The 1,086,363-nt window shown below is 39.4% G+C and overlaps 6 protein-coding genes, 1 non-coding gene and 3 pseudogenes across 20 annotated transcripts; 7 read left to right on the top strand and 3 right to left on the bottom strand.

Moving 5' to 3' along the window:
- Positions 1-2,586: 2,586 nt before the first annotated feature.
- LOC129400519 (U6 spliceosomal RNA) lies at positions 2,587-2,683 on the top strand (annotated as a pseudogene).
- Positions 2,684-18,756: 16,073 nt separating this feature from the next.
- On the top strand, positions 18,757-27,618 carry MCFD2 (multiple coagulation factor deficiency 2, ER cargo receptor complex subunit). Of its 3 annotated transcripts, none has more exons than XM_004618608.3 (4): positions 18,757-18,842; positions 23,540-23,697; positions 24,311-24,470; positions 25,936-27,618. In XM_004618608.3, exons 2-4 carry the CDS (start codon positions 23,549-23,551, stop codon positions 26,065-26,067), a joined length of 441 nt encoding a protein of 146 aa, XP_004618665.3. In that variant the 5' UTR covers positions 18,757-18,842; positions 23,540-23,548; the 3' UTR covers positions 26,068-27,618. The 3 variants fall into 3 exon arrangements, with proteins under 3 accessions (XP_004618665.3, XP_054978572.1, XP_054978573.1); XM_055122597.1 differs by lacking the exon at positions 18,757-18,842 and adding an exon at positions 18,854-19,063; XM_055122598.1 differs by lacking the exon at positions 18,757-18,842 and adding an exon at positions 19,070-19,191.
- A 54,568-nt stretch (positions 27,619-82,186) lies between these two features.
- On the top strand, positions 82,187-144,212 carry LOC129399967 (GRIP and coiled-coil domain-containing protein 2-like). Of its 2 annotated transcripts, XM_055121818.1 has the most exons (23): positions 82,187-82,283; positions 82,393-82,446; positions 82,585-82,669; positions 84,725-84,789; positions 97,244-97,348; positions 98,903-101,341; positions 101,913-101,982; positions 106,462-106,562; positions 106,882-106,980; positions 109,782-109,901; positions 110,426-110,590; positions 110,979-111,083; positions 112,401-112,563; positions 118,752-118,852; positions 118,944-119,021; positions 119,545-119,682; positions 124,499-124,620; positions 127,061-127,237; positions 129,917-130,134; positions 134,009-134,203; positions 136,589-136,728; positions 141,119-141,320; positions 142,430-144,212. In XM_055121818.1, the coding sequence occupies exons 1-23, from the start codon at positions 82,278-82,280 to the stop codon at positions 142,498-142,500; spliced, it is 5,019 nt and encodes a 1,672-aa protein (XP_054977793.1). In that variant the 5' UTR covers positions 82,187-82,277; the 3' UTR covers positions 142,501-144,212. The 2 variants fall into 2 exon arrangements, with proteins under 2 accessions (XP_054977793.1, XP_054977795.1); XM_055121820.1 differs by lacking the exon at positions 119,545-119,682.
- On the bottom strand, positions 131,695-131,801 carry LOC129400378 (U6 spliceosomal RNA). Its single transcript, XR_008627621.1, has one exon. It is a non-coding gene; the product is annotated as a U6 spliceosomal RNA (small nuclear RNA).
- Positions 144,213-193,878: 49,666 nt separating the features above from the next.
- Positions 193,879-198,489, top strand: CREBZF (CREB/ATF bZIP transcription factor). 9 transcript variants are annotated; one of them, XR_008627346.1, is made up of 5 exons: positions 193,879-194,973; positions 195,179-195,256; positions 196,358-196,426; positions 197,082-197,198; positions 198,219-198,489. XR_008627346.1 is itself a non-coding variant. In XM_055122231.1 (2 exons), the coding sequence occupies exons 1-2, from the start codon at positions 194,072-194,074 to the stop codon at positions 195,192-195,194; spliced, it is 918 nt and encodes a 305-aa protein (XP_054978206.1). In that variant the 5' UTR covers positions 193,879-194,071; the 3' UTR covers positions 195,195-198,489. The 9 variants fall into 9 exon arrangements, 1 of the variants encoding a protein (XP_054978206.1); XR_008627348.1 differs by lacking the exon at positions 197,082-197,198; XR_008627345.1 differs by having other exon boundaries at positions 197,082-198,489.
- A 3,591-nt stretch (positions 198,490-202,080) lies between these two features.
- Positions 202,081-212,527, bottom strand: TMEM126A (transmembrane protein 126A). 2 transcript variants are annotated; one of them, XM_055123539.1, is made up of 5 exons: positions 212,295-212,432; positions 209,538-209,672; positions 204,771-204,964; positions 203,378-203,492; positions 202,081-202,770 (listed from the first exon to the last, which is right to left on the bottom strand). In XM_055123539.1, exons 2-5 carry the CDS (start codon positions 209,627-209,629, stop codon positions 202,581-202,583), a joined length of 591 nt encoding a protein of 196 aa, XP_054979514.1. In that variant the 5' UTR covers positions 209,630-209,672; positions 212,295-212,432; the 3' UTR covers positions 202,081-202,580. The 2 variants fall into 2 exon arrangements, with proteins under 2 accessions (XP_054979514.1, XP_004621838.1); XM_004621781.2 differs by having other exon boundaries at positions 202,095-202,770; positions 212,416-212,527.
- A 27,466-nt stretch (positions 212,528-239,993) lies between these two features.
- TMEM126B (transmembrane protein 126B) lies at positions 239,994-250,097 on the bottom strand. Of its 2 annotated transcripts, none has more exons than XM_055122521.1 (5): positions 249,823-249,956; positions 245,968-246,089; positions 242,183-242,370; positions 240,636-240,747; positions 239,994-240,416 (listed from the first exon to the last, which is right to left on the bottom strand). In XM_055122521.1, the coding sequence occupies exons 1-5, from the start codon at positions 249,826-249,828 to the stop codon at positions 240,233-240,235; spliced, it is 612 nt and encodes a 203-aa protein (XP_054978496.1). In that variant the 5' UTR covers positions 249,829-249,956; the 3' UTR covers positions 239,994-240,232. The 2 variants fall into 2 exon arrangements, with proteins under 2 accessions (XP_054978496.1, XP_004621834.2); XM_004621777.2 differs by having other exon boundaries at positions 240,064-240,416; positions 249,887-250,097.
- A 1,604-nt stretch (positions 250,098-251,701) lies between these two features.
- LOC129399890 (disks large 1 tumor suppressor protein-like) lies at positions 251,702-853,479 on the top strand. The gene is made up of 6 exons (XM_055121296.1): positions 251,702-251,835; positions 287,299-287,430; positions 655,008-655,153; positions 804,074-804,160; positions 848,446-848,520; positions 853,474-853,479. Exons 1-6 carry the CDS (start codon positions 251,817-251,819, stop codon positions 853,477-853,479), a joined length of 465 nt encoding a protein of 154 aa, XP_054977271.1. The 5' UTR covers positions 251,702-251,816.
- Positions 405,922-408,866, top strand: LOC129400030 (ubiquitin carboxyl-terminal hydrolase 15-like; annotated as a pseudogene).
- A 213,092-nt stretch (positions 853,480-1,066,571) lies between the features above and the next one.
- Positions 1,066,572-1,067,607, top strand: LOC101558662 (14-3-3 protein eta-like; annotated as a pseudogene).
- The last annotated feature ends 18,756 nt before the right edge of the window (positions 1,067,608-1,086,363 follow it).

Raw genomic sequence — 1,086,363 nt, 5'->3', positions numbered from 1 at the left:
GCCGCAGCCGCCGCCACAGCGCCCGGCCCGCGCCCGCGCGCCGCCAGCCGCGCGCCCCCCGCCACCGGCTCCACCCCCCGGGGGGCGGGGCGGGGCCGCGGCGCGCGCACGGCCGGCGCGGCCACAGCCGCCCGGCGCGCGCCCGCCGCTCCCCGCCGCGCCGCCGCCCGCCCCGAGCGCCCGCCTCGGCGCTCCGGCTAATGGTGCTCGACCCCGGCGCCCGCCGCGCCTCCTGCCCGCGCCCGGCGCGGCCCCGCGCGACTCCGCGCGCGCCCGCCGTCACCGGTCCGTCACAAATCCACGCGCCGGCGCCCGCCGCGCCCTCCTGCCCGCCCTCCTGCTCGCCTGGTCCGGCTGCTAGGGCTGGGGGAGCCCCTAGGTCACCACTCCGGCTCTGCGCTCAGGGAAAACTGACTCTGTGCTCGGGGCTCGCTTCTGGCTCTGTGCTCCGGGCTCACTCCCGGCTCTGTGCTCAGGGCTCACTGCCCTCTCTTGAGTTCAGGACTCACTCCCGGTTCTGCTCTGGGTTCACTCCTGGCTCTGCGCTCAGGTCACTCCTGCCTCCCGGAGGACCCTACGCGCCGCCAGGTATGGAACCTGGTCAGCCACGTGCCAGGCCAGCGCGTGGCGCACCCCAAGCCCCTTCTCTCTCTTTTAATGATTTGTTTATTTTTGTTTTGTTGGGGGGTCACACGGCAGTGCTCAGGGGTGACTCCTGGCTCTGTGCTCCGGGATCTCCCCTAGCGGGGCTAGGGGGACCGCATGGGGGCCGGGGACCGAAGCGGCGCCCTCCCCGCTGTCCCGTCTCTAAAAACGGGGCGCCCCTCGCCACGTGCCCCTTCCGCACGCTAAGGCGCCCCAGCCTGGACCCCGCCGTGTCTGTCTCCGGTCCGGCTGAGGATTGATCGAAGCTGGACAGAACCTTGGCGACGCCCAGCCGCGCGCTCCAGCGCGGGGCGCTCAGAGGTTCAAGGGCGTGACAGGGCACCCCGAGGGGCGGAGGGGTCGCGGGTGAACGGGGTGTGGGGGGCGGTCGCTTAGGGACACTGCGGGCTTGCTGCAGGACGAGAGAGCAGAGCCAGTGAGACGAAAGCCAACCCGCCCCCGCGTCCAGGGCGCTCCGTGTGGCCGGTCCGGAAAGCGGGGCCGTGGGGCGTCCACTGCGCGGCGGTGGTTCGCTGGAACGCCTTTGGGCGCGGGAGACTCCGGCTCTGTGCTCGGGAAGGCTGCGTGGAGAGGCTGGGGGCCCGGGCGGCCCGGTCCAGGCACTTCTTCCCGGGAGCCTCGAGCCACGGCCCGGCCCTGCCTGCCCGCCCCGGGCCAGCGACACAAGTTCCCAGCACCGCGCCCCTCGCCGTGGCCGCGAGGGAGGGGGAGAAGCGCTCTGGCTCTGCTCACTCCCCGCAGGCCGCGCCGGGCTCCCAGCTAGCTCGGAGCACCCCTCGACGCTCTTGCTGCGCCCCACAACTGGATGTCTCTGCACTTGGTGAGGGCCAGAGAACTCCCGAGACAGGCCCTGGGCGTCCTTGCCCGCAATCTGAGTAGTGCTAACCGGGGGATAGGAGGAAGCACATTTCTGTCCCTCTTCCCCTTTATCTCCCCAGTTATTGGTGGGACCCTCTCCCCCTGCACCCTCCCTCTCCCCTGCCCGCTCCAGGGGCCAGAAGTGAAGGAGCTTGTTTCTTTGGGGTACCAGTGTTTGTGGCGAGCAGGAGCTTGATTCCTGGGCGTATTTTTTGTTTAAGTACTGAATTTGGGGCCAGAGGAGTAGTACAGGGCGGAGGGTACTTGCCTTGCCCTCCTGGGTTTGATCTCCAGCATCCCATACAGTCCCCTGAGCACTGCCAAAAGTAACTCTTGAGTGCAGAGTCAGGAGTGACCCCTGAGCAAGTTCTGGGTGTGGCCAGCCCCCTCCACCTCCCCCCCCAGGACCGCAATTGTACAAACTAAAACAAAAGCCAGTCCTGGTTATATCTGTGATCTTTGCCCAAACAAAACGCCTCTGGTAGCACAGAGGCAGGGCCCTCGCCTCGCCTGCGGCTGGCCAGGGTCTATCCCCAGCTCCCACAAGGTCCCCAGCCCTGCCAGGAGTGATCCCTGAACACAGAGCTAGGAATAAACACTAGGCACTGCTCAGTGTGGCCCAAGAAACTAAGTAAGAGGCATCTTAGGAAGAAGTTTTGTGCGTTAATTATCAGAAGTCTCACCATAAAGGGCCTCAGCGACCCTTGGGCTCACTGCTGTCAGTGCCTGCTCAAAAATGCCTCCACGACCACCTGTTGATGAGGTGAATCTAAGTACACTCCTTCCGAGAGGGAAAACTTAGTTTCAGAGAAAGTAATGAAGTTCCTAGGGAATTAATGGGTGCAACCAGGATTCGGTGGCGAGTATGAAGGTTTAAAGAAGGACCCATGAGGTCAGAGATATAGTACAGCAGGAAGGGCATTTGCCTTGTATGTGTCCAGCCTGGGTTCGATCCCGGGCATCCCAGAAAAGTCTTCCTGAGGAGCCAGGAGTAACTCCTCAACATCATCGGGTATAGCCCCGAAACCAAAATAGTTACATTTAAAAAAATATTTAAAAGTAGTGCTTGCTTCGCAGCATATATATTAAAATTGGAACCATATGGAGATTAGCCCCTGTACAAGATGACACACAAATTTGTGAAGCGTTCCATATTTAAAATAAAAATTTTAAAATAAATTTTAAAAGTAAAGATGACCCAAACCAGCAGAAGCTTCTACCAGTTTAGTTACTGCCCCTCCTGCCCCCCACCAGAAGGTATGTGGTGCCAGGGGACCAGGCCATGCCAGAGGAAAGTGCTGTCTCGGTGCCTCTCAGGAGAAGCCTTGTTGAGGCCTCTCCTAGATGCAAGGGTACATTTAAGGTATTTTGGTATTTCGCTGGGCTCCGTTTGGGAGAATACTGAGTTGCTCATTTGAATTTACAACAAACTCTGCCCATGTTTGGGTTCCCAGGGAAAAGATTTTGTTACCCAGGATATCAAATCATGGTGGAAATTTCAGGAAAGTTGATCCTGAAATTTGGGGTTTAAGACACCTAAGCAGCCTCAGCTTTGAACCTGAGTGACTGGCCAGGAACTCTGGGGGATTATTTGGGGAGCATTTCCCAAACCTGTGGCTCCCTGTGGACCCCAGGATATCACAGGGGTCAAGGGAAGAATGGTGTAAATGGAAGGTTGGGAGGGAGGGGCACAGAATAATGGGTCAATTGGTAGGACGGGGGCCACAGCAAGCAAACGAGGCCAGCAGGGGCCAGGATGGGAGAGAGTCAAGAAACTTGGTTCTAGAGTATGGGGGTTTGCCTGGGGGAGAGCTTGGTTCAGCCAATGCACTCTCTCTTGACAAATTGCTGATTCTCTAGAGAATCACTGAGCTTCTCTGAACTCAACTAGAAGAGTCAGTCCTGGGATTTAGCTCAGCTTTGAAGCACAGCACACACATTAGCTGCAGACAGAGCCACGGGGCAGCCGAAGGCCCGGAGGTCTGGGGGACTCCCGTTAGAGGCAGCTCAGTACACCAAGGCCACTCGGTTCAGGCGTACTGTTGACTCTTTCTGGAGAAGACAAGGATTGACTTTTTGGTGTAGGTGACACCAAAGAAAGTACCACAAAAACCTGCATTTATAAAGCAGGAAGATGGTACCCTTGGGCCTTGGAGGCAAAATAATATGAGTTTGGCTTCAAAGGGAGACAGAAAAAAGAATGATTTCTAACTCTGGGGCATAAGCACTTCCAAATCCCACTGGATTTCTGGACGGAATTGATGAGGGTTATAAGGACTGGGACATGGTAGGAAGGTTACCTTCCTCATTAAGACTTTTGCTGATAAGTTTTTTGGGGCTGGATAGGGAGGGCGTTTGCCTTGCATGCGGCCTACCCAGGTTCCATCCCCGGCATCCCACCCTGAGCACCGATAGGCATGATCCCTGAGTACAGAGTGCAGAGCCAGGACTAACTCCTGAGCATCGATTTGTGGGACCCAAAAAGTTGAAATAAATAAGACTTTTGCTGATCAGTTTTAGTCCTTCCAGAGCACCCAGTGCTAAAGGGGCACATTTGAGAGAGCTTTAGGTAGATCTGTGCAATTGTTTGCCCACCAGGTCTTCAACTGCTGCTTGATTTACACACTAAAGCCTGGTGAATAGATATCCAGACGCACTTCAGTATGAATGAGGAGATCCTTGGGGATAGGCCTCTTGAAGGGACCCTCAGGAGAACATTTAATGTGGTAATTCTATTTACACAGCAAATCTCTAGATGTTAAGTTAATGAGTCTAGTGTCTCATCGGGGAAAATAGCAGTCCTTGGTTAAAGGTGCCAAGCTGGTAGTTACGGTAATTAGGGGCTGAGAGCTGGGGCTGTGGGGCCGTGTGTTTTGATGGTCAGAATCCATCCAGTGTGTGGATTCCGAGCACAAAATGCTCACGTTCAAGATCAGCAGTGTGCCCAGTACAGGTGGCCTTTGTGTTTGTCTTTTAATTTTCAGAGAACTGTTTCCTTGTTGGCTTAAGGGTTGGATAGGAAATTAAACACCTTCATTGATTATCATATTTCCACCCTTAGTTTCTTAGTTCAGAGTTCTTTCTTTCTTTCTTTCTTTCTTTCTTTCTTTCTTTCTTTCTTTCTTTCTTTCTTTCTTTCTTTCTTTCTTTCTTTCTTTCTTTCTCTTTTTTGGTTTTGGGGCCACATCCGGCAATGCTCAGGGGTTACTCCTGCTCTGCTCTCAGGATTCATTCCTGGCAGTGCTCAGGGAACCATCTGGGATGCCACATTCATGAGCAGAAAGAGAATTTCAGGCCAAGTCAACTTCCTGTGTGTTTGGGGAAGGGGGCGTCGTCTTAGGTTCTCCCACTAGTTCTGACCAGGACATTCCAGGTTATTTATGGTTTAAAACTTGCAAATTATAGACAGAGTCCCCATGAAGTCTTGACAGGGGCTGACATAAACAACTCCATTTTGAATCTATGGTTTCTTCAATTTTTATTTAAGTTTTTTGGAGGGGGAGGTCATGTCCAGGAGAGACAGGATCAGGTGGCTGAAGCCAGCTTCGTGTGTGTGATGTGGGGCCAGGGATCAAACTGAAGGCCTTGAACACACTAGGCATGTCTGTACCACTGTGCTATCTCCTGGTCTGTTTCATTTTATTTTATTTGGGGTGTATGGGTGGGAGTGGACCCCGAGCAGGAGGTCCAGGGACCTACTGGTGAACCAGGCTGGTGGGTCAATGGGAAGGCCTGAGAAGGTGACTCTGCTCAGCCCTGCAATGTTGGGGTTCCTGGCAGTGCTGGAGGCCTCCAGGGCCAGGTCTCAGGGTATATGGCTATACCTGATGGTGCCTAGGGCCCCTGCAGTGTCAGGGAGCCACCCAGATGGAGGCATGCCAGGCATGTGCCAGTAACTACTGGACTATCTCTCAGCCCTCGTTGTTGTGGATTTTCTTAAACACTATTCGTTTCCTCTCCCCAAAGTGGCCTCTATGGGTCTCAAAAAGATGTGCTGTTTGCTTGGCCAGGAAAACTCTATTCGATCAAGAAAACCAGGTTAAAATCTTTGTGTTCACTTTAGAAACATGCTGGAAATTGCTCGGGCCCTCAAGGCCCACATGTGGGAAGGACAGCAAGTCCCCAAAGGGTGTCACGCCCCCAAAGCGTCTGGTGCCCTCCCGTGGTTACAGTGGCGTGTTGGCAGGTGCCAGACGCAGGGATGGTGGCCCCAAAAGAGAGTCGCATTTTCACTGTACCAGCTTCAGGCGGAACCACGGGGTTTGGAGCACAGCCAGTAGACACAGTGTCTGAGAATTTGTAGAGCCCAGAGTCACGTCAGCCCTGCCCCAGGAAGACGATTCTGCTGAGAAAGGAGCGGATTGCTCCTAAGCCAGAAGGAAAAAGTGTCCCAGAAGACTCCAGAACAGCAAAAATGTCTCGTCCTGGAATAAACTTGGCATAAATAAAAAATAGAAAAAAATAAAAATAAAACACCACTTATGAGAAGTTTGAAAAATACTGGTTCACAAAGCGACCACCCAATAGAAAGGCTACTCCAGCTTTACCGTCCCGATAGAAATACCGAATGCCCTGAACAAACACCATGACCACTTAGCACCTGTATTGCAAACCATAAAGCCCGATAGGAAAGGGAGAGAGAGAGAGAGAGAGAGAAAGAGAGCAAGAAGGAAAGTGCCTTCCATAGAGGAAGGCTGGGGGTCGGGGGTGGGGGCTTGGGGGATGGTGGTAGGGAAACAGGGGAATTCACTGGTGGTGGGAAGTGTACACTGGTGGAGGGATTATTGTATGCTGGATCATTGTATGACTGAAACCCAATTATGAACAGCTTTTTTGTGGTCTATTTCATGGATATTCAATTAAATTTTTTTTCTTTTTGGGTCACACCCGGTGACGCACAGGGGTCACTTCCTGGCTCTGCACTCAGGAATTACCCCTGGCAGTGCTCAGGGGACCATATGGGATGCTGGGAATTGAACCTGGGTCATCCAGGTGTGAGGCAAACACCCTACCTGCTGTGCTATGGATCCAGCCCCCAATTTGAAAAAAATCTTTTTTAAAAGTAATGTGGAGTTCATGCCCAATTCAATCAACTTAGTCAATGGCTGAATAAATAACAGTATTCCTACATTTGAAACTGGTTCACTTAACTTTAAAATAATAGAACTTTAAGAAGCTGGCGAGATAGCACTACATATGAGACCCCCTGAGCACTGGCAGGAGTGATCCCTGAGCACAAAGCCAGGGTAAGCCCTGAGCAATGCTGAATGTGGCACTTCCCCCCACCCCAACCCCTACCCCTCCAAAAAATGGAACTTTACATTTTCTTCTTTGGTCAAGTTTAACTTTTTTTGGTAGGAATGCATTAATTTAATTTAGATTTCTACAGTTTAGTCACAAAATCAGGAAGATTCATAAAATCCTGTTTTTTTTCCATTCCTGATAATTGTTTATTCTTTTAGCTTTTCTTGATAACTCACAAGCATTTATGAATTTGGGAGGGGGCACACCCAGCTGTGCTCAGGGCTGGGCGATGCCTAGTGAACTGGCGATGCCAGTGGGATGCTGGGATCAAACCCAGGCCAACCATGTATAAGGCAAGTGCTTTACACACCATCCTATTGCTTCAGGCCCCAGATTAATCAATTTCAGGGTTTTGTCAAAGAGCCAGCTTTGGTTTTGTTGGATCTCTCCATTGCACCTCCAGTAATTTTTACAACTCTTTATTGCTTTATTAATTTTACTGTACTGGGTTTCTTTAGTACTTCTGCAATCATAGTACAATTTATACTGCAATAACAGTTACCCCAAAAGGAAACCCTCCGAGGATTTTCTCATCAGGTGACTTCTCTGTGCTGCTCGTACCCATCAGGTTGGTGGGGCGCTTCTCCCACTGTCTTTGCTCTAGAGTTCAGGCTGGCAGAGCACATTGCCATTCAGTGTGGCAGAGGGAAAAAGACCTAGAGAAGTGTCTGCTGGTTCTTAAAATCACTGTCCAGAAGGCCACGCCTCCCTACCCAGTCCACTGAGCAGACAAGTCTATGCAGCTGATGCCAAGTGCAGAGTGAGTGGATCTTTGTGTCTGCTGTGTGGCCTCCCCTACCCCCGTCTTCCAGTTCTCTGATGGACTCTGAACGCATCCAGGTCCAGTCATTCCTACTTTCTAATATACGCATTTCAACCTGTAGCCTTCCCTCTGTCAGCTGCATCCTAAGAACTGATACACAAAAATTTAGTTAACATGTGTTATATATTATTTTCTAAGTTCCTTTGTGATAACTTATTTGGACTATTTGTTGCTTAGAAGTGTTTCATCCCTCTGTTTCCTTCCCTTTCTTCCTCCTCTTCCCTCCCCTTTCCCTCCCTCCCTCCCTCCCTCCCTCTTCTTGCTTTCTTTCTTTTTTGTATTTGGACCATCCCAACAGTGATCAGGAGTTACTCCTGCTTTGGTGCTCAGGGCTCAGGCCTGGCTGGTCAGGGCACTAGTGCTCAGGGAACCATGGAGTGCCAGGGGTCAAAGCTGGGACTCCAGCATACAAAGCATGTGCTCCAGCCCTTTAAACTATCTCCCTGGCCGCAGAAGAATTTTTTCATTCACAAAGAAACTAGTTTCCAAAATTAGGTTGTTGGCCTAGCATTGCATTGTGTCTGATCAGAGAATGAATCATCATGTGCTACGTGCACAGGTTTCCTTCTATGACAGATAACGAAGAGGCTGCCAACAGCCCAGCAGCTGGGTCACAGAACCTCCTAGAATCTCCCTTCACAAGCCTCTAGGTTTGTGAAATTACACTGAGGTTTGCACAACGCTGAAATCACCCAATGACACACTTCTCAGATTCTATCCCTGTCATTAAGTCATACATGACTACACCTTTTTTGTTTTTTATTTTGTTTTAATTTGGAGGCCACCTGTCTTGCTCAGGACTTACTCCTGACTCTGTGCTCAGGGAACACTCCTGCTGTGCTCAGGGAACCATATGGGATGCCAGGGATCAAACCCAGGTCAGCCACGTCCACGGCAAGTTCCAACCCGCTGAACTATGCTCAGCCTGTGACTGTACTTTATTAATGATATGTCTTGGACTTTGTGAAACTTCTCCCTTATCTTGGGAGAACGACCTCGGACCTCGTATAAATCCCAGCCTTGGCCTTGAGCCCAATTTCAGGCCAATTTTTAAAACTGAGCGAAGAAGCTACTTGAGCTCTACCCCGAGTCTGTTTGGTGAGATCCTAAGCGGGTATGATTTTAAACTCTTAAATCTAGTAATTTGGTGCACAGAACTAGAAAATGAACATGATTTCTGCTAGCAAAAAATCAGATAAAGAAGCTTTAATTCTTGAAAGATTATATATCTGGATATAGAATTCAAAATGGAATTTTCTACCATTTTGGGATTATTGCATTTGGGGTTATTCTCTGGCTAACAATGTTGCTGCTTATTTTTATTTATTTTGGGTTTTGGGCCACACCTTGATATTCTCTGAGGTTATTCCTGGCTCTGCACTCAGGAATTACTCCTGGAAGTGCTCGGGGGACCATATGGGATGCCGAAATACACACGCACACACAGACACACACTTTTTTAAATAAAAAATTAAATTTTATTATTATTTTTTATGGGCTGGAGCAATAGTATAGCAGGTAGGGCACTTGTTTGCACGTGGCTGACCCAGGTTTGATTCCTTTGCCCCTCTCGGAGAGCCCGGCAAGCTACTGAGAATATCTTGCCCACACGGCAGAGCCTGGCAAGCTACCCATGGTGTATTCAATATGCCAAAAACAGTAACAAGTTTCACAATGGAGACGTTACAGGTGCCTGCTCAAGCAAATCGATGAGCAATGGGATGACAGTGACAGTGACAAAGCTTTCATGTTTGAGTGTCATCATATGATGATCAAACACCCATCCCTCCACCAGTGTACATTTATTAACACCAATGTCCCCAATGTCCCTTTCCCTCACCCTGTTCCACCCCTCCCCCTGCCTCTATGGAAGACAATTTTCTTCTTTCTTCTTTCTCTCTACTTATATGGGCATTAACTGTCACTGTCACTGTCATCCTGTTGCTCATCTATTTGCTTGAGTGGGCACCATCAACGTCTCCATTGTGAGACTTGTTACTGTTTTTGGCATATCAAATATGCCACGGGTAACTTGCCAGGCTCTGCCGTGCAGGCGGGATACTCTCAGCAGCTTGCTGGGCTCTCCGAGTTTGATTCCTTTGTACCTCTTGGAGAGCCCGGAGGGTTTTTTTTTGTTTTTGTTTTTGTTTTTGTTTTGCTTTTTTGGGTCACATGTGGCGATGCACAGGGGTTACTCCTGGCACTCAGGAATTACTCCTGGTGGTGCTCAGGGGACCATATGGGATGCTGGGAATCGAACCCGGGTCGGCCGCGTGCAAGGCAAATGCCCTACTCACTGTGCTATAGCTCCAGCCCCGAGCCTGGAGGGTTTTAAGAATTGTTTTTAATATATTTTTGGTTTTCGGGCCACTACCATCGATACTCAAGGGTTAGGTCTGCTTCTACACTTAAGAATTATTCCTGGCAGTGCTCAGGAACCATATAGGATGACAGGGATTGAAACCCGGGTCAGTCATGTGCAAGTTAAGTGCACTACATGCTATACTATCTTTTTGTCCCCTATGAAACTATTTAGAAAAACCCACCCATTTACTCTGCTAACATCCTCTAAACTGTTGAAAGTGATTTGCCTCCCAAACCCAGGAGAAGAGTCAAATGGTATTTTACTAGCACTAAATGTTATCTACTTTAAAATAAAACTCCTGCATAAATTATATATAATTTCCAAACACTAGACTAGTTCTGGGCTCTCTTCTGTGGTCTTTTCCCTAAAGGATTTTCGTCTGCCCTTTGCCCTAAAACTTTATATTGTATTAAATACTCCTTTCAATACAGGTCTCCCTCAGATTGCCATTTGACATTGCCCCTAGTATGTCTGGCACACATTCACACTGGGCAATTCCAGATCCCGGAGCAAATTCCTGTTTCATCTCTAGACCTTGATTTTTATCTAGGGACCACAATATACAATATGGTTGTAAGAGATTCAGGCGATGTTCCGATTCTACATTCACCACCAGAGTGAGCATCCCTTCATCAATGTCTCAAACAAGTCCCCTTCGTGCATTCATTTTTTTTCTTTTAAAGGTAGGCATTATAGTTTGGGACAAATATTTTTATTGGTGTAATCAGATATGATGATAAACAGTCACATCACCTCAACCCAAGGAAAATGCTAAAGACCCTTGATTTTATATAATTTCCAGTGCACCTCATCATCCCCCCCCACACACACACACTCAGCCCTTGGCATTCTTGGTTCTGTAATCCAGGAACGAGGGCTTGTTAACTACCTATTCCCTTGTTCTGTTTCTCCAATGCAGCACAGACGAGAGAGATCACCTGTATTTATCATTCCCCCTGAAACTTCTTTCACTTAACATGATGCCCTCCAGTTCCATCAGGTTACAGAAAGCTGCAGGATTTAATTTTCTCTTATGGCTATGTAGTATTGCATTGTGTACATATACAAGTACTTTTTCTACTCAACTGCCATAGAACATTTGGGTTGTTTCCAAATTCTGGCTTTTGTCCTAAGCTTGTCAATGAACAGAGGTGTCCATTTATCTTATGGGAACCAGGGTTTGCGATACAGATACTGAGAGGCCATCACATTTGGTCTTTTATCGACTTCCAGCACACGTCTCCCATTCCGAGCGATCCCTCCAACCATCACTGACTTAGTGATCCTTTCTCTATCCCAGCTACCTTCTCCCCCAGCTCATGAGGCAGGCTTCCAACCATACACAAGCACTTTTTTTGTGATAATGAGCACTGTTTTCCACAGGTCTCTTGGACATATATTTTTTTCCACATGTCCATCTGCTCTGCTTTTTTAGATTGCATGTATAGGTGAAATCATTCAGCTTTTATCTCCTTCTTGGCTTATTTCACATTACATAATTCTTGAGTTTCTATTTTTTCTCCCCCAAAGCCCTCCCTCACCTGCCCCATCCCATCCCATGCCCTATTTTTTTTAAGTGAGCACATATGGCAGTGTTCAGGATGAGCACTTCTGGCTCTGTGCTCAGGGATCACTCCTGGCCTTCCTGGGGGGGAAGCTTATGGGATGCTGGGGATTGAACCCAGGTCAGCCAAGTGGAAGGCAAGTGCATTATTGATTGCTCCAGCCCATTAGTTTCTTGTTCTGGTGGTAGTGGCAGAACCTTGAAAAGGAGACCTGGGAGTTCTCTCCTGGCAACACTGGCCAAGCAGGCAGACAGTTCAGAGCTTGGAGTCAGCATATAGAATACTGTGCAAAGAGAGAGAAACAGAGAGAGACAGAGACAGAGACAGAGAGACAGAAAGAGACAGAGACAGAAAGACAGAGAGAGAGAGTGACACAGAGAGAGACAGAGAGAGATGGAGGCTGGGGATTAGGGGGGTGGGGGACGGGAAGGAATCTGGGGACACTGGTGCTGGGAAATGTACACTGGTGGAGGGATGGGTGTTGGAACACTATGACTGAAATCTGATCATGAACAGCTTTGTAACGGTCTAGCTCCAAAAAATCTAGTGATCCAAAAAATAAATAAATAAAATTTAAAAATACTGTGCCGGGTTTTGGGTTGATTGCTTCTTTGGCAAACTGGGGCCGACTGGACCTTGAACTGCTGACCACTCAGAACCTTCAGGCTTTGGCTTCGTCCATCTAGCTTTCAGGATGTTTTTCAAAAGTCCAGGTCAGTTCTGCACACTCCATTTGTTTTTCCAGTAAACTGTTGACATATGCCTGACTCAGACTCAATTGACTTGACTTGATTGACTGATTTGCTTGGTAGAAAAGACCATTCATAAACCAATTACTAAGCTAAATTCTCCCCACCCTCGTTTTTTATTTTCTCTAAGAATTATTCTTTTCCCTTCTCTACCACCATCCAACACAGCTTTTGTTTTTTTCTGCTGCTGGTAGTGGAGGTCTCCTTAGCTTCAGCCGAGTGGGGTGGGCTGGGCCCACCTGGCCCTGCGTGGTGGTCCTGTGGGCCTAAGGATTCAGCCCTGGGCCTGGTACCTGCTAAGCAGGGCTCATGCCTTTCAGTTACCTATCTTCTCTTGAGTTTCTGCCTTTGTGCTGCAAACGGAAACTATTAATATTACTTATTTATTTGTTGTTTGGGGCCACCCTGGGCATATCTAGGGGTTACTCCTGACTTTGTGCTCAGAAATCACTCCTGGCAGTGCTCTGGGGGCCATATGGGATGCTGGGGCTCGACCCCATGCAAGGCACATGCCCTCCCCACTGTATTCTCTCTTCAGCTCCTCAAACCCATCTTTATCCATTTACCTCAGTGGCCTCTAGGTTTATTTTCATATCTTAGCTGCTGCAAATAAGGTCACAATGAGCATGTGGTACATATATTTTTGGTTAATTATTTCATATTCTTCAGCTAGTTAGCCCAGAAACTTGATACAAGCCTTTAGCTTTTTATTTGTTTTTTTATGGAAGCCATATTCAAAGGCATGAGAAAATATCTATTGTGACTGTTTTGCATTTTCCTAATAAGCGAGAGTGATGATGAGCACAATTTTTCACATGCCCCTTGGCCACCTATGTGTCCTTTTTAGAAAAGCGGCCATTCACATCTGAATGGAATCCAGTCGGTAACAGCTCTAGTCCAGTGGTAGTCTCTGAATCGCATTACATGACCGGCCCATCTGATTTTTGATGCCTTGACAAATGAGACAGCGTCCCTGATTCTTGACTGTCGACGGAGATCAGAACTCCGGATTCCTTCTCTCACTTGAGTGAGACGTGATACTCCTAGCATAGCTCTTTCAATTCCTCTTTGGGATACCCTAATAGCGTTCTCATCCTGTGTGCGTACGGCCCAGGTCTCTGAGGCATATGTTAGTGCAGGAAGAATGGTGGAATCGAAAAGATGTGCCCACAGTCGGAGGGTCTTCGTCCTCTTAACCACTTCTTCGACGCTCTTGAAGGCATTCCACACTGCTCTCTTCCTCCTGCGCAGTTCTGGAACCAAGTCATTCCTCATGTTAATTTCTCGACCCAGGTACACATAGCTGCTGCATTCGGAGATGTTCGTTCCATTGAGAGCAAATGGAGCTTCAGGGACCAGTTTGTTTTTCATGAGATTCAGCTGCAATCTGACTTTTCCACACTCGTGGTTGAAGTCGGGCAGCATTTGTGCCGCTTGACTAATGTTTGGTGTTATGAAAATGGTGTCATCAGCGAAGTGGAGGTGGTGTAATTACTGACCTTCACTCTCATTCCTTCCCATTCCAGTCTTCACATGATGTTCTCGAGGGTGGCACTGAAGAGTTTTGGTGAAATGGTATCACCCTGCTGCACCCCTCTCTTTACATCAATGATCACTTCCTTGTAGAATGGTGAGATCCTGGTGGTGAATCCACAATACAGCTCGAGGAGGATTTTGATATACTGAGTTTGAACGCCCTGTTTGGCCAGGGCTTCGATGACCGCCTCAGTCTCAACAGAATCGAAGGCCTTCTTTAAGTCAATGAACGTTAGACAGAGTGGCATCTTGAACTCTCACGAAACTTCAATGAGTTTGGTCACTGTGTGGATATGGTCTATCGTGCTGATCCCCTTCGGAACCCGGCTTGCTTGCATGGTTGTCCTTCATCTAGTGTTCTGCCTATTCTATTCAGGATGACATGAGTGAACAACTTGTAGACGACAGACAGCAGGCAGATTGGGCGATAGTTGCTGATGTCGTGGATGTCTCCCTTCTTGTACAACAGAACAGTCCTACTGGTTTTTCACTGATATGGAACCTTGCATTCAGGCAGATAGCGTGTAAAGAATCGAGCCAGCGTATTGATGAGTACTGGTGGCAGATTCTTCAGGTGTTCGGGTCTGACCTTGTCCGGACCAGGTACTGTACACATCTTTACTAACGAAATGGCGTGTCGGATTTCAGAAGGGAGAACGTTGGGAACGACATATCCATCCTGCGAAATTTGGTACGTGGGCAGGTGGACATGGCTGTCAAAGAGATCTGAGTAGAAGTCGTGAATAATCCTCTCCATTGCCTTTCTGGAAGATGTGATAGATCCATCGGGACGTCGGAGGGCAGTCATCTTGGTCTTGTAGTTGGCGAAGGACAGGCGAGCGTTGAGAATATGTTTCCTGGCTTCTGCTGCACTGGCCAACACTGCTTCTCTTCTCTCTTTGAGGTCTTCCTTTATCGAATCTCTGCACAGCTTTGTGAGCTCGGACGTTAGCTTGTGGTTGCCTGAGGCTCGCGCTATACCACGTTGACGAATGAGCTCAAGAGTTTCCGAAGACAGGCATCTGTTTGTGGCTTTCTCACTCTCGGCATTCTTCACACAGTCATGGAGGTGCTGAACCAGTCGATCATATTCCTTGTCAATGTTGTCAAGGACGGCATCTTCCCACGTTGCTGCAATAGTGCCAAAGAGCTCCCAGTTGGTGGTCATTCTGGGAGTTGCCTTCTTAGACTTAAATTTTGCAGACTTTTCTCCCCGCTCTGTGAAGTAGAATTTTGCATGAAGGAGACAGTGGTCCATTCCCGTTTGGAATTTTGGGACAACAGGGACATGGTTCAGGCAAAACCTTTGATTGAATATGACGTGGTCAATTTCATTGTGGAACTGTCCACCGGGAGACTCCCATGCCCAGAGTTTAGATTCGGCCTTCTGGAACTGTGAGTTACCATGTATGGTCTTGGTCGACATGATGAATTCAGACAGTCTCTCACCCTGATCATTCCATTCTAGGCCATGTGTCCCAATGTGGAGTTCTTTGGGCGACCTTCTTGGACCTATCTTGGCATTAAAATCACAAACAATGATCTTGTAGAAGGTGTGGTCTTCTTTATAGAACCTCTCCAGTTCCATGTAGAACCTCTCAATTTCGTCTTCATTGTAGTTGGAAGTTGGCGTGTAGACGACGAAGATAGAAATTGCAGTCAGTGAACCACATCTATTCAAATGTAATCGTCCAATTCGGGTAGTTAGGCATTTTAATGAATCGATGCTCATGGCCAAGTTCGTGTTGACAAGGACACTAACGCCACCAACAGTTCTGTTGTTGTGTTCCAAGGAACAATTCTTCTCCAGTGTCAAAAATGGCGTGATGTAATTGATGTCTCCTCGTTTCAGTCAGACCAATGATGGCGTTCTTGATCTTCTGGGCTTGCACCATCAGGACCTCGATGGATGCCTCTGATGCCAGCGTACGTGTGTTGAAAGTACAGACAATCATTTTAGTCTTTCTTTGTTTTGGCAGACTAGTTCATCCCCGAGATTTTTTCAGCCTCTCCTTGCTCATCTTTCTTAATGCTGCCGTATTGGGGGCTCTTTTGGTGACAGGCAAATGAGGCCAATTGTTGTTACTGTTGTTGGCATATTGAATACACCACCGGTAGCTTGCTAGGCTCTGCCGTGTGGGCGGGATACTCTTGGTAGCCTGCCAGTCTCTCCAAGAGGGACGAAGGCTTTTAGGGAGGCCTCCAATCACCCTTAGAGTGATATTTTGGGTGGTATCTCATAGTTATGACATCTGCATTCCCTGTGAGCCAACCCTCCTTTGTGATATTCTGCCAGAGATGTGAGCAAATGTTAGAGGAAAGACATGTCCCATCATTCCAAGGAGTTATGTACCCTGGCCTAAAGCTCCCTAAACGTCCATAGAAAAAGGGATTGCTTGGGGGTGGGGGGGAAGGGGAATAAAAGTTTTATTTTCCGTCTGTTCTTTAATTAGTTTATTTCTTTTTCTTTCATTTTTTTAAAAATAATTTTTGGTTAGCTTTTGGACCATACTTAGCTCTGTTCCAGGCTTTCTCTTGTCTCTGTGCTCACAGCTCATTCCTGGCCATGCTCGAGGGACCATGTGTGGTACCTGGGATCAAACCGGGAAAGGCAGCATGTGAGGCAAGAGCCTTATCTCTCTAACCCTTTATTTTTTTTGTGTGTGTGTGTCTTGGAAAACATCCTTTTGTAAAGCAGAGTATGGGGTGCCAGCGGCGAGGGCGCTTGCCTTGCAGGTGGCTAGCTCAGATCGATCCCCGCATCCCACAGGGTTCCCGAGCACTGCCAGGAGGGATCTCTGGATGCAGAGTGAAGGGCAGTCTCTGAACATCACCAAAACAAATAAATATTTGATTCATTTTTGTTGAAATATTGAACGCAATAAATTACTGTGAACAACTCTATAGAAATTAAAATAAAAAATAAAGCAGAGTATGGGAATAGATAAACCTTTTTTGGGCCGTTTGTGTGCTCAGTTGCGGTTGAAGTAACCCTAAGCAACATCATACCTGGAGCAGTAGGATGATGTCTGTCTTTGGTCCTCAGCCTTTACCTTCTGGTGCTCCCTCCCCTCTCTCTTCATGCTCCCTTCAGCTCGTGTAGACAAAGAAAATTGTGCTTCTCATCCCAGCAATGCTCCAAGATGTGGGGCCTGGCTGATTGCGGTTATAAACTACAGACCAGCTGCTTCTCTCCTCCAACATATTATTTGTGTTTTCATATCATTCTCTTTAATCTAGATTTGTTACTTTCATTATTTATTTACTTTTGCTTTTTGGGTCACAGCTGACGATGTACAGGGGTTACTCCTGGATCTGGACTCAGGAATTACTCCTGGTGGTGCTCGGGGGACCATATGGGATGCTGGGAATCGAACCTGGTTTGTCCACGTGCAAGGCAAATGCCCTACCCACTGTGCTATCACTCCAGTCCCTTATCACTCTTTTTAAGACCCAACTTAAACACTTTTTCCTCCATGAAATGTTTTGGAGATTTTTTTTTTCTTTTTGGGTCATACCCGGTGATCCACCGGGGTTACTCCTGGTTTTGCACTCAGGAATTACTCCTGGCAGTGCTCAGGGGACCATATAGGGTGCTGGGAATTGAACCCAGGTCGGCCACGTGCAAGGCAAACGCCCTCCCCGCTGTCCTATCACTCCAGCTCCAATTTTATTACTCTTTCGAGGGAAGAATGGGGGAGAGGTAGATACAGGACTGGAAAATGAACTAGATCAAATTAACCCAAACTTCTGGGTTAGAAAGGAAGGATCCTAAATGAAAGAATCTCTTTGGAGACTTTGGAATTCTGAGAATTTTCTTGGGGATAGGGCTGACAGACCTCAAATTCAGATGAAAGCAGGGGAGGAATGAGGTACTTCTGCAGGAGACCTCAGCCAATTTTCAAGGCACAGATCTGTTTAATAGACTTCAGCTGATGTTTTGGGAACATTTACTGAACATTCTTCTTTTGTTGTCTCTATACCCAGGCATATGCGAAAGGTGATTATGTACCTTTATAGACACAAATGGTAGAAGGAACTTCTTCCTTGGTAAATGAGGTCTATGTTCATTCTATCTCATCAAAAGATAGGATGGTAGTCTTACACAGGAGCCAAGTTAAAATGGCAGGATTATGCGGGCCTTAACTGGGTATATTTTGAGGTTGTTGTTTTTTTTTTTTCCCCTTTTGACATTGTCTTCTTAACAGCTACTGAATTCACAACTAGCACTTAAACTCGATGTTCGAAAACTTGTTGGGTGGGGCTGGAGAGATAGTACAGCAGGGAGTGCGTTTGCCTTGCACACGACTGACCTGGGTTCAATTCCCAGCATCCCATATGGTGGCCCGTGCACCACCAGGAGTAATTTCTGCTCCTGACCAGAGCCAGGAGTGACCCCTGAGCATCGCCGGATATCGCCCCCAAACAAAAACAAACAAAAACTTGTTGGGAACTGCACACAAGTCAACACTACTGCAGAGATGTGGCATGATGTAACAGGCTAGTGTGGGAAATGCAGGATCCAAGACCTGCTCCGGTATTTTCCAGTTGTTCGTTAAGAAAATTAGGGTTCCAATAATTGTTCTAACAACCCGGGCCCTGCAGGCCCCTGTAAAGGAGCCATGTCCACTCCATGCATTGGAAGTCCTATGTCCCAAGGCAGCATCTGTTCCTGGGGCTCCTCCGAGAGCAGCGTGGCGATCGTGGGCCAGGCCGGGTCGCAGCCGCGTGTCCCCGGGTGACCCGTGCAAGCTCCGTGAGTGCCAATACACGTGTACGCACCCGAGCCGTCCACACAGCCCGCAGCCAGGAAAGGGGCGTGGCCTGCCGGCGCCAATGAGCGGGCTGAGCGGCGCGTGCGCGCGGTGCGGCAGGGTGGGCGGGGCCGGCGGGAGACTTTTGGCGGACGGGGGCCGGCGAGGCTCAAGTTGGAGGGCTTCGCGCGTCCGGCCACAGCTGGCTGCGGGGGCGCGACGGTGAGTGCCCCGGCGGGGAGCGGAGGGCCGGAGGCCTGGTCCCGCGGCCTGGGGGTGGTGCTCGGGACCTCGCAGTGAGCTGGGACGCAGGCCTGGCCCGGCCGAGGGGACTTTCCGGCCAGCTGAGAGCGGAACCGAACCTCTGTCCCAGGGGACTCGCGGACTCGGAGCCCAGCGGGGCCGACCCGTGTCCAGCAGCCCCGGCGCCCTCGGCCGCTGCGGTTTGTTACGCGCTCGGACTGCACGGGGAAGGCGGGAAGCTCCAGCAGGACGTCACCGGGCCCGGCCCGCCGCCCAGTGCCCATTGTCCCCGCCGCGCCCCGGGCCGCGGGCAGCTTCTGAGTGCCGGGTGGGCCAGACCCCCTCCGGGCGGGCCAGACCTCCTCCGGGCTTGGGCGCTGCGTCCTGCTACCCGAATCCCTGGTCCTCCCCCGCACCCCGTGGGGGTGTGGTCCCAGGTCTCCGCGTCCAGCCGGAATCAGGGGACAGTGGATTGGGGTGGGCCTGGCCCTGGTGTCCGAGCAGCCGAGGCCCTAGGGTGGTGGCACGGGTGGGCCCGGCCGCCGGCTCCCCAGATGGACTCAGAACCTATCGAGTGTGTGTCTCAGGGCCAGAGGTAGCGCAAGCCTCGGCGCTTGCCCTGCCCGCAGCCAGCCCGGGTTTGACCCCGGGCACCCCATGTGTCTCCTGAGCACCGCCGGGAGTGCTCCCTGAGCAGAGCTGGGCACAGGCCCAGGGCACTACTGGGTGTGGCCTTCCCCCCACCACCCCTCCAAAAATGTCTGCTTTTTAGAAACAGTTCTCAACCCCCAGTCCAGGGAACAGTGTTTTTTGTTTTGTTTTGGTTTTGGCCTGGAAACTTGGATTTCCTTCCATCAATCCAGGATTAGAGACAGGAAAGTGCCAGATATTCTCTGCCTTTGCCCTGGGTGTGTGATGTGATGTCTGGCTGCTTGAGTTTGAGGTTTTGACTCAGAACTCCTCTGGCAAGAGAAAAAAGCTGCCAAGAGCTGTTTTTTTTTTTTAATTTTATTATTATTATTTTTTTAAGAATTCCAGTCCCTTGGAGCTGTTAGAGCAACACGTGAGTGGAAAAGTGGGCCGAGCTGCCACAGGAGAGCCCGAGGGGGTCGTTTGGTCTCAGGCCTGATCTGCTGCTTGTGACCTGGACCCTGGGCCCCCTCGCTGTGTCCCATCCAGACTTGGTGGGCGCCCTGAGGTCAGCTCAGTACTTGGTGATAGAGTCAGAAGTGCAAAAATTCATCAGTGATTCTGGTAGGGAAGAGACAGGCGATGGGGGTTTCTGGCCTTCCTGAGGGAGGCGACAGGAGAAATGGGAGAGGAGGACCTCTGTGACCTTGTTTGTGTGCTATGAGTGCGGGAGGCTGAGGGCAGGAGTCAGAGGTCAGGGGTTGCAGGAGTTGCCGAGCAATCTGGGAGAATCTGGAGCGGCAGATCCAGAGGAAGACGGGCGTCAAGGGTCTGGAGCTGGTGGGGTGTCCACAGAGCAGTGCTGGAGGAGAGTATGCGCGCCGGAGCTGTGGCCGGAGTCTCCAGCTTCCTGGGCAGTCACCCAGAGGTGGCGGGGAGCTGAGCCCGGCTGGTGGCTGGGTGATGCAACTTGGCTTCTGGGCAGAAGGGAGCAGCTTGTGTTTCTGTAGGCTCCTGTGGTGGGTGCTTTGTTCTCCTCGGCTTTGGGGGAGGGAGTTTCTGCACTGTTTTTTGTAGATTTGGCTTTTGTTGTGGTCCAATTATGCTGGAAACCCAGAGAAAACCCAAAGGGCCATGTTCAAAATGAATGGTCTTGGCCTTTATTTTTTGAAGAGGCTGGACCCATAATTACTGTTTGACTAATCCCTTGGCTGGTTGGAGTATTATTAGAGTTAGAATTCCCCCAGCCCTCCCTGCCGCACACACACCCAGTGTGATATGTAAGTATCCTGGGATGGTGCTGGGGTTCATTTAATTATATATTTAAATATATATACAGTAGGGTAGCACAGCGGTTAGGGCGTTTGCCTTGCCCGCGGCCTACCCGGGTTTGATTCCTCCATCCCTCTCGGAGAGCCCAGCAAGCTACCGAGAGTATCCTGCCCGCACGGCAGAGCCTGGCAAGCTACCCGTGGTGTATTCGAACAGTAACAAGTCTCACAATGGAGATGTTCCTGGTGCTCGCTTGAGCAAATCGATGCGCAATGGGATGACAGTGATACAGTGATATATATGTGTGTATATATATATATACATACATACAGGGGCTGGAGCAATAGCACAGCGGGTAGGGTGTTTACCTTGCACTCGGCCAACCCAGGTTCGATTCCCAGCATCCCATATGGTCCCCTGAGAACCGCCAGGAGTAATTCCTGAGTGAAGAGCCAGGAGTAACCCCTGTGCATCGCCAGGTGTGACCCAAAAAGCAAAAAACAAACAAACAAAAAAACTATATATATACATACATACATATATACATACATATACATACATATATATATATATATATATATATATATATTTGGTGTGGGGTGGTGCTCAAGGGTTCCTCCTGGCTTTGCCCTTGGGGATTCCTCCTGGCAATGCTAGCAGTGGGGGGACCAAATGGGATGCCAGGAATTGGACCTAGGTCACCGAGCACCATAACCACAGTACTATCTCTCCAGCCCCTTCTAAATCATATATCACTGTCACTGTCACTATCATCCTGTTGCTCATTGATTTGCTAGAGCGGGCACCAGTAACGTCTCCATCCTGAGATTGTTGTTACTGTTTTTGGCATATCAAATACGCCACAGGTAGCTTCCCAGGCTCTGCCGTGCAGGTGAGATACTCTCAGTAGCTTGCCGGGCTCTCTGAGAGGGACAGAGGAATTGAACCAAGGTCTGCCGCATGCAAGGCAAACACCCTACCCTCTGTGCTATGGATCCAGCCCAAAATATATTTTAAACAAAGTTTATGGGGCCAAAGAGGTGGGGGGTGGAAGATAAGGCACCTGCCTTGCCTATAACTGAACCGGGTCCGATCCCTGACCACCACATATGGCCCCTGAGGACCACAGGAGTGATCCCTCAGCACAGAGGCAGGAGCAACCCAGGAGCACAACCATGGTGGCACACTGAGCTTTGGTGCTGCCTAGGGGCACCCTCCAGTTGGGTGCACATTCTGGTTGTGCTAGCTGGGCACTGTGCCCCTGGCCACAGCCCTTGGTGGCCTTCTGCTTCTCAGGACTTCCCTTGGGTGTCCCTTTAGCGGCAGTGCATGTACCTGCCCGGTGGTGGCGCTGTTAGAAGTGTTTCTGGGGGGGTCGGAGCAGTGGTACAGCAGGGAGGGTGGGCCAGGATATATCCTGGCATCCCATATGGTCCTTTGAACACCACCAAGAGTGATAACTGAGTGCAGAGCCAGGAGTATCTCCTGAGCACTGCCGAATGTAGGTGTGCCCCCCCCACCTCCCCCTCCACACACACCTAATTGCAAATAAAAGAAAGAAACTGTTTCTGGAACTGTGGGTTCTGGGCTGCAGAGCCGCCAGGATGTGGTCAGTGGCTGAGGCTTATCGCTGCTTGCTGTAGCAGCTCCTTCCTCCTCCACCCGCACATGCCCAGGAGCCCTTATCCCCTCAGCAGGGCCGGGGAGGAATTGTTGGCAGAGTGGGCTTGGGAAGGGGCACCTCTCGGTGCCATTCTGCAGGGCCCCTCTGCAGTCACTGAGCACTGTTTGGCCAGAAGGTAATGCTTTGGTTTTTCTGCCTGATGTTTGGGGCTGTGGTCCTGTGGGCCCCTGGGAGTCACTGGCCCTTCAGCGCCTGCCCTGTCGGGCCTGTGAGCCACGTTTTCTGTCTCCACGCTTGGTCTGGCTGTCTCTGTGTTTCCCCTTCCGAGGCCAGTCTGCAAGGCCCAGGGTGGCCAGCAACCGAAGCCCAGTGGGGATGCTGTGAGAACACTTCAGAGGGCTCGTTGTGTTGTGGTCATGGCCTGGGGACCTTGAGCCAAACCCCTCATTGCTTCACTCTGCCACCATTCCCGTCTCCACTCCCCGCTTCCCTGCCGGGTGCCAGACCAGCTTCCAAGAGCCGAGCCTTTTGTTGGGAGGGTGGGAGCAGGGGCTGCTGGGCACAGAGCCCAGGGCCTTGCCCTGCCCGTGCGGGTCCTTCCACAGAGCAGTATGTCCCTGCGCCTGGAACTCAGCCTTGCTACCTCCCCCGCCTGTGGCATCCACGTGTCCTCAGGACACTGAGCACGCACCGAGAGAGCTCTGCCCGCAGTGGCCGGTCACCTGGGCAGCCTCTCATCCACTCTCGCGTTATCCGCTCCGTGCCCCTCAGAGCTGCCTCCTGCTCTGCCCCGCCTCTGCTCCCTCTGTGGCCCGTCCACAGCTTCAGCATGGCCCTGCCTGTACCCACCTCTGAGTGTGTTCCCGAGAGGAACCCTCCTCCGCCGAGCTCTGCTCTGCACACATTCTCGCTGCCCGGCTGTGTGTGGGCCTCAGGGAACTGCACTCGGTTCTGTTGGTTCCGTTTGCCGGCAGCAGAGTTCCGAGGTTGCTCAGGAAACGTCAGGGGCCGCCCCCTCCCGGCTCCAGTGCTGGTGACTCGCAGGCAGCCACCTCCCGCCACCTCCCATGGGCAGGTGGCAGGGCTGGCCTCGGCCATTCCCCAGGAACGTGGTGCCTCCCCGCGCTCACCTCTCTCTCCCCACCTGCAGGTGCTGGCAATGATGAGAGTCCTGCGGCTTCTTGGACCCCATTTCCTGTGTGGCCTGCTTGGGGCCTTCTGTGTCCTGGGTGCCCGGGCCGAGGAGCCTGGAGCCAGCAATACCCACCCCGGCATGGCCCTGGACAAGCACACAGTGCATGACCAAGAGTACGTGTCCCTGCCCGGCCTCTGTCTGCCCGTGTCCAACTCCGGGGGGTTCCCAGGGATGATACTTGGTCCTCACGGCCCCCTGCAAACAAGGTGCTCTTTTCACGGTTATGTCACAGATGGAGGGTCTTGAGGCCAGTTGGGGGACCCAGCTGGCCTGAGTGCTGCCTCCCGTGACACACACACACACAGCGTACCACGTGTGGTGGGGAGGGAACCCCGAGTGGAGAGCTCGGAGTTCTGACTGACAAGGCCTTACCCTTTTCCTGAGGATGGTCAAGCCTTGAGTCACCTCCCACAACTTCTGTGCTTCACAGCTTCACAGATGATACCTGGGTCAGCCTTGAGTGGTGTCACGAAATGGCCGTTTAAATGTCTCACCCTCCCAGCTTTGATAACTAAAGGGGGTGTTGTGTGCTGGAGTTGGGGCCAGCCTAACAGCTGAATCAGGGGCTTTCCCCTGCCCCTGCCGGCCTGGTTTGTGGCTGTGAGCACAGAGTGGAGTTGGCCCCTGCTTCTGTCGGCCCGTCTGGACTCGGGGAGCTTGACGAGCTTGACCTGCGGGTCCTGGCGGCTCCAGCCGCGGCACTGAGTCTTTCCTGCTGGTTTTCAGGCATATCATGGAGCATCTCGAAGGTGTCATCAACAAGCCCGAGGCGGAGATGTCCCCGCAGGAATTGCAGCTCCATTATTTCAAAATGCACGACTATGACGGCAACAACCTGCTGGACGGGCTGGAGCTGTCCACGGCTATCACGCACGTCCACAAAGAGGTGGGTGGGCCTGGGCACCGCCACCTCCCCCTTCCTGCCTCGGTGCTTGCTGGGGCCCAGCCTGAAGCTGCTGCTTTTTTTTTTTTTTTTTGGCTTTTTTTGGGCCACACCTGGCAGTGCTCCGGCGTTACCCCTGTGGCACTCAGGAATGATTCCTGGCAGTGCTGGGGAACCATATGGGACGCCGGGGACTGAACACAGGTTGGCCGTGTGTGGGCCAGGCGCCCTCCCCGCTGTCCTGCGCCCTGAGCTTCGGCTTCGGTGTCTCCAGCAGAGGGTGGCTGGAGCCGCAGCCGGAGAGGCGGCACCTGAGAGCAGAGCAGTGGAGAAGCCCCTGGCTTCCCTAGGCAGAGCAGGGCGCCGGGCCAGGACAGGGGCACTCAGGGTGCCTCGGCGTTTTGCCGGCACCAGCGAGTCTGCAGGTGCAGGTGGGTTTGCCACAGTTGATGAGTGAACGGGCCTCAGTGGGCAGCGGGAGTCTGGGGCCTGGGCCGCAGCTCAGTGATGAGGCTCATGCCTGCAACCCCTGTCACCCCCAAAAGAAAGGGGACGGACCTTTGCACCCCGCTCAGCCTCACTGCTCTGCAGACTCAGTTTTGGCGGGCGTGGGGCGGCCAGAGAGTGGCTCTGCGCTTGCTCCGGGCCCCAGCCATGCAGAGAGCACTGGAGAGGGGAGAGGGAAGACAGCCAGGAATTGTTGGCGGGGGGCCTGCTCTCATCTCCCCGGGTCTCTGGGGAGGTGGGACAGGTGGCCGGCCAGGGTGAGGCCTGTTGCACCTTCTTCTAGAGCTGGGAGCCCTCGCCTCACTCACCCACTGCTTGGCACTGCCAGCTCCCTCCTGGTGACCCCAGGACATTGTACAGCGCCACCGCTATTTCCACACTGCCAGGTCCACACGCACCAGGGCTGACCCTCAGGGCCTGAGTTGTGAGCTCCTCTCAGGGGAATTGGAGAGCGTGACTCGACTCCGGAACTGTGGCGGGACACCAAGCTTTCTAGAGCAAGCCTGGGTTACTTCTGTAACATTGTGTGTGTGTGTGGGGGGGGGGGGGTTGTTTGTTGTTCTTGTTGTTCACACCCAGGCAGTGCTCAGGGCCTATTACTCTCCTGGATTACTCTCCTGGCTCGGCACTCACATAACCCCTGGCGGGGCTCCGGGCACCGTGTGAGGTACCAGGTTTTGAGCCTGGCCGGCCTGTGCCAGCCAGGAGCCCCTCCCACCACACTGTTGTTCCAGCCCCAGAAACAGAGTTCTTAAAACAAAAAAGCAACGGCCCATTTCAGTCATATGGGTCCTAAGTTCCACCGATGGTTTCCATTTCTGGAGTCTGGGTTGGGGGCTCCTGGAAGGGGCCATGAGCTCACTGAAGAGGGGTTTGGGTGCAGAGGAGTGGGCTTGAGGGCCTTAGCTAAGCCCTTCCCGTAAGGTGTGTGACTCAGTCTTGCCCGGGTTTTGTTTTGTAGGAAGGGAATGCGCAGGCACCGCCGATAAACGAAGAAGAGCTCATCAACTTAATAGATGGCGTTTTGAGAGACGATGACAAGAACAATGATGGCTACATTGATTATGCGGAATTCGCAAAGTCACTGCAGTAGACATATCTGTCATCTTCTGGTTTCAGGCTAATGTGACCCATTATAATGTGATTGAACATTTTTAGCGACACATTTCCAACGGCTGCTTTGGTGTTTTGGTGAAAATCTGTAGCAGTTTGTTACACTGGGGTGAGACAGAAGAAATCAAGAGAAATGGAAGAGAAAAGGGGCATATTGCACTCCCCAAGTAATGTCAGATCCCTTATTGGACAAGAGTTTGATTTAAAAATCCTTCTAAGAGTATCGATCATTGAAGCAGAGTACTTTGAATTCTGTAGAATACTGCTATCTCTTGATTTTAACTCATGCTCCGTGAAAAATAAGACAAGCTTTGCCAAGTGGACACATTTCTCAGCTCAGTCCTGGTGAATGAATGGGGTGAATGAATGCCAAAGGTTTTCCCCGTGGGTCCTCCTCCTTCAGGCTAACATGGTCAGTATTCTGTAAAGTTCTCCTGGTCTAAGCAGTTGCCTCTGGGCAAGTCAGCCAATGTGGATGAGGTGGCTTCAGAGCCGCAGCCGAAGAAGGTCAAGTATTGAGCTTGGCTCCCGGCAGAGTTGCTGATTCTGTCTCCTGGCACCTTGGGAGTGACATAACCACTGATCCAAGTGAGGAATCCTTTTCAGTTTTTTTCACTGAAAAGTAGTTTTTATAAAACTACTGTCGCTTCCTGATACTTTATTTCTATTACGTCTTCTTCAATCTGGGAGATTTTTAAGATGTAAAAGTGTTCTTTATTCTAAATCAATGGGAAATATTTTAGCTTGCTTAATATTTGTATTTAACTTTTGTCTTTGGGTGTCATTTTTGCAGTTTAGAAACTATTAGGAAAGTTAGGACTTGCTTTCTTCTCTGCCCGACTCAGTGGGGTACAGCTCCTAGTAGGTGTAGCCTGAGAAAGAAGGCGAAAGATTGTTCCCCTTGCCCAGTGAGGATCCTGGGACAAGTTACATTTAACAGAATGTTGTTTGAATTACCTCTTTTATCCTGAATACATTTTTCCTAATCAGGGAAGATTAGAAAAAAGATTAAAACCTGGTTTTGGTGGGCCACACCTGGCGATGCTCAGGGCTGACTCCTGGCCCTGCATTCAGGGATCACTCCTGGTGGTGCTCAAGGGACCATATGGATGCCGGGGTCGAATCTGGGTTGGCTACATGTAAGACAAGTGCCCTACTCATTGTAGTCTCTCTCTGGCCCCAAGAAGTCTAAAATCTTAGCAGTGTGAATCTGATAGTTAAGGAGCAGCTGTAGCGCCATCGTGATTGGCTTTGTGGGATATGATGGGGAGACCCTGAGGTTAGAGAAGCCAGGAGGTTGGGCTGGATGGGGGTACCATGGCGACGTGCTGGAGGCTGTAGAGACCTATTTTCCTTACTAAAATATTCTTATAAGAAAGCTTGGGTATTTGTAAACATAATTTCTTGTGTCAAGTATTTGTGCAATCAGAGCTGAATTATAAACTATTCTTGTAATATCTAATTATTTTGAAAGATTTATATGATGAGTTCTGGATATATGACCAATAAAGTGATGAAACAGCTTAAAGCAGTGGGTTTTGTCTGTCTGGTCTGTGTCTGCTGCAGGAAGGTTGGCTTATCTTTTTCCAGAACTTCATTTTACTTTTTTTTTTTTTTTTGGTGGCAGGGGTATCTGCGTCACGCCTGCAGTGCTCAGGGGTCACTCCTGGCAGTGCTCAGGGGGCCCTGGGTGGTGGCAGGCATCAGACCTGGCTTGGCTCATGCATGGCCAGCTCTCACCCGCAGTTTTGTTTCTCCAGTCCCCAGGACCGATTTCTTTCATGCGCGTTCTTACCTGGGTCTGAACCCTTTTCTCCCGGATAAAATCACCCTAGGTTTTTCCCTGGCAGACTTCAGGTGATGCCACACTGGGTCAGGAATACAAGGGACTCGCTCCTTGAGTCGGCTGAATGTTTCCCCCGGTCAGAATCTGCATCACTGAGAGTGGCCAGAGCGCAGGTGAAGGCTCCCATGGCCTTTAGGAGACGACACACTTTGCCCTCCTAATGGGAAAGCTGCTTAGGAGTTTCCCCCAGATTCTTTTTTCTCTTTTTGGTGAAGCAAGAAAGTTTTATCTTTTGTTTTTGTTTTGTTTTTGGGTCACACCTGGCGATGCTTAGGGGTTATTCCTGGCTCTGCACTCAGGAAATACTGCTGGTGGTGCTCAGGGGACCATATGGGATGCTGGGGATCAATCCTGGGTTGGTGGTGTGCAAGACAAATGCCCTACCTGCTGTATTATCACTCTGCCCCAAGCAAGAACGTTTTTATTGAAACTTACTTAGGAAGATATGAGGGGAGGGGAGAAGTACGTGTTTGAGAGAGAACAGGTTTCACCAGAGTGGAGAAAGGCAGACAGTCAAGCAAGCGAGACCCATGTTCAAAGGGGAGCATGGGCTTGAGGAGCCAGGCCCAGAGCCTTCGCTGATCCTTTGCCCACTGGACTCTTGGGAGTCACCTGCTGTAGGTAGCTAGAGAAGAAAAAAGATTGTCGGGGCTGGAGCGATAGCACAGCGGGTAGGGTGTTTGCCTTGCGGCTGACCCGGGTTCAAATCCCAGCATCCCCCGAGCATCGCCAGGGTTAATTCCTTAGTGCAGAACCAGTAGTAACCCCTGTGCATCGCCGGAAGTGACCCAAAAACCAAACCAAACCAAAACAAAACAAAAAAAGATTGTCACCTCCAGCAAGAAACACCTTCCCTACCGCCCACCGTGGGGAGTGGCCACACCAAGTTTGGGCCCTGTGAGGCGGCCTCTTCTCGCCGGCCCCTGCTTCCCTTCACAGGGAGCTGGGCTCCCTCACAGCCTACCCCAAAGGTTGTCAGGAGAAATAGGGAGCAGCTCCAAGGGCCAGTATTAATATTAATCTATTTACCTGTGATAACACATTAAAATGATTTAAAATCATGTTTAAAACTGCGGGGGCAGGGTGGTGGGGGGTCAGGAAGCAGTAGCACAGTGGGGAGGGCCTTTGCCGTGCACACAGAAGACCCAAGTTGGATCCCTGGCATCCCATAGGGTCTCCTGAGCTCTGCTAGGAGTACTTCCTGAGTGCAGAGCCAGGAGTAAACCCTGAGCAAGGCCGGGTGTGACCCAAACAAACAAACAGGATTACATGGCTCCTTGCAAGGTCTATCTTTGTACATAAATCCTGTCTATCTTTACTATTATTTCTTGAGGAATTGAGGTTTGAACAATTTTAAACTTTGGGTAAGTATTGCTGTTCTGCTGTTAAGAACCCTACTAATTAGTGCTCCATCCCTGTTGTATATAAAGAGCCTATTTCTTTTATTGAAACCTCAAGCAGATCGCAACAACTTTCAAAATAGTGGCCAGGCATTAGTGCTTTTAAATTTAAGAATCAGAACAGCACTAATTACATTACTACCTATTCTGTCTACCGTTTTATTTAGCCATACTTTTGTTCATTTACTGACTTAATACTTTTAAATTTATTTTTGTTTTGGGCTTCACCCAGCAGTGCTCGGGCTGGCAGTGGTCATGACCCTGTGGGCGGTGCGGGGTCGAATCTGGCTGCCCACACTCCCTATCCACTGTGCTGTCCCTCCAGGTCCTCACTCATCGGATCTTTGGCCTCTTTGATCTCGGTTCCAGGTTCCCATATTGTCTGCAGAAGAGAGCAAAGGGGGAAAAATGTGATTATCAAGATGCCAGGCTCCTCTGGAGGCGTCATGCCAGGTGACTGGACAATATTCCCACATGGCATCTAATAAAACCCAGAGCCAAACTGCATGTCTATGAGAGAAACCCTTTCTGCCCAGGATGCCGACCGATGCCTAGCGCCCAACTGGGGGTCAGGGGCAGGACCAAAGGACATTACATCTAACCTGCTGAGAGTAAAATATAAAAACTGCTTTCTGGAAGGGAGCAGAGGAGCAACTCTCCCTACTGAGTAAGTACCACAGAGCCCTGAGACCTTCTGGTGGCGAGAAGCAGTGCTGGGGAGCTGGCCAGCCCAGGCCAGCCCAGGCCAGCCCAGGCCAGTGGGGCGCCGAGGCTTCCCTCCCAAACCTGGAGCCGAGGAAGCTGGGCCAACCCAGAAATGAAAAGGCCCCAAGAAAACCTGCTTTCTGCAGCCAGAGATGGGGGAGAAGGGGCAGCCTAACAAGGCCAAAGGCTCTCAAGCAATAACTGCTCTATTGTGGCCAGCGGCACCCAGCAAAGCGGGCCTGGCAGCTGGGGCCTGGCCAGGAGCTGGACTTCTGGCCTGGCCCGGCCCTAAGGAGGCACCTTCCCTTCCTGTGCCTGAGGCCGTGCCAGTGGCCACCAGCTAGGACTGGGATGTTGGTGCCCACCTCTGCAGTAACCAGGCTACAGACAGGGCTAGTGGGAACGCACGGGCATCTGGCCTGGGGGGCCCCCTCAAGGCTCATAACAGGCTCTTCCCTTCCCTGGGGGCAGGGGAGAGACCTATTTCCTCCTGTGGCTCCAACCAGCAAATCTGCTCTCATTGATGCAACCATAGACTCAGGGGGAGCCCAGCTGAGTCCCCCAGCCCGCCAGCCCGAAGCCATAAATGGAGCTCTGTGGGGGAGGCCGTTGTAACTGTCAAAGGGTTATATGGCAGCGGCGCCCCTCCCATCCCCACCTTCTCCCCACCCCCCACTTTTTCCCCCACCTCCACCTTCCCCGCCCTCCCACCTGGCATAGAAAACCCGATGGCAACTGACGTAGGATCTGGTCTCATTCCAGAGTGGGAACGTTTTTAGGCATAGATTGGAGGTCACTCACCATGGAGGTCCCTCACCAGGAGGGGCTCCAGCGTGATAAAAATGCAAGCTGCAGAGAGAGTGGATGTTCTCTTAGATAATCGCATCATCTCAGACTGTCTGAGCAAGGTTTTCAAGCAGCTATGAGAAGAATTACTTCAACCACTAGGAACATGCTGAAGCCAATATAAAAACCAAAAGAAATGGAGTCTGTACAGAAGTATCCCATAGAAAACTGAGAAGTGAAAACTCTAATAATGGAAGTAGAACTCTCTGGGGCTTGGGGATAAGGCTACGTGCTGTAGGACTTACGCTTCACAGGCAGGTTTGATCCTGCTCTGCCTGTGAAGCCCCAAGCCCCTCTGTAGGTGGACAGGCTCTGCAGTGTAGCGGAGGGGACGAGGAAAGGATCAGCAAGCTGGAAGAGGAACCCGGATTCTACCGAAACTGAACGAGAGACGGGGAAGAAGTCTGACTCAACAGGAATCCAACATTTTGGGTTTTTATCCTTTCGTTTCTTGAGCCACATCCAGCAATGCTCAAGGGTTACTCCTGGCTCTGCACTCAGGAATCACTCCTGGCGGTGCTTGGTGGACCATATGGGATGCTGGGGATCAAACCGGGTCCATGCAAGGCAAGCCCCTTACCCACTGTACTATCACCCTGGCCCCATTTAGCTTGCTGGCATTAAAAAAAAATGCTTTGAGTGGCACTATTGATGCTGAGGAGTTACTCTGCCTTGGTGCCCAGGGATCACTCCTGGTAGTGCTCCGGCGAACATGTGAAATGCTGGGGGTTGAGCCTGGGTCAGCTGTATGCAAGGCAAACACCCTACCCACTGTCCTGTATCTCCAGCTCCTTCTGGCCCTGAACTGATGGCCCAAGAAGAAACTGAAGAAGAGATAGGACCAGAACAGTACTCAAAGATTTTTCAATTTGAGAAATTGAACGTGTAGAAAATGAGAAAATTCCTGCCTTTCCCAACCACACTATTGGCCCTTGACATTATGCTAAACACAAGGGTACTCATGATCTCACTTGTAGGTGGGACATGAATTGGAACCGGCAGAATTCAGTTGATCAGACCTGTGGTTATTAGAGGTGGAGGGAGAGGGAAGGGTAGGTGGCCAGAACACGAAGTGGAGGTATAAATGTGCAGCACCGGGACCATCACTGACACTGTGAGAGAATAACTCCCAGAGCTCTTATTATAAGGAGGAATTTTCTCTTTTTCCTTCATTCTGTTGTATCTACATGAAAAGATGGATGTTAGTGGAATTATTGTGGTAATCATTAAAACAATAAACACCAGGCTGGAGTGATAGTATAGAGGGTTAAGCACTTGCCCTGCACGCAGTTGTGGGTTCAATCTCCAGGACCAGGTATAGTTCCTGGAGCCTGTGAGGAGTGACCCCTGAGCACAGAGCCAGGAGTAAGCTCTGAGCACAGAGCCAGGAGTAAGCCCTGAACACTTCCGAGTATGGCCCCCAAACAAATAACAACAACAACAAAAGCAACAAAACAAATTATTGTATCACTATCACTGTCATCCTCATTGATTTGCTCAAGTGGGCAGCAGTAACGTCTCCATTGTGAGACTTGTTGTTACTGTTTTTGGCATATTGAATACGCCACAGGGAGCTTGCCAGGCTGGGCCATGCAGTTGAGATACTCTCAGTAGCTTGCTGGGCTCTCTGGTCGTTGTAACAAAACAAATACAATACACACACAAAAAAAAGATGAACAAAACAAAATAGGCCCAAAGAAATTGATCATAGCTACACTACTGAAAGATATTCTCAACAGTCATGAGACTGAGGCTAGAGTGATAGTACAGTGGGCAGGGCACTTGCCTCGCATGCGGCCGACCCCAGTCTGATCCCCCTCATCCTGTATTGTCTCCTGAGCCTGCCAGGAGTGCTCCCTGAGCACAGAGCTGGGAGAAAGCCCTGAGCACCGCTAGGAATGACTCCCAAACCAAAAAAAAAACAAAAAGTTTTATGACTGAAATAGCATTTTACCTACGAAGGAAGAGTAGCTTTGATGGCCACTCTCTTATTGGCAGAAGACCGTTGGATTGCGTGTGGTAAAATGTCCAGGGACTTCTCCATCTGTGCCCCACCCCGGATGCTTAGGGGAGCATATGATGCCAGGGATGGAGCCATGCTGGCTGCATGCATTGATGCCTTAATCTATGCACTCTTCACCCTAATAACTTCTTTCTAAAAAAAGAAACTAGGGGCTGGACATGGGTAGGGCGCTTGCCTTGGACGCAGCCAACCCACGTTCAATTCCCAGCATTTTCTATGTTACCCTGATCACTGCCAGGAGTGATTCCTGAGCATCGCTGGGGTGTGGCCCCCAAACAAAACAAAATTAATGCATTCAATTACTATAGGTCACATATCTACAACAGTGTTGAAGTTGATGGTTTTGAGGTACAATTACTGCACCTCACCATCACTAAAGTACCCAAGACTTCTACCAGTGTCCTTTTTGATACCTCTAGTCCCCTTCCTCCACCTTCTGCCTCTCACTGCTAGCTGACCAGTTCAAGGCCAAGGGCTTGTCATTGCCTGATACTATCTTCTTTTTTCTCTATTGCACAAGACAAGCGAGATAATCCAGCATTTATCTTCTCTCTTTCACTGATTTCACTTGACACAAAGTCTTCCAATTCCAAGCCACTGCAAACTGCAAGATTCACCTTTTTAATACCTGCATAGTATTCCATCATGGATCTCTTTATATGCCACAGCCTCTTTCTCCAGTCATCTGGTGCTGGACGTTTGTGTTGCTGTCTTAACATGGACTGTTTATTTCTTACCAGAGGCCGTGGAGGCCAGAGGGGAGTGGCTGGGGAGTGAGCAGGGAATCCTATTAAAGGAATCATCATCATCATCATCATCATCATCATCATCATCATCATCATCATCATCATCATCCCGTTGATCGTCGAATTTCTCGAGCAGTCTCAGTAATGTCTCCACTTGTCCAAGCCCTGAGATTTTAGAAGCCTCTCTCTACTTGTCCTTCCAATGATGCTGTACCGGAGGGAATAAAAATCTTATTTATTTTATTTTATTTTATTTTTTTGCTTTTTGAGTCACACTCAGTGATGCACAGGGGTTACTCCTGGCTCTGCACTCATGAATTACTCCTGGCGGTGCTCAGGGGACCATATGGGATGCTGGGAATTGAACCTGGGTGGACTGCGTGCAAGGCAAACGCCCTACCTGCTTGTGCTATCACTCCAGCCCTTGGAGTCACATTAAAATAAAAGGGGAATGATTTCCCTTTGCTTAGAGATATCAACATAATTGGGAATATGAGCAACTTGGTAATTCATGTGCCTCTTACAGACCATTAACAAGCCCAGGTGGTGCGTCTCACGGCCACTGTCGCACACAGAAGCCCACGTCTGTACAGCACTGAAACAGTATAGTAAAAAGAGAAGCCCAATAGGTGTGTATTAAAGTCGCTCTGAATCCCTGCTCCTGTCAGAGCCTTGCCCTTCTCTCCAGAGCACTTTAGTTTATTTATTTGGGAGCCACACCTGGTAGTGCCCAGTTTTCTGGTTCTGTGTTCTGGGATCACTCATGTGGAACTGGGCATCGATTCTGGGCCTCTCTCATGCTAACCATGAGCTCAGCCCATTGAGCTCTGGGCCCAGATTTTAAGATTTTGTTTGGTTCTTGTTAGGGAGTTGGGCTTCCTCCTGGCTCTGAGCTCAGCAATCATTCTCAGCAGCGTCTGGGGAACCGTATTAGGTGGCAGGGATCGAACCAGGCTCGGCTTCATGCAAGACAAGCAACTTAATCCCTGTCCTATGTCTCGAGCCCAGATTTTGAGATCCTTATTACTCACCCTGTACATCCTCATTCGGGCTCGTAACCCCTTAAAACTGATTGCAGAATGTCATTTTTGTGGAAACCACTAGATGGCAGCAGAAACTGGTGAATTCCTTCGCTCATCTTCGCTTCCCTTCCTGGACCGTGTTTTCCTCTCAAGTTCAAGAACAGTCAAGCTCCCTGGTCTCTCAGTTCCCCTTCCCTGGTTGGATTTCCCGTGGCTGAACTCTTCGAACTCAGGTGTGAAGTACGTGGGCCCAAGGGTCCCTCCACAACGCCCATGAGTTTGCAGAGGAAGTGGATCCTTCCTGTAGGTGTGGAGTATCACTGGGCCTGACACAGCGGGAAGGAGCACGGCCCTGGGCTCCGGCAGGAGGTGGGAGAGCGCATGGGGCCGCACACAGAAGCTGCTTCCCTGATGGAGGACAGCCCTCCCTTGGTCTGGGTGCAGTTGTTTGTGTGCACTGGGCAGCAGCGCTCCTTGCTCTGTTGGTGTGCGTTTGGAGGCCGTCCCAGCGTGGAAGGGGCTTGCCTCGAGCGCAGCCCTTCCCAGGGTTCAACCCCTAGAGCCTAGAGGAAGCCCTGGGTACCAATGAATGTGCCCCACAGAACAAGGCATATTTGTTATTTATTTATTTAATTAATTTTTTGGTCACACTCATCGATGCTTAGGGGTTCCTCCTGGCTCTGCACTCAGGAGTCACTCCTGGCTGTGCTAGGGAGACCCTATGGGATGCTGGGGATCAACCCCAGTCGGTTGTGTGCAAGGCAAACCTCTGCCTACTGTACTATCGCTCCAGCCCAAACAAAACATTTTTATATGAAGCATGAGTCCGTATAATGGGTTGGATCCCTGCACCCCTTAGTGTCCCCTGAGCCCACCAAGCCTGATCCCTGAGCACAAAGCCAGCACTTACCAGCGCCCCCTTCTCTCCTGTGGGGCAACAGGCCTTGGTCTCTGCTCTGCCCAGGGAGTCTGATACTCCCGGTGGGACCTGAGGCCCCCGCTCCCCTGGGGAGCCCTGTAGGGAGAGGCTATGTGGAGTCTCCCTGTGAAGGACACCTGAGTTGGGGGCGGTCCCTCACACAGCAGGCAGAGACTGCCTCTATTTCTTCTTTTCCCTTTGCTTTTGGGACCACAACCATTGATGCTCGGGGCTGAGTCCTGGCAGTGCTTGGGGGATCTGGCAGGAGGCTGGGGATCGAACCCGGGTCAGCCAGGTGCAAGGCAAGCACCTTCCCCACTGTCCCATGGCTCTAACCCTCTGCCTAAATCCCTGGACGGCTTCCAGCTCACTCACAGCGAAACCCAAACCCTGAGTTTGCCACCTGCCACCCTCCGCCCTCACCCTCAGGGGGTCCCCTCTGGCCAGCACCCAGCCCCAGGCATCCTCAGTGCCTTAGCACATGCTGTTCCCTCTGCCAGAAATGCACTTTCCCGCTCTGCTCTCCCCACTGGCCTCCTTCAGCAGCACTTCCCCAAATCGTCCCTTCTGTGGCTATTTTCATCTCAGTGCTGGGGTCAAATCTAGAGGTGCTCAGGGCTGATTCCTGGCTCTGTGCTCAGGGATTACTCCTGGCAGGGTTGGGGGCAGGCACCGTAAGGGGTACCTGGCATGGAGCCTGGGTAGGCCGCATGCTCAGCCAGTGCCTTCCCCACTGTCCCCTGACACTTCCCCAGTCCCCCGTGGAGCCCCTGGAAGGGGGTGGCTGTCCAAGCACGTGGCCACCAGTGAAGAGACTGAGGTTTCTGGAGACACCCAGGCCTGCTGGGGACCCTGGGGGGCTTCATGGCGACAGTCCCAGGGTGCTTCCCCCTGTGCCCCACCTGCGCGGTGGATGTTGCACTTACATTGGCCCTGACAGGACCTGGAGGGCCACTGTCACCCTTTAAACAGGCAGGTCCCTGGGGGAGGAAATAATTCTGAGCATGTGCTGGCTTCGGGGCCCTCTTGGTCCTGCCCCCGGCAGGGACACCCCTGTTCAGGGGTCTCTCCGACTGCCACTGCTCTAAGTTCACAGTGGGCCCCCTCCGCTAGGATGCCACCCCAAGTGCCCTCATTCTTTCTCCACTTTACCAACATGCACGGGGGCAAGAGCAGCTTCTGGGGGGCCCGGCAAGGCCCCGATTCTAGGTGGCTCTTCTTTCCCCAGAGGTCCTGGTGGGCCCAGGTCCCACTACAGCGCATGTGGGGAGAGGTTGGGCTCCACCAAGGGAGGCCCCCCGCAGTCTGTGCCACAGTCTGAATCTCGCCAGGAATGATCAGGGTTGCGGACCTGTGCTAATCCCTCTTCCAGACAAATCTTTCCCAGCCCCACCAGTTCCTCCCCAGGTCCTCCCCAGGAAGGCCGCTCGCTGTTGCCTTTTCCTTCACTTCCTTTCCTTCTCCATTCTCTGCCTGTGGAGACTCCCCCTCCTTCTTCTTTCGAAGCCACAGTTGCTAAATTGCACATCACTAGCGGCTCCTGTAAGCTCCGGCCTCCAGCGTTACATTTCGGTAACAGATACTCCGCAAGCCGCACTTAGCTCCCGAGGGGTGGGTTGACGCGCTAAAATTACATTTCCATTTCTGTTCCTATGTTTTTAAGCTGTTATTTTAGCATTTCTGACTAGTTCACAGTTGACACCTACTGATGGAAAATTAAATGAGACTTGGCCAAGAGTGAGCCTTCGCTCACCTCCCCACCTGAGAAGTACTCCTTTTTGTAACCAGCCGCAGCTGCACAGGGGCAAAGCGACGGCTCGGTCTGAAATGCCAGTTCTCTCAACCATCCCAGCCCGCCTCCCTGGCACTGGACCCCAGCTGGTCACCTGCACCCCTGACACTCACCTCTCTGGCCTGTAAAATGGGGATCATGCTGGTGGAACCAGGGGTGATTGTGAGGTTTTCCTGTTACTGAAAAAAAAAAAAAGCTCATCCACCAGTGACAAGAAAACTTATTCCGTGCAAGTAGTAGGTGCGAGTAAATGCGAGTTCTCACTGTCCTTTTGTTCTGAGCTCTTTGGCAGTCATTGGATTGGTCCTAAACTAATTAACAAAGGGATTCAATGTGGAAAATGAATTTCTCTCTTCCATTTAAGCTGGACTTCAGAGGCATTAAGACTCTGTGGGCCTGAGAGATAGTAATCCCATGTACCTCGTAGTGTTCCTTGAGCCGTGCCAGGAGGGATGCCTCAGCACAGAGTCAAGAGCAAGCCCTAAGAACATCTGGGTGTGGTCCAAACTCACCCTCTCAAAGAAGACACAAAAGAACTCTGTCCCAAATACAGGATAAACTAAGGTCCTGGGGCCAGTACTCCCATTAGACCATTTTTTTTTTTTTTTTTGCTTTATGTTACACCTGGTAGTGTTCTGGGTTTACTGCTGGCTCTGCACTCAGGCATCACTCCTGGTGGGAATCAGGGGACCATATGGGATTCTGGGAATCTAACCTTGGTTGGCCGTGTGCAAGGAGAGTGCCTACCTGTTGTTCAATTGCTTCAGTCCCTTCCAACCTATTATTCTGGGGGACAAGCCCCAACTCCAAAGCCTCACAGGTAAGACAAAGCTGCTCCCACCTTCTTCTGTCTTTCCTGCCACTTGGGTCTGTCGGACAGTCACTGCCATCCTCCCAGCAGCCTTTTCCCTGCTAACTCCTCTCCAGACTGGGAGGTCCAGTCTGCAACGCTCCCCTCTGGGCTGTCACTGTTAGGGTCTGGTATCGATAATTTCCCCCCTCTCCAAATCTGCACAAAAAGGTCAGCCAGTAGTGCAACACACAGCGGAGTTTACTAAGCCAGCTAGCTGGGGTCGAGCTTTTAGGCTTGCAGGCCCAAGCAAGACCCTGAGCAAGGGAAAAGCTGCTAGTTTTATAGTTATTGCTTACATCATAGCCCGCGCTTTCAAATTCAAACAGAAACGTAAGTGAAAATTGCAAGCTCCATTACTCATCTCAAACATACAAACAGACAGTTACAGACGGGTCACTATGACATGTGTCAGGCCATTCTGGCGGTTGTTTGTCCTGCCCGCGTCTGGGTGGCTTCTATAGACAGCGGCTAGCGGTTATGAAACTATTTGCCAAGGCCGAGTTTCCAGCCCAGTTGTCCTTCCTTCACAGATGGCCAGGGGGAGAAGTGGGATTTTAAGAAAAACAAAAAGGTTTAAGTAAAACAAAACGTGAAGCAGGAACCAGGCATGATGGAGTTGCTTCTGCCTTGCTCCGTGTCCAACATCACCAATGGTCTCGTTGGGCTAGACTATGAACAGAGAGGTATAGACTGTCCCTTTCTTCATCTTGTAATCCTTGGCACCAAGTGAAACACTTGGCATGCCACAGGAGCTCATAAAAAATTCTTATTTGAAACATGAGCAGATTGATATGTGAAAAAAACAAAGGAAGAACTCCACATGTAAAGACAGAATGTCTTCAATTAATCTTTAAATTCAATACTAGTTCAATTTGTATTTCAATAATATTTTGGTGAAACTTGAACAACCAATTTTAAAATTTGTCTTAAGAAATCATTTAAGGTCACTGGGGACAAGAACTGAGTGTTGAAAGTAGGTAAAAGGATAGACATGATAATTTTTCAGTATCTGTATTGCAAACTGTAATGCCAGAGAGAGCAAGAGAGCGAGAGAGACAGAGAGCACGCGTGCACGCGCCCGAGAGAGAGAGAGAAGTGGCTGCCATAGAGGGGTGAGGGTGGGGACATTAGTGGTGGGAAATGGACACTAGTGAAGGGATGGGTGTTGGAACATGATATGACTGAAATCCAATCATGAACAACTTTGTAACTGTGTATCTCACTGTGATTCAATTTTTAGAAATAAAAATAAATACATGTAGATGACAAAGATAGAAACTGCCGGCAAGGAGCCACATCTATTCAAATGTAAGCGTCCAATTCAGCTTGTTAGGCATTCGAACGAATCAATGCTCATGGCCAAGTTCATGTTGACGAGGACACTGACACCACCAACACCTCTACTGTTGCATGTTCCGAGGAACAGTTCTTCTCCAGTGTTGATCCGTGATGTGACTGATGCCTTCTTGTCTCGGTCAATCCAATGATGTAGTATTTGATTTCCTGTACTTGCACCATGAGGTCCTGGATGGTTGCTTCCGATGCCAGTATACATGTGTTAAAAGTGCAGACAGTCATTTTAGTCCTTCTAAGCTTGCCAGGCTCTGTTGTGTGGGTGGCATGTTTTAATGATCTGCACGCTGACAAACACGCCACACACCTTGTGCATGGACGTGCTGTTCCATGCTCCAGTACAGAAAGTACTGGCCAGATCAACACAGTCAATGCAAGAATTCCAGCCCTGCACCTGTCTGCATCTCTGGGCAGCAACTGTTGGTTCACTCTTTGTTGGGGACTGTTCAGGACCCTGAACAAAAGAGGGCCCCGCAACCTTTACTCTGGACAAACCGGAAAATTCCATTACCAGCGTTTGCATAACCTGAGGCACAGGTGCCCTTGTGACAAAGGAAATAGCTAAACTCAAGAAGTAAAAGTAGCCCAGGGCAGTTAACCACGAGACCCCAAGAGCCCGTAAAGTAGAATGCCTTCCTTTACACTAAAAGCCTTGTACATTCCTCCTGACAGATGCTCCTGCCAGATAAACCCTTGTCTTCCCCTCCGCACTATTTCTCAACCGACTCTTAGAGAATATTGTAGCCCACAAAAGAACATCCTGAACTTTTCCTTATTTGGTCTGAGAAGACACTTCCCTGATGATTGACAACTCATGTACCAACCCCCTGCTAAGAAAGGTATAAAATCAGCATGGCTGGTAATAAAGACGCTCTTGATCAGCACGTGTTGTCTTGAGCCCTTTCTTCCTAACCTCACCAGTTTTATTTTCAGGTCGGGACCGCTCATAGAACCCACCCAATTAGGAGCGCTTTCCACTGTTGTCTCTCCGTGGGCCGGAGAGATTTCGGGGGAACACGCAATTCTTCACTGGTTGGCACCGTTGCCACCCCATCGCCACAACAAGATGGTTAACCATTGATAGGGACATTAGGTTGTAGGGGGTGGAAATCCCCAAATATATTTTAGAACCAGGTCTTCTAACTTATCACCTAAGACTTGTTTCCTTACTGACTTTTCTGTCTGGTTGATATGTTCAATGGACTGAACAAGTTTTTTTAACTCTCCTACTATGCTGTAGCTTTAAATATTTCTCTTTGCTATGTAAGTAATAATTTTGTACATATTGAAGTCCCTTTATTTGATGCATATAAATTTATTAAACTCTCTTTATTAACACATTAATCATCATATAATGTCCATCTCTATTTCATTGCCTTTATAACTTTAAAATAACTTATAAATATGTTCAGATCTGTTCTTTTAGAGCTAATATTTGTCAGAAAGTATCTCACCCACATGGCAGAGCCTAGCAAGCTACCCATGGCGTATTCAATATGCCAAAAACAGTAACAAGTCTCACAATGGAGATGTTACTGGTGCCCGCTTGAGCAAATCGATGAGCAACAGGATGACAGTGACAGTGACATTTACACAAACAGATAAAAAGAATACATACAGTGACATTTACACAAACAGATAAAAAGAATACATCCCAAAATTATCAAAAAGAATACATTCAAGGGCTGGAGTGATAGTACAGAAAAAAGGATGCTTTCCTTGCATGTGGCCAACCTGGGTTCAATCCCCAGCACCACTGTGTTCCCCTGAGCCTGCCAGTAGTAATCCCAGAGCACAGAGCCAGTAGTAAGCCCTGAGCACCACTGGGTGTAGCCCAAACACGATGCCCCCCAAAATTCAAGAAGGTAGTGAGAATATAGAGGTCAAGTTACTTGTCTTGCAGCAGCCAACCCTGGCTCCATCCGCAGCACTACATATGTTTCCTGAGAACTGCCAGGAGCAAACCCAGAGCACCACCGGGTAGGGCCCCAAAATTATCAAAAAGAATAAGTTCCTAAGAAAAACACTCGGGGTAAAAATCCACTCTGCAAAGTACCCAAGTATGATGTGAGGCTTCATCAGTGGAAATGGGTGGAAATGGATGACACAGGTAGAAGACTCAGCACATAGATGGTGAGTCAGAACATACGTGCCCATGACTGCACCCATTTGTGGAATATAAAACAATAGGATCTTCCCACCTTCAACAGAGAAGAGGCCAGGCAGTCTGGTGAGCAACGCGGCCGGAGAAATGCTCCGGACCCGAATCCGGGCCAACAACACCAGGGATCCAGACGGAGGAGGTACAGCTGGTACACCTTCTCCGGATGGAACCCTGGCGACACTGAGAAGCAACTAACACGGCTCCGGGTTGCGGGACTGGAACACATCCGAGCCGCGGGGGGGCACTGGAGTGGGGCAGCGCCTGCCCAAACTCCAAATGGTCCCGGCCGCCAGAAGTCCCGCCCTCGACCCACCCTCGGCGCCATCTTCCCACCTTCAACAGAGAAGAGGCCAGGCAGTCTGGTGAGCAACGCGGCCGGAGAAATGCTCCGGACCCGAATCCGGGCCAACAACACCAGGGATCCAGACGGAGGAGGTACAGCTGGTACACCTTCTCCGGATGGAACCCTGGCGACACTGAGAAGCAACTAACACGGCTCCGGGTTGCGGGACTGGAACACATCCGAGCCGCGCGGCCGCTGATGCGGCCGCGCGACCTTTTCTAAAAACTGAAAACATACAATCTTTTAATGACAAACCAATTATCAAATGCTTCCTTAGTAGGGCTGTCTTCCTTGGGGGGAAACTCCAACAGCAATAGTGAGTTTTGTTTTGAAATATGGAATGTAAGCAAGGTAGAGAGAAAATGAAGTGAAATTCATCAGTTATACAGTTAGGGGGGCTGTGGCGGGGGGTATACTGGGGATTTTGGTGGTGGAATATGTGCACTGGTGAAGGGATGGTGTTTGAATATTGTATAACTGAGACATAAACCTGAAAACTTTGTAACTTTCCACATGGTGATATAATAAAAATTAAAAAAAAAAAAAAAAAACCAATAGGAGACTGACACCAAAGGATAGTAGACACAAGGGCCAGGAAAATTGCCACATAGTTGGAATCCTGCCTCTTGAGCGGGGGGAGAAGGCAGCTGAGATAGAGAAGGGGTCACTAAGTCAATGACGGTTGGAGGAATTATTCGGGATGGGAGATGTGTGCTGAAAGTAAATAAAGAACCAAACATGATAACCTCTCAGTATTTGTATTGCAAACCATAATGCCCCAAAGTAGAGAGAAAGTATGGGGGAAATTGTCTGCCATAAAAGCAGGTGAGAGTTGGGGATGGGGTGGGGGGATAGAAGGGACATTGGTGGTGGAAAATGTGCACTGGTGGAGGGATGGGTGTTAGATCATTGTATGACTGAAACTCAAACATGAAAGCTTTAAAACTGTTTCTCATGGTGATTCAATAATAATAATAATAATAATAATAATAATAATAATAATAAAGAACACACATGCTCTTGTCTTTCTGAACACAAGGCTGTGGCACGCACAGCATTATTAACCATCAGGGAAAGATGTGCCATCTTTACAAGACCTTTGCAAAATTGGAGAGCAAAAATGAACAGATACCTCTCTGATGAAGACAGGTGGCCAATAGGCACATGAAAAAGTGCTCATCATCACTTATCAGGGAAATCCAAATAAAGTCAACAATGAGACGTTGTCTCCTATCAGTGAGAGTGGCACAAATCATAAACAAAAACAAAAACAATCTGTTGGTGGGAATATAGTGAAAAGGGAACTCTCATCCACTGCTGGAAGCAATGTTGTCTGGTTCACCCTGTATGGGAAACAATACAGAAATTTCTCAGGAAAGTAAGAATAGACTGCTCTAGGACACAGCAATTCCACTTCTTGGTATCTAACACTAAGATACTACAAATATTTATTCAAGGGGAAAATTGCACACTGTTATTCATTGACTCACTTAGCACAACAGCTAGGCTATGAAATCAAACTGGTTGTCCAATGACAGCTTAGATAATGAAGGTGTGGTGTATAATGGGAGGGAACACTATGCAGCAGCAAGGAAGGATGAAGTCATTCAATTCACTGTGACTTGGCTGGAAACAGAGGATGTCGAGTCAGAAGGACGAATACCAGGTGATCTCACTTCTATACGGTATATAGGATTACAGGACAAGGGAATATAAGTAATCCAGTGGGGAATACCTAGGTTGCCTTTGACCCTAGATTATAGAACCAAAAAGGACAGGGAGGAAAGAAATCAAGGGGAGGGGTGAGAAAAGGGAGATGACAGGTTCCAAGGGCAGGGGCCTGGGGCACATCCCTGATGCAGATACGGACATATCTAAGTCACAGAGCAATGCCATGAAATCAAAAGATGCAAACAACAAGGACCAAACTTAAAAATGTATCTGTTAAGAAAGCGGAATGGGGGACGGCGGTTAAGAAGAACCTGGGGGCATTGGTGGAGGGAAGTTGACCCTGGTGGTGAGAATGATGGAACATTAGTATGCCTGAAATTCTTCATTGACCAACTTTGTAAATCACAGTACCTTATAAAGAAAAAGATTTTTAAATATGTGCCATTTTGAGGAAATGGAAAATGAACTATTAGCTGCCATACAGAAATTGCATAGGGTGAATAGATCACTCTGAGGCCTGCCCAACAGGAGTGACTGTGTTGTGCTGGACCATAAACTGCCCCAAGGTCCCATGACTTGACAGAGAGGGCGGAGTTGTGACTCAAGGCCCATGTCCACGGCAGGGAGGTGAGAATTTGGGTTCATTGAAGTCACACAGGAGCCAGCCCCTGAGGCCTGAGTTTTCCCACAGAATTTTTTTCCTGAGGGTAATTCCCAGACCCCCACAGCCCTGCACCACCAGGCACAGAGGTAGAGAGACTACCCAAACTCTGGCAGGGTCCCTTCTTGGGACTAAGAGGACAAATGAGGAGTCCCAGGCAACCAGTCTCAATGCAGAAGTACCAGGGAATGTGACTAACAGAAAGAACTGGGAACTGCGGTCTCTAGCTCTTGGACATCCTCTGCTTTCCTCAGCCTGTCAGAATGTCCCCTTTCCTCACCTCTACCCCACATCTAACTTATACCTGCCCTTTCTGCTTCCTCCTGCAGGCAAACTCCCCTGCTCCTGGGCATTTCCCTGCCCCACTTTCAGGCTAAGGGAGACCAGATCACTTGTGCTGGCCAGTGAAATACGTGGAAAGCAGAATCTTTCTAGACCCAGGGAATGTGGGGCTGATGTGCCCCCTCACCCCTTGGGTCCCAAGTGCATGAGTCCCTAACTACCTGCCACTTCACGGCTTCGTTCCTCCTGTAACACTAGGCAAACCCTTGTCATCCCTTCCAAGATGGCTGACAGACACTGAGTCTTCACCCGAGGCCCCAACAGAGCGGCTTTGAACACAGCAGACAGCAGTGTCTCACCCAGGTTCTCTGGATTCAGGATTCAGGGGCAGCTTGGCTTGGGGTCCTGACTTGGGGTGTCTCCAGAGAACTGCAACCCTCTGGAGATGTGGGGTCTAGGGATAATGTGCTTCTGGGAGCTCACTCTCACCTCTAGTAAGTTGGTACCTATTTGGGGAGAAGTCCTTCGTTTCACCCCACAGGCCACTCCACACACTGAAGGAGTAGCCTCACAACACAAGAACTGGACCTCAAGAACAAATGAGAAGCATCGGTCCCCTTGGGCCAGTCCCCTAGGGGACTGTCACTTCTGGCATGTTCTTTCTGGTAGAGAGAGTCACTGAGTCTGGCCCGCAGCTGAGAGGAGGTCAGTCACATTTCCTCTTTGGAAGGAAGGCAGGCCAAAGAACTGGGGGAGCATACCTGAAACAGCGCCACAAATAGCAGGCATACGGGAGGAGAGGAAAGAGGTGAAGAAGAAAGGCTTCCTCCTCATCGCTCCATCATCAAAACGACTTTCCCCAGGAGACCCCTCTAGCCTTGCCCTATTGTCACAAAAGGCACCATCCCCAGACCCTTTGGGGGCAAAAGGAAACCCTATCCCATCCCATGGCTGGCTTTGGCCGACCGTGAGTCTCCTCTGCTGGTAGGCACCCATGTGTCTGCCCAAGCAAAATCTGGTTTCCAGTAGCAAGGAAGTGGAGGAGAGTGTTGGTAGGCAGGCAAGATTGCCGCCTGGGGAGAGGATGGAGGCATGGTCTAGGGGGTCTTGGGCACCTTGGTGTGTGGGGGGGGTCAAGTGACTATAGTGATACCATGAATATTGATGTAGGCAGCACAGGAAGAATGGGAACATTGTCTTCCTTAGGAAATCAGATGTTTAGGTAATCCAGTGTGATTGTGATCATTGAAGTAGGCTGTATATTGCCCTTGATGGGCTGGAGGGATAGCACAGCAGGTAGGGTGTTTGCCTTGCACATGGCTGACCTGGGTTTGATTCCTCTGTCCCTCTCGGAGAGTGCAGCAAGCTGCTGAGAGTATCCCACCCGCATGGCAGAGCCTGGCAAGCTACCTGTGGCATATTCGTTATGCCAAAAAACAGTAATGACAATTTTCACAATGGAGACGTTACTGGTGCCTGCTCGAGCAAATCGATGAGCAATGGGATGACATTGATACAGTGATATTCCTATTATTATTATTTCTTGCTTTTTCACTCACACATGGTGATGCTGATAGGTTACTTCAGGCTCAGTACTCAGGAATTACTCCTGGAAGTGCTCAGGGTACCATGTGAGATGTCAGAGATCAAACTGGGTCCACCACATGCAGTAGAAATGCTCTCCCCACTGTGCTAGCATTCCAGCCCCAATGCCTACTATTTTTAATTTTGAATAAATACTGTGATTTTTCATTGGATTGAAAGTAGGCACGAGATTTAATTGTTTAAAGAACTGGTTTGTTGTAATAGTGAGTTTTGTGTTGAAATATGGGACGTAATCAAGGTGAAGAGGAAATGAAGTGAAATTCATCAGTTGTACAGTTGGGGTGGGGTGCAGGGGGGTATACCGGGGATTTTGGTGGTGGAATATGGGCACTGGTGAAGGGATGGTGTTTGAATACGGTATAACTGAGACATAAACCTGAGAATTTTGTAACTTTCCACATGGTGATAAAATAAAAAATAAATAAAAATAAAGAACTGGTTTGTTGTTACGAGTGATAGTGCTTTGGGAGTAGACTTGCTTTCCACAAGGATGGAAACCTGGGCTCCATCCCCAGCACTCCAGCTGGTCCCCTGGGACCCACCATTCATGATCCCTGGTACCGTTTGGTGTGGCCCACCTCAAAATAAATACAAACCATAAACTAAAAAAGAACAACAAAGCTCATTGATCCTGGTGAGGATTCGTTTGTGGTGAAATGTTTTCAGTGACCTCCATGGTCCATCTTGCTGTGTAGGTTTGCAGCCTTGTATCATGGGCTCCACACTGTGCTACAACCAACCCCAGACTCTAGTGTATTTTATTTTGCTGGAAACTTCTACTTTGTCATCCTGCAGATAGTCTTATGTCCATTTTATGTATATGTTTATTGAGTTGAAAAAAATTCCAACAAATTAATGATTGCTCAGTCTTCAATTTTGTGCATCCACCATGTAGAAACATTAGGTAGTTTCATGGAACATCCATCCATGTTTCAGGAATTGAATTCCTTATAGTGGAACTGTTAGAAACCAACCTGTATACCTCAGTTTCTTTTGACAGGGAGCCTCTTAAGGAATGAAGAAACTATTGGAATCCTCTGCATTCTACAGGGAAGCAGCCAGCCCAGGTGGAATGTCTCTGATCCTGCACTCTGTGACAATGTCTTGAGTAAGCACTCCCACCCTCCACCCCATGGGGATGCTGAGACAGGTGGAGTGTCTTCTGAGGGTGATCAGAATGGAGAGAGCTTCTTCACTCTGAAGATGCCCTCCCCTAGGAAAAGCTCCTCACAGTCTGTTCTCAGTTTTTGGACACAAACCCCTCCAAGGCGGCAGCCCCAGGATTGTGGAAGAGGAGCGCTGTTCATAGTGAGTCCCACATACTGACAGTCCCAATAGGAAAGTCACCGTGGACTGTGGGGGAGCCTTCCCCCCCATGTCCTCTGCACCGGGATGTTCCCTTAGAAACCTACAGTGGACAGAATCCACAGGATTGTCACCAGGGAGAACAAACTTTGAGTCAGGTGTCAACACAGTGTGACAGCCCAACGATCTAAACCAGAGAGAAACTGTTTATGTGTCTGGACTGTGGGAAGGCTTTCATTTCCCCCTCAAAATGTATTATACATAGGAAAGTTCAGACCACAGAGAAACCTCATGCATGTGAACAATGTGGACAGGCCTTTACCTTTGCCTCACAACTTAGTGTCCACAGGGAAATTCATACAGGAATGAAACTTACTTATGTCAGGACTGTGGGAAGGCCTTCACTTGCTTCTTAAACCTTTCTCGTCACAGGAAGAGTCATTCTGGAGAGAAACCATATTCAGGTCAGGATTATGGAAAGGTCTTTGCTCATTGCTCCAGCCTTTCTAAGCAGAATTAAAATCACACTGGAGAGAAATGGTCTATCTGTAAGGAATGTGGGAAGGCCTTTGATTTACCCTCAAGCCTTTCGTATCACACAAAAATTCATACTGGAGGGAAGACTTGTGTATGTCAGGAGTGTGTGAAGGCCTCTAGCACATCCTCCGTGCTCACTGTACATAGGAGAATTCACACTGGAAAGAAACCTTATAAATGTAAGACATGTGGAAAGGCCTTCAGTCAATGGTCAGATCTTAAAAACCATGTGAATACTCACAGTGGAGAGAAGTCTTACGTGTGTCAGGAGTGTGGGAAGGCCGTTAGTGTGATCCTCAAGACTTAAACTGTACATAGGAGAATTCACACTGGAGAGAAAACCTATAAATGTAAGGTTTGTGGAAGGCCTTCGCTCAACAGTCAGTCTTTATAAGCTTATGCGTCAGGATTGTGGGAAGATCTTTAGCACGTCCTCAATTCTCACTATACATAGAACTCATTCAGGAGAAAAGCTTTTGTATGTCAGGAGTGTGTGGGAAGACCTTTAGTACATCCTCAAATCTTACTGTACATAGGAGAATTCACACTGGAGAGAAACCTTATGAATGTAAGCCATGTGTAAAGGCCTTTGCTCGGTTGTGTGACCTTAAAAACATATGAATATTCACACTGAAGAGAAGCTTAAAGGCCTTTAGCATATCCTAAAAGCTTAGTGTGCATAGGAGAATTCACAGTGGAGAGAAAACTTATAAATGTAAGGTTTGTGGAAAGGCCTTCACTCACCAGTCAGTCCTTACTAAGCATATGACAACTCATACTGGAGAGAAGCCTTATGTGTGTCAGGAGTGTGTGAAGACCTTTAGCTCAACCTCAGTGCTCATGTTCATAGGAGAACTCATTCTGAAGAGAAGCCTTTTGTATGTCAAGAGTGTGGGAAGACTTTTAGCACATCCTCATATCTTACTGGACATAGGAGAATTCACACTGGCGAGAAACCTTATAAATGTAAGGTATGTGGAAAGCCCTTCACTCAATTGTCAGCCCATAATAGACAAGTCAACACTCATACTGGAGAGAAGCCTTATGTATGTTAGGAGTGTGTGAAGGCATTTAACAATTCTTCAGTATTTAATACTCATAGGAGAATTCACACCGAATAAAAACCATACAAATGTAAGGACTGTGGGAGGGCCTTCAGTAGTACCGCCAGCCTTCATCAGTCTAGGAGATTTCATACTGGAGAGAAATTGAATGTGAGAAATGTGGAAGGTATATTATCATTCCTCAAGTCTTTGTAGTCACAGGAACATTCATACTGGGAGAAACCTTATGGTTGTAAGGAAAAGGCAGGTGGGATGGAGAAGAGACCACTAAGCAAATGCTGGTTGGAGGGTTACTCAGAATGGTAGATGCGTGCTGAAAGTAGGCTATGGACCAAACATGATGGCTGCTTAGTGCCTATGTTGCAAACCCTAACATCCAAAAGGAGAGAGAGAGAAAGAGAGAGTGTGCCTGCCATAGAGTCTGGGAGTGGGAAAGATTGGGGGAGGCAGGGGGGACACTGGGAACATTGGTGATGTAGAATGGGCACTGGTGGAGGAATGGGTACTGGAGCATTGTTTGATTGTGTTGCAACAATGTTGCAGTAAGGTTTAACTTGATAGTCCGAGGCATTTAAGACATAATCACGAATAAAATACACAGTTTGGGGGAGGATCACATACTGTATCCAGAGGTTTTTGTGTTCCATCCCAGTGGAAAACCAGCAGGATCGTTCTGTTGTACAAGAAGGGAGACATCCTTAAACTGGAGACATCTCACTATAGATCTCAGACTTCAGTGCTCAGGCCAGATTAGTCTTTCCTAACCCTAGCATGGTCCTAATCCAGCTGTTACTCTTTGGATCATGACAGAATTTGTCCATGACCATGCTCTTAACCTATATGGCGCTTTGGTCTGGCCCATTTCAATGCCAGGATACCTCATGGTTTGCCCTGGGTCCATTCATTCCCTCGTTGGGACCCTGCTTTTGAGGTGCTAGGAACTAAGGGCAGCTGAGGCTTAGATCAAGAAAGCATATGCCCAGGGGTGAATTATTATCTGGTCAATTAATTCCCAAGTTACAAAAGCATGGTATTAACTGTCTTCCTGTGTCTATACAAAAAGGACGTTGCTATAAAGTAACTATGCAAAGGCTATAAGGAGACGAGAAATGCAAAATTTCACTCAGAGATTTCTGAGTCCTTACAAGTTAACAGAGTCTGATTAGGAGAAAAAGGTGATAGACCAGTTGGGGAAGCAAAGCACAGAGAAGGAAGTTACAGATAAACACAGAAGAATGGGAGTGCCTCAGGAGCACTGTGATAAACCTAAGCTCCCTGTGGCAAGAGGGAAGGACATACCAATGTTAAGCCTAAAGTGTTTAGAGCTATATTCCAATAAACAGAGGAATAGAAGTGCCTCAGGAGCACTGTGATGGGTGTAATCCAATAAACCTAAACTCCCTGTGGCAAGGAAGAATGGACATACCAATGTTAAACCTAAAATCTTTTTAAAAAATGTTTAGAGCTATATTCCAACAGAATAGTGTAGTAGTAGGAAGATAGGGGAAGTTGAAGATAGGGGAGGTTGTGTTGTATCCAGCTTTCCACACCATCCCAGACTTGACTCACAGAACCAGAGAGAAGATCGTAAGCACCAATAGGGCTTTGAAAGCCCTCTGCGGACATCCCTGGGACATGGGATGTTGGGCCTCCACATCATCAAATCTCGGATGAACTCCAAAATTTGGAGTGTTTTTTTCACACCAAGTGGGAAAGAGCAATAGCACAGCAGGTAGGGTGTTTGCCTTGCACATAGCTGACCTGGGTTCAATACTCTGTCCCTCTCGGAGAGACTGGCAAGTTACCGAGAGTATCTCACATGCACGGCAGAGCCTGGCAAGCTACCCGTGGCATATTCAATATGCCAAAAACCAGTAACAACAAGTCTCACAATGGAGATGTTACTGGTGCCCTCTTGAGCAAATCGATGACAACAGGATGACAGTGCTACAGTGCTACAGTACATCCACACCAGCTGCTGGCTGTCCGGCAAAGCAAGAGCAGCAGCCTCCTAGCAGAAGCACAGGCTGTTGGTTAGAATAAAGCACATTCTGGTGCACCTGTCATTTTCATAAGTACCCACAAAATTAATTTTACTCACCAGGCCCACATGCTGGTACCCTGTAAACTTATGTAAGCACAGTGAGGCAAGCATAGTTACAGAAGCAAGGAAAATAGAATACACAAAGAAATTAGCTATTGATGTTTACCACCTCACTTTGGGGGGACCCCAACCTATTGTTTCTATTTGCACTCTGTGATGATCTGGAAGTGGTTACAAGAAATGAGTATGTTTATGGAATAACTCCGCTGGGAAGTAAATTTGTAAACTAACTAAATTTCATATTCTTACTGTAACAAGCACCAAATCATCATAGCTGAACAATAGATCAACATGTCTGAAAAAGAGGCTTTCTCCTGCACACCTGATGTACAGTTGTTCTTGCCTGCTGGTTCAAATTTTGAAAAATTACAGCTTAATAATTCATCTAGTACTAAAATATTAAAAGACTATTCAGCTGCACAGAAGTTAAGGGACTTTCCGTTCATGTGTCTGATCCATGTAGAACCCTACTGAATTCACGATACTATAGACCTTGAGCACTGTTTGAAGAGTTGCTGAGCACAGCTCTCAAGGAATAATTGGAGAGCACCATTTGCTCTGAAAACACACACACACAGGCACAGGAATTTTTGCTTACACGAATATTTTCCCAGTCATCACCAATCCTGTAGTCCCCTTCTGGGCCACCCCTGACCCCATTCTGGGCAACGTGGTTCCCTTAGTTTCTAGCTCTCTCCTATAATTGTGAAAATAAACAGCTGAAATTACTCAAGACCGGACTTCAGTGCGATATAAATGAACATTGGGACTCAGAGAGATGGTCTTGGTGACTGTTTGCAATGTATTTTTGTGAATTTTATTTCCTTCGTAAAAACAAAGACTCTGCTCAACATGCTATCTGTTCAGTCCGTCACTGTCCATCTATCCCAGACCTGGTGACCCCAGATGTCCGGATCACCTCATCCTATCCCCAAAATGGGGAAAATGAACCTTTCTGACCAGAAGACTGACTCTTTAAGGCTCTGGGCAAACATGCAGGTGCCTTTTCCCTGGGGTCTTGGTGTTTGAGGCGAAGTGCCAGTCACTGCATTGCTGCAGAAGATGAGGAGCGGGCAAGGGGGGTACCCAGGGGAAGCAGGGGGGTCCTGGTAGGCCAGTTTCTTCACTCAGTGCCCTGAACCTCCGCGGTCTCCACCTATTGAGTGGCAGGGTCGCTCCGTGATGGGGGCCACAGGCGGCGGCCCCTCACCCGAGATGCTCGGAGTGCTCCTGCCGAGGTTTTCTCATTTATTAATTAGATTTTGAGGGAAACAATGTAGTTTTCTGAGAACTTATTTAGAAAGATGCGCAAGTGGGGAATGTGGCCACTGACTTCGATCCCCCACACCCCCACCCCCTGTAGCATCCCGCTAACAACCTGGAGTGGGCCCTGAGCATAGCCCTCCCCCCAGAAAAGGTGGGGTGGGTAGAGGAAGCACGTGGTCAAAGAGAAACACAAATCTGAAGCGCTAGGGTCGTTCTGAAAGCTTCAGAAACAAGGACAATACCGAACAAACAGAAGAGAAAAAAAATTTAATTTTTTTATGTGTTTTAGGCCCTTACCCGGTGGCACTCAGGAGTCCCTCTCTGGGGACCTGAGGACCCTTTGGGGTGTCGGGATGCGAGGCCAGATCCCTCCCTGCTGACCTATCGTGCTGGCCCCTCACAAAGCAGACAGTGTCAGAGCTAGAGGGAGCCTTAGGCTCCACCCAGGTCTGATAGGGTGTGCAAGGACACCTCAGATTTAACTTAGTTTCAGGGCTACTCCCAGCACAGGGTCAGTCACAGGGATGAGTGGATCACCCTGGGGAATGTTCCCAGGAAAGCCTGTTACTGGCTCCCTTTTATTCCTTAGGCTGATTATGGGGTAGGGCTAAAGCGTGTGTTTTCCTCATCAAAGGGACCTGGGGGCGCATTCTTTTTCCTCTTGAGGGGGTTTGAGTCCCACCTGGCCATGTTCAGGGGTCACTCCTGGGGTTGCTCAAGGCACCCCATATCTGGGTCAGCAGCATGAAGGAAAAAAACACCCTCCCCTCTGTCCTGTCATTCTTGCCAGGGGCGAGGGGGGAGGGGTGGGCACATTCTTCATATGCTTGGGGCTCAAAAGCATTTGGCAAAGCGTTTGATTTTCACTTGTTCTTGTGCATTCAGTGGGTTCTGGGAGTACAGGGAGGTGGGGAGCTTCTCTTTACTTTTTCTTTTTATTGATTTATTTTGCTTTTTGGGTCACACCCAGCGATGCATGTTGGTCACTGCTGGCTCTACATTCAGCAAGCACTCCTAGTGGTGCCAGGAACCATAAGGGATGCCTAGAATTAAACCCAGGTTGGTCGCCTTCAAAACAAATGCTCATTCGTCTATATTATCATTCAAGCCCCAAGGTACAGAGCTTTAAGACAACTCAGGGCTGGGGGGGTTGGGAGGGCGCATCAGGGCTGTGCTATGCCACAGTGGGTCTTGCAACCAAATGTGCAATCTCAGTAGGAAGTTGTGCGTTTCCCCGAAATCTCTCCGGCCCACGGAGAGACAACAGTGGAAAGCGCTCCTAATTGAGTGGGTTTCGTGAGCAGTCCCGACCTGAGAATAAAACTGGTGAGGTTAGAAAGAAGGAGGCTCAAGACAACATTTGCTGATCAAGAGCATCTTTATTATCAGTCATGCTGGTTTTATACCTTTCTTAGCAGGGGGTTGGTACATGAGTTGTCAATCATCAGGGAAGTGTCTTCTCAGACCAAATAAGGAAAAGTTCAGGATGTTCTTTGGTGGGTTACAATATTCTCTAAGAGTCGGTTGAGAAATAGTGGGGAGGGGAAAGAGTGGTCACGTAGACAAGGGTTTATCTGGCAGGAACATCTGTCAGGAGGAACGTACAAGGTTTCGTAAGCTAGGGTATGGCTTTTAAGTAAGGTATTCTACTCTACGGGCCCTGAGGGTCTCGTGGTTAATTGTCCTGGGCTACTTTTACTTCTTGAGTTTAGCTATTTCCTTGTCACAAGGGCACCTGAGCCTCAGGTTATGCAAACGCTGGTAATGGAATTTTCCGGTTTGTACAGAGTAAAAGGTTGAGGGGCTCCCATTTGTTCAGGGTCCTAAACAGTCCCCAACAGAAAGTAGCTTGGGCACTTCCAAAAGTTTGCCCTATACCCATTAATAATGCAATTTAGGATCACTATTGACCACCACAACTTTATTCACTTGTATCACTTGTTGTCCCATTGATCTTCGATTTGCTAGAGTGGGCGCCAGTAATGTCGCTATTTGTCCCTGTTGCATGCTAGTGCAGTCCAATGATATCTGCTCGCTCCAGGAACAGAAAGAGCCTCAAACCATTCATTCAGGGATTTGACGAAGAAATCTGACCATCTAGTTGGTGGGTGGTCACGCGGTCTTCTGACGTCCCGTGGAATCCAACTGGTAACAGCTATAGTCCATTGGTCGTCTCTGAATCGCATTACATGACCGGCCCATCTGATTTTTGATGTCTTGGCAAATGAGACAGCGTCCCTGATTCTTGACCATCGATGGAGGTCCGAACTCCGGATTCCTTCTCTCACTAGAGTGAGATGTGATACTCCTAGCCTAGCTCTTTTGATTCCTCTTTGGGATACCCGAATAGCATTCTCATCCTGTGTGCGTAGGGCCCAGGTCTCTGAGGCATATGTTAGTGCAGGAAGAACGGTGGAATTGAAAAGATGTGCCAGAGTCAGAGGTTCTTAGTTCTCTTAACCACTTCTTCGATGCTCTTGAAGGTGTTCCATGCTGCTCTCTTCCTCCTGCGCAGTTCTGGTGCCAAGCCATTCCTCATGTTGATTTCTTGACCCAGGTACACATAGCTGCTGCATTCGGAGATGTTCGTTCCATTGAGAGCAAATGGAGCTTCAGGGACTAGTTTGTTTTTCATGAGCATCGTCTTGTTGAGATTCAGCTGTAATCCGACCTTTCCACACTCGTGGTTGAAGTTGGCCAGCATTTGTGCCACTTGGCTAATGTTTGGCATTATGAGAACGATGTCATCAGCGAAGCGGAGGTGGTGTAGTTGCCGACCGCCTATCTTTACTCCCATTCCTTCCCATTCTAGTCTTCGCATGATGTTCTCGAGGGTGGCACTGAAGAATTTTGGTGAAATGGTATCACCCTGTCAAATCCCTCTCTTTACATCAATGATCACTTCCTTGTAGAATGGTGAGATCCTGGTGGTGAATCCACAATACAGCTCATGGAGGATTTTGATATACTGAGTTTGAACACCCTGTTTGGCTAGGGCTTCGATGACCGCCTCAGCCTCAACAGAATCGAAGGCCTTCTTTAAGTCGATGAATGTTAGACAGGCGGCATCTTGAACTCTCGTGAAACTTCAATGAGTTTGGTCACTGTGTGGGTATGGTCTATCCTGCTGAATCCCCTTCAGAACCCGGCTTGCTCGTATGGTTGTCCTTCGTCTAGTGTTCTGCCTATTCTATTCAGGATGACTCGAGTGAGCAACTTGTAGACGACAGACAGCAGGCAGATTGGGCGATAGTTGCTGATGTCGTGGATGTCTCCCTTCTTGTACAACAGAACGGTCCTACTGGTTTTCCACTGAGATGGAACCTTGCATTCAGACAGGTAGCATGTGAAGAGTCGAGCCAGTGTATTGATGAGTACTGGTGGCAGATTCTTCAGGTGTTCAGGTCTGACCTTGTCCGGACCAAGTGCTGTACGTGTCTTTACCAATGAAATGGTGTGTTGTATTTCAGAAGGGAGTACATTGGGAACAACATATCCATCCTGTGGAATTTGGTTTTTGGCAGGTGGATGTGGCTGTCAAAGAGATCCGAGTAGAAGTCGTGAATAATCCTCTCCATTGCCCTTGTGGAAGATGTGATAGATCCATCAGGACATCAGAGGGTAGTCATCTTGGTCTTGTAGTTGGCTGAGGACAGGAAATCATTGTGAATACTTTTCCCTGCTTCTGCCACATCAACCAACACTGCTACTCTTCTCCCTTTGAGGCCTTCCTTTATTGCTTCTCTGCACAGCTTTGGAGCTCGGACGTTAGCTTGTGGTTTCCTGAGGCTTGCGCCATACCACGTTGACGAATGAGCTCGAGTTTCCAAAGACAGGCATCTGTTTGTGGCTTTCCCATTCTCGGCATTCTTCACACAGTCATGGAGGTGCTGAACCAGTCGATCATATGCCTTGTCAATGTTGTCAAGGACGGCATCTTCCCACGTTGCTGCAATAGTGCCAAAGGGCTCCCAGTTGGTAGTCATTCTGGGAGTTGCCTTCTTAGACTTAAATTTTGCAGACTTTCTCTCCATTCTGTGCAGTAGAATTTTGCATGAAGGAGAAGGTGGTCCGATCCTGTTTGGAATTTTGGGACAACAGTGACATCAGTCAGGTAAAACCTTCGATTGAATATGATGTGGTCGATTTCATTGTGGAATTATCCACCAGGAGACTCCCATGTCCAATGTTTAGATTTGGCCTTCTGGAACTGTGAGTTACCATGGATGGTCTTGGTTGACATGATGAATTCAGACAGTCTCTCACCCTGATTGTTCCATTCTAGGCCATGGGTTCCAATGTGGAGTTCTTCGGGCGACATTCTTGGTCCTATCTTGGCATTAAAATCACCAACAATGATCTTGTAGAAGGTGTGGTCTTCTTTATAGAACTTCTCCAGTTCCATGTAGAACCTCTCAATTTCTTCTTCATCGTAGTTGGGTGTTGGTGCATAGACAACGAAGATAGAACCTGCAGGCAGTGAGCTACATCTATTCAAGCGTAATTGTCTGATTCGGGTTGTTAGGCATTCGAATGAAATCAATGCTCATGGCCAAGTTCATGTTGACAAGGACACCTACACCACCGACGCCTCCATTGTCGCATGTTCTGAAGAACAATTCTTCTCCAGTGTTGAAAATGGCGTGATGTGATTGATATCTTCTTGTTTTGGTCAGACCAAAGATGTCTTACTTGATCTTCTGCGCTTACACCATCAGGTCCTCGATGGGTGCTTCTGATGCCAGCATACGTGCATTGAAAATACAGACAATCATTTTAGTCTTTCTTCATTTTGGCAGTCTAGTTCGTCCCTGAGATTTTTTCAGAGGCCGATTGTTTTCACTGTTGTTGGCATTTGAATACGCCACGGGTAGCTTGCTAGGCTCTGCCGTGTGGGTGAGATACTCTTGGTAGCTTGCTGGGCTCTCCAAGAGGGATGGAGGCTTTTAGGGTGGCCTCCAAGCACCCTTAGAGGTGTTACCATGGTTCACACCATATTTGAACCCCATCAAATATGGTGTGGTAATAATGGGTATTAAGTGTCTTATGGTGTGTCGCGTGGCCAACATTTATTCACTTAAATGAATTATTTAGTCTGGAGGAGTACAACTGCAAGACGCAGTTACGTCTGCCTCTGCGTTCAGGGATCACTCTTGGCTAGGTTCAGGGATCCGTATAGGGTGCCAGGATTCAAACCCGGTTTGGCTGAGTGCAAGGCAAGCACCTCACCTGCTATCCTACCTCTCCAATCCCTTTACACAGGAATGCATTTATTATTTATTTTATTGTACTTTTTAGGGCCACAGCACCACTCAGTACTCAGGGCTTACTCTTGGCACTGAGCTCAGGCATCATTTTTAGCAGTGCTGGGGTAGGTGAGCCTATGTATTGTTGCATATTGACCCCGGTTTAGCTGCTTGAAAGAAAGCACCCTATCAACTTACTCTCTTTGCTAAACCTTTATGGTTATATTTCCTCAGAAAAAAAGAATTTCTGCCTCATCTGTCAAGATTCCAAGCATCCCCCACTGTCCATCTCTCCCAGGGGTGTGCCCTGCTGCTGAAGTGAGTACTTGCAGAAAGGGATTTTCCAGGGACCAGCTGCAATAGGTTTTAAATGTCTCACTCTTAGGGACTGGTGCAATAGTATAGCCAGGAGGGTATTTGTCTTCCATGACCAGGTTTATTCCCGGCACACCATAGGGTTCCCTGAGCATCACTAGGTGTGGCCCCAAACTTCCCACTCCAGAATTTGTCTTGACACATGATCATTCTTTGAACTTCTGTTTAGGGGTTGGGGTATTTCTCCTGTCTTTCCCCCCTGTTTGCTACAAACTTGGAGATAGAGACTCTTCCCCCTCTGTGTCCGTGTGTCTGAGATGCAGGGGGAGCCATGCCATGTCCCCCAAAGGTAAAGCAGGTGCTCAGCTCCTCTCCCTGGGTCTATCTCACTACTTGGGGAACAGATGAGGTGAGATTTGGGACCACACCTGGCAGTGCTTGAGGTCTGTGCCCTGCTCATGGTACTAGTGGACACAGGGTACAGGGAAGGCCCTCTGGGTCTTCAGTTGGCCAGCATCTGCTCAGCCTGGTGTGCTCTCTTCTGCCCCTCTGTTAATACTTTAATTGGAAGTTCTTAGATATGAACATTCTTGAGTCCTTTTAACAAGAGGCTGTTAGGAGGAAAGGAAAGAGTTGGAGGCTCTGAGCAAAATTATAGACTTTAAAATTTCATTTGGGGGGCTGGAGCAATAGCACAGCAGGTAGGGTGTTTGCCTTGCACTTTGCACTCGGCCGACCTGGATTCGATTCCCAGCATCCCATATGGTCCCCTGAGCACCTCCGGGAGTAACTCCTGAGTGCATGAGACGGGAGTAACCCCTGTGTATTGCTGGGTGTGACCCAAAAAGCAAAAAAAAATTCATTTGGGATAAATGTAATTTTTCTTTTATTTTCATTTTTTTTTCTCTTTGGGTTACACTGGCGATGATCAGGGGTTATTCCTGGCTCTGCGCTCAGCTGCACTCAGGAATCACTCCTAGCAGTGCTTAGGGGTTGAATCCAGCTTGGCCATGTGCAAGGCAGACACCCTGCCCGCTGTACTATCACTCCATCCCCAAGTATATAATTTTTCATCCCCTTTTTTCTTTTATAAAATCCACATACCCATAGTTGTAAAATCATATAGTCTGAAAACCTGGCCTGTAATCTCTGAGCACTTCTGGATGTGGTTCCAGAACAAAAGAAAAAACCCAAAGGACTGACCCTTGAGAATATATTACTAGATTTCACACCTTTGCTGTTGGCAGATAACTTCCTCATTGCCTTTATTTGGGCAGGAGGGGGACTGGTTATTTGCCAAATCAAGCAGTGCTCTGGGATCACTCCTTAGCGATTCAGGATGTGAAGGTGAGTCTGCTGCGTTGATGGCAAGTGCTCTGCCACTCACTGTTCTTTCGGCCCCTGCAAACCTTTGAAATTGCAGCCTGTTCTTCCGGCTCAGTTTGTACCAGGAGGCCCCAGGTGCCAGCAGCCCTGCCATGACCTCTGCCAGCTGGGACTTATCCCTACCCCCTGTCTGTGTCCTCCTCACAAGGTTCACAGGATTTATATAGAATTTGAATTCCTGCGGTCAGAGATATGCCAGGAATGCAGGTCCTGGCCTTGTAAGCAGCCTGCCATGGTAAAATCTCCTACACAACACAGGAATCCCCAAGCACCTCCTGGGTTAGCCCAAAGTTCTGCCACCTGTAGCCCAAAAACTCAACCTTGCATTCTACAAAACTTGCTGGTGGAGGTTGACTTGTGAATATATATTAGTCATACCCTGTGGTTGCTGCTTTTGGTACCTAGTGTGATGCTGGGGACTGAACCCAGGTCAGCCGTGTACAAGGCCAATACCCTACAAGACTATAGTTCTGGCACCTACATTTTTTTTAAATTAGTGAGTCACAATGAGGTACAGTTACAGACTTACAACTTTTTGTGCTTGTAATTCAGTCATACAATGCTGGAATACCCACCCCTCCACCAGTGCCCATTCTCCACCACTGATAATCCCAGTATCCCTCCCATCCCCATCCCACCTCCCCTATCCCACCCTGCCTCTGTGGCAGGGCATTCCCTTTTGTTCTCTCTCTCTTTTTGGGTATTGTGGTTCGAAATAGAGGTATTGAGTGCCCATCGTGTTTGATCCATAGCCCACTTTCAGCACACATCTCCCATACTCAGCCCCCTGGCGGGTCCTCAAACCACACTTTGCCTGTTGTTCCCTTTTCTATCTGAGCAGCCTTTTCCTCCTGCGTGTGAGGCCAGCTTCCAAGCCAAGGAGCCAACCTCCTGGTACTTATCTCTACTATTCTTGGATGCTAGTCTCCCATTCTGTTACTTTATATTCCACAGATGAGTGCAACATTTCTATGTCTCTCTCTCTTTATGACTCATTTTGCTTAGCATGATACTTTCCATGTTGATCAACTTATATGCAAAGGTCATGAATTCATCTTTTCTAACATCTGCATAGTATTCCATTGTGTATATGTACCAAAGTTTCTTTAACCAGTCATCTGTTTTCGGGCACTAGGTTTTTTCCCCCAGATTCTGGCTATTGTAAACAGTGCTGCAATCAACATTCAAATGCAGATGTCATTTCGACTATACCTTTTTTTGCCTCTCTGGGATATGTTCCCAGGAGTGGTATTGCTGGGTAAAATGGGAGCTCAATTTCTAATTTTTTGTGAAGCGTCCATACGATTTCCCAAAAAGGCTGAACCAGTCGGCATTTCTACCAGCAGTGTAGGAGAGTCCCTTTCTCCCCACATTCATGCCAACAATGGTTGCTTTTGTTCTTTTGGATGTGTGCCAGTCTCTGTGGTGTGAGGTGGTATCTCATAGTTGTTTTGACCTGCATCTCTCTGATGATTAGTGATGAAGAGCATTTTTTCATGTGCCTTTTTACCATTTGTATTTCTTCCTTGAGAAAGTTTCTGTTCACTTCATCACCCCATTTTTTGATGGGGTTGGATGTTTTCTTCTTGCAGATTCCAACCAGTGCCTTATATACCCTTGATATCAACTCCTTATCTGATGGGCATTGGGTGAATATCCTTTCCCATTCTGTGGATCGTCTTTGTATTTTGGTCACTGTATCTTTTGTGGTGCAGAAGCTTCTTAGTTTAGTATAGTCCCATTTGTTTTTCTCTGTTTCCACTTGGTTGGTCGCTGATGTGTCATCTCTGAAGATACTGTTAGCTTCAATATCATGGAGGGTTTTGCCAAATTTGCCTTCAATGTACCTTATGAATTGTGGTCTGATGTTGAGGTCTTTAATCCATTTTGATCTGAGTTTTTTGCATGGCGTTAGGTTGAGGTCTAAACCCATTTTCTTGCATGTGGTTGTCCGGTTATGCCAGCACAATTTGTTAAAGAGGCGTTCTTTGCTCCACTTCACATTTCTTGCTCCCTTATCAAAGACTAGATGTTCATACATTTGGGGTTGTGTGTAGGGATATTCCACCCTGTTTCATTGGTCTGTGGCTCTTGCCTTTGTTCCAGTACCATGCTGTTTTAATTGTTACCGCTTTGTAGTAGAGTTTGAGGTTGGGGAGGGTGATGCCTCCCATTGTCTTTTTCTCAAGAATTGTTTTAGCTATTCGTGGGCGTTTGTTGTTCCATATGAATTTCAGGAGTGTTTGATCCATTTCTTTGAAGAACTTCATGGATATCCTTATAGGGATTGCATTGGTTCTGTATAGTGCTTTTGGGAGTATTGCCATTTTGACAATGTTAATTCTTCCTATCCATGAGCAGGGAATATGTTTCTATTTCCTCGTGTCTTCTTTTATTTCGTGGAGTAGCTTTTTGTAATTTTCTTCGTAGAGATCCTTTACCTCCTTATTTAGGCTGATTCCAGATACTTGATTTTCTGGGGCATGATTGTGAATGGGATTGTTTTTTTCATGTCACTTTCCTCTGTCTCGTTATTTGTGTATAGGAAGGCCATGGATTTTTGGTTATTGATCTATGACTTTACTGTACAAGTCTATTGTTTCTAGGAGTTTCTTGGTAGAGGTTTTCGGATTCTCTAGGTATAGTATCATATTGTCTGCAAATAGTGAGAGCTTGATTTATTCCTTTCCTATCTAGATGCCCTTAATGTCTTTTTCTTGCCTAGCTGCTATTGCAAGTACTTCCATTACTATGTTGAACAGAAGTGGTGAGAGTGGGCATCCTGGTCTTGTCCCTGATCTTAGAGGAAAGGCCCTTAGTTTTTCCCCATTGAGGATAATGCTTGCCAAGGGTTTGTGGTAGATAGCTTTGACTATCTTGAGGAAAGTTTCTTCTAAACCCATTTTGGTGAGAGTTTTCATCATAAACGGGTGTTTGATCTTGTCAAATGCTTTCATCTATTGAAATGACCATATGGTTTTTATCTTTACTTTTGTTGATATGATGGATTATATTGATTGATTTCTGAATGTTAAACCATCCTTGCATCCCTGGGATGAATCCCACTTGGTCATGGTGTATGATCTTTTTGATGAGTTGTTGGATTCTATTTGCTAATATTTTGTTGAGGATCTTCGCATCTGTGTTCATCAGGGATAGTGGCCTGTAGTTTTCCTTGTTAGTGGTGTCTTTGTTTGCTTTTGGTATTAGGGAGATATGTGCCTCATAGAAACTGTTTGGGAGAGTTCCTGTTTCTTCAATTTCCTTGAAAAGCTTGAGGAGAACTGGCAACAGGTTCTCTTTAAATGTTTGGAAGAATTTGCTAGTGAATCCCTCTGGACCTGGGCTTTTGTTTTTGGGAAGACTTTTGATTACAGTTTCAATTTCCTTGATACTAATGAGTCTATTCAGGTATTCCAACTCTACCTGGTCCAGTGTTGGGAGATGATAGGAATCCAGAAAATTATCCATTTTTTCTAGGTCCTCTTGTTTCGTGGCACACAGATTCTCAAAGTAGTGTCTGATGATCTTTTGAATTTCATTAGTTTCTGTTATGATGTCCCCTTTTTCATTTCTGATTCAGTTTATTAGGGTTCTCTCTCTCTTTTTTTGTGAATCTTGCTAGTGGCTTATCAATCTTTTTCATTTTCTCAAAGAACCAGCTCTTAGTTTCATTGACCTTTTGGGTAGTCTTTTAGGTTTCTGTAAAAAACATCTCCCAGGGGGCGACAGGGGGAGAACCCACAGGTGTTCAGGGGGGTGTTCCCAGTCCGCTTGCCCGGCTGGAGTGGCCTGGGCCATGGGGCAGATGGAGGAGGAAATGAGGGCCAAGCCGGTTGTTGATCATTTGCCATTTATTCCATTCACCTCTCTATATACTCCTGTCTCTCTCTCTGCTTTTCCCCGGCTTGTGATCTCGCCTCACAACGCACTCTTACAGCCTAGTTAAATCCCCCCAGCATGAGGGGGTGGGGTTGGGGCTACACATATGTGTGGTCACAATCAATAGGGTTAAAGTTCTTTCCCTCAGTGGATGCTCCTTCTAGGACAGATTTTCTTTCAGCAGGACGACCAACCCAAGGGTGGAATCCCATGAGTGTGTTTCTCCTCTCCTCATCCAGCAAACATATAGCATTCATAATGTTAATCATTTTGTATGGACACAGTAAGAGATGTATTAAGCTTATAGAACTGCTCTCCTGGGGCCATCTCGATCTCAGACTACAGTGTTCAGGCCAGATTAGTCTTTCCTATCCCTAGCAGGGTCCTAGTCTCATCGTTACTTTTGGATCATGACAGCATTTGCCAGGAGTAATTCCTGAGTGAAGAGCCAGGAGTAACCCCTGTGCAACATCTGGTGTGACCCCAAAAAGAAAAAAAATGTACAGAGGGGGAAGGGGTGTGAGGATGACCCTGGTAGAGAACCTTTAAAAAAAAGAGTCAGGAAAAGGAGACAGAACTCTGGGAAGTCTCTTGCCTTATCTTGGCCAACCTGGGTTCCATCCCCCACACCATAGAAAGCCTTGCCCCTCTCCCCACCTCCCCCCCTCCCCCCCCCCCCCCCCCCCCCCGCACTCACACACCTTTAGTTCTGCTGTGGCCACCCCAAATAACGCCAGGGCACTGGTGTGGCAGTGTGCAGGGCTGCAGAGGTGGGCGAGGATTGGGTTTGCGGAGCTGGGAGAGTCCTAGGGAGCTTCAGTAGGTTCTGGAAGGAGGTCAGGACAAGGGTGCACATTCCCGAGAGAAACGCCCCTGGTCAGGGACAAACACTCCACAGCGCCATCTTGTGGCAATGGAGAGGAAATGGCGCGTTCCGTATTTACAAAGATTTCCAGCGAGGGGTTTTGCTTGAATGATTGAGGATCAAGCCTCAGGCAATAGAGCGGAGTAAAGTGGGTAGAAAAGAGCTCCCTTTGCAGCAGTTAAACCGGGTGCGAACCCAGGCACCCCATATAGTTCCCTGAGCACCGACAGAAGTAAGTAATGAAAGAATGGCCAGGAGTTACCCCGGAACATTGCCGTGTGTGGACCCCACCAGAAACTAGCAAACAAAACCCCATAACCTCAGCTTCTTTGTCAGCTGATTTCTTCACCTCAGTCCTGGGGTACCGAGCTGAATCTTGCTTCCACCTCACCACCTACACATAGAACAGGGAAAGGGCACTTATGGAAATGTGGGGTGATGAGGTATGGGGGTGACCAAGACCTTTCAGATGGGGTTCTACGAGATAGAATACTCTATTCTGTGTTCAACATAGATCAATTCCCGGCACTATGTAGGGTCCCTGAGCGCCCAGAGAAGTTCTTCTGTGGCCACCGACTCCCCTCCCCAATAAAGAACCCAGTGTCACTTGCCCAGAGAGTCAATATGATGGGTGGGGAGGGGACAAAGATCATGTTTATTTATGCTCCCCCAACCCCCACTAGGAATAGCAAATTGTGAGCACCCAAATAAGAAGCCAGAGACACTTGTGGGGGCTGTGGAGGGCAGCAAGCATCTAGTTGGGGGGCACACAGAGCAAAGCTCAGGTGGTTGCTTCCACCAACCGTTAAACTATTCCTGTCAGTGCTCAAGGGACTATATGGGGTGCAAGAGTTCCAAACCAATGCAAGGCAAGTGCCTTACCCACTGTTATCCCACTATCATCCCAGGCTGCTTGCTTGATCCTTAACGACCCCCAGCATTGAAGCAAACCCGAAGGCTGGAAATCTGAAGGGTGGGAAACTCAGGCAACGGCAGTTTCACCTAACCGCCACGAGATGATGCTGTGGGTGTTTCCGTCCCTCCCTAGGCCCGTTTCTCTTAAGAAATTTCCACCCTTGGGTTTGCTTCAATGTTAGGTAAACGGTAATTAAGGATTAAGCATGCAGCCTGTGGCATGCAGAAGTAGCAGAGCCCTTAGGGCTCTTGCCTTGCATTCTGCAGACCGGTACCTTCACTTGTATCTCATATGGTCTGCCAATTATGCCAAAAGTGATTCCTGAGTACAGAGCCAGTAGTCACCCCTGAGCATCGTCAGTTGTGACCCCCAAAACATAAAGAAATCAAAGCAGCCTCAATCTGATGCTGGCAAATTCCTTCGGATGCAACCTTAGTGGGGTGCCGAGGTGAATCTTGCTTCCACACCCCTCCTTCTCATGGAACAGGAGAACACCCTTAGAAATATGGGGTGTCAGGTTGTGGGGTGCACAATAACCTGACACTTTTATGAAGCAGTTCAGCCAGAGAATTAGCGGAGCGGGTTTAGAACGTGCCTTGCTCAGAGAGAGAACATGACATTTTTACTTAAATTTTTTTAAAAATGTAAACTTACCTTTCTTGCAGCAGATGAGGTTCAATCCCAAGCATTACTAATGGTCCCCAGAACCCTGCGGGCCCACACCAAACCCCCATAGATAATTAAAAATCCTCAGCAGTGGGGCTGGAGCGATAGCACAGCAGTTAGGGCGTTTGCCTTGCATGCGGCCGACCCGGGTTCGATTCCTAGCATCTCATATGGTCCCCTGAGCACCACCAGAAGTAATTCCTAAGTGCAGAGCCAGGAGTAACCCCTGTACATCGCTGGGTGTGACCCAAAAAGCAAAAAAAACAAAACAAAACAAAACAAAACAAAACCCACCAGCAGAATTGGTGTATTTAGAATTTCCAGGGAAGGAGATTGACTGCCGAGGCTCATTATTAGCATTTTAAATAAGGTTCTTCCCAACCCACCCCAAGTTCTGATGGCAGGTACCTTCACCCCAAACTTTTGGAGTTGTTGGAATTGAATCTGGCCTCTGCCATCCTCCTTACGGAGAACAGAGGACTTGGGAGTTTTCATTTGTATAGGAACCCCAAAGACCTCTTAGGGAGGGAGGAAGACACTCAGAAATGTGGGGTGCTGGGGGGGCGGGATGACGGGGCTGGAGACCTGTAAGAACGGGTCGGTTTGAAGAGATTGTACTGTGGGAAGGCACAATCATCTGTGCTCTCCCTGGATTCCGTCTCAGGCACATCTGGATTCCGTCTATAGGCTCATCTGAGCTGCCCTAAAAATGTTGCGGCCATCCACAGCCCACACTCCAAAATAAAGAAGCCAGAGCCACTAGCTTGGCCAGTCAGCTCTGTGGGCTATGGAGCGGGTCAAGGATCCGGCTCCTCTGTCCAGAAATAATTTTTTTTTCCTGCAGAAATTCTGAGGGTCCTGGGGAGCTATCGCGAGTTCTGAAGGCTGGTCAGGACCAGGGATGAGCATTTCTTAGAGAAATGTCCCAGGGGAGGGACGGAAATGCCCCACAGCGCCCTCTCGCGATGCATTGTCGGAAGAGCCGTGGCCAGATTTTCCTGCCTAAAGATTTCCAGCCCTTGGGTTTGCTTATGTGTTCAAGTGCGGGTCACTAGGATCGAGCAGGCCGCCTCAGGCCGTGCAGTGGTAGCCGAACATCAAGGGTGCTGACTCGCATGGGGCGACCCGGGTGTCGGGATTGAACCCAGCAGCATGGCAAGTGCTTTGCCCGCAGTAGAATCTCTCCCTCTAAGCCCCCTTTTGCAAACGGTTCCTGTCCCGGTCATCCGCACACCTTCGCGGTTTTCCGTGGAGGGAGGTGGTGGAAGCAAGACTCAGCTCGGCCCCCCTCCCCCACGTTTGGCGTGAAGGGATTCTCCGTGAAAGGCTTTTGTTTGTTTGTTTCCGGGACCACACCCGGCGATGTCGGGGGTTACCCCTGTCCCTGCACTCAGGAATCACTCCTGACGGTGCTCGGGGGAACGTATGGGGTCCAGAGATAGAATCCGGATCGCCCCATGCGAAGCAAGTGCCCTCCCGGGTCAGGTTTTGATCAATGACCTTAGGCTGTGTGCTTGATCCTTAATGACCCAATACTTAAAATTGAAACAAAGAAAAGGGCTGGAAATACTAAGTGTGGGAAAGTCGGCTGTGGCAGTTCCTCCAAAAAGCCACAAGATAGCTCTGTAGGGAGTTTCTGTCCCTTTCCAGGACCGTTTCTCTAAGAATTTTCCACTCTTAGAAAATTTGGGTTGCCCAGAACAACTGAAATTTAAGTTTGGGTTGTTTGGGTTGCCCATAATAGGAAACATTCAAAGGGCTCAATCACAGACATCGCAAGGGTGGTTTAGAACTTTTCTTGTTCAGAGCAAAGAGAACAAAAATTGTAAGAAAATAACCTTTCCTTACTCGTTCCAGGTCAGGTTCAATCCTCTGCACCCCTTGAGATCCAGAGACAAAACGGGCAACCCAGTCGGCCCCCCAAGGAGATTCAGCTGTGTACCCCACAAAGATCTGAAGGCTGAAATCGAACCCAGGTTAAGTTCAAGTGAAAGACAAGCACCCACAGGCTCTCCTACCGCTGCACCTGTGGAAGCAGCCTGTTTGATCCTTAATTACTCCATATTTAGCATTAAAGCAGACCCAAGGCTGGAAAATTCTTGGAGAAACAGGCCTGGGGAGGGACAGAAATGCCCACAGCACCATTTTGTGGCGTTTCTCTGGAACTACTGCGGCCCGACTTTTCCCACACTTAAGATTTACACGTGGTGGAGCGATAGCACAGCGGGTAGGGCGTTTGCTTGCAGGCGGCCAACCCAGGTTTGATTCCTCCGTCCCTCTTGGAGAGTTTGGCAAGCTACTGAGAGTATCCTGCCCTCACGGCAGAGCCTAGCAAGCTCCCTGTGGTGTATTCGATATGCCAAAAACAGTAACAACAAGTCTCACAATGGAGATGTTACTGGTGCCCGCTCGAGCAAATCGACGAACAGCGGGAGGAAAGTGCTACAGTGCTAAGATTTCCAGCCCCTTTCTTTACTTCAGTGTTAGGTATAGGGTCACTAAGGATCAACCAAGCTGCTTGGGTCTCTGCAGCGGGAGCAGAGCAGTTAGTGTTCTTGGCTTGCAGTCACAGGCCCCTGGTTCTTTCTTTGGCTCTCCATACAGTCCCATCATGATGCCAGAGTGATTCCTGAGAGCAGAGCCAGGAGAACCTCTGTGCGTTGCTGGATTTGTGGCCCCCAAACCATGAACAAACCAAATAAACCAAAACAGCCTCAGTCCCTTAATGGCAGATTCCCTCACCCCAACATGGGGGTTTCTGAGCTGTATCTTTCTGTATCCATTCTGCCTCTTCCTTATAGAAGAGGGTGGGCACCCTCAGAACGAAGGGTGATGGGGTGTGGGTTGCCCATAACAGGAAATATATCTAAATGGCTTGGTCACAGACATAGCAAAGTGGCTTCAGAAGTTTTTTAGCTCCTGGGGCTGGAGCCATCGCACAGGGGGTAGGGCGTCTGTCTTGCACGCGGCTGACCTGGATTCGGTTCCCAGCATCCCATATGGTCCCCTGAGCACTTGACAGGGATAATTCCTGAGTACAGAGCCAGGAGTAACCCCTGTGCATCACCGGGTGTGACCCCCCCCCAAAAAAAGCAGAAGTTTTTTAGCTCAGAGTGAAGAGAACAAAATATAAAATAAAATGACTTTGCCTTGCTTGTTCCATGTAGGTTCAATCTGCACTCCTCGTAGTCCGGAGGCAAATCTGGAGCAATTCATTTGATCTGTGAGGCGATTCAGCTATGTATCCCACAAGATCTGAAAGCAGAGATCGAACACAGGTCACCCGGGCGAAAAAATAGCACATGCAAGGCTCTCCTACCACTGCACCTTCGAAGCTCCGTGCTTGATCCTTAATGACCCCAAACTTAACACTGAAGCAAACCCAAGGGTGGAAAATTCTTAGAGACATGGGCCTGGGGAGGGAATGGAAATACCCACAGCGCCATCTTGTGGCATCTAGGTGGAACTACTGCAGCCCGAATTTTCCCACGTTTAAGATTTTTAGCCCTTCTCTTTGCTTAAATATTAAGTATGAGGTCATTAAGGATCCAGCACGCAGCTTGGACTGCTGCCACTGGAGCAGAGGGGATAGAGCTCTTGCCTTGCATCCATAGGATCCAGGTATATTCATAGGCTCCCCATACGGTTCTTCAGTCATGTCCGTAGTGATACTGAGTGCAGAGCCAGGAGAAGGCCCTCGGCATATCCAGGTGTGGCCACAACCATAAAGGAACAAAGAAGGAAAAGTAAAACACAGAGATTCAGTTCCTTGATGGTGAATTCCCTCACCCCATCCTGAGGTTGTCAGAACTGTATATTTTTGCGTTCCCCACATTGTTGTAGAAGAGAATTGGGGTACCCTCATAATATGGAGTGATGGGGTGTGGGTTGCCCATAACAGGAAACATTCAAAAGGCTTGGTCACCGGCATCGCAAGGTGCATTCAGAACTTTTCCTGGTCAGAGAGAAGAGAACCAAAAATGTAAGAAAATAACCTTGACTTGCTAATTCCAGGCCCGGTTCAATCTTCTGTGCCCCTCGAGGTCCAGAGACAAAACTGGGGCAACCCACTCGACCCCCCGAGGAGATTTAGCTATGTACCCCACAAAGACCTGAAGGCTGGAATTGAACCCAGGTTACTCAATTGAAAGACAAGCACCCACAGGCTCTCCTACCGCTGCACCCGTGGAAGCAGCCTGCTTGATCCTTAATTACCCTGTACTTAACACTGAAGCAAACGCAAGAGTGGAAAATTCTTAGGGAAATGGCCCTAGCGAGGGACGGAAACGCCCACAGCGCCATCTCGTGTCATTTCAGAAAAACTACCTCGTCCCGACTTTTCCGATGCTTAAGATTTCCAGCCTTTTTCTTTGCTTCAATGTTAGATATAGGGTCATTAAGGATCAAGCAAGCAGTTCGGGCCGCTGCAATGGGAACAGAGCAGTTAGTGCTCTTGGCTTGCTGTCACAGGCCCTGGGTTCTTTCTTTGGTTCTCCAAACTGCCCTACCATCATGATTCCTGAGCACAGAACCTGGAGAACCTCTAAGCGTTGCTGGGTTTGTGGTCCCCAAACCATGAACAAATGAAATAAAACCAAAACAGCCTCAGTCCTTTGATGGCGGATTCCCTCATCCCAATTTGGTGGGTTCTGAGCTGTATTTTGCTCTAGTCCTGTATCTTCTTTGTAGAAGAGGTTTGGGGTACCCTCAGAAAGTGGGGGTGATGGCACGTGGGGTTGACTAACTGGAAGCCTTTCCAAGGAGCTGGGTCACAGACAGAGCAAAGTGGGTTCAGAAATTATCTTGTTCAAAGTGAACAGAACAACAACAAAATAATCTCACCCTGCTCGTAGCCGACCAGATTCAATCCCAGGTACTCAATGGTCTCCAGAACCCTACGGGCCCACATCAAAGCATTCCCCCTCCCCCCAAAAAAATCCTCAAAGCCAGAGCTATAGTACAGTGGATAGGGCATTTGCCTTGCACACAGCCGACCTGGGTCCAATCCCTGGTAACCTATATGGTCCCCCAAGCACTGCCAGGAGTAATTCCTGAGGGCAGAGCCTGGAGTATCCCCTGAGCATCACTGGGTGTGACCGCAAAAGCAAAAATAAAAAGAAAGCAAAAAAGAAATTCCTCGGCAGAAGTGATATATTTACAATTTCCAGGGAAGGAGATTGCCCAGTCTTAGGCTCATTATTCCTGTGTTAATTAAAATTCTTCCTAACCCACTCCCAGTTCCTCTGATGGCTGTTACCGTCAGCCCAGACATCTGGAGATGCTGGAGTTGAATCTGGCCTCTGCCACCCTCCTCCACGGAGAACAGAAGACATGGGACTTCTCATGTGTATATATAGGAACCCCAAAACTCTCAGGACAGCAGATGGCACCCTCAGCAATGTGGGGTGCAGTGGTGTGGGGACGTGGGGTCTGGAGACCCTTAGAACTGAGTTGGTTGGAGACATCGTACTGTGGGAAGGCACAGCATCTCCTGAGTCACCCTGTTCGCTCTCGGGCAGCTGGCTCTGGAGCACTGTGCACTGGTGTCCCTCCACGCAGAGGGTGAGTGGGGTGAGCCCCAGGCAGCACGGACACCCGGACACAGTTCACCAGTTTATTCTCTGACCCGAGGCCCAGCAGGGCACGGGCAGGGCCGGGAGATGCTGGACTCTCTCATCCCTTCCAACCCTTGGCGGGTGTAAGCGAGTTGAATCCCCCAGAAGCGGCTTCCTCTTGGCACATGGATGCCTCGGGAATGAAGGCAGCACCATTGGGATCCGGGGTCACTTCCAACCACCCTACCCGGTCCACACCTCCTGATCTGGCCAGATGATTCCGGGGAGGGGGGTCGGAGGCAGGGCTGGGGAGCATCAGGAGTTGGGCTAAAGGGGGGGCACACAACTCAGCCACAGGGCCCCAGTTCCATCTGGAGTCCCACTTTAGTCCTATACTCGGTGACCCCTCACCCGCCCTGCTCCCCCAATTGTCAGGAGAAGACAACCAGCAGTCTCTGTCGAACAGGAGGGAATCCGGTGTTCAACAAGAAGGTCCTTAAGCACCAGAATTTGGGGGGGACAGGGAAGGAGGCAGGTTTGGGGGGCTGTATCAGCTCTGAGCTGGAAGTCCTTCGTATGGGGTGCAGGGGCGCTAAACTTCCAGCCAGCTAAACTTCCGCTGCCTCCCCAAGAGAGGAGGGGAGCAGTTTGGGGTCCCCCAGGGGCTGAAGAAGGAAGAAGATCCCTCTTGTCTGACCATGAGGCAGCTGCAGGAGAAGATAAATAGGGCAGCTCGAGGCCTCAGCACCACTAGTGTCCCGTGGGGGGTCCCGACTGTCCCCCTCCTGCGACCCCCGAGACTCTCAGCTACTGAAGCAGACGGGCCCAGGCTGGAAGGCGGACTTCTGGCCGGGCTGTCCCAAGCCGGCGGCCCCACGTAGAGCAACGGGAAGACTGTCCCTGGGGGCACAGAATTCCAGCAGGTCCTGGCTTGGCCCTTCCGGAGCTGCGGGGTGTGGACAGGGCGGGTCAGGGGCGCAGCGCACGGGCGCGGGGACCCCCCTGCGCCCTCCCACGGCCCGCTCCGCAGCCCCGCAGTCCCGGGAGGCCCAGAGCGCGGCTGCGCTGTTTTGGCCTGGCCCGCGGCCCCGTGGAGTGCAGCGCGGGGGGTCCTGGGCCCGCGGCCGTGTCCAGCCCAGGGCCGAGTTCGGACACTGGCAGGACACTGGGCCGAGCGCTCAGCAGGGACGGGAAGGTCAGCTGCATGCCGCCCACCGGGCACTGTCTTCGTCCACATAGGAGAACTGCGGGTGCCCGGGCAGGAGTCGGGGGCCAGCGCGCCGCCAGGACCAGGCCGGCCAGCCCCGGCTCTTCCTACAGTTTGCACTTGGTTTTGTTTTTGCACAGCCGGCGGTGTTCAGGGATGACTCCAGGCGGGCCTCAGGGGACACTATGGGGTGCCCGGGATCGAACCCCAGTCGATGCGTGCAAGGCCAGCGTGTCCCTGCTGGACATCGCAGCGGCCTGACTGAGCCTCTTTCACTCTGGAGACGCCTGTGCTCTCTCCCCAGGGCGTGCTTCTCTCTAAACCTTTCTAAGTAAGTTTCGATAAAAACTATCCTGTTGGGGCCGGCAGGATGGTACAGGGAGGAGGGCACACAGCCTTGCACACAGCAGATCTGGGTTCGATTTCCGCATCCTATAGCATTCCCCTGAGCACAGCCAAGAGTAATTCCAGGAAGCAGAGCCAGCAGTCAGCCCTGAGTATCGCTTGGTGTAGCCCAAAAAGGAAAAGAAAAAAGAAAACTATCTTGCTACACACACACACACACACACACACACACACACACACACACACACACACACACACACACACACATATTTTTAAAAATACAGCTGAGCGTCTCTCGAACTATGAGCTTCTGCAGAGTTGGTTCCTGCCACTGGCACACTTGTCCCTGTTCTCCCAGTCATTGACCCCAGTCATTGCTTAGGCCTCTGTCAGGCTGCACCTTTCCCCCGGAGGCCTGTGGATCCTTCCAACAAGAATGGCCCGAAAAATCCCACCATATCTGTGGGTTCTCCACCCTCTCCTGCTAGCCAGCCTCTTTCCTCCTGGCCCACCTGTGACCCAATGTCGTGACTGTCCTTCTTCCCTCATTGGAAGGAGCTGAAACAGCTTCCTGGCTTCTCCCTGGACCATGAACGAGGCCCGTTTCACTTGGGGGGCACAGGGGGGTTAGTGGAACACAGGCTCTGGGTGCCTCACACCAACATTGCTTTTGGGGAGGGGTTGAACTTCCTAAGCAGTGCTCAGGGGTTTGGGGGCACCTCCTGGTGAGAGTTGGTTGCTTGGGCCTTGAGGTGCTGAGGGCCTCCAGGACTATACCTTTGTGTGGGGTATATGTGGTGTCATGGGTCAAAACTTGGTCTTTGCACATGCAAGGCATACGCCCGCCTCCTGAGCTACCTCCCCAATTCCTGCCCTGGCCCTTGTGGTTTTGTCATCCGAGGCTGGAAGGCATCTGGGTCTCCCAGAGCGCTTGTGGGCTTCAGGAAAGGTTCGATGCAGCGCACGTTCTTCAAGCAATGATGGACAGATGGAGTTGGTGGGCAAATGCCCCTGATTCTTGGCTCCCTCTCAGCCTGTGTGGGGCAATTGCCAAGTGCTGCCTGCCCCACATTCTCCCAGATGTCCCCAGTGAAGCCAAGAACTCCCAACGATGACAAGCAAAGTTTAAAAAAAAGGGAAAATACAGTAGAATAAAAATTGCAACAAAATATATGGTTGAAACTGCAGAGAATAAAATCATAAATTGATGGGGCTGGAGTGATAGTGCAGTGGGTAGGGTACTTGCCTTTCACACAGCCAACCACAATTCCATCCCCAGTATCCCCTGAGCACGACCACAGTAACTCCTGCTTGCCTTGCACACAGCTGACCAGTTACCATCCCATAGGGTACCCCAAGCAACACCAGGAATAATTCCTGCGTACAGAGGCAGGAGTAACCCCTCAGCATCACTTGGTGTGACTCAAAAGCAAAAAACAAAGCAAAGAAGAAAAAAACCCAGAATATTATGAGTATAAAGGAATGTGAGTGTAGGAACTCAGATGAGTTTAGCTTTAGAAAGCGTGTCTCACAAAAACAGGATCAGGAAAAAGAAATTCTTCTCTTTTTTTGTCATTTTGTGTCACACTTAGTGATACTTGAGTTACTCCTGGCTCTGCATTAAGGAAATACTCCTGGCAGTGCTTGAGGGACCCTATAGAATTTTGGGGATGTTGGTACCCGGGTCAGCCGTGTCCAATGCAAACTGCCTACCCCTTGCACTTTATCTCTAGCCCCAGGGAAAGGAAATTTTCTAAAGAATAATTCCTGTCTCTTCCTTCAAGCAGGAGCTTACTGAGTCTGAGGCTGGTGAAGTTGATAGGACCCTCTGCCAGGCTGCGGGTGAATGCCTGTGTGTTAATCCAGGGCTATAAAACACACCAGTGACTTGTCCACAGAGACCCTGTCACTTTGAGCTCAGGAAACTTTCTAATGTGCCCATGGACTCACAAATTTCTGTCTGAGTTGCAAATGGATCAATTTAGAAAAGTTTTTAATGAAAGTTTCTCTCAGGTGTTAACTTCAGAAACTTTCCCATTTCATCAGCCTAAGTCCGCAGAGTTCTACCCGTGGTGTATTCAATGTGCCAGAAACAAGTCTCACAGTGGAGACATTACAGGTGTCTGCACGAGCAAATCGATGAACAACGGGATGACAGCCAGCAGTGCTCTAGGGTTACTCCTGCCTCTGCACTTAGGAGTTACTCCTGGCAGTGCTTGGGGGACCATATGGGATGCTGGGGATCAATCCCGATTGGCTGCATGCAAGGCAAATGCCCAACTATAGCTCCAGCCCCCATTGGTATGACTCTAATCTTCATTTTTATCAGTTTTATGACTTTTTGCTATTTGGGTCATACCCCATGATGGTCAGGGCTTTCTCTGGCTCTACACTCAAGAATCACTCCTATGGGGCTGGAGTGATAGCACAGAGGGTAGGGCGGTTTGCCTTGCACGCGGCTGACCCGGGTTCGAATCCCAGCCTCCCATATGGTCCCCTGAGCACCGCCAGGAGTAATTCCTGAGTGCACAGCCAGGAGTAAACCCTGTGCATTGCCAGGTGTGACCCAAAAAGAAAAAAAAAAGAATCACTCCTGGTGGTACTTGGGGACCTATATGTGGTGCTGGAGATTAAACTCTTGTCACCTGGTGTAAGGCAAGTGTATTATTGTTTGTTGGGTTTCTGCAGGCAGTGTTTCTGAGTCATCTTGATGGTGCCATTCTGTTGATTAAAGATCCTGGGATTCTCCTGGAGGCGACAGCGCTTGGGAGACACCACTCCAGAGATGGCACAGGACAATTCCAGAAGGGGCGATGTCCGCCCATAATTTGTAATTGCTGTGTGCAATCATTGACCCTCTATTACAAGCAGTTCTGCTTGACTATGGGTCTATTTTTCTTCTTTGCTGGAGATTATGTTATTTGAGTTACTTGCTACCCATTGCAGTGCATCCGTGTCTCATCGTCTCATCACTCCCCAGGGACACTCACAATTCTTCATGTGTGTTAAACTCCATTGTGTTCAACTCCTCCTCTGTGCTTCCCCCGAATTGTTCCTCATTCTATTCTTGTCCCTCACTCTTTAGCAATTCCTCTTTCCCCACATTAGCCCTGTTTATTTTTCAATAAATTTGTTGTCTGGAATACTATGCAGTTATTAAAAGGAATAAATAGAGCTACCTAATCTGATTGGCCACCCTTCAGAACTCACAGCTGCTTCTCAGAAGGAAGCATAAAATGAGGCCCCCATAACCATGCCACTGGACTCTATGCCAGGCTCTTTTCACTTGGGGCGCCCCAGAGGGGGCGGGTGAGAGCCCTCCCCACCCCAAGGGACACAGCCCCAGCAGCCAACCTCCATTACCCAACTGCCACCACACTCCAGGCCAATTTACACATGCTTGGGCCAAGCCTCATGCATGAGTTAACATATTCCTGGACCACACAGCTGCTTTGCGGATGCTTGACACATCATCATAAAGGGAAATATATATATGCCTCTCAGAGAGCCCAGCAAGCTACCGAGAGTATCCCACCCTTCATGGCAGAGCCTGGCAAGCTCCCTGTGGCATATTCTATATGCAAAATACAGTAACAATAACAGGCCTCATTCCTCTGACCCTGAAAGAGCCTCCAATCATTGGGAAAGACGAGTAAGGAGAGGCTGCTAAAATCTCAGGGTGGGGATGAATGGAAACATTATTGGCTCCCACTCGAGTTGTTGTCTGGCGAACAGTCTGCAATCTGTTCTACTGTCCATCACCTGAGAATGCCTGTAAGTTCTGAATGTACCAGGGAACATGGACACCACAGGTTGGGGGGAGTTGGGGATTGCTCCAGCCCTCAGACTTAAGTTTTTTAAATGTTCTTTTCATTGTGTAATCCAATTGTAGTAAATAAGAGCAAATTATAATATGTTGTCCTTAATTGTTACTTAGAACATCCAATAACCTTTCTTACATAATTTCATGTCTCATTTAATTAGAGAAACAGTATACTTAGGCTTAACAACATGGAATGACATCACTACTCATTACTTTTCCTTGCAACCTGTCAAAAGATGAGTGATCAGGGCTGGAGTGATAGTGAAGTGGGTGTGACCCCAAAGGCATCCTGTATTCCCAAATTCCCTTGTTCTGATTCTTTCTGCTCTGTTGAATTTCTTGGAGGTGTTTATGATAGTAGAGCAAATGAAGAGACTGCAAAAACTGCTCTTGGCCACAGAGCCTAGAGAGCTTTGGTCCTCAGTGCTTCTATATTCCTCTCGCCTGACTTGTTTCTGTGCCTCCAACTGACAGACTAAAATGTTTGTACAAGCATATCTCTTACCAGAAAAGCTACTAAACGATGAATGATGAACGTTCAATAAACCCGCCATTCTCCCTTGGATGTAGACATTTAGATTGTTAAGAATGTTAACAACCTCCACAAAAATTGACTTAGAAGGTTTTTGACTGTGTCTCTTTAATTTTGGTCTCTCTATCTCTATCTCCACATACACATATGTGTGCATGTATATATGTAACATATTTACATGTTTGTGAAGAGGAGGGCAGGTTAAGGATTAAAAATTTGCTTCTGTTAACCGCTGAATTTGCCTTTGTAACTGCTTGGCTGCTTTGAAAGATATTTTCGCGACATACTGGACAGGAAACGATCACCAAATGGGCCAACAAACTGCTCTAGGAACTGTAAGCAAACATTTGTGCGGAAACAGTTAGCAGTTAACAAATGTTGAGATTAGCAAATTAAGTGACCTATGTGTGATTCACTTTGTTCTAATATGTGTGATTCCCTTTGATCCAATAGGTGTGATTCCCTTTGATCCAATAGGTGTGATTCCCCCCCCCCTTTTTTTTTTCCAAAACGGTACAAAAACTGTTTGCTTTTTGAGTTCTGGGCCCTCAGCTCTGCCGGCTCTCAGGCACGCTGCAGGGTCCCAACATGTTGGCTTGAATAAACCCCGAGTGTTTGCAGAAAGAGTTGTCTTGATCTCGTTCCTCCACACCTCCCCGGGTAGAGGTCTGCTCGACCCTAACATTTGTTTGGGGCCACACATGGTGCTGTTCAGGGCTTAGTCCTGAATATGAGCTTAGGGATCACTCCTGGCAGGTCTTGAACGATAAAAGGTGCCAGGGATTGAACCTGAGTAGGCAGTGTGCAAGACAAATGCCTTACCCACTGTCCTGTCACTCCAGCCCCTGCTCTGTATGTGCTAGAGGTTAATCTTTCATCCCCGGGAAGAAATCATTTCCTCTCTACTCATTCATGGGCAATGACAATCATCCAGCTTTGGAGGTTCTTGAAGTTAACTGTATAGAATCCAACAAACTACCCCAGAAACTAATTGATAATCACACAAAAACCTAAACATTAGTTTTACACCAGCTGTATGAATTATTACCTCAAAGTGGAAGCAAACTTAAATGTCCTGTAACTGGTAAATGAATTAAATACTGGTACAGCCATACAGTATTACTTAGGGGCATGAGAACAAATTATTGATAAATGTAATTCAGATGACTCTCAAGGGGATTTTGCTGAGACAACGAAATCACTCTCTAGGTTAAAGAGATAGCTCAGTAGATTGTGGGGGGGGGGCGGGAAGAGAGAGAGAGAGAGACAGAGAGAGAGACAGAGAGAGCGAGAGAGCGCAGAACTTGATCCTGAGCACTGCACGGTCCCTCAAACACCTTCAGGAGTGACCCCGGGCACCAAGCCATTAGTAGTTCACAGAACCATAGAGTGTGACCCCAAATTTTTAAAAATTATGACAGAAAAGAAACAAGTCTCAAAAGATTGACATAATGTGTTTCCATTTATGTGATAGCCATGAAAAATGATGAACTATCCTGGGAAAAGAATAGATGATGGTTGTCAGCAATTGTGATTGGATAGGAGCATGTGACTACAATAAGAGAATTTTCAGGGATAATAAAATTATTCTGTAGCCTATCCCAGTGGTTGTAAATCAGAGAAATTAACGATAATAGAAAAACAAATTTTATTGAATGCTAATTAAAAAATTTAGTAAAACTTGGAGAACATTAGTCTTCCAAATTTGTAATTTTTAAAAAAGATATAATTGATATATAGCATAATAAATATAATAAAATAACTCAGGGTTTGAATACTTTACAAAATGATCACCACAACAAATTTAGCTAACATTCACCACTAAACATGAATAAGCCTTGAGCACCCCCCAAAAGAAAATGTGTCTAAACTACAAAGTAAAACATAATACTTGAACAGAAACATTTAAAATATTGGCACTGTAGCACCGTAACACTGTCCTCCCATTGTTCATCAATTTGCTCGGGTGGGCACCAGTAACGTCTCCATTGTGAGACTTTTTGTTACTGTTTTTGGCATATCGAATAAGCCACGGGTAGTTTGCCAAGCTCTGCAGTTCGGGCAGGATACTCTCGGGAGCTTGCTGGAATCTCCGAGAGAATGGAGGAATCGAACCCGGGCCGGCCGTGTGCAAGGCAAACGCCCTACCTGCTGTGCTATTGCTCCAGCACTTTTTAAAATTCTAGTTTTCTAAAACCTAGGAACTTACTGTTTTTCTAAAAACTAGTAGATAGTTTTCTTAGTCCTGAATTTACTCATTTTAACTCTATCATTCTAAAACACTGCATTGTATTCAGATTTCTCCCGGAAATTGGCAAACTATTCTTCTCAAGAAAAATGCTGCTTTTCTTTAAGGATGAAACAGCACTACCCATGCAAGTGGAAGCAAACATAAACAAATGGGACTACATCAAACTAAGAAGCTTCTGCACTTTAAAAGAAATACTGACCAAAATACAGAATGGGAAATAATTTTTACCCAATACCCATCTGATAAGGGATTAATAGCCAGGATATACAAGACACTAGTAGAACTGTATAAGAAAAAAACCTCCAATCCCATCAAAAAATGGGGAGAAGAAATGAACAGAAGTTTTCTCAAAAAGAAATACAAATGGCCAAAAGGCACATGAAAAAATGCTCCACATCACTAGTCATCAGGAAGATGAAATCAAAACAACAATGAAATATCACACACCACAGAGACATTCAAAAGAACAAAAGCAACAAGTGCTGACATGGGTGTGGGGGGAAAAGGAATGCTCTTTCACTGTTGGTGGGAATGCTGACTGGTCCAGCCTTTCTGGAAAACAATATGGACAGTCCTTCAAAGACTAGAAATTGAGCTTCCATATGACCACGCAATACCACTTCTGGGAATATATCCAGAGGATGCAAAAGAGCACAGTAGAAATGACATCTGTACCTATATATTCATTGCAGCACTGTTCACAATAGCCAGAATATGGAAACAATCCGAGTGCCCTAAAACAGATGACTGGTTAAAGAAACCTTGCTACATCTACACAATGGAATACTATGCAGCTGTTAGGAGAGATGAAGTCATGAAATTTGCTTATAAATGGATAAACATGGAGAGTACCATGCTAAGTGAAATGAGTCAAAAAGAGAGGGACAGACATAGAGGGACTGCACTCATTTGTGGAGTATAAAATAACATCACATGAGGCTGACACCCAAGGACAGTAGATATAAGGGCCAGGAGGAATGCCCCATAGCTGGATGACTGCTTCATGAGCAGAGGGGAGAAGGCAGATGGAATAGAGAAGGGATCATTAAGAAAATGATGGCTGGAGGAACCAGTTGGGATGGGAGATGCATGCCGAAAGTAGTTAATGGACCAAGCATGATGACCTCTCAGTGTCTGTGTTGCAAGCTATAGTACCCAAAAGTAGAGAGAGAGTATGGGGACTATTGTCTGCCTTAGAGGCAGGGGGAGGGTGGGAAAGGAGGGGTATACCTGGGATATTGATGGTGGGGAATGTGGCTACATGTTTGATCATTGTGTGATTGTAACCCAAACATGAAAGCTTGTAACTATCTCACGTGATTCAAGAGAATTTAGAAAAAAAGAAAAAAGAAAAAATGCTGCCTCATTACATGTAATGGCAAATCCAAATACTATCTTCCTTATTAAAGCATATTTATTGACTCACAGATTTATCACAACTCCAGCTTTATTCCTTATTGACAGTCTTGTGTCTTGGTACTCTGCCTTTTTTATTTTCAGTATCAATTTTGTTTTCAAGCTGCCTTTCATCACAGTAACAAATACTTGCCAATGGCAATCAGGGCTATATTTCTTTCTTTTTGGGGTTGTTTTGGGGGGGAGGTGGGGTAACGCCCAGAGATGATCAGGAGATACTTTTGCCCCTGCACTCAGGAATTACTCCTGGAGGTGTTTGGGGCACCATATGGGATGCCAGGGATTGAACCCGGCTCAACTGTGTGCCAGGCAAACGCCCTCCCTGCTGTCTCCAGTCCTACATTTTTGTCTGTATGTATATACCCAAAGGGAGAACTATCACTAAACCAAACACTAAACATAAGCCTCACAGACAGTCTTAGAACGAACTATCATATGGTGCTGGCAGTACTATCGCAGGGAAGCACACATACTAGAAACCACCATAATCTCTGCAGTACTTAGTTTTTTTCTAGTGGGTAATTAAGTCTCTACTTAGTAATAATTAGCCAGATTTGATACACTACACGGTGTTCTCACCCTTTGGGCCGTGTCAAATCGCAGGGACTAAGTCACATATCCCTTACCTCGGTGGGTATTAACTCTAAGGGAGGAAGGAAGTGATGGAACAAGCGCTGCGCGCAAACCCCCAGCGGGCTCCCACAGCGACCCTGGCTCTGCCGCCGCCCCAGCCTTCGGAAGGGTGTCTCGCACCCGCCACCAGCGGGTGGGCCTAGGGGGCAGAACTGTCCTGGGGCCTTGTCAGGGCAACCGGGAGACGCCTGCACCCGGAAAGGCCCCTCGCACGGGTAAGCCGTGGATCAGGAAGAAGCTCCGGGCACCGAGTCTCCTGTCAACGAGAGACACGCGAGCCCACGGGCAGGTCGGGGCGCGTCTGCAGCCAGGCACAGCCCGCACGTGCGGAGGGGGCGGCGCGAGAGGCGCCGTCCGCGGGCCCGGCCTTTCCGGGCTTCAGGGCCACCCGAGCGCACCCTGCGGGGGGCCCCGAGCCCGCCGGCCAAACGTGGACTTGGAGCGCCGACGCGCGACGGACCGGACGGGATGCATTTCCGGATGCGGAAGCGGAAGCTCAGCCTCTCGGGGTCGTAGCTATGGAGACGCTGTGGGCGGGCGCCGACCGGCGACCTTTGACCTCGGCCCGCCGGTGCCGCGCAGGCGGAAGTGCAGTGGCCGGGCAGCCGGCTCCGGGTCGGCGGGCTCACGGGTAGCACGGCGGCCATGGAGGTAAAGGCGGGGGAAGCGGGGGTCGCGGGGGGACGAGAGGGAGCCCCCGCCCCGCCTCCTGTGTCCCTTGGGCCGTGCCGGGACAGCCTGACCAGCCTCTGTGTTGCAGGAGCCTCCGGACGGGGCGGCTGCTGCCGCCGCCCCCGGGACGGCGAGATCCAAGGTAGGGCCGGCGGCCCCTCCGGCTGGGCCCGGCGGCGGGGGGCGGGGGCGGCGCGGCGGGAGTCCGGCGCCGGGTCGGGGGTGGGGGGCGCTTGGTTCCGGGGCGTGGGCTCGCGCGTCACACCCCCGCGTCTTTCAGCTGGACACGTTGCCCAAGGAAGAGCTGATCAAGTTTGCCAAGAAGCAGATGCTGCTCCTGCAGAAGACTAAGTCGAGATGTGCAGGTAGCGGGTTCTCACTAGGCTCGTCATGGTTTAAAACCCGGGTATTTTTGTTTGTTTCATTTAGGATCGGTTCGTCTCTAAACATTCTGATGATTTCCCTATGTCATTTAAAAAACATACCTAACCTGCAGTTAGCTTTGTATTATTAAACTTAAGGGGATTTTCACAGCCCGCCCGTGGTGGGCAGGGCAGGGCTCGGCACATCCTTTAGACAGTGTTCCTGGCGCCCTTGTTCTCCTGATCATGACTGCTGCGGCCTTGGAACCCCAGCAGAGCAGGACGGCAGGTAGCCAGCACCACCTCCTCATTCTTCACCCCTGCACTTGGAACACGGCCTGGTTTACCAGGAACTGCTACAAGCCCAGCGCTTCCCCGCCTTCCCCACACCTCCACATCTTCCTAAGTATTTTTCCCCTTTCTTTGGATTATATGTTCTTGTCAGTACGATGGTTTTTTTTCCCCTAGTGTAAGTAGAAATGTTAGCAATACAAGGTCATTAGCCTAAAGAAATAAAGGGGCCTAAAATAAAACATTTCTACTCTTCGGGCCAGAGCGATAGAACTGTGGGTAGGGCATTTGCCTTGCACGCAGCTGATCCCAGTTCAATCCTCGGTATCCCATATGGTCCTCCAAGCACTGCCAGGAATAATTCCTGAGTGCAGAGCCAGGAGTAACCCCTGAGCATCTCTGGGTATGATGCCAAAAAAAAAAAAAAATCTACTCTTGGAATTTTAAGTATATTTAGTTGCTCAAGTTGATTTTATTCAGTTTCCCTTTATTATATCAAAAGTGATTTTACAATATGTAACTTTGTTATACTGGTTTAATGTTCCTAGGAGTTTGTTTTTAAATAAGCTAAGATTTATGTGTACTATCATGCCTTTTTGGGCTGAAGCGATAGCACAATGGATGGGGCGTTTGCCTTGCACGTGGCTGACCCAGGTTCGATTCCTTCGTCCCTCTTGGAGACCCGGCAAGCTACCGAGAGTATCCCGCCTGCACGGCAGAGCCTGGCAAGCTACCTGTGGCATATTTGATATGCCATAAAAAGCAGTTGCAACAATTCTCCCAATGGAGACGTTACTGGTGCCCGTTCGAGCAAATAGGTGAACAGCAGGACAGCAGTGCTACAACAGTGCATATAAAAAAAAAGGGACTTAAGTATGCTTCTTTAGTGTACATGGATGATCTTTTTTATTTCCGGTGACTTATCAGTTATTAACCAGCTAGTTTATAGGTCAAGACTTACTTTTTACCAGAAAAGTATCATAATTGTGTTTTGGGAGTTGGATCATTCTGTAATAATTTATTTGGAAAGGAGTTCTAAGATCTAGACCTAGACATAAATTGGACACAAAGATTGGCCTTTATCTTTACTATGAGTTAGGTTGTTGCTTTATAGAGTAAAAAAGTTACTTATAACTGAAATCGTAGTGTCTGAGGTTTGCTTAAAAAAACCAGCATGGGTAAGGAAAGGAAGAGGAAGTTAATATTTAAGTTTGATGTTCAACATCAGCTATACAATAGTTGCTATGATGAGTAGAGATAGACTCATACTGTTCTCTCTACTTTTTATCTGTTGATTGATGTTTTCCATAGTAAAAAAGGAATTAAGAAAATAATACTGGGTACAGGAAATAGTATAGAGGTTAGCGGAAGTACTTGGGGTACTGTTGGGGTCTCCTGAATATTCCCAGCATGGCAGGCTGAGCTGCTTTGCATCCTTGGCCTGGTGTACTGAACCCCTGGCCCATCTGGTGGGGATCCCTGTTTGAGAGGCCCTCCCCAAATTAATAAGGAAACAAAAGCTAATTCTGGGTAAAAATACTTTCTCAAGCATGGGGTGATTGCACAACTGGTTAAAGCACATGATTCCTTTGCACGAGTTCCAGATTTGATCCTCTGAGTACCACAGTACTCCAGCGCTACCTGGTGTAGTACAAAAACAAATGTAATGACCTTGGTATATTTTATAGTGAGTTCTTTTCAAAGACGATTATCATTTAGAAATTCCTTCATTTCTGAACTGATTTTTTGTTGTTGTTTGTTTTTTAGAATTAGAGAAAGAAATTGAAGAATTCAAGTCAAAGCCTATTGGAGGTTCTGATGATATTATTAAGGTAATGAAACAGATATTAATATTGCTTTTTAATTTTTATATGCTTAAGGGGAAAGACTGATGATAAGCCACATTTCCTGAGTGCTGTCACCCTGCCAGAGTGCTATAGGACTTACTTTCCCTATTTACCCATTTCCCCATGCCCTTGGTTAAAGTTTTTACCTTCTGTTTAGTATAAAAAGAGGGCTAAACGACCAGTAGGCTCTCTGTAATGACATGGGTATTCTCTTCTTTTCATCCCACATACTGGATCGTTACAGTTTTCCCTCATATTGTTTCCTCTTATTTCTAAGTCAGTACTCTGGACTGAGGTAATTATCAGATTATCTTTGGATGTATAGCCCTGGGCATTAGTACTGATCAAAATCTCATAGATGTTGGGGGAGTTAGAAAGACTCTTCACACAGTTCTCTCTCATTATTCATACCCAGCATGACCAAATCTGCTTCTGTAGACATTTACTGATAGTGCTAATTTTTAGGATTTTTGATTTTTGAGATACCTCAACTCTCTTGTTTCATGCATCCTACTATACTCTCCTGTTTCCGTAACTTTTATGTTGGATGCCTCATATTTTACTCCCAAACTGGACTCACTAACACTGTATGCTACTCCCAGATAATAGTACTATTGTTGTAATGTTTCCTTTTTAAGAACCTGAGTTTCTTATTTCTTATATGCCCTTATTACTAACAATACTTTTTCCTATCTCATTTGGCCTGACTCTTTTCCTTTTTATTTTGTTTCTTTGGTTGGAGTAGGGTCTCCAAAGTGGTGCTAGGTGCCACTCCAGGCAGTTCTCTGAGGACCCATGAATGTGGCACTGCCTGCGCTAACCAGGGCCAGAGATTAGCAGTGCTCGAGTGTCTCCACGACCATATGCAGCAATGCTTAGGGTAGAATGGAGTTTAGGAACCGTGTACTAGGGATCAGACCTGGTCACCTGCAGCAAAGTGTGTACCAAATTGCTCAACTCTCCAGCTTTGGCCTGAACTTTAAACTTTCCTTTGTTTTTCGAAGCTGTGAAGTCATGTTTTTGTTTTCCATATTTATAATTGAAGTCTTACCATATATACTGGGTCACAGTTTGTGAACTGTAGTACTTTTCGGGAGTACAACAAGGTGTTTTTGACTCCTTTGCATATCATGCACTATCATTTCATGATTCAGCTAGAACAGTGTTGGGGAGGGAAGAGGACAGACCTGGCTGTGCTCAGGGATCACTCATGGCGGTACTTGGGGACCCTATATGTGCCAGGGATCAATCCTAGGTTGGCTGTGTACAGGACATACCTTACCTGCTGTTCTAGCTCTCCAGCCCAAACAGTATATATTTTATATCAGAACATGAAAGGTCTGCCCGAATACTTTTGGATTCACAATAAACTGATTCATTTAAGTATTACTGAATTTATAGTGATTTTCTTTGTTTTATTGGCAAATGTGTGTTTATTTAATTAGTGACAGTCGAAGTATTTGGTAGTTAACAGTACTGAGTCTGGAGTCAGGCTATCATATACAAATCTTCATAGTCTTAGTCACTTGCTAGCTGTGTGATGGCCATAATGTATTACTTATGTTTATTGATTTTGGGCAACACCTAACTGTGCTCAGGACTTACTCCTGGGTCTGTGCTCCTGGCTGGCTCAGAGTGCGATATGGCATGCTAGAAGTTGAACCCAGGTCAGCTGCGTGCAAGGCAAATGCTCTAACCACTATGCTATCTTTCTGGCCTGTTGTTCCTTGATATTTGTCTTCATCTGCTGACTGAGATTCTTTATCTGATGACTGAGATAATATGCTTATCAGGGTAATTGTGATTATCATTTTGGTTGAGGGGGTATTCTGAGTGACAGAATTACATTATGAGTTAATAAATTGTACAGCACTTAGTACTGGATCTGTCACATCAGTGCTCAATCTTTATGATAAATAGCTCCATATATTGTAGGAAGTATTTTATGCATGTAACCACACTAAAGGGAAGTTTCATATTTAAAAAAATTTTTTATTAGGGTTGGTGTGATAGATGGTACAGCAGGGAGGGCACTTGCCTTACACACAGCCGACCCGGGTTCCATCCCAAGCATTCTATATTGTCCCCGAAACATTGCCAGGAGTAATTGCTGAGTGCAGAGCCAGGAGTAAGCCTCAGCATCGCTGGGTGTGACTCAAAAAGCCATAAGTAAATAAATAAGTAAATAAATAAATAAATAAAAATTCTCTTTAAAAAATGTATTTAGACATCATGATTTACAGTATTATTTAGAGTTTTAGACTGACAGTATTCTAACACTGAAGTCCCCCCCACCCGTAGTGTTAGCATTCCTCTTCAGAGACCCAAAATTTCCACCTATATACCCACTCCTCCTTTTATACCTTTTAAAAAATTATTACCATTAAGACACATGTAGATAATAGCTTATTTTTATGATTTTGATCATCATATTTACCACCAAATCTATGCCACCAAAGTGCCTGGTATAGATAAGCCTTCTCTTTCTCCCTCCTCTCTCTTTCTCCCCTTTTTAGATATTCTCATTCTGCAAATCTAGGAACAAGAGTTTGTCCATATTGATATGTTCCATACCTTTGTCATGCTGTTTTCTATACCACGCATAAGTGAAAACATCTGGCATGTCCTTTCCCAGATTTACTTCACTTAATATGTTAAAGTCCAGTTCCATCCAAGTTGCAGCAAACCGTATCTTTCCTTTTAAATGCCTATTATTACATTTTGTATATAACTGCTGTATTCATTTGTCTATCAGACATTTGAGTTGTTTTTGTGCCCTGGCTATTGTGCTAGTTGCTGCAATAGACATTGGTGTGCCTATATCCTCTTGATCTTTTTTTTTTTCTTTTTGGGTCACACCCAGCGATGCACAGGGGTTACTCCTAGATCTGCACTCAGGAATTACCCTTGGCGGTGCTCAGGGGACCGACCATATCAGCTGCTGGGATTCGAACCCGGGTTGGCCGTGTGCAAGGCAAATGCCTGTGCTATTGCTCCAGCCCCTCTTGATCCATTTTGACTCGACTTTTGTGAGTCCTAGGAAATACGGATGGATTTTTCTCTTTCTTTTTCTTTTGTTTTTGTTTTTGCATTTGTTTAACCTGTTTTCCCAGCACTGTTGAATAGATGTTTTGTTAATCAATACATTACACAGTTTCTTTGTTAATCATAGATTGCCAAGTTTTTCTCTGGGTTTTCAGTTCTAATTCACTGGTCTACCATTGTCTATCCTTAGTCTGGTTATTGCCCATAGTTCAGACAGACCATCCTTACTGGAGCCCATGCTGTTTTGATTAATATAGCTTTAAAGTATAGCCTCAAGCCAGGAAATGGGATTCGCCACAAATTCTTTGCTCTTAGAATGGCTTTGGCTCTTTGGAATATTTTGTGATTCCATACAAATTTTTATAGTGAATGGTGCCAAGAACAGTAACAATAAGTAAGTCTCTCAATGAGAGACGTTACTGGTGCCCACTCGAACAAATCGATGACAGTGATTGTTGTAAGTCCTTAAATCTTATTTGAATTTTGATAGGGATTGTATTGAATATATATACTGTTCTCAGTGGATGGTCATTTTGACAGTGTGGATTCTTCCAATCTAAGAACGTCAGTATTTTTCCATTTCCAGGTGATCTTTTCATGAATGGTTTATAGTTTTATCTTCTGTTAATACAAAGTACTTGATGTGTTTGAGACTAACGTGTTGATGGTGTCACTGGCATGTACTTTGAGTGGCTCACACTTGGATGTGGCTTTACACAAATTTCAGTGGCAGCATCAGTACATTTGAAGAAGTGATCTTTTTTCTTTCTTTTCTAGCTCATTATATTATGCATAGGACCACACTCATAATTTTTGTATATTGATTTTATATAGTATGTAATTTTGTTGTACTGGTTTAATGTTTCTAGGAATTTGTTTTTAAATAAACTAAGATCTGTGTGTATTATCATGCCTTCTTGGGATGGAGCAATAGCACAACGGATAGGGTGTTTGCCTTGCATACAGCTGACCCAGATTCCTTCGTCCCTCTTGGAGAGCCTGGCAAGCTATCGAAAGTATCCCGCCTGCACGGCAGAGCCTGGCAAGCTACCTGTGGCGTATTCAATATGCCAAAGTCACAGCAAGTCTCCCAATGGAGACATTACTGGTGCCCGCTTGAGCAAATTGATGAACAACAGGACGACAGTGTTATAGTGCTACTTGAATATGTTTAGTTCCTTTTTCTTGCCTAATTGCTGTGGTTACAACTGCCAGTACTATATTGATTCTTGGTGGAAATAGTGGACTGTAAAAAAATCACAAGGGCATCATGCGTGGGAGGGGAAGACAAGATGATGCGTCGTGTCGTTCCGTTGTCCGTTGTCCATGGACACTCGGGGCAGCTCTTTCTTGCATGCACCACTCGCATTCACATGCACCACTCGAATTCGGTGTTCTCGAGCCGCGGTGTATGGACAAGATCCCTGTGTATGGACCGGATCGGGACAGCTCCTCCTTGTGCTCTGCTTCTGTGTGTGCCGCTGTGCTCTCTTCTGTCTGTCTCTCTGTCTCTGTCTCTGTGGTCTCTCCTCTGGTCTCTTCCGACCTCTCTCTGTCTCTGCTTCTGTGTCTTCTCTGTTCTCCCGTGTCCTCTCGTGTGTCTCCTTCTCTATCCTGTCTTCTGTCTCCCCCGGTGCCCCACAGTCTTAGTTTATATAGCATATTACATAGGGTGGTGACATAAAGGTGGGTTGAACATTAACAAATCAACAAAGAAGGGTAAGACCATTTCTGAGGAAGATTAACAAAATCTCATTTAAGGATTTTGATAAGATTACTAGGACATCCGCTCAAGGGTGGGGTCCAAACTTCAGGGGTGTGTTGGGGTGTGTCCCTTTCTTCCTTCCTCAGCTAGTAATCTGCTTAGTTACAGTAAATTTACTTCTAATATTTTTTTAGCAATGTTATTCTGTATAAGCACAGTAAGAGATATAAACTTAAAGTTTGGTTCTTTCTGAGGACATCTCACTATGTATTCCAGATCACAGTCCTCAGGCCAGGTTAGTCTTCCTAACCCCAGCAGGGTCCTAGTCTCCTCGTTACTTTTGGATCATGACAGCGTTTGTCTATGATCATGCTCTCAACTTATAGTTGAGTATTGTGGCGCTTTGGCCTGGCCCATTTCGATGCCAGGGTAGCTCACAGCTTGCCCTGGGTCCATTCTGTCCCTCCTTGGGACCCTGCTTTGGGGTGTTAGGAACTAAGGGCAACTGAGTTGAGAAAGCAGATGCCCGGGAGTAAATATTATTGGAGTCAGTTAGCTCCTAAGTTACAAAGCATATTATTAACTTTTTCTTCCTGTGTCCATACAGAAAGGCTATTGCTCTAAGGTAAACTAAGTTCCCTGCGGCAAGGCTAAAAGGACAAACCCCATGTTAATCCTACAGTGGACAACCTTGCTTTGCATGCTTCATGGTTTTTACCATTGAGACTAACATTGATTGTTAGTTTGTTTTAGAGAGCTGTTAGTAACTTCAGGAAGGCTTCTTTTATTTCTATTCTATTGAGTGTCTTCAAAAAATCATGAGTGATGGATTTATTTTTATCTTTTTGTGTGTTGATATACTGTATTTAATTGACTTGAACACATTGAACCATCCTTGCATTTATGAAATGATGAATTTAACTTGATTGTGGCGCATGATTCTTTGGATGCACTTTTTTTTGGGGGGGTCACACCCAGCGATGCTCAAGGATTGCTCCTGGCTCTGTGCTCAGGAATTACTCTAAGCGGTGCTTAGGGGACCATTTGGGGTGCCTGGGATCAAATCCGGGTCGTCCACGTGCAAGGCAAACACCCTACCCACTCACTGTACTATAGCTTGGGCCCCTTGATAAGTTTTTGAACTCTATTCACTCAGATTTTGTCTAGGATTTTTTGTTTGTTTATTGTTTTTGGTGAGTAGTACTTGGGCCATACCTGGTAGTACTTCTGGCATACTTCTAGCTCTGTGTTCAGGCATCACTCCTGGTGATAGTTGGGGATCATATGGAGTACCAGAGATCAAACCAGAGTCAGCTGCCTGCAAGAAAACACCTTACTGTCTCTTCAGCCCTGTTGAGAATTTTTGCATTGTTGTTCAGACCAGGGATATTAATCTAAAATACTCTTTTTTAGTATTATCTATCTGCTCTTGTAATTTGTGTGATGGGGGCATCATTGAAGCTGTTAGGAAGGATTCATGTTCAATATTTAGAAAGAGCTTGAGTATAAAAGTGGTAGCAGATCTTTGAAGGTTTGACTAGAACTCCACCAGAGAATATGTCTGGACTAGGCATTTTGTTCTTGAGATTTTTAATTATTGTTCCAGTTTCTTTTCTTGTATTGGTTTATCATATTTTGTACTCCTCTTTCATAGAACCATGGGAGGTTATGATTTCTGAGAATTCATCCATTCTGAGAATTCATCTCAACTTCAGGCATAGAGTTGTTTTTAGTCATCTCTGATGACTTTTTGTGTTTCTAAGAGGTCTATTATAATTTTTCTTTTCTTGCTGATTGGATTTAATTGGGTGTTATCTCTTTTTATCCTCAGTAATCGAGCAAGGTCTTAAAGAGTCAGCTCTTGGTTTCATTGACACTTTGTTGTTGTTGCTTTTCTAAATTTTTTATATAATGTGTTTTTGCTGTTTTTTACTGTTTCCTTTTACTAAGTTTGGTGTTAGTTTATTACTTTTCTTTATCTTGAAGATATGTTTAATTGTTAATTTGAGCTTTTCCTTCCTGAGTAGGCCTATACTGCTCTGTTTCCCTCTTAGTATTACTTTTTGCTGTATCTCTGTTAATTTATTTCACATCATCATTTCATTTGATCCAATCATTAACTTGAAGCATTTTGTTCGGATTCCAACTGTTGGAACCCTTCCCTGTCTCCTTCCTTTTTTTTTTTTTTCCCTTTTTGGGTCACACCCGGCTATGCTCAGGAGTACTCTGGCTCTGCACTCAGGAATTACTTCTGGTGGTGCTCCGGGGACCAAATGGGATGCTGGGAATTGAACCCAGGTTGGCTGTGTGCAAGGCAAATGCCTTGCTTCTGTGTTATTGCTCCAGTTCTCCCTGTCTCTTTCATGGTTAATTTTTGCTATCAATATCATCCTGTTGAACCTCAGTTTGCTCAAGAAGGCCCAGTAACGTCCTCATTTGTCCTAGCCCTGAGATTTTAGCAGCCTCTCTTTAGTCATCCTTCGCAAAGGTGCCACATTAGAGGCTCTTTCAGGGTTAGGAGAATGAGACCCATCATTGTTACTGTATTTGGCACATGAATACACCACGGGGAGCTTGCCAGGCTCTCCCATGCGGGCAGGCAGGTTAATTTTACCTTTAAAATTTTTACCTCTCATGGGCTGGAGCGATAGCACAGTGGGTAGGGTGTTTTGCTTTGCACGTGGCCGACCTCGGTTTGACTCCCGACATCCTGTATGGTTCCCTGAGCACCACCAGGAGGAATTCCTGAGTTAAGAACTAGGAACAACCCCTGAGCATTGCCAGGTATGACCAAAAAAGCTAATAAAGATTATAAAAATTATAACGTTTTTACCTCTCAGCATTCTGGTCCGAGAGGACACTTGGCATGACTTCTGTTTTTGCAAATTTATGTATGTTTGAATTATGCCCTAGTATGTGGTCTGTCCTGGAGAACGTTCCTTGTACAGTAGAGAAGAATGTATGACAATTCACATACTTTTGGAGGATCGAAGGCTCTATATGTGTCAAATAATTTTAGTTCTTCTACTTCCTCATTTAGGAATCCTGTGTTTTTTTTTCCAAGTAAGTTTTTTGTAGAGCTTTTTTTTGGGGGGGGCGGGTATTTGGTGTATCACCTGATGATACTCGGGGATTACTCCCAGCTCTACACTCAGGAATCATACCTGGCACTACTGGGGCAGTGGGGGAAACCATATGGGATGCTGGGGATCAAATCTAGGTTGGTCATGTCCAAGAAAAGCGCTGTACCCACTGTACTATCTCTCTGGCCTCAAGGGTTGTTGATTCTGTCTAATGACAGAGGTAGTGGGTGAAGCTTCATTCATTCTCTGTCCATCTCAGTTACTTGGGGAAGTGTCTGGGGAAGTTTAGAAATGATAGTTTGCTATGAGCTCCTCCACAGTACAAACCAGCCCCATACGTGGTGCTGGGGATTGAATGCAGGTTGGCAATATGCAAGGCAGACGCTCTACTCACTAAACTATCTCTCCAGTGTCCAAAAACCCAATTTCGATGAAAATGAGGAGAGAACTGCCGTAGGGACTAAAACAGGGCTAAAGATTAGTGTTGTTCTGTCTTTGCCCCAAAGACTAAAGATAGGAACATTGTGGCTTTGGTTTCCCTGCCCCTAACTTTCAGCTTGATCCTTGATTTGCTTATAAGCAAGTGGGAATAGTGCACTCTGAGAAACAGAAACAGCCCAGGAGGGGATTTTATTTTCCATCTGTTGTGTCCTTATTTGTAGTCAACTTTTTTTGGGGGGGGAGGTCACACCCGGCGATGCACAGGGTTTATTCCTGGCTCTGCACTCAGGAATTACCCCTAGCAATGCTCAGGGGACCATATGGGATGCTGGGAATCGAATCCAGATCAGCCCAAACGCCCTACCCGCTGTGCTATTGCTCTAGCCCCTGTAGTTAACTCTTATATTCCCTGTTCTTTTCCTGTAACAAATCCTTGCAGACAAGATGGCTGTATTTAGGATGAATTTGCCATCTTCCAACTTCCATTGTATTATCAATAAAACTCTCAGCCAGCTTTAAAAAAAAGTACTGGCTCCAGAGAGAGTACAATGGGTAGGGTACTTGGCCTTGCACACAGTCTACCCAGGTGTGATATCCCCATCCCATACGGACTCTCAGGCACCACCAAGAATAATTCCTGAGTGTAGAACCAGTAGTAACCCCTAAGCATAACCAAGTGACGCCCAAAAACTTTTTTAAAAAAGTAAATAGCTCTCCACAGCTGCACAAGCAGGACTCCAGAGGCCAGCTAAACTACTTTTGGTGTCGGCAGCTCCTTGCAGAATGTCTCCAGACTGAGAACTAAGCTGCGGCCCCATACCTGCTCAGGAGGGTAAAGGTATTTCTCTCTCTTGCCTCTTCCTTGCCGGGGGTGAAGGGTGTGGCAACCGCCATTTTATGACGACCACAGATGAGAGTTACAAGCTTGCAATGATTCAATATCTGGAAGAAATCTCCCTGGACTTAGTTGCTAAAGTACAGAAATCCAAAACCACGCGGCCGCGGTAGCCTCGTATCTCTTCACAACAGGTCTGACTCTAGTGGGGAACTCCTAACAATAATAGTGAGGTTTTTGTTGAAATATTGAATGTAACCAAAGTAAAGAGAAAGTAAAGTGAAATTTATCAGTACGGGGGGGGGGGGGAGTGGCCGGGATGGGGGTGTACTGGTTTTTTTTGGTGGTGGAATACGGGCACTGGTGAAGGGATGGTTGTTTCAGCAGATTTAAGCCTGAAAGCATTGTAATTTTCCACGTGGTGATTCAATAAAATAAAATTTTTATTTTAAAAAAAGTGAATAGCTTATGAAAATATTAAATAACATGGAAATTACCTCTGCATATCTGTATAATGTGCTTTTTTATCATTAGATTTATTTTAGATGTTTGGCTTTTAAATTTCTGTTAAAGTTGATGAAAGTTTAGCCATCTTTCACAATGAGCCCTAATTTTATTTATTTATTTTTTTGCTTTTTGGGTCACACCCAGCAATGCACAGGGGTCACTCCTGGCTCTGCACTCAGGTATTACCCCTGGCGGTGCTCAGGGGACCATATGGGATGCTGGGAATCGAACCTGGATCGGCCGCGTGCAAGGCAAATGCCCTACCCGCTGTGCTATCACTCCAGCCCTGAGCCCTACTTTTAAAAATTAAAATAATTTTGTATATTTTCCCCTGAACACTTGTACTTAGTCTAAACGTTCTTGAGGGCTACCGTTTTCAAGTAATTGGTCTTTTGCTTTGATCCTGTGAATGTCTATGCTTCCTGTATAGGCAGGATTTCCTGTATTAACCCCTGTATGTCATTTACTCTTCTTAATTAGTCTAATTTCGGGAGAGCTTTCTTAGCTCAGTATCTTCCTAAGCTCATGTCCTCTAGCTTCCTAGGAATGATTAATGCATCAGGAAATTTTTCATTGTGTTGTCTTTAAAAATATATTTTTTGAAAATGTTATTGGACTCTAAAAGCTATTTGTTTCATCTGTGTGTGTAATGAACAACTTTAAACCAGCAGGTAGGGCGTTTGCCTTGCACACGGCCGACCCTAGTTTGATTCCTCCGTCCCTCTCAGAGAGCCTGGCAAGCTACCAAGAGTATCCTGCTCTCTCGGCAGAGCCTGGCAAGCTACCCATGGCATATTCGATATGCCAAAAACAGTAACAACAAGTTACTGGTGCCAGCTCGAGCAAATAGATGAACAATGGAACGACAGTGCTACAGTGTTTTCAATTTTCTTGAATTAATGAAACTATTTTTCTAGGAGTTTTTTAATCCATTTCATTAATTTTTTATATATTGTCAAATAATAACATTTTCTCTAATTTATGACATAGTAGATGCTTATTTGTGCAGTCTTGCTAATGTTTATCTGTAGGATATCATTGGTTTGTCCTTTTTTCCTTGCCACAAAGAGTTTAGGTTTATCTGGTAATAATCACTAAACATTTTAAGACAACATTGGTATGTCCTGTTCCACTTGCCACAAGGAGTTTAGGTTATCGGATCACACCCATCAAAGTGGGTCACTCCCATTCCTTTGTCTATCTGTAACCACTTCTTCCCCACCAGTTAATCAGCTTTCCCCCCCTAGTCTCAGACTCTGTTAATTTGTAAAATCAGATCTTTCTAGGACACTGAACTTGTAAGTTAATATTGCCTTTTTCCTCTCCTTATGTCTTTTGAATAGTTTACTTTAAAGCAATGTCCTTTTTGTATGGACAAAGAAAGACAGTTGTTAATGTGCTTTTGTAACATGGGATTTAATTGGCTTCGAATATTATTCACTCCTGGCATCTGCTTTCTCGACTTAAGCCTCAGCTGCCCTTACTTCATAGCACCTCCAAAAGCAGGGTCCCGATGAGGGACAGGACGGACCCAGGGCAAGCAGTGAGTTATGTGCTACCCTGGCATTGAGATGGCCTGGCCAAAGTGCCTAATGCTTAACTATAAGTTAAGAGCTTGGTCATGGACAAATGCTGTCATGATCCAAAAGCAACGACGAGACTAGGGCCCTGCTAGGGATAGGAAAGATTAATCTGGCCTGAGCACTGTAGTCTGAGATCGAGATGGCCCCAGGAGAGCAATTCTGTAAGTTTAATATATCTCTTGCTGTTTCCATACAAAATGATTGATATTATGAATGCTTATATGTTGGTTGGACAAGGAGAGGAGAAACACACCCATGGGATTCCACTCTTGGGCAGGTGTCCTGCTGAAAGAGAATCTGTCCTAGAAGCAGCATCCCCTGAGATAAAGAATTTTACCCTTATTGATTGTGACCACACGTATGTGTAGCCCCAACCCCTTATGCTGGGGGATTTAACTAGGCTGTAAGAGTGGGCTGGCGGTTCCAATGCCAGATCTGGAGAAGCCAGATCGAGATCCAGATCCAGATCTAGAACAAGGAGAATGAAGTAGCATGGGGTAGGAAGAAGCAGGAGGAGAATCAGAGGAGAATGGAGATGGCAATGGAATAAACTGCAATTGAGACCAACCAGCCTGGCTCCCGTTCCTTCCTTCACCTGCCTCATCATCATCATCAGCCAACCTCCCCGCGGTGGGGGAAGCGGCTGGAGACTACCAAACGCGGGCGCGAGGAGAGATAAAGCACCGCTGCTCTGTGCTCCCTTTTTTTTGTGTGTTTACACATTTATCTATTTGTTACCTTTTTTATTTCTGAAAACTGACTCTGAGTTTGATCTTGTTTCATCTTATTAATTTCCTCACTTATTTAATTTCTGCAGAGTAAACTTGTCTTCTAAGGAACAGGGACATGACCGACTTCTTGTATACTCTAACCAGTTTTTCAGTCTTTATTCAGATAGTCAGTTAACCAGTCTCCAATTTTTGAACCCACACACATTAAGGGTGCTAATCTCTAACATATCATAGCCTTCAGTTCCAGAGCATTTATTTCCTATAGTTTTTGCTAGCTTCCTATATGTGTTTCTGCATATAGTTCTTTAGGCTGTCATTCTTTCTTTTTCTAACTAAGTGCACTCTTGTTCACTTTGTTTTCTAAAAAAGGTAATGAAATTTCTGTTTTTCTTCTGCATATTTCTAATATTTTGTTTTTATTTTAGCATGGATTGAAACAAATGAGATAATTTTGCCTATAGTCATTCCATTATTAACTCATGCAAACAAATAATCATGTACCAAAACAGGTCCTGACTGAACGTCTGGATGCTATTCTTCTGGAAAAAGCAGAGACTGAGCAGCAGTGTCTTTCTTTGAAGAAGGAAAATACTATAATGAAGAAAGAGGCTGAGGTGAGACCATACTTTCCTTACTTTTTATTAACTTATGTAGTATAAATTTTAGCTAACACTAACATTTTTATTTTCACATTTTATAAATAAGAGTATAATCAAAAAGAAAAATAACCAACTACGCATAAAATTAACGCTTTATTGTTTTATCTTCTATAAACCGTAATGTAATTATTTATAAATGAAAGGAATAGTATTTATAGAAAAGTATTTCATAAGTTGGTTCTAACTCATTCTGTGAATGCCATTATCTGTTCAGGACCAGTTTATTCAGTTGCCTGTTGGTAAGGGACCTAGTTTTTCCAAAAACTCTTTTTATTTAGACTGTGCTGGAGTCATCTATAACAGTTTTATGACTTAACACAATTTACATGATTTATTACATGGCGCCTTGTAATCCCATCAGTGGCCAACATCCCGAGACTAAAACCAAGCTCCCGGAAGAGAGTGACAGTCTCTTGCCCCCTTACCTAACTGCTTCACTGGGGCACCTTGGAGGAGACAGGTCAAGTGTCGTTGTCCCCCCCCCACCCCCCAGCCCCAGCAGAGCCTCAGCAGTTGACCTCCTGAACCCAGCCACAGCCATGCTCAGGGCCACTCTCCACATGTTCGAATGAGCCTCATGCATGGAGGAGCTGACGAAGGAACGCAGGTGTGCAGGATCTGGGGCCGAAATCTCCAAGGCTCCTTGGATCGGGACTGGGCCTCTTCCACCCAGATCCCCCATTTTCCAGTAACTAGGCAGTCACACCCTGATACTGCCCCCAGCATGTAATCCCATCAACGGCTCCCAGCTGCACGGCATCTAATAGTCTAGTTCTCCCTCTTGGAGAACCTGACAAGCTACTGAGAGTCTGTTGCCCATTTGGGAGAGCCTGGCAAGCTCTCTGTGGCGTATTCATATCCAAAATACACTAACAGATATATACATACCTCTCGGAGAGCCTGGCAAGCTACCCATGGTGTATTCGATATGCCAAAAGCAGTAAAAATAGGTCTCATTTCCCTGACCCTGGAAGAGCCTCCAATTGTTGGGAAAGACGAGTAAGGAGAGGCTGCTAAAATCTCAGGGCTGAGTGTAATAGAGACATTACTGGTGCCCGCTCAAGTAAATCAACAAACAACGGGATGGCAGTGATACAATGATTACAAAAGAAAATAAAATCCGGAGTTTTTCTAAGTTACTAGTTATTTTAGTTATTACTTTGAATAATGTTTTTATTCTATTTTTATTGTCTTACAGTAACTAGAGCCTAAACAAAATTCTTGAAATATCAGTATTATATATTATTTCTCTATGTTCACTGTATCACTGTCATCCCGTTTCTCATCGATTTGCTCGAGCGGGCACCAGTAACATCTCCATTGAGACTTTTTGTTACTGCTTTTGGCATATTGAATACGCCACAGGTAGCTTGCCAGACTCTGCGGGAAATTCCTATGTTGATTTCTGCTTATTTCCTTTTCTGTCCATGAGCCTAAAACAAACATTTTTCCTAAGGAGTGAAGTTTCCTTTGTTTAAAATTTCTGTATGTGTGTGTTTTTTTTAATAGGATTCTGTAATTAAGATGGAAGATTTGCACAAGGAATTTGAACAATCAAAAAAAAACTATGTGAAAGAAATGGAGAATTTGAAAAATGAATTAATGGCGGAATACACTAGACACAGTGAAGATAAAGCTCGCTTGCAAAAGGAACTGGAAGAAGCAACAAAGAAACAACTAGAGCTTTCAGAACAACTAAAATTTCAGAATGACTCTGAAGATAATGTTAAAAGACTACAAGAAGAGATTGAGAAAATTAGACCAACCTTTGAGATGCAAATTTTAAATCTGCAAAAGCAATTAGAAGCTGCCACAGATGAAAAGGAGCAAGAAATTACTCATCTCCAAGAAGTCATTGAAGCTAATTCTCAGCATTACCAAAAAGATATTAATATTTTGCAAGAAGAACTTTTACAGTTGAAGGCTATGCACCAAGAAGAACTGAAAAAATTGATGTGTCAGAACCAAATATCTGCTAAAGAACACAAAGCAGAAGTAGATAATGTAGACCATTTGGTCAAACAACACAAGGATAGTGAGAAGAACATTCAGGATCAAAATGAATGTGAATTAGAAAACTTAGGGAATGCCTCAAATGCAGATAATCAAGTGGGTTATTTACTCTTACAGGATGATGAACAAGACGTAAATAAAAAGATCAAACTCTTAGAAGACACTTTAAAAGAACTGGAGTCTCAACATAGTATTTTAAAAGATGAGTTAACTTACATGAATAATCTTAAATTAAAATTTGAAATTGATGCCCAACAAATAAGGGATGAATTTTTTCATGAACGGGAAGATTTGGAGTTTAAAATTAATGAGTTATTGCTAGCCAAAGAAGAACATGGCTGTGTAATTGAACGGTTAGAATCTCAGCTAGAGGATTCAAATAAGCAGCTTTGCCATATTGTAGAGCAACATAACAAAGAAGTACAGCATCTTAAGGAAGAACATAAAAAAGAAATGTCAGAACTAAATGAGACATTTTTATCAGATTCAGAAAAGGAAAAGTTAGCATTAATGTTTGAAATACGAGGTCTTAAGGAACAGTATGAAAATCTACAACAAGAGAAGCAAGAAGCAATTTTAAATTATGAGAGTTTGCGAGAGATTATGGAAATTTTACAAACAGAACTGGGGGAATCTGCTGGAAAAATAAGTCAAGAGTTTGAATCCATGAAGCAGCAGCAAGCATCTGATGTTAGTGAACTTCAACAAAAACTCAGAACTGCTTTTAATGAGAAAGATGCTCTTGTTGAAACTGTGAACCGTCTCCAGAGAGAAAATGAAAAGTTATCACAGCAGGAAGTTGTGCCAGAATTTGAAAGTATCATAAAGAACCTTCAGGAAAAGAATGAACTATATTTAGTTAGTCTCAGTCAAAGAGATATCATATTAAAAGAACTTGAAGCAAAGATAAGTTCTCTTACAGAAGAAAAAGATGATTTCACAAGTAAAATGGAAAGCTCTCTTGAAAAAATAGATGACCTTCATAAAAAATGTGAAAGGGAAAAAAGATTGAATATAGAACTTAGGGAGAAGATGGAGCAAACAACTCAATACAACAGTGAACTAGAAAAAAAAGTAAATGAGTTAATGGCAAGGCAAGAAGAAACTTCAAAAGATAAGGATCAAAGTAACAAGAAAGTAGAAGAGCTTATAATTCAGTTAAAAATACTGTCTGAAGACCAGGCAGCACTGTCATCTGAAATGAAATCTCTTTATGAGGAAAACAGTAGGTTGACTTTAGAAAAGAAACAACTGAGTAAGGATTTGGAAGCCTTCCTTTCTCAAAAAGAAGGTGATGCTATGCTTAAGGAACAAATTTCTGAATTAGAAAAGAAACTTATATTAACAATTGGAGAACGAGATAATTTAAATAAGTGTTTTGAAAATGAGCAAGTTCAGAAATTATTGATCAAAACCCAGTTGGATGAATTCCTAAAACAACTGAAATTAAAGGTTTCAGAAGACAATAAGGAGCAAGATTTTGCAAGTGTCCTGAAAGCTATAGGTGAATCCTTCACTAAAATAAGTGAGGAAAAACATAATTTGGCTTCTCAATATGATAAAAGAATAATAGAATTAGAGACAAAGATTAAGTGTCTTCAAGAAGAAAACATAGTTCAGTGTGAGGAACTTAGGTCTTCGTTGAGAGACTCTGAGCAAGAGAAAGTACTCTTAAGGAAAGAATTGAAAGAAATCCTGTCAGAAAAAGAGGTCCTACAGTTTAGTCTGTTGGAAATGAAGAATGCTAATGAAAAAAGGCTTGAAAATCAAGATGTTTTACTTCAAATTGAAGATACATCTCAAAAATTATATAGGACAAATGAAGTGAATGAAAAAGAAAAATCTTTAACGAATGAATATGAAAACCTAAAGTCATTATTAGAACAGAAAGAGAATGAATTGCAGGATGTGAGAGCAGAGTTGATACTATTAAAGGTACTATTTATTTGAAATTTACTGGTTTAAGTAAATTATTAGTTCCACTCACTTGAAAATGCACACATTAACATTTTTACACTTTGAAGTTGTTGGTAAGTTTTTGACATTTAAATTTCTGAGAAAGGCATTAAATATTTTCATGATCACTGGGCTTACTGGGGCTCAACGTTGGTTAAGGTTATAAAGCTACCAGAAAAACTAGATAAACATGAAAAATTTATATTCTGTTGTGTAATATATGTTTTACTTTATGTTGAAGATGAGGCTATTAACAGTATTTACCTTTAGCCAAAATTTTAGGGTTTTCTATAAAATTTTGGAAATTATAAATTAGTCATTTATTACTTGATGTGTCAGATTGCTCATCTTGATCTTGAATACTTCTTTGTAGTAAATGATATATTTATATATGTATATGTTAAAAATTAGTATTACCTAGACCAAGTAAGAAAAAGATCACCAAATTATTTTTTGTATGCTCTCTGATAATTTTTTTCATGTTTCATATAATGACAAGTACAGACAGCATGGGAGTGAAGTGATGTTTTGTTTTTCCTGTAAAATCTAGGATCCCATACAGAAATCACCTGTAGAAAATGATCAGCCTTCTTCAGTAAAAGAACTGGAAGAAAGAATAGGTAATCAATGGTTTTTGTATACATTGTTACAGTAAGGTACACAGATGTACAAAGATGTACCCTAATGTAAATAGGTTGGAAGCCTGGAGAGGTAGCTCAACAGCAAGAAGCACACATTCATTCCCTGATATCACAGGCCCCCTGAGCACCACTGGATATGACAAATACATATATGTATATATGTAGTTTGGAAAATAGAGTAATCAAGTAATGACTTATTTAAGACATAGTAGCTGTCTCTTCTTGCGTTTCCACCATCTATTTTCTTTTCCTTTTAAAACTCACTTCCTGATTAACCAGAGAGATAGTACTTAGAATAAGGTTCTTGCCTTTGTGGCTCATCTTATTTTGACCTGTGCACCACATGTAGTCCCAACGTGTTCCACCAGAAATGATCCTGAACACAGAACCAAGAGTAAGTCCTGAGCACTACTGGCTGTGGCAACAGAAACAGAGACGCATAAACTACTGTTTACTTCCACCCCTACCAAATAGTTCTGAATGGTGCTAACTACGGGGTTTTTCATTTATTCAACAGGATTTCAATGCGTATGTATTTAGGCACTTACAATAAGTGAATAGAATACTGACCATCTCTTAAAGATTACGCCAGAGGAGCTGTTTTAACTATATTGATTTTGAGGTATGGAAGCAGTGTAAAAAAACATGAATTGGGGCTGGAGCAATAGCACAGCGGGGAGGGCATTTGCCTTGAGCGCGTGGCCGACCCGGGTTTGATTCCCAGCATCCCACACGGTCCCCTGAGCACTGCCACGGGTAATTCCTTAATGCAGTGCCAGGAGTAACCCCTGTGCATCGCCAGATGTGATCCAAAAAATAAATAAGTAAATTTAAAAAAAAACCATGAATTGCTTGTTTTGAATTAGGGTAAACATGAAATTGCTGACAGTGATACAGTCATTTCATGCTTACCCTAATTCAAATCAAGCAATTCATGCTTTGTTACACTATATATACTCTTTTGTGTATATATAGGTATATATTTAAGGTCAAATGTATGTGTAGTATACACTATATATACACTTAAGGATATATGTAGTATATACACTGTATATATATATACATATATATACTCTTCAAGAATGACAGTTTTTTCAAATGTGGGAAATGGTATTTTAACAAGATGGAACAGCAGATACTTAGGTTAGCATGTATTATCAAAGAGAATGCTAGACAGTTCTGGGGAGGCAAGATCATTAGGCACTTAATTCCTCATACAGATTGGTGGTACTAAGAGGAAGGTAAAAGAACAACTCCCACTTTTCTGTAATAGACTGAGAAATAAGGAGGGCAGTGCTGGAGCAATAGTATAGCAGGTATGGTCCTCGGCTTGCACACAGCCAACCTGCATTAATTCCCGAGCACCCCGTAAGATCCCCCAAGCACAGCTAGGAGTGATCCCTGAGGGCAGAGCCAGGAGTAAGCCCTGGTCACACTGGGTGTGGCTAGAAGAATAAATAAGACAAAAGAAATGAGTCAGGTACTCAATTTTATTCTTTAAAATGTTTAAGGTTTGCAGAGTTATTCATAGTAAGAGTTTCAGTATACAGTATTCTACCACCAATCTTACCACCAGTATCAACTTCTGCCACTATCCAGGTTCTGTGACAGGCATTTTTTAATTTGGTTATTATAGTTAGAGTCTCATGCTTAGAGTTTCATTGGCTGTCTGGTTTGGGTATATGCATATTCAGCTCTACACCGCCAAAGCACCTGTAGCTGTTGGCCCCAGCCCCTAGCACCTCATCCACCACTTCTTATAACCTCCTTGATTCCTCTCCTTCCCTATCCTCATTTTCTGTAATCTAAGGTGAGGGATGATTTCAGTACCCCTATATTTGAGTCTTTGCATTCCTACTATTCTGTATACTACAAATAAGAGACCATCCATTGTTTGTCCTTCTTTTGACTTAATACCTTCCAGTTTAATGCATGTAGCAAATAGCATGATTTTGTAATTCCTTATAAATGCATAGTATTCCATTGTGTGTATGTGCCAACCTTCATTATCCCCTCATTTGTCCTTGGATATCTAGGTTGATTTCATAGCCTAGCTATTGTACTAAGTGCTACAATGAATGGATAAGTATTTTTGTGTTTAGGTGGTAGATACCAAGAAACCGAATCGCTGAGTCATATGGCAGCTTTATTTGTTTTCTGAGAAATCTCCATTCAGTTTTCCATAGGGATAGAACCAGACAACATCCCAGTAGCAGTGAAGAGTTCCTACTTACTACACTCCTGTGGATACAGTTTGTTCCCAGTTTGTGTGTGTGTGTGTGCGCGCGCGTGTGTGCACATATGTCCTTCACACTTGTGTAAGATGATATTTTATTGTCTTTTTTGAGTTTTCCTAACAAGTGACTAGCACTTTTTCATGCATCTATTGGCCATTTGTCTGTCTTCAGAGAAGTCTATTTCCTATTTCCAGTTTCTGATAACGTCTTTATTTTGTTGTTTTTAATCTATGTGAGTGCTCTCTATATCTTGGCTATTAACCTTTTATTTGATGTTGAAGGCAGATATGTTTTCCCATTCCATTTGGTGTGTTAGTTTTAGTCTGTGTTTCCTTTTCCATGCAGAAAAAAATTTTCCCCACTTTATTTAAACACCGTGGTTTGCAAAGTTAGTGGTAATTTGTTACAGGCATTTAATATTCCAACACCAATCCCACCACTACTGTCACCTTCCCTCCATCATTGCCTTTTTTTTCCCTACCACCCCTCAAGCCTGTCTCTATAGCAGGCCCAAATAATTTTATATTGCTTGTTACCAATAAATGGCTAATGGAATGATCAAAAATATTTCCACAGAAGATTGATTCTGTAGAAAATAGTTGCATTTTGACTTAATACCTTGGGGACTTAATACTATGGGAACAATAAGTCCTTGTCTAAGGGTTTAGTAATCTGTTGTTGCAAGTTAATTTTTTTGTTAGCCAAGATTGGTTGACTTCCACGTTACAGCCGATCACATCTGGTATACTACTCCTGGGATGGCAGTGTTTTGTACAGTTTTGAGATGTCATGGCTGTGCACTCTAGAAAACTGGGCAGAATTTAACTGGGTACGGCAGCCAGGGCTTCCAGAAGTATGAGGAGTGAGGCTGCCCCTCCCAAACCTGAGAAGGCCTGGAATTTTCCACCAACCCAACCCTCCGCGCCCCCCCCTCCCCCCACCCCTTCCCCCCTTTTCTGAAGTTTTGACAGATTAGGTTCTTTGTGGGCTTTAGTCCTGAACCAGTGGAGTCTTGCCAGACTGTTGATGGATTTGGGGTTTGGTGCAGCTGCCTGGGCTTGGGTTGGATGAGAGCTGCCTCCACCAAGATTGTCCCAGAGGTCTCAGCCAGGAATGGGTATCTGGAAATATTTACCATGCAGAAACTTTTTTATATTGATGCAGTCCGATTTAGAAACTCAATTTCAGACAATTGAATATCAGTTTAACTAGACATGACAAGTAGACAAATAATGCAAATCTGGAATTAAAGGGAGAAAGCTAGGGATAGAATTCATAATTTGGGGCTTAAGGAATAGGAGTTAAGGCATCTGCCTTGCAGGTGGCTAACCTCAGTTCAGTTCCTTGTATCATGTAATTCCCTGGGTACTGCCGGTGTGTCCCAAGTAAAACAGAATAAAAACTGTAGTAAATATTATAGTTGGTATTAAAAGCTGTGAGATTGAGAACCAGGGAGATAATTCCAAGGGTCGGACCCTGGAACAATGGGAAGCTTGGGTTCAGTCCCTGCAGATGCTACCAGGAAGAGACTTCAGGCAGCATTGGGTATGGCCCCCCAAAACCAGAGAGATCACTTAAAGGGCAGAACACATACTCAAGCATAAGTGATTCTTGGCATCTCATGGATCCAAGACCTCCTAGGAGTGGATGCCAAATTGGGAGTAGCTTCTGAGTGCTACTGGGTGTGGCCCCCAAACCAAAATGAAAATTAATGGTATTATTTGGGGGAGGCACATTTAGTAATGCTCAGTGCCTACTCCTGGTAAAGTACTTCAGGGTTACTGTCCAGGGAGTATTTAAAGAGCTCTCAGAAGAGCCTGGCAAGCTCCCCGTGGCGTATTCAATATGCCAAATACAGTAACAATAACAGGTATCACTCCCCTGACCCGAAAAGAGTCTCCAGTCAATAAAAAGGAGAGGCTGCTAAAATCTTAGGGATGGGACGAATGGAGATGTTACTGGAGCCCACTTGAGTAAATCGATAAACAATGGGATAACAATGATACAGTGATTTAAAGAGCTATCCCGTGCAGAAGGTCAGTCAGGGTTTTCCGCACGAGCGTCGTCCCTTCAAGTCAGCTCCCCAGCCCCTACAAAGATAGGATTGTTTTGCTGCATATTTTCTTTTAATTTTAAATTGCAGGTTTTGTGTTCCAGATAGTCAGTTTCTTTTACTGAAATAATTAGATTTTTTTTTTTCTGAATTCATATATGCTTTCAGGATGTCTGGAAAAAGAAACTAGAGAGAAAGAGGAGAAAATAAGTAAGATTAAACTGGTTGCTGTGAAGGCAAAAAAAGAACTAGATTCTAGCAGAAAAGAGGTAAGGTTACTTTTTATTTTTATTTTTTTTATTTTATTTATTTATTTTTTTTGCTTTTTGGGTCACACCCGGCGATGCACAGGGGTTACTCCTGGCTCTACACTCAGGAATTACTCCTGGCGGTGCTCAGGGGACCATATGGGATGCTGGGATTCGAACCCGGGTCGGCCGCGTGCAAGGCAAACGCCCTACCCGCTGTGCTATCACTCCAGCCCCTAAGGTTACTTTTTAAATGCAAGATTCAAGATCCTTATAGTTTAGAAAATCAAATTATTTTCTGTTTATCAATTCTTTATTGTATTATATTGTATATTTATAGGCCCAGGTGCTCCGGGAAGAACTTGAATCTGTTAGATCAGAAAAGGATCAGTTGTCTTCATCCATGAGAGAACTCATTCAAGGAGCAGAAAACTATAAGGTAAAAAGATCTTATTTTAAACTAATATTTGTAAATTAAAGTTACCTCAGAAATGTAAAGTCCTAATCCATAAATAATTACCTTATATTTTTAGTAATTTCAGGAGCCATGGTTCTTGGGGACTACCCCAGGCTTGGTGCTTGGGGAGATATTCCCAGTAGTGCTTGGGGGCATGTGGGATCAAACTCAGAAAAACGCAGAACAGAATTTTTCCTGGCCCTTTGAACTGTTCTTATGGCCCCTAGTATCAAGATTTTAAGTAGTTGATTTTTTTTAACTGAATCCAAAGTTACAAAGTTGTCCATGATTGAGTTTCCAGCGTGCTATGTTCCAGTACCAGTCCCTTCCTTCACCTAGCGTCCACCTCTCTCCACCAGTGTTCTCAGTTCCTCCCACTCTCCAGGTCTGCCTCTATGTCAGGCATTTTTTTCTTTTCTTTTTTAAAATTTTCAAATTTTTAATTTTTTTTCTTATATAAAGTAGTTCATGATATTTGATTACATTTAATATTCGAACACCAACCCCACCACCATTACACCTTCCCACCACCATATTTTGGATGTTTCCATCCTGAACCCAAACCCCTGTCCCAAAGCAGAACTAAAATAATTTATTTTGTATTATTATGAAAAACCGCTGAAAATGCTACAAAAAAGTTTTCTTAGAGGAAAGAGTGTGAGTAGCCCTCATGTTCTGCAAGTATTCCCCTCATTACTCCACCCCACCCTACCCCTCCAAAAAACTCAAGGCTGGTATTGGTGAAAGAGAAGACAAAAATATCAGTACATCAAAATAGACTAGAAACTCACCGGCATTTAGCCAACTGATAGTTGATAATGGGTCAGAGTATTATTTAACAAATGGTAGTGCTGGAACAATTAGACAGTCTCTTGCAAATAAATGAATCCTAGACACAACTCTTATATCTTTCACAAAAATTAGCCTTAAAAGATTCATATTCTTGGAGCTTGTGCGATAGCATAGCGGATAGGGAGTTTGCCTTGTACGCGGCCAACCCGTGTTTGATCCCCGGCATCTCCTATGGTCACCCGAACATTGCCAGGAGTAATTCCTGAGTGCAGAGCCAGGAGTAACCCCTGTGCATCACCAGGTATGACCCAAAAGGGAAAAAAATAAAGAAAAAAAAAGATTCATATTCTTAAATGTAAAACACAGAACTGAAATCCCTGAAAGACATAAGGAGAAAACCTTGATGTTATTGCTATGGTAATAACATTTTGATGGGTAGGGGTCGGGCTACCCCTAGCACCGGGCAGAGGTTAATCCCAACTTGACGCTTCAGGATCACTCTGGGGATGCTGAAGATTGAACCCTAGGTCTCTTAGATGCACGTCATGTGCTTCAGCCCTTGCAGTTATCTCCCCAGCCCAGCAATAACTTTTGTTTATATCAACACCAAAAATGTCATGATCTATGAAAAAAGTGATCTGTACTTACGAAAATGAAAATTTTTCTTTTTTTCTGAAAGAAGTCAAGATACGGCTAAAAAATATTTGGAATGAACCATTATCCCAAGACATACAAAGTATTAATACTAAAAACAAGAAGCAAAACAAAACCTAGTCTTAGAACGGGCCAAAGACCTGTCAAAGAAAGTAAGCATATGAAAAGATACTCCATATATTATCAGGGAAATGAAAACTAAGTGACAGTGAGATAGCACTGTATACCTCTTGGTTTCTCAAAAAAAAAAACAAACCAAAAAAACACTAAGTGCTACTTTCTCAAATGGCGTATAACCACTGAAAGAAGTTTGGCAGTTTCTTTAAAAAACTAAACAATACTTACCATATGGTCCAACAGCTATGCTCCTTGGTATTTATGCAGTGAAGTTCAAAACTTTGTATTAGCACAAAAACCTGCACATAGATGTTTATAAGCAACTTTATTTGTAGGTTCCTAAACTTGGAAGCAACCAAGTGGTCTTCAGAAGTAAAATAAAGTGTTGTACATCTACTGGGCATAAAATACTGGTTGGCACTTAAAACGAAATTAGCTAACAGACAAACTATATGGAAAAACTTAACTAAATACTCTGTAAAAATCAGTGGTTCCTGTGACTTTGAGAAGGAAAAGGTGACAAGGTAGAAGCATAGGGAATTTTAGGACATTGACCTATGGAGTATATTTATCCAAACAGATGAACTGTACCAAACAGATGAACCTTGGACAGGAGAAATTGTACACGTGTTAAGGCACGGGCCTCACACATGCTGTCTCTGGTACAGTCCCCAGCACAGCATGTGTTTACCCAGGAACCTCCAGGAATGATCCCTGAACACAGCCATGTATGCCTAAAAACAGAAAGGGGGAAAACAGTGACCCTGATGTAAACTGTGAACTTCCTGGCAAATATATATCGGTGTAACATGCAGCTACTCTTGAGAGGATGTTCTAATGTACAGTATGTGTTCTTGCCTATACTAAAAATCATCAGAGTTACTCAGATTTTGTTACATAAAGTCAGGTATTCTATCAAATGTTAACTTGGGCAAATATTCTAACTCAAGATAGATATCAAGGGTTGGCAGAGCGATAATACAGGAGGGTGTTTGCCTTACACATGGGTGACCTGGGTTCAATCCCCGGCATTTGATATGGTCCCCCAGGCATCACCAGAAGTAATTCCTGAGTGTAGAGCCAGGAATAACCCCAGAGCATTGCTGGGTATGACCTAAAAAGAAAAAAAAAAGAAGGTAGATTTAAGGTGGCTTGATCGTACAATCTGACTTATTAGTATATAATATCATAGAGTTAAATCTTTTTGTTTTCTTTTGAAGAATCTCCTATTAGAATATGATAAACAATCCGAACAGTTGGATGTGGAAAAAGAACGTGCTAATAATTTTGAATGTCGTATAGAAGACCTTACACGACAGTTAAAGAATTTGACTTTTCAGGTAACTTTCACGATTTAATAAAGGGGCAGTAATAGTGCAGTGATTAGGGTGCATACCCAACGTGCTCCCGTGCAGCCTGGTGTGCTCAGACCCTTGCTCTGAACAGCTTGTCTGATTGGTCTGTTTTCTTTTTTGTTGATTTTTAATTGATTCAGTGATAAACACATTTACAAAATTGTTCATTATTGGATCTCAGTCCTATAATGTTCCAATACTTACAATCTAAAACCCACCACCAGTGGTCCCAGTTTCCCTCCCGTCTTCTGCCCCACAGCCCCCCATGTGTCACTATGGCAGGCATTCCCCCCATCTCTGTCTCCTCCCTGCTACCCCCCTTTGGGCTTTATGGTTTGCAGGACAGAAAATGAAAGGTTATCAGGTATATCCCTTTATCTACTTTCACAACTCAGTTCCTATCCAAAAAGATTGTTTCCAGCTTTTTTTCATACTGTGCAAGTACTGTGAACTCTTTTATACTTATTCTCCTGCATATATTTTCAGTAATTAAATATTTGTCATCCTAGTGTGAAAAATTAAATTCTGATAATGAAGATCTCCTCGCTCGTATTGAGACTTTACAGTCTAATTCCAAGTTACTAGAAGTACAGATTTTAGAAGTTCAAAGAGCCAAATCAATGGTGGACATAGAGTTAGAAGCTGAAAAACTTCAGAAAGAGCAGAAAATAAAGGTAAAAACAGTCCACTGTTATTAATTCATATTATATAGTGATTTTTTTTCTTCTCATCATTTAAATGCAAAGACTAACAAGTAGCATTTGTAAGGAAATTTGTGTTCTTGAATTCTTGAATCTATGTCAACTATAATTTGAAAATGTAAGGTATGGTTTGAGGGTGAATATAAATTATGTAGATTTTCCAAATTATTTATATTTTAGTATGTCATTAATTTCACTGTTTTGCAACCATTTACATCCGTCCTACATGCTGGTTCCAGGCTATAATTGTGTAGATCAGTGGTTTTCAACCTTCTGGCCTATGGACGGGAGGTTAAAAAATGCTGATTGATTTTATAGTAATGCTCCTTTGTGTGTGGGGGGGGGTTATTTTTAATTTTAGGAGCATGCCAGTTCTGTAAGTGAACTTGGAGAACTTCAGCTCCAGCTTCAAAATGAAAAGAAACAGCTTCAGAAAACCATGCAAGAATTAGAGCTTGTTAGAAAGGTGAGAAGAGAGAGAAGTATTTCAAAATGATTATTTGTGGAAACAAAATATTAATAAATTGATTGCTCAGGCTGTTGAGATAGTACAGCAGGCAGGACACTTGCTTTGCATGAGGCTAACCAGCTTCAATCCCTGGCATCCCATATGGTTCCCTGAGTACCACCAGGAGTTACTGCGTGCAGATGTGCAGAGTCAGGAGTTACCCTGAGGTGTGCTCCAAACCCTCACACGACCCCCAAATTTTTTTAATTGCTTTCCTCAAAATTGAAATTTAAAATTTTTTTTTGAGTTTTTTCTCCAGAAAATTCTAGGTTCAGAAATTGTAAGAGATTTTGATAACAGTCATATCAAACCTTATTTAAGAGATGTTTGATATGTGCAAGGCAAGCACCCTACCCACTGTGCTGTCTCCAAACCTTAGTTTGATACATAATAACAATAAGGTTTGATACATGGTTTATTCCTGGCAATACTTGGAGGACTGTATTTATTTTTTAAGACTCACTCCTGACAGTATCCAGAGGACAACATGTGGTTCAACAATTGTAAAATATGTTATCTTACAAAATTATAAACTAAAAAGCATCAACTTACAATTTCTTCTTTTTTTTTTTTTTTTTAACTTTTTGGGTCACACCTGGTGATACACAGGGGTTACTCCTGGCTCTGCACTCAGGAATTATTCCTGGCAGTGTTTGGCAGAACCACATGGGATGCTGGGAGTCAATTGCGGGTCGACTGTGCAAGGCAAATGCCCTAACCGCTGTGCTATCAATCCAGCCCCTAATTTCTTATTTAAATGTGAAGTTTCTATATTATAAAAAACTTAAAAATCAAATTTAAAATGCAAAATGAAAGCTTTATTCCCGTGGCAACATTTTAGATCTTTTACTGAAGAAATTTACTGGGTCTGGCAAGATTGTCCATGCCCTCTATGTGAATGACCCAGGTTAGGTTCCATAGGAATCCCTCTGTGTGTGTCCACTCCACCCCCTCACCCCAAGCACTGCTGGCACAACTCCATCCAACTGCATTGTGTCCCTGTTGACCCAGAATTACAGGGAAGGCCCTCTAGACTCCCTGAGTACTGCTCAGAGTCCCCTCCATTCTCACCTCAAGCTCTCTCTCCCATCACCCCCCCAAAAAAGACTGATCTGGTATTGTGTGAATATTTGTTTGTTGGTTTGGTTTTGGTTTTTACGCATACCCTACAGTGCTCAGAGTTAGTTCAGTGTTCGGGGCACCAGAATACGTGTATACTGGCTCTTTGAGCACCTCCTCAGCTAGTATACAGATTTTTATCTATTACATGTACAGGATGCCCAGCAAACCACATTGATGAATATGGAAATAGCTGATTATGAACGTTTGATGAAAGAACTAAATCAAAAGTTAATTAATAAAGACAGCAAGATAGAAGATTTGGAACAAGAAATAAAGATTCAAAAACAAAAACAAGAAACCCTGCAAGAAGAAATGAGTGAGTAAAATAATTCCCTTTAATTTACAATAATTCCAGAATATAGGGAAGAAGCATTGGTTGCTTGTTTTCCCAGTTTTTGCCAATTAAATCTCTGAGGAAGTGCTAAACATTTCTAAGGAGCAGAGGGGTGTAGGATCATTGGTTGTTTTGGATCTTTATGGTCTAAGTTTGTACTTAATGCATTCATTCACTTAAGCATTATTTTTTGAGAGACTGTTTTTAAAATTTATTCTTAAGGTGTAACAACTGCAGACACACAGATAAAGTTAATCTGAAATGCCAAAATTAACAAAACTGTAAATCAATAATAGGTTAAGACTACTGTTTTTTTTTAAAACTATCTTTATGGATATATAAATTTTATAAAATCAGTAAGATGGCTAGTTTGCAATGCTGATGAGTTTAAAATTTTCTTTTTCTTTTTGGGTCACACCCGGTGAAGCACAGGGCTTACTCCTGGCTTTGGACTCAGGAATTACCCCTGGTGGTGCTCAGGGGACCATATGGGATGCTGGGAATCAAACCTGGGTTGTCCTTGTGCAAGGCAAACGCCCTACCTGCTTTGCTATCGCTCCAGCCCCGAGTTTTAAAATTTATATATAGGTTAACCCTTACTCGGTCATTGTATGACTGAAACACAGCACGAAAGTTTTTAAGTCTGTAACTGTACCTCACAGTGATTCATTAATAAAAAATTTATTTAAAAAAAAAAGAAATAGGTTAACCCTACATATATATGATTTAATAAGAAGAGAATCTTAAAAGTATTAAGGAAATATCTAAATAGGCCTATAAATGTGTGTTTTATCCTTTAAAAGAATATTGGCTTAATGTTAGAAAATACTATAGATAAAGCTTAGGTATCTGCATTAGTAAGTAAAAGATCTTGATAAAATTCCCTATAAGATAAGAGTCACCTGAACAGAGAGAACATACAAATATAAATGAAACATCAATTCATTTGAAAAGTATAAATCCTTCAGCAAGCTAGAAATAAACAGATCTTTCTTAATCTAGTAGAGGGCAACCATAAGTGCCATGAGTAAATGCAGTACTCAGTGGTCAAGTCACATAAGCATTTTTTAAAAAATTACTGAGACAATAGCCAAAATATGGAAACAACCCGAGTGCCCTAAAACAGATGACTGGTTAAAGAAACTTTGGTACATCTACACAGTGGAATACTATGCAGCTGTTAGGAGAGATGAAGTCATGAAATTTGCTTATAAATTGATAAACATGGAGAGTATCATGCTAAGTGAAATGAATCAGAAAGAGAGGGACAGACATAGAGGGACTACACTCATTTGTGGAGTATAAAATAACATCATATGAGGCTGACACCCAAGGACAGTAGATTCAAGGCCAGGGGGATTGCACCATAGCTGGAAGATTGCTTCATGAGCGGAGGGGAGAAGGCAGACGGAATAGAGAAGGGATCACTAAGAAAATGATGGCTGGAGGAACCAGTTGGGATGGGAGATGCATGCCGAAAGTAGATAATGGACCAAGCATGATGACCTCTCAGTGTCTGTGTTGCAGGCTATACTGCCCAAAAGTAGAGAGAGAGTATGGGGAATATTGTCTGCCTTAGAGGCAGGAGGAGGGTGGGGAAGGGGGGATATACCCGGGATATTGGTGTTGGGGAATGTGCACTGGTGGAGGGATGGGTGTTTGATCATTGTGAGATTGTAACCCAAACATGAAAGCTTGTAACTATCTTACGGTGATTCAATAAAATTTTAAAAATTAAAAAAAAAAATTACTGTGAGATACACAATTACAAAGTAGTTCATGGTTGATGCAGTGTTCCAACACCCATCCCTTCACCAGAGTATATTTCCTGCTGCCAGAGTCCCCATTTTCCCTCACACAGCCCCCAACCCACAACCTGCCATTATGACTGACATTTATTCTTGCTCTTTTTATTTCCTTTTAGGCACTGTGGTTTGCAATACTATTAAGGGGTATTATGCATTTCACTGTACCTCTTTCAGTACCTGGTTCTTGTCCAGAGTGGTCATTTCCTACTACCATTGTCATAATGGTCCCTTCTCTTTCCTGACTGCCCTCTGCCTGCACTCCACACCCCCACACCCTCTTTTTTGCCAAGCTTCGAACCATGAAGTAGCTTTCCAGGCCCTCATTTCTGTTGTCTTCGGATATTATTCTCATACTGCATTTTTTTATATTCCACAGATGACTGAGATTATTCTGTGTCTGTCCTTCTTCCTCTGATTCATTTCTTACAACATGGCACTTCACGTCAATCTGTTTATAAGCAAATTTCATGACTTCATTTTCCTAATGACTGTAGAACTCCATTGTGTAGATGTGCCATAATTTCTTTATCCAGTCATCTGTTCTCAGGCATTGGGTTGTTTCCAGTGAATAATAGTAAAGTGAATTCACTATATTCCAGTGAAATATAGTAAAGCTGCAGACAGCTTTACTATAGTGATAATAATTTAAACAGTGTGGTATTGGAATAAAGATAAACCCTCAGATTAATGGATTAGAGTTGAATATCCTGAGGCAGAAATTGTGAAAAGCAGTGCAGACAGCTTTTCTTTATTGTATTTTTGGGTCCCCAGGGTGTATTCGGAGGAGTGGTATTTACTTAGTCACATGGGAGCTCAGTTTCTACTTTTTTGAGAAATGTCCATATTGTTTTCCAAATGTTGGACCAGTCTGTGTTACAACATCTGCTTTGACTACATTAAGGAACGTTCATTCAATTCCCATTTTGTTAGACAGTTTTTATCATGAATGGGTGCTGGATCTTGTCAAATGCTTTCTCTGCATCTCTTGATATGATCATATAAGTTTTATTTTTCTTTAAGTTATATGGTGAATTATGATAAATCCTACTTGATCATTGTGTATGATCCTTTTTGATGAGTTGTTGGATTCATTTTTGCTAGAATTTTGTTGAGGATTTTGCATCTGTGTTCCTCAGCCTTTTTGTATTATCTCTGTCTACTTTTGGTACCAGGGTGAATCTGGTTCATGGAAACTGTTTGGGAGTGTTTCTGTTTGTTTCTTCACTATCCTGGAAGAAGAGCATGGATAGGACTGTTAGAGGTTCCTCTTTCCAGGCTTGAAAAAACCCACTAGTGAATCCATCCAGGCCTGGTCTTTGTTTTGGGGAAGACTTTTGATTATCATTTTAATTTCTCAGTAGTGATAGGTCTGTTTAATATTTCAGATCATCGTGGTTCAGCCTTGGAAGCTTAAGAATTTATCCATTTCTTCTGGGTTCTCTTGTGGCATAAAGATTTTCAAAGTAATCTCTGATGGTCCTTTGAATTTCAGTGTTATCTGTTGTGATATCCCTCTTTCATATCTGATTTGATTTATTAGGGTTCTCTTCCTCCCCACCACCCTCCGACCCCCTCTACTCCCCTCTCTATCCATGAATCTTGCTAGTGGTTTATCAATGTTGTTTATTTTTTCAGAGAACCAGCTCTCGGTTCCATTGGTCTTTTGAATTGTTTTTTGGGATTCCAATTCATCCATTTCTGCTCTAAATTTTTATTATTTCTTTGCTCTTGCTTGATTTGGGCTTCTTTTGTTGGTTATTTTCCAAATTTCTTAAGCTGTGTGGTTAAGTTATTTATGTGGAGCCTTTTTATCACTGCTTTTGCTGTTTTCCAAGTTCTGGTAACTCTTGTCTTCATTCTCATTTGTTTCAAGGGTCTTTTGAGTTCCTCTTTGATTTCCTATCTGGCCCACTGGTTGTTCAGTAGTGAGCTGTTTATTTTTCAGGTGTTTTATTTAATTTTCTGTTTCTGTTTGTGATTAACTTCTATTTTCAGTCTGAGAAGATAGTTGACACAATTTCTATCCTGTTGATTTTATTGGAGGTATGTTTTGTGGTCCAGCATGTAGTCTATTGTAGGATAACATAGCCTCAGGTAGCTTAGGTTTACTGGATTACTCCCTTCACAGTGCTCCATTCCTCTGTGTTTATTTGTAACTTCTTTCTTTGTGTTCTGTTGACTTGTAAAAAATATTGTTTTTCTCTTCTCCGCCATGTCCTTTTGTATGGACACAGGAAGACTTAGAAAATGCTATGCTTTTGTAACCTGGGAGTCATTTGACTGTACATGGCATCTGTTCTCTCAACCTACACCTCAGCTGCCCTTACTTCCTAGCACCCCCAAAAGCAGGGTCCCGATGAGGGATGGGATGGATGGACCCAGGGCAAGCGGTGAGTTGTGTGCTACCCTGGCATCGAGATGGGCCTGGCCAAAGCGCCTAATGCTTAACTGTAAGTTAAGAGCTTGGTCATGGACACATGCTGTCATGATCCAAAAAGTAATAACTAGATTTGGACCCTGCTAGGGTTAGGAATGATTAATCTGGCCTGAGTGCTGTAGTCTTCAGTCTGTGGCAAGATGTTGCCAGGAGAGCTGCCTTGCAAGCCTCAATGTATCTCTTGCTATGTCCATACAGAAATAACTAGTATTAAGGTGTTAATGAGTGTTTAGACTAAGGAAAGGAGAAAAACCCCTTAAGAGGTATTTTGCCTACTGGCAGTCAGGAAGGGCTTTGGAATGCCCCTAGGTTGTGTTCTCTTTGAACCTGGTGACCCTGAGGAAGGGCTTTCTTATGTTGATTTTGTTACCTGCCTGTGTGTAGCCTAAGGGCAAGGGGGAGAGAGATAAAGAGGGGGGGGGGTGTGGTAGGTCCAGAGAGAGGATGGAGCTAGGAGTACAGGAGATGAAAAAGATGTAAGATTGAATAAACAGTAACTAATCAGCAACCAGCTTGGTTCTCATTCTTCCTTCTCCTGTCCTTGGCCAACAGCCATCCCGATCCAGCCCATACACAGCGGTTCCAGATTCCAGAGCACCGAACATGGGCAGTGAGACAGCCCCCCTTCCCACCAGAGCCCTCCAGTGCACACACCCTTCAGCAAGCATAGTTTTTTTACAGTGTATCTTGGTGAATGTCCCATGTGCATTGGAGAAGAATATATATTTGGCTTTTGGGGGGAGAAAAAACCCTATGTATCTACTAACTGCATGTCTTCTATTTGTTCTTTCAAAACCAGTATTTCTTTGCTGTGTTTGAATCTGCTTGATCTATCAAGAGGTGGCAGAGCAGTGTTGAATTCTCCAAATATTACATTGCTATAAATGCCTTCCTCTATCTATTAGCAGTTGTCTTCAAGCCCAGATGGTCTTATTTGATGGGTAAATCTTAAGGACACTCCTTGGTGTGTAATTTCCTTCTTTGGTCCTGCTGTTTTCAGTGCTGTAGCTCTGGTTTTCATCATTCTGGTTAGGGTATATCTTGAGTCTTTTTACTTGGGTCTCCTTTTGGTGGTACCTTGGGCTTCCTGGATCTGGATGCCTGCTCTCTCCAGCTCTGGGACTTTTCATCAGTGATTGATTTTACTTCTACTTCTTCATTGGTGTTGTCTTCCCATCCCTCTGGAACTTCAATATGTTTCTGTTGTTCCTCTTTTAGTCATCCTAAAGCCTTCTTCTCTGCTGTTCACTTATTTTGAAGTGTTTTCTTTTTTCAGTCTTCTCCTATTGGCCTGGAGGTTTTCTACATTTCATCTTAGAGCTCACTGATTTTGTCTTCAGCTGCTGTTACTAGAAAGATAAGTCAGAGAACCAAAGCACATGCTTTGCGTGCTATAATCCCTAATCTAGTACCCTGTGCAGATGTCATGTGATTCCCTAATCATTGCTGGGGATTACCCCCACAAAAACTATATATTACATACTAGAGTGGGCAGAAGGAATGGGTAAAAGGTGGAATTTTCTTCTATAAAGGACCAGACAGTAAAACTAGATTTTTTGAATCATAAAGTTTTCTAACACATTAGTCAAGTTTATTGTACAAAAGCAGCTATATATAATTTGACAGTAAATGAGCCTGCTTTCTAAGAAAACTATTCATAAAACAGATAGCAACCATATTTGTGACTCTTAACTCCTGGGTGAAATAAAATTGGCCATGTACGTGTTGGTTATTATTAAAGTCTGAGACAATGAAAGTGAGGCTTATTGTGCTGTTGTTACTACTCTCAAAAATATGTTCGAAATGTTCTGTAACAAAAAAACAACAAAGACTGTTTAGTACAAGGAAAATACTCATTTGTTTATTCAAGTTCATTCTTAAGTTCTTAAATACTGTTTTATCTTCTAAATTTTTTCTTACACTAGCTTCACTACAGTCTTCTGTGCAACAGTATGAAGAAAAAAATGCCAAAATCAAGCAGTTGCTTGTGAAAATCAAAAAAGAACTGGCAGATTCAAAGCAAGCTGTATGTTCATTTTTCAGTTTCATATTTTAATACTTAACTTATGGCGTATATGAACAACTTCTAAAATTTAACTTTAACCGTTATTCTTTAGGAAACTGATCACTTGATACTTCAAGCATCTTTAAAGAATGAACTGGAGGCAAGCCAACAGCAAGTAGAAGTCTATAAAGTAAGATTCAATTTAAGACTTAAAAAATAACTTTGCATGTACACTTACAGTTAAAATAATTATGTGTGTATAAACAAATACTTTCCCTTTAATATCCTTTATAGTTTTGAAGAAATAAAAGCAGAAAACCAACTATGGTATATAACTGGCATTTGGCATTTAGTTCAAGTTAGATTCATTTTGGGTATAAAAAAATTCATAATACACTAACATAGTGTAACACAAAATAAAAGTTTTGAAAATGTTAGTGCAGCCATGGAAGTTATTTTACAAAATAATTTTTTATATTTATGTTATTTGTACATATTTATATTATTATACTTTGATGTCTGCTTTGCTTTCATGTATTATTTTGAGGTAACCATTGAATTTTATAGGGCACAGTATGGAATTTTCTCATGATTGATTTTTTTAATTGATTTTTATTTAAGGAAATTCTGCTTAGATTTATGTTTTAAGTAAAGTCTACTTGGCCAGTGATTATTTGATTTGCTAGAACTTAACTGAAAGGTTCTGCCACCAGATTCAATTGGCTGAAATAACATCAGAGAAACATAAAATTCACGAGCATCTCAAGACTTCTGCAGATCAGCACCAACGGACACTGAGTACATACCAGCAGAAAGTGACAAGTCTTCAGGAAGAGTGCCGAGCGGCCAAGGTGTGTCCTCCACGTGGAAGGCGCATACCACTGGTGGTGGTGTACAGTAGCTCCCAGCTTCAGTTTAGTGTTCCCTGTTCGTTAAGAATATTTAATAGATGATGACTTGGTTCTGCTCATCTGACTCAACCCAAACCTATCCCAGTCCTGTCATTTGGAAAACTTTCCTGCTAAAAGGAAAAACATGGGTACATATTTCAACCTTGTTTTATAATTCCTGTGTGTATTACACATGAATTTATAAAGAAAATACTTTATCAACTGTAAGAGAGGACCAGAGAGGTACCCGAGGGCTAGGTGACACCTGCCAAGCACAGGACCTGGGCTCAGCTCTGACACTGCCTACTGGTCCCTCCCTGGCACCTCCTATAGAGCCCAAGGGTCCCCAGTACCACAAACTAAAAGCATTTGAGTGTTATGTTTCTTTCTGAGTGCTGAGTATGAGAGGATGTCTAATGGAATTACTGTGGAGGCCTGCTTTCTTTTCTTCAACATGCAAAAGAAACAAAACAAATATCCTTAAAACTACCCTCTGCTGTAAAGTCTGTAGCACTGTAGCACTATCGTCCCATTGTTCATCGATTTGCTCGAGTGGGCACCAGTAACGTTTCCACTGTGAGACTTGTCACTATTTTTGGCATATCTAATATGCCACGGGTAGCTTGCCAGGCTCTGCTGTGCAGGTGGGATAATCTCGGCAAACTGCCTGGCTATCCAAAAGGGAGGGAGTAATCAAACCCGGGTCAGGCACATTCAAGGCAAACGGCCTACCCACTGTGCTATTGTGGTTCATGACCCCATAGGGAGCTGAATATGGTGTCAATAGCCAAAGGTTTCTGAATGTGCTATGACCAACAATTGGTCCAAAATTAACTGCATCATGAATCTGAGCTGTTTCTGGCAAGACTTGCCTGTGCAGCCTTTCTCAGGCAAAAAGGGGTTCCAAGTAAAGTTTTTTAAAGCCCTCTCTTTAGACCCTAGCATCCTGAGAGCGTGTATGCAGAATAATAAACTCTCAAAGACTCTACTTATGTGTGGTTAGAATACATGATGTTGAAGAATAATTAGAATATTTTCTCTCTAGAGATGCAGCTCTTGTGTAAAGTGATCTTGGCAAAATGGGCTTAGAAGTTGACAGATCATTTCAGGAAAGCAGGCCAAGAATTTGAGTTTTCCTATTCTTGAAAATTACAATTCCAGTTACTTGATGTATTTGAATTATTTTTCTGTTTATACTAGGAAATATAAGTAAATCTTTTTAATTTTTAAATTTTATTATTTATTATGTAATGAATCACCATGAATTACAAAGTTATTCATGATTGATTTCAGGCAGTACTCCAACACCAGTCCCTTCACCAGTGTCCCCTTTCTCCACCTATGCCCCCAGTCCCTCCTGCCCCCGGCCTGCCTCTATAGCAGTCAGGTTTTTTTCCTTTTTCTTTTTCTTTTTTCTTTTAGGAAACTTGGTTTACAATACCATTACTGAGAGGGCATCATGTATGTCACTTTACCTCCTTTCTGCATAGTGTCCTCATACAGAGAGAACCCTAATCTCACCATTATCTGAAGTGTTCCTTTCCCTGACATTTCCCCATCGCCCCCCCATACCCAGTGGAAAGCTTCCTACTGAAGCTTTATCTTGCTTATCATGCCCAGTTTCTGTTGCCTTTGGGCATTTGTTACTTCACTTCTGTGTTATTCCCCCATGTGTCACAGATGAGAGAGCATTCTATGTCTCCTCTTCTGACAATTGTACTCAGCATGATCCTCTCCAGATCCGTCCACATATCAACAAATTTCATGACTTCAACTTTTCTTACAGTCAAGTAATATTCCATTGTGTATATGTACCCTAATTTCTTTATCCAGTCATCTGTTTTAGAGCACTTGGGTTGTTTCTAGATTCTGGCTGTTATGATTAGTGCTATAATAAACATAGAAGTGCAAATGAGCATTGTGGTTTTGGACCCTTGGGGTATATTTCAAGGGGTGGAATTGCCAGATCATACGGAAAGTAAATTCCTAGTCTTTTTCCCCCCCTTATTAAGCATGGTAGTTTTTAATTGAAACTTACTTAGAAGGATATGAGAAGAGAGAAAAAGGGAAAAGAGAAAATAGGCAAAAAGCCATAGAGACAAGCAAATGAGATATGTGTGAAAGGAAGAACAAGGACTTGAAGAACGAGCCAATTCCTAGTCTTTTGAGAAATGTCCATATAATTTTCCAAAACTGTTGAAAACAGTCAGCATTCCCACTGTAGTGAATGGCGTCTTTTTTTTTTTTCTCACATCATTGTCTACTGGTTGGTATTCTTTTAATGCCTGCCAGTCTCTCCTGTGAAGTGACATCTCATTGTTCTTTTGATTTACATCTCCCTGATAATTAATGGTGTAGCATTTTTTTCATATCCCTTTGGCCATTTGTATTTCTTCTTTAAGGAAATTTCTGTTTATCTCTTCTCCCATATTTTGTTGGGGTTGAATGTTTTTGGTTTTGTCTTTGTTTTTCCTGTGGAGTACTCCCAGTGCCTTATATATGAGGGCTAGTCAAATAATTTCTCCCAGTCTGTGAGGTGTCTTTGTATCCTGGTTATCATTTCCTTTGAGATGCAAAAGCTTCTTGATTAATGTAGTCCCATTTGTTTATCTTTGCTTTGGTTTGCTTGATCAGTGGCAACTAGCTTCAGTACCGTGGTGAGTGCTGCCTATGTGTTCCTCAATGTGATGTCTTAATCCATTTTGGATATTTTTAATATATATAAATACTTTAAAAATTTTTTAATCCATTTTGATTTGACTTTTGTATGTGGTGCTACAAGGGGATCTAATATATATATGTACATATATATATATATATTTTTTTTTTGCACGTGCTGACCAGTTTATGACTCTACTTGTTGAAGGGGCTTTTCTTGTTCCGCTTCATAATGTTCCTTTATCAAAGATTAGCTTTTCATATACCTGAGGGTATATCTCAGGATATTCAGCTGTATTCCACTGATCTGAGCATCTGTCTTTATTCCAATACCATGCTGTTTTAATTATTACCACTTTGTGATACAGTTTGAAGTTTAGGAAAGTGAATGCCTCCCATCTTTTTCCAAGGATTGCTTTAGCTATTGGAAGGGTGGAGGATGGAAGTGTTACTCATACGAATTTCAGGAGTGTTTGCTCTGTATCTTTCAAAACTGTTATGGTAATCTTATTGCATCAAATCTATATAATGCTTTGGGGGGGGGTATTTTTTCTTTTCTTTCTTTTTTTTTTTTTTGGTATTTGTGTCACACCAGCAGTGCTCAGGGCAGGGGTAACCCCTGACTGCACTCAGGAATTACTGCTGGGGGATCATATGTGATGCCAGGGATCCACCTGGGTCAGCCACATGTAAGGCAAATGCCCTACCAACTGTACTATCTCTCACCCCCAGAATATTACCATTTTGACAATACTAATCCTAATCCATGAACAGGGGATATGTTCCTATTTTCTCGTATCTTGTTTTCTTTAAGTAATATTTTGTAGTTTTCTCTGTATAGGTTTTTACCTCTTGTTAAGTTGATTCCTAGATGCTTGATTTTCTGAGGCACAATTATGAATGGGATTATTTTAAATTTCTTTCCCTTTTAATTCATTATTTGCATATAGAAAAGCCATGAATTTTTGCATGTTGATTTTGTAGCCTGCCACTTTACTATACATGTCTGTTGTTTTTAGGAGCTTTTTTGTGGCGTCGTTAGGTCTTTTATATAGTGTATACTATATGATGACAAATAGTGAGAGCTTGATTTCTTCTTTCCCTATCTGGATGCCCTTTAATACCATTTTGTTGCCTTATCGCTATGGCAAGTATTTCCAATACTATATTGGGTAGAAGTGGTGAGAGTGGGCATCCTTGTCTTGTGCCTGATCTTAAAGGAAACACTTTCCGTTTTTCTTCATTACGTATAATGTTTTCTGTGGGCTTATAATGAATGGCTTTGACTATGTGAGGAAAGTTCCTTCAATTCCCATTTATTGAGAATTTTTCTCATGAATGGATACTGGATATTGTCCATTGCTTTCTCTGCATCTTTTGATATGATCATACGATTTTTTAAATTTTTTTTTCTTTTTGGGTCACACCCAGTGATGCACAGGGGTTATTCCTGGCTTTGCACTCAGGAATTACTCCTGGCAGTGCTCAGGAGACCATATGGGATGCTGGGAATCGAACCCGGGTCGGCCTCATGCTATTGTGCTACCCACTGTGCTATTGCTCCAGCCCCTGATCATACGATTTTTATTTTTTCTTGTTTTGATATGGTGGAACCAGATGGTCCTGTCTACTCGTTCCCATGGAGAAGCAGACTATTCCCCCCGATCAAGTCATGAGGCAACTGGACATGCAGCTGGTGGTCACACAGCAGTGGATTGTGTGTGCTTATCACAGTTCCATAAAAATCTTTCTAAAATCCCAAAGACAAGTAGTTTCATTATAAAAATGTATGGTGATAAATTAATTTACAGTGGGAGAAGCATGCTGGAAACATCTCTTGTTAGGCAAAACTGCACCGTTCAATCTTTTTTCTTAGGACGCTAGAGAGGAAGCCTTGAACCGGATAGTATTGCATGGACTGAGGTGGGGATATTCCTTCAGATCTGAGCCCCACGCCCCTCCTTCCAGGGAGGGGTTAGCAGGGAAACAATGGCTGGTGGAAGTACTTTTTAGCATTGCTTATCTTTTTCGTTTTCAGAAGCAGGTTTTTGTCTTAATTAAATAATCTCTGAAATGACAATAGGAAAAAATTATATTTCTTCTCTTTTAAACGTTATAGGCAGAACAAGTTGCTATAACCTCTGAGTTTGAGAGCTACAAAGTTCGAGTTCATAATGTTCTAAAACAACAGAAAATTAAATCTGTGTCTCAGGGTGAGACTGAGGAAGCCAAACAAGAAAGGTAAAGTCTTTATTAGAAAAAATATACAGACTTTTCCACTAGGCAGACTCTCTGTCTAAGGACACTGAAAATTCTACCTTTATTACATTGACTATACATGTAATTTACCAACGAGCAGTTTTTTTTTCCTTCCCTTTTCGGATCATACCCAAAGATGTTCAGAGGTTACTCCTGGCTCTGCACTCAGGAATTACTCCTGGTTTTGCTCCGGGGACCATATGGGATGCCGGGATCAAACCTGGGTCAGTCGGTCATGTGCAAGGCAAACGCCCTCCCCACTGTACTGTTGTTCCAGCCTCTAAAAGCTTAGCTTCACTGTGTCTCCAGATAGCAACAAGAAAATATCACTCCACGGGCACCAGTGGAAACTCCGTAAGGTGTGAAGTGAGCAGGAGTCTTTGACTTATACCTAAATAGTTCATCTTTTTTTTGTTTGTTTGTTTTTTGGGTCACACCTGGCGATGCACAGGGGTTACTCCTGGCTCTACACTCAGGAATTACTCCTGGCAGTGCTCAGGGGACCATATGGGATGCTGGGATTTGAACCTGGGTCGGCCGTGTGCAAGGCAAACGCCCTACCCTCTATGCTATCACTCCAGCCCCCTAAATAGTTCATCTTGTATTAGTACAATAATAATAGAAATTAAAGACATTAAATGTCTCTTAAAAATAAAGACAAGTTAACATTATGATAGTTTTTCCAAATTTGAAAATTTGGGAATAAAGCCTTGATGAGCCTTGATGCAGAATTTGCTTAAAAACATTTTACTTGTTTCGTGAAAGTTTTAAATTAATGCTATTTGAATTTTTGAACTAAATTTTTTAATTTTATGTTACTTCAAATACATCCAAAAAAAATTTAAGTAACTTGATAGCCATCTCAGTTACTTTTTTCATAATATATTGTTTGGTGCTTCTTCGCAAACAGTAGGTGTACTGTTTACTGTATGAGGCTAGAGAGGTAGTGCAGGGCGGTGGCGCTTGGCCTTACTGCTGCCAACCCCATCTTTGTTAATGAGTAGTATATTGTGTAATGTGTAGGGCCAAAGAGATAATGCATGCTTAAGTTGTTTTTGCATACTTAAACCCAGTTTGACCCTGATACTGCATATGATTCCCTAAGAACTGCCAAGAGGTTCAACTCCCTGTGCACCAAAGGTGTCGTCCCTCCCCCCACCCCAAAGAAAAAATCTGCATAAAACTAGTGCACAGGTCACTTTGTAAATTAACAAAATTAAACACGGAATAAGAGGTAGAACAATTTACAGCAAAGGTATGATGTTCATATTCTTAAGAGATTCTCTGTTGAGGGGCCAGAGCAGTAGCACAGCGGGGAGGGCATTTGCCTTGCATGTGGCCAACCTGAGTCCGGTCCCCAGCATCCCATATGGTCCCCCGAGCACTGCCAGGAGTAACTCCTGAGTGAGAGCCAGGAGGAACCCCTGTGCATCACCAGGTGTGACCCAAAAATTTTTTAAAAGGTGGGGGCCAGGGAAGCAAGGAGTCTCTGTGTACATATGACTCTTAGTAAATATTTGAATACCTCTCAATGTTTGTATGTTTTTGCCTTTAAAATATTAAATTTTGTAGCTGAAAGTCAACTGAAATTTTTTCTTCAAGTTCATCTTGAAGGTGAAGTTAAATATTGACAGAATTAAATAAATGTATCACCATGTGTAGGATTCATATTTTATGCAGAATTTTTATTTTAAACTATTATAACAGATATTTGACGTTTCTTTTAGTCTTAAAAACTAACTGCATTTTTAAATGAAACTAGTAGTTTATTATATGTGTTATGACAAAATTAACATTTGTAGCTGTATTTTTAGTTTTTTAATTTTTTTTGCTTTTTGGGTCACACCTGGCAATGCACAGGGGTTACTCCTGGCTGTACATTCAGGAATTACTCCTGGCAGTGCTCAGGAGACCATATGGGATGTTGGGAATCAAACCTGGGTTGGCCGTGTGCAAGGCTGTGCTATTGCTCTAGCCCCTTTAGCTGTATTTCTTCACGGACTCCTCATTATAATTTGATCTAATGTACCATTCCTTTTAAAGGCTAACATCAAGCTTTGAGACTTTTTTAAATTCTAATAACATTCTGCAATATAAAACATGTTACTTTGATACCATTTAATGGTCATCGCCATTTTAATATAAAATTTAGAAATTGTGATCTTTATAACTATATATTTGTACATATAATAGGCAGTATATGAAATTATATATAATTATAGCTTATAGTTGTCTTTATAATTGTAGAATGCTTAAGATCAAATATGAATATAATTTTTATGTATTTAATCTTAGTCTTTGAATTCTTATTTCTTTAATATCATCAACAGTAATAGCAAGAGAATAGCATTGAAAGATTAAATGAAGGTAAAGTGTATTTGGAATCACAAATATCCTCTTTCAAATTATATTTCTGATTTAGAGAACACTTGGAAATGATGATTGACCAACTGAAAATCAAATTACAAGACACCCAAAATAACTTACAGATCAGTTTATCTGAACTTCAGACTTTACAGTCGGAACATGATACTCTGCTTGAAAGACATAACAAGATGCTACAAGAAACTGTGTCCAAAGAGGCAGAACTTCGGGAAAAGTAAGAGCAGCTCTGACAGTATATTTCTTTAGAATATTGTGTTGCTCCTTGAAACTAAGGAAGAGATACTTTAAAGGTTTTGTGAATTCACCTTTTTTTTTTTTCTTTTGGGTCATACCTGGTGATGCTCAGGAGTTACGCTTGGCTTTGCACTCAGGAATTACTCCCTGCAGTGTTCAGGGGACCATATGGGATGCTGGGAATCAGACATGGGTCAGCCGTGTGCAAGGCAAACGCCCTACTCGATGTTCTATTGATCTAGCCCATAAATTCACCTTTTCTACCCTAAAGCTCTCCCCTTTTGATCTTCTTGTTCTTAGTAGGGTTTTTTGGTTTTTTTCAGTAACAATTATCTGCTCATGAATATATGCCTCTCACGGCTATTTATTTTTTATTCTAGAAGTTATTAGACTATATTGCTTAAACAAATGATGCAAGTTTTACCTCCAAAGTAATTCAGTTTTTCAGAAATACTTTTGAAAAGTTTAGAGTGTACCAGTATTCTAAGTGCTAGAAACTATTCATAGCACTGTAGTATTGTCGTCCCGTTGTTCATCCGTTTGCTTGAGTGGGCACCAGTAACATCTCCATTGTGAGACTTGTTGTCACTGTTTTTGACATATCAGTTACGTCATGGGTAGCTTGCCAGCTCTGTCTTATGGGCAGGGTACTCTCAGTAGCTTGCCAGGCTCTCCGAGAGGGACGGAGAAATCGAACCCGGGTTGGTCATGTGCAAGGCAAACGCCCTACCCACTGTGCTATTGCTCCAGCCAGGACTATTCATAGCATTTTGAAGTATCTTTCGGGGTCTTCTAACTCATCTAGAAATACAAAAACCGAATCATATTATCAGTGCCCCAATATTTTTCTTTAAGTACTTTTTTAAAACATTTTCATATTCATAATTTTTCTATAAAGTTGTAAAAGTGACATCACAGGAATAATTACTCTAGCTCCCTAATGTCTTCCTTGCAGAGAACCCAACGAATGTAACATTAAACGCACATGTTAACAACTCACACAAAACAGTGGACTGCATCCAAACGGTTGGTTTGGATTCCAGGTTTAGGGATTCAGGCCTCTAGTTCTCAAGGAGGTGAAGTCAGAGCTCTTACCCAACTTGGAATTAGAGCTGTTGGGGCTGGAGAGACAGTAAGGCACTTGCCTTGCACATAACTGACCCAGGTTCAGCCATCGGCAATTCATGGTCCCCTGGCCTCTCCAGGAGTGAGTCCTGAGTGCAAAGCCAGGAGTCAGTCCTGGGAACTGTGAGGTGTAGCCTAAAAAAATAAAAGCAATAATAATTTAAAATAGAGTTGTTAACATCCTTCCAGAAATGCTAAGAGACAGTTCAGGAGATAAGGCACATACTCTGCAGTACTGCTACAGCACCCACCAGCCTGTTTCCAACTTCTGGCTCTACATATCATCCCCAAAGTACTACTGTGGTCACCCCTACGCACACAGAAGAATAATCCTTGAGCATTGTTGTGTATAACCCAGGTGCAAAAAAAAAAATTTTTTTTGTCTATTAAAAAATTGCATGAGTTGTATTTTCTGGGTTTGGTTTGCTTTGGCATGGGGGCTGTGCCAATTCAGTGAGTCAGGAGTCTGCTCAGGGATCACTTTCAGTGGTGTTCAGGGGAGCATCTGCAGTAGCTGGCATTAAACTGGGGACAGCAGCATGCAGATCAAGCGCCTTATCCCTATACTGTGTCTCAGCCCCACTATTTGCTCTCTTGAATTCATGTTTCTCTCTTTCTCTCCCTTTGTATTTCTTTTTAATTTCTCTAAACTCACTTACTTTACAAAAAATACAATAAAAAAACAAAATTTTCAAAATTTTTTTTTAATTTCCATGAAAATTGGTAAAAGTTGACAATTCCTAGGACTGTCCTTGGAAATTCCAATTCAGTGGCTTTGGGTGTTTAACAAGGTACCCCAATTCTGATATGCAAGACTTGGAAAAAAATATAGTAAATTTGGTATGTTTTACAACTTCAAATTAATTGGCTTTAAAATGGGTAATTTGGTTTTTCCTTTGTGAATAAAAGGGGATTTTTTCTTTTCCAAGTGTTTAAGGTAGTAGAAAAAAGATAAATTAATCCAATATTTATATGAGCTGCTGCATAAGATCACTGTCACTGTCACCCCGTTGCTCATCGATTTGTTCGAGCAGGCACCAGTAACGTCTCTCATTGTGAGACTTATTGTTACTGTTTTTGGCATATCCAATACGTCACGGGTAGCTTGTCAGGCTCTGCCGGCCACATAAGATACCCCAAAGAAATGAGCTACTTTAAGATATTTAATATTAATTTAAAATATAAAATAAGTTATGTTCTACAGTTGGTGTTTTATATATATATGTACATATAAGTATGAAGGAATGTTCTGAACAACACAGTGTAGCTATCAACTGTTATCTCAGCCGCCTTATCTAAACTGTGAAGCACAGAAACTAATTTGAATTAGTTAGTAAGTGCCTTTTCTGTCCAAGTTGTTACATCACTAGTATCATGGTACTTTCATAGGAGAGAAGTTCAGTCATATATTCAGCGGATGTCTCAGTATGAATTCTATAGAATTCTGTATATATTCTAAATATATGTCTAAAAAGGCTGAGTTGGTACCTAAAGTTGAAAGTTCTCATTTGAAGAAAATCTCTCATACCGTTAGGTTGTGTTCAATACAGTCCGAGAATATGGTTTTGAAGTCTGATCATGCGCAGACTGTGAGCCAGCTGACGTCCCAAAATGAGGTCCTGCGCAGCAGCTTCCGGGAGCAGGTGCGCTGCCTGCAGGAAGAGCACAGGAAGACCATGGAAACGCTGCAGCAGCAGCTCAGCAAGGTGGAAGCTCAGCTCTTCCAGCTGAAGAGTGAACCCGCCACAAGAAGTATGTATGTAGGCGTGGGAGCGTTCAGTGCTTGTGTGTTTGGGTTTTAGTTCCCTCCACTTAATTACATTCTTCACAGTTTATAAGAAAAAAGAAATTTTGAGAAATTCTCTCAAAAAGCTCAACTGGCTGAGCTCAGGTTGCTGGAGACAGCACAGCGGGAGGGGCCCAGCCACAGGACTAGGAGCAAGTTTCGGGCACCAAAAGCAAATACTGGAATTTCACTTGATGACAACCAGTATAAATTCTGTGGTTAATGAATTTTGGATTTATTTACTCAGAAGATATTTGTGGTTTTTTTTTTTTTTAATTCAAAACTAACTTTTTTTAAATTTAAAAACTTTTATTTCAAATGCTTTGTTGTGGTTATTTCATTTTATTTTTTTGACTTTTTTATTAGTGAATCACTGTGAGGGTACAGTTACAGACCTACAAATTTTTGTGCTTGTGTTTCAGTCATATTGTGCTTGAGTGCCCATTCTCCACCACCAATGATCCCAGTATCCCTCCCACCCATCCCCCTACCACCCCACCTCTGTGGTAGGGCATTCCCTTTTGTTCTCTCTCTCTCCATTTGTGTGTTGTGGTTTTCAATAGAGGTCTTGAGTGGCCATTTGTTTGATCTATAGTCTATTTTCAGCACGTATCTCCCATCCCAAACAAGTCTTTCAACCACATTTTACTTGGTGTTCCCTTCTCTATCTGAGCTGTCTTTTCCTCCAGCATGTGAGGCTGGCTTCCATGCCGTGGAGCCAACCACCTGGTACTTATCTCTACTATTCTTGGGTTCTAGTCTCCCATTCTGTTACTTTATATTCCACAGATGAGTGCATCTTTCTATGTCTGTCCCTCTCTTTTTGACTCATTTCACTTAGCATGATACTTTCCATATTGATCCACTTATCTGCAAAGGTACTCAGAAGATATTTGAACCCTTTTGATTATACTTGATTATAACCTCTTGGGATAACAGTTTTCATATGTCAGTTAGTCTTCACATGATATAGAGTATTTCCTTTTCTCTAACTCAGACTTACTCAGCCGTTTTCATGTCCAAATTTCAGTTTTCACTGGATCTTCATTCATTATTATTCTCCCAATGCAAGTTGCCAAATAGATTTCTTTTTGATTAATTTCTAAGAAAGCTTTTGCTTTTTAAGCAAAAGCACTAATATAGCAATGAACTTGGAAGATTGGCCAGTACAACTTCTTCCCTTCAAAATTTCTAATTAGTTGGAGTTTTAGTTCAGTGACACCCATTATCTTCTATTCTACTTCTACAAGAGATAAAACCATGTCAGCAGAGATGAGGCTCCATTTCATCTTAAGTGTAACTTCGTATTTGTGTTCCTTTTGAAATGTCACTAGGGGGTTGGTGGTTATAGGCCGCTCCTAGGGGTCAGAAATCAGCTTCATGAAAACTTAATATATGCCAAGAGTCAACCAGAAGTAGCAAGCAAACACTGTACAAGAATTTTTTTTTAATAAATTTATTTATTTTTAATTAATGAATCACCATGAGGGTACAGTTACGGATTTATACACATCTGTGCTTATGCTAAAAATATGGAACGCTTCACGAATTTGCGTGTCATCCTTGCGCAGGGGCCATGCTAATCTTCTCTGTATCGTTCCAATTTTAGTATATGTGCTGCCGAAGCGAGCACTGTACAAGAATTTTTTTAACTAGGAATTAACATTGAAATAATGGAACATCTTGTTCTTAACTTTTGAACACAACGTGAAGGGCCGGAGGGACTTACTTCATATGAGATCTTTAGTCTTTAGATTCTCCCTCAGCCTTTTTTTTTTTGCTTTTTGGGTCACACCTGGCAACGCACAGGGGTTACTCCTGGCTCTGCACTCAGGAATTACCCCTGGCTGTGCTCAGGGGACCATATGGGATGCTGGGATTTGAACCTGGGTCAGCCTCGTGCAAGGCAAACGCCCTACCCGCTGTGCTATCTCTCCAGCCCCACCCTCAGCCTTTTTTTGACTAGGTTTTGCAGGAGGATCTGCCCTGAGACATCTGCTGAATATATGTATAAACTTCTCCATATGCATCTCCACTCGTGTTAAATATGTTATACCTGGGGAGAAAAGGCACTTGCTGTTAACTAATTCAAATGATTTTTATATTTAATAACTCAGATGAAGAATATTAAATGAGAATTATGTTTATGATTCACATGAGAAATGACCTTAGCACCTTATATAAAATGTCACTATAGAGCATTAAGTAATTTTATTTATTTATTTTTATTGAATCACCATGTGGAAAATTACAATGCTTTCAGGCTTAAGTCTCAGTTATACAATGCTGAAACAACCATCCCTTCACCAGTGCACATATTCCACCACCAAAAAAACCCCAGTATACCTCCCATCCCTCCCCCCCGCCTGTGTAACTGATAAATTTCACTTTACTTTCTCTTTACTTTGGTTACATTCAATATTTCAACAAAAAACTCACTATTATTGTTAGGAGTTCCCCACTAAAGTCAGACCTGCTGAGATGAGATATGAGGTCGCTTTTGGATTTGGATTTCTGTATTTTAGCAACTAAGTCCAGGGAAATTTCTTCCAGAAATTAGATCATTGCAAGCTTGTATCTCTCATTAGTGGTCCTCATAATATGGCGGTCGCCACGCCCTTCCCTCGCCCCCCCCACCCCCACAAGGAAAAGGCGGGAGAGAAAGACCTTTCCTTTCCTGGGCGTGCATGGGGCTTCGGCTTAGTTCTCAGTCTGGAGACTTTCTGCAAGGAGCTGCCGGTACCAAAAGTAGTTTAGGAATCATGCTCATGCAGCTCCGGTGAGGCCACACACGTGTGGCCCCCTGGGATCACATCTCGGCAGAGAGCCAGTAATTTTATATTTTAAGTAAAATAGTATTCATTTTTATATTAGCTCATTTCTTTGGATTATCTTATGTGGTATCTCATAAATTACCTTATCAATAAAAGCAGAGGGCTAATGTTTAACAGAAAAGGAGAAGCAATTTAATGGAAAATAAAACTTGAACTTCACAGATGATCCAGGTGAGCTGAGACTGAGAACAGTAGAGGTGGTCATGGGAGGGAAGGTGGACTCGGGGGAGGAGGTCGGTTTCTTGCTGGTAGGTGGGAATTAGACATTGTTTATGATCGATCCAGTTAGGAATATAAAGTTTTTGAAGTGTGATGCTAAATATTTAAGGTGCAGTGTTAAATCAGTATACCTACATTTTATTTTTAGTACTTGGCATAAAGTTCTGTTCCCTAACCCACCTCTGGTCCTTGAAATAAGTAATTTTGATTTCTGTTTACTTTAGGTTTCTTAGATTTAATAAGTGACATAGTTAACTGTCTGATTTTATAGCTTTTTGAAATGTTTTTTATCAACAAACTGGAAACTTGACAAACTGAATAATTAGCTAATAACTTGTCCTGATTTCTGCCTCATCATGGTGGTGAACCAGCAGAGCTATGAACAGTTGCGGTCAATAAGAATGTCTTCCGAGCACTTCGGCAGCTGTGCTATATGAGGAAATATATAGTATCTGAAGTATCTAATCAAAAATTCTCAAAATAATCGTCCAAAAAAAAAAACCTCTGGAGTGTAACTTTATAAGTTCTACCAGTTATCAGCAACAAGATAACTCTTATCACTGTGAACTTTGTGTTATCTAATAATTTATCCTACAGTTTCTCTCAAAATTATAGGCAATTTTCAAAAATCCTTTTTTACATTTATTTGTACCCTATAGTTATTTAATTTCCTTCCATGTCATGTGTTCATTTTAATTTAATTTCTGGTATATTTTTATTATGTATTCTGTTAATGCTCAACCATCAGTTTAAGACAGTCTCACACTTTAAAAAAAAACTTTAATAGGCCCAGCTTCTTCTCACCAACCTTTGAAGAATCTTCGGGAAAGGAGGAACACAGACCTTCCCCTTCTGGACATGCACACCCTGACCCGGGAAGAGGGCGAAGGAATGGAGACAACAGATAATGAGTCTGTGTCTTCCACTGGCACGCACACACAGTCATTAGAGCAGCTGCTTCATTCTCCAGAAACTAAACTCGGTATATATCTTTCTTTTAAATTCATTTTTATTTGATTTTGCTGTCATGTCAAATTAATGCTACTCATAGTTTTAAATGCAATAGAAATTTTTTTTCATTATTTGTTCCTTTCAGATTAATTTCTTTCAGATGAAAAATGATCCTCAAGATAAAATAGTGTGTGGTATGTTTATTTTCCTTAAAATGCGGACCTCCATGGCTCCCCTCATCCCAGGGAAGCTCGATTCCAGAGTTCCCCAGAGCTTGCAGTTCTGCCCTCGTTTCCATCAGTGGCCCTCTGAGCTGAGATTCCCAGGCAGACTGTGCAGGACAGGCTGAGGATCCTGAGTTGGGGTCACCTGTTCAGCCCAGGCACGAGCAGAACCAGAAACCTAGAGCAGGAAGCACCAGGCCAGGTATGAGCCTGTGGGCCTGACCCTCACTGAGGGGGCACTTTGAGCTAAACTGGCCACTCTTATGTGCCAAATGCCTTAACATTACCCAGTCAGGGTCTGTGAGCTCACACCAGCATGAGAGGCTCTGAAATAATTGTTTTAATTTAAAAAAATGCTCTAAATCAGGTCCCGAGTGATAGCACAGCAGGTATGGTGTTTGCCTTGCACATGGCCGACCCAGGTTCAATTCTCAGCATCCCATATGGTCCCCTGAGCACCACCGGGAGTAATTCCTCAGTGCAGAGCCAGGAGTAACCCCTGAGCATTGCCGGGTGTGACCCACATATATATACATATATATGCCCCAAGCCAGAGAAACAGTACGGGTGTTTAGGTACTTGCCATGTGTGCAGTCTATCCTGATTAGATCTTCTGACTGCCGACTCTCCTCAGCACTGCCAGGAGTTAGCCTCAAGGTACCCTCTCCTCCCTCACACCGCCAGAAATAAACGAAGCTCCAAGCTTTTTTGTTGTTGTTCCTGTGAAATTTTTTAATTTTTTTTTTCAGTCACCGTGAGCTACCTGTACAAAGTTTTCATGTTTCAGTTTCAGTCATACAATAATCGAACACTCATCCCTCCAGTGCACATTTTCCACCACTAATATCCCCAGTATCCCTCCTGCCATCCCCGTCCCAACCGTCCCCCCTGCCTCTGTGGCAGACAACTTCCCCCAAAGTACTCTCTACTTTGGGGCATTATGGTTTCCAATACAGACACCAAGAGGCCTTGGTCCTTTGTCTACCTTCAGTACACATCTCCCATTCTGAGCCATCCCTCCAACCATCATTGACTTAGTGATCCCAGCTGCCTTCTCCCCCTGCTTATAAAGCTGACTTCCAACTGTGGACAAAACCCCAAGCTTAAACCAGAAATGGAGATTTGGAAATTCCTTTTCCCCTTTCCCTGAGAGTTGAAGCTTCTATAGTACTAGAAATCAGAATAAGCCATTTTTCACCCTTCTAAGAAATGAACAGTTCTGTGAATTAGTAGTGCTAGATTTGCCTTAGTCAGTTTGGGAGCTTTTACTATTAAGGTAATTAATATTAATGTTTAAGCTTCAGTAAGAAACCCTTTTCATCTTTCTGGAGTGAGGACTATTTCTTCACAGATGTTGATTGTGACGTGGGTGGAAACTAGAGTCATGTGTCCTTGGGCCTTTCATACTGGGGAGGAGGCGGCAGCAGCAGCAGATCCTAGAACCGGACTTGGCCGTGGCATTGTGCTGACATTTTGTGCTGATGAGTTGTTTTCTCATTTACAAGATTTGATACCCTATATTAGAAAATTCTTCAGAGTCACAGATAATTAATGAATTTTAATATAGTATTGAGCTAGAAATACAGCTCAGTGGAAGTGTGCTGTCACATGAATTAGACCCTAGAGTTGGTCCCTGGCATCACCAAAAAAAAGTCATATTAATTCATTTATAAGTAAAATGACATATATTCTTAAAACTAGTAGAATTGTCTCACAAGCCTAACATTTCAGAATTGAGAGTATGTATTCAATTTTATTGTGACCTTTACAAGAGATTCTGTGTAAGCTTTCAGCATGTAACAACTCTTAATATGTTGAAGAATGGGAGAGAGCAGATCTGTGTAATATTATAGGTAAACATCTATACTTCGGTATTTTCCTTATTTAGACAATTCAGTAATGGATGGGACTGGAGGATAGCACAGTGAGTAGGGTGTTTGCCTTGCAGGCGGCCAACCCGGGTTCGATTCCTTTGTCCCTCTCAGAGAGCCAGGCAAGCTACCGAGAGTATCTCACCCACACAGCGGAGCCTGGCAAGCTCCCTATGGCGTATTTGGTATGCCAAAAACAGTAACAAGTCTCACAATGGAGACATTACTGGTGCCCGCTCAAGCAAATCCATGAACAATGTGATGACAGTGCTACAGTAATAGATGATTTTGAAAATGAATATTTGGAACAATATTTTGCAGAGCCTCCTTTATGGCATGCTGAATTTACCAAAGAGGAGTTGGTTCAAAAGCTTAGTTCAACCACAAAAAGTGCTGATCACTTAAACAGCCTGCTTCGGGAAACGGAAGCTACCAATGCAATCCTCATGGAGCAGATTAAGGTAAGATCAAAAAACTACCCCCAAGAAAATGCTTGGCACCAACTCAGTTTGATTACCCCTTAACAAATACACACTTTAAAGTTTAAAGTTTTCTGTATCCGACATATCTGTAGCGTCCTCTTCATGCTACTCCATTCTGAAGGTGAGAGGTACTCACTGTTGGTGCGGTGGCGCTGGGCCCCACTCAGCAGTGCTCAGGCTGTTCTGAGTCTTTCCGGAACGGCCCCTGCTGCTGCCTGAGGGACCATTTCTGCTACGGGGAACTTGTACTGGGCACAGTGCGGACAAGGCGACCCTTCACCCCATATTAGTTGTTTTTAAAAAATATATTTAGAAACTAAACATTCTTGAGTTAATTATTCCATATTTGCTTAAATAAAACTTAAATGATCCAAGTTCAGTTTCTGGTACTTCTAATCTGTCCTGATCTGCCCCTCTCCCCTCCCACACACAGTACTGGGTATTGCCCTGGAGACCCTAAATCAGCACTGAGCCAAAGTAGCACCACTTGAACTGCCTACCCCAGTATCACCAGGAATAGCTGCCAGACCCCTAAATGCTACCACCACACCTCTTCCACCCTCCGAAAATGGGGAACCAGGTATATGATTCATGGTAGCACACTTATCTCATGAGTGAGAGACACTAAATCAAATCCCCAGCACTGAAAAAAAAAAAGTTTCAAAAGGAGCTTGAATTCTTAAATTCTAAAGGTAAACTAAAAATTCTAGTTCGTTCAGCTAATGTTTATAAACAGTAGAGTCTGGAGTGGCCTGGGACATTTTTTCTGTTTAAATTTTTATACCAGAAACATGTAGTAAGACAAGATACATTATGACGCAATTGATTACATGAGATTTTTCTACCCTGATTGAGAAATTACCTCTCCTAATATGGTCATATCACTTAGTGAGAGTTAACATTAATCAGGCCTTGGGATGTTTTCCACACAATTATATGTAATTTTCATAGTCACTGGATCAGATAAAATTGATAATCTAATGGAGCCCATTTTGACTCCGTTTGTCTGAAAGCACGTGCTCATTGCCCTTGGCCCCATGTAGCTCAGTCTCACCTCTGTGCAGGCCACCTTTTGTCTTTCTCCAGTTTAGTTTGGTTGGTTTTGATTTTTTAATTTTTGGGACCCCCCCTGGCTATGCTCAGGGATCGCTCCTGGCTGTCCGCAGGGACCATGTACACTGTTGGGGATTGCATCCAGGTCATCTGCAGCAAGCACCCCTATGTTCTCGCTCCAAGCCCTCAAATTAATTTGTTTTAAGACTGAATTATTTAATTTGTATACGTTTTTATATTTCAGCACTAAGTACTTTTCTATGCATCTCTGTAAAATGGTATTTGGGGGTTGGTTGGTTTTTGTTTTTGTTTTTTTTTTTTTTTTTTTTTTTTGGTTTTGGACCATACCCACCAATTTTCTTGGTTGTGCTTGGATCAACATAAAATGATGAAATGTAATAATTTCTTGTTATTTTGATGCAAGGATCTTTCTTATAAATGTTAATACCTTACCATCTTTTTCATATTATCTTTTTTTTGGGGGGGGGTCACACCTGGCGATGCACAGGGGTTACTCCTGGCTCTGCACTCAGGAATCACTCCTGGCGGTGCTCAGGGGACCATATGGGATGCTGGGATTTGAACCCGGGTCGGCCGCGTGCAAGGCAGACGCCCTACCCACTATGCTATCACTCCAGCCCCCTTTCATATTATCTTTTGCCCCATTTTCTGGTAGTATTTTGAACTGTCCTACATTCCTGCTTTTGTTTGTTTTTGTTTTGTTTTGTTTTTTTGTATCCTGGACTTGACAGACCTCTTAGTTAAGTACTGTTCATTATATAAGTACAGTTTTGCTACAGATATCTTGAGTGCCCAAGTTTCTGGGAGCAGGGATTCTGAGACTGGGGCACATATTTGCCTCAGCCTCAGCTTTCCTGTCTCTCACACAGTGTTTCTCTTTATCCCAGATGCCAGAGCATTACTTTCTATGGGAAGCAGAAACAGGGAACCCTAAGGTGGCTTCAGTCCTTGTTTTCCAGCCCCATTGCCATGATACATTATTTTTTTTAGTAAAATACTTTCATTTCACTTCTATTTTTTTCTTTTTTTAATTGTTTTTTAATTTTTTTAATTTTAATTTTAACTTTTTTAATGAATCATCGTTGACTGGAGTGATAGCACAGTGGGTAGAGCCTTCCCCTTCATGTGGCCAACCTGGGTTCAATTCCTCTGTCCCTCTTGGAGAGCCTGGCAAGCTACCAGTGGCGTCGATATGCCAAAAACAGTAGCAAGTCTCACAATGGAGACGTAGTGGTGCCCGCTCAAGCAAATCGATGAACAGGATGACAGTGCTACAGTGAATCACCGTGAGATAGTTTCAGATTTACACACTTTGGTGCTTACGTTTCAGTCATAAAATGATTGAGTACCCATCCCTCCACCAGTGCCCATTCTTCATCACCAGTGTTCCCAGTATTCCTCCCACCAACTCTCCTTGCCTCTGTGGCAGGCACATTCCCTTTTACGCTCTCTCCTTTTGGGTGTTATGGTGATTACACATTAAAGGATGTTTGCTGGCTCTCCGGGCGGCTCTTTCTCGCCGCCTGCATTCCGTGCTCTTGAACCACTTCCCCACCCGGGACAGCCGTTTCCTTGGGTGGTGAAAGGAGGAACGAGGGTCAAGTTGGTTGGTGATCAGTTGCCGTTTATTCCATCTCTGTCTCTCCCAAACTCTCTCCATAACTCTCTCCTAACTTTCTCCAACTCTCCACAGCATCTCTCACATTCTCCCCAGCCTGTGTAATCACCTTGCAACTCTGTCTCTCTGCCTCTCTCTACTCCTGCTTTAACCACCTCTTCTCTAACCACGCCTCCCAAACCATGCCTTTCCACCCCCAAGTGCAATCAACATGTTTTTCAAACCTTCCGTACTACTTATAGCCCACCATGGCACAGCGTAGCACTTAAGGTGTGTTTCTCCTCTCCTTAGACCAGTAACTTAATTAACATCTTAATTCTACTTCCTATATGGACACAGTAATAGACACATTTAGGCTTGTAGGGTGACTCTCCTGGGGACATCTCGCCACAGACTCATACTGCAGTGCTCAGGCCAGATTAATCATTCCTAACCCTAGCAAGGATCCGAATCTAGTTACTACTTTTTGGATCATGACAGCATTTGTCTGTGACCAAGCTCTTAACTTATAGTTAAGCATTATGGCACTTTGGCCAGGCCCATCTCGATGCCAGGGTAACAGCTTGCTCTGCATCTATCCAGTCCCTCTTCGGGACCCTGCCTTCGGGGTGCTAGGAAGTAAGGGAAACTGAGGCTTAAGTCCAGAGAGCAGATGTCCAGGAGGTAATATAATCTGGAGTCAATTAACTCCCAAGTTACAGGCTTGTCTTTTTAGCTGTCTTCCTGTAGCACTGTCGTCCTGTTGTTCATCGATTTGCTCGAGCGGGCACCAGTAATGTCTGTGAGACATTGTGAGACTTGTTACTGTTATTGGCATTTCGAATACGCCAGGGGTAGTTTGCCAGGCTCTGCCCTGCTGTCTTGTAGTCATACAAAAGCAATTGCACCGAAATAACTAACCATTCAAAGGACGGTAAGGATAAGAGAGAAAGACAACGTTTACAAGTCAACAGAGTCTGATCAGGAGATAAAGGTAATTGACAGGTTGGGGAAGTAATCAACAAACACAAGCTCCCTGCCATCAGGGAGGAAGGGCAAACCAATGTTATTCTATAGTTCGCAATACAGGTACTAAGTGTCCATTATGTTCAGTCCACAGTCTACTTTCAGCACACATCTCCCATCCTGAGCAAGCCCTCCAAGCATCATTTGCTTGGTGGTACATTGTATTCTTAAGGCAGCATCTTCCACATATTTCTGTGGAGCAAATTCTCACCTCTTGTCAGTGGCACTGGCCAAGCTACTGGACCAACTTAACTCCCATTTCATCTGCTGTGCCCTTCTAGGAGTGTATAGAACTTTCTCATATACTTTTTGTTTTGTTTTGTTTTGCTTATTTTGGGTCACACCCGGCGATGTTCAGGGGTTCCTCCTGGCTTTGCACTCAGGAATTACTCCTGGTGGTAGTAACTATGGGGTGCTGGGAATCGAACCCGGGTTGGCTGCGTGCAAGGCAAACGCCCTACCTGCTGTGCTATTGCTCCAGCCCCACTCATACTTTTTTCTCTGTCTCCAACCCCCTCCCTCTCTCTCTCTCTCTCTCTCTCTCTCTCTCTCTCTCTCTCTCTCTCTCTCTCTCTTTTGGGGCATTTCTAAGAGAAGAAATTTATGTATTCTGTCTGCTGTGTATAACCAGAAATACCTAAAATCCCACTTTTAACCATTCCCTAACACCAGCTTCTCAAAAGTGAAATAAGAAGATTAGAAAGAAATCAAGAACGTGAGAAGTCTGTCGCTAACCTGGAATACTTGAAGAATGTCCTACTACAGTTTATTTTCCTAAAACCTGGGAGCGAGAGAGAGAGGCTCCTTCCTGTTATAGATACAATGTTGCAGCTCAGCCCAGAAGAAAAGGGAAAACTTGTTGCAATAGCTCAAGGTAGGCCAAGGAAAATTTTGTGCTTGTTTTCTTAATTTAAACATACTGACAGTATTCACTGTGTAAAATTCCAGCTCCAGAAAAAAAGTTTTTTTTTTTTTAATTTGGACATACATACTGCACAAGCCTTATTATTTAAAAAAAAAATCATTGAATTATATACTTGAACAGGGTGAGTTGTACACCTTTAATTATATCTCAATAAAATGTTTCAAAGTAAAACCCTGTGCATTAGGGGAAGCCCCAGCCCGGTGTACCTGCTCAGGAGCCAAGTGTTTGCTTGCCACCTCTGCCCCGTGGTTTAGGGCATTCCTGGGGCACAGAGCTACTGGGCCGGAGCCACACACTGGCCCCCCCCCATCACCAGGATTTCGGCCAGCACAGCAACCAAGGGAAGAAAAGGATAAAATTAAATAATATTAATATTTTTGATTCTGTGTTTAAAAAAACTGTACACAGACATTTATAGTAACCTTATTTCAAATAAGGTGTATATCCTTGATTGGTAAATGAAAAAATGGTGTAGCTTCATATTGGAATTCTAGTTAGCAATAAAAAGCATTGAACTACTGAAAACCACAGCAACGAGGATAATTCGCATATGCACCGGGCTAAGTGAAAGAAATCAACTTAAAAGACTATTCTATGATTTCAGAGAAGACATTGAAGGCTTCACTGGCTGCACAGGAGTTGGAGAGACGCTAATTTAGAAGAACTTTAAGTGGTAGAAATGCACTATATACCTCAGTTAGATTGTGTTTTTCCTGACTCTCTGTTTTTCCTTAAAAGGATGAATTTTACTAAAATTATAATTTCAGTAAACTTTATTTTAAATGATTTTTTGAAGTTGTTATTGACTTAGTTTTGAGATTTATCATAAATCCATTAGCTTTAGATTCTAAACCAAGTTGTTTTTTAAATTTTATCCGATATAAAGGATATTTATATATATTTATATATACATATGTCCTTTTGTGCCTCAGACTTTTTAAAATTATTTAATAAGTGATGAACAAGAAATTCTGAAAGCTTGAGAAAAAGATTTGAATATCAAAGTATAGTATGGTGAGATTAATAATTAAAACTTTTATTTGCTTAATTTTCTAAAGGAGAAGAAGAAAATGCTTCTCGTTCCTCTGGATGGACATCCTATTTGCATAGCTGGTCTGGACTTCGATAGATTTATGAAAAGAACATTATTTATTAAACTAAATACAACCCAGTTGGTGAAAAGAAGGTGGTTCATATCTATGGCTGTCACTCTTTTTTCAAAAAGTATATATACTCACATCTGTACACACATACATATATATGTACATACATGTATTTGAACATACATATGTCAGGTATATTGAAAGTTTCCAGTTGAAGTAAGTTAGCCAGAAGTGTTGGTCCAGTCCTTTTTCTCATCTCCCAAATATGCTGCTAGAAGTGAAAAATACCAAGAATTAATTCACTCCCTCCCCTGGAATCTCAGGACCCACCTCAGTGAAACATAAATTTTAAGTTAAATTAAATTTTTGGCACTACACCAATCAAAAAAATCATACTTTAAAATAACATCACAAGACTGTTGCAAGGCAAGACATGCAGTTACATTGTTATAAATTGTTAATATTTTCTTAGAGTATAAAGGAAAATTACTGTACAGTTGATATTTTATTAAGGTACTGTAAGTATGGCACAGTTATTTGAAACTAAGTTAAAGTATAACTTTGGTGAGTTTTGGGGCCACACCTGGCAGCTGCTTGAGGTTATTCCATGCTCTGTGCTCAGGGATCACTCTAAGCTACTTCCAGTGTGTGTGGGGTGGGGAGGAGGCCAGGGTCAGCCACATGCAAGGCAAGTGTCCTACCCACTATGATCTCTCTGGCCCCGTAACTTAGTTTAATTTTCAATGAGCTCTTAGAGTATTTCAAAACTCAGTTTTAGAAGACCTGTTAATTGCCTTGTGAACTGATAAGACTGTTTTATTGCCTGGGGTAATTTCATGAGTTCCCTTTAGACTTGTGTGTGTAGTGCCAAGATGACATGCAGGGCCTTGTGCATGTGAAGCACTTTCTAGCCACTGGTCTTTGTCTCTTAAGCCGTCTTGGCTAGCTCTGAGCCTGAGTCTGTTTTGAGAATTCTCTCCTAATAAAAATCTACAGATTCTTACTCAGCAGTATATCTCAGTAGGAAACTGGTGCTTCCCATCAGAAGAAATTCTAGAGTAGCACCTTTAGATATCAGTGCTGAATGCTAACTGTTCTTAGGAGTAACTCAAGACGGTAGTATTGAAAGCCTATAATTTAACTGACTAGATAAAAAATGTGTACTTTAAATCATAAATTGGATGACTGTTTTCAATTTCTTTTTTTTAATTCACAAACAGTCTATGTACTCTGAAGTTCTCTTCCAAGTCTTCCCACTTAATTCTAGTTTTCAGACTCAGCTGGTAAACCAATGCTAGTATATTAATCAGAACATCAGTTTCTATTTTAGTTTTATTTAATTTGCTGCTGATGAATTTTGTTGTTCTTTTAAAAATAGCTCCTACATCTTTCTTTCTTCTTGTTTTACAAGATGAGACATAACTTGTGAATGTATTAATAAATATGGATCTATTAGAGATCTATTTTGTTTAGCATTTTTTGTTTAGCTTTTTCACTTACATAAACTGAATGAGTGTATCTGTAAAATACATTGTAAGTAATAGTATTTTAAAAATCATTTTTTTCATTATGCCATTTTAGTGTGTATAAACTTGTCTTGAAAAATATTTTCTAATGGATATAATAATGAAAATATTTTTGCATGTTAAATTATGATATGAATATTATTTCTTGGTTCCAGTAATGAGGGAATATAATTATTTTAATATTTTGATTAAATTATTAAGTGTACATTACATTTTTATGCCTTGCTCTTTCTGTTAGACACTCTTTGGAATTGAAATTGGTTTATATTTAAATTTCACATTTTGGGGATATGGTGCCACCAACAGGTCAACCTGTACCTGCAGGGCGAGTACATCAACATTCTGATGGTGCCTTAAAATTGCCACTGTGCCTTTGACCAGACCCCAACAACTTGGGACCAAGTTTACCAAGAAATTAAACCGCCAGAAGCTAGGTATTTGGGAGCCACACCCACAAACCACCTTCAGCTCAGCTGTACAAGCTCATTTATTGGCCTTATTTCAGAGACCTGTAGATAAATCTCGAAAGAGATCAAAAGCTGCAGTTAAGCTCAGACCAGCGCATGACTGAACAGACTGGAGTAAATCGGATGAGGGCGGGTTGGCCTGGTGGTCCGCCCAAGCAGAGCCCCCAGCAGCCACTTGCTTCCACAATCCAAAACTGCCATATCCCCGGCCTGATTTCACAATCTCAGGATGGACCTCACCAAGATATAATCTGCTGAAAATTCTGGTATGCAGGTTTTGTGACTGAAATCTCCAGGCTTTCTCAGAGTTGGGGTCGGCTACCTCCCTCGACTTCCCAATACACATGGAAGCACTGGCAGTCACCCCCACGAACCAACTCCAGTGCCACTCTGTAAGCTCTACTACCGGCCTTGCTTCAGAGACCCTAAATAAATCTTGAAAGAGATCAAAAACCGCAGTTAAGCTCAGACCTGTGCATGACTGAACAGACCGGGGTAAATTAGAGGGATCCTGTGCCCTCCCAAACAGGATCCCTGGCAGGGTCCCTGGCAGCCACTTGCTTCCATAATCGAAAATTGCCGCCATAACCCCAGCCTGACTCCACCGTCTCAGGATGGACCTCACCAAGGTATAATCTGCTGAAACTTTTGCAATGTGGATCTGAGCGCATCAACAGCCCTGGCCCAGAGACACAGCAGCAAGTCCTTGAAGACACCACAGCACTGGAGATCTCTCCAGGCCCCATACCGAGCCAATTTCACAGGGGTACCCCTGGTGAAATTGTAGTCTCCCCACTACAGATGGATTCCCGGTGACCAGGAGCTTCCACAAGCAAGGTCTCACTCCCCGGTATGCGGGTTCCAGGACTAAATCTCCAGGCCGCATGGCAGCAGAGAACCCGTGCTGTCCCTTCCTGGGTTCCTGCCTGCCCAACAGACCAGCTGTCATGCCCACAATTTGCCTCCTTGCTCCATCTTAGCACACCAACAGCCCTGGCCCAGAGACTGCCAATTGAATCCCAAAATGGATTAGTGCCATACGGAGATGTCTCTGGAACCCAACAATTTACCATCTAGAAATTTACATTTACAATCGTGGCTGTGTAAGCTCTCATGATATTCAAAATGAACAATGGAAAATAAATTATCTAGCGTCTGCCCCTGGCATGTAGGTTTGTATGATGGTGGGAAAATTCAAGCAAAACATAGTGCCCAAAATTAGAAAGTATTGGGGAAATTGCCATAGAGGCAGGGTGAGGACTGGGATGGGACAGGGGGAGGGGTACTCGGGACATTAGTGGTGGAAAATGTGCACTGGTGGAGGGATGGATCATTATATGGCTGAATCTCAAACATGAAAGCTTTGTAACTATCTCACGGTGATACAGTTTAAAAAAGAAAAAAAATAGTTCATGCCCAATTCAATCAATTTAATCAATGCCGATCAAATAGCAATACTCCTACATTACAAAATAAAAATAAATTTCACTGTTTTTTTGCTACCATATATAATTTAGTTGTGCTCTACAATACCAGGTGCTTGAAAAAACACACTGGCGTTTTGGTATATGATGTCATTTTTTTTTTCTTTTTTGGGTCACACCCAGCAATGCTTATGGGTTACTCCTGGCTTTGCACTCAGGAATTACCCCCAGCAGTGCTTGGGGGACCATCTGGGATGCCAGGGATTGCCCCAGCGGTGTTTGGGGGACCATCTGGGATGCCAGGGATTGAACCAGATCGGCCACATGCAAGGCAAACACCCTACCCACTGTACTTTCAGGCTGGCCCGTTATATGATGTCTAGAACATGACACCAACCTTGTCTGACATGTGTCTTCCAGCTAAAACAGCTTTTGGACACCTCTCAAGTTCTAGTCTCTTGGAAATAAGGCATATCTCTATATATAGTGAGCTCATGCTGTAATGAAGACCTGAGAATTTAAACGGGGCAATACTGTAACAAAAGACTTAACGGAGTGTTTTATTATTTGTTATCAGATATTATAATTGAAAATGTATAGTATAAATCTGTATTGAGGAATGTGCCGTTTCCAGTGAAGACACACTTTGATGGCTGGTGAATAGCATAGTGCATGAAACTGCACTCAATCTTGTTTTAATTTTGATACTGCCACAAAATGGGTTTAATACTACCCTGTTTGGGGTCAGAGAGATAGTACAGTGGATAAAGTGTTTGCCTTGCACGTTGTTTACACGGATTGGATCCTTGGCACCCCTGCCACCACCAGGAGCAATATGTAGTCAGGAATAAACCCTGAGCACTAGAGCCAGAGCAGTAATACAGCAGGTCGGGAGCTTGCCTTGCACGCAGCCCGTGGGTTTGATCCCTAGTGCCATACAGGTTCTCCTAAGCACCGCCAGGAGTAATTTCTGGGTGCAGAACCAGGAATAACCCCTGAGCACCACCAGGTGTAGCCCTCCAAAAAAATAAGGCATATCTCTGCATACAAACAACAACAAAAAGACTATTCTGTTTTGATGTAGTAACTGAAAATTATCACTTCACAATAAATCATACCAGGACAGAGGAGCTAACACCCGACTTGCACATGCTTTGTGAGCTGGAGGCCCAGGTTTCATGCCTAGCACCACATAGTTCCACAAACACTGAGCTGGAAGCAGACCCTGAACACTGGGTGTGACAGCAAGCAAATAAATCACATCACAGCTCCCTTGCTATACTGACATTGTTTTTAGAAGCTTTGTAATAGACTCTTGAAGTCTTCTATGTATATTATGTAATTTGCAAATACTGAGAATTTAACTTTTCCTCTTTCCAGCTTGAACCCTTTAACTTCTTTGTCTTGTCTGATTGCAATTGCTAGGACTTATAAAATTGAGCAATAGTGGAGATAGTGGACATTTGGCCTGTGTCTGGTCTCAGAGGGAATACTCTCAGTTTGTGATGTTTATTTCATATCCTGCAAATGAGTCTTACTCTCAAGATTCCCAGGGTCACTTTTACTCCAGCCTTTCTGCAGGTGCACTTGATTTCCGTGATTGCCTGATCCCTAAGAGTTGTCCTGGCTCACTGCACATCTTCAACACGAAAGAACAAACATCTTTGGGCTGGAGTGATAGCACAGCGGGGAGGGCGTTTGCCTTGCACATGGCAGACCCAGGTTCAATTCCCAGTATCCCATATGGTTCCCTGAGCACCGCCAGGAGTAATTCCTGAGTGCAGAGCCAGGAGTAACCCCTGAACATTGCCAGGTGTGACCCAAAAAAAAGAAAAATCTTTTTCATTGAGATGTTTGAAATCTCAAACCCTTTGTTGTTGTTGTAGTGTGGTAGAAGTTGTGGGTTTCAGGATCTCACCCTCAAAGTCATGAATGCATTACTTCTCAACATACTTCTCAACATAATGTGAAGCTGTATGAGAGATCCAATTCATGATCTCACACGTGCAGAGCATGCTCTCTACCACTGAGTCCCATCTCCAGGCATCCTTGATATATTTTGTTTGTATTTTTGTCCATTGTTGTGTTTTACTTATAAAACAACATGTCCTTGTCAATCAAAAACTTCCAAGTATGTGGAAGATTGAAATACAAATTTATCCTAAAGACACATATCCAATAGCTAGAATTTTTTTTTCAATAAATGAAGAATATACTTTTGGAAATCTTACCCAAAAATCCTATCTATAAAAAAAATTAAAGAATAAACATAATTCAAAACTAAATCTCTAACTGCCCCCCATTTAAGTATAATAGAAAAAGGAAAATATAAACAAAATTCTTATCCGTGTCAAATTTTAAAATATGGTGCTGGACAACTTATAAATAATAAGTTGTCCAGCAACTTATAAATATAAAAAAAACTTATAAAAACTTATTATAAATAAATAAATAATAAAATAATACTAAAGAAATTATTTTAGGGGAACAGGGATAGTTCAGTGGTAGAGTGTCGATTTTATATGCCGCAAGTTCAATACTCAGCACCTTGCAATTCCAGAAGCTGTGTCATTTAGGATATCTTTCGCCACAAGAAAAAAAGGTACAACCTTAAGTGGACCATAACCAAGTATGTGCAGTTCGACAACTAAGGATGTAACCCCAGTGAGTACTACACTAAATTTGTGACCATAGTAGCCAAGAGTACAAGCATTTAACAATTTGGAATTTATTTTTATTTTTGTTTTTATTCATTTTTATTATATTGCAATCAAAACTCTTATTTTACTGGAAAAGGAAAAAAACTTCACATTTCAAAACTTTGGAATAACAATAGAGGTACCTCAAAATTTATAGCCTCAAATATTTCTATTAGAAAAGTAAAAAAAAACCACAGAAATCAATGATGACTCACTGATTTCCCGCTTATGAAATTTAAAGGATCATTAGAATAGAAAAACTTAAGATTTAAAACTAATAATAAACAGAAAATGAACAAATGAGTATCTTGATTCAGAAAACTAATAAATAGTCAAAAGTCTAAAAGAATTTATCCAAAGGAAGTAGGGATACCACAGATTGTATTAATAGAATGGGTACATGGAGTAGATTTTCCAAATATATGAAAATAGTTGGGGTTTGTTTTGTTTTGTTTTGGGGTCACACCCGGCAATGCACAGGGATTACTCTTGGCTCATGCACTCAGGAATCACTCCTGGCGGTGCTCGGGGGACCATATGGGATGCTGGGAATTGAACCCGGGTTGGCCTCGTGCAAGGCAAACGCCCTACCAGCTGTACTATTGCTCTAGCCCCCCAAATATATAAAAATAGTATAAATAACTTATAATAATAATTTTGAAGCTTAAGAGATGAGTCTAACTTATTCATTTTTATTTCTTTATTTGCTTTTTGGGTCACACCCAGCTATGCACAGGGGTTACTCCTGGCCCATGCACTCAGGAATTACTCCTGGCAGTGCTCGGGGGACTATGTGGGATGCTGGGAATCGAACCCGGGTCGGCCCCGTGCAAGGCCCACCGTGCTATCACTCCAGCCCCTATTTATATATTTTTACCTTTCACACAACACTTCTTTTAACTGACGTTTTGGATAGAGTTACCAGCAAAGAGTTTCCATCATACTCTTGCTGAACAACCTCTCTGCTGAGTTTGTTCTTGGCTTCCAGGAAGCCTGCCCTGTGCTTCTTGCCAGACCCAGCAGCACTTAGAAGTCCAGTGCTTGGTTCCTACTTGATTCCAAAATCGATGTGTGGGCTGGAGCGATGGCACAATTTGATGTATTTTGTCTTGCACGAGGCCGACCCGGGTTCAATTCCCAGTATCCCATATGGTAATTCCTGAGTGCAGAGCCAGAACTAAACCCTGTGTATCGCTGGGTATGACCCAAAAACCAAAAAAAAAAAAAAGAAAAAGAAAAAAAGAAAAACAGAAATAACTAAAGTAAAAAACTATTTACTTATATCTCTGATTAGTATTTACACAAAAGTCCTCAACAAAAAAATTAGCACCAAACAAAACATTGAAGGATGGAAAGCTAGAGAGATGCTGTGCCAGGCTGAACTTCATTTCTGGGGCTCCGGAGGAGGGCTAGGAAGTCCAGTACCACCCCAATAGAGCCCTGGCAGCTGAAAACCTTTCGAACCCAACCACTACGACAGTCACAGCTGATCTTCACAAGTTTGGGATGAGCCCCTCACACCTGAGAATGAATTTGTTGAAAAACCCAGGTGTTCGGCTTTTGTGACTGAAATTTCCAGGTTCTAGCAGAGTTGGCTGTCCTTCCGGGAGCCTGTCGGCCACACCCACAAACTGCCTCTGGTGCAGCATAAACTCATTAACGGCCATGACCCAGAGACTAACAAATAAATCTCAGAAAAGGACCCTTCTGGATCCTAAAGTTATTTCCAGTTTATTTGAAATTTTAGAATCCCTGAAGAGCAAGATTTCATACTCTACTTCACTGATGTACCCAAGAGTAGTAGGCCACAATTAAAAGGTTAAGATAGAAGGCAATGGAACTTGATCCAAAAATAAATAAGTAAATAAATGTTAGCACACAAGACTGAACCTGTAACAACATGTTAGTGATCTCTTATACAAGGACTTAATGGCTCTAGGGGAGATACAACAATCCTCACACATTTTCTTCTAAGGAAACTTTTTTGGATTTTTTTTTGGAAACTTTTTTAGTATTAGTTGTCATTTAATGCATTATTCATGACAAGTAATACTAAATTTCTCCATGGAACCCAGGCTAGAGCCAAGGATTCCTAAATCTTACCCCGGCTTTTCAGATCTGTTGTCTTTCCTCACAGAATGAGAGGAATTTCAAGAGGAGAGGAAAAGTGAAGTAAAACAAGTTTATTTGAGAAATGAAGGGAGAGAAACAGGCTTGTCCAAAATGGGAAGCACCAGCAGGAGTGCGCAGGCCTGATTCCAGGGTGGGGAAATGTGTCCTAGAGTAAGAAGGAGAGGGGGCAAATGCATTCCTTTCCTTCTTCCAGGTCAGTTTAAGTGTCAGTTTAAAGTTTTCCCAAACCACTCCCAAGAGTCCGTTGCTCACGTGGGTGCCAAGCCAGGGATCCTGGAGCTGCTGAGGGCCTGCTGATAGTCTTAGCCTTTGTTCCAGAGGTGGACCCTCTCTTTCCAGGCTGTCCAGCCACATCTGGGCCTGGAACTCTGCATCTCATGGTTTTCCAGGGTTCAGTCCTACATCTCAAAGGCCTTTGTTTCTTCCAGTAGGCTTAGGTTCCAGACTAAAATTTTCCCAATATACATTACCAGGTAATTGTATACTGGGAGGATCTCTCTGCCTTCAATGCAGGGATCCAAGCCCGGCCTTCTGAGTGCAAAGCATATGCTCTAGTCCGTTGGTCCAATAAAATAAACTTTAAAAAGATCTCAGAAGCATAACTTTTACATCTTTCAGTATTCAAAGCAATTATTTTAAAATAATTGGTGATAGTTTGTGTTAGTGTTATTATTCTTTATATATATTTTCCATTTCTGTATATTATTCATTTATGTCATTGATTTTATGCTTATGATATCTCTTATCATTTACCCAGGTTGGCACCTGGAGCTCTCCGCTGCTTCCTTGTGAAGTCTGGTTATAATGATATCAGTCAGAGACACGAAAGAGTGATCTTCCCTGGCCATTAAATAATTTCAATAAATACAGTTTTTATTTACTTATTTTTTGAAAAAAGGGTGGAAAGATAGTATGGGGATTAAGACAGTTGCCTTCCATGTGACTGACCCAGGTGCAACTCCCTAGTGTGACCTATGGTCTCTCAAGCTCTGCTTAGAGTCACTCCTGAGCACAGAAGCACAAATAATCCCTGAGTGTGGACCTGAACAAACACTAACACATCAAAATATTCTGCACCATGACCACGCTGGACTTACTGAGGTGAGGTTATTCTGTGCCTATTTTATTAAGATGAATGCATGTTGGAACTTGTCAAATGTTTTATCTGCTACTGATATGATTATATGGTTTTTCTTTGTATTAATATAGTGCATTGGCTTGGTTGATGTTCATATATTAAACCAACCTTTCAACCTGGAATAAGTCCAGCTCCCTTCTCCATAGATTTCAAGGGTCTCAAGTACAACTTCACGGCTGCATTCAGAAGGCTGGGAGGACCAGAGTGTTCCGTGTGCAGGAGCTCAGGCTCTTTTCACTAATCCTGACCCCTCCAGGCACTCACTATGCTTGCAACAGCTAGGACTTCTGTCTACCCTCAAATTCACATCTTTCCCCACATAGGACTGACAATAGTATTCATACTGATACTTACAATCATGTTGACTTACAATAATATTTTAAGTGCCCGATGTCATTGCACCACACCCAGCACCATAAGTGCTACCATTCCTCCAGCACCACACTGATCCACATTATAGCAGACTCACGGATCCATCTCCTGGTGAAGTAGTCTGCCAGTGCCAGACACCTATGTGTTCCCAAAGCCTAGAATTTCAGTGAGGTCAAATATTAGTTTGTACAGGTACATAATAAAATAGCACGGATGTTGGGTAGGTATCACTGTATCATTGTCATCCCATTGCTCAACAATTTGCTCGAGCGGGCGCCAGTAATGTGTCATTAGTCCCTGTCGCGTTCAGGGTCAGGGGAATGAGGCCCATTATTGTTGCTGGTTTTGGCATATCGAATATACCACGGGTAGCTTGCCAGGCTCTGCTGTGCGAGATTCTGCATCGCTCTCTTCCAGGAGCTTTGTCTTATAGTCAGATATAGTTAAGTAGGTAGGTAACAAAGTATAAGCATGAGATCAAGACAACACGATATAGGACAGAGAAGGGCAAGTGATCTTAATAAATACTCTGCCTGTGAGGATGCAAGCCAGGCACCGAGAGTTCTATGATTCTCAAGGTGTTTCCCTTTGTTACTATCAGGCAGAACCAGTGTAGGTCAGTCTCAGATGGCTGCTGAGTGATATAGCTCATCACATGATCTTTATATATTTGATCATATCAAAATCATGACTGATTTATAGGTTTATTGGCAACCCATGGAAGTGGCCAAAGATGGTCAGTAACTCAGGTATCTTTATGTGTGTGAGGAGGAAAATGAGGCAGGCAGATAAGGGAAGGGCCCCCTGGCAATGGAATTTCTGGGAAGTAATAACCAGCCAAGCAGCACGAATGCTGGCCGACTTTGACCGTGAGTGTGGAAAGGTCGGACTGCAGCTGAATTTCACCAAGACAATGTTCATGAGAAACGGACTATGATGTTCCATTTGCCCTCAACGAAACAAACATCTCCGAATGCAGCAGCTATGTGTACCTGGGTCGAGAACTCAACATGATGAACAACTTGGCACCTGAGTTGCACAGGAGGAAGAGAGCAGCGTGGAATGCCTTCAAGAGCATCAAAGAAGTAGTTAAGAGGACAAAGAACCTCCGTGGACACATCTTTTCGACTTCACCATTCTTCCTGCATTAACATATGCCTAAGAGACCTGGGCCCTATGAAAACAGGATGGGAACGCTATTCGGGTACCCCAAAGAAGAATCGAAAGAGCTATGCTTGGAGTATCACGTTTCACTCAAATGAGAGAAGGAATCCAGAGTCCGACCTCTGTTGACGATCAATAATCATTTTTTGCCAAGGTGTCGAAAATCAGATGGACCAGACACGTAATGTGATTTAAAGCGACTGCTGGACTAGAACTGCTACCGACTGAATTCCACAGGACATCAAAAGACCGAGTGGCCGCCCACCTACGAGATGGTCAGACTTCTTCATCAAAATCCTGAATTTGAGGATTCAGGTTTGAGGCTGGTTTGAGGCTCTTTGTGTTCCTGGAGCGAGCAGACGCCATTGGGCTACACTAGCATGTGACAGAGACGAATGGAGATATTACTGGCACCCGCTCGCTCGAGCAAATAGAGAACAATGGGATGACAAGTGATACAAGTGATACAAGTGAATAACCAACTAGCCCTAAAGCTATCAGGACTACCTTGAAAGCATAGGAACTAAAGCCTGAAAAGATCCTTACCTGGCACCAACAGACCCAGAAAAGGTTGGACACCCGCTACCCACCTCGTGAGAGAAGCTCCAGCAGGAACAAAGGCCAAGGAAAGGAATTTCAAAGACGGTCTTCATCAACAACCCAACTCTACTCTCTTAGCAAGATCCTAGCAATAGACTTAGCTAGGTAGAAAGCACCAGATGAAGCAGCTTAGAAACACCCTATAAAGCCAACTTGAACAAAAGAAGCATGTTCATAGGCTGCTCGAGTCCGTGTGCTGCCTGTGCCAATGTGGGCAAGCACATGTAGTGCTAAGAATGTGTGTCACCTGCATCTCCCTCTGAGACGTGGAGGGCTCTCTCTGCCCTTGGAGGAGCCTACATCTCTCTGTCGGTCTCTGTCTCTGTCTGTCTGTGTCTCTGTTTCTGTCTCTGTCTGTCTGTCTGTCTGTCTCTCTCTCCCTCTCTCTCTCTGTCTTTCTCTCCCTCTCTCCCTTCTTCCCTCCCTCCTTTTCCTCAAAGCCTCCAAATCACATCTGTTTTTGCTTCACTGTCTTCTCCTGAAATTCTTTTCTGAGAGAAAGGCAAATACCCAGAAGACCTGGGTAAAGCCTGGGACTGACTTTCCTTTCCTGCAAAGATCAGTCCTTTGCTCCAGCCTGAGTCCATGGCTCCCCAAGAAATTGGGTGGTGGGGATCAACTCCCATGACCAATAGAACAAGTGGACATCAGATGTGGCTACTGGCTACCTAGTTGGGCTGGCGGGACTCTGGCCCATGCTGTGCAGGGACTTTATCAGTCCTAGCTTTCCTAGCGGGTCCCAGGGTGGCAGAGGTGGATCCAAAGTGGCCGTCTCTCTCGTCTACTTAATGTAAGCCACCTGTGGGGCCCCACCAACTTTAAAGATTTACATTTGTAAAAAAATCAGGTTAGCTACACAAAGGGAAGGGCTCAGTGATCAAGTAGGCAGTGAGCAAGGTAGTTCCTTCAGAATGTACACCAGGTGGTTAGTTTGCATAAGCAGATATTTGGGGTGGGCTGAAAGCTATGATATTTTCATCTTTTTATCAAGTCAGGATGTGGGTAAAGTTTGGGGTTCAGTCACACAAGAAAATCTTTTTGACCTTTCTAAGAGAATTTCTGGTTAAGAGCAGAGGTCTAACCCATGAGGCCTCTTGGGGTATCCTTTCGCTTTTATTGCTCATGTCACAAACCAACACAGCAATAGCAATTCCCCTTTACTGTGGATGTTGATGAAGGGAAAATGTTACCTAAGTCCCTGAGGTGGAGGTTTCACACCAATGGCAAAAAGAGGCTCAATCTGCAACATGATGTCTGACAAAATTGCCAGCACTGCACCTGTTGAGTTTTTTCAGCAAGAAGTCAACTCAACACATGATACAGTACATAAGAAATGAGAAACAGAACGGTGGGCTGTGGCAAAGGCAGGTCCGCGCACAGTATAGGCACAGGCAGGATGAAGGAGCAGTGTTCAGTGGACCAGAGCGGCCTCCCCAGGAACCGGGACGACAGGTGAACGATGGGTGACGGGCAGATTCCCAGCGTCATCCAATCTCTCCCTTTACGGTGCAGTCATCATCGTCGTTACTGCCGTAGTCTCGACCATCAGAGTTCCATCATCCTAGTCTCCTCGCGGACCTCAAAGTCTCCAAAGTCTCAGTTTTCCTCCTCCTCTCCATGTTGTCTTCTCTTCGTTGCTGCGCCCTCTTCCTTTGCGCTCTGCTTCTATGTGTGCCATTGTGCTCTTTGCTGTCTCTGTCTCCCCTCTGTGCTGTTGTCTTCTCCTTCAGTCTCTGTCTCTCTCTGTCTCGTGGTCTCCAGTCTGCTGCTGTTGTCTTCTTTCTTCTTCCAACCTCTTCTAACCCTGTGACTGTGTAACTTCTGACAACGACCTTTACTTCAGTGACTGACCTCCCCCAGCCCCTTACAGCCTAATTTATATAGCAATCACGTAGGGTGGGGATACAAAGGTGGGTTGAACATTAACAAATCAACAAAGAGAGGTAAGGACACTCCTCCAGAAGATTAACTCAAGGACAAAATCTCATCTAAGGAGATTACTCCAGATTACTAGGAGATTCACTCAAGGGTGGGATTCCATCCAGGGTGTATTGCTTTCTCCCTTCCTCATAGTAAATTTACTTCTAATATCTCTAGCAATGTAATTTTGTATGAGTATAGTAAGAGATATCAAGCTTAAAGTTTGGTTCTTCCTGAGGACATCTCACTATATATTCCAGACCACAGTCCTCAGGCCAGGTTAGTCTTTCTGGGTCCTTGTGGCAGGGTTCTTATTCAGTTACCTCTTTTTGGTCATGATAGAGTTTGTCCATGACCGTGCTCTTAACATAGCACTATAGCACTTGGCCTGGCCCATTTTGATGCCAGGGTAGCTCACAACTGGCCCTGGGTCCATCAGTCCCTCATTGGGACCCTGCTATTGGAGTGGTAGGAACTAAGAGCAACTGAGGCTTAAGTCAGGTAAATACAGATGCCCAGGAGTAAATATTATTTTGGAGTCAATTAATTCCCATGTTGCATAGCATAACATCAATTGTCTTCCTGTGTCTATACAAAAAGGACCTTGCTATGGGGCTGGAGCAATAGTACAGTGGGTAGGACGTTTGCCTTGCACGCAGCTGACCCAGGTTCGATTCCTAGTATCCCATATGGTCCTCTGAGCACTGCCAGGGGTGATTCCTGAGTGCAGAGCCAGGAGTAACCCCTGTGCACTGCCAGGGGTGACCCAAAAAGAAAAAAAAAAGGACCCCGCTAAATAAACCATACAAATGACATAAAGGAAAGAGAAAAGCAATATAGGATTATCAGTTGTGCCTCAGTTGCTCTGTCATAGGAGTGGCTCAATAGACCTTAAACTCCCTGTGGGAGCAGCAAAGACAACCCAATGTGATCCAACATTCATCCAGTTTTCTGCTGAGTGAGTCTTTTTCTCCTTGTAGATGTAATCAGAACTGTAACTACTGAAACAGGCAGGCAATCAGGAAAGATGGGGAGCCCGGCCCTCATGGCAATGAGCTCTTGGAAAGTAGTAAAACCAAGTAACCCTAGGGCTGTTAAAAAAAGAAAACCCTTGTGAGCACAGGAACTGAGATGAGAACTTCACCTGGAGCAGCACAGACCTAGAGAAGGCTGGATACTCCCCTCTGCCCCCACCCCCACCCCCACTCCAAAAGAAGCTCCAGCTTCAGGAAAGGAACATCAAAGATCATCAAAGGCTCCCAACTCTTTTTTTTCTTGGCAGCACCCTAGCAAGGACTCGCACCTAGGTAGAAAGCCCTGAGGGGTGTTGTGTCCAGCTTGGGAGAAACCGTGTATAAGCCAACTTGAACAAAGGAAGGGTGCACATAGGCCGCCCAAGCACATGTGTCACCCGCATCTCCCCTCTTGACATGTGTGCTTTCACACTTTCATACTGTAATGCTGGGGTCTGTGCTGTCTGCCCCGCTGAAGCCCAGGTTCTCTCTTGGCCATTCCTCAGAACTTCCAGATAAAACCTGTTAGGCTTCACTGCTCCTTTGAAATTCTTTTCTGAGAGCCAAAGGCAACCGAGCGAAAGGCCCGGGGAAGGCCTAGGGCTTACTTCCCTTTCCTGCAAAAGACTGAGGTTCCAGCAGACTCTTACCAGTCCTGGATATCTCCAGCTACTCCCCAGCTGGCAGAGGTAGGTAGAGAGAAAGAAGGCCAAGGGGATCTCCTAGCCACCTGCAGATCACACGGGCAGAGAGAAAGAAAGTGGCCGATTGTCTTCTTGAGGCTGTTGCCTGCCACCTCCCCACTCACACAAAAAACAGCCAGGGACCCCACCGGCATCATTACAAAGGTCAGGTTCCACTGAGATTTGAAAATGAAATCAATAGAGACACAGAGTAATAAGTGACAGGCACAGAGATAAGACTTCATGGACAAGGAGCTAGAAGGTCAAAAATAAATATCTTGCCTTCAGAATTAAATTTCACATAATTTTTTTATCAATGATATCACTTGTATCACTTGCCATCCCATTGCTCATCGATTTGCTTGAGCGGGCGCCAGTAACATCTCCATTCGTCCCTGTCACATGCTAGTGTAGCCCAATGGCGTCTGCTCACTCCAGGAACACAAAGAGCCTCAAACTGTTCATTCAGGGTTTTGACGAAGAAGTCTGACCATCTCATAGGTGGGCGGCCACGCGATCTTTTGACGTCCCGTGGAATCCAGTTGGTAACAGCTCTAGTCCAGTGGTCATCTCTAAATAGCATTATGGACAGCCCATCTGATTTTCGACGCCTTGGCAAATGAGACAGCGTCCCTGATTATTGATTGTCAACAGAGGTCGGAACTCCGGATTCCTCCTCTCACTTGAGTGAAATATGACATTCCAAGCATAGCTCTTTGATTCCTCTGTGGGAGACTCGAATAGTGTTCTCATCCTGTTTTCGTAGGGCCCAGGTCTCTCAGGCATATGTTAGTGCAGGAAGAATGGTGGAATCGAAAAGATGTGCCCGGAGTCGGAGGTTCTTCATCCTCTTAACCACTTCTTTGACGCTCTTGAAGACATTCCTCTCTGCTCTCTTCCTCCTGCGCAGTTCTGGCGCCAAGTCATTCCTCATGTTGTGTTCTCGACCCAGGTACACATAGCTGCTGCATTCGGAGATGTTTGTTTCGTTGAGAGCTAATGGAAGGTCAGGGACTAGTTCCTTTTTCATGAACATTGTCTTGGTGAGATTCAGCTGCAATCCGATGTTTCCACACTCGAGGTCGAAGTTGGCCAGCATTTGTGCCACCTGGCTAATGTTTGGTGTTATGAAAAAGATGTCATCAGCGAAGCAGAGGTGGTGTAGTTGCTGACCGTCTATCTTCACTCCCATTCCTTCCCATTCCAGTTGTCACATGACATTCTCGAGGGTGGCACTGAAGAGTTTTGGTGAAATGGTATCACCCTGCTGAACCTCTCTCTTTACATCGATGATTAGAACATCAAGGAGATCCTCTGAGAGGACAGAGATCCTCTGTCTGCCTCCCCCAATCTCCAGCGCCTCAGGGATCACACCCAGATGTGATCCACCCTACCGGTACCAGATAAATAGCTCATGGGCGGAGCTCCACTACCTCCACTACCCAGACACATTATAAGACACTTAATACCCATTTTCCATAATTACCGCACCATATTTGATGAGGTTCAAATATGGTGTGAACCATGGGAACACTTGTAAGGGCGATTAGGGGCTGCCCTAAAAGCCTCCATCCCTCTTGGAGAGCCCAGCAAGCTGCCTAGAGTACCCCGCCCGCACAGCAGAGCCTGGCAAGCTACCTGTGGTGTATTTGATATGCCAAAAACAGTAACAATCATCGACATAAAAATCAACGATAAGTTGATAAAAATTTGTTTCAGGGGCTGGACCAATAGCACAGCGGGCAGGGTGTTTGCCCTGTATGCGGCTGACCCGCATCCCATATGGTCCCCTGAGCACCGCCAGGAGTAATTCCTGAGTGCAAAGCCAGGAGTAATCCCTGTGCATCACTGGGTGTGACCCAAAAAGAAAAAAATTCCTTTCAAAAACCGTATATTTTTTATTTTTTATAGTTATGAAGCGATAGAACAGAGGTAGGGCATTCTCCTTTCACACGGCCTACCCGTGTTCGATTCCTCCGCCCCTCTCAGAGAGCCTGGTAAGCTACCAAGAGTATCGCACCCACAAGGCAGAGCCTGGCAAGCTACCCATGGTGTATTTGATATGCCAAAAACCAGTAACAATTAGTCTCACAATGAGAGATGTTACTGGTGCCCGCTCGAATAAATCAATGAGCAACGGGGTGACAGTGAAGGAAGTCAAAAAATGTAGCATGGGGGACCCTCTGCGCCTAAAGACTTTGATTCCAAAGATGTAACACATTCGAGCATCCAGCGGAGCGTCCGTTAGCAATGCACTAGGACACCGAACTGGGCTACAACTCTGTGCTGCCGGGGGTGGATTTTTTCCCTCCCCACCCTGTTTTCCTGCACGGAAAGCAGCGGGCTGGCGGCACCCATGTGGCAGGCGCCATCTTCTGTGACTCCAAACCTACAGGTATTCGGATTTTACTTTTGGGGCTCCCAGGAACTCATGGGAAGGGGGCGTAACCGGCACGCCCTCAGCCCAGATAAATCCGGAGCCGCTGAGCGCAAATCGGACCCTCTGCGCCTAAAGACTTTGAATTCAGAGACTTCTTACAGCAATGCACTGGGACTGTGAGCTGGGCTATGTAATTTCTGGCAGAATTTTCCCTGGACTTTATACAGAAATCCAAAACCGCACGGACGCTGCCGCGTCTGCGCGACTTAACATTTATAACTGTCAGCAATGTGAAACGGTTCCATTTGAACAGGTCTGACTTGGGAGGGAAACTCCAAATAATAACAGTAAGTTTTTGTTGAAATATTGAAGGTTTTTAATGTAGCAGCCACCTCTGGACTGTGAACTAAGCAAAAGCCCCACGCTGGCCGACGTGGCGTGGCGTACACCATACTATGAGGCGCAGGAAGGGGGATGAGGGGGAAAAAGAAAAAAAAAAGGGAAAAGGAAAAAGAAAAAAAAAAGAGAGAGAGAGAGTTATATCAACTATAGTAAGTTTTGTGTTGAATTATGGAATGTAATCAAGGTAAAGAAAAAATGAAGTGAAATTCATTAGTTATACAGTAGGGGGTAGGGGGTGGGGGCGGGGGGTATACTGGGTTTTCTGGTGGTGGAATATGGGCACTGGTGAAGGGATGGGTGTTTGAATATTGTATAACTGACATATAAACCTGAGAACTTTGTAACTTTCCACATGGTGATTTAATAAAAATTAAAAAAAAAATGTAGCATGGGACAGCCAAAAATGGGACTGCTTTCAGCAGCTGGTCAGGAGTAAACTGAGGCCTTGTCTTTCACTTTCCTGCAAGGAGCAAGGCCCACAGCCTTATCAGTCTTAGATGTTTGCCGCTGTTCTTTGGGGGACAGAGGTGCATAGAGAGAAAGCATCAGATGTCCTTCAGAACCTGCCATCTCGTTTCCCACCACTGCACAGAAGTTGTTCAGGGACAACCCCCCCCCCCCCAGCATCACTAACATAAAGCAAATATTCCTTTTAAATACGTATTAGTGATTATTCATACTAGTGATGTAGGCAATGGGAAACTAGACAGAGAAAAGCCCCCAGGGCAATGGAATTTCTGGAAATAAAACCAATAGCCCACCTTGTGAGCACAGAACCTAAGGCCTGATAAGATCCTCACCTGACTCGAGTAACAGACCCAGAGACGGCAACTCCCCCACACCCCCTCCCCCCCAGAGAAACTGTAACAGGAACAGATGGTCAGGAAAGGAATTTCAAAGAAGGCCATGACCACTCCCAACTCTACCCTCTGGGCAACCGCCCTGGCAATGAAGTCTGACCTAGCAGAAGTGCCAGGTGGGGCACCTGGGAGAAACCCTCTAAAAGCCACCCTGAACACAGAAAGTGCGCATATACGCTGTCCAGACCCATGTGCTGCGTGTGCCCGCATGTCTGAGCACATGTGACATCTGAGCACACGTGTCACTTGCATCTCCCTTCTTTAGAGGTGTGCCGGGCTCTCTCCACCTCTGCGGAGAATGTGTTCTCACTTGAGCATGTTTCTCTCTCTTTCTCTCCCTCCTCCTCCTTCCTAAAGGCCTCCATATAAATTCTGTTTTTACTTCACTACTTGTCTACTCCTGAAATTCTTTTCTGAGAGACAGGACAAACAACCTGGAAGTCCTGGGTAAGGCCGAGGACTGGCTTTTCTTCCCTGCAGAGAAGCCTCGCTCCAGACTGAGTCTGTGGCTCCCCAGAAATCAGGTGGCAGGACCCAATTCCCATCCCTAGAAGACCAAGTGGACATCATGGGAACTTAAGCATAGCGGTGAGAGCTGACATTTCCCTCTCTTTGTCCGTAAGTTTGAATGTGTCTACCTTGTTCGTGACTCTGCCGGTATGGGTAGGAGATAGTTGAAATGCGGGTGCCGTCTAGGTGAATTGGACCTGGAGTTACGGTCTAGCTGTGACAGTTCAATTTTAAGGACTGTTTCAGGTGAGTGACTCTTTGATGGACTAATTTCAGATAAGTTTCTGTTTCGTCTGATGCGGGTTTCCTGAATCCCTTTGCCTTGTACAGTGTGTGCTGTGAAGAAAGCCTCAAAGTCCCCCCCTACCGTGGATGTGAGGTTATGGGACTCTCTTTCATTGGAACTAGAATGTCACAGTGGCGGCTCCCATTTCACTCGTGCATCGGTATCTTTGAAAGTGGCTATCACGTTCGTGAACTGAACTGGCCTGTGTGGATAGGAGAAGGTTTACATCAGGCTACCGTTTAGGTGCAGTTGTGAAGTGGAGTTACAGTGTAGCTGGGACAGTTCAATCTACACGACCGTTACCGTCCTAGTTTTCTTTTTCTTTTTTTTTTTTTTGGCTTTTTGTGTCACACCTGGCGATGCACAGGGGTTACTCCTGGCTCTGCACTCAGGAATCACCCCTGGCTGCGCTCAGGGGACCATACGGGATGCTGGGATTCGAACCTGGGTCGGCCGCGTGCAAGGCAAATGCCTAACCCACTGTGCTATCTCTCCAGCCCCACCGTCCTAGTTTTCGGGGTGTTCCATACTCGTCTTCCAAGGGCTTCCTGAAGCCCTAGTCTTGATTTGTTCATTTCAGAGATTTTTGAAGTATTCCTCATGTGGATGTCAGTTCATGTGATTTTCCTTCATTGGAGCTACTGGATAGCAGGGATATCTCACATTGCAGTAAGAGTATATGCATATTTGAAGGGTTCTATTTTATTCGTGAATCTTCCAGTGTGGATAGGAGGTTCTTGAAATTAGGCTACTGTCTAGGCCAATGTGCTTCTGCCATTAGACATGGAGTTTCAGTGAATTGGTGACAGTTCATTTTTCACCGACCATTATGACTCAAGTTTTAGGTCTTTTCCTTGAGTTTCTGACCAGGGTCTCCTGAAGCCCTTTGCATTCATGTGTACATTAAGAGCGTTTTGAAGTACTCCTCGAAGTGGAGGTCATTGCATGTGAATTTCTTTCACGGAAACTGGAGTGTAGCAGTGAGGGCTCACATTGAAGTAACCGTATCTGTATGGTTGAAAAGTTTCCTTTTATTCGCGAATCTTCCTGTATATGCAGGAGAGACTTGAAATGAGGCTACCGTTTAAGGGAATGTCTTTCTGGCATTGGACTTAGAGTTTCACTGTGGTTGTGACAGTTCTATGTCCTGGATCGCAGAGACTCATTGAGCATTCCCTGCTTAACCCAGGGCATATTAATAAGTTACAAACCTTTGAAACGATCACTATGATGGGAGTCGAACGGTAACTGTCACTGCTACACTCGATATTTAGTTCCAATTAAAGAAGCACACTGTAGAAAATGTGGGCCAACCTTCCAATGAAAGAAACACACTCTTCAAAACTTTTATTCGCCAGACTTCAAGTCCCTATTTATTAACCTTTCCTTTCGATTCACTAATTCGCCTTACAAAAACTCTCCCATGTAAAGGGGTTCCGGAAACCTGGATCGGTTGAAAACAGGGTACAAACGTGAAACTACAGCTATAACTGTTTAAAAAATGAACTTGAACTACTACACTGTAACTCTACTTCCAATGATAGAAACCCACTCACCTCACCATTAACCTGAACCTAAGATTCAGTAACTTGCCCTAGCAAACATTCATCAATACAAAGGGCTTCAGGAAACCCGAGTTGGATGAACAGGGTTCATACCTGAATTTACAGCTGTAACAATAGCTATAATAAGTGAATGGTACTTCTACACTGAATTTCTCCTCCAATGATAGAAACACACTACCTGGACTAAACCTGACTGCAAGTATCTCCTAACCTTAAGGAAAGATTGACTAACCAAGTGGAAACATTAAAATACAGCGATAATGAAGTCAAAAATGAACTGTCACAGCTACACTGTAAGTTTAGTTCCAATGAAAGAAACGGACTCGCATAAGCTTAAGTGGATTGTCAAGGCCCTCTTAAGCTTCAAGTAAGATTCACTCACATTCTTACGAAAAACTCATCCAAGAGAAGTCCATGAAACTCGAGTTGAACGAACAAGGTACAAATCTGAGACTATTACCTACTATCGTAGTGAAAACTAAAATTTCATGGCTACACTGTCATTCTTAGTTCCTATGAACGAAAGGAACACACCTAAACGTTAGATTAACTTTAAGGCATTCTTAACTTTAAATAAGGTTCTCTTGACACCCTTATCTAAAAATATCAATGGAAAGATCTTCATGCAACGCGTGTCGGAAGAACACGTACAAACCTTAAACGAGAGCCGTAACGGGAGTTAAAAGTGAACTGTCACTGCTATGCTGTAACGTAATGCCAATAAAAAAATCGTTCTCACTGAAACGTTAGCCAAATATTACTTTAGTTCCAAACCACCTAACTCCAGTGTCTCTTAAGCCTCTTAACGTAAGATTCACAAACACCCTTCCCAAAAGCTCATGGAAGCATTCCCTTCAAACCCAGTCCGATGAACAAAGTTCAAACCTTTGAAACGATAGCTACAATGGGAGTTAAAAGTGAACTGTCACTGCTACACCCTAACTTCAGTTCCAATGAAACAAACAGACTCTCCGAAACATTGGCCAAACTTTCTTTCCATCAAAGAAACACACTCCCCGAAACGTTCACAAAACCTTACGTCCCTCCTAACGTATACGTAGGATTCATTGACTCGCCTTACCAACCACTCCATAATGCAAAGAGCTCCAGGAACCCGGGTTGGAGGAGCAAGCTACTTGAAACTACAATATAATCTGAGACTACAGCTACAATTGGTTGGAAATGAATTGTCACTTCTACACTGTGACTCTACGTCCAATGATAGAAACGCACTGTTAGCTTAACTCCAAATTCCCTCTTAACCTAAACGTAAGATTCAGTAACATGCCGTAGCAAAATGCGACTGGCTCCAGGAAACCCTTTGTATCTGGCTTGGGGGGACGTACAAGGTACAAACCTGCAACAACAGCTATGACAGGCATGAAGTGTGAACTGAACGGCTGCACTGTATCTCTACCTCCAATGATAGAAACACACTCACCTAAATATTAGCCTAACTTCAAGTAATCCTACCTTAAGGAAAGATTCACGAACAAGGTAGGAACCTTAAAATATAGCGATAAAAGAAGTTAAAAGTGAACTGTCACTGGTATACTGTAATTCTAGCTCCAGTGAAAGAAACTCACTCACATAAACTTTAGCGTTCCAGTGAAAGGAACGCATATAAACGTGAGCGGAATTTCATGGCCCTCTGAACTGCAACGTAAGATTCACTCACATCCTTACGAAAAACTCATAGAATCAAAGTCCTTCATAAAACTTGCCTTGGACGAACCAGGGACAAAACTGATATTATAACTACTAATGCAGTTAAAACTTAATCGTCATGGCTACACTGTAATTCTTATTTCTGATGAAGGAAAGAAACAAACCTAAACGTTAGATTATTTCAAGGCATTCTTAACTTTAAGTAAGGTTCTCTTAACTCTCTTACCTAAAAATATCAATGCGAAGGCCTCAACTAGCCTAACTTCAAGTATTTCTTAACTTTCAGGAAATATTCACAAGCAAAGTGGAAACTTTTAAATATAGCGAGAAAGGAAGTTAAAAGTGAACTGTCACTTGTACAGTGTAATTCTAGTTCCATTGAAAGAAACGCACTCACCTAACCTTTAGCTGTTCTTCAAGGCACTCTTAACATTAACGTAAGATTCAATCACAACCTAACCAAAAACTCATAGTAGCAAAGGTCCTTATGAAACCTTGCTTGGATGAACAAGGTACAAACTTGAAACTATAGCTAAAATAAGAGTTACAGTTACTCTGTAACCTTAGTTGCAATGAAAGTCAAGCATTCATATAAACATAAACAGAACTTCAAGGCCCTCTGGAACTTAACATAAGATTCACGTATGTCCTTATGAAAAACTTATCAAAGACTTAGCAAAGTCCTTCATGAAACCCATGTTGGATGAACAAGGTACAAACCTGAAATCATAGCTAAAAAACTGAGTTAAAAGTGAACTGTCACTAGTACACATAATTCTAGTTCTATTGAAAGAATCGCACTTATCTAAATGTTAGCCTAACTTCAAGTCCCTCTTAATGTAACCCAATATTCACTAAGACCTAGTCTGAAAATTCATCGAAGTGGTACTTCAAGAACTTTTAGCCTTAATGTAAGATTCACTCACATCCTTATGAAAAACTCATTTAAGCAAGGTCCTTCATGAAAACTGTGTTGTAAGAACAAGGTGAACATTTGAAATTATAGCTAAAACAGCAATGAAAAGTGAACTCTCAAAGGTACACTAATGGTACAAAAGGTACTTTAGATTCAATAAAATGAATGTACTTATCTAAACTTAGGTTAGTTCTAAGTCCCTCTTAACTTTCACGTAATATTTACTAATGCCCTTACCCAAAACTCATTGAAGTAAAGTCCTCCATGAAAACTGCATTGGATGAACAAGACACAATCATGAAACTATAGCTATGACCATAGTTAAAAGAGAACTGTCACTGCTACACCACACTGTTTCTTTATTCCAATGAAAGAGAGGGACTCACCTAAACGTTAGCCTAACTACAAGTCTCTCTTAACCTTAACCTACAATTTACTAAAACCCTTACTGAAAATTGACCGAAGCAAAGGCCTTCATGAGTTCCTGGTCGGACGAACAAGGTACAAACCTATAACTATTATGGGAGTTAAGTAAACTGTCACTGCTACACTATAACTTTAGTTCCAATAAATGAAACGCAATTACCTAAAAAATTAGCCTAACTTTAAAGCCCTATTAACCTTAATGTAAGATTCACTCACACTCTTAATGAAAAGTCATCAAAGCAAAGGCCTGCATGAAAGCTGCGTTGGATGTACAAGGTACAAAACTGAAACTATAGCTAAAAAATCGAGTTAAAAGACAACTGTACACCGTAACTCTAGTTTGATTGAAAAAAAATGCACTCACTTAAACGTTAGCCAAACTTTACATCCCTCTTGACCTGAACGTAACATTCACTAACTCCCTTGCAAAAAACTCATCCAAGCATTGCCTTCATGAAACCCAGGTTGGACCAACAAAGTACAAAAATGAAACCATAGCTACTAATTAGTTAAAACAGAACTGTCACTGCTACACTGTAATTGTGAGTTCCAATGAAATAAAGGAACACACCTAAACGTTAGATAAACTTCAAGGCATTTTTAACTTTAACATAAGGTTCACACTTACAGAAAAATATCAATGCAAAGACCATCATAAAACCCAGGTCAAATGAACAAGGTACAAACCTGAAACTACAGCTAAAAAGTGAACTGTCATTTTAATACTCTAACTTTAGTGCCAATGAAAGAAACGCACTCACCTAAACCTTAGCCTAGCTTCAAGTCTCTCAACCTGACTTAATATTCACTAAGACCCTGTCGGAAAACTCATCGAAGCATGGCCTTCATGAAACCTGGTTTGGATGAACAAAGTACAAACATAAACTGTAGCTATGAACGTAGTTAAAACTGAACTGTCGCGGCTACACTGTAATTCTTAGTTCCACTGAAAGAAAGTCACCTAACCATTCGGTTATCTTCCCTATAGGAACTCACCAAAACTTTAGGTTAACTTCAAGGCATTCTTATTTTAACATAAGGTTCACTAGCATCTTTACCGAAAAACGTCAATGCAAATGCCTCCAGGCAACTCGGGTGGGCCGAAGAAGGTAAAAAACCCTTAGATAAGTTTGGACTAAGATAGTTTGGCCAGGGATAGATTGTCCCAAAAGAGATTGGGCCAAGATAGATTGGCTCAAGATAGTTTGGCCCTAATTACATTGTCCCATAAAAGAGGGGCTGAAGATAGCTTGGCACAAGATAGCTTGGCTCCAATATACTCCCACATAGACTGGCCCAATATAGATTGTTAGAGCAGCCCTACATAGACTGGCCCCACATAGGTTGGCCTCAACTATATTATCCCAAGATACCTTGATGCAGATAGATAGGCCCAAGATAGATTGGCTCTATATAGATTGGCCTCAGATTGACTCAGAATGACTCAACATAAGATAGACTGTTCCAAGATAGATGTTCTGAGCATTTATTGGCTCAGAGAGATGGGCCCAAGATGTATTGGCACAGGAAACAATGGCCCAATCGAGTTGGGCTGAACATATATTGTCCTAGATAGATTGGTCCAAGATCGATTGGCCCATGATTAATTGTTCTGCCAATCCTATTTAGGATGACTCTGAGTAAACAACTCTGACTCATTAACTCAGGAATTGTTCCTAGCGGTGCTCGGGAGACCATATGGGATCCTGGGAATTGAACTCGGGTTGTCCACGTGCAAGGCAAAAGCCCTACCTGCTGTGCTATCACTCCAGCAACCCCTTTTCATTTCTGATTTGGTTTATTAGAATTCAGATTAAGCCCTGTGAATTGTATTCTTGCAGTACTCTGCATTTCTAATAATAAATAAGAATAAATCAGAAGTATAACAAGTGGTTCAGGGACCAGAGAGATCTTAAAACAAGTAGGGTATTTGCCTTGCATGCAGCCAACCAGGCTTCATCATCCCTTGCAGCTGCATAGTATTCCATTATACCACATCATCATAATCCATTTATCTCTCATTGGACATGTAGGTTGATTCCATATCTTAGCTATTGTACTGAGTGCAGCTATGAGTAATGGTGTGCATATGTCCTTTTGAGAGGATGTTTTTACGTCCTAGGAGTAGATGCCCATACAAAGAATTGCTGAGTGCTGTGGAAGTTCAATTCTATATTTACTGGGAAGTCTCCATAATTTTTTCCATGGAAATTGAACCAGACAACATTGTCACCAGGAGCATATGAGAGTTCCTTTTTCTTTGCATCCCCACCAACACAGATTGTTCCACAATTTTTAAAATGTTCCATTCTCACTGGTATGAGCTGGTATCTCATTGTGAGTTTTGATTTGGATCTCTGATGACAAGTGATGCTGAGCATTTTTTCATGTACCTACTGGCCACACACCTGTCTTCCTCTATTCATGTTACTCCCCATATTTTAATGATTTTTTAAAACATTTTTTGGTTGACCTTTGTGAGTTCTTTATATATCCTGGATATCAAAAGCTTTCATCTGAAGTGTGGAATGCAAATATTTTCTCCTTTTATGTAAGTCATCTTTTAGTTTTGGATGTGTTCTTTTGCCATGTGGAAGATCTTTAATTTTATGTAGTCTGATTTGTTTAGTTTTTACTGTGCTGTCTTAGCCAGTTGTATTAGATCACTGAAGGTACCTCTGAGGTCCAAACCTTGAAGTGTTCTGCCTATTTTTCCTCAATATACTTTATAGTTTCTGGTTGGATAACAGGGTCTTTGATCCACTTTAAATTGACTTTTGTGTGATGCATAAGACTTGAATCCAGCTTTAGTTTCTTACATGTAGCTATCTAATTTTCTCAGCACCATTTATTGGAGAGGTTATCTTTACTCCACTTCATCTTCTCAGCTCCTTCATCAAAAATTAACTGCCCAGTGGGGGGCTGGGGAGGTGGGGGGAAGGGGGGAGGTATATCGTGATTCTTGGTGGTGGAATATGTGCACTGGTGAAGGGATGGGTGTTTGAGTATTGTATAACTGAGACTTTAACCTGAAAGCTTTGTAACTTTTCACATGGTGAATCAATAAAAGAATTAAAAAAAATTAACTGCCCATATATATGGGGTTTTGTCATAGGATACTCTGTTCTGACTCATGGAGCAGAGAAACTATCTTTAATCCAGTATTGTGCAGTTTTAATCACTATACAGCTCCAAATTAGTTAATAAAATGCCTCCTAATTTCTTTTTTTTCCATAGGCTTTAGCTATTCATGGTCTTTCCTGATTCCATACAAACTTTATTATTTGCTAGATCCTGGAAAAATGTTTTCTGAATTTGGATAAGAATCGCATTGAATCTACAATAGCTTAGGTCATTTTAAAAATATTGATTCTTCCAATCCATGAATACTGGATTTTTTCCATTTCCCTAAGGTCATCTTCTATTTCTCTTAAGTGATTCAAAGTTATTATTGTATAGATATCTCTTGTCTTTTTAAAATCTGATTACTAGTTACCTGATATTTTTGTATACTATTTTTAATGGTATAGACTTCTTCATGGGGCTGGAGCGATAGCCCAGCGGGTAGGTCCTTCCGCCTTGCATGCGGAAGACCCAGGTTCGATTCCTCTGCCCCTCTTGGAGAGCCCAGCAAGCTACCAAGAGTATCTTGCCCCCCGGCAGAGCCTGGCAAGTTACCCGTGGCGTATTTGATATGCCAAAAACAGTAACAAGTCTCACAATAGAGACATTACTGGTGCCTGGTCGAGCAAATCGATGAGCAATGGGATGACAGTGACAGTGACAGACTTCTTCATAACTTTCTCCTCTGATTCATTCTTTGTGTCTATGAATGCAACAGATTTTTGTGTATTGACTTTGTAGTAGGTGACTTTGATATTTTGCATATTATTTCTATTAGCTTTTTGGTGAACTCTATAGGGTCTTCTATGTATATCATCATCTCATCTTCAAATAGTGATAATTTGAGTACTTCTTTTACAATTTGTTTCCATTTAATTTTATTTCTTGCCTGATTGCTATAGACAGGATTTCTAATACTATGTTGATTAGAGGTGAAGAATGGACATCCTTATTCTTACCTGATCTCAGAGGGAATTCTTTCAGTTTTTCATCAATAAGGATGATACTGGCTGTCGGCTTGTTATGGAAGGCCATTACTACCTACTACTCATCATTGATGAGGCAAAACCCTCAAATAGATGAGGGTCTATTTGAGCTCTGTGACTTGCCAGGACTTCTCTCCCTGTCTGACAGAGCAGGTGAAATCTTTGATTTCACTGTTGTTCCTAAGGATTTTTGTGAACTACACTTTGAATTTAAGATACCAGATATATGAGGCCTGACCTAATTTGTTATTTTTCAACGAGCTATACTCTTTATAATTTATTAGTCTAGCAATGTCTGTGTCCTTAAGATGCTACTTCACTGGTAATACAGTTCAGTGTATAATATATGTTTCCATAAACAATAAAACAGACTAATTTGAAGAAATACGTAAGACCCAAAATCTCTTGAAGTGGGTGGGATAAAAAGGTGTTGTTACGTGGACACTAAAATTGGAGAGGGATTTGGGAAGGGCCTCTTTGGTCCTGGAGACCCAGGAAGGGGTTGCAGTAACACAGAAGTTACTAGGCAGGATGAGGGTGGGCCTTTGACATGTAAGAATGACAATTGATGGTATTCTTTTAAGGGAAGGGAAAAAAGAAGGATTACTGTGACAATATTAAAAAAATAATCCAACTGTGATAGGAAATGACAATGACCCAGAGTGATTGAATTCTGAGAATTGACTGCAACAATCACTTTATAATCCACTGGATTCCACTTATTCCATCATTTTTTGTCTAAAATTAATTTTTGTAGAAAATAGGGAAGAGGTACAGGCAAAAAACTCTTGAAGGAATTTGTGCTTTCAGTTTAAAGGTAAATATATCATTATTGCATTATTATTACATAGTTATCAATCTTATTAAATAAGCACTAACACAGAGATCATAAAAAACTTCCTTTACTACACTATGTTCATGTTTAAATAAAGACTTTAAAGAAGATTGGTCCATTTTATGAGCCTATGACAACCTATTTGATGTACATATTTCATTTAACAGCACACACTGCTTTCACACTTGGTCAGGAACCATTTTAAGTATTTTATATAGATATATAACATTATATGTATTTGTATTAACTCATTTACTATCTATAGGATCCTACATGGAAATCAGTTACTCTTCTAATCTCAAGAGAGGTCCAAAATGAAGAACAGATAGATATTAATTTTTTAAAACTTTTATAAAAATATTTATGAAACTAGTAGCTAGTAAGTGCTTTTAAGTTTTAAATCCTGATTCTGCTGAAATTCTGACTCCAGCCACTAAATTTTTACAAATCCTTAAAGGCACTCACAAAAGCCATTTCTTATGGAGAAAAATGAAACCTACTGTAGATATGGGTAAGAAAAAAGGTGAAGGAGGGAAGAAGACATAGAGGAGAGTCTGTCAATGTATCCATGTAGAGTGATAAAGTAAAAGCTAATAGAACTCAGAGCTAATCTGGAGTCTTCCGGCAAGTTGGTTAATTTTTTTCCCTGAAGGAGAAATTCCTGTTAAATCACATATAAATTATTATTCTCCTCCCAAGGAAAAATCTTCTTTGCATGCATATTAGATATCAAAGTTAGGCATAGAGCCTTAGGATATTTACTTTATGTTGCTAAAGAGATATTACCCTGGGTACGGTACTTGCCTTGCATACAGCCATCAGGAGTTCAATCCCCAGGCCTTGGAAGCCTCTCCCTATAATGACTGAGAAGCCCCACCAGAAGTGAGCCCCAGGTAGAGCTGGGTGTGGGCACAGGCCCCCAAAAGGATATTATTTAATGCCTGTAGCTCTCATATATATTGTTGCTGAAGAATAAAATATTGAGCATTAAAATATTTTAATTTTGGCTTTACCAAGAAATCTTATCCAAAGAGTATCCTTTTCAAACTCTGGTTTATTATGTGTGTGTGTGTGTGTGTGTAGACACATATATGTTTTATATGTAAAACATATAAAGCAAAAATCCCTCCAAATTTACATTTTCTTAAGGCATTATATAGTATGTGTAAAAACTCCTCTTCTTGAACCTTGTTATAGCCATACTGGATTTTTTTATAGCCATACATTTCTGTTTTGTTGGTTCCTGGCACTCATAAAATTGCTACTGTAAAATCCTTCAAAATTATCTTTCCATCTACTATGGAAACCAATAATAGACTAGCCTTCGCTTTAGAATAAAAGAAATACAGAATTTATATTCAATGGTTTATGTCAAACTTCAACTCTTATTTCTTTTAACTATTATACTATTATCTCCTAAAATGGACTCTAAAAGTAATTTTTTTTTCTTTTTGCTTTTTGGATCACACGCAGCGATGCTCAGGGCTTACTCCTGGCTCTGCACTCAGGAATTACTCCTGGTGGTGCTTGGGGGACAGTAGATAGCCTTAGGTAGTTCAGGTTTATGGGGTTACTCCCATCACAGTGCTCCCATTCTTCTGTGTTTATTTGTAGATTCTTTCTTAGTGTTCTGTTGACTTGTATATGTTGTTTTTCTCTTCTCCTTGAGTCCTTTGCATAATTCATTCAGAGCCATGTCCTTTTGTATGGACACAAGAAGACGGTAGCAAATGCTATCTTTTGTAACCTGGGAGTCATTTGACTCTGCATGATAGTTTCCTCCTGGGCATCTGTTCTCTCGACCTAAGCCTCAGTTGCCCTCACTTCCTAGTACCCCCAAAATCAGGGTCCCGACGAGGGACGAGCCGAACCCAGGGCAAGCGGTAGGTTGTGTGCTACCCTGGCATCTAGATGGGCCTGGCCAAAGCGCCTAGTGCTTAACTACAAGTTAAGAGCTTGGTCATGGACAAATGTTGTCATGATCCAAAAAACAAAAACTAGATTCGGACCCTGCTAGGAATGAATAATCTGGGCTGAGTACTGTAGTCTAAATCTGTGGCAAGATGTTGCCAGGAGAGCTGCCTTGCAAGCCTCAATGTATCTCTTGCTATGTCCATGCAAAAATAACTAGTATTAAGATGTGAATAAGTTCTTGGACTAGGGAAAGGAGAAAAAGCTTAAGAGGTATTTTTCCTGCTGGCTTTGGAATGGCGGGCCCTCAGGAAGGGCTTTCTTATGTTGATTTTGCTACCTGACTGTGTGTAGCCTAGGGAGCAAGGTGAGGAGAGACAAGTGGGGGAGAGACTAGTGGAGAAGGAGAATCCAGAGTGAAGCAGAATCCAGAGAGCAGGATGGAGGAGTGAGGAGCTAGGAAGGAAGAGGAGCGTGGACAGAATGGAATAAATGGCAACTGATCAATCAACTGGCTTGGCCTTTGTTTCCTCCACCTTCTACCCCATGGCCCGGCCTGGGTCGCTCCGGAGTAGTCTGGGACCGACCTCCCTCAAACCCTGGGGGTGGATGACAGGGAGAGCAGCCAGGGCTCTTCCCCTGGTCGTCCCTGGCAGATAGTATTTTTACAGGGGACCATATGGGATACTGGGGATTGAACCCAGGTTGGCCATGTGCAAGGCAAGCACCCTACCCGCTGTGCTACCGCTCGGCCCTCTAAAAGTCAAATTTATCTTACATGCAAGACTGTATTCTCAATGCTGGGTATACATTTATAATATATATTAAGGCAGGCTTTGCTTAAGCTATTAAAATATTGACTACCTATAAGAACTGTTTCAAATGAAACAGTTTCTTAAATCTTGAGAAATATAGCCTCATAGTGGTAAATTGAATTCAATCTCTGGGATCACCCATATTCACCAAAACACAATAAGGGATCTCAGTAATACCACAAAATATGCAAAAGTAACTAGAATCTAGAAGTAACTGGAACATTTTATTTCTTAATTTATTTTTGATTTTTATTTTTATTGATTTTATTGAATCACCATGTGGAAAGTTACAAAGTTCTCAGTCTTATGTCTCAGTTATGTAATATTAAACACCCATCCCTTCACCAGTGCCCATATTCCACCACCCAAAACCCCAGTATACCTCCCGCCCCTGCCCCCACCCCTAACTGCGTAACTGATAAATTTCACTTCATTTTCTCTTTACCTTGATTACATTCCATATTTCAACACAAAACTCACTATTGTTGTTGGAGTTTTCCCCCCAAGAAAGACAGCCCTACTACCAAGGAAGCATTTGATAATTAGTTTTCTATTGCTTAGAATGAAGAGATATGTAGTTCCACTGCTCTAAGTACATAACTCTTTGCCTTTTCCTTCTTTTTTTTTTCTCTCATCCCCCTTCTTGCGCCTCATAATATGGTGGACTCCATGCCTCATTTCTCCCCGAAAATGGGAAACAACCGGGAAAGAGTGATATTTCCTCTTCTTGGCCGGCGTGGGGCTGTGGCTTAGTTCACAGTCTAGAGAAATGGCTGCTACTTTGATTACTTTCAATATTTCAACAAAAAATTCACTGTTATTGTTTGGAGTTTCCCCACAAAGTCAGACCTGCTAAAAAGGAACCGTTTCACACTGCTGACAATTAAGAGATGTTAAGTCTCATGGTTTAGGAATTCTGTATAAAGTCCAGGGAAAATTCTGCCAGAAATTGCATAGGCCAGCTCACAGTCCCAGTGCATTCCTGTAAGAAGCCACTTTGGTGCCAAAATGGGTTAGAAGACCTCTGGAATCAAAGTCTTTAGGAGCAGAGGGTCCATAACTGGAACATTTTAAATAGAAATTTCCTGTGCTCAATAAAGCATGTGCAAACACTGAAATTAGAAAAAGATGTGTGAGGGGCCAGAGACATAGTACAGCAGGCAGGACACTTGTTTTTGCAAGGCTGACCTATGTTCTATCACTGGCATCCCAAAATGATCCCCTGGACCCACCAGGAGTGATCTCTGAGCATCACTGGTTGTGGGCCAAAGCCAAAGGAAAAAAGTGTGAGCGCTATGATCAGGGTGCAACCCCTGGCATGCACTGTGGCTGAGTCTTGCCAACAATGCATATAGATGTCTGACTTCATACAATGGCAATGACGATAGCAACAAAAGAGAAAGTGTGAGGGGGTGAGGAGTATACAAACAGCAATGGTAAATTCCAGTATTCACAGAACTTCCAAATTGAAATATCTTTGAGACTGGATTTTAAAAGGTTACTACATGGATACTTACAAAGAAGTCACTGAATTACAATTATAGATAAACTTTGTGCAGAAATCATACACTAAAAATAACACCTAGGTATGGGGTTGTGATTCAGTAGCAGAGAATATTTTCTTATGTGGATTTAATATATGGCATAAAAAGATAAAACATACAAGCAAACATAACTTATTGCCAACTAAAAGTCTTAGAAGATTAAGTCACTTACAATCTCCATAGTTTCATTTTAATATTGGTGTAATGTGTATAGTTGGTGGTTCAAGTGCACCTTGCTTCATAAGACTTATAAAATACATTTTAAAAAAATAATGATAAAAATGGGAGCCCAGTAAATGACACCAGGTCAAAAATGTAACAAACAGCAGCAACCAAAGGATTACATAAATTGTTCTACAGAGGAAGTCCATTGCAATAACCAGAAAAAAGCTCTGAAAGTTTCCACATGAGGAACTGCTATACTGAAACCTAACCGAAAGGCAAAGCTAAAGGTTTAGGGGAGAGGTGAATAATTTGAATTGATTGTGGGGAGGTGGTAGTGGCTGTTGCAGAGATGCTGAAGGGATGTGTCACAGATTATGGCAGTACTACGCACTCACTGAAAACTGTAGGCTGCATATTCATTCATAGTCTTTTAAATCCTTACCTGCAATGGAAGAATGGTATTGATGCGTGGGATGCCCAAACCTAAGAACAGGCTATAGAACCAATATGAGGCACTGGAAACTGTATGCAGGAAATCAGTGTTAATTTGTGCTGCAGAATCTCAATAGTTGGGTACACTTGAAACACAGACGCATTGATTCTGGGTGGAATTGATTGCTACCTGAGCTTGCACAAAATCAGACTTTCTCCCTTAGACTTTCGCCTTTAGCCCAGCAGAGTAAAGGAGTACATTAAAAATAATGTGGGGATGATAATATTCTGAGTATTCACTAGTATTCACTATCTCTCTAACTTTTCAGATGATGATCTCAGAGTGAATATGGTGAGGCTGACTAGCTCTCTAACTTTTTAGATGATGACCTCAGACTGAATATGGTGAAGCTGTTTCATTGGATTAAGTTAGTGATAACACTGAGCTACAACAAAGAACATATGAGAGAGGGTATAAAAAAGCTGCAATTATAAGTCACTCAACTGAAGAGCTTGTAAGTGAATTAAAAACGTTTAAGTCTCCAGCAAGAGAATGACTAAAGCCAAGGAACAACTAAATTACTGTGCCCAAAGGGATGGCTTGGAAACTTAAGGTAAAGACTATAGAAAAAAAGAATGAAAGTAAATAAAGAAAACACCAGTGAACTATAGTATAAATTCAAGAGTAACTGTATCCAAATTATAAATGACCACTAGGAAGAGGATGGAGAGATTGTGTGACTTATCTCAGTTGGAGGAAGTTTTCAGCTATACAGTATCCCCAAAAACTGCAAATAGAAACAAAACTACAAGATGCATAGCATATTAATTAAAATGTCAAAAACCCTAGATATAGAATTGTAAGATCATCAAGACTAAAGAAAACATTTACATATAGTGGAAACCCCATAAGGTTCATAGATCTATAAAATGAAACACTTTAGGCCAGATTTGAATAGTTGGAAAGAGAAAACAGCTGAACGAATAAACATTCTAAAAGAATGCTTTATCCAAAGATTGAAGGAAAAGTAAAATATAAATAAATTTATGCATTAAATAAACTTTGTTAGAATGACATGGGTATCCTTTAAATGTAGGCTAACTTCACGAGCACTAGTAATTTCTAGGAAATGATGGCAATAAATTCCTTCATCTCAGTAATCTTACTGAATATTAGTGGCCTGAACTCAATACTTGGAAGGTTTAGAGTGGCTGGACTGATCCAAAAACTGAACCTAACTTTTTATTGCTTAAAAGAGACACAATGAACAGTTATAATAAATGAGTTCAAAGTAGAATGCTAAAGGGACAGAGAGAAATGAGTTAAGGCATTTGACTTGCATGTGACAGTATACCCTAGTATTGAACATGGTCCCTAAGTGCCACCAGCAGTGATCCCTGAGCACATAAACAAAAGCAAGTCCTGATCACTACTATATGTGCCCCCACCCAATTAAAAAAAACCTAAAATCATTATGCTTATCAAAGTAAGAGAATAGAAAACAATTTCATAAGCAAATAAAAATATCTGGGGCAGCTCTACTTATAAAATAACATAGACTTCAAGTTTTAAGTTTATAAGCAACAGGTATAAATATTATTTGATGGCCAAAAGAACTATATATCAAGATGATTTTATAATCATATACATGTGATTATAATTATACCAAATGTACCAAGCCACTTTCGGAATGTTCGGGCCAAGCCTCAAGCATGAGCGAAATTCCACAGATTGTGGAATGCGGAACTTTGTGATCTTGGACTCTAGGCTCAACGGGATCCAGAGACAGAGATCCACCACCTGCTTCCCCCAATCTCCAGCGACCCAGAGGTCACATCCGTAAGACCCACCCTGCCGGAGCCAGATAAATTCCTCATCGGCCGACCTTCACTACATTGTGAGACTCGTTGTTACCGTTTTTGGCATATTGAATACGCCACAGGTAGCTTGCCAGGCTCTGCCATGCGGGTGAGATACTCTCGGTAGCTTGCCGGGCTCTCCAAGAGAGACAGAGGAATCAAACCCAGGTCGGTAGTGTGCAAGGCAAACGCCCTATCTGCTGTGCTATTGCTCCAGAGAAGTGTTTATCTAGAATAAAAAAAAAAAACCAAGTAAATACTATAACTATACCTATTAAGTTGCTAGAATAGAACAACAAAGCGACCCCCAAATAAGGAGAAGGACAGAAATAATAAAAGTGAAAATCATCAAAAACATTATAAACTATATCCGAGAATATAAGAGCTATTTTTTAAATTGTGTTCAATGACTGATGAATAGATTATAAAGATGTGGTATATACACAATGGAATCCTATGACTGTAAGGAATGATAAAACCATGTATTTGTTGCAACCTGGATGGAACTGGAAGATATTATGTTGAGTGAAGCATGTCAGAAGAACAAGGACAAACAGGATGATATCATTTATGGTATACATAATACCCGGATGAGGGAATGAGATGTAGTAAAGAGGAGATGTATAGATCACTGTTGATCCCAGAGTATAGGGAGAAAGACAGAGAAGGAAAGAAAACAAGGGGGGAATAAAAAGATAAGAAGAGGAAGTAATAGGGTGCAAGGGATCTTGGGTATGTTGGTTGGTATGCTTTGTGCATCTCATGAGGTATAATTCAAACCAGAATCAATTACATTGAAAACACCATCCCCCACGTTATCAAACTTTAAAATGTGCCTGTCAGGGTGACAGGTAAGGTACTGGGAGGGATCTTGAGTATCCAATATTACTATGAAATATTAAATGCTATAAAATTGGATAACCTAGAACAAAATTCAGCTTTGGATTCCTACAACATTGTAAGTTTTAGTAAGGAGGAAGCAGATCATATAAATAATCCAAATACTAACAGAAATTAATATAGTTATCAAACGTCTCCACAAAACCAAAAGATGGTACCCAGTTTTCTAATGAGTTCTTCCAAATTTTCAAGTGAAACAAAATTTATTTAAAAGGCTTTATACTTATTAAGCTTTTCCAGAAAGTCGAAGGAACAGAAATCATTTTGAATAGTTTCTAGGAGGCCAATAGTGTTTGATACCTAAATCAGACAAATCACTAAAAAGATGACCCCCTTCTGCCTGATTGACTTGTTTGTTTGGGGAACTGTGATGTATTTAGATATTTCAATACATTAAGCAGTTTTCCAAAAATGCACAGGAGGGGCTGGAGCGATAGCACAGTGGGTAGGGCGTTTGCCTTGCACGCGACCGACCCGGGTTCGATTCCCAGCATCCCATATGGTTCCCCGGGTACTGCCAGGGGTAATTCCTGAGTGTAGAGAGCCAGGAGTGACCCCTGTGCATCGCCAGGTGTGACCCAAAAAACAAACAAAAAAAATGCACAGGAGATCACGATGATAGCTACAGTAAAACTAAAAGCTTTTTTTTTTTTTTTACTAAATGACAACTTTTGTTCGGTACTGTGCTATATGATATAAGACTACAAAATATCTTTTTATAATTGTCATTGTAATCTTATAACTTGCTCTAGGAGATTAAGCTTTGCAATTTACAGAAGTGGTGACAGGTCAAACATATAGAATTAAAATGGAGAATTAAAAATAATTTTACTTGGAGATAGTTAGAGTACAGGGATTAAGGCATTTGGCTGATCCCAGTTCATTTCTCTGAACTACAAATGATTCCTAAGCAGTGCCAGAAGTGACCCCTGAACAACAACAGGTACTAATCACCTCAAAAGAATTACTTGTTCCATATGGACAATTTTCTCATCTGCCTGTAATTTCATTAATCTTAGAAAATCTGAATACTTAGTGAGAAATTGTTATTGTAGTACCAAAAATATACATCCATCTTTAGTAAAATGTCATCAATATGAGTAAAAATACTTTTATATTTCTATTCCAGTGACATAGGCACTTTTATGAATATTTATATTTAATTTTGATAACAGTGATATTGAGCTTTACTAAATAAGTGTTCTTTGGCCATTATATAAATGAAATGTGAATATTTTTATCATAAGGTTTATTCATATGAGATAAATGTACTGGGGGGAGGAGAAACTGATTGCCATTTAAAGAGTAATAACTCTTTAACAGAAGAGTCAATGAACAAAATCAAATTCCACATTAGAAGATGGTCCCAGTCTATTTTAAGACATAGAGACATAGGAGAAGAGTATGCATTCTTGGGAGAATCACAGATGCATTGTCCCACAACTCCATCAGAAATACATTCAACCATATTTTAAATGAGAATGAAAGTTGAGGAAGGTGAATCTTAAGAAAGCGCAGCCTAAAAACTGCCCAGAATCTCTAATGTAAGGTCTCCTCTGAAAAAGAACACAACAAATCAAATTCATTTCTTGGACATTTGAACTACAAGTCACAGAATTGCCACATGAAAATGTGACATAAACACGAGTCAAAGATGATGTGATATCATTTTTAAAGTGACCATTGGAGAACTCGACACCTGCATTTGGTAGTGAGAAATAAAGCCTGAGAGGAAGCTGGCCAGAAGGTACATTGTTTTTTTTGTCTGTTCTTTCTAGTGTCTACCTGAAGCTTTTCTGAATTCCTTAAATATTTTCCCTGCGGTAAATACATCATGTTTCTGTTCTTAACCCAAAACTGGGCTCACTAAAATATTCATTTCCTTTTCTATAAATTTGTAATTATCAGAATATGATTATAAGAAGTATTATTTCCCCTGCTTTTAAGAACAAGACAGAAATTTCTACTTGCAAAGAAAATTTAAAATCTAATATTCACACTCTATAATTACTTCTCAGGTACAATTGACATTTAAAATATTGATCCTAAGTCCATCTCAAACCACCATTAAAGGAAAGGAAAATTAAAGGAACCACCTTTAAAGTCCATCTCAAACCACCATTAAAGGAAAATTATTGTTAATAGGTATAAATTAATATAATTTAGTTATGATTCTCTATAAAATTTATTTTAGGTCTAAATATTTATATACATTAAAAACGATTCACATTAAACCTCATCAACATGCACATTTGTTATTTTTTTCCGTATAACCCAGGAATACCACTTCCTCACATTTAGCCCCCAAATTAATTTGAAAGGATATATACACACATATGTTCTTCTTATAATAGCCAAGCCAGGCAAACAATCCAAAATCCAACAACAGATGAATATATCACAAAATTGTGGTAAATTTAAACAATAGAATCAATGAAGCTGTAAGAAAGAATAAAATTATGAGAATTGTCTCTCTTTAGAAAGAAATTGAGGGTATCATGCTGAGTTATGTCAGTAAAAATGAAACATAACAGACATTAAATAAGCTCTCTCATATGTGGGAAATAAGAATACCCAATTGGGACTGGATAAGTAGTATAGTAAATAAGGCATGCATGCAGCCTACCTCAGTTCAATCCCAAGCATTCTATAATGTGCCCAAAGCACTGGCAGAAGTGATCTCTGAGCAAAATCAGAAGTAAATCTGAACATCACTGAGAGTTGCTTCAAAATCTCCCATATATACACATTAAAAAAAATTTTTAAGACACAGTAAAGGTAGAAGAAATGGTGGATGAGTAGGACTTCTGGGACATTGGTGGAGGGAAGTAGTCACTCATAGTAAGTGTGGTGTTGGAACAATTTAAGCATTATATCATTTATAAAATGATAGTTTTATATCATTAACAATATCCTACATCATAGTACCTTATTAAAATGCAGTATTAAAACCAAAAGACTAGCAGAAAAATAATGAGCCAGAATGGACTGAACATAAGTTAAAACAACAACAAAAAGAAGTTTTCTTAAATAACAACTTATCAGAGCCACATTATTAATTCTTCTGATATATGCAATAAAATATAAAAAATGTGTAATAAAATACCTAGTTCCATGCTGTACATTAGATCCCCACAACTTATCTATAACTCTAAGTGCGTACCTTTTGATCCCATAACCTTTTTATATTTTTATATTTTTAATTTTTTCATGAGTTAAAAGTATAGTTTCTGTTTATTTATTTTTTTTTCCTATTTTTTTTAATTAATTTTATTGAATCACCATGTGGAGGGTTACATAGTTCTCAGGATTATGTCGGTTATACAATTCTCAAACACCCTTCCCTTCACCAGTGCCCATCTTCCATCACCAACCCCCCCAGTATACCTGCCACCCCCTCCCACCTCCCCAGTCCCCACCCTTGTACATGATAAGTTTCACTTCGTTTATGCCTTATCTCGATTACATTCCATGTTTCAACACACAACTCACTACCGTTGTTGGGGTTTCCCCCAAAAAAGGAAAGCAGTCCTATTGCCAAGGAGGCATTTGATAGTTCTCCACTGCTAAGAATATAGAGATATTAAGTCCCGCTGTTTGTTACATAACTTTTCTTTTTCCCCCTTGCCCCGCGCCACCGAGTTCACGCCTGTTTAGTAATCGCCACGCTGCCTGACAAGGGAAAAAAAACCGAAAAGGATGGTTATTTCCCGTCATCGGCAGGCGTGGGGCTCTGGCTTAGTTGATAGACTAGTAGAGTGTCTGCAAGCAGTTTCTGGAACCAATGGTCTTGCGCTGGTATCGGCTCCGGCTCGAGATTCCACCAGCGTCCCACTGTTCCATGTACATAATTTTTCCCCTTATATCCCATTCCCACGCCACCAGGTCTGTTTGCTTAATGGACATCACACTGTAGTTGACGACACGCCGCGTTTCTTCCCGAGAAAGAAGAAAATTTCTTCTCAGCTGGCGTGGGGATATAGCTTAGTTCAGTCTAGAGAGATGGCTACCACTTTGATTGCCTTCAATATTTCAGCAACAGACTTACTATTCTTGTTAGGATCTCCCACAAAAGTCCGACCCATTAAAAAGGGACATATTACATATTGCTGATGCTAAGATGACATTAGGTCGCGCGGCCGCTGCTGCGGCCGCGCGGTTTTGGGTTTCTGTATAAAGTCCAGGGAAAGTACAACCAGAAATAACATCACTATAAACTTTTACCCTTTTATGGTGCTCATAAGATGGAGAAGCCTAGAGAGAGGCTCGGCGTCTCCATTTTGTGCTCAGGAAAACCGCGGATCCTGCGCTGTGCTCAGGAGGGAGGAGTTGAGAGAGAGAGAGGTTAAAAGAATTGGGGGATGCCCGGTTCCCACTGTTTCAGCGCACCGTGGGGTCTCTGGTCCCATGCCGGAATTAGTTCAGTGGGCTGCTTGGAGTTCGAGGGCGCTTCCTTGGGCTCTTCCATCATGCTCGCTCCACAGCAGGGTCCAAAGGGGTATAATTTCTGTTTAATCTCAAATTGAACCCCAAAATGTGAAGAACAAAATCCCCCCAATTCTAAAACAGTGTAAGAGTTCTACTGCTCTCTTACAATCAGTAATATTCCTACATGTATTGTTAGGAAGGAGGCTATTCAGCCCGGTGTTTCTTTTTTCTTTTTGGGGGGAGGGGATCACACCCAGCGATGCATAGGGGTTACTCCTGGCTCATGCACTTAGGAATTACTCCTGGCAGTGCTTGGGGGACCATATGGGATGCTGGGAATCAAACCCGGGTTGGCCGTGTGGATGGCAAATGCCCTATCCTCTGTGCTATTGCTCCAGCCCCATAGCCCCATGTTTCTGAAGTCAAATGGAAAGGTGAGTAGAAAGAGCTGTGAAAAAAGAAATCACATATGTGGTTTCCCAGGCATAGTTCTCTGTCTCTAAAGAAAAGAAGTTTAAATAAGTCATTTAGGTATTTGAATCTCTTCTCTTATTTAAAAAATTAAGAAATTAGCTCAGCCTGCTCCTCGGAACCCGAGCACCCCAGCCGTCCTTCCCCTCCCCCCCACCCTGGGGACTGCTGCCCTAGTGGCCAGCACGCTGCCCCCAAGCGCCTCAGCCATTCTCTCATCCGGCACAGGTGTGTTCTATTGTGGGAAAAGGGGCATGGCCTAATCGTCAGGGAGCGTGGCCTAAGCAAAAGTGGGCATGGCCTCTTTTCAGGTCAGAGGATGCTAACGCGGCCACAGATATTCTCCTAAAACCCATCAATATGTTGTTTTATCTCAGCCTTCATTACCTATGTCATGTCCAAGAGTACCATCCGAGCAATCCATAGGACAATAAAACACAAAAACATAAGGATTAGAGGAACATCTGAGTAGGAGGCCATGTTCTAGAAGGGGAAAATATAAAAGCAAGGACCATTGACCAAGCTCATCCACAATCCTTTTTCGCAAACAAGAGGGAACAGGATACTGATCTTCAAGGTCCCTCTTCCATACCACCACAATAACATGAAGAAACAGCGCAAATCCCCACCGCAAAGGGAGGACAATGAAAGGAGTCCAGAAACCTCAATACACGTTTCCTGCAAACTTGAGCTCTCTGATAAAGAATTCAGAGTTGAAATCCTCAAGATGTTCAAAGAAATCAATGGAAAGATTTACAACTTAACTTGACAGAAACATTACAACAGACAGCCGAGAAAATACGAGAAGAAATGAGAGCAGAAATAAAAAACCTACAAAAAGAAATGAAGGATTCGGTAGATGAAATAAAAAAAAACTCTCTGGCTGCCCTTAACAATAGAATGACTCCAGTGGAAGACAGAGTCAGTGAACTTGAAGATCAGCTGCAAGAAGCCCACAGGCAACAACAAACAATGGGAAGAGACCTCAAAAAAGCTCTAGGGAGACTCAGAGTCTTAGGGGATGATTTCAAGAGGAACAACATTAGAATCATCGGAGTACCAGAAGGACAGGGAATCAACCCCAACGAAAAAGCCACAGTCAAACAAATCATTGCTGAAAAGTTTCCAGAGCTGGAGAATGCAGGCATCCACATTCAAGGCGCCCGAAGGGTGCCAGCTAAAAGAGACCCTAACAGAAAAACCCCAAGACATATCATACTTAAAATGATGGACGTCATAGATAGAGACACTATACTGCAAGCAGCAAGGTTGAAGAAGGAAATCGCATACAAAGGAGCACCCCTTAGATTCACAGCAGGCCTATCAGAGGAAACCCTCCAAGTCCGAAGGCAATGGTGGGATATAGTGAAAGAACTCAATGAAATGAACGCTTCACCAAGAACACTTTATCCGGCTAAACTCTCATTCAAACTCATAAGGAATGATACACTATTTTGGGGATAAACAACAGCTCAGGAACTTCATAGACTCAAAACCAAACCTAAAAGAAGGACTAAAGGGGCTATTGTAGGACAAGAAGAACCCCTACAAGCACAACAAACCCTTACACAAAGATGGCACAAAATCCCATAACAATAATCTCTCAATGGTCTAAATTCACCAATTAAGAGACACAGAGTGGCAAAATGGATTCAGAGACTGAACCCAACATTTTACTGCTTGCAGGAAACGCATCTGAATGACCAGAACAAACACAGACTCAAAGTCAAGGCAAACAACTCTCAAAAAAGCTGGGCTAGCCTTACTAGCATCGGACAACATAGATTTCAGGTTGGAAAAGATTAGAAAGGATAGGGAAGGCCATTTTTTATTAATCAAGGGATATGTATGGCAGGAAGAAATCACACTCCTAAACGTGTATGCACCCAATGAGGGACCAGCCAAATTCCTTCAACAACTGCTAGCAGACCTTAAGAAGGACATCTTGAGCAACACAATAGTAATTGGAGACTTCAACACTGCCCTATCACCCCTGGATAGATCAGGAAGATTAAAACGCACCAGAAATACTGGCTATATAGAGTATATATATATATATTTCATAGAGGGAAATATATATATGCATATATACATATTTTCATGTATATATGCATATGTGGGTTGGAGCGATAGCACAGCAGGTAGGGCATTTGCCTTGCATGCGGCCGACCTGGGTTAGATTCCTCTGCCCCTCTCGGAGAGCCCAGAGATCCCAGAAAGAGTATCTCGCCTGCACGGCAGAACCTTGCATGCTACCCATGGTGTATTTGATATGCCAAAAACAGTAACAAAAAATCTCACAATGGAGATGTTACTGGTGACTGCTCAAGCAAATCGATGAGCAATGGGATGACAGTGATACAGTGATAAACATATATATAGGAAAGCTCACATCACTCAACCTTTAACAACATGTTAGTGATATCCTAAAGAATGTATTAATGGCCCCTGCCAAAATAGAATAATCTTCATACTGTTTCCTATATGAACACTTTTTTGTAAGCATTTTCAGTGATTCTCCATAACAGACAATACAAAATATATTATTTTGGTTGTGCTTTGGGACAGGAATTGGGTCTTAAGATGAAAATATTCCAAATTTGGTGGTGGGAAGGTTTAGTAGTGGTTGGATTGATGTTTGAAAATTAAAAGCAATCAAATATTGTGAACTACCTTATAATATAATAAATTAAAAATAAACAAATAAAACAGTACTGTCAAATTCTTGCAATAAAGTTTTAAAATGTATTGCTGAAACAAAAGCATACAGGCCAAGTTTACTCAAAATTTCAGAATAACTAATGAAATTAACTTTGTTAACCAATACTGCATAAAATCTCTGATGGGCTGTAATCAGAAAACAAGGGCCAAAGAAATGGTACAGTGGGTAGGGCACTTACCTTGCACACAGCCAACCTAGGTCTGATCACTGATCATAGGTCCCCTACCTCAAGCACTGCCAGGAGTGATCCCTGAGCACAGAGCTAGGAGCAACTCCTGTACACCAGTGGTTACTCCCTCCCCCGCCAACAATGCAAATAAGTTTAGAATAAAATCAAAAGACTGCTTCTCAATTCTACAAAAGACATTCATTGAAGCTATTAAGGAAAAATGCAATCTTTCCTTTTGCACTATGGTATCCCCTTTCCAATTATCACTCAAATAATTGGCTTTGGAAAAACGAATACAAAAACAGAGCTACACTAGATTAATATCAGTTAATTCCTAGCCAAAGTCTGGTTGTGTGGCTTGTGCAAATTACTTATTTTTCTGGACACACTTCCTCATTTTAAGTGGGAGATTAAAGACCACTCATTTCACATCTTATAAAATGTTTCGAATGAATTGATGAAAACCAGAGATGCCTACACTATTTAGGGCACCAGGGGTTTGGCTCAAAGAGTGACTACTTCTGCCGAGAGTCCCTTCTGCTAAGAGTGCAGCTCCTGAACTGGGTTTCCCCAAACCAAAAACAAAGGAGCAGTAGATACATTTATAGCGCATTTACTCTGTCCAGGCTGTTCACTGTCCTACCTGACTTCCACACTGCCACTCATCTACTCTCCAACCTTAGAGCAGAACAATTACTCTTCAGGCAGGGCAACTAAGAAATAGAGGATCAAGTAATTTACCCAAAACCAAATTATTGACTATGTAACAAGCCTTTCAATAAGTGGTATGAATATTTATCACTCCTCAATCACATTTTTCTTTCATTTTACTGTCTCCGAATTAAAAAAAAAATCAGTCAGATCACAGGTACTTAAGGAATGTAGACATGACCACAGAGCTCCTGAGCACCATCAGGTACAGCCTGGAATCAGAATATCATGGCACCATAGTGGACATGAAGCTGCCAGCTCAGTTGTCTGGCCAGACGGGTAAGAAACTCCTTGCTAAGTGCAAAGGTAAAACAACACTTTTCTAAAGATCTATGTTATCAGAGAACTCAGATTCATTTTAACTTTACAGGGTTAAAACAAATGCACATTTTATACAGTTCAAAAGAAAATTGTGGCGGCTGGAGTGATAGTACAGTGGGTAGGGCATTTTCCTTGCATGCGGCCAATCTGGGTTTTATTCCCAGCTTCCCATATGGTCCCCCGGTCACCGCCAGGAGTAATTCCTGAGTTCATGAGCCAGGAGTAACCCCTGTGCATCACTGGGTGTGACCCCCCAAAAAAGAAAAATAAATAAAATGGTGTTGTGGGGTCAGAGTGATAGTACAGCAGGTAGGGCATTTGCCTTGCACACAGCTAACCTGAGTTCAATCCCTAGCATTCCATATGCTCCCACTCACTCACCCCTGCCCTGCTAGGACCACCAGGAGTAATTCCTGAGTGCAGCAGCAGGAGTAACCCCTGAGCATCACCGGGTGTGGCCAAAAACAAACAAAAAAAGAAAATGGTGTGTGTAAACACACACAAAAGAGGAAGGTGCACCACCGCACCAGGCACAGGGCAGGGAATATCCAAGGCATTGCTCCCTGCCATAGCTGGTTGCAGTGATTCTACTGACTGGAACTCTGAAGCTCCACATTGGGGAAAATGGCTGTGGCTGGGAACATCCCCTGATTTTTCGGGGCCTGGGGCTGGCCCTATTGCAAGTTTCCCGCATTGGGGTCACCAGCTGCATCAAAATTAGAGGGACAATCTCTGGCCCAACGGTTTCCCTTACAGCCTCGTGGACAAGGTCCAAGGTGGCGTTCTCACAGTGGCACGGTTTGGAGGTGCCCAGTAGTCCTTGCGGAAGTGGACTGATCTCTCACAATTAAAACATTTGCCCTGATCTTGCCTCTCTATGGCATAGGCCTCAACAGCATTAATATGTGCCTGATGTTTGATAGAACCAACATTCCGACATGCCTTCAAGTACCCCATAAATGGTGGGGCAGTACAGCAGATAGGGAGCCTGTCTTGTACACAACCAAAGTGGGTTTTGTACTCGGTACCTTATCTCACCATTTTTTTCTGCCTATAAAAACATCTCATTGTGTCAGAAAGGCAAAAAGGGGGTAAGGTGCTTCCCTTGCACATGGCATACTCCAGGTCAGCCCTTGCACATGGCACTATATGGTTCAGGAGCACTCCCAGCAAGGGTCCCAGAGAAGAATCAGTAATAAGCCCTGAGAACCATTGGGTGTGGTCCTCAAATCCAAAACAAGCAGATAAATGTAATAAAAAGCTTCCATTAGACTAGGATAACTCTGTGAGCTGAGCACTTGCTTTCTATGCAGAAGGCCCAGGTTCAATTCTTGGCACCACGTGGCCCTGTGCATTGCTGGGAGTGAAAACCTAATACTGAGAAAATAGGCTTGTGTGATCCAAAACCAAAATGAAAAAGAGACACAAATTGTGGGGCCTGAGGGATAGTACAAAGGTTAAGGCACTTACCTTGCATGCAGCCAGCCCTGGTTCCATCCCTGGCACCACAAACAGTCCCCCGAGCACTGTCAGGAGGGATCCCTCAACACAGAGCCCAAGGTAAGCCCTAAGTACTGCTGAGTGTGGACCCCACAAGCTCACTCCCTATCTCCCCCAAAAGAGAAACATATGGTGATTAATTGCAGACAAATGATGTGACATAAAATCAAATTGTCTCCAACTGGACCAGCCTGAACCTGGTTTCTGTACTGTCTTCCAGCTGTTAAACCACATTTAGGCTTGTCTACTGGTCTTGTCACTTCAACTTCTTGAGTCATTTCTGCAAACCTCACGACTTGCTAAAATACAGAACGAATGTAATGTTATTTGGTTTCTTTTGGGTAATAATTGAACATACACATACACACACACACACACATATATATCAAAGTCCTTCATAAATTATCGAATGAAATAAACAACTTATCATTAGTTCACTTCTGTAACTCTGTTTCTGCTTCAACTTTTCTAAATGTTCAAAATGTTATTTTCACATTTAAGTTATTTGTGCTTTCTGTTAATAATACTGATAAAACAATAATTAGGATAAGCAAATTTACCAGGCTCTCTTTATAATCTTCTGCCATTGAATTCACACACACAATAATGGGTATTTGTCCTTCCCCATCAAAATAGTTCTTGAACAGATGGGTTAACTTTGAATCTTTATATGGAACCATCTATAGAATACATTCAAATTCAAAAACCTAAGACAGGGACTGGAGAGAGTACAGCGGGAAAGGCGCTTGCCTTTCACATAGTGACCCAGGTTCAATCTTCACCACAACATATGGTCCCCTCAGCCCCACCACAGGTGATCCAGGAGCACAGACTTAGTGAGTAAGCCCCAAGCACCACTGCATGTGAGCCAAAAACAAAAATATAAATAAGCAAAAATAAGGCAGAAAAGTTCACACAAGTGAAACCATATGAGAAGCGGCTGCACTACAGATCTACTAAAAAAAAAAGCACACAGTTCAGTTATGTTTCCTTGTCATCCAGTGAGGATGCGTAGAAAAGAGTGAGAAACCTACAGCCTAATCTTTTAGTGTCTTCCACATGGTTTAACTGTGGAGCATGGCGACAGGCAGTGGAGCAGATAAGACCCAACCTTGCAAAGTAGTCCCAAAGCAAGGTGCTGCAGAAGGGAATGTCTGGGAAAAGTTAGAACAGGGTGTCAGCACCAGATGCCTGGCCTTGAGCCTCACTCGACCTCCTAGTCACAAGAGCCCAAGACATAGAAACTTGTGCATGTGTTTAGCTAGTCATCCTAACTGCAGCATCTAGCCTCGATTGGGATTGGATCGAGGCAAACCAGAAAAGGAAAAAAAAGTGGTAATAATTAAAACAGCATGGTACTGGAACAAAGGCAGAGCCACAGACCAATGGAACAGGGTTGAATAGCCTGACACACATCCTCAAATATATGATCATCTAATCTTTGATAAGGGAGCAAGAGATTCGAAGTGGAGCAAGGAAAGCTTCTTTAACAAATGGTGCTGGCAAAACTGAATAGCTACATGCAAAAAAAAAATGGGCTCAGACCTCTACCTAACACCATGCACAAAAGTCATATCAAAATGAATAAAAGACCTCAACACCAGACTAGAATCCATCAGGTACATTGAAGACAAGATCGGCAAAACCCTCCACAACATTGAAGCTAAAGGTATCTTTAAAGATGACACACCATTGGCCAAGCAAGTGGAAACAGAGATAAACAAATGGGACTACCTTAAACTGAGAAGCTTCTGCATCTCAAAAGATACAGTGACCAGAATACAAAGACAGTCTACAGAATGGGAAAGAATATTCACCCAATATCCATCTGATAAGGGTTTGATATCAAGGATTTACAAGGCACTGATTGAACTCCACAGAAAGAAAACATCCAACCCCAACAGAAAATGGGGCAATGAAATGAACAGAAACTTTCTCAAAGAAGAAATCCGAATGGCCAAAAGACACATGAAAAAATGTTCCTCATCACTAAGCATCGGGGAGATGCAGATCAAAACAACAATGAGATACCATCTCACACCACACTGCACCAGAGACTGGCCCACATCCAAAAGAACAAAAGCAATCAGTGTTGGCGTGGATGTAGGGATAAAGGGACTCTCCTTCACTGCTGGTGGAATGCCTACTGGTTCAGCCCTTTTGGAAAACAGTATGAATGCTTTTCAAAAAAATTAAAATTGAGCTCCTATTTGACCCAGCAGTACTACTTCTGGGAATATATCCTGAAGAGGCAAAAAAGTATAGTTGAAATGACATCTGCACTTGTATGTTCATTGCTGCACTGTTTACAATAGCCAGAATCTGGAAAAATACCTGAGTGGCCAACTGGTTAAAGAAACTTTGGTACATCTACACAATGAATACTATGCATCTGTTAGAAAAGATGAAGTCATGAAATTTGTATATAAGTGGATTAACATGGAGAGTATCATGCAAAGTGAAATGAGTCAGAAAGAGAGGGACAGACATAGAAAGATTGCATTCATTTGTGGAATATAAAGTAACAGAATGGGAGACTAACACCCAAGAACAGTAGAGATAAGTACTGGGAGGATAACTCCAGCTTAGAAGCCAGCCTCGCATGTTGGGGAAAAGGCAGCTCAGACAGAGAAGGAAACAAGTAGAGGATGTTGGGAGGACACATTCAGGTTGAACGATGCATGCCAAGGCTCTCTGCTGAGATGTGACCCGAGTGGCCACATATGTGCGGCCTCTCCATTGCTGAATGACCATGATCCCGGAGGCCAGCTACACCACTTTTGGTACCAGTAGCTTCTTGCAGAAATGTCTCTAGACTGTGAACTGAGCCATGGCCCATTCCACCCCAGGAGGGGAAAGGTTTTTTCTCTCCACTTTTCCTTTCCAGGGGGAAAGGCTTGGCGACTGCCATCTTATAAAGACCACTAAAGAGAGGTTTGAGCTTGCAATGATGGAATTTCTGGCAGAGATTTCCCTGGATTTAGTTGCTAAAATGCTGGAATGCAGAAATCCAAAGACTTCATATCTCTTCATTCTCAGCAATCGAAAACAAATTATCAAATGCTTCCTTTACAGCAGGTCTGATTTTGGGGGGCGTGGGGGAACTCCAAACAGTAATATTGAGGTTTTTTTGTGGAAATATTGAATGTAATCAAAGTAAAGAGAAAGTAAAGTGAAAATTATCAGCTACACAGGCGGGGGGTGGGATGGGGGTGGGAGGTGAGGTATCCTGGGGTTCTTTGTGGTGGAATATGTGCACTGGTGAAGGGATGGGTGTTCGACTGTTGTATAACTGAGACTTAAGCCTGAATGCTTTGTGACTTTCCACATGGTGATTCAATAAAAAATTTTTAAAAAAAGATACGTGCCGAAAGTAGACTATAGACGGAACATGATGGTCACTCAATACCTCTATTGCAAACTACAGCAACCAAAAGGAGAGGCAGGGTGGGGTGGTGGGCAATGGGGTGGGGATGGTGGGAGGGATACTGGGAACATTGGTGGAGGAGAATGGGCACTGGCGGAGGGATGGGTAAATGATCACTGTATGACTGAAATACAAAACACAAAAGTTTATAAGTTTGTAACTGTACCTCATGGTGATTCACTAATAAAAATTCTTTTAAAAAAGAATTTCTATTAGTGATAAAAAGTGAGATTTTATTGTGTTTTGGGTAATAGATAATATGCTAGCAAAGTTAATTTTCTCCATGCTAACAGTATGATTATAAAGAAGAATGATTATACCTTTAAAGATGCTCACTGGAGCATGTTTGAAAGATCTGCCTTGTCCGTAACTGGGACGACTTAGTTTGGGGGCGGGGGCGGGGAGTATTTTCCATGAATGAGGAAAAATGAGAACAATTGCTCTATCTGCAAAAGCAATCTCAGATAAAGCACATACGGCAAAACGTTTCATTTTACTAGGGTAGTGTAGTTGAATAAATACTGTATTTTCATGTATTCTGCACATTTGGAAATAAACTTGGAAAAAACTTTTATGAATGGTCCTACCACTGTGTTTGAGTCTCAAAATGATTATATTGGAATGAAAAGGGAAAAGAGCATTTTAAGTGGGACCTTACAAGACAGAATAGCAAAAGTTATTTTTTTTTTAAAAAAAAAAGACATTTTCTATCTAAATGGTCTTCCGAGTGAGAGTGGCTCGAAAGTGAGTGCTAGAGAAGAGCAACGAAGCGAGGTCAGTGTGGAGAAAAGACTTTTTCAATAAATCCCGGGCCTGGTGTTATTTTTGCCGCTGTTCCTATGACGTCACTGCAGAACCAAATCCTCCCAGTCCCGAAGCTCCCTGAAGTCTCGCGATAGATACTGGACCGGAGTGGAGCGCGAGGGCCGCGGGCGGGGCCGGGGCTCGTCGTCTGACTTCCGGCCGGCCGTTGTCTGGCGGCGCGGGCGAGTCATCCTCGGGCCTGGCCGCCGGGCCCCGCTTCCCTCCGCCGCCTCCGCGCCCCCCGCCTCGGCGCGGGGGGTCCAGGTGCCCGGGGCGGGCTGCCCCCGGTACCCCGCGCTCAGGCTCGGGCTGCGCGGCCCGATGCGGCACAGCCTAAGCCAGCTGCTGGCGGCGTCCGGCGCGGACTCCCCGGCCCACGAGGGCGAGGCGGGGGCCGAGGGCGGGGGCCGTGCGCCGTCGCCCCGGGAGATGGAGGAGGAGGCGCTGGGCCGTGTCCCGGGGGAGGAGGCGGAGGACATGGACTTTCTGTCGGGGCTGGAGCTGGCCGACCTGCTGGACCCGCGGCCGCCGGCCTGGCCCCCGGAGCCCGGGCCCGGCTCGCCCGGGCCGCTGTCGTCGTCGGGCGGCGGCTCGGAGGGCGGCGGCCCGTGGCGGGCGGACGAGGACGACGAGGCCGCGGCCGCCGAGATGCAGCGCTTCGCCGACCTGCTGCAGCGGCTCCTCAACGGCATCGGCGGTGGCGGCGGCGGCGGCGGCGGCGGCGAGAAGCGGCGGCGGAAGGGCGGCGGCGGCGACGGCGGCGGCGGCGACGGGCTGGCGGCCACCCGGAGCCCGCGCAAGGCGGCGGCGGCGGCGGCGCGCCTCAACCGCCTGAAGAAGAAGGAGTACGTGATGGGGCTGGAGAGCCGCGTGCGCGGCCTGGCCGCCGAGAACCAGGAGCTGCGGGCGGAGAACCGGGAGCTGGGCCAGCGCGTGCAGGCGCTGCAGGAGGAGAGCCGCTACCTGCGCGCCGTGCTGGCCAACGAGAGCGGCCTGGCGCGCCTGCTGGGCCGCCTGAGCGGCGTGGGGCTGCGCCTCACCTCCTCGCTGCTGCGCGATGCGCCCTGCGACCACGACTACGCGCGGCCCATGGGCGCTCGGCCGCCTGAGGGACCCCCCGACGACGATGCACCCGGCGGCGTGTGCCTGCACGTGGACAAGGACAAGGTGTCGGTGGAGTTCTGCGCCGCGTGCGCCCGGAAGGCGGCGTCCTCGCTGAAAATGTAGGGTCAAGTAGTCTCCTTCCCCCTCCAAACTCCCTCACACGCAGAACACCCTAGTGTGTGTGGGACCTCGGCACCGGACACGTGGCAGAGGAGAAAAAAAAAAAAGTAATGTTGAATCTTTTAAGTGATAGGCTCAAAGCATGAATGTGACACTGTAGCCAGCTCCTGATGATAACCTGTGACTATTAAATCTCTCTGACAGTTTCTTTTTTAGGTGATTTCCTTCCTGCCAGGCTCCGTTGTAGGGGTTACAGAACAGTCGTTCCCGCCTCCCAACCTGGTAAGGATCCATCTCTTCACGTAACGCTCATGCTCGGCTGCTTAGTCTACTTTAATGGGCAACATCTCAAGTGTGCGTGTGTGTGTGGTTTTTTTCTTCTCTTTTGTTTTGGAAGGCGGGAGGGGAAATCTGCTTTGGGCCCTGTCCACCCTGGAAACAGACTTGTGCTGGTCAATCATGTCTTGAAGATGCTTCTTTGGTTGAAATAGCTGTTAATGTGTCCCCTGTTCAGACTTGCGTGTACCTAGCTCTTCTGTCCCCAGTGTGGACATGGCCTTGGATGACATCGGTTCCAACTGTACACTGACAGCTGCTAATAGAGATAACAGTTTGGAGACAGTGACACAGGTGAAGTTGAATGGAAGTTCCGAGTTGTACAAGGTGCAAATTGGAATTCCAGTTTTAGAACAACTTTCCAGAGGTTCCTAAGAAGTCTGGGGCATGCACAAATGTGGTAGTTTCGATAGTTACTTCTCTGGAGCCGGCAGAAATCTTAAAATATCTCCAAGAATGCTTTTTTAAGTTTTCAGTAGAAGATCTAGAAATGATACCTTTTAAGATGGACAGATTTGACTATCACTAGTAGAAAGGTTGGAAGTTAACATGCCTAATCAGACTCCCGCGTTAGTTAATTGAAGGAAGACTAAGAATGGTAAATGAGACCTTTGAGGACCAGCACAGTGATTACCTTATCACTGAGTATGAATAAATTGTTGAAGACCTTTATTTTTGTTGTATTAAAATTTTAGGTTAAATTCATGTATGATTAAGATATAGAAGGTTTTGAAATGTGAATGAAAACGTGTAAAGTGAGGCTTCACAAAGAATCTTATTCTCAAGGCTATTTATTATCAAGGGTATTTGTCCTATTTACAAATTGCTTTGAAAATGGAGGGCTTCTGGCTACTTAATGACATAATTGACACTTTCTCCGAAGACTGGACATATTCTTCCCTTGAATTCTTTCCTAATTGCTGTCGTCCAAGTGTGTGACTTGAGTTATGAAGTACTTCAGGATAAAAGGCATTAAATTCTTTGTGAAACATCACTGTTTGATAAAGTTATACGTATTTAGTATCCTTGTTTTTCTTTGTGCTAAAGTGGATACAGCTGTTGGGGCAGAAGAGACGGGACCAGCTGCTGGCCACATTTCCTGCTTTATTTTAAAAGGTAGTATAAGAAATGAGGAAAAAGAGGTAATATCAGGGCTTCTGCTGTCTTTTATTTTAAATTGTTCATGATTAAGTATTTTCCAGCAGTCCAAAGATGTAAGTTATCTTACACATAAAATGTTTTATTTTGCTGTTATTTGGTTATGAAAATGGAATTCTTGTTCTTGCACACCTGTAAATGTTCTGTTGCTAGGTAATACAATTTGAGACCTAACTTGGTCTCTGGTTTCCAGTGCATCACATCATATTTTGTAAAAAAAAAAAAAAAAAACCATCTACTGCACTTGAGCATGAATGGGTAATAGCCAAACTCAAAAGCTGGAGTGATGAACCTGCTTATACAAGTGCAGGACCAAGCCCCTCACAATGCAGCTGCATGAATTTTTAGTGCCTACTGAATTTTATATATATATATCTATATAGGGAGATATAGATATAGATATATATAAACCAAAAGTAGTTGGAAAAGTTATTTGAAATGACTAACTTGTGCTATCTTTATGGAATATGTTAAATGTAGCTTTTTGAAACAGAAGCCTTGAATTGAAATTAATACTTGAACATTTTGTATCTATTTCTTTGTATATAATTTTGTGCAGTACCAATGACAAAACTATGGTGTCATAATAAAACCAGGTTTGTTGATCTTTCAGTTATGTGCTCAAAGAATTTATTCATCTCTAACATGACATTGGAACATAATGGATGAAAATAGGAAAAAAATGATTGTTGTTAATGCTGACTGTGGGTCTTAAAAGGTTCTGGAAGCAGTAAGTGCGTTTTACTTAAAAAAAAATGCCATTCCCTTGGAATATTTTCTTCCTAATGTCTGTGCTATTTTCCCTGCTTTACTCAAAGTTTTGGGGTTGGGGTAGTCAAAGGTTTCTGAATTGGGATGCTTTGAAATTCCAAGTGTAGATTTTTAGATTGTCATTTTATAAATGGCATTTTGGGGTAATACTTGATTAAGAACTTTTGAAAATGGAGATTAGTGTTGCCTATTTTTAAAGCTGCTTTGTTAGATTTCTTGTGTTTTAACTGTCATCTTAGTTTTCATTTCATTCTTTTCCTTTCCTCCCTCCCCCCCAATTTTGGTGACTTTAGTGATTTTGTCATTTTTACATCAACTTCATGGTCTTGTTTTTTTACATGGTATCGCATGTATTTAGGACCTATCTAACCAGGGACTTTAAGTAAAATTTGGTCATATTTATGTGTAAGCACATTTTACTGTAAATGTTGAGTTTTTGAATTTGCAGTAGATTTGTTTATTTCAGTGTGTAGTAAACAATATATTTAAAAGTGTCCTATTCACTACTTGTTAATTAAAAAGTTATGATTAATATGAAGCTGTTGTCTTACTATTTTTAGAAAGTTGTGTTCTGAATGACTAGCAGTCAAAGGTCTCGAGAATTTAATATGGGCTCTTTTAAAAGTTTTAGTATTAGTGATCTTGTAATTGATTAAAAAAAATTTAATATTCAGGAGATTTTTTTGTTTTGTTTTTTTTAACCTCTTTGTGCCTCTATGGCAAAATGATGCAGAACTTTTAGCTTTGAAATATTTGTCTTCTGATGGTGACAGGACTCATACAGTGATTAAACTAACACATCATACTGACCTATTTTTATCATACTGATTTAGTGTTTCTGCACTTCTTGACCAGATATAAAATCCACATTTGTTAAAATGTAATCACACCTGATATAATCCTAAAGAAAGTGTTCAAAATATTTTAAATGTCCATTTTATAATCACTAAATTTATCTCTTTCTCTTCTCTTTAAACAGCTTAGCAGTGTCTGCAAAAAACGAATCTTTTCCTACAACCTGTTAACTGACTGGACTGATGGTAACAGAGTAATTGTGGGAGCCATGTCGGTCAAAAAATTGGCATCTGCTGAAAAAAAATGAATGCCATTTTCAAGTTCCCAAATTACTTCTAATTTCACTTTCCAGAAATGGAGATATGAAAAGATTCTCTGGAATCCTTAAAAGACTTAATAGAGATACATGAGACTAAGTTAATTTGGAATGAAATTACACTTTTTTCTTTGTCTTTCATGGGAGTGATACTCAGTTATTTGCTTACCTTTTAAAAACTGTACTTATTGGACATTGGAGAAGAGAATAGTATTTCACTTAGGAATATTACTTTACACAATCAAAGCACATTCTGTGTTGTTACATACAGTGGACTAGAATTACATAAGCAGGCTATCAGTGATCAAAAGGCATATTATAAGTTGTTATTTATTTCCTGGAACACAAAAGCTAAAACACGGATCTTACTGAGACTATTAAAGTTAATGTAAAATTCTTAACTATAAAGAGTAGTTTTTTTTTTTGTTTTTTTTTTTATTTTTTAAAGATGTACTGTTTTGTCTGTATATCTTTGGGAAAGGTTGATTATGATGAAGCATGTGGGTAGATGATCAGAATTCCAGGCAGTGCTAGGACATTTGAATTCTGAGGCTTTGTCTTCCTAAGCTTTCTCTGATTAGTTGGCACTTATGGATTATTTTGAGGTTTCTAATGAATGGTAATTGTTTCTACCACTTTAAATTTTCTCTAGTGTCCTGGAAGGGTTTTAGTAATTCTGAATGATGGGAGTGGGCTTTATATTAGGTTTTTTTTTTTTTTTTTTTTTTGTGGAATGTGGTATTGAATTGAAATGTTTTTTCCACTTTATTACAAGTGTGAAAAAAACTCATGAACCTCTAGATGGTTTTATGTCCCTTTTGTTGGCTTATGTTTATACATTCTTCCACATGTTCTAGTTAGGTATTTACTGTGTTTAACTGACTCCTTTTCAAGGTATGCAGATGATATAAATGGGAAGGTGTAGAAACTAGGTTCTTTATTCCTTTTTTCCCTCCAGAATGATACATCATATTAACAGTAGTTTGGTTATTGAATGATACTATGTAAAACAAAAAGCCTTGTTAAATCCACCCAGTATCTTAAATAATCTTGAATACCCATCATCCCAGAGAGCAACACAATCCCCAGTGGACTATGCTTTTGTGACTAGGATGCTCCTACATATAAATGTGCTGCTAGATGTATTTCCACAAAGACTAGACATCAGCCCTAGGTGTTGTGACCCCCAAATACTTTGATAGAGTACTGAACAATTCACTGATAATGTTTTAAAATTATGTGATTGCCTAGTTCAGCTCCTTTTTTTGGTGGGGGGCAGGGGGTTGGAACACACCGTGTGGACTCAGGGTTCACTCCTGTCTTTGCTCTCAGGGGTCTCTCCTGGTAACCTCTGGGGGTATATGGTGCAGGGATTAAATCTGGGTTAGCCATGTGCAAAACAAGTGTCTTGCCTGCTGTAATGTCACCCCTGCCCAGGACCCCTAGTCCAGCATTTTTGACATAGGTCTCACATTTATGAATCAGATTTTTAAGGTGACTGATAACTCTTGAAAGTATTTTCATACATTTTGTTTTCTTCATACTCGTCAATACTAAATTTTGAGACCTTCACAGATCTTTGTTTTTGTATTTTACTAAGTCATTTTTTCTATGCTATTCTTAAGAAACAATTGCAGGCTAAGTCGAGAATCAAAAGGGGGGGGGCTTTGATTTGAGATAGTGTGTTTTGTATGGCCAGTGCAGCATTTTTCACATATTTGAATTTGAATAATCTCTGTATACTCTACTGGTCTTTCCTAAGCATCTTTGTAATACCAGATTGAGTCCTCACTTTGACCTAGATTGAACATGGATATTGTTTTGGAATGCAAAAGATTTGAGTGAGATAACGTTTTCAGAAAGTAACTAGATCTTATAATAGAAAAAAATTATAGATATAACGTAATAGTTGGCTTGCTAACTTGCCGTTTTCATTGATTTTTCCTTTATTCCTAGTTTGGTAAGATTTGAAGTTTTGTTGAATAGATATTTTGTTCAGTTTACAGTGAAATCTAATAGTTACTAATAGTATGGAAATGCTTTAATTAGAAGTTACAGGATATAAACAAAATAATTTAGAGCAAGAGAGCTTCATCTTGGTACTTTCACTTTTAAAATAAACAGGTTTCCCTTTAATTTAACGTTTTTACTAGTTGGCAAGCATGTTCCTTATAGAAAATGAGGGAAATTCAGCAGGGAATGAAGATAAAAATTACCCATAATTCTAGTAACCAGAAAATATCCATAGTAAAATTCAAATTCTTTTGCTTTGTAAATGTGATAATATATAAATTTGGTAAGGTACACCAAATTAGGGACCTGTTGAAAGAACAAATTGTCTTTGCTGTCTAGAAAACTGAATATTGTTTGTATCACATGAGTGTTTTAATCTTCAGGTGTACATGTTTACTTCTCTGGAGAAACTGAAAGCCTCTTTCAAGGAAGCTGCATTTCTAGGTGGCACATTATTTTATGTAGGTGGCACATAATACTGTTTGTCCAGACCAGTGGTTCTCAGCCAGCCAGGATATTCCACAGGAGCCGTAGCAAAAGACCATGGGTCCATCCAGTAGGAAAGGGACTACAGGAAAGTGTGTGGGATGTGGGTCATAAAAAGTTAATTATAAGCCTACTTCCCAAGGTCTGTGATACTTCTTGCCCTCTGGTAGTGGAGAGGGAGAGTGCTGGAAAGATGGGACTGGCCCTAGCATCAGGTGAGCTTGGGCAAGCTGGCTGTTAGTTCAGCTAAATAAAAGGATATTTCTAAGGTGGAAGGGTGATTTTCTTTTCTTGTAAACAGGGGTAATAGGCCAAATAATTTTGGGAACCTATGGTCTAAGCCTTAACTGTCCAGTAGCACTGTAGTCCTGTTGTTCACCGATTTGCTCGAGCGAGCACCAATAATGTCTTTATTGTGAGACTTCTTGTTACTGTTTTTGGCATATTGAAGACGCTATGGGTAGCTTGCCGGGCTCTCCAAGGGATGGAGGAATCGAACCTGGGTTGGCTGTGTGCAAGGCAATAGTGGGTAGGGCGTTTGCCTTGCACGTGGCAGACCCGGGTTCGATTCTCAGCATCCCATATGGTCCCCTGAGCACCTCCAGGAGTAACTCCTGAGTGCATGAGCCAGGAGTGGCCCAAAAACCAAAAAAAAAAAAAGTCCATTAGCACATGTGGCTAAAATATTTACATTCATGAAAATTCAGTAGTAGCTAATACTGATATTGCCTTCATTCTCAGATATGAAATGATTTTACATCATGAAGTTCTTGTGGGCAATGCTGATATAGGTGTTGCCACTGAATTTTTTAAAAACTGGGAAAAAATCTTAGAGGAACATGGTAGGTTAAAAAATAAAATCTGAGTCTTGAAATACAGTATAGTTATGACATTTGTCTTGCAAGTTTTGAATTTTGAGTCTCGTATGACGTGGTCCCCCCAACCACCTGAAAACAACCAAGAGCTTTGGGAATAATAGCAATTTGACTCCTGGTATGTGAAGTAATTGAGCAATTTAGAGTACATTATATAATGCCAAACTTCAGTTATGTTACTGATGAAATGGGGGATTAGAGGTTAATTACCTTAATCTTCACACAGCTAAGAAAGAGTAGACTCATCTATACAGTTCCAAAGGAACTGATAAACAAGTCAGAGGTAAAATTTACCTCAGTTTTAGAGAGTATAAGAAAATAGCTTGAGCTGAATATCGGGATTATACCTCTGTGAAGAAGATGGTTCAAGTGTTGTGAGGTTCTACAGTTAGTTAATGAAAGAAGGGAAACTAAGATTTGTGTGTATTTACACATTTTCAGTCCATTTCACTCGTTTGGCCTTATGAGGTACATAATCCAAGTGCTGTATTTTCCTCCTCTTGCATTAAACACCAAACTTAACCTAAAGCAGAACTAGCAAGGTGGTAGAGACAATATTATCATTCATACTGTCATCCCATTGCTCATCGATTTGTTTGAGCGGGCACCAGTAACGTCTCTCATTGTGAGATTTAGTGTTACTGTTTTTGGCGTATCCAATATGCATGGGTAGCTTGCTAGGCTCTGCTGTGCGCGGGCCTGATACTCTGGGTAGCTTGCCGGGCTCTCCGAGAGGGGCGGAGGAATCGATCTCGGGTCGGCCGCATGAAAGGCAAACGCCCAATCGCTGTGCTATCGCTCCAGCCCCATTCATACACTAGACATGTTATTTTTACAATTTTATTTTGCTTAATCATTAAATGTCTCCACCAGGTTCAGGTAACTGAAGAGCCTTTATAAGTAGTTTGTATTGTCTAGATCCAAGGTAAGCTGTAAACATAGTCTGAAGCAACATGGGAAATAGCATCTTCCTAAAGACAGGTTTAGAAATTCCAATCCAGTAAGTCAGGATGTTTCCTTTCTCAGGTAGCAGAGTTGAGCTATACCTGTTAGAAAACATTGAAACATTCATTAGAGAAGATTAGTTATACCTACATTTGCCTTTTAATACATCAATCCCCCAAAATCTTAAAACTAGGCAAAATGCTATATTAATCCTGCTATTTTTCAATTTTAATTAGTCCTAAAACGTACACTTTGGTTTTCTTTTATCCTTTTCTCTATGGTACCTCTGGAGACTTAAGTGGCAGACTGCTTCTTATAAAAGTTTATCTAAGATTTTTTAATTTTTGTATTCCAGGCTTATAGCTAGGCATTTTCTGACATAATTTTCACTTAGCGAACCTTTAAGAATTTTGTTTATATGATGCAGCTTTCAAATCAGGCATACTGTGTTTTTTGTATCTTTGCGTACATATGACATACACAAATTAAGAAGTCTGACCAACACATCAAGAAGCACAGTTTGATCAATTTCTAGAACTGTTTTCAAATTCTTGAGAAAATTAATATGACAAAACCATCTTATTCAAACAGGTAATACTTCTTAAAAATAGAAAACGTATTTGTTGTTTCTAAGTTGGGCTTTTTCTAACTAGCCATTGACAAGTTATTAAAGCCTTTCAATGATTATGGAAAAAAAGGGAATCCTACCTGGCTGCTAGACCACCATTCACAGGAATAGCCAAGAAAACAGGATACAGACCACCCAAAACAAGACCAACCAGTCCTCCCCGTATTACAGTACAGGTTTCACAATTCAGGTCACCTAAAAAATACATTAGTTGTGAAATGAAGGTCACAGTAATCAAGCAGAACTTATTTAAACTCCCTTAACTGTATTACAGATACTTGATATTCAGGCTGTAATACAAGCACAATTCTGTACGGCAAACTGAAAACAGTCATTACATTGACAACATAGGAATAGCAGCATTTTATGAAAAACTTGAATTTGTACTGAACTTCAAAAAATTTTTTTTTCTGTTTGTTGTCGTTAATTGTTTTTTGTTTTTTTTTTTGCTTTTCGGGTCACACCCAGCAATGCACATGGGTTACTCCTGGCTCAACACTCAGGAATTACTTCTGGAGGTGCTGGGGGACCATATGGGATGCTGGGAATTGAACAGCTGCAAGGCAAACGCCCTATCCGCTGTGCTATCACTCCAGCCCCTGTTGTCATTAATTTTTGGTGCTCAGGGATTATATGGGATATTGTGGATCTAAGCCACGTCAGCTGTAGGCAAGACAAATGCCTTACCCACTGTACTCTTTCTCTAGCCCTATAAAAACTTTAACCCATGGAGACTTTTTCTCATCTTTTGCATAACTTATTTCCAAATTAGCCTGTATTAAAAATAGAATGTTAAAAAATAGAATATTACAGAATTAATAACTTGTGTCTTCATCCAGTCTAGTTCATTGGACAGTCTCCCAGGTCATAAAAATTATTTTCACAATGATCGTGGAGATTCAAGCAAATTACCCAGTTTGAACAAGTATAAATGTAATTGGACCATCACCACCACTTGTGGTAATGTTTATTTGAAACCACTTTTCTTCATGATTATTAGCTATCTCAAAGCCCCCAGGGTAGATAATAAATGATCAAAGTCTATTACATATTTTTTAGCACTTGCAAATGTACATTTAGTGCTTTAGAAATTTATTATCTAAGGAGTTAAAAGGTTTAAATATAAGGCCTTCTATGATACCTCCTATGGTCCCCTGTGGCCTGTCTGGAGTGACCACTGGGCACGACTGGGTGTGGGTCAAAAACCAAAAAAAAGTGCAATACCATTTTATTTTCAGAGCCCTGTGGGAAAGTTAAAATGATTAAAATATTTGGAATTGCTGTGTAAGCATCTTACTTGCTTGATACTTTGATGTTAACTGACACTCCACAACCCCATCCCAAAGCTTGTGCTCTTCTGCTGAGCCATATCCTGGTTCTGAAAGTTTTCATTCAACTGAACACTGACTAGTAGTGCATATAGCCACTTGACATTCATTCGTATTTGAGGATTGATACAATAAAACAACTTACCTGTACTTAAAGGTAAATTTATAAAACCTTTGTAAGACACATCTGCTGTGAAAAATGGGATCACTGCCATTGGTAAACTAGAAGTTAAACGTCCTTGTGTCACATTTAAGATACGTCGGAAGAGACTATTTGCTATTAGGCCACTGAGAGCAGCATTAATTCCAACATATGTGGATCCATGTTCAAGTAGGTTCCTGAATAGATGAGAGGAAAAATACTAACTTTATTGGGTCCCAATGTGAGTGGGAGTTCTCACCAATTTAGGTGGTGTATCATAGTTCATCAGAACTTTACAGGATGTAACATCTACAGCTTCGTAAAACAAACCCTTTTAAAAAATCAGTCTTTAAAATCTTTAAAGTCACAGATGTGTATTCTAAAAGACTTGAATTTAGTTAACATTTAAGGATACAGTAATACATTAGGTTTTGTTATTAATACAGTAGTAACAGCATTTTGTGATTTTACAAAGGCATTGATAGAGAAAGGCTTCGAAAAGTCTTACAGGGATGCCTCTCCTGGGCTTCTACAATCATGTATAATGTGACAACTTTTACAATCACTGATACTCATGTGAGACTTGCATTCTATAAATAACATGAAAGTAATGCATATGAAGATAAAATTTTTATTTCAAGAGCACTTAATGTATAAAGGGTAATTGTGTGGTTGAGTTAATGTACTTTAATTCTTCTGAAGCCTTAAGAATCAGGATTGAGGGGCAGAAGTACTAACATTTAAGGGATGTTCTGTTAGGTACTTCATAACCAATCCACTGAAATAAAAATAAGATAGTGGTAAAACTGGTTTTTAAACCAATTATGCATTATTTAAAAATGCATGTGATTTGCATTTCTAAGTTGAGGACAAAATGTGAGGAACTGTTGCTGGATACTAGAAATCTTTCAATTTTGACTCATTATTCCCATCTTTTATTATCACCTGCCTTTCTCTTAAATTTTTCTTGCTCTTAAATAGCCAGACTAACCATACAACAATTCCTCCAATCTCTGTAGGTAACACTCATCTAAACAGCTTTTCTAGGAATTCCTAATTGAAGGTGTCCTATATTATATAACATACTGATTCACTTTGTAGTTATAAACATTGGATACTTAGCATGCAGCAGACTTGACTATTGAAGATAATTATTTTTATCCCTTCAGTTGTTTCCATAACTTATTATTGAGGAAAGGGTTTTCTGGGTTACATCCTGCTGTGCTCAGAGGCTATTCCTGGCTCAGCTCTAGGGACCTGGGAACTATGTGGTGCCAGGGATCACCCCCCCATGCATGCAAAAAAATACACACTGGGGCCTTTGAGCTGTCTCACCAAGCGGCTATAATTTATTACAGGACAAGATTTAAACATAAGCCTGTTAAGACAGAAACTTTAAAGAGTTCTGAGCATTTAGCATTGTTTCCTGTAGTGTGCATTATGGCCTGGTAGTAGCCTTAGGTGCAGTTGGGGGATACTTTCATTCCCTTAAAGGTACATTTCCTGGAGCCAGGGAGATATTACTGCTGACAGGGCCCTTCAGTTGCCCTTCACATGCAGTTGACCTGGGTTCTATCATTGTCATTCCATATAGTCCCCCTGAACCCCACCAGGAGTGACTACTCATCACAGAACCAGAAATAAGCCCTTGAACAAGTCTGGGTGTGGCCCAAGCCTCACCATCTCCCACAGATAAGTATATATGCAGAATGAATTTCATTCTGAAAAAAGGGCTGCAGACCAAGTTAGTTGGGAAGCTTCTGAACTCGAGTACTTCCAAACAGTGGTAAATGTATGAATGTAATTTTTGTGTAAACTGAGGAAATGGGAAACGAGTGCTTCCCATAAAACATTTTCATCTTAATCTGTGAAATATATTATTTTCACTTTAGCCATAAATGGAACCAGTCAAATAGTATTGACTTCAATATTATACAGTATATGAATATATCACCACTACCAGAATCAATGTCTATATTACCTGTTTTTGGCACGCGTGAGATTGGCTGTGTGCCTCGCACCAAAGCTGGGGAGCAGTGCCCCTGGGTCTCGGGGAGCAGGCAGCTTTGGGGACTGGCTGAGACCCCCGTGGGTGTTGGGTCGGGCCACCTGCCCTCAGCCCTAGGTTCACCAATTCTGTTTTTGCACTTTGAGCCTCTTCCACCGCCTCTCGGGGCCTCAGGAGAGCAGCGCCCCTGTCCCTGTCCCCATCCTGCCACCAGGCCTACCTCGGAGCCCCCAATGGCACCCCTTGGATGCATCTGACCTCTCGCCTGTCTACCATTGGACACTGGAGCAAAGGCGGGGACGGCAGGGGGCGCAGGGAGCCCCTACGCCATGCACTTTCCCGCTGCCCAGTGCCCGCTCCCAGGTCCCCCCTGTCTCCGTTGGGCCCCCATCACGGAGAGGCCTCAAAGGGCCTCTCTGGCCTAGCGGGGGGCGACAGCAGTGGTGAGAAGCCCATGGTGCTGGGCTGGCCGGCAAGGAGGGCGTGGCACGGGCAGGGCTGGTGGAGACGGAGTCCATGGTGTGAGCGCCAGGGGGACGCAGGCGAGGGGCGCAAAGCAGGAGCTGCACGGGGCGAGGGCGTGGCGGGGCAGGGGGGCGCACACAGGCCTCCCCGCCTGTCTCCCGGCGCCCCGCCCAGCAGTAGGCAGAAGAACCACACTAATTACTTTTTCTGCAATTAATCAATTTGAGGTCTTTTTTTTTTTTTGAGAAAGATCTTTTCACTTCAGGCCTCTTATTGGCGGGTCTCCTTCTGCATGTTTTTCCGTTGTGAGCCAGGTCACTTTAAAACAAAATTTAATATGTTACTGGAATTTGACTAGCAGCTTGCCATCTCCCAATGACACTTTACTATTCTGTGGGTTTAAATTCATTTTTGGGGCCAGAGCGATAGCACAGCGGGTATACCGCCGTTTGCCTTGCACGCGGCCAACCCGGGTTCGATCCCCGGCATCCCATATGGTCCCCCAAGCACCGCCAGCAGTAATTCCTGAGTGCAGAGCCAGGAGTAACCCCTGAGCATCGCTGGGTGTGACCGAAAAAAAGCAAAAAAAAGAAAAATTCATTTTTGAGAAAGTAGCAGTTAGGGTGAGGCACTTGCCTTGCATGTGGTCAATACAGTTCAATTCTTGGGACAAATATGGTCCCCCAAGCCCTGTCAGTAGTGAAATCTGAGTGCAGCTGAGTGTGTTGCCCTCCTCAGCCCCCAAAAAAGTTATATTTGAGTTAATTTGGTAAGTACAAGTTTGTACATTTTCCTCAAAAGTGCTAGAGATGCCTTTTTTTTTTAAGCAAGACAAAAGCTAGGTACATGAACTAAACACATAAAATACAATAAGGTACATGAACTAAACACATAAAATACAATAACACTGTCGTTGATTTGCTCAAGTGGGCACCAGTAAGTCTCATTGTGAGACTTCTTGTTATTGTGTTTTTTTTTTTTTTTGCATATCGAAACACCATGGGTAGCTTGCCAGTCTCTCCAAGAGGGACCGAGGAATCGAATCTGGGTTGGCCATGTGCAAGGCAAGGCAAACACCCTACCTGCTTGTGCTATTGCTCCAGCCCAAAATACAAGAACAAATTCTTAAAATGGCAATCAAAATATGGCATAGGAAATAATTGTATAAGCCAGAGCATTTTTATGACCTTTATATAATTAAATATAATTTAATTATCATGAGAGTATCCCGCCTGCACGGGCAGAGCCTGGTAAACTACCTGTGGTGTATTTGATATGCCAAAAACAGTAACCATAGGTCTCATTCCCCTGACCCTGAAAGAGCCTCCAATTGTTGGGAAATACGAGTAAGGAGAGGCTGCTAAAATCTCAGGTCTGGGAGGAATAGAGACATTACTGGTGCCCACTCGAGTAAATTTGACGAACAATGGGATGACAGTAATACAGTGATTATATAATTAAATATATCTAATAATAGATCAGGATTCAAACTTAGGTGACTGAGGAGGAACCAACCCTCTTCAGGCATCAATGTTTAAGGGCACTTGGTTTCCAAAGAGTTTGTACATTTCTAGCTAGCTTTCCCATTGCTGCTTTCTGATTCTCCCTATACTCACTAGAAAGGAGCCCTTTTTGATTGAAGTTTTTTGTAATTTAGCTCAGGGAATTAACAAAGTATGTAGTAGGGGGGAAAGAGGGTTGGAATGAATAGCCTATATGTGAAACCTCCCCAATTTATCACTGTCCGTGGTTTATAGCAGAGGCTCCTGAACATATTTGGGACCTCCTCTGCATCTTTGCAGAAAGAAATGTTGGTGCTCTCAGAAATCTACCTTAAGTGAACAAAGCACTACTCCAATTGCACTGAGGCTATTAGCATCCATCCCTTAATCCACACAGATATCCGCTTTGGTTTCCTTGCAAAGAAAGTAAGTGAAAGCAAGAATCACTCTTTGATAAGACAGAACACTGAAAATGTATTTTACCTCATCTTTTCATCCTACCATCTCCAGTCACCAACATCATGACCTTTTTTTCTCAACTGTTCTTGTCTCGTATGCAGCCAACCTGGGTTTGATCCCTAGCATCCCAGACTGTCCCCAAGAAACCTGCCAGGAGTGATCCCTGAACAGAGCCAAGAATCTGTCAAGCTCAGCCAGATGTGACCCCAAAACAAAATAGGGTAGGGAGTGGGGAGGATGGAGGGATGGAATCCCTTTTTTGGACCAGACCTAGTTCTACCACTGAGCTATCCCTGGCTATCATAAAAGAAGCTTCGAATTAAGAAGGGATCTTACCTTTCTGCTTCTGGTAGTTGGTTTATTTTTCTGGTTATAATATTAAAAATCGAGTTTTCCTTGACAGTACCATCTGCCTTGTGATTTTCCATCTTGAGCCTTAGAATGAGTTAAATTTTATTTCCAATAATGTATCTAGAAAAACACAAGTTTCCCACAGGCCATAAATATCAATTTTAAAACTAGCAACTGAATTCATAATCTTGAAAAAATTAGTGGACATATACCATACCCCCCCAAAAAAAAATACTAAGTAAAACAAACCCAGAACATCAAAGGCATAATATATAAAACTTAATAGGAAACATTTGACTCAGAAAAGAACTAAACTAAAAAGTAATGTTAACAAAATTGGGGGACTAGAGCGATAGCACAGCAGGTAGGGTGTTTGCCTTATCCGCCCTTCTCGGAGAGCCCAGCAAACTACTGAGAGTATCTCGCTCGAACTGCAGAGCCTGGCAAGCTACCCGTGGCATATTCGATATGCCAAAAACTGTAACAAAAAGTCTCACAATGGAGACGTTACTGGTGCCCGCTTGAGCAAATTAATGAGCAACGGAGTGACTGATACAATGAACAAAATTGGGAATTTGGTGGGTAGGAGATAGTACACACTCAAGTTCAACCCCAAGCATCTCACGGACTCTGGAGTACTGCTGAGTGGAGCTCGGCAGCTGCTTTCTCCCACCAGGCAGACTAACCCTCTATTCAAGTATCTGGGACTGGCCCCAGGACCCCAGACACACTTGACCAGAAAAAAACAACAAAAAACCCCACAAAAACTGGCATTCATCAATTAATTATGAGAAAAAATATTTGCAATATAATTCACAAAGGAACTGTTTGTACCCAAAACAACATTAACTACACCTCAGCAATAACAAAAGGCAATATTTTTTAAAAGGCAAAAGGTTTGAACAGGCTCCTCATAAGGAGTAAAGCCAAACAGTAAATATATGCTTTCACTGTCACTGTCATCCCATTGTTTGTCAATTTACTCGAGTGGGCACCAGTAACGTCTCTATTCCTCCCAGCCCTGAGATTTTAGCAGCCTCTCTTTACTCGTCTTTCCCAAAGATTGGAGGCTCTTTCAGGATCAGGGGAATGAGACCTATCATTACCAGTTTTGGCATATCGAATATGCCACGGGTAGCTTGCCAGGCTCTGCTCATGTGGGTGAGATAATCTAGGTAGCTTGCCAGGCTCTCCGAAAGGGAGGGTGTGTGTGTACATATATATGCATATATGCTTATTTATAATAAGCATATATATAAGCATGTATGTATGTATATATATACACATATATATGCTTAACTATTATAATTAGGGAAATAGAATAGGAATTACCACCATGGTATTTTATGTACCAAATCAGTTTAAACAGATGGGCTCTGTTGCTGGCTATAAAATTGATACTGGTTGTAAGATAAAGTCAGGGCAATGAACTGCTTTTAGCAAGTATAAATTACAACCAGCTTGAGTACAACCATATGAAGTAGTTCAGGGTTCAGGAGATGAAAGATACCACTCAGTTTCACCTAGAAAGGTGTTCCCTAGAGCAGTTTTTCCATTTGTGATACCTTTTCACCTGAAAAAATGTTACACAATCCCAGGCATATAAGCATATATAAATCTTTGATAAATTTATTTTGAAACTTCTAAAAAGTCATGATCCCATATGGGTCACAATTCAGTTGGGCAGAAATCAGCAAAGTAAATATTTTAGGGTTTTCATGTCACATGGTCGTTGTCAACTAATTTTTAAAAACCACTTTAGAACTAAAATTCTCAATGGGTTAGCTAAACAGAAAACAAGCTCTAGACACGACCACAGGCCAGTAGTTAATTGATACTTGTCTTAATTGGAGTGAATGTGAGAATAGGGGTCAGTCAATGATGAGTTCTGACATGAAGACATCTCATTAGACCATGGTATCGCAGTAGTGGAGTTAATAAAAGCAAGCATACAGAAATAATGTATGACAACACGGTTTTTGTGAAATTTGATTATATGGATTATAACATTCGGCACAACGGTACCATTTGGAAAATGTTGAATACACTGAAATTCCTTATCCACATAAAACTAATGTAAATACCAAGCAGGGCCAGAAATTTACCTCTCAGTTTCCTGGCCGTAACCTATTTGAAGGCCTAGGTTCCAATAACTTGGCAAACACAATGGGAGTTTTGAGTGATTTTGTCTGTGTGCAGGGCGGTTGTCGTGGGGTGACACTGAAGTTCAGGAGATCTGTAGCAGTGTGCGTCTCAACTGAATGAACTTCAATTCAAACCCAATGCCAGTTCTGGTTTTCCGTACTCTGTCCTGCCTACTGGTTAAGTTCTAAGTTCCATGTCATTTTTTTGGGGGGGAGGGGTCACACCCGGCAATGCTTAGGGCTGCCTCCTGGCTCTACACTCAGGAATCACTCCTGGCGGTGCTCGGGGGACCATATGGGGTGCTGGGAATCGAACCCGGGTCGGCCGCGTGCAAGGCAAACGCCCCACCCGCTGTGCTATCGCTCCAGCCCTTCCATGTCATTTTTAAAGCGTGACTATTAAAAGTCACCTTTAGTTCGTAAAAATACTGAACTACGGACATCACGTACTAGGTACTCTTATCCCCGTTACCAATGAAAAATCCTTATTAACAAAAGAAAAAACGTCAGGCCATCCTTAAAGGCACCGTTTCAGAATGTTTCCGCATCAACGAGTAAGTGGGACCGCGGGGAACTTTCGCGCCGAGGACACACTAACCTCAGGCTTCCCCTTTCGCGAGCTTAACGCACACGAAACCTGGTGCGGAAGGTGCCCTGGGCTGCGTCGGCTCCAGGGCTTTCCCTCCCTCCCAGTCCAGGCTCGTTCAGCGCCCCAGTACCTCAGTCTCCAGGGTCGCCGCTTCCTCGGATCTTTCCGCCCGCCCCGCGGCTCACTGCCAGCTCGGCCCCGCTCGCCTGTGGGCAGCCATCTTGGCCGACACGTGACCGCGGGGTCAGCGTGGGGTCATGGGCGCTGATTGGGCGATTTGCGGCCCGCCCAGACCCTTCCTGGTGACCTTGAAAAATACCAATTACCAGTCTCCTTGGGCCTTTGGAAACTTAATTTTCGAAATGATGGTTGTCCAGCTATCCAAACTTGGGCGCTTGGCCACGCTTGGTCAGAATATGTAAAGGAACTGGGCTCTTTGATGTGTCGATTTAAAAAAATTCTTCCTTGGGTCTTTTGCTCCTTTCACCTTATTTTGATCTGATTGTTGCCCCACCTTTATCTGAGCACCTTGAAAGCTGGAGCTTGCTTTTTTTCTTATGCTACCTGTGTCCGGTAGTATTGCTTATTGGATTGGGAACTGGGGGACAGAGTTGCGGGGCGGGGCGGGGGGGCGGTGCTGGTAACCACTAAAAGCTCATTTGCAGAAGTTGCATATTCTTTCTAAATTGCTGATCATATAGACTACTAAGATTTTTATGGCATGCTGTTCAGTTTAGTAACCTCCCACAGACTGAATAAAATCCCAAATCTTAAACATGGCTTACAAAATACCCTATATAAACTGGCTCTGTTTCTTACTCCTCCCAGACTTTGCTTTTCCGGGGTGAGGGTGGAGAATGGGGAGGTAAGAGAGCTCATGCTATCTTCTGTGCCAGTCTGTTAGGGTTCATTGTCTTATCACTTGTTAAATTAATGAAATTGTGTCAATTAAATTTAGCAGCTGTACTATGTTGCTAGTTAGGAACTATTTAATTATTTGGGACTTGATTCACAATTGTACATTCTAGTTTCAGTAACCATTAGCCACAGGTGTCTATCAAGCTAGTAAAATGTAACTTGTTCAAATGGAGATATCCTGTAAGTTTAAAATTCAAACCAAGACACACCAAAAATACTGCATAGGGAGAACTTGTGTTTATTTCCTCCTGTGATCAAGCAAATTTGGCTTACTTTTCACAGAACCTAGCCTGAAACCTTGGTGAACAAGGTTTTTATAGCACAGGGCAAGAGAGCACCAGACACAGTGGAGACAGAGAAAGGCCAAGAAAGAAACCCCATCATAGGGAATTAAGCTGCATTTGGGAAAAGATTTCTAAGGTGCAGAACTTTACCCTGGGAGCAGGGTGGGGAGTGTAACAAATGTTGAGCACCCTAATGCTATCATCCTACACTTGCAACAATGCAATGGGAGACAGGAAATAATAGGGTATAAATGTGTGAGAGTGTCTGGCAGGTGCATCTTGGCAGCCTGACTAATCCCAGCCCTGGTGGACTCCGTATCAGATTTCACTCTCCAGAGTAACAGATCCTGAGGGAAAATCCCGGAGGAGAGTGTTGGGGAACTGTTATCCCCAAGGCACCCAGACATGTTGCTCACTGGGTGTGGGCAGGAGCCTGGCCGCGGGGCAAAGGAGAATGAGCACACAGAGATCCCCTCTGGAAGCAGTTGATCACAGCTGTCTTATTGCCAAATACACACATTTTTGTAGAGGGTCTTGGCTTATAGGAGGTCCAGTCACAGCTTAACACTCTTGGCCTATCACATTTTCCTCTTTGCTTTGTCCCAGGTCCAATCCCCCTTCAAAGCTATATGTTGTGGTTAGAATGACTTGCTGAAGTCGTACATGACAGTTTCAGGCATACGTGACTAGGGTTTGAGTGAGGCTCAAGGCCGAACACATGATTTAGACACCCTGTTTAACTATCTTGGCCCAATTACTCCCCCTTTCGAGGTTTCACTTCAGGGCCATTTTGCATGATCAGGTTTTTCCTGCTCCAGTGCCCATCACCCTGCTCCACAGGAGAACTTCACCTGACCCAACACAGCAGTTGAGCAACTGGGAAAAGATAGAAAATTTGAAAAAAGTATAACTGTATCACTGTCATCCCGTTATTCATGGACTTACTCGAGCGGGCACCAGTCACGTCTCTATACACCCAGCCCTGAGATTTTAGCAGCCTCTCCTTACTTGTCTTTCCCAACGATTGGAGGCTTTCCGGGTCAGGGGAATGAGACCTATCGTTACTGTTTTTGGCATGTTGAATACGCCACAGGTAGCTTGCCAGGCTCTGCCATGTGGGCGGGATACTCTTGATAGCTTGCCAGGCTCTCCGACAGGTATGTATATATCTTTTATTGTATTTGGGATATGAATACGCCATGGGGAGCTTGCAAGGCTCTCCTGTGTGTGTAATAGACTCTTGGTAGCTTGTCAGGTTCTCCAAGAGGGAGAACAAGGCTATTAGATGTCGTGCAGCCACTTTGTGGCCGCGCGCTTCCAGGAGCTTGGTTTTATAGCCTCTGGATGTTGGCCATTGGTGGAATTACATGGTGCTGGGGGCAGTTTGTGGGTGTGGTGCCAAGAGACTGGAAAATGGGGGCCTGGGGTGGAGAAGGCCCAGTCCCAATCTGAACAGGCTTAGAGATCTCAGCCCTGGGTCCCGCACACCTGGGTTCCTCTGCCGGTCCCTTTCATGCATTAGGCTCATCCAAACATGTGGAGAGTGGCCTTGAGCATGGCTGTGGCTGGGTTCCGGAGGTCTTCAACTGTCAAGTATCTGCTTGGGGCGGGGAGTGAAAGGCAACCCATCCCCTCTGAGCTTCCCCAGTGAAGACAGTCAGGTGCGGGGGGCAAGAGACTCTGCGTCGCTCTCTTCTGGGAGCTTGGTTTTATAATATCTGGATGTTGGTGGGATTGCACGGCACCAAGAGCAGTTTGTGGGTGTGGCTGCCAAGCTACTGGAAAATAGGGTGTCTGGGTGGAGAAGGCCCAGTCCCAATCTGAGCAGGCTTGGAGATCTCAACCCCTTTTTGAAAAAAGTACAGATAAATTATAGGATTGAAGAATATAGAGCTCCCAGTCAAACAGTCCTAGTTGAGAATATCTGTCCTAGCAACATTTATCTCTTGACGGTACACATCTGACTGCTAGAGTAGAAGATGTATGGTTTATATTGAAAACATCCTAGGAAGTTCGTGAAGGACCATCAGTTATCCAAGGGGCTCCATTACCTGCTGTGCTTCAGTGCATACTTATGGTTAGCCAGACTCTTCTCTGCCACCCAGGGGTGCATCTGTTCCACCAGCAGTTCTGAGATCCATGATTCCTCTAAAATCAACCTTGACATGAATTCCCCAGCCATCCCTCAGGTTTGCATGGCATCAGTGTGGTGGCTGATGGGCATTGGGCAACTGACCACCCCGTCATTGCCCAGGCAGTGTCTCAAACTCTGGACAACTGTGTACTTAGGATAGCAGGTCCTCTCAAGGTTGATTTACTGGGACCTCAAAGTATTAGCTCTTTAGAAATCTTGGCACGTTTGAAGACAGGCATATGGTGCACCTACCCAGGCCTGCACAGAGCACCACACATAATGGGGAAATGGAGGAATTTCATTTGTGCTGATAGATCTAGCAAAGGTTTCCAAATTTATTTGGCCTACTGCCTTTTTTTGTTTGTTTTGCTGGTAGCGGGGTGAGGGGAGTGGCCCAACAGTGTTCACGGATGACTCCTGGATCTGCATGAAGGAATTACTCCTGGAGGTGCTTGGGGTACTGTATGGGATCCCAGGAATGAAACCTAGGGCTGTTGCATGCAAGGCAAGTGCCTTACATGCTGTACTATCTCTCTGGATCCAACTGCTTCCTTTTCAATAATTTTTTTTTTGCTAGGTGCCCATTTGTAAATCTACCTTCTTTAAGTAAACACATCCTCAACCCCTCCCAGCACACACACACACACACACACAATTGCATGTGAGGCTTCTGCTGCCCCTATATAGTTCCAGCACCTACCAGATTGTACTTTGGTAAACACTGATACATTCAACAGTCTAAAAAAATATTCCTAATGCAACAGTGCTATTCAATATAACCAAAGAATGGAGGGAAGCAGGCTCTTGGTTATGGATTTGGTATTAGAATAATATATTTATGAAAAGTATGTCACAGTATTGTAAATCCCAGTACCACAATTAAAATAGTTTAAAAAGCAAGATATCCAAAGAAGATCTCAAAGGTATAGTCCTAAAGTTGTTCACTGAAATGTGATTAATAGAAGAGAACTCCTACAATATATGAAAAAATAGTTGAAAAAAGATCCAAACAAATAATAGGGTCACATAACAGAGTATTATTAAAATTATTTTCATTTTGAAAATTATTTTTATTTTGAACAAGGTTGTATTATGTATGAGTTCAATAGCAGGAGGAAGCCAAAAACAAAATCAATAAACTCAAAGGTAGAGTACTGGAAAATTATTCAAAAAATTAGCAAAAGGATTAAATAATTTAAATTTATGAAGATAACATGCAAGCTATCTGAAGCAAAGTATAGAGAAAAATAGAGGAACATTTTTATCATGTGAACTTTAGAAGGAGAGAGAGAGGGAAAAAGACAGAAAGAGACAGGGAGACAGAGACAGAATTTTTACTTGAAGATAAAATATCTGTGGACTCTTCAGTTCCAGAAACCCTAAGGAAAAAAAACAACAAAGAGAGGTATACCAAGATACATTATATTAAAATAGCAAAAACCTAATGGAAATTCTAAAGATATAAAGGAACCCCCCATAAGACTTACTAGTTTTCTCAGTTGAAACTTGAAGGAGTGACCTGATGTGTCAAAATAAATAAATAAATAAAGGACTGAGTGGGGAAAACTTCCAACCAAAAATACTCTATCCAACAAGTTTATCACTGATATTTGAAAGAGGAAAAAAGTTTTCTGATTGTTAAATGAATTTACTGCCACCAAATTGGCCCACAAGAAGTACTTGAGGAGTTATCTAAAAGGAAAGGAAATCCTTCTTAGAAGTAGCAAGATACCTAAAAACAATGTGGTAGTGAACAAGAACAATAATGGATATTCTTTAAAAAATTTATTTCGCCCATACGTGGATGTGCTCAAAGCTTACTCTGGGCTCTGCACTCAGGGATCACTCCTGGCGGGCTTGCAGGAACATATGTGTTGCAGGGGATGGAACCTGGTTGGCTGCATCTAAGGCAAGTGCCCTACCTACTGTACTATCACTCTGGCCCCCGTTATTCTTTATTTTCAGGGTTGTTGATTATTATCTCCATTCACTTGGAGAATTTTAAGTGTCAAATGCTTAATTTTTCAGTTATCATTGGGTGCGGAGTAGGGCCACACCCGGCTGTGCTCAGGGCTCACTCCTGGTTCTGTGCTCAGGAATCACTTCTGTGGTGCTTGGGGGACCAGGTGTGGTTCAAGAGAGTGAACCCAGGTTGACTGTTGCAAGGTAAGTTGCCTTACCTGCTGTACCATTATCTCTCTGGCTCCTACATTGCTCTTTTAACATTGATCTTATTTTTCTGTTGAGATTTCATGTATTTGACTGTCATGCTTTCTTTTTCATAGTTGAATAGCTATAATATTTGAGTTGACTCAAATTGGCGTGGCTTACATTCCTTTTTCTTCTGAATGGGTCTGGTTGCCCTGTTTCTTTAGTTGAATAGTTTGGCTCATATCGCAGATATTTGGTATATTCTATTTTGACTTGCTTTTCAATGGTGACATTTAAAAGTATTTTCCTTACAAATTATAGTTTAAGACGGCCCTTTTCTTTGATATGTCACATTCTTAGATTTAATATTTTTATAATATGTATTACTTTTGTTTTATCTATGTTGATTTTTTTCCCATTCTTTTTGTTTGTTTACTTTGGTTTGGTTTGGGGGCCACACCTGCAATTCTCAGAGGTTATTCCTGGGTCTGCACTCAGAAATTACTCTTGGTGGTGCTTGGGGAGCCATAAGGGGTGCCAGGTATTGAACCTGGATCAGCCACATAAAAGGCAAACTCCCAACCTGCTGTCCCCACCTTTTTTATTCTTGCCATTGGTTACTTTTGCTTTCTATTTTATAATTTTTTTACCTACTTTCTTAATTTGATAGTATTCTTTTTTCTATTCATCTATTTCATTGATTTAAATTAATGTCTTTCCATTAATATAAATAAAAAGATACATTAAGAGCTAGAGGGTAGGCTGGTAGCTTCTCTTGTGGGAGCATTTTTTTTTTTTTTGCTTTTTGGGTCACACCCAGCGATGCTCAGGGGTTACTCCTGGCTTTGCACTCAGGAATTACTCCTGGCAGTGCTTGGGGGACCATATGGGATGCCGGGGATCGAACCCGGGTCGGTCGCATGCAAGGCAAACGCCCTACCCGCTGTGCTATCGCTCTGGCCCTGTGGGAGCAATTTTTGTAGAAAACGTAATTTGGGCACAGAGGTGATAATAGTACTCTCTTTGCTGATCAGAATGTTACTTAGAAGAATGGTCGCTTTGAAAATATATTGAACTGTTGGAGGCGGAGCAGAGCGATAGTACAGCAGGTAAGGAATTTGTCTTGCAGATGACCAGGAGTAATTCCTGAATGCAGGGCCAGGTGTAACCCTTGAGCACTGCTGCCTGTGGCCCTTCCCCCCCCAAAAGCAAATATATTGATTTCTTTATGTAACGATGTGTAAAGTTTTCTTTATTCATGTTTCAATAAAAATCAACTTGAAAAACAAATGCAAATCTTATTTTAAAGTCTTACTCTAAAATTTTTCACTCGTGTTGAAATTATATTTTAAAATGTTAGTTTAAATAAATATGTTATTTGGAGTAAGTTTAAATATCCATTAATTTTAATTTTATTGTTTGTTTTTGCCTTTTAAACATAAATTCTAGAAAATTAAAAATTTCAGCTTTCATTATATTTCTAGTGGACATTACTAATTTTATAGGTACACATAAACAATAGGTGAGCAGGCAACCCCACTCCCTCCCCTACACAAATATATAGTTAAAGTCAAATATGCATTATCACAATACTTCTCAAAAATCTTAATTCCCATCTTCCAAAATGTCTAAGCAACTAATAAAGTAATAAAGTATTTTATTCAGAGAACTTTATACGCAGGCATGTAGTTCCAAGTAGGTCATAGTTATATTTCTAGATTTGAACAGCTACAAAAGTTTACCTTTATAAAAACGTGATAGGGAAACATATTAGTCTTCTTTTCACACAATTTTTTTCCACCTCAAGAATAAACTCCTACTAGCTCACTAGGTTGGCCTGAATGACACCCCACTAGAAATTCTTTATACCTATTCTAAAGGTGTTTCTAAATTATGTAGAAATTGTAAAATAAATGTAGAAATTGTAAAATAAATTTATATAAAATAATGATAAATAAAAATAATGACAAGTTAAATGGATTTTCTCTCTTTTTACTTGCTTTACTTACATGAAAACATTAGTTGTTGGCTATGGGAATGAAAATCAGAGTTATACTCTGAAAGCATTTATACAGTGTAGAAAAAAGCAAAGATGATTTTAGAAATGTACAAATTAGGTGTCTCCACATTAAAAACTTAGGGGGGCTGGAATGATAGCACAGTGGGTAGGGCGTTTGCCTAGCACGTGGCCCACCCGGCTTTGATTCCCAGCATGCCATATGGTCCCCCAAGCACCACCAAGAGTAATTCCTGAGGGCAGAGCCAGGAGTAACCCCTGTGCGTTGCCGGGTGTGACCCAAGAAGAAGAAAAAAAAAATTAGAGACATTTGACACTCAAAAATTGAAAGTTAAATTTAGTCTTCCCTGTTCCCATCTGGATCCCTACTGTTCTCTCTCAGGACACAGACATTCTAGTTCTCTTATGTTAGAACTTCCTATAGATGAATCAATCTTAAACTTTTATTGATTTTACTCATAAATATTCCTCACAGCAGTCATCTCTCACCTACGTTCTAAAGTTCTCTCACAGCTCCACCTCTAGTATTTACAGTCATTCCCCCACATAGTATGTATGTATGGAAATTTATCACGTCAAACAATTTTAGTCAAGCTAGAGCTGTGTACTGAAGGGAGAGGGATTGGATGGAATAGTGAGTCTGTAATGCTCTTGATGCCTGCTTGTCCCAGACAAACATAAGCACAGAAAGGGGGACTAGAAAATAAAAAAAATTGTCAAAATTTATTTTTCTTGGGGCTGGAGACGTAGCACAGCAGGTAGGGCATTTGCCTTGCACATGGCTGACCTGTGCTCGATTCCCAGAATCCCATATGGCCCCCCGAGCACCGCCAAGAGTAATTTCTGAGTGCAGAGCCAGGAGTAACCCCTGTGCATTGACAGGTGTGAGCCAAAAAGAAAAAAAAAACACCTTATTTTTCTTTCCTGAGGCGTAGAAAAGTGGGTGTAGGAGTCCATGCAGGTATCTCTAGCCCTCGATCAGCTAGATCCAATCGATGATAATGAATTTGGATGGGTTTTGATGCCAGGGAGTCAATCTGCCTTTTTATGAAGGCCATAATTCTATTAAACAAAAATGGACCCAGGGATAATACAATCAGAAAACTGACAAGGGAACCAAGTAAAGGAACCACATGGGGTAGTACTCCTCCCATCCCCCACCACCCTTATGAGGTGTTAGTCTCTACTTCTTGAGGTTTTCTTGGAGCTGTCTTATTCGATCTCGGACCACTCCGCTCTGGTTGACGAAGAAGCAGTATTCTTCTTGCAAAAAAAAAAAAAAGCACAGAGGTCACCCTGTTCAGCAGTAAAGAGGTCCAATCCTCACCGATTCTGCAATACAACTTGAGCAAGAGAATTCAATTGCTTCTGAACAGTCAAAATAATTTGGATGTCCCCTATCAACTGATTCTGCAAGGAATTATGTAAGGAACAGTCAAAATAATTTGGATGTCCCCTATCGACTGATTCTGCAAGGAATTATGTAAGGAGATAGCAGTGGTGATTCCTGCTACACCAGTGGCTACTCTGGCTGTTACCCCCAGACAAAAAATGGGATAAAGGCAGGAGACTGGGGGGGCGGGGTATGAATATGTTCTTTCAGAAGTATGGGGATGGGTTCGAATGCTGGGAGTATACTAAGGTGTGGAAAAAAAAACAATAGTACAAATTCCAGTCCAATTTCCATACAAAAAGGGGATGATACCCATATCACAAAGAAATGAGGCATTAAATGGGGGATAATATGTGAGGGAAGCATCCATTACTGGGGTTTCGAGGAATCTTTGACAATCAAGGGAAAGTTTCTGAGTAGGAATAGCGGCTGAATTAGAATTATTAAAGCAAGTAAGATTATCTGGAATTGTAGACAGCACATAATGGGAAAATAATACAAAGGTCTATTATCATGACAGGGCTTACTTAACTCAGAGGAATCAAAGGTATTATTAATCAGCAAAATGGAGGCATCTAGGGGATCCCATAAGAGGGGCACATACACAACCAGCACCCTTGAGCAAACCCAGTCTGAGTCGTATTAAGCAACTGATAGGAGAATTCCAAAAGTTTAAGCAAAAGGGTAAAGGTCCAAGAATGTGTTGGATCTGGCTGCTGAACAAGTGAGTGGAAGGTTTGAGAGACAATGGCTATCTTTTCAAGGATAATCTCAGTGGGGGAGGTGGTCATGCCTTGGGACCCATATTTTCTGTATCTTTATTAGCCCATAGGGGTCCGTCCCCCTTCTTTCCACTCGAATCCCTGATAAGGCACTGGTTTTCCAAAGCTGATTGTTGAGGTCAGGGATTTTATATTTAACTGGGTTGCAATTCCCCGGAGTGCAAATTTTGCTGGCAGGTTGTGTCAGCTCCAGGTTAGCCTTCAAGGAACCGGAATGCACACGTGGGCCAAACCAATAAGGGCAGTAGCTTTCTTGAGCATTATCACAGTCTCTTGATTGCTCATGCTTCCAACAAATATTTTTATGGGATGTGGCATAAGATTGTTCCCAGCTGCCGCCCGAAGGTGGGCTTGCAGGCATCAAAGTACAGATCTACATGGCTATCTGTTAGGGGATTATATCGGGACCTATTAAGAAGCAAAGGTGAATCGAACCCAACAGCAAGAATCTGATATTCCCAGTGTGTGTCTTCTTTTTAACTATAGATTGTCTGTGTCAGCGCCATCAGGAGGGTAAGTATAATTTTCATCTCCATCTGTGGGAAGAGAAAAAGGCCATTCTCAGGGATTTGAATCTCCCGGAATTCTTTGGTGTTAGCAGGTGTATTCAAAGGCTTAATTAACCATTCAGGGAGACAGCGAGCTGCGCCTTCTTGGCTATCAACAATACAAGTGGTCCTCATCCCCAGATAAGCACGGGGTTTGGGCCATTCCACTGAAAGGTAAGAGGGTCTTTCCACGTGGCAAGGGCATGGTTATTTTGAGTAGATGGATGCCAGTGGCGGTCTGCTGCCAAACGTCCTTGTAGATCTACAGTTAGAAAATTAAGAACAAAAAGGGCATGATTCAATAGGTTTCTAGGAGCGCCCAAGATTGGGTAGATAGTTCCTTGTTTCAATTTTTGAAGGTAGACTTTCAAGGTTTGGTGAGCATGCTCCACTATACCTTGGCCTTGTGGGTTGTGGGGAATGCCCATTATGTGTTTTATTTGGAACTCATGACAAAATGTCTGAAAATTCTTACCCACATAACCTGGGCCATTGTCAGTTTTAATCATCCTGGGCTTCCCCATAAGGGAAAGACAGGTTAAAATATGGGCAATGACATTCTTGGAAGCCTCCTAAGATTGTAATGAGGCATGGATAAAGCCACTGTAAGTATCAATAGTAACATGAATATATTTAAGTTTCCCAAACTGATTGTAGTGAGTGACATCCATTTGCCAAATAACATTAGGTACCAATCCTCGGGGGTTAACCCCCAGATGTGGTGAGGGCAGCATAGTAATGCATCCAGGGCAATTTTGAACTATCTGCCGGGCTTGTTCTTGGGTGAGTTTGTAAAGAAGCCTAAGAGTATTAGCATTCAGTTTGCCTATGGGGAGGGGCCTGGAGCTGGCCCTGCTGGGAGTTTCCCTGGCGCAGAGGGAGGGGGTTGTTATGAATGTCGTTTTTCGAGTGGCATTCGGAGGCCTAATGTTTCCCTCCCTTACTGAGCGGGCAAGGGGTATTAGGTGACGGGTGCTCAGCCTTGGGTTCAGTGCAGTTTCTAAAAAAAATGGCCTGGTTGTCGGCATTTAGAACAGGTCTTGTCTCTAGGGGCTACGTACTCTTTAAGAGTGGCCCCGATGGCCAATCCCAATGGCATGAGAGGAGCCAATCCCCTAGCATAACCGAATATAGTCAGAGATGTCGACACCAATACAGTGAGGGTGAATGGCCGCTTGGCATGCAGGATTAGCATTTTCATAAGCAAGGTGTTTTACAAAAGCATTTTTGTTTTCTCCGCTGCCAACCAAGCGCCCTGCTGCATCAGTCAGGCGGCTGATGAAACTGCTATAGGGTTCATCTGCACCCTGCCGCAGCTTTGCGAGAGAGGTGGTCGTAGACCCCTTAGTGGGGAGGCGTTTCCATGCCTTGAGACCAGCATGCTGAATTTGGGCAAGGAGACCAGGGGGAAAACGGGCCTGGTTAGCGTTGGAGTCATATGGACTGTGGCCCAAAAGTTTATCTCTAGTCGAGTTTTTAGAAGCTGCATTTTCCAGATTTCACTGGGCGGTTTCTCGGCAATTCTCAATGAGCTCAGTCCTCTACAGGACATAGTTGCCTCCAAACAAGGTGGCTCATGTCAAAAATATCAATCATTAGGTGTCAGCCATTGATCACTAAGATTATCAAGGAGTGCCAGAGTAAAGGGAACTATGGGTCCATACCCAGTTACCACCGCTTTCAGTTCTTTAAGATGTTAATGCTAAGGCAGTGATACTTTTGGTCAGGGACCTCGTCCGAGTCGGATTGGTCTGGGTGATCAGAAATTTCCTCATCATCAGAACCCGAGTTTCCTGAACCACCATCCTCATGAGAGTCTGCTTCCTGAGCTCCAGAGCCATGTTCCTCACTAACAGGTTTTGGTCTTGGAGCGGTGCCAACTTGATCGGGGCCAGCCTCTGAGGAGATCTTACTATGGGTGACTGGGAAGGCAAGGACAGAAGGCTTAGGCTTTTGGGGATGTTTTGATTGGGCTTCCTTAGGAAGGGAAAGTCTCACAAATTCTTCATCTAATGCACAGAGTTCCTTAATCAGGCGGATATGTTCCTACTTGTGTTGGAGAACAGCTGGAAGGGAAGCCGCCTCTTTACATAATTGGTTTTTAGCCCAATCCAGATCACTGGAAATGAAATCAAAATCAAGAACTGGAGCACAAAGAGGAGGGTCTACAGGTGCACAGGGGAGTTTAGAGGCTGAAATAGGCTCAAGATTAGGATAGGGTGGGGGTAAGGTAGGAAAGGCTCCAAGATGGGGGAGAAACTCATTATCATGATAATGGGCGGCCTCATTTTCCAGGGTTGTAACATCAGTGGGGGATAATTTGTCAGGAGGATTCTTTAGGGAGGGGTAAAGGGCCTTGATCTGAGGCGAATCTCTGGATTGTGTCTTATCAGCCAGAGGGCTGTCACTATTGAGCATAGGAATAACAACTGAAGAGCAGGCTTGAGGGAGGTCATGACAATGTTCTTAAGAAATCTCTCCCTTGTTGGACAATCTTCCTTACTTCAGGCGAGTGATTAAAATTTTTAAGAATATCATTAATAAGATTCTAATAAGAAAAGGCTTGGACGGGAACTTTCTCAGGCCCAAAGGTTTCGTAATAATCTTTTAAGCAATCTCCTATTCTCCCCCAACGTTTTTTATCAATAGTACATTGCTGGGGACACTGGGGACAAACCTCACCAATGTAAGTAAGGAACTTCTGCAGGCCCTTTTTCTTAACCCTAAGGGACTCCTTAAGCCCCCTGAGAAACATATCATGTTTACTCAATGACTGTCTCATAATCAAAATCAAGAAAGGATAGACAGAAAAAAGATGACCAATAATTTCGTAAAAAGGAGTGACCAGTGGAATGCTTGGTAACGAGTGCCTACTTGATACAGTTTTTCTTCTGCAGGGGACGCGAATTTATCTGGGATTCATGGCTGTGACTCCCTAATCCTCTCACGGGAGTCTTCTAGAGGCAGTGGGGTGCCCTAATGGCAATTATATGCCCAACCCGTGCCCGAAGGGGAAGAGATTATTGGCTTAGGAAAAACAGCGTTCAAACAGACAAAGAACAACAAAAATCACAACAATTAAATAGAAGATAATAATAATGGGTACTTCATATGGGTTAATGCAGATAAAAGCAACAAAAGGGAGAAAAGCCATGAACCTACTGTGTAAAGAAAATTCCCCAATAGGTCAATTCTTCGACCACCCAGTCTTCTTGACTTAGGTTGAAAACAGATATTCACCGCTTACCTTTTCCGAAGTTTTTGTGACTTCTATGATCGTGGCCACTTTCCAGCGGTGCTCGTCGCAGGGGTCCCTTGTGCCCATTGTCCCATGTTGGGCGCCACCTGTCCTGTCCCGCTGGACTTGATCAACGTGGATGGCTGAGAGAGGGTGTGCAAGTGAAAAAGAGACAGACACAGAAGAATGGGAGCAAGTCAGGAATCTGATCAAGCTCCAATTTTATTTCTCTTAAGCTAGTTTTTTATAGTTGATTATATTAGGACAGAATGGGGGAATAGCAAAGAATGCAAAAGTTTAATGAAACTGGATGTGGGCCCTGATGGCAATTACCCTGGGCATTGTTCTGCAACCTTCAAAAAGTACTTTGATATTTTTCCTGAGAAGCAATTGTTTCTTAGTTACAGGTCAGGTTGTACTGACACATTGGTCCCCAGGCATTGGTTCCCAGCACTAGGGTTTTCTGAAGAAATACTTTCCAGGTTGAGCACTACTGTATTAAATGGTCATTTAGTTTGTGTTAGTAGTCAATTATATTATTACTCTTTTTTTAACTAAAATCTGTTCAGAAAATAAAACTTTGACACTTATAAAAATAATTTTATTTAGGCACATAGATTACAAAGTTATTCATAGTTGAATTTCAGGTATACAATTTCCCAGCACTGATCCTATTGTCAATGTTGAATGTTCTCCCCCACCTTGACAGGCCTGCCTCCTTGACAGGCACATTTGAAAGTTTGGATCTCCTGCTTTCAGTTTTGTTGGTTCTATGGTTCAGATGTGTTGCTACAGAACACCTCTTCACCATCTGTATGTCTTGGGGCCCCTGACCCCTGCATCTGTTACCCTATCTCTGTCTCTTACATTCCCAGCTTCAGTTTCTTTCCTTCCCAATTCTTAGTTTTATAGTCTACGGTCAAAGGTAATGTAGGTAACCCTCTTTGATGCCTTGCTTTCCTTTGTCCTGTTATTATACCGAAGGCAAATGACTCTCTCTGATATTTGTCTTCACTGTCTTTGCTCAACACGATTTCCTTCAGTTCCATTCAAGCTGCAGCAAATTGCATGGTTTCATCCTTCCTTGAAACGTAATTTTTCCATCGTTTTTGGTGGTGGGGATTGGTCCCAGGTCAGCTGTGTGCAAGGCAAGTTTTTTACTTGCAATACTATTTTCTTCAGTCCCTAGGTCCTGATTTTTGTAAGTCAACTATTAGCCACTATGATTGATTTCCATTTGTTTAACTCTTGAGTATGGTTAAAGAGAGAGGGCAAGTGCATCTCATAAATGGAAGAAGGTTTGATTTCTTTCTCCCTTTGATCTATAATGTCACTCTGTGCCTTTCGATAGAGTTAAGTCTGCTAATGTTGAAAAAAATATTGATATGAAGGAGTTTGTTCTAGTCTCTTTGAATTGAAAGAGGGAATATCAATCCAGATTCTGCAGGGACTGATAGGTAAGGAGGGTATATTTTGGGTAATCTTAAAACAGTTATTAAAAACTTAGGTAAAATGGACAAATTTATTTGTCTAATTATTAAATAAAGTTATAACAACTTATTTTTCCTGTTTTTTTTTTTTTTTTTTTTTTGCTTTTTGGGTCACATATAGCGATGAACAGGGGTTACTCCTGGCTTTGAAATCAGGAATTGCTCCTGGCGACTTACTCCGTACTCCAGGGGACCATATGGGATGCTGGGAATCAAACCCGGATTTGCCGCGTGCAAGGCAAATGCCCTACCCACTGTGCTATCGCTCCAGCCCCTCTTATGTATCTTATATACATAATAGATCTTATATAAGGGAAATTGATTTTACTAAAATCAATGTTATTTTATCCTTTGATGAATAAAGATAGTTCTTTTTCTTATTTTCCAATTTTATTTTTACTTCCTCACCTCCCACATTGCACTGGTATGCACTTAGATATCTTCTTCACCTCGGCTTCTAAATTTATTAGCTTAAAATGTTTATAATTTCTCTCAATTTTAAAATGTGTGATTCTTTTGATTTTTTTGTCTTTTTGGGTCACACCTAGCTATGGTCAGGGGTTACTCCTGGCTCTGCACTCAGGAATTACTGCTGGTGGTGCTTGGGAGACCATATGGGATACTGGGAATTGAATCTGGGCTGGCTGCATGCAAGGCAAATGACCTATCCGCTGTTTTATTTCTTTTAGTTATATTTTGTACCTATTAGATTTTTTTTACCCTTATTTTATTTTTTATGGGACCAGGATTTTACAAAGTTGTTCATAATAGTTTCAGACATAGAATGTTCCTGCATAAATCCCATCACAGTGTCAACTTCCCTCCGCCAATGTCGCCAGGTTTTTTCCAATCCATAGATTCTCTTGACAGAACATTCAAAGGTTCAATTGTGGTATTTTGAATCATATATTTTCAATATTGTTGGCTCTGTGGATTTACTTATATAGATATACCTTTTATTTAAATTTAAATTAAATTTAAATTAAATTAAATACTTTTTATTTTATTTTATATATATTTACTTGTATAGATATTTACTTATATAGATATACTTATATAGATATACTCTACTGTCAATGTGTCTGAGGCTCTTGACACCTGCAGCCTTTTCTTACTGCCCTTCTTGATTTATTTCCTTCCCTGTTCTTGTCCATCCTATACTTTGGGTCAGGGCTAATCTAGTATCAACCCTTTTAATACCTTGCATTCCCCTTTCCTGTTATTCTATATATCACAGATAAATGAGGTCATCTTATATCTATCCTTTGCACTTGCTTCACTTAGCATGATACCTTCTATTTCCATCCAATTTTCTGCAAATTGCATGATTTAATTATTCCTTTCAGCTGCATAGTTTTCTCATGTGTATGTATACCACACTTTCTGTCCACTCATCTGTCTTTGGACACCTACATTGATTCAGAATCTAGCTATTATATTAATTGCTGTAATTAATAACTGTCCTTTTCAATGAATGCTTTTATGTTTTGTGGTAGACAACAGAAAATGTAATTACTGGGTTGTAGGAGAGCTCTATCCTTACTTTTCTGAGATATTTCTATCCTGTTTTCCACAGGGATTGAACAGACAACATCCCCACCAGCAGTGGATGAGCATTCCTTTTATTTATTTATTTATTTATTTATTTATTTATTTATAGCATTTAAAGTAATCTTTTCCTTTTACATCAACACAATTTCTTTCAAGTTTTGTTGTTGTTGTTATGTTATATCATCACCAGAGTGAGATGATATCACATTGTTGAATTTGGGTTACCCTGATTATAAGCGACAGTGAACACTTTTTCATGTGCTTATTGACCATCCATTTGTCTTCTTCAGAGAAGTATCTGTTCATTTCTTCTATCACTATTTTGACAGGATTTTTGTATTTTTGTTTATCTTTGTGAGTTCTTTCTTTTTTTAATTGAATCACCATAAGAACAGTTACAAAGCTTTCCACTTTAAGTCTCTGTCATACAATGATCCAACAGCCATCCCTTCACCAGTGCACATTTTCCACCACCAAGAACCCCAGTAAAACCCCCATCCTACCCCTCCCCTTGCCTGTGTGGCAGATGATTTCCACTTTACTCTCTCTCCACTTTGATCACATTCAATATTTCAACAAAAAAACCCCACCATTATTATTTGGAATTTCCCCCACCACTCAGACCTGCTGAAAAAGCACCATTAGATAATTTGTTTTATGTGGCTGGTTATGAAGATCATATGGAAATTTTGGATTTCTGATATTTTAGTAATAACTCTGAAAGGGGTGAGGGGTCTATTCCAACCCCACCCCATGAGGCCCCAGTCTCGTCACTGCAGTCTCATACCTGGTTGTCCAATAGGCTCTGAATAGGTGGAGGCCACCACCACGCCACCAGAGGGAAAGGGCGGAAGGGACAAACACCTTTCCCCACCCGGAGTGGCACGGCACCATAGTTTAATGCTCAGTCCAGATGCATTTCTGCCAAAAGCCGATAGGTTCCGAGATTGGTTTGTGCTTTGGGATCCATTTAGGAGCCAGAGGAGCCATTTGTGGACAGTGACTCTGGGCCTTGTCAGAGTAGGAGTGAGGGGCCAGTTCCACCCCCCAGCCTCGTCACTGCAGCTCATACCTGGCTGTCCAATAGGCTCTGAATAGGTGGTGCCTCTGGAGGGAAAGGGTGGAAGGTGAGTTCTTTAAATACCTTGGTTATAAGCCCTTTCTATGACACCTTGAGTGCAAATATCACAGCGGTAGGCCTGTGTTCAATTCCTTCGCTCTCCCGGAGATCCTGGCAAGCTACCGAGAATATTGCACCCGCATGGCAGAGCCTGGCAAGCTACCTGTGGCATATTGGATATGCCAAACAGAGTAACAATGAGTCTCACAGGATGTTACTGGTGCCCGCTCAAACAAATTGATGAGCAACGGGATGACAGTGACAGTGACAGATAGTGATGCAGTTGAGTGTATTTAAGTTTAAGCCTGTGTCATGCAGAAACTTTTATTTATTTATTTTTTTTGCTTTTTGGGTCACACTCGGCGATGCACAGGGGTCACTCCTGGCTCATGCACTCAGGAATCACCCCTGGCGGTGCTCAGGGGACCATATGGGATGCTGGGATTCGAACCCGGGTCGGCCGCGTGCAAGGCAAACGCCCTACCCGCTGTGCTATCACTCCAGCCCCCATGCAGAAACTTTTAAATTCAATGTAGTCCATTTGTTTTTGTTTCTGTCGACTTTACAATTAATCATATCATTGCAAATACCTTTGAGGTCCAAATTTTGATGTATTATGCCTATATTTTCCTCAGTGTATTTTATGAAGCGTGGTGGTGGCTGGTAGTGGAGATAAGTTACTTCTTTGTCAAAACCCTAAATGAATGATTTGAGGCTCTTCCTGTTCCTGAAGTGAGCAGATATCTTGGGGCTACACTAGCACATGACAGGGACAAATGGAGATGTTACTGGCACTCGCTAGAGCAAATTGAAGATCAATGGGATGACAAGTGATAAAGTGATACAAGTATTTTATGAGTTCTAGTCTGATCTTCAAGGTCTTTGATTCACTTTGAGTTGACCTTTGTGTAAGATGTGAGTTATGATTTCAGCTTCATTTTTTTACATGTGGTTATCCAGTTTTCCCAACGAAATTTGCTAAAGAGGTTTAAAAAAATAATTATTTTTTTTTTATTGAATCCCCGTGAAAAAAGTTACAAAGCTTTCAGGTTCAAGTCTCAGTCACTCAATGATCAGACCCCCATCCCTTCACCAGTGCACATGTTCCATCACCAAGAACCCCAGTATAACCCCCTCCCACCCCCCACCTGTGTGGCTAATAATCTTCACTTTATTCTCTATATACTTTGAATACATTCAATATTTCAAGAGAAAACTATTATTGCTTAGAATTTTCCCCCAACAATCAAACCTGCTGAAAAGGTATCATTTGATAATTTGTTTTCCGTTGCTGAGAATGAAGAATATATGAGCTTGCGTGGCCACGCAGTTTTGTATTTCTGATATTTTAGCTCAGTTCACAGTTTTGTGTGTGACTGCTCCAGATCTCGTCTGGGCAGAGAGCATTCTGATAACACCCCCATTCCAAGATCTCCTGCGTGCCACGTCACTGCAAGCTCGTACCTCTGTGTAGTTGAGTTCTAGAAGATAGCGGTTGCCTCGTGAGTGGCACTGCCACGCTGCTGCCACCCCGCCGAAAGAAAAAGTCAAGAGAGAAAAACCTTTCCCCTCCCGGGGTGGCATGAGGTTGTAGCTCAGTTCATAGTCTAGATGCATGTCTATAAGAAGCTGCTGGGTGCCAATAGTGGTTGGTAGCCCTCCAGGATCATAGTCTTTAAGGAGCAGAGGAGCCGTTTCGTGTGCTGCTGCTCCGGATCTCGTCTGGTGCTAAAGAGATTTTAGCCATATTTTATACTTTTCAGTGTAAAATGTGTCTTTCACCTCCTTGGTAAAGTTTATTCCTAAGTGGGTGATACAACTAGAGATACATTTTTAACTGGGTGGTGGCTTTGGGTGTGTGTGTGACTGCCAGGGCTTCACAGGAAGATGGGGGTACGTAGCCCATCCCTGACTCCATGAAAGCCTGGGAGTTTCAGTCAAAAAACCTGCATACCTGAATTTTCCAACAGATTAATTTCTGGATGAGGCTTTTCCTAAGCAGGAGGTTCTGGATGGGAGCATGGTGGCAACTGTGGAGTGTGGAGGTTTTTGTCTGCAGGGGCTCTGGTTTGAGTAGGCAAACAATGGCATTTTTCTTGTTGCTTTCAAGATTTTCTCCTCCATTATTTTTGATACTTGGTTACAATGTACCTCATTATAAATATCCTTACAGTTTTACAAATCAAAATTCCTTGAGTTCCTTGAATTCATCTCAGATTTGGGAAGTTTGGTGCTATTATTTCCTGCTTCTACTCTTTCTTATCTTTTAGAAACTTACATAATGCATACATGGTTTCATTTGATAATGACCCAACATGTCTTAGGCCCTCTTCAGTTTTACATAACTTTTTGTCATCTTGCTGCTCTACCACAATAATTTTGAAATTCTCAAAAAAATTTTTTGTTTTTTGCAGTGCCAGGATCCAATCTCTACTAGATTCACAACTAGCCCTTCAAAAATTTTATATTCTAGTTCATTAAGTCTCTCTACTGTTATATCCCTCTAGCAAATTCTTGGGCTTAAATATTGTGCTTTTCATTTGGGAGGGAGTACTTGGTTTCCAAGCACCACATTGCTAGAGTAGTACTTGGAAATCACTCCAAAGTGTACTCAGGGTACTATTTGGTGTTTGAAATAAAATCCAGGACCCTCACATTCAAAATATCTACTTTAGCCCTCTGATTCACCTCCTTGACCTTCAGCTATTATATCAATTTTAAGAATTACTGTTGGTCTTTTCTTTATAATTTTTATTTCTTTGATTAATAACAACTTTATTTTAACTCATGGGGGCCTCATTTTATGCTTGCTTCCAGGAGAAGCAGCTGTGAGTTTGGGAGGGTGGCTGATGAGGAGATTATCTGGCACAGCAGGAGGTGGCCTATGGGCGTGAGCTCTGGGTCACCAACGATTTGGGGAAGCAGGCAGAGGATCTCTGCTCCCAGGTCCCATTGAGCCCAGAGTCCAAGATCACAGAGTTTCGCATTACCTGGGTTCCGTGGGACTTTGCCTATAACTATGCCACTGGGCTCTGTACCAGGGGTGCCCCAGAATGGGGCAGGTGAGAGCCCTTCCCTCCTCAAGCAGCCAACCCAGCCCCGGCAGCCGACCTCCACTACCCCACCGCTGCCACACTCCATGCTTGGGCCGAACCTCATACTTGAGCTAACATATTTCTGGACCACGCAGCTGCAAAGCCTCCTTGAGCTTCAGCTATTATATCAATTTCAAGAATTACTGTTGGTCTTTTCTTTATAATTTTTATGTCTTTGATTAATAATAACCTTATTTTAATTCATGGGGACCTCATTTTATGCTTCCTTCCAGGAGAAGTAGCTGTGAGTTCTGGAGGGTGGCTGATGACACATCATCATAAAGGGAAATACATACATATACATATTTATATTTGCAAATATATATATTTGCTTCTCAGAGAGCCTGGCAAGCTACTGAGAGTATCCCGCCCACACAGAAGAGCCTGGCAAGCTCCCCGTGGCGTATTCGATATGCCAAATACAGTAACAATAACAGGTCTCATTTCCCTGACCCTGAAAAGAGCCTCCAATTGTTGGGAAAAATGAGTAAGGAGAGGCTGCTTACTGCTTATTCATCAGGACTGGGATGAATGGAGATGTTACTGGTGCCTGCTCAAGTAAATTGATGAAAAATGGGATGACAAGTGATACAGTGATTTTAATTCATAAATTATTTTACTGATTTTTCTGTTCTTTTAATTCATTGAATGCTAATTTGGATTTTTTCTAGTAATTTATAAATCTCTGTTTAACTTGTTTCTTTTAAATGTATCATTTTATTTTTGCTTATTTATATGGCTTTTATGTATAGTGGTGGGAATTCAGTTTTTGAAGAATTGTCAGTACTCCCAGATTTTTCAGAAAGATTTTATGTAAAGGGAATTTTTCTCAATGAACCTTGCTAGAGATTCTAGAGAGTACTCTCATTTTTTTCTGGGATTGAGTCTTTTCTGTGCTAGAATAGTTTTGTTATTCCCCTCTTCCACGTCCTTCAGGGACTTCTCTTGGTGTAGCTCTGTAATACAAAAACTTCTGTGTTGTTGTAGGTCTTTTGGGCTCTCCCTTCCCACCTCACCTCTGTGTCAGTACACTGAATAGGTTCAACTCCTTTTTTTCACCAGGCAGAAGACAGGAGTTGAAAATTACTTACTATTTGCATTACATTGTGCTGTGGGTAGGACTTCTGGAAAGAGAAAGTGCAATGCATTTTTCTTAAGAGTTTTTGGGGACTGGAGCGAGAGTACAGCTGGTAGGGCGTTTGTCTTGCACGTGACTGACCTGGGTTCGATTCCCAGCATCCCATATGGTCCCCCGAGCACTGCCAGGAGTGATTCCTGAGTGCAGAGCCAGGAGTCAACCTTGAGCATTGCCGGGTGTGACCCAAAAAGCAAAAAAAAAAAAAAAAAAAAAAAAAAATTAAGAGTTTTGAGGCAGTTGATTTCCTATTCACATATGATGTAGATCCTATTAACAAGTTTTTAGATTCATGAATGGCTATCAAAGCCCAAATCTTCATGGGGGAAGAATGGCCTGGAGCTTCCAAGTTTATGGAGATTTGAAAATTATCAAGTTTATAGGTATAATTAATATAAAGTTCTTTTTTCTTGTCAGCACTGCATTTTATTGCCTCCCTGGTAGGTTGGGGTGATATATAATTCTAAGATACATAGAATACACACTAAGAAAGAATTCTTCCGGGGCTGGAGCGATAGCACAGTGGGTAGGGCGTTTGCCTTGCATGCGGTTGACCCAGGTTCAATTCCCAGCATCCCATATGGTCCCCTGAGCACCTCCAGGAGTGATTACTGAATGCAAAGCCAGGGGTTACCCCTGAGCATCGCTGGGTGTGACCCCTCCCCCGAAAAAAATAATTCTTCCAAGTCTGGTTAATTAACATATTGTCACCCCACACATTCACTGTATCACTGTCATCCTGTTGTTCATTTGATTTGCTTAAGTGGGCACCAGTAACATCTTCATTTGGTCCTGTCGAATGCTAGTGTAGCCTAATGGCTTCTGCTTGCTACAGGAACACGAAGAGCACGTTGTTATTACTATTTTTGACATATCAAATACATCACAGGTATCTTGCCTGGCCTTGCCGTACGGGAAAAAAAATAAAAATTTTTACCCCACATGTTAATTAAAAAAATTAAGACCATTCAAGTTCTTTTATTCAATTTATATCATACAATATGGTGTTATTAAGTACAGTTGCCATGCTTTATTTTAGAACCTCAAACCATATTCATGTTGTAGTTGAGCCTACCTTACCAGTATCTCCGTATTTTTCTCACCCATCCCTATCAACCATGTTTCTTTTGCTATGAATTTGGTATTTAAAGACACTACAAATAAATTACACTAGGCTATCATCTAGGCTTCTGACCAACCTACTATAGACTGAAGTTCCCACCAAACCCTCATCAGACTTCAGGGTCTATTACAAGCCCAAATTATTATCTATTCTTGTGACTGATTAATTTTCCTCAGTGACACTCAGTGTTGAGGAAACATGTTTATTTATCATATCAGTAATTTATTACAAAATATACTGAAGGACACAAATCTATGCACACATTGAAATGATGCAAAGGATGAAGAATGCGGAAAAGGCATAGGACTTCTATATCCTGTTACATACCATTTTCCCTCAAATATTCATGTGTTTACCAACCTCGAACTTCAGGGAAGCCCAGTCTTCTTGAATTTTAAATAACCATTTTATTGTAAGCACTATGGTTTACACAATTGTCGTTAGTAATGTTTCACATTTGAAACATTCTAGCACCATATGCTCCATCAGTGTCCCCTTCACCAATGTCTGAATGTTCCCCCTCCCTTCTTCTTGTGGGTAAGTTTCCTACTGGAAACCAATTCTCAGTTTCTGTTACCCACATATGAGAGAGATTACTCTGTGTCTGTATCTCTCCCCTTCTTGAATTTTTATGGAACATAGTGATGACAATACTGCCCACTGGCAACAGAATGACACCTCTGAGGAAACCAGGGAATGGAAGTCTGTACCCTCTATTCATGTTGGTTTCCTGTAAAGCATCACTCCCTCTTATTTTGGAAAAATGTTTTCCACAGATTATAGGAAAATGTTGTTTTGCCCTTCCTCCCTGGCCGCTGGGAGCTTGTGTTTATTGATTACCCCCCAACCTGTCAATTACCTTTGTCTCCTGATCAGACTCTGACTTATAAATATTGTCTTTCTCTTCTCCTTAATGTCCTTGCATGGTTAGCTATTTCAGAGAAGTTGCTTTTCGTATAGATACAGGAAAACAATGAAAAAGACAAGCCTGTGGCTTGAGAATTGATTGACTCCAGATAATATAACTCCTGCACATCTGTCTTTTCGACGTAAGCCTCAGTTGTCCTTACTTCCTAGATCCCCAAAAGCAGGGTCCCGATGAGGGACCGATGGGAAAGTCGTGAGTTATGAGCTACTCTGGTATCGAAATGGACCTGGCCAAAGTGCCCTAATGCTTAACTTAAGAGCTTGGTCATGGACAAATTCTGTCATGATCCAAAAGTAATAACTAGATTTGGACCCTGCTGGTGTTAGGAACGATTGATCCGGCCTGAGCACTGTAGTCTGAGTCTGTGGTGAGATATCCCTAGGAGAGTCATCTTACAAGCCTAAATGTATCTATTACTGTGCCCATACAGAATAGTAAATATTAGTAGGGAGAATTAAAGATGCTAACTAAGTTGCAGGTTTAAGGAGAGGAGAAACACACCTTAAAGGCTGTTTTGCCCTTGTGGGCTGCAGGTGGTCAGGAAGTCTGGAAAAACATTTTTGATCACGCTTCCCATGGGGAGGTGTGGTTGGGGAGGCGTGGTGAGAGGATATAAACGAGGGGCTTCAGGGAGAAAGGGAGATGGAGTAAGGGATTGATTGATGGATTGGTTGAGGGAGAGGGGATTGAAGGAGAGCTGGTTATGGAGACAGTACAGAGAGATAGAGGAGACAGATACAATGGGAAGAAAGAATTGCGTGGTTAGAGAGAGACACACACACGGGGGGGGGGGCTGTTGAGAGAGCTGGGAGAGACGAGAGATTGAATAAACAGCAACTAATCAGGAACCAACTTGGTCCTTGTTCTTCCTTCGACTGTCCAAGGCAACGGCCACCCCGGGTGGAAAAGTGGCTCAAGAGCACCAAACTCAGGCAGCGAGAGAGAGCCGCCCGAAAGCCCTTGGACATCCTTTCACATGCAATCCCCTTGCGAGAGAGACTTACACAGACCTGTGGATGGGGGGTTTTACAACCCGCACTCGAGTGCGTGAGATTTTTACAGCTGGTGTCCCTGGGTGTGGGCTCGAATGACCAACTAAAGGAAAAAGAAATTTTTCACAACAGATTATCTTATTTAACTTCAGCAGAAGATACCTTTTACAATCTGGACACTAAGGAAATTTCTAGGCTTGAGTGGTCTATGTGTGAGATGGGAACTGTGGATGAAGAAAAAATATGTATCTGATCACTCTATTTTATTTCTTGTTAGTCACCATATCATACATTCAATCTTCTTCTAGAAAGTGTGTCTTCAGATTTTTTTATGATCAACTTTGTAAATTGCATTTTTAATCTATTTTATCAATCTATATAAATCTATCTACTTCAAGTTTGTCTAATTTGTTAAAGTATAATCTTGAAAGTAGTGTAAGACAACCTTTGGTGTCTGTTGTAATGTAAGAAGTTTTCATTACTGATTTTGTTCATGAGCTTTATCTCAGTGAGTCTCACAAGGATTTGCTAATTTATCTTCTCAGAGAATTGTTTCTTGATTTCTTGAGTTCATTAATATTTTGTATTTTCTTTTGGGTATCTATTTCTATCTAATTTGGGGTGGGGTAGGATTCTGGTCATTGGTGCTCAGTTTTACAACTGGTCCTGTGCCCAGTGGCCAGATAGTGCTGTGGATGGGGGGCCAGTGGTGGTGGGGCAATCATATGTGCGTGTGGTGACAGGAATTCGACTAGGGTCAGCAACATTCAAGGCAAAAGACAAGTACTGAAACTTCTGTACTCTCTGCCCACCACCCTCTCCCATTCTAATTTTTTTTTTTTTTTTGCTTTTTGGGTTCACACCCGGCTATGCACAGGGGTTACTCCTGGCTCTGCACTCAGGAATCACTTCTGGCGGTGCTCAGGAGACCATATGGGATGCTGGGAATCAAACCCAGATTGGCTGCTTGCAAGGCAAATGCCCTACCTGCTGTGCTCCAGCCCCCATTCTAATTTTAAATTTCCTTCTTTCTTTATTACTTTTTGGGTTTTCTTTTCTGTCTCTATCTCTCTTTCTTTCGTTCGTTCTTTCTTTTTTTGGTTGTTCATTAGATGTAGCATAGTTTGAAAATTTTTCTGTTCAAATCCTCCAAAGGAATTTGATTTTTGTTCATATTTGCTTGGGGGCCAGAGTGATGGTACATTGAATGGGTGCTTGCCTTGCATGTAGCCAATCTGGGTTTGATCCCAAGCACCAAATATGATCTTTCTAGTTTCACCAGGAGTTATTCCTGATGCACTAAATAGTAAGCCCTGAGAACAGCCAGGTATGGTCCCCAAACCAAACCAAATCAAACCAAACCAAACCAAACCAACAGAATGTCTGCTTGGGTAATCTATTGATGTAAGGAAAAGTGTTAAAAATCACTTATTATTGTATTGCTGCATATTTTTTCCTTTAGGGTTATTAATATTTGCTATATTTTTCCGTATTTGTTATAGATACTTGATGCACACACACTTTTAAACTTTTTCTTATTTCTACCACATTTAGTTATTTCCTCCTGAAGTCTTGAACCCCTCAAGTAAACCACAAAGGTAGAAATTATATTCTTCCAACTGCACTGCTATATAGATCTGCTCCCATTAATTATCAGTCTTTCCCCCCTTCCCTTTCATATGTTAATGCTGTTGTGATTACTTGGGGTTGCACACATGCTTGGTTGTGGTGTTTGCACATTAGTTCAGTGTTCCTTAGGGGTCACATATCAAGTTTGCTCTGCTTGCCAGAGATCATACTTTAGCTGGGAACATTGTTGTAGTGCTTCCTGTAGGGTACAGAGCTGCTCATTGGAAGTCACACTGCTGGCCCCAGAGCTCTCGCACCTTTTTAATTGTGACGTCTGCTGGAGATTAGACCCCTTAACTGGGCCCTCACCTACCTTGCTGAGATAGCGGGTAACAGTGTCAGGGGATCTCAGTTAGGACAGCTGTGGGTACCATGCGCAGTGGCACCAGAAACCAACCTGGCAGCCTCATGCTTGTAAAGCAGGCACTTTAGCCACTAAGCTTTGTCCTGGCCCAGTTCTGTATAGTATTGAGAATAGTGAAAACCTTTTTACAATGTTTTCAACTGAATTGTGTTGAAATATAAGGGAATATTTATATATAAATATATTTATATGTATAAATATATACTATCTTTGTAAATTTTTTTCAGAATTAAAATATGAACACCAGCAGTCTTGTTTCCCACCCTTCCCCTACCTACCTCTCACATGACCTGCCTGTTTCAGGGACGATGGATTACTAAGAATATAAAACCGGCTGAGTAATTGACATTTTGTTTTAAACTAGTGAGTGTACACATTTCAGTTTGCTGCATACTGATGCCATGAAGCACTTTGTCATGCTGCCTCTTCTGCCCTGGAGATCTCCAATGACTGTTTAATCTCATACAAATACATAATTAAAACAAGAATAATAAGTTCTGGTGTTCCAATCTGCATCTTATTTTTTCATAAGACAGTGTTTATTTTCTAAACTAAGATAAATGTGTAGCTCAGGAATGACTATACAGGAACATGCTGGTGTCTCTAAGTTTGAGGAGGGAAGAGACTAAATCCCTGGTGACTATATTACTGTGTGACAAATAAGTACTCAATAAATGTTCATTAATAAGCACAGTGAAGCAGATAATTTGTAAATGATAAGAAACTAGTAAATACTTTGAGTTTAGAATTTAGAGTACAGAAATGGGTTCTATGCTATTTCCACAACATGGTTTTTTCAAAATGACCACTTCTTCAAAATTTAGGCCAAATATCACTTTTTTCCACATGGATTGCCCTTCCACATACCTATTTCTACATAGAAAAGAAAACCAAAAGTAACATTTATTCAGAATTACTGAACATTTATTGAATTCATGTTACACTAGGCAAAAGTAAGAGAAACATACTATCCAAGGATCCTTTTAAGTTTTTCAGCAGTAATTATGTCCTCATCATAAAGTTAATTTTACTGACTTAGCATTTTTATTCTTCGATTACTCTTTATTTACAGTTTTCTCAAGTGTACTTTCAAATGCTGCATAATGATTTAGACCAAGAACTATTCCAAAGACGATTTGAAAGGCTAGAGGTATTGCCATCACTTTTATCTGTGTTTGACAAAGCAACGTCCAGTGAAGTAAAACTCTTCCTTTTGGTGGCAATGGAACAGTATGATATCTAAAAAGAAAAAACAGTTGATCATGCCTCCATGAAAAGTTCATTGAGTCCTCTTACACTAATAATTTTCTTTCAATACTTTTCATATAGATACCAAAAAGGTTAAAATTATTTAAAGTGCCAATTTTTGACTAAAATGTATTTAGTCTTAGCTAGAGAATAGTTTATTAACCTACACAAAAACAATTAAGCAAGAAAAAGGAAAATAGATGGACTTACTTAACTGCTAGGCGCCCATTTTTAGTAAAAGCCAAAGCACTGGGATATAAAACACCACACATTATGCCAACAAGTGAACTTCTCAGAGCACAATTTTCCTGGCTTATAATACCTGGAGAGGAGAAAAGTGCAAATTTAGTCACCATTTAAAACTCTAGACCAAGAACTATTAAGACCATTTTACTGGTCTTAAGTAGATAAGCAAGTTATCTGTGCTGTCTTCAACCCCAGTGAAACAGAAAGAATATCAGAAATTCAACCAGTGGCATATAATAATTCACATTACACTTAAAAAAGTGATTCTATTATGTTACATAATGGAGAGCCATTTCTAACATATGTAGCGTTGTAGGTGCAATTTCATGATGACGAACATTAAACTAGCTTACTAACATCTGGACTCTTATGTCAAACAGTTCCAGTGTCTTTGAGGCCTGTGTTTGATGCTAGGGATATATTCCCTACACTGCTGCACAGGAGACACATTCCCTGTCCTTTTAGTCAGTCTACCAAGAAAGACAGTAAATATCTCAATGAGTAATTTTAAGTGCAGGTTTTGAAAGCAAAATAGAAACCTAACCTATTATGAAAGAACTCAGAGGGGTTTACTTCTGACTCTGCACTCAGGGATTACTCTTGGTGGTACTTGGGGGACCATATAGGATGCCAGGGATCGAAGCCAGGTCGGCCCCATGCAAGGCAAATGTCCTACCAATTGTACTATTACTCTGGCCCCGGGAAAGAGATACTTAAATAAGGAGCAGATGAACAGGGATCAGAAGATCCATTAAGTACTAATAAAACTTAAGGGAAGGGGAGGATGAAGGAAATAGTATTAAGTCATAAGATGTCAGACACTATCTTAGGCATTTGACATACACTATCTTTTAATTTTCACTACAGTACTGTGAGGTAAATGGTAAAAGCCCTAATTCACAGATGAGACAACAAAATCTGATCATAAATTGACTAATGTTTAAAATCACAAAACTGAAGTTGTGGGAGGCAGGATCTGAAATACTATGTGTAGTATGGCAGAGTCTGATATCCCCCTACCCCATCCCCAGTGTATTATGTTGTTTCTTAGCATGTTTCTTAAACATCTATTAGTGTTGGTTATTTATCTGTAAAAAGAAGACACCTGAGGCAGGAGAGATAGAAGGAAAGGCAGCTGCCCTGAATGCTGCTGACCTAAGTTTGATCCTTGGCATCCTATATACCCCATACCATCAGGAGGGATCCCTGAGCACAGAGGCAGAAGTAAGTCCTGAGCATCACTGGGTATGGCCCCCAAACAAAAAAAAAAAGCAGAACTGTCAATACTTTGATCACATTAGATATAAAGACAGAACTGACATACTAGTTAAAGAGTTAACAGATTAAGACGACAATGTTATAAACACATATGCACAAAAGAAGGAAGGGATGCCCCCTTACCCCCACCCTCACCAAAAAAAAAAAAAGGTGTAAATTATACTTAGTGTCGTGCTAACAAGAAACTTTATTTACACATAGCCACATTATATTTGATGAATTAAAAAATTTACCGGAATATAAAGGATCAGTTACAAGGAATTTGTAAGCAACCAAAGTAGACAAAAATGGAAGAGAAGCCAATGATGCATATGTCTTTAAAGTATCATGTTGAACCTTGAAGCAACTCCTGAAAACAAAGTTTGCCAATATTCCAGAGAAACTGGCTGTTGTTCCAAAGAACACTGTTCTATTTAAAGTCCTAAAAGGAAAATGGAAAAATTAAGTGTAACATACCATTAATCTCTTTAATTAAGATATCAATTTCATTTTTAAAAATTTCTTTTTATTTTCAAATTTATTATTTTTATTGAATCACCCTGAGATACAATTACAAGGCTTTCATGATTGGGTTTCAGTCAGACAATCTTCCAACACTCATTCCTCCACCAGTGTACATTTTGCACCACCAATATCCCCCATATCCCTCCTGCCACAGCCCTCATTACCCCCTGTCCCCCAGCCTGCCTCTATGGCAGGCCTTCTCCTCTCCCCCTCCCCTATCACTCCATCTTCCCCCCTTTCCCTTTTCCTTCCCTCCCTCTCCCCTTCTGGACATTGTGGTTTACAATACAGATACTAAGAGGCCATCATGTTTGGTCCTTTACCCACTTTCAGCACACATCTCCCACCCAGAGAGATCTCTTCCAATCATTGTCCTAATTGCCCCTTCTTTACCCCAGCTCTTGGATATAGGCTTCCAACAGTGGACCATTCATCCTGGCTCTTGTTTCTACTATACTTGGGTAATAGTCTCATACAATGATTTATTATTTTTTTTTTATTTTTTTTTAATTTATTTTATTGAATCACCAAGTGGAAAGTTACAAAGTTCTCAGGCTTATTCAGTTACACAATGCTCAAACACCCATCCCTTAACCAGTGCCCATATTCCACTACCAATAAAAACAAAAACAAAAGCAAAAACAAAACAGACAAACAAACAAACAAAAGAAAAAAACAGATTACATCCCACCCCTCACCCCCCAACCCACCCCGTAGGTGAGTGATAATTTCACTTCCTTTTCTCTTTACCTTGATTACATTCCAGATTTCAACACATAACTCACTATTGTTGTTAGAGTTTCAAAACAGACTCACTATTTTTGATGGAATTTATCCCCTAAGAATACAGCTCTATTAATAGGGAAATATTTGATAATAAGTTTTCCATTGATGAGAATGAAGAGATAAAATGTCGCGCGGTAGCGGCCGCGCGGTTTACAATTTCTGTATTATAGTAATTAAGTCCGCGAAGATTTAAGTTTGAAAATGAATCATTTCTCTTCCTGAAACAGCAGTAGCCAAAGTTAGTTCACAGTCTCCATACATGGGTGCAAGCACTTGCTGGAACCCCAATTCCTAAAGCTGTCTCTGGTTCCCGCTTGTTCCACATCCACCGGCTCTGCAGGGGCATGGGCGCCGGGGCCGAAAACCCGGCCGGCCGGAGCCGAGCATGGGCCCCGACTGGGGCTGGCCCTGTATCCCGCGGCTGTTTCAAGTTCAAAGCACACATTTTTTTTTTTTCCGCGCCAAAGTTCATACCTTCTCAACGGACCCACAAAATGTCGGACATCACGCCTTCTCCCGGAGGGGAGAGAGACCAAGAAGGAAGGTTATTTCCTCCGTTAGCCGGCGTGGGGCAAAAGCTTAGTTCACAGTCTCCATACATGGGTGCAGGCACTTGCTGGAACCCCAATTCCTAAAGCTGTCTCTGGTTTCCGCTCGTTCCACATCCACCGGCTCTGCAGGGGCATGGGCACCGGGGCCGAAAACCTGGCCGGCCGGAGCCGAGCACGGGCCCCGACTGGGCTCATACAATGATTTTTTAAAAAAATGGATATATCAATTTCCAAATAACCATTTGTAATTTGATTACAAATGTCTCTTGAACACTTGAACCATGAAATGTCTCTTGAACACTTACTACAAGAAAGGTGTTTTTCAGGGGTTCAGTGGCTTGCATATAGGAGACCAGGGTTTGATCCCTGGCACTGGTCCCCCCTCTCACAAACACACACACACACACACACACACACACACACACACACACACACGGTATTTTCTATGTGTTGGGTAAACAAAAGCAAAACAAACAAAAAGCAAACAAAATAAAATCTCACTGTTCAAGGAAACTGTATTCTAATAGGAGGATTGTGAGTCCGGCTGGAGCGACAGCACAGCGGGTATGGCATTTGCCTTGCACGCGGCCAACCCGGGTTTGATTCCTTCATCTCTCTTGGAGAGCCCAGCAAGCTACCGAGAGTATCCCGCCCCCCACGGCAAAGCCTGGCAAGCTAACCATGGCATATTGGATATGCCAAAAACAGTAACAATAAGTTACAATGGACAACAAGTAACAACAAGTGACAATGGAAACATTACTCTTGCTCGCTGGAGCAAATCGATGAGCAATGGGATGACAGTGATACAGTGATTTATAAGCATGTCTGAGTTGTTCTAAATGCAGTTATTTTATTTTATTTTTTTATTTTTATTTATTTATTTTTTCTTTTTGGGTCACACCCGGTAATGCACAGGGGTTACTCCTGGCTCTTGCACTCAGGAATCACTCCTGGAGGTGCTCAGGAGACCATATGGAATGCTGGGAATCGAACCCGGGTCGGCCTCGTACAAGGCAAATGCCCTGTGCTATCGCTCCAGCCCCTAAATGCAGTTTTTTAAAAAAGAGAATAAATCTGACCACAAATAAAGATGAAACTGTTCTGATGTAGCTCATTTTTTGGAGCTAACCCAATCCAAAATTTTACTTTTGATACTAAAAGAATTTGCTTTAGGTCATCTGAAAAAAAAAAAGTTGTTTATATTTGATTAGACCATCTGGAAAATAACTATTTCTTAATTAGTCCAGAAACGTTTAAAATAATGTTGGGGACTTAAAGTACATACTCGAATTGACCAAAATGTCTAAAATCAAGTCAAACATTCTTTAATTTTATCCCTAAATCTATTAGATTAATTGTCAAATAATAATAAGAGACTTCATGTACATCATTGAAGCTGTATTCCTTTCTTGCCAAACTCAGCTCTGTGGCTGAGGTAATTCTAAAATGAATTTATTTACAGTAGATCAGTTAAATCTAAGTACCCTTCCAAACAGTATTTTAAATTTAATTTTACTTTAAAAAATAAACTAAAATTAATCACTGTATCACTGTCATCCCGTTGCTCATCGATTTTCTTGAGTGGGCACCAGTAATGTCTCCATTGTGAGACTTGTTACTGTTTTTGGCATATCGAATACGCCACGGGTAGCTTGCGAGGCTCTGCCATGTGGGCGAGATACTCTTGGTAGCTTGCCAGGCTCTCTGAGAGGGGCAGAAGAACTGAATCCAGGTTGGCCACGTGCAAGGCGAACGCCCTACCCACTGCACTATCGCTCCAGCCCAAAATTAATTTAAATTAATTATTTGTTTTAAAATTAAATTTAAAAACATTTACTGCAAAAATGACATTTTAATAATTTTGTCCATTTTGTTATAAGGATGGTGCTGGGATTCGGGGAAAAGTTTATTATGTGTTAAGCAAGTGCTCTACCATTTGAACTAAGTCAGCTCATTTTTGTATTTTTTTAAGAAGCAAAATAAATTATTCAATGTCTTAATATTCCAACAAACCACTGACTTCATTAGTACACGTTTCCTCCCAGTTCTTAATTTTATAATTTTTTCATTATCAAGTTAATAAAGTTAGAGGATCTAAGATATCCAGAAATAGTGACAATACAGAAAATCAGTAAATAAATTTATCAAGCTTTCAGTCTGGGTATATCTCTTACTTTTCATTTCTAAGGTATTCCAATTTATTTTCTATGATTTCAAAAAGCATTGTTCTTCTGAGTATTCCATCTCCCAGAGAAAAGCTGGGCTGGCCGTGTGTGTATGTTGCCACTGTGAGGTCCTAGAAAACACAAAATTCAAGAAATATCAGTTAATATCAATATCAAACTGGAAATTCTAGGGACTTAGATTTAAATGCATTCAAAGTCTAATAATGTGTCAGATATAGTCACCTGTTTTTATATACCTTAAGTTGACTCTATGAACATTTAGCAAACTTATTACCAATGACCTTTTTTTTTTTTTATATATGAGTCTGGCTGCTGGTGCTGGTGCTGGTGCGGAATTCAGTTTCCAGGTAGAACTTGGAGTCTTGCACATATTGGGTACTATTTTACCATTTGAGCCCTTTCCACATCCTGTCAACAATACCTTTTTTGATTCACACAGAAGCTCTGAGAAATTGGTGGGATAATTATCAAATAGCTTAAAACTATTTCAGAAAGACCTACAATGGCCTGGTCCTTTGTTGTCTTCCTCCCCACATCTTTTTTCAGAGAATGAAAGTTGAGAATTGGAAAGTTACTACTTGTTGACAATTATTTTCTCAATCCTGGCAAATCTGCTGTCTGAGATCCCTGGCACCATAAGAGCTAAGCTGTCAGATATCCGACAGCCAGGATGTAGGCTCCCCACTGAACTCTGCAACTAAAGAGGGGTAAATCCCAACAAGTACTCGTCTGTGCACTGCAATAACTCCTGGAACTCTACAACCAGAATGTGCTCAAGAACAGCTAAAGAGTTTGACACTCAGTGAGCATCTTGGCCAAATACATGAGCACTACAGCTGATGTGCAACCCCTTATACGTGGGACTCTCAGTCACAGCAGCAGCATCAACAGAGGGAAGGGACAAAGTAAATAAAATAAAAATTAATATACTTAAAAAATGCCTAAACTCAGTTTGGAGTTTGAGTTTCTTGAAGATGGAGGAGGGCAAAGACTGTTTAGGAGAGTCATGAGAGAATATCAGAAAGTGAGACAAGTTAAGAGCTATAGAGAGGGTAAGAGTTACATTGTTTTCTAGTAGCAAGAGGTGGAGGCAATACTTTTGCTGAAAATTGCTATGTGCAATAGCAGAGAGCCCAGAACCATGGCCCTGGGTTTGAAAGATGCCCAAGTCTCAAGTGTGATGTATAAAGGCAGTAACCACTGTCAACTGTTAGAGACCCCAAAGGGTTGGCTGGTAGCCTCCTAACAGAAAACCAATGATTTTGTACATTTCTGAAAAGTCTTCTAAATAACATAAGTGACATTTTCTGCCACACAGTATAACTGGATTATACATTAGCCAATGAATAGATTAAAAGGTCTACTGCTCTTCACACATTTAACCTACTTCTACTGCTGGAACAGCTTTTATAGGTAAGGGCACAGATTTTCAAATTTTGAATCTTAGTGAAAAAGTACAATAAGCACATTAAATACCCAAGACATTAACGAAATCAGTAATTCTCTATGTTTTGTTTTGGGGCCACATTCTGCTGTGCTGCCTCTGTGCTCAGGGACCAGATGTAGGTGGGTTGCATGCAAGGCAAGTGCCTTTCCCTCTGTACTATCTCTTTAGTCAAAAGCGGTCATTCTCAACCTTTAGCGCACATAAAATTCACAAGGAGACTTATCTCAATGCTGTCTCTTAAGCTCTCTTCTGAGATACATGGATTCTGCATTAGTAGGGTGAAGTCTACTAGAATGTGTGTGCTATAATTTTTTTTTTCCAGGCTACGTGCATGTGAGGTATGTGGTCTACCATACCAGTTCTACCACTGAGCCACATTCCCTGGCCCTGAATGTGTTTTAATAGCACCAATATATTTTGATAGGTACCAACCCTAATAAAGAAAGGCTAACCCAGGAACCAACATTCTGCAGACACAGGTTCCTTTGAATCTTAACATGGTATCATGCAGTGAGTAATAATGGATGCTTCTTTCCTGAACCATTGTGAAACTGCTCAAACCAGTTCTCTCTCTCTCTCTCTCTCTTTGTGGAGTCTTACGGAATGACACACCAAGTGTGCAGTCCATGCAGTATTGGGAATCAAGCCTGGTGGGTTGCACTATCTCTCTAGCCCCCACCACTAAGATTTCTTTAAATATTCAAGGACAGAGGGGGGGAAAAGAAAATGTTGGGCCTGGACTGAGCTATCAGGGCGAGCCCATGTATACTGTACCATACTACTGACAGGAAGATAGGGACCCATGAAAATGGGCGAGATTTCTCCTGTGTCCTGACTGGTTTGGATGAAGCTGAACATTTCCCCCCTTTTCAAGCTGTCTTTAGAAAAATAATTTCAGTATATTGAAAAGAGCAGTTTTTCCTTCTCTCACAGAAGCCTGGCTGGTCTTTGACATGCAAATAATGTTAGCAAGGCCTGACCTTTGAGATTGTAAAATGCAGGCTTGGGCCCAGCATAGTCTTTGGGATGCAGATTCCAGGTGCCTGAAGAAGGTCTCAGTTTCGGTTTTGTATCTTTTCCTTCTCAGTTCTGTATTCTTTTCCCGAGGCTATAGGCCTACCCATACAAGGAAACAATATGCTTCCATTGTCTCAATGTTCTCCCTGTAACATCTTTTGATGCCTTTGGTGACATCACTATATTGCGTCCGTTAGAGCTACCATGATCAATAAAAGGAGGTCCATGAGGCCCTCTGCCTTTGCTAAGAGCCAGAGCGAGCCTTAGTCCTCCAATCAAGGCATTTCTTCCACGTTCCTATCTCAGCGCCTCTGATTGCACGAATGTTCACGCAACAGAAAATATTTTACAAGTCATTTATTTCTGTTTTTTTGCTTTTTGGGTCACACCCGGCCATGCACAGGGGTTACTCCTTGCTCATGCACTCAGGAATTACCCCTGGCGGTGCTCAGGGGACCATATGGGATGCTGGGAATCAAACCCGGGTCGGCAGCGTGCAAGGCAAACGCCCTACCCGCTGTGCTATTGCTCCAGCCCCACAAATCATTTCTTTAGTCATTTGTTTCTCTCTGATATCCAGGTGGAAAATGAAAAATGTTTTGCTATCATCCAATTCATTCGCTTAAGTACCTTATTCCACACAAAGAAAACTTCTAGGCAATGTCTGCCACCAACTTTTTATTTTGTCTACACCTTCATCTGAAAAGGAATAGACAGACAAGATTATACTCCTAACACACTGAAATAGGACAGGAAATAACGAGTGCCCGGGGTCTGGAAAATTGTCATTAAAGCAGAAAAGTAGACTGGTAACTTTCAGACAGACTTTTAAACTGGTATGGAAGTGTAAAAACTGTTTTAATCAACATTTTAATTAAAATGAGTCCAGGGCCACTCAACTTGTTTTCAGGACGAGTGCATTTATCTATACTTATATTTGCAAAACAGATGGTTCTGTCGTGTTTTTGCGCATTTCACTTGAGATTCCTATAGACAGACCTCGGCAACTCAAGATGAAATCAGGAACCCTCAACTCGGCTGGAGGTTTGCCAGGTAATTAAAGCTCAGAATGAGTGTGCATTAAAACAAATCAAAAAAGGCAAACAATCTTGCCAGGGGAAGTGTGCAAAGGTTTCCCAGAGCAAGTGACACTGAAGCAAATCCACCAAAGAGAATTTGGCAGGGGAGGAGAATGGGGTGAGCAATGCTGGCCCAAAGTATCATTCTAAGTTGAAAGACAGGCCTGGGAAAGGCGGCGATTCGGACGAGGCAGACTGCAAGGTCCCACTTCTCCTTCGTTTCTCTCAGTGGCCCGCACACTTCACTGCAACCCCAAGGCTTGGGAGCCGAATCGTCAGCTTTTCAAAACTCCCTCTTACATGCATGCCGGAAACATCCGCCAAACTCAGAGGCCGCAGAAACCCATCGCAGCTTCCAGCCTACCTTGGGCTCTTCCCGCGCTTCCACTGACGTCGCACTCGGATCCCTAAGGTTAAGCAGAAGCTCCCGCCCTAGCGCCACCATCTTGGAAGCTCACGTGATCGGCGGTGGGTGGGACCTCAGCCGGCCCAGGGCGGGCCGCGGTGTTCGCTCAGCCTCCCGCCCGCGGCCGCGCCCAGTCCGCTTCAGTCAAACGCCGCGCCCTCCATCCTGGCTGGGATTGGACGGAGCCCCAGCGAAGACGGCCGCTCATTGGCTCCCCGGGTTCCGGCGTGGGCCCGCCCCCACCGCCCGTTCGGCCTCTCGCCGCTTGCGGTGTATCTGAACCTGGTCTCGGCCAGCGGGCATGGCGGGGCGGGCGCGCGGGTCTAGCGTGCACGCTCCCCTCTGCTCCGGGCGGCATCTGTAGCCGACGCCCCGCTGCCCCGCAGTCACTCCGCGTGCGGCCCCTCAGGTCGCGGCAGTGTCCTAAGGCTCCGGCCCCCGGGCCTGAGCCGGCCGCGGGAGCAGCCATGTGGCTCCTCTCCCCGCCCCTCAGTCCCCTCAGAGTCCGTCCCTGCCGCCCGCGGTCGCGGCCCGAGAGCCGTTCGCCCCGCAGTCCTCCAGGAGACTCCGCGCGGCCCGGGCTGGGAGCAGGGCTCCGCCCGAGGCACGCACCCCCTTTCCGTGCCGGGTCTCAGACCCGCACCCCGCCCCCGGCCCGGCCCGCCGGCTCGGTGCCTCGGAGGAGGCAAACCCCAGAGTTACATAATTTCTCTTGCTGCTGTTTCTGCTGCCCAGGACACCGCCCGGCGCGTGGAGGGGCGGAACCTTTCCGGTCTTCAGTCTCGGAAAACGGGGTGTGGGCCGAGGGGACCCCGCCGTAGCAGAGGGCTGCTCGTTGGGCCGCGACAGGACGGTGGGGAGTCTGGAGGCGGGAGAGGAAGGCGGACGCCGAGCAGATGAGGCGCCTGGCTTGGGGCTGCCGGGCGCCGGGTGCCCCGCGGCGGCGGCTCCGGGAGCGGCTCCGGGCGCAGGTCTGACCCGGCCCGAGGCTCGCGCTCCCCAGAGCCCTCGGCAGCCGAAGGAAGGCCCGCGGTGACCGACTCCTGGGGAAGAACTCGGTGTCGCCAACTCATCCTGCATCAAGTGCCCATAGAGTCGCGCTGTCACTTTAATGTCTGCACGCCCGGGCATCGCCTTCCTTCCTATCAGTCCTGTTAGTCCAGGGGAAGGATCCGAATCGTGGGGACACTTGGAGCCAGCCCGAGGGTCTTGGAGAGCGCGGACCCACGAGATGCAAGTGACAGCCAGCTGGCCCCGCTGTACCTGAGTGAGCGAGCCTCGGAACCTGGGGGCCTTTCCTCTGGGTGCTGCCCCGGAGCACTCCCAACTCACCACGCTTTTCAGAGACCACCCACAAGCAGGCTTAGCTTTCCAAGTATTGGTGTATGGTAGAGGAAGTGGGGTGGGGGTGGTTTCAATTTTTGCTGAAAAGAATTGCTGATCATGCTTATCCACCAGCTCATCTCGTTGGATACTGATTCTGTAGAGTAAGGAGACAGCTGTGTCAATGTGGTTTGTGCCTTAGTTGAATAAGTCATGGAACATTCCAAAATGCTGCCAGAAGAGGAATTGTACGCTTGTATCCTAGGCTTGCAATAATTTCTTCAGTTCTTATAAAAAAAAAAGGTATTTTATAAAAATTGAAAAACTGAAACAACTGCAGAGTTATTTTTCTCCCTCTAAACTCTGTGGGCAGTGAGTGTCAAAAGTTTCATTGTGGAAACAACACCCTTATTTTCTTTATTTGAAGTAGAAGACAGCTTGACTTCCAAAACCGCACAGTGAAGTGGTTTGCAACAGTTACCTGGCTCCTGGCCTCAGTCCATCTGGATCAAGTTGCGACCTGAAAGAGATCTTGAATTGGTGGTGGCAGTGCAAAGACCCAAGAATGCCAGTCAGGAAGAAAGGTGGGCTATGAGGCTTCCTATTTAATTTACAGTTCTCCCTTTTCTTGGTTCTGAGATTAACGATCTAAACTGAATTCTATTTGAGATGTCATTGTGCCTTTTTAGTGGTACATCATTAATATTTGCTAAGGTAAAGTAAAATATAAAGTAGGGTCATAAATTTAATTTCTGATTTCAGAAATTGGGTTGCCTAAATCACCTGTTTGTAGTTAGACTGGATTTCATTAAGTAGAATTGGATTTAGTTTGTTTTCTCATCTTATTAGAAATTTCTTTTAGACATTCTTTTAAAGAAGAAATGAACTGTGGAGCTTTTCCTTATGGAATTAATATTTGTCAAGGTCATTACATAATGTAAAGGTAATTTTGTCGGCACTGAAAAACATAACTATTCTTATTAAAAATAGATTTCATATTTGTGTTTATTTAAAGTGTAAATCTTCATTTCTATGATGAAACACAACTTGTTAACTCTTCTCTATTTCCAGATGTATGTATTACTTAGTAACATGATTGACAAGTTCCCTAAATGTGACAAAGACCTGATTTTCTCCACTACCTTGAATTCAACAATATCCAATGGGTTCCTCAGGTATAGTTTAGTATAGGTCAGACTCTGGAGATTCACTTTCAGCTTGAATCTACCCCAGAGTACTTTGTTCTGAAAGACCCTAGTGAAAACTTTTTTAAAAAATAAGCTATGGAATATAAGATTAATTACAAAGTGGTTTTGTTGAGAGATTTGTGAATCAAAATTTATATGACTGTCATATATATACTATAATGTACTGGGAGAGACCCAAATATTGACTGAGTTATAATCTAACCTAAGCTCAGGGTTCATATTTGGTTCTCTGTGATGTTTAAATTCTATACTGTAGATTTGAAAGATTCATTGAGATATGCTTATACAACAGATATCTGTAATGATGAACAATGGTATATAAAACTTTTGAAAAGCCTAATAACTGTTCTTTTGTACATTGTGATTTAAGACTGGGATTGTTTCCTTTTTCCACTCTTCCATAATATTAATGAAAGATGTCAACTTCATGAGAATTTGGAATCACACCTGTCCAGACAAGATATAATTGATTTATCTAAAAGAAGAATGATTGTTTGAGAACATAGCCAATAAATGATATGGCTCTTTGACTTAGCTTGCTCTGTGTTTTCATTGTTTCTGCCATTTATTGTTCATTTGGAGCTACCGTATTTCCAACTAAATTAAATTAAACATATGGGTTTAGTACTTAAACATATTTGGTGTGTGCATGTGAGAGAGAGGTTAAAGGAGTGGAGGAAGTGAGGGTGTAAGTTAGAAGGAAGGAATGGGAGGAAACAGAGAGGAGAGAAAGATGTGTCTGGGAAGGACAAGGAAAAACAACTGATGATCCAGGTATAACCTAAGTTGTAGAGTGAACTGTAAAGTTTCTAAGACCAGCAATGTGAGCTTTATAGTTCTACCTTTAAGGTAAGTTAGCAAAAAATTTCTTATTTATTACTGAAAATCATGCTTTACAATATTTAATTATAAGAAATAATTTTTATTCCCTTCTTTCCCCTCTCAGTGCTCCCTCCCTTGCTTCCTTCTTTCACCTTCTGTTTTTTTTCTCATTTGCTTCTGTTTTAACACTGAGTTGATTGTAATGTATTATGTTTTAAAGGAACCAGTAAGTTTTACTCAATAGAACAATTATATATTTGCATTATATTAAGGAAAAGTATCATTAAGGGAAATTATCATAAGTAATACTTATGATACAATTCATGAAAGTAATTTATGATTTTTCTAGTCAGAAACAATTACTTTCTTAAAACTATTAGTGTTTAGATAACTATTTTGAACATGCTTACAACTATTTAGAAAATTATGAAAATGCATTATGTTTTTGATTAGCTAAGCTTGTGCTTTGTACTGCTTTTGTAAGTAAAGCATATTTTAAAGTATAACATATTTTTAAAAAATGTATTAAAGCACCATGATTTACAAAGTTATTCATAGTTGAGTTTTAGACATACAGTGTTCCAGCACCTATCACACCATCAGTGTCAACTTCCCTCCACCAATGTTTCCAGGTTTTCTTATATTCCCTGCCCTCCCCCCTACATCCCCCAGTCTTCTTGACTGACTCTTCTCTTGACTGGCACCTTTTTAAGTTTGGTTGTTAAAGTTTGGGTTTCATGATTTCAGTGTTGTTGACTCATGGTTTGGATATTTAGATGTATCATTCCTTAACATCACCAATGTACCTGAGTCACCATGACCCTGAGCCCTCACTTCTTCTAATCTGTTCTTTTCCTACTTCACTCTATTCCTTTCCTTCTCCTCCCTAAGTTATGGGACTTAGATTTATTCTGCAGAGACCAGAGACTTCACTATCTCCTTGAATCTTTTTTCTTTCTTCATTTTACATGTGGTATTTAGGATGGAAAAGCTAGATTTAATGCAAATGTTAACTAACTGCAAATAACTGTTTTCTCTCTGAACTATTTATTGTTTGCTATATCTTACTAAATAACATTTTATAAGACACACAAAATTATTTTGTTTTGGGACCTCGCCTGGCAGTGCTTAGGGCTTACTTCTGCCTCTGTGCTCAGGGATCACTCCTGGAAGAATGGTCTGGAACTCTGGAAACCATATGTGGTGTCAGGGATTGAATCTATGTTAGTCATATGCAAGGCGAGCTCTCTATTTGCTGTACTATTGCTTTGCCCCCAAGATACATTTATCTTGGTTTATCTTATATTATCATAAAACTGGATAGGAGTTTCCCTAGTAATTGGAAATGTGTGTGATATCTCACTAACTCAATTTTTAGTTCTTGACTCTTTTGGTAAGATGAAAGTGAATTCTTCTATTTGTTGTTCTTCTGTTTTATAAAATTTCTACTTCTCTTACCCCACTCTCTTCACCATTTTACAGGCATCAGTTTATTAACAGAGCACCCTGTCTTTCATATTTTTTCCCTTTTCATTTTTTATATTTTGGTTCTCAGTACATACACAGTATTGGTCAGGGTTTACTTCTGACTCTGTGCCCTGCGATGGCTCCTGGCAGTGCTAAGGGGAACCATATGTGGTGCCAGGGACTGAACTTCGGTCAACTATGTGCAAAGCAAGCACCCTACCTGCTGTAGTACCTCTTAGGACCCTGTATTTCTTTTTTAAAATTTTTTTATTAGTGAATCACTGTGAGGTACAGTTACAAACTCATGAACTTTAGTGTTTGCATTTCAGTCTTATAGTGATCGTTTACCTATCCCTCCACCAGTGCCCTTTCTCTTCCACCAATGTTCCCAGTATCCCTCCCCCCACCCCCACCCCATCCCCACCACTATACCCTGCCTCTGTGGCAGGGCATTTCCTTTTGTTCTCTCTACTTTTGGGTGTTGTAGTTTGCAATAGAGGTATTGAGTGGCCTTTATGTTCGGTCTATAAACTACTTTTGGCATGTATCTTTCAATCCGATTTGGTCCTCCTAACATCTTCTACTTGATGTTCCCTTCTCTATCTCAGCTGCCTTTTCTCCCAGCATGTGAGGCCAGTTTCCAAGCTGTGGGACAAATATCCTGGTCCTTATCTCTACTACTCTTTGGTGTTAGTCTCCCATTCTGTTACTTTATATTCCACAGATGAGTGCAATCTTTCTATGTCTGTCTCTCTCTTTCTGACTCATTTCACTTAACATGATACTTTTCATATTGATCCAATTATATGCAAATTTCATGACTTCATCTTTTCTAACAGCTGCATAGTATTCCATTATGTATATGTACCAAAGTTTCTTCAACCAGTCATTTGTTTTTGGGTACTGTTTTTTTTTTTTTTTTTTTTCAGATTTTGGGTATTGGAAACAGTGCTGCAATGAATATACAAATGCAGATGTCCTTTTTACTATACCTTTTTGTCTCTCTGGGATATATTCCCAGAAGTGGTATTGCTGGGTCAAAAGGGAGCTTAATTTCTAATTTTTTGAGAATCATCCATATTGTTTTCCAAAAGGGCTGAACCAGTTGGCATTCTCACCAGCAGTGAAGGAGAGTCCCTTTCTCCCCACATCTACGCCAACACTGATTGGTTTTGTCATTTGGATGTGGGCCAGTTTCTGTGGTGTGAAATGTTATCTCATTGTTGTTTTAATCTGCATCTCCCTGATGATTAGTGATGTAGAACATTTTCTCATGTGTCTTTTAGCCATTCAGATTCCTTCTTTGAGAAAATTTCTGTTCATTTCCACCCCCAATTTTCTGATGGGGTTGGATGTTTTCTTCTTATAGAGTTCAACCAGTGCCTTGTATATCCTTGATATCAACCCCTTATCACATGGGTATTGGGTGAATATCCTTTCCCATTCTATAGAATGTCTTTGTATTCTGTAGGACCCTTTATTTCTTCCTTAGAGATCCACTTAAATAATGGTTTTCATTTGTTATTCCCATACTGTATTACTGTATCATTGTTATCTCATTGCTCATTGATTTGCTCGAGCAGGCATCAGTAACGTCTCCATTGTGAGACTTGTTACTGTTTTTGGCATATCGAATACGCTATGGGTAGTTTGCCGGGCTCTGCCGTCTGGGCGGGATACTCCTGGTAGCTTGCCGGGCTCTCCGAGAGGGATGGAGAAATCGAACCCGGGTCGGCCTTGTGCAAGGCAAACGCCCTAACCACTGAGCTATCGCTCGAGTATGTTCTTTTATATCACACATATGAGATCATTCTGAGTCTGTTCCTCTCCCTCTGACTGATTTCACTCAATATGCTACTTTCCAGACTCATCCACATAGCAGCAAATTGCATGACTTATCTTTTCTTATGTCCAAGTCATATTCCATTGTGAGTATGTACCCTAGATTTTTAATCCGGTCATCTGTCCTTGGGTTGTTTGCAGATTCTGGCTATTGTGAATAGTGCTGTAATAAACATAGGAATGCAAATGCACTTTTCTGTATTGTTATTTTAGGCTGTTGGGTTATTTTCCAGAGTGAAACTACTGAGTTATATGAAATTCAGTTTTTAAAGCAGTGTCCATATTGTTTTTCAAAAAAAGGCTCCACCAGTCGACATTTCCAGCAGCAGTGAATGAGGGTCCCTTTCCCCCCACATCCTCACCAACACTGATTCTCTTACCCCCTTCTCCCTGTCACACACACTTTATTTAAACACTGTGGTTTACAAACTTGTTCATAATTATTTTTACAGGTATTCAATATTCTATCACTAATCCTACCACTATTGTCACCTTCCCTTCGCTATCATCTCCATTTTCTCAACCACTCTCAAGCCTGCCTCTGTAGCAGGCCCACAATAATTTATCTTATATTGCTTGTTACCGGACTGGAATGATAGCACAGCAGGTAGGGCATTTGTCTTGTACACGGCCGACCCAGATTCGATTCCTCTGTCCCTCTGAGGAATCTTGAGAGCCTGGTAAGCTACCAAGAGTATCCGACCTGCACGGCAGAGTCTGGCAAGCACCCTGTGGCATATTCAATATGTCAAAAACAGTAACAAGTCTCACAATGGAGACATTACTGGTGCCCTCTTGAGCAAATTGATGAACAACGGGACAACAGTGCTACAGTGCTACAGTGCTCGTTATTGCTAACAGAATAATCAAAAATATTTTCTTAGAAGAAAATTACCAATACTGTTTCTTATTCTTTTTTTAAAAATTTATTTATTTTTAATTAGTGAATCACCGTGAGGGTACAGTTACAGATTTATACATTTTTGAGCTCATGTTTCCCTCATACAAAGTTCGAGAACCCATCCCTTCACCAGTGCCCATTCTCCACCACCGGTAAACCCAGCATCCCTCCTACCCTCCCCAATTTCATCTCCCCCAACGCCACCCTGCCACTGTGGCAGGGTATTCCCTTTTGTTCTCTCTCTCTAATTAGGTGTTGTGGTTCACAATAGAGGTGTTGAGTGGGCACTGTGTTCAGTCTCTAGTCTACCTTCAGCCCACATCACCCTTCCCCCGCATGGCCTCCGACTGCATTATACTTGGTGATCGCTTCTCTGAGTTGCCCTCTCCCCAGAATGTGAGGTCAGCCTCAAAACCATGGAGTCAACTTCTTGGTACTTATTTCTACTATTCTTCTATTCTTGGGTGTTAGTCTCCTACTCTGTTATTCTATATTCCACAGATGAGTGCAATCTTTCTATGTCTGTCTCTTTCTGACTCATTTCACTTAGCATGATACTTTCCATGCCGATCCACTTATATGCAAAATTCATGACCTTTTTTCGAACAGCTGCATAGTATTCCATTGTATAGATGTACCAACGTTTCTTCAACCAGTCATCTGTTCTAGGGCACTCGGGTTTTTTTCCAGATTCTGGCTATTGTAAACAGTGCTGCGATGAACATATAAGTGCAGATGTCATTTTGACTATACTTTTTTGCTTCTCTAGGATATATTCCCAGCAATGGTATTGCTGGGTCAAATGGGAGCTCAATTTCTAACTTTTTGAGAATTATCCGTATTGTTTTCCAAAAGGGCTGAACCAGTCGGCATTCCCACCAGCAGTGTAGAAGGGTCCCTTTCTCCCCACATCCTCTCCAACAGCGGTTGTTTTTATTCTTTTGGATGTGTGCTAGTCTCTGTGGTGTGAGGTGGTATCTCATGGTTGTTTTGATCTGCATCTCCCTGATGATTAGTGATGTAGAGCACTTTTTCATGTGCCTTTTGGCCATTCGTATCTCTTCCTTGGGAAAGTTTCTATTCATTTCTTCGCCCCAATTTCTGATGGGGTTGAATGTTTTCTTCTTGTAGAGTTCAACCAGTGCTTTATACAACATTGATATCAACCCCTTATCTGATGGGTATTGTGTAAATATCCTTTCCCATTCTGTAGATAGTCTTTGTATTCTGGTCACTGTATCTTTTGCAGTGCAGAAGATTTTTAGTTTAACGTAGTCCCATTTGTTGATCTCTGTTTCTACTTGGTTGGCAAGTTGCATGTCATCTTTGAAGATACCTTTACCTTCAATATTGTGGAGGGTTTTGCCGACCTTGTCTTCAATGTACCTTATGGTTTGTGGTCTGATGTTGAGGTCTTTAATCCATTTTGATCTGACTTTTGTGCATGGTGTCAGGTCGAGGTCTAAGCCCATTCTTTTGCATGTGGTTGTCCAGTTGTGCCAGCACCACTTGTTAAAGAGGCTTTCCTTGCTCCACTTCACATCTCTTGCTCCCATATCAAAAATTAGATGTTCATACATTTGGGGTTGTGTGTAGGGATATTCCACCCTGTTCCATTGGTCTGCAGCTCTGCCTTTGTTCCAGTACCATGCTGTTTTGTTACTGCATTGTAATAAAGTTTGAGGTTGGGTTTGGTGATGCCTCCCATCGTATTTTTCCTAAGAATTGTTTTAGCTATCTGTGGGCGTTTGTTCCATATGAATTTTAGGATTGCTTGAGCCATTTCTTTGAAGAATGTCGTGGGTATCCTCATAGGGATCGAGTTCAATCTGTATAATGCTTTGGGGAGTATTGCCATTTTGACAATATTGATTCTTCCTATCCATGAGCAGGGTATATGTTTCCATTTTCTCGTGTCCTCTTTTATTTCATGGAGTAGTGTTTTATAGTTTTCTTTGTAGAGGTCTCTTACTTCCTTAGTTAAGCTGATTCCAAGGTACTTGATTTTCTGGGGCACGATTGTGAATGGGATTGCTTTTTTCATGTCCCTTTCCTCTGCCTCATTGTTTGCATATAGGAAGGCCATGGATTTTTGGGTATTGATTTTGTAGCCTGCAACTTTACTGTATAAGCCTATTGTTTCTAAGAGTTTCTTGGCAGAGGCTTTAGGCTTCTCTATATATAGGATCATATCGTCTGCAAATAGTGAGAGTTTGATTTCTTCCCTTCCTATCTGGATGCCCTTAATCTCTTTTTTCTTGTCTAATAGCTATCGCAAGTACTTCCAGTTCTATATTGAAGAGAAGTGGTGAGAGTGGGCATCCTTGTCTTGTGCCTGATCTTAGAGGAAAGGCCCTTAGTTTTTCCCCATTGAGAATAATGCTTGCCGTAGACTTGTGGTAGATGGCTTTGACTATCTCGAGGAAAGTTCCTCCAAACCCCATTTTGGTGAGGGTTTTCATCATGAACGGATGTTGGATCTTGTCAAATGCTTTCTCTGCATCTATTGATATGATCATATGGTTTTTATCCTTACTTTTGTTGATATGATGGATTATGTTGATTGATTTCTGAATGTTAAACCATCCTTGCATCCCTGGGATGAATCCTACTTGGTCATGATGTATGATCTTTTTGATGAGTTGTTGGATCCTATTTGCTAATATTTTTTTGAGGATCTTCACATCGGTGTTCATCAGGGATATTGGTCTGTAATTTTCTTTCTTAGTGATGTTTTTGTTTGCTTTTGGTATTAGGGACATGTATGCTTCATAGAAGCTGTTTGGGAGAGTTCCTGTTTTTTCAATTTCCTGGAAAAGTTTGAGGAGAACTAGCAACAGGTCTTTTTTAAATGTTTGGAAGAATTTTCCAGTGAAACCATCTGGGTCTGGGCTTTTGTTTTTGTGGAGATTTTTGATTACAGTTTCAATTTCCTTAACATTGATGGGTCTATTCAGGTATTCCAAGTCTTCTTTGTTCAGTCTTGGGAGATTGTAGGAATCAAGGAATTCATCCATTTCTTTTAGGTTCTCCTGTTTTGTGGCATATAGACCTTCAAAGTAGTCTCTAATGATCTTTTGAATCACACTGGTTTCTGTTATGATGCCCCTCTTTTTATTTCTGATTCGATTTATTAGGGTTCTCTTTCTTTGTGAGTCTTGCTAGCGGTTTATCAATCTTATTTATTTTCTCGATGAACCAGCTCTTTGTTTCCTTGATCTTTCAGATTGTTTTTTTGGTTTCCATGTCGTTTATTTCTGCTCTAATTTTTATTATTTCTTTCCTTCGGTCTGGTTTGGGTTCCTTTTTCTGGTCCTTTTCTAAGGTCTTGAGTCATAAAGTCAAACTATCTATGTGGGCCCTTTCTTCCTTCCTGAGGAATGCTTGGAGAGCTATAAATTTTCCCCTTAACACAGCTTTAGCTGCGTCCGATAGGTTTTGGTAGCTCATGTCTTCATTTGTTTCTAAGTATCTTTTGATTTCTTCCTTGATTTCCTTCCTGACCCACTCATTGTTCAACATTGAATTGTTTAATTTCCAGGTGTTTAATTTGGTTCTCCATGTCAGTGAGTGGTTAGCTTCTATCTTCAATGCATCGTGGTCTGAAAAGATGGTTGATACAATTTCTATTTTTCCGATTCTATTGAGGTATGTTCTGGGGTCCAGTACATGGTATATTTTAGAAAATGTTCCGTGTGCACTGTAAAAGAATGTGTATTCTTTCTTTTTGGCGTGTAAAGCCTTGTCTATTAGGCCTCTCTCTTCAATTTCTTCTTCTTTTTTCCCCTTATTTATTTTATTATTTTTATTTTGTCACCATCTCAGGTTTATGTCTCAGTTATACAGTATTCAAACACCATCCCTTCACCAGTGCCCATATTCCACCACCAAAATCCCCAGTATACCCCCCGCCCCTGCCCCTCACCCCAACTGTATAACTGATGGATTTCACTTCATTTTCTCTTTACCTTGATTATGTTCCATATTTCAACACAAAACTCACTATTATTGTGGAAGTTATACCCCCAAACAAGAGAGCCCTACTAAGGAAGCATTTGATAATTAGTTTTCAATTAAAAGATTGTATGTTTTCAGGTTTTAGAAAAGGTCGCGTGGCCGCTAATGCGGCCGCGCGGCTCGGATGTGTCCCAGTCCCGAATCCCGGAGCCGTGTTAGTTGCTGCTCAGTGTCGCCAGGGCTCCATCTGGAGAAGGTGTGCTGGCTGCACCTCCTCCGTCCGGCTCCCCGGTGTTGCTGGCCTCAATTCGGGTCTGGAGCATTTTCTGGGCCGCGTTGCTCACCAGAATGCCTGGCCGCTTCTCTGTTGAATGTGGCAAGATGGCAGCGAGGGTGGGTCGAGGGCGTGTCTTCCAGCGGCCGGCACCACTTGGAGGCTGGGCTGGCGCCGCCTCACTCCAGTGCCCCCCCGCGGCTCAGATGTGTCCCAGTCCCGAATCCCGGAGCCGTGTTAGTTGCTGCTCAGTGTCGCCAGGACTCCATCTGGAGAAGGTGTTCAATTTCTTCTTTCAGAGTCAGTGTTTCCTTGCTGAGTTTTGTTCTTGTCGATCTATCCAGAGGTGATAAGGCGTATTGAAGTCTCCGACTTCTATTGTGCTGCTAGTGATGTCCTCTTTGAAGTCTGTTAGGAGTTGTTTTAAATATTTAGCTGGTCGTTCATTAGGAACGTATACGTTTAAGAGTGTGATTTCTTCCTGTTGTACATATCCCTTGATAAATAGAAAATGACCTTCACTATCCCTTTTAATATTTTTCACCCTGAAATCTATGTTGTCAGATACAAGGATGGTCACTCCAGCTCTTTTAAGGGAGTTGTTTGCTTGCAGGATTGTTTTCCATCCTTTGACTTTGAGTCTATGTTTACTCTGTTTGTTCAGGTGTGTTTCTTGCTGGCAGCAGAATGTTGGGTTTAATTTTCGGATCCATTTTGCCACTCTGTGTCTCTTGATAGATGCATTTAGGCCGTTGACATTGAGAGAGATTATTGTGATGGGGTTTTGTGTCATCTTTCTGTGGGATTTGTTGTTCTTATTTGGCTCCTCCTTGTCTTACAGTAGCCCCTTTAGACCTTCTTTCAAGTTTGGTTTTGAGTCTATGAAGTTCCTGAGCTGTTGTTTATCCGAGAAATAGTGTATGGTTCCTTCGAGTTCGAGTGAGAGTTTAGCCGGATAAAGTATTCTTGGTGAGGCATTCATTTCGTTAAGTTTTTTCACTATGTCCCTCCCACCATTGTCTTTGGGCTCGGAGGGTTTCCTCTGACAGGTCTGCTGTAAATCTGAGGGGTGCTTCTTTGTATGTGATTTCCTTCTTTGACCTTGCTGCTTGCAGAATTGTGTCTCTATGCATAGCATCCGTCATTCTGACTATGATATGACTTGGAGTCTTTTTATTCGGGTCTCTTTTTGCTGGTACTCTTCGGACTCCTTGGATCTGGATGCCTGCGTTCTCCAGGTCTGGCAATTTCTTAGCAATGATTTCTTTCACTGTTTTTTTATTTTTCTTTGGGGTTACTTCCCTGTGCTTCTGGTACTCCAATGATTCTTATGTGGTTCCTCTTGAAGTCATGCCACAGGACTCTGATTTGCTCTATAGCCATTTTGATGTCTTTCTCCATTATTTGTTATTGTTTATAAGCTTTTTGTAGCTCTTCTTCAAGGTTGCTGATTCTGTCTTCGGCTGTAGTCATTCTACTGTTGAGGGCATCTACTGCGATTTTTAATTTATCTACCGATTCCTTTATTTGTGTGACTTCCATTCGTAGGTTTGAAATTTCTGCTCTCTTTTCTTCCTGCATTTTCTTGGTAGACTGTAGGATAACATAGCCTCAGTAGTTTAGGTTTATTGGGCTACTCCCGTTACAGTGCTCCTATTCCTCTTTGTTTATTTGTAGCTTCTTTCTTAGTGTTGTGTTGACTTGTAAATAATGTTTTTCTCTTCTCCTTGAGTCCTTTGCAAAGTTTATTCAGAGCAATTCCTTTTTGTATGGACACAGGAAGACTTAACAAATGTTATGCTTTTGTAACCTGGGAGTCATTTGACTCTACATGGTATTTTCCTCCAGGGCATCTGTTCTCTTGACCTAAGCCTCAGCTGCCCTTATTTCCTAGCATCCCCAAAGCAGGGTCCCCGACGTGGGACAAGAAGGACCCAGGGCAAGCGGTGAGTTGTGTGCTACCCTGGCATCGAGATGGGCCTGGCCAAAGTGCCTAATGTTTAACTATAAGTTAAGAGCTTGATCATGGACAAATGTTGTCATGATCCAAACAGTGATAACTAGATTCGGACCCTGCTAGGGTGAGGAATGATTAATCTGGCCTGAGTTCTGTGGTCTGAGCCTGTGGCAAGATGTTGCCAGGAGAGCTGCCTTGCAAGCCTCAATGTATCCCTTGCTATGTCCATACAAAAATAACTAGTATTAAGATGTTAATAAGTTCCTGGACTAAGAAAAGAAAAAAACCTTAAGAGTGAGGAAGGGCTTTAAAATGCCCCTAGGTTATGTTCCCTTTAAACCTGACAGCCCTCAGGAAGGGCTTTATTATGTTGATTTTGCTACCTGGCTGGGTGTAACCTAGGGGCAAGGGCAAGAGAGAAAAAGGAGACAGAGAAGCCAGAAAGGCTTGCGCAGTTGATCCAGAGAGAGGCGGGAGCTGGGAGTGCGGGAGATGAGATAGATGAAAGATTGAATAAACAGTAACTAATCAGCAACCAGCTTGGTCCTTGTTTTTCCTTTGCCTGTCCTTGACCACCGGCCGTCCCGATCCAGTCCACACACTGTGGTTCCAGGGCACCGAACGCGGGTGGTGAGACAGAGCTGCCCGGAGAGCCCGCGAGTGCTCGCGCCCCTCAGCGAGCCTTAGTTTTTTACAGTAGACCATTCCAGTGCTTCATTCATCTCCTCCCTTAACTTATTGGATGTCTGTTCCATGGTTGCTTGTAGTACATCGACTCTCCACCAGATTTCCTCTCTGAATTGTTTATCTGAGAGGTCGTAGATGTGAGTAGCTCCTGTTGATGTTTCTGGAATCTTTTCTTCTCCCTTTCTTTGTGGAGGAGATTTTCGCTGATTCTTCATATTGTTACGGAAGTGTAGAGTTGGAACTTTGTAGTTATTTATTCCTGTTCCCTCTTGTTGTGGGAAGGAGGGGCTCTGGTTGTGCTAAACTTCCCTTATTCACTGACAGCTTTTATAGTTTTAAACTAAGCTAATGGATATTTTGCATAAGTGGTTGAAATGGCTAAAGTGATTTTCAAAGAAATAGACAATACTTATTGTGCTGAGGTAAAAAATAATAACTCCGACAGGAGGCCACGCCCACTTTGAGACCACACCCACTGAGATACAGGCCACGCCTCCAGTATCTTCCTATTAGAGAGCCAGGCGGGAAGATGCGGGGCGGGGGGGGGGGGGGGGGGGGGGGCTGCCGGTCCTCGGGACCTCAGGCGGTGGCAGGAAGCGTGTCCGGGGGCTGGTCTCTGTACCTGGTGGGAGAGCCGGTGTTAGAGAGCCAGACGAGAAGACGGGTTTGCGGGACGCGGGGCATGGCAGCTACAGGACCTCGGGGACCCCAGGCAGTGGCGGGAAGCCTGATTCTTATTCTTATTGCTGTGTGCTAGCCTCTTTGATGTGAGGTGATATCATTCTTGTTTTAATTTACATTTCCCTGATGATTAGTATTTATTTTTGTTTTGTTTTGTTTTGCTTTGGGGCCACATCCAGCAATGCTTAGGGGTTGCTCAGGGGTTATTCCTGACACTACAATCATGGGATTACTCTTGGTGTGCTCCTGGAACCATATGGGGTATACCAGGGATCGAGCCCACGTCAGCCACGTGAGAGGCAAATGCCCTGCCCACTGTACTATTGCTCTGACCCTTAAAGGCAGAGTATTTTTTTACATATATATTTTTCATATAGTTTTTAGCGTAGTGCTTGCCATAGAGGTAGTCTTGAGGGCAGGCGGGAAAACTAGGGACATTAGTGGAGGAAAGGGCATAGGCGAAGGCATTCGTGTTGGAACATTATAGGCCTGAGACTTATGAATTACTTTGTAACTTTGTAATTCATGGTGATTCAAACAAACATACAACCAAAAAAGAGTAGTAAAGGGATTAATGTGTTTTGTTTACATGTGGCCAACCCAGATTTTATCTTTGGGGTTTCCTGTGAGATACTGGGTATTGAATTCAGATTGGTCACATGCAAAGCAAGTGCCCTTTGCACTGTACTATTCTTTGGCCCATTGCAGTTTATGAAAAATATCAGTATGTTTAATTTTCTGGGATTGATTTCCATTTCTATACATTTTTTAAAATGTTATATTATATTTTGAGGTTTTTTGTATCAATTAAAAAACTCAAAAGGTGATAGAATATTATGAATTAAAGCAATAGACATAGAACTAAAATTAATTATTAAATGGATTTATTTATAAGTCTTTGTGTTGGAAAAATTTGCAAATGATTTGGTATTAAAATATTTGTGTTATTTGGCATTTTTGGAAAACTTGTAATCCATTTATGATAGAATATTTTATTTTATGTCTCATTTAGGCCTATGTTACTTGTTTTTTCTTTGGTAAAAGTTTAGTCATGAGAAGGTTTACACAAAAATTAGATTTTTAAAACATTGGACTATTGCAGACAATTCATATATGCCATTGTGATTCAGTCATTTTTATAACAATATAGTATTAAACTATAAGAATTAACTTTTTTCATGATACATCCTACTTATTTTTTTCTTTTAAGAAAATTGAGGTAATATTGGTTTAAAATACCATATGTGTATATATTTTTAACACTGTATATTTTAATGTTAATTTTTAATAGTACTGATTCACACATCTCCAAATGTATGTCCTCATAACATGCTCATCACTGAAGAACTAATAACTTTGCTTCTCCCATCCACCTTTTGCTCCCACCTCTGTTCCACCTCTGACAAACTGAGTTTTGTAGTCAGAAACTTAGGCTTTTTTGGGTTGGTTTTGTTTGTTCTATTGCATTCTTTTGTTTATACTTCACATATGAATGAAACCACTCAGTATATCTCCTTGCTGTTATGACATCTCACTATCTCACTTACATGCTCTTGTTTGATAAATGCTTATGGTGTTAGTATGTCATTAGTTATAAAATAACTTTTAGAATATACCTGAGGTGTTTTTTTTTTTTTAACTGGGGAAGAGTTCTACAGTTAAAATTCTTGCTGAGGAATCTGTAGCATTCAAGGCACGAGGGCTCTGTATCCTCAATGTAGGTTGCTTTGTCAGCGAAGGATCATGAGTTTCTTCAGTCCAGTCATTCTGAATTCCAAGTAGTAAGCTTTCTGTATAAGTTTAATTTTTAGTAAGTTTCTCAAAATTATTTCAAGAATTATGGCCACGTAACTATCCTCTTGACCTTATTTGACTTAGGATTTGAAATGAAGATGAAATTATATATTATAAAGTGGTCACTACTGTAAAAATTCATTGTTGCAAATTTTAAAGATTATAGTAATGTTATATATCTTATTATATTACCATCTTGTTAGGCATTGAGGTCTTAACTGTATTAGGTAAGAATAGAGGTTCTGTAATGGACATTTTGAAGTGCTGTGACCATTTTAATTATTGAAAGTGTGGTATGACTTGGAATCAAAATAGTTATTAGCTTCTCTTCTCTTCTCTTCTCTTTAAAAACACCTAATACATAATTAACTATGCATTCTTCCAAAGGGTAAAAAGGTAAAAGAATTGGGATTGGAGAGATAGTCTAGGGGTTAAGGCCCTTGCTTTGCATGTAACTGATCCGGATTCGATTCCCAGTACTTCATAATGATCCCCAGAGTACTCTAGGAGTGATGCTTGAACCAGGAGTAAGCCCTGGGCACTTCCAGTCTTATCTCAGAACTCTCAAGCCCCTTCCTATAAAAAGGTAGCTCTTGTATATATTTAAGGAAATGGCTGTACTTCCACTTTTTTGTTCACTTATATATACATTTCACAAAGATTTATTTAGTGTTGGCTTTATATCAAGCACTCTCCTAGGTGAATATTTTACAATTCTAAATGTCTCTTCCTTTATGAATTTAAAAATTTATAAGGGAGATAGGTGTGGATAAAGAAAATTTCGGTGCTATGGTGTGGATAACACTCTGGGAAATGTTCTTTTCTTTGAATCATATCTCCACATCATCCATAATCATCATAATTAATAACAGCGATATTGGTAACAAAAACAAACAAAAAAACCCCAGACCAATTAGTCAGATCTGGCTTCTAGGAAAATGGAACAAGGTCTGATGATCACTGAGTTAGATTCTTAGTATATGGATATAGGTATGTAATAAATATTTTTGTATTTTTTACAGTTTAACAGTTAACTGCCCCAGTACTTTTTGAGTTATGTTTTTCTCCACTTCCCTGGGATTATGGTAGACCTCTGTCTAAAATGGGGGTGTATTATAGTAACTTATTTTTTTCTTTTGATGTCTTATTTGGAGGATTAATTACTGTATTTAAATGTTTTTCTGATTTGGTTGTGATTTGCTACTTTTAAGACATGGATTTTTTGATGGGGGGAGTTTGGGGTCATACCCAGAAGTACTCAGGACTTACCTTTGACTCTGCACTCAGTTTCTGGCAAGCTCCAGGGACGGTTTGGAGTGCTGGGAATCAAACCCTGGTGGACTCTATACAAGGCAAGTGCCCTGTAGCTAAGAAAAACTTTGTAGACTTGGGAGGAACTAGGAAATATCTCTGTCTCTGCAGGTACTTGAGAATCTCTTTCAGCTTTGGAACAAACTTTTATTAGGAGGGCTTGGACTTTTGGAAAAACAAAATTAGAATAATTAAAATATATCTTCTGTTTTCAGTCCTGTTATTTACCTCTCCTGAGGTGGTGCAGTTTAAGTTAGTTGTTTGAGTAGGAAGACAGGAAATTAGAAAATTTAGGGTAAGAAAACATAATATGTCGAAGTCTTATATGTATAATAATGTTTTCTTGCCTGTTTTTGATGATGGTGCCAGGCAATCTTGTGAGGTTTGTGTAATTTTCTTTAATTTTCTTTTCTAAAAGGAGTTTAATATGCCCCAACTTTTTATATGTTGTTTCTCCCTGTCCTCTTCCTTTCCCTTTTCTATCATTGCAATGACAGGGGCTCACATATCTGATTGATTGTGGTGCTCTCACATTTAGCCACATTGCTCTTTGAAGCTAATTCAACTTTTGTTGTGGTTCTTGTGTACTTTCTGGTCACACAATAACTATCCAATCATTTTGTGATAACGGATTTGAAGCTCAATCTGTTGATTTTCTTTAGATGATTTACCCAGCTGAATACCATGTTTGGGCTCTCTTCTACTACACCAGTACTCATCCAGATGCCATGCAGTTCTTAAAAACTGCACTCATACAATGAAAAAAGACATTAGATGGGCTTATTATCCTAATTTGGTCACTGACTTTGAAAAGTGAAGTTTGTATACTCTAATTTTATGGGGAAAAGAAATGACTGTCTTGGGGCTCCAGGGATGGCTCAGTGGCAAAAGGCACATAACTTACAAGCATGAGGGTATGAGTTAAATTGCCTGTTCCGTGTAAGTTCCAGAAATTCTGTTGTCTGTGACTCCTAAGAGCACTCATGCTATGATCTCTGAGCATCATAGTTATCTCATGATCTCTGGAACATCATAGTCATGTGTGTTTAAGAAGTGTATAACTGCATGGTCCCCTGAGCAATACCCCTGCACAGTAGTGATTCTTAAGTGTGGTCCAAACTAAAATAGAGTGAATGGAAGGGGCTAGAGAGGTAGCTTTTCTGATAGAGAATGTGTCTAACATGTATGAGACCCTGAGTTTAATCCTATATACTGATCCCCCAGCCCAACGACCACGGAGAGGGATGCAAGTGGCCAGCACTGAAGCTGAGCACTGAATGGTCCTGTCTGGATTGCTTGGAGACTATCATGGAGGGTGGATTTTAGACTCTAGACTCTTAAGTGTCTCTTAAGTGTCTTTTTTTTCCAAAAAGTAAAAGGAAAGGCAGTGGAGGTATTTAAAGGAGTTTTGCTGCAGAGTGGAACAGAGAAATGGGCACAATAATTGTTTAGACTTAATTGAAATGTAAAGCAAAGTTTTAAGAAATCATTAATGTTCATTTGTTTTTATGCTTATTGGAATGATTGGAGAAGAAATTCATGATGAAGCAAAGTTCTTAGGTAAGCAAGAGAAATAGATTCAGCTAGTCAAATACAAGAGTTGGTCTTAGAAAGCACTGCTATTTTGTCCATAACAAAAGGGAAGGCAGATAATAGGGTGCAGTTATACAAAATTAGGAAGATAATTTTGTTAGAAACATTCGGAAGATCTCCTAATTTTCAGTGAAATAGGAACAAGATCATTAGCAGAGAATGGCAGTGGGGGAAGAGTTGAATGATTAGGAGAAATGAATATGAAATAAAGTGCTCAACAAACATGAACTATTGTTACTAAATTTGGTATTTAGTCTGTGAAATTAGTAGACTGGAAGAGAGAAAGGGATTTTTAAAAAATTTTAAAAAATTGATTAAGGTTCTGTGGTGTAGAGTACTGCTAATGATGATTTCCCGCATTCAAAATTTCAACACCACACTGATCATCAGTGTACCCATTTTCCTTATGCAAGGATTCCAGCGTCCATCCTTTTCACCCTATACAACTCTGCTACTTGGTTATGTGCATTGTTCTCCCATTGTGTTGTCTTTGGATCTTTGTTATTACTGTTCTCTAGATCTTTAAGTCCCACATACGAGAGAGATAATTCTGTGACTGTCCCTTTCCTTCTGACTGCTTTTTAAATTCTTTTTTATTTTATAAAGTAGTTCACAATATTTGATTGCATTTAATATTTGAACACTGATCCCACCACCATTACACTTTCCCACCACCATATTTCAGATGTTTCCATCCTGAAACCCAACCCCTGCCCCAAAGTAGAACCAAAATAATTTATTTTGTATTGTTATGAAAAACCTCTGAAAATGCTCCAAAAAAGTTTCCTTAGAGGAAAGATTGTGAAGATTATTGTATTTCACCCAGGGACCATTAAGCCTTTCTATAAGAGATCACTAACAAGTTGTTAAAGGTTGAGTGCATATATATATATATATATATATATATACACACACACACACACACACACACACACACACACACACACACACACACACACACACATATATATGTAAAACAAAATTTCCTTCTAAGATTGGTTGCCTCCTACTTTAAACCTCATCAAATATGGTGCAGTACTCTTGGAGTATGGGTGGTGTGAGGTATGAGTTGTCGCATTGCCCAGGAATAAGTTCACTCTACCTGAGCGTGTGAAGATCAGCCATGAGCATGGCAGTGGTTGAGTTCTGGGTATTTTTGGCTGCTGGGGCTGGGTCCCTTGGGACGGGGAGGGGTCTCACCCACACCCTCTGGGGCATTCCGAATGAAACACCCGGGTTCGGGATTCTGTGGCATGTTTATGGCGTGTGTTGCGTTATGCTCCCTTCCAGGAGAGAAGGACATGTGACTTTCTCCTTCTGACTGATTTTATTCAGCATGAAATCATCTCGTTCCATCCGTGTTATAACAGATTGCATGGTTTTGGTTTTTTAGAGCTGCATAGTGCTTTATTTCTTGATCCATTCATCTGTAGATGGGCATTTGGGTTATCTTAGCTATTGTACTAAGTGCTACAATGAACATATATGTGCACATGCTTTTAAGTTAATGTTTTTGTACTTGGGAGTACCAAGAGATGATATTGCTGGGTCATATGGGAATTTTATTCCTAAATTTTGTAAAGATCTCCATATTACTTTCCATAGAGGATGAGCCTCTATGGAAGATAGAGGATGAAGTTCCATAGAAGATGACCTTCCCACCAACAATAGTTCCTTTTTCACCTCAGTCTTGTTGACAGTGGCTGTTTTCAGAGTTTTTGATATGTGCCGTTTTCCTTGGTATGACATATCTCAATGTTATGATTTAAATTTTCATAATTATAAGTGATGATGAGCATTTTTAATCTGTCTATTGGCTTTTTCAGTTCCCTATTTTTATGGGGATTTCGGGTCTTTATTGCTGATCTTTGTACCTTATATATCCTGGATATTAACCCGTTATCTGATGTGTTGAATACAAATATTTTCTTGCATGAAGTTAGCTGTCTTTTAGTTTTAGCCCATGTTTCTTCTTCTATGGATGCACTCTTTAATTTAATGTAGTCCAATTTGTTGTTGTTTTTTCCTTTCTTTCTTATTATTCTAATTATTATTATTATATACATATAATGTATATATGTATGTAATATATATACAAGGTATATATATATATACCTTGCCCACCACATATTCTCTCTCTAGCCTGGATCCAGAGAACAGCCTCAAGAATTTTTTCTTTCTCAATTTGGATCCATTTGGCTTTTTTTTTCATTCCTTATTGTTGTTGCTACAACTTTTAATAGTGTTGAATAAAAGTGGGGACAGTGGGCATCTTTTCCTTGAACCTGATCTCAGTGGGAATGCTTTCCATTTTTCATCACTAAGAATAATATTGGTGTGGGGCTAGAGTGATGGCACAGTGTGTAGAGCATTTGCCTTGCACGCGGCCGACCCGAGTTCGATTCCTCTGTCCCTCTCAGAGAGCCTGGCAAGCTACCAAGAGTATCCCGCCTACATGGCAGAGCCTGACAAGCTACCCGTGGTGTATTCGATTTGTCAAAAACAATAACAAGTTTCATAATGGAGACATTACTTGTGCCTGCTCAAGCAAATCGATGAACAGTGGGATGACAGTGATACAGTGCTACAGTGGGATTTTTATAGATAGTGTTACCTTGAGGAAGGTTCTTTCCACCTCAATTTTTTTGTTGAGGATTTTTTGGTTTTTTAATGTGAATGGATGTTGGATCTCATCAAGATCTTTTTCTGCATCATTGGACATTAGGATGTGGTTTTTTCTTTCATTTTACTGATGTGGTGTGCTATGCTAATTAATTTGCACATATTAAACTTCCATGTATCCTTAAGGTGAGTTCCACTTGAATGTGGTGTATGATTTTTTTTGTTTATTTTTTGGGTCACACCTGGCGATGCACAGGGGTTACTCCTGGCTCATGCACTCAGAAATTACTGCTGGTGGTGTTCGAGGGACCATACGGGATGCTGGGATTTGAACCTGGGTGGGCTGAATGCAAGCCAAATATCCTACCTGCTGTGCTATTGCTCCAGCCCCAGGTGTATGATTCTTTTGATGTGCTGTTGGATTTGGTTTGCTAAGATTTTGTTGAGTATTTTTTCATTGATGTTTTTTCATGCTGGTTATTGGTCTGAAAAGTCTCTCTGTTGGTTATCAGTGTAATGTTAACTTTGTAGAAGGTTTTAAGAAAGATTTCTCTTTAATATTTTGAAAAAGCTTAAGGGTCAATGGCAGGCTTTCCCGAACAGGTATGTGGGACCCTCCCAGCCCCGCCTGACCCGATGGAACTGCCATGCCACCCCCTCAGGACTCTGGTTTCTGGTCCCAGGACTCCCTGCGTGCCATCCTAGCTCCATTGATTCCCCGAACAGAGGCCTCACATAAACCAGGAGGAGTGCCTGAGAGTGAGAAAGTATTCTAGAAGGGGAAAAAGGCTACCATTATTGACTTAGCTCATCCAGAATCCACTCTTGCAGCAAGAGGGAATAGGGATAGAAAACTGGAAGGTTCCACCTCTATAGTTCCCTAACAATATGAAGAAACGGCGAAAATCCCCACCATGGAGAGGATGAAGAAAAGATTCCAGAAGCCCCAACAGGGGTTACCCACAAATACGATCTCTCAGATAAAGAATTCAGAGAGGAAATGTTGAAGATGTTCAACGAACTCAAGATAACCATGAAATAGACTTCCAATAAATTAATGGAGGATATGAAAGAAACAATGAAACGGTTCACCAAGAAAATACAGGAAAATGAGAGCAGAAATTTCAAAGTCACAAACAGAAGTGACACAAATAAAGGAATCAGTAGATGAAATAAAACACTCAGTAGTTGCCCTCAACAGTAGAATGGCTACAGCCAAAGATAGAATCAGCGAGCTTGAAGATGAGCTGCAGAAAGCTTACAGGCAACAACAAATACTGGTAAAAGACCTCAAAATAGCTGTAGGGTGAATCAGAGTCCTAGGGGATGAACTCAAGAGGAACAAAATAAGAATCACTGGAGTACCAGAAGGACAGGTAGGCAATGAAAAAGTCACAGTTAAAGATATCATCATTGAGAAGTTCCCAGAGATCCAAGGAGCCTGAAGGGTGCCAGCTGAAAGAGACCCTAATAAAAAGACTCCAAGACATATCATAGTCAGATTGTGAGGGCCCTGCCCTGTCTAGCAGGTAGGACCCTTTGTGGGACTGAGAAGGGGACGCAGCCGGATGAACAGACGTAGAGACAAAAGGAGGAGGAAAGAGAGAGAGCGAGAGTTTATTCACTGGCAGCTACAACATTTATACCTGCCTGCTGGGAGGCAGTGGTATGGTATACGTGCCTGGACCCCCGTACGGGTAGTGGTCAATCATAGATAAACAATGGCAGGGCAGTAAGGTCAGCAAGGTCAGCAATGGCAGGAAGTTTAAGTAGGCCTCTGTTTGAAAGAAGCCAGGCTCTGTAAAATGGCTCCTTACATCTGGCTTCCTATATCTGGCTTCCTCCATCTGGCTTCCTAAATCAGATGACAGATGCCATGGATAGACACACAATACTGCAAGCAGCAAGGTCAAAGAAGGAAATCACATACAAAGGAGCACCCCTTAGATTTACAGCAGATCTATTAGAGGAAACCCTCCAAGCCCCAAAAGAATGGTGGGATATTGTGAAAAAACAATGAAATGAACGCTTCACCAAAAATACTTTATCCGGCTAAACTCTCACTCAAACTCAAAGGAACTATACACTATTTCATGGGTAAACAACATCTCAGGAACTTCGTAGACTAAAGACAAACTTAAAAGAAGGACTAAAGGGGCTACTGTGAGATAAGAAAACAGCCTACAAGCACAACAACCCCCTAGAGAAAGATGGCACAGAACCCCATGACAATCTCTCTCAATGTCAATGGTCTAAATGGTCTAAGAGATACAGAGTGGCAAAATGGATTCAGAAACTAAAAACAACATTTTGCTGCCTACAAGAAACACATCTGAATAGTCAGAGCAAACAAGACTCAAAGGATGGAAAACAATCTTGCAACCAAACAACTCCCTCAAAAAAGTCGGAGTGTCTATACACGCATCTGACAACATAGATTTCAGGTTGAAAAAGATTAGAAGGGATAGAGAAGGTCAGTTTTTACTAATCAAGGGATATATTCAGCAGGAAGAAATCGCAGTCCTTAATGTATATGCATCTAATGAGGGACCAGCTAAATACTTACAACAACTGCTAACAGATCTTAACAAGGACATTGCTAGCAACACAATAGTAGTTGGAGACTTCAACACTGCCCTATCACCTCTAGATAGATCAACAAGATTAAAACTCAGCAAAGAAACACTGGCTTTGAAGAAAGAGATAGAAGGGAGAGGACTAATAGATCTATACAGGGCTTTGCATCCCAAAAAGAAAGAACACACATTTTTCCCCCCAGTGCACATGGACCATTTTCCAAAATAGACCATGTGCTGGGTCACAAAAAAGACCTCAATAGAATCAGGAAGATAGAAATGGTATCAACAATCTTTTCAGACACAATGCACTGAAGATAAATGTTAATCAACCACAGATATGGAAAACCAAATCAAACACCTGGAAATTAAACAGCTTAATGTTGAACAATGAGTGGGTTAGGAAGGAAATCAAAGAAGAAATCAAAAGTTACCTGGAAATAAATGAGAATGAAGACATGAGTTACCAGAATCTATGGGATGCCACTAAAGCTGTGTTAAGGGCAAAAGTTATAGCTCTGCAAGCATTCCTCAGGAAGGAAGAAAGGGCCTACATAGATAACTTTACTTCACAGCTCAAGACCTTAGAAAAAGACCAATAAAAGGAGCCCAAACCAGGCAGAAGGAAAGAAATAACAAAACTTAGAGCTGAAATTAACAACATGGAAACCAAAAAAAAGTAAAATCCGAAAGATCAATGAAACGAAGAGCTGGTTCTTTGATAAAATAAACAAGATTGATAAAAACACTAGCAAGACTCAGAAAGAAAGAGAGAAAACCCCAATAAACTGAATCAGAAATGAAAAGGGGAATATCACAATAGAAACCAAAGAAATTCAAAACAGTATCAGAGACTACTTTGAAAGTCTGTATGCCATGAAACAAGAGAACCTAAAAGAAATGTATAAAATCCTGGATTCCTATAATCTCCCAAGGCTGAATCAAGAAGATCAGGAATACCTGATTAGATCCACTAATATCAAGAAAATTGAAACTGTAATCAAAAGTCTTGCCAAAAATAAAAGCCCAGGTCCAGATGGATTCACTAGCGATTTTTTTCAAACATTTAAAGAGGACCTATTGCCAATTCTTCTCAAGGTTTTCCAGGAAATTGAAGAGAAAGAAACTCTCCTAAACAGTTTCTATGAGGCTCCTATCTCCCTACTACCAAAAGCAAACAAGGACAACCACAAAAAAAGAAAACTACAGGCATATATCTCTGATGAACACGGTTGTGAAGATACTCAACAAAATATTAGCAAATAGAATTCAACAACTCATCAAAAAGATGATACACCTCGACCAAGTGGGATTCATCTCAGGGATGCAAGGATGGTTGGATGGTTTAACATTCAGAAATCAATCAACATATTCCACCATATCAACAAAAGAAAAAACCATATAATCATGTCAATAGATGCAAAGAAAGCGTTTGACATAAGATCCAGCACCTGTTTATGATGAAAACTCTTGCCAAAATGGGTTTTGGAGGAACTTTCCTCAATATAGTCAAAACCATCTGCCAAAAGCCTATGGCAAATGTCAATCTCAATGGGGAAAAACTAAGAACCTTCCCTCTAAGGTCAGGATGAGACAAGGATGCCCACTCTTACCACTTCTGTTCAACATAGTACTGAAATTATTTGCAATAGCGAATAGGCAAAGAAAAAGATATTAAGGGCATTCAGGTAGGAAAGGAAGAAATTAAGCTCTCACTATTCGCAGATGATATGATACTATATTTAGAGACCCCTAAAGCCTCTACCAAGAAACTCCTAGAAATAATAGACTTGTATAGTAAAGTTGCGGGCTGTAAAATCAATATCCAAAAGTCCATGGCTTTCCTATACGCAAATAATGAGAGAGAAGATAGTGACATGAAAAAAGCAATCTTGTTCACCATCATGCCTCAGAAAATCAAGCACCTTGGAATCAGCTTAACTAAGGAGGTAAAGGACCTACACAAAGAAAACTACAAAACACTGCTTCACAAAATAAAAGAGGACACAAGGAAATGTTCAAGAACCCATCCCTTCACCAGTGCCCATTCACCACCAATAAACACAGCATCCCTCCCACCTCCAAACCCTATCGCCACCCACCCACCCTGCCTCTGTGGCAGGGTATTCCATTTTGTTCTCTCTCTCCAATTGGGTGTTGTGGTTTGCAATAGGGGTGTTGAGTGACCATTGTGTTCAGTCTCTAGTCTACTTTCATCATGCATCACGCTTCCCCCGCGTGGCCTCCAACCACATTTTACTTGGTGTTCCCTTCTCTATCTGACTGCCTTTTCCCCAGAATGTGAGGCCAGCTTCCAAGCCATAGAGTCAACCTCCTGGTACTTATTTCTACTTTTCCTGGGTGTTAGTCTCCTTCTAGTCTGTTATTTTATATTCCACAGATGAGTGCAATCTTTCTATGTCTGTCTCTCTCTTTCTGACTCATTTCACTTAGCATAATACTTTCCATGTCGATCCACTCATATGCAAAGTTCATGACTTCATTTCTTTCTAACAGCTGCATAGTATTCCATTGTATAGATGTACCAAAGTTTCTTCAACCACTCATCTGTTTTAGCGACTCGGGTTCTTTCCAGATTCTGGCTATTGTAAACAGTGCTACGATGAACATATAGGTGCAGATGTCATTTCGCCTATACTTTTTTGCTTCTCTGGGATATATTCCCAGCAGTGGTATTGCTGGGTCAAATGGGAGCTCAATTTCTAATTTTTTGAGAATCATCCATATTGTTTTCCAAAAGGGCTGAACCAGTCGGCATTCCCACCAGCAGTGTAGAAGGGTCCCTTTCTCCTCACATCCTCTCCAACAGCGGTTGCTTTTATGCTTTTGGATGTGTGCTAGTCTCTGTGGTGTGAGGTGGTATCTCATTGTTGTTTTGATCTGCATCTCCCTGATGATTAGTGATGTAGAGCACTTTTTCATGTGCCTTTTGGCCATTGCTATCTTTTCCTTGGGAAAGTTTCTGTTCATTTTTTTGCCCCATTTTCTGATGGGGTTGGATGTTTTCTTCTTGTAGAGTTCAACCAGTGCCTTATATACCCTTGATATCAACCCCTTATCTGATGGGTATTGTGTAAATATCCTTTCCCATTCTGTAGATAGTCTTTGTATTATGGTCACTGTATCTTTTGTGGTGCAGAAGATTTTTAGTTTAATGTAGTCCCATTTGTTGATCTCTGTTTCCACTTGGTTGGCCAGTGCATGTTATCTTTGAAGATACCTTTACCTTCAATATTGTGGAGGGTTTTGCAGACCTTGTCTTCAATGTACCTTATGGTTTGTGGTCTGATGTTGAGGTCTTTAATCCATTTTGATCTGACTTTTGTGCATGGTGTCAGGTCGAGGTCTAAGCCCATTCTTTTGCATGTGGTTGTCCAGTTGTGCCAGCACCATTTGTTAAAGAGGCTTTCCTTGCTCCACTTCACATCTCTTGCTCCCTTATCAAAAATTAGATGTTCATACATTTGGGGTTGTGTGTAGGGATATTCCACCCTGTTCCATTGGTCTGCAGCTCTGCCTTTGTTCCAGTACCATGCTGTTTTGTTACTGCATTGTAATAAAGTTTGAGGTTGGGTTTGGTGATGCCTCCCATTGTCTTTTTCCCAAGAATTGTTTTAGCAATCGTGTGTGTTTATTGTTCCACATGAATTTTAGGATTGCTTGAGCCATTTCTTTGAAGAATGTCGTGGGTATCCTCATAGGGATCGAGTTCAATCTGTATAATGCTTTGGGGAGTATTGCCATTTTGACAATATTGATTGTTCCTATCCATGAGCAGGGTATATGTTTCTATTTTCTCACATCCTCTTTTATTTCACGGAGTAGCGTTTTATAGTTTTCTTTGTAGAGGTCTCTTACTTCCTTGGTTAAGCTGATTCCAAGGTACTTGATTTTCTGGGGCAGTATTGTGAATGGGATTGCTTTTTTCTTGTCCCTTTCCTCTGCCTCATTGTTTGCATATAGGAAGGCCATGGATTTTTGGGTATTGATTTTGTAGCCTGCAACGTTACTGTATAAGCCTATTGTTTCTAAGAGTTTCTTGGCAGAGGCTTTAGGCTTCTCTAGATATAGGATCATATCGTCTGCAAATAGTGAGAGTTTGATTTCTTCCCTTCCTATCTGGATTCCCTTAATCTCTTTTTCTTGTCTAATAGCTATCGCAAGTACTTCCAGTTCTATATTGAACAGAAGTGGTGAGAGTGGGTATTGTTGTCTGGTCTCTGATCTTAGAGGAAAGGCCCTTAGTTTTTCCCCATTGAGAATAATGCTTGCCGTAGGCTTGTGGTAGATGGCTTTGACTATCTCGAGGAAAGTTCCTCCAAAACCCATTTTGGTGAGGGTTTTCATCATGAACGGATGTTGGATCTTGTCAAATGCTTTCTCTGCATCTATTGGTATGATCATATGGTTTTTAATATTTACTTTTGTTGATATGATGGATTATGTTGATTGATTTCTGAATGTTAAACCATCCTTGCATCCCTGGGATGAATCACACTTGGTCACGGTGTATGATCTTTTTGATGAGTTGTTGGATCCTATTTGCCAATATTTTTTTGAGGATTTTCACATCGGTGTTCATTAGGGATATTGGTTTATATATATATATATTTTTTTTTATAGTGGTATCTTTGTTTGCTTTTGGTGTTATGGAGAACTGTGCTTCATAGAAACTGTTTGGAAGAGTTCTTGGTTTTTCAATTTCCTGGAAAAGATTGAGGAGAACTGGCAACAGGTCTTCTTTTAATGTTTGAAAGAATTTTCCAGTGAATCCATCTGGACCTGGGCTTTTGTTTCTGGGGAGATTTTTTTAATTACAGTTTCAATTTCCTTAATATTAATGGGTCTATTCAGGTATTCCAAGTCTTCTTGGTTCAGTCTTGGGAGATTATAGGAATCATGGAATTCATCCATTTCCTTTAGGTTCTCTTGTTTCGTGGCATACAGACTTTCGAAGTAGTCTCTGATGATCTTTTTGATTTTTTGAATTTTGTTGGTTTCTGTTGTGATGTCCCCCTTTTCATTTTTTATTCGGTTTATTAGGGATCTCTCTCTCTCTTTCTTTGTGAGTCTTGCTAGAGGTTTTTCAAATTGTTTATTTTCTCAAAGAACCAGCTCTTGGTTTCATTGGCCTTTTGGATTGTTTTCTGGGTTTCCATGTCATTAATTTCTGCTCTAATTTTTATTATTTCTTTACTTTGGTCTGGTTTGGGTTCCTTTTTCTGGTCCTTTTCTAAGGCCTTGAGCTGTGAAGTTAAACTATCTATGTAGGCCCTTTCTTCCTTCCTAAGGAATGCTTGCAGAGCTATAAATTTTCCCCTTAACACAGCGTTAGCTGTGTACCATATGTATTGGTAGCTCGTGTCTTCATTCTCATTTGTTTCGAGATATTTCTTGATTTCTTCCTTGATTTCCTTCCTGACCCACTCATTGTTCAGCACTGAGCTGTTTAATTTCTAGATGTTTGTTTGGATTCTTTGTGTCTTTTTGTGATTAGCTTCTATCTTCAGCGCATCGTGGTCTGAGAAGATAGTTGATATAATTTCTATCTTTCTGATTTTATTGAGGTATGTTTTGTGGTCCAGCGCATGATCTATTTTGGAAAATGTTCCGTGTGCACTGGGAAAGAATGTGTATTCTTTCTTTTTGGGGTTGAAAAGCTTGTATAGGTCTATTAGGCCTCTCTCTTCTATTTCTTCCTTCAGAGTGCGTGTTTCCTTGCTGAGTTTTGTTCTTGTTGATCTATTCAGAGGTGATCGGGCAGTGTTGAAGTCTCCGACTACTATTGTGCTGTTAGCGATGCCCTCCTTAAAGTCAGTTAGGAGTTGTTTTAAGTATTTAGCCAGTCTCTCATTGGTTGTGTATCTGTTTAAGAGTGTGATTTCTTTCTGTTGCACATATCCCTTGACAAATAGGAAGTGACCTTCGCTGTCCCTCCTAATCTTTTTTCAACCTGAAATCTATGTTGTCGGATACTAGTATTGTCACCCCAGCTTTTTTTGAGGGAGTTGTTTGCTTGCAGGATTGTTTTCCACCCTTTGACTTTGAGTCTGTGTTTTCTCTGATTGTTCAGGTGTGTTTCTTGAAGGCAGCAGAATGTTGGGTTTAGTTTCTGAATCTATTTTGCCACTCTGTGTCTTTTAATTGGTGCACTTAGGCCATTGACATTGAGAGAGATTGTTGTCATGGGTTTTGTGTCATCTTTCTGTGGTGTTGGTTGGTCTTGTGGGGTTCTTCCTTGACTTACAATAGCCCCTTTAGTCCTTCTTTTAAGTTTGGTTTTGAGTCTATGAAGTTTCTGAGCTTATGTTTTTCCCAGAAATAGTGTATGGTTCCTTCGAGTTTGAGTGAGAGTTTAGCTGGGGAAGGTATTCTTGGTGAGGTGTTCATTTCATTGAGTTTATTTGCTATGTCCCACCATTGTCTTTGGGCTCGGAAGGTTTCCTCTGATAGGTCTGCTGTAAATCTGAGGGGTGCTCCTTTGTATATGATTTCTTCCTTGACCTTGCCGCTTGCAGAATTGTGTTTCTAAATGGAACACCAAGTAAAATGTGATCGGAGGTCATGCGGGGGAAGGGTGATGCGTGCCGAATGTAGGCTAGAGAATGAACACAATGGCCACTCAACACCTTTATTGCAAACCACAACACCTAATCAGAGAGAGAGAACAAAAGGGAATACCCTGCCATAGTGGCAGTGTGGGATGGGGGGAGACGGGACTGGGGAGCGTGGGAGGGATGCTGGGTTTACTGGTGGTAGAGAATGGGCACTGGTGAAGGGATGGGCTCTCGAAATCTGTATGGGGGAAACATGAGCACAAAAATGTATAAATCTGTAACTGTACCCTCACGCTGACTCACTAATTAAAAATAAATAAAGTATAAAATAAAAAAAAGAATTGTGTCTCTATGCATAGCATACATCATTCTGACTATGATATGTCTTGGAGTCTTTTTATTCGGGTCTCTTTTGGCTGGTACTCTTTGGACTCCTTGGATCTGGATAGCTGCCTTATCCAGCTCTGGGAATTTCTTAGCATGATGTCTTTCACTGTGGTTTCTTTTCACTGGGATTGCTTCCCTGTGCTTCTGGTATTCCAATGATTCTTATGTTGTTCCTCTTGAAGTCATCCCCAAGGACTCTGATTCACTCACTCTATAGCCATTTTGAGGTCTTTTGCCATTATTTGTTCTTGTCTGTAAGCTTTCTGCAGCTCATCTTCAAGCTTACTGATTCTGTCTTCAGCTGTAGTCATTCTACTGTTTAAGGCACCTACTGAGATTTTTTATTCATCTACCGAATCCTTTATTTGTGTGATTTCTGTTTGTAGCTTTGTGACATCTGTTCGTAGCTTTTAAGTTTCTGATCTCATTTCTTCCTTCATTTTCTTGGTTGACCGTTCCAAAGCATCATTCATATCCTCCCTTAGTTTATTGGATGTCTGTTCCATGGTTGCTTTGAGTTTATCGACCCTCTTCAAGATTTCCTCTATGAATTCTTTTTCTGAGTGGTCCTGTATGTGGCTAGACCCTGTGGAGATTTCTGGAATCTTTTCTTCATCTTCTCTCTGCGGAGGGGCTTTTCACTGTTTCTTCATATTGTTATGGAAGTCTAGAGCTGGAGCCTTCTACTTGTCTATCCCTATTCCCTCTTTCTGCAGGGGGATTCTGTTTGTGCTAAGTTGATGATGGTAGCCTTGCTCCAATTCTAGAATACTTCCTTACTCTTAGGTGCTCCTCTTGGTTTATGTGGGGCCTCTCATTATGACTTAAGGCTATGCTGTCTTTATGAGGAGTTTGTGCAGATTTTATTGTTCACACTCAGCTTTTGTGAAGTTCAAGTCAGCTAAAGGACTATTTGGCAAAGAATGATTGAGATGGCCAGGGTGATTTTCGAAGACATAGGTTATAGTGAGTATAATGTAATGTAAGAAAAATTACAACTGTGGTCGGCAAGTAGCCATGCTCCTTTTGAGGCCACGCCTCCTGAAATACAGGCCATGCCCCCTGTAATCTCTTGGGGCACGGGGTGGGGTACTCCGCATGAGTACGTGATGGACAGTTCGGGCATTACAGAGGAGCGAAGAGGAATATCCACACAGCGCAGGGGGTTGGGGGGGGGGTTCCAGGGGAGCCCCTGCTGCTCAGGAGCTGTTGGGAGAGTGTCCCGAGGGTCGGCAGGCAGGGTCCCGATCTGCATAATTACCTGATGGACAGTTTGGGCATTACAGAGGAGCAGAGAGGCGTGTCCATGCAGCGCAGGGGCTTGGGGGATTCCAGGGGAGCCCCCGCTGCCCGGGAGCCATTTGTAGAGTGTCCTGTGGGTTGGTAGGCGGGGTCCCGATCCCTATTCCTCTTTTTTAAATTCTTTTTTTCTGTTATCCATTAAGTACCTTCCATTCTCTTCCATTCTTTTGCTTCCCCCTCACTTTCTTATCAATTCTGGCGTGTATTTTATCTTCAAGTTAATCTATATTGTTTTCCATATGTGCAATCCTCTATAATAGCTTGTTCTTTAGTGCTGTAAATTCAGTTTATATGGAATCTGTCATCTTCTGAATCAGTTCTTTGAATTGGTTGACTTTCTTGTGCAGTGATTGCTTAATATCACTTGCCAGTGCTTGCTTAAATTCTACTGCTAATGCAGCGAGTATTGATTTGAGGTCCTCATCAACCAGGCTTGAGAATTTTGATGAACTTGAAGACTCACCTGACGCTTTATACCTAACTACCAGAGCAGCTGAGTTCCTCCCTTTACCCATTTTATTGAAGTTTTATGGATGCTAATGGTGGAGCTTTAGATTCCCTGTTACTTAAGAACTGATCTGTTCATTGGTTGTAACAGAGGGCCATTTATTATCCTCTGTTGTTCAGATTTTTTTTTATCATGTAGTACTATTTGAGTATGACAAAGGGATCTTCATCTAGTTACTCTGTTTAATTAACTGTGATTTATGAATGGATACTGTCTATGAATTAGGACCATTGTATCTCACCTGCCCCAATATGAGAGGTATATAAAGTAATACTTTGAGATTTTTATTTTATTTTATTTTATTATTTTTAATGTAGGAATACTACTATTTATTCAGCTCAATGACTGAATACAGCTGATTGAATTGGGCCTGAATGCCACATTACTTTTTATAAATTCAGAATGTTAATTTAATTTAATTTTTTATTGATTTATTTTTAATCACCGTGAGGTAGTTGCAAAGCTTTCCTGTTTGGGTTTCTGTCATACAATGATCGATAACCCAACCGTCCATCAGTGTACATCTTCCACCACCAAGAACCCCAGTATCCCCCCATCCCACCCCTCCCCTGGCCACTATCCAGACAATCTCCCCCATACTCTCTTTTGTATTGCTTGTTATGAATAGCATAGGATGTTGTGCAGCTGCTCTTGCAGCCGTGTGCTCCTGGAACTCCAAAATTCCAGATAGAGTCTGGAGAAATCTCTGCAGTGAACTGTTCAATTCAGAGATTCTTTTGTGTGTCTCTGGATCATGGTTGCCAAGAAGCTCAAGTAGCAGCCAGAGGCAGTTTGTAGGCATGACCTCCAGGGTCCCATAGGGATTGGGGCATGAGAGGGACTGGTTCATCCCTTATCCCTGGAGGCCTGGAGTTTGCCGTCACTGAACCCGCATACCTGCACTTCTTATTGGGTTCTAGAAGATGATTGCTGCTGGGGTTCTTAGGGGGCAGGGCTTTTGTGTTTTTAGTATTAGAATAGTATTTTTGATGATTATAATTAGATTTTGGGTCTTGAGGATTAGAATTGATGATAGGAAACAAAACTACTTGGTCTAAGGGTGGTACGTAGGTAGGTTTCAGGGTCTGGACATGAGGCTGTATATCTGGAGCCTAATCAGCATAAGAAGGTGAGGCAAATGAAGAACCAATTTCCCGAAGCACACACCTGGTTTTGAGGATTAGATTTAATAGTAGGTGGTGCAGTTCTGGAATAAGGGATAAGAGGTGGTGATGGTGGGTGTATGAGGACCCCAGAGTTCCAAGCAGGAGGCTGTCCTCTGGAGCCTGGCAGCGAAAGAGAGTGGGATGAGCAAGATTTTCAGGTTTGAATTCAAGATTTGAATTTTTGGTCTGACTTCGGTGTTCTTAGACATTGTATTACATAGTGTGTAACATGTACTATACCCGTGAGGGAATTTAAGCTCAGGAAAGTTAAAATATTTTTACTTTTCCATTTAAAGATACGTTTTTTAACTTTAAAAAATATTGATTGAAATACTGTGGTTTACAATATTGGTGATTTTTTAAAACATTTTTGGGCCACACACAGTGGTTCTCCTGTTTCTGTGTTCAGTGATCACTTCTGCCTGTTCCTAAGGGATCATATGTGGTACTTGGGATAGAACTTGAGTCAGCAGCATGCAAGGAAAGTGTCCTACCTACTGTACTGTCACTCAGGCCTGATTCACAATATTGTTAAAGAGGGTTTCCCTTATATGTAATTCCAATACCACACCCATCATTAGTGTACCCACCTCACTCCCTCAAGTTTCCCAATGCTCCTTCAAGAAGGTCAAAATTTTTTTTTTTTTGCCACACCCGGTGTTGCTCAGGGTTTATTCAGACTCTACACTCAGGAAATCTCTCCTGGCAGTGCTTGGGAGATCACATGGGATCCTGGGATGTTGGTTACCCAACCTGTGTGCAAGTCTTACCTGCTATAATATCTCCTATGGCCCCAGTTACAAATTATTTTTTGTGGGGGCTCTTAAGCAGTGCTCAGGAGACTCAAAAGCCCCTCATAATGCTACTCAGGAGGTCTAAGGGGCTTCCCCAGTGTTTCTCAACCAAACTGAAGTGGGGTTTAGTGTGACAGCTTAAGGATGCAGTGCTGTTCAAACCCTTCCTCCTGGGGATTATTTAGGTCACCCTCGAAAAGCTCAAGAGCCAGCAGGATCCCATTCAGTGGTGCTTGCAGCCTCTAAGGCTGCACTAGGAAATGCTCAAGGGCCATGTAGTGCCAGAGTAGACCTGAGGTCAGTCACATGCAAAACCTGTGCCTTAACCCCTCTCTTCAACCTTGAGGTTAATTTGGTTAAGGTCACACACAGCTAGGGAGTAGGGAAGTGGTGGAAGAAAGTAATGTAACTTGGGCTCTTTGCAGGTATAGTAGATAAAAGTCATGGGAGGGAGACCTCAAAATTTATATTAAGGACTGAAAAGTATTTTTCAGAATATAATGAATTTAATAATTTTTCTTTCAGATAAGGCAGAATCATATCAATGATGTGAATGTTATTTGTGTTTTTATTTTGCTTTTTCGGTCACACCTGGCGATGTATAGGGATTACTCCTGGCTCATGCACTCAGGAATTACTCCCAGTGGTGCTCAGGGGACCATATGGGATGCTGGGAATAGAACCCGGGTCAGCTATGTGCATGGCAAACACCCTACCCGCTGTGCTGTCTCTCCAGCCCGAATATGAATGGTATTTTGTAGTGGGATTGCTTGGAGCACATAGACTAGAGACTAGAGACCAGCGTGGGACAATGAACTTTGTATGACCTGCACTGGGGGCTTGGGAGAGTCCTGTGCAGAGGGCCTCTTGAAAGAGGGGCCTTGAAGGTAAAACCTACCAGCAAGATAAGCAGGGCACATCCTGCACGTACATACTCCTCGTGCTCTAAGTAACCTTGGGAATAATTTGACTTGGTATTTTTAATGAGAACATCTTGAGACAAACACAAAATATGTCTGACCCATGAGAACATCTTTGGACTTGGCTACGTGCCTGGGCCAAGGTATGCAAATAATATAAAACTGCTTGCTTGAGAATAAACGGGGCCTTCAGCCTCGATAGCTGCTGGTCAACACATCATCTCTGAGTCGGTGGTCTTCATTCCGGAGCTGGCCTCCGGCAGTATTTGATCAGCATTTCTTTCAGGACCTTTTATTTTTCTTAATAGTTAAAGATTCTTTTTGAAGCAGGACTAAAGCACGAAAGTGGAACTTAAAATTAGAAATTGGGTATAATTATCAATTTCATATAATATTTAATGGAATTTATAAGTTATTTTGTGTTGAGTAATTGGGACTACAATTATGAAATAGTTTAATGTTAGCATACTTGTTTTACTAGGACCATAGATATTTTGTTTTTGTTTTTGTTTTGGGGCCTGAACTGGTGTACCTCAGAGGTAACTTCTGGCTCTGCACTCAGAAATCACTGCTGTCAGGATTAAGGGACCACATGGTGTTCTGGGAATTGAACTTGGGTCATTCTGTGCAGGACAAGTGCCTTACCTTGTGTAATATCTCTCTGGCTCCATAGATAGAATTTTCCAATCATATTTTTCAGATACTGATCGAGCCTTATCATTACTGGAAGAGTATTGCAAAAAACTAAGGACACCAGAGGAGCAGAAGTTGAAAAATGCTCTTAAGAAGGTGATGGGGATATTTAGGAGCAGCTTATTTCAAGCTTTGTTAGGTATGTATTAATAATTATTTGTTTTCTTGATCAGAACTGGGCTAATTGTTTGAGAAATGTGTTCAAAGAAGCTGATGTCAATCAAATTAAAAACTAACATTTTTCCTTTAAAAATGGTTTAGTTTTGTTTCTTTTTTAAAGATTAATTTATATAGAGCTATTTAATGTAGATTATTAAATTTAAAAAATTAAAAGGGGAAGATTACAGGGGAGGGTTCTGGGGGAATTATAGGGATAGGTTTGTGGGGAAGGGCTTAGGGGGAAAGTTGCGGGGGGAAAGTTACAGGGGAGGGTTATGGGGGAAGGTAAAGGGGAGGGTTACAGGGGAGGGGCTGGAGTAACAGCACAGTGGGTAGGGCATTTGCCTTGCACGCCGACCTGGCTGACCTGGGTTTGATTCCTTCATAATTCTCGGAGAGACCAGCAAGCTACAGAGAGTGTCCCACCTCCATGGCAGAGCCTGGCAAGCTACCTGTGGCGTATTTGATATGCCAAAAACAGTAACACAAGTCTCACAATGGAGATGTTAGTGGTGCCCGCTCAAGCAAATTGATGAGCAATGGGATGACAGTAATACAGCGATTAAATTTAAAAATATTAAAAGAATGATTTATATCAGAAGAGTAATTTTCATGGAAAAATTCTGACTATTTTGCTGCAAAAAATGAACTCAAATATGCCATATTTTGGGTGATTCCTGTAGTATAGGAACTACCTAACTTGAGAAATGGTAGTTACCATTTTTCTCAGATAATATTTTTATGTTTATTTTTTTTTTCTTTTTGGGTCACACCTCGCTATGCACAGAGGTTACTGCTGGCTCTGCACTCAGGAATTACTCCTGGCGGTGCTCAGGGGACCATATGGGATGCTGGGAATCGAACCTGGGTTGGCCGCGTGCAAGGCAAACGCCCTACCCACTGTGCTATCGCTCCAGCCCCTATGTTTATTCTTAAAACAAAATTAAAACACTCATTTTTTTTGCTTCTTTTGATAAAGTTTATGACCAAATTGAAGTTTGCTAGTGAAGATCTCAGTGTCTTGGAATTTTTGTCTGTTCTGAATCTTACCAAATAATGCTTAACCTTAACTAATTTGTTAAAGATATAAAGAAAAAGGATATGAGTTATTTATATATTTTTAATTACATATTTTCAGGTAACTTTAAATAAATTTTTTACATTTTAGGAGTCAATTTAGAGAATGATATAAACAAACACCAAAGTAAAACAGCCAACTAGTTAATCAGAAAAAACTCAGTTATTATATTGTGTATATAAATATGTATATATAAATGTATATAAGACCTTTGGAGCCTAGCCACAGCCATGCTCAAGGCCCCTCTCCACATGTTCGGATGAGTGTTACGCATGAAGGAACCGGCAGAGGAACGCAGGTGTGTGGGACCCAGGGCTGAGACCTCCAAGGCTGCTTGGATCAGGACTGGGCCTCCTACACCCAGATTTCCCATCTCCCAGTAGCTAGGCGGTCATACCCAGGGACTGTCCCCAGCGCCGTGTAATCCTGTCAACAGGCAGCATCCAGAGACTTAAAAGCTAGCTCCTGGAAGAGCGACAGAGGCCGCGCGATATGTTGTAGCCTACTTCTCTCTCTGGGAGAACCTGGCAAACTACTGGGAGTTTCCTGCCCACATAGGAGAGCCTAGCAAGGTCCCCATGGTGTATTAATATGCCAAAACCAGTAACAAGCTGGATCTCACTCCTCTGACCCTGAGAGCCTCCAGTATGGCATCGTTGGAAGGACGAGTAGAGAGAGGCTTCTAAAATCTCAGGGCTTGGACAAATGGAGATGTTACTGAGACCGCTCGAGAAATTCAACGATCAATGGGATGATGATGATGATGATGATGATGATGATGATGATATATATATAAATGTGTATATATATTACTAAGCTTCAACAATGTGTGCATGTGTGTATTATTTGTTTATTGGTGTTTGATTGCGCTTAGGGATTACTTCTGGCTCTATGCGCAGAGATCACTCCTGGCTATTCCAGAGTGAGTAGCCATCACCTATATGTGATGCCAGACCCTGCTCACCTGTGTGCAAGTTAAATGCCTTACCTGCTGTACTAGGGATCTGACCCCAACAATGTATTTTTTTTAAGAGGAGGTTTTCGGCCACACCTGGTAATATACAGGGTGACTCTTGGCAGTGCTAAGGAGACCATATATGGTGCTGCAAATTGAGCCCATATCTGCCACATGCAACACAAACACCTCTATATGATCTTGGCCCAAGCTTCAACAATGTATTTTAACTGTTTTAATTTTCTTTTTTTGTGTGAAGCAAGTAGAGGTTTTTTTTTTTTCTTTTTGGGTCACACCCAGCGATGCTCAGGGGTCACTCCTGGCTCTGCACTCAGGAATTACCCCTGGCCGTGCTCAGGGGACCATATGGAATGCTGGGAATCGAACCCGGGCTGGCAGCGTACAAGGCAAACACCCTACATGCTGTGCTATCACTCCAGCCCCAAGTAGAGTTTTTTTGAGGGGTGTGGTGCTGGAGCACATCCAGCGATGTTCAGAAGTTACACCTGGTTATGTACTCAGAAATCACTTCAAGTGGTGCTTAGGGGACCATATGGGATTGTGGGGATTGAAACCTTGTCAGTTGCATGCAAAGCAAGTGCTCTATCCACTGAACTATTGCTCTGGCTGCAACAATGTATTTTATTTTATTTTATTTATTTTTTTTCAAATTAAGAAGATTTTATTTTTATTTTTTTAAAATTAATTTATTCTTTTATTGAATCACCATGTGGAAAGTTACAACGCTTTCAGGTTTAAGTCCCAGTTATACAATGCTCGAACACCCATCCCTTCACCAGTGCACACCACCAAGAATCACAGTATACCTCCCCCTCCCCCCACCTCCCCAGCCTCCCACCCCGCCTGTGTAACTGATAAATTTCACTTTACTTTCACTTTACTTTGATTACATTCAATATTTCAACAAAAAACTCACTATTATTGTTTGGAGTTCCCCCCCCCTAAAGTTGGACCTGCTGAAAAGAAAGCATTTGATAATTTGTTTTCCATTGCTGAGAATGAAGAGATATGAGGTCGAGTGGCCGCACTAGTGGCCACACGGTTTTGGATTTCTGTATTTTAGTAACTAAGTCCAGAGAAATATCTTCCAGAAATTGCGTCATTGCAAGCTCGTGCCTCTCAGCTACTTTATATTCCACATATGAGTGCAATCTTTCTATGTCTGTCTCTTTCTTTCTGACTCATTTCACTTAGCATGATACTTTCCATGTTGATCCACTTATATGCAAATTTCGTGACTACATGTTTTCTGAGAGCTACATAGTATTCCATTGTGTAGATGTACCAGAGTTTCTTTAACCATCTGTTTTTGGGCACTCTGGTTTTTTCCGTATTGTGGCTATTGTAAACAGTGCGGCAATGAACATAGAAATGCAGATGTCATCTTTACTATACCTTTTTGCCTCTCTGAGATATATTCCCAGGAGTGGTAATGCTGGGTCGAATGGAAACTCAATTTCTAATTTTTTGAGAATCATCCATATTGTTTTCCAAAAGGGCTGAACCAGACGGCATTCCCACCAGCAATGAAGGAGAGTCCCTTTCTCCCCACATCCACGCCAACACCGGTTGCTTTTGCTTTTTGGGATGTGGGCCAGTCTCTGTGGTGTGATATGATATCTCATTGTTTTGATCTCAATCTCCCTGATGATTAGTGATGTTGAACATTTTCTCATGTGCCTCTCAGCCATTCAGATTTCTTCTTTGGGAAAGTTTCTGTTCATTTCATCACCCCATTTTTTGATTGGGTTGGCAGTTTTCTTCTTGTGGAGTTCAACCAGTGCATTGTATATCCTTGATATACAATGGGTTTTTATCGGATGGGTACTGCATAAATATCCTTTCCCATTCTGTAGATTGTCTCTGTACTTTGGTCACTGTTTCTTTTGAGGTGCAGAAGCTTCTTAGTTTGAGATAGTCCCATTTATTTATCTCTGTTTTAACTTGCGTGGCCAGTGGCGTGTCAACTTTGAAGATACCATTGGCTTCAATGTCGTGTTGGGTTTTGCCGACCTTGTCTTCAATGTACCTTAAGGATTCTGGTGTGATGTTCAGGTCTTTAATCCATTTTGATCTGACTTTTTTACATGGTGATAGGTGGAGGTCTAAGCCCATTTTTTTGCATGTAGCTGTCCAGTTTTGCCAGCACAATTTGTTAAACATGCTTTCCTTGCTCCACTTCACATTTCTTGCTTTCTTATCAAAGATTAGATGATCATATATTTGGGGGTGTGCTAACAGTGTATTTTTAATAAAAATTGTTTTTCAACATTTTTCATTTTTCTTCTACAATGGGAATATATGTGAATTAATCTTGAAAATATTTTATCTATGTTCTTATAGTTATGACTATCAAAAAGCTTTGTGTATTTTACATAATTAAAAACTTAAAATTTTTTAATTTTAGAAAAGTCAGTATTTGAATATAAATATTGAATTCTCTTGCTTGTGATTTAATTTTTTTTAAATGTAGGAGTATTGCTGGACTGGAGTGATAGCATACTGGTAGGGCATTTGCTTTGCATGCAGCTGATTCTAGTTCGGTATCTCCGCCCCTCTCGGAGAGCCCGGCAAGCTACGGAGAGTATCTTGCTCACACGGCAGAGCCTGGCAAGCTACCTGTGGCGTATTCGATATGCCAAAAACAGTAACAACGAGTCTCAAAATGGAGACGTTACTGATGCCCACTTGAGCAAATCAATGAGCAATGGGATGACAGTGACAGTGACAGTGACAGGAGTATTGCTATTTATTCAGCCGTTGGTTAAGCTGATTGAATTGGGCATGAACCCCATACCACTTAAAAATTTTTTTTAAATTTGATATCTGTGGGGGTTTCGTCATACAATGATCCAGCACCCATCCCTTTATCAGTGTACATTTCCCATCACCAATGACCCCCATTTCCCCACCACCATACACCAGCCCCCCACTTCCCCAACCCCAACCTCCCTCTATGCAGGCACTTTTCTTTCTGCTCTCACTCTCCTTTTTCTTTTGTGCATTATGGTTTAAAATAAAGGTACTAAAAGGTCATAGTGTTTGTTCAGGACATTTGGTATTTTTATCGGGATGGTAAGGCTGGAATAGCTCTTCAATTGGGTGGCAGCTTTGGGGTGTGGATGTGACTGCTGATTCTTCTAGAAGTACAGGGAGGTGTGGGAAGGTAGCCCATCCAGATCCCAAGAAAGCCTGGAGATTTCAGTCATAAAACCCGCATACCAGAATTTTCAGCAGATTATATCTTGGGCTGGAGCACAAGAGCATTTGCCTTGCCTTGACCTGGGTTCGATTCCTCTGCCCCTCTCACAGAGCCCGGCAAACTACCAAGAGTATCTAGCCCACACGGCAGAGCCTGGCAAGCTACCTCTGGTGTACCCGATATGCCAAAAACAGTAACAAGTCTTACGTGGAGACATTACTGGTGCCCGCTTGAGCAAATTGATGAGCAACGGGAGGACAGTGACAGTGATACAGTGATATATTGGTGAGGTCTGTCCTGAGATGGTGAAGTCAAGCTGGGGTATGGTGGTGATTTGGGATTGTGGAAGCATGGCTGCCGGGAGCTTTGCTTGGGCAGGCACAGGCCAACTTGAATTCCCACTCTGATTTACCCCAGTCTGTTCAGCCATGTGCGGGTCCAAGATTAACTGTGGCTTTTGATCTCTTTCAAGATTTACTGACGTGTTACATAACTAATTTTTGGCCTTTTAATTTCTTGGTAAACTTGGCCCCAAGTTGTTGGGGGTCCAACCAAAGGCACAGCAGCGATTTTGGGGTATCAGGAAGCCTGAAGGCATCATCAGGCTGCTGATACACTCGCCCTGCAGGTACAGTTTCATCTGTTGGTGGCACTGTACCCCTTGCTTTAATTTCCTTAAACTATTTTCTGTAACTGGTAAGAATTAATAACAACTATAGTAAGATTGTGCAAAGGAACTAAGTTGTTAAATACAATTCCAGAACATAAAAAAGAATAATTTCTGGCTCTCTGCTCACAAGTGACCCTGGTACTGCTTGGGGGACTATATGTGGTGCTAAAGATCAAACAAGGGCTACCTGTGTGCAAGGCAAGTACCTTACCTAATTTACTTTCTCTCAGGACATCACTCTACATGTTTAAAGGACATGTCAGACCACTAAAAGCATAGTATTGGTCCTCTTGTGGAGATGGCCTTTCCTGACTCTGTGTGGGTGTGGCATAATCTCGGTGTCCCATTGGGGCAGGGGGGAAGGAAGGCCCACTCCTCCCCTGTCTCGAAAGACTTGGGATGTGCCATATCACTGAGACTCTTACCTGGTGCTTCTCGCTGTCTTCTAGAAAATGGCAACCACTGGAGCTCTTAATAACTGAGACTTAAACCTGAAAGCTTTGTAACTTTCCGCATGGTGATTCAATAAAAGAACAAATTAATAAAAAAAAAACAAAAACAGGCGGAGGGACAACACCTGCCCTCATCTGGAGCGGCCCAGTGGAGAAGGCCTATTGCAAAGTCCCAGGCCATCTCTGCCTCAAGTTAGGGCTAAGAATTATTCCTAAAAATTTTTTTCTTTTTTATTGAATCAACTTGAGATACACTTATAAAACTTTCTTGTTTGAGTTTCAGTCATACAATGATCAAACAACTATCCCTCTGCCAGTGTACATTTTCTACCACCAATGTTTCTAGTATCCCTCCCCCATGCCTATCCCATCCCTTTTGAGACTAATACCCAAGGACAGTAGAGACAGGGCTAGGAATATTGCTCCATGGTTGGAAACCTGCCATATAAGCAGGGAAAGAAGGCAGCTGGGATAGAGAAGGGATCACTTAGAATTTATTCTTGAGCAGTGTCAGATGTGGCCCACCCATTCCCAAATTTAGATGTCTTTTAAACAGGAAAATATTATAATTTACTTACAATATTAATTTAATTAATTGGACTGGAGTAACAACAGTAGCAACGAGTCTCACAATGGAGATATTACTGGTGCCCACTGGAGCAAATTGGTGAACAACGGAACGACAGTGCAGTGCCATAGTAAGATTAACTGTTATTAAATAAAGACAACTTCAAGTAGACTCTTACAGAATTTAAATAAGCTCTGACATTATTTAATATGGTAGAGAATATTTTAAGCAATAAATTTCTCAATTAAAAATTAATAGTTTTATCTAGTGGCTTGGCAACTGAGATGGATTTGTATAGCATGCTTAATTAACACTGGTCTTTTGAGTAATTTGGTCTTTCAAGTAGGTTTTTTAGAAATTGTTTTAGGAAGAGATTGTTAGAGATTTTTTCTTTCCTTTTTTGAAATATATTTTCAAAATTAACTGTGATTTATGAAGTTATTGATAGTTGAGTTTTAGGCTATAATATTTACACACCAATCCCACCTCCAGTGTCAGCTTCCCCCCACCAGTGTTCCCATAGTCCCTCCCTACCACAACCTCCACCCCATCCTCTCCTGTCTACTTAATAGGCACATTATAAAATGTCAGTGGTTACAGCTTAGATGTCATGTTTTCAATGTTGTTGACAGCAACATGTATCAATATGTTTTGAATATATGGCTATTCTACTCACTCATATCACTGGTATAACTGAAGTCCTGATTCCTGTTCACTAATTACTTCTCATTCTCTTCTCCAACCCCCCTTGATTTCTTTTCTTCTCTTTCCTCTCTAAACACTAGGGTCAAGGCTAATTCAGGCATATCCCATTTATTACAATATGTTTCCTCGTCTAGTATCCTATATACCACAGATAAATGAGATCATCCTGTGTTTGTTCTTTCTTCTTCTGTCTTACTTTACTCAACATGATATCTTCCAGTTTCAACCGTGTTGCAGCTAAATTGGATGATTTCATCAATCCTTGCTGCTGCATAGTATTCCATTGTGTATATGTACCATATCTTTATGATCTATTCATCTGTTGTTGGACACCTAGGTAGATACCATATCTTAGCTATTGTACTGAGTGCCACAATGAAAAATGATGTGTCTATGTCTCTTTGAGAGAGATTTTTTTTCTGTTTTGGGTCACATCCAGCGATGCTCAGGGGTTACTCCTGACTCTGCACTCAGGAACTACCTCTGACCGTGCTCTGGGGACCATATGGGATGCTGGGAATCGAACCTGGGTCAGCCGCATGCAAGGCAAATACCCTACCCACTGTGCTATTGCTCTAGCTCCTGAGAGAGTGTTTTTATGTCTTGGGGTTATGATGTCCAAAAGTGGAATTGCTGGTCATATGGCAGTTCAATTCCAAGTTTACTGTTTTCCACAGGGGTTGTACCAGACAACATTCTCACTACCAGTGTATGATAGTTCCTTTTTCAACACATCTCCACCAATACAGATTGTTCTTACTATTCAACATTTGCCATTCTTATTCATGTGAGATGGCATCTCATTGTCATTTTGATTTGATTTTCTCTAATTATTATCATTATTATCATGCTCAGTGATACTGAGCATTTTTCTATCCATCTGTCTTCCTTTGAGAAATGTCTATTCTTTTCCTCTTTTATTTGTTGATTTTGTTTTTGATTTGTTGTTGTTGATCTTTGTGAGTGTATATCCTGAATATCAAACCTTTATCTGATATGCTGAATATAAATATTTTCCCCCATTCAGTTAGCTGTCTTAGTTTTAGCCTGTGGTTTTTTTTTCCTTATAGGGGTTCTTTAACATTTTGTAGTTCCATTTGTTTATTTTTATTGTGTTTCCTTTCCCAGTGGTATTACATCATTGAAGGCAGGTTTGAGGTCCAAATTTTAAAGTGTTCTGCCTATATTTTCCTCAATTCTCTTTATAGTTTCTGTAGGATCTCAAGGATGCTGATCCATTTTGAATTGACTTTTGTGTAAGGTGTAAGATATTGATCTAATTTTACATTCTTACATGTAGTTATCCAGTTTCCCTAGCAACATTTAAGAGGCTGTGTATACTCCATTTTATGTTCTCAGCTCCTTTATCAAAAATTAACTCTTCAAAGGCTGGAGCGATAGTCCAGTGGGTAGGGCATTTGCCTTGCTTGCAGCTGACCTGGATTTGATTCCTGGCATCCCATATGGCAGTCCCCAAGCACTGCCAGGAGTAATTCCTGAGTGCAGATCCAGGAGAAGTTCCTGAGTATTGCTGGGTGTGACCCAAAAAGAGAAAAAAAGAAAGCAAAATAAAATAAATTAACTATTCATGTATATGGGGTTTTGTCATAGGGTTTTTGATTCTTACCCATTGATTATTGGACTGGAGTGATAGCACAGCAGGTAAGGCTCAGTGATAGCTATATCCTCGAAGAATGTCATCTAAGTTCTGATGGGGACTGAATTAATTCTTTATAATAACTTTGGTAGAATAGTCATTTTAATAATATTAATTCTTCCAATCCTTGAACATGGTATATTTTACAACTTCCTAAGGTCTTCTATTTCTTTCTTAAGTGATTGAAAGTTATCATGGTATGGATCTTTTCTGTCTTTTGTTAAATTGACTCCTAGATATTTGATGATTTTGGATAATATTTTATTTTTTAGTTAAAAAATTTTTTGGCACTTTGGATCACACCTGGTGATATTCAGGATTTACCCCTGGCTCTGCACCCAAGATATACCTGGAGGTGCTTGAGGGTCCATATGAGATGCTGGGGATTAAACCCTGGTTTTTGCATTGCATTTCACTGTACTGTTGCTCCAGCCCTGGATAATATTTCAAATGGGAGAGAGTCCTTGGTTACTTTCCTCTAGGTGCTTTTTGGGTGAACTCTTTAGGGTCTTCTATGCATGTCATCATGTTTTCTGCAAATAGTGATAATGTGAGTTCTTGTTTTCCAAATTTGATTTCTTTAATTTGTTTTTCTTCTGTGATTGCTGTAACCAGGACTTCTAATACTATGTTGAATAAATGTGGAGAGAGTGGATATATTTTCCTTGTACCTGATCTCAGAGGGAATTATATCAGTTTTTCACTATTAAGAATGATACTGACTGTGAGCTTGTTATAGATGTCTATTATTATATTGAGGAAGGTATATTCAATCCCTATTTTGTTGAGTTTTTTTTTCTTAAATAAGGAATGGATGTTGGATCTTGTCAAAGGCTTTCTCTGTATCAATTAATATGATCATATGATTTTTATTTATTATTAATGTGGTATATAACATTAATTGATTCACATTTTTTGATATGTTTTTGGATATGATTAGTTAAAACTATCTTTAAAATTTTTGCATCAATATTCATCAGAGAGACTGATCTGAAATTCTCTTTTTCTGGACATGTCCCTGTCTGGTTTGGGTATCAGTATAATGTTAGCTTCATAGAAGATGTTGGGAAGAATTCCTGTGTCTTCAGTATCTTGGGGAGCTTAAGTAGAATTGGCAGTAAAACTTTGAAGGTTGGATAGAACTCACCAGTGAATCTATCTGAACCAAGACTTTTGTTATTTGGGAGATTCTTAATTACTGTTTCATTTTCCTTACTTGTAATTAGCATGTTTAGGCTTTCTACTTCTGTCTAGTTCAACTTTGAAAGATTACATGACTCTAAGAATCTATCCATTTCTTCTAGGTTCTCCAGAGTAAGAGGATAAAGTCATTCATAGTAACATCTCAGTATATTTTGAGTTTCTAAAGCATCCGTTGTAATTTTTACCTTTTCATATCTGATCTGATTTATTTAAACGTTTTTTATTATTTATCTCATGATTCTAGCTAAAGGTTTATCTATCTTGTCAATTTTTTCAAAGAAACAGCCTGATTTTATTGATTCTTTTTATTGTTTTCTTGGTTTCTATATTGCTGATTTCAGCTCTAATTTTTATTATTTCCCTTATTCTGCTACTTTTTGAATTGTGCCTTCTCCAGATTTTTGGGATTAATGTTTAGGTTCCTGAGTGGACATGTGAAGTGTGGTCTCCCTAAAGGTTCCAGCACATATGTCCCAGAGGGAGAGACTGCAGCCCTCACAGCGAAGCTGGTGCTGCAAGCAGAGAGGCTGCTCACAAATGAATGGCAACAGCAACCAGATGGGAGAACAATGTATATTCCTCTGCATACTCCTGTTAAAACTGATTTGTTCATTAAATTGATCTGATAAAGACATTCTACTCTGAAATTCTGATTTGAAAATTGATAGCAATGAGATAGCAGTCAGCCTGAAGAGACAGAAGCCTTTTAGTCATCTTATAGACCATAGCGTATATCCCAAAATTCCTGCTGCTGAGACAACCTGTGAATGTGAAGACTGGGCAAGGCTTTGGTCAGCCTTAGACCTTGCTCAGTATGGAAGAGTTCACATGGAAAGAAACTGGCACACAAGAAACTGCAAGAAATTTTTAGTGATGCTACAATTCATTTTGGTCACACCCAACAGAGCTGAGGGCTTACCTCTGGTTTTGCTCAGGGATCACTTCTGATGGTGCCTGTGAAATCATTTGCTGATGATTAAACTGTGTCAGCTGCATGTCCTGAAGATTGTGTCAAATCCTGAAATAATTGACTGTGGAAAAGTTGATTTTCTACAGACATTTTTCTCATCTGTTACATCACAGGATTGACTGTGTACCAAAACACAAAAGGGCAACTCCTGGTGGTGCTCAGGGGAACCATATGGGATGCTGGGAATCGAACTTGGGTCGGACGCGTGCAAGGCAAACACCCTACCCATTGTGCTATCATCCAGTCCCTAAAGTGAAAAAGGTTTTGAGGAGTCACCATCATACGCATCATGATCATACTGTTGAGAAATCCTGTGAATGTAAAGAATGTGGGAAGTTCTCTGTATGTGGACAACTTGACAAACAGAATTCATAGTGAAACCAGAAAAACTACCCTGGAATTAATAAGGAATCTCAAAGGATCTAAAGTGGTTCATATAATCTCGGAAAAAGAAATACCTGGAGGACTGAACTTGCTGATTTCCAAAATGACCACATAGCTACAGTAATCAAAAACAGTGATTTTAGAATAATGGAAGCGTGATCATTCCTAGCTGCTATTGTGCATGGTGTCCGAGTGCAATTTTTCGGCATATGGCTGACCAGTGGGACTCCGCAACAGGCTGTTTTTACTTGGAGCACCACAGAAGGGGACAGGTGAGAATCCTCCCCGCCCCGGCAGCCGACCTCCACTACCCAACAACCGCCACGCTCCAGGCTGCTTTCCGGACCTCTGGCCAGCCTCACGCATGAATAAAGTTCCACGGAACCCAGATAATGCGGAACTTTATGACCTTGGACTCTGGACTCAACGGGACCCAGAAGCAGAGATCCTCTGCTTACTATCCCCCAATCTCCAGTGACCCAGGGATCACACCTATAAGCCACATCCTGCCACACCCTGCCAGTGATGAAATCTCATCATCACCCTCCAGATCTCAATGGCTACTCCTTCCAGACAGGAGTATAATATGAGGCCCCCATAGTCATGCCACTAGACTCTGCATTAGGCTGTTTTCACTCGGGGTGCCCCAGAGGGGGCCATGTGAGAACCCTTCCCGGCCCAAGAGACCCAGCCCCGGCAGCCGACCTCCACTACCCAACCTCCACCACGCTCCAGGGCTGCACAACACATTATAAGACACTTCCTACCTATTTTCCATAATTACCACACCGTATTTGTTGGAGTTCAGACAGTAGGCAACAAATCATAGAGAGTAATATCTATCTATCTATCTATCTATCTATCTATCTATCTATCTATCTATCTATCTATCTATCTACCTCTCAGAGAGCCGGACAAGCTACCGAGAGTATCCCACACACACATGGGCAGAGCCTGGCAAGCTACCCGTGGCGTATTTGATATGCCAAAAACAGTAACGATAGGTCTCATTCCCCTGACCCTGAAAAAGCCTCCAATCATTGGGAATGACCAGTAAGGAGATGCTGCTAAAATCTCAGGGCTGGGAGGAATAGAGATGTTACTGGTGCCTGCTCAAGTAAATCAACGAACAACAGGATGACAGTGACAGTGACAGTGATGTTTATGTTGTTGATTTGGGCTTTTTCTTCTTTCTTAATGTAGGCCTGCATTGCTATGAATGCAGCAATGCAGTTTTTAATAAAGAATAATAGAGAATTCATGTATCCCTTAGTATAACTATTCCTATATCCATAGATTCTTGTAACTTGTGTTTTCATTCTCATTAGTGTCAAGGAATTATTTTATTTCTTCCTTGATTTCCTCTTTGATCCAAGTGTTTTGTTCAGCTTCCAAGTGTTGGAAGTTTCCTTCATATTAAGTCTGTGATTAATTTCTGTTTTCATGGCATTGTGGTCTAAGAAAGTAGTTTGTATAATTTCTCTGTAATTACATACGTCTGAGTTGTGCCCTAATATGTGATTTATCCCGGAGACTATTTCATATGCATTAGAGAAGAATGTGAGTTCTTGTTTGGGGGATGTAGAGCCCTGTATGTATCCAACAATCCCAGTTCTTTAGCTTCCCATTTAGAGCTTTTATGTCTTTAATGATGTTCTGTCTAGTTGATCTCTCTAGTGATATCAACTAGAGATATTTTAGTGATAAAGTGATATGTTTTTGTCTTCCACTGCTATTGTGTTTCCGTCAATGTGATGTGTTTCTTTTTCTTTTTTTTTTTTTTTTTTTGCTTTTTGGGTCACACCTGGCAATGCACAGGGGTTACTCCTGGCTCTGCACTCAGGAATTACCCTGGCCGTGCTCAGGGGACCATATGGGATGCTGGGATTTGAACCCGGGTCGGCTGCGTGCAAGGCAAACGCCCTACCCGCTGTGCTATCTCTCCAGCCCCAATGTGTTTCTTTAGGTTTGTGAACAGAAGCTTTATGAACTTTGCTAAGCCTTCATTTGGTGCATAGATGTTGATGAAAGTACTTTCATTCTGTTGTTCCTTTGATCAGTAAGTAGTGTCCATAATTGTCTATAATTGCTTTCTTTATCACGATCATGATCACGAAATCCCATTAATCGTCGATTTCTCGAGTGGGCTCAGTAACCTTTCCATTCGTCCTTTCCCTGAGATCTTAGAAGTCTCTCTCGACTCGGCCCTCCCAACAATGTTGCACTGGAGGCTCTTTCAGTGTCAGGGGAGTGAGATCCAGCTTGTTACTGGATTTAGCATATGAATACACCATGGGAAGCTTGCAAGGCTCTCCCATGTGGGCAGGAAACTCTCAGAAGCCTGCCAGTTTCTCCCAGAGGGAGAAGTAGGTTACAAGATATCGCGCGGCTGCGTTCTTCTGGGAGCTTGCTTTTAAGTCTCTGGATGTTGGTCATTGATGGGATTACACACACCTGGGTTCCTCTGCCAGTACCTTCACGCATGAGGCCTGTCCGAATGTGTGGAGAGGGGCCTTGAGCATGGCTGTGGCTAGGTTCCAGTGGTCTTCGGCCGCCGGGAGTTCTGTTTGGGGTGGGGAGGGAAGCTGGAGCCCATCCCCTCCGAGGGGCTCCAGGGAAGACAGCCAGGCATGCGGGCAAGAGACTCTGCTCAGTGCAAATATGTGTCACTTACAATTTTAGGCAAGAGCTAATCACACCTATGTCAGCAGTCGCAGCAGTCCCATCAATCTGGCGTATAACAGTCTTTACCATCAAGGATAGTGAAATGACAGAATCTGACATTTGCACAAAGAAGGACTTGCATAAGGATGTATCTCTTGGAGAGGAGTCCATCATTAAGAGATGCAGAACTCTATAGTAAATTCTGGGGACTACGAGCACTCAGGTTAACAATAACACTACAAAATGAATATCACTTGTCACTTGTCATCCTGTTGATCTTCAATTTGCTTGAGCAGGCACCAGCAACGTCTCCAGTAGGCCCTGTCATGTGCTAGTGTAGCCCAATGATATCTGCTTGCTCCAGGAACAGGAAGAGCCTCAAACTGTTCATTCAGGGTTTTGACGAAGAAGTCTGACCATCTCGTTGGTGGGCGGCCACGCAGTCTTTTGATGTCCCATGGAATCTAGTCAGTAACAGCTCTAGTCCAGCAGTCGTCTCTGAATCGCTTTCTATGTCCGGCCCATCTGATTTTGACGCCCTAGCATATGAGACAGCGTTCCTGGTTCTTGACCATCGACAATGCTTTCTTTATACTGAATGCAATTTGGTCTGATACATGTCTGGATGTCCCAGCTTCTTTTTTTTTTGTATAATTTGTTTAATTGTTTTCTATCCTCTCACTCGGAGTCAGTATTTAACCTGAGAGTTTAGGTGTGTTTCCTGTAGGCAGCATAAGGATGGATTTTCTTTTCTAATCCAACCAGCTACTCTGTGCCTTTTTATTGGACAGTTTAGTCTATTGATCTAGAGAAATTATTGACATGAAAGGCTTTGTTGCCGTGTGTGTGTGTATGTGTGTGTGTGTGTGTGTGTGTGTGTGAGAGGGAGAGAGAGAGAGAGAGAGAGAGAGAGAGAGAGAGAGAGAGAGAGGAAAGGTGGGTGGGAGGGAGGGAGGGAGGGAGGGAGGGAGGGAGAGAAGAATATATTTTGCAGAAAAAAATATTTACATGTTGCCTTTCAGTTGCATGATTGGTTTAGTTGTTGCAAGTTCTGCCAACTCTTGTTTGTCTAAAATGTTTTTAATCCCTCCATAAAATCTAAGTGATAGCTTTGCAGGCTAGTGGACTCTAGGTTGGAAGTTTAATTTCAGTCAGTAATTTGAATAGTCATTCCACTCTTTCCTGGCTTGTAAGGTGTCACATGGAAGATCTGTTTGATTCTTTTATTTCCCTTGTATTTGAGGGGTTTCTTCTCCCTTGCTGCGTTAAGTAGTCTGTCTTTATTTTTGATTTTACCTTTTTGATTGCCATGTGTCTTGACATTTTTTTTTTGGTTTGGAACTCTTTGGGCCTCTTCAATCTGTTCAGAAGCCTTTCTAAATATATCAGTAAAGTTTGCAGTTATTAGTTTTTAGACCTTTACCTTTGCCCCTTCTGGTGTTCCTTCTTTCTGGTGTTCCTATGATTCAAAGATTATTTCTGTTGCTATTATCTATCAAGAATCTTACATTCTCTTCCATTTGGTTACCTTTCTTTTTTCACTTTGTTATTGATGATGACTAGTATCTTGTCTTCAGCATCACTGAAGTGATGGTCCTCATGTTGAATTCTGTTGTTGTAACTTGATATTGTATTTTTTAACTTTTTCAATTCCATATTTTCTTTTTGGGTCACACCCAGCGATCTCAGGGGTTTCTCCTGGCTCTGAACTCAGGAATTACTCTTGGTGGTGTTTGGGGGACCAAATGGGATGCCGGGGATAGAATCAGGGTCAGCCGCATGCAAGACAAATGCCCTACCTGCTGACATATCACCTAGGCCCTTCAATTCCATTTTTATATACCCTTCGATACCCTGAATCAGCTCATCCTTAAGTTGGTTGAATTTTACTTCCAGTGATTGATTTAGTTCCATGGCCACTGTATGGAACATTGGTTTGAGTTGCTCATCAATGAGCTTGAGGGTTTATTTGAACTCGATAATTTGCCAGGACTTATGTCCCTGACTGCCAGAGTAGGTGAAATATTTATTTTACCATTGTTCCTAAAGATTTGTTGGTGTTATGATTTGAGTTAAAAATGCCAGATATCTGAGGTCTGATCTAAGTTGTTATTTTTCAGGATATTTATAATCTATCAGTTGAACAATGTTTGTGCACTTAAGCTGTTACTTCACTAGTTATGCAATTCAGTCTGTTATATGTCATTTGTATAGAAGGGTTAAAATAGACATATTTGAGGAAACATATAAGACCAAAGATCCCTTAAAGTTTGTGGGGATGAAGGGGCAGTGTTGGGCAATTGCATTCCATGCAGTTTTGGGTTCAAGAGGGCTGTGGAAGGAGCTTCCTCAGTCCAGGGGACCAAGAAGTGGTTGAAAACAGTGCAGAAATCATGGCGCAGGATGAGAGCTGGTGCCCTTGACATACCCAAAATATAAAAGAGGCCCACGTCAGTTTTGCAATTTATTGGGGCATGCTCAGTGTTCAAGAGAGCTGTGGCTTCCTTATTCCAAGGTTTCTTATTCCTGGCTTCCTTACTCCAGGGGCCCCAGAAAGTGGTTGCAGATACTGCAGAAATTATGGGTCAGGATAAGGGCTAGTGCTCTTGACATACCTGAATGACTAAAGAGGGCTATATCGGAGATTGTTAGATATTTTAGGTTAATCCCCAGTTATTTAATATTACCTTTGGGTAAAGGAATATCATTACATAGTGATATATGGACAAGTGAATTACAAGATTTATAGTGTGCCATTATTTTGTGCATGTGAATAAAAGCTGGCACAAAGCCTGTACTATTTTTTTACAATTTCTAATAAAAACAAAGATAGAAAATGGATGAATTTTATTTCCCAATCCATTCTGCCATTCTGTGTCTTTTAATGGGAGAGTTTAGTCCGTTGACACATCTAAAAATCACAGGATAGCCACAGTCTCAGAGGAAAAGAATGGAAAACAATTATGCAAGCCAGTGGAAAGCAAAACAAAACAAAGCAAAACAATCTGGGACAGCCATACTTATATCAGAACAAATTGCATTCAATCTAAAGAAAGTAATTAGAGACAGCCATTGAAACTACTTATTGATCAAGAGAACAATAGACTAAGAAGTACTAACTCTAATCAATGTAGATGCACCAAATGTTGGATCATCAAAATTTGTAAGTCTTCTACTTATAAATCTAGAGAAGCATGTGGGTGAAAAGATAGTAGTGAGGGACTTCATCACACCACTGTCAACCACTGGATAGATCCCCTAGACATAATATCAGTAAAGACACAAGAGCTCTAAATGAGGATCTAGAAGAGCTAGGACTAGTGAATTTATACAGGGCCTTCCATCCTCAAAAAGATGAATACATGTTCTCTAGTGCATGTGTAACATTCCCAGAATAGATTACATTTTAGTAAATAAGTCTAACTTGCATAAATTATTACAGCTATTATAATCATACCAAGCATCCTATCATACACAATGCTACAAAGATAGAAATTAACCATTAAAAGAAGATGGGGATAAACTGTAATAACTGGAGACTAAACACATGCTGCTACACAACAATTGGATCAAAGAGGAAATCAGGGAAGAAATAAAAAGGAGTATAGATAATAAATCTTGACACTAATGATAATCAATAAAAAAGTTACTGAAATTTATGAGGCACAGAAAATGTTGTCCTAATGGGTAAACTTATAGCAATGCAGACCTACGTAAGGCAAGTAGAAAAAGGTAAAAACAACCTAAATGTATATCTTAAATCCCTGGAGAACCAAAAACAAACTAATTCAAAGACTACTAGAAGAAAATAAATAATAAAAACCAGAGCAGAAATCAACAATATAGAAGCCAAGAAAGCAATACAAAGAATTAATGAAACCAGGAGGAGGTTCTTCAAAATAATTATTCTTAGAAATAATAAACAAGATAGACAAACCATTAGCTGGCCCATAAGGAAAAAGAGAGAAAATGCCCAAACATATCCAATCAGAAATGAAAGAGGAGAAATTACAACAGAATCCCCAGAAATTAGAGACATTATTATAACTTATTATGAATAATTCTAACAAGGGCTTAACTTTACTGCTGCATGAATATTCTCTGCAGAGATGCCCATCTGTGAATTTCAGGTACCCAGTTCTCAGGCTGAGGACTCTTTTTTATTTTTTTATTTTTTGGAGTCAGAGTGGCTAGTCTACACCAGTTTCCCACTAGAATTATATCAACACTTGAAGTTTTTTCTACATTAAAATACATTTTAAAAAAACCTTAGAAACTGAATTCAGTAGCACATCAAAAAAATCATGCACCACAATCAAGTGAGATTCAACCCAGAGATTCAAGGATGGTTCAACATGTACAAATCAATGAACATAATACACTGCCACAGTAAAAGGAAAACTGAAAATCATATGATCATATCAGTTGATGTAGAGAAAGCATTTGGCTCAATTCATTGATTATAACAATTCTCAGTCGAATAGGGGTAGAAGCAACCTTCCTCAAATAATACAAATATCTATAAAAAGCCTATTGCCACTGTTTTTTACTTTTGACATTTTGGGTCACACCTGGCAGTGCTCAGAGGTTACTCCTTGCTCTGCACTCAGGAATTACTCCTGGTGGTGCTTGGGATTGAACCCAGGTTGACCTTGTGCAAGGCAAATGCCCTCCCCGCTGTATTATGGCTCTGGCTCCCTATTGCCACTCTTAATGATGAAAGTATTCCTACTGAGAGTAATCAGGCAAGAAAAGGAGGTCAAAGGGATACAAATTGGAAAGGAGGAAGTAAAATTATCCTATTTGTAAATGATATGGTGGCATGCATTGAAGACCCTAAATAATCCACAGAGAAGGTCCTAGAAACAATAAACCATACAACAAAGTGGGCAGTTACAAAGTTAATATACAAAAATTCATTGAATTTCTATAAGCAAACAATGAATCAGAAGAAATATATGAGTCTACCCCATTTAAAATAGTGTCCCAAAACATCAAGTACCCAGGAATCAATTTAACAAAAGAGATGAGAGAAAAATACCATGAAAATTTCAAAACAAGAAAGAAATTGAAGAAGACATTAAGAAATGAAAAAACATTCCATGCTCCTGAATTCTAAGATTCAATATTGTCAAAATGACCATCTTACTTAAACGACTTTATAAAGGTGATGTAATCCCTATCAAATTCAGACATTCTTTGAAGTCTTAGAGCAGTCAATTATAAAGTTTTTGTGGATCATAAATGGCCCCAGATAGCCCAAAGTATATTGAAAAATAAGCAACTGAGGGGTATCTCATTACCTAACTTAAATTAGTACTATGCAGCCATAGTGATAGAAGGCATGATACTGGAACAGAGGACTCTCTGACCAGCCAGAATAGAATATCCAAAAATAAACCTCCATAAATATGGCCAGATAATTTTTAACAAAGAAACTGAGAGCATTAAGTGGAATAAAGACAACATCTTCAACAAATGGTGTTGGATAACCGATTGGAGAACCAATGCAAGAAATTAAATCTGGGTTCATATCTAACATCTTACACAAAGTCAATTGAAAGTGAATCATAGACCAGAATCTGAAGTACAATGAGGAAAATATTGGCAGAATGCTCCAAGACCTAAACCTCAAAGGAGTACTCAATGATACTGCGCCATTTGCAATAGCAACAGAGTAAAAGCTAAACAAATGGGACTACATCAAAGTAAAAAATTTCTGTGTGGCATAAGAAATATGGGCTTAAGATAGAAGAAAACTGAGTGGGATATTAAGTACTCACAAATATCAACAACACAAAATCTAAAAACCCTATTAAAAATGGGGAAAGGTGGGGCTGGAGCGATAGCACAATGGGTAGGGCATTTGCCTTGTACGCAGCCGACCTGGGTTCAATTCCCAGTATCCCATATCGTCTCTTGAGCACTGCCAGGAGTGATTCCTGAGTGCAGAGCCAGTAGTAACCTCTGAGCATTGCTGGGTGTGACCCAAAAAGCAAAAATAAAAAAATGGGGAGAGGAAATGGACACTTCTCTGAGGAAGACCAATGGGTGGCCAAAGGGCACATTAAAGAAAGCTCATCATCACTTATAATTAGGGAAATCCAAATCAATACAACAGTGAGATATTGTATTAGACCAGTGAGAATGGCAGCTATAAAAAATATTGGAAACAATGATCTGTTGGTGGGGACGTGGTGAAAAAGGAACCTTCATCCACTGCTGGTAGAAATGTCTGATTAAATCCTTATGGAAAACAGTATGGACAGTACTCAGTAAACTCAGAATTGAGCTTCCATATGACCCAGCAATTCCATTTTTGTAGGGCATATGTACACCATTGTTCATTGCAAAACTCAGTATAATAGTTAAAATTTTGAATAACCTTAGATGTCCAATGACAGATTAAGTGGATCATAAAGATGTAATATGTATTCACAATGGAATCTACACAGCTATGAAGAATGATGAAATGATGCAATTTTATGCATGAGTGGAACTGGAAGACAATGTTAAATGAAGTAAGCCAGATACTAAGGATAAACACGAGATGATGTTATTTATATGAGGTATTTAGAATAACTGGATAAGGGAATGCAATATTTTAAAGGTAGAGTTTCCTAGATAACCCTTCACCCCAGAGTATAGGGAGGAGAAGGAAAGGGAGAGGGAGAAGAGACAAATGAGAAGCAATGGTGGCAGGGGCAGGGCCCAAGTCAAGGGGATTCATTGTTGCTGTTAAGGAATGATAGAGCCAAATATCCAAGCCACAGAGTCAACAACACTGAAATTATGTGACACAAACTTTAAAAACCAAACTTAAAAGGTGCCTGTCAAAGGAGCAGACTGGAGGGGACCATCATGGAAGGGAGTCCGGGAATATTGGTGAAGGGAAGTTGACACTGGTGCTGGAGTAGGTGCTTGAACATTGCAGGTCTAAAACTCAACCGTGAATAATTTTGATAATTATGATACTTTAATAAAATTTTAAAAGAGTGAGGAAACAGTAATCTGTAAAAATCTGTTATGTAATTAATCCTGTTAGCCATCTTTGGCTGGATAGGTTTGCTCTGGCTGTTTTTTATAAAAGCCATTTGGGTAAAAATTAGAGGGGCAAGGGTGCAGCAAATATTATAGAATAAAACATCATTTCATTTTTTGCTCTAGCACTCTGATTTAGCTTTTAAAAAATTATCTACCATTAATTTACACAATTATGGAATTTAGAGGGTTAACTTTGTACCTCAATATAATTCCAGTGCCAGTTCACTATCAAAAAGACCCTTAAATTTCTTCTGTCCTCCTCCTCCTTCCCTTCATATAGTTTTCAGTTAGCTTAAAAGCTAGTTCTTTTGTATTTTTTGCAGTTCATTTCCCCCGTTATTCATATTCTATATACTAATGACACCATTTGGAAATTCTCTTTTACTTTTTTTAAATTTTAATTTTTAATTTTTATTTTTTAATTAGTGAATCACTGTGAAGGTACAGTTACAGATTTACACATTTTCGTGCTTGTGTTTTGCTCATACAATGTTCGAGTACCCATCCCTCCACCAGTGTCCATTCTCCACCACCAATGAACCCAATATCCCTCCCACCTCCCAATCCCATCACCCCCACCCCAACCCGCTCTGTGTCAGGGTCTTCCCTTTTGTTCTCTCTCTCCTTTTGGGTGTTGTGGTTTGCAATAGGGGTATTGAGTGGCCATCGTGTTCAGTCTCTAGTCTAGTTTCAGCACACATCTCCCTTCCCGAGTGAGATCTCCATCCACATTTTACTTGGTGTTCCCTTCTCTATCTGAGCTACCTTTCCCCCCAGCATGTGAGGCCAGCTTCCAAGCCATGGAACCAACCTCTGTAAAAAACTAAAGCTCGCTGAGGGGCACGCGCACTCGCGGGCTCTCTGGGCGGCTCTGTCTCACCACCTGCGTCTGGTGCCCTGGAACTGCTGTGTGTGCTGTCAGTTGAGGGCAGGCGATGGAAGGAAGAAGGCCAAACTGGTTGCTCGATCAGTTTATTTCATTCTCTCTCCCTGCTTCTCTCCCTGCTCTGGATCTCTCTCTGGATCTGTGGATCTGGCCCCCCAACCCACTCTTACAGCCTAGTTAAATCTCCCCAGCATGAGGGGGTTGGGGCATACACATAGGTGTGGTCACCATCAATAGGGTAAGGTTCCTTTCCCTTAGGGGATGCTTCTCCTAGGACTTAATTCTCTTTCAGCAGGAGGATCCACCCAAGGGCGGAGTCCCATGAATGTGTTTCTCTTCTCCTCAGCCAGCAAACATATAAGAATTCATAATATTAATCATTTTGTATGGACACAATAAGAGATACATTAAAGCTTATGGAATTGTTCTCCTGGGGCCATCTCAATCTCAGACTACAGTGCTCAGGCCAGATCAGTCTTTCCTATCCCTAGCAGGGTCCTAGTCTCATCATTACTTTTGGATCATGACAGCATTTGTCTATGATCAAGCTCTTAACTTATAGTTGAGAATTAGACACTTTGGCCAGGCCCATCTCGATGCCAGGGTAGCACATAACTCACCGCTTGCCCTGGATCCTTCCCGTCCCTCGTCGGGACCCTCCTTTTGGGGTGCTAGGAACTGAGGGCAACTGAGGCTTAAGTGGAGAAAGCAGATGCCCGGGAGGGAATAATATTTGAGGCCAATTAATTCCCAAGTTATAAAAACATAATATTGTCTTCTTGTGTCTATACAAAAAGGACATTGCTTTAAAGCAAATTATTCAAAAGGCACAAGAAGAGGAGAAAGGCAATATTAACTTATATAATATAAATTCAGTATCCTAGGAAGGTCTGACCTTACAAATTAGCAGAGTCAGATTAAGGGAAAGCCACTAATTAACTCTTTTGGGGAAGAGAGCATGGAGAAGTGATTATAGCTAAACAAAGGGATGGGAGAGATTCGGGAACACCTTGATGGGTGTGACTGGGGTAAGCCTAAACTCCGGGGAAAACCGGGACAAGCTACTCATGGCTAGGGGGGAGAGGACAAAGTAATGTCATCCTACAAACCTCCTGGTACTTATTTCTACTATTCTTGGGTGTTAGTCTCCTACTCTGTTATTTTATATTCCACAGATGAGTGCAATCTTTCTATGTCTATCTCTCTCTTTCTGACTCTGGCCCCTGTAGTTTGTAGTTCTATTTTAATTGTTTGAGAAATCGTCATGTTATTTGCTAAAGAGGCTGAAATAGTTTACACTTCCACCAACGGTGAATTCCTTTTTCTACATCTTCCTTTCAGAACTTATTATTTCTTGTCTTTTAAGTACAGGTCATTCTTACTGGTGTAAGTTGTTTTGATATGTATTTTCATGCTAATAGTCGATGAAGTTTTATGTGTATTTTCGCCATTGTATGTCTTCTTTGGAGAAAGACCTTTTAATTAAAACAAACAAAAAACCAATTATGACCCTCTCTACGCCACCTCCACCAAAAATTTAGGAGTATGTAATACATGTTGTACATTTAGATGTTAGACTTAGGGTGACATCTTGTGGTAATACTGAGGAAGTTATATTATTTTGTCCAGTGGATTATAAATTTTATGATTATGTTACTAACATTACAGAATTTGAATATAAGTAAATTAAAATTCAATGATATTTTACAAATCAATTCATATCTATTTTACTTTTGTAACTAAAACATTCCTATCTTCAAAACACTTCAAACAAACAAATGAATGAAAAGGTTATTTTCCCCCTTCTTGTTTTTTTTTTATTATTTATTATTATTTTTTATTGTATCACCATGTGGAAAGTTACAAAGCTTTCAGGCTTAAGTCTCAGTTACACAATGCTCAAACACCCATCCTTTCACCAGTGCACATATTCCACCACCAAGAACCACAGTAAACCTCCACCCACCCCCACCCCTCCACCCCCCCACCCTCCACCCCCCAGCTCCCAACCCCGCCTGTGTAGCTGATAAATTTCACTTTAATTTCTCTTTACATGATTACATTCAATATTTCAACAACAAACTATTATTGTTTGGAGATCCCCCCCCAAGTCAGACCTGTTGGAAAGGAACCATTTGATAATTTGTTTTCCATTGCTGAGGATGAAAAGATATGAGGTCATGTGGCCACAATAGCGGCCGCGAGATTTTGGATTTCTGTATTTTAGTATTTTAGTAACTAAGTCCAGAGAAATTTCTGCCAGAAATTGCATCATTGCTAGCTCGTACCTCTCTGCTACATTATAATCCATATATGAGTGCAATCTTTCAATGTCTCTCTCTTTCTTTCTGACTCATTTCACTCAACATGATATTTTCCATGTTGATCCACTTATATATGCAAATTTCATGACTTCATCTTTTCTAACAGCTGCATAGTATTCCATGTTTTGATGTCCTTGGATTGCATGCTTGATTGTGTATGAGGGGTCCACATACATTTGGTTTCACTGCTTTGTAGCTCAAACACTTATTGTGGTGCTGAGGATGCAAGTGCCCTTAGGATTGAACTCAGCAGGTGGGGTGGGGCCACTGCTCAAACTAGTTATCTTTCACCTGTAAGTCACACACTCGACCACTGAGTCACATTCCCAGGACCCCTCTGTTGGGTTAATTATTCTTTTGCCAATGAGTGGGCAAGGAATTCTATTTGAATTATTTTCTGTATTTCTCTATCATACTTATGCTGAAATTTAGAGAACATTTTTGCCACCTTAATTGACTCAGTGCCAGCCTGTTTCCACTCGGGGCACCCCAGAGGTGGGTGGGTGAGAGCCCTCCCCATCCCAAGGGAACCAGCCCTGGCAGCTGACCTCCACTACCCAACCACCGCCATGCTCCAGGCTGCTTTCCACATGCTCGGGCCTTGTCTCAAGCATGAGTGAAGCCCCATGGAACCGAGGTAATGTGGAACTTCGTGATCTTGGGCTCTGGGCTCAATGGGACCCGGGAGCAGAAATCCTCTTTCTATATCCCTCAGTCTCCAGCCACCCAGGGGTCACACCCATAAGCCACCTTCAGTTGGTGCCAGATAATTTCCTCATAGGCCACCCTCCATAACTCAAGGCTGCTTCTCCCAGAAGGAGCACAAAATGAGGCTCCCATAACCATGCCACCAGACTCCATGCCAGGATGTTTCCACCAAGGACACCCCAGATGGGGGCGGTTGAGAGCTCTCCCCACCCCAAGGGACCCAGCCCCGGCAGCTGACCTCCACTATCCCAACTGCCACTATGCTTCAGGATGCTTTCCACATGCTTGGGCTGAGCCTTCGTGGCCGCACAGCACATCAGAAGACACTCCCTACCCATTTTCCATAAAATCATAGAGGGAAATATATATATTTACATATATATATATATATATATATATTTGCCTCTTAGAGAGCCTGGCAAGCTACCGACAGTATCCTGCTTACACAGCAGAGCCTGGCAAGCTCCCCGTGGCATATTTGATATGCCCAAAACATCTACACAATGGAATACTATGCAGCTGTTAGGAGAGATGAAGTAATAAAATTTGCTTCTAAATGGATAAACATGGAGAGTATCATGCTAAGTGAAATGAGTCAGAAAGAGAGGGACAGACATAGAGGGACTGCACTCATTTGTGGAGTGTGGGGTAGCATCACATGAGGTTGACACCCAAGGACGGTAGATACAATGGTCAGGGGGATTGCCCCATAGCTGGAAGCCTGCTTTATGAGCAGAGGGGAGAAGGCAGATAGAATAGAGAAGGGATCACTAAGAAAATGATGGCTGGAGGAACCAGTTGGGATGGGTGATGCATGCCGAAAGTAGATAATGGACCGAACATGATGACTTCTCAGTGTCTGTGTTGCAAGCTATAATGCCCAAAAGTAGAGAGAGAGTATGGGGAATATTGTCTGCATTAGAGGCAGGGGGATGATGGGAAAGAGGGGGTATACCCGTGATATTGGTGGTAGGGAATGTGCACTGGTGGAGGGATGGGTGTTTGATCATTGTGAGATTGTAACCCAAACATGAAAGCTTGTAACTATCTCACAGTGATTCAATAAAATTTAAAAAAAGAAAAACAGTAACGATAACAGGTCTCATTTCCCTGACCCTAAAAGAGCCTCCAATTATTGGGAATGATGGGTAAGGTGAGACTGCTAAAATCTCAGGAAATTTACTTGTATAACTAAGTAAATGGAGATGTTACTGGTGCCTACTCAAGTAAATCAATGGACAATGGGATGGCAGTGATACAGTGATACAATGAATTGTAAAAGAAATTCAGTGTTTTAATGACTCAGTTTAAGTTCATGTTTACATATGTGGCACAGATGTTCTTGGTTTTCATACTTTATTATAAATGGTCTTAGTCATTTATTATACAAGTATGGACAAAGCCACACATACTTAAAGGATTTTAACCTTACCAAAATCTTGTTTACTTGATTTTATTTACTTTTATTTTAGTACAGTGTCTAAGGAAGAATTTTTCACAAAGGTTGAGAAGAGAATAGGCATTAAAGTGATACTTTTAAAACCATTCCAAAACTTATTAGCACTTATAAGAAGAAGTGCTTATAAGTGATTTTTCTTGTAAGTGCTTATTCTTTATTATGGAGGCTTGTATGTCTTTGGGTTAGAGTAGAACACTTCTCATTTCTAAAAAGTTAGAATTGAACTGTGTACATATTTGAGATTTCTAGAAATAGGGGTAAGACAGTAGATGTCCTATGTATTGTGATTATATCTTTCTTGAAGTTCTCTATCAGTTTCCTATTTCCTAGTAGCTTCAATCAGACCTTTCATTATATCTCATTGCATTTTGTTCATATTATGATAAAGCACACTTCACAATGCCTGTGATGAACTAAATAGATTTCTTCCCCACAATAGACTGTGAATAATTTAAATGTTGAGGTTATATTTGAGTAATAAATGCAATCAGAAACTGCATATTGGTGAATATGTAAAATTAAAAAAAGATAGACCTTAAATACATTGTTTATTCAATAATTATGAAACAAATAATTATCTATAAAACATGATGCTAAGCAATAGGGATATAACAGTAATCTTTAAAGGAGAGGGTAGCCATTGTCCTTGGGGTAACTGGAAGAAATTAAGGGAGAAACAAGCCATTAGGTGTGAAATAGTTAGTTGTTTAGTTATAATAGTCATGGTGCTACAAATAAACAGGTATAAAATGAACACATTTTTTTTTTGCTTTTTGGGTCACACCTGGCGATGCACAGGGGTTACTCTTGGCTCTGCACTCAGGAATTACCCCTGGCCGTGCTCAGGGGACCATATGGGATGCTGGGATTTGAACCCGGGTCGGCCGCGTGCAAGGCAAACGCCCTACCCGCTGTGCTATCTCTCCAGCCCCCCTTGAACACATTTTTGATGACTAATAACTATATGTTTCCCAATTAAGTTAAAATATTAATTTTAGTGGCTGGAGAGCTAGTACAGCTCTCCAGGATAGGAGGCTTGCACTGCATGCAGGAGACCCAGGTTTGATCCCTGACGTTGCATATGGTCCCCTGAACCTTGCCAGAAGTGATCTCTGAGGGGCAGGAGAGATAGTGGTCAATCTTTATCAGGAAAATTGTTCTGAGGCAACATTATTTCCTTGTATCTGCAGGCCAGTAATCTAGGCCTCCGGAAAGAAGATACAAAACCAAAACTGAAACCTTCCTTGGGCTAAAAGCACTTGGATTTACATCCCACAGACAAAGCTGGGCTGCCATAGGAAATCTACATGTCAATTACAAAACTAGGCAGGACCTGAAATCTACATCCCCAGATGTAGATTAAAGACTAGGCTGGGCCAGAGCCTACAATTTATAATATCAAAGGTCAGGCCTGGTTAACACCTGAGATCTGTATGTCAAAGACCAGCCAGGCTTCTGTGAGAGAAGAAAAAAAGGGCCTCTTTCAATATACTGAAGTTACTTTCTGAAGGCAGCTTGAAGGGGGAAAATGTTCCTGTCTGTATGGGCTTGCCCTGGTAGCTCAGTCCATCCCCAACACAGAGGTATTTCTGCCAGCAGCCACTGCATTCTGAGATTGGTTTGTGTGCCTCTGGGATCATGGCTGTTCAGGAGCAGGGAAGCTGTTCGTGGGAGGCTGCTGGGGTCTCATTTGGGCAGGAAGCAGGGGCGGTTCTGTCCCCTGCCCCCCATTGCAAGATTCCCCATGCATCCCATCATTGCAAGCTCCCACCTCTCTGTCCAATTGGCACTAAATGGTGGTGGTCGCCATGCTGCTGAGAGGGGGAAAGGATGAGGACAAAAACCCTTTCCCTCCCGGGGCTGCACAGAACCGTATTTTGTTCCAAGTCCACGAATGTAGCTGCTAGAAGCCTCTGGGTTTCTGTGCATCTTGTATAATGGCTGCTCAGGGGTGGTGGAGCCGTTCCTGAGCATTTTCTTTGGATATCAGGAAAGGTTGTGTGGCTGCGTAAGCGGCTGTGCAGTTTGGAAAGATATCCCAGTCCTACAAACCGCAGCCATATTAGTAGAAGCTCAGTGTCGCCGGGACTCCATCTGGAGAAGGCGGGGACTCTGCACCTTCTCCGTCTGGTGCCCCAGTGTTGTTGGCCCGGTCTGGGGTCCGGAGCTTTCTCTGGGTTGCGGTGCCGATTGCCTGGGTTCTTGCTGCTGACTGTTGCGCAAAATGGTGCCAAGGGCAGGTTGAGGGCATGACTTCCGGCAGAAAGGGCAGCTGGAGACTGGGTTTGTGCCTCCCCATTCCAGTGCCCCCAGGCATTTTGGAGAGATGTCCCAGTCCCACAAACCGGAGCCGTGTTACTAGAAGCTCAGTGTCGCCAGGACTCCATCTGGAGAAGGTGAATCTGCCCATTTCTTACAGGTTCTCTAGACTCTCTCTCCCTCTCCTTCCCTCCCTCTCCCTCTCCCTCCCTCCTCCTCTCCCTTTACCTCTACCTCTCGCCTGCCTTCAATACTATCTTCCTCCCTCCCTCCCTTCCTCCCTCCCTCCCTCCCTCCCTCCCTCCCTCCCTCCCTTCCTCCCTCCCTCCCTCCCTCCTGCCCTCCATCCCTCCCTCCCTCCCTCCCGCCCTCCCTCCCTCCCTCCCTCCCTCCCTCCCTCCCTCCCTTCCTTCCTCCCTTCCTTCCTCCCTTCCTTCCCTCCCTCTCTTCCTTCCTCCCTTCCTTCCTCCCTCCCTCCCTCCCTCTCTCCCTCCCTTCCTTCCTTCCTTCCTTCCTTCCTTCCTTCCTTCCTTCCTTCCTTCCTTCCTTCCTTCCTTCCTTCCTTCCTTCCTTCCTTCCTCCCTCCCTTCCTCCCTTCCTTCTTCCCTCCCTCCTTTGCTCCCTCCCTCCCTCCCATCCTTCCTCCCTCCTGCCCTCCCTTCCTCCCTTCCTCCCTTCCTTCCTTCCTCCCTTCCTTCCTTCCTTCCTTCCTTCCTTCCTTCCTTCCTTCCTTCCTTCCTTCCTTCCTTCCTTCCTTCCTTCCTTCCTTCCTTCCCCCTTCTTTCTTCCTTCTTTCTTCCTTTCTTACTTAAAAAATTAATCTTATCAAAACACCATGAATTTCAAAGTTATTTGTTGTTGACTTTTAGATATACAGTGTTAGAGCATCCATCCCATCACCAGTATTAACTTCTCTCCACCAGTGTTCTTCGGTTGCCCCCATCAGCCTGCATAACAGGTACCTTTTTAAGTTTGCTTGTCAAAGTTTGGTTTTTACAGCATAACTTTGTTCTTAGTAGCTTACAATGTCTTGGACTTATGAGGAGTCTGATTCGATTTCTCCCTTTTCATTTCTGTTCTTATTTATTTGGGCATTGTCTCTCCTCTTTCTTGTGAGTCTAGCTAAAGATTTGTCTATGTTGTCAATTCTTTCAAAGAGCCAGCTTCTGGTTTGTTTGTCTATTTACTTATTTATTTATTTATTTATTTATTTATAAATGAATCACCGCGAAGTACAGTTACAGACTTACAAACTTTTGTGCTTACGTTTCAGTCATACAATGACTGAGTACCCATCCCTCCACTAGTGCCCATTCTCTACCGAAAATGATCCCAGTATCCCTCCCACCACTCTCACCCCGCCTCTGTGGCAGGGCATTCCCTTTTGCTCTCTCTTTCTCGTTTTGGGTGTTGTGGTTTGCAATAGATGTATTGAGTGGCCATCATGTTCGGCCTATAGTCTACTTTCAGCTTGCATCTCCCATCCCGAGCAGCCCCTCCAAGCACCCTTTACTTGGTGGTTCCTTCTCTATCTGAGATGCCTTTTACCCCCAGCATGTGAGGCCAGCTTCCAAGCAATCCTCCTGTTACTCATCTCTACTATTCTTGGGTGTAAGTCTCCCATTCTCTTACTTTATATTTCACAAAGGAGTGTAATCTTTCTGTGTCTGTCCTTCTCTTTCTGACTCATTTCACTTAACATGATACTTTCCATATTGATCCCCTTATATGCAAATTTCATAACTTCATCTTTTCTAACAGCTGCATAGTATTCCATTGTGTAGATGTCCCAAAGTTTCTTTAACCAGCCATCTGTTCTTGGGCACTCAGGTTTTTTCAGATTCTGGTTATTGTAAACAGTGCTGCAAATAACATACAAGTGCAGATGTCATTTCTACTATACTTTTTTGCCTCTCGGGATATATTCCCAGAAATGGTACTGCTGGGTCAAATGGGAGCTCAATTTCTAATTTTTTGAGAAGCGTCCCTACTGTCTTCTAAAAGGGCTGAACCAGTCAGCATTCCCACAAGCAGAGAAGGAAAGTCCCTTGTTAATTCTTCAAAGAACCAGCTTCTGTTTTTTTTTCCTTCGTATTTCTTTCTTGGTTTCTGTATTATTGATTTCTGCTCTAGTTTGTATTATTTCTGTGCTTCTACTTTTTGAGTTAATTTGTTGTTTCTTCTTTAGATTTTTGAGATATGTATTTAGTTTATTAAATTGAGCTTTTCTTTCTTTATTACTTTAGGCCTGAATTGCTATGAATTTCCTCCTTAGAACAGCTTTTGTTGTATCTGTTAGCCTGTACCTTTGTTCTAATTTGTCTCAAGGAATCCTTTAATTTCTTCCTTGATTTTCTCTCTGTTCCAGTTGTTGTTTAGTAGTAATTTGTTCAGCTTCGGAGTTTTGGAAGTTTTCCCAAAGAAAAAAATTCTTTTTCATGGCATTGTGGTCTGAGAGGGTACTTTGTATAACTTTTTTAATAGTTATAAATTTATGTATATTTCAGTTATGCCTTAGTATGTGATCTATCCTGGAGAACGTTCCATGTGCACTAGAGAAGAATGTGTACTCTACCATTTGAAGGCAGGGGCAGTGGTGGGGCTGGGATTGGTTAGCTCTAGCACAGCGGTTGGGCTTTCGCCTTTCACGCAGCTGACCCAAGTTCAATTCCTCCGCCCCTCTTGGAGAGCCCGGCAAGCTACCGAGAGTATGGAGCCCGCGCGGCAGAGCCTGTCAAGCTACCCATGCATATTGGATATGCCAAAAACAGTAACAATAAGTCTTTCAATGAGAGATGGTACTGGTGCCCGCTCGAATCCTAGTTCTTCTAATTCCTCTTATATCTTTGCTGATATTTTTGTCTGGTTGGTTATATAGTAGAGAAAGTGAAGTGTTGAGGTCTCCCATGACTATTGTGTTTTTTGTCAATGTATTTCTATAGATTTGTGAGCAGAATCTTTGTGGGGTTTGCTGACATTCATTTGATACACACATGTTAATAAGAGTTAGTACTTCTTAGTCTATTTGTTCCCTTAACCAATAAGTTGCATTTACCTCTGTCTCTAGTTACTTTCTTTGGTTGAATACTACTTAGTCTGATATAAGTATGGCTGTCCCAGCTTTTTTCCTGCCTACCATTGGCTTATGTGTTTGTTTTCCATTCTTCTGTATTTCCTATAAGCAACAGATAGACAATTTTCTTTCCTCATCTCTCTGGCTAGTCTTTGCAGGAGAGTTTAGTCCATTGATGTTCAGGGAGATTATTGATATAAGTGGCTATTTTGCCACTTTTGTTGTGTGTTTGTGATTTGAGGTCGATAAGGTTTGCTATTTTTGTTGAGCTCAAGGATTTACCTGGACTTCTGTCCCTGTCTGCTGTTGCAGGTGAATTTTTTGTTTATCTATTATTCTTATTTTTTAAATTTTTTTGTAGGTGCTGTCAGTTAAACTTGAAATTCCTAGGATCTCAGTACTGATCTGATTTGTTATTTTACATTTATCTGATTCCTTGTTTTTAGGGCTTTCTGTTTGTTGATTCCTTATTCTAACCATTCCTCCCATGGCCCTGAGAAGGCATTTAAGTGAACAAGCAGGGATAGATACTCTTTTTGAGATACCAGAGTTGTGAAAGTATTCTGGGATTGAATTGTGAACCTTCTGTTACCCACCATCCTGGGTATTAGTAGGGTTGAAGGAGGAAAGTTGTTGTGTGGACCGTATAAGGCATCCCTTGTGGTTTTGGGTATCAGCACAGCACTGGATGACTTTTATCATCTAGGGCATGTCCAATGGGCTGGTGCACAGGTGGCGTGTTATCAGGAATCAGGACTGGTGAGAATCCAGGTTAACTGCATGTAAGACAAGCACCCTACCTACTATAATATTGTTCTAGCCCCAGTAATAGCTTTCTTAAAAGAGTTATATTTTAAATAGCTAAATTGTGCAGAGTCATAGCGGTCAGCAAAACAACAAGGGAACAGAAATTCAAGAGGGTCTTGGTATTTATACTTCTAAATATTGGATAGGTATTTCATTGGACTTAAATCTCTTTCAAAGATCTGTGTTTGAGACTAAACAAGTTTATAGCCCAAACAAGCCTTATAATTGCCATATACTGAGTGTAATTAATTGTATTTTATGTTAGGCAAGAGCAAGAATTTCTTACGTTAAAATTGACAGGAGATTGGATGACATTAAGAGGTTTGGATGCCATTTTTTGATCTGCACTTTGTGTATTTGTTGCAGAATTTATGTCACCAGATGGCACCATTTAACTAAATTTATGTTCTTGGTTGCTCATAAGACTGGTTGTTTTTTTTTTATATGAAGTATACTTTTATTTGTGCTATAGCAGAAATGGGAAAACGTTTTACTTATTTCTATGCTATATCAAGAGAACCCAACTTACTAATATATTTGCATCAAATGAAGGAGTTTCAAAATATATAAAGCAACTAGGTGATTTGAGATTTTAACAGTAACATAACAATAGTAGATTTAATACCCACTCTTACTGTTTGGTAGCTCATTTAGACAGAAAGTTGATGGACACCTTTCAATGAGGAATGGGAAGAACAGGGCTTGATAGATATCTACATAGCTTGGATCCCCCAAAAGCCAAATACACATTCTTCTCCAGTGCACTTGGGACTTTCTTCAGGATAGACCACATAAAACTTGAACCCATAAAATAAATCATGAAGATTGAAATAATCTTGAGTAGCCTTTTTGTGGAAGGTTAGGAAGGGGAGGTAGCATAGGACCATACCCATTGGTGCTCAAGAGTTACTCTTGACTCTGTGCTCAGGATTACTTCTGCCAATGTTCATTGGACCATGTGGTGCTGAGGATCATACAGGGTCCACTATATGCAATTAAGTGTCTTCCTTCCTGGACTATCTATCTTTCTGGCCTGCTGTCGAGTATCTTTCAGATCACAGTACTATAAAGGAAGAAATTAATCCCCAAAATAAAACTTAAAAAAAACCTCTGATATTTAGATACTAAACAACATCTTACTGAAAAACTATTGGATAAAATTAAGAAATTAAAAAGGAAATAAGTGATTCCTGGAAGCAAACAAGAATGAAAATATGAACTATCAGAACACTGGAACACAGCAAAACCCAGTAATGACAGAGAAGATAATAGCAATATAGATTTATATTGTACTTATACAAGGAAAAGGTCAATAGATAATTTAATTTTACTTCTTAAGGAACTATCAGTTGAAGGGAATAAGTAATAAAGATAAGAGTAACCATAAAGTAGAAATATAAAGGAAAACACAAAAGATTAATGAAACCAAGAGATGTTTTTAAAAAGAATTTGAATGAGATAGACAAATCCCTAGCTAGACTTAAGGTAAAAATAGAGAAAACCTATTTAATAGAATGTGAAACAAAGGTGTACAAGTTACAAAAGATATCACAGAAATACAAAGATAATCAAAATAGAGACATCACACACGCACTCACACAGATACAACTAAAGGGCTTGAGAAATAGTACATTGTTAAGGCATGTAGCTACCCTGCATGTAGCTGACCTCATTTTGATCCTCACCATGAGTGATTACTGAGTACAGAACAAGATGTAAGTTCTGAGCACAGCTAGTTGGGACCTCCACACTGCACTCCCACCCAAAAGCAAACTATGGCCAGTATTTCTGATGAACATAGATAAAAATATCCTCAAAAAATCTTACTGTACTGAAATAGAACAGTATATTTAAGGATTTCACATCATGTCTAAGTAGTATTGATTCCAGGGATTAAAGTATATCTCAACATAAACAAATTATTTTTTATCATATCAATGAAAGAAAATAAGTCATATGATCATGTCACAGATACAGAGAAATCTTGGCAGTATTCAACATTTATTTGTTAAAAATTTCCAGCAAAATGAGGTAGAAGGAGAATACCTGAACATACTAAAGTCCACATACAAAAAACCCAAAGATCACATTATACTAAATGGTGGAAAACAACGTTTTGATTCTAATATCAGGCACAAGGAAAGAATGTCTATTATCACTGTGATTATACTCTTTTTGGGATTTGTTTATGGATAATTTTCTTATATCAATTTTTTTCTTCTTTGAAAAAAATTTATTGAATCACTGTGAGATAGTTACAAGCTTTCATATTTGTGTTACAATCATACAGTGGTTAAACACCGATACCCTCCACCAGTGCACATTCCCTGCCACCAATATCCCTGGCATAACCCCCTTTCCCACTATCCCCCTGCCTCCATGGAAGACAATATTCCCCATACTCTCTCTCTACTTTGGGGCATATGACTTGCAACAAAGACACTGAGAAGTCATCATGTTTGGTCCATTATCTACTTTCAGCACACGAATCCCATCCCGACTGATTCCTCCAGCCATCATTTTCTTAGCGATCCCTTCTCTATTCCATCTGCCTTCTCCCCTCCACTCATGAAGCAGGCTTTCAGCTATGGGGAAATCCCTCTGGCCCTTGTATCTACTGTCCTTGGGTGTCAGCCTCATGTAATGTTCTTCTATACAAATGAGTGCAGTCCTTCTATGTCTGTCACTTTCTTTCTGACTCATTTCACTTAGCATGATACTCTCCATGTTTATCCATCTATAAGCAAATTTCATGACTTCATCTCTCCTAACAGCTGCATAGTATTCCATTGTATAGATGTACCAAAGTTTCTTTAACCAGTCATCTGTTCTAGGGCATTTAGGTTGTTTCCAGATTTTGGCTATTGTGAACAGTGCTGCAATGAATATATAGGTACAGATGTCATTTCTACTGTGCTTTTTTGCATCCTCGGGATATATTCCCAGAAGTGGTATTGCAGGGTCATATGGAAGCTCAACTTCTAGTTTTTGAAGGACTGTCCATGTTGTTTTCCAGAAAGGCTGGACCAGTTGGCATTCCCACCAACAGTGAAAGAGCGTCCCCTTTTCCCCACATCCACGCCAGCACTGGTTGCTTTTGATCTTTTGATCATTTCTTTGAAAAATTTCTTTTGTCTATTTCTTTGAAAAATGTCATGGGTATCCTGATAGGGACCACATTAAATTTGTATAGTGTTTTGCGCAGTATTGCCATTTTGATAATGTTATCCATGAGCAGGAGATGTGTCTACATTTCCTATTTTCCCCTTTTATTTCTTGAAGTAGTATTTTGTAATTTTCCTTGTATAGGTCCTTCACTTCTTTGGTTAAACTGATTCCAAGGTACCTGATTTTCTGAGCTATTATGAATGGGATTATTTTTTTAATGTCTCTTTCTTCTCTTTCATTATTTGTCTATAAGAAAGCCATGGACTTTTGGGTGTTGATTTTGTAGCCTGCCACCTATTGTTTCTAGGAGCTTTTCTGTAGAGTCTTTAGGGTTTTCCAAGTATAGTATCATATCATCTGCAAATAGTGATAACTTGACCTCTTCCTTTCCTATCTGTATGCCCTTGATATTTTTTTCTTGTCTAACTGCTATGGCCAGGACTTCCAGTACTATATTTAGTAGAAGTGGCGAAAGCAGGCAACCTTGCCTTGTGCCTGATCTTAGAGGGAAGACTTTCAGTTTTTCCCCATTGAGAATGATACTTGCTGTGGGCTTGTGGTAGATGGCTATGACTATAATTAAGGAAAGTTCCTTCAATGCCCATTCTGCTGAAAGTTTTCATCATAAATGGGTGCTGGATCTTTTCAAATGCTTTCTATGCATCTATTGATATGATCATATGGTTTTTATTATTTATTTTATTGATATGATGAATTATGTTTGTTGACTTGCAAATGTTAAACCATCCTTATATCCCTGGGATGAATTCTACTTGGTCATGGTGTATGATCTTTTTGATGAGTCGTTGGATTTATTTGCTAATATTTTGTTGAGGATCTTTGCGTCTGTGTTCATCAGAGATATTGGTCTGTAATTCTCTTTCTTTGTAGTATCTTTGTCTGTTTTTGGTATCAGGGTGATATTTGCTTCATAGAAACTGCTTGGAAGTGTTTTTGATACTTCAATTTCCTGGAAAAGCTTAAAGAGGATTGGGAGTAAGTCCTCTTTAAATGTTTGGAAGAATTCACTAGTGAATTCATCTGTACCAGGACTTTTGTGCTTGGGGAGACTTTTTATTACCATTTCAATTTCTTTAATGGTGATAGGTCTCTTCAGGTATTCCAGGTCTTCTTGGTTCAGCCTTAGAAGGCTATAGGAGTCTAGGAATTTATCCATTTCCTAGAGGTTTTCATGTTTTGTGGCATAAAGACTCTCAAAGTAATCTCTGAGGATCCTTTAAATTTCTGTAGTTTCTGTTGTAATGTCCCCATTTTCATTTCTGATTTGGTTTTTTAGGGTTTTCTCTCTTCCTTTTTTGGTGAGTCTTGCTAGGGATATATTGATCTTGTTTATTTTCTCAAAGAACCAGCTCTTAATTTCATTGATCTTTCAGATTCTTTTTTGGGTTTCAATCTCGTTGATTTCTGATGTGAGTTTTATTATTTCCTTCCTCCTGTTCAGATTGGGCTCCTTTTGTTGGTTATTCTCCAAGCTCTTAAACTGTGAGGTTAGGTTACTTATGTGGGCTCACTCCTCCTTCCTGAGGAATGCTTGTAGAGCTATAAACTTTCCTCTTAACACAGCTTTTGCTGTGTCCATAAGTTTTGGTAACTTGTGTCCTCATTTTTGTTCATTTCCATGAATCTTTGATTTCCTCTTTGATTTCCTTTCTAAGCCACTTGTTGTCCAATAGTGAGATGTTTAATTTCCAGGTGTTTGATTTTATTTTCTGTTTGTGTGTGTGATTTATTTCTAATTTCAGCATATAGTGTTTGGAGAATATTGGTGATACATCTCTATCTTATTAATTTTATGGAGGTATGTTTTGTGGCTCAACATGTGGTCTATCTGGAGAATGTTCCATGCACACTTGAGAAGAATGTATATTCAGCTTTTGAGGATGAAGTGTCCTGTATATATCTACTAAGTCCCTTTCTTCCATTTCTTCCCTCAGATAAAGTATGTCTTTGCTAAGCTTGAGTCTGGTTGATCTATCAAAAGGTGATAAAACGGTGTTGAAGTCTCCTACTAGTACTGTGTTGCTAATGGTGTCTTTCTTCGAGTCTATGAGTAGTTGTTTTAAATACTTTGCTGGTCCCTCATTAGGTGCATATATATTTAGTATTGTTAGTTCTTCCTGTTGCACAGATCCCTTTATCAATAAGAAATGAACTTCACTGTTTTTTGTGACCTTCTTCAGTCTGAAATCAATGTGGTCAGATACTAGGATGGCTACCCCAGCTTTTTTATTGGAGTTGTTCTCCCGTAGGATTGTTTTCCAGTCTTTGACTTTGAGCCTGTGTTTGCTCTGACTGTTGAGATGTGTTTCTTGCAGGCAGCAGAATGTTGGGTTCAATTTTCTAATCCATCCTGCCACTGTGTCTTTTAATTGGTGCGTTAACCCATTGATGTTGAGAGAGTTTATTGTTAGGGGGTTTTGTCCCATTTTTCTGCCAAAGCTTGGTGTATTTGAGGGTCCTGTCTTGTCTTAAAGTAGCCAATTCAGTTGTTCTTGTAACCATGGTTTTGAGTCTATGAAGTTCCTGAGCAGTTGTTTATCTGTGAAACTGTGTGTGTTGTTCCTTCTGTTTTGAATGAGAGTCTATCCAGGTAAAGTATTTTTGGTGAGGTGTTTATTTCATTGAGTTTTTTTCACTATATCCCACCACTGTTTTCAGGTCATGAGGGTTTCATCAGACAAGTCAGCTATAGGCAATTTCTTTCTTTGATCTTGCTGCTTTCAGGATTTTGTCTCTATCTAAGGTTTTGGTCATCTTGATCAGGATGTGTCTTGGGGTATTTTTATTTGGATTTCTTCTAGTTGGTACCCATTTTGCCTCCTGAATGTGGTGGAATGTTTTCTTCATCTCTGGGTATGTTATAGCATTGATGTCATTGACAATTTCTTCTTCATCAGGGTTTTCTTCCTGTCACCAATGGGACTCCAATAATTATGTTACTCCTCTTGGCTTCATCACAATCTTCTTTTGCCATCTGTTCCCGGATTGTCAGTCTCTTTTCCATTTTCTGTTCTTTTCTATAGAGTCTCTGGACTCCATCTTCAAGCTCACTGATTCTGTCCTCAACAGCTGTTACTCTGCTGCTGAGGCCTTCCACTGAGTTTTTTAATTTGCCTACCAGGTTTTTCAGGTCTGACATTTCCATTTGTAATTTTGTTTGCATTTTCCGCAATTCTACCTTCAAATCCTCTTGTATTTTATTGGCATTGCTTTCCATTGTTTCTCTTGGCTCCCTAAGCATCCTCAGTATCTCCTTTCTAAATTTCTTGTCAGGGAAGTTTGTATATCACTTCATTGCTGTTGGGGTCCTCTGGGCTAGCCTCTTAAATAAGTAAGCTTGGTGGGTATCAGCGTTGCTTTACCATTTTTACCTATGTGGCTTACCCCTTCACACTCACTGTTACTATTCTGCTTATGATGCAGTATTAATTAAGGTGGGCTAAATGAGTTATTGGCTAATGTGTTTTGGGTGGTTAAGGTAACCTGGTGAAAGTTCCAACTAAGAGGGTAATTTATGGTTCTCGTGGGATATGGAGGGGAGAGAATAACTTATGGCCACATTAGCGGCTGCGGCTCCAGGAAGGAGCCCTGACACTGGCCAATACCTTGATGGAATGAGCAGAGGATGTGCGGAACATTTCCACTTGGGGTGCGTGTGCGGTATGCCTAAATTCCTGTCTCCCATAGACCAAGGCTGAAAACTGGCGTTCCAGGGGTCTGGTTAAAAGTGGCTCCAGGAAGAAGCCCTGACAAGGGCCAATACCTGGATGGAATGACTATATCAATTTCTTGGTCTCCTTTTCAGCAATAATTTCTTCCTCATTGTTTCTCATTTTACTATATACCTTAGTTTTAATAACCACACCTCTCTATACTTTCTATTTTAAACATTCTACTCATCTCTGGTACTATTAATTAATTCTTATATTCCCATATAACTGTTTAGCCCCACAAGCCTTGGAAAATCATTGGCCCTATACATTTTTATAATGTTTGCTACCATAAGTATTCAAGTTTCACACAGTTTAGATTTTGTACTTTGTTACTCTAATTACTCATTTGCATGCATGTTCCTTCCAGATAGGGTAAAATTTAACTTTTGGTTAAATCCATCTTTGCACCACTTGCAACCAGATGTGACTGGAAATGTATACCCAATTTCATTAATTTGTTCATCTACCTTTATGACCCAATAGCCTATTTTATTTACTTACAGAGTTTAATTTTGTTGTGCTCACCTCCTCTTTGCCTGTCACCCCAAGACACTCATTTAACTTGGTGGTTCGCAGGACTCACTCCTGGCTCTTTGCTCAGGAATCACTGCTGACAAGCCTCAGGGAACCATATGGTGGTTCATCATCATTTAATCAGTTGCTCACTGTATCACTGTATCACTGTTACTGTCATCACTGTCATCCTGTTGTTTGTCAATTTACTTGAGCGGGCACCAGTAATGTCTCTATTACACTCAGCCTTGAGACTTTAGCAGCCTCTTCTTACTCATCTTTTCCAAAGATTGGAGGCTGTTTCAGGGTCAGGAGAATGAGACCTATTGTTAGGAATCATGATTTTTTTCTATTTTACATTGTAATGTACTGTTTAAAAATCCTATGGTCAAATTTTCAAAACTGTTTGGACTCTGATGACTTCATGCGTCTCCATCATGCTGTACTGCTCTAAGTGACTGGAACCTCTCTTTGTGGGGAAGAGGGCTGTCAATTCACACAATTCATTATACACACACTTATTTATGATACTCACACAGGCCTACACACTTTTGGGTTGTGATGCTCACAAGTTGCTGTCGACCGGATTGCTGTGCTCACACAGTTGCAGTGTTCACTGGATTTTGCACGCATATTTGATTTTAGTCTACCAAGGATCACATGTTTTGTTGTGGCAATAAAAAAGCCACTGAGGTCACTCTTGAGCATGTGGGAACCTGTAGATGCCCACCGGTCTCATGCTTCAAAACAGGAACTCTACTGCTCAAGGGCCCACTAAAGTCTCTTGTTTTATCCACAGTAGAAGTCTCCTTCCTAGCTGATAACCTTTTTCCTTTCAAGAAAAGTCTTTGCCCAATCTGCTTTCTGCATAGTATCTATGATGATGAATTGAAATCAAGAATAACTTTTCTCATTATTAGGCATATGCTTTCTTTGTTTCCTATCAAACTCTAAACATACTTCAAAGTTATTATGATGGCTGAGTCCTGCCATAGCTTGAATCCTGGCTATCTCTCCTAACTCTTTTACTTTTTTTACACTCAACATTGTTCACTCCTCTCCAATCCTGTTGACTTTTAAGTTTTCCTTGATTAAACTTTCTTTCTTTTTCTTTCTTTTTTTTTTTTTTTGCTTTTTGGGTCACACCCAGCGATGCTCAGGGGTTACTCCTGGCTTTGCACTCAAGAATTACTCCTGGCGGTGCTTGGGGAACCATATGGGACGCCGGGGATTGAACTCGGGTCGGCCGTGTGCAAGGCAAACGCCCTACCCGCTGTGCTATCGCTCCGGCATCCAAACTTTCTATACTAGGAATTTTGTATTTTTCATTTCCTCTGTCTATACGTTTTTGTATAATTTTTCACTCACTCAGATGCTGGGCTGGATTGATAGCACAGCAGATAGGGCGTTTGTTGCATGCAGCCGACCCGGGTTCAATTCCTCTGTCCCTCTTGGAGAGCCCGACAAGCTACTGAGAGTATCCCATCTGCACGGCAGAGCCTGGCAAGCTACCCATGGCATATTCGATATGCTGAAAACAGTAACAAGTCTCACAAAGGAGACGTTACTGGTGCCCGCTCGAGCAAATCGATGAACAACGGGATGGCAGTGCTATAGTGCAGTGCAGATGCCTAATTTTCATTTCCTCGTTCCTTACTAACTTACATAAAGAGATACCCTGATTTTTCTCACTCTAGTTAATTTTTTTTTATCTTACTCATGAACACATACTTATTTGTGCTATTAATTTGTAGTATTCCCCTTCCAAATATTATATATTCCCTTCCCGTGTACAAATATACTAGGAGATTACATGTCATGGATACAATAGAAGATAATACAATTTTATAAATGAGATATAAGCTAATTTACAACTGGCAGCCAATTGTTAAATTTTGGTAAAAATAACAAATATTTGATTTATTTTTGCCTTTTTTTCTTTTTTTTTCTTTTTGGTCACACACAGTGATGCACAGGGGTTACTCCTGGCTCTGTACTCAGGAATTACTCCTGGCGGTGCTTAGGGGACCACATGCGATGCTGGGAATCTAACCCACGTTGGCCGTGTGCAAGGCCTACTCGCTGTGCTATCACTTCAGCCCCTATTTTTGCCTTTTTAAAAAAATAAAAATGAATTATTGGTTGAAAGATGCAACTTTGGAACATACTCATTTAAAAAAGTTGTGTTTTATTGCTATTGAAAAATTTGCACTTAGTTTCATGGTGTTTGTGCTAAGAGCTCAGGGCACATACGAATGTGATTTATGAGGTCAAGAAAGCACATTAGATTAATTATGCTACCATATTGCCAGACATTCTCTTGTAGTTTGCTGGTATGCAATGATCAAAACAGTTTCATTTAAAATTTCTAGACCTATTAAAACATGCGGGCTGAAGTGATAGCACAGTGGGTAGGGATAGCACATTTGCCTTGCATGTGGCCAACCAGGTTTGATTCCTCTGCCCCTCTCAGAGAGCCTGGCAAGCTACCAAGAGTATCCCGCCTGCACGGCAGAGCCAGGCAAGCTATGCGGGGTGTATTCAATATGCCAAAAACAGTATCAAGGGCCCGAAACAGCACTCAAATGGCCTAGCCAACCGGGACTCCCAAGCCCCCCCTAGCATCCTGCCTCCCCCGCATCGCCAGGCCTCTCCACTAGCTCCCTAATGCAGCATCTGCCATTCAGGTACTCGGACCACCTTGAGCCCCTCCGACCATCGGAAACAGTGCTAGGCTGGGCCTGGCTGATGTTAATGGGGGCGTGGCCTGTATCCCAGGGGCATGGCGTCAAAAAGGGGCGTAGTCTCCTGCTGGAGTGGCAGTTATTTTCCTTTTAGGTCACAATCTGTATAATCTATTTCTTTGAAAAACTCCCTGGCCATCTCAATCACTCTATGCCAAATAGTCTATTAGCTTATCCTACACTCACAAAAACTGTCTGTGAACAATAGAAGCTGCACAAACCCTTCGTAAAGAGAGCATAGTCTTAAGTCTTCTATAGAGGCCCCACATAAACTTGGAGGAGGCCTGAGAGTGAGGAAGTATGCGAGAATAGGAACAAGGCTACCACCATCAATTTAGCACAAACAGAATCCTTCCTGCAGCAAGAGGGAATAGGGATAGACAACTAGAAGGGTCCAACTCAATACCTCCACAACAATATGAAGAAACAGCGAAAATCCCCTACACAAAGAGAGGATGAAGAAAAGAATTCAGAAACCTCAACAAGGGTTACCCACATATACGACCTCTCAGATAAAGAATTCAGAGAGGAAATCTTGAAAATGGTCGATGTACTCAATGCATTCAGGGAACAGACATCCAATAAATTAAGGGAGGATATGAATGAAGCATTGAACGGTCCACCAGGAAAATGCAGGAAGAAATGAGAGCAGAAATTTTAAAGCTACGAACAGAAGTCACACAAATAAAGGAATTGGTAGATGAATTAAAAATCTTAGTAGGTGCCCTCAACAGTAGAACGGCTACAGCTGAAGACAGAATCAGCGAGCTTGAAGATGAACTGCAGAAAGCTTATAGAAAAGAACAAATAATGGCAAAAGATTTCAAAATGGCCCTAGAGTGAATCATATCCTAGGGGATGACCTGAAGATGAACAACGTAAGAATCATTAGAGAAGCACAGGGAAGTAACCCCAACAACAAAAAAAACACAGTGAAAGACCTCATTGCTAAGAAATTCCCAGAGCTAGAGAATGCAGGAATTCAGATCCAAGGAGCCCGAAAGGTGCCAGCTGAAGAGACCCAATAAAAAATCTCCAAGGCATATCATAGTCACAATGATAGATGCCATGGATAGAGACACAATATTGCAAGCAGCAAGGTCAAAGAAAGAAATCACATACAAAGGAGAACCCTTTAGATTTACAGCAGACCTATCAGAGGAAGCCCTCCAAGCCCAAAGACAATGGTGGGACATAGTGAGAAAACTCAATGAAATGAACACCTCACCAAGAATACTTTATCTGGCTAAATTCTCACTCAAACTCAAAGGAACCATACACTATTTTTTGGATAAACAATAGCTCAGGAACTTCATAGACTCAAAACCAAATTTAAAAGAAGGACTAAAGGGGCTCTTGTAAGACAAGGAAGAATCCCACAAGAACAACAAACCCCACAGAAAGATGTCACAAAACCTCATAACAACAATCTCTCTCAATGTCAATGGCCTAAATGCACCAATTAAGAGATACAAAGTGGCAAAATGGATTCAGAAACTAAGCCCAACATTCTGCTGTCTGCAAGAAACACATCTGAACAGTCAGAGCAAACACATACTCAAAGTCAAAAGATGGAACACAATCCTGCAAGCAAACAACCCCCTCAAAAAAGCAGGGGTGGTTATCCTAGTATCCGACAACATAGATTTCAGGTTGAAAAAGATTAGAAGGGACAGTGAAGGTCTTTTTCTATTCATCAAGGGATATGTACAACAGGAAGAAATAGCACTCTTAAACGTATATACACCTAACGAGGGACTGGCTAAATACTTATGTTGGTATACAACGTCCCATAATCCAGGCCTAGCTATGCCTGGATGAAAACATCATTTTTCTGTTACTGTTACTGTTACTTTAACTGACTTTGACACTGTTTCCGTTGGCTAAGGTAATTTGCATATTATGCCTATGTCGCTGAATATCATTGGTTAGTACAACAACCTACTAAATAAAAGGGGGTTGAACAGGCTGCTCTCCGGCAGGCCACAACACAAAAACCTCTGGAGACAGTCATGTGTTCCTCCCCCCAAAATGTATATTTCTTCTGCGTGAAATGCCTCGGACTGTGAAGTACTACTGCAACATTGTTGCAACAACTTAAAACAACTAATAACAGACTTCAAGGAGGACTTCATGAGCAGCATAATAGTAGTTGGAGACTTCAACACCGCCTTATCACCTCTGGATAGATCGACAAGAACAAAACTCAGCAAGGAAACACAGACTCTGAAGGAAGAAATGGAAGAAAGAGGCTTAATAGACCTATACAGAGTTTACACCCCCAAAAGAAAGAATACACATTCTTTCCAGTGCACAAGGAAAATTTTCCAAAATACTGGGAACACAAAACATACCTCAATAGAATCAGAAAAATAGAAATTGTATCAACTATCTTTTCAGACCATGATGCGCTGAATAGAAGCTAATTACACACAGAAGCAGAGGATCAAAGTAAACAGCTGGAAATTAAACAGCTCAGTGTTGAACAATGAGTGGGTCAGGAAAGAAATCAAGGAAGAAATCAAAAGATACCTAGAAACAAATGAGAATGAAGACACGAGCTACCAAAACCTATGGGACGCAGCTAAAGCTGTGTTAAGAAGAAAATTTATAGCTCTGCAAGCATTCCTTAGGAAGGAAGAAAGGGCCTACATAGATAGCTTGACATCACAGCTCAAGAGTTTAGAAAAGGACTAAAAAAAGGAACCCAAACCAGACCTAAGGAAAGAAATAATAAAAATTAGAGCAGAAATTAACGACATGGAAACCACAATCCAAAAGGTCAATGAAACCAAGAGCTGGTTCTTTGAGAAAATAAACAAGATTGATAAACCACTAGCAAAACTCACAAAGAAAGAGAGAGAGAGAACCCTAATAAACCAAATCAGAAATGAAAAGGGGGACATCACAACAGAAACCAATGAAATTCAAAAGATCATCAGAGACTACTTTGAAAGTCTGTATGCCACAAAACAAGAGAACCTAAAAAGAAATGGATGAATTCCTTGATTCCTACAATCTCCCAAGACTGAATCAAGAAGACTTGGAATACCTGAATAGACCCATTAATATCAAAGAAATTGAAACTATAATCAAAAGTCTTCACAAAAACAAAAGCCCAGGTCCAGATGGATTCACTGGTGAATTCTTCCAAACATTTAAAGAAGATTTGTTGCCAGTTATCCTCAAGCTTTTCCAGGAAATTGAAAAGACAGGAATCCTCCCAAACAGTTTCTATGAGGCACATGTCTCCCTAATACCAGGAGCAAACAAAGATACCACTAACAAAGAAAACTATAGACAAATATCCCTGATGAACACCAATGCGAAGATCCTCAACAAAATATTAGCAAATAGAATCCAACAACTCATCAAAAAGATCATATACCATGACCAAGTGTGATTCATCCCAGGGATGCAAGGATGGTTTAGCGTTCGGAAATCAATCAACATAATCCATTATATCAAAAAAAGTAAAGATAAAAACCATATGATCATATCAGTAGGTGCAGAGAAAGCATTTGACAAGATCCAACATCCATTTATGATGAAAACTGTCACCAAAATGGGTTTTGGTGGAACTTTCCTCAAGATAGTCAAAGCCATCTACCACAAACCTATGGCAAGCATTATCCTCAATGGGGAAAAACTAAGGGCCTTTCCTCTAAGATCAGAGACCAGACAACAATACCCACTCTCACCACTTCTGTTCAATATGGAAGTACTTGCAATAGCAGTTAGACAAGAAAAAGATATTAAGGGCATCCAGATATGAAAGGAAGAAATAAAACTCACTATTTGCAGACGATATGATACTATATCTAGAGAAGCCTAAAGCCTCTACTAAGAAACTCTTAGAAACAGTAGGTTTGTACAGTAAAGTCGCAGGCTATCAAATCAATACCCAAAAATCCATGGCCTTATATGCAAACAATGAGACAGAGGAAACGGACATGACAAACGCAATCCTATTCACAATCCTGCCCCAGAAAATCAAGTACCTAGAAATCAGCTTAACCAAGGAAGTAAAGGACCTCTAGAAAGGAAACTATAAAATGCTACTCCATGAAATAAAAGAGGACATATCCCCTGCTCATGGATAGGGAGAATTAACATTGTCAAAATGGCTATACTCTCCAAATAATTATACAGATTCAACACGATACCTATAAGGATACCCATGAAATTCTTCAAAGAAATGGATCAAGCAATCCTGAAATTCATATGGAATAACAAATGCCCATGGATAGCTAAAAGAATTATTGGGAAAAAGTTGATGGGAGGAATCACCCTCCCCAACCTTAAACTCTACTACAAAGCAGTAACAATTAAAACAGCATGGTACTGGAACAAAGGCAGAGCTGCAGACCAATGGAACAGGGTGGAATATCCCTACACACAACCCGAAATGTATGACCATCTAGTCTTTAATAAGGGAGCAAGAAATGTGAAGTGGAGCAAGGAAAGCCTCTTTAACAAATGGTGCTGGCATAACTGGACAACCACATGCAAAAGAATGGGCTTAGACCTCGCTTGACACCATGCACAAAAGTCAGATCAAAATGGATTAAAGACCTCAACATCAGACCATAATCCACATAGTACATCGAAGACAAGATCAGCAAAACCCTCCACGATATTGAAGCTAAAGGTATCTTCAAAGATGACATGCAACTTATCAACCAAATGGAAACAGAGATAAACAAATGGGACTATATTAAACTAAGACGCTTCTGCACCGCAAACGATACAGTGACTAGAATACAAAGACAATCTCCAGAATGTGAAAGGATATTCACCCAATACCATTTGATAAGGGGTTGATATCAAGGGTATATAAGGCACTGATTTAGCTCTACAAGAAGAAAACATCCAACCCCATCAGAAAATGGGGTGAAGAAATGAACAGGAACTTTCCCAAAGAAGAGAAACGAATGGCCAAAAGGCACATGAAAAAGTGCTCTTCATTACTAATCATCAGGGAGATGCAGATCCAAACAAGCATGATATGCCACCTCACATCACAGATATTGGCACACATTCAAAAGAACAAAAGCAACCGCTGTTGGAGAGGATGTATGGAGAAAGGGACCCTTCTACATTGCTGGTGGGAATGCCGACTGTTTTAGCCCTTTTGGAAAACAATATTGACGCTTCTCAAAAGATTAGAAATTGAGCTCCCATTTGACCCAGCAATACCACTGCTAGGAATATATCCTGGAGAAGCAAAAACGTATAGTCGAAATGACATCTGCACTTATATGTTCATCGCAGCACTGTTCACAATAGCCAGAATCTGGAAAAAAAAACCGAGTGCACGAGAACAGATGAGTGGTTGAAGAAACTTTAGTACATCTATACAATGGAATACTATGCAGCTATTAGAAAAGATGAAGTCATGAACTTTGCATATAAGTGGGTCAACATGGAAAGCATCATGCTAAGTGAAATGAGTCAGAAAGAGAGACAGACATAGAAAGATTGCACTCATCTGTGTAATATAAAATAACACAGAAGGAGACTAACACCCAAGAATTGTAGAAATAAGTACCAGGAGGTTGGCTCCATGGCTTGCAAACTGGCCTCACATGATGGGGGAAAAGGCAGTTCAGATAGAGAAGGGAACATAAAGTAAAATGTGGATGGAGATCCTGCTTGGGAAGGGTCATGCATGCTGAAAGTAACAAGAGACTGAACACGATGGCTACTCAATACTTCTATTGCAAACCACAACACCCAAAAGGAGAGAGAGAACAAAAGAAAATGCCCTGACACATAGTGGGTTGGGTTGGGGGTGATGGGATTGAGGGGTGGGAGGGATACTGGGTTCATTGGTGGTGGAGAATGGATACTAGTGGAGGGATGGGTTCTCAAGCATTGTATGGGCGAAACACAAGCACAAAAATGTGTAAATCTGTAACTGTAATGGTGATTGACTAATTAAAAAAATAAATAAATTTAAAACAAAATAAACGTCATTTTTCTATATATCAAAAAAAAAAACACCCAGCTGCGTCTCCCGAGTTTCTGAAGTCACTCCCTGCTCGCCCTGCGCACCCCGTCTCCCGAACCGGCTTGTAACTGCGCACGTCCATCAGGTACAAGGACCATCCCTCGGCCACGCCCTCCCTTTCCCCCACTTCCCGCTGCCGTCTGCGTCTCCCGAGTTTCTGAAGTCACTCCCTGCTCGCCCTGCGCACCCCGTCTCCCGAACCGGCTTGTAACTGCGCACGTCCATCAGGTACGAGGGCCATCCCTCGGCCACGCCCTCCCGTCCCCCCCATCAACAGGAAGACACTGGGGGCGTGGCCTGTGTCTTAGTGGGCGTGGTCTAAAAGTGGGCGTGGCCTCCTCTCAGAGCGGCCAACGCTAACGCGGCCGCAGTTATTCTTTGCTACCTCAGCTCAATCGGTACTATGTATTCCTTTGAAAACTCACTTTTGCGATCTCAAACATTTACGCAAAATAGCCATTAGCTTAGGCTGACAGTATAAAAGCTATCACTGAATAAGGGAAGTTTAGCACAATCGGAGCCCCTTCTTCCCACAAAAAGGAAGAGGAATAAATAACTACAAGGTTCCAACTCTGCACTTCCGTGACAATATGAAGAAGCAGCGAAAATCCCCTCCACGAAGAGAGGGAGAAGAAAAGATACTAGAAACCTCAAAAGAGTCTCCCAACATCTACGACCTCTCAGATAAACAATTCAGAGAGGAAATATGGAGGAGAGTCGACCTACTCCAAGCAACTATGGAACAGACATCCAATAAATTAAGGGAGGAGATGAATCAAGCGCTGGAACGGTCTGCCAAGAAAATACAGGAAGAAATGAGAGCAGAAATGAGAGCAGAAATTTCAAACCTTCGAACGGAAGTCTCACAAATAAAGCAATCGGTAGATGAAATAAAAATCTCACTAGATGCCCTCAACAGCAGAATGACTACAGCCGAAGACAGAATCAGCGAGCTTGAGGATGAGCTGCAGAAAGCTTACAGACAGCAACAAATAATGGCGAAAGACCTCAAAATGGCTATAGAGAGAATCAGAGCCCTGGGGGATGACTTCAAGAGGAACAACATAAGAATCATCGGAGTACCAGAAGCACAGGGAAGTAACCCCAATGAAAAAAACATAGTCAAAGACATCATTACTAAGAAATTCCCAGAGCTGGAGAAGGCAGGCGTCCAGATACAAGAAGTCCGAAGAGTGCCAGCAAAAAGAGACCCAAATAAAAAGACTCCAAGGCATATCATAGTCAGAATGGCGGATGCTGTAGATAGAGACACAATTCTACAAGTAGCAAGGTCAAAGAGGGAAATCACATACAAAGGAGCACCCCTCAGATTTACGGCCGATCTGTCAGAAGAAACCCTCCGAGCCCGAAGACAATGGTGGGACATAGTGAAAAAACTCAACGAAATGAATGCCTCACCAAGAATACTTTATCCAGCTAAACTCTCACTCAAACTCGAAGGAACCATACACTATTTCTCGGATAAACAACAGCTCAGGAACTTCATAGACTCAAAACCAATCTTGAAAGAAGGTCTAAAGGGGCTACTGTAAGACAAGGAGGAGCCCCATAAGAACAACAAATCCCACAGAAAGATGACACAAAACCACATCACAATAATCTCTCTCAATGTCAATGGCCTAAATGCACCTACAAGAGACACAGAGTGGCTAAATGGATCCGGAAATTAAACCCAACATTCTGTAGCCTGCAAGAAACACACCTGAACAAACAGAGTAAACATAGACTCAAAGTCAAAGGATGGAAAACAATCCTCCAAGCAAACAACCCCCTTAAAAAAGCTGAGTGGCCATCCTGGTATCCGACAACATAGATTTCAGGATGAAAAAGATCAAAAGGGACAGCGAAGGTCATTTTCTGTTTATCAAGAGATATGTACAACAGGAAGAAATCACACTCTTAAACGTATATGCTCCTAACGAACGACCGGCTAAATATGTAAAACGACTCCTAACAGACTTCAAAGAGGACATCACTAACAGCACAATTGTAGTCGGAGACTTCAATACGGCCTTATCGCCTCTAGATAGATCCACAAGAACAAAACTCAACAAGGAAACACTGACCCTGAATGAAGAAATTGAAGAGAGAGGCCTAATAGACCTATACAGGGCCTTACACCCCAAAAAGAAAGAATACACATTCTTTTCCAGTGCACATGGAACATTTTAAAAAATAGACCATGTACTCGGCACCAGAACATACCTCAATCGAATCGGAAAAATAGAAATTGTATCAACCATCTTTTCAGACCACGATGCGCTGAAGATAGAAGCTAACCACCCACAAATACGGAAAATCAAATCAAACACCTGGAAATTAAACAATTTCATGTTGAACAATGAGTGGGTCAAGAAGGAAATCAAGGAAGAAATCAAAAGATACTTAGAAACAAATGAGAATGAAGACACGAGCTACCAAAACCTATGGGACGCAGCTAAAGCCGTGTTAAGGGGAAAATTTATAGCTCTCCAAGCATTCCTCAGGAAGGAAGAAAGGACCCACATAGATAGCTTGACTTCACGACTCAAAACCCTAGAAAAGGACCAGAAAAAGGACCCCAAACCAGACCGAAGGAAAGAAATAATAAAAATTAGAGCAGAAATTAATGACATCGAAACCAAAAAAACAATCCGAAAGATCAATGAAACAAAGAGTTGGTTCTTTGAGAAAATAAATAAGATTGATAAACCGCTAGCAAGTCTCACAAAGAAAGAAAGAGAGAAAACTCTAATAAATCGAATCAGAAATGAAAAGGGGGACATCATAACAGAAACCAGTGAGATTCAAAAGATCATTAGAGACTACTTTGAAGGTCTTTACGCCACAAAAAAGGAGAACCTAAAAGAAATGGATGGATTCCTTGATTCCTACAATCTCCCAACACTGAAGAAAGAAGACCTGGAATACCTGAATAGACCCATCAATGTTAAGGAAATTGAAACTGTAATCAAAAACCTCCCCAAAAACAAAAGCCCAGGCCCAGATGGTTTCACTGGCGAATTCTTCCAAACATTTAAAGAAGACCTATTGCCTGTTTTCCTCAAACTTTTCCAGGAAATTGAAAAAAACAGGAACTCTCCCAAACAGTTTCTATGAAGCACATATCTCCCTAATACCAAAAGCAAACAAAGACACCACTAAGAAAGAAAATTACAGACCAATTTCCCTGATGAACACCGATGCGAAGATCCTCAACAAAATACTAGCAAATAGGATCCAACAACTCATCAAAAAGATCATACATCACGACCAAGTGGGATTCATCCCAGGGATGCAAGGATGGTTTAACATTCGGAAATCAATCAACATAATCCACCATATCAACAAAAGTAAAGATAAAAATCATATGATCATATCAATAGATGCAGAGAAAGCATTTGACAAGATCCAACATCCTTTCATGATGAAAACCCTCGCCAAAATGGGGTTTGGAGGAACTTTCCTCAAGATAGTCGAAGCCATCTATCACAAGTCTACGGCAAGCATTATCCTCAACGGGGAAAAACTAAGGGCCTTTCCTCTGAGATCAGGCACAAGACAAGGATGCCCACTCTCACCACTCCTCTTCAATATAGTACTGGAAGTACTTGCGATAGCTATTAGACAAGAAAAAGAGATTAAGGGCATCCAGATAGGAAGGGAAGAAATCAAACTCTCACTATTTGCAGACGACATGATACTATATCTAGAGAAGCCTAAAACCTCTACTAAGAAACTCTTAGAAACAATAGACTTATACAGTAAAGTTGCAGGCTACAAAATCAATACCCAAAAATCCATGGCCTTCATATATGCAAACAATGAGGCAGAGGAAAGGGACATGAAAAAAGCAATCCCATTCACAATCGTGCCCCAGAAAATCAAGTACCTCGGAATCAGCTTAACCAAGGAAGTAAAAGACCTTTACAAAGAAAACTACATAACGCTACTCCATGAAATCAAAGAGGACATGAGGAAATGGAAACATATACCCTGCTCGTGGATAGGGAGAATCAATGTTGTCAAAATGGCAATACTCCCTAAAGCATTATACAGATTCAATGCGATCCCTATAAATATACCCATGACACTCTTCAAAGAAATGGATCAAGCAATCCTAAAATTCATATGGAATAACAAACGTCCAAGGATAGCTAAAACAATTCTTGGGAAAAAGATGATGGGAGGCATCACCCTCCCCAACCTCAAACTTTACTACAAAGCAGTAACAATTAAAACAGCATGGTACTGGAACAAAGGCAGAGCCGTAGACCAATGGAACAGGGTGGAATATCCCTACACACAACCCCAAATGTATGACCATCTAATCTTTGATAAGGGAGCAAGAGATGTGAAGTGGAGCAAGGAAAGCCTCTTTAACAAATGGTGCTGGCACAACTGGACAACCACATGCAAAAAAATGGGTTTAGACCTTGACCTGACACCATGCACAAAAGTCAGATCAAAATGGATTAAAGACCTCAACATTAGACCACAACCATAAGGTACATTGAAGACAAGGTCGGCGAAACCCTCCACGATATTGAAGATAAAGGTATCTTCAAAGGTGACACGGAACTAAGCAATCTAGTAAAAACAGAGATCAACAAATGGGACTACATTAAACTAAAAAGCTTCTGCACCGCAAGAGATACAGTGACCAGAATACAAAGACTATCCACAGAATGGGAAAGGATATTTGCACAATACCCATCAGATAAGGGGTTGATATCAATGGTATATAAAGCACTGGTTGAACTCTACAAGAAGAAAACATCCAACCCCATCAAAAAATGGGGCGAAGAAATGAACAGAAACTTTACCAAGGAAGAAATACGAATGGACAAAGGGCACATGAAAAAGTGCTCTGCATCACTAATCATCAGAGAGATGCAGATCAAAACAACCATGAGATACCACCTCACACCACAGAGACTAGCACACATCCAAAAGAACAAAAGCAACCGCTGTTGGAGAGGATGTGGGGAGAAAGGGACCCTTCTTCACTGCTGGTGGGAATGCCGACTGGTTCAGCCCTTCTGGAAAACAATTTGGACGACTCTCAAAAAATTAGATATTGAATTCCCATTTGACCCAGCAATACCACTGCTGGGAATATATCCCAGAGAGGCAAAAAAGTACAATCGAAACAACATCTGCACATGTATGTTCATCGCAGCACTGTTTACAATAGCCAGAATCTGGAAAAAACCCGAATGCCCCAGAACGGATGACTGGTTGAGGAAACTTTGGTACATCTATACAATGGAATACTATGCAGCTGTTAGAAAAAAGGAGGTCAAGAATTTTGTAGTTAAGTGGATGGGCATGAAAAGTTTCATGCTGAGTGAAATGAGTCAGAAAGAGAGAGACAGACATAGAAAGATTGCACTTATCTATGGTATATAGAATAACAGAGTGGGAGACTAACACCCAAGAACTGTAGAAATAAGTACCAGGAGGTTGACTCCATGGCTTCGAGGCTGGCCTCACGTTCCGGGGAAAGGTCAACTCAGAGAAGCAATCACCAACTACATTGTAGTCGAAGGCCATGTGGGGGAAGGGAGTTGCGGGCTGAATGAGGGCTAGAGACTGAGCACAGGGGCCACTCAACACCTTTATTGCAAACCACAACAGCTAATTAGAGAGAGAGAACAGAAGGGAATGCCTTGCCACAGTGGCAGGGTGGGGTGGGGGGGGAGATGGGATTGGGGAGGGTGGGAGGGACGCTGGGTTTACGGGTGGTGGAGAATGGGCACTGGTGAAGGGATGGGTTCCCGAACTTTGTATGAGGGAAGTATAAGCACAAAAGTGTATAAATCTGTAACTGTACCCTCACGGTGATTCTCTAATTAAAAATAAATAAATTTAAAAAATAAACAAAAAACAAAAAACAAAAAACAAAAAACACCCAGTATCAACAAGTATCACAATGAGACATTACTGGTGCCCCCTTGAGGAAATTGATGAGCAAGGGAATGACAGTGACAGTGATTAAAACATGCCTATTTTCTGTTTACTTTTCTATGCCTTTTAAAGATTATTTTGTTAAGAGAGACCCTCGTCACCCTCCAGCGCCGGCCCACTGGTCCGCTTCCTTTTGCAGGTTTGTGGACTGAACGGGCGCCATCCCATCTGTGCCTGCACCTCCCCACCCCCTGAGGTCACCCAGCCACATTGTGTTAGTGGGCGTGGCCTCCTCCGGAGCGGTGACCGCTTACGCGGCCGCAGTTATATTTTTTCAAACACCAAGTATTTATTTGGTACTTCTCAATATTCATCTCCTATATCCCTGATTATCATCTTAGAGGGCCTTAAAATACTTCCTAAATAAGTTCCTAGCTAATTCCAAATTTTGAAAACTACCAATGAATCTAAGCAGCTATTCAAGCCAAAGCTAAAGGACCTCACTCCCAAAAAGTATTGCTTGAAATTTCACATAAAGAATAGAGGAACATCAGAGAGGGACATGTTCTAGAGGGGGTACAGAAGAAATTGATCACCACTGACCAAGCCCATTCAGAATCCTTTTTCACAACCAGAGGTGAACTTCAAGGTCCCTCTTCCATACCACCACAGCAATATGAAGAAACAGCGCAATCCCTGCCACAAGGGGAGGACGAAGAAAAGAGTCTTGATGCATCAGTAGATCTTACCTACAAACTGGAGCTCTCCGATAAAGAATTCAGAGGTGAAATCCTCAAGATGTTCAATCAACTCAATTGAAAGTTTGACAAGGTATTCGTGAAATTAAAGGAGGACCTCACAGAAACAATACAACAGACAGCTGAGAAATTATGGGAAGAAATGAGAACAGAAATAAAAAACCTACAGAAGGAAATGTCACAAATAAAGGATTCAGTAGATGAATTAAAAAACTCAGTGGGTGCCCTCAACAATAGAATGACTGCAGCAGAGGACAGAATCAATGAGCTTGAAGATCAGCTCCAGGCAGCCCACAGGCAACAACAATCAATGGGGAGAGACCTCAAAATAGCTATAGGGAGAATTAGAGTCCTAGGGGATGAATTCAAGAGGAACAACATTAGAATCATTGGAGTACCAGAAGGACAGGGAACCAACCCCAATGAAAAAGCCACAGTAAAAAAAAATCATAGCTGAAAAGTTCCCAGAGCTGGACAATGCAGACATCCAGATTCAAGGAGCCAGAAGGGTACCAGCTAAAAGAGACCCTAACAGAAAAACTCCAAGACATATCATAGTTAGGATGATGGACGTAACAGATAGAGACACATTACTGCAAGCCGCAAGGTCAAAGAAGGAAATCACATACAATGGAGCACCACTTAGGTTCACAGCAGACCCTTAAAGCTTGAAGGCAGTGGTGGGATATAGTGAAAAAACTCAATAAAATGAATGCCTCACCAAGAATACTTTATCCGGCCAAACTCTCATTCAAACTCGAAGGAATTATACACTATTTTGGGGATAAACAACAACTCAGGAACTTCATAGACTCTAAACCAAATCTAAAAGAAGGTCTAAAGGGGCTACTTAAGACAAGAAAAACCCCTACAAGCACAACAAACATTTACAGAAAGATGGCACAAAACCCTATGACAATAATCTCTCTCAATGTCAATGGTCTTAATTCACCAATTAAGAGACACAGACTGGCAAAATGGATTCAGAGACTCAACCCAAATTCTTCTGCCTGCAAGAAACACATCTGAATAGCCAGAACAAACACAAACTCAAAGTCAAAGGATGGAAAACAATTCTGCAAGCAAACAACGCCCTCAAAAAAGCTGGGGTGGCTTTTCTAGTACCAGACAACATAGACTTCAGGTTGAAAAAGACTAGAAGGGATAGTGAAGGCCACTTTTTATTAATAAAGGGATATGTACAGGAGGAAGAAATCACACTCCTAAACGTGTATGCACCCAATGAGGGGCAGGCTAAATACCTACAACAGCTGCTAACAGACCTTAAGAAGGACATCGTGGGCAACACAATAGTAGTTGGAGACTTCAACACCGCCCTATCACATCTGGACAGATCAAGAAGATTAAAACTCACCAAAGAAATACTGGCTTTGAAGGAAGAAGTAGAAGAGAGAGGGCTAACAGATCTATACAGGGCTCTATATCCAAAAAAAAAAGGGGAATACACATTCTTTTCCAGTGCACATGGAACATTTTCCAGAATAGACCATGCGCTGGGCCATGCAACATACCTCAACAGAATCAACAAAATAAACATTGTACCAGTTATTTTTTCAGACCATGATGCACTGAAAATAGAAGTTAATCAGACACAGACGCAGAAAACCAAATCTAACACCTGAAAATTAAATAGCTTGATGTTGAACTATGAGAGGGTCAGTAAGGAAATCAAGGAGGAAATCAAAAGGTACCTGGAAACAAATGAGAATGAAGACACGAGCTACCAGAACCTGTGGGACGCAGCTAAAGCCGTTTTAAGGGGAAAATTTATAGCTCTGCAAGCATATCTCAGGAAGGAAGAAAGGGCCCACATAAATAACCTGACTTCACAGCTCAAGACCTTAGAAAAGGACCAACAAAATGAGCCGAAACCATGCAGAAGGAAAGAGATAATAAAACTTAGAGCAGAAATTAACGACATGGAAACCCAAAAGACAATTCGAAAGATCAATGAAACCAAGAGCTGGTTCTTTGAGAAAATAAATAAGATTGACAAACCACTAGCAAGACTCACAAAGAAAGAGAGGGAGAAAACACTTATAAGTTGAATCAGAAATGAAAAGGGGGACATCGCAACAGAAACCAATGAAATTCAAAAGATCATCAGAGACTACTTTGAAAATCTGTATTCCACGAAACAAGAGAACCTAGAAGAAATGGATAAATTCCTGGATTCCTATAATCTCCCAAGGCGGAACCAAGAAGAACTGGAGATCCTGAATAGTCCTATTAACATTAAGGAAATTGAAACGGTAATCAAAAGTCTTCCCAAAAACAAAAGCCCAGGCCCAGACGGATTCACTAGCGAATTCTTCCAAACATTTTAAGAGGACTTATTGCCAGTTCTTCTCAAGCTTTTCCAGGAAATTGAAGAAACAGAAACCCTCCCAAACAGTTTCTATGAGGCTCACATCTCCCTACTACCAAAAGCAAACAAAGACACCACAAAAAAAGAAAACAACAGGCCAACATCCCTGATAAACACAGATGCAAAGATTCTCAACAAAATATTAGCAAACAGAATTCAACAACTCATCAAAAAGATCATATACCACGACCAAGTGGGATTCATCCCGGGGATGCAAGGATGGTTTAACTTTTGGAAATCAATCAACATAATCCATCATATCAACAAAAGGAAAGTTAAAAATCATATAATCATATCAATACATGCAGAGAAAGCATTTGACAAGATCCAGCACCCGTTTATGATGAAAACTCTCGCCAAAATGGGTATAGAAGGGACCTTCCTCAATATAGTCAAAGCCATCTACCACAAGCCTACAGCAAGCATCATCTTCACTGGGGAAAAACCTCTGAGACCCTTCCCTCTGAGAACAGGGACAAGACAAGGATGCCCACTCTCTCCTCTTCTGTTCAATATAGTACTGGAAGTACTTGCAATAGCGATTAGGCAAGAAAAAGATATTAAGGGCATTCAGGTAGGAAAGGAAGAAATCAAGCTCTCACTATTCGCTGATGATATGATATTATACTTAGAAAACCCTAAAACCTCTACCAAGAAACTTCTAGAAACAATAGACTCGTATAGTAAAGTTGCAGGCTATAAAATCAATACTCAAAAGTCCATGGCTTTCTTATATGCAAATAGTGAGAGAGAAGAAAGAGACATGATAAAAGCTATCCCGTTCACAATGGTGCCTCAAAAAATCAAATACCTCGGAATCAGCTTAACTAAGGAGGTAAAGGACTTGTATAATGAAAACTACAAAACGCTACTTCAGGAGATATAAGAAGACACGAGGAAATGGAAAAATATCCCCTGCTCATGGATTGGAAGAATTAATATTATCAAAATGGCAATTCTCCCCAAAGCATTGTACAAATTCAATGCAATCCCTATTGGATACCCTTGTCATTCTTCAAAGAAGTGGAACAAGCGCTCCTGAAATTCATATGGAACAATAAGCCTTCACGAATAGCTAAAGCAATTCTTGGGAAAAAGAAAATGGGAGGAATCAACCTCCCCAACTTCCAACTCTACTTCAAAGCAGTAGTCATTAAAACAACTTGGTACTTGAACAAAGGCAGAGCGGCAGACCAATGAAACAGGGTTGAATACTCTGACACATCCCCCCAAATATATGACCATCTAATCTTTGATAAGGGAGCAAGAAAGGTGAAGTGGAGCGAGGAAATCATGTTTAACAAATTGTGCTGGCAAAACTGGACAGCTACACGCAGAAAAATGGGCTTATACCTCCACCTATCACCATGTACAAAAGTCAAATCAAAATGGATTAAAAACCTCAACATCAGACCAGAATCCCTAAGGTACATTGAAGACAAGGTTGGCAAAACCCTCCACGACATTGAAGCCAAAGGTATCTTCAAAGCTGACATGCCACTGGCCAAGCAAGTGAAAACAGAGATAAAAAATTGGGACTATCTCAAACTAAGAAGCTTCTGAACCTCAAGAGAAACAGTGACCAAAGTACAAAGACAATCTACAGAATGGGAAAGGATATTTACGCAGTACCAATCTGATAAAGGGTTGATAACAAGGATATACAATGCACTAGTTGAACTCCACAAGAAGAAAACTGCCAACCTGATCAAAAAATGGGGTGATGAAATGAACAGAAACTTTCCCAAAGAAGAAATCTGAATGGCTGAGAGGCACATGAGAAAATGTTCAACATCACTAATCATCAGGGAGATGCAGATCAAAACAACCATGAGATATCATCTCACACCACAGAGACTGGCCCACATCCCAAAAAACAAAAACAACCGGTGTTGGCGTGGATGTGGGGAGAAAGGGACTCTTCTACACTGCTGGTGGGAATGCCGTCTGGTTCAGCCCTTTTGGAAAACAATATGGACGATTCTCAAAAAATTAGAAATTGAGCTTCCATTTGACCCAGCAATACCACTCCTGGGAATATATCCCGGAGTGGCAAAAAGGTATAGTAGAGATGGCATCTGTATTTCTATGTTCATTGCAGCACTGTTTACAATATCCAGAATCTGGAAAAAACCAGAATGCCCCAAAACAGATGACTGGTTAAAGAAACTTTGGTACATATACACAATGGAATACTATGGAGCTGTCAGAAAAGATGAAGTCATGAAATATGCATATAAATGGATCAACATGGAAAGTATCATGTTGAGTGAAATGAGTCAGAAAGAGAGAGACAGACATAGAAATATTGCACTCATATGTGGAATATAATGTAACTGAGAAGTACAAGTTGGCAATGATGCAACTTCTGGCAAATATCTCTCTGGACTTAGTTACTAAAATACTAAAATACAGAAACCCAAAACCGAGAGGCCGCTAAGTGTGGTCACTCGACCTCATACCTCTTCATTCTCAGCAATGGAAAACAAATTGTCTAATGCTTCCTTTTCAGCAGGTCTGACTTTAGGGGAGAGACTCTCCAAACAATAATAGTTAGTTTTTTGTTGAAATATTGAATTCAATCAAAGTGAAAGTAAAGTGAAATTTATTAGTTACACAGGTGGGGGCGCTAAGGGTGGGGTGGGCTAGGGGCGTGGGGGGGCTAGGGATGTGGGGATCCGGGGTGGAACTATTCTGGGATTCTTAGTAGTGGAATATGTGCACTGGTGAAGGGATGGGTGTTCGAGCATTGTATAACTGAGACTTAAATCTGAAAACTTTGTAACTTTCCACATGGTGACTCAATAAAAAAATTTACATAAAAAAACTGAAAAAAATAAAGATTATTTTGATAAGAGAAATAAATATATAATATCTGTAATACTGTGATAATTTGACAGAATAAAAATTTGAATTTGTTACTATAATTTAGGCTTTTGTAATTAATGTAGAAGATCAATTAATTATACATTGTTTTCTTTTACATGCTTGAAAATTTCCATTAGAATTCTTCGTTGCAACTCGACTGTTTTGGGAAATTTAAAACTACCATTTAAAAGCCATGTTTTTCTGATACAGTTAATCCTTTTAATATATCTTACTAAGATTTATTTTTTTCTTAATTGAACAAACATTTATGGGGCACCAATGATAAGATATAGGTGCTGAGCATGTATCAGTGAATATGACAGATATTCTTGATTTTATGGAAATTATAGTTAAATGGTGAATATCAGAAAAATACATAGAGTATGGTAAAAACTAGGACAGGGAAGTGAAATAATGTGCAGTAAAGGGGTTCGGGGAGGGCCTGGTATTTTAAATAGAGTAGTAGTAAAAGTGCTGTCTCAGAAGATATTTTAAATGTAGACTTTGGGGAACTGAGGGGCTATCATGGCTGTTTGCAGAAGAAAGAGCAAATGCTAGGCCTTGAGATAGAAGCATGCCTAGATTTTTCCAGGAATGATAGATTCTAGTAACATGGACTCAGTCACTCGTGACTGAGAGACAATAGAAAATGAATTTGTCATGTTAGTGATCTCTACAAGGACTAAATGGCTCCATGGTAGATACAACAATATTCATGCACTTTCATCAAAGGAAATATTTTTGATAATTTTTAGCAAATTATAGTAAGCAATATAAAATAAATTATTCAGGGCCTGCTATATGGGCAGGCTTGAGGGGTGGTTGGGAAAATTGAAAATAATGGTGGTGGGAAGGTGCAATGTCAATGGGATTGGTGTTGGAATATTGAGTGTAAGAAATCATGAACAACTTTATAAAAATAAATTGAATAAAAGAAAAAGAGTTTGACTGTAGTAGAGTTGATAGAGTATATAGATAGGGATTTCTTGGATATTATAAAAGCGATTATATTATAGTTTATTAAAATTAAGTTTCTGTTGGAAAGTTGTTTGGTTTGGGGATGCATCTGGTGGTGTTTAGGTCTTATTCTGGCTCTGTGCTCAGGGAATCACTCCTGGAAGCTTTTAACACTTTTTATAAAACTGGTTTCAAAGCTATGAATTCTCTAAACTGTTGCTATCCATGAATCTCTGTATGCTTCCTTCAGTTCTGAATGATAATCTAGCTGGACAGAGTATTCTTGGCGAGGGGTTAATTTTTTTTTTTTTGTACTATAATCCCTCTGTACTCTTCCGGGTTCTAGAGTTTTATTTGACACATCTGCTGTACATCTTATGGGCTCTCCTTTGTATTTGAGTACCTTTTGTGATCTTGCTATTTTTCAATACTCTGTTCTCTATCTTTGTATTTTATCACTTTAATTACATTGTGTCTTGGAGTTTTCCTAGTTGGGTCTATTTTCCTTGGGACTTTTTGGGCTTCTTGAATCTCAATGCCTATAATCCTCAACTCTGGGAAATTCTTTTTGATGATTTCTACATTTGTCGTTTCTTTATCAAATTTGCTTTCCTTTTCTGGACTCTGATGATTCTTATATTGTTCCTCTTGAACTCATTCCATAGTTCTGTATGTTGTTCATTTCTTTTCAGACTGTTTTACACCTTCATTTGTTTCCTAGAAGTTTCCTCCTTAATTTGAAGTTCCTTGATCCTTTCTCAGCTGTTGTTATTCTGCTATTCAGAGCTTCTCTTGACTTTTTTTTTATATCACCTACCATGTTCTTCATTTTTGTAATTTCTGACTGTAGTAGTTTTCTCATTTCAATTATTATACTTTCTTGTACTTTGTGGATATCTGTGTAATCATTTCTTTGAGTTCATTAAATATCCTCATCATGGTTTCACTGAAATCATTGAGTTTTTACTGATCTGGTAGGTGTTTTTTTGTGGCTTCAGTGGCATAGTTTTTGCTCAGTGAACTTGATGGACTTCTATATGTTTTCCCCATTGATTTTCTAGTGTTCTTGCTGTGTTGGGAATGGGGGTGGGGTCTTTGTGGTTAGATGTTTTGGAAAATGCTGAAGGCTTAGGCTCTCTTCCTTCTCTGTTTATAATCTCTGAATGACAGGAAATAGAACTGTGAGCAGTGAGTAATTTGCTGATGTTAGAGTCTGGAGTCAGCCACCCCTCAAGGACAGAGAACAGAGCCAATAATGTAAATCACATAGTGAGGATTTTTGCTCCAGCTATCTGGGGTCCAACTATCCACCAGCACAGTGGGTTTCAACAAGGACCCCGAGCACTAAGATCAGCAAGTTCTTTTTTTTCTTTTTTTTGGGTCACACCCAGCGATGCTCAGGGGTTACTCCTGGCTTTGCACTCAGGAATTACTCCTGGCAGTGCTTGGGGGACCATATGGGATGCCGGGGATCGAACCCGAGTCGGCCGCCTGCAAGGCAAATGCCCTACCGGCTGTGCTATTGCTCCGGCCCCAAGATCAGCAAGTTCTTATACTTTCATTTTGGCAAGTAAGCATTATTAAGCAAATTTCTATTACCTATAGAGTACACATAATTATTTTGTTGTTATTTCACCTGCAACTTCCAGCCCACTCCCTGACAGTTACATTCCAGAGACCTAATCTCATTCTGGGATGTAATCTTTGACAAAAACATCTGTTTTTTTTTTTTTTTTTTTTTTTGCTTTTCTTGTTCCTGGAACTGGTCTAAGTCACTCAGAGCCTGTCATGGCAGTTCTCTGGCTAAGAGGGTCCTAACACTGAGTAGGTCTGTCATCCTTCAGTAATTCATGTGGGCCTATCAATATGATATGGATCAGGTGTGAAGGCTGCTGGGCCCTAGCTGGAAAGGTGGGGCTCTGCCTTCTACTCCAGAATAAGCCCAGTGATATGCTGACAGAGTCAAGCCTCACCTGGAATGGCAAAGCAGCAAGCAGAGGTTAATGATTTAATAATTATTTCCATGTCATAAAGTTTCTGTTAATATCCTAAAAATGATGGGTTTTAAGAATTGTTATGCTGGTGAACACAGGAAGTACGGGGAAGTTGATGCACTTGAAGTAATGGGAGGTCAACAATCTTTCTCCCTTATCTCTCTTTATGTTTGGCTAATCCTGAGTTATATCTGCTACTCTGAACTAACTAGTAAGTCAATTTTTCTGAGTTCTGTGGGGCATTATAGCAAATATTTAAACAGGAATGTTTCAGAGGAATCTTGGACAACTGAAAGGTTGGTCAGAAGTACAAGTTCAAGTGAGAGTTGTTACTAGTCTTGAAGTGGGAAGGGGTTCTATATTTTGGGATCTGATGTTAATTCTAATTAAACAATATTAAAATGGAACTGAATTATAGATAATAATTTCTATTAAAAGATAATTGGAGAATTATTGTGAAAGATACCTACACACTAGGCATCCTTGGAGCACTGAGTCTGGAGATAATAAGCATATATTTTTCTTACAGTGGCACTCTATCTAGAATAAATGTTTTTGTAGAAATAGATTTTATAAGTATTGAAGATCATAACATGAATTTATGGTAGGATTATTGCTTGGATATTATATTATGATATAATATTAGACATACATGAATGCAACTCATAACACATACTATATATGTGTTGGAATTATATGTCTATGTAAGTTTTGTATATTACTAAATGACTTAGTTCAGTTGGGTGCAGTTTATTTTATTCACTTTATATTTCTTACAGAGAAAACTGGTGGGATTCTAAGAAGACCTCAATAGGGACATAATTTGGATATAGCTTCTTGGTTATGTAAAGAAGGTAAATAGGATACTAGTAGAAAACTGTAGAAATTGAAGTAAAAGAAGGAAAGAAGATTAAGTAACATTTTAGGGCTGGAGCAATAGCACAGCAGGTAGGGCATTTGCCTTGCATGCAGTCGACCTGGCTTTGTTTCCTCTGCCCCTCTCGGAGAGCCTGGCAAGCAATTGAGAGTATCTCGCCCACACGGCAGAGCCTGGCAAGCTACCTGTGGCATATTCAATGTGCCAACAACAGTAACAAGTCTCACATTACTGGTGCCCGCTCAAGCAAATCGATGAGCAACAGGATGACAGTGATACAAGTGATACAGTAATATTTTTAAATGGTGGGCTCTTTTCCTCAAATTAGGGTCTTGGACTGGAAGTGATTCAGCTCTGGGGATAATAGGATAACATTGTTTGTGCCTTCTCTTCTGCCAGAAGGAGCTTAGGTTTACTGGGTTATACCCATCAATGCTCCCAAAGCACTCCCATCTCCTTAGTGTTCATCTTTAACTTCTCTGTGCTCTGCTTTCTCTATCTGTTCTCTATCTGTTAATCACTCATTTCCCCTAAGCAGTGACTTGTAAAGTCAAACTCTTTAGAGAGCTCTGGATTTGTATTTGTAAGTGAAATATCACTTTTCTCTTTTCCTCATGTCCTTTGTGTAGCTTACTTTAGAGCAGTGTCCTTTTTATATAGACAATCATTATGCTATGATTTTGTAACTTGGGAATTAATTGACTCTGAGTAACTTCTTGGTGTCTGTCATATTTACTCGACTTAAGCCTCAGTTGCCCTTAGTTTCTAGCACTCCAAAATGCAGAGTGAAGGGACTGGGTGAACCCAGGGCAAGTTGTGAGCTACCCTGGCATTGAAACAGGACAGGCCAAGCGCCATAATACTTAACTATAAGTTAAGAGCATTTTCATGGACAAATTCTGTCACTATCCAAAGAGTAACAACTGGATAAGGAGCCTGCTAGGGTTAGGAAAGACTAATTTGGCCTGAGCACTAATCTGGGATCTATAGTGAGATGTCTCCAGGAGAGCCACCCTATAAGCTTGATGTATCGTTTATTGCATCTATACAAAATGACTGGAAAGATTATTAAGTAAGTAAACCTAAGATGATTGTTTATGGACTAAGGAAAGGAGAAGTATGTCCTTAGATTAAAAACACTTGAGTGGATCTACTAACAGATCTTTGTCTTAGAAGAGCATCCCCACCTCCCCTTCCCAAGGAAAGGCTTTACATGTGTTGATTGTGCTATCTGACCTAGGTGTAGAAGGGGCTCTAGGCTAAGGCTGCGAGAGGAGTGCTTAGAGAGGAGCTTGAGAGAAAGGAGGAGACTGGCCCTGTTCTCTCCTTCATGAGTCTGTTGGTGGTAGCTGCAGGCCGGGGTGGGGAAGCAGCTCCTGGCCAACAAAAGAGAAAGACCACACCCTGCTCACTTATTTATTTTGTGATCAAGCTCAGGGTCTCATTAAAGCTATGCCTAGGCATGTGCTCTGCTGTTCAAATTGTATGCCTAAAATAAAAAAAAAAAAACAGTAAAGAAATTTTCTTAAAATGTTTATTCTTAAAAATTTTTTAATATATTTTAGGTTCTTTGGGATAAAATTTTGGGTGCTGGAGCGCTTCCCAAGCAGTTCTCAGGAAGTCCATAGGCCACTCCCAGAGATATTTTCCAACCAGGCCAGACAGCCCAATGCAATGCAAGCAAACAAACAGAAACAAATACAACAAAAAATCCTAGGAAGGGGACAGAACCTAAGTTTAGTTGCCTCATTATATTATTTTAAAAAGCTGCTTATAAAAGCCCCTACTCTTATTGAGAAGTAATGAATTCATTTTTTTAATTGCATAATCATGAATTTCAAAGTTACAAAGTTATTTATGGTTGGATTTCAGTTATACAATGTACCAGCACCAATCTCATCACCACTTATTTCCACTAATGTCCACAGTTTCCTTCCCAGCCCCCAGCATGCCTTTATGGCAGGCACATTATACTTTCAACTTTCCGTCTCCTCCAGAGATAGGAAGTGACCACATCCCTCACCAATGTTGTATTGTACCCTTCCCTGACCTGCCCTACCACTTGCAAATGACAAGCTTCGTATGTAAACAAGTTCTCTTGCTCATTGTTTCTATTACATTAGGACTGGATTTCAGAGAAAATTTATTTAGTGGTCTATTAAATTCAGGTTAGATTTTTGTTTACATAGAACATTTTTGCTTTGCAAATAAAATAAGAATTTAATATCAATTAGTCAATACTATAGATCTGTGCCAATCACAGTATTCTGATTGCTGCTTTTTTTTTTTTTGAGTCTGCCCAGTTTCATTTGGTGGTTGAGTGATAGTACTTGACCCTGATATTTTATGATTGCTACTCCCTTTGTATTTAGATTTCCCAGTTTATTGACTGTATGTACTATTACAAGGTTTGACTACAGAAAAACAATTGTAGAGCTCTTCAAAGATTCTGAGCTCCCCTAAAATATTCTTTCTCACAGTATTTTGTGAGGTATGTTACTTGGACACTCATTTCTGTGGATGCATAAGTTTTATATGAAAAATTCACTCAGCACTCCAGTCATCCTAGACCTTTGAATACCTTCTTATATATTTAACTAAGGAATGTAAGGGCATTTTTAGTTTGCTTTTGGTGGGCCAAATTTGGTTCATGCTTCATTTAACCAACCCAAACAAACTGTTAAAGTTCTTTATAATTGCTGGAGCTACAAAATTAAATTCAGAGTCCTGTGAACTCATGCCAATAAATTTATTCTGATCCAAATTTATGTTCTTCTCATTATTATCCAAAGATCTTAGTTACTTTCCTTTTTGTTCCTATTTTAATAAAAAACCATAATTGCTCATTTTACCAAAAGCTTTCTCTAAATCTGTTTCTAGAATAATATGAGTTTTATTATTACATTTGTTCGTATGATATCATAATTAGTTGACATGAATTGAACCATTCATGCATTTCTTTAATTAGTATGACTTGTCATGATGTAATCCTTTGATGTATTGTTGAACTCCATTAAGATTTTGCTAAAAATCTTTGCATTTATGTTCATTAGAGATAGAAATATTAGTCTGTAGTTTTCTTCTTTGTGTGGTGACTTTGCTTTTGGTAACAAGGTAATGTCCTTATAAAAATTGTTTTAAAGAATTCCAATGTTTTCAGGTTTTTTGAGAATAGATAATAGGTACTCTTTAAAGGTTTGGTAGAGCTCATTATTAAAGTCATCTCTATTCTTGAACTTTTGTTTTTTGGGAATCTTTTAAAATTTTTGAGCCATATCCTATAATTCTCAGGGCTTACTCCTAGCTCTATGCTCAGGGGTCACTCTTGGTGGGCCCAGAGGACAATATGGGGTGGTGGGGATTGAACCATGCTTGGACACAGTCAAGGCAAGAACCCTGCCTGCTGTAATATTTCTTGGACCCCTATTTTTTAATTTTATTTTTTATTGAATCACTGTGAGATACAGTTACAAAGTTTTCATATTTGATCCACCACCAAATCCCCGCATACCCCCGCTCCCACTCCCCCTCTGCCTGCGTGGCAGACATTTTTCACTTTATTCTTTCCTTACTTTGATTACATTCAATTTTCAACAGGGATCTCACTATCATTATTTGGAAGTTTCCTCCAACAGTTAGACATGTTGGATGGCATTAATAGATTGTATATTTTCATTTTTCAGAAAAGGTCTGGGGGTCTGGAGCAGTCTCCGGCCACGTTGCTTACTGGAATGCCCGGCTTCTTCTCTGCTGAATGTGGCAAGATGATCAGGACCCCCATTTTTTGCAACTCTTGATTATTGTTTTGTTGTTTTTTATTTAATTTCTTTATTTGCCTGATCAGGTTTTTATTTTCCTTCTGAATCATTCTTGGGAGGTTGTATGTTTTGAAAAATTTCATCCAGTTTTTTCTTGATCCTCAATTTAGTGGAATAAATTTGTTTATAATAATTTCTCATAATCCTTTGTATTCTGAGGTATCTTCTGTAACTTCTCCCCTTTCAGTTTTCAACTTATTTGTTAAGATTTTCTCTTTTTTCTTCTTGAGGATAGATAAGGGATAGCTAATCATGTTTATATTTAACTGTTTGTATTGTCTTTTTGATTTCTGCTTATTTCTACTCTAATTTCAATTTCTTTACCTGACTTTGTGCTTCATTTGTTTTTCTTTTCTTTTCCTTCTTTAGGAAGTGAAGTTATTAAAATATTTTTTGGGGGACTCTTCCTTACTCCCCACCAATACTAACCTACATTGCTGTGAACTTCCTTCTTATTATGGCTGTTTCAGTGTCCTATGTCCTTTATGTTCTGATATGTCTTGTATTCATATTTGTTCCAAGATTTTTAAATTTCTTTTTTGATTTCCTTGTCTTGCATCTGTGTTCTAGAATCCCAAGTAGAGGAATAACTTTATTTTAGTAAGCACATTATTTATGTAAAAAGTAACAAACTCCTATGAATCTGAAGATCAAAAGGTGTTATGGTGTAATTAGGAAATTATACTAAATTTTTCAAGCTAATAATTGCATGAAAATATTCAACTTAACTGTGAAGAGAGCAGTCACTTAAGCAGGAATAATATGCTTTTTTACGACTGACTTGTGTATATAAAATATTTTAAATTATGTAAAACACACAATACAGTCTTGTTTAAAAATAATGTAGTTAGTCCAGAGAGATAGTGAAGTGAGAAGGTGCTTTTCTTGCATGTGGCAGGCTTAGTTTGATCCCTGGCATCACAAATGGTCTCCTGAGCATCAACAGGAATAAATTTTGAGTATTGCAGGGTGTGGACAATCTCTCCTCACCAAAACAAAAAACAAAAACAAAAACCCAAACAAAAAAAACCAACAGCAAAAAAACACCCAAATTTTGGGGACTAGGAAGATAGCTCAGCAGTTAAGGTGCACCTAATTCTAGCAGTGCATGGTGCTCTGAGCACTGGTATTTCCTGAGCACTGCTGGGTCTGTGCTATCCCCTAGCACTGCCAGGCCTATCACTGCAAGTAGTATTACTTTTCTGGGGCAAGCATTGAACTGCCAGAACCCAGTTGACAAGCTTAAAGCTTACAAGCTTTCCAAGCTTCGTAAAGTTCCTTTAAATCTGAATAATGTAGCTGAATAGAGTACTCTTGGTGAAGTGTTCATTTCATTGTTTTTATACTATATTCTTCTGACTCATAGAGTCTCATTTGATTGATCTGCTGTACACCTAATGGGCTTTTCTCTGGATTTTCTCTGGCACCCTGTATGGTTCCCCAAGCTCTGTCAGGAGTGATCTATGAACAGACCCTGGTATATACCCTGAGCACCACAAAATGTGGCCAAAAACCAAAACCAAAATATACATACTTCCAATCCTTTTAAGACTCTTTCAGAAAGTTTAAACACAGAAATTCTTTTAGTTTCTTATGAGCCAACTACTACCCTAATGCCAAAAACAGATATACCATTAAAAAAGTATATCTATGTCTATGATAAATGATTCTATTTTTATGGTTTTTGGCATTCTGATTAGGATGTGTCTTGGAATATTTTTATTTGGATTTCTTTTAGCTGGTATCCTTTGGATCTACTAGATCTGGGTGCATGTACTCTTCAGCTCTGGGAACGTCTCAGAACGTGGCTTTGATGATTGCCTCTTCATCAGGGTTTTATTCCTGTCTTTTGGGACCCCAGTGATGTTTTTTTTAGTGAATCACCTAAGGTACAGTTATAGGCTTACAAGCTTTCGTGCTTGCATTTCAGTCATACAATGATCAAGTGCCCATCTCTCCACCAGTGCCCATTTTGCACCACCAATGGAGAAACCCCATGATTTTTAGGTTGTTCCTCTTCAATTCATCCCAAAGTTCTCTTATCATCTAGTTTATTTTGAGGCTCTTTTCCAACTTCTGCTATTGTCTGGAGTTTTTTTTGCAACTCATCTTGGAGCTCACTGATTCTGTCATCAGAAGTTGTTACTCTGCTCTTCAGGCCTTCAAGTGAGTTTTTCATTTCATCTACCAGGCTTTTAAGATATGTCATTTCTGTTTGTATTTTAATTTGTATTTTCCTCATTTCTGCTCACATATGCAACTTTACTGGCAGTGCATTCCATTGTTTCTTTGAGCTTCTTATGAATACTCAATAATTCCATTCTAATTTCCTTAAAGAGGTTATATAGCTCTTTATTGCTGGTTGGGTCATCTGGGCTAGTATCTTTACTCACTAATCCTGGTGGGTTTCTGTGTTGCTTTACCATGGTGACCTTTGCAGTTTGGATTGTTTTTTGTGTGTTGTTGTGCGGTTAGGAACCTACAATTAGCATGTCTTTGTATATTTATGATGAGATATGGAGAGGTGAAGAAATCTTTGTGGGTGATGTTCAATATCCTGACCTTTGGAGTAAATGGCACTCTTAAGCTCATTCCACTGCCCCCGATGCCTGCCTGGCTTTCCTTTAGTTTTCAGGACTCTGCTTGCAGTTTTCTTATTTCTGCTTTCATATCCTTGTGTATTTTATTGGCTCTCGTTCCCACTGTTTCTCTCATATCCTCTTATGTGGTAATGAATGTGTTTCTACTGTTTCTCTGAGCCCATTGAACATCCTCACCATTTTGTCTCTGAATTATTTATCATATAGGTATTCCTTGTTGAGACTTCAGAGCTCCTATTCTCCATTCACTTCTTGTGGTAGGTTTCTATGCTCTTTCCTCACAGTGTCTCTGGTAGTCTGAAGGTGATTCTTTTTTAATACAATATCATCATCCTCCCTCACTGTCAGGGAGAACTCTGGGGGAGCTTCGTGGGTGGTGGTCTCTTCTTTACCCATCAAGGATATGCCCTTCCATCTGCTGTGCCTGTGTAACTGTGTGGAGCATCTTATGTTGATTCTACGAATGTATTCTTTGGCCTGATCTTATTGTTACCTTTCAATTCACGTTGTATTGTTTCTTGCTTTACTGACTCACTTTTACTTTTGTGGGTTTTGGAGCAGTGTTGATTGAAGTAGGGGCTAACGGACTATTGCCCTGATGTGGTTGGGCTAGCCAGGATGTCTTGTTGACAGTTTAATTTAACAGGCCAAGATGTGAATCTTATGGGATATGGAATAGGAAATTAACTGGCAGCTGCTACTGCAGCTACTTGCTTAGAAAATCATGCACACACAACCTGTGGGAAGAGCCAAGCATTGGTTTTAGTCACACTTTGGAACCTTTACTTGTTTGTGGGGAAGCAGAAAACTTCTTCCTCTCAAATCTTGGCTTGCTGTTGTGGACCTGTCTGTACCGGGAAAGTCTCTCCCTGTGCTAGTCACTGCTCTAAAAACCATGCCCACTGCTTGCTTTTATTTGAGAAACCTTTTTATCTGAGAAAACTGCTTTTCAGGAATTGGCTTTCAAGTGCTTAGGGGTTGAAGAAACATTCTTCAAGGTGGTGAAAGCCATTTAACAGAACTCATAGTGAACATAGTATTCAGTCATGAAAAATTAAAAGTTTCCCTCTAAAATCAGACACAAGATAAGGTTTCCCACACTCACCATAGCCATTCAATGCAGTACTGGAAATTCTTGCTATAGCATTTAGGCAAGAAAGTGATATTAAGAATATGAATAAGAATATTAATAATAATTAATTGATAATAAGAATAGATTCTGGGGGTATGTTGCCACCCAGCAGGTCAACCTGTAGCTGTGGGGAGAGTGCATCAGCAGCCTGAAGGTGCCTTTAGGCTTCCTGATACCCCCAAATTATTGCTGTGCCTTTGGCCAGACCCCAAAAACTTGGGACCAACTTTCCCAAGAAATTAAATGGCCAAAAGTTAGGTATGTGGGAGTCACACCCACAAACCACCTCTGGCTCACTATACAAGTTCATTTATTGGCCTTGCTTTAGAGAGCCATAAATAAACCTTGAAAGAGATCAAAAGCAGGACATTTAAGTACATTAAGCCATAATCCAGAGACTCACAAGTGAATCTTGAAGGAGAGCAGCACATCACAGAGTTGTCTACACACCACATGCCAGGCTGATTTCACTGGGGCACTTTGGAGGGGAGTAGGTGTGTTCCTCTGCCTGTCTCACATGAAACCGACAGCTGCAAGCCTCCCAAACCCAATTGCTGCCACGCTTAGGCCGGCCTTCACAGGCTTTTCCTGAGCCCCCCACACATGAGAATGAACCCACATAAAAATCCAGGTAGGTGGGACTAGTGACTGAAAACTCCAGGCTTCATGGAATCGGGGATGGGTGACCTTCCCTCAACTCCCTTACTTTCCAGTTCCCTGGCAGTCATGCCCAAGAACTGACTCTGGGTGCCATTTAAGTGCATTAAATGCCATGATTCAGAGACTCACAAATGAATCTCGGAAGAGAGCAGCACACCACAGATATTCCTTCGTACTCCAAATATTTAGAAATTTTAGAATTCTAGGAGGGTGCAGCCACTTTGTGGCTGTGTGACACCTCATGCAATTCATGGCAAGCAATACAAAATAAATTATGTAGCATCTGTCTAAGGGGCAGGCTGGAGTGGTGGTGGTAAGATTCAAAGTAATGGTGGTAGGAAGGTGCAATGGTGGTGGGATTGGTGTTGGGATACTGAATGAATGTAAGCAATTATTGTAAACAACTTTATGAAAAATTAAGAAATTAAAAAAATTTAAGAAAAGGTAAGGCAGAGTTCATGCCTGCTTCAATCAGCTTAGTCAGTGGCTGAAAAAATAGCAGTTCTTCTACATAAAAAAAGAGAAAAAAGAATATCTAAATTGGAAATGAAGAAGCCAAACTATCACTTCTTGCAGATCACATGATTTTTATTTAGAAAACTCTAAAGACTCTATAACAAACTCCTAAAAACAATGAATATGTAAAGTAGCATTCTACAAAATCGACATCCAGAAATTCATGGCATTTCAATTTATAAACAATAATATAGCAGAGAGAAAATTAGATCTTTCAATTTTAACCTGAGGTTTTTTTTGTAATGCAAAATTATTTTAATTTGATATAGTGTCATTTGCTTATTTTTAATTTTTTTGCCTCTGTAGTCAGCTTATTGAGGGTAACTCTGAGGCCCTATGGAGATTTAAGAGAGAATCAAATGTAATTTTTCACCGCATGGATGGAATTATAGTGTATATGCTAACTGATGTCAAAAAGAAAGGGACAGATACAAAATGATCTCTCTCCATGTGGTATATAAAGATATGAAGTAAAGGAGCAACAATGGCCAAAGGTAACAGAACTGGAAAGTCAACAGAAGCAAGTTTGTGGTAGGTGTACATGGGAGGCTCCTCTAGGGCATTGGTAGAAGAAAGTGGGCACTCTGGTGGTGGGTTAGGTGTTGGAAGGATGTATGCAGAAGCCTGTCATTAACAGTTTTGTGAGTCACAGTACCTTGATAAAGATAGAGTAGGTAAGAATAGAGCTTCCATATGACCCAAATATTCCACTTTTTGGCATCTATTCCCCAAACACAATTACAATAATTTGAATGTAATATAAATACTAACATGTATATATGTATACATGTTAGTATTTATTGCTCTGCTAAATATAATAGTCATGATATATCTATTATAGGTCAATGTCAATGTCCAGTGACTGATTAACAGATAAAGAAGCTGTAGTATTATATATAACAGAAAAGTATGCACCTATAGGAAAAGATGAATCTTGCAATTTGCTGCAACTTGGATGGAACTGGAGGGCATCCTGTTAAGTGAAATATGTCAGAGATGATCTCACTCATCTGTTGTATTGGAAAAAACCAAGGGAATAGATGGTATAAAATGATGATAAAGCTTTGGCCTTTGTAAAGATTACAAAACAGTGGGGGGAAATGGGGAAAGGAAGAGGCAGCTTAGATGTGTCATAAGTACAGTGGTTTAAGCACTTAGGTGATGGTAAAGGTGCAGTCACTTTACAGGAAAACCATAAATGTTAATGCTACTGAACAATGTTACTTAAACTACAATTATACATATGACTGACTGAAAAAATAAGACTGCAGAGGAAAGAGTGTGTACAATCTTTGGTAAGCAGGTCCACCATCACAGCTATTAAGTTTTGAAATTGTTTACTTTGACATATTTTACTTTTGTAATGTCTTTTTAAATTATTATGCTATATCATTGAAAGAAAAAATGGCATAATTATAGAAATTAGGTTTAAAAGTGCCTTTAGAGATCTTCAAATTATACTCTAAAGTTTTGGACTAATAGATCAACATTTCTTGTACATTTTATATATATATTATGCACACTTGGCAAAAGAAAACAAAGCTGATATTTAAAATAGAATTTATGTTGATTTATATATTTTTTATTTTTTCAATTTTTATATATTTTATTTTCATAAAAGTAGTTCACAATAGTTCATTACAAGGTAATATTCAAACACCAAGCCCACCACCAAGCATTTCCCACCACCCACTACAACAAGAGGGAAATGTGTAAAGGTTGTTGTATTTCATACTGGAGACATTTAAACCCATAGAAAAGAGAATACAAGCAAGTATGTTAAGACCAAATAATGTGTGCTACTTTTGGTAAGTAAGTGGGATACAGTATAATACATTTGTGGCCACGAATGTGGCCACACAGTCCAGGAGATCCTGTGTCGCCCTCATCTGGGAGCTTTAGTTTATAGTCTTTGGGTCTTGGCTGTTGATGAGATTACATGGTGCTGGGGGCAGTTTGTGGGTGTGACTGCCAAGCTACTGGAAAACTGGGGAGCTGGAGGGAGGAGGCCCAGTCCAGATCTGAGCGGACGTGGAGATCTCAGTCACGGGTTCCCATATACCTGGGTTTTTCTGCCGGTTCCCTCTTGGGTGAGGCTTGTCCAAGTGTGTGAAGAGTGGCCTTGAGCATGGCAGCAGTTGGATTCTGGAGGATTTTGGCTACCGGGGTTCCGCTTGGGGCAGGGAGGGAATCTCAACCCACCGCCCTCTGAGGTGCCCTAGTGCCCTGGTGAAGACAGCCTGGAGTTTTACTTAAAAATTTCATTTTCAGCGAACATAGGCATGCATATATCTTTTCAAATGAACTGGGGTAGTTACCAACCAGTGACTTCAGGTAGATACTAATCAGTGAGATCTCCAGGTCTTATGGGAACTCTATAATTAGTTTCATGCAGAATCTCCATATTATTTTCCATAAGGTTTTAAACAAATAATATTCTCACCAGCAGTAAATGAAAGTTCTTTTTCTTCATATGCTTGCCAACATCTGTTGTTTCTGATTTTTTTATATATGCTATTTTCACTGATATGAGGTGTTAGCTTACTGTTTTAATATGAATTTCTCTGATAAGTAAAGATGAGCACTTATTTATATTACTGCTGGTCACCTATCTCTCTTTCTTAGAGAAATGTCTTTTTATTTCTTCTTCTCCACATTTTAAAAATGGGGTTATTGGATTAATGGATGTTGTAGCACTTAGTACAGTAGCGTGGATATGAAGACAACTAGGTGTCCGCCGACAGAAGAATGTACAATCAAGTTGTAGTATGTATATGCAATGAAATAATATGCAACCCAAGGAATTATGAACTCATGAAATCTGCTGCAACTTGTATGCAACTGTAGGATCTCTTGTTGAGTCAGAAAGACATCGAAAGAACTGGACCTTCTCACTAATCTGTGGTGCATGTCAAGGGAATGGATGGTATAAAAGATGGGAAAACATTTGCTCTATATTAGAGAAACAATGGCAAGAAAAGAGAGAAATGGACCAAGAAGAGGAGGCCTGAAATAACATAGGGACAAGGAACAAGTTTTGTCAGGAGTGTAGAGACAAGGTATTTATATAATCACTAGACCCAATACAACTCAAAGCATGGGGACCAAATTGCAATAATTAAACCTAATAGTTAGACTATGGCAAGGATTCAGATATGGGTGTGGGAAGCATCCAGCAGTGATTCATGGGCAGGTATGTATGGGAGGTGAGTCATGGGGCATTGGGAGTGAAAACATCATATATTTGGTTTTTTTTTAACATCATATATTTGAAGCTCTATTATAAACAGCTTTGTAAATATGGTATCTATATAAAAACTAAATTACAAAAAATAAAGTGAAAAAATAAGTTCCTATGCTGGAGAGACAGCTCAATGGGTTGGAGTGCATGCTGTGAATGCTGAAGGCCCAGGTCTGATCCCTGGTACTGCGTGGTAGCTCCACCAGTACCATACCCTGAGCACAGAGCCAAGAGTAGCTCTGAGCTACTGAGCTATTTTTTTGGTGTCAGTAACTTCCAAGCCCAAATAACAAATTTCATTTTCAATTACACGAAACTTTATCATTTGTTAAATTTTGACTTTAAAGAATCTTGAATAGTTCAGCAAGTTATCAAATACATAAGTATTGAGTTTATTTTAAGTTATTTTTTTTCTTGCTTTTTTGGTCACACCCAGTGATGCACAGGTGTTACTCCTGGCTTTGCACTCAGGAATTACTCCTGGTAGTGCTTGGGGGACCATATGGGATGCTGGGAATTGAACCTGGGTCAGCCACATGCAAGGCAAACGTCCTACTCGCTGTACTATCAATCCAACCTCTCAAGTTAATTTTTACATGAAATTTCAGCAGAACTTTGAGGGTGTTCATCACAATGAAGTATATCTAAAAGACTAATTATGGAGGTTTTGCACCATTTTTTTCCAGGGATAATTTAAAGTTAGATGGAACTCAGAAGTAATTTGAGAATTGTAACTAAAATATTATTGAGGTTACCTAAAATACTGAGAATAAAGGGAAAAAGACACAGGACAAAGGCACCAAAAAGATAAAATATCACTGCTGTTTGAAAATAATTTGTAACCTTGAATATTAAGTTCCTTGCCTGCTGGAGGACACAGTAATGGGTAGAAGAGTTTGATTAACAATAAGCCAGAACATTGAAAGGAAGCAGAGTTATGTCCTCAAAGTCTACATGGGAATAGGAAGTGTTTTTATAATATGAACAGGGAAACACGTTTTTAGGAAAGGTGGGACAAAAACTGTTAGGCATTAGAAGTATTGAGAAAATTCTCATAGGTTCCCTGAGGTACAATCCATCTGCAAACTTAAAGAAAGCTTTGTGAATAAGGGTTAGACAAAGGTAAGTGCAACTGACCTTGCTCTGAAGAGCTTGATTTTAAAAAATGTTTTAAAATTCAGTTCTTTATTTCTTTTTGGTTATTTCAAGTTTGCTTCTCTTTTTCTGTGTATATACATGTGTTTGTGGGTTCTCTCAATTCTAAAGTTGTAAATAAATTGGCTGTAAAGCAACCACAGATTATTTTTTGTCCTTTTTAAAAAATTACTCAAAGTAGTGAACTGAGAAATCTGGAGCTTTCAGTAATAACATATTGTTTTATAATACAATTTTTTCAAAGCTTAATTTCAAAGAATAATTTAGTTTATATATGAATTAACTTGGAAATTTCTTAGATTTTATTAGCATTTGAACAAGAAGTATAATATTGGAAGTTATGAAATAATTGCAAAATAATTGAAGGAGTAGAGAAAAAGAAGCATTAAATTCATAACACAGAATTTAGCAAAAGTTGTCACCTTTTGTGGTTGGAGTGTGGTGGATCAAATTTTAATCATAAGATAATTTTCTGTGGATTTAGATCCATGTATTTTTTTTAAATTTAAATTTTATTGAATCACCATGTGGAGGGTTACATAGTTCTCAGGATTATGTCAGTTATACAATACTCAAACACCCTTCCCTTCACCCGTGCCCATATTCCATCACCAACCACCCCATTATACCTCCTGCCCCCTCCCGCCCCCCCAGTCCCCGCCCTTGTAAATGATAAGTTTCACTTTGTTTACGCTTTATCTTGGTTACAGTCCATGTTTCAACACATAACTCACTATTGTTGCTAGGGTTTCCCCCCAAAAAAGAGAAGACAGTCCCACTGTCAAGGAAGCATTTGATGGCTCTCCATTGCTGAGAATGTAGAGATATTAAGTCCCGCTGTTTGTTACATAACTTTTCTATTTTTTTCCCCCCTCGTCCCGCGCCACCGAGATCACGCCTGTTTAGTAATCACCACGCTGCCTGACAAAGGGAAAACAAACCAAAAAAGATGGTTATTTCCCGTCATCAGCCGGCGTGGGGCTCTGGCTTAGTTGATAGTCTGGTAGAATGTCTGCAAGCAGTTTCTGGAATCAAAAGTAATACGCTGGTATCGGCCCCGGCTCGAGATTCCACCAGCGTCCCGCTGTTCCAAGTATATAATAATTTATTCCCTTGTATCCCATTCCCACGCCACCAGGTCCATGTCAGCTTAATGGACATCATACTATGGTTAACGCCACGCCGCGTTTCTTCCCAAGAAAGAAGGATATTTCTTCTCAGCCGGCGTGGGGATATGGCTTAGTTCAGTCTATAGAGATGGCTACCACTTTGGTAGCCTTCAATATTTCAGCACAAGATTTACTATTCTTGTTAGGATTTCCCACCAAAGTCCGACCCGTTAAAAAGAAACCATTTCATATTGGTGATGATTAAATGACAATAGGTTGTGCGGCCATGGCAGCGGCCTCGCGGCTTTGAATTTCTGTATAAAGTCCAGGGAAAGTACAGCCAGAAATTACACGTCGTTACAAACTTTAACCCTATTATGGTCCCCCCAAAGTCCAACCCATTACAAAGGAACCATTTCATATTGCTGATGATTAGATGACATTAGGCTGCTGCGGCCGCGCGGTTTTGGGTTTCTATATAAAGTCCAGGGAAAATTCTGCCTAAAATTCTATCGCTACAATTTTTTACCCTTCAATAAAAAACTCAGTACTATTGTTTGGAGTTTCCCCCCACGGTAAGCCCTGCCAAAAAGGAACATTTACATGTTGCTGACAATCAAGAGATATTAGGTTTTGGATTTCTATATGAAGTCCAGGGAAAATTCTTTTGGTAATTGCATCACTCGCTGGCAGCGCCTGGGCCAGAAGCTCCGAGCACACAGTTTGGAGGCATTTTGGGGGCGCCGCTCGTGTCCAAAGTGGTTCAGCTGCCTCCGGGGTCAATCTCACGCGGGGCCGGAAAGGAGCGTCCCCACATGGCTCTGCGCTTAAATGTCGGCTGGCACGGGGCGGATCCGGAAGTCCCGCCCCATCGGCTTTCCCGGGCTTCCTGCATAGTCTAAAAACCGGCTATTGCCTCGCTGCATTCAAAAAGAAAGAGTTGAGAGAGAAAAGACCATACCCCGCCGACAGCGCCTGGGCCAGAAGCTCCGAGCACACAGTTTGGAGGCATTTTGGGGGCGCCGCTCGTGTCCAAAGTGGTTCAGTTGCCTCTGGGGTCAATCTCGCGCGGGGCCGGAAAGGCAGATCCATGTATTTTTATTCTTAATTGCTTTTCTATTAAAATTGTTTCCATTTTAAATTGCTTTTCCATTAAAAATGTTAAATCAGTAGTAGTTTTGTAAAACAAAGAATTGAGTGATGTTTTAAAATAATTTATTAACCCAAAGTTCATGTGATAGATTAGTGTATAATAATACTTACTAAAGATTAGATGAATTTATAAATGCATTGGTTGTATGATATTGAATACTCTTTTATACCCAGTATCTTATATATTAAAGTAGTCTAAATTATTTCTTTTTGTATGTTTGGAACTTTGTTTAGATACCATGACTTACAGAGTTGTTCAAAATATATTTATTTCAGGTATTCAATGATCCAATACCAATTCCACCATGGGGTCATTAAGTCCTTTTCTGAGGTTTCAAGTTAAGTCTTCTGTGTTAATGTTCTTGTTAATGTTAATGTTTTGTTAATGTTTTGTTCTGTAGCAACTGTCGTCCTGTTGTTCATCGACTGGAGCAATAGCACAGTGGGTAGGTCATTTGCCTTACACGCAGCTGACTGGGGTTCGATTCCTCCATCCCTCTCAGAGAGCCTGGCATGCTACTGAGAGTATCTCCCCTGCATGGCAGAGCCTGGCAAGCTACCTGTGGCGCATTTGATATGCCAAAAACAGTAACAACAAGTCTCACCATGGAGATGTTACTGTTGCCCACTCGAGCAAATTGATGAACAATGGAACGACAGTGACAGTGAATGTTTTGTTAATGTTAATGTTTTTGTCGGACAAGATTTGTTGGCTTCTACATTACCCTCAAATCCAATTTGGTGTGCTACTATTGGGGTCTCAGTGTTGTAGAGTTTGGAGATGTTAAGTGGCCATGAACGCAGCTGTGTGGTCCAGAAAATCCAGAATATTTAACTGGGCAGTTCAGCTGGTGGCATGGAGGTGGCTTTGGTAGGGCAGGGGCTGTCCCATCCCCTCCTGACATCTCCTCGGAGGTCTCAGCTGAGAATGGGTATCAAAAAAGTATTTGCAGCTATTTGTTCTCTTTTGAGATCAAGGAACAAGACTGGAAGATGAACTTACATGATGGGTCATGGGACATAGTCTTGGCTACCGGGGCTTCTGGAAGTATGGGAGGTTCCCATTCTGACTAGAGAAGGACCGGATTTTTCATCCCCAAACCCCATGTACCCGAAATTTATAGAAGATTAGGTTCTGTATGTAGATTCTTTTAAAGTTGCTCTGATTCATTAAAAAAGTTGCAATTTCATAAATTTCAATCTAATCACAGATAATAAACTATAAGCTTATTATCATTATATAATTTGGAACATTTGTGATCAGACCCAGTGGAATTGGTTCCAGTGGTGCTTTGGGACCACAAAGGCTATACCAGCTGGAGGGTCATGGGTTCTGGGGCTCAAATCAAAGATCTTTTTCTTATAAGACACTCTGTCATTTGAGTCACATCCCAGCCCTGGAAACTATTAATACACTCTCTTGTCTTTGTATTGTCTGTTCTAAGACTTCATATAGATGGAGTTACACAGTATATGTTTGTTTTTTTTTTGAAGTAAAACAGATTTTATTTGGAGGTTTTTGAAGGTGTAGAGGGGAAGAGTGGGGACGGGAGAGAGTAACTTGTTCAAGAGAGAATGCGTGCCTCTCCAAGGGCAGAGAGAACCCCTACACATACCCTGGCATCAGACATAAAAGCACAAAAGTACACATCTCAAGAGGGGAGATGCAGGTGACACATGTGCTTGGGCACCACATGTATTCAGCCACGTGGGTGCAAGCAGCACGTGGGCTCGGGCAGTATATGTACCAGTACATGTTATTTTTTGTGATTGGCTTCTGACTTAAAATAACTTAAAATTTTACTGTAGTTTAATTTGCAATAATGCGAAAGTTTATGGTACTAGTATACAAACTTACTGTACCCCACCAACACCAAAATGCTTATGACTCTTCACCATTGTGCCTGTGTCATTTGTTACCTCTTATCTGCTCTTCCTGTTCACCATTCCCTTCACTACTTTAATTGGTTTTGTATTTTAAGGTCAAGGTTGTTGTTCACCATAATATGAGACTGACATTCAAGGACAGTAGACACAAGGGCCAGGAATATTGCTCCATCATTGGAAGTCCATCTCATGAGCTTGGGGAGAAGGCAGCCGGGATAGAGAAGGGATCATTAAGTCAATGATGATTGGAGGAATCATTCAAAATGGGAGATATGTGCTGAAAGTTGATAAAGGACCAAAAGTGATAGCCTCTCAGTATCTATATTGTAAACCATAATACCCAAGAGTAGAGAGAATGTACGGGGGAAAATGTCTGCCATAGAGGCAGGAGGAGGATTGGAAAGGGGGGGTATACTGGGAACATTGGTGGTGGAGAATGTATACTGGCAGAGGGATGGGTGTTCAATCATTGTATGACTCAAACTCAAACATGAAGGCTTTGTAACTGTATCGCTTTTCAATAAAAAATCGTTGTTCAGTACTGTCCATTTTCTATTTTGTTGTTTCTCTTTATTCCTCAGATAAGTTATATCATCCAGTTTTTGTTCTTTTCCCTCTGAGTTATTTTGCTTAACATGATATTCTCCAGTTTTATCTATGTTGAATCAAACAGCATGATTTTATCTTTTCTTATAGCTGCATAGTACTCATTGTCTATGTATTCATTGTCTATATATATGTATATATATCACACCTGGTGCTGCTTGGGGGGGCATATAGTTTTGGAGAATTGAACTTGGGGGCTGGCATATGTACTTCAGCTTTTCTGAACTATCTACTTATTTCAGGCATGAAAGCTTTTATTGTTCTGATTTCATCTTTGACCTTTGCCTTGCATTCTCATACTTAGAATGATGATATGATGTTGTAACATATGAAAGATTTTCAACTATCAAGTCATAAATTTGCTACTTATTTTGGAATTTGGTAAAGTGGAGTATTGTTCTTCTGAAATTATAAAATTTGAATCAAAATTAGTATTTCTTATTTTATTTATATTAGCCATGATGGTACTTGGCACTTAAAATAATAGTGCAGTGGTTAGGGCACTTGTCTTGCATCTGGCCAATCTGAGTTTGATGCCCAGCACCTAATATACTCCACTAAAACCACCAGGGCACAGGTACTGGGTGCAAGCCAGGGGTGAGCCCTCAGCACTGCTGAGTATGGCCTAAAAAAAAAAGCAAAGACAATAAAATCTACTTAGGACCAGCTATGTTTGTTTTTATAAATTATATTAATGAGTTGCAGCAAAAGGGATTAATATAAGTATACCTCATTTAAGGGTTAAAAATAGTAACCCAAAATAATCAGTGTAATTAATTTTAAAATATTTTCATACTATGGGGATTGGATAGATAGGAAATCTTGGTAGATAGATAAGTCTTGGGTGTCTTCCAACCATTCCTATTAATGGAATTAATTTCAGAAAATCATAAGAAAATTAATTTCCAGAGAGTGAATTTATAAGAGGTTTGTGTGACAGCTGTTTAATGAACAGAACAATAGTATCATACAGAGCCTCAGTTGTTATCTTGGCAATAAACCATTGAGGGCCTAAAAGAATGTATGAGTAACCCACCCTGAATAGCTAAAGCAGTCCTTGGGAAAAAGATGATGGAAGGTATCACTTTCCCCAACTTCAAACTGTACTAAAAGCAGTAGTAATTAAAACAGCATAGTATTGAAATAAAGACAGAGCCTCAGATCAATAGAATAGACTTGAACATCCTGAGACACTCTCAGGTATATGATAGGTCAGTATTTGATAAAGGAATAAAAAATATGAAGTAGAGCAAGGAAACACTCTTCAACAAATGGTGTCGGTCAACTAACTACATTCAAAACAGTAATTCAGATCTCTTTCTAATGCCAGGCACAAAAATCAAATCAAAATGGATTAAAGACCTTCATATCAGTCATGAATCCTTAGAGTAAAAATGTAGGTTACCTACATGTTGCCTATATTCAATGAAGTATAGTCTATGTAGCATATAATTCTATAAAGACATACATATGTATAATATATGTAGATCTATGTAATATATAATTCTATTACATACACCAGGAACTACTACACTAAAATTTGCTTTGTCTTCTGCTTTTTTCAACTACTATTCTCATACATTCTTTTATTTTTTATTGAATCACCATGAAATACAGTTACAAAGTTGTTTATATTTCTCAGTCATACAGTGTTCCAACAACCATCCCTTCACTAGTGCACATTTCCCTAGTTTCCCTCCCACATGCCTCCCCATGCCTTAGCATGACATTGAAGCTAAAGACATTTTTTAGGATGAAACACCACTGACCAAGTAAGTGGAAGCAGAGATAAACAAATGGGACAACATTAAGCTAAGACATTTCTACTCTTCAAAGCTAATGATGACCAGAATACAAAGACATCCCATGGAGTAGAAAAAAATATTTACCCAACATCCATCTGATAAAAGGTTAATATCTGATATATAAGGCACTGATAGAATTTTACAAGAATAAAACATGCAACCTTATCAAAAATGGGGAGAAGCAATGAACAGAAACTTCCTCAAAAAAGAAATACAAATGGAAGCCAGGAGTAACCCCTGAGCATCGCCGGGTGTGACCAAAAAAGCAAAAAAAAAAAAAAAAAGAGAGAGATAGGTCCTGGAGCAATAGCACAGTGGGTTTGCCTTGCACTCGTGCACGCGGCTGACCCAGATTCGATCCTCAGCATCCCATATGGTTCCCCAAGTACCGCCAGGAGTAATTCCTGAGTGCAAAGCCAGGAGTAACCCCTGAGCATCACTGGACGTGACCCAAAAAGCAAAAAAAAAATGGATAAAGGCACACAAAAATGTGCTCTGCATCACTAATTCCTAGAGAGATGCAAATCAAAACAATAATGAAACATCATCCCACATTACAAAGACTGGCACACATCAAAGAACAAACAGTGCTGTCATGAATGTTGAGAGAAAGGAACTCTGTTGAGCTTCTATGAAACCCAGACCATTCCTGGAAATACACCCTAGTGGTTCCAAAACACAATGAAGAAAAGCCATTTACACTCCTGTGTTTGTCGTGGCACTTTTCACAATAGCCAGACCCTGAAGCAACTCACGTGCCTGAGAACAGATAAGTGGATAAAGAAATATGGTACATGTACAACATGGAACACTACACAGATGTTAGAAAAAACAAAGTAATGAAATTTGCTTGTACATGGAAGGACATGGAGAGTGTCATGTTGAATGAAATCAGAGGACAAACAGAATGATTGCGCTCATTTGCGGGATATAAAAAAATAACATACTATGTGAATAACCATGCTACTGGACTCCGCACCAGGGATGCCCCAGAAGGGGGTGGGTGAGAGCCCTCCCTACCCCAAGAGACCCAGACCCAGCAGCTGACCTCCACTACCCCACCACCTCCCCACTCCAGGCAATTTTCCACATGCTCGGGCTGAGCCTCACGCATAAGTGAACATATTCCTGGACCACACACATTATCTTAAAAGGAAATACATATATACATATATGCATATATGAATATGTGTGTGTGTGTGTGTGTGCCTATCGGAGAGCCTGGCAAGCTACCGAGAGTATCCTGCCCATATGGAAGAGCCGGGCGGGCTCCTCATGGCATATTCAATATGTCAAATATAGTAACAACAACAGGTCTCATTCCTCTGACCCTGAAAAGAGCCTATAATCATTGGGAAAAACGAGTAAGGAGAGGTTGCTAAAATCTCAACGCTGGGATGAAATGGAGATGTTACTGGCATCCGCTCCAGTAAATTGTTGAACAACAGGATGACAGTGATACAGTGATACTATGTGAATAGTACCCAGACAGTAGAAACAAGAGCCAGAAGTAACTGGTCCATGGTAGGAAGCTTGCTACAAAGTGGTAGGAGGATTGAATTTAAGAGAGAAAAGGGACCACTATGACAGTGATAATTGAAAATGATCACTCTGGACAAAAATTGAGTACTGAAAGAGGTAAAGTGATGTGCATGTTATCCTTTCAATAACAGTATTGCAAACCACAGTTCCTAAAAGGAAAATAAGAGAGGGAGAGAAGTGTCTGCCATTGTGGCAGGCTATGGGGGCAAGGTGTGGGGAGGCATGTGGGAAGGAAACTGAGGACACTTGTGGTAGGAAATGTGCACTAGTGAAGGGATGGTTGTTGGAACATTGTATGACTGAGAATCATGAACAACTTTGTAACTGTATATTTCATGGTGAGTCAATAAAAAATAGAAGAATGTATGAGAATAGTAGTTGAAAAAAGCAGAAGACAAAGCAAATTTTAGTGTAGTAGTTCCTGGTGTATGTAATAGAATTAAATATTATGTAGAATTACATATATTATACATAATATAGGCTGGAGTAATAGCACAGCTGTTGGGCGTTCACCTTTCACGAAGCCGACCTGTGTTCGATTCCTCTGCCCCTCTCGGAGAGCCCGGCAAGCTACTGAGAGTATGGAGCCCACATGGCAGAGCCTGGCAAGCTACCCATGCGTATTGGATATGCCAAAAACAGTAACAATAAGTCTCTCAATGAGAGATGTTACTGGTGCCCGCTCGAACAAATCGATGAGCAACGGGATGACAGTGACAGTGATACATAATATATCTATATCTATAGAATTATATGCTACATAGACTATATTTCATTTAATATAGGTAAACCTTGGGATTTTTCTGACTTAAATGTATGCATTAGTTAATTATCTCATCATATTTACCATATTTATCCCTAAGTGTAGGTTTGAAGGAAAAATTGTTCTTTAGATAAAGAAAATAGATTATAGTTCTGCCATAATGAGGATCCATGATGTGACTAGTAGGTAAAATATACAGCTCATCTGGGAGAGAATGTATATTTGTAAGAATGCAATTGTATATATGTTTCCTGGAGAAACTATGGTGGTTGGAAAAGGGTAACAAACCAAAAAGTCTAAGGAATTTGTGTGCAAAGGTATAACCAAGATAAAGATAATTTATTAGAAAAATGGAGAGGTAGCTTGTGGACATGATTAAAATCATTAATACTATTAGGCAATGTCCTTTAAAGAATATTCAAGGATGCTAGTACTAAGGGAAAGCATGGTGAAAATAATTTTCTTAGAAAAATAAAATAGAAGGGATATTTCTTTATCAGAAATAATATTAATGTTATATTCATGGGAATCTATTCTTGTGGTGGTGAACAAGATAAACATTGTTTCAGGATGGATTTAAATGAATTGATAATGGTAGCAATCATTACATGAATTTGTGTACATTTCTTATATTAGGCTGAGAAAAATTGCAGCAATAATTTTGCAAGTCAATTTATTTTCTTCTCATGCTGCATATTTTCAATGTGTCTGGTATTTGGGAGAGGGACTTTACATCGACCACACATTAGGGACATAGAGGATGAGAATCTAATTGAATTAACCTAGATTTGTCAAAGCAGTACTGAAAACTTGTAAACTAACTCAAAAATTGTGTGTATGTCACTGTCACTATCATCCCGTTGCTCATCGATTTGCTCGAGCGGGCACCAGTAACGCCTCCATTGTGAGATTTCTTGTTACTGTTTTTTGGCATATTGAATATGCCACGGGTAACTTGCCAGGCTCTGCCTCTCAGGAGAGATACTCTCGGTAGCTTTCCAGGCTCTCCGAGAGGGGCGGAGAGGGGCGGCTGAGTGCAAGGTGAACCCCCTACCTGCTGCGCTATGTATGTGCATATAAAATTGACAGGTTGACTCTATAAAATATGTATGAGGAATACAGATATCTAAATAGGTTTTTGAAAAGGGAATATAATTGTAGGTAGCACATCTGTCTTGCATGTATGAGTTGACAAGTTTAATCCCTACAATAGCCCTTTAGATTAATTGAGTGTAATCCCTAGCTCTATTGGATAAATTCCCAGTACCATAAGAACTATGACCACAGACCACAAATGAACCACAAAGTGTGTATGAGCACAGTAGCAAAGTGTGTACAATCTCCAGATGCCACCACAATTACAAAAAAAAAGAAACAAAAAAGGGAAGGGAAAGGATAAAAAAGAATAAAACGGTAGGATTCACTCTACTGATTAAATATGAATATAAATATTAATTTGATAACTATAGTAACAGAAACATAGAATGTTAATACAGGGATAGATAAATATAGCCAAGCATTTCTTAATAATTTTCTGTTACTATATGACTATGATGGTATTCCCCAAAGGCTATATTATATAGCAGAGATATGTAGCAAATTTGATACTATCTTGGTTTGTGAAATTATACTATATGATGTTTGCATTAAAAAACCTCCAAATATTGCATTTCTCAGAACATATTCTCCTTATTAAGTTACATAACCAAATCAACGGAATGCAAAGAGAATTTAGGATAGAATCATTCCATTAATTCTACTAAGACCTGATTTGTTGTAAAATTTGGTACTGTAATTTGGTACTTTGTAATTAGTAAATTTGGTATTTTAATTCCTGGAGAGAAACAGAAAAGTAGTATTTTAGACTAATAGAATTTTATTAATACTGAAAAGTGGGAGAAATTTAAGCCTGGTACCTATATCTTAGCATGCACAAATCAGTTTCATTTCTTCACCCTTCTCAATGTTTTTCTCCTTTTTTTTTTTTTTTTTTGCTTTGCCTTTTGGGTCGCACCCAGCGATGCACAGGGGTTACTCCTGGCTCTGCATTCAGGAATCACTCCTGGTGGTGTTCAGGGGACTATATGGGATGCTGGGAATCAAACCCGGGTTGGCCACATGCAAGGCAAACGTCCTACCCTCTGTGCTATCGCTCCAGCCCTATCCTTTTTTTATTTTAACCTTTTTTTTACTGAAGAAAAATAGGCTTTAGGAATCAAGTTTAATCAATAAAATGTAATAGCCCATTGCCAGTTGTGTGGAACATTAAGCACTTCAATAAACTAGTAATTTTTTTGTGGATCCTACCAGTAATTACTGTTTCTCTTATCAAAGGTAACCACTATCTTGATTTTTAAGACCATACATTTTCATTTTTTGTATGTGTATGTGTGTACTCAAAATAAAGAGAACTTTATAGAAAATATTGTCATGTATATTGCTTCTTTTTCTTGAAATTTTATTTGGAAGGTTACTTTGCATTTGCTCATTTGTACTTCATTTATTCTCATTTGTTCCATAGTTTGAATGTTGCTCAATTTATCTTATATTTTTTTTGCCACACCTGGCAATACTTAGGCCTTGCTTCTGACTCTGTGATCACAGGTTACTTCTGGTGGAGCTCAGGACACCACCAGGAGATTGGGCATTGAACCTGGTTTGAGTGTACTCATTTGTTGTAATACCTCTCTGACCCTCAACCTGGTTTTGAAAAATATAAATGGGTCTAGTTTTGTTGAATATACATGTAAATTGGTACACACATATATATTTTATACCTAGAACTTGCTGCGTTTATTTGAGTTTCAGTGCAAATGAAATGTGGGACTGCATTTTTATAATTTTCAATAAATTTTAAACAGTTACAGTGAAGCATTAAATTAGAGAATGGGACCCTTAATGCTAACTGGTTCATTTCTAGAGAACAATAAGGGCATTCCTCAAAAAACTAGACATTGAGCTTCCATATGACCCCGCAAATACCACTTCTGGGAATATACCCTGGTTGCCCAGAACCACTACCGAAATGCCATCTGCACTTACTTACATATTTATCACAGCACTGTTCACAATATCCAGAATCTGGAAATAACCCGAGTGCCAGAGAACAGATGACTGGTTAAATAAACTATGTTGCATCTACACAATGGAATACCATGCAGCAGATAGGAAAAGTGAAGTTATAAAATTCGCTTATAAATGAATAGACATGAGAGTATCATGCTAAGTGAAATGAGTCAGAAGAATGAAAGACATTAGAATGATTACACTCAATTGTGGGATATAAAAAATAACCATAATATGAGACTAATACCCAAAGACAGTAGGAATAAGGGCAAGAAGGATTAGTCTATGGCTTGAAGCCTGCCTTAAGTGCTGGGGGAGAATTGGGATAGCAAAGGGACCATTATGACAAAGATAGTTGAAAATGATCATTCTAGTTGGAAATGATCACTCTGGGTAGGAACTGCATTCTGAAAGTGGGTAAAGGAACAAACATGATAACCTTTCAGTATCTGTGTTGCAGACCATAGTGCCCAGAATCAGGGGCAGGGAGGGAGATAAGAGAGAGAAGAAAAGAGAGTACCTGCTATAGAGCCACAGAGGCAGGCTGGTGGTGGTGGGGGTGCAGAGTGGCAGGAGGATAACTGGGGTCATTGGTGGTGGGAAATGGAATTGGTGGAGGGATGAGTGTTGGATGACTGAAACCTCATCATGGATAGCTTTGTAACTGTATCTAATGGTAACGTAATTAAAAAAATAAAATAATTAAAAAAAGAGTGGGACCCTTTTAAATTCAAAATAGAGTCCTCTGAGTAGTTTGTATGTTCCTAAAGTGACAAGAATTTGAAAAATTATTTATTCCTATAGCATTGCTCATGGGTGTTCTAAAGTGGAATAGCTAGTATCATTGAGAGAAATTTGACATTTTGACATTTATGTATAGTTTAAACTATCTGTTGTAGTTGTTCTTAATAGATGTAGGTCTCTGTTCCTATATTGTAAACAGAAATAAACTCACTGAGAGTAAATATAGAGATTAAGACACTTTTGTTACATGTGGACATCCATAATTTGATTCCTGGCACTATACATGGGCTTTTGAGCACTGCTAGAAGTGCTCCCTGAGCACATAGCTACAAATAAGCCTGAGAATTGCCCATTAATGATCCCCTCCCAAAGGGTGTTAAACTCTTTCAATTGTACCGCTGTATTTAATTGGATATTTGAAAGATTTTTTCCATTTGTATTTTGTTAATATGATAAATTAACTTAAAAATTATACATTGACTATGCTTTTAAATTTAAAGTATAATTTGAATTATAGTTTTGCATATATTATAATAATTAATATCTGTATATAGTTTAAGATGTTTATAACAATAGTTCTAGTAAACATGCTTACATACATGGTTAATGTATTTTTTTATTCTTTATTTTTACATTTTTTATTCTAACGGTGAGAACTTTAAACACTTGCATTAACAACTTTAAAATATGCAGCACAGTAATATTTTTGTTATTGTTGTTAGTATTGTTACTAGTTTGGGGGCTGTACTTGGCAGTGCTCAGAGTACTCCCTGACTCTGCACTCAGGGATCACTCCTGGAAATGCTTAGGGGATCATATGTTGTATTGTGGATTGAAACCATGTAGGCTGCAAGCAAAGCAAGCACCCTAACCACTGTAAATCACTCTGATCCCAGTATAAGAGTATATGACATTCCTATAAAATATTTTAGAGCTTGAAATTTTTACCTTGACCCCCCATATGTTTTCTGTATCTACTTGCTTATTTCCCCCCTTAAGATTACACATAGTGATATAATAAGGTGTTTGTCTCTCTTACTTACTACACTTAAAATAATACCCTAATTATTCATATCAGTGAAATTGGTGAGGTTGCATTCCTTTATTGACTGAAAAAAGTCTTTTATGGCAAAGGAAACTGAGCTAAAGTTAAAAAAGATACCTTATTGAATGAAAGAATATATTTACATCCCATATATCAGTTAAGGGCTGTATAAAATATGGATATGCATATATAAAATACAAGCTCCACAACAAAAAATTTCACTAAACTCATTTAGATGTGGAAGAGAAGATGAACATACACTTCCCTGAAGAGAATATATGGATAGCTAATAGGAACATAAAATAATTCTTGTTTTCAAGTATTTGTTCCAGAAAAATAAACATAAAAATAAGAAAACTGGGGCTGGAGTGATAGCACAGTGGGTAGGGGGTTGGCCTTACACACGGCCGACCTGCGTTCGATTCCCAACATCCCATATGGTTCCCCGAACACTGCCAGTAATTCCTGAGTGCAGATCCAGGAGTAACCCCTGAGCATCGCCGGGTGTGACCCAAAAAGAAAAAAAAATAAGAGAGCGAGAGAGAGAAAACTAACATCAGTGAAAATGGCTTATATCAAAGACTGGAAAAATCTGTGTTGTTTTTGGGGTGCTCTTGGGGGGGCTATCTATGCAGGTTGTATTCCTGCCCTGCTGAAACCCCAGCAGTCACACTCAAAACCCACAGATTCTGCCATATCAATGGCCCAAGACCACTGCCTCATGGCTAAGCTGTACAGAGAAGTCAAACTGCAAAAATTCCAGGTACACTGGTCTTTATCCTGATAACTCTGGGGTCTTCTCAGAGTGAGGGCGAGCAGCCTCTCTTTCCTTTACCTCCGCTACTTCCAGAAGCACCACTGCCATATAAACTCATGGTCCAGTTAAATATTCTGGAGTTTCTGGAAAGTGTGGCCGTCAATGCTAACACCTCCAAATTCTATAATATTGATATCTCAGTATAAGCACACTAAATTATATGGAAAAGTAATGTAGAAGCCAACTAAGCTCAATAAGCAAACACATTAACACAGAAGGTTCAACCAGAAACAACAGTTTAGTAAACCCACATACAAGGACTTAATGACACCAACATAGATATAACATTTTCCACAAATTTTATTTTACTGACATATTTTTGATAATTACATTAGCCATTTAGTTGTAATAGGTAGTATAAAATATATTGTTTTGTGCCTTCTAAGGGGGCAGGTTTGGGGGACAATGAGGAATGGTCACACTGGTGGTGGGATTGCTGTTGGAATGTTGAATGCCTGTAACAAATACATCATGAACAACTTGTTAGCCATGGTTTAAGAACAGCTTTGTAAACCATGGTGTTTAAATAAAGGGAAAAATAAATTCAAGAGATCTCAACACTGAAAAAACAAAACCTGTGTTGGCAGGGATGTGGTACAAAAGGATCCCTCTCTGCATGCTGCTGGGAGTGTCATCTGGTTCAGCCACATGGAAAAAAGTATGGAGAAATAAAAAAATTGATAGGGTTTTTATATGAGCAATTCATCCCATGTTGTAGCATGGGCATCTTGGGCACTAGATTGGGGTATAGGTGCCGTTACTTTATCAGAGCCATGACAGTTTACACTTATCTGACTATAATAAAAATCCGACTAATAAAGATTCTGGTATGTTATTTTTGTATCCTGCTATTTAAATATGGTAACTGTTTCCAGTTATTACTGTATTTTGAGATACAGCTTTTAAAAAGTAAATGAATATTAAGTTTACCTCTCAATTAGTTTTGACAAATGTATTTTGATAATATGTTTTGGCTGTGTGTTACTCATCTGTATGCCCAACTTCCCCGTTCCTTCCCTTCCATCTTTTCTGCCTCTCTTTCCTTCCATTCTCCCTCCATTCCATTTTTAGTACAAGTAGAAAAAAGAAACACAAAACATAGGGGTAAATAATTGCTAAATTTATTTAATGATTCCACCATTTGAAAGCAGAATTTCCAATTATCCCAGAAAATTTCCCTACGTTTTTCTAATAAATCTTGTCTTCGTTCAGACATAACTGTTGCTTTCTTTGTATTGCCAGAAATGCCTGTTCTTGAATATCATGTAAATAAAAGTAAATGCTGGAATTCAAATATAGCTTCTTTCACTCACTACACATTTTAATATTAATAAATTTTGGTTCATCTGTAGCACTGTTGCAGTGTCGTCCCATTGTTCATCGATTTGCTCGAGCGGGCACCAGTAATGTCTCCATTGTGAGACTTGTTACTTTTATTGGTAACAAATATAATATCAAATATACCATTGGTAGCTTGCCAGGCTCTGCCGTGCGGGCAGGATACTCTCGATAGCTTGCCAGGCTCTCCGAGAGAGATGGAGGAATCAAACCCTGGTCGGCTGCGTGCAAGGCAAACACCCTACTCGTTGTGCTATCTCTCCAGCCTTTGGTTCATCTATCAATTTTAACTTATTTTTATTTTTAAATGGAATTTAATTATATATACAAATAAAACAATTTATTACTGTTAATCTTTTGGGAGATACTAATCTATCATTTTATCTCTGGCAAGCTACCCGTGGTGTATTCAATATGCCAAAAACAGTAACAAGAAGTCTCACAATGGAGATGTTACTGGTGCCCGCTCGAGCAAATCGATAAGCAATGGCATGACAGTGATACAGTGATATTCCAAGCAAGAGAATGCTTATAAAAGTTAGGAAGTTAGGGTATCAGGTATCCTGATATGCATGGGATTATTCCCATTTTAGTATGAAAATCCAAAATTTCTGAATGTCATTTAGGCCTTAGTTATAGAGTAAATGCATGTTTTATAAAATGTTGTAAAATGTTTTATAACTATATATAAAATATATAAATGAAAAATTTATAAAGTGTTTCCAAATTATTTTATAGTGTAGTCATATAATTTTATATACTCCCTCTGTTAGGCTGTAATGATCCAGATACTGTGACTGGTTCTGGGAATGAATTGGAGAACACTTGTGGAACATATGTTTTCATATGTTAGATGAACGTTGAATAAATGATTTTAAGTGGTTAGTAGGAAAATTTTACATTAAAATAATGTAGTTACATTTTTTTCATGTTTAAAATACATTTGAATAATGAATGCTTTATAGGCAATCTGCTCCACTCCTTGCTGGTGATGATATATTTAACAGGGGCATTTTAATGAAATCAGAATGGTTTAGCCCAGTAACAGATGTATGAGATTGAATTACAGTCAAGCACTTACTACTCACAGAAATTTCATTATAATTGTCCAGGCATAACCAGAGAGAACACAGAAAACTTGTGACTTTTGATTTCTTGTGCCTCACAAATCTTTCCTCTAGATTCCTTGCCAACTTGTAAGTTAGTGCTTAGCATCATAACTATTGTTTCTCTAGCTGAAGAGACTATAGAAACAGTGAACTGTTTGTTAACATCCACACATCTTCAATGTTGTTAGAGTTGTATTTTTATTTGCTTTTATCCCCCCACAGTGTTAGCAAGTTTTATATTTATCCAATGGTGTTCAGCAAATAACTATCTCTTACATTGTCTCAGTAGCATCACTATTCATATATCATTTGTATCCAAAATTCAAAATATTACATCTGACAACATTTACTTTGCTACAACTTAAAAATTTTTAAGTTTAAAGGTCTGAAACATTTTTTTAACTTGGGCATTTTGAGTTAACATATTTTTTAAGCATTATGAGCATTAAAAATATCTTACCTAGGGGCTGGAGTGATAGCCCAGTGGGTAGGGCGTTTACCTTGCACGTGGCCAACCCGGAATCGATTCCCAGCATCCCATATGGTCCCTCAAGCACTGCCAGGAGTACTTCGTGAGTGTATGAGCCAGGAGTAACCCCTGTGCAACACCGGGTCTGACCCAAAAAACAAACAAAACAAAAAAATCTTATCTGCTAGAATGATTCTATGAGATGAGTTCCCTGACTTATTTTCTTTTTCTTTTTGAGTCACACCCGGCGTGCTCAGGGGTTTCTCCTGTCTCATGCACTCAGGAATTACTACTGGCGGTGCTCGGGGGACCATATGGAATGCTGGGAATCGAACCCATGTTGGATGCGTGCAAGGCAAATGCGCTACCCGCTCTGCTATTGATCCAGCCTGAGTTCCCTGACTTTTTATACTAAAATTTGAGATTTTTTTCAGGTGTATATATTTTTATATCAAAAAATAGTCAAGATGTTTTGTTATGTGTGGAAATATTTTTCCAACAAATTAGGAAATCTATAAACTCATTGTCCTTTGGGTTGAAGCTTATATGTTTTCATAATACTTTGAACCATTCAGTTTTAGCTTTTATCACCTAATGGTATGAGGGCTTTTCACCTTTTATCACCTAATGGTTTCAATAACATGGTAATTTCTGAGACAAAAAGAACCATACTTTGAGAAAGTAACTACCATAATGTCTGTTATGCAGCATAATTCACATATAATAGTGTCATACACTGCAAATACATTTGTTGCTACAAATCTAGTAGCTTAAAACAACACAAATGAATTATCCCAGGTATAACTATAAAATTTCTTATTGTCCTTTTGGACTATCCTAACTATCCTGCATCTCAAAATATTTAATTATACATGTAAATTTCCTTTTGTTATATAAAGTAATGTTGATAGTTCTGGTTTAATGAACATGAAGAAAAATAGGCAAAAAATCTTTGGTGATAATTTTTTTTTGTGAAATCCCAGGGGCAATTTTTTTGTTTTGTTTATGTGCTGTGCCCAGCTGGGCATGGGGCTTAATCCAAACTCTATGCTCAGGGATTACTCATGATACCTGGGGAACCAAATGTAATGTAGTTGATTGAACCAGGTTAGCTCCAAGCAAGGCAAGTGCACGTTGTACTATCCCCACACCTCCAGCATTAACTTAAAGAGAACTCTGTACTGTATACTCCACTATATTGAACAGTGTTTTATCTTCTCCAATGAGGTTTTTTCTGTCATTTGGTACATTTAATTTCAGATGAACAAATGTTATTCTTTCCTCCTTAGTTTAGTATTATTATTTTTTGCCAGTCTTTTAATACTGTTACTACTCTGGTATGTAAAATAGAGATACAGATTTTTCAGTATTTTGTGAACAGATTTTCTTCATCAAAATGAGCTCTTATTTCTCTGACAATTGCTTTCCTAACTTAAATACTGCCTCCTACAGGAAACACAATTTACTTCAGAAAATTGAAGTAACTAACAGGTGAATATATTTTGTATTAATTTTATCAATATTTATGACAATGTTTAGCGAGATTACATCATGTGTTTGCAGAAAATTGCAAAGCAATCATTTAACTAGGAATTTGTAGAAGTGTGTGGTAGCTAAAAACTATACTTGAAAATATACTCTCTCTCTACTTTTGGGCATTATAGCTTGCAACACAGACACTGGGAAGTCATCATGTTTGGTTCATTATCTACTTTCAGCATGCATCTCCAATCCCAACTGGTTCCTCCAGCCATCATTTTCTTAGTGATCCCTTCTCTATTCCATCTGCCTTCTCCCCTCCATTCATGAAGCAGTCTTCCAGCTATGGGGCAATCTCCCTGGCCCTTGTATCTACTGTCCTTGGGTGTCAGCCTCATGTGATGTTATTTTATACTCCACAAATGAGTGCAGTCCCTCTATGTCTGTCCCTCTCTTCCTGTCTTATTTCACTTAGCATGATACTCTCCATGTTTATCCATTTATAAACAAATTTTATGACTTCATCTCTCTTAATAGCTGCATAGTATTCCATTGTGTAGATGTACCAAAGTTTCTTTAACCAGTCATCTGTTTTAGGGCACTCGGGTTGTTATGAAAACTCGGGTTGTTTTGGCTATTGTGAACAGTGCTGCAATGAATATATAGGTACAGATGTCATTTCTACTGTGCTCTTTTGCATCCTCGGAATATATTCCCAGAAGTGGTATTGCAGGGTCATATGGAAGCTCAATTTCTAGTTTTTGAAGGACTGTCCTATTGTTTTTCAGAAAGGCTGGACCAGTTGGCATTCCCACCAACCATTTCCCCCACATCCACGCCAGCACTGGTTGCTTTTGTTCTTTTGAATGTGTGCTATTCTCTGTGGTGTGAGATGATATCTCACAGTTGTTTTGATTTGCATCTGCCTGATGACTAGTGATGTGGAGCATTTTTTCATGTGCCTTTTGGCATTTTGTATTTCTTTTTTGAGGAAACTTCTGTTCATTTCTTCTCCCCACTCTTTGATGGGGTTGGAGGTTTTTTTCTTATACAATTCTACTAGTGTCTTGTATGTTCTGGATATTAATCCCTTATCAGATAGGTATTAGGTAAATATTCTTTCCCAGTCTGTGGGCTCTTTCTGTATTTTGATCACTATTTCTTTTGAAGTGCAGAAGCTTCTTAGTTTGATGTAGTCCCATTTGTTTATGTTTGCTTCCACTTGCACAGTAAGTGCTGTTTCGTCCTTAAAGATGCTTTTAGCTTTAATATCATGGAGAGTTGTGCCTACATTCTCTTCTATGAACCTTATAGATTCATGTCTGATATTGACGTCTTTGATCCACTTTGATTTGACTTTTGTGCCTGGCATTAGACAGAGGTCAGAGTTCATATTTTGAAGGTAGCTATCCAGTTTTTCAGCACCACTTGTTGAAGAGGCTTTCCTTGTTCTACTTTGCATTTCTTGATCCTTTGTCAAAGATTAAGTGGCCCTGTATTTGGGGGTCTGTGATGGGATATTCAGCTCTGTTCCATTGGTCTGTAGGTCTGTTTTTATCCGAATACCATGCTGTTTTAATTACTACTGCTTTGTAGTAGAGTTTGAAGTTGGGGAAGGTGACACCACCCATATTCTTTTCCCAAGGATTGCTTTAGCTATTCGTGGGGATTTCTTGTTCCATGTAAATTTCAGGAGTGTTTTGTCTATTTCTTTGAAAAATGTCATGGGTATCCTCATAGGGAATGCATTAAATTTGTATAGTGCTTTGGGCAGTATTGCCATTTTGATAATGTTGATTCTCCCTATCCATGAGCAGGGGATATGTCTCCATTTTCTAGTGTCCTTCTTTATTTCTTGAAGTAGTGTTTTGTAATTTTCCTTGTACAGGTCCTCCACCTCTTTGGTTAAGCTGATTCCAAGGTACTTGATTTTCTGAGGTAGTATTGTGAATGGGATTGTTTTTTAATGTCTCTTTCTTCTCTTTCATTATTTGTATATAAGAAAGTCATGGACTTTTGGGTGTTGATTTTGTAGCCTGCCACTTTACTATATTGACTTATTGTTTCTAGGAGCTTTTCTGTAAAGTCCTTAGGGTTTTCCAAGTTTAGTATCATATTGTCTGCAAGTAGCGATAACTTGACCTCTTCCTTTCCTATCTGTATGCCCTTGATATCTTTTTCTTGTCTAACTGCTATGGCCAGGACTTCCAGGACCATATTGAATAGGAGTGGTGAAAGCGGGCAACTTGCCATGTGCCTGGTCATAGAGGGAGGGCTTTCAGTTTTTCCCCATTGAGAATGATACTTGCTGTGGGCTTTTGGTAGATGGCTTTGACTATTTTAAGGAAAGTCTCTTCGATGCAATTCTGCTGAGAGTTTTCATCATAAACGGGTACTGAATCTTGTCAAATGCTTTCTCTGCATCTATTGATATGATCATATGGTTTTTATTATTTCTTTTATTAATATGATGAATTATGTTGATTGACTTGTGAATGTTAAACCATCCTTGCATCCCTGGGATGAATTCTACTTGGTCATGGTGTATGATCTTTTTGATGAGTCGTTGGATTCTATTTGCTAATATTTTGTTGAGAATCTTTGCGTCTGTGTTCATCAGGGATATTGGTCTGTAATTCTCTTTCTTTGTGGTATCTTTGTCGGTTTTTGGTATCAGGGTGATATTTAGTATCATAGTTTCTTCATAGAAACTATTTGGAAGCGTTTTTGATACTTCATTTTCCTGGAAAAGCTTAAAGAGGATTGGGAGTAAGTCCTCTTTAAATGTTTGGAAGAATTCACTAGTGAATCTATCTGGGTAGGACTTTTGTTCTTGGGGAGACTTTTTATTACCGTTTCAATTTCCTTGATGGTGATAGGTCTTTTCAGGTATTCCAGATCTTCTTGGTTCAGCCTTGGGAGGCTATAGGGTCTAGGAATTTATCCATTTCCTCAAGGTTTTCATGTTTCATGGCATAAAGATTCTCAAAGTAGTCTCTGAGGATCCTTTGAATTTCTGTAATTTCTGTTGTAATGTCCCCCTTTTCATTTCTAATTCGGTTTATTAGGGTTTTCTCTCTCCCTTTTTTCGTGTTTTGCTAGAGGTTTATCGATCTTGTTTATGTTCTCAAAGAACCAGCTCTTGGTTTCATTGATCTTTTGGATTGTTTTTTTTTGGTTTCCATCTCATTAATTTCTGCTGAGTATTATTATTTCCTTCCTCCTGTTCGGATTGGGCTCTTTTTGTTGGTCATTCTCTAAGCTCTTAAACTGTGAGCTTAGGTTACTTATGTGGGCTCGCTCCTCCCTCCTGAGTAATGCTTGTAGAGCTATGAACTTTCCTCTTAACACACCTTTTGCTGTGTCCCATAGGTTTTGGTAACTCGTGTCCTTATTGTCGTTCGTTTCCAGGAATCTTTTTATTTCCTCTTTGATTTCCTTTCTAAGCTACTCATTGTCCAATAGTGACCTGTTTAATTTCCAGGTGTTTGATTTCATTTTCTGTTTATGTGTGATTTATTTCTAATTTCAGCGCATCGTGGTCTCTATCTTCTTAATTTTATGGAGGTATATTTTGTGGATCAGCGTTTGGTCTATCTTGGAGAATGTTCCATGCACACTTGAGAAGAATGTATATTCATCTCTTTGAGGATGAAGTGTCCTGTATATATCTACCATGTCCCTTTCTTCCATTTCTTCCCTCAGATAAAGTATGTCCTTGCTAAGCTTGAGTCTGGTTGTTCTATCAAGAGGTGATAAAGCAGTGTTGAAGTCTGCCACTAGTATTGTGTTGCTATCAATGTCTTTCTTCAAGTCTATGAGTAGTTGTTTTAAATACTTTGCTGGTCCTTCATTAAGTGCAAATATAATTAGTGTTGTTAGTTCTTCCTGTTGCACAGATACCTTTATCAAATAGAAATGACCTTCACTGTCTCTTGTGACCTTCTTCAGTCTGAAATCAATGTGGTCTGATACTAAAATGGCCACACCAGATTTTTTATGGGAGTTGTTCACCTGTAGGATTGTTTTCCAGCCTTTGACTTTGAGCCTGTGTTTGCTCTGACTGTTGAGATGTGTTTCTCGAAGGCAGCAGAATGTTGGGTTCAATTTTCTAATCCATTCTGACACTCTGTGTCTTTTAATTGGTGCATTTAACTCATTAATGTTGAGGGAGATTATTTTTATGGGGATTTGTCACATTTTTCTGCTGAAGTTTTGTGTATCTGAGGGTCCTGTCTTATCTTAAAGTAGCCCATTCAGTTTTTCTTGTAACCATGGTTTTGAGTCTATGAAGTTTCTGAGCTGTCGTTTATCTGTGAAACTGCATGTTCTTTCTGTTATGAATGAAAGTCTAGCTGGGTAAAGTATTTTTGGTGAGGCATTTATTTCATTGAGTTTTTTCACTATATCCCACCACTGTTTTCGGGCCTTGAGAGTTTCATCAGACAAGTCGGCTGTGAATCGTACGGATGCTCTTTGAACATCGGGTAGGGCGTTTGCCTTGCACGCAGCCGACCTGGGTTCGATTCCCAGCATCCCGCATCGTCCCCTGAGCACTGCCAGGGGTAATTCCTGAGTGCAGAACCAGGAGAGACTACTGTGCATCACCTTGTGTGATCCCCCCCCAAAAAAGAAAAAAAGGATGCTCATTTATTGGCAGTTTCTTTCTTTGATCTTGCTGCTTTCAGGATTTTGTCTCTATTTTGATCAGGATGTGTCTTGGGGTATTTTTATTTGGATTTCTTCTTGCTGGTACCCTTTGACCCTCCTGAATGTGGTCACATATTTTCATCATCTCTGGGAACATTGTAGCAATGATGTTTTTGACAGTTTTTTTTTCATCAGGATTTTCTTTCTGTCACTCTGGGACTTCAATATTTCTTGTATTACTCCTCTTCATTACGATCTTCTCTTGCCATCTGTTCCCAGGTTGTCAGTTTCTTTTCCATTTTCTGTTGTTTTCTAGAGAGTCTCTGGACTTAATCTTTGAGCTCACTAATTCTTTCCTCAGCAGCTGTTACTCTGCTGCTGAGGCCCTCCAGTGAGTTTTTTAATTCGCCTGCCAGGTTTTTCACGTCTGACATTTCCGTTTGTATTTTCTGCATCTCTACCTTCAAATCTTTTTGTATTTTATTTGTATTGCTTTCCATTGTTTCTTTTAGCTCACTAAACATCCTCAGTAGCTCCTTTCTAAATTCCTTGTCAGAGAGGTTGTATAGCACTTCATTGCTATTGGGGTCTTTTGGGCAAGCCTCTTCAACAAGTAAGCTTGGTGAGGAATCTGTGTTGCTTTACCATTATGACCTGTGTGGCTCAGCTCTTCACACTCACTGTTACTATTCTGTTTATAATGCAATATTTATTTAGGTGGGCTTAATGAGATATTGGCTAATGTGTTTCTGTTGGTTAAGCTAACCTGGTGAATGTTCCAGGGTAACTTCTGTTTCGTGTGGGATATGGAGGGGAGAGAATAACCCTCCAATAATCGTGGCCGTGTTAGCGGCAGCAGCTCTGGGCAGGAGCCCTGACCCGGGCTGTTACGGGGAAAGATTAAGCTTTGGATGCGGCGCGGTGTCCCTCAATTCCCGTGTCCCCCTAACACCAAGGGTGAAAACCGGCTTTCCCGGGAACTGGATCAAAACGCGGCTTGGGCAGGAGCCCCAACCTGGGCTGGTACCTGAATAGGGTGGCAGAGCTCAAACCTTTTTACTTAGTGCCACACAGGCCCAGGACAAACAAACAAACAAAAAAGAAAAACCCTATACTGAATTAGTGCTAAATGACAAAAGTAGGAAGATCTTCAGCTACATACAATAATTCTAAACTACCTGAAGGAGACCCTAGAACAATAAACTTCTCTATATGAAATGATCTGAAAAACATTATTTGACCAGAGAATCACACATATGTATATAATGGCTCAATTATAAGAAAAATGAGATCTTGCAATTTTCTGCAGCTTGCATAGACATTGTATTAAGTGAAATAGGTCAGATATAGGGGGGAAATAGCAAATAATCTCACTCATCTGTGGCATATATCACTTGCATTACTTGTTATTCTGTTGCTCATCGATTTGCTCTAGCGGGCGACAGTAACGTCTCCATTCATCCCTGTCGCATGCTAGTGTAGCCCAATGGCGTCTGCTTGCTCCAGGAACTCAAAGAGCCTCAAACTGTTCATTCAGGGTCTAGACAAAGAAGTCTGACCATCTCATAGGTGAGCGGCCACGTGTTCTTTTGACGTTTCATGGAATTCATTCGGCAACAGCTCTAGTCCAGTGGTCATCTCCCAGTTGTCCAGTCCATCTGATTTTTGACGCCTTGGAAAATGAGACAGCATCCCTGATTCTTGATCATCGACAGAAGTCAGAAATTTGGAAACCTTTTCTCACTTGAATGAAACGTGGTATTCTAAGCATAGCTCTTGATTCCTCTTTGGGAGACCCAAATAGTGTTCTTATCCTGTTTTCGTAGGGCCCAGATCTCTGAGGTGTATGTCAGTGCAGGAAGAATGGTGGAGTCAAAAAGACCTGGCCGGAGATGGAGGGTTCTTCATTCTCTTAACCATTTCTTCGACACTCTTGAGGGTGTTCTACGCCACTCTCTTCCTCCTGGCAGCTCAGGTGCCAAATCATTCAAAATGTTATTTTTTTAATTTTATTTATTTTTTATTATTGAATCACCATGTGGAAAATTACAATGCTTTTGGCTTAAGTCTCAGTTATACGATGCTGGGTGCCGAAAGTAGTTAGTGGGCCTCCAGGATCATGGGCGTTCAGGAACAGAGGTCAGAATTCTGAAATTTTAATAATTAAATCTGGAGGGATTTCTGCCAAAAGCTGCTGGGTTCCGAGATTTGTTTCTGAGTCTCTGAGATCATGGCCGTTAAGCAACCTGATCAGGAGCCAGAGAGGCCATTTGTGGGTGGCGACTAGGGGTCTCATTGTGACAGGGGAGGAAAGGGCCAGCTCCACTCCCATCCGGTGAGGCCCCACATGTCTCGTCACTGCAGGCCCAAACCTGGCTGTCCATTAGCCTCTGGAAGATGGTGGCCCCCAAGCCACCAGGGGGAGCAGGCGGTGAGTTGGTAATTTTTCCCACCTGGGGTGGTAACCTGATGTGGAGTTCAGATGCATTTTTGCCAAAAGCTGCTGGGTTCTGAGATCAGTTTCTGAGTCTCTGGGATCATGGCCATTAAGCAGCCTGATCAGGAGCCAGAGAGCTACAGTTAAGTTTTATAATTCACTTGTATCACTTGTAGTCCTGTTAATCTTCAATTTGCTCGAGCAGGCGCCAGTAACATCTCCATTTGTCCCTGTCGCGAGCTAGTGTAGCCCAATGATACCTGCTCGCTCCAGGAACAGAAAGAGCCTCAAATCGTTCACTCAGTTTTATAATTACTTTATAAATCTTAGGTACTATCCCTTTATCATATCTTTCAGTGAAATTTCATGATAACACTGTAGCACTCATCCCGTTGCTCATCGATTTGCTCAAGCCGGCACCAATAACATCTCCATTGTGAGACTTGTTGTTACTGTTTTTGACATATCAAATACGCCACGGGTAGCTTGCTAGGCTATGCTGTGAGGGCAGGAAACTCTTGGTAGCTTGCTGGGTTCTCTGAGGGGGATGGAGGAATCAAACCCAGGTCAGCCGCCCTACCCGCTGTGCTAAGAAGCTATTTAAATGCATTTTGCCCATATGTTTATTTCATTTGAGCATATCGAATGTTTGTTGTTTTGAGGAGTCTCTATTCTTTTCATAGTGGCTGCACCTGTTGTATTCCTACCAATGCTCAAGAGCTGCCTCTTCTCATTCCCAATAACATCTTTGTCTCCTAGTTTTTGTAGCAGCCAATTCATTAGGCATGTTGTAATATAATTGTGGTTTTTATTTGCATTTTCTGATGCTCAAGTGTTAGATGGCAGAAATAATTCATGAAAAAAACAGAAGAGGAACCTGGGAACACTGGTGGAGAAAAGTTGACACTGGAGGTGGGATCAGTGATGGACCATTGTGTGTCAAAAGCACAAGTATGAGTAATTTTGTGAGTTATGGTGCTTTTATAAAATAAAATTTTGAGAAAAGAAAACAATCACATTAAAAGATTTTTTAAAGGTCTACAAATTTTATGAACCTGTAAGACTATGTAAAGGGAAAAAAAGAAATGAGACAGGTATTAGAAATGGAACTGAAGGTTTGCTATAAGCTCTTCCTCAAATATTATTAGGACTATAAGAAAATACTATGAATTGAAAATATAAATGAAAAAACTTGTGCAAAGTGAAATCATTTTTTAAAAACTACAAGATTCATGGCAGAGAGTCTCTTGCCCGCACCCCTGGCTGTCTTCCCCAGGGCCCCTCGGAGGGGATGGGTTCCAGCTTCTCTTCCCGCCCCGAGCAGAGCTCCTGGTGGCCGAAGACCACCACAACCTAGCCACAGCCATGCTCAAGGCTCTTCTCCACACTTTCGGACAAGCCTCACGTATGAAGGTATCGGCAGAGGAACCCAGGTGTGTGTAATCCCATAAAGGGCCAACATCCAGAGACTTAAAAGCAAGCTCCCAGAAGCGCACGGCCACTTCTCAGCCATGAGATATCTTATAACCTACTTTTCCCTCTAGGAGAAACTATTAAGCTACTGAGAGCTTCCTGCCCACATGGGACAGCCACACAAGCTTCCCATGGTGTATCTATATGCCAAAGCCAGTAACCAGCTGAATCTCATTCCCCTGACCCTGAAAGAGCCTCCAATGCAGCATCATTGGGAAGGCCAAGAAGAGAGAGGCTTCTAAAATCTCAGGGATAGGACGAATGTAGAGGTTACTGAGATCGCTCGAGCAACTCAACGATCAACGGGATTTTGTGATTCATGATTCGTGACAAGATTCATAAAGTTTCTCCAAAAGCAGTTAAACTGAATAATCCTAAAATATTTTAAAGATAAAATCTATATTAAAATAACCAAACATGCATTGTTGTCATCATCATCTAATTTTTCATCGATTTGCTTGAGCGGGCACCAGTAATGTCTCCATTGTGAGACTTGTTACTCTTTAATAACCAAATATAAAATTTAGAATTGGAATATAAATATCTGAAATTTAAACTTAACTAAAAAGAATTAATATGACAAATAATAGTAAACATGAAAAGTGTGGGGGATAGGGACTTGTCTTCATGCCTGAGAGGGAATATATAGTGACAGACACCTTGTCCTAGTGGTGACTTTGAACAAGTCTGTGCAGTGACTAGGAGTTTATGGTGGAGAGAGCCTGTCACCAACCTATACTAAGGTTAAATATAGAGTATGCTGGGGTAATCCAAAGGGGCAGTCTACTCTCAAACTTCCTGTTTGAGCCTGAATAGTGGCAGGAGTTCAAGGTTGCCAGTGTTGAGCAGCCATTAAGTGGGAGAGTGAAACCTTTGCTAGTGTGAGTTTAAGCAGAGTCTTGGGCTTTTATTCTACCTGGTGAACCCTGAAGGTGGCAGAGATCCGGAGGCTCTGAGAACCAGCAAGGGAGTAGATCAGGCAGTGGAATCCCCTTGCAACCTGGATATATTTTGGAAAATGTGTCATGCACTTTCTGCCTAAGTGGTATGACTTATCTAGTATAAGATTCATCCAGGGCACAGATCTTTTTGTTAGCTAGATGTGAGTATACTATCTTAATTTTTTTTAGCTTATGTGTTATAGTAGTGCTAACTTTATAGTTTTGATGTACAAAACTTTAACACCTTTACCACTGCTAAAGTGCCCAAGCACTTCCATGTGACCCAGAAATTCCACTTCTTGGTCTTGTTTCAAAGAAAAAAATCAATTTGAAAAGATATTTTTCTTGCAATTCTTAGTATAATAGCTAGAATATGGCAACAGTCCAAATATACTGTGGTAAATGGATGGATAAAAACTTTTATACATATAATGGATTATTATGCAGCTTCCAGAAAAAAATGAAATTCTGCAGTGTGCAGTAAACTTGGGTGGAACTGATGAGCATCACGTTTAGTTAAATAAGCTAGAGAAGGACAAATACTGATGACCTCATTCATCTGTGATATAGAGAAACAAAACAAGTGAATAGACAGTATTGAATGGTGACATATGTGATCAGTCACATTCAAGACAAGCGCCTTACCCTCTCTGTCCCTATCTACATTTATTCAGTTCTTATAGGTGTAAAGAGTTTTTGTCAATAGAAGTATAATTGCTACATCACATATGTATAATGTATAAAAATATGTTATACATTTTTATATGCTCACATTAATTTCAAGATACAAAATAAATCATAATCATTAATTTCATATTATTGTAATTTCTGGGATATAAAATTTCAACACATACGAATGTTCTTTTATATACTGTAAAATTGTACCTTCCATACTATTATAACCATACATAGTTACAAATAGTTCCTCTTGATTTGAGGACATTTTGAAAATTTTTAATCATTAGTGACATCCTTTAAATATATCTCTCAGAAGATTTTAAATGTGCAATACAAAATTGCTAACTTTGGGTATTTGCTAATCTTAATGGAGAGAGAAAAATAATTAACAATCTGTGAAAGCAACTCCTTCAAAGATCTGTGTCTGGAAAAACCTTGTAATGAGTTACAGGTTTGGTTCAAACCAAGCTGTCTTTAACTTGGTTACATTGCTCATGAGCAGCAAAAGCCACAAGGAACATGGACATTGCTTTCTTAAGACGTCAGATGTACCTTGGAAAAACTGTTAGTCTGAGGCTGGAAACCCTAAATGGATTATCTAAATGATAAATGTTACCTCCTAAGTTTGGTCTTTATCAAATTTATGCTTTAGTGTCTTTTTTGCTATTTTCTTCTTCTCTTTTTGTTGAAAATCTAAGCAAAAAAGAGACTTTTGAAATAAGAGCTAAAAAGGCAGCACAACACTTGCCTTTCACACAGCTGACTGGGGTCCTGTCAATCCCCAGCATTCCATATGGTTCACCAAGCACTGCTAGGCGTAATTCCTGAGTGCAGAGCCAGGAATTACCCCTGAGCATTGCCAGGTGTGACCCAAAACAAAAGAAAAATGTTGAGTTTCTTTATCAACTCAGATCTAAGTATAACAGAGATCACCCAGCAAACTGCTAACCTGTTTTCTCCCCAATGCCATCTTTGTTTGTCTTTTATTTCCCTGTAAATACAAGCTTTGTCACAACTGTCATTATACTTGAAAGAACAGAAAAATCTGTTTTTCTTTCAACAATACTCTTTGTTTCTTTTATTCATTTTGGCAAGCATTACAAACATTGCAATTAAGTATTCTACAGACTTGAAGCAAAAAAATAAAACTAAACAAAAAAATGACAGAAAGGACATTTTGCATGAATTGGAGAAAAATGAGTCCAGTATTATATACCCTTTCTATTTTTTTAAAAGGTTAGATTATCTAGTGTATATAACTTCCATTTGGAACCCAAGTTCTGTTAAAATGATATTTCTATGTGAATGGTAGAATTGGGAATAAAAATACAAAAATAAAATGTATTTGGGGCAATTATTCAAAAATTACTCTTTATTTTTGGTTGAAGGTCAATAAATAGCACTATCAAAAGTTAGAACAGAGTAAACTATAATATAAATTTCCCGTTTTCCCTTTGAAATAAAAATCTCACCACTAATATCAGCAACAACGAACTGCAAATAAACATTGTAGAATATATAATTATGTTCTTCTTTTGGTGGGGGATCTCATATAGTACATAGTAGTTCTGGGGTCCCTACCAAGAGTCTTGGCCAACTAGTTCGGTGGTTCAGTGCAAGGGTTTGAGCATGCTGCTTGGGACCTGCATAAGCGGGAAATATTTGGGTCATCCTAGAGGACCGTGGGGCCTTCAGGACCACATCCAGTGCTATGTGGGAGACCATGTGGTACTGGGAATTGAATTGGGTTGGAGTACTCAAGGCATGCATCCTAATCTCTGTACTATCTCCTGGCATCTCATGATCTTCTCTGTATTTATTTTATTATTTAGTATAACAGTTTAAGTTATAGGTTTGCACTTTTGCTTAAGTTTATGATATTAGTATAAAAAACTACTTCACACTCTGCCACAAAAGTACCCATAACTTAGGAATGTGGGTACACTGATGATGGGTGTGTAATTGGATTTATATGCATCACTTGTATCACTTGTCATCCTGTTGACCCTCGATTTGCTCGAGTGAGCGCCAGTAACATCTCCATTTGTCCCTGTTGCGTGCTAGTGTAGGCAATGGTATCTGCTCACTTCAGGAACAGGAAGAGCCTCAAATCATTCATTCAGGGTTTTGACGAAGAAGTCTGACCATCTTGTTGGTGGGCGGCCACGCGGTCTTTTGACATCCCGTGGAATCCAGTCGGTAATAGCTCTAGTCCAGCAGTCATCTCTGAATCACATTATGTGCTGACCCATCTGATTTTTGACGTCTTGGCAAATGAGACAGCGTCCCTGATTCTTAACCATCGACGGAGGTCAGAACTCTGGATTCCTTCTCTCACTTGAGCGAAATGTGATACTCCTAGCATAGCTCTTCCAATTCCTCTTTGGGATACCCAAATAGTGTTCTCATCCTGTTTGCGTAGGGCCCAGGTCAGACCCAAACACCTGAAGAATCTGCCACCAGTACTCGTCAATACACTGGCTCAGCTTTTCACACACTACCTGTCCGAATGCAAGGTTCCGTCCCAGTGGAAAACCAGCAGGACCATCCTGTTGTACAAGAAGGGAGACATCCACGACATTGGCAACTATCACCCAATCTGCCTGTTGTCCGTCGTTCACAAGTTGTTCACTCGAGTCATCCTGAGTAGAATAGGCAGAACACTAGATGAAGGACAACCATGTGAGCAAGCCGGGTTCCGAAAAGGATTCGGCACGATCAACCTTATCCACGTGGTGACCAAACTCATTTAAGTTTCACGAGAGTTCAAGATGCCTCTCTGTCTAATGTTTATCAATTTAAAGAAGGCCTTCGATTCTGTTGAGACTGAAGTGGTCATCGAAGCCCTAGCCAAACAAGGTGTTCAAACTCAGTACATCAAGATCCTTCGAGAGCTGTTTTATGGATTCACCACCAGGATCTCACCATTCTACAAGGAAGTGATCATTGACATAAAGAGAGGGGTTCAGCAGGGTGATACCATTTCACTGAAACTCTTCAGTGCCACCCTCGAGAACATAATGGGACAACTAGAATGGGAAGGAATGGGAGTGAAGATAGACGGTCGGCAACTACACCACCTCTGCTTCACTGATGACATCGTTCTCATAACACCAAACATTAGCCAAGTGGCACAAATGCTGGCCGAGTTTGACCGAGAATGTGGAAAGGTCGGACTGCAGCTGAATCTCAGCAAAACAATGTTCATGAAAAACGAACTAATCCCTGACATTCCATTTGCTCTCAATGGAACAAACATGTCTGAATGCAGCATCTATGTGTACCTGGGTTGAGAACTCAACATGAGGAACGACTTGGCGCCAGAACTACTCGTTCTGAGAGCAGTATGGAATGCCGTCAAGAGCATTGAAGAAGTGGTTAAGAGGACAAAGAACCTCTGGCTCCGGGCACATCTTTTCGACTCCACCGTTCTTCCTGCCTCAGAGACCTGAGCCCTACACAAACAGGATGAGAACGCTCTTTGGGTATCCCAAAGAGGAATTGGAAGAGTTATGCTAAGAGTAACACGTTTCACTCAAGTGAGAGAAGGAATCCAGAGTTCTGACCTCTGTCGATGGTCAAGAATCAGGGACGCTGTCTCGTTTGCCAAGACGTCAAAAAACAGATGGGCCAGGCACATAATGTGATTCAGAGATGACTGCTGGACTAGAGCTGTTACTGACTAGATTCCATGGGACGTCAAAAGACCGCGTGGCTGCCCACCAACAAGATGGTCAGACTTCTTCGTCAAAACCCTGAATGAATGATTTGAGGCTCTTCCTGTTCCTGAAGTGAGCAGATACCATTGCCTACACTAGCACGCAACAGGGACAAATGGAGATGTTACTGGCGCTCACTCGATCAAGTGATACTGCTTAAATGTCCGTATTGATTAGTAAAGGATTATATAATATTGATGGAAAAAACACTTAATCATATATATTGCATAAATATAAATGAAATGTTCATTTATCCTTGCAAACGTATATAATCCCTTATTGGGATAAGAGTGAACAAACCTTTCTTAACTAGTAGAGGGAAACAATGCTATGAATATGTGCCTTCCTCAATGTCAAATGCTGAGGAGTCTCTGGCCTTTCAAAGAAAAGCTTTAATGTTTCTTGCAAGACTTCAAAGCTGTTAGTTCCCTAAGATGTTGCCCCTCACTGATGCTCTGTATCCTTCCTTTCAATCTGAATAAAAATCTAGCTTTTTAGAGTTATTTTGGGGACATGTTCTTCTCACTGAGTTTTGGTACCATATCTCTCCATTCTCTTCTGGCTCATATGAATCTCATTGGTAGATCTACTGTTAAATCCTATGGAGTTTCCTTTGTAAGTACCTTTCCTTTATTAAAAAAATTATTTCTTTATTTTCAGATTTTTTTCCCCACTTATTTTTATTTTCTAGAAGTTTATTCCATCCAATCTTAGAGCAACTAAATCTTTTCTACAGCTATTGTTCTGGTGCTCAGAACTTCTTTTAAATTTTTATAACACATACCATACTTATTTTTGACTGTAGTCTTCTCATTTTAGCACTCACAGCATTTTTTTTTGTGTTTTTTTTGACTACTCTCATCAACATTTCTTTCAACTCACTAAATATCCTCACAATGGTGTCTCTAAAGTTATTGTTTGAGGATTTACTGATCTGCTTGGTCTTAGTTGAGCCCTCACTGTTTATGCTCATTGAATTTGGTGGCTTTCTATGTATATTTCCCATTGTTTTTGCAGTATTCCTACTGAGCAGAGGGTGAATATTTGTAGTTTTCCCTCTGGGAAACTCTGGGGCATTAGGTTGGGAGTTGTTCTTCTCCTTACCTGCCCATTTCACTCAGTGATAGGTAGTATACATGTAGGCAGTGTGAAATTTGATGAGGAGCTGCTGCACAGCTGCCTAGTAGCTGCACAATTGCAATTCTGGAGATGTCAGACAGGACCCATGGAAATGGTGGAGGTTGGGTGTGGAGACTGAAGATTAATAGCCTCCCCATGATGTAGGATAACATTGAGTATGTGCTTTCAGCCTTGCTGCAGGGAACTTAGTTTATCTTAAAGCAATGTCCTTTCTGTATGGACACAGGAAGACAGTTAATATTATGCTTTGTAACTTGGGAGCCAATTAACTCCAATAATATTTACTCCTGGGCATGTGCTTTCTCAACTCAGTTGCCCTTAGTTCCTAGCACCCTAAAAGCAGGGTCTCGATGAAGGACTGAATGGGCCCAGGGCAAGCTGTGAGCTACCCTGGCATCTAAATGGGCCAGGCCAAAGCGCCACAATACTACTCAATTATAAGTTGAGAGCATGGTCATAGACAAATGCTGTCATGATCCAAAAGTAACGACGAGACTAGGACCCTGCTGGAGTCAGGAAGACTAACCTGGCCTGAGGACTGTGGTCTGGAATATATAGTGAGATGTCCTCAGGAAGAACCAAACTTTACGTTTGATATATCTCTTACTGTGCTCATACAGAACAACATTGCTAGAAATATGAGAAGTAGATTTACTACAACTAATTAAGTGGATTACTAGCTGAGGGAAAAAGAAAGCAACACACCCTGGATGGGATCCTGCCCTTAAGCGAATCTCCTAGTAATCTGGAGTAATTTCCTTGGATGAGATTTTGTCCTTGAGTTAATTCTTCTCCTGGAGGAGATTAACTCCTGGTATTACCTCTCTTTGTTGATTTGTTAATGTTCAACCCACCTTTGTGTCAACATCCTATGTGATTACTATATAAACTAAAACTGTAAGAGTGGAGGGGTCAGAGTCAGAAGTAAGAATCAGAGTCAGAAGTGGGGGACAGAGTCAGAACTGAGAGTGAGAGAGAGTACGGGTCAGAGTTAGAAGTAGGGGTCAGAGTCAGAAGTAGGGGTCAGAGTTAGAAATAAGGGTCAGAGTCAGAAGTAAGGGTCAGGGTCAGAAGTAGAGGTCGGAGTCAGAAGTAAAAGTCAGACTCAGAAGTAAAAGTCAGACTCAGAAGTGAGAGCGAGAAGGGCTCTAGAGATAGAAGCAGAAGGCTCCGGAGAGAGATATTGGAAGGAGAGATTGGAAGAGGCCAGAGGAGAGATGATAGAGACAGAGTCAGAGATAGAGAGACAGAAGAGAGCACAGCAGCACACACAGAAGCGGCACACAAAGGAGGAGCCACCCCGATCTCGTCCATACAGAGTGGCTCGAGAGCACTGAACATTGGCGGAGAGAGAGAGAGAGAGAGAGAGAGAGAGCTGCCTTGAAAGCCCGCAAGCAACACCACACATCACTCATCTGTGTGCGCGTGCACTCGTTCATATTTTTTACACCATGGTAGTGAACAGAGATTCAGGAAATACATAACTGGGTCTGTAGAAATGTATATTTCATCTTAGCCTGAGTCTGGTTTATCATTAAGAGATTTTCAGTTTTGTATAGTCTCACTTATTTCCTCTGCCAGTAAATCAGGTAACTGATTCCCCTGGCAGAGGATAATCCCTTTTGTATTTATTCTGAAAAATATTGCCTATATTTTCCTCAGTGTGTTTTATGGTTTCTTGAATAATATCTAGGTCTATGTATCACTTTGAATTCATTTTTGTGTATGAGTGGAATTAGTATTAAATTTTGTTTTTTTTTTACAGGTAGTTACCCAGTTTGTCCAACGCTGTTAAATAGGTTTTATTGCTCCACTTCATCAGCCCAAGTCCTTTGTCATTATTACAAATACTTATATCTGAGGAATTATCTTTGGAGTTTTCATTAGTCTCTTAGCCAATCCTGAATTCAATACCATGCTATTTTAATTACTGTAGCTTTACAGTATAGTTAGTATAGTGTCAGTAAAAGTTATGCCTCCCAACTTCTTCATTTTTTTTTAGGAATTTATCTTCCATGTAAATTTTAAAAAGATTAATTCTCACCTTTTTTAAGATTTATTTTATTTTTATAAAGTTGTTCACAATAATTTGTTACATTTAATATTCTAATACGAATCCCACCACATTATACCTACCCACCTGACTTTTTTTTAAATTTTATTGAATCACCGTGAGATAGTTACAAGCTTTCATGTTTGGGTTACAATCTCACAATGGTCAAACACCCATCCCTCCACCAGTGCACATTCCCCACCACCGATATCCCGGGTATATCCCCCCTTTCTCACCTTCCCCCTGCCTCCATGGCAGACAATATTCCCCATACTCTCTCTCTACTTTGGGGCATTATGGCTTGCAACACAGACACTGAGAGGTCATCATATTTGTTCCATTATCTACTTTCGGCATGCATCTCCAATCCCAACTGGTTCCTCCAGCCACCATTTTCTTAGTGATCCCTTCTCTATTTCATCTGCCTTCACCCCTCTGCTCATGAAGCATCTTCCAGCTATGGGGCAATCCCCCTGGCCCTTGTATCTACTGTCCTCGGGTGTCAGCCTCATGTGATGTTATTTTATACTCCACAAATGAGTGCAGTCCCTCTATGTCTGTCCCTCTCTCCCTGTCTTATTTCACTTAGCATGACACTTCCCATGTTTATCTATTTATAAGCAAATTTCATGACTTCTTGATGGGTATTTCAAATGTTTCCACCCCGACCTCCAAACCCTTTCCCCAAAGCAGGACCTAAATAATTTATTTTGTATTTTTTGTTATGAATGATATACTAAAATGATACAAAAAATTTCCTTAGAGGTGTGAATATTGTTGTGTTTAACCCTGGAGCCATTAAGCCCTTGTATAAGGGATAACTGCCATGTAGTTAAAGGTTGTGCCTTTTGGGGCTGGAGTGATAGTACAGTGGTAGGGCGTTTGCTTTGCATGCGGCTGACTCGGGTTTGATTCCCAGCATTACATATGGTCCCCCAAGCACCACCAGGATAATTCCTGAGTGCAAAGGCAGGAGTGACCCCTGTTCATTGCCGGTTGTGACCCAAAAAGGAAACAAAAAGGTGTGCCTTTTGTGTTTTTATATATATATATATGTATATAGATATATATATGTGTGTGTGTGTATATATGTGTATATATGTTTTCTCTCCCTGAGTTGCCTTCTACTTTACAACCCATCAAATGTGGTATGCTACTCTTGGTATAGAGTAGAGTATATCAGAGGTGTAGAGTGTGAGATGTGGTCTCGCACTCCAGGAATAGAGGTTGTATATATATATATATATATATATATATATATATATATATATATCACGAATCACGAAACCCCCGTTAATCGTCGATTTCTCGAGCAGTCTTAGTAACCTCTCCATTCGTCCTTTCCCTGAGATCTTAGAAGTCTCTCTTGACTTGGCCCTCCCAACGATGTCGCACTGGAATATACAACTTCTATTCCTGGAGTGCGAGACCACATCTCACACTCTACACCACTGATATACTCTACTCTATACCAAGAGTAGCATACCACATTTCAGGGTCAGGGGAATGGGATCCAGCTTGTTACTGGATTTAGCATATGAATACACCATGGGAAGCTTGCAAGGCTGTCCCATGTGGGCAGGAAACTTTCAGAAGCTTGCCAGTTTCTCCCAGAGAGAGAAGCAGGCTACAATATATCATGCAGCTGCAAAGCAAAGCTTCTGGGAGCTTGCTTTTAAGTCTCTGGATATTGGCCGTTGATGGAATTACACACACCTGGGCTGCCGGTACCTTCATGCGTGAGGCCTGTCCGAACGTGTGGAGCGGGGCCTTGGGCATGGCTGTAGCTAGGTTCCAGTGGTCTTCGGCAGACGGGAGCTCTGCTCGGGGTGGGGAGGGGAGCTGGAGTGCATGCCCTCTGAGGGGCCCCGGGGAAGAAAGCCAGGTGTATGGGCAAGAGACACATATACATATATTTTTTAACTGGATGGTGACTTTGGGGTCTAGAGGCATATTTATGGCATATTGTTCTGTATTAGTTTCTTCCAAGAGATTTATTTGGGAGTTTCTGGATTATGGCCATTAATGAGCTTTTATGGCGCCAAAGTCAGTTCCTGGTGTGACTGCCAGGCTACCAGAAGCACAGTGTTGGAGGAAGGTCACCCATTCCTGACTCCATGAGAGCCTGGAGATTTCAGTCACAAGTCCTGCATGTCTGGATTTTTCAGCAGTTTCACTCATGGATGAGGCTCATCCAAGCCTGTGAAGATTGGCTGGGAGAATGAGAGTAATAGAGTTCTGGATGTTTTCAGCTGCTGGAGTTCTGTTGGGACAGGGTGGGGAACTCACCCGCCCCTGTGTGGGTTGTCTTGGGTAAGACAGCCTGGTACGGGGTCTGGAGACATGGCCATGGCATATAGACATCACTGTTTGCTCTCTTCTGAGAGATTTATTTGGGAGTCTCTGGGTCATCACGTTAATTTTAGTTTCTTGAAGGCTGTTGTTGGAACTTTGATGGGAATTGCATTAACTCTGTAAAGTGCTTTGGGTAGGATAGACATTTTTGCAATATTCCAATCCATAAACATGAAATTTTTTTCATTATTTTGTGTTTTCTTTTTCTTTCATAATTCACCTATGATTTTCATGGTATAGGTTTTTCACATTCTTTCTTAAATTGGTTTCCAGGTCTATGATGTTTTAGGTTACTATTTTAAATGGAATTGACTTTTTGTTCTTTATTCTAGTTCAATGCCTGCATATAAAAATGAAACATATTTTTGTGTTTTGATTTTGTAGTCGGCTACTTTGCTATACTAGTTTATTATTTCTAAGAAATTTTTTAGTTAATCTTTTATATATATAAATATATGTTTTTGACTATCTATCTATATAAATATATAACATGTAAACATATATTTATGATATATAAACATACAAATATAATGTATAAATATATATAGTATATTTATATATGAACATATAAGTAAATACAAATGTATATTTGTAAATATACAATATACAAATATAAACGTATATTTGTATATTTTATATATAATATATATATAAATGTATATTTTATATATAATTATATACTTATATATTATATATAAAATATATAAATATATAATTTTTATCAGCAGAGCCTGGGAAGCTACCTATGGCGTATTCTATATGCCCAAAACAGTAGCAATAATGGACCTCATTCCCCTGATCCTGAACATGACAGGGACAAATGGAGACGTTACTTGTGCCCGCTCGAGCAAATTGATGAGCAATGAGATGACAGTGATACAGTGATTTTCTATTATCTTCAAATAGCTGTGGTTTTATTGTTTCTTTTCCAATTTGGATCCCTTTGATTTCTTTCTCTTGGATAATTGTTGTGGCAAGGACTTCCAAAACTATATTAAATGGTAATGGTGAAAGTGGACATCCTTTTCTTGTACCTGGTCTCAGGAATAAAGCTTCAGGTTTTTATCATTGTATATGTATATGCATATCTATGTATATGTATAAACCTACCATCATTTTATATGATGGTAGGTTTGTTGTAAGTGGCTACTACTATTTTGAGGAATATTCCAGGTATTTGTTAAAGTGTTTTATTTTTCATGAGTGGATGTTGAAATTTGTCAAAAGCTTTCTCTCTCTCTATTGATATGATCATACAGTTTTTACCCATTGTTTTATTGATATGATTTATTTTGCTCATTGATTTGCACGGTGTAAAAAACTAAAGCACGCAGAGGAGCGCGTGCACTCGTGGGCTCTCCGGGCAGCTCTGTCTCACCGCCCGTGTTCAGTTTCCTGGAACTGCTGTGTGTCCTGTCGGTCAAGGGCAGGCGGCGGAAGGAAGAAGGCCAGACTGGTTGCTCGATCAGTTTATTTCATTCTCTCTCTCTTTTTCTCTCCCGGCTCTGGATCTCTTTCTGGATCTCTGGATCTGGGCCCCCAACCCACTCTTACAGCCTAGTTAAATCTCCCCAGCATGAGGGGGTTGGGGTGACATAGGTGTGGTCACCATCAATAGGGTTGAGGTTCCTTTCGCTTAGGGGATGCTTCTCCTAGGACTTAATTCTCTCTCAGCAGGAGGATCCACCCAAGGGTGGAGTCCCATGAGTGTGTTTCTCCTCTCCTCAGCCAGCAAACATATAAGAATTCATAATATTAATCATTTTGTATGGACACAATAAGAGATGCATTAAAGCTTATAGAATTGTTCTCCTGGGGCCATCTCGATCTCAGACTACAGTGCTCAGGCCAGATCAGTCTTTCCTATCCCTAGCAGGGTCCTAGTCTCATCATTACTTTTGGATCATGACAGCATGATCAAGCTCTTATAGTTAAGAATTAGGCACTTTGGGGGAAAGATGGCGGAAGGCGGAGCGGTGGATCTGGACATCCAGTGTTCTGACATCGTGAGGCTGCTCAAAATCTCGCTCCGGAAGGGGGACACCTGGTACCTAGTTGATAGTCGCTGGTTCAAACAGTGGAAAAAATATGTTGGCTTTGACAGTTGGGACAAATACCAGATGGGAGATCAAAATGTATATCCTGGACCTATTGATAACTCTGGACATCTCAAAGATGGTGATGCCCAGTCACTCAAAGAGCATTTTATCGATGAATTGGATTACATATTATTGCCAACAGAGGGCTGGAATAAACTTGTCAGCTGGTACACATTGATGGAAGGTCAAGAACCAATAGCACGGAAGGTGGTTGAACAGGGTATGTTTGTAAAGCACTGCAAAGTAGAAGTATATCTCACAGAACTGAAGCTTTGTGAAAATGGCAACATGAATAATGTTGTAACTAGAAGATTTAGCAAAGCTGACACAATAGATACAATTGAAAAGGAAATCAGAAAAATCTTCAATATTCCAGATGAGAAGGAGACAAGATTGTGGAACAAATGCATGAGTAATACATTTGAGCCACTGAATAAGCCAGACAGCACTATTCAGGATGCTGGCTTATATCAAGGACAGGTGTTAGTGATAGAACAGAAAAATGAAGATGGAACATGGCCAAGGGGTCCTTCTGCTCCTAAGTCTTCAGGTGCATCCAATTTTTCAACTTTACCAAAGATATCTCCTTCATCCCTATCAATTAATTATAACAACATCAAGAACAGAAATGTGAAAAACTCAAATTATTGTCTTCCATCATATACTGCTTATAAGAACTATGATTATTCAGAACCTGGAAGAAATAATGAGCAGCCAGCCCTCTGTGGCCTGACTAACTTGGGAAACACCTGTTCATGAACTCAGCTATTCAGTGTTTGAGCAACACACCTCCACTTACTGAATATTTCCTCAATGATAAGTATCAAGAAGAACTGAATTTTGACAATACCTTAGGAATTAGAGGTGAAATAGCTAAGTCTTATGCTGAATTGATCAAACAAATGTGGTCTGGAAAACGTAGCTACGTCACATCAAGAGCCTTTAAGACACAAGTAGGACATTTTGCACCGCAGTTCTCTGGATACCAGCAGCAAGACTGTCAAGAATTACTAGCTTTCCTGTTGGATGGTCTACATGAGGATTTGAATAGAATTAGGAAAAAACCATACATACAATTAAAAGACGCCGATGGGAGGCCAGATCAGGTGGTTGCTGAAGAAGCCTGGGAAAATCATTTAAAAAGAAATGATTCTATCATAGTCAACATATTTCATGGCCTTTTCAAGTCAACTTTAGTATGTCCTGAATGTGCAAAGATTTCAGCCACATTTGATCCTTTTTGTTACTTGACATTTCCTTTGCCCATGAAAAAAGAGCGTACCTTAGAAGTTTACTTAGTTAGAATGGATCCACTTACCAAACCTATGCAGTACAAAGTGGTTGTCCCCAAAATTGGAAACATACAAGATCTTTGTACGGCACTCTCTACTTTGTCAGGCGTACCTGCAGATAAAATGATAGTCACTGATATATACAATCATAGATTTCACAGAATATTTGCCATGCATGAAAACCTTAGTAGTATTATGGAGCGAGATGATATTTATGAGTTTGAGATTAACATCAATAGGACAGGAGATACAGAGCATGTGATTATTCCTGTTTGCCTAAGAGAAAAATTTAGACATTCAAGTTACACACACCATACTGGTTCCTCACTTTTTGGTCAGCCTTTTCTTATAGCAGTACCACGAAACAATACTGAAGATAAACTCTATAATCTTCTACTTTTGAGAGTGTGCCGGTATGTCAAAATATCCACTGAAACTGAAGAAACTGAAAGATCCCTACATTGCTGTAAGGACCAAAATATTAATGGGAACGGCCCCAATGGCATCCATGAAGAAGGCTCACCAAGTGAAATGGAAACAGATGAGCCGGATGACGAGTCCAGCCAAGATCAAGAACTTCCCTCTGAGAATGAAAACAGTCAGTATGAAGATTCAGTTGGAGGAGATAATGATTCTGAAAATGGATTATGTACTGAGGAAACTTGCAAAGGTCAACTCACGGGACACAAAAAGACATTGCTTACATTTCAGTTCAACAATTTAGGCAATACCGATACCAACTACATCAAAGATGACACCCAGCATATAAGATTTGATGACAGGCAGCTAAGGCTAGATGAAAGATCTTTTCTTGCTTTGGATTGGGATCCTGATTTGAGAAAAAGATACTTTGATGAAAATGCTGCTGAGGACTTTGAGAAACGTGAAAGTGTGGAATATAAACCTCCCAAAAAATCCTTTGTGAAATTGAAAGATTGCATTGAGCTTTTTACAACAAAGGAAAAGCTAGGTGCTGAGGATCCTTGGTATTGTCCAAATTGTAAAGAACATCAACAAGCCATAAAGAAATTAGATTTATGGTCACTGCCTCCAGTAGTTGTGGTACATCTCAAACGATTTTCTTACAGTCGATACATGAGAGATAAATTGGATACCTTAGTTGACTTTCCTATAAGTGACTTGGATATGTCAGAATTCCTGATTAATCCAAACGCGGGTCCTTGCCGCTATAATCTAATCGCCATTTCCAACCACTATGGAGAGATGGGAGGAGGACATTATACTTCTTTTGCAAAAAATAATGATGATGGGAAATGGTACTACTTTGATGACAGTAGTGTCTAGACAGCATCTGAAGATCAGATTGTGTCCAAAGCTGCGTACGTGCTCTTCTACCAGAGGCAAGACACTTTCAGTGGAACTGGCTTTTTCCCTCTTGACTGAGAAACTAAAGGTGCTTCAGCTGCCACAGGCATCCTGTTAGAAAGTGACAAAGATAGCAATGATAATGACAATGACATAGAAAACGAAAACTGTATGCACACTAACTAACGAGAGTCCCAGAAGCCATAAAGGAGAGACTTTCCTGCTGGTGGTGTCTATGGAGATGATGAAGTCACCCACCACATTAAACACAAGTCTGAGATGGGAAGTTTCAGATAACCGAATGTAAATCCTTTATCAAATTTTAACTTGTGCAGTACTTGAAGTGAAACACAATGAAAACTTTAACAGAAATTGTCTCTTAATACATTTACAGTCTTGTATTTACAAGCTAAATATATATAGGAAATCACAAATAAATCCCTTTTAAGTTTGGTGCTGTTTTGATGAAAAAAAAAAAAAAGAATTAGGCACTTTGGCCAGGCCCATCTCGATGCCAGGGTAGCACATAACTCACCGTTTGCCCTGGATCCGTCCCGTCCCTCGTCGGGACCCTGCTTTTGGGGTGCTAGGAACTGAGGGCAACTGAGGCTTAAGTGGAGAAAGCAGATGCCTGGGAGGGACTAATATTCGAGGCCAATTAAATTCCAAGTTACAAAAACATAATATTGTCTTCTTGTGTCTATACAAAAAAGACATAGCTTTAAAGTAAATTATTCAAAAGGCATAAAGAGGGGAGAAAGGCAATGTTATAATATTCAGTGTCCTAGGAAGGTCTGACCTTACAAATTAGCAGAGTCAGATTGAGGGAAAGCCGCGGATTAACTGTTTTGGGGAAGAGAGCATAGAGAAGTGATTATAGCTAAACAAAGAGATGGGAGAGATTCGGGAACACCTTGATGGGTGAGACTGGGGTAAGCCTAAACTCTGGGAAAAACTGGGACAAGCTACTCATGGCAAGGGGGGAGAGGACAAAGTAATGTCATCCTACATCACAGACTGGAGCAATAGCGCAGCGGGTAGGGCATTTGCCTTGCACATGGCTGCCCTGGGTTTGATTCCTCTGTCCCTCTCAGAGAGCTCAGCAACCTACTGAGAGTATCCAACCCACACAGCAGAGCTTGGCAAGTTACACGTGGCATATTTGATATGTCAAAAACAGTAACAACAAGTCTCACAATGGAGACTTGTGCCATTGGTGCCTGCCTGAGCAAATCGATGAACAATGGGATGAGTGCTATAGTGCAGTTGATTTGCATATATTGAATCTTTCTTACATTCCTGTAATAAATCCTAGCTGATTATGCTTTTGGATTTGATTTGCAAAGATTTTTTTGAAGACTTTTACATCAATTGTCATTTGGGACATTAGTCTATAGTTTATTTTTTTTAGTAGAATCTCCATCTTCTTTTAGTACAAGGGAATTTTTACTTCATAGAAGTTATTTAAAAGGATCCTGTTTCTTTGATATTTTGGAAAACCTTGAGGCATATTGATGTTGCATCATTTTTGAAGGTTTGGCATAAATTACTAGTGAACCCATATGGATCTGGACTTTTGTTGTTGGGAAATTTTAAATTACTGTTTCAATTTTCTTGCTTGATATTGGTCTGTTAAGTTTTTTTTTATTGTTACTTTTATTTAGTGAGTCACAGTGAGGGTACAGTTACCGATTCATACATTTTGTGCTTGTTTTTCCCTCATGCAGTGTTCGGGAGCCCATCCCTCCACCAGCGTTCATTCTCCACCACCAATGAACCCAGTGTCCCTCCCACCCCCCCAGTCCCATTCCCCCAACCCCACCCCGCCTCTGTGTCAGGGCATTTCAATTTGTTCTCTCTCTCTTTTTTGGGGTGTTGTGGTCTGCAATAGAGGTATTGAGTGGCCATCATGTTTGGTCACTAGTCCACTTTCAGCACAAATTTCCCTTACCACGAGGAATCTCCAATCACATTTTATTTGGTGTTGCCTTCTCCATTTGGCATGACTTTCCCCCAGCGTGTGAGGCAAAGTTCCAAGCTATGGAGTAAACCTCATGGTATTATATACTACTATTCTTGGGTATTAGTTTCCTACTCTGTTATTTTAGGTTCCACAAATGAGTGCAATCTTTCTATGCCTATCCCTTTCTTCCTGGCTAATTTCACTTAGCATGACACTTTCCATGTTGATCCACTTATATGCAAATTTCATAACTTCATCTTTTCTAATAGCTGCATAGTATTCCATTGTATAGATGTACCAAACTTTCATTAACCAGTCATCTGTTCTTGGGCACTGGGGTTTTTTCCAGGTTCTGGGTATTGTAAACAGTGCCGCGATGAACATATAAGTGCAGATGTCATTTCGACTATACTTTTTTGTTTCTCCAGGATATATTCCCAGCAGGGGTATTGCTGGATCAAATGGAAGCTCAATTTCTAATTTTTTGAGAAGCGTCCATATTGTTTTCCAAAGGGGCTGGACCAGTCGGCATTCCCACCAGCAGTGCAGGAGGGTCCCTTTCTCCCCAGATCCTCTCCAACAGCGGTTGCTTTTGTTCTTTTGGATGTGTGCCATTCTCTGTGGTGTAAGGTGGTATCTTATGGTTGCTTTGATCTGCATGTCCCTGATGATTAGTGATGTAGAGCATTTTTTCATGTACCTTTTAGCCATTCGTATCTCTTCCTTGGAAAAGTTTCTGTTCATTTCTCCAGCCCATTTTCTGATAGGGTTGGATGTTTTCTTCTTGTAGAGTTCAACTAGTGCTTTATATACCCTTGATATCAACCCTTTATCAGATGGGTATTGGGTGAATATCCTTTCCTATTCTGTAGATTGCCTTTGTATTCTGGTCACTGTGTCTTTTGCGGTGCAGAAGCTTTTTAGTTTAATATAGTCCCATTTGTATATCTCTGTTTCTACTTGATTGCTTAGTTCCGTGTCCTCTTTGAAGATACCTTTAGCTTCAATATTGTGAAGGGTTTTGCCGACCTTGTCTTTGATGTACCTTATGGATTGTGGTCTGATGTTGAGGTCTTTAATCCATTTTGATTTGATTTTTGTGCATGGTGTCAAGTCGAGGTCTAAGCCCATTCTTTTGCATGTGGTATTCCAGTTATGCCAGCACCATTTGTTGAAGAGGCTTTCCTTGCTCCACTTCACATTTCTTGCCCCCTTATAAAATATTAAGTGATCATACATTTGGGTTTGTGTGTAGGGATATTCCGTTCTGTTCCATTGGTTTGTGGCTCTGCCTTTGTTCCAGTACCATGCTGTTTTAATTCTTACTGCTTTGTAGTAAAGCTTAAGGTTGGGGAGGGTGATGCCTCCCATCATCTTTTTCCCAAGAATTGTTTTAGCTATCTGTGGGCGTTTATTGTTCCATATGAATTTCAGGAATTCTTGATCCATTTCTTTGAAGAATGTCATGGCTATCCTTATAGGGATCGCGTTAAATCTGTATAGTGCTTTGGGGAGTATTGCCATTTTCGCAATGTTGATTCTCCCTATCCATGAGCAGGGATATGTTTCAATTTCCTCATATCCTCTTTTATTTCATGGAGTAGCATTTTATAGTTTTCTTTGTAGAGGTCCTTTACTTCTTTAGTTAAGCTGATCCAAGGTATTTGATTTACTGGGGCACGATTGTGAATGAGATTGCTTTTTTCATGTCCCTTTTTTTCTGTCTCATTGTTTGCATATAAGAAAGCCATGTTTTTTTGGGTACTGATTTTATAGCCTGCGACTTTACTGTACAGGTGAATTGTTTTTAAGAGTTTCTTCGTAGAGCTTTTAGGCTTCTTTAGATATAGTATCATATCGTCTGCGAATAGTGAGAGTTTGACTTCTTCCTTTCTTATCTGAATGCCCTTAATATCATTTAATTGCCTAATGGCTATTGCTAGTACTTCCAGCACTATATTGAAGAAAAGTGGTGATAGTGGGCATCCTTATCTTGTCCCCAATCTTAGAGGAATGGCCCTTAGTTTTTCCCCATTGGTGACAATGCTTGCCATAGGTTTGTGGTAGATGGCTTTGACTAACTTGAGGAAAGTTCAGCTAAAACCCATTTTGGTGAGAGTTTTCATCATGAATAGATGTTGGATCTCGTCAAATGCTTTCTCTGCATCTACTGATATGATCGTATGGTTTTTATCTTTCCTTTTGTTGATATGATGGATTATGTTGATTGATTTCCGAATGTTAAACCATGCTTGCATCCCTGGGATCAATCCCACTTGGTCATGGTGTATGATCTTTTTGATGAGTTGTTGGATCTTATTTGCTAGTATTTTGTTGAGGATCTTCACATCGGTGTTCATCAGGGATATTGGTTTATCAATCTTATTTATTTTCTCGAAGAACCAGCTCTTGGTTTCATTGATCTTTTGGACTGTTTTTCGGGTTTCCATATCATTAATTTCTGCTCTAAGTTTTATTATTTCTTTCCTTTGGTCTGGTTTGGGTTCCTTTTGCTGGTAATCTTCTAAGATCTTGAGCTCCAAGGTCAAGCTATCTATATAGGCCCTTTCTTCCTTCCTGAGGAAAGGTTGCAGAGCTATAAAATTTCCCCTTAACACAGCTTTAGCTGTGTCCAATAGGTTCTGGTAGCTTGTGTCTTCATTCTCGTTTGTTTCGAGGTGTTTTTTGATTTCTTACTTGATTTCCTTCATGACCCACTCATTATTCAACAGTGAGTTGTTTAATTTCCAGGTGTTTGATTTGGCTCTCCGCATCTGTGTGTGATTAACTTCTATCTTCAGTGCATCATGGTCTGAAAAGATAGTTGATACAATTTCTATCTTCCGATTCTATTAATGTATAATTTGTGGCCCAGAACGTGGTCTATTTTGGAAAACATTCCATGTGCGCTGGAAAAGAATGTGTATTCTTTCTCTATGGGGTGTATAGCCCTGTATAGGTCTATTAGCCCTATCTCCTCCATATCTTCCTTCAGAGCCATTGTTTCCTTGCTGAGTGTTGTTCTTGTCGACTTATCAAGAGGTGATAAGGCAGTGTTGAAGTCTCCAACTACTATCGTGGTGCTAGTTATGTCTCCCTTAAATTTTGTTAGTTCTTTTAAGTATTTTGCTGCTCGTTCATTAGGTGAGTATATGTTTAAGAGTGTGATTTCTTCCTGTTTACATATCCCTTGATGAATAGAAAATGGCCTTCGCTGTCTCTTCTGATGTTTTCCAGCCTGAAATCTACGTTGTCGGACACTAGTATGGCCACCCCAGCTTTTTCGAGGGAGTTGTTAGCTTGCAGGATTGTTTTTCATCCTTTGACTTTGAGTCTGTGTTGGCTCTGACTCTTCAGATGTGTTTCTTGTAGGCAGCAGAAAGTTGGTTTTAGTTTCCGAAACCATTTTTCCACTCTGTGCCTCTTGATTGGTGCATTTAGACTGTTAACATTGAGACAAATTATTGTTATGGGATTTTTGCCATCTTTCTGTATGGTTTGTTGTTTTTATAGGGTTTTTCCTTGCCTTACAGTAGCCCTTTTAGTCCTTCTTTAAGTTTGGTCTTGAGTCTGTATAGTTCCTGAGCTGTTGTTTCTCCGTGAAATAGTGTATGGTTCCTTCAACTATAACTGAGAGTTTAGCTGGGTAAAGTATTCTTGGTAAGGTGTTCGTTTCATTAAGTTTTTTCACTATATCCCACCATTGTCTTTGGGCTTGGAAGGTTTCCTCTGATAGGTCTGCTGTGAATCTAAGGGGTGCTCTTTTGTATGTGATTTTCTTCTTTGATCTTGCTGCTTGCAGTATTGTGTCTCTATCCATGGCATCCATCATTCTGACTATGATATGCCTTGGGGACCTTTTATTTAGGTCCCTTTTAGCTGGCACCCTTCGGACTCTTTGGATCTGGATGCCCGCATTCTCTAGCTCTGGGAATTTCTTAGCAGTGATGTCTTTAATTGTGTTTTTTTCATTGGGATTGGTTCCCTGTGCTTCTGGTACTCCAATTATTCTTATGTTGTTTCCCTTGAGGTCATCCCCTAAGACTCTAATTCACTCTAGAGCCATTTTGAGATCTTTTTCCATTATTTGTTGCTGCCTATATGCTTTCTGCAGCTCATCTTCAAGCTCACTGATTCTGTCTTCGGCTGTAGTCATTCTACTATTGAGGGCTCCTACTGAGTTTTTAATTTCGTCTACCGATTCTTTTCATTGTGTCACTTCTGTTTGTAGCTTTGAAATTTCTGCTCTCATTTCTTCCTGGATTATCTTGGTGGACCGTTCCACCTTAGCTTGTGAGGAGCTTCAACTGAAGACGTGGGGCTATGGTCTCTACACAAAGGACTTTTTGTGCAGCTTGATATGTTCCCTGACAGTTTTTGTGAAATTAGGATAGGCTAGGCTAGTTGACAATTAGTATGAGATGACCAAGGTATTCTTTACAGGACTGGATTATACAGATTGTGATCAAAGTGTGATGTATGGAATGGGAGAAATAACTGTGTCCTCACACCTCCTTTTGAGACCACGCCCCCTAAAGTGAGGACATGCCCCCAATAACCTGGGGAAGAGGCAGGACTCAGGGCGGTGCCAAGAGGTGACTGAGAGCAGCGAGGCCGGCGGGCTGGGAGCTTCAAAGCCCCAGACCCGGGGCGGGGGCGATAGGAGGGCACTTCTTCGCTCTGATCTGTTAAGTGTTTTACTTCCTCCTAATTCAGTATTTGAAGTTTATATGTCTCTAATAATTTATCTGTTTCTCCAGTTAAGAACAGAATTGTTCATAATAACCTCTTATGATCTTCTGTATCCCTTAGGTGTCTGTTTTGTGTCTCCCCTTTTATCCCTGAACTACTTAGTTGGATATCTCTTTTTATTTTAAAAAATTTTATAGTTTTCTTTGTAGAGGTCCTTTACTTCCTTGGTTAAGCTGATTCTGAGGTATTTGACTTTCTGGGGCACGATTTTGAACGGGATTGCTTTTCTCATGTCCCTTTCCTCTGTCTCATTGTTTGCATATAGGAAGGCCACGGTGTTTTGGGTATTGATTTTATAGCCTGCGACCTTACTGTACAAGTCAATTGTTTCTAAGAGTTTCTTAGTAGAGCTTTTAGGCTTCTCTAGATATAGTATCATATCGTCTGCAAATAGAGAGAGTTTGATTTATTCCTTTTCTATCTGAATGCCCTTAATATATTTTTCTTGCCTAATGGCTATTGCTAGTACTTCCAGTACTATATTGAAGAGAAGTGGTGAGAGTAGGCATCTTTGTGTTGTCCCCAACTAGAGGAAAGGCCCTTAGTTTTTTCCTATTGCTGATAATGCTTGGCATAGGTTCATGGTAGATGGCTTTGACTATCTTGAGAAAAGTCCCTTCTATACCCATTTTGGCAAGAGTTTTCATCGTAAACCGGTGCTGGATCTTGTCAAATGCTTTCTCTGCATCTATTGATATGATCATATAGTTTTTATCCTTGCTTTTATTGATATGATGGATTATGTTGATTGATTTCCGAATGTTAAACCATCCTTGTATCCCCGGGATGAATCCCACTTGGTCATGGTGTATGATCTTTTTGATGAGTTGTTGGATCCTATTTGCTAGTGTTTTGTTGAGGATCTTCGCATCAGTGTTCATCAGGGATATTGGTCTATAGTTTTCTTTGTTAGTGGTATCTTTCTTTGCTTTTGCTATTAGGGAAACATGTGCCTCATAGAAACTATTCGGGAGGGTTCCTGTCTTTTCAATTTCCTGGAAAAGCTTGAGGAGAACTGGCAACAAATCTTCTTTAAATGTTTGGAAGAATTCGCCAATGAATCCATCTGGACCTGGGCTTTTGTTTTTGGGGAGACTTTTGATTACAGTTTCTATTTCCTTTATAGTTATAGGCCCATTCAGGTACTTCAAGTCTTCTTGGTTCAGTCTTGGGAGATTGTAGGAATCAAGGAATTTGACCATTTCTTTTAGTTTCTGTTGTTTTGTGGCATACAGACTTTCAAAGTAGTCTCTGATGATCTTTTGAATCTCCTTGGTTTCTGTTGTGATGTCCCCATTTTCATTTCTGATTCGGTTTATTCGGGTTTTCTCTCTTTCTTTCTTTGTGAGTCTTGCTAGCGGTTTATCAATCTTATTTATTTTCTCAAAGAAACAGCTCTTGGTTTTATTGATCTTTCGGATTGTTTTTCGGGTTTCCATATCGTTAATTTCTGCTCTAAGTTTTATTATTTCTTTCCTTTGGTCTGGTTTGGGTTCCTTTTGCTGGTCCTCTTCTAAGAACTTGAGCTCCAAGGTCAAGCTATCTATATAGGCCCTTTCTTCCTTTCTGAGGAAAGCTTGCAGAGCTATAAATTTTCCCCTTAACACAGCTTTAGCTGAGTCCCATAGGTTCTGGTAGCTTGTGTCTTCATTCTCATTTGTTTCTTCCTACATTCTCATCTGTATTTTTTATTTTTTTCCTTGATTTCCTTCATGACCCACTCATTGTTGGCACCCTTCGGACTCCTTGGATCTGGATGTCCATAGTTTCTAGCTCTGGGAATTTCTTAGCAATGATGTCTTTAATTGTGGTTTTTTTTTTTTTTTTTCATTAGGATTGGTTCCCTGTGGTTCTGGTACTCCAATGATTCTCATGTTTTTTCTCTTGAGGTCATCCCTTAGGATTCTAATTTGCTCTAGAGCCACTTTGAGGTCTTTTTCCATTATTTGTTGTTGCCTATATGCTTTCTGCAGCTTGTCTTCAAGATCACTGATTCTTTCTTTGGCAGTAGTCATTCTACTGTTAAGGGCTCCTACTGAGTTTTTTTTTATTTTATCTACTGATTCTTTTAATTGTGTCACTTCTGTTTGTAGCTTTGAAATTTCTGCTCTCATTTCTTCCTGGATTATCTTGGTGGATCGTTCCAATGCTGCATCCATATCCTCCCTTAACTTATTGGATGTTCGCTCCATAGTTGCTTTGAGTTCTTCAACCATTTTCACGATTTACTCTCTGAATTCTTTACTTGAGAGGAGACTGTATTTCTGGGAAGTCATTGCTGGGGTTGCTGAGATCCTCCCTTCCATCTCTGCTGGTGGTGGGGATTTTTGCTGTTTCTTCGTGTTGTTTTGGGTTTTACTATTAGGCGCTCTCCTTAGCTTGAGAGGGGTTTCAAGAGAAAGCGTGGGGCTATGATCTTTTTACAAAGGACTTTATGTGCAGCTTGATGTGTTCATTGACAGTTTTTGTGAAATTAGAATAGGCTAGGTCAGTTGACTATTATCATATAGTGACTAAGATGACCAGGGTATTCTTCAGAGGAATAGATTCTATCGATTATGGCCAAAGCACAATGTATTGAGTGGGAAAAATATCTTCGGCCATCTAAGTGGCTGCTACTCCAGAAGGAGGCCATGCCCCTTTTGAGGCCACACCCCTGACGTGTGGACAGGCCCCTAACAACCTGATGAAGAGGGAGGGGTTAGGGCCACTGCAGGGAGACTGAGAGGCTCGAGACAGGCCTGAGGGCTCCGGGCCCCAGACCGCGGACTTGGGGGAGTTCGGAGTACTCTTCTCAATTTTGCATTTCTCACTGCTGAACTTGTAGATTGTTATTTTTATGCTAACTTATTTGGTGAATTTTGTAAGATTTTGGTTTTCATTTATCTTGCTGTAAAAACATAATTCATAGAATGATTAAGAAGATCATTCATTTGGTCTCTTAACCTCCACTACTTTATGACATCATGTGCTATGATTATTTTCCCTCTCTCAATATGTTCCAAGCATATTAGTCTCTTGAATTGTCCTATAAGTCACTAAGAATACTCTTGCTTCAGAACTTTGCTCTAGTCTTTATCTAAGCTGCTCTATGTTCTTACCTCAATACCTGTATAGCTCATTCCTCAGTTTACTTTATGGTTTTGTTTAAATGTTACATACTCAGTGAGACTTTCCCTCTCAGTTCTGTTAAAAATTCTGTATCCCTTTTGCTAATCTTCTATCCTTCTCATTTTCTCTTTCTTACTTTATTTTCCTTCCTAGCACTAGGCATAATCTGCATTTCATTAAAATGTTTACTGATACAAAATATAAGCTCCAAAAAATGTGATTATTTATCTTACTATGTTTTTACTTTCCAGAACAGTGTGACCTCAATAAATGCACATTGAATAATGAATGAAAGAAAGATTCATTTAATGAATTCATTTAGTGAAGCACAGTAATAGAGATCCAAAACCAAGTAGTTCTTCTGTATCTCAGCTTTTTTTGTTTGTTATTGAAACTCTTGCTTGTCATAATGTCTTTGTGATATAATTAGATTTTCTGTTTTAGTGACATGATGACACATCACAGCAGTTGCTTGGACAGAGGAGAATTCAATTTGGATAGGTTGTCTAATGTTATTGAATGTGCCTTCAGTATTCAAATTTATTTTGTGTATTGGTAACTCCTTTGAGAATTTCTTCTACTTCCCCTAGAATGGGGACTTAGCTCTTTCACGTAGCTTGATTTTCCTTTCTTGGTGATGTTTATCTTAACTTAAATAGACACCTAAATTTTTTCTGGCAGTTTCCTTCTGCTCTCTCTGTCAGAGAGAATTTGTTACATGTCAGTCAGGTCCCTCATACTCTGCTAGGAATATTTATATAATGATTTTATGAATAGGTTTTTCATTCAGAACCTTAGGTTTGACACTCTACCTAATTATTTACTATCCCTATTTAAACATGTATTTTATATTGAAGATTAAATTGTGTAGATGGTTATGCCTGTGACCTATGAACTATAATTTACAATTTGGTGATGAAACTGTTGAATTAAAAATACATTAAAATTTATTTCTGTATGCACTGGTGAGGGGATGGGTGTTTGATCATTGTATGACTGAGACTTGATCCTGAAAACCCTGTAACTGTTCTCACGGTGACTCAATTAAAAATAATAATAAAACATTTTATTTCTGTTTTTCCTTGTATGTGGCCAACCCGGGTTCAATTCCTCTGTCCCTCTCGGAGAGCCCGGCAAGCTACCGAGAGTATCCTGCCCTCATGGCAAGCTACCCACGGTGTATCCGATGTGCCAAAAACAGTAACAACAAGTGTCACAATGGAGATGTTTCTGGTGCCTGCTCGAGAAAATTGATGAGCAACGGGATGATAGTGATACAGTTAATGAAAATGAACACATTTAGATCACTTATATCAATACTATGGCAGTACCACTTCATCTATCTTTAACAATAACCCAACTTTATTTATTTTATTTTAAACTTTTAAAATTGAAATTTTGTGGTCCACAATACTATTGATGATTCCCCATACACATAATTACAGCATCACATTCTTCACCAGTATTATCATCTCCCTCTCTCAAGAGCCCAACTATCCCTCTTTCTTAAACACTCCGCTTTAACTCCATTGTGTCTTTTTTCTGATTATGTTGCATTTGGACCTTTGTTGCTACCTTATCTTTACATCCTTATTTTTACATCCCACATATAAGACAAATCATTTTGTATTTATTTTTAATTTTGACTATCTTCACTCAACATGATATTGTCTAGTTTCATCCATGTTGCTTCAAATTGTATGATTTTGTTCTTTTTCAGGGCAGCTTAGTATTTCATTATATAGACCACAGTTTCTTGATGTTTTCATCATAGTTGGGCATTTGGGTTTCCAAATCTTGGCTTGTTCTAAGTGTGGTGATGAATATAGGCATGCATCTTTCTTTTCAAATTAATTTTTTTGTGCTTTGTTTGTAGATGCCAAGAGCCAAATTGCTGGGTCTATATATGGTATTTTTGTTTATATTTTTTGATAGATCTCCAGACAGCTTTCTATAAAGGCTGAACCAGAGGACATTCCCACAAACATGGCTGAGGGTTTTTTTCTCACCACAACTCTGTTTCCAGATTTTTGATTTGTGCTATTCTCACAGGCATGAGATGATATCTTATTGTTGTTTTGATTCACATTTACCTAATCATGAGTAACGATGAGCACTTTTCATGAGTCTGTTGGTTATCTTCAGGTCTTCTTTGGGTAAGCGTCTGTTCATCTTACTGCTCCACTTATGAATGGGGTCAGTGGCTTTTTATTGTTGAGACAATAACCTAACTTTAAATCCCACCTTTATATTTATCTCACTAATTGATGTTCCTCTGATTCACTTACCATAATTTAAACCAACTGTTAAAATTATATAATTATTTTTCTTTATCTCCTTTAAAAACCCAATGTATAGGTTTAATATATAGATTTAAACCCAATGTATAGATTTATTATCGTTGTATAACTGTGGATTCAAATGAGTGACATTTGAACTAATTACTGTTTATGTATAACTCTCATTGAGAAAAACGAACTAACACTATCTCTATTTCCTAATGTGTAAACTGAGAAAAACTAATCCTACTTCAAGGAATAACAGAGATTTGTAACATAAAAACATTTGTAGCATAAGAATATAAGATACTTAACACATTGGCAAATGTTAAAAGTTAAATATACATTGACTGCTTTTAGATACAGATATAAAATATGTAGCATACTGATTAGAAATGATTTATGTACTAAATGGTGCTGGCATAACTGGACAACCACATGCAAAAGAATGGGCTTAGACCTCGACCTGAACACCATGCACAAAAGTGAGATCAAAATGGATTAAAGACCTCAACATCATACCACAATCCATAAAGTACATTGAAGACAATGTCAGCAAAACCCTCCACGATATTGAAGCTACATGTATCTTCAAAGATGACACACAACTGATCAACCAAGTGGAAACAGAGATAAACAAATGGGACTATATTAAACTAAGGAGCTTCTGCACTGCAAAAGATACAGTGACCAGAATACAAAGACAATCTACAGAATGGGAAAGGACATTCACCCAATATCTAAGTATTATTAAGGTGAAATTGTTATTAAAATTAATTCACAGATGAAAAAATCATATGCAGAAGGACTTGTTGACAAACTGTATATTTTAATTTGTTACTTTCTTTTGTTTGGAGGCTGTTTATCTATTCTATATAAAATAAACACATTGATGTAGGATAACATGGGGTTTGGCCTTGACACATGGAACTTAGTTTACCTTAAAGCAATATCCTTTATTTATGGACACAGGAAGACAGTTAATGTTATGCTTTGTAACTTGGGAGCTGATTAACTCCAATAATATTTACTCCTGGGCATGTGCTTTCTCAACTCAGTTGCCCTTAGTTCTTAGCACCCCAAAAGCAGGGTGCCGACGAGGGACGGAATGGACCCAGGGCAAGCTGTGAGCTACGCTGGCATCGAAATGGGCCAGGCCAAAGTGCCACAATACTCAACTATAAGTTGAGAGCATGGGCATAGACAAATGCTGTCGAGATCCAAAACTAATGACGAGACTAGGACCCTGCTGGGGTTAGGAAGACTAACCTGGCCTGAGGACTGTGGTCTGGAATATATAGTGATGTTCTCAGGAAGAACCAAACTTTAAGTCTCTTACTCTTACTGTGCTCATACACAATGACATTGTTAGAAATATTAGAAGTAATTTTACTATAACTATTTAGATTACTAGCTGAAGAAGGAAGAAAGGGACACACCCTGACACACCCTTGTTTGGACCCCACCCTTCAGTGGATCTCCTAGTAATCTCCTTAGTGAGATTTTGTTAATTGCCTCAAGAAATGGTCTTACCCCTCTTTGTTGATTTGTTAATGTTAAACCCACCTTTGTGTTACCACCCTATGTAATTTCCTGTATAAACTAAGACTTTGGGGCACTGATGGGAGACAGAAGAAGAAGACAGGGGAGACAGAAGAAGAAGAAGACAGAAGAGACAGAGACACACGAGAGGACACGGGAGAACAGAGAAGACACAGAAGCAGAGACAGAGAGAGGTCGGAAGAGACCAGAGGAGAGACTACAGAGACAGAGAGACAGAGAGAGCACAGCGGCACACACAGAAGCAGAGCACAAGGAGGAGCCATCCCGATTGGGTCCTTACACAGCTGCTCGAGAGCACTGAACGTGACGATGTGTGTGAGAGAGAGCTGCCCCGAGTGCCTGAGGACAACAGAACAGAACAACCACACATCATTGAGTCTCCCCCTCCCACGCACGTGCCGCCTTTGTGATCTTTTACAATTGAGCCAAAGAACGTTACAACTCCTTGTCAAGTTAAGCCATTTTACAAAAGCAATATGTTCAAATACAGCATGCAAGTGGTAAAGCTCGAACTGAGCACAAGTTTTATGACGCTTGGGAGTTCCAAGTCATGTTGACTTGCTAGTTATTGAGGACAAGTTTCATGTCTGATTAATAAGAATGCCACTGGCAATCAAGAAACATATTAAGCATTGTGTTTCCCATTTTCTATTGAAAGATATTCGATAGAATCTAATATTTCAATGGAATGTCAAATAATTTTCTAGAGAATCTCTATAAAGTCTGACTGTGGATAATTTAAGTCATCACTATCATCCCATTGCTCATCGATTTGCTCGAGCGGTCACCAGTAACATCTCCATTGTGAGACTTGTTACTGTTTTTGGCATATCGAATATGCCACAAGTAGCTTGCCAGGCTCTGCTGTGCGCGCGAGATACTCTCGGTAGCTTGCTGGGCTCTTCCAGAGGGATAGAGGAATTGAATCCAGGTCAGCCATGTGCAAGGCAAACGCCCTACCCACTGTGCTATCGCTCCAGCACGGGTAATTTAAGTATGTAGATTACATATATAGTAACAGACTTTTCTTTGCAGCTTCAATTGTTCTCTGATATTCTTAAAATCTGTAAAATGACCACTGAACATATTTTGTAGGTTAAAAGTTTTATTTGAATAAGCAGCTTGATATACACTCTGAATACCAACATTCAAGTTTTAGTAATATCTATATGAGTATACAATTACCAATACTAATATTATGTTTTAAGGATCTCAAATCTCTTGATTTTATTGGTACAAATTTTCTTGATTCACTTTTAAACAGATGACGTACAATAATTTCCTCATACCCTGTGAACTTCTCTTTTGTAGGTACTGCTATAGCAATAATTTTGAAAGTGTGTTTATTTATGGTTCCATAGCTAACTTCCTTACACAGAAACTTTCATACAAATATTTATATCCTAACTTCTTGGAACAGTGATTTTCCCATAGAAGGTGATCAATACTAATGGAATAAGTTTATAGTTGGGCATTTTATAATGGATTATTGTTCCTTTTCAATCTCTTTATGCCAGGCTTGTTTTTACACTTACTGATCTTGTTTTCAGGGCTTAAACCCTTGGTCTTCTGAATTTACCGCTGTGCACTCCTTCTTTGTGTTATTTTTATTGGATCACTGTGAGATAGACCCTTACAAAGCTGTTCATGATTTGGTTTCAGTCAGACAGAGTTCCAACATCCATCCCTCCACAAGTGTATATTTCCCAGAACCAGTGCATTCTTCTTTTAATTTATGCCAATATGTGTCCAGACCTCCCACATATTTATCTCTAATAGTGATCTCTCTTCTCAGCTAAAAACTGTACTTCTACCAACTCTACACTTTTAATTTGATTTTACATTTATCTTGAATTCAGAGGAAGTTAGGATCTCCAGAGTTTCCCATTTTCTGAAATGATTCAAATTAGATTTTAGTTTTTTTCTTGCTCTGCAAGTCTGTAAGTGTCCATTGATATTTCAAGCCTTAAATGTAAAAGTTAGACATTTGGCACTTTATATATATTTTTTTCTCCCGGGAATCTATTGCATCTTATAATTCATTAGGTCCTATAACACTACCTTCAAAATGTTTTTTAGGTCTACCCTGACCCTTCATCTTCTTGACTCTTGTCTTGAAGGTCTCTAACTTCTGTCTGACTATTGCAATCCATGTTTGTTCCCTTTCCCATTTCTTCTTTCACTGCAGTCTGTCCTCCACATATCTACTGAAAACAAATATAATAATGTCATTTTACTGCTAAAGTTCTCTGTACGTTTTTATTATATAATTTCACAACTGGTTAGTAACTTGATCCACCAGTTGCATTCTTTAAATTCCATCAAAGGAGAAAAAAACAACTTGGGAATCTGGTTCCACTCAGCTTCATCATTCCCTGAAAGCATCCCTTTTAGGCTTAACATCACTATACTTACATTTCCACTTGCTGGAGCTGGCAGAATTGTAAGCTTAAGGAAGAAAACATTATTATTATCATTTTCTAAAATGCAGCCTTTTCTACCTTGATTAATGTATCTCTTTTTAGAGACTTTAAAATAGCCTAACATTTTGTTCTTTATGAATAGCTTTTAATTTACATGTTTATGTGTTTATAAGCATAGGATTGTAAGCATAGGAAATTCTTGAATTCCTGGGCTTTGTTCAATGGTTCACTGAAAAAAATATATGTTGGACTAGTAATACAATGACTGAATTTTAACTTTCCCTTTTCTCTTTTCTTTTGTGAATTTTTGAGTTGTTTTAACTACCTTTAGTGCTAAACTAGAGATAGCCACCTATTTCAGTCTAATGGCAAGGTCAAGACTGACATTTGCTGTGGTGACACAGACATAAATGTTGTTTTTTCCTGTCAGTCAACTGCTGTGTGTTACTTTAGCTCCCAAATATTTTACATGTTTTTTAAACCTGAAATTGCCATGTTCATTGGCTTGTAAAAAGTTGCAGATGGACTATGCTTTTCAATTGACTTCTTTATACAAATCTTACTATTTTTCTGGACATTTAAGCAGAAGAAAAGAAAAAAAAGTCAGGAATTGTTATGTATTGATTTTCTTTGCTAATGTGTAGATTTTTCTATAATTCTCATTTTATTAATATAATTAGATTTTATACTCATTATTCTAGAGTTACCAAGTATTACATCAACTTTCATTGCATTACTGGCTTGATTGAAAGTAAGAGGATGCTACGCCTTGTTGCACATGGTGGTTAGAAATTACCCCAAAGTGATGATTCACTATGTAGGTCATAAACAAAATATTTGGCTTCATGACAGCTATATTAGTTGCATTGTTTACCATCCACAGCTGTCAGGCATAAAATGGTTACTTGGCAGCCAACAAAGACTGAACTCATAACAAATGGCCATCCCTTAAAAATATTGCTCACCAAGTACAAATTGAAAATTTACCAGTAGTGTTGTATTTAAATTAAAAAACTAAACATAGTACTCATATTTTAGAAAAACATAATAATGTCTCCTAATACCAGCCACTACTTTATCGTTAATTGAAATAAATGAAATAAGGATGTTTATTTTACTGAAGTAAACTAAGACAGTTAATAAAAGAGTATGTAAACATTTCTAGTATAATTTGCAATAATTTATTATACTGCTGTACTATTTACAAGGAAAAAATACTTCAGTATAAAAAACATTCTCATTCCTAACTTTAATTTTTAAAAATATTTGTCACAAACCGTAGGGCTGAGTTGGGGTTCTGGTGCTGTTTTTGGAGATCTATGCCTGACAGTTTGGCTTGCCTTTGGTACTTGGGCCATGCTGTCAGCCACCTGGGTGCCACCTGACACTACTGGGGCCATTAGGGATCACTCAGCAGTACTCAGGGAAATCCATGTTTTACAAAGTATCTTCAGGTCCTTGCACATGCTAGGTGTATACTCTGCCACTTGAACTACTTTTCTGCTCCTTTAATTTTTGATTAAATTTTGTTTGCATTTCTTCTTTCTTGTCCTTTCATTTCTCCAATTCAGTTGCTTTTTTTTTCTTTTAATATTTAATGCCTTCTTTTTACCATGCACGACATGGGAAACTGTAACTATTATTAGAATAAAAAGATGAGATTCCTCATTTCAAGTTATATAATAATTTAATAAAGAAGAGAAAAAGATTCATATACAGATAACTCAGGAGAATGAAGAAATAGAAGACCAAGGTATTAGGGAGAGTTTTAAATGTGGGCTGAATCTAAAACTTCCCAAATCTATATTTCTAATTGAAACTATGTGTGGAATGATTACTGCAATTGGGTTACTTCTATTTATTTAATTTTAGGGTTTTTTGGTTCATGTTTTTGAGCCATATTTGGGGCTTAATCCTGGTTCTGTCCTCAGGGATCACTCCTAGTGCACCATACCTGGTGCGGAGGATAGAGTCTGTGTCACCTGTATGCAAGGCAAGTACCCACTATACTCTCTCTCTTCAAATTATTATTTTTTTCTTTTATTATATAAAGTAGTTCACAATATTTTATTACATTTAATATTCAAACACCAATCCCACACCGTTACACCTTCCCACCACCGTATTTTGGGTATTTTTATCCCAAACCCCAATCCCTGCCCCCAAGACAGAACCGAAATAATATATTATTTCCCTCTAAGGTTGGTTGCCTCCTACTTTGAATCCCATCAAGTGGGGTGCAGTATTCTTGGAGTATGGGTAGTGAATGCAGCTGTGCAGTCCAGGAAAACGTTCCCTCATGGGTGAGAGTTGGCCCAAGCATGTGGAGAGTGGCCCTGAGCATGGTGGTGGTTGGGTTCTGGAGGTTTTTGGCTGCTGGGGCTGGGTGCCTTGGGTCAGGGAGGGGTCTCGCTCGCCCCCATCCGGGGCTCCAAGAGTGAAACAGTCTGGTGTGGGGTTTGACAGCATATTATGGCGAGCGTCATGTTATGCTCCCTTCCGGGAGAAAAAGACATGCAATCTGCTCCTCAAATTATTTTTATTTTTAAGTTGAAATAAATTTCAATAGACTTTCCGGAAACTTATCCATATGGTAATGGAATGAATATATAATAAGTTAAAATATGGAATATAGTTTAAAAACCTGGAGGCTAGGATGTTATATTTTAACTGTGGCTTGTAATTTGAGTTAAATGGCCCCAATAAATATCTTATAACCATATTTTTCAACCTATAATACAGAAGATATACATAGTAAAGTGATTATAACATGTTTTATATATTCATGTATATAAATATGTACATGTACATATATTCATGGCTGTCTTCCCTGGGGCCCCTTGGAAGGGGTGGGCTCCAGCTTCCTTTCCCACCCTAAGCAGAAATCCCGAGGCTGAAGACCTCTGGAGCCTAGCCACAGCCATGATCAAGGCCTCTCTCCACATGTTTGGACGAGCCTCACGCATGAAAGTACTGGCAGAGGAACCCGGGTATGTGGGACTCGGGGCTGAGACCTCCAAGCCTGCTTGGATAGGGACTGGGCCTCTTCCGCCCAGATTTCCCATTTTCCAGTAGCTAAGTGGTCACACCCCGGGACTGCACCCAGCGCCGTTTAATCCCACCAAAGGCCAACATCCAGAGACTTAAAACCAAGCTCCCAGAAGACATCTTATAGCCTACATCTCCCTCTGGGAAAACCTGGCAAGCTGCTGAGAGTTTCCTGCCCACATGGGAGAGCCTTGCAAACTCCTCCTCATTTGCCAAAACCAGTAACAAAGCTGGGTCTCATTCCTCTGATCCTGAAAGAGCCTCCAATGAGGCATCGTTGGGAAGGACGAGTGAAGAGAGGCATCTAAAATCTCAGGGCTAGGGCAAATGGAGATGTTACTGAGACTGCTCAAGAAATTTAATGATCAACGGGATGATGATGATGATGATGATGATGATGATGATGATGATGATTCATGCACATAAACTACAGAATGGTTAATACTAGAAGTCCTCTTTATTCATTGCATTATTCTAAATAGTATCATGAAATTGTCTGAATTCAGATATTCCATCTTAATCACTCCTTTCTCTTTCTCAAAGAATATATGTTGAAAAAATTCTCACTTAAAAATAATTTTATTATTTGGGCGTGAGCTCTGACCTCTCTGAGCCTGTTAGTACCATACAGTGATACATATTTCATTATTTATTTTTTATTTTATTTTTTATTGAATCACTGTGAGACACAGTTACAAAGATTTCATGATGAGTTTTGGTCTTACAATGATTGAACACCCATCTTTCCAAACCAGTGTACATTTTCCACCACTAATGTCCCCAGTATCCCTCCTGCCTCTGTAGCAGACAATTTCCTTCTTTCTCTCTACTTTTGGGCATCATGGTTTGCAATACAGCTACTGAAAGGGCATTTTTGGTCCTTTATCTGCTTTCAGCACACATCTCCCATGCTGAGTGATCTCGCACATATTTTATTTTTTAAAATATTCAATTATCTTTATCTTTCTTTTTTCACAGTTACAAAGTTGTTAATGATTTGGTTTCAGTCATACAATGTTCCAACACCTGTCCCTTCACCAGTGTACATTTCCCACAACCAATGTTCCCCAGTTTACCACCCCCCCACAGATAGCACATTTCCTGTCCCCCGTTCCCCTTGCTTTTGGACATAATGGTTTGCAATAAAGGTATTGAAAGGTTATCATGTATATCTCTTTACCTCCTTTTAGCACTCATTTTTAAGGGAATTCCAGGTGGAATGAAGAGGGACTATTTTCTTGGGCAACCAAAGACCTCCGGAACCCAGCCATAGCCCTCAAGGCCCCTCTCCACATGAGCCTCATGCATGAAGGAACCGGCAGAGGAACCCAGGTGTGTGAGACCCGGGGCTGAGATCTCCAAGCCTGCTTGGATCGGGGCTGGGCCTCTTCCACCCAGATCCCCCATTTTCCAGTAGCTTGGCAGCCACACCCACAAACTGTCCCCGGCTGTGTAATCCCACCAAGCTCAAGATCTAGAGACTATAAAACAACGCTCCTGGGAGCGGCCTCTTATAGCCTAGTTCTCCCTCTCAGAGAACCTGGTAAGGTACTGAGAGCATCCTGACTGCACTGCAGAGCCTGGCAAGTTCTCTGTGGCATATTTGATGTGCCAAATACGGTAACAATGATGTCTCATTCCCCTTGCCCTGAAAGAGCCTCCAATGCAGCACCACTGGGAAGAATGAGTAAAGAGAGGCTGCTAAAATCTCAGGGCTAGGGTTAATGGAAATGTTACTGGTACCCGCTAGATCAACGGGATGACAGTGATACAGTGATCTCTTTACCTCCTTTCAGAACTCATTTTTAAGGGAATTCCAGGTGGAATGAAGAGGGACTATTTTCTTGGGGAGAGTTACTTGTGTTCTTTTCTAAAGGTCAGTGAAAAATTGCTAGTTCTTAAGAGTATACTATGGAGTTTTTTGTGTTTTCCCTCTCCCAAGCTGCCCAGTGTGTATTATTTCAATGGCTTTTTCTTTTCTTCCCTGACCCTCTGGTTTTGGTGGTTGTAGTGGTGGAGATAATGGATTTTTAATTTTTGGCTTTTTTTGGCCACATCCAGTGGTGCTCAAGGGTTACTTCTGGCTCTGCACTCAGCAGTCAGTCCAGGTGGTGCTCAAGGGACCATATGGAGATCAAACTCAGGTCAGCTGCATGCAGGCAAGCTCCCTCTCCAGATATCGTCAATGACCCTGGAGATCCCTTTTAAAAATAATCTGAAATTGATTGCTTATCACATGTATTTCCTCAGTGACCTGTTTGAAATGAAAACATGAAGATGTGTACTGATGTAAATAAGCTAAACTATTATTGTTAACAATTTGTTTGTATTTTATGTGAGATTCAGACCACTTTTGGTTTTCTGATGGTTACTATCACATTTGAAGAATCGACTAACAGGCTTGCTCTACAAGAATTGACCTGTGATTTTTAATTTTGGTTTTCTTTTTTACAGATTCATCTTCATATATGATCATTACAAAACTGGAGAAAATAATACTGTAACCCCCTTTATATGAATAAGTAGAAAGATAAAGAGGCGTAGAACTGTAACAACTGAATATCTTATTTTTGTTAAACATCTTGCAAGTAGTGAGTATGGCTCAGAGGAAAAGAGCATAAAAAAAGAAAACTTCCATTTATTGATCTTTTACAATGTATTAAGTCTTAGTATTTTTAATTTAGTTAAGTATAGTGATCCAGTTATTTAAATATTGTAGTAATTTCATAAATAGGAAAATTGGTATTAAAAATCAGTGAGTTACCTTAACTTAACTTATAAATGGTAAAGCTCAAATGATAAAAAAGTAAATTTGAGTCTAAGACCTAGGTTTAAAATAAGTTATTAATATTTTTGTATTAGTTTCAATTTATCATTCAAGGAGTCATCTTGAAGTCTTTTGCATACAATAATATATATTAAGCAGTTTGTGAGGAGCCAATATCACTGAAGATGAACCAGTGTCAAATCTTAGAAATTCTGATTAGTAATTGACCTTAAATCAATTATTTGCCTTTGCCAAACCTCTGTTTTTTCATATATATTTTAAATGGATTTATTATTGTTTTACATGTTATACAAACTAGAGGTATAGTATCACATATCTCCGTCTAACAGATTAACTGTGTATCACACCTACCATCACTGTTCCAATGCCATTCCAGCCTCAAAGGACACCTCTTCTATATATTCGTTCCTTCTGGTAACCCCCATCATTTCTACCAAATCAAAAAGTTAATTTTGTTATTAGCTTTTTTGTTTTCTTTGTTAATCATATTTCACTTAGGAATGTAACTATAAAATAGTCATCCCTCCCTCCCTCCCTTCCCTCCTTCCCCTCCAGCCCTCCTTCCTCCCTCCTCCCTCCTTCCCTCCTTCCCTCCCTCCCACCTTCCTTCCTTCCTTCCTTCCTTCCTTCCTTCCTTCCTTCCTTCCTTCCTTCCTTCCTTCCTTCCTTCCTTCCTTCCTTCCTTCCTTCCTTCCCATAATCACATTAAGTTCATTGTACTTTTTCCTTGTCGCTGTCATTGTCACTGTCACTGTCATCCCGTTGCTCATCGATTTGTTCAAGCGGGCACCAGTAACGTCTTTCACTGTGAGACTTATTGTTACTGTTTTTGGAATATCCAATATGCCACGGGTAGCTTGCCAGGCTCTGCCGTGTGGGCGCGATACTCTTGGTAGCTTGCCAGGCTCTCCGAGAGGAGCAGAGGAATCGAACATGGGTCGGCATAATTTTGTATTTTTAATTGGTAAAGGGCTGGAGTGATAGCATAGTGGTAGGGTGTTCACCTTTCACGCAGTTGACCCATGTTCAATTCTTCTGCCCCTCTTGGAGAGCCCGGCAAGCTACCAAGAGTATCGCGCCCGCAGGGCAGAGCCTGGCAAGCTACCCATGGCGTATTGGATATGCCAAAAAACAGTACTGATAAGTCTCACAGTGAGAGATGTTACTGGTGCCCGCTTGAACAAATCGATGAGCAACGAGATGATAGTGACAGTGACAATTGGTAACACATTTAATATATCCACCACATTTTCTTTCATTGTGCTTTTTTGTTTTGTTTTGAGTTCCACTTGGTGGAGCTAAGAGCTATTCTTGGCTAAGTTCATCGAATTCCCTGGGTCATATGATTTGGGGCTCACATATGTTGGCCCTTTGAACCCTCTCCAACAAAGCTTCTTTATATGTCATCTGTTGATTATCTTTTAGATTTATTTCTTGTTTTTTTCTGTTGAAAATAATGGTGCAATAAGCATAGGATGTAGATATCATTTCATATCAGTGCTTTTCATATCTTTTGGATAAATTCCTTGGAGTGCTATTCCTATATCCAATAGGATTTTTTTTTGCCTTTTAAAAAGCAATTTTTGAACTATTTTTTAGGAACTTACATTCCCATCAACGAGTGCCAGAGTTAATATTTCTCACATCCTCACTAATCCTTGTTTCTAAACTGTTATGACATTGGCATTATGATTCTAATGAAGTGATTGCTTATCATTGTTATGTTTTACACTTACCTAATCTTAAGTGATGTTAAGCATTTTTAAGTGGGTGTAGGGCAGTGGTGCTCAGGTGTTTCTCTTGACCCTGTGCTCAGGGATCACTCTTGGAGGAGCCTGAGGATCCATATATAGTTCTGGGGATCAAACTCAGGTCAGTTGCATGCAAAGTAACCACATTTCCTGTTTCACTATTGCTCCAGCCCTGTTGAACAATTTAATATATATCTGTAGGCCATTTGTATCTCTTTAGAGAAATGTATATTATAGTTTTTTTCCCAATTTCTTGATTTAGTTGCTTGCTATTTTTAGTGTTAAGTTATATGAGTTCTTTCTTTATTTGTATATCAATACTTTATTGGCATATGTTGTCCAAATATCTCTCAAGTGCTATGTTGTATTTTTATTTTTGTGGTAATTTCTTTTGCTGTATTAATTTTTTTAGCTTGATAAAGCCCTACTTATTTAGTCTTGTTTTTGTTTTGCCTTTGCAATGGAGTTCAGTCATCAAATACTTAAGGTCAAGGTCCTAGAGTACATCACCCAATTTTATTTTGTGTATATTGTGGTTTGAGTTAATAAACAATATTCATTCTATTTCAGATTGATATTTATGAATAGAGTTAAATAGTGATCTAATTTGATTTTTTTCCAGGTGGATGTACATTTTGTTTGTTTTCTTTTGGGCCAAACCCAGGGATACTGTGGGATCATTCCTGGTGGACTCACAGGGGTGCCAGGGATTGAACCTGCATTGCTTGTTTGCAAGGCAAATTTCCTACCTGTTGTATTATTGCTCCCACCCTGTAATTTTTTAAAAAACTCATTTGTTGAAGAAGTTTTTCTTAAAAAAACTTAAAAAATTAATTATGGTGCCCAGAAAACCAACCCAGGGAACTACAAGACCCCCCCTCTGGGCAAAGGTGCCCCCCAAGCACCCAGGCCAGAGGGGATCCCCAGAAATATTTTTAGGACTGCATCAGAAGTAGTACTAAAGTACTACTAAAGTACCAGGCACCAACATAGCTAACTCCCCGACAGGTACAGCAGTGGTGGTGGGGGCGTTGTGGCCTTAGGGGTGGCAGCCCTCTAGAAGCCGCAGTTATTTCCCCCTTTCTGGCACTTTTGACTCACATCTCAATCTCCATTATCTAATTCTGAAAAGAACATCCTGAACTATCCCAAACACATTAGGCCAATTGTCCAGTGGCCCATTCCAATCTCACCAAAATAACAGTGAACACAAAAAACTGAACAAGCCTAATATAAAAGAACACATACTCTGAAGCTGCACTAGAGGACTCACATAAGTCACAAAGGAGCACCAAAGAGGAAGTTAGTACTCTAAAATGGGAAAAAGGAGACCACTGTCCACTGTGCTCAGGCAGAATCCTTTCTTGAAGTGAGAGGGGGAAACTGATAGTAAACTAGTGGGTCCCACCTCTATACTAACAAAGCAACATGAGAAACAGCACAAATCCCCACCACAAGGAGTGGAGGAAGAAAAATGCCCAGAAGCCTCAACAGGGAATACCTACAAATACAATCTCTCTGATAAAGAATTCAGAGATGAAATGTTGAAGATGTTCAATGAACTCAAAGAAATGATGGAACAGACACCCAATAAATGAAAGAAACAGTGGAATGGGCAGCTAATAAAACACAGGAAGAAATGAGAGCAGAAATAAGAAAGCTACAAACAGAAATGTCAATAATATTCAGTAGATGAAATAAAAAACTCAGTGGGTGCCCTCAGCAGTAGAATAACAACAGCAGAAGACAGAATCAGTGAGCAGCAGAAAGCCTACAGGGAACAACATACAATAGGAAAATACCTCAAATAGCTCTAAAGCAAATCAGAGACCTAAGGGATGAACCCCAGAGGAACAACATTAGAATCATTGGAATACCAGGACAGGGAGGAACCCCAATGAAAAAGCCACCATTAAAGATAATATTGATGAGAAATTGCCAGAGTTGGAGAATGCAGACATACAGATTCAAGGAGCCCGATGGGTGTCAGCTAAAAGAGACCCTAATAAAAAGACTACAAGATATATCATAATCAGGATGAAGAATACCACAGGTAGAGACACAATACTGCAAGCAGCAAAGTCAAAGAAGGAAATCACACACAAGGGAGCACCCCTTACATTCACAGCAGATTTATCAGATGAAACCATCTGAGCCCAAAGACAATGGTGAGATATAGTGAAAAATCATAATGAAATGAACGTCTCACTGAGAATACTTTATCCAGTTAAAATCACTAAACTCAAAGGAATTATATACTACTTCATGGGTAAACAAGAGCTCAGGAATTTCATAGATTCAAAACCAACATTAAAGGAAGGACTAAAGGGGCAACACAAGAAGCAAGACAATGTCAATGGTCTAAATGCACCAATTAAGAGACACAGAATGCAAAAAATGTATTTAAAAACGAAGCTAACATTCTGCTGCCTACAAGAAACACACCTGAACAATCAGAGCAAACACAGACTTAAAGTCAAAGGATGCAAAACAATCCCTTAAGCAAACAGCTCCCTAAAAAAGCTGGGGTGGCCATACCAGTATCTGACAACATAGATTTCCAGCTGAAAAAGATTAAAAGTGAAGGGCATTTTTTAATAATCAAGGGATATATACAGCAGAAAGAATTCATACTCCTAAACATATATGGAACCAATGAGGGACCAGAAAATACTTACAAAAAACCTGCTAATAGACTTCAAGGAAGACATTGGTAGCAACACATAGTAGTTGGAGACTTCAACATCACCTTATCACCTCTGGATAGATCAGAAAGATTAAAACTCAGCAGGAAGTATTGGTTTTGAAGGAAGAAATGGAAGAGAGAGGGCTAACAGATGTATACAGGGCTTCCCATCCCCCCAAACCGAATATGCATTCTTTTCCAGTGTACACGAAACATTTTTTCAAGATAGACCACATACCGGGCCCCAAAACATACTTCAATAGAATCAGGAAGATAGACGTTGTATCAACTATCTTTATAAAACACAGTGCACTGAAATTAGAAGTTAATCACATACAGAAATGAATTATCTACACCTGGAATTAAACAGCTGAATGTGAAAAATGAGTGGGTCAGAGAAGAGAAGGGAACACCAAGTAAAGGGTGTTTGGAGGACCTGCTTGGGATGGGAGATTCGTGCTGAAAGTAGAATATAGACCAAACACGATTGCCACTCAATACCTCTATTGCAAACCATAACACTCAACAAGAAAGAGAGAACAAAAGGGAATGCCCTGCCACAGAGGCGGGGTTGGGGGGTGTGTGAGAGTTGTGGGAGGAATATTGGGATCATTGGTGGTGGAGAATGGGCACTGGTGGAGGAGGGATGTGTTCTTGATCATTGTATGACTGAAATGTAAGCATGAAACTTTGTAAGTCTATCACTGTACCTCAGCCACTGCCACGTTCCAGGCTGCTCTCCAGACACTTGGGCTGAACTTCAGGCATGAAGGAAGCCCCACAAAACCAGGTAAGCAGAACTTTGCGACCTTGGACTCTAGGCTCAACGAGACCCAGAAACAAGATCCTCTGTCTCCCTTCTCCAATCTCCGGTACCTTAAGGAGGGGGTCAAACTCAGATGCCCCACACGACCCAAACCAGATACATACCTCACCGGCAGACCCCCACTATCTCCACTACGTAGCCACCACCACACTCCAGGCTGCTCTTCTGACCGTGTGGCTGTAAAGCAGCTGTGCAACACACTATAAGACACTTAATACCCATTTTCCATAATTCCGGCACCATATTTGATAGGGTTCAAATATGGTGTGAACCATGGGAACACTTCTAAGGGCGACTGCCCTAAAAGCCTCCATCCCTCTAGGAGAGCCCAGCAAGCTACCGAGAGTACCCTCCCCGCACAGAAGAGCCTAGCAAACTACCCGTGGCATATTCGATATGCCAAAAACAGTAACAACAATGGACCTCATTCACCTGACATGGAAAGAGCCCCCAGTACAGTTAAGAAAGATGAGCAAGAAGTAGCTGGAAAAATCTCAGGGACGAACTAGACTGCAAAGACGAAGAAAGACTAAAATGACTGTCTGTACTTTCAACACACGTATGTTGGCATCAGAAGTATCTATCAAGGACCTGATGGTGCAAGTGATCAAGTATGCCGTCATTGTTATGACCGAAACGAGAAGACATCAACCACAACATGCCATTTTCAACACTGGAGAAGAATTTTTCCTCAGAACATGTGACAACAGAGGTGTTGGTGGCATTGGTGTCCTTGTCAACACAAACTTGGCCATGAGCATTGATTCATTCAAATGCCTAACAACCCAAATCGGATGAATTTTTTTTAATTTCTTTTATTGAATCACCATGTGGAAAGTTACAAAGTTCTCAGGCTTATGTCTCAGTTATACAATGCTCAAACACCCATCCTTTCACCCACTAAAAAAAAAAAACCCAGTATACATCCCAACCCCCACCCCCCAACCACCCCCCTGCATAACTGATAAATTTCACTTCCTTTTCTCTTTACCTTGATTACATTCCATATTTTAACACAAAACTCACTATTGTTGTTGGAGTTTCAACACAGAACTCACTATTCTTGTTGGAATTTATCCCCCAAGAATATAGCCTTATTCAAAAAAGTATAATCGAAACAACATCTGCACATGTATGTTCATCGCAGCAATATTTACAATAGCCAGAATCTGGAAAAAACCCGAATGCCCTAGAACGGATGACTGGTTGAGGAAACTTTGGTACATCTATACAATGGAATACTATGCAGCTGTCAGAAAAAAGGAGGTCATGAATTTTGTAGTTAAGTGGATGGGCATGAAAAGTTTCATGCTGAGTGAAATGAGTCAGAAAGAGAGAGACAGACATAGAAAGATTGCACTCATCTAGGGTATATAGAATAACAGAGTGGGAGACTAACACCCAAGAATTGTAGAAATAAGTACTAGGAGGTTGACTCCATGGCTTGGAGGCTGGCCTCACATTCTGGGGAAAGGGCAACTCAGAGAAGGGATCACCAACTATAATGTAGTCGAAGGCCATGTGGGAGAAGGGAGTTGTGGGCTGAATGAGCGCTAGAGACTGAGCACAGTGGCCACTCAACACCTTTATTGCAAACCACAACAGCTAATTTGAGAGAGGGAACAGAAGGGAATGCCCTGCCACAGTGGCAGGGCGGGGTGGGGGGAGATGGGATCGGGGAGGGTGGGAGGGATGCTGGGTTTACTGGTGGTGGAGAATGGGCACTTGTGAAGGGATGGGCTCCCAAACTTTGTATGAGGGAAGCATAAGCACAAAAGTGTATAAATCTGTAAATGTGCCCTCATGGTGATTCACGAATTAAAAAAAAAAAACAGCTAGAATACTAAAAAAAAAAAAAAAAAGAAATCCAAAACCTAATATCTAAGAGACCTAATATCTCTTGATTGTCAGCAACGTGAAAAGTTTCCTTTTTAGCAGGCCTTACTGTGGGGGGAAACTCCAAACAATAGTACTGAGTTTTTTGTTGAAATATTGAAGGTACTCAAAGTAGCAGCTATTTCTTTAGACTGTGAACTAAGCCAAAGCCCCATGCCGGCCGAGGTGAGGAAATATCCTTCTTTCTCGGTTCTTTTCCCTTTTCTTGGAGAAACGCGGTGTGGTGTCCACCATATTATGAAGTCTAATAAGCAGGCACGAACTTAGAGGCACGGGAGTGGGAGGAAAAAAAAAACCTATATACTTGGAACAGCAGGACGCTTGGGAAGTCTCAGGCCGATACCAGCAGATAGTCCGCCGAGACTCGACCCGGGTGGCCACACTTTTGTGTGGCCGCGATGCTGCTGATCAACCAGAATCCGGAGCCTAACTAGACTACTTCCGGTTCCAGAAACTACTTGCAACCATGTCTCTAGACTGAACTAAGCCATAGGCCCACGCCAGCCGAGGACTGGAAATATCATTTTTTTCTCGTCGGGCGGTGTAGTATCAGCCATAATATGAGGACTATTCATTAAGCAGGCATGAACTTGGTGGCGCGGGAAGGAGGGGGAATAATTCTATGTATTTGAAACAATGGGACTTCATATCTTTCCAGTCTCAGCAATGGAAAAGTCATTATCAAATGCTGCATTGGCAGTAGGTCTGTCTTTCTTGGGGGAAAACTCCAACAATACTGAATGTTGTGTTGAAATATGGAATGCAACCAAGGTAAAGTGAAAATGAAGTGAAATTTACCAACTAAGCAGGCATGGATGGGGGCGGGGGCCGGGGGTGGGAGGTATACTGGGGTCTTTGGTGGTGGAATATGGGCATGGGTGAAGGGATGGGTGTTTGAGTATTGTATAACTGAGACATAAACCTGAGAACTTTGTAACTTTCCACATGGTGATTCAATAAAAAAAAAATACTGTAAAAATTAAGAAAAAAAAATAAAATAAAAGAATATAGCCCTATTGACAGGGAAATATTTAATAATTAGTTTTCCACTGATGAGAATGAAGCGATATAAAGTCGCGCAGCCGAGGTAGCGGCCGTGCGGTTTACAATTTCTGTATTTTAGTAATGAAGTCCAGGGACATTTAAGCTGGAAATTGAATCATTTCCCTTCCTGGAGCAGCATGGAGCAAAAGCTTAGTTCACAGTCTGGATACATGGCTGCAAGCACTCGCTGGAACCCCAAGTCATATAGCTGGCTCTGGATCCTGCTCGTTCAGCAGCCAAGCGGCTGTGCAAAGGCATGGCCACCCGGGTCGAATCTCGGCGGAGCTCGAGCCGGCCCCGGCCCCGACCCGAGACCCCAAATCGGATGATTACACTTGAATAGATGCAGCTCACTGCCGCCAGTTTCTATCTTCATCGTCTATGCACCAACATCCAACTACAATGAAGGGGAAATAGAGAATTCTACATGGAACTGGAAGGGTTCTATAAAGAAGATCACACCTTCTACAAGATCATTGTTGGTGATTTTAATGCCAAGATAGGACTGAGAAGGTCGCTTCTGGAGTATGAAGAACTCCATACTGGGACCCATGGCCTAGAATGGAACGATCAGGGTGAGAGACTGTTTGAATTCATCATGTCGACCAAGCCCATTCGTGGTAACTCACAGTTCCAGAAGGCCGAATCTAAACACTGGACATGGGAGTCTCCTGGTGGACAGTTCCACAATGAAATTGATCACATCATATTCAATCGAAGGTTTTGCCTGACAATATTGCTGTTGTCCCAAAATTCCAAACGTGATCAGACCACCTTCTCCTTTGTGCAAAATTCTACTTCACAGAGCAGGAAGAAATGTCTGCAAAGCAAAGTTTAAGTTTAAGAAAAGAACTCCCAGAATGACCATCAACTGGGAAATTTTTGGCACTATTGTGCCAACTTGGTAAGATGCAGTCCTTGACAACATCGACAAGGAATACTATTGACGAGGTTCAGCACCTCCATGACTGCATGAAGAATGCTCAGAGTGAGAAATCCACAAACAGATGCCTGTCTTTAAAAACTCTCGAAATCATTCGTCAACATGGTTTGGCGCGAGCCACAGGCAACCACAAACTAACATCTGAGCTCTCAAAGTTGTGCAGAGAAGCAATAAAGGAAGACCTCAAAGAGAGAAAAGCAGCAGTATTGGCTGATGTGACAGAAGCCAGGAAAGGTATTCGCAATACTCGCCTGTCCTTCGCCAACTACAAGACCAAGATGACTGCCCTCTGATGTCCTGATGGATCTATCACATGTTCCAGAAAGGCAATGGAGAGGATTATTCACGACATCTACTCAGATCTCTTTGACAGCCACGTCCACCTGCCCACATACCAAATTCCTCAGGATGGATATGTCGTTCCCAACGTCCTCCCTTCCAAAATCCAACACGCCATTTTGTTGGTAAAGATGTGTACAGCACCCAGTCCAGACAAGTCAGACCTAAACACGTGAATAATCTGCCACCAGTACTCATCAATACACTGGCTCGGCTCTTCACATGCTACCTGTCTGAATGCAAGTTTCCATCCCAGTGGAAAACCAGCAGGACTGTCCTGTTGTACAAGAAGGGAGACATACACGACATCGGCAACTATCGCCCAATCTGCCTGTTGTCTGTCATCTACAAGTTGTTCACTCGAGTCATCCTGAATAGAATAGACAGAACACTAGATGAAGGAACCATGAGAGCAAGCCAGGTTCTGAAAAGGATTAAACATGATCAACCATACCCACACAGTGACCAAACCCATTGAAGTTTCACAAGAGTTCAAGATGCCTCTCTGTCTAACGTTCATCGACTTAAAGAAGGCCTTCAATTCTGTTGAGACTGAAGCAGTCATCAAAATCCTAGCCAAACAGGGTGCTCAAAGTCAGTACATCAAGATCCTCTGCGAGCTTGATTCACCACCAGGATCTTACCATTCTACAAGGAAGTGATCATTGACGTAAAAAGAGTGGTTCGGTAGGGTGATACCATTTCACCAAAACTCTTCAGTGCCACCCTCGAAAATGTGATGTGATGACTGGAATGAGAAGGAATGGGAGTGAAGATAGATGGTTGGCAACTACACTACCTCCGCTTCGCTGATGACATTGTACTAATAATGCCAAACATTAGCCAAGTGGCTCAAATACTGGCCGACTTTGACCGTGATTGTGAAAGGTAAGGCTGCAGTTGAACTTCAATAAAACGATGCTCATGAAAAATGAACTAGTCCCTGACATTCCATTTGCTCTCAATGGAACGAACATCTCTGAATGCAGCAGCTGTGTGTACCTGGGTTGAGAATTCAACATGAGGAACGACTGGGCACCAGAACTGCACAGGAGGAAGAGAGCAGCGTGGAATGCCTCCAAGAGCATCAAAGAAGTGGTTAAGAGGAAGAAGGACCTCCGACTCCAGGAACATCTTTTTGATTCCACCATTCTTCCTGCACTAACGTACGCTTAAGAGACCTGGGCCCTACACAAATAGGATGAGAACGCTATTTGGGTATCCCAAAGAGGAATCGGAAGAGGTATGCTAGGGGTATCATGTCTCACTCACGTGAGAGAAGGAATCCGGAGTTCTTGACCTCCGTTGATGGTCAAGAATCAGGGACGGGGCCTGGAGCAATAGCACAGCGGGTAGGGCATTTACCTTGCACGTGGCCGACCCGGGTTCGATTCCCAGCATCCCATATGGTCCCCTGAGCACCGCCAGGGGTAATTCCTGAGTGAAGAGCCAGGAGTAACTCCTGTGCATCGCCAGGTGTGACCCAAAAACAAACAAACAAACAAAAAGAATCAGGGACGCTGTCTCGTTTGCCAAGACATCAAAAATCAGATGGGCCGGACATGTAATGTGATTCAGAGATGACCACTGGACCAGAGCTGCTACCAACTGGATTACATAGGATGTCAAAAGACCACGTGGCCGCCCACCAACGAGACAGTCAGAAATTCTTTGTCAAAAACCTGAATGAACGATTTGAGGCTCGTTCTGTTCCTGGAGTGAGCAGATACCACTGGGCTACGCTAGCACATCAAAGGGACAAATGGAGATGTTACTGGCGCCCACTCAACCAAATCGAAGATCAACGGGTAGACAAGTGATACAAGTGATAACTGCACCTCACGGCAATTCACTAATAAAATTTTTTTTTAAATGAGTGGGTCAGGGAGGAAATCAAGGAAGAAATCAAAAGATATCTCGAAACAAATGAGAATGAGACAGAGATACCACAGCAAATGCAGTGTTAAGGGGAAAATTCATAGCTCTGCAAGCATTTATCAGGAAGACAGGACTCACACAAATAACTTGAATTCACAGCTCAAGATCATAGAGAAGGATGATCAAAAGGAACCCAAACCAGGCAGGAGGAAAGAAATAATAAAACTTAGAGCAGAAATTAATGACATAGGAAACCCAGAAGCCAATATGAAAGATCAAGAGCTGGTTCTTTGAGAAAATAAACAAGATTGATAAACCACTAGCAAGACTCACAAATAAAGAGAGAGAGAACCCTAATAAACTGTATCAGAAGTGAAAAGTGGGATATCACAACAGAAACCAAAGAAATTTGAAAGATTATCAGAGACTACTTTGAATGTCTGTGTATCACAAAACAAGAGAACCTAGAAGAAATGAATATATTCCTGGATTCTTGTAACCTCCCGAGGTTGAGCCAAGAAAATTTAGAAAGTCTGAATAGACCTATTACTATCAAGAAAATTGATAATCAAAAGTGTCCCCCCAAACAAAAGCCTAAGTCCAGATGGATTCACTAGCGAATTCTTCCAAACATTATAGAGGACCTATTATCAGTTATTTTGAAGTTTTTCCAGGAAATTGAAGAAATGGAAACACTCCCAGTTTCTACCCAGTTTCTATGAGACACATATCACCCTAATACCCAAAGCATACAGAGACGCCACAAAAAAGAAAATTACAGGCATATATCTCTGATGAACATGTATGTGGTGATCCTCAACAAAATATTAACAAATAGAATCCAACAACTCATCCAGAAGATCATATAACACGAACAAGTGGGATTCATACCAGAGATTCAAGGATGGCTTATTACTTGAAAGTCAATCAACATAATATATCATATCAATAAAAGAAAGATAAAAACATAATCATATCAGTAGATGCAGAGAAAGCATTTGACAATATCCAGCACCCATTTATGATGGAAATTGTCACCAAAATAGGTATTGAAGGAACTTTCCTCAATATAGTCAAAGCCATTTGACACAAGCACATGGCAAGAATTATCCTTAACTGAGAAAATCTAAGATACTTCCCTCTAAGTTCAGAGACAAGACAAGGATGCCCACTCTCACCACTTCTATTCAATATAGTACTGGAAGTACTTGCCATAGCAGTTAGGCAAGAAAAAGATACTAAGGGCATCCAGATAGGAAAGGAAATAATCAAGCTCTCACTATTTACAGATGACATGGTGCTATACTTAGAGAACCCTAACCCCTCTATCATGAAGCTCTGAGAAACAATGGACTTGTATAATAAAGTCCAGGCTATAAAATCAATAGCCAAGACTCCATGGCTTTCATATATGCAAATAATAGGAGAAAAAATGATATGAAAACAGTAATCCTGTGACAATAATGCCTCCGTAAATCAAGTACCTTGGAATCAGCTTAACTAAGGAGGTAAAGGACCTGTACAAAGAAAACTACAGATGCTACTTCAAGAAATAAAAGGGGACACGAGAAAATGAAAACACTCCCCCGCTTATGGATTGGGAGAATCAACATTGTCAAAATGATAATGCTTCCCCAAAGCATTATACAGATTCAATACGAACCCTATAAAGGAACCCATGACATTTTTCAAAGAAATTGATCAAATACTCCTGAAACTCATATGGAACAATAGCTCCCATGAATAGTTAAAGCAATTCTTGGTGAAAAAAGGATGGAAGGCATCACCTTCCCCAACCTCAAACTGTACTACAAAGTGGTAATTATTAAAACACCATGATATTAAAAGAAAAACAGAGCTGCAGACCAATGAAATAGGGTTGAATATCCTTACATACATCCACATCTTCAAATATATGATCACCTACTTTTTGATAAGGGAGCAATAAGTATAAAGTGACGCAAGGAAAACCTCTTTAACAAATGGTGCTGGCAAAACTGTACAACTACAAGCAAAAAATGGGTTCAGACCTCTACCTAACATCATGCACAAAAGTCAGTTCAAAATGGATTAAAAACCTCAACATCAGGACAGAATCCATAAGGTACATTGAAGAAAAGGTCAGCAAAACCCTCCACAACATTGAAGCTAAAGGTATCTTCAAAGATGAAATGCCACTGACCAAGCAAGTGGAAATAAAGATTACTGGGACTATCTTAAATTCAGAAGCTTCTGCACCTCAAAAGAAAGTGACCAGAATACAAAGACAGTCTACAGAGTGGGAAAGAATATTCACCCAATACCCTTCAGAAAACGTGTTAATATCAAGGATATACAAGGTGCTGATTGAATGCTATGAAAAAACATCCAATCCCATCAGCAAATGGGGCGATGAAATGAACAGAAACTTTCTCGAAGAAGAAATCTGAATGGCCAAAGGCACATGAAAAATGCTCTTCATCATTAATCATCAGGGATATGCAGATACAAACAACAATGAGGTATCATCTCACACCACAGAGACTGGCATACATTCAAAAGAACAAAAGCAACCAGTGTTGGTGTGGATATGGGGAGAAGGGGATTCTCCTTCAGTGCTGGTGGAAATGTCGACTGGTCCAGACTTTTTGGAAAATAATATGGACATTTCTTAAAAACCTAGAAATTGAGAGCTCCCATTTGACCCAGCAATACCACTTCTAGGAGTATATCCCAGAGACGCAAAAAATGCAGTAGAAATGACATCTGCATTGTATGTTTATTGCAGCACTATTTATAATAGATTCTGGAAAAAACTCAAGTGCCTGAGAATAGCTGACTAGTAAAAGAAACTTCAATAGATTTATGAAATGGAATACTATGCATCTGTTAGAAAAGATGAAATCATAAAATTTGTGTATAAATGAATGGACATGGAGAGTACCATGATAAGTGAAATCAATCAGAGAGGGGTACAGACCTAGAATAACTGCACTCATTTGTGGAATATAAAGTAACAGAATGGGAGACTAACACCCAAGGATAGTTGAGATATGGGCCAGGAGGTTCGCTCCCTGGGATAGCTGGGATAGAGAAGGGACCACTAAGTAAATTATGCTTGGAGGCCTTGCTCGGGATTGGAGATGTGTGCTGAAAGCAGACTATGGACCAAACATGATGGCCACTTAGTACCTGTATTGCAAACAATAACAACCAAAAGGAGAGAGAGTAAAAGTGACTGTGCCTGCCACGGAAGAAGGTAGGGAATGGGATGGAGCTATTGGGAGGGATACTGGGAACATCGGTGGTATAGAGAATGGACACTGGTGATGGATGGGTACTGAATCCTTGTATGACTGAAATGTAATCACGAAAGTTTGTAAGTCTGTACCTGTATTTCACAGTGATTCATTTTAAAAAATCATCATGATATATACAATTACAAAGTCGTTCATTATTGAGTTTCAGTCATACAACATTCTAACACCTATTTCTTCGCCAGTGCTCATTTCTCACCACCACCACTGTCCCCAGTTTCCCTCCCTCCCGCATCCCCACTCCCTGGCCTTGCAGCCTGAGTCTATGGAAGACTCTCTCTCTCTCTCTCTCTCTCTCTCTTTCTCTCTCTCTCTCTCTCTATCTCTCTCTCCCAACTAGGTATTGTGGTATACAGTACTATTACTGAAAGGATTTCATGCATACACACTTTATCTCTTTTCAGTATTTGGTTTTTGTTCAGTGATCATTTCCTATTATCATTGTCATAGTATTTCACTGTCACTGTCCTAACTGTACTCCCCCTCCCCTTTTGTGGCAAGCTTGCTACCATGGACCAGTTCTCCTGGCCTTGTTTCTACTGTCTTTTGGCATTATTCACATACCATGGTTTTATATATAAACATATACATACACACACTGTATACATACACATATATGGTATGCATGGTTCAGCACCTCCATGGCTGTGCAAGGAATGCTGAGAGTGGGAAAGCCACAAACAGATGTCTGTCTTCGGAAATTCTTGAGCTCATTCGCCAACGTGGTCTGGCATGAGCCTCAGGCAATCACAAGCTAACGTCCGAGCTCTCAAAGTTGTACAGAGAAGTGATAAAGGAAGACCTCAAAGAGAGAAGAGTAGCAGTGTTGGTTGATGTGACAGAAGCTAGGAAAAGTATTCGCAATGCTCGCCTGTCCTTCGCCAACTACAAGACCAAGATGACTGCCCTCCGGCATCCTGATGGATCTATCACATCTTCCAGAAGGGCAACTTGCTTCTGAAATCTGACATGCCATTTCGTCAGTAAAGATGTGTACAGCACCCAGTCCAGCCAAGGTCAGACCCGAACACGTGAATATTCTGCCACCAGTACTCATCAATACACTGGCTTGGCTCTTCACACACTACCTGTCCGAATGCAAGGTTCCGTCCCAGTGGAAAATCAGTAGGACCGTTCTATTGTACAAGAAGAGAGACATCCACAACATCAGCAACTATCACCCAATCTGCTTGTTGTCTGTCGTCTACAAGTTGTTCACTTGAGTCATCTGAATAGAATAGGCAGAACACTAGATGAAGGACAACCATGTGAGCAAGCTGGGTTCCAAAAAGAATTCAGCACGATCAACCATATCCACATGGTTACCAAGCTAATTCAAGTTTTGTGAGAGTTCAAGATGCCACTCTGTCCAACATTCATTGATTTTAAGAAGGCCTTTGATTCTGTTGAGACTGCAGTGGTCATCGAAGCCCTAGCCAAACAGGGTGTTCAAACTCAGTACATCAAGATCCTCCTTGAGCTGTATTACAGATTCACCACCAGGATCTCACCATTCTACAAGGAAGTGATCATCGACTTAAAGAGAGGGGTTCGGCAGGGTGTACCATTTCATTGCAACTCTTCAGTGCCACCCTTGAGAATGTGATGCGACAACTGGAATGGGAGTGAAAATAGATGGTTGGCAACTAACTATACTACCTCTGCTTCACTGATGACATTGTTTTAATAACACCAAACATTAACCAAGCAGCACAAATGCTGGCCAACTCCGACTGTGAATGTAGAAAGGTTGGACTGCAGCTGAATCTCACCAAGAAAACGTTCATAAAAAATGAACTAGTCCCTGACGTTCCATTTGCTCTAAATGGAATGAACATCTCCAAACACAGCACCTGTGTGTACCTGGGTCGAGAATTCAACATGAGGAATCACTTGGCGCCAAAACTGCGCAGGAGGAAGAGAGAAGCGTGGAATGCCTTCAAGAGCATCAGAGAAGTTGTTAAGACGACGAAGAACCTCCTGCTCTGAGCACATCATTTCTACTCTACTGTTCTTCCTGCACTAACATACACTTCAGAGACCTGGGCCCTACAAAAACAAGACGAGAACGCTATTTGGGTATTCCAAAGTGGAATGGAAAGAGCAATGCTTGGAATATCACATTTCACTAAAGTGAGAGAAGGAATCCGGAGTTCCAACCTTCGTTGATGATCAAGAATCAGGGACGCTGTCTCATTTGCCAAGGCAGTGAAAATCAGATGAGCCAGACACATAATGCAGTTTAGAGAGGACCGCTGGATTAGAGCTGTTACCAACTGGATTTCACGGGATGTCAAAAGACCGTGTGGCGCCACCTACAAGATGGTTAGACTTCTTCGTCAAAACCCTGAATGAATGGTTTGAGGCTCTTCATGTTCTTGGAGCGAGCAGATACCATTGGGCTACACTAGCATGTGACAGGGACGTATGGAGACATTACTGGTGCCTGCTTGAGCAAATCAAAGATCAATGAGATGACAAGTGATACATGTGATATATCTCTATATATCTATATACCACATCATTGTGGCTGTTTTCACTCATCATGAGACTCTTCATGTCCTTCCTTGCTTATGCAAATTTCATAGCTTCATTTTTCCTAGGGTTGGAGCGATAGAATGGGCTTTCGCTATTCAAGCGGCCAACCCATGTTCGATTCCTCCACCCCTCTCAGAGAGCCCGGCAATCTACTGAGAGTATGGAGCCCACACGGCAGAGCTTGGCAAGCTACCTGTGCATATTGGATAGGCCAAAAACAGTAACAATAAATCTCTCAGTGAGAGACGTTGCTGGTGCCCGCTCGAACAAATCGATAAGCAACGGGATGACAGTGACAGTGATTATTATTTTCTCCCTCTCTTTTTTGATTCACCATAAGATAGAGTTACAAAGCTTTCATGTTTGAGCTTCAGTCATGCAATCTTCAAACACCCATACCTTTACCATTGAACATTTTTCATCACCAAAATCCCCAGTATCCATCTCCCCACCCCATTCCAATCCTTCCCCTGCCTGTGTGGCAGACAATTTCCCCCATATTCTCTCTCTACTTTGATTACATTCAATATTTCAACACCAGTCCCACCACCACTCAAACCTGCCCAAAAGGCAATGCTGGACGATTTGTTTTGTATTGCTTGTTCTTCATCATCATCATCATCATCATCATCATCATCATCATCATCATCATCATCATCATCCCGTTGATCGTTGGATTTCTCAAGCAGTCTCAGTAACGTCTCCATTTGTCCTAGCCCTGAGATTTTAGAAGCCTCTCTTTACTCGTCCTTCCCAACAACACCGCATTGGAGGCTCTTTCAGGGTCAGGGGAATGAGACCCAGCATTGTTACTGGTTTTGGCATATGAATACACCATGGGAGTTTGTGAGGCTCTCCCATGTGGGCAGGAAACTTCAGTAACTTGCCAGATTCTCCCAGAGGGAGAAGAAGGCTATAAGATGTCTGGGAGCTTGGTTTTAAGTCTCTGGATGTTGGCCATTGGTGGGATTACAGGCCGGGGACAATCTCTGGGTGTGACTGCCTAGCTACTGGAAAATAGGAAATCTGGGCGGAAGAGGCCCAGTCCCTATCTGAGCAGGCTTGGAGGTTTCAGCCCCAGGTCCCACACACCTGGGTTCCTCTGCCGGTACCTTCACTGTCGGTATTCTCATCTGAACATGTGGAGAGGAGCCTTGAGCATGGCTGTGGCTAGGCTCCGGAGGTCTTCGGCCGAGGGAGCTCTGCTTGGGGTGGGGAGGGAAGCTGGAGCCCACCCCCCTCCGAGAGGCCCCCAGGAAGACAGCCAGGTGCATGGGCCAGAGATTCTCTGCGTCGCTGTCTTCTGGGAGCTTGGTTTTAAGAATCTGGATGTTGGTCACTGGTGGGATTACACGGCGAGGGGGGCAGTCCCTGGGTGTGACCACTTAGCTACTGGAAAATGGGAAATCTGGGTGGAAGAGGACTAGTCCTGATCTGAACAGGCTTGGAGATCTCAGCCCTGGTCCCACACACCTGGGTTCCTCTGCCAGTAACTTCATGTGTGAGGCTCCTCTGAACATGTGGAGAGGGGCTTTGAGCATTTGTTATTGTATTGCCTGTTATGGATAGAATATAATGTCCAGGAAATTCTGTGGTGTTCTCTTCTGGGAGATTTAGTTTATAGTCTCTGGGTCTTGGCCGTTGGTGAGAATACATGTTGCCAGGGGCAGTTTGTGGGTGTGACTGCCAAGCTTCTGGAAAACTCGAGACCTGGGGGGAGGAGCTGCAGTTCCGATCCAACAAGTCTTGGAGATCTCAGTCACAGGTTCCCACATACCTGGGTTTTCCTGCAGGTCTGCTCTCTGGTGAGGTTCATCCCGTCTTGGGTGAGGTTCATCCCGTCTTGGGTGAGCCTCGTTCCCTCTTGGGTGAGGCACATCCGAGCATATGGTGAGTGGCCTTGGGCATGGCGGTGGTTGGGTTTTTGGCTTCCAGGGTTCTGCTTGGGGCAGGAAGGGAAATTCAACCTACCTCCCTCAGAGGTGCCCCAGTGAAGACAGCCTGGCTCGAAGTCAGGAAATTCTGTGGAGCTTTCTTCTGAGAGTTTTAATTTATAGTCTCTGGCTTTTGGCCATTGATGAGATTACATGGTGCCAGGGGCAGTTTGTGAGAGTGACTGCCAAGCTACTGGAAAACTGGAGACCTGGGGTGAGAAGGCCCAGTCATGATCCAGGTAGGCTTGGAGATCTGTCACCAGTTCCTGCGTACCTCTGTGCTACAGGCGTCTTTTGATTTCTACTGCATCTTTTGATTTCTTTTGAGGTTTATGGGTCTCTGAAATAAAGCCAATAAATGATCTTATATAGCTGAGCTGGAGGTGGTTTGTGGCTGTGTCTGCCACATACCTAACTTTTGGAGATTTAATTTCTTGGTAAACTTGGCCCCAAGTTTTTGGGGTCTGGCTGAAGGAACAGCAGCAATTTTAGGGTATCTGGAAGTCTGAATACACCACTAGCTGCTGATACACTCGACCCCCAGGTACAGGTTGACCTGCTGGTGGCACCATACCCCCCCCATGCTGTCTTAATTACTACTACTTTGTGGTACAGTTTGAAGTTGAGAAGTAATGCCTTCTACCTTCTTTTTCCCAAGAATTGCTTTAGCTACTTGTGTGGGGGTGGGGTGGGGTTATTGTTCTATATGAATTGCTAAAAAACTTTTTAATCTTTCACTGTCACTGTCATTCCATTGCTCATCTATTTGCTTGAGCGGGTACCAGTAACATCTCCATTGTGAGACTTGTTACTGTTTTTGTCATATTGAATACAGCACGGGTAGCTTGCAAGGATCTGCAGTACGGGCGAGTTACTCTCGGTAGCTTGCCAGGCTCTCTGAGAGGGGTGGAGGAATCAAACCCAGGTCAGCCGCGTGCAAGGGTCAGCCGTGTTTACCCTACCCGCTGTGCATGGGCATCCTTATAGGGACTGCAGTGAATCTGTGCAATGCTTTGGAGGAGTATTGCCATTTTTATGATATTAATCTTCTCATTCTATGAGCAGAGGATGTGTCTCCATTTTCTTGTGTTCTCTTATTTCTTGATGTACTGTTTTGTAATTTTATTTGTATAGGTCTTTTACCTCTTTGTGTGTTTACTAGGGTTCTCTCTCTCTTGGTGGGCTAGTGGTTTATTGATTGTGTTTATTTTAGTTTTTTTTAAATCAGCTCTTGCTTTCATTAATCTTTCAGATTGTTTCATGGTTTTTTGCATTTACACAAATTTGAGATTTTTATGCTATTTTCTTGAGAAACTGTGATTTACATATAATTTTAAATGTTGGCACCATAATTTACAAAGCAGTTGATAATTGAGTGTCAGGCATAGAAATTTCTAATTCCTATCCCACTACTAGTGTCTGCAACCCTCCATAAATATTTCCAGGTGCTACTCACCCACAAACCTGTCTTCTTGACAGACATTTTAAAATTTGATGGTTATAGTTTAAATTGTGTGCTTACAGTCATGTTGACTCTAGTTCATTAGACATATACAGATACATTCCCTCTACACAACAGATAAATCTTAGACTCTACACCACAGATAAATCTAAGAAAAAGCCTTCTTGAAGTATCATAGGGTCAAAGTATCATAGGCCTCTGTGATACTTCAAGAAGGCTTTTTCTTGCTTTTACCTCAAATTTTCTTTTTCCCTGGGATTTTATTTTCTATAATCTATGTCCAATAGTTAACCCACTTTAGATGCCTGCCATTTTCTTGTTGTTTTATTCTTTCCTCCCAAATTTTATTTTATTAAACCACTATGAGTTACAAATTTATCCATACTTGGGTTTTTGACATACAATATCTTATCACCCTTCCAGCATCAGTGTCATCTTCCCTCCTCCAGTGTCCCAGGTTAGTCCTCACCCTTCCAACCCAGCCCCAGTTTGATATCTTGTTTTATTTTTAGTTTGGTTATTAAAGTTTGGATCACATGATTTCAGTGTTGTTGATTTCGTGGTTTGAATATTTAGGCCTAACATTCTTAACACCTGTGATGTATCTGAATCCCCTGACACCTGCCCCTGTTGCTTCTCACCTACCTTTTCTCCCCTTCTCCTTTTTCCTTGTCATGCTAGTCTATATGCAAAAAATAAATGAGATCATCTGATACTTCTCCTTTATCACAGTTTGGTAATAATTCCAGGTCCTAAGCCTCAGAGATAGTAAATGGAGAGGGTGGTTGTCTTGCACACTGCTGATCCAGGTTCAAGTCCCCTTACCACATTTGATTGCTTGAGTCCCACTTTGGACTGATCTTTGAGTCAGGAGTAAGTCCTGAGCACTGTCAGGTGTGGTGAAACACCTTCCCTACTAGCAAACAAACACACCAAAAAAAAAATTAAGCTCCTATAAACTCTTAGGTTCTCCTTAGAATCTTCTGGAGAAATATATTGCCAGCCATTCAATGTGTAGATTTAATTAAATGTATAATTAATGAATGATGATATTTCTGTATTACTTCTCTCCTTTGTATTTCCCTTTAAATAATTCTATAAAATAAAGAGCTGACCAGAACTTAATTAATAAAATAATATGATATCATTCAGATGCAGGCATTTCTGAAAAAGAAAAATTGAGAGAGAATTGTACAGAATAAGCAACATTATTGTGTACTACTGGACGGGCCACTATATGTATTGTAATTATTTCCAAAAAGCAACATGTCTTATTTTTTATTTATAAAAACTAACTTGGACTTGGAAACTTCCTAAATTTGTATTATTTATTTTTGGTAACAGATAAGATAGCTTCCCTAAAGAAACATTTTTTAAAAGATCAAATGAATATCTTATGACACACACAGTCAAAAGAACCAATGTTCAGTTTTATGCAATTATTCCACAAATATAAATTGTTAGTTATAGTAAAAACTATATATAATGTGATATACAAAGAAGAATCACAAAGGTCTAATTTTTGTAATTAAAATGTATTAAATGAGTAAAATCTATTATCATAGATTTTAAAAAATTTTTTAATTTTTAATCAGTGAATCACCATGAGGGTACAGTTACAGATTTATACAATTTTGTGCTCATGTTTCCCTCATACAAGGTTCGAGAACCCATCCCTTCACAAGTGCCCATTCTCCACCACCAGTAAACCCATCATCCCTTCCACCCTCCCCAAACCCATCTCTCCCCACCAACCCTGCCACTGTAGCAGGGCATTCCCTTCTGTTCTCTCTCTCTAATTAGCTGTTGTGGTTTGCAATAAAGGTGTTGAGTGGCCACTGTGCTCAGTCTCTAGCGCTCATTCAGCCCACAACTCCCTTCTCCCACATGGCCTTCGACTACATTATAGTTGGTGATCCCTTCTCTGAGTTGCCCTTTCCCCAGAATGTGAGGCCAGCCTCCAAACCATGGAGTCAACCTCCTGGTACTTATTTCTACAATTCTTGGGTGTTAGTCTCCCACTCTGTTATTCTATATACCATAGATGAGTGCAATCTTTCTATGCCTGTCTCTCTCTTTCTGACTCATTTCACTCAGCATGAAACTTTCCATGCCGATCCACTTATATACAAAATTCATGATCTCTTTTTTCTAACAGCTGCATAGTATTCCATTGTATAGATGTACCAAAGTTTCCTCAACCAGTCATCCGTTCTAGGGCATTCAGGTTTTTTCCAGATCCTGGCTATTGTAAACAGTGCTGCGATGAACATATAAGTGCAGATGTCGTTTCGACTATACTTTTTTGCCTCTCTGGGATATATTCCCAGCAGTGGTATTGCTGGGTCAAATGGGAGCTCAATATCTAATTTTTTGAGAATCGTCCATATTGTTTTCCAAAAGGGCTGAACCAGTCGACATTCCCACCAGCAGTGTAGAAGGGTCCCTTTCTCCCCACATCCTCTCCAACAGCGGTTGCTTTTGTTCTTTTGGATGTGTGCCAGTCTCTGTGGTGTGAGGTGGTATCTCGTGGTTGTTTTGATCTGCATCTCTCTGACAATAAGTGATGTAGAGCACTTTTTCATGTGCCTTTTGACCATTCGTATCTCTTCCTTGGGAAAGTTTCTATTCATTTCTTCGCCCCATTTTTTGATGGGGTTGGATGTTTTCTTCTTGTAGAGATCAACCAGTGCTTTATATACCATTGATATCAACCCCTTATCTGATGGGTATTGTGTAAATATCCTTTCCCATTCTGTGGATAGTCTTTGTATTCTGGTCACTGTATTTTTTTGCGGTGCAGAAGCTTTTTAGTTTAATGTAGTCCCATTTGTTGATCTCTGTTTCCACTTGGTTGGCTAGTTGCATGTCATCTTTGAAGATACCTTTATCTTCAATATCGTGGAGGGTTTTGCCGACCTTGTCTTCAATATACCTTATGGTTTGTGGTCTGATGTTGAGCTCTTTAATACATTTTGATCTGACTTTTGTGCATGGTGTCAGGTCAAGGTCTAAGCCCATTTTTTTTGCATGTGGTTGTCCAGTTGTGCCAGCACCATTTGTTAAAGAGGCTTTCCTTGCTCCACTTCACATCTCTTGCTCCCTTATCAAAGATTAGATGATCATACATTTGAGGTTGTGTGTTGGGATATTCCACCCTGTTCCATTGGTCTATGGCTCTGCCTTTGTTCCAGTACCATGCTGTTTTAATTGTTACTGCTTTGTAGTAAAGTTTGAGGTTGGGGAGGGTGATGCCTCCCATCATCTTTTCCCCAAGAATTGTTTTAGCTATCCTTGAACGTCTGTTGTTCCATATGAATTTTATGATTGCTTGATCCGTTTCTTTGAAGAATGTCATGGGTATCCTTATAGGGATCGCGTTGAATCTGTATAATGCTTTGGGGAGTATTGCCATTTTGACAATATTGATTCTCCCTATCCACGAGCAGGGTATATGTTTCCTTTTCCTCATGTCCTCTTTTATTTCATGGAGTAGCGTTTTATAGCTTTCTTTGTTGAGGTCTTTTACTTCCTTGGTTAAGCTGATTCCAAGGTACTTGATTTTCAGGAGCACGATTGTGAATTGGATTGCTTTTTTCATGTCCCTTTCCTCTGCCTCATTGTTTGCGTATAGGAAGGCCATGGATTTTTGGGTATTGATTTTGTAGCCTGCAACTTTACTGTATAAGTCTATTGTTTCTAAGAGTTTCTTAGTAGAGGCTTTAGGCTTCTCTAGATATAGTATCATATCATCTGTAAATAGTGAGAGTTTGATTTCTTCCTTTCTGATCTGGATGCCCTTAATCTTTTTTTCTTGTCTAATAGCTACCACAAGTACTTCCAGTACTATATTGAGAGGAGTGGTGAGAGTGGGCATCCTTGTCTTGTGCCTGATCTTAGAGGAAAGGCCCTTAGTTTTTCCCCGTTGAGGATAATGCTTGCCATATGCTTGTGGTAGATGGCTCCGACTATCTTGAGGAAAGTTCCTCCAGACCCCATTTTCGTGAGGGTTTTCATCATGAAAGGATGTTGGATCTTGTCAAATGCTTTCTCTGCATCTATTGATATGATCATATGGTTTTTATCTTTACTTTTGTTGATATGATGGATTATGTTGATTGATTTCCGAATGTTAAACCATCCTTGCATCCCCGGGATGAATCCCACTTGGTCATGATGTATGATCTTTTTGATGAGTTGTTGGATCCTATTTGCTAATATTTTGTTGAAGATCTTCGCATCGGTGTTCATCAGGGATATTGGTCTGTAATTTCCTTTCTTAGTGGTGTCGTTGTTTGCTTTTGGTATTAGGGAGATGTGTGCTTCATAGAAACTGTTTGGGAGAGTTCCTGTTTTTTCAATTTCCTGGAAAAGATTGAAGAGAACTGGCAACAGGTCTTCTTTAAATGTTTGGAAGAATTCACCAGTGAAACCATCTGGGCCTGGGCCTTTGTTTTTGGGGAGGTTATTGATTACAGTTTTAATTTCCTTAACATTGATGGGTCTATTCAGGTATTCCAAGCCTTCTTTGTTCAGTCTTGGGAGATTGTACGAATCAATGAATCCATCCATTTCTTTTAGGTTCTCCTTTTTTGTGGCGTATAGACCTTCATAATAGTCTAATGATCTTTTGATTCTCACTGGTTTCTGTTATGATGTCCTGCTTTTCATTTCTGATTCAATTTACTAGAGTTCTCTCTCTTTCTTTGTGAGTCTTGCTAGCGGTTTATCAATCTTTTTTATTTTCTCGAAGAACCAGCTCTTTGTTTCATTGATCTTTCGGATTGTCTTTTTGGTTTCCATGTCATTAATTTCTGCTCTAATTTTTATTATTTCTTTCCTTCGTTCTTGTTTGGGTTCCTTTTTCTGGTCCTTTTATCAGGTCTTGAGTCGTGAAGTCAAGCTATCTATGTGGGCCCTTTCTTCCTTCCTGAGGAATGCTTGGAGAGCTATAAATTTTCCCCTTAACACGGCTTTTGCTGCGTCCCATAGGTTTTGGTAGCTTGTGTCTACATTCTCATTTGTTTCTAAGTATCTTTTGACTTCTTCCTTGATTTCCTTCCTGACCCACTCATTGTTCAACATTGAATTGTTTAAATTCCAGGTATTTGATTTGGTTCTCCGTGTCGGTGAGTGGTTAGCTTCTATCTTCAGCGCATCATGGTCTGAAAAGATGCAATTTCTATTTTTCCGATTCTATTGAGGTATGTTCTGGGGCCCAGTACATGGTCTATTTTAGAAAAAGTTCCATGTGCACTGGAAAAGAATGTGTATTCTTTCTTTTTGGGGTGTAAAGCCCTATATAGTTCTATTAGGCCTCTCTCTTCAATCTCTTCTTTCAGAGTCAGTGTTTCCTTGTTGAGTTTTGTTCTTGTCAATCTATCTAGAGGTGATAAGGCCGTATTGAAGTGTCCAACTACTATTGTGCTGTTAGTGATATCCTCTTTGAAATCTGTTAGGAGTTGTTTTAAATATTTAGCCGGTCGTTCATTAGGAACATATACGTTTAAGAGTGTGATTTCTTCCTGTTGTACATATCCCTTGATATACAGAAAATGACCTTCGCTGTCCCTTTTAATCTTTTTCATCCTGAAATCTATGTTGTCGGATACCAGGATGGCCACTCCAGCTTTTTTAAGGGGGCTGTTTGCTTGCAGGATTGTTTTCCATCCTTTGACTTTGAGTCTATGTTTACTCTGTTTGTTCAGGTGTGTTTCTTGCAGGCAACAGAATGTTGGGTTTAATTTTCGGATCCATTTTGCCAGTCTGTGTCTCTTGATAGGTGCATTTAGCCTGTTGACGTTGAGAGAGATTATTGTGATGGGGTTTTGTGTCATCTTTCTGTGGGGTTTGTTGTTCTTATGGGGCTCCTCCTTGTCTTACAGTCGCCCCTTTAGACCTTCTTTCAAGATTGGTTTTGAGTCTATGAAGATCCTTTGCTGTTGTTTATCTGAGAAATAGTTTATGGTTCCTTCGAGTTTGAGCGAGAGTTTATCCAGATAAAGTATTGTTGGTGAGGCATTCATTTCGTTGAGTTTTTTCACTATGTCCCACCATTGTTTCGGGCTCGGAGGGTTTGCTCTGACATGTCGGCTGTAAATCTGAGGGGTGCTCCTTTGTATGTGTTTTTCTTCTTTGATCTTGCTGCTTGCAGAATTGTGTCTCTATCCATGGTATCCATCATTCTGACTATGATATGCCTTGGGGTCTTTTTATTCGGGTCTCTTTTTGCTGGTACTCTTCAGACTCCTTGTATCTGGATCCCGGCCTCCTCCAGTTCTGGGAATTTTCTAGCAATGATATCTTTGACTGTGTTTTTTTCATTGGGGTTACTTCTCTGTGGTTCTGGTACTCCAATGATTCTTATGTTGTTCCTCTTGAAGTCATCCCCCAGGGCTCTGTTTCGCTCTATAGCCATTTTGAGGTCTTTGGCCATGATTTGTTGTTGTCTATAAGCTTTCTGCAGCTCATCTTCCAGGTCGCTGATTCTGTCTTCGGCTGTAGTCATTCTACTGTTGAGGGCATCTAGTGAGATTTTTAATTCATCTACCGATTCCTTTATTTGTGTGACTTCTGTTCGTAGGTTTGAAATTTCTGCTCTCATTTCTTCCTGGATTTTCTTGGTAGACTGTTCCAATGCTTCATTCATCTCCTCCCTTAATTTATTGGATGTCTGTTCCATGGTTGCTTGGAGTAGGTCGACTCTCCTACAGATCTCCTCTCTGAATTGTTTATCTGAGAGGTCGTAGATGTGAGTAGCCCCTGTTGATGTTTCTGGTATCTTTTCTTCTCCCTCTCTTCGTGGAGGGGATTTTCGCTGATTTTTTATATTGTTACGGAAGTATAGAGTCGGAACTTTGTAGTTATTTATTCCTGTTCCCTCTTGTGGAAAGAAGGGGCTCTGATTGTGCTAAACTTCCCTTATTCACTGACAGCTTTTATAGTGTCAAACTAAGCTAATGGATATTTTGCTTAAGTGTTTGAGATCGCAAAAGTGAATTTTCAAAGAAATACACAGTACTGATTGAGCTGAGGTAACAAAAAATAACTGCAGCTGCGTTAGCGTTGGCCGCTCTGACAGGATGCCACGCCCACGTTGAGACCACACCCACTAAGACACAGGCCACGCCCCCAGTGTCTTTCTGTTAGAGAGCTTGGTACATGATGGATGGGCGCAGTTACAGAGCCAGATCGGAAGACAGGGTGTGCGGGTCGCGCGGGGTGAAGCTTCAGGAACTCGGGGAACGCAGATGGCGGCGGGAAGCCGGGGACTTCATAGATTTTTTTTTGCATTTTAGTGAGCTATGTGAAGATTCTTATTTTTTGTATGCTACATAACACCACACAGAAAAAATCAGCAATCAGGATGTAGCTTTGAAAATTTTCTAATATCATGTTGCACAACTGACTGAATTTTATTCTGTGGATCAATCTGAAATAGATAACATTTATTTATTTTTCTGGAAGTAATATACCTTACTTATCAGTTTATAACTTTTTCTTCTTCAGAGGCACCCAGATAACAGATATTTGTTTATGTTAGAGTGCATATCTTCTTTTAGCTTGAAGGAGGAAATTATTTTTGGGGCCACATCAAGCATTGCTCAGGGCTTACTACTTTTTCTATATTTAGGGATCACTCCTAGTGGGGCATAGGGGAACATAGAGGATTGGGGTCAGCTGCATTTAAGGCAGGTGCCCTACTATCTGTACATCTCTAAAAGCCCTAAAGAAAGAAATTTTAAGGATGATCTTACTATACTAAATGGTGCAATGAATATAAAAGAAAATTGTATCGTTCAGTTTCCAAATTAAGCCAATCGTTCCTCAGAACTATGTAGGAGATAGAGCAAGGGGCTGACTTTTCAAAAAGTTTTTTTCATGGTGGTTTCAACATTACATGCTTAAAGGTAGGATTAAAAGTCAGCTGTTAGGAAGGAGTGTCTGTCGTCATATGTTTGTGATGATATGAGTGAGACAGAGAACTGGAGATTGTACCACGCAATAGAAGACATTTGACTTATTTGAGTTAAGAAATTGAGTTAAGTTTGCTCTATTTTCTAAGCATTCTCATGGAGTCCAAGGAAGTTCTTGTTCCTTGTAAGTTTATTTACTGTTTTTTTTTTTTTTTTTTTTTTCTTTTTGGGTCACACCTGGCGATGCACAGGGCTTACTCCTGGCTCTGCACTCAGGAATTACCCCTGGCCGTGCTCAGGGGACCATATGGGATGCTGGGATTTGAACCCGGGTCGGCCTCAGGCAAGGCAAACGCCCTACCCGCTGTGCTATCTCTCCAGCCCCTTATTTACTGTTTTATTGACTGCTAATAGTGAGTGAAGCCTGAGTGGGGACTTACAATGATCTGCTAACAAATATTAAATTCTAAAGGTACCATATGCTATTTGCTTTATTCTCTACTAAAAGTCATTACTATATTTTTTATATTAAAATTAGTCATTAAAGTACTGACAAAGGTGTGTAAAAATATATAGTAACTTGGTGTCTTATCTAGAAATTGTATTCATATCTTTCCTGTCAGAATGCCTGTATTAATAGCAAGCATGTAGAAGGATGTGTTTAAACTCATGTGTGTAATTTTATAATTAATTAGAATAAAATTAAAATTCGATTTGTCAATTTTATGTGGCTTAAGTGATGAATACATAGGCTAGTATCTTAGCGGTGTATATCAAATATTTATTTTTCCACTTAGGAACTCAAAAGAATGTGTTGTCTATTTTTTATCTTCTGTATTGATGTTGTTTTCTATGTTGTTTAAAGTAAAATAGCTATAAAATTAATTTTTTGTACTAAAATTAGTATTTTTCCGGAAACCGCTGAACTGCCTGCGCTGTGTGGACGCGCCTCTGCTCCTCTGTAACGCCGAATTCCAAATCAGGTACTGACAAACAGGATCGGGACTCGCCTACGGACCGGAGGGACTCTCTCCCATCCGACTACCCCGCCCTGTCCCCCAAGAGATTACTAGGGGCGTGGTCTATAGTGCAGGGGGCGTGGCCTCAAAAGGGGGCATGGCCACTTGCCAGAGCGGAGGCCGCTTATGCGGCCGCAGTTTTAATTTTTCTTACATTACATACTCTATTTCTCTGAAAATCACCCTGGCCATATAATCATTTTTCACAAACATAGTCCTTTTGCTGAGTTGAACTTCACAAAAGCTGTCAGTGGACAATAGAATCTCCACAAACTCCTCGTAAAGACAGCATAGCCTTAAATCATCACTAGAGGCCCCACATAAACCAAGAGGAGAGTCTGAGAATAAGGAAGTATTCTGGAACTGGAACAAAGCCTCCAACATCAACTTAGCACCAACAGAATCCCCCCCACCCCCCACCGGAGAAAGAGCGAATAGGGATAGACAACTAGAAGGCTACAACTCTAGACTTCCACAACAATATGAAGAAACAGCGAAAATCCCCTCCACGAAGAGAAGATGAAGAAAAGATTCCAGAAATCTCCAAAGGGTCCACCCACATACTGGACCTCTCAGAAAAAGAATTCAGAGAAGAAATCTTGAAGAGAGTCGATGTACTCAAAGCAACCATGGAACACACATGCAATAAATTAAAGGAAGAGATGAACGATGCTTTGGAACGGTGAACCAAGAAAATGCAAGAAGAAATGAGATCAGAAATTTCAAAGCTACAAACAGATGTCACAAAGCTACGGACAGAAGTCACACAAATAAAGGAGTCGGTAGATGAATTAAAAATCTCAGTAGGTGCCCTCAACAGTAGAATGACTACAGCCGAAGACAGAATCAGTGACCTTGAAGATGAGCTGCAGAAAGCTTATAGACAACAACAAATAATGGCAAAAGAACTCAAAATGGCTATAGAGAGAATCAGAGTCCTTGGGGATGACTTCAAGAGGAACAACATAAGAATCATTGGAGTACCAAAAGCACAGGGAAGTAATCCCAGTGACAAAAACACAGTCAAAGACATCATTGCCAAGAACTTCCCAGAGATGGAGAAGGCAGGCATCCAGATCCAAGGAGTCCAAAGAGTACCAGCAAAAAGAAACCCGAATAAAAAGACTCCAAGGCATATTATAGTCAAAATGATGGATGCAGTGGATAGAGACACAATTCTGCAAGCAGCAAGGTCAAAGAAGGAAACCACATACAAAGGAGCACCCCTCAGATTTACAGCAGACCTATCAGAGCAAACCCTCTGAGCCCGAAACAATGGTGGGACATAGTGAAAAAACCCAACGAAATGAACGCCTCACCAAAAATACTTTATCTGGCTAACTCTCACTCAAACTCGAAGGGAACCATACACTATTTCTCGGATAAACAACAGTTCAGGAACTTCATAGACTCAAAACCAAACTTAAAAGAAGAACTAAAGGGGCTATTGTAAGTCAAAGAAGAACCCCACAAGAACAAAAAAACCCACAGAAAGATGACACAAAACCCCATGACAATAATCTCTCTCAATGTCAATGGCCTAAATGCACCAATTAAGAGACATAGAGTGGCAAAATGGATTTGGAAACTAAATCCAACTATCTGCTGCCTGCAAGAAACACACCTGAACAGTCAGGGCAAACAGAGACTCAAAGTCAAAGGATGGAAAACAATCCTGAAAGCAAACAACTCCCTCAAAAAAGCAGGGGTGGCAATACTAGTATCCGACAACATAGGTTTCAGGTTGAAAAAGATTAGGAGGGACAACAAAGGTCACTTTCTATTTATCAAGGGATATGTGCAACAGGAAGAAATCACACTCTTAAATGTATATGCACATAATGAGAGACCGGCTAAATACTTAAAACAACTCCTAAGAGACTTTAAGGAGGACATCACTAGCACACAATAGTAGTCGGAGACTTCAGCACTGCCGTATCACCTTAAGATAGATCGACAAGAACAAAACTCAGCAAGGAAACACGAACTCTGAAGGAAAAATAGAAGACAGAGGCCTAATAGACCTATACCGGGCTTTATAGCCCAAAAAGAAAGAATACACATTCTTTTCCAGTGCGCATAGATCATTCTTCAAAATAGACCATGTACTGGGACACAAAACATACCTCAATAAAATCAGAAAAATGAAATTTTATCAACTATCTTCTCAGACAAAGATGCACTGAAGATAGAAGCTAATCACACACAGACACAGAGAATCAAAGCAAACATCTGGAAATTAAAGAGCTCAATGTTGAACAATAAGTGGGTCAGGAAGGAAATCAAGGAAAAAATCAAGAGATACCTCGAAACAAATGAGAATGAAGACACAAGCTACCAAAACCTATGGGACGCAGATAAAGCTGTGTTAAGGGGAAAATTTATAGCTCTGCAAGCATACCTTAGAAGGAAGAAAGGGCCTACATAGATAGCTTGACTTCACAGGTCAAGGCCTTAGAAAAGAACCAGAAAAAAGAACCCAAACCAGACCGAAGGAAAGAAATAATAAAAATTAGAGCAGAAATTAACGACATGGAAACCCAGAAAACAATCCGAAAGGTCAATGAAACTAAGAGCTGGTTCTTTGAGAAAATAAACATGATTGACAAACCACTAGCAAGACTCATAAAGAAAGAGAGAGAGAGAACCCTAATAAATCGAATCAGGAATGAAAAGGGTGACATCACAACAGAAACCAACGAAATTCAAAAGATTGTCAGAGACTACTTCGAAAGCCTGTATGCCACAAAGCAAGAGAACCTAAAAGAAATGGATGAATTCCTTGATTCCTACAATCTCCCAAGACTGAATCAAGAAGACTTGGAATACCTGAATAGACCCATTAATATCAAGGAAATTGAAACTATAATCAAAAGTCTTCACAAAAACAAAAGCCCAGGTCCAGATGGTTTCACTGTGAATTCTTCCAAACATTTAAAGAACATTTCTAGAGAAGCCTAAAGCCTCTGCCAAGAAACTCTTAGAAACAATAGGCTTATACAGTAAAGTTGCAGGCTACAAAATCAATACCCAAAAATCCATGGCCTTCCTATACGCAAACAATGAGGCAGAGGAAAGGGACATGAAAAAAGCAATCCAATTCACAATCGTGCTCCTGAAAATCAAGTACCTTGGAATCAGCTTAACCAAGGAAGTAAAAGACCTCAACAAAGAAAACTATAAAACGCTACTCCATGAAATAAAAGAGGACATGAGGAAAAGGAAACATATACCCTGCTCGTGGATAGGGAGAATCAATATTGTCAAAATGGCAATACTCCCCAAAGCATTATACAGATTCAACGCGATCCCTATAAGGATACCCATGACATTCTTCAAAGAAACGGATCAAGCAATCATAAAATTCATATGGAACAACAGACGTTCAAGGATAGCTAAAACAATTCTTGGGGAAAAGATGATGGGAGGCATCACCCTCCCCAACCTCAAACTTTACTACAAAGCAGTAACAATTAAAACAGCATGGTACTGGAACAAAGGCAGAGCCATAGACCAATGGAACAGGGTGGAATATCCCTACACACAACCCCAAATGTATGATCATCTAATTTTTGATAAGGGAGCAAGAGATGTGAAGTGGAGCAAGGAAAGCCTCTTTAACAAATGGTGCTGGCACAACTGGACAACTATATGCAAAAGAATGGGCTTAGACCTCGACCTGACACCATGCACAAAAGTCAGATCAAAATGTATTAAAGAGCTCAACATCAGACCACAAACCATAAGGTACATTGAAGACAAGGTTGGCAAAACCCTCCACGATATTGAAGATAAAGGTATCTTCAAAGATGACATGCAACTAGCCAACCAAGTGGAAACAGAGATCAACAAATGGGACTACATTAATCTAAGAAGCTTCTGCACCCGAAAAGATACAGTGACCAAAATACTAAGACTATCTACAGAATGGGAAAGGATATTTACACAATACCCATCAGATAAGGGGTTGATATCAATGGTATATAAAGCACTGGTTGAACTCTACAAGAAGAAAACATCCAACCCCATCAGAAAATGGGGCGAAGAAATGAATAGAAACTTTCCCAAGGAAGAGATACGAATGGCCAAAAGGCATATGAAAAAGTGCTCTACATCACTAATTATCAGAGAGATGCAGATCAAAACAACCATGAGATACCACCTCACACCACAGAGACTAGCACAAACCCAAAAGAACAAAAGCAACCACTATTGGAGAGGATGTGGGGATAAAGGGACACTTCTACACTGCTGGTGGGAATGCCTACTGGTTCAGCCCTTTGGAAAACTATATGGACGATTCTCAAAAAATTAGAAATTGAGCTCCCATTTGACCCAGCAATACCACTGTTGGGAATATATCCTAGAGAAGCAAAAAAGTATAGTTGAAATGACATCTGCACTCATATGTTCATCGTAGCGTTATTTACAATAGCCAGAATCTGGAAAAAATCCGAGTGCCCTAGAACAGCTGACTGGTTGAAGAAACTTTGGTACATCTATGCAGTGGAATACTATGCAGCTGTCAGAAAAAATGAGTTCATGAACTTTGCATATAAGTGTATCAGCATGGAAAGTATCATGCTAAGTGAAATGCGTCAGAAAGAAAGAGAGAGGCATAGAAAGATTGCACTCATCTGTGGAATATAGAATAACAGAGTAGGAGACTAACACCCAAGAATAGTAGAAATACGTTCCAGGAGGTTGGCTCCATGGCTTGGAAGCTGGCCTCACATTCTGGGAAAAAGGCAGCTGAGATAGAGAAGGGAACACCAAGTAAAATGTGGTTGGAGGCCACGTGGGAGAAGGGTGAAGGTTGCTGAATGTAGACTAGAGACTGAATACAATGGTCACTCAACACCTTTATTGCAAATCACAACACCTAATTAGAGAGAGAGAACAAAAGGGAAAACCCTGCCACAGTGGTGGTGGTGGGGGGGTGAGTTGGGATTGGAGGGGTGGGAGGCATGCTGGGTATATTGGTGGTGGAGAATGGGCACTAGTGAAGGGATGGGTCCTCAAACTTTGTATGAGGGAAACATGAGCACGAAAATGTATAAATCTGTAACTGTACCCTAACTGTGACTCACTAATAAATAAATTAAAAAAAATTTATTTTTAAAGTAAAAAAAAATTTTTTAAATTAGTATTTTTTCTTTAAAATGGTTTAGTTCTATGTTTTTAGCATAAATGTATCATATATTCATTTTAATACTTAAAATTAAAAGCTTAACCATAGATTTTAATTTTATTTAATAAAGTGCTATATAGCAAACCATATATTTTATGTTTTTCTTTATTGATCTTATTTCTTTTACTAACTTTAGTAGATACATTACATCATTTTTACTTAATCTATTATCAAATTGAAGAAAAAACAATTATTCTCCACCTTGTAAGTAGTGCTAGAGATAGGACTTTTATGTTTCTATATTTATAACTCTGTATTTGCTTGTCAACCTGACTCCAAAGCTGATGCTGTTAACTACTCTGCTAAACTGAGTTCCTTGAATAATCACAGAGCACACAGCAATATTACCATTTCATGTCAAGAAGAAGAATGGGAACACATTCAAAATGTGGAAATTTGTTTTTTAATTTCTGTATGAATTGTTTAAATTTGCTCTGAGCTCATCTCAGAGAAAGAAAAGACATTTTTCACTGCTTTTATAAATCATGTTACTTGTATTGTCTTTTACAGTGGCTTAATACTGGTGTCATGTATTAATCTCTTCCAGAAAAAAAATGTGCCCTCATGAAGAGGATGTGTGGGAACAGATGGCTATGACAGCTGTAGGAAGTGAACACAATGAGACAATTTGAAAGTTCAATCCTCTCCACTTTCTGCATATCTCCCTTCATATATCAAAAAGAGAAATGTACACACACACTTTCAAATTGCACGTTGCAAAGAAATAGAAGCACCACAGTCTTGATTTTCAAATTGGATTGAGAATGTGCCAGATAGTTCCTCTTTTTGGTTCTTAGTATCCAAATATATTCCTACAGATTTTCTCTTAGGACACTGAAGAACAATGCCTTCTTCATTCATAGCCCCAGGGTACTATAATAGAGGTTTATATAATAAGAGCAATAAATAATGGTTGATTTAAGGATTAGTTACCCAATTTCATATGGCCAAGTAACTGAAGGAATAATATAAGCTTTTGTCATTCAGTTTATGTGTTTTTCTTATTGTATTATGCTACTTGCTTCTTTCTCCATATGAAAACAATAGTTGCCACTTCTTTTTGAGAAGAGAACTCAAAGCTTTATTTTTTTGAGAATTTAAAAAATTTATTTATTTATTTTATATATATATTTTTAATTTTATTCTTTTATTGAATCACCATGTGGAAAGTTACAAAGCTTTCAGGTTTAAGTCTCAGTTATACAATGCTCAAAAACCCATCGCTTCACCAGTGCACATATTCCACCACCAAGAATCACAGTATACCTCCTCCTTTCCCCCACCTCCACAGCCCCCCACCCCGCATGTGTAACTGGTAAATTTCACTTTACTTTCACTTTACGTTGATTACATTCAATATTTCAACACAAAATTCACTATTATTGATTTGGAGTTTCTCCCCCCTAAAGTAGACCAGCTGAAAAGAAAGCATTTGGTAATTTGTTTTCCATTTCTGAGAATGAAGAGATATGAGGTCAGGTGGCCGCACTAGCAGATGCAAGGGTTTGGATTTCTGTATTTTAGTACTTTAGTAACTAAGTCCAGAGAAATATCTGCCATAAATCGCAACATTGTAAGCTTGTACCTCTTAGCTACTTTATATACCACATATGAGGGCAATCTTTCTATGTCTGTCTCTTTCTTTCTGACTCATTTCACTCAGCATGATGCTTTCCATGTTGATCCAATTACATGCAAATTTCATGACTTCATGTTTTCTGACAGCTACGTAGTATTTCATTGTGTAGATATACCAGAGTTTCTTTAGCCAATCATCTGTTTTCGGGCACTCTGGTTTTTTCCATATTGTGGCTATTGTAAACAGAGCAGCAGTGAACATGGAAATGCAGATGTCATCTCTACTAAACCTTTTTGCCTCTCCGGGATATATTCCCAGGAGTGGTATTGCTGGGTCAAATGGGAGCTCAATTTCTAACTTTTTGAGAATCGTCCATATTGTTTTCCAAAAGGGCTGAACCAGTTGGCATTCCCACCAGCAGTAAAGGAGAGTCCCTTTCTCCCCACATCCACGCCAACACCGGTTGCTTTTGTTTTTTGGGATGTGGGCCAGTCTCTGTGGTGTGAGATGATATCTCATGGTTGTTTTGATCTGCATCTTCCTGATGATTAGTGATGTGGAACATTTTTGCATGTGCCTCTGAGCCATTCAGATTTCTTCTTTGGGAAAGTTTCTGTTCATTTCATAACCCCATTTTTTGATTGGGTTGGCAGTTTTCTTCTTGTGGATGTTCAACCAGTGCATTGTATATCATTCTTATCAACCCTTTATTGGATGGGTACTGCGTAAATATCCTTTCCCATTCTGTAGATTGTCTTTGTATTTTGGTCACTGTTTCTTTTGAGGTGCAGAAGCTTCTTAGTTTGAGATAGTCGCATTTATTTATCTTTGTTTTCACTTGCTTGGTCAGTGGCGTGTCAGCTTTGAAGATACCGTTGGCTTCAATGTCGTGGAGGTTTTTGCTGATCTTGTCTACAATGTACCTTAGGGATTCTGGTCTGAAGTTGAGGTCTTTAATCCATTTTGATCTGACTTTTGTACCTGGTGATAGATGGAGGTCTAAGCCCATTTCTTTGCATGTAGCCGTCCAGTTTTGCCAGCACATTTGTTAAACATGCTTTCCTTGCTCCACTTCACATTTCTTGCTCCCTTATCAAAGATTAAGTGATCATATATTTGGGGGTGTGTGTCAGAGTATTCAACCCTGTTCCATAGGTCTGCAGCTCTGCCTTTGTTCCAGTACCATGCTGTTTTAATGACTACCGCTTTGTAGAAGATTTGGAAATTGGGGAGGTTGATTCCTCCCATTTTCTTTTTCCCAAGAATTGCTTTAGCTATCCGTGGGGGCTTATTGTTCCATATGAATTTCAGGAGGGCTTGCTCCATTTCTTTGAAAAATGTCAAGGGTATCCCTATAGGGATCGCATTGAATTTGTACAATGCTTTGGGGAGTATTGCCATCTTGACAATATTAATTCTTCCAATCCATGAGCAGGGGATGCCTTTCCATTTCCTCGTGTCCTCTTTTATTTCCTGAAGTAGCGTTTTGTAGTTTTCATTATACAAGTCCTTTACCTCCTTGTTAAGCTGATTCTGAGTTACTTGATTTTTTGAGGTGCAATTGTGAAAGGGATTGCTTTCCTCATGTCACTTTCTTCTCTCTCATTATTTGCATATAGGAAAGCCATGGACTTTTGGGTATTGATTCTATAACCTGCAACTTTACTATATGAGTCTCTTGTTTCTAGGAGTTTCTTGGTAGAAGTTTTAGGGTTCTCTAATTATAGTATCATATCATATGTGAGTAGTGAGAGCTTGATTTCTTCCTTTCTGATCTGAATCCCCTTAATATTTTTTCTTGCCTGATGGCTATTGCTAATACTTCCAGTACTATATTAAAGAGAAGTGGTGAGAGTGGGCATCCTTGCCTTATCCCCGATCTTAGTGGAAAAGCCCTTAGTTTTTCTCCATTGATGATAATGCTTGCCATAGGTTCGTGGTAGATGGCTTTGACTATCTTGAGAAAATTTCCTCCAAAACCCATTTTGGTGAGAGTTTTTATCATGAATGGGTGTTGGATCTTGTCAAATGCTTTATCTGCATCTATTGATATGATCATATGGTTTTTATCTTTACTTTTATTAATGTGATGGATTATGTTGATTGATTTCCGAATGTTAAACCATCCTTGCATCCCGGGATGAATCCAACTTGGTCATGGTGTATGATCTTTTTGATAAGTTGTTGTGTTTTATTTGCTAGTATTTTTTTGAGGATCTTCGCATCAGTGTTCATCAAGGATATTGGTCTATAGTTTTCTTTGTTAGTGGTGTCTTTGTTTGCTTTTGGTATTAGGGAGATATGTGCCTCATAGAAACTGTTTGGAAGGGTTCCTGTCGTTTCAATTTCCTGGAAAAGCTTGAGGAGAACTGGCAACAAGTCTTCTTTAAATGTTTGGAAGAATTCGCCAGTGTATCCATCTGGACCTGGGCTTTTGTTTTTGGGGACACTTTTGATTACAGTTTCGATTTTCTTGATATTTACGGGCCTATTGAGGTATTTCACGTCTTCTTGGCTCAGTCTTGGGAGATTGTAGGAGTCAAGGAATTTGTCCATTTCTTTTAGGTTCTCTTGTTTTGTGGCATACAGACTTTCAAAGTAGTCTCTGATGATCCTTTGAATCTCCTTGGTTTCTGTTGTGATGTCCCCATTCTCATTTCTGATTCGGTTTATTAGGGTTCTCTCTCTTTCTTTCTTTGTGAGTCTTGCTAGCAGTTTATCAATCTTATATATTTTCTCGAAGAACCAGCTCTTTATTTCATTGATCTTACGGATTATTTTTCGGGTTTCCATATCGTTAATTTCTGCTCTAAGTTTTATTATTTCTTTCCTTCGATCTGGTTCCTTTTGCTGGTCCTCTTCTAAGATCTTGAGCTGCGAAGTCAAGCTATCTATATAGGCCCTTTCTTCCTTTCTGAGGAAGGCTTGCAGAGCTATAAATTTTCCCCTTAACACAGCTTTATCTGCGTCCCATAGGTTCTGGTAGCTTGTTTCTTCATTTTCATTTGTTTCGAGGTATCTCTTGATTTCTTCCTTGATTTTTCCTTGACCCACTCATTGTTCAATAGTGAGTTCTTTAATTTCCAAGTGTTTTATTTGATTCTCCGCGTCTGTGCGTGATTAACTTCCATCTTCAGTGCATCATGGTCTGAAAAGATAGTTGATAAAATTTCTATCTTCCCAATTCTATTGAGGTATAATTTGTGGCCCAGAACATGGTCTATTTTGGAAAACGTTCTGTGTGCGCTGGAAAAGAATGTGTATTCTTTCTTTTTGGGGTGTATCGGTCTATTAGCCCTGTCTCCTCCATTTCTTCCTTCAGGGCCATTGTTCCTTGCTGAGTGTTGTTCTTGTTGATCTATCCAGAGGTATTAGGGCAGTGTTGAAGTCTCCTACTACTATCCTGGTGCTAGTTATGTCCTCCTTAAATTTTGTTAGGAGTTCTTTTAAGTATTTAGCTTGTCGTTCATTAGGTGCATATACATTTAGGAGTGTGATTTCTTCCTGTTGTACATATCCCTTGATGAATAGAAAATGCCCTTCGCTGTCCCTTCTGATATTTTTCAGCCTGAAATCTATGCTATCGGATACTAGTATGGCCACACCCGCTTTTTTTTGAGGGGCTGTTTGCTTGCAGGATTGTTTTCCATCCTTTGATTTTGAGTCTGTGTTTGTTCTGACTATTCAGATGTGTTTCTTGTAGGCAGCAGAATCTTGGGTTTAGTTTCTAAATCCATTTTGCGTGGCATACTGATTTTCAAAGTAGTCTCTGATGATCTTTTGAATTCCATTTGTTTCTGTTGTGATGTCCCCCTTTTCATTTCTGATTCAGCTTATAAGGGTTCTCTCTCTCTTTCTTTGTGAGTCTTGCTAGTGGTTTATCAATCTTGTTTATTTTCTCGAAGAACCAGCTCTTGGTTTCATTCATCTTTCGGATTGTCTTTTGGGTTTCCATGTCGTTAATTTTTACTCTAAGGTTTATTATCTCTTTCCTTCTGCTTGGTTTGAGCTCCTTTTGTTGGTCCGTTACTAAGGACTTGAGCTGTGAAGTCAAGTTATTTATATGGACCCTTTTTTCCTTCCTGAGATAAGCTTGCAGAGCTATAAATTTTACCCTTAATACGGCTTTAGCTGCGTCCCACTGGTTCTGGTAGCTTGTGTCTTTATTCTCATTTGTTTCTAGGTACCTGTTGATTTCTTCCTTGATTTCCTTCCTGACCCACTCATTGTTCAATATCAAGCTATTTTATTTGCATGTGTTTGATTTGGTTTTCTGCATCTGTCCATGATTAACTTTTATCTTCAGTGCATCATAGTCTGGAAAGATAGCTGGTACAATTTCTATCTTGTTGATTCTGTTGAGGTATGTTGTGTGGCCCAGCGCATGGTCTATTCTGGAAAATGTTTTATGTGCACTGGAAAAGAATGTGTATTCCTTTTTGGGGGAATATAAAGCCCTGTATAGATCTATTAGCCCTCTCTCTTCTATTTCTTCCTTCAAAGCCAGTATTTCCTTGGTGAATTCTAATCTTCTTGATCTGTCCATGGGAGATAGGGCGGTGTTGAAGTCTTCAACTTCTATTGTGTTGCTCCCAATGTCCTTCTTAAGGTCTCTTAGCAGCTGTTGTAGGTATTTAGCTGGTCCCTCATTGGGTTTGTAGACGTTTAGGAGTGTGATTTCTTCCTGATGTACATATCCCGTGATTAAAAAGTGGCCTTCACTATCCCTTCTAATCTTTTTAACCTGAATTCTATGTTGTCCGATACTAGTAAAGCCACCCCAGCTTTCTTGAGGGAGTTGTTTGCTTGCAGGATTGTTTTCCATCCTTTGACTTTGAGTCTGTGTTTGTTCTGGCTATTCAGATGTGTTTCTTGCAGGCAGCAGAATGTTGGGTTGAGTCTCTGAATCAATTTTGCCCGTCTTTGTCTCTTAATTGGTGAATTTAGACCATTGATGTTAAGGGAGATTATTGTTATGGGATTTTGCGCCATCTTTGTGTACGGGTTTGTTGTGCTTGTACAGGTTCCTCTTCTCTTACAATAGCCCCTTTAGTGCTTCTTTTAGGTTTGGTTTTGAGTCTATGTAGTTCCTGAGCTGTTGTTTATCTCCAAAGTAGTGTATGATTCCTTCGAGTTTGAATGAGAGTTTGGCCGGATAAAGTATTCTTGGTGAATCATTGATTTCATTGAGTTTTTTCACTATATCCCACTATTGCCTTCGGGCTTGGAGGGTTTCCTCTGATAGATCTGCTGTGAATCTAAGGGGTGCTCCTTTGTATGTGATTTCTTTCTTGGACCTTGCTGCTTGCAGTATTGTGTCTCTCTGGATGACGTTCATCATTGTAACTATGATACGTCTTGGGGTTTTTCTGTCAGGATCTCTTCTAGCTGGCATCCTTCGGGCGCCTTGAATCTGGATGCCCGCATTGTCCAGCTCTGGGAAGTTTTCCACAATTAATTTGTTTGACTGTGTCTTTTTCGTTTGGGTTGGTTCCCTGTGGTTCTCGTAGTCCAATGATTCTAATGTTGTTCCTTTTGAAACCATCCCCTAGGACTCTGATTCTGGCTAGAGCTATTTTGAGGTCTCTTGACATGGTTTGTTGTTGCCTGTAGGCTTCTTGCAGCTCATCTTCAAGCATACTGATTCTGTCTTCAGCTGCAATCATCTTATTGTTGAGGGCAGCCAGAGAGTTTTTGATTTCATGTACGTAATCCTTCATTTCTTTTTGAAGGTTTTTTATTTCTGCTCTCATTTCTTCCCGTATTTTGTCGGCTGTCTGTTGTATTGTTTCTGCCAGGACCTCCTTGAAGTTGTCCATCTTTGCATTGAGTTCATTGAACATGTTGAGGATTTGAACTCTGAATTCTTTATCAGAGAGGTCAAGTTTGTAGGAAATGCCCATTGAGGTTTCTGGACTCCTTTGATCGTCCTCTGCTTGCAATGGTGATTTTCGCTGTTTCTTCATGTTGTTGTGGTGGTATGAAAGAGGGACCTTGAAGATGAGTATCCCTGTTTACTCTTGTTGCGAAAAAGGATTGTGGATAGGCTCAGTCAATGGTGGTTGCCTTTTTATTTCCCGCTTGTAGAACCTGGTCTCCCACTGAGATGTTCCTTCAATCCTTATGTGAAGTCTTGTGTTTTATTGTCCTACTGCTTGTGAATAGCTAGGATGTTAGTCTTGGATATGATGTTGAGGAAACAATCTGCTGCCGTGTTCGTGTTGGCTGGCCGGTAAAGAGGCCACGCCCACTTTGCTTAGGTCATGTTTCTGACGATTAGGCCACAGCCTTTTCCCACAACCGGACAGTGGTCAACGAGCTGGGGGTGTTGTGCCGTCCACTCGGCCGGCACTCCGGAAAGGAGGGAAACCGGAAACCCGGGGGCTCAGGGCCGCGGAGCAGGCTGGGTCCGGAAGGGCTGGTCGAGGGAGTGTCACAGACCTAGTCCGAAGACAACGGCTGCGGTTCTTGGGATCGGCGTGCCGGCCACTCGGCCGGCAGTCCGGAGGGTAGGGAAGCCCAGGGTGCTCAGGGCCGCGGAGTAGGCTGGGTCCGCAAGGGCGGGGCGAGAAGTCAAAGCTTCAGTAGGTTAAATAACTTGCACAGATTTACATAGGTGGCCACAGCTGAAAGGGCTTAAAACCTTTTGTGCTCCATGTCAATATGTATCTTTTTAATACTATACTAAATCAAACAGTCACTTCCAGGTTACATAAACTTATGTCTTATGATTTCAAAAAATTTGTTTTATTGATCATTTGGTTTTGTTTTTTGATTCTAGCTCATTAATTTCTGCTGTTTTATTATTTTGTACCTGGAGTAGACTACTTTGTTGGTCATTTTTAGGAAATGTAATTTCTTCCTGATGTATCTACCCCTTGGACTTGTATCTCTTTTTTTTCTTTTTGGGTCACACCCATTGATGCTTAGGGGTTACTCCTGGCTCTGCACTCAGGAATTACTCCTGGTGGTGCCTGGGAACCATATGGGGAAGCTGGGAATTGAACCCTGGTCAGTCACATGCAAGGCAAATGCTGTACCTGCTGTGCTATCTCTCCAGTCCCTTGTTCTTGCATCTTAATTTTCAAAGAATAATATAAAAGCTTATTTTTAATAGATTTTAAAGTAGAATGGTTAAAAACAAAGGTTATGTAGTCAGGCAATTTAAATCTTACTGTTGGTACCCACTTGGAGCTAAATTTCCCTGTTTAGATTTGCTCTCCATAAATGATAGTAATAAAAGAAATCTAGTTTTACCAGGTTGTTTGAAAATTAAATAAGAGGTGCTTAGGTAAGTGCCTGGCATATAGTCAAGCTTACATTTTTGGTTTTTTTTTACAAACTTAAAAACTTTTGTGATTACATTTCAAATGTCATACAATGATCGAGTACCCATCCCTCCTCCTCCAGTGCCCATTCTCCATCACCAATGTTCCCAGTATCTCTCCCACCTCTCCACCCCCACCCCCTGCCTCTGTGGCAGGTACATTACCCTTTACTCTCTCTATCTCCTTTGGAGTTTTATGGCTTACAATACAGGTAGTAAGTGGGGAAAAGATAGCTGCGATAGAGAAGGGACCACTAAGTGAATGCCCCATGTATACTGGAGAAGAATGTAAGTTTGGATTTTGGGGGGATGAAAAGCCCTATATATACCCTCTAGCCCACTATGTTCCATTTCATCCCTCAGTGCCAGTATTTCCTTGCTGAGTTTTAGTCTCATTGATCTATTAAGGGGTGACAAAGAAGTGTTGAAGTCTTCAACTACTATTATGTTGTTACCTATGTTCTCCTTGAAGTCTATTAGTAGTCGTTTTAAGTATTTTGCTGGTCTCTAATTGGGCGCATACACATTTAGAAGTGTAATTTCTTCATGATGTATGTATTCCCTGGACCCTCTGGATATATTTCCAGAAGTGGTAATGCTGGGTCATATGGAAGCTCAGTTTCTAGTTTTTTTGAGGAATGCCCATATTGTTTTCCAAAAAGGCTGGTCTGGTCATCATTCCCCACCAACAGTGAAGGAGTGTCCCTTTTTCCCCACATCCATGCCAACACTGGTTACTTTTGTTCTTTTGAATGTATGCCAGTCTTTGTGGTGTGAGATGATATCTAATTGTTGTTTTGATTTGCATTTCCCTGACGATTAATGATGTAGAGCATTTTTTTCATGTGCTTTTTGGCCATTTGTATTTATTTTTTGAGGAAGCTTCTGTTCATTTCTTCTGCCCAGTTTTTGATGTGGTTAGAGGTTGTATTCTCGTACAATTCTACTAGTGTCTTGTATATCTTGGATATTAATCCCTTATCAGGTGGGTATTGGGTAAATATTCCCTCCCATTACATGGACTCTCTCTATATTCTGGTCACTTTTTCCTTTGAGGTGCAGAAGCTTCTTAGTTTTACATAGTCCCATTCATTTATGTTTGTTTCCACTTGCTTGGTCAGTGATGTTTTGTCCTTAAAGATGCCTCTAACTTCAATGTCATGGAGGAGTCTGCCTATATTTCCCCCATGCAACTTATGTATTCAGATCTGATAATAAGGGTTTTAATAAACTTTGATCTGACTTTTGTGCCTGGCGTTAGATAAAGATCTGAGTTCATTGTTTTGCAGGTAGCTGTCCAGTTTTCCCAGCAGCACTTGTTGATGAGGTTCCTTGCTCTCCTTCACATTTCTTGCTCCTTTATCAAAGATTATGTGATCATATATTTGAGTGTCTGTGACAGAATATTCAGCTCTGTTCCATGGGTTTGCAGGTCTGTTTCTATTCGAATACCATGCTGTTTTAATTATTACTGATTTGTAGTACAGTTTGAAGTTTGCAAAATTGATTCCACAGATCTTCCTTTCCCCACAGATTCCTTTATCTATTCATGGAGGTTTATTGTTCCATATCAATTTCAGGATTGTTTTGCCTATTTCTTTAAAGAATATCATGAGTATCCATATAGGGACTGCATTGAATTTGTATAATGCTTTAAGGAGTATTGTCATTTTGACAATGTTAATCCTCCCGATCCATGAGTAGAGGATGCGTCTCCTTTTCCTAGTGTCCTCTTTTATTTCTTGAAGTAGTTTTTTGTAATTTTCTTTGTATAGATCCTTCACCTCTTTAGTTAAGCTGATTCTGAGATACTTGAGGCACAATGAGGCAGTGTTGTGAATGGTTTTTTAAAATACCTATTTCTTGGGGCCGGAGCGATAGCACAGCGGGTAGGGCGTTTGCCTTGCACGCGGCCGACCCGGGTTCGATCCCCGGCATCCCATATGGTCCCCCAAGCACCGCCAGGAGTAATTCCTGAGTGCAAAGCCAGGAGTAACCCCTGAGCATCGCTGGGTGTGACCCAAAAAGCAAAAAAAAAAAAACCTATTTCTTCTCTTTCTTTATTTGTATATAGGAAAGCTGTGGACTTTTTGGTATTGATTTTGTAGCCTGCCACTTTACTATAGAAACCTATTGTTTCTAAGAGCTTGTTTCATAGAGTATTTAGGATTTCTTAAGTACAGTATCATGTCATCTGCAGATAGTGATACCTTGACCTCTATCTTTCCCTTCTGGATGCCCTTGACACCTTTTTCCTGCCTAACTGCTATGGCAAGAACTTCAGTACTATAGTGAATAGAGTGGGCAACCTTGTCTTGTCCTAATCTTAGGGGAAAGACTTTTAGTTTTTTCCCACTGAGAATAATACTTGCTATGGGATTGTGGTGATGTCTTTGACTATAGTGAGGAAAGTTCCTTCAATTCCCATTTTGGTGAGAGTTTTCATCATGAACAAGTGCTGGATCTTGTAAAATGCTTTCTTTGCATCTACTGATATGATTATATAACCATACAATTAATTATCTTTTCTTTATTGATATGTTGTATTATGATGATTGATTCATGAGTGCTAAACCATCTTTGCATCCCTGAGATGAATCCTACTTGGTCATGGTATATAATCTTTTTGATTCCTCGTTGGATTCTGCTTGCTAGGATTTTGTTGAGGATCTTTGCATTTGTGTTCATCAGGGCTATTGGCTTTTATCGCACTGTGTTCCATTGTTTGTTTTAGCTCTCTGTGAATCCTTAATAGCTCCCTTCTAAATTCCTTGTCAGAGAGGTTATATAGCTCAGCATTACTGGTCGGGTCATCTTGCTTAGCTTCTTCACTCACTAAGCCTAGTGGGTTTAGTCCGGTTTGGATTTTCATGCTCACCATTATGTTTTTGGCGTAATATTGAGGGGCTAATGAATTATTGGCCTAATGTGTTTTTGTTGATAAGGATGCCCTAGTGAAAGTTCCACATAAGAGGCTGATTTATGGTTCTTATGCGATATAGGGGTGGAGATTACCTGGTGGTAATGGCTCCAAACACCACACTCACTGTGCCTCTTACCTATATTGGAAGAAATTTGGTCCTTGTGGCTCAAGTCCTAATGGTAGTGACAACCCCTCCCCTGGGTTCAGTGCAAATATTTTATTGAATTAATGTTATTGTATCATTCAAATAGACACATAGAAGTATAATTTATGAATCATATTGTAGCTCTGCTTTTAAAATTTTGAGAAATCTTTATACTGCTTTCTATAGAGCTTATATAAAATTTATACTTCCACTAAAAGTGCTTGAGGAGGAAAGCCTCTTTAACAAATGGTGCTGGCACAACTGGACAACCACATGCAAAAGACCTCGACCTGACATCATGCACAAAAGTCAGATCAAAATGGATTAAAGACCTCAACATCAGACCACAAACTATAAGGTACATTGAAGACAAGGTTGGCAAAACCCTCCATGATATTGAAGCCAACGGTTTCTTCAAAGGTGACACGCAACTGACCGACCAAGAGGAAACAGAGATAAACAAATGGGACTACATTAAACTAAGAAGCTTCTGCACCGCAAAAGATACAGTGACTGTGTGCTCCAGAAACTCCAGGATATGTATGTAACTGGGCTGTGAGTTTATATGATGTTGATTACAGGATGTGGGTATGGCTTCCAGACTTACAGGGGTGGCTGGAAGGGGGAGGCTGTCTGCCCCCACTCTGAGAAGACCTCAGAGTTCTCAGTATGATACCTGCACAGTGGGTAGGGCGTTTGCCTTACCCGGGTTTGATTCCCAGCCTCCCATATGGTCCCCTGAGCACTGCCAGGGGTAATTCCTGAGTGCATCGCCGGGTGTGACCCAAAAAGAAAGAAAACCCAAAAACCCCCCACAATAATGGAATTATTGTGTCCAAAAGTAACAGAATATGAGAATTGGACTATACTCTTTCTTTTTTTTTAGGTGCTTTAATCATAGTCCACTTTATTTATTTTTTTATTAATGAATCACTGTGGGGGTACAGATACAGGTTTACATATTCTCGTGCTTGTATTTCATTCATATACAGCTTGAGTATCTATCCCTCCACCAGTGCCCATCCTCCGCTGATGACCCCATCATCCCTCTCACCCACTCTCAACCCCATCCCCCTCCCAACCCCGCCTCTTTGGCAGGGCATTCCCCTCTGTTCCCTCTCTCCTTTTGGGCATTGTGGTTAGTAATGGAGGTCTTGGGTGGCCAATGTGTTCGGTCTATAAGGACCCTCTGAGAGAGGGTTTAATAGGTATCATTGGGATATTGGTGAAGGGAAGTAGATACTGTAGAATGCGCATTATGATTATAGTTTGCATAAATCCCTTCATTAACTTTATTGTAAATTATTATGCTTCAATAAAAATGGGGTAAAGTCTTTTGGTCTGATACAACTCCATTTGTTTATATTTGAATTTTCTTGTTAATGGTGTTGAATCTGGAGCGATAGCACAGTAGGTAGGGTGTTTGCCTTGCATGTGACTGACCCAGATTCTATTCCTCTGACCCTCTTGGAGAGCCCAGCATGCTACCGAGAGTATTCTGCCCATACAACAGAGGCTGCCAAGCTACCCATGGCATATTCGATATGCCAAAAACAGTAATAACAAGTCTCACAATGGCGATGTTATTGGTGCCTGCTCAAGCAAATTGATAAACTACGGGAGAACAGGGGTTAAATCACTTATAATCTCATCAAATCCATTTTTTGTTGAATTTTTGATTATATAATTTTTGGTAATACTTTAAGAATTGAGGTCACATGTAAGGTTTTTCTATGTGTGGAGTCTTTAGAGTTTCTATATAGTTTTCATTCCACCTGCAAAAATTTACAATATGATCTGGAATAATAATGGTGAGAGCACATCCTTGTAATGTGCTTTATTTTAGGTAAAATGGGATTCAATTTTTCACCCTTGCATACTTTTGTATCTGTAAGTTTGCTATATATGGCCTTTACATCTTCACCTTTAAAATAAAAAGGAAAATAATAAATTCCTTTTATCATATATTCTTGAAAGTAATTTTTTAAATTATAAAGGGATGTTGATCTGGTCTAAAACTTCTCTTTATCTAAAGATATGACTTTTATCATTTACTTTGTCAATGTGATGCATATGTTAATCAATTTGTATATATACATTAAACCATCTTTCTTTTGTCTAGTATTTGTTAATAACTCATGAATATTTATATTGATGTCTAGAAATGAATTTTTAAATTTTGTTTTCTTATTGAACCAATAGTTTCTCAGCAATATGTTTAGTCTCCAAAGGTTGGAGCTTTTCTGTTTTCATGTCATGTTAATTTATATCTTCATAGCATTGTAGTTTAAAGATGCTTGATAAGATTTCTATTTTTTTAAGCTTATTTTACATGTCTAGCACGTGGTTTAAGGCAGTTTTAGACTTGGGTATTTAGTATAATTCCAATAAGTTAAAAACATTCATATTGTTTCTTATTCATTGGGGGAAATTTATTTGCATTGAACTTTTCATAAATTTTAGCATACTAACTGGCAGTTATATAATGCATTTGTATATAATATACAAAATGCAGTTCATATATATATTTTATAAATATATATATATTTATAAAAATATATATTATATATATTTTTGTATATTATATATACAAAATACAAAATATAAAAAATACAGTTTATTGTATATAAACTGTACTATAAAATATACAGTGCCATGGAATTAGTTTTCTATTATTCTTGATCAGTTTGGTCAGATATAGAGTATTATTAATTCAGTCTCATTACAATTAGAGAAAACCCTAATTACACATGTAGAAAATTGTTCTGTGATAAGTGAAAAAAGGAAACAAAAATAATGAGAAAGAAAGGGAGAAGAAAAGTGGAAAGGATAAGTGTAAAGAAGATCTAGGCCCCCCTGTGTTCCGCGGCCCTGCGAGAAACTGCCCCCAAGTCGGCGTCCTGCGGCTTGGGCTCTTCTGGACCCTCCACCCACTTGGCTGCCGCTGCCAGTCAACCCCAGTGCCGCCCCAACTCACACGTCCTGCCCAGGTAACTGTCGGGGAACGCCCCCCTGAGCTCCAAGGCTCAGAAACTGAGATCCCTCTAGGAAGATACTGGGGGCGTGGCCTGTATCTCAGTGGACGTGGTCTCAAAGTGGGCGTGGCCTCCCATCAGAGCAGCCGCAGTTATTATTTTTTACCTTAGCACAATAGGTATTATCTATTTCTTTGAAAATCACTTTAGTCATCTCAACCACTTATGCAAAATACCCATTAGCTTAGTCTAACTTTATAAAATCTATCAGTCAATAAGGGAAGCTTAGCACAACCAGAGCCCCTCCTTCCCACAACAAGAGGGAACAGGAATAAATAACTACAAATTTCCAACTCTACACTTCCATAACAATATGAAGAAGCAGCAAAAAACCCCTCCACGAAGAGAGGGAGAAGAAAATATTCCAGATACATCAACAGGGGCTACCCATATCTACGACCTCTCAGATAAACAATTCAGAGAGGAAATCTGGAAAAGAGTCAACCTACTACAAGCAACCATGGAACAGACATCCAATAAATTAAGGGAGGAGATGAATGAAGCACTGGAACGGTCTACCAAAAAAATGCAGGAAGAAATGAGAGCAGAAATTTCTAACTTATGAACAGAAGTCACACAAATAAAGGAATCAGTAGATGAATTAAAAATCTCACTAGATGCCCTCAGCACTAGGAAGACTACAACCGAAGACAGAATCAGCGACCTGGAAGATGAGCTGCAGAAAGCTTATAGACAACAACAAATAATGGCGAAAGACCTCAAAATGGCTATAGAGCAAATCAGAGTCCTGGGGGATGACTTCAAGAGGAACAACATAAAAATTATTGGAGTACCAAAAGCACAGGGAAGTAACCTCAATGAAAAAAAGGAATAATTGCTAAGAAATTTCCAGAGCTGGAGAAGGCAGGCATCCAGATCCAAGGGGTCTGAAGAGTACCAGCAAAAAGAGACCCAAATATAAAAACTCAAAGGCATATCATAGTCAGAATGATGGATACTATGGATAGAGACACAATTCTGCAAGCAGCAAGATCAAAGAAGGAAATCACATACAAAGGAGCATCCCTCAGATTTACAGCAGACCTGTCAGAGGAAACCCTCCGAGCCCGAAGACAATGGTGGGACATAGTGAAAAAACTCAACGAAATGAATGCCTCACCAAGAATACTTTATCCGGCTAAACTCTCACTTAAACTCGAAGGAACCATACACTATTTCTCGGAAAAAAAACAGCTCAGGAACTTCAATGACTCAAAACCATACTTGAAAGAAGGTCTAAAGGTGCTAATGTAAGACAAGGAGGAGCCCCATAAGAACAACAAACCCCACAGAAAGATGACACAAAACCCCATTACAATAATCTCTCTCAACGTCAACAGGCTAAATGCACCTATCAAGAGACACAGAGTGGCAAAATGGATCCGGAAATTAAACCCATCATTCTGCTGCCTGCAAGAAACACACCTGAACAAACTGAGTAAACATAGACTCAAAGTCAAAAGGATGAAAAAAAAATCCTGCAGGAAAACATCTCCCTTAAAAAAGCTGCAGTGGCCATCCAAGTATCCGACAACATAGATTTCAGGATGAAAAAGATTAAAAGGGACAGCGAAGGTCATTTTCTGTATATCAAGGGATATGTACAACAGGAAGAAATCACACTCTTAAACGTATATGTTCCTAATGAACGACCGGCTAAATATTTAAAACAACTCCTAACAGACTTAAAAGAGGACATCACTAACAGCTCAATAGTAGTCAGAGACTTCAATAACACCTTATCACCTCTAGATAGATCCACAAGAACAAAACTCAGCAAGGAAACACTGACTCTGAAAGAAGAAATTGAAGAGAGAGGCCTAACAGTTCTATATAGGGCTTCACGGCCCCAAAAGTAAGAATACACATTCTTTTCCAGTGCACATGGAACATTTTCTAAAATAGACCATGTACTGGGCCCCAGAACGTACCTCAATAGAATCGGAAAAATAGAAATTGTATCAAGCATCTTTTCAGACCATGTTGCACTGAAGATAGAAGCTAACCACTCACCAAAATGGAGAACCAAATCAAACACCTGGAAATTAAACAACTGAATGTTAAACAATGAGTGGGTCAGGAAGGAAATCAAGGAAGAAATCAAAAGATACTTAGAAACAAATGAGAATGTAGACACGAGCTACCAAAACCTATGGGACGCAGCAAAAGCCATGTTAAGGGGAAAATTTATAGCTCTCCAAGCATTCCTCAGGAAGGAAGAAAGGGCCCACATAGAGAACTTGACTTCACAGCTCAAGACCTTAGAAAAGGACCAGAAAAAGGAACACAAACCAGACCGATGGAAAGAAATAATAAAAATTAGAGCAGAAATTAATGACATCAAAACCAAAAAAGCAATCCGAAAGATCAATGAAACAAAGAGCTGGTTCTTCGAGAAAATAAATAAGACTGATAAATCCCTAGCAAGACTCACAAAGAAAGAAAGAGAGAGAACATTAATAAATCTAATCAGAAATGAAAACAGGGACATCATAACAGAAACCAGTGAGATTCAAAAGATCATTAGAGACTACAATGAAGGTCTGTATGCCACAAAAAAAGAAGAACCTAAAAGAAATGGATGAATTCCTTGATTCCTACAATCTCCCAGGACTAAACAAAGAAGACCTGGAATACCTGAATAGACACATCAATGTTAAGGAAATTGAAACTGTAATCAAAAATCTCCCCGAAAACAAAAGCCCAGGCCCAGATGGTTTCACTGGTGAATTCTTCCAAACATTTAAAGAAGACCTGTTGCCAGTTCTCCTCAAGCTTTTCCAGGAAATTGAAAAAACAGGAACACTCCCAAACAGTTTCTATGAAGCACACATCTCCCTAATACCAAAAGCAAACAAAGACACCACTAAGAAAGAAAATTACAGAGCAATATCCCTGATGAACACCGATGCGAAGATCCTCAACAAAATTTTAGCAAATAGGATCCAACAACTCATCAAAAAGATCATATATCATGACCAAGTGGGATTCATCCCGGGGATGCAAGGATGGTTTAACATTCGGAAATCAATCAACATAATCCATCATATCAACAAAAGCAAAGATAAAAACCATATGATAATATCAATAGATGCAGAGAAAGCATTTGACAAGATCCAACACCTGTTCATGATGAAAACCCTCACCAAAATGGGGTCTGGAGGAACTTTCCTCAAGATAGTTGAAGCGATCTACCACAAGCCTATGGCAAGCATTATCCTCAATGGGGAAAAACTAAGGGTGTTTCCTCTAAGATCAGGCACAAGACAAGGATACCCATTCTCACCACTTCTCTTCAATATAGTACTGGAAGTACTTGCGATAGCCATTAGACAAGAAAAAGGGATTTAGGGCATCCAGATTGGAAAGGAAGAAATCAAACTCTCACTGTTTTCAGATGCTATGATACTATACCTAGAGAAGCCTAAAGAAACTCTACTAAGAAACTCTATTAAAAAACTCTTCGAAACAATAGACTTATAAAGTAAAGTTGCAGGCTACAAAATCAATACCCAAAAATCCATGGCCTTCCTATACACAAACAATGAGGCAGAGGAAAGGGATATGAAAAAAAGCAATCCCATTTACAATCGTGCCCCAGAAAATCAAGTACCTTGGAATAAGCTTAACGCAGGACGTAAAAGATCTCTACAAAGAAAACTATAAAACGCTACTCCATGAAATAAAAGAGGACATGAGGAAATGGAAACATATACCCTGTTCATGGATAGGGAGAATCAATATTGTCAAAATGGCAATACTCCCAAAAGCATTATACAGATTCAATGCGATCCCTATAAGGATACCCATGACATTCTTCAAAGAAATGGATCAAGCAATCCTAAATTTCATATGGAATAACAAATGCCCACGGATAGCTAAGACAATTCTTGGGAAAAAGACGATGGATGCATCACCCTCCCCAACCTCAAACTTTATTACAAAGCAGTAAAAATTAAAACAGCATGGTACTGGAACAAAGGCAGAACCACAGACCAATGGAACTTGGTGGAATATCCCTACACACAACCCCAAATGTATGATCATCTCATCTTTGATAAGGGAGCAAGAGATGTGAAGTGGAGCAAGGAAAGCCTCTTTAACAAATGGTGCTGGCACAACTGGACAACCACATGCAAAAAAATGCGCTTAGACTTCGACCTGACACCATGCACAAAAGTCAGATCAAAATGAATTAAAGACCTCAACATCATACCACAAACCATAAGGTACATTGAAGACAAGGTTGGCAAAACCCTGCACAATATTGAAGATAAAGGTATCTTCAAAGATGATATGCAACAACAAATGGGACTACATTAAACTAAAAAGCTTCTGCACTGCAAAAGATACAGTGACCAGAATACTAAGACTATCTATAGAATGGGAAAGGATATTTGCACAATACCCATCAGATAAGGGGTTGATATCAATGGTATATAAAGCACTGGTTGAACTCTACAAGAAGAAAACATCCAACCCCATCAGAAAATGGGGCGAAGAAATGAACAGAAACTTTTCCAAGGAAGAGATAAGAATGGTCAACAGGCACATGAACAATTGCTCTACATCACTGATCATCAGGGAGATGCAGATCAAAACAACCATCAGATACCACCTCACACCAGAGACTAGCACACATCCAAAAGAACAAAAGCAACCGCTGTTGGAGAGGATGTTGGGAGAAAGGGACACTTCTACACTGCTGGTGGGAATGCCGACTGGTTCAGCCCTTCTGGAAAATAATATGCACGATTCTCAAAAAATTAGATATTGAGCTCCCATTTGACCCAGCAATACCACTGCTGGGAATATATCCCAGAGAAGCAAAAAAGTATAGTCGAAATGACATCTGCACTTACATATTCATCGCAGCACTGTTTACAATAGCCAGAATCTGGAAAAAAAACTCGAGTGCCCTAGAACAGATGACTGGTTGAAGAAACTTTGGTACATCTATACAATGGAATACTATGCAGCTGTTAGAAAAAATGAGGTCATGAACTTTGCATATAAGTGGATCGGCATGGAAAGTATCATGCTGAGTGAAATGAGTCAGAAAGAGAGAGACAGACATAGAAAGTTTGCACTCATCTGTGGAATATAGAATAACAGAGTAGGAGACTAACACCCAAGAAGAGTAGAAATAAATACTAGGAGGTTGACTCCATGGTTGGAGGCTGGCCTCACATTCTGGGGAGAGGGCAGCTCAGAAAAGGGATCACCAAGTATAATGCGGTCGGAGGCCATGCGGGGGAAGTGTGATGCAGGCTGAATGTGGGCTAGAGACTGAACACAGGGCCACTCAACACCTTTATTGCAAATCACCACACCTAATTAGAGAGAGCGAACAGAAGGGAATACCCTGCCACAGTGGCAGGGTGGGGTGTGGGGAGATGGGATTGGGGAGAGTAGGAGGGATGCTGGGTTTACTGGTGGTGGAGAATGGGCACTGGTGAAGGGGTCCTCGAACTTTGTATAAGGGAAACATGAGCACAAAAATGTATAAATCTGTAACTGTACCCTCACGGTGATTCACTAATTAAAAATAAATAAATTAAAATTAAAAAAAGATTATCTAGATTTGCTAACTTTCTCTTTTACTTGGTTTTACTAAGCACATGTGATTTGTACTAAGCATATAAACATATATTCTTATAATAAGCAAATTTTTTGTGTGAGATTTGAAAGTTTGATATACTGTGAGCTCGACTGACTTAAAATATTGTTGATGTCCAAAACATATTTGGAAGAATGTGGGGGGGCTGACACTTTTCAGAGGTAAATTACTCTTGAGACGTATGTGTGTTTATTGTGGAGCATATCACAACAATGTTCAGCAATTAGCAGTTATTATAAATTTCTTATGTGCAATTCAATATTCTAAATGTTTTATATAATATTTTAATGTTATTTAAATAATAACATCTTGCCCGCAAGCCTGGCTGTCTTCCCTGGGGCCCCTCAGAGGGGATGGGCTCCAGCTTCCCTCCCCACCCTGAGCAGAGCTCCCAGCGGCCGAAGACCAATGGAACCTAGCTACAGCCATGCTGGAGGCCCCTCTCCACACGTTCGGACAGGCCTCATGCATGAAGGTACCGGGAGAGGAACCCAGGTGTGTGTAATCCCATCAAAGGCCAACATCCAGAGAGAGACTTAAAAGCAAGCTCTCATAAGATTTAGCCTACTTCTTTAGCCTTCTTCTCCCTCTGGGAGAAACTGGCAATCTTCTGAGAGTTTCCTGCCCACATGGGACAGCCTTGCAAGCTTCCCACGGTGTATTCATATGCAAAATCCAGTAACAAGCTGGATCTCATTCCCCTGACCCTGAAGACCCCCCAGTGCGACATCGTTAGGAGCACTGAGTCAAGATGGACTTCTAAGATTTAAGGGAAAGGACGAAATGAGATGTTACTGAGCCCGCCCGAGAAATCGGTGTTTAACTGGATTTCGTGATTTTGTAATTTGTGATTAAAATATTTTATTACTTTATTTGAAACATCATGGCATACTGTTAATTATAGTTTCGTGCATTCTGTTGTTTAACATCACACCATCACCAGAGTCTCCACCACTCTCTGCCAAGGTCCCTGTGCTCTGTTTTAAACCACACCTAAGTTCCTGCACACTTAGTTCATGAACTACTTTCCTATTCTCTTGCCTTTGGTCCTTTGTTGTTATCTACTGTGTGTCTGAAGTCCCATATATGAGTTTTGTCATTCTGTATTTGTCCCTTTTCTTCCAAATGACTTTATTCAGCATAATAATCCCTAGTTTTATTATTGTCATGGAAAATTACATGGGTCTGTCCTTTCTTAAGATGCATAGTTTTCCAGTGTGTGTATATATATGTATATATACACACACATATATGTAGTGTGCCTAAATTATTTTGAATTAATGTTTTTGAGTTTTGATGGTAGCATTGCACTGCCGTCCCATTGTTCATCGATTTGCTCAAGCGGGCACCAGTAGTGTCTCTCCATTGTGAGACTTGTTGTTACTGTTTTTGGCATATCGATTATGCCATAGGTAACTTGCCAGGCTCTGTCATGTGGGCGGGATACTCTTGGTAGCTTGCCAGGCTCTCTAAGAGGGAAGGAGGAATTAAACCCAGGTTAGCTAGGTGCAAAGCAAATGTCCTATCTGATTCCAAAAAGTGGTATGGCTGGTTGTAAGGGAGTTCTAGTTCTTTTTTTTAGATATCTCCAGATTGCTTTCCATAGAGGTTGAACTAGATAACATTCTCACCAACAATGAATGAGCATAACTTCTCACCACAACCCTGTGAACTGTCTGTCAGTCTTTTGGCCTCTGCCAGTCTCACTGATGTAATATATTTCATCATATTAATGACAGATATAGGAGAAAAGAAGTCCTCATACATTATTAGTATGAATGTCAAGGCTCAACCTCTTTGGAAAAATATTAATACTTCTTGAAAAATTAAGAATTGAGGGCCAGAGAGATAGTGGGTAAGGAGCTTAACTTGCATGCTGCTGACCCAGGTTCTATCTGCAGTTCTGCATATGGACCGTCAAGCCCACCAAAAGTAAGCTTTGAGTACAGTCTATATGGTTCAAAAACACAACAAAAAGCACCCACAACAACAACACCAGAATAATTGAACTTCTATATGATCCAGAAATTTCATTTCTCAGCAACTATCACAAGTATTCAAAAACATTTGAATCTTTCTAAAAGACATTTGCAGTCCTATGTTCACTTCAGCACTATTCACTATAACCGAGATCTGAAACAGCTAAGTGTCCTAGAACTGAAGACAGGATAAAAAGACTGTGATATATATATATATACACACACACACACACACACACACACACACACACACACATATATATATATATATATATACAATGGAATACTACAAGTCTACAAGAAAAAATAAAATCAAGAAATTTTCTGCTATTTGGATAAAACTGAAGGACATAATACTTGAGTGAAGTCAGTCAGAAGGAGAGAGACAAGTACAGAATGATATCCAAACGTGCATTTAGAGAAACAGAGAACAGCAAATGTCCAAAGGCAATAGGATCGGAAGTGTTGGTTTATAGAACTGAAGTTAAGTTTTTTGAAGGGTGGTGGGGGGACCTCAAGGTTTGTAGGCACTCTGGTGGTGGGTGTGGTATTGGAATAATGTATAAATAAAATTCTGTCATTAGCAGAATTGTAAATAGCAATACCTCAATCTTTATTAATTGATAAAGATAGAAAAATTAAAAACTTTTTAAAAGTCCGTGGATGTAAAAAACTAAAGCACGCCGAGGGGCGCGTGCACTAGCGGGCTCTCCGGGCAGCTCTGTCTCACCGCCCGCATTCGGTGCTCTGGAACTGCTGTGTATGGGCTGGATCGGGATGGCCGTTGGCCAAGGACTGGCAAGGGAAGAACGAGGACCAAGCTGGTTGCTGATTAGTTACCGTTTATTCAATCTTCCATCTTTCTCATCTCCAGCACTCCCAGCTCCATCCTCTCTCTCGATCTACTGCAGCCACTCTCTCTGGATCTGTGGATCTGGCCCCCAACCCACTCAGTCTAGTTAAATCCCCCCAGCATGAGGGGTTGGTGTGTACACATAGGTGTGGTCACAATCAATTGGGTAAGGTTCCTTTCCCTCAGGGGATGCTTCTCCTAGGACTTAATTCTCTTTCAGCAGGAGGATCCACCCAAGGGCGGAGTCCCATGAGTGTGTTTCTCCTCTTCTCATCCAGCAAATATATAAGCATTCATAATATTAATCATTTTGTGTGGACACAATAAGAGATGCATTAAAGCTTATAGAATTGCTCTCCTGCGACCATCTCAATCTCAGGCTACAGTGCTCAGGCCAGATCAGTCTTTCCTATTCCTAGCAGGATCCTAGTCTCATCATTACTTTTGGATCATGACAGCATTTGTCCATGATCAAGCTCTTAACTTATAGTTAAGAATTAGGCACTTTGGCCAGGCCCATCTCGATGCCAGGGTAGCACATAACTCACCGCTTGCCCTGGATCCGTCCCATCCCTCGTCGGGACACTGCTTTTGGGGTGCTAGGAACTGAGGGTAACTGAGGCTCAAGTGGAGAAAGCAGATGCCCGGGAGGGAATAATATTCGAGGCCAATTAAATCCCAAGTTACAAAAGCATAATATTGTCTTCTTGTGTCTATACAAAAAGAACATAGCTTTGAATAAATTATGCAAAGGACTCAAGGAGAAGAGAAAAATATATACAAGTCAACAGAACATTAAGAAGCTACAAATAAACACAGAGGAATGGGAGCACTGTAACGGGAATAACCCAATAAACCTATACTACCTGAGGCTATGTTATCCTACACGTGGAGATGTCTAATAACTTGGAATGTATACAGTTAACCATAAACACCCCTCCACTGAAAATTAAAACATATTTCTTCTTTTAGAAATTAGAATAATTGCATACACTAATTATTAAATAATGTGTATTTGGGTTATGCTGTTAAAGGATTGTGTGTGTGTGTCTTTTTGGGTCACACCTGGCAATGCTCAGGGGTTCCTCCTGGCTCTGCACTCAAGAATTACTCCTGGCAGTGCTTGGAGGAACCATATTGGATGCTAGGGATCAAACCCCGATCGGACTTATGCCAGACAAATGCCCTATCCACTGTACTATCACTCCAGTCCCTTTAAAGCATTTTTTTAGCTACAGTGCATCCTTAGTACAGTGGCTCCTTGTTTTTCTACAGTGGCTCCTTATTTTCTACAGTGGCTTCTTATTTTTCTACAGTGGCATTTCCAAATACATCCTTACATCCAAGATTTCTATAAAAATCAAAAAGAATTTTTTAGCATTTACAACACAGTGCTCCAGGCTACTCTCCACACTTTCAGATGAGCCTCACGCATGAAGGTACCGGCAGCAGAACCCAAGTGTGCCGGACCCAGGGCCTAGATCTCCAAGGCTGCTTGGATCAGGACTGTGCCTCTTCCACCCAGATTCCCCATTTTCCAGTAGCAAGGCAGTCACACCCAGAAACTTACCCCTGCGCTGTGTAATCCCATCAGTGGCCAACATCCAGAGACTATAAAACCAAGCTCCTGGAAGCACGCAGCCACAATGTGGCCACGCGAGATATGATAGCCTAGTTCTCCCTCTTGGAGAACCTGGCAAGCTACCGAGAGTTTACTGCCCACACAGGGGAGAGCCTGGCAAGCACCACATGGCATATTCATATGCCAAATACAGTAACAATGGTGGGTCTCATTCCCCTGACCCTGAAGAGCCTCTAATGTGGCACCATTGGGAATGAGGAGTAAAGACAGGCTACTAAAATCTGAAGGCTAGGATGAATGGAGACGTTACTGGGCCCGCTCGAGCAAATCAGTGATCAATGGGATGACAGTGACAGTGGCAGTGACAACACAGGTTCAGATTTTCTTCCAACTCTTTATTAAAAGCCATGCAGAGAATTTAAAAGAATAGGAAAATATCCACACCACATTATCAATTATTATTGTTTTTGCACATATATATAGAGTATATATTATGTATATATTTGATGAGAAATTAAATTGCAGCTATAATGATGACTTAAATATTTTAACACATATGTCATAGTGGGAAATAGCCAATGAAATGTCATAACCACAGCTTTTTCTGTTTTGTCTTATTAGAGATGCATATTAATTATGCTCATTTTATTTTTTGAGATATTTTATATTCATTCAGAAAAACAATAACAGAGTTAAATTTTAAAAATGACACAATGATTTAGTAAGTTGTTTACAATAATGTTTCAGGCATTCTTAAGCTAGTCCTACTATCCTGAGACCCCATTCCTTCCACTCCCAAACAAGTCTCCTTGACTGATATATTTTAAACGTTAGTTATAATAGTTTGGGTCTCATGCTTTCAGTGCTGTTTAATCTAGTGTCTTCAAGATAGAGAGCTACATCTCAATATGTACTTATATATATTTATCTATAGATATATCTATCTTAATATATCTTCACTGTCACTGTCATCCCGTTGCTCATTGATTTGTTCGAGTGGGCACCAGTAATGTCTCTCATTGAGAGACTTATTGTTACTGTTTTTGGCAGCGGTTGGGCGTTCGCCTTTCACGCGGCCGACCCGAGTTCGATTTCTCCGCCCCTCTTGGAGAGCCTGGCAAGCTACCCATGTGTATTGGATATGCCAAAAAATATATCTTAATATATATAATATATAAAAATATCTCTTAATATATCTCTTAATATATCCAATATATAATATATCTATAAAAACACAGATATATCTTAATATATATCACTTACTACCTTCCTCTGATTTACAGATGAGCCAAAGCCCATGTTACTCCAGAACTTCCTCTTCTTGCTTCATCTGCCACTTATCTCCTTCCTTGTCATTTTCATTTCTGTAATCGAGAACTAGTGTTCTGCCCACTCTTTGTACCTTCCATTTCCTTGACATGTTACTCTGTATACTACAGATTAGTGAGAATATCCAGTATTTGTCTTCTGACAATTCACTTAACATGAGATCCTCCAGTTGCATCCAAGTTGCAGCAAATTGCGTGATTTCATCATTGCTTGTGGCTGCATAGAGTACCATTGTGAACATATGCCACAACTTTATTATCTACTCCTCTGTCGATGGACACCTGAATTATTCCTATATCCTTGTTATTGTACTAAGTGCTGCAATGAACATAGAAATGCATATATATTTTTAGTTTTGTTTTTAGATGAATGTTTTTGTGTCTTGGGGTTAGGTGCCAAGGTGGGTCATATGTATATATATATATATATATATATATATATATATATATATATATATATATATGAGAGCTGTATTCTTAGTTTTATGAACAATCTCCATATTGCTTTCTACCTTCAACTTGTACAACTGTTTTCCATCTTTTAACTCTGAGTATGTGTCATCTTACAAATTCAAGTGTTTCCTGTAAGCATGAGAAAGTCAGAATTTGTTTCCTGATCCATCCAGCGATTTTATGTCTATAAAAAGTTCAATCTGTTGTCATCAGAGAGATTATTGATACAAAGGAATATATTGCTATTTTTCTGTTTTCTTTCTTTTAATTGAATCACCATGAGAAAAGTTACAAAGCGTTTAGGTTTAAATCTCAGTAATACAATGATCAAACACCCACTCCTTCACCAGAGCACATGGTCCACCATCAAGAACCCCAGTATACCTCCCATACCACCCCCAACCCTGTCTGTGTGGCTGATGATTTTCGCTTTACTCTCTTTAGTTTGATTATATTCAATATTTCAACAGAAATCTCGCTATTATTACTTGGAATTTTCCCCCAAAAATCAGGCCTGCTGAAAAGGCATCATTTGATAATTTGTTTTCCATTGCTGAGAATGAAGAGCATATGAGGTCTTGGATTTCTTGTATTTCAGTAATTGAGTCCAGAGAAATTTCTGCCAGAAGCCACATCACTGCAAGCTCATACCTCTGTCTAAAGGGCTCCAAAAGACGGTGGTCGCCATGCTGCTGCTACTGCCGCCGCCGAAAGGAAAGGCTGAGGGACAAAAACCTTTCCCCTCTTGGGCCATAGCTTAGTTCACACTCTAGAGGCACTTCTGCAAGAAGCCGCTGGTTTCCGAAATTGGTTAGTGGGCCTCTGAGATCATGGTCGTTCAGGAGCAAAGGAGCCCTTCCTGTGGGGCCGCTTGGGGTCTTGTCTGGGCTGAGAACAGTGCCGGTACTGCCCCCCATCCCGAGATCTCCTACCCGCCCTGTCACTGCAAGCTCGTACCTCTGTCTAATGGGCTTCAAAAGATGGCAGTCACCACACCGCCTGTTGCTATTTTTCTATGTGGAATTTTGTTCTTTTTGCAGTTAACAATTTGGTATTTATTGGTAACCTTTCAGTAATTTTTGCTGAATTAGTTTGGGTTAGATGTAACAAATACCGCCAGTTTTTGTTTATTTGAGAATCCTTTTATCCATTCCTTAAGTTTAGCTGATAACTTTGCAGGGTAGTAGATTCTAAGTGGAATTCTTTTTCATTCAGTATTTGAATATGTCATTAAATTCCCCTCTTACTTGTTTGATTCATCGAAGATCTGTTTGAATTTTACATTTTTTCCTTTGTATTTGAGGTTTTGTGTTGCCTTTGCTGCTGTAAGTAGTTTGTCTTTCTCTTTGGTTCTTGCCATTTGGTTGCAATTGCCGTTTGGCTGCAATGTGTTATGTTTGAGTATATTTTGGTATTCTTTGGGTCTCTTAACTCTGTTCATAGGTATCATTCCAGAGACGGTGGAAGTTTGAGTTATCTTTTCCACCAGTCATTTATTCTTTTTCTCTTTTTCCTCTCCTGGTACTCCTCTAATTCAGAGATTATAATTACTGTCCATTTAAGTATGTTATGTTTTCTTCCACTCTTTCATATCTCTTTTCATTTGCTTCTTTATTTTTGTTTACTTGTGGTTTTCCCTTAAGTTTATTCTAGGTAACATTGGTTTGTCCTTTCTACAGGCCGTAGGGAGCTTAGGTTTATTGCGTTACACTCATCACAATGCTCCCAAGGCACTCCCATTCCTCTGTGTTTATCTTTAATATCTTCTCTGTGCTCTGCTTTCCCAACCCGTTAATCACGTAACTTGTAAAGTCAAATTCCTCAGAAATCTCTGCATTTGTATTTGTAAGTGAAATATTGCTTATCTCTTTTCCTTATGTCCTTTGCATAGTTTACTTTAGAGCAATGTCCTTTTTGTGTAGACACAGGAAGACAGTTAATGCTATGCTTTTGTAACTTGGGAGTTAATTGATTCCGAATAATGTTTACTCCTGGGCATCTCTTTACCAACTTAAGTCTCAATTGTCCTTAGTTCCTAGCATCCCAAAGCAGGGTCCCAACGAATGGGCTGGATGGACCCAGAGCAAGCTGTGAACTACTCTGGCATTGAAATGGACCAGGTCAAGCACAATAATACTTAACTACAAGTTAAGAACACGGTCATGGACAAATTCTGTCATGATCCAAAGAGAAACAACTGAACAAGGACCCTGCTTAAGGTTAGGAAGGGCTCATCTAGCCTGAGCACTGTAGTAAGGGATCTATAGTGATATGTCCCAGGAGAACCACCCTATAAGCTTAATGTATCTCTTCCTGTGTCTATACAAAATGACTAATATTATTAAGAAGTAAAATTAAGATGAGTGTTTAAATGGTTGTTGGATTAAGGAAAGGAGAAACTCACCCCTAGATGAAATTCTGCCCTTGAGTGGATTCTAGTAGGGAATCTTTGTCTTAGAAGAACTTCCCTGGAAGGAAGGGAAGGAGGCTTTACATACGTTTATTGTGCTATCTGGTCTAGATGTAGTTGCTACCTGGAATGTGAGGAGGTTGGACATTAAACTGAAGCGGCAAGATAGGGAGCCTGGAGTGTGGAGAGACAAGCATGGGGGACAGGAGGAATATGGGAGTGGGTGAGACTGGAAGGAGGCAGACGGAGACAAGATTGGAATAAACTGACTAATCACCAACCATCCTGGTGGCTCTGTTCCTTCCTTCATGTATCTTTTGGCAACGACTGCAGGCTGTGGTGGGGAAGCGACTTACGGCCACTGAGTGCACGCGGTAGGAGAGTGAGACCAAACCACTGCCCACACTCTTATATTGTGAATACACACTTTGCTACTAAGGATGTTAATAAGGATGTTTTGTATTTCGAATTCTGCTCCTGTGACTTGCTATTATTTTCTTTAGCTCCTTCAATTGATTTGTATGAATTCTTTAATATCCTGAATTAGTTCTTCAAGTAGCTTGAATTACTCTTCCAAACTTCCTTAATTTCCTGAGGATTTACCTGGGCTTCTGTCCCTGTCTGCTGAAGAAGCAGAATCCCTTTGTTTTCCAATTGTTATTAAAATTTAATGAATGCTGACTATGGAGCTTCAGATTCTAGAAGATCTGAGTGTTGATTGATTATTTATGGTTAATTGCTTTCTGACTATCTCTATTGCTTGTGAAGATAATTCAACAAGATAGGCAAGGGTAGAGCTATATCTGTTGCTCTAATGGTGGGAAGATTTAGAGGTGTACTCTGGCATTAAAATAAGATCCTTTGGGTAACCGGTAGCCCTTAGAATGGTGGGTAAAAGAAGGCCATAGAGTTCCCACTAGATGTTGTATACAGCTACAAGGGAGAAAGCTTCTCTAAGTCCTAGCTTGGGTGCATGCACTTCTAGATGGGATCTTGGGGAAAAGCATTGCTATAAGATTCATTTATTTTATGCACAAATTGGGAATCTGATAAAAGCATTTTGGTAGACATGTTGAAGAAGCTAGGTAGTTTGTTGTCATTTATGAACATAGTAAAGTGCCTCTAAAAATATTTGGTGTGTTTTGGGGGGCTTTAGTTGGGGTCATTAAATTTTTGATTTTTGGATTATTTGTTTCTATGCAATTCTTTTTCTTCTTTCCTTTTTTTGACAAACCTCTAAAAGATTCCCAATTCCAGATTGTGTCTCTCTCTTTCTTCCACTATCCCCTGTCAGAGAAGTGAGTCAACTTTCACAAATTTGGTTGTTCTTATTGCTACTTTCTCAACTCCATTATAAACTTCAAGTTTCAGGATAGCAGAGTGCCTTTATATACTGCTAAACAATTCTTCAGACTTTCAAAATTTGCCTTAAACTGGTGATTAATCACCTAATTTTATGTTGTCTTTTTCTGAGGCTTTCATCACACTTATCAACATTCATTCAAATCTTTTGTCTTGTAATTACTATTTCTTCTGCAGATCTTGAAAGACTGACATATTATACTTGCCAGTGTGCTGCCTCCTATTTTTCATTCTACTTCACTAGAAGTGGAAGTTTGAACAATTATAATATTGCAGCGTATCAGTAGTTATTACCGCTTCTTTACCACCACACTTAGATTTATACTGCTAATCTACTAATGAGTGTTGCAGTTAAAAGTCCCATTGTAGAGTTTTCTTTCTTCAGACTATTCCTTGAAGCTATTAACTTAGGTAAGTAGCTCTGGGAAATAGATTCTGGGATGGAGAATTTGTCTGTATTACAATTATTGAGAACGTCTTGCAAGAACACCTTGACGGAGTGAGGAAGCCAGATTGAGACTTTCCAGTGATCAGATAAATTACAAATAGCTACCACAAAGTTTTTAATTGACATACAAAACCTCAATATTTTGAAGACCTTTGAGAGTTTTACCAAATTGAGACAAGGGGTTATAGCCCATGTTGATCAGTCACTGGTTATTGGATACCCCTGCACAAGTGATATAAATATGGGTCTGTGTGCTACCTGTGAGTGGAGTCAATTTTTTTAAGGAGTTGCTCAGATATGAACTGTCAATAGACAATCTGAAAAATTAGGAATTTCATGACCTATGTTCTCTTGGAAGATCTGTGTGGCACAGCACAATCTGTAGTAGAGAAGGTAGGAAAAACTGTAGGAAGATCTATTAAAAGTCAATGAAATATTTCAAAGGAGGAACAATGATGGCTTGAATTTTTGTGGGAACTGTGAATATGAGAGTAGCTATATTTGGGGTATGGTTTAAAAGATTTGATGATGAGAGGAACTGAGGTTATCTTCAAAGATTTTGGCCTGAAAAACTTGAATAATATTCCCTTATCAATTAAATGAGATTTAGTGAGAGGTGATGGCTACCTTAGGCTTTATTTATTTGTCTATCTGTTTAGTATTTGGGCCATACTCAGTAGTGCTCAGGACTTACTCCTGGCTCTGTACTCAGGGGTCATTCCAGGTGGGGCAAAAAATCTTGTGGGATGCTGGGAATTGAATCCAAATTTTGTCCTTGAGCAAGGAAAGTGCCCTACTAACTGTACTATTTTTCCAGTCCCAAGTCTTTGTCTTCTTAAACAACTGAAAAATACAATTTTATTCATCTATAATTTTAGACGAGTTTAATAATATGTACTTATAATGGATCTATAGGTCCTATTTCTATAACATAGCACCGTAGCACTGTTGTCTCGTTGTTCATCAATTTGCTCAGGCAGGCACCAGTAATATCTCCATTGTGCAACTTGTTGTTACTGTTTTTGGCATATCGAATATGCCGTGAGTAGCTTGCCAGGCTCTGCTGTGTGGGCAGGATACTCTTGGTAGCTCGCCAGGCTCTCTGGAGGGAAGGAGGAATTGAATGCGGGTCGGCCATGTGCAAGGCAAATGCCCTACCTGCTGTGCTATTGCTCCCGTCACAGAGGATATTATTTTATAATGAAAGAGTATTATTTTATAAGCATGTCTCTTTGTGCTTTTGTTTTGGATTTGGACCACAGCGTGATGCTCAGGGTTCACTCCTGGCTTGGTACTCAGGAATTGCTCTTGGAAGTGCTCAGGGGACTATGGTATGACGGGGATCAATCCCTGGTCAGCCACATGCAAGGCAATTGCCTTCCCCACTGTATTATTGCTCTGGCCCCTATGTGTGCTCTTAATATTTTCTCACTAAAATTTTTTAAAAAGTGAATAATATGTTAAGAGGGATTATCTACTTCATTCAATTTATTGCAAAAGGTTAACAACAACTGCTTCTAATACTCAACTGTCAAGAAGCCCAAGGGCTGGAGCTGAAGCAATAGCACAGTGGGTAGGGTGTTTGTCTTGCATGCAGTCAGCCTGGGTTTGATCCCCAGCACCACACATGGTTCCCCAAGCTTGCCAGGAGTGACCCTAGAGCACAGAGCCAGGGGTAATCCCTGAGCACCCTGAGCATCCTCAACAAAAACACATACAAAAATGGCTGGAAGTCTGAAACATATTCTGTAAGTATATGTATGACCGTTTCTCAAGTGGAAATCAGGTATTTCCCATACAACTTAATTTTCTCTTTAAAAATCATTGAAGGGGGCTGGAGTGACAGTACAGCTGGTAGGGCATTTGCCTTGCAACTATAACATAATTTGTCTATATAACATATATACATAACATAATTTGTCTAAATTAATCTAATGAGAAATTAAGAGCATACAACCTTAGAAGACAGCCAGAAGAAGGGACAAGAGGCTCAGCCCTAGTTCTCCCTCTCAGAGAACCTGGCAGATACGGAGAGTTTCCTGCCCACACAGGGGAGAGCCTGGCAAGCTCCCTGTGGTGTATTCATATGCTACCAAAAACAGTAATAATGATGGGTCTCATTCCCCTGACCCTGGAAGAGCCTCTAATGAGGCAGCTTTGGGAAGGATGAGTAAAGAGAGGCTGCTAAAATCTCAGGGCTGGGACAAATGGAGACATTACTGGGTCTGCTCGAGCAGATTGATGAACAATGGGATGATAGTGATATAGTGATACAGTGATATTTTCATATATACATCACCTTTCATGCATACATCATTCCAACACCACACCTATCACCAGAGTGTCTCTAACCAATGTCGCCAAGACTCCTCACTGTCACCCCTTCCAAGCTCATTCTTGTATCACTTGCATCACTTGTCATCCTGTTGATCTTCGATTTGCTCAAGCGGGCACCAGTAACAACTCCATTCGTCCCTGTTGCATGCTCAGTGTAGACCAATGATATCTGCTCGCTCCAGGAACAGGAAGAGCCTCAAACCATTAATTCAGGGTTTTGATGAAGAAGTCTGACAATTTCATTGGTGGGCAGCCATGTGGTCTTTTGACGTCCTGGAATCCAGCTGGTAACAGCTCTAGTCCAGTGGTCGTCTCTGAATCGCATTACATGTCCAGACCATCTGATTTTTGATGCCTTTGCAAATGAGACAGCATCCCTGATTCTTGAGCGTCAACGGAGGTTGGAACTCCGGATTCCTTCTCTCACTTGAGTGAAATGTGATACTCCAAGCATAGCTCTTTCGATTCCTCTTTGTGATACCCAAATAGCATTCTCATCCTGTTTGCATAGGGCCCAGGTCTCTGAGGCATATGTTAGTGCAGGAAGAATGGTGGCATCGAAAAGATGTGCCCAGAGCTGGAGGTTCTTTGTCCTCTTAGCCACTTCTTCAACACTCTTGAAGGCGTTCCATGCTGCTCTCTTCCTCCTGTGCAGTTCTGGTGCTGTCGTTCCTGATGCTGAGTTCTCGACCCAGATGCACATAGCTGCTGCATTCAGAGATTGAGAGCAAATGGAATGTCAGGGACTAGTTTGTTTCTCATGAACATCGTTTTGCTGAGATTCAGCTAGTCTAGCCTGACCTTTCCACACTCAAGGGCAAACTCGGCCAGCATTTGTGCCACTTGGCTAATGTTTGGTGTTATGAGAATGATGTCATCAGTGAGCAGAGGTGGTGTAGTTGCCAACCATCTATCTTCACTCCCATTCTTTTCCATTCCAGTCATCGCATGACACTCTTGAGGGTGGCACTGAAGAGTTTTGGTGAAATGGTATCACCCTGTCGAACCCCTCTCTTTATGTCAATGATCACTTTCTTATAGAACGGTGAGATCCTGGTGGTGAATCAGTAATAGAGCTCGCAGAGGATCCTGATGTATTGAGTTTGAACACCCTGTTTGGCTATGGCTTTGATGACCACTTTGGTCTCAAAAGAATCGAAGGCCTTCTTTAAATCAATGAATGTTAGACAGAGTGGCATCTTGAACTCTTGCAAAATTTCAGTGAGCTTGGTCACTGTGTGGATATGGTCTACCATGCTGAATCCTTTTCAGAACCCAGCTTGCTCGCACTTCGTCTAGTGTTCTGCCTATTCTATTCAGGATGACTCGAGTGAACAACTTGTAGATGATGAACAACAGGCAGATTGGGCGATAGTTGCTGATGTCATGGATGTCTGCCCTCTTGTACAACAGGACAGTCCTGCTGGTTTTCCATTGGGACAGAACCTTGCATTTGGACAGGTAGCGTGTGAAGAGCCAAGCCAGTGTATTGATGAGTACTGGTTGCAAATTCTTCACGTGTTTGGGTCTGACCTTGTCTGGACCAGGTGCTGTACATGTCTTTTCTGAAAAAGTGGTGTGTCGATTTTGGAAGGGAGGACGTTGAGAATGATATGTTCATCCTGCGGAATTTGGTATATGGGCAGGTGGATGTGGCTGTTGAAGAGATCTGAGTAGAAGTCGTGAATAATCCTCTCCATTACCTTTCTGGAAGATGTGATATATCCATCAGGATGCCAGAGGGCAGTCATCTGGGTCTTGTAGTTGGCGAATGACAGGCGAGCGTTGCGAAAACTTTTCCCGGCTTCTGCCGCATCAGCCAACACTGCTGCTCTTCTCTCTCTGAGGTCTTCCTTTATCACTTCTCTGCACAGCTTTGCGAGCTCAGACGTTAACTTGTGGATGCCTGAGGCTCATGCCAAACCACGTTGGCGATTGAGCTTATAAATCTTGTGGACTTTATTTTTCATGTAAATTCATTTTATGATCTTGCTGATTTAACTATTCTGTATCTATCTTTGACATTTATGATTCTGAGTTCAATGTATCTTGGGATTTTTCTGTTCAAGTCTGTGTTTGTGGAGACCCTTCATATCTCTTGGATCTGGGTGTCTGTATTCCTCAACTGTGTTTAAATTCTTATCTATGATTTTATTGACTTTTGGTTATTCATTAAATTTGTATTCCTGTTCTTTAAGGACTCCCGTGGTTCTTATATTGTTCAACTTGAACTCATCCCATGGTTCTCAGATGTATTTTGTTTTAATTTCATTTTAGATCACTTTGATCTTTTCATCAGCTTCTGTAATTCTTATTCTCAGGCTGTATATTGAACTTTTAAAATATCACCAACATATTCTTCATTTCTATTGTTTCTGCCTTTAGTTCTCTCAGTCCGGCTCTCATAGTTTCTTATGCTTACTATCTACTTTTCTTTGAGCTCATTAAACAGCTCAACATAGTGTCACTAAATAAATTCTTGGGAAATTTATAGAGCTGGTTGGTCCTGGTTGAGCCTTCCATGTTATTTTTTCAATTATTGAACTAGGGTTTCTGTGAAAACCCCTCATGCGGAGCTATGTAAACTCCTTGGCATGGGGATTAAGTATTAACAAATGCTCAAGGGCTCTCCAGGTGCTCTCGCTAGAGCCACTTCCCCACCTGAGATGGCTGTTGCCTTGGGCAGATGAAGGAAGAATGAGGGCCAAGCTTGTTGCTGATTAGTTGCCATTTATTCAATCTCTCATCTCTCCCAGCTCTCTCCAACACTCTCTCTAACTCTCTCTAACCTTCCATTACTCCTCTCCAATCTCCCCAGCCACTCTGACTCTCTCCTCTCAGCCTTCTCTCTCAGTCACAAACTTCTCCTCTAACTCTTCATCTCTTCTTCTTTTTGTCTGTTTCTTCCTCAATCTTCCTCGAACTCACGGTTTCACTCAATCTACTCGTTCTCCTCAGAGCCACAGAACAATGGAACAGGGTGGAATATCCTTACACACGACCCCAAATATATGATCATCTAATCTTTGATAGGGGAACAAAGAAATGTGAAGTGGAGCAAGGAAAGGAAAGGTACATTGAAGACAAAGTCGACAAAACCCTCCACGATATTGAAGCTAACGGTATCTTCAAAGATGGTATGCAACTGATCAACCACATGGAAACAGAGATAAACAAATGGGACTATATTAAACTAAGAAACTTCTACACCGCAAAGGATACAGTGACCAGAATACAAAGAGAATCTCCAGAATGGGAAAGGATATTCACCCAATACCCATCCAATAAGGGGCTGATATCAAGGGTATATAAGGCACTGGTTAAACTCTAAAAGAAGAAAACATCTAACCCCATCAGAAAATGGGGCAAAGAAATGAACAGAAACTTTCCCAAGGAAGAATTACGAATGGCCAAAAGACACATAAAAAAATGCTCTTCATCACTAATCATCAGGGAGATGCAGATCAAAACAACTATGAGATACCACCTCACACCACAGAGACTGGCACACATCCGAAAGAACAAAAACAACCAGTGTTGGTGTGAATGTGGGAGAAAGGGACTCTTCTACACTGCTGGTGGTAGTGCCGACTGGTTCAGCCCTTTTGGAAAACAATATGGACTATTCTCAAAAAATTAGAAATTGAGCTCCCATTTGACCCAGCATTACCACTTCTGTTTGGAATATATCCCGGAAAGTCAAAACAGTAAAGTTGAAATGACATCTGCACTTAAATTATTATTTTAAATGTAAATAAAATAAATTCTCTGAGCTAGACAGAGGGGATGATTAAAAAATAAGACATAGGGCTGAGGAGATAACTGTTAAACAACTAATGATTGACATGAAGAGATAACTGTTAAAGCACATGCTTGACAAGACCTTGAGTTTAATTCCTGGTACTTACTACTATCTACCCCTCAAGAATTTCCATATATGTGGCCCCTATATAGAAAGACCTATCCAATAATATGCTATCTATCTAGAAGAGATTCATTTCAAAAATAGAGACTCAAAATTAAGGTATGAAAGAGATATGCCATTCAAATGAGCACAAGGAGCAGTAATAGCCATAATTCTAGATGATAAAACAAACCTTAAATAAAAAATGGAAATGAGAGGAAAGAACATATTTGTATATTAAAATGGCCAATTAATTGATAGGATATAACAATGCAAATATATTTGAATTTAACATTGGAACACTTGTATATGTCAAATTCAAACACCTTCGATAAAGGAAATAGGCAAAATACAGTAAGAGTAGTTGACCTCGTACCTTTACAGATCAGTTTCAATAGATTATGCAGACAGCAATCAATAAGGAAACATTGATCTCAATACATATATTAGGCTTAATGTTCTTAACAGACATGTAAGATAATTTCTCCCTACAGTAGAAGAATTTACATTCAAGTGCACAGAGAACATTATTCAGCATTGATCACATGTTAAGTCACAAAACAAGTTCTAGCAAATGTAGAAAGATTCAAGTCATCGTCATATGATGAACATTTTATACCCATAATAGCATAAAACTAGAAATGAATTACGGGAAGAAAAAAGAAAATTCACAGTCGTGTGTAAATAAAAGTGTACTTCAAACAATTAATAGGTCAACAAATTCAAATGGAAATAAAAGGTTATTAAAATAAATAAAAATGGAAAATAGAAATTCTAAAACTAATGGAATTAGCAAAAGCAGTTCTAAGAAAGAAATCTATAGTGATAAATGTTTTCTGAAAAAAAAAAGAAAACATCTCAAATAAAGAATTCCACTTTAAAATGCAGGAAACTTGGAAAAGGAGAAAAACACTAGGAGCCAACTTAGCAAGGGAAACAAATAACAAACATCAAAGTTTAAATAAGTTTGATATATGAAAACTAGTAGGAAATTATTGAAATTAAGAGCTGTTTTTCAGAGTAAATGGTAAAGACAAATTCTTAGCATGAAAAAAAAGAAGCATTGCAACTGATACCCCCCCTAAATAAAAAACCAAAAACAAACAAAACACAAAAGGTCCTAAAAAGCTACCATGAATTAATACATACTGACAAATTGGATAGTGTATAATAAATGGAAAAATGCCTGAAGCACATAACCTACAAAATGGTATCATGTGTAAGTAAGAAATTTTTTTAAAAAAAGTGCTGAAGTGTAAAAAACTAAAGTTCGCCAAGGGGCGAGTGCACTCGCGGGTTCTCCGGGCAGCTCTGTCTCACCACCCGCGTTCGGTGCCCTGGAACCGCAGTGTGTGGACTGGATAGGGACGGCCGGTGGTCAAGGAAAGGTGAAGGAAGAATGAGGACCAAGCTGGTTGCTGATTAGTTACCGTTTATTCAATCTTTAATCTTTCTCATCTCCCGCACTCCCAGCTCCGGCCTCTCTCTGGATCAACTGCCGCTTCTTTCTTGCTTCTCTCATCTCTCCTCCTACTTGTCTCTCCCACCTTGCCCTCTAGACTACACCCAGCCAGGTAGCAAAATCAACATAAGAAAGCCCTTCCTGAGGGCAGGGCATTCCAAAGCCCTTCCTCACTCTTAATGTTTTTTTTTCCCTTAGTCCAGGAACTTATTTACATCTTAATACTAGTTATTTTTGTATGGACATAGCAAGGGATACATTGAGGCTTGCAAGGCAGCTCTCCTGGCAACATCTTGCCACAGGCTCAGACCACAGCACTCAGGCCAGATTAATCATTCCTCACCCTAGCAGGATCCAAATCTAGTTATCACTGTTTGGATCATGACAGCATTTGTCCATGATCAAGCTCTTAACCTATAGTTAAGCATTAGGCACTTTGGCCAGGCCCATCTCGATGCCAGGGTAGCACACAACTCACCGCTTGCCCTGGGTCCTTCTCATCCCACGTTGTTGGGACCCTGCTTTGGGGATGCTAGGAAGTAAGGGCAGCTGAGGCTTAGGTCGAGAGAACAGATGCCCTGGAGGAAAATATCATGTAGAGTCAAATGACTCCCAGGTTACAAAAGCATAACATTTGTTAAGTCTTCCTGTGTCCATACAAAAAGGACTTGCTCTGAATAAACTATGCAAAGGAATCAAGGAGAAGAGAAAAACATTATTTACAAGTCAACAGAACACTAAGAAAGAAGCTACAAATAAACAAAGATGAATAGGAGCACTGTAATGGGAATAACCCAATAAACCTAAACTACTGAGGCTATATTATCCTACACTGAAGAGATAGTACAGAGATCAAGTCTTTTACCTTGCAGGCATGCAAACAACCGCAGTTTGATTCTGGGCACAGAATATGGTACCCCAAGCACCACTTGAACAAAGAGCCAAAAATAAACTCTGAGCACCTTTGGGTGCCTGTCCTCCCCCCCAATATAAACAAACAAATCATTAGCATGGCAACAAATTAGTAATAAGAGCATCATCTGTTGCATCATCCATTGGTGGAAGAGTTTAGCCCATTAGCATAGTATGAAATGATTGATGTGAATGAATTTTGCACCATACTTTTGTAAAAATTTATGTCATTTTTTATTTTGGCTTAGTACAGTTTTCCATTTATAATAGGATACCACCCAATGATCCTAGTAGAACTGGTTTGGATCTAACAAACACATCCAACTACTATTTGTCTGAGAATGTTTTTTATAACTATCTCAATATGAATGTCATTCTTGTAATGAAGACAACTCTTGATTGGAAGTGTTTTTTGATTAAGTAAATTGAATATGTTTTTCTGTTCCCTTATTGCTTGTAGAGTTTTATATGTGAAGTCTGAAATGAAGTTTATATATTTGAAGTTTTGTTTTTCTTTTGCCACTTTCAGTAGTGTGTCTCTTTTTGATTATTGCCATTTAATTTACAATATGTTTTCTTATTGATTTATTTAAGTTTACTTTGTTTGGGACTCTTTGGGTTTCCTGGATCTGTGTACAGGTCTTTTTCCTCATGCTGGGGTAGTTTTCAGCTATTATCTCCTCAACCAAACTTTCTTCCTTTTTTTCTCTTTCCTCTTTTCCTTTCAATATTCCTATTTTTTTGAGGTTGTTGCTCATGTTGCTGTCTATTAAATGCCTTAAGTTTTCTTCATTTAAAAACCACTTTTGAATACCACACACAGCAGCAGTGAGCCTGCTTCCCCCAAACCAGTGTTCCAATGACACCCTCACCTACTAACACCATCGTGTAAGCTTAGTTTATAAACAAAATCTTTAATTTCTATGACTTTGATCATGGATAAAACATACGCTTTTAATTATCTTGAGTATGTATCCAAACAGAATGGTTGGAACATAGAAAAACTATATTTGAACACTTCAGGAGTTGCCAAGTTCACAAGTTTGTTTCCCGAAGCAGCTGTACCATCCTGCATTCCTGTTGCTTTTATTTGAGGATTCCAGTTTCTCTACATGCTTGTCAAAAACCTGTTATTTCCTGACTTTTTGATTCTAGCTTTCCTAGAGGGTGTGAAGTACTTTGTTTTGGTTTTTATTTGTGTTTCCTTGATCACTAGTAGATAATATTTTTCATGTGCTAGTTGATAATTTACATAAATTCTTTAATGAAATGTCTAGTTTATTATTATATTTTGAACAATAAGGAGATACATAGTTACAAATTTGTTCATGGTTGTGTTTTAGTAACATAATGTTTCAACATCCATCCATTCACAAGTATACATTTCCCACCATCAATGTCCCCAGTTTCCCTCCCACCCACCACATATTCCTAATAGCCTCTATGGCAGGCATTTTTCTTCTTGGGCATTATGCTTTGCAATACAGATACTGAAAGGTTATCATGAATATCCATTCACCAATGATGGGTGTGGTATTAGAACAATGTATGTGTAAAAAGCGTGATTAAAAGTATTGGAAATCTTAATATAGTAAAAATGATTTAAAAACAAACTCAAACAAAAAAACAAGTAGAAACTATTTTCTATTCTCTCTTTGTTTTTCTTGGTAACATGTGCTTTGTCTTCAATGTCACTGATTTGGTTTTGGGTTTCTTCTTATGGAGTTGCTGTGGGCTCCTGCATTATTTAGTACCTTCATTTATATTTTAGTGGCTTAATTAATATTTTGCAAAAATTATTTTTAAAACTTTTTGAATTTTTCATTTTTTGTGTATATCATTCATCATTGGGAAGACAACTACTATTAGATCATCTTCAGGCAGTCTCAAAAGTTCTAGAAAACTAGAAAACTAGATGAATTAAAGAACATTATACAAGAAAGCATAAATTATATTGAAGAAAACATAGGAAGCACCCTTAGTATAAGAACCCCAAAGGGGTCTTCAATGACTTCATTCCTCTGTCAAAGATAACAAAATAAGAGAGACCATATTAAGTTAAAAAGATTTTTTGTGTGTGGGGAACCACACCTGGCAATGCTCAGGGGATACTCAAGGCTCTGCACTCAGAAACCTTTTTGGCAGCATGGAGGGGATCACATAAAATGCTGGGCACTGAACCTAGTTGGCCCTGTGCCAGGCAAATATCTTACTCCTGTACTACTCTGGCCCTTGAGTTAAAAATTTTTTGCATAGCAAGAGAAATTTAGGCTAAAATAAAAAGATACTCTAATGATTGCAACAAAAATAAAGTGCAAAGCTCAGCAACAAAAAAGTCCAATAAACCCTATCAGAAATAGGGAGAAGAGTTGATTAGACATTTACACGAAGAGGACATACAGATTGCCAGTAAGCTATAAAAAAGTTCTCATTTTCATTTGGTATCAGGGAAATGCAAATCAGAATGAGAATGAAGTACCAATTCACACAAGTGAAAAGAGAATATATTTTTAAAAAGCAGCAAGGAGTATGACAGGGATGTGGCAAGTCCTTATTTTGTATTAATGGGATTGTAATCTTGTCCAGCCTCTATGGAGATCAAAAAATGTAATAGGGCTTACATTTTATCCACCAATCCCACTTCTAGCTATCTACCTCTAAACACAAGAACATTAATTCAACATACATTTGCATCTCTTGGTATATGAAAGCAACCCAAATGTTCAATTACATGAATAGATCAAGAATTTTTTATATATATTAAAAATAGTATACTATATAATCTTAAGAAAAACAGTATGAAGTTCATAAATTTGGATAGAATTGTAGAGCATCATGCTCTGTGAAATAATTCAGAAGCAGAAGGATAAATACAGGATTATCTCACTCATGTGGTAAATAGAAAAGAAAAAGATTATAGCAATATAAATCGATAATGGACCTTAGACAATGGATTATAGACCTTAAAGTACTAGTTGGTGCAGAAGAGGTATGATGAGTAGGTTGACTGGAAATAACACAAAAATATATATGGAGGTCTTGAAACTGTGGGAGTGGGCTAAGGAAGGTAAGAGCATACAGTAAAAGCATAACTATTAATCATCAAATAATGTGGGTGGGGATGGGTGAATACAAAGGAAAGTTGGACCAAAGGTGATGTAGGCTTGGGAATAAAGGGTCATGGGCACTTAGATGGTGATGATATGTAGTAACTTTGTACATCACTACCATGAACTAAACACTATTACAAGCCTATTACTTTAAGCTAAAGTTTAAAAAAGAAAAATATGTAAGTAGAAAATATTTAACTCTCTACTTAAAGTCATTCAATGTTATTTCCAGGGGAGTCATGCCAACTTCAAATCATTTAAATATATTCTTTTTATTAAAAAAATATTTCTATAGAAAAAAGCCCTAGACCCTGGATCAAATTTAGTCACTGGTGAATTCTAGCTAACTTTTAAGGAGCTAGTATCAATAGTTCTTAAACTTAAAAAAAAAATTAAAGTGGAGTGAACAGTCCCAAACTTACTTTACAACAAAATAGAAAAGAAATACTTTGGATAAAAGAAAATTCTATAGAGGAAACAGATTATTATTGCTATTAGGACATACAAAACATATCACTAATAGCTAAAAAAAACTTCAATAGATAACATTACCTACTAAAAGTTTTAAAGACTTAGTATTATGTATTGTAGGTCCTGGTTTTAGTTTTAAGTTTTTAACGTACATGTTTTAAACTAATGTATAAAAACTCCCAGAGGCTGAGGTATTTTTACCTTCATATTATAGGTGAGTAAAACAGGTTTGAGATTTGTTTCACACAATTAGCATGTGCTAGTAAAACTAAGAATGAACTGAGAAAGAATCATTAACATAAACCATCATGTTCATTCCTTCAGTTATAACAATGGTGTAATAAAATTATAATTTGTTATTGAAATTATAATTTATAAATGTATGTCTAGAATTATCTACCCATCAAATTGTTACTACATGACAGATGCTATCAAAGCACATACAATTAACTCATTGTTAGTATAACATAATATGGATACTACTGATTTTATTCTCATCCCACAATTAACAAAAACATTACAAAATTCATCGATACTATCCTATTTTAAAGTTGTGAGTTAGACTTTGGATTCAGGCAACTTGCTTTCAGAATAGATTCATACTGTCTCTATAGTATTTAGACTTTTATTTCTGATAAAAAACTATGCAAATTGATCCCCTCAAAAAATCCTATTAAGAAAAACTGAGAATTCTTTAAAATTGTTTTTTAAATTTAATTAAATTAATTTTTTAAAAAGAGACATGATTTACAAAGTTAATGATAGTTACATTTTAGGCATGTGATAATTCACCATCAATCCCTCCACCGATGTAAACTTTCCTCCACCAGTGTTCCCAGATTCCCTCCCCATCCCAACTTATATCCAACCCCCACCTGTCAACTTGACAGGCACATAACAAAATTTCAGTGACTGACACTTGATTTCATCTTTTCAGTTCTGTTGAATTTGTGTTTTGGATATATGACTATACCCTTCACTAATATCTCTGGTATAACTAAAGCCCTCACACCTGTTAACCGATTACTGCTTGTTCTCTTATTCCCCCCTTGATTTCTTTCCTTCTATCTCTGTTTCCTCTCTAAACTCTGGGGTAAAGGATGATCTAAGCATTGCTCTTTTACTACAATACATTTCCTCATCCAGTAATCTATATTCCACAGAAAAGTGACATCATCCTGTGTTTATCTTTCTTCTCCTGGAATACTTTGCTCAATCTGATGCCTTCTAGTTCCAACTCTATCACAGCAAATCGAAAAATTTCACCATTCATTGCAACTGCATAATATTCCATTGTGTATTCCACATGTGTATATCACATCTTCATAATCCATTCATCTGTCCTTGGACATCTTCGTAATTCCATATCTTAGCTATTGTGCTGAGTGCGGCAAAGAATAATGGTGTGCATACTTCCCTTTGATAAAGTGTTTTATGTCCTGTGGAAAGTTTCCCCAAAGTGGAATTGCTGTGTCATATGGTGTTCAATTCTGAGAACTGTCCATACTGAAATAGGGGTTGCACCAGACAACATTTCCACCAGCAGTGGATGAGTTCCTTTTTCACCACATCCCCACCAACACAGATTGTTCCTACTATTTTTTATTTTATAAAGTAGTTCACAATATTTGATTACATTTACTATTCGAACAACAATCCCACCACCATTATACCTTCCCACCACCATATTTTGGATGATTCCATCCTGAACTCCAAACCTTGCCCCAAAGCAGAACCGAAACAATTCAACTTGTATTGTTTGTTATGAAAAATCATTGAAAATGCTCCAAAAAAGTTTCCTTAGATGAAAGAGTGTGAAGATTGTTGTATTTCACCTAGGAGCCATTAAACCCATCTATGAGAGATCACTAACATGTTGTTAAAGGTTGAGTCTTGTGTACTTATATATGGAAGTATATTTTTTACAGATATGCATATTTCCCTCTAAGATTGGTTGCCTCCTATTTTAAATCCCATCAAATGTGTTGCACCCTCTTGGAGTAAGGGTGGTGTGAGGCATGAATTGTTGCGCAGCCACAATTATGGCCACACCATCTAGGTTCATTTGTAGGTGAGGCTCGTGTTCCTACTATTTTGATATGTGCTATTCTCAGTGGTGTGAGATGTTATCTCATTGTTATCTTGTATTATATTTCTCTGATGATAAGTGATGTTGAGTGACTTTTCATGCACCTACTGGCCATCCACCTGTCTTCCTTGGAGAATAGTTACATTTTCTCTTCCCATTTGGTGACAGGTTTTGACTTTTTTGTTGATCTTTGTACTTTAAATATTATGAATATCAAACCTTTATCTGATGTGTTTAATTCAAATATTATTTTCTATTCAATTAGCTCTTTCTTAGTTTTAGCCAGTGGGTTTTGTTTTTTTTGCCATGCATAAGCTCTTTAACTTTACAATAGTCTCATTTGTTTATTTTTGATTTTGTTGCCTTTGCCAGTGTTATCATATAATTGAAGACACCTTTGAGGTCCAAATCTTGCAGTGTTCTTGTGCTGCCTATATATTCCTCAACATACTTTATGGTTTCTGGTCAGATCTCAAGTTCTTTGATCCACTTTGAATTGACTTTTGTATGAGGCATAAGATAAGGATCAAGCTTTAGCTTTTTCACATGTAATTATCCAATTTCCCCAGGACCATATTTTGAAGAGGCTATCCTTACTCCTTTTCATGTTCTCAGATTCCTTATCTAAAATTAACTGTCCATATATAGTTTTCTTCAAAGGGTATTCTATTCTGACACATTGATCAGTGTGTCTGTCTATTCCAGTACAATGCAATTTTTTGATCATAATACAGTTCCAAATTAGGTATAGAAATATCTCCCAATAATTTTTTCAGTATAGTTCTGGCTATTGACAGTCTTTTTTGATTCCATACAAACTTTATTATTGGTTTGTCTAGATCCTGGAAGAATATAGCTTGGATTTGGATGTGGATTTCATTTATTCTGTATAGTAGTTTTGGTACATGAAGTGATAGCACAGTGGCCGACCTGGGTTTAATTCCTCCATCCCTCTCGGAGAGCCCAGCAAGCTACTGAGAGTATCCTACCTGCACGGCAGAGCCTTGGCAAGCTACACATGGCATATTTGATAGGCTAAAAACAGTAACAAGTCTCACAATGGAGACATTACTGGTGCCCACTCGAGCAAATTGATGAACAGTGGGAGTACAGACAGTGCTACAGTGCAATAGTTTAGGTAGCATAGTCATTTTAATAACATTGATTCTTCTAATTGATGAGCATGAGATATTTTTCCACTTTCTTCCTCTATCTCTTTCTTAAGTGATCTAAAGTTTTCATGATACAAAATTTCCATGTCTTTTGTTAAGCTGATTCCTGGATACTTGATGTTTTTGGCTACTATCATATATGGAATAGACTTTGATTGCTTTCTCCTCTGCTTCATTCTTAGTATCCAAGAATGTGACTGATTTTTGTGTATTGACTTTGTACCTGGCCACTTTGGTCTATTGGTTTATTGTTTCTAGAAGCTCCTTTTTCTCTTCTCCAATTTGGATACCTTTAATTTATTTTTCTTGCCTCATAGCTAATGCAACTCAGTGGTAAAATACTTGCCTTACAATTCCGAGACCCTGGGTGTCCAATCTCTAGAATAGAAATTAGAATTAGAAACAAAAATTATCTGCCTAAAATTACATTTTACATCATACTTCATGGAGTTTTTTAACAATAAGTATAGTACCATTTAAATTTAGAAATAAGGTAGGGACATATTAAATCATAACCATGTCAAAAATGTTTCTTATGTATATTATAAATAATATAAATGCTACTTAGTTATAAAATAATATATCATTCATATGAACAGAAATTTTATAAATTGTTATTATTCATAGTTTTTTAAAGTTAGAATTAGTTATAGTTGGTAAAGATTCAGAAATTAATAATATTTAAAACTAATGACATTATGTTGAAGGAAAAACATTTGTTCTATATTGACAACTTTCACTTTCCTTGATTTGCATAAATAAAAAATTAACAGTAAGTTTACTCTCATCTAACAAATTTCCTAGGAATTTACCTCCTCTACATACTTGAGAATAAAGTTTTTTGCATAAGAATGTTAATTTCTGCACTATTTATGATAGTAAATTATTACATACAATTCAAATGTAGATTTTAAATCATACTATACTAACTTGTGGTCTATACTATACTAACTCAGTTAACAATGACATTATCTGACTGAATCTGGACTTCTGTCCTATATTTATCCTATTTCTAATGCCTCATTCAAATTTGCAACTTTTTATTTTTATTGGAGTTCGGCTTAATGATACTCTAGAGTAAAGATCCTCAAACACATTTGGCCTTCTATCCATTTTTAGGGGAAAAATCTACTCTGTCCCCCTGTAAGTCTATCTCTTTAAAGTGAACCAGCAGAAGGCAATAGAGCTAGCTACTGTGGTCCACAAAATCTTTCCAGAATGCTTCCTATCCCCAGCCCTACTGAAGAGAAATAGTTCCTTATCAGTTAGCACTTCTCTATATTAGTGATTTTTTTTGGTTTGCTTGTTTTGTTTTAGAGCAGTACTCAGGGATCACTTCCATTAGGGTTCTGGGGACCATATGTGGTGCCAGGAGTGGGAGTGGATCAGGCAAGCCCTACTCTCTGTACTATTCTTTGACCCAAGATTAGTATTTTTTAAACTTCTCTGATTTCTGATTGTGGCCCCCTTGTCCTACAAGTTGGTGGATCCCCAGCCTTGGTCTGTGACACTCTATTTACATGATTTTCATCTGTGGCCCTTGTGGGTTATTCTGTGTGCCCACAGAATGACATATGTCCTCTGGTTGAGAAATTCTGTCCTAGAGCAATATTTTGTTAGTAATTTTCTTCTACATATTTCTCTCTTTTTTTGAAAAGAAAAACACGAGTCATACAGCATTTAATTATAGAGTAAAGTGAAATAGAGAAATCTTAAGTGAGAATGGAATTATGCTTGAAAAGTAAAAAAAAAAATGTTTTAAGCATCTAAAATTTTTACCTAGTCTACAGACTCTAGAAGTGTTCCCAAGTCAAGGTTCAAATTCAGGTTTCAGTGGTTTATTTAGGAGATGATCTCAGCATCAGAAAAGCAGAGAGGGAATTAAACAAAAGAAAAAAGATGGGCAGTGAATTTCTGTGTTGTCAGATTCCATTAAGGAATTCTGGGAGTCAATGTATAATTAGTCAATTTCTGGACCTGCAGTGAGGAGGATCTAGGATATTAATATGCCATCCTTTGTTGTTAAAGACTAATGGCTTGTTAATGGCTGCTCCTTAGTTGTTTGGGGGATTCTCCTGCTCTTCCAGCCTTCCTTGCACACTGACATAGAGGACTTTAGATCCAGAAAAAATGTGAACTCTGACTTATGTGATGAATAATGAAGCCTAGTTGGGATATGGGTGAGGTGTGAAGTACTTGCTTCTTCATTGCAATATCTTTTTGAATAATGATACTGACATCTACACTTGCTGTGGTTTGGAAATAATTTTCTTTCTATAGCTGGAATAACAACAGTGAAATCTCATTGTCTCTTAAGAAGCATTTGGAGAGAGAAACTTAGTTGAACTTCAGTGCAGGACTTACTTAACTGCACTGGAAATGAACTGGATTGCAGCAAGTTTCTTTTATCTATAAAATATTGGTACTTAAAAACAAGAGCTAATATAATTACATCTTCAAGTTTGCAACTCTTATATTAATGGCAAGGAACATGCTTTATGTTTTAAGATCAGAAAATATTAGATTTATTTTAATTCTATTAACTAATCAACCTGCAAACCATATGAGAAATGATGCTGTCACCTTAAAATGTATAAATAATTTTCTTGCATTGCATGGGAACAATGACTAAATTTATCTTCAATTACTATTATATTTTGACAACCAAATAAAAGGATGAATGAATGTTTCCAATTCTTATAATCATTGAAATATCAAAGCACTTAAAAGTTGTGCCAAGTGGCTAGATCCTTAGCATATATCTATTACATAGTAGCAACTTATAGTTATTTTTGAACTTCAATTACCATAAATAGTGAAATTCCTGGGTTATGTTGATGCATTTTAAAATTTATCCTTAAATTTTGATCATTGCATCATAGAAAACATAGTACTATCTTAAAATTTTAGCTTAAATGATGTGTGTATTGTCTGACAGAAAATTAAGTAGTCTTAGTACATATTAGCCTTAGTAGAATACTCACACATGGAGATAATTTTCAGCCTTCATGTAAAATTTTTTGTATGTTCTTGTGGCCACGCCAAACAGTGCTCAGAAGTTACTCCTATCTCTGCACTCAGGAATCACTCCTGGTGGGCTCGGGGGATTATATGAGATGCTAGGGATTGAACCCAGGACCATTATTGTGGCTTTCCTCATTCTTCAGATGTTCTCAATCGTTTTAATTGTGGGGGTAATTCCACGCTTGCCAAGGACTCCTAGAAATAACCAAATTTTTCTGTTTACTAATTGTGTCAGTTTTGGATTTAGTTACTACTGAAATTGTGTATCTTCTGTAGTAGAATCTTCAAGCTTTGTGACTATGTCTATCATAAAATGTGCTTTAACTTTAGTGCCTTCTAATTAGCAATGCCTCTTGCAGTTTGTTCAGTAGTTGTAGAGAGAGAATTCTTTCCTTTAAGCTAAGTGCTGCTTTTAACAGCCACTGCTTCCCAGCTTTATTCTTTTTCTCAATAAAATAAAAATCCATGTTCATTTTTCATTTTTACTTATTTAATCATTAATTAAATAAATTGATGTAATAAATGGAGTTTCCTATAAAAATAGTGTGTAACCTAGGAGGGAGGATCTGTAGTTTGAAATCTAGTAAGATTGATGATGATTAGTTTTGGTTTATGGGCCACACCTGGCTGTGCTCTGAACTTACTCTAGGATGTACACTCAGGGCTCCCTTCTTCAGTCTTGGCAGGGCTAGGGGAACAATATGCAGTGTCAGGAATTTAACCTGGTTCTACCACATGCAAAGCAAGTGCTCTACCAGCTATAATATTGCTCTAACATGAGATTAATAACCTTTTAGAAAATGAAACTTTGTGTACCTTAATTTTCTAATCACAGGGGAAGGAAAGAAAATGATTCTTTTTTCACAGTTGTGAAATATAATAAAAACTTGAGGTAAGATTTCTATAGACACATTTTAATATTGTCAATATTATTACTAAGGTCATCAATTTTATTAACACTATCATATTATTTACAAGTTGGTGCTCTTGGTTATTTTACATTTGATAAAGGACAGCTTTTTCAGTTTTACCCTTCCTTCAGGAGAGATTTTACCCAGGAAAGTATCCTACAAGAGATAGAGATATCTCATATCTTTCAAAGATATTCATCAAGAAAGATGAATCTGGAAATTTTGAAACTCTAAACTGGAAGATGGGGACGCTTCAGGAAAAGTCAACATTATCATCAAAGCTTAAAGAAGGCTGATGATTTAGAACTGCAAGCAATTTGGCAGAAATTTCTGTGTAGTGAAGTCTTAATGATATGACACAGTAAGGACAGGTCAAACCAAGCAACTATGACTGCATTTCTCACTAATTTTTCAGAATTGAATGATTTAAGAATAAGTAAGTCTTATGAGTTATAAAAAAATAGGGTAGGCATGATTTTGTAGTAGTGAAAATAGAATCCACTAATAAGAATACTTACTTTGACCGAAATGCTTATAGGATTGTGCTTATACTTATGTGTATTACATAATTTAGTTCTAAGAACTATGTGAGTTAGATCTTAATGCTATTCCTGTTTCATCAAAGTGCATATAGAAGCTCAAAAATGTTTGGTAATGTAGTCAAAGTTGCAAACCTAATAAGTGAAAATCTTAGTTGTTATATTGCACTGAATGATTTTGTTCTAAAACACTTGTGTTCTGAATGCATTTGAAAGCTACTTCAAAGTATGCTAAGGATCTTGGATTGGGAAGTGACTGCATTTATGCAACTCCACTGTTCAGTGCAGAGATTCCTTGTATAATGATGCCTGGTGGTTAGTCATTTGTTCTGCATCAGAGTACAGTGAGAATTGGTCTCTGATAATTTTCCTCATACTGGCCTAAGTTCTATATTCTACATTTTGAAAAATGCCTGCTTGTGTAAACTTTAACTTCATATGGTACCTCATTATTATCATGATATCCACACAATTCATTCTAATTAATTGAAGTGTTCTCAATGTTTTCTATGTATATTTTAGATAATTGATTATCCCACCTAATTTCTTATAGATATATTCAAGTTTGTAAAGTGCTCAAAACTACTCCACTTGTACAATTGATTGGGTGTGGAGAGATAATATGCTCTCTTAATCTGGACGCCATTTTCTGAAAAAAAAAAAAAGCGTTCCCTTCTATTTTTGCTTAGATGATAATCATGGGTGTTGACATTTTGACATCAGACTACTTGCCTCTGGATTTATAATAACATTTTATTTTTTATTTTTTTTAAAATTTTTTTTAGATTTTTATTTTATTTTATTGAATCACCATGTGGAAAGTTACAAAGTTCTCAAGTTTATGTCTCAGTTACACAATATTCAAATACCCATCCCTTCACCAGTGCCCATATTTTACCACCAAAAACCCCGGTATACCTCCCGCCCCCGCCCCCGTACCCCCACCCCCAACTGCATAACTGATGAATTTCACTTCATTTTCTCTTTATCTTGATTACATTCCATATTTCAACACAAAACTCACTATTGTTGGAGTTTCCCTCCAAGAAAGACATCCCTACTATCAAGGAAGCATTTGATAATTAGTTTTCCATTGCTTAGAATGAAGAGATATGTAGTCCCTCTGCTCCAAGTACATAACTATTTTTTTTCCTTTTTCCTTTTCTTTTTCTCATCCCCCTTCCCTCGCCTCATAATATGGTGGACACCAGGCCACGTTTCTCCCCCAAAATGGGAAACAATGGCTGCTACTTTGATTACCTTCAATATTTCAACAAAAAACTCACTGTTATTGTTTGGAGTTTCCCCCCAAAGTCAGACCTGCTAACAAGGAACCGTTTCACATTGCTGACGATTAGGAGATGTTAAGTCTTTGGAATTCTGTATAAAGTCCAGGGAAAATTCTGCCAGAAATTGCATAGCCCAGCTCACAGTCCCAGTGCATTGCTGTAAGGAGCCGCTTTGGGTGCCACAATGGGTTAGAAGACCTCTGGTATCAAAGTCTTTAGGAGCAGAGGGTCCCTATAATAACATTTTATAAAGGGTATAACTGAGGTCATTTCTTAAAATTAATAAGCCTCTATTTCCACATGTGTAAAATGGTGGAAATTTTGTACATCATTACTTATTAGTAGAATTAATAGACTTAAATGAACTAATGTAAAAAACTCTCAGTACACAGTTATTTGATGGCTTCCCATTTTATATAACATAAAATCTGATTATGTAATCAGATTTTTTGATATTTTAATATCTAGAAATCCCTTTGTGTGGTTAGCCTGTTATTTCTGTAAGTTAATTTCAAAGTGTTTTCTTCTTTGCTCACTGTATTTAAAACTTACTGTTCTGTTTGTTGCACCTTGATTCACAAGACAAACCTTACTCTTTACTTTTGTTCTTTCTATCTGGAAATGAGTTTGTATGGTTTCCTTTCATTAATTGCCTCCTTGAAAGCTATGTTTAGGTATTCTCATCTCAGTGACACTCCCCTTGGCCATCATCTTATTTCAAATTGCTAACATCCCCCTATTTTTCTTCTCCAATACTCCCTGTATATCCATTCTTGGTTTGATTTTTATTTTCAGTATGTACCACCAACTCTTAACAATGCATTTTATTTATTTATTTATTTGTTGTTTTGGAACCACACCTGACAGTGCTCAGGGCTTACTTATGGCTCCGCTTTCAGGAATGGTCTCTGGGGGAAGCAGGGATAGAATCATGTAATGAAAACTCCTTACCAATTGCACTATCTCTTCAGTCCCTAATTTTAATTATTTATGTGTTTATTTTCTGTATTTTTCCTTCTGGTATTAGTTTTCTAGGGTATGTATATTTCATCCATTTTCTTGACTATTATATTCTCATTGCTCAAAACAATGGCTGGCTAATGACACCTCCATGAATCTGTGCTCCAATAGAAATCTTTGAGTTCTGTGCAATGGAATAATTGACATCAGAAGTTTCAGAACTTATTTTGCTTATTCCTCTTTTTCAGAAAACCACTCAGCTCCCATTCTTAGAGATTAGAATGATTTTCATTGTTCCTTTAACACATTTATTTTGGGTCAAGGCTTTTTTACTTGCTATTCCATAAATTTGAAATACTTCCTTTCAAATATTTTTTGAGTTGCTCCCTTATTTGCATGAAATATTTACTAAATGCTACTTTACAGAGAGCTCTTCTTTGTCAACCTCATTAAAATACACTCAAAACGTCTTTATTTAAAAAATTGTTTATTGTTTGAAATTTTGTTATCTATTAATTCATTTATATAAAGCCTATTATGCCTCACAAATAGAATGTAAGATTAAACTGAACATTATCTGTTTTTCATTTTATTGAATCATTATGAGATAGTTACAAACTTTCATGTTTGGGTTACAATCACACAATGATCAAAGACCCATCCCTCCACCAGTGCACATTCACCACCACTAATATATTCCCCACCCAGTATGCCCCCCCTCTCCCACCGCCCCCTGCCTCCATGGCAGAAAATATTCCCAATACTCTCTACCTACTTTTGGGCATTATGGCTTGCAATACAGACACTGAGAGGTCATCATGGTTGGCCCATTATCTACTTTCAGCACACATCTCCCATCCCAACTGATTCCTTCAGCCATCATTTTCTTAGTGATCCCTTCTCTATTCCATCTTCCTTCTCCCCTCCGCTCATGAAGCCGTCTTCCAGCTATGGGGCAATCCTCCTAGCCCTTGTATCTACTGTCCTTGGGTGTCAGCCTCATGTGATGTTCTTCTATACTCCACAATTGAGTGCAGTACTTCTATGTCTGTCCCTCTCTTTCTAACTCATTTCACTTAGCATGATACTCTCTATGTCTATCCATTTATAAGCAAATTTCACGACTTCATCTCTCCTATCAGCTGCATAGTATTCCACTGTGTAGATGTACCAAAGTTATCTGTTCTAGAGCACTTGGGTTGTTTCCAGATTTGGGCTATTGTGAACTGTGCTGCAATGAACATATAGATACAGGTATCATTTCTACTGTGATTTTTTTTGCATTCTTGGGATATATTCCCAGATTTGATATTGCTGCGTCATATAGAAACCCAATTTCTAGTTTTTGAACGACTGTCCATATTGTTTTTCAGAAAGGCTGGACCAGTCGGCATTCCCACCAACAGTGAAAGAGCGTCCCTTTTTACCCACATCCATGCCAACACTGGTTGCTTTTGTTCTTTTGAATGTCTGCTACTCTTTGTGGTGTGAGATGATAACTCATTATTGTTTTGATTTGCATCTCCCTGATGACTAGCGATGTGGAGCATATTTTCATGTGCCTTTTGAGGAAACTTCTGTTCATTTATTCTCCCCATTTTTTGATGGGGTTGTATAATTCTACTAGTGTCTTGTATATCCTGGGTATGAATTCCTTATCAGATGGGTATTGGGTAAATATTCTTTCCCATTCTGTGGGCTCTTCCTGTATTTTGGTCACTGTTTCTTTTGAAGTGCAGAAGCATCTTAGTTTGATGTAGTCTCATTTGTTTATGTTTGCTTCCACTTGCATGGTCTTTGCTGTTTCATCCTTAAAGATGCTTTTAGCTTCAATGTCATGGAGAGTTCTTCCTACATTTTCCTCTATGTGCCTTATAGATTCATGTCTGATATTGAGGTCTTTAATCCACTTTGATTTGACTTTTGTGCCTGGCACTAGACAGAGATCAGAGTTCATTTTTTTTGCAGGTAGCTATCCAGTTTTCCCAGCACCACTTGTTGAAGAGGCTTTACTTGTTCGACTTCACATTTCTTGATCCTTTTGTCAAAGATTAAGTGGCCATATATTTGGGGTCTGTGACAGATATTAAACTCTTGAACATTGTCTGTTTTGTTCATAAACAATTTATTTTCTAGAAGAATATGTAAATTTGGGTAGGTTGTTAGTAAATATTTTCAGAAAAAATAAAAGAATGAATTATAGATGAATGAGTATTTGCTGGTATGTTTTATTCTCTTTCCACCCTTCATTTAAAGTACTTAAATTTGGGTCCTCAATTCAGTGCACTTATAAAGCATAAGGTCAATGAACTAAAACATACATGAAAATATGCTTTAGAAACTTATTCCTTATTCTTTCAGAAGATATTAACTAAATGTCATTTTATTTTTGACATGTTACATGTGCTAAAGATTCTGTTTCCTCTTCCAACTGGGGAATTTTTGAACAGTGACCTTGTGGTGGAAATATAACTACATTACAATGTTCTGATTTTCTTTTAGGCAATTCTTACATATTTTACACACTGTTTTCAGAGTTGCCTATGAATTTTAACCAGTAGATACCTTTTTAAAAATTGTGATAAATGCTATACTTTTTAACTTTTTAGTTTACTTTAAGTTCTACTTTTCTAGTCATCCAATATTTTTTTAGGACCATATTTTCTGGTAAGTAACTTTTATATAAATTTTATTCTTAGGGTCTGCCTCTTGGTTACCCAAATAAAGCTGAGAGAGGGAGAGTTTCTTCGTCAATTGATATTTTGATTGGTCTGTGCTCTAGAATGGCTATACTTAGACTTCCATCTTCAATGAGAGTTTAGACATGGGTCTCATCCTTGGTCCCTGTAGGACCAAAGGCAATATGACATATTATTCACACATACTTGTGTTCACAAATAAGTTTGAAATCTTCTTGTTGCCCATAAACTTCATAGGGGAGAGCAGGAAATTAGACAAATTATTTTATATGTGAGGAAGAGTAGGAAGGAAACTCTTTCCTTTTAAAAAATTCTCTAATATATTCTACTTCTTTACAGTAAATTCCTTAAGCTCCACTTGAGTTTAAAACTCAGTAGAGTTTCTTATTCCTCCTTTTACCTCACTTCTTTTTTCTCACCAAGAATTCTTATGTCATACCCATTGTTTATTAGTGAAGAACACAGTCTAAGCTGTCAGTGTACTAAGGACAGTGCAGCATAATTACATTCATGTTTTTATACATAATTACAACCTAGCAATTATTTGTGTGCTTGTCACCTTGGTTGATTGTATGGTGGTAAAGGGCAGGGTACGTGTCTTTTTGATTTTGTTTTCCTACAGTGTTCAATATAGTATTGTGTGCTCACTAGATGTGCAATTATATTTTTTCTTAATTTATAATGACTAGACTTATATTGAAAGAAAGGAGAGGTACTTTAGGAAAGTATCTTTCCCCCAATCTTATATATCTTCAAGAAGAATGTTTTACTCTCTGAAATAGAGGATTTATTTATTTATTTATTTATCTATCTATTTATTTATTTATTTATTTTGTTAACTGATTGTTGAAAAGTAGGGTTAAATTAATTTTCTAATGATTGGGCACTTGCAGAAATTTTATAGAGTGAAACTAATTTGCTGAATGAAGGTAATTCTTTCTGTGATCCTAATGCTAATAATAATCCCTTATTTACTCATTAAACTGGAGCTTGAACACTAATTTATTAGAGAGATTTAGAGTGAATTTTACCTATTGAAATTAAGATAATGAAACTAATAATATGGTAGGTGATAGTAAAATCTTTGAAATCTGAAGATCAAGGTTTCATAAAGTTCTTATCTAATATGTTGAAATTGCATTGTCTGAAATATTGATTCTTGTATGAATAAATGAAAAACCAAGTGTAAATTTCAGATGAAATGCAATAAATTTTGAAATAGAAATTAAGTACAGAAAAAGAAAAAATAGCAATAAAAGAGATGCCATTAAAAAAAGAAATTTTAAATGTTCTGCCATTACCTAACAAAAAGGACAACACTTCCTAAATTTAGTTGTGAACATTCAGCTAAAATTATCACGTACTTATTGAGTGCTGAGTGTTCAGAAGAATCAGCGTCTTGTTCCAGGTAGGACTGGGTAGATGATTGGGAAGGAATTACTGATTTTTTTAAATTTTCTGGGTCATATGTGGCAGTGCTCAAGTTCTACTACACAGGTAGGCCATGAGCATGGCAAGTGCCTTACCTGTTGTACTATAACTTCAAATAAATTACTGATAAAAGTTTTAATTTTATTTTTAAATTTTTAATTGAATGTATATATATTTTAATTCATTGTGAAATTATAATTCTATTCATGATTGGACTTCAGGCATATAATGTTTCAATATTGATCCCTTCACCAGTGTCCAGTTTTCTCCAACAATCCCACCCCTATCCCCATTTGCCTCCCACCCAAGTCTGGTTTTATAAAGACTCTACAAAAGGCTCTTTTAAATATGCACTTTGCCTCACAGCACTGTTCTTATAGGGTTTCACAGGTTTTCACCTTACCTTTTTGTAAGGTAATGGTAGAAATTTACCACCTTTCAGCACCAGTTCCTTCTCCAAGTTAAAGGCCTTCATCATCAGAGACGTTGCCCACTCCTTGTCTTATCCCCAAGCCCCTCAAATGGCCTGTTTCCTACTGAATATTAGTTTTTTTCTTGTTGGTTTCCATTGTATTTGGGTATTCATTATTTTATCATTATGTTTCTTTATATCCTACACAACAGAGAGATCATTCTATGTTGGTCTCTCTCCCTCTAACTTCACTCAGCATGATGCCCTCCAGATCCATCCATGTAGAAGTGAATTCAATTAGTTTATCTTTCCTTATGACCATATAATATTCCATTGTGAATATGTTCCATAGTTTTTTTTAATCTAGTAATCTATTCTTAGACACTTGGGTTGTTTCCAGATTTTGGCATTACTGGATAGTGCTACAAGGAACATAAAGGTGCAAACATCTTTTGTACATTTTGTTTTTGGGTCCTTGTAGCCTATTCCAAGAAGTGGAGTTTTGGGTCAAATGAAAGCTCAATTCCTAGATATTTTAGGGATGTCCATATTGTTTTCCAGGAAGGCTGAACCAGTCAAAATTCCCAACAGCAGGGAGAAAGTTTCTACTTGCATTCATACCAGCACTGGTTGTTCTTGTTCTTTTTGATGTGAACTAGTATCTGTGATGTGAGATATTTTATTGTTTTTATTTGAATCTCCTTGATGATTAGTGAGGAATAACATTTTCTTATCTGCCTTTTGGCCATTTGTATTTCTTCTTTGAGCAAGTATCTGTTCATCTCTTCTCCCCATTTTTATTGATAAGGTTGGATTTTTTTCTTCTAAATTTCTATCAATATCTGATATGTATTGGATTAATTGGATTAATCCATTTTTAGGTGAGCATTGGGTACATAATTTCTCCTATTCTATTGCTCTTTATATCCTGGCCATCATTTCCTTTAAGATACATTTCCCCAAAGCATTGTACAGATTCAGTACAGTTCCAATAAAGATTCTCTTGACATTTTAAAAGATATGGATAAAAGACCACTGAATTTCATATGGAACAATAAAACCCTAATAGCTAAAGAAATCCTTGAGAAAAAGAAGATTGGAGGCATCACTTTCCCCAAATGTATTAAAAAGCAGTAGTAATTAAAGAGCATGTCATTGGAATAAGGACAGATGGTCAGATCAATGAAATAGTTGGGTTTTTTAAATTTTATATTATTTTATTTTTTAACTATTTTAAAAACCTAAAACATCCTGAGACAGACCCTCAGGTATATGAACAGTCAATCTTTGATAAGGGAATAAAAAATATGAAGTGGAGCAAGGAAACACTCTCCAACAAGTGGTGTTGGTCAACTACATTCAACTGAAACAATAATTCAGACCTCTCTAATGCCAAGCACAAAGTCAAATCAAAATGGATTAGAGAGCTTCATATCAGTCATGAATCCATAGAGAAAAAATGCAGGTAGAACTCTCCATGACATTGAAGCTAAAGACATCTTCAAGGATGAATCACCACTGACAGAACAATTGGAAGCAAAGATAAACAAATGGCACTACATTAAATTAAGAAGCACCTACACCTCAAAGGGAATGATGACCAGGATACATCACCTATATTTTTAAAGCAATATTGAACATTTTAAACAATATATACAATGTATTACATTACATTAATCCTATTCTTGCAGTCTTTGAAATTTTAACATACTGTCCTTTTAACAAACTCTCCTAATTCAGAGCCTAATTGTCATTTTATTTGAATACTATAATAATATTTAGTGTGTAGAGCGCAGTATTCATATATTTATCTGTATTTTTCTGAAAGAAGACCCTCTCTTCTTTCAGGTTCTTCTGAAAGGTCGATGAAATATTTAGGCATCAGTGTAAATAGCTTGATACATTAATCATACAATGAGAATACTAAGCAAAGTGAAAATTGGAGACAGTCAACATTTACTTCTGTGTTTCATTTTTTATGTTTATTTATTTACTTATTTTGTTTTGAGAGCCACACCTGGCTGTTCTCAGAACTTACTTCTGGCTCTGTGCTCAGGAATCACTCTTAGTGAGAATTGGGTGAGGGGACTCTGGAGATCATATTGGATGCCAGGGATCAGGGATGCCAAGGGATGCAATCCTGGTTTGCTCCATGGTGCTCCAAGAGTGATGCATATCCATTATATTATTTCCTCAGCCCCTGTATTTATTTAATATTTTAAAAATAAGACGTTTTCTTAGCTAATGACATTCATTCAGATGGTTCAAAAATAATTTATGATTTAGTCCATGGTCTAAATACCATTTTTTCTTTTTATCATTCTCCCTCCCTATAATCCCTAGTCGCCTTCCTTTTTCTAACTCCCCTCTCCCTGACCTTACTGCTTCTCTTTGTCCTCTTTCCTTTCCATTTCTTTCTTTCCTCCTTTCCTCCCTTCCTCCTACTTCCTCCTCATTTTTCCTTTTTATATGATTTTCCATCTTTCCCTAAGCCATTATTATTTATTTAATACTTAACCCTCAATGTACACTCTTTTTCCTTTGTTTCTAAGTTCATGGAAGTATCTGTAACTGTGCATTATAGGTATGCTAATATTTATCACCCAGAGTGATAGTGAGAATCAAATAAAATGATCTGTAGAATAATTCTAGTGTATATAGTAGCTCCGTAACCTTGGATACTTTGACAAAAAGAACTTTCATTTTGAACAATGAATTATTTATGTTTAATCTATTATTGACCTTTAAGAATGTCAGGAAAAGAGGAAGCCAAGAAACTATATCAGAAGAGTAATCAGAGAGAAGAATAAGGACAATTGTAACACTATGGCCTCTATTGAGGAGAGGGGGATAAATTAATATAAAAAGTTTCTTTGAATCCTGACTTATTTGGGGGATGCATAAGGAAAAGAAAACACAACTCTGATAAAATTCATATCTATATCTACCCATTTAAAAAATAAAATAATAGTACTGAATAGGCACAATTTATCAACTGCTTATTTTGTAGTCTTCCTCATAAAGAATTCTTAGTAAGTTATTCATATTTGCAAATTATATATAAAAAAGATTAAAGCTTAGGTTAGGCAATTAATGAGCTGCAATTTTTTCAGTAATATACACTAGTTCCTAAGTCCTTCAATCACATTCTAGAAGCATACTGTCTAGAAAGGAAAGGAAAAGGAGGGAAATAATTCCAGGGACAAGATTAAAAGTCATAGGCGCCATAATAATAATGAGTTAGAGTTGTTGTATGAGGGTATGGGATTTGTTCTCTGACTAATCACCAAAATGAAGCCAGCTTATTTGTGACTTCTCTTTTTAAAAGATGATCCTGCCATGTAGACTTCTGCACCATCTGTGACCTCTGCCTGGGTCCCCAGGCCAAGAAAGCGCCTCCCAAACCCCTCCTGAATCCTGGGAATGCACCCAAGGACCAAAAAAACTGATGCAGGCCTCTTTTGTCATTCAGATGCTTCAAGGGTGCAGCCTCACCTAGTCTTAAACTTCTGTACCATCTACAGCCACTTCCCAATGCATATGGGACATCCTCCAGGATAGATTACATATTAGGGCAACATTCAAACACATAAATTTACAAATATATAAATCGCACAAACTACCTTCTCAGACCGCAATGCCATGGAAGTAGAAATTAACCACAAAGAGAAGATGGGGAAAACTCCCAACATTTTGGAAGCTGAAGAATGCACTTCTAAACGATCATTGGTTCAAATTGAAATGAAGGAAAAAGTAAAAAGATTCCTTGACTCTAATAAGAATTAAGTCACAAGCCATCTGAAAACAGATACAGCAAAAGCTGTACTAAGGAAAAAATTCATAGCAATACAGGTTTATATTAAGATAGAAGAAAATGCCCAAATTAACAACCTAAACACACACCTTAAAACTCTAGAGAAGGAAAAACAAACAAATCAAAAAAATGGCAGGAAAGGAAATAAAAAGAATTATATGACAAATCAACAACATAGAAACCAAGAAAGCAATCCGAAAAAACAATGAATCCAAGAGTGGCTTTTCAAAAAAAAAAAAAAAGCAAGTTGGATAAACTTTTAGCTAGACTAAAAGGAAGCACTGCACTGTAGCACTGTTGTCCCGTTGTTCATCGATTTGCTCGAGTGGGCACCAGTAACATCTCTATTGTGAGACTTGTTGTTGCTGTGTTTGGCATATTGTATATGCCAAGGGTAGCTTGCCAGGCTCTGCCATGAGGGCAGATATTCTCGATAGCTTGCCAGGGTTTCCGAGAGGGATGGAGGAATCAAACCCGGATTGGCTGTGTGCAAGGCAAATGCCTAAGAAATGAAAGGGGACAAATTACAATGGGTCCTTCAGAAATTCAAAATATAATGAAAGTTTATATGAACAACTTTATGTTCTTAATCTGGAGAACCCTAGAAGAAATAGTACATTCTTAGAGTCATGTGATCTCCCAAAGATGAACAGTTAGGAAATAGAAAGCCTAAGCAGGCCAGTTACAAGTAAAGAGATTGAATCAATAATTAAGAATCTCCCCAAGAACAAAAAGTCATAGTTCAGATTGGTTCACTGGTGATTTTTATCAAAACTTCAAAAGTAAATGTACTGCCTGTACTCCTTAAGCTCTTCCAAATATTGAAGACACATGAATTTTTCCTAACACCTTATATGAAGCTAATGTTATACTAAGACTCAAAGCAGACAGAGGCACTTTGAGAAAAGAAAATTTCAGACCAATTGTTATGATGAATATCAATGCAAAAATTCTTAACAAAATTTTGCTAACCAAATTCAACAACATATCAAAAAAAGTCCTATACCTTGATAAAGTAGGATTCATCCCCGGTATAAAATGGAAATCAATTAATGTATACACTTCATTGGTAAAAGAAAAGATAAAATCATTTTATCATATCAATTGATGCAGAGAAAGCCTTTGACAAGATCCAACATCCATTTGTGATAAAAGCTTTCGACAAAATAGTGGTGGAAAGAGTCTTCTTCAAGATAATAATGGCCATCTACAACAAGCCCACAGTCAGTATTATCACTAATGGTGAAAAATTAAAAGAATTCTCTCTGAAATCAGATACAAGACAAGGATGTCCAGTCTCTCTGCCTCTATTTGACATAGTATGAGAAGTCCTGGCTACAACAATCAGGAAAGAAAAACAAATGAAAGGGATAGAAATTGGAAAAGAACTCAAATTATCACTTTTTACAGAGGATATGATGCTATAACAGAAGGCCCTAAAAATTCTACCAAAAAAAGCACCTAGAAATAATAAACCAATAGAGCAAAGTGGCCCACTATAAAGCTAATACATAAAATCAGTTTCATTCTTATATGCAAAGAATGAATCAAAGGAGAAAGTTGATCAAGGAGTCAATTCCATTTAAAATAGTATCTGAAAACATCAGGTATCTAGGATTTAGTTTAACAAAAGACGTGGCAGATCTATATTATCGTAACTTTTAATCACATAAGAAAGAGATAGAAGACCTTAGAAAATGGAAATATATCGCATGATTATGTATTGGAAGTCAATATTATTAAAATGACTATTCTACCTAAGCTATTATATACATTCAGTTCAATCTCCACCCAAATTCAGACAAAATTTTTCCAGGATCTAGAAAAGTTAATAAAAATTGTATGGAATCAGAAAACACCATGAATTGCCAAATCCCTACTGAAAAATAAGAAATTGTGAGGTCATATCCTCCCGTCTCCGGCAACATGTCCCTAAGCCAACCATGGCTGGTGGCAAATAATCTCATCATCGGCCACCACCCAGATTGCATGTCCTCTTCTGGAAGGAAGCACAACATGACGCTCACCATAACCATAATGCTGGACCCCGTGCCAGGCTGTCTCACTTGTGGCACCCAGAGGGGGGCAGGTGAGAACCCTCCCCAACCCAAGGGACCCAACCCTGGCAGCCGAAAACCTCTAGAACTCAACCACCGCCCTGCTTGTGGCTGCTTTCCACACACTTGGGCCGAGCCTCACTCAGAGTGAACCTTTTCCTGGATCATGCCACCGACAATGCAGGACACACCCTACTCATACTCTAAGAGTACTGCACCACATTTGATGGGATTCAAAGCAGGAGGCAACCAACCTTAGAGGAAAATATTATATTATTTTAGTTCTACTTTGGGGCAGGAATTGGAAGGTGGTTCAGAATGGAAACAACTAAGATTGTTTCCATGGTGGTAGGAAGGTTTAATGGTGGTGGGATTGGTGTTTGAATAATAAATGTAATCAAATATTGTGAACTACTTTATAAAATACAAAAATTTAAAGAAAGAAATTGAGAGGTATTTCATTATCTAATTTGGAACTGTATTATAAAGCTATAGTGATCAAAACTGCATTGCACTGGAATAAAGATAGATAATGGGCTAGGATTAAATAGCTTTTAACAAAAACCTTTATGTACAGACAGTTAATTTTTGATAATGGAGCTGAGAACATGAAATGAGTAAAGATAGTCTCTTCAACAAATGGTCCTGGGAAAGTTGGATAAGTACACGTAAAAAACTAAAGGTTGATCCATATCTCACACCTCACACAAATGCCAATTCAAAGTGGATCGAAGACTTTGAGATCTGACCAGGAACTCTAAAATTACATTGAGGAAAATATAAGCAAGATATTTAAAGATTTGGGCATCAAAGTTGACTTAAATGATCTGATACACTGGCAAAGGCAACACAATATAAAATAAACAAATGAGACTGCATAAATTTAAAGAGTTTCTGCATAGCAAAAGAAACATGGACTAAGAGACTAAGAGACAGCTAACTCAATGTGAAAATATATTTGCATTCATCACATCAGATAAAGGTTTGATATTCAGGATATATAAGGTACTCATAAAGAACCACAAAAAATTCAAAAACCCTATCAACAAATGGGGAAAACAGGTTGATGGCCAGGAGGCACATGAAAAAATGCTCAGATCACTTATTATCAGAGAAATCCAAATCAAGATGACAACGAGACACCATCTCACACCGGTGTGAATGGCACATATCAGAAATAGTAAAAACAATCTTTGTTAGTGTGGATATGGTGAAAAAGAAACTCTCATACACTGCTGAGAAATGTATGGTACAACCCCTGTGGAAAACTGTATCGAGAGTTCCCAGTAAATTTAGAACTGAACTGTCATATGATCCAGCAATTCCACTTTGGGGCATCTACACGAAGGACATGGAAGCATTCTCTAAAAAGGAATTAGGCACACCCTTATTCATTGCTGCTCTTAGTACAATACCTAAGATATGGAGTATTCATAGCTGCCCAATGATGGATGAATGGATTATGAAGGTGTGTAATACTGTAGAATACTATGCAACTGTAAGGATTGAGGAAATCTTGTAATTTGCTGCAACCTGGTTGGAACTGGAAGATATATTATTGAATTAGGCCCAAAGAATAAAGGCAAACAGTGAATGATCTCACTATTTGTGGTATATAGAATCACTATATCGCTGTTACCCCCTTTTTCGTCAATTTACTTGAGCGGGCACCAGTAATGTCTCTATTCCTCTCAGCCCTGAGATTTTAGCAGCATCTCCTTATTCGTCTTTCCTAACTATTGGAGGATCTTTCAGGATCAGGGAAATGAGGCCTATCGTTACTGTTTTTGGCATATCAAATATGCCACAGGTAGCTTGCCAGGCTATACTCTCCATAGCTTCCCGAACTCTCTGATAGGTATGTATATATTGTCATCTCGTTGACCAACGATTTTCTGAGCAGGTCTCGTAACATCTCCATTCATCTTAGCCCTGAGATTTTAGCAGCCTCTCTTTACTCGACCTTCTGAATGGTGCCACATTAGAGGCTCTTCAGGGTCAAGGAAATGAGACCCATCATTGTGACTGTATTTGGCATATGAATATGCCAAGGGGAGCTTGCCAGGCTCTCCCATGCGGGCAAGAAACTCTAGGTAGCTTACCACGTTCTCCAAGAGGGAAAACTAAGCTATCAGATGTTGCTTCCAGGAGCTTGGTTATTTTTTTTTAATGTATTATTTTATTGAATCACCATGTGGAAAGTTACAAAGCTTTCAGGTTTAAGTTTCAGTTAAACAATGCTGGAACACCCATCCCTTCACCAGTGCACATATTCCACCACCAAGAATCACAGTATACCTCCCCACCACCCCCTGCCTCCCCAGCCCCCCACCCCACATGTGTAACTGGTAAATTTTACTTTACTTTCACTTTACTTTGATTACATTCAATATTTCAACAAAAAACTCCTATTATAGATTTGGAGTTTCTCCCCCCTCAAGTCGACCTGCTGAGAAGAAAGCATTTGATAATTAGTTTTCCATTGCTGAGAATGAAGAGATATGAGGTCAGGAGGCCGCACTAGCAGATGCAAGAGTTTGGATTTCTGTATTTTAGTAATTAAGTCCAGAGAAATATCTGCAAGAAATTGCATCATTGTCAGCTTGTACCTCTCAGCTACTTTATATTCCACATATGAGTGCAATTTTTCTATGTCTCTTTCTTTCTGACTCATTTCACTCAGCATGATACTTTCCATGTTGATCCACTTATATGCAAATTTCATGACTTCATGTTTTCTGACGGCTACGTACTATTCCATTGTGTAGATATACCAGATTTTCGTTAGCCAATCATCTGTTTTCGGGCACTCTGTTTTTTTCCACATTGTGGCTATTGTAAACAGTGCGGCAATGAACATGGAAATGCAGATGTCATCTCTACTATACCTTTTTGCCTCTCCGGGATATATTCCCAGGAGTGGTATTGCTGGGTCAAATGGGAGCTCAATTTCTAACTTTTTGAGAATCGTCAATATAGTTTTCCAAAAGGGCTGAACCAGTCGGCATTCCCACCAGCAGTGAAGGAGAGTCCCTTTCTCCCCACATCCATGCCAACACCGGTTGCTTTTGTTTTTTGGGCTGTGGGCCAGTCTCTGTGGTGTGAGATGATATCTCATGGTTGTTTTGATCTGCATCTCCCTGATGATTAGTGATGTTGAACATTTTCTCATGTGTCTCTCAGCCATTAGGATTTCTTCTTTGGGAAAGTTTCTGTTCATTTCATCACCCCATTTTTTGATCGGGTTGGCAGTTTTCTTCTTGTGGAGTTCAACCAGTGCATTGTATATCCTTGTTATCAACCCTTTGTCAGATGGGTACTGCGTAAATATCCTTTCCCATTCTGTAGGTTTTCTTTGTATTTTGGTCACTGTTTCTTTTGAGGTGCAGAAGCTTCTTAGTTTGAGACAGTCCCATTTATTTATCTCTGTTTTCACTTGCTTGGCCAGTGGCATGTCAGCTTTGAAGATACCTTTGGCTTCAATGTCGTGGATGGTTTTGCCGACCTTGTCTTCAATGTACCTTAGGGATGCTAGTCTGATGTTGAGGTCTTTAATCCATTTTAATCTGACTTTTGTACAAGGTGATAGGTGGAGATCTAAGCCCATTTTTTTGCATGTAGCTATCCAGGTTTGCCAGCACAATTTGTTAAACATGCTTTCCTTGCTCCACTTCACATTTCTTGCTCCCTTATCAAAGATTAGATGATCATATATTTGGGGGGAACAGAGTATTCAACCCTGTTCCATTGGTCTGCATCTCTGCCTTTGTTCCAGTACCATGCTGTTTTAATGACTACCGCTTTGTAGTAGAGTTGGAAGTTGGAGAGGTTGATTCCTCCCACTTTCTTTTCCCCACGAATTGCTTTAGCTATTCGTGGGGGCTTATTGTTCCATATGAATTTCAGGAGGGCTTGCTCCATTTCTTTGAAGAATATCAAGGGTATCCCTATAGGGATCACATTGAATTTGTACAATGCTTTGAGGAGTATTGCCATCTTGACAATATTAATTCTTCCAATCCATGAGCAGGGGATGTCTTTCCATTTCATTGTGTCCATTTTTATTTCCTGAAGTAGCGTTTTGTAGTTTTCATTATACAAGTCCTTTACCTCCTTTGTTAAGCTGATTCCGAGTTACTTGAATTTTTGAGGCGCAATTGTGAACAGGATTGCTTTTCTCATGTCACTCTCTTCTCTCTCATTATTTGCATATAGGAAAGCCATGGACTTTTGTGTATTGATTCTATAGCCTGCAACTTTACTATATGAGTCTATTGTTTCTAGGAGTTTCTTGGTAGAGGTTTTAGGGTTCTCTAGGTATAGTATCATATCATATGAGAATAGTGAGAGCTTGATTTCTTCCTTTCCTACCTGAATGCCCTTAATATCTTTTCCTTGCCTAATCGCTATTGCAAGTACTTCCAGTACTATATTGAACAGAAGTGAAGAGAATGGGCATCCTTGTCTCGTCCCTGTTCTCAGAGAGAAGGCTCTTAGTTTTTCCCCATTGAGGACCGTGCTTGCCGTAGGCTTGTGATAAACGGCTTTGAATATATTGAGGAAGATCCTTACTATACCCATTTTGGCGAGCGTTTTCATCATAACTGGGTGCTGGATCTTGTCAAATGCTTTCTCTGCATCTATTGATGTGATTATATGATTTTTATGTTTTCTTTGGTTGATATGATGGATTATGTTGATTGATTTCCGGATGTTAAACCATCCTTGCATCCCCGGGATGAATCCCACTTGGTCGTGGTGTATGATCTATTTGATGAGTTGTTGCATTCTATTTGCTGATATTTTGTTGAATATCTTCGCATCTTTGTTCATCGGTATATTGGCCTGTAGTTTTCTTTTTAGTGGTGTCTTTGTTTGCTTTTGGTATTAGGGAGATATGAGCCTCATAGAAACTGTTTGGGAGGGTTTCTGTTTCTTCAATTATCCTGGAAAACCTTGAGAAGGACTGGCACTAGGTCCTCCTTAAATGTTTAGAAGAACTTGATAATGAATCCATCTGGATCTCAGCTTTTGTTTTTGGGAAGACTTTTGATTATTATTTCAATTTCCTTGATGTTAATTGGACTATTCAGGTACTCCATGTCTTCTTGATTCAGCCTTGGGAGATTATAGGAGTTGAAGAATTTATCCATTTCTTCTAGGTTCTCTTGTTTCATGGCATACATATTTTCGAAGGAGTCTCTGATGATCTTTTGAATTCCATTGGTTTCTGTTGTGATGCCCCCCTTTTAATTTCTGATTCGGCTTATAAGGGTTCTCTCTCTCTCTTTCTTTGTGAGTCTTGCTAGTTGTTTATCAATCTTGTTTATTTTCTCGAAGAACCAGCTCTTGGTTTCATTGATCTTTCGGATTGTCTTTTGGGTTTACATGTCATTAATTTCTGCTCTAAGTTTTATTATCTCTTTCCTTCTGCCTGGTTTGGGCTCCTTTTGTTGGTCCTTTTCTAAGGTCTTCAGATGTGAAGTCAAGTTATTTATGTGGGCCCTTTCTTCCTTCCTGAGATTGCTTGCAGAGCTATAAAGTTTCCCCTTAATACAGCTTTAGCTGTGTTCCACTGGTTCTGGTAGCTCGTGCCTTCATTCTCATTTTTTTCCAGGTACCTTTTGATTTCTTCCTTGATTTCCTTCCTGACCCACTCATTGTTCAACATCGAGCTATTTAATTTCCAGGTGTTTGATTTGGTTTTCTGCATCTGTATGTGATTCACTTTTATCTTCAGTGTATACGGTCTGAAAAGATAGCTGGTACAATGTCTATGTTGTTGATTCTGATGAGGTATGCTGTGTGGCCCAGCGCATGGTCTATTCTGGAAAATGTTCCATGTGCACTGGAAAAGAATGTGTATTCCTTTTTTTGTGGAATATAAAGCCCCGTATAGATCTATTAGCCTTATCTCTTCTATTTCTTCCTTCAAAGCCAGTATTTCCTTGGTGAGTTTTAATCTTTTTGATCTGTCCATGGGTGATAGGGCGGTGTTGAAGTCTCCAACTACTATTGTGTTGCTCACAATGTCCTTCTCAAGGTCTCTTAGCAGCAGTTTTAGGTATTTAGCTGGTCCCTCATGGGGTGCGTAGACATTTAGGCGTGTAATTTCTTCTTGATATGCATATCCCGTGATTAATAAAGAGTGGCCTTCCCTATCACTTCTAATCTTTTTCAACCTGAAGCTCAATACTAGTAAAGCTACCCCAGCTTTCTTGAGGGAGTTGTTTGCTTGCAGGATTGTTTTCCATCCTGTAACTTTGAGTCTGTGTTTGTTCTGGCTATTCAGATGTGTTTCTTGCAGCAGCAGAATGTTGGGTTCAGTCTCTGAATCCATTTTGCCCGTCTGTTTCTCTTAATTGGTGAATTTAGACCATTGACATTGAGGGAGATTATTGTTATGGGATTTTGTGCCATCTTTGTGTAAGGGCTTGTTGTGCTTGTAGGGGTTCTTCTTGTCTTACAATAGCTTCTTTAGTGCTTCTTTTAGGTTTTGTTTTGAGTCTATGAAGTTCCTGAGCTCTTGTTTATCCCCAAAGTATTGTATGTTTCCTTTTAGTTTGAATGAGAATTTAGCCGGATAAAGTATTCTTGGTGAAGCGTTGATTTTATTGAGTTTTTTCACTATATCCCACCATTGCCTTCGGGCTTGGAGGGTTTCCTCTGATAGATCTGCTGTGAATCTAAGGGGTGCTCCTTTGTATGTGATTTCCTTCTTGGACCTTGCTGCTTGCAATATTGTGTCTCTCTGGATGACGTCCATCATTGTAACTATGATATGTCTTGGGGTTTTTCTGTTAGGATCTCTTTTAGCTGGCACCCTTTGGGTGCTTTGAATCCGGATGCCTACATTGTCCAGCTCTGGGAAGTTTTCCGCAATTGTTTGTTTGATGTGTCTATTTCACTGCGGTTGGTTCCCTGTCTTTCTGGTACTCCAATGATTCTAATGTTGTTCCTCTTGAAATCATCCCTTAGGACTCTGATTCTGGATAGAGCTATTTTGAGGTCTTTTGCCATTGTTTGTTGTTGCCTGTAGGCTTCTTGCAGCTCATCTTCAAGCATACTGATTCTGTCTTCCGCTGCAGTCATTCTATTGTTGAGGGCAGCCAGAGAATTTTTGATTTCATGTACCGAATCCTTTATTTCTTTCTGAAGGTTTTTTTATTTCTGCTCTTATTTCTTCCCGTATTTTGTCGGCTGTCTGTTGTATTTTTTCTGCGAGGTCCTCCTTTAAGTCGTCCATCTTTGTATTGAGTTCATTAACATGTTGAGGATTTCAACTCTGAATTCTTTGTCAGAGAGGTCAAGTTTGTAGGAAACGCCAATTGAGGTTTCTGGACTCCTTTCATTGTCCTCTTCTGTGGTGGGGATTTTCGCTGTTTCTTCGTGTTGTTGTGGTGGTATGGAGAGGGACCTTGAAGATGAGTATCCCTGTTGCCTCTTGTTGCAAAAAAGGATTGTGGATAGGCTCAGTCAATGGTGGTTGTCTTTTCATTTCTCCCTTCTAGATCCTTGCCCCCCACTGAGACGTTCCTTCAATCGTTATGTGAAGTCTTGTGTTTTATTGTCCTACTGTTTATGAATAGCTAGGATGTTAGTCTTGGACACGATGTTGAGGAGACAATCTGCCACCGCGTTAGCGTTGGCCGGCTGGAAAGAAGGCCACGTCCACTTTCCCTAGGCCACGCCCCTGGTTATTAGGCCACGCCCCTTGTCACAACCCGACAGAGAGTCAGGGGGTTTGCGGGGAGGGAAGCCTGGGGTGCTCAGGGTTGAGGAGTAGGCTGGTCCGGAAGGAGGAGCTTGGTTTTATAGTCTCTGGATATTGGCCGTTGATGGGTTTACAGGGCGCGGGGGGCAGTTTCTGGGTGTAACTGCTGAACTACTGGATAATAGAGAATCTAGGTGGTATATAGAATACTAGATGAAATTTACTGTAGTAAATGCTGGATACCGGAGCCTAAGAAATAGTACAGTGGGTAGGGTGTTTGTCTTGCATGCAGCCAACCCTGGTTCAATCCCTGGCATCCCATATGATCCTCCATGCACCACCAGGAGTAATTTCTGAGTGCAGAGCCAGGAGTAACCCCTGAGCATCAATGGGTGTGACTGAAAAAGGAAAAAAAATAGCTGGATGCCTATATCTCCTTTTACTATAATGTTTAAAGAGGACAGAGAAGAAAAAAAGGATTGTTGTTGAAATATCATATGCCTAAAATTCAATTATCAATAACTTTATAAGTCAAATTCTTTAATAAAAATGGGAAAATATAGATGAAAAGTTATAGATTCACAGCTTCTCCAAAAAATGTAAAAGCATAATACCTAGACACATACATATTTATGTACATACCTTGGCTATATATATATTGGTTAAACAAATATACCACTAAGTGTATATACCAGGTCTGTGAAAGATTATAGTAAAAATAGTAAAATTGTGAGAATACAATTTCTTACTTCTAAGAGAGTACAACCTATATTTAAAATATTCCTAAATTAAATTTGCTGGTTATATTCTTAATGACTACAGATTCTGATTTGTTTATTCTATTAATTTTTTGCCTTCAAAAAGATTTTAAGTTTATTAATTAATAAAAATATTTTGACTAATCCTTGTTTAGAATAAAACATTTATTTTATGTGTCAGATATAATTCTAGATGTATGTTATTCTATAGTAAACAATAGTCTTGTTTTTATGGAGCTCATAGATACCAAAATATGTGTGCTATCTCTTTTGTTAATATAAGAAAGCCTAGAAATTATCGATTGTTTATGAGAACAGATTTAAGGAATAAGCTAGTTCTACATAAATTCACATTTTCTTGTTCTAAGAGCCTCACTTTAGTAGGTCTACTTTAAACTTACCAAATTAGACATGTTTCATAATGATTTCCTATTTTTTTGTTCCTGGGACTTATATTCTTTTAAAATTCTTAACAATAAACATCAAGTATAATTTTTTGCATAATTATATTAAAAAAGGACAAATTTTGTTACTCTTCAGTTTGAAGCAGTTCACACTATAAAGCTTCAAACTGTGTTAATAGCAAAGTGCCTCTGAAGGGGAAAAATTATTCAACCAGGGCACTGTATAAACAAGAGAAAAAAGAATGTGGAATTTCAATACAGCAGATGAAAATATAAACTCTGTATTTACACTCTAGATTCCCAGAAAAAAAGCACCAAGTGGGGAGTCTGAGATACTCCTACATCTTTTTTCTCATTATCTCTTGTATGAAATATGAAATTTGTTTTGATATTACTAAATGGATAGTTCAGACTGCTTTTGAAATGCAATTCAGATCATTTCATCTCCAAGCTTCTGGTTCCAAAGTGCCAAAGCTATTACTTTTTGTTGAGTATTTGGTGATCTGTGCAAGATGAGTCACTGCCCAGCCTGTCAAAGGCAGATAGATAGATCAGTACAAAAACAAACTGATAAATGGTGCAAAAGGACACTCTCATTAGCTAGCTCATTAGCAATTTTGTTTTTTTTTTAACTTTTTATTAAATCACCATGTGGAAAGTTACAAAGTTCTCAGGTTTATGTCTCAGTTATACAATATTCAAACACCCATCCCTTCACCAGTGCCTATATTCCACCACCAAAAACCCCAGTATAACCCCCGCCCCTACCCCCCATCCCCTACTGTATAACTAATGAATTTCACTTCATTTTCTCTTTACCTTTATTACATTCCATATTTCAACACAAAGCTCACTATTGTTGTTGCAGTGTCCACCCAAGAAAGACAGCCCTACTACCAAGGAAGCATTTGATAATTAGTTTCCATTGCTGGGAATGAAAAGATATGTAGCCCCACTGCTCCAAGTACACAACTCCTTTTTTTCCCTTTTTCCTTTTCCTTTTTTTCCCCCCTCATCCCCCTTCCCTCGCTTCATAGTGTGGTGTACGCCACGCCGCGTTTCTCCCTGAAAATGGGAAACAACCTGGAAAGAGGGATATTTCCTCTTCTCGGCCGGCATGGGGCTTTTGCTTAGTTCACAGTCCAGAGAGGTGGCTGCTACATTTATAACCTTCAATATTTCAACAAAAACTCACTGTTATTATTTGGAGATTCCCCCCAAGTCAGACCTGTTCAAAAGGAACCGTTTCACATTGCTGACAATTATAAATGTTAAGTCTTGGTTTTGGATTTCTGTATAAAGTCCAGGGAAAATTCTGCCAGAAATTGCATAGCCCAGCTCACAGTCCCAGTGCATTGCTGTAAGAAGTCTCTGGAATCAAAGTCTTTAGGCGCAGAGGGTCCGCTTCACTCTCAGCAGCTCCGAATTTATCTCGGGGGAGGGCATGCCCGTTACACCCCCTTCCCATGAGTCCCTAGGAGCCCCAAGTGTAAAAATCGAGTACCTCTGGGTTAGGACTCTTAGAAGATGGTGCCTGCCATGTAGGTGCCGCCACTGCCACCGCCATTTTCCGTTTTCCATGCAGGAAGACAGGGTGGGGAGGAAAAATCCACCCCCGGGCAGCATAGAGTTGCAGCCCAGTTTGCAGTCCCAGTGCATTGCTATTAGAAGCTGCGCTGGATGCCCGAATGTGTTAGATCTCTGGAATCAAAGTCTTTAGGCGCAGAGGGTCTGCTTCACTCTTGGCAGCTCCGAATTTATCTCAGCAATTTTGTTTTTAGAGAGATTAAAGGGTGAATAAACAAAGAGATTAAGCTCAGTCTTGCGCAGCAGACAAGGCACTGTGGGGAAACTTTCCATCCCACAACTATCTGAGGGGATGAGGTGGGCTGGTACCTATTGTGTAGAGAAACTTTGTTAGACATTTCATTGAAATTAAAAACAAAATCTTGTATCTTTAAACCATATATATGCTTCAAACAAAGTGCAACTTTTTCTTTATTTTGAAACTTTTAAATCTCACTATCATCACTCAGGAAAACACAGATTTTATTTTTTTTGCTTTTTGGGTCACACTTGGAGATGCACAGGGGTTATTCCTGGCCCTGCATTCAGGAATTACTCCTGGTGGTGCTCAGGGGACCACATGGGATACTGGGAATGAAACCTGGGTCTGCTGCTTGCAAGGCAATCACCCTACCCACTGTGCAACTACTCCAGTCCTAGGAAAACACAGATTTTTTTAATTTGATTTTTTATTTTTTAATGAATCACCGTGAAGTATAGTTACAGACTTACATATTTTCATGCTTATATTTTAATCATACAATGATAAAGTGCCCATCCCTCCACCAGTGCCTGTTCTCCACCACCAATGTTCCAAACATCCCTCCCATAACCCCCATTCCCCCTCATTCTCCTCGCCTCCGCCTCTGACAGGCACATTCCCTTTTGCTCTCTTTCTCCTTTAGGGTGTAGTGGTTTGAAATGAAAGTATTGAATGGTCAGCATGTTCAGTCTATAGTCTACTTTCAGCTTGCATCTTCCATCTCGAGCAGGCCCTCCAAGCACCTTTTACTTGGTGGTCCCTTCTCTACTTGAGATGCCTTTTCCCCTAGCGTGTGAGGCCAGCTTCTAAGCCGTGGAGCAATCCTCCTGGTCCTTATCTATACTATTCTTGGGTGTTAGTCTCCCATTCTGTTACTTTATATTCCACAAATGAATTCAATATTTCTATGTCTGTCCCTCTCTTTCTGACTCATTTCAATTAACATGATACTTTCCATGTTGATCCCCTTATATGCAAATTTCATAACTTCATCTTTTCTAACAGCTGCATAGTATTACATTGTGTAGATGTACCAAAGTCTCTTTAACTAGTCATCTGCTCTTGGGCACTCGGGTTTTCTCCAGGTTTTGGCTATTGTAAACAGTGTTGCAATGAACATACACGTGCAAATGTCATTTCTACTATACTTTCTTGCATCTCTGGGATATATTTCCAGGAGTGGTATTTCTGGGTCAAATGGGACCTTAATTTCTAAATTTTTGAGAAACGTCCATGCTATTTTCCAAAAGGGCTGAACCAGTCGGCATTCCCACCAGTAGTGAAAGAGAGTCCCTTTCTCCCCACATCCATGCCAACACCAGTTGCTTAATGTTCTTTTGGATGTGGGCCAGTCTCTGTGGTGTGAGGTGATATCTCATTGTTGTTTTGATCTGCATCTCTCTGATGATTAGTGATAATCATTTGATAAGCATTTTTTCATGTGCCTTTTGGCCATTCGGATATCTTCTTTGAGAAAGTTTCTGTTCATTTCATCGCCCCATTTTCTGATGGCGTTGGAGAAAACAGCATCACTGCAAAGCATCACTGCATAGCTTTTATAGCATCACTGCAAAGCTTTTCTGAGAAACCAAGTATAGTTTATAGTTTGAGCAGTTATTTATGTGTGAATATGAACAACTAACCAAAATTTAGGAACAGTGCTTTTTGTGTGTGTGAGGTGGCATGGGGGATTTCCAAGTGGTGCTCAAGAAACTCAGGAACCCACAGATTCAATGCAAGGGCTGACAGGTGCAGTGGAGCCCTGCTGTGTGGATCACTGTGATGCTGAGATGGTACTGGGGACCTTTAATGTTACACTTTTTTTTCTTTTTTCTTTTTTGGGTCACACCTGGAGATGCACAGGGGTTACTCCTGGCTCTGCACTCAGGAATTACTCCTGGCGGTGCTCAGGGGACCATGTGGGATGCTGGGAATCAAACCCAGGTCGGCTGCATGCAAGGCGAATGCCCTATCTGCTCTGCTATTGCTCCAGCCACAACCTTTAATGTTATACTGGACCTTGTTTAGAGACCACATGATTCCAAGAATATAATCAGGTAGGATTCATATAGGCATAAGCTGTAACTGCTGTACTGTATCCCAGCCTCTAGGATGAGTCTTGGTGATAAGTATTCTTTAATTTACTAAATTCACCAGCATTATGTTAGCTAGTTAAAAAGTTAGGTATTTTAGAAAAATGAAAAAAGTATGAAAACAAAGGGAAGAAACCCATAAACCTCACTTCATTTCAAAAAGATTTAATTATCATTGACATATTAGGTTGTGGTTTCAATAAAGCAGTAATAAAATAATTAATTCCTAGAAAAACATTTTTTACATAATAGAAAGTAAGTAAATATTTGATATTTTATTCAACCAATGTCTAGTTAGCACGTTTTATGTTCAGGCTACTGAAATATTTGATATTTGTTATATTTATTATAAATATATATTATATATAATATATATGTTATAACAACTATATATATATTTGTTATATATATAAGTTTCATGTGTAATATTAAAAAGCTTTGTTTATTCAATATCAGATGTTGATTAGATAATGTGTTGTCGAAAATGAAAATATATAGCTTTGGGAAAGAAGGTTCACCTTTCTATTTGTTCTCATTTGTCAGAGGAAGAGTTCATTTTCAGTTTTTGTAGTGCCCTCTTTCTAAGATATATCGTATGAGAAAGGGACTAGTCAGAAATATTTGATTAATGAATATATAATATTATAGCATATGTAAATTTATGTGGTGTGTATGTGTGTGCGAGAGAGAGGAGAGGGAGAGAAAGAGTGAAAGAGGCAGGTGTGGAGAGGAAGAGTGAGAGGAGGGAAAATTGACCTTGGAAACCAGTCAAATATAGCATTTTTATGCATTGAAGTTCTGCATACTAGAAAGCAAGCTTAAGGGCAAGTTGATAAGGCGTTTGAAACAAATCAGATAATGAATCTGGTACAAGGCTATTATGAAAAAATAGTATCTGTATGAGACGTTAAGAATTCTTAAAAACCAGGAATTATAAAATATGGAGACAGAGACTGCTTCTCAGAGAAAGTCAAAGCAATGACTTTATGAGACTCTGACTTGATTTGTAGATCTCCATTTTTACTGAGTCATGCAAGAAAGGAAATAACTTCCTTATATATGGTTTTGCAGTAATCATATATAAAATTAAACCTGGGTTTGCAATAAATCTTCAAATAAATAAATCATACTTCTTTTGTATGGTTGGTATATACAGGAATCCAAAAGCAAAAATCATTTAATCTAGTTTTTGTTTGTATCAGTTTTTACTGTAAGTTTTAGAGTAAGTCCTTCAAGTCATGCTGTTGTTTTAATCTATGGTATTGGACAGGAGAGAAAATACAGGAGTCTGTGCTTGCACATGCTTGGCCTGAGTCCTACCCTGATTGACTCCCAGTGCCACATAAACCCAGGCATTGTAGATGCAGTCCTGATGTGCCAGCTGACTTGGTTGGGCATCCTCAAAAGGGCTCTTGGAAATGCTTAGAGCCCCCATCTTCCCCAAGTTCTATGATATTAAAGAATTCAAAGTGATTACTCACTTTCTCTCAATCTCCTGTTTTGTTTTTATAAGTTGTAGGCTTATGGGCAGATGTTTTGTCTTGTTGGAAAGATAAATGTTGTATAAACAAAAGCAAAATATACAACTATCTATGCCTTACACACATTAAGCAATGCAGTATAATCTAATTTTTAAAATATTCCCTTTGATGTTTTTCCTTATAGTTATTTACTTTTAATTTCCTTGCAATTCTGTACCAACTACTATTTTAATTTCAAGCTCTTAATACCAAATTCATCTCGATATTCCCAGACTCATCAGCTATTTTAATATTCCATTAATTTTATCTGCTTGATAAAGTCTCAGTAGATTTTAATCTCTTTAAATATAGACAGATTTATTCTTATTCCCCTTTTCCCTTGATTTATGCTTTTTACAATAATGCAGAGAATTCTCTTTACCTTTGTTTGGATCATAGCTCTTATTATCTATGTAGTATTTCTTTCAGTTTTCTTACTTGCTGCCATGTTGCCTGGGGATGGGGGGTGGGAAGGCTGGGCTTGTGCTAGGGATAGAATTCAGGGCCTCTCACAAGCTGGGCATGCAATCTACCACTTGAAAATCTTCCTGGCCCAATATTAAAGAATTACTTGATGTTGCTCATTTAGGTAGATATTTATTCATTGGCTGAGTATTAGATCAACTCCTTAAGTATGGAAACAAGCCCTTAATTATATCGCTATTCTTTCCTCTATTTCAATTTGATATTTGATATATACATTTTATTTTGTCAGAGGGGGGTCACACCCAGCTGTTGTCAGCGTTTACTCCTGACATTTTTGCAGAATGATCACTCCTAATAATCCTTGGGAGATCACATGGGGTGCCAGGGATTAAATCTGGGTAAGCCACATACAAGGAAAGCACTTCAAAAACTCTTACTAAGATACTGGATCTACTATATGGTCATGTGGTTTCCTAAATTTTCTCTTTTATAGTCCATTTTTGTCACTTTGACCTACTTTCTGAGTATTTTAAAATTTTTTTCTTAATGGCTAATTTGATATCTTCCTTTTCATTTTTTTATTTTTTATTTTTATTAGTGAATCATCGTGTGAAGTACAGTTATAGACTTACAAACTTCTGTGCTTACATTTCAGTCATATAATGGTCAAGTATCCATCCCTCCACCAGTGCCCATTTTCCACCACCAATGGTCCCAGTATCTCTCACACCATCCCCATCCCATTCCCCCGACCCCCACCCTGACTCTGTGGCGGGGCATTCCCTTTTGCTCTCTCTCTCCTTTTGGGTGTTGTGTTTTGCACTAGAGGTATTAAGTGGCCTTCATGTTCGGTCTATAATCTGCTTTCAGGGTACATATCCCATCACGAGCGGATCCTCTTAGCACCATTTACTTGGTGATCCCTCCTCTAACTGAACTGCCTTCCCCGCCCCCCCCCCCCCCCAGTATGTGAGGCCAGCTTCTAAGCTGTGGACTAATACTCAAAGTACTTATCTTTAATAATCTTGAGTGTTAGTCTCCCATTCTGTTGTTTTATATTCCACAAATGAGAGCAATTTTTCTATGTCGGCTCCTCTCTTTCTGACTCACTTTGTTTAACATGATACTTTCCATGTTGATCCATCTATGTGCGAATTTCATGACTTCATCTTTTCTAACAGCTGCATAGTATTACATTGTGTAGATGTACCAGAGTATCTTTAGCCACTCATCTGTTCTCGGGCACTCGGGTTTTTTCCCAGATTCTGGCTATTGTAAACAATGCTGCAGTGAACATACAAGTGCAGATGTCATTTCTATTATATTTTTTTCCATCACCAGGATTTATTCCCAGAAGTGGTATTGCTGGGTCAAATGGGAGCTCAATTTCTAATTTTTTGAGAATCGTTCATATTCTTTTCCAAAATGGCTGAATCAGTTAGAATTCCCACCAGCAGTGAAGGAGAGTTCCTTTCTCCCCACATACACGCCAACACTGGTTGCTTTAGTTCTTTTGGATGTGGTCCAGTCTCTGTGATGTGAGGTGATATCTCATTGTTTTGATCTGCATCTCCCTGATGATTAGTGATGAAGAGAATTTTTTCATGTGCCTTTTGTCCATTTGGATTTCTTCTTTGAGAAAGTTTCTGTTCATTTCATCGCCCGTTTTCTGATGGGGTTCGATGTTTTCTTCTTGTAGAGTTAAACCAGTGCCTTGCAAATCCTTGATACCAACCCCTTATCGAATGGGTATTGGGTGAATATTCTTTACTATTCTGTTGATTGTCTTTGAATTCTGTTCACTGTGTCTTTTGAGGTGCAGAAACTTCTCAGTTTGAGATAGTCCCATCTGTTTATCTCTGTTTTTACTTGGTTGGCCAGTGGAGTGTCCTCTTTAAAGATACCTTTAGCCTTGATTTTGTAAAGGGTTTTGTCGACCATGGTTTCAATATACCTGATGGACTCTGGTCTGATGTTGAGGTCTTTAATCCACTTTGATCTGACTTTTGTGCATGGTGTTAGATAGAGGTCTGAGCCCATTTTTTTGTATATACCTGATGGACTCTGGTCTGATGTTGAGGTCTTTAATCCACTTTGATCTGACTTTTGTGCATGGTGTTAGATAGAGGTCTGAGCCCATTTTTTTGTATGTAGCTGTCCAGTTTTGCCAGCACCATTTGGTAAAGAGGCTTTCCTTGCTCCACTTCACATTTCTTGCTCCCTTATCAAAGATTAGGTGATCATATATTTGAGGGTGTGTGTAAGGATATTTCACCCTGTTCCATTGCTCTGAAGCTCTGTTTTTGTTCCAATACAGAATAATTATAATTATAATTATAATTATAATTATAATTATAACCGCTTTGTAGGTTTGGAAAGGTGATGCCTCCCATCTTCTTTTTCCCATGAATTTCTTTAGCTATCCATGGTGGTTTGTTGTTCTAAATGAATTTCAGGAGTATTTGATCCATTTCTTTGAAGAATTTCATGGGTAACCTTATAGGGATCGCATTGAATCTGTATACTGATTTGGGGTGTATTGCCATCTTGACCTTGCTAATTCTCCCAATCCATGAGCAGGGGGTATGTTTCCATTTCCTCGTGTCTTCTTTTATTTCATGTAGTACCATTTCATAATTTTCTTTGTATAGGTTCTTTACCTCCTTAGTTAAGCTGATCCCAAGGTACTCGATTTTCTGAGGCATGACTGTGAATGGGATTGCTTTTTTCAAATCACTTTCTGCTCTCTCATTATTTTTGTATTGGAAAGCCATGGACTTTTGGGTATTGATTTTATAGCTGGCAACTTTATTATACAAGTCTGTTTTTCTAGGAGCTTCTTGGTAGAGGCTTTAGGATTCTGTAAATATAGTATCATATCATCTGCAAATAGTGAAAGACTAATTTCTTCCTTTCCTATATGGATGCCCTTAATATCTTTTCCTTGCCTAATCGCTATTGAAAGTACTTCCAGTACTATGTTGAATAGAAGTGGTGAGAGTGGGCATCCTTGTCTTGTCCCTGATCTTAGAGGGAATGCTCTTAGTTTTTCACTATTTAGTATAATGCTTGCCATGGGTTTGTGGTAGGTGGCTTTGACTATATTGAGGAAAGTTCCTTCACAACCCATTTTGGTGAGAATTTTCTTCATAAACGGATGCTGGATCTTGTCAAATGTTTTCTCTGCATCTATTGATATGATCATATGGTTTTTTATCTTTTCTTTTGTTGATATGATGGATTATGTTGATTGATTTCAGAATGTTAAACCATCCTTGCATCCCCGGGATGAATCCCACTTGGTTGTGGTGTATGATCTTTTTGATGAGTTGTTGGATTCTATTTACTAATATTTTGTTGAGGATATTTGCATCCATGTTCATCAGGGATATTTGCCTATAGTTTTCTTTTTCTTTTTTTTGCAACAAATCTCTTTATTCATTGATTTAAACTGATGTTTTGGGAATATGGAGGAAATTGAAAAAATGAAAATACTGTTTCTCAACAATGAGTTAATTATAAGATTTAATAAAAGTTTAGAAATCTTCCCCTTTGGACCCTGCTGCGGAGCGAGCATGATGGAAGAGCCCAAGGAAGCGCTCTTGGACTCCAAACAGCCCACTGAACTAATTCCGGCATGGGACCAGAGACCCCACGGTGCGCTGAAACAGTGGGAGCCGGGCATCCCCCAATCCTTTTAACCTCTCTCTCTCTCTCCACACCTCCCCCCTGAGCACAGCGCAGGATCTGCGGTTTTCCTGAGCGCAAAATGGTGACGGCGACCCAGCTGAAACGGGAGGCGCGCGCGCTTGCGGGAGGCCCCAGGGGGCGGGGGCGGCGACCCCCGCCCACAGCAGATAGATACTTAAACCCACCTCCCCCACGTGTGCTTCCCTTTGGACCCTGCTGCGGAGCGAGCGTGATGGAAGAGCCCAAGGAAGCGCTCTTGGACTCCAAACAGCCCACTGAACTAATTCCGGCATGGGACCAGAGACCCCACGGTGCGCTGAAACAGTGGGAGCCGGGCATCCCCCAATTCTTTTAACCTCTCTCTCTCTCCACACCTCCCCCCTGAGCACAGCGCAGGATCCGAGGTTTTCCTGAGCGCAAAATGGAGACGCCGAGCCTCTCTCTAGGCTTCTTCATCTTATGAGCACCATAAAAGGGTAAAAGTTTGTAGTGATATTTCTGGTTGTACTTTTCCTGGACTTTATACAGAAACCCAAAACCGCGCGGCCGCTGTCGCGGCCGCGCGACCTAATGTCATCTTAGCATCAGCAATATGTAATATGTCCCTTTTTAATGGGTCGGACTTTTGTGGGAGATCCTAACAAGAATAGTAAGTCTGTTGCTGAAATATTGAAGGCAATCAAAGTGGTAGCCATCTCTCTAGACTGAACTAAGCTATATCCCCACGCCGGCTGAGAAGAAATATCCTTCTTTCTCGGGAAGAAACGCGGCGTGGTGTCAAACATAGTGTGATGTCCATTAAGCAAACAGACCTGGTGGCGTGGGAATGGGATATAAGGGGAAAAATTATGTACATGGAACAGTGGGACGCTGGTGGAATCTCGAGCCGGAGCCGATACCAGCGCAAGCCCTTCGGTTCCAGAAACTGCTTGCAGAAACTCTACTAGTCTATCAACTAAGCCAGAGCCCCACGCCTGCCGATGACGGGAAATAACCATCCTTTTCGGTTTTTTTTTCCCTTGTCAGGCAGCGTGGCGATTACCAAACAGGCGTGAACTCGGTGGCGCGGGGCAAGGGGGAAAAAGAAAAGTTATGTAACAAACAGCAGGACTTAATATCTCTATATTCTTAGCAGTGGAGAACTATCAAATGCCTCCTTGGCAATAGGACTGCTTTCCTTTTTTGGGGGAAACCCCAACAATGGTAGTGAGTTGTGTGTTGAAACATGGAATGTAATCGAGATAAGGCATAAACGAAGTGGAACTTATCATGTACAAGGGTGGGGACTGGGGAGGTGGGAGGGGGTGGCAGGTATACTGGGGGGGTTGGTGATGGGAGATGGGCACTGGTGAAGGGAAGGGTGTTTGAGAATTGTATAACCGACATAATCCTGAGAACTATGTAACCCTCCACATGGTGATTCAATAAAATTATTTAAAAAAAAAAAAAAGTTTAGAAATCTTAGAATTATACACATAGAAGTATAAAGCCAAATGATCAGGAAGGAAAAAATTCTGTTTATTCTGTCAGATTTTGTTTAAATTTAAGATTAAAAGTTATAAGGTTATTAATTTTTAATCATTAAATTCAAATGCTTCTGATAAAATTTGAAATGGAATTATAATTTATTTATTAATAAAGGTGAGGTGTCTTTAAGAAAAGTGACATCATAAGAATAAGTCATACTTTCATAAATTTATTAGGACAACCATTTACCTCCGAATGCATTTTTTTTATTAGTGAATCACCATGTGGGTACAGTTACAGATTTACATATTTTCGTGCTTGTGTTTTGGTCATACAATGCTAGACAACCCATCCTTCCACCAGTGTCCATTCTCCACCACCGATGATCTCAGTATCCCTCTCAACCCCCAATGTAATATTCCTTTTTTGTGGTGTCTTTTGGTATTAGGAAGATATGTTCCTCATAGAAACTGTATCTGAGAGTTTCTGTGTCTTAGATTTCCTGGAAAAGCTTGAGGAGAACTGGCAATAGGTCCTCTTTAAATGTTTGGAAAACTTCGCTAGTAAATCAGTCAGGACCTTGGCTTTTGTTTTTGGGAAGACTTTTCATTACAGTTTCAATTTCCGTGATTTTAATAGGTCTATTCAAGTATTCCAAATCTTGTTGGTTCAACTTTGGGAGATTATAGGAATCCAGGAATTCATCCATTTTTCCTAGGTTCTCTTGTTTTGTGGCATACAGACTTTCAAAGTAGTCTCTGATGATCTTCTGAATTCCTTAGTTTCTGTTGTGGTGTTCCCCTTTTCATTTCTGATTCAGTTTACTGGAGTTCTCTGTCTCTCTTTCTTGCTAGTGGTTTATCCATCTTCTTAATTTTCTCAAAGAACCAGTTCTTAGTTTCATTGATCTTTCAGATTGTTTTTTGGGTTCCTATGTTGTTAATTTATGCTCTAAGTTTTGTTATTTCTTTCCTTCTGCCTGCTTTGGGCTCCTTTTGTTGGTCTTTTACTAAGATATTGAGCTGTTAAGTCAAGTTATCTATGTGAGCTCTTTCTTCTTTCCTGAGGAATGCTTGCAGGGCTATAAATTTCCCTCTTAACACTGCTTTAGCTGCGACCTATAAGTTTTGGTAAGTGTGTCTTCATTCTCATTTGTTTCCAGTATCTTTTGATTTATTCCTTGGTTTCTTTCCTGACTCATTAATTGTTCAACATTGAGTTGTTTAATTTCCAGGTGTTTGGTTTGCTTATCTGCGTCTGTGCATGGTTAACTCTATTTTCAGTGCATCATGGTCTGAGAAGATAATTGATACAATTTCTATTTTCCTGATTCTATAAGGTATGTTTTGTGACCCAGAGTATGTTCTATTTTGGAGAACATTCTGTGTGCTTTGGAAAAGAATGTGTATTCTTTCTTTTTGGGGAGCTAATAAAGGAAGAAATTTTTCCTTTAAGGCCTGTGTTTCCTTACTGAATTTTATTCTTGTTGATATATCTATATGTGATAAGGCAGTATTGAAGTCTCCAACTGCTATTGTGTTGCTAGCAATATCCTCCTTAAAATCTGTTAGTTTTTTTATAATAAGAATTTTATTTTATTGAATCAACATGTGGAAAATTACAATGCTTTCAGGCTTAAGTCTCAGTTATACAATGCTGAAACAACCATCCCTTCACCGGTGCCCATATCCCAGCACCAAAAAAAAAACAAAACCCCACACAGTACACCTCCCATCCCGACCCCACCGCGCACCCCCCTGCCTCGTAACTGGTAAGTTTCACTTTACTTTCTGTTTACTTTGGTTAAATTCAATATTTCAACACAAACCTCACTATTATTGTTAGGAGTGCCCTACTAGAGTCAAACCTGTTGTGAAGAGAAATGAGGTCGGTTTTGGATTTCTGTACTTTAACAACTAAGTCCAGGAAGATTTCTTACAGATATTGGATCATTGCAAGCTTGTAAACCCAATCTGTGGTCGTCATAATATGGCGGTCGCCACGCCCTTCATCCCCGGAAAGGAAGAGGCGAGAGAGAGAAATATCTTTCCCCTCCTGGGCTGGCATGGGGCCGAGGCTTAGTTCTCAGGTTGGAGACATTCTGCGAGGAGCTGCCCATGCCGAAAGTAGTTTAGCTAGGTCTGGATTCACGCTCATGCAGCTGCAGAGAGGCCGCACACATGTGCGGCCCCCGGGGTCACATCTCGGCAGCCTGTTAGAAGTTTTTTCAAGTATTTTTCTGGTTCCTCGTTAGGTGCGTATACGTTAAGGAGTGTGATTTCTTCCTGCTGTACATATCCTTTGATTAGTAAAATGTGGCCTTCACTATCCCTTCTAATCTTTTTCAACCTGAAATCTATGTTGTCGGACATATGGCCACACTGGCTCTTTTGAAGGATGGCCAAACAAAATAATCCTTTTGTTTGCTTGAAGGATTGTTTTCCATCTTTTGACTTTTGTATTTTTTTGCTCTGACCATTTAGATGTGTTTCCTGTAGGCAGCAGAATGTTGGGTTCTGTTTCCAACTCCATTTTACCACTCTGTGTCTCTTGATTGGTGCATTTAGACTATTGATGTTGAGATAGATTATTGTCACAGGGTTTTGTGCCATCTTTCTGCAGGAGTTTGTTGTGCCTGTAGGGGTTTTTCTTATCTTATAAAAGCCCCCTTAGTCTTTTTTAGTTTGGTTTTGAGAATATGAAGTTCCAAAGCTGTTGTTTATCCATGAAATTGTATATGGTTTCCTCTAGTTTGAGTGAGAGTTTAGCTGGATAGAATATTCTTGGTGAAGTGTCCATTTCATTGAGTTTTTTCACTATGTCCCACCATTGTCTTCGGGCTTGGAGCGTTTCCTCTGATAGGTCTGCTCTGCCCAAAGCCGCATGTTTGATATTTAGCAATACAATGATCGATCACCCATCTCTCCACCAGTGCAAACCTTCCACCACCAATATCCCCATTATCCCCTCCTTTTCCATTTCAGTCCTTACCCTGCCTCTACAGCAGACAATTGTTCAGATACTCTCTACAGTTTTGGGCATTATATTTTGGTTGGATATTCTCACCACCATTCAAGCCGCCTTCTAGGGGCAGATGCTAGATCACCTATTTTCCATTGCTCACTTTGCATATCAGGAAAGGAGAAATAGTCTTAGTCCCCATATACTGGAGTCATGCTTGTAGACGCTCATGGTTGCTGGGATTCCATCTGGAGAAGGCGGGGAGACTGCACCTGCTCCATCTAGGGCACCCCAATAATATTGGCTCGGTTTGGGGCCCAGAGCATTCTCCAGTGTTGTGGCACCCATCAGCCAGGATTCTTCACTGCTCAACCAATTTATAATATCTTATTTAACTGAGAGATTATTTCTAATCTCTTACTTCTAATCTCTATCTTCTAACAGGAGCTACTGATGGTTATTTTCAGAGATTTTCTTTTCTCTATTTTATCTTTGCTTTAGTTAAGTTTTTGTTTTTACTCTGTCTTTTGGAATTATTTATTATCTGTTTGGTAATATCTCCCACTTAATTACTGGCTATATTTAGTTTTGGGACATTCAAACGTGGGTTGAATAAAACTTGCCAATCATGATATTCATAGAAATGTGATATAGTTGAGTCATTGAATTATGGGGTAACTCTAGTGATTGTATCATCTAACCATATTTTTTTTATCTGATCACATTATTTATAGAAAGACTTTGAAAGTCTGGTTCCACTCTTTTTTTTTTTTTTTTTTTTTTTTTTTTTTTTTTTTTAAAGAAATATTTTATTGAACCACCGTGAAAACAAAAAAAATACAAAGCTTTCAGGTTTAAGTCACAGTCAAATACTGATTCAACCACCATCCCTTCACCAGTGCACCCGTTCCACCACCAAAAACCCCAATACACCCCCCTCCCACCCCACCCCCCCATCTAAGTAGCTGATGATATTCCCATTATTCTCTCTATATATTGAGTACATTTCATATTTCCATACAGAACTCACTATTGTTGATTGGAACTTTTCCCCAACAATCAGGCCTGCTGAATAAGCATCATCTAATAATTTCTCTTCCTTGGTAAAGTTGAAGATTTTGAGTCCGCGCGGCCGCGATAGCGGCCGCGCGGTTTTGGGTTTCTAATATTTTAGCTCAGTTCGCAGTCAAAATGCATGGCTCCAAGAATCTGCTCTGGTGCCAAAATGGGTTAGGAGACCTCAGGATCACAGTCAGTAGGCGGGAGGCTCTGCTTCTCGTGCCGCGGCTCTTGGTTCATCTCTGGGCGGAAGGCGCGCCGGGAACACCTCCCCTCCCAGGATCACCTACAGGCTACGTCACTAAAGAAAGTCCTACCTCCTGGTGTAGGGGTCTTAGAGGGTGGCTCTCACCGCGTGGTTGCTGCCGCTGCCGCCATTTTCGCTCAGAAAAATGGGGTGGAGAGGGAAAAAAAATCCCTCCCCGGGCTGCACGAGGTTGTAGTTCAGTTCGCAGTCAAAATGCATGGCTCCAAGAATCTGCTCTGGTGCCAAAATGGGTTAGGAGACCTCAGGATCACAGTCAGTAGGCGGGAGGCTCTGCTTCTCGTGCCGCGGCTCTTGGTTCATCTCTGGGCGGAAGGCGCGCCGGGAACACCTCCCCTCCCAGGATCACCTACAGGCTACGTCACTAAAGAAAGTCCTACCTCCTGGTGTAGGGGTCTTAGAGGGTGGCTCTCACCGCGTGGTTGCTGCCGCTGCCGCCATTTTCGCTCAGAAAAATGGGGTGGAGAGGGAAAAAAAATCCCTCCCCGGGCTGCACGAGGTTGTAGTTCAGTTCGCAGTCAAAATGCATGGCTCCAAGAATCTGCTCTGGTGCCAAAATGGGTTAGGAGACCTCAGGATCACAGTCAGTAGGCGGGAGGCTCTGCTTCTCGTGCCGCGGCTCTTGGTTCATCTCTGGGCGGAAGGCGCGCCGGGAACACCTCCCCTCCCAGGATCACCTACAGGCTACGTCACTAAAGAAAGTCCTACCTCCTGGTGTAGGGGTCTTAGAGGGTGGCTCTCACCGCGTGGTTGCTGCCGCTGCCGCCATTTTCGCTCAGAAAAATGGGGTGGAGAGGGAAAAAAAATCCCTCCCCGGGCTGCACGAGGTTGTAGTTCAGTTCGCAGTCAAAATGCATGGCTCCAAGAATCTGGTTCCACTCTTGAAGAGCCAATTAATTGAAAGACAAGAGGGCAGATTGAGAAAGAACTTTACTAGAAACAAATTAATGGCTTAGAAGATGTGGACTCACACCCTAGAGAACGGTTTTGCCTGTGACAAGAAACTATTCATATGAGAAAAGAACAACTATGCTTTTATAAAATTCAGGTTTCAGACTAATGAGTGCCATATAAATACACTTATTTGTGGAATGGTTCTTGGAGGTATACTGCAATATATTTGTAAATTTAAAGGAAGAAAGTGTTCAGTCAAAAGTTATCTTCCTTGTTTAGGAACTTCTGGAAAGAATAAGATGAGAGAAGCATGCTTTAGTTTTTCAACAGCCTAAGCTCAGAGAAATTTGCCAGTTTTAATGGAATCCAACTTTCAATTATCTTTGGGTCAATTTTAAGATTGCTTTTCCTAAAAGGTAAAATATTTTCTTGTGACCTAGTACTTAAGTTGGAAGATACTAAGATATAAAAATGTCTGTTAAGCTTCTGTTATTTATTGTGTGTATCTCACATTATTATTTTTCTTTTTCTCTCATTTGAGAAAAACTCTCATGTTTTATATATGGATAATAAACCTAAAGTTTCCACTTGGGTGAGGGACAGATATCTGGTACACACAATAGAGTAGGAGGATCTAAGATTCCAAAAATGACTTTAATTCAGCAAAATGTTCTGTTCTAGCCTCTTATATACCTGTAGCTAAAGACATAGACAGCACAGGAAATTTTATTTTTTAGTCGTTTTTTATTTTTTTATTAGTGAATCACCATGAGTTACAGTTACAAACTTGTGAATTTTCATGTTTTCTTTTTGTTTATATCCCTCCACCAGTGCCCAGTCCCCTTCAGCAATGTTCCCAGTATCCCTCCCACCCTCCCACCCCATCCCCCCCCCACCCCACCCCACCTTTGTGGTAGGGCATTATCCCTTGTTCTCTCTCTCTCCTTTTTGGTGTTATAGTTTGAAACAGAGGCACTACATGGCCATCTTGTTTGGTCTATATTCTATTTTCAGAGTGCATCTCCCATCCCGTGCGGGTCCTCAAACCACACTTTACCTGGTGTTCCCTTCTCTATGCGAGCTGCCCCTTCCTCCAACATGTGGGGCCAGCTTCCAAGCCTTGGAGCCAACCTCCTGGTACTTATCTCTACTATTCTTGAGTGATAGCCTCCAATTCTGTTATTTTATTTTATATTCCACAGATGAGTGCAATCGTTCTATGTCTGTCTCTCTCTTTCTGACTTATTTCACTTAGCATGATACTTTCCATGTTGATCCACTTATATGCAAATTTAATAAATTCATCTTTTCTAAAAGCAGCATAGTATTCCATTGTGTAGATATATCAAAATTTCTTTAACCAGTCGTCTGTTCTCAGGCACAGAGGTTTTTTTCCAGATTCTGGCTATTGTAAACAGTGCTGCAATGAACATTCGAGTGCAGATGCCATCTTGACTGTGCTTTTTTGCCTCTCCGGGATATATTCCCATAAATGGTATTGCTGGGTCAAATGGGAGCTCAATTTCTAATCTTTTGAGAAGCGACCATACTGTTTTCCAAAAGGGCTGAACCAGTCGGCATTCCCACCAGCAGTGTAGGAGGGTTCCTTTTTCCCCACATCCACACCAATAGCGGTTGCTTTTGTTCTTTTGGATGCGTGCCATTCTCTGTGGTGTGAGGTGGTATCTCATAGTTGTTTTCATCTGCATCTCTCTGATGATTAGAGATGAAGAGCATTTTTTCATGTGCCTTTTTGCCATTTATATTTCTTCCTTGAGAAAGTTTTAGTTCATTTCCATCCCCCATTTTTTGATGTGGTTGGAAGTTTTCTTCTTGTAGATTCCAACCAGTGCCTTGTATATCCTTGATATCAGCCCCTTATCTGATGGGTATTGGGTGAATATTCTTTCCATTCTGTAGATTGTCTTTGTACTTTAGTCACTGTATCTTTTGCAGTGCAGAAGCTTCTTAGTTTAATATAGTCCCATTTGTAGTTTAATATAGTCCCATTTGTTTATCTCTGTTTCCACTTGGTTGGTCAGTGGCATGTCATCTTTGAATATACCAATAGCTTCAATGTCATGGAGAGTTTTGCCAACCTTGTCTTCAATGTACGTTATGGATTCTGGTCTGATGTTGAGGTCTTTAATCCATTTTGACTTGAATTTTGTGCATGGTGATACGTCTTGATCTAAACCAATTTTCTAAAAGTGGTTGTCCAGTTTTGCCAGCACCATTTGTTGAATAGGCTTTCTTTGCTCCACTTCACATTTCTTGCTCCCTTATCAAATATTAGATATTCACAAAATTTGGGTTGTGTGTAGGGATATTCCACCCTGTTCCATTGGTATGTGGATCTGCCTTTGGACCAGTACCATGCTGTTTTGATTATTACCAATTTATCGTAGAGTTTGAGGTTGGGGAGGGTGATGCCACCCATCGTCCTTTTCCCAAGAATTGCTTTAGCTATTTGTGGACATTTATTGTTTCATATGAAATTCAGAAGTTTTTGCTCCATTTCTTTGAAGTTTTTCATGGGTATTCTTATAGGGATCACATTGAATCTGTACAGTGCTTTGGGGAGTATTGCCATTTTGACAAAGTTCATTCTTCCTATCCATGAGCAAGGAATATGTTTCCATTTCCTCATGTCCTCTTTTATTTCATTGATTAGCGTTTTGGAGTTTTCTTTGTAGAGATCCTTTACTTCCTTGGTTAAGCTGATTCCAAGGTACTTGGTTTTCTGGAGTACGATTTTGAAGTGGATTGTTTTTTTCATGTCACTTTCCTCTGTTTCATTATTTGCATAGAGGAAGGCCATGGATTTTTGAGTATTGATTTTATAACCTACGACTTTGCTATACAAATCCACTGTTTCTAAGAGTTTCTTGGTAAAGGTTTTGGGTTTCTCTAGGTATAGTATCATATCATCTACGAATAGTGAGAGCTTGACTTCTTCCTTCCCTATCGGTATTGCCCTTAATCTCTTTATCTTGCCTAATTGCTATTGCAAGAACCTCCAGTACTATGTTAAACAGAAGTGGTGAGAGTGGAAATCCTTGTCTCGCCCCTGATCGTAGAGTGAAGGCACTAAGTTTTTCTCCATTGAGGATGATGCTTGTCATAGGTTTGTGGTAGATGGCTTTGACTCTCTTGAGAAAAGTTCCTTCTAAACCCATTTTGATGAAAGTATTCATCATAAATGGATGCTGGATCTTGTCAAATGCTTTTTCTGCATCTATTGAAATGATTATATGGTTTCTATCTTTGCTTTTGTTGATATGGTGGATTATATTGATTGATTTCTGAATATTAAACCATCCTTGCATCCCCGGAATGAATCCCACTTGGTTGTGGTGTATGATCTTTTTGATAAGTTGTTGGATTCTATTTGCTAATATTTTGTTGAGGAACTTCGCATCCGTGTTCATTAGGGATATTGGCCTATAGTTTTCCTTCTTAGTTGTGTCTTTGTTTGCTTTTGGTATTAGGGAGATATATGCCTCATAGAAACTGTTTGGGAGAGTTCCTGTTTCTTCAATTCCCTGGAAAAGCTTGAGGAGAACTGGCAACACGTCCTCCTTAAATGTTTGGAAGAATTTGCTAGTGAATCCATCTGGGCCTGGGCTTTTGTTTTTGGGGAGACCTTTGATTACTGTTTCATTTTCCTTGATATTAATGGGTCTATTCAGGTATTCGAAGTCTTCTTTGTTCAGTCTTAGGAGGTGATAGGAATCCAGGAAATTGTCCATTTCTTCTAGGTTCTCTTCTTTCGTGGCATACAGACTCTCAAAGTAGTCTCTACTGATCTTTTGAATTTCGGTGTTCCTGTTGTGATAACCCCTTTTTTATTTCTGATTCGGTTTATTAGGTCTTTCTCTTTCTTTGTGAGTCTTGCTAGTTGTTTATCAATATTGTTTATTATCTCAAAGAACCAGCTCTTTGTTTCATTGACCTTTCGGATTGTTTATGAGTTTCCATGTTGTTGATTTCTGCTCTAAGTTTTATTATTTCTTTCCTTTTGGCTGGGTTGGGGTTCCCTATGTTGATCTTTTTCTAAGGTCTTGAGCTGTGAAGTCAGGTTATCTATGTAGGCTCTTTCTTCCTTCCTGAGGAATGCTTGCAAAGCTATAAAATTTCCTCTTAACACAGCTTTAGCTGCGTCCCATAGGTTTTGGTAGCTCGTGTCTTCATTCTCATTTGTTTCCAGGTATCTTTTGATTTCACCCTTGACTTCTTTCCTGACCCACTCATTGTTCAACATTGAATTGTTCAATTTCCAGTTGTTTGATTTGGTTCTCCTCATCTGTATGTGGTTAGCTTCTATCTTCAGTGCATCGTGGTCTGAAAAAATAGTTGATACATTTTTCTACCTTCTTGATTCTATTGAGGTATATTTTGTGGCCCAGCACGTGGTCTATTTTAAAAAGTGTTCATGTGCGCTGGAAAAGAATGTGTACTCTTTCTTTTTGGGGTGTAAGGCCCTGTATAGGTCTGTTAGCCCTGTTGGCCCTCTCTCTTCTATTTCTTCCTTCAGAGCCAGTATTTTCTTTCTGAGTTTTGTTCTTGTTGATCTATCCAGAGGTGACAAGGCAGTGTTGAAGTCTCCAGATACTATTGTATTGCTGCTATGTCCTCCTTAAAGTCTGCCAGCAGTTGTTTTAAGTATTTAGCTGGTCCCCCATTAGTTGCATATACATTTAAAAGTGTGATTTCTTCCTGTTGTATATAACCCTTAATAAATAGAAAATGGCCTTCTCTGTCCTTTCTGATTTTTTTCAACCTGAAATCTATGTTGTTGGATACTAGTTAGGCTACTCCAGCTTTTTTGAGGAAGTTGTTTGCTTGAATTACTGTTTTCTATCCTTTCACTTTGAGTCTGTATTTGTTCTGATTGTTCACATGTGTTTCTTGTAGGCAGCAGAATGTTGGTTTCAGTTTCTGGATCCATTTTGCCACTCTATGTCTCTTGATAGGGCAGCACAGGAAATTTTTTATAATTCTGCAAGGTAAATAGATAAAAGGTAAATAGGATACAAAAGATAAGCTTTGTTTTTAATTACTTCATTCTTTATTTCCTTTATTCTTCTCCTTCTTCTACTCATTTTCCTTACCCTCTCTACTTCTCCTCCTCCTCCTCCTCCTCTTCTTCTTCTTCTTCTTCTTCTTCTTCTTCTTTCTTCTTCTTCTTCTTCTTCTTCTTCTTCTTCTTCTTCTTCTTCTTCTTCTTCTTCTTCTTCTTCTTCTCCTCCTTCTCCTCCTCCTCCTCCTTCTCTTTTTCCTCCTTCTCCTTCTCCCCCTCCTCCTCGTTTTTCTTCTTCTTCCCCTTCTCTTCTTCCTCTTTCTCCTTACCCACCCTCCTGAAACAGTCTGAAACTTATTTAAGCAGGACAATCCGGGACCTGATTTTTCACTACACAGCTTCATCCCACCAACTGTACTTGTTACAACTGTTTTTATGTTTTGTTTTTTATATTTGACTCATATCTATTGTTTTATACACACCATTGTATGAGTTTAGTTTAGGCAACTAATTTTTTTAAATATGGAAATTATAGTTAGATAAGGCAATATAAGGATTACCTTGTGATAGTTTTACCTCTACCTTTCATTCCTGGATGTTCTTACTATCTTTTTCTTGCATAGATGCTATGACAAGAACTTCCAGTACTATATTGAATAGGAGTGGTGAGAGTGGACAACTTTGACTTGTACCTGAAGATGAAGAAGAAAAAGAAGGAAAAAGAAGAGGAACAAGGTGAAGAAGGAGAAGAAGATGAAGAAGAAGAAGAAGAAGAAGAAGAAGAAGAAGAAGAAGAAGAAGAAGAAGAAGAAGAAGAAGAAGAAGAAGAAGAAGAAGAAGAAGAAGAAGAAGAAGAAGAAGAAGAAGAAGAAGAAGAAGAAGAAGAAAGAAGAAGAAGAAGAAGAAGAAGAAGAAGAAGAAGAAGAAGGAGAGGAAGGAGAGGGAGAAGAGGAAGGAGAGGAAAGAGAAAGAAGGAGAGGAAAGGGAGGAAGGAGAGAAAGGAGAGGAAGAAGAGGAAGAGGAGGAAGAATAAGAATAAGAAGGAGGAGGAGGAGGAGGAAAGTGGGGGAAGAAGGGGTGATGGAAGGGGAAACTGGGGACATTGGTGCTGGGTAATATATATTGAAGGAGGGATGGGTGTTGGAATACTGTATGACTGAAACTTATCATGAACAGCTTTGTAAGAGACTATTTCACAGTATCTTAATGAACAACTATAAATAAATAAATAACACCCTGCTCACCGTACTATTCTGTGACCCCATAGCTTAAAAAATTACTACCATAACTTTTTTAATTATTAGAGTTAACAATTTAATATATTTAAGATCAAAGTTTCTTGAGAAGCCCATATATCACTTTTTTCACTGCCTATTTCTAATATATTTTTAATAGTTTCCTTTGTTCAATTTTTTTGTTTTGATAATAATTTTGTATTTTATTAAAAATTTTATTAAAGAGCCACTATTTACAAAGTTAATGATAGTTGAGTCTTAGGCATACAATAATTCAATAGCACAATATCACATATACCACTTTTAACATATAAATAAAAAATTGCAAATATGTTGTGGATATTTTTAGCTTTATAGGCTTATTTAGAGAAAGATAAAGAAAGTGTTTAAGAGACATTGTTGTATGCATGTGTATTAAAGGTGTAATTTAAACTCTGAGATATTACCTTATTTTTTCAATTTATATCTAGCAGAAACAAGACTTTTTAAAGAGAATCTATTTGTGTTAGTTGACATTTTATTGGTAAAAGTTTGATCATTATTAGTTTGTACAAGTTTAGTTAAGATATCTAAAGATATTGGAAGTTTGAAAAATATATCACCTTTATATCAAACATAAAAAGTAAATTACTATTCACACAGATCTCCTGGGAATTTTAATTTTTCTAGCACACCTGGTAATGCTCAGGGGCTACTCCTGGCAATGAGCTCCAGTGTCACTCCCTTTGGTGTTTGGTGCTCAGGAATCATGAGGTGCTTGAGTTTTTCCTGGGTGTCCTACATGCAAAGCTTGTGCTTAGGCCACTGAGCTATGCCTTTGTATCTCTCTTCAATAATTAGGTTGTTGTTCCCTTGTATTTGATCTGATGGTCATTGAGATTTCTCATATTTCTATATTTTCAGAAAACTTTCTCTAAACGTTTACCCTTGAGTCATGCATGCAGCTTCTACTGTGATTGTGACCATGCTATAGTGATATTCACTAATTCACCATTCTCTTGTATAGTAGCTTTCCCACATCTTGTTTCCATCATCCTGTTTACTTTAAAAGTACTTCCTCAATAAATTATGTGAATGTTTTATTCACCCCTCAAGCTTTGTCTTTAAAGAAACTATCATTAATATTTGAGAAAATAGAGAAAATATACTATGGTGGTTGCCTTAAATGTGGAATAAGGTAGGTCTTTCAATGGGAAAAAAGTTGACAAGAGTACACTATAATCAGTACTGATATCTTTGATATATACTAGTAGCACTGTAGCACTGTCATCTCCTTGTTCATCAATTTGTTCAAGCCAGCACCTGTAACGTCTCCATTGTGTGACTTGTTGTTACTGTTTTTAGCATATTAAATACGCCACAGGCAGCTTAATATGCCACGGGTAGCTTAATATGCCATGGGTAGCGTATATATACTAGTGCTTCCAAAAAAGTCTAGTGGCTATTATATCTTTTTATTCTATTTTTAAATTTTATTAGAGTGAAAGGGGTTTAGACAACATCTGGTTGTGCCTAGGGGCTATTTCTCGCAATGGTCAAGAGTTGGTCCCAACAGTGCTCAAAGAATGATGCAATGTTGGGGATCTAAACTTGGGTCTACTGTATGAAGTTTCCACGAGAAATTTTGACATAAGTTTTAGTAATATCACTGTATCACTGTTTAACTGTCATCCTATTGCTCATCGATTTGCTCGAGTGGGCTCCAGTAACGTCTCCATTGTGAGACTTGTTGTTACTGTTTTTGGCTTATCGAATATGCCATGGGTAGCTTGCCAGGCTCTGCAGTTTGGGTGAGATACTTTTGGTAGCTTGCCAGGCTCTCTGAGAGGGGCAGAGGAATTGAACCTGGGTTGGCCACATGCAAGGCAAATGCCCTACCCGCTGTGCTATCACTCCAGGCCATAGTTATATATAGTTAAAATAAAAACTGTGTGTAGTTGATTTGAAATAGTTCATTTTCTTAGTGTTGTCACAACCTTGTTATGCTCTATACTGCTTCCCTCTTGGTATAATAGAAGACATTCTACTTTATGGAACAAAGAAATAGCTATATTTAAATTTTCTATTTTATTTTAGCAATGTGTTTTCCATCAGTATTTGTTATTTTGGTTTATATCATGTCTGATTTATTTATAGTATCACTTGTATCACTTGTCGTCCCATTGATCTTTGATTTGCTCAAGCGTGCGCCAGTAATGTTGCCATTTGACCCTGTCTCGTGCTAGTGCAGCCCAATGATATCTGCTTGCTTCAGGAACAGGAAGAGCCTCAAATGGTTTATTCAGGGATTTGATGAAGAAATCTAACCATCTAGTTGGTGGGTGTCCACGCGGTCTTCTGACATCCGGGGAATCCAGTTGGTAACAGCTCTAGTTCAGCAGTCGTCTCTGAATCGCATTACATGACTGGCCGGTCTGATTTTTGATGCCTTGGCAAAGGAGACAGCATCCCTGATTCTTGACCGTCGACAGAGGTCAGAACTCCGGATTCCTCCTCTCACTTGAGTGAGATGTTAACTCCTAGCATAGCTCTATCGATTCCTCTTTGGGATACCCGAATAGTGTTCTCATCCTGTTTGTGTAGGGCCCAGGTTTCTGAGGCATATGTTAGTGCAGGAAGAATGGTGGAATCGAAAAGATGTGCCCGGAGTCGGAGGTTCTTTCTCTTAACCACTTCTTCGATGCTCTTGAAGGCATTCCACGCTGCACTCTTCCTCCGGCACAGTTCTGGAGCTAAGTCATTCCAAATCGTTATTTGTAGTAGCATATAATATGGAAGCCAAAAGTCTACTTAAAAGCCCACTTAAGACAATAGTAAATAATACCTTACTTTATAGGTGGAGGAAAGAAGTTCAGAGAAATGAAATGTTTTATTGATAATAAAAAATAATGAGAAAATTAACGGAAAGATTCAGGACACATCACTTATATGCATGCTTTATTTGTAAATACAGGGTACTGTTATCATTATTATATTATAGTTAAATATCTTCAAATCGTTTAAAATCAGGGAAAATTTGTATTAAGTCCATTATGCATATAAATCTCTATTAAAATGATGTAAGGATTTCTGGAAGCATTTATCCTCAATATCTATTTGCTCTAGAAGTAATTTCTGATGTTCTCTCTTTGTTTATTATTGAGATACACAGTTACAAGGCTGTTCATGATAGGGTTTCAACCATACAATATTCCAACACTCATCCCTCTTCCAGTGTACATTTCTCACCACCAATGTCCTCTTCTAGGCATCTTCCAGCCACCCTCCTGTTAAACTCTCAATGGTCTGTTGCCATTGGCCATTTGTTATTTTCTTACTATGTTTCCTTATGTTGTACATATCAGGGAAATCATTGTGTATTTGTCTCTCTTGTTCTTACTAACTTCTTTCGATGTAATACCCTTTCTATGTGATACATAGTTTCCATACATATTATGGCCAAGTAGTATTGCACAATGTCAGTTTCTTTATCCACTCATCTGTTCTTCAGCACCAGCATTGTTTTTATAACTTGACTATAGAGAATGGTGTTATAATAAATACTGAAATGCATATGTCATTTCAAAATGCTGTTATTAGTATACCTTGGGGAGAGATCAATAAATGATATTTCTGGCTTATATGTAAATTAATTTTTAATTTTTTGTTGTTTTTGTTTTGCCAATCACTCCTGGCAGGCTTGGGGGATAATATGGAGTGCTGAGGATCAAGCCTAGTTTGGGTGCATTCAAGGCATGTGCCCTACTCACTGTACTATCTTTCCAGTCTCTTGGTTTTTAACTTTTTTCTTTTAATTTTAAAGTTTTTTTATTGAATCACCATGTGGAAAGTTACAAAGCTTTCAGGCTTAAGTCTCAGTTACACAATGCTCAAACACCCATCCCTTCACCAGTGCACATATTCTACCACCAAGAACCACAGTAAAACTCCCCCACCCTCTCATGCCCCCAACCCTCCACCCCGAATGTATAGCTGATAAATTTCACTTTACTTTCTCTTTACTTTGATTATTTTTAATATTTCAACAAAAAACTCACTATTATTGCTTGGAGTTTCCCCACCCCGCCCCAAAATTGGACCTGCTGGAAAGGAAGAATTTGATAATTTGTTTTCCATTACTGACAATGAAGAGATATGAGGTCATGTGGCCACAATAGTGGCTGCGAGGTTTTAGATTTCTGTATTTTGGTATTTTAGTAACTAAATTCAGAGAAATTTCTTCCAGAAGTTGCATCATTGCTAGCTCGTACCTCTCTGCTACATTATATTCCACATTATATTCCACATATGAGTGCAGTCTTTCTATGTCTGTCCCTTTCTTTCTGACTCATTTCACTCAACATGATAGTTTCCATGTTGATCCCCTTATATGCAAATTTCATGACTTCATCTTTTCTATCAGCTGCATAGTATTCCATTGTGTAGATGTACCAACGTTTCTTTAATCAGTCATCTGTTTTGGGGCACTCCGTTTTTTCCAGATTGTGGCTATTATAAACAGTGTGGCAATGAACATAGAAATGCAAATGTCATTTCTACTATACCTTTTTGCCTCTCTGCGATATATTCCCAGGAGTGGCATTGCTGAGTCAAATGGGAGCTCAATTTCTAATTTTTTGAGAATCATCCATATTGTTTTCCAAAAGGGCTGAACCAGTCAGCATTCCCACCAGCAGTGAAGAAGAGTCCCTTTCTTCCCACATCTGTGCCAACACCGGTTGCTTTTGTTTTTCTGGATGTGGGCCAGTCTCTGTGGTGTGAGATGATATCTCATTGTTGTTTTGATCTGCATCTCCCTGATGATTAATAATGTCGAGCATTTTCTCTGAATGCCTCTCAGCCATTCAGATTTCTTCCTTGGGGAAGTTTCTGTTCATTTTATCACCCCATTTTTTGATCGGGTCGGCAATTTTCTTCTTGTGCAGTTCAACCAGTGCACTGTATATCCTTGATATCAACACCTTATCAGATGGGTACTGCGTAAATCTCTTCTCCCATTCTGTAGGCTGTCTTTGTACTTTGGTTACTATATCTTATGAGGTGCAGAAGCTTCTTAGTTTAAGGTAGTCCCATTTAAATTTATCTCTGTTTTCACTTGCTTCGCCAGTGGTGTGTCAGCTGTGAAGATCCCGTTGGCTACAATGTTGTAGAGGATTTTGCTGACCTTGTCTTCAATGTACCTCAGGGATCCTGGTCTGATGTTGAGGTCTTTAATCGATTTTGATCTGACTTTTGTACATGGTGATAGGTGGAGATCTGAGTCCATTTTTTTTTTGCATATAGCTGTCCAGTTTGGCCAGCATAATTTGTTAAACATGCTTTTCTTGCTTCACTTCACATTTCTTGCTCCCTTATCAAAGATTAAATGATCATATATTTGGTGTGGGTGTCAGAATATTCAACCCTGTTCCATTGGTCTGCAGCTCTCTTTGGTTCAGTACCATTCTGTTTTAATTACTACTGCTTTGTAGTAGAGTTTGAAGTTGGGGAGGTTGATTTCTCCCATTTGCTTTTTCTCAAAAATTGATTTAGCTTCGTGGGGGCTTCTTGTTCCATATGAATTTCAGGAGAGCTTGCTCCATTTCTTTGAAGAATGTCAAGGGTATCTTCATAGGGATCACATTGAATTTGTACAATGCTTTGGGGAGTATTGCCATTTTGATAATATTAATTCTTTCAATCCATGAGCAGGGGATATCTTTCCATTTCCTCATGTCATTTTTTATTTCCTGAAGTAGCGTTTTGTAGTTTTTATTAGACAAGTCATTTACCTTCTTAGTTAAGTAGATTCCAAGGTATTTGATCGTTTGAGGAACAATTGTGAATGGGATTGCTTTTATCATGTTGCTTTATTCTCTCTCATTATTTGCATATAGGAAAGGCATGGACTTTTGGGTGTTGATTTTATAGCCTGCAACTTTACTATACAAGGCTATTGGTTCTAAGAGTTTCTTGGTATAGGTATTAGGGTTCTATAAGTATAGTATCATATGTCTGCAAATAGTGAGAGTTTGATTTCTTCCTTTCCTACCTGAATGCCCTTAATGCCTTTTTCTTGCCTGACTGCTATTGCAAGTACTTCCAGTACTATTGAACAGGAGAGGAGATAGTGGGCATCCTTGTCTCTTCCCTGATCTCAGAGGATCCCTTCTATACCCATTTTGGAGAGAGTTTTCATCATAAATGGATGCTGAATCTTGTCAAATGCTTTCTCTGCATCTATTGATATGATCATATGGTTCTCTTCTTTTGTTGATATGATGGATTATGTTGATTGATTTCCGAATGTTAAACCATCTATGCATCCCCAGGATGAATCCCACTTGGTCGTGGTGTATGATCTTTTTGATGAGATGTTGAATTCTGTTTGCTAATATTTTGTTGAGAATCTTTGCATCAGTGTTCACCAGGGATATTGGTCTGTAGTTTTCTTTGTTAGTGGTGTCTTTGTTTGCTTTTGGTATTAGGGAGATATGAGCCTCGTAGAAACTGTTTGGGAGAGTTTCTGTTTCTTCATTTTCCTGGAAAAGCTTGAGAACAACTGGCAACAGGTCCTTTTTAAATGTTTGGAAGAATTCGCTAGTGAATTCATCTAGACCTGGGGTTTTGTTTTGGGGAAGACTTTTGATTACAGTTTCAATTGCCTTGATATTAATAGTACTGCTCAGGTGTTCCTGGTCTTCTTCATTCAGCCTTGGGAGATTGTAGGAATCCAGGAATTTATCCATTTCTTCTAGGTTCTCTTGTTTCGTGGCATACAGATTTTCAATGTAGTCTCTGATAATCTTTTGAATTTCTTTGGTTTCTGTTGTGAGGTCCCCCTTTTCATTTCTGATTCTGTTTATAATGGTTCTTTCTCTCTTTATTTGTGAGTCTTGCTAATGGTTTATCAATCTTGTTTACTTTCTCCAAGAGCCAGCTCTTGGTTTCATTGATCTTTCGGATTTTCTTTTGGTTTTCCATGTCGTTGATTTCTGCCCTAAGTTTTATTATCTCTTTTCTTCTGCCTGGTTTGGGCTCCTTTTGTTGGTCCTTTTCTAAAATCTTAAACTGTGAAGTCAAGTTATTTATGTGGGCTCTTTCTTCCTTCCTGACGAAAGCTTGCAGAGCTATAAATTTTCCCCTTAATACAGCTTTAGCTGCGTCCCACAGGTTCTGGTAGCTCATGTCTTCACTCTCATTTGTTTCCAGGTACCTTTTGATTTCTTCCTTGATTTTCTTCCTGACCCACTCATTTTTCAACATCAAGTTGTTTAATTTCCAGGTGTTTGATTTGGTTTTCTGCATCTGTCCATGATTAACTTCTTTTTCAGTGCATCATGTCTGAAAAGATAGCTGATACAATGTCTATCTTCCTGATTCTGCTGAGGCATGTTGTGTGGCCCAGCACATGGTCTATTCTGGAAAGTGTTTTGTGTGCACTGGAAAAGAATGTGTATTCTCTTTTTTTGGGATATAATGCCCTGTATAGATCTATTAGTCTTATCTCTTCTATTTCTTCCTTCAAAGCCAGTATTTCCTTGGTGGGTTTTAATCTTCTTGACCTATGCAGGAGTGATAGGGCAGTGTTGTTAAAGTCTCCAATTACTATTGTGTTGCTCAAGATGTACTTCTTAAAGTCTCTTTGCAGTTGTTGTAGGAATTTGGCTGGTCCCTCATTGGGTGCATACACGTTTAGAAGTGTGATTTCTTCCTGTTGTACGTATTCCTTGATTAATAAAATATGGCCTTCCCTCTCCTTTCTAATCTTTTTTCAACCTGAAATCTATGTTGTCCAATACTAGTAAGGCCAGACCAGCTTTTTTGAGCGAGTTGTTTGCTTGCAGGATTGTTTTCCATCCTTTGACTTTGAGTCTGTATTTGTTCTGGTTATTCAGATGCATTTCTTGCAGGCAGCAAAATTCAAAAGTTCAATCTCTGAATCCATTTGCCACTCTGTGTCTCTTAATTGGTGAATTTAGACCATTGATATTAAGAGAGATTATTGTTATGGGATTTTGCACCATCTTTTTGTAAGGGTTTGTTGTGCTTGTAGGGGTTCTTCTTGTCTTACAATAGCCCCTTTAGTGCTTCTTTTAGGCTTGGTTTTGAGTCTATGAATTTTCTGAGCTGTTGTTTATCCCCAAAATAGTGTATCATTCCTTCGAGTTTGAATGAGAGTTTAACTGGATAAAGTATTCTTAGTGAAGTGTTTGTTAAGTTGAAAGAAATTATATTGAGTTAAAATGGTTGGCAGCCCACTCCTGACTTTTGTAACCTCACTTTGTTCTGCTTTCTGTAACCATGCTTATGCCCCCAAACTGTATATTACAATGCACTAAGCCTGAATCCTGTCACTTATATCCTGACATCTGCCTGTCAGTTGGGTTGGAATTCACGTATGTGCCTAACAGATAGGGACCAGCTCACAGAAGGAGTTGCTGAAAACAAGGAGCCCAGATAGTGACTCCATTCCCACGGCCCAGCAGATAGTGACTCCGGCCCAGCAGATGGTAACTCCGGCCCAGCAGATAGTAACTCCGGACAAACCCCAGGTAGCGACTCCGCCCCTGACGCAGAGCCCAGATAGCGACTCTGGTCCCACAGCGTTACAGATAGTAACTCCTGACGCAGGGCAAGGAGATTGAAAGAATGTCTTTGGACACACGAATTCTAAGAAAGTGGCTCTGGACGAGGCTACGTGACAAACGTGACTGACCCAGAGGACTCAAGCCCTATAAAAAGGCTGCCCTATCTAGCACAAATCGCTGCATCTACTAGGGGTGCAGCCCCAGCACGTTGGTCTGAATTAACTTTTGTCTTGCAAGACTGGCCCGTCTCTGCTTCTTGCGGCTCCGGACCCAACATGTTCATTTCATTGAGTTTTTTCACTATATCCTACCACTGCCTTTGGACTTGGAGGGTTTCCTCTGTTAGGTCTCCTGTGAATCTAAGGGGTTCTCCTTTGTATGTATTTTTCTTCTTTGACCTTGCTGCTTGCAGTATTGTGTCTCTATTCATGACGTCCATCATTGAAACTATGATATGTCTTGGGATTTTTCTGTTAATATCTCTTTTAGCTGGTACCCTTTGGGTGCCTTGTATCTGGATGCCTGCATTCTCCAGATCTGGGAACTTTTCAGCAATGATTTGTTTGACTGTGGCTTTTTCGTTGGGGTTGGTTCCCTGTCCTTCTGGTACTCCAATGATTCTAATGTTGTTCCTCTTGAAACCATCCCCTAGGACTCTGAGTCGCCCTCTAGCTATTTTCAGATCTCTTCCCATTGTCTGTTGTTGCCTGTAGGCTTCTTGCAGCTCATCTTCAAGCATACTGATTCTGTCTTCTGCTGCAGTCATTCTATTGTTGAGGGCAGCCACAGAGTTTTTTATTTCATCTACGGAAACCTTTATTTTTTTTGTAGGTTTCTAATTTCTGCTCTCATTTCTTTCTGTATTTTCTCGGTTGTCTGTTGTACTGTTTTTGTCAGGTCCTCCTTTAAGTTGTCAATCTTTCCATTGAGTTCATTGAACGATTTGAGGATTTCAACTCTGAATTCTTTATCAGAGAGCTCAAGTTTGCAGGAAACCCGTATTGAGGTTTCTGGACTCCTTTCATCATCCTCTGCTTGTGGTGGGGATTTGTGCTGTTTCTTCATGTTGTGCTAGTATGGATGAGGGAACTTCAAGAGCTGTATCCCTGTTCCCTTTCGTTGCGAAAAAGGATCCTGGATGGGCTCGGTCAATGGTGCTTCCCTTTTTATTTTCCCCTTTTAGAATATGGCCTCCCACTCAGATGTTCCTTTAATCCTTATGTGAAGTTTTGTGTTTTATTGTCCTACTGTTTACGGATAGCTAGGATGTTACTCTTGGACCTGACAAAGGTAATGAAAGTTGAGATGAAACAACATATTGATGGGTTTTAGGAGAATATCTGTCGCCGGCCGAAAGAGACCATGCCCACTTTGCTAGGCCACACCCCTGACGATTAGGCTATGCCCATTTCCCCACAATAGCACACACCTGTGCCAGAAGAGAGAATGGCTGCAGTGCTTGGGGGTGGTGTGCCGGCCACCAGGGTGGCAGTCCGGAGAGAATGGGGAAGGCTGGGATGCTCAGGGTCCGAGGACCAGGCTGGAACACCATTGATTTTTAACTTTTTGAGAAGTCGCCATACTGTTTTCCATGAAGATTGATAGATATTGAACCAGTTGACAGTAGCCAAAAATGGATGACAGTTAATTTTTTCTTCTTTTGGGTCACACCCAGCAATGCACAGGGGTTATCGTTGCCAAGGCAATTTGGTCATTGAAGACCATATTCTGGAGAGTTCTGCTTAGTTTTTCTCAATGTATTTTATAGTTTTGGGTCTAGTAGGTGGGTATTTGATCAACTTGAATTATTTTTTATGTATGGTATGATGTGTGGATCTAGTGTCATTTCTTTTTATTCATGACTATCCAGTTTTGCAATACCATTTGTTGAAGAGAATTTTCTTCTACTTCTTCAAACTCTTTTTGTCATAGATTAAATTGACTATTTCATATCAAAATATGACTATTTTGAGGATTTGTATTTGAGATTCCAATTCAAATTCACAGATATGATGGGCCATTACAGTATCATTTCGATGACCATAGTTTTTTAGTATAGTTTAGTATAGTCAGGAAATGAAATGCTTCCCATAAACACATTGTTTTTCAAAATGACTTGGCTATTTCTGTGTTTTATGCTTCCCCACAAATTTAGATTGTGTTTATTCCAATTCCTTAAGAATATTACTGGAATTTTCATGGAAATTGCATTCAGAAATATAATACTTTTGATAGATATAATACTTTTGATAGATAGTTATTTTTATAATATTATTTCTTATAGGGCTGGAGTAATAGCAGAGTGGGTAGGGCATTTACCTTGCACATGGCCGACCCAGGTTCGATTCCTCCGCCCCTCTCAGAGAGCCTGGCAAGTTACCGAGAGTATCTGCCTGCAGCCAAGCTACCCGTGGTGTATTCAATATGCCAAAAACAGTAATAACAAGTCTCACAATGGAGATTTTACTGATGCCTGCTCGAGAAATGGATGATGATGAGCTTGATGAGCACTGGATGACAGTGACAGTGATATAGTGATATTTCTTATAATTCATGAATATGGAGCAACTTTTTATTTCCTTTGTCCTTCTTTTATTTAATAAATTAGCTATAATTTTCATGGTACTGTAGCACTGTAGCACTGTTGTCCCATTGTTCATTAATTTGCTCGATCGAGCACCAGTCACATCTCCATTGTGAGACTTGTTACTATTTTTGGCATATCGAATATGCCACAGGTAGCTTGCCAGGTTCTTCTTCGAGAGGGACAAAGGAATTGAACCTGGGTCAGCCGCGTGCAAGGCAAACACCCTACATGGTGTCCTATTGCTCCATTCCTTTCATGGTACATTTAGGAATTTTCTAGGGAGACTTGTCACACTTCATTCCCCTTATTCCTCCAATCCCACCCACACCCAGAATTTTCTAAGAGTTAAGACAAGCATACAGGTCCTTCACCGTGTCTCTTTACACAATAACATTTTAAATAATTACAATTAGTGGGCTGGGAGAATTAGTACAGTTGGTAAGTCTTGAGTTGTGTGTGGCTGATGCAGGTTTGATACTGGCACCCCAGATGATCCTCTAATCACTGCCAGGAGAAATTCCTGAGCACAGAGTCAGAAGTCCTGAGCATTGGTGAGTGTGGCTCTCAATGAACAGAAATTACCATTAGAGGATCCTGCATTTAATCACTTATCCAAATTTACTTTCTCCTTTTCTTATGGACATTTTTCCCCCTCCAAATTCCCACAATAGAAGCCAAGTTTTTCATCTGTAAAAAGTGGAATACTAGGAGATAATGGATATATAATTTTCCCTAAGATAAATAACAGTCTGAGAGCCTGCTTAGATTTGTGGATATTTTGCTTTCTCTTGATTTTTGATTTCTGAAGTTTTTTTAAATGTTGTTTTTTTAATCAGCCAAACATTTTAAAAAAATTAAAGAAATTCTATTCAGTATTATCTTCCTTCTAAATTGAGAGAATTTCTTTGGAATGCAATCTGAGTGACTGTTTTAAATGAAAATTTTTTCTCTTTTAAAACAATGAAGAAAATATAGATGCCATTTCTAATTTTTCATAACTCTTTTATAACTGTTACAAGTTCAGTTCCTATGTATACTTATATATAGCTATCTTTTGTAATATGTCATCTGAGAGAAAAGGTCAGTGCACTCAATAATCCATATTAAATTACTGCTGCTCAATTAGTTTATTTATCAGTTTTTTCTTTAAATTCTTGTCCGATTTTGTGCAAGAAAATTCTGACAAACATTCAACATGTAGTCACAAGATACTTATACCCTGATACATTGACCCAATAACTTAACTTCATAATTTAACTGTAAGGATATGTTGAGTTTGATCATAATTTTTTTTACTACAAATGCATCAATGCGGAATATTTTAATTAAAAAATTCTGGTCAATTTTTAATAATGCATTTAAATAATTCAGTATTTTTAAAACAATTTTTAATTGATATTTATAGTACTGATAGTCATATTTTTTATGCATATATCATTCTAACACATCAGAGGGCCTGCTTCCATTCACCAGTGTTCCAAGACCCTTCCTGTGCAATCCTTCATCCCTCCCCAGTCACAGAGAAGTTCAGTTCTATAGCCAAATTCTTCAGTTCTTAAGATTTTGACCAATTATTTTACATCACTATGGTTATTATTTATCTCACATATGAGAGAGATCTGTTATTTTATTCTAGAGATGATGACACACATATACATGAATAGACTTAATTTGTAATTACACAAAATTGTAAATCAATAATAAGTCCTTGATAAAGTAATTTTTTCCCAAACTATATTTTTGCATGCTTGTAAATTAAAAAATAATACAATGAACAATCAAAGTTAAAGAATTACTAGTAAATTCATTAGGGCACCAAAAACAAAGTCCAGACCCAGATAGATTCACTAGTGAGTTCTTTCAAACCTTTAAAATGCCCTACTTCTAACCTTTTTCAAGCTCTTTCAGGAAACTGAAGAAGCATTACCAAGCAGTTTATATGAAGGAAATCTTACCATGATACAAAGCAAAAAGAGACAGCACAAAAAAGGAAAATGACCATAGATACAAAGATCCTCAACAAAATATTGGCAAATCAAATCCAACAACTCATCAAAATGATCATTTACTATAGCCAAGTGGGATTCATTGAGGGGATGCAAGGATGGTTTAACATTTCAACAGTAAAATACAATATGAAGAAATTATATCAATATGAAAAAATAATATGATCATATCAATAGGTGCAGAGAAAGCATTTCACAAGACTCAGCACCTCACTCATGATAGAACCCTGAATAAAATATAAGTTGAAGGAACTTTCCTCAACATAGTCAAAGCCATTTGCCATTAACTCGCATCAAACATTATACTCAATGAGGGAAAACTAAAAGCTTTCACTTTAAGATCAGGCACAAAACAAGGCTGTCCACTCTTGTCACTTCTATTCAATACAGTACAGAAGTTGTTTCCATAGCAATTAGGCAAGAAAAGTATATTCAGGGCATCTTGATATGAAGGAGGAAGTCAAGCTCTCAATATTTGCAGATGACATGATACTATAGATAGAAAACCTTAGACTCTACCAAAAATAATCTCGTTAGAAACAATAGATTTTCATAGTAAAATGGCAGGCTATAAACCTAACACACAAAAAAGAAGAGAGAGAAATAAAAAAAAATCCAATTCACCATTTTGTCTCAGAAAATCAAGTACCTATGGATGGATCAGATTAACCAAGGAGGTGAAAGACCTATACAAACAATACTACAAAACACAAATTATGGAAATAAAAGAAGATACAAGGAATGGAAACACATTCCTGCTCTTGGATTGGGAAGATTAGCATAATCAAATGACAATACTACCCAATATATCATACAGATTTAATGCAGTTTTTTATAAGGAAACCCATAGCACTTTTCAAAAAAAAAAATCAAACCCTTTTAAAATTCATATGGAATGAAACATGCCCCTCCCCCCGAAAAGTCAAAGCTTGGGGGAAAGATGGGAGGCAATATTTTCCCCAATTTTAAACTGCACCACAAAGAAGTGATAATTAAAAATCCATGTACAGGAATAAAGATGTACACTCATGTGCACTCTGATCAATAAAATGACATTACTCTAGAGACAATCCCTCAAGTATATGGTTAGTTCATCTTTGATAATGGAACAAAAACTACAAAAAGCCAAAAGGCATCCGACAAAAGATACGTATCACTCATCATCAGGGAGATGCAAATCAAAACAACAAGAAGATACTACCTCACACCAAACAGACTGGCACACTCATGACAAAGAACAATAACAACCTGTGCTTCCATGAATGCAGGGATGGGGCCACTCCTTCACTGCAGGACACTTATTGTCAGACTGTTCCAAACTTTTTGGAAAACAATATGGACATTCCTCAAAAAATTAGGAACTGAACTTCCATACACCCCAGCAATCCTGCTCCTGGGTATATACTACAAAGCCAAAAAAAACTATTCAGAAAAGATATATGCACTCCTGTGTTCATTACAGCACTATTCACAATAACCCAAATCTGGAAACAGTCCGAGTGTCCAAGAACAGACAACTGGATGAAGAAACTATGGTACATCTACACAATGGAACACTTTGCAAAAATTAGAATAGAAGTCATATAATTTACTTTTACATGGATGGATCTAGAGAATATTGTTCTAAGTTAGATGAATTGGAGGGAAAGAGAAAGACACAGAATGATCACACACATTTGTAGGATGTACAAAACATAGTAATACAGTAATATCCAAAGACAATATAAATGAAGACCAGGAAAACTGGTCTTTACTAGGAAGTTTGCCACAATGTGTGGAAAGGGGACAGAACAGAGAAGGAACCACTATAATAATGATGGGGGAAGTGGTCACTCTGGGGGAGGTAAAGTGATATGTATGATACCTGTTCAATATTGCAAAGAATAGTCCCTAAAAGGAAAAAACAAACACTAAAAGACAAAGTGCCTTCCACAGAGGCAGGCTAGGGGAAGGGAAGGAAACTGGGGACATTGGTGGAGGGAAGTGGATACTAGTGAACTTTGTTTGAACATTGTACAACTAAAACTCAGTCATGAATAACTTTGTTACTTTGTATTTTGTGATGATTCATTTAGTAAAATAATTAAATTAAAAATTTAAGGGCAATATATGAATAGGCCTATAAAAGTATAAAAGTGTAATCATCATACAAAAGAAAATATTAGCTTTATGTTAGAAAATATTATATAATAAATTCTGCATCTGCATCAGTAGGTAAAAGATCGCAATAAAATCTCTACAGATATAGAGAAAAAATACCTAATTACATATAGAACATTCAGTATAATTATATGTTAATTTATTGTCTCAAATATAAAATCCATTAGCAAGCTAGGAGTAAACAAACACTTTTTAATCTAATAGAGGGCAACTGTAAGTGTTATGGATGAAGACTGTACTTAATGCCAAGTACTGAGGAGTTTACTTTCCTGTTTAACAAAGCGCCTAAATGCTTCTTGCAAGACTGGTTTCAAGGCTCTGAATTCCCTTAGCTGTTGCCTGTCCCTGAAGCTCTGTCTTATTCCTTCATATCTAAGTGACACTCTAGCTGTATAGAGTATTGATGGCATGTTTATTTCATTTAGCTTTTGTACTATTTCCCTCCATTATCTTCTGGCACTAGAGTCTCATTTGATTGATCTACAGTGAATTTTATAGGCTTTTCTGTGCATGTAAATTTTTTCTTGATCTTCTTTCAATATTATCTCTGTCTTTGAATTTTGTCATTCTGAATAAAATGTGTCTTGGATATTTTCTGCTAGAGTGCATTTTTGCTAGGACCTTTTTGCATCTTGCACTTGATTGCCTCTATTCTTTTATTCTGGGAAATTTTTATCTACAATTTATTTACCTATTGGTTCTTCATCAGGTTTATCTTTATGTTCCTCAAATTATCTAATATTCTTATATTGTTCCTCTTAAACTTATTCTGTAGTTCTCTGATACGTGTTTCATTTTAAAAGTTTGCTGACTGTCTATGTCATAGTTCCTTAGATCTCATTAAACATCCTCATATGGTGTCACTAAAGTAATTGTCTGAGGATTTACTGAGTTAAAGATCCCGGGACTCTCTGAAGTATTGGGCTAGGAATTTTTCTTTCTTTCATGTTCATATTCACCCAGTTATAGAAATTTTGAGCATTGTAAAATTTGTTGAGGATCTGTCTCAGAAGATGTAGAGCTGGGTCTTTTGAAACGGTGGTGCATGGAGGTTGCTGGGGCCTATCCAAAAGGGAGGGGAATTTGCTTCTAGTTCTGAGAAGGCTTTAAAGTTGTCATCTGGGAATTAGTCAAACCTGGATAGGTAATAGCTAATTTTTTAATTAAAATTTTTTTCTTACTGAAGCCTTTAAATTAAGATAATTTCTTTTTCATTTAATCTTTGCAAAGAAGTTTGATTATAAAACGACTCCCCCACCCAATCCTAAGATTATGTCTTCAATTGTGAGGAGTTATTGTTCCAGACAAGTGTGAAATTTCAAGTTAAAAGTTTGACATCTAATTTTTATCATTTGAAATTCAGCCATCACCAATATTTGGGGTTCATACCCATCAGTGTTTGGGGCTCATTCTGCAGCATTGCTTGTAAGACTAGATGGTACCAGGAATTCAACCTAGCCCTTCCACATGCAAGCCAAATATTCCAGCATTCTATGATAACTCCTCAGTTCATAAATTTTATTTAGTATGGGATATATTTAGCAATAAAAGAGATTTTGCTGGGAAAATGATATTTTCATTAAAATTTGTACCTGTGTCTTAGTTAAATCTTGAGAAAAACAAGAGCAATTTTTCTGTTATTGATAACATCACTGTTTCTTTTAGTTATTGATAAAAAATTAATTTTATTGATAAAACGATTTTTACAAATTCCTTTAACTTGTCTTTTATGGGATAGCAGTTTGGCCACATCTGTGGTTCTTTGGGACTTCTCCTAGATCTGTGCTTGGTGCAAAAAGTTACATGAGATTGAGTGGGTATCAGTCAAATGCAAGGCAAATGACCTAATCATTGTATTATCTATCAAATTTGACATTTAACATTTATCATTTTAAGTCCAGACAGTGTCGATATTTGGGAGTTCACACCCAGCAGTGTTTAGGTCTCACTCTTCAGCATTGCTTGTAGTACTAGATGGTACCAGGAATTGAATCCTGGTGCAATATCAAGATATATTAGAATACAAGTTAACCCTCTCTCTCTTTCTCTCTCTCTCTATATATATGTATATATATGTTTGTGTGTATCCCTTCCATATTTAAAAAATTAATTTGTTGCCTAAACTAAATTCATACACTAGTGTGTATAAAATGATAGGTGAAAGAGTCACATATAAGAAGAAAATATATAAACAATTTTGTCAAGTACAGTTAGTATAATGTAGCTGTGTAGTGAAAATCAGGTCCCAGACTGTCCTGCTTAAACAAGTTTTATGCTGTTTCAGGAGGTATTTTTTACATAAAATATATGTAAATTTGTTTGGTAAGGAAAAATGTGACATTTCAAGTTTTGACACCAGAGGGTCAAAAAGTGAAAAAGCATTCTTTTCTGGTAGCTAAAAAGAAAGCACTCATATAATTTCTTGCTAATAGTTTAAGAAACAATTCTACAGTGCTATTTTTCTTTGTTTAACTTAGTTGAAATAAGATGAGATGCAAAACTGATAGAGGACATGTCTTCTCAATAAAAAGCACCTAGATTGATTAAAGAATTTTTCTCGACTGAGATTGAATTAGTTTTAGCAGTTGCATTAAAGAAATATGAAATTGTGTTAGAGAAATACTCATATTACTTTGGTATCTGTAAGCATCTAAAGTAATGATTTTACCCCAAAATATTATGGTTAGAGACAGTCTTTCTTTGGTTATCTACAGAATTTGCCAAAATTACAAAATATTTTATTTTGCTATGCTAACCACTATACCACCAACACGGGAGCAAAAGAACAGCAGGTAGGGCATTTGCCTTGCACACGGCCAGTCCGGGTTCAATTCCTCTGTCCCTTTCAGAAAGCCTGGCAAACTACCGAGAGTATCCTGCCCACATGGTAGAGCCTGGCAAGCTACCCGTGTTGTATTCGATATGCCCAAAACAGTAACAACAAGTCTCACAATGGAGATGTTACTGGTGCCCACTTGAGCAAATTGATGAACAGCTGGACGACAGTGCTACAGTGCTACATTGAATTTTGCAAGATGGCTGAAACTATATGGAATGCACTTGTGTCCTTCTGCAATCACAGCAAAACCTATACCTTGAATTAACAGAAAAATATCTGAAACTCCGATGAACAATGAACAGAAGAGATCCAACATTAATTGGAGATATATATCTTTTCCCTCAAAATATAGTCTCTGGGTCTTGGCCATTGATGAGATTACATGGTGCTGGAGGCAATTTGTGGGTGTGACTGCCAAGCTATTGGAAAACTAGGGACATAGGGAGAGGAGTCCCAGTCCTGATCCATGGGGCTTGGAGGTCTCAGAAATAGGTTCCAACATACCTGGGTTTTCCTGCCAGTCCGCTCTTTGGAGAGGTTCATCCCGTCTTGGGTGAGGTTTATCCCATCTTCGGTGAGGCTCCTCTTGGGTGAGGCCATCCGAGCATGTGGAGAGTTGGCCTCGGGCATGGTGGCGGTTGGGTTCTGGAGATTTTTGTCTACCAGGGTTCTGCTTGGGGTGGAGTGGGGAACTCAACCCACTAGTTCAGTTTTTTAAAAAATGTTTAAATTAATTTTAATGTAGACTTTAAATGTGGCTTTAAAAGCCACACTGTTGATAGAATTCTAGAGTTGAAATTGATTAGATAACAAAGCCCCAACATTAAAATACGTAGGTACAATAATCAGTTTTTATGTGAAAATTGTTATATCTTTTAAGTATTTGTCCAATAATTTAAAATGTTTGTTGCTATTTGGCCATTTGTGTTGTTTTTGTTTGTTGAGTTTAATTGGCTTTTATACTACTTTACCATCTAACTTGGTGTGCTACTACTAGAATTTCAATATTGAGGAATTAGGAAGTGCCAGAAACTTCAGAATCTATGGTCTGGACCAGTGAGTTGACATAGAAGAGACTGTGGGAGGTGGGTGTGGCTTCCAGGGCTTCTGGAAGCATGGGGTAGGGAGGTGGATAAATACCAGAGTTTTCAGCCTGGGCACTGGGGTGGGGGAGAATTGTTTTGTATCTTTGCAGAGTATTCATGAAATGGTGAAGTTGAGACCCTGGCATGAGGAGGTGGGGTGACTACAGGTGCAGGGTGAGTACTGGGCCAGCCCAACTCCAGAAGGCAACCTGGAGTTTTTAGCTGTGGGAACTGGTATTTTCATGAATTTTAGTTGCTTGGTATGTATCTCCTGGGAGATATTTTTCTGGAATCAGTAGAGAGGGGCTGGTATATGAGTGAACATGGTGGCAGCTATGAGAGGTGTTCAGTTTTGTTTATTGTTTTTAACAAAATGAACACTTCTCTGAAAATAGGAAACACCTTTGATTGTTTATCAACCAAATAAATATTTACCAACCCGAGCAAAGATTTCATTTGATCCAGCATTTCTCTTACTTCTTGGCATTTAGCCCAAAGACATGCATATAGTCACAACACCAACAAAGTAATACATATTGGGGAGACTGGAATGACGGTACAGCATGTAGGGTACTTGACTTGCACATGGTTGATCTGATCTATCCCTGGCACCTTTATATGGTCCTATGAGCCTTGCTAGGAGTGACCCCTGAACACTGCAGGGTGTTGCCCTCAAACCCAAAAAAACAGCTGCCTGGGGTTGGAGAGATAGCGCAAGGGACTGAGGAAATGATTTATGCAGATGACCCAGCTTTGGTTCCCAAAATAGAATGGTCTGCCAAGTCCTGTTGGGAATGACCCTGAGCACTGAGCTGGAAGTGTCCCCTGAGCACAGTCAGGTGTGACCACAAATTAAAATATGTATCTATATAATAAGTGAAAAAGAATAAATTAATACTTAAAAATTTTGTTGTACATATGGGTCAAAATTTACCTTATGAGTAAAAGGGCACATCTTGTAGAGAAGTCAGGTATTTAAGCTTAAAGGAAGCAAAAGAATCTTCTGTGGTTTTCTAAATTGCCTTTGTTTGGGGTAAATGTGGTGACAGTTTTCAAATATATTATGTGGTTTTCTGAAAGAGATGGGAAACAAGATGCCCTCACCTCTCCTTAGACTGAGCCTTAGAGGATTAGTAGTCAAAGACTGCCAGAAAATAAGCAGCACAGACAGACAATTCCTGTATAATGAATTTGAGAACCTTAAGACAGATCTTGAATTGAGGTTCTGACATCTTTGCTATGACATTATGCTCACGGTTGGTGCCTATGTTGGTGGCAATGCTGGAATCCACAAGAGTCTGTTGGATGGTGAAGTTTCCCTTGCTTGTGTAGACTCCAGGGAACTTTCACTGCTGATTTCTCCTGTATACATTACTCTGTATGTTCAGCAGCATGGCGGTTTTTGTGCTGCTGTCTTATAAGCATTATGCCTTGGGAGTCATCACAGCTGGAGCAGTTGTTTACCAACCTGATAGAAGATTCTGTGACAGGTTGGTAAGCAAAATTGTTTCGGGAAAAGACTTTGTACATGATAAAATGGGAGAAGCCAATGCATCGGCATACTCAATATTGCTATTTCCTGGAGCTCCTTGGGGACAGCTAAAAAAGCATTTGGAGATGTGAATTCAGTGGTAATCCTGCCAAGGATTTGTTGCCTATGATGCTGTTATTAATCTCTTAATTATAATTTCATAGATGGAAGTTTTCTCTTTTTTGCCTGCTTATTATGACAGGCACTTTATACTTGCTTCATATCCTTATAGTCACAATGAAAGGTTGAACTTTTAGGACAGTGTGTCCGTTAGACGCTCAGATATACCAAAGCCAAGTTACTTCAAGTCAATTCTGAAATCCAGACGAAATTACACAGAGGATTTGAGATGTGGCTCTGAAATAGACACTGGAAATTAGAATAACACCGCTGACAAGTTTGGGGAGATTAGCTCCACCAGTGAGAGAGAAGATAGAAGTTTAGTACCAGGTAGTCTCTCTGATTCTCCTCGTAATAGACTGCTATATAACACAGTTGATCCTTGCAAATATTCCAGACAAATATTCCACATGGAGAGATTTACTGGCCTCCTTATGCTTTTTCACGCAGCTAGTGTAACTGTGTATGACACTGCATTACTTTGCATGTTGTTTTACTTTCCTTCCTCTCTTTTGGCCCTCCACATGGTTTCTCTTAAATAAAAGTCTTCTACATGTATCAACAGTGAAGTTGTTCAATCTGTATATTTTCTAGGGAAAAGACATACCATTTCAGATGCTGTGCCTTAGCATACCTTTAAAATTAGATCATAATCATTCTTTCTATTACTATTTCCATGGAGGACCTATTATTTTCTCATTAATATATCATCTAATCATTTCACAATTTATAATATTATTAAATGCTTTATTTACAGTCAGCAGGAGTTTAATTTCCATAAACTGTTTACAAATATACTTCATTTCAAAATACCAAAGGAAAAATACATTTTTTTCCTTTTTTTGCTTTTGAGGCCACACTTGGTGTGTGTTCAGTGATTATTCCTGATTCCTGGTGGTGCTGGGGAACCATCTGCAATGCTGTGAATTAAGCAGGATTGTCTACATAGACAGCAGACTCCTAAACCCCTTCATAATACTATATTTGTCCCAATTTATTATTTTTGTTTTTTTAATCTTTTATAAAATCTTTTACAAAATAAAAATATTACTTTAAAATATTTTTTGAATCTTTTATAGCCCTCAAATATTTTAGGCTTAGAACTTTATGTATATAAAAATATACCTTGAGTAAAGGAATAACCACTTATTAAATAAAGGAAAACCCACTCAAAATCCACTAGCTACCAGATTTTTCTTTTCTTTTATTCCTCTGGGAATAAAAAAAGCTCTCTTACCTAAGCTTTCTGTAAGTTACTTCTTATACATAAATTTTCAACTGGAAATTTTAGGCCAAAGAGAATTGGTTGTATTAAGATTTTTATACATTTCTAAGATTTTTAGAAATTCTGTGGACTTCTTGTTATAGGTAAGATTTACTTTAAAATTATCTGGAATGACCCAGTGTATTTTGCAATTGGGGTCATCTATTCTAAAAAATGTGTTAGCTTGTTAGGACCATGGTTATATCTCAAGATATTTCAGCTACTGGATAGTTATTACAAAAAACATCAGCTGCTCCAAACAAACAAACATAATCAAGAAGTCAATGCTTTCAGTTTCCATGATACTGCAGTTTGCAAGGACAGAGTCATTCACATTTAAATGTTAGCTGTTTACTATACAGTAATCATTGTAAAGAACATTTTAAATTATTCTTTATGCAGCATCCTTCTTGGGAAGCTTTTATATGAAAAACACCATACACACCCTGATACAGACACACACATACTTTTTTTAAATCGGTGGATGGCCTGGTACTGGAACATGTTCTCGAACCCGTCACTCCCCACTCCTCCTTAGCTTGCCTCCTTGACAGGACATTTTAAATTTGTTTATTGTATTTGGATTTCCTGTCTCCAGTGTTGACTTTGCAGTTGGTTATACAGCTATACCACTCCTCTACACCACTGGTGAATCCAAGGCTTTTGATCCCTTCCCCTGCTTCTTGCTACCTCCTTCAATTTCTCTTTTTGTCCTTCTGCTTATATTTTGGAGTCAGAGATAATTAAGCTATCCCCCTTTCTTTGAAGTTAAATTTTAATTTTTTTTAAACTTTTTATTAAATCACCATGTGGAAAGTTACAAAGTTCTCAGGTTTATATGTCAGTTATACAATATTCAAACACCCATCCCTTCACCAGTGCCCATATTCCACCACCAAAAACCCCAGTATACCCCCGCCCCAACCCCTACCCCCTACTGTATAACTAATGAATTTCACATCATTTTTTCTTTTTTTTTTCTTTTTTCTTTTTTTTGGTATTTATTTATTTATTTATTTATTTATTTATTTATTTATTTATTTATATTTTTTATTGTGGAAAGTTACAAATTTACAAAGTTTTCAGGTTTAAATCTCAGTGAATTTCACATCATTTTTTCTTTACCTTGATTACATTCCATAATTCAACACAAAACTCAATATAGTTGTTGGAGTTTCCACCCAAGAGAGACAGACCTAGTACATTTGATAATTAGTTTTTCATTGCTGGAAATGAAGAGATATGTAGACTGACTGCTACAAGTACATAACTCTCTCTCTTTTTTTTTTCCTTTTTCCTTTCCCCTTTTTTTTTTCCTTTATCCCCTCATCCCCCTTCCCTCGCCTCATAGTATGGTGTACACCACGCCGCGTCGGCGTCGGCCAGCATGGGGCTTTTGCTTAGTTCACAGTCCAGAGAGGTGGCTGCTACATTAATAACCTTCAATATTTCAACAAAAACTTACTGTTATTATTTGGAGTTTCCCCCCCAAGTCAGACCTGTTCAAAAGGAACTGTTTCACATTGCTGACAATTATAAATGTTAAGTCTTGGTTTTGGATTTCTGTATAAAGTCCAGGGAAAATTCTGCCAGAAATTACATATCCCAGCTCACAGTCCCAGTGCATTGCTGTAAGAAGTCTCTGGATTCAAAGTCTTTAGGCGCAGAGGGTCCGATTTACGCTCAGCGGCTCTGGATTTATCTGGGCCGAGGGCGTGCCGGTTACGCCCCCTTCCCATAAGTTCCTGGGAGCCCGAAAAGTAAAAACCGAATACCTCTGGGTTTGGAGTCACAGAAGATGGCGCCTGCCACGTGGGTGCCGCCAGGCCGCTGCTTTCCGTGCAGGAAGACAGGGTGGGGAGGAAAAAAATCCACCCCCTGGCAGTACAGAGTTGTAGTTCAGTTTGAAGTCTCAGTGCATTGCTATCGGATGCTTCGCTGGATGCCCGAATGTGTTAGATCTCTGGAATCAAAGTCTTTAGGCGCAGAGGGTCCTATATTTTAATTTTTGATGGACTAAATTAACATATTTTAAATTAAAGCACAATAGGGATATTTCTTCCATTGTGCTTATATTTCTTTTTTTCAACTTGACTACTATGTTTTATTTTAAATCAAATATATTCTTTAAAATCAGATATAAATCAGAATATATACTTACATGTGTGTATGTATATCTACACATATATATGTATTTATATTTCAATATTTAACTTTGTATGCAGGTTAGATAGGAACAAGGACAATAGAAAAACTGCCAAATGAAGGCAGAAATTCTCAGCCTGCACACATCTCTTCCAGATAGTCCATGCAGTAAAGAACCTAAAATTTGAGAAACTGAGGCCTCTAGTAGTCCCTAGAAATCCAGTCTCACCACCAGCACCATGACTGAGAGTCTCTAGCTGTCCAGCATGCTAGAGCATCACCAACCTGGAAAACCTAATCCCTTTAATTTTCTTTCTTGCTGAACTGCTGTGGAATTTAATAACATGATTATACAAATCTAATAATCTACAATATAATATATAATACAATATATAGTACATAACATATAATATATTTTATGTATAACATATAATATGATATGTCACTGTCACTGTCATCCCGTTGCTCATCAATTTTCTCGAGGGGGCACCAGTAAGGTCTCCATTGTGAGACTTGTTACTGTTTTTGGCATATCGAATATGCCACTGGGAGCTTGCCAGGCTCTGCCGTGTGGGCGAGTTTCTCTCGGTAGCTTGCCGGGCTCTCTGAGAGAGGCAGAGGAATCGAACTTGGGTAGGCTGCATGCAAGGCAAACGCCCTACCCCTGTGCTATCGCTTCAGCCCATTATATGATATAATATATAAATATAATTATATAATTACTTATAACTAGAGTAAGGTATCACTATGTTGCATATAATGGTGAGAGTGGACATCTTGTTTTGTGCCTGATATTAGAGGACTTTCATTTTTTTAACAAAGTTAATTTTTAATTAGAGAGTCATCGTGAGGGTACAGTTACAGATCCATACATCTTTGTGCTCATGTTTCCCCCATACAAAGTTTGATAACCCATCCCTTCACCAGTGCCCATTCTCCACCACCAATAAACCCAACATCCCTCCCCCCCTCCCCAGTCCCATCTCCCTCCACCCCACCCTGCCACTATGGCAGGGAATTCCCTTTTGTTCTCTCTCTCTGATTAGGTGTTGTGGTTTGCAATAAAGGTGTGTTGAGTGGCCATTGTGTTCAGTCTCTAGTCTGTATTCGGCCCGCATCACCCTTCCCCCACATGACTTCCAACCACATTTTACTTGGTGGTCCCTTCCCTGAGTTACCCAGAATGAGATACCAGCCTCCAAGCCATGGAGACAATCTCCTGGTACTTATTTCTATTATTCTTGGGCGTTAGTTTTATAGTCTATTATTCTATATTCCACAGATGAGTGCAATCTTTCTATGTCTGTCTCTCTCTTTCTGACTCATTTCACTTAGCATGATACTTTCCATGTTGATCCACTTATATGCAAACTTCATGACCTCAGATAAGGGGTTGATAAAACAGTGGTTGCTTTTGTTCTTTTGGATGTGTGCCAGTCTCTGTGGTGTGAGGTGGTATCTCATGGTTGTTTTGTTCTGCATCTCTCTGATGATTAGTGATGTAGAGCACTTTTTCATATGCCTTTTGGCCATTCGTATCTCTTCCTTGGGAAAGTTTCTGTTCATTTCTTCGCCCCATTTTCTGATGGGGTTGGATGTTTTCTTCTTGTAGAGTTCAACCAGTGCTTTATATACCATTGATATCAACCCCTTATCTGATGGGTATTGTGTAAATAACCTTTCCCATTCTGTAGATAGTCTTTGTATTTTGGTCACTGTATCTTTTGCAGTGCAGAAGCTTTTTAGTTTAATGTAGTCCCATTTGTTGATCTCTGTTTCTACTAGATTGCTTAGTTCTGTGTCATCTTTGAAGATACCTTTATTTTCCATATCGTGGAGGGTTTTGCCGACCTTGTCTTCAATGTACCTTATGGTTTGTGGCCTGATGTTGAGGTCTTTAATCCATTTTGATCTGACTTTTGTTCATGGTGTCAGGTCGAGTTCTAAGCCCATTTTTTTGCATGTGGTTGTCCAGTTGTGCCAGCACCATTTGTTAAAGAGGCTTTCCTTGCTCCACTTCACATCTCTTGATCCTTTATCAAAGATTAGATGGTCATACATTTGGGGTTGTGTGTAGGGATATTCCACCCTGTTCCATTGGTCTGCGGGTCTGCCTTTGTTCCAGAACCATGCTGTTTTAATTGTTACCGCTTTGTAGTAAAGTTTGAGGTTAGGGAGGGTGATGCCTCCCATCGTCTTTTTTCCCAAGAATTGTTTTAGTTATCCGTGGACGTTTGTTGTTCCATATGAATTTTAGGATTGCTTGATCTGTTTCTTTGAAGAATGTCATGGGTATCCTTATAGGGATCACATTGAAGTCGGAGACTTCAATACCCTCTTATTACCTCTGGATAGATCAACAAGAACAAAACTCAGCAAGGAAACACTGACTCTGAAAGAAGAAATGGAAGAGAGAGGCCTAATAGACCTATACAGGGCTTTACACCCCCAAAAGAAAGAATACACTTTCTTTTCCAGTGCACACGGAACATTTTCTAAAATAGTCCATGTACTGTGCCCCAGAACATACCTCAATAGAATCAGAAAAATAGAAATTGTATCAACCATCTTTTCAGACCACGAAGCGCTGAAGATAGAAGCTAACCACACACCGACACGGAGAACCAAATCAAACACCTGGAAACTAAACAACTCAATGTTGAACAATGAGTGGGTCAGAAAGGAAATCAAAGAAGAAATCAAAAAATACTTAGAAACAAATGAAAATGAGGACAAGAGTTATCAAAATCTATGGGACGAAGCTAAAGCCATGTTAAGGGGAAAATTTATAGCTCTCCAAGCATTCCTCAGGAAGGAAGAAAGGGCCCACATAGAGAAATTGACTTCACAGCTCAAGACCTTATAAAAGGACCAGAGAAAGGAACCCAAACCAGAACGAAGGAAAGAAATAATAAAAATTAGAGCAGAAGTTAATGACATCGAAACCAAAAAATACAATCCGAAAGATCAATGAAACAAAGAGCTGGTTCTTTGAGAAAATGAATAAGATTGATAAACCGCTAGCAAGACTCACAAAGAAAGAAAGATAGAGAACCCTAATAAATCGAATCAGAAATGAAAAGGGGGACATTATAACAGAAACCAGTGAGATTCAAAAGATCATTAGAGACTACTTTGAAGGTCTATACAAGACAAAACGAGAGAACCTAAAAGAAATGGATGAATTCCTTGATTCCTACAATCTCCCAAGTCTGAACAAAGAAGACTTGGAATACTTGAATAGACCCATTAATGTTAAGGAAATTGAAACTGTAATAAAAAATCTCCTCAAAAACAAAAGCCCAGGCCCAGATGGATTCACTGGCGAATTCTTTTAAACATTCAAAGAAGACCTGTTGCCAGTTTTCCTCAAGCTTTCCCAGGAAATTGAAAAAACAGGAACTCTCCCAAACAGTTTCTATGAAGCACACATCGCCCTAATACCAAAAGCAAACTAAGAAACCACTAAGAAAGACAATTACAGACCAATATCCCTGATGAACACCGATGCAAAGATCCTCAACAAAATACTAGCAAATAGGATCCAACAACTCATCAAGAAGATCATACACCATGACCAAGTGGGATTCATCCTGGGGATACAGGGATGGTTTAACATCCGGAAATTAATCAACATAATCCATCATATCAACAAAAGTAAAGATATGTTGGAGTCTTTTTATTAGGGTCTCCATTAGCTGATACCCTTTGGACTCCTTTGATCTGGAGGCCTGCATTCTCCAGTCTAGGAACTTCTCAGTAATGATATATTTAACTGTTACTACTTCGTTGCGGTTGCCTCCCTGTCCTTCTGGTACTCCAATGATTCTTATGTTATTACTCTTGAATTCATTCCTTACGTCTCTGATTTGCCCTAGAGCTATCTTGAGGTCTTTTCCCACTGTATGTTGTTCTCTGCATGCTTCTCTAGTTCATCTTCAAGCTACTGAGAGTTTCCTGCCCGCATGGGATAAATAATCTCGCAAACTCCCTGGGGTGTATTCATATGCCAAAACCAGTAACAATGATGGGTATCATCCCCTGACCCTGAAAGAGCCTCCAATGCGGCACTATTGGAAAGGACAAGTAAAGAGAGGCTTCTAAAATCTCAGGGCTAGGACGAATGGAGATGTTACTGAGACCACTCGAGAAATTCGACGATCAATGGGATGATGATGATGATGATGATGATGATGATGATGATGATGATTATGATGATTCCTGTTTGAGTCTTTAATTTTTTTGTCATAGCTTTATTTCAATGAAACAAGGTAGGGTTTTTTTTTTTTTTGCATGAAGGATGCACACCTGGCGACGTTCAGAACTTAGTCTTGGCTCTGTACTCAGAACTTACTTCTAGTGGTGCTCAGTGGACCACAGTGAGTGTTGGGGATTGAACCTGCCTCCACTGCATTCAAGGCAAATGGTTTACTACCTGCTGTACTATTGCTCTAGTCCCATGAGCAAGGTAGCTTTTACTGAAACTTATTTATAGGGTTGTGAGGGAAAAGAAGGAGAGAAGCGTATGATTAAGAGAGATCACAGGTTTTCCAGAGATGAAATAAGCAAGCCAAGAAACAGAGACAAGCAAGCAAGACATGTGTTCAAAGGAGAACATGGGCTTGAAGATCAAGTCTGAATTCTTCTTTTATTCTTTTATTGTTCTAAAATTTTCAGTGAGTATCCTTATGACAGTTACCTTGGAGTCTTCAACAATTTGTTTAGTTCTGTTACATTAGATATTTTCCCAAGGTTTTGTCCTGATCCATATGCAGTGAATTTCTGTTTCCTCATTATGTATGATACTCTGTTTATTTCTGTGACTAGACTAAATAGCTTTCCTTATTAGCACTTATGTAACAAACCAGTGAAGACTGAAGTTTTCAGGGTATTGATATGGTTTTTGACCTTGGATGCTAAATTTTCTGTGTAGATTGAATCTTTTCGATCATTTGAGATGAGTATCTGTCAGTGATCAAAAATACTGGCCTGATGCATATAATACAGTAACCATTGCCTATCTGAAGGATGGCAAGTAAATGGAATGATCCTGTAGCTTGATTATCTCACAGGCCTCTTGGAGAACTGTTTGAACCTTGAGATTTGCTCATACTGTCTGTCTCCTCAGGACTGAATCTTCCAGACACCTTTGTATTATGTCTCAGGCTGCATCTGACAAAGGATATCTCTGTAAAATCAAGAATATAGAAATTTTATCAATTATCTTTTCAGACCATGAAGTACTAAAAATAAAAGTTAATCACACACAGAAATGGAGAATGAAATCACAAACCTGGAAATTAAATGGCTCACTACTGAACAACTTGTGGGTTAGAGAGTAAATCAAAAAGGAAATCAAAAGATTCTTGAAAACAAATGAGAATGAGGACATGCGCGACCAGAACTTGTGGAAATAGAAAAAGTGATAAGAGAAAAGTTTATAGCTTTGTAAGCATACATCAGGAAGAAAGAATGGCCCCAAATAAATAATAACTTCGCAACTTAAAATCTTAGAATATGACCAACAAAAGGAACCCAAACCAGGCAGGAGGAAGGAAATAATAAAACTTAGAGCAGAAATTAATGAGCTGGAATCCCAAAAACAATTTGAAAGATCAGTGAAACCAAGAGCTTGATTTCTGAAAAAAATAAATAAGATTGACAAAGTACTATCAAGACTTACAAAGAGAACCCTAAACAACAGACATTCAAAGGATCATCAAAGATTACTTTGAGAATCTTTATGCCATGGAACAAGAGAACCTCAAATAAGTGAATACATTCCTAGATTCCTATAACCTCCAAAAGTGGTATTTGGAATACCTGTATCACTGTATTACTGCAACTCTGTTGTGCTGTTGCTCATTGAGTTGCTTGAGCGGGTGCCAGTAACATCTCCATTCGATTTGTTCCTGTCGCATCATGGTCAGGGGAATGAGGCCCATTATTGTTGCTGTTTTTGGCATATTGAATATGCCACGGGTAACTTGCCAGGCTCTGCTGTGCAAGATTCTGCATCACTCTCTTCTGGGAGCTTTGTTTCATGGTTTGATGAAACATTGATGAGATTACATGGTGCTGGGGGAAGTTTGTGGGTGTTGCTGCCAAGCTACTGGAGCACTGAGTATCTCGGTGGAAAAGGTCCAGTCCTGATTCAAGCAGGCTTGGAGATCTCAGCCCCGGGTCCCGCTCACCTGGGTTCCTCTGTCAGCTCCTTCATGGGTGTGGCTCGTCTGAGCATGTGAAGAGTGGCCGTGAGCGTGGCTGTGGCTGGGTTCTGGAGGTTTTTGGCTGCCAGGGCTCTGCTTGGGGTGGGAAGGGAGACTCAACCTGCCCCCACTCTGAGGGGGCCTCAGTGAAGACAGCCTGACTCAGGGGCAGGAGGTTCTGCCGAAATATCTGTATACAGAAGATAAAAAAAGAAAGTAGGGAGGGAGAGAGAGAGAAGAAAAGTACATTCTACAGAGGCAGGTGAGGAAAGAGGCCAGGAGGGAAGCCGGGGACACTGGTGTTGGGAAATGTACACTGATGTAGTGTACACTGGGTGTTGGAAAAAATATATATGATGAAAATAAACTGAAAACATTCAAAGACACAAGAATCTTTCATAATACTTCCATGGAGCTAACATTACACTAATACTCAAGACAAAAGTTCTTCCAAAAAACAAAAACATTCAGACTAACTCCCTTCTGAATATAGACGCAAAAGTTCTCAACAAAATCTTAGCAACCAAATCCAACAACACATAAAAATCATGCACCCAGGTGGGATTCATCCTGAGGATGCTAGGATGGTTCAACAAATGGTTCAAATCAGTTAATATAATATACCACATTAGTAAAAGAAAATAAAAAAAGATACAATCATTTAATTGATGCAGAGAAAGCTTTCCACATGATCCAACATTCATTCACGATAAAAATCCTCAACAAAATAGGAGTGTAAGAAACCTTCTTCAAGATAACAATAGTTATCTATAACAAGCCTATGGATAGTATTATTTAAAAACAAATAAAAATGAAGTTTCTAAGAGAGTGTAGCTGTTTTTTAAAAATGAATGATGACCATCTGATAAGGGATTAATACCAAGGGTATACAAGACACTAGTAGAATTGTATAAGAAAAAACCTCCAACCCCATCAAAAAATGGGGAGAAGAAATGAACAGAAGTTTCCTCAAAAAAGAAATACAAATGGCCAAAAGGCACATGAAAATACTCCACATCGCTAGTCATCAGGGAGATGCAAATCAAAACAACAATGAGATATCATCTCACACCACAGAGACTGGCACACATTCAAAAGAACAAAAGCAACCAGTGCTGGTGTGGATGTGGGAGAAAAGGGATGCTCCTTCACTGTTGGTGGGAATGCCAACTGGTACAGCCTTTCTGGAAAACAATATGGACAGTCCTTCAAAAACTAGAAGCTGAGCTTCCATATGACCCCGCAATACAACTTCTGGGAATATATCCCGAGGATACAAAAAAGCACAGTAGAAATGACATCTGTGCCTATATATTCATTGCAGCACTGTTCACAATAACCAAAATATGGAAACAACCTGAGTGCCCTAAAACAGATGACTGGCTAAAGAAACTTTGGGACATCTACACAATGGAATACTATGCAGCTGTTAGGAGAGATGAAGTCATGAAATTTGCTTAAAAACAGATAAACATGGAGCGTATCATGCTAAGTGAAATGAGTCAGAAAGAGAGGGACAGACATAGAAGGACTGCACTCATTTGTGGAGTATAAAATAACATCACATGAGGCTGACACCCATGGACAGTATATACAAGGGCCAGGGGGATTTTCCCATAGCTGGAAGCCTGCTTCATGAGTGGAGGGGAGAAGGCAGATGGAATAGAGAAGAATCACTAAGAAAATGGTGGCTGGAGGAGCCAGTTTGGATAGGAGATTCGTGCGGAAAGTAGATAATGGATCAAACATGATGACCTCTTAGTGTCTGTTGCAAGCTATAATGCCCAAAAGTAGAGAGAGAGTATGGGGAATATTGTCTGCCATAGAGGCAGGGGGATGGTGGGAAAGGGGGTTATACTGGGGATATTGGTGGTGGGGAATGTTCACTGGTGGAGAGATGGGTGTTTGATCATTGTGAGATTGTAACAGAAACATGAAAGCTTGTAACTATCTCACGGTGATTCAATAAAATTTAAAAAAATTTTAAAAAGAGGGGCCGGAGTGATAGCACAGCAGGTAGGGCGTTTGCCTTGCACGCCGCCAACCCAGGTTCGATCCCTGGCATCCCATATGGTCTGCCAAACACTGCCAGGAGAAATTCCTGAGTGAAAAGCCAGGAGTAACCCCTGAGCATCGCTGGGTGTGACCCAAAAAGCAAACAAAAAAATTAAAAAAAGAAAGATATGAAGTATAAATAAACACATAGGATAAAAGAAAACTGTGGAAAGATATAATCTTTCTTGAAATACTTTAAAGGACTATAATAAAATATATGGTTCAGAGAGACTCTCTGCCAGAGAGTCTCTTGCCTGCATACTTGGCTGTCTTCCCCAGGGCCCCTCGGAAGGGATGGGCTCCAGCTTCCCTCCCCACCCCGAGCAGAACCTCCGGTAGCCGAAAACCTCTGGAGCCTAGCCACAGCCATGCTCAAGGGCTCTCTCCACACGTTCGGACGAGCTTCACACATGAAGGTACTGGCAGAGGAACCCAGATGTTTGGGACCTGGGGCTGAGACTTCCAAGCCTGCTTCAATCGGGACTAGGCCTTCTCTGCCCAGATTTCCCATTCCCCAGTAGCTAGGCGGTCACACCCAGGGACTGCCCTTGGTGCCGCATAATCCCATCCATGGCCAGCATCCAGAGACTTAAAAGCAAGCTCCTGGAAGCATGCAGCCTTGAAGCAGCCACTTGTAGACTACTTCTCCTCTGAGAGAACCTGGCAAACTACTGCGAGTTTCCTGCCCACATAGGAGAGCCTCTCAAGATCCCCATGGTGTATTAATATGCCAAAACCAGTAACAAGCTGGGTATCATTCTCCTGACCCTGAAAGAGCCTCCAATGTGGCATCGTTGGGAAGGATGAATAAAGAGAGGCTTCTAAAATCTCAGGGTTAGGCCGAATGGAGATGTTACTGAGACCGCTTGAGAAATTCGACAATCAACTGGATGATGATGATGATGATGATGATGATGATGGTTCAGAGAAAACAGACTAGTGGATGAACTTAAGTTGAGGTCTTACCTTAAAATGTAGAAAATGTCTGGATTTGAGCTCTCTGATGACAGCATAAATCCTATTAATTGCAGTCACCAAGGCTAGACAATCTTTTGTCAGATTATTGTAATGGAATTATATATTGAATCTAATGTTTTTATTTTATTGACTCTGGGAGTATTATACTCTTCAGTGTTTAATTTGACTGTGTGGATTTCAATCTAAGCTTCAAAATTTATCAAGTAGATATCTTAATATCCTTTGAACACTATATATTTGCAAATAAGGCTAATAATAATATGAACCTGAGTATTTCCAAAAGTTATCAGAGATAACCTATATAAAGCCCTTTAAACACTATATATTTGTAAATAAGGCTAATGATAATACTGACCTGAGTATTCCTGAAAGTTACCAGGGATCATCTATATAAAGTACTTAGAATAGTACCTGGAATGTTAAACATTTTATAAATACTATCCTCACTAAAGCAATCATAATAAATATATTAATCTCTTTTGTGTTTAATGATTTATGATTTATAATGAACAACATTGACATAGAGAAAGTTTTTGCAAACATTTTGTATAGTGGACTAGACAAAAATATTTTAAGGCTATGTGTGTCACTTACAGACGCGAAGTCCAGCTGTGGGAAAGGGTTAGTTCATGAGAGGTCACTCTACTGATCTCTATACACATGTATAGAGAGACCAATAAAATAAAACAAGAAGGAATAAAGAGTAATTTGCGTTGCTTTTTAAAATACTAAGGTAAAAAAGCTGATATTTATAGAGCATACATGTATGAGTAGAACATTTCAGGTTCAGAGATGAAATAAGATAAGAGTGCTTGAAATTCAGAACTTCTTAGTTAGAAGAGAAAAAAGTAGGATCAGAAAAATGCCTATTATAGCATCAGATATAAACGTTATGTAAGAGCCCCAGAATAGCACAATGGCTGTAAACATGTCAGATATAAAAGCCAAGAGCCTAATTACAGTCCCCATGTAGTCTAATCCTGTTGCCATTAGCAACAGAGAGGACAGCATCTGGGTTTTCTATTCCCCTAGTCTTAGTTTTCCTAGTTTTTGTCCTCACTAGCAGTTGAGATCGTTGTTGGATACAGTAGGGAAAGAGCTGTCTAAAGACATCTGCTGGTTGTTTTAGGCCAGATCTCTTGGGATGAAGAGATAGTGTGATTTTTATAGGTCAGGATTTTTCCTTAGCTTTGGAAATCCTACAATAATTTTTTTGTTCATTCAAAAGAGATTAATTTCTGGAAATAGATTCTTGCTAACCTATTTTTATAAAGTGTGGTTGTCTCCAGAATAAAGCATTGATTATTTTCACTCCCCCACATACCACTGTCAGTCAAAAACCAACTTATACTGCACATGACTGATCAATTAGATAGATAAAAGACGGTTATATATACATATATTCATGTATGAATATGTTTAAAATACAATTTGGGAGATCAATGTTATAAACAAGGGCCTTTGTATACTACAATAATGGGTGTTCCAGTGGCAAAAAACCCAAAACAACACCCAGCATTTATTATCTTGCATCTATGAGTTGGCTTTGTATAAGGCCAGATTGATTTGGAGGTTATGGTGGTCTTTGATGAGCCCATACTCAGTCTAGGGGTGTATTGGTTCAAGTTGGGCTTGACTGAAATGCCAATGGCTCTATGTTTCTTCCAGTCACTGAGAAACCAATTTAAATGTGTCCCTTCCTGAAAGGAGAAGCACTTAAGAGTTAGGTTTGGAATTGCATACTATTTATTTCCTGTTTATCTTTAGAATGTGATTTACAGGACCAAATCCAACTTCCGTGGAGTAGGTGAATTTGTTTAGTGGAAGTCAGCAGGTAATAAATATGGCTTAACAATAAGGTCTATTATAGAAATATCAGTAACAATATTTGTTTGAGGATTAAATAATAAACTAATCCATGTATTAAGGAGGACCAGTAAGAATATGAAACAGTTTTTATCATCACTTATTATCAGGGAAGTGCAACTCAAAATGATAAAAAGAAAATCACCTCATGACAATTAGAATATAAAAAAAAGCCAATGGTGACACTTAAAACAACCAGCATTGGTAGGGATATGTTGACAAAGAATCTTCTTTCACTATTGGTGGGATTGTTGTTTGTTTATGAAAAACAGTACGGGTATTCCTCAAAAAAGTAATAATAAAACAGGGGCTGGAGTGATAGCACAGCGGGTAGGGCATTTGCCTTGCATGCAGCCGACCTGGGTTTGATTCCCAGCATCCCATATGGTCCCATGAGCATTGCCAGGAGTAATTCCTGAGTGCAGAGCCAGGAGTGACCCCTGTGCATTGCCTGGTGTGACCCAAAAAGCAAAAAAAAAAGTAATAATAAAACTCTCATATGACCCAGAAATTTCACTTTGCTTCTCTCTCCCAAACAAAAAGACAATGATGTGAAAGATATATGTTCACTGAAATGCTCTTCCCATAAGATCTAGGGTATGGGAAAATCCAAATGAACAATGAAAGGTAAATGGACAAATGAGTTTTGTTACATGCACAATAGAATACTCTGCAGCAATATAAGAAGATAAAGTCTCATAGTTCACTGCAGTATGGATGGAACTTGAGGAAATCAATGTAAGCAAATGAGTAAGATGGGATGAATAGCATATAATCTCACTCATCTATGATATATAGATATATAGAGGCAAAACAAGGGAATAGACAGTGTCCAAAGAAAGCAAACCCTGGTGCCCTAACAGTAGAACTGAATTTGTCAAATGGAGGTGGGACAAAAGAGAAGGAAAAGGAAGACTAGAAGTAACACATGGATAGTTATAAAGGTACTTGGGAACCTTGGTGGTGGTGGGATACAGTAATTTAGTGCATGAATTTAATAAGCACTACTTCTATTACACGATATCTAAACTATGATGATAATGGAAAAAAATTCATATAAAGTACTTATCATAGTGCTAACATATGAAAAAGCATTAAAATACTATGTACAATAATCAAAATACGAAAACAACATGGATGCCAGTAAACAGATGACGATTCGTTGAACAGTTCATTGATGGCTGTTTTGTAAAGAAACTATAGTATATTACACAATAGAATACTACACATCTGTAACAAGGATATAGTCGCGCAATTTTCTGCAATGTTGATGTTCTAGAGTATCACATTGAGTGAAATCAACCAGAGAGGGAAGAATAGATTCAGAATGATCTCTCTCATATATGTCATATAAAGAAACCTCATAGGGGAATATCAAATGCCCAGTGGCAATAGAAAGAGCAGGGACAGGTCTTCAGTAGGAAGCTTGACACTGGGGCAGGGGTGAGGGAGATAAGTTAGGGAACAGAACACTAGGGCAATGGGAGAGTGAAAAGTGCTTACCACTCAGGCAGGCTGGTAATGGGAGGGAACTCCGGGACATTGGTGGGAGGTAGTGGTAAAGGGATAGATGCTGGAACAATATATGTCTGAAACTCAATCATAAACATCTTTGTGACTTTGTAATTCATGGTGATTCAAAAAAGGTAGAAAAATGCTATTGTTCATCATATCATTATTTATATTAAACTTTACATGATACAATTAAATAAAATTATATATTACAGTTCTTGGCCTGATAAATGAATGACATCTATTTGGATTGATAATAATTTACTGGAATAATTATATAGCAATATTTTCATAGTTATAGGAATCATAAAATATTAGAATCCATTATTATCCTTAAACTTGAGACATGATACTTTACTAGGACTAAGAGCTAGCTATGATCATAAGTAAAAAAACAAAAATATTGACAAAATCTTGCCCTGGCATGTAGGAACTTGTGGAATAAATATCTTAATCCTTTACTCTCTGTCCTTCTGCTTGAGCCTCATGTTTCAGAAGCCAAAATGCAAGGCATATTAAAACCCTTTTCTATAGAAATGAATATCCAGGGTATGGAGCAAGAAAGATAAAGGTGAGGGATGGGTGTGAAGGAGTTAATAGGACAATTGTCATGATTTGTAAATAAATATGTGAATAAGATATTCTAATAAAATATTCCTTTTCTTTTCAGTATTTTTTAAATTTAGAATCTAGCTTTCCAAAAAAAAATGTTGCTTCATCTTCCTCTTTATTTTGGTATATCTACATATTACTGCCAAGAAGATTTTAAACCTAAGATGTTTCATTATTTTATTAAACATGAAGTTTTGCCTCAATAGAGGACCAGGCTATATAACACATGAATAAAGAATGGAATCATTGTCCTTAGTAGAGAATCCATTTTTCACAGGTTTGAAATTGGATCAATGCTATGACAAAATCAGGAAACACTGCTTCTCTCATTGCCTTTAGAAATGATTTTATGCTGTGGGGTGATTCACATTCCTGTGAAGCTGAGCAGAGATCATCATGGTTTGGTAAAAAATGACCACACCATGAATTTGGCCCATCTTTGCTGTCAACTAGCCAATCTTTGCTAAAAATGCAAGGAAAATATTTCCATATAAAGTAGTTCTTTTCATAATTAAATTCTGTACTAACTAAAAGAGGAATTTTGCACATCTTTAGAATCTGGACAGAAATTTTCCTTCTATTTTTATTTTCCCTCTTCTCTACTCCTTGTCAGAACATGTTATATATTTTTCCTATAGTTTTAAGAATATTGCCTTCTCTTCTGTTTCTTAGATTTCAGTTTTATGTGCCTTTATGTTGTTTAGTTTTAATCTATACCCTGTAGCCACAGGTTCCTTTTCAGTTTAACAAATGTTTACTGGGTCTGGAGAGATAGGGAAGGGACTTAACCACTTGCCTTTCACAAAGATGACTTCCTTTTGGTCCCCAGTACCATTCATGATTCCTCTAGCATTGTCAGGAGTATTCCCTGGTTACAGATTCACGAGTCAACCCTTAGTACAAACAACAAACAAGTCTCTGATGTTTATAAAGTATGTCCCTTTTTTCATAAGACATCAGTATTTCCTTTGCTCATATCATGTACATTTTCGACCTCTCTTTACCTGCAATGGTTTAGTCGGTTCCCCTTTTGCTAATTTCTTGTAGAATTAGTTATTCTTCTTTGCAATTTCTGCATTTTGTTGCTAGATTGAATTTATTTTATTTTTAACTTAAAAAAATTTATTGAAGTACTCACAAAACTCAAATAGCAATTGAGTTTTAGATATACAATACTGCAGCAGTGATCCCATCACCAATGTCAACATCCCTCCACCAATATTCTCAGATTCCCTCCAGTATCCCCCCACCCACAGTTGCCATCTTGACAGGAACCCTTCAAAGTTCAGCTAAAATTTAGTTCTTGATTTCAGTTTTGTTGACTCTGTGGCTTGGATATTTGGCTCAATCGTTCCTTAACACCACCTAGATACAAGAATCCCCTGATGACCCCTATCCCCCATTGCTTCTCATCTGTATATTCTCCCCCTCCGCTACACTCTTTGTTTGCTTCTCTGCCCTATACTCTGGGGCCAAGGTTGATCTGGACACCCCCCTTTAAAACATGACATTTACTTTTCCAGTTATTATAAATACCATACATAAATGATCATTTTTGTGTTTATACTTTTCCTTCTGGCTTCATTTTACATGATATCTTACAGTTCCATCCAAATTGCTGTGAATTACATTATTTCATCATCCCTTAGTGTAGTATTCTCTTGTATTTATATACCACATATTCCTGATTCACTTATCTATCATTGGATATCTAGGTTGATACCAAATCTTAACTTTTGCACTAAATGCTATAATGAATAATTGTGTGCATATGTTCTTTTGAGTTGGGTTAAATAGGAGCTCAATTCTCTGTTTGCTCCTTGTTCTCCATATTGTTTTTTATAGGGGTTGGACCAGACAACATCTCTATCAGCAGTGGACTAGGGGTCTTTTTTCACCACTTCCCCTTCAGTGAAGATTATTCCCATTATTTTTGATATGTGCCAATCTCACAGGTGTATGATATCTCATTGCCATCTTGATTTGGATTTACATAATAATAAATGATGAACACTTTGATTTCATATGCCTGTTGGCCATCTGTTGGCCTTCTGCTGAGAAGTGTCTGTTCATTTACTCTCCCTTCTTTTGATGGTGTTTTTAGACTTTTTTTTTGCTGATCTTTACAAGTACTTGATATATTCTGTACATCAACCTTTTATTTGATGTATTGAGTACAAATATTTTCTCCTACTCAGCTGTCATTTAGTTTTAGCCCATGTTTCTTTTGTCATACAGAAACTTTTTTAGCTTGACGTAGTACCATTTGTTTGGTTTTGATTCTGTCGTCCTTTGCCAATGGCACCAATTGTTAAAGACTCCTTTGAGATCTAGGTCTTGTCGCATTCTGTTTCTGTTTTACTCAGTGTACTTTATAAATTAAAGTCTGATCTAAAAGTCCTTGACCCACATTGAGTTGTCTTTTATGTAAGGTGTGAGATATGATCCATTGGTCAGAAAGTCTTTCTTTCTTCCAGTACCACACTGTTTTGATTATTATGGCTTTATAATATAGAATCAAGTTAGGATACTTTTTCTATGTTTTTGAAGAATATTGTCTAAATTTGTAAAGGTAATTCATTAAATCTATATAGCAACTTAGGTAAGATGGTCATTTTGATAATATTGATTCCTCCGATCCATGAATATGGAATGCTTTTCTGTTTCTCAAGATCTTAAGTTATTTTCTTAAGTGTTTTCTTAAGTTTTGAAGTTGTTGTGGTATAGGTCTTTCACCTCTTTTGTTATATTTTTTCCCAGGTACTTGATGTTTATTGACACTATTTAAAATGGTATAGACTCTGATTCCTCTCTTCTATAATTCATTATTTCTATATGGGAATGTGACTGGGTTTTGTGAACTGACTTAGTAGTCAGCCACTTTGCTGTACAGTTTATTTTTTTCTAGGATTTTTTGTGTGGATTCTTTAAGATCTTCAATGTATATTATCCTGTCATCTGCAAATAGAGGAAATTTACTTCATCTTTTCCACTTTATACCCTTTTGGTTTCCTTTTCTTGCCTGAAAAATTTTATTGAACACTGCCTTTTTATAAATAGATGTTACTATCCTGAGAAAGGTTCCTTCCATCGCTATTTTATTGAGTTTTTTTAAATTTATTTTTATTGAATCACCATGAGATACACAGTTACAAAGTTGCTCAAGATTGTGTTTCTTACTACTCCATGAAATAAAAGAAGACACGAGGAAATGTAAACATATTCCCTGCTCATGGATAGGACGACTTAACATTGTCAAAATGGCAATACTCCCTAAAGCACTACACAGATTCAATGAGATCCCTATAAGGATACTCATGAAATTCTTCAAAAAAATTGATCAAGCACTCCTGAAATTCATATGGAACAACAAACGCCTATGAATAGCCAAAGCAATTCTTGGGAAAAAGACGATGGGAGGCATCACCCTCCCCAACCATAAACTCTACTACAAAGCAGTAACAATTAAAACAGCATAGTACTGGAACAAAGGCAGACCCACAGACCAATGAAACAGGGTGGAATATCCCTACACACCATCCCAGTTGTATGAACATCTAATCTTTGATAAAGGAGCAAGAAATGTGAAGTGGAGCAAGGAAAGCTGGCATATCTGGTAAACCACATGCAAAAGAATGGGCTTAGGCCTCAACCTAACACCATGCACAAAAGTCAGATTAAAATGGATTAAAGAACTCAACATCAGACCACAATCCGTAAGGTATATTGAAGACAAGGTCGGAAAAACCCTCCACCATATTGGAGCAAAAGGTATTTTCAAAGATGACACGCAACTAAGCAATAAGTAGAAACAGAGATAAACAAATGGGACTATATTAAACTGAGAAGCTTCTGCACTTCAAAAGACACAGTGACCAGAATACAAAGGCAATCTACATAATGGGAAAGGATATTCACTCAATACCCATCTGATAAGGGGCTGATATCAAGGGTATATAAGGCACTGGTTGAACTCTAAAAGAAGAAAATATCCAGCCCCATCAGAAAATGGGGCGAAGAAGTAAACAGAAACTTTCTCAAGGAAGAAACACAAACGGCCAAAAGGCACATGAAAAAATGCTCTTCGTCACTAATCATCAGCGAGATGCAGATCAAAACAACTATGAGATACCACCTCACACCACAGAGACTGGCACACATTCAAAAGAACAAAAGCAACCAGTGTTGGCGTGGATGTGGGGAGAAAGGGACTCTTCTACACTGCTGGTGGTAGTGCCGACTGGTTCAGCCCTTTTGGAAAACAATATGGACAATTGTCAAAAAATTAGAAATTGAGCTCCCATTTGACCCAGCAATACCACTTCTGGGAATATATCCCAGAAGGCAAAACGGCATAGTAGAAATGACATCTGCACTTGTATGTTCATTCCAGCACTGTTTACAATAGCCAAAATCTGGAAAAAATCCCGAGTGCTCGAGAACAGATGACTGCTTAAAGAAACTTTGGTACATCTACACAGTGGAATACTATGCAGTTGTCAGAAAAGACGAAGTGATGAACTTTGCTCACACGTGGATCAACATGGAAAGTATCATGCTAAGTGAAATGAGCCAGAAAGAGAGAGATACAGACATAGAAGAATTGCACTCATCTGCAGAATATAAAACAACAGAATTGGAGACTAATGCGCAAGAATAGCAGAAATAAGTACCATATTTGCTCCATGGCTTGGAAGCAGGCCTCACATGCTGGGGGGAAAGGCAGTTCAGATAGAGAAAGGAACACCAAGTAACATGTGGTGGGAGGACCTGCTCGGGATGGGAGAGGCGTGCTCAAAGCAAAATATAGACTAAACACTATGGTCACCCAATACCTCCATTGTTATCCACAACACCCAAAAGGAGAGAGAACAAAAGGGAATGCCCTGCCACAGAGGCAGGATGAGGAGGGGTTGAGGTGGGGAGGTGGTAGGGATGATGGTGTCATTATTGGAGAACGGGCACTGGTGGAATGATGGGTGCTCAAGCTGTGTATGACTGAAACACAAGCACGAGAATATGTAGATCTGTATCTGTACCCTCACGGTGATTCATTAATAAAAAATAATAAATTAATTTATATAAATAAAGAAAATATTGTGTTTCTTGTGGAGGGATGAGTTTTTTTAATAATGAATGGGTGTTGGATTTTGTCAAAAGCTTTCTCTGCATCATTTTTATATTCAAATGGCATTTATATTTCTTTATACTGATGTAGTATATTATGTGAATTAATTTTTGTATATTGAACTGTCCTTGCATTTCTGGATGAATCCCACTTGATTATGGTGTATAATTTTTGATATGCTGTTGGATTCAGTTTGCTGAGATTTTGTTGAAGATTTTTGCATTGAAGTTCATCAGCGAGACTCGTCTGAAATATTATGTTTTGTGTGATATCTCTGTCACTTTTGGGTATCAGTATAATGTTAGCCTCATAGAACGTGTTAGGAAGGTTTACTTTTCCTTCGATATTTTGGGAAAAGTTTAAGGATCAACAGCAGTGAATCTTTTAAAGTTTGATAAAGCTCACCTATAAACTCATCTTGTTTTTGTTCTTGGAAATATTCTTAATGCTTGTTTCAACTTCCTTGCTTGCAATTGACCTTTTCAGGCTTTCTTTTATTTCCTTATTCAGTTTCAAGAGATTACTTGTTTCTAAGGAGTTTTTCATCTCTCTTAAATTTTGTAGCTTAACAAAGTAGAAGTGTTCACAATAAATTCTAATGATGTTTTGGATTTCTGGGGGCTCTGCATTTCAAATTGCTTGATAACTGATCTATGAGGTTGTTTATAGCAGACAGCTAATTTCTCCCCTTTCATTTCAGATATGATTTATTCGGGCACTTTATCTTTTTCTTCTCATGAGTTTAACCAACGGTTTATTTGCTTTGTTTATTTTCTTAAAGAGCCAGTTCCTGGTTTTATTGGTTCTTTGTATTGCTTTCTTGGTTTCGATATTGTTTATTTCTGCTAAGTGTTTATTACTTCTTTTCTTCTAGTGTTTGGATTCATTTGTTGTTGTTGCTTCTGGAGACATTTAAAGTATGTATTTAGATTTTATCTTTTGATTCTTGATATTGATTGTATCTTTTCCTTCTTTCCTTATATATTGTGATGAGTTTCCCCCTAATTTCTGCTTTGGCTGTGTCTCATAGATTTTGGTAACTTGCTTTTTTATTATCATTTTTCTCAGAGTCTTTTTTATTTCTTCTCTGATTTCCTTTTTGATCCAACTATTACTTAGCAGCATATTGTTCAACCTGTAGATGTGAAAGTTTCTCCTCATGTTCTTTTTATGATTGATTTATATATACATGAAAATTTTTTAATTTTATTTTTTTACTGAATCACCATGTGGAAAGTTACAAAAGTTTCAGGTTTAAGTCTCAGTTATACAGTGCTCAAACACCCATCCCTTCACCAGTGCACATTTTCCACAGCCAAGAATCACGGTATACCTCCCCCCGTCCCCCCACCTCCCTAGCCCCACACCCCAAATGTGTAACTGGTAAATTTCAATTTACTTTCACTTTACTTTGATTACATTCAATATCTCAACAAAAAATTCACTATCATTGATTTGGAGTTCCTGCCCTCTAAAGTCAACCTGCTGAAAAGAAAGCATTTGGTAATTAGTTTTCCATTGCTGAGAATGAAGAGATATGAGGTCAGGAGGCCGCACTAGCAGCCGCACTAGCAGCCGCACAGTTTTGGATTTCTGTATTTCAGTATTTTAATAACTAAGTCCAGAGAAATATCTGACAGAAATCGCAACATTGTGAGTTTGTATGTCTCAGCTACTTTATATTCCACATTTGAGTGCAATCTTTCTATGTCTGTCTCTTTCTTTCTGACTCATTTCACTCAGCATGATACTTTCCATGTTCATCCACTTATATGCAAATTTCATGACTTCATGTTTTCTGACAGCTATGTAGTATTCCATTGTGTAAATATACCAGAGTTTCTTTAGCCAATCATCTGTTTTTGGGCACTCTGGTTTTTTCCATATTGTGGCTATTGTAAACAGAGCGGCAATGAACATGGAAATGCAGATGTTATCTCTACTATACCTTTATGCCTCTCTGGGATATATTCCCAGGAGTGGTATTGCTGGGTCAAATGGGAGCTCAATTTCTAACTTTTTGAGAACCGTCCATATTGTTTTCCAAAAGGGCTGAACCAGTCGGCATTCCCACCAGCAGTGAAGAAGAGTCCCTTTCTCCCCAAATCCATGCCAACACTGGTTGCTTTTGTTTTTTGGGATGTGGGCCAGTCTCTGTGGTGTGAGATGATATCTCATTGATATTTTGATCTGCATCTCCCTGATGATTAGTGATGTTGAACATTTTCTCATGTGCCTCTGAGCCATTCGGATTTCTTCTTTGGCAAAGATTCTGTTCATCACCCCATTTTTTTTTTGGGTTGGCAGTTTTCTTCTTCTGAAGTTCAACCAGTGCATTGTATATCCTTGTTATCAACCCTTTATCGGATGGATACTGCGTAAATATCCTTTCCCATTCTGTAGATTGTCTTTGTATTTTGGTCACTGTTTCTTTTGAGGTGCAGAAGCTTCTTAGTTTGATATAGTCGCATTTATTTATCTTTGTTTTCACTTGCTTGTCCAGTGGCGTGTCAACTTTGAAGATACCTTTGGCTTCAGTGTTATGGAGGGTTTCGCCGACCTTGTCTTCAATGTACCTTAGGGATTCTGGTCTGATGTTGAGGTATTTAATCCATTTTGATCTGATTTTTGTACATGGTGATAAATGGAGGTCTAAGTCCATTTTTTTGCATGTAGCTGACCAGTTTTGCCAGCACAGTTTATTAAACATGCTTTCCTTGCTCCACTTTACATTTCTTGCTCCCTTATCAAAGATTAGATGATCATTTATTTGGGGGTGTGTGTCAGAGTATTCAACCCTGTTCCATTGGTTTGCAGCTCTGCCTTTATTCCAGTACCACGCTGTTTTAATGACTACCGCTTTGTAGTAGAGTTGGAAGTTGGGGAGGTTGATTCCTCCCATTTTCCTTTTCCCAAGAATTGTTTTAACTATTCGTGGGGGCTTATTGTTCCATATGAATTTCAGGAGCGCTTGCTCCATTTCTTTGAAGAATGACAAGGGTATCCCTATAGGGATCACATTGAATTTGTACAATGCTTTGGGGAGAATTGCCATTTTGACAATATTAATTCTTCCAATCCATGAGCAGGGGATATTTTTCCATTTCCTCATGTCTTCTTTTATTTCCTGCAGTAGCGTTTTTTTTTAGTTTTCATTATACAAGTCCTTTACCTCCTTTGTTAAGCTGATTCCGAGGTACTTGATTTTTTGAGGCGCAATTTTGAACAGGATTGCTTTTCTCATGTCACTTTATTCTCTCTCATTATTTGCATGTAGGAAAGCCATGGACTTTTGGGTATTGTTTCTATAGACTGCAACTTTACTATATGAGTCTATTGTTTCTAGGAGTTTCTTGGTAGAGGTTTTAGGGTTCTCTAAGTATAGTATCATATCATCTGTGAATAGTGAGAGCTTAATTTCTTCCTTTCCTATCTGAATTCCCTTAATATCTTTTTCTTGCCTAATTGCTATTGCAAGTACTTCCAGTACTATATTGAACAGAAGTGGAGAGAGTGGGCATCCTGGCATCCTTGTCTTCTCCCTGTTCTCAGAGGGAAGGCTCTTAGTTTTTCCCCATTGAGGACAATGCTTGCCATAGGCTTGTGATAAATGGCTTTGACTATATTGAGAAATGTCCCTTCTATACCCATTTTGGCGAGTGTTTTCATCATAAATGGATGCTGGATCTTGTCAAATGCTTTCTCTGCATCTATTGATATGATCATATGGTTTTTATCTTTAGTTTTGTTGATATGATGGATTATGCTGATTGATTTCTGGATGTTAAACCATCCTTGCATCCCCGGGATGAATCCCACTTGGTCGTGGTCTATGATCTTTTGGATGAGTTGTTGAATTTTATTTGCTAATATTTTGTTGAGAATATTCGCATCTGTGTTTATCAGGAATATTGGCCTGTAGTTTTCTTTTTTCGTGGTGTCTTTGTTACCTTTTGGTATTAGGGAGATAGGAGCCTCATAGAAACTGTTTGGGAGGGTTTCTGTTTCTTCAATTGCCTGGAAAAGCTTGAGAAGGACTGGCAAAAGGTCCTCTTTAAATGTTTGGAAGAATTCGCTGGTGAATCCGTCTGGACCTGGGCTTTTGTTTTTGGGAAGACTTTTCATTACCATTTCAATTTCCTTGATGTTAATTGGGCTATTTTGGTAATCCAGGTCTTCTTGGTTCAGCCTTGGGAGATTATAGGAGTTGAGGAATTTATCCATTTCTTCTAGGTTCTCTTGTTTCGTGGCATACAGATTTTCAAAGTAGTCTCTGATGATCTTTTGAATTTCATTGGTTTCTGTTGTGATGTCACCCTTTTCATTTCTGATTCGGCTTATAAGGGTTCTCTCTCTCTCTTTCTTTGTGAGTCTTGCTAGTGGTTTATCAATCTTGTTTATTTTCTCGAAGAACCAGCTCTTGGTTTCATTGATCTTTCAGATTGTCTTTTGGGTTTCCATGTCGTTAATTTCTGCTCTAAGTTTTATTATCTCTTACCTTCTGCCTGATTTGAGCTTCTTTTGTTGGTCCTTTTCTAAGGTCTTGAGCTGTGAAGTCAAGTTATTTATGTGGGCCTTTTCTTTCTTCCTGAGATATGCTTGCAGAGCTATAAATTTTCCCCTTAAAACGGCTTTTGCTGCATCTCCTAGGTTCTGGTAGCTCGTGTCTTTATTCTCATTTGTTTCTAGGTACCTTTTGATTTCTTCCTTGATTATTTCCTGACCCACTCATTGTTCAATATAGAGCTATTTAATTTCCAGGTGTTTGATTTGGTTTTCTGCATCTGTCCATGATTAACTTTTATCTTCAGTGCATCATGGTCTAAAAAGATAGCTGGTACAATGTCTATCTTGTTAGTTCTGTTGAGGTATGTTGCATGGCCCATCGTATGGTCTATTCTGGAAAATGTTTTATGTGCACTGGAATTGAATGTGTATTCCCTTTTTTGGGGATATAGAGCCCTGTATTGATCTATTAGCCCTCGCTTCTATTTCTTCCTTCAAAGCCAGTATTTCTTTGGTGAGTTTTAATCTTCTTGATCTGTCCAGAGGAGACAGTGCGGTGTTGAAGTCTCCAACTATTATTGTGTTTCTCACAATGTCCTTCTCAAGGTCTCTTAGCAGCTGTTTTAGGTATTTAGCTGGTTCCTCATTGGGTGTGTAGACGTTTAGGAGTGTGATTTCTTCCTGATGTACATATCCCATGATTAATAAAAAGTGGCCTTCACTGTCCCCTAAAAGTTTTTAGTTACTTATTTGGCTGAGTTAATTGAGATGTAAAACAGTATACAATCTGTAAAATAGGAATGCCACTTCCCACCTGTTCTCAATATATGTGATATATGTAGTATTATCTCCATGATAACACACTAGTGTCTGTGCAGTTTAGGTTTAAAGGTTTGAGTGATATGAGTTAGGGCCAGTGCCTGGCTCAGGGGCGGGGACCAATGGCTCAAGGGCAGCAGGATGGGGGTTTCCCAGTTTCCCAGTGTGTGGCTGCGAAGGGTTAGAGGAGGGAGGGGGCCAGCCTGGCTCTGTAGTGCACACACTTGCATTTAGAGGTTAGAGTGATGTGAGTTGGGACCAGTGCCTGGCCTCGGATGTAGTTCGACAGCTCAGGGCAGCTGGACAGGATCCCCAGCATCCTAGCATGTGGTTGCTCCTAGATTATGTTTACTTTGTAGTGAATTCCCAAATTCGTGACTTTTACTATGGTGTAAAAGCTTGCTGTCAATGGCATTAGTGCTAAGGAAGCTCAAACCTTGTGGACTAACAGTGATGCTACATTGAAAAATGATCAACTACTGGTTTGCATATAGCTAAATTCACACTCAGAGTTCCTAGAGGGTCTAGAGCTTGGTGTGGCTTTACCAACCTGACAGCATTTAAATTAAGTTTGTAGTTAATTTCAAAGCTTGAGCTAGTTATTTTTTTTCTCATATCTATCTTGAGTGCTTATGTTCAGTGACTTACCTCTGTCATTTCAGAAGACTTATGCTCCATGAGAGCAGGACCTCATTCCTTGCCATATTCAGAGTGTACAGAGCAGTGCCAAGTATATTCAAGGAACACAATAAATATTTGTGAAATAAGTGTATCATGAACAGCAACTCTATGACAGAGATGTATAAAACAGATGGTAAAGGGAAAGGGGGAAGAAAACAAATCTATAAATAGTCACTGTGTAATAGGGAATGTTTATAATTTTATTATTATGATTAGTACTATAAAGCAGGTATTATTTTCCTATTTTATGTGAAGAAATTGTATCTCACAGTGATGAAGTTATTTGCTCAAAGATGTGCAACTAATAGGTAGAGCTAGAATTCAAGTCCTACTTTGTGTGATTATAATGTAAATAATTTTTCCTCTCTATATTCTTTACTTTTGATAAAGGATCATATAAAAATATAGGAAACAGATCTGTAGGTTAGGGAGTGTTAACTCTGTGTTAAGGGACAGAGTGACATTCAAAATATAATTATGTTTTCTCTTTAATAATAGTGTAAAATAAATAAATTAAAAAACTATTTGGGATTGTCTGGATAACCACTTTATAGCTGAGCACTATTATGTGATTTCCCAAAAGATCTCTACTTGAGCTAGTATTTATATTTTCTTTGGACACAAGTGGTACTCCTTAAATGTCACATCGTATTGTGAAAAAACAGAAATGGACTTGATCATAATCACTGCTAAAACTGGAGATAATGCCAGGTTATATCAAAGGATGTTTAGCACAAAAGAAAATATACCAACACAGTATCCTTTATGTTGGAATTATCAGCTTAGTTTCAGCAAAATATCATTATTAATTTTGTTAGAGTAATGTTAAACTAAAATTTCTGTTTTTTAAGATCTAACTTACTTACTTTTTAAGTTCCAGTTTTTATAATTGTAAAACTCAGTTTTATACTTAGTTTTATATTTGCATACTCTTAATGAATATTTGACAACTTGGCAGTGTTTAATATTCTAATTTTTCCTTTAAAATAGATGTGAACATTTACAAATTTGATGAACAGTTGTATACTGTAGAGTTAAACTTCTTGAAGACGAAAACCACACAATGATCATAAATAAGTTTTTTGATGAGCTCGCTCTTCCTGTTTTTGGCCACTGTACCTATTTTTATTCCAATTTCAGACTGTTTATTTATTGATTTGTAATATAGTTTGAATTTAAAGGACATTTTTTCCATTTCACCTTTTCTTTAAAACTTTTATTGATATTTCCTTGGGGACTAGTGTTTTTCTGTGGTTATATACAAATTTTAAACCTGTTTCTTTTCATTGTTTTTTGAGTCACAACCAACAGTAATTGGGACTTCTGCTCCTGTCTCTGCACTCAGGGATCACTCTTGGCAGTGCTCAGGGGACCATACCAGAGATTTAAACTAGGTGGGCTGCATGTAAGGCAGGCACATTACCTGATGTACTATTTCTCTGGCACCTAAAACTGTTTTATTTCCTTAAAAATGTTACTGATATTTTGATAGGATTACATTGTGTTTGTAGATTGCTGATAGTCTACCAATCTCTGAGCATGAGATATTTTTCCATTTTTCTATTTATTTTCTCTTTTAGTAATTTTTTTCAGTAAATTCATCTTTTACCTTATTTTTTTATATCTATTCTTAGGTATATTTATCATTTCTGATGCATTTGTAATGGTCTTTAGTAGTTTTTCTTTCCTCCAAGTCATCCTTTGCATAGAGATTTATGTGTACTCATTTTGTATCTTGCCACTTGTCTGATTGTTCTACTCTTACAATTTGAAGTCATTTATTTTATTTTAAATTTTCTTATTTATGTACCATGGTTTATGATACTGTTAATAATAGAGTCTCAGGCATATGATGTTCCAATACCACACTCACCACCTGTGTATCAGTGTCTTTTTGCTCTGGTTAGGATCTAATTGCTCTGGTTACAGCTTTCAACAGTGAGAAGAGGGTAGTAAGAGTGTACATTCTTATTGTGTTCAATATCTTGAAAAGAGCTTCCCATTTTCATCTCTTGGTATAATGTTACCTATGGATCTGTTGTATTTGATAAGTACTGTGCTCAAGAATGTTGCTTCTATTCTCCATCTTTGTGCTTTTTTAAATCCCAAATTGATATTCAACATTCTCAAATAATCTTAAAGTATTTATTTGTATTATCATGTGATCTTTGCCTTTTTAAATATGCAGTATATTATATTATTTGTATGATAAACTCTTCTTGCTTCTTTGAAATTAATTCCACTTGGCCATGACAAATCTATAGATTTAGAGAGCTTTAAATTCAACTCCTAATTTCTTTTTAAATTATACTTTTTTGAAGAACTTTTGGGCCATACCCAGGGGTGTTCAGGAATTATTTTTGTCTCTGTGCTCAGGAATCAATCCTGGTGGTGCTTGGAAGACCATACTTTGAATTGGCATCAACCACATATAAGGCATCCTATCTTGTTTTTCTGTTGTGTTATGTTTATGCTCTTAATTCTCTTATTTCTGTCTTATATTGTGAATAGTTTTCCATGTTAATTATCTCCATTTCTTCATTTTTTTCTTTTCTTTTTTTTTGCTTTTTGGGTTACACCCAGTGATACTCAGGGGTTACTCCTGGCTTTGCACTCAGGAATTACTCCTGGCAGTGCTTGGGGGACCATATGGGATGCTGGGGATCGAACCCAGGGTGGGCCGCGTGCAAGGCAAATGCCCTACCCGCTGTGCTATCGCTCCGGCCCCCATTTTTTTCTTATAGGTAACTTTGCTCCAGAGTTTTTGTTCCGTTTTGTTTTTGTGGTTACTATGTTGATTGTATCATTCTTTCTTTTAAAAAGATTATTTATTTTTTACTGAATACAATGAATTACAGAGTTTTAAAGATATTTGTCTTTGGGCTTCAGGTTTACAATGCTTCGACAAAAATCCTGTTACCAGTGTTCACTACCCTCCACCAATAACCCCATTTTCTCTCTAACCCCCAGTCTGCTTCTGGGAAAGGCACATTTCCCCTTGTAATAATTGTCCTAATGTTCCCTTCCCTAATTTATCCATACACTCCACCCCAGCCCCAGAGGCTAACTTCTTATTGAAAACCAGATCTCCTGCTCTTCAGCATCTGATGTTCCTATAAGTGATTTCTGAGATTTCTTTATATCACATATGAGAGAGAGCATTCTGAGTCTGTTTCTCTCCCTATCTATGTCTAAAAACATTTTTGTCTGAGCCTGGCAAGCTACCCATGGCATATTCGATATGCCAAAACAGTAACAACAAGTCTCACAATGGAGACGTTACTGGCGTCCACTGAAGCAAATTGATGAAAAACAGGACAAAAGTGCTACAGTGCTATTGTTAAATAATTATTATTTGACTACATAGGTAACATGTACTCTTCTTCCTCTTTTATTTTTTATTTTGTCTTACATAACCACTGGTTTTGTTTGTTACTGTATACTTATTAACTTACTCATTTTTTTTAATTGAACCACCATGAGATAGAGCATTACAAAGCTGCTCATGATCAGGTTTCAGTCATACAATGTTCCAACACCCATCCCTCCCGCAGTGCAATTTCCCAGCACCAATGTTCCCATCAATATTTTAAAATCTTTTGTTTCTTTTTTTTTTATGCAGAAGAATGATTTCAGTATTCATTTAGAGCAGTGTGACTGACTATATGCTCTTAGATAATTTTGTTTGAAAAAGACCTTATTTATCCAACTATATTTTAATCATGATCTTATGATATGAAACATCCTTAATTGGCATTTTTTGTCAATGTGAGTGTGACATCTCTCTTCTAGACTGTAGAGTCCTGATTGTGCCTTTGAATGTCCTATTTTTTTCCTTGGTTTTAGTAGCCTTCAACATTTTTTCCTTATCATTCACTGTTGGTAATTTAACAACAATATTTACTGATGTAAACAATTTTGGATAAAAAGTTGAGGGTCCATCCTCTCAGATTCTTTGACATCTTTGCTATTTCTTTCCTTAGATGTAGGAAGTTCTGGACTATTAATATTTTCAATAAAGTTTCTACTTCATTTTCTCTGTGTTGACCACTTGGTTGGTTTCAAACACTGATGTTTATTCCTCTAACAAAATTTGACATTTCAGAGAGACTTTCTTCACTTTTTTCTAAATAATTTTTCTTTATCCTTCTCCATTTCAGTCATTGGCATGGAACCATTGACATGGTTCTATATTCTTTGTCTGCAAGGTTGAATTTACTTGTTATACTTAATGTGTTATATGTTGGATTTCATTTAGTGTGCTGTTTGTACTCATAATCTCTGTTTGGGATTTTTAAATATTCTCAATATCTTATGAAGAAGTTGTGCTCATTTAGTTTTCTTTTTCCTCCCTCCCTCGCTCACTTCCTCTTTCCCTCCCTCCTTTCCTTCCTCTCCCCTTCCTTCCTTCCTTCCTTCCTTCCTTCCTTCCTTCCTTCCTTCCTTCCTTCCTTCCTTCCTTCCTTCCTTCCTTCCTTCCTTCCTTCCCTCCTTTCCTCTATGAGCAGTTTAATTAGTTGAAATTAAGTGCTTTTATATTTTATCTTTGTCTTGAATCTATGTTTGGTTGATATCAATCTACATATTTTATATTTTACTCTAATAGCCTTTCTTAATTCTTTCTTTCTTTTTTTATATCCTTCACTTAGTTTCTTTATGCACCCTCTGGAGCCATGTCATTTTCTTTGAGTAATTACGTCTTTTTTTGTCTGTAGGCTATTTCTGTTTACATATATGGGTAAACCTTTTTTTTCATGTAGATACTACCATGTCTTTGTGTGAGAATTAATTGTTTCTATTGTTCTATAGAGGAGGGAGAAAGTAATGTTGATTAGAAGATAAAAAAAATACCCTCAATGGTAGGTAGAGGAGAACAGCCCAAAAGGAAGAACACCAGGTTAATTCTTCACCTGTGGCCACTCATAATCTCTATTTCTGTCCTTTATCACTCCTCACTTTTGTACTGAATTTTGATTGCTGCAGTGCTATTTCTTGATGGAGTATGGAGGGTCTCAGGATTTCATATTTCACTAACCCCCAAAGAGAAGAACATATTTATTGGCCCCCCAAAACTTACTTTCTTCCATCACTGCTCTATTTCACTTGTTTATTAAAGGTGAACTGTTATTTCTAAAGTTTTTTCCTTTCTTTCCTAGTATGGGTTGACCCATAATACTGGTTACTGGCATGCAAGGTGCTGTTTAGAGATCTTTCAATAACCAATCTTTCCCATCGTATTATGATCCATGCTATTATCACACATCTTCAAATTTTTAAAAGCAGTTGATTCTCAGACAAAATAACCTGTAGTGGTAGTAGATGAGGCACTTGCTGTGACATGCAGTTGATTTTTAGTTATACTTTTGAAGGAATTTGTATCCCAGACTCTCTTCCACTGTTTTGCTACAAGAATTTGGAGGCTTAGAATATAATACTGAAAAACAAATATTTACCTATAGAAACAAAGTCCTTGCATATTGAATAAAGAACTAGAGAAGTAAATTACTTATTTCCCTCTTCCTGGATCTGATCTATTTTTTATCCCCACTTTCTTTAAAACACAATTTTAAAACCATGAAAATGCACAGTTGAGTCCACTTATTCAAGTCAGAAGGCATTTCTCACCCACAATTTGTAGCTCAAATAGTATACTTTGTACAGAGAATAAAAGATATACTCTCCTGTCAAGTTTTTGAAGTCTATGAAGAAATTAGGCATAAACAGGATAATTCTAAGAAAAACAGAAGTAAAAAGAAGTTGGACAGAGAAAGTGAATTAATTCAAGTACTTAGTTGAGAATTGCATGCAATCATGATAAAACTTCCAACAAAATAAGGATGAAAGGAACCTTCCTTAATATAGTAATGGCTATTAAAAAACGCCCATAGCCATTGTTCTTAGTGGTGAAAAACTGAAAGCGGTCCAGCTAGAATCAGGTACAAGGATGACCTACTCTCTCTACTCTTCAACGTTGCATTAGAGAGCCTAGCAATGGCAATCAGGTGGCAAATTAAAATCTAATGGATCCAAATTGAAGTAAGATTATCTATATTTTCAGATGAATGATAATATATATTGAAGACACTAAAAAGTCCCCTCAAAAATTTCTAGAAACAATAAACCAAAAGAATAAATTGGCTAGCTACAAAGTCAATACACAAAAATCAATCAACTCCTATATGCAAATGATTAATCAGAGATAAAAGAGATAACATAATCTATCCCATTTAAAATAGTGTCCAGATCTTGCTGCACTCAGCAGTGAAGAAAACCGGTGGGCACCACAACACTAGAGAATTCTCTGGGCTCCATACAGAGCCGATATCTCCGGACCCCCAGATGGAGCAGGTGCAGTCTCCCCACCTTCTCCAAACGGAATCCCGGTGACCATGAACTTCTATAAGCATGGCTCCTATATGTGGCCACAGGACTCTTCCTCTGACCTTTCCTGATATATGAAGTGAGCAATAGAAAATAAATCATCCAGCGTCTTCCCCTGTCCAAAGCTAGAGAGAGAGAGAGCGGTGACACGAGGGGCTTCACGGGATGGGGGGTGGAACTGGCCCTTCTCCCCACCCCAACGAGGCTCTGAGTTGGTGCCCATGAACAGCTCCTGGCTCTTGAATGACCATCATCCCAGAGGCATACAAACCATTCTTGGAACCCAGCGGCTTCTGGCAGAAATGCATCTGCATCTGGACTGAGCATTAATCTACAACACAGTGCCATCCCGGGTGGGGAAAGGTGTTTGCCCCTTCTGCCTATTCTTTCTTATGGCATGGTGGCCACCACATTTTCAGAGCCTATTGGACATCCAGAGATGAGACTGCAGTGACGTGACTTGCGGGGTCTCACGGGATGGGGGGTGGAACCAGCCCCTCTCCCCGCCTCAACGTGGCCCCAAGTTGCTGCCCACGAATGGCTCCTGGTTCCTGAATGGCCATGATCTCAAAGGTACACAGAAAAATCTCAGAACCCAGTGGCTTTTGGCAGAAATCCTCCCAGACTCATTACTAAAATATCAGAAATCCAAAATGCTCTCCATATCAGCAATAGAAGACAAATTATCTAATGATGCCTTTTCGGCAGGTTTGAATGTTGGGGTGAAATTCCAAATAATAATGGTGGATCTTTTGTTGAAATGCTGAATGTGATCAAAGCGGGGAGAGAGTAAGGTGGAAATCATCTGCCACATAGGTGGGGGGAGGGGGGAGATGGGGTATATCGGGGTTCTTGGTGGTGGAGAGTATGCACTGGTGAGGGGATGGGTGTTTGATAATTGTATGACTGAGACTTAGACTGCAAAGCTTTGTAAATGGTCTCATGGTGATTCAATTAAAAAAAGAAATTAAAAAATAAATAAATAAAATAGTATCCCAAACCTACAGTACCTAGGAATCAATTTAACAAAATAAATGGAAGATCTATGCTATGAAAACTTCAGAGCACTTAAAAAAGATATGAAAGAAGACCATAGGAAATGGAAAAATATTCCATGCTCTTGAATTAGAAGAATTAATATTGCCAAAATAACCAACCTACCTAAACTACTATATAGTTTCAATGAAACCTCTATCCAAATTGAGACAACATTCTTTAATGACTTACAACAATCAATAATAACGTTTGTGTGGAATTATAAAGAACTCTGAATAGCCAAAATATTCTGAAATATGAGAAACTTGGAAGCATCTCATTACTTAACGAAACTATACTATTAAGCCATGATTAAATAGTGTGGTATTGTAATAATGACAGACCCTGCCCCATGGTTCAGAATAGAGCATCCCAGGACAAACCCCCATATTGTTGTTCAGCTAATTTGGTTTTTGTTTTTTACCACACCCAGCAATGCTCAGGTAAACTTAAGGCTCTGTACTCCGGGATCACTCTTGGGGTGACCATATGGGATACAGGGGATTGAATCCAGGTAGATCTTACCTGTTGTACTATCTCTTTAGTCCTGGTAAATGAATTTTTGACGAATAAGCTGAGAGCATGAAATGGAGTAAGAACAGCTTCTTCAACAAATGGTGTTGACAAAACTGAATACTTACATGTGAAAATTAAAGCTGGATTCATATCTCACTTTACATAAAAGTAAATCAGAGTGCATCAGACTGGAATCATTAAAATCCATTAAGAGAAATGGATATTGACCTCAAAGACCTCAAAGTCCATTGGCAAAGTCTACAAAATAAAAAGCAAATGGGACTACTTTAAATTAAAGAGTTTAGGCATTATAAAAGTAGCATGGGCAAAAACTAAAATACAACTAATAAACTGGAAGAAAATATTTGTATTCAGCATATCAGATAAGGGGTTGATACTCAGGACATATAAAGTACTCACAACGCTCAACACCAGCAACAACAAAAATTTTTAAAATCCCATAAAAAATAGGGAGATGTGGGGCTGGAGTGATAGCACAGCGGGTAGGGCGTTTGCCTTGCACGTGGCCGACCGGGGTTTGATTTCCAGCAATCCATATGGTCCCCTGAGCACCCCTTCCTGAGCAAAAAGCCAGGAGTAACCCCTGTGCATCGCCAGGTGTGACCCCCAAAAAGCAAAAAAAAATAGGGAGATGAAATGAAAAGCCATTTCTCTGAGGAAGACCAATGAATGGCCAAAGGAACACGATGAAATGCTCATCATCTCTTATTATCAGGGAAATCCAAATCTAGATGACATGATCTTAGACCAGTGAGAAAGGCACATATCAAAATTAGTGGGAATAGTTTGTGTTGGTGTTGATTTGGTGAAAAACAAACTACCATTCACTTCTGGTGGAAATGTTAAACACCTGTGGAAAACATATGGGAATTTCTCAGTAAACTTAAAATTGAGCTACAGTATGACACAGCAATTTCACTCCAGCATCTACCCTCAAGACAGGAAAACATTCACTCAAAAGGACATATGCACACCATTATTCACTGCAGCACTTTTCACATTAGCTTTGTGAACACATTGATTCACATATGGAATCAATTTACATAAGTAGATCATGAAGATGCGGCATATATAAATAATTGATTACTGCATACCTATAAGGAACAATGAAATCATGCAATTTCCTATGGCATGGATAGAATTGGAAGGCATCATTTCAATCCAGAAAAAGTACAAACACAGGATGCTCTCACTTATATGTGGCATTTAGAACACTTTAATGATAAAATGCAATGTCTTAAAGAGGGGATGCCTAGATCATTCTTGGCTCCAGAGTAGAAGTAGAAAAAGGGCAATAATGTAAAGAAATTGAGGAGTTGAGGGAAAAAGAGACATGCAGGAAGCATTAGTGGACAGAGGTTAAGGGGATTCAGGTATATTGAAGGCGTAAATCAAGCATACAGCCAAATATCCAAACCAAATTCATAGTGAAATTGTGAGACCCAAACTTGAACAATCATAGTTGAAAAAGTCTTCATGATGCAGGCTGGAGGGAGTGGTGGTGGTTAGGGAAGAAACCTAGGAACGTTGATGGAGAGGAGTTAACACAGGTGGTGGATTTGTGCTGGGACACTTTATGTCTAAAACTCATGTATGGATAACTTTGTAAATCATGGTGCTTTAATGAATTTTTAAAAATAATCTATGTACATATACACATTGGAATACTACTTAACTACAAGAAAGGATAAAAGTGTGCAATTTTTTCCCTACATGACTGGATCTAGAAGGTATCATACAGAATAATCTTTCCCATAGTGGGATATAGAAAGGTAACAACATGACTAAAGGCAACAGAGCTTGAGATGTGGTCTCCAGACTGAGCTTTCTATGGTAGAGAGATTGGATGCAGGTGGGATGTCGGAGTAGTGGCCTCTGGGACACTGTTGTAGGGAAGTGGACACATTACATTGGTGAAGGGTGTAATATTGGAATGTAGTATGCAGATGAAATCCAGTCTGGAAAGTACTGATTAAAATAGTCATGATGATTTAAAATAGATTTTTTGTTTGTTTATTTGGGCACCACATTGGTGATGGTCAGGGGTTACTTTGCACTGCACTCAGAAATCAATCGTCGTGGTGCTCAGGGGACCATATGGGGTGCTGTATATCGGCCATATGCAAAACAGATTTTACCCACTGTACTATTTCTGCAGCCCCTGATTAAAATAAATTTTTTAAATATCAGTTCTTATCTTTAAAGAATTTGCTGGAACTAGAGTGATAGCACAGTGGGGATAGCATTTGCCTACCCAGCTGACCCAGCTTCTATCCTCCGTACACTATCCTTGACACACCTATATATCCACGCCTGCCAGGATTATCCCTGAGGTTAGAGCAAGGAGTAAGCCCTGAAAACTGATGTAATTTGCCACCACACCCAAAATAGAAAAACCCAAGGAGGCTGACTGGGAGGATGATAGGCAGTTTGGGGACATTGGTGGGGAGAAGAGGACATTGATCTTGGGATTAGTGTTAGAAAATTCCTTACCTGAAATGACTCTACTATGAACTTTTTTTTCCCAGGGATGACAATCATTATATATTTTAATTAAATTTTTATGAAAAACAAAGTTACAAAATTGTTCATGATTTGGGTTCGGTCATGCAATGTTCCTGTCCCTTCTCCGGTGTACATTACCTGCTACCAATGTCCCTTCTTCACCCCACGCACCAGTCTGCCTCTGCGGTAGCACTTTAATTCTCTCTCTCTCTCTCTCTCTCTCTCTCTCTCTCCTTCTCTCTCAATCTCCTTCTCTCTCTTTCCTTTTGGGCATCATGGTTTGCAATAGAGGATACAGGTACCAAACAGTTATCATGTACATCCCTTTACCTCCTTTAAATACTCAATTCTTGGCCTTGTCCAGAGTGATCATTTCCAACTATCATTGTATTACAAACAGCTTTGTAATTCACAGTGACTTAGTTAAAAAAATGAATTATACAATCAAACAAATCTGTCAGAATCCTCATTAATAAATTTCACATTACTAAAATTGAAATAAAAACAGATCCTACCTAGTAGGTAGAGTTTGAATTTCTTATCATGAAAATTTCTTACTATGTGGAAAATAGTGAGTACTCAGTGCATATATTGCTGTTTTCATTGAACTCTTAGGTTTTGTATCTCCTACCACCAAATTAATTGATTTTAAAAAACTTTTTGCCTTATTTTCAGACTTCTTGTTGGGGGGAGCACACCCAGTGATGCTTCGGGGTTATTCCTGGCTGGGCTTGCAGGACCATATGGAATGCCAGGGAATCAAACCTGAGTTGGCTGCAAGATGGCAAATGCCCTACTCACTGTATTATTGCTCCAACCCCTATTTTCAAACTTATTAATTGAAGGGATTTTATTGGTTTGCTCTATCACCATCTTTGTAGAAAAGAGTCATTTTGCATCAGGTCATTCCTTTTTTTTTAATTTTTTTTTTATTGAGTCACCATGTGGAAAGTTACAAAGTTTTCAGGTATAAGTCTCAGTTATTCAATTCTCGAACACCCATCCCTTCATCAGTGCACATATTCCACCACCAAGAATCACAGTAAAGCTCCACTCCGTCCCATCACACCCCTAGCCCCCCACGCACCTAGCCACCCACCCCACCTGTGTAACTGATAAATTTCACTTTACTTTCACTTTGATTACATTCAATATTTCAACAAAACTCACTATTATTGTTTGGAGTTTCTCCCCCCCTAAAGTTGGACCTGCTGAAAAAGAAACATTTGATAATTTGTTTTCCATTGCTGAGAATGAAGAGATATAAGGTTGAGTGACAGCACTAGCGGCCTCTTGGTTTTGGGTTTCTGTATTTTAGTATTTTAGTAACTAAGTCCAGAGAAATATCTGCCATAAATTGCATCATTGCAAACTTGTACTTCTCAGTTATATTATATTCCAAATATGAGTGCAATCTTTCTATGTCTGTCTCTTTCTTTCTGACTCATTTCACTCAGTATGATACTTTCCATGTTGATCCACTTATATGTAAATTTCATGACTTCATGTTTTCTGACAGCTACATAGTATTCCATTGTGTATATGTACCAGAGTTTCTTTAACCAGTCATCTATTTTGGGGCACTCTGTTTTTTTCCAGATTCTGGCTATTGTAAACAGTGCTGCAATGAACATAGAAGTGCAGATGCCATCTCTACTATACCTTTTTGCCTCTCCGGGATATATTCCCAGGAGTGGTATTGCTGGGTCAAATGGAAGCTCAATTTTAATTTTTTGAGAACCGTCCATATTGTTTTCCAAAAGGGCTGAACCAGTCAGCATTCCCACGAGCAGTGAAGAAGAGTCCCTTTCTCCCCACATTCACGCCAACACCGGTTGTGTTTGTTTTTTGGGATGTGGGCCAGTCTCTGTGGTGTGAGATGATATCTCATTGTTGTTTTGATCTGCATCTCCCTGATGATTAGTGATGTGGAACATTTTCTCATGTGCCTCACAGCCATTCGGATTTCTTCTTTGGGAAAGTCTGTTCATTTCATCACCCCATTTTTTATCGGGTTGGCAGTTTTCTTCTTGTGGAGATCAACCAGTGCATTGTATATCCATGATATCGACCCCTTATCGGATGGGTACGGCGTAAATATCCTTTCCCTTTCTGTAGACTGTCTTTGTACTTTGGTCACTGTTTCTCTTGAGGTGCTGAAATTTCTTAGTTTGAGATAGTCCCATTTACTTATCTCTGTTTTAACTTGCTTGGCCAGTGGCATGTCATCTTTGAGATACCAGTGCTCTTCAATGTCATGGAGGGTTTTGCCGAACTTGTCTTCAATGTACCTTAGGAATTCTGGTCTGATGTTGAGGTCTTTAATCCATTTTGATCTGATTTTTGTACATGGTGATAGGTGGAGGTCTAAGCCCATTGTTTTTGTATGTAGCTGTTCAGTTTTGCCAGCACAATTTGTTAAACATGCTTTCCTTGCTCCACTTCACATTTCTTGCTCCCTTATCAAAGATTAGATGGTCATATATTTGGGAGTGGGGGTGTCAGAGTATTCAACCCTGTTCCATTGGTCTGCTGCTCTGCCTTTGTTCCGGTACCAAGCTGTTTTAATGACTACCGCTTTGAAGTAGAGTTGGAAGTTGGGGAGGTTGATTCCTCCCATTTTCTTTTTCCCAAGAATTGCTTTAGCTATTCGTGGGGGCTTATTGTTCCATATGAATTTCAGGACCACTTGCTCCATATCTTTGAAGAATGTCAAAGGTATCCCTATAGGGATCGCATTGCATTTGTACAATGCTTTTGGGAGAATTGCCATTTTGACAATATTAATTCTTCCAATCCATGAGCAGGGGATGTCTTTCCATTTCCTCGTTTCCTCTTTTATTTCCTGGAGTAGCGTTTTGTAGTTTTCATTATACAAGTCCTTTACCTCCTTCGTTAAGCTGATTCCAAGGTACTTGATTTTTTGAGGTGCAATTGTGAACAGGATTGATTTCATCATGTTGCTCTCTTCTCTCTCATTATTTGCATATAAGAAAGCCATGGACTTTTGGGTATTGTTTTATAGCTTGCAACTTTACTATACGAGTCTATTGTTTCTAAGAGTTTCGTGGTAGAGGTTTTCTAAGTATAATATCATATCATCAGCGAATAGTGAGAGTTTGATTTCTTCCTTTCCTACCTGAATGACCTTAATATCTTTTTCTTGCCTAATCGCTATTGCAAGTACTTCCAGTATATATTGAACAGAAGTGGGCATCCTTGTCTCGTCCCTGTTCTCAAAGGGAAGGGTCTTAGTTTTTCCCCATTGAGGATGATGCTTGACATACGCTTTGACTATATTGAGCAAGGTCCCTTCTATACCATTTTGGCAAGAGTTTTCATCATAAACTGGTGATGGATCTTGTCAAATGCATTCTCTGCATCTATTGATATGATTATATGACTTTTATCTTTTTTTGTTGATATGATTGATTATGTTGATTAATTTCTGAATGTTAAACCATCCTCGCATCCCCAGGATGAATTGCACTTGGTCGTGGTCTATGACCTTTTTGATGAGTTGTTGAATTCTGTTTGTTAATATTTTGTTGAGAATCTTTGCATCTGTGTTCATCAGGGATATTGGCCTGTAATTTTCTTTTTTTGTGGTGTCTTTGTTTGCTTTAGGTATTAGGGAGATGTGAGCCTTGTAGAAACTGTTTCGGATGGTTTCTGTTTTTTCAATTTCCTGGAGAAGCTTGAGAAGAACTGGAAACAGGTCCTCTTTAAATGTTTGGAAGAATTCGCTAGTGAATCTGTCTGGACCTGGACTTTGTTTTTGGGAAGGCTTTTGATTACAGTTTCAATTTCCTTCATGTTAATAGGACTATTCAGATACTCCAGGTCTTCTTGGTTCAGCCTTGAGAGAGTATAGGAATCCAGGAATTTATCCATTTCTTTTAGTTTCTCTTCTCGTGGCATACAGATTTTCGAAGTAGACTCTGATGATCTTTTGAATTTCTTTGATTTCTCTTGTGATGTCTCTCTTTTCATTTCTGATTCAGCTTATAAGTGTTCTCTCTCTCTTTTATTGTGAATCTTGCTAGTGGTTTATCAATCTAATTCATTTTCTCAAAGAACCAGCTCTTGGTTTCATTGATCTTTCAGATTGTCTTTTGGGTTTCCATGTCATTAATTTCTGCCCTAAGTTTTATTATATCTTTTCTTCTGTCTGGTTTGGGCTCCTTTTGTTGGTCCTTTTCTAAGTTCTTGAGCTGTGAAGTCAAGTTATTTATGTGGGCCCTTTCTTCTTTCCTGAGATATGCTTGCAGAGCTATAAATTTTCCCCTTAAAACGCAGCTTTAGCTGCATCCCACAGGTTCCGGTAGCCCGTGTCTTCTATTCTCATTTGTTTCCAGGTACCTTTTGATTTCTTTCTTGATTTTCTTCCGGACCAACTTATTGTTCAACATAGAGCTATTTAATTTCCAGGTGTTTGATTTGGTTTTCTGCATCTGTCCATGATTAACTTTTATCTTCAGTGCATCATGGCCTGAAAATATAGCTGGTACAATGTCTATTTTGTTGATTCTGTTGAGATATGTTGCATGGCCCAGCGCATGGTCTATTCTGGAAAATGTTTTATGTGCACTGGAAAAGAATGTTTATTCCTATTTTTTTGGATATAGAGCCCTGTATAGATCTATTAGCCCAATCTATTCTATTTCTTCCTTCAAAGCCAGTATTTCCTTGGTGAGTTTTAATCTTCTTGATCTGTCCAACACCATAGGGCGGTGTTGAAGTCTCCAACTTCTATTGTGTTGCCCACAATGTCCTTCTTAAGGTCTGTTAGCAGCTGTTGTAGGTATTTAGCTGGTCCCTAATTGTGTGTGTACACGTTTAGGAGTGTGATTTCTTTCTGCTGTACATATCCCTTGATTAATAAAAAGTGGCCTTCACTATCGCTTCTAATCTTTTTCAACCTGAATTGTGTGTTGTCTGATACTAGTAAAGCCACCCCAGCGTTTTTGTTTGCTTTCAGGATTGTTTTCCATCCTTTGACTTTGAGTCTTTGTTTGTTCTGGCTATTCAGATGTGTTTCTTGCAGGCAACAGAATGTTGGGTTGAGTCTTTGATTCCATTTTTGCTAGTCTGTGTCTCTTAATTGGTGAATTAAGACCATTGACATTGAGAGAGATTATTGTCATATTGTCATAGGGTTTTGTGCCATCTTTCTGTAAATGTTTGTTGTGCTTGTAGGGGTTTTTCTTGTCTTAAGTAGCCCCTTTAGACCTTCTTTTAGGTTTGGTTTAGAGTCTATGAAGTTCCTGAGTTGTTGTTTATCCGCAAAATAGAGTATAATTCCTTCGAGTTTGAATGAGAGTTTGGCCGGATAAAGTATTCTTGGTGAGGCATTTATTTCATTGAGTTTTTTCACTATATCCCACACTGCCTTCGAGCTTGAAGGGTTTCCTCCAATAGGTCTGCTGTGAACCTAAGGGGTGCTCCATTGTATGTGATTTCCTTCTTCGACCTTGTGGCTTGCAGTAATGTGTCTCTATCTGTTACATCCATTAACCTAACTATGATATGTCTTGGAGTTTTTCTGTTAGGGTCTCTTTTAGCTGACACCTTTCTGGCTCCTTGATTCTGGATATCTGCATTGTCCAGCTCCGGGAATTTTTCAGCAATGATTTTTTTGACTGTGGCTTTTTCACTGGGGTTGGTTTTCTGTCCTTTTGGTACTCCAGTGATTCTAATGTTGTTCCTCTTGAATTCATCCCCTAGAACTCTAATTCTCCCTAGAGCTATTTTGAGGTCTCTCCCCATTGATTGTTGTTGCCTGTAGGCTTCCTGCAGCTGTTCTTCAAGCTCACTGATTCTGTCTTCTGCTGCAGTCATTCTATTGTTGAGGGCACCCATGAGTTTTTTAATTCATCTACCAAATCCTTTATTTGTGACATTTCCTTCTGTAGGTTTTTTATTTCTGTTCTCATTTCTTCCCTAATTTCTCGGCTGTCTGTTGTATCATTTCTGTCAGGTCCTCCTTTAATTTGACAAATACCTTGTCAATCTTTCCATTGAGTTGATTGAACATCTTGAAGATTTCACCTCTGAATTCTTTATTAGAGAGCACCAGTTTGTTAGAAAGGTCTACTGAGGCATCTGAACTCTTTTCTTCGTCCTCTCCTTGTGGCCGGGATTTGCACTGTTTCTTCATATTGTTGTGGTGGTATGGAAGAGGGACCTTCAAGTTCACCTCTGGTTGTGAAAAAGGATTCTGAATGGGCTTGGTCAGTGGTGGTCAATTTCTTCTGTACCCCTTCTAGAACATGTCTCTCTCTGATGTTCCTCTATTCTTTATGTAAAGCTTCAAGCAATGCTTTTTGAGAGTAGGGTCCTTTAGCTCTGGCTTGAATAGCTGCTTGTATTTATTGGTAGTTTTCAAACTTGGAATTAGCTAGCAACCTATTTAGGAAGTATTTTAAGGCCCGCTAAGATGATAATCAGGGCTATAGGTGATGAATATTAAGAGGTACCAAATAAATGCTTGGCATTTGAAAAAAAACAAGTAAGTGGCTGCATAAGCGGCCGCCGGCTCAGAAGAAGGCCACGCCCACTTTTGTTGAGGCCATGCCCACTAACACAATGTGGCTGGGTGACCTCAGAAAGGGAGCGGACCGTAGGGCCGGCAATGGAGGATGGCGAGGGGCTTGGTTGGCGTTTCTTAGGTGTGGTGGAGTCGGGGTCCAAAGGAATATGGCTCGGGGGGTGGAGGGGTGAGGGGAGGTGCAGGAGCAGATGAGGTGGCGCCCGTTCAGTCCACTAACCTGCAAGAGGGAATGGACCGGCATACCTGCGCTGGAGGATGGCGAGGGGCTCGCATCAGGTCATTTCTTAGACTACTAGTTGATTTAAATGTTGATTGGCTTGGGTGAGGGTCTTAATCAATCATCAGGTAGGCTCATTTATTGCATATGTAAGGAAATCCCTCAGAAGAAACTTTAGCCCTGGTATTGATGTTTCATTAAAAGATGATGTTTGCACTGGTGGAAGTAAGTTGACACTGGTGAAGGGTTTGGTGTTGAATTGTTGTATGCTTAAAATGAAACTATCAGTATCTTTGTCATGGCTCTTTAATAAAAATGAAAAAATAAAAGATGGTGATTGACCATGTTGCTTGACTCTGTGAGGGAAGATGGAAGTGAATATAGTAGGGAACCTCTAAAAGAGAATATAGAAGAGAATACAGAAAAAAGTAATACATTGTAATAATTTTATTAACAAAATAATGGTTAACTGAGTCAAATATATGTTCTTTGATAAAGGGGTGGGATTGTCTGGACTATGGGCCCTATATGGTTTGTCAAATCATATGGTATGACCCTGATACATGATAAGGCAAACAAGCATGCTCTCTTCAGCTGCCTGTAGCCTATCTTGTATTGTGTAGCCTGTATTTTGTAGACTGAAAATGATGTTATAAATATCTAAATGTCCCTTGGCATAAAACATTTCCCAAACCTTGGTTAGGCAATACTATTGTTAATGAATTAGGGCAGCAGACAAAAAGAAGCTTGGAAATTAAATAACAGAGTGAAAGTCACTTAGGACAATATCTGTGGTTGTGATATATGGTTAGAGCTTGTCCAAGTTTCTGACAAACAGTAGTTACCTAATGAGGAACAGAATGTGGAGTCAGCCTTTCAGAATTCCATTGACTCGACCCTCTTGTGAATTATAGGTAGTATGCAGCTGCTTGAAAAGATTTCTTTTCATGAGAGTCTGACCTCAAGTGCTCTCAAGATCATTTTCTGCTATTTACACCATACCATTTATATTAATTACCTTAGGTTATAGACATAAAGGGAAATAGCAAGACTAACTTTTAAAAATAAATCAGTTTGATGACTTAGAGAGCTTATTGTTTTACAAATTTCCAGATAGCCAAGCCTTGCAGCTCTAAGTGGGAAATTGTGCACTAATTGTTCACATCCTTTAGGGATATGTTTCTGATGTGCTTGTCATCATCTTGTATAGGGATTGATGGTGGTTTATTCTTATGCTTCTAGGTACAGAACATGCCATAATTTCAGTAGAAAACTTACTTGGACATATAAGGTTCAATTTGTGATTTATCAACTACAAATTTTCTATTCTTGAAGTCACCTTCATTTAATCAGACCCAGACTCTCCATTTGTATAATGAGTTACTAAGATGATTATTAGTAGTTTTGTAGTTTTAACATTAAATAATTTATAGTTTGCAGGTTATTTTATTTTTTTATAGTGGTACATTAAACATTTTTTGTTTCCATGTCATGTCTCACAACATTATGTTTGTCTTTTGTAGCATAGATACTCTTTTCTTATGAGTTTATTAACACATACACCAATCCATCTGTTTATTCTCTAATTCACATTTGTTGAGCAAATATTATCTTCCTTTAAATCATAATATAAAATTTATTAGCATGATATCTGCTTTTAAAGGCCTGAATATTATGCACAGAATTCTATAATGTTCCTGCATGCTTTTCAAAATTTTATCTCATTATCAAGTTCTTCTAATTTATTTTCATATTTCTCATAATTTCTCCTTTCTTGGGTTTTATCTCATTCAATTTACTTCTTTTTTTGGTAAATTCTCTAACCTGGAGTCTCAGTTAAATATTATCTCACTTTTGGGAAATAAAAATCACAGAATAAGTTTTCTTTAGAATATTCTCATCAATATTTGTACTACTTCTAGCTTGATACTGTGACACTAACTACTAACACCTTCATTAAATGTGCCTATTATATACTCAGAAAGAAAGCGTTACTTCTAGACAATACAAATGTAAGTGGGTGCCCAAGGATGATGCAAAATTCTTGTTCTTTTTCTTGGGATTTTTTAATTTTGGGGTTTTAATTTTTGGCCACACCCAGTGATGCTCTGAGATTACCCCAGGTTCTACACTCAGGAATTACTACTGGAGATGCTTGGGGGACAAGATAGGATGTCGGGGATCTAACCCAGGTTCGCCACATGCAAGGCAATGTGGCCAATATAGTAGTAATCTGTCCCTCTTGTTAATTTTCTTGACATTGGGGCTATGTCTGGCCATTTTCAAGATTTACTCCTGACTACACTCTCAGAATCATCTTGTCAGTGCTGAGGGGACCATGCGGGGAGCCTGGTATCAAACCCAAGTTGAACACATGCAAGGCAAACACCCTACCTGGTATATTATTTCTTCGGCCTCCCTTTTATTTTCTATCTACCTGTTTATAAAGTCCATTATGATGTGTATAGTGTGTTTCTTCTTCTTTTTAACTTTTCTTTTATTTGACCTTTTTTTTTCATTTCTCCTTCAGTAACTCCATCTCTTGTCTCCTGAAGAACTGAAGGTTACAAGTATTATGTTTTAGGTTTTACACATCTCTTAAGTTAGTTTAGACCCATCAGGTATTTTAGACCCATGTATACATAAGACATAAAGAAACCTAACTAATCATCCTAGTATAAATTATTTTTAGAGAAAGGCAGCAAAATGATGTAATTGCCAACTTCCCTGTTCCTGTAATTTGCATTCCATTAGTTTTTTCTGGTGCTAGTAGATACCCTAATGACATGTCTTTGAAGTAGTGTTTTTTTTTTCTCCCATAGACAATCTATATGGTATACAGGGCTGAATCTAAGTTAAACTTCTTTTTTCTTGGAGGGGGAGCCACACTCAAAACTGCTCAGTGATTACTCTTGGCTCTGTGCTCAGAAGTCACTTCTGGTGAGCTCAGGGGTCCATATTAGTTACTGGAAATTGACTCTGGCCCACTAATTCAGGTTAGACATCTAAAGAAGCTTTTAAGATTTTACTGGGAATTTGTGTTAATCTACTTGTATTGTGATTGTCTAAAAAAAGTATCAAAATTTTTCTTCCTTATAAAAACTGTCACATAACTTCAATGTACTACCAGGCTAATTCTCATTTTTTTTTATTGCTTTGCCAAAATCATACCTGAGCCAAAGGTAGATAAATTTATTTTATGACATTTATTTGGTGTACTTTTCAGGTCCACCAGGGCTGCATCAGGTGATACTTGGGGACTATGTGATGCTGGGTATCAATGTAGCTTTGGCTAAACACAAAGACTTGCCTTAACACCTGTGCCTATGACCCCTAAGTGTTCAATTTTACCAAGTTCTTACAAACTCTAGTGTCAAACACATAACAAATACTTAGTAAAATTGTTGAATGGCAGAGTGAGTGAATTAATAAACAATAGGATAGGCCCACAAATGAATTGCTATCATATCAAATGTGATTCCTCTGGCATAGATAGGCTTATTTGACAACATATTCAAATATTATACGGATTGGAGTGGAGTTGATACAGGGAAATAGCTGGGGTGGTCTTTGGTACTTTGAGGTAAGATAACTGTTAACAATATTTTAAGTACATTACCTTAAATATTCTAAATATTTCTAAATTTTGAAATATTAAATACATATTATGATTTTGAAAACCCTGGGAAACTGTATAGTTAACTTTGACAAATGGTGATAATCTCTATACTCATGTAAACCAGGAGGAGCACCTGAGCGTAAGGAAGTATTCTAGAAGGGGAAAAAGGCTACGTTATCGACTTAGCTCATCCAGAATCCACTCTTGCAGCAAAAGAGAATAGGGATAGAGAACTGGAAGGTTACATATCTATAGTTTCATAACAATATGAAGAGGCAGCAAAAATCCCCACCATGAGGAGAGGATGAAGAAAGAATCCAGAAGACTCAACAGAAGTTACCCACAAATATGACCTCTCAGAAAAAGAATTCAGAGAGGAAATCTTGAAGATGGTCAATTAACTCAAAACAACCATGGAACAGACATCCATGGGAGAATGGACATTCATAAGGGAGAATAGGAATGAAGCATTGGAATGGTCTATCGTTCAATACAGGAAGAAATGAGAGCAGAAATTTTAAAGTTACAAACAGAAGTGACACAAATAAAGGAAATGGTAGATGAAATAAAAAACTCAGTAGGTGCCCTCAACAGTAGAACAGCAGAGGACAGAATCAGTGAGCTTGAACATGAGCTGCAGAAAGCTTACAGTCAACAAAAAATAGTGGCAAAAGACCTCATAGTGGCTCTAGGGTGAATCAGAGTCCTAGGGGATTACCTCAAGAGAAACAACGTAAGAATCATTGAAGTACAGAAGCACAGGGAAGTAATCCCAATGAAGGAACCACAAAGATACCCATCAAATGCTTCAAAGAAATGGATCAAGCAATCCTGAAATTCATATGGAACAACAAACACCCACAGATAGCTAAAGCAATTCTTGGAAAAAAGACAATGGGCGGAATCACCCTCCCCAACCTTAAACTCTACTACACATGAATTACTTGTATCATTTGTAGTCCTGTTGATCTTCAATTTGCTCAAGTGGGCTCCATTTGTCCCTGTCATGTGCTAGTACAGCCCCATGATATCTGCTTGCTCCAGGAACAGAAAGAGCCTAAAATTGTTCATTCAGGGATTTGACGAAGAAATCTGAACATCTAGTTGGTGGGTGGTCACGAGGTCTTCTGATGTCCCGTGGAATCCAGTCTGTAACAGCTCTAGTCCAGCAGTCATCTCTGAATCACATTACATGACCGCCCCATTTGATTTTTGATGCCTTGGCAAATGAGACAGCATCCCTGATTTTTGACCATCGACGGAGTTCAGAACTCTGGATTCCTTCTCTCACTTGAGTGAGATGTGATACTCCCAGCATAGCTCTTTTGATACCTCTTTGGGATATCCTAATAGCATTCTCATCCTGTTTGCGTAGGGCCCTGGTCTCTCAGGCATATGTTAGTGCAGGAAGAATGGTGGAATTGAAAAGATGTGCCTGGAGTCGAAGTTTCTTCGTTCTCTTAACCACCTCTTCGACACTCTTGAAAGCATTCCACGCTGCTCTCTTCCTCCTGCGCAGTTCTGGCACTAAGTTGTTCCTTATATTGATTTCTCGACCCAGGTACACATAGCTGCTGCATTTGGAGATGTTCATTCCATTGAGAGCAAATGGAGCTTCAGGGACCAGTTCGTTTTTCATGACCATCCTCTTGTTGAGATTCAGCTGCAATCCAACCTTTCAACACTCGTGGTCGAAGTCTGCCAGCATTTGTGCCGTTTGGCTAATGTTTGGTGTTATGAGAATGATATCATCAGTGAAGTAGAGGTGGTGTAATTGCCAACCATCTATCTTCACTCCCATTCCTTCCCATTCCAGTCGTCGCATGATGTTCTCAAGGGCAGGACTGAAGAGTTTCGGTGAAATGGCATCACCCTGTCGAACCCCTCTCTTTACATCAATGATCACTTCCTTGTAGAATAGTGAGATCCTGGTGGTGAATCCACAATACAGCTCGAGGAGGATTTTGATATACTGAGTTTGAGCACCCTGTTTAGCCAGGGTTTTGATGACCGCCTCAGTCTCAACAGAATTGAAGGCCTTCTTTAAGTCGATGAACGTTAGACAGAGCGGCATCTTGAACTCTCACGAAACTTCAATGAGTTTGGTCACTGTGTGGATATGGTCTATCATGCTGAATCCCCTTCATAACCCAGCTTGATCACATGGTTGTCCTTTGTCTAGTGTTCTGCCTATTCTATTCAGGACGGCATGAGTGAACAACTTGTTGATGACAGACAGCTGGCAGATTGGGCTATAGTTGCCGATGTCGTGGATGTCTCCCTTCTTGTACAACAGAATGGTCCTGCTGTTTTTCCACTGGGATGGAATCTTGCATTCAGACAGGTAGCATGTGAAGAGTCGAGTCAGTGTATTGATGAGTACTGGCGGCAGATTCTTCAGGTGTTCAAGTCTGACCTTGTCCGGACCAGGTTCTGTACACATCTTTACCAGCGAAATGGCGTTTCGGATTTCAGAAGGGAAAACGTTGGGAACAACATATCCATCCTGCAGAATTTGGTATGTGGGCAGATAGACATGGCTGTCAAAGAGATCCGAGTAGAAGTCATGAATAATTTTCTCCATTGCCTTTTTGGATGATGTGATAGATCCATTGGGACGTCGGAGGGCAGTCATCTTGGTCTAGAGTTTTCTAAGACCTGTTTACTACTACACAGCAGTAACAATTAAAACAGCACGGTACTGGGACAAAGGCAGAGCCACAGACAAATGGAAAAGGGTGGAATGTCCCTATACACAACCCCAAATATATGATCATCTAATCTTTGATAAGGGAGTAAGAAATGTGAAGTGGAGCAAGAAAAGCCTCATTAACAAATGGTGCTGGCAAAACTGGACAACCACATGCAAAACCACGAGGCTTAGACCTCGACCTAATACCATGCACAAAAGTCAGATCAAAATGCATTAAAGATCCTAACATCAGACCACATCTATAAAGTATATTGAAGAAAATGTCAGCAAAACCATCCACGATACTGAAGCTAATGGTATACTCAAAGATGGCACACAACTGTCCAACTAAGTGAAAACAGAGATAAACAAATGGGACTATATTAAACTAAGAAGCTTCTGCACCACAAAAGACATAGTGACCAGAATACAAAGACAGTCTCCAGAATGGGAAAGGATATTCACTCAATACCCATCCAATGGGGGCTCATATTAAGGGTTTATAAGACACTGGTTGAACTCTACAAGAAGAAAACATCCATCCAACCCCATCAGAAAATGGGGCAGAGAAATTAACGAAAATATCTCAAGGAAGAAATACAAATGGCCAAAAGACACAAGGAAAAATGCTCTTCATCACTAATCATCAGGGAGATGCAGATCAAAACAACTATGAGATACCATCTCACACCAGAGAGAACAAAAGCAATTGGTGTTGGCATGGATATGGGAGAAAGGTACCTTTCTACACTGCTTATAGGAATGCTGACTGGTTCAGCCCTTTTGGAAAACAATGTGGACAATTCTAAAAAACTTAGAAATTGAGCTCCTATTTGACCCAACAATACCACTTCTGGGTATATATCCTAGAGAGGCAAAAAAGTATAGTCGAAATGACATCTGCATTTATATGTTCATCACAACACTGTTTATAATAGCCAGAATCTGGAAAAAACCCGAGTGCCCAAGAAAAGATGACTGGTTAAAGAAACTTTGGTACATCTACACAGTGAAATACAATGCAGCTGTCAGAAAAGATGAAGTTATGAACTTTGCTTATAAGTGGATCAACATGGAAAGTATCATGCTAAGTGAAATGAGTCAGAAAGAGAGGGACAGACATAGAAAGATTGCACTCATCTGTGGAGTGTAAAATAACAGAATAGGAGACTAACATCCAAGAATAATAGAAATAAGTATCAGGAGTTTTGCTCCATGACTTGGAAGGCATCCTCACATTCTGGGGGAAAAGGCAGCTCAGATAGAGAAGGGAACACCAAGTAAATTGTGGTTGGAGGACCCGCTTGGGATGGGAGATGCATGCTGAAAGTAGACTATAGATTGAACACGATGGTCACTCCATACCCCTATTGCAAACCATAACACCCAAAAGGGGAGAGAGAACAAAAGGGAATACCCTGCCACAGAGGCAGGGTGGGGAGGGGGAGGATGGGATTGGGGGGTGGGAGAGAGACTGGGATCATCATTGGTGGAGAATGGCACTTGTGGAGGGATGAGTTCTCGAGCATTGTATGACTAAAACACAAGCACAAAATATGTAAATCTATAACTGTACCCTCATGGTGATTCACAATAAAATTTAAAAAAATTTTTTAAAAGCTAAAAAATAAAAGCTAAAATAAGCAAATAGAAATGCACCAGAAAGTGTAAGGACTTAAATAGATATGATGAGAATAGACACCAGACTGAATAGGAGAAAATATTTTCTCACTGCATATCTGACAAGAGGCTGATATCCAAGATCTATAAAGGACCAACTTAACAACAATCAGAACAGAAAAAATTGGGAAGAGCAGCTGAAGAGCCATTTCCTCAAAAATACATAGAAAGCAATTGACATATTTTAAAATTGCTCTTTATCACGTGTCATCCATAAATTATATCAAAATGACCATGAGACATCATCTTACACATTATAAAAAGTAGGAACAGCCAGTGCTGATGTTGATGTGGGAACAAAGGAATACTCATCTACTTACTATTGCTGGGATTGTGGTCTGGTTCTGTTTCTATGAAAAACAGTATGGAGACATTTAAAATAAAATAAGAATCTAGAAGACCTGGAAGATTGTAATGTGGGTAAGGTACATGCTGTGCACACAACTGACATGAGTTCAATTCCTGAGAGCAGATCCAGGAGTAAGCCCCGAGCAACACCAGGTGTGGTCCCAAACCGATAAATAAATAGATAAATAAATAAATAAATGAGATTCCCTACCTTGAAAAGAAAAAGTATTTTATTTAAATATCCTCAAAATACAGGTACTGAAAGGTCACCATGTTTATCCCTTTTTCTACTTTCAGCATGCAGTTCTTGTCCAGAGTGATCATTTCCAGTTATCACTGTCATAGTTAACTTTTTTATCCTAGTTTACCTCACCACTCCACCACATGTAGCAAGTTTCTACCTGCGGGTCAATCCTCCTGGCCCTTGTTTCTACTGTCCTTGGGTATTAATCTCATACTGTGTTTTCTTATATCCCACAAATGAGTGCAATCATTCTATATCTGCTCCTCTCCTTCTGATTCATTTCACTCAGCATGATACTCCCCATGTCCATAAATTTCATGACTTCATTTTTCCTGATGTCTCTATAGTATTCCATTGTGTAGATGTGCCATAGTTTCATTATCCTGTCATCTATTCTGGGGCACTGGTGTTTCCAGATTCTTGCTATTGTGAATAGTGCTGCAATGGACATAGAAGTGCATATGGATTTAATGCAGTGTATTATGGGGCCCCAAAGTACATTTCATAAGTGGTATTGTGTCTGGGTCATATGAAAGCTCAATTTCTAGTATTTTTTTTTGAGGAATGCCCATATAGTTTTCCAAATGGGCTGGATCACTCAGCATTCCCACCAACAACAATCCCCTTATACGTGTCAGCACTGGTTGTTTTGTTCATTTCGATGTGTGCCAGTTTCTGTGGTATAAGGTGATATCATATTGTTGTCTTGATTTACATATCTCTGATGATTAGTGACATAAAGCATTTTTTCATGTGTCTTTTGGCTATTTGTATTTCTTCTTTGAGCAAGTCCATTTTTTGAGGGACTTGGATTAATTTTTCTTGTAAAGTCCTACTTTACAAGTGCTTATATATCTTTGATCTTAACCCCTTATCAGGAAGGAAAGAGAGAGAAAGAGAGCAAAAGTGAGAGAGAGAGAGAGAGAGAGAGAGAGAGAGAGAGAGAGAGAGAGAGAGAGAGAGAGAAGAAAAGTGCTGTTGGATAGTGGCAAGGAGGGAAACTGGGGGTATCGGTGGTGGGAAGTGTACACTGGTGAAGGGAAGGGTGTTGGAACGTTGTATGACTAAAACCTAATCATGAGCAATTTTGCAACTGTGTATCTCACAATGATTCAACAACAACAATAAACTACTCCATCTCCATAAACTCATTTTCCAGTTGTGCTCTCTTATGAAGTTGTAAATAAACAAATCATTTTAAATAGCTTCAAAAAATAAAATAAAAATATTCAAAAAATTTCAAAGAGATTTTGCTTTTTGATATGTACTCCAAACTATCAAAAAATAAAATTTAGGGGGCCGGAGCGATAGCACAGCGGGTAGGGCGTTTGCCTTGCACGCGGCCGACCCGGGTTCGATCCCCGGCATCCCATATGGTCCCCCAAGCACCGCCAGGAGTAATTCCTGAGTGCAAAGCCAGGAGTAACCCCTGAGCATCGCTGGGTGTGACCCAAAAAGCAAAAAAAAAAATAAAATAAAATAAAATAAAATAAAATTTAAAAGCCATTTTCACTTTTACCTTCATTCCAGTGCCAATAGCCCAAATCTGGAATTATCTCAAGTACCCAACAACAAACGAGTGGATAAAGAAACTGTGGTGCTGTCATATATCATAATGGGTTACTAATTCAGCTTTAAGAAAAGATTAAATTCTGCAGTTTAGTGATACATGGATAGAACTAGAGGGTATCATACTTAGAAGCAGTCAAATGGTGAAGAATAAATACCATGTGTGTAGTATAAATATAGTAGCACTGTCAACCCGTTGTTCATCAATTTGCTCAAGTGGACACAAGGAACATCTCCATTGTAAGACTTGTTATTACTGTTTTTGGCATATCGAATATGCTACTTCTAGGCTCTGCCATGTGAGCAAGATATGCTCGGAAGCTCGCCAGGCTTTCTGGGAGGGACAGAGGAATCGAACCCAGGTTGGCCATTTGCAAGGCAAACACCCTACCCGCTGTGCTATCTCTCCTGTCCATAAATATAGTCACAGAAAAAAAATAATCAATAAGAACTGACTCTGAGTGTCAGTCTATAGAATTGAGTTTGCTAAGAGGAAGGGGGTAGATGTGGCAAGAGGGAACCTAGAGACACTGGTGGTGGTGAAACAGGCAGGCAGATAGGCAGGCAGATAGGGAGAGCCTCTTCCCCCTTTCCCCCCTCCCCACACCCCTCCCGCCTTCCTCATAGCAATGACTTCTTGGGAGTAATAAAACCAAGATCCCTAAGGGTATCAGGCCCCACCTTGTGGACATGGGAACAAAGGCCTTTAACTGCCAGCACAGACCTAGGGAAGACAGGAATCCCATAGGAACAAAGCGCAGCAGGAACAAAGGCTAGGCAAAGAATGTCACAGCAGAACATTCACTACTCCAAACCCTAGCAATGGACTCTTATCTAGGTAGAAAGCCCCATGTAGGGCAACTTGGGAAAAACTCTATAAAAGTCAATTTAGAAGAAAGAAGGTGAGGTGGTGGCACCCAAGTATTGCCCATATCTCCCCTCCTGAGACATGTACTTTCATATTTTCAAATTGGATATGTACTGGTGCTCTCCACTCAGGAGAAGCTGATGTTCTTTTTTAGGTAGGTTACTCTCTCTTTCTCTCTCTCCCTACCCTTTTTCAAAACTTCTAAATAAAACCTGTTTTTATTTCCCTGCTGTCTCCTCTTCAGTGCTCAAATTTTCTGAGAGAGAAAAGCAAGGACCCAGAAGGCCTGGATAAGGTTTAGGCTTGACTCTCCTTTCCTGCAAAGAGCAAGGCTCCCAGATACTCTTTCTCAGTCTAGGATTTCCCTAGCTGCTCCCAGACTGGCAGAGGTGGGTAGAGAGAAAGCAGCAGTTTTATTCTGTCCACTTTCTTTTGGTCACGGGGGTGGGGGGACCCCACCATCATTAAGATCTAATAATCTGGGGGTAGGTGTGGTGCAGCATCATACCTAACGATATGTAAATCACAGTGCCTAAATGTTTTTTGAAATGTTAATATTTCCTTTTTATCTACTTAATATAAAAAAGCAAAACTAAAGTCTTTTGTTCACTTTTTTTTATTCTTTTATTGAATCACCATGTGGAAAGTTGCAAAGCTTTCAGGTTTAATCTCAGTTATACAATGCTCAAACACCCATCCCTTTACCAGTGCACATATTCCACCACCAAGAATCACGGTATACCTCCCCGCTTCCCCCAACCTCCCCAGTCCCCCACCCCGCATGTATAAATGGTAAATTTCACTTTACTTTCACTTTACTTTGATTACATTCAATATTTCAACGAAAAATTCACTATTATTGATTTGGAGTTTCTCCACCTAAAGTCCACCTGCTGAAAAGAAAGCACTTGGTAATTTGTTTTCCATTGCTGAGAATGAAGAGATATGAGGTCAGGAGGCTGCACTAGCAGATGCAAGGGTTTGGATTTCTGTATTTTAGTATTTTAGTAACTAAGTCCAGAGAAATATCTGCCAGAAATTGCAACATTGTAAACTTGTACCTCTCAGCTAATTTATATTCCACATATTAGTGCAATCTTTCTATGTCTGTCACTTTCTTTCTGACTCATTTCACTCAGCATGATACTTTCCATGTTGATCCACTTATATGCAAATTTCATGACTTCATGTTTTCTGACAGCTACGTAGTATTTCATTGTGTAGATATACCAGAGTTTCTTTAGGCAGTCATCTGTTTTGGGGCACTCTGTTTTTTTCCAGATTCTGGCTATTGAAAACAGGGCGGCAATGAACATGAAAATGCAGATGTCATCTCTACTATACCTTTTTGCCTCTCCGGGATATATTCCCAGGAGTGGTATTGCTGGGTCAAATGGGAGCTCAATTTCGAACTTTTTGAGAATCGTCCATATTGTTTTCCAAAAGGGCTGAACAAGTCGCATTCCCACCAGCAATGAAGAAGAGTCCCTTTCTCCCCACATACACGCCAAGACCAGTTGTGTTTGTTTTTTGGGATGTGAGCCAGTCTCTGTTCTTTGAGATGATATCTCATTGTTGTTTTCATCTGCATCTCCCTGATGATTAGTGATGTTGAACATTTCCTCATGTGCCTCTCAGCCATTCGGATTTCTTCTTTGGGAAAGTTTCTGTTCATTTCATCACCCCATTTTTTGATCGGGTTGGCAGATTTCTTCTTGCGGATATCAACCAGTGCATTGCACATCCTTGATATCGACCGTTTGTCGGATGGGTACTGCATAAATATCCTTTCCCATTCTGTAGATTGTCTTTGTATTTTGGTCACTGTTTTTTTGACGTGCAGAAGCTTCTTAGTTTGAGATAGTCCCATTTATTTATCACTGTTTTCACTTGCTTGGCCAGTGGCGTGTCAGCTTTGAATATACCTTTGGCTTCAATGTCATGGAGGGATTTGCCGACCTTGTCTTCAATATACCTTAGGGATTCTGGTCTGATGTTGAGGTCTTTAATGCATTTTGATCTGATTTTTGTACATGGTGATAGATGGAGGTCTAAGCCCATTGTTTTTGCATGTAGCCGTCCAGTTTTGCCAGCACAATTGTTAAACATGCTTTCCTTGCTCCACTTCACATTTCTTGCTCCCTTATCAGAGATTAGATGATCATATATTTGGGGGTGTGTGTCAGAGTATTCAACCCTGCTCCATTGGTCTGCAGCTCTGCCTTTGTTCCAGTACCAAGCTGTTTTAATGACTACCGCATTGAAGTAGAGTTGGAAGTTGGGGAGGTTGATTCCTCCCATTTTCTTTTCCCAAGAATTGCCTTAGCTATTCGTGGGGGCTTTATTGTTCCATATGAATTTCAGGAGCACTTGCTCCATTTCTTTGAAGAATGTCAAGGGTATCCCTATAGGGATAGCATTGAATTTGTACAATGCTTTGGGGAGAATTGCGATTTTGACAATATTAATTCTTCCAATCCATGAGCAGGGGATGTCTTTCCATTTCCTCATGTCCTGTTTTATTTCCTGAAGTAGCGTTTTATAGTTTTCATAATAAAGGTCCATTACCTCCTTTGTTAAGCTGATTCTGAGGTACTTGATTTTTTGAGGCGCAATTGTGAACAGGATTGCTTTTCTCATGTCACATTCTTCTCTCTCATTATTTGCATATAGGAAAGCCATGGACTTTTGGGTATTGATTCTATAGCCTGCAACTTTACTATACGAGTCTATTGTTTCTAGGAGATTCTTGGTAGAGGTTTTAGGGTTCTCTAAGTATAGTATCATATCATCTGTGAATAGTGAGAGCTTAATTTCTTCCTTTCCTATCTGAATTCCCTTAATATCTTTTTCTTGCCTAATTGCTATTGCAAGTACTTCCAGTACTATATTGAACAGAAGTGGAGAGAGTGGGCATCCTGGCATCCTTGTCTTCTCCCTGTTCTCAGAGGGAAGGCTCTTAGTTTTTCCCCATTGAGGACAATGCTTGCCATAGGCTTGTGACAAATGGCTTTGACTATATTGAGAAATGTCCCTTCTATACCCATTTTGGCGAGTGTTTTCATCATAAATGGATGCTGGATCTTGTCAAATGCTTTCTCTGCATCTATTGATATTATTATATGATTTTTATCTTTTCTTTTGTTGATATGATGGATTATGCTGATTGATTTCTGGATGTTAAACCATCCTTGCATCCCCGGGATGAATCCCACTTGGTCGTGGTCTATGATCTTTTGGATGAGTTGTTGAATTTTATTTGCTAATATTTTGTTGAGAATATTCGCATCTGTGTTCATCAGGAATATTGGCCTGTAGTTTTCTTTTTTCGTAGTGTCTTTGTTACCTTTTGGTATTAGGGAGATAGGAGCCTCATAGAAACTGTTTGGGAGGGTTTCTGTTTCTTCAATTGCCTGGAAAAGCTTGAGAAGGACTGGCAAAAGGTCCTCTTTAAATGTTTGGAAGAATTCGCTGGTGAATCCGTCTGGACCTGGGCTTTTGTTTTTGGGAAGACTTTTCATTACAATTTTGATTTCCTTGATGTTAATTGGGCTATTTTGGTAATCCAGGTCTTCTTGGTTCAGCCTTGGGAGATTATAGGAGTTGAGGGAATTATCCATTTCTTCTAGGTTCTCTTGTTTCATGGCATACAGATTTTCAAAGTAGTCTCTGATGATCTTTTGAATTTCATTGGTTTCTGTTGTGATGTCACCCTTTTCATTTCTGATTCGGCTTATAAGGGTTCTCTCTCTCTTTCTTTGTGAGTCTTGCTAGTGGTTTATCAATCTTGTTTATTTTCTCGAAGAACCAGCTCTTGGTTTCATTGATCTTTCGGATTGTCTTTTGGGTTTCCATGTCGTTAATTTCTGCTCTAAGTTTTATTATCTCTTACCTTCTGCCTGATTTGAGCTTCTTTTGTTGGTCCTTTTCTAAGGTCTTGAGCTGTGAAGTCAAGTTATTTATGTGGGCCTTTTCTTCCTTCCTGAGATATGCTTGCAGAGCTATAAATTTTCCCCTTAAAACGGCTTTTGCTGCGTCTCATAGGTTCTGGTAGCTCGTGTCTTTATTCTCATTTGTTTCTAGGTACCTTTTGATTTCTTCCTTGATTTCCTTCCTGACCCACTCATTGTTCAATATCGAGCTATTCAATTTCCAGGTGCTTGATTTGGTTTTCTGCATCTGTTCATGATTAACTTTTATCTTCAGTGCATAATAGTCTGAAAAGATAGCTGGTACAATGTCTATCTTGTTGATTCTGTTGAGGTGTGTTGTGTGGCCTATCACATGGTCTATTCTGGAAAATGTTCCATGTGCACTGGAAAAGAATGTATATTTCCTTTTTTGGGGATATAGAGCCCTGTATTGATCTATTAGCTCTCTCTTCTATTTCATCCTTCAAAGCCAGTATTTCTTTGGTGAGTTTTAATCTTCTTGATCTGTCCAGAGGAGACAGTGCCGTGTTGAAGTCTCCAATTACTATTGTGTTGCTCACAATGTCCTTCTCAAGGTCTCTTAACAGCTGTTTTAGGTATTTAGCTGGTCCCTCATTGGGTGTGTAGACGTTTAGGAGTGTGATTTCTTCCTGATGTACATATCCTGTGATTAATAAAAAGTGGCCTTCACTGTCCCTTCTAATCTTTTTCAACTTGAAGTGTATGTTGTCTGATACTAGTGAAGCCACCCCAGCTTTCTTGAGGGAGTTGTTTGCTTGCAGGATTGTTTTCCATCCTGTTACTTTGAGTCTGTCTTTGTTCTGGCTATTCAGATGTGTTTCTTGCAGGCAGCAGAAAGTTAAGTTCAGTCTTTGAATCCATTTTGCCAGTCTGTGTCTCTTAATTGGTGAATTTAGACCATTGACATTAACAGAGATTATTATTATGGGATTTTGTGCCATCTTTGTGTAAGGGTTTATTGTACTTGTAGGGGTTCTTCTTGTCTTACAATAGTCTTTTAGTGCTTCTATTAGGTTTGGTTTTGAGTCTATGAAGTTCCTGAGCTGTTGTTTATCCCCAAAGTAGTGTATGATTCCTTCAAGTTTGAATGAGTTTTGGCGAATAAAGTATTCTTGGTGAAGCATTGATTTCATTGAGTTTTTTCACTATATCCCACCATTGCCTTCGGGCTTGGAGGGTTTCCTCTGATAGATCTGCTGTGAATCTAAGGGGTGTTCCTTTATATGTGATTTCCTTCTTGGACCTTGCTGCTTGCAGTATTGTGTCTCTCTGGATGACGTCCATCATTGTAACTATGATATGTCTTGGGGTTTTTCTGTTAGGATCTCTTTTAGCTGGCACCCTTAGAAGGCCTTGAATCTGGATGCTCGCATTGTCCAGCTGTGGGAAGTTTTCCACAATGATTTGTTTGACTGTGTCTTTTTCATTGGGGTTGGTTCCCTGTGGTTCTGGTAGTCCAATGATTCTAATTTTGTTCCTCTTGAAATCATCCCCTAGGACTCTGATTCTGGCTAGAGCTATTATGAGGTCTCTTGACATGGTTTGTTGTTGCCTGTAGGCTTCTTACAGCCATCTTCAAGCATATTGATTCTGTCTTCGGCTGTAGTCATCCTATTGTTGAGGACAGTCAGAGAGTTTTTGATTTCATGTACGTAATCCTTCATTTCTTTTTGAAGGTTTTTTATTTCTGCTCTCATTTCTTCCCGTATTTTGTTGGCTGTCTGTTGTATTGTTTCTGCCAGGACCTCCTTGAAGTTGTCCATCTTTGAATTGAGTTCATTGAACATGTTGAGGATTTCAACTCTGAATTCTTTATCAGAGAGGTCAAGTTTGTCGGAAATGCCCATTGAGGTTTCTGGACTCCTTTGATCGTCCTCTGCTTCCAATGGGGATTTTCGCTGTTTCTTCATGTTGTTGTGGTGGTATGAAATAGGGCCCTTGAAGATGAGTATCCCTGTTTCCTCTTGTTGCGAAAAAGGATTGTGGATAGGCTCAGTCAATAGTGGTTGCCTTTTTATTTCCCGCTTGTAGAACCTGGTCTCCCACTGAGATGTTCCTTCAATCCTTATGTGAAGTCTTGTATTTTATTGTCCTATTGCTTGCGAATAGCTAGGATGTTAGTCTTGGATATGATGTTGAGGAAACTATCTGCTGCCAGTAAAAAGGCCACACCCCATTTGATTAGGCCACGCCCCCTGACGATTAGGCCACGTGCCTTTCCCACAACCAGACAGTGGTCAAGGGGCTAGGGGTGGTGTGCCGGCCACTCGGCCGACAGTCCTGAGTGGAGGGAAGCCCAGGGTGCTCAGGGCCACGGAGCAGGCGGGGTCCGGCCTTTGTTCACATTTTAGAAAAAGTGTAAATTTGGGGTGGGCCTGGAAATGTAGCTTGAAGAACTGAGCACATGCTTTGCAGGCATGAAACCTGAGTTCTATACTTGGAACATTATGATTACCTGAGCAAGGCTGGGAAATGACCCCAGAACACACTGTTGGGAGTAGGCCCCAAATGTGGCACAGAAAGAAAGAAAGAAAGAAAGAAAGAAAGAAAGAAAGAAAGAAAGAAAGAAAGAAAGAAAGAAAGAAAGAAAGAAAGAAAGAAAGAAAGAAAGAAAGAAAGAAAGAAAGAAAGAAAGAAAGAAAGAAAGAAAGAAAGAAAGAAAGAAAGAAAGAAAGAAAGAAAGAAAGAAAGAAAGAAAGAAAGAAAGAAAGAAAGAAAGAAAGAAAGAAAGAAAGAAAGAAAGAAAGAAAGAAGCGGGATACGGGGCAGTCTCAGCCCAGCCAGAGCCCGGGCTCTGGCCAAGTTTCGACCTGGGTGCCCATGCCTCTGCACAGCCGGTGGATGTGGAACGAGCAAGAACCAGAGACAGCTTTAGGATTTGGGGTTCCAGCAAGTGCTTGCAACCATGTATGGAGACTGTGAACTAAGCTTTTGCTACATGCTGTTCCAGGAAGGGAAATGATTCATTTTCCAACTTAAATCTCCGCGGACTTAATTACTAGAATACAGAAATTGTAAACCGCGTGGCCGCTACCGCGGCTGCACGACATTTTATCTCTTCATTCTCATCAGTGGAAAACTTATTATCAAATATTTCCTTGTTAATAGAGCTGTATTCTTGGGGGATAAATTCCAACAAAAATAGTGAGTCTGTTTTGAAACTCCAACAACAATAGTGAGTTGTGTGTTGAAATCTGGAATGTAAGCAAGGTAAAGAGAAAAGGAAGTGAAATTATCAGTCACGCACGGGGGGGGGCTTGGGGGGTGAGGGGTGGGATGTATATTGGGTTTTTTTGTTTTTGTTTTTGTTTTGTTTTTGTTTTTATCGGTGGTGGAATATGGGCACTGGTGAAGGGATGGGTGTTTGAGCATTGTATAACTGAGATATAAGCCTGAGAACTTTGTAACTTTCCACTTGGTGATTCAATAAAATAAATTTAAAAAATAAATAAAAAAGAAAGAAAGAAAGAAAGAAAGAAAGAGAAAGAAAGAAAGAAAGAAAGAAAAAGAAGGAAATTAAGAAAGAAAGAAAGAAAGAAAGAGAGAGAAAGAAAAAGAGGAATTTAAAGAAATAAAAAGGAAAGAAAATTAATAAGAGAGGAAAGTAAATTTAAAAAAAAAGAAAATTAAATTTTGCGTACACCCTAGGCCAAGTGAATCAGAAACTTTGATTATATGACCCAGTTATTCTCTTGCAAATCAGTTATTTAGTTAATTTGATTACATTATAAAATTTAACAACTACTGTTCTTTTTGGTCTCCCAAAGCAAGGGTCCAGAGATTTAAGTCCTGTGGTAATCCCTGGATCAAATTTGATGTCATTCAAATGTTTCTCACACACCTTAATCTCTCTACTATCTCTCTGATCTACAAACACTCTATACATGCTAACTTCATAAAGCTAACTTTGCAAGCTTATATAAGAAAAACACGCATGTTGTATTAAAAGAATCACAAGCTAGATGCAAAGTAATTTTTGGTTGAAGAAATTTATAGATGGTCCTTTGAGCTGAAATAGCAGTCATTGCTCATAAAGCATTGTAAATTTAAAAAAAGAAACAAAATTCCTGTAAACCCAGAATTAAACAAAGAAACTATAGACATAAAAAGGCACTTTATTATAATTAATATTATAGACTTTAGAATTAAACATAGGTCGTTCTTGTCCTGGTTTCAGTAGTTATGAACTAAACAAACTGAGCAAAATTCTTCTTTCTGAGTTTCCTCCTTTGTAAAATGAGTAAAATGTTGATAGTTATGAGCATATAAATGAGATAATGTGCATAAAAGCTGGATAAGTGGTTAAGTAAAAGCTTGATAAATGGTACTGCTACTAACACAAAAACAGGTTAATGAAGTTGAAAATTTGGGTAATAATAATTTAGATTTTCTATATTATAATTTTCTCTGACTTTAATTTAGTTTTAAAATATTATTAATATTGATTTTAAGGTTTTAAAAATACTTTTAAACAGTCTTAAACTTAAAAATTACATTGCAAATATTTTATCTCTTCAATAATTTGAGAATAACTGGTTAACTTTTCTTGTATATTAGTACATATTTCCTAGAAACAAGGACATTTTTCTATATAATTATAATGTAACCATCATAAAGAAACAAAAACATAGTAAGAAACATAAAAACATCATAAAGAAATATAGTAAGGGATCAAAAAATGACCAAAGTCATCAGAACTGGAGATTTCATGTACAGATTGAGCTTCCATGGGAGGTGGGTGCCAGGGATGAGCTCTTGGGACATTGGTGGGGTGAAGTGGACTCTCTAGAGTTGTGGAAATGATGCATGCATGAAAGTATAATTAAGTTGAGTAGACCTCAGTCTTAAATAAAAATGGTATTTTTTAAAAAAAATTGGAAGTCCCAATGAAATATGCAAAGAATTACATTAATATCATACCTGTACTTCTGTTGTCATATTTTTAAAATGTTTTAAATTCTGGGGCAGTACCCTATTCTTTATTTGATTTTCCCTCCCTTCTTTCTAGTAAGGCCTATCATAGAAATGAGGCTGTGTTCTTCTCAGCATCCCATCGGGTGGCATACGATTTATATTTGCTCCATTATTGGTGGTGATATTAACTTTTTAACACTTGAGTGATTTAAGTTCTCGACTTCTTCACTTTAAACTTAATGTTTTCCTTTTTATGTATGTTTATACAATATAAATTTATATCTATATCAATATCTCTATTGAAATGAGATTATACTAACTACAGTTATAGTCTAACACCCTGTACATATTGCATTTTCTAGTTTTCTACATTTCCTAATTTTGACTTATTTTCTGGTAGATAAGTATGTGGCATTTTTACACAGTGAAGTATCTCTCAGCTATAAGATGAAAAATCTTGCCATTTGCAAAAACCTGTATGTAACTGGAGGAATTTATGCTAAGTAAAACCATTCAGGAGAGAGGCAGGGAGAAGGGAGAGTGAGGGGAAAGTAGAGAGAGGGAAAGAGAGAGGGAAAAATAAGAGGAAGAAAAAGAGCAGGATGGAGGAAGAGAGAGAGAGTCAGAGACAGATCTCTAGGATGTTTTATACTCCCATTTCAGTTTTTTTATTTTTACTTAATCAATATAAAACAAGTTAGTAATTTCTTAGAAAAATGGGGTAATATTTTCCTAAGACATACGTTAAGGTGTGAAATTTTTCTCTTATGCAAAATCTATGCATTAGGAAAGTTGTGGGAAAGAGTGGTGAAATAGGGGCTGGAATGATTGTACAACGTGTGGGTTGCTTGCCTGGTTTTGATCCCATCCCCAGCATCCTATATGGTGTCCTGAGCATCACCAGGAGTAATTTCTGATTGCAGAGCCAGAGTAACCCCTGAGCATCATTGGGTGTGGCCCCCAAACCAAAAATGGCAAGTGTTGAATATTCAGTGACTAGACACTTTTTCGGAAATTTTAAGGATCATATTTCAATTAGATTACTTAACAAACTAGACCACAAACAGAATGCAATATATATGCTAAACCTGTCTTATAATGTGTGGAAAGGATAATTAATGTCTAATAATTAGTATGCAATAATAAATAATATAATTATTCATTTATAAATAATAATAGAAGTACATGTACTTGAAATTAAACTATAATGACAATAAAGAATTGCTATAAATTTGATAGAAATGTGTTTCTACTAGTTTTTACAATTTGATATCCATCTTTCAGATAAACCAGCATACCGGTGCTTAAGAACAGTGTTCTTTTGAAGATTACCTGTCATCTGTTATATCTCAAACAAATTTCAAACAAAATGATTTTAGATTGCCATTTGCATCAATCCTTTTGGAGCAAGGTGTAAATGTGACACTTTTCTTAAGTAGTAGTTGACAGTAGGTGCTTAAATGGCCAAAGAATTCCTATGACCTCATGCAGCTCATAAGAAAGGACTTAGCTTTGGGCATTTATGAATAATGGTCTACACAATCTTGGCTTCAGACTCAGAGCTCTATTTCCCACGTGATAACAAAATGAAGACTAAAGTTATATAAAGGGAAAAAATTTAAAAAGTATTTAAGCAAGCACTAATGTATCTTTCATTACAGACTTGAGGAGCTATAAACACTTTTATTTGTATCAGAGAAAGAACTTTTTATTTTCTACTTAGTATGTTTCTCTGTGAAAAAGATCCCACTGACAACTAAATGCTATACTGACCTTATCTGAGATGGTTACTTGGAATGATTATAAAATTACAAAAACAATCACTGAGAAATCTATTAAGTAATTTTTTTAGTTATGTTACCAGCCAGAAAATGCTTCCCCAAATTCTGATATCTTATTTCAAACGTTCCCATCTTATTCTCTTTTGTTTTGTATGTTCTGTCATCTTTAGCTTTAATTCCACAGGGTATATATGTTATATATATGTTATGTTATGTTATATATACATATACATGTTATATATAGTATATTTTATACTTCTCTGCCTGACTAAAATTTATTGAATAACTTATTGAATAATATGTTTCCTGTGTAAAGCATACCTTTGAAGCTATTAACACCATTAAAGTTATCTGTACTAACCATTTTTTAACTATTTGTTACCTTCATACTTAACAATCTGTAATGACTGCTGTATAGAAACAACCTAGCTTCCCGTGGCATTTCCCAGCGGAAAAAGAGAGTTCCTGGAGCCCAATTTATTCTGATTGAGTTTTTTCTGACAGAGAGACAAAATAATTTCTGCTTAGCATTATAGTTGCGATTTATCAACATATTCTTAGTAATGGATTCTAGATGCTTTTTGAAAGAGTTCTTTAAATTTCATTTTTCACCCATCTGTTGATCTGAAGAATTTTCTAAGTGCTATTCCTGCCATGCACTTGTAATAAGATATACTTGTTTAGGATTGATATTATTCAGTTAACATCTAATATTCCATTAGGCATAATACTGCAGTATGCTGTAGCAAAGAGTGTAGACGTTGGTGCTAGATGTGAATTTCAATTCTAGTCTTATTTCTGGCAAGTCTGGTAAACTTCAAAAGCCTCAATTTCTCCATCTCTAAAATAATTGTAATACATATCTCAAACTGTAGTCTGAAGAATAAAATGAAAAAAATATGGTGCTTTCTGTGTTATGGTAGGTAAACAATGCAGGGTGGGCGCATTACAAACACTAATTTCTTTCCTCCATTTCCTCAATATGCAATAAAAACAAGCCCTCAGAGACTGAGAGATCTTTGGCTTTTCTCCAAGTGGGACATACAGAAATGTAGAATTAAAAACCTGCCTTATACAAGATTACGACAGTTACTAATCTTTCCAAGATTTGTAGAGTTTACATAGTAAATCACTGAAGGATGAAAGTAATTTATATCATACTTTATCTTGAATAAGTTATATGAAATTGAAGTTTAATTATTTTCTAGAAATATAACAAGACACACCTGGTTTAGGAATAAAAATGCTGAAAAAAGATAGATGATTCATATTAAAAGTATCTTGAGTTTATTTAGTGCTTGCTTTTGAGCGCCTTGAGGTATCATACTTACTCAACACAGAGATATTTTTAATTAATTTTTTTCTAGATTTGTACTTTGGAAACCCTTTTTCTTGAGGTTAAAAACTACCATACTGCTTCATGCACATGTTGCACTTATATTAAAATTTCAGTTCCAATTGATTACTATTTGTTCCAATTGTAAATAATAATAGTTTTGTGTCTCCTTCTCATGTATTAGCTTTGCTTTATTGCTCCAAGTGTCTTCACTCTTGACTTATCTGAAGGAAATTTGTGCTAAACAAAAATATTGTGTCCAGACTTCCAACTTTTAATGATACCTCTTGTGTACAAAGCATTGTTCAAAGATAATGCTTTTATCAAAAGAATAACTAACATTGAATATTTTTTATTAATGAATCATCATGAGGTACAGTACTTACAAACTTATGAACTTTTGTGTTTGCATTTCATTTTTAAGTTAGGTTGCTTGTTATATGATTTTATTTCTTAAGTTTATTTTTAATGAGGCAACATTGATTTATGAGTGTAAATATTTATGTATTTTTAAAATACAGTGTAACTGTGTGAAGCACACTAGTAAAATGCAATAGACACTTTTAGTCATTTACACCACCCCCAACCTCAATTTGGTAATTTCAATTCTGTGATCATCACCTAAGGGTTTATTTTCATTGGAAATTGAAATTTCCAATGCCTTGTTCCAATGTCAAATTCCCTTGCCTTGTTTTCAGCCCATATAGAACTGAGATAATCTAGAATTTGTTTTTCTGATTATTTTCCTTTGCATAATCTCCTCCAGTTCTACTCATGAAGCAAAAGGAAAGATTTTATTTTTTATAATTGTTGAGGTTAGTATTCTATTATATGTGTATTGTGTATATATATTATCTTTAGCTTCTCATCTGTATTAGACAACTTGGATTGCTTATACATCTTAGTTATTTTGAAATAGTCGGGCATTATATCTTTTAGAATTAGTGATTTTGTGTTCTTTGGATAGAATTTATTATTGGGAGTTATTTTCCCTACACCATCCTGCCAGCTATTATTTCTGACCTTATATTTGATAAGGGTTGTTCTCAAAGGTGTTAAGTGCTATTTCATCATTTTGGCTTGCATTCTTTTGTAATAAGTAATAATAAGCATTTTACGTGCCTGTTAACCATCTCTATGTCAAAATTTGTGAAGCATGTCATAGTCATCTTTTCTTTATCCTAACTGCCCTACACCTTCCATATTTTGCATAACTTCCTCCTGTTCTGCTCATATTGAAGCAAAAGGCAAGATTTTACATTTTCTCCCATTATTTTGATAATATTGCTATTTTAATGCACATTTTTTTCTAGACTTATAAAGTAAAAGCCCTGTTAAGCAGAGTTTTGTATCTTTGATACAATCCCCTGATTTTTCAGTAGTTTTCAGACAGCAGATTGTATCATATGTATCTTAGAGTTCCTATGCTTCAGTGCTGAAGCAATGCTTTTTGCAAAAAAAATCTAATTCCTTTTAGGATAGTTTTTTGAAGCCAAGAGTCCCTCTGTTGTCAATGTGTGTGTGTGTGTGTGTGTGTGTGTGTGTGTATAAAAGTAGGGGTGAGTTCATGGTTGGAAGGCTGTCTCAAGGGCAGGGGAAGAGGAGAGGGCAGTTAGGATAGAGAAGGGCCATTATGGCAATGATGGTTGGAAGGGATCACCCTGGATGGGAGCTGTGTGCTTAAAGTGAATAAAGGACTGAACATAATTTATAGTATGCAATACAGATACTCTCAGTATCTGTATTGCATACTATAATGCCCAAAAGGAGGGTGGGAGGGGGGAGGGATGAAGGGGGAGAGAGAAAGAGAGTGAAACAGAGAGAGAGAGGAGAAAAGAGGGGGAAGTGTCTGCAATAGAGGTAGGAGGAGTGCATTGCAGGAGGGATATGGAGGATATCAGTGGTGGGACATACACACAGTGGAGGGATGGGTATGGGACATTGTATGACTGAAACCCAATCATGAAGCTCTGTAGTTATATCTCCTGGTGATTTAATAAAAAAAAAAAGTAAGGGTGAAAGTAAGAGTGGAGGAAGTCCAGAAAGGTAAGGTTTCTATTAAATTAACTAAGTCTCAATCCTCACCCACATCCATGCTCTTGTATTTACATCTCAGAATAGAACTCCCAGAGAAGAAAGATGTGAAGTGAAGCTTCTTTTATTGAGGAAGGCTACTGGTTCTGTTCATATTGCAGAAAACCACATGATTTATAAATTTGTTACAGCTGCATAATATCTATTTGTGTATATGTCACAAGTTCCTCATTCATCTGTCTTTTCTACATTTTGGTGCTTTGCATCTCACCAATTGTACTAAACATTGGAGTAAATACACAAACGTAAGTTCAGAATAAAACCCTTACAGAGAATTCTGGTTCTGTGTTTCAATGTCTAAGAATTGTGGACTCAAACGAACCATGGCAATTGTCACTCTTTACACAAGAGAAAGGGAAATAGATATAGAATAAAAAATAGGATATGAACATTACCTGGTTTCCCAAACAGATCCAAGTGTTTAGAAAAGGGTAGTTACCTTTTCACTATTTTAAAATAAAAAGAAGATAAACTGTGTTATACAGTCTAGTTGAATTTATAACCAGAGTCATCATTATAAAGGAGATATATCCTCTAAACTATAGTGTGTCAGGGTAAAATAGATTAGGAGTGTCTCAGATCCCTACCCTTAGAGTAGAAAAGTGATGTTAGAAATAGCATAAGAACCATATTTTAAAATAACTTTCATCAAAATAGATTAAAATGTCCTTACTGGAACTCTAAGTAGATAATTCTTAGCTGTATCAGTAAATTTGGGGGATTAAACAGCTTTGGCAAATTGCATGACCTGTTCCAATCACAAAATTATATGGAATAACAATAAGCTCTAAATAGGTTTCAGCTGACAGGGAAATTACTTTATTCGGTTCTGTTAATACCTTGCTTGGCTGTTTGGACAGATTGACAAGACATTTTTCCAGTCACTTTTATTTTGGTTGGTGAGGTAATAGATAAAAAAATAAAGCATTCTGGGGGCTGGAGTGATAGCACAGCAGGTAAGGCATTTGCCTTGCATGCGGCCAACCCGGGTTTAATTCCCAGCATCCCATATGGTGCCCCGAGCACCACCAGGAGCATTTCCTGAGTACAGAGCCAGGAGTAACCCCTGAGCATCACTAGGTGTGACCCAAAAAGCAAAAAAAACCCCAAAAAACAAAAAGTAAAACCTAAAAAATAAAAATTAAAAATCCTCAAAAACCCCATTCTGGCTATTTTTTGTTTTAATGTGATTAAGTAGGTAATTACTGAACAATTTGTGAGTCGTGCCAAAAAAATGGCCTTATGATTTGAATCTTATTTTCTTCGTTTAAGTGATGTAAAAGGAAATTCATTTCTCCCTCTCACTTATTATGTTTAGTTTGTCCAGTGAATTTTGGTCATGTCAAAAATAAATCTTCAAATAAAAAAGATTCACCTACAGATGTGTGGTTGTTTGCTTTAATATGTCATAAGAGCACTAAAATAGTTTTATTGAAATTATAGATAATTGAATCTGAATCAATTTAGTCAATAATTGTGAAATTTTTAAGCAATAAAGCAATCAGCATAGTTCTCACAAATTTTTTACTCTTTCTAGCAGTCCCATAAATATCCATCCTCACCTCTTACTCTGAGAAAGAGGGTTGTAGTAATTTATCAAGGTTTGTTTGGAATGGAAGTATGAAGTCTTTAATTCTGATTCCAGGAAATCTATTCTTAGGTCCACCTTTGTTGGTGGATGAGAAATTAATATCAGCAGTGAGGTTGGTAGATATGCAGCGATTCAGGACTCAGTTCTCAGTTTTAATAATAATTCATTTTTTAAATTCCTTAAATTATTGAAATGCAGGGCTGGAGCGATAGCACAGCGGTTGGGCGTTCACTTTTCACGCAGCCGACCCGAGTTCAATTCCTCCGCCCCTCTCGGAGAGTCTGGCAAGCTACCGAGAGTATAGAGCTCGCACGGCAGAGCCTGGCAAGCTACCTGTGTGTATTGGATATGCCAAAAACAGTAACAATAAGTCCCTCAATGAGAGACCTTACTTGTGCCCGCTCGAACAAATCCACGAGCAACGGGATGACAGTGATACAGTGACAGTGATTGAAATGCATTCATACAGAAGAATTTGAGAAGCACTCTATAAGTCAGCCAACAATTTATAAACCTTCTAAAGTTAGTTGTGAAGTCAAAATATTATGAAGTGTCCTTTTTTTATCACTTGAAGGATAAATATGTGCAAAAAATGAAAATTGCTAGCTATTGTAATCACATCAGTAGTCAAATCACAGAACATGATACAAATAATGTGTAGTTCTGAAAGTAAAGAGATTTTAGTTTAATCAATTATTTTTTTTTCTATTAGCCTGGGCAGGTAGGCAATGCTAAACAAGTAGGTGAACTAATGTTAGTAAACATTGATTGGGTGCTTACTGCTTGTGAGTAATTATGGGATATGGTGGGGAATAATTGACTAGCTTGGTCATTCCTATAGGTTTTGACACTTGAAAATTATTGAGTAGGATAGATACCATATTAAGTTATTGAGTAGATAATAGATATAGCATAAAATAGAATAAGGAATAAATATGAAATGCATCTTAGCAATACTTTGTGAGATCAGGAAAAAAGAAAATAAATTGTCTATCCTCTCCATCCCCTTTCACAACTTCCCATATATCTTACTTTTTCCTTCATGGTTGCTGCTTGGTGGCTGTTCTTAACCAAAATCTGGACTCTGGGTTATTGATCTGTCCTGGATTCTATGCCCTCTCACTCTAGAGGTGTATTACAGATCTAGAAAATTTGTACACTTTTCTTTCTGCATTTGATATCTTCTCCCTTTATTTTCTTGAATTCTTGAAGATACTAATTGAATATCACCATAATCACTACTTCTATTGCATGGGGACATTGCTAAATAGAGATTAAATCTGATCATATAGTGCTTATTATGACAGTAAGTAGAGCAAGAAAATACATATGTTGTATGTAAGTCTATACATATGCACATATAATTATTTCTACATTGACAGACATATGATAAACATGAACTTGTACTGATACCACCAAATCAAATCCAAAATCATTTCTCTGTACTCTACTCTATGTTTATATCTTTGACTTTAACCAAAAAAAATAACTGCAGAGGATTTTTTTTCTTATTGACAAAGGACAAAAAGCAAAAATAGTGTTCAACATTGCAGCAGTCATGCTAAAGGTAGTAGGCATTCTGAATGTGTCCCTGCCAAGCTCCATCCCTGGAAACTGTTTTATACTGGCTGTGCATTTATAATTTTATGCTTTATTCATTTTATTTAGTAGTGCTTTGGGTTTGATGTTAGTTGGCCTTGCTTTTTAGGTTATGTGTGTGTCTTGCAAATCTGATCTCTTCCCCCCCTTGTAATGGTTATGCCATTTTGGTTTAGACAACTTCAGAGGAAAATTCTACTTTCAGGTCATCTTTGGGTTTGGATATATCTGTAAATATACAGTGAGACTATATATTTACATGTAAAAATAAATTTGGTACAGTCTTTCCGTTCACCAACTGCAGGATATCTTGTTTGTTTTCAAGTTTTTGAATTATAAATAATGTTACTATCAGAAGTCTCAAAGAAAAAATATAAATTTAAGTTTTCCATCTTATCAAATTTCTTTGGATTAAATGTTTATGAAGTTTCTTTAATCAGCATTTTTTAAAGTATACCTTCATACAGATATTATTTATAAGGTGACAACACATGATGTTTTAATTCTACCCCTCACAGATATTCAAGAGTTTTATGAGGTCACATTGCTAAATTCTCAGAAAAGCTGTGAGGAGAAAATAGAAGAAGCCAATCAAATAGTACAGAAATGGGAGAAGACGTCTCTTCTTGTTCCATGCCAGGACAATCTCTCCCAAACTACAGAGGTACGTTATTGACATTTTTAACCTGAATACTTCTCTCAGTAATGCAGTTGTAGGAATCATTATCAAAAGTACAGAGCAGCACAGTAATAATTGTTATAGAAATCTGTCTGCAATAGATTTGATTTTTACATCAATTCATTTTTATGTATGAAAATCCAGATTTGTTGTTTCTTATTTTGGTATGTGGAGAGTGGGCTTTCAAACAATGGTCAGGGGTTTGAAGGGGTCAGTCCCAAGGTGGCCAAGTGATTGAATGCAAGGGCTGGAAGATGTAGAGCTTCTTAGGCCCTGCAGTACTGGGGCCAGGAAGACCTCCTTAGGAAGATCTCTAAAGTAATGCCTGATAATACTGAGGGCCTCCAGGACTACACCAGCAGAGTTTTTGGGAGGGAGGTTCATATAATGTCATAGTTCAAAATTGTGTCCCTGATCCTTCCCTCTAGGCCTATAAAAATCTAGATTTTTTCAAAAATTGGAGTTTTGGAAAGGTATTCTTAATCATGTGATACAAATTAATTCTATTATGAATACTGCTACAGTTTGACTTAACTCAAGTCCAAGGCATCTGGAATTCAAACATGACTCCAGATACATTTTGGGTAAGTCATTAGAGATGGTGGGTGGAGTAGACTGTGATGTAGGAGTAGGTCATTAGAGATGGTCAGTGGGGTAGATTTTTGTGATGTAGGAGTAGATCATTAGAAATGGTTAGTGGTGTCATGTAGGGCTGTGGTTTTTCCTACTAGGAAAATATGCACTTTATAGCACATATAAAATGACCCATGAGAGTATAGAAACAAAATGATAAAACTTCTATTCATTTATTCTTAACACTTATTTTATCACTGAATTGATTGACTACTCAATTTTTATATTTGGGTAATTTATGACATGTATTGTCACTGTCACTGTCACTGTCATCCCGTTGCTCATCGATTTGTTCAAGCGGGCACTAGTAACGTCTCTCATCATGAGACTTATATTTGTTACTGTTTTTGGCATATCCAATACGCCATGGGTAGCTTGCTGGGCTCTCCGAGAGGGGCGGAGGAATCAAACAGGGGTCGGCCGCGTGAAAGGCGAACACCCTACTGCTGTGCTATCGCTCCAGCTCATGACATGTATTATATTAAATTAAAGATATCTTTAAAGTACATTAAATACATTAATGCATTAATAAAGCAGTGTTTTAATACATTGAGTTTAAAGTATTACTTTTAAAATACTTTAATACTAGGTGATGGAAAGATAGTAAATCTTGTAGGGTGCTGGGCTTGCCTTGAATATGGCTAACCCAGGTTCAATTCCAAGTACCTCATGTGGTCCGCAGCCCTGCCAAGAATGATCCCTGAGTACTGCTGAGCCACTGGATTTGCTCCCAAAACCAAAATAAAAAGGAAAGGAAGATATCTTAATATATTTTGTTTTAAAACTTTAATTTAAAATACTGGTTCAGCACCTCCATGACTGCACGAAGAATGCTGAAAGTGAGAAAGTCGCAAACAGATGCCTGTCTTTGGAGACTCTCGAGATCACTCATCAACATGGTTGGCATGAGCCTCAAGCAACCACAAGCTAGCGTCCAAGCTTGCAAAGTTGTGCAGAGAAGCGATAAAGGAAGACCTCAAAGTGAGAAGAGCAGCAGAAGCCTGGAAAAGAATTTGCAACACTCGCCTGTCCTTTGCCAACTACAAGACCAAGACGACAGCCCTCCGACTTCCTGATGGATCTATCACATCTTCCAGAAAGGCAATGGAGAGGATTATTCACGACTTCTACTCAAATCTCTTTGAAAGCCACGTCCACCTGCCCACATACCAAATTCCGCAGGATGGATATGTCATTCCCAATGTCCTCCCTTTCAAAATCCGACACGCCATTTCACTGGTGAAGACCCGTACAGCATCTGGTCCAGACAAGGTCAAACCCAAACACCTGAACAATCTGCCACCAGTACTCGTCAATACACTGGCTCGGCTCTTCACACGCTACCTGTCTGAATGCAAGGTTCTGTCCCAGTGGAAAACCAGCAGGACTGTTCTGTTGTACAAGAAGGGAGACATCCACAACATTGGCAACTATTGCCCAATCTACCTGCTGTCTGTCGTCTACAAGTTGTTCACTCATGTTATCTTGAATAGAATAGGCAGAACACTAGACGAAGGACAACCATGTGAGCAAGCCAGGTTCTGAAAAGGATTCAGCACAATCGACCATATCCACACAGTGACCAACCACATTGAGGTTTCGCGCGAGTTCAAGATGCCTCTGTCTAACGTTCATCAACTTAAAGAAGGCCTTCGATTCTGTTGAGACTAAAGTGTCATCAAAGCCCTAGCCAAACAGGGCATTCAAACTCAGTACATCAAGATCCTCCTCCAGCTGTATTATGGATTCACCACCAGGATCTCACCATTCTACAAGGAAGTGATCATTGATGTAAAGAGAGGGGTTCGGCAGGGTGATTTCATGAAACTCTTAAGTGCCACCCTCGAGAATGTCATTCTACGACTGGAATGGGAAAGAGATAGATGGTTGGCAACTACACCACCTCCGCTTTGCTGATGACATCGTTCTCATAACGCCAAACATTAGCCAAGCGGCACAGATGCTGGCCAACTTTGACTGCGAGTGTTGAAAGGTTGGACTGAAGCTGAACCTCAACAAGACAATGCCATGAAAAACGAACTAGTCCCTGATGCTCTATCTGCTCTCAATGGAACAAACATCTCCAAATGTAGCAGCTATGTGTACCTGGGTCAAGAACATGAGGAATGACTTGGCGTCAGAACTGCACAGGAGGAAGAGAAGCAATGTGGAACACCTCCAAGAGTATCAAAATAGTGGTTAAGAGGACGAAGGACCTCCGACTCTGGGTACATCTTTTCGATTCCACTGTTCTTTCTGCATTAACTTTCCTCAGAGACCTGGGCCCTACGCAAACAGGATGAGAACGCTATTCGGGTATCCCAAAGAGGAATTGAAAGAGCTATGCTAGGAGTATCACATCCCACTCAAGTGAGAGAAGGAATCTGGAGTTCCAACCTCCGTTGAAGGTCAAGAATCAGGGACACTGTCTTGTTTGCCAAGACATCAAAAATCAGATGGACCAGACATGTAATGAGATTCAGAGATGACCGCTGTACCAGACCTGTTAGCGACTGGATTCCGTGGGACATCAAAAGACCTCATGGCCGCCCACCAACGAAATGATCAGACTTCTTCATCAAAACCCTGAATGAACTGTTTGAGGTTCTTCCTGTTCCTGGCGTGAGCAGTACACTGGGCTATACTAGCACGCGACAGGGACAAATAGAGATGCTGCTGGTGCCCACTCGAGCAAATCAAAGATCAATGGGAAGACAAGTGATAGAAAAGATTTTAAAATACATTTAAAATTAAATATGAAACTATTGGAGGACCAGAGAGATAATTAAGTGTATACGGCACTGGCCTTGCAATGTGTTTGACCTTAATTTGATCCCCAACACCTCAAGTGGCTCCATGAGCATCTCTAGAAAATATCCCTAACCTCAGAACCAGGCCTAAGCCCTGATCAGCACTAGTTGTGGCCTCAAAAAAAAAATATTAGGGTTGAATGCTAAAATTTGTTTTTATTAGTAGAATTACAAGATTAAAATATTTGAACAGTACCATTGGAAGTAACAACTATCTTAGTAAGGCAAGTTGTGACATATCTCAGATTTGCAGCTAATAATATGGATAGAGAAGTAGATCAATCATATTTAGAATCGGCCAGCAATACTTTTAAGGTTAAAATTAGTGCACCATCCATAGGAATGCAGACAACCTATCAAGACAGGGGTGGTAGAGTTAGGTAAGTTAGATGTTGAGTGGAACCCTGGCTAATCAATGGTACTTTGATTGCCAATACTTTGAATTGTTAATATTTAGATTTGTAAAACAAAATGCTTTCATTCTAACAGGAGTAATTCTCAGGAGTACATTATTTAGTCTGAGTCAACATGCTCTTTATTTAAAACAGTGTTTTCAGACTAATTTCACCTTTTATATATATTTTTTAACATTGCATACTGTAATACCTCACATGCATCCCTGAATTTGATGTGGCAACCTTAGATTGCTTTTGTTTTTGTCTTTAGATTGTGGGTCACACCCCGTTGTGCTCAGGGCATACAGCTGGCTCTGTGCTCAAGGTTCACTACTAGCTAGCTTGGGTCAGATGGGGTACCAGGGATCAAAGCCAGCTTTTCCCCATGAAAGACACTCACTGTACTTATGGCCCCCTGGTGTTGTAGCACTGTCAGTACCATTGTTCATAGATTTGCTCTAGCGGGCACCAGTAATATCTTCATTGTGAGACTTATTGTTACTGTTTTTGGCATATCGAATATGCCACGGGTAGCTTGCTAGGCTCTGCCATGCAGGCAGGATACTCTCGGTAGTTTGCTGGGCTCTCCAAAAGGGATGGAGGAATCGAACCTGGGTAAGCCACATGCAACGCAAACACCCTACCTACTGTGCTATCACTCCAGTCCAGCCCCCCCCTGGTGTTACAACTTAAAAATTGTTGAGGGTTTGGGGATATGGTGCCTCCAGCAGGACAACCTGTACCTGCTGGGAGAGTGCATTAGTAGCCTGATGGTGCCTTCAGACTTCTTGATACCCCAAAATTGCCACTGTGCCTTTGGCCAGACCTCAGCAACTTGGGACCAAGTTTACCAAGAAATTAAATGGCCAAAAGTTAGATATGTCAAGCCACACTCACAATTCACCTCTGGCTCAGCTATACAAGCTCATTTATTGGCCTTATTTCAGAGACCTGTAAAATCTCGAAAGAGATCAAAAGTTTCTGTTTAGGGCCAGCAGCATGGCATGCTGTGGGCAAGCAGGCACATCTGTTGGGCATATACCAATAGTTTATTTCTCTAGAAATGATGGAAACAAGGGCCATGATCGAGAGACAGACAAAAGAATCTCCAAACCGAGCAGTTTGCTGCAGAGATGCCTTTAAGCCAGGCTGACTTCACCAGGGTGCCTCAGACGGCAGCAGGCATTGTCCCTCCACTTGCCCCCTAAAACTCTAGCAACCGCCAATTTCCAGAACCAAAAGGGAAGTGCAGGTATGCGAGTTCAGTGATAGCAAACTCCAGGCGTCAAGTGATAGGGGATGGGCCAGTCCCTCTCATCCCCCCAACCTGTCCTCATGGGACCCTGGAGGTCATGCCCACAAACTTCCTCTGGCTGCTACTTAAGCTCCTTAACTATGATCCAGAGACACATAAAAGAATCTCCAAGCTAAGAACAGAAGCTCCCTGTAGAGATTTCTCCAGTCCCTAATTATCTAAAATTTTAGAATTCCAGGAGCACGTGGCTGCTCTTGCGGCTGCACGACATCTTATGCTATTCATTACAAGCAATATAAAAGAGAATATGGGGTAGATTGTCTGCCATAGAGGCAGGGAGGGTGGTATAGAGGGGATACATACGAAGATGTGCACTGGTGGAGGGTTGGGTGATCTATCATTATGTGACTGAAACTCAAATAGGAAAACTTTGTAACTATCTCACAGTGATTAAAAAAATAATAAAAAAATTTTGAGAGTTTAATGGATGTAATAATGTTCATTTTAAGCTCAATTTACATTTTCAAATAATGAATGACTTTCTATTATTTCATCAGTGGTGACCCAAATGACTGATTGACTCCATAGAATCACTGCATCACTGTATCACTGTCATCCCGTTGCTCATCAATTTTCGTGAGCAAGCACCAGTAGCATCTCCATTGTGAGACTTGTTGTTACTGTTTTTGGCATATCGAATATGCCACAAGTAGCTTGCCAGGCTCTGCTGTGTGGGCGAGATACTCTCAGTAGCTTGTCAGGCTCTCTGAGAGGGATGGAGGAATCAAACCCAGATCAGCCGCTCACAAGGGAAATACCCTACCCTCTATCGCTCTAGCACCTTTAAGTGTTATAATTGTTATAATCATTTTTCCCACTTATTTTTTTCAATTATTAAGGTACTGTGATTTACAACGTTGTTCCTGATAGTTTCTGGCATTTGATGCTCCAGCACCAATGTCTGCGTCCCAGGAATATTTTCAAGTTTGGCTACTGCAGTCTGGGGCTCCTGCTTACAGCAGTGCTGACTCCGTGGTTCTCACTTACAGACATACTACACCTCTACCCCACCCAACTCCCGGAAGAACCCTGTCCCCTACTTCACATCTCTTTGTTTCCCTTCCCCACCCTCATTTCTATAATCTAGGCCAAGAGTTTGTCCCCTTGTCAAAGGTGTCAATAGAATAAGAACTTTTAATTAGGTTATGAGCAGATGTCAGCAATAAAAGGATAAAAAATGAAAAATGGATATTGTATGCATGTAAGAATTACTTATATTTTATTAGTTTTGTGACCACACCCAGTGGTGCTCGAAGCTTAATCCTGACTTTTTTTATAAGTCACCTCTGACAGTGCTCAGGGATCATATGTGGTGCTAGTGATTGAGTTAAGGTTGGCTACATGCAAGACAAGTGCCTTATAGCTGGACTTTATCTCTGGCCACAGAATTATTTATAATTTAGTGCTAAAATCAAATTCAAGAGTTGGTGTAATGTCTGTTTACCTTCTTGCAATTTAATTTTTTTCTTTTTTTTTCTATATGTTCAAACTGTTCATATTCTAAAGTTCTCAGTCCATGTTTCTTTAAAAAATGGCCAATTATGTAGGAAAATAAACACATACTAACTTTAGTCACTGTACTTTTGAAATGAGTCTGATTGTTCTTCCTTAAGAAGCTTTTTGAGGCAGAGATAATGGTCTGCTTGGTCTACCTCACTGAAGGTGGAGGAGTACAGAGGCAATATGTCTTTTCTTAAAAAAATTTTTAAAATTTTATTGAAACACCGTGAGATAGTAACAAGATTTCATGTTTGGATTACAATCTCACAATGATCAAACACCCATCCCTCTACCAGTGCACATTCCTCACCACCAATATCCCGGGTTACACCCCCTTTCCCACCCTCCTCCTGCATCTATGGCAGACAATATTCCCCATACTCTCTCTCTACTTTGGGACATTATATTTTTTTAAAGAATTTTATTTTATTGAATCACCATGTGGAAAATTACAATGCTTTCAGGCTTAAGTCTCAGTTATACAATGCTGAAACAACCATCCCTTACCAGTGCCCATATCCCACCACCAAAAAAAAAAAGCACACCTCCCATCCCGCACCACCCCCCGCACCTCCCCACCTTGTAACTGGTAAATTTCACTTTACTTTCTATTTTTTTATGGTTACATTCAATATTTCAACACAAACCTCACTATTATTGTTAGGAGTGCCCCACTAGAGACAGACCTGTTATGAAGAGATATGAGGTCAATTTTGGATTTCTATACTTTAGCAACTAAGTCCCAGAAGATTTCTTCCAGATATTGGATCATTGCAAGCTTGTAAACCCCATCTGTGGTCGTCATAATATGGCGGTCACCACGCCCTTCACCCCTGGCAAGGAAGAGGAGAGAGAGAGAAATACCTTTCCCCTACTAGGCGGGCATGGATCCTCGGCTTAGTTCTCAGTCTGGAGATGTTCTGCGAGGAGCTGCCCATGCCGAAAAATTTAGCTGGTGTCTCTACTTTGGGGCATTATAGCTTGCAACACAGACACTGAGGGGTCATTATATTTGGTCCATTATATATTTTGGGAATGTATCTCCCATCCCAGCTGGTTCCTCCAGCCATCATTTTCTTAGTGATCCCTTCTCTATTTCATCTGCCTTCTCCCCTCTGCTCATGAAGCAGGCTTCTAGCTATGGGGAAATCCCTCTGGACCTTGTATCTACTGTCCTTGCATGTCGGCTTCATGTGATGTTATTTTATACTTCACAAATGAGTGCAGTCCCTCTATGTCTGTCCCTCTATTTCTGACTCATTTCACTTAACATGATACTCTCCATGTCTATCCATTTATAAGCAAATTTCATGATTTCTCTCCTAACAACTGCATATTATTCCACTGTGTAGATGTACCAAAGTTTTTATAACCAGTCATCTGTTTTAGGGCACTCGGGTTGTTTCCAGATTTTGGCTATTGTGAATAGTGCTGCAATGAATATAGAGGTACAGATGTCATTTCTACTGTGCTTTTTTGCATCCTCGGGATAAATTTCCAGAAGTGTTATTGTGGGGTGAGACTGAAGCTCAATTTCTAGTTTTTGAAGGACTATATTGTTTTCTAGAAAGGTTGGACCAGTCAGCATTCCCACCAACAGTGAAGGAGTGTCCCTTTTTCCCCACATCCACGCCAGCACTGGTTGCTTTTGTTCTTTTGAATGTGTGCCAGTCTCTGTGGTGTCAACACACAGATGATATCTCACTGTTGTTTTGATTTGCATCTCTTTTGATTTGCAGTCTCTGTGTTCATCAGGGATATTGGTCTGTAATTCTTTTTCTTTGTGGTATTTTTGTCTGTTTTTGGTATCAGGGTGATACTTGCTTCATAGAAACTGTTTGGAAGTGTTTTTGATACTTCAATTTCCTGGAAAAGCTTAAAAAGGATTGGGAGTAAGTCCTCTTTAAAGGAAGAATTCACTAGTAAATCCATCTGGGCCAGGACTTTTGTGCTTGGGAGACTTTTTATTACTGTTTCAATTTCCTTGATGGTGATACGTCTGTTAAGGTATTCCAGGTTTCTTGGTTCAGCCTTGGGAGGCTATAGGAGTCTAGGAATTTATCCATTTCCTTGAGGTTTTCATGTTTTCTGGCATAAATATTCTCAAAGTAATCCCTAAGGATCCTTCGAATTTCTGTAGTTTCTGTTGTAATGTCCCCATTTTAATCTTTTTAATTTCTAATTTGGTTTATTAGGGTTTTCTCACTCCTTTTTTTTTTTTGAGTCTTGCTAGTGGTTTATCAATCTTGTATATTTTCTTAAAGGACCAGCTCTTGGTTTCATTGATCTTTTGGATTATTTTTTGGGGTTTCCATCTTGTTAATTTCTGCTCTCAGTTTTATTATTTCATTCATCCTGTTCGGATTGGGCTCTTTTTGTTGGTCATTCTCCAAGCTCTTAAGCTGTGAGGTTAGGTTACTTATGTGGGCTCACTCCTCCTTCCTGAGGAATGCTTGTAGAGATATGAACTTTCCTCTTAACACACCTTTTGCTGTATCCCATAGGTTTTGGTAACTCGTGTCCTTATTTTCATTCGTTTCCAGGAATCTTTTGATTTCCTCTTTGATTTCCTTTCTAAGCCACTCATTGTCCAATAGTGAGCCATTTAATTTCCAGGTGTTTGATTTCATTTTCTGTTTGTGTGTGTGATTTATTTCTAATTTCAGTGCATCGTGGTCTGAAAAGATCCTTGATACAATCTCTATTTTCTTAATATTATGGAGGTATATTTTGTGGCTCAGCATGTGGTCTATCTTGGAGAATGTTCCATGCACACTTGAGAAGAATGTCTATTCAGCTTTTTGAGGATGAAGTGTCCTGTATATATCTACTATGTCCCTTTCTTCCATTTCTTCCCTCAGATGAAGTATGTACTTACTAAGCTTGAGTCTGGTTGATCTATCAAGAGGTGATACAGTGGTGTGAAGTCTTCCACTAGTATTGTGTCGTTCCTATCGAGGTCTTTCTTCAAGTCTATGAGTAGTTGTTTTAAGGATTTTGCTGGTCCTTCATTAAGTGCATATATATTTAGTATTGTTAGTTCTTCCTGTTGTACAGATGCCTTTATCAATAAGAAATGACCTTCACTGTCTTTTGTCACCTTCTTCAGCCTGAAATCAGTGTGGTCAGATACTAGAATGGTTACAACAGCTTTTTTATGGGAGTTGTTTGCCTATAGGATTGTTTTCCAGCCTTTGACTTTGAGCCTGTGTTTGCTCTGACTGTTGAGATGTTTCTTGCAGGCAGCAGAATGTTAGGTTCAATTTTCTAATCCATCCTGACACTCTTTGTCTTTTAATTGGTGTGGTTAGCCCATTAAAGTTGAGAGAGATTACTGTTATGGGATTTTGTTCCATTGTTATGCTGAAATTTGGTGTATTTGTGGGTCCTCTTTTGTCTTAAACTATCCATTCAGTTGTTTTGTAACCATGGTTTTGAGTCTATGAAGTTATTGAGCTGTTGTTTATTTATGAAACTGTGTGCTGTGCCTTCTGTTATGAACGAGAATCTAGTGGGTATTTTTGGTGAGGCATTTATTTCATTGAGTTTTTTTCACTATATCCAACCATTGTTTTGGGGCTGTGAGGCTTTCATCAGACAACTCGGCTGTGAATCTTAAGGATGCTCCTTTATAGGAAATCTCTTTCTTTGATTTTTCTGCTTCTAGGATTTTTGTCTCTATCTAAGGTTTTGGTCATTTCGATCAGGATGTGTCTTTGGGTATTTTTATTTGGATTTCTTCTAGCTGGTACTCTGGGGCCTCCTGAATGTGGTCGCATGTTTTCTTCAGCTCTGGAAACATCGTAGCAATGATGTCTTTAACAGTTTCTTCTTCATCAGGCTTTCCTTCCTGTCCCTCTGGGATTCCAATAATTCTTTTTTTTTTTAAAAGAAATATTTTATTGAACCACCGTGAAAAAAAGAAAAAAAATACAAAGCTTTCAGGTTAAAGTCACAGTCAAATATTGATTAAACCACCATCCCTTCACCAGTGCACCCGTTCCACCGCCAAGAACCCCAATACACCCCCCTCCCACCCCACCCCCCACCTAAGTAGCTAATGATATTCCCATTATTCTCTATATACGTTGAGTACATTCCATATTTCCATACAGAACTCACTATTATTGATTGGAAATTTTCCCCAACAATCAGGCCTGCTGAATAGGCATCATCTAATAATTTCTCTTCATTGCTGAGAGTGAAGCGGCCACGTGGTTTTGGGTTTCTAATATTTTAGCTCAGTTCACAGTCAAAATGCATGGCTGCAAGAATCCGCTCTGGTGCCAAAATGGGTTAGAAGACCTCAGGATCACAGTCTATAGGCGCGGAGGGTCTGTTTCTCGTGCTGCAGCTCCTGTTCATCTCTGGGATTCCAATAATTCTTATATTACTCCTCTTGGCTTCATCATGATCTTCTCTTGGCATCTGTTCCTGGATTGTCAGACTCATTTCCATTTTCTGTTCTTTTCTAGAGAGTCTTTGGACTTCATCTTCGAGCTCACTGATTCTGTCCTCAGCAGCTGTTGCTCTGCTGTTGAGGCTTCCACTGAGTTTTTAATTATCCTACCAGGTTTTTTAGTCTGACATTTCCATTTGTAATTTTGCTTGCATTTTCCGCATTTCTACCTTCAAATCCTCTTGTATTTTATTGGCATTGTTTTCCATTGTTCTTTAACTCCCTAAGCATTCTCAGTAGTTCCCTTATCAATTCCTTGTCAGAGAGGTTATCTAGCACCATTTTTGTTGGGGTCTTCTGGGCTAGCCTCTTCAATAAGTAAGCTTGGTGGGGTTCTGCATTGCTTTACCATTGTGACCTATGTGATTTAGCCCTTCACGCTTACTGTTACTATTCTGCTTATGATGCAGCATTAATTGAGGTGGGTTTAATGAGTTACTTGCTAATGTGTTTCTGGTGGTTAAGCTGATGTAGTGAAAGTTTCAACTGAGAGAGTAACTTATGGCTCTTGTGGGATATGGAGGAGGGAAAATAACTCGCAGCTGTGTTAGCGGCCGCAGCTCCTGGAAGGAGCCCTGACACTGGCCAATACCTGGATGGGATGAGCAGGTGGTTTCTGGGAATGTTGCAGCTTGGGGTGCATGCATGGTGTGCCTCAATTCCTGTCCCCCAGAGATCAAGGATGAAAACTGGCCGCCCTGGGGTCTGGTTAGAATCACAGCAGATTACAATTTCTTTACCCATCCATCTGTTGTTGGACACTTGGGTTGTTTTCAGGTCTTGGCAATTCTAAATAATCTTCAATGAGCATAGATATGTAAATATCCCTTTGGGTTGTTTTAGTGTTCTTATGTTTTAGTGTTCTCATGCACAACAAAATTACAGAAATAAATGAAGGCCTAAAATGAAAATGCACTCCAATCACTGCAAGAAAATGTATATGGGACATCAGATAAAAGCTATGTAAATCACTCTCAAAGCTCCACATGATGGTGGTATGTGCCACCAACAGGTCAACTTGTACCTGCGGGGCGAGTGTATCAGCAACCTGATGGTGGCTTCAGGCTTCCTGACACCCAAATATTGCTGCTGTGCCTTTGGCAAGACCCAACAACTTGGATAAGGTTTAACAAGAAATTAAATGGCCAAAAGTTAGGTATGTGGGAGCCAAACCCACAAACCACTTCTGGCTCAGCTATACAAGCTCTTTATTGGCCTTATTTCAGAAGCTCATTGCTAAATCTCAAAAGAGATCAAAAGCCACAGTTAATTTCAGACCAAAAATCTCCATACTTTCTCATAATTTAGGTGGGCTACCTCCCTCCACTTCCCAACACTCATGGAAGCAGTGGCAGTCACCCCCATGAACCAACTCCAGCACCAACCTGTAAGCTCTACTACTGGCCTTGCTTCAGAGACCCATAAATAAATCTGGAAAGAGATAAAAAATAAAACACAGTTAAGCTCAGACCCGCGCATGACTGAACAGATTTGGGTAAATTGGAGTGGGAGTGGGTTGGCCTGTGCCTGCCTAATCTGAGCTCCCAGCAGCCGCTTGCTTCCACAATCCAAAATCACAGCCATACTGCTGGCCTGACTCCATCGTCTCAGGACAGACCTCACCAAGATATAATCTGCTGAAAATTTTGGTATAAGGTTTTGTGACTGAAATCTCCAGACTTTCTTGGGGTTGGGATGAGCTATTTTCCCCCACCTCCCTGTACTTCCAGAAGCCTCGGCAGTCACATCCACACCCCAGAGCTGCTACCCAATTGATAAGCTACTCCAGCCTTACCATCCTGATAAAAATACTGAATGCCCTGAACAAATACCACAACCTCTTAGCACCTATATTGCAAACCATAATGCACAAAAGGAAAAGAATAGAGAAAGCAAGAAGGAAGGTGCCTCCCTTAAAGGGAGGCTAGGGGTAGGAGGAGTTTTGGGAGATGGTGGTGGGGAGACAGGGAACACTGGTGGTGGGAAATGTACATTGGTGGAGGGATGGTTGCTGGATCATTGTATGATTGAAACCCAATTATAATCACCTTTGTAATAATTTATCTCACAGATATCCAATTAAAAAAATTTTAAAAAGTAATGTGGAATTTATTCCCAGCTCAATCAGCTTAATCAATGACTGAATAAATAACAGTACTCCCACATTTTTTTAAAAAAGCCACACATGATTGCATCAAATAGGAGAGAGATGAACAGTGAGGTCCACAAAGATGACATAAATATGGCCAAAAGGCATATGAAAATGTTTATCACCATTGATTATCTCCCGTTATTCATCGATTTGCTTGAGCAGGCACCATTGATTATCTGGGAAATGTAAATCAAAACACAATGAAATATCACCTTACACTAGCTAAAATTATTTATACAAAAATGTCTGGAAACAGTAAGTGTCGTGGCAAAGAATACACTTTCATTTATTAGTGGTGGGACATATGCTTGGTTTAAACGTTTTGGAAAATTGTTTGAAGTCTAAAAATCAATAATACCATGTATACTCATTTTATATATTTTGTTATTTAAGTCACATAACAGCCTTACACACAGGTATTTTGACTCTCATTATGATGAATAAACTAAGATACAGAAATCTTAAGTGGTTTACCCAACTTTACACAGTAAGTAGAAGAGCTTGGGTTTTTCTTAAAAGAATAATGATTTTTGAAGTTACAGACTTTGATTTTCAATTTCTGATAGAATTGAAGTTGAAAATGGTAAATTATACATGATAATTACCTAACATCTTACTAGGAACAGTTAGAATTTTTTTAAAGTTTAGGAATTGTCTATGAAATTTATACATATGTCGCTTAATTCTCTTCACAATACTGTGAAATTCATTCTACAATTTTTTACAGTTTATAATATAGTAAAAGGCCCCAAAACTCAAAATAAGTTGCCTGATTATAACTCTAAACTCACAAATCTTTCATTATCTGTGGTATTATTAAAATCCCAAAATAATTTTGACAATTCTTATTGTTCAGATATCCAAAGACATATCTTATGGAGGATTTTTATGTAGCATTCTACATAATGTTTAGTCAGTCAGTGTCATCTATAATATCTCTATCACTGCAGAAGTCTGAGATCAGCTAAAAGTTAGTGGTAGATTAAGAGGGGTCGTATATATTTTCTGATATAGTTTAGAGCAGAGAATAATGGCTGTCTAGATGAAGATGGGAGTTTTCAAGAGGAAGTTAAATGTCAGGAGTCTGAGTAATGAGATGCAAATATAATTCCAACAAAAACAGGTGTATTTTTAGATAAAAGTGTAAGGGTAAAAGCTAGATTGAAGTTATGCTTGCTGGAGATATTTTGATAGGTCAGTAGCTATGTGCTTGTAATGGGCTACTTTTAAAGTACAAGATATAGAAACAGTGTGTACTCTTAACTTTCAGGGGACCATTACAGCTGTTATAAAGTTTTCCCATAGTTGATATAAAGTGTGCAACCTGAAAATTCTACCAATTACTTGTGATTCTACAACATAATACAAATATAAATTGTTACCCATTAGTTTTCAAAAGATGTTATTTCCTTATTCTTCCTAACTTTTTTCTTTGGTATCTATTTGATATAGGCATTGCATGGATTATTGGGTAAGGCACTAGCAGTAACAATTATGTGTTATTTTAGCATGAAATAAGAAAATAGTGTAAAAAATAGTGTAGTATCTATCCCAGTATAGTATCAAGCTGAAATAAAATACTTGGAAAAGAAAATAATTCTGAAGACAATTTTTTGTCTTCAAAATAAATAAACAATAAACAATTATTCATAATTGTCACTTAAAGTTAAAAATCCAGGCTAACTCATGCAATAACATGTAGGCAAAAGTAGGAAAAGAGCTCTGAAGAGTCAGAGCCAATAGACACCCCTTAAAATCTTGTCTGAATTTTATACAATAATGTAAATTATTTTTTGTCTATAAATAGTAAATGCAAAGTTATATATGGTGAATGGTAGATGTTATCAGACAAATTTATAATTTTGATTAGTGAAATTGGTTTAACTGTTATTGAAGAAAAGAAAAAAATAGAGATAGTGAAGTGGGTGAGGTGCTTGCCTTGCATGCTGCTGAACCAATTTTATCACTGGCAGCCATATGGTCCCCAGAGCTTGCCAGCAGTGTCACAGAGTTCAGAGACAGGAGTTTAGAGCCAGATGTGTGACCCCCAAACAAACAAAAAATATCAAACTGAATAAAAATAAGTTAAGTTTAAAAAATTAAATTATTATTATGAGGGCCATTTTGTGTAGGTGTATGGGCATATAAACTTTCTGAAGCAACTATTTTTCTATAAAACAGAAAAATACATAAGATAAATATAAATTATTATAGGTATGATTTGTGATTTCCTTAATGACTGTAGTATGTTTAAGAAAAAAACATATAAAATGAAAATATATTCTTTCAATGACTATTTTAGGGCCAGAGTTATCATAGCATATCATGATAACTATAGCATACTATGGATTCTGGTACAATCCCTGCATACACAGACCCTGAAATTTACTGGGTGCTCCCACGAATGCCCCTTAGTATTGCTTGATATGACCTTAAATGAGCCATTAGATGACCTTAGATGAGCTAAATTTAAATAGCCTGGCATTGCGTGGGACTGCTTCTCTTCTCATTTTCATGGGAAGCTGATGCATTTGTGCAACTGTTTGGACTTCATCCACCTCACACAGTATACTGAAAGGTGGGGAAGCATATCATTAACTACCTGGCAACAAAAAGGAACTAGATAATACTCCAATAGGTCCCACTTCAACACATTACAGAACAATGGAAATAGCACAAATAACAGAAGTATAGACATTGCCTGTTAGTGTAAAATAGCAAATCACTACTCATATAATCAGAACTTTAAACCTCCACTGTCATCATTCACAAAACCTGAAGAACAATAAAAAGTGAGCAAATTTAGCTGTATTGACAGGCAGGGATAAAGTCTAAGTAAGTCCTTGACTTTCTCCTGTAGGCAGAACTCTCCGTGACATTGAAGCTAAAAGCATCTTTAAGGACAAAACCGCATTGACCATGCAAGTGGAAGCAAAGATAGGTAAATGTTACTACATCAAACTAAGAAGCTTCTGCACTTCAAAAGAAACAGTGACCAAAATACAAAAAGAGCCCACAGAATGGGAAAGAATATTTACCCAATATCCATCTGATAATGGATTAATACCTTGCACACTTGGGTTATAATATAAATAATCACGAATCACAAAAATCACGAAATCCCGTTAATCACCGATTTTTCGGGCGGGCTCAGTAACATCTCATTTCATCCTTTCCCTGAGATCTTAGAAGTCTATCTCGACTCGGCCCTCCTAATGATGTTGCACTGGGGGTTCTTCAGGGTCAGAGGATGAGATCCAGCTTGTTACTGGATTTTGCATATGAATACACCATGGGACGCTTGCAAGGCTGTCCCATGTGGGCAGGAAACTCTCAGAAGATTGCCAGTTTCTCCCAGAGGGAGAAGTAGGCTAAAGATATTGTAAAAGCAAGCTTCTGAGAGCTTGCTTTTAAGTCTCTCTGTGGATGTTGGCCATTGATGGGATTACACACACTTGGGTTCCTCTGCCGGTACCTTCATGCATGAGGCTTGTCCGAACGTGTGAAGAGGGGCCTCCAGCATGGCTGTAGCTAGGTTCCGGTGGTCTTTGGCTGCAGGGAGCTCTACTTGGGGTGCGGAGGGAAGCTGGAGCCCATCCCCTCCGAAGGGCCCCGGGGAAGACAGCCAGGCGTGCGGGCAAGAGACTCTGTTATAAATATATGTAAATAATATGAATATAAATTAAACATACATATAAATAATATAATAAAAAGGATTAATATCTTACACACTTGTAGACATACAAGATATAGAAGACATTAGTAGAATAGTATAAGAAAAAACCCTCCAACCCCATCAAAAAATGAGGAAAAGAAACCATCTGACCCCACAATACCACTTCTGGAAATATATCTCGAGGATGCAAAAAAGCACAGTAGAAATGACATCTGTACCTCTATATTCATTGCAGCACTGTTCACAATAGCCAAAATTTGGAAACAACCCAAGTGCCCTAAAACAGATGACTGGTTAAAAAAAACTTTGGTACACCTACACAGTGGAATACTATGCAGCTATTAGGAGAGAAGTCATGAAATTTGCTTATGAATGGATAAATATGGAGAGTATCATACTAAGTGAAATGAGTCAGAAGAAGAGACAGACATAGAAGAACTGCACTCATTTGTGGAGTATAGAAGAATATCACATGAGGTTGACACTCAAGGACAGTAGATAGATACAAAGGCCAGGAGGATTTCCCCATAGCTAGAAGCCTGCTTCATGAGCAGAGAGGAGAAGGCAGATGGGATAGAGAAGGGATCACTAAGAAAATGATGGCTGGAGGAACCAGCTGGGATGGGAGATGCATGCCGAAAGTAGATAATGGACCAGACATGATGACTTCTCTGTGTCTGTGTTGCAAGCCATAATGTCCCAAAGTAGAGAGGGAGTATGGGGAATATTGTCTGCCATGGAGGCAGGAGGAGGGTGGGAAAGGGGTGGTATACCGGGGATATTGGTGGTGGGGAATGTGCACTGGTGGAGGGATGGGTGTTTGATCATTGTGTGATTGTAACTCAAACATGAAAGCTTATAACTATCTCATGGTGATTCAATAAAATAAAATTAAAAAAGTCCTTGACTTTCTCAAAGTTCTCAATCTTGGATGATGAGGACCTAAAATCAAGAGTCCATGCCATGGTGATGGAAATTAAACAATAGCTAAAAGAGAAATTCAACCAATTTAAAGGAGAACTGATTCAATGTAATATATAAAGTGAAACCGAAGGAGCTAACGAACACAAAGAGCCACAGCACAGAATTCTGATTACAGAGAGCTGTATCAGTGGTCTTGAAGACAAAATACCACTCATCAATAACAATGAAGTGGCAAAAAGAGTGGAAATAAATGTAAAAGGCATGTTCCTTGGAGCATGTGTTTTTTGTATTATTATTATTTTTTAATTTCTTTTTATTTTTTAATGAATCACATGAAGTACAGTTATAGACTTTCAAACTTTTGTTCTTATGTGTCAGTTATACAATAATCGAGTTCCCATCCCTCCACCAGTGACCATTCTCCAACACCAATGTTTCCAATGTTGCCAATATCCCCCTCCCCACCCCTGCTGCTTCTTTGGCAGGCACATTCCTTTCTCTCTCTCCTTTACGGTATTGTGGTTGGAGCATGTGTTTTAAAATGAAGTAGAAACATCTTTGCAAATATGACAGGAAGAAGTAAACATGTGAAAACCTTCTCTTAAAAGTGTTATTAAGATCACCAAAGTATTTTAGGTCTGAGAGTAAAAGGCTATATAACATCCTTCCACAGAGCCTGGTTCCATTGCAGTTTATGGGCTTAAATCCTCCATAAGGCTACTTTAAACATCTGCAAGGATTAATTTTCTGGGATGCTAAGTCCAACTAAAGCTTTCCAAGAGTCATTGTATGGACGGATGTTTTTTTCAGTTTTTTTCCTACCACTTCATTGTTATACAAATACATTTTGATGAATATTACTTGAGTATTATATTATGCATCTTAGAACTATATATGCAGAACAAGAAGATCCTATATCTTGTTCTTATTCATCATTAGACAAAGCCTTTTGCAACTGTGGGAGCTTCCTCAGTAAGCTAGCGGGCATGCTTTGCATTCAGAAACATTCAGGTTAAATTTTTATTATTATTTATTTATTTACTTATTTATTACTGAATTACTGTGAGCTACCAATACAAAAATTTCATGTTTGTTTTCATCATACAATGATCGAACAACCATCCCTCCACCAGTGTACATTTTCCACCACCAATATCCCCAGTATCCCTTCCCAACCCTGTTCCACAGCCCCTTGCCCCCATCTCTATAGCAGACAATTTCCCTCTTTCTCTCTCTACTTATGGGTATTAGGGTTTGCAATACAGATAGTGAGAGGCTTGATCTTTGGTCCCTTATCAGCACACATCTCCCATCTTGAGCAATCCCTCCAAACGTCATTGACTTAGTGATCCCTTCTCTATCTCAGATGCTTTCTCCCCACTCATAAGACAGGCTGCCAAACATGGGACAATCTTCCTGGACCTAGTCTCTACTGTTTTGGGGTGTTAGTCTCATATTACGTTATTTTATATTCCATAAATGAGTAGTCATTCTATGTCTGTCCCTCTCTTTCTGACTCATTTCACTTAACATGATAATTTCCATGCTGTTCCAACTATATGCAAATTTCATGACTTCACCTTTCCTAACAGCTGCATAATATTTAATTGTGTAGATGTACCAAAGTTTCTTTTTTTTTTAAAATTTTTATTAAATCACCATGTGGAAAGTTACAAAGTTCTCAGGTTTATATGTCAGTTATACAATATTCAAACACCCATCCCTTCACCAGTGCCCATATTCCACCACCAGAAACCCCAGTATACCCCCCACCCCCACCCCCTATCCCCTACTGTATAACTAATGAATTTCACTTCATTTTTTCTTTACCTTGATTACATTCCATAATTCAACACAAAACTCACTATAGTTGACATAACTCTCTCTCTCTCTCTCTCTCTCTCTCTCTCTCTCTCTCTTTTTTTCTCTTTTTCCTTTTCCCTTTTTTTTTTTTCTTTTTCCCCCTCATCCCCCTTCCTGCGCCTCATAGTATGGTGTACGCCACGCCACGTCGGCCAGCGTGGGGCTTTTGCTTAGTTCACAGTCCAGAGGTGGCTGCTACATTAAAAACCTTCAATATTTTCAACAAAAACTTACTGTTATTATTTGGAGTTTCCCCCCCAAGTCAGACCTGTTCAAATGAAACCAATTCACATTGCTGAACAATTATAAATGTTAAGTCGCGCGGACTTTCTGTATAAAGTCCAGGGAGAATTCTGCCAGAAATTACATAGCCCAGCTCACAGTCCCAGTGCATTGCTGTAAGAAGTCTCTGAATTCAAAGTCTTTAGGCGCAGAGGGTCCGATTCGCGCTCAGCGGCTCCGGGTTTATCTGGGCCGAGGGCGTGCCGGTTACGCCCCCTTCCCATGAGTTCCTGGGAGCCCCCAAAGTAAAATCCGAATACCTGTGGGTCTGGAATCAGAAGATGGCGCCTGCCACATGGTGCCGCCAGCCCGCCGCTTTCCATGCAGGAAGACAGGGTGGGGGGGAAAAAAAATCCACCCCCAGCAGCACCGAGTTGTAGCCCAGTTTGGTGTCCCAATGCATTGCTCTCGGGTGCTGCGCTGGATGCCCGAATGTGTTACATCTTTGGAGTCAAAGTCTTTAAGCGCCGCAGAGGGTCCGATTCGCACTCAGCGGCTCCGGGTTTATCTGGCACCAAAGTTTCTTTAACCAGTCCTCTGTTCAACTCAGGTTGTTTCCATATTCTGGCTATTGTGAACAGTGCTTCAAAGAATGTACAAGTGCAGATGTCATTTCTACTGTATTTTTTTGCATCTCTAGGATATATTCCCAGAAGTGGTATTGCTGGGTCAAATATAAGCTCAATTTCTAGTTTTTTGAGAAATGTCCATATTGTTTTCCCAAAAAGGCTAGACCAGTCGACATTCCCACCAACAATAGAGTGGAATTTCTTTCTCCCCATATCTACGCCAACACTGGTTGCTTTTGTTCAAATGTGTGCCAGTCTCTGTGGTGTGAGATAATATTTCATTGTTGTTTTGATCTGCATCTCCCTGATGAATTCATTTGGCCATTTGGATTTCTTCTTTGAGAAAGTTTCTGTTCATTTTGTTGCCCCATTTTCTAATGGGATTGTATGTTTTCTTCTAGTAAAGTTCAACCAGTGCGTTGTATATTTTTGATATTAACCTCTTATCAGAAGGGTATTGGGTGAATATTCTTTCCCATTACATACTCTTTTCCATTCCATATGCTGTCTTTGTATCCTGGTCACTGTTTCTTTTGAGGTGCAGAAGTTTCTTAGTTTAACATAGTCCCACTTGTTTATTTCTGTTTCCACTTGCTTGATCAATGGGGTTTTGTCTTTGAAGATACCTTTAGCTTCAATGTCCTGAAGGGATTTGCCAACCTTTCTGTCAATGTACCTTATGGATTCTGGTCTGATGTTGGGGACTTTAATCCATTTTGATCTGACTTTTTTGCATGGTCTTAGGTAGAAATCTGAGCCCATATTTTTTGCATGTAGCTGTCTAGTTTTGCCAGAACCATTTCTTAAAGAGTCGTTGCTGAAAGAGAGCAACATGACACTCACCATAACCATGCTGCCAGACCCAGTGCCAGGCTGCTTCACTTGGAGCACCCCAGAGGGGCCTGGGTGAGACCCCTCTCCTCCCCAAGGGACCCAGCCCCAGCAGCTAAAAACCTCCAGAAGCCATCCGCTGCCCAGCTCATGGCTGTACACATGCTTGAACAGAGCCTCATCCACGAAGTGAACCTTTTCCTGGACCATGTGGCCACAAAGCAGGACACACACTACCCATATTCCAAGAGTACCACACCACATTTGATGGTATTTGAAGTAGGAGGCAACCAAACTTAGAGGAAAATATTATTTCAGTTCTTTTTTGGGGCAGGGATTGGGTTTTGTATGGAAACACCTGAAATATGGTGGTGGGAAGGTGTAATAGTGGTGGGATTGGTGTTCGAATATAACGTGTAATCAAATATGGTGAACTACCTTATAAAATAAAAAAAATTAAAAAATAAAGAGCTTACCTCTGGTGGAAAAACAAATAAAGAGACTTTCCTTGCTCCACTTTATATTTCTTGTTCCTTTATGAAAGATTAGATGATCATATATTTAAGGGTGTGTGTAAGGATATTCCATTGTTCTGTGGATATTCCTCTGTTCCAATATCATGCTGTTTTAATTATTACTACTTTGTAGTACAGTTTGAGGTTGGGGAAGGTGATGCCTCCCATCTTATTTTCCCCAAGAATGGCTTTGGCTATTCATAGGGTCTTGTTGTTCCATACAAATTTTAGGAGTGTTTGATCAATTTCTTTGAAGAATGTCATGGGTATCCTTATAGGGATCGCATTGAATCTGTATAATCTTTAGGGAGTATTGCCATTTTGACAACGTTAATTCTCCCAATCTATGAGCAGGAGATGTGTTTCCATTTCCTCATGCTATTTTATTTCTTGAAGTAGCATTTTGTAGTTTTTTATGTACAGATTCTTCACTCCTTAATTTAGCTGATTCCTAGGTACTTAATTTTCTGAGGCGTGATTGTGAATGGGATTGTTTTTTTCATTTTATTTTCTTCTCTCTCATTACTTGTATGTAAGAAAGCCATGGACTTTTGGGTCCATTTTATAGCCTGTGATTTTACCACACAAGTTTCTAGGATCTTCATTGTAGAGGTTTTGGGGGTTCTCTAAGTATAGTATCGTGTCATCTGCAAATAGTGAGAGCTTGATTATTTCCTTTCCTATCTGGATTCTCTTAGTATCTTTTTCTTGCCTAACTGCTATGGCAAGTACTTCCAATAGTATATTGAATAGAGGTGGTGAGAGTGGGCATCCTTGTCTTGTTCCTAATCTTAGAGAGAAGGCTTTTAGTTTTTCACCATTTAGGATAATGCCATGGGTTTGTGATAGATAGCTTTGACTATATTTAGTTCATTCAATTCCCATTTTGGTGAGAGTTTTCCTCATAAAAGGCTGCTGGATTTTGTCAAATGCTTTCTCTGCATCTATTGACATGATCATATGTTTTTTATCTTTTTTATTGATATGATGGATTATGTTGATTGACTTGTGAGTGTTAAACCATCCTTGCATCCCTGGGATAAATTCCGCTTCTTCCTGGTGTATGATATTTTGGATGAATTACTGGATTCTATTTGCTAATATTTTGTTGAGGATCTTTGTATGCATGTTCATCAGGGATATTGGCCTGTAATTTTCTTTTTTTGTGGTGTCTCTGTCTGCTTTTGGCATTAGGGAGACGTGTGATACAAAGAAACTTTGTATCTTTGGACAGTTTCTGTTTCTTCAATTTCCTGGAAAAGCTTGGGAAGAGCTGGCAATCGGTCCTCTTTAAATGTTTGGAAGAACTTGCTTGTGAATCCATCTGGAACCGAGCTTTTATTTTTGGGAAGACTTTTGATTACTGTTTGAATTTATTTGATATTAATAGGTGTATTTAGGTATTCCAAATCTTCTTTTGAATTTGATTTTTTAAATTTGAATATTTTACATTTGAAATCTGATGATCTTTGGTTTCTGTTATCATGTTCCTCTTTTCTTTTCTGATTCAGCTCATTGGGGTTCTCTTTCTTTGTGAGTCTTGCTAGTGGTTTATCGTCTTCTTTATTTTCTCAAAAAATCAGCTCTTGGTTTCACTGATCTTTTGAGTTGCTTTTTGGGTTTCTGTGTCATTAATTTCTGCTCTAAGTTTTATTATTTTTTTCCTCCTGCCTGGTTTGGGATCCCTTTGTTGGTCATTTTCTGAGATCTTAAGCTATGAAGTCAAGTTACTTATGTGGGCCCTTTCTCCCTGAGAAATGCTTGAAGAGCTATAAATTTCACCCTTAGTACTGCTTTAGCTGCATCCCACAATTTCTGGGTAGCTTGTGTCTTCATTCTCATTTGTTTCCAGGAATCTTTTGATTTCTTACTTGATTTCCTCTATGACCCACTCTGCTGTTCAACATTGAGCCATTTAATTTCCAGGTGTTTGATTTGATTCTCCATTTCTATATGTGATATCTTCAATTCATCTTGGTCTGAAAAGATAGTTGATATAATGTTTATCTTCTTGGTTCTTTTGAGGTATGCTCTGTGGTCCAGCACATGGACAATCTTGGCAAATGTTCCATATGCACTGGAAAGAATGTGTATTCGGTTTGGGAGGATGAAAAGACTTATATACATCTATTAGCCCTCTCTTTTTTTTAATCTCTTTGTTCAGAGTCAATACTTCCTGCTGAGTTTTAGTCTTTTTGATCTATCCAGTGGTAGTAAGGTGGTGTTGAAGTCTCCAACTACTCTTATGTTGCTATTAATGTCTTCCTTGAAGTCTATTAGCAGTTTTTTTTTAAAGTATTTCGCTGGTCCCTCATTGGCTGCATATATGTTTAGCAGTGTGATTTCTTCCTGATCTAACATATTTCTTGATTATTAAAAAATGGCCTTTGTTGTCCCTTTTAATCTTTTTCAGCCTGAAATCGATGTTGTCAGATATTAGTATGGCCACTCTGGCATTTTTGAGGGAGCTGTTTGCTTGAAGGATTGTTTTTCCATCCTTTGACTTTGAGTCTGTGTTTGCTCTGACTGTTCAGATGTGTTTCTTGTAAGAAGCAGAATGGTAGGCTCAGTTTTTTAATCCATTTTGCTACTCTGTGTATTAATTAGTACATTTATCCCATTGATATTGAAAGAGTCTATTGTCATGGGTTTTGTACCATCTCTCTGTAGAGGTTTGTTGTGCACACAGGGTGTTTCCTGTCTTACATGGCAATTCAGTCCCTTTTTAAGGTTGGTTTTGTGTCTATGAAGTTTCTGAGCTGTTGTTTATCCATGAAATAGTGTATCACTCCTTAGAGTTCGAGTGAGATTTTAGCCGGGTAAAGTATTCTTGGTGAGGCTTTTATTTCCACTATTGTCGTCGAACTCGGATGGTTTCCTCTGACAAGTCTGCTATAAATATAAGGGGTGCTTTTTTGTATGTGATTTCCTTCTTTGATAGATTCAATTCTTGATACCACTGTGGCCCTGCAAACAAACAAAAAGCCCATGCTGCATCACTCTTTAAGGATCAATCACATTTTTGTTAATATGGAAATTCTGATGAATTGTAAATAAAATTTATTTACATATCTATGTTGTATTTAATTTACTTTTAAAACTCCTCCAAATATAACAACCTAATATTACTCATTAAGTGTGTGGCATAATGCTTGTATATAAAAACATCTATAAAATCCCTTACACATTTTTTTTGTTGTTTGGGTCACACTCAGGGATGCACAGGGGTTATTCCTGGCTCATGCACTCAGGAATTACTCCTGGCGGTGCTCAGTGGACCATGTGGGATGCTGGGAATTGAACCTGGGTTGGCCACATGTAAGGCAAATGCCCTACTCTCTGAGCTGTTGCTCCAACCCCTCATACACTTTTATTTAGAAAATAAAATTTTCTAAATAAAATTTATTTATTCTAAATAAAATCTAATTCCTACCTTTTCTAGATTATTTTGAACGAATTTAATTTGATCAAATATTGGACTTGATATAAATACTTAAATGACAATAAATGAAATGTGAATTTTTTACTTCACCACTACTATTACAGAAGGTAGGAATTTAGGGTTCCCAGAATTAAGTAAATGTGTTTTGGAACTGGCCCAGGACCCACTTTCTCTATCTGCATCTCCCTGATGATTAGTGATGAAGAGAATTATTTCATGTGCCTTTTGGCCATTTGTATTTCTTCCTTGAGAAAGTTTCTGTTCATTTCATCACCCATTTTCTGATGGGGTTGGATATTTTCTTTTTGCAGAGTTCAACCAGTGCCTTATATATCCTTGTTATCAATCCATTATCAGATGGGTATTGGGTGAATATCCTTTCCAATTCTGTAGACTGTCTTTGTATTCTGGTCACTGTATCTTTGTGGTGCACACACTTCTTAGTTTATTATAGCTCCATTAAACATATCTTTGTTTCTACTTGGTTGGTCCGTGGCATGTCATCTTTGAAGATACCTTTAGCTTCAATATCGTGGAGGGTAACCTTGTCTTCAATGTGCCTTATGGATTCTGGTCTGATATTGAGGTCTTTAATCCATTTTGATCTGACTTTTGTGCATGGTGTTAGGTCGAGGTCTAATCCCATTCTTTTGCATGTGGTTGTCTAGTTATGCCAGCACCATTTGTTAAAGAGGCTATCCTTGCTCCACTTCACATTTCTTACTCCCTTATCAAAGATTAGATGATTAGATGGGCATACATTTGGGCTTGTGTATAGGGATATTTCATCCTGTTCCACTGTTTTGTGGCTCTGCCTTTGTTCTAGTACCATGCTGTTTTAATTGTTACCATTTTATAGTAGAGTTTGAGGTTGGGGAGGGTGATGCCTCTCATTGTCTTTTCCCCAAGAATAGCTTTAGCTATTGGTGGATGTTTGTTGTTCCATATGAATTTTAGGAGTGCTTGATCCATTTTTTTGAAGAATTTCATGGGTATCCTTATAGGGATCGCATTGAATCTGTATGATGCTTTGGGGAGTATTGCCATTTTGACAATGTTGATTCTCCCTATCCATGAGCAGGGGATATGTTTCGATTTCCTCATGTCCTCTTTTGTTTTGTGGAGTAGCATTTTATAGTTTTCTTTTGAGAGGTCCTTTACCTCCTTAGTAAGGCTGATTCTGAGGCACCTGATTTTCTGAGGAACAATTGTGAATGGGATTGCTCTTTTCAAGTCACTTTCCTCTGTCTCACTGTTTGTATATAGGAAAGCCATGGTTTTTTGGGTATAGATTTTATAGCCTGCAACTTTGCTGTACAAATCTATTGTTTCTAGCAGTTTCTTGGTAGAGGCTTTAGGATTCTCTAGATATAGTATCATTTCATCTATGAATAGTGAGAACTTGATTTATTCCTTTTATATCTGGATGCTCTTAATATCTTTTCCTTTCCTATTCCCTATTACAAGTACTTCCAGTACTATATTGAAGAGAGGTGATGAGAGTGGGTATCCTTGGCTTGTCCCTGATCTTAGAGGAAAGGCTCTTAGTTTTTTCCCATTCAGGATAATGCTTGCCATGGGTTTGTGGTAGATGGCTTTGACTGTCTTGAGGGAAGTTCCTTCAAAACCTATTTTGGTAAGAGTTTTCATAATAAATGGGTGTTGGATCTTGTCAAATGCTTTCTCTGCATCTAATGATATGATCTTATGGTTTTTATGTTTACATTTGTTGATATGATGGATTATTTTGATTGATTTCCAAATGTTAAACCATCCTTGCATCTCCAGGATGAATCCCACTTGGTCATGGTGTATGATCTTCTTGATGAGTTGTTGGATCCTATTTGCTAATATTTTGTTGAGGATCTTCACATCCATGTTCATCAGGAATATTGACCTATAGTTTTCTTTGTTAGTGGTGTCTTTTTTTTTGCTTTTGGTATTAGAGTGATATGAGCCTCATAGAAAATATTTGTTTCTTCAATTTCCTGGAAAAGCTTGAGAAGAATTGGCAACAGTCCTCTTTAAGTGTTTGGAAGAATTTGCTAGTGAATCCATTTGGACCTGGGTTTTTGTTTTTGGAAAGACTTTTGATTACAGGTTCAATTTCCTTGGTATTAATGGGTCTATTAAGGTATTCCAAGTCTTCTTGATTCTGTCTTGGGAGATGATAGCAATCCAGAAATTTTTTCGTTTTTTAGGTTCTCTTGTTTCATGACATACAGACTTTCAAAGTAGTCTCTGATGATCTTTTGAATTTCATCGGTTTCTGTTGTGATGTCCCCCTTTTCATTTCTGATTCGGTTTATTAGGGTTCTCTATCTCCCTCTTTCTTTGTGAGTCTTGCTAGAGTTTTATAAATCTTGTTTATTTTCTCAAAGAATCAGCTCTTGGTTTTAATTTACCTTTCGGATTGTTTTTTGGGTTTCTGTGTCATTAATTTCTGCTCTAAGTTTTATTGTTTCTTTCCTTTGGCCAAGTTTGGGTTCCTTTTCTTTGTCCTTTTCTAAGATCCTGAGCTTTGAAGTCAAGTTATCTATGTAGGCCCTTTTTTTCTTCCTAAGGAATGCTTGTAAAGCTATAAATTTTCCCCTTAACATGGCTTGCTGTGTCCCATAGGTTCTGATAGCTCGTGTCTTCATTCTCATTTGTTTCCAGGTATCTTTTGATTTCTCCTTGATTTCCTTCCTGACCCACTCATTGTTCAACTTGAGTTGTTTAATTTCCAAGTTTTTGATTTGATTATCTGTGTATGTGTGTAATTAGCTTCTAACTTCAGCACATCGTGGTCTGAAAAGATAGTTGATACAATTTCTATCTTCCCAATTCTATTGAGGTATATTTCATGACCCAGCACGTTGTCTATTTTGGAAAATGTTCTGTGTGCACTGGAAAAGAATGTGTATTCTCTCTTTTTGCGGTGTAAAGTCTTGCATAGTCCTCTCTCTTCTATTTCTTCCTTCAAAGCCAGTGTTTCCTTGCTGATTTTTGTTCTTGTTGATCTATCCAGAGGTGATAAGACGATGTTCAAGTCTCTAACTACTCTTGTGTTGCTAGCAATGTCCTCCTTAAAATCTGTTAGCAGTTGTTTAGCTGGTCCTTCATCAGGTGCGTCTACAGCTAAGAGTGTGATCTCTTCCTGTTATACATATCTCTTGATAAACATAAAATGGTCTTCGCTGTCCCTTCTAATCTTTTTTCAACCTTAAATCCGTCTTGTAGGATACTAGTATGGCCACCCCAGCTTTTTTAAGAAAGTTGTTTACTTGCAGGATTGTTTTCCTTCCTTTGACTTTGAGTCTTTGTTTGTTCTGTTTGTTCATATGTGTTTCTTGTAGGCAGCAAAGTTGGTTTCAGTTTCTGTATTCATTTTGCCACTCTGTCTCTTAATTGGTGCATTTAGACCATTGACATTAAGAGAGATTAATGTTATGGGGTTTTGTGCCATCTTTCTGTAGGGGTATGCTGTGCTTATAGGTGTTTTTCTTCTTGTCTTACAGGAGCCCCTTTTGTCCTTTTAGGTTTGGTTTTGAGTCTATGACATTCCTGAGCTGTTTTTCATCTAGAAAATGGTGTATCGTTCCTTCAAGTTTGAATGAGAGTTTAACCGGATAAGTATTCTTGGTGAAGTGTTCATTTCATTGACTTTTTAAACTATGTAACACCATTGTCTTCAGGCTTGGAGGGTTTCCTCTGATAGGTCTGCTCTAAATATTAGGGGTTCTCCTTTGTATGTGATTTCCTTCTTTGACCTTGCTACTTGCAGTATTGTGTCTCTTACCATGGTATCCATCATTTTGATTAGGATATGCCTTGGAGTATTTATATTAGGGTCTTTTTAGATGGCACTCTTCTGGCTCCTTGGATCTGGATGCCTGCATTCTCTAGCTCTGGAAACTCAGTAAGGATTTCTTTAACTGTGGTTTTTTCATTGGGGTTGCCTCCCTGTCCTTCTGGTACTCCAATGATTCTAATGTTGTTCCTCTTGGAATCATCCTCTGGTTCTCTGATTCGTCTTAGAGCTATTTTGAGGTCTTTTGCCATATTTTGTTGTTGCCTATATAATTTCTGTGGCTCATCTTCAAGTTCACTGATTCTGTGTTTGGCTGTAGCCAATCTACTTTGAGGGCACCTAATGAGTTCTTTATTTCATCCATAAAAACTTTTATTAGTGATACTATTCTGATTGTAACTTTCTTATTTCTGCTGTCATTTCTTCCTGTATCTTGTTGACTGTCTATTTCAATGTTTCTTTCTTTTCCTCCTTTTATTTTCTGGATGTCTGCTCCATTGTTTCTTTGAGTTTCTTGAACATCCTCAGCATTTCATCTCGCAATTCTTTATCGGAGAGATCGTGTTTGTGGGTAACCCTGTTGAAGATTCTGGAGTCTTTTCTTTGTCCTCTCCTCGTAGTAGGGATTTGCATTGTTTCTTCATGTTGCTGTGGTTGTATAGAAGTAAAACCTTCCAATTCACTAGCACTGTTCCCTCTTATTTTGGGAAAAGATTGTGGATGAGCTCAGTCGATGGTGACCACCTTTCTCCCTTCGAGAATATGTCCTTCCTCTCAGACATTTTTCTGTGTCTTATGATAGGCATCTAGTGAAGCTTTAAAGGATGTGTTTTTTTATATTGGGCTTGTACAACTTCTTGTGTCTTTGGTGAAATTGGAGTAGGCCAGTGGACTTTTTTTGGATTGTGTTTGAGGTGGCCAGGATGTTTTCCATAGAATTAGGTGATAAAGGTTGGGATATGAATTGAGAGTGCTGGGAAGGGGGAATACACAGAAGGCCACGCCCACTTCTTTAGAGACCACGCCCCCTAGTGGAGGCCACACCCCCACCTGTCCTGATGTTACTCCCTGGACCACGAACTTGCACAGAATACCTGCTGCGGCTTGGTGGGCTGCTGCTCGAGGAAATCGAGGCAGGTGCCCATGGGGATCTGTCCGGGTGGCAGGCGATTGGGGGTGCGGGTATTTTAGTAAAATTAATCTTTTAAAATATTCAAACTTAAAATGTGTATGGATAGTATAATATCATTAGAGTTACACAGTAATGATTTTAATTATAAGTCCACAAATGTTTAAGTACGTTGTTATAGAACAGGTACTTAAAATTGTTAGTCATAGTGGATAACTTTAAAAAAATGTCAATATTATTTGATTCAAATTTATACAATTATTTGAGATTTCCTAACTGTCGCTGTCACTGTCACTGTCACCTCATTGCTCATCGATTTGCTCGAGCGGGCACCAGTAATGTCTCCATCGTGAGACTCGTTATTACTGTTTTTGGCATTTTCTAACTAAATGACATAAAAATAATTTTGTTTTTGGCCACACCTAGCAATGCTTAGGCCACTTGGAAACCCCAAATCACGCACAGAGTAACATCTGCATGATCTGTAGAAGGAATTTTCCTTGGGGCTGGAGGGATAGCACAGCGGGTAGGGCGTTTGCCTTGCACGCAGCCAACCTGGGTTCAAATCCCAGCATCCCATATGGTCCCCTGAGCACCGCCAGGAGTAATTCGAGTGTAGAGCCAGGAATAACCCCTGTGCATCACCAGGTGTGACCCCAAAAGCTAAAAAAAAAGAAGGAATTTTCCTTTCTTTTCAATATAGCTTATTTACCCTGATAATAGGTAAAATAAAGTTAAAGTTTTTTCTAAATCTCAAACTGTGTTTTGTTTAATTTCTTTTCTTATAATTTTTAAAATTTATTTTTATAAAGTTGTTCACAATAGTTGATTGCATTCAATATTTCAACATCACTTCCACCACCATTATACCTTAGCACCACCATTATTTCGAATTTTGCCACCACCACTCAAGACTGTCCCAGAGACAGATGCTAGATAATTTATTTTGTACTGCTTATTATGAATAGTATAAGATGTCTGTAAGGGTCTATCTCACAGTGATTCAACAAAAAAGTTAAAAAAAAAAACTAGTATGAGATGTCATGGCTGCATGCTCCTGGAATTGTAACATTTTAAATAATTGGTGTCCAGAGATATCTTTGCAGTGAGCTGCTCTGTTTCGAGATTCCTTTGTGAGTCCCTGTATCATGGCTATTAATGTGCTAAAATGGTACCCAGAGGCAGTTAGTGGGCATGACAATCAGGACCCCAGAAGCGGGGAGATGGCTTCCGGCTTCTTGACGCCTGGAGTTTTCAGTCACTGGTCCCACATACCTGGTTTCTCAGTGGATTCATTCTCTTACTTGGGGAGCTCGGGATGAGCCTGTGAAGATCAGCTGTGAGGGTGGTGGAAATTGGGTTCTGGAGGTTTGTGACCATGGGGGTTCATTTGGAGCAAGCAGAGGGATAACACCTGCTCCCGTCTGAGGTGCCCCAGTGAAATCAGCCTGGTGCAAGATCTGGAGACATCTCTGCAGCAAGCTGCTCTGTCATGTTTTGTTTAATTTCAAATGTAAAGCTGAAATAAAGGGAAGCTCCAAAGAGGGTTACATTAACCCTGGATAGAAAATAATCTACATTTTTTTAAACTTTATAAAATGTGTACCTTTAACCAGTGACATGAAAAGACCAAAATCACCTGCATGTCTTTGAATTGCCTTGATAGAAATACGTGCTCTTTGGGGAAATTATGTAACTCACTCTTTCACTTAGTGTCCAAATCAACACTGAATTTGGATATCCCAAGCCACACACAGCATAACATCTGCATGTCAATGATTTCAAGGGATTTTTCATTTCTTTTCAATTTAGGCCCTTGTAGTTGATTATATGAACTAGGTAAATAAGGTAAAATAAAGTTTCTCATTTCAAATGGTGTTTCTTTTAAGGCTGAATATACAACTGAAATAAGATAGAAGATTATATTTTCCATAAATAGAAAATAATTCATAATTTCATGAATTTATAAAACATATGCTTTTTATTGGTGATATGAGAAGACCAAAATTATATGCATGTCTTTTTATTGTCTTATTATAAGGATCTGATATTTGGGGAAAATATTTAATAGTAGAACTGTAGAAATTATCTATATCATGTATGAGTAATCAAGAAAATATTCTTTTGAATAACTGTAGCACTTAGAATATCTGGTGACGTGAAATATCAAAAGTGTCATGGCCACAAACTTTTAGTGGAAAGGAAAGAATGGGTGTTCTCAAGATAACTTGGACCCACATTTTATTAAATATTCAAGATTTTTATCAAGAACATTATATTTAACCCACATTTTGTTAAATATCCAAGATTTATATCAAGAACATTATATAGCATAATGTTCATAGTAATGTAAAAATATGGCGGCTTTCTCACTTCTCATACTTTCGTCCTTTATTAATAAAATGAACTTAAAGTATTTTAAACACTACACTTAAGTTATATTTGAATCAAGGTAATGCAACTTTATCAATCAACCCTTAATACAACTTCATTCATTCTTCAGTAGAGGCCATTTATTCTCAGGCATTCTAAGATTCAAAACTGGCTATCAGATGTGGCTGCTGGCTGTCAATCCATATTGATCTTCTTCCATTTCTCCAGACTTTTTTTAAAATTAGAGTATAACAATAAATGAAACAACATTGCTAAGGATAACCTTATATGATTTTATTCATATGAAATATTTAGGAAGTGTATATATATACATATATATAGTTGTGTTTGTGCATACACATAAAGATTAATGAAGTGCAGTGAGTAAAGAATTGTGTCTGTGTCTGGGAGAAAGAAATTTTCTTGTTTTTGATTGTACTGATGTTTGCAGAATATACAAATTAAATATAAACTTAAATTAGTGTTTTTATGGGATGTAAATTTTACAATTATATACTTTTAATTTGCTTTCCTAAAAAAAGGTGGGTAAAAATCTTGGGCCAGGGAGATTATACCATTTGGAAAGAATAAGGAGTTTTCCATGAATGTAGCTGACCTAGTTCAATCCTCAGAAGCACTTGTCAGAGGGACACTGGGGACATGGGTGGAGGGAAGTGGGCACTGGTGAAGGAACTGGTGTTGGAGCATAGTATGCCTGAAATCCAATCAGAGTAACTTTGGAATTCACAGGGAATCAATAAAAAAAGAACTAAAATAAAATAAAAATAAGAAAAGAAGCACATACAGTTCTCAGAACCCACAAGAGTGGTCCCTGAGTACAACAAGTATAACCAACACCCTCTTCCCCAAAAAATAAAATTAAAAAGTCTCAGTGAAGTGATAAAAGTGAATAAGAACTAAATATAAAATATAAAATACAGTATTTTAATAATATTAAACCAGGGTTAGAATTGTGAATATAGGTGTTTTAGATGTACTCATCAGAGAAGGCAGTGTAGGGAGCATTATACAGAAAACAGTGCTACACTAAGAGAGAGTAGGCAAAGAGGAAAAGAAATGTGAAGGGTATTGCTGTAATAAGGTTAGTGGAATTTTTGTGTGCTCAAAGGGGAGTGATAGAGGAGAATGGAAGGTGAAGATGGATTGATAGCCAGCAGCTACTTTTTGTGTAATAACCAGTTTTGAATCTTAGAATGTCTTAGACTATTATTAATTATTGTTGTAAGGGGATAGTCTATATTGCAGTTGTTCAAGTTATGACCACATGTTTTTCTCATATCTCTGAGTGCAACAGCTGCACAGAATCCAGAGAAACTTTGACAAAGATAATAATAACCTTATTCATCAAGCATGTCCCATCCCAAGTGGGTCCTCCAACCACACTTTACCTCGTGTTCCCTTCTCTATCTGATCTGCCTTTTCCTCCAGTATGTGAGGCCAGCTTCCAAGCTGTAGAGAAAACCTCATGGTACTTATCTCGACTATCCTTGGGTGCTAGTCTCCCATTCTGTTACTTTATATTCCACAGATGAATGCAATCTTTCTATTCTGTCTCTCTCTTTTTGACTCATTTAGACTATAGATCAAACAAGATGGCCACTCAATACCTCTATTGCAAACCACAACACCCAAAAGGAGAGAGAAAACAAAAGGAAATGACCTGCAACAGAGGTGGGGTGGGGTGGGGAGGTGAAAGGGATACTGGGATCACTGGTGGTGGAGAATGGACACTGGTGGAGGGATGGGTGCTCAAGCATTGTATGACTGAAACACAAGCATGAAAGTTTATAAGTATATAACTGTACCTCATGGTTATTTACTAATAAAAAATTAAGAAAAGAAAAGAAAAAAATAATAACCTCATTCAGAGAAGCAATTAAAAAGTACAACATAATAATAAAACGAGTAAAATAACAAAAGTCTCATGAATGGTTGTAGTGAAGTTAATGTATCACATGGAAAAATCTTTCTGAAATTTGTAGGAAAGTTGAAGATAAATATAAAAGCAAGATTCAGAAGTTACAATACCAAACTTGTAGCAGAGGGAGAGCTTTTCATGCCGTGCATGGGGGACATGCTTTGGAAAAAGTTTAACATGATTATCGCAAAACACTAGACACAACCTGAATATCAATCATGGCATAGACACATGGTAAAATATTTTTATATAAAAATTACAAAAGACACTAAGCAATAGAAGGTAAACAAAATCGTAAAAAGTAGATGTAAAATGAAGATAGAAACCAGAAGATATACACATCATTATAAATTGTGCCTCCCCAGATTTCTGTGATTTACCTGCAGTGGTTACTTGTAGATGAGACCTCTCAGGAACTGAATGAGGCAAAATGAAGCTTATGGGAAGGAAACAGATCCAATATCATTGGCGTCCTGACAAGATGAAGAGGAGATTCCACAAGGAGAATCTGCCCAAGGAATAAAGGTGTTGTAAAGATTTTGCAAGGGATACTGCAAGTGAGGGAGAGCAATCTCATCAGAACCTCAATTCCATCCTCATATCTGTTGTTTAAACCACCCAGTAAGAATAAAAAGTACTTTTTAAAAGTACTTTTAAATCTGGATACCCAATAACATACATGTTATATTTCATCTATGTCACTGTCACTGTCATCCAGTTGCTCATCGATTTGTTCAAGCGTGCACCAGTAACGTCTCTCATTGAGAGACTTATTGTTACTGTTTTGGCATATCCAATACGTGTGGGTAGCTTGCCAGGCTCTGCTGTGCGGGCTTTGTACTCTCTGTAGCTTGCCAGGCTCTCCAAGAGGGGCGGAGGAATCAAATACAGGTCAGCCGCGAGAAAGGTAAATGCCCAACCGCTGTGCTATCACTCCAGCTGTACATTCGACAAAATCAGATCAGCAAAAATCTAGATGAATCACTTGTATAACTTGTCATACCGTTGATCTTCGATTTGAGTGAGCAGGCGCCAGTAATGTCTACATTTGTCCCTGTCGCGTGCTAGTGCAGCCCAATGATATCTGCTTGCTCCAGGCACAGGAAGAGCCTCAAATTGATCATTCAGGGATTTGACGAAGAAATCTGAACATCTAGTTGGTGGGCAGCCATGAGGTCTTCTGATGTCCCGTGGAATCCAGACAGTAATAGCTCTAGTCCAGCGGTCATCTTTGAATTGCATTACATGACCGGCCCATCTGATTTTTGATGCCTTGGTAAACAAGACAGCATCCCTGATTCTTGACCATCGATGGAGATCAGAACTCAGGATTCCTTCTCTCACTTGAGTGAGACGTGATACTCCTAGCATAGCTCTTTCGATTCTTCTTTGAGATATCCAATAGCATTCTCATCCTGTTTGCATAGGGCCCAGGTCTCTGAGGCATATGTTTGTGCAGGAAGAATGGTGGAATTGAAAAGATGTGCCCAGAGTCGGAGGTTCTTTGTCCTCTTAACCAATTCTTCAATGCTCTTGAAGGTATTCCACGCTGCTCTCTTCCTCCTGTGCAGTTCTGGCGCAAAGTTGTTCTTCATGTTGATTTCTCAACCCAGATACACATAGCTGCTGCATTCGGAGATGTTCATTCCATTGAGAGCAAATGGAGCTTCCGGGACCAGTTTATTTTTCGTGAACATCATCTTGTTGAGATTCAGCTGCAATCTGACATTTCCACACTTGAGGTCAAAGTGCCAGCATTTGTGCCGCTTGGCTAATGTTGGGTGTTATGAGAATGATGTCATCAGCGAAGCGGAGGTGTTGTAATTGCTGACCGTCTATCTTCACTCCCATTGCTTCCCATTCCAGTCATTTCATGATGTTCTTGAGGGTGGCACTGAAGAGTTTCGGTGAAATGGTATCACCCTACCAAACCCCTCTCTTTACATCAATGATCACTTCCTTGCAGAATGGTGAGATTCCGGTGGTGAATCCACAATACAGCTCGCGGAGGATTTTGATATACTGAGTTTGAAGGCCCTGTTTGGCCTGGGCTTCGATGACCGCCTCAGTCTCAACAGAATCGAAGGCCTTCTTTAAGTCGATGAACATTAGACAAAGCGGCATCTTGAACTCTCGCGAAACTGATATGTGAAGCACACATCTCCCTAATACCAAAAGCAAACAAAGACACCACTAAGAAAGAAAGTTATAGACCAATATACCTGATGAACACCAATGCGAAGATTCTCAACAAAATATTAGCAAATAGGACCCAACAACTCATCAAAAAGATCATACACCATGACCAAGTAGGATTCATCCCGGGGATGCAAGGCTGGTTTAACATTCGGAAATCAATCAACATAATCCATCATATCAACAAAAGTAAAGATAAAAACCATATGACTATATCAATAGATGCAGAGAAAGCATTTGACAAGATCCAACATCTGTTCATGATGAAAACCCTCGCCAAAATGGGCTTTGGAGGAACTTTCCTCAAGATAGTCAAAGCCATCTACTATAAGACTACGGCAAGCATTATCCTCAATGTGGAAAAACTAAGGGCCTTCAGTCTAAGATCAGGAATGAGACAAGGATGCCCACTCTCACCACTTCTCTTCAATATAGTACTAGATGTACTTGCGATAGCTGTTATACAAGAAAATGAGTTTAAGGACATCCAGATAGAAAAGGAAGAAATCAAACTCTCACTATTCGCAGATGATATGATGCTCTATCTAGAGAATCCTAAAGCCTCTACTAAGAAAATCTTGGAAACAATAAACTTATACAGTAAATTTGCAGGCTATAAAATCAATACCTAAAAATCCATGGCCTCCCTATATGCAAACATTGAGACAGAGGAAAGGGACATGAAAAAAGCAATCCCATTCACAATCGTGCCCCAAAAAATCAAGTACCTCTGAATCAACTTAACCAAGGAAGTAAAAGACCTCTACAAAGAAAACTATAAAGCGCTACTCCATGAAATAAAAAAGGACATGAGTAAATGGAAACATATACCCTGCTCATGGATAGGGAGAATTAACATTGTCAAAGTGGCAATACTCCCCAAAGCATTATACAGATTCAACGCGATCCCTATAAGGATACCCAAGACATTCTTCAAAGAAATGGATCAAGCAATCCTAAAATTCATATGGAACAACAAACACCCACGGATAGCTAAAACAATTCTTGGGAAAAGATGATGTGAGGCATCACCCTCCCCAACCTTAAACTCTACTACAAAGCGGTAACAATTAAAACAGCATGGTATTGGAACAAAGGTAAAGCTCCAGACCAATGGAACAGGGTGGAATTTCCCTACACACAATCCCAAATGTATGATCATCTAATATTTGATAAGGGAGAAAGAAATGTGAAGTGGACCAAGGAAAGCCTCTTTAACAAATGGTGCTGGCACAACTGGACAACCACATGCAAAAGAATGGGCATAGACCTCGACCTAACGCCATGCACAAAAGTCAGATCCAAATGGATTAAAGACCTCAACATCAGACCACAAACCATAAGGTGCATTGAAGACAAGGTTGGCAAAACTCTCCACGATATTGAAGATAAAGGTATCTTCAAAGTTGACACTGAACTAAGCAATCTAGTAAAAACAGAGATAACCAAATGGGACTACATTAAACTAAAAAGCTTCTGCACCGCAAAAGATACAGTGACCAGAATGCAAAGACAATCTCCAGAATGGGAGAGGATATTCACCCAATACCCATCAGATAAGGGGTTGATATCAAGGGTATATAAAGCACTGTTTGAACTCTACAAGAAGAAACCATCCAACCCCATCAGAAAATGGGCCGAAGAAATGAAAAGAAACTTTCCCAAGGAAGAGATACAAATGCCAAAAGGCATATGAAAAAGTGCTCTACATAACTAATCATCAGGGAGATGCAGATCAAAAAAACCATGAGACGCCACCTCACACCAAAGAGTCTGGCACACATCCAAAAGAACAGAAGGAACCGTTATTGGAGACGATGTGGGGAGAAAGCGACCCTTCTACACTGCTGGTGGGAATGCCGACTGGTTCAGCCCTTTTGGAAAATAATATGGACGCTTCTCAAAAATTTAGAAATTGAGCTCCCATTTTGACCCAGCAATACCACTGCTGGGAATATATCCCGGAGAAGCAAAAAGTATAGTCGAAACGACATCTGCACTTATATGTTCATCGCAGCACTGTTTATAATAGCCAGAATCTGGAAAAAACTCGAGTGCCCTAGAACAGATGGCTGGTTAAAGAAAATTTGGTACATCTATATAATTGAATAGTATGCAGTTGTTAGAAAAAATGAAGTCATGAAGTTTGCATATAAATGGATCAACATGGAACGTATCATGCTAATTGAAATGAGTCAGAAAGAGAGAGACAGACATAGAAAGATTTCACTCATCTGTGGAATATAAAATAACAGAGTAGGAGACTAACACGCAAGAATAGTACAGATAAGTACCAGGAGGTTGGCTCCAAGGCTTGGAAGCTGGCCCCACATGCTAGAGGAGGGGGCAGCTCACATAGAGAAGGTAATACCAGGTAAAGTGTGGTTTTGAGGACCTGCACGGGATGAGAGATGCACTCTGAAAATAGAATATAGACCAAACATGATGGCCATGTAATGCTTCTGTTGTAAACCACAACACCCAAAAGTAGAGAGAGAGAGAACAAAAGGGAATGCCCTGCCACAGAGGTGGGGTATGGTGTGGGGGCTGGGGTGGGAGGGTGGGAGGTATACTGGGAACATTGGTGGAGGGGACTGGGCACTGGTGGAGGGATATAAACAAAGTGCAAACATGAAAGTTTATAAGTTTGTAACTGTAACTCATGGTGATTCACTAATAAAAAAACACTGAAAACTCTAGTTTCTAAACCTAGAAATGTTATTAAACTGAGTATTATTGTTGTAATATTTCTTATTTTTTCCTAAGGCTGAGAAACTTTTTTTATTTTTGTTTTTTTTTAGTTTTGGAAAGCAGCAAAAGTAAATGCAGTATTGTGATTTTATGGAAAATAAGTTTATTAGTGATAACCAAGCTTGTATAAAAACCAAGTATCTGCTTTATACAGGTCACACTTATATCTATTCAAGTACAATAAGTATCCAAATAGAGTTACTAATCACCAAAGTCTCTTATGATACATGTCGCCCTCTCCTGCAAAATAAATAAATAAATAATAAACACACCTTTCAGGGAAAATCAGAAAGCTACCAATATACCTTTCAGGGAAAACCAGAAAACTACCAATATATAGGTATAGGCTTTGAGCCATCAAAACCTAGTTTCTGTAACAAGAAATTCAACCTCCCTAAAGCACATATATACCGGATTTTACAGGGATCCATACTCTTAGAAAATATAGAATCATATATTCTACACATGCTCAACTTGTCAAGCTCATGAAAGATTAGTTTTCTGGATGAAGCTAAATGCAACCTAAGTTACTGTAAGTGCTACAGTTAGCTCTAACCGTACCTCAAACCACCTGATTAATCACTGACTTTCTAGACCAAAATTTTAACATATGTCATGTATGTGCAGTAAAGTTAATATAAGCAGGAGATTATGTTCTGTGAAACATTGTCACTATGTGAACATCATAGCCTATAATTATACAAACAAAATTGGTATAGCAAACTATACACTTAGGTTATTTGGTGTAGCCTTTTGAGAACACCACTATATATGAACTTTGTTAGTTATTAAAATACCATTACATGATATGTCACTATAATACACTGAGTGGGCCTAAGGAAAAGAAAAGAGGGAAACAATGAGTATAACAGAGGCCTGAAGAGCACTGATGTCACCAAAGATCTTAACATGTAGCATGCTGGCCTCAGAGACTGGAGAGATCAGAATTGCAGCCAAAATATTTCTTATATGTATAAATATATTTCTCCCTAAGACTGGTTACCTTTTACTTTAAACCCCATCAAATGTGATATGCTACTCTTGGTATATCTAGTGGTGTAAAGTATGAGGTGTCAGAAATAGATTCCCTCATCGGTGAGGCACATCTGAGTGTGTGGAGAGGGACCATGAACATGGTGAAGGTTGAGTTCTGGAGGTTTTCAGCTGCTAGGGCTTCCGCCTTTGGGGCAGGCAGAGGTCTTACTTGCCCCCCTCCAGATTGCCCCAGGTGAAACAGCCTGGTGAGGGGTCTTGTAGGCATGACTATGGCTATCGTTCTGTGCTCTCTTCCGAGAGTTTTATCGTAGAGTCTCCTGTAACTTTTTTAACAGCCTACTACATCTGAAATTTTATCCAGGAGTTTTAGTTTCAAAATCTTGCTTTAGGCGACTTCCCTTTTCCTCCTCTTTTCTTATTTCTTCCTTCCTTCCTTCCTTCCTTCCTTCCTTCCTTCCTTCCTTCCTTCCTTCCTTCCTTCCTTCCTTCCTTCCTTCCTTCCTTCCTTCCTTCCTTCCTTCCTTCCTTCCTTCCTTCCTCCCCTCCCTCCTTCTCTCTTCTTTCTCTCTCTCTTTCTCTCTCTCTTTCTTTCTTTCTTTCTTTCTTTCTTTCTTTCTTTCTTTCTTTCTTTCTTTCTTTCTTTCTTTCTTTCTTTCTTTCTTTCTTTCTTTCTTTCTTTCTTTCTTTCTTTCTTCTTTCTTTCTTTCTCTCTTTCTCTCTTTCTCTCTCTTCCTTTCTCTCTTTCTTTCTCTCCCTTCCTTCCTTCCTTCCTTCCTTCCTCTCCCTCCCTTCTTCTCTCTTCTTTCTTTCTTTCTTTCTTTCTTTCTTTCTTTCTTTCTTTCTTTCTTTCTTTCTTTCTTTCTTTCTTTCTTTCTTTCTTTCTTTCTTTCTTTCTTTCTTTCTTTCCTTCCTTCCTTCCTTCCTTCCTTCCTTCCTTCCTTCCTTCCTTCCTTCTTTCTTTCTTTCTTTCTTTCTTTCTTTCTTTTCTTTCTTTCTTTCTTTCTTTCTTTCCTTCCTTCCTACCTTCCTTCTTTCCTTTCTTTCTTTCTTTCTTTCTTTCTTTCTTTCTTTCTTTCTTTCTTTCTTTCTTTCTTTCTTTCTTTCTTTCTTTCTTTCTTTCTTTCTTTCTTTCTTTCTTTCTTTCTTTCTTTCTTTCTTTCTTTCTTTCTTTCTTCTTCTTTCTTTCTTCTCTCTTTCTCTCTTTCTTTCTTTCTTTCTCTCTTTCTCTCTCTCTTTCTCTCTTTCTCTCTTTCTTTCTCTCTTTCTTTCTCTCTTCCTTTCTCTCTTCCTTTCTCTCTTCCTTTCTCTCTCTTCCTTCCTTCCTTCCTTCCTTCCTTCCTTCCTTCCTTCCTTCCTTCCTTCCTTCCTTCCTTCCTTCCTTCCTTCCTTCTTTCCTTCCTTCTTGCCTACCTGCCTTCCTGCATTCCTCCCTTCCTTCCTTCCCAGTGTGTCTGATACATGTGAAACATCAGCTTTATCCACTTATGGCCATATCCATAACCTATAAATATGTGTTTATAGCTAATAAATATATTATAAAATGTCCTAAACATAAAAATGGAAAAGAGCTACAAATATGAAAATTATAAAATATTTTATACTATTTTAATAACTTACCATTTTATAGTAGTTCACCCCCTACTTCTTGGCTATATACTACTAATAAATTCCTAACAAAAATAAATTTTTGTGATATGCTATTCTATAGAGATAATAGAAACATATTTCAATCTTTCTCTGGTCTGGCCATTCACAATTTCATTTGTTATTTTCAATACATTTCAGCTTCACAAGAATTTGTTTGTAATTTGTAAAACAAAATCTAGTAAAACTTTAGACAATTTTTAGGATCCTCAAATTTGCCAGTACATATATAAAATTTCCTGTATATGAACTTACATACATACCTACTACTTATTATAATTGCTGCAAATATGTGCTCTTTAAGTACAGGGATTCTGGTATGTATATTTGATTTAAATTTTATTAAAAAGGTAAAAATGCAAGCATAACTGTATTCACTATATTATCAAGTATAACACCGACAGGTGAGAATTACTCTTTGACTAGGTCTTAATGAAAACTGGGTCTTGTGCATACAATTCACATTTCTGATGACTGAAGAATTTCCCATAGAATAGTTTCTGACACTGTGATTTCAGACTTTTCTCCCCTAATTTTTGTATACTTCCAATTCTCAGCACAATGGACATGTCACGTTGCTGCCTCTTGGTTTGCCACAGTGAACTGAAATCACTGAGAAATCAAATAACAACCAATCAGTGGATGATGGTAAACTTTACAAATCAGCCCCAGAATGTTAAGACTTGATGTATTCTCTACTTATTAACTTTTTGCTAAATTTATAAAATGTATTTATCATTTAAATAATAACTTGTACATACATTTCATGGGAGAAAAAGTCATAGAATAAATGGCGGCATTTCTGATAAATGATATTTTAATCAGTATGATTAAAATATTTTACTTTTTAACTAATTTTACAAAAATTTTACAAAGATTTGACCATGTAATGGTATTTTTCTTGAGGAATAGGAGGAATTTCATGTAATTGGATTGAAACTATATTTATTAGCTTTATTAATTGTAAGTTTGATTATTGCTGTTACCCAATTTAATGGACTGAAGCGATAGCACAGTGGGTAGGGCGTTTGCCTTGCATGCAACTGACCTGAGTTCGATTCATCCATTCCTCTCGGAGAGCCCAGCAAGCTACCGAGAGTATCCCACCTGCATGGCAGAGCCTGGCAAACTACCTGTGGCATATTCGATATGCCAAAAACAGTAACAAGTCTCACAATGGAGATGCTACTGGTGCCCGCTCGAGCAAATCGATGAACAACGGGATGACAGTGCAGTCCTACTCAATTTATTTGTAGCTAGACATTTATATTTCTCTTCCACTAAGTTGTAAGCTCCATCGTCTATTCTTATTCTTTGTTATAGCTTCAAATGCCTAAAAAGAGGACAAAAGTCACTAAATAATTATGTAAGTGTTGAGTGGGTAAATATTCTTGAAACAAAAGATGTAGTGAGAATGAGATTCAAGATTGGACAGTAGATTTAAAAAATAGCATAGTAAAATAAGCACATGAATAACTTCAAATATTAATAGCTTAGGAATTTTAGGTAAATATTAGTGCTGTAATTGCCTAAGGTATCGGACAGGTGTTACTTCTGTGATAATTTGCTAACAAAACAAAATGTGTTTTGTAAAATATTGAATGTGCATCTAAGTAATCAGGCACTCTTAGAAGATTATAAGTACTTGATCAATGCACACACAAAACAAATATATAGCCAATTCGGTGGTATTCTTGGCATCTTTGGTTTTGTAGAGCAATAATTATGAATTCAAAAAATAAACTAATTTATAATTCCTGAGCTGTTTCCTTATTACAAAACTATCAAAGGACTTCAGAGGTCGTATTCTACTTTCTGCAAAAATTTTCTGTACCTTATACATATCCTGACTCCCAGTCCTTTCATACTTCCTTATAATATTTATTTATGTTAAATTTTTATTTTCTTCAGATTTTCTTGTCCTTATAGTATGGGAGATGCCATTTCTATTTTTTCTCTCTTCTTGCTCTTTCTCCTCCTTTTCCTCCTTTCTTTATCTGATAAATCGGAACTGCTGTGTTGCTTAGCATTCTGCCTGTCTCAGTCTGCCATAACCAAATACTACATTGTGATTTAAGCAACAAGGGGATTGTTTTTCGAAGTTTCCGAGTCTTGAAAGCCTTTAAAAGACAAAGGTACTAGCTGATTGAACATGAACTTCTCATTATTACTTTAATAATGAGAAAAGAGGAAAAGGAATAAAAAATGAGAGATGGAGGCAGAGAGTATCTGTTTTTTCCAGCTTCTGTTCCCATAAGGGTACAAATTCCATGATGAAGATCCCAATACCTAAATACTGTCATGCAGGAGGTCATGAGTTCAACAGATGAATTTTAGGGCAACATAATTCAGTTCATAGCACTGCCTTATTTTTTTTTCAATTTCTTCTTATGTTTTTATCTTTTATTTTTAAGAAATGAGAACTTAGGGCTGAAGTGATGGTAGAGGGGCTCAGCTGTTTGTTTTGCATATGACTGCCCCAGTTTGATCTTTAGTGCCTGGTATAGCGCCCCAAGTATAGTGACAAGAAAATCCCAAAGCACAACCCAGTGTTTCTCAAAACTAAAACAAAAACACAAGAAAGAAAAGAATTCGGTCCAGGTCTGCAGAGAGAGCTCGGTATCATGAACACATTTTTTGCCTACCTTGTTTGTGAAGTGCCTCAAGGGAGTGACCCCTGAGGACAGCCCCCACAGACAGCCTTAACAGAACAAAGCAAAAGTGAGTTTTCCTACAAGGAAGTACATTAATTCATCTAGATTACAGTGAAATATCTAAGCTTCTTGCTTTGATTTCCCACTCATTATTTGAGCTTGGATTTGTTCCTGGGCTGTAGTTCATATTTTTGTGTGTTGTAGGTGTGGTGCCAAAGAAAATACAGCTGGAAATCAGTGCAAACTGTGAAAATAGATTTTACTGAGGAATATTTAATAGCAGGGGTGCAGAGATAGCTGGATAAATAAGGAGGGAGGTGATAGAGGGGTAGGTGAAAAGCTAGAAGAGGTTAGTCTCACTACAAATGTTGTTAGTCCTGTTGCATTTGCTAGCTGAAAGTCAAAGTTAATATTCTGTCTTGCTCTGAGACTGAGGAACAGAGGGTTTAATCTTCCTGGTTATCTCTTTCTAGGGGAATGATTCTAACTTTCTTCAGAAAAATACACTGTTCTTAAATTGAAGTAACAATGATTTATAACATTACATAGGTCCCAGATGTATAGCCTCACATTTCAGCATATGTACGTATTACATTATGTTCATTATCTAAAGTTTAGTTTCTACTAACCATCATATCATTTCTCCTTTACTGTATTAACCACCCCAACCCAATTTCCATTTTAATGACCACTGTTATATTGTCAGTATATAAAATTTTATTTTATTTGACTTGTTTTATTTTTTACTCACGGGTTAAATCACGTACTATTTGTTATTCTCTATTTAACTTATTGCATTTGGAATAGTTCCTTCAAAAACTAACCATATTGGGCCGAACAGATAGTACAGAGGGTAGGGCACTTGCCTTGCTTATGACCAACCTGAGTTTGATATCTGGCACTGTAGACGGGCCCCTGAGCACCACAAGGAGTGATCCCTGAGCACAGAGCTAGGAGTAAACCCTGAGAACTGCTAGGAGTAAACCCTGAGCACAGAGCTAGGAGTAAACTCTGAGAATTATAAATCCTATGGTTTTGGGCAACGGTATTATATTTTTGATCAAATATATATCATATATTCATCTACGCCTATTTTTGGCTGCTTTGAAATATTCTGTGTTCTGCCTACTAATTACTTCCTTCCAATTCTCTCTCATTTTCCAGGAAATGACTAATACTTTTAATAGCCTCCATAATTTTGTTTTGGACTATGCAGTATGAAATCTTCCTAAAACTGGCTTCTTTTTCTTACTTGTATATATTTAAGATTATTTAAGGTTATTATTAAGGTGGCTGGCCTCTTTTACTTGCTAGTATATATTTAAGGTTCTCTTCATAAATGAATTAATTTTAAAATAGAATTTATTTTTGTTTAAGATAGGCATATGCCATTGTATGTTTTAGGAGTGCTATCACAATCTTTATCAAATGTTTGTTGTCATACCATACCTACAAACAAGGTGCCAAAATTCTTTTATTACTATCTGTGTTCTTTCCACCATGCACACAGCAACTTAAGTTTAGTGTTCAAATTCCAAGTATCAGTTTCAGACTGATTTTGTATATTCCCTTTCCTATATATCCCACATATGCATGAAATTATTATGTCTTTATGGATATGCCAAAAACAGCAACAATATGTCTCACAATGAGAGACAATATTGGTGCCCGCTCGAACAAATCAATGAGCAACGGGATGACAGTGACAATGACAATCATTTGCCTAATTTTGCTTAACATTACAGCATTCAGCTAAATCTATGCTGTTATGAACGTCAAGATTCCATCTATTCCTGCTTGTACTTTGGGCCACACCAGCAGTTTTCAGAAACTACTCCTGGCTCAGTGCTTAGGGGAACCAGATGGTGCCAGAGATCAGACCCAGGTCTCCCGCATGCAAAAACCTGCACACCAGTTGTTGGCAATACTTCCCTGGCATTGTCATTTTATCTACTCTTATGGTTGTGCAATGTTCTACTGTCTATATAAAACATATCTTATTTTCCTTCTTAAAATGGTTTACTGTTGGGGGCTGGAGCAATAGTACAGTGGGTAAGGCGTTTGCCTTGCATGCACCTGACCCGGTTTCGATTCCCAGCATATCATATGGTCCCCTGAGCACCGCCAGGGGTAATTCCTGAGTGTGCAGCCAGGAGTAACCCCTGTGCATAGCCGGGTGTGACCCAAAAAGCAAAAAAAAATGGTTTATTGTTGAGGCTGGAGTGATAGTACAGTGGGGTGTGCTTGCCTGTCACACAGTTGACCCAGGGTCAATCCTAAGCATTCCATATGGTCCCCCAAGCAAGGACTGCAAGGAATAATTCCTGAGTGTACAGCCAGGAGTAATCCCTGAGTGTTGCAGGTGTGACCCAAAAGCTAAAATAGAATTGATTCATTTTTTGCTTTAGCATATTGTGGAATTGTAAGGCTTTGGTTTCACATCCCTGTATAACACCTCTTTTATCCATTTATTTGTATTACACACCTGCTTTGTTCAGTATTTGGAAACTGTGAATAGCACCATAAAGATCATAGGAGTTCTTATCTTTTAAATTAGCATTTTAACATTATTTGGATTGATTCTTAGAGACATAATTGGTGGATATAATGGAACTTTTTTATTTTTAGATTTTGAAAAATTCCATATTGATTTGCAGACTCACAACCAGTTTACATACTCACCATTAAAGTAAGAGAATTATGTCTTCCTCCACCACCACACCAATGCTGTGTCTTCTGGGTTTAGGAAGCCACTCGTAGGTGTGAGATATTATATTTTTTCCTGAATTTTAATTTGATTTTCTTAGTAATAAGATGAAAAATTTTGTACCTATAGTTGATCTCATTGTTTTGCATATAGAACATTTCATTGCATATAGAAACCAACATATATTTTTATATTGATTTTTCATCTTGCAACTTTACTACATTGGCATATTTTTCTAGAAATATCTTTTCTTTTCTTGGGCAGGAGGAAAATCCAGCTGTACTCACTGTTTACTTCTGGCTCTGTGCTCAGGGATGACTCTTGGTGCCCAAGGGACCATGTGTGGTGCTGGGTTTAAAATGAGGGTTTACTGCCGGGGGAAAGTGGTGTGGTGTCCACCATATTATGAGTACTTTTAAACAGGTATGAACTTGGTGGCACGGGAAAGAAAAACAAAAAAGAGAAAGAGGTTGGAACTTAAAACAGTGGGATGTGTGTGGGCAGTCTCGGGCTGGGGTGATAGTGGTGCGCGCTCTGCCGAGAGGCAACTCAAGTAGCCACATGTTTATTTGTGCGGCCACTCTGCTGCTGATGACCACGATCCAGAGGACAGCTAGACTACTTTTGGTATCAGCGACTGCTTCCACCAATGTCTCTAGACTGTGAACTAAGCCAGAGCCCCCTGCCGGCTGAGGAGGAGAAAGATCTTTCTGAGTTGCAGGGGAAAACGTTGTGGTGTCCACCATATTATGAGGACTTTTAAACAGGTATGAACTTGGTAGCGTGGGAAAGAAAAAAAAAGAGAGAGAGAGCTTGGAACTTAAAACAGTGGGACGCGTGTGGGCAGTCTCGGCCCGGGGCTATAGCTGTGCACGCTCTGCCGAGAGGCAACTCAAATGACCACATCATGTTTATTTGTGCAGCCGCTCTGCTGCTGATGACCACAATCCAGAGGACAGCTAGACTACTTTTGGTACCAGCAACTGCTTCCACCAATGTCTCTAGACTGTGAACTAAGCCAGAGCCCCATGTTGCCCCTGGAAGGGAAATGATGCAATTTTTTTTTTTTCAGACTTGAATTAATTTTACTAGAAGCCCATTACCCAACCCTAATTGACACAAACACACATTTACATATACATGATTTCTTTAGATAAAAGCATTATACATTGTATGACTGAAACTCAAACATGAAAGTTTTGCAACCATATCTCACTGTGATTCAATTAAAAAAAAGACATCATGTAAGCTTCAGATCTCAACATAGATTTTTTTCAGAACATAGAATACTTGGATGTAACATGTCCTCAGCAGCTATTTGACACATAAAAAGGCGTGTCTTCCACAGAGAGCTAGATTTGATGATTCCAGTCATGTGAGTGATTGCTCCAGGGAAGCTAGAAGCTAGCTTTGATCCCAGGTTAGTTTAAATAACATATTTAAGAAGATATGATTCATATATAAGAAAAATAATTTAATAATTTCTTTTTTTTTAATTTATTAATTTTTAATTAGAGAATCACCGTGAGGGTACAGTTACAGATTTATACACTTTTGTGCTTATACTTCCCTCATACAAAGTTTGGGAACCCATCCCTTCACCAGTGCCCATTCTCCACCACCCGTAAACCCAGTGTCCCTCCCACCCTCCCCAATCCCATCTCCCCCCCACTCCACCCTGCCACTGTGGCAAGGCATTCCCTTCTGTTTTCTCTCTCTAATTAGCTGTTGTGGTTTGCAATAAAGGTGTTGAGTGGCCGCTGTGCTCAGTCTCTAGCCCTCATTCAGCCCGCAACTCCCTTCCCCCACATGGCCTTCGACTACAATGTAGTTGGTGATCGCTTCTCTGAGTTGACCTTTCCCCGGAACGTGAGGCCAGCCTCGAAGCCATGGAGTCAACCTCCTGGTACTTATTTCTACAGTTCTTGGGTGTTAGTCTCCCACTCTGTTATTCTATATACCATAGATGAGTGCAATCTTTCTATGTCTGTCTCTCTCTTTCTGACTCATTTCACTCAGCATGAAACTTTTCATGCCCATCCACTTGACTACAAAATTCTTGACCTCCTTTTTTCTAACAGCTGCATACTATTCCATTGTATAGATCTACCAAAGTTTCCTCAACCAGTCATCCGTTCTGGGGTATTCGGGTTTTGGGAAATGATGCAATTTCAAACATAAATCTCACTGGACTTAACTACTAAAGTACTAAAATGCAGAAATTCTAAACCACGCGGCCACTATTGCGGCCACGTGACTTCATATCTCTTCATTCTCAGCAATGGAAAACTATCAAATGCTTCTTTGTCAGCAGGGCTGTTTTTTCTTTGAGGGGAAACTCCAACAACAATAGTGAATATTGTGTTGAAATATGGAATGTAATCAAGGTAAAGAGAAAATGAAGTGAAATTTTTCAGCTACTCAAGCGGGGGTGGGGGTTGGGGGGGTGGGAGGTATGCTGGGGTTTTTGGTGGTAGAATATAGGCACTGGTGAAGGGACAGGTGTTCGAGCAGTGTATAACCGAGATCAGCCTGGAAACTGTAATTTTCCACATGGTGATTTAATAAAAAAAAAAATTAAAAAAAACCCTGGGGGCCCAAACAACCCCCAGGAGGTGTAAGCGAGAAAAAAAATAAATAAATTATTTTGTGCCTGACAAGAGGGCAGGCTTGGGAGATGGGTGGAAAACTAGGGAGCAATGGTGGAGGGAAGGTCACAGGGGTGGTGGAGTTTCTGTTAGAACATTAAATACCTAAAAAATGTATAATGATGAATACAGTGTTTAAACAAAGTTTTAAAAAAATGAATAAAATGAGGGTTTACTGTGTGCAAGAAAAGTGCCTTAATCTCTATATTGTCTCTCCAGTCCCTCTAACAGTCTTTTTAATGAAATCTAGTTTTCTATGTATTAAACCATATAATTTACTTATTTTCGGCATATTTAAAAATGTCTTTTTATTGTCTAATTGCTCTGGCAAGGCCTTATAATATTTTGTTAAATAGTAGTACTAAGAGAATGCAGCTTTGCTTTGAGCCTAATCTTAGAAAAACAATTCAGTGTTCCATCAATAACGTGATATAATCTCTGGATTTGTCAGAAGTGAACTTTATTACATTTTACAATATTCCTTCTATTCCTATTTTATTGAGGGTTTTTATCTCATATTATTTAAAATATTTTGTCAAATGATTACTCTACATTTGTTAATTTGAAAATATGGTCTTTCTACGTTTGTTAATATGCTGTATTAAATACATTAATTTGCATATGTTGAACCATCTCCACATTTCAGGATTAAAACATAGTAATTACATATAATTATTTTAATACATTCCATTTACTAAGATTTTTGACTGTTTTTCATCCAATTTCATCAGTGATATTGCTCCATAATTTTCTTATGTTTGTGTGTATGTGATTTTATAAAAAAATAGCTGTCAAGGTATGCTAGTATTGGTTTTGGGGAGCATTACATCCTTTTGTGTATGGGGGAGGGTATTTGGCTCCTCATATAGTGGTGCTCAGGGCTTATTTCTGGCTTTGTATTCAGGGATCTTTACCAGAAATGATCTGGTAATGCTCAAGGACTATATATTCCAGAGATCAAATGCAGCCATGCAAAGCAAACACCTGATTCACTGCACTACCTCTTTACTCCTTAACTTTAAATTTTTATGAGCTTGAGTAGGAAAAGTATTAGGTTAATGTTGAAGATTTGGGTGAGCTAATTTGTTAAGCTTTAATATGGTCCTGGACATTTATTTTAGGGTAGAATTTTAATGACACATTAAATTGTATTGCATGCAACTTTTCTATTCTTATTTTATTTTTAATTATTAGGAAAGTGTATGAATATTATAATATACCCACTTCATAATTTTTAATTTATTGGCATATGAAGTGAACAGATGTTTATTCCAATTTATTGAACATCTATTCATTGTTATTTCTATTATCTCTATTATCACTTAAATTTCTTTGGTGTCTGCTATGACTGTTCTTTCATTTATTCTCTTTTATTTTTTTTGCTTTTTGGGTCACACCTGCGATGCACAAGGGCTACTCCTGGCTTTGCACTTAGGAATTACCCCTGGCAGTGATCAGGGGACCATATGGGATGCTGGGAATCAAACCCAGGTTGGCTGCGTGCAAGGCAAACGCCCTACCCGCTGTGCTATTGCTCCAGCCCCTCATTTATTCTTTTCATTAGAATCTGTTACTTTTTTCTCAGTGACTCTCACAAAAAGTGTGTCAATTTTGCATATCTTTTCAAAGAAACATCTTTTCATGTATGCAGTAGAACATTATGTAACTACAAGAAAAAAAGTGATGCAGTTTCTGCATTGTCCACCGAGCTAGGAGGTATCAGGTTAAATGAAGTAAGTCAGAGAGGGGAAGAACAAATACTGGATTATCTCACTCATTAATGGGCTATAGAGACAAAAAGGAAATAGACAGCATCAAAGAATGACAGTTTTGACCTTGTATTATGAATTTGATTGCCAAGAAACTGAACATGTGGGAGGCCAGAAAATGAAGTTTGAACATGAGGTGGCAGAAAAACAGTGGTGGTGTGTCATGGGCATTTTGGTGGTGGTATACAATAATTGTATACATCACTACCACAAACATTAATGCTCTTATACCCAAGTTATCTAAACTATAGATCAAAAATTAAAATGACAGCAAAAAACCAAAAACAAAGAATAGACAGTTTTTTTGAGGTTTTGTCTTTTTGATAGCTAATTAATATATATATATACCCTGCTCTGATTTTTATATTCTTCTGTGTTTGCTTCACTTGTTTTTTTACGATTCTATAGGTATATGATTAGATTTGATACTATTTTTTGCTCTGGTTATAGCATTTTATTTCTGTGGATTTTTCTATTAGTTACTGGCTGGGATCATGGATATTTTTTAGTTTTTGCTTTTATTTAATTTACTGAATATTCAATTATTCCATTGAGTTCCAGTGGTACAGTTTATCCTACCACACCTACCATTAAAGTGTCAATATCCAGGCTGAGAAATGGTATAGCAGGTAGAGTGCTTGCCTTGCATGCAGCTGACCTGGGTTTATTCCCCACATTACATATGGACCTACAGCCCTGTCAGGAGTGATTCCAGAGTGCAGATCCAGGAGTAACTCCTGAGCACAGCCACGTGAGAAAGTTAAAAAGTGTGGGGGCCAGAGGGATAGTACAATGGATGAGACATTTGCTTTGATGCAGTCAACTTCGACATCCCATATGGTCTACTGGGCCCTGTCAGGAGTGATTCTGATTGAAGAGCCAGTAGTAATCCTTGAGTACATCCATGTGTGACCAAAAACCGCCTTCCCGACTACACCCCTGCCCCCCATCCCAAGGGCCAACATCCCTACAACACAATATATTTAACCATGTACTCCTCCCCACCCCCACCCCGCCTCGCACCTCCCCACTCTCTTGGTCAGTTCTGTGGTCAGAGTACAAAGGTTTCATTTCATTGGTCACTATGTCTTCACTTGTTTGATGTCTTTATATACCACTTGAGTGGAATTATTTGAATTTGTCTTTTTATTTATGATTTATTTTGATTATCATGTCTCCCTTCAGTTGTATTCATGTCATAGCAAAAGGCAAAAATTCACATTTTCTAATGCCTGCAGTAATGTTGCATTATGGTTATAAACACTACACCTTCATTAACCACTTATCTGTCACAGAACTGGGTTTGCTTCCAGATTTTGATCTTTATAAATAGAGAGCTGAGGTGTATATGTGTTTCTTTTTTTTTTCTTTTTTTTTTTTTAAAGTCAGTCACTTTATTTTTTTTTTCTTTTTGGGTCACACCCAGCAATGCTCAGGGGTTACTCCTGGCTTTGCACTCAGGAATTACTCCTGGCGGTGCCCGGGGGACCATATGGGATGCCGGGGATCGAACCCGGGTCGGCCGCGTGCAAGGCAAACACCCTACCCGCTGTGCTATCGCTCCGGCCCCGTATATGTGTTTCTTGAATCTGTGATAGTGAGCAATTTTTAATGTGCTTGCTGGCTGATTGCCTGTTGTCTTTTGAAGTTTCTGTTTAGCTCTCTTAGATTTGATGGGGTTGTTTGTTTTATAGTTACTTTTGTGAGCACTTAATGTATATTAGATTTTAGTTCTTTTCTCAGTGTATGATGAATGAATATTTATCACATTAAGTATAAAATATTTTGGCTTTAATGCCAGTTCCTTTCATAGTGCTGAAGTTTTTTGTTTGTTTGGTTGATGTAATTCTATCATATATATATACATATCATATATATATACTGGCCTAAAAAGTCAAATCCATGAAGAGAAAAGACATTATGGAATGCTTTGTTTCTTTTTTAATAGATGTATTGTTTAGGGTTAATATGCTGCATTCCAATTTTTCCTATACTATTTTTGAGGTGACTTTTTTTCTCCATATAAGGTATTGGTTCCCTTATCATATCATAGATGTCCATGTATGTGTGGATTTATTTCTATACTATTTATTCTATTTCATTGTTTTGTGTGTATGTTTTGTATTAATACTGCTTTGTTATAATTGCTATTATTTTATAACATGCTTTTAATTCAGGGAGTGACACTTCCACTTTCAACAGTTTTTCTCAGAATTGTTTTTTTTTGCTAATTGGAGTCATTTGTTTCCATACAAATTTTGGGTTTGTTAATATTTTCTAAAAAAATTTCCATGAGCATTTTTATAAAATACTGCTAAACTTGTGGTTCTATTAGGTAGAATAACAACTTTAATAATGTATATTTTTCCTATGTTATAAGAATAGGTGACTTTACATTTCTTTGTATATTCTTTTATTTAGTAATATTGTACAGTTTCATGTATAGATATGACCTCTCATATAGAAATGCTTTTATTTTATATCCTTCTCTTTACTAAACTAATAAATTTATAGTAGTTTTTGTAATCTTTATGGTTTTGTAATTTCATGACTTCATCTTTTCTAACAGCTGCATAGTATTCAATATGATATTTTATCATATCATCATAATATAGAAATAATTTTACTTCCTCCATTCATTTTTAATTATTTTTCTTTTTTTCCACACCTGGTGATGCACAAGGCTTACTCTTGGTTCTGCTCTCAGGAATCAACCTTGTTGGTGCTCAGGGGACCATATGGGATGCTGGAAATTGAACCCAGGTCAGCCGCTTGCAAGGCAAATGCCCTACCCGCTGTGCTATCGCTCCAGTCCCACTTCTCCATTCATATTTGAATTATTTTTTTAAATTTTTTATTAGTGAATCACTGTGAGGCACGGTTAAAAACTTATGAACTTTTGTGTTTGCTTTTCAGTCATACAGTTATCGTTTACCCATCCCTCCACTAGTGCCCATTCTCCTCCACCAATGATCCCAGTTTCCCTCTTACCACCCCCACCCCATTCACCACTACCCCACCCTGCCTCTGGGGCAGGGAATTCCCTTTTGTTCTAGCTCCTTTTTTGGTGTTGTAGTTTACAATAGAGGTATTGAGTGGCCTTCATGGTCAGTCTACAGTCTACTTTCAGCTGCATCTTTCAACGAATGGGTCCTCCCAACATCCTCTACTTGGTGTTCCTTTCTCTATCTGAGCTGCCTTTTGGCCCAGCATATGAGGCCAGTTTTCAAGCTATGGGGCAGACTTCCTGGTCCTTATCTCTACCACTCTTGGCTGTTAGTCTCTCACTCTGTTATTTTATATTCCACAGATGAGTGTAATCCTTCTATTTCTGTCTCTCTCTAAGTCATTTCACTTAACATGATATTTTCCATGTTGATACAATTATATGCAAATTTCATGACTTCATCTTTTCTAACAGCTGCATAGTATTCAATAGTGTAGATGTAGCAAATTTTCTTCACAAGGAAATGGAAAAATATCCTCTGCTCATGGCTTGGGAGAATTAACATTGTCAAAATGGCAATACCACCCAAAGCATTGTACACATTCAATGTGATCCTTATCAGGATACCCAAGACATTCTTCAAAGAAATGGAGCAAACATTCTTGCAATTCATATGGAACAATAAGCCCACAAGAATAGCTAAACCAACTCTTGGGAAAAACTATATGGGAGGAATCACCCTTCCCAACCTCAATCTCTACTACAAAGCGGTAATAATTAAAACAGTATGTTACTGGAACAAAGGCAGAGCTGCAAACCAAGGGGACATGGTTTAATATCCTGACAAACACCCTCAAATCCTCAAATATATGATCATCTAATCTTTGATAAGGGAGAAAAAAATGTGAATTGGAGCAAGGAAAGCCTCTTCAACAAATAGTTCTGGAAAAACTGGACAGCTACATGCAAAAAAAAAAAATGGGCTCAGATCTCTACCTAACTCCATGTACAAAAGTCAGGTAAAACTGGATTAAAAATCTCAACATCAGACCAGAATCCATAAGGTACATGGAAGACAAAATTGGCAAAACCCTCCACAACATTGAAGCTAAAGGTATTTTTAAAGATGATACACCACTGGCCAGCAATTGAAAAAAGTGAAAACAGTGTTAAACAAATGGGACTCTCTTAAACTAAGAGGCTTCTGCACCTCAAAAGAAACAGTGACCAAAATCCAAAGACAGTCTACAGAATGGGAAAGGATATTCACCCAATACCCATCTGATAAGGGGTTGATATCAAGGGTATACAAGACACTGGTTGAACTCTACAATAAGAAAACATCCAGCCCCATCAGAAAATGGGGGGTGAAAATGAACAGAAATTTTCTCAAAGAAGAAATCTGAATGGCTAAAAGACACATGAGAAAATATTAAAACCATGAGATATTATTTCACACACAGAGACTGGCACACATCCCAAAGAACAAAAGCAACTGGTCTTGGTGCAGATGTGGGGAGAAAGGGACTCTCCTTCACTGCTGGTGGAAATGCCAACTGGTTCAGCCCTTTTGGAAAACAATATGGACGATTCTCAAAAAATTAGAAATTGAGGTCCCATTTGACCCAGCAATACCACTCCTGGGAATATATCTTGGAGAGGCAAAAAGGCATATTAGAAATGACATCTGCATTTGTATGTTCATTGCAGCACTGTTTACAATAGCCAAAATCTGGAAAAAAAATAGAGTGCCCATATTTGAATTATTTTAATATCTTTTTCTTGCCTAATTACTTTAGTTATTGCTGGGTGTGATTGCCAGAAAAAAATTATGTTGAAAGATAGTGGTAAGAGTATTTTATCTAGTATGACTTAAAAAAATTTTTTTAAATTAGTGAATCACTGTGGGGGTGCTGTTACAGACTTATAAACTTTCATGTTTGCGTTTCAGTCATACAATGATCAAGTACCCATCCCTCCACTAGTGCCCATTTTCCACCACCAATGGTTCCTGCATCCCTCCCACCACTCCCACCCTGTCCCCCTCCTGCCCCCCACTTGCCTCTGTGGCAGGGCATTGCCTTTTGCTCAATTTCTCCTTTGGGGTGTTGTTGTTTGCAATAGAGGTATTAAGTGGCCATCATGTTCTGTCTATAGTCTACATTCATCTTGGGTGGTAGTCTCCCATTCTGTTACTTTATGTTCCACAAATGAGTGCAATCTTTCTATGTCTGCTCCTCTCTTTCTGACTCATTTCACTTAACATGATAATTTCCATGCTGTTCCAACTATATGCAAATTTCATGACTTCATCTTTTCAAACAGCTGCATAGTATTCCATTGTGTAGATGTACCGGAGGTTCTTTAACCAGTCATCTATTCTTGGGCACTCAGATTTTTTCCAGATTCTGGCTATTGTAAATAGTGCTGCAATGAACATACAAGTGCAGATGTCATTTTAACTACACTTTTTTGCCTCTCTAGGATATATCCCTCTATTTTGGAAAATGTTTTATGTGCACTGGGAAACATGTTTGTATTCTTTCATTTTGGGACGCAAAGCCCTGTATAGACCTATTAGCCCTCTCTCTTCTTTCTCTTCCCTCAAAGCCAGTGTTTCCTTGCTGACTTTAAATCTTGTAGATCTAGAGGTGATAGGGCAGTGTTGAAGTCTCCAACTACTATTGTGTTGTTAGCAATGTCCTTGTTAAAATCTGTTAGCAGTTGTTATAAGTATTTAGCTGGCCCTTCATTGGGTACATACACATTTAGGAGTGTTAGTTCTTCCTGCTGTACATAAACCTTGAATAGTAAAAATTGGCCTTCGATGTCCCTTCCAATCTTTTTCAACCTGAAATTTATGTTGTCAGATACTAGTATGGCCACCCCAGCTTTTGTGAGGGAGTTGTTTGCTTGCAGGATTGTTTTCCATCCTTTGACTTTGAGTCTGTGTTTGCTCTGACTGTTCAGTTGTGTTTCTTGAAGGACCACAATGTTGGGTTTAGTTTCTGAATCCATTTTGCCACTCTGTGTCTCTTAATTAGTGCATTTAGACCATTGACATTGAGGGAGATTATTGTCATAGGTTTTGTGCCATCTTTCTGTAGGGGTTTGTTGTGCTTGTAGGGCTTTTCTCTTGTCTTATAGTAGCCCCTTTTGTCCATATTTTAGGTTTGGCTTTGAGTCTATAAAGTTCCTGAGCTGTTGTTTATCCATGAAATAGTGTATCGTTCCTTCAAGTTTGAGTGAGAGTTTAGTTGGATAAAGTATTCTTAGTGAGGCATTCATTTCATTGAGTTTTTTCACTATACCCCCCCCCCATTGTCTTCAGGCTTGGAGGGTTTCCTCTGATAGGTCTGCTGTAAATCTATGGGTGCTCCTTTGTATGTGATTTCCTTCTTTGACCTTGCTGCTTGCAGTATTGTGTCTCTATCTGTGGCATCCATCATTCTGACTATGATATGTCTTGGAGTGTTGTTACCAGGGTCTCTTTTAGCTGGCACTCTTCAGGCTCCTTGGACCAGGATGCCTGCATTCTCAGGCTCTGGGAACTTTTCAGCAATGGTATTTTTAACTGTGGCGTTTTCATTGGGATTGTCTCCCTGTCCTTCTGATATTCCAATGATTCTAGTGTTGTTCCTCTTGAAATCATCCCCTAGGTCTCTGATTTGCCTGAGAGCTATTTTGAGGTCTTTTCCCATTGTTTGTTGTTGCCTGTAAGCTTCCTGCAGCTCATCTTCAAGCTCACTGATTCTGTCTTCCGCTGTGGCCATTCTACTATTGAGGGCACCCACTGAGTTTTTAATTTCATCTACAGAATCCTTAATTCGTGACACTTTATGTTGTAGCTTTTTTATTTCTGTGCTCATTTCTTCCTGTATTTTCTTGCTGTCTGTTCCATTGTTTCTTTCATGTCCTCCTTTAATTTCCTGGATGTCTGTTGAGCCATTTATGAGTTCATTGAACATCTTCAATATTTCATCTCTGAATCCTTTATCGGAGAGATAGCGTTTGTGGGTAATGCCTGTCGGGGCACCTGGACCCTTTTCATCATCTTCTCTTTGTGGTGGGGATTTTCATTGTTTCTTCATGTTTTTGTAGTAGTGTGGTGGTGGAACCTTCCAGTTTACTATCAAAATTGCCCTCTTCCTCTCAGGTGGTCCTCAGTGGCTTAGGTGAGGTCTCTAGTGAAGCTTCAGAGGATTATTTTTTTTTAATGTTGGACTTGCAGAGCTTCTAGTGATGCCAGAATTATGGTGCAATTGGAATACGCTACTGCACTATTGTCTTAATGTGTTTGAGATGGCCAGCATGATATCCACAGAATGAGGTGATCAAAATGAAGATGTGATTTCCAAGTGCCAGGAAAGGGGAAAATAACTGTGGCCCCAAATAGGCCACACCCACTTCTGCAGAGCCACATCCACAATGCAGAGCCCATCACAATGTGCATGGGGTGCCAGGTGGGGAGGGGGGCAGAAGCGTAGGAGTGGGAGAAAAACGACAGTGGCGCTGAAGAGTGTCTCAGGGGCAGATGGGATGGTGATCGGGAAAGTGGGGTGGTTCAGGGTTCGAGGAGAAATCTGAGGCGTGGTGGTCGGGGGTGGGAAGAGTGTTGTCCTGGGTTTGATTACTGACCTTGGAGAGGGAAAAACCGGGAGCATTGCTGGAGGGTGGCTCAGGGGTGGATCTCATTTCTTTTATTAATTAGGCTCATCAGTAAATATTTCCAATGATACTATATAAATTTTGAATAGCCCACAACTTTTACATAAATGCCAATGGACTGATAGCATCAAATATACCTCAAAAATAAACTTCAGAGAATATACAAGTGTTTCATGTTTTGTATTAATACCAACCAGTATTTACAGAAAATCATGTTTAGTTTATTTATCAGAATTCTAAATACCATTCCTAGAATTTTTGTTTCACTTCCCTGCAGAAGCAGTCATGCTTGTAACTCAGTCTTCACTAAGAAAACAGATAACTGTGATAGGTCTGTCAGAATATAAATACACAGACAATTGATAGTTGGGGCTATATCTGATGGGTATGCTTCCTTATGAGAATATAATAGAAAAATTTATTTTACACATAAACCTATTATTCTTTGGAAGCTAATTAAGGTATAGTGAAAATTCTTAGCAACAGGTTTCTTGGTAACTAAGTATCTATGGCATAGCATTTCTTATATATAAAAAGTTTTGTATAAAAAGAAAACAAAGGAGATTTTCTTTTCATAGTGAATACTCAACAACAGGATTGTACAGGTGCTTTTATGGATTTCTTCAAATCTTGTCACCTGGGATTTCAAAGTCTTAGAAACTAAGTACAAAAGAAATATTGAGATCAGGGTAAAATCTCAAATGTAAGGGGAAACATGTTAAAAATAAAAATGATACCCTTCTATCAAAGTCATGAGGAAAACTGAGACCAATTATAGGTAAAAAAATGTGACTCAGGTTTGTGAATTTGATAGGCCCTAGTGGAATGTAAATTGGCAATAGATCAGGAGGTATACGAGTGATAGGACAGAATTATAATGTTTAGGCAGTAAGAATATTTAAAATGATTTTTCAGGGTATAATAGGAACAAGCTTTAATTTTTTTGAATTTTGAAAGAAGTTTAAAAAAAAGATTTGAGGAACTTAAACTGGAAGATATAAGAACCATATGACTATCTCAATAAACAAAACTAGATCTAAAAAGGAGTTAAGTTAAGCAGATAGAAATGAGAAAGACGTGTCAGAAAGGTCAAGAACAGAGAATCCATATTTTCATCTTTTATGAAAGTCACATTGGGGCCTTGAGGCTACTGACATGGACTGGGTTACTTTTCTTGTTCTTCCCTGGAATTTAAGAGTCCTCAACCAAATTTTGAAGAGAAGATGGATTTTGAGAAATATTAAGGTGATCAGGAGAGCCTGGCAAGCTACTCGTGGTGTATTGGATATGCTGAAAACAGTAACAATAAGTCTCACAATGAGAGACGCTACTGGTGCCCACTTGAACAAATCAATTAGCTACGGGATGACAGTGATCAGTGATCAGTGATTTAGGTGATGCTGAGCTAATTTCCAATTTTTCTTTGCTGGGCCAGATTTGGTACATACGAGGAAATATGTGGTCATGTAATTGACTGCCTCTTTCCTCCTACATCCAGCACATTCTTCTCTAAGATTCACTTCTGGATGGACAGCACTCTGAAAATATTCTGTAGCATCTGAATATAATATACATTCACTCTGACAGACATTTGAAATAACTGTACCAAATCCTGAAATCTATTTATCTACATAATTTTCTTTCTCCATTGTTCCATTCTCTGCTTCTGGGCTTTAAATAAGATTAGCAAGAATATTGATAACAATGAAATAAAGAAAGTAAAATTATTTTAGACATCTACTGTGTATAATTATAGCAAAACCCCCATATACTTGTCTTTTGGGAAGAAAGCAGTGTGCAATTTTCAACTTTATTTGTCAGGTTACTTGTTTATTTTTATCCTTGACAGCAGAGGACTAATTGAGGTAGCCTAGTGAGAAAAGTTTTTTCTTGGATTCAGTTTTCATCTTTCCTTTCTTCTATTTAACAGAAAGGGCACTGAGGTATCAGTCATCAATTAACTATGTGACATTGGCATTTAACTTCTGAATGTTTTATTTGTCTTCACCATAAAGAAAACATAGTGAAGGAAAATAAGGAGGTAATAAATAACAGTGCTTTGAAATTTTTTGATGCAGAAATATGTAGCATTATTTTTTTGTAACCTGAGAACCTGACAACTACAAATATTTATTTTGGTTCATTTATTAGAGCATATATTTGTTTGTCACATCTCTATTATTTTCCTACTAGTAGTGTATATTTTTGTAAGCCAGTACAGTTTGTTCTCAATGGTAAATAAACATGTTATGATGAGAGAGAAATAGAATTTCAAGGTAGGAGAGAATCCTAACAGAAGTTATTATCTTCCTATCATATCTTCCTATAATATCTTTTTCTCTTCCTATCATCTTTTCTCATGATTTCTAGTTAAGTACATATGTGTGTGAAAAATAGACAGAGACAGAGAAAAAGATAGTGAGAGGATGTGTATGTGTGTTAATGTAGTATCAAATATAAAGTCAAATGAGGAGTTTTATAATCTATAACCCGAGAGTGTTAACTTGTCAACCTTTCTCTCCTTTTACTATTTTTTATCCATTCCATTTTCTATTCATCAATTCATGTTCTTCTTTATTGTCCTATTTCTGCTAATATTTCTGTTTTTACACAATTTGATCATAGTAGCACGGTAGCACTATCATCCTGCTGGTCATCGATTTGCTCGAGCAGGCACCAGTAATGTCTCCATTTTGAGACTTGCTGTTACTGTTTTTGGCATATTGAATACACCAGGGTTAGTTTGCCAGGCTCTGTCGTTCAGGCAGGATACTCTTGGTAGTTTTCTGGACTCTCCAAGAGGGATGGGTCTGCTACATGCAAGACAAATGCCCTACCTGCTGTGCTATTGATCCAGTCCTGATAGTGGTACTAAGGGAAAATTTTAACTAAAGGGATTAGATATCAGTAATATATTACATTTTTTAATATCTTGATTTAAGAGAATCCTACTCTTTGAAGTTATTGATTATCCATATAAAGCGAGATTCTCTTCCTCCCAATCCACCCTCCGTGTTTTTAGGTCTGGCTAACCTATCTGCCAGAATTATTTTCCTGGAATCAGTAGCAGGTTGAAAGTTGTATTTCTGGGATTCCTTTGCCTTTGTCTGGATATGTCCCTCTTTATTTCATTATGTAGCCACTTTTCCTGATACTCCTATTTCTGTTGGATGATGACTAGCGAGGAGCAATGATGCTAATTTGTAGAACATTGCTTGAGCTTATGAATGTAGAGACAGAATCTTTATAATCTTATCTTTCTGTAATTAAATTTAGTAATGCTGAAGTGAGAGGAATCTGGAACATCTAAAACAATATAAATGTGTGATTTAATCTCTTTTTTGAAAGGCACTCTTATAGATGATATAGAGATACATAGATAAGACTCATACATTGGGACACTTAGAATTCTGCAGAACTGTTAGGAGATAAGACATGTTCATTAATAACTGTGATGTAATTAGGGTGCTTATCACTTGTAATATAGGCAAATGTGGCACATAAAGGGTTAGACATGAAATAACTGGGTAAAAAAAGAAAGTACTTTAAAGGACTCTGGATACAGATGTCTTCATGTTGCTAAAGGGAGAGAAGGGGGAGAATGGAAGAGATATGACAGTTCTTTTCATTTAATTGCACTGTATCCTCAGCTGCTAGTCTGATTTCTCCCAAATCTAGAATATAAAGAAGACCAGCAAGTGCAATTAGAGTAATAAATGTTGATTGATATACTATGAAGAAAATAGGAGGATTATTATTTGTCACTCAGGTAGTAACCTGGGGATGCTGAATCCCTGTTCTTAGAGGCAACCCAATCTAAAATGCTACATACCCATGTGAAAGATGAGGGGTTAAGTAAGATGCAACATTTGAAGCTATTTTTTCCCAAATTTTATTTTATTAAAGCACAGTGAGTTATAAAGTTATTCATAGTTGGGCTTTTCACTTATAATATTCCATCACTGATTCCACCACCAGTGTAAGCTTCCCTCCACCAGTATTTCCAGGTTGAAGATATTTAGTAAAGCTTTTACATACATCACAGACATTTTCAGAAGCAGTATCTGATGTATATTGAAATGCACTGTGATTTGGAGATGCCAGTGGGCCTGGGCCTGCACCCTTCCCTGCATCACCGTATCTGACCACAGGAGTCAGACAGAGGCTTCTAAACTTGGCTACATCTGTGGTTCTGCACTGCCACCCTGAAGTCTCCATTCTGAGAGAATCAAATGGAATACGGAGGCACTCCTGAACCTGAAGCTGCCTGCAGAGTTGTACCCCTACAATGATGGCAGTTTGACTCAATAGACATTCTGCCCTGTCTCTCATGTTGTATGCCTCCTAACCCTGGAAAGCAGATGAAATGGACTCCCCCTGGGTCCAGAGATGCAGTGAGTCTGTGATTCCATCCTCATAACTGCATATTGACGATGTGTATGATCCACACCTTACTCCAGAAAGAAGAAAGACAGGATGATAATGGTGCTGCAGACCCATAGATACCAGGAGTCTGCATCCAATGTATTTACACAAGGAAGCACTTGAACAGCTGATTAGGGCAGCTTGGACATTCATATCTGGACTCCCACACAGCACCTGGAGCAGTGGCAGAATGATAGATTTTAAGTGATTATTCTGCACTGCCTGAAGAAGAGTTTAGAGAATTTTCTTGATGTTAAATGATTTTAAGGAAATAATTAAAACCGAGTATAAATAAGCTTGAATGTCTCATTCAACAGAAATGAAAGCACTAAAGAATATGGTAGAAAATCTTAGCAGAATAAAGTAAACTAAAAATAAAATCAATGACACAACTTCATTATTAAAAAGTAAATAGGTAATAGCACCGTTTTCCCATTGCTCATCTATTTGCTCAAGTGGGCACCAGTAACATCTCCATTGTGAGACTTGTTGTTACTGTTTTTGGCATATCAAATCCGCCACGGGGAGCTCACCAGGCTCTGTTGTGCGGGTGGGATACTCTCGGTAGCTTGCCGGACTCTCTGAGAGGAACGGAGAAATCGAATCCGGGTCGGCCTCATGCAAGGCAAATGCCCTACCTGCTGGACTGGACAGTAAATATGTAGAAAAAAAGGGGGGTTGGGAAGTAGCTTGCAAGTACTGCTGGGTGCAATTCAAAACAAATACAGTTTTTTTAAATATTATAAAAACAAAAATAAATAAAGGTCTGGAGCTATAGTACAGCAGGTAGGACCTGACTTGCATGTGGCTGTCCAGGTTAGATTGCCGGCACCGGATATAGTCCTTGAGCCCAACAAAACAAGAGGAACCAGAAAACAGACCAAGAGCAACCAAAGACTTTGTGCCAACAAGGGAATTTCTCTCCAGAATGCACTTGGACACTAAGGGCATTCTCTGTGCAGCAAGTTTAATACATTTAATTTATTTAATCAACTTAAATAAATCATGGCAAGCAGTCCTTCTCTAAGTGGGGTGCTGGGGGTCTAAAGGAGGTGGCTGCATGAAAACATAAAGGCTCTTTCACCCCAAGTTCTATTGTCTAGCTTCCCCTCCCCCATCCCACGAAGCATCTATTTTCATCAGTGCTCATTTCTTTGGACATACAATAGCAGAGCTTGCTTTCCTACCCCATTGGTCTCCAGCCTCCTGGAGGACTCCAAGTACTAATCCAGGAGAGAGATTAAAAAACCTTCCCCTGAGCTGGCTCTCCCACTCACCCACAAGCTCCTCAGCCCCCAAACAGGAGATCATGGGTACAACGGTACCATCTGGTACCCTCCCCTCTCTGATTGCTAAATTCTGAGCCATCCCTGGAACAGGTTTCATTCCTCACACCAAAGCTGATTCCTGGAGGAAAGCTAACCAGTCCTACAAGACTTCTGTCGGGCCTGAAATGAAAGCCAGAATCACCCCTCAGCACCAGGCAGTCACCAAGGGTCTCCTGGGGGAGCTGTACAGAGTCCACAGGCCAGTGGGCAGGAGAGACAAGGGCAAATGAAGGCCTGGCATGGAGTGAAGCTGGTTTCACCCCCAGCATTTCCTGTGCTCCCCTGAGCCCCTTCAGGCGTGATCTCTCAGTACAGTGCCTGGCAGAAGCTCAGAGCACCCCTGAGTGTCACCCTGCATCCCCTATAAAAATAAAGATTAAATAGCTCTGTAGCACTGTCATCCCGTTGCTCATTGATTTGCTCAAGCGGGCAGCAGTAATGTCTTCATTGTGAGACTTGTTGTTACTGTTTTTGGCATATTGAATACGCCATGGAGAGCTTGCCAGGCTCTGCCATATGGGCGGGATACTCTCGGTAGCTTGCCTGGCTCTCCAAGAGGGACAGAGTAATCGAATCTGAATCAGCTGCCTGCAAGGCAAATGCACAAGCTGATAGATATCAAATATCAAACCCTTGATTCGAGATTTCCAAAAGTGAGCGAGAGGAAAGACAAAGTGGACTAGCTGGAACACCAGGACATTGGTGAGGGCGTGAGTGCTTTGGTGGTGCTGAGGAAACTACATCAAAGCCACAAGCATTAGCTCTATTATCAGTATATGACCCAGATGATAATAATTCAACTATCACTGTCACTGTCATCCCATTGTTCATCGATTTTGCTTGAGCAGACATCAGTAACGTCTCCATGTGAGACTTGTTACTGTTTCTGGCATATCGAATTACATCACAGGGAGTTTGCCAGGCTCTGCCGTGTGGGTGAGATACTCTTGGTGGCTTGCTGGGCTCTCCAAGAGGGGCAGAGGAATCGAACCTGGGTCGGCCGTGTGCAAGGCAAGAAATAATGACCTCACTCAGGGGCAGCCGTGGGGGAGGAGACCTTAGATAAGGGTGGAGGGATGCTGACAATGGGAACGGGCTCAGAGTCAGAACAGTGAATGCCCAAAACTCTGTCATCAACAAACTTCTAAATCACGGTACCTAAGGAAAAATTGGAAAGTGAAAATACACAAATGCATGCCGTGGGATTGGTCTTTCTCTTTGTTAAATTAAATAGGTAATAAATTGCAAAAAAAAGTGAGAATGAGAGGTTTTGTTGAGAATACCTGGAGGAACAATCCCATAATTATAGAAATTGCAGAAAAGGAAAAGAAGAAAAAGGAATAATTTAAGAATTAATAGATGCGAATTTCCCTAATCTGAAGAGAAAGTCAAGAACTGATTGTAGAGGTCCAATGATTGCCAGTCAAAATAAACCCAAACAGAACACCAGGGAGCATTGCTTGAGAGAGAGAGAGAGAGAGAGAGAGAGAGAGAGAGAGAGAGAGAGAGAGAGAGAGAGAGAGAGAGAGAATTTCCATAATGTGGCAAGAAGTAAGTAAGGGCTGGCGTATTGGCAGGAAAAAACATGACATATTGCTTAAACGAAACTTCACAAACACAAGATCTTGTGTGCGTGTGTGGTGGTGGGGGAGGCAGATTTGGCAGTGCTCAGGGCTCACTACTGGCTCTGCATTCAGTAATCACTTCTGGAGGGCTAGGGCGTCTATATGTGATGTCATGGAGCAAACCCACTTAGCTGCATACAAGGCAAGCTCCATATCACTGTACTCTCACTCGAGACTGACATTAAGAAAACAATATTTTCTGGGGGCAATGATAAGGCTAGAACATAAGTTTATTTCACCAAGAGGAGCCCAGGGATTTGATGGGTCATGGGCCTTTAGCTCATTTGACCAATGATTCAAAAACTGAGGTTGCATTAATATTCTAAAATTACATTAAAATGTGACATATGGTAATACAAAATAAAAACACCAGATGAGGGCATTCATCAAATCTAAACCAGCTACACTAAGGATACTGCATGGCCTGATAAAAATCCTTGTAGATTAATGGCAATAAATTGCTTCATATCAGTAATTTCTCTAAATGTCAAAGGACTAAACTTTGTTTTTTTTTAAATTTGGCAGGATTATTTATTTATTTATTTATTTATTTTAATTAGTGAATCACCGTGAGGGTACAGTTACAGATTTATACATTTTTGTGCTCATGTTTCCCCCATACAAAGTTCGAGAACCCATCCCTTCACCAGTGCCCATTCTCCACCACCAGTAAACCTAGCAACCCTCCCACCCTCCCCAGTCCCATCTCCCCCCAACCCCATACTGCCAAAGTGGCAGGATATTCCCTTTTGTTCTCTCTCTCTAATTAGGTGTTGTGGTTTGCAATAAAGGTGTTGAGTGGCCATTGTGTTGAGTCTCTAGTCTACATTCAGCACACATCACCCTTCCCCCGCATGACCTCCAACCACATTTTAATTGGTGTTCCCTTCTCTGAGTTGCCCAGAATGAGAGAGACCAGCCTCAAAGCCATGGAGTCAACCTCCTGGTACTTATTTCTACTATTCTTGGGTGTTAGCCTCCTACTCTGTTATTCTATATTCCACAGATGAGTGAAATCTTTCTATCTCTGTCCTTCTCTTTCTGGCTCCTTTCACTTAGCATGATACTTTCCATGCTGATCCACTTATATGCAAACTTCATGATCTCATTTTTTCTAACAGCTGCATAGTATTCCATTGTATAGATGTACCAAAGTTTCTTCAACCAGTCATCCATTCTAGGGCACTCTGGTTTTTTCCAGATTCTGGCTATTGTAAACAGTGCTGCGATGAACATATAAGTGCAGATGTCATTTCGACTATACTTTTTGGCTTCTCTGGGATATATTCCCAGCAGTGGTATTGCTGGGTCAAATGGGAGCTCAATATTTTTTTAATTTTTTGAGAATCGTCCATATTGTTTTCCAAAAGGGCTGAACTAGTCGGCATTCCCACCAGCAGTGTAGAAGGGTCCCTTTCTCCCCACATCCTCTCCAACAGCGGTTGCTTTTGTTCTTTTAGATGTGTGCTAGTCTCTGTGGTGTGAGGTGGTATTTCGTGGTTGTTTTGATCTGCATCTCTCTGATGATTAGTGATGTAGAGCACTTTTTCATGTGCCTTTTGGCCATTCATATCTCTTCCTTGGGAAAGTTTCTGTTCATTTCTTCGCCCCATTTTCTGATGGGGTTGGATGTTTTCTTCTTGTAGAGTTCAACCAGTGCTTTATATACCATTGATATCAACCCCTTATCTGATGGGTATTGTGTAAATATCCTTTCCCATTCTGTATATAGTCTTTGTATTCTGGTCACTGTATCTTTTGCGGTGCAGAAGCTTTTTAGCTTAATGTAATCCCATTTGTTGATCTCTGTTTCCACTTGGTTGGCCAGTTGCATGTCATCTTTGAAGATACCTTTATCTTCAATATCGTGGAAGGTTTTGCCAACCTTGTCTTCAATGTACCTTATGGTTTGTGGTCTGATGTTGAGGTCTTTAATCCATTTTGATCTGACTTTTGTGCCTGGTGTCAGGTCGAGGTCTAAGCCCATTCTTTTGCATGTGGTTGTCCAGTTGTGCCAGCACCATTTGTTAAAGAGGCTTTCCTTGCTCCACTTCACATCTCTTGCTCCCTTATCAAAGATTAGATGATCATACATTTGAGGTTGTGTGTAGGGATATTCCACCCTGTTCCATTGGTCTACGGCTCTGCCTTTGTTCCAGTACCATGCTGTTTTAATTGTTACTATTTGTAATAAAGTTTAAGGTTGGGGAGGGCGATGCCTCCCATCGTCTTTTTCCCAAGAATTGTTTTAGCTATCCATGGGCGTTTGTTGTTCCATATGAATTTTAGGATTGCTTGATCCATTTCTTTGAAGAATGTCATGGGTATCCTTATAGGGATTGAGTTAAATCTGTATAATGCTTTGGGGAGTATTGCCATTTTGACAATATTGATTCTCCCTATCCAGGAGCAGGATATATGTTTCCATTTCCTCATAAAGGACTGAACTCTTTCATTAAAAATCAGAGTGCCTAAATGCTTGGGAAACAAAATGCAACTTCCTGCTGCTAGAAGAGACCCACTTAACTTTTAGAGTAAATGTAAATTCGCAGTGAAAGATCTCAAGACAATCATACAAGGTAATTGTCGACTAAAAATTCAGGGATGACCATATATATATATATCATATTGAGTGGAATTCATGCTAAAAGAAGTAACTATAGATACGAATTATATACATTAAGGCATATAAAAAATCTTAGTATGAGACTAATACTATTAGTCTATCAGTAATAGATAGACTATTAGATACTAATACGCTAGTAATCATAGTATGAGACCAATGAGAGGATAAACAAGGGCCAGAAGGAGTGGTCCAAGATGGGAAGTCAGCCTCAAGTGCTATGGGGCAGTTTGGCTAAAGAAGAGATTATTATGACAATAATAGTTGGAAATGATCACTATGGACAAGAATTGTGTGCTGAAAGTAGGCAAAGGAAGAAACATAATAGCATCCCAGTACCAATATTGTGAAATATAATGTCCAAAATCAAAGAGAGAGTGAGGGAGAAAGAAAGAGAAAGAAAAAAAAGTGTCTGTTATAGAGCATATTGGGGGGAAATGGGTGGCTAGAGGAAGGAAACTGGGGACATTGGTGGCAGGAAATGTACATTGGGGGTGTTGGTTTTGTTACATTGCACAGCTATGAACAGCTTTGTAACTGTATTTCATGGTGATTTAATTAAAAATAAAATAAATTTAAAATATTTTTTAAAAGATGCACATTACATACTTTTTAAGTGATCATTAGGTCACAAAAATTTATCAATAATATATATCATCAATAAAAGGCAAAAAAATTATAAAACAGAGGTGGATAGGTCTGAGGAGACATATCAACAATATATTAGTAATAGACTTTAACAGACCACTGCTATCATTGGATCCAACTAGAGAGAACCTCAAGATCCCAGAAGAAAGCAGGGTACCAACATAAATCTCAGTTTGGAAGCTGAATTTAAGTGAAGATTATTGTATTTGATAGTAAATTACTGCATTTCAGCAGTGGACTTGTTTTATATTAAACTACTATATATGCTCTTTTAATTTTATTAATAAAGAAACAAAGAAGGACTTTAAGAAAGGAATAGATATCCAAGTCACATAATTAGCATTAGACCCAGGCCTGGAATCCATGCTTTACCCTTGAGCCAAAGCTGCCTCTCAGTGCAGCAGTGTGCTGGGAGAGAGGTTAAGGACAAATTTTGGGAGGACAAAGGAGGGAGTGAAGTTGTTTTCCATGTAGCCTTTTTTTCCATTAGAAACAAGAATAATTGAAAGACTCCTTTCCTCTCCCTGGAGAGCTCTTCTGTATCTCCCTGTTTGAAATTACTCATTTAGGTTATAACCCCATTGAGCAGGGAGTGTGCTGATTTTGTTATTCACTTCTTACTGACTCCCCTCATCCAGTGGTAACAGATTTTATTTGACTGATAATTGAAAATCATCATATAATGTTAATAATGTTAGACTCTTACAGAAATTCATTTAACCTTGCTCAGCAGACATTTTATGTGTGTTATAGCTCCCTGTTGAGACCACTAGGGCGGGTAACCAAGGAAAATGTGATCAGATGGGCTGAAATGGAAATAGCATATAATGCGGCCACCTCGATACTGAGGTTTTAAATTGGGAAACTGTATTCTAAAATTCTCAGTTTTAGTAGAAGATATTTCTCTTGATTCTTAAGGGATTACATTCAAACTGGATGTATTTTTTTTTGCCGCAAGTATTACCTTTCTTAATGTAAGCTTTTTCAACACACTCCAATATCTTGAACATGAAATGTAAAACAGGAATATTAAAATTTAGTTATCTCAGGCACATATATGCTCATGAGATTATACTACCTTTGCCAAGGTCATCATTCACAATAAATAAAGTGGCTTATTTATTCATAAGCTGTGATTCAGGGAAAACATTCACTTACAGTCAGAGTCTAGTTTGAATTCTTGCCTTGTGGATTACTACCTGTGTGAACTCAGTGGGTTACTTAATTCCTTTTGATTATTTTTTTCTCAAAAATGAAACAAACATCCTCTTCATATTGCTTCTTGAATAAATTAAATAATTTCTGTGAAGTAACAAAAGCATGCTTGTGCATGAAGGCACTTCAACATTAGTAACTATATACTGCTAGTATTATAAAGGGAATGATATGGAAACTCACAGTGGTAGTGAATATCTAAGGAAATCAGAGATGAATTTTTGAAGGAGGAAATTTAAGAGTCAGGTTTTGAAAGATAAGAAGCATTTTACCAGAGGGCATGGAAGGGCAACATGGTAGAGTAATTTGATTGAAGTCTAGAAAAGATGAAACTGGAATGATACGTGGCTGAAAAAGTCTATTTACAGTTTGATAAGACTCACATAGTGATAGAAATGCTTTATTTTGTACCCATTTACAAATATTTCTTTAATTTAAGAATAAAATCATGCATTTTCATTTACAGACCAAAATCTTTCATTTTGCATATTTTTCTAAATGCAATGTTTTCTTAGAGTACAATATTGATTTGATTTTGCTAGTACTTGATGTGAATTGTAATAATCACTGAGAAAACAAAATCTTTAGTAAGTATTTGTTGAACATGATTTTGATAGTTTAGGTAGCTAGGAAGATACCTGGAAGGTAGACTGAGAACAGAGAGTTTCTGTTTCACCATGGTGCCTCTGTTAACCCTGTCCATATACTAAGGAAGCAGTTGTTTGAAAGACATCACGAGAGTAAACTCTATTTTCCATGTTCATTAGCACATTATATGTATGGTTGATGCTTGACATAAAATCTGAATTATGTATGAGCATTAGGGTGAGATGTTGTCATGATTAATTTTAATTACTATACACTATATTGCTGATGAGACAGCAAATTGAATATCACTGACAACTTGTCTCAACAGTGAAATGTGTTTGATGAAATGTCCAGTCAATGGTGGGATGAATAATTTTATTAATATAATAGTTGTAGCTTTGAAAAACAATTGCCCAAGGAAATTGAAATTATATTAGGATGCCTTGAAGATGTTTTTAGACATAGAATACATGTAATGTCATTAGACTTAAATAACAATAATAATTAAAGATTAGGACTTTGTGACCTTAAAAGGAATAGAGCATACAATTTTGTCATTAAAAATTCAGGTAATTTTCCATTTTAATTTTTTATGGAGTCCTTAAATATTTATTAGAATGAAATAAAGCAGAACTTTATTGTTCATATATCACGTACTTTGTACTTTCACCCTCCATCAAGACAACATTAGTAAGTTTATTTTTGCCAAGTTATCTGAGTCTCAAATCAGGTGAATAACTTACGTAAGGTAGCATGATTTTAATAGGGCAAATATAGAGGAAATTTGGAGGTAGCAGAAATGTTAGATCTATATAGTGAAGTTTAGCTTTGAAGTCCCAGTCACTACTTCAGGTAGTGGCCCTGAAACACTTGAACACCATCAGGGCCTTATGGGTAACCCCTGGCCACAGGGCCAGAGTAGTGCTGCATCCCTGGACTGTCACAGTGATCTTAGACCCTGTTGGTGGCGATTTGATGGGAGGGATCCTCAGGATCTCTGAGCACTATTTGGGAGTCCCCTTCCCTGCTGAAAAGGGAATTTTAAAAGCTCTCCAGATAATTCAAATATGAAAGAAAGCTCTAAACCCTTTGGAATAGAGCAGCTGAAGGGAATTACTGACATGTATAGACTTTGATAATTTCCCTCACTGTATTTGCCTATGTCTACTGTGAGCTTGCAGCCTGACCCCACAGCCCCTAGACTGCTATTCTCCTGTTTGCATTCCTCTGAGAGCTGAGCAGCAGCAGAACTTTCTGGTCAGAACTAGACCAAAGAAGAAAGTGAACAGATTACGCAAAGCAACTTGGGGAGATCCAAAATCCAAAACTTTCCTGGAAAGGAAAGAGAACAAAAGACCCTTTACCCTTAGCTCAAGTTCTTGCTTGCATTGGAATGCTTTATTTCTGCAACAAAACCTCTCTACTTGCTATTTCTCTGCTTCTAAACTGTATTGGCACTAGCCGTTCAGTAGTATAGAAGGTCAGAATATAAAGCATCATAAACCTCAACATCATAATTTAATGTCATCTGTTACATTCTGTACTCTAAAAAAAGCTATGAGACCCACTACATAGCCATAGAAAGAATGCTGCCCAAATTAACACATAGTTATTATTAAACAAAGAGCATCATGATGTCTCTTGGCACAAAAGATAATGCAAGAAAAAGGAAAAGAATTAAGAAAAAACGTTGTAAATATACAAACACTGTAAGTGTAGTCCTATGGCACAATTTCACAGAGCTTTGGTGTTCATTCATGTTGTAAAAGGTGTTGAGTCTGTGTTTCAGTAATATACCACTCTCCCACATCGCCGGTATAACCAAAATCCTGGCCCCTGTGCCCCATTACTTCCCTTTCACATCTTCTTTATTCCCTCTTTGATATTTTTATTTTTATTTTCTATCCTTTTCGGAACCAGCAGAGAAACCCAGGTGTGTGGGACCTGGACCTAAGACCTCCAAGCCTACTCAAATCGGGACTGGGCCTCCTCTGCCCAGATTTCCCATTTTCCAGTAGCTAGGCAGTCACACTCAGGGACTGCCCCCAGCACCGCGGAATCCCATCAATGTGGAATCCCATCAATAGCCAGCATCCAGTGACTTAAAAGCAAGCTCCCAGAAGTGCGAGGCCGCTTTGCATCTGCGCGATATCTTAGAGCCTACTTCTCCCTCTGGAAGAACCTGGCAAATACTGGGAGTTTACTGCCCACATGGGAGAACCTTGCAAGGTCCCCATGGTAACATGGTAATGAGTAACAAGCTTGGTCTCATTCCCCTGACCCTGAAAGAGCCTCCAGTACAGCATCGTTAGAAGGACGAGTAGAGAGAGGCATCTAAAATCTCAGGGTTTGGATGAATGGAGATGTTACTGAGACCGCTTGAGAAATTCGACAATCAACAGGATGATGATGATGATGATGATGATGATGATGATGATGATGATGATGATGATGATGTGATGATGATAATGATGATGATGATCCTTCTTTCTAAGATCTGAGTCAAGAGTGACCTGGGTGACCTCTCTACATTACATTTTATCATTCAGTTATTCTATATACCACAGATAAGTGAGATCATCCTGTGTTTGTCTTTCTTCTTCTGGCTTACTTCACTCAAAATGATATCTTCCAGTTGCAACCAGCTTGCAGCAAATTTCATAATTTTATCATTTCTTGTAGCTGCATAGTATTCAACTGTGTATATATACCATGTCTGTATAATTCATTCATCTGTTTTTGAATACCTAGCTTGAGTCCATAACTTGGTTATTGTACTAAGTGAAGCAGTAAATAATAGCATGCATACTTTTTTTGAATAATGTTTTTAAGTCCTGAGAGTAGATGCCCACAAGCAGAACTGCTGGGTCATATGGCAGCTCAATTCTAAGTTTACTGAGGACTCCATTATCTTTCCCACAGGGAATGTACTGTTGAACCAGACAACATTCCCACCAGTAGTGCATGAGAGTTCCATTTATTTGTTTGTTTGTTTGTTTGTTATTGTTCAGTTGGACCCAGAACAATGCGTCAGATGGAGGACTTCAGCACGTTATTCCATACATTTACGGGTTGTCATATGATTGCTCCTGGAGTGCTACTTGGCACCCTCCACGTCAGATAACCTCCTTATGTAGCTTGGCAACCACCAAGGACCTGATGGCTTTCCCTGCCATGTCATCTCCATCCCTGCCTCTGCCTGTGCCTGAACCTCCCCAGTGGCCTCCTCTGGACTCCTGGGCTCACGTCCACGTTCTCCAGGGATGGCAACACAAACCTGCCTTGTCACACTCTGGATCTTCTTAGTTTCCAATCTCAGAGAGATCCCACAGACTTTTTCTCTGTCTGATCTGGTCCACTGCATCCATGCTCCATCCTGGGGAGACCCGGGCACCGTCCCTGGTATTCCTGGAGTCCCTTCAGCTCCCAGCTCTGAAGGCCCCTCAGGTTACTGTGAAGGGGAGTTTCCTCTTACGGTCTCGACCTGTGTGTGAGTTTAATGCCAAGGTGGGTGTCAGACATCTCTGGATCAGAAATGGTGTCTGATGTCCACCTGGAAACATACCTCCCTGCACCCTCCAGGCCTGGAGCTATCTGGGATTTGGAACGTGCAGATCAGCGGGTCACTGCCCTCTGCAGGGTCCCGACAGACCTCAGGAGTCCCTTCTCTGGCTTCCTCCAGCCACTCCCATAACCCTGGAACCACAGAGACGGTTGGCTGGCCCTGGGCCTGGTGTCCACCATTAAGGTCCTTGAGTTGCTCTATGTGAGCCTGTAGCGGGTGATGGCCAGGATCCAGACTGAGCAGGATTGAGGGAGGGAAATAGGGATCCTGTCGGGTGGGACCCAGGCATGGCTGGTGAGGGGCTTGGAGCGCTCCTTGCTTTTCTCCGGAACTGACTCCCATCCCCACCTCATCCCCCCTGCTCAACCCGAAATTCCTGTCCAGGCCCACTTCAGACTGAGCTGAGAGAGACCCCAACCTGACACAGTCAAGAGGTTGAGAATCCTCTCCTGAGCCCTCAGCTTTGCCCTGTCCTGATTCTGCTGGACGCAGAAACCAGGGGGAGGGGACACAGCGTGTGCTGGGCCTAATACAGTCGGAGATGCTATGAGGACGCCCTAGAGGTAGCCGAGAACTGAGGGAATGCAGAGTATTGTGTATTCCATCAATTTGTAACTCCTCTCACAACATTGTGGCTGGCACTGAACGGATCAATATCAATACAGAACGGGATATGGGCAATTTGTGCGTTCCTGTTATGCCCAGGAGGAAGGAAACGGCGACAGGAGATTGGCCCGGCTTAAGAGAACCTCATCTGGCAACAGAAGAAGTTGAACTTGCAATTCCCCATGGCAATCTCATCCTCAAGGCACTCCTTTCTGCATTTGGCCCTGCCCAGCTTGCAGGGCTCACACGGATTGAAATCACCTGTGAGAGACTCAGACACAGAGAGACAGAGAGAGCTGCTGACACACATTCCTGAGGCTCTGCAAGCAACCAGTGCCCAGCCCACAGAAAGGGTGGGTTTGTATCTAACATTATAAAGGGTTTGTATCTAAAAGACCAATAGATACAAACTGTGAAAGACCAATAGCACAGTGGGTAGGGCGTTTCCCTTACACCTGGCCAACCCGGGTTCCATTCCTCTGCCCCTCTCAGAGAGCCCGGCAAGCTACCAAGAGTATCTCACCTGCACAGCAGAGCTTGGCAAGCTACCCGTGGCATATTTGATATGCCAAAAACTGTATAAAAATAAAAAGAAAGGAAAGGGCGCGCAGGCGGCGAGGCAGGCGAAGGAAGGAAGAAGGCCAAACTGGTTGCTCGATCGGTTTATTTCATGTCCATCTCCATTCTCCTCTGATTCTCCTCCTGCTTCTTTCTCCCCCATCCTACTTCATTCTCTCTCTCTCTCTGCCTCTCTCCCGGCTCTCGGTCTCTCTCTCAATCTGTGGATCTGGCCCCCGTGGATCTGGCCCCCGTGGATCTGGCCCCCATGGATCTGGCTCCCATGGATCTGGCCCCGTGGATCTGGATCTGGCCCCCAACCCACTCTTACAGCCTAGTTAAATCTCCACAGCATCAGGGGGTTGGGGCATACACATAGGTGTGGTCAGCAATAGGGTAAGGTTCTTTTCCCTCAGGGGATGCTTCTCCTAGGACTTAATTCTCTTTCAGCAGGAGGATCCACCCAAGGGCAGAGTCCCATGAATGTGTTTCTCTTCTCCTCAGCCAGCAAACATATAAGAATTCATAATATTAATTATTTTGTATGGACACAATAAGAGATGCATTAAAGCTTATAGAATTGCTCTCCTGGGGCCATCTCAATCTCAGACTACAGTGCTCAGGCCAGATCAGTCTTTCCTAGCCCTGGCAGGGTCCCAGTCTCATAATTACTATTGGATCATGACAGTATTTGTCTATGATCAAGCTCTTAACTTATAGTTAAGAATTAGGCACTTTGGCCAGGCCCATCTCGATGCCAGGGTAGCATATAACTCACCGCTTGCCCTGGATCCTTCCCGTCCCACGTCGGGGACCCTACTTTGAGGTGCTAGGAACTGAGGGCAACTGAGGCTTAAGTGGAGAAAGCAGATGTCCAGGAAGGAATATCGAGGCCAATTAAGTCTTAAGTTATAAAAACATAATATTGTCTTCTTGTGTCTATACAAAAAAGACATAGCTTTAAAGTAAATTATTCAAAAGGCATAAAGAGGAGAGAAAGGCAATGTTATAATATTCAGTGTCCTAGGAAGTTCTGACCTTACCAATTAACAGAGTTTGATTAAGAGAAGAGCAGATAAACTGGTAGAATTGGTTACAGATAAACAAAAGAATGGGAGTGACTCGGGAGCACTTTGATGGGTGTGACTGATAAACCTAAGCTCCTAGTGGCAAGGGGGAAAGGACAAACCAATGATATCCAACAAAAAACAGTAACAACAAGTCTCACAATGGAGATGTTACTGGTACCCACATGAGCAAATCGATGAGCAACGGGATGACAGTGACAGTGACAGTGATTGTTCAATTTGGGGGCCACTCCTGGTGGTGTTGAGGCTTACTCCTGACTCTACACTTAGGGATCACTCTTGGCAGGGCTTGAGGGACTGCACAGTGTGCTTTATTTTGCAAATTATTGTAATGTCTTTCTATTTAATTATATATTTTCTAATCATGTAGTCCACTGGGTCCACTCCAGTGATACTTGGTCTATATGTAAAAGTCTGACAATGCTAAGGCCAGGGGGCATTAGGGTTACAGTCTGCAGGGCTGAAGAGCCCTGAAATGCCAGGAGTAGAACTCAAGGCCTGGCACATCATGTGGTACTGCTGCTGTTGGAGCTATCTGCTCGGCTCTGCATTGCCTTTCTAAATAACCATTGTGGATTTTGTTTGCATTTCAAGATTTCCTAAGACACTTAAAGTACTGTTTCTACATATGGATCCAGAATCCATAGCTGAGTTGTGATATATGTCAATCTTTCAATATCTTATGCACAATTTCTGCATATGTAATTATGTGCATTTTCTATTAAAGGGTTCATAGTATTTATTAGATCTAAATATGCCTAGAGTCAAAAATCATGGATCTAAAATGTGACTTGACTTTTTGCAATGCAGCACACACATAATTCTAGTAATATGTCAACTGTAAAAAGCAAAGTCAAATTATACCTGGAAAGGCTCACCAAATTACAGTGTTTTCTTGTTACTTAGAGGCCTAGCATTCAGTGCTTATACTACTTTTCCATAGACACATTTCACAAATCTCTTTTAATCTATCCTCTGCTTGCTTTTATCTTTAGAAGGTAGAGAGATTGGAAAATACTTTCAGGTGTAGTTATTCTATTATATCTTATGAGCAAATTATAAGATGACTATCTAAAAGTTGGATTTATTAATGAGAATTTCACACTAAGGGACTCAACTTGAGTTTTGTGTTTTCAAAAATTTCTTCTATCCAAAGAACCATGTATATAAGTACATAACATTTCTTCTTAATTTGGTTGGGGCAAAATTGAAGAAAAAAATATTTTCTTGTACCTGCAGTTTAGTTTGGCTACTTTAATTTCATGATAATTTTCCAAGGTTTCCAGATAATTTTCCAAATTTCCAGATAATTTCATGATATATCCATTCACAAAGTTCTTCAGTAGCTATAATAAAAGCCCCTGAGTTCTAACAATCAAATACTAAAGTCATTCTCTGCTTTAGAGGAAAAACCTAACTTAAGCAGTATGATAGAATTGTTTGTAATCAGTTTATAAAACTGATACTTAAAATGTCAAAGACTTTGTCACCTATTTTACTTCACGTTGATATCTAGAAAATGTTTATAATGGGGATATGAAACTGAGTGAAATAAATAAATCAGGGATAGTCAAAAATTGTATGTTTTCCTTTGTGTGTCACTTACAAAAGTCAGAAGCAGAGAGATAGTATAGAGATTAAAATGTAGGACTTCCATACACCCAACCCATGTTCAGTTTTCAGTACCACATAGGCCCTGACTACTTTTGGGTGCAGTCCAGGAGATTGTCTGGTACCTGATACCACAAAGCCTAAGAAACCTCACATTCTCGGGCTGGTTCTGGTTGTTTTGGGTTGGCTGCAAATTGCTGGTGAGACCCTCAGACCTCCTAAGCACCTTTTGGGAACTCCTTATCAAATAAATAAATTAATTAAAAGTGTTACAAACAGTAAACTTCTTGTTAACAGACATATGGTATAGGGGAGGAGGGACTATTGATGTAGAGCATTTATTTTTAGTTTTAAATGAATAATTTCAGGGTTCTATGTAAATCATGGTGACTTATTCAATAATACTTTACATATAATAAAGCTGAAAGTGATCTTATTGTTCACATGACCAAAAAAAAGAGGTAACTATATGACATAGATGTTCATTTTGCAAATGCATCACAACTCATATATTACCTTAAATTTGTACATCATAACTCATGAATTACCTTAAATTTGTCACTTTTGTCTTACAAAAAGGAAAGGAAACCAATGACGCATGTCTGTTTACATATAAAGCTTTATTTCTTTCTGTTCTAATCTTGGGAACTTGAAAGGACTGAAGTGAAGATAATAGTGCAGGTTTTGTCCAAAACAACCTGGTCCTTTGTGTGTAAGAGTATATGAGTCATTGACTCAGGTGTCTGAAAAAAGGAATGAGATGACTAGTAGGAGACAAGAAATATTAGAAATTTCAAAGGGAAGGAACAGTATTGAATGTCATTTTCATTCTAATTAAAATTAGAAGATAAATGTTGGGTTTCCAGACTAAATTCCAGACTAAATATTCTGAAAAATGTAATGTAGCTGTAATAGTTTCTAGCACTTAACAAGTGTGGATTAAATGTTAATTCTTCTCTACTTCCTACTGTAATGACTTTTCCACTTATTTCTATCACAAGGACCCTAAATCTGTTACTAGCCCCTGGTCAATCAGGCAGTTCTTAACCAACGTCCATTTATGCTCTTGATCTCCAAACCCATTTTTAAAATAGAAAAAAATATTTACTGAATTACCATGAGATACACGATTATAAGCTTGTTCATGATCAGGTCAACAATGTTGAGTCATACAATGTTCCAACCACAGCCATTTTTTTGTTTTGTTTTGCATCTTGGGTCACACCCAGCAATGCACATGGATTAATCTCAGCTCTGCACTCAGGAATTACCCCTGACAGTGCTCAGGGGACCATATGGGATGCTGGGAATTGAACCCTGGTTGGCCACATGCAAAGCAAATGCCCTACCTGCTGTGCTATTGCTTCAGCCCCTCATAGCCATTTTTAAGAAATAGTCAATGTTATGTTGTAATGCTATCATATTTCTGATGAATTAACCAAAAATAATGGAAAACAATATGATAATAACAACTATTTGGGGGAAGTAATTTCTTATACCAAACAATGTAGATATTATCTTTTCTATAGTTACAACTCCCCTTAAAAGAATGTTTTATTATTTTCATTTTATAGGTTAGGAAACCAACACACAAAGAGATTTGGAAATATGTCCAAGATTATAGAATTTATAAGGGTAAATAGTGGATTATTAGCTGTTAGGGGTGGCAGATCTCTGCCCGGGGGAGGCTCGGAGAGACAAAAGAACAAAACCAAGCCAACTCTTTCTGCAAACGCCAGGGGTTTATTCAAGTCAACATGTCAGTGACCCTACAGCGTGCCTAAAAAGCCGGCACGTCTGAGGGCCCCGGAACTCAAAAATCAAACCGTTTTTGTACCCTTTTGGGGGAGAAAAGGGAATGACACATATTGTAGCATCAAAGGGAATCACATCTATTGGATCACATAGGTCACTTAATTTGCTTATCTCAACATTTGTTGACTGTTAACTGTTTCCCTGCAAATGTTTGATTACAGTTCCTAGGGCAGTTTGTTGACCCATTTGGTGACAGTTTCCTGCCTAGTGAATTAGCGAAAACATCTTTCAAAGCAGCCAAACAGTTACAAAGGCAAATTTAACCCTTAACCTGCCCTCCTCTTCAATCCCCACTTCTTGTTGTGATATCTCTAATCTTAGAGATTGTGAAGGGGGTCGTCTCCCATTGTCTGGACATGCCACTAATCGATGTCATTCTGGTTCCAAGAGGGGAGGCAGCTTTTTGATTCCATCCTCCTTCAAAGCAGTTGGTGTGTTCAGGATCACAGTATGAAGACCTCTCCACCGAGGTTCTTGGGTGGCAGTTTTTATCACCTGATTCAAACCAGATGTCTCAATACATACGGATGAGGAGTTCACTCTGGCAATGTGCTCCCAGCCCCCACGGAGCTCAGCCTTGATACCTGTAAAGACTAGTAATAACTGGAAAAGAGAGAGAGAGATCATATTCTGGCTTACACTTCCTTTTCAAGGCTAAGTTGGAACAGTGGCAGTTGACCCCCAAACATTTTTAAAAGGAAACAGAGTTCCTCCATTAATGGGGTTCACACTCACAACAGGGCAGTTGGGATTTTCAAGGTCGGAGGGGCTTCCTTAATCTACCTACCTACTTCATATTCCCCTAGAGATTCCACCACCTTTAATCCTTAAAGGGAAAATGGTCGAAGTTCCATCTTCTGGAGCTGCTTCCTGCTGACACAGGGACGCTGACTCTGCCTGCACAAGGGGTGAAATTTCAGACTACCTTAGTTTTTAGTGAACCTCAGGCAATGAATTTGGTGGGTTCCTCAAGTTATCTGAAAGAAAAGATCAGATCAATTAGACTGAGGGATGGCACTTAGACCCTGGAGATGTAGAAGGTCCTTTCTGACCTAGTAACAGCAAAATAGTTTGCTATCTTAGAAAACATAAGAGTTAAAGCAACATAAACGAAAGCAACGTAATGCCATACCCATTTCTATCATAAAAGCAATGGAAAGGAATAACTGAATAACTGCTTTACCCATGGTTGATAGAAAATGACTTCTTATGTCCAGATTTTTCTAGTAACATAGAAACACCAAGCTACTTGTCAGATAGGAAAAGCTATCCATCCACCGAAACTATCAGTTGGAACCAGTAGATATTCATACCTTGAATATAAGCATTTGATCAGTTGCATGTCAAGCTGCCAATCCTCTCCTTGAAGTTACAAGTGTTAGGAAAGGAGGCCCATGATTCATTAACAAAACAGAAAGCAGAAAGCACAGTTCTGAGTTCCTTTCCATGAAAGATGGCTTTCACTAGTGTCGGAAGTTTAGTGTAACCCTTTACCTATCAATTTCCTTTTGAAAACATTGTTCCAATGCCTATTATTCCTCTTTTGCAGAGTATCTTTAGATGAGTATTCTCTGGATGGGGTATTAATCCCATGATGGAACAAGAATTAAAAGCTGTTAAAATTCTAGTTCTCTCCAAATGACTGTGTTCATGGAACTAAAAGTGAATACTTAGATGTCCACTCTTGGCACTGTAGCCAATTGACAGGTTGGGGGAAAGTAATTAATTCTGCACTTTGAGCTGAGGTTACCCCCACTGAAGCTCTGGCTTCCAATACCCTGGTCAGACTAGTGACAGCATCTTCAACATTGAGTCCCAAAGACTAGGCTGCTTACTTTACAGTCAGCAAAACACATTGTACCTGAATTACTCAAAAGGGACACCTTTTAGATCAAGATTAAAATACATTTACTAGATCACTCTGTAGAATTTGAATCTGATTCTTTAAAAAGTAAGTTACAGAAACATGGTTTTCTCTCCACCTTTATTTTAAAATTTGCCTGATGGCTTAACAAAATTGACTTGTTCTTTTGCATAAACACAGCGAGATTGGAGAACTCTCCATTTGGGGTACCCCATTATACCCAATTACTTACTGAGAAGTCCTGGGGGTTGGCTAAAGACAGGAGGCATACCAATAACAGCATTAATCTTATGTGGCATGTCAGAGTTACCCAGGCCTGGCCATAAATGTCCCACGATGAACTGGTTGGCCTCAAGTCTTCAGGTTGAACTGGAGGTGGCCTTGGGCCTCATTTGCCATAGAGGCATCCTGGCAGAAAGGAGTCCCTCCCCTCCCTTCTTCAGGGCTGGGAGAGATCCTAGTTTCCAGGTTTTTCTTGATGCTGAGAGTAGGCCAGGCCGTGTCAGTCACATAGATTTCTGGATTCCTCATTCTCCATAGCAGTGATGATTTCCATTCTTTCCTTGAGCTGGCCTGCCTCTAGGGTCTCCCTGAGGTTTGTAGGGTACTTGAAGCAGTACCTGTTAAATACATGCTCCTGTCATTTAGACCAATCCCTTGTTGTTTCCCTGGAAGAGGGTTTTGGGGTCCTATAACTGATTTTCCTGTCTGCATGAGGGGTAGACCCTATTACAGAGAGGAAAGATTTTTATCTGGATTTATGCAAACCAACACAGTGCCATGAAGCATCAAAAATATACTGAAGGTACAAAAGAAGAGAAAAGCAAACATTTCACTTTACTCACAGTGAGATGCAACACACCCATTTGTTGTGGGTCCTAGTCAAAGGAGATAAAATCTGTAGAGGAAAAGTGTACAATTTAACATCGTATTTAACCCATTCAATCTTATGTTGAAAACCTTGACTTCCCATTAATAAAAGCACTGTACTGGGAGTAGTAGAACAATTTTGCATGTGATTTAAAGAGTTTCTTAAAACAGTGATCAATTTCTTTCCTTCAAACACAACTTCAAACCTTCTACACATTCCTTTATATTCATTCTGTTCTGTAACTTTCCTTCAACCCATTTCAAAATCAACTTTGAAAAGGGTTTTCCCAAGCCCTTTCTCATTTACAAAGTTGCAAGAACCAGATACCTGGAAGAGTTAAGAAACCAGATTAGCAAGTCTTATCTGCTGGGCAAAAGTGTGATTAGAATTCACTGTTGAGGTTAGGGAGGGTCTGCATATCCAGTCTGACTGAGGCAGAGCCTGCTGAGCTGGGAATGCAGGGGGATGGGTAGATCCAGGGAAAATCTTAAAAAAAAAACCAACTCTCAAGCTGACATCTAAGATTAACCCCTCATTACCCTGAGCTAAATAGCTTTAAAAAGTTTTGTTACCAGAAGTCTCAGAGATCAAATAAAACACAGGTACAATAAGTTTTTCAACCAATTTTGCAACTCTAGAAAATAATATTTTAAACTGAAGCATTACTCTTTGAACCTGTTTTCATATATCACAGTTACTTCAACTCACAAGATTCTCTAGGTCAAATAATTCTAATCCAGTGCAGATACAAATATATACATTGGTATAATAGCATAAAATCTCGTGACCATCAATTTTTGTGAAACACGGTAAAACCTTCTTTGACTTAAGTTCAATAGTTCTCGTACCTTAGTTAGTTCAAATCATAAGCTTTCTAACTTTAAATAATTCCACCATACAGACATGCTTTCAAATACAGAAAGAACCTCCATCCCCCCCCTTTTTTTAACCAATCTTTGATATTAGCATAGAAAAAAACACTTAGACCGTGAATGCTTATGGAAACATAAGAAAACTTTGTTTATTTTGGTGGTTTCTGTGCCTCTGTTGCTTTAAAAACAGCTAAATTCCTCATTAAAATTGGCTGAGGCTTGTAAGATAAAGCCTTGCATCCTCTGAATTGTTATTTCACTTTAGTTTTAGGTGCTACTTCCTAAACTCTTCCTAGATAGTACAGATTATGAATTTCAGAAGAGTCACAACTGTTAATAACCATTGATGTTCTTCCAATAAGAAATCTAGATTGAGAATTTCAATTTCTTTGTAGGCGCCACATTCTGATTAGAAATCTTTGTTTAAACCTGATCTAACAAGTTCCAAAGATACCTAGATCTTTTAAATTGCTGGGCTACATATCACTCTGACCTCCCTTGGTTTTGTTTGCCCAGGTCTAAGAATTACTGACTTCAAACTAGCTCTAACACTCAAGTGTTCCACAGACAGACAGACAGACAGACAGACAATGAACTGACTAAAAACAACACTACATGTGCACACATCTGCAGTTGATCAATCGATCTGACCTTTCAAAAATGGCAGGGAGAAAACTGATAGACGGAGAAAGGAAAGAGCAGTCCCCAGGGCAAAGTGAGCCCTGTTGGCCGATTGGAAACATTGCTACCCGTTTCTCTGCCTGACCAGCCAGTTTTCTGCTTGTTAAAAACAGGTCAAGAAAGCGCTTTTGTTGATATACGCCGGCAAAACAAATTATGACAAAGTTGTTGAAACCTGAGGTTGTCAAATGTTACCATTTTAAGGTCAAGACTACTTCTGAGGCAAAGAGCTAGTCTCTTCTTAACCATGGGGATAAACTGCCTTCCTTTATAGGGAGAGAGATGATGAGCCCTAGCCCGAACCTCAGACCAGTGGGCTAGTAGGGACAGGGGAGTTGATGTGTTTTGTCCCATCTTGAAGTACAGGAAGATTCCTGCGATCACCAAACCTAAAAGAAAGCAGGACGCAAGCACTTGTCCCTTAGGGGACTTCAGAAGGAGAGAGAAATAGTAAAGCGGCCAATGTCCAGATTTCCTGGGATAGACCAGACGTAGATCCTCTGGATCTACCAGATAGGAGGCAGCCAGGTGTCCCTGGGTCTCCTCATCCACCCTTGGGGCATCCCCCAGGGCGGCAGTCTGTGTCACCCGGACACGTCTGTCAGACACAAAGCTACTTCAGATATCCCAGGAATGGTATACCACAGATACAGAATCAGAATCACGTGAATACCAGAATTGTGCACATAAAGTAACGGTACCGAAAGAAAAAATAGGCGCCAGTACTTACCCCAAAGAGGAGCTCGGGACTGTCCTGTCCGGTGTCCCTCAGGCAGAGTCAGATCTCGGTGGAACCTCCAAATGTTAGGGTGGGGCAGATCTCTGCCCACGGAAGGCGCGGAGGAACAGGCCGAGACAACTCTTTCTGCAACAGCAAGAGGATTTATTCAGACCAGCATGCTGGGGATCTCACTCAGCTCTCACTCCTACGCAGAGGAGGATTAGAGAGAGAGAAAGAGAGCCCCATATACAGAGTTCAGGCTCTTTTTATACACCTTAGTAAATAAGCTTACTTTGATCATTATTCTCATTTTTTTCATTTTTCCAAAGTTACTTTGATCAACATTTTCATTTTTCCCAGGTCACTTAGATCAACATCCTCATTTTTCGGGAACAAGGGGGGTCATCAGTGACATTCTGCTTTGCTAGAGTAAATTTCGCCATATGTCCGTGCCTTTCCTGGAACTTACCAGGCGTCTGGGCAGTTTCATTTCCTGAAACAGGTCCTTGTTTTGTGTAGCTTAGATCATACTGCAAGGTATTGTTTTACAGAGAGTGATCAAGCAAGTTAGCAAGTTACAGAAAGCAATCAAGAAGTTAGCAAAACATTAACCCTATCCTTTGCTGCTACAGGACCCAAACCGTTCATATCCTGCCAGGTTATCACTGAGATTTGAAGATATGATAAAAACATTTTCAAAAAAACAATGAGGAGAGGTTTTAACTGCCTCTAGATAAATTCTGCAAGAAACAATAACAGTCCAAAGAAACATATATTTTTTAAAATTTACAGGATAAAAAGTATCTTAAAAGGTAGGGGATTCCCCTAGTGAACTTGATTTTTACTTGATATAAATTTTAAAAGGGGAAATTATCTTAGAATTATGCTGGATGTAAACTACATGGTAACCTCCAAGAAAAAAATACTTAAAAAAGAATAGTAAAAGAAAATGGAAGCTAATCACTACATAAAATGTCAATATTAAAGTGCAGAAGAAAAAAATATGGAAAATCAAAGAAACAAAACTGAACTGGAAGACATTCCAAATCATTTTGGAAAAACGGAAATAAATTCCTTTATGTCAGAAATGTCTCTAAATGTTAATGAATTGAATTCTCTAATCAAAATTCACAGAACATGGAACAGCAGGAAGTATCAAAAAAGAGAATTCATTCCTTTGTTGCTTAAAGGAGACACATTTAAACGTTCATTAAAAACATGGGTTCAGAGTAAGATGCTAAAAAATATTATATACTATGGCTAACAATATCCAAAACAATAGCATGCATATCAGACCAAAAAAAGAATTTAAACTTAAGAAGGTGAATACTCTTTCCCCTGCATATGGAACATTCTCTAGGATAGACCATAAACCAGTACATAAAACAAATGGTCATAAGGACATAAAAATAGAAATCATATAAAAAATGTGTTCAGACAATGAGATACGAAAAATAGAAATTAATAATAAAAACAAAACAAGAAAAAACTTCAGCATTTGGACAATTAACAACATACTGTGGAACAACAATTTCTTCTTTTTTGAAAAAATTTATATATTTTTAATTAGTGAATCACCGTGAGGGTACAGTTACAGATTTATGCACTTTTGTGCTCATGCTTCCCTCATACAAAGTTCGGGAACCCATCCCTTCACCAGTGCCCATTCTCCACCACCAGTAAACCCAGCATCCTTCCCATCCTCACCAATCCCATCTCCCCCCACCCAACCCTGCAACTGTGGCAGGGCATTCCCTTCTGTTCTCTCTCTCTAATTAGCTGTTGTGGTTTGAAATAAGGTGTTGAGTGGCCACTGTGCTCAGTCTCTAGGCCTCATTCAGCCCGCAACACACTTCCCCTGCATGGCCTTCGACTACAATATAGTTGGTGATCCCTTCTCTGAGTTGCCCTCTCCCCAGAATGTGAGGCCAGCCTCCAAACCATGAAGTCAACCTCCTGGTACTTATTTCTACAATTCTTGGGTGTTAGTCTCCCACTCTGTAATTCTATATACCACAGATGAGTGCAATCTTTCTATGTCTGTCTCTCTCTTTCTGACTCATTTCACTCAGCATGAAACTTTCCATGCCGATCCACTTATATGCAAAATTAATGATTTTCTTTTTTCTAACAACTGCATAGTATCCCATTGTATAGATGTACCAAAGTTTCCTCAACCAGTCATCCGTTATAGGCAATTCCGGTTTTTTCCAGATCCTAGCTATTGTAAACAGTGCTGCGATGTACATATAAGTGCAGATGTCGTTTCAACTATACCTTTTTGCCTCTCTGGGATATATTCCCAGCAGTGGTATTGCTGGGTCAAATGGGAGCTCAATATCTAATTTTTTGAGAATCGTCCATATTGTTTTCCAAAAGGGCTGAACTAGTCGGCATTCCCACCAGCAGTGTAGAAGGGTCCCTTTCTCCCCACATCCTCTCCAACAGCGGTTGCTTTTGTTCTTTTGGATGTGTGCTAGTCTCTGTGGTGTGAGGTGGTATCTCATGGTTGTTTTGATCTGCATCTCAATGATGATTAGTGATGTAGAGCACTTTTTCATGTGCCTTTTGGCCATTCATATTTCTTCCTTGGTAAAGTTTCTGTTCATTTCTTCACCCTTTTTTTTGATGGGGTTGGATGCTTTCTTTTTGTAGAGTTCAACCAGTGCTTTATATACCATTGATATCAACCCCTTATCTGATGGGTATTGTGTAAATATCCTTTCCCATTCTGTGGATAGTCTTTGTATTCAGGTCACTGTATCTTTTGCGGTGCAGAAGATTCTTAGTTTAATGTAGTCCCATTTGTTTATCTCTGTTTTTACTAGATTGCTTAGTTCGTGTCACCTTTGAAGATACCTGTATCTTCAATATCGTGGAGGGTTTTGCCGACCTTGTCTTCAATGTACCTTATGGTTTGTGGTCTAATTTTGAGGTCTTTAATCCATTTTGTTCTGACTTTTTTGCATGTGTCAGGTCAAGGTCTAAGCCCATTTTTTGCATGTGGTTGTCCAGTTGTGCCAGCACCATTTGTTAAAGAGGCTTTCCTTGCTCCACTTCACATCTCTTGCTCCCTTATCAAAGATTAGATGATCATATATTTGGGGTTATGTGTAGGGATATTCCACCCTGTTCCATTGGTCTGTGGCTCTGCCTTTGTTCCAGTACCATGCTGTTTTAATTGTTACTGCTTTGTAGTAAAGTTTGAGGTTGAGGAGGGTGATGCCTCCCATTGTCTCTTTCCCAAGAATTGTTTTAGCTATCCGTGGATGTTTGTTGTTCCATATGAATTTTAGGATTGCTTGATCCATTTCTTTGAAGAATGTCAAAGGTATCCTCATAGGGATCGCGTTGAATCTGTATAATGCTTTGGGGAGTATTGCCATTTTGACAACATTGATTCTCCCTATCCACGAGCAGGCTATATGTTTCCATTTCCTCATGTCCTCTTTTTTTCATGGAGTAGCGTTTTATAGTTTTCTTTGTAGAGGTCTTTTACTTCCTTGGTTAAGCTGATTCCGAGGTACTTGATTTTCTGGAGCACGATTGTGAATGGGATTGCTTTTTTCATGTCCCTTTCCTCTGCCTCATTGTTTGCATATATGAAGGCCATGGATTTTTGGGTATTGATTTTGTAGCCTGCAACTTTACTTTATAAGTCTATTGTTTCTAAGAGTTTCTTAGTAGAGGCTTTAGGCTTCTCTAGATATAGTATCATATCACCTGCAAATAGTGAGAGTTTGATTTCTTCCTTTCCTATATGGAGGCCCCTAATCTCTTTTTCTTGTCTAATAGCTTTCTCAAGTACTTCCAGTACTATATTGAAGAGAAGTGGTGAGAGTGGGCAACCTTGTCTTGTGCCTGATCTTAGAGGAAAGGCCCTTAGTTTTTCCCCGTTAAGGATAATGCTTGCCATAGGCTTGTGGTAGATGGCTTTGACTATCTTGAGGAAAGTTCCTCCAAACCCCATTTTGGTGAGGGTTTTCATCATAAAAGGTTGTTGGATCTTGTCAAATGCATTCTCTGCATCTATTGATATGATCATATGGTTTTTATCTTTAGTTTTGTTGTTATTATGGATTATGTTGTTTGATTTCCGAATGTTAAACCATCCTTGCATCCCTGGGATGAATCCCACTTGGTCGTGATGTATGATCTTTTTGATGAGTTGTTGGATCCTATTTGCTAGTATTTTGTTGAGGATCTTCGCATCGGAGTTCATCAGGGATATTGGTCTGTAATTTTCTTTCTTATTGGTGTCTTTGTTTGCTTTTGGTATTAGGGAGATGTGTGCTTCATAGAAACTGTTTGGGAGAGTTCCTTTTTTTTTCAATTTCCTGGAAAAGCTTGAGGAGAACTGGCAACACGTCCTCTTTAAATGTTTGGCAGAATTCTCCAGTGAAACCATCTGGGCCTGGGATTTCGTTTTGGGGAAGTTTTTGATTACAGTTTCAATTTCCTTAATGTAGATGGGTCTATTCAGGTATTCTAAGTCTTCTTTTTCAGTCTTGGGAGATTGTAGGAATCAAGGAATCCATCCATTTCTTTTAGGTTCTCCTGTTTTGTGGCTTATAGACTTTCAAAGTAGTCTCTAATGATCTTTTGAATCTCACTGGTTTCTGTTATGATGTCCCCCTTTTCATTTCTGATTCGATTTATTAGGGTTCTCTCTCTTTCTTTCTTTGTGAGTCTTGCTAGCGGTTTATCAATCTTATTTATTTTCTCGAAGAACCAGCTCTTTGTTTCATTGATCTTTCGGATTGTCTTTTTGGTTTCCACTTCATTAATTTCTGCTCTAATTTTTATTATTTCTTTCCTTCGGTCTGGTTTGGGTTCCTTTTTCTGGTCCTTTTCTAAGGACTTGAGTCCTGAAGTCAAGGTGTCTATGTGGGCCCTTTCTTCCTTTCTGAGAAATGCTTGGAGAGCTATAAATTTTCCCCTTAACACGGCTTTATCTGTGTCCCAAGGGTTTTGGCAGCTTGTGTCTTCATTCTCATTTGTTTCTAAGTTTTTTTTGATTTCTTCCTTGATTTCCTTCCTGACCCACTCATTGTTCAACATTGAGTTGTTTAATTTCCAGGTGTTTGATTTGATTCTCCGTGTTTGTGAGTGGTTAACTTCTATCTTCAGTGCATCGTGGTCTGAAAAGATGGTTGATACAATTTCTATTTTTCCGATTATATTGAGGTATGTTCTGGGGCACAGTACATGGTCTATTTTAGAAATTATTCTGTGTGCACTGGAAAAGAATGTGTATTCTTTCTTTTGGAGGTGTAAGTCCCTGTATAGGTCTATTAGGCCTCTCTCTTCAATTTCTTCGTTCAGAGTCAGTGTTTCCTTGTTGAGTTTTGTTCTTGTCGATCTATCTAGAGGCGATAGGCTGTATTGAAGTCTCCGACTACTATTGTGCTGTTAGTGATGTCCTCTTTGAAGTCTGTTAGGAGTTGTTTTAAATATTTAGCTGATCGCTCATTAGGTGCATATACGTTTAAGAGTGTGATTTCTTCCTGTTGTACATATCCCTTGATAAACAGAAAATGACCTTCACTGTCCCTTTTAATCTTTTTCAACCTGAAATCTATGTTGTCAGATACTAGGATGGCCACTCCAGTTTTTTTAAGGCAGTTGTTTGCTTGCAGGATTGTTTTCCATCCTTCAACTTTGAGTCTATGTTTACTCTGTTTGTTCAGGTGAGTTTCTTGCAGGCAACAGAATGTTGGGTTTAATTTCCGGATCCATTTTTCCACTCTGTGTCTCTTGATAGGTGCATTTAGGCCGTTGACATTGAGAGAAATTATTGTGATGGGTTTTTTTGTCATCTTTCTGTGGGATTTGTTGTTCTTATGTGCTTCCTACTTGTCTCCCAGTAGCCCCTTTAGACCTTCTTTCAAGTTTGGTTTTGAGTCTATGAAGTTCCTGAGCTGTTGTTTGTTTGAGAAATAGTGTATGGTTCCTTTGAGTTTGAGTGAGAGTTTAGCCAGATAAAGTATTATTGGTGAGGCATTCATTTCGTTGAGTTTTTTAACTATGTTCCACCATTGTCTTCGGGCTTGGAGGGTTTCCTCTGACAGGTCTGCTGTAAATCTGAGGGGTGCTCTTTTGTATGTGATTTCCTTCTTTGACCTTGCTGCTTGCAGAATTGTGTCTCTATCCATAGCATCAGTCATTCTGACTATGATATGCCTTTGAGTCTTTTTATTCGGGTCTCTTTTTGCTGGTACTCTTCGGACTCCTTGTATCTGGATGCCTGCCTTCTCCAGCTCTGGGAATTTCTTAGCAATGATGTCTTTGACTGTGTTTTTTTTCATTGGGGTTACTTCCCTGTGCTTCTGGTACTCCAATGATTTTAATGTTGTTCCTCTTGAAGTCATCCCCCAGGGCTCTGATTCGTTCTATAGCCATTTTGAGGTCTTTGGCCATGATTTGTTGTTGTCTATAAGCTTTCTGTAGCTCATCTTCTAGGTCGCTGATTCTGTCTTTGGCTGTAGTCATTCTATTTTTGAAGGCATCTAATGAGATTTTTAGTTCATCTACCGATTCCTTTATTTGTGTGACTTCCATTTGTAGGTTTGAAATTTCTGCTCTCATTTCTTCCTGCATTTTCTTGGTAGACCTTTGCAGTGCTTCATTCATCTCCTCCCTTAACTTATTGGATGTCTGTTCCATGGTTGCTTGTAGTAGGTCGACTCTCCTCCAGATTTCGTCTCTGAGTTGTTTATCTGAGAGGTCGTAGATGTGAGTAGCCCCTGATGATGTTTCTGGAACCTTTTTTTCTCCCTCTCTTGGTGGAGGGGATTTTCGCTGCTTCTTCATCTTGATATGGAAGTATAGAGTCTGAGCTTTGTAGTTCTTTATTCCTGTTCCCTCTTGTTGTGTGAAGGAGGGGCTCTGTTTGTGCTAAGCTTCTTTTATTCTCTGATAGGTTTTATAAAGTTAGACTAAGCTAATGGGTATTTTGCATAGGTGGTTGAGATTATTAAAGTGATTTTCAAAGAAATAGACAATATCTATTGTGCTAAGGTCAAAGATAATATTTGTGGAGATGATATCTGCAGCTGCATTAGCCGCCACTGCTGCGACAGGAGGCCACACCCACTTTGGGACCACGCCCACTGAGATACAGGCCACGCCCCCGGTATCTTCCTGGCTCGGTCGCAGTTTCTTGCAGGTCCGCACAGCGCAGGGAAGCGTTTCCCGGTTGGTCATTACCTGGTCAAGACGCGTGAGGAACAACAATTTCTTTCAAATAAAGAAAAAATTAAAGAAATAAAAACGTCCATAGAAACAAATAAGAATGAAAATCCCAGCTATAAGAATCCATGAAACACAGTAAAATCATTACTAAGATGTAAATTCATAGCAATACAGGCTTACAGGAGAAACAAGAAAAATGTCAAATAAATAACCTATAGCTAGAGAATCTGTTAAAAGAACAGCAATTTATTCTCAAAGTGGAGGAGGGAAATTTAAAAATTAGAGAAGAATTGAATCACATAAAATTCAAGAAAACAGTACAAAAATACTCAGAATAGATCCTGGCTAGCCTGAGCCATACTGAAAAATCAAGAACCTAGTGCTATCCCATTGTCTAACATGAAATTATACTATAAAATTATAGCACTCAAAGCAGTATGGTACTGGATTAAAGATAGGTTTTCTGACTAGTGGGCCAGAATCGAATATCCAAGGACAAATCTCCATGTCTATGGACAGCTAATTTTCCAACAAAGGGGCTAAGCACATGAAATGGAGTAAAAGCAGCCTTTTCAATTAATAGTGCTGGGAAAAGTGTATAACTGCATGCAAAAATAAAAATTGGAGCCATATTTCACACCTTACACAACAGTCAACTTGAAGTAGACCAACGATCTTGAGATCTGATCAAAATCTACAAAATACATTGAATAAAATATAAGCAGACTTATCCAAGATTTAGACATCAAATCAGGTCTTCAGTGATACGATGCCATTGTCAACAGATTAAAAATTAAATAATTGTGACTATATAAAATTAAGGAGTTTCTGCACAGCAAAGGAAACAGCGGCTAAAACTAAGAGACAGTTAACTAAATGGAAGAAAAATATTTGCACTCAACACATCAGGGATAAAACTAAAAAACAGTTAACTGATTGGAAGAAATATATATGCACTTAATATATCAGATAAATGTTAGGGCACGTTCTGGATATCTTACTGCAGACAAGGACCACACAGGAATGCAAATGGCAAGTGGGTAGTTTATTAAGCTGGCCAGCCAGAGTTGTGCATACTCACACAGCGACACGCAGGTCCCGAGTGCGAGGCAAGGCCCTGAGCTTCTTCAAGGGAGATCTTATATAGGCCTTCACTGGCTGTTACAGCAGAGCCCGAGTATTTCATAGCCAATAGATTTGTAATGATACATATTTTCCTAACCAATTCATTTAGAAGGACATAACTGCTTAACCTATAAGTTTAGAGATCAGCATTTGCATCAATGTTCAGGAATGTTCTGGGTTTTAGGGCAGTGATGGGTCTAGTGGCATGGGTTTTGTAGGAGGCTTCTAAGAGGCACCTGGTTATCTGGTCTGACTTGGAACCTGGGGCGCCTGTATCCGAGTTCCTTGCTCGGGGGCATAAAAACAAGTTATTCTGCAATGTGGGCTCCTGTAAAAAGAATCTTGAGAAAGATAAACTAATTTCTAAGTTCTGTTCTGGGCCAATTCCTCACAATAAAGACTTGATATCCAGGGTAAAATGTCAATGATCAACAACAAAAATCTGAAAACCCTATAAAAATGGGGAGAGGAAATGATCAGGCACTTCTAAGAGGAATACAGGTACATTGCAAATATGCACATGAGCATCACTGAGCATCGCTGGGTGTGACCCAAAAAGCAAAAAAAAAAAGTTTTGTATTTCTTTTTATTTATTTATTTATTTTTTAATTTATTCTTTTATTGAATCACCATGTGGAAAGTTACAAAGCTTTCAGGTTTAAGTCTCAGTTATACAATGCTCAAACACCCATCGCTTCCCCAGTGTACATATTCCACCAACAAGAATCAAAGTATACCTCCCCCATCCCCCCACCTCCCCAGCCTCCACCCCGCCAGTGTAACTGATAAATTTCACTTTACTTACTTTCTAAAAAAATTTTTTTATTGATGAATCACCGTGGGGGTACAGATAGAGGTTTACATATTCTCCTGCTTGTTTTTTCAGTCATATACAGCTTGAGTATCTATCCCTCCACCAGTACCCGTTCTCCACTGATGACCCATCATACCTCTCACCCACTCCCACCCCATTCTCCTCCCCACCCCGCATCATTCGCAGAGCATTCCCCTCTGTTCCCTCTCTCCCTTTGGGCATTGTGGTTAGTAATGGAGGTCTTGGGTGGCCAATGTGCTCGGTCTATAGTCTGCTCCGTGCACGCCTCTCCCATCCCGAGCGGGTCCTCCAACCACATTTTTGCTTGGTATTCCCTTCTCTATCTGAGCTTCCCTTTCCTCCAGCATGTGAGGCTGGTCTCCAAGCCATGGATCAAATCTGGTACTTATTTCTGTTACTCTTGGGTGTTAGGCCTCTATTCTGTTGTTTTATATTCCACAGATGAGTGCAATTCTTCTATGTCTGTCTCTATCTTTCTGACTCATTTCACTTAGCATGATACTTTCCATGTTGATCCACTTGTATGCAAAGTTCATGACTTCATCTTTTCTGACAGCTGCATAATATTCCATTGTGTAGATCTTTTGTGGTGCAGAAGCTTCTTAGTTTAATATAGTCCCATTTGTTGATCTCTGTTTCTACTTGATTGCTTAGTTTCGTGCCATCTTTGAAGATACCTTTGGCTTCAATAATGTAGAGGGTTTTTCCGAACTTGTCTTCAATGTTCCTTATAGATTGTGGTCTGATGTTGAGGTCTTTAATCTATTTTGATCTGACTTTTGTGCGTGGTGTCAGGTCGAGGTCTAAACCCATTCTTTTATATGTGGTTGACCAGTTATGCGCACCATATGTTAAAGAGATTTTCCTTGCTCCACTTCATATTTCTTGCTCCCTTATCAAAGATTAAGTGTTCATACAATTGGGGTGGTATGTAGGGATATTACACCCTGTTCCATTGGTCTGTGCAGTATTCCATTGTGTTTATATCCAACATCTTTATGTTCCACTCATCTGTTGCTGGACATCTAAATTGATTCAAAATCTTAGCTTTTGTACTGAGAGCTGTAATGACTGATGGTGTAAATACATCCTTTTGAGTGAATGCTTTTCAGTCCTGGGAATAGATACCCAAAACTATAATTCTAGGTTGTGTAGTGCACAGTTTTAAGTTTACTGAGAACCCTCTGTTTTCAGTAAACTTAATCTATAACCAATAATTGAGGAGAGCGGAGATATATCAGAAGCAACAGGCGCAAGCTTCAAGGTACATTAATGGTATTAGGGATGAAATAACTCAATATCTAAACCACAGAACACTGAAATAATGAGATCCAAACTTTAATAACCAAACTTTAAAAGGTGCCTGCTGGGCAGGCTGGGTGGAGTTCAGGGGTTCCTACCTCCTGGAATGCTGGTGGAAGAAGTTGACACTAGTGGTGAGGAAACATTGAATGTCTAAAACCCAACTATGAATAGCTTTGTGAAGCACAGTGTTTTAATAAAATAAAATTTGGAAAAATAAATTTTAAGAAAGATATTTAGTGTTATTTCTTGATGATGCACTAGAATGCTAGGGAAAAAATTAGAAAGCAAATAATACATCGAGACATGTGTAAACTGAATAAGAAAACAATCAATGGAAATATAAAACAACAACATCATCAACAATAAAAATCCATTATAGGACCCTCTGCGCCTAAAGACTTTGATTCCAGAGATGTAACACATTCGGGCATCCAGCGCAGCATCCGATAGCAATGCACTGGGACTGCGAACTGGGCTACAACTCTGTGCTGCCAGGGGTGGATTTTTTTTTCCTCCCCACCCTGTCTTCCTGCATGGAAAGCAGCGGGCTGGCGGCACCCATGTGGCAGGCGCCATTTTCTGTGACTCCAAACCCAGAGGTATTCGGTTTTTACTTTTGGGGCTCCCAGGAACTCATGGGAAGGGGGCGTAACCGGCACGCCCTCGGCCCAGATAAATCCGGAGCCGCTGAGCGCGAATCGGACCCTCTGCGCCTAAAGACTTTGAATTCAGAGACTTCTTACAGCAATGCACTGGGACTGTGAGCTGGGCTATGTAATTTCTGGCAGAATTTTCCCTGGGCTTTATACAGAAATCCAAAACCGCGTGGACGCGGCTTAACATTTATAATTGTCAGCAATGTGAAAGCGTTCCTTTTGAACAGGTCTGACCTGGAGGGGAAACTCCAAATAATAACAGTAAGTTTTTGTTGAAATTTTGAAGGTTTTTAATGTAGCAGCCACCTCTCTGGACTGTGAACTAAGCAAAAGCCCCACGCTGGCCGACGCGGCTTGGCGTACACCATACTATGAGGCGCGGGAAGGGGGATGAGGGGGAAAAAGAAAAAAAAAAGGGAAAAGGAAAAAGGAAAAAAAAAGAGAGAGAGAGAGAGAGAGTTATGTACTTGTAGCAGTGGGGCTACATATCTCTTCATTTCCAGCAATGAAAAACTAATTATCAAATGTAGTAGGTCTGTCTCTCTTGGTTGGAAACTCCAACAACTATAGTGAGTTTTGTGTTGAATTATGGAATGTAATCAAGGTAAAGAAAAAATGAAGTGAAATTCATTAGTTATACAGTAGGGGGTAGGGGGCGGGGGCGGGGGGTATACTGGGGTTTCTGGTGGTGGAATATGGGCACTGGTGAAGGGATGGGTGTTTGAATATTGTATAACTGACATATAAACCTGAGAACTTTGTAACTTTCCACATTGTGATTTAATAAAAAGTTTTAAAAAAATTTAGAAAAATCCATTATATTCTGTTTACCAAATTATTCAAACTATTAGTGAACAAATTTCAATGTTTTTTCCTAGATACACACATGCACAACAATAACAACAGCAACAGCAATGCTTAACTTCCCTCACTTACTAAGTATGATTTTTATAAGAATCAAATGAGAGGGCTGGAGAGTTTGTACAGTAGGTAGTGCCATTTCTTTGGATTCCATCCCTGGCCCTACATATGGATCCAAAGAGCACGAGGAGAGATCCCTGAGCACAAAGCCAGGAGTAAGCCCTGAGTACTGCTGGTTGTGGCCCAAAATCCAAAAGGAGAAAAGAAATATATCAACAACAAAATGCCTCATGTTCTTGAGTCTCACCAAGGTGGTAATTTTCTTACATTTCCTAGCACACAGTTTCCTGAATCTTCAGTTCACGTTATTTAATTTTGTTTAGGGATTCATTAACTATTTTGATATACAGTTTTATCTAACTATTTAAATTAAAACTGTGCTGGAGATTGGAACTCCCCTCTATATCTTATTACCCTCTAATTACCAGGGAAGAAACATGGATAACAAAGCAGATAAGCCCCACATTCTTTGCCTGCAAAATCCTACATTTTCAAAATGCTTATCGCTTTCACAAATATTGCCTGGCTTCTGGCCTTAGCTGAGACACTGGACAGAGTGCTTCCTCAGTCTAGAATTATTGTAGTATTGTTCTGGACTGCTAGAAAAATGATTGGAAACTTGGAAAATTTTAGTTATACTGTCTTCTTTCCATAGGCACTATTTATTTCTCTAACACATTAGAACAGAATCACAAGAAAGTTTTATAAGAAATACATTTGTATAATAAAAACATTGGCCCTCCTCAAGAATTTTCTAAAAACATTCCCACTAATATGTTTACTGTGTCTATAAAGCTGCAATTTATATTACACTGCACTCTATTGTTTCTGGATAAAAAAATCTGCTAAATAACCCACTCCTTATTTATTACTATTATTAATCTATAATTGAATTAATCCCTATTATTTTGATCTGAGACTTGGGTATATATCTGCAGCATTGACTCAGTAATGGTGCTCTCGGGTCACTTGGGTCATTTATTGTGATGTTGATGGTAGGGGACATGAATTGCCAGGGTCTTCACAAGCAAAGCAAGTTTGAATTATATACCTGTACTAATTAATTTTCTTTATGTTTTTATCAACTTATTTAAAAAAATTTCAGGATTGCTTGGTCTGTTTCTTTGAAGAATTTCATGGGTATCCTTATGGGGATTGCATTGAATCAGTATAATGCTTTTGGGAGTATTGCCATTTTGACAATGTTAAGTCTTACTATCCATGAGCAGGGAAAATTTTTTCATTCCTCGGGTCTTCTTTTACTTCATGGAGTAGGGTTTTGTAGTTTTCTTTGTAGGGATCCTTAACCTCTTTAGTTAGGCTGATTCCGAGGTACTTGATTTTCTGGGGCACAATTGTGAATGGCATTTTTTTTTTTATGTCATTTTCCTTATCTCACTGTTCCCGTGTAGAACGGACATGGATTTTAGGGTATTGACTTTTTTTTTCTTTTTGGGTCACACCTGGCTATGCACAGGGGTTACTCCTGGTTCTAAACTCAGGAATTACTCCTGGTGATGCTCAGGAGACCATATGAGATGCTGGGATTCGAACCCGGGCCGGCCACGTGCAAGGCAAAGAACGCCCTACCCGCTGTGCTATCGCTCCAGCCCCTGGGTATTGATTTTATAGCCTGCAAATTTACTGTACAAGTTATTGTTTCTAGGAATTTTTTTAGTGGAGGTTTTCAGATTCTCTAGGTATAGAATCATGTCAACTGCGAATAGTGAGAGCTTGATTTCTTCCTTTTCTATCTGGATGCCCTTAATGTCTTTTTTTTTTTTTTTGCCTAATTGCTATCGCAAGTACTTCCAGTACTATGTGGTGAGAGTGGGTATCCTTGTCTTGTCCCTGATCTTAGAGGAAAGGCCCTTAGTTTTTCTCCATTGAGGATAACGCTTGCCACGGGTTTGTGATAGATAGCTTTGACTATCCTGAGGAAAGTTCCTCCAAAACCCATTTTGGTGAGAGTTTTGTTTTTATCATAAATGGATGTTGGATCTTGTCAAATGCTTTCTCTGAATCTATTGAAATTATCATATGATTTTTATTTTTACTTTTGTTGATGTGATGGATTATGTTGATTGATTTGCGTATGTTAAACCATCCTTGCATCCCAGCAATGAATCCGATTTGGTCATGATGTATAATCTTTTTGATGAGTTGTTGGATTCTATTTGCCAGTATTTTGTTGAGGATCTTCACGTCACTGCTCATCAGGAATATTGGTCTGAAGTTTTCCTTGTTAGCAGTGTCTTTATTTGCTTTTGGTATTAGGGAGATATGTGCTTCATAGAAACTGTTTGGGAGCGTACCTGTTTTTTCAATTTCCTGGAAAAGCTTGAGGAGAACTGGTAACAGGTCTTCTTTAAATGTTTGGAAGAATTTGCTGGTGAAGTTTTTGGGAAGACTTTTTATTACAGCTTCAACTTCCTTGATATTAATGGGTATGTTCAGATATTCCAGTTCTTCTTTTTTCAGTCTTGGGAGATTGTAGAAATCCAGGAATTCATCCATTTCTTCTAGGTTCTCTTGTTTTATGGCATACAGACTTTCAAAGTAGTCTCTGATGATCTTTTGAATTTCATTAGTTTTTGTTGTGATGCCCCCCTTTTCGTTTCTTATTTGGTTTATTAGGGTTCTCTCTCTCTCTTTCTTTGTGAGTCTTGCTAGTGGTTTATCAATCTTATTTATTTTCTCGAGGAACCAGCTCTTTGTTTCATCGATCTTTCGGATTGTTTTTTGGGTTTCCGTGTCGTTAATTTCTGCTCTAAGTTTTATTATTTCTTTCCTTACTCCGGTTTGGGTTCCTTCTGCTGGTCCTTTTCTAAGATCTTGAGCTGCAAAGTCAAGCCATCTCTGTAGGCCCTTTCTTTCTTCCTGAGAAATGCTTGTAAGACTATAAATTTTCTCCTTAACACAGCTTTAGCTGCATCCCATAGGTTCTGGTAGTTTCTGTCTTCATTTTCATTTGTTTCAAGGTATCTTTTGATTTCTTCCTTGATCTCCTTAGGATGGGATAGGGCAGTTTACGATTGGCATATAGTTATAAGAAAGCCACGCTGTTCTTCAAAGGATTAGGTTACATCTAATAAGTGAGCAATGCATTGAGAGGGGAGAAACAAATGCTGCCCCTTTGGAGGGAGGCCACGCCCCCTTTTGAGGCCATGCCTTCTGACGTAATGACATGCCCCCACATTCTGGGCAGGACCTCTGAATTAGAGTGGCGCTGAGGTTGACTGGCAGCGGCGGCAAGGTTGGGGTAGGGGTCCAGAAGGGCCCAAGTGGGCGGGATGCCGTCTTGGGGGCAGTTTTTCACAGAGCCGCCTCACTGTACCTTCACTTTACTTTGATTACATTGAATAGTTCAACAAAAAACTCACTATTATTGTTTGGAGTTTCTCCCCCCTAGAGTCGAACCAGCTGAAAAGGAAGCATTTGATAATTTGTTTTCAATTGCTGAGAATGAAGAGATATGAGGTCAAGCGGCCGCACTAGCGGCCACACGGTTTTGGATTTCTATATTTTAGTAACTAAGTCCAGAGAAATATCTGCCAGAAATTGCATCATTGCAAGCTTGTACCTCTCAGCTACTTTATATTCCACATATGAGTGCAATCTTTCTATGTCTGTCTCTTTCTTTCTGACTCATTTCACTCAGCATGATACTTTCCATGTTGATCCACTTATATGCAAATTTCATGACTCCATGTTCTCTGACAGCTACATAGTATTGCATTGTGTAGATGTACCAAAGTTTCTTTAACCAGTCATCTGTTTTTGTGCATTCTGTTTTTTTTCCAGATTGTGACTATTGTAAACAGTGCTGCAATGAACATACAAATGCAGATGTCATTTCTACTATACATTTTTGCTTCTTTGGGATATATTCCCAGGAGTGGTATTGCTGGGTCAAATGGAAGCTCAATTTCTAATTTTTTGAGAATCGTCCATATTGTTTTCCAAAAGGGCTGAACCAGTCGGCATTCCCACCAGCAGTGTAGAAGGATCCCTTTCTCCCCACATCCTCTCCAACAGTGGTTGCTTTTGTTTTTTGGAATGTGGGCCAGTCTCTGTGGTGTGAGATGATATCTCATTGTTGTTTTGATCTGCATCTCCCTGATGATTAGTGATGTTGAACATTTTCTCATGTACCTCTCAGCCATTCAAATTTCTTCTTTGGGAAAGTTTCTGTTCATTTCATCACCCCATTTTTTGATCGGGTCAGAAGTTTTCTTCTTGTCGAGTTCAATCAGTGCATTGTATATCCTTGATATCAACCCTTTATCGGATGGGTACTGCATAAATATTCTTTCCCATTCTGTAGATTGTCTTTGTATTTGGGTCACTGTTTCTCACTGTATATAAAGGGAAATTTTTTTTAAATTCAAAAATGAAGAAGCATAAGAGGTTCTTTTCCATTTCAATGGGGTAAATGATTTAAGTTTTTTTAAAAAAAGTGTAATGATGAAAAAAATTTGAAGAACCATAAAAGTTTGTGAAGTGACTATCCATTGTCTTTGGACAATGACGAGGAATAAGAACACCTTTCTGAACATTTTTATTCTTTCTCCTCACCAGAAGGCTTCGGTTCTAAGTAGCAATTAGTTTGAAAGTGAAAAGAAGAGTTGAATTTATGTCTACATTGAACTTCCAAGGAAGAGCCTGGAAAACTCCCCATGGGATATTCGATATTCCAAATACAGTACCAATAGCAGGTATCATTCCCCTCACCCTGAAAAGAGCCTCCAATCGTTGGGAAAAATGAGTAAGGAGAGGCTGCTAAAATTTCAGGGCTGAGATGAATGGAGACATTACTGGCGCCTGCTTGAGTAAATCAATGAACAAAGGGATGACAGTAATACAATGATACAAGGGAATACAAAGTAGTAATGGGGTGATGCCTAGATCACTCACTCTTTGTTTTAGAGTATAGAGAGGAGAGACAGAAAAATGAAAGAAATTGAGAGGGGAAGTAAGATGAGGTGGACAGGAAATAATGGGTGCTAGGGCCCAAGGACCCTAGTCAGATATACATACACACACACACACACACATACACACAAACACACACACACACCTCAGAGTAAGAAGGGTGATGGTGGTAGGAAATCTAAATCACAACAACCAAACTTAAAGATATGCCTGTCAAAGTGGCAGACTGGAGGGTGTTAATGAGGTGTTTGGGAAGAAACCTTGGAAAACTGATGGAGGGAAGTTAACACTGATGGTGGGACTGGTGCTTAAACTGAGTATGAATAGCTATGAATAGCTTTGTAAGTCAAGGCATCTTAATGAAAAGTACAAATTAAAAACAAACAGAAGGTTTATGAAGCCAAAAAAATAGACAAATTTGTTTTTTAGATTTACAAGGAAGAACAGAAAAATGTAATAAGTAGATTCAAACATGAAAATGGAAATAAAACAACAGCACAAAAGTGTAAAAAGTCATAAGATGTTACTGTAGACAACTTTATGTCACTTTAGCTGAAGAACCTAAAAGAAATAGATGCATTTTTAGGAAAGAAAGAAAGAAATTGAACAGACCAATTAAAAATAAGTAAATCAAAATGGCCACAAAAAAATCCTCCCCAAATTAAAAACCAGTTCCAAACAAGTTTATCACTGAATTATATCATATTATCCAAGAGGATTAGGGCCCAGAATATAGCTCTGAACTATCTCAGCACTCTGGTCTGAATCCATGGCCTCTCAAAAGTAAAATAAATAAATAAATAAATCTTTTAAAATGGGATTAGTTTTTGGGCTGGAGTGATAGCACAGTGGGTAGGGCCTTTGCCTTGCATTCGGCTGACCAGACCTGGGTTCGATTCCTTCATCCCTCTTGGAGCGTCCGGCAAGCTACCAAGAGTATTCCGCCCACACGGTAGAGCCTGGCAAGGTACCTGTGGGTTACTCGATATGCCAAAACAGTAGCAAGTCTCACAATGGAGACATTACTGGTGCCCGCTCAAGCAAATTGATGAGCAACGGGATAACAGTGCTACAGTGATACAGTCCTTGGCAGTAGAATTGAGTATACAATATACATTAAGGAAAACACTGACTGAACTCTCTACGACATAAAGTTCAGAGAGGTCTTTAAGGAGTAGATTTTCAAAATCCACAAAAGCAGAAATGCAAATCAGACTACATTAAAATAAAATGTTTTACATTTTGAAAGAAACAACTAACATTGAAAGAAAAAACTCAAATCCTGCTGAATGGGGGAAAATATTCACACACCTTACATCTATGATAAAGACCTAATATCTTAGATATATGAAGCACTCACAGAACTCAACAATGAAGAACTCACAGAACAACAGCACAAATAACCTGATCGACAAAGGGCATGGAGCTTAATAAATAGTTAATGCATACTTTCAAGTAACCAATAACAGAAATGTATTGCTGCTGGCATGGATGTCATATAAAGGAGTGCTGATTCTTTGTTGGAGGGAAAGTAAACTGGTTCAGCTTCTAGGGAAAACTGTTGACATTTCAAAAAGTGTGGAAATTCCATATGGCCGAAATATTTTACTCTTTGTCGTTTATCCAAGAACACAAAAATGTTGGAAAACATATATGAAAAACTTATGTTTATTGTGGCGCTATTTAAAATAGCCAAGATCTGAAAACAATCCAAATGTTCAATAACAGATGAGTAGTTCAGGAAATTGTAGTATATTTATCCAGTGGAATACTATTCATCTATATGAAAATATAAAAGTTTGCTTTTGCTACTTTATCTAGAGAGTGACATGTATAGTAAAATAAGTTACAGGGAGACAAGTGCTGATGATATCATTTGTATATGAAATATAAAGAAACAAAACAAAGGACTAGACATATCCAATAAATACTCTTGGATATAGAAAAAAGAACTGAGGTTAACAAATTAGAGTGAGGGAGTTGGTTCGAGGGGGGAGGAAGTTACACCAGAAATTGTGGTGGTGAATTTCACCATTTCTTTGATGGTACAGAAACTTTGTACGCCAAAAGCACATGTATTAAAACCATTGTAACCCAGGCTATCTGAAAAATAATAAGATAAAATAATAATCTAAAAGTAATGAAATAAATTTTGTACTCTGGGCTGGAGTGATAGTACAGCAGGTAGGGCGCTTGCTTTGAATGCGGCCAACCCGGGTTCAGTTCCCAGCATCCCGAGCACTGACAGGAGTTATTCCTGAGTATAGAGCCAGGAATAACTGGTATTCTGTAACCTCTGTGCCTCACTGGGTGTGACCTAAAAAGCCAAAAATAAATTTTGAACACTAAGGTATTACACAAGTGAGCTTAAACTTTTTTAAATCTCTGATTTTAAAAAATTGACAGGCTGAACAAAGAGATAGTAAAGGTGCTATGGAACTGACCTTGCCTAGGTTGGCCCTGATTGAGTCCCTGACACCACATCTCAAAAAATGTGAAAATTCTGGTCCCAAGCACACTCCAGCTCCCTAAATGCAGAGCCATGTGTAAGCCCAGAGCACTGCCGGATGTGACCCCCAAACCAAAAAAATAATTAGTTAGCTAATTCTAAACAAATAGAAACTAGTATCTCTCTAAATAGATACAAATAGAAACCTATGTAACTCCCTGATAGGTTATTACATATTAGAGTCACTGATGCCTATTTTTGCTCCTTTCCTTTTTTAAAAAAGGAGTCACTTTAAAATTAGTCAGAAGCAACTTTATGTGTTCCAAAAAGGTAAATTATATTTTTAACAAATAAGTAATGCTTCATTTCCACGTGTTGATTCATGTGTTTACTTATTTAACAAACATGTATTGCTCACTCTCTAAGTGTATACATAATAGGCATGAGTTCTGCTCTGTCCGATATGGTAGCAATGTCTTAAGATGGTTTTGTACATATGAAATCTGAAAAGTTCCAATGATATTCTTCAAGGACTTAAAACAAATGCTACTAAAATTTGTGTATAATTATAAAACTTTCCCAATAGCCAAAGCTGTTCTTAGGAAAAAGAATATAGGAGATATTGCCTTTCCTGACTTTAATTTGTACTATTAAGCAGTAGTGAACAAAACTGTGTGGTTTAAAGATAAATATGAAATATGTCATTAATAATTTTATACCAAATACATGTGAAAATATTAAAATTATCTACACATTGGGTTCACGATCACGATCATGAAATCCCATTAATCGTTGATTTCTTGAGAGGACTCAGTAACCTCTCCATTCGTCCTTTCCCTGAGATTTTAGAAGTCTCTCTTGACTTGGCCCTCCCAATGATGTCGCACTGGAAGCTCTTTCAGGGTCAGGGGAAGGAGATCCAGCTTGTTACTGGCTTTAGCATATGAACGCACCAAGGGAAGCTTGCAAGGCTGTCCCATGTGGGCAGGAAACTCAGAAGCTTGCCAGTTTCTCCCAGAGGGAGAAGTAGGCTACAAGATACAAGCTTCTGGGAGCTTGATTTTAAGTCTCTGGGTGTTGGCCATTGATGGGATTACACACACCTGGGTTCCTCTGCTGGTACTTTCATGCGTGAGGCCTGTCTGAACATGTGGAGAGGGGCCTCGAACATGGCTGTGGCCAGCTTCCAGTGATCTCTGGCCACCGGGAGCTCTGCTCGGGGCGGGGAGGAAAGCTGGAGCCCATTCCCTGTGAGGGGCCCTGGGGAAGACAGCCAGGCATGCAGGCAAGAGACTCTGTAACATTGAGTTACATATATATAAATATATGCACAGAATTTTTGTTTTGAGGGGCCATGTCCAATAAATCTCATGGCTCTCTCCTGGCTTTGTGCACAGTGATCACTCCTAGTAGGGTGTAGGGCACCATACTGGGTGCCCTGGAATAGGGCTCAGGTCAGTTGCATTTAAGGAAAGCACATAATTTTAAATCTTCCAAGAGAAGGAGAAAGATGGATATGCTCAGACGGGTGTGGTAGAATTGGAATTATGTGCATGAGTAACCGTCATTATTAGTATTGTAAATCACAGAATATCAATCAATACAATAATAAAAAGTAAAATATCCCCTCTTAAAAAAATCTAAAGAATAAAAGCCCAGATCTAGGTCTAGATTGATTCATAAATGAGTTCTACCAACCCCTAAAAGAAGACTTGCCACCTCAAACTCCTTTGTAATAGCAAAGGACCAGGTATCCTTACTAAAAGCCTATTTGAAGCCAATATTTTCGGCAGAGTAAGATATAAATAAAAAATAAAATAAAATTACAGATTAACATCTCTGATGTGCATTAATTCAATTGTTCTCATCAAATTCTTAATGAAGCAATCCAATAATACATCAATGGCAAAATATACCATAATAAAATGGAGTCAATTCTGGTGATACAAAGATGATCCAATATATAAAAATCAATTAAGTATACCATGTCAACAAAAGAAAAGGAAAAAAATCATATAATCATATAGATTGATGCATAGAAAACTTTTGACAAGGTCAACATGATAAAATTCCCCAACTAAAATGGAATAGAAGATGTATACATCAAAATAGCAAAGGTCATTTCCAACAAATCTACAGCCAACATCATATTCAATGGAGAATAAAAGCCTTTTATATGGATCAGATACAAAATACAGATTTCCATTTTTTCTACTTCAGTTTTGAAAGTCTTTACTGCAGCAACTAAGCCAGAAAAAGAAACTAAAGACATCCAAATTGGAAAAGTTAAACCTTTTCACTATTTGCAGATGATATAATACAGATAACCCAAAGACCACCAAAATAGTCTTTGAAACAATAAAGCAGTATAGGAAAGTAATAGGCTACAAAATCAATACACAGAAATCTGTTACATTTCTATATGAAAATATCAAACTAAAGAGAAAGGAATAAAATGATAATGCTAAGAATCAACTTAACAATTATCTACTTTCTTTTACTTTTTAAAAAGGTAAAATTACGAGCTGGAGCAGTGCATCCCATATGGCTCTTCGAGCACTGCTAGGAGTAATTCCTGGGTACAGAGCCAGGAGCAACCCCTGAACATCTCCAAGTGTGACCCAAAAGGCCAAAAACTAAGAAAGGGTATTAATCAGCACATTTTAAAAAGTTTATTTGATTGAAATATATGTGATATATAATATAATATATTGAAATCACATAATATCTAAAAGTATACATACAGTAAGTTAAAGTTCATTTAAAAATTGAACTAATAAATGAAGCTAAAAGACACAGGTGCAGCAAAAAATTATTAAAATGAAGCTAACAGTGGCAATAAAACAGCGTAATTTTAAAATAGATGTAAGAGGGGCTGAAGCAATAATACAGCAGGTAGTTGCGCACAACTGACCCTGGTCCCATCTCCAGTACTGCTAGTGGAAATTCCTGTATGCATAGCCAGGAGTGATCCCTGAATATTGCTAGGTGTTGCCCCAAACTAAACAAACAAAAGAATAAAAGACCAGAATAGATCTTACAAGGGTTTGGTATAATTGTTTTTTTAAGATTAAATGGAATAATATTTGGGAAGTACTTAGGAGAGTCATTGAAACATTAATATTTATTTTTAACTGATGACATGATAATGTTAGTGATACTGGTGCTGATGGGAATGCTGGCACCTTCGTGTATATGTGTGCAGGATGTCAAAAGAACAAAGGTGAGGGATAAACACAGGTAGACTATAGAAAGCTGCATCAAAATTAAAATTTAAAGAATGATGGACTCAACCAAATAGAAGAATAGGAGGATGAAAGGAAGAGACAGAGGGAAATGCTTTACAAAAATGCATGGTGTCATGAGGAAATCCCACTTTTTATGATCTCACACAAGGTGTTTTGCAAGAGCACAGGCAAAGTAATGAGCAAAATTGAAGGATGCTAATCAGAAGTTCATTCAAAACAACCATAGTTAGGCTACTACGAGAAGTATGTGGGTTCATAAAATATCAGGAGGTTTTCTAAATATATAAATTCATTATATATATATTTTTCAGCCCACAGTTTGCCTTAGAGAAGAGCTCCAACGTCAGGTACAGAGAATATAATGAATTTGATTTATCAAGTAAGGAAGAACTGCTTTTTAAAGATGAAAGAACAGATTTTAAAGAAGCATTTGTTAAATGATTAAGAGAGCAAAAGAAACCTAAACATAATTGAGTATGCTATTTTGAAATTAGCTTTTGCACCAATTTCTGCAAAACGAGTTGCAAATTGGTGTCTCTGGTGCCAATATGCAAGCTGAACGGAAACTTCAAATGCTCACAATTTAAAATCATCCGCTGGAAATAAAGAAAGAGCAGACAAAATAATGAAAACACTTTAATGCTTATAGATAAATTTTAATAAGCAAATGTTTATTTTAGTAGCTCAGAATATTCTTTTGGATTCTAGATACATAAATTTCAACCCACGCTCCCCAGTTGCCATAACAACTTTATGCATTTGTTCTCTTGTGTCATTTTTTATCAAATCAGGTTTTTTTTTTAACTTTGGTTGCTATGATAACAGTATAGTTGTTAAATTTATTCTATTCACATTTTGTTCTACTGGAAACAGGCAATTCATTTTTATTTTTTCTATAAAGAAGCTCATATAACAGAAGTAGAATAAAGAAAATAGTGTCCTAAATACTGATAAAAGCTCATATTAAAATTTTCATTATTTTATTACTTTATTTCCAAATGGTGTTACCTCTGTTCCATGGAAGGTGGTTATGTAACTCCATTCTAAAGGAAAGGAGCTAACCTTGGCTGTATTGAATGAGGAAAATAGGCATTTTGAGTGTCAGTTGCATCACCATGCAGGACTTCCACCAGTTTCAGCTTGGAGAAAACTAGTGGTGTCAGGAAACAATCTCACCAAAATCTACCTTTCCAGATCTCTTATCATTGACTTCACTTCAGTTAACTGTGAACTCATTTATTGAAAAGAAATCCTGTCTTAATAGAAATCCTTGATCTATGATAACCTACTCCTAAAAAAATGTAAGAAAATCTCTTATTAAAAACCTTTTTTTGTATAGAGCTAGGTATTGTGAATATATGACAATATGCAAATTAGTTTTCATTTATCCAGCTAACTGCTACAATTTGATCTATTTTTATTGATTCTTACTGTTTTTTTTTCTAAAAACAACTAATTACATCATTGAAAATTGTTATTCTTGTTTTCGTCCTCTCTGAAGACTTATAATTTGGACAGATAGTACTGAGAAGCATGCAAGGATATAAAGGAAAAATGATAAAAGTCTAAGATAAAGATCCCAGGGTTTAAGTCATAATTACTATGTGACCCTGGGAAATTATTGATCTGATGATTCCTAGTTGTCAGAAGGTAAGATATAAATTAAAATAGTTTATAGACTTTTCAGGGAGAAAATTGGTAAGGTAATCTATTAAAATGCCTAGTTTGGTATCTGACATATAACAGAAGCTCACTACATCTTGGTTACCTCATCTCCCACCAAATCACTTTCACTGAGGACCAGTGAGAAAGAGGAGGAAAATCAGAAAACAGTGGAATTCTAGCCACAGTAAGATGACAAAAGCAGATTCCCAGCAGCCTCCCTTTTCAATCAAATGTTCTGAAATAAGGGGAATATGGTTAATTTGAACTTAATTTGGATGGGAATTGCTGTCTGATATCAGAACCTGCCAAGTGCAGTATATGGCAGCATAGCAGCAAGATCCTCCGGGAAGCCATAGCATTCATTTTCTTGTATTTCTGTAAGAATGTTTGTGTGTGAACATGGATGGACCCACCCTTTAGCTACAGTTTCATGTACTGAGATTTACAAATAGTCCTTGTAAATGCTTCTTTTCAGTTCTGATCTCAAATTTTTATTCATTTTTTGAGACCTCAGAAAATTCTCTTAACTTCTCTAATCCTCAAATTATCATCTGTGTGTGTAGTATTTATCAAAATATAACAAGTGAATACCTTATAACGCTTTGGGTATGTCATTAGTATTAGATATAATTAATGTATGTTTATTTCTATATATGTTATTGCTACTAAATTATTGTGGCTGGTGTTGTTGTTAATAATTGATAGTGTTGATTGCCAAGTGCTAAGTACAGCTTCTATGATCATGGCTCAATTTCCTGGGTTCAGAGCAGATATCTCTCCTAGCAGGTACCTACGAGGGACTGATAGAACACATGAGGGAGGAAAACTGAACCTATGTACCTTGTCTTTGATTATAACATAAATAAGAGAATAGGAGATTGCTAATATTCTTCGAGGGTTGGACCAGACTGACTCTGGAAATGAGTGTGCTGTGTTTCCAGATTGAGGAAACCAGTGTCTGCATGAGGGAGGCTGGAATTGACAAAGTACTATAATCCTGTTCCCTGTCACAGCCTAAAGCTCTCTCAAACAATAAATCTGAGAGTTCAGGGGATGCATCTACTCTGTCAGGCCACTAGGGTGTCATTTAGAATCTCTCTACTGGAACAATGGAGATTTATAAATTTCAATCCACATTCTCTGGTTGTCATGGAAACTCGATGCATTTGCTTTAAGTGTCTTTTGTGTTTTCTCCACCCACCCACCGTTCTCCTTTCTTCTTTAATCATCAGGATTTGTTACTTTGCCAGTAATTCCTTAAATGTTCTCTAGCTCCTATCCTTTTATTGTCCAGTTAAATTCTGAATTTGTTTCTGGCTGGTGATTATCACCTAAGAAAGAAAGCTGAAAATGCGTGCTCACACACACACACACACACACACACACACACACACACACACGCTTTTGTGCCATTTAAGTCAGACTTTTTCATCCCCTCCTTCTCTCTCTCTCTTTTCTCTGTCTCCTTTCTTTCTATTTCACATACACACATGCTCACATACAGATAAGTATGCTAGAAAATTGAAACATTTATATATAAAGCCTTCAAGTTCTTTTAAAAGGAAATTTGTAGGTCTTAAATAAAAATTGCAGAATAAATGACTCAGTTCTAAAACAATTGATTGAATATTTCCTTAGTAACTGCAATGTGGCGGGTCAAATAAAGAGCATAATTCACATTACATTTTTTGGCTTAATTACATATTCATATTATGATAAGTGTGCTTCTGTGTAAAGAGCACAGAGCAGGTTATAGCTGAATTCCATCATCTATACCTGTATGATCTTCAATAAATTACTTAATCACCCAGTGCCTCATAAAAGTAGATGATTACTACCTTACCAGATATTTGTAAGTATAAATTGAAATTATAAAGGTATAGTACCTAGAACAATAAATCCTAAGATATTATAAACAAATGTTAATTTCTTCATATATAGGAATTCATACAAATATTTACTTGGAAATTAAATCCTATTTTTATGTCACTCATTAAAGAAATGTATACATTCTTCATTAATACACACATTTACACATCACAAAGATGAAGCAGATATGAAAATATAGAAGCAGACTTGTATGTAGTCTCCTTGCCTGGTTATTTACAATATATTGAACTGGTGGTGGAAAAAAAGTATTTTCTTACAAAGCTTGGGACAAAATGATCTCTTGTTATATTTAGTTAGGTAGGATCTTACATCTAGGACCAACCCAGTTAAAATTTATCAAGATAACAACTAGATATTTAGAGATTGTTATGTCTACTGAAAATAAGTCATCATTACATCAAAATTTTTTTCATATAGGAAGTGGCTATATGCCATAATTACATACATTTGTAAACATATGTTTAGTAAGGGCTAACAGAAAGGCAGAAAAATAATAGGCATAAGGAAAGAACTAATGCCAAATTGTGAGTGCTAGTTACTGTTGCTACACATGTGTGTATATCATTGACATGGAAAGCTAGAAAGGGGGCAGGAATAAAATTAAATAACTAGCCAAGGTAATGAAAAACCATCTGGTAAACTAGAGGAAATGATGGAAAACGGTTTCAGTAGCAGTTTTAAAAATCTACACCAGTCAAGGACACTGGGAAGAAAACTTAACTTCAACCTTCAACAACAAACAATATTCGGTCAATGGTCAAATATGCAATCCAAAGGGTTTTAAATAAACCATATTTTTAATTGAGAATGAAAGATGTCAATATTATTCTAGCAACATAAAAGACCCTCATGGAAACCCCCCTTTACCTACTGTTCCTAGACATGGGGAAACTCCATCCCTTTACGTTAGCTATGCTAGGAGAGGAATAATGCTTTTATTAGTAAGTCAAGTAAAGACAAATTTGCATCTTACTGAAAAGACCTCCCAATTCTGTGAACTGGCTTCTGCTGGGTAACTTTATGAAAAAAACACTTGCCCTTACTGAGCCCTGGGTGGGCCTCTGTATGTTCTTAACAGGACTTGGCATGATGACCTTTTTGTCAGGTTTGTTTCCTCTATATCTAGGCCATCAGGCTATAGATGGTAGACAACATCTTCAGAAGCAGGCAACTGAAACCCTCTTTTCTTGTTGCCCCAAACTTGACAGGAAGGCCAATATGTTCTACTCCCCATCTCCTGATAGTACTCAGACTTTTATCTTTGAAAGAGAGGAGTGAAAGGTCTTCCCCCTTGCCAACTGCCCAAAGTGGCTCCATTTCAGCTGTTATATCCTGCATTCTAAGACTGTGGGAGACACAGTCTTCTCAAAACCATAATTTATCACCAGGTCTTAGGCCAGGAGATAACAGGCTGTATTAGGCCAATGGTCAAATATGTAATACAAAAGGTTTTAAATAAACTACTTTTTTTTTTGCTTTTTGGGTCACACCCAGCGATGTACAGGGGTTACTACTGGCTCTGCACTCAGGAATTATTCCAAGCAGTGCTTAAGGGACCATATGGGATGCTGGGAATCAAACCCTGGTCAGCCACATGCAAGGCAAAAGCCCTACCCGCTGTGCTATTACTCCAGCCCCTAAACTACCTTCTTAATTGGGAATGCAAGAAGTCAATATTATTCTAGTAACATGAAAGGGTCCTAAATTAACAAAAACATTTCTTGGGAACAAATGAGAGTCCCTGATACTTTGCTTGAAATGCAACAGAGTCAATTGCCTGTAAAATTCCCACACGGGCTGGAGTGATAGCACAGCAGGCAGGGCATTTGCCTTGCACGTGGCCGACCCTGGTTCCATTTCCAGAACCCCATATGGTTCCCTGAGCACTGCCAGGAGTAATTCCTGAGTGCATGAGCCAGGAGTGACCCCTGTGCATTGACGTGTGTGACAAAAAAAAAAGCAAAAAAAAAAATCCCCACACAATGAGTCACGCTTAATCCTATGCTAAATTCCTCCCAAACGGACTGAGCTTTGTATGTGTGTGTGTGTGTGTGTGTGTGTGTGTGTTGTGTGTGTATGTGTGTGTGTGTTGTGTGTGTATGTGGTGTCCAAACTGCAGCAGATCATGGGTCAGTCCTTGGCACTATGTATAGTCTCTCAAAACGCCACCAGCCGTGATCCTAAGCACATAGTTAGGACTAAGCTCTGAACACCACCAAATGTGACCCCAGAGCAAACAAACATAAGGCAAAGAAATGAAATCCTTCAGTAAGTGGTGAATTTCATAAGTATAATTATATATGATATTCTTAGGTTCTTTGTACTTTTTAGGAATGATATTTAACTACATTTCTGCTTTCTGTGGCCATTTAAATCTTTAACTTCAGAATGGTAGTTTAGTTCAGATTCAACATTGAGTCCTGAAAGAAGACAATAAGATTTCAGTTTAGCCACACCCTAACCTATTTTCTAGAAGGCATACAGTTTATGTCTCTCATAATGAGGGTGATAGTGAGGTGAACTCAGCATCACAGTACTTCTTGTTCTCTAGGTTGAACCCATCTCTATATGATTTAGATTATGTGATGCTGCTTCCTTCCTTGAATATTAATGAAGCATTTACTTTGTGCCAGGCAATGTACCAGCTCATTTAAAAAGGCCTAATCAAAATAACATGCATGCTTATTCACTGTGAAAACTATAGAACTATATAGAGATCAGCAACAAAATGTTTCCTACTATTGTAACATCCAAAACTAACAGCAGCTCAATTTTGGTGGATTTTTCTCTTGTGCATATCTGTGCGCATTCTTTTTATTATTGTATTTTTAAAATTTTTTTAGAGGCTGGAGTGATAGCACAATGGATAGGGCATTTGTCTTGCTTGTGGTTGGCCCAGGTTTGATTCCTCTGTCCCTCTCAGAGAGCCCAGCAAGCTATCGAGAGTATCCTGCCCACATGGCAGAGCCTGGCAAGCTACCCGTGGCATATTTGATATTAAAAAAAAAAAGTAACAAGTCTCATAATGGAAACGTTACTGCTGCCCACTTGAGCAAATTGATGCACAATGGGATGACAGTGATACAGTGAAACAGTGATTAGAGTAGGTTGTTGCAATACTCTTAAAATTTGTGGTATTAATATACAAAATAACTGTACCCTATTACCACCAAGTTTCCCAGGACCCTCTACCTCTGTCTCTATGTCATTTCTTGTCCTCTGGTTTATCTGCCTTCTCCTGACCCCCTACTACTTTCCTTTGCCCAATTATAAAAGCCAAGGGTTTATCATTGTTTGGTATGTCAATTCTTTCTTCTTTTCTAAATTTCACAGGTAAATGAGAGAATCCAGTGCTTGTCCATTTCCCACTGATTTATTTTGCTTAACCTGCTACCCTCCAGTGCTAGTCACACTGCAGTAAATTGCATGATTTTGCTGTCTGTGGAAGAGATGGCTCCCACAAGAAATATTAATGTTTGCAGGCGACTTTTGTGAAGTGGAGAAGTGAGAGGGTACTGCCTGGAGAAGGAGTCCACCACCTCCCTTTGTCCACTTTGGCCAACGGGGAAAGCATCTGAGGAAACCTAGGACTGATGAGAGTCTGCTTTGAGCATCTGAAGGGTATAGACCTCAGATTGCACCAGCAGCCCCCACTCTCACCCCTGGACAGAGAGTCATCAAATCACAGTGGATGCCATTTGTTCTGTCTGGATTAAAATTACAATTATTCTACCTGGCATGAGAAATGATCCCTGTCACCCAATATCTCAGGGAGCTGTGGAACCCAGGTTGGAGCAAGAAAGTGCTCTTTGCGGGAAGGGAAAGTCAGTCCTACATCTTATTGTCTTTCGACGTTCATCACCTTTCACTGACAGAGAACAACATCAGGAGGAGACAAATAGACAAGCAAAACACATTTATTTGGGAAATGAGGGGAAAGAAAGAGATACATGAGTTTCTTCAAAGAGGAAAAAAGTAAAATACACACCCCAAGCAGAAATCACTGAGCCATTTTCCTGTAGTACTGTAGTACTGTCGTTCCCGTTGTACATCCATTCGTTTAAGTGGGCACCAGTAACATCTCCATTGTGAGACTTGTTGTTACTGTTTTTGGCATACACCATGGGTAGCTAGCTAGGCTCTGCCATGCAAGCAGGCTATTCTTGGTAGGGTCAGAGGAATCAAAACCAGGTTGGCTGGGTGCCCTATCTGCTGTGCTATCATATAGATATGCTATATGATGTATACGATATATATGATCATATAGATATGCTGTCGGATATCTATATGACATAAGAATACATATAGAAAACCGAAGGTACCCACCAAACTATTAGAAACAATAAAGCAAATAGTGAGGCAGCAGGATACAAGTCAACAAACAAAAATGTTTGCATTTTTTCACACTTTGAAAAAATGCCACTTGTGCTACTTAAAACACATTCAAGTCGATCCACTGGTGGTAGGGGCAGATCTCAGCATGCTAAACAAACTTTAGGTATCATTAGTGCATATTGTGTTGTAGTACCTTTTTGTCTATTTAAAATAATCAATTTTATATACATACATTTTTCTATAGCAGAACCTTAGCATAAATATAGTATTTGCTGGATGACTATTTATTCATCACAAAATGGAAGGGTCACTAAGAATTTGAACTCTGGAATGAACTATGGAATAAGCACCACACTTTCTACTTCTCCATGCTCCAGTGTTTTTTTAAGATGATTATACAGATCTCATAGACTACTGTGATTGATTAATGAATAAATCTTAGAAAGCCTCTGAGAGGAGATAGTTATTATGTTATCATACCAACAATATTCTGTCCAGTATGATACCTATTTTATCCACCCATTTCCTTTATTTTATTGTACAGAAAATCTTTATATTTTTTCTTTAACCTTTCCTCTGCTTGGTTGGAAACTGCTGCTTATATTTATGTTCTTATATTTGTTTTTTAGCATACATGGTAATCTATATAGTACTCTAAGAAACAAAAATTTACTAATAATGTGGGAACTTTTACTGACTGTTAATCAGTCTGTCCAGTATGTGAAAATGCGAGCCATAGCACAGTGGGTAGGGCGTTTGCCTTGCACATGGCCAACCTGGGTTTGATACCTCCATGTCTGTCTGAGAGCCGGCAAGCTACTGAGAGTATCCTGCCCACACAGCAAAGTCTGGCAAGCTACACGTTGCATATTCAATATGCCAAAAACCGTAACAACAAGTCTCACAATGAAGACATTACCGGTGCTTGCTCGAGCAAATCTATGAGCAACGGGATGACAGTGATATAGTGAAGTTATTAAATGCTGTACTAATTTGTTACTCTTACTTGAATTTAAATATTTATTTATATATTTGAAATACATTTCTTATTATTTATACATTTTATTAATTTCTGTGCTTTTTGATCCTTGCACCTCCTATAATGTTCCTTTAACTTCATGCCTCTTACTGAAGCACCTATTTAATACTAACTTTTGTAAAAGGTTTGAGAGCTAAATAATAATCACTTTTAACTGATAATTTAGCTGAGAATAAATTTTTAGACCTATAGTTACTTTAACTTAAAATTGTGACTAAATTCTATTCACATTTAATTTTTAATTTCATGATATCTATTAATTTTTGCATTCAACATCTATAGTTTTATAGAGGCTACTCCTACCTACTCAAAACTTCCTCACACTGCTTTAAATTATTTTTGTAATCAGGGAAGTAAACAGTATTATTTTGGACATTTCATTAAATTTTCTAGGCATGCTTTTGTAAGATATTTTGCTATTCTCTTGATTTTTATCTTGTCTTAGCAGAATTATTTACATATTTTATTTCAGAGTTTTATAACTAGTTGTTAGTGAATGTCTAGTCAAATTAAAGACAGTAGTAGTCTTGTTTTATTAAACATTGATTCTTTTCAACTAAACATGGAGTAGTTTGTCAATATATATTAGATGAACAAATTCACAGTTCAAGTAGGACATAATTCTTAGACTTTTAGGTTTTAGGTTTGAATTATTTCTCATTAACTAATTAAGTCTAAGAGTTTATTATTAGAGACTTTCTATACCTTTTGCGGAGCTTATTTGTACATAAATAAGATCATCTTATCTGTCTTATTTCTCTTATTTAAAAAAAAATTTTATTAGTGTATCACCGTGAGGTACAGTTACAAACTTATGAACTTTCATGTTTGCATTTCATTTACATCCCTCCACCAGTGTTCATTCCCCTCCACCAATGTTCCCAGTATCCCTCCCACCACCCCCACCACAACCCCCACCACTCTACTCTGCCTCTGCAGCAGGGCATTCCCTTTTGTTCTCTCTCCTGTTGGATGTTGTAGTTTGCAATAGAGGTATTGAGTGGCCATCATGTTCAGTCTATAGTCTACTTTCAGCATGCAGCTTTCAACCCGAGTGGGACCTCTCAACATTCTCTACTAGGTGTTCCCTTCTCTATCCAGCCTTTTCCCCCAGCATGTCTTATTTCTCTTAAGATGATGCATTCTAGTTCCACCCAAGTTGTAGCAAACTTTAAGATTTCATCTCTTGTTTTAGCTGTGTAGTATTCTATTCTGTATATATGCACCAAAATTTTTCTATCCACTCCTGTGCTTCTAGATACTTGGGTTATTTCCATATTTTGGTTACTATAAATAAAACTTCAGTTAATATAAGGCATGCATATATTTTTTCAAGTAAATGTTTTGTGTTCTTGGATTAAACCCCAAGAAGTATGATCTTTGGGTCATATGGCAATTGTGTTTTGACTACTTTGAAAAGTTTATACTGTTTGCAACAGTAAATGATGGTTCCTTTTCTTTTATGGCATCCCACTGGTACAGCTTATTGTTAATTATTATTATTATTATTATTATTATTATTATTTGATATAACAGTTTTCACTTTGTGAAGTGATATCTGCTATCATTGTCATTTTTAGAAAGGTTGTACCCAAGTGTAGGGTAACATAGCCTCAGGTAGCTTAGGTTTATTGGGTTACTCCCATCACAGTGCTCCCACTTCTCTGTGTTTATTTGTAACTTCTTTCTTAGTGTTCAGTTGACTTGTAAATATTGTTTTTCTCTTCTCCTTGAGTCCTTTGCATAGTTTATTCAGAGCAATGTCCTTTTTGTATGGACACAGGAAGACTTAGCAAATGCTATGCTTTTGTAACCTGGGAGTCATTTGACTCTACATGATATTTTCCTCCTGGGCATCTGTTCTCTTGACCTAAGCCTCAGCTGCCCTTACTTCCTAGCACCCCCCAAAGCAGGATCCCGACGAGGGATGAGACGGACCCAGGGCAAATGGTGAGTTGTGTGCTACCCTGGCATCGAGATGGGCCTGGCCAAAGTGCCTAATGCTTAACTATAAGTTAAGAGCTTGATCATGGACAAATGTTGTCATGATCCAAACAGTGATAACTAGATTTGGACCCTGCTAGGGTGAGGAATGATTAATCTGGCCTGAGTGCTGTGGTCTGAGTTTGTGGCAAGATGTTGCCAGGAGAGCTGCCTTGCAAACCTCAATGTATCTCTTGCTATGTCCATACAAAAATAACTAATATTAAGATGTTAATGAGTGTTTGGAATAAGGAGAGGAAAAAAATCCCTTAAGAGGTATTTTGCCTACTGGTAGTCAGGAAGGGCTTTGGAATGCTCCTAGGTTGTGTTCCCTTTGAACCTGACAGCCCTCAGGAAGGGCTTTCTTATGTTGATTTTGCTACCTGGCAGTGTTTATCCTAGGGACAAGGGCAAGAGAAGAAAAAGGGAGAGAGATGAGAGGTGGAGTAGATCCAGAGTGAAGAGGGAGCTAGGAGTGCGGGAGATGAGAAAGATGGAAGATTGAATAAACGGTAACTAATCAGCAACCAGCTTGGTCCTCATTCTTCCTTCGCCTATCCTTGACTACCGGCCATCCCGATCCAGCCCATACACAGGGGTTCCAGAGCACCGAACGCAGGCGGTGAGACAGAGCCGCCTGGAGAACCCGTGAGTGCGCGTGCCCTATGGCGTGCTTTAGTTTTTTACACCCAAGTGTTGCTTAGAGGGCCCAAAGACAACTCTCCACAGTTCTTGAGTTCCTTGGCCATTGGTTCAATGCAAGAATCTAAGGATGCTATTCTGCTTGGGGATCTGTTGTTCTGGAGATTACCCAGCCCCCCAGGTAGTGTTCAAGGGCTCCAAGGCTACAACCAGCAAACCAAAGAGCCAGTGATGCTGGTAAACAACTTGCATTAAAGCCCTGTATTATCTCAGGTACTCTATCATTTTGATTTGCATTACACTATTCCAACCTCACACCCTCCATCAAGGTACCCCCATCACCCATTTTGTGCCATCTTCCTCTCTTCTGTTCTACCATGGTAAGCTGAGTCTAATAGAAATAAAATGATCTCTTTAATATCTGGGTTTAAGGTAACATAATCTAAAAGTTGTCTACAATAAACACTTTTCCTTGTGCCTATTGGCCAGCCATAGTCTTCTGAAAGGAAGCATCTGTTTATATCCTCCCTATGTTTATCTCCTCCCTATGTTTGGTTTCACTTGTGAGTGCTTATACACCTTGCATGTCAGCCTTGTTTCAGATGTATGGGTGCAAATATTTTCTTCCATCCAGTGGGATGTCTCTTTTATGTTAGCTTGAGATTTTCTTCACCTTGACAAACTTTTTATTTAATGCAATCTTATTTGTTCATTTTTTAAAATTTTTGTTATTAATGAAATTGATCTCTGAAGATAGCTCTGAGATCAATATCATAGAGAGTTCTGCCTATCTTTTCCTCAGTGTATTTTATTGATTTTGGTATAATACCAAGAACGTAATTCATTTTTAGTTATCTTGTTTATGCAATTTCTTTCCTTTCTAATTTTTTACACATAACTCCAGTCTTCTGAAGACCATTTGAGACGCTTTGCATCTGCCACTTAGTACACTTAGTTCCCTTCTCATTAATTAACTATCCATACATCTGAACTTTAAATTATATTTTATTTTAACTTATAACTTTAAATTATATTCTATTTATTTTCTAATATGAAATCTTGATTGGTATGCTTTGATTATTATAGCTTTCTAATATTGTTTAAAGTCAAGAAATGCGTTGCCATTCATTTTTCTCATGATTTCTTTGACTGATTCCATACAAATTTTAGCTATGCTTTTTTTTTTTTAGTCCTTGAAGAAAGTTGTTGGAGTTTGATAGTGATTCCATTGAATCTGGGGAAGACAGTCTTTGTTTTTTCTTTTTGGGTCTCACCCGGTGATGTACAGGGGTTACTCCTGGCTTTGCACTCAGGATTTACTCCTGGCAGTGCTCGCGGGACCACACGGGATGCTGGGAATCGAACCCGGGTCAATTGTGTGCAAGGCAAACACCCTACCCACTGTGTTATCATTCCAGTCCCGGAAGATAGGTGTTTTTTTTTTTAATATTCACTGTATCACTGTCATCCCGTCGCTCATCGATTTGCTCGAGCGGGCACCAGTAATGTCTCCATTGTGAGACTTGTTGTTACTGTTTTTGGCATATTGAATATGCCACGGGTAGCTTGCCAGGTTCTTCCATGCGGGCAAGATACTCTCAGTAGCTTGCTGGGCTCTCCAAGAGGGACAGAGGAATCGAACCGGGGTCGGCCGTGTGCAAGACAAATGCCCTACACGCTGTGCTCCAGCCCTTTAACAATATTAATTCTTCCAATTCATGAACATGGAATTTGTTCTTTTATTTTCTTGTGTCCTCTAATACCTGCAGTTACTAGGTACACACTTATTTTTAATAATTAAAATAGCATAAAATATTATAGTTACTTGGAACACAATTATTTTGGGACATATTAAAATTTAAAAAAATTCTCCTACTTTGTTGTTAATATATAGAAACCCAGCAGATTTTTGTATGTTAGTTTTTAAACCTGCCACTTTACTATTTTAGATTTTTGTTTCAAAAGTTTTGGGTGGGAATCTCTCACACAGTGCTTAGTGGACTTGGGGACCATTCCTGTTGATGCTTGGTCATATGCTTGGTGGTTTAGTGTTAGGGTCTGAGGATTCAGAACTGCTTTGGCCTTCATGTGCCAGGAACTACTAAGGTCACCCCAACAGTGCTAGCCAATAGGCTTCCAGATAAATGTTTGGTGATGCTCATGGGTCTCTAGGTCTATACCCAGTGATGCTCAGGTGGTGCCAGGAATTGAAGCTGTACTTCATGCATGCAAGACATGTACCCCCAGCTTACACTAGCTCTCTGACCCTCAAAAGTATTTTAGAGGGTGTACTACGTATATATTGGGCCACACCCAGCAGAGCTCAGGGATCACTCCTGGCTGGGGACTGAATCTGGTTGGTTGCTTCAAGGCCAGTGCCCTCCCCGCTGTATTCTCCGGCCCAGTTTCTTAAAGGGTAAAGAATTTCATCAATAAGCAGGCAACCATCTGGGGCTTACTCATCAGCAGCGCTCCTTATTGTCCAGCAAATTTTAAACTGGCTAATTTAGGGCCAGTGAGATGACTCGGCGGGTCAAGTGCGTTGCGTGCAGGACACCGCACTACATGGCCTACCTGGCTTTCCCAGGCCATTCTTGATCTTCTAGTAGTTATTCTTTTCTTTATGAATTGGCTGGACAAAGGGTATGAGTGGTGGGGAGGGGTGCTGCAAAATGCTGGGGGCCTACACCTGACTCTGTACTCAGGCGCCATGCCAGGTGGTGCTGGGGGCATCGTATTGGTGATAAGATTCGAATGGCTGTAGCTACATGCGAGGCAGTGCCTTAACCAGTGCGTTCTCTCGCTGGCTGCAGAACAGAAACTTCTGTAATGAGGGCTTGCAGGCTGCTCTTTTATTTTTTTCCCAGCATCAGTATGACTCTGTTCACACATAGTGACCCTGTGGGTAATCGCACATTCTGCTGATATTTGGTCACATTGTGGGTGAGCAGTTATTTGCTTTTATCCTTTGAAGAGACCCAAAAGAGAGGTCAAAGAGTTAGTAAACGGGTAGGGCACTTTCTTTGCATGAGGACCACCTTGGCTCAATCCCCAGCACCACATATGATGACCAGGGGTCATGCGCATTTGGTTGTGGAGTTTTCAGGAAATCACACATGAGGTTGGGGTGCTCCTACACTTGATTGAAGGGCATATTGCCATGGTGGTTTAGTTGGGGTGCTTGTATATATGTTGGGGGGGCAGGATTCTTCAGTTGTGGCTTAACACAGTTTTTTGTTTGCAATACTTGGTGTCAAAATCTTTTCAAATTAGTTTTCCTTGAATATTACACAATTGAACTCAAAACAACGGGTTAAGATCATCAGAGTGGAAAATCCCTGTATAACTTTTGATTCTCCCAACCTTAATTGCTATCAACCCAGAAAGAAGCCTTACCATAAGTGTAAACTGTCTTACACAAATTTTATATGTTCTGTGCATTATTATCATATTCTTAAAGTATAGTAAACCAGAAAAACACTTATTAAGAAAATCATAAGGAATAGAAAATGCAGCCAGGGATGTGGTTCCATAGTAAAGTTCCTACATCACATATGTGAGGCTTTGGGTTCAGTCCCACAAAGCAAAAAAAAACAAAGAAAGAAGGAAAAAGGAAAATTTATTTTCTGTTCTGGTTTTGGAGGTTTTGTTTGTTTTTGTTTTAAGTAACACCTAGTTGTGCTCAGAGCTTACTCTTGACTTTGAGCCCTGTTGCATATATTTTTTTTCTATTTTTTTTTGTTTTATTGTGTGATGATGGACTGGAGCCTGGAGCAATAGCACAGCGGGTAGGGCATTTGCCCTGCATGCGGCCAACCCAGGTTCGATTCCTCTGTCCCTCTCGGAGAGCCTGGCAAGCTACCGAGACAGCCTTTACTATCTTAAAGTATGTTCCTCCTATCTCCATTTTGGTGGAGTTCTAGAGACCACCTGTGGTGCTGGGGATCAACTCAAGCTGGGCAAGACTCTTATTGCTCTGGTCCTGTGGGAGTTTTTCATCATGAATTTTTTTCATTTGTTTGGGGGCACACACACCTCAGTGCTTACTCCTGGCTCTCACTTAGGGATCACTCCTGGCAGTTCTCAGGGAACCATACGGGTTTCCAGGGATGGAACCTAGGTCAGTTGTGTGCAAGGCAAGCACCTTACCTGCTAAACTATCACTCTGGCCCTCTGGCCCCTGGATTTTGAATTTTGAAACTTTCCCTCTATCTATTGTGTAATCATATCATCTGTAGGTTTTTTGTTGTATAGTGTAATACTTTAATATGCTTGTTTATATTGAACTATCCTTGCATCACTCAATAAATCCTACTTGATCTTGGTGTATGATCTTTTTTATATTAAATTTGGTTCACTTAAAATTTGTTGAATATCTTTGCATGTGTATTCATCTGGGATATTGTTTGCCGTTTTCCTTATATATAAGAAGATATAAGTTATATTACTAGATACATAACATGACCAATTTTGGGTATTAATGTAATGTAATGTAAAGAAGCAATTTGAAATAACTCCTATTTCTTTGGTATTCTGGAAGAACTTGAGAATTGCATAACCAGTCTTTAAGGTTTTGTAGAACTCACTCGAGAGCCATTCCTAGTTAGACTTATTTGTATTTGTTTAGGGAAAGATACTTGATTACTACTATAATTTTCTAGTCTCTTCAGATTTTCTCTTTCCTCCAGATTCAGTCTTGGGAGGCTTTATGATTCTAAACCTTCATCAGTTTTTTCTAGGTTTTCAAATTTAGTGACATAAAATTGCTTAAGTAATAACCTCTTATGAATTTTTGCATTTCTGAGGTATCTGTTGCAATTTCTCCTGTTTAATCTCTGATCCACTTTGCTAAAGTTTCCCCTTATTTTTGTCCTTATAAGTCTATTTTTCAACCTCATTTATTCTTTATAATATGAAGCTCTTAGTTTCATTGAACCACTGCATTGTTTTGAGTTCTATATGATTGATTTCTTTTCATTTATTTTATTTAATTCATTTTTTTAACTTTTGGAATTCATTTGTTGTTCTTTATCTAATATATAGTTTTTTATCTAGAAGTGAGGTTAGGTTTATTTGAAGATTTTATTCTTTCTTTTTTTAAATAGTAACAGAAATTTCATGTTTGAGCTTCCATCATATAATCATCAAACAGGCATCCAGTGCACGTTTTCCACCACCAAAATCCCCAGTATCCCCTCTTCCCCTGCCTTTGTGGCAGACAATTTGCACAATACTCTCTCTACTTTGGTTACCTTTGATAGTTCAACACCAGTCCCACCACCACTCATACCTACCAAAAGACAGTTTGTTTTGTATTGCTTGTTATGGATAAAATATAAGGTCGTGCAGCTGTGAGAGTAGCCATGTGCTCTAGGAATTCTAAAATTTTAGTAATTAGGGTCTGGAGAGATTGCTGCAGCAAGTTGCTCGAGTCCAAGATTCCTGTGTGTGTCTCTGGATCATGGCCGTGTGGGAGCTTAAGTAGATGATGATCATATGTGGGTGTCATCTCAGAGTCCCATGGGGCAGGGAGAAGGAGAAGGTGTGAGTCCCATGGGACAGTGAGTCCTCCCCTGTCCCATGAGCGGCGTTTGCTGCTACTGCCATCCTTTACTTGTAGCTTTCACTGAGTTCTAGAAGATGGTGGCCATTGGATTCCTAGGGGGCAGTTGCAGGATGGCACCCGCTCCCGTCTGAAGTGGCCCAGCGAATGTGGCCTATTGCAATGTCCAGAGCCATCTCTGCAGCAAGTTGCTCCGATCCGAGATTAGTGTGTGTCTTGAGAATTTTCTTCTTTGCTGATAGTAAGTCTGAATAGCTATGAAATTTGCTTTTGCTGCATCCCAAATATTCTAATAGTTTGTATCGTTATTCTTATTTGTCTCACACAAAATGCTTGTTCAGGAAATATCTTTTGAATAATGAATAATACATCTTGTAAGCTACCGAGAGTTTCTTGCCAGCACGGGAGAGCCTGGCAAGCTCCCCATGGCATATTCATATGCCTAAAACAGTAGCAATGATGGGTCTCATTCCCCTGACCCTGAAAGAGCCTCCAATGTGGCAACATTAGGAAGGACAAGTAAAGAAAGGCTGTTAAAATCTCAAGACTAGGACAAATGGATACGTTACTGGGCCCACTTGAGCAAATTGATGATCAATGGGATGACAGTGATGATGATGATTTTTACTTAATTTTCCTCTCTGTTTCAATGATTTTTTAACAGTATGTTAATAATTTTCCAAATTTGATGGCTTGTCTGGCTTTATTTTTATTGACATTTTACCTTTATTGCTTTATCATATGATATGATACTTAATATGGTTTTAATGATACTTTATATGCATATTCAGATTCTATCTAGCCCTGGATAATGTTCTGTGTGCAACGTAGAAGAATGAATATTTAGCTTTGGGGGTTGTAGAAGGTCCTGGATATGTCACAATACCCACTCTTACCAATTCCTCATTTGGGATTCATGCTTCTTTATGGATCTTCTGGCTGGTTGATGTGTCCAATGAAGAGTTGTTTTGTTTATGTCTCCCACTGCTATGACTATTGACACGTTTCCTCAGGTCTATTAGTTGTTGCTTTGTGGACTTCAGTGACCCTTTATTTGGTACATATATGCTAACAAAAGTTAAATCATCTTGATTTATTGATTCCTCAATATTCTATTTTGTTGTTATTGAGAATATGAAGATGATGATGAGGATATTTTCTTTTCATGCCTTCTTTTGGCTTATCTGAATATTTATTAGAAGTCCACTTTGATTATATCTGAGGCTAATAGTTTAGTATTACCACATTAAGCATTCTTAAAATATTATACTATATTACACATATTGATATATTCAATATTAATGAGTTGATATTTTATTACATTCCATAAAATTTAAGAATGTTACGATATATTTTAATTTACTACTGCTTGTTCTTTTTCGAACATTATCATATCATTTACTTCTACATATACTATAAACACATAAATGTAGTTTTTGTTTTTCTTCAAATAGGTTTTGAAGACATTAAGACGTGAGAAAAATTTTGTACACACGTATTATCATTGTACTCTTCATTCCCCAGTGTAGATCTAAGGATAATTTGGTATTATGCCTGATATCATAATTTTCTGGTGTAAAGAACTTCCTTTTTAGTAATTTTATTTTTACAGTTAGATTCTGTTTGTAATGGGTTATCTCAGAATGTCTTATGAGAAAGTGTTTTTTAATTTTCTAATTTTAAAAGACATTGCTCTGGGATGTAGACTAATAGCAGGAGAGGATTATATTTTTATTTCAACATGCTAAAGATATCTTTCTACTCTATATTTCTTTCTCTTTTTAAAAAATTTTTGAAATTTATTTATTTTTAATTAGTGAGTCACAGTGAGGATACAGTTACAGATTCACACATTTTCGTGCTTGTTTTTCCCTCATGCAATGTTTAAGAGCCCATCCCTTCACCAGTGTCCATTCTCCACCACCCATGAACCCAGTATCCTTCCCACCCCCCCCAGTCCCATCACCCCCACCCCACCCCGCCTCTGTAGTGGGGCATTCCAATTTGATATCTCTATTTCCTTTTGGGTATTGTGGTTCCAAATAGGGGTATTGAGTGGTCATCCTGTTCAGACTCTAGTCTACTTTCAGCACGCATCTCCCTTCCCGCGCAGGATCTCCAATCACATATTACTTGGTGTTCCCTTCTCTATCTGGGATGACTTTCCCCAGCGTGTGAGGCCAGCTCCAAGCTATGGAGCCAACCTCCTGGTATTACATACTACTATTCTTGGGTATTAGTCTCCTACTCTGTTGTTTTATATTCCACAGATGAGTGCAATCTTTCTATGTCTGTCCCTCTCTTTCTGGCTCCTTTCACTTAGCATGGTACTTTCCATGTTGATCCACTTATATGCAAAGTTCATGACTTCATCCTTTCTAACTGCTGCATAGTATTCCATTATATAGCTGTACCAAAGTTTCTTTAACCAGTCATCTGTTCTCGGGCACTCGGGTTTTTTCCAGATTCTGGCTATTGTAAACAGTGCTACGATGAACATATAAGTGCAGATGTCATCTCAACTATACTTTTTTGTTTCTCCAGGATATATTCCCAGTAGTGGTATTGCTGGATCAAACAAAAGCTCAATTTCTAATTTTTTGAGAATTGTCCATATTGTTTTCAAAAGGGGCTGGACCAGTTGGCATTCGCACCAGATGGGTCACCTTCTCCCCACATCCTCTCCCACAGTGGTTGCTTTTGTTCTTTTGGATGTGTGCCATTCTCTGTGGTGTGAGGTGGTATCTCATGGTTGTTTTGATTTGCATCTCCCTGATGATTAGTGATGCAGAGCATTTTTTCATGTACCTTTTGGCCATTCGTATCTCTTCCTTGGAAAAATTTCTGTTCATTTCTTTGGCCCATTTTCTGATGGGGTTGGATATTTTCTTCTTGTAGAGTTCAACCAGTGCTTTATATACCCTTGATATCAACCCTTTATCAGATGGGTGTTGGGTGAATATCCTTTCCCATTCTATAGATTGCGTTTGAATTCTGATCACTGTGTCTTTTGCGGTGCAGAAGCTTTTTAGTTTAATATAGTCCCATTTGTTTATCTCTGTTTCTACTTGATTGCTTAGTTCCGTGTCATCTTTGAAGATACCTTTAGCTTCAATATCGTGAAGGGTTTTGCCGACCTTGTCTTTGATGTACATTATGGATTGTGGTCTGATGTTGAGGTCTTTAATCCATTTTGATCTGATTTTTATGCATGGTGTCAGGTCAAGGTCTAAGACATGAAAAAAACAATCCCGTTCACAATCGTGTCCCAGAAAATCAAATACCTTGGAATCAGCTTAACTAAAGAAGTAAAGGACCTCTACAAAGAAAACTATAAAATGCTACTCCATGAAATAAAAGAGAACATGAGGAAATGGAAACATATCCCCTGCTCATGGATAGGGAGAATCAACATTGTCAAAATGGCAATACTCCCCAAAGCATTATACAGATTTAACGCGATCCCTATAAGGATACCATCACATTCTTCAAAGAAATGGATTAAGCAATCCTGAAATTCATATGGAACAATAAACACCCATGGATAGCTAAAACAATTCTTGGGAAAAAGATGATTTTTCCCAGGAAAGGCATCACCCTCCCCAAGCTTAAACTTTACTACAAAGTGGTAACAATTAAAACAGCATGGTACTGGAAAAAAGGCAGAGCCGCAGACCAATGGAACAGGGTGGAATATCCCTACACACAACCCCAAATGTATAATTATCTAATCTTTGATGAGGGGGCAAGAAATGTGAAGTGGTGCAAGGAAAGTCGCAAATAAATGGTGCTTTCACAACTGGACGACCACATGCAAAAGAATGGATTTATATTTCTTTTTCTTATTGGATGTTTAAATATTTTTGTTTATCTTTAGTTTTAATGAATTTGACTATTATTTGTCTTAGCGTAGCTTCTATTGTGTTAATCTTGCTTAGAAATTTGTGAGACTCACCGCAGCACTGTTTACAATAGCCAGAATCTGGAAAAAACCCGAGTGCCCTAGAACAGATGACTGGTTGAAGAAACTCTGGTACATCTATACAATGGAATACTATGCAGCTGTTAGAAAAAATGAGGTCATGACATTTGCATATAAGTGGATCAACATGGAAAGTATCATGCTAAGTGAAATGAGTCAGAAAGAGAGAGACAGACATAGAAAGATTGCACTCATCTGTGGAATATAGAATAATAGACTATAAGACTAACGCCCAAGAATAGTAGAAATAAGTACCAGGAGATTGTTTCCATGGCTTGGAGGTTGGTCTCTCATTCTGGGTAACTCAGGGAAGGGACCACCAAGTAAAATGTGGTTGGAGGTCATGTGGGGGAAGGGTGATGCGGGCCGAATACAGACTAGAGACTGAACACAATGGCCACTCAACACCTTTATTGCAAACCACAACACCTAATCAGAGAGAGAGAACAAAAGGGAATTCCCTGCCATAGTGGCAGGGTGGGGTGGGGGGAGACGGGACTGGGGAGGGGGGGAGGGATGTTGGGTTTACTGGTGGTAGAGAATGGGCACTGGTGAAGGGATGGGTTATCGAGCTTTGTATGGGGGAAACATGAGCACAAAGATGTATGGATCTGTAATTGTACCCTCATGATGACTCTCTAATTAAAAATAAACTATTAAAAAAAATAATAAAATAAAAAAAATTGGTGAGACTCTTCAATTTCTGATTTTATACTTTTTTCACTTGAAAGTATCACTTTTAAATTTTTTCTTCCCCAGTAATCTCCACTGAAATTTCAGTCATTATCTCTTTTTAATTTTTCCTTGCTCAATAATATTTATTATTTATGAAACTTCAATGGCTATTGAATATTTTTCCAAGGTCTTCAAATGTCAGTACATTAGTTTATTATGTTAAAATATAATTCCTCTAATTAAAATAAAAAAGAATAATAAAAGAGTTACTCTTCTCTGAATAGTAATTTTTAATGTAGTTTTGAATTTTGGAACCCCATAAATGTATCATTAAAATCAATGTGGAGCACAAAAGATAAGATAAGCTCTTTTTAAAAATTGTTTTAATTAATTTTAATGTATACAAAAGCCTTAGCTGTTGATAAAATTCTATAGTTGAAGTTAATTAGGTAACAAAGCTACAATAGTAAAATGAATAAGTATAAAAATCAATTTTTATGTATGAATCATAATATCTGATCATGAAACTCTTAAGTTCTTGTCTAAGAATGTATTAAGCTATTTATTGCTAGTTGAGTCACCTGTGTCGTTGTTTTGGTTTGCTGAGTTTAGTAAGCTTCTGTGTTTCTTACCCATCTACTTAGGTGTTATTTTACTGGAATTTCAATGTTGAGGAACTAGGAGTGTTGCTCTGCCAAAGACTTCAGGATCTGTCATCTGGGCCAGTGTGTTGGCATGGTGGAGGCTGTGGGAAGAGGAGGTGGCTGCTCGGTGTGGGGAAGGTGACCAACCCAGCTCGGAGAAACACCAGAGTGCTCAACCTGGCACCAGGGGAGATACCTGAAATTATTTGCAGTCTGGCATCTCTACAGAGAGTATCAATGATACAGTGTAGTGCTACATGGGGCTGCAGATGTGGGGTTGGGTGAGGCTACCAGGGATTCAGCAGGGTGCTCTGCCCACCTGCCTCCCAAGAGTGCCCTAGGCTCAGCCCAATGAGCCTAGCTCTTACAAATGAAGGCTATAGCTACACTGAATAAAAGTATTAATTATCACTTAAAAAGAGGACTTTTATATATTGGTTATATTTGATTTTTCACAGGACTCTTAGTTACTAATTTCAACACTTTTAAAATAAGCTTTCAAAGATTGAATAAATATCAATTGTTCATTTATACAATCATAAACATATATACAAAATTATATATATACATATATACAAATATATAACATATATACAAAACATATGTACAAAACATATGTACAAAAACATATATACAAAAATCACAGATATACAAAATTACAATAAATTTTAATCTCTACTTGGATCTGTTGAGAGTAAAAATGAGTAAAACAAGGTCTATGACTTTGGCTTAAAAATACCATTCTCCACCAAATGGAACCAGAAGTTCATGAAAAAATGACTGACTCCAAGACCAAGTTAGTGAAAAGGGGAAGGTGATTATAGAGTATCTTCTCAGCCAGAAAGAAAGAAAGCACTCAAAATTTAGTGGAAAACTTTAAAAATGCATAGGTCAACTTGAAAGAAACCACAAGGCCAAATATGGGTCAATTTGAATAAAAATGAAGATAAGCACAGGTTATAACTATAAAATTTAAAACTTTAAATTTATATGGCAAAATATAGAAATTAATTATAAAGAAAAATGAGAAAAGCTTTTTTGTTGAAGAATACCAGTTAAACATAAAGTGCATCAAGGAAAAATCTTCAACAAATGGTGCTGGGAAAACTGGTAAGCCACATGCAAAAAACTAAACTCAGTCATCTTTTTAACGCCATGTACAAAAGTCAAATCAAAATGTATTAAAGACCTTGATATCATATCAATCTTCAGACCATAGGCATACAGAGAAAAATGTAGGCAGAACTCCAAGACATGGAAACTAAAGGTATCTTCAAGGATGAAACACTGTTGGATAAAATTGAGTTGTTCTTGCTCCTCCCTCAGGGAGCTTAGATAAGGTTAGCTTATAGAGTTACTCCCACAACAGTACTCCGGAGGCAAACCCAATTCCATCAAGCACTAACAATCCTATATTGCTTTTCTTTTTCCTTTATGTCATTTGCATGGGTTAGCAATGTCCTTTTTGTATAGATAGGAAGACAGTTGATGCTATGCTTTTGTAATGTGGGAGTTAATTAACTCCAAATATTTACTCCTGGGCATCCATCATATTTATTTGACTTAAACCTCAGTTTCCCTCAGTCCCTAGCACTCCAAAAGCAGGGTCCCAACAAAGGGACTTGATGTACCCAGGGCAAGCTGTGAGCTACCCTGGCATTGAAAGGGGACAAGTTAAGCATCTTAATTATAATAAGTTAAGAGCATGGTCATGGACAAACTCTGTCATGTCCCAAAATGAAGTAACTGAATAAGGACCCGGCTGGGGTTAGAAAAGAGTAACCTGGCCTGAGGACTGTAGTCTGGGATCTATAGTGATATGTCCCCAGAAAAAGCCAACCTTTAAGCTTAAAATATCTCTTACTGTGTTCATACAAAATGATAGAAATATAAGAAGTAAATTTATGATAATTGGTTAAATGGATTACTAGCTGAGGAAAAGAGTAAGCAATACACTCTAGATGGAATCCCACCCTTAAGTGGATCTCCTAGTAATCTGGAGTGCTGAGCCCTCAGATGAGATTTTGTCCTTGAATCCCCTAGAACTTCCCCTGAAGGAGTTGGTTTATCTCTCTTTGTTGTTATGACAATGTTTGAAGCCTCCTTTGTGTATACCCACCCTTCAAGATTCCTATGTAAGTATGCTGTAAGGGGCAGGAAAGGTAGAAGACTTTGAGGTCCATGAGGATTTTGAGGTCTATGAGGAGACTAGGATGATGGAATTATGATGATTGGGAGTATGACCAAAACTACAACTGTGATTGGGCTGCAAGGGGAGAGATCAGACTATGCTGGGGAAGAGAGAGAAACAAACTTACTAGCAACCAGCCCAGGAGCCAGACCCTGTTTCTCCATTTCCCCGGTCCTTTGCTGTCTGCCATAGGCTAGTCTGGGGAGGTGGCTCTCGGCTACTGACCTCTTGAGTCCCATGCACCCATGCTGTTTTCTCTTGGAAACACTGACAAAGCATGTGGAAGCAAAGATAAACAAATGGGATTAAATTAAGAATTTTCTGCATTTCAAAGGAAACAATAACCAGAATACAAAACAACCCATAGAATGCCAGAAATAATATTTACCTACCACTCCTCTGATAAGTAGTTAATAGCTGAGATATACAAGGAACTGGTAGAATTTTAGAGGATAAAAAAAGCATTTAACCTTATCAGGGTTATGGGGAGTAGAGATGAACAAAACTTCCTCAACAAAGAAATACAAATGGTTAGAAGGCACATGAAGACATGCTCTCCATCACTGATCATCAGGGAGATGCAAATCAAAACAAAAATAAGGTACCTTCTCATACCACAGAAGCCAATACACATCAAAAAGAATAAGAACAATCAGTGGTGGTGTGGATGCAGAGAGAAAGGGACTTCTATTCACGGCTGGTGGAAATGTTGACTGGCCTAGTCCCTTTTGGGAAACAATGTGGATATTTAAAAAAATCTAGGAATTGAGCTTCCATTTGACTCAGTAATCCCACTTCTTGGAATATACCCCAACAACCCAAAGTCAAAATGGAGAAACAACAGTTTCACTTCTATGTTCCTGTAACACTGTCCAAAACAGCCCAAAGTGTCCAGGAATAGATGCTGCTGCTGCTTTCTTTCTTCTTCTTCTTCTTCTTCTTCTTCTTCTTCTTCTTCTTCTTCTTCTTCTTCTTCTTCTTCTCTTCTTCTTCTTCTTCTTCTTCTTCTTCTTCTTCTTCTTCTTCTTCTTCTTCTTCTTCTTCTTCTTCTTCTTCTTCTTCTTCTTCTTCTTCTTCTTCTTCTTCTTCTTCTTCTTCTTCTTCTTCTTCTTCTTCTTCTTCTTCTTCTTCTTCTTCTTCTCTTCTTCTTCTTCTTCTTCTTCTTCTTCTTCTTCTTCTTCTCTCTTCTTCTTCTTCTTCTTCTTCTTCTTCTTCTTCTTTCTTCTTCTTCTTCTTCTTCTTCTTCTTCTTCTTCTTCTTCTTCTTCTTCTTCTTCTTCTTCTTCTTCTTCTTCTTCTTCTTCTTCTTCTTCTTCTTCTTCTTCTTCTTCTTCTTCTTCTTCTTCTTCTTCTTCTTCTTCTCCTTCTTCTTCTTCTTCTTCTTCTCCTTCTTCTCCTTCTTCTCCTTCTCCTTCTTCTCCTTCTTCTCCTTCTCTTCTCCTTCTCCTTCTCTTCTCCTTCTCCTTCTCTTCCGCTTCCTCTCCTTCTCTCTTCTCCTTCTCTTTCTTCTTCTTCTTCTTCTTTTCTTCTTCATCATCTTCTTCTTTCTTCGTCTTCTTTGTCGTCGTCGTCTTCTTCTTCATCTTCTTCTTCGTCGTCTTCATCTTCTTCATCTTCTTCTTCTTCCTACTCTTCCTCTTCTTCCTCTTCCTCTTCTTCCTCTTCCTCTTCTTCTCCTCTTCTTCTTCCTCTCCTCCTCTTCCTCCTTCTCCTCCTCCTCTTCTTCCTCCTCCTCCTCTTCTTCTTCCTTTTCCTCTTCTTCCTCCTCCTCCTCTTCCTCTTTCTCTTCCTCTTCCTTTTCTTCTTTAAATAATGCTATTTCTCATTTCTTCTTTCTTTCTTTCTTTTTTCTTTCTTTCTTCTTTCTTTCTTTCTTTCTTTCTTTCTTTCTTTCTTTCTTTCTTCTTTCTTTTTTCTTTCTTTCTTTCTTCTTTCTTTCTTTGTTTCTGCCTTTCTTTCTTTTCTTTCCTTCTGTATTTCTCTCTTCTGTCTTCTTTCTCTCTCTTTCTTTCTTTCTCTATCTCTCTTTCTTTCTTTCTTTCTTTCAATTTTATTGAATCATCATGAGATAGTTAGAAGCTTTCATGTTTGGGATACAATCACACAATGATCAAACACCCATCTCTCCACCAGTGCACATTCTCCACCACTAATATCTCAGGTATATCCCCCCTATTCCACCCTCCCTCTGCCTCCATGACAGACAATATTCCCCATACTCTCTCTCTACTTTTGGGTTGTAGTTTCCTCAAAAAAGAAATACAAATGACCAAAAGACCATGAGCTTCTACAAGCATGGCTCTGGTATGGGGGGACCAGGACTATTTCTTGGAACCACATGGGGGCACTGGAGCCAGGCAGCTCCATCCCAGCTTCCAGCCCTCGCCTGACCCTGGAAGTCATACCTTCAACCGGCCCCTGGCATCTGCCCATAGAAGGCAGGCTTGATCGCTGGTGGGAATATCCAAGAAAAATATAATGCTCAAAACTATAAAAAAAGTTTCATATAATGCAATTATCCAAATTCTTGGCATTTACCTTGTTACAACATTCATTAAAAGAGATATATGGGGCTGGAGCCATAGCAGGGTGAGTAGGGCATTTGTCTTGCATGCAGCCAACCCGGGTTTGATTCCCAGCATCCCATATGTTCCCCTGAGCACCGCTAGGGGTAATTCCTGAGTGCAGGGTCAGGAGTAATCCTTGAACATCTCTGGGTGTGACCCAAAAAGCAAAAAATAAATAAATAGACAAATAAATAAAAGATATATATGTACCCCCCAAAAAAATAGATGACTGGATAAAGAAACTATGTTACATATGCACAATGGAATATTACTTGGCCATAAGAAAAGATAAAGTCATGTGGTTTGCTGCTACATGGAGAGAGGAAAATATCTTGAGTGAAGTGAGCAAGAGGGAGAGAGATCAACACAGAATGATCTCTCTCATATGCAGAGTGTAAGGAAACATAATGGGGGAATAATGAATGCTCAATGACAATGAAAACAAAAACATGAGAACTGGTAGTTCAACAGGAAACATACTACCTGAGGGGAATAGGACAGGGACACAGGGACAGGGTAAGGATGACAGTGGTAGGAGGATCAAATGGGAAGAGGAGTTGATACTGAAAGGTGGTAAAGTGGTAAATGGAAACCCTATCAGCCCACAGTACAGTAAATCACAATGCAAAAACATATATTTTAAAAAGTGCTCCTCAGGGAGGCAGACTGGTGAAAAAAGGGAAGGAGGGGAGGAAATTGGTAGAAGTGGGCATTGGTGCAGAGACTGGTGCTGAAACAATATATGCCTGAAGCCCATCATGCATAATATCCTAATTTCACAATTAATAAAAAATTTAATTAAAAAAGTGAATAGATACTTCATGAGGGAGCTGAATTATAATTGTTTCTTTTATGTGAAATAAAATTTAGGAGTAACTTTTTTTTTAAAAAAAAGAGATTTCCAGTTAATAAGTTAAGGTATTAAAAAACACAAATGCCTCAAAAGCTCTAAAGCTTGTGGTAATGTCTAAGGTAATTTTTCAGGCAAGAATGATGAATGAAGGCTAAAATTATTTGGCTTAATATCAAAAACCCTACTAAACTGACTTTGACTTATCTTTTCCATTTCATTTTTCAGACTACTGTTTTGTTTTGTTTGGGGGCCATACTTGGTGTGGTTAGGTGCTACTTACTCCTTCCTGGTGGGTCTCAGAGGACCATATAAGATGCTGCGAATTTAACTTGGGTCAGCAGTGTGCAAGGCAATTGCCCTACCTGTGGTAGTTCTGGTTCCTGAACTTCATTTTTTTTATCTTTTTATTTTATAAGGTAGTTCACAATATTTGATTACATTTAATATTCAAACACCAATCCCACCACCTTCCCACCACCATAATTGGGATGTTTCCATCCAAAGCCCCAATCCCTGTTCCAAAGCACAACTGAAAGAATATATTTTGCATTGTCCATTATGGAAAACTGCTGAAAACGCTACAAAAACGTATCCATAGGGGAAGCAGCAAGAAGATTGTTCTATTTTGGCAGGAGCTATTAAGACGTTCTTTAGGATATCACTAACATGTTGTTAAAAGTAGAGTGGTGTGAGCTTTTGTATATATCAGAAAATATGTATATGATTGTTTGCCTACTATTTTAACCCCATCAAATGTGGTGTGGTACTCTTGGAGAATGGGCAGCCTACTTATTAAATCAACAAATTTACTAAATTATATCCTATGCAAGGTACTGAACTATAGAACATAGAGGAAATCATAAACAAAATGTGGGCTGTGGGCAAACAACATTAATGAAAAGAAGAAGCAAATTAAATACAAACATTAACACAAAATAAAGCAGAAGATTTTAAGTGTCAAAAATTAAGTTCATTTTTGATTGCACAACACAACATAAACTTCATTTTTGACACTCAAAATCTTCTGCATATAGTTTAGTACCTTGCATATAATTTAGTAAATTTATTGATTTAATAAGTAGGCTGAGAACTTTTTTGGAAACCGTTACTTCATTTGTGTATGAAAATAGGTAGTGTCTAGCATCAATAAAGAATCCAGAGGTCTTTGTATTTTAGGATCAAAATAAAAGTTACTATTTTCAGAGACAATGAAAACAGCTTCATTTATACTCATCATTGACTTTTTGCTCTGTGTTTGGTGCTGTAGGGGTTAAGGCTGCAGATGTGCAAGCTAAGTGCTCTACAGTGGTACTATGTCCTAAGCCCTTCCTGAGCTATCAACTTTGGTAGGGAGGGGATGAGGATGGACCACAGGAGTATTCCAGGCTCTGCTCTCAGGAGTGATCATGACATTTCTTGAGCATAGATAGTACCAGGGTTCTAACTGGTACAAGGCAAGCACCCTGCCCACTGTAATACCTCTCCAGCTTCTATTATGCCTATTTAAAGGAAAAAGGAACCATGCTTAAAGGAAAAATACAAAGAAATAACTACAAAAACTACAAAACAGACAATACAAGGAAGTGCTTAGTTTGCAAAAGAAATTCAGATTGAAAAAAGCACTATGAAATTATTTTAAATAGAAAACATCTCATATCTTAAAAATGAATACACATTAAAATTAAATTATTTGTCTGGGGTCTGTTTCAAATTGTAGAATACACCTGTATAAACACTTTGTAATTATATATGCCATTAAATATATATGCAGATTAATTTTGCTCAGGCACATGAAGGATATTAAGATAATAATACATTCATTGCTTTTAAGGAGCTTAAAATCTACTCAAGTGATTAAGATAAATATAAATAATGATAAATTTATTTTATTTTCATTTTATTTAAGTTGTTCTTCACAGAAACAAGGTGGAATGGTTGTTCATTAAGATATAAAGAACAAGTACATATGCTTAGAGAATCATAGAATAATAGTGCTCCTTGCAGCTGGAGAAGGGAAAGGCTCAACACAGACTTAGTGGAGAAAAGACATGTATGAGTAGTACTTTAAAAACTGGGTAATTGGGGCTGGAACAATAGTACAGCATGTAGGGCATTTGCCTTGCACAAGGCTGATCTGGGTTCGATTCCTAACTTTCCATATGGTCCCCCGGGCACTGCCAGGAGTAATTCCTGAGTGCATGATCCAGGAGTAACCCAAAAAGAAAAAAAATGAAAAAAATAAAAAAAAATATTGTGTAGTTGTCAGAAATGGGGCAAAAATGGGTTATTAAGAGAAAAGTAATGTTTCTAAAGAACAGACTTGAGGTACCAGTGTGATTTTTAAAGAAAATACAAGTAATTAAAAATATAGAACTATAAGTTGCAGAAACTTACTTTAAAGTCTAGGTTTGAGAGTCATCTGGGAGTGAGCAATGAGAACTCAGAGAAAGATGGAAATTTGGAGTAACAGCTGAGCTCAGGGATTAAGAAGAGAAAGAGGAAATGAAAGAAAAGGAGCAATCAGAAAGACAAGATAGAAACTAGGAGAAAAATGTATTTTTGAATATAGAGATTACAGTTTCAAGGAGGAAGTAGTTATAGTTGGAACTCCAGAGAAAAAGAAAACAGTGAGGAATGTGAATAGGAGGTCCTTGGTGAGCTATTAGTATTCAGAGAAGAAATGGCAGTTATGGATTAAAGTCACAAAATGGCTGACTTTACACTGATTCCAACCTAAATTTCTATTTGGAAGATGGTTTATCCTCAATCTATATGACATTCAAAATACAAAATTATTGTCAGAATTTAAAATGATTTAAATTTTAATATTTTAACTTCATATAAACTAAAAATTATAAGCATGTGGCAACACTTGGTTATAGATTTTTATTACAAAAATGTGTGTAGTCCTAATACAGGGTATTTTGACCTAGGACCATTTATTTATTCATAAATATTTTTTATACCTACTTCACTTTCATAATTTTAAGCACCTGGAATTGTTTGCATTTGACACTTTGATATCTATAGCAAAACTAGGGTGCATGACATAAGAAACCCCTGTTTATGCTTTAGCAGAACTGTGGTGAGGCCCAAGAATTTGTATATTTTCATAAGGCTCCAAGTGGGGTCAGCAACATAGAACAAATAGTTGGAGTGCATGTTTTGTTTTTAGAAAGAGGTTAGCACGTGGTTTCTGAAGCACCACCAGCAGGGATCCCAGAGAACAGAACCAGAGATAGCCCTTGAGGACCTCTGGATGTGGTCCCCAAACACACATACACATAAAAATATGTCCATGTAATGCTGTTAGTCTCAAGATTGTCGGATTGGGGTTGTACATTCAATTTGAAAGATTATGCATATACAGGTGGTGTTCAGACAGAACTGAGTTATTTTTTATTTTTGTTTTTATGCACACATTAAGGATGCTAATGCCTTTTGCATTAAATTTAAAGATATAATTAATAGTTTAGAGGATTCTGAAATTCTTAAGTCTCTGAACATACCATAACTATGTAGAAGTGCCTGTAGAGAATTTTAAAATTGGAACATTTTATGATTAGAAATATGGTGGGAACAGGTCTAATATCACTTCAGACAATTCCACTTTCCTTGAGAGTGAGTTATTTTGTGGATTACCTCCGTAGTGCAGATCAAGAAAGCATAAATTGATTGGTTTAAAATTTCACTTTTGCATGGGGCTAAAACTACAATTATGTTAAATATTAAATCTTGGTAAGCCCCAGAACAGATAATTCCATTTCAGACTCATTATTCCTTCTTCAATGGTATATGTTTTGTCTAAATGAAATAATACAAAAAGTATTATCCTCAAAACAGAACCTAGTTTATTATAAATTTTATTAATGTTTCTATTGTTGTTTGTTGCTATTATTACTGTTGTCAGTACCCAGGAGGTCAGGACTGACAAAGTCTGCAGAAACTCCTGCGCAATATGGATACTCAAGTTCTACCGGGCAGTGATCAAGCTGAACCTGAATTCCACTCGATCAACTCAGCTTGGAAATTAATGCTCACCACCCAGATTTGGGGGCACTGTGGTTCTCATGCTGGGGAGAAGTTATACTCTTTGCAGATCAAAAAAAGGGGGGTCGGTTTCCATTTCTACTTAGTTTCCAGCTTTTAAACCTTCATCACAGAAAATAACTTTAGGAGGAGACATACAACCAAACAAAGTTTTGTGAAGATTTAAAGTAAGACAGAGCCAGACAAACTCAACAAAGAGCTCTCTAAAGGAGTCTGGGTACTTTAAAGAATTTCTTTAAGTGTAAGGATAAATATTAATCAGAATATTTTCCAAGAAAGATTGGCTCTTTGGAGATTTTCAATATTGGTATCACTCTCCCTTAAAACCATGTATGGTATTTTTAAAACTTGGATGCAGGGATTGCATACTTTTGTTGTGACAAGAAATCCTGGATAACGGTGCGATTAGGAGAGCACTCAGCCTGTGGAATGGTGCTGAGGATTAAAGGTGCCAGCAAAAAAAATTCATGTTCACAGGGCAAGAACCAGCTTCCGTTCTGACTCCCGCATGGAAGGAGTGACAACTATTTCAATTCTGCATTGCTATTCTGAGAATAAAGAGCATCAGTATTCTAGTGGATATCTCTGGGTTCAGTTGGCTAAACCATCTTTCATGACTGGTGACCCTATTGAGTCTTTGCTTTAGATGATTTGGGCTGACTTTCTTTGTCAGAGAGTCCAATCAACCTCTCTCACTCCCCAAAACCAAAAACATATTGCTTAGAGTAAGGCTACAAAATCCATAGCTACAAAGTGAAAGAACTTGTCACAGTTTTCAAAGAATATTCAGCATAGCCTTTAGTTTGGGCCTCACTTTAAAGGAGGATGATTGTGAGCTTGCTAGTACTAAAGATAGTAAAGATAAAAACTTTAAACACAAGAAATAAAAATCATTCAAACTGAAATTTTGTAGAATTTGACAGAAAATTGTAGGTATTGAGGAGCTATTATCACTGTATTGAAGGCTTTTACATCTGAAGTTAAATTGGTTTTGGATCTTGAATATCTCTGGGACAGAAAATGAATGACTGAAAAATAATATACTAAACAGTCAGTGTTTAAGGTAGTCAGTTATAAGATTTGAGTTAGGAGAAATGTATCAATGACTGAAATCACTTATCAATAATCTACTTTAAGCCTTCCATGCCCATTCACTAATTTTTTTTGGCCATACTATGTTGAGATTTTTTTTGTACCACTCCTGCTTCTTTTAGGTCATGAAGACTGTAGTTTTTTTTTTTTTGACATTCAGGTGTTCTATATTGTTTCTTGTGAATGGTTACAGAGAAAATAGAGATAATTGGAGAGTTATTTGTTTGCAACATTAGCATTTCTATACCTGTACTCTTCCTGATATAATTCCCCCTGAACTTTATGAAAATTTATAGTGGAATGCTAATGTCAATTATATATTTAACAGTACAACATTTACGTATGGTATATTAATTGGCCCCAAAGGCCCCATATACAAGGTCACTTGGCTTTTCTATCACTTGGCAAACCTTAACAAAATTAAATTATTTGAATCCTGTTATCTCCTTCCTACCACCCCTGGGACTCAATAGATTATGTTTTGGGGTGACTGCAGTAGAATTGTAAGTTTTTGAGTCTTGCCCTCCAAGAAGTTCTCTGGAATATTTGCAAGGGTATGTATGAACTTTACCTCTTGGGAGCATCAAAATGTTAGCTTCACTTTAAATCATCTTTCTTCTTAAAGAATCTTAATCAGTAAAAACTGAGAAGGGATTATGAATCATGTGAAAAGAACAAGCTCAGCTCTGTAGCAATAAACAAGGCACATTTACTACTGATTTTGTGTATCAGGGAAGTGGCAGTTAGTTCATTAAAATGAGCTTCTAATGTTTTTAATCCACTCAAGATCATATCCATTGAAGCACCATAAACTTTGTCATTCTACAGACAGGTAGACTGAATGTGCATCTCCTTGGGTCAAGGATCCTTCAACCCTGTACTACCAAAGTAGATGTGCATAGTAAGGACCCACTTAGACCGACTAGAATCAAGTTGCTGACTGAGCACACACTGGCACCATTGTTTCTTTGGACACATTTTTATACTAAACATGCAGCATCTCAACCATCTCAGGTTTATCACAAAATAAACTATGATTTCTGTGATATGAGGGCTTTCTGTGAATTTTTCAAGTAAATGAACTTGGCATTCTTTTCAGCCAGGTAAGAGGTCTATTTATTATTTATCTTTCCTTGCAAGAATATATCAATTTTCTGATTTAATAGTTTATTTTTCATTTTCTTATTTCTTCCTAAATATTAAAAATTATAAGACATATTGCCTCTCATATGAGGATCTCTGTTAAGAAGATGTAAATAAATGCAACATTCACTCCAAATAGATAAAATTATAGGAGAAGAGGAATATCTATAATAGATTAGATTGATAAAAATTTTGATTTATTTTGATAGTTGTTTCAAATTTCTCTCCTTCTACAGTCAACGTGAGTTTATTTCTCTTGAAATATTGTTGGGAACTAAGAGAACACTTTTCCTCACCCATAATGAGTGTTAGGACCTAGGGTTGATTAGCATATTTGTGAAAAAGTCTTCCCATCAAGTAAAAGTTGGCAAAAATCTGAGGTCTTATATAGAATCTAATGTGTTGTACTTGGCCTACAACCATTTTCATTTATTTCTCCTCATTTCTGGGCAGTAAAGGAAAGGGCCATTAGTAGCTAAATCCACCTACAGTTTGGTCAACTTAGTAGATACCAATTTCAAAAGAGGTTCCAGAAATCCTTTTTAATCTTTCCCATCCTCTTCCAGAAAATAAAAACTTATTCAATATTTTATTCTTGTCACCAAAAAATTTAAGAACTATGAAAGGTCTAAGATTTTTCTCATACTTGCCAGTCAAGAACTGTACCACAGTTTTATGAAGACTCCTTGGACAAAGACACAAATTATAATAGCAACAGCAAAAAGGTATTTTCTTAAAACAGTTCAAATCTCAATTCATGTATTATTTACTATTTAGTATTATTTTATTTCTACTTCTTTTGAGGTACCATGATTCACAATGATGTTAGTGATGGTTTTATACATACATCATCCAACATCAATTTTCCTTTGCCAATGTCCCAAATACCCTTCCCATTTCTTCCTCTCCAGAGTAAACTCAGTTCTATAGACCAACTCTTCAGTTCTTGTCCCTGGCTATTTGTTGCTCCCTTATTATCTTCATTTGGATATCACAATATCTATTTCTCTCTTTCTGACTGATTTCACTCATCATGATATTCTGTAGTTGCATGATTTGATCTTTTCTTATAGCTAAGTGATATTCCTTTGTGTTTATAGCACAGCGGGTAGGGCATTTGCCTTGCATGCATTTACCTTGCACATGGCTGACCCGGGTTCGATTCCTCCGTCCCTCCAGGAGAGCCCAGAAAGCTACAGAGCAGAGCCTAACAAGCTATCCTTGGTGTATTCGATATGGCAAAAACAGTAACAACAAGTCTCACAATGGAGACGTTACTGGTGCCCACTCGAGTAAATCGATGAGCAATGGGATGACAGTGACACAGCGATAATGTATAAACATATAAACATATATGTACATATGTATATACACACATATATGTGTATGCACATAAATATATATGCATATATGTATATGTATATGTATTACAACTTCTTTATTCTTCAGCACTTTGGTTGTTTGTAGATATCTTGGCTATTGTGAATATAGCTGCAATGAACATAGGCACAAAATGTGTTTTTGAAATACTGATTTTGGGCCCTTGGGTATAGATATTGTGAAGTGAAATTTCTGGGTCCTATGTAGGCTCAATTCTTAATTTTGGTGGGGAGAGGTTCAGCTTGCATCACACGTAGTGGTGTACAGCACTTATTACTATTTTTGTGCTCATGGATCACTTCTGGAATTGCTCATGGGAATACATGAAGTGCCAGTGATCTAACTTGAGTGAATTCCATGCAAGACAAATGCCTTAACCTGTGCACTATTACTCAATTAGCTTTTAATCCAGTTCCATATTTTTTTAAAAGAGGTTGCATCAGTCAATATTCTCACTAAGAGAAAGGGATATTTTTGATCCACATCCATGCCAGCACTGTTTTAGTATTTTTTTATATGTTCTAAATCTCAATAAGTGTGAGGTGATTCCTAATTGTTTTGATTTACATTTCTCTGATGATAAGTGTTGGTGAGTGTTTTTTCTGTGTGTATATATGTTTTCTTTAAAGAAGTTTTTATGCAATTCTTCTAGCTCTCTTGATGGGATTGTTTATTTTTATGTCACTACATTTTATAAGTGTTTTACAAATCTTGAATATTAATTTTGTCGAATGAATGCATGAATGGCAAAGATTTCCTCCCATTCTCTGAGGTGTCTTTTTTCCCAGTTTTCATTTTTTTGTGTGCTGTAGAAAATTTTATTTTGATATATGCTCAGTTCTATAGACCAACTCTCTAGTTCTTTTCTTTGCTTGTGTACACTGGCGAATGGCATTAAATTACTGAAGATGCCATTCGATTCAATATTATGAACGGTTCTGTCTTTTTATTGGTACATTTTACAGATTAAGGTAGAGTATTGAGACTTTTTATCCACCTTGAATTGACTTTAAAAAAAAATCAATAACTCTAAAAATGTATTTTAATGTGAAATTGTTATATCTCATCATAGGATTGATAGTCCTTGTCTAAGAATTTACTAAGCTGTTCATTGCTTGTTGAGCCTTTTGTGTAATTGTTTTTGTATGTTGAGTTTAGCTGGATGCTCTGTTACTTTCACATCCAATTTAGTGTGCTCCTATTGAAATTTCAGTATTGAGAAATTAGAAGGTATTGGCAGCTGCAAATCGCAGTCTAGAGACTTCAGATTCTATGGTCTGGGCCAATGAGTTGACATGGCAGAAATATTGGAGGTGTGCATGGCTGCGAGAGCTTCTAGAAGCAGTGGGATATGAGGGGAGAATGCCTACCCAAACTCCAAGAAAACACCAGAGTTCTCAGTCTGGGCACTGGGGTACCCAAAATTATTTGCAGTTTGGCATCTTTGCAGAGAATATTAGTGAAGCAGTATAGTTGAGCCTTTGGTATGACATCAGGGGTGAGATGTGAGTGCAGTTGCAGGGGCTTTGGCAGGACATGTATACTCAACCCACCCACCTCTTAAGTACACCCCAGAGTTTTCAGTTCAGGTTTCTATGAATTTTAGCTGCTTGGCTAGCATCTCCTTGGGGACTTTTTCAAGAATCAGTAGAACATGATTAGCAGGTGAGTCAACATGCTGGGTTGAGTTTTGTGTAAGGTGTGAAATAGGGGCCTCAGTTCATTTTTCACATGTGGCTGATTAGTTTTCTCAGAACTGTTTGTTGAAGTAGCTTTCCTTGTACTACTCCATACTCCTCCTTCCTTTGTTGAAGATTAGTAGCCCATATACCCGAGGGATCCCAATTCTATCCCACTGTTCTGAAATTTAAAAAGTGAGTAGAGTCATTACACGGAACCGGGGGCAGTCCCTGGGTGTGACCGTCCAGCTACTGGAAGATGGGGAATCTGTGTGGAAGAGGCCCAGTCCCCATCTGAGCAGGCTTGGAGGTCTCATCCCCGGGTCCCACACACTTGGGTTCCTCTGCTGGTTCCTTCATGTGTGAGGCTCTTCCAAATGTGTGGAGAGGGGCCTTGAGCATGGCTGTGGCTAGGCTCCAGAGTTCTTTGGCCACAGGAGCTCTGCTCAGGGTGGGGAGAGAAACTGAAGCCCACCCCCTCCGAAGGGCTCCGGGGAAGACAGCCCGGGGAAGACACCCCAGGGAAGAGAGCGACGCAAAGTCTCTTGACCCTGCACCTGGTTGTCTTTACCAGTTCCCTCGGGCCCCTCAAAACTTACAGAGGAACCCAGGTGTGTGGGACCCAGGACTGAGACCTCCAAGCCTGCTCAGACAGATCAGGACTGGGCCTCTTCCACCCAGATTCCCCATCTTCTAGTAGCTAGACGGTCACACCCAGGGACTTCCCCATGTAATCCCACCAACGGCCAACATCCAAAGACTATAAAACCAAGCTCCCATAAGGAGGCCATCTGATGGGCTAGTTCATTTTCTGGGGGAGCCTGGCAAGCTACTGAGAGTTTCCTGCCCACATGGCAGAGCCTTGCAAACTCCCCATGGCGTATTCGTATGCCAAAACCAGTAACAATGATAATGGGTCTCATTCCCCTGACCCTGAAAGAGCCTCCAATGTGGCACCATTGGAAAGGACGAGTAAAGAGAGGCTTCTAAAATCTCAGGGCTAGGACGAATGGAGACATTACTGAGACTGCTTGAGAAATTCAATGATCAACGGGATGATGATGATGATGATGATGATGATGATGATGATGATGATGATGATGATGATGATGATGAGTAGAGTCATGGCCAAGTATTTAAGAATTTTTTATTGAGATGTAGTTTTCAGTAGTATCAGTTGAGGTACTGCTCTATCTATCTTTCCAGGCACATTTCAAGATCCCTTCACCATTGTCCCTCATTGTCCTATTCTCCTACTACCCATGTGGTCTCCTTAGTTTCCAGTTCCATAAATCATGTTTCAGGCTTTGTTCCCATTGGGGATTATCTACTCCTTTTCTTTACTGCTATGTTTTCCACATATGAACAAGATCACCCTATATTTCTTTTGTATTTCTCTTTTATTTTCTGACTAATTTCATTTTGCATTGCATCCTCCATTTCTATCCAAGTTGGTGCAAACTCCAAGGTTATGACTTTTATCATAGCTTGATATTTATATAATATATAACTGTGAGATACATGTGTGTGTATCTTACAATTTCTTTAAATACCTACTCCTCTGTTGTTGGGCACTTGAGTTGTGTCCAGAGCTTGACTACTATTATGACACTGATGAACATAGGTGGTTATATGTCCTATTATTATATTAATGTTTTTTGTGTTCCTTGTATAGATACCCAAAAGTGGAATTGCTGGTTTAAGTGGAAATTCAATTATTAAAATTTTGAGGTTTCTGAACTATTTTTTGAAGATATTGAATCCTGTAGCAATCCTGTATATAGTGAATGAGTATTTCTTTAATACCACATCTCCTCCAGTACTTATTGCTTCTGGTAATTTTGATACAAACAATTTTTTTCTAGTATGATTGACACACCACTGCTGCTTTTGTTTGCTTTCCTCTGATAATCAGTAAAGATTACAGTTTTCTATGCCTTTTAGAACATAAAGGTTAATTAAAAATGGATTAAAAACCGAGATATAAAACCTGTCCCTATAAAATAAATAGAGGGAAACATAAACAGGACTCTCCAAGATCTTGACCTCAGAAGAATCTGTTCTCATTGGCAAAGAAAGCAAAAGCAATAATAAATGTGGCTATATCACAGTAAAATGCTTCTGCACAGCAAAAGAAACAAGACCTTAAAAAAGACACTCTATTGATTGGGAGAAATTATTTGCATACCATACATCAAAGGGCTAATACTCAAAGTATATAAAGTGCTCTCAAAACTCACCAACATGCAAACAAACAACCTTATCAAAAATGGGGAAGAAAATAAACAGATACTTTCTCAAAGTTACTAAGATAAATTTGAGTTGGAAGAAGTATTTCATCCTTTTAAGTATTCTCTTTTACCAAAGAGAATGCAATACAAAAGCAATACAAAATACAAAGCAATACAAAAATGTGTGAGATCATACAATTCTGTTCTAAAACTGGCATCAACAATATATAATACTATTATTCAGATCTTAGGCATTTTAATGTGCATGTTAAAAGTTTTATGAACATTTGGATTCACATTGTATAAAACAAATAAGTATTGATTTTCTTCAACTTGTTTCTTGTTTATAGCTTACAGTTTGCAATAAAATGAAGGAAAATACTGAGCAAAACAAAGACAATCAGCATTTTGAAAATAAAACTGATGAAAAGATCAGTGTAAGTATTAAAATGTTTTCTGTTTGTTTGTTTTGTGTTTTGTGACTAAAATATGCTTTATTCTTTACAGGATGTAGACTAATTTCTGTCTTTGGCTTGATCAACATATTGAATTCTCCTGCTCCTGAAGTAATATGGATTCTATTATTCTGAGTATTGTGTTTTCATTTTGAGGACTTTTTATATTTTCTGTTATATTTTCTTAAGTTATTAGTTATCACACAACCATTTTACTTTATTTTAAGTTTTTTTTTCTTTTCTTCTGTCTGGTCAACATCTACTCAAGTTTCTCCTAGCTAGAAGTTTTCAGTTTTTCCTATTGGAAAAATTACTGCTCCAGGAGGAGCAGTACTCTGAATAGTACTTTTCTATTTTATTATTTGTGATTGTCAATTGGATATTTACTAGAGAGAGGTGGTCAAAAGAACTGTAGAATGATTGGCTAAAGAAACTCTGGTATATTTACACAATGGAATACTATGTAGCTGTCAGAAAAAATGAAGTCATGAAATTTGCATATAAGTGGATCAACATGGAAAGTATCATGCTGAGTGAAATGAGTCAGAAAGAAAGAGACAGGTATAGAAATATCGCACTCATATGTGGAATATAAAGTAGCTGAGAGGTACAAGCTTACAATGTTGTGATTCCTGGCAGACATTTCTCTGGACTTAGTTACTAAAATACTAAAATACAGAAATCCAAAACTGTGCTACTGCTAGTGCGGCCTCCTGACCTCATATTTCTTCATTCTCAGCAATGTAAAACAAATTATCAAATGCTTTCTTTTCAGCAGATCGACTTTAGGGGGGAGAAACTCCAAATCAATAATAGTGAATTTTTTGTTGAAATATTGAATGTAATCAAAGTAAAGTGAAAGTAAAGTGAAATTTACCAGTTACACATGTGGGGTGGGGGGCTGGGGAGGTGGGGGGAACGGGGGAGGTATACCGTGATTCTTGGTGGTGGAATATGTGCACTGGTGAAGGGATGGGTGTTTGAGCATTGTATAACTGAGACTTTAACCTGAAAGCTTTGTAACTTTCCACATGGTGATTCAATAAAAGAATTTAAAAAATAATAATAAAATTAAATTAAATTAAAAAAAAGAACTGTAGAGTAACGCTAAAGAGGTTGTAGGGCTTTTTGTGTTGAGATCAGTAACTTTAAACCAAGAGGATGGTGTCATTTTGAAGTGAAAGTGTTTCACAAATTAGTAACTTTATATTTAATCTGTTTTTGATCAACAGTAACTAGATGATCCTTATTTACAACTCCATTGATACAAATAAAGGTTTCATTCTCTATTATTTTTTAAAAAGATAATAGACACTAAATCTCACCAGGAAAACAATGAAAACAAATAATTGCCTTGATAAAGTTACCAGGCCTCACTGGTATTAAAATGTGCCAACTTGTCAAGCAGGTAAAGTAGGATTAAATCACTGTATCACTGTCATCCCGTTGCTCATCGATTTGCTTGAGCAGGCACCAGTAACGTCTCCATTGTGAGACTTGTTACTGTTTTAGGCATATCGAATATGCCACGGGTAGCTTTCCAGGCTCTGCCATGCGGGTGAGATGCTCTCAGTAGCTTGCTGGACTCTCCGAGAGGTACAGAGGAATCAAACCCGGGTTGGCTACCTGCAAGGCAAATACCCTACCGACTGTGCTATTGCTTCAGCCCTGATAAATATATTTAGGAAACTTTTTTTATGTGTTTATTATTGGGGGTGGGGGTAAAGTTTATGGACCCACCAGTGATTCTCCATCCACTAGAAAGTCAGTTCTGCTTAAAGACCTGAGAGTATGATGCTGCTCAAGTCTTGGAGTGCTGGTAAAACCCAGAGCCCTCTCCCACCAAGACCTGTGCAGCAGTGCCAGGAGCTTCCAGGGCACTGGAGGACACTCAAAGGATCATATGGTGCTATTAGCAGTCAAACCTGGGTACTACTCCCAGCTCAAACTTATGTTTCTATCATGAGAAAATTTGTTACTAATATGTGCTTTTTAAACTTTAAAAGTTTCAGAATCTTTATTTTATAGGGTAGTTATGAGGTTTTAATTAGATCCTTAATATGAATATATTTAATAATGCCGAAAAATAATAGATTTTCATTCTATTGAAATAACATGCAAGTATTATTTTTAATTTTGGAGATGCTATACTCAATGACAAATATTTCTGTGGGTTCTTTGGATTCATGCCTATATTATGTAACTAAGAATCTAACTTTAATTTTTTGCCTGAATACCATTTGCTCAAGAGGAGGCCTCTGTCTTGCTGATTTCTACTTTTTTGCTGCCCCAAATAAGTGCAAGTTGAATTAAAATAAGTTTCAGTGACAGATTCTTAAAACAGCTTAAGAAAAAAATAATTATATAGCAAATAAAAAAAAACTCAACTGCTATAAGAGTAAAATATCATTGAAACCTTGGTTTAAAGACCATTCTTCAAAGGCTATATTAATAGTAAATCATGTTATAAATTGTAATTATGTCTATCTATTAAATATAACACTGACATGTTTTTTTATCTTCAAAATGAGGTATTTGGTTAGTGTCTGAAGAGTCTCTCAAATTTAAAGCTTATTCATTCTATGACATTCAATTTTAGATAGATTATAATGTGTAAATAGAAAAACACAGTGACAACACATTTAAATAATTTTAGTCAGCAATAGCTAATGAATCCTATGCACATTTGTTGGTAAATATTCATCTAAAAATTAAGCAAGAAGAACTTTATTTAGCAACATTAGTTTAAGAAAATTTCAACAACCCAGTTCATAGATCAGTGATTCTTAAAATGTTCCTTCAGTCAGTAGCATAAGCATCCTTAAGGGACCTGTTGAAAGCAGGTCTTGAGTTCTACCCCCTAACAACTAATCAGAAATTCTGGGTGTTGAACTTGGACATCTGTGTTTTGAGAAGTTCCCCAAGTGATTCTTAAATATGCTAATTTGGGAAACACTGTCATGCATAATAAACCTCTGGGTCCTCCTCTAGGGATTCACTTACCATCTCTTTTGTAACGTGCTTTAAACTGGCCAATTTAGGGAAAACCCAAGAGTGATTTGAGGATTAGACACTTGAGATGGGAGAACTGACATCATACAGTGTTTAGAATTCTTGTTTGTTTTACTCAAACAAGAAACAGTGATCTGATCCTCGCATGTCACACACAAAAAAAACCAAAAACAAAATATAAAACATAAAACTCTGGGACTGACTTTCCAATATCACTCAGAAATGTGCATATGCCCTACACTGTTTTTTTTATTCCTTATGAGATTATCAGTTTCCCATTCACATTATTTATAAGTCATAAATGTGGGAGGTGCCTTACCTAAAATCATTATTCCATGAAAATTAAGAGTCAGAAATAATACTCAATTGCATTTGTTACCTGTGTTCAACATAGAGTTTTTGCATTTTTTCATTACACTTTCAGCTTTTTTTAAAATTTATTTTATTGAATCACCATGTGGAAAGTTACAAAGGTCTCAGGCTTATGTCTCAGTTATACAATACTCAAACACCCATCCCTTCACCAGTGCCCATATTCCACCAGCAAAAACCCCAGTATACCTTCCACCCACCGCCCCCCGCCCCCTCCTGCGTAACTGATAAATTTCACTTCATTTTCTCTTTACCTTGATTACATTTCATATTTCAACACAAAACTTACTATTGTTGTTGGAGTTTCCCCCCAGAAAAGACAGCCCTACTGCCAAAGAAGCATTTGATAATTAGTTTTCCATTGCTGAGAATGAAGAGATATGAAGTCCTGCTGTTCCAAGTACACAACACTTTTTTTTCTCCTTCCCGTGCCACCAAGTTCATGCCTGCTTAATAGTCCTCATAATATGGCTGACGCCACGCCACCCAACAAAGGGTAAAAAAAATGAGAAAGAAGGATATTTCCTGTCCTCCGCTGGCATGGGGCTATGGCTTAGTTCACAGTCTAGAGACATGGCTGCAAGCAGTTTCTGGAACCAAAAGTAGTCTAGTTGGCCTCTGGATCCTGGTCGATCAGCAGCAAAGTGGCTGCAGAAAAAGTGTGGCCACCCAGGTCGAATCTCGGTGGAGTGTGCGCTGGTATTGGCCCTGACCCAAGACTGCCCAAGCGTCCTGCTGTTCCAAGTACATAGTTTTTTTTTGCTTTTTTTTTCTCCTTCCCGTGCCACCAAGTTCGTACCTGCTTAATAGACCTCATAATATGGCAGACACCACACAGCATTTCTCCCCAAAAAGGGAAAAGAACCGAGAAAGAGGGATATTTCCTCTCCTCGGCCAGCGTGGGGCTATGGCTTAGTTCACAGTCTAAAGAAATGGCTGCTACTTTGATTACCTTTAATATTTCAACAAAAAACTCACTATTATTGTTTGGAGTTTCCCCCCAAAGTCAGACCTGCTAAAAAGGAACTGTTTCACATTGCTGACAATTAAGAGATATTAGGTCGGTTTTGGATTTCTATATAAAGTCCAGGAAAAATTCCGCCAGAAATTGCATCCCTGCAAGTTTTTACTTCCCTTTTGTAGTTCTCATAAGATGGAAAAGCCTGGAGAGAGGAACCCTATCCCCCTGGCGCCGCATGGGGCAGTGGCTCAGTTCACAGTCTAGAGGCATTTCTTCAAGGTGCTCGTGTCCAAAGTAGTTCAGTTGGCCTCCAGGATCATGCTCGTGGAGCAGCGGAAAGCTATACTTTCAGCTTTAATTTCATTGAGTTTGGAGATGCATTGCCTGTTGTTGAACTCAGACAACTGATTTCTCATACTTACAATGCAGAGTTTTAAATTTGATTTTAAAACTTGCTTTTCATAATAAGATTCAATAACTCAGAGGATTTCCTCATTGGTTTTAGAAAAATATACTAACGCATATTTATGCAGTAGAAAGAGAAAAAGGTCATATGGGTTGAAGAGTTAGTGTACTGCTTAAGATACTTTCCTTGCATATGGCTGACTCTGAGGCTCCCTGGAACACATGTTCTCCTGGGGATCAGTAGGAGTGATTCCTGTGTACAGACCTAGGAATAAGCTGAGCACAGTCAGGTGTGTTGCAAAACAAACAAAACAGATTACCAGAGTATTACCTTGACCATACGGTCAATTAATAATGTGACTTAGAGCATTATTTTCATTTGTAAAATGTACATCAAACTGCTGTGTACCTATACTGGTGTGATTAGGCCCAACTTTAAGTTATATGTGGATAGTCTGTCAGCTATTTACTCTAGTTATAGCAAACAGCCAGCAGATATGACCAGAATACTAAATATTTCTTAAATATTCTAAATGTGATATAATATTTTAGTTATTTTGGTATTTTAACTCTTATTTCTTAATCAGAACAGCAATTGCAGTCAATCTTATAAAATAGAAGAGATTGGCCAATAAAAAATAGTGAATACTGTGAAAATATCACAATAACTGGGAAGAAAGTTAGGTCTCAAATAAGAACAGAGAAGTAACTAAGTAGAGAGAAACTTGACAGAAGGAAGGCTATAGACTATAAAGGAATAATTTTTTAAGAGGAAGTCCCATAGGAACTGGAGAATATGCATTCTTTTGTACTCTTACTATTTGGGTGTTCTTTGGCAAATCCCTCATTTGTGCCATGTTCCCTAGTCTGAAGGGAAGGGCCTTGATTAAAAAATTTATCTGACTTTCAGATACCTTAGAAGTGATAGTATATTTAATATATTCTGTATATTTAACAAAGAATTTAAGAAATCTCAAAATTGTTTTTATTTTTAAAGACTGTTCTGTATGTTACTGTAATTTGTTAAAGAACTCAGATCTAGTATCTCTATTTATTATCCTTGCCAAAATTTATAAGAAAACTTATTTTCCTTAGTGCCACTCAGCTGTGGGAATGAACATTTTAAAGTTTGTTTGTGTAGGGAATTAGAGCAGAACAAGGATTCCCTTGCCTTTATATGCTCTCCATGGTCCTTATTTTAATAGTGATTGTTCTGAGTTAATCTTTCTAGTGATGTAAATTAAAATAAGCCCCAGAGTCATAGGGTTAAAAGTAATTGTAATAATAATCTAAAATAGCATTTCTCAACTGGGGACCATATAAACTCCTTCAGTCCCTTAAATATTACAGCGGGGCCACTATATGAGACTAGGGGCAAGGTTGTGGGGGTTGAAGGAAGAAAGGAAGTTTATAAGGGTGTCAGAGTTGGAAAAAGTTTGACAAAGACTGATCTAGGCTACATTTGGGCACATTAACTTTCTTCAGTTTTAAATCTCTGATGATGTAATGCAAAAGAGGAATCTATTGGGAAGTCTCTTAAGGTAAGTAATCCCATCAGGGTAAGTTTAAATGTCATGTGGCTATTCTTTCTATTAAACACATGATGAGAAAATTATTTTAGCCTTGAATGTTTTTTTCCTATTTTTCAGTGAAAGTAAACACACAACTTCTAAGTATCTGGAATTATTAAGGAAGTATCTATAATTTTGTTTATTAATTTAAGCTTTTGAATGTTTTTACTTCTTATTTTCAGGCTTGTGGATATTGTACTTAAGACAAAACTTTTGTGCTGTCTCAGAGTCAGTGTTCTGCCTGTTACAGATGAATCATTCCATCTTTGAACTTGCATAATAGGAGATAGTTCTGACAATCACACAGATACTTTTAACTCTTCAATACAGAGACAAACTTGTTTATTCAACAATACCTCTAAACTAACACAAATCTCACAAAATAATATTTTATTTATCTGTATTTAGGAACCTGTTTGAAAATAATAAAATATACGCTGTTGAGATATAGACCACTTAGAATCAAGCACTTCAGTTTTATGGTACTTACTACTTAGATCAGTGAATCCAATGACTTTGAAAGAGCATCAAATAATTCTGACAAAGTAGATGTCTAACAAAAGAATGGGATTGAAATTAGATGGTCCAAAATGTAAACTTTGCTCATTTACCCAGTCAATGGAATGTTTACCAACACTGATAAGCCTACTCAGAAGTCACATAAAATTTTTCCAAGACCATTTTTCTGAAACTCAATTTCCCTATCCTCTGAGAGTGTCCCACCCGCACAGCAGAGCCTAGCAAGCTACCCGTGGCGTATTCGCTATGCCAAAAACAATAACAACAAGTCTCACAATGGAGACGTTACTGGTGCCCGCTCGAGCAAATCGATGAACAAAAGGATGACAGTGCTACAGTGCTACACTAAATATGTAAATATGAGTGTTTAAGGAAGGATAATATGTTCTTGAATGTGTCTAATCAATAGTCTCCTAAGTAAAAAGTTGGTACTGTGCTGAATCTAAAAAGTACACTTTATTTTATATAATTGTTAAGCAATGTGGCCAGTATAATTTACATTTATGGAACAAAGCTATATACAAAGAAAAAACGCAATGTGCTGGAGCACATGCTTTCTATAAGGAAACCTGGGTTTCATCTCTATTACTCTGTGGTTAGCAAAGTACCTCAGGGTAAACCAGGAATGACTAAAACAGGAGTAGTCACTTAGCACTGCTGGATATGGCTGACAAACAGAAACAAAAATGATAGATTGCAAATTTCATGTTGGATACCTGATTTTTAATAATCTTAAAATATTGTGATGGCATTTTATCTTAGTAATTTTTGAAAAATATCTGTATTTGGCAACTGTTTAGTGTGAGACACTGTTATTAACATTGGCAGGACAGTTGTGGATGGTGGCCAGAGATATAGCACAGTGGGCAGGGCACTTGCCTTGCACACAGCCAACCTGGGTTTGATCCCCCCTCCCCGACATCTCATATATTACTCACCCCCCACCCCAGTATCATCAGGAGTAGTTCCTGAGTACAGAACCAGGAGTAACCCTTGAGCATCGACAGGTGTTGCCCCCAAATCAGGTGTTAGCCCAAAACCAAAGCAAAATATATATATAAAAAAAAAAGAAGAACAGAGACCAAACAAACCAGGTGTTTGCTCTCAGGAATAACTTTCAAATAGAGAAAAGAGTAAGATATGAGTTAGGATGATATTGTTTGTTGAAATTACTATGAAGAAAATTAGCAGTCGTACAATTGATAATGAGAGGAAGGAATCTCATTTAAGCAGGCAATTTAAGGAAGGTGTTACTGGATGTTAAGGAAAACTAGTTGTGTGAAGATCCAGGGAAGAGAGTTTCTGGCAAACAAATTCAAGGTCTTTATTTTGTTATGTGAGTTGAGGGTGTGTAGAGGTTCTATACAGTGGTGCTCAGAAGACCAGTAGTTCCCTTCTGGTGTTCTCAGTCGAACAGAACCAGTAGTCAATGCAAGAGCCTGAGGATGCAGGGGGTCAAAGAGAAGATCTTCTGGGGCACAACTGTGAGGCTCATGGACCATGTGGTGGCAGGGGTTAAAACTGAGACCTGCAGCAGGCAAAGCATGCACCACTGAGCTATCTCTCCACCCTCAAATTGACATTTTAGACCATTAAACATTTTAGATTCATAGCCTGTGCACAGTTATTCAGATTTACTAACTATTCTATAGCATTGTATAATGGGAATATTTGGCTTATAAAATAATGTAGCTAATGTTCAGCAAGTTTATGTAAGCTTTATTTCATAAGGAAAATAGAATTTTTATTGAATGTTTTCATTATTTATAGTTTACTACTTATCTGTTCCTAAATTTCATAGGTTGTTTATAATTTGATGATAATGTTGAGATTGGAAAAGTCATATCAGCTGGTCATATTTCAATTCATTTATATTAGAAAAATGAGCATGTCTATGCAATTATAATTGTATGCAATTAAAAATATTGAAAGTAGGTGAAAAGAGAATTTCCCTTGATTTCTGCAGTTTATTGATTCATTAATTTTTAAATTAAATTTCTATTCCTTCAACAAAGAAACTCTTGAGTATTTAAAAGTCACAGAATGTGTAGACAACTCTTTTCATGAATTATTTTCAGAATCTAGTACTATCCAGATAGCTTTTCCATCACGGAAACTCTTTGGAAAGTAAATCCTTTTCAAATTGATCCTAATTTCCTCTTTGCCTCTAGAGAGTTTCAAAATGAGAGCAGGCTTTTCGCGGTGCCCTACCTGCAGTCTCTTTATTTCCCTAAGCTAACGAGCTTTGTAGATGTCATTTGTCTGCCTGCTGTCCTGGGGAGCAGACAGACAGCAGAGCGGCCAGTGGGTGGATTTCCTTAGTAGCCTTTCTGTGGAGCTATTTTTTCTGATGGGGTCCATCTTCCGTGCCTTTCCCAGGACCCTTATAAACTCTGAATCAGAGTCCGAAGTAGAAACCTAGAAATGTACCTGCAACTAGATGCAGTGTCCAGGCAGGTATGGCTCTTGCGTATGGGTGACTGGGGTTTGATTCCCACCAGGAATGATCCTTAAGCACAGAGACGGCAGTAAGTCCTGAACACTGCTGGGGATGGCCCACCCCGCAAAACAAGCAAATAAAAGTCTTCAGATGGAGGGCGTCCTTCGGATCTGTCAGTACTCTCAGATAGGAAGCAGAAACAACCTCACAATGGAGGTCTGATGAGGTCGAAAGCCGACTTTGCACTCCGAGACACCTCACTGCTGACCTAATCGAGGCAAATTGTATACTCCTGGGGCCTTTAGTTATTTGTCCTTACTGAAGAGTGTTGCCACCATCAGAGATAATTAATATGTATAACATATCTATCATAATGCACCAGATGATAGCCATCTGATACATTACTGCGATTGCAAATTTAAAGAAAAAAAAAACATTCCTTATTTTGTTAACCTAAGAGCAAATGCCCGATTTCAACAGCATGGCATACTTGCTCCTGCACTTCAGTAAGAAATTGGACTTTGCTTTATAAATCAGATTGTTCCAAATAACCTTCCTGCATCAGACTGGATTTGCCAATTCAGCTATTTTATTTGCAAATGCCTTCAGCTGCATGCACCAATCTATTTCTTTCTTACTACAGTGTTTAATGCATATATTATATACTTTATGAATATAGATGTATATATTTGGAACTATATGCATGTATGAAATTCATGTGGACAAAGAAGGAATGTTAGGATTTTTTTAAAAACTCTATCAAGAAAATTGAACATGATAATTAGAGTTATGATCAATATTTCATTTCAATACTATTTATAGCTTTTAAGTGTAGGTACTCTGCTAAGTGCCAGAGATATATACCTTATCAGTGCCCTCCAGGGAATTGAATCTAGGAGAATTATCACAGTATATATTTTCACTACTAGAGCTATTTTTTTCTGTTTGAAATATGTAAAAGTAGTACATTTAAAAAGGGGACAAGCTTAATGCAAGTAATTTACAACAGTACTTTTCTGACATCAAGCTTCCAAAGGTATAATTTGCTAGGAATCAATATACTTTTGGCTTGATATCATTAACATTAAGGAATGTCAAGTAAAGCAGTTTGTGGAATGTGGCTTTGTATCTTGCCAAACACATCTTGTGAAATCACAGGCCCAGAAGAGCTCTATATCTGTAAAAAATGTGCTTAAAGCCTATGCCTTGTTAATTTAAAAAATAAAGGAATACTTCCCTTGAGGCAAAGAGTGGATTATCTTCTATCATCTTTGTTCTGAAGAAAATGGATAGAAGGCAAAGTGTACCTAAAGTAGAAAGCTATATCCTAAGTGGAACTAAATTAAAAATTTAAAGTAGTTGCTTTACATCTAAATATATTACATTAACCTGTTAATATGTAGAAAAAAGCCATTATAGCACATGTACATTATTCATGTTTTCCCAACACATTTATACTCTTTATGTAATTGATATACCTTTTTAATATATATAAAATATTATACACATGATACTATATAAATGATACATCTTGTTTACCTCTATGAAGACTGCCTGACCTGTAAAATGACTTAGAATGCCTAATTTCGAGTATTTTTTATTTAATTAGTCCCCAGTACTTCATTATAAACTGACTACAGAAATATTAAAGATATTTTTAAAAAATATGCTGTAATGTATAGAATTCTTTCTTTCTTTCTTTTGGCTTTTGGGTCACACCCAACAATGCCCAGGGATTACTCCTGGCTCTGTGCTCAGAGATCACTCCTTGTGGTTCTTGGGGGCACGTGGATTGAGCCCATGTTGGCTGCGTACAAGGCAAATACCCCAACTGCTGTACTATCGCTCTGGGTCCCTGGAATTTTTTCTTATACCTAGTTAATGGTTATGAGTCTTTCTCAACTCTGGTCCAGAGTCTTATCTAGAACAGAACGGCTCCATAGTTTGCTTTTTTACAAAAAAAAATAAATAAATAAAGTATTTAATACATGTGCAAATATGTGCTTATCAACTGCTCAAGTAATTGTTAAAACTTCTGACAAGAAGCAAGTTAGCAAGTAGCTAAGTTTGGGGCATGTCAAAAGTTGTGGTGAGGGACTGGAGCGATAGCACAGCAGGTAGGGCATTTTCCTTGGACGCGGCTGACCCGGGTTCAATTCCCAGCATCCCATATGGTCCCCCAAGCACTGCCAGGAGTGATTCCTCAGTGCAGAGCCAGGAATAATCCCTGAGCATCGCCGGGTATGACCCAAAAAAGGAAAAAAAATGTGCTGATGTTTTGGGTATTCATGGATCGTACGCTTCTAATTCCTGAGTTGTTCAATATTACATTCTGATTCGAGTGTTTGGCTTAAATGTGATCCTCTGTTATCCCAAGGGTTTGATATACTTTGCTATAGTTGTTGATTTACTGTGGTAGAGTCTGTATGTTGCTCACCACTGTGTCGCCACATAAGTACATTTTCTGCTTGATTTACTGAATGAAGCCTACTAGTAGGCTATGAAAATATAGTTAAAGCTATTCTTAAGGCTTACACTCAAGGCAAAACATATATTGAGCATAAAGCTATCATTAACCCTTAGTAAACATGATAAATGAGTGACTTCCATACAGATTGCCCTTTTTAATGACTTAGTTTGTTGGCTATCAGATATAGTTTGTTGACTATCATTCAGGTGTAGAGCTTTGTGAAAGAGTCCTCTTGCAGAGTAAAAATAAAGGGACCCCTCTTTGTTATGAGGGACCCCCACCCCTTTGATACTTCAGGTACCTTCATGAAGGATAAATATTCTAGATCTGCCATTTTTTCCTTTGAAATTACTGCCTGTACATTCTCCAAGCGTTGTTATAAAATTGATTTTTTCTTTGCTAGCCCGATGCTGTTTGATTATGGTTCTAGTCTGATAAGAACCCAGTGTGGTAGGGATTTTCCACTGCACTCCAATAGAAGTCATCTACAAGCTGTGAAAAGGTCACAGTGTTTTTGTCAACTTTAGGTGCTGTAGGACTTTAGATAAAGAGCCTAAAACACTTGTCATGCATCTGTGGTGGACTCCTGTTCAGTCCCTGGCACTGCAGTTGGTTCCTGAGCATCACCAGGAATGACTTTTAAGCAGAGTCAGGAGCAGTCTAATCATCTCTGAATGTGACCCAACCCAACCCCACAACCCCAATAAAGTGTTATAGGACTTAAAAACTAATTAGTTTGGCAGTAAATGTGATTATTGCTTCTAAATGCATATTAGGTGCTTTTGTTATGTTAGGGAAGTACTATTTTGCCTGGAAATGCAAAGGATTTGAAATTATAATACTCTGAGGCAAGCTTAGACATAGGGAGAATGATAAATGAACATTTTTGGATTACTGAACCATAAACTGCTAGCTGATTAAATGGAGAAGACCATGTGTTTTATTTATGTCATTCAAATTTAAAAAAAAATTAAAGTTTATAACACCAATAAGATAACAGTTCAGGAAAAAATTTAATTATAAATCACTTCAGTGGCACATTTTTTGCTTTTCCTCTCTGAGGAGCTCCAGTTTGCTGTGAGACTTTAAATTTCATACATCTTTAGAAACAGTGCTCTCATTTTAGTAAAATAATGACATGTCACAGTTTCTGAGACACTCATTTATTTAGCAATCAGAAGGATATTGAGGTTAGAACCTGAATAATTCATGAAAGGTAGAAGAACCTTATATGTCCATTTAGAATTATTTCGAAAATACGTTTTTTTAAATAAAAAATGTGAGCATAGTGTTGGCAGGGTAGATGGGAAATGGTCCAGTGGATGTCTTAAAGAGAAATCAGAGTGTCAGGGTTTCCATCTATTTCTTCTTAAAGTTCCAGTTGCTCTGAAGACCTAGTTAACTGTGTACTTCTTTTTCTGCAGAAAAGGAGGCATTAATTCCCATCTTTGGTCAGACACTATTTCCATTTTAATGATTTTTTTAAGGAAGTTATCTTTAAGACATAATTTAAGACAAACACCATATTTATTACTCACTGATTCCACTTTCATTAGAAGCAAATGAAATGTTTGTATTGCTGTCTTCCCATTCTGTGACTCTGCAACCCCCCTGTCACCGCATGCTTTCAATTTCTTACACTCTGTCTATCTCCGGTCTGAGATGATGGAGTGAGGAAATATTTTATTATCCAGAATGATGCTTGTCAAATCCCTCAAAGGCAGACTGTGTAGTAGTTTCACTAGAATAAGGATGGCTTTGAGGAAAGGGCTAATCATTTGGCTGCTAGAAAACTGCAGGAAGGAACACAGAGCTCTGCCCACAGGATAAGCGCCTGGTGGCAGTGAGAAGAAAAAAGTTTGAGGAAGAACTTCTTTTTCTTTTCCCCCTTCATCTAGTCTCTTCGAATGTAGAACTTTTGTAAACATTTTAAAACCCCTCTCACCCCAATTTCATAATGTGCATATTTGTTTAATAATTCAGGTTTGCTTGCTTGTACATGCCTACCATAGATAAGACAGATAAGTATGCAGAACTATAAACTTTCAAAGTTAAATCTCTAAATATGCAGGTTTTGTCCTTTCTGTTTAATTGTGCCTGGCTCAGTTTTCTTAATCTAGCTGTTAGTCATTTGTAAAAAGCTGCCCGTGTCATTGCAATTAAATTGAGATGTGATGGATGCAGCACCTTCGCTTTCCAGAGCTATCTTTCTGGTCATTTAGGCTCCAGGGAATCACTCTCATAATAAACAGCTTTTATTGTCCAAAGCCTCTGATCTGGCAGCTGCACAACAGCCCTTTTGATGGGCAGTTTTTTCGTGTTGTGCTTACTCAGAGTTGTTAGAAAAGACGAAGGCAGCCAAGGGGGGACTTTGGCAAAGGAGATCTTATGGGTGTGCAGAAGCAGCCGAGGAGAATTCAGAAGCAAGAGCAAGAAGTGAAATGTGACTCTCCGGTGCTCTGTGTCACAGTCCTCTCCAGCGGGGAACCGTGCGAGGCACTGCACGAACCTCTCTCTCACCTCCGAGCCGCTCACGGACCGGCCGCGGAGCCCAGCGAGGAGCCGCGAAGTTTGCTGGAGCTGATCTCCGAGGGATTTCCCGGGGCTTAGGAGAATCCTGCTCGCCTCGAGCTGTGTGGAGGAGGGCTCGAGTTTGCTACCAGGGCCCCTCTTGGAAAAGCTGTGTGCAGGATCCAGCGCTACTTCTCTCTGGGTGCTGTTGACAACAAGGCTTTTCTCCCCCTGGCTGGTGTGGCTTCCAAGCACTGAGTCCTGGGTAAGGGATCCAGGATGGATTGCCTGTGCATTGTCACCACAAAGGTAGGCTAGGAAGCAGGGCTCGCGTGCGCAGTGTTTCGCTAGGATTCTTCTGGTCCTATAATTAAACAGCTCTGGCAGAGATTGCCAGTGGATGAGATGAAATGATTAGCAGCTTTTACTTTGCTGGGCATTCTGTTCTCCACCAGGTCCGGGGTCCTGTCTTTTTGTCATTGCAACTTCCTGAAGTGATAATGTGTTTTTGTGCAAGGGAAAGGGGAATTTGTCAGTGTTTTTGTTTTTGTTTTTTAAGGGTAAGTTTTGTTTTTGCATCTATTTATACCTCAATATTGAAATTTCTATAGTAGTAGTGTAGTTTACACATCACTTTAACGTAACATATCTAGCAGTCTGTGTGTGATAATTAGCTTTTCATTTAAAAACCAAGTCTTCTCCCCTGGAAGAAGCCAATCAGCTTTGCTGTGACTTGACATATTGTTTCTGATTGGAGAATTCTGATACTCTGCATTTTAGTGATTTTTTTTAAGGAAGTTATCTTTAGGACATAATTTAAGACAAACACCATATTTATTATTCACTGATTCCACTTTCATTAGAAGCAAATGAAATGTTTGTATTGCTGGAAGTAGGAAACATTGGGATGGAATACAATGAATAAGAAATTCTTTCATAGATTTACAGAAAATAGCTTAACATCAAAAGCAGTTATTTTATTTGATTGTTATTTCTAAATGATGCTTTATACTGTCTGTAAGTACTGGCTACTTGAATAGAAATTACTATTGTTAAAAAGAATTAAGCACATTAGCTTCCTTTTTAATTTTGCATGCTAGCATCCCATGAGTTAATTTGAATATTATCTTTTAGTATCTCACATTGATTGAATGCCTATTATTCATGAAAAATCAGTAGCTTAGTGCAGTAGACTCATTTAAAGTAGATTTCTCACCTTGCCCTTTATCCATTGAGAATGGGGGTTGCTGAAGAAGCGTTTAACTTTTAAAGTCACAAATGACATTGCCTTTAACATGATCTTAAATATTGTACTTTTACAGATTATATTGCAGAACATCATTGAATATCTTCCAATATGGCATAATATCACATAGCAGCTTCAGTTGATGTTAATTGACTGCATAGTTGGCCTGGCCTCTAGTTAGATGAAAGCTTTTATTACCTTTAAATATTTTCAACCATCCCATTCAATATTTCCGGTCATGCCAATAAAAATAAACTAAAAATAAATTAAAATTCAGTTAAATTAAGAATTATGTAAATATGTAATCTAGGAAAGGAAATAGTCTTTCAAATGTGTTTTACTTTAGAAACACTTTCTGAAGTGTTACACTTGGTGTTGCTTTTCTTGGGAGAATAAGGTCATACCTTATTTACATTTTGTTTCATAATTATCTATTCCCAAATCATAATTATTTTATTTTATTTTATTTTTTTGTTTTTTTTTTTTTTGGTTTTTGGGTCACACCTGGCTATGCACAGGGGTTACTCCTGGCTCTGCACTCAAGAATTACTCCTGGCAGTGCTCAGGAGACCATATGGGATGCTGGGATTTGAACCCGGGTCGGCCGCGTGCAAGGCAAGCGCCCTACCCACTGTGCTATCGCTCCAGCCCCATCAAATCATAATAATTTTAGATACAGTAAAGCATAGTTAATACCTTAAGAAGTTGTGAAAATTATTGTTTAGAACTCAAAACTGGAAGCCTGTTGTATAGATTTACTAAACACTGAACTATAAGTTGCTTGAACAAAATGTATTTTGCTTTAATTAATTCACTTAAATTATTACTGATCATGGTTACAAAAGTGAGAAATACTTGTCTGCCTTAAATGCTTTTTATAGGTAAACATTGTTATTCCAGCATTTTGATTTATTATAGTGCTATAGGATTCAACATGACAAACATTCACACAAGATTTCATTAATTTATGAATTAGTTTTTCAAATATTTTTAGGCTGGCAGAAGTGTCATTATAATAAGACAGCATGTTACATAAAAAAAGTTATATCATGCACCTAAAAAGTAAAAAGTCTTTTTACCTACAGAGTCTTTTTATTTACAGAGAGGTAAAAAGACTTCCTGGAGTACTTCAATACAAATCCAGTCCATCACAGCAGCTGCCATTGCTAATTTTGTCCAGCAGGCCAAAGCTTGGCGATATCCTCTATTTTTCTGTATCTCTTTGACAGGAAATTTGGAAGCAATTTAAAACATGTAATTCTATCTCTGTTCACCTACTCTCTTTCTCCTCCAGCAATGAGTCCATTATGGAGAAGCTCTGCCAGAGATAACTTTTACAAGTCTGTTTTCTGTGAGAGCTGAGCTGCTGACAGATCTCCCATAGCATATCTCAGTATCGTGGTCAAACACCACTTTGTCAAAGTTTTCTCAGACAGGGACCAAACCAATTCACTGGTTCTTTTCTATTCTTCCTGTTGGGGCACCAAAAGCACTTACTGACCCGTTGGATGTCCCTGTCTTCTCTGTGTCTGCTTTGCAACTACCACTTCCTTCATTGTTCATACTCTAGAAATAAATTCTTCATATTTAACTTATTCACCATACAGTTGCTTCACAGTCTTAAGAATGAATGTTAGAAAATTAATGAGATGAGATATTATGATAAATTGACACATATAACTGCATATTACATAGCAGCAATATAAAGGATTTACTAGATATCTCAGACAAGTGTTGGTTTTTTTTTCTGTCTTCATATCAAAGGAAGGAAAGAGCTGTGGTATGTTGCATGATCATCTAGACCCTCTGATAAAGCAACTCTCCCTCAATCTGACCCATAAGGATCATATTGCTTAAAGTATTCAGTTTCAGTTTAGTCACATTGATTTCTGAAACCTGTAATATTTGATGTAAGATGCTTAAGGCAGGAAATCATCAGAGCAACCAAATACATATCTTTTCTACTATATGGATTCCAAAGTCTTTTCCAGATGTTCAAACAACTCACTTCAAAAAATCAAACCATTTCTTTCATCGGACGCCTGTCAGTCCAGTTTTCATTTCAACTCCTTTATCATAAATCTCAATGATGAGAAAATGCAAACATAAATGGTTTAGTGTGAATAGTACTGTAAAGCAAAATATATATTTAAAGTTTTATTTGGACCCTAACTTTAGGATTTGGGTAAATTTTTTAACTTCCCTGAAATCTGATTTACTCATCTTTGAAAGATGAGTTTTTACTGTTGTTTAAGGAGTAATGGGTCAGGTATAATAAGTACCTAGCATCATTCCTGGTACCTGGGAAGAATAATTCTATATAGTATAATTTACTTATTAAATTACAATGTATCTCAATTCAATCCATCTGGATGCAGTCACTGAAGAAAAAGAGGTAATCTCAATTCTGATTAAAAATAATTTAATAACTATACTGACATATTTTATAGAGTACATATTTTTAAATATCTTTTGAATAGTTGAAAATAATAATTTTGGTAACTAAATATCTAAAATAATGTTAGACTATGTTACAAAGACATGGTGTTTAGTAATCTGCTAATATGAGTATTCTGGTTAAATTTAGTATTTACTAAATTTAATACAGAGTATTCTGGTTAAATTTAGTAAAAGGCAAATAGTCAATTCAGTTTTACTTATACTATGCAGAAACTCTCAAGTATCATGTGATAGTATATGGAATTTTTATCCAGAACTGAAAAAACATGGAAGTAGAAAAAGTATAAGTAAAGTTGAACATCAGTGTAAAATGAATGCATTTTCTCTATATACATTTCTGTAGGACTGGAGCGATAGTACAGCGGGTAGGCCATTTGCATTGCACATGGCTGACCTGAGTTTGATTCCTCCGTCCCTCTAGGAGAGCCCGGCAAGCTACCGAGAGTATCCCACCTGCACGGCAGAGCCTGGCAAGCTCTCCATGGTATATTCAATATACCAAAAACAGTATCACAATGGAGAAGTTACATGTGCCCGCTTGAGCAAATCCATGAACAATGGGACAACAGTACTACAATACTACATTTCTGTAATATATTTTATAGAGACTGTGTTTTACAGGGAATGTATTACATCTCTGTCAAATGAATATATTTGATTGTATTCATGGGGTATTTCTTTTTCCTAGAGCTAATCCAGAATTATAGTAATGTACATTAAGGATAAAATTGCTAATGTGCAATAAGTATCTTAAAAGATAGTACTGGATAAATCATTTATTAGTATCATTTTGGATGTCTATTAACCAGATTTGTAGACAATTTTAATTTTTATTATTTTTTAATTATTATTGAATTACCAAGTTGATCTTCTGAGTAACTACAAGTCTCACAATGGAGACGTTACTGGTGCCCGCTCGAGCAAATCGATGAGCAACAGGGTGACAGTGATGACAGTGATACAGTGATATTGAATCACCATGAGATAGAGTATTACAAAGTTGTTATGATTTGGTTTCAATCATACAGTGTTCTAATACCCATCACTCAACTGGTGTAATTTCCCAGCATCATTGTCCCCAGTTTCCCTCCTATACCTCCAAATCACCCCCCACCCCCACCTGCCTCTTTGGTAGGCACCTGTATTCTTATAGACAATTTTTAAAGAGAAAAAAGTCTACAAAGAAAAATGCAATACATTAATGCTAAGATTGCCCCACAATTTTATTATTTATTTATTTATTTTTGAAGTAAAACAGATTTTATTTGGAGTTTTTGATTGGAAGGAGGAAGAGAAAGTGGGAGAGAGTGGAGAGTAACGTGCTCAAGAGGAAATCCCAGGGCTTCACCAAGGGCAGAGAGAGCCCCTGAACATATCCCACCATTAGACATGAAAGTACACATCTCAAGAAGTGAGATGCAGGCAACACATGTGGTCAGGCACCACTTGTACTTGGTCATGTGGGCGCAAGCAGCACATGGGATCTGGCAGCGTATGCACTGCCCCATAATTTTAAACAAAGGCACAATAATACTATTAATTTTAGTATGTTTAATCTTAATATGTATAACTAACTAGGCTTATGTGTATAATAAAATTCAAAAAGCAGAACGAGAAGTGAGGTAGCTTTTATTAGGCCAGAGAGATAGCTCAGTGGGCTGAAGCAAATGCTTTGCATGCGAGAGCTTGAGTTTAATGATCCCTCAAGCACTGTCAAGAACAACCTTGAGTACTGAACTAAAAGTATGCCTTAAATGCTATGGGTATGACCCTTAAAGGTGAAAAAAAACTCTGAAAACAGTGTGAGATTGTTTAAGCTACATTTGTTCTGTAAATAAGATATGATGCTTTGTCTTGTCAGCATACCATCTTTTATAAGAAATAAAGTCAATAAGAGTCTATAAAGGGAAATAAAGATTGTACCTGGCCATTTAAATTATATTTCTTAAGGTAAATTATTATATATGATGACCTCAGTAGAAAAAATGTGGCATATTATACTCATAAATTCAATAGAAAAATTAAAATATTAAATGTGGTTTTGTGGGAGGAGGTAAATTTTTGTTTGGTTGGTTTTAGGGCCATAATCAGCAGTTCAAGGGTTTATTCCTGGCTCTGTGCTCAGGAATAACTTCTGGAAGTGCTTGGTGAACATATGCAGCTCTGGAGATTAAGCCCAGGAGCACCCAATGCAAGGCAGGTGTCTTACTTTCTGGGCTAACACTTTGGCCCAATTTTCAATCCACCAGAGATCTATATATAAAAAATACAAGTTACAAAAACAAAAAATGGTATTCCTAAGTGCTCCTCTATTTAGAGAAAAACTTATTTATTTAAGCAGGTGTAAAGTTGCACCTGTTGTCATGCTAGAAGCTAGAAACATCCATTCATTAGTTGTATTCGTATAATAAGTATTTATTTAATTCCTAATATGCTCCTGACATATTGGAAAGCACGAAGATAAAATGAACAACCTGTTAACATGGAACTTTACCTTGAATGGGAAAAGCTACAAATTATGTATGGAAATAGAAGTTACGTGTGATATGGACTAAATATAGGGTGTACAGAGATGAGAAGAGGGATACCTAAAGGATCCAGTAACCTTGATTGCAGGGTAGGTGGGAGATTAATTTCAGGGAAGAATTTTGAGGAAGTGATGGTTAAGCTTTTCTAGAGAATAGAGGGCACAATGGGATAGAAGCATCTAGGGCAACTACCAGGGGGATAAAATGAGCCAGAGACACAAGATGAAAATGCATGTGAGGGGACAGAACAACACAAAGGACAATTAGTGACAGTAATGTAAAGTTATCCAAAGTGAGTAGTACCATAAAAAAATTCATACTAGCGATAACACAGTGGGTAGGGCGTTTGCTTGTGACATTGGTTCTGATACCTGCCTTTCCAACTGAGTGTCCAAAGTCACCAGAAATAGAAAGGTTGGATTAAGGTGGGAAAATTGAATAGATGATGGAGAAAGGCAGGAAAATAGCTAATAGTAAGGATCATTTAAGTCATTGTGCCATTTTGTGTGCATGAAGTAGATAGATGATAAGCCAATATGAAGTATTATGGCTAGTTAGTAATCTGAGATCAAGTATATTATTAGCATAAAACAACTGATATTTAATTCCATAGATTTAATTGCTTAACTTTATTGCTATTCTAAACATCTTTCAGAATTAACTTTCTAATACACAAATTCAGTTGTGCGACTCTCAAATGGAAACCTGGCGGCAACACCTTTGTAAACTCAAAGTGAATGGTTTCCCATGGTCCTTTCTTAGTATAATGAGCTGCCTTGAACTAGTGCTTGAAGTTTTACTGACTTTCATAATTCTACATTGGTGTTTTATACTCCAGAAATCCTTAGCCTGTGCCATTTCGTAGTTCTATGCTAGCTTTTCTCATTAAACTAGTTGACACATTAACCTTGGTGATTCCTCTCATCTATTCAGACAGAACTATCATGTTTTCACTTGGTGACTTCCACTACACCTCTGTTTAAGTGACTATGTTCATCTGTCAAAATCCTTTTACTCAGGATATTGGTGGTGGGGAATGTACACTGGTGGAGGGATGGGTGTTTGATCATTGTGAGATTGTAACAAACATGAACGCTTGCAACAATCTCATGGTGATTCAATAAAATTTAAGAAAAATGCTTTTATATTCTAGGTCTAAGTCAACAAGCACTGTATTTCCAAAAATCTTCTTCTTGTTATTTTTTTATGTTTTGGGGACACACCCAGCAGTACTCCCTGCTCCCAACACTGCATTCAGAGACCATTCCTACGAGGTTTGGGGAACCACATGGGATGCTAAGGGTTCAGGTCACCTGAATGCAAAGCAAGCATGTTTCTTAAAATCTTCAAAGAGTTTATATCCTTGTGGTATATACATATGCATGTATATGTAGAATGGCAAATGTGTGCCTGTAATAATTCAAAATTATATACTATTTTTGTGGGTTTTTTCTAATTATTTCTCCCTTGAGTATGCAGAATGTACATATGAAGGGGAAAACACTGCATGTTTTCACTCAGTTTTGTATACAAAATATCCAGAGCATCTCCCAGCTTGTTGAAGAAATTTTATTCACATTCAGACCAACCCAGTGATGTTAAATCTTGAATATTTTAAAGATAAGGCATATAACGTAGCAAACAGCTTCATAGAGGATCTGCTACCTTTAAAGACACTTAGTTGAAATGATAGCCAACACAAGTCTCTGTGACTACTGTCTGTGTTCATGTGTGTTGTCATCATCTCCTGTTTGCATTACTAAAAGATTATTAGTTGACCAAAACATGCTCCTGGCTGCATTTTGGATTTTGTTTTCTCAACCGAAGCATCTAATTAAATAAAAATTATTTACCCATATAATTTATATTTAAAATCATCCACTGTCTATTCTAGATTTGTGGATACATTCATAACATAAAATATAACCTTAGAAATTGGAAGAATATTCCTGCATTAATCCTGCATACTTGTCATAAGATAATACAACTCTAGTAAATAATCTTTACTGCCAAATCAAATGGCCAGGATACAATTCCTAACACTAGTTCTTTTTGCCATCAAGTAATAACAGTGAAGAGTTATGAGTTTGAGAGGAGTGTTTCGTAAAAATGGTTAGACAAATCGTATTCTATTAAAAAAGTATTGACTCACAAAGAAAATGAGTAAAAATATAGTTTCATAAATCAAATAATATTTAAGCACATTAATTACACTTAAATTTGAATTAATCATAGAATTTTATAAAGCACAAAAATTATTTCTCTTTATTAATTACTCATTATTTTATATAAGTGTGCATAGAAAAGATTTTCTTAAAACACAGTACCTATATTTGAGATTTATCTGTGTCACTGTATGTTTGTTCACCAAAGGCAATTTGGGAGTGTACATTAGAACATGTTGCAAAAAAAATTATAGACTTTAATGTTCTGTTTCATCTATTACATTAATTAGTAATTTCAATTAATTGAGTTTGCCTCCCTGAGTCTTATTTTCTTATCTTAAATGGAGATAACAATGCTGTTTGTCAGTAATTCCTTTACAGAACCAAATGAGTTTATGCATTTAAAAAATATGTAAAACCATATACATGATAATATGTGTGGATTACAACTATTAGATGGATTATTAAAAGAAAGAAATTTAGAATACACTGTGATATTGGAATCCACATGTGGAGAAAATGAGCATGTATATACATTAGAACTTCTTTTATGCAATAAGAGTGACCCAGTTAAAATGGACTGACATGGCTGAAGTTCTACAGGGAACTAACTATTGAGTAATTGGATAACAGTTAGCATCTATCTCGGAATTTGGCTTAGAGTGTCATTATAACATAATGCTGTTAATTAGTCTTTGGAGTTAGACAGGTTTTTTTTTTCTGTAGTCCTGGCTCTGCCAGTTATTAGTTCTGTTGTTTAAGCCAGCTATTAAATCTATCAAATCTCAATTTCTTTTCTTATAAAATGATAATAACAAACACTTCAAAAGGCTTTTTATAGGGTTAAATGCAATGCTTATTATACCCGCAAATATTTCCTAAGCATGTGCTATGTGTAGATGATGTACTATATCCTGGGAATATAACAACAAATAAATTGAACAAATGCTTTACTCTTAAAGAACCTACATTATATAATACATATATTGGCTAACTGTAGTCCTGCAAATAAGACAAATATTAGAGAAAGGAACAGTTAAAATAATCTTAAAATCAGAAAAATGAATGTAAATTATGAATGAATACAAAAGGAGATGGATTACTTTGTATAAAGTAGACAAAGATAACATCTTTGAAAATGTTTAGGCAGCTTACAAGTAGTGGCTTTGTGAAGATCTGGGGGATGAAGTTTTCAAACAAAGAGAACAATGAAAAATGTACTTGGAGCACTTAGTGATATGTAACATATAATCAATAAAAAGTAGCAGATGCTACTTGTTCATATTCCCCTTACTCTGCCCCCTTATTTTGAATTCTGACATTTATGAATAAATTTTATAGGAGGATCATAGTTGCTAATCTAGTAGCAAACTTTTATTGTACAGTCATGGTGATAAGGTTTTCCACTGGTTTTAATAATCATTTCAGCTAGACTTAAAGTATTTGTTAAAGATATAAGAGACCAAATATGTTAATAATTTCTTCCTGTGTGCATTCATAACTAGTGGCAGATTTGAAATTCCATGAAGTTAACTGTACCTTAAAAACCTCATTTCTAGTGCTTCTATTCACACATACCTTTTTCTTTATATATAGGTAATTCAGTTCTTGCATTAATTTTTCAAGAGAACATAGGTTTTGATAAAAATTTGTTTGATAAGAAATGGATAAATTCTATAATTTAGAATTCTATTTACTCATAATGTAACATAATTGAAACTGTTCCAGGAAAACATCTATTCTCTTAAGTTCTTGAGGGTATATCTTTCTTTCTACTATTTGCTTATCAGATAGTATCACTGTATCACTGTCATCCCGTTCATCGATTTACTTGAGCGGGCACCAGTAACATCTCCATTCATTCCAGCCCTGAGATTTTAGCAGCCTCTCCTTACTCATTTTTCCCAACAATTGAAGGCTCTTTACAGGGTCAGGGGAATGAGACTGTTATTGTTACTGTATTTGGCGTATTGAATACACCACACAGGGGAGCTTGCCAGGCTCTTCTGTGTGGGCGGGATACTCATCAGATAGTATGCTACTATATTGGTTATTATAGTAAACAAAAATACAAGTACAAGTCATTATATCTATTAATGCCACTCTTCAGTTATATTTAGAGATGTACAGCTGATCTTGAGTCCTGTTTTTTATTGAATACCAATATGTTCCAATTAATGTTCATTCTTTGTACCTACTTCATTATCCCATTCCTATACATTTACCACATTTGGACATTCCTTTGAAATATTTCTTTATATACATTTATATGCATGCACATGTACATGCACACATGAATTCACATACTTATGTTCTCATATGTGTAATTTTATGCAGTTTATCATTTTGGGCCCACTTTCTAGTTATTTAATGCGAATCTATTGACTAAGGATATATCTTCTGAACTTGTTATAATTACAGCAACTCAACCCCCAACTATTAATCATACATTTTAAGGTGATCCTAATTGATTTTTCACCTTAAGGTTTAAAAAACATAGCTTTACCCTAAAAACATTAAAACGTGTCTGACAGATAAAGAATAGAAAATTCAAAGATGACTATTATCTTAATTATTAGGTCATGAAATAAGGGCTGGAGCGATAGCACAGCGGGTAGGGCATTCGCCTTGCACACGACCGACCCGGGTTCAATTCCTCCACCCCTCTCGGAGAGCCCGGTAAGCTACTGAGAGTATCTCGCCCACATGGCAGAGCCTAGCATGCTACCCGTGGTGTATTCGATATGCCAAAAACAGTAACAACAAATCTCACGATGGAGATGTTACTGGTTCCAGCTCAAGCAAATCAATGAGCAAAAGGATGACAGTGACAGTGACAGTGAAACAAGTGAATATATAGGAGAAATTTTTCGTTGTATTTAAGTCTATTCTATTTTCCAAATTGAGACACATTATGTTTCACTGAATTCAATTTCCAGAAGGTAGATATTTTGGGAATTGAATGTGAATTCATGGCAGTTCTGCTTATCATCATTATTATTAGTCAATATTGTTTTGCATTCAGAGAACAAAATATGTAAAATACCATTAAATGGTTTTACTTCTAGTTTGCATTCAGAGAACAAAATATATTGGTACCATTACCAATGGAAGTAAATGTTTTTACTTCTAGTTATGTCCAAAAGCAAAAATGTTAATTAAAAATAATAATGATTATTAAACCAGCATGGTACTGAAACAAAGGCAGAGCCACAGACCAGTGGAACAGGGTGGAATATCCCTACATACAATCCCAAATGTATGATAATCTAATCTTCAATAAGGGAGCGAGAGATGTGAAGTGGAGCAAGGAAAGCCTCTTTACCAAATGGTGCTGGCACAACTGGACAACCACATGCAAAAATATGGGCTTAGACCTCGATCTGACACCATGCACAAAAGTCAGATCAAAATGGATTAAAGACCTCAATATCAGACCACAAACCATAAGGTACATCGAAGACAAGTTCGGCAAAACCCTCCACAATATTGAAGATAAAGGTATCTTCAAAGATGACATGCAACTGGCCAACCAAGTGGAAACAGAGATCAACAAATGGGACTACATTAAACTAAAAAGCTTCTGCACCGCAAAAGATACAGTGACCAGAATACAAAGACAATCTACAGAATGGGAAAGGATATTTACACAATACCCATCAGATAAGGGGTTGATATCAATGGTATATAAAACACTGGTTGAACTCTACAAGAAGAAAACATCCAACCCCATCAGAAAATGGGGCGAAGAAATGAACAGAAACTTTCCCAAGGAAGAGATATGAATGGCCAAAAGGCAGATGAAAAAGTGCTCTACATCACTAATCATCAGAGAGATGCAGATCAAAACAACCATGAGATACCACCTCACACCACAGAGACTAGCACACATCCAAAAGAACAAAAGCAACCACTGCTGGAGAGAATGTGGGGAGAAAGGGACCCTTCTACACTGCTGGTGGGAATGCCGACTGGTTCGGCCCTTTTGGAAAACAATATGGATGATTCTCAAGAAATTAGAAGTTGAGCTCCCATTTGACCAAGCAATACCACTTCTGGAAATATATTCCAGAGAAGCAAAAAAGTATAGTCAAAATGACATCTGCACTTATATGTTCATCGCAGCACTGTTTACAATAGCAAGAATCTGGAAAAAACCGGAGTACCCTAGAACAGATGACTGGTTGAAGAAACTTTGGTACATCTATACAATGGAATACTATGCAGTTGTTAGTAAAAATGAGGTCATGAAGTTTGCATATAAGTGGATCGGCATGGAAAGTATCATGCTAAGTGAAATGAGTCAGAAAGAGAGAGACAGACATAGAAAGATTGCACTCATCTGTGGAACATAGAATAACAGAATAATAGAATAACAGAGTAGGAGACTAACACCCAAGAATGGTAGAAATAAGTACCAGGTGGTTGGCTCCATGGCTGGGAGGCTGGCCTCACATTCTGGGGAGAGGGCTACTCAGAGAAGGGAACACCAGGTAAAATGTGGTCGGTCGGAGGCCATGAGGGGGAAGGGTGATGTGTGCCTAATGTAGACTAGAGACCGAACACAATGGCCACTCAACACCTTTATTGCAAACCACAACACCTAATTAGAGAGAGAGAACAAAAGGGAATACCCTGACACAGTGGCAGGGTGGGGTGGGGGGGATGGGACTGGGGAGGTGGGAGGGATGCTGGGTTTACTGGTGGTGGAGAATGGGCACTGGTGAAGGGATGGGTTCTCGAACTTTGTATGAGGGAAACATGTGCACAAAAATGTGTAAATCTGTAACTGTACCCTCACGGTGATTCACTAATTAAAAATAAATGAAGTAAAAAAAATAATAATGATTATTACTTGCAAATTGTCCAACTAGTCACAGATGAGCCCACTATTATGTAAAAAGTGGCCTTAGTGAGAATCATAATATTGTAGTTAAGATATAAACTTTAAATTTTAGGCATTTTAAAATGTTTTCTTAAAATTATTTTTAAAGCTCTAGACAAAAATGCCTCAGAAAAATTTAGCTGCACTATTTACCTAAGTGGCAGTTTTTTTTTCAGCACTAAGTATCATTCCTGAAAACCATTTACCCATTGCTCAAAAAAGTAGTATAAAAGTCAAAATTTTAAGATATGAATCACCACTTATTATCTTTATCAGCAGGGATTGTGGTTGTTGCAGGAAGCGCACTTCAAAAGTATTAATTTTTAAAAAGAACTTATTTCCCCTATATTTCACGTTTTTTAAAGATATAATTTAACACTATATTTATTATATCCCACAATAAAATATTTCTTTTTAAATATTGGTCTCATTAGAAAATGTGAAGAGTTCTGAAAAACTCTTGTTTAAAAGTAAAAATCATTTGTTAAAGAAACCATAAATTAAATGTATATTTTTAGCAAAATTAATTTTTCATCCTAGATCTTTGTTTCAAATCCCCTTGAATTTCAAGCTGTGGTGCTTTCTTTCCAGTCCTTTAAAATAAAACTGTCCTACATTAATACACATGTAATTTACTCAGTAATCCAAAGTTCTATTTAAATCAAGGACAGGTCTAATTGCTAGTTCTTCCTGGCTGACTGCTTGATGTTGGCTATGGCACCTGATCCACAAAAGCATGCATATTCTTTCTTTGATTAACATTTGTTCAAAAATATATATTCAAAGGTGTTAGAAGGATAAGGCCCATTAAAAATAATATCAAATTATTCCCTCTCTTTTGCATTGTTTTGTTATGATTTTAAGATTCTGAGTTAAACCTCTGATAAGAGAGATTTCTATGCACTAAAATTCATGACATCTTGTGTGGATTTTTATCAGATAACACTGCTCAATGTATACACATTTTTTGAAACTCAAGAAGATTGTAGGAACAAATAGATATGAATTGTATGTTTAATAGGTTATAATTATGTTTTATCAAAAGCTCAACTTTTAAAAATCCTTTATTCTTTGGAAATATGTTAATTGCCCCCTTTCTCATGTAGTTAATTATAAATTGCAGGAAGAATTAAGTTGGCTAAAACTCTTCACTATTTTTTCTCCTTCTATGTCTCTATGGTAGCAATAAGAATAGAAGTAAATTTGCTTTGATTTTGTTTCTGAATGGCATTTCTTTCATCAAACGGTGGACCGCATTTTGCAGACCTGACCTGAAATTTTCCATGTTTTTTTATTAAGTATTATTAATATAAGAGAGATTTTGTTTTCACAGATAAACTATGTTAGGAAAATGAATGGCATTTTTAAGAAAAGAAACTGCATTCTTTTATGCTTACTTTCAGGCACATTACAGATGCAGCTTAGATCTCCTGTTGGGGTAGATGATCCAAAGTCGTTGGGGCAGATGATCCAAAGTAGAATTGATGGGTCATGAGACAGTTAAGTTATAAGTTATAAACAATTATAAGTTTATCCATACTGTTTTTCACAGAGGCTAAACCAGATAACATTCCCACCAGCAGTGGATGAGAGTTCCTTTTATTACCATATCCCTACCAACACAGATTGTTCTTACTGTTTCTTATATGTGCCATTCTCACTGGTGTGAGATGGTGCCTCATCAGTGCTTTAATTTGGATTTCTCTAATAATAAGTATTGCTGAGCACTTTTTAATATGCCTACTAGACATCCACTTTTCTTCCTCTGAGAAGTGTCTGTGCATTTCCTCTCCCCATTTTTTAAAATTTTTAAATTTATCTTTGTATTTTGAATATCCTGGATGTCAACACTTTGATGTGTTGAATGCAAATATTTTTCCTATCATTTAGCTGTCTTTTAGTTTAGCTAAAACTAACATTAGCTAAATGTTACTTTTGTCAAGGAAAGGCTCTTTAACTTTTTGAGGTTCTATTTGTTTAATTTTTATTCATCTGCCTTAACTGGTGGTATTGGTTCATTAAAGACACCTTAAAGGTACAAAGTTGAAGTATTATCCTATATTTCCTTCAATTCGTTTTGTAGTTTCTGAGCATATCTTCTGGTCTTTGATCCATTTTGAGTTTAATTTTGTATAAGATATAAAATATGAATCCAATTTTAATTTGTCACATGTAGTTTTCCAGTTTCTCAGTACCATTTATTGAAGAGGCTATTTTTACTTTATTTCTTGTTCTCAGCTCCCTTATCAAAAATTAACGTTCATATTTTGAGGGATTTGTCATTTGTCATTCAATTTTGACTTATTGGTCAGTATATATTTATTACAGTATTATTATGCAATTTTGATCACTATAGCTTTATAATACAGGTCTAACTTGTAATGAAATAGCTCCCATTTTTCTCATTTTTCAGAATATCTTTGGGTATTCATGGTCTTTTCTGATTCCATACAAACTTTATCATTTACTTTTCTAGATCCTGAAAGAATGTCATCTGAATTTGGATGGTAATTGAATTAAAGATATATAATAGGTTAAGCAGAAAGTCAATTTTAACAATATTTATTTTTTCAATCCATGAAACTGGGATATTTGTCTATTTCCTAAGGTCTTCTATCTCTTTAAGTGATTTAAGGTTATCTTGGTATTGATCTCCCACATCTTTTCTTAAGTTGATTCCTAGATACTAGATGTTTTTGAATGCTTTTTTATTTTTTAATTTTTAATTTTTTCAAGTTTTAAATTTTATAAATTAGTTCACAATATTTGATTATATTTAATATTCCAATACCAATTCCACCACCATTTCACCTTCCTACCACCATATTTCAGATGTTTCCATCCCGAACACAAACTCCTGCCCCAAAGCATGACAGAAATAATTTATTTTGTATTGTTTACTATGAAAACTCCTGAAAATGCTTAAAAAACGTTTCCTTAGAGGAAAGAGTGTGAAGATTATTGTATTTCACCCAAGGACTATTACGCCCTTCTATAACAGATTACTAACATGTTAAAGGTTGAGCCTTGTGAGATATATATATATATGTATATATATGGGTGTGTGTGTATATATATATATAATGTATATATACACATCTGTAGCACTGTAGCACTGTCGTCCCATTGTTCATAGATTTGCTCAAGCGGGCACCAGTAACATCTTCATTGTGAGACTTGTTGTTACTGTTTTTGGCATGTCGAATATGCCACGGGTAGCTTGCCAGGTTCTGCCATGTGGACAGGATACTCTCAGTAGCTTACTGGGCTCTCTGAGAGGGACAGAGGAATCGAACCTGGGTTGGCCACATGCAAGGCAAGTGCCTTACCCTCTGTGTTATTTGTAAAAAAATTTCCCTCTAAGACTGGTTGCCTCCTACTTTAAACCCCATCAAATGTGGTGCAGTATTCTTTGGAGTATGTGGCTGCGTGGCCCAGAAATACAATGAATACTTTTTTAAATGTCATAGACTCCTTGATTGATTTCTCCTCTGTTTTGTTCTTTGTGTATAGAATGCTACCGATTTGGGGGTATTGACTTTGTAGCCAACCACTTTGCTGTACAGGTTTATTGTTTCAATGAGGTCTTTTTGTGGACTCTTTGGGGTCTTCTATGTATATCATCATGTCATCTGCAAATAGTGATAGTTTGAGTTAGTTCTTTTCCAATTTGTAACCCTTTGATTGGTTTTTCTTACCTGATGTTTATAGCCAGGACTTCTCCTATAGTGTGAATAAAAGCAAAGACAGTACACATCCTTGTCTTGTACCTGATCTCAGAGAAAATTCTTTTTATTTTTCACCATTAAGAATGATACTTGTTGTGGGCTTGTTATAGATAACCATTTTTTTTAAGAATTTTATTTTATTGAATCACCATGTGGAAAATTACAATGCTTTCAGGCTTAAGTCTCAGTTATACAATGCTGGAACAACCATCCCTTCACCAGTGCCCATATCCCACCACCAAAATTTAAAAAAAAGCATACCTCCCATCCCGCCCCCCCCCGCACCCCCCCCGCCATGTAACTGATAAATTTCACTTTACTTTCTATTTACTATGGTTACATTCAATATTTCAACACAAACCTCACTATTATTGTTAGGAGTACCCCACTAGTCAGACCTGTTGTGAAGAGGTTTTGGATTTCTGTACTTTAGCAACTAAGTCCAGGGAGATTTCTTCCAGATATTGGATCATTGCAAGCTTGTAAACACCATCTGTGGTCGTCATAATATGGCAGTCACCACGCCCTTCACCCCCGGCAAGGAAGAGGCGAGAGAGAGAAATATCTTTCCCTTCCTGGGCGGGCATGGGGCCGAGGCTTAGTTCTCAGTCTGGAGACATTCTGCGAGGAGCTGCCCATGCCTAAAAATTTAGCTGGCATCTGGAGTCACGCTCATGCAGCTGCGGAGAGGCCACACACACGTGCGGCCCCCGGGATCACATCTTGGCTGTGGGAGGGGCCAGTGCCTAGATAACTATTATTATCTTGAGGAAGGCTCCTTCTACTGAAGCAAAGGAAGTAAACCTTCTCTGAAGGATTGATAGAACATACCAGTGAATTCCTCTGGATTTTAACATATGTTCTTGCAGAGTTTCTTACTTATGTCTCAACCCCTCTGTGCTCTATTACCTCCTTGTTCAGCTTTTGGAGATTACATGGCTCTAAGAATCTATCCATTTCTTCTAGGTTCTTCAGTTTAAGAGCATAAAGTTGTTCATACTAATCTTTCAATAACTTTTGAATTTCCAAAGGATCAGTCGTCATCTCTCACCTTTGACTCTGATCCTATTTAGTTATTTATTTGTTTGTTTGTTTGTTTATTTGAAGTACCAGCTCCTGGTTTCAATTGTTTAAATTACTTTCTTGGTTTCAATGTTGTTAATTTCTGGTCTAGTTTTCATTATTTCTCTCATTTTACTACTTTTTTGGATTTATTTGTTTTTTCTTCTCCATTTTTGAGATGGGCACTCAGGTTATTGATTTGGGAGTTTTCTTCTTTTTTACTGCATGTCTGCATTGCCATGAGTTTCCTCATTAATAAAACTTTAACGATATCCCACAGATTGTGATAGCTCATGTCATCGTCATTAGTTTTGAGGAGTCTTCTTATTTTTTCCTTGATTTCCTTTTTAGATCCAGCTGTTGTTTAGCAGTGTTTTGTTTAGCTTCTAAGTATTGGAAGTTTTCCCCATCTTCTTTTGTGCTTTATTTCTACTTTCATGATATTGTGATTTGAGGAGTAGCTTGTACAAATTCTATGTAAATGTATATATGTTTGAGTTTTGTCCCAATACATAACCTATCCTGGAGTATGTTCCATGTGCACTAGAGAAGAATGTGTATTTTTGTTTGGGGAGATGCAGGGCCCTGCATATGTCCAACAATTCCCGTTCTTTTAACTCCTCATTTAGAGCTCTTGCCTCTTTACTGATATTCTGTCTAGTAGTGAAAGTGGTATGTTGAAGTCTCTCGCCACTATTTTGTTTCTGTCAATGTATTTCTGTAGGGTTGTGAGCAGAAGCTATCTGAACTTTGCTGAGCCTTCAATTGGCACATAGATGTTGATTACAGTATTTCTTGATCTATTGTTCCCTGGAACAATAAGTAATGTCCATCATTGTCTCTAATTACCTTCTTTGTATTGAATGCAATTTGGTCTGATATAAGTATACTTCCTCAGGGTTTTTTTTTTTTTGCATGTGTGTGTGTGTGTGTGTGTGTGTGTATGTGTGTGTGTATGTGTGTGTGTATGTTTTTCTTTGGCTTCTTGATTATTTTCTATCCTTTCATCTAAATCTGTATTTACCTTGTGAGTTTAGGTGTATTTCCTGGAGGCAGCAAATGAGTGAATTTTCTTCCCTGATACATCCAGCTACTCTCTGGATGTATCTGCACTATCTGTGATCTATTCCTGGGTCCCTGGAATAGATCACAGATAGTGCAGATACATCCAGAGTATGTATCTTTTTTTTTTTTTTTTTTTGCTCTTTTGTTTCACACCCGACGATGCTCAGGTGTTACTCCTGGCTTGCACTCAGGAATAACTCCTGAAAGTGCTGGGGGACCACATGGAATGCTGGAAATTGAACCCGGGTTGGCCTCGTGCAAGGCAAACGCCCTACCCGCTGTGCTATCACTCCAGCCCCTACTCTCTGCCTTATTAGGCTTTAGTCCATTGATATTGAGAGAGACTATTGACATGAAAGGCTGTGTTGCTGTGTGTGTGTGTGTGTGTGTGTGTGTGTGTGTGTGTGCGCCTGTTATCAAGTTGCTTTTGCAAGAGCCCATTTTTTTAATAGGTGGCTTTTCATTAATTCTTTCAGGATTGGTTTAATTGTCACATAGTACCAACTCTTGTTTATCTGAGAAGGTTCTATCCCACGTGCAAATTTAAATGAGAGCAAAGTTATCATTTAGTGAACTCTAGGCTGAAAGTTTTGTCAGTCAGTCTTTTGAATATGTCATTCCACTCTTTCCTAGCTTGTAAGGTGTCATTCTCTTCCATTTGTTTTCTTTTTTTTTCACTGCATTATTGGTGATGGCTAGTATTTTTTTCTATAATTTCACTGATGCGATCCTCTGTCTGTTGAGTTCTGTTGTTTCAACTTGTTATTGTATTTTTTTACTCCGTCAGTTCCATTTGTATGGACTCTTTGATATCCTGGATCAATTACTCTTTGAGCTGGTTGAATTTTTATTACCCTGATTGCTTTATTGCCATGGCCATTGCAAGGAGCATTGATTTGGGTTCCTTATTAATGAGACTTCAGGGTTTATCTGAGATACATTATTTGCCAGAACTTCTGTCCTTGTATGGCAGAGCAGGTGAAATCTTTTGTTTCACCATCCTTAAATATTTGTAGGTACTTCAGATTCAAAAATATCTGAGTCATTATTTTTCAGAAAGTGGTTACTCCTTATAACCTATTAATCTAACAGTATCTGTGCACTTAGGATGCAATTTCACTGGTCATACAGTTAAATAGCTAGTATTTTCATTTCAATAGAGGTTATTATAAAGATATTTAAGGAAAGATATAAGATCCAAAAACCCTTAGAGTTGGTGGGGCTGAAGGGGTGAACTATTATTCAAATATTAATGCATCTGACAGTTTAGGTTGAGAGAAAAGTGGGAGAGGTATTCTCAAGTTCCAGGGACCCAGGAATAGATCACAGATAGTGCAGGAACAATGGATAGAGAAGAGGTTCAAAGCCTTTGACATACCTAAATCAGATCACTTGAAGTATTTTGGTGATTGTTAGATCCCATTGTACTGGGCTCCCAAATCCAAGGAAACTCAATCAAGTTTGAATTATGTCTCCATTTAAGCCCCAACCTCACACTCAGGTGCCTTCTATCAAAATCCCTTCCCTTTATAAATCCCTTCCTTCTAACTACCCAATCCTTGTATATCCTCATTAGACATGAGAGTCAGAGACCTCAAGGTGGTTTTGGGTCACTTTATTTGAAAAATATTGCCCCTCCTTCATAATCTCAATTTTATCATTTGACTTCCTTCCTTCTTAACAATATTTCTACCCTACAATTGTGTAACTTTATGAAATAAGAAGCAATTAATGTGTTTCTTAACAAGTTCAATAATCAATAGCTCAAAATTAAAATAATGGTTATAATGATTAATATTTTATAACTGGTAACTGCATTTATAAAGTACTCTATGATTACTACCTGTCTGGACACACATTGCATTTTAGTTTCACCAAATAAAAAGCCACTTATTTTTGCCCTTTGGGCAACATGTTTTAACCTCTGTTTTTTTAAAAACTGTCAAATGCCTGAGAGTTTCAAAAAGAATGAGAAAGACATTGAAAGTACTTTTCCAAAGTCTAAACTCAGAATTAGAGTGTGTAGAGCCTTTATTTTCATTTTGGTTTTGGTTTATTTTTTTAAAGATTCAGAGTAGATTCCTCCAGGTTGATGCCTTGATAGGACTTTATTTTGTCCCACAGTTTTCTGTCCATTTACTGTGAGACAGAGGTGAGGGGAAAGACTACAGTGTCTGTGTATCAAAAAAATCACTCTCAATCCTTAATCATCCCAAAGTGGTGAGATTTCCTGACAAGGCCAAGGAAACTTGATTTAGTAATGTCAATTGGTCCCTGGAGCACTGTTAGCCTAGAATCCCCTATTTTCATTTTTTCTCCTCCTAAGAGCTTTACTAGAAAATTGAAGTGTCTCCTTTCGATATACTGAGTTCAAACTGTATTGTTTTCTTAAGTCCTCTTTGTAATTATCCATGATGTATTCTCATCACTGACCCTTTACAACAGATAATATGACCTATTTTCTCATGTCCTATTTTATTTTCTCTGTATCAGAAATAATTGCTTTATCATTGTATGCTTATAATTGCAATTCTTTACTCAGTCTGAGATCCTTTAAAATAGTGAGTCTTAATATATTTAATTTATAATAAATTGCAGTGTTCTTCAACATTTTTACATATGCAAACTGGCACTTGCCTTACATAACCACTCCATGATCTGGCACTTGCAACAAAAGTGTTAGACTAAATGTTTTCAACCTTTATTTATTTTCAACGAACATTTATTTTCAATGAATATGTGTTTATTAAGTGAATGAACAAATGGACATAGTATTTAACCTCATTCTTAAAATAACACATTGTATTGTGTCTTGATAATGTTAGGAAACCTTAGAAACATTTGGTTTTCACTTTTAAGTGTATTTGAGAGGGGGCTTCCCAAGCAGTTCTCAGGACAATGGGGGAGTTCCACTTCTGCTGATACTCTGGCAACTGGAGTTGGTGGATCAATACCTGGACCCTGAACTGTGATATTGCTTAGGTCCAGCAGTGCTCAGGGTTCACCAGAAATAAACCTGATAGTGCTGAGGTAGGAAGACAGTATTGGGGTATAGGATAACATTGGTTTGTCTTTCTCCCTGGCCACAAGGAACTTAGGTTTAATAAGTAATACCCATCACAATGCTCCCAAAGCACTCCCGTTTTATCAGTATTCATCTGTAACTTCTCTGTGCTCTGCTTTCTCTACCAGTTAATCACACATTTCCCCTAAGCCCTACCTGTGACTTGCGAAATCAAATTCCTCAGAAATCTCTGATTTCGTATTTGTAAATGAAATGTTGCTTTTTTCCTTTCCTTTTGTTCTTTGCATAATTTACTTTAGAGCAGTGTCCTTTTTGTATAGATACAGGAAGACAGTTAAGGCTATGCTTTTGTAACCTGGGAGTTAATTGACGCTGAATAATATTCACTCTTGGGCTTCTATTTTCTCAACTTAAGCCTCAGTTGCCCTTAGTTCCTGCCACCCAAAAAACAGGGTCGTGATGAGGCAATGGATGGACGCAGGAAAAGCTGGGCATCGAAATAGCCTGGGAGAAACGCCATAATACTTAACTATAAATTAAGAGCATGGTCATGACAGTGCTTCCACGGAGGAGACAGAGAAGGAAAGAAATCAAGGGGTGAAGAAAATAATGAGAAGTAATGGGATAACAGGCATTTCAGTTACAGTGATATGAATTAGGAGTATAGCCATGTGTCCAAAACAGATTCATTAGATCTGAAAACATGAGGTCTAAGTGGTAACCACTGGAACTTTGTAATGTTCCTGTCACAAATTCTGGGGGAAAAGGCAGCTCATATAGAGAAGGGACCACCAAGTAAAGTGTGCTAGGAGGGCCTGTTCAGGATGGGAAAAGCGGGCTGAAAGATAACTATAGACCGAACATGATGGCCACTTAATACCTCTACTGAAAACCACACAATACCCAAAAGGAGAGAGAGAGGAAAAAAAAAGGGAATGCCTGCCACAGAGGCATTGCCTGCCACAGTGGGGTTGATGGGATGGGGGTGGTGGGAGAGATGCTGGGACCATTGGTGGTGGAAAATGGGCACTGGTGAAGGGATGGTTACTCTATCATTGTGTGACTGAAACACAAGCACGAAAGTTTGTAAATCTGTAACGGTACTCCCCTGGTGATTCACTAATAATAAATAAATAAATAAATAAATACAGTTATGTTTCAGGTGGATTGTTTGGAATGGGTGATAAATGGGTGATAAAAGAAGTAGTAGCTTTGAGAAGAAAGTCTGCCATCCATCAGTGTGTAGACACTAGGAAGTGCCTGAGTTCTACTTGTTCTACTTGTTGCAGTAATTAACCCGCACCACCAGATTTCACAGGGATTTGTGGAACTCAGACCAGAGTAAGGGATTGTTCTTTGCAGGAAAAGAAATTTTAGTCCTGCCCACTGCCCTGGTTCTTTTATGTCTATCACTTTCTTTCACAGAAAAGAGTTTCAGCAGAAGATGAATAGTGAAACAAGGCAGTTTTATTTAGAGATTATGAGGAAAGAAAGGGTGATACTTTCAAAAGAGAACTAAGTCTACTCTCCTTCAGAAGTAAAGGAAAGAATGCACACCCAAAGTTCAGGATGTCACAGAATGGGAAAGCACCCTGCTCATCTTTGCAAACTTGATTTTGTAAGTTTTCTCCAAAACTGTTCACACTTGTGGACACTTTCTATGTAGAACTCTTGCTAGGTCTTTGTCAGCGGGGGAAACCTTAGTTGTTCTCGGTGGTCTACCTTCATGTTCTTTTTGCTCTTGCTGGAGCTTCTCTCTGAAGAAGATCCAGCCTTCTTGAAACAGTGCTTGCACCAGTTAAAGATGAACTGATTTCACTTCCCATGTCTACAAAGTAGTTCTGGTCTTCATTTTTTTGGCTACTTAAGGGCTAGTAACAAGAGTAATTTCTTTGAATTACATCTTGATTATTTCCCAAGAGCTTATTTCCATGTCTCCTCTCTGCTTCAGTTACATGTTATGTAAATAGTGTGAGGTATAATTTTCAGGCTTATTTGACTATTTTGCTCAGAAATTCTAAACAAAAGCATATAAAAATGTAAAAGTTATTTTTAAAAATGAAGGAAGATGAGAGGTTTAGAGATAAAACTTGTCTAAGCATATTTTTGAAAGACCAAAACCCACTGATATTCTTTCGGTCTCTTTAGAGAACATATTTTACAATTAGCATAAAGATTTCTAATTCCTGATCAAGTCACTTATCAACAAACTACAAAGATAATTATATTCAGAATAAATAAATGACAGAAGGTGAAGGGCAAGTCTTCTCTTTCACATACATTGCTATTTTAAACCCTTTTTTGGGAGAGAAGCAATGATTTTCTTCAACTCAACAAGTAAAGGTGAACTTGAGTTTCTTAGTGTTGTTTTCCCTGGTTTTCATACTTGTTCTAGCTGGATTTCCAACACTAGATATCCAAATAGGAAGTATCCCCAAATTCTGTCATACCATGTGACCACAGTAAATGTTTGAAAAGAAACTGAAGACAGGAAATGAAAACTTCTGGGGAAGAGTGGGTTTTAAACTCCTTTACTTCACTTATTATTGTATTCCTTTGACCTACATGACATCTTGTCATCTTTAGAAGTAGAGTGAAGTGTTCGGTAAAAGTTGAGGTTGAGATTTTTAATAACCATATTTATAAAGAACATTGGGAGGTTATCTGAATCAGCAGTTCTTCATTGACACTTAAACTTAGAGAAGAACAACTGTATCTTATGATAATGGTAGATCAGAATGGTAGACTTTGAAACAAATGGCAACCTCCTTTGGAGAAGGGAAAATACTACATTGTGGGAGGAACATTCGACTTGGAAAGCACTGATGAGTGAATCTGATAGCCTCTTGTCTCATATAGCCCATAATTTTGCAGCTGAGAAAAGTAAGGTTTAGTGTTAAAATGGTATTGGGACATTGTATGCCTGAAACTATCACAAATAACTAAATCATGGTGCCTCAGTTAAAAAAAAAAGTTTTTTTTAAGTTAAAAGTAACTTTCCAAATTTCCATAGATAGAATCATTGAAACACAATATTGAAATCCAAAGTCCTAACTTCTGTTCCAATGTTAATTTTTTCTAGTCACATATTTTGGGTTAAAATTATTTATTTTTGAGGCTGGAGTGATAGTACAGCGGGTATGGCATTTGCCTTGCACACGGCCAACCCGGGTTCGATTCCCAGCATCCCCATATGGTCCCCCGAGCATCACCAGGAGTAATTCCTGAGTGCAGAGCCAGGGGTAACCCCTGTGCATCGCCAGGTGTGACCCCAAAAATAAATAATTAAATAAAATTTTTTAAAAAGTATTTATTTTTGTATGGCATCTGTCTTCTATAAGCTTTTTTGTTTGTCCAGGTGAATTGTATTTTTAATCTGCTTTATTGAAACACTTAGAGAAGGTCTCAGTATCTAAAATTCATATAAGAAGCTGGAGAGATAGTACAGCAGGCAGGGTACTTGCCTTGCATGTGACCAAGCTGGGTTTTATTCCCAGCATCCCATATGGTCCCAGAGCACACTCAGGAGTGATCACTGAGCTCAAAACTAGGAGCAATCCCTAAAAAACCACCAGGTATCTCCCCACCAAAAAAATAAAAAACCTAAAGTGAAAAATGAAGTAAGAGGTAAACTCATCAGATGGACATTTTCCTACATGTAGATAAAAATTCAAACACTTTTATCCTATGCATCCATAAAAATTAGAATATTTCTATTTATAGACCCTTTTCATTTTGTTAGAATATGTACTCTTCCACTCAAGTCCATCTCATTTTTTTTCTTAGTTTAATTTATTTTGCTTTGGGACTATACTTAGTAGTTATAGAGGGCTTCTCCACATAGAGCTTCTCCAGTACATGCAAAGCTGGTTCCTGGATCTAGTTAAATTTGTCTCTTTAATAATATGTACTCAATGAAGATGTACACTATCAATAGAAAGACAGTACAAAGATTAGGGTACATTCCCTGCATAAACCCAATTTGAATTCTTACCCCCCAGAACAACCTGGTTCCCAAGCACTTCTGGATGTGGCTCTGGAGGCCTTTGAGCACTGCCAAGGGGCCTTAGAGAACCCACAGTTCCAGAGAGCAAGAGAGCTCTACTTTCTCGTGCCCTTGCACTGAACCACCAGTCCAAACGGCGGAAAATGCATATGAGTAGCACTCTCTAAAAATATACACGTCTAAATTTAAAATATTTGTTACTGGTACTAGTAATAATAGTTGTAGTCATGAGTTGTTACAAATGAAAAATGTCTCAATGTTTATATTAATGTTTGGAAGAGTTTCATATTTGGAAAATAACATTTTAATAATGCTTTTTAAATTTCAAAACACTTAACCTGGGACTTGAGAGAGAGGACAGCAGTTAAGTTACTTACCCTGCACATGGTCAGCCAAGATTCAATCTCTACCACCATGTATAGTCCCCCAATAATGTTGAATATTATATTAAATAGATCACAGTGCTTACACTAATGTGTAAACAGTTTTACTAATGTGATTATCAAGATAAGACATCTCAGCAATCATGGTTGAGTTTAGTCTGAAATTGTGCTTGGGCTGAAGATATAGTACAGAGGTTTAGATGCTTGCCTTAAACACAACAGAATTCAGTTCAGTACCTGGGAGTGCATCTTGTCTCCTGAGCACTGCTATTATATTTGAGCAATCTCAAGTGTGCCCCCACAAAAAAATTGTAATGGTGTGACTACAGTTCAATGTATCTTTTGCACTCTCTTGATAGTTTATGTTATATTTTTATTTAAAAAATAAACTGACCATGAAAATTGGTGTCTGCTTTTTTAATGATGCTTTCATTATTTAATCACTCAAACAGCAATAACTCTCCAAATTTTAGTGATGCCTCAAAAAATAACTAGGAGTATCCCCGAGTGCAGATCAAGGAGTAATTCCTGAGTAATGCCAAGTGTGGACCACCAGTCAATCACTAAACAAAGAGTATTTATGTTTATCTGGCCAGGAAAGCTTGAAATAAAAATTCCCTGAACTCTTTTAGCTTACTTACAAAAGAAATTTATCGTTTCATCAAAATTTGACATTAATCCTAAATATTTATGATATTATAAATATCTTAAATTTTAAAGAAAGTTCTGAGAACGATCATAAATGATAAGGCTCAATCAACCATACTACTTTCTCTGTAGGTAATATCACAAAATGATTATCCAAACAAGAAGTGTTTATTCCTAGAGTTTACAGTTAGCATATGGAGGAAAAATATTGAGTTATAGCTGCTGGTTAAGAGTTTGTCAACTTGATGATCCCAACCGGCCACACAGGAGCAGCCTCTCCATTCCTGAATGCCTATGATCCCGGAGGCCAACTAACTACTTTCAGCACCCAGTGACTTCTCGCAGAAATGCCTCTAGACTGTGAACTAAGAAACAGCCCCATGCAGCCCCGGGAGGGGAAAAGTTTTTCTCTCCCTGCCTTTCCTTTCCCTGGTGGCAGCGTGGTGACTGCCATCTTATAAGGCCCACTAAACAGAGGTATGAACTTGCAACGATGCGACCTCTGGCAGAAATTTCTCTGGACTTAATTACTAAAATACCAGAAATCTGAAACTGCGCAGCCGCAACAGCTGCAGGGAGACCCCATATGCTCTCCATTCTTAGCAAGGAAAACAAAATATCAAATGTTGCCTTTTCGGCAGGTCTGATTGTTGGGAGGAAATTCCAAATAATCATAGTTTTCTCTTGAAATATTGAAAGTAATCAAAGCAAAGAGAAAGTCAAGTGAAAATCATCAGCCACACAGGCAGGGGGCAGGGGGTGGGATGGGAGATTTACTGGGGTTCTTGGTGGTGGAACATGGTGAAGGGATGGTTGTTTGATCATTGTATGACTGACACTTAAGCCTGAAAACTTAAGCTTTGTAATTTTTCACACGGTGATTCAATAAAAAATTAAAAAATAAATAAATAAATCTGTTTCTTCTAGAAGGCTTGTAAAGCACAAAGAGTTTTTTGCATGATATTAGTGCCAAATACAACAATTCTTGACATTGATGTCAAAAATGTTAGGATCATTGATAAGATAAAGTCATATTAATTGATAATATATTATGAACTCATTGATCAGGTTAGAAAAGAATAATGCAAAAGAACGCTTCTCATAGAAGGAGCATACATAGGTAGCAGAGTCAATAAGGTTTAGCTGAAATCCCAGCTGTCCTCATTTCTTGTAGAGTTAGTTCTAGGCAAGTCTAACTTGCCTATAAAATAAACATGATAATACCTATAGAATGAGCATGATATATCTATCTTGGTTTTGTGTGTGTGTGTGTGTGTGTGGCAACTAGTGACAATTTAATGTATTCAGAACAAACCTTGGCTTAATAGTTATCTATATCAGAGATGTGATATAACTATTGAGGCTTTTTGTGTTCCTGGAGCGAGCAGATGCCATTGGGCTACACTAGATTGCAACAAGGACCAATGGAAACGATACTGACACCTGCTCGAGAAAATCGATGAGCAACCAGATGACAGGTGATACAAGTGACACAAGTGATCAGATGTAGTTTTAAGAATTAATTGTTTTAGAATTCACTGTACAATATAATAAATTAAATATAAAATTGTGTTTTTTCAGAATCACCTCTACATTTGGCAGAAATCCATTCTCCCTGTTATGGGGATTGACAAGATTTTTGGCTACACAGAAGCTTTTATTCTTTTTGAAAGTCCACTTAGAATTGAATTAATGGTGCCAGTGAAATAAATAGTACAATGGGTAAGGCATTTTCCTTGCACACATCTGACCTGTATTCGATTTCTGGCACTCTGAGCACCAATAAGAATAATCTCTGAGTTCAGAGCCAAGATTAAGCCCTGAGCACTGCCATCAAATGATTTTAATTAATAGGAGTTATGACAAGAGAATAAGCTAGCTAGAGATGCTAGATGGATAGATGATAGAGATGATAGATAGATAGATAGATATAAGTGAGTGCAATGATTTATAATATTCACTGTATCACTGTATCACTGTAATCCCGTAGCTCATCAATTTGCTCTAGTGGGCACCAGTAACGTCTCCATTGTGAGACTTGTTGTTACTGTTTTTGGCATATCGAATACGCCACAGGTAGCTTGCCAGGCTCTGCCATGGGGGCGGGATACTCTCGGTAGCTTGCCAGGCTCTGCAAGAGGGACAGAGGAATCGAACCCGGGTTGGCCACATGCAAGGCAAATGCCATACTTGCTGTGCTATTGTTCCAGCCCGATTTATAATTTAATAGATTTAAATTATAAATTTAAATTTATATAAACACAGATTTCTTGGGAAAATTGTTCCATCTCTTTGCACCAAATTTTCTAATATCACAGCAACAAAAACATCCTCTAAGATATTTCCAGTAGAACTCTGCCTTCTGGGGTTCTATGAAAGACTATAGAATCATTGTCGTTAGTTCACAATCTGGAGGAGGAAACAAACACACAAATCTTTCAAAATTTTGCGTCAAGTGACATAAGGACATATTCAGTATTGCCTGAAAGTTTCAAGGAGAGGAGACAATTTTTATCTCCAATCTATGAGAATTCTTGGTGGTTCTCTCTGGGGCCTGAAAAAACAGCTGCTTAAAAAACTTGGTGCCAAAACCTAGTTTTTAGAATAATCCTTCCAAATGAATAATTTCTTATTCCTTAATGAGAGTATAAAACATAATTATCTGCAATCTTGCACATGCAAAATTGCCCTCGATACTTCTTCTTTGCTTGTGAATATTTTAATTGACATGTTAGTTTACAAGTATTGCTGTACATAGTATATATAGACATATATGACAGAATACAAATTTTTGCTTATTTTCAGCAAAACCAAGGCAAATGTCCAGCCCAGAATTGTCCAGTAGAAGCGCCTGCTTGGATGCCTGTCCACCACTGTACTGTAAGTTTTAATATTTGATAATTCCAAGATTAAATAGATTTGCAGATACAAAATTTTATATTTTGGAACTACTTCAGTGGAATTAAATAGAATATTCTCTGTAATTCTGAATTACAGCAAATACTTTAAAATAGAAAAACTACATCTTCTTGGGAAACTGGACATTAGAAGAAGTGACTTGGATTAGCAATCCCACGCATTTTTTCTGAGTCAGTAAAACTTGTAAAGAATTTTTCTAGATTACTTAAACTTGGATAGTCATTCCTGTGAATATATTTGCACATATATTTTCCCCAGTAACTGCACATTCAGCAATCTTGAATTTAGGTGCCTTAATAAAGTATGCTTTCTCTTTTTCTGATTGTTGTGTTGACTGTTTAATAGTGACAAATACTCTGGTATGCAATTTTCAAGTTTTCCTGGTTTAATTATAGTCTCTATGTTGTGTGAAATTTTACATCAGAGAATTTTCAAGTACTTTAGCAGCAAAGAAATAAAAGGTCATTATCTTTCTCTCCCATTATTATAAAAGGGAGACTGAAGTGTGAAGAAAGTAAAAATCAGTTATAAAGCTGTAGATATCAAGCATACAAACTCTTCCATATACTTATTTTATTCTACTGTGCTCTGCAGTAATGAACAAGTGACTTGCGTGTATGCTGCTCTGTTAGACATACATAATGTGATAAAATTATAATTGTTTTGCCAGAAACTGTGTATGCTATAGCTGATAGTTTGCCAGTCATGAATTAATGTGTATGATGATGAAAAGTTATTTGTAAATTGTAATTAGAACATTCCCCTCTTTTGACCCAGCAAAGCAGGTAATATAAAATGATATATGGAACTCTTGAGTATCCTCCTCTACAGTTGATATAGAAATTGCTGAAATATGATAGACTATTATATTATGATGGTTGAGAGTATTATAAGAAAGTAACTTCAGGAAGCCCACTCAGATTTTGTAAAAGAACAGCCTCTTTTTTTTCTTTCTCTCTCTGTCTCTTTGTTCCTATCTCTTTTGCTGTCTATCTTTCCATGTTATCTGTGAGATTAAGAGAATGTAATAACTTTGATGAAGGAAAGATAATACCAATAATATTTTGAGACACTCCTGCAACTTAGAGAACTGCCAGTGACTTAGAGATTTAAAATATCACACTTTTGGAAGCAGATGGCTAGAAAGGAATATGTGCTTAGGGGCTCTGCTGATGCTAGGGACTCTGCAGATCGCTGTTCTTCATCAATAACTCCCTTTATTGTGTTACTTGTGATTACTTATAACTCTAGTCAATTATTGAAAAAGTCTTACATTTCTTGTTAAATGTAGTAATTATGCTATTTTTCCTTCTTCAGTAGATGGTTTCCATTTCTCATCTTCAGGGGTCCTTTTATATATTTTTTTTTCACAAAGTATCACTGAATATGTGTTGTGAGAACTTTTATTTTGAAACAAAAGAAAATGTGGTTCCACTGAGCATTGAGCACAAATACTGTGCCAATTGCTGGAGGTACAAAGATAAGTAAAAGTCACTATCAGTCACATTCAATATTGTATTAGTACGTATTTCTGATTATTAGCCCCTCCTCCACTACACTGACAATTGCAGACAAAAATCTAAGAAATCTGGAGAGTTAGTTACTTCATGCATGTAATTGTTATTAGAATGACATCTTTCATGTATTAAAAATAGTTCATACTTTACTCTTACCTAGAAGTTGCAGCTGTTAAAATAAAAAAAAATAGACCACCTGATTAGACCTTCCTATTATATGACATTAAGAACTAAATATATGGAGCCGAGAGCTAGTAGAGTGACAAAGGCTCCTGTCTGGTATGTACTACTCAAGTTAGGTTCTTGGTATAGCATGATCCCTCTCGTCTCTGTACAACCCTGGATGTCCCCACGCGACATGCCAGGGCCTGAGGACAGCACATCCCTAGGCCTCTGCATTGAGCCAACAGCCTGGTTGCCAAAAATCACAGGTGGACCCTAGGCCTCCTGAGCACTGCTTGGGAGTTGCTTTACCCCCACAAAGAACTAATTGTGACTATATTAAAGACAATAATACAGAGGTAATTAAACCTCTTGCTTTGCATGTGGCCAACCCTGGTTCAAATCCTGGAACCACATACGGTCCACTGGACACTGCCAGGTGTTCTCTGTGGATTGTCAGGGATGATTTTTGAGCACAGAACAAAGGGTGCTCCTTTGAGTACCACTGGATATGGCCCCGAATCCCCAAAATAAATAGATTTGGTAGCATTGGGGCATAGTGGTGAGCATAACTGCTTTCGAAAATAAATTGATTAATATATATTATAATTATATCATACTGGAGTTATAGCACAGTGGGTAGGGCATTTGCCTTCCACACTGTTCGATTATTTCGTCCCTCTTGGAGAGCCCAGCAAGCTACCAAGAGTATCCCACCCACATGGCAGAGCCTGGCAAGCTACCCATGGAGTATTCGATATGCCCAAAACAGTAATAAGTCTCATAATGGAGACAGTACTGGTGCCTGCTCGAGCAAATCGATGAGCAATGGGATGGCAGTGGTTCAGTGAATTATATAATATATTATATAATATACATATTATATAATGCACATATATTAATATGCATTAGTATATATCTACATTTTATACATACATATATATATATATATAAGCATGGTGCTATGCGTGCATTCAGTGGCTGAGAACTGCCTCTCCAGCCTCCCAGGCAGAGGAACAAAGAGATAAGAGACTATGGTCAAAATGGCCTGCTTAATGCAGAGCTGCTAGCATACTTATAGAACACCTGAAGGGGTTCAAGATATAAGACTGCACGTAGGTATGATTGATCATTTAAAGAGGTAAAGTGTTTCAGTGGAGGCAGTTCTCTTGGGAGGAGACACTGCCTCCCAGGGACATCTATATTGCTTTTCTCTTTCCCTTTAGTTGTACATATTAAACAATTAAGTTTAATTCTTTTTAATACTTGCAGTTATTTGAATAAACACAGAACTATGGCAACCAAGACTGAGTCAAGTAATTATGATGAATGCCCAGGAGCAGATATATTTCAGAATCAATCATCAACTCCCAAATATTAGGAGCACAGAATTAATTTCTGTATTTAAGCAAAGAACATTGCTCTATAGTAAAATATAAAAAGACTATAGGGAAAATAGAAAAGCAAGTACAAAGTTCAGAATCACCAGAAGTCTTGACTTACAAGTAACCAAGACTGACTTGGGGAATGTAACTTGGGGAATGTAACCATGAGAGGTACAGCACAAAGGAAATATCAAAGATAAACTCAGGGGACTAAGGGTGCTCGTTGGAACATTGTAAGTTTCTCTGAGGGGAGGAAAAGGGGCAATTCATTGATGAAGCCTAAAGCACTTGGGGTTAATATCCACCATATGCGTACATATCTTAATCAATTTATTCACATATGTGTTTCCTGAGATCACAAGTCAGAAATGCAATGTCAAAATATGATTCTTTGATCCAACTATCACAGGTTGGAACATCAGAAAATAGTTGTTTATTCTTGCATTTGACAACAGAATTGGGACCTGGTGTCTTCCTAGATTTCCTTTGGTATTTATTTAAAAGAAATCTCATTTCCTAGGGAAGCAGGCATTTTCTGGAGGAACAGGGAAACCCATCAATGATTCTGTTTACTCTGTTTCTAGACCTAGTCTACAAATGCAGACTCCCCAAGGTCATATTTTGGCTGTGTGAGTTAGCCTATGGCTATGAGTGACTGGGCTGGGCCTAGACATTTAATCCGAGGTAGGCCAATTGTATTTTTTTTTTTTTTTTGCCAATTGTATTTTGTCTTCTGAGAATTTGAAATTTTCCTAGAGAAATAACACATTGATTATCATTACTAATCATTTATATAAGTCACAATAATTTTGGGGAAAATTCGTTTACCTTAAATCCTGAGACGCTTGGTATTATCCTGAATCTGTTCATCTGAGTTTTTGCTTATTCAAATCTTTTTGTTTTATTAAAAAAATCCACTAAACTGCTAATAATCAATGTCATTTTATTTCTTAAGTTATACATATTTTCTTCTTTTTTTCTTTTTGGGTCACACCCGGCGATGCACAGGGGTTACTCCTGGCTCTGCACTCAGGAATCACCCCTGGTGGTGCTTAGGGGACCATATGGGATGCTGGGACTTGAACCTGGGTCGGCCGAGTGCAAGGCAAATGCCCTACCCGCTGTGTTATTGCTCCGGCCCCTATACATATTTTCTTTACTTTGGGAAGCATAATGCTTTTTTGACTTATTTTTGACTAAAGAGGAAAGAAAAACCTTTAAATGAATACCATTTGACAGCAACCGTTTTTAACTATTAGAACTATTATGATGAGTAGTCTTGTAGGACTATATGAAAAGAAGTACTCAGAACATTAAATTTTAATATTTTATACTAGCATTTTTATTCAAAATATGTTTCCCAGGGACATCTATATTGCTTTTCTCTTTCCTTTTAGTTGTACATATTAAACAATTAAGTTTAATTCTTTTAATACTTGCAGTTATTTGAATAAACACAGAACTATGGCAACCAAAGTAAAGAAAATATGTATAACTTAAGGAATAAAGTAACATTGATTATTAGCAGTTTAGTGTTCAGTATATAGAACACTTAGGATAATAGAAATCAGTAAAGATTAGGTGATAATAGTTTGTACTGTAGAATGAGATCCACATAATAAACTATATAGTTAACATAAACATACTTGTATAACAATTAACTGCATATTATATGTAAAGTAGTAGTTCTGGCTTTATTTTACAACTTTTTATTTGTCTGGATAGAGAGAAAATCTTAACCTCATGTATTTAGAAGATGTTTGCTCAATTCTCCACAGACTAAAGCAAAATTAAAAATGCAACACATGCTTAAATTAATAATAATGTAACAGTTTCTTTTACCTTTGCAGTTTTGAAATCAGTTATTATTTTTTTCTATATTTCTTATCTCTACTGTCTATCCTAGGGCTTCAGACTTTTTCTCTGAAATGATTGTATCCTTATAATTCTCTTTATTGCTGTTGTAAAACAATGTTAGTCTTTTTGTGCTCTTTTGCCTCAGGTTCATTTTAAGCACAGAGATGGTTTTCCTATTCATTTTTCTAAGAAATGTTTTCTCTTGATATTGTGTTCAGAGCCAGACTGAGAGCTCAGTGAACACCCTGAGCTGCTGGCATTGGCTCTAGAGCACTGCATGGGTGTGGACCGAAAAAAATTTTTTTAACGTGTAAAAACTCACCTAAAACAAAAGCAGAAAAACTTAAGTAAATTACTTCACAAATGCCTGTTACCTTAAAAATGAAATTTTATTACAATTTTTTATTCACTCCTTCCTCTCATTTTGGCACGCCTATTAATTCTGGGATAGAGCTTTTTGTGTGTGTGTGTGTGTGTTTTTAATAGAAGACCTTTTATTTTAATTTTGTTTAAATTTTATTCTTGTTTTTGGACCACACCCTGCTGCGCTAAGAACTTATTTCTGGCATCACTCCTGGAGGTGTTCAGGGGACCAGATGGGGTATCAGCAATCAAACCTGGGTTGGCTGTATGCAAGACAAACATTTTATCTGCTATATTATCTTTACAATCCTAAGATCTTCTCTTTAGGCAGAACTACAGTCTACAGTTTGGTGTTCAAACTGAATAGACATTTTTCCTCCAATAATGATAAAGAAATATGGACATCATTATGCTTAATAATGTAATCACTTATTACATTTCATTTGAGTGGCTGTAAATTAGAGATCTTTCCAGTGAGAAATATGACAGTTTTATTGTTTATTTCTTCATTTCTGATAACATTAAACACTAGGTCCCACATTTTAAAATTAATTGGGCTGTATACCTCCCTCATTAGTTTGCAAGAACATGAATATTAACATAATTCATGTATGAATTCATAATATATAATATAATTCATAATAGTTACCTGAACCCTACCAGTTATAAACAAATGGGAGGAAACCTATTGCAGCTTCTGGGACTCGAGTAAAGACAGGCAGATCACTGAATCAGAAATGAACAAGGCTCAGAATTAGTTATGACATTTGAAAGCAAAAGCTCCCACTTGAGTCACTGATGGAGACTGGAGTGCCTGCCGCATTTCAGCTCCTGTCTCTGGAAAATTTGGTTTACTTTGATTTACATATGGATTTGGTCACTTTGAGTAGTTTCCCTAAATATGATTTTTGCCAATTACATCATCATCATCATCATCATCATCATCATCATCATCATCATCATCATCATCCTGTTGACCATCGAATTTCTTGAGCAGTCTCAGTAACATCTCCATTTTTCCTAGCCCTGAGATTTTAGAAGCCTCTCTTTACTTGTCCTTCCCAACAATGCCGCATTGGAGGCTCTTTCAGGGTCAGGGGAATGAGACCCATCATTGTTACTGGTTTTGGCATATGAATACATTATGGGGAGTTTGCAAGGCACTCCCATGTGGGTAGGCAACTCTTGGTAGCTTGCCAGGTTCTCCCAGAGGGAGAACTAGGCTATAAGATGTCCCGCGGCCTCAAAGCAGCCTCACACTTCCAGGATCTTCATTTTATAGTCTCTGGATTTGGCCATTGGTGGGATTACACGGCACCAGGAGCAGTCCTGTGTGTGACTGCCTAGCTACTGGAAAATGGGGAATCTGGGCAGAAGAAGCTGAGTCCCAATCCGAGCAGGCTTGGAGGTCTCAGCCCCGGGTCCCACACAGCTGGGTTCCTCTGCCAGTTCCTTCATGCGTGAGGCTCATCCGAATGTGTGGAGAGGGGCCTTGAGCATGGCTGTGGCTAGACTACAGAGGTCTTTGGCCGCGGGAGCTCTACTCAGGCCAGGGAGAGAAACTGAAGCCCACCCCCTCCGAGGGGCCCTGAGGAAGACAGCCAGGTGCAGGGGCAAAAGACTCTCTGGCAATTACATATTTCTTAAAGATTACCGTTTGTGTGATTTTGTTGATAAGACATATGATACACAAATACACATAATTTGTTTAGAATATTTGTCTCTTTTTTCTGCATCCTTGTGATTCATGAGTTGCTATAAATTAGAAAAATTAATATGATTACATTGATCTGTAAAGGCTCAGTTTCTGCTATTATTAATCATATTAAAATATTTTTGAATATACCTCTATAGTTATATAATATCTATCCATAAGGATATATCTTCAATCTTTTCAAAAATTAAATATTTTCAAATTAGGTATACTGTGCATATATCAACTTTTATAACTAATTCAATATATATTTGGTGAGCATATTTTATAAATTCAAAGTAACCCTTGAATTACTGAAACAGTAAACAGTACATATCAATAGTCATTCTGTGTGGTAATACACATTAGAATGCCCTAATTATAAAGTTATGAAGTTTTAGAATGGAGAATTGCTGCAAGATAGATTTTGGAAGAGAAATAATGTAATTTTTGTAATAGTTAAGTATACAAGCTTTAGAATTGAATAAGATTTGTGTTAAAATTGAAACTAGCTGTGTGACTTTGGACACTTTATTTAATTTCTCTGTGTTTATCCAAATGACAGTATATTTTGAGATTTATACATAACGCATCACTAGTATGACACAGTACCTACCTCACAATAATTGCTTGATAAACGGTAAGAGGAAAGAAAATGCCATCCCAAAAGGAAGAATGATGGATAAGGATGAAATACGTAAGAAAGTACTTTTGTTAAAAAAGCAAAAACTCCCCATTAGTTTAGCTATATTACTGAGATTTATTCAGTAGAGTCTTTTCTTTAAAACATTACTCTAGTCCTTTTATCTGAATATTCAGACTGAGCAAGGAAAAGCTTCCAGGTTATAACATGTGCTCTTTAAGACTTTCAAATATGAAATATCAAAACTCTTAAAAGAGATATTTTATTCTCTGGCAGGAAGAATTTGAAGCTATATGAGTGCCATTTTTAAAAATAGATGTTTGTATTTTGAGTAATGTAAGTCCACTTTGAATAAGTGGAACTGAGTATTTCCCTTTGAAAACATTTTGCATTTCCCTACTACATCTCTCAAGATTATGAAAGTGATTTCTCTTTTCTAAAATGTCAGTAAAAACAGACCTTCCTCAAATGAACAAGAAATGTTCTTATAAAGCATTAATAGTTTCAGCATGTTCTCCAGACTGCGTTTGTGTGTTACCCACAGTTGGGATCTTTCAATCTAATTGACACAACACACTGTACATAATCTATTTTATTATAGCTCCAGAGGGTTCTCTCTCTCTGTCTCTTTGTCTCTCTCTGTCTCTTTCTTCATCTCTGTCCTTGTCTCTCTTGGTCCTCCCTCTTTTCTCCTTCACATTGTACTGTGTCATCTCATTCTTGTACAAGCCTCATAAATATCCAGATCATTTTATGCAAGCCCCATTAATATCAAGATCATGGTGCTGGAGAAATTCAACCCATTCATAAAAATAAGTAATGTTTCTCTAGCATCTTCAAAATTTCTGTGATGAGAGAGCACTTGCTAGACTCTTGCTAGAAAATCAGACTCAGAATTGCTTTGGTGGCAATTTTCACCAAAATTGTCTTCAAATTTTTTACTTTGTAGTCAAGATTTTCATAGTATCAGCAGCCCCTTTGCAGAATGAAAAGTCAGAAAATTATCAGATGATCTCAGTTTTAGAAAATTATGGAAAATTTCAGAGTTCAGGGTCTTAAATTTGTGGGCACTGGGATTAGTACACAACTGCACATTGTATGTTGTGATCACGGTGTTAGAAGAGAATCCAAAGTGAAAATTATCTCATAAAAAAATAAAAATGTGCTCTAACTAGCTTTTTGCTGTCTTCAAGGGTTTTAGAAACAAACAAACAAAAGTAACCTTAAAAACACTAAAGTTATAGTTCTCATTTTCTTTTCTGGACTTCAGAGTACCTAAAAACCCCACCATTTTCTTTATAGGTCTGAAAGAGTCTGTTGGAAGCTCATGAAAAAAATAATTTTTATTACGATCTCTGAAACATGCTTAGAAAGTGAATCCAATTATTTTTGGGAGGGGATAGTATAGGTTATTGTGGAAAGTAGGAGAGCATTCCCAGAACACACAAAAACATACAGAGCACTGGACAGAAAACAGGAAACTCGACTCCTCTTTGTCCTGGGCGAAAAGATGGTTGCAGGTTCTAAGGTTGCTGGCAAGATCTGAGAAGCAAAATGAAGAAATAGTATGTCAACATCTGAGCAAAAGGAGAGGCCCACTGTAAAATTTGAGTCATGATGTTTATGTTCAGTACCCCCAATTTTTCCATGCTTTTAATACTTTTCTAGAATTCCCTCCTTTCCTATCTTGACTGATTGGGAGTCTCAGCATCTGCCTTTTCCTATTTCCTTTTTTGGGAGGGGCTTCTCAGGACTTACTCCTGGATCTGCACTCAGGGATCACCTTTGCAGTGCCCTGGGGACCATATGGTATACCAGTAATCAAACCAGACTGTCATGTGCAAGATCTTGTGTACTGTACTATCTCTGGCACCCACATTTTAATCTCTCACTAGCAATGACTAAAAGTTTTAATGTCTCCATATATCATCAGCATTTATTATTATTCATCTTTTTCATTATTTTATTTGATGTCAACAGTTCTCAGGGCTGTTTCTGGCTCTATACTCAGGAGTGACCCTCGTTGTATTTGGGGGACCATATGGGATGCAGGGATGGAGTATAGGCTGTATTGTAAGGGCATTAACCTTGTACTAATCTAATTTAACCTTTGGGTCAACTGTGCTTTTTATGTTGTATCCTAAAAGGCTTTGCATAACTTACAGTCACAAAAATTTACTCTGATTTTTAACAAATTTAATAGTTTACTAGTAAATTTACTATCTCAACATTTAAGTCTATGATATAATTTAAATTTTGTGTATGATGCTAATGTCCCAAGTGTCCTAGCACCATCTTTTGAGAAGTATGTTCTTTATCTCCTTGAATTATATTCATACATTTTAAAATCTATTAACTAAAATGCTAGGAGACTTATTTAGAATCTTCATTTCTACTTTATTGATCTGTATAGCGATACTTATTGTTTGTACCACATTTTCTTGATAATTGTAGCTTTGTAACAAGCTTGAAATCAATAACTGTAAACTTACTGTATTTTTTCTCCCATGACTGTCTATGCTGGCTCATTTGAATTTTTATACAATTTTTTTGCATCAGTTTATCAATTTTCACAAAAGAACCAGCTGGGATTTTGTTAGAGATGGCATCAAATTTGTAGATAATTTGGGGAAACATTGTCATTTTAATGATCTTGTCTTCTAATTTCATGAATAACTTTTTGTTGTATGTTCCCATTTGTTAAATTTGTTATATCATTTTATATATTTTAAATGGATTTTTATATATATTTGATTTCATTTTTGAAATGTTTTGTTTGATTTTATTTACCATTGTTTTTCAATTGTATGTAATTTCAGCGGTATAAATTTGTAATTCCATATGTGTATATGGTTCACCTCCCCAATCACACTATTCATTTGGCCCCTGCAACCCCGAGCACCTCCTCACTCTCCTCTCTAATAATCATGATATATTTAGTCCAAGAGATTTTTTTCCTAATTGATTGCTTTAATTATTTATATTCTACATATTTGAGAGGTATATGTAATTGCCTCACTTTATGGTCTATTTCACTTAGCATAATCACCTAAATCCACATTGGCATAATAGGAAAGACTGTATTTTTAATAATTGAGTCATATTAAGTGCTTATTGCTTATTTATAAAAATACACTTTGTATTGAGATTACTATAGTAGCAATTTTAGTGAATTATTATAATTTTCTATAAATAAAATCATGGTATCTGCTTTAAAAAGTTTTACCTCTCTTTTCCAATTGGGGTGTTCCTTTATTACATTTTCTTGTCCATTTTCCATCAAATATGATGTTTGCAGTGTATTTTTGTATGTGCCTTTTATGAAGTTGAGGAAGTTTCTTTCTATTCCTAATTTGTTGAGAATTTGTATTATTTTTGCTTGATTTTATGATTTTTATTTTTATTTTGCGGGTGTTCCTCAAACAGTAACTCAGGTTGAGGACCACTCCCTGTGATACTTGGCCCAGCTGTGAAGCTTGATGATTTGGTGTTTGACTTGACAATGCAGTGCTGCTTGAGCCCAATGTAATTGGGGGCAGGTGCTGTATAGACTGGCCATGCAGTTCTGAAGATGAAACTTGGATCTTAGTATGCAAATCACACACTGCAGTCTCTGAGCTCTCTCACTGCCCCCATTTTTGTAATTTCCCCAGTTTCCATTTTAATAATATACATATCAAATGAATATCTAACAAATGATTGACACCAGATAATCCAAAAGATATGTCAGCATTAGCATTCAACCAGAAAATAGACGAATGGTGAGTTACAAATGACCACAGGTTACCAGGAAAACATGAATCAAATAAAAATGAGATATCATTGCATATCAACCAATATATTGAAATGGAAATGACTGGTATTACCAAATATTCAAAAAGATGTGGAGTCTCCAGAACCATTGTGTGCTGTTGGTTGGTATGTTTGTTGCTATTTGTTCTTAATTGTCTAAAATTCTTATCTGCTGAAAAAAATCCTTTGACATATTCTTGACACTAAGCAAAACTTTTCTAGAATTCCTAAAAGCACAAATTCCTCTAAGCCACATCTTACTAACCAAAGGCCAACTCTTCCCCTTTTTGGTACTTGAGAAAACAGAAGCTCAGAGAGTGAAATATTTGTTTCTGGCATAACATAGCACACAATGAGGCAGATGAATCTTTAGGGTATCCAATCTGCTCCTGTTTATGGCATTTTTTGTCATCACTCTAAGCAAACTATACCCTTCAATTCAGAAATAAAGGAGTTTTAGTAATGAATTTTCTTTCTTAAGAAGGTTGCTAAACTCTATTTTTTCTCATTTGGGTTTATCATTTGATATAAGAATTGAATATGAATTGTTTTCTTGAGAATTACTCTCTGATATAACTTTCAGCTGTAAGATTATTTTTCACAGGTTTTTGAGGGATATTAATAGGTAAGGGAGTTGATAGTTTATCAATTACAGAGATTATAGAATATTATATTTGTGAATTTTTCAATTCAAGGCCTTTTTCTCTGACCATAAAAATTCGCAGAATAATTTATATTTGTTCTCTCTGTCAAAGGAGCTTTAGCTTTATTTACTGAAACTTTTATATAATTAGTACTCAGTAACTTTAGTATAAACTGAAAATCTGCACTGTAGCACTGTCGTCTCATTGCTCATTGATTTGCTCAAGCAGGCACCAGTAACGTCTCCATTGTAAGACTTGTTGTTACTGTTTTTGGCATATTGAATATGCCAGGGGTAACTTGCGAGGCTCTGCTGTATAGGCGGGATACTCTCGGGAGCTTGCTGGGCTTTCCGAGAGGGACAGAGGAATCAAACCCCGGTCAGACTCGTGCAAGGTAAATGCCCTCCCTCCCCAGTGTGCTATTGCTCTAGTCCAAATGAAAATCATATGTAAATATAAATGGTATTGATGTATATTAAGTCAGTATTTCAGGGCTCACAATTTACTTATAGACAATCAGTTCTATAACCCATGTTTATTTTTTAATATTTCGGAGTCACATTTGAGCATGTGAGACACAGTATGCCTTTTGTATGAGCCAATTTTATATACTTTTTACTAAAATACTGTGAGATACACAGTTACAAAGTTGTCCATGATTCAGTTTTGATAATACAATGTTCCAACACCCATCCCTTCACCAGTGTATATTTCCTACCACCAATGTTCCTGGTTTCCCTCCTTCCATCTCCCACCCCCACTCTGCTTTATAGCAGGCTTTTTTTTCCCCTCTCTCCCTCTCACTCACTCAATCTTTTACCTTTTGGGCATTGTGGTTTGCAGTACAGGTACTGAAAGATTGTCATGCATATGCCTTTTTATATGCATGCTTTTTATTGCTTCATTTTTAGATCCAAATATTTAGAGGAGAGTTGTAGGGCATCATGTATTAAAACATAATCTTTATTTTTGGTGGTAAATTCCCAAACAGTCCTCAGAGGTCTAGGAGCAACTCCTAACAATACACAGAAATCTAAACCAAGGGCATTGGTGCCAGTAAAGCTGCTTGGGCCCAGTGGTGCTAGAAGCCAATCAGGACTGGGGTCAAACTTTGGTCCCTATTTGTGAAAGGTATGCACCCAAGCGACTGAAATTTCTTCAACTCCAAGTATTAATATTCTTAACTATTTTGTTAATGGTGACCTTGAGTCAATGCATAAAGCACTAAACTTAGGTTCTGCGATTTTTGTGGGGGCCTCTCAGTCAATCAGGCAGGTAGCTGAATATGCGTGCCCTGAAGATGTGGTACTAGTTGGGCCTTGTGGTTCCCAGGCATACTAGGAACCTCTAGGACACACTTAGCGGTGTTGGGGACATCTCAGGTTAAACTTAGCAATACCCTAGGGGCAAATGTGGTGCTGGAGACTTAACCATGGTTGGTCACATTCAAGGCATGTGCTTTCATTTCTGTATCCGCTCTTTTGTCTGTAGATTTTGGGGTTAGGTGTAAGTTGGACCACTGTTGGCAGTACTCATGAGCTACTCTTTGCTCAGTGCTGAGAGGTTACTCCCAGTGTTGCTCTGTGAACATGTGGTGCTGGGTACCAAACCCAAACCTACTGCATATAAAATAAATTCTTAATCTTTTGAACTGTGTTTTTGGCTAAATATATACTTAAGAATTATCTCTGTGACTGCTAAATGTATCCATTAAAAATAAGGTTTGAAAAATTATTCAAAGTACAAAATAATGATACTGCAGAGGATAAATTTTTATTCTCTGGTAAACTCAAATTTGTAAACACCTCATCTTGACTGACAGATTACTTTCCCAATGAATTGAGAGCTGATATGTTTCAATTCAGACTGAATTGAAAATTGAGAATTCAGGTTTTTCTCCTCACCAGCTTGAGCTGACTGATATTTTAGCTTGAATTTGTGGTGGAGTTAAAGAGAGTATTGAAATATGGAGAGAAATTAACACTAAAATAGGAGGTCCTATTTAATGGTGATATGGAAAAATATTTGCTTCAGGTGTTGTACTGCCACCAATTTATAACAGTCAGTAGCACTGGCATATATTTGGATTGCTTGGGCTTTTCATGTAGAATAACAAAATTCTTACCAACATTTTTAGTCATCGCTTGTCATCACAATTCAAGAAAGAGAATTTGTTTGGAATTTTTTTTTCTTACAAGCTATACGACCTTAATTGTGAATTTCAATTTTTCTTTAATTTTTATCATTTGGGAAATAATAAATCTACTTTGCAAGATTACTTTTAGAGTTTGAGACAATATACACAATGTACCTAAATTGCTGTCCGGCACATACATAGGTATTTATAAATGTTAATTGTATGATTATTATTATGCATTGTTATCAACACTGAGGAATCTAAAGATGCATGTAATTTTATACCTATATTTGTCCTCACAAAATGGCATTTTTTCAATAAATTCTGAAAGCATGCCATTTTTTCAATCACATGGAGTAATATATAGCCAGAATGTTTTTAGTTTGAATGTTTAAATATGCTAATTTTCTTTGGAAAGGGATAAAGGTTTGTCATTTCTATTGCAGTTGTATATCTGTGAATGTCATTTTTTTTAATCTCAGAGAGAACTGTATTGTTTTGATTACCTGAGACCTTGAAAAGTTTTATGGGAAAATTAGTTGTAGCACTGAGTGTGAAGGCCTGGAGCAATAGCACCGTATTGGGCATTTGCCTTGCATGCAGCAGACCTGGGTTTGATTCCTCCGCCTCTCTCGAGAGCCCAGTAAGCTGCCGAGAGTATCTTGCCCACATGGCAGAGTTTGGCAAGCTACCCGTGGCATATTCAATATGCCAAAAACTGTAACAGCAAGTCTCACAATGGAGACGTTACTGATGCCTGCTCAAGCAAATCAATGAACAACGGGATGACAGTGACAGTGATACAGTGATACGGAGTGTGTCTCTGGATACATGTATAACTGGTTTGCTTCTAGAATATTTTACCCAATTTCACTATTATGGAATTGCCCTATTTATTTCTAGAAAGAAAGTAAATACATTCTTTACTATTCTCCTGATTATCTCTCTTATTTTGATATCATTCCTTTTACCAGATATTTTTTGTTTACTATGTAAAAACATTGGCTTGTGGATTATCTTGGTTTGAGCTGGAAAGATTCATAAACTTAGTATAGATATGAGTCATTAATGACAGTTCTTCAAGTGAATAATCCCACCTTGATTACTTCATATTGCACACATCTTCAAAACAGCCTTCTCCTATAGCAGTGCTCAGGGGATGGGTATGTCACACAGCTTGAGCTTTTGCCTGTCAAAATATGAACAGGAGAAAAAGTATATTATAGGACACTTAAGATATGTATTATCAGGCTGGATGAGGGTCAGTTGTTGTGATACTTGCCTTGCACATGATTGACCTTGGTCTGCTCCTTAGCATCAGGTCTCCTGAGTATCCCCAGGAATGATCCACGAACCCAGAGCCAGGAGTAATCCCTGAGCAGAACACATTTTTCAAAACCACAAACAAAAATTAAACACTAACAAATGCAAAATATATATTCTCTATCCTTTTTTTTTCTTTTTTATAATTTATTTATTTTTAATTAGAGAATCACCGTGAGGGTACAGTTACAGATTTATACACTTTTGTGCTTATACTTCCCTCATACAAAGTTCGGGAACCCATCCCTTCACCAGTGCCCATTCTCACCCACCCGTAAACCCGGCGTCCCTCCCACCCTCCCCACTCCCATCTCCCCCCCACCCCACCCTGCCACTGTGGCAGGGCATTCCCTTCTGTTCTCTCTCTCTAATTAGCTGTTGTGGTTTGCAATAAAGGTGTTGAGTGGCCGCTGTGCTCAGTCTCTAGCCCTCATTCAGCCCGCAACTCCCTTCCCCCACATGGCCTTCAACTACAATGTAGTTGGTGATCGCTTCTCTGAGTTGCCCTTTCCCCGGAACGTGAGGCCAGCCGCGAAGCCATGGGGTCAACCTCCTGGTACTTATTTCTACGGTTCTTGGGTATTAGTCTCCCACTCTGATATTCTATATACCATAGATGAGTGCAATCTTTCTATGTCTGTCTCTCTCTTTCTGACTCATTTCACTCAGCATGAAACTTTTCATGCCCATCCACTTAACTACAAAATTCTTGACTTCCTTTTTTCTAACAGCTGCATAGTATTCCATTGTATAGATGTACCAAAGTTTCCTCAACCAGTCATCCGTTTTGGGGCATTCGGGTTTTTTCCAGATTCTGGCTATTGTAAACAGTGCTGCGATGAACATACATGTGCAGATGTTGTTTCGATTGTACTTTTTTGCCTCTCTGGGATATATTCCCAGCAGTGGTATTGCTGGGTCAAATGGGAGCTCAACCTCTAGTTTTCTGAGAGTCGTCCATACTGTTTTCCAAAAGGGCTGAACTAGCCGGCATTCCCACCAGCAGTGTAGAAGGGTCCCTTTCTCCCCACATCCTCTCCAACAGCGGTTGCTTTTGTTCTTTTGGATGTGTGCCAGTCTCTGTGGTGTGAGGTGGTATCTCATGGTTGTTTTGATCTGCATCTCTCTGATGATTAGTGATGCAGAGCACTTTTTCATGTGCCTTTTGGCCATTCGTATTTCTTCCTTGGTAAAGTTTCTGTTCATTTCTTCGCCCCATTTTTTGATGGGGTTGGATGTTTTCTTCTTGTAGAGTTCAACCAGTGCTTTATATACCATTGATATCAACCCCTTATCTGATGGGTATTGTGTAAATATCCTTTCCCATTCTGTGGATAGTCTTTGGATTCTGGTCACTGTATCTCTTGCGGTGCAGAAGCTTTTTAGTTTAATGTAGTCCCATTTGTTTATCTCTGTTTTTACTAGATTGCTTAGTTCCGTGTCACCTTTGAAGATACCTTTATCTTCAATATCGTGGAGGGTTTCGCCGACCTTGTCTTCAATGTACCTTATGGTTTGTGGTCTAATGTTGAGGTCTTTAATCCATTTTGATCTGACTTTTGTGCATGGTGTCAGGTCAAGGTCTAAACCCATTTTTTTGCATGTGGTTGTCCAGTTGTGCCAGCACCATTTGTTAAAGAGGCTTTCCTTGCTCCACTTCACATCTCTTGCTCCCTTATCAAAGATTAGATGATCATACATTTGGGGTTGTGTGTAGGGATATTCCACCCTGTTCCATTGGTCTATGGCTCTGCCTTTGTTCCAGTACCATGCTGTTTTAATTGTTACTGCTTTGTAGTAAAGATTGAGGTTGGGGAGGGTGATGCCTCCCATCATCTTTTTCCCAAGAATTGTTTTAGCTATCCTTGGACGTTTGTTATTCCATATGAATTTTAGGATTGCTTGATCCATTTCTTTGAAGAGTGTCATGGGTATACTTATAGGGATCTCATTGAATCTGTATAATGCTTTAGGGAGTATTGCCATTTTGACAACATTGATTCTCCCTATCCACGAGCAGGGTATATGTTTCCATTTCCTCATGTCCTCTTTGATTTCATGGAGTAGCATTATGTAGTTTTCTTTGTAAAGGTCTTTTACTTCCTTGGTTAAGCTGATTCCGAGGTACTTGATTTTCTGGGGCACGATTGTGAATGGGATTGCTTTTTTCATGTCCCTTTCCTCTGCCTCATTGTTTGCATATATGAAGGCCATGGATTTTTGGGTATTGATTTTGTAGCCTGCAACTTTACCGTATAAGTCTATTGTTTCTAAGAGTTTCTTAGTAGAGGTTTTAGGCTTCTCTAGATATAGTATCATGTCGTCTGCAAATAGTGAGAGTTTGATTTCTTCCCTTCCTATCTGGATGCCCTTAATCTCTTTTTCTTGTCTAATAGCTATCGCAAGTACTTCCAGTACTATATTGAAGAGGAGTGGTGAGAGTGGGCATCCTTGTCTTGTGCCCGATCTCAGAGGAAAGGCCCTTAGTTTTTCCCCGTTGAGGATTATGCTTGCCGTAGGCTTGTGATAGATGGCTTCGACTATCTTGAGGAAAGTTCCTCCAAACCCCATTTTGGCGAGGGTTTTCATCATGAAAGGATGTTGGATCTTGTCAAATGCTTTCTCTGCATCTATTGATATGATCATATGGTTTTTGTCTTTACTTTTGTTGATATGCTGGATTATGTTGATTGATTTCCGAATGTTAAACCATCCTTGCATCCCTGGGATGAATCCCACTTGGTCGTGATGTATGATCTTTTTGATGAGTTGTTGGATCCTATTTGCTAGTATTTTGTTGAGGATCTTCGCATCGGTGTTCATCAGGGAAATTGGTCTGTAATTTTCTTTCTTAGTGGTGTCTTTGTTTGCTTTTGGTATTAGGGAGATATGTGCTTCATAGAAACTGTTTGGGAGAGTTCCTGTTTTTTCAATTTCCTGGAAAAGTTTGAGGAAAACAGGCAATAGGTCTTCTTTAAATGTTTGGAAGAATTCGCCAGTGAAACCATCTGGGCCTGGGCTTTTGTTTTTGGGGAGGTTTTTGATTACCGTTTCAATTTCCTTAACATTGATGGGTCTATTCAGGTATTCCAGGTCTTCTTTCTTCAGTGTTGGGAGATTGTAGGAATCAAGGAATCCATCCATTTCTTTTAGGTTCTCCTTTTTTGTGGCGTAAAGACCTTCAAAGTAGTCTCTAATGATCTTTTGAATCTCACTGGTTTCTGTTATGATGTCCCCCTTTTCATTTCTGATTCGATTTATTAGGGTTTTCTCTCTTTCTTTCTTTGTGAGTCTTGCTAGCGGTTTATCAATGTTATTTATTTTCTCAAAGAACCAACTCTTTGTTTCATTGATCTTTCGGATTGTTTTTTTGGTTTCGATGTCATTAATTTCTGCTCTAATTTTTATTATTTCTTTCCTTCGGTCTGGTTTGGAGTCCTTTTTCTGGTCCTTTTCTAAGGTCTTGAGTCGTGAAGTCAGGCTATCTATGTGGGTCCTTTCTTCCTTCCTGAGGAATGCTTGGAGAGCTATAAATTTTCCCCTTAACACGGCTTTAGCTGCGTCCCATAGGTTTTGGTAGCTCGTGTCTTCATTCTCGTTAGTTTCTAAGTATCTTTTGATTTCTTCCTTGATTTCCTTCCTGACCCACTCATTGGCCAACATTGAATTGTTTAGTTTCCAGGTGTTTGATTTGATTTTCCGTGTTTGTGAGTGGTTAGCTTCTATCTTCAGCGCATCGTGGTCTGAAAAAATGGTTGATACAATTTCTATTTTTCCGATTCTATTGAGGTATGTTCTGGGGCCCAGTACATGGTCTATTTTAGAAAATGTTCCATGTGCACTGGAAAAGAATGTGTATTCTTTCTTTTTGGGGTGTAAGGCCCTGTATAGGTCTATTAGGCCTCTCTCTTCTATTTCTTCTTTCAGAGTCAGTGTTTCCTTGTTGAGTTTTGTTCTTGTGGATCTATCTAGAGGCGATAAGGCCGTATTGAAGTCTCCGACTACAATTGTGCTGTTAGTGATGTCCTCTTTGAAGTCTGTTAGGAGTTGTTTTAAATATTTAGCCGGTCGTTCGTTAGGAGCATATATGTTTAAGAGTGTGATTTCTTCCTGTTGTACATATCCCTTGATAAACAGAAAATGACCTTTGCTGTCCCTTTTGATCTTTTTCATCCTAAAATCTATGTTGTCGGATACCAGGATGGCCACTCCAGCTTTTTTAAGGGGGTTGTTTGCTTGGAGGATTGTTTTCCATCCTTTGACTTTGAGTCTATGTTTACTCTGTTTGTTCAGGTGTGTTTCTTGCAGGCAACAGAATGTTGGGTTTAATTTCCGGATCCATTTAGCCACTCTGTGTCTCTTGATAGGTGCATTTAGGCCATTGACATTGAGAGAGATTGAGATTATTGTGATGTGGTTTTGTGTCATCTTTCTGTGGGATTTGTTATTCTTATGGGGCTCCTCCTTGTCTTACAGTAGCCCCTTTAGACCTTCTTTCAAGATTGGTTTTGAGTCTATGAAGGACCTGAGCTGTTGTTTATCCGAGAAGTAGTGTATGGTTCCTTCGAGTTTGAGTGAGAGTTTAGCCGGATAAAGTATTCTTGGTGAGGCATTCATTTTGTTGAGTTTTTTCACTATGTCCCACCATTGTCTTCGGGCTCAGAGGGTTTCTTCTGACAGATCGGCCGTAAATCTGAGGGGTGCTCCTTTGTATGTGATTTCCTTCTTTGACCTTGCTGCTTGCAGAATTGTGTCTCTATCCATGGTATCCGCCATTCTGACTATGATATGCCTTGGGGTCTTTTTATTCGGGTCTCTTTTTGCTGGTACTCTTCAGACTCCTTGTATCTGGATGCCTGCCTTGTCCAGCTCTGGGAATTTCTTAGCAATGATATCTTTGACTGTGTTTTTTTCATTGGGGTTGCTTCCCTGCGGTTCTGGTACTCCAATGATTCTTATGTTGTTCCTCTTGAAGTCATCCCCCAGGGCTCTGATTCGCTCTATAGCCATTTTGAGGTCTTTGGCCATGATTTGTTGTTGTCTATAAGCTTTCTGCAGCTCATCTTCCAGATCACTGATTCTGTCTTCGGCTGTAGTCATTCTACTGTTGAGGGCTTCTAGTGAGATTTTTATTTCATCTACCGATTCCTTTATTTGTGAGACTTCCGTTCGAAGGTTTGAAATTTCTGCTCTCATTTCTGCTCTCATTTCTTCCTGTATTTTCTTGGTAGACCGTTCCAGCACTTCATTCATCTCCTCCCTTAATTTATTGGATGTCTGTTCCATATTTGCTTGGAGTAGGTCGAGTCTCCTCCAGATTTCCTCTCTGAATTGTTTATCTGAGAGGTCGTAGATGTTGGGAGCCTCTTTTGAGGTTTCTAGTATCTTTTCTTCTCCCTCTCTTCCTGGAGGGGATTTTCGCTGCTTCTTTATATTGTTATGGAAGTATAGGATTGGAACTTTGTAGGTGTTTATTCCTCCTACCTCTTGCTGAGAGAAAGAGGGGCTCTGTTTGTGCTATTTCTGATGGCAGCTTTATTCCTATTCTAGAAGTCTTCCTTACACTCAGCCTTTTCTTTGTATTTGATGTTGGGGCTTTAATGAAGACTTAAGGCTAAGTTGTCTTTACAAAAGCTTTGCTAAGCTTCTCTTATTCACTGATAATTTTTCTAAACTTAGAGCTAATAGGCTAGGTCGCATAAGTTTATGAGATGTGTTAAACCGATTTTCAAAGCAAGAAGACCATACCTAATGTGCTAAGGTAGGAAATAATATCTGCGGGCTCGTTAGTGGCTGCCGCTCTGGCAGGAGGCCACGCCCCTTTTTAGACCACGCCCCTTTCAGGCCACGCCCCCGTTTCTTCCTAGCAGGGGCTCCTGGGACAATGGTCCCAGGAAAGCCGGGGCGGTGGGACGCGGGAAGTGGCGGCGGCAAGGGTCCTAAGTCCCGGCGGCCGCGTGGGAACCAGGGGCGCCTCTCTATCCTTTTTTTTAACATTAAAAAATTTACAGTGAACTTAGCTATCCAAGGAAATAGTAACAAATACATATTATTTATAAAATACATGAAAAGTATTTATGACAAAGATTTCTTTTCATTGTTTATGATTCTAAATTCAGTGCTGCTTGTCTCATGGTTGATTGGATGCATTTTATGCTTACCACATTAGATTTATTTTTAGATAGTCCAAACAGTGGGAGTTATTTTTTGAGGGTGTGTCTATTGCAATGGCTAGTTTCTTCTGACTAATACAGAATAGGTACCAAAAGCGAATTTCACAAAACAGTCTCCAGCTACCCCAATGCTCTGTGGAGTTAGCAAAAGGTTTGTACCCACTTTTGCCTGAAGGAAATTCTTAACATCATTTGACAGAAAAATGGAACATTAATTGCTTCTACTTTCAAGGAGGTCCTTTTGGCAGCAGTAGAATCCTAGTGCATGACTGCCTCTTTAAAATGGAACTTTCCGGAATGGATTGTATCCTTGCTTCAACAATAAAGTGTGCAAAGTACAACATGAGCACGATTGAAGTAGGTAGAAAAAATATTTTTATAATTATTGCTTTTTCATTTTAGCAATGAGAAAAAAATAAGTTCACGTATTTGAATATTTTATTTACTGATCCATATATTTTCAATTCAGAACAAAACTCACAAAAATAACCAATGTCATACAGGTCTGAATTGATTAATTGACTAAATCACCCACTACTGGGGGGAAATGCCAATTATTCTGGATGTCTTTTTAAATTACATTTGTGTGAGTAAAATTCATGTATAATCTAGCAGTTGCAACTTAACTTTTAATATGCTAATGCTTTATGGAAAAACCAGTCTGTTTATGTAATGAACTTGGTCATACTTCATTGTTTTTGGGGTTATGTCAGCACTTTCATTAGAAGGTTTTATTCTATTTATAACTTGGAAGTAGAATTTCACACCAAGCTATGAAGCTTAATGTCCAAAATCTTTGTCCAAAAACATTTATCCTGAGTCTATATGGAATGAAAGTTTTATGACTTTCTGCAAGTTTGAAGTCTATAGGAAGACTTACAAATACTAACAAGAAGGTCATTTATTTCAATCCTCTGTGCATCAGACAATTCCCAGAATACAGGAAGAAAAGAGACTGTCTAAAGTAATACAACTTTTCCTTGGCAATGGGCTGGAGAATCAGGTGATAAAATATTCTTGGATAGTACTGTTATTGTTACTGTTTTGTAACCTCACCTGGATGTGCTGAGGGCTTACTCTTAGCTTTGTGCTCAGTGATCAGTTCTGGCTTGGAGAACCATATGGTGTTTGGGAAGTAGGTTAGTTAGATTTTTGAAGCATATCAGAAAAATGAGTTGAAGTTTTAGGTTTCCTATTGTCAAAATAAGTGTTCTTTCAATTAGGGCTAGTTTTTATATCAGTATGGGATATTAAAATAAACCTTAGTCTTTTATAGAACATCAATGTTTTTCTCTTACTCATCCAAATCCATCTTCCTGTCTTCTTTTTTTCTCCTTCATCTATTCAATAAATATTTACAGGGTGCCTCATTTGTCCCTGGCACTGAATTCTCTCATTGTCCCAATTAAATTCATAGTGTGAATAAACAAAGTCCCTGCCATTAAGAAGTCAATAGACATGCTTGAAGAATTAGCTAAGTAAGGAGAAGTCTTTATTTATAAATGCTAATAAAGCTTAAATTTGAAACAGCACAAACTTGGAGAACAGAGAGAAGCTTCAGTTTCAAACATAGCATTAACTTGAGGAACGTAAGGATATATGTGGAGGAAACTGTCTATGCCATGATGCTATTATAAAAGGGTAGGTGGCCTTCCTGAGAAACTTAAAGCAATTATTGGAGCACCACAGATGTATTAGGGGGAGCTTGATGGCGAAGAAAAGAAAAAGAAGATACAAGGATGACAATGTTTGGGATTTTATTTAGATATTTTAAGTAGCTGAAAATAGGAGAGAGGATCAGATTACATGATAATATTTAACATTCAAAATCATCATTCTGGAGGAGAAAGAGTTTAGTTAAAAATAAATCACAAAAGGGGTCAGAGAGACACTCCAGGAAATGAGACATGCATCTGTATGTGGGCAACCGTTTGATATCTAGCACATAGAGTCTCTCAAACATTGCCAAAAGTAAATCCTGAGCATTGATAGGCATGTCCCAAACCCTGAGCCCCATTATTAGTTCCCCAAACACACTGTATAGAAGCAGCATTATACATAGCCATACGCTTATTGAACTTGAAAGGTTCAATAAGTGTATCACTTATTGAACTTGAGAGGTTGGGGTAAAGTTCATTTTTAGTGTGGTAGCAGAAGGATCATGGAGTTCATTTTTAACAGGTTAAATATTAGTTAACCTATAAAAATGGACAAAAATTGGTAATGGATAAGAGGGTTAAGGTTAAAGAAGAGGTTTTGCTTCTTCATAAGTTAAAAAATTTATAAGTTCAAAGCTGACATGTTCCATATACCAACTGAATTGACTTAAAAATCTTCAATATTCAACAATTAAGTTGTTAGTTTTGAAAAAAATGGCAAGAACCAAAGAGGAGTTGGAGTCAGGATATTTACAATGTTTACTTTAGACTAATAAATATTATGTTTCATTCAACAACCTGGTAGCAGGTTTTGCTGAGAGGAGAAGGTAAAATATACAAAAGAGCTGGTGTGATCAACAGTAGTTTCTTGAGAAAATAGAAAACAGTGAGGTTGGATATCAAATTTATGATGATAGTTACTTCATATATTTGTGTTTAAAAATCTAGAAGAATCCAGTTTGCTGACTTATATTTATTCTGTGCTAAATAGCATGTGAAGTTACCTGCTGAGTGAGAAGGAAGTAGGAAGAAAGGCAGGAGAAAAAAATACTGAATTTTGGAAATATCACTTGGAAAAGTGGAAGGATGAAGTGAAAAAGCAAAAGAAACACATATGCTTATAGCTCCTTCAGTATCTACATCAGAGTTGACTTCTTTATCAAAGTTTTTGAGGTCAAACCTACCCAACATGTGATCTCTGTTTTTAATTATCTCATCTTTTATGCAAAGAATACATCCATTATTTTATGCCAACTGACTAATCTCTGGCACTTTTATTAATGTATGTCTACTCAAAGATAGGGAAGGTGGCTTCACAATACCCACTAGAATACTGTACCTGAAGAAGGATTAGCCTTCATTGGACACTTAGAAGTTAAAGTGATTTATAAAGCATATGCCAAGTAAGAGACACTGGGGATTTAGATCAGAGATGTGACTCCCCATTTTTATGTAGCAAATTACATAACAAATATATATTTTATAATATAGAAAACAAAATATATTGATGGTCATTACCACCTAGTGAAAAGAATATCCTTGAAAACGTGGTCTACACATGCTAGGTCACAAAACATACCTCAATAGAATCAAGAAAATAGAAATTGTATCAAGTATCTTTTCAGACCACGATGCACTGAAGATAGAAGCTAATCACACACAGATGCAGAGAACCAAATCAAACACCTGGAAATTAAACAACTCAATGTTGAACAATGAGTGGATCAGGAAGGAAGTCAAGAAAGAAATCAAAAGATACGGGGAAACAAATGAGAATGAAGACACAAGCTACCATAACCTATGGGACGCAGCTAAAGCCGTGTTAAGAGGAAAATTTATAGCTTTGCAAGCATTCCTTAGGGAAAGAAGAAAGGGCCCCTTAGATAACTTGACTTTACAGCTCAAGATCTTAGTAAAAGATCAATAATAGGAACCTAAACCCGGCTGGAGGAAAGAAATAATAAAAATTAGAGCAGAAATTAATGACATGGAAACCCAGCAAACAATCAGAAAGGTCAATGAAACCAAGAGCTGGTTCTTTGAGAAAATAAACAAGATTGATAAACTACTAGCAAGACTCACAAAGAAAGAGAGAGAGAGAACCCTAATAAAGCAAATCAGGAATGAAAAGGGGGACATCACAACAGAAAGCAACGAAATTCAAAAGATCGTCAGAGACTACTTCAAAAGTCTGTATGCCACGAAACATGAGAACCTAAAAGAAATGGATAAATTCCTGGATTCCAATCATCTCCCAAGACTGAAACAAGAAGACTTGGAATACCTGAATAGACCCATTAATATCAAGCAAATTGAAACTGTAATCAAAAGTCTTCCCAAAAACAAAAGCCGAGGCCCAGATGGATTCACTAGCAAATTCTTCCAAACACTTAAAGAGGACCTGGTGCCAGTTCTCCTTAAGCTTTTCCAGGAAATTGAAGACAAAAGAACTCTCCCAAACAGTTTATATGCGGCACATATCTCCCTAGTACCAAAAGCAAACAGAGACACCACTAACAAGGAAAATTACAGGCCAATATTCCTGAAGAACATGGATGTAAAGATCCTCAACAAAATATTAGCAAATAGGATCCAACAACTCATCAAAGATCAAACACCATGACCAGTAGGATTCATTCCGGGGATGCAAGGATGGTTTTACATTCAGAAATCAATCAACGGCTTTGGGGTCTGGAGACCCCAGGCCCCTCTCGCGTGTCTCACTCTCCCTGCGGCGGCGGCCTTCACTTTCCCTCCCCGCCTGACCAGGTAAATTGGGACGTTCCGTCGGAGACCCTGCCCCCTGCCAAAGAACGCAGCTATCTCCCCCATGCCCGCGCTTTGGGGTCTGGAGACCCCAGACCCCTCGTGTGTTTCACTCTCCCTGCGGCGGCAGCCTTCACTTTCCCTCCCCACCAGGGTGTTAAGGGCATGGCCACACATCAGGGGGCATGGCCTCAAAGGGAGCGTGGCCTCCTTCTGGAGCGGCCGAAGAGTTTTTTCCCACTCATTGCATTGTGCTTTGGCCATAATTGGTAGAATCTATTCCTCTGAATAATACCCTCGTCATCTTAGTCACTATATGTTAACAGTCAACTGACCTAGCCTATCCTAATTTTACAAAAAATGTCAGTGAATACATCAAGCTGCACATAAAGTCCTTTGTAAAAAGGTCATAGCCCCAAGATTTCTCTCAAGAGTCCTCTCTAGCTAAGGAGAGCACTTAACAGTAAAACCCAAAACAACATGAAGAATCAGCGAAAATCCCCACCACCAGCAGATTTGGAAGGGTGGGTCTCAGCAATCCCAGCAATGGCTCCCCAGAAATACAGTCTCCTCTCTGATAAAGAATTCAGAGAGGAAATCGTGAAGATGGTTGAAGAACTTAAAGCAACTATGGAGCGAATATCCAATAAATTAAGGGAAGATATGGATGCAGCATTGGAACAATCCACCAAGATAATCCAGGAAGAAATGAGAGCAGAAATTTCAAAGCTACAAACAGAAGTGACACAATTAAAAGAATCGGTAGATGAAATAAAAAACTCAGTAGGAGCCCTTAACAGTAGAATGACTACTGCCGAAGAAAGAATCAGTGATCTTGAAGACGAGCTGCAGAAAGCATATAGGCAACAACAAATAATGGCAAAAGATCTCAAAATGGCTCTAGAATGAATTAGAGTCCTAGGGGATAACCTCAAGAGAAACAACATAAGAATCATTGGAGTACCAGAACCACAGGGGACCAATCCTAACGAAAAAAAAAACACAATTAAAGACATCATTGCTAAGAAATTCCCAGAGCTAAAAAATATGGACATCCAGATCCAAGGAGTCCAAAGGGTACCAGCTAAAAGGGACCCAAATAAAAAATCCCCAAGGCATATCATAGTCAGAATGATGGATGCTATGGATAGAGACACAATACTGCAAGCAGCAAGATCAAAGAAGGAGATCATATACAAAGGAGCACCTCTTAGATTCACAGCAGACCTATCAGAAGAAGTCTTCCAAGCCTGAAGACAGTGGTGGGATATAGTGAAAAAACTCAATGAAATGAATGCCTCACCAAGAATACTTTACCCGGCTAAACTCTCAATTAAACTTGAAGGAACTATACACTATTTCATGGAGAAACAACAGCTCAGGAACTTCATAGACTCAAGACCAAATTTAAAAGAAGGACTCAAAGGGCTACTATAAGACAAGGAAAAAAACCTATAAGAACAACAAACCCTACAGAAAAATGGCACAAAATCCCATAACAATAATTTCTCTTAATGTTAACGGTCTAAATGCACCAATCAAGAGGCACAGAGTGGCAAAATGGATTCGGAAACTAAACCCAACTTTCTGCTGCCTACAAGAAACACATCTGAATAGTCAAAACAAACACAGACTCAAAATTAAAGGATGGAAAACAATCCTGCAAGCAAACAGCTCCCTCAAAAAAGTGGGGATGGCCATACTAGTATCCAACAACATAGATTTCAGGCTGAAAAAGATTTGAAGGGACAGCGGAAATCAATCAACATAATCCATCATAGCAACAAAAGTAAAGATAAAAACCATATGATCATATCAATAGATGCAGAGAAAGAGTTTGACAAGATTCAGCACCCGTTTATGATGAAAACTCTCGCCAAAATGGCTATCGAAGGAACTTTTCTCAATATAGTCAATGCCATCTATACCACAAACCTATGGCAAGCATTATCCTCAATGGGGAAAAACTAAGGGCCTTCCCTCTAAGATCAGGGACAAGACAAGGATGCCCACTCTCACCATTTCTGTTCGATATAGTACTGAAAATACTTGCAATAGCAGTTAGGCAAGAAAAAGACATTAAGGGCATCCAGATAGGAAAGGAAGAAATCAAGCTCTCACTCTTCACAGATGATATGATACTATATCTAGAGAATTCTAAAACCTCTACCAAAAATTTTTTTAGAAACAGTAGACTTGTACAGTAAAGTCGCAGGCTATAAAATCAATACCCCAAATCCATGGCCTTCCTATACACAAATAATGAGAAAGAGGAAAGTGACATGAAAAAAATAATCCCATTCAAAATTGTGCCCCAGAAAATCAAGTACCTTGGAATCAGCCTAACTAAGGAGGTAAAGAACCTCTACAAAGAAAACTACAAAACGCTACTCCACAAAATAAAAGAGAACATGAGAAATGGAAACATATCTCCTGCTCATGGATAGGAAGAGTTAGCATTGTCAAAATGGCGACACTCCCCAAAGGACTATACAGATTCGACATGATCCCTATAAGGATACCCATGAAATTTTTCAAAGAAATGGATCAAGCACTCCTGAAATTCATATAGAACAACAAATGCCTACGAATAGCTAAAGCAATTCTTGGGGAAAAGACGATGGGAAGCATCACCCACCCCAACTTCAAACTTTATTACAAAGCAGTAACAATTAAAACAGCATGGTGCTGGAACAAAGGCAGAGCTTCTGATCAATGAAACAGAGTGGAATATCCCTACACACAACGCCAAATGTATGAACACCTAATCTTTGATAAGGGAGCAAGAAATGTGAAGTGGAGCAAAAAAGCCTCTTTAACAAATGATGCTGGCATAACTGGACAACCACATGCAAAAAATGGGCTTAGACCTTGACCTAACACCATGCACAATAATCAGATCATAATGGATTAAAGATCTCAACATCAGACAGAATCCATATGGTACATTGAAGACAAGGACTGCAAAACCCTCCACAATATTGAGGCTAACGTTATCTTCAAAGATGACAGGCCACTGCCCAACCAAGTGGAAACAGAGATAAACAAATGGGACTATATTAAACTAAGAAGCTTCTCTACCGCAAAAGATACAGTGACCAAAAAATGTTTCTACTAGAAATTGCATGCCTTACTTGAGATGAAAATATATCAAGTTTACTCTTGCCATTTGGATACAATATGGCACACATGGATTCATTGTCCATCTTTAAGTGCTGTCTCTATTATTGTGATATTTGCAGCCTGAAATATCTAAAATAAATACAGAATTTTGCCATGTAATCTATCAGAAATAATTCCTGTACATGTATGTTTCAAAACTATTGTGAGCCCAGGGTTCTAAAACTGAACAATTTATTTTTGTGTAGAGATACACTGACATATAATTTTTGAGAATTATAAAAGAATATAATTTTGGAGAACTCTAGAGTTTGCTGTTTTTAACATAAGCAGAGATATGAGTAGAGTTCATTTTGTTAACAAATAATAACTAAGTAAATTAGATATATTGTTGTGCTAGACATGTACTGTGTATACATAGATTTCTGATCTAGCTTGGAGAGTAAAACACAAAACTAAAGGGTAATAAACATTTACCCTTTAAAAACAAGGAACAACATAGATTTTCTGCAAATATTCAGTAAGGAAGATAAAACAGTGCCTAGCATGTTCAAATGCCCTTGAGTTTTTGGAGTGTCTATATTTCTGACTAATTTTAGAAGCACATAACTAAAAATACATGAATGATGAATAACTTTTTTGAGTTTGGATGACACTATAGATTGATGGCAGTCTAAGTAAAGTGCAGAATAGCAACAGAGTTAAGGCCACAAATGCCATCTATATTTCTCAGTAATGTAGTGGACAATGTCATCTTGTTCTTTTTCATTGCAATCTATAAAAAATTCTCTGAGTATAACTGAGAAAAATACGTCATTGCCTACTAGAACCATGAACTGAAAGTTCTTTAGGAGGCAGATAAACTATAAGGTGTGAATGGTAAGAGGTACAATGCTTCAAACTCTGACCTAAAATAGCAGTTCACTCTAAGGATATTTCTATACCTTTGTGGGGCTCCTTTGAGCATTGAGGATCATAGAGCAGTCTGTTTTCTAGCAAATCAAAATGTTTTGTCCTCAATTCAGTTTAAGGTATGATTGAGTGTACCTAGTGCTAGCATTCCAATTATTAACCAGTCTCTTTACTCAAGGAGTTCATATTTTTCCCCTTAACAATGAAATGAAAAGTTGTGCCTATTAGTTGTTGAAAAGTAAATTCAAGAGATGTGGGTCTATCCCGGCAAGAGTGGTGCCTAGCATTAGCTGCTCATTAGTTATGTATCTTTGAATTTGTTGGTAATTTTATCAAAACTGCTTTGGAAGGGACCAGGTAGATACACTGAGTAGGACCCATCTTTCACAGGAAAAACTGGGTTGATCCCCAGCACATTTGATCTCCCAAACCTTGCCAGGAGTAATCCCTGAGCACAGAGCCAGGAGTAATCTCTGAGTAAACCCCCTCAAAAAATTTATTTTCTTCCATGAAAGGGAATCTCACTTTTTCACTTCTTATATGAAGGATGTTCTGAGGGGCACATCTCATCGTGATATATATTCCTACCTTCCTATTTTCAACTCTGAAATGATTACTTCTTCACTTTCCTCAAATTCCACCCTCACTCTCAGCTGAAAATCTTGCTTTCCAATTCAGTAAGAAAGTTGGAACCAGCAGAAAGAAACGTTCAGAAGCGTTTGCTCCCACACTCTCTCACCTGCCAGTTTCTGAACTTGTTCTGACTCCTCTATGCCTATTGAGGCCACTGTTCACTTCATCTCATCTAAACCTTTTCTGTTTCCCATCTAAAAACATTTCTCAAGAAATTCTCTCTCTTCTGCTCTCATTCACACGTAATCAAATTTTCTTCCTCTTTTGGGAAATGCCTTTAGATAGTTGTTAGAATATCTGTTACTTTTTTAAAATATCACTTTATCCTGAATGTTTTTCTAGCTGCTTCAATACTTATCTGTTCTTTTAAATAGCAAAGTCCTCAAGGAATATCCATACTCCAATTTTATATCTTTAACTCCACTCTTCCCTGTTATGCTAAATTGTTCTTGATAGCATCCCTAAGGAGTTCCATGATGACACATTCAATGGAAGGATTTCAGTTTTCATCATAATCTACCACTGTAGGTTCAATATTCTTTTCACCTTGAAAATTTTATTCATTTGTTTTAAGGTTATTTCTCTATCTCCTGATTCTGCATCAATCACAGAAGCTACAGTTTCTGTCAATGGTTCTATCATCTTCATACCTCAAAATGTCAGAGCATTCTGTAGCTTGATCCTAAAACATCTTATTTTTGTGTTATTACTGTCTAGATTAGAGAGAGCATTAATAAAAATCATTGGTTTTCAATTGCATATATAATAGGATAATCCGAATTTACACCTATAATTTAAACTACTCTTCAGATTTACATATACAACAATTTACATCATACCTATACTATAAGATAACTGCTTACAAGGCAATCATAACTTCAATCGTTCAAAACTGAACTTCCATTTTTCCTACAAAACCTGTTTTTCTCAGTTTTTGCAATCTTAATATATTACAACTTTGCCTTTCCAATTGCTTAGGATAAAAAATTCTTGACTTCTTTCTCTCACTCTTCACAGTTTAGTAAATTCTGCTGATTTTATAACTAGCCTAGGTTATGGGCCCTTCTTACTAACTCCCCTGCTATCAAGTTGAACCAAACCATAATCTTTGGATTCCTTCAATTGCTTTCTAACTCGTGTCCTGGCATTTGCTTCTTCTTTCCCCATCTATTCTACAAAAATGAAGATAGGGAGGTTGCTTACGTGGTAGCTTAGCACATGCCCAACATCTGCAAGGCTCTGAATTTTATCACTGACACTGCATGGATTCCTGAACACCTTTGGGTGTGTCTGTGATGTCCTCCCATACACTGAAAACAGAACTGAGCTTACCACAGCAAGGGAGGGTAGGTAGGTACACAAAGACAATGACAGAGGGAAGAAGACGCTCTGGTGGAGAATCTGGTGTTAGAATGCTGTGCATGAAACCCTGCCATTAGCAATACTGTAAATCATGTACCTAAAATAAAATTCTAAAAAGATAAAGAAAAAGAGGAGATAATCTCTGTTCAAAAGGAAAAGTGGCCCCAAGCCCACAGTACTGCTCTGTATGGTCCCTATAAAAGTAATTAAAAAAAATTAAAATGCAAGTCAGATGACAACCCTCTGAGCCTCTGATTTCACTGACAGTCACAGCAAACCTTTCTGGCTGTCATTGCTGTGCCGTGTGCCCCTTCTCCATCTGCCTTCTTTCATCTTTCCCCTAACTCAACTCTAACTGCACTTTCCCCTTCCAACAGTCCAGGCCTGCTCCCACCTTGGATCCTTTATATTGATTTTTCATATGCCTGTAATGCACATCCTCCCGATGTCCATGGCTTAATTCCCTAAAGATCAATTATACCCATGCAACCTCTTCAATGACCCTATTTAGCATTCCTATACATACATAAACATGCATAATTTTTTGCTTTTTTTTTGCTTTTTTTTGTAGTAATCATCACTGCCATTATGGTATCTATTATTTATTCTATTTTTCACAATAGAATACAATCTAGGATGACAGGACTCTAATCCACGATTTTCACTGTTTCAACCTGAGCATAAAATAGAACCTCATTCACACTAGGTCTTCAATAGATGTTTGCTGAATGATTGAATCTATAAAATGAAGATATTACTGGTCTTCTAGCTGAAGTGAGGTTAAAATTATTTACCATATATTTGCTCTTAACTCATGGGATAATATAATGTATTAGCTTTTATTATTTCTCACATTATTTATGACTGAAAAGTGATGCAAAATAACTTTCATAAGTAATCAAACCCTGCTTCATAGAGGTCAGAGATGGCATGGCGCAGTCATATAAAATGAAAAAGATCCTCCAAATACAAGTGGGAACTGAAAGCCAAAAATTGGTCTACATATATAAAGCAGGAAAAAGAGCTGATTTTCCTTTTTAAAAAACATATTTCCCACACGAAGATAAAAATAGTGTCAGCTTTGAACTTGAAGAATGACATTATATGTGCAGTAGCACATTTTCCTCTCTTATGTATAATTTTAACAATTTTGATGTTAAATGTATTTTTAACTTAAAGATTCGCATTAATATTAAGTGAGGTTTTATTTTCCCATTTATTGACATTTAAAAATTGTGCTTTAAACTTTGCATGATTTCCTTCATTTTAGTAAAGATATAAGAAGTAAATCACAACAAAAATATCGATAATAAGATTCCTCCAATTTTATTTTTAAATGATCCTATTATGATTTTCTTTTTGCAATAATATCTTGATCACATTTCTAGGACTACTTTTATGTTCTGTGTGTGTCTCTTGAATTGAAATCATGTCCCCGAAATAATGAAATATTATCATCCTCTGAAGAATCTTGTTTGCTAGTCTAATTCATACATAGATACAGGCACTCTATTTTCCAAACCCAAACCTGAAACAATGGTCTTGCTTTCAAACTGTTGTTAAAGTGATGATCATTATAATGGGGTTGAGTGTGGGGGAGGGTATTTCTGAACAGTGTCTTGTATGTTGATTCATTCATACAATCAAACAACCTTTAACTGAATTGTTGAATCTGTGACAGATGTACAGGGACTGTGGGTAAAATTACTTGTGAGATGGGGTCCTGGCCATTTCATCCCTCCCTTAGATTGTGAGCATTTTGAGGTTCAGTGCCTGAGGCACTTCTCTTCCCATGCCTGGGGCTTAGCACCAACACTAATTAAGGCTGAAAAGTTAGCAGATGGAAGGTGAGAAATGAACCAACCATCAAGAGCACTTCTTTGAAAACTAATGTCTGAGAACAAAATCCATGAGCCTCATTGGTTTAAATTAGGACTTTATTTATTTATTTGTTATTTTTTTAATTTTAATTTTTATAAAGTTGTCCATTAGGCCTTTAATGAGGATTAGGTTTCCCTTTTCTGTTTTTGTGTTAATGTCTAGGAAGGACTACGAGAATGATCTAAATTGAGTTACTTGAAACCCAGAATATGGTTTATCAGGCAGAGAACACTGAGCCTCACTAAGAAAGACTGCTGCATGTGTGGCTAAAGCTTCAAACTGTTTTTGGGCAGATCTCGAATACGTGTCTATGACACATCGAATCACTCTTGAAATGTGGACAGCTCTGGTGTCCACAGGGCTCCTCAAAAGTGTTTCAGAGACTGTGGGTAAAGAAAATTTGGCAAGTTAATTGGCTATCGAGTAGCAACTGAATATTGAATTTAGGAAGTGCTTCTCAGCATGTGCCACTTTCAGATATAGGTAATTCTTAATTGAAAATTTTAATCTCATTGTGTGTATTTAATCAACAATTTCTGGACTAGTGAACTCAGAAAAACCTGTATTTGTCTCTTACAGGAATAAGAGAAAATGCTGTAATTTTTTTTTGTTGGATAGAATCCTTATTGTTTATTAATCTATTTCCAGACTGAGCATTTTATACTAAAGTATGGTAGTCATTACTACTTTGCTGAACTACTTGCTATTGCAGCAGACTTATGAAATTGGGGAGAGGTGAGCCTAGCGAGGGGAGCCATAGATTTTTTTTTCACCCACCTTAGTAAGTACCTGGGAGGTTTAGGAGGCTGGTAGAGTCTTCATTGAGCACCTGCAGGCAACAGACCTAATGTCTCATCAATGCCCCATAACAGTCGTGAAACTTCCTGAGCACAGGGCCAGGAGTGAGCCCTGAGTACAGCCTGGTGCAAAACGAAAATAAAAAATAAAAGAAATACCCTTCTGTTTGTGTTTCAAGGTTGTTCAAGTGCCAAGCGTATTCGCTTGAAAGAATGATCCCCATGATTGTGAATCTATACCATTAAAGGTGGGATGAATAAAGATCTCGTGACTCTGATCTGTGTCCATCTGGAGTCAGTTTTCTTCCTGCTAATCATGCCTAAGGCAAGTCATTGCTTCCTGACTGTGAACAGCTACCAATTTACTGTGAGGTCTGCTCGAAATGGGGACTACAGGAAGGCTTTACCATGCTCAAAGCAAGCCTAAAATTCCTGGAGAATGGACTACACCCAAGGGGACCCAAAGATCCTACTTCCCAAACTTTCAGAAGGAATATTCTGTGCCAAAGAAAATTAACTAACATCTCAGTCTCACTGACATTTATTGAGTACCATCTTGTATGTCAGAACATACCAAGAAAGTAGGACTCCAACCAGATTTGCAAGTGATGCTAACGAGGGGTTGAAAACAAGGACATTCCAAGGGATAGGAAAACAAGAACAGCAAATTCACTTCCATCATTTATTACCAGGAACTCTGATTCGAGTTCTATCTGCCTCTACTTCTATATTTCTCACAGTAACCTTATAGCTGTTATAAATGAAAAATATGAACTTATAAAAAAGTTAAGAACTTGATAAAGGATGTGTAACTTCTACATGGCTCTGATAGATCTTTTGGGGAGGTAGGGTGAAGTGGAAGGGTGCACTTGTTGGTGTTCAGGGTTATTTTGACTCTGCTCAGGGGTACTCCTGGCAGTTCTCAGGAGACTATGTATAATACGAGATATTGAATCAGGGTTGGCTGTATGCAAGGCAAACGTCTTAATCTCTGTAGTATTTCTCCAGCCCTAAGGTTGAGTGTTTATAGACTGTCTGGTTCAATTGCTTGCTTTTTTCTCGTTAGTCTGTCAGTGAAGCTAAAAGGATCCTATTTGTTCCACCCTCAGGGAAAAGACTGGGAACTTTGAGGGCTAACTTTGCAGGGAATACATTTGCTTTTGTTAATCATATAAGGACTAATCCCATAATTCTTTTCTAAGGAAGACCTTATACTGTTGGGTCTTTCCACAAAATTCTGATCCACACAGGGTGGAGAACATGGATTTTCTGTACCTTTTAAATAGTCCTCATAAATACACCATTTCTTAATGTATTCCATACAAAAAAGGAAAAATATTTTTATTTTAAATTTAAAAACAAATATGTTTGTTATGGTTCATAATAATATTTCTTCTTTTAGTTGCCTTTACCTTTCATTTTTTCAGAAGAATAAAAATGTTAGTACCTAGTATATGTTTTTATTGTCCTTCTAAAAGGAAAAATACTAATTTTTGTGCTAATTTGAAGTGAATATTCTCATTGTTAGTGCATTGCATTGTTGGTTTGTACCCTGATAGGCTATGAGATCTTGTGATTCTCTTATACAGAAGACCTATAGATGCTATCAAATGATACAATGCCAAAATTTTGAAGAACTGATCAAATTTGCTGACAACTTTTACTCACAGATTTTTTTAAGTAAAAACAGATTTTATTTATTTATTTTTCATTGAATCACTGTAAGCTACACTTACAAAGTTTTCATGTTTGAGTTTCAGTCATACAATAATCAAACACCCATCCCTCTACTAGTGTACATTTTCCACCACCAATGTCCCCAGTTTCCCTAACCTCCACCCGTTTACCCCTCCCCCCACTTCTATGGCAGACAGTTTCCCTCTTACTCTCTCTCTAATTATGGGCATTATGGTTTGCAATAAAAATACTGAGAGGCTATCATGTTTGGTCCTTTATCTACTTTCAGCACATATATCCCATCCCTAGCAATCCCTGCAACCATCATTGATAGTGATCCCTTCTCTAGCCTAGCTACCTCCCCTCCCCCCCAGCTGATAAGGCAGGCTTCCAGCCATAGAGCAATCCTCCTGGCCCTCTCTCTACTATTCTTGAGTGTTAGTCTCATATTACAATATTTTATATTCCACAAATGAGTGCAGTCATTCTATGTTTGTCCCTCTCTTTCTGACTCCTTTCACTTTGCATAATATTCTCCATGACAATACACTGATAAGCAAATTTCATGACTTCATCTTTCCTAACAGATGCATAGTATTCCATTGTGTAGATGTACCAAGGTTTTTTAACCAGTTGTCTGTTCTTGGGCACATAGGTTGTTTCCAGATTCTGGCTATTGTGAACAGTGCTGCAATGAACATAGAGGTGCAGATGTCATTTCTACTGTGCTTGTTTGCACCTTTGGGGTATATTCCCAGAAGTACTCACAGATGTTTTGGAGAACCAATGGCAGCATAAAATATTTTATTTTTGCAATATTTATAGAGTTAACTGCAAAAATAAGTTGCAATTGATTAAAAGTAAAGGTTTTCTAATTATTCAGTTTTATTCTAATTTAGAATTGTTTTCTCTCTTCCATGAGTTCCATGAACCTAATTACAAGACCTATCAAAATCTTAGTTTCCTAATTTCCAGATAAAATGATAGTAAAGATATTTCACAAAATTTCATGAGGATTAAGTGAGATAATGCATATAGCTCCTTAAAAGAAGATAAAATGTTAATTTTATCATTAGTTAAGAAACTGATATAGAGCTGGAGATCACACAGGGACTAAGTAACAGAATCTAGTTTGATCCCTGGCACCACATATTGTCCCTCAAGAACTAATAGGAATGATCCCTATGAGGACTGACTCAGAGGTAAGCCTGAGTCATCTGCCCACATCCTCTCTCTGAGAAGAAATTAATTCCTGTTCTTTGCTGGAACATGGAGAGAATTAATGGAATTTTCACTGATTCACTCATTTATAGAAGCCATTGAGCACTATAGTTTGAGGACCGTTGTGGAACAATTGAGGGTAGCTGTGATAGTCTACGATCTCATTTTAGCCACTATTTTGAGTAACTGCCATATGCCACAATTTGCCTTAGACACAACATGAATGAATAAGATCGATCATTTTCAAAATCAGAATGCAAGAGAACAACTCTTATTTTTGTAGCAGCTATAATCATCACCCTGAGAACAATGAACTGAAAAGAGAGTACAGATAAATTTGTATAATGTTTTGTTGAAAATCCATAACTGCTCACATATACACCTCTGAGTGATGCTGTAGTCCTAAGGTTAAATGTCTCCCCAATCCATTTTTTAAATTGTCATGGACAGAACTATGTAGAAATGTAATTTTCATCTGTTTATTGTATTGAATCCCAAAAAGTAGGATGATTTTTGTCTTTTAGAAATGCATATTTAGAAAAATGTTTTTCATTTTCAAACAAAGGAAAGAGATATAAAAATAGTTAAAGTAATTTTTCTTTAAAGTTTACTTTGTCCAGTCTCTTGTAATCATAGGAAGCTCCAGCATTTAAATTGCTTTTAAAATTGAACTTTGAGGCATGATTCTTCCATAAAGTGCCCAATTTTTTTCAAGTTATAAAAATTTTTGTTTGAATTTTTTTTTAGTGGAGACCATATGTTTTTGAAGTTGATTTTTATATCACTTATAAAATATTATGTAGCATGACTGCATGTTATTAATATTTATTTAAATATTTTCAGAGATGTTCACACTCATTTCCATATAAGCTGCTTCTGAGATATCTATATAGTTTCATTCATTTACCATGTTACAAACTACAAATTTATTGCTTCCACACTCTATATTTCATCATCATGATAATACTTTTTAAAAAATTCAAGTGAGATGTGCTAAACTTTGCTACATTTTGCCTGTGCTGGCTTAGAGTCAGTCTACAAAAGAGCAATCAACCCATATCCTAAACCTGTGTGATTTTATTGGCTAGCAATTTTTAAATACACTTGTGGATACTATGAGCTTTTATATATGAAAAATTAAAGTCAATTTTTCCAGACTGAAAACATGTTATTAGAAAATAAAGATAAAATAAAGCAAGTCATTGCCTCATCATTACTGATGCATCAGGAACAGTGTCCTGAATGCTTTATATAAATGAATATCCTTACAAGCCTCTACGCAATTTTACAACAGAGAAAACAGAAAGTTAAGGGAATTTCCCCAGAAAAAAGCAGCAAAGTACTACGATTTTAACCCATAAAAACTGGCCCCAGGTTCTGTGCCCTCAACTATTACTTCGTACTCTCCTCCCACCTCCTTTTGAATAGGAAGACAACTTTACAGGAACCTAAATAGCATCATGAAAGTAAAAATGTTAATTGTATTAGAAATTTTACAATGCAAAATCTATCCATGCTGTGAGAATTTAGAGCAGGCAAAATAGCTTGGACTAGACCAATCACAGTAGGTTTTGTAGAGGAGTTGGGAGATAATATATTCCTGGAGGGTGAACAGTGAGTGAATGTGTAAACAAAGTAAAGAATATTGAAGGAACACACTGTTTGTGGCAAAGGAGAACTGTGTTGAATTTTCAGTTTCTAAACATAGCTCTGGGACTTGTCTTGTGCCCAAAATACTTCTAATTAATGGTGAACTCGATGTAATATATACATATGTTGATTTTCAGTGAATACTCCTGCAAGATATATAATGTTATAGTGTAATATTCTATTTTTATTTAAATTAATATATAAGTTTAAGAAGTTGTAAATAAAATTCAAAATAGAAAAGAAAACTTATGGGGGATAAAATAGCAAATACAATAAATGAAAAAGTAGAAATCTTTATAGAATAATTTGGGAGAAGTCAGATCACATTATACAAAGGAAGGACTAGGTGCTATTTGAGAATTATGTGATAAATTTAAAAGCATGATTAAGGATCACAGAGTTGAAATATTTAAGAATGTACTGCTGAGCGATAGTACATCATGTAGGGCACTTGCCTTGCTCACAGATTACCCAGGTTTGATCCTGGCATCCCATATGGTCCCCTGAGTCTGCCAGAATCCCTGAGAATAGAGCCAGGAATAAGCCATGAGCACAGGGGAATGTGGTCCCCCCTCCCCACAAAAATGTCTAGTGTTTGACCAAACATTTTTGGTTCAATTTTATTCTACCTTGATAACCTTGCATGTATATATGTATGTGTGTACACACATATGTGGATTTATACATAGACACCTGTGCATGTATGCATGCATGTATAATGTGTTTATTATTATGATTTTTTACATCTAATAATCATTTTCCTTATACTTTACAGGTTAAAATAACAATGCTCACTAAGGTAGCAATTTGGTCATCTTTTCATAAGCTAGAGAAATATATTGTCAATATTCAGACTTGGGGCTATCTAATGTCAAAACTGTATGCTTTCAAAAACATCACACGTACACACACCATTCAGAGCGAGAGAGTGTGGATGCCTGGCTTTGGTGCCAGACATATGACTCCAATGGGCAGAGTCCAAGCTTGGCATGTGAGAGTCCCAGTCCAATTGGGTGTGCTCCTGGGGACTCTGCAGTACAGTATAAGGCCCGAGCACTGAATTGTTAGGCCCATCCTCACTAACTGACCATTCTGAGAGTGATCTCCAGGCCCCTAGAGCACTCCTGGTGCTGGCTCCAATTAAAAGCAAAAACAGAACAAAACTTCTTGACCTTGTTCTTGCATACTGTGCAACACTGAGCAAGTCATTACAGTCACTTAATTTTAGTATTCTCCTCTATGAAATGATGGAAAAATACTTGCCTTGTCTGTGGGTTCCCAGGGAAGGATAGATGAGAGGTTTCCAAATCTGGAGCCATCAAAAGTTTATAAATGAGCAAAACTATGATGAAAATCTCAATTTTAATAAATCTCATAGAGGATATCGAAGATAGATTTCAGGGTTAATAATATAGCCCCAGAGAGCCCTTTAAAAGCATATTCTTGATTTAAATGGTGCGCTATCCTAATATTATAGGAGCACATGGTAGACAGCATACATAAAACATATTTAGTAAAGTGTGCCTTCACTTATTTTCCTTTTTATTTTAAATATCCCAAGCATTGCTCAGGAGGACCACAGAAAATCAGGTATCAAATTCATATTCTCTGCAAGAAAGACATATACTAAAGTTCCTTAGACAATCTTAATCACTCTTCACTAATTTATTATTGTCTCCTTCCTCTCTTCCTTTCTCATAGGAAACATTAGGCATTTTTGTCTTGATGGAACCCCTAATCAGTATAATTTAATGCCACAATATACTGCATATTTATTTATTTACATGATGCCTATCTGGGTTTTCTACATAAAATAAATTTTACCCTTTGATGAGAGAATAGGGCTGGAGTGATAGCACAGCGGTTGGGCGTTTGCCTTTCACGTGGCCAACCCGAGTTCGATTCCTCCGCCCCTCTCGGAGAGCCCGGCAAGCTACTGAGAGTATCGAGCCCGCTCGGCAGAGCCTGGCAAGCTACCCGTGTGTATTGGATATGCCAAAAACAGTAACAATAAGTCTCTTAATGAGAGATGTTACTGGTGCCCGCTTGAACAAATCGATGAGCAACGGGATGACAGTGACAGTGATGAGAGAATAACAAAGCTTGGAAGGAAGAGAGAAAGAAAATAAATTAAAAAGAAAATGTACCGACAGGAGAGAGATTTTAAGTAATTGATGCACAGATTGTGGTGCCTGGCAAGTGTGAGTTGTCCAGCAGGTCAAGCAGACTGCAATCAGGTAGTGACAATATTTTTTAATTTAACTTAGATTTTTCATTTTTTGTGTCACACTGAATGGTATCCAGAGGCCAGTCTGACTCTATGCTCAGGAGTAATGTGGAGAATCAAGCAGTACTGGGGTAGAAGACGGTCTCATGTCAACCATGCTGACTAACCTTTGAGCTATCCTTCTGGCCTCCTGATCACAAACATCAGGGAAGATTCCTTGTTTAGTCTTTCTCTTTATAGCCTTCAACTGATTTTATGAAGCCTACATATTCTAGAGGGTAAACTATTCTATTTATATTCATATGGGGTACAAGATAATCATTAAAAATGGAGCTTCATAACAATATCTAGGCTAATTCACCAGACAACTGAGCATCATAATCTAGGGAAACTGACATATTACATTACTCATCACTTTTCCTCTCCTAAGACCTAATTTTCACTTCCATGGGTATGATATCACCCTTATAGTGAAAACATGATATCAAATATTATGTATCTGATACTGTATATTAGGTACTGTATGTTAGATCCATACTGGTTGGATGTATGAGGCAAGAGATAGAGATACCAAAGTTGCTTTCAAATTTCTAACTTGAACAGTTGAGCAGGTGGTAGCGCTTTTGCATTGAAACAATCAATGCAAAAGAAAAAAGATTTTATATGTATAATTTATCTGTATATATTTATATGTGTGAAATAAATAGAGATTGATATATTAATATATATTTATATATTCTTGTGAACTTTTAATTTTTATTAAAGCACCATGATTTACAACATTATTCATAGTTGGGTTTTAGGGATATAATGATCCAGCACCAATCCCACCATCAGCTTTCCTCTACCTGTGTTCCCAGGTTCCCTCCCATACTCCCTCATGACCACAGCCTGCCTTCATGACAGGCACCTTTTCCAGTGTGATTTGTAAAGTTTGAGTCTTATGATTTCAGTATTGTTGACTCTGTGTTTTGAATATTTATCTTTGTGATTGCTTAACAGCACCAATGTATACCCTAATACACTTGACCATTGCTTCTCATCTGTCTCTTCTCCCCACCACCATTCGATTTCTTTTCTTCTCCCCATATGAAGGCAAAGGTAATCTGGGCATCCCTCCTTTGGATCACTGAATTCTCTCATCCAGTAATTTTAAACCACCTACAAGTGAGATAATCCTTTCTGATCTCACTTACATATAATAATCTCACAAGTGAGATTAATCTGGCTTACTTCATTTAGTATGATGTCTTTAAATTCCATCCATGTTTCAGCAAATTGTACTACTTTATTATTTAACTGTGTTGCATTTCATTGTCTCTATATACCACATATTCTTGATTCATTTAGCTGTCATTGCAATCTAGGTCAATTCCAGATTTTAGCTATTGTACTGTGTGTAACAATGAATAATAGTGTGTAGACATCTTTTTTTTCCAATTTTATTGAATCACCATGAGATAGAGTTACAAAGCTTTCATGTTTGAGATTCAGCCATACAATGATCGAACACCCATCCTCAGCCAGTGCACATTATTAACCACCAATGTCCCCAGTATCCCCCACCCCATCCAGTCCTCACCCTGCCTCTATGACAGTTTCCTCATTATTCTCTCTCTGCTTTGGGGCATTATATTTTGCCCACATTTTTCCACCACCATGCAAGCCTGCCTTCCAGGGACAGACACTAGATAATTTCTTTTTCACTGCTCATTTTGAATGTCGTGAGAGTTTGCACAGCCGCTTTGCGGCTGCATCTTTCTGGGAGCCTAGATTGTAGATGGTTGGGTTCCAGCAACATTTCTGAAGGGCACTAATCCACTTTGGGATTCAACTGGGAGTCTCTGGACCAGGGCTGTGGATGCATCAAGATGACGCCTGGCAGAAGCTTATGGGCATGACAGTTAGGCCAGGGAGTGGGCGGAGAGCCAGGGAGGGACCACCAGGTGCCTCTGTTGCCCATACAGCTTGGAGATTTAGTCCTGGTTCCCGCATACCTGGGCCCTGCTTGTGGATGCTGGGGTTCCATCGGGAGTGGGTGGGGAGATGGCACCTGCTCCATCTTAGGTGCCCTGGCTTACTATGGGATCCAGAGGGATTTCCATGCTGTGGTGCCATCTGGAACTAGTTGCTGTGTCTGTAGACATCCTTTTGAATATTTTTCTGTCCTGGGGCCAAAGGCAAAATTTCTGGGTTTTATCTAAAAATCTTTGATCCATCTTGGCTTATTTTATGTTAAGTTATGAGATATGGATCCATCTTAAATTTTTTTACATGTGTTATCCAATTTTCCCACCACCATTTGTTTGAAGAGACTGCCTTTATTTCATTTTATGATTTCATCTGTTTTGTGGGAAATTAACTGACCATATAAGGTGATTCTCTTTTGATATTCTGACCCCATTGGTCAGAAAGTTTGTCCTTATTCCAACTCCATGTTGTTTCAATCACTATGGCTTTATAGTATACAAGTGAGGTAATGAGATGTCTCTAAGTTTCTTCTTTTTCAGAATGCTTTTGCTACTTAAGGATCTTTCATCTAAATTTAGATGATAAAGCTTTAAAAATCATTTTGGTCCTATGACATCCCATTGTTTTTAGTGTCATTTTCTCATTACACATGAAATCAGTGTTTGAATTTTTAAGAATTCAATAAAAAATACCAATTCCATTTATAGAATTCCTGAGTTCAGAGCCAGGAGTAACCCCTGAGTATTGCCAGTATGGCCCCAAAATGAAAAAGTTAAAAAATAAAAAATTTACTGCTCTTTTATTGGATATTTGGAAAATAGGAAAAGGTGAATATTTTATAACTATAAAGAGCTAGAAGAAGGAGGATGGAGAGAAAATGGGATCAATTATTTCATAATACAGGTTCTTTTTACTATGATTTGCAATGATATTTTTACTTAAAAATAAAATATTTTCAAAGATTTTTTTCTATAAAAGATTATAAGGGCCAAACCTAACAGAGAAGGAGGGTGTTTCATCCCTGGAGATGCTCTGGGCTAGACAGTGCAGTTCTGACAAGGTAGCCACCAGGACTATAACCTACAGTGTTCTATTGGCCATGAAGGCCATGAGATCAAATTCAGGGCCTCACACATACTTGTCATGTGCTTTCCACAACTTTAGCTTCAACAAGCAAGAATTTACTATAAATCCCTAGAAACTCAAGGATTCAACTGAATCAGAGTTCTCAGCTGATCCTCAGCTGATCCAGGGGGCTCTGGAATAGGGTAGGCCTTCTGGGGTGTTCGTGAGGCAAGGTGTTTGCTGTCTTTGTACTGTCTGATTTGCGTGGGGTATACTATCTCAGTCATTGGATAGTCCAAGGAAGGCAAAGAAATTTTGGTAAAGCAATTTTCTGGAGGTGAACCTTAGCAGTTAACAATTCCATCAACTGAGTAAATTAGTATATTAATTCTGAAGTGAGAATGGTAACTTCAGTGCTTACAATAAATTTTTAATGTGAAATTTTACTTACTTGTCACTGTTCTAGTATATTTGCATTACATTTACAAATTTTTCGGGTTTTATATTTGCATATCTTAAATGTATGGAGTTAAGCAATACAATGCATTAAATGATATGTTACTTCAAATCTACCATCCTTTGTGGCAGTGCCATTAAAGATAATGTTGAGCCCTTCTCTTAGATCTCCTGGGTTCCATCCATGATACCACATATGATCCCTGAGCATTGCCAGGAGTGATCCCTGAGCACAGATGCAGAAATAATCCCTGAGTATTACTGGGTCTGCCCCCCAGACATATAAAATACTAATGATGTTGAATATTGATTGTAGATATGTTATTGGAGTCTGTATCTTTCTCCAATATTGATTATTCAAATTATAAGTCCTAACCTAGGTATGATAAATAAGAATTTTTTAAGCTACTCATTTTAAATGTTCGAGTCAGACTTGTGCAGTACTTTAAGAAATTATGCTTCTTCAATTAATTTAGTGGAATATAAATTATAATGCATAAATTTAAATAACCTTGTATTACTGTGAGGTAATCATTAAAATAATGTATTCACATATAAATAAATATAATTTGATCATTTTTCCTTATCCCGAGAATACTGTATAATTCTTTTTTATTTATTTATTTTTATTAGTGAATCACCATGAGTTACAGTTACTAACTTGTGAACTTTCATGTTTGCATTTTGTTTATATCCCTCCACCAGTGCCCAGTCCCCTCCACCAATGTTCCCAGTATCCCTCCCACCCTCCCACCCCTCCCCCCGCCCCACCCCACCTCTGTGGCAGGGCATTCCCCCTTGTTCTCTCTCTACTTTTGGATGTTGTGGTTTGCTGTAAAAAACCAAGGCACGACGACAGACATGTGCACTCTTGGGCTCTCTGGGCGGCTCTGTCTCACCGCCCATGTTTGGTGCTCTGTAACCGCTGTGTGTGCTGTCCGTCAAGGGCAGGCGATGGAAGGAAGAAGGCCAAACTGGTTGCTCCATCAGTTTATTTCATTCTCTCTCTCTGCTTCTCTCCCGGCTCTTGATCTCTCTCATGATCTCTGGATCTAGCCCCCCAACCCACTCTTACAGCTGAGTTAAATCCCTCCAGCATGAGGGGGTTGGAGCTTACACATAGGTGTGATCACAATCAATAGGGAAATAGGGAAATCAATAGGGAAAGGAAAATTCCTTTCCCTCAGGGGATGCTTCTCCTAGGACTGATTCTTTTTCAGCAGGAGGATCCACCCAAAGGCAGAGTCCCATGAGTGTGTTTCTCCTCTCCTCATCCAGCAAACATATAAGAATTCATAATATTGGTCATTTTGTATGGACACAATAAGAAATGCATTAAAGCTTATAGGATTGTTCTCCTGGAGCCATCTCGATCTCAGACTACAGTGCTCAGGCCAGATCAGTCTTTCCTATCCCTAGCAGGGTCGTAGTCTCATCATTACTTTTGGATCATGACAGCATTTGTCTATGATCAAGCTCTTGACTTATAGTTAAGAATTAGGCACTTTGGCCAGGCCCATCTCGATGCCAGGGTAGCACATAACTCACCGCTTGCCCTGGATCCTTCCCATCCAATGTCAAGACCCTGCTTTTGGGGTGCTAGGAACTGAGGGCAACTGAGGCTTAAATGGAGAAAGCAGATGCCCGGGAATGAATAAAATTCAAAGACAATTAAGTCCCAAGTTACAAAAGCATAATATTGTCTTCTTGTGTCTATACAAAAAGGACATTGCTTTAAAGTAAATTATTCAAAAGGCATAAAGAGAGGAGAAAGGCAATATTATCATATTCAGAGTCCTAGGAAGGTCTGACCTTACAAATTAGCAGAGTCAGATTAGGGGAAAGCGGATTAACTGTTTTGGGGAAGAGAGCATAGAGAAGTGATTTACAGCTAAACAAAGGGGTGGGAGCACTGTGACGGGAATAACCCAATAATCCTAAACTACCTGAGGCTATGTTATCCTACACTTTGCAACAGAGGCACTATGTGGCCATCGTGTTTAGTCTATATTCTATTTTCAGAGTGCATCTCCCATCCCGTGCAGGTCCTCAAACCACACTTTACCTGGTATTCCCTTCTCTATGCGAGCTGCCCCTTCCTCCAGCATGTGGGACCAGCTTCCAAGACTTGGAGCCAACCTCCTGGTACTTATCTCTACTATTATTGGGTGTTAGTCTCCTAGTTTCCTATCCTGTTATTTTATTTTATATTCCACAGATGAGTGCAATCTTTCTATGTCTGGCTCTCTCTTTCTGACTCATTTCACTTAGCATGATACTTTCCATGTTGATCCACTTATATGCAAATTTCATGATTTCATCTTTTCTAACAGCAGCATAGTATTCCATTGTGTAGATATACCAAAGTTTCTTTAACCAGTCATCCGTTCTCGGGCACTCAGGTTTTTTCCTGGCTATTGTAAACAGTGCTGCAATGAACATTCGAGTGCAGATGTCATTTTGACTGTACTTTTTTGCCTCTCCGGGATATATTCCCAGAAGTGGTATTGCTGGATCAAATGGGAGCTCAATTTCTAATTTTTTGAGAAGTGTCCATACTGTTTTCCAAAAGGGCTGAACCAGTCGGCATTCCCACCAGCAGTGTAGGAGGGTCCTTTTTTCCCCACATCCATGCCAACAGCGGTTGCTTTTGTTCTTTTGGATATGTGCCAGTCTCTGTGGTGTGAGGTGGCATCTCATAGTTGTTTTGATCTGCATCTCTCTGATGATTAGTGATGAAGAACATTTTTTCATGTGCCTTTTTGCCACTCATGTTTCTTCCTTGAGAAAATATCTGTTCATTTCCATCCCCCATTTTTTGATGGGGTTGGGAGTTTTCTTCTTGTAGATTCCAACCAGTGCCTTGTATATCCTTGATATCAGCACCTTATTTTATGGGTATTGGGTGAATATCCTTTTCCATTCTGTAGATTGCCTTTGTATTTTGGTCACTGTATCTTTTGCAGGGCAGAAGCTTCTTAGTTTAATATAGTCCCATTTGTTTATTTCTGTTTCTACTTGATTGCTCAGTTCCGTGTCATCTTTAAAGATACCTTTGGCTTCAATATCATTGAGGGTATTTCCGACCTTGTCTTCAATGTACCTTATGGATTGTGGTCTGAGTTTGAGGTCTTTAATCCATTTTGATCTGACTTTTGTGCATGGTGTTAGGTCGAGGTCTAAGCCCATTTTTTGCATATGGTTGTCCAGTTATGCCAGCACCATTTGTTGAAGAGGCTTTCCTTGCTCCACTTCACATTTCTTGCTCCCTTATCAAAGATCAGATGATTATATGTTTGGGGTTGCATGTAGAGATATTCCACCCTGTTCCATTGATCGGTGGCTCTGCCTTTGTTCCAGTACCATGCTGTTTTAATTATTACCGCTTTGTAGTAAAGTTTGAAGTTGGGGAAGGTGATGCCTCCCATCGTCGTTTCCCCAAGAATTGCTTTAGCTATAGAATACTATATAGAATAGACTATGTGTTTCACTATTATGCATTAGAACTCATCTTTTCTAAGTATTTTATTCCATTGGTCTGTAATTATTTGAAAGAGGTAAATTATTTAACACTGTATTTATAACATAATTAGCTCTTAGTAAACATGTCTGTTATTATAATTACCTTCTCAACCACTCTGTTAAGGGGCCCAAAATACCACTTTAAAAGGATATTGTCACTCTATGTTCATTGCAGGACTACTCACAATAGTCAAGATCTAGAAAGAACCCAAATGTCTAAGAACAGATGACTGGATAAATCAATTGTGGTGTATTAACATGATGGAATACTACTCAGCTATTAGGAAAGATGATATCACCAATTTGTGGTTGTATGGATGGAACTAAAGGATACCAAGCTGATTGAACTCAGCTTGGTAATTGAGGGACAATTACAGAATTATCTTATTCGTATCTTATTCTTATTCATTCTTATCTTGTTCTTTATTCATAAAAAGAAACACAGTAAGCAAATCACAATGATCAAAAGCAACAGAACCTGAGAGCCAATATACAGAAGAGGATGAGGGTGGTTGGGAGGGGACAAAGGTAGAAATGGAGTGGATGGTAAGGGACCTTGGGACACTGGTGCAGAAATGTTAAAATTCTGAGGGTGGGTGTGGTGTTGGAACAATGTATGCATGAAATGTAAATCATGGTATCTCAAGAAACACTGGGTAGTTCATAAGACATTAAAAAAACATAGAGAGGATAAGGTGGGAAGCCTTAGCCCCAAGTTTTAGATGTAGTTTTAAATGTAGAAAGTACTATAAAAATACTTTATGTAGTATTTTGTAACTAAGACTTTGATATCCAAACACTAGTTAAGCCTAAGTTGTCCTCTCATTTTAAGTGTTGCATTGATTCTCATGCCTAAATAATAAATTGTACCATTTTCATGGCATAAGAGAGGCTCATTGTATTGTCTGAGTTGTTCTAAGAGCATGGTAGCTGCATAGAGTCTAAACTCTCTTTAATTCCAGATAACCAAGACACAATTCAGGTCTTATCAGTCAAATAAAATGGAAAATTCTTTCCTACATACTGCTCTATAATCTCCAAAATGACCTCTTTATTTTCCCCAAATTATGTGCATCTCCAGTCATCTGACAATCCTAACCTCACATCCTCCAGCTGAATTATCCAAGTATGCACTGAAATGGGCTTGAGGAAATTTCCAGACTCATGTGATGTGTTCTGAGCAAAGATTTGGAGCACTTGCCTGAGGAAGAAATTATTAGATGGGATAAATTGAAATGGCATTCTGACAGCAAAACTGTTGGAAAGTTAATGGGGGTCACTGCCTAGATATTTTATGCTTTAAACTTTATAACATTTTTAGCCACTGAAACAAAAACGAGAATAAAGCAATACAGAAAATGTGTGGTAATAACAATAGACTATGTGTCTCACTATTATTCAGCATTTGATCGATTGGCATCATTTAAGTGAGGTTTTAGAGTACATATAATCCAGGCAAGTAATAAAAAGTAAAATATTTACCTTATAGTCATCAGATTTTCTTTGGGAGGAAACATTAAATTTCCTGCCTTCCTGCCTCACTCTCTTGTGGTTTGACTGACATGCACCCTGTAAGCACTGTGACACTTTTCTACCTCCTGAGAGCCATGTTTTTGGAAGGGCATTGGTTACTGGGATCAAAAGAAAGGGTTTTGATTTTGCTTCTGCAGCTAATATAGAATGAGTGCATCTGAGCAAAACCAAAAACGAACAAACAAACAAAAACCCCAAAAAGCTAAAGAATTAAAATCATGTGCATTCTTGAACATATTTGTTTAATATATATATTATGTATAATATGTATAACCATTTTAGAGTTTAATGATCCAGATACAAATTTTAATTATAAAAAATTCTATGAGCTTAATAAGGTATATTCAAATCTTGATTTTCCTTGCTGCGTATGTAAACTTAAGTGATATCATCATTGCCATGTTACTTCAATAAATTGAAAAAAACTGAAAATAATAAAATCATTTACATGGACTAAATGAACAAAAATAAAGTTTTAAGTCCTAGGATGATAGTACAAAGGTTGCTGTTCTAGGCCTCACACCACATGAACCCTCCAAACATCATTGGAGGAATTCTGCAGCTGCTAAGCCTGCCAGATGCTCCACTGGGGCCCCGACTACTGCTAGGGTGGCATCGGCAGTTCCCGGAAGGGGCCACAGAAGCACCACATCCTCAGCCCCCAACATGAAACTGCTGACCTTGTAGACTGAATACCAAGAATTATCCCCAGGTCCCTGAACATTACTTGAGCGGACCCTCCTCAAAACTAGTCTCTTAAATTATAAAGCCAGACTCCTGGTTACTAGGAGGTTTAAAGTGTGTAAATAAACTGGGTAACAAGGATCACAGGGAAGAATAGAATTAGAATTTTAGTGATGAACTTAATGTTGCTTAAAATAGTTTTTAAGGCAGAGATACCAAAGGAAGATAGTGGGACTATATCAAAATAAAAAGTTTCCATATATCAAGGGAAAACAGAAATAAAAAAGCAACTGATGGAAAAGGAAAAAATATTTATGAGTCATGCAACTGATATGGGGTTCCAACATACATAAAGACATCCTAATACTCAAGAGCAACAAAAATAAATAACCTAATTTCAGATTAACCACATACTAGTATTTTCTTTTGCTAAATTTCCTTTTTATTAAAAGAAGGCATTATAGCAATGGCATACAAAAGCTACTACTAAATGAAAAATATAATAAAAATGGAACATAATATTACACTGGATCTTTTATAAAAATAACAATTGCATTCAAAGTTGTGTCTTCAAGATATTGAAGATAAAGGTATCTTCAAAGATGACATGCAACTGGCCAACCAAGTGGAAACAGAGAAACAAATGGGACAACATCAAAATAAAAAGCTTCTGCAGCGCAAAAGATACAGTGACCAGAATACAAAGACAATCTACAGAATGGGAAAGGATATTCACCCAATACCCATCAGATAAAGGGTTAATATCAAGGGTATATAATGTACTGGTGTAGGGATGGGTTCTTGAACATTGTATGAAGGAAACACGAGCATGAAAATTTATAAATATGTAACTGTACCCTCACAGTGATTCACTAATTAAAAAATAAATAAAAAAATTAAAAATTTATAAATATGTGGGGGACATCATAACAGAAACCAAGGAGATTCAAAGGATCATCAGAGACTACTTTGAAAGTCTGTATGCCACGAAGCAAGAGAACCTAAAAGAAATGGACTCATTCCTTGACTCCTAAAATCTCCGAAGACTGAGCCAAGAAGACGTGAAATACCTCAATAGGCCCATAAATATCAAGGAAATCGAAATTGTAATCAAAAGTCTCCCCAAAAACAAAAGCCCAGGTCCAGACGGTTTCACTGGTGAATTCTTCCAAACATTTAAAGAGGACTTGTTGCCAGTTCTCCACAAGCTTTTCCAGGAAATTGAAAAGTCAGGAACCCTTCCGAACAGTTTCTACGAGGCACATATCTCCCTAATACCAAAAGCAAACAAAGACACCACTAACAAAGAAAACTATAGACCAATATCCTTGATGAACACCGATGCGAAGATCCTCAACAAAATACTAGCAAATAGAATCCAACAACTCATCAAAAAGATCATACACCATGACCAAGTGGGATTCATCCCGGGGATGCAAGGATGGTTTAACATTCGGAAATCAATCAACATAATCCATCACATCAACAAAAGTAAAGATAAAAACCATATGATCATATCAATAGATGCAGAGAAAGCATTTGACAAGATCCAGCACCCATTCATGATAAAAACTCTCACCAAAATGGGTTTTGGAGGAACTTTTCTCAAGATACTCAAAGCCATCTACCACGAACCTAGGGCAAGCATTATCATCAATGGAGAAAAACTAAGGGCTTTTCCTCTAAGATCGGGGACAAGACAAGGATGCCCACTCTCACCACTTCTCTTTAATATAGTATTGGAAGTATTAGCAATAGCCATCAGGCAAGAAAAAGATATTAAGGGGATTCAGATCGGAAAGGAAGAAATCAAGCTCTCACTATTCGCAGACGATATGATGCTATACCTAGAGAAATCTAAAAGCTCTAGTAAGAAACTCTTAGAAACAATTGACCTATATAGTAAAGTCGCAGGCTATAAAATCAATACCCAAAAGTCCATGGCCTTCCTATATGCAAACAATGAGACAGAGGAAAGGGACATGAAAAAAGCAATCCCATTCAAAATTGTGCCCCAGAAAATCAAATATCTTGGAATCAGCTTAACTAAAGAAGTAAAGGACCTCTACAAAGAAAACTATATAACTCTACTCCATGAAATAAAAGAGGACATGAGGAAATGGAAACATATCCCCTGCTCATGGATAGGGAGAATAAACATTGTCAAAATGGCAATACTCCCAAAAGCATTATACAGATTTAACGCGATCCCTATAGGGATACCCATGGCATTCTTCAAAGAAGCGGAGCAAGCAATCCTGAAATTTATATGGAACAATAAACGCCCACGGATAGCTAAAACAATTCTTGGGAAAAAGATGATGGGAGGCATCACCCTCCCCAACCTTAAACTCTACTACAAAGCGGTAACAATTAAAACAGCATGGTACTGGAACAAAGGCAGAGCTGCAGACCAATGGAACAGGGTGGAATATCCCCACACACAACCTCAAATGTATGATCATCTAATCTTTGATAAAGGAGCAAGAGATGTGAAATGGAGCAAGGAAAGCCTCTTTAACAAATGGTGCTGGTACAACTGGACAATCACATGCAAAAAAATGGGCTTAGAACTCGACCTGACACCATGCACAAAAGTCAGATCAAAATGGATTAAAGACCTCAACATCAGACCACAAACCATAAGGTATATTGAAGACAAGGTTGGCAAAACCCTCCAGGATATTGAAGATAAAGGTATCTTCAAAGATGACACGGAACTAAGCAATCTAGTAAAAACAGAGATCAACAAATGGGACTACATTAAACTAAAAAGCTTCTGCACCGCAAAAGATACAGTGACCAGAATACAAAGACTATCTACAGAATGGGAAAGGATATTTACACAATACCCATCAGATAAGGGGTTGATATCAAGGGTATATAAAGCACTGGTTGAAGTCTACAAGAAGAAAACATCCAACCCCATCAAAAAATGGGGTGAAGAAATGAACAGAAACTTTACCAAGGAAGAAATACGAATGGCCAAAAAGCACATGAAAAAGTGCTCTACATCACTAGTCGTCAGAGAGATGCAGATCAAAACAACCATGAGATACCACCTCACACCACAGAGACTAGCACACATCCAAAAGAACAAAAGCAACCGCTGTTGGAGAGGATGTGGGGAGAAAGGGACCCTTCTACACTGCTGGTGGGAATGCCGGCTAGTTCAGCCCTTTTGGAAAACAGTATGGACGATTCTCAAAAAACTAGAGGTTGAGCTCCCATTTGACCCAGCAATACCACTGCTGGGAATATATCCCAGAAAAGCCAAAAAGTATAGTCGAAGTGACATATGCACTTATATGTTCACCGCAGCACTGTTTACAATAGCCAGAATCTGGAAAAAACCCGAGTGCCCTAGAACAGATGACTGGTTGAAGAAACTCTGGTACATCTATACAATGGAATACTATGCAGCTGTTAGAAAAAATGAGGTCATGACGTTTGCATATAAGTGGATCAACATGGAAAGTATCATGCTAAGTGAAATGAGTCAGAAAGAGAGAGACAGACATAGAAAGATTGCACTCATCTGTGGAATATAGAATAATAGACTATAAGACTAACGCCCAAGAATAGTAGAAATAAGAACCAGGAGATTGTTTCCATGGCTTGGAGGCTGGTCTCTCATTCTGGGTAACTCAGGGAAGGGACCACCAAGTAAAATGTGGTTGGAGGTCATGTGGGGGAAGGGTGAGGCGGGCGGAATACAGACTAGAGACTGAACACAATGGCCACTCAACACCTCTATTGCAAACCACAACACCTAATCAGAGAGAGAGAACAAAAGGGAATTCCCTGCCATAGTGGCAGGGTGGGGTAGGGGGAGACGGGTCTGGGGAGGGGGGGAGGGATGTTGGGTTTACGGGTGGTGGAGAATGGGCACTGGTGAAGGGATGGGTTATTGAACTTTGTATGGGGGAAGCATGAGCATAAAGATGTATGGATCTGTAAAAAAAAAAATTATAAATATGTAACTGTACCCTCACAGTGATTCACTAATTAAAAAATAAATTAAAAAAATTTAAAAATTTAAAATTAAAAAAAATATAAATAAATAAATAAAATAACAAAGATAAAAGGGGGAAAGCTTCAAAACAGAAAAAAGCAAAGCTGTGTCCTCAAAATTTATATACCTGAAAACTGAAAATCAACAGAGGTGAAAGACTTAAATAATAAAAAATTTTATCACTGTAAAAAGAAAACTTTGCTGTTAGTGAATGAAACTGTAGAGCATTATATTGAGAGAAGTCAGTCAGAAGAAGAGGGCCAGATACAGAATGATCTCTTTTCTAGTTGGAACATAAAGAAACAGTATGATAATCACAAATGACCAAGGACAATAGAATCTAAAAACTGATTTACAGAATTGGGTTTGCAGATAGCGAATGGGGGAAAGATGAGAGTATGGGTAAAGTTGGGTATGGACCCCAGAACATGGACTGAGGGAAGTGGACACTGGGGGAGGGCGTGACATAAAACACCACACTTAAAACCTATTGTAAATCGCCATCCTTCTAATTAAAAGAAAATAAATAGAAGAACACAATAGACACAAAATGTTTTAATTTCCCTGTCTATGGCTTGGAAGAATTAACATCATAAAAATGACCATCCTAGGGGGGCTAGTTAGCCTGGTAAGCACCCAAGCAGAGCCCCCAGCAGCCATTTGCTTCCACAATTCAAAATCACCACCATACTTCTTGCCTGACTCCCCTGCTCAAGATGTACCTCACAGAGGTACATCTGCTGAAAATTCAGGTAGGTGGCTTTTGTGACTGAAATTTTCAGGCTTTCTCAGGGTCAGGATGGGACACTTTCCCCAACCTTCCTGTACTTATGCAAGCCTCAGCAGTCACATCCACACCCCATAGCTGCGACTCCAGCCTTACTGTCCCAATAAAAATACAGAATGCCCTAAACAAGCACAGTGACTTTTTAGTACCTATGTTGCAAACCATAATGCACAAAAATAGAGGGAGACTGGGGCTGGGGGCTGGGGTGTTGGGGGTTGGTGGGAGGGAAATGGGGGACATTGGTGGTGGGAATTTCAATCATGAACAGCATTGTAGTGGTCTATGTCACGGATATTCAATAAAAAAATTAACAAAAAAGTAATATGGAGTTCATGCCTGCTTCAGTCAGCTTATTCAGTGACTGAATAAATAGCAGTGCTCCTACATTTAAAAAAAAACTGACCAACCTACCCAAAGCACTATACAGACACATGTAGTCCCAATCAAAAAATTCCATAACATTTTTTATAGTCATGAAAACAATTTATAATTTTATTTAAAAAATATTTAATATAGTTTAGGTAATAGGGTTACAATAGTGGTTTAATTTCTGGGGCCAGAGCGATAGCACAGCAGGTAGGGCATTTGCCTTGCATGCGGCCGACCCAGGTTCGATCCCCGGCATACCATATGGTCCCCCAAGCACCATCAGGAGTGATTCCTGAGTGCAGGGTCAGGAGTAACCCCTGAACATCGCTGGGTGTGACCTAAAAAGAAAAAAAAGTGTTTTAATTTCTGATATTGATGTACAATGTGACTATACATCTCTACCATTTAAGTGCTATTACCCACCCTCCTTCCTTATGTCACCTTCAGTCTAATGTTCCCGCCATCTAGCCCATTATCCAACTACTTGTTGATTGATAGTTATGGTTTTAGTGTGTACTATTAACTCCCTTAGCAGCGCTTGTGCCCAAGACCATCCACCTATGTGCCCACATTATTTCCACTCAGCCTATTTGTCCCCATCGTCTTTTTCCACCAAAATCTTTCACTCTGTGGTAACAGATATTCTAATATGTAAGATTTATTATTTATTGATATTGAGACAAGAAAAAATATTGCTAAATTTCTATGGTGAAATAAAAATCTCTGAATAACAAATTAATATTGAAAAATTCAGAAGATGGAGACTTTTCTATCCTTGACTTTAAATTATACTTTGAAACTATAGTAATCAAAACTGTGGCACTGGAAAAAAGTAGGCTTTCAGACTAATGAAATAGGTTGAGATCCAAAAAATAAAATAATCAGATAACTGGGCAATTACTATTCCATAAAAGGAGTAGGTGCATGAACTACAGCAAGAAAAGCGAAGTACACAAAGTACACAAAGATTATTCAAAATTTCTCTATATTAGAACAGAATCCATAAAATTTATTAAGAAAAATATAAGTAAAGCATTCTAATATTGACTGCCAACAGCATTTTTAATTATTTGATGACAGTAGTAAAGAAAAGAAAGCAAAAACAAACAAACTGGGATACATAAAATTAAAATATTTATGCACTGTTAAAAAACTATAAATAGAGGGACTGGAGTGATAGCACAGTAGGTAGGGTGTTTGCCTTGAATGCGGCCAACCCGGGTTCAATTCCTAGCATTCCATATGGTCCCCCGAGTACCGCCAGGAGTAATTCCTGAGTGCATGAGCCAGGAATAACCCCTGTTATTCCTGTGCATCGCTGGATGTGACCCAAAAAGCAAAAATAAACAAACAAATAAATAAAAATAACTAGAATAAAACAATTACCCCATTTCGTGGGAAAAATATTTCCTAACCACACATCTGACAAAGGGCTAATCTCTGACTATGAGATTAAGGTTAAGATAAATAACACTCATTTAAAAATTTGGGACAGTTAGTGGGAAGACACTTCCTCAAAGGACAGAAGCAATGGTCAATTGGTATATAAAGTATCCTATCCTTCCTATCTGGGAAATGAAACTAACAATACATCACTTCACATCAGTAAGAATGACATATAAAAAATACCAGAAACAACAAGAGTTGGCAGAGATATGCTGAAAAAAAGAACCTTTATTTGTCATCTGGTTCAGTCTCTATGGAAAACAGTACGAAGAGTTCTCAAAAAATTAATAATAGAACCTAGCATTTTCAATGCTTAGCATATACCACAAGAACACAAAAATCAATTAAAAAATGTAATTGCAATAGTATATTCATTGTAGTGCTATTCACAATAGCCAAGATCTGAAAACAAACTGAGTGCTCAACAACAGATAAGTGGATAAAGAAGTTGTAGTATTTATAAACAGTGGCAGGCTATTCCATTTTAATTTAAAAAAGAAAAAGAAATTCTTCAGGAAGTCATGTTAATCAAAGTGAGTCAAAGAGAGAAGAACAAATACCAAATGATCTTATTTTTATGTCGAGTATAAAGAAACATGGGGGTGGTGGGAGACAATGACCATAATGACAGATCCTGAGAGTCTGTTTATAGAACTGAGCCTGCTGAGGGGTGGCTGGATGGTGAACATGAGGAGCTAAAGGAATCATCTCTGGTGGAGGAATGAAGACACTTTGGTGATGGGAGTGGTGTAGCAACAGGTATCACTATATCACTGTTATCCCATTGCTCACTGATTTGCTCGAGCGGGCACCAGTAACGTCTCCATTGTGACACTTGCTGTTACTGTTTTTGACATATTGAATATGCCACAGGTAGCTTGCCAGGCTCTGCCATATGGGCGAGATACTCTCGGTAGCTTGCTGGGCTCTTTGAGATGTACAGAGGAATCAAACCCAGGTGGGCGCGTGCAAGGCAAACGCCCTATCTGCTGTGCTACAGCTCCAGCAACAGGTATTCTTTAAATACTAACAATATTTTAAATCACAGTGTATAAATTAAAAGTGAGAACTAAGAGTGTTTCACAAGTGAACCAGTTGGTAATAATAAGTGACTTTTTGTGTACATTTTCTGACTACAGTGAAAAAACCCTTTCTAATAGTCTCTCTGACTATTCTTTCTTTTTTGCTAACTTCAAAAACATGCTTCTAATTGTTTTTTTCCCATGGGTTTAAATCTTTTATTGATAGTAAACTGTTCTTATTTTTTTCGTAAGAAATATTTACAACTCCCTCTTGACTAGTTTCATCAGGGGACTGGACTGCATAGAGATTCTGTCATTATTTTCACTGTGATAATTTTCAATTCAGTGCTTTCAAAAGTTTTTGAATACAAAGAAGTATTATCCTTCCAAAACATGCTTTAATTTTAATTGCCATATATTCTTTCAATCGTTAAGAAGATAGAACTCAGTACTGGGAAGGTAGTAGAGAGAGTAGGGCATTTGCTTGTATATAATCTACCTGAGTTCAATCTTTAGCATCCTATACCTTTCTCCAAGCATCACTGTCCGGATTGACCCCTAACCTCCACCAGGTATGACTGAAAAATGAGAACAGTAAAAGAGAGAATATAATTTTATTTATGAGCATATGCAATAACGTGGTATAATAAAGAATTTTAGACTATTTTATTTCTTTATTTGTATTGGGGCTGGAGTGATAGAATAGCAGGTAGGGAGTTTGCCTTGCACACAGCCGACCCGGGTTTGATTCCTCCACCCATCTCAGAGAGACTGGCAAGCTACTGAGAGTATCTTGCCTGCATGGCAGAGCCTGGCAAGCTACCCATGGGATATTCAACATGCCAAAAATAGTAACAATAAGTCTCACAATGGAGATGTTACTGGTGCCCACTTGAGCAAATCGATAAACAACGAATGACAGTGCTATGACAGTGCAGTGTTATTTGTATTGAATCTTTGTGAGATAGTTAAAAAAAACTTTCATGTTTGAGTTTCAGTGATACAATGATCGAACACCCATCCCTCCACCAGTGCACATTTTCCACCACCAATGTCCCCACCACATCCCAACCCTCCCCTGCCTCTATGGCAGACAATTTTCCCCATACTCTCTCTACTTTGGAGCATTATGGTTTGCAATATAGATACTGAGAGACTATCATGTTTTGTCCTTTATGTACTTTCAGCACACATCTCCCATCCTGAGTGATCCCTCCAACCATAATTGACTTCGTGATCCCTTCTCTATTCCAGCTTCCCTCTTCCCCAGCTCATGAGGCAGGCTTCCAACTATAGAGCAACATCTTGGACCTTGTGTCTATTAGCATTGGGTTTTAGTCTCATTTTATATTCCACAAATGAGTGCAGTCATTCTATGTCTGTCCCTCTCTTTCAGACTAATTTCACTTAGCATGATACTCTCTATAAACATCCACTTAGAAGCGTATTTCATGACTTCATCTTTCCTAATAGCTGCATAGTATTCCATTGTGTAGATGAACCATAGTTTCTTTAACCAGCCCTCTGTTCTCGGGCACTTGGGTTGTTTCCAGATTCTAGCTACTGTGGATGGTACTGCAATGACCATATAGGTACAAAGGTCATTTCTACTGTTCTTTTTTTGCACCCTCGGCAATATATTCCTTGAAGTGGTATTGTGGAAACTCAATTTCTAGTTTAAGGAATGCCCATGTTGTTTTCCAAAATGGCTAGAGCAATCAACATTTCCACCAACAATGAAATAGAGAACCTTTCTCTCCAGACCCATGCCACCTCTGGTTGTTCTTATTCTTTTTTGATGTGTGCCAGTCTCTGTGGTGTAAGATGATATCTCATTCTTGTTTTGATTTGCCTTTCCCTGATGATTAGCAATGTAGAGCATTTTTTTTCTTGTACTTTTTGGCCCTTTTTTGAGGAAGCTTCTGTTAATTTCTTCTCCCCATTTTGGATGGGGTTGGAGGTTTTTCCTTTTGTACAATTCTATTGGTGTCTTGTATATCCTGGATAATAACCCTTTATAGGATGGGTAAATATTCTTTCCCATTCCATAGGCTCTCTTTGTATTTTGGTCACTGTTTCTTTTGAGGTGCAGAAGCTTCTTAGTTTAATGTAGTCCCATTTATTTATATTTGTTTCCACTTGCTTGGTCAGTGGCATTTCATCCTAAAAATGCATTTAGCGGAAAACAAATTATCAAATGCTTCCTTTTTAGCAGGTTTGACTTTAGGGGGAGAAACTCCAAACAATAATAGTGAGTTTTTTGTTGAAATATTGAATTTAATCAAAGTAAAGTGAAAGTCAAGTGAAATTTATCAGTTACACAGGTGAGGTGGGGGGCTGAGGAGGTGGGGGGGAGGTATACTGTGATTCTTGGTGGTGGAATATGTGCACTGGTGAAGGGATGGGTGTTCGAGCATTATATAACTGAAACTTAAACCTGAAAGCTTTGCAACTTTCCACATGGTGATTCAATAAAAGAATAAAAATAAATAAATGAATGAATAAATAAATAAATAAATAAATAAATAAATGCATTTAGCTTCAATGTCATGGAGGGTTCTGCCTACATTTTCCTCCATGTAACTAATGGATTCAGGTCTGATATTGCGGTCTTTAATCCACTTTGATCTGACTTTTCTGCCTGGTGTTAGAGTTCATTTCTTTTTTTTTGCAGGTAGCTGTCCAGTTTTCCAAGCACCACTTGTTGAAGAGGCTTTCCTTATTCCATTTCACATTTCTTGCTCCTTTATCAAAGGTTAAGTGGTCATATATTTGAGTCTGTCACAGAATATTCAACTCTGTTCTATTGATCTGCAGATCTGTTTCTAGTCCAATACCATGCTTTTTTAGTTACTACCGCTTTGTAGTACAGTTTGAGGTTTGGGATGATGATGCCACTCATCTTCTCCCCCTGCTGCCACCATTCGTGGGGGTTTATAGTTCCGAACTGAGTATTGCCATATGAATTGAGTATTACCATTTGGATAATGTTAATCCTCCCTATCTATGAGCAGGGGATGTGTCTCCATTTCCTAGTGTCCTCTTTTATTTCTTGAAGTAGTGTTTTGTAATTTTCTTTGTAAAGGTTCTTTATCTCTTTAGTTAAGCTGATTCCGAAGTACTTGATTTTCTGAGTCACTATTGTGAACAGGATTGTTTTTAAATATCTATTTCTTCTCTTTCATTATTTGTATATAGAAAAGACATGGACTCTTGGGTGTTGATTTTGTAGGCTGCCACTTTATTATACAAACCTATTGTTTCTAAGAGCTTTTTGGTGTAGTCTTTAGGATTTTCTAAGTATAATATCATATCATTCACAAATCGTGATAGCTTGATCTCTTCCTTTCCTATCTGTATCCCCTTGATATCTTTTTCTTACTTAACTGCTACGGCAAGAACTTCCAGTAGTATATTGAATAGGAATGGTGAGAGTGGGCAACATTGTCTTATTCCTGATCTTAGAGGCAAGGCTTTTAGCTTCTTTCCATTGAGAATGATGCTTGCCATGGGCTTGTGGTAGAATGCTTTGACTAAATTGAGGAAAGTTCCTTCGACTCCCATTTTGCTGAGAGTTTTCATCTTAAGTGGGCGCTGGATCTTGTCAAATGCTTTCTCTGCATCTATTGATATGATTATATGGTTTTTCTCTTTTTATTTATTGATATGATGGATTATGTTGATTGACTTGCGAATCCATCCTTGCCTCCCCGCAATGAATCCTACTTGGTCATGGTGTATGATCTTTTTGATGAGTTATTGGATTCTGTTTGCTAGGATTTTGTTGAGGATCATTGCATCCATGTTCATCAGGGATATTGGCCTGTAATTCTCCTTCTTTGTGATATCTTTGTCTGCTTTTATCAGGGTAATATTTGCTTCATAGAAACTATATGGAAGCGTTTCTGATTCTTCAATTTCCTGGAAAAGCTTAAAAAGGATTGGAAGAATGTCCTCTTTAAAGATTTGAAAGAATTCACTAGTGAATCCATATGGGCCAGGGCTTTTGTTTCTGGGAGACTTTCTAATTTTCTTGATGGTTATAGGTCTGTTCAGGTACTTCAGATCTTCTTGGTTCAGCCTCAGGAGGCTATAGGAATCCAGAAATTTATCAATTTCTTCGCAAATTTTAGGATATTTTAGAATAATTGTTTTACTCTGACAACAACAATGTGGTCTTCTGGTACCTTAAAACATTGGCAAAGGACTTAATAGATAATTCTCTGAAGAAAAAAATAGAAATAGCTAAGTATATGAAAATATATGCAATATCATTAATCACACCAGGAAAATGCAAATCAAAATCACAATGGAATGTGATGTAATATTTGTTAAAATGAATCTTATTTAAAGAAGAAATTGGCAAAACTCCTAATCCTAAAGTAACAAATTTTGATGAGGATTAGAAAAAATAAGAACCTGAAATCAGGATCTCTAAAAGATAGATCTCACCTCTTGTTTATTGTAGCCTTAGGCAAAATGACCAAGAGGTAAACATGATATGTTTGTGATGGATAGATCTATAAAATTGGTATGGTAGCAAGAGATATTATATAGTGTGACTGCCTTGCACACAATCACCTGGGGGTGGATTTCTGCTTCCAAAGACATTATCCATCAGAGAGATCTTTGAACATGGCGCCAGGAGTAAGCCCTGAAAACCAGCAGGTGTAAACCCAAAACAAAACAATAAAGTTTAAATGGTATATCCATGAAGTGAAATGACAGAAGCAAGTCGGATGAGATCAAGGCAAAACATGTATTTTATGACCAAGACCCAGATGGTTTTCAAGGAGGGGCTTTTTAAAATTTTCCTGAACATTTTTTTACAGGAGTTTTACATATAATAAAAGTTTTGTGGGTAATGGCTCATAACCCTCCCCCTTGTCCCTGGCACTTTATAATCTCATAGATTCTTCTGTAGTTTCTCCTTTGAGGGTTCCAACCTTCTCTGGGTGGAGTCTTGGATTTCTGTACCTAGATAATGTCTGTTTCTTTCCTCCAAAGAGCTCAGGATATGCATATAGAAGGGACGTGATCTTCAGCCTTTGGCTTACTTAAGGGCTGGCAATCTCTTCTTAAGTTTTATTATTTCTGAAAAGTCAGGAATCCCCTGCCCATTTGCCTAAACCATTTTTAGACATTTCATTATATTTATATATTATATTGTATATATTCCATTCTATTTCTAGTGACATCTGATAGCCTAATTCTCCCCTTTGGAGAACCTGGCAAGCTACCGAGAGTTTCCTGCCTGCATGGGAGAGACTGGCAAGCTCCCCATGGGTATTCATATGTCAAAACCAGTAACAATGATGGTTCTCATTCCCTGACCCTGAAAGAGCCTCCAATGTGGCACCATTAGGAAGGATGAGTAAAGAGAGACTTCTAAAATCTAAAGGCTAAGACGAATGGAGACAGTACTGAGACCGCTCGAGAAAATCAACTATCAATGATGATGATGATTATTATATTTTCTTGATCTACTCGTCTTTCCTTTCACAAATATAGGTTCACATAAGGCTCAAATGCCCAGACAGTGACAAGCTACTGAGCACAAGGAATCTCACCCAGCATACATGACTGTGGTCAGAGACTAAGAAAAGCTGGGACAAGGAGAATCTCTGGGTCAGGGCCCAAGAAAAACTCAAGGGGACAAAATTTCAAGGCAAGCAGAACAGCACTGGGGCAAGATCAGACCATCACATACTAGGGGCAATCAGGATCTGTAACAGAGAAATGAGGCAAGTGACAACTTACATGGGTAAAAGGAGGGGGCTGACCACTGGGGTGGGTGCAGATCCATCCATCTGAACTGTAATAAACTATAACTTATTAAGCATCTGAGTTTTGTATGTGAGTCTTTTATACAATTCTAAAGAACTCACCAGCACAGGGAAACCTACTGTCGTGGTAACGGTTTGGTATAAATTTTTGGAGGTGGGTGGGTTTGAACCACACCTAGTCTGACGCCTGACTCTGTGTCTATGCTGCTGGGATCTAACCAAGGTTGACCACAAACAAGGCAAGTGCCATAACCCTTGCCCTATCAGTCTGGCCCAGCTATGAATATTTTAAACATCAGAAATAATGTTGAACTTTATAAAATTCCTTTTTCTGCACATGTTGCATTGATATATGAATTTTGTCTTTTATGTTAATTTAGTGTTGAGAAATTAGCATAATTAATCTAGTTAATTTTATGTTAATTTAATGATTTTTTAAAAGTTCTAAGAGCTTGTGTTTCTTTTTTTGTTTTGTTTAGTTTTGTTTTGGGACACACCTGGTGCTCAGAGCTTACTACTGGCTCTCCATTCAGGGATCACTCATGACATGCCTGAGGGATCATATCATATGAAGTTACAGGGATCAGATCCGGGTCATTTACATGCAAGGCAAGCTCCTTATCTGCAGAGTGTCCAGCCCCAGCTTGTGTTTCTTAGCCCAGCTTTATCAGAAAGTGTTATTCTTTTCATATTTCACTTTATTTGGTATTTATTTTCGGTTTCCATGAAAAGGAGTTAATTAACCTGTGATTTTTTGTTCTTGTAATATTATTATTAAATTTGTTGTTAAAGTTCACTCCTTACATAGGAGTACTTTTGTACTTTTTGTACTGTTGTTAGCATGAAGCTACAAAAACTAGATTCATCCATGTATACCTTAGATTTAAGGGGGTGAACTTTCTATGAGGGAAATGTTGCAGGCAGATAAATTAGGGGGCGATAAAACTTAAGAAGAAATTTCCCAGCCTTGTAAGAGCCCAAAGGCATTAAGAACACATTTTTCTGAGATGCAAATTCTTACTTCTGTGAAGATGGAGAAACTGAGGCATAACCAAGACACAGATACTGAAAAGGGTGAACCCTCTCAGAATAGGAGCAACTACCAGACTCTAAAAGTCATGACAAGAAAGGGCCATTAACAGTGCAAGACTTTCCCTGTGATAATGCCTAGATTGATTTTATTAAACTTCAGGCCAACATAATTAGGAGTAACTGTGTATAACATTCTCCATTTGAGGCTTTTAACCACTCTGGTGAAACCTCTTGAATAATATCTCTCTTCTCTCCCCTCATATCTCTCTGAATTCTTTCAGTAAAACCTATTTTGACTCAGTGGTATAATACTTGTCTTGCATATGTGAGGGCCTGGGTTTGATCCCTATCACTGGAACAACAACAAAAAGTTTTAAGTTGACATTTAATCTTGCTTTTGTTTTTGACCTCTAAATTCTTCTGGATTAGAGATTTATTTCTGAAGCAGGTTTTAAGTTGATCTATATTTACCCCGTATTAAAAATGCATGTCCTTCTATTTACCCTTTCGTTATTTTCAATATTTTTTCCCTTAGGATTTCTCCATTTAAATTACTTTTTAATTTCAGTTGATATTATGCTGTTTATAATATTATCTGTAAAATCTAAAATGACACTCTACTTTTTATTCCAACTATTACTAATTTCTTTCTTTTGTTTTCCTGATATACAGTGGTTATACATTTCATTAAAAGATAGTTTATGAGGCCCTGAATTTAAGCCTCTAAATTGCAAAAATAAATAAATCAAATTTTACTTAAAGCGTTTTTTGTTTCTATATTTATATATCATTAGTTACTTTAAAAAGAAACTAATGATATATAAATATTATTTTTTTTCCTTTGAATAAAAAAAAAAACGACAGGACTTGAGTACATTTGCATGAAAGGTCTTGGGTTTCCCAGAATTGCATAGAGTAACTGTCAAGCACATGGCCAAAATTCGGCCTGAAAAATTTGGAAATTGATATTTTTATTATTTGGGAGGGGCTTGAGGAAATGCTCATAGATTACTCCTGACTCTACTACTCCTAGTGATGCTCAGGGGCCATGTGCAGTTGGACCATGTGAAGGATTGACTGCATACAAGATAGGTGCCTAAATCTGCACTATCCTTCCAGTCCTGATTTTGCACTTTTCATTTCATTTACCCTTTAAGTAATGTATGTTTTATATGCATCACCTTTCCAGCATCTGCTAGGTGTTAAATGCTAAGTATAAAGTTTATACTATTCACCGAATTTTGGTAACCATCTCACTGCATTATCTACTTAATGAGCAAAGAGCTTAGGTATTATTAAGCTCAAGAGTTGACAGATGATCCAAATTAGTCTCAGAAAAGGTGACAGTTTTCTCAAGTTTGCAGACCCTAAACTGCAATCTGGACTTCTTCCCTATGTGGTTTTTCCCCAATTATTAAAGCAGCTAGAAACTCATCAAATCTTATACTAGTCATAAAATGGCAAGATTTGAAGGCATCTCATGATTTAGTTCTATATCTATTCATTTATAAAGAAAACTGAGGCCATAGAGTTGTAGAGTTTTCATTGGCAATAAAATTCAGATTCCAAATTCATTCCACATTGTAGTGGAAGGAAATCCAAATGAAACAGAAAGGTCAATGGAGAGAAACATTTTTTAAGTACAATGTAGAACTAATAAAGCGAAATAGCATGTAGTTTAGAATAACAAATACATTGATTCAAGAAGAACATTAATCAGATATATAGGAACGAATCTGAACTCCAAAGACAACTAAATGCAATGCAATGAAGATAAGTTGTTGGATTTCTATTTATCTGCCAGGTCACTGGAGTCGTACAATCTGTGGATCCTTTCAGTGTAGTGATTATTAGAACTCCAAAATTTATAGCATAATGGTAAAACTTGAGAATGTTTCTCTTTTAGGAATTGCTCATAGCAACAAAAATAAAGATGTAAATATGTGTTGCTTGACAACAATTTACATGCCAATTAATAAACATCAGTTGCTCTAGTTTTTGTCAATAATTACACTGTCAAATCATTTTAACAACTAGTAGGTGATTATAAATAAATCAAAACATTCACCAATATAATTTACAAATTTATCAAAATTTTCCTTTTGATTATTTGATTAAAATTTATTTAAATATATCTATAAATTATGACTCATAACATAAACTTATATTCCTTTAAAGTTTTTATTTGGCACTGGAGAGAGTATAGTGGCATTTGCTTTGTGCATGGTTGAGCTGGGTTCAATCACTGGCTTCATATATGGTGCCCCAAGCCTTCACAAGAAGTAATTCTTGTGTCCAGAACCAGGACTAAGTCCTTAGCACCACCCGGGGTTGCCCCAAACCCAAAGAAAAAATATTCTTGGTATTCCAACACCAATTTTACCACCACTACCACCTTCCCTTCACCATTATCTCCAATATCCCAATAACCTCTCAAGCCTACCCCTGTAACAGACTCACAATAATTAATTTTATCTTGTTTGCTACCAATAAATTGCTAACAGAATAACCAAAAATATTTCCTTAGAAGAAAATCAGTAAGAATTGCTGTTTCTCACCATGGAGGCATAAATCATTGCATGAGGGATTATTAAAATGTTACAAGTTAAGCCTTCTGTGTTAATGTTTTAGTTGTTGAGGTTGGTTGACTTCTATAGTACATACCATTGAATCTGGTGTGTTACTGCTGGACGATCAGTTTTGGATATTTTGGAGATGTAGTTCCAGAAAATCCAGAATATTTAACTGGGTGATATAGCTGGAGTTAAATTTTTGACTGGGCTGCAGCTTTGGGTTTTTTTGTGTGACTACCAGGGTTTCCAAAAGTACAGGGAGGTGGGGAGAGATATGCCATCCTAAGTCCAAGAAGGTATCGAGATTTAAACCACAGAGACATGAGATCTTGGCAGATTAATATCTCTGTAGGTTAAGTCCTAAGGTGATGGAGTCAAGGTATGGCAGTGACTTTGGAGTGTGAGAGTGAGTGGCTGCTGGGACTTGCTTAATTGGACACTGGCCCGCCCCTCTCTGAGAGTACCCTAGCTGTCTCAGCCAGGAATGGGTGTCAGATTTTTGCAGCTAGTTGATTTCTTTTGAGATTTTTTTAATGAGTTTTTGGAACAAGACTGGTCGATGAGCTTACATGGTGGCAGAGCATGACTGCTGGGGATTCCAAAAGTACATGGAGGTGGATGAAGTATCCCATTTTGACTCTGAGAAGGTCTGAAGATTTCAGCCACAGGGACCCGTTTATCTGAGTTTTCAGCAAGTTAATTTCTCTGTGCAGCTTGATCCTAAGGCAATGGAATCCAGCTGGAGGCTTGTATGTGACTTTGGTTGAGGGAAGGTGATACTGGTGGTGGGATCAAAAAACTGAATGCCTACAATAAATCATCAACAACTTTGCAAACCATGGTTCTTAAAGTTTATGGGAAAATTTTTTACATCTGTAGGCCTTATAGTTTGTAATTTATATGAAATGGGTAAGGATTTAGTAGCAAGGTTAAGAATTAGCACAGAATTAAAAAAAATTATTGAATCACCATGTGAAAAGTTACGAAGCTTTCAGGCTTAAGTCTCAGTTATACAGTGATCAAACACCCCTCCCTTTCACCAGTGCACATGTTCCACCACCAAGAATCCCAGTATACCTCCCATTCCACCACTCCCCCCACCCCCGCCTGTGTGGCTGATGAATTATTTTTTAAGTTTCATTAATGACAGGTAAGACATGATTATTGCCATCATGAGATCCAAGTATAAAAGAAAATGTAATGCAATATATTTCAGATTCTAGAGTTGAAAACTTATATAAGTGAAAATAGGCATTTTATTATATTGTATACATGGTTTTAATTTTCTTATTTACATAGGTTAATGGCTGGAGCAACAGCACAGGTAGGGCATTTGCCTTGCACACAGCTGACCCGGGTTCGATTCCTCCATCCCTCTTGGAGAGCCTGGCAAGCTACTGAGAGTATCCTGCCCGCATGGCAGAGTCTGGCAAGCCACCCGTTGTGTATTCAATATGCCCAAAACAGTAACAACAAGTCTCACAATGGAGACGTTACTGGTGCCTGCTCGAGCAAATCGATGAGCAATGGGATATTGATACATAGATTAAAATCATATATCATTCACAAATTGGCTTTCACCAATTTATTTTCTAATCATTCTATTTGCCATTTCTTTAAGGTTTTTTAAAGCAAGCAATATAAAGTAAATTTGTTATGTGCATAGGGAGGCAAATGAGGGCTGGAAGAGAAACGGGATATTGTAGAAGGAGGGTTACACTGGTGGTGTTAGAACACTAAATGCCTGAAACAGCTGTTTTATGAATAACTTTGTCAATTGTGGAGTTTTAATAAAAATGAATTTTGAAAAAAATGTTTTTTACTTGTTAGTTAATACATAGATTATTTGTGAATCTTAAATTTAAAAGGAGTTGAGTTTAAAGTTTAAAGTTTGAAGTTTATCTTGAGTTTAAAGATACCACTTTGTAGGCGGTAAGAATTCATTTTTATATCACAGAATGTCATTTTCATATTTAGAAATAGAATATGAACTCTCAAGGACAGTGTGCATTTTCCTACTCAATCCCATGTTCATCTGATTTTTGTCACTTTGGAACCTTCATTATACCTCGTTGGCTTTTATAATGACATTTTCAACATTAGGAAACATTCTCATCACATTTTTTGCATATTGACTTTTTCAATCTTAGAACTTTTTGATCCAAGAGAACAATTTTTTAACCATTCTTTCTAATATATTTTTGCTAAGAACTATACAATATTAATATATATTGCTTTTGAACCATTTTGAATGATAAAATTTGAAGCACAAAATTTATTGAGTTCTGGCCCAGCCTGGGGAACTACCAGGGCAGGGGGTCCCGCGCCTCAGGCCGTCAGCTCTCCTGAACACCGTTTTAGCAGCCCCTCCCTACTGCCAGGTAACTTGGACTCGAGATCCATTGAGCTGTCTTCTTCCTGCCCCTCTGAAAGAACTTTCACCCCAGCTCCGCCCCAGCCTGGGGACTTCCGGCTGGTGGGGGAGTTTCCTCTACGTCAGGGGGCCTGGCCTTGAAAGGGGGTGTGGCCTATTTTCGGAGCAGCGGCCGCATTAGCAGCCGCACTTATTTTTCTCCCTCTCCTATACTGCGCAGTCAGGTCACAAATCGTATGACCTACTTACTCGAAGAACAACCTGGCCATCTCAATCACTATATGCCTATAAGCTAGTAACACATCGTAATTCCAGAAAAAGTGACAGGAATACAACTCAGTACACAAAGCCCTCATAAACAGACCATAGCCTCAATTTTGATTAGAAGCCCTACATAAACTAGGAAGATTGCAGTAATATAAGGAACTATTCTAGAAGGGGGAAAAGATTACCATTACCGATTTAGCTCGCCTACAATGCCCTCCTGGAGCAAGAGGAATAGTGATATAGAATTGGGAGGTTTCACCTCTATTGTTCCACAACAACATGAAGAAATATCGAAAAACCTCGCCACAAACAGCAAATGAAGAAATTCCAGAAATCTCAATACAGGTCACCCACAAATACAATCTCCTATCAGATAAAGAATTCAGAGAAGACATTGTGAAGATGTTCGAGGAACTCAAAGCAACCATGGAACGGACAGCCAATAAACTAAGGGAGGATATGAACACAACCATGGAACGAACAATCAATAAACTAAGGGAGGATATGAACACAGCCTTGGAACGAACCACCAACAAAATACGGGAAGAAATGAGAGCAGAAATTTCAAACCTACGAACAGAAGTCACACAGTTAAAGGAATCGGTAGAGGAAATAAAAAGCTTAGTAGTAGCCCTCAGCAGTAGAATGACTGCAGCAGAAGACAGAATCAGTGAGATGAAGATGACCTGCACAAACCTTACAAACAACAACAAATAATGGCAAAAGACCTCAAGATGGCTCTAGGGCGAATCAGAGTCCTAGGGGACGACCTCAAAAGGAACAACATAAGAATCAGGGGAGTACCAGAACCACAGGGAACTAATCCCAATGGAAAAAAGACAATTAAAGACATCATTGCCAAGAAATTCCCAGAGCTGGAGAATGCAGGCATTCAGATCCAAGGAGCCCGAAGGGTGTCAGCTAAACGGGACCCCAACAAAAAAAACTCCAAGGCATATTATAGTCACAATGATGGATGCCGCGGACAGAGACACAATACTGCAAGCAACAAGTTCAAAGAAGGAAATCACATACAAAGGATCACTCCTTAGATTTACAGCAGACCTATCAGAGGAAACCCTCCAAGCCTGAAGACAATGGTGGGATATAGTGAAAAAGCTCAATGAAATGAACGTCTCACAAAGATTACTCTCTCCAGCTAAACTCTCACTTAAACTCGAAGGAACCATACACTATTTCTCAGATAAACAACAACTCAAGAACTTCATAGACTCAAAACCAAATCTAAAAGAAGGTCTTAAGGGGCTGCTGTAAGACAATGAAAAACCCTAACAAGAACAACAAACCCTACAGAAAGATGGCACATAATCCCATGACAATAATCTCTCTCAATGTCAATGGGCCAAATGCACCAATCAAGAGACACAGAGTAGCAAAATGGATTTGGAAACTAAACCCAACTTTCTACTGCCTACAAGAAACACACCTGAACAGTCAGAGCAAACACAGGCTCAAAGTCAAAGGATGGAAAACAATCCTACAAGCTAACAACTCCCTCCAGAAAGCTGGGGTGGCGATACTAGTATCTAACAACATAGATTTCAGGCTGAAAAAGATTAGAAGGGACAGGGACAGTCATTTTATATTCATCAAGGGATACGTACAACAGGAAAAAATCACACTCTTAAACGTATACGCACCTAACAAGCAACCAGCTAAATATTTAAAGCAACTGCTAACAAACTTTAAGGAGGACATCACTAGCACCACAATAGTAGTCAGAGACTTCAACACCGTTTTATCACCTCTGGATAGATCAACAAGAACAAAACTCAGCAAGGAAACAATGGCCCTGAAGGAAGAAATAGGAGAAAGAGGGCTTATAGACCTATACAGGGCTTTACACCCCAAAAAGAAAGAATATACATTTTTCTCCAGTACACACGGAACATTCTCCAAAATAGACCACGTGCTGGGTCACAAAACATACCTCAACAGAATCAGCAAGATAGAAATTGTATCAACCATCTTCTCGGACCATGATGCACTGAAAATAGAAACTAAGCTAAGTTCTTTGAGAAAATAAACACAGACACAGAGCACCAAATCAAACACCTGGAAATTAAACAATTCCCTGTTGAACAACGAGTGGGTCAAAAAGGAAATCAAGGAAGAGATCAAAAGATACCTCGAAACAAATGAGAATGAAGACACAAGCTACCTGAACCTATGGGATGCGGCTAAAGCTCTGTTAAGGGGAAAATTTATAGCCCTGCAAGCATTCCTCAGGAGGGAGGAAAGGGCCTAAATAGAGAGCTTGACTTCACAGCTCAAGATCTTAGAAAAGGACCAGCAAAAAGAACTCAAGCCAGACCGAAGGAAAGAAATAATACAACTTAGAGCAGAAATTAACAATAGGGAAATCCAAAAAACAATCCGAAAGATCAATACGACAAAAAGCTGGTTCTTTGAGAAAATAAACAAGATTGACAAACCACTAGCAAGACTCACAAAGAAAGAAAGAAAGAGAACCTTAATAAACTGAATAAGAAATGAAAAGGGGGATATCACAACAGAAACAAATGAAATTAAAAAGATCGTCAGAGACTACTTTGAAAATCTCTATGCCATGAAACAAGAGAACCTAAAAGAAATGGGCAAATTCCTTGATTCCTACAATCTCCCAAAACTGAATCAAGATGACTTGGAATACCAGAATAGACCCATTAATATCAAGGAAATTGAAACTGTTATCAAATATCTTCCCAAAAACAAAAGCCCATATCCCCACGCCGGCTGAGAAGAAATTTTCTTCTTTCTCGGGAAGAAACGCGGTGTGTCATCAACTACAGTGTGATGTCCATTAAGCAAACAGACCTGGTGGCGTGGGAATGGGATATAAGGGGAAAAATTATGTACAAGGAACAGCGGGACGCTGGTGGAATCTCGAGCCGGAGCCGACACCAGCGCAAGACCGTCGGTTCCAGAGACTGCTTGCAGATACTCTACAAGTCTATCAACTAAGCCAGAGCCCCACGCCTGCTGATGACGGGAAATAACCATCCTTTTCGGTTTTTTTTTCCCTTGTCAGGCAGCGTGGCGATTACTAAAATAGGCGTGAACTCGGTGGCGCGGGGCAAGGGGGAAAAAGAAAAACTATGTAACAAACAGCGGGACTTAATATCTCTATATTCTTAGCAATGGAGAACTATCAAATGCCTCCTTGGCAATAGGACTGCTTTTCTTTTTTGGGGGAAACCCCAACAACGGTAGTGAGTTGTGTGTTGAAACATGGAATGTAATCGAAATAAGGCGTAAACGAAGTGAAACATATCATGTGCAAGGGTTGGGACTGGGGAGGTGGGAGGGGGCGGCAGGTATACTGGGGGGGTTGGTGATGGAAGATGGGCACTGGTGAAGTGAAGGGTGTTTGAGAACTGTATAACCGACATAATCCTGAGAACTATGTAACCCTCCACATGGTGATTCAATAAAATTTAAAAAAAAAAAAAAAAAAAAAAAAAGCCCAGGCCCAGATGGATTCATTAGCGAATTCTTCCAAATATTTAAAGAGGACCTGTTGCCAGTTCTCTTCAAGTTATTCAAGAAAATTGAAGAAACAGGGACTCTACCAAACATTTTCTATGAAGCTCATATCTCCCTAATACCAAAGGCAAACAAAGACACCACAAACAAAGAAATATGCAGGCCAATATCCCTGATGAACACGGATGCGAAGATTCTCAACAAAATATTAGCAAATAGAATCTAACAACTCATTTAAAAAATCGTACATCATGATCAAGTAGGATTCATCCTGGGGATGCAAAGATGGTTTTACATTCATAAATCAATCAACATAATCCATCACATCAACAAAAGTAAAAATAAAAACCATATAATCACTTCAATAGATGCAGAGAAAGCATTTGACAAGATCAAACACCGCTTATGATGAAAACTCTCACCAAAATAGGCTTAGAGGGAACTTTCTTCACGATAGTCTAAGCCATCTACCACAAACCCATGGCAAGCATTATCCTTAATGGTGAAACACTAAAGGCCTTGCCTCTAAGATCAGGGACAAGACAAGGATGCCCACTCTCACCACTTCTGTTCAACATAGTACTGGAAGTACTTGCAATAGCAATTAGGCAAGAAAAAGACATTAAGGGCGTCCAGATAGGAAAGGAAGAAATCAAACTCTCACTATTTGCAGATGACATGATTCTATATCTAGAGAATCCTAAAACCTTCACCAAGAAACCCCTAGAAACAATAGACTTATACAGCAAAGTTGCAGGCTATAAAATCAATACCCAAAAATCTATGGCCTTCCTAGACGCAAATAGCGAGTCAGAGGAAAGTGACATTAAAAAAAATCCCATTCAGAATTGTGCCCCAAAAGATCAAGTACCTAGGAATCAGCCTAACTAAGGAAGTAAAGGATCTCTACAAGGAAAACTACAAAACCCTACTCAATGAAATAAAAGAGGACACGATGAAATGAAAACATATTCCCTGCTCATGGATAGGAAGACTTAACATTTTCAAAATGGCAATACTCCCCAAAGCACTATACAGATTCAATGCGATCCCTATAAGGATACCCATGAAATTCTTCAAAGAAATTGATCTAACACTCCTAAAATTCATATGGAACAATAAACGCCCACAAATAGCTAAAGCAATTCTTGGGAAAAAGACGATGGGAAGCATCACCCTCCCCAACTTCAAACTTTACAACAAAGCAGTAACAATTAAAACAGCATGGTACTGGAAAAAAGGCAGAGCCGCTGATCAATGGAACAGGGTATAATATCCCTACATGCAACCCAAAATATATGATCACCTGATCCTTGATAAGGGGGCAATAAATGTTAAATGGAACAAGGAACGCCTCTTCAACAAATGGTGCTGGCATAACTGGACAGCCACATGCAAAAAAAAAATGGGCTTAGACATCGACCTAACACCATGTACAAAAGTCAGATCAAAATAGATTAAAGAACTCAACATCAGACCACAATCCATAAGGTACATCGAAGACAAGGTCAGCAAAACCCTTCACGATATTGAAGCTAAAGGTATCTTCAAAGATGACACGGAACTAAGTAATCAAGTAGAAACAGAGATAAACAAATGGGACTATATTAAATTAAAAAGTTTCTGCACCGCAAAAGACACAGTGACCAGAATTCAAAGGCAATCTACAGAATGGGAAAGGATATTTACCCAATACTCATCTGATAAAGGATTGATAACAAGAGTATATAAAGCACTGGTTGACCTCTACAAGAAGATAACATCCAACCCCATCAGAAAATGGGGCAAAGAAATGAACAGAAACTTTCTCAAGGAAGAAATACAAATGGCTAAAAGGGACATGAAAAAATGCTCTTCGTCACTAATCATCAGGGATATGCAGATCAAAACAACTATGAGATACCACCTCACACCACAGAGACTGGCTCACATCCAAAAGAACAAAAACAACCGCTGTTGGCGTAGATGTGGGGAGAAAGGAACCCTCCTACACTGCTGGTGGGAATGTCGACTGGTTCAGCCCTTTTGGAAAACAATATGGTCGATTCTCAAAAAATTAGAAATTGAGCTTCCATTTTACCCAGCAATATCACTCCTGGGAATATACCCCGGAGAAGCAAAAAAATATAGTCAAAATGACATCTGCACCTGTATGTTTATTGCAGCACAGTTTACAATAGCCAGAATCTGGAAAAAACCTGAATGCCTGAGAACAGATGACTGGCTAAAAAAAATTTGGTACATCTACACAATGGAATACTATGCAGCTGTTAGTCAGCATGAAGTCATGAAATTTGCATATAAGTGGATCAACATGGAAAGTATCATGTTGAATGAAATGAGTCAGAAAGAAAGAGACAGACACAGAAAAGATTGCACTCATATGTGGTATATAAAGTAGCAGAGAGGTACGAGCTAGCAATGATGCAACCTCTGGCAGAAAGCCCTCTTGACTTAGTCACTATAATACTAAAATACAGAAATCTAGAACCTGACAGCCGCTCTGTGGCCACACGACCTCATATCTCCTCATTCGCAGCAATGGAAAACCAATTATCAAATGCTTCTTTTCCAGCAGATTCAACTCTGGGGGGGTGGGGAACTCCAAACAATAATAATGAGTTTTTTTGTTTGTATGTAATCAAAGATAAAGTAAAGTGAAATCTTCCAACTACACAGGCAGGGTAGGGGGCTGGGGGGCAGGGGGTGGGTGGGTGGGTGGGAGGTTTACTGTGGTTCTTGGTGGTGGAATATATGCTCTGGTGAAGGGATGGATGTTCGAGCATTATGTAACTGAGACGTAAGCCTGAAAGCTTTGTAACTTTCAACATGGTGATCCAATAAAAAGAATAAATTAAAAAAAATTTATTGAGTTCTTAGTCACACTCCCAAAGTAGTAATGATTTTATGGTTTGATAGAATACTAACACTTACTGACTGCATACCAGGTGTTAATTCTATTTTGGGATCATTCACATACAATATGATATATTCTTTTATCCTTTTCCACACTGAATGAGATATGAGTAGTTTTATTTTATGTGGTTTTCTTTATGTGGTTTTGTTTAGAGTGTGTGGTTGAGAAGGGAGGACCCAAACAGCAGTGCTCAGAACTATTCCTGGTGCTGTGCTTGAGTGAACCCTGGCAGTCTTTGGTTTTCACCTGGCTTTGTGCTCAGAGATTACTCCTGACAATGTTAAGGAGACCATAGGTATCAGAGATTAAACCAGGGTTGACCACGTGTAAGACAAGTGCTTAGTTCTTTCTTAAACATTATAAAACTTGATTTTTTTTTGTTTTTGCTTTTGTCTTTGTTTTCTTTTTATTTATTTATTTATTTTTATTTATTTTTTAACTGAATCATCATGAGAACAGTTACAAAGCTTTCAGGTTTAAAACTCAGTCATACAATGATCAAACACCCATCCCTTCACCAGTGCACATGTTCCACCACCAAGAACCCCAGTATACCCCTCCCACCCCCCACCCTGCCCTTGTGGGAGGCCGCTTGGGGTCTAGTTTGGGCGGGGAGCAGTGCCGGTTCTGCCACCCCCCCCACCATTGTGAGATTTCCCATGTGCCCCATCACTGCACTCTCCTATCTCTCTATCCAATTGGCTCTGAAAGGTGGTGGTCGCCATGCTGCCGCAAAGGGGAAAAGGCCGAGGTACAAAAACCCTTCCCTCCCAGGGCGACATGGGGCCGTAGCTTAGTGCACAGTCCAGCAGCATTTCTGCCAGCAGCCACTGCATTCCGAGATTGGTTTGTGTGCCTCTGGGATCATGGCCATTCAGGATCGGAGGAGCCATTCTTGAGCATTTTTTTTTTTTTTGTATATCAAGAAAGGTTGCTCGGCTGCATAAGTGGCCGCACGGTTTGGAGAGATAGTCGTGGTCCCCACATACTAGAGTCATGTTTGTAGAAGCTCATGGTCTCTGGGATTCCATCTGGAGAAGACGGGGAGACTGCACCTGCTCCATCTGGGGGCACCCCGGTTTTTTCGGCTCGGTCTGGGGTCCGGAGCATTCTCCAGCATTGTGGTGCCTGCTGGCCAGAATTCTTCACTGCTGGGTGCAGCAAGATTGCACCGGGGGTAGGTTGAGGGCGTGACTTCCAGGGTCGGGGTGGGCTGGAAGCCAGGATGAAACCGCCCAGTTCCAGTGCTCCTCATGTGCTTTGGAGACATAGTCCTGGTCCCCACATACTAGAGCCATGTTTGTAGAAGCTCCTGGTCACCGGGATTCCATCTGGAGAAGGCAAGTAGACTGCACCTATGAAACTTGAGTTAGAATGACTACTAAAGTTATGCAGCTTACAAATTTGGATATTAGAATTTCAACCCACATTTACTTTCTAACTCTTCTTTTTCACAATTACAAACAATAAAGTATCTGACCTATGTTTATTATCCTTTATACCTGCAACTTACCATCATCATATTCATACTAGTTTTCAATGTCTGCATTCCTTTAGATTTTTGTTGTTTTTTTAAAATTATTTTATTTTATAAATTAGTTCACAATATTTGATTACATTTAATATTCAAACACCAATTCCACCACCATTCCACCTTCCCACAACCAAATTCGGGATGTTTCTAACCCAAGCCCCAAGCCCTGTCCCAAAACACAAACAAAAGAATATATTTTGTATTGTCTGTTATGAAGAACTGCTGTACATGCTTACAAAATAGTTTTCATATAGGAAACAGTGTGAAGATTGTTCTATTTTGGAAGGAGTCATTAAGACATTCTATAGGATATCACTAACTTGTTAAAGTTTGGGTGATGTGAGCTTTGGTATATATTTCTAAAATATGTATATATGCATATATACATATATTTCCCTCTATGATTGGTTGTCTGAACCCCATCAAATATGGTGTGTAAATTATAGAGAATGGTTAGGGAGTGTCTTATGATGTGTTGCGGGGTCCAGGAATATGTTCACTCATATCTGAGGCTCAGGTCAAGAGTGTAGAAAGCAGTTGGGTTGTGGTGGTCGACTGCCGGGACTCAGTCCTTTGGGGCAGGAAGGTCTCTCACCCACCCTCCCCCTGGGGCACCCTGAGTTAAAGTAGCTTGGTTCAGAGTCCTGTGGCATGGATATGAGGGCCTCATTTTCTGCTCCCTTCCGGGAGAAGGCCATGGGATCTGGAGGGTGGCTGATGACGAGATAATCTGGCACCAGCAGGTGGTGGCTTATGGGGGTGATCCTGGGTTCACAACTGCTGCCATTCTCCAGGCCACTTTCCACATGCTCAGGCCAAGCCTCACACATGAATTGAGTTCCAAGTAACCCAGGTGATGTGGAACTTTGTGATCTTGGACTCAACGGGACCCAGGAGCAGAGATCTTCTGCCTGTTTCCCCCCAGTCTCCTGCATTCTTTGCTTTAATAAGTAGAACACATACCCTTATTCTGTCTCATTTTCTCATATTGTACTTTTAACCCTTAACACAGTGTTTAGCACATAGAGACAACTGCATATAAATTGTCAAATGAATGAATTGATAAATTAGTAAATGAACTTACATTGTTAATTCACTGTATTTGATGGGGATTATCACTGTATCATAACATTTTATTATTTTTTATTAGTAAATCACCGTGAGGTACAGTTACAAGCTAATGAACTTTCGTGTTTGCATTTCAGTCATACAGTGATCCCATCCCTCCACCAGTGCCCATTCTCCTCCACCAATGTTCCCAGTATCCCTCCCACCACCACCACGCCATCCCTCACTGCCCCACCGGCCTCTGTGTCAGGGCATTCCCCGTTGTTCTCTTTACTTTTGGGTGCTAAAGTTTGTTTTCAAAAGAGGTATTAAGTGACCACCATGCTCAATCTCTAGTCTACTTTCGGTATGCATCTTTCAACCCAAATGGGTCCTCCCAACATCCTCCACTTGGAGTTCCCTTTTCTATCTCAGTTGTTTTTTTCCCAGCATGTGAAGCCAGTTTCCAAGCAGTGGAGCAGACCTCCTGGTACTTATCTCTACTACTCTTGGGTGTTAGTCTCCCATTCTGTTACTTTATATTCCACAGATGAGTGCAATCTTTCTATGTCTGTCTCTTTCTGACTCATTTCACTTAACATGATACTTTCCATGTTGATCCACTTATATGCAAAGTTCATGACTTCATCTTTTATAATAGCTGCATAGTATTCCATTGTGTAGACGTACCAAAGTTTCTTTAACCAGTCATCTGTTCTTGGGCACTCGGGTTTTTTCCAGATTTTGGCTATAGTAAACAGTGCTGCGATGAACATACAAATTCAGATGTCATTTCTACTATACAGTTTTGCCTCTCCAGGATATATTCCCAGGAGTGGTATTGCTAGGTTAAATGGGAGTTCAATTTCTAATTTTTTGAGAATCGTCATATTGTTTCCCAAAAGGGCAGAATCAGTCAGCATTCCCACCAGCAGTGAAGGAGAGTGCCTTCCTCCCCACATCTGTGCCAATTCCGGTTGCTTTTGTTCTTTTGGATGTGGGCCAGTCTCTGTGATGTGAAATACTATCTCATCATTGTTTTAATCTCCATCTCCCTGATGATTACTGATGTGGAGCATTTTATCATGTGTTTTTTAGCCATTCGGATTTCTTCTTTGAGAAAATTTCTGTTCATTTCCACCCCCCATTTTCTATGGGGTTGTATAGTTTCTTCTTGTAGAGTTCAACCAGTGCCTTGCATATTCTTGATATCAATGCCTTATCAGATGGGTATTGGGTTAATAGCCTTTCCCATTCTGTAGTCTGTCTTTGTATTCTGGTCATTGTATCTTTTGAGGTGCAGAAGCTTCTCAGTTTAAGGTTGTCCCATTTGTTTATCTCTGTTTTCACTTGCTTGGCTAGTAGTATGTCACCTTTAAATATTTCTTTAGCTTCAGTGTCATGGAGGGTTTTGCCAACCTTGTCTTCAATGTACCTGATGAATTCTGGTCTGATATTGAAGTCTTTAATCCATTTTAATCTGACTTTTGTGCATGGTGTTAGGTAGAAGTCTGAGCCCATTTTTTTGCATGTAGCTGTCCAGTTTTTCCAGCACCATTTGCTAAAGAGGCTTTCTTTGCTCCACTTCACATTTCATGCTCCCTTATCAAAGATTAGATGATCATATGTTTGAAGGTGTGTGTTGGGATATTCAACCCTGTTCCATTGGTCTGCAGCTCTGCTTTTGTTCCAGTACCGTGCTGTTTTAATTATTATCTCTTTGTAGTAGAATTTGAGGTTGGGGAAGGTGATGCCTCTCATCTTCTTTTTCTCCAGAATTGCTTTGGCTATTCGTGGGGGCTTATTGTTCCATATGAATTTTAGGAGTGTTTGTTCCATTTCTTTGAAGAATGTCATGGATATTCTTATAGGGATTGCATTGAATTTATATGCTTTGGGGAGTATAGCCATTTTGACAATGTTAATTCTCCCAATCCATGAGCAAGGGTATGTTTCCATTTCCTCGTTTCCTTTTCTATTTCTTGAAGTAGCGTTTTGTAGTTTTCTTTGTACAGGTACTTTACCTCCTTAGTTAAGCTGATTCCAAAGTACTTGATTTTCTGGGGCATGATTGTGAAGGGGATTACTTGTTTCATATCGCTTTCTTCTCTCTCTTATTATTTGCGTATAAGAAGGCCATGGACTTTTGGCTATTGATTTTATTGCCTGCAAGTTTCCTATACAAGTCTATTGTTTCTAGGAGTTTCTTGGTAGAGGTTTTAGTGTTCTCTAAATATAATATCATATCAACTATGAATAGTGAGAGCTTGATTTCTTCCTTTCCTACTTGAATGCTCTTAATATATTTTTCTTGCCTAACTGCTATTGCAAGTACTTCCAGTACTATATTGAACAGAAGTGGAGAGAGTGGGCATCCTTGTCTCATCCCTTGAAGGAGCTCTTAGTTTTTCCCCATTGAGGATGATACTTGCCATAGACTTGTGGTAGATGGCTTTGACTATATTGAGGAAAGTCCCTTCTATACCCATTTTGTCAAGAGTTTTCATCATAAATGGGTGCTGGATCTTGTCAGATAACATTTTATTAAAGTTCTGAACAGTTATTGACAAATCAGGAATTTATCTGCAAAATTTGCAAATCACGGGAACTTTGTGCATATGTCTTGCTTAAGAGACTGAAAGTGCTTTAGAATTGATGACTGCAATCCCCACTTGCTTATAGTTTGACATCTGTGATGCCCTTAGTGACTTGAAGCTTAAATTGAATACTTTAACCAGTATACAAAAATCCAAAACTTTACTGTCTTACACTAATGTCAAGGCTGAGGGAAGAGTGAGTGAGTTGAATACCCAGTAAACCACAAACTTTTTGGAATAAACAGAATTACCGTAAACTTTAGGCAAATAGGATATTGACAGAATCTCATTTATAATCCTGATAGAAACTAAGAAATGATTAAGTATGACATAAAATGTATTAGGAACATAAAATAACACATTATTTCACATGTATCTTATGCTTTAAAGATATTGGATTTATTGGTTTTCTTATACCTTTTCTTTATTATGATAATTTACAAAACACATTTCTGGAAACATTTATCTAACACAGAAGAAGACCATCTACCAACTATCAAGAGTGTTTAAAACTTTTTGTGGAGAAGTGAAATGAGACAGCTTAGGAAATGACATTTTTTTTAACTTATTAATTTATATTTTCCCAGAAGCCCAAGGAATGCTCAGAGGCACAAGGAATATTCCAGCAATACTCAGTCAAGGGGATAGGATGGTTCAATGCTGGGATTTAGCAATGCTATGCTACTTGGACCAGTGGTAGGGGCCACCAGAGATACATTAGGTAGTGCTCAAATGGCTATGTAGTACCAGGAATCAAAGTCACATCTTACTCATCTGCCTCTGACTCCTGCACTATCTCCCCAATCCAATGCTATCTTCAGTTTATGTTTATTGAAGTACTGTTATTTAAAATACTATTAATGATGATTTCATGCATGTATCATTACAATGTCACACCCTCCACCATTGTGCCCCTTTCCTTCTACCAAGTCCCCAAAGTCTCCTCGTATTCCATGCACCCATCACCAAACAACCAGTTCTGTGGACCAGGTGTGTTGCTCTTGCTCATTTGTTGCTCTCTTCTATGTATATTTAAATCCCACACATGAAAGCTACCATTCTATATCTCTCTCTTTTCCTCTGACTGAGCTCACTCATCATGATATCTTTTAGTTCTATTCATGTAGTGGCAAATAGCATGATTTTCTCCCTTTTTGGCTGCATAGTTTTCCACTTTGCATTCACAACTTGACCCATTCACCCGTAGTTGGGTATTTGGGTTGTTTTACTATAATGGCTATTGCACTAAGCTCAGCAATTAATATAGATGTGCAATACCATTTTCTTTCTTCTTAAGAAGGACCTTTGATTTTGGGAATTTTGAAGGTGTTCACATGGTTAAAGAAAGATAAAAAGACTTGTTAATTACACATAGTACTTTTATCCAGTTTAACATAACAAATTTAATATTTTCTTCAATATCTTTTGCTATAAGTTAGTAGAATGAAAGAACAGAGGGGGATTTAAAATGGAGTTCTGTTAAGGGTATTTTAATGTTCGTTCTTATTCCTTCTTTATGAACAATAGAAACTTCTGGAATCTTTACCTTTGGTCTGGAAGATGTATTTGTCATAGTGTATATTTGTCTTTATGTGTGAATGGAGGTTGCAACATAGTGAGTTAGTTCTCTTAGGGAAAGATGGAATTGCTGAAATATTATCTGTATCTGCTAAATTTTAAGTATCAGGGACACTTGAAAATAGTAAAGTCTGTATATATAGCCAAGTGAAGGACTCAAAACAATTTTGATGACTAAAAGTTCCTGCCATAGGTGTGCAGGCTCATACTGGGTGAGTTATTAAAAATGTGACAAGGAATCTGGCAATATACTGAATGTTAGTCAGTTGACTTTTTTGCCTTGCTGCAAATAGATTTATTCTAATTATATCTCTCACCATTTCACCCTTCAGTTCTTCATGATAAAAATTCTGTCTCTATATTCTGTCTAGTCTTTATAGAAACTAATCTCTTGAATTCCTAGCACATGCTTAAAGATGGGGGAAATCTTTGAGAATTCTGGCTTGCTTTCTTCATGCTAGAGCACTAGCGTGGATAGATGCTGCAAATTTTTAGTTTTCTCATGTACCTCGTTCTTAACATCTGGTGTTGCAGAGTATTTCATGAATCTTTTATTTAGAAACATCACAATATATTCATAGGTTAAGATCATTGTACACAGAATGTTTAAGAAATATTTATACAAGCATCTATGCTTATTAATATTATTATTAATTTTATTCTGGCACAGGGTCATTGAATTTTAATGCTGATGAATGTATCTGAATTTTTCAAATTATGCTTGATAAAGATAAGATTTTTAGAAATTATAAAAGTAGTGAGAATAGTAAAGCATTCCTTTCTCTATACTCTTCTTACACTGTTGTCCATATTTACATGCTGCATACATAATTTTATTTTTAATATGCAAGTAATTTTTGTCCTGATTTTTACATAGGGTCAGATTTTCATTTCGGTGGAATGTCATGGAATACACACTTAATAGATTCATAAAATGCCACTGATATATTTATTTATTTTTATTGTCGTACCATTATATACTGTTACAAGTTGTACATGGTTGAGTTTTAGTCACATAATATTCCAATTCCCATCCTTCCACCGATGTATCTTTTCTATCACCAATGTCCCCAGTTTCCCTCCTGCACTCTCTGCAACCCCAGCCTGCCTCTATCACAGATAATTTTCCCCTTTCTGTCTGTCCATCTACCTACCTACCTACCTCTCTCTCTATTTCTCTGCCCTTTTTTCCTTTTAGGAACTGTAGCACTGCACTGTAGCACTGTCCCATTGTTCATTGATTTGCTCAAGCGGGCACCAGGAACATCTCCATTCATTTTATTTATAACAATAGAAAGCTGTAAGTGATCTTTGCTTCCACATCATTTCTATAATTTTCCAAGATTTCCTAGGTACATTCTATGTTACATATGGTATATACTCATGATTTTTAGAGATTAGACTTGTGGTTTTTCATACTGTAAGAAAGATTAAGTGGATGATTAAGAGAAGGAAATTAAGATATAGTGGGTGATTAAGAAAAGTAAATCTGATGGTTTTCTCACTAATATTCATTAATCATGGAATCTAGTCATTTTTATCTGAGTTTGATAATAGGTGCTTTTATATGAAAAGCCAAAAATTCTTTTGTTGTATTGAGGGTTAAGAAAATTGCTCTAGGAAAACTGAGAAAACATTATCAAAGCTGAGAAAAACTATTATCAGTAACTAATAAAATAAATTAGTAGACTATTAGTAACTCAACTTTCCACATTTTACTCACTAAGAATGATAGACGAGAATGTCTAAGGCAACAAGAATTGGCTACTCATGGGAATAATAGACTAATATCTCACTTCCAGAGAACCACATTTTCACCTACTAATATTCAGAATGTGCTTCAGCTAGAAGGTAATGCTTTTCTGATATTAACGGACTTTACATTACTCTACTTAAGATAGCATTGTAAAGAGACATCTTTTTTTTACCTTGTTTTCTCTGGCTAGAAATTTGTGTGAGGTTTTTATTTCTCTTAAATTAATTGCTGCCCATAAATGTGTAATGCCATTTATAAAGATCTCCAGAACTTAACACATTTAGTTATTTCAATACCTCTGAGGCTGTTTGATCTTATTTCCATTTTTTTGCTGATGAGAAAATAAATCGCCATCAAGATCATGCAATACTTTCTGCCCTAGACCAGTGTTTCGAAAACTTTATATGACTGTGGTCCCTTCCAACCTTGTTTCCTCCTTGTACCCCACCCACTTTGTACAGTTTTCATTTGTGCTCTCCTTGGAATATACTGAAATCCAGCTGAAACTATATGAAACCTGATAGAGAAATTATTTTCTGACTAATAAGAAAATCTCAGGTATTCACTGAGGCTAAATACTCTCACTCCAAGAACCATGTAGTCAAACTCAGAATGTATTAACCCAGAAATATCAAGTTGGTCATTCTTTAGTGTAATCTGAGGACCCTTGGGTATGAATTATTTTTATCTTAAAATAAGCATTTCATGTGTATATTTTACTATACTTAGAGCCCAAAACTATTTTTTGTTTGTTTGGGGGACCATGCCTCATGGTGTTCAGGGGACACTCTCAGTTCTGTGCTGCTCAGAGTTGTTTCTGGTAATGATCAGGGGACCATGTGGTTCTGGGAAGTGAACTAGAGTCACAAGTTTGCAAGTCAAGCACTTTAAGCCTCGTACTCTTTGTCCTTGTATTAAAAAGAAAAAAACTATCATAAGAAGCATTAGGCAATCTCTATGATTATTTTAACTATGGAAAATTCAAGGAGGTAGATGAAAATGTATAGAAAAATCAGATGCTTGGTAGATAAAAATTTAATATCACTTGTCTATTTAAAAAAAAGTTCAGTACTTTCCTTACAAAAAACATGTAGATATCTGGTTTGGAGATAAAGAAGGAAAGATTTATAAAAGATAAAGTTCTTTATTTATAAAGATAAAGTTCTTTCCATATAAATAAGGAAAAGGAGGAATATAAAGACAAATCTTGCAATTTCAAAAAGAGAGTTACTTTATTAGTTTTTACTTTGGGCCACACTCAGGTGCTCAGAGCTTACCTCTGGTTGTGTGCTCAGGGATCACTCCTAGTGGGCTGAGGAGACCATATGAAGATGCCAGGGATTAAACCTGGTTCATCCACATGCAAGGCAAATGTCCTACCCTCTGTATTATCTCTCTGGTCTCTGAACTACTATATTTTATTTTTATTTTCAAATAGTAGGAAATAAGATTTTGTGGGAAAGTACAAAGGAAGACTGAAATAGAGATTAAAAAACAAATGAAAGTAATATTTTTCTTTTTATAAAAATTTAAAATGACATCAGTTTATAATATCTAATTTTCACTTATCTAGACTTTATTTCAACATCTGTATTATGATCACCACCAAAATTTTAGTTTTTTTACTACAGAGCTCCTTAGAGTATTTAATATGTTAAGATATACCATGAATCTTTAAGGGAAGCAGATCCGGGACAGTGTACATGTGGGATAAAGAAGAGGTAAGAACTTAAAGTAGGGATGAGAGATATAGCTCACAGAGTAACAGAGATGAAGTACTTGCTTTGTATTTGGGAGGTTCTGAGTTTTATATCTGGCATTGAAAAAAATAAATAATGAACTTAGAGTAATTTGAAATTGAAGCTGGCAGCACTTTAGGTTTATTACATTTAAATAAATGATTTATATTAATATGATAGGGGAAAGCAAAGCCACTTTCCAATAATGGGGAAAAAAGTAGGCATTTTGGGATCTTTTAATGAGGTAAACACTGTATAGGTTGAAGTCACTCTGTGGGGTCTGATCACATGATATTTTTGCAGTGGTTCTGCAGTTGATCCCTGGAACCACATGACATCCTGACCACTTTCAGGAGAAACTCCTAATCACAATGCTGGGGCCGTTCTCCAAGCTACTGCCGGGTATGGAACCAAACCCCAACCATCTTTCCAAAAGAGGACTCACTCAGAGAAATATTATCCCTATCCCACAAACAATGAATTTAATGATTTCAATAAAACTAACCTCTTTGAGGCCAGAGATACTTGCCTGAAGCCACCCTGATTTGATCCCTGGCACCACACTGGCTTTCTGAGCATTACCTAGGGTCACTTCTGGGCATGGAATGGACCCTGAGAATAGAAAGGTATGGCCTAATCCACTCCCTCACACACACCCAAAAATAGCAAATAAATAAATGTGTCCTCTGTTGGGTTAATATTTTTCGATAAATGTGGCAAAAGAAAAAATGTAGACTTTACCAAAGGATTGCATATATTCCAAATTTTTCCACTAGTCAAGAAAATCTAATTATTTACCTTATCTAAATGACTTCCATCTTTCATATTTGCATTTCTAATTTCAATTTTAACTGGAATTTGGCATCAAAGAGATAGCACATGGGGTAAGACGTTTGGTTTGTATGTGTGGGCAATTTTGATTCCATCTGCAGCACTGCATATGGTCCTCAGTACCTTCAAAGTGAGCACAGTGAGGTGCCAGAGTGATAGTACAACGGGTAGGGTGTTTTTCTTGCACATAGCCAAACGAAGGTTTGATCCCCAGCAACCCATATGATTCCCGAGCACTGTCTGGAGTAATTCTTGAGTGCAGAGCTGGGAGTATCCCTGAGCATCACCGGTGTGACCCCACAAAGCAAACAAAAAAATGAGCAGAGAGCAGCAGTAAGCCCTGTACTGTAGTACCAGCATGGCCCAAGAGAAAAATAACACTGAAATTTAATAAGTAAAAAATTCTCTGCAGTAGCTGTAAGGATCCTATGCCCAATATTATAGTTTCAGAGGGAGATAATTTGTTTTTTTAACATAATGGAAATTAGATTGCTCATTTGTAAATCCTATTAAAGATTTTTTGAGCTAAAAATTATAGGTTTTCAATAAATCAAAAAGCAATTTATAAAGTACAGAATGCCAGACATAAATACATGAATGTTATTGAGGAAAACATAGACAGAACACAAAACTCTTCATGACATTTAATCTAGAGACATCTTCAATGATTCAAAGTCTTTGGCAACAAAATGGAAGCAAAGATAAACAAATGAAACTAAATCAAATTAAAAAGCTTCAGCACAGCAAGAGAAATGATGACCAGTATAAAAGGTATCCCACAGACTTGGAGAAAAAATGTGCCCACCATTCACCTGTCAAGAGTTAATATCCAAAATACATGAGGCATCTATAAAATGTAGCAAGAACAAGCACAACTGAACCCACTAAAAAATGGGGAAAAGAGATGAACAGAAACTTCTTCAAAGAAGATCTACAGATGGCCAATAGGTATATGGAAAAAATTCTCTGCATCACTTATCATGAAGGAAATACCAATCAAAATAACAATGACACCAGTGAAACTGGCACACACCAAAAAAAAAAAAAAGAAAAACAAAACAACCACTTTTGGCAGAAATGTGGGAATAGGAATCTCATCTCAGGCTGGTGGGTATGTTCATAGGTTCAATCTGTTTAAAAGGGTTTCATTAAATATAGACAGTCCCCAAAAAACTAAGATTGAGCTCCATATGACCAGCTATTGATCTTCTGGATATGTACCCTGCCAAAAATCTCTTTTAAAAAGACATCTGCAATCCTAAGTTCATTGCAGCACTATTTACAACAGCCAAAATCTGGAAGAAACTTGAATGGCCAAGAAAAAATGAATTTATAGAGAAACTAAATTATATATGTATATACATATATTACATGTATATAAACTAATATATATGTATATATTACCAAATTTCATGATTTTTCTTATATCCAAGAAGTAATATGTATAGTAAGAATTATATATATATATATATGTTACTACTTGGATATAAGAAAACACAAAATCATTCAATTTGCTGCTACATAGAGTAGCTGGAGGCTACCATGGTGAGTGAAGTGAGCTTGAAGGAGAGGAACAAATACAGAATGATGTCTCTCATGTGTGGGATATAAGGAAACATAGTAGGGGAATAAGAAATAGCCAAAGTAAACAGAACATGAAAACCTATTCTGGTCTACAGAAGTGACATTACCAGAGTGGGAATGTAGGGGTGAATAGGGCTGAGATAGGGTTATGGGCTTCATGAAGACTTTAGACAATAGTAGAGAGAAGAGAAACAGATGGAGGATGTGAGGTTAGAACATTACATCGTGAAATCCTATCATGAACAGTATTGTAAGTCACATTGACTAAATACTTGGAATTAATTACATGGAGGATGCTAGAGTCTCTAAGGTCAGAGTTATCCATATGATAACTCTGATAATAGATAAATTTAGCTATTTCTACAAAGCCTGAATCTTAAAGAATTTATAGTTTAGTCTTAGCTTTCCTAGCTATCATTTTGAGACTTATTTTACTGTGACATATTGGATCCTTTTTCTGCCAACTAGTGATAATGATATTTAAAATTCTGTAGAGAATAACAGGCAACTCTAGAGAACTGTTTTTTTTTCTTCCAAAATGTCTTGCCTTCTGGAATTGTTAAAATCAGATTTTCTCTTCCCTTTAGAAAAAAATAAAAGAGATCTTCAATAATGCCTCATTACATGCCCTTTGAACTGTAAAATTAAGAATAACTTTTCATTTTTATTTTGTATGGAAAGCCTGTGTTTACTTTTTATTTGGGGATGCCACATTTACTCCTCACTCTCTGTTCAAACCCCTCTAGGGGATTGGGGATCACATAGAATGCTAAGGATCAAAGCCAGGTCTGTCACGTGCAAGGAAAGAATCCTACTTGCTATCCTATCTCTCCAGACTCCATCCTTACTTCCTTTTAATATTGAGTTTTTCTTTAGAAATTTAGTTTACTTATTTTCAAGAAGGTGCAGCAAGCTGATATGTAGTGCAAACCTAGTTTTGTATTTTCATTGTTCTATTCTTACTACAGCTCTTTTGTAAAGAAAAAGATATAACACAATAATAAATTTTAAGAAAATAGAAGGGTAGGAATAGTTTTACTCCTGTAATAGAAAAGTTATCTTCCCTTTTCATATTCCCATCTGTTGGCATTTGGGGGGAGCCAATAAATAGCACCTGGACTTTGAATAATTTGAGAAGTGAAACCAAAGAGTGGTGTGTATTTACAAAATAAAATACGACAGGGGCTTTGGTGCAGCTGCTCTCTCTCCCCGCTGCCTGCATTTGGTAGTTTCAGGCCACTTCCCCAATTCCGGGGATGTTGATGGCAATGGGTGGACAAAGAAAGGAACAAGGGCCAGGCTGGTTGGTCTCAATGCTGTTTATTCTGAGCTCATCTCCATTCTCCTCTGATTCTCCTCCTGCTTCTTCCTCCCCCATATTACTTCATTCTCTTTTTGGATCTCCTTCATTCTCATTCTGCATCCCACTTCAATCTCCTTCTTCTCGCTCCTCCGGCCCACTCTTACTGTCTAGTTAAATCCCAAAGCATGAGGGCTTGGGGCTTACACATAGGTGTGGTCATACAATCAACAAAGGTAAAGTCTTTCCCTCAGGGGACACTTCTTCTGGGACAGATTCTCATTCAGCAGGATGACCCAACCAAGAGTGGAATCCCATGGGTGTGTTTCACCTCTTTTTGTACCACAAACATATAAACATTCATAATATTAATCATTTTGTATGGACACAGTAAGAGATACATTAAGCTTATAGAATTGCTCTTCTGGGATCATCTTGATCTCAGACTACAGTGCTCAGGTCAGATTAGTCTTTCCTACCCCTAGCAGGGTCCTAATCTAGTTGTTAGTTTTGGATCATGACAGCATTTGTCCATGAAAATGCTTTCAACATATAGTTGAGTATCGTGGTGCTTTGGCCTGGCCCATTTCAATGCCAGGGTAGCTCACAGCTTTCCCTGGCACCATGCAGTCCCTCGTTGGGACCTTGCTTTGGGGCTGCTAAGAACTAAGGGCAGCTGAGCCTTAAGTCGAGGAAGCAGAGTGCATATTGTTCAGAGACAATTTACTCCCAAGTGCATATTGTTCAGAGACATTTTACTTCCAAGTTACAAAAGTTAAATATTAACTGTCTTTCTTTGTCCATACAAAAAGGACATTGCTTTAAATTAAACTATTCAAAAGATATAAGAAGAGGAGGAAGACAATATTAACTTAGAATACAAGTTCAGTGTCCTAGAAGAATCTGACCTTACAAGTTAACAGAGTCTGATTAGGTGGAAAAGCTGATTAACTGGTTGGGGAAGAGAACACAGAGAAGTTACAGAAAAGCACAGAGGAATGGAAGTGACTCGGGAGCATTGTGATGGGTGTAACCCAATAAACCTAGGATCCCTGTGGCAAGGGAGAAAGGTCAAACCAATATTATCCTACAAGTGGCAATAGAGACAAAATATGACCTGCATCACTGATTAAACCCAGAATGAAATATAAGAATTACTGTAAGAGATAACTATGTCAACTTAAGTAGAGAGATATTTCAAAAGGCTGGAGCATACTCTTTGCATGTGGAAGACCCAGATGAGATCTGTGACGCTGAATGTTCCTCCAAGCACTGGCAGGAGCAGCTCCTGAGTATAAAGCCATGCATAAACACACATTTGTTGGGTCAATTCCCAAATGAAAACAAAGTCAAATGATTGGTCATTTGACTGACCAATAAAAAAATAAAAAATAAATCTGTCTTAGATTTAAGTAGACTACTCATCACCCAATCCTTTCCCCAGCTCCAACTAGTAAAGAAATATGCCTGATTTCAGGTGCGATGAATATCATGCCCTTGGGAATAGGTGCTCTTATTGGACTGCCTGTGACCTGTAAGAACAAGTATGTATGTGAACAGCATATGCCTGGTACTCTTTTTGCTGTACTTATGGGATCGTCATCCCTCTCTCCAATCCAGGGTAAATTAATAAGCAGAAAAGGTCAGGTGTTTGGATTTTACCACAGCAAGAAAAATTCTGCACTGGACAGAACTGGTTAAAAGAGAATAAAATTTAATAAGTCTTTCTGAAAGGTAATGATAAATTTTGGAGAGCATATGAAAAGTAGTATTTCTGGATACTGAGGTTTTGCTCGTTTTGGAAAAGACTAAGATTAATTTTACAGTTTACTTCATTGTCAAATTCCTGGTTCTTAGAGGAATATTTGAATAACACTTTCAGATTGCCTATGGGCTAGAATTTTATGATGGTTAAATTAGAATTGTGATCGTATCTAAAGTAACCACACATCAATAATTAATTACTGAGTATTGTCTCCTAGCACTCTGGAGATTACAGCATAAGGTCAATACAAAAATCTGGCCCCAAGAAGATTTTAGTTTAATCAGTGGAATGAATATAATGTATAAGAACCTATGAAAACAATCATGATTATGAAATTATGCCAAATATGCCAGTTAATTTCAAGATAATTAACATTTATAAATGCAATATACTTGTAGGAGTTCACATTATAAGGGTAACTTATAAGGGTAACTTATGAATCTTCTTGATCTACAGGAAAGGTAAATTAGCTATTCCTTTGGCAATTATAGTCTACTCAAGGAACCTCAAAAGTAATAGGGATTTATGAGAAAATATGGTAAAGAATAAGCAAGAGGTCATAGTCACATAACTATAAAAGGAATCTAATGCAGTCTTGGATATAAAACCATGCCTTTGATGGAGCTAATGGGAATAGAAAATTGAAATAAAAAGTATGAGTTAATTAGTTAAATTTTCCACAGCATGATGCATTCTAGCTCTAGTGACACAATTTTACTTCTCTTTTAATAACTGAGTAACTTTATTTAATGTATATATACATGTATATGACATTTTTGTCTATAAATCATCAATGATATATTGTTTACAGAAATTAGCTATAATAAATACTGCTACGATAAACATAGGAATGCATACATATTTTCATATTAGCTTTTCCATATTTTGATCAGTATTCTAAAGTGTAATGGTCGGATCATATGATATTCCTATTTTAACTGTTTAATCAATCTCTATAACACTTTCTTTACTGGTTGCGCCATTACAGATACCCACCAATAGTAGAAGGTGTTCTCTTTCTAACATCTTCACCAGCATGTTTCTTTTCTTTTGCTAATAGGTATGACCTAGTAACTCATTGTGGTGTTTATTTGCACTTACTTTATAAGTGTTGATGAACATCTTTTCAGGAGATAGCATAGATGGACATAGAGTGTAATATTTAAAAAGCCAGATAAAGACATATATACTATTTAATTCAACTACAAAATGTAAATGAGCAGAAACAAACTCAAAAACTAATCAAACTTATTAATAAAAGGAAGCAATTCAAGGGAATAAAAGTATAAAAAGGGGTCAATTGTACAACATTGAATGAAAACTAGATTATTGGTTGTTATAAAAAAAGTAATATATGTATATTTAAGGAAAATTCTGTACACCTGCAACTTTTACATTGTTATTAATTAATGTTACTTCAAAAAATTTTAATCAAGGCTGGAGAGATAGTACAGTGGTCACTTGCCTTACATGTGACCAAACAGGTTCTATTCGCAGTACCCTATATGGCACCCCATCCCTGCCAAGAGTGATACCTGAGTGATCCAGGAATAAATTCTGAGCACTGCCAAGTATAGCCCTAATGCTCCTCATTCCAAAATGCTTATAAATTTAATTCAGGGACTGTATAGAGAAATAGAATGTCAATATAAATTCAGATAGAAGATATTTAAGAACTCATAAATAGTTTTAATTAGTCCCTCGCCCAATGTCTGGAATATGTTCTATTCATTAAAAGTAGTCTGAATACATCAATGCCTACTAACTTTGAATTGATGAGAATTCATGTTCAGAATTCATGACCTTATACTTGAGCTTTGAATTTAAGATTAAATATTACAGACCAAAGAGAATATATGTTTGACCCATGAGAAACTCATGGAAAGATGGGAGAAGTAATTGGAGAATAGAAATTGGGAAAATTTCTTTTATCTTATATTGAACTAATAGTTTGCATGTGATTTTTTGCTATAAAAATTACATTAAAATTTTATTTGAATTTCAAATTTAAATATTTGCAAACTGACAGTTATCATTTAATAAAGTTTCCGTTCTATATTAATCATTAAGACATTGCACAGCTATAAAGAAAACATCCATTTTCTGTGTATTACCATATTGGATACTGTGGGAAATAAAAGTAAACTCAGTGGAATAAGATTTCAGTGTAAATTAGAAGCTTATTACCCATGACTTCCAAATTAGGCTCTCTGAAGTAAATAAGGTTAGAAGTCAAAAGAAATCTGGGCAAGTGAGTGAGACAGTATCTAGGGGGTAGCAGATAAAGGGGGTTACTTAAAGTAGAGTTAATTATTATGCTATAGCTAAGTGACTCATATAAATTATGAATAACATAAATGTTTAATGAGAAGGGAATAATTAAACAAATCACAGAAATCTTTTAATGTAGGTAACAATATACCTGCAGAAATAAGAAGAATAAGGGAAATTATTATTATTATCTCCTCCTTAGGAATGTCAAGAAAATCTAATCAGCTGCCACATCTCAAAGGAGTCTGACTGTTTTTACGTTTTACAGTATCTCGGCTACTATACCATTGTTGTACCAATATAAACTAATATTTAAGCCATCCAAGTTCTGCATAATGAATTATTTCATTTTTGCAAGCTTGTATTAGAAGTAATAAAAAATATTAGATAAAGGGAAATATAAAATTGGTTGAAATGAAAGAGCCTTCCCTTATCTGAAATATATGTTGTGTCATGGAAAAGAAAAAAAAAGTTTCATAGTGAGAGCTGTCTGCCAATTGTTGCTCATATTATGAGATTTGCCTCTATAGGTCATCCTGCAGAAGTTCTGCGGAAGGATTATTATGTTGCAGAATGATCATTGTATTATGAGAAGATTCTATGATTGAATGATGCTGTAGTCACATGTGCCTCCTCCTTTAGTCATTTGGGGAGCATAGCACAAAATTACATGATGTAATGGATAATGAAATAGGTATTTGGGTTATGATTGAGAGATGCCCATTTGTTTGTCTAACCCCATCATAATTTTAATTGAGCATGTTATAAGATATAGGGGAAAAGTATATGCATATTATATATATTTTATAGATTTAAGAGGTAAAATTACACTCATTTTTTAAATTTCCTTTTGTGGGGACATGAACTCTGTAGCAGAACTCAGGATTCTCAGGGGATACTCCAGTGCCACTGGCCTACATGTTTCAAAGCTCATGTTGGTGGTATGATGCATGTTGTTAAGCCTATGATGCCGGGAATCAGTGGTGGCAGCCCAGCAGTGCTTGGGCTTGAGAAGGTGTGCACTGCTGGAGAGACTTGGGGTCTTTCACATGCAAGGTAAATGCTTCATCCTTTGAGCAATTTCTCCAGCCCCAACTGGTTTTTGTTGTTGTTATTTGTTTCCTTTTCCCTTTTTCTTTTTCTATTTTTTTAAAAAATATAACTGATATGCTGAAGTATTGTATTTATAATATTGTCTTTTTCAAGTGAAATAGACTGTGGAACAATCTAAGAAACTTCAGATTGAATGAGATTTTAGATTAAGAATTCATCGATGTGTTCTGAAACACATTTTGAATTTGGGGTATATAGCAAAGGATTGCCTCGAATCCCTTGAATTTTTGATTTAGTTGGTTCTTCCCCCTTATATTAGGACCCACTTAGCCGGAGAACTATCATGACAGGCTCTGGGTGACTTAGGCCTCTTCCAGGTACAAGAAAAGCAGAAAAAAACAGATGCTTTTTTCAAAGATTAGTTCTCTGGAATGTAACCATCAGGGGTGGACTGGATGTTGCCGGTCAAAATGACAACAACAAAATATATCTATTCTTGCTGAATAATGATTACTTGCTAAAATAAAAGTATAAGAACTTTCTGAATTTAGTGCTCAGGGTCCTTGTTGAAACCTGCTGCACCAGGTGAATACTTGGACCCCAGCTAGCTGGAACAATAAACCTTGCTATGTGATTTGCATTGTTGGCTCTGTTCTCTGTCCTTGAGGGGTGGTCAACTCCAGACTCTAACATTTGCAAACTCTTCTGCAGACACTGTCCTCTGATATTAAAGCAACTAATTCGTCAAAGCCTGTTTTTTGGTTCTTGACTGCTAAGTACTGCCAAGGTGAATTAGACATATATGAGAGTTCACTCATTTCATGAACATTTATTGAGTGCCTAGCACATTCAGGCCATTGTGCTAATGTTGCAATAAAAAGTCAAGTAAAAGTCATAATTCTCAAAGGAGTTTGCAGTGTACAGATAAAATGGTTGCAATAATTAGCAAACTTATATTTTGTATTTTTTTCATTTTCCAACATTCTTTTGTGTAATGAGTTTTTATGCTAATGTAAACAGTATCATTACTCTTCAAAGTTATCAATTTAACACTCACTATATTCTAGGATTCTTACAAAAAGTTTTATTATGTACAGAGACTACACAGGTGAGCTTGCAGCAACTTAGGTGACTCCCTGAGAATTCCAGTGGTGTTGTGCTTATGGAGGACAAACAGATAGATTCTATTTGATAGGGGGTGGATCATACTTGGCAGTGCTCAGGGGATATTCCTGGCTCTGTACTCAGGAGTGACACCTGGCAGTGCTCAGTGGAACATTTGTGGTGCTGGGGATTGGAACCTGGGTCACCCACGTGCAAGGCAAGTGCCTTAACCCCTGTACTCTGTCTCCCAAACAAATCAACTAGAGAAAGGGAGCTAGCTGTTCCACTATAGAGTTGACTGTAAATTCACCCTTCCTCCTAGGGTGAACCCTGTGACAAGTGATCTCAAGTGCCCAATTAGTGGCATGGAAAAGTCAAACCCATAATAGTACGGTTATAAAAAGCAATTAAACCCTAATAACTTTTTTTAAAAAACCTAATCCAAGGTAACAACGTTATCTTATGTCCAACAAATTCAAAATAAACCATTATTTCACCCCATGAATTATTCAATTTAACATCAGACAGCCACGCTCATGGGAGAGAGCCTGGCAAGCTCCCCGTGGTGTATTCATATGCCCAAACCGGTAACAATGATGGATCTCATTCTCCTGACCCTAAAAGAACCTCCAATGCAGCACAGGAAGGACGAGTAAAGAGCGGCTTCTAAAATCTCAGGATTAGGACAAATTACTGAGACCACTCGAGAAATTTGATGATCAATGGGATGATCATGATGGTGATGATGATGATGATTTAATCCTCATAACAACTCTTGAGATAGGTAGTATTTGTGTCCCCTTATGATAAACTCTAGGCTCAAAAGTGTTAAGGTGATACCATTAAGGAAAGATGGGAAGGTGATGAAAGTCTGAGAGACCTTGATCATAAGAACAACATATTATTATCTGATATAACATTTAGATATATCAGATATTAGGTTTTATATGTAAATTCTGGGAAATGACAAATTGGGGAATCATGACATTTGGGTAGAACTTATTTATACTTAAAATGACATATTTGTCCTGTCTTATGAAAGTATCTAAAGAGGGAGAGCAATTGTTTATTACTGAAGAGAAGTCCCCTGCTTTGGTGAAACTAAAACATAAGACAAACATTTCAATAAGGTACTCTCACTAGTATTAGAATGTGAAATGAATATTACAAGAGACAAATGGGATAATTTATGTAAATAGTTATCTAACCATTTTTATAGTAATATTATGAAAATAGTAAGTAATGATTGTCAAATGCACCCTTACCCAAGATGTTTCAGGGTTACTTGGACAAATCAGTTGCTGTTTTGTTGCTATTGCTCTTGCTGTTGAGTTATTAGAGAGTTCTGATGCTAGTGGTGATAGACACTAACACCACTGAACATTGCTTTAATTTTATAAGCACGTGGCAATTTTTTTATCAGTTTCTGGAAAAAATACATTTATTTTTGTAAATTATTTTAATTTTGTTGTAATTATTTTAATGTATACAAAGCCACACCTGTTGATACAATTCTAGAGTTGAAATGAATTAGCAAAGCTCCAATATTAAAATCAATAAGTATAAGAAAAAAATCATTTTTATGTGAAAATTGTTATATCTGATCACAAGTTCATTAAAGCCTTGTCTAAGAACTTATTAAGCTGTTTGCTGATAGCTGAGTCTTCTCAGCTATCTAACTGTTTCTGTTAGTAGAGTTTAGTTATCTTCTGTGTTACTTTCTATTTAATTTGGGTTTACTCCTGCTGGAATTTCAGAACAGAGAAGCTAGGAAGTGTCTGTGGCCATGACACAGAGAAGCTAGGAAGTGTCTGTGGCTGCAAATTGCAGAGATTTCAGACTTCGTGGTCTAGGACAATGGGTTGACACTTCCCGAAGTACGGGGTGAGTTGAGGCTGTCCACGTTGATTCTGGGGAGGCCTCAGAGCCTGGAACCAGAGAATCTGAGATTACTCACAGTTTGACATCTCTGCTGAGAGTACTCATGAAGCAGTGGAGCTGAGCCCTGTCGATGGGTGTGGGTGTGGCTCTGAGCAAAGTATGGCCAAAATTTTTTATAAGAAAATAATTAAAAATGTATTTTCCAAGCTGCTTTCGCCAGGAATACATTTTTTAAAATATGTATCACTCCAAACACATTTTAATTTTAACCATAAATCTATCACAATACTACTCCAATTATATTTTTCTACTGTATGCTTTGTTCAAATAATATCTGTAATAATAAGGCCTATTGCTAACAATTTGTATTATCAACATGCAATTGAAGTCTCATTCCTACAGGCTAATTTTGCAGGGGGAACAGACTGTTGAAATTCACTCCATTTCACTTAAGTCAGACATTCAATTCTATTTAATCAATAGTTTATTAAATTATGTATCATTAACCCAGGTTAATGGAAGAATAAATTGAATCTGAGAGGTGAACTGTGCTGGGGAGTCAAGTGTTGTAGAACTTGGCAAGAGGTAGTACAAGCGTTAAGGTACTTGCCTTCCATGTGGCTGACCATGTGGCTTCCATGTGGCTGACCCAGCATCATATGTGGTCCTTCAGCACCTCCAGGGGTCTCTCCTAATTACAGAGCCAGAAATAGCCCTTGAGCACCACTGGAGGGAGTCCAAAAACAAATACACATACATTGTAGAACCATTGCTAAACTATACAACCTAATCATTTTCCCCCCACAGTGAAAATCTCTGGAAACATAGCAAAGTGACATTTGGGGTTGTGCAATTGCTTATCCACTGAATGCAGGCAGCATTAGACCAGGAGTTGGTTGCATGTAGATGCATATTAAAACTATTGCTCAGGTGGGTTAGTTGATAATAATAAAAGTCTTTCTCTCCTAGCTGAGAAAGGCGACTAATAGCTTCTAGAGGAACTGGCAGGAATGCACCAATTTTCCTTTAGCCTTTCTTTTATTATTAAATTGTACTTCATGCCAGGTACTAGTCTGAGTCCTGGTATACTTTGTGTACAAAAAGAGAAGACCCCCTCATGGAGCTTATATAATATAATCTTTCTCCTTCTCTTGTTTTTCTGTGGTTTATCAGCACTATCTCCACCCCAGCAAATAAAGTACCTTGGCACATTCTCTTAATAGATTGCTGATGCTTGTTGCAGACAACCAGAACAGAAAATGAGGCCAAAGTAGAATTTCTGTTATGTAAGCCATGCGTAAACCAAAGTATAAAATTTCAACTATTCCTAGCTAGTGAAGAAAGATAATGTGCTTTATATGGTGTAGACATGGCATTCCTTTGAGTAAATGTATGAATAAATAGTGAATGTATATTAATAATTAGAGAACTGTTTATACTGTTTATATGATAAAAACTGTATGACTGAATTTTATTTCTGAATGTGCTACAAATTATAGGTACTTGCCTTCATTAGTAATATAAGATATGATTTTATAGAGATAATATAGCACTAAAGTGATTTTATAGTGAGAAATAATATATAGCATATAGCTTCTCACTTAGTGAAATACTATTTCTGTATTCAGCTTCTCACTGTGCAGGATGCTGCATTCTTTTCTTATCATTATGTTATCTCATCTGGTCAATTCATTCAATAAGCTGATATTTATTGAGAGCATCCATGTGCAATGCATAATCTTATAGCAGTAACAGATGGCTGAAATTCCTAGTCATCACATTCTAGTTTCCTGATGATGGTGAGACAGAAAGAAACAAAATATAGAGCAAAAATTCTAAAAATAAAACAGGGGTCGGGGATGCTTGGGAAGGATGCTTTCATTTTGTTTTCATGTTTTTATTGAGGCACCAGAATTTTCCAAATTATTCCTGATTGTTTTCAGGCATACACCGTTCCAACACCAATCCCCTCACCAGTGTCCCCAATTTCCCTCCCACCCACCGCCTGTCTCTATGGCAATCATCTATTGTTTTTATTCCCTTTAGTCACTGTGATTTATAATATTGTTATTGATTTGGTTTCACCATAACACTTTACCAGCTTCAACATCTCCTCCTACAGAGTGACCATTGTCAGAGTGTTTGTTCCCTTCCTCATCATATCTTCTGTCAACCCCTTCCTGGATCAAGCTTCCGGTGGAAGTCCAGTTCTTTTGTTTGTTTCCAATGCCATTGGCCATGTATTACCTTACCCTATGTTTCTTTTTATCAGACATATGAGAGAGATCATTCTGTGTCTGTCCCTCTCCCTCTGACTAACTTCAATAAACATGATACTCTCCAGATCCATCCACGAAGCAGAAAAAAAATAATGCTTCACAAATTTGCAGATCATTCTTGCTTAAGGACCACACTAATCTCTGTGTTGTTCCAAATTAGTATATATTGTGGAGGGGTGGAGGGTGTAACTTGAAGTGAGACCATAAAAGTCACACTTTACTTAGTATTTGATCAAGTGCTTGAAGGTGAATATTACATGCTTTGAGGGAGAAGAATATTCCAGAGAGAGGAATAGGCCCACTTTTCTCTTCTAATTTTAGATAAGGAAGCTGAACCTAGGTAATTGAGGCACTACAACCAGAAAGTCCCTTTCATATAGTTCAATTTATTTCAAAACCAAATGGAGGAAAATGAGTACTGAACATAATTCACGACAAGTCAGTTGCATATTAACATAAAGTCTCCATAATAACAGTAGCCTCTCCCATTCCAGACAAAAAGATTTTATGATAATCATTTTAGAGTTTATAGATACTGAGTAATTTCCTTGCCTCAGTCCCTGCATGCGGCAAGATCGCGATTAGGTGAGCAGGTTGGTTAGTACTATGTATCCCCCCGACATGCTGTTGTAGAGGGTTAATGCTAGATTCCCACCTCTGTTTTGTACATGGTGTCCTAAACAGAAAATGCCTGTAAGACTCCAACCATATAGAAACAGCTCATACTACAAAAATATTTTTAACAGATTAGGTCAAAATAATTGCTAGTTGTCTGCCATTAGCTAAAACATCAAAGTCACATGGCTAGAATTGAGAAGCAGCAGAAATGACACTATTATAAAAAAAAAACCTTTGTAATTTGTGAGGAACAAAATATACTATCAAAAGAGGACCTTCTATTATTATTATTCAATCATTACATTGTATATTAAACATTATTATTATTATTATTCATCTAGTAACTAGTACATTAAAACATTCTAGCTGTGAGTCCTGATTTTATTTTAATTTAAATATGGATATTCTGATATAAGTAGGATTCCAGTGAGAAATGTCATGAATATAATAGGAGAATAAGCAATCACACATAGAGATATTTCTGAAATAGACTTTAAGTATTTTTTATTTCTTTCAAACTAGAAATAACATTAGTCACTTCTATGAACTTAAAAATTACTATAGTATATTCCTAAACCTGGGCAAAGGACAAAGGGCAAAGGGAAAAAAAGGCAAAGTGGAACCACAAGAATATGTCATGAGGAAGCTCAGAAAATTCAGGAACATATTTCTGCCAGCTCTTTTAACTTCTTTCCAGACACTGTTCTCCATGCTCAAAGTCATACTCAGCTTACCATTAAAGAAAAACAAAATACATATTTGTTATTTAAATTCCAAAGTCTTTTATATCAATTAGTCTAAAAGCTGTAAAGTCAAAAACCTTTAAACAACAAAATTAGAATTTCATGTCACAGTAAAGAATGCTTATTTTTAAAAATTAATTCATTGAACCACTGTAAATTATAAGTACTCATGACTGACTTTTAGCGTTGCAACATCCAAACACCGATCCCTTCCCCCAGCACTGTCCCCAGTTTCCCTTCTGCCTCTGTGGCAGGCACTTCTCTATTTTTTCCTTTTTAGCCCCTATCATTTACAGTACTGTTACTGATAGAGTACTAAGCTTATTAATGCTTACTATTCTGAGAAAGAAATATTTATATAAAGGTAAAGAAAACTCTTTTATTCCAGAGAAATAACGCATGTCTAAACATCAGATACTAATTGAGAACTTCCTTAAATTTGCATTCATTTTTTTGCTATATATTTATTCTTTGGGCAAAATAGATCAAAGGGTTTTTTTTCTTTTTATCATTAGATACTCAGTAACTGAGGCTCAAAATTATTAACAGACTTCTCCAATGTCAGTTATAAGATCGAGGAGTTCACTCAGGTGGAGAACTTTCTTACTTTTCTATGAATCCTTTTAGGGCTGCCTTGCCTGTGGTCACTGGGGTTGAAGCCAATAAGCCACCAAAAAAAAAAAAACAGGTAATACTGCCATATGTTAACAAAGATATGAGGTTCAAACTGTAAGTAGAATATTTTTAAAAAAGACTGGACTTTATAAAATTATTTTCTTCTTCTTCTTACCCTTTCCAGATGTTTGTGTGAATGTTATTTTTTGTTGTTGTTGTTAAGATACACCACTTAAAATGCAGTGGGATTAGTTTTTATTTTCTGAAATGAGGATATTGCTGTGGTATTCAAGGAGTGAGTAGTGATCAGTGTGATTCAATAGTGATTCAGTGTGTTCAAAAAGTATTTTGAGCACAGTCTTTGTATTAACTTTTTTTATAAGAAAGTTTCCTATCATTTGAGAAGATTAAAATTTAAGAGGTGTATATTTTAAATATATATCAATAAATAATATGTATTAACTAAATAAATATATATTAACTAACCTCAAACATCTATTTTTTAATTTTATTCACAGCTGTTATGCTTATTGGTGAAGGAATTCTTATATGGGAAAATTATAGATTTTTAATCTTTCTTTAAAAATTTACAAGATTGTATATAATTTTTTTACCTAGTATGCACTTAAAAAGCTTTCTTTTACAATTATTGGCATATTTTTGTGTAACATGTGTTGCCAATTGACCTTATAGCATTAGAAACAGCCTTATGAGGATTTTTGACCAAGACTAAACTTCTGAAGCAACTTAATCACCCTTTATTCTGAATTCAATTCTTCTGGGTACAGTTCATTAACAGGGGCTGCCTCCTTCTGAACATCTTACTCGACAAGTTGCATACTGAGTAGTCTTTGCCACTGTTTTTTTTTCCATTTATTTTCTCTGAACTCATCTTTAAACATATATATTTAGGCAGGTAAAGCTATAAATGGTAAAGTATAATTTATTTTTACCCCCATTAATGGAAAACTACTAGCACTGATGAAATAAATATTATAATGTATGCCTCCTTAAAATGTTTGTATTTTTTATATATATAATTGAAGAGAAGGAATAATTAGAGTTCCTCATATTCCAGTGGAGCAATATATAAACTGAGTATGCAAGAGATTATCACTGATTGGGGAAAACAAGTAAATTGAGTAAATTGAGTAAAATCATCTAAATGATAAAAAATAAATCTTGATCTGATAAAAAAATGTTGTATACACAGATGTTGAAAATAATTATGGAAACCTAAAAATAATGTAATGTTATAAAGCTATTCTATTTCAATCAAATATAATAGTAGATGAAATAAAATAGTAGATGATATGTTGGAATTTATTATTTGTCACATATTCATCCCTAAACACAATATTTCAAATGATTTTAATTTTTTTAGGTACTCATGACTTGGAAGATGAAACATTAGTTTAAAAAAAGTACCCAGTAATTATCTCTTCACAGCTAAGAGAAAATACTCAACTGCATAGGATGTGTCAAACAACAGGAAGTATGGATGGGTGAAATGACTGATAAGCTGAAAATATTTAAAGAAAATTGAAAGAAGCTTCTGTGTACTTACCTGGATTGTTGTTGGCACAAAATAAGTACTGGTTGAAAGTCTTCCTTTCAACAGTGATAAACTTGAGAGAATTTTCTAAAATAAAGAAATTAATTTCGTGATCATTCGTGTGCTTTTTAGTAATCTATTGATAGAAAATCGGGACTAGTATTTTATCTTTATATTATCACATATTTAAACATATCTATAAAAAGTGAAAGGTAGTATATAAATGAATAAAATGTAAGACACAATTTACAGGTATAAAAAATCAAATAAGTACTTGACATGAAAAACTAGCAATGCAAGAAAGCATAAAAATGACAGGACATAAATAAATAAAAATAGTAAATATAATATGAAGGGGAAAGTCATTATGTTATTGTAGGGAACTCTTGATAAACGCTAAAGTCATTAGACCTTGATTCAGATTAGTTTGACTAGTATAGAAAAAAATTCAAGTGAAAGTCATTAAAATATAGAAAAGTTTTTTTTTTCTTTTTGGATCACACCGGTGATGCACAGGGGATATTCCTGGCTCTGTACTCAGGAATTACTCCTGGCGGTGTTCAGAGGACCATATGGTATGCTGGGGATCGAACCCTGGTTGGCTGCATTCAAGGCAAACGCCATACCTACTGTGCTATTGCTCCAGCCCCAAAATATAGAAAAGTTTTACTGAAGAATACTATTCATTTGAGATTCAGAATACAAAAAGAAAACTATAGACAGTAGTATTGTTCTAAGTCACTGTCACTGTCACTCATCCCATTGCTCATCGATTTGCTTGAGTGGGCACCAGTAATGTCTCCATTGTGAAACTTATTGTTACTGTTTTTGGCATATCAAATATGGCATGGGTAGGTTGCCAGGCCCTGCAATACAGGCGGGATACTCTCCGTAGCTTTCCGGGCTCTCTGAGAGGGGCGCAGGAATTGAACCCAGGTGGACGGCGTGCAAAGTGAATGCCCTACCCACTGTGCTATCGCTACAGCTTGATTGTTCTAAGTAATATAGTTAATTATTACAAGTAACCACATGACTCCACTACCCAAAGTGTGGGAATATGCCAGACAGAGCAGTACCCACAGGCACAAAATATTAGGTTATATACAGAAATAAAGCTGATAGACTAAGAGGCAAAAATATTCAAAATATCCGTATGTCAGAGAAAAAGTGGACTTTGGGACAGTAATATTTAAGAGTCAAGCTACCATGCAGATTCTAACCATGTCAATTGTCAGCTGTCTTGCTACGTGGGTTTGAATTACTGCTGTGCAAATGTGTGCAAATAAGCACTTGACTAGGGGCATCCATCCCCATCGCCCACTTGCTCCTCTATCTTAATTTTATCACTCCAAATCGTTTTAGATTCCAAGAGATCTTGACCTCATTATTCTCACCTTTTGAGGTATTTAGTGTCTGTGACACATTAACTTTTTTGGCAAAAACAAACCCAATACATTGATAACAACAATAACAACCTTACTAAGCTTTTCAACAGTATGTATGGATATGTAAGAGAGACATGATCAAAGACAGACATTAATTAAAGATGGAATTGAAATGCTGTTAACATGTTAGAAGACTGGAATAATTAGGTACGTGTCCTTGTATAATTACAAAATTATTTACTTAAGAAATAGCTGGATGATACACTTACAATGTCTGCCTAAGGTAATATTTTTTCCACGAGGCCATGTTTTCTCTTTGATTCAGCATCTAGATTATATGTACTCCATGCTTGCACTGGTTATCCTCTTATCTCAATATGTGTTACTGGGACAGCTTAATAATATGAATGGATTAAGACCCTATAAAGAGACAGATTCCAGGACTGGTCTAAGAATAAAACTCACCTAAGTTTTGTTTACTATAAATTTATGTAAATCCAAATAAGTGACTTAAAAGTATTAGCAGATAGCAAGTTAAATAATAGCAAACCAAATGAACCCAGAGGAAGGAATATCACTAATTGGTCAATTTGATTTCAAGGATAAAGAAAAAAATCAAAAACCAAAATGAATTAAATTTCTTAAGAAATATACAATGTTATGGGGGCTGGAGTAAGAGCAGAGGGTAGGGCGTTTGCCTTGCACGCGACTGACCCGGGTTCGGTTTACCAAATTAGTCAAACTATTAGTGAACAAATTTCAATGTTTTTTGCCCAGATACACACATGCACAACAATAACAACAGCAACAGCAATGCTTAACTTCCCTCACTTACTAAGTATGATTTTTATGAGAATCAAATGAGAGGGCTGGAGAGTTTGTACAGTAGGTAGTGCCATTTCTTTGGATTCCATCCCTGGCCCTACATATGGATCCAAGGAGCACGAGGAGAGATCCCTGAGCACAAAGCCAGGAGTAAGCCCTGAGTACTGCTGGTTGTGGCCCAAAATCCAAAAGGAGAAAAGAAATATATCAACAACAAAATGCCTCATGTTCTTGAGTCTCACCAAGGTGGTAATTTTCTTACATTTCCTAGCACACAGTTTCCTGAATCTTCAGTTCACGCTATTTAATTTTGTTTAGGGATTCATTAACTATTTTGATATACAGCTATATCTAACTATTTAAATTAAAACTGTGCTGGAGATTGGAACTCCCCTCTATATCTTATTACCCTCTAATTACCAGGGAAGAAACATGGATAACAAAGCAGATAAGCCCCACATTCTTTGCCTGCAAAATCCTACATTTTCAAAATGCTTATCGCTTTCACAAATATTGCCTGGCTTCTGGCCTTAGCTGAGACACTGGACAGAGTGCTTCCTCAGTCTAAAATTATTGTAGTATTGTTCTGGACTGCTAGAAAAATGATTGGAAACTTGGAAAATTTTTGTTATATTGTCTTCTTTCCATAGGCACTATTTATTTCTCTAACACATTAGAACAGAATCACAAGAAAGTTTTATAAGAAATACATTTGTATAATAAAAACATTGGCCCTCCTCAAGAATTTTTTAAAAACATTCCCACTAATATGTTTACTGTGTCTATAAAGTTGCAATTTATATTACACTGCACTCTATTGTTTCTGGATTAAAAAAATCTGCTAAATAACCCACTCCTTGTTTATTACTATTATTAATCTATAATTGTATTAATCCCTATTATTTTGATCCGAGACATGGGTATATATCTGCAGCATTGACTCAGCAATGGTGCTCAGGGGTCACTTGGGTGATTTATTGTGATGTTGATGGTAGGGGAAATGAATTGCCAGGGTCTTCACAAGCAAAGCAAGTTTGAATCATATACCTGTACTAATTAATTCTCTTTATGTTTTATCAACTTTTTTTAAATTAATGAATCACCATGGGGATACAGATACAGGTTTAAATATTCTCCTGCTTGTGTTTCAGTGATATACAGCTTGAGTATCCTTCCCTCCACCAGTGCCCATCCTCTGCTGATGACCCCATCATCCCTCCCACCCACTCCCACCACACCCCACCTCTTTGGCAGGGTATTCCCCTTTGTTCCCTCTCACCCTTTTGTCATTGTGGTTAGCAATAGAGGTCTTGGGTGGCCAATGTGCTCGGTCTATAGTCTGCTCTGAGCATGCCTCTCCCATCCCAAGCAGGTCCACCCACCATATTTTTGCTTGGTATTCCCTTCTCTATCTGAGCTGCCCTTTCCCCCAGCATGTGAGGCTGGTCTCCAAGCCATGGAACAAATCTGGTATGTATTTCTGTTATTCTTGGGTGTTAGTCCTCCATTCTGTTGTTTTATATTTTGCAGATGAGTGCAATTCTTCTATGTCTGTCTCTCTCTCTTTCTGACTCATTTCACTTAGCATGATACTTTCCATGTTGATCCACTTCTATTCAAAGTTCATGACTTCGTCTTTTTTGACTGCTGCATAGTATTCCATTTTTGGTGGAGGTTTTAGGATTCTCTAGGTATAGAATCATGTCATCTGCAAACAGTGAGAGCTTAATTTCTTCCTTTCCTATCTGGATGACCTTAGTGTCTTTTTCCTGCCTAATTGCTATCGCAAGTACTTCCAGTACTATGTTGAACAAAAGTGGTGAGAGTGAGCATCCTTGTCTTGTCCCTGATCTTAGAGGAAAAGCCCTTATTTTTTCTACATTGAGGATAATGCTTGTCACGGGTTTGTGATAGACAGCTTTGACTATCCTGAGGAAAGTTCCTCCAAAACCCATTTTGGTGAGAGTTTTTATCATAAATGGATGTTGGATCTCGTCAAATGCTTTCTCTGCATCTACTGAAATGATCATATGATTTTTATTTTTACTTTTGTTGATGTGATGGATTATGTTTATTGATTTGTGTATATTAAACCATCCTTGCATCCCAGGAATGAATCCGACTTGGTCATGATGTATAATCTTTTTGATGATTTGTTGGATTCTATTTGCCAGTATTTTGTTGAGGATCTTTGCATCCGTGTTCATCAGGGATATTGGCCTGAAGTTTTTCTTGTTAGCAGTGTCTTTATTTGCTTTTGGTATTAGGGAGATATTTGTTTCATAGAAACTGGGAGAGTCCCTGTTTTTTCAATTTTTTGGAAAAGCTTGCGGAGAACTGGCAACAGGTCTTCTTTAAATGTTTGAAAGAATTTGCTGGTGAAACCATCTGGGCCTGGGCTTTTGTTTTTGGGGAGATTTTTGATTACAGTTTCAATTTCCTTGATATAAATGGGTCTGTTCAGGTATTCAAAGTCTTCTTGGTTCAGTCTTGGGAGATTGTAGGAATCCAGGAATTTATCCATTTCTTCTAGGTTCTCTTGTTTTTTGGCATACAGACTTTTAAAGTAGTCTCTGATGATCTTTTGAATTTCATTAATTTCTGTTTTGATGTCCCCCTTTTCATTTCTGATGCAGCTTATTAAGGTTCTCTCTCTCTTTCTTTGTGAGTCTTGCTAGTGGTTTGTCAATCTTATTTATTTTCTCAAAGAACCAGCTCTTTGTTTCATTGATCTTTTGGATTATTTTTTGGGGGTTTCCATGTCGTTAATTTCTGCTCTAAGTTTTATTATTTCATCCCTTCGGTCTGATTTGGGTTCCTTCTGCTGGTCCTTTTCTAGTATCTTGAGCTGCAAAGTCAAGCCATCTCTGTAGGCCCTTTCTTCCCTCCTGAGCAATGCTTGTTGGGTTATTAATTTTCCCCTTAACACAGTTTAGCTGCATCTCATAGGTTCTGGTAGCTTGTGTCTTCATTCCCATTTGTTTTGAGGTATCTTTTGATTTCTTCCTTGATTTTCTTCATGACCTACTCATTGTTCAACAATGAGTTATTTAACTTCCAGGTGTTTAATTTGGTTCTCCGCATCTGTGTGTGATTAACTTCTATCTTCACCACATAATGGTCTGAAAAGATAGTTGATATAATTTCTATCTTCTCGATTCTATTGATGTATGATTTGTGACCCAGAATGTGGTCTTTGGAGAATGTTCCGTGGGTACTGGAAAAAAAGTGTATTCTTTCTTTTGGGGGTGTAAAGCTCAGTATAGGTCTATTAGCCCTCTCTCTTCCATTTCTTTCTTCAGAGCCTTTGTTTCCTTGCTGAGTTTTGTTCTTGTTGATCTATCCAACACTGGTAAGGCAGTGTTGAAGTCTCCAACTACTATCATGGTGCTAGTGATGTCCCCATTAAATTCTGCTAGGAGTTGTTTTAAATATTTAGCTGGTCGCTCATTAGGTGCATATACGTTTAGGAGTGTGATTTTTTCCTGTTGTACATTTCCCTTGATGAGTAGAAAATGACCTTCACTGTCCCTTCTAACCTTTTTCAGTCTGATATCTATGTTGGATACTAGTATGGCCACCCCAGCTTTTTTGAGGGAGTTGTTTGCTTGCAGGATTGTTTTTCATCCTTTGATTTTGAGTCTGTGTTTGCTCTGACTGTTCAGTTGTGTTTCTTGTAGGCAGCAGAATGTTGGGTTTTGTTTCATAATCCATTTTGCCACTCTGTGGTGCGTTTAGGCCATTGACATTGAGAGAGATTATTGTCATGGGATTTTGTGTCATCTTTCTGTAGGGTTTGTTGTTCTCGTATGGTTTTTCCTTGTCTTACAGTAGCTCCTTTAGTCCTTCTTCTAAGTTTGATTTTGTGTCTATGAAGTTCCTGAACTGTTGTTTATCCATGAAATAATGTATAGTTCCTTCAAGTTTAAGTGAGAGCTTAGCCGGATAAAGTATTCTTGGTGAGGCATTTACTTCATTGAGTTTTTTCACTATATCCCGCCATTGTCTTCAGGCTTGGAGGGTTTCTTCTGATAGGTCTGCTGTAAATCTAAGGGGTACTCCTTTGTATGTGATTTCCTTCTTTGACCTTGCTGCTTGCAGTATTGTGTCTCTATCCATGGCATCCATCATTCTGACTATGATATGCCTTGGAGATTTTTTATTGGGGTCTCTTCTAGCTGGCACTTTTCGGGCTCCTTGGATCTGAATTCCTGCATTCTCTAGCTCTGGGAATTTCTTAGCAATGATGTCTTTTACTGTGTTTTTCTTCATTGGGATTAGTTCCCTGTGCTTCTGGTACTCCAATGATTCTTACGTTGTTCCTCTTGAGGTCATGCCCTGGGACTTTGATTCACCCTAGAACCATTTTGAGGTCTTTTGCCATTATTTATTGTTGCCTATATGCTTTCTGTAGCTCATCCTCAAGCTCACTGATTCTGTCTTCGGCTGTAGTCGAAGTAGAAACGGTTGAGGGCTCCTACTGAGTTTTTTATTTCATCTACCGATTCCTTTAATTGGGTCACTTCTGTTCATAGCTTTGAGATTTCTGCTCTCATTTCTTCCCGTATTATCTTGATGGTCCATTCCAATGCTGCGTTCATATCCTCCCTGAATTTATTGGATGTCTGTTTTATAGTTGCTTTGAGATCATCAATCATCTTCACGATTTCCTCTCTGAATTCTCTATCCTAGAGGAGGCTGTATTTGTGGGCAGTCCCTGTTGAGGCCTCTGTGAGTTTTTCTTCATTATCTCCTGGTGGTAAGAATTTTTGCTGTTTCTTCATGTTGTCATAGGCCTTACTCTCAGGAGCTCTTCCTACTTTATGTAGGGCCCCTATTGAAGACTTGAGACTATAATCTCTTTATAAAGGTTTTTTTGTGCAGCTTCTTGTGTTCACTGACAGTTTTTATGACGTTAGGATGGGATAGGGTGTTTGACGATTGTCAAATAGTGATAAGAAAGCCAGGGTGTTCTTCAAAGGAGTAGGTTACATAGATTGTAATGTAAATGAGCAATGCAGTGAGAGGGGAGAAACAACTGCGGCCCCATTAGTGGCGGCTACTTCCGAGGGAGACCACGCCCCTTTTTGAGACCCTGCCCCCTGACATAAGGACACGCCCCCACAACTTAGTGGAGAAGCAGGGCAGAGGTCTTCAAGAGCCCAAGATGGCAGGGCTCCCTCTTAGGGGCTGTTTCTCCCAGGGCCAAGGGGTACAAGAGGGAGTTCCCTATTACCTGGGCAGGAGGGGTGAATTAGGGTGGCACTGAAGATGACTGGCAGCAGCGGCAAATTTGGGGTAGGAGTCTTGAAGAGCCTGAGCTGTCAGAGCGCCGACTTGGGGGCTGTTTCTCCTGTTTTAATCAACTTTTATAGAGGTTTTGTAGCCTGGGTCTTTGCTAAAAATTACTCTCAGGAAACTAAAACAAAAATAAAGTTGGATCCCACAATTTTTTTTTTACTGGTATATTAAATAATGAGCTTCTTTTTTTTTTTTTTTTGAGTCGCACCTGGCAATGCACAGGGTATATTCCTGGCTCTGCACTCAGAAATTACACCTGGTGGTGCTCAGGGGACCATATGGGATGCTCGGGTCAGCCGAGTGCAACGCAAACTCCTTACCTGCTATGCTATGTCTCCAGACCCAATGAGCTTCCTTTTAAATCAATGTTTCATTTTAATAGTAGTCATTTATTGTAAGAAAAATGCAAATAATTCAAGCACTTTTTCATTAATAAACTTCATAGTGTTTAGTATTAGGTGTTGCTATTCAGTGCAAAATTGTTTTTAGAATTACTGTTTTATACTCACAGACATGTATTTCATAATGTGAATCCTTGAAAATGAAATTTCGAGGCCAGAGTTTTGCTTAATTGGAAATCTTAACAGAGGCTTTGGGCTTGCTTGCTCTTCACGGCCAGGTTTTCCCTTGTATATGCATCTTGCTTGTGTGTCTCTATATTTATTTGCTTGCCTATGTTCCCTCTCAAACGCATACATCTCTCTCTTTTTCTCCTCTCATCGTTCAAGTAAATTTCTATAAAAACTATATGGCTTCACCACAAAAATTTTAAAAATTAAAGATACTTTGTAATATATATTTCCACCAAAACTTTAAAAGTTTTTATTTATACATATTTTTAGAATTCTAGTTACTATCTTTTTAATATTGGTTGAGTATGAAAATAGTAGCACTACACTGTCGCACTGTTGTCCCATTGTTTATCAATTTGCTCTGGACACATCTCCATTGTGAGTCTTGTTGTCACTGTTTTTGGCATATCAAACGTGCCACGGGTAGCTTGTCAGGCTTTGAGGTGCGGGCGGGATACTTTCGGTAGCTCGACAGGCTTTCCCAGAGGGATGGAGGAACTGAACCCAGGTCGGCTTCGTGCAAATGCTCTACCTGTTGTGCTATCACTCAACTCCATGAAAATAGTATTTTCATTTATAATTCTTATAATTGAGTTTGAAATTTGAATTTTCTTTATTGTCATATTTCTATTCATATCCTGTCTTTCTGAAGTTTCCTTTTCTGATTTGTCCTTGAATAAATAATAATTTGCCATGCTCTTCCTTTTTAGAACCTTTTGGCTACTAGAAGTCTGAGAAATATTTTCCTTCACTTTATAAATTCTATCTTTCCTTATTTTCTCCGCCTTTTATTTGTAAATCAGAAAATAACTGAATATAGAAAAACATGCAAATTTTACTCTTGTTTTGGCTTTTAAATTATTTTTTTCTATATATTAACTTTAAGTTATGCTTAAGAAAGCTTCCACCAGTAGCATTATAAAATATTTTATGTTTATTATAGAATATTTAATACCTTATTAGTTACATATAGAACACCAAGTCACATGAAATTAGTTTTGAATACAGTATATAGGATATTGTAGGATAACATTGGTTGGTCCTTTCTCTCTTGCCACAGGGAACTTAAGTTTTTTGGGTTATACTCATCACAGTGCTCCCAAAGCACTCCCATTTCCTCAGTATTAATTTTTAACTTCTCTGTGTTCTGCTTTTTCTATCAATCACTCATTTCCCCTAACCAGAACCTGTGACTTGTAATGTTAGAGCCTTCTATGGACTCTGAATTTTGTATTTGTAAGAGAAATAGTACTTTTCTCTTTCCCCTACGTCCTCTGCATAATTTGCCTTAGAGCAATGTCCTTTTTTGTATAGACACAGGAAGATAGTTAATGTTATGCTTTTGTAACTTGGAAGTTAATTGACTGTGAATAATATTTACTCTTGGGCATCTATCATATTTATTTGACCTCAATTAGGCCTCAATTGCCCTTGGTTCTTAGCACTCCAAAAGCGGGGTCCCAACAAAGGGACTGGATGGGTCCAGGGCAAGCGGTAAGCTTCTGGCATCAAAACGGGACAGGCCAAGTGCCATAAAACTCATAAGTTAAGAGCATGGGCATGGACAAGTTCTGTCATGACCCAAAGAGAAGTGGCTGGACAAGGACCCTGCTAGGATTAAGAAGGACTAATCCTAGCCTGAGGACTGGGCATCTGGTATCTATCCAAAGTTATCCCCAGGAGAGCCACCCTATAAACTTAATATATCTCTTACTGTGTTCATGCAAAATGACTAGAAAGATTATTAAAAAGTAAATCTAAGATGATTGTTTATGGACTAAGAAAAGGGAGAGCTGCCGCCGAGATGTGACCCCGGGGGCCGCAAGTGTGTGCAGCCTCTCCGCAGCTGCACGAGCCTGAATCCAGACCCAGCTAAACTACTTTTGGCATGGGCAGCTCCTCGCAGAATGTCTCCAGCCTGAGAACTAAGCCGCGGCCCCATGCCCGCCCAGGAGGGGAAAGGTATTTCTCTCTCTCGCCTCTTCCTTTCTGGGGATGAAGTGTGTGGTGACTGCCATATTATGACGACCACAGATGGGGTTTACAAGTTTGCAATTATCCAATATCTGGAAGAAATCTCCCTGGACTTAGTTGTTAAAGTACAGAAATCCAAACCGTGCGGCCGCTTCTGCGGCCGTGAGACCTCATTTCTCTTCACAACAGGTCTGACTCTAGTGGGGTACTCCTAACAATAATAGTGAGGTTTGTTTTGAAATATTGAATGTAACCAAAGTAAACAGAAAGTAAAGTGAAACTTATCAGTTACAAGGCGGGGGAGGGGGTGGGGGTGGGGGGCGGGATGGAAGGTGTACTGTGTGGTTTTTTTTTTTTGGTTGTGGGATATGGGCACTGGTGAAGGGATGGTTGTTTCAGCATTGTATAACTGAGACTTAAGCCTGAAAGCATTGTAATTTTCCACATGGTGATTCAATAAAATAAAATTCTTATTAAAAAAAAAAAAAGGGAGAAGTATGTCCTTAGATGAAATTCTTCCCTTGAGTGGATCTCCTACCAGGAGGAGATCTTTGTCTTAGGAGAGTTTCCCTGGAAAGAAGGGAAGGGCTTTGCATATGTTGATGGTGTTTTCAGACCTAGGTGTAGTTGCTACCCCCAAGCTGGGTGGTTGGGCTCTTGACTGAAGGCTGCGAGACTGGGCACAGGGAGACATGCATGAGGGACAGTAGGAAATGGGAATGAGGGCCAGTGTGAGACTGGAATGGGGCACTTAGTGAGACTAGAACAGGCTTGAAGGGAGAATGGAATAAGTGGCAGGATGGATTTTGGAATAAACGGCAACTGATCACCAACCAGCTTGGTTACCCTGTTCCCTCCCTGTGTGTCTGTTGCAATGGCGGCAACAGGCTGGGGGCGGGGGGGAAGCAGCACATGGTGTTAGGACCTCCTTAGCCAGAGAACTGCCATGACAGGCTCTGTTCCTTTTCCAGGAACAAGAAAAGCAGAAAAAATAAAGATGCTTTTGTCAAAGATTACATCTCCAGAGTGAGATTAGGTCTCCGGAAGTAACTGTCAGGGAGGTGGGCTGGATGTTTCAGGCCAAAACAACAACAACAAAAATATGTGTACTCTGTAGGATATAGAAAATTGCTGAATAATGCTGACTTGCCAAAGTGAAAGTATAGAACTTGCTGAACCTAGTGCTCGGGGTCCTTGTTGAAACCCGCTGCTCTTGGTGGATATTTGGACCCCAGCTAGCTGGAGCAATAAACCTTGCTATGTGATTTGCATTGTTGGCCATGTTCTCTGTCCTTGAGGGGTGATCGACTCCGGACTCTAATGTGGCAAGAAAGAGCACACTCACTTTCTAAACACACAGAAAATGGTAGATATACAATTATCCAACAACCATTTGTCTCTGAAACATCAAATTAAACTCTGAAACATTTATTATAAGTACATATTTTTCTCCTTATGTAGTGGAGTGTCACATTTTTTCACATATTGAATTTCTGTATATATTTGTAGCACTTTCTGAACCGTTAATGTCTGGATGGACAAAATATTCTTAATTTTTCTATAATTTCTCTGCAATTATATTGGAGTTATTGTAACAGATTTTGAATGACTTTGTCTAAGTCCTTTGTGATTCTAAGAGGATTACACTAATTATGCATTGAACTCAAGGTAGGAAACATTGAATTATATTAAGTGATCTTATATTATATAAGAATAAAATATTTATTATGTCATTTATTATGTCCTTTAGTTTAGAAATTTAGTGCATCTACATTTCTAAAGTTACTATTTTTGTATTAAACTGGTTTTTGGCCTCAATTGTAATTATTAACATCTATTTATGTATTAAGCTGAACCAGGCTTTTGTAAGCCTAATGTTTCTTCTAGGAAAGCCAAACATATCTCTAATAATAGTGTGGTCAAAACTGAAGGCAGGTGTCAACAGTACAGTGAATAGAGAATTGAATTGAAGCTTGAGCATAGAAGGAATTATTTATTATTCTCCATGTTAAATGAGTTCTCTGGACACAAAAGACATTGGTGTACAAAAGGCACTGCAGTCACGCTATAAAGTGCATGTTTGCTATTCACAATGAAAAATATGTCCAGGATAACAAAATACATTTAATTTTAAAATGCCACTCAGAGGTTATTCATTCACAACGATATATGAACTTAATCTGTCTAGGACAGAATAATACTGGATGTTATAGTGTGAGTACAGAGGTGATCTTCTAAATAAGAAGTGGAGTTGAATTAGGGCTATTTCAATTAATTGGATAAATTCCTGTCATTTTAATCTTATTTCTCTAGTGTGAAATTTGTTTTGACATAATTTTCTTGCCTCATGGAAAGAATAACTTCAGATCCCTCTACAGATCTCTCTGAATTTGTGAAAATACATTAGGGAAGCCTAAAACAAAACTTAGAATGAAATTTTTGAACAAAAGACAGTGTTCTAAAGAGAGTATTTTCTGGGAATTTAAGTATTGTATGGAGACAGTTAGAATGGAGAGGAAAGAACACTTATAAAACTCTCAGATGGTTTCCATTCTGTTTAAGTGGCACTACTCATTCTGTATGTTTAAGGGCAGCTGGTGGCTTTATTGACAAGATGCAATAAAGAGTAGAGGAAATGATTCATTTCCTCAAAGATGAAGGAATGTGCTGTGAAGGAAAAAAATGTTTGGGGGGCTGTGTTATGCAAACTTTTCATCTTTACAGATTGAATGCTAGGGAGAAATGACAATTTTCTGTGTTTTAATTATAACTAACCCTAGCACTTTTCAGAAAGAAGAACATAGTTTCAATGTCATTTAACATGAAGTTATTTATCAAATTTTTTGAAATAATAAAAGTCTGCTTCTGGTTGTCCGCGTGTCCCCCTTTAGCTGTCTCTCACCGGAGAACAAGGAGATTATGCTCTTTTCATTTATTGATGACCCATTCCTGGTCATTATTTAACATTAAACAATGTATGAAAACAATATTTTTGTTAAAGAGAAGACAAGGCAAAGGTCAACAGAAGTTAAAAAAATGCTAGAACTGTGTGTGCTTCTCTGTGTGTGTGTGTGTGTGTGTGTGTGTGTGTGTAAGAGAGAAAGAGAGAGAGAAGGGGGAGAGAGAGAGAGACAGAGAGAGAGAAATACGATACGAGAGACGCTGCTGTGCTCAGGACTTACTGGCTCTGTACTCAGGGATCACTTCTAGTTGTGCTTGCAGGTGGCATGGGGGGATCATATATGGAGCCTGGGATGGAACCTGGGACAGTCATGTGCAAGTCAAGTGCTGTACCCACTGCACTATCTCTCTGCTCCAGAAAAACATTTTTTATCTTTTAACAAGATTAGGTACCTAGCAAGTATTCATGAATGGTTGTAAATATCAAAAATGAGGAGGTGGGGGTGATGACAATGATAGGCATGATGGCAGAAATTAAGCAAAACTTACTAGAATACTTTTATTTACTACAGATATTCTTGGTGTTGTTGCAGAATTTGGAGGTCACACAGAGTAAACTGTGGGTTTAGGGTGCAGGACCTTTGCCTAGAATTGCTTTGGGACAAAATCAAGGTTTCACACATGCAAAACATGTGCTTCACCACGCTAGCCTCATCCTTAAGTCTGTAAGAATTTATTTTTCATTCCTGTTAGATGAAGAATATGTGGCTCACAAAAATTAGGAAATTTTTTTTGGATGCACTTAGTGAACAGAGTATAGATTAAATATAAATGTTGGCTCTTGTGACAAACTGAGCTACTTAAAAATTTTAGTTGTTAGTTCATATTTATTGGTATTTCAAGTAATATCATCACATACTTCATACAATTTTAGATTGTTTATATTTATGATTATATTTTTTCTTACTATTGAAATGTCATTTTTTTCTTTTTGGGTCACACCCTGCGATGCACAGGGGTTGCTCCTGGCTCTGCACTCAGGAATTACTCCTGGCAGTGCTCAGGGGACTATATGGGATGCTGGGATTCGAACCCGGGTCGGCTAGGTGAAAGGCAAATGCCCTACCCGCTGTGCTATCACTCCAGCCCCCTGAAATGTCATTTTTACTGTTTGTTGTGATTGTGCCTGTTAATATATCAGTGTTTTTGTCCTTTTTGCTCGGAATTCAGTTGGTGTCAGCAGTATGCAAGGCAAATGCCAAAATCCCTGTATTAAGGCTGAGAATGGAAGTTATAGTGTATGTGTGTCTTTCCACTATGATTTTGGCCTGCTTTGAAAATATAACATATAAGCCAGAGAGAGAGTTCAAAGGTCTAGTTCACAGGCTGTATATACTAAGGCCTGATTCATCCAATGTACAAACTGTCTCCCAGCACTCTGCTGGGAGTAGCATCCAGACATGATTTGCGTGGTCCCACTGTCAAAAAAAAAAAAATCCAAATCCAAAATATATGCCAAAAAGAAACTGCTATTAAATTTATCCTAACCAAATTGAATTTAAGGTTTCACCATCATTAAATTGCAAATTGCTCACTGGTATAACCTATCATCACTGTCATCCCGTTGCTCATCAATTTGCTCGAGCAGGCACCAGCAATGTCTCCATTGTGAAATTCCTTGTTACTGCTTTTAGCATATCGAATATGCCATTTTCGGTAGCTTGCCAGGCTGTGCCATGCAGATGGGATACTTTCGGTAGCTTGCCAGGCTCTCTGAGAGGGATGGAGAAATTGAACCCAGATTGGCCGTGTGCAAGGCAAAGGTTATCACTGCAGCTGGAACCTATCATATATATATCACACACATACACACACACAATATCCCGTTAATCACCGATTTCTCGGGCAGGCTCAGTAACATCTCATTTCGTCCTTTCCCTGAGATCTTAGAAGTCTACTTCGACTTGGCCCTCCTAACGATGTTGCACTGGAGGCTCTTCAGGGTTAGGGGAATGAGATCCAGCTTGTTACTGGATTTTGCATATGAATACACCTTGGGGAGCTTGCAAGGCTGTCCCATGGGGGCAGGAAACTCTGAAGATTGCCAGTTTCTCCTAGAGGGAGAGGTAGGCTAAAGATATCGCGTGGCCACTTGTGGCTACGTGCTTCTGAGAGCTTGCTTTTAAGTCTCTGGATGTTGACCGTTGATGGGATTACACACACCTGGGTTCCTCTGCCGGTACCTTCATGCATGAGGCCTGTCCGAACGTGTAGAGAGGAGTCTCCAGCATGGCTGCAGCTAGGTTCGGGTGGTCTTCGGCCTCCAGGAGCTCTGCTTGGGGTGGGGAGGGAAGCTGGAGCCCATCCCCTCCAAGGGGCCCCAGAGAAGACAGCCAGGCGTGCAGGCAAGAGACTCTGTATATGTATATGTGTGTATATGTGTATGTGTGTGTGTATGTGTGTGGTCTGTGTGTGTGTATATATATATGGTCTGTGTCTCCATGCTTTTTCCCATGGTAATTTAAATTGGTACATCCATTCTATGCATATATGCATATATTCAGTTTCAGTATTCTGTATAAGTACTGAAAAATATTTATCCAGATATTCTACCAACAAGCTGCTTTTCTATCCAAAAGAAAAGTTTATTATGTTCTTTCTCTTCTTTTTGCATGTCCAACAATATACTGTCTTTTAATTTTATGAATGTGAAAATTATGTAATAAATAATTCAACATGTGGTATTGGCTTAGAGATTTAGTTTCTATGTGCATATTCTTGCATGAACCATTATGAGAAGTAAAAAATTTAATCATTTAAGTCTCTGAAACTACTTCACTTTTGTGTGGAATACAGTAATGTCATTCACTCATAAGAATGCTCGATTGTATTTATTCATCATATATCAGTTTGGAAGTCAGACCTGACATTTCTTAGGGGTTACTCTTGATTTGGTGCTTAGGGGATACTCTTGGAGATGCTCATGGCACTGGGCCATGCTGGGGACAAACCCTGGTCTTTGAATGCAATGCATGCACTCCAATCTGTCGCATTTTCTCGACACAATATCTGATTTTTCAGACTAATGAGGCTCTTTGTTCCTTATGTGATTAAAAATACTTATTGCAAGTGATAACTGAAATAAAAAAGCAAGCCTAGAACTCTAAGATTTACTAAACTTTCTTAGTTCCATTTTATTTAGAAACTAATAGATGTTGATAATCCTAGAAGAGAGATAGAACATGTGGGTAGAGTGAGCAACATATTCTGCAAGGACAAGTACTTTTTGCACCTTTTATCGTATAAATGGATGTTGTATATTGACAGCTGAACCAGATATTTTCTCATTTACTATAATATTTTATCCTGGTAATTGCATCTAGTAAGTATTATCTAGTAATAATTATCTAGTAGAAATTATCTAGTAATAATTTTTCCCAATTGGTATACCTATTAATTTCTCATCCTATAAGCAACATAATGTAACATAAAGAGTGACTTTGATTTGTGACTAACATGGTGGTAGCCTATGTTACATACTAACATAGATGATGGTCCTAATACATACTATTAAGAACATATGAATATAGACTTTTAAATGGATATAAGTCACTTAAAGATCTTTAAGCTTGACAGGCTTAAATTAGTTTTAATTTAAAAAAATTTAATTCATTAAATTTGTGGTGGTGATTTCAATAAGTTATTGGGGGTAAAAATCAGATTAGGATTCATTAAAAAGCAATATAATTAACGAGAATGGGACATCCTTCTTAAACAAGTTTTTTGATGAACAAAAGACAGTTGGTATATAACCAGAGTCACAGCAATACAAACACACCCATAAAATATTTTGTAGACAATAGAAAACTTTAATTTAGGCTAAACAAAAAAGATCTAGAGGCCAGAGAGATGGCACAGGGCCTAGGACATATGCCAAGCATGCACGCAACCTGACTTTGATTCCCAGCACCATTTGACCTTGGAGCACCATCATCACATATTCCTGGAGGTCCTGAGCATAGTCAAGTTTTTCCTGGTGGTCCCTAGTATTAGAGGCCTGGGCCAAATCCAGGGGTCCTATCTTAGCACTGAACTACAACCCCAGGGAGTGAAGTGTAGATGCCCTGACACTCTTAGAAACAGAAAGGCAGGAAGGCAGGAAGGCAGGAAGGCAGGCAGGAAGGCCAGCAGGTGGGAAGGAGGGAGGGAGGGAGGGAGGGAGGGAGGAAGGAAGGAAGGAAGGAAGGAAGGAAGGAAGGAAGGAAGGAAGGAAGGAAGGAAGGAAGGAAGGAAGGAAGGAAGGAAGGAAGGAAGGAAGGAAGGAAAAGGGAAAAAAGAAAGGGAAGGGGAGGGAAGAGAGAAAGGACTAAGAAAGAAAAGGGAATAAATAAAGAAAGAGGAAGGAAAGAAGGAAGGAACAAAGGAATCAAGGAAGGAAGGAAGGAAAAGAGGAAGGAAAAGGAAACAAAAAAGGAAAAGGGAAGGTGACGGAGGGAGAAAGGAAAGGAAAAAGAGAGAAAGGAGGAAGAATGTAAAAGGGAAGAAAGAGGGAAAAAGGAAGGAAGGAACGAATGATTTTCTTTTTCTTAAAAGTTTCAGCTCTTAGGTTGAAAGGCTGACTGCACTTTTGAAAAAGGTGTGGTGAGGATGGGAATGGCCTTTGCTGAATGTATATACCTGAAACATTGGATTCAAAGGTATTGGCAAGAAAATAGTTTGAATGAATAGACATTGCATTCAAGCTAAATAATAAAGAAAAGGGATCAAAAGAAGAAGATAAACTGTAAAATAAAGAGATTAAAGTGCTGGATCCCGCGCGGCAGAGCCTGGCAAGTTACCCATGTGTATTGGATATGCCAAAAATGGTAACAATAAGTCTCTCAATGAGAGACGTTACTGGTGGCCGCTCGATCAAATAGATGAGCAACGGGATGACAGTGACAGTGAAAGTGCTGGATATCTATTTTTATGAAGTGAATAACAGAAGTTTTTTTAGTTATAAAAAAGAAGTGATGGCACTATGTTAAAAATTGCAAGAGCCAGAAAGATAGCACAGCGATTGAGGCAATGCCTTGCATGAGGCTTCCAGGGTTCAATCCCTGCACCCTATTTGATTCCCCAGCCCTGCTAGGAGTGATCCCTGAACACAGAGCTAGATGCAAGCACTGAGCACCTCTGAGTGACATAACACTTCTCCTTCCATGCGCAATAACACAACAAATATTCAAAGACATTTTTTTCATGAATTCCTATTCTGAGAAAATCTTGGTATCTACATAAAGCTGATAATGGCATTGGTGCAAAACAAGTATACACAAGTTATGCCTTTTAACTGCTAGAGATTAAGGAATAGAAATCAAAATGAAAATGTGGTTATTACTTTATGGCATCAGCCTAAGTTAACTGCACTAAGAACAGAATGAGTAGTTGACAGTTTTATATAGCTTTTTACACTTTAGAATTGCTTTATTTACAACAAAATATTTTTAAAATAAGTTTATTTCTGTATTAATATCATTTAATTGCTGCTCTCTCAATTCATAGTTCTAATTCATTTCATGGGCTGGATCGATAGCACAGCAGTTGGGCTTTCGCCTTTCACGTGGCCAACCCGTGTTCAATTCCTCCGCCCCTCTAGGAGAGCCTGGCAAGCTACTGAGAGTATCGAGTCCACACGGCAGAGCCTGGCAAGCTACCGGTGCATATTGGATATGCCAAAAACAGTAACAATAAGTCTCTCAATGAGAGACGTTACTGGTGCCCACTTGAACAAATTGATGAGCAACGGGATGACAGTAACAGTGAATTCATTTCATAGACTCAAAAGATATACCATTGGTATTATATGTCATTTTTCTATAGAATGTATTTCCATTAAGTATTGGACAGGTTTTGAGTAAGAAATAAATTCATGAAACATAGTTTCATGCAGAGTTGATTAAAATATGAAAAAAACATTGACATCGAAAAATAGCTATAGCATATTGAGTACATTTGAGTCTGAGTCTGTACTATATTTGCACAATAAAAATCTTGCCCAGCTTGGGGGTTCAAAAGGTAAGTTCATGTTTTGTGTTTTGATCCTTTACATTGTCCCCTAACACAAATATTGTTGTTCAAACTTGGAGTACTTTTGAGAACATGAAGGGGTGCTGTAATAGATTGAGTCCAAACTTACATTAAATTAAGTACTCCAGAAAAAGAAGGACAACACAGGCTGATATCACTTATATGTGGTAGTTAGAGTAATTGGATGAGGAAATGTCATAGTTTTAAAGGGAGGATGCCTAAACACCCTCGGCCTAGAGCAGAGGGAACACTCCTTCAAGCCACGTCCCCCCACACCCCAGCCTGCCTCTATGCAGGCACCTCTGTTCTCTTCTTGCACTCAAAAGAGCTCTTTTAACGCTTCTTGCTAAACTGGTTTCAAGGCTAAGTTCCCTAAACTGATGCCTGTCCAAAAAGCTGTGTATAGTTCCTTCGATTAAGAATGATAACCTAGGGGCCGGAGCGATAGCACAGTGGGTAGGGCGTTGGCCTTGCACGCGGCCGACCTGGGTTCGATCCCCGGCATCCCATATGGTCCCCCAAGCACCGCCAGGAGTAATTCCTGAGTGCAGAGCCAGGAACAACCCCTGAGCATCGCTGGGTGTGACCCAAAAAGAAAAAAAAAAAATTAAAAAAAAAAAAAAAAGAATGATAACCTAGGTGAATAGAGTATTCTTGGTGAGGTGTTTGTTTTGTTGGGTTTCTGTAGATTTCTTCTGGATTCTTCTGGCTTATAAAATTTTGTTTGATAGATCTGCTGTGCATTTTATCAGCTTTCATTTGTCTGTATGTTCCTATTTTGATCTTGCTTCATACAATATTCTTTCTGTTTTTGAATTTTGACCGTTTGAGTAAAATGTACTTTAGAGTTTTTCTACATGGGTCATTTTCACTGGGACCCTTTGGGCCTCGTGGATTTTGGTGTTTGTGATACTCAACTCTGTGACGTTCCTATAATGATTTCTTTAACTATTGTTTCTTCACATTTGTCTTCCTGTTCTTCAGGAACTCTGATGGTTCCTCCTTAACTCATCCCGTAGTTCTTGTGCTGTTCTTTTCTCTTCGGACTCCTTTCCATCTTCCATTGTTCTCTCATAGTTTTCTCCTCATCTTGGAGTCTGATCTTTTGCTCAGCTTCTGTTATTCTGTTCTACAAAGCTTCTGTTGAAATTTTTTTGTATCACCTACCAAGTTTCCTTTTTCTTCATTCATCATTATTAATAATGTACAAATTGTTAAATTTACTGTAACTTGGGGGAAAGTCCTAAGTTACAGTAAATTTAAGAGTCTTAAACTCTTAATTTTTTTCTTTAGTTATAGTCCCCTGTTACTGTTTTGTAGATATTCCATCATCTGTGAAGATATTAATTAGAAGATTCCTTTAGTTTCATTTAATTTCTTATTTTGTTCCTGAATGATCACTTGTTTATTAATAAGTATTTCATTTGTTTTTTTTCTTGTTTTGGGGCTTACCTAGTGGTGCTCTGGGGTTACTCCTGGCTATGTACTCAAGAATCACTCCTGGCCAGGATGGGTGGAACTTCTGGGATACCAGGAATTGAACTGCAAGACTAGTGCCTTCCCTACTATAACTATGTCTTCAACTACCTTCATTATTATTTTCTGTAATTTTTTTTGTCCTTATGTGTTACTTAAATACTTGGTTGCAATGGATTATTCTCTTTTATTTTTTACTTTTTATTAGCTCTATTGAGAAATATTTGACACATAACTCATGCAATTTTAATGTATATAATGTGCTCCTTTTATACACATGTATATAGCAAAATTACTATTTTTATAGCTTTAGCTATACCTCTGTCATCTCACATAATTTCCATTTTTTTATATAGTGAGAAACTATAATATAGACTGTCTTAGCAACTTTCATCAAGTATATAAAATATCCTTTTTAGATGTAATTACCATGCTGTACATTAAATCCTTAAACATTCATTTTACAACTAAAATATTGAACCCACTAACATATTCTCATTTCCTTCAGCCACCAGTCCCACTGGAAATTGCATTCTCTTTCCTCATCCAGCTTTTATAGACTTCATATATAGGCCACATAATATTAAACAGTATTTATGTTTTCTAACTTGTTTGTTTTGGCATAATGTTCTCTATGTGCCTCCACAGTGTCGAAAATAACAAAATATCCTTTTTCATAACTCACTAACGTCCCATTGTTATATGTATGCATTTATAAATGTATATAAGAAAATAAACATATATATATAATTTCATATCAATTTTCAGACAGTGGATACTTTGGTTGTTTCAACTCTTCACTAGCATAAAATATTCTTAAAGGGTATACAGGGTTTTTGAAATTTTGTTTTTATTTTCCTTGTATATATCCAAAAGTGAGAGTGCTGAGTCACATGATAATTCTAGTTTTAAATATTTTGACAAAAGTTCTTATTTTCTGTAGTGTCTACAAATTTTACATTCTTAACAATAGTTTCTTTCCTTCATTTAACTTCAACACTTACTAACTTGTAGCTTTTTATTCTAAGAATTCTAACAGGTGTGAAGTCCTTTCTTATGATTTTTTATTTGCATTTCCCTGGTGACTAAAAATGTCAAACATCTTTAATATATGTGCTGACAGTATGCTTTCTTTGCAAAAATAAAATAAAGTCCTTTATTTTGTAATTAAACTATAAGGGAACTGCTATCAAGTTATATGCTTATCATTTCTTTTGTTTGCATTAACAATTTAGCAGACAATTTGCAAATATTTTTCTCAAACATATTGGTTGATTTATTTTATTGATCGTTCTATTTGTGGTACACAGTTTTGTTTGATGTGGTCCCACACAATTTTTGTCCTTTTCATTTTTGTATTCGTAGTCATATAAAAAATAGAAAGCAATAAAAATAGCCAAAATTATTGTAAATTTTTATCATATATATGATAAAATATATACATATTTAGTTTGAGGGTCACACCCAGTGATGCTCAGGGGTTACTCTTACCTCTGTGCTGTTGTGGACCAACTAGCCCCAGATGAATAAGCCTGGAGCAGGGGAGCCATGAGGATTAAGAAAAGAGACCAAAATCAAAGAAAAATCATGGAATGAGGGGCTAACAGCCTTGTAGACTCAGATCTACGTCTGTTCTCCAAAAACACTATTCATTGCTTAGAACCAGTAATCACAAAAGGAGAATAAGAACATTCTTTGGTCAAATGCATAACTATCTTCGACTTTTACATATCTGCCGGCTTAAGTTATGGTAACCATCATCTTTTTAAAGAGATATCACAAGTTCTTTACAAAGAAGTCAGAGACCAGATGAAGAACCACTGCTGGGGAGAGCCTTCAGTGCAGAATTCTATACTTGGACTCCAGTGTTCGGCATGAAAAGTTTCCATAAACTTCCCTACCTGTCTGTTTCCTTTATCTGTTTTGTTTCCAACACTCTCTCTTCTTGTTTTGCTACTCCATGATCTCATAGCCTTTTTTTTTAAAATTTTCTATATCAAAGAGGACTAGTGACTATGGGTGCAGAAGTCTCTAGAGTGGAGTTATCTCAGAAAAATCTTCACTAGAAGAGGCAGCAGAGAGAAGCATGTTCCCATAGTGAAAACTTTTTTCACAATGATTCCAGTTTTGGGGTGGAATAAAGATCCCATGAATCGCTCTATCCACTCCTCTCTTCACACTTCTCTGGTTCATCTTTTAAACTAAGCCTTTGGATTTCCCTCCGTGTATGCCTCCTGATACACCCCCTTCCATTTCTGTTGCTTCTTGTGGTGGTATTTTCACCATAGTGGACACCTCCATCCTGTCATTGGCTCAGGCTCCGCAATGATTTCTGCAAACTACACATACTAGTGAAAATATGATGATTAAAATTAAAAGAAAAGCTGTTAGAACTGCCATGAGGAATGAAAATTGTTTCAATGGATTGAGATAGATTATACCATCGGCTATGCTTTGAAGTAGGTCACTGCCAGAAAGCACTTCTAATTTATGAGAGAAAATATTGTGGTGGGGCCCAGATTGAAAGACCACCAGAGACCCAAAATTAGAATTTGGAGTTTTTGTTGACAGCCACTGGCAGGCTGTCCATCTGGGCAGAACAGCACCTCCCAGCAGAAGCACTTGTCTTTTATTAGGAAAACCCTTATCCTGGTGCCCCAAGCACTTTTGTAAACATCTGCAAAACTTGTGTCCACATCCTGGAGCCTGGTAGGTTCACAAAAGCACAGCAAAGTGCGCATTGTTCCAGAAGCCAGAAAAAGTGGCTGCATGGTAGTACTTGAAGCAAACAATCTTTGACCATTCTTTTATCATCCCAGCCCATTGTTACCATTTGCAATCAATCTGTGATGGTTCTTGCTTTCGGGAAGTTTAGCGTATTTTTGGAATAACATAGTTAAATTAGCTTTAAAAAAAAAGTAAACTTCTAAAAACAACAAAACATCTTATTGCTCCCTTTCAACAACAAATATTTCTTGTTGCAAATATTGAATATCATTATAAATATTTCCTTGATTGAGATTATATTTTCTAAATAATTCCCTAAAATGCTGTTTCAGTATATATTTCATAACCATATGGGATGCTGGGAATCGAACCCGGATTGGACGCATGCAAGGCAAATGCTCTTCCAACTGTACTATCACTTTGGCCCCCAAATTGAAAAAATTATCAATCACATTTTAAACAAGCTTTAGTTTGTAGTTTTTTTTATTTTATGCCCTAGAAAAAAAGAGGCAGGCTTTGTTGTAGATCTGCTAGTTAACAATTTTAGCATCAAGTTGTTGTTGACTGTGTCATAATAAACTAGCATTTTTGTGTCGATTGTTAACGCAATGGATAGTTGGACACACTGTCAGAGGACAGTTCCAGGGACAGCAGCAGGGGTAGCTAATACGATTAATCCCATGATGCCCAAAGTGAGCTTTAGTAAAAACCTTCAATATCTTATCTAACAAACTTTTCATGACATTACTGTATCACTGTATCACTGTCATCCCATTGTTTATCTATTTGCTCAAGTGGGCACTAGTAATGTCTTCGTCTGTCCCTGTCACATGCTAGTGTAGCCTGATGGGGTCTGCTCGCTCCAGGAACACGAAGAGCACATTGTTGTTACTGTTTGGGACATATCAAATACGTCACAGGTAGCTTGCCGGGCTCTTAGGTATTTGTAACCTCTGTTTCTTTTCAAGCAGAGTGGAATTTGTGGAATGGGGTATCCTTTCTTCTGGAAACCAAATAGGCAGAAACAGGATCTGGGACAAAAAGTTCTGGCAGGGGAGACACCATGATCATGATATATAAAGAAAAATCCTGGCTTGTCTAAGCAAATTTAGCAGGCACCCATACAGCTCTCCATCTTAAATTAGTAAAGAAAATCAGCTTTTAAAGATACTCAAATTTAGGCAAGTGAATGATCTGCAGAAGATATAGACAAAGTTTGTTTTTTTTTTCATCAAATCTCACTTTTCCTACCAAGGTAACATAAGATATTTTTAACACCTTTGTGTGGACTGAATTTTATTAGTGAACAACATATTCAATTTCTTCAGTAGGTTTAAAATAACAACTCATCAAATCAGGTGGGGAGGTACTTGTGAATGGTCCATACTAGTTAAAATTCAGCCTAGATAACTGTAATGCTAAATTTTCCTTTGTAGTACTAATGGCTTGAAGCCAAATCTGACAAGCAAGTTTGAAATAATGCTTTTTTTTTGCTGGTACAGATACAGATGGGGGTGTGGTAAAGCAAAAATAATTTCTGAAGTACGTTCTTTCTTCTAGATGATTTTTCTGGCCCTTTAGGGTCCTATGAATCAGGCATCCAAACAAATTCATTACCAAATGGTGGCTGGCAGATGAAATAGTGACATTCCCAGTATCAAAGATTACCCTGCCCCCAGTGTGGAAGACAGGGCTGATGGCACTCCATACTTCCTCACACCCATCCCCTACAGTCCAGGCAAAGCACAAGGGTTCCACTAGCCTCTGTTCCTTTCTCCCCTTTTCCTACCCAAGACAACTTAAAATCCCCCTTAGTCTCTCCCAGGACACGGCTCTACCCCAGCCTCATCAGAGGTTCGCAGGGTTCTGTCCTGGAGCTCACCCCAATAAACATCTCATATTTCCTTCACTTTATTAGCTTCTATCTCTTGTCTGCATCTATCAGTTGCAACCCAATCTATAAATCAGTTTGGGTAGCTATTAAGCTCATCATCATCATCATCATCATCATCATCCCGTTGATGGTCGAATTCCTCGAGCGGTCTCAGTAACGTCTCCATTCGTCCTAGCCCTGAGATTTTAGAAGGCTCTCTTTAAAAAAGAGAGACTATTTAGATATTACCCATTATATGACTGAAACCCAATCATCAACAACTTTGAAACTGTGTATCTCTGGTGATTCAATTAAAAAAAAAATTACTGTAGCACTGTAGCACTGTCCTCCCATTGTTCATCAAACTGCTTGAGTGGGCACCAGTAATGTCTCCATTGTGAGACTTGTTGTTACTGTTTTTGGCATATAGAATATGCCACAGGTAGCTTGCCAGGCTCTGCCAAGCAGGCAGGATACTCCTGGTAGCTTGCCGGGCTCTCTGAGAGGGACAGAGGAATCAAATCCAGGTCAGCCGTGTGCAAGGCTGGCCTGCTGTGCTATATCACACATGTAATAGATAACATAAACGTAAGAGAACTGGTTCCTTACTGGGTTTAAGACCAAGGTAACACAATGATGTCAAGGGGAAACTGTTTAACATTCCTTGAAGCAGAATTCTCCATTGATATCTGGCCGTAGACCCTAAATGACTTAGCCAATTATCAACGAGAGCATAATTATGATGAACTACAGAGGTCAAACATACAGAATGTATGGTTTAAAGAATATAATGTTTGCTTGGTTCTTTCAGTTCCATGTTAAAAACCTGAAGTTTCAGATTTTTCTAAGAGTACTACAATTTTTTTCTTAGTTCCATAATGAATTTATATTCTGGAATAAGACCTCATTTCACCAACTTTCATAAGTATTAGAACAGTTAAGTATCAAAACATAAGTATTAGAACAGTTCTGCAGATATAATTTAAGACCTCCTTATAACAATTCAGTTTGCCCATAAATTTCTTTTCTTAAAAAAACAACACTGAGTGCTTTCTACACATTCCTTTACATTCATTCTTATTTGGAAATTTCATTCATTCCAATTCACAACCAACCAATTTTACATGCTCCTTATAGTCACAACTTATAGGTTTAACTCTTTATCTTATTAAACAGTATAATTTGATTTCCCTAGAAATTTTGAGATTAGTTGCAAATCATTTTTACAAATCATTTTTATAAACCATTACAGAAATGAGTTACAAAATTAGTTCTGTAAATGACCAAAGATTTTAGGATGTTCATAATTGCTACAATTTTGGAGACTAATTGCAAATTGCTTTTTTTTCTCATTTCATTCCCAGTCCTTCTATTCAAGTGAAAACTCAAGATTTCCTAGCCACGTGCATATCACAGTGACCTTAGTCCCTCTCTCTACTTTTTCTTTTGAATTTATGTGATATAAGTTTCATTATCAAAAGAGAAATCCTTTGATTAGAGGCTATCTTTCTTCTATCTTTCACTTAATCTAGTCCACCTAGAATCATTAAACATAAATTGCCAACAATTTTGGAGGCCAAATGTTTCTAGTATTTTTTTATTTATTGCATTTAGTGCCAGTTTCAATATATCCCAATTTTCTGAAACCATAAGCAGTTGAGGGCCAGATATTTTAATAATTTCATGTTGAAGCAAAGCAAATAATACATTTTAGACATAGAAATTTCAGTCATTATTAACATTTTATATACAAGTGATAAGAAGACATATAAGTCGTCAGTTTGTATAAGGACTATAACTCATTGATTTAACTCTGATAATTTTGTACATAAGTAAAAATGTTGCTGAACTTACATCTCTATTTGTAAAACAGCTTAATTTCTAACTAAAATTGTTTAGGTTTGCAAGAGAAAGTCTTGCAGCTTATTTGTAGAACTCTCTTATTTCACTTTATCTCTTGAGTTCTAATTCCTAAGTGTTTTCTTAACAGTTTTTTCTTTATTTCTTTCTTCAGGTTTTGAAGCTCAAGAATTTTAGGTGTTAAAGCATTTCTTTTTTATTTTCCAATAGGATACTTAGATTAAGAATTTAAATTTTTTATATGCTCAGTAACCAGTTTAGAAAACTTTCAACTTGCTTATAGTATAAAAGGTCACAGTAAAGAAGTAAAGTTCTGAAGCTTTAAAAATTGTTGGGTTACATATCACTGATGTCTAGTGATTATGCAGCCTACCTCATTTGTAAACTGATTAGCCCAGGTCTATCCCTGAGAATTTCTACTTCTGATTTCAACCTGGTTTTAACATTCTAGTGTTCCACACACAAACAGATAGATAGATAGGTAGATAGATAGATAGGTAGGTAGTAGGTAGGTAGATAGATAGATAGATAGATAGATAGATAGACAGACAGACAGACAGATAGATAGATAGATAGATAGATAGATAGACAGACAGACAGACAGACAGATAGATAGATAGATAGATAGATAGATAGATAGATAGATAGATAGATAGATAGATAGATAGATTGACTACAAACAGAGGTGGCCACCACACACACATACATATGTACATATATACACTGTTGATCTATCAATTTGCTCAAGATGTATTCTGGCTTATCAAAAGTATCAGGGAAGAAACTGATGTGAAGCTGAAAAAGAAAGAGACAGTTCCCAGGGCAAAATTAACTTTCAACCACTTGGGATTTTATCCCACGTTTCCCAAACACGCAAATAGACTCTGCTCCAAATCTGTTTTACATGGAAACAGGTCAAGAAAGCATTTTTTTTGGTATGACACTGGCAAGTTAAATTATGGATGAGTTGTTGTAAGTCTAAGATGATGATGTGTTAGCATCATCCTATCTCCTAGATCTGAGGGAGGTAATTAACCTTTTCTTAGCAGATTAATTAACATTTTCTTTGGGAGACATGGTCTTAGTGACTACTGCCAGAGGGATACTAATGAAGTTTAAATCAGTTACCTGAATTTCCAATCTTTAGGATCCCTGCCAGTGAAGGCAGGCTTGGCTGTAAAAGTCCTATAGGTTAAATTGCTGCATTCACCTTTTTCAAACCAGTCAACATTCTTCATATCTCCGTCTTTTCACACATCACAACAACTGTAGAGTTCCAAAGGCTATGGAAAGCTTGACATGATTCTTTTCTAAACAAACACTTTAAGCTTTTAATATGCCCAGTTATTCCTTATTCAGCTCTTCTTTATTTTTCTTTGTCCCACCCAGATGGACTGAGTAGGTTTCCATACCAAGAATACGGATTAGGATGCATGGCAACAGTGGCCCCTGTTAGGAATCCAGGGTCTTGCTTTAAAGGGGATTCATTTTATTTGGTAGATTTTGATGAGACATGGCAGGGATGTTTTAGGGGGCTCTCCACTGCTCTAACAGATCTTGCCCCTATAAATAAAGCCTTAAAGACTTCAAGGAGCCACTTTGGAATTCCTAGTCCTTATATTTAAGGATCTGCTCACCATTCTGCCTTGATCTTTGCATTGTCCCTAGGCAGATAAAATTCCTGAGAGAGTCTAAGTTGACCAAGTCAGAGGCCAGTATTGTTCTGGCATATCATGGAAATACTGGTTCCCATGTCTACCAGACCCTCGAGTGGTTCTCCATTAACTTTAGTTACACACTCAGAATTTAGGTTTTATCACACATACAGATGAGTATTTCCAATTTATTCACACTTCTGGCCTCCTTGAGAATACTGGTTGTTAAGGAGCAGTTAAGGAGAGAAATTTCCTTTCCTCTCCTTCTATACCAATGTTTGATTCTTCTTCCTTAACTTTTTCCTTTCCTTCCTTTAGCGGATCCCCTTCTGGTTGTTATAGTTCTAAAGCCAAAGAAACGAAGGTGCCAAGAGAGCACATGGTAATAGGTAAAGATGCCCCATGTTGGAGGAATTTTCCTTAATTCCAATTCACTTTCTCCCACTGTTTCAAATCTAAAGTTCCCTACAAGGGCAGCCAAGGCCAATATGCCCAATAACCTGAAATATTTGTTGAAAGGCTTCCCTTTTAACTTTTACTCCTGAATTGCACATTAGCAAACCTTGGCAGTGAATGTACTCCTCTTCTTTGGAAGTACTCTGTCCCATTATTACCCTGATTAACAAGTGCAGAACACACTTACCCCTTGGAGCTTCACTCACTCTTCATTATGAAAGAGGTGGCCCCACGATTGGCTTATGTGAGGTGGAGAGGAGAGAGACAGTCACCTTACTCCGATCTGCATCTGTACTCCAAAGTTGTTTGGGAAGGCTCAGACTGATAAAGTCTGCAATGAGCCCCTGCATGGCATGGGCCAGAGTGCCCCTACACCCCCCCCCCACACACACACACACACTGCCAGCCCCACTAGGTGACTGTCAAGTCACACCTGATGTCTGCTTGATTCTTGGAGAGCCACACTCAGGTTGGGGCAAGAAATTGCTCTTTTCAGGAAAGGAAAGTCAGTGATAGGCCTTACTAAGGGTAACTGGGATTTTGTCTTGCCTCTCAGAAAATAATTTTCAGGAGTAGACAAGCAGTGAAGTAAAATAGATTTTATTTGGAGTCTTTTTGGAAAAGGAAGGAGGGAGGGAAAGAGAGAAAGTAGCACACTCAAGGGAGAACACGAACGTCTCCAAGGGCAGAGAGAATCCCTCCACACACCCCAGCATTAGATATGGATGCGTGAAAGTCCACATTTCAAGAGGGAAGATTCCGAAGACACATGTGCTCAGCCACGTGGGCACAAGCAATACGTGGGCTCGGGCAGCATATGCGTGTCCTCCCTTTGTTCAAGGTGGCTTCTATAGGGTTTCTCCAATCTGCTTTCTAGCTAGGTAAGAATCCACTGCTAGCATTGTTTCCTGAAGCAAGAATATTAAGAATATTAAGCATGAATATTAAGAATATTAAGAAATAAGAGAGAAAAGTCATGAGGTCAGAGACCTTGTAGACCTGTCTATCCTCTAAGTACCGTATTTCTTGCCTAGAACAGGTAATCACAACAAGAAGAACAACAACATTATTTGGTCAAATACATAACTATCTTAGACTTTTACATGGAAGAGGGCCTTAAGTCATGGAAACCATTCTCTTTGTAAAGGACTTTCATGACAGGAAGTTCTTCCAAGTGAACAGATACAGGACCCCGGCTGGGGCAGTATTCTAGGGAAGCACTCAATCTTTGGACTCTAGCATTCTGGATTGAAAGACTCCATCAACTCGCCCTTTTTGTCTCTTACTTTATCTAGTTTCCAACATTTCTGCACTCTGAAATTAATCAAGCATTATTGGAGGAAGGCAAGGGCCTCACCTGCTGTATTATCTCTTCTGTCTTCAATATTTTTCTCTAGGAATTTTGTGGTTTTAAGTCTCATGTTTAATTTTTTTAATCAAATAAAGTTCATGTTTAATTGGTTAAACTTAAATAAATTTAATTTAATTTTAAAATTATTTCAACTAGTTTTGTTTGGGTTTTGTGCCAAACCTGGCTGAGTTGAGGACTTCTCCTAGCTCTGCACAGGATCACTACTGGTAGGCTCAGAGATTACATGGGTGCTGGGGACAGCTGCTAGGTCAGCTGCATGCCATCAAGTGCCTCAAGTTAATTATTAAGCTTTTTGAGGTTAACATTGATCCAGTTTTATTCTGGATGTTATTAAATATCCCACCCCTATCTATTAATGTGAATTTTTTTCTCAAGTGTTCATGTTTCCTTCGTCAAATATTTGTTGGCTAAATATGTAGCACTTATTCTGAACTATTAGCTATTGGCCCACATATCTATATTTAACCAATTACTTAATGTATATACTGTGAAATCAGGAAACATAATGTCTCTACTTTTGTTCTTATTAAGACTGCTTTCATTATTTGGGGTATTCTGTACTAATGATTCAGGAATGCTTAACTTTATTTCTGTGTGAAAATGTTAATATAATTTTGATAGGAATAGTATTGAATCAATTGATGACTTTGAGGGGTAGGGACATTTTGTTAAAATAAATTCTTTCAATCCAGGGCTATATGTTTTCTATTATTTGTGTCTTTTGTTTCTTTCAGTAGTGTCCAATTTTAAGTGTACAGATATTTTACCCCTTAATTAAATTTGAACTATTTTAGCTTTAGTTTTTAATTATCAGTGGGATCATTAGCTTTATTTATTTTCCAGGTTTTTGTTATCAGTATAGAGAAACTTTTAATTTTGTATATTAATTTTTATTCTGTAACTTCTCTGAATGTTTTATTACTTGCAACTGGCATTGTGTGTGTTTCTCTATGGAAGAATATCTTCAAAGATATTTTTACTTCTTCCTTTTCATTTTGAATAACTTTTATTTCATGTTCTGCTCAATCACTTCAAGCATTAAGTTGAATAGGCCCAGTGAAAGTAGGCACTCTTATATTATTGATCTTAGAGAAATGCTTTCAAGCTTTTTCTCTTTGAAGTTGGTGGGCTGCCACAAGTAGCTTATGTGAAATGGAGAGGACAGAGGGTCACTTTTTCCTTATCCACCCTACCACCTTGGGATTGCCTGGGAAGGCTAGGACTGATACAGTCTGTGGATGAGCCCCTGGGCAGCCTGGGCCAGAGCCCCTCCAGCTCTGCCTGTTGACTTCGCTTGGCCTGCTCAGCAGGGGAGTTGATCCCCACCACTCTGTTTCTCAAGAAGCTGTGGACTCAGGCTTGAAGGGAGGAATTGCTCTTTGCAGGGAAGGAAAGTCAGTCCAAGGCCTTACACAAGGTAAGTGGATTTTTGTCCTATCTCATATAAAGGAATTTCAGGAGGAGATAGACAATGAAGTAAAAACAGATATTATTTGGAGGTTTTGCTGAAGGGGAAGGAGGGAGAGAAAAGTGGGAGTAACACACTCAAGAGAGAATGTGGGCTTCTCCAAAGATAGAGAGATCCTGAGTGCACATCTCAAGAGGGGAGATGCAGGCAACACATGTGCTGGGGCACCACATGTGCTCGACCACATGGGCACAAGCTGCATATGGGCTTGGGCAACATATGTGCACCCTTCCTTTGCCTAAGATTGCTTTTATTTATTTATTTATTTATTTTGACTTTTAGGTCACACTCGGTGATGCACAGGGGTTACTCCTGACTCTGCAATCAGGAATTACTCCTGGCAGTGCTCAGGAGACTGTATGGGATGTTGGGAATCAAACCGGGTTTGCTGCGTGCAAGGCAAATGCCCTAACCCCTGTGCTATTTCTCTAGCCTCTCAAGATGGCTTTTATAGCGTTTCTCCAAGCTGCCCCACGTGGGACCTCTATCTAGGTAAAAGTCTGTTGCTAGGGAGGTTGCCAAGGGGATAGATGGGAATGTTGATGGTCCTCCTTGAAATTTCTTTCCTAGCCTTTGTTCCCGCTGGAACTTCTCTCAGAGGGGAATCCAACCTTCTCTGGGTCTGTTGGAGAAAGTCTTGCCAGGTTCCTTTGCAGCCTTGGGCTATTGGTTTTATTACTTCCTAGGAATTCCATTGTCATGGACCCTTCCCTGTCTACCCTTCTGCATCATCTTCAGTAGAAAATAAGCTGGGGAATGTTCATATATAGGAATTTTATTGCATTGTGGCATTTTCCTTTTCTACTTTCTTGGGAAAAGTACTATTTTTTTACTCTTTCTCTAATTCTACTGAGGTATTATTATTTAATAAAATCTCAATAGAATTATTTTAAATAAATAACATTGATTTATTTGTAGTTCTACTAAAATGTTGGGGCTGGGGCGATAGTGCAGAGGGTAGAGCATTCACCTTACATGCTGACCCAGGTTCGATTCCTCCACCTCTCTTGGAGAGCTCAGCAAGCTACCAAGAGTATGTCGCCCACAGGGCAGAGCCTGGCAAGCTACCCATGGCGAATTTGATATGACAAAAACAGTAACAACAATTCTCACAATGGAGACATTACTGGTACCCACTCAAGCAAATCAATGAGCAATGGGATGACAGTGACAGTGACAGTTACAGTGACTAAAGTGTTGTATTACCACATTTTTTCATTTGTGTATGCTTACTTAAACTCAAATCTCAGGGTTAAATGCTGCTGAATTGTGGTGTATAATTATTTTAATATATTGTAGACTTTGAAACCATTTTGTTGAGAAAGTTTACAATGATATTGATCGATGATATTTATCTATAGTGTTCCTTTACTTCTAGTGTTTTTGATTGATTTTACTATCAGGATAATGCTAGCTTCCTAAGGTAAGTTTGGGAGCTTCTCTACTTTTAATTTGTTATGTTAGAGTCTGAGGTCAACTTTAATTATTCTTTGAATGTTTGGTTAAAAAAAAAGAGTGAATACTCTCATAAATAAAACAAATTTAAAAGATATACCCAATAGCATAGAAATATGAAAGGTCATAAGAGACGACTATAAACATAGTTAAACAAATTAGATATGTAAAAATTAATGAATTTTTAGAAGCATGCAGTTTCCTAAAACCAAATCAGATAAAAAGAGAAAATATGAACTAATTAATAATGAAGAAAAGGGACTGAATTAGTAATTTAAAAAAAAAATGCCATCAAAGATCAGACCAGGACCAAATGTTTTCACTGTTAAATTCTGCACTAGTTTTAGTCTCTGGGTAGAGCAAATTATCTTAAGGCATAACTACTCTTTCTAAATTAAAAACCCTCTCCTTTCTATATAAGTATGTATATTCATTGTATATTCATATATATGTGTACATATATACATATATATATATCACTGTATCACTGCATCATTGTCATCCCAATGTTCAATGATTGAGCTGGTACCAGTAATGTCTCCATTCATCCCAGTCATGCATTAGTGTAGCCTGATGGCATATTGGGGGCTCTTTCAGGGTCAGGGGAATGAGGACCATGGACCATCATTGTTACTGTTTTTAGCATATCAAATATACCATGGGGAGCTTGCCAGGCTCTGCTGTGCAAGTGGGATACTCTTGGTAGCTTGCCAGGCTCTCTGAGAGGGATGAAGGCTTTTGGGGTGGCCTCTAATCACCTTTATAGGTGTTCCCAGTCTACCAATTGTAAGCTTTCGTTGACTGGCATGTTGTAACAATCTGCACACTGACAAACACGCACCTGTCTGCATCTCTGGGCAGCACCTGGGCCATCTGCAGCCTCAGGTTGATCTCCTTGAGGTTGGTGGAGTGTGCCCAGAGGTTGTTGAGCATCTGGCAGAGCAGGACCCTATTGTGGAGGGTCTGTGCCAGGTCGAACACCTGCACAGAGTCACAGGTCACCCGGTGTTTGGCTGACAGCACCCACAGTGGATGAGCTACTGCGCACACTGCCACCATGGCTCTATGTTGGACAGCACTGCAATCAGCCCTGCTGGGGCAGGCCGTGATGCTGCGGCTGCCACTGCATGCCCCACCGACGCCATTCTGTTGGAATCTTGCAAAACAACTGGTGATGTTCAACAGGAATCACGTGAAAGTTCCAGCAGGAATCATGCGTAGGGTTCCGTGCCTGGTGTGCTGAGCCACGTGTTGTCTAAGGCGAGACGGTGAGCCTGGTTCAGGAGAGCTGGAGGGGTTCTGGTGGCAGTGGTGCCATCTTGCCTCCAATCTGCACGGGCCCCATCGCCCCAGACTCTGGCATTCTGTCCAAATCTTCCAAAACAGCTGGTGATGTCCAGCAGGAATCATGTAGAGTTCTGGCAGGGATCACGTGTAGAATATATATTCATCCCCCTAACCAAAAGAAGCAAACAAACACAAACCCAAGGATGGGTTTTGTACCTAGTAAAATAGATTAGGTCTTAGAATTCAAAGGATTTGCAAATGAGCACCAGGAAAGCATAAAATAAGACTGTTATGGTCTTTTTTGGGGGGTGAGGGGGTTACACCTGACAATGCTCAAGAGTTATTCCTGGCTCTGCACTCAGAAATTCCTAGTGGTGCTTGGCAGACCATATGAGATGCCAGGGATTGAGCTCAGTCAGACACTTGCAATGCAAATGCCCTACCTGCTGTACTATCACTCTGACCCTGTCATGGTCTTTGGATGTAGAGGCATCATGGGCAAACGTTGAATAGAAAATTGCCTGGACTTTACTGTATGGTTTTAAGAATGCCTGCCAAGTAGCTCTGTGAAATGGCCCAGCCTCTGCTCTTTCCCTGTGGAATGTTGAGTGCTTCCTCACTGGCCTGTCTCTGTGAACTTAAGCAGCGGCTTGCCTATTGGGAGCCCTGAGAGGGGAAACGTATTGTATTGAATAAATGGCAACTATGAGCTCCGGGAGGCTGCCCTGGCACCCCAAAGTTTGGACAGTCCATGCGTATTTGTTTCTCCTTTATGCATTTGTTTGTCTCCTTGTGTGTTTGTTTGTCTCATTCTCTGTGACTGATCCCTCTGGATGGCCATTAAAGGTGCCAATCTGATATAAATTTCACATATTAAAAAAATAAAAATTTTCAAATATGTACCATGTTTCATGCTAAGAACTTTATGTGTCTTCTTTATCTTATTCTTTATAAGAGAGTCCACTGAGAAAAGTTGTCATTCATTGCTTTAAGTTTCTGAAAACTTAACTGCTCAAGGCTACTCTAGTTGTCATTGAAGGATATCATCATTTAGTTTCAAGTTTAACTTTTATCTTAGAATCGTAGTACACATCCCATTACACTTACATTTTTTAATTTTGTGTTTTACTTATTACAGGTGGCTAGGTTTCCTGATAGTAACGTTCTTTCTTTGGAAGAGAAGTGAGATTTTTATATGTAAATTCAGATTTAGGATAAACATAGAAAAATTATTTTTTGATGTATTCTCCAGCAAACATTTCTGGAGAAAAACCACCCACCCCCTCTAGTATTTTAATCTTTTAATATTATGATGTTATGTCTTTTTTTACTTAGCTTCACTCCTTTCTCTTACCTCTTCCCGCATGAATCTCTCAGTGTTTCTCTCTCAATATTTTGCATCACTTTTTAATTTTCATTACTTTTCTAAAAGAGTATTGAATGCTACTTGACAAAATAGCTACAAGAAACATAGTAACTTATGGATAGAAAACATATGATTCAATTTTTAAAAACTTTTTTATTTCTTTCTTTGTGCTTTGAAGAATCTGGGTGTTTTTGGAGTGTGGACACATGTGAGTTAATCTCACTTATTTGTGATATGTAGAGAGAGAAAATTTGATTTCTTTTGAAAATTTGATTTTAATGCCTTGATGGACTTGTACTTTATATTTAGTACCTAAAGCAAATGCACTAATAACTTTTTAAATTATCAAATAAATGTTAGGGCATGTTCTGGATCTCTGACCTCAGACAAGGACCACACAGGAATGCAATTAGCAAGTGGGTAGTTTATTAAGCTGGCTAGCCAGGGTCGTGCATACGCACACAGAGACACGCAGGTTCCGAGTGCGAGGCAAAGCCCTGAGCTTCTTCAAAGGAGATCTTATATAGGCTTTTACTGGCCGTTGCAGCAGAGCCCCCGCATTTCATAGCCAATAGATTTGTAATGATACATGTTTTCCTAACCAATCCATTTAGAAGGACATCACTGCTTAGCCTATAGTTTTAGAGATCAGCATTTGCGTCAATGTTCAGGAATGTTCTGGGTTTTAGGGCAGACATGGGTCTAGTGGCATGGGCTTTATAGGAGATATCTAAGAGTCACCTGGTTATCTGGTCTGACTTGCAACCTGGGGCGCCTGTGTCCGAGTTTCTTGCTCAGGGGCATAAAAACAAGTTATTCTGCAATGTGGGCTCCTGTAAAAAGAATCTTGAGGGGCCAGAGCGATAGCACAGCGGGTAGGGCATTTGCCTTGCACGCGGCCGACCTGGGTTCGATCCCCGGCATCCCATATGGTCCCCCAAGCACTGCCAGGAGTAATTCCTGAGTGCAAAGCCAGGAGTAACCCCTGAGCATCGCTGGGTGTGACCCAAAAAGCAAAAAAAAAAAGAATCTTGAGAAAGCTAAACTAATTCCTAAGATCTATTCTGGGCCAATTCCTCACAATAAAAAGTTTACTCTTTATTGCAGTTATTATATTCTTTAATTTAGGAAGTTAATAGCAAAGTTGAATACATTTTTATTTAAGACTTAGAGAATGGTTTGTTGATTTTTTTCTTTATAACATTATATGACTTTTCTGTGTAATCCCTCCACCATGGCTTTAAGACTTACATTGTGTCTATCAGGATCTAAAGATGCATATCTTAAAGAGCAGCTGTCTCTTTTTAAGGATGAATGTCAGAAGAAACACATCATTTGCACCATACACTGTGGAAGGCAAGCACAAAAGGCTGCTCAAGTTCAAAAGAAGGAACCAGATTCCACTTCTTAATAGGGACTGAAGTTCTTTAGAACATGTGAAATAGGGCGTGTTGCATTTTCTTTAGAAAATGAAGCCTCCCATAAAAATCATTGCACTTAAAAATACCATCTTGGAAGAAAAAATACTATCTTGAGGCTAAAGAGATAGTATAGGAAGTAGAGCACTTACCTTCTACAGGACTGACCAGGATTCAATCTCTAGCAAACATATGACCCCCAACTCCCACCAGGAGTGATCCCTGAGTGCAGGGCCAGGAGTAAGCCCTGAGCACAGGTGGGCATGGCCCAAAATAAACTTGGTCCTGTACTTAATTCCTCTCTTGCTGTGGAGTTTCTTTCTCGTCAACTTCCCAATAAACTTTTCTATTTTCTAAACTAAAACAAACAAAATAATCTCTGATATTTTGCATTGAAAAGTACTTAATATTTATAAAATACCTTCAATAAATTTTTTAATTAATAAACTTATTTATTACTTGCAACAATTGTTCTTTTGTTATACATGATAAAAAGACAATGAGATGGTGTAAAATTAAAGGTGCATATAACTAATAAAGTCAGACACAAAACAAATATTTTTATTTTTCCAAACATATATATTTTTCATTCTTTAAAAATATAGATATGCTCCAGAGCTGGGGCTGGAGCAATAGCACAGCGGGTAGGGCATTTGCCTTGCACGCAGCTAACCTGGGTTCGATTCCCAGCATCCCATATGGTCCTCTGAGCACCGCCAGGGGTGATTCCTGAGTGCAGAGCCAAGAGTAACCCCTGTGCATCAACAAGTGTGACCCAAAAAGAAAAAAAAAAGTCTGAGCTATTCCATAGTTGGAAACCTGCCTCATTAGTGGGCAGGGGGAAGGCAGCTGGAATAGAGAAGGGATCACTAAGAAAATGATGGTTGGAGTAATTGACTGGGATGGGACTTGTGTGCCGACAGTAGATAAAAGACCAAACATGATTTGACCTCTCAGTATCTGCATTGCAAGCCATAATGCCCAAAAAGTAGAGGGAGTGTATAGGGAATATTGTCTGCCGGAGACAATGGAAGCGTGGAAAAGTTGGGGGTTATACGGGGGATATTGGTGGTGGGGAATGTGCACTGGTGGAGGGATGGGTGTGTGATCATTGTGTGACTGTAACTCAAACATGAAAGCTTGTAACACTATCTCACGGTGAATCAATAAATTTTTTTTTAAAGTAGGAGCTATGGGAGGAAATGCACATTTAATGTTTTATTAACTTGAGTTTTCTATTTGCAGAATATTATTTTATTTATTTAAATATTTAATATCCATAATATATATTTTGGACTGGAGTGATAGCACAGTGGGTAAGGTGTTTGCCTTGCACATGGCTGACCCGGGTTCGATTCCTCATTCTCAGAGAGCCCTGCAAGCTACTGAGAGTATCCTGCCCACTTGAGCAGAAGAGCCTGGCAAGCTACCCATGGCATATTTGATATGTCAAAAACAGTTAACAACAATTCTCACAATGGAGACATTACTGATGCCTGCTCAAGCAAATTGATGAATAATGGGACGACAGTGCTACAGAGCTATTATACATATGAATTAAAGAAATATTTTATAATTTTGATTATTACCTAACTGAACTATAATTCTTTGTTTAATATTATACTCATAATTATGTAATATTGCATTGTATTTTAATGATCTGTGTTTATTTTTTATCAGGCTATGGTTTCCTTGCAATCAGGAAACATTTCTATTTCATGTTAGATTTCTAAAAACAAAAATAATAAAAGAAATTCACGTAAGTTAATGTTTTTAAGAAATAAGCTATTAAGATGCATTATGTTTTCTTCTGCTTACTACATTATTTGATTAACCAGAAAATTCTACTTTTTTGTCATGATAGAAAAAAATTATTAAAGGAGTCTTATAAGAATATGTAACTTTCTTACTTTTCTATGGCATAAAAACAGAATTGAACTGTAGCAAGTGAGATTTCTTTTTTTGAAAAAACAAGTATGCATTTTTTTAAAGAGATAGTCTTTAAGAATAATATCACTTAGACATACCATTTTTGCATATGGAGAAATAAGTTCTGGAGAATATGTTTTAGTTAATTTTGGATATTTTTTTTAAATGTTGAGTTACTTCTCTTCATGCACAGTCAAAGATAGTTCACAGCCAGAGGGGCCAGCAGCCAACCTGGTTTGGTTTTAGGAAGTAATTCTTAGGGAAAAATTCAAAGAGCATGAAATATTAATTCTGGCATTGGTTGTCTCTGTTTTACCACAAACTCACAAACTTTAGCAAAAACTTTAGCAAAGAATCAATTTAGCCAACAATTAAATGCTTTATTGCAAAGGTGTTTTAGTGGTTCTTACCTGCTCTATGCATTTGTTTTTAAAATGTGTATGTTAGGGTGAGTAGGTTTTTTTTTTCAATTATTATTATCATATTGACTTGAAGATACTTTCAGAAGTTAATGGCTAAAGGTGAAAACAAATTTTTATCTTTCAAATGAGTGGTAAATGCAGTTTAACTTTTTTTTATTAAAATGTCAATAGTGCCTAAGAATCAGTAGGTTAATTTTGTAATTCTACAGTTAAATTTTATATTAAAATAATATAAAATCAAAGGCAAGAAGGGAGCCTCAGTTTCTCACAGTGCACCAGCCGAACCCCAAGCACTACACGGCATCAATATCATCAAGATGTCTTTATCCTTCTGGATGCAGGCTGGGAAAAATTGTTCTTGCTGTGTCTTTGTAATAATAAAATACATTGTTTTTATTAAATAAAGCTACTTTATATTCTTATCAGTTGCTATTAAAGCAATGAACTAGACGATAAACATTTAAATGTGTTTTAGATTGTATTGATCATTTCATTTGTTTTATTGCTATAACCTCAAAAGCAGACATGTGTTACTTTATTTCTTATTGCCTATATTGTTGAGAATAATGCTAATTTCATGATGCTTAGAAACCTTTAAGTTAGCTGCAGCCAAGAAATCGTAGGAGTTCTTGGGAAACTGCCTTAATCAAGAGATCTTTCAGGAACTGTGGCAGAGAAGATTTGGACTGAGTTTGCCAATTTAGTCTTGTATTTATGAAATCCCAGATTTGATTTTGTAAGCGGGAGTTTCAGGTATGTCACCAATATCTAAGCCGTGAGAATTCTGATCATAATCTTTGTAAGAATTATTTGATAGATTTTTGAGTTTTGACTATTTAAAAAATCTTGCTTTTGTTTTTATTATTTTTATGTAGGAACACTCTGTTTATTAAGTCACTGATTAAGCTAATTAAAGCAGGCATGAACCCCACATTACATTTTTTAAAAGTTTTGATTTTTATTTTCATAAAGTTGTTCACAATAATTGTTTACATTCCTATTTTGACACCAATCCCACCACCATTGCACCTTCCCACCACTACTACTTTAAATCTTTCACCACCCCTCCCCCCAACCTACCCCTTAGGCAAATGATAAATAATTTATTTTGTATTGCTTGCCATGAATAGTAAGAGATGTTACATGGCCATGAAAGTGACCATGTGCTCCTGTAATTCTAAAATTTTTAAGTATTTGGGGTATGGAGGCATCCCGCTGGTGTGCTGCTCTCTTCCGAGATTCATTTGTGAGTCTCTGAATCATGGCCATTAATATGCTTAAATGGTGCCCAAAGGCAGCTCATGGGCATGACTGCCAGGGAACAGGAAGGGCAGGAGATGGGGATAGATCGCCCTCCTCAGACTATAAATTCTGGAGTTTTCAGTCACTGGTCCCGCATACCTGGGCTTTTCAGCTGATTTATTCTCATGCATGTGGGACTCGGGACGCAGCTACGAAAGTTGGCCATGAGCATGGCAACAACTGGGTTCTGCAAGTTTGTGCTGCCGGGATTCATTTTGGGCAGATGGAGGGACACATCTGCCCCCTTCTGAGTGAAATCAGCATGGTGCAGGGTGGGAGACATCTCTGAGGCAGGCATGTTGCTCTCCTCTAAGATTCGTTTGTGAGTCTCTCAGTCATGGCCATTAATGTGTTTAAATGGCCTGCTTTTGATCTCTTTTGACATTTTTTTTTATGGATCTCTGAAGCAAGGCTGATAAATGAGCTTGTATAGCTGAGCCGGGGGTGGTTTGGGGTGTGACTTCCACATCCCTAACTTTTGGTCATTTAATTTCTTGGGAAACTTGGTCCCAAGTTGTTGGGGTTCAGCCAGAGACACAGCAGCATTATTGGGGTATCAGGAATCCTGAAGGGACCATCAGGCTGCTGATGCACTCACCCCACAGGTATAGATTGATCTGCTGGGCAGTACCGTTCCCTGAAGATCTTACTTTTATTTAATTACTTAATTTTTATTTGTTTTTATTACAGCTTAGGTAACATGATTATAATAGTGTCAGCATTAGCACAGCAGTAGGGTGTTTGCCTTGCACTCAGCTGACCTAGGTTCCATTCCCTCGCCCCTCTCGGAGAGCCCAGCAAGCTACCAAGAGTATCTTACGTGCACTGCAGAGCCTGGTAAGCTACCTGTGGCGTATTTGTTATGCCAAAAAGGGTAACAAGAAGTCTCAAAAATGGAGACATTACTGGTACCCACTCAAGCAAATCGATGAGCAACAGGATGACAGTTACAGTGTGACAGTGACAGCATTTTAGATATTAGCATACAAAGTTACTGACCAACAAAGTATCCAATAGCTCCTCTTCAGTGATCCCTCTATCACCTCTAGTTCATATAGCCATTCCACCCACTTCTTCCCCAAATAAATTGTGATACATATACAGAATGGAGTACTATGTAGTATCTGCAAGGAAAAGTGAATCTCACAGTTCACTGCCATGGGAATGAACTGAGGGTTACTATGTTAAGAAAAATGGGAGAGAAGGGAGAGAAGTGCAGGTACCAAACGATCTCACTCACCTGTGAAATAAGCAGAGGCAAAAAGGGGCGTAAACAGTATGGAAAGATGACGAACAATTGGCATCGAATTACAAACTCAAATTACCATGCAGTGGGGATAAAGGTGGGGGAAGAATGAACATTTATTTAGAGGTAGCATAGGAAGGATAAATGGTAGGTGAAGGATATTGATGGTGATGAGTGAAGTAACATAAATACCAATCTTGAACAGTTATAGTCATCTCAAACCATAAACAATTTTAAGACATTTATTTTAAAATCATTTTAAAACCATACGATTCTATTCATAGTAGAGTCTGTACTGTTTTTGCTATATAAAACAATTACTTTAAAAAATACCTGCTTTTATTTTTATCATTTTTTTTTTACTTTTTGGTTTGTGTTTGGTTTTGGACCACACCTGGTGGTGTTCAGGATTTACTCTTGGTACTGACTCAGGAATCACTCCTGGTGGTGCTCAGGGGACTGCACAGGTTGCTAGGTATCGAACTCTGGTTGATAGCCTTTAAGGAAGTGCTTTACTTACTGTACTGTCACTCAAACTCCGATTCCTTATCTTTTTCTCATAGAACTTCTGTATGTTTAAAATTAAGGTAACTGGGGCTGGAGTGATAGCACAGCGGGTAGGGCATTTGCCTTGCACACAGCTGACCCGGGTTCAAAGCCCAGCATCCCATATGGTTCCCTGAGCACTACCAGGGGTGATTCCTGAGTGTATGAGCCAGGAGTGACCCCTGTGTATTGCTGGATGTGACCCAAAAGGCAAAAAATTAATTGAATAAATAAATAAAATAAAATTAAGGTAACTAATTTTGCTTAAGTTTCATTTTTCATATGAACCAGAGCTTGCATTGGCTACCCTCAGTCCTTATTACAAGTAACAGACAGAGAAACTAGCTGGTTCAGAGTTTCTGTGTTCACTCTTGAACAACTCAGTTATAGTGTTACCATATCATGAACAAAAACATGACTGTCACTTCGGTAAGTGAGAGAGAAATTCATATTAAATTTTTTGGGAAGTTACCCCTGCTTATTTAATATAGATCTCCTGGATGGCATTTTATTGATTTTTATTCTCTGTTTAAATTTATTTATCAAAAAGTAGAAAGATGACAAATCCATTCCTTTTACATGTCTAAATATTACATGTTCAAATAGACACCTATTTAACTTTATCAAAGTTTAATATACTTTGAAAAATGAGGAAAGTAGTTGTTTCCACACAGGACTTAGATTTTATGATAGTTGGATACCCATGCATGAACTACAAGCTCCTATTCTTACCACATTACTAACAAAATACAAAAATAATTACAAGGGAAGTACTTCTCTTAATAAAGTTCACAGTAGGATTTTCTGTTTACTTTATGTTGTAATGTGTGAACTTTCTTAATAGAAATTTTTGTCATATTACAAATGGATCTTACTAGGAAATTGGTTATTGGCAGGAGTATGGTTTCAACTTAACATTCCAGGATTTATATGACTAGATAGTCCTATACTTATAAAACGAAGAATCATGCCTGGAGCTGAAAAATTATTGTTTGCCTAAGCATTTTGGGAGCAGAGCAATAAACCTGGTTCACATATAGAGATAATGAGATGCCTTGGGAAGAATGGCAAATCTATATTCTGTCCCTATGGGGACTCCTGAATCTATGAACACTGGCAGGCTTTTTGTAAAGCATCTATCATTCAAATACATTTTAGATCTATCTCTTGAGATTTTATTCCTAAACCTGAGTATTATGCCTGCTATTTCTAACACAGCCTGTGCATTCCTTTATCTTTACTCACAGGGTTATATTAATTCACTTCCTTTCTAGTGTACTTGGAGGTACTTAGTGTTAGAAAGTTAAATACTACATTTTACCATATAATTGTCACCAATGAATAATCATTGTATGCATTTCTAAAGTAATATCAGCATGATAATTCACTTTTTTCCCCCATATAATGGTCACTCCAGAGTTTGGAAAAAAACTGGCATAAAATTTGCATTGATTAATCAGTGAAATGCAGAAAAGTTAGTGCTCTTTATAATTCTATCAATAATTCACAGTTACAGTATTTATAGAAAAACTTGCTCTTTTCTTCACGTCAAAAATAATAGGACTTAATTTTATCATTCAGTATAGAATACATAGAAGTGTTTCAGATTTTAATTTGCTAATATAATTCCCCAACAAATATTTGATAACTTGATGTAATTGTAACTATACTGGCTTATAGTTTTAGGTACTAATTTGATTATTTCCTTACCAGTTCAATAGTTTGGCAATACTAAGCAAAATCTCAATATTTCTGAATAAGCTATTTATAGACAGAAAATACACTTGGTTGAGTTATTTTTCATATATCTTTAATAAACAAAAAATGTGAACACCTAGAGCTGCATATGTTATGAGCATATGCAAATTTATAGAGTAGCTGAATTTATACCAAAGGGTGAGTTGAGGATTCCAACTACTTCAAATTTTTCCTCTGGTTACTTATAAGAAGGTTGCCAACTTTCTTCTATGTATTTGATGAATGCTAATGTGAATATTCCACCTCTTATTCTTTGTAAGAAAGTTCTTTGCTTCATCACTATGGTCCTGAAAAAAGTGAAATTTATAAAGTGAATTAATCATGTTGATTCCAACCTCATCTGAGAACACAGTACAATTATGAAAAGAAATACTTTGTCATAGAATATAAGTATATGCATTTCATGACCCAATTTATCTTAGCTATTGTTGGCTCTCTGTAATACTATATTGACAAAAACATATAACTCCAGGGGGGCAGAGAGATAGTACAGAGGCTAGGGCACTTCCCTTGCATGCACCCAATCTGAGTTCTAGCCAAGGCATTATCAGGCTTCTAAGCCAGGTGAGGAGGGATCCTTGAGTGCAGAGCCAGAATTAAGCCCTGAGCATAACTGGATGTGACCCCAAACTAAGACAGTAATGGCCCCAACAAACAATAATAATAATATAATAATAAATTACAAGTACAAGTTGACCAAAAGGAGCTATTTTATATGTTTAATTAAAGTGTCCTGTGTACATAAAGAGGGTAGAATAACATATATATTTGTCCTACCTATGATAGTTATACAAAGAACTTTAGAGAGCTTGAATAAACCCTACCAATAAATATATCAAGTTTTAGAGAGCACCCAATAATAGAATATTAAGACATGATAGATGATCATGATGTAAGCAGTACTATGTCTTAAAAAATTTTATGGTTCATACTATAAAGCTAAGAATTAACTAATAGATATTGTATATTGGATGACATTGGGTAATTGTAAAATAGAACTGACATCATCCAGTTGTGATATCAATGATTTTCTTGTAAGGATCAGTGATTTTCAATCTTAGTTGACAAATTAACAATATTTGGAGAGCTTTAAAAATATTAATATCATTGCTCCACCTAAGGCCAATTAAATAATAAATTTAAGTATATTTCAAGCACCACTGCTTCATCATTATTGATTATTGCTTATTCTTCTTTCTCTATTTACTATAGATGAGTGAGACATTCAGCTCTGAATTCTGTTGCATTAATCTGAGATTCTTTATTTCAGTACCACACAGTTTTCATTATTATAGCTTTATATTAAAATTTAAAGGAAGGAAAATCAACATCACTTATCTGTTTTCTCAGAAAAGTTTTGGCTGTTGAGAGGTACTATGATTCCATTAGTAGAGTTTTTTTCTAAGTCTTTGAAAAATGTCATCAGAATTTTGATGGCCATTTCATTAACAACAACCCTAAATCCAGGTAAATTGTCATAACACCACAAAACATCAAAGATAAAGAAAAATATTTTTAAAACATTCAAACCAGAGCAATAGTAATGCCTTGCATGCCAGGTTTGATCCCTGGCACACAGATGGTTGCACAAGCCCCACCAGTAGTGATTTGTGATAACAGAGCCAGATGTCAACCCTGAGCACAGCTGGGTGTGGCTCCAAAATGAAAAGGAAATATTCATGGGGGAAAAAAGAAGAGGTCCATGGGTTGTAACAGAGCTAGGGCATAGGGGCCTTGGAAATTTTTTGGTATAGAGGTAAGGTATGTGTATATAATCTAAACCACAGAACCTAAAACACTGTAAGTATGAGACCCAAACTACAGTAACCAAACTTAAAACTATGCTTGTTAAGGAGGCAGGCTAGCATTTAGGAGGGGGCTAGGAGTACGGGGGAGGGAAGCTGACAATGATAGTAAGATGGTGTAATATTGGGGCTGGAACAATAGCACCGCAGGTAGGGCATTTGCCTTGCATGTGGACAACCTGGGTTCGATACCCAGCATCCCATATGGTCTCCTGAGCACTGCCAGGGGTAATTCCTGAGTGCAAAACCCTGTGCATCACTGGGTGTGACCCAAAAAGCAAAAAAAAAAAAAAGATGGTGTAATATTGTATGCCTGAAACTTAAATATGGATAACTTTATAAGTCGCGATGCCTTAATAATAATTAATTGCTCACAAGTAAATATATTTCCTGCAGAAAATATAGATGCTAAGTTCCGGTGGTCAATAATAAAGAGATTAAAATAGAAGATAATTTAACTTCTTTTAATCATTATTCTAGACAGAACTAGTAGTACACTCATAATTTCTTCAGAGATTATGAATGTAATGTGCACTCTCATGGAACATCAGAGATGGTAAGAGAGAACAATTTGCGCTTCTGATTCTTTGGACTATGGCTCCATTCCTGAAAGACCTGTCCTTGAATTTTATAACAATTTACTAACTTCTAAGTCATTCCATATGTTGAAAAAAATTTATATCCTTTTTAAAAGTTGGTTTAGATTACTATAAATCAGAAAAAAATAATTCAAATTGGGCTCTCTTATTTCTTACCAGAATGTTAACCAAGACAATTTCTCAGATGTTCCAGGTGCTAAAATAAAAAGTTTCAATTCACAGATTTTTAATAGTATTTTTTACCACTTTATATGTAAATCTGTATAGTCTCAGGTGATGGTGATGGTGGTGGTGGTGGTAGAGGGGAATTTGACATGGTAACGAGAAATGTGAGATGGTGTATATCATTTAAATAGTTCACAATTCTGTTGGGATTGATTAAAATGTCACTGTCACTGTCATCCCGTTTCTCATTGATTTGTTTGAGTGAGCACCAGTAACGTCTCTCAATTGTGATACTTATTTGTTACTGTTTTTGGCACATCCAATACGCCATGGTTAGCTTGCCAGGCTCTGCCATGCAGGAGAGATACTCTCAGTAGCTTGCTGGGCTCTCCAAGAGGGGCAGAGGAATCGAACACAGGTCGTCCACATGAAAGGTGAACATCCTACTGCTGTGCTATTGCTCCAGCCCTGATAAAAATGTAGACATTATAATTACTGACAAGAGTAAAATATTGTAAAAAGCTTAATTTAGTTCTTGCTAGAGATTATTAATCCTCATAGAAACACCCATGTTTAGGGAACTAAAGTAATTTATTTATTATCAGTAATTGCTCAGTTTGAAATGATTAGGTTGGGATTTTTGTTTGTTTCTTTTGCTTTGGATCCACACCCAGCTATATTAAGGGCTTACTCCTCTTAGCTCTGGGCTCAGGGATCACCGCTGTAAAGATTCACGGAACCTCATAGGATGCCAGGGATTGAACCCAGGTCAACCACCTGCAAGGCAAGTGTCCTACTCACTGTATTATTCTCTAGCCCTTTATTTATTCAAATAAAGTTTAAATAAATTCTTGAATTTAATAAGATTTCTGTGGATTGAAAATCCACAAACCCCTTGCTTAGTACCAATAATAATATTTATGTATCATGTGTAGGGGGCCCAGTTGTTTTACAAATCTCTTTTAATCTTTACTCTATGATACTATTTGTAGAATAAGAAACTAAATTTTAGTATTCTAAAGTAAATTTCCTAGAGTCATCCAATTAGAAAATAAGAAAACCACAATTCAATTTAGGGTGAAATTAAGGTTGTGCATATTTTTTCACATAAAAACTATATGTATTTAGGTATGGGATTTTTGGAAAAAAATTTTCTTTTTAAGTCTCTAGATGATAAAAAAAATTATATGTCACTAACTTTAATATGATAGGACATATATTAAACTCTTTGCATATTTTCTCTCAAAGCCACTTTAATGAGAAATACAGGCTCAAAATAAATGGTTGGGAAACAAACATAGAAATAAATGTATACATCAAAGATGCAGGAACAGTCATACTTCATAGATTTCAAAGGTATAAAGAAAATATGAAATAGAAATGAACATTATACAATTAAGGAATCTATACATCAAAAGAATTTAACATATGAACACCAAATTAATAAATGTAAAAATGTATGAAACAACTCCAAATGGGTTTAAAGAAAGATGTCAACAGCAATAGTAGTAAAAGACTTTAACACTCTTGAAAAAAATGGATAAATCAATTAGACAACACAATAAGGAAACAATGAAGAGTTGGAAGGACTAGGCTTAATAAATAATTACAGATAATGCCACAGCGAAAATGAAATACTTATTGTTCCAAAGCAACTTGGACATTCTTTATGATGGGCCACATGCAGGGACAATACAACTGTCAATAAAGTTTAAATAAATTCCTGAAGATTGAAATCATGTCAAGTATATTTTCAAACCAATTACAAAGGCTGCAACTTGGACAAAATTGGAGAGTGATATTCTAAGTGATATTCTAAGTGATATTAGTCTGAAAATAAAAGATAAATTCCAGGTGATCTTATTCATATCAGGAGTATGAAGAAATAGATAAAGGGATTAGACAACACCCAATGCGATACGATCAGTATCACTAGGAATTGAGGAGACTGTGTGGGGTGTGGAAGGAGGTCGGGTATGAGGCAGAGGTAAACTGTGGGATAATAGTGGCAGAATTTTGAAACACCGGTAGAGAAGGTAGTGTAGTAGCTCTGCAACATAAAGCAACTTCAATAGTAGTACTGATTCTGAAAGTTCAATAAAATAAAACAAATTTTTATTTTTTTTTAAATATTATAAAAGCAAAGGCTCAGGATGTGTCCCAGTCACTTGTCTGGTACACATAAGGCTCTGGGTTGTACTCCTGGAACTATAAAATCAGTTTAAATAAGACTCAGCAAATGCTAAAGTAGAAATTAACCATAAAGAGAAAATTAGGGAAAACTGAAACATTTGGAGACTGAACAAAAATCTATCAAAAAAAATCTAGCAAATAGCTATTTGACCTATGAGCAAAATAAAAATAAAATAAAATAATTATTTCAAACAAACAAATTTTAAAATGTGACTGTCAGAGGTCAGAGAGGAAATGCAGTTGCATAAATCAGTTCCCTTGTGAGCAACTGACCTGGGCTCAATCCCCAGCACCCATGTGGTCCCTAAGCCTGCCAGGAGTGATTCCTGAACACCACTTGGTGTGGCCCAAAAACAAACAAACAAAAATTTGTGCCTGTCAAGGAGGAATTCTAGGTGTTGGGGAAAGAGAATTTGGAGACACCTGTGAGGAATGTTGACACAGGTGATGGAATTGGTGCTGGAACATAGTACTCATAAAACCCAACTATGAATAACTTTGTAAATCATGGTGTATTTATAAAGAATTAAAATAATAAATATTTTTGAAAACTAAAACAAATTTGTTGTTTTCAATAAACTTCCTACAAAATGTGCAAGGCCATTTCTCTTCTGTATACTTTTTTTAATGTAGGAGTACTGCTATTTATTCAGCCACTGATTAAGCTGACTGAAGCAGTCATGAACTCCACATTACATTAAACATACATATGAATATCCATGAGACAGACCATTACAAAGCTGTTTATGAATGTGTTTCAGTCACACAATGATCAAACATCTATCTGATCACCAGTGTAATTTCTCATCTCCATATCCCTTGTTTCCTTCCCACCATCCCCCAACATGTCACTCCCAGCACCAGTCTGCATCTATGACAGGCACTTGTCATCTTTCTCTCTCTCTCTTTTTCCTTTTGTGCATTATGGTTTGCAATACAAGTACTAAGAGGTCATTATGTTTGATTAGGGCATTCAGTATTTTTATTGGGAAGATAAGGCTGGAGTAGATTTTGTTAACTGGGTGGCAGCTTTGGTGAACATATATACCAAGGCTTCCTGAAGTATCGGGAGATTGGGGGAGGTAGCCCATCCTAACCCCGAGAAAGCCTTGAGATTTCAGTCACAAAACCTGCATACCCATATTTATAGATCATACCTTGGTGAGGTCCAGCCGGGGGCATGGTGGTGCTTTTGGATTGTGGAAGCAAGAGCTGCCAGGGCCTCTGCTTGAGAGGGCACCAGGCTAACCCACCCCCTCTGATTTACCCCAATCTGTTCAGCCATGCACAGGTCTAAGATTAACTGTGTGTTTTGATCTTTCTAGATCTATTTATGGGTCTGTGAAGCACAGCTGATAAATGAGCTTACATGGTGGAGTTTGTTAGGGAGGATGACTGCGTGTGCTTCCCACGGGTAGGGTAGTGGGGAAGGTAACCCAACCCAACTCCAAGAAAGCCTGGAGATTTCAGTCACAAAAATCTGTATTTTCAATTTTTTCAGCAGTGAAGTCTGACTGGGGACATGGCAGTGTTTTAGGATTGTGGTATCAAACAGCTGCTGGGGGCTCTGCTTGGGTGGGCATGGGCTAAACCCCCCACCCTCCAATTTGCCCTGGTCTGTTCAACCTTGCAAAGATCTGATTAACTGCAGCTTTTGGTCTCTCTTGAGATTTATTTATGGGTTTCTCAAGCAAGGGTGATAAATGAGCTTGTATCGCTGAGCAGGGTGTGGCTTGCAGGCATGGCTCCCACACATCTAATTTTTGACCATTTAATTTCCAAGAAACTTGGTCTGGAGTTGCTGGCATTTACTCAAAGGCACAGCAACAATTATGTGCACCAAGCAAACCTTGAAGGCACCATCAGGCTGATACAGGTTGACCTGCTGGTGGCACTGCAGACCCAAAGACCATTTTCTTGAAAAACAAAAAAACAAAAAAAAAAAACCACTATTGAAGCTGAATTTCTAATTTTTTGAGAAGCGTCCATATTGTTTTCCAAAGAGGCTGAACCAGTGGACATTCCCACCAGCAGTGTAGAAGGGCCCCTTTCTCCCCACATCCTCTCCAACAGCGGTTGCTTTTGTTCTTTTGGATGTGTGCCATTCTCTGACGTGTGAGGTGGTATCTCATGGTTGTTTTGATCTGCATCTCCCTGATGATTAGTGATGAAGAGCACTTTTTCATGTGCCTTTTAGCCATTCATATCTCTTCTTTGGAAAAGTTTCTGTTCATTTCTTCGGCCCATTTTCTGATGGGGTTTGATGTTTTCTTCTTATAGAGTTCAACCAGTGCCTTACATACCCTTGATATCAACTATTTGATCCAGCAATACCACTTCTGGGAATATATCCTGGAGAAACAAAAAAGTACAGTCGAAATGACACCTGCACTTATATGTTCATCGTAGCACTGTTTACAATTGCCAGAACCTGGAAAATACCCGAGTGCCCTAGAACAGATGACTGGTTAAAGAAACTTTGGTATATCTATACAATGGAATACTATGAAGCTGTTAGAAAAGATGAAGTCATGAACTTTGCATGTAAGTGGATCAACATGGGAAGTATCATGCTAAGTGAAATGAGCCAGAAAGAGAGGGACAGACATAGAAAGATTGCGCTCATCTGTGGAATATAAAATAACAGAGTAGGAGACTAATACCCAAGAATAGTAGTATGCAATACCAGGAGGTTGACTCCATAGCTTGGAAGCTGGCTTCACACGCTGGGGGAAAGTCATACAAATGGAGAAGGGAACACCAAGTAAAATGTGATTGGAGATCCTGCGCAGGAAGGGAGATGCGTGCTGAAAGTGGACTAGTGACTGAACATGATGGCCACTCAATACTCCTGTTGCAGACCAAAACACCCAAAAGGAGAGAGAGAGAACAAATTGGAATGTTTGTTCCAGAGAGGCGGGGTGGGTTTGGGGGTATGGGATTGAGGGGTGGGAGGGATACTAGGTTCATTGGTGGTGGAGAATGGACACTGATGGAGGGATGGGCTCCCAAACACTGCATGAGGGAAAAACAAGCATGAAATGTGTGAATCTGTAACTGTACCCTCACTGTGACTCACTAATTAAAAATAAATAAATAAATAAACCCTATTGAATGATCACTGTATCACTGTATCACTGTCATGCCATTGCTCATCGATTTGCTCGAGCGGGCACCAGTAACATCTCCATTGTGAGACTTGTTGTTACTGTTTTTGGCATATAGAATACTCCACGAATAGCTTGCCAAGCTCTGCTGTGCAGGTGAGATACTCTCAGTAGCTTGCCAGGCTCTCCAAGAGCGGCAAAGGAATCGAACCTGGGATGGATGTGTGCAAGGCAAACGCCTTACCCTCTGCATTTTCACTCTAGCCCATTCAATGATAATGCAAAAAATAAAAGATTACCAAAGAAATAAAGATCTACACCTTGAAAAAATAATACAAGATAAATAAAATCTATCTCCTTGATAGAACAAGCAAGACTGATCATCCTTATCTTAGAATGTGAAGATAAACAGTGAGAAAATATTAACAAATACGATCAAAAATTAAAAAGAAGATGTTACAACAGATATCTGAGAAATACAAAAAATCATAAGACTACTATGGACAACTGTCATTCAACTGGATGATTTAAAAGAAATTATGATATTTTAGAATCATACAGTCTAAAAGATTTTTTTCCTTATTCAAGGCTGAATAAGGAAAAATTAGAAATACTGAACTGGCTAACCACAAGTGAGAACAAAAAAACAATAATCAAAAATATCCCTGAACTCAAATTCCATATCAGAATGCATTTAACAGTGAGCTCTGTAAAATTTTCAAATGCAATCTCTTTTTTTAAATTTTATTTTTATAGAGTTGTTCATAGTAATTGATTACATTCAATATTCCAACACCAATCTGACCACTATTACACCTTCCCACCACCATTATTTTGAATTTTACCACCACCACCCAAACCTGCCCCAAAGGCTGATGCTAAATAATTTATTTTTATTGCTTGTTGTGAATAATTGACTAAAAATTATCCAAAACGGTTTCTTTAGTGGAAGTGTGTGAAAATTGTTGTATCTAATCTTGGAGCCATTAAGTCCCTGTATTAGAGATCACTAACGTGTTGGATGGTGAATTTGGTGTCTGAAGGCATCTCTGCAATATATTGCTCTCTTCCGAGATTCATTTGTGTATCTCGATCATGAACATTAATGTGGTTAAATGGTGCTCAGAGGCAGTTTGTGGGCATGACTGCCAGAAAACTGGAAACTCAGAAAGATGGGAGAGAGGTACCCATTCCTGACTCCAGACAAGCCTGAAGATCTCGGTCACAAGTCCCACATACCTGGATTTCTCAGTGGATTCGATCGGGGGGTCGGGGGTTATTGGGGTGAGCCTGTGAAGGTCAGCCTGTTGGTGACAATTGGGTTCTGAAGGCTGCCGGGGTTCTTTTGGGGCAGAAAGAGGGGTACACTTGCCCCCCTCCAAGGTGCCTTGGTGAAATCAGCCTGGTGCGAAGTGGGGAGACATCTCTGCAGCATGTTGCTCTTTCTTGAGTTTCATTTGTGAGTCTTCAATCTCATTATCTGCTTTTCTAAAGCTCTAAAAATATGTTGCAGAAATAAGATTCCAATTACATTCTACAAAGTCAACATTACCTTGATATCAAAGGCAGATGAAGACACTATTATTTTGTTTAATGCGGTGAGAGTGGAGTATATGAAGCAAGGTGTGCTGCTTTCATACAGCTGCAGATCCTGGATCAAATTCCTGGCACCACATCTGAGCTTCATAGAGCACCACCAGGGGTCACTCCTGAGCACATAACCAAGAATGACTGACCCCTAAGCACCAGTGGGTGTGGCTCAATGCCCCAGAAAGAAAATATTTATTCTTTCTCCTTTGTGTTTTTTGGAACATAACTCAGTTGTGCTTAGAACTTATCCTTGACTCTGTGCTTAGGCATCACTCCTGGCAGTGCTTGTTTATATGGTACTGAGGATCCTTTGGAGTAAATACGTGCAAGGCAAGCAGCTTGACAATGTTGTCAGCTCCTAAGATAATGTTTTGAAAGAAATCTGTATCACTGTCATCCCATTGCTCATCGATTTGCTCGAGCAGGCACCAGTAACATCTCCATTGTGAGACTTGTTACTGTTTTTGGCATATTGAATACACCAAAAAAGAAAGCAAACTAAATACCAATATTTCTGATTGGCATAGATACAGCAATACTCAAAAATATTTAGTCAACCAATTTCAACAATGCATTAAAAGGACTTTGCAGGATGATTAAGTGACATGTAAACCAAAGATACAAGGATGGGACATTAACAAATCAATTTAATATTACATATCATAATAATAAAATCTTGTGATAATAAGTTAAATCTTTTTGTGCAGTGAAATCTTGTGACAAGATTCAACATCCATTTATGATAAAATTCTCAACAACATAGAAATGGGAATTACCTCCACATTGTAAAGGCTGAGGTGGATGGCAGACCCTTCACCGCCCCCCACCCAAGCCTGAAGTCCAGACCCACACAAAGAAAAGCCTGGACCCTCAGAATTTCACCTCCACAATGACCCTTTGAGACATCCCTTTAAACTCTCTAACCCCAAAACCATGTGGATGTGAAGAGGTTACTTAATCTTTATGCTGTATTAGAGGTACTGGTGAACCCAGGCTTATAATTATAATTATATCATCTCTCCATAACTCACTGTAACATACAAAGCCATCCTAACTGCATATTCCTAACCACACAACAACACAAAAAAAAACAAGTCCAAATCACAAAGGTCATAATGGTAAAACAATGCAGAAACTCTCCTGGCTTAGTGAGTGAAGCCACTAGTCCATATGAACCAACCAGTAATAATGAGCCATGTAACTTCCCAGATAAGGAATTTAGAATGGAGCTATTAAGAGTACATAAGGAGCTCAAGGAAGCAATGGAACACACTGCCAATAAAATACAAGAGGATATGAGAACAGAAATGAGGAAAATGCAAACAAAACTAAAAACAGAAATGACAAGCCTGAAAACTTGGTAGGTGAAATTAAAAACTCTAGAAGGCCTCAGCAGCAGAGTAACAATTGCTGAGAACAGAAACAGTGAGCTGCAATATGAGGTGCAAAGCATCGCCTAATAGCAGATAATGGAAAAGGACCTCAAACTAAGCCAACAGATATCAAGAGAAAATCATGAAGAAGCCAAGAGGAATAACATAAGAATCATTAGAGTCCCAAAGGAGAAAACTCTGATGAAGAAGCACCAGTCAAAGTCATCACTGTTGAGAAGTTCCCATATTCTCATAGCAGAAGAGTATATACACTCAGATTCAGGGGACCTTAAGGGTACCAGCTAAATGAAATCCAAGTAAAAAATATTCCAAGGCACATCCTAATCAGAATAATGAAAACCACAGTTAGAATACTGAAAGCAGCAAGATCAAAGAAGGAAATTGCTTATTTAGGAACATCCATAGGATTTACAGCAGAACTTATCTGACAAAACTTTCTAGATTGTGGAGAGATAGAGTAAAAAGTCTCAATGAAATGAATGCCTCACCAAGAATAGTTTACCTAGTTAGACTCTCATTCATACTTGAAGGTACAATACACAGCTTCACAGATAATCACCAACTCAGAAACTTCATAGACTCAAAACAATGGTTACAGGAAAAACTAAATGTTTTACTTTAAGACAAGAAAAGCCCCTGAAACACACCAAATCCTACAGAAATATGGAACAAAATCCCATAAAAACAATCTATCTCTATGTCAAGGGGCTAAATGTACCAATTAAGAGGCACAGAGTGTCGGATGGATCAGAAAATTAAACCCAACATTTAGCTACCTGCAAGAAACACATCTGAACAGTCAGACTCAAAGTCAAAGGCTGGAAAACAATTTTATAAGCAAAAAACTCCCTCAAAAAAATAAAAAGCTAAGCTGGCCAAACTAGTATCAGACCACATAGGATTCAGACTGAAGGAGGTTATAAGAGACAGATCAAGGGATCTGTACATCAGGGAAAACTCATTCCTAAATTTATATACACCTAATGAGGGACCAGAAAATACTTGAAACAATTGCTCATAGACTTAAAGAAAGACATTGATATCAACACAATAGTGGTTGAAGATTCCAACACACTTTATCACAACTCAATAGATCAACCAGACTCAAGCTCAGCAAGGACATACTTTATTTGAGATAAGAAAAGAAAGAGAGGGGGCTAGGACATTTATATATATATATATATATGGACTAGAGTGATAGCACAGCAGGTAAGGCATTTGCCTTGCATGCGGCCGACCGAGTTTGATTCCTTCGTCCCTCTTGGAGAGTCTGGCAAGCTACTGAGAGTATCCCACCCACACGGCAGAGCCTGGCAAGCTACCTATGGCATATTCGATATGCCAAAAACATTAACAACAAGTCTCACAATGGAGACATTACTGATTGTCTGCTCAAGCGAAATTGATGAACAATGGGATGACAGTGACAGTGATATATATAAATACACACACATATATCATTGCATCACTGTATCACTGTCATCCCATTGTTCATCGATTTTGCTCGAGCAGGCATCAGTAACATCTCCATTTGTCCTAGCCCTAAGATTTTAGCAGCATCTCTTTACTCGTCCTTCCCAATGGTGCCGCATTAGAGGCTCTTCAGGGTCAGGGGAATGAGAACCATCATATGTGTGTGTATGTATATATCTATATGTGTATATGTATATATCTATACACATACACACACATATATACATATATATATATATATATATTTCATCCCCAAAAAGTTGAAAACATATTCTATTACAGTGCAAATGAGACATTCTCCAAGACAGACTTCATGCTGGGCCACAAAACATACCTCCATAAAATTAAGAGAATAAAAACTGTATAAGTGAATCACACATATAAACAGAGGATCAAATCACACAACTGAAAATTAAACAGCTCAGTACTGCACAACTAGCAGCTTAGAAATAAAATCAAAGAGAAAATCAAAGATTCTTGGAAACAAATGATAATAAAGACATGAGTTACCAGAAATTATGAGATCTGGCAAAAGCAGTGTTAGAAGGAAAGTTTATAGCTCTGTAAACATTCTGAAGGAAGGAAGAGCAAGCCCACATAAGTAATTTAACCTCACTTCTTAAGATCTTGGAGAATGACCAACAAAAGGAGCCCAGACTAGGTAGGAGGAAGAAAATAAAACTTGGAATAGAAATTAATGAGCTAGAAGATCTCAAAACAGAAAGATTAGTAAAACTAACAGCTTTTTTTTTTTTTGAGAAAATAAGCAAGACCAATATAGGGCGCACGAAGAAATAGAGAATGAACCTATAAGCTGAATTAGAAATTAAAGAGGGGACATCATAACAGAAACACAGAAATTCAAAAGATCATTAGAGATTACTTTAAGAATCTTTATTCCACAAAACAAACAAACCTAGAAGAAATGGATGAATTCCTGATCTTCTGTAACCTCCCAAGACTGACCCAAGATTTGGAATACCTGAACAGACCCATCACTATCGAGGAAATTGAATGGTAATCAAAAGACTCCCCCAAAACAAAAGCCCTTGCCCAGATTGATTCATTGGTAAATTCTTACAAATCTTTAAAGAGGATATACTCCCAATCTTGTTCAAGTTTTTCCAAGAAATTGAAGAAACAGAAACACTTTTAAACAGTTTTTATGAGGCAAATATTACCCTGATACCCAAAGCAGACAGAGACAGACAAAACAGAAAATTACAGGCCCATATCCCTGATGAACACAAATGGAAAGATCCTCAACAAAATACTAGCAAAGAATCCAACAAGTCATCAAAAAGATCATACACCACAACCAAGTAGAATTCATCCCGGTAATGGAAGAATGGTTTAACACTAGCAAGTCAATCAACATAATATAATATCAATGAGGAAATAATAAAAACCATATGATCATATCAGTAGATGCTGAGAAAGCATCTGACAAGATCCAGCACCCAGTTCATGATGAAAAAAAAAAACTCTCAGCAAAATGGGAGTAGAAGGAACTTTCCTCAGTATAATCAAAGTTATCTACCACAAGCCCAGAGCAAACATTAATCTTAGTAGAGAAAAACTAAAAGCCTTTCTTCTTCTAAGATTGGGTGTTGGAATATTTCCCCTTTTCCAGCTGCCTTCTGGAGTTTTGTCACAGAAATCTTTTGTCACAGAAACCTAGCTGATCTTTGACCCCCAGATCTTAGGTGCTAGCCAGGCTTGACTTGACATTGTAGATTCCAGGCTCTGGCCCAGCCTAGTCTTTGGGATGTAAATTTCAGGTGCTGTCTAGTTTGTAATTGACATGTAGATTTATTGCTGCAGCCCAGCCCGGTCTTTGGGATGTAAATCCGAGTGCTTTCAGCCCAATGAAGGCTTCGGTTTTGGTTTTGTATCTTCTTGGGGGGGGGGGGGGGCTAGATTAATGGCCTGCAGATACAAGAGAATTATGTTGCCTCAATGTTCTTCCTGTAAGATCTTTTGGTGCCTTTGGTGACGTCAATGTATTGCGCCCTTTGGAAGGGCCATGATCAATAAAAGGGGTTTGGAGAGAAGGTGAGGGGGCAGAAAGTGTATAGAGGACGGAGAGTGTATAGAGGGAAGACTGGAATAAACTGCAAGTAAGACCAACCATCTTGGCTCCGTTCCTTCCTTCGCCTGCCACAACATCGCCATCAACCTTCCCGGGGTGGGGGAAGCGGCCGGAGGCTACCAACTCAGGTGGCGGGAGAGACAGCGCTGCTGCCCTAGGCCCTGTGCCTGGCTCGGTCGGTGAGGCGTCCCTTCCCTCGCCCGCGCCTTTTCTTTTTATTTTTATACAATTGGGGACAAGACAAGGTTGCCACTCTTGCCACTTCTATTCAAAATAGTACTGGAACTACTTGCCATAGCAGTTAGGCAAGAAAATGATATCAAGGGCATCCATATTAAAGGAAGAAGTATTAGCAGATGACATGATATTATCCTTAGAAAATCCTCAAGACACTACAAAAAAAGTTCCTAAAAACAATAGGTTTGTATAGTAGAGGGGCAGGTTACAAAATCAATACCCAAAAAGACCATCACTTTCTTATGTGCACATAAAAAAAAAGAGAAGTGATACTTTAAAAAAGCAATCCTGTTGACATATTAAGGCATCTAAGATACATAATCTCTATGAAACTACAAAACACACAGATAGCCAAGGCAATTCTGAGAGGCAAAATACAGGATTCTAAAATTACCCATCTTTAAAACAACATGTACTATAAAGCTCTAGTAATCAAAACTGCACATTTTTCAAATAAAGACAGACACTCATACCAATGGAATAGAATCGAGATCTCGGAAATAAATCTTTAGATATGGACATTTGAGGCTGGAGCAATAGCACAGTGGGTAGGGCATTTGCCTTGCACATGGCCGACCCGGGTTTGATTCCCAACATCCCATATGGTTTCCTGAGCACGGCCAGGAGTAATTCTTGAGTGCAGAGCCAGGAGTAACCCCTGTCCATTGTCGGGTGTGACCCAAAAACAAATAGATAGATAGATAGATAGATAGATAGATAGATAGATAGATAGATAGATAGGTAGATAGATGGACATTTATTTTATGACAGAGACCAAAACAAAAATATGGAGAAGAAAATGTGTTTTCAATATGTTGTTTGAGAAAACTGGATAACCACATGCAAAATAATGAAAGTTGACTGCTATTTCACCCTATTCACAAAAGTTAACTCAAATGAACTGCACATTGAGATGTTACATCTAAAGAACAAAATACATCACAGAAAACAGGCACATCTCTCCATGATACTGGCTTTCATGTTTCTTCAGTGACTTAGCTCAATTGACAAGGAAACCAAAAGCAAATAATTAAATTGGATTACATCAAATGAAGGGCTCTACATTATAAAATAAACCAGTATTAAAATTAAAGAACATATTTTTAAATGGAGAAAATATTTACATATATACATCTGACAAAAGACCAATATCCAAGATATAGAAGAAACTCCAAGAAATTTTGGATAAGGACAGAGCTCAGGGCTATGTGCAGAATGTAAATAAGTCAACTGATAAGTATCTACAGACCTTTTGGAAATGTGAGGCTGAGATACTCTTTTAAAGTAACTGCTGGAAAGACTTTCTTAGTTTTCTTTTTTTGTTTGTTTGTTTTGTGTTTGTTTGTTTTTAAAGGGAAGGTGATAGGCTTGTTCTAGAAATCTTTATCTCTCTTATCTATGTAAATGTCTAGCCACACCTGGTTGTGCTCAGGAGCTATTCCTGGCTCTTAGCTCTGGAGGTTATGTCCGATGCTCAGGGGACCACATGCAATTCCAGAGGTTGAGATGAAAATACTCATCTCATTTCTCGGTGATCAACTCCAGAATGTCTTCAGGGTTCAGATTAATCCCAGCATTTGGACCCACTGCCTAAGAATATTTGGGGGGGTGTATATTAAAAGTGTGTAAACACAAAAAAGAGGCACAGCTGGGGGCTTTATCTCTCCCTCTGCCCACACTGAGTAGTCTCACGCCTCTTCCCCCACCCCGGGGAGGTCAATGACAATGGGCAGGTGAAGGAAGGAACAAGAGCCAGGGTGGTTGGTCTCAGTTACAAAGTTTATTCTATTCCCATCTCCATTCACCACTGATTCTCCCCCTGCTTCTTCCTCCCCCATGTTACTTCATTCTCCTTCTCGCTCTGGATCTGGATCTCAATCTGGCTTCTCTGGATCTGGCCCACCACCAGCTCACTCTTACAGTCTAGTTAAATCCCCAAGCATGAGGGATTGGGGCTTACACATAGATGTGGTCACAATCAATGGGGTTAAAGTTCTTTCCCTCAAGAGATATTGCTTCTACCTGCACACCTTCTCCAGATGGAACCCTGGCGACACTGAGCAGCAACTAACACGGCTCCAGGATTCGGGACTGGGACAGATCCGAGCCGCGCGGGCGCATTAGCGGCCGCGCGACCTTTTCTAAAACCTGAAAACATACAATCTTTGAATGGAAAACTAATTATCAAATGCCTCCTTATTAGGGTTATCTTGTTTGGGGATATAACTCCCACAACAATAGTGAGTTTTGTGTTGAAATATGGAACGTAATCAAGGTAAAGAGAAAATAAAGTGAGGTTCATCAGTTATACAGTTGGGGTGGGGGGCGGGGGGTATACCGGGGATTTTGGTGGTGGAATATGGGCACTGGTGAAGGGATGGTGTTTTAATACAGTATAACTGAGACATAAACCTGAGAACTCTGTAACTTTCCACTTGGTGATAAAATTTTTAAAAAAAGAAAGAAAGAAAGAAAGAAAGAAAGAAAGAAAGAAAGAAAGAAAGAAAGAAAGAAAGAAAGAAAGAAAGAAAGAAAGAAAGAAAGAAAGAAAGAAAGAAAGAATAGCATGCATAAATAAAAAAAAAAGAGATAGTGCTTCTAGAAGAGATTGTCTTTCAGCAGGATGACCCACCCAAGGGCAGAATCCCATGAGTGTGTTTCTCCTCTCCTTGTCCAGCAAACATATAAGCATTCATAATATTAATCATTTTGTGTGGACACAGTAAGAGATACATTACGCTTATAGAATTGTTCTCCTGGGGCCATCTCAATCTCAGACTACAGTGCTCAGTCTAGATTAGTCTTTCCTATCCCTAGCAGGGTCTTGTCGTTGTTCTTGGATCAAGACAGAATTTGTCCATGATCAAACTCTTAACTTATAGTTAAGAATAGTGGCATTTTGGCCAGGCCCATATTGATGCCAGGGTAGCTCACAGCTTGCCCTAGGTCCCTTCAGTCCTTCGTTGGGACCCTGCTTTTGGGGTGCTAGGAACAACTGAGGGCAACTGAGGCTTAAGTCGAGAAAGCAGATGCTCGGGAATGAATAATATTTGAAATCAATTAAATCCCAAATTACAAAAGCATAATATTGTCTTCCTTTGTCCATACAAAAAAGACATTGCTTTAAAGTAAATTATTCAAAAGATATAAGGAGAGGAGAAAGGCAATATTAATTTACAATACAAGTTCAGTGTCCTAGAAAGATCTGACTTTATAAATTGACAGAGTCTGATTAGGGGGAAAAGCTGATTAACTGTTGGGGAAGAGAGCATAGAGAAGTGGTTACAGATAAACAAAGGAATGGGAGTGACTCGGGAGCACTGTGATGGGTGTGACCTGATAAACCTAAGCTCCTTGTGGCAAGGGGGAAAGGACAACCCAATGATATCCTACAAAAAGTACTTCCAAGTGGCTTAAAAAAAAAAGGGCAGATGGGATCTATCAGAAATATGAGGCCAGTAATAACAGGTAATGTTTGATGATTGTGCCGGATTCTATCCTAAGAGTTTGAAGTGTTGTATTAGTTCATTCTCACTGTTCATTATTAATGTGACCCTCCTTTGTGCCTGAGGAAGTGGGGCATAAAAGCTTATTACCTTCCCCAAGGTTCCACCTGTATGGAGTGATGAAATGGGGACTAGAGCTGGGGGTGGGACCCCAGAGTGCTTACTTACAGGGTCTCAGGACAGTTCTGAGCTCACAGTGACTGAACATAAATTTGCAATGGCGACTGAAGACTTTCCATGGGCAAGATGACTCATAGGTGATCTATAATTTTTACCTGACGTGGTTTAGTGAGACTCTTTTTCTGAAGCCTGACAGCCTTTGCCATTCTTGCCAAGATCAATGCTATTGTGTGTGCACAATGGTTATGGTGTTCTACTTCTATGCTTTATTGATGAATTAGCTTGAAAACCTCTGGAAGTTTTCTCTGATGTATTATCACTTGGCCTTCTTTGTTAGGGTCCAGTGTCGATACTTTTCCCCTCTCCGAACCTGCACAAAGAGTTCAACCAGTAATGTAACACACAAGCTTAGTTTATTAAGCCAGCTAGCTGGGGTCGAGCTTCTAGGCATGCAGACCCAAGCAAGACCTTGAGCAAGGGAAAAACTGCTCATTTTATAATTATTTCTTACCACTCTTGCAAATTCAAACAAAAAGGTAAGTAAAAATTGCAAGTTTTCATTATTTAGAAGAAAACATACTTTCAAACAGTACAAACAAGCAGTTATAGATAGGTGATTTAGACATGTTTTCAGAACATTCTGGAAGCTACCCACCCCACTTGTGTCTGGGTGGCTTCTATAGACAGTGAATAGCGGTTATGAAACTATTTGCCAAGTCCGAGTTTTCAGCCCAAATGTCCTTCCCTCACAGATGGACAGGGAGGAGAAGCAGGGTTTTAAGAAAAACAAAAAGGTTTAAGTAAAATAAAACGTGAAGCAGTGACCAGGCATGATGGAGTTGCTCCTGACCCGCTCTGCTCCTGTCCAACATTCTTGAGGCCACATTGCTCAGGGATGACTGGATTTGCTTGTTTTCTGTTTTTGTCCATTTTCAAAACAATGGGTTGATTCTCTGTAGTTTTCAATTTGGACTCAAATAAGCATTCTCTACTTAAAATAATTTAAAATTTTCCTTACAAAATGAAATACTTATATAGACATATTAAATTTTTGATCAGGGGTGCCCTGCAGTGTATGGCTTACCCCTGGTAGGCTCAGGGTATTATATGGGGTGTTAGGGAGAGAACCCATGTTGTCCACAAAGCAAAAATCTTACCTTCTGTACTCTCTCTGGCCCCTGGGCTTTTTTTTTTTTAGCATTTTGACTGTATACCTTATGTTTAGTGTTCCAACTAAAAACAACACCAACATTGAAAATTTCAGTTAAGATATAATGACTTTAGTAACTTTATAAGAATGTTTATTAGTAGTTTCTTTATAACTAGGAACAACACACTGTTTGAGAGGCTCTCAAATTTGAGCACACAACAGAGCTTTTAGGAAACTTGTTAGCACATGTTGTTGGACCATACCCCAGAGTCTTAATTCAGTAATCCTGGGGTGGTGTTGAGGATTTGTATTTTCTAATTTCTAGGTCAGCAGAATCTCCTGCCCCCACACCAGGCTATCTTCACCAGGGGCCCCCTCAGTGGGGGCAGGCTGAGTTTCCCTCCCCACCCCAAGCAGAGCCCTGGCAGCCTGAAAACCTCCAGACCCCAGCCACAGCAATGCTGAAGGTCACTCTCCACATGCTTGGACTAGCTTTACCCATGAAAGAACTGACAGAGGAACCCAGTTATGCAGGACCCGTGGCTGAGATCTCCAAGCCTGCTTGGATCTGGACTGGGTCTCCTCCACCCAGATCCTCCATTTTCTAGCAGCTTAGTTACACCCACAAAACACCCCCGGTGCCATGAAATCAAAGGCCAAGAACCAGAGACTATAAAACAAAGCTCCTGGAAGAGAGCAATGCAGAATCTCACAAAGCAGAGCCTGGCAATCTTCCCGTGGCATATTTGATATGCCATAAACAGTAACAATGATGGGCCTCATTCCCCTGACCCTGAACACAACAGGGACAAATGGATATGTTACTGGCACCCGCTAGAGCAAATCTGTGAGCAACAGAACAGCAGTGGTACAGTTATATAAAAAACTCACAAAACTTGGAGTAGGAAGGAAATCAAAGAAGAAATCCAAAGATACATGGAAACAAATGAGAATGAAGACACGAGTTACCAGAACCTATGAGACACAGCTAATGCCATGTTAAGGGGAAAATTTATAACTTTGCAAGCATTCCTCAGGATGAGAGAAAGGGCCTACATAGATAACTTGACTTCACAGCTCAAGACTTAGAAAAGGACCAACAAAATGAGCCCAAACCAGGTCGAAGTAAAGAGATAACAAAACTTAGACCCAAAATTAACAACATGGAAACCCAAAAGAAAATCCAAAAGATCAATGAAATGAAGAGCTTGTGAGACTCACAAAGAGAGAGAAAGAACCCTAATAAATCGAATCAGAAATTAAAAGGGGGACATCATAACAGAAACCAAGAAATTCAAAACATCATCAGAAACTACTTTGAAAGTCTATATGCCACAAAACAAAAGAACCTAGAATAAATGGATAAATTCCTGGATTCCTATAATCTCCCAAGGCTGAATCAAGAATATCTGGAATACCTGGATAGATCCATTGATATCAAGGAAATTGAAAATGTAATCAAAAGTCTTCCCAAAAATAAAAGCCCAGGTCCAGATGGATTCACTAGTGAATTTTTTCAAACATTTAAAGATGACCTATTGTCAGTTCTTCTCAAGCTTTTCCAGGAACTTGAAGAAAAAGAAACTCTCCCAAATAGTTTCTCTGAGGCTCATATTTCCCTAATACCAAAACAAAACAAAGAACCCACATAAAAAGAAAACTACAGGCCAATATCCCTGATGAACATGGATGTGAAGATTCTCAACAAAATATTAGCAAATAGAATTCAACTACTCATCAAAAAAATCACACACCATGACCAAGTAGGGTTCATCCCAGGAATACAAGGATGGTTTAACATTTGGAAATCAATCAACATAATCCATCATATCAACAAAAGAAAAGATAAAACCATATGATAACATCAATATATGCAGACAAAGCATTTGACAAGATTCAGCACCAGTTTATGATGAAAACTCTCACCAAAATGGGTATCAAAGGAACTTTTCTCAACATAGTCAAAGCCACCTACCACAAGCTTATGGCAAGTATCATCCTCAATGGGGAAAAACTAAACTTCCCTCTATGATCAGGGATTAGACAAGGATGCCCACTCTCACCACTTCTGTTCAACATAGTACTGGAAGTACTTGCAATAGCGATTAGGTAAGAAAAACATATTTAGGACATTCAGGTAGGAAAGGGAGAAATCAAGCTCTCACTATTCACAGATGATATGATACTATATTTAGAGAGCCCTAGAGCTTCTACCAAGAAACTCCTAGAAACAATAGACTTATATAGCAAAATTTCAGGCTATAAAATCAATACCCAAAAGTCCATGGCTTTCCTATATGCAAAAAATGAGAGAGAAGAAAGTGACATGAAAAAAGCTATCCCATTCACAATCATGTCTCAGAAAATCAAGTGCCTTGGAATCAGCTTAACTAAGGAGGTAAAGGACCTATACAAAGAAAACTACAAAACACTACTTCATGAAAGAAAAGAAGACACAAGGAAATGGAAAGACATCCCCTGCTCATGGATTGGGAGAATTAACATTGTTAAAATGGCAACAGTTCCCAAAGCATTGTAAAGATTAATGTGATCCTTATAAAGATACCCATGATATTCTTCAGAGAAATGGATCAAACACTCCTGAAATTCATAGAAAACAACAAACCCCCACAAATAGCTAAAGCAATTCTTGGGAAATAGAAGATGGGAGACATAACCTTCCCCAACCTCAAACTCGACTACAAAGTGGTAATAATTAAAACAGCATGGTATGGGAACAAAGGTAAAGCTACAGACCAATGGAACAGGGTTGAATATACTTACACACACCCTCAAATATATGATCATCTAACTTTTGATAAGGGAGCAAGAAATGTGAAGTGGAGCAAGGAAAATCTCTTTAACAAATTGTGCTGACAAAACTGGATGGCTACATTCCAAAAAATGAGTTCATACCTCTACCTAACACCAGGCACAAATGTCAGATCAAAATGGATTAAAGACCTCAACATCAGACCAGAATCCATCAGGTACTTTGAAGACAAGGTTGGCAAAACCTGCCACAATATCAAAGCTAAAGGTATCTTCAAAGATACCACACCATTGGCCAAGCAAGTGGAAACAGAGATTAACAAATGGGACTATCTTAAACTAAGAAGCTTCTGCATCTCAAAAGAAACAGTGACCAAAATACAAAGACAGCCAACAGAATGGGAAAGGATATTTACCCAATACCTATTGAATAAGGGGTTGATATCAAGGATATACAAGGCACCAGATGAACTGTACAAAAAGATTTCCAACCGCATCAGAAAATGGGGCGATGAAATGAACAGAAACTTTCTCAAAGAAGAAATCTGAATGGCCAAAAGGCACATGAAAAAATGCTCTTCATCACTAATCATCAGGGAGATGCAGATCAAAACAACAATGAGATATCATCTTACACCACTAGACTGGCCCACATCCAAAAGAACAACAGAAACTGGTGTTGGCACGAATGTGGGGAGAAAGGGACTCTCCTTCACTGTTGGTGAGAATGCCGACTGGTTTAGACCTTTTGAAAAACATTATGGGCAATTCTCAAAAAATTAGAAATTGATCTCCCATTTGACCCAGCTATACTACTTTTGGGAATATATCCTGGAGAGGCAAATGAGTATAATAGAAATGACATCTGCACTTGTATGTTCATTGCTGAACTGTTTACAATAGCCAAAATCTGGGGGAAAAAAACCGAGTACCCAAGAAGAGATGACTTATTAAAGAAACTTTGGTACATCTACACAATGGAATACTATGCAGCTGTTAGAAAAGATGAAGTCATGAAGTTTGCATATAAATGGATCAACATGGAAAATATCATGTTAAGTGAAATGAGTCAGAAAGAGAGGGGGAGAAAGAAATATTGCACTCATCTGTGGAATATAAAGTAACAAAATAGGAGACTAACACCCAGGAATATTAGAGATAAGGACCAGGACGTTTACTCTATGGCTTGGAAGCCAGCCTCAAATGCTGGGGGAAAAGGCAGCACAGATAGAGAAGGGAAAACCAAGTAAAGGGTATTTGGAGGACCAGCTTGGGTTGGGAGATGTGAACGGAATGTAGACTATAGATCGAACACAATTGCCACTCAATGCCTCTAGTGCAAGCTAAAACACCAAAAAGGAAAGAGAGAACAAAAGGGAATACCCTGCCACAGAGGCGGGGAGGGGTGGAGGGGAGGGAGTGGGGGTGATTGGAGGAATACTGAGATCATTGATGGTGGAGAATGGGCACTGGTGGAGGGATGAGTATTCAATCATTGTATGACTGAAACAGAAGCACAAAAGTTTGTTAATCTGTAACTGTACCCCATGGTGATTCACTTATAAAAAAATTTAAAAGAAAAAAGAAATTCACAAAACTTAATAATATCAAAAAAACTCATCCAAATTGGGATGAAAAGTTAAACACACTACAACAAGAAATTTATTATTTCTCAAAATATTAAAAATAAAGCTACACTATGACATAGTTCTTCTTTTAGCTACTTCTAAAAATACATACATTCATTCAAAAAGATAAATACCCACCTTCTGATAAATGAAACTCTACTCATAATAGACAATATGTGAAAACAACTCATGTCCAATGACAGATGAATATATAGAGCTGGTGTTTATACACAATGAAATCTACTCTGTTCTAAGAAAGATACAATCTTACCTTTTGCATATCATGAAAAAAACTAGAGAATGTCAAACTCTAAGAGATGTTTGAAGGTCAAAGACAAACCAAAGGATCTCAATAGTGGTATATAAAGAAACAAAATAAGGGAATAGATAATGTCGTCTGTCTAAGGTCCTTAGGTTAAGAAAAAGAGAATTGAAATTCCCAAAGTCCAAGGAAATGAGTGGAATTGGTCCTGTAAACAGCAGTGAAAAGATTTTGGCACATTGGTAGTTGTTTTGATGTGACATTGTTGAATTCTTAACAACTTCAAGCAACTAGACTCTCCTAACTTATGGAGAGTTAATTTTAACACAATTTAAAAAATGTTTAAGGAAATTAAGGCATATAGACAATAGTATAGATATGAGATTCTTGTTTGTATGCAACTGATCGAGATTTGTTTCTTGTTATCTCATATGGTTTCCTGGACCTATCAGGAATGGCACCAGAGCACAGAGCTAGGAGTAGGACTTGTGCACTCCTGGCGTGACACCAAAAGATAAAAACAAAATAAACATAAAAGAAGACATATAGATGGTTAAAAAGTAGATGAAAAATGCTCTGCATCTTTTATCATCAGGGAAATGGAAATCAAACAATGAGATATCATCTCACACCAATGAGATTGACACATATCACAAAGAACAAAAACTATTAGTGTTGGTATGAATGTGAGGGAAAAGGTACTCTCTTTCACTGTTGGGAGAAATGTCAACTCTGTCAGGCTTTTTGGGAAAACAATGTGGACACCTCAAAAACTTAGGAATTGAGATTTTATATGATTAAGCAATTTCACTTCTTATATACATCTACCCCATGGGCCCAAAAACAATTCAGAAAAGATGTTTGCACTCCTATGTTTACTGCAGCACTATTGAAAAATAGCCCAAATCTAAAAACAGCCCAAACGTCTAAAAACAGATGATTGGATAAAGAAATTGTGGTACATAAACACAATGAAAAAATGACTCAATTTTAATAAAAGATGATATTTAATTTACTGCTATGTAGATCTGGAGAGTATCATGTTGAGTGAAGTTAGAAGGAAAGAGACAGACACAGAATTATCTCTCTCCCATGTGGGATGGAAAGAAACACGGAAAGGAAATAGCAAAGGCTATAGGAACTTACAACTGGCTTCCGGTAGGAAAATGAACACAGGGGTTGGGGAATGCGGAGACAATGGTGGCAGGTAGCAGACACTCTGGCAGAGAGTGTGGAAGTTTTATGTATAAAACTGAGCCAACAATAGTTTTGTAAACCACAGTACTTACAATATCAAATCAAATCAGAATTATAATTTTTTAAAGAAATTTGAAAAACTTAAGAGAAAGAAATTTTCCTACTAATGATGTTTTCACGGAAAACATAAGCGATACCCTGGATTCTTCACTTTAGTGAACTGATAACCCAGGAATTCCAGGCTAGTTCTTTGGGTACCATGTAGGGTTGCCTTTGAGGGTACTCTAGTGGGGGACATTTTTTGCTGGGACCACTGGCATTTTGTTCTAAGGAGTTTCCTTTCTGCATGAATGCAGATTGAAATATTATAGACTTCATGAAAATATTGAATACAAGACTAAGTTTTAAGAGTCCCATTTCTTTTGTTTTTTGTTTTATATTTTGTTTGGGAGCAACATCTGGTGGTGCTTAGGGCTTACTCCTGGTTCTGAACTCAAGAATTACTCCTGCAGGCTCAGGGAGAAACATGAGGTGCTGAGGATCAAACCTGGATTGGCCATGTACAAGACAAAGCTCTATCTGTTGCACTATCTCTCCATCTGCAAGGCTAGCTCTTTTTCAGTGAACTCCCAATCTCTATGGTGACCTCTATTCTTGACTTTGGAGAGTGAAAGTGCTCTCTCATCTCTCCTGGAGTAGGAATTGAGCAAACATATACCTTATACACCTTGATATCCCTCTACATCTCCTATGTACTTTACATAGGAGAGGTGCATGCAAATGATAGTACTGGTTTCCCTGATCTAAGTAGCTCTCTGTCACATTAGCAGAGAAGTATGTGCCTTAACTATAGGGAATTAGTTGTCTTATTTTTTAAGTTATTTTATTAAATCACCATGTGGAAAGTTACAAAGTTCTCAGGCTTATGTCTCAGTTATACAATACTCAAACACCCATCCCTTCACCAGTGCCCATATTCTACCACCAAAACCCCCAATATACCTTCCACCCCCATCCCCCACCCCTGCCATTTTCTCTTTACCTTGATTACATTCTATATTTCAACACAAAACTTACTATTGTTGCTGGAGTTTCCCCCTAGACAAGGCAGCCCTACTGCCAAGGAAGCATTTGATAATTAGTTTTCCATTGCTGAGAATGAAGAGATATGAAGTCCCACTGCTCCAAGTACATAACTCTTTTATTTTTTTCTCCTTCCCACCCCACCAAGTTTGTACCTGCTTAATAGACCTCATTATATGGCGGACGCCATGCCACGTTTCTCCCCAAAAAGGGAAAAGAACTAAGAAAGAAGGATATTTCCTCCCCTTGACCAGCTTAGTTAACAGTTTAGAGAAATGGCTGCTACTTTGATTACCTTCAATATTTCAACAAAAAACTCACTGTCATTGTTTGGAGTTTCCCCCCAAAGTCAGACCTGCTAAAAAGGAACTGTTTCACATTGCTAAAAATTAAGAGATCTTAGGTCGGTTTTGGATTTCTGTATAAAGTCCAGGGAAAATTCTGCCAGAAATTGCATCCCTGCAAGCTTTTACTTCCCTTTTGTGGTGCTCATAAGATGGAAAAGCCTGAAGAGAGAAACCCTATTCCACTGGCACCGCATGGGGCAGTGGCTCAGTTCACAGTTCAGAGGCATTTCTGTGAGCTGCTAGTGTCCAAAGTAGTTCAGTTGGCCTCCAGGATCATGCTCGTGCAGCAGCCGAAAGGCCAGACACGTGTGGCCGCTGCGCTTAAATCTCGACGGAGGGCGGAGCTGGTACCCCCTGCCCCCGGGATCTCCCACGCGTCCCGAAGCAGCTAAACTAGTACCTTCATTTTGTGCTCAAAAAGCAGTGATCGCCATGCTGTACCCAGAGAAAGGAAAGGTTGAGAGAGAGAAACCCTTTCTCCCTGGCACCGCATGGGGCAGTGGCTCAGTTCACAGTTCAGAGGCATTTCTGAGAGCTGCTCATGTCCAAAGTAGTTCAGTTGGCCTCCAGGATCACGCTCATGCAGCAGCGGAAAGGCCGGAATTAGTTGTCTTATATGCAAATTTTGTATTTTGAATATTTAGCACAATTTTTCTTTACCTTTAATTTTGGGCATACCTTTAATTTAATTTTAATGATTCCAGACTCAGAGGAAAGAAATGTACCTATGTATCAGGCATGATGGAAAGACACAAAGCTTCTCCAGAACTGAAATAGCAGTTATGTGAAGTGGTAGTGATGAATAGAACTGGAAACAGGGAGACTATAGCTGTCACTTTACTTAGAGAAGGGTATTTTGGCCCGCTGATCACTCAGTCCCAGTCATATCCCAAGACGTAAAGGAAAAAGCAAGTTTCCATTATTAGATCCTGCCACACAGGTCCTGTGATGGGGCTCAAATATTCAAAATTTAAACAAACTTTGTCCATGGATTCATATGGTCAAATATGGTGCTTTAAGTGATGCTGCAGAAAGAAATGAAAGAGAAAAAAAATTCTACACTAACCCTACCTTTTAAGTTGACTTTTTAAATTTAAGCAAATGTGTATTTAAAAGTTATTACCAAATAAACTATAATCTGGGAAGATAATTATAAATAAGTGTTAGTTTATGGAGTTTTTTGCTTTTAAGGAGGAAACCAATGACATCAGTTAAACAATCACAACAGTCACTGTATGTGGCATATTTGTTAAATTCTCTGAAGAAAAACACAATTATTTTAAAGACTAATAAAAGAATTGAAATTTTCTGGGGTCAGAGAAGCCTTCCCTAAGACAAGGACAAATGAATAAGTTCAGAAAAAGCAGTTCAACTACATGAAGTTATGGTCGAGAAGAGAGGATAAATCAGGGAAGGGAAGATTCCAGTCAGAGTCTTCTGGAATCTTTTACAAAAGCACAAGTCCACATAAAGAAAGTATCGTGATTTCAAAATTTTTTTGTTTGTGAAAAGAATAGGGGAAGAAAGATATGAGTGCAAAAAGAATTTACCTATCACGCAGGTTAATTTTATCTTTATTCCAAGAATGATATATAACTGCTGAAACATTTTAAACCAAAAGATGCTATAGTGAGCATTTTAAAAATTAAACATTTTAAGTTGTCCGGAGAATCACATAAAATTATATGAAACAATGCAGATTACTACTCTATATACACTTTAGATATTTTCCCCCACTGGTAAAACCTTGTAAATCTTAGAACTGTATCAACACCAATATATTGACATCAGTGCAGTGAAGGTACAAAACACTCCTATTCAAATATTCTCTTGGCCTTTTATGGTCAGAGCAACTTTGTACTTGTTGCATTTTCTGAATCCCTGGAAACTAGTAATCCGATCTAAGCTCTATAATTTTTATCATTTCAAGAATGTTGTATAAGTGGATTTGGTAGTTGTAGATATCTATTTTTAATTTTTTTTAATGCCAAGTAGTGCTCGTGTCATGGAGCATGGAGGTACAGCAGTTTAACTCACTCACTGAAGAATATCTGGTTACTTCCAATTGCAGATATTGTAAAAAAAAAAACTGTTCATACACATTTAAGCACAGGTTTCTATGTGAATGTAAATTTTCCATTTTTTTAATGATAGATACACAGAAGTGCAATTGTAATGTAATATACATATTATATTAATATATGTATACAAACCATATATACATATGCTTTCTATCATACATATGTTTAAAAATATCCAGGTACAGGTTTCTATGGGAAACTAAGTTTTTCATTTCTTCTGAGATAAACGTATTGGAGTATAATATGTAATGCAATTGTTACATAACTTACTAGTTACATTTTATATTATTTAAGAAACGGGGCTGACTAGAGGGATAGGACAGTGGCCTAGGTGCTTACTTTCCATGTAGTCTTTCTAAGTTTGATCCCTGACACTCTATGTGGTTTTCAGAGCATGGCCAGGAGTGGTCCTGGGCATAAAGCCAGGAATAAGTACTGAGCACAGCTATATGTGGCCCAATTCCTTCTAAAAAATATATAAATTGCCTAAAAAATAATTGAATAAACTTTTGTTAATTCACAATTTCAATTTCAGATTTTGTTTTAATTTTAGGCACGATTTAGATACTGATAATGGCAGGGTTTCATGAGTGGAGCTTTCTAGAGCCACACTTCCACCAGAATGTTCCCTTCCCTCCATCATCACCCCAGTGCCCACCCTCCTTCTCTCTCCACCATCCTCTATTGTGATACTGAAAACGTTTCTCACTTTCTGTTGCCTTTAGGCATTTGGTACATTTCATATTATTATCAGTATATTGGATGATCCAATTTTTCTACATCTTCATCAGCCGTTAGTACTTAGTATTTTATCTTTATGCATATGAAACTGTCATCATGTTTTATTTTTATTACATGATTGTCAATGATGTTGTGCATGTTTCAAATGCTTACTTGAGTTCATTTTGAGTCTATTTCCTATAACCTATGAGACTCAGATTGTTGTGTTTTTAAATTAACGTGCCCCCCCACCCTTGGACGCCAGCTGTTTCACCACCATTTACTGAAGTCTTTTCCCCTTTAAATTTGTTCCCTTTATTGGATTTCTTTCACAAATTTGCAAATTATCAAACTGGATATATTTCTCTGGTTTTATTTCTGGGTTTTCCTTTCAGTCCCATTAAACTATATATTTGTCAATTTACTAATAGCAATGGTCTTAATTATTATTAGTTATATAATAAACCTGAAACTCAGGTAGAACAATTCCTCCTACCTTATTTTCTATTACCCAATTTTATTGCTTTCTATTTTCCAGTTTCATGGTCCATTATTTTCTCTTAGCAATATGTTGAATAATAGTGATGGGAGTAGGTGTTCTCAATCTTAGAGAAAAAGCATTTAGTCTTTTATAACCAAATATAATATAATATGAAGTTTTTCTATAAGTGCATTACATTAAGTCAAATAATTTCTTCCTATACTTCTACTTTTTGAGCATTTGCCACAAATAAATGTATTTTTCAGATGCCATTTGATAAATATCAATTATTATTACTTATTTAGCTTCTAATGTAGGTAGATTGTGCCAATTAACTTTTTTGTATGTCAAATCAGTACTGAATTTTAGAATTAGTTTCACCTGTTTATGGTATGTAATTACTTACATACTATGGTATGTCATAGTATGTACTGGAGTGATAGCACAGAGGGTAGGGCGTTTGCCTTGCATGCGGCCCACCCAGGTTCGATTCCTCTGTCCTTCTCAGAGAGCCTGGTAAGCTACCGAGAGTATCCCTCCCAGACGACAGATCCTGGCAAGCTACAGGTGGCAAATTCGATATGCCAAAAACAGTAACAATACATCTCACAATGGAGACGTTACTGGTGCCTGCTTGAGCAAATCCATTAACAAAGGGACAACAGTGCTACTATGGTCTGTCTATATGTACATATATATGTATAAAAAAGCTTAATTATATTTAAATAGTTTCTCAAAGAGTTCGCATCTATACATATTCTTATGGAAAGATTTTTCTATATGTGAATTTCAGCTATATACAGGCTCCAAGTACATGTCTGTTGTTAGATTTCACATCGTATTAGACAGCAATTTGGATTAAAGTTAAGACAGTGGGACTGGAGAGAAAGTAAAGCAGGTAGGTCACTTGCCTCGCATGCCAGCAACCCAGGTTTTATTCTTGGCACTGTATATGGTACACTGATCCTAGCCAGAAGATCCCTGATTGCAGAGCCAGTAGTAAGCTCTTAGCATAGCCAGCTGTAGACCAAAAACAAACAACAAAAAAGTTAAGGCAACAACATGGAGACTAATAGAAGTTGTTAATTAGAGATATTATAAGGTATACAGCACTATGTTTGATTGGCTATAGGGCTAGAAGGAAAACAAGGTGTGAATAGATTTCATTCACTCATATTTTGAATGGAATGAAATTTCATTGACTATGCTCAGGAACATTAGAGAAATATCACTTTCTTTTGAAAAGGATGTACCGTGAATTCAGTATTGGATACATGGTACATAATGTGCCTTTAAGATATATAAGTAGAAATGTTGCATAAGCATTTATATCTGCTTGGGAACTCAAAGCAGAGACCTCTGCTGGAAGCCATTGTGAGATAGTAATTAAAGCTATATAGATTTGTGATATTTCCTGTGGTGCTCTAATAGACTTTGAAGATATTGAAGCTAACAGTTAATAGCTGGTCTGAAGTTGGAGTCAGAAAAAATAGGAAGAGAAATCAGTAAAACCAAAACATTGTGCATTATGAAAGTCATGGGTAGGAATGTAGAAATTATTAAAACATTTTTTCAACCAAAAACAATGTTTAAGCTTGGAATGATAGCTCACTTGGACAATATTGTACGCATACAGGAAGACTGTGTTCACTCCCTGGCAACTGGTTCCCCCATACGCAGAAGTAGACTTCAAGCACTGGGCTAGGAGTGACCTCTCAGCATCACTGGATATAAAGCCCAAACCAATAATACAGTAGCGCTTATAGAGGAGATATGATGAGGCCTAAGCCACCCATTGTATCTTGTGACAAGGAGGCCACTAGTGAATTTAATGATGGTTCTTGGTGTGGAGTGCGGAGGTGGAAGCCTGAATGGAATGAAAGATGAGTGGGAGGTGAGGAATTAGAAACAGTGACTATTGAAAACCATTTCAAAGTGTTGGCTGTGGAGGGGAGGAGGGAGACCAGACCAAGTGGTATCTGGTGAGCATGTGGGAGTGAAGGGAATATTTTTTCTCTTTTTAAGGTGGGAAAGACTCATGCATGTCTAAATATTGTTATCTTGGACTTCTTTAGAACATTTCTTTTATGGAAGGATTATAGAACTTAAAAAAAATAACATCTACTATTTTATAGGCAAACAGAAAGTGTGAGTCATCCTACAGGACTTGGAACATCCAAGTCTATAGAATTACAATTAGAATTACAATTAGAGCTAGAACATAGGGTTGGGTTTGCAGCTGTAATACACACCCAGTTGGAGAATCAGATCTGTTGAGGGTTAGTCAGCACTGCTTTCTGAGCCCCTCATCTTCTATGCAATGCCTGGCTGTCAGAATTTTGCCTCACAACTCTCAACTTTAAAGGAAACTGTGGCCAGTATTTCACAAAGTCGTATTAGTTATGCTATAAGTCTTATTTTTTTCCCTGAATAAAGTTGATAGAACCTAAAATCTCTTTCTAAATACATACTATGGTATATATATGTATATTCCCGACAGTTTCTCAAGTTTCTTTACTTCTTTCTGAAATAATTATATGGTATATATATGTATATTCCCGACAGTTTCTCAAGTTTCTTTACTTCTTTCTGAAATAATTAATAGAACCATGTTTCAAGAATCTAATTAATATATTGTAAATGCATATATTCTAGAGTTAGGTACTGTTAACATAGATGCATTAGACACAGGCAATACTTGACAAAGTCTCTTGACACAATGCTTGACACAATCAGGCTTGTAAATTGCCACATACTAGATGTTACTTAAATTTATTACTTATAAAGTAAAATTTGATATCAGAAAACTCTAAGAAATGAGATTGGACTGATAAGAAAAGTTCAATCTATCAGGGCCAGAAAGATACTACAGTGGGTAGAGCACTTACCTCGCACGTGGCCAAGCTGGGTTCCATCCTCAGCTCTCCTTATGATCCTCCCAGCCCTGCAAGGAGTGATCCCTAAACAGAGTCAGAAATAAGGCTGAATACTGCAAAGTGTGCTCCCCCACCCCATCCCCAACACACTCCTAGAAAGAAAATGAAGTGCTGTAGATATTGGGTTCCTCTGCCGATACCTTCATGCAGAGGAACCCAGGTGTGTGTAATCCCATCAACGGCCAACATCCAGAGACTTGAAAGCGGCCACGCGATATCTTGTAGCCTACTTCTCCCTCTGGGAGAAACTGGCAAGCTTCTGAGAGTTTCCTGCCCACATGGGACAGCCTTGCAAGCTTCCCATGGTGTATTCACATGCTAATTCCAGTAACAAGATGGATCCCATTCCCTTGACCCTGAAAGAGCCTCCAGTGCCACATCATTGGGAGGGCTGAGTCTAGAGAGACTTCTAAGATCTCAGGGAAAGGACGAATGGAGAGGTTACTGAGCCAGCTCGAGAAATCAATGATTAATGGGATTTTGTGATTTTGTGATTGTGATTTGTAGATATCGGATGCTTTTCCTGTATTATGTTGGGGTTCTTCCAGGTTGAAGTAGTATGGAAGAAGCACTACTATGAAACCAATTTAAGAAACTGGAGAGATTGCAGTGGGTAGGGTATTTGCCTTGCCCAACCTGGGTTCAATCCTGGGTATCTCATAAGGTTCTCTGAGCATCATCAGGAGTAACTCCTTAGTGCAAAGCCAGGAGTAAGCCCTGAGCATCACCAGTTGTGACCCAAAAAGTCAAAGAAACCAACCAAACAGACAAAAAAGTACACCAATTTTGTAAAGACAAGGACTTATTCCCCACTATGAGATTGGCCTGCATCTTAACCAGAGATGCATACTCTCTGCTTTTTTCTTCTGGAGAAGCCTGTGTTTTGTCCTGATCACATATCTATTGCTCTTCTCACATTTCTCTAAGTAAATTTTTTATTTTTTATTATTATTATTATTATTATTTTTGCTTTTTGGGTCACACCCAGCGATGCTCAGGGGTTACTCCTGGCTTTCCACTCAGGAATTACTCCTGGCGGTGCTTGGGGGACCATATGGGATGCCGGGGATCGAACCCGGGTCGGCCGCGTGCAAGGCAAATGCCCTACCCGCTGTGCTATCGCTCCGGCCCCTCTAAGTAAATTTTTTAAATAAAACTCTTTTATTTCACTAAGGAAAAAAATGGAGGGTTTAGTGTTACATATATTTGGTAAACAAATACATAAAAGGTAAAGAAAACATAAAAGGTAAAAATCAGAAATTACTTTTTTTTTGACCACATTTAGCAGTTCTCAGGATTTACTTTTGACTCTGTGCTCAAACACATACTTTTGGCTCTGTGCTCAAACACACTTCTTACAGGGTTTGAGGAACCATATATGATGCCTGGGATTTAAACCCAGCAAAAATAAATAAAGCCAGTAAATAAATAAAATCAGTTGAGCTGAAGAAATAGTAGTGGAGGTAAGATAAATAGTAGTGGAGGCCTTTATTTATTTTTTTAGTTTTTAGTTTTTATTTATTTATTTTAAAAAATTGTATTAGTGAATCACCATGGGATACAGTACAGATTTACAAACTTTCGTGCTTGCGTTTCACTCAGAAAATGATCGAGTACCCATCACTATACCAGTGTACATTCTCCACCACCAAAGATCCCAGTATCCCTCCCAGCACCCCCACTCTCCCCCCAACCCCCCTCTGTGGCAGGGTAATCTCTTTTGTTCTCTCTTTCCTTTTGGGTGTTGCAGTTTGCACTAGAGGCATTCAGTGGCCATTTTGTGCAATCTATAGTCTACATTCGGTTCGCATCTCCCAACCTGAGCTGGTCCTCCAAATACCCTTTACTTGGTGTTTAGTTTTTATTTAGTTTTAATAAAACTAAATAATTTGCATAGTTGTTTATGGTGGGTTTTTAAGCATAAAATATTCCCACCTCCAATCCCACTATCTCATTTGTCCTGCCCCTCCCCCACTTATTCCTGGTTCCCACCTAGCCCCTCCCTGATTCCTTGGCAGTTATGTTTTTAAGTTTAACTCTTGTAGTTTGGGTGATAGTTTGGGTGATAATAATGATAGTTTTAGGTCTGCTGGATTAGATAGTTTTAGATCTACTGAATGAAACACATACAGATACTTTACTCCTATTTAATTGCTATATATTATATATACATATATACTATATATACAGGATATATACAGATGTATATATATACATATCTACTATTATGTATAATATGTACTATTATACAGTATAGATGCCTACAAACTATACATACTCTATACTACACATATAACTATATTATGTAAAGGCAAAATAACTACATATCTGGACATATCTAAATTGCTTCTATATATATGCATGCCTGACTGTTTCTATAATCTGGCTGGCTATTGTGATAAGTGCTTCAGTAAATATAGGTGCATATAACTTTTTTTTTAATTTGTTCTTTTATTGAATCACCATGTGGAAAGTTACAAAGCTTTCAGGTTTAAGTCTCAGTTATACAATGCTCGAACACCCATTCCTTCACCAGTGCACATATTCCACCACCAAGAATCACAATATACCTCCCCCTCCCCCACAAGGTACATATATCTTTGAGTGATTATTTTTTCATCTTGTGTGTGGGTAGGGCTGGAGCCTTGCATGTGGCTGACCCAGGTTTGATTCTTCTGTCCCTCTTGGAGAGCCTGGTAAGCTACCAAGAGTATCCCACCCACATGGCAGAGCCTGACATGCCACCCATGGTGTATATGATATACCAAAAACAGTAAAAACAAGTCTCACAATGGAGATGTTACTGGTGCCTGCTCGAGCAGATCAATGAACAGTGGGACAACAGTGCTACAGTGCTACAATGTATGGGTATATAGCAAGTAGAGGGAACCCTGGATCATATGATAGCTCTATTTTTAATTTTTTAAAGAATTTCTAGTGTTTTTTATAATGCTTAATTTAACACTGTTCCTACAGAAGTGCATGACAGTTCCTTTTTTCATCACAGATTGTATCTGTCCTTCCTGATATATTCCATTTTCACCAGTGTAAAGTGATATCTCACTGTCACTTTGTTTTGGGTTTCCCTGATAATAAGTGATGAGAACATTTTTTTTCTATATACCTAAAAGTCATCCATCTTCTTCTTAAATGTGTCTGTTATCTCCTCTATTTCTTAGTGTAATTATTGGATTAACTGATATGGACATTTGTGAATCTGTAGATTTTGTGTGACTTTGTAAATTTTGATAATTAATCCTTTATCTGATATACTGTATGCAAATATTTTATCCCAAATCAGTAGGGTACCTTTTAATTTTTGCCCATTTTTTGGCATGCATAAACTTTTAAATTTATTTTAACAGTAGTCCTATTTGTTTATTTCTATTCCTGTTATCTTTCCAATGGAATCATATCTCATTTACTGACTTTAGAAATTTGTATTTCTCTCCAAAGTTTCTTTGGTGTAAGAATTAGCTGAAAGATACCAAGAATTTTCTTTGGGACGTTTTAAAAAAATTAACCTATAACTATTGATAAAAGTTTTTGATTTAAGAGTCATAGGAAGAGTCTTGTATAATAGTTGTCTCATATAGAAACTGTCTCATAGCTAAGGAACTGATAAACGTCTTCTTTAGTGTAAAATTCTAATAAATTGAATGGAATGTGCCAAAGTGTTAGAATCTGCATACCACTCATGAAGACAGGAGTTTCTGAAAGTTTCACCGTAAAAGGTAAACCTTTTTTAAATGGTGATGTCTGCCACCAGAGCAATATGAAGTGCTTGATAGACTTGGGTTTTTATAGTCTTAACCCAATATTTTCCTATATTACTGTTATGTATGTGCTAATTTTTTAAAATTTATTTATTTTTAATAAGTGAATCATCATGAGGGTACATTTACAGATTTATACATTTTCATGCTCGTGTTTCCCTCATACAATGTTCAATAATGCATCCCTTCACCAGTGCCCATTCTCCACCACCAATAAACCCAGCATCCCTCCCACCCCCCAATCCCATCTCCCCCCACCGCACCCTGTCTCTGTGGCAGGGTATTCCCTTTAGTTCTCGCTCTCCAACTATGTGTAGTGGTTTGAAATAGGGGTTTTGAGTGGCCATCATGTTAAGTCTCTAGTCTACTTTCAGCACGCATCACCCTTACCCCGCGTGGCCTCCAACCACATTTTACTTGGTGTTCACTTCTCTATCTGAGCTGCCTTTTCCCCAGATTTTGAGGCCAGCTTTCAAGGCATGGAGTCAACTTCCTGGCATTTATTTCTACTATTCTTGGGTGTTAGTCTCCTACTATGTTATTTTATATTACACAAATGAGTGCAATCTTTCTATGTTTGTCTCTCTCTTTCTGACTTATTTCACTTAGCATGATACTTTCCATGCTGATCCACTTATATGCAAAGTCCATGACCTCATTTTTTCTAACAGTTGCATAGTATTCCATTGTATAAATGTACCAAAGTTTCTTCAACCAGTCATCTGTTCTACGGTACTCGGGTTTTTTCTAGATTCTGGCTATTGTAAACAGTGCTGCGATGAACATATAAGTGCAGATGTCATTTCGACTATACTTTTTTGCTTCTCTGGGATATATTCCCAGCAGTGGTATTGCTGGGTCAAATGGGAGCTCAATTTCTAATGTTTTGAGAATCGTCCATATTGTTTTCCAAAAGGGCTGAACCAGTCGGCATTCCCACCAGAAGTGTAGAAGGGTCCCTTTCTCCCCACATCCTCTCCAACAGTGGTTGCTTTTGTTCTTTTGGATGTGTGCTAGTCTCTGTGGTGTGAGGTGGTATCTCATTGTTGTTTTGATCTGCATCTCCCTGATGATTAGTGATGTAGAATATTTTTTCATGTGCCTTTTGGCCATTCATATCTCTTCTTTGGGAAAGTTTCTGTTCATTTTTTCAGTCCATTTTCTGATGGGGTTGGATGTTTTCTTCTTGCAGAGTTCAACCCGTGCCTTATATGCCCTCGATATTAACCCCTTATCTGATGGGTATTGGGTGAATATCCTTTCCCATTCTGTAGATTGTCTTTGTATTCTGGTCACTGTATCTTTTGCAGTGCAGAAGCTTTTTAGTTTAATGTAGTCCCATTTGTTTATCTTTGTTTCCAATTCCAATTGGTTTGCCAGTTGCATGTCATCTTTGAAGATACCTTTATCTTCAATATCATGGAGGGTTTTGCCGATCTTGTCCTCAATGTACCTTATGGTTTGTGGTCTGATGTTGAGGTCTTTAATCCATTTTGATCTGACTTTTGTGCATGGTGTCAGGTCGAGGTCTAAGCCCATTCTTTTGCATGAGGTTGTCCAGTTGTGCCAGCACCATTTGTTAAAGAGGCTTCCATTGCTCCACTTCACATTTCTTGCTCCCTTATCAAAATTAGATGATCATACATTTGGGGTTGTGTGTAGGGATATTCCACCCTGTTCCATTGGTCTGCATCTCTGCCTTTATTCCAGTACCATGCAGGTTTTTTTTAATGCTTTAACGATTGGAATTTTATTTCTTTTTTTGAGGTAGCACTGATTTTTTTTTATTTTTTTTATTTTATTAAATCACCGTGTGGAAGATTACAATGCTTTCGGGCTTAGGTCTCAGTTATACAATGCTGAAACAACCATCCCTTCACCAGTGCCCATATACCACCACCAAAAAAAAAAAAAACCCACACAGTACACCTCCCATCCCGCCCCCCCACCCCCTACCTTGTAACTGATAAGTTTCATTTTACATTCTGTTTACTTTGGTTACATTCAATATTTCAACACAAACCTCACTATTGTTGTTATAAGGTCGTGCGACCGCAGTAGCGACCGCGCGGTTTTGAATTTCTGTACTTTACCAATAAGTCCAGGGAGATTTCTTCCAGATGTTAGATAATTGCAGGCTTGAAAACCCAATCTGTGGTCGTCTTACTATGGCGGCCACCGCGCCCTTCATCCCCGGAGAGAAAGAGGCGAGAGAGAGAAATACCTTTCCCCTCCTGGGCGGGCACGGGGCCGAGGCTTAGTTCTCAGGCTGGAGACATTCTGCGAGGAGTTGCCCACGCCGAAAGAGGTTTTGCTGGGTCTGGATTCATGCTTGTGCAGCTGCGGAGAGGCCGCACATGCGTGCGGCCCCCGGGATCACATCTCGGCGGTCAGTACCATGCAGTTTTAATTGTTACTGCTTTGTAGTAAATTTTAAGGTTGGAGAGGGTGATGACTCCCATCGTCTTTTTCCAAAGAATTGTTTTAGCTATCCATGGGTGTTTGTTGTTTCATATGAATTTCAGGATTGCTTGATCTGTTTCTTTGAAGAATGTCATGGGCATCCTTATAGGGATCGCGTTGAATTTGTATAATGCTTTGGGGAGTATTGCCATTTTGACAATGTTGATTCTCCCTATCCATGAGCAGGGTATATGTTTACATTTCCTCATGTCCTCTTTTATTTCATGGAGTAGCATTTTCTAGTTTTCTTTGTAGAGGTCTTTTATTTCTTTGGTTAAGCTGATTCCGAGGTACTTGATTTTCTGGGGCACAATTGTGAATGGGATTGCTTTTTTCATGTCCCTTTCCTCTGTCTCATTGTTTGCATATAGGAATGCCATGGGTTTTTGGGTATTGATTTTATAGCCTGCAACTTTACTGTATAAGTCGATTGTTTCCAAGAGTTTCTTAGTAGAGGCTTTAGGCTTCTCTAGATATAATATCATCTCGTCTGCAATAGTGAGAGTTTGATTTCTTCCTTTCCTATCTGGATGTCCTTAATCTCTCTTTTTTTTGGTCTAACAGCTATTGCAAGAACTTCCAGTACTATATTGAAGAGAAGTGGTGAGAGTGGGCATCCTTGTCTCGTTCCTGATATTAGAAGGAAGTCCCTTAGTTTTTCCCCATTGAGGATAATGCTTGTCATAGGCTTGTGGCAGATGGCTTTGACTATCTTGAGGAAAGTTCCTCCATAAATCCATTTTAGTGAGGGTTTTCATCATGAAAGGATGTTGGATCTTGTCAAATGCTTTAAATGCTTTCTCTGCATCTGTTGATGTGATCATATGATTTTTATCTTTACCTTTGTTGATATAATGGATTATGTTGATTGATTTCCAAATGTTAAACCATTCTTGCATCCCCGGGATGAATCCTTCTTGGTAATGGTGTATGATCTATTTGATGAGTTGTTGGATCCTATTTGCTAATATTTTGTTGAGAATCTTCGCATTGGTGTTCATCAGGGTTATTGGTCTATAATTTTCTTTCTTAGTGGTGTCTTTGTTTGCTATTGGTATTAGGGAGATGTGTGCTTCATAGAAACTGTTTGGGAGAGTTCTTTCAATTTCCTGGAAAAGCTTGCGGAGAACTGGCAACAAGTTTTATTTAAATGTTTGGAAGAATTCAGCAGTGAATCCATCAGGACCTGGGCTTTGGTTTGGGGGGAGATTTTTGATTACAGTTTCAATTTCCTTGATATTAATGGGTTTATTCAAGTATTCCAAGTCTTCTTGGTTCAGTCTTGGGAGATTGTAGGAATCAAGGAATTCATCCATTTCTTTTAGGTTCTCATGTTTCCTGGCATACAGACTTTCGAAGTAGTCTCCGACGATCTTTTGAATTTCGTTGCTTTCTGTTGTGATGTCCCCCTTTTCATTCCTGATTTGCTTTATTAGGGTTCTCTCTCTCTCTTTCTTTGTGAGTCTTGCTAGTAGTTTATCAATCTTGTTTATTTTCTCAAAGAACCAGATCTTGGTTTCATTGACCTTTCTGATTGTTTGCTGGGTTTCCATGTTGTTAATTTCTGCTCTAATTTTTATTATTTCTTTCCTTCGGTCTGGTTTGGGTTCCTTTTTCTGATCCTTTTCTACGGCCTTGAGCTGTGAAGTCAAGCTATCTATGTAGGCCCTTTCTTCCTTCCTAAGGAATGCTTGCAGAGCTATAAATTTTCCCATTAACACGGCTTTAGCTGCATCCCATAGGTTTTGGTAGCTCGTGTCTTCATTCTCGTTTGTTTCAAGGTATCTCTTAATTTTTTCTTTGATTTCCTTCTTGACCCACTCATTGTTCAACACTGAGCTGTTTAATTTCCAGGAGTTTGTTTTGATTCTTTGTGTCTGTGTGTGATTAGCTTCTATCTTCAGCGCATCGTGGTCTGAGAAGATAGTTGATACAATTTTTATTTTTCTGATTTTATTGAGGTATGTTTTGTGGCCCAGTACATAGCCCAGTATATATTTTGGAAAATGTTCCGTGTGTACTGGTAAGGAATGTTTATTCTTTCTTTTTAGGGTGTAAAGTCCTGTATAGGTCTGTTAGCTCTCTCTCTTCTATTTCTTCCTTCAGAGTCCGTATTTCCTTGCTGAGTTTTGTTTTTGTCGATCTATCCAGAGGTGATAGGACAGTGTTGAAATCTCCGACTACTATTGTGCTGTTATTGATGTCCACCTTGAAGTCTGTTAGAAGAAGTTTTAAGTATTTAGCCGGTCTCTCATTAGGTGCATATACATTTAAAAGTGTGATTTCTTCCTGTTACACATATCTCTTGATAAATAGGAAGTGACCTTCACTGACCCTTCTAATCTTTTTCAACCTGAAATCTGTTGTCAGATACTAGTATTGCCACCCCATCTTTTTGAGGGAATTGTTTGCTTGCAGGATTGTTTTCCACCCTTTGACTTTGAGTCTGTGTTTGCTCTGATTGTTCAGGTGTGTTTCTTGCAGGCAGCAGAATATTGGGTTTAGTTTTTTAATCCATTTTTCCACTCTGTGTCTCTTAATTGGTGCATTTAGGACATTGACATTGAGAGAGATTATTGTCATGGGGTTTTGTGTCATCTTTCTTTGGGGTTGGTTGTTCTTGTGGGGTTCTTCCTTGACTTACAATAGCTCCTTTATTCCTTCTTTTAAGTTTGGTTTTGAGTCTATGAAGTTCCTGAGCTGTTGTTTATCTGAGAAATACTGTATTTCTCAAACCTTAGAGTTTGAATGAGAGTTTAGCTGGGTAAAGTATTCTTGGTGAGGCATTCATTTCGATGAGTTTTTTCACTATATCCCACCATTGTCTTCGGGCTTGGAGAGTTTCCCCTGATAGGTCTGCTGTAAATCTGAGGGGTGCTCCTCTCTATGTGATTTCCTTCTTTGACCTTGCTGCTTGCAGAATTGCGTCTCTATCCACAGTCTCTGTCATTCTGACTATGGAGTCTTTTTATTTGGGTCTCTTTTTGCTGGCACTCTTCAGACTCCTTGAATCTGGATGCCTGCCTTCTCCAGCTCTTGGAATTCCTTAGCAATGATGTCTTTGACTGTGTTTTTTTTCATTGGGCTTACTTCCCTGTGCTTCTGGTACTCCAATGATTCTTATGTTGTTCCTCTTGAAGTCATCCCCAAGGACTCTGATTTGCTCTATAGCCATTTTGAGGTCTTTTGCCATTATTTGTTGTTGTCTGTAAGCTTTCTTCAGCTCATCTTCAAGCTCACTGATTTTGTCTTCAGCTGTAGTCATTCTACTCTTGAGGGCATCTACTGAGATTTTTAATTCATCTACCAAATACTTTATTTGTGCGACTTCTTTTCTTAGCTTTGTGACATCTGTTTGTAGCTTTGAAATTTCTGATCTCATTTCTTCCTGTATTTTCTTGGTTGACCGTTCCAAAGCATCATTCATCTCCTCTCTTAATTTGTTGGATGTCTGTTCCATGGTTGCTTTGAGTACATCAACCCTCTTCAAGATTTCCTCTCTGAATTCTTTTTCTGAGAGGTCCTGCATGTGGGTAGACACTGTGGAGATTTCTGGAATCTTTTCTTCATCTTCTCTTTGTGTAGGGGATTTTCGCTGTTTCTTCATATTGTTATGGAAGTCTAGAGTTGGAACCTTCTAGTTGTCTATCCCTGTTCCCTCTTTCTGCAGGCGGGATTCTGTTTGTGCTAGGCTGGTGATGGTAGCCTTGTTCCAATTCTAGAATACTTCCTTACTCTCAGGTGCTCCTCTAGATTTGTGTGGGGCCTCTAGTGATGACTTAAGGCTATGCTGTTTTTATTAGGAGTTTGTGCAGATTCTATTGTTCACTGACAGCTTTTGTGAAGCTCAAGTCAGCTAAAGGACTATTTGGCAAAGAATGATTGAGATGGCCAGGGTGATTTTCGAAGAAATAGGTTATAGAGAGTATAATGTAAGGAAAATTACAACTGCGGCCGCTGCTCCAGCAACTGGCCATGCCCCATTTGAGGCCACGCCTTCTGAAATACAGGCCACGCCCCCAGTAATTTCTTGGGGCACAGGGCAGGGTAGAGGGTTGGGCGGGGTCACGATCCTTTGAGAGTACCTGATAGACAGTTTAGGCATTACAGAGGAGCGGAGAGGCGTGTCCACTCAGCGCAGGGGGTTGGGGGGTTCCAGGGGAGCCCGTTTGGAGAGTGCCCCCGGGGGTTGCTGGGTGCGGTCACGATCCTCCTGTGCTAAAATTTTTGTTATATAAAACATGAAATAGTAATTTTCATAAAATTTTAGTATTCATTTTGACCATGAGTATTGTAGCTAGTTACTTGATGTGATGTTATAATTTAACTAGATATATTGAAATTTTATTTTGTAGATGTCTTATATTTTATTTTTTTAATTTTTATTTTTTTAATTTTATTTTGTTGATTCACTCTGAGATATAGTTACAAGCTTTCATGTTTGAGTTATAATCACACAATGATTGAATACCCAACCCTCCACCAGTGTACATTCCCCACCACCAATATCCCCAGTACACCCCCACATTTCCCACCCTCCTACTGCCTCCTTGGCAGACAATATTCCCCATACTCTCTCTCTACTTTTGGGAATTATGGTTTGCAATGCAGATACTGAGAGGTCATCATGTTTGCTCCTTTATCTACTTTCGGCACACAATTCCCATCCCGACCAATTCCTCCAACTATCATTTTCTTAGCGATCCCTTTCTCTATTCCAGCTGCCTTCTCCCATGTCTTATATTTTAAAACCAATAACAGATACACTGAAATTTTCTATACCATTGAAGATGTCATAGACTTTCACCATAATTCCTTTGTTTCAAAGAACTTAATTAATTAATTAATTAATTAATTAAAGGTCCTATGCTCAAAGAAACTTGAGACACATAGTTATGTTGGGAAAATAATACAGGGATTAATAAATAGTTCCTGAAAAGTGGTGGAATAAATACATATAATAAAAGCACCCATTAAAACATGACCAAAAATCAATTGTAATTACAGAAATTACAATTTTTTTACAAATTGTGTTTCATTTGCTTGAGAGGCACATACATCAATATATCTAAAGAGAGGTGACCAGAATTCAGAATTTGAGATGAGGTCAATTAAGGAGAGTTTCTCAGAACATAGATTGCACTAGTTGCCATTGTTGTTGATAGAACAATCTTGGAAGAGGACTGGATCTTTGGAAATAACATCTCATAGAATCAGTTATCTTCTCGTCAGAGATAAAAGAAGAACACTGGCAGAAATTGATCACTGGGATAAATAATAATAATAATAATAATAATAATAATAATTCTACTGTTGTAGGCTAGCAGCAACTGGATTGGCTGAAGCTGTAAACACACTCTTTCTGGTGAAGGCATGGGAGTTGGATCATTATGTGATGGTAACCCAAACATGAAAGCTTGTAACTATCTAGCAGTGAGTCAATAAAATTTAAAAAAATTAAAAACACACTCTTTCATTTCAGGGATCAGATTATACTCCAGAGTTGGAGAACTAGAACATGACTTTGGCAAAAGTAGGGACACTGGTATTGGGAAATATACACTGGTGGAGGGATGGGTGTTGAAACACTGAATGACTGAAACCTAATCACGAACAGCTTTGTAAGTGTCTATCTTATAGAGATTCAATAAAATAAACTATTCTTAAAAAGTGAATGAAGAAGCTAATTTCAAAGACTGGAGTGCATACCTTGCTTGCACATGGCCCTGAGTTCTATTTCCAGGATTATATGATTCCTGGCTTTAGCCCTGTTAGTGCCTACATCTCTGATCTAAGCAGCTTTCCCTTACTGGCCCATGCACTGAATCATGAGGTCTACACCTTTAAACAGAGAATTACTAGGCTATCTAGATCTTCCAAGTACCACTGGGAGACAACTTCCCCAAACAAATAAAAATGGAAATTTCTTATGATCCAGCGAAACTGCTACTAGAAATTTATTCAGATGGTATAAAGAAAATAAATTGAAATGGTAGTTGCATCCCTATGTTCATAGCAACATTATTCAGAATAGTCCCAGAACACGGGGTTAATCTACGTGCACATCAACAGATAACGGAATAAAGCAGCTGCTGGATAATGAAATACTACTTTAAGATGGAAGTATGGAAAGTATGTCTTTAGGGCAAAACTGAATGGCCTTGAGGTGCTTATGATAAGTAAAATAAGAGGGTGAAATTCAGTCACAGGATTGTTTGATTTATATATAGAATATAAAGTTAAAGCAAACAAACTTTGGAATACACCAGAAAATAATCTGTGCACCTATCTGTAGAAAGGGGAAGGAGCTGAAGGGATGAATATAGGAGTTTATTTTAACATTTATTTCATTTTATTTTTTTGTAAAGGCCCCATGCAGTGTAAGGCTGTCAGCAATACAGTTTCAGATATACAATGTTATAGCTCTAAACCGACCACTGGTGTCAATGACCTCTTCAACCACGATCAGGCTTCCTTCCCACACCCATCCTACCGCCTTATCAAACTTACTTTAATAGAATAGGGTGGGACACATGTTTATAATAGTTTAGGTATGTTTCGTTTTGTTATATAAAACTCACTTCTATTCTTCCTAAATATCTAATGCTCCTGTGTTACCCACAGCCGTCTCCTCCTTCCATCTCCTTTGCTAACCTCCCTTAGTGTTCTCATTTCTGTAATTCAGCTTTGCCCACATTGATACCTTCCATTCCATTCCCATCATGTTCTAGACCATTGATTAGTAAAAAGAAACAATATTTATCCTTCTCTCTCTTACTGTACTTAACAAATACTTACTATGCTTATACTAATAGAGGTCTTTTGTTAGTAGGATGTCACTGCAACTTTGGCAGTATGAATGATGAGTATTATACACATAAGAGTTGTAAATCTAACTGCCTGAATTCTATTATATTGCAAACCAATTATAAATCAATAATTACATATTTAAAATTATGAATTAGGTACTCTTAGAGAAGGAATCTTTCAAGACTACATATATGTAAGTGCTGGACCAGGAACAATATTTTAATTTTTATTCACTGTTTCTTTAATTAGAAGACCATGCATTTAGATATATATCCTTTATAAAATAAATAATTCTGAAGTGCATTCAGAATTATTAGCAAAACATAAGCAGCATATTTCTTCATTCCATTTGCATCCAAATATTGAAATTTTTACTGTCTCAAAGTTTAGGCACAGGAACAAATTCTCAAAGAATGCTTAAGATCACCTATTTCATTGACCAAAATCAAGGTTAAGATTAATTATTTAGATTAGGCATTTAGCTAACAAATTTTCAAAGTCTACAATGCTGAAATCCAAATTTTTCAAATCCAAATTGAAATTTTTACTTTCTCAATATTTTGGCATAGGAACAAATTCTTGAAGAATGAATAGAAACACCTACCTCACTGACCAAAATTAACGGTTAGGTTAGTTATGACATTTAGCTAACAAGTTTTCAAAGTCTACACAGGAAACGTGGCTTTTAATACTTAATAGCTAAAGAACTCACAGATTCTTTTTTTTTCTTTTTGTGTCAAACTCTGTTAGTCCTGACTTTGCACTCAGGAATTACTCCTGGTGGTGCATGGGGGACCATATGGAATGCCAGAGATCAAACCCAGGTCTGCCACATGCAAGGTAAACGCCCTACCTGCTGTACTATCACTCTGGCCCCTACTCTCAGATTCTTAACAGATACTTAACTGAACTAAAGTTCTAGAGTTTATATATATATAAACTTAGAAGCCCTTCCATTTGCAATACTATTTTCTTTTTTTTTTTTGGTCACACCAAGCCATGCTCAGGGGTTACGCCTGGCTCTTCACTCAGGAATTACTCCTGGCAGTGCTGGGTGACCATATGGGATGCTGGGGAGGATTGAACCTGGGTTGGCCGCGTGCAAGGCAAACACCCTATCCACTGTGCTATTGCTCCGGCTCCTTGCAATCCCTTTTTGCTCTGGCTCCTTGCAACCCCTTTTTTGCCCAAAAAGTTTTTATGCAGCACTGCAGACATAGATATATAACAGATATGCAAACCAAACATTTATAGATAATATTAAATGACCCCCACATTTAGTTATGTGATCCCAGATGCGGCTGCAAACCACAGTTTAAGAAGCTGTGGTATAATATGAAACTTTTAGGTACACAAAACTTGTAAGTAATTTGTTTTCTGTTTAATACACAGACTAAAGCAAAACTTTCTTTTTTTCTTTTCCTTTTTTGGTTTCTTGTCCATATCTATAAGTTTTCAATGTTTACTCTTGGCTATGTGCTCAGTGAATCACTCCTGAGAGTGCTCAGGGGACTATATTTGGTGCCAGAAGTATAATTTGGGTTGGCTGTATACAAGGCAAGCTCCTTACCTGCTGTACTCTCTCTCTCTCCCTCTCTCTCTCTCTCTCTTTCTCCCTCCCTCTCTCTCTCTTATTCTCTCTTTCTCTCATATCCTTTTTCTCTCTCTACCCCAGGCATAACTTTAGAAGAGGTCCTGTTAATGGAACAATATATGAAAGAAGTTGTAGCATCGCTTCCCAAATGTCAGCAGTTCTAGATAAGTTATATTACCTTACAAAATCCTATTATCTTTATGTTCATGAAAAAAAAGTCTAGTGTTTGGTTTTCTTATTTATTTTAGAAATACATTCTATTATATAATGTTTCTTTTTTACTTTTCTCTTATCCCCTCTCTATCCGTTTTTGATGGAGTTTAGATCTTCTTCCTAGTTTTTATGTTCATCCTAAGGCATAGGATTGTATAGAAAAGAAGTGGCTGACAGATAGGACATTTCCTTCAAATACATTTCCTCCAAATTATTACTTTGACTTCATCAGGTAAATTTAATTATTAAGTAGTTGAATAAGCACAAGAATTTTTTCTCTAAGAGAGTAGTTTACCCACGTCTGAATATTTTTGGCTTAATAATATGTGGGGTTTTTTTTAATCAGTGCTAATGAAAAAAGTCCTAGATATGGATACAAAATATGGATGTTTACCCCTAGTTTGTTTCTTAGCAGATGAGTAATTCAATATAGGTGCTGAAACTCACTATCACTATTTACATAATTGTGAAGGATGGCAAATGCTTTCATATTTATCTTACAGAGTCAAGTGATACTCGAATCAATTTCTTTGAAAGTATTAACAATTTCCAAAAGTTATTAACAATTTCAAAATGTCTTCTGCATCATGTTCATGATATTGGATCTTGTGAAGGGCAAATTAAATAATTATTTAGATTTACACATTTAAATGTATTCTTTATACTTATCTATGTATGTGTCCCTTCAATTTTTTAATTATATTAATTTTACAAATATCTATGTTTTTTTAGATAGGAGTTGAATCCCAGCTTACAAACAATTAAAGGTGTGGGAAGTCCTCATTTATCAACCCTCTAATATTTGACCATTTAACAATTTTCAAGAAATAAAACTAAAGACAAGATAAATTTGTTATCTGCTATGTATAGAACTTTATATATATAACTATATACAAAGAAAATTGCATATGGCCTAAAGGGAACATTTTGACCCAGGGCAGATATGAATTTTTATAAATACAGGAATCTATATACAACTGGTCAAGTTCTAACTCTAGATTTCTATGTTTGTAAATAAAGTTTTACTGGAAACCAGAAGAACCCATCAGTTTCTGTTTACTTTTACACTAGAACAGGATATTTCAATAGCTCAATAGCCACTAAAAAAAAGCCTGTGTAGTGCTCAAGGTTGAAAATATTTGCAAACTTGTTATTTTTGGATAAAATTTGTTGACTCTAGCTTTAGTTCCTTGCTTTAAATCCTGATCTATGGCACAGTTACTAAGGAATAAAGACATCATGTAATGTTTTTGTTCTTTAAATTTTTTAGAAAATGAATTTTTGGGGACCAAAGCTATAGTACAGTGGGCAGAGTGCTTATTTGCATGAATCCAACCTGTGTTTAGTCTCCAGCACCACATATGGTCTCTAGGAGTAAGCATTGAACATTGCTGAACATTGCTCGGTATGACCCAAAAGATAAAAATATATATTTGTTTATTTATTTTATTAAGCCATGCCACCAGACTCCGCGCCAGGCTGTTTTCACTCTTCACTCCGGGCGCCCCAGATAGGGAGGACCCCCGAGGGTGAGAACCCTCCCCATCTCAAGAGACCCAGCCCCAGCCCCAGCAGCCGAACTCCACTACCCAACCACCGCCATGCTCCAGGCTCCAGACCACATTAAAAGGCACTTCCTACCCATTTTCTATAATTGCCAAGCCATATTTGATGGATTTCAGACAGTAGGCTACAAATCATATAGAATTATATATATATCACTTGTATCACTTGTCATTCCGTTGATATTCGATTTGCTCGAGCAGGCATCAGTAACGTCGCCATTTGTCCCTGTCGCGTGCTAGTGCAGCCCGATGATATGTGCTTGCTCCAGGCACACGAAGAGCCTCAAATTATTCATTCAGGGATTTGAGGAAGAAATCTGACCATCTAGTTGGTGGGTGGCCACGAGGTCGTCTGACGTCCCGTGGAATCCAGTCGGTAACAGCTCTAGTCCGGCAGTCGTCTCTGAATCGCATTACGTGACCGGCCCATCTGATTTTTGATGCCTTGGAAAACAAGACAGCATCCCTGATTTTTGACCATCGATGGAGGTCAGAACTCCGGATTCCTTCTCTCACTTAAGTGAGACGTGACACTCCTAGCATGGCTCTTTCGATTCCTCTTTGGGAGACCTGAATAGCGTTCTCATTCTGTATATATGTATACATATACATATATGCATATATATGTATATATATATATATATAAATAGCCCGGCAAGCTACCAAGAGTATCCTGCCCACACAGTCAGAGCCTGGCAAGCTACCCGTGGCATATTCGATATGCCAAAACAGTAACAATAGGTCTCATTCTCCTGACACTGAAAGAGCCTCCAATCGTTGGAAAAGACGAGTAAGGAGAGGTTACTAAAATCTCAGGGCTGGGAGAAATAGAGACATTACTGGTGCCCACTCAAATAAATCGATGAACAACGGGATGACAGTGATACAGTGATTTTATTAAGTGCTATCAGTGAACCATATACTTAGACCACAGATTCAACAATACTTTTTCTTTAAACTTTTTCTTTAAGGCACCAGAGCTTTATTTGATTTTTGCATTGGTTAATACAGAAACTCAAAGGTGTTGTTAAGGACACCTAACTTTGCCAGAGAGAAAGTTAAATGATATTTAATTCCTATTATGGCCTTATACACATGTAGCTCACCATGGTTTAATTCCCCATGCCACCAGGAGAAATCCATGAGCACAGAGCCAGTAATTAATCTTGAGCACCATCAGTCTGGGGCTGTTCCAAAATCCAAAATAAAAATGAATATTAACTTTATCTCTCTCCTTTCAGCCTTTTCTGTAAAAAATGCTCTGACCTGAGACCTACTCATTTATTGATCTCAAGATGTATGTTTATAGTCATATTAGCAAAATGTTGGAAATGTTTGGCAAATCTAAAGTGACAGGGAAAGTGAGAGCTGCTTTTTCAGTACTGTTGAACATTCTGAGATCCTCTGTGTATTCCCGTTCAGCCATTATTACCAGGAAGTGGCGGGTGGCAAGAAACAGACTAAGCAGCACACTTATGAGGGTGTAGGAGAATATTGGTACACTTTTTTCACATTGCGTCAAGGGCAGGTGAATATTTGAACACAATTAGAACATTTTTCTCAAGCAGCACAGAAAATGGATACACAATCTTGTATTTCATATGTTCATATTAATTGGATTAGGAAAATAATAGGGAAGTTTCATGAGTTGAAATTCATATGAAATACATGGGAAATCCCAATTGAGGGAATGAATATAAAATGAATATAAAATGAAAAAGATTCCTTAAAAGCAAATATTTCCTTCTTATCCACAGATTTGAACATGGAACATAGCTTTGAATAAAATTAGACAAATATTGAAGTATTGGTATTAACAATATCACTGTATCACTGTATCACTGTCATCTGGTTGCTCATCAATTTGCTCGGGCAGGCACCAGTACCATCTCCAGTAAGACTTGTTGTTACTGCTTTTGGCATATCCAATACACCACCAGTAGCTTCCCAGGCTCTGCCATGCGGGCGAGATACTCTCAGTAGCTTGCAGGGCTCTCTGAGAGGGATTAATAGTAAAAAGCAATAATAATAAAACACTGTTTCCTAAATCTTTTTGGTGTCCTTATAAGAATAAGACAAATCAGAACTTAAAAGATCAGGAGAGCTCAATAAATTTGCCAACTGGAAACATACAAAAATGTTTCCTGTATTACATTTTTATCATAGAAAAAAATGTTGAAAACTATTTCATTATAATAAATAGAGATCATAAGACCCTTGTGTTTCACTAGAAGGAAGCTGTTTTATAAAAAGGATTATGAGTTCTTAATTAATATAAACTATGTGTTAATTCAAAGACCTTGAGATCCAACCAGAAACTCTAAAATGTTTTTAGGAAAATATAGTCAGAATGTTTCCAGATTTCCTTAAGGGGGTCTTCAATGATATGATGACACTGGAAAAGGTAACAGAATAATAATAAAACAAATGTGACTACACCAAATTTGAGAGTTTCTGCATGACAAAAGAAATACAGGTTAAAACTAAAAGACAGCAAACTGAATGGGAAAAATATGCACATTCAGCAATCAGATAAATAGCTAATATCCATAATATATATGACATATGTTATATACATATACATTTATTTGATGTTGTTGTTGATCACAAAGTTCAATGGAAACACAATCAAAAATTTGGGAGAGGGCATGAACAGACACTTCTCAGAGGAAGACAAGTGGTTAATTCATAAGCACATGAAAAAACACTCATCATTAGGGAAATCAAAATCTAGATGACAATGAGATGTCATCTCACACCAGTGAGAATGGCATACATCAGAAATAGTGGGAGCAATCTGTGGTGGCATTATGTGATGAAAAGGGAACACTCATCCATTGCTCTGGGAATATTGTTTGTATCAACCCCTGCCTGTAGAAAAAAGTACGAAGAGTTCTCAGTAACCTTAGAATCAAGTTGCTATAAGACCCAACAATTCCATTTTGTGGTATCAACCCTCAGGACATAAAACCATCCATTTAAAAACGCAATTGCACACCATAAGTCATTGTAGCACTTAGTACCACAACTGAGATATGAAATCAATGTAGGTGTTTAAGACATTGAATGGATTTTGAATAAGTGGCATATGGACACAATGGAATACTATGCAACTGCTAGGAATGATGAAATCATGTACTTTGCTTTAGCTTGAATGGAATAAAAAATATTATATTAAGTAGGTAAACCTGAAGGAAGACAAGCATAGGATGATCTCACTTATCTGTGGCACATAGAATAACTGAACCAGGGAACACAATATAGTAAATGGGGGTTGGGGATGCATAGACCACAGAATATAGGGATTAGACAAAGAAAGAAAGAGAGGGAGGGGAATTGGAATAGGACAAGTAAAGGAAGTAACCGAGGAGGAAAGATAGAGTTCTTGGGTACATTAGTAATGTGGGGAGTGCTATCCAAACCAAAGACTAAACAACACTGAAAACATAAGATCCAAAGTATGACTATCAAACTTTAACATGTGCCTGTCAAAGTGGTAGGCTGGGGGCTGCAGGGGGGAACTTGGAACACTGGTGGAGGGGAAGTTGACACTAGTGGTGGGATTAGTGCTGAATATGTCTACATCTCAACTATCACCATCATTGTAAATCACAGCTCTTTAAGAATGTTAATAATGATAATATGAACTAGAATTTTTACACAATTTTTCTAATTATGCACATAAATATACTATAAAATCCATAAATGAAGTTACCCTAAGGATATGATTGCTTTCTCCAGCACTCATGTATTCAGCCTTATAGTTGCCAATACAGGAAACTCACTGACAACTGTTTTCTTAGTTTGATTAGTTGAATTCTACAGCTACTAGTTTTAAATTTATTTCTTGCTCAGGACTATAACAGCATAATCCTCATGTATACGGAAACTTAAAAATGTGTATCATCGCTTCTCTGAACCAAATATAAGTTGGTACAACAAGGAGGAATCTCTAATATAGCATACTTTAGAGAAACAAATAACCTTGCAATGATAGTTCCTATTTATCACTCTCCTCTCCCTGCTTTCACCTTTGGAATCAGATAGTGTAAAGAAAAATAAAACAGAACCAGAAGAATATGGGACTTGACTACTTTCCCTGACCCACACTAAACCAAAGTGTGGTTTTTATCCTTACATAAAATTTTGTCCTTATATTAAATATTGGATTAATAATATCTGACAAGTTTACCCTAAGTTATTTGTGAGAATCAATATAAATCATTTGCTCTATAAATAAGTCTATGCCCATATATTACATTATGGGCTTCTTTTTGTATTCAAACTAAATTTCAAATGATATATATTGACTATCAAACTCAATATACACCAGATCTGCCTGGGGAACTTGTTAAAATGCAGATACCTGGGTCCTCACTCCAGAGTTTCTGATGCATTAAGTCTGGAGTGGGACTTGTTAATCTATGGTTGTTACAAATTCTCAAGTAATGTGTTATATTGATCAGTGACTGCACTTAAAAAGCTGGTTAAAGGGGAGGGGAAAGAAATGCATCTTTGAAAAATAACTGCTTTATAAACACATGTTTCATTCATGGAAACTTTTCTTCACTTTTTTTTCTTTTCCAAAGATAACGGTTATGAGGCTCTTACTATAGAAATAACAGTAAGCCAAGCACTCTAAATGTTATATTTTATTTAATCTTATAGACATGGCTCTGATCAGTTTTAAAGTGTGATCATTTTACAAATAAGACTATTTAGAATGTTAATAAAGTTACCAAAATCACAGATTCAAAAAATTTCAGATTCCTGATTCAAGTTCTTCTAAATACTACATGCCAGTTGGCTTAGAAAGGAATGCCACCTTTGGGAAAGACCATCAATTCTTTTTATAATGTCTATCACATGCATGACCACTTCGATGAATCGTATTTTCCTTTCCCTTTCAAAGAAATAATCTGTCTCTAACAGGTCAGTAACTGCTCTGCTTTGGCCAACCTGTACCATTAGTTCTGCCAGCCTGCTTCCTCTGGACTGTATAATGGAGTAGCATCTATGCCATTACTTTGTTAAATATGCATATGGGAATTTTTCCATTCAGGTTAGCAGATCAAATACTAGTTTCTGTACTTTTTACAGACACAAGCTTAGAACCAATTTTCCTATAGGAACCAAGAAATCTTGGAATACCTACACAGACCTATCACTATTGAAGGAATTAAAACAGTAATCAAAAGTTCTCCCCAAAACAAAGCCCATGTGCAGTTGGATTCACTAGTGGATTCTTCCAAACCTTTAAAGAGGACCTATTGGCAGTTCTTTTCAAGCTTGTCAAGAAAACTAGAGAAACAGAAACACTACCCAACAGTTTCTGTGAGGCATACACCACCCTGATACCAAAATCAGACAGAGACACAACAAAAAAGAAAACTACAGGCAGATATCCCTGAAGGACACAGATGCAAAGATCCTCAATAAAATATTAGAGAATAGAATCCAACTACTTATCAAAAAGATCAGACACCATGACCAAATAGGATTCATCCTGGAGATACAAGCATGGTTTAACATTCACAAGTCAATCAAAATAATCCATCATTTCAATAAAAGGAAAAATTAAAACCATGTGATCATGTCAATAGATGCAGAGAAAGCTTTTGACAAGATCCAGCAGCTGTGATAAAAACTCTCAACAAAATGGGAATTGACGTGATGGGCTGTTTCATTTGAGGCAACCCAGAGAGGAGCAAGTGAGCTCCCCACCATACTCCGACAGAGCTCACCTCTGCAGCCAGAAACCTCCAGAACTCGATCTCTACCATGTTCACAGCCTCTGTCCACAAGCTCAGATGAACTGAACCCATGAGGGAATCTATTCCTAGACATCTCATACTTCACACCACCGATACACCAAGAGTAGCACACCACATTTAATGAAGTTTAAAGTAGAAGGCAACCAATCTTAGGGGTTGAAATACATTTTTATATAATGGATATATTACATTTTTATATAATATAATCTATATATTTTTATATAATACATTTTTGTGTAATATATATTGCCAAATACAGTAACAATAACAGGTCTCATTCCCCTGATCCTGAAAAGAGCCTGCAATAGTTGGGAAAAAGGAGTAAAGAGAGGCTGCCAAAATCCCAGGGCTGGGACAAATGGAGACGTTACTGGTGCCTGCTCGAATAAATCAATAAACAACAGGATGACAGTGATACAGTGACAGTGATACATATCTTAGCACACAAGGCTCAACCTTTAACAACATGTTAGTAATCTCTTAGAGAAGGGCTGAATGACTCAAGTTTTCACTTAAGCAATCTTCACACACATTCTCCTAAGAAATCTTTGTGGATCATTTTGAGTGGATTATTCAGAACAAGCAATACAAAATAAATTATTTCAGTCCTGCTTTGAGGGCAGGGCTTAGGATTCAGGATGGAAACATTCAAAATATGGCGGTGGGAAAGGTTTACTGGTGGAGGGTTGGAATTTGAATACTAAATGTAATCAAATATTGTGAACAATTTTATAAAAATAAAATTTAAAAAATGGGAATCGAAAGAACTTCCCTCAATATAGTCAAAGCCATCTACCACAAGCCCACAGCAACATTATGCTCAAGGGGAAAAGCCTTCTCTCCAAGGTCAGGGACAATACAAGGTTGCCCACTCTACTTTTTCTATTCAATATAGTACCAGAAGTACTTTCCATAGCAGTTAGGGAGGTAAAAGATATTAAGGGTATCCACAGACGAAAGGAAGAAGTCAAGCTCTCACTATTTGCAAATGACATGATACTATACTTAGAGAACCTTAAAGTCTCTATCAAAAAGCTCATAGAAACAATAGACTTGTACAGTATACTGGCAGATTACAAAATCAATAACCAAAAGACCATGGTTTTTCTTTTTTTTTGTCATATATATAGGTTTTTTTAAATTTTTTTAAATTTTATTGAATCACCGTGAGATAGTTACAAGCTTTCATATTTGGGTTACAATCTCACAATGATCAAACACCCATCCCTCCACCAGTGCACATTCCCCACCACCAATATCCCGGGTATAGCCCTCCTTTCCCACTCTCCCCCTGCCTCTAAGGCAGACAATATTCCCCATACTCTCTCTCTACTTTGGGTCATTATAGCTTGCAACACAGACACTGAGAAGACCATGTTTTTTCTATATGCAAATAATTGAAAAGAAGACAGTATTTATGTTTTGCTTTTTTGGTCACACTCGGCGGTGTACAGGGGTTACTCCTGGCTCTGCACTCAGGAATTACTGATGCTTGGGGAACCATATGGATGCTGGGAATCAAACCCAGGTTAGCCACATGCAAGGCAAATGCCCTAACCGCTATGCTATGGCTCCAGCCCAAGAAGAAAGTAATATTTAGAAAATAATCCCATTCACAGCTGTGCTGCAGAAAATCAAGTCCCTGGCAAACAACCTAACTAAGAGGTAAAGGACTTATACAGAAAAAAAAACCTACAAAATACTATTTTAGGAAATAAAAGAGGATATGGAGAAATGGAAACACATCCTCTCCTCATGAATTGGAAGAATTCACTTGTATCATTTGTAGCCCTGTTGATCTTCGACTTGCTCAAGCAGGCGCCAGTAACATCTCCATTTGTCCATGTCTCGAGCCAGTGCAACCCAATGATATCTGCTTGCTCCAGGAACAGGAAAAGCCTCAAATCATTCATTCAGGGATTTGACGAAGAAATCTGACCATCTAGTTGGTGGGCGGCCACGAGGTCTTCTGACGTCCCGTGGAATCCAGTCGGTAACAGCTCTAATCCAGCGGTCGGTCGTCTCTGAATCACATTCAGACAGGTAGCATGTGAAGAGTCGAGCCAGTGTATTGATGAGTACTGGTGGCAGATTCTTCAGGTGTTTGGGTCTGACCTCTTCCGGACCAGATGCTGTACGTGTCTTTACCAACAAAATGGCGTGTCTTTTGGATGAATTAACATTGTCAAAATGGCAATACTCCCCAAATCATTGTACAGATCCAACGTGGTCACTATAAGGATATTTTTCAAATAAATAGACCAAAAACTCTTGAAATTCATATGAACCAATAAACCCCCACAAATAGCTAAAGTAATCCTTGGGGAAAAGAAAATGGGAGGTATCACATTCCCCTATCTCAAACTGTACTACAAAACAGTAGTAATTAAAACAGCTTGGTGTTGGAATAAAGACAGATCCATAGACCAAAGGAATAGAGTTGAGTATCCTGTCAGAGACCCGCAAATATACAATCACTTAGTCTTTCATAAGGAAGCAACAAATATGAAGTGGAGAAAAGAAAGCCACTTTAACAAGTGGTGCTAGGAAAACTGAACAGCTACATACAAAACAATAAACTCAGACCTCTATCCAATGCCATGCACAAAAGTCAGATCAAAATGGATTGAAAACTTCAACCTCAGATGTGAGTCCATAAGGTACATGGAAGAAAATATAGGCAAAAGCCTCCATGAGACATTGAAGCTAAGGGTATCTTCAAAGATGAAACACCAGTGACCAACCAAGTGGAAGCAAAGATTAACAAATGGGACTATACTAAACTAAAAAGCTTTTGCACCACAAAGGAATAGTGACCAAAGATATAAAGACAGACAATGTAATGGGAAAAGACTATTCATCCAATACCAACCTGATAAGCGGTTAATATCAAAGATATACAACACACTGGTAGAACTTCACAAGAAAACAACTTCCAACTCCATCAAAAAATGGGGAGAAGAAATGAACAGAAACTTCTTCAAAGAAAAAATTTTAATGACCAAAAGAAAAATGGAAAAAAATGTTCTAAACCACTAATAACTAGGGATATATAAATCAAAACAAAACTGAGATCTCATCTCACAACACAGAGACACCTAGAGGAACAGAACAACCAGTGCTTGTGCAGATGCGGGTGAAAAAGAACTCATTCATTGCTGGTGGAAATGCTAACTGGTCCAGCCTTTTTGGAAAGCAATACGGACATTCCTAAAAATAAAACTAGGAATTGAGTTCCCATATGACCCAGCAATTCCACTTCTGGGAATATACTTTGGAGGTCCCAAAACACACAACAGAAACACCATCTTCACTTCCATGTTCATTGCAGCTATTCACAATAGCCAGAATCTGAAAACAACGTGAGTGCCCAGGAACAGACAACTGGATAAAGAAACTATGGTACATCTACACAATGGAATATTTCATAGTTGTTAGGACAAATAAAATCATAAAATTTGCCTATAAATGGACATGTAGAGTATCATGCTGAGTGAAATGAGTCAGAAGGAGAAAGACAAATATAGAATGACTGCATTTATTTGTGGGATATATATTTAAAAAACAACATGAGACTAAGATCCAAGGCCAGTGAAAACGGGGGCCAGGAGGACTGGTCAATGGTTGGAATTTACGACAAGTGTGTGGGAGGTAGAGGACAGTTAAGAGAGAGACAACAATAGTTAGAAATGATCACTCTGGACAAGAACTAAGTATTGAAAGTAGGTAAACGAATATACATGAAAACCTTTCAGCATCTGTATTGCAATCCATAAAGCCTAAAATGAAAAAGAGAAAGATAAAGAGTCTGTGTGTATGTGTGTGTGTGTGAGAGAAAGAGAGAGAAACAGAGACAGGGACAGAGAGAAGAGAGGTGTCTGCCATACAGACAGGTGGCAGGCTTGGGTGTGAGGCAGGAGGGAGAATGGCGACATTACTGATGGAAAATTACACTGATGGAGGGATGGGTGTTGGAATATTGTATGACTGAAACCCAGTCATGAACAGCTTTGTAATGATCTATCTCTTGGTGATTCAATAAAAAATAAATGTTTAGGATATAACTATGAAAAGTTAGTCAGCCATGTTTATTGATATTATGCTTTTGTGCTGTGTGCTAGAAAGGAAGACACTGTTATTCAAAAACTTGTTTTTAGATCAACATGGATCTATCTTGGTTTTGAAAATAACAAAACTTACTTTTAAATTGTAATTTAAAGAAGAGTTGTCTAATAGAAAGATTGCACTCATCTATGGTATATAGAATAACAGAGTGGGAGACTAACACCCAAGAACTGTAGAAATAAGTACCAGGAGGTTGACTCCATGGCTTCGAGGCTGGCCTCACGTTCCGGGGAAAGGTCAACTCAGAGAAGCGATCACCAACTACATTGTAGTCGAAGGCCATGTGGGGGAAGGGAGTTGCGGGCTGAATGAGGGCTAGAGACTGAGCACAGCGGCCACTCAACACCTTTATTGCAAACCACAACAGCTAATTAGAGAGAGAAAACAGAAGGGAATGCCTTGCCACAGTGGCAGGGTGGGGTGGGGGGGAGATGGGATTGGGGAGGGTGGGAGGGACATTGGGTTTACGGGTGGTGGAGAATGGGCACTGGTGAAGGGATGGGTTCCCAAACTTTGTATGAGGGAAGTATAAGCACAAAAGTGTATAAATCTGTAACTGTACCCTCACGGTGATTCTCTAATTAAAAATAAATAAATTTAAAAAAAATAAAAAAATAAAACTCTCACAAAAAAAAAAAAGAAGAGTTGTCTACTTCCAAGACAATACAATATTTATTGCTGTGGTTTGTGATACTATAGCTGAAAGGCTATCATTTATGTCACCTTATCTCCTTTAGCATTCAGGTTTTCTTCAGAGGAATAACGTCCCACTGTCACTGTCATGGTGGTCTCTTCCCTGATCTATCCCTTCTCACTCCCACTCCCTATCCAGTGACAAGCTTCCTACTAAGGACCAGATCTCCTGGCCTTGATTTCTATTGTCATTGGGTATTATTCTCCCATTATGTTTTTTCACTGCAAATGAGTCACAATGTCTTTCAAAACTGACTTTAAGATATTATTTTCCATTAATTTGAAAGGATATATGCATATCTATGCCCATCAAAGCACTTAATATAATAGCTAAGAATGGAAATATCCCAAATGCCCAATTATGGATCAAGTTGTTATAAATATACAACGAAATATTATGTATCTCTAAGAAATAACTAAATAATTCCATTTTCAGCAACATGGATGAAACTAGAGTATATCATGCTGAGTGAACTCAGTCAGAAAGAAATAGTTAGTACAGAATGATATCTCTAATATGCAGGACTTAGAGCTACAGAACAAGGTAGCCACAAAGGGTCAAAGACAGCACAAGGAGACAACTGACTAACTAGACTGAGTTAGGGTTGGTATTGATGGGTGAGGCATTCTCATATGCACATGGGAAACCATCACTAGCAATATTGTTAATCACAATACTTCAATCAGTATAAGTAAGATATTCTTTTAGCTTTACTATTCGATCTCAATCTTAAGGGAAAATCCATGGAAGTAGTTGAAAGTACAAATTTACATAGAAAAACACTTTAAGGGGCCGGAGCGATAGCACAGCGGGTAGGGCGTTTGCCTTGCACGTGGCCGACCCGGGTTCGATCCCCGGCATCCCATATGGTCCCCCAAGCACTGCCAGGAGTAGTTCCTGAGTGAAAAGCCAGGAGTAACCCCTGAGCATCGCTGGGTGTGACCCAAAAAGCAAAAAAAAAAAACAAAAAACAAAAAAAAAACCACTTTAACACAATAATTTTCAAGGCAATTCCTTCTGATTCTCCTGTAATCACAACCCAAGTGACCTCAGAAACCTTGTGATCCTCAATGAAAATCTGTTTCATTCATTTTTGCAATTACTGACTCATTTTTATAAGAAATAAAAGTAAGTGGGCCTGTTATGAGAAGATTTAATAGGGAATGACAAGGATTTTAAATGATTTTTGCATATCTGTATCATAGAAGTATACATATATTTTTTCCCCTCTAACACTCTGAAACCAGAATTCATCTTTTACTCATTAGAGCCAGATAGAAAGAAATAATTCAACCCATACCCACCCCCATGTATAGGCTTATTTTTAATGTTTGACTGAGCTACTACATACAAAGAAACTTAGAAATATTAATTCTTCCTTGACACTTTGGGAATTTTCTTTTCTTTTCTTTTTTATTTTATTTTCTCTCTTTAGTAGACATTCCCTCCTACATTTTCCCTTTAGGGTCTCGCCTACATTTTTTCAGAAAGCCAAAAGCTTTTCAACTTCCTTTAATTTATTCACTTCAAAAGAAAATATTAAGCAGTGTAAATTATAATAGGTAGCACAGGATAGAATTTGAAGTTCTTCTCTATGCCATTTAACAAGACTATACACCTTCCATTTTGTTCGAAAAATGTTCTATAAAATAATTATCACCTTGGAAAAGAGTTATTCAGGAATTATTCTAGTTTTCACTTCCCTCTGTCCACAAATAAACCTTGTGATATTTAAAAATCTCAGCAGTTACTCCTAAGAGAAAATTTCATTTAGCTAAGATTGAAATTGTGGAGTTAGAGGATCCATTTTCTTTGGTCTTCTTTTAACCTCTAATTCTTTGCATATCATTTCTCCAGACATTTTTCTCCCTTAGTGAAATAAATTTTCTAAGTTTTATTATCATAACTCACAATGGATTCATCAATGTTGCATAAAATTTAAAGCATATTTTAACACATCACCCTGATTAGTTATACATAGCCTTAGTATATTCTTTATTCTATCTCCTTTAATTTCTCCTTTTACATGCCTATCTTTATTTTCTACTAGTTTCAAAGAATCTCAAACTTTCCTTTTTTCTTCTGCTAACTCCCTTTCTCCATCTAGTCACTACGTGTTTTGTTGTATGAGTAAAAAGATACATATTGCATAAAGGCATTATTTCTTAAAAAGAGAACCAGCTCTACCTTTCTCACGAAGCACAATGAATTCGTTGAAGACACTTCATCTTTCAGATCCCAGGCTCCTAGCAGATGTTGGCTATTCAGTTAATTCCTAAAACCTTCTTCCAATCATAAAGAGTTTCAAGCTGATAAATGTTAGCGCCAATGAATCATGTGTTCAATAAATATTGAAAATGGCTTGCTCTGTGATATAGTTGGGATTTCTCTTCTTGAGGGCTTATAAGGCCTCTCGTTTGCAAGCCAAAACATGTATATTTCCTATAATTAATATACCTGGCCCCTGGAAATTATTATTCTGCCAAATAATGCATTTTCCAAAAAGCATTTTTAAAGAAACTGTACACATTTAGAGAGAAGTGTCTTAGCGAAAATCAGCTTGCTTTCTTATTTCAGTATTTAGCACATAAGAAATATTCAAACATTAACCAAATGGTGACTGAAGATACAGGACAGTGGGCAAAGCGTTTGTCTTGCACGCCGTGAACAGATCTCTAGCACAGAATATGGTTCTAGAGGCACTGCCAGAAGTGATCCCTGAGCACAGGACCAAGAGTGAGCCTTGAGCACCACTGAGTGGTGCTCACCTCCCTCTCCCCAACCCCCCATTTTTAAAAATGAGCAAAATAATCAAATATGAAACTTTTGAACTTCTAAGAAGAATTTGTCTCTAAGATAGGGATAAAAGAAAAAGAGAGTAGCAGCCATTTTCAAGTGGGATGGAGAAAGTTCTAAAAGAAGAAACTAAACAGATTTCTCTTCACATATTTTACAATTAAAGCTAGTGTTTGCCTAATTGACCAGAGCCATAGCACAGTGGTAGGACATTTGCCTTGCACACAGCCGACCCAGGTTTGATTCCTCCACCTCTTTTGGAGAGCCCGGCAAGCTACTGAGAGTATCTCGCCCACACAACAGAGCCTGGCAAGCTACCCATGGCATGTTCAATATGCCAAAAACAGTAACAACAAAATATCACAATGGAGACGTTACTGGTGCCCACTTGAACAAATCAATGAACAACAGGATGAGAGTGACAGTGACAGTTTGCTTAATTGAAAATAAAATCTACTGCTTATTGATACCTATGAATATGATCTAATATAATTTTCATTGTGGCATAAAATATATTCTTCCACAGACAGTTTTATCTAGACTCCCAAGGAACAACAAAAGATGTATTCTGAGATGACAGTTTCCTCTGAGCCTTTTGGATATCAAAGAGAAATTAGGTGAACTTCTCCTATAAACACATTCTTCAAGCTTTTGTAATTGAGATTTTAAAAAATCTTTCCAAATTGGCCCCTATTGCATTTTTTATATAACATTTTAGAAGATGAAAAGAAGAGTCTAAAAGTCTATCAGATTTTGGTGTATAGATGAGCCATAACTTGGATTTGGGAGCAAAAATAAAAGGTAATGTCATTCAGCTGCAATAGACCCTTTTCTGATGACTACCTTGGTCATGGCAGGGAATATTTTATTCGAATTCACTTTAGATATTGGGAAAGATGGTGAAACAGCAATTGAAACAGTTTTTTAAAAAAATTAAATATGATTTATTCTACATCAGAAGAAAAGAAGGAAGAACAACTCTAGACTTTTGCAAGTGAAGAATAATTTTTAAACATTTTTAGTTTTGAGGCTTTAATAGAGACTTTCAAGGGAAGCCAGTACTTATACATAAGTATATATTGCTCTACATACATTATAAAGCCTTGTTGCAGCAGAGAGAACTATTTTCCCCCAAAGAACTGAAGATTAAAGGTTAAAACTTGTTTTGTAAATGATAAAGTTATATTCAAAATTATAATGTTTTTAGTTGCTGCAACCCTTCAGGCTAAGCAGTGCCTAGAAATCAGTGTGCTATAATCTTAGTTTTGCTGTGAACATGTTGGGTAGCCTTGAATAATCAGAAAAATGTTCTCTACCTTAATTTAACCACATATGAGGTTAATGACACACTAATTTACTAAATCTCGCTGAGAAATATCTGGGAAATTTTCTTTCCATGCTTTTGACATTTATAAAATGCTATTATAGTCCTTAAAATCATTTTTTATTTATTTCTGATAAATAACTTTCTTGTCAATTTGCTTTTAATGTATCAAGGTACAGAAATAAAATGAAAAAGCTTCACAATACTTCAAAAAGACTCAGGCTGGAGTTTATGAAGCCAGGATTTAAAAAGGCCTGGACTCCTCAGACTGACTTTAGGTATCAGTCTTGTGACTTTTATCAGATTCTCTACCCTCCTGTTCCTCAAAGTTAAAAGCTTATTAAAATAACAGAAATAATGTTATTATCCTGATATATATCTTTTCATTTCTGTCAATGCACACATACAGTCATGTACAAGTTTATATACAAATATTTATCCTTAAATGTTCAGTTTGCTAAATATAATCTTATAGTTCTGGTAAAATTTAATTCTATAATATTAATTTAACTGCATTATATTCAACTACATAGATATTTTTATTTTATTTTTATAAAGTTGTTCACAATATTTGATTACATTTAATATTTGAACACCAATCCCACCACCATTACACCTTCCCAACACCATGTTTTGAATGTTTCCATCCCTAACCCAAACCCTGCCCCCAAAGCAGAACCAAAATAATTTCTTTTATTAGTGTTATGAATAATCCACTCAAATTGATCCACAAAAAAATTTTTAGAGGAAAGTGTGTGAATATTGTTGTATTTCACACTGGAGCCCTTAAGCCCTTCTCTAAGAGATCAGTAACATGCTGTAAAAGGTTGGTTGAGCCTTATGTGCTTATATAGATAGATATAGATATAGATACAGATATAGATATAGATATGAATATGGATATGGATATAGATATAGATAGATAGATATAGATATAAATCACTGTATCACTGTTGTCCCGTTGCTCATCAATTTGCTCGAGTGGGCACCAGTAACTTCTCCATTTATCCTTGTCGTGTTCAGGGTCAGGGTAATGAGGCCTATAATTGTTACGTTTGGGGTGTACGCCATGGGTAGCTTGCCAGGTTCTGCCGTGCCAGATTCTGTATCATTCTCTTCCGGGAGCTTTGTTTTATAGTCTCTGGATCTTGGCTGTTGGTGAGATTACATGGCGCCGGGAGGCAGTTTGTGGGTGTGGCTGCCAAGCTACTGGAAAATTGGGGATCTGGGTGGAGGAGGCCCAGTCTTGATCTGAGCAGGCTTAGAAATCTCAGCCATGGGTCCCACATACCTGTGTTTTTCTGTCAGTCCCTTCATGTGTGAGGCTGGTCTAAGCGTGTGAAGAGTGCCTTGAGCATGGCTGTGGCTGGGTTCTGAAAGTTTTCAGCTGTTGGGGCTCTGCTTGGGGCAAGGAGAGAAACTCAACCCACCCCTCTCTGAGGGCCCTGGTGAAGACAGCCAGGCATGGGAGCAGGAGATTCTACCCTGCATAGATATAGATATAGATATATCTGTATAAATATATTCCCCCCTAAATTCCGTTGCCTTCTACTTTAAACCCCATCATATGTGGTTTGCTATTCTTGGTATATCAGTGGTGTAAAGTATGGGATGTCCAGGAATAGATTCCCTCATGGGTGAGGCTTATCTGAGCATGTGGAGAGCGGCGGTTGAATTCTGGAGGTTCTCAACTCCATTGAGACAGGCATGGGCCTCATCTGCCCCCTCCAGGTTGCCTGGCGTAGGGCCTGGAGGCATTTCAACTATGTAGATATTTGATGGCTCTTTTCATTGGGATTCTTTTGTTAGGTATTTCGAATATCTCATATTTTTTAAATAACAAAACATTTTATTATTTTTCATTTAGTTTTGGATATTTTTCTTAATTTTTTAGCATGGTACTTAATGTTGTTTCGTGATAATTTCAAAGTAATTATTATTCTTGGGAGCAGTGTAAGTTACATGGTCCATGTCTCAATTCTTTACATGTCTCCAAATTATGTTTGTTAGTTATCAATTTTACAAACCAACATTGTAAGGTTTTTACAATGTTGATTTTCTATTCAGAGGGAGAGCACCTTTAAAACATTTTTTCTAAGAAAATATCCTTTAAATTTAATAAAGGATAGCTGTTTGGTATATATGTTATTTACTGAAATGATGAGTTTTGTGATTTTTGATATTAACTCATTGTGTAATTTTTTTCAAAGTGGGCAATTTTTAGCATGTGGGAATTAATTTAAGAATTTTCAATCATAAAAAGTTAGCATAAAAAGAAGCTAAAATAATAGTGTTTCTTCATATCAGATCTTAGTTGTGTGTGCAAAATTACAATATTCACATAAAGCTTAATAAGAGAATCATTTGTCACAATTAAGATTAGAAGAGAAATACTGAAATAAAGCTAAAAAGTTTGTTGATCTATTTATTCAATTAAATAAATAAGAAATAGATAATGTTACAGCAATATACCTATCAACCATACTTATTTACTGTATGGAATATTCTTCCTGTCGATGAGTTTCTTGCTTGAATATGTTTGTCAGTACTTACCTTGAAGAGTAACTTCATTTTGTATTTTTTAGACTCTCTTACCAGGTCTGCTTCAAAAGTGTTTTTGACCTTTTGTAGATGGTGAATTCCTTTGTAACTAATTTTTCACTAGCAGACCAGCATATTTCATTTATGAAGTGACCTTTCCAATTACTGTGAGTTTTTAAAGATGCAATCCCAATAGTTTCCTTATTCTTTGTAATGTGAGGTGCAGTCTAAGATTTTGCAATTTTTATACCATCACAAATAAAAGGATTTCTTTCTTTCTTCAAAATACTAAGCTGGAATTTCAAGCAATTTGTTTATAATATGAAGGGATATTTTCATTTTGTTCACCCATTTTGTAATTGTAACTCTCTATTGAGTTTGTTTTGTTTGTGTGGGCTTTTTATTGTTTGCTTTTGCTTAGCAGTTTTTGTCATCATCTCAAATTACTCATGTTCAAGACCAATCGAAGATAACCTGATACCCTCTTCTATTCCTCTATTTCTCTCCATCATACCCAGGGCTCAAAATCTTTCTTAATTTTTACATTGTATCCAGTTTTTAGAATGTTAAAATCCTGTTTTTCCATGTATCAGAGAAAATTTTATATATGTCATGTTTTCTCCAATTTTTATGTTCTACCTCCATCTATATGTTGTGTAAAAACTTATAAAAGATTATGTATGATCCTAATTGTCATTTCAGGATAAAAACGAATGTTCTGTTTCATAAACTGCATAGTGTGTATCACCAAATTTACTTCTTTGAAAAATAGTTTTCATAGGTCTTAACTGTATATCTCATAGAGCTTCAATAAAAATAAATTAATTAAAAATATCTAGCTAGATAGATAGATGTCACTGTCACTGTCACCCCATTGTTCATCAATTTTCTTGAGCGGGCACCAATAACGTCTCCATTTGTCTTAACCTTGAGATTTTAGCAGCCTCTCTTTACTCATCCTTCCCAATGGTGCCATATTGGAGGCTCTTTCAGGGTCAGGGAATGAGATCCATCATTGTTACTGTTTTTGGCATATCGAATACACCATAGGGAGCTTGCCAGGCTCTGCCGTGCAGGGAGGATACTCTCGGTAGCTTGCCAGGCTCTTCAAAGAGGGAGAACTAGACAATAAGAAGTCGGGAACTTTGTTTTATAGTCTCTGGATCTTGGCCATTGATGGGATTACACAGCACTGGGGGCAGTTTGTGGGTGTAACTGCTTAGCTACTGGAAAATGGGGGATCTGGGTGGAGGAGGCCCAGTCCTGATCAGAGCAGGCTTGGAGATCTCAGTCCAGGCTCCAGCACACCTGGGTTTCTCTTCCGGTTCCTTCATGTGTGAGGCTCGTCTGAACCTGTGGAGACTGGCCTTATAGAGGCCTTCAGCTGCCAGGGCCCTGCTCCCCTCCGAGGGGCCACCCCATGAAGATAGCCAGGCGCCGGGGCAGGAGACTCTGCCAGATAGAAAAGTAAAAACAGTTTCCGGTTCCAATTTCTAGTGTCATTCCTCTTTTTATGTGACAAGAGTCTGCTATTGTCTCCTGGATGCTCTCTTTGATACCAACAGATTCATCTTCTAATCTTCACCATAACATTTTCTTTAGTACTTTGTAAATTTTAAAACACTATTCAATATTTCCCTCCATATGTAAATGCCTATTGCTTTATTTTTTTTAACACCATATCCCCATGAGTTCTTGTATTTTTCTTCCCATTATTTGGGAATTATATCATGGTCTATGAGAAAAAAGTTAAGCTACTGACTCACTAAGGATTGTTACTCTTACATTATTCATATACAAGTGTGTGCATTGGAGCCTGAACAATATAGGGTGCTCCCCTTGCATGTGGCTGACTCAGGCCCAATCCTGGACATTCCCAATGGTCCCCAACCTTGTCAAGAGTACAGACAACGGACCACGGGGTGAGCCAGCGAGAGGGCCTGAGCAGAGAGCCAGTGCGCATGCACGGCGGGACCAGGTGTCCAGCAAGGCCCAGCATGAACGACATGGGCAACCCGGAGCAGCTGCTGCAGCGGGCGCGGCTGGCTGAGAAGGCGGACTGCTATGACGACATGGCCTCTGCCATTAAGGTGGTGACAGAGCTTAATGATGAGCCTCTCACCAATGAAGATCGAAACCTCCTGTCCATGGCCTGCAAGAATGTGGTTGGTGCCAGGCGATCTTCCTGCAGGGTCATTTAGCAGCATTGAGCAGAAAACCATGGCAGATGGCAATGAAAAGAAGTTGGAGAAAGTCAGAGCATACAGGGAGAAGACTGAGAAGGAGCTGGAAACAGTTTGCTATGATATCTTGGCCCTGCTAGATAAATTCCTCATCAAGAACTGCAGTGATTCAACACCTTTATTACAAACCACAACACCTAATCAGAGAGAGAGAACAAAAGGGAATACCCTGCCATATTGGCAGTGTGGGGTGGGGAGAGACGGGACTGGGGAGGGTGGGAGGGATATTGGGTTACTGGTGGTGGAGAATGGGCACTGGTGAAGGGATGGGTTATCGAATTTTGTATGGGGGAAACATGAGCACAAAAATGTATAAATCTTTAACTGTACCCTCACGTTGACTCACTGATTAAAAATAAACTATTAAAAAAAAAAGAACTGCAGTGATTTCTAATATGAGAACAAAGTGTTCTACCTAAGATGAAAGGCGATGACTACCACCGCTTGGCAGATGTAGCCGCTGGGGAGAAGGAAACAGTGTGGTCGAATCTTGAGGCCGCCTATAATGAAGCCTTTGAAATCAGCAAAGAGCAGATGCAGCCCGCACATCCCATCTGGCTGGGCCTGGCCCTCAACTGCCCGGTGCTCTACTATAAGATCTAGAATGTGCCCGAGCAGGCCTGCCTCAGCCCCACAAACCTTCGATGACGCCATAACTGAGTGGACATGTTAAATGAGGATTCCTTTAAGGGCTCCACACTCATCATGCAGTTGCTGCGAGATAACCTCACCCTCTGGACGAGCGACCAGGAGGATGAAGAAGTGGGAGAAGGCAACTGAAGAGCCTTCTAGTCCCTGCCCTTCCTTCACACACCCACCTCAAATCACCCTCCACCCCCCATTATCACCAATTTCTCCTTGCCACAATCACTAAATATCTAGTGCTAAACCTCTCTGTATTGGCAGCACAGCTATTCAGATCTGCTCTCCTGCCCCTTGGGAAGCAGTTTCCAATAAATCTTTATAGGCATTGCTGAATTGGTGATCGCTTTGAGCCCACAGGAGCTCCCTTTTCGAATTGTGCAGACAAGTGCGTTCCGAATGAGGAATTTTACTATGCCTGCTGATCTATATGAAATCCAGGGGAAAGCAATGGGGAATTTTAGAAAGGAAAAATAACTTAGGAAGCCTACAATTGATATTTAAATGATTCATTTAAAACAAGCTGATAGTGTTTTGTTAAGCTGTACATCTTATGCATGCAAAAATGAATTGACCCTATCCCTCCTCTTTCAGCTAATGGAATACTGTTAAGGGAAGCTGATACAAAAAGAGAGCTTGCTCCTTTTCATCAGCTTTATAATAAACCGTTTAACTAATGTGAGGTTTCAGTAGCGCCTTGTTTTGTCTATTTAAATTATGAAGTGCACAAACCTTCTTTTCAATGCAATGCATCTACAGTTTTGATACTTGCAACTTTTGGTTGCAATTGTTTAAGAATCATGGATATATTTCTTTATTTATTTAACTCCTCAGCTATTGTCCTTGTGTATCCTGACCAGGCCATGTGTGTCAAGCCATTCGCATCAGACCATGTCAATCAAGATGGGTGATTATGAAATGCCAGACTTTTAAATTAAATGTTTTAGATTTCTATAGGTAAATAAATGCTGCTTTGGGGATATTAAAAGAAAAAAGAGTACAGAGACAGAAATAACCACTCAACACCACTGGGTGTGACCCCAAAACAGAAATAAGAAAGTGTGTGCATAATTATTAGATTTACCTTACCTTTCAGTTTTAATGGAAAAGAATAAGTATTACCACTATCAACATTATTATGCTTCTTTAATACTTACAAAGTGAGCAAAAATGTTATTTTTCTTATAGTCCTAGAAAGAACATAGATCTTCTGAGTTTACTAGTGTGGAAACATATTTTGGAAAGTTAAATATAGTTGAAATAGTAACCTTCTTTCCATGACTGGTTTAATTGGACAGAAGAGAAATTAGAAAAAGTACTTTCCAATTTTCTGCCAGAGACCGTCTCTTTAGGCTACAGCTTGAGAGTCCCTATTTTATTTTATTTTATTTTTTTCTCTATTCAAGAGTGTGTATTCCTCATCTTGTGCTTAAAATATATCCCCTCACAGCTTAGATGTAGACAAGAGGAATGGAACTCAGTTATCTTGTTTCTCACACTGCATAACCCTTTTTCATTTTAAGGTTTTGTTGCTGATGACTGAGGGGAAGCAGAAATTAACAAATGAAAACAACAACAACTGAAGCAGTTTCAAGTTTAGAATCTGGTGAAACCCTTTAGTCCTGAAAGGCCCTAATTCACTTTCTGTTATGATGTGTAAAACTGAGCTTAATGTTATCTCCATGAAGATATGTTTTAAAAATATAATGAGAAAACTTCCACAGCTTTCCTAACAGTTGTAGGATCTGATTGGTAATCTGAAACTGGCTCTCCCCTTCCATTTCAAATTTAAGTAAAAATTTAAGTATCTGATGATCCTCTTTTTCTGTATTTGTGCCAAAGATTAAACCCAGGGTTTCATATAAGCCAGGAGCCCTACCTAAGTTATATTTTCATAATGTAGAGAATACTCAAAATGCTCCTTACATATGATGCCTGTATTAGTAAAATCAATTTTCTTTCTAAGCATGATTGAGATTGTTTAGGTGAACTAAGGCACTAATATAAAAATAATTTTTTATCTTTCTTTAGGGAATTACTTTAGAAAATTACTTATAATATTCTTTTCACATATCTATTTATGATACATTGTATTGCATTAATTTTTATTTGAATTCTTGTCACCGCATTAGTTTTTAATCTGAAAAACTTAAATAAGACATCCATATCCACTATTAATGTGGGAAGATGTTTTTGTATCTACAAAGCAGGTGTAATCTTACCTCACATGTGATGTAAATTATGTGAAAATTATTAAATTATTAAATTTGGCCTTTATATTTCACATTAAATCAATAACTATGAATTTAAAATCTACTTGATTTCCAAAGAATTAAGGCATAAGAAATGCTTTTCCTCCACTTTCTCCATATAAACTAAGGCCAAAAAATTCTTGGTTCTGTATTCAAGTTGGAAACAAATATTTTAGGGATATAGTTCATATAACACATGGAATAGGACCCAACAATTGTGTCTACACAAGGTTAATCCCTTATCACTGTCACTTTATTTACTAGATAAAAATTGATTGTCATAATGGATATTGCTAAAAATAGAAGTTATATCAAATTTCAGATGTCAGGTGACCTAAGCATTACTATTTAATAGCAGAAGAAATGATGTACAGAAGATGCCAGGACTTAGGAATTATTTACAAATTGTCCTGTACATATATTTTATTTAAGTACACAGAGAAGTTTCAACAGTAACTTCTAATAGCATAATTTCTTTCCTTATGGTTACTAAAGCAAATGTAAACACGATAGCACAGCGGTTGGGCTGACCCTAGTCTGATTCTTCTGCCCCTCTCGGAGAGCCCGGCAAGCTACCGAGAGTATCGAGCACGCGAGGCAGAGCCTGGCAGGCTACCCATGTATATTGGATATGCCAAAAACAGTAACAATAAGTCTCTCAATGAGAGACGTTACTGGTGCCCGCTCAAACAAATCGATGAGCAACGGGATGGCAGTGACAGTGATGGTTATTAAAGAGTGAAGAATGGATTTAAGAAATACTTTATAAACATAATTTTCTTTGAATTGTCAATTGTTCACAATAATGGATTGCATCCAATATTTCAACCCCAATCCCACCACCATTATTTTTAATTTTCCCACCACCACTCATGCCTCCCAACAGGCAGATGCTAGATAACCTATTTTGTATTGCTTGTTATGAATAGCATGAGATGTAGAACTCTCTGAGAAAGTTCAAACTGAGAAATCTCTGCAGTGAGTTGCTCGGTTCTGAGATTCAATTGTGAGTCTCTGGATCATGGCTGTTAATGCGCATAAGTGGCACCTGGAGCCAGTTCATGGGTGGGACAGCCAGGACATTCTGGGGCTAGAAAGACAGGATGTAGGGCCTTTCCCAAACCCTTGATGTCTGAAGTTTGCAGTCACTGCTCCTGGGTCGCAAGGCAGAGCCTGGCAAGCTACCCGTGGCATATTCAATATGCCAAAACCAGCAACAAGTCTCACAATGGAGACATTACTGGTGCCCGCTAGAGCAAATCGATGACAGTGACAGTGACAGTGTTTCCAGATACCTAAATTTTTTATTGAGTTCTGGAAGACTGTGGCCACTGGGATTCACAGGGGGCAGGTGGAGGGGTGACTTCTGCTCCCGTCTGAAGCACCCTGTGAAATCAGCCTGGCACCAGGTCTGAAGCATCTCTGCAGCAAGGTCCTCAGTGGTGAGACTGATTTATGACTTCCAAAAAATTGATATGTTTTAAAGAAAAAATGCAGGTCCAAGCTCTAAGAACAAAGATCCTTCAAAGGTTTTTAATGTTTCCACAAACTTACCAGCTCTATTTCACCATGGTATCTTCCTGTTTCCTTTTAAAAGTTAGAGGTCTAAACCAGTTTAACTTCAAGGTAATTTCCAGTTCCAATAGTTTCTGTTGGTAAGTTACATGCACAATACTTAGCTTAGAGGAAGGATGTTGGTAATTATGAGAATGATAATAGATCCTTTCAGCACTTACTCTGTACTATAATCTATGTTAAATGTAGACGTATGTGCAGTATACTTTCCCTCTGAATCATCTGATTATATCTTGAAGCAGACCCTGATAATAAACTCTTAATTTTTCTGTCTTTCTAAAAACCTCACTTTTCCTTTTTTCACTGTGTGTTTTTATTCTCAGTACAACAAGCATTAGCACAACTTAAATTGTTCCTGGAAAAGCTTATGACTGATAGCATCTGAGTTCTTCTCTAGATGCCCCATTGAAGCAAATTGTCTTATGGGAAAATGGATTATTTCCATTATTGTACTCCTGGAGGCCCTAACTCATATCTGACCTTGAGTGAAATGCTTCATTTTAAAGGCATGCTAGTCTTTTTTTCAGAATCACAATATAGTGCACATATATCTCCCTCCAATTTGATTCTATGATTGCATGCTCAAAAATTAATGTGTGTCAGAAATTTCCAATAACAGGCACATGTCTCCATAGATACATCCTTTAAGTATGTGAGTGGTGTTCATTACAGAAAAAATATTTAAACTGGCAGCTAATTGTATTTATGAGAGATTGAAATTATTTAGTTGTTGAATGATAATTAGAGATTTGACTTTCAGTTGTGAGGTGGTCCTGAGTTGTTCTTTTTAGAGCCTTGTGGAACATTATTATAGAAGTCATTGCAATTTACTGAAGATAATATTTAGAAGGTAAAAATAAAAGAAAATTAGTCTCTCTAATTACTGCAAGATAACCATATGGATTTATTAAACATTTTAACTTGGTAAAGCAATTTTAGCTGAGATACAAATTTTTACCTCTGTTATATTTGTAAGGAAATAAGTACTTAGCTGCCAGGTTACCTTAATTTGAAAAACAAACATTAAAATAAGAAATAAAAGTATTTCTGCTTATCTTGATTACATACTTCAAACTTGTCACTGATGATTAACCTTTCATTGTAATATAAGAAATATTAAATAGACAATTTAAAAATATATTTCTGGGGTTTGAGAGATAAGTACATCAGGTATGGTAGTAGCCTTGTGCATGACTGACACAGGCTTGATACTCGACACTACATAGGGTCCCAAGATCATCTACCAAAAGTAAGCTCTGAGCAGAGTTAGAAATTACTCCTGAGTACTGCCAGATATAATGCCCAAACCCCAAATAATAATAACCCAAAACACAACTAAACCACTTCTGCCTCATAATGTGACAATAGCACACACATATACACTTGTATATATGGGTATATGTGTGTGCAAGAAAGAGAGAGAGAGAGAGACAGATAGTGAGAGAAAGAGGGAGAGAGAGGAAGAGAAGGAAGGAGGGAGAGAGGGAGGGAGGGAGGGAGGGAGAGAAAAACAGTATAAATTTGCAGATATAAGGAAATTCTCATTCGTTGTTGGTGAGAATGTGCATTGGTGCAACATCTGTGAAAAAAAAACAATAGATTCATGAAATCATACTTGAAATGGAAGGGGAGAGCCAGTAGATCTCATACCCACCACCCAGTAGATACTGATGGTGCAGTTTGTATAACAAGTCCCGTGTGAAACATGTCCTGGAGCTGGCTTCCTCTCATTGCCTCACAGCTCCTGTATGCCTCTCAACTGACAAGTGGTGTTATTATCTTCAGATTATGGAAATGATAAAAATGAGGGCCACAAAATATCCTCACATTTTCCAATTATTCAAACCCCAATGGCAAAATAAATTATGTATCACCTCCTATCACCTCCAATTTCCCAATCAAAAATATATAAGTTCCATTACAAAAATTATCTCACACAATTTTTAACGCCCATATAAGATCGGCATATTTTTGTCTTGATAAGACAAATAAGAAAACAGAGACTGTCTATGTGGCACATATGTGTGTTTTACCCCCAAATGAGCATCGTCTTGTTGAGATTCAGCTGCAATCCAACCTTTCCACACTCCTGGTCGAAGTCAGCCAGCATTTGTGCCACTTGGCTAATGTTTGGCATTATGAGAACGAAGTCATCAGCGAAGCAGAGGTGGTGTAATTGCCGACCATCTATCTTCACTCCCATTCCTTCCTATTCCAGTCGTTGCATGATGTTCTCGAGGGTGGCACTGAAGAGTATCGGTGAAATGGTATCACCCTACCGCACCCTCTCTTCACATCAATGATCACTTCCTTGTAGAATGGTGAGATCCTGGTGGTGAATCCACAATACAGCTCTCGAAGTATTTTGATATACTGAGTTTGAACGCCCTGTTTGGCTAGGGCTCAATGACCGCTTCAGTCTCAACAGAATGCAAGCCCTTCTTTAAGTCGATGAACATTAGACAGAGGGGCATCTTGAACTCAAGCGAAACTTCAATGAGTTTGGTCACTGTGTGGATATGGTCTATCGTGCTGAATCCCCTTCGGAACCCGGCTTGCTCACATGGTTGTTCTTCGTCTAGTGTTCTGCCTATTCTATTCAGGATGATATGAATGAACAACTTATAGACAAAAGACAGCAGGCAGATTGGGAGATAGTTGCCGATGTCGTGGATGTGTCCATTCTTGTAAAACAGAACGGTCCTACTGGTTTTCCTCTGAGACAGAAACTTGCATTCAGACAGGTAGCATGTAAAGAACCGAGTCAGTGTATTGAGTACTGGTGGCAGATTCTTCAGGTGTTCAGGTTTCACCTTGTCCAGACCAGGTGCTGTATGTGTCTTTACCAACAAAATGGCGTGTCGGATTTTGGAAGGGAGGACGTTGGGAACAACATATCCTGCGGAATTTGGTATGTGGGCAGGTGGACATGGCTGTCAAAGAGATCTGAGTAGAAGTCGTGAATAATCCTCTCCATTGCCTTTCTGGAAGATGTGATAGATCCATCAGGATTTTGGAGGCCAGTAATCTTGGTCTTGTAGTTGGTGAAGGACAGGGAGCATTGTGAATACTTTTCCCGGCTTCTGCCACATCGGCCAACACTGATGTTCTTTTCTTCTTTGAGGTCTTCCTTTATCGAATCCCTGCACAGCTTTGTGAACTCAGATGTTAGCTAGTCCGAGTGAACTAGCCCCTGAAGCTCCATTTGCTCTCAATGGAACCAATATCTCTGAATGCAGCAGCTATGTATACCTGGGTTGAGAAATCAACATGAGGAATGACTTGGCGTCAGAACTGCACAGGAGGAAGAGAGCAGGTGTGGAATGCCTTCAAGAGCATCGAAGAAGTGGTTAAGAGAATGAAGAACCTCCGACTCTGGACACATATTTTCAATTCCACCATTCTTCCTGCACTAACATATGCCTCAGAGACCTGGGCCCTACACAAACAGGAAGAGAACGCTATTCAGATATCCCAAAGAGGAATCGAAAGAGCTATGTTAGGAGTATCACATCTCACTCAAGTGAGAGAAGGAATCCGGAGTTCTGACCTCTGTCAATAGTCAAGAATCAGGGACGCTGTCTCATTTGCCAAGGCATCAAAAATCAGATGGGCCGGTCATGTAATGCGATTCAGAGACAACCACCGGACTAGAGCTGTTACCGACTGGATTCCACGGGACGTCAGAAAACCTCGTAGCCGCCCACAAACTAGATGGTCAGATTTCTTCCTCAAATCCCTGAATGAACGATTTGAGGCTCTTCCTGTTCCTGGAGCAAGCAGATATCATTGGGCTGCACTAGCATGTGACAGGAACAAATGGCGACGTTACTGGAGCCTGCTCGAGCAAATCAAAGATCAAAGGGACAACAAGTGATACAAGTAAAGTGATATCCAAAAATATTTAGGAGTAGAGCTGGAAATTGGAGTGTGAACTCCAACAACTGAACTCAGCTCTTCTGTTTCCTTAATTACACCATAGGTGAAGTTGATTGACACAGTGAAATACCACTAGATGTGTTTTAATTCCAATTCTTGCTCTAGTGCTGAATGAATAGTTAGCACTGTCATCCCATTGCTCATCGATTTGCTCAAGCAGGCACCAGTAACCTCTCCATTGTGAGACTTGTTGTTATTGATTTTGGCATATTGAATACGCCATGGATAGCTTGCCAGGTAACCTTGGCAAATTATTTCACTTTTCCTTTTTTTGAATATTAAGAAAAGCACACTGAAATAAGATCACATGTTTTCTGTAGAATACAGAGATAATATGCTGAAGCTTATTGGCTGCATAGATCCTGTTCTCTCTTGCTGATAGTTCTAGGATCCTTCAGAGTGCCAGGAAAGCATGCCAATAAATATTTGACAAGAAAACAATATGCTATTCCACAAGATATTTGTGTGTGCACTACATACTCTTCTCTCATCCATAGAATTAATTTATAGATATACATTTTAATTAGATTGTGCTAACTCATGATTGATTTGTAATACTATTAAATTGTAGGCATACATCTTTTATAACCCAATATTCCCATCACCAAACTTTTGCTGTTATTCTTTAAAATCGACCACCTCTCCCTTTCTTCCTACTCTCCTCGTCCTTCAGGTAACATCTTATATTTTACAGGATGAGTGAAATTTTGTTATGAATTGTTAGTTAATTTGTGTTGGTAATAATGATGTCGGACTGGAGTGATAGCACAGCGTGTGGGGTGTTTGCCTTGCATATGGCTGACTCAGGTTCAATCCCTCCATCTGTCTTGGAGAGCCCGGTAAGCTACCTAGAGTATCCCACCTGCATGGCAGAGCCTGGCAAACTACCCATGGTGTATTTGATATGCCAAAAACAGTAACAAGTCTCACAATGGAGATGTTACTGGTGCCTGCTCGAGTAAATCGATGTGCAATGAGATGACAGTGCTGCAGACAGTGCTATTAATGATGTCAGACTGGAGCAATAGCACAGCGGGTAGGGTGTTTGCCTTGCACACAGCCGACCCAGGTTTGATTCCTCCATTTTTCTCAGAGAGCTCAGCAAACTACCAAGAGTATCCTGCCCGAACGGTAGAGCCTGGCAAGCTACCCATGGCATATTCGATACGCCACAAACAGTAACAAGTCTCACAATGAAGATATTACTGGTGCCCACACGAGCAAATCAATGAACAACAGGATGACAGTGCTATAGTGCCATTAACGATGTCAGTGAAAATGTCAGAAAATGTTTGGTTTCCACAAGATTATGTGAAGAATAGCACTACTTTTCAGTATTGGGGCATATTGAAGCAGTGATTTTATAGAGTGGGGCAGATCCAACAAGTGTTTGAGAAAGGGCTTGTTATACAAAAGTTCCCTGAGGATCTGGTAGGTGGTAGGTATGAGACTGACTCTCCCCTTACATTTCAAGTATGATTTTTTCATTTTGGCTTAATATTCATGTTCCTTTTTTTTAATTCTTTTATTAATTCACTATGTGGAAAGTTACAAAGCTTTCAGGTTAAAGTCTCAGTTATACAATGCTCAAACACCCATCCCTTCACCAGTGCACATATTCCACCACCAAGAATCACGATATACCTCCCCCCTTCCCCCCACCTCTCCAGCCCCCCACCCCGCATGTGTAACTGGTAAATTTCACTTTACTTTCACTTTACTTTGATTACATTCAATATTTAAACAAAAAAATTCACTATTATTGATTTGGAGTTTCTTCCCCCTAATGTCGATCTGCTGAAAAGAAAGCATTTGGTAATTTGTTTTCCATTGCTGAGAATGAAGAGGTAAATATTCATGTTCTTTTGCTTTCAAAATGTTTGAAATTTATGTGACTGTTGCTCTAAATCTTTATTTGTCATTTAAATTTTCTTTGGGCCACACCTGATGGTGCTTGGGGAATAAGGTGGTGCAGTAAACAGAATCTAGGATTCCACCATAAAAAACGGGCTTATGTTCCCTGAACCATATGCGTATGCCATATGCATCCTTAGTTCTTTTGTTTCATTAATGTAATTCAACAGTATTATAATGTATGATAGGGAATGGTGATTAATTAATAAGCATCTGATTTGAGAGTGTATATAAATAAAGGTCTGTGTGTGTGTGTGTGTGTGTGTGTGTGTAAAAAATACTTGGGTTATAACATAGAGGTGGAGGTAGTTATAATAGTTAATCAAGAGCCAGAATCTAGGATGGGTTGTGTAGGGGAGAAGGTTCGGAACTATGTTGTGATTGAGGCTGGAAGCAAAGACACAGACATTGGCCTAAGATAATTCATCTCCCTTAAAGTCATGCAGTGTAAGTTTCGTACAAACAAATCTCCAGTGAGGTGATTAGGATAAGTATAAACTGCACTGGCTTGATACCTCAGCTATTCAGAACACATACCCAGCTGAGTTATTAATTATAGGTTTTATTCCATATCTGTGTGGAAAATGTCCTTTGTCTGAGGTTGTGCAGAGTGAGATGAGTGCCTACCAAGTGAAATGACAGAGAAGACCTATATAAAGGCTTGACTCAACCACCCCCCCACTTTAGGAACCTTTCAATATATTCTTTACTAAAGTAATTGTACATTTTCAAATAAGAGAAACGCTACTACCTAAATGCTGGATAGTGCTAGGTTTATTTTATCTGAACAAAAAAAAACTCAACTAGTTACAACTAATTAACAAGTTCTTAGTTTCAAAGTATTGTATATCTGGAATTGTGCAAATTTGTAAATAGTAAACAAGAGAAACTGGGATTAGGACATGATTTCACTGCTTTGAAATTATTTGGAAGTTTATATTAAATTTTATTTGTTGAAAACACAGAATTTGGAACATATTTGAAGGAATAATCATAGCTTAGAACCCAAAGAACTGTCAGGTATTGGGGAGAACAGAAGACAATGTGTGTGGAAATAAAAAAATGAAGGCACTTAAATAGCATTGGGTTCAACTTCCCAATCTGAAATTCATTCACCCAGTTCTCAGGCAAACTATCTTATGTAAGACCCAGTATTTTCATCTGTAAAACACAAATAAAAGTTGTTCTTTTCATACATAGTAAATACCCATTAAATGTTTATTTATGTATTGAATTACCATGAGATATGCAGTTACAAAACTGTCCATGACTGGGTTTCAGTGACACAATATACCAACACTCATTCCTCCACCAGTGTACATTTTCTGCCCAAGAATGTTCCCATTTTCCCTCCCACCATACCCGTCTCTAGCCTCCCTTTGTAACAGACACTTTTATTCTCTCTTTCTATCTCTCTCGGGCATTATGGTTTATAATACACATACATAAAGTTATCATGGTTCTTCCCTTACCTATTTTCAGCATTCAGTTCTTGTCCAGAGTGATCAAATCCAATTATCATTTTCCTGTTGGCTGCATAATATTCCACTGTGTAGATGTACCATAGTTTCTTTATCCAGTTGTCTGTTCTCAGGCACTCAGGTTGTTTCCAGATTCTGGCTCGTGAATAGAGCTGCAATGAATAAGGACATGGTGATGTTTTTTCTACTGTGTGTTTTGAGGCCCCTGGGGTATATTCCCAAAAGTGAATAATATGGAGGCTCAGTTTCTAGTTGTGGAATGCCCATACTGCTTTCCAAAATTGCTGGACCAGACAGCATAACCATCAACAATGAATAAGAGTCCTTTTCTCCCTGCATCCAATTCAGCATTGGTTGTTCCTGTTCTTTTTCAAGTGTCAGTCTCTGCAGCATGAGATGATATATCCTGTTGTTTTGTTTGTTTGCATCTCCCTGATGATTAGCAATGTAAGATATTTTTATGTGCCTTTAAATATCTTTCTTATCTTTTTTCCTTGAAAATATTTCAGAATACTCCAACAGAGCAAATGTTGACAGCCACTAATTTATAAAACTTTTACGTAGTTACCATCTTCATCTTCATTATCCACATATATAGCCACCTTCTTTTCTTAGAGTTTTATTCCTTGTTTTCAAGATGAAATCCTCCCCATACTTTTATATATATTTCTCTGTCTATATCTCTATATTTAAACATTATATCTGGGGCTGGAGAGAGTAAATTAACTAGGGACTTTCCTCACAAGAAGCCACCCCAATTCAATCCCTGGCATCCCATATGGGCCATTGAACACAATCAGGAGTAATTTTTGAGCACAGAGCCAGAAGTAAGCCCTAAGCATGAACAGGAATGGCCTAAAACAATAACAAAATCTATATCTATATCATTTTTTTTTCTAAGGATTTCTTCTAAGTTCTTGTTATGTTACTATTTCTTGTTATGTGACATTTTCCTAAAACACTAACTTTATACTAGCAGCTGTATGTTTTATCTCTTAATTATGCCATCATTACTATCTGTAACATCAATCATTCAATGGAAACATAGAACGCACATTATAAAGACATACTAAATATATTTACATAATATGCATGCATACACTATATAAAATTTATATAACATGTAAAGACATAATACATATTTACATGTATACAACTATGGCAATAGACACGAAAATAAACACTATGAATCTTGTATACCCAATATATGAGGGTCAGAGTGATGGAACAGGTTTAAGGTACTTGCCTTGCTTGTGACCCTCTACTTACTGGTTCAATTCTTAGTGGCATATATAGTGACCCAAACACTGCCAGGGTGATCTCTGGTTTTGCACAGTGAAGTGTGAACCCTAAGCACTGCTGGATGTGACCTAAAATTAACAAAGAAAAGACCCATGCTATGTAGTCAAAATGCAGAGCCTTCTTGGAGAAACAGATACAAAATATTAATCACAATTAATTAGAATAGTATGCAAAGTACAATGGATGTAGATTCTTTCATCCAGTTAAAATATGCATACAATACTATTTTATGTACTTCTTCTATAGACCTTTACTGTTATTTATAACTGCGTATTAATTATTACATGTACATTTCCTGAAAATATTACGTGGAGAATTTCAATACTAGAGAACACTTTTATATGCCCAAAACAGAATATGACCTCTGCAAAATATTGTCATTGAGGCTCTGCATATAATTCTGACATCTAGGGGAACCTTAGAAATTCTACAAATAAACACTTAATTTACAGAAAATTTATTATTTATATTTATGAAGAAAAAGTTCTGAACATTTAAGCAAAATCAAACTGTATAATTTTGTCTCCATTATTGAAGCTTTTTGATAAGCCAGTTTCAAAGCAAGATGCCAGCTGGTAAGTGCTTCTTAAATATAGTGTTTACCAAAGGACATAGCACATGCATAAGAGAGCATATTATGCTAAAACTGAAACATAATATAGAATTGTTTTCAAGTGAAACTATTTTGGAATTTGGGTGAGAAGACATTTATGGGGATCATGTATGTTTGGGTGGAATTTTCAAGTTTGTAGTGGGTAAAACATTTACTAATTATGTAGCAAGGGAAAATGAGTCTGGTAAAAACTAGTATTAGGCCCTAGAATTTTATAAGATGGGTGAGATGATTAAAGAATCTTAGATTTAATATCCAGCCAGAGCTTGCTAAGAGAAGCCTCTCTGGAATTTAGCCTATGTTTCATCTCCCTCATGTTTTATAGATATGGGATTCCTGCTTTCTACAAGATTCATCTGTATATTTCTGGCTGCACAATGAACTTTAGGGACTGCAAATAATGGTGATTGAAAGATCACAGCTTAATAGCTTAATGTTTGCTTAGCCTTTTAAAAGAGCCAAGCACAAACAATCCAGAGGCCAATTTGGAAGCCCTCAATTCCTAGAAAGAGTTTTTGACCAAGAAAGCTAAATAAATGAAGTAGCTTTATATAGGCTTCTATAGATAGAAAGTGTGTTACATGATCACAAAGCTGATTTTATATAAAAATAATAGAAATATATTTCTATGCAATATAATATTTGTACTCTATAGTCATCCGTCCTTTAAAAGTTTTCTTAAAAGTTTTTTTAAAGATCAATGAAATAGGGCTTAGGAATGTAGCTTCTGGAATATGATAGGAAAGAAGAGAAAATGGCAAGTGAAAAGAAAAATGGAAAGGTATATAAGTAATTTTTCTGACATGCAGTTACAATAATAATAACTATGATGTATTCATTCTATAGTTCACTTTTTTGGGGGGAGAAGAGACAATATAAATCGAAAGCCTCGAATTTGCAAGATAAGTGCTCTAACACTAAACTACATCCCCAGCTATTTTGTGCCTGTAACACAACATTAACCAGATTAGGGGCTAGAATGATAATATAGCAAGTAGGATGGTTGCTTTGCAAACAACAAACCTGGATTCAGTCCCCAGCATCCCATATGTTTCCAAGAGTCCTTCAGGAGTTATTGCTGAATGCAGAGCAAGGAATAAGCCTTAAGTATCACTGGGTGTGCAATGACCATCTAATAAGGGGTTGATATCAAGGGTATATAAGGCACAGGTTGAGCTCTACAAGAAGAAAACATCCAACCCCATCAGAAAATGGGGCAAAGAAATGAACAAAAACTTTCTCAAGGAAGAAATACGAATGGCCAAAAGGCACATGAAAAATTGCTCTTCATCACTAATCATCAGGGAGATGCAGATCAAAACAACCATGAGATACCATGTCACACCACAGAGACTGACACACATCCAAAAGAACAAAAGCAACCGTTGTTGGCGTGGATGTGGGGAGAAAGGTACCCTCCTACACTGCTCGTGGGAATGCCGGCTGGTTCAGCCCTTTTGGAAAACAATATGGTCGCTTCTCAAAAAATTAGAAATTGAGCTCCCATTTGACCCAGCAATACCACTTCTGGGAATATATCCCAGAGAGGCAAAAAAGTATAGTCAAAATGACATCTGCACTTGTATGTTCATCGCAGAACTGTTTACAATAGCCAGAATTTAGAAAAAACCCAAGTGTCCGAAAACAGATGACTGGTTAAAGAAACTTTGGTACATCTATACAGTGGAATACTATGCAGCTGTCAGAAAAGATGAAGTCATGACCTTTGCATATAAGTGTATCAACATGGAAAGTATCATGCTAAGTGAAAGAGTCAGAAAGAGAAAGACAGACATAGAAGAATTGCTCTCATCTGCGAAATATAAAACAACATGATGGGAGACTAACACCCAAGAATAGTAGAAATAAGTACCAGGAGGTTGGCTCCATGGCTTGAAAGCCAGCCTCACGTGCTGGGGGAAAAGGCAGCTCAAATAGAGAAGAGAACACCAACTAAAGTGTGGTTGGAGGACCCACTCAGGATGAGAAAGGCGTGCTGAAAGTAGACTATAGATTGAATACGATGGCCATCCAATACCTCCATTGCAAACCGCAACACCCAAAAAGAGAGAACAAAAGGGAATGCCCTGCCACAGAGGCAGGGGTGGGGGGTGCAGGGGTGGGATGTTGGGGGGGGTTGGAGGGATCCTGGGGTCATCGGTGGAGGAGAATGGACACTGGTGGAGGGATGGGCACTTGAGCACTGTATGACTGAAACACACGCACAAAAATATGCAAATCTGTAACTGTACCCTCAAGGTGAGTCATTAATAAAAATAATTTAAAATAAATAAAAATAAAAAAGGAACAATTAAAAAAAGTATCACTGGGTGTGGTCCCAAAACTATATGTGTATACCAAATTATTTTTATAATTGATATATTTATTTATATTTATATATACACATAATAAATATAATTTATATAAGTAGATTTAGTTTTAAAATATTTCTGTAATAAGAGTCTAACTTTTTAATGTTAGCTTGCATTACTAGGTGGTCAGCTGAGATTTACATATATTTCTGTATCATTCCAAAGCCTACTATACCCTACTGCCTTGTTAAGTGCAAACATATCTACTCAAATTTTTGGTTAATTTAGTAAATTAAGGTAGTGACTGTTTTGCCTTATTGATATGAAGCTTTCCAGAAATGTGTATAGAAGTCACATCATGACACCAGTGAAAGGTCAGAGGCCCTCTGTTTGGTAAATGAAAACTATATGAGTTCGCTAATTGAGATCAAGAACACCAAGTTTAGGTCAGTCCAGCTACATATAAGGCACTCAGGACCTCCAACTCCCCTTTAATGTGAGCCAATAGATTTGTAAATTATTAAATGATTAAATGTCATGGAAAAGTGCAGCTCACTGGGAGTACAGAGAATACAGAGGATCTCATTTAATTGAGAAGGTAAGAGAATTTTCAAAAAAGGTGAACTACAGGCAGACTTCATTGAATTGGTCTCTACCTTTGAGGCTGAGGAAACCAGTTCAGAATAAAAATGCACAAAGGTGGTTCTTTGCAAATTACTAAAATGTAACCCATAAGTGCACAATTTTATTTTTTAAACTATTCTTTCATTTTTAATTTTTATTTATGTTTCATTTTGGGAGGGTCACACTGGGCTGTGCACAGGCTTACTCCTGGCTCTGTGCTCAGGGATCACTCCTGGTACTGCCTGGGACACCATATGTAGTGGCATAGATCAAACCAGGTCTGCAATAGTAAGTTCAGATAACTTATCTGCTGTACTAACTCTCTGGCCCATCATTCCTTTACTTTAGAACATAGCATGTAATGTAAGTTAAATTACATAGTGATGTTAATAAATTAAAAGCAGGAAGACAAGTGAGAAACTTAAGTAAGAAACAAGCAATTAGAATCATGAGATTTTAACAACTGACAAAATAATGACATAGCAAAATAAACAAGACCACAATTTTGAGATGATGCAGTGAAGAGATTAACAGCGGAGCTTCAGAGAATGAAGCAGTCTAGGCTGATTCCCGCTCCACCTTAACTTTCAGTCTCCATCCGTAAAACAAAAGTCAGAGTTATATTATATCTGGTCGTAATAGCTGTTGTGAGGATAAAATAGGTAAATTCCTATAAAGTTAATGGGATTATGTTGTACACAAAATAGATCCTCAATAGGTTTAACTGCTAATGTATTAATATATTTGAAAGAGTGAAATTAATATCTGAACTTTAATACAAAAATACATAGAAAGGTTTTTTTGAGCCACCAGCTAGAAATACAACTGATTCATGTATTTAATTTTGGTTTTTTTGTTTGTTTGTTTCTGTTTTTGCGTCATACCTGGTAGTGCTCAGGGTTATTCTTGATACTATTGTGGAATCAAATCTACAAGGGTTTGAATCCAAGTTTTCCATATGCAAAACATGTCATCCAACCTTCTGTGCTGGGACTTTTCTTAAATTTCACCCTTTTTTAAATTTGCATTTTAAAAATCTGAAATTTGGGTATAAGGAGATTGTACACGAGTCTAGGAATTTTCCTTGCACAAAGTCAATATTGTTAGATCCCTGGCATCACATAAGTTCATTTGAGCACTGCTGCCAGGAGTCATGACTGAGCAGAGAGCCAGAAGTAAACCCTAAGAATCAGTGGGAAAGTCCCCTGAAAAAAGAAGATTAAAAAAATTCATTATTTTTAAAAAAATTTGCCTTATGGTTTCATGCATAAAGTATTTTAGCACCACACCTTCCACCAGTGCCCACCTCTCTCTGCCATTATTCTAGTGTCCCCTTCCGACTTCCTGCCCTGGTAGACTTCTGACTAAAGGATAGTTGTCCATGTCTGTTATCTTTGCTCATTTGTTATTTTCTTGCTATTTTATATCCCACAAATGAGAGAGATGATTCTGTGTCTGTACTTATCCTTCTCACTAATTTCATGCAGCTTGATGCACTCCAGATCCATCCTCCTAGCAGTAAATTGCATGGTTTCATTTATTCTTAAAATTCAGTAGTATTCCATTGTGTATCTGTACCATGACTTCATCATCAAGTTATCTGTTCTTGGATACTTGGGTTGTTTCCCGGTTGTAAACTTTGTGATGTATGCCAGTCTCACTGGTGTGAGATGATATTTCATTGGTGTTTTGATTTGCAGTTCCTTAATATATAATGCAGAAAATTTGTTCATGTACCTTTGGCCATCTCTATGTCTTCTTTAAACAGATTTCTATTCATTTATTTCTTACATTTAATGATTTTATCTTGTAAAATTCAACCAGTGCTTTTTATGTTTTGGATATTAACAATTTATCAGAAGAATGGCAGTCAAATATTTTCTCCCAGTTATGGGTTATCATTTATTCTTGTAATAATTTGTGTTGTGGTCCAGAGGTTTCTGTAATTTCCCAACAGAGGACAAATAGGAAACAAAGCATGGAAATCAAAATACTCATCAAAAGTTTTTCCAAAGGCAAACCCAGATGGGTTTACTAGTGCCTTCTTTCAAACCCCTAAAGATAAAAATCTAGTCCCAATCTATTTTAGGCTCTTTCAGAAAGTTAAAGAAACAGAAAGCTCCAAACTGCTTTAATATGGCAAACACTACCCCACTACTAAAACTAACAAGACATAAGAAAAACACAAAAATAAGAAAACTATAGACCTATATCCCTGATGAGCATAGACCCAAAGATCCTCAACAATATACTAGGAAACCAATTCTGACAATAGATCTAAAATATTGTAGACCACGACCGAGTAGGTTTCATGATGGAGAATGCCTATATGCAGGTTAATCAGCATAATGCACTATATAAATAGAAGGAAAATAAAATTCATTTGATTATATAAATAGATACAGAGAGAAAAATTAGCAACATCTAACACCCATTCATTATTTTAAAAAGTACTTAGGAAAATGAGTATGAACTTTTCTTAATTTTCCTTAAAGCCATTTACCACAAATCACAGCAGACATCATATCCAACAGTGCACAAGACAATATAGTATACTATATAGTATACTGTCAATATTGTATTGTGAGTCCTAGTCGTAGCAATTAGGCAAGACAGACCTATTAAGGTCATTGGATTGAAAAAAAAGGCAAACTCTCACAATTTAGATTGCTGTACCTAAAAAGCCCTATAGGCTCCACAAAAACAAACAAACAAACAAAAAAACACCTTCTAGAAACAAGACTTGTACAGTAAAGTAGCAAACTACAAAAGAAATGCACAAAATCCCATAACATTTGTAATATGCAAATAATAAAAAAGAATAGACAGAAATTTAAAAAACATTGTGCCTAATAAAAATAAGTATCTATGAATAAGCTTAG

This window comes from Sorex araneus, chromosome X (assembly GCF_027595985.1).
Source record: "Sorex araneus isolate mSorAra2 chromosome X, mSorAra2.pri, whole genome shotgun sequence".
In the NCBI taxonomy this organism is placed as follows: domain Eukaryota; kingdom Metazoa; phylum Chordata; class Mammalia; order Eulipotyphla; family Soricidae; genus Sorex; species Sorex araneus.
Note: the sequence above shows the minus strand (reverse complement) of the source record. Positions and strands in the feature narration are given on the sequence as shown.

Coding starts and splice junctions, on each gene's coding strand:
- LOC129399967 (XM_055121818.1), top strand. Junction 112,564..118,751: donor AACCCTGCAAGAAGAAATGA/GTGAGTAAAATA, acceptor TTCTTACACTAG/CTTCACTACAGTCTTCTGTG. Junction 118,853..118,943: donor TGGCAGATTCAAAGCAAGCT/GTATGTTCATTT, acceptor GTTATTCTTTAG/GAAACTGATCACTTGATACT.
- TMEM126B (XM_004621777.2), bottom strand. CDS start 249,967: ATGGTGGCGCTAGGGCGGGAGCTTCTGCTTAACCTTAGGGATCCGAGT. Junction 246,090..249,886: donor AAGCGCGGGAAGAGCCCAAG/GTAGGCTGGAAG, acceptor TGTGTTTTCTAG/GACCTCACAGTGGCAACATA. Junction 240,748..242,182: donor AACTGATCCTTTATATTCCG/GTAAATTTTTTA, acceptor TCTCCTCTCCAG/GTATTATAAGCCAGGAAAAT.
- LOC129399890 (XM_055121296.1), top strand. Junction 287,431..655,007: donor CTTATTTCAAGCTTTGTTAG/GTATGTATTAAT, acceptor TACCCCTCACAG/ATATTCAAGAGTTTTATGAG. Junction 655,154..804,073: donor ATCTCTCCCAAACTACAGAG/GTACGTTATTGA, acceptor TCTTGTTTATAG/CTTACAGTTTGCAATAAAAT.
- MCFD2 (XM_004618608.3), top strand. CDS start 23,549: ATGATGAGAGTCCTGCGGCTTCTTGGACCCCATTTCCTGTGTGGCCTG. Junction 23,698..24,310: donor CACACAGTGCATGACCAAGA/GTACGTGTCCCT, acceptor GCTGGTTTTCAG/GCATATCATGGAGCATCTCG. Junction 24,471..25,935: donor TCACGCACGTCCACAAAGAG/GTGGGTGGGCCT, acceptor TTTGTTTTGTAG/GAAGGGAATGCGCAGGCACC.
- CREBZF (XM_055122231.1), top strand. CDS start 194,072: ATGCGGCACAGCCTAAGCCAGCTGCTGGCGGCGTCCGGCGCGGACTCC.
- TMEM126A (XM_004621781.2), bottom strand. CDS start 209,629: ATGGAAAATCACAAGGCAGATGGTACTGTCAAGGAAAACTCGATTTTT. Junction 204,965..209,537: donor CAACTACCAGAAGCAGAAAG/GTAAGATCCCTT, acceptor TCATCTATTCAG/GAACCTACTTGAACATGGAT. Junction 203,493..204,770: donor AAATTTACCTTTAAGTACAG/GTAAGTTGTTTT, acceptor TGTATTTTTTAG/GTGACCTGAATTGTGAAACC.